Genomic DNA, 1,153,433 nt, shown 5'->3' with positions numbered 1-1,153,433 from the left:
CTACTACCTCTTTTATCGAAAGAGTGCCTATGAGGCATTGATTCCGTATAGTCTACCTCTCAGAACTTATATCCAACGCTAATTAATTCCGTATTTAACAATCTCATTATTGTTGTTTGAGAACATGTGGGCTGCTGTCCAAACACATGCAATGCTTTCACTGCGTTTCCTTGAGTCAGTTCATATCAACGTCTCTATTACCATACAAAACAAAGAAATCAGTTGTCTCAGCACAACCAAACATTCAGCTGCAATTCCCTCTAATGAAGTCTGAACTAGTCCACGAGCGTCGTCTTCGCCGTCAGCCTTCAAACAGTTAGTCAATTAGCAGGCGATACCCCGACCGGCACCAGGTCGAAATTCCGGGAAGCGGCTTTCAGAACCCGAAACAACAGCGTAAACTTTCATTTCACTTTTGTTGTGTCTATAAACGCGCACCGCACTGCATCCGAAATAAACAAAACCGTTTGAGGCACTACAACCACAACCCAGGTCCAGATGGGCAAAAGCAGCCGAAGCGAATGTGGCTTTTAGCGTGTAATTTCAACATTTGTTCCGGCGCGTTCGAACCTCCAAAGATCACCGACCGAACCGCGGCCCCGAAATAGGTCAGTAGAACCATATTGTTTGTCTAAACTAATTCCACTCGTGCCACACTTTCGCTGGGAAGCGGCGTGGGGCGGGCTGGGGTAAAGCAGATCCCGGTTGATTATGATTGATCTGTATATCAGTGAAAGGGTTTGTTGTTGGTTTCCAGATTGTTTTGTTTGGGTTTTGATAAATGATGTTGCAAAACCCGTTCAGTTTGGGCCTCCAAAATTCTTTTATTTTATTGATCTGTTTCGATGGAGAAGTAACGCTTTAAAATATTTTGGATTTTCCGATTTCAACTATCTTTTTGTGCATAGATAAGCTTGGCCTTGTGATTGTCAAATCTATCCCTTTTCGCATTCTTTGACGGACACACTCTTGCACTCTTGTACCTCGATCAGAATTGGGTCATTAAGCCATATGCTGTTTTAGTCTTTTTCGATGCATCTGATGTTAAAGATACGTAGTCGAGCTTCTTTTTCGCTTTTCTGGCACGTAAAAAAGTATTTTCAAATTGAATTAATAGGGCCAACTATTCAAATAATTTGACCCTTCTTCATTTGCCTGATTAACTGTCAAAGATGCTAACTCATATGACTAAAACTATTGTTAAGTAAGATCGATAGTGTCAAGCACGGAACTGTGAATATTTTCTTAGAAAGTGTATTCAAAATCGTTTTGAAGTTTTAAGGGTTATATATTCTTACATTGAAAAAGAAAAATTCTATTGAGTTATGTAAAATCAAAAAAAGAATTTTGTTCTTAATCTAATAACCCAATTGAAATCAGGAGCTTTTATATTACCCTTTCGCAAGAGTTTTAATAGATAATAAGCATTTTTGAGTTCTGCAGCTTTTGATAATTGAACAAAACTCAGATATGTGCTTTAAAATAATATGAAATGGTTTTAACTAATATAATAGTTCAAATTCAGATTTTCCCATCCCCCTGTGGAAGTGCGTTTTGCCCGCCTCCTCCCACGAAAACTCTTCTCCCATCGAAAGGAGTCGAGTTCACATTACTCATAGAAACGGGAGACACGGCACCCATTGTTCAAATAGTCACGAAGAACTCACGCTAATGCATTATTGCACCCGGGTGGCATTTTGGGGAGGTGCATTTGTCGAATCGTACGCTTTTCCAGCACTGCTGCTGACTGGTGGGCTATGTTTGTGGCGCACCAGTCAGTGCGATTACTTCAACCAAACACCTCACACCGCTCCGCCCACCGACCACCGTCCGCCACGCGGGTGACCGATATCAATACGAGTGCGCGGTGCATTGAAAAGTGAGAATTCCGTCCGGGGTACCACCTTATCCCGTGTTCATTACCCACCGGTCTAGGTCTAAGGGGGAGAGGAGCTTGGTTTTCCTTTCTCCTAGTTTTTCCTTTTTAATTGGCTTCACCAATAAATCGCGAATCGTGTGTCTCAATGTCAATATGCTGCAATGCGTGTTTGTTCCATTGCGAATAAGACACCGGAACCTATCTACGCCTGAACAAATGTCAGTGGCGTAGCTTAATTTCTGTGATTATGGGTGTAGATTAAATGAAAAAAAATATCTAGCACCACGCATTTTATTCCATTTGACACTACAATGAAAACTGTCACATACAAGAGTTGAAAATAAGTTAATTTGTAAACCAATCACACCACTAACTCCTAATTGTCAACGACCCTCGATACGCCACCGAACGTGGTCGAACGTGGTAATACCGGGAGGCATGTTCGTACAAACTGACTTACTAACCGAAACGCACTTCCACATGCTGCCGGTAGCGGTAGCTCAAGGAGCTGCCCTCCGTTTGGCTTCATTCCTCGTTTTAAAGTGAAATTAAATTGAAATTGAAAGCGAAAACCGCAGCCTCTTGCACAAATCGATCGAACATTTACTTAGGATCATGAAAAGGGAAACCGAAACCGACGGTGCTGGAAAAACTGTCTACATTATTGGAGTGAAGGCGCCATCCGATGACATTGTAGGTTGTGGTTTTAGATTTTCACTTTCGATTCGTGCTTTTTGAAGGGATCCTCCTCTGGGTGGATCTGCGGTGTGAATATTGAGGTTAGGGCGATGAACTCTACGACAACGCGTTACGCGAGTGCTTCCCCAATATGGCGGTGTAAGTCACTATGGGAACTGCAGACGATGGCATTGTAAGAGGAGATACTTTAAACATCTATTGTTTGGTGGGCACTGAAATGCTGTTATGTCAAACATTTTCCTCTTGATTGAGTTTTATTACCATCATTAGTGGTATTGTAAGCGATGAGTTTACACTTTATTTATTAATAATTTATTAGTCGCGTCTCATCTGTATTGTATTGCTGTTCCACCGGACAATTGTTTGTTAGCTTGTTTCGTACTAGGTGGGCGCACAAAACTGCTAGTGAACATTGTTTTTATTTAATTTCGGGTTGTGTAATGTTATAACAACAAGAATGGAATTTTATATGTAGAGATCTGCAACTAACACTCAAAGCCGGTCTAATACCACTGCACAGTGGGACGAGCCCGGACTTTAATTTAACTAAAAGCGAGAATACAGTGTAACCTTCATACACGGAAGGTTTCACTGTATTCTCGCTAGTATTTTTCTCGTATCAGCTGAGCCATCAAAGACATTTTAGCGAGATTTTAGGTGATTTGAACGTAAAATAAGTTTTTCACAGCTTTTTGAAGGGCATAACTCTTGCTTTTTGCATTATTAGACCATAGGAACTAAAGAGCGAACACGAAATTATTGCGACATATTCAACAGGGCATACTTTTTACCATTGGGTAAAAATCAACCAAATTTTGCACACTTTCTCATTGATGTGTATTGTTTACATGCTGTCAAACTCGAAGTCATGTTTTTCGATTCAACGAAAATGGAGGTGAACCAACGCGAGTCGAGAGAACAAATTCTTTCCAAACACCTGGAATTTCCTGACCTGTCGCACCGGCAGTTGGGAAAAATGTTGAACATTCACCATTCAACCGTCTCCAGAGTGTTGAAGCGGTTCCAGGAGCGGTTGACGTTTGACCACGGGCGAAAGGAGCTGGAAGAAAACCGGGACCGGAGAACAAAAAGACGGAGGGAAAGGTGAAGCGGATGATTAAAGCAAATCCCAACGTCTCAAGCATGTCGCAGAGCTACGTTCAGAATGCAAAAAAGAGAGCTGTACTACATACATACAAGGTACCGAACTTCCCAAACCGCGATGAGCGGCAACAAGCCGATTTTAAGCAAATTCTGGGGTTGGAGTTTTTCACCGGCAATAGCAAGTTCTATGTGGACGACAAATTTAAGAAGAAGAAAATGTCGAAGTTCGCCTCCAAATATCTGATTTGGCAGGTCATCTGCTTTTGCAGACTGAGGAGTGAGCCTTTCGTGACAAAGGGCACAGTAAATGGCGAGATCTACAAATCTGAGTGCCTCGAGAAGCGCCTTTTGCCATTCTTGCAGCAGCACGACGAAGCTCCGCTTTTTTGGCCAGATTTGGCATCATGCCACTATTCTAAAAGTTTCCTGGAGTGGTATGAGGCCAATTCTCTCCATTTTGTTCCACAGGACATAAATCCGCCAAACTGTCCGGAGCTGCGCCCGGTGGAGCAGTACTGGGCAATGATGAAGCGGGAACTTCGGAAGAGCAAAAAGACAGTCAAAGACGAGAAGGACATGTTAAGAAAATGGAAAAAAAACTGAGAAACTGGGACCGGATGACACTGTAAAGACTTTGATGGAGGGCATCATGCGAAAATGCGTTCAATTTTACACTCAAGGCTCCATCGATTAACTTTTCTTTTGATTTTTGAAGTAAATATATGTATAAAACTACCATAAAATTTTGGTTTGATTTTAAACAGTATAAGAAAATAGGCATGACATTTTCGGTGTCGCAATAATTTCGTGTTCGCCCTTTACATCCCGTTGTTTTTGTTTTTTAATGAAACGGTTGATTTTATGCATTGCATTACTTCAAAAAAATTATCCGTGTGATGAAATTACACTGTAAAATCGCCAAAATAAAGTCACTAGTTGGTTTAGTTATTGTTTATATAACTGTTCGTCATGATTTTTTTGAAATCAAACTAATAATGCGATAACAACAACGACCACGATCACACTATACTTATTCGAAAGCTTTTAATTTTCTCTATATCATAAGTATATGCTTGTTTCGCGAATACTTGCGATAAGCAGTCAAAATTTAAAAAAAAATTGTGATTGGAGACGCATGGTTATTACTGATATAGAATTTGAATAATCACTTTATAGCTAGAATAATGGCACGAAAGAATGCACAACTTTCAGATAGCATTGGGGGCATAACCTACGAAGGTTTTATTAGTGATCAAGAGTGAGGAGCCGAGTGGGGTGTATGGTTTTTGAAATGGTAAAGGTATTCAGAATGTTTAGAAATCAGTAAATATTTTCAACCAATTGAAATATGCCATAAAATGTTTCTGTAACTATTTCTTGCCAACTGACGCAGTTACTGTCAAATTGAGTGAACAAAGTAGAGTTCTTGTTATTTGGTAAGACTATTTTGATCAGAATTTGTATAGCACTGATATGTCTTAATGGTAACCAAATAAAATAAGACCATTTTTAAATGAACTATGTATGCGAAAAAGGGGTTTTTAATTTATTTTTCTGTAAGATATGAAATACGCAATCTATTAGATTTTATTAGTCTTATACACCAACAGGCATACCAAAGCCCCAATGGTGTTAGTCTTAATAATAAACTTATTACTAACATTCAAGTCATATACAAAACTAGTGGTCATTCAATAATTCACAAAAACGGTAAAAAATCAAATTTGGATAAAAGATCGATTAAAAAGTCTAGAAAATCGCCGACGCAGAGTTTGTCTAGACACGTTGAAATCGGAAGCTGAAGCAACCTGGTTGAAAATCCTTTGTAGACCAGTGATGGCTCCATGCATACTATAATTAGTGTGTCTGAACGGTAATCGAAGCATAATGTTGTTGCGTAATGTTCGTGGTGCGACGTTTATATTGATTTGTTCTAATATAGCTGGGGCATCTACATGACCTTGCAAAGTGTCGGCGATGAACAAAGCTCTTGCTGTATTTCTTCGAACATAAAGGGGTTCCAGTTGAATCAGCTGACACCGGTTTTCATAGCTAGGTACTCGGACAGGATCTCTCCACGGCAATCTATGGAGCGCGAAACGTAGAAAGCGACGCTGTACGCTTTCAATTCTCTTAACGCCGTTATTGTAGTCTGGGCTCCACACTTCAGGGCAATATTCTAGGATTGATCGGGATAAAGCGCAGTACAGCGATTTGAGACAATAAACATATGTAAAATTATTGGCTACCCTGAAGATGCATCCTAGCGCCCGAGACGCTTTACCGACTGCATAGGAGACGTGTTGTTTGAACGTAAGTTGAGAATCCAGAATCACTCCCAGGACCTTCACGTGACTGACGCGTTCGATTTTTGTTTCTAAAAGACGGTACTTAAAATAGATCAAATCCTTTTTCCGTGAAAATGATATTACCGAGCACTTCTTCGGGTTTACATACATGCGGTTCATGGTACACCAGTCAGCAAAGGCTTGAAGCTGCCGTTGGAGAAATCTGCAATCTTCAATTGTACGAATTATGCGAAAAATCTTGAGATCATCCGCGAAGGACAATCGTGGAGTCTTCAGAATTAGATGCACATCATTGAAGTATATAAGAAACATCAACGGTTCCAAGTGGGTTCCTTAAGGTATTTCTGACGTAGAAATAAATATAGGGCGCAGGCAATCTCCTATGACAAACGCTATCTCTCGGTCTGTAAGGTAAGATCGAAACCACTGCAAAACACTACCATTTATTCCAAATCTCTCCATTTTTGCTATTGTGATATCGTGGTTTAGCTTAACAAAAGCGGTAGATAAGTCGGTGTGAACGACGTCCATACTCTTTGTTATGTTGGATGTTAAGCATAACAGGTTAGATGCAGTTGACCGCCCGGACGTGAAGCCATGTTGATCGTCACTTAGGTACTGCTTACAGTGAGCCTGAAGAGGTTCCATAATCACCAGCTCGAACAACTTCGAGACAGCACTCAATGAAATTATTCCACGGTAATTATTGACGTCTCGCTTATTGCCCTTTTTATGAACTGGAAACATGTTCGCTGATGTCCAGCAAGATGGAAAAATGCCTCAGAAATAGATGCTCTAAAGATCTGAAGAAGCGGAGCAACCAAAACTTCGATGTGCCTTTTCAGTATCGCGGAGGGAAGCCCGTCGGGTTCCGGATTGAAAGATGACTGAAGTCGAGAGGAAGCTCTGGTAATCATCGTTGCATTAAAATCGATAGCACCCAGAGTGTGACCCACAAGTGGAGCTCTGCTAGCAGCGAGTTTGATTTGCTCAATAGTTAATGCCTCATCTGTGAATACATTCGCGAATTTTTCTGAGAAAAGTGCACATATGTCTCGAGATGTAGTAGCTGTGCTCCCATTGAAAGTCATAGACGACGGCAGTCATGATTCCTTGCGCTGCTCGTTCATCTATTTCCAGAAACGCTTAGGATGCGCTGAATATTTTGCTGATATCGATAGAAACAGTGTTGACTGGCTCGTTTGTACGCATGGATGCGACTGACGTAATAGTCTCTGAGTGATATTGTGCGATACTTGGTACACCTCCGCAGGGCAGCTCTCTTTATAGACTTCAGCCGTCGTAGTGTACTCGTTTGCCATGGAGGGTCGGTTTGTCGATGGTGATCTTTCTTTGGAACGTGCCTGTCAATAGCATACATCAGAACGTTTGAAAATTTTTGAACTGCGGTTTCGACATCTTCGGGGTCCAGAATATTTTCCCAATCGATGGTGGAAAGAAGGTCTGCGATACTGCGATGATCAGCTTTATGGAAATTTGTAGGAGACAGAAAGCGGAAATATAGCGAGATCATGCGCCACAGAGCTATCAATCGTGGCGATCAGTGGAGGATGATGTGCCACTGGTTTTACTAGGGGAGAGGGAGCCGTCGCTATTGATGTGGTGGAAACCTGATCGCTGACAAAACAAAGATCGAGATGGCGGCTATTCTCATTGGCAATAGGATTGATTTGTAGTAACGTGGTTGAGCTATAGCTGTCAAGTAGCCTCACGGAATGGTCCGAATCCGGATAAAGAAATCCATTACGGGAAGATTTCCATGAAATGCTAGGAAGATTAGAATCTTCTAGTATCATCAACAGCGTTTGCATCTTCGAGGATAGTAAAAACTGAGCTGCAGTGTGCTTCAACGTATTCGTAGCATACAACGCACACAAGTACAACTTACGGTCGCCAAGCTCGATAATCGTCTAAACCTGCTCTAGACAAACCTACGAAGTGTTCTCGACGATTCTTGCCTTCAAGCTGGTTTTAACCGCTACTAATACGCCACCTCCGGTGGATTATCGGCTGTTGCTAGGTCACAGCGAAACACCTCGTATTCAGTACCGAACATTTGACTGGAAAGCTTGTCATCGTTCAACCATGTTTCGACGAAGACAATGATGTCACAACTCTTATCGGAGAGTGCTCAACGATTGAATTAATACCACCAATATTTTGGTAGTATAGCAGCAGTTTAGCACGTCGTTGACCAATGCTGGAAATCGAAGAGCTTTGAGGCAAATCTAAGTAACTTTAAACACAGCTGCGTATATAAAATCGTTAACCATTGTTAATTAGTGAATTTCATTAAACATTCTACTCAGTGGCGTAGCCAGGGGAGGTTGGCTGTTAAACCCCTCCCCCCCCCCCAACCAAAATTAATTGAGTTTAAAAAAAATTATTGGTGGAGACCAGTTTAATATAAAAAAATATATCATTTTCAATATTTAAAAATAATTTTGGAAGTACTACGATGGGATGCATATGAAAAACGGAATGCAGAGACGGCCTATGAACAACGAATTGCAACAGTAGCTTGGAGAACCACCAATTGTTCGCTCAGCGAAATTTAGGCGGCTGCATGTTTTCAGAATGGTGAACAACTCAGTAAAATGGTTCTAGAAACTAATCTTTCTCAATACGTTGCATTCAAAATCACTAAACATGCGTTGATCTCCCGCCAGCATGCTACAGGTTTCTTCACCGTAGAGGGCAACCGGTCTAATGAGCGATTTGTAGAAGATTTACTTCATCCGGTGTCGTACATTCGTCGATCGAAGGGTTTTTCGAAGCCCAAAGTAGCAACGGTCACCTGCTAGAATACGTTTCTAAATTTCTCTGTTGGTGTCATTATTGGCGGTCATTAGTGAGCTCAAATACACGAGCTAACCCAGTAGACGAAATGGCGACTAGGCGGGTTAAAACATGCCGACGAGCGGTAGGCTATTGAAACATTGTTCTTGGCAACCCGCTGTAACTCGCCAACAATCCGCCCTAATTGTGTGGTTATCAACCAACCAGGGCCGGCGGAAAGCATGGGTAGTATGGGTAGTACTACCCACTCGAAAATAACCGAGTGGGTAATTACCCACTCGAAATTTTGAACCATTTCAAAAAAATTAAATGTGCAACGCACTACACACATTTGAAAACATCGATGTACCACAATTCCATTTGCGTAAACGAACGTGATTTAATGTTAATGTAATGTAAGCGTGTGCATTGCGAAAAGGGAAAAAATCTTTATTAATGGACCCCTCACCCTATGCTTGCTACCCACTCGGGCGTAAAATGTTTCGCCGCCCCTGCAACCAACTCGATATCATTGCCATCGCTTCAACCGTCAGTCGGATGTACGTTCCCACCATCGTCTCACGATTGTGTGCCACAATAGTGACGTTACCGGCGAAGCTAAAAAGCTGAGCAGACTTCCGGAAAGCCATGTCAATCCTAGCTCTTATTATCATACCTTACCGTAGCCCTTTCCGAGTTTCAAAAGGACTCGAAAGTATTTCTAATACACATCACATATCAATCGATCTATTTACGCTGGTCCGGAAATCCGTATTTGGGCATTATATGCTAGTCTTCTCAACAAACTCGCTTGCTAACGGTGATTGGCGGCGACAAGGAATTTGGGAGAACACGCCTCTCTTCTGTGTTTCAGCAGCTCACATGGCAGTTGATCATTGCCAGCGGCTTTATCAGTCCTCAACCCGCCGATCACATCATGAATCTTCGGTAGATCTTGCGCTGGGAATCTGTCGTCGGCTGTGCATGTCCCCAGACTGATTCTTGCGATACTCTCGTCGTCTACTGCTATTTCGATGTTCGTCATAATACACTTATCGATCAGTTCACACTCGGTCGTGAAAAGGTCTCCATTGGTATCTCTTCATATGTCAGCCTGTGGCACATAGCCTTTGCTTGAGTGATTTATTCTATATTCACACTTTGGAAGGTGCGCACATTTGTGATGTTGGAGAAAAATTTGCCGTTCATCAGAACGTGTTCGATTTGGTTCTCAGTTTGTTAATCAGGTGATCTCAGGGGTGGGGTTTACGTCGCTGATGAGGAGCTTCACATTCTGCCGCGGGCCCTAAATACGCGTAAAATGCATCTTTCTCGTTCTCGCTTCGTTAGGGCAGTGCATAAAAGATAATGTATAGAATTCGCTCAAACTTTCAAGATTTTTTCCGAGGCCCGGAGGGCTGAGTCTTATATACCAATCGACTCAGCTCGACGATTTGGGACAATGTCTGTGTGTGTGTGTATGTAACGGACAAACTCTCATTCGTGTTTCTCAGCAATGGCTAAAGCGATCTTATCCAAACCAATTTTAAATGAAAGAACTAATAAACAGTAAGAACGCTATTAATTTGTTTTTGATTCTGATGTTTAGTTTTTAAGATATGAATGTTTGAATGCGTAAAAATGGCGTTTTTTGCAGTTTTTCAAATTATCTCCCGAAATAGGCAACATAGATTACCAATTTATATATCTTTAGGCAGCTTATACGAATACCTTTCGAACAAGCTTTAGCTTGTTGAAATCGGACTATTATCAAAAGAGATATTTAACATTAAATGCGGACGAAAGATTTTTATCATTTCCCATTGCCAGAAATATGACCAAAAACATGTAATCTATTATTAACGCCAAAACGGCTTATTTTAGGTCAATAGTATCTTCGGAGAATTCAATGAAGGCAATATGCCCTTTCTTTTGGTATTGTGCTTTTGCTGATTAATCCCCCTATGAGTGAGATATTTTTACAAATTTTCTTGGAAGTGATTATATCGAAATGATGCCCTTAGCAAATTTGTAGCTCTTACTTTTGCGAATAACTTTACTGAAGACTTCACATATCTATTTTGAATACTTTTAAAGTTATAGTTTGTTGTTTGTGCATTACTCTTTGTCACCTATTTATTGTTCAATATAGTAATAATCCATTGAAATAAGCCAAACATTATTTCGATAAATCGAATTTTGTATTTCATGTTTCTATCTACAACCGCTAGAAATAATCACCGAACACTTCCAAGTTGTCTGGAAGGAACTTGATAACTTATCAGTGCAAAAATGTTCATTTGTACGAACCTTCTGATTGCATTTTTTCTAACTTATAACCATCAGATCGATCTGAAACATATCGGAAAATGAAAGCGAAGTAAATAACTCCAAGCAACGGCGCAGCCAAGAGAAAGTATTGGAAGGTATTAACAACCCCCCCTCCCTCCACTACACAAAAAAAATGGATTGAAGTTGAAAATGTATTGATGCTGATTGATTTAATTCAATATTACAATAACAATTATCTGATCCGTAGATTGATAACCTGTTGTTGCAAACATCATGAGGACTTTTGATAAATTGTCGGAATGGGGTCCTGATATGTAACTGATCTTTTGGTCTTGATTTCACAGTTGTCTAATAGCATCAATATCAAATTCCTGCCTGAAAACATTCCAATAGAAAAGTTCCAGAGTTCTGTAATCAATCATAATCCTTAGATTTCTTTTCAAATTGAGCTCGCTTTTTTTACTTTTTTTTTATAATAGCCCGCCTCTCACCCCCACACCAAAAAGCTCACAAACGGAGCCCCCTGGTAGTGGACACATCAGTTCTCAGCGTACAAAAAAAAGGTCAGCACAACAAAACAAAGTTACGAATCGCGGAAACGCTGAGAACAAAAAAAAAACAATACGAGACCGACAAAACACAAAATTTGACAAGAAGCTACGGCGAGTACCCAGCGGAATTAAATCCTTTTAAGGGTCCCATCGTAGCTTTGCAGAAAGCTTATAATAATTTAAATTTATTTATTACTTATTGCTAGAAACAATGCATTTATCAATTGTTTTTATTTAAAAAAAAATGTTAACCAATTATAATAACTAAAGGAATAAGCTCCATTGGTGGTGAACGAAGTTTATATTAAAAATTCTCCTATTTTATTTTTAAAATTAGTTTCAATTTTTCTTGGAAACGAGTGCGACATGTTATTTGCTTTAAATCAGTAGGAAGCTGGTTGAATAACTTAGGTCCTATGAAAGAAATGCGTCTTTGACCAAGGTTCGTGGATACTCTGGAGTATAATAAATGATTGGCTTGTTTAGTACTGTGAGCTCGAATGCCTGTTGTAAATTCTAGATTATTATGAGCAATAGTATTATGCAAAGCATTGTGGATGTATATTATTGTTTGGTAGTTAGTCAACCCAAGCAAAGGTAAAATGTTATGGGCATTATTATTGTATAACAAAATAGTAGGGTACATAAATGGTTTTTTATAAATAATTTTAAGACATCTGTTTTGAAGCGTTTGTAGCTTTTTCAGATTGGAGATACTGGCACGGCCCCACACAGATACAAGGTAGTTCAGCAATGAGTGGATGTGCGCATAATAAAATGTTAGAAGTACATGCTGGGGAACAAAAGAGCATACTTTACGCATAGCCCCACATAACGATGCAACTTTTCTCTCTATAGATGTTATATGCTCAATCCAGGAGAGTGTGGGGTCTAAGTGAAGTCCTAAATATTTGAAGCAGTTAGTTTCCTGAATTACAGACTGTCCCATTCTTGGGTCTGGATGCACGCCTATAGCTCTTCTAGATGAACGAAACAGCATATATTTAGTTTTTGATAGGTTCAAGTAAAGAAGGTTTTCGTTGAAATACGTCGTTAGTGTTTTTGTAGAGATGTACTGTAATAAGGGTTTTTATTTAATAGAAAGCGAAGTTAAAATTGATTTAATGTCTATGAAACATAGAACTGCTCACCAAAAAAATGCATAACTTTCAATATTTGCTAAAAATGTTTTTGCCTTTCTCATTCACTCTAAAATTCGTCAATCTAATCCCGACCCGGAGGGCCGAGTGTCATATGCCCATCGACTGAGTTCGTCGAGATCTGAAAATGTCTGTGTGTGTATGTATGTGTGTATGTGGAAAAAAATGTGACCTCTGTTTCTCAGAGATGGCTGGACCGATTTGCACAAAGTTAGTCTCAAATGAAAGGTACAACCTTCCCATCGGCTGCCATCGAATTTTTTATTGATTGGACTTCCGGTTCCGGAGTTACGAGTTGAAGAGTGCAATCACACAGCAAATTCCCATATAAACTGAAATGAAAAATTTTCAAAATCAAGTTTGTATTTTTGATGCCAAATGACTTTATAATGCATGAAACATTGAGATTTGATGTAAACTCGAAAAAAATAATTTCTGACAAAAATTGATTTTTTTGGACATTTTTGGTACATTTTTGCCTTTCTCATATAGAAAGGTTATGCAATCACTCTAAAAATCGTCAATCATACCTGCCCGGAGAGAGTATGCAGTGAGGGGTTGCTACTTTCAAATTAAAACTAGTTTAAAATTTCTTAACAAGTTGAAAATTTTCGGCAGGACCCGGAACTTACTATGTGATACTGAAACATCGCTTGAAACCAGCGGCGGTCAAACGATGTTTCAGTATCACATAGTATCTCAAGATCGTGGCTGTCGATCCATTGTATGTATGTGCAAATCGTACTGAACATGTAATATTCATTTCCACCATTGTATTGAACATAACCAGCCATGGAATCGTAGTCTGGACAAATTAGACAAGCACAATTGCACCACTAGGTGGATTAAAACAGGTTTTTATTTTGGGAATGCGTCGAGTTTAGACGAAAACGTAATATGATTAATAACGAGGATAACACTTTCCGAATGTAGAGAGAAATTTATGAAAAATGATGATTTCCATTCGACTCTAGCAGGTTCTGATCGATTTTGATGAGCATTTGATTTTTGTTGTATGACCAATTATATGTATAGGTCAAATGTTTAAAAACAGTAATTTAAGGTGAAGATAGTATCATTTTGAAACCGCCAATTTCTGAGGTTTAGTATCTTCGATGAGTTTTACAAACGTTAAACAGCGCATCATTTGATAAAATAATTTTGACGGTATATCGTCCAAGAAGTATTTTTGGTGTATATTCTCAGGTTACCCGATCAGAATGAAATAACAGGATTATAACAGAACACAATTTTTGTAACCTACTGTGTTATAAATTAGGTCTCGTTAGTAGTTAAAATAACAGAAATTTATAACAAGTATCAATGAGAGATATTGTTTTGAAATATTTCTGTTATGTGTTTCTGATCGGGTAATATTCATGACTACAATAAAGTCTCAACAAATTCGCTAAAGACACGAACTTTGTTACTATTTTGTGAAAAAAATAATTCTGCATAATTATGAAACTTCAAAAATTACGGTTTCGGAATTATGCCGTTTGGACATTAAGATCGATTTTCAAACCCCCACCAATTGTAAAATTAGTATTGTAAAAAAAACGTAAGGGCGATACTTCAATGCTGATAGGTGGGACCGAAAAAGTAAACAATCGCCAAAGGGACTATATACTATATATACTATCATTTTGTCAATTTCAATAGCAAACACAAATTTTAATTTAATAATTTCAAATACTTCATGAAGTTTTGGGTTTCGATCACTGAATCATGCAATCTAGGATGTAAAAAACACAATAGTTCTTAAATAGGAAATAAAACCAAGTCTGGAAATATTCACTGTTGATTTTTTTTGAATGGTGTCACTGCTAGTATCGCTTTTTCAAGAAAAAGCGTTGATTTCTTATTTCTCAGTCGCGTTGGAAATTTGAGTAAAGTATAAACTTCAAATCGATTAAAAAAATCGATTTTTTGGCTCAGTACAATATACATAACCCCTTTAGGAAAATTCAGTTTTCCCACCACAATGCATTGATTGAGGAATTTAGATATTTTATTAACAGAGCATTAGCAACAATTCGTTTGTATGTCTATTTTACGGGCCATTTTTTTGCTTTCCCATTGATTTGGTTTGAGATTTCTAGCACTGATGTTGTCCTATGCTGATTTGAGCGATTCTCTGAGTCCTGCCACTATCCCATGTAGTATGTGTTATCAAAAACATCGCGAAGCATCAAGTTCTAAATGTTCTCAAACGATATAATATCCGAAGAGAGTAATAAGAGTTATAAGAAATGCCTCATCACACCGTTAGGTGGATTAAAAGCGTTTTTTATTTCTGAACTTTCAATATTTTATCAAATTTACATTGTATTGAAGCATTTTCGAAAAATCAACGATTTTCGTCAAACCGACCCCCCCCCACCCAACCAAATTTCTGGCTACGCCACTGATTCTACTAAGACTCTCAAAATGACTGATATGAAAATTAAAGAAAATGTTGTTTTCATATCAAGTAACCCACTAATGTATTAAACGTTTCAAAATTAGTCGAACACATATTACTTTAACAATAAAAACTAAACAATCATTTTTAAAGCACCATAATAAGATGTAAAAATATTGAAAATTAATTCAGCTTACCCACATTACTATTGAAACAATCATTATGAAAGACAAAATATATACTTTTGAAGCACCCTAATAAGTAGTAAAGCTAATTTCTATTTTTATAGCCAAAATAGGAATTCAGCGTCTGGCGTGGTGATCATTTAGCTGAAAGCGGAAATGACTAACTTGTCGATTGGGTCCAATGGCATTTGGACGAATGTTGTTTGATCGATTGCACGAATGTCGTTTGGCCGAATATTGTTAGGCTGAAATACATTTTCCTAATGAGCCATTTGACCGCATGGGGCATTACTTACCCTTGTACGCAAAAGTGACGTAATCGCCACTTTAGCCAAATTTTACTTTTCCATACCATTGAGTTCGCTAATGAAATCCGCAATCATCTTTCAGTGCAATTATCTTATGCAAAATGTGTGACTTACTGGTGCAATATAGTCTGAAAATCGTACTAAGCAAGGTAAAACCGTTTACCAGAAGTCTCTTCATCAGTCAGCTTCAAAAAATCAATTTTTTCTTTGATTCAATCGTTAGACTTATCTGAGAATATTTTTTTAGAAGTTTCAGGATATAGCTGATAAACATTTCATGCCTGTAAGTTTCCTTTAATTTGATGTTTCTCTTCTAAAAATTTTAAGCCCATTTTATGACAACCATGTTTTTACAACTCCGTGCACGATTACATAACAACTATAAAAGCTAAGTATACATAAAAACACTGTTTTTCAGATAATTTAATTTAACACAGGCTTAACTAAAAAGGGCTTAACAATCTCATTTTACATTGTTTTAGCGCACCTACTGATAGTAGTCAATCATGTGAAGGAAAATCTTCCGAATAAGTGAACTTTTTTGTTTCAGGAAAAAATTACGGGCTGAAGCACGGCGTTTGAGTTGCCGGCCAAATAAAAAAAAATATAAAAATATGCTTCTTATTGGTAAACTTTCATACGCTTCAGTCTACCTTCTTATTTCACCCAGAACCAAAAAATTGTTCTGTTATAGGTATCGATGAAGCAAAAATCAATTTCTATTGATTGGTTACTTATCCACTGTCCATACAGTATAGTATTGCCATTGCAACTGATTATAAACAATCTCGCATTATACCAAACGTGCGCCAGGTGGAAACGGAGTTTAACCCCATAGAAGTGGCTACATCGTGGGCGTAATGTGGTACTGATTACGTTCAGAAGTTTCACCGAGGCTGGAAGTACCATTGTGAACAGAATGAACGGAATCATGCAACAACACATTGAATTCAACAACGTTTGAGCGAACATGATAATGAAATCGAAGAACGTGGATATGCACCGCACATAAGCTCGGAGTTCATTGAAGAAATCATGCCGAGATACGGAGAAGTGGAATCCATTAAAAATGACATTTGAAGAAATTTTTCCCCACGAACTTTCAACAGACGTTTAGTATAGGTATTCGAAGAATTGTGCAACGAAAAATAGATCATCTGCTGAATATAGAGAAATTTCCCTTCAAACCAATTAAGCTCGAGACTATGTGTCCTCAGTGAAGTTCTCAAAAATGCTATTACAAACAACTTAGTTCAAGACATGAGAGCTCCATATGTTCAATGTGTTCTCCATGTGTGCTATAAGCGAAAGAAAACGTTTAAATACAATTATTCTATACGACATACGACAAATCGTTCTGCAAAGTTAACATTCAGATGCACATTCGATCGACCATCTTGCTATTCATTGCTATTAACAATCCTAAAAACCCATCGAAATCGTTAACATCATTAGCTGCTACTGGAAAACGTATGCACTCAAATGATATCTGGCACTCTACGCGTGACAAAGAAGCACTGAATGATCAAGTTACCCAATTTAGACATCTTCCATTTCGCCTTGCTTCAACCCGAAACGGCTTGGGAGAGGAAAGAGAATTTCTCGTGAATATCGAGTAACCAAAGACTCAACCCGCGATGGTAATTCGCACGGAGAACCACATTCCTGGGCGCTTCATTATCACCGGAGAAAAATCAGCCAGAAAACGGCGTTGTAGGTACGTACAGATATGTTTCCAAACTGGCTGGTTTAAGTGTATCAGAAGCTGCTTCGAAAGCCTACCATAGGGGCAGGATGTGAACGCGATCGGGCCTAACACTGGCTTTGGTGATCGATGCCCGGTTTCGACTCGATCAACTATATGATCGCGCACTGCTGATAGCGTCGTGTTAGGATTATTTGCTTCTGAGTTGATTGGTAATCTACGTGAGAGTTAATTAGTCACACTAGAGGGCAATTAGTGTATAACCGTGAGTGATTGGAAGGAGATACGCAACGAAAGAATTTCTTCAATTAGTAAACTACGAATGCGTGTTGCTACGTGAGGTACATGTTTGACGCGTAGCAATACTTGCAGCATAAACATTGAATGATCGCTATGAGTTTTGAAGTATTGAGCTTTGTCGTCATGGTTATAAGACCTTAACACTGAAGTTTTATATGTATTTTTATTTCAAATCATTACGCTTTTCATGGACTAATAAAATCAATCTTTGCGACTGCAATTTAATTGCTTTACAGCATCTTGCGGTAATAATTACTGAAACGGCTCGATTAAAAGCCTCGCGAAAGCCATGACAAAACTCCTCACGAGGACAAACGCTTCGAGACCCCCTAAATGAACACCCGACGGAGTAAAGTTTTCGTACTAGTGCTGCGAGGACAAAATGACGAAATAATTGCTTAATCTATCAAGTCCCATTTTTACGGTCCTTCCTCGCGGGGAACGGGTAGGGTTTGGATACCATTTCGTCTCGTCGCCAACACGAGGGGATCCGAAATGGGTCTGCGCGCCTCGTGCGAAGCCACGATCTGATGCTGATCGTTGATGGTTTCGCAAGGATTATGTCAAGATCAACTTGGCGGCCAGTTTACCGCCTGTGTCACGTTCGAATTTTTTGCGCGTTTTCTCCGCTATGGCGGCTGCGACTTATGTCAGACCATGGACCGGTGGTAATAGTGGTCATGGGGGTGGCAGTTGTGCTGGTAATTGGACTTACGATGACGCGTCGGATTAAACGAGCACGCGTGTCTCTAGCTCGGTAGAAAGTGGTGCACTTGGGGGGCATACATACCTGGAAATAGAGAAAACAGAAGATTCTTTGTTATATAAGCAGGTTGATTGGGGTAAGGAAAGCGAAAGTTATGATTTCTTTCTATGAATAGGAATTTCTCTATTTGGAGAGGCAGTTTCAAGGATAGGATTAAAGCATTTATCTTGTCATTGAATCGGGTTTAATGATTGGATTATGTTTCAGTTTTTTGGTCATTAGGCGAACTTTATTTCCGTTTGGATAATTCCATTATGGCCGCTTCAACGTAAAACCAATCATCTTTTATTATGCCAAAAGCATTAAGTTCTAACCACTAAAGAATAATAATATAGGTTTACACTTAGTTAATATTTAGTTACGTCATTTTTGACAAATCGACTATGTGACGGTATGATCCAGATAATAAAGAGGCGTACTCAGTGAATAAATGATTTTCGGTTCAAGACCAGGTATTGCCGTATTCGGTGTTCAGTCATAAACAGAAAGTGATCAAATATAATGAAGAGGTTATTAGCAATAGTTTTAAAATCAATATTTTTTATAGTTCGATAATTTAACATGAATCGAGTTTTGCAAATCTGAGAAGAGATCGACATTTAATTTCACATTCACATCACATTTCACATAGGCATTTTTGAGAAGGAAAGTTAGGCCCACTTCTACCTACCATTTAAAAAAACGAAAAAAACACTTTTTTTAGAAACCAAAAAAAAAATGAAAGAATCCCGGAAATTTTCATATTCAACAGTTTTGTGGCCAAAATCAAAACGTGGCCCACTTCTGCTCTACTGTTGCGTGTGGATATAATTTTTCGCCGAGGGGACACATTTAATACATCATATAAGAGCTGCCAATTTTCAACAGGTTGCTTTGAATTTGTAGGAGGAACAAATCTCTCATCAGTCCCTACTATGTTTAATTCGCAGTTGTTCGCTTGCATCATTCATTGAAACAGCCGAGCTGTTTAATCATTTTCCATACATTTTCAATTTCATTGACCCTATGAATATCTCTCTACTGGGGTATTGACCAGCCTTTCTAGTAAAACTACTCTGAACATACGTATTACTGTTCATGTAAGCTTGAAAACGCAAATCGTGTCAACATTTAAGTTAAACTGGCCTCTACAGAGCAGATGACAACTTTGGTTGGTGGATGAAAAAGCATCAATTTGAAATGAAGACGTGCGGTTTAGTCATGAAACTTCCGTCAACTTGAAAGTGAATGATTAAAGAAGGCTTTGAATTTGAATCATGGTTGGGGTAAATTGAACCGAAAGTTGGCATTTGAAAATGAAAATTTGCATCACTCCATCATATATTCCAGGCATGGGGTGTGTCGGTCTACATTCCGCCAAGCTGTTGTCGCTACTGTTAACTTGGTGCTTACGATCGGATGTTTTGCCTGCTTCTTATTTTTGTGATTAGTGATTGTGTACCATGCTTTGGCTTTAGCTTCTCTTTCATGGGATTGACTGTTAGTATTGAGTACTGGGCGCTCTATAGAGGAATAAAAAGGGTAGAATAATGAGCAAAATTGTTTTTTGCTGGATCTATTTATTGTAGAAAATGTAGAACAAAGCTGTACTGTTGGGCTGGAGAGTGGTTAGTTATGGATAAAATCAGCTGTTGGAAAAGACGCATCATCTCACAATTTTTAAGTTCTATTTATCGGTTTTTTCTCGGATTCGTTTTACCTAACAACAACAAAAACTTAATCATTTTCGATCTGCTTTGGTAGCAGAATGGTATGGATGTTAGACAAGACACCATCCAGGATAATGGTCACTCCGGAGAGCAATTTGTTCGGGGATAATCCTAGTATTTTTGTGTGCACGGGGTGCGTTTCCTGCCAGCTTTAATATTGTAGCACTGAGACCGGCATGAAACGAGTGGGATTTTAGTTTTCCCTTCACCTTTCCTCCTTCACCGCATCTAGACATAGCGAGCGTATGTGTTGTGTAGACAGCACAAATTTAAGACACGAATGCTGCCCCACTCGTATACGATCCCCGGTTTTGTACTTGGTTCAATTTACGTTCGAAGTCACATGGGCTGGCCATTGAACGAAATCAGTTTACTTCCACCATCAAAGAGGTGGACCTTCGAATGAAAACTGTTCAAGATTTGCAACTCGGTGCATGTAATTTGCAGGAACCAATCACGAACGAGCTTCAGCCAGATGATTTAAAATCGATTTTTTGGCAGTTGATGAAAAAAAAAAACAAGATGTTCAAATTGAATTATTATTGGATGATTTAATAGCGCTGATATGAGCTAATTTGTTTTCCAAAGAAAATGTTCTCTAGGTGCGAAATTTTTGTTCTAATTGGTCTTCGTTACTAGCACGGAGCTGTATAAGCCAAACACTACAGCCAGTCCACAGAGCCTGCTGAATCCTAATAATCACATTCTATCCCGATGTTGAAATGTAAGCCTCGGTCATCCAACAAGGTTGACTAGATGAAACCGACTACAATCACAATTCTTTCTGTTCATAATTTGTGGCTCGGTGCATTAAATTAGCGGTACGCTCTAAACAGCTCAATACGCATGATAACGGAACAATTCTGTAGCGAACCTATATTCAAAACTTTTCAGCATTTACGTGTTTGGTTGAGGCAACAGCTTTGACCGAGATGAGCTGAAAAAGTTCACCATTTTTAAATAGTTTCGAGAGATTTTCCAAAACAGTTTTTTTGTTATTAATATATGTAATACACACTCCAAACTATAACACAATTTGTATTTTGTACGCTTTCCATCGAGTGGCTGAGTAATTAATAAATTAGTGAGGCACTCTTCCTAATAGGGTTAAAATAGGCACTATACACCACCAATTTTCATTTATCGATGTAGAAAGCACCAAACCTCCGTATTGGCATTATCATCTTGAAGCACAGATGAGTTGAGTCCTGAGGCAATCGAAAGAAAGATTTTCAGATCAGCAACGTAGAGTAGTTTTTCAGATTTGATGTGAGTGCAGAGGTCGTTGATGAATAAAACAAAGACAAGTGGTCCCGGGTGACTTCCTTGAGGAGAACAACTGGCTTTTCAAATAAGCTTAAGCGTGTGATGCCAAATGGAAGAGATCGTTCGGAGAGGTAAGATTACAGTCACCTGGAGGAAATTCTAGTTACTCCACATACACTTGTTGATACCTTTCGATAGCTGGAATAAGAATAGTAATGTACGTCGTTAAAGTCGACGTGGTCTAAAGTTTTTTCACAAATGTGTGCTCACGTTCATTAACTATGTTGGACGATGCAGAGTAAATCGCATTGTAGAATAAGTTTAAGATCTTGTAATATCTTTGTATTTATTCGCCTTAAATTATTATATTGTGAAAGCGAGGTTTATTAAAAATAATTCTTGAGAAACATGTTAATTTACTGACTTAAAATATAAGCTTATCTTGATGATAGCAAGACCTTATTTTGTTTTTTCGTACTTAAAATAAGTTTTTTAAAAAGTGAACTGCTTAACGAGGTCGAAAAAATCCAGTATAACTATTTAAGCATATACTCCAAAAATGCAGAAGCTACTTCATAGTGTTTTCGAAGATACCTAGCCCAAAACAATGAAGTACAAAACAGGCATGCAAATGTGCGGGGGAATGCCACTTGTTGGTGCAATCGCGTGTCCGTGTTTTTTCCTCTTTTAAGCAGAGTAAATTGAGGGTTAGATGGAAGAAGTATACAGCCCACAATTTCACCATGTTCGAAATAGCGTACTTATAATGTTCCCAGACCATTTCTAAAGTAGAATATTTTGAATCGCAAGAAAAATGTAGCACCTGGTCGAATGTGATAACGTAAAGTTAATATAGGCGATGACACAATCGGGGTATAAATACACGATTTAGCACCGCCTACCTCAAATAATATTGCTAACGGATAGGTCTTTAACAGGCGGACAGGATTTCTGGTTACCTGCAAAATAAAAAGCATTGAGCCATGATTTTTTAAACATGGAACAATAAGCTGCCGAAATCCGTTTGCCCGCAAACAATCTACAAGTATGGCAAAATTAGTTAGTTCTTAAAAAAACTTTGGATCATGAACGGGGGTATCTAAAACGTCGAATGCTTCCACATTGTCGGTCTCACTCAGTTTTTAATCAATTTTGCGTTCTTCTACTATGTACGGACCGTTCTAAATTTGTATAAAGGAAACAACTTTATGTATTTTACCGAGAGAGGTCAACTCCCTAAATACTCTGGAGTCTCGCCCTACTGTGGGATTTAAGACAATCGTGAATTATGTAATATCCCCACAAAATGGTTGGATTGGTCAGTATTACTCTATTTTCAGAAAATTTGAAGAGATTAAACCAAAAGGAACATTTAAGCGTCCTACTTGGGGTGTTCATTATTTCGCATAATTGCAGTTTTTAGTTGAACATTTTGCTTCGTTTGTCGTTGCCAAATGTCTCATCAAAAGGTTGCTGAGAGTCGTTCGTTACATAACATTGTTTAACAAAAAACAGCTGAAACTGCATAATATTTTTCAGAAAGTAAAACGAAACTTCTAAAAAATGAAATACGTTTATATGCAAGAGTCGGTTTTACGGGAATTTGATTTTTTTGTATTATCAATTATACAAAAAAAAACACCCAGCAGGGATGAAAGGTAGGAAAAATATAAAAAACAAGTAACAGTTTATTTCTTGTGTACATTTGAGTGTCGAATGAATGGCGTAATTAGATTTTGTATACAATATACGCAGCATATCGAGATATATTTAGTTATTTGTGGAACCACCCTTTAGAACATATTGTTCTAGTATTACTAAGCTGACCAACTGTGGGCTAGGAAAATCCGTACACATTTTATCTTAAAATTTATAACACTAAAGTGATTTAGACTGTTTAGTATTTCTCTTGTTTACTATATTTTACTACAGGTAATGGGATTTTTAACAATGGTTTGAGGGGTTGGCACAGCGTAGTTGGTAAATCGATTGGTTCAATTCCAAACCCCGCACATAGGGTGAGAGTTTTTTCAAAAGAGATTTTGTTACAACGAAAAAAGATGCAAATGACCCTAATTTTAAAACCTCTATAATCGAAATATTTTCTGAATTCAATGTAATTGATGGAGCACAGAAATTATGTCAGAGTTCCTGTGCTAGTGTACTGATCGGTTTCCACCGTGTACATTTGTTACTTAAGGGGTCTTCCCCTCGCGAGGCATTGATAACTGCAAAGCGTGGTTTGTAGATTTCTACTGTCGTGTTTTGTATTGTTGGTCCAGGTAGGAAGGACGCAATCTTACCGCGTGACCACTATTGAAATACCTAGGAATGATTAGTTTTTTTCATGTGTCCTTTGTAATGATTCCACTTTTCTGAACAACGACATTTTTAAAGACCGGATCGCAAGTTCGAGGTGCCATATCGTGCAGTCGAATCTCGATTTTGCCATTATCCATAAACACGATGATATTGATTTTGATTCTAATGCGTCACGATCAGCGACTTGTAGATTGTTCTGTAAAATGATTTTATTTGCCTGGCGCAATCTATCGCAAATTATCATTATTGGATGTCTGATATGATAGCATCTGGTAGAGGTGACTTTCGCAAGGCTAAGCTATGAAACCTGTATGTAAATATTCCAAAAACTCGGACTAATACGAAATCACTCGAAGTCACGTTCTTTGACCACTTTTGTTCCTCTTTTGTTTTTCATATTCACACATTTCGTCACTAAACGATCACTTCGGTAAGAATTAAAGTATTACAGCGATTATTGTTCGAATTGGTACTTCCCGACAGATTCTACAATACAGTAATTCCTCCGAAATTCACCTAAAAATCTTTAAAATCGCAAAAGACCGATGAAACATTAGACTTTTTACCAGCGTAGGTTCTGAACACTTTGCACGGCAAAGCAAATCATTTTGATTCAAGCGCAATACTAAGGGCCTAAGAGTTTTTGCAGGGTTTACAAAAAAATTGGCTTGAGATTTTGTTTGAATTGGCTGTATTTTGTGCAGCAAAACACTCTGAGAAAAAAATGCAGGGAATTATCTCTTCTTCGCAAAAAAAACAAACGCTGAATAAAAAGTTTACAAAAAAGTTTATAATTCTATCAAAACTTAAAACAACGAAAAAACTCATTTTTTTGTCAACGAAAGTCTAAAGAGAATGGAAACATTTGTTGTGGTTGCATCGCGGGGAAGTAATTATTAAAAATGTTTTTCTTGTAACTGCTTTAAATATGTTTCTATTCTATTGATTCTTATATATATTTTAAATTTTGTTTTCTTTCATTCTTTTTTGAGAGTTGTCCTACTGGAACTGTAGATCTGAGTTCACGGAAGGGCTCCCCATCAGAATCACTCATTACTGCAAGTCCAATTGCAGCAGGCCATGATTGTGATTGCGATATAGAGTGTACGGTTCAGTTGTGCGGGCGTATGGACTTTACGATCGTGTGGGAATGAGCGTTTATTGGTGTGTACTTGAGACCGCGTTAGTGGGATTGGAAGGGGTCACTGAATCATTGTGGGCGTTTTTGTGTTAGCAAAATTTTGGGCGTAGTTGTGCGTGGATGTCGCGATTGTATGTTCGCTTTGTGTACCATAGCGAAGGGCTCGGGTGTTTGTATGTTATTGTATTGGAGGCGTTTGTTTTTCGCGTAGACGTTTGTATGTCGCGTGTGCTAGCGTGTCCCTTCGCATGCATAAATTAGATTTTAAAACCGGGTGTCCATTTCATATTAGCGTGTGTTTTTGAATAATCTCACGGATCTGAAGTGAATCTAATACTTAATTTTCAGTGTATGGTTCAGATGCTAGAAGAGAGTGAGATCTCTGTCACTATCAACTCTATCACTAGAATTTCCGGTCATGTCGCCATTGAACGTATTGTCTAGTGGATATAAGTGTAATTTTTTTCTGATTGGTCCAGCTGAGGACATGGGACCTGCTGCTAGGGCCAAGAGGAAGATCTATAGGACGTAATTAATTCATGATCGCAAGAACACGAGCGTGTTAAGGCTCATTCTTGAGACCGAGTTCAAGTTCACCGGAGTGTAGGCATGCACAAAAACGGTGCTGCGCCGTGTATTATTCCTGTGAACTAGCTCATAATGTATCAGAGCTAAGTTCATTGAGCTAGCAAGTAGCACGAGCACCGCTGCTCCGAGCTATAGCAAAGTAGAAAAAATACAACGCGTTAGTGTGTAACGTATATTTTTCGCTTTGTCCTATTCTTTCGTTTAATGGCTTACTCTACTGCGTTCTAGCGCATCGGGCAGGTTTACCGTGCTAGTTCATTGAGCAAAATCGTTCCAGCTTACCGAGCTAGCTCATCGAGTTAACCCGTTGTGCTAGCTTTCCGAATCCTACAGCTCGAGCACGACGGATACCTAGCACGAGCGTTGTCAGTGCTGATTGCATTTGGGTTCGTTCAAAGCGGCCTCTCAGCTCGTTTTACGCTCTCGTGTTGTGTTTCATGCTTCCCTGCCGGAGTGTTATCCTGTTAGCAAGATAGTAAGCGTAGGTATGCGGATGATCGCGAAAGACTCAAGCGTTTGTATGTTAACGTGTTTATCGCGTGTGCTAGCGTGTATGAAACTTCGCGTGTATAAATTCGATTTTATAACCGTGTGGTTATTCTTTGCACAAGAAGAAATTGAATAATGAATATAAAAATAAGAGTTCACGTATTTTGCTCTTATGCTCATCTTATGTGTGTATCAAGCTGCCCGATCAGCTCATCTGGCTGAAAATCTAACGTAAAATGAAATACTCTTTTGTACTTAACAGCCTCGTTTCTGTATCTAATGTTCTTCGAGTACGTTGAAATTTTCGGTTCAAATTCAAATCAAATTAAAGGAATATATGATCTATATATGTAAATGGAAAATTTGAAAGAGTTCCAAAATCTACTGTAGATTTTAATCGTATTATGTCTCAGAACTATAGAAAACAGTTGAACTGCAGTGATAATAATTTGGTTTCGCAAAGATTAAAAATAGAAAATGTATAATCCGGATCATTTTCAGATACCTTAATTGGAGGCAAATTGAGTTGAATCAAATGTGTACATCGAGCACTATACTTTTCATAACGAAAATTATTCGAGTAAATTGCGTTTCGACTTAGATAGAACGACTTGACACTGAATTTCAAAATACCACCCAACTTGAGAAAACGGCTTAAACAAATAGTCGAGGTGGATAGCGGGACTTCAAAAAGTTCAATTTTTCTTTAATATTAGAAAAAATCTTAAAGTTTACTTAGTCCCAAAGTTTATAAGAAAATTTACAAAAATCGATTTTTAGCACTCTTGTTCACTGGTTTCCTTGTGCTTTTAATTGCATTTTTGGAACCTGGGAAACTAGTTTGCAACATTATTTGGGCTGTTTCTATTTGTGGAAGATTTTTTGTGATCCCGGGAGTACTTCCACTTCCACTGAGGTTGAAAATTCCGTGCAAATTCCGGACAAATCCGTACAAATACTTTTTCCGGACACACGACAAAAAATCCATACTGTCCTCCCAAATTCCGTACGGTTGGTCAGCTTAAGTATTACTATTTATAGCAACTCATTTGTTACATTTGTTTAGAACAAAAATATACAATTTATCCAATAGATAAGTCTCCAAACAGTCAAGAAGACATTTACAATGAACGCACCTCCAACACACGAACACCATTGATACCTATTTTCAGGAAAAGAAATTTCACCACTTTCTTTCTATCCTCGATGTAGAAGTTTTTCTTTTATTGGACGTTCTTCGGTTCCTTGTGGTGTCTACGATTATTTGTAGTAACATACTTTGTACGCATTCCTCATTGAGCAACTTTTTGAGTCCAAAATTCGGCGCATGGTTACACTTTTCCTGCCACAATTAGCAAATGCTCAAACGCTCTTAGGTTGGTCGAATAGGAAGGACTTTGGAATCAACCACTGGTGTGTAATTGTTTCGCAGCCATAGGCTTTTGCTTCTTGAATTCTCTGATTTCTGTAGAAGCACTTTATACTAGAACAATAAGAATGTGAACAACAGTAACATTAGTAAACTCAAAATAGAAATGATTTTAATAATTGAACATACAATTTTTCTAATCTTTATTCAAATAGGAAACTTTTGAGAAGAGCCTCCGTTAGTAAAGTAAACCCTGAGCCTATCGCGGCTCAACGGCTCTGTCTATAATCTGTAGTTCACTGCCAAATTTTCTTTTTTTATATCGACCATTTTGATTCTTTGTAATGTGAAACTGTTTCGAAAGCCGTGTACGTTTTCACAACTCTCGAAAGCTAATTATTTATTGGTAATACAGATTGCACAGCTCGTGCGTTGTACAAAAAACGCGAAAATATCTAACAATACATGAAATATTTCTCATAAATCGTGCAGGTACCACCAACCAAATTTGCTATACAAACTACCACAATTCAATACTATTCTGTTTCAATTACCCGCACGCTCCGCCATTTCCACAGTGGGTATGAAGTTCATATTTAATAATAAAGACTGAGTAGCAAATTTATTTGACTGGAAACCACCGCCGTCGGGTGCCGGTCGAGTGCTTAGCCGCCGCTCGGCGCAAGATAATCTGACTTATGTAAGTCGGAGCGAAATTGAAATCAAAGTTAAATATTTTAACTGCACAGACAGTCCGCTGAAACTCCGATCCACTTGTTTGCTCGCATTGGCGGGTGGCTTTACTCTGCCCGTCCCCCCGGTATGGTCTACTGTAACACATCAAAGCTTGGCGGGCGAGAGATTGAGTGGAATGGGGGGTCTTAACCGATGTTGCATATGATTTAAGTTATGGCATTTTGCTGATTACAAATGGTGTGCATGAATTATTCCGTACATTCATTTGCTGCCGCCCGTCCTGGAAAGAAGGTTTCACGTGCTTTCTTCGCGCGGTGAAGCTCGGGAATAACATATGCCAATGGGTTGCCAGCAACAGCAGCGGCAGCAACAGTTGTCTACCAATAGAAAACAACGGAATCTGTTATAGATTCTTCGTGTTTCGTCCCAAGCGGCAGCAGCAGCCACATCGTGATCGTTTTAGCGAGCAAAACATGAAAGCAAAATGTTGTGATTTTTTGATTGAATTAAATTACAGTGTGAATAAATAATAGCGTTTTAGTTAAAAAAACCGCTTTCGGGGCCGATCCTGAGCTGGGACTGTCTCCGGTTTCGGATACTCCGTAGACGTCGCTGGTTTGCACTTTGATATTTTCCGGCATCCAGCTGAAGTGATATCATATTTGTAGCCTCATTCACGCTCGCCGATATGAATGAGTTTCGTTGTTCGTTCCTGATTCACTACATACTAGGGGTCGCCTTTGTGCACAGGCCAAGCGGCTCAATTGTTTTCTTCCTTCCGGACAAATGTTACACATATGGGGGTCGTTTGATTGTGAAAAACCATTCGCTTCATTTCCAAGATGCGAAAGGGTGTAATTTTCATAACAGCGCGGTTTAATAATTTCCTCGTCGTTTGGCGTTCCCGGCGTGTCTAACACTTAAAGTTGGCCGGGTACTTTTAGTAGTGATTTATTAAAAATTGCTGGAAGGCTCGCGGAAAAGGAATCGATCATCACTTCCTGATCTGTTATCGGGGATAACTCACAGAGCGTCTATGCGAAGGCGTTCATTTCTTTGTTGTTGCGATGGATGCGATCAAATCTATCTATCCGTAAGAGCGAATCAATGAATTTACGAATTCACGAATCAACGAATTTACGAATTAACGAATTAACGAATTTACGAATTTACGAATTAACGAATTAACGAATTTACGAATTTACGAATTTACGAATTTACGAATTTACGAATTTACGAATTTACGAATTTACGAATTTACGAATTTACGAATTTACGAATTTACGAATTTACGAATTTACGAATTTACGAATTTACGAATTTACGAATTTACGAATTTACGAATTTACGAATTTACGAATTTACGAATTTACGAATTTACGAATTTACGAATTTACGAATTTACGAATTTACGAATTTACGAATTTACGAATTTACGAATTTACGAATTTACGAATTTACGAATTTACGAATTTACGAATTTACGAATTTACGAATTTACGAATTTACGAATTTACGAATTTACGAATTTACGAATTTACGAATTTACGAATTTACGAATTTACGAATTTACGAATTTACGAATTTACGAATTTACGAATTTACGAATTTACGAATTTACGAATTTACGAATTTACGAATTTACGAATTTACGAATTTACGAATTTACGAATTTACGAATTTACGAATTTACGAATTTACGAATTTACGAATTTACGAATTTACGAATTTACGAATTTACGAATTTACGAATTTACGAATTTACGAATTTACGAATTTACGAATTTACGAATTTACGAATTTACGAATTTACGAATTTACGAATTTACGAATTTACGAATTTACGAATTTACGAATTTACGAATTTACGAATTTACGAATTTACGAATTTACGAATTTACGAATTTACGAATTTACGAATTTACGAATTTACGAATTTACGAATTTACGAATTTACGAATTTACGAATTTACGAATTTACGAATTTACGAATTTACGAATTTACGAATTTACGAATTTACGAATTTACGAATTTACGAATTTACGAATTTACGAATTTACGAATTTACGAATTTACGAATTTACGAATTTACGAATTTACGAATTTACGAATTTACGAATTTACGAATTTACGAATTTACGAATTTACGAATTTACGAATTTACGAATTTACGAATTTACGAATTTACGAATTTACGAATTTACGAATTTACGAATTTACGAATTTACGAATTTACGAATTTACGAATTTACGAATTTACGAATTTACGAATTTACGAATTTACGAATTTACGAACTTACGAATTTACGAATTTACGGATTTACGGATTTACGAATTTACGAATTTACGAATTTACGAATTTACGAATTTACGAATTTACGAATTTACGAATTTACGAATTTACGAATTTACGAATTTACGAATTTACGAATTTACGAATTTACGAATTTACGAATTTACGAATTTACGAATTTACGAATTTACGAATTTACGAATTTACGAATTTACGAATTTACGAATTTACGAATTTACGAATTTACGAATTTACGAATTTACGAATTTACGAATTTACGAATTTACGAATTTACGAATTTACGAATTTACGAATTTACGAATTTACGAATTTACGAATTTACGAATTTACGAATTTACGAATTTACGAATTTACGAATTTACGAATTTACGAATTTACGAATTTACGAATTTACGAATTTACGAATTTACGAATTTACGAATTTACGAATTTACGAATTTACGAATTTACGAATTTACGAATTTACGAATTTACGAATTTACGAATTTACGAATTTACGAATTTACGAATTTACGAATTTACGAATTTACGAATTTACGAATTTACGAATTTACGAATTTACGAATTTACTAATTTACGAATCTACGAATTTACGAATTTACGAATTTACGAATTTACGAATTTACGAATTTACGAATTTACGAATTTACGAATTTACGAATTTACGAATTTACGAATTTACGAATTTACGAATTTACGAATTTACGAATTTACGAATTTACGAATTTACGAATTTACGAATTTACGAATGTACGAATGTACGAATGTACGAATGTACGAATGTACGAATGTACGAATGTACGAATGTACGAATGTACGAATGTACGAATGTACGAATTTACGAATTTACGAATTTACGAATTTACGAATTTACGAATTTACGAATTTACGAATTTACGAATTTACGAATTTACGAATTTACGAATTTACGAATTTACGAATTTACGAATTTACGAATTTACGAATTTACGAATTTACGAATTTACGAATTTACGAATTTACGAATTTACGAATTTACGAATTTACGAATTTACGAATTTACGAATTTACGAATTTACGAATTTACGAATTTACGAATTTACGAATTTACGAATTTACGAATTTACGAATTTACGAATTTACGAATTTACGAATTTACGAATTTACGAATTTACGAATTTACGAATTTACGAATTTACGAATTTACGAATTTACGAATTTACGAATTTACGAATTTACGAATTTACGAATTTACGAATTTACGAATTTACGAATTTACGAATTTACGAATTTACGAATTTACGAATTTACGAATTTACGAATTTACGAATTTACGAATTTACGAATTTACGAATTTACGAATTTACGAATTTACGAATTTACGAATTTACGAATTTACGAATTTACGAATTTACGAATTTACGAATTTCCGAATTTCCGAATTTCCGAATTTCCGAATTTCCGAATTTCCGAATTTCCGAATTTCCGAATTTCCGAATTTCCGAATTTCCGAATTTCCGAATTTCCGAATTTCCGAATTTCCGAATTTCCGAATTTCCGAATTTACGAATTTACGAATTTACGAATTTACGAATTTACGAATTTACGAATTTACGAATTTACGAATTTACGAATTTACGAATTTACGAATTTACGAATTTACGAATTTACGAATTTACGAATTTACGAATTTACGAATTTACGAATTTACGAATTTACGAATTTACGAATTTACGAATTTACGAATTTACGAATTTACGAATTTACGAATTTACGAATTTACGAATTTACGAATTTACGAATTTACGAATTTACGAATTTACGAATTTACGAATTTACGAATTTACGAATTTACGAATTTACGAATTTACGAATTTACGAATTTACGAATTTACGAATTTACGAATTTACGAATTTACGAATTTACGAATTTACGAATTTACGAATTTACGAATTTACGAATTTACGAATTTACGAATTTACGAATTTACGAATTTACGAATTTACGAATTTACGAATTTACGAATTTACGAATTTACGAATTTACGAATTTACGAATTTACGAATTTACGAATTTACGAATTTACGAATTTACGAATTTACGAATTTACGAATTTACGAATTTACGAATTTACGAATTTACGAATTTACGAATTTACGAATTTACGAATTTACGAATTTACGAATTTACGAATTTACGAATTTACGAATTTACGAATTTACGAATTTACGAATTTACGAATTTACGAATTTACGAATTTACGAATTTACGAATTTACGAATTTACGAATTTACGAATTTACGAATTTACGAATTTACGAATTTACGAATTTACGAATTTACGAATTTACGAATTTACGAATTTACGAATTTACGAATTTACGAATTTACGAATTTACGAATTTACGAATTTACGAATTTACGAATTTACGAATTTACGAATTTACGAATTTACGAATTTACGAATTTACGAATTTACGAATTTACGAATTTACGAATTTACGAATTTACGAATTTACGAATTTACGAATTTACGAATTTACGAATTTACGAATTTACGAATTTACGAATTTACGAATTTACGAATTTACGAATTTACGAATTTACGAATTTACGAATTTACGAATTTACGAATTTACGAATTTACGAATTTACGAATTTACGAATTTACGAATTTACGAATTTACGAATTTACGAATTTACGAATTTACGAATTTACGAATTTACGAATTTACGAATTTACGAATTTACGAATTTACGAATTTACGAATTTACGAATTTACGAATTTACGAATTTACGAATTTACGAATTTACGAATTTACGAATTTACGAATTTACGAATTTACGAATTTACGAATTTACGAATTTACGAATTTACGAATTTACGAATTTACGAATTTACGAATTTACGAATTTACGAATTTACGAATTTACGAATTTACGAATTTACGAATTTACGAATTTACGAATTTACGAATTTACGAATTTACGAATTTACGAATTTACGAATTTACGAATTTACGAATTTACGAATTTACGAATTTACGAATTTACGAATTTACGAATTTACGAATTTACGAATTTACGAATTTACGAATTTACGAATTTACGAATTTACGAATTTACGAATTTACGAATTTACGAATTTACGAATTTACGAATTTACGAATTTACGAATTTACGAATTTACGAATTTACGAATTTACGAATTTACGAATTTACGAATTTACGAATTTACGAATTTACGAATTTACGAATTTACGAATTTACGAATTTACGAATTTACGAATTTACGAATTTACGAATTTACGAATTTACGAATTTACGAATTTACGAATTTACGAATTTACGAATTTACGAATTTACGAATTTACGAATTTACGAATTTACGAATTTACGAATTTACGAATTTACGAATTTACGAATTTACGAATTTACGAATTTACGAATTTACGAATTTACGAATTTACGAATTTACGAATTTACGAATTTACGAATTTACGAATTTACGAATTTACGAATTTACGAATTTACGAATTTACGAATTTACGAATTTACGAATTTACGAATTTACGAATTTACGAATTTACGAATTTACGAATTTACGAATTTACGAATTTACGAATTTACGAATTTACGAATTTACGAATTTACGAATTTACGAATTTACGAATTTACGAATTTACGAATTTACGAATTTACGAATTTACGAATTTACGAATTTACGAATTTACGAATTTACGAATTTACGAATTTACGAATTTACGAATTTACGAATTTACGAATTTACGAATTTACGAATTTACGAATTTACGAATTTACGAATTTACGAATTTACGAATTTACGAATTTACGAATTTACGAATTTACGAATTTACGAATTTACGAATTTACGAATTTACGAATTTACGAATTTACGAATTTACGAATTTACGAATTTACGAATTTACGAATTTACGAATTTACGAATTTACGAATTTACGAATTTACGAATTTACGAATTTACGAATTTACGAATTTACGAATTTACGAATTTACGAATTTACGAATTTACGAATTTACGAATTTACGAATTTACGAATTTACGAATTTACGAATTTACGAATTTACGAATTTACGAATTAACGAATTTACGAATTAACGAATTAACGAATTAACGAATTAACGAATTAACGAATTAACGAATTAACGAATTAACGAATTAACGAATTAACGAATTAACGAATTAACGAATTAACGAATTAACGAATTAACGAATTAACGAATTAACGAATTAACGAATTAACGAATTAACGAATTAACGAATTAACGAATTAACGAATTAACGAATTAACGAATTAACGAATTAACGAATTAACGAATTAACGAATTAACGAATTAACGAATTAACGAATTAACGAATTAACGAATTAACGAATTAACGAATTAACGAATTAACGAATTAACGAATTAACGAATTAACGAATTAACGAATTAACGAATTAACGAATTAACGAATTAACGAATTAACGAATTAACGAATTAACGAATTAACGAATTAACGAATTAACGAATTAACGAATTAACGAATTAACGAATTAACGAATTAACGAATTAACGAATTAACGAATTAACGAATTAACGAATTAACGAATTAACGAATTAACGAATTAACGAATTAACGAATTAACGAATTAACGAATTAACGAATTAACGAATTAACGAATTAACGAATTAACGAATTAACGAATTAACGAATTAACGAATTAACGAATTAACGAATTAACGAATTAACGAATTAACGAATTAACGAATTAACGAATTAACGAATTAACGAATTAACGAATTAACGAATTAACGAATTAACGAATTAACGAATTAACGAATTAACGAATTAACGAATTAACGAATTAACGAATTAACGAATTAACGAATTAACGAATTAACGAATTAACGAATTAACGAATTAACGAATTACCGAATTAACGAATTAACGAATTAACGAATTAACGAATTAACGAATTAACGAATTAACGAATTAACGAATTAACGAATTAACGAATTAACGAATTAACGAATTAACGAATTAACGAATTAACGAATTAACGAATTAACGAATTAACGAATTAACGAATTAACGAATTAACGAATTTACAAATTTACAAATTTACAAATTTACAAATTTACAAATTAACAAATTTACGAATTTACGAATTTACGAATTTACGAATTTACGAATTTACGAATTTACGAATTTACGAATTTACGAATTTACGAATTTACGAATTTACGAATTTACGAATTTTCGAATATTCGAACTTTTGAATTTTTGAATCTTTCGTATTTTTGGATTTCGAAATCGTTAAATTTTTGAGTTTATTACTTTGTTTTATGTTTGTCGTTTCAAATTTTCAAATTTTTAAAATTTCCAAATTCGAAATAAAGATTCTTGAAATTTTTATATTATTTCGAATTTTCATATTTTGGATTTTATAATAATCGAATTTCAAAATCCCCCGATTTTTTAATTTTTATATTACCCAATTTAGATTTCAATTTTTTTTCTTTTTTTCACATTCCTCATATTGTAGTACTAAATTATGAATTCTAATAAATTCCTAATACTCACTTCTCAATTCTCATTTCTCAATTTTCAATTCTCAATTCTCAATTCTCAATTCTCAATTCTCAATTCTTAATTCTCAATTCTCAATTCTCAATTCTCAATTCTCAATTCTCAATTCTCAATTCTCAATTCTCAATTCTCAATTCTCAATTCTCAATTCTCAATTCTCAATTCTCAATTCTCAATTCTCAATTCTCAATTCTCAATTCTCAATTCTCAATTCTCAATTCTCAATTCTCAATTCTCAATTCTCAATTCTCAATTCTCAATTCTCAATTCTCAATTCTCAATTCTCAATTCTCAATTCTCAATTCTCAATTCTCAATTCTCAATTCTCAATTCTCAATTCTCAATTCTCAATTCTCAATTCTCAATTCTCAATTCTCAATTCTCAATTCTCAATTCTCAATTCTCAATTCTCAATTCTCAATTCTCAATTCTCAATTCTCAATTCTCAATTCTCAATTCTCAATTCTCAATTCTCAATTCTCAATTCTCAATTCTCAATTCTCAATTCTCAATTCTCAATTCTCAATTCTCAATTCTCAATTCTCAATTCTCAATTCTCAATTCTCAATTCTCAATTCTCAATTCTCAATTCTCAATTCTCAATTCTCAATTCTCAATTCTCAATTCTCAATTCTCAATTCTCAATTCTCAATTCTCAATTCTCAATTCTCAATTCTCAATTCTCAATTCTCAATTCTCAATTCTCAATTCTCAATTCTCAATTCTCAATTCTCAATTCTCAATTCTCAATTCTCAATTCTCAATTCTCAATTCTCAATTCTCAATTCTCAATTCTCAATTCTCAATTCTCAATTCTCAATTCTCAATTCTCAATTCTCAATTCTCAATTCTCAATTCTCAATTCTCAATTCTCAATTCTCAATTCTCAATTCTCAATTCTCAATTCTCAATTCTCAATTCTCAATTCTCAATTCTCAATTCTCAATTCTCAATTCTCAATTCTCAATTCTCAATTCTCAATTCTCAATTCTCAATTCTCAATTCTCAATTCTCAATTCTCAATTCTCAATTCTCAATTCTCAATTCTCAATTCTCAATTCTCAATTCTCAATTCTCAATTCTCAATTCTCAATTCTCAATTCTCAATTCTCAATTCTCAATTCTCAATTCTCAATTCTCAATTCTCAATTCTCAATTCTCAATTCTCAATTCTCAATTCTCAATTCTCAATTCTCAATTCTCAATTCTCAATTCTCAATTCTCAATTCTCAATTCTCAATTCTCAATTCTCAATTCTCAATTCTCAATTCTCAATTCTCAATTCTCAATTCTCAATTCTCAATTCTCAATTCTCAATTCTCAATTCTCAATTCTCAATTCTCAATTCTCAATTCTCAATTCTCAATTCTCAATTCTCAATTCTCAATTCTCAATTCTCAATTCTCAATTCTCAATTCTCAATTCTCAATTCTCAATTCTCAATTCTCAATTCTCAATTCTCAATTCTCAATTCTCAATTCTCAATTCTCAATTCTCAATTCTCAATTCTCAATTCTCAATTCTCAATTCTCAATTCTCAATTCTCAATTCTCAATTCTCAATTCTCAATTCTCAATTCTCAATTCTCAATTCTCAATTCTCAATTCTCAATTCTCAATTCTCAATTCTCAATTCTCAATTCTCAATTCTCAATTCTCAATTCTCAATTCTCAATTCTCAATTCTCAATTCTCAATTCTCAATTCTCAATTCTCAATTCTCAATTCTCAATTCTCAATTCTCAATTCTCAATTCTCAATTCTCAATTCTCAATTCTCAATTCTCAATTCTCAATTCTCAATTCTCAATTCTCAATTCTCAATTCTCAATTCTCAATTCTCAATTCTCAATTCTCAATTCTCAATTCTCAATTCTCAATTCTCAATTCTCAATTCTCAATTCTCAATTCTCAATTCTCAATTCTCAATTCTCAATTCTCAATTCTCAATTCTCAATTCTCAATTCTCAATTCTCAATTCTCAATTCTCAATTCTCAATTCTCAATTCTCAATTCTCAATTCTCAATTCTCAATTCTCAATTCTCAATTCTCAATTCTCAATTCTCAATTCTCAATTCTCAATTCTCAATTCTCAATTCTCAATTCTCAATTCTCAATTCTCAATTCTCAATTCTCAATTCTCAATTCTCAATTCTCAATTCTCAATTCTCAATTCTCAATTCTCAATTCTCAATTCTCAATTCTCAATTCTCAATTCTCAATTCTCAATTCTCAATTCTCAATTCTCAATTCTCAATTCTCAATTCTCAATTCTCAATTCTCAATTCTCAATTCTCAATTCTCAATTCTCAATTCTCAATTCTCAATTCTCAATTCTCAATTCTCAATTCTCAATTCTCAATTCTCAATTCTCAATTCTCAATTCTCAATTCTCAATTCTCAATTCTCAATTCTCAATTCTCAATTCTCAATTCTCAATTCTCAATTCTCAATTCTCAATTCTCAATTCTCAATTCTCAATTCTCAATTCTCAATTCTCAATTCTCAATTCTCAATTCTCAATTCTCAATTCTCAATTCTCAATTCTCAATTCTCAATTCTCAATTCTCAATTCTCAATTCTCAATTCTCAATTCTCAATTCTCAATTCTCAATTCTCAATTCTCAATTCTCAATTCTCAATTCTCAATTCTCAATTCTCAATTCTCAATTCTCAATTCTCAATTCTCAATTCTCAATTCTCAATTCTCAATTCTCAATTCTCAATTCTCAATTCTCAATTCTCAATTCTCAATTCTCAATTCTCAATTCTCAATTCTCAATTCTCAATTCTCAATTCTCAATTCTCAATTCTCAATTCTCAATTCTCAATTCTCAATTCTCAATTCTCAATTCTCAATTCTCAATTCTCAATTCTCAATTCTCAATTCTCAATTCTCAATTCTCAATTCTCAATTCTCAATTCTCAATTCTCAATTCTCAATTCTCAATTCTCAATTCTCAATTCTCAATTCTCAATTCTCAATTCTCAATTCTCAATTCTCAATTCTCAATTCTCAATTCTCAATTCTCAATTCTCAATTCTCAATTCTCAATTCTCAATTCTCAATTCTCAATTCTCAATTCTCAATTCTCAATTCTCAATTCTCAATTCTCAATTCTCAATTCTCAATTCTCAATTCTCAATTCTCAATTCTCAATTCTCAATTCTCAATTCTCAATTCTCAATTCTCAATTCTCAATTCTCAATTCTCAATTCTCAATTCTCAATTCTCAATTCTCAATTCTCAATTCTCAATTCTCAATTCTCAATTCTCAATTCTCAATTCTCAATTCTCAATTCTCAATTCTCAATTCTCAATTCTCAATTCTCAATTCTCAATTCTCAATTCTCAATTCTCAATTCTCAATTCTCAATTCTCAATTCTCAATTCTCAATTCTCAATTCTCAATTCTCAATTCTCAATTCTCAATTCTCAATTCTCAATTCTCAATTCTCAATTCTCAATTCTCAATTCTCAATTCTCAATTCTCAATTCTCAATTCTCAATTCTCAATTCTCAATTCTCAATTCTCAATTCTCAATTCTCAATTCTCAATTCTCAATTCTCAATTCTCAATTCTCAATTCTCAATTCTCAATTCTCAATTCTCAATTCTCAATTCTCAATTCTCAATTCTCAATTCTCAATTCTCAATTCTCAATTCTCAATTCTCAATTCTCAATTCTCAATTCTCAATTCTCAATTCTCAATTCTCAATTCTCAATTCTCAATTCTCAATTCTCAATTCTCAATTCTCAATTCTCAATTCTCAATTCTCAATTCTCAATTCTCAATTCTCAATTCTCAATTCTCAATTCTCAATTCTCAATTCTCAATTCTCAATTCTCAATTCTCAATTCTCAATTCTCAATTCTCAATTCTCAATTCTCAATTCTCAATTCTCAATTCTCAATTCTCAATTCTCAATTCTCAATTCTCAATTCTCAATTCTCAATTCTCAATTCTCAATTCTCAATTCTCAATTCTCAATTCTCAATTCTCAATTCTCAATTCTCAATTCTCAATTCTCAATTCTCAATTCTCAATTCTCAATTCTCAATTCTCAATTCTCAATTCTCAATTCTCAATTCTCAATTCTCAATTCTCAATTCTCAATTCTCAATTCTCAATTCTCAATTCTCAATTCTCAATTCTCAATTCTCAATTCTCAATTCTCAATTCTCAATTCTCAATTCTCAATTCTCAATTCTCAATTCTCAATTCTCAATTCTCAATTCTCAATTCTCAATTCTCAATTCTCAATTCTCAATTCTCAATTCTCAATTCTCAATTCTCAATTCTCAAGTCTCAATTCTCAATTCTCAATTCTCAATTCGCAATTCGCAATTCGCAATTCTCAATTCTCAATTCTCAATTCTCAATTCTCAATTCTCAATTCTCAATTCTCAATTCTCAATTCTCAATTCTCAATTCTCAATTCTCAATTCTCAATTCTCAATTCTCAATTCTCAATTCTCAATTCTCAATTCTCAATTTTCAATTCTCAATTCTCAATTCTCAATTCTCAATTCTCAATTCTCAATTCTCAATTCTCAATTCTCAATTCTTTATTCTCAATTCTTTATTCTCAATTCTAAATTCTCAATTCTCAATTCTCAATTCTCAATTCTCAATTCTCAATTCTCAATTCTCAATTCTCAATTCTTCATTCTCAATTCTTTATTCTCAATTTTAAATTCTCAATTCTCAATTCTCAATTCTCATTAATTTCTGGCACCGTCTTGGTAATACAATCTTCATTGCAGTAAGACTCCCCACGGAGTTGGTGAAACCCTTATTTTATTCCCAACATCTAGTGGAATGATTTATCCGACACACTACCATCTCCAGCGGACAGTGATACCATTTGCGTTTCGCACGCCTTTGCGCACCCGGTATGGGAAAACGACTCCACCCGAGCCCGCCGATCGCCAAATACGTGAACTGAGCTGATTAAAATGCGCACCCGATAACGAGCGCAGGCTCAGGTGGAAATCGATTTGATTGCAATAAATTAATAAAAATATCACCTTCACTGGTGTAGCGAGTGGACCCGACTCGGTCGCGGTGCGGGCGCTACGAAAAGGTTGTCACCGATGTCAGCGATTTGAGTGAGCATTAAGTCTTGCATGCCGCCCCGAGCAAGGTTCGTTCGGTTCGCTCGGATCGTTCGCACCCGCAGGCACCACCACCCGAACGCAGGTCTGAAAATATGGTGGTCATTTGGCTCGTGGTGAAGGAGCATTGCCGCGGGTGGGACCACAGGCTGACGACGGTCATTGCAGTCAGTGTGGGATGCTGTCGGATGGAGTTACATACAAGCGATTGCGGAATGGGAAAACGGATGTGACTAATGGTGTGCAAAGTAGGTGTTGAAGGTAGACAGACATAGGAAAAGTAATCTTAAATTGATTAATATAAAACGGGAGCGCGAATCGTTGAATGCGGGAAAATGTTTTATCTCTGGGTTTCGTAACCAACCTAATGGATTGGTTGACGATGTTGATCATGACGTAATTAAGGAAATTGTAGAAGGTTTGCAATCAAATTCGCGTCCAGTGAATGTCAAAATGCATTCCAATTGAACGATTTTTTACTTCATCTTTTTTTCCGGAAGTCAACAACACTTGTACTAGTTCCTTGTCAATGGATATGCGAATGTTTTTGATGCAGGAATCAACCGGTCATGCGGGTCTCAAGTAAGACATTCAATTCAGCCTCGAAATGGTAGCAGCAGACAACGGAAAGCACAGCTGGAATTTTCATCATGGGTCAAAATGCGTCGACCGACGAAACGAAACACTCAACACTTTCCTGACGTTTCGAGTGCACTCAGCAAACTGCACACTTTCGTTGCCCTATTTGGAAGACTGGCCGAACTGCATCAACAGTGCCCTGCTGGGAAACAATCCTTAATAATAGTGTAACTGAAAGTACAACTGATAGCAATGTAAAAAGACGATGGAGGAAACGGGATCGGCGACGCATACCCTGGAACTTCACGTGTAATAAACGATTAACATAATTTAATTAAAATGGTTTGCATAGAAACTCAGATGGTAAGGAAAGTCAAGTTCGCAGTTATGGTTGCCTGCACTTACCCATGTTATGGCCGATGATGGTTGTAGAAGTACTTGACAAAAAGAGTTATTATTTCATGACCAATTTTGGTCACAGCGGCGGGGATGTCATATGGACTACACTGAGACAGAGATGGAGATAGAGATAGAGAAAAGCAAAGTGACGCACTAACTCACTTGAGCTGGAAAATAAACGAATGATGGCAGAGCAAAAGTGCAGCGTGTAAATTAATAGTGTTGCTGGGCAAAAAAGTTAATTAAAACGTCCAGTGCATGTTGGTTAACGGTTGTCAATTTGAATTTACTCATCAACTTCAGTGTGAAGCAGTTGTCGCTAAGTTGTAGACCTAAGCTTGAGAAATAGTAACTGTTACTTCGGGTATCTCGCCAATCGTTTCACAGTTTGCATCTGATTTTGTACCACTGCTGCGTCCACTTTATTTGTTGCCGAACACAAATTTGTTTAGAATTGTTTCACATTTTCAACTATTATTTGAGTTTGATTGACATTCCGCTTAACGATTGCTCAATGTTTTACAAATGGGCGCAACTCTGACGAATTTTGAGGATTTTGGCCTTTGATGCGACTTATACGTTATTCAAGTTATACCGTTCCGGAGGTGTTTTCACGTACCAACAGAAAACTGGGCCTAGCCAGTACAGCACGGATCAAATACATTTTTTTTTGCAGAAAGGTCTTCAATCGTTTTTACAAACATTCCTTGATATAAATATTTTAATAGACAGTATAAATTATCACGAAAATTTAATTCCTCAGCCTGTATGTGCAAATCGCTTGCCAAATCAAGTATATTTTTAGAAACATTGACAACATTTTCTGCTTAAACTTATCTTGAATCTTTCCTGTTACGGTAGCCGCGCAAAACTTTTGACCTGAGAGTTACTTGAAATCCGCTTTGAAGTGTTACGACGCAGACGATTCTTGTCGAAAAGACGCAAAGCAGTCTCTCCAAAGGTCACCCGACACTAGTTTGAAAGAACACACCATTTTGTCCCGTCCGGTGCAATTGTTATTCAAAATCTTCACAAACTGGAGCAAGGAGTCTTTGAAGCAATCCCGTCCTACAGTAGATCCACGCAGTTCGAATCGATAACTACACCATCAATCTCAACTTTGTGAGCGGGTATGTAAACGTGTTAGTTTCTCATAAAAGCCTTGTTGCCAGTAACGTCATTTGTTTGCTTTAACCCTCCGGAAGTCGCTCTTATGGCCCACTGAACGAGCAGCCGCTGGTGTCCTAAAACGATTTCGCTGGATTTTCAGAGCAGCGTGCACTCAGTACACTAGCGCGACTGCCGGGAGGTTAAAGAAAATATCAAAATTTTGAGCTTTCTTTCGAGATATCTAGCACAGTTGAATATTTCTGCGTCATGCAGAATATTAGAATACTTAGTGGAAAGAAGATCCATTTTAGGATCATTTGGGTCACTCCAGGATAGTTTATTTATGCACGGGCCTAGAGCCAGACGTAGATGTAGAATATGAAGGAAGAGACATAAATCATGGGGAATATAATTTGAAAGACAAGTCTGAATAAAAGAATGTGATCATCTGTCTTTACTCGATATATGACTGGATGCAACTTATTTTCTTAGAAACCGAAACGAAGAATTTGTGCAAAGCTAAATGTGCAATATATCATAAATACATCGTTGGTGCAATTGCTTGTTCAAAAATATGGGAGGGTGCTGTCTGGTATATAACCGGAATACCGTGACTACCCTTGACCTGACAATTCAAATTTAACGATTTGCAGCCTAATCAACAATTCACAAACCAAAGTTCCTTGTCTCCCTAGTATACTTGATATACAGTAGAGTGCCAATATTTATGGTCATCCTGAATTTTCAAACCGGACAAACCTCAAAAATATTTCACCCAAAAAAAAAAAATGCTTGCAAAATTTGAGCGCAATAGAAAAACAATGTTATGAAGCGTCGAGATTTGGCGTAATGTTGAAAACTTGCTTTTATAATACAATCAAAAATTTTGAATTAAAATGGACCTGAGTTTGGAAATGCAGTTTTTATTTGTTTATGTATGCCAAATGAAATGTCGAAAGGCACTCCAATATACAGTCTTCTGAAGAGATGCTCCTTCTGCCGCATTCAAACACCTAGGGTCATGATTTCATAAACATACAGTAAATGATTTGTGGTATTGACATGAAATGAACGACAGTCAAACATGAATGAAGTAGGTTGGTAGGTGTGCCATTTGCATGTACACAAATTATTGCTTCTGTCGCGACAAATTTATTGGAGTTCACCTCGACATGCATCACACAGATTGAAAACAAATCTCAGATTGACGCAATTTACACTGACTTGAAAGTTGCTTTTGACAAAATCGACCATCGAATACTTCTTTCCAAACTGTCGCGTCTCGGAGCTTCGGTACAATTGGTGACTTGGCTGAACCCGCATTTAACTGGCAGAGTGTTACGTGTAAAGGTGGGCTCCTGTTTTTCGACTGCATTTTCCAACGCGTCTGGAGTTCCTCAAGGTAGTAATCTCGGTCCCATGTTGTTTATTCTGTTCTTCAACGATGTAGCACTGTTCCTGCGGGGCGGCTGTGAGCTAGTTTATGCTGATGATCTAAAACTATATTTTGTTGTACATTCGATCGAGGACTGCGAACGTCTTCAAGCACTACTGGATTTTTTCGTTTTATGGTGTCAGAAGAACAAATTAGTTGTAAGTATTCGCAAATGTGTGGTGATTTCATTCCATTGTATTGCAACACCGGTTGTATTCCACTACCGCATTGACGGTGTTTCACTGACCAGAGTCGAGCAAGTTCAAGATCTAGGCGTGCTGTTGTATTCTAAGTTATCATTCGAGGCACATCGGTCAGCCGTTATTTCAAAAGCTACTCGTCAGTTGGGGTTCATCGCTAAGGTTGCGAAGGATTTTACCGATCCGTATTGCCTGAAAGCACTTTACTGTTCTTTAGTCCATCCTATACTGGAAACTGCCTCTGTTGTTTGGTGTCCACATCAGACGTCTTGGTGCCTGAGGGTTGAACGCATACAGAAACGATTCATTCGTTTAGCGTTAAAAAACCTGCCATGGCGTGATCCTTTGAATCTGCCTCCGTAGCCTGATCGATGTCGATTATTAGGACTTGACACGCTGCAACGACGTAGGAAGCATTATTCGTTGGAAAGTTGCTGAATGGAGAAATTGACGCACCGCATCTATTGTCATTAATGGATTTTCGAACACCATCAAGATCGTCTCGTAGTGCAACGCTGTTGCATCCAAGGTTCCACAGAACAGCATTCGGATACAATGAACCGCTCACATCGTGTATCCGCATATTCGCTTCAGTAAAGGATTTGTTCGATTTTGGAGAAAATTTTAGTCGGTTTGCAAATAGAATTGGTAGCTCTAGATTAATCTAAGTTTAAGTTTTGATATTTTAACATATTCATTAAGACTGATGATGATCAGATGATAAATTGAAATACAAATACAAATACAAATGAAAGTCGAACTGAAAAAGAAAGCCAAAGTTAACACCGAAGGGGCGCAAAACTCCGCCAAGAGCGCCAGAAGACCACGCTACGGCTCTGCGTTTAATGGACCATTACATTCGAGATGTTTGCTTGGGTGAGCATCCGCTGCATGCAATGCAACATACATATCAGCAAGGGAAGTTTGCTAACATTAAGTTACACAATGTTCTCTATAACTTTGAAAAATCTTTTTCGCAAAAGCAATCAAGCTGAGAAGTTTTTCTTAATATTAAAGGTGCTTTTGACAACATACTTTTCGAATCCATTTTGGAAGCAGCGCGAGGTCATGTCACGAGCTGGTTATACGCAATGCTTAGCAACCGACATCTGTGCCCATCGTTACCGAATGAGAATACTTTATTTGCACGCAAGGTAGGACCGTAACAACCAGTAATAATCTGGACAAGCTGAAGCAGTTTGCTGATTTACCGCAACCGCCATATCACAGCTACATCGCCGCCTCGACACTCCGCCACCATCGCTTCCACTCGCAGTATATGAAAATATCACCATCCTGTACAAAATATCCACATCTGCACATACGATCACATACCGTCTATCAATTTAGTAAGCACCATAGCTGTTTCACAACACAATTGTTCATTATTCAGCAGAAATAAATTTATCGCCGCTGCTGTGTTTTATTTCCGCCAACTGAAAGAGCCATCAACAATAAACATCTACATCTATCAGTTGTCGCTCGCCTTCCTGATCTCCGAGTGCCAGAATGAGAAAGGTGAGAAGTTGTGAGTGTTTGTTTTGATCAGTTCTTTCTTGCGCTCCTTCGATCTTGTACCTACGTGAGATTCGTACCCAAAAATATACCTGTCATCCGCTTATGAGGTTGTAACCTTTGCGCGTTTTTTAATTTACTAGCAAAGTTACAATTTGCATTGCCAAACACCACATGCTATTGACGGATTCAACTATAGGGCAATTTCAGCATTTTTTATAGCAATCACAATCCCTAACAACATCACAACACAAACATAAATTTCGATCTGCCTATTATGCAACGGTCAGCACGGTTGACATCTCCATCGGACCAGTGAAATTGGCGCGAAACGAACCCATAAAATTAAATGCTGCAGAAGAACCGCTAAAAGCTAATTTGAAGCTATTAGTCGCCCTCATTTTGCCCGAAACCGTTGGAAGTACGCTACATATACTCCAACAGAAGAAGTTACAGATTATTCTAGGTTGTGGAAAGTGTGAATAATATCCCAGTGAAAGAGGGATCAGTATTAATTTGAATTTTGAAGTTTGAATTTGTGCAGTAAGGCAAAGTGGTAAATTTTATATTACAGTTTAACTACCAGTGCATTTGAAAACCCAAATCCCGACCGACGCTAGTCGAACTAAACGTCAAGGATCAGAGCGCGCAAATAGGTCGTTTGATTAGTGGGTGTATTTAGCACCAAGAGAAGACGGTAAATCAAAGAAACCCAGGTTAAGATAAAAAAAAATCCCGTTGATTATAAATTAATTCCTTAACAGCATTACAACGAATCATATAAAAGGCGGGGTGCGATGATGCTGTAAATTGAACGCCATTGTAGTCCATCCGGTGAGTTCATTGTTTCATCAAAACCCAAGCCTAACATAATACCACCCAGTTAAAGCCACAATTGAACTGCGCAGGTTTTCCTTGGTTCAACACAAATAAAGAACCAGTCCGTAGCGACAAGGCGGAAGAGGCTGAGAGCGATGTGAATGAGGCAACAATATCCACGAAATAGACCAAATCCGTTGCTGTATCCCTTGGCACCAACCAACGCAGAGGAAGGTTGATTGTGCCTGTGCCAAGCTTGGCCTGAGGCTGGGCCTCAGACATTTCTGTGCTTGACCACCGAGGGATACTTCCAGGACACACTTACACTCACACACTTAACACTAGGATAACTAACTAACAAACTTTGACGAATTTTATTATGCACAAATTATGTCTAACTTATGTGTATTTCATCCTACAACCAGGTTCCAAAAAATAAAGCAGCATTGACTAACCAAACCGATCTTGTGAATGAATCTGTCGAAACACCGTGTGAGTTGCTGAAATCGAACCAGAATTGTGGAAGGGTAGGTTACAATCCACCACCCCATCGGTACCGTAAACCGGGGTGACATTGATCACTTTTCGAAGTAATCATTACATATTTTTAGACGCAGCACATTTTTTGTCAAGTTTAATATTTTCAAACCATGTACTGATGTATGGAGAACAAGATTGGATGGTTTAACCTAAAATTGTCCGCTTACAGCTATTTTTCCAAAAATGATTTCAAGTTGATGTCCGTTTTCGTATTCCGGGGTGACTTTGATAACCTGCATGTTCACCCACATTAAGTTATTGATGTCAATGTTTTTCATTCAAATGTTTGTTTAAACTAATTCTGGAAAGATGCTCATTGTCAAATAGATGTTAATTGGTATTATACAAAGTATTCAATGTACTGTAAAATTCGAGTAACCAAAATTCGTATAATTTGTGTCCAACTAGAATAAAAGATTCTGAAAACCTTTAAAACTGCTAAAATTGTTTTATTTCAGTGCTTTATCAATGTACACAATGTTTCATCCATTTTAATACGTTGGAATATTGAACAATAAAAAAAAGTTGCGAGTTTTAGCTCAAAAAAATTTGAAATAATTGCCAACTAGTTTCACAAAAAAATTGTATTTAAAATAAATAAACTCTTAAAAGTAAATTTGGTACATCCCACTCTAAAGGAAAATAAAATCTCGCTTGTAATTTATTACTCTTGCTCAAATCTGAGATTTATTTGTTTCATAAAAAATACACTTTGTGAAGCTTCGTAAAAATAAGGTAAAGTCAAATTTCGGTTTTTTTGTAGGTTTTGTACCCAAAAACCGAACAAAATACTCAAAAAGTATAACAAACCAGTATTTCATAAGTTTAGAGTAAAAATCATTTCAAACTAAAATGATTCGGTAGACTATTCTGGTTTAATAAGCGATCTACGAAACAAGTTTCGAGTGATCAAAGTCACCCCGATGATCAAAGTCACCCCGGTTTACGGTAAGTGAGCATTGTCAACCTCATAAATTTTCATGTTCTCAACAAGAAGCTCATGTTCTGATTCGCTCAATCATATAATTGGTAACTATCTCTGGGATAAAAACCAGCGTACTACTGGCTAGCCCCTTTTAAAGTTACAAGGTGTAAGTGGCGCCATCTGTTACTGAGCACTCCAACTAGTAACCCTTACACTACCGCATATCGTAAAACGCCTGGATTTTGCGAGAGTTGCACTGATAATTTTTCTGATGCTGTAGAATGTGACGGTTTTTGCTCTTCGTCATTTTGCGCGAAATGCTGCGGACTGAACGACGAATTATTTGCCACTGTTGTTAACAAGTCTAACTTATTTTGGATGTGTAACATCTGCAAAAATATCATAGACAAAGCACGTTTTCGTAACGCATTAGTGTCCGTTGAGTCCGCAAACCAAACGATGATCGAGGAGTTTTAAATATAATTCGCCACGTCATATTGAAGGAATTAAAGGTGGAAATTTGGACCAACCTTAAAACATTGATCGACGCTGTATCAAAAACGCCGGTTCCTGACCACGGCCATTTTCCTTTCATTCTGCTAAAAGAAAGAGAGACAACGACGATACAGACTCCAATTCTTCTAAGCTGCTACTGATGCCACCTGATTATTGATATCATCTATCGCTGTGAATCGTGAAGATAAAAAGTTTTGGTTGTATCCAGTGATGTACCGATGGGAAAAATTCCATCTTCCCGGGTTTTTATTTTTGGGTTTTAACCAGGTTTTTTTCCCAAATCATTTTAACCTAGACGAAATATGGGTTTTTTTGTTTTATCGAATGTATGGTGTTCATTTAATGTTTTTTAACCTTTCGACAGTCGCGCTAGTGCACTGAGTGCACGCTGCTCTGAAAATCTAGCGAAATCGTCTTAGGTCAACAGCGGCTGCTCGTTCAGTGGGCCATAAGCGCGACTTCCGGAGGATTAAAGAATCTTGCATTTACATTTGAGAGACCGAAAATAAAAGTCGCAAGGATAAAACATACTTTGTAGAAACCACTCCAGATATCTTAGCATGTAAAAATCGAATATAAACATCAAGCGTAAAAATCGGACAGAGATCCTGAGCATGAGAATCGCTTAGAATATTCTCACCCGAAAAAGTCGGCAAGTATGAACCTCCAGTATAATTCGCTTACAGGAAATTCCGTACAACGTTACATTCAAGATTAAAAGTTGGATAAAGAAAAGTCCTTTGTAAGAACCGGATATACTTTTTTACGGTTTTTATTCTATAGGACATACTCGAAAAGCTCCTGTCCGATTTTGAAACTTGAAACTTGGGTTTTACGAAGCAATTTCTGTTCCTGCGACTTTGATTTCGGTCCATTCGATGTTCCAACTTGTTTCATATAATACTGGGAACAATAGTCATTGTTACTCTGACTAGTGAAAATTAGAATAATCGTGTGATACCAAAACTACTTTTATTCTGCTTGTTACTCATTTTAGGGGTTGCTATACTTTTAGCGAAATAAGGTAGGTATTCACACAAAATTTAGAAAATACCTATTTAGTTCGGTGAAAAGTAAAAGTGAGTAATATGCAAAAAAGGGAGTGGCCTTGACATTTGTCTTTAGTATGAACAGTAATCAAAACTCTCACAAATCGCAATCCAAATTCTTCCGGCATCAACTACATCAGTAGAAAAAATGCAGGTGGATTCACAGTAAGAAACGCAATCGACTTAGCCCAAAACGTGTTGAAAAGTTTTATCACTTATTTAACCACAATATTTGTAAAGAAATATTGGATCACCGCTATAATATTGATTCAATCAAGGAAAACCATTCAGAATTCATATACATGCAAAACTTTATGACAAAAAAAAAAAAAGTTAAAAATGTTTGGATAATAATACATTAATGTTCAATTACTAAAATATCAAAAAAATCCCCAAAATTATAAAAACCCAATTTGGTACATAACTGGTTGTATCTGTCAGGAATTCCGCCTGATGTTCCCGATGAAAGCGTCACCAAGCTAGCGGCGGATAAACTCGGAAATTCGGATATCACTGTCGTTAAGTTGGTCCCTCGTGGCAGAGATCCTAGAACGCTGAATTTTGTCTGATTGCTTATCGTGAGTTCGAAGAGAAGTCGGATTCCAGAAAGGTTTTTTGGAAACCGAATGCGCCCGACCCAGCAGTCATTGTCCTAACGGAAACCTGGCTGCACGAAGACATATTAAACGCTGAACTCTCGTCGAACTACGTAATATACCGCTGCGACCGCAACTCAACAACTAGTCATCTGCGCTGAGGCGGTGGCGTCCTAATAGCGGTAAAAAACATCCTCGCAGGTTCGCAGCTAAGTTTGTCAGGAATTGAACGCTTGGAGCAAATTGCCCTCCCTAATCAATCTGTAAATTTTTTACTTGTTTTATCTAAGGCCAAACAGTGATCCGGATTTGTATCACACTCACGCTAATTCCGTTCAAACAATTCTAGATAATGCTGGCAGCACCGACACTGTTCTCGTTTTTGGAGACTACAATCTTCCACGCCTTCAATGATCGCTCGATAACGATCTAAAATGTTATCTACCTATTAATGCCTCATCGAAACAAGAAATAGCTGTAACGGATTCTTTGGTTGCAGGGTACAGACCCCGATCTGCTCACTGACGAATATGAACGGGAGGATCCGCGATCTTGCATTTGTAATCAACACGGATATCGCAGAGGTGCTTGAACCTCCGACTGCTATTCTCAACGTCGATTCTCATCACAAACCGTTTGTCATGCGGCTAGATGTACGTACCAACACCAGAGATGATTAATTTCGCTCGATTGACGACCTTGATTTTGACTTTAACCGCTGCAACGAAATCTCGGCACTGATCGCTACTGTCGACTGGACCGATTTAGTGTGTTGTAATGAGCTTGACGAAGCAGTCGCGCTGTTTTATAGCAAAGTATATGATATACTCCGCTAAAAGGTTCCACTGAAACGAGTCAACAGGAGGATGGATTTCAAATATCATTGGCGGAACGCTTAGTGTCGCCGTTCGCGTAATGCCCTGCAAAAACAACGCACGCGTTATTTACGCCATAAATCAAGCGAAAACAAATTTACTTTTCGACGGACAGCGCTGCAATACGAAACTGCCCGGAATTCCGCTTTTCGTGAGTATTAGAAAAAAAGCCTTCGTGATCACCCTGCAACATTTTGGAAATTCGTTAGTAGCAGAAAACTCCCACTGACGTTTTCCTTGGAAACGCACTTAAATTTGTTTGCTGATCTCTTTCGCGGAGTGTTTAGAAGCGACTATACCGTACCTTCGGAAGAGTACAACATAAATCTCCCTCGTCCCGTTGTAAGTCGACCTGGCGTCTTAAAGGCTCTGACTGCTGTTGATTCGTCGAAAGGGCCTGGGCCCGATCATTTCTCACTTCAATTTATAAAGAACTACACCCACGTGCTGTCTCATCCCGTGTGCATCATTTTCAATCGCTCTCTCGCTGAAGACATTTTTCCTATCACCAGAGAAGAAACTACAATCGTTCCCATCCATAAGGTTGGAAATATTCGCACCGTCAAAAATTACAGATTATTAAACTATCTCTTGAAAGTTCTCGAAAAGATGATCTACAACGTCACATATGCAGCTGCATCCCACATTATCTCGGAGTATCAGCACGGGTTTGTCACGAAACGATCAAAACCTTCTAATCTGATAGCTTACGCTTATAAGTTGTTTCCCGCCGTCGAGAAGTGTCATCAGGTGGACGCTATTTATATCGATTTTTCAAAAGCTTTCGACAAATTACCGCACAAAATCGCAATCCTGAAATTAAAGCGTTTAGGATATCACACCTAGCTGACTAACTGGTTGCAGTGTTGTCTTTCCGATCGCTCGGCAATCGTGAGCGCTCAAGCACATTCAGAACACCCACAGATGTCCCACATGGCAGTCATCTGGGTCCGCTTAGTTTTATTTTGTTTGTTAACGATATCTGTAATCGGATCAAGTCTGGGTGCACTTTTAATGGAATGGAAGTCAACAATAATAAATGCAAAGTAATTAGTTTGGGACGCTTGCTTACTCCAGGACGTTATGAATACAGCCTACTCGGAACAACAATTGAAAGCGTCGACTTGATCCGTGACTTGGGAGTGCTATTCGATAGAAAGTTGAGCTTTTCCGACCATATCACCGCGACGAAGCAGTCGCGGTGATATGGTCGGAAAAGCTCGGCTTTCGGAATGTTGGTTTTCTTAAAGCGGAACACGACGGACTTCGATGATTTCTACGTACTAAAAGTACTTTACTGTGCCCCGATCAGAAGTGTTCTATGGAGTATGCTGTGTAAGTGCGGACACCATACCATGCCGTTCAAAGTGACCGATTAGAACGTATACAAAAATGTTTTGTGCGATTCGCTCTCAGGAAACTTCCATGGAATGATCCAGTTGTATTGCCTCCTTGTGCGGTTAGATGTATGCTACTCGGTCTGCAGATTTTGGTGACTCGCCGTATCTTCCTGCAAAGAGTTTTTGTTTTCGATTTGCTGTCAGGTAATATCGACAGTCCAGATCTTCTCTCGGGCGTTAATTTGTATGCGCCTCCCCGTGTTCTTCGTAACCTCGCTCTGTGACGGATCCCTAGACACCGTACTGCATATGGACAAAATAACCCACTGGAAAGATGTTGACGCAGATTTATCGAAACTTTTTCAGTGTTTGATTTTAACATTTCCAAGCATAGATATAAGTTATTAATAAGAAATATATATTTTAAAAAGGTGTCTGTACGGTAAATACCGAAGATAAGCAATAAATAAAAAGACAAGTAGAAACAAAATGTCTGCGGATATCCTCAAGGTGGTGTGCTGAAACCACTTTTATGGAACCTTGTTGCCAAGGGCTTGTTGAGGAAAATTAATAAGTTTGGATTTTCGGCATATGGTTTCGCCGGTGATCATGACCATTCATATTTACATTAACACATTCTTTGATCAAATCAAGCCTTATGTGTTGTCAAGCAATGTTATCTGCATCTTGGACTCTCATTTAATCCAAATAAAACATCAATGCTGCTTTTCACGCAACGAAGGATTACAACCGAAGCTCGCCCGTTGCAGTTCTTTGTCACTGAAATTGTTGTCATGGATAAAGTTAAGTACGTTGGGGTAATTCTTGAATCAAAACTAAAATGGTCAGCTTATATCGTTTTCAGAAACAAGATAGCTGGTATGGCTTTCGGGCAATGTAGAAGTGCTTTCGGCAAATCTTGGGAGGTCAAACCTAAAGTACATTCAGTACATCGACATAACAATTGTTAGACCAATACTGGCATACGGGTGTCCTGTGTAGCAGCAGAAGAGAGAAGTCGCGACAATCCAATCAAAGTTGAACCATATTCAGGGGATGACCTTGATGACGATGACTGGTGCGTTTACGACAACACCTACTTTTGCTCTTGGGGCACTCTTGAACATAAAACCACTATAAGTGGACAAGTATCCTAATAGATCGTGCAACTATCCACTTATATGCAGTTTTCCTTGTAAAACTTGTCATATGATAATTCCTTCTTTCGAGAAATAGCTGTTTGGCTGTATGGAGCGACAACTTGAAGAATACGTAGTTTGTTACACTGACGGTTCTTTACTGGAGGGCCGAGCCTGTGTTGATGTCTAGTGTCGTCAAATGAGACTAGGCCAACTTCATTCGCTTGGTAGATACGGTACCGTATTCCAAGTAAAAATCTTCGTAATTCTGTATGGCGTACAATCGACACTTCAACAAGGAATGTGCAGTAAAAGAATTTACTTTTTTCTCTGAAACTCCGGCTGCCTTAAAAGAACTTAGCTCTGTAGATTCGAGATCGAAATAAGTGATTGCATATTGAACGAAAATCAAAGAACTCAATATTTTACATGCTATCTACCTTTCATGGGTACCCGTTCATTCTGGAATTACTAAAAAACGAATTGGCTAGAACTGGCGCTGCGGCTGACTTCGTTGGTCCAGAACTAATTCTACCACTATCGATTCGTTGGACCACGCCAGTGCGACTCTTGCCAGATTTGAAATATGTAACAATAAACAAGAATTACGGCAAAAATTAGTTTCCAATCATAATGTAAAGAATGCTGCGATTCAAACTTTAAACTCGTTTTTCTCGAAATCAATATTTTGTCACTTAGTCCGGTCTGACTTAACACCGACCATTTGTGAGTTCAGTCCTGCAGAAACACACCTTTGAAAAAATCAAGGAAGAAACCTCGCGAGGATGGCTGGAACGGGATGTAAGTCAAGTTGATCGGCATCTCCGGATCGGTTCACGTTTCAACCAATCTCGATCCGGCTCAGATCGTGTCTCAACAGGAGACGATATTTGCAGCTGACCGGAACAAATCAGTTATACAGTGAGAGTTGGATAGCATGCAAGAAAAACCTGACTGAAAGAATAAGGCAAATAAAAAGCAAGAGTACAATCTCTACTGAAGTAGTACCTAACAAATGTCCTCGATAGCTGAGGATTGTGAGAAATAAGAGTTTTAGGTTTAGTCAGTAGGTTTAACTACTACGAATCAATCCGATAGCCAGCAGGCATTTACCAAATTTGTTAGGTTGAAGATTCGGCCCACCAGGATCTACAAAATATTCAAAATTGGAGTGGTTCTATATCTTCTTTTACAGGAAACATAAAAAATCAAAACTGCTCCCTTGAGATTTTTCTGTGCATGAGCCTGGGTTGGACAAAGCACAATATTCGCTCTTGGGCTGCATCCGAATATGGCAACCATTGGTGTAGCTTGCAAACAAAAACTTCTGTTTCGAAGGTGAGCCCAAAAAAATGTCTGAAATGTCGAATGTCATTTATTTTTTCTATATGTGGTGTATACATCCACCAAATGCCAAGACAGTTTTCACTCAGGTCCAGGAGCGGTAGGAGGCACGACCAGCACGTAATAAAACAAAACAGAACTTAGATTTTGAAATGGCTTCAGATATCGATTTCTGTCATTTACTTATCAACCCCTTTTTGATTAGTTTTTATGGGATAGTAATTGTTATACGATATTTCGAAATAAATTCGTAAAAAAATTACGTTAGTCGAATATCCGTACCAGAGTTCGTAAATGGAGATTTCAGTGTACCGGGTGTTCAATAAATAATGAGAATGATTTCAATACCTTTCAGTAATTAAAGTAAAGAACGTAATTTTTTTCTCTCCAAAATAATTGCTCTCTGGACTCCCTAGAAATGGGTGGCATGTTTCTTTTCGTTCGGATGCTGTCAGTTCAATCAAAGATGGCGTCAAAACAGTAGGCACTCCACGAGCGTGTTGTAAGGTTTTACGAAACGCACGGTCATCGTGGAAAAAAGTTTACAATAGACTACTTTTGAGACGAAAACGTGTCCGTGAGTACAATTTACCGGATCCTGGTATCCCTGTGCGTGGAGTGGCCGTCTGTCGAAGATAATGACGAAGAAGAATAAGAAGGAAACGTTGAAAAACGAACGAGTTTGCCTGATGCCGGCCGAAAATATTACTGCTCCCATACCTTGATTCACTGAACCCTCAAGATAGAGGATATCATCTGTACATGGACATGGAGTACATGGATGAGCAGAAAGCGATCGTGAAGTCGCAGTGCCGATGGATGACGAAGAACTACCGGGCGACGTCGTTCGTGCTGGATGACGAAAGTTACTTTCCGCTTTTGAAGACCCACATTCCAGGAAATGACAGCTACTATTCCAGTGGCAGGTCGGCCACACCCCCCGAAGTAAAGTATAAGTTTAAGTATAAATTTAAAAAAAAGTTATACTGTACATCGGCTAGGGATTTCAAAGCAGTGGTTTAAGCTGAGCGGTCTGGCCATCAATCAACAAGTTTACCAGGTGGAGTGTCTTGAGAAAATTCTTCAGCCGTTCTTAAAGGATGGGAAGTACGTCTTCTGGCCGGACAAGGCATCTTTCCCATTCGCTGGAGTATTTTGAGCAGAAAAAGATACCGTACGTGCCGAAAGAAACGAACCCGACCAACTTGTCCCAGTGCCGTCCCATTGAGGATTTTTTCGGCTCCCTCAGTCCTCTAGTGTACAAAATTAATTGGCGGGCCGAGGATACGAAGCAGTTGACCACCAGGATCCGGAATTGTATCCGGAAGATGGACGTCAGTGCCGTCCAGCACTCTTGTCAGAGAATCGCGACTAAGTTGCATTGTACGGCTGTTCAGTGCCTCCAATATTCATTGACGTTTTTTTGAAGAATAAATATTATGTTTTACATTTCTTATAAAAGAAATGTATAGAATTCGCTCAAACTTTCAAGATTTTTTCCGAGGCCCGGAGGGCCGAGTCTTATATACCAATCGACTCAGCTCGACGATTTGGGACAATGTATGTGTGTGTGTGTCTGTGTGTATGTAACGGATAAATTCTCATTCGTGTTTCTCAGCAATGGCTGAACCGATCTTATCCAAACCAGTTTTAAATGAAAGAACTAAAAAACAGTATGAACGCTATTAATTTGTTTTTGATTCTGATGTTTAGTTTCCAAGATATGAATGTTTGAATGCGTAAAAATGGCGTTTTTTGCAGTTTTTTTAAATTATCTGCCGAAATTGACAATATAGATTAACAATTTATATACATTTAGACAGCTTTAACGAATACCTTTCGAACAAGCTATAGATTGTTGAAATCGGACTATTATCAAAAGAGATATTTAACATTAAATGCCGACGAAAGATTTTTATCATTTCCCATTGCCAGAAATATGACCAAAAACATGTAATCTATTATTAACGCCAAAACGGCTTATTTCAGGTCAATAGTATCTTCGGAGAATTCAATGGAGGTAATATTCCCTTTCTTTTGGTATTGTGCTTTTGCTGATTAATCCCCCTATGAGTGAGATATTTTCACAAATTTTCTTGGAAGTGATTATATCAAAATGATGCCTTCAGCAAATTTGTAGCTCTTACTTTTGCGAATAACTTTGCTGAAGACATTAAATATCTATTTTGAATACTTTAAAAGTTATGGCTTGTTGTTTGTTGATTACTCTTTGTCGCCTATTTATTGTTCAATATAGTAATAATCCATTGAAATAAGCCAAACATTATTACGATAAAACGAATTTTGTATTTCATTTTTCTATCTACAACCGCTAGAAATAATCACCGAACACTTCCAAGTTGTCTGGTAGGAACTTGATAACTTATCAGTACTAAAATGTTCATTTGTGCGAACCTTCTGACTGCAATATTTCTAACTTATAACCATCGATCTGAAACATATCGGAAAATGAAAAGCGAAATAAATAGCTCCAAGCAACGGCGTAGCCAAGAGAAGGTTTTGGAGTACACCATACAACCCTACCCCCCCACCACACCCAAAAAAAAAAATTGGATTGAAGTTGTCGGTTCCGACAGCATGAAGTAACAAGTTACTTTACGCTTGTTCGGACATGCCGTAGACTCAGGTGATTCGCATTTCTAATGCCAAAAGACCCTGACCACTACGGCAGCAGACAAAGGGTTAAGTCGCCGGTGAGCTCTAAGCTTGCATATATGATCCTTCCACGCTTTTCTAAACTTTCTCCTTTCAACACCTTGCTCTCCCTTGAGTACTATGGCTCTAAATATTGAAAAATATACTTCACCTTCCAGTCCCTTGCTAATTAAATGCCGAAAAAACTGTTGACAAATTAACTCAATAGGTCGTTAACAAAAATGGTTAACAAAAAAATGGTAAAAATTGAAGTTGAAAATTTATTGATGCTGACTGATTTAATTCAATATTACAATAACAATTATCTGATCCGTAGATTGATAACCTGTTGTTGTAAACATCATGAGGACTTTTGATAAATTGTCGGAATGGGGTCTTGATATGTAACTGATCTATTGGTCTTGATTTCACAGTTGTCTAATTGCATCCATATCAAATTCCTGCCTGAAAACATTCCAATAGAAAATTCCAGAGTTCTGTAATCAATCATAATCCTCAGATTTATTTTCAAATTGAGCTCGTTTTTGTAGAGATGTACTGTAATAAGGGTCTTTATTTAATAGGAAGCGAAGATAAAATTGATTTAATGTTTATGAAACATAGAACTGCTCACCAAAAAAATGCATAACTTTCAACATTTGCTAAAAATGTTTTTGCCTTTCTCATTCACTCTAAAATTCGTCAATCTAATCCCGACCGGGAGGGCCGAGTGTCATATGCCAATCGACTCAGTTCTTCGAGATCGGAAAATGTCTGTGTGTGTATGTGTGTATGTGGAAAAAAATGTGACCTCTGTTTCTCAGAGATGGCTGGACCGATTTGCACAAAGTTAGTCTCAAATGGAAGGTACAACCTTCCCATCGGCTGCTATTGAATTTTTTATTGATTGGACGAAAAATGACGATTTCCATTCGACTCTAGCAGGTTCTAATCGATTTTGATGAGCATTTGATTTTTGTTGTATGACCAATTATATGTATAGGTCAAATGTTTAAAACAGTAATTTAAGGTCAAGATAGCATCATTTTGAAACCGCCATTTTCGGAGGTTTAGTATCTTCGATGAGTTTTACAAACGTTAAACAGCGCATCATTTGATAAAATAATTTTGACGGTATATCGTCCAAGAAGTATTTATGGTGAATTTTATTCATGAACTCTGTTACTATTTTCTGAAAAATTAATTCTGCATAATTTTAAAACTTCAAAAATCACGGTTTCGGGATTATGCCGTTTGGACAGTATGATCGATTTTCACCAAACCGAATTTCTGGTTACGCCACTGATTTCAAGTAAGTGGAAACAAAGTCGTTCTACACTCGTTCAAAAGAAACTTCTTCGAATGCTGAATATCTATTATAACACATTGAAACCCCAATTTTATCAGCCAAATATGAACATATGTTTGATGGGCTCTAGCAGACGAACAAGACTGAATTCGAGTAAATCCTTTCTTGAGCATGTTTTCCTTATCATGAAGATATGCGAAATATGCGAAAATAAAAAGTTCATCATAATCAAAAATAGTTATCAAACTACATCAAGGGACGAGAAGAATATTTTAACAGCTTCAGTTTATTATAAAGAAAAAAAAATTGCCCGATTTAGTCAATGTCCCCATTTTGTCAGCCTAAAATACGCCATGAGACTGATAAAAATGGGTCTTTATGGTATGTATTATTCACTGTGTTTCACATTAATAGGTACATTTCATTTTCCAATTCGTATTCCAATTAATTGGTATACTTAAGGGTTTATATGTTGCAGATAGAGAAAATACTGAAATTTTCAGGTTTTTTCCTACACAACATTACGAAAGCTTATTAAACAATTTTTCCTAATAAGTTTGTGAAAATTATAAACTATTTGAAATTTTTTAATAGTTTAATTTTTTATTTAACCGTGATTTTTTAATAAATAGTGACCATCGCTTCACAACGTAGTCTATTTTTCATGGCTTGCGGTGAGCACGATCTCTCGAATTGCTGAACTGAAAATTATGGAATAGAAATTAATTTTTAGTATTCTTTACAGACCCGCTGGTGCCCTAAGACGATTTCGCTAGATTTTCAGAGCACTGTGCACATAATAGTTCTTAAATAGGAAATAAAACCAAGTCTGGAAATATTCACTGTTAATTTTCTTTGAATGGTATCACTGCTAGTATCACCTTTTTCAAGAAAAAGCGTTGATTTCTTAGTTCTCAGTCGCGTTGGAAATGTAAAGTATAAACTTCAAATCGATTCAAAAAAAAATTTCGATTTTTTTAGCTCAGTACAATATATAACCCCTTTAGGAAAATTCAGTTTTCCCACCACAATATAGATATTTTATTAACAGAGCATTAACAATAATTCGTTGGTATGTCTATTTTATGGGCCATTTTTTCGCTTTCCCATTGATTTGGTTTGAGATTTCTAGCATTCATGTTGTCCTATGCTGATTTGAGCGATTCTCTGAGTCCTGCCACTATCCCATGTAGTATGTGTTATCAAAAACATCGCGAAGCATCAAGTTCTAAATGTTCTCAAACGATATAATATCCGAAGAGTGATAAGAGTTATAAGAAATGTCTCATCACACTGTTAGGTGGATTAAACACGTTTTTAATAAAAAAAATCTCATTTTTTATTGAACACCCGTTATATCTAGAACTTCTCTTCTAGCATTCTTCCACTTTCATTACAATTTCTCGTAATGTTTAGCGACACTCGATAGTTTTTTTTAAGTTGTCCTACTGGAGCTGTAGAAGTCGATTCTCGGAAAGTCTCCATGCCAGAATCACTGATTACGATTGCATACGAGACGGAAAATGTCACCCACCAAAACACCACTTAAGGCCAATTGTAGTGGACCGAGATCCTGATTGCGAAAGCTTGGGCATAGATATGCGGGGATGATTGCGATTGCATGTTCGTCTTAGCGTACCGTCGCGAAGGGCTCGAGTGTTTGTATCTTAACTTGTTTGATTACGTAGGCGGTTGTGAGTCGCGTGTGCTAGCGTGTATGTAACTTTGCGTGCATAAATTCGATTTTACAACTCGGGTGGATCGTGAATGTGATGCTTAATTTTTAGTAAATGGGTCAGATATAAAAAGAGAGTGAGTTTTCCCATATCACTGAAGTTGCCTGTCATGTCGCCTAGTAACGCGCCCGCGAGCAAGGGTGCCCGACGATTCGAACTGAGGACCGTGTTTGTAAATTTATAAGTGCTCAAACGTTCACCTAATCACCAGGATAACCCCTGTTTGCGAGATCGCTGTCGTAGGTCGTAGGCAAAGAGCTCAAGCGTCTGAATATTAACATGCAGGAATGGCGGAATACGTGGGCAGTATGGATAGTACTACCCACTCGAAAATAACCAAGTGGGTAATTGCACACTCGAAATTCGAGCAAACCTAAAATTTCAAATTTACCACTTATGTGTTTCAGGCACAAAATTGTAAATCCTCGATGTACCACGATTTCACTTACACATACGCACCGCAAGTGATTTTACGTTGGCTTAGTACCCATTCGAACTAAAAGTGTAAAACCGGGCCTGTTAACATGTTCGTCACGTGTACTAGCCTCTATGTAACTTCACGTTTATAAATTCGATTTTATAACCATGAATGCGGACATCGAATCTGATACTTAATCTGGGTGTACGATTTAGATACAAGAAGAGAGTGAGTTCCCTCATATCCCGCTCAGGTCCCCCTGAAACTTGTTGTCTAGAGTATATCAGCGATTTTTTTAGACTGGTCCTACTAAAAACATGGATCAAGACTGCTAGCTTTGGTGCTAGGAGCTTCCGGACGTGACGGATTCATGTTTGTGTGCAAATGCGTATTTGAGTTCGCGTTTATAAATTCGTAGGTGTATAAAAGTTCAACTAATCACTGGGGTGTCTTTAAATTTACGAAATCGCGGGCGTTGGATTGTGTGGATGATTGCAATTGCATGTTCGCCTTTGTGTGCTATATGATCGCGCAAAGCTCGAGCGTTTGTATGTCAACGAGTTTATGCGCGTGGGCATATGTGTGTAGCGTGTATGTATCGTCGCGTGTATAAATTTGTTTTTATAACCGTGTGCTTGCCTGTGAATAAACGTGCGATCCACGATTTTTAGTGTATTGTTCTGATATAGAAGGAAGTGGGTTTCCTCATGTCACTAGAGCATCTGGCCCCGAATTTTGTAGTTTGTATGAGTTTGTTTTTTTTTGCGACGAGACTGAAGGCTTCCGGACGTGAACGATTCATAATCCCGTGGGAACGGGAGTTGATGTAATCTCACTTGAGACCGCGTTGATAAATTTGTAAGCTACATATTGACTTGATCACTGATCACTAATGACTTCAAGTATGTTATATTGCAGGCTTCGATGTGTACAGATTATCGCGTTTGCAAGCTCGCACGTGTGACCAAATTCGTGTTATCACGAAGGGCACAAGCGATTTTAGGTTAACGTGTTTGATCACCTGATTGCCGCGGAGGCTAGCGTGTGAATAACTTCTCATATTTGATTTAATTTAAATAACCGTGTATTTGTTGACATATTCACGTAGGCTTTTAAAAGGGCGTAAGTATGTGTGATTGATCGTGTTTATGACCAGATTTGTATTATCGCGAAGAGCTCGAGCATTTGTATGTTATTGTGCGTGTTCTTTCTATCGCATGAGCGTTTGCATGTTTCGTACGCTAACACGTTTGCAACTTTGCGTGTACTAATGTGTTTCTACAACCTTGTTGTCGTTTGCATATTCTCATGTGCTTTTGAGTTTTAGTAATAGAAATGAAAGATGAGAAAGGCAAAAACATACAACACATGAAAAAATAACATTAGTATTCCGAACACCTCATACATAGAAGAAACACTGACTAATGGCTGAACGTTGGTTTGGGCAAGGCCCAATAAGTTCTTCGATTAACTTGAATTACCTTGTAAACGATAAATTCTCTACCTTCACGTGATTGATAACATTAAAAGCAAATATTCGATGAATTATTATAATTTTCAAAAATCTACAAACAACAAATTTTCGAAAATATTTAATAAAATCAGTGAATGTGGGAATCACTAAGCGAAAGCCACACCAGAAAGGATGATGAAACTATTTTGGTTTGTAGAACAAAAGACAGGTCTTCCATTTGCTTCGTAAAGTTAATAACAGTTTGTTTGTTTGTTTTTTAAGATTTTAACCCCAAGGGTCATTCGCCTATATAACAGTTGTTGCTGTGTGTCACACGTCTTCATTTGACGTGAGCCCCGGAAGGGCGGCTCGATTCATGCTGGAAGGATTCGCCGTTCGTAGGCGCAAACGGTGATTGCACAGCGGATGGCGAGATGCTGAATTGCTTATTTACACCGTGCGCATGAGCCGTGCCGGCTAGGTACAAGATGTTTATAGGATCCAAGAAATGCTTACCAAATCATAAGACATGGTTGCCAGTAATTCGTCCTTATTAAGACGAACACATAATGGAAAAAGAATTGAATTAAAATAATCCTTCTAACTTGTTAAGGACCAGTTATATGCCTGTACAAAAGAATAATATTTGAAAATTATATCAACATTACATTGTTATATTGAATATTAATTTAGTGAATTATCATCATAGAAAATCAACTGAATCAAAGTGCATATCATTGTAAAATTGCAATAATTTATTTTCACCGATCCACTGTACATTTTGCCATATTGATGGGTTTCAGATTAATCGATCTTTTATCTGTGATGGTAAAAACAAACAATAATTTGTGCAAATATTTCAGATAATCTTGAAATTTGAAATTTGCGCGTGATGTTCGCTAGACGTGCTGCATTTTCTATGTAACAGTAGTCGTGTCTTGTAGAAAACCCTTTAATTTTCTTTAACTCGTGCAAAAATATTTTGGCATAAAATTGATCTTTTTGTTATGAAACTTTTCCAGCACAGGTTTGGCATAATGACACGATATGTAATCAGGTTAACCCTTGTGAAGGCAAGCTAAAATCCTAACATTAAAGGGCAAGCCGGGCCTCTCAGGCCCGTCTAAATTCAAGCTCCTTTTTGCCGTTCTCATATAGAAAGGTTATGCAATCGGTTGAAATTTCGACTTTTTAACCGAGACCCGCAGGGCCAAATCTCTTGTACCATTCGACTCAGTTCGTCGAGATTGTAAAATATCTGTATGTGTGTATGTATGTATGGATGTATGTATGTGGCAAACAATCTCACCGATTTTTCTCTGAGCTGGCTGGACCGATTTGTACAAATTTAGTCTCAAATGAAAGGTGCAGCCTTCCCATCGGTCGCTATTGATTTTTTTATTGATCCGACTTTCGGTTCTGGAGTTACGTGTTGAAGAGTACAATCACACAGCAAATTTCCATAGAAACTGATACCACCATGATGTCCAAATGATGCAATATATATTAAAATATGTTCAACATTACTTGGCTTTGCATGTCTTGATCATTAATGATCCACCGAAGGCACTTCGACCACATTGGCCAGCTATGGCGGTTCTTAATGCCCCGGGGGAACTTACCAAGTTCCTAAGATAATGTCATACCTATTTCTCAGCGAATTCTTTACCGATTTTTACAAACTTGGTTTCAAATGAAAGGTACAGCGTTCCTATTGTCTTCTGTTGAATTTCTAATTAATCCGATTTCCGGTTCCGGAATTACAGGATGATGAGTACGAACACGCAACAAATCCCGATTTCAGCGTATAAGGCGATGGATGTAAAAAGGTCAATTTTTTTTCCAAAAGGTACTCGGAAGATCACGTCGACTGTCGATTGGTTCTGAGCTCCATTTCGTTTGAAAACGACCAATAAATGTTTCTGGGTTGCTATTAATTTCTTCTGATGCATAACCGGAGTACATATTCATATTTTTCTGCATCAGATTCATCGTCGGAAGCAATATCATTCACATCTTCTTCCTCGCTTTGCAAATCAGTTTCGGAATCGTCTGCTGTTGAATTTGGTCGAATTTCTTCCATTATTTCAGATTCTTTGAGACGATTGCAAACATGGGCATATCGTCTTATAGCCATTTCAATTTTTTGTTGCTTTTAGATCTTACAATTTGAATAATTACGACAACTATATCACAAAGAATAGACAACAAAAATAGACAATAACGACAGAGTTAGGTTATGTTGTATCCAAATAATTGTCAAGTAGACCACAGTGGATGAAATAAAAGTATTTACCTAAAAAAATATGACACACGCCATTATCGTATGCTATTTTTACATTTCTTATAAAAGAAATGTATAGAATTCGCTCAAACTTTCAAGATTTTTTTCTTATATGAAAAGGTAAAAAGATAAAATCAATCAAAACATAAAAAAATGCCTGCTACTATGAAGATGAACTCATCAAAATGTTTTTTTTTTCAGATAAATATTATTGTATAAAACCCGTGGTATTCCTAGTAAATATTGCATGTACACCGGGCCTGCCAGGCCCGGCTTGCCTTTTTGTGCATGTAAAAAATTCAAACATAGCTGCGCATCACTCCATAGATGAAAATTTAACAATTCATTATTTTTGTTATAGATTTCAAAGCTACTTATCAAAATTTCCATGCCCAAGCTTATACTGCATACACATTTTTTTGTAACTAAAAAATTGTAACGTGCCGGGCCTCTGAGACCCGGTTGCCTTTTTGAGGGTTAAAAAAGCAGTAGTTGTGTTAAGGTTTTTTCGTGATTTTCAGTTCTGGTTGTAACTAAAACATAATTTACTTTGCCGCAACTGCGGATTGCTTGCCAGTCCGAATACTTTCTGTTCATTTTCGAAACATTTTTGTAAGTTTTCATTTCTCTTCAATATAAAATGTATCTCTCGTAGAGAAATGGAAAACTAGCGTTGGGATATTGTCAGATGCTTGCGATGTGTCATCTTTCGTTTGCTTTTCTCGTTTATTTCCATGTTCTAAACTATACAAAGAACTCTCACCAAGTTTACAGAATGTAAACATCACACGCTGAACTCCCATTTACCAGTTTTTGGAGTTATATACAATTGAATGTGATTCAATACTTTCGTGGGCAGTCTTCAAAAGTGGAAATCTTAAGAAAAGTTGATGATAGTACAAACTACCAACGAACAAAACATACTGCAAATAGTTGAATTCATATTTTGACCGCATTGTGAGTTTCAAAACGTGTTGTACTTCAACAACATACTTCTAAAACAGAAATTTTAAGCTGATCTGTCAACAAATGTTAACGTATAATGGCCTGCAGGAAGGAAGGAATTCTGTTTTTATGCGTGGAATTCGAGCTTGTACATACTAGAACGCTTAGTTTATGAAAATAGCTTTAATGTACTAAGAATTCCTTGCAGGCACGGACAACGGGGTTCGAATGAAGATTTTATAATTGAAAAGAAAAAAAAACGCTAAAAACATCTTTTCAAATGAGATTAAATATCCTCTTTCGTTTTATCTTGAGCATGAATGATGGCGATTTTTCAATTAAAATCGTACCTGACAATGCAGGCGATCCCATTATATTTGTGCCCAGATTGAAAATTACCCATAAATGTACCTGGTTATGATAATTCCTTTCGCTACTTCCGCAAACATAAATGTAACCTAGCTACATTCGTACTTCCTCCCAAAGTGCCCCGACCATGTTCATGTATGTTGTAAGACTTCTGTTAGACCTTGCCATTCGCCCGCTGTAACGCGCCGTCCGGTGCACCCATTTTCTTCCCTGACAGCTAACACACGACCTAAAACGTAATAATTACAAAAATCACCTCAGCATCTCACTCCGGCCAGCCGTCGCAGCACCCAAGGCTAAAACCCAGGAGACTCTCCCACTCATCGTCTGTCGGCTGGGAGTTTCTTTCCGATCGGGGTTTTTCCCCCCACGAATTGCTTTGGCTTTTCTTCTGTTGCCCATGATCTGCCACCGCCCGCTGCATCGCCGTCGTCGCGTGTGAATCTAATTGCAGGTACCTACCTATCGAGACAGACTCACGGTAAGCCTTGGGTCAGAGCGATTACCAAAGGGTGGTGCGACCGGCTGGGGTTCAGTTGAAAGGATCGGAAACTGTGCGATAGTTTACATCAAGATCGGACTAGTGCAAATATGGCACCAGTTCACGATCACTGATCGGCGTTTGGATCGGATGTCATGAAGTGAAAAGATGATTGTTTTCACGATGGACAGTTCTGCTCAAGGACGATATTTACCAAACAATGGACACAATGATGTTAAGTGTTCCAGTGCCAGACCACAACAAAAATTATATGTGATCCACCTAATTATTGCCTCGCTTAATGAAGCCACACAACATAACAATATTACTAGTCATAACTCAGTCGATCGACACTCCGCTGGTCAGTTGGTTTCACACGAACATCTCATCGGAAGTTGCTTCGACCGTCACTCACCGACGTCGTCGTTGCATGCCCCAGTGAAATGTACGTCGCTCATTCACGTGATCGACATTTGATTATTCGCTCACACTTTCTTTGGATTGTGCGCTTCGAAGTAGTGTGGCGAAGGTGTGCTGTGTAGCTGAGCATACAAGCCAGTACGATGCCATAATATTCATCTGTCCGATCGGGAGGGCAATTGAGCAGCGGTGATCATTACATACGATTTTATAATCCACATGATGCACGCGAAACATTTTGCAGCTTGTTCCGACAATTACTGTTTCGTCGTTGATTGCATCACACGGTCCGGTCTGGGGACTGCGAGCGGCGTCGGTGGCCGCGTCCGATTGCCCTGCTGCGGATCTGCTGGAAAATGGCCCGATGAACCTGAAGGTCGTTAGATGCAACGGCAGCAAAGGTGGTGGCGGCCTGCCGAATGGGATTGGCTTTCCCTCCTTTATCGGTTTATTTTTTTTTCTCCAGTTGATTGTAATTTCGGGCACTGTTTGTGTTATGCTTGTCGCAATTTACGAGCCATTATCATGGTAAGTAAGTAAAGACTTGAAGTTGATGTGACGGGAAAATTCATAAATAGCCGGACCGAAGCCGACAGTTGGAAGGTGCCGGTGGGAACAACATCGTTGAAAGATGGTTCCACGGATTAGGGGGAGGCAAAAGTTATGCGAAATTTAAAGCATCTCATGAATATTCATCAGAGGTGGCCGTGGCCAACAATAACTCGTGCTAAAAGGTATAAATATTGATAAGCGACGATAAATTTAGAAATCCGTCACTAGAGAGGTGAGTGTTTGAAATTTGAGTGTGTCCGATTAGTTCATAAATAACTTACAAGTTCAATTTTGCCCGGATGAAAGGAAGCTGAACAAAGGGCATGACAAAGGAACATTATATCTGACTGTCGCTGTTAATGACCCACGATGATATTATCTTCCAAATTATTGTAATTTTGAATCAATAACTAACTGAAATTGTTTGCGTCAAATTTGTTTTGGCGCAATTATACTTGTTTGGCTTTGTTTTGTCTAACAATATTTTGTCCGTTTCGTATATATGTCGGTAGGTTTCCAGGTCAATTGGTCGAAAGCCATTTGGCCGAATTCCGTTTGGCCGACAGTGCCGTTCGATCGAAGGCTGTTAGGCCGAAATTGGTCATTTGTTCGAATGTCATTTGACCGAAAGGTTGAATGCTGTTTTGCCAAATGTCATTTGACCGAATGCCATTTGACCGAATGCAAGTTGGCCGAAAGCTAGTTGGCTAAGGGCAAATTATTCGAATGTTATAATTCATTTTTTTCGATTTTTTAAACTCATACATCGTATCGTTACACTGATGTCTTGTAACGGAGTGTTTAATATTATATCGACATCGGATGGATAAAAATACAATAATTTTGATTTGAATAATTGATATTAGCTCGATAGTAAATATAAATTTTATAATAAAAGTGCAGTAGTTTCTTGCTCGTATGTTAAAACAACAGTTCTATAGACTATGAAGAACAGTTCACGTTGAAAAGAAAGAAAATATAATTGAAAACAAATTAAAAAATGCACTGTTTAATTATATACATTAGCCATCTTGTTCGCAAAAAGTAGTTTGCGGATTAAAAATTAAAAATATCTTTTTCGCTTATATTACAATGGGTAAACATTTCGACATGTATTCATTTCGGGTTTATAAGCAAAATGTGTACAAACAGTATTCGGCTTAACGGCCCATTCGGTCAATTAGCCCTTTCGGCCAATCGCAGTTGGCCAAATAGCGTGGGGTCAAATAGCATTCGGTTAAATGACCGGGCACCGGATGGGACAACCATGTTTTGGCATTTTCTTGTAGTTTACAAACTTAGTACTCTTATTTGTGCATTGTGACCCAACCAAAGGTCATTCACAACACAATCTAACAGATAACTCTTTTAACAAGCATTCATACAGGATAGTTTTAATGGGCAGTACACAAAGTGTAGATACATTTTCTTCTCACATTTGGCTGTCCCAAAAATGCGTAAAATTTTTGATATTCTGATTATTCCATCTTTTGATGTTTCTCCCATTTCGGAACTTTTTTTCTTGTGACTGAAAGCTAGTCCGCTTATTATTTTTTTTATTATAGACGCTTTAACCATGAGCGGTCATTCGCGTTTTTCGCACTCAGAGGTTTGTAAATTACAAATGATTATTGAATGGTTGTAAAAATTGGAGACTGCCATCTCTGGGGTTCCTCAGGGTAGTCATCTTGGATCCTTCATAGTCTTGCTCCACCTCAACGACTTGAATCTCTCGATAAAATGTATGAAATTATCATTTGCCGATGATTTTAAACTATTTCACCTTATTAAAGCATCCACCGATGCTGAATTATTACAGTCCCAGTTCGATATATTCATAAATTGGTGTCATGTCAACAGAATGCAACTGATTGCTTCTAAATGCTCAGTCATCTTTTTCACCCGCAAATATTCGATGATCAAATTCGACTACAATCTTTTTCAGAGTGTTCTTCAACGTGAATTGTCCGGGAAGAACGTGGGCGTTCTGCTAGATTCAAAACTGCTACACTACTTAAAAGCGTTATATTAGGCTTTGGGTAGTTCTACGCTTGAATATGCAGCTGTTGTTTGGGCACCTTATTACCAAAACGACATTCAACGCATCGAAGCAGTCCAGCGCAAATTTGTCCGCTTAATCTCCCGTCTTACCCTGATCGCTGCAGGCTCATCGATCTCGATCTCCTATCTGTTCGTCGGGATGTTTCCAAAGCAACTTTTATCGCCGATCTTCTTCAATCACGAATCAACTGCTCTGATCTTCTCCAGTTATTGGATTTCGACATCCGTCGTCGTAGGCTTCGATCCCATCCATCTTTTCGTCTTCCTACTGACAGAACCGATTATGGCCATAATGAGCCATTCGCCAGTATGTGCAGCTTATTCAACCGATGTTCCCACGTGTTTGACTTGCATCTTTCCCTTACCGTCACTAAGCGATTATTTGATTATTCCTTGTCAAGCTTATTTTTGTCGCTATTTTAGTTATACAGTAGCAAAATTATAGTGTTAGTATAAGTTGTAAAAATATGGTTCATAATGTATCATTTGGATGTTTGGAATCTGTTGATACAAAATATGAGGAGGTTTTATGCCTGCTGGAGAATAGGTTTGAATGAAACCTAGCTCCATGGGGGCTTTTCCCTGCTCCAAATAAAACAACAATAAAACAACTACATTCAATTGGTTTATATATAATACTTTTTTACATTTTAACGACATTCAATTAGCTGGAAATTACTGGGTAGAGAAAGTTATGAATATTTCGAGCCATATCATTCAAATGAGAGAAAGGATGTGAAGTATACAGATTGGAAAACAAGAAGCGGCAGGGTCAGTAGAACAGGCTTAATATCTTACGGGCTTGGCTTTTGTCTTCTGTTGATGGAGGTCGAGCGAATCATTCAAGTCCACCAACATGCCTCTTGGTAAAGACGGACTTCCCGAGCAAAGTCCAGCATCAAAATTACAGCAAATAGACAACATATTTTAATATCAAGCATCAAATTGAAATCTTATTTTGATATCAGTTTAAACTTTTTCAGATATGACATCACATTTTGATCTCATTTTGATGTGCTTACATTTGTAGAAAAAAATGTTTGTTTCTATTTCTTTGACAAACATAAAATTGTTTACTTATTTTGTTATCAATGAAATATTTCACCATCTCAATGAGTTTTCAATTTGCTTTCACTGATAGCATAAATAGTTTTCTGTTTGATGTCATAGTGCAATTTTTCTGCTTTCGATTTTGATCTTTTAACCGTTAAAACGACCAAAACGGTAACAACCTGAGCACTCATTCACTACTACGTCACAACATCAAGTTTAGTTCTCAATTTGTTATCAGACTCTGCTCGAGTTATCCTTCTTTACCAGTAGCATAGTGGAGTATCCTGATATGGAGTTACGATGTATCCGTGCGTCAGTCTAAATTCTTTGTTTATTTTGGTTTACTTTATCGTTCCAAAGTGATACTTTTTCTTTTATTTGGTTGAACTGATTACCTGGGATAGACGCTCTCCAGTCCCATTGCCAAGCGTCCTCTATGTTTTTCTGCACTATTCTGTTCGTATCAAGTCCCGGCAGTTTCTTGTAGGTTATCTTCGAAGATCTTTCATCGTTTGCCAGTAAGCCAGCCTTTTCATTCCCAGGAATACCAGCATGTCGTGGCACCCAGTTCAAACGAACATTTTTAAATTTGGCACAGGTTTGCATCCTTAATTTTTTGAGAATCCTGTTTCAAGTGCTTTGAGGCTCTCTTCGCTATCTGTAAAAATTGCGGGTATCTTATCTTGTGGCGCACACTTGATAGCCGTACTTCGTCCATTGAGAAAACGCCATATCCTACTTTTCCCATCGCATGGTGGTCCAAAATTGAAAACAGAGGGTCAAAATGGTTTACTGGCTTCCTGTCATATTTCTATGCTTTGGTGGTTTCAGAAAAGTTTTGTAGAATTTTTTACGTATATTTTGAGATAAGCATATTAATTTTCATTAAGGTGTTTTAACCAATTTTCAATTACTTTTCTTTATTAAACAATGAAAAAAATCTTCCGTTAAGTTTTATATTCATTAATTTGATGTAACTTTGCTGAATAGATCAGTTATCTACTTATTTTTATAGGCAATATATAGTTACGCGATTACAATAGTGCTCTAAAATCAAATTTATGGAGTTTTCTTTGCAAGATCAGATTTATTCAATTAGGTCTCTTCTAAAAAGTTTTAGATAAAATTAAAACGCATAACATTCCTAAACATATCAATGCTATTTGACGTTTGGATATACTTCAGGTAAGAAATACGGTTTTTCTACATAACTTTTTGCAGCTAATTTTTAGATATGTTTTACAGTATAGTATAACGTTGCTCTCTAGATCTAGAAAAAATTGTGTTTGAGCTTAATCGACATACGCACGAAAGAAACATTTTATCCCATCTCGCCATCTTGGATTTCCCAGCCATCACCGTTTGTCAACATAACATTAGGCAACATTATAAGTGTTCAACAGTTGGAAAAGGGTTCCAGAGCTGCCAGATACAGATCTGATACAAAATACAGATTGTATACAGATTTTTAATACATTGAACAGATTTATTCAGCTTCTAATAAAACTTCCATTAAAAGAGATTTTGTTGAACCCTCCCTGCACCCGTTTTGATAACATGGCTAATACTAAATCATCTGACAGTTCTTAGGTGTAAACCGCCTTCTGAAGTATGGTTTTTGAATAGGGGGTAACCAATATCATCTGTTCCTATTCCATTACTGGTGAACTTTTTCAAACTGAAGATCAGTTCTTACATGGTAAAATCATAATTATAGTAGACGGGCCGATCCTTTTCCATTGACATGTTCGATCCGAAGGAGCAGTGACCAGAAAATGAAGGTGTAGGTGAGCCGGGATATAATTGTTTCGGTTTGGTGGGGTTTGCTATGAGCGCGTAATGATCAGCCAATGTATCAGCTATTGTTTGAGGGTTATCTGTGATATTTCTGTCGCCAGACGTCGCACAGTGGCTGGAGGCTGGCCAAAACCTCAAAAATTTATTTTTGAAATATTGATATTTTATATTTTTCCTAAATTTCTCATGTATTGAATGATGTATATTCAAAATTTTATGATCATTGGATAAGAACACGATTTTTAACATGAGTTTAAACGTAGCAAAGTCCGGACTTTTTAATGATTTTCATTTCCGAAACCACCATTACTCTGTTCACTTCAAATGCATGTTGCTCTTTTGATTTTGGTCCGATTTTAGCACAACTAGTTTCATTGTGTAGAGGAACGAAAGAACTTGGTTAGTGAATAAAATGCATTTGGTAAGTTTACTTGGGACTATGACTTTTTAATTTAAATATGTTTGAGGGGGTCAGATCAAAAATACTTTTTTCGCTAATGTATTGAGTACAAATTTCGTAATCATTTCGGAACGGTCACATAGTATACATTCTATGGGAAAAAACCTCTATTGTTCGAATATCATGGTCTCGTTTTGCGCCTAGGTGCGCAAAAATTTTTAAGGAGCTTTTGAAGCTTTGTTGCTGATATGGAGGCGCCTGGTGTTTTGTGTAAAATAGTTAGACAATATACATTAAACCAACACGTTACACAATAGATTTAAAGTAGTGTTCTTTATTTTTATGATATTGCTCACATTGGTGAACAGTAACGGAAAATCTATCATGAAAACGGGATCATAATTATAAGAAAGGTTCAATGACACTGTATGGAAAAATGCATTTGATATTTTACAACTTTTGACATCAAAAATAAGCTGAGTACCTCAAAATTAGCTTAAATTGTGATTTTCAGCCAAATAAGTTAACATTTGAGGTTTTGTCCGACTTTTGTTTGAAGACCCGCCACTGTGCGTCGGATGCTGAAGAGTTAGAATTGATACCCTCCACGAAAGCAGACCAACTAGATTGTATTGCCTGTTGTGAGCAATCTCACGCATTGTTGCGTTCGACTCCAAACAATTGCAGTGCAATAGGTCGTTGGGGATCATTCTACTCCATATGGCGCAAAATGCGGGTCGTCGGGGCACCAGCGAAGCGGACGTCCTGGTCCACCGGAATCACCGAACTGACCTCGACAGCTGGCTCGGTTTTGGGACAATTTCTCTCCCTGGGGAATTCTTCGTCGGGGTAAGCTAGGTCCAACGTCGGGAAATTGGACCTAGCCGGGAGAATAAGTTGGGAGCTCAACGAGTAAATGGTACTGAATGGTTCGAGAAGAGAGTTGCGGTGTTGAATGGCACAAGGGAGCCGCGCGGCTCGGTAAATTAGATAATCTGAAGTGTCGGAAACTGGTCGTGTGTCGAAGAGTGGTGCTGTAACCCTACCAAAGGAACTAACTACTAATTAGAATTAGAGTTGAATTAGAGTGGGTGCTATGGACATGAAAATAACCCTCCCCGAAGTAATACCGTTAGGTAGTGCCCGGGAGGAATCAGGTTCTAGGTATAAGCAGTTGTCTTCGCGCGTCGGATGGCAGCCCGAGATGTTGGTTCCTGTAATTTTTTTTCGGGCTCCTAGGGGCTTTTATGAAAGTTTTTCCTGCTCTCTAAAATCACACACTCACACATGCAGACACTATTCCAATTTGTCGAGCTGAGTCGATTGGTATATGTGATTTCCAAAGTTGGAGCAAATCAAATACATTTCTTCTGTTAGAAACGTGAAATTTATGCATGTTCAGGTGCATCCACAGTAACACCACCAAACTTTCAAATGTAACGCTATGTATTTTATTGACGTAAATTAGTTTTGTGGAAATACTTATGGCATTATGAATATCAGATGCTTTATTCATGATTTAATAGCATGGTTACGATTTTCGTACATGGTTCGCTTTACGAATCATGATCTTAGTCATGAATTTATGAATAGTGCCAAGATAATTGCTTCGTTGATTTTTTCGCATCGCTTTAGAAGATGCATAAATTCGAGTTTCCCAGCTTGAGTTTAGTTCGTTTTCTTCAACTTATTTAATTATGATACAGGTCGGACTCAGCCCGGATAGTCGAATCAGTCTGATAATCGAGTCAAACTGTTTGTGTTATTTCATGAATTTAAGATTCATTTGCGAAGAAACTGAATATAAAATGTCCAGGATAAATTTTCCTAAGTTTTTACGGCATTTAATTAGCAAGGGACTGGAAGGTGAAGTATATTTTTCAATTTTCGGAACCGATATTGAAAAATATACTTCACCTTCCAGTCCCTTGCTAATTAAATGCCGTAAAAACTGTTGACAAATTGACTCAATAGGTCGTTAACAAAAATGGTTAACAACAAAAATGGTAAAAATAAATTTTCCTATTGTTGAAAATTTAAATGTACCTATTTTGGCCCTAGTTTATTTTCGGAAATTCAAGGTGTGTTTCATGTTTTCAGTGGGTTTTTTTATTATTTATTTTGGTAACAAGCTAACGGTATGTATCAATAGTTTAAGAATAATAAAACAAACTTTTCAATGAGGTGTGTCTTTTCAATACAGGTCAAACTCAATTGCACAGGGCTTTACGAGATGGTGTCACATCATAGCTAACGTTTCTTTTAACCCTCGTTTTGCTTCAACACAGAGATCCTTGTCCTTGTAGCATCATTCAGTTAACCAATCTCGTACCGGATTGTCAGGTGATCACTACGCATGTAGTCTTCGCAAACCAAAGGATGGATTCCCGGCTACCTCAGCGAGAAGTCCTGCAGACGCTCTTTTTACATAGCCCAACTTCCATCTTTGCATGAGTTACCCAAGAATTGATGTCGCCTCCAGTGCTAGAAGCTGCTCAATATTTAACTTCCGATCTAGTCCAATTGCATGGAAAACGTAGTCGAAGCCAGTATAAATTAGGTTTTATTAGTTTTCAATAATATTGCCAAATATTCCAAAATTTTATTTTCATCTTTAACAGAAACTATCACTGGCAGCACTGATTCAGCGGAGTCTAATCACATTAATTGCAATAAATTCTGTTCTACTGATAATACTTATAACTGTTAGTGAAAGGTATTAGTCCCAATTATCAGCCTTACTTGTTGTTGTAAACATACGTTGTTCAAACCAACAGCTATAGTCGTTTTAAAAACATGGTTATCAACAACATGGTTATGAAGATGTTAACTGTAATCCAACTGTTGTCCAACAAAAAAACACCCTTAACAGGCCAACGTGGGTACCCGGGTACCCATAAATTGAAATGCTCATAACTATGGCTTCCTTTATCAGATTTGGACACTTTTAGATTTTTTGGATTCAGGAACTCGTCCACTTTTTGATTTATAAAATTGAAGCGGATGAATGGATCTGGTGCTTGGTAATCCGGATTTTCCGGGGTAATGTTCCAGTACTAGGGTACGATTTGTAAATTTTAATAATGTCCTAGCAATATGAGTATCAAAACTCTTCAAATTGTCTCGGACGTCTATTATTTATTGTTAAGGGACTCTATGGCAATTTGAAAAATGGAATTGGAATGGAATGACCACTCACGCCCCCACGGGAATCTGCTTTGGAATGTCCGTTCCGGGGTCAAATCACCAAATGGCTCCAAAACCACGAGATACAGCCTACTGATGTAATTCCAAGAATTTTAATACCTATATTGCTAGTATTACGTTGAAGTTCACATATAGTATCCTAATACTGGAACCTGCTTCCGGAAATCCGGATTCCCGGGAACCAAATGAAGTAACCCGATTCATTTTACCAAGTCCAAAAGCGGATGAGTTCCTGAATCCAAAACACTCAAAAGCATAAAAATTGGTTGGAAATTACCTTAGTTATTGGCATTTCAGTTTTGTGGGTACCCGGGTACCCACGTGTCGGCCTGTTATGGATGGATATGGATAAAACATAGGAATTCCATTAATTGAAGCCCAAAAAGGTACCCGGGTACCGCGTCGGATACATAACGGTTAAAGTTGCAATTTAAATTCTGAGCAGGAATCAATTGATGAAGTGGATGATGGAAGAAGAGCAACATTTTGTTAAACTCCATTGGAACTCTGAGCAGAGTTCCATCAGATCAGATTTTTACACTGGATTGCATTGAAAATATGACCATGATTATATCCGTATCTTGAATCTTCAGAAGAATTCTAACTTAAGAAGAATTCCATTGGACATTTTTCTCTAGACTTTTGCATCAAAATTCAGCGCAAAAAAAACGGAGAAAGATTCCATTTAAATGCTAAGAAATGCAAATGCAGAATCCTGAAAAGGAATCAAACAGAATCCTGAGAAGCATGTCATCAGTATCCTAAGAGAGTGCCCGAAAAGGACCGAGCAAAGTCGGTCGGCATTGCATGCGTCAAGAAGGCCTCCAGAAACCGGTATAGGGTAATTTGGGGAGAGATGCCGCACATTTTTAAAAATCGATCCTGCATCAAAGTAAACCATTCAATAATTAATGAAATCATTTTTACCAATTGCGACAAGTTTCTAAAATACTGTGAAATGGTTTTTGTAATGAAAAAAAATTCACCAAATTTCCATGAACATTGTACAAAAAAAGGTCATTGCAGGAGAGATGCCGCATGTGCGGGTGAGACGCCGCACCGTGGTCACAAACTGGAAAATGGTGAACAAAAGTATTTTTTGGCTCTCATTGATGTTTTTGTGATTCAGTGTCTTCAGCTGAGTTTCATGAAGTTTGATTGCACCTATAAATCGGTTAGCACCTTCACTTTTCTTAAGGGTGTTAGTAGCAGTTCCTTAAAAGCACTGTTTGGCTGTTTCTTCCAATGAATTTATACAACTTAGGTTTGTTCTTGAAAGATTCATTTTGAAAAAGCATCAATTCGTTCAAATTTTCGCTTTTATCTCAATATTGACAGCACTACAAATCAATGCGTTCACGAAAATTACTGCCTGAAACTTCACTGAATAAACCGAAGTAACTAATACTTAGCTACATGTCGCCCATTTAAATATATAGATAAATAGACTCATAATCCTATATGTCACTTGATAGAAAGATGAACGACCACTTTGTTATCAGTAATGAGAGATGGCGTTTGGTCACGGATTTCTTACAATAATATTTTATTGCGTCTATTACCAACGTTTCGAAGGTCTATGAAGATGAAGATCTTCTGGGCAAAACTACAATTTGAACAATAATTTGAACAATAATTACATACAACATTCAATTTGCAAACACACAGATTACTTACAACACGAACAATATTATCTTAGTCAAGTTGGTTTGAACATTTAGACGGAAAAAACGCACTGATCTACACTGTAATGTCAAAATTATTAAGAACCTATACCTGACGCAAATGATCATTTGATGACATTCCGGGGTTAAAAAAATACATTTTAGCTATGCATCCTCTTCCATTGAGTGCGGCATCTCACGCGCAATTTTGATGCGGCATCTCTCCCAATTGTAGGGGAGAAATGCCGCACGATGCCATTTTTCCTCTAAAATAATGGATGATCGTGTTCATGATCAGAATGCCTTCTAAAAGGTCCCAGCTATTCAACCGATACATGATTTACCAAAAAAATCGAACAATTTAAACAAACGAAATTTTAATGCGGTGCTGAAAAATTTTCGGCACTCCGTGATGCAACTGAACGCACAAAATCATTAATAAAATTTCCGTGAGGATAAAAAAAAATAAAAAGGATTATTTTGCATCTCTAGAGTTACAATTCTTCGAAAGACAAACTCACAATATCATATTACCGAATAAAAGTGACCCCATATACGAGATATAAAGAGTGCGGCATCTCTCCCGAAATTACCCTAATCATTACGAGAAAAATGCACTTTTAGTTTAAAACAAAAACTTTACTTACTTGGCAACACTGCCGTTAAACACTAGTATTCTTCGAACAAATCCTTCAAAAATCATCTCACTTATTTTACTAAAAGTTCCAGAGATGTAATCCGATGAAAAACAATTTTTTTAAACAATTTAAAATTAGGAGTGTTTCCGTGGACCAAGGCGTGGTTCAATCAACACAATAATTTGGGTAGTTATATATTGGCTCTAGATTAAAAATTTCTTCCAGATTGCCTCCAATCCGTGAAAGTCGATTTCAAGTTTTGGGGTTTTTGGTGTTTGTGTGCAAGTGAGCCAAAAGTTGAGAAAAGGTTAACCTTAGACCCCTCATTCCGTGAAAAAAAATTCTATTGACTAACGATCGAATTGGCATTAAAATCTATTAGATTTTTTTTCGAAGCCCCTACTAGATAATCGAATGACGGATAATCGAATTTTCGGATAATTGAGTCTGATCTGTAGTATGAGCTACCGTTAATATTGACTTTCCACACTTCAACATTGAGAAATTGGTTCATGCGAAAAATGGACACAGTATGGCATGACATAATTCCATGATTAGAAACCATTTTAACAAATTTCGTTCCATGGAAATCTTCTATTCTCAAATATCATGGCTACTCACATTTAATCATAAAATAGCATTTGATCGTCATTCAAGTTGTGACTAGACTTCTTCAACATGTACAAAAACGGCAGTAAACAGGTGTACTCTAGGACCCGCAACACCTGGTAACCAATCGTTGGAACACGTGCTACTAATTACACCACACACCGAATAGTTCAGTAAATGCATTTTATCTCGTGATTGACATCACGTGTCGATTTCGACACACGCTCAACCGAAACCGAAACTAGGCGTGCGGCTAAAACCGCATATTTTCGCAGCTGAAAGGTGACCAACTGAACCGGTCAAGGAACTTGGCCGACACCATTCTTTTCTTCGCCAGACACCACCACTTGTTAGGTTGCTATCGTCTCTGCCAGGCGTTGCGTTGCGGTATTATGGAATATGATATCAACATGACCGTCGATGACGGTATCAAATACCAGTCCATTCTCGGAGAGGCGGAGTTGGGTTGTAACTGAAAGCGATCTTAACTATTTAATGTCTCGTTGGTCGTCGAATAATGGATAAATCATAAATTCACTCGCCTGTTCCTTGGAATTATTTTTATATGCAACGAGATACGGGATAATGTTTCTTTTGTCTTACTTTCTTCGACAGAAAAGAGGAAAGATAAAATATTCGATTGTTGCGTTGAATTTATTCGTTTAAAATGATATCCACATTTTCTTTTATGAACCAACTTTGACTAAGTGTTATATGAAAAAGGGACGGTCTCCAGGCGAAAATTCAAAAATATACCCAGCGTAATATCTTAATTTTCGAGCATAATATAAAGCGGAGCAATTAGTTATCACAATGAAATTTCATCACAATCATTAAAAATGTCGCTGCCGGCAAAACTACATCCATTAATTATCCTAACAAGAAAAGGCACACCATAACAGTTACCGATCAGATTCCGGATGGTCGACCAAACCTCTCCAAAGGGAATAACCCCGCTGTCGGTTCGTTGCCGGTTTGCTGCGGGTTTTCGTTCCGACTTTGTTCAATCTATAATTTGGGCACCTTCGGATAATTATGATAGCAGCGATTTTTTTGTCCCCAGCTCACAGCCACCCATAGGTTTGGCCCTGTAATTCGTTACAGGTACCGAACTGCACCTAGCTATAACTACGCCAGTGAGTGTCCCCCTAAATATATGTGACTATGGGCAGTTACTTTTTACGAACTGATCACTTAATTCGATACATTGTCCATAAATATTGTGCGTGGTAGAAACCCCGAGACGCAGATCGCATCCGGACACGCATTTTAAACTGAAAATATTTTCCATTTTTCGCCAAATATGGGGCTGGGTTGATTCGGCGCGATCGACCGAATGAACGCTTGTTCGACTAGGTGCGAAATGGTGCCCAATTACAACCCACTGACCGCGACAATGCTGCTTCACTGACTGACCGCGCGCTGGTTGGTCAGTGGATGGTGAGTCCCGCTGCGTTCGAATAAAGCATGCAATTATGCGCTAATATAAGATCACACCGAGCCAGACTGTGAAGCTATTTAGTGCGCGGGTTATGCATATGAGTTTCGGGTGAAGGACGTGGGACGATGGTGAGAAAGAATTAATGTGAAACGAATTTGGAACTGCGAGTAAAAATTTTCTGCCCATGATGATCGCAGTTAAGTTTATGTCTTTTCGTGCAGTAAAATTTTCAACTACACCATGAGTGTAATCAGGTGATAAATGCATCCGATTTATTATTATTTATGGGAAATAATAAGCATTTTACCGAATGGAGTAAGTTACCGGGAGTCATTTTGACTGATTGAAGAAATTTGATTCGTTTTTTTCGGAATGATACTTAATGGCTGTTGTCAGAAAATTCGAAACAGATCTCATTTTTGCAATTGCTTTGACACTTAAAAATTGAATTTATTCCTTTGGAGTCAATACGTCGTTAAGAACATTTATCATTAAATATTCTGAATGGGTGCAGATTTGCTTTAATGAATTGGACAATCAAAACAAACTATTTTGTATTATTCTGGCCAAAATCGTGATCTTCATATCCGGAAAGATCTTTAATCGATTGATACAGTTGAACGCCCCCGCATATTTAGGAAAATGGTATAATACAAAAAACAATACAAAATACCCATCAACTTCCTGAAGTCATTGCCACACGGGACCACCAACGCATTTTCGGCAAACCCCCGTTTGCAGCGCCAACAAAAACTCCCATCGTGTACGATCAATTGGCCCCTTCGCGATCAATTTGCATGCATAAATATTTGGACAAACAACCAAACTGTCATCGACCTACACTCACGCGATCGCTCCATTTGTTTATGTTTGTTTCGCCAGTCAACACGACTCAGCGCACCCAATTGTGGGCCTTAAAAGCCAATAAACCAAACATCTGGTTGACTAAATGATTGACCGAGCACTCGGCGAACTGCGCGCGCGTGGAGTTCACTGCTCTCCACTCTAGATCACTTTGTAGTGAAGTGAGAAAGAGCATAAAAAAGAGAGAAAAAAATCAATAAAGGAAGACGCTAATTAATCCCATACTTGGTTTCGAAGTTTGCCGTTGGGTCGTTAAATTTAGAACTTGTCGTGATGTTGGGGCTTTGCTCGCCAGCAACCTCTACACCGGTAAGTCACGAGGAAGCGCAAAGCAATTCGCAAGTTGGGCGCTAAGCGTTGTGTCAAGTGTTAAATAAAGACATTGGATGGGGCATATAAATGGTCAAAACGTGTAATTTGAAATTCAATATTTGCTCTAATGGTTTCGAGAGGAATGCGGCGTTTGTTTCGTTTGTGCAATCGAACCGTCGCGGGGCGTTTATTTAGAAATCAGTTAGGATTATGCAATTGTTAGAGCAACAATTTGTTTTTTCTATATCTCTTTTAGATAACATTTTCAATAAAATCACGCCAAAAAATATGCTTTAAACTCGAATATGGTGCGGTACATATTTTCCATTCTTGTTGATCAAGTTTTAATTCTTAGTGAAGTTTGACCTAGAAATTTACCGCAGCATTCACTAGTATCATTGCGAATATGCCGCTTGTTTAATGGAGGTTGAAGGTTATTGCGACGCTTTATATTGATTGGTACATCGGCAATAGTTATCGAAATGGAACCAAAGTTCTTCAGTAGTTCAATGTATATAATTATTTCACCTTACACTCTTTAGAATGAGTTTGAGTAAAATACTCCACATTTGTGATTGGCACCCTACACAGTAGGGTGACAATGATTTATATGAAAAAAAAAAATTGCAACCTACACCCCCTAGCGTCGTTCCAAATCATGAAAAAAGGCAGCCCTAAGTTTGCGCCGCTAAAACAACAAAAATGATCCATAAAAAATTGAAAAACGATCCATAAAAAAGTTGTCCATGTTCCATAAAACAAAACTGAAAATCCATAAAACAGTGTGAATGATCCATAAAAAAGGGTGATTTGATCCATAGATTATGTAAAATTGAACCATAAAATGGTCGCAAAAGAGCACTAAAGTAGTAATAAAAGAGCAATTAAAATCAACTAATGCCCCATAAAAATATTGGAAATGTTCCATAAAATGATACATTTTGCGCCATAAATTTACTGACATTGATCCATAGAATATTAACAATGTACATTAAAACATGTCGATATGTTCCATAATATCGACAAAAATGTTCCACGGTATTACAAAATGGAGCAATAAAATGGCAGAAAAAGTTCCATAAATTTGATGAAAATGTTTGCTAAATAATTTTTCTTGGTCCATAGAAGATGTAGAAATGGACATTAGAAATGATTCATATATCGAACGTTAAATTATGGTTCATGGATATTTACAAAACGATCCATAAGAAAAGAAAATGTAAAACGATGTGTGCTTATGCACCAGAAAAATTAAATTTAATGAATTCATGCGAAATTGTTGCTATTCGAACTAATAATAAAGTTTATTACATTTGGTTGTAATGTCAAACTACAACAAACAATGCATACATTATAGTTAAACTTCAGCTTCCGTATCCCACTAATCAGGTAACTGACCTTAGCTAACCTGAAATCATTATGGCAACTCTTTAAAGGCAAGGTATCTATGATATTAGCGCACTGAGAGTTATTAGACCACTGACACAGGCTGGCATGAGTCGCAAATACCAACTATCTGAAGCGAAATTATACACGAACACTGACTAATGTGGCTACGCCACATCGCTTTCTAGTGCACTGTCCGACATCGCTGTCGCTCAGTCGGCTTTTAACTAGCTATAGCCCCTATGTTTAAGTAAACCGGGCAAACGAGAGGACCACAGGTTCGCTTGCAATTCCAGCTACGAGTTAATCAATGCCTCGTCCAACGGATCCACAGCGGCTTTGCGCCGCTTCGGATCCTTGGCCTCGGATATGCGGCCAAGCCGCATCAGGCTAGCTCCCAGTATAAGCTCACTTGTTAAAACACTGTCACTGTTATGAGTATTATTAAGCACAACTTATGTTTTCAGTTTACCATATTCGCATGAATTCATTAAATTTAATTTTTCTAGTGCATAAGCACATATTAATGGATTTTTTCTTATGGATCGTTTTGTACATATCCATGAACCATAATTTAACGTTCGATATATGAATATCAGATGTTCTTCCTGGCTTCTTGCCCTTGCGGGTCACGAATGTGAACACTCCATCCTTGGTGGTAGTTTCTTCACTGGTGGTATTAGTTGTTAAATTTGAAGTACTTGACGCAGCTTTTACAGTTGTCATTATTGCCTGAACAGCAGCCACAAATTTGGCAACCATTTGCCATAATGATTTCAGGTTAGCTAAGGTCAGTTACCTGATTAGTGGGATACGGAAGCTGAAGTTTAACTATAATGTATGCATTGTTTGTTGTAGTTTGACATTACAACCAAATGTAATAAACTTTATTATTAGTTCGAATAGCAAAAATTTCGCATGAATTCATTAAATTTAATTTTTCTGGTGCATAAGCACACATTAATGGATCGTTTTACATTTTCTTTTCCTATGGATCGTTTTGTACTTATCCATGAACCATAATTTAACGTTCGATATATGAATCATTTCTAATGTTCATTTTTACATCTTCTATGGACCAAGAAAAATTATTTAGCAAACATTTTCATCAAATTTATGGAACTTTTTCTGCCATTTTATTGCTCCATTTTGTAATACCGTGGAACATTTTTGTCGATATTATGGAACATATCGACGTGTTTTAATGTACATTGTTAATATTCTATGGATCAATGTCAGCTAATTTATGGCGCAAAATGTATCATTTTATGGAACATTTCCAATATTTTTATGGGGCATTAGTTGATTTTAATTGCTCTTTTATTACTATTTTAGTGCGTTTTAGTTTAGTAGAGTTAAAGCAGAGTCTCCTGGAACTCCGAAAAACTGTTCGTGTCGCAAGACAGAAACAGCAGGCTTATGCCAAGAAGGTGGAATGTCGGGAGAAGTCTGACAGAGAAACCCAGACAGTGGCCTCCAAGAAGGAGGGAAAAGAGAAGGTCGATACGGGCACTCAGACAGTGGCCTTCACCTTCTATGGAGCAGCCACGTCGCTTGAAGCGGCGGCCGAGTTCCCCTCGAAGGGAAAAGGCAAGGGCAAGGGCATTCGGAAGACGGCGTCGAACGCGAAGCGCCCTAAGAAGTCGCCAGGCGAGGGTGCAAAAAGCGACACCACACGGCGTGCAACCGTTAAGGTCAAACGCCGTTTGGGCGAGGTAAGCGAGGGCGAGAGTGACCTCGCTGAGCAGAGCGTTGGTACCAGCAACCCGGCGCGACCGGGGCAGGGGGGCTCAAACCCCTGGACGCTGGTCACCAGGAAGAAGCCGGCACCGACACCGGAGGTACCGCGGCCCACGAAGAAGGCCAAGGACAGAGGCGAGGCCTTGTGGTTGAAAACTGACAAGGACAAATATGCCGATGTCCTAAAGTCGATGAAGGCGGCCGAAAGCCTTTCGGCCCTTGGGCAAGATGTGCGTAGCGTGAGACGCACCAACACGGGAGAAATGCTTCTGGTGCTGAAGCGAGGCGCACAATCTAGTGCGGTATACAAGGCCTTGGCCCAAGAGGTCCTTGGTGAGGGCGCCCAAGTCAGGTCGCTAGGGGCGGAAATGACTCTCCAGTGCAAGCATCTGGACGAGTTCACGACCGCAGAAGATGTCGTCGCAGCCGTTAAGGAACAATGCGGCGTCACAATCGAGCGGGCCTCTGTGCGATTTAGAGATGGACCCTCTGGTACCCAAGTAGCCTACCTCAGGCTACTGAAGGCGGATGCCAAAAAGGTAACCGAGAAAGGGAAGCTAACGATCGGCTGGTCGGTATGCCCTATTAGTATACCCCAGCCGCCTTCAGTGGATAGGTGCTATCGGTGCCTTGAGTCCGGCCACAAAGCATACGAGTGCAAAGGCATAGATAGGAGCAAACTATGTCGTCGCTGCGGCGATGAGGGACATAAAGAGCGGGGGTGCACTAAGGCACACAAATGCCTTATATGCACCGCTAAGAAGCAAGCCCATAAACATGCTATGGGCGGACCTTCGTGTCCCTTCGGTGAGTTAAATAAGAAGAAGCCGTGAACATCACACAGCTAAATCTTAACCATTGTGCAGCAGCCCAACAGCTGCTGTGGCAGTCGGTCTCGGAGTCGAGGACAGATGTCGCCCTCTTATCAGACCCGTACCGCATCCCTGCCGGCAACGGTAATTGGGTGTCGGACGGGTCTGGAATGGTGGCAATCTGTACAACGGGACGGTTCCCGGTTCAAGAGGTAATACACCCCTCCGCCGAGGGTGTGGCGATTGCCAAGATCAATGGTTCAACCAGATGATCGACAGGCTCTCGTCGGACCTAGTGGGCCGGAAACCGGTAGTCATAGCAGGAGACTTTAACGCTTGGGCAGTGGAGTGGGGCAGCCGCTGTACAAATAGCAGGGGTCAAGCGCTAATGGAGGCGCTTGCGAAACTCGATACTGTGCTAGCTAATAATGGCTCCGCTAGTACATTCCGTAGAAACGGAGTGGAGGCGTGGATTGACCTAACATTTGCCAGCCCGAGTCTGGCTCCAGGCATGGAATGGAGGGTAGACGAAGGCTACACCCATAGCGATCATTTAGCAATCCGCTTTAAGATCAACTATGGTGTGCAGCATCCGAGGGCGGGAGATCCCTGTCAGGTACGCGGGTGGAAGTCCAATCACTTCAACAGCGAAGCTTTCACCGCGGCCCTGGGACTGGAGGCCAACACCGACAGTCTAAGCGGGGCTGCGCTGGTAGCTGTTCTATCACGCGCGTGCGACGCCACTATGCCGAGAAAAACACTGCCAAGAAACGGTAGATGCCCGGTGTACTGGTGGAGTGCCGAGATTGCAGCTCTACGGTCAGCCTGCCTCAGAGCTAGACGTAGCATGCAAAGAGCTCGCACCGAGGATGCAAGAGAGAACCGCCGTGAAGTGTTTCGAGCTGCGAAATTGGCCCTTAACAAGGCCATTAAAAGCAGCAAGAGAGCGTGTTTCGACAACCTGTGTGAGAGTGCCAACGCGAATCCCTGGGGTGACGCCTACAGGATTGTGATGGCCAAGACCAAAGGGTGCTCCTCACCCCCAGAACGGTCTGCGGACCGGTTGGCAACGATTATCGAAGTACTCTTCCCGTCTCGAGCCACAAGCCCCTGGCCACCTGCACTACGAGACAGTGCGGGCACGGCCGAAATGGTGGCTCCAGTGACGAATGAAGAACTACTCGCAGTGGCTAAATCCCTAGCAATGAACAAAGCTCCAGGGCCGGATGGAGTTCCAAACAACGCACTCAAGGCAGCGATCATAGCGAACCCGAACATGTTCAGGCCAGCTATGCAGAGATGCCTTGACGAGTGCAGTTTCCCCGATAGATGGAAAAGGCAGAAATTGGTGCTGTTGCCGAAGCCCGGGAAGCCGCCAGGCGACCCATCAGCGTACAGACCAATCTGTCTGATCGACACGACTGGGAAACTGCTTGAGAGGATCATCCTCAACAGGCTAACCCCGTAGGCGGAAGGTACGGACGGTCTGTCAAGCAACCAGTTTGGCTTTCGAAAGGGTAAGTCCACAGTGGACGCTCTCAACTCAGTGATAAATACTGCCGAGATAGCGATCCAACGGAAAAGGCGAGGTATTCGATACTGTGCGTTAGTGACACTTGACGTGAAGAACGCATTCAACAGCGTAAGCTGGGATGCCATCGCGCTCTCGTTACACCGGCTTAGCCTACCGGTGGGTCTGTACCGGATCCTGGAAAGTTACTTCCAAAACCGCGTACTGCTATACGAGACCGATGCCGGTCAGAAAAGGGTTCCGATTACCGCCGGAGTCCCGCAGGGCTCGATCCTAGGCCCGGTGCTATGGAACCTCATGTATGACGGGGTTCTGAGACTGAAGTTCCCTCCTGGGGTCAAGATCGTCGGCTTTGCCGACGACGTAACCTTGGAGGTCTACGGGGAGTCAATCCCTGAGGTAGAACTAACCGCAGAACACGCGATTAGCACGGTGGAGGAATGGATGAGCGCGAGAGGCCTGGAGCTCGCTCATCATAAGACGGAGGTAGTTATCGTCAGCAATCGCAAGTCGGCACAACATGCAGTTATCCATGTGGGAGAAGTCGCGATCACTTCACAGCGAAGTCTGAAGTCTCTCGGAGTCATTATAGACGACAAGCTGACCTTCGGCAGCCACGTTGACTATACATGCAAGAGAGCGTCGACTGCTGTTGCGGCTCTATCGAGGATGATGTCCAACAGCTCAAAGGTGTGCGCCAGTAGACGTAGGTTACTGGCAGGCGTTGCCGTATCTATCTTCAGGTACGGCGACCCGTCATGGTCAAGAGCACTGAGGGTAACCAGTTACCTACAGAAATTGGAGAGCACCTACCGCGTGATGTGCCGTGATAGCGAACATGATGCCAGTCGGGGTGGTCATTCGGGAAGATGAGGAGTGCTTTGAGCTACGTGGAAATAGGGGAGCACGCGAGCGCACCAGGGTGACCTCGGTCGCCAGATGGCAGCGTGAGTGGGACAACTCCTCGAAAGGTAGGTGGACCCACCGGCTGATACCTAGCATATCGAGCTGCGTGGGAAGACCCCATGGGGAAGTTCATTTCCATCTGACACAATTCCTGTCAGGCGATGGCTGTTTCCGACAGTACCTCCACAGGTTCGGGCACGCGGAGGTCCCAGCCTGCCCGAACTGCCCAGGTGTAGACGAAATTGCCGAACACATACTGTTCGTATGTCCTCGGTTCGACGTCGAAAGAAGAGCAATGCTTGACATCTGTGGCTGGGACACAACCTTATTCAGCGGATGTGTCAATCGGTGGAGAAGTGGAACACAGTCTCGGCTGCTACCACCCAGATTGCCTGTAGTGTACAGGTAATCTGGCGAATCGAGCAACAGACGACGGGCACGGCTAACTAGTGATTGGTTAGTTGGAGCGAAAAAGGCCAAGCGCAAAAAAGGGAGTGAATGGTCTGTTCATGCTGAGGCAGGTTTGGCGCAGCGACTGGCAACCGCGTAAGGGGTAAATCCAGCCACCCCGAAGCAAGACAGAAGAGTGAGTGTATAGGCGTATAAGTGGACTGCCTCATGCCAAGACGGGAGGGTCGTAGCGTAGTATGTTGGGACTTAGCTATCGATGCCTCATGGCGTGGCAGAGGAGTGAAAGGGTGAGCATCCAAGTCAGTCTCACACGGCATGTTAAGGGTGAGCATAAAAGTCAGCCTCACATGGTATGGGTGGGGCGAGCACAAAAGTAAGCCTAGCAAGGAATGAGTAAGGTGAGCACACAAGTCAGCCTCGCATGGAACGTAAAAGGTGAGCACAAAAGTCAGCCTCATGTGGGAGTGTTTGAGAGTGAATCAAAGTGCGATTGAGAGAGCACCCAAGTAAGCCTCATACAGGATGTATGAACGCGTAAGTGAGAGTGAATGAGTACATTTAGTACAGCCATCCCCCCAGAAGTAATACCGAGAGGTAGTTCCTGGGAGGAATGATGGCGGAGCCCAATGGAGTTTAGTCGGTATTAATGGCTGGTCACCATTCGAGTCCGACACGCCCCCAGTGCACCCCGTGTGGTAGATTGGACCCTACCAATAACACGTGTACTGGGCTAGGACATAAAGGTCTTCTCCATAGTAAAAAAAAAAAATATCCCGTGTTATGACGATTTCGGACATTTTGCGCGATCGGATCGACTGTCCCGACCTTCTTATGTGTGATAAATATGAACGTGCGTTCCTCGTTCTCTTCGCAATAATATATTCCTCCGATTACCTCTTCGCCGGACTAACTATGGAGTTAACGGTGCCATCATTGGTTTGCAGCGGACTTTCAACAGAGTGTCATCCGAGTTTGACCTTCACATTCCACTTTGCAGATTACAATCTAATTTTTAAATATGTTAAGAAATTATCATTAGGACCACATTGTGTCTGTTGATATTAACTATAAATAAATAAATAAATAAAAATACCAAAGTTTATAAGACAATGAGGCTTGTTCAGCATCTGGGTGAACAGTTTTCGTTCGATGCTCAGAGTTAGGTTACTACGTTTAATCACACGACTCACCGCTGACTGCACGACTCCGAGTTGGTTTCCGATGTACCGATGAGGGAGTTGAGGATTTGCCAGGTTCTTGCGCAAAATCAATTTGCGACGTTGCTGTTCGGGTAACGCCATTTTTCAAATTTTCGAAAAACGATAAAAATACAGTGTACACAATACACTCCAATGTTTGTAACACTCTAACATTAAGAGCCACCCTAACACCATCTACATCTGGAGATGGCCTATTCGATATTGATTATTTATTCTGAAGACATCGTAGATCTTAAGTATAAGGTCTAGCTACAAATATTTCATTCTTCCTAATTTGTGAATTCGGACCACTGTGCTTTGATTTATGAACAAAATAAAAAGTAATAAGAGATGGCGTTTGGTCACGGATTTCTTACAATAATATTTTATTGCGTCTATTACCAACGTTTCGAAGGTCTATGCCTTCATCTTCTGGGCAAAAAACACCTAGAAGATGAATGCATAGACCTTCGAAACGTTGGTAATAGACGCAATAAAATATTATTGTAAGAAATCCGTGACCAAACGCCATTTCTCATTACTGAAAACAAAGTGGTCGTTCATCTTTCTATCGAATAACAAAATAAAAAAAAACTTTCAGACAACGGAGTAATAGCAAAAATATTTTTAACCCTTTAAATAAAGGGCGCACTGCCTCAGCGGAACATAATCAGACAAATGTTAGCTTCTGTTTTACGCACAATACAAATAATTGTTAGAGCTTAAATGAAAGAAAATATCCCCAGCTACTGGCCTTACTAGTTTTAATGGCCAAAATTAGCAAGAATCACGAGCTACACCTTTTTTAAACAATGTTGTTTATTAACAACACTGGAAGGAAAGGGCAAGATCCTGTCTTTAGTCTTACTTTGAAAATAATTTTACATGACATTTCTGACGCACTGACAAAGTATCTCTACTATACTGTAACCTTAAACATTACACGCCGATTGTACCTAAGCATTTGCCATCAAAACGGATTCGCGAATTCTACCCAACTTGGCGCCTATCTGCCAATCGTGCTCCCCTTCGACTTAGCTTCAACTCCGGCCTGAACCGGCAGCGCCGCAGTTGATGGACCACGAAGTACCTACTCTGCATTTAGCGTATGTTTATTATTATTCGATACGCTCAAAAAGGCAAGTAGGTAGGTGCCTGGTCGTCAATGCGCTCTTGACGACTCTCTGCTCTGGCTCTGGAGCCAGAGTAACCAGCGGCGGATCTGTCTATCAACGAAATCTGCGAACCGAACCGAAGTGGATGAGTACCACTTGCGAGGGTAATTATTAAATTATGATGAACCCGAAGATCACTTCAGCACCGAACTTGGTTGGGTGGTTGGGGTCCAAAGATTATGCAACAACCCGCCAGTAGTTTGGATTTGATTGTCGATATGATGAAGGTACTTGCCCCCAGCCGCCTGCTGGGTCCAACAGCTAGACCGCAATCGTAGCAAATATCGACCGATCGATGGCGGAGCAAACGATTGGCTCGACACGATCGGTTGATTCGCAGTCGGCAAGGTTAGGCCGCCGAGATGGAAGCTGCACTCCAAAGTTATTACGTACCTGAAAAGGGAAACAAGAGTTTAGCTTTAATAAATTAGCAGTATTAATGATGTTAACGAGTTTAAGCGTCGCATAAATTATGCTATTCATAAAGCTAACATTAGACATCGATTCCTTCGGAGAACGAGGATGGATTCGGTGCGAAATGAGAGCTGAACTAAGCGACGGTGCACTCGGCAGTAACAGACCGTCGATGGCCGTAAATATACGCTGCTGGGGTATTCTTAATGCAGAGGCAATTATTGTGCGGTAATTGTACGACTTTCCAAAACGGGGTTCCGGCCCGACATCGACCATTAAATTGTGCAGCAGAGCCTTGAACCGAATTACGTTCGGGAGCGTGGGCGATGATAGGGAAATATGATCAATGGCCGTGGGATCGTGGCTCAAGAGTGAGAATATTGCGGTGTGGAAATTTACATGGGCGACTTCGGCCCATTGACAAGGAGAGGGGAACAACAAAATATATCTTATTAACAATTTAGTATGCAAACAAATTGCTATACTTAAAAACAACAAAGATCGTTCTGTCGGTGGGTAGTGAACTTTTGGTGGAAAATAGTGAGAATAAAAAATCGAAGTTTTTTACGCTTTTTCATTTATAAAAAGATCCCAACATGGCCTGGAAGGGAAATGTATTTAGCTTATTCGAGATTTGCTCAAAAAACCATATAAAACAAGCGAAGTATCGACAACTGGATATTGCAAACAAAATAGCATGGAGCAAAAAAAAACACTATTCTGATAAAATGAATCTTTTGCTTAAATAAAAACCGATTTAATCCACCCATCAGTAAGCTGAGACATTTCTTACACATATCACTGTTGCATTATTCAATAGTTTGCCGAACACACGCAACTAGATGTGAGATAAGCACAGTTTTGAGTCCCGCACGAAGAACACTTCGAATAAACTGAATAAATTAAAGAAAAATAATAAAACAAACAAAAATTTAAAATAATTGTGAGACAAAAAAATACAAAAAAGTTATTCATAAAATGGATAGAGTGATTAATATAAATCAAATTAATAAAATGAATACCAGAGCTTAAAAAAATTGACATCCCTGTGTGAAACTTTGCTTTATTGCGACCTTTTCAGAAGTTATTCGCGTTTCTCCATCAACAATAATAACATTTTCAAAAGGCCCATAACATTTCCTGTAGCTTTCCCTTTGACATCCAGGTGAACCATTTGAAAACTATACGAAAACAATCAAAATCATATTTTGGTTGTTTTCGTATAGCTTTCAAATGGTTTACAATATCACCTTGATGTAAAAATAAAGTTACAGGAAATGTTATGGGCCTTTTGAAAAACTTATTATTGTAGATGGAGAAACGCGAATAACTTCTGAAAAGGTCGTAAGAAAGCAAAAAAAACTGTGTTGTTAAAACGAAATTGGAAATACCTCGAAAACTACTACATTTCAGAAAAATTCTGTTACTATCATTTTGGTTTAAAATAGCGTTTAAAATCATATTCAAAAAGAAAATTGTATTTTAACTGCAAATAGTATGTATTATAAAAATATGTCAAAAGTTGTTGTTAGGAAAACTTTTTTATTGAAAGCTTCTCCATTATCCAAATACACTGAAAAAGTTTCTGTAACGTCTTTAAAACGAAAAACATTAGATTTTTGACATTTTATGATGGGTTAATGCGAATAACTTTTAAAAAAGGCATAATCACACGAATTAACTGTTTTTATTTGGAAAAAAATTCCAAAAATATCGCATATTGGAAGATGTTTGTCAAATACATTTGGATTTCAAATGTGAGTTAGAATTATATTCTGTAATAAAATTACAGTGTTGTATGTCAATTAGTACGAAATTTAATAACATGTATAAAGTTATTGTTAGAAAAACTTCTTTATTGATAAGTGCTCCATCATACAAGCACATTCAAAATATTTCTTTTCTCTTTAGGTTTTTGTTTCTAAAATATAAAAAAATAGAAAAAATGTTTTTTTTCGCAATCTAAATTTTTAACACAATTTTTTGTTTTTGTGAAAAAAGACACAACATTTTTTACAGTGTATATTTTTTTGCACATAAATATTCATTCCCTAAAACTCGTTCTCAGAAAGTTTTGCTGTTTAAAATACAGAAATCGAACAAAAAAATGAAATTGATGCACGTACAAATGTTTACGCCCTTTTCAAAGATTGTTCTTGTATCAAAATATTGCAATTGTCAGAGAAAATAATGGAGATTCATAAACCGAACACATCTTCAAAGTTTCGTTCGAATCGACGATGGTCATATTTTGTGGTCGGCCGGTTTCTCATGGAATACCTCTGACTAAACCGAATTAATGAAATGAAGAAACTGAATAAAATATTTGAACTGGGCAATATTATTTCATTTATAATATGAATGCAACAAAAACAATTTATTGAATTATTAATATGAATAATATGGATAAAATTAAATCTTTCATACATAATATTTTTCTAGCACATATATGGTTGCAAAACTTTTTTTTCTTAAAAGTGTTAGAGTAAAGAAACACGAAAAATCTGGTTTGATCAAGATTATCTATCTCACGGTGGGGGACTTGAAATAATTCAAGTCCCCCACCGTGAGATAATAACGTGCGACACAGGCGATGCTCCGGAAAAATGGCCGAAATAATAGTAGGGGATATTTCTTTCCATTCTGTTTGCCCTGTTCTGTTCTGTATTTTATTTTTTAACGCAATATTTCTTATAGTTTGTCGCGCTCATTACCATTCAAACACTGAACTTACATTATTTTCCACCCACGATCAGTTGTTATTCCGTGACTAGTCAATGGACAATCGCAAAATGATTCTGAATTCTGGATAGTGCAACCCTACCAAACCATCAACACACCTGATTCTATTCGCAAGTTCCTACACAATTTATCAGTAGCCATAGTAGAAACGGTTCAGCCCAACGGAATGCTGCATCAACCGGCTACCAGTTCAACCCACCTGGCTTGAACATGACCCATTTCGAAATGGTTCCATGCCCGCGCGCTGGTGGCTGTCTCGGTAGTCTTTGAGCCCCGCCAAAACATTGTTTACGACCCGCATGTTGCATAATTTAGCACAATGTCGAAGTTATGGTTGCTCCCGGGAGCCGGTTCATCCTACGCGCAATTTTGCTTGCTGTCTGCCCTGCCGAGTGCTGGAGCTCTGGTGAACCTGCTGAAGGGTTTGCCTGTCTGTCTGAGATCTCGCTGCCAGCTGGGTCGCATAAATGCGCGGATTGCAGCACCCGCAGTCAGCCCACGGCAGCAAGGGTCCAATCGAATCGAGAGGCAGTCAGGTGATCGTATTTTTATTATTTTTAAGAGTCTACACACTAAGCCAGCCAAAAGTTGTTCGGTAATTTCTTTTGACGACTACCACAGTAAAGTGATATTTTTACGGAGCTTTCAGCGAATTATTTAAAAAATTACGATAAAGTTTTCATTTTTTTACGATTTTCAGTAATTTTTCGAATAATTTGCTGAAACCCGCAATATTTTTCACTGAATTTATCAGCACTTTTGTTTTTTTCGGTATATAAACATTATCCAGTAAAAAACTGACTGATTGTTCGGCAAAATTGTACCAACATTACCGAACCTCGTCAAAAACTTACAAAACAGGTACAGCAAATCATCTGTCAAATCGAGGAAACTACTGACTGACCAGTATTTTTTGACGTTTGGATAGAACGGATTGCGGAGAGTTCGGTAACCGAATTGTTTTACTGAATTGATTACCGAACGGTTTGCTGTTCAAAAACCCAGTAAAATTTTACTGTACCCAGTAATTTAAATTAAGTGTGTAAGGTAGCTTTCTGCATTAATTTGCCTTATTGCAAGAGTAAAACCAATACTGTACACAGCTCCGGTGGCAGGTGATTGGATGTTGAGTGGGGAGGGTGCACAAATTACAACTTGCCACGGTTTTCCGAAGGCAGATAAATGGGTCTGAGTGTACACTCTCGCCCTGCATGGGTCCCAAGTGGTACTAAAAAGCTGCTTGAGTCCAGCACGACCGGGCGGATTAACAGCTGCAGTGTGCAAAATTAACACCGCGTTCGGTGTGATTGTGACTTTTTGATCCGCGAATTTTTTTGTTGATCCGAAGAGTATCTACCGGCCGGTGCTGGGAGGACATAGCCCGAGGGGGTAAATCAGATGGACAGTGAGCACCGCGCCAGTCCAATGGGGGGATTTGTGGTGATGTCTTGTTTTGTGTTTAAATGACAGGAGATTTGCCGGTTTGCATGTGTGGTGTCGATTTGTTATGTGGTTTGTCTGCTGAAATATGAAGGACATTATAACGGCACGAGGCGACTGCACTTTATGACCCGGGTCGGGACAGAATGTTGTATGTTTGCGGAACGAATGCGGAATGCTAGATTGGGATCTCGGCTTAAGGTGTGTCTACATAGATGGAATGAATGCGTTGGGTGATTTCCATGCGAATCAAATTAGCTAACTGTTTGTGGCAGGAAACTGTTTTGGTCGTTGAGCTCACCGTCTACCAAATTGAAATAACTAGTAGAAATTCATATCGTTGACGATATGATATTTATTCATATGGTCAGTCTGAATCTTTATATTTGAAAAATAATATGTAACAAAATGAAGATCCGATTTTGTCCGTTTATTGAAACTGGTACGTTATCATAGGTTTTTACTTGGTTTCCGAAGAGTTATTTGGGTTTTAAGTAGTTTATGAATAAATTACGGCCAGGCCCGTAGCCAGGGTTGTGCTTCGCCCCTCTTTAAAATTAATACAAACATCTTTAATTCCGATCTGATGAAATTTTGAGAAGTTCATTAAAAAATCAATTCCAAATTTTTTGTGTCTAACTAGCTAATTTGGGTACTAGTTCAGATACATCGTATAACTAGACACCCAGTTGGTGCTAGTTACTGACGAGATAAATTCGTAACACAATAAAAACCAACCTTAATTTTAGTTATGTTTTGTGCCCATAATGCACAAATTGGTTTAATGCAAGTTTCCCTTTCGAGGATTATTTTTGTATAAAAACATCTTCTTTGTCACAAGAAAGGCTATAGTACATCGACGGATTATTGATATTGAAATTGATTTCTATTATTTATTTACAAGTTACAACAAAAATAAAACGAAAGAATCTCACATTCTAAATACATGAAATTGAAACAATAATCCCAACTTATTGACTTAGAAATCCAACCAGTTACAACATTTTAGTCGCTCTCCGTGATAGCCAACTGATGTCTGTTCACTGCATCGTTACGTCGTTTTCAAATGTACATATACATTAATTGGAAACCGCCGAAAACGACTATAACGCTGCATCGTTTGACATCCGATGGAAAGTAAAGATAAAATCATGACACCTACGCCTACTATGTACGTTTCTGCATACCAGCGTGGTAGTTAGTAGTATACAAATGTATATAATTCGTGAGTATATGAAGATCTCAATAAAACCGCTATTCTGCCACTTTTTGATTTGTTTACTTTTACATGTTTCCCTTGCTAATTGTTCGATTGTTTAAAATAATACGGTTTTCCGGATTAACAGTGTTTTATTGCGGAACGCATCCCCTGCATAAACATGAAATTGAATGTCAATAGAAATACTATTGCATTAAAATAGCACGAAACCAAAATTGTCTTCTTGGCTGTATTGTTATCAGCAAATTGAAATGTACAGTGTACAGTGCACTAACCAATTACAGATATTCTAATTATATTATAATTTGCGTATAATTTAGCTATCTTTATTCTGGCCAATTTCTAGCATCTGAGTTTTGTTAAACATGGCAATCACTGGCGATAAAGTGCTTATTTTTTAGAAGTTTTGTGCGCAGCTTTCTCTAAAACTTGTTTATTATACAATTCGTTTATTAGATTCGGTCAAATGCGTTAGCTAAACGAACCTATGGGTCATTTATATATTTCCATGATGTAAATAATACAGACAATAAAACGTCAATGGTTATCCAACAGATCTCGCGCGAGCGACTAGCGATTGCGCGTGGATACCTGTTTACTAGGCAGGGTAACATTTTTCTTAACCAACATCTCGGTGGTCGTTCATTTCTATCTCTAGAAATGAACGACCACCGCTGCTGGCTGTTAATTTTGAGATACTAGACGCAGCTTTTCCGTCAATATTATTTGAAAAGCAGCCACAAATTATACAATTGTGGTTCAGGTAATGGTATTGGAAACTATGGATATGCCAAGAGTAATTGTGTATAGTGATACTATCGCAGTATGTTTTGTATGTGTACGGTCAGGTAGGAGGTAATGCGTCGGCTCACCTAGATTTTCACCACAAAAACACAAAGAATTACTTCGTAGATTTATAGTGAATTATATTTCTTCCAAAAGTGATATGAATCTTTTAATGGTCCCGGTGCAAATAAGCGGTATCAGTTCGTGACGCCGAGCATTGATATTCTCGTCGTCCATATATATGAGGATCTTAATTATAGCGACGTCATAGAAACCACGTGCTACAAGTTATTATGCAAAAATGGCTAATTTGTTGGCTATCAGCACTGAATGCCTGACATGGTAGAACTTGATAAAGGCGACTTCCGTCAGCATAACCTCCTTTCTCAGATTCAGCAAATGTTTCATATCACGAATGCCTTATGCATCTTATGCGAAAAGGCCGGAAGTAAATAGCCTCCGTATTTGGCTGGAGCACCACTTCTTGCTTCTGAAACTCACTCATCTCGACAAATCACCACAGCAAGAATGAAAGTAACAGTATCATTTGTCCTTCCGGCAAGTCCCATAATATGAAAGGAACTGTTTTTGCACCACTCAGCATACTGAGTAGGTATCGTGTTTTTGGTGGTTCGAAATAGCAGTCTTCCTCGGCATTAACAACCAAAAAGGATACAAATTTGCTAAGAGTCACCGAAAAACATGTTTTTTTCTTAAATTTATTTAGGTAAAATTTCTGGAGAGGCTTTAGCCCCCTATCTTCCCCCTCTAGCTACGTGCCTGATTTCGGCAGGTTTAAAAGAAATTACTATGGATATTTCCTAGTCTTTTTCACGTAGAGCTGTAGAATAGTACCGAAGAGACTTAATCGAATATTGGGAAGTTATGTAAGGATCGTACGTATTGCTTAATTCATCGTTCGCTAGTCGAACAGGAATCATGTCGATGCGTGGTGGTAAAAAATAGGTATTCAGAAATTCTGTCGGTTAAGCGGCCAGCGAAAAGCCAAACTGAACTGAGCGTAAATGCAATGTTTTCCCCACCACCATTATTATAAACAATTACATTACCCACCCGTCTTTTCTGTTTTGTTGATTTAAAGATTTAGGTGTAGACTTTCGCTTTCCCGGCTATTCAAAAAGAACCCAAATGTACCAGTCGCTTTACTAGTATCGCTGTGGAGTAATATCCAAGAAAATTGATGTTTTTGATAGCGTAGGCCACTTTGACCCAATTGTCGAGACGAACAACTTTCGAATACAGCCAAGCATTGAAATCGGTCGATGCGAGTTGTGGTCGGAGGTTGGTTTTCTGGTTTTGAAATATTGAGTGAACAAATAAGACGAATTCGACGTTTTAAAAGTGGTGATTTTGCAACGAAAGACAAGGAGCGCGCATTGTGGCCAAAAAATTCGATGATGTCGTTTTGAAGAACTTGTTGTACGAAGACTCTTGTCAAACGCTGGAGGTATTAGCCGAATCGGTCGAAATAACTCAACAAGCTGTTTTGCGTCACTTAAAGGCATTGGGAACGATCCAAAAAGATTGACATTGGGTATGTCATGATTTCAAGCCAAGAGATGTTGAACGCCGTTTCCTAACTTGCGAATTACGGCTTCAACGAGAAAAACATAAATATGATGCTAAGCCTTAAAAACATACTTAGAAACACTAAAGTGGGAAGTTCTACCTCATCCGCCATATTCCTCAGACTGCTATCTTCCGACCGCTATTTGTTCTGTATGATACAATCGGAGCTAGCTGGAGAACGGTTCATTTTGATGGAAGAAACGAATATTTGGCTCGATCGTTGGATTGGCTCGAAAGACGAGTACTTTTTTCGACATGGAATCCGAATGCTACCAGAATTTGGAAGAAAGTAGTGGGTAGCGACGGGAAATAGTTTTCGAAAAGATTTCTCAAAACTTTTTTGTACCCCCAATAGCGAAAACCTTCACTTGCCTCCAGTCATAAGGGACAATGTTACCTTCAAGGAACTTGTTAAATAGATTCAACAAGCGTCTTATCTCAGGGTTAGCTAGTTTAATTTTTTATGTCTAGCCCCGGAGCGTTATAATTCCATGATAAGAGAACAAGTGAGAACTCCAACATCAAAAACGGTGTTTCGTTCGCGGTATCGTGAGGATACGCGGCCGGGTACGTTTTCTGTACCGGGACAGATCTTTTTGGCGAAAGCGAATATCCAGCGGTTTGAATATTCCGCGGTCTCGTTTGTACTGTGTCGGTTACGTATACGTCGAACCGTACCACAATAAGTCTCATCGCTGTTTCTCTCCCACCCTAAACCCAGCGTTTTTCGGCTTTTTTTCAGTCAAAACTATGTACTCCAGAGGAAGCTTTTAAGTGGATTCGATTTTGTCGGGTATTGCGGTAGCGTTACTTTTCCAATCAGTGTTCCGTGTGAGGTCATACGAGACATTGATCATCTTCCACATGCTATCTAACTGTAGCTATATCGAAAATAACGATAAATCCAAAGCGAGTGCGCCTGCTGATGGTGTGGGAATTGATGCCATATCACACGTGTTTAAATCGATCATCTTGAAATTGTCGCAAATATCTTGGATTAATGTTGATCTGAGTTCATCGTGAAGACAGCCCCGTACACGAAAAAAAATTGTTCCCAAAACCGTAAATAAAGTGCCATGAAACAATCACGTTTTTACGTTACGAAAACAGGAACTCAATTAGCTAGAGATTACTTGGTAGGGAAAGTTATGAAAATTAGAGCCATAGTACTCAAGTGAGAGCAAGGATGTGAAGTAAACAGATCAGAAAACTAGAAGTGGCAGGGTCATTAGAACAGGCTTAATATCGTGCGGGCTTAGGGTCGAGCTTAGGCAGTACAACTACGAATCACCCGAATTCACTAACATGTGTCCTGGTAATGATAGACGTGTCCATCTTTACCGTGACAAGTTTCCCGATCTGTTTACTTCACATCCTTGCTCTCACTTAAGTACTATGGCTCTAATTTTCATAAATTTCCCTACCCAGTAATCTCTAGCTAATTGAATGTCGTTAAAATGTAAAAAAGAAAATGTGACTAACATAGTCGCAATAAAAAAAGGAAAAAAGAAAACAGAAACATGAACAAAAATCATGGCTTTTATAATTATGTTCAATTTCCCTTCAGGAACGCCCTCATAACGCTTTTATTAGTGGTAACATTTGTTTTTGTTTTGTGAACTTCAGTCACGGTTTCCGCCAAGTTATTTCTAATTCTATTCTCAGTACGCGAACTAGTTCACAACCTTATGAACATTATTCATAAAACTAAGTTTGACTTATGATTTTTTCATAGACATAGAAACATTAATCCACAAAATCAAAATTTTCTGGCTATTTTTTCGTGAACTATTTCACGAAATTCGGAATTTTATTAATGAACCCATTTAATCGTCGTAAATTAATATATTACTCACATTCCAATATCCGTGCTCGTAAAATGGGTCACAAAATCATCAAAATCATGAAATATTATTCATGTATTCGTGAACCGGTTCATGATAGCTAGTATAATAGTCACAACATACTATTCGTTTTCGTGAAATAGTTTACGAAATCATAAAATATTACTCATGTATTCGTGAGCTGCTTCATGATTCCTAACTCATTAGTCACGATCCAATATACGTGCTCGTGAAATAGTTCACAAAATAATAAAATATTATTCATGTAATCTTGAACTGGTTCATGATATATAGTTAAAAAGTCACAAATTAGCATTCGTTTTTGTGAAAAAGTTCATTACACTTAATTTTTACGTCAACTCTTTCACAAAATTTGGAGTATTGGAATCCTTTGTTGTTTTTCATGAAATACCCAGCTGCTAGCGATCAGATAACGTACGAGCAGTAGATATAAAAAAATGTTAGGACCTCGAACATCGTTATTCATTTGATAAGGTTCATTGTGATGTCCGGACAGAAAACGAAAACTGCACTGAGAACCCCAAATAGTGTGCGTGATATAGTTCACAGAACAAGATATCGCGAATGAGTCTTATTTTAATGATCCAGTTCACATTGTCGTGTTATTCCGAGTAAAAAAACCCGTTAGTAACCAAAAATAATCAGGGCAGGAAAATTTCGAAAAATGAATTGATTGCTGTTCGAAGCTTCACAAAGCACCTTCTCAAGCATACCACATGCAATCGATGAGTTTGACACAATCGCTGCGAACATTTAGGGGTAAAACTTATCTCTGCTCGGACGAAGCGAGCTTCGCATCTAGTTCGCTCTTTACAATGTTCGAAAAAGTTCACATTAACCTTAGAAGCACACATCGTCGAACACGAGGCAAGCTCTTGGCTCGTGGTTTTTGCGTTTTTGGAACATTTCCACAGAGTTTCGAAGCGATATTCGGTGAACACATATAAAGCGAATGCCTCGTTTATTTGAGAATCGCGAACATCAAAGTTTTATATCGGTTCAAGCATCAGCATAATGAGGCCACCGCGAACATGTTCGCTACGTGACTATCTGTCTTAAAATCATAAACTGTAAATCTTATTTTGAGTATAAATAAAATGGATTATTTTAAGATTATAATTTAGGATTTAGGGATTAGGTGCGTCGCATACCTTACCAATTTATGAGCCACGAGTTTGAATGAGCGTAGTGGTAGTGAAATTCAAATTCTTTTTTATGTTTACTAGCTACATTGATTGCAAACTCGTCTTTTCTTCTTCAATCGGAGTATATTTTCCCTGCCAAGGAGTTTAGGTGAAGATGTATAAAGTATGCTTAAGGGGGTTAGGGTTTCAGCGTGAAAAAATGTTTTTTGGTGAAATGACTCTTTTGGATGAAATGATACATTATAATGTACAAAAGTTTTGATCAATTCGCTTCGCCCAAATTTCTAAAAAAATTGCAAATAGTGTTTTTTAACGCTAAAACCATTACCCCTCTCTTAATAATCTCCCTATCTAAAACAAATTCTTCCTAAAAAGAACAATTTTCGGATGGAATCTCACTGCTGACGTCCGAGTACAGTTAGACCAACTTCAGTTATTTGCATCCACTGAGGGGTAGTTAGGCGTAGTCCGTTGGCCTTTGTTTTCAACTTGTTGCGGTTTCTAACGATCTTGCGCAACATTCCTAAATCGGCTAGTCATATTCAATCAATAATATGCGATGATTTGTGTGTTAAGCGTTATTTTTAAATTTACCAAGTGAATTTATTAACAAATACTTACATACTTGAATCCATTATTATTGTCATTAATTGAATTATAATTTCTTGGCATCTGTACCAAACCAAGAGGAAAGCTTCCAAATGATTTTTATAATATTGTTTTATAAGTTTATTGGTTGATTACCTAATCACAAGAGACAAAATATTTATTTTCAAACATTTTCGACAAAATCTGTTCACTTTATAAATGAAGTATCAAACTTATTACATGTTCCACTTTTATGAAATTTATTTCCTGACTCCTGTACATGTGTTTTGTGATAAATAATGAGAAGGATATTCCAACTTGTTTGTATTGTAATTGTTAACTAATTACTGATGGAGAAACGCAAAGAACTTACAAACAATGTTCTAGTGATGTTTTTTTGTTGGAAATCGACAAACAATTCTGAAAAGGACAAAATTTGATTTATCTTCTCCATGATGTAATCTTCCCTTATTTGACTTTTACTAATAAAAAATAAAAGAAAGAAATCTTTAGGGCCCCCCGATTTTTTTTTTTTTGAATCAGTTATAGCCGAAATGCTTTATGTAAGGGAAATCTCGGAAAATGAGAAGCGAAATAAATAACTCCAAGTAGAATGAAAGTCGTTCTAAACTCGAACTTTTTCGAATACTGTCTTTCCATTACTATTCGCTTTTTGTCGCATTCCATATTTTGATATATTATTTTGAAGACCCATATTTAAGATCAATACAATAGTAATTCTTCAAAAGGGCTAATGAGACTTTTGTAAACAAACTTATTTCGCTCATTTTTCCACTACAGAGTTGAATTTTATGAAAAATACATATAAATCAACATCTTCGCCCTTGGTAGAATCGATTTCAAATGTTTTCTGTGTTGAAATGATAACAAATTAAGAGAAATCAGCAAAACAAAAGTTTGTTCACAAATCTTATTAGCCCTATTCAAATGTTGATATGGAATAATAAAATCCATCAAGATCAATTTCGATTTTTTTTTAATTTTGCGGTGGTGTAATCCCTTAAGTGGTTGATTTAACGGCTTCTTTCAAAATTTATCGAACCTACTCCCACTCGTTCATTCGTTAGAGTAGTTTATGTTAAAGAGAGTGTACTAAATTAATAGGAAAAGTTAAATTTAGGAAGTTATGACCCTCGCTCCACAATGCAGTTTGCGACAGAATTGCTCAACTGAAAATTATTAAATGAAATGAATGTAAACAAACATTAGACTATAGCATTTTGTACGCATGCACTTCAGAGGTCCAAGGGTTACAATTTCTGTTCTAGTTCTCGGATCGCCAACACATTTTTTTCGATTTTTTGGCCCAGTTCTCAAGGGAAATCCAGTTTTTAATTTTTTGCGTACATATTGCATTGAATGAAGAACTTAGATAATGTATTCATAAAGTATTAGTAATAATTCAATTGTCCGCTCATTTTAAAAGGCTATTTTCTATAACTTTACAACTGATTTAATTTCACTTTCAAAATTTCTCGAAATATCATGTTCTAAAAGTTCTCAACCGATATAATATTCGAAAACAGTTATAAAAATGTCTCATCACACTGATAGATGGATTCAAAGCGTTTTTTTAAATAAGTGCACGAAAAAACATGCGCCCTTCTAAAACATACTTCTGAATCAAAATGGTTTTCCTGTTAGTCGAAAACAAGATTTACAAAACGACCAGAACTGCCAAATATGAATCGGGAATGGTCGAGTTTATTGATATTCCCTATTTATTTCTAGGATTCATCATACACATCATGAAGTTATTTATTTAACTGATAATCGATTTTTTCCTTTGAATGGATATCGATATCTTTATCCTCAAGAAACTGACATAACTGGATCCTCAAGAAACTGACATAGGAACATGACTAAGATAAACGAGCCACTCAATACGTTGTGTACATTGTGTTTAACTTCATTTTCTAGCCCTAATTTATTTCATTTGAAAATTTATCCCCGCCCTGTCACGAAATCTTGATTTTATCCCTACTGGTAATATATCAGTAGGGTATCTTAAATAAACTTGTTACGTCACTTTTCAGTTAACCCCAGCATCCATAAGCTACACATTGTCACAATTATTTTTCACCTATTCCATCCTTAATACAAGGCCTCTGTCTAGAATACACTTTTTTTGCATAACTAGTAGGTAGGTATTTGAATAAAGAAAACTAATATCGTGCGGCGAACATGTTAGCGATGGCCCTCGCGATGCTAAATTGATATAATCCTTCGGTGTTCGCGATTCTGAAATACTTCGAGGTAATCTTTTTTCTTTGTTCGCGAACTTCGCTTCGAAGCTTCGTGTAACTGTTTCAAAAATATCGATCACACGAACCAAGAGCTTAGCTCGTGTTCGTCGAAAACTACGCAAAAGCTTTTACATATCTTTCCGAACATCAATGAAATGAACAAGAAGCTTCATTTGTCCTCGCCGAAGAGCATGCAAAAGTATCGCCCAAATGTCCGCAATTACGATGGTAAGCGATTGTGATGCGAAGCTTGTGAATACGAACCAGTAACGCAAAGCTTCGCGCTTTGAAAGTATTCGAACATAGGTTCGGTTCGAATATTTCCTGCCCTGAAAATAATAGATAACGATAAGGCGAAGAGAATTTACGAATACCATGATAAAACTGCTGATATCATGAACATTGGTTTAATTACTCTTTGAAAGTAAGATCTAAAATAAAATATCATGATAATATGAACAGAAGTTACAAAAATCGCGACTAAGATCCTGAAATCATGAACACAAATCACACAACTCTTGACAAAAATATTGAAAATCGTGACAAAGATCCTGAAATCATGAACATGAATCACTCTAGTCATGACTAAAATATCACGATAACGTGAATAGAAGTTACGAAAATCTCAACATCTTGAAATCATGAACTTTAATCCCGCTAACGTCATGAGAATTCACAAGAATCGCGAATATGCTCTTAAAATCATGAACAACGTTCGATTGTCGACTCTGTATTCGCATATCATGAACAAGAATCACAACAAAAAGTAAACATGTCCTGGGAACAATAACAGTAACCCAACCAAACATTCTAATGTAACGCCATGTATACATTCAGGGCGAACTGGTTTTTGGAATACACAAATAGTTTCATGAATACGAGGTTTTAATAATTCATAATTTCAGCAACTTGGTCCCGGTTTTCGTGAATCGTTCAGTTCACGAAATCGTGACCTTTTGTCCATGAATTTATGAACGGATTTTTCCGTGTAACGTACGAATCAAAGTCTCTTAGAACTAGCGGTGATGCCGGTAGGAATTCTATGTTATTCCACAGCGTTCGATGAATAACTGAGGCTCTGGGTTGAATATAGATGGTACCAACGTAGCGGTCTTTACTTTTGATCCTGGTTTAACAAGCGTCAACTTCAGTGTCTGGTATCAAAGGTAGGTTGATGCGGTTAAAAAAAAAGCACTTGTTAATGCTCCAAAGTACTTCTCCATATTTTAAACAATTTAGTAAAATTTTGAAGGGTTCGATTTTCGGAAGGATACTTCGATTCCACGGTAAAAAAATGATCGAAACGGTTACCTCGTTTGATAACTTAGCCATCGAAGGATACGATCGCTGCAAGGAGGGGCCATTTATCAGTTCGCTGCTTCAAAAATGTTTGAACTATAGGGAGAAAACGTATCAGAAGATTCTTTAAAGGATCGGTAACATTGAAAGTTGTTACTGTAGTTCATGTTGTCAGAAAATTTCATTAGTTCGTTCATTACTGGACTGAGCGTCTGTTCGAAAAAAGGGGAAACTTGAGGTTGTTGGTGTCCTTAGAAGTGGTGGATACTCCTAGTTAGAATTCAAATTTCCAAGCCCAGGTGCAAATTGCTTCAGGTTTAACATAGCATTTTCGAATTTATGAAATGTTATTGGCACATTTCAGAGAAGAACACCCTGGGATCCTTTCGAAGTAGTCTAGGGGAAGGCAAGATTTTCCCTCTTGCTGGTTTCCCCGGTGTAAGAAAGGAAGTTCTATCGTGTGGATCGTTAGATTCTTGCTTAACCTTCCCGAAGTCGCGCTAGTGCACTGAGTGCACGCTGCCCTGAAAATCTAGCGAAATCGATTTAGCGCACCTGCGGCTGCTCGTTCGGTGGGCCATTCGCGCGGCTTCCGGGAGATTAACACGAGCCAAAAGATCGTAGGAATTTTGGATTAGCATCTTTAGCATTTCAGTATTCCTTAAGGGAGCATAATTAGAGAATATGCGGTGGGTGAACCCCCGCAATAGATACACTTTTCAGTATCTTTGCAAGAATGTTCTCCACTGCATTTGCCACACCGCTTCTGGTTGTGTGGTTGTGTGGACCAACTGTTTACAATGCAGGCGAACAGATAGACGAACTGTGTCAAAGAGGATTTAATTGGGAATAGAAGACCCGTCGAAGGTTCACTCGAAATGAGCCTGAGAATAGGCGGTCTTACTCCCTCGGTGTTTGCAGTTTGCGTTTGCTTGCCGTCTAAGATCTTAACCTGTTGAAGTGAGCGGTCATTAAAGCAGCCAACCCCGTGCTTCTACAGGTCTTCACACTTCAGCCCCGATTCGGATACAACCCCGTCAATTTCTACGTCAATTGTTGGTACGTAGACTTTATACTCCCGCATGCAGTACAAAGAGAGATATCTGGTTTGTATCAGCGAGGTAATTCACTAACACACGTAACTTTGTTTGTCAGGTCAGCTGTGATCTGAGGTACAGCCGGGTGTTGAGTAGACATATATTGCTACTTTCTCCCCAGTCCGGAAATACACCACCCATAGCCCAGCGTAATCTAGTAGGTATTAATTCACACGGGGCACAGTGAACGTGTTAGGGGAATTAGGGACTTCAAATGTTAATATGTGAAAAGATAATGATGTAACGCGCATTTGAACGATGTTCTACAGGGTGTTTGGTTCATGGTTAAGGACTGTCATATTTGGAGAAAAAATCGTTCTACACATACCATCTAATCTCAACCGGTACAGAGTTATTGAACTTTTTGTGTAAAAAACTCATTTGTCTTAAAGTACCACTAACTCGAAAAGTATACATCGTATTTTAAATCTTTTGGTTCCATTGGAAAGGTGAGAATATTTTTTTTATTGAATAATGTTCTCATATCTTTCAGTTAGTTAGTTTTAATTACCTATAAGTTGCAGAGTAGTTAAAAGTTGGCGATTTTTATGGCGTTTTTGTTAATTTTCTTAAAATAATGAATTATGATTATAGAAATATCTATTATCCAAAAGCTGGGTTTTAGAACGATTCATAATTTGTTCTTCAACATCATATTCCATGACTTCACCACAAATGTAGTGGGTTCGAAATCGTTGTTTTTGCATATGAAGCGAGGTGATAAAAATGAATTGAATGGAGTCAAAGAAATAATTGTAGAATTTGGTGAGATGCATTATTTCGATGATAATAATGGTGATGTTTATTATTTACTTTTTTAAGAAAATTAACGAAAAAGCTAAAAATAACATTAACTTTAAATTAATTTTCTTCTAAAAGGATACTAAGTACACTTAACTGAAATGTATTAATACATTTTTCTCTGCAAAATTTTGCTGGCTTTCGAATAAAAATAAGAAAAGGTACAATAAGTGCCATACTTTTTCAATAAGAGCTAGTATTAGTGAAAATAATATAAAAATATCAAAGTTCAATAACCCAAACACATGAAATCAAGAAAAGATAAGTGTAGCATGTCAAAGAACAAATTATGCATCTCTTCAAGACTAATAATCTGAATTATTAAAATGGTGATGTTAACTATTAAAATTTTCGCGAAATGAACGAAAAATCGATCAAAATTGTTAAATTTTAAATAAATTTCTGTAAAAAGGTTACTTAACCTCATTATCTGAAACATAAGAGGACACCATTCAATGGGAAATTTTCTCACCTATTCAATGAAACTAAAAGATTTGAAATATAAAGTATATTTTTTGAGTAAGAGCTATTTTAAGACAACTAAGTTTTTAACATAAAAACTCAATAACTTAGTAACGGTTGAGATTTAATGGAATGTGCAGAACGATTTTTTTTCTCCAAATAAGACAGTTAATCATCTCTCGAGAGGTTCTTAACCATGAACCAAACACCCTGTATATACCAACTCCAAATGAGCTTTTCCTCATTCTATATTTCATGTGATCGGACGGTTCCATTATCTAAAAGGTATCAACGAAACCTTGGTTTAGTTCGGGATTTTATTCGTATCATGTCTCGGCTCATGACCAATTATTGCACGTTAGATGCGTATCTTCGACGTATTGGACTTGTGAATATTGGTTTCTGCAAGCGATAATCATGTGTTCTTACTGGGACGTTATCATAACCGAGGGTTAGCATAAGGGTTAGAACATTGGTCCGAAGACCCAAAGGTTGCAAGTTCCATTTAACTCAATATTTCGATCTGTTCTTCCGTTGGATGTTTCGTTAATGATATAAGTGTTTAGAGGACATATGAAGCATAATACAACGCATCGCGGAAGACATTGTCCGCCGTGATAATCCAAAGAGGATCAGCAACCTATAATTGAACCATTAAGACATCGTCCACACCGTCATCGCTATTCAGCCCGTCGAAGGTCGTACTACAGGAAAATTGCCCTTGATTAACCGTTGCTTACAAGGCGTCGACATTTCCATCGTGTGGGCACCTTCATTCAAGCTCGCATTCGTGTAGGCTTTCCGATGATTCACTCACTTTGCACCGTCTAACCTCGTCTGATGACGACTACAAAAACTACAACAACCAGTTCCGCTCGATTCCGATCCGTGCAGCGATTGTAATCATAAATTCATAGCATAATTCGCCGTAATTGAATGTCGTGGGCATCATCAGTATTTACTCTGCAGTGCACTCACTTGTACTGCTCGTAAATATGTAGATATGCACTCGCTTACTTTTTCGTTCGTTCGCTCTACATTATTCACAACCCAAGAATGCAAACGTTTACAACCATGTCTTGTTTCGGGTAGGGTGCGGTAAAAAAAGCATTGCATACCACTTGTACAGCCAGAGCTTAATATGCACTGCATCCGTGAAGGTGCATTGTTCTCCACACTTGTGACCTGTAGGAACTAACAAGTGAGCTGATTCCGATTTTACTTGATCAATCAGTAGGTACCTACCAAACTTCCTTGCTCCCATTTCGGAACCATAACTTGCTTGCAGCAACAGGCGAAAACAGCCTGCAGCGGCAATTTGTTTCGGTATTTTTCGTGGGTTTGATTTCAATGACAAAATGAAGCACTTATTCCGAGTGCATGTTCTGGTTAAACTTGTGTCTACCCACGACCCTATTGTATCGCCATCATCTCCTCCATTTAACTGCTCAGTTTATTGGCTTAGCCATCGTTACAAATTCTCGAATTTATGTTCTACTGCCATACAGTTCCGAAAGTGACTGCACTGACCTAGATCCAATCGTCACTGAACCAGAGAACCGCGATCAGCTATAATAGTAACCCAAAAAAATCGTGATTTGTTAAATGGTTCGAATCCTCTCCGCACTCGTTCAACCCACCGCGGTCGGGATTGGGTAATTTATGACTCACCCGGCCGCAGAAAAAAAAAACTGAATCTGACAGACGGAACCGTCAGTTCGATGTGATCGCACACCCAGCTCCACGCCGCTTGACTGTCTGTCGAATAGAACAAGATTATACAAAACTAGCGAACACATCACGACGATCAGTATTAGACGTGACGGACCGGGCTCTGGGTGGCATCGAAGCTCGAAGGGGGAGATTAGCGTGGCAGACGGAAATATTTTGTACGACACCACCGCCGATGCGGCGATGAAAGTACCTCCCCGGAAGAGAGCCGCCCGGCCGAACAAGCAACGACGGAGACCACTACCTACCCGCTAGACGCCTCCACAAATGCCTCCAGCCATGAACCGAATCCGAGTGTGAGAAATGGTGCGCCGTTTTCGCTCCGGGGTGTTCGGTTCTAGGGCGATTGATGTCGGATCAGCGCCGATTGTGGTTTGGTACAAATTATAGATGGGAGATAAAGATCAAAGTTGTATTGTATTGACATGCTTCGGGGTGATGTTCGCTAGTTGTTGTTTTTCTTTCCTGGACAGGTTATTCTGGTACTAGTACATAGGAAATTGTATAATTCGCTTTTAGTTTTAAGGACAAAAATTATATTAATCAGGAAATGAAATTATATACAGTAACGTTGCGAAATTTTTTTTCCGATATCGACATTTTAGAATTTTTATTAGTTCTAAGTAATCCACGTGGACTGTCATTTGAGAAATTTGAAAAGTTTTTTTAGCTTTTTTGCTATATTAGCTGTCAAAGTTGACCATGGAGGTAACTCCAGTACTAGCTGGCGTCCAAAAGAGGGCAACCCCACGTTCTGTCTTAATGCAATTCAAGTTTTCTCGTTTGTTTCCCGAGGTTTTAAGGAAAAGTAGTCTATCGATTCCAGTGGCGGCGCTAGGGGGGGGGGGGGGGGGCGAAGGGGGCAACCGCCCCGAGCGGCAAAATCAGGGGGCGGCATTTCCTATTCAACAAATATAATTTTTTAGTAATTGTTCAAGTTTCATTAATCACGATAAAAATCAAGTGCGGAGGAAAAGCTTGAATTTATATTATTTAAAGCATCTTTTGACAATTAAAAAGGTAGGAAATCGGGACGACGGATGCGATCGAACAAAACTATACACTTATTGATCAAAAGATTCAACGGAAATGAGTTTCCGAATGTCCTTGTAGTAGTGTGAGTATTAGACCCGCAACAATTTTGACTTTTTTCGAAACACTGTTAAATCAAACGGTAATTGGCTTTACATACAATTTGTCAAATATGAGCTTTTTTCGAAAATTCTAGTTCACTCACAAGAATTTTCAAATTTGTATGTGAAAATATATGAAAAATGGCAATCGAAACAATAAATTCAGTACAAAATGCCAGCATCAACTTGTGCATCCCAAAATCTGCAGATATATAGCTTAAGATGTAAGGATCAACATTACCGAAGACTGCAAATTGATACGACTTTGCAGTAAAAAGATATTCTCATGTAAAGTTATGTGTTGCCTCTCTTTCTCGCACACGCTTAGAATAGGAAATTTCGAAAAAATTGGTTGGTCTTTAAAGTTAAAAGACTTTTTAGGCGAACCTCCAATCAATATGCGATCTTTAACAAAGCTGTTCGTTATAAGATAAGCTACGCGACTGCAAGTTTTGAGGTATGCAGAGTTACTGTGAATTTTTTTTATTGAAATTAAAGTTATTTCCGAATTTCCATATATATGTTGTTGTTGTGTTGTGATCGGGAATGAACTTTATCTCTTATGAGTTCAGTAAACCAATAGCATGAGAATCGTTATTGCTGGCCACGACCATCTTCACCGATACTTAGGATAGGGTAGGAAATGTTGATGTAATACCTACTTAAGGAAGGCCCCCGACTCAGCGACGCTTCCATAAGTATTACGGAGTTGGATTGAAGGACAGGTACAGGTCTAGGATTCGCCACAAGTAGGCAATGCGGCCACAAAATGAATATGTTTTATGCGGTGGGATGGTTAATCTCCGAGTACACGTATACTCAGAGCAAAAAGATATTTAGTTATGATTTTTCTTGTATTTAAACTCTGGATAGCCGGCCATCGAGAGTGATTTAGTTTTTCCTAAACTACAGCAATTTGAACTCCAAACAGCCGGCCGTAGGAGTATTGCTAAAAGCGCGAGCTAGTCTGATAATAATATTCGTTTGAGAATTGTTCAGTAAGTACACAAGTCAAGAGTATTTTTAATATGCACTTTCATTGCTTTTTTCTCTACTAACGATTGAATATTTCCGAATTTCCATATATATTATTATAGAAACTTGAAACCTCTTGTGGGTGAACTAGAGCTATCATAAAAATCTTATATTTTGCATATGATTACCATTAGCAATTACCATTTGAATTAGCAGTGTTCCGAAAAAATTCAAAATTGTTGGTCTAGTGAGTATGCAGACTAACTTACTGAAATTAAACCAGGCAGCTCTACCATACACAGGGTGTATCAAATCAACTGTTACAAAGTTATTGAACTTTTTTTGTAAATAACTTGTTTGTCTTTAAATGTCTCTACCTCAAAAAGTATATAGGTAATGTGTTTTCAATCTTTTAATTCCATTGGAAAGGTGCTTCTTTTCCTGTTACGTGTAACGGCTGCGTTGGTCTAGCATAGTCGATAAGACAACCGGTCTAATAAGTGTTCTATCGAAGGTTAGTTTCGTGCGCTAGCGTACGTTATTTGACCGATTGTTTTTTAGGAATGAGTGGATCCGAGAGTTTAAAAACGATAAGGCCGTTGAACTTCTAAATGCCTAAAAAGTGACCGGCTGTGAGAAGCAATCCACTCCGTGATCAGGATAATCTACGTGGTAGAAAGAATGCCTTCGGATTGGTTGAATGGCCTCATATGTCCTATCTTCAAGATGGACTACAAACTCGAACATAATGTCTTCCGAGACATAACGATCATCAATGCCGCCTACAAGATAGTCTCTCGTGTTCTTTTGAGGAGACTGCGTCTGTTGGCTGAATCCTTTGTTGATGAATATCAAAGCGGGTTTCGAGAAGCACGACGGACCAAATGCGACAAATTCTGGATATATTCAGGGAATACAACTTGCGGACAAGACAAAGTACATGGTAGCTGGCAGAGAACGTAGCAGTCGTGTTGGGTTTGAGGTGGAAAACGATGGGGTACGGTAAACCAATTTATATATCTTAGAACACTAGTGACATATGATAACGATGTTAGCCGCGAAGGAAAAATGCATATTGCCGCTGCGAATATGGTTTACGTAGTCAGCTAGTCCCACAGCCTGAGGATGCGCGTAAAACTTGCTCTATTCAAATCGCTGATACTCCTTGTTGCTCTGTACGGTCATGGATGTTGAAGGAAGCAGAGTATCGAGTACTCGGCTTGTTTGGGGAAGAATTCTGCGTTGAATACTCGGCAGCACAGTAGAAAATGGAGAATGGCGCAGACAGTACCACGTATACAACCATGCTGACATTGAATAGCTGATAAAACACAGCAGACTACATTGAGCTGGGCTTGTAGGGCCCAAAGGGCGAAAGAGACACCAACTAAAGTTATGACAACAGAGCAGAGAACCTGGAAGAAGTCGTCAATTTCGAGGCAAACCCCGCTCTCGCTGGCTATGCACAATTGAGGAAGATGCGCAGGTGGTGGGCGTCTATGGAACTGGCGGTCCAAGATCGAGTAACCTGGAAATCTAAAATACATTCAGATATGATTTGAATTATCCGGTCACTAGGTCACTAAGATAATGATGACGATTGATAGTTTGTTAAGGCAAATTTGATATTATGATAGATGCACTTGGCCGCCCTTTCACCTAGGGATGTTTGACAAGCAATTACATTCAAAACTGAGGCACGAGCTGGAAGCTGGCGAACACTGGGAAGTATTCACCATTCGGCGACCTTGTTATTAGTATAATAAATAATTACAAAGTGCCGCAAAATAAAAAAAGAATGTACTTTTCAAGTGATCCAGGAAAGGTTGCAGGTCTGGTCAAATACAATACAAAACCACGTTCGATTAAATTAATAGACCCTTAAGATCTTGATTTAGAGCATAGAACTATTTCTCGGGTCTAAAAAATTAGTAGCGCGGTCATTTGTTATGTTCTTTTGTTAAATGTATTATGCGCTATTTTTCATAACAATCGATTAATAAATGACAGTATTATTAATTTTTTCTCTAAATTAGAAACTTGCTCGCATGAACTTTTAAGGGGACGGTTTCATATAAAATTTTCAAAAAATCGAATAGATGGTTAAAAATTGAACTCTTTTGAAAATTCATTATTAAATGGGCGGCAAATTATACTTTTGGCCCCTAGCGGCAAATCATTTCGCGCTGCCACTGATTCGCCACCAGTAAATGTTATGTTGTAACTCACATATCGGTTGTACGTTGACGTTTCGGCCCAAACAGTCGTTCCAGAAGGTGAGTGCCGCTTTCATACTTGCTATGTTCTAAGTAATGGTAGCCCACGACTCGGGTTCTTATTTGCCCGGCAGATCCTTTTGTCAAGGCGGACTAGGTGCCTCTACAAGAATTTCGAATTTTCGTATGCAAACCAAAGGTAAACAAACAAATAAATTTTACTGTGTTTATTTCCTCCAATTCTCCAATTCAATGCTGCCAGCAGCAGTTGACTCACTGCTGCGGGCGGAAAGACGGGGAGGTCTCGTTCAACCGGGCCAGGACAATAACGGCCGAGTTCTCGCTGAATTACTGCTGGTTGCTCCGGCAGCTGTTCTTAGCGATTAGCTAGGGAGGTGAGCAAGGCTCTTTTGTAGGAAGCTCTCTTGCGACTGTGCAAGTAATCGCCGGGACTGCTCACTCCCTGTGAATGGCCCAGGTAGACACCATATTGACCTACCTCAGGTGGATTTGCCGTCCAACCTGTTTCAATCTCCTTGATGATTAGCAGTGGAGGAAATCAAGGCTCGTTCGGCTGATCGTTCACTGCGAGAGCGGCTTGGCGTCTTCTGGGTCCTTCAAAATAAGTGGGGGAAGCGGTAGATCCTTAACGATTAACTTCCCTAATCGGCGTCCCGATACCAGACCAGAGTTCTCAAACCACGAACCGGTACTTTTGCGGGAATTCGCTTCCGCTAACACGCGTTATTTGGCGGGCTGGATTTTTCCAACAACAAATCTGTCACCACCGAAAACAAAACTAGCCTGAAACTAACTGGCTCAACTAAGATGGCCGTCTTTAGCACAATGTAAATAAACCGCTCGCCTTGCACCACCGCCGTCGCTGACACCCACCATTTCGCAAATTCAGCAAACTTTTCGACAGCAAGGGAGAATTGTAGCCTATATAACCCTAAGATGCTTATTCACAAACATAAACCATACATTATCTAACCTATCTGAACGAACAAAACCGTTCACAAAGGCGAAAATGAACAAAAATTTGCAACTAAATGTGAACGGTATCGAACAACGATGAGCATACCCGGTAAAGTTCAGCCGGATATGAACCAGAATTCTGGCTGGTTCCGGTTCGTATTCCGGCTCCAGTGACAACCGATTCTAACTAGAATCGATTGTGTCATTGGAGCCGGAGTACGTACTGGAACCAACTATAATTCCGGTTCATTTCAGCTAGGCTACATTCGATAGTCCCCAAGGTATCGACGAAACCTTGGTTCAAGGGGATGGATATGGGTCGTGACTTCATCCGTGTGATGTCCCGACTAATGGCAAACCATAACACGCTGGATGCACATCTCCGGCGTTTTGGGCTCGTGGATAGTGGTATCTGCGCTTGTGGCGACGGCTATCACGACATCAAGCACACTGTCTGGGCGTGCACCGAGTACAGTAACGCCAGGTCTCGGGGGGCGAGTAAGGCCAACCAACGTACTGGTTCGAGATGAGCTGGCAAGCCACGATCTTCTCTATATGTCCCTCGAATACACCTTCGTAAAAACCATCAATATACAAACTTGACTGACCCTTTTATTTCCTATCATTCTCAGAAGCGACCTTCCACCTGTACCATACACCCACGAAGGTTTGATGCGACTCCAAGGCGACAGAAAACGTCTCTGTCGAATGAGCCAACAAACACGGGACCTACAGCACGAACATCACACGCACAACTCGAAGTGTTGCCGATCCACTCTTAGCTGTACTACGAAATCGTCTGGAGAAACCTCTGCCGTCTTGAGAAAGACCACCCAGCGTCTCAGTACATGATTCTTCCTGATGAAGGCTACCCGAGTACATAATATATGCCGTCGATCTACCGATACCTGAAACTGAAAGTTTATAATTTTCGCTCCCCAGCCATCTTTGTCCACCCTCCCTCCCCTGACTCTAATACCCAGAAGCATAACCCCTAACACCCCCAACCTGCCCCAAATATCTTCCCGAAGCATTTAGCTCTTCCCGTCTCTTCTAGTTTTAACTATTATATTACATAATCTCGTCAAAAATTCCCAATTCTACTACAACATAAAACTAACTCTAATTAATCTCCCCGATTTTTTACAAAATTCAATTACGCCCTCTAGTTATTCCTACTTTTAAGGTAGTTATAAATTTCAGTTCTAATATCTTGAGGCTCTTAAGATCGACGGAGTAAAGGAGAAATGTCATGTTTATTTATTTTACTTGTTTTTACTGTGCGGTATATATGGTGGTGGTTGTGTGAATCTCACAACGGTGCGAGTGCATGAAGATGTTGAATTGAAACATTCCAATAGGATTGGGAAATGGGACAGCGAATGAAAGCGCACAGAACAGAGCGTGCAATGAGTGGGTTTGTGTGTGATGTTGTCCATCGTCTATAGGGCAGGGTTGCCATATTGGCAGATTTTTCTGTGATGTCACAGATGTGTTTCACAATGTTCGGTCAGATTCTTTTTCATGGATGGCATTTTGGCGTTTTGATGAAAATTTCACAGATTTCCATAGATTTTTGGTAGAAGGAGACTTGAGTGCGATTGATATTCATATGGTTTATTTTCCTGATATTTCAAAATGCTGAAACGTGAAACTTTGCATTGCATTTCGACTTCGGTATGTTGGGTGTTGGCCGTAGGTGGCTTTTAATCCCTATTGCTCGGAAGGTTTACTAGTAAGATGTTCCTAGTATACTTTCGCTGATGAATGATTTTTGCATCGATTGTTGCTTGTGATGCGGTTTGTCATGGTTCCTAGTGTCTGTGCGCGGGTCTGTGCAGCTCGTTTGTGCTGGGCCGGTGAGGACACTTCAGCCATGTCCATAATTTTATTCTGAATACTTTAAAGCGTTTTCCGCCTGGTAGCACAACAGCTTGCCCAAATTTGGACTTCTAGATTTGCGAGAGGGCTTGGGCGGAGGACTAGTTGGTTATATATTGCTGCATCAGGTGTGATTTTTCATTTGTTAAGATGCTGGTGTCATCACACCAAAGTTATTTGGATTAGAAGAATAAGAGGTGAAAGTATTATACAGGATTGGAGCGACGCTTGACTTTGGTGACGCGTTTGCTCTAAACGGTAGTGTGTCCGATATGGAGTTCCGATGGCTTGTCTGTGGAGTGCGATCGGTTATGTAACCTTGCGATGTCTTTTTCGTGTGAATTGGAGGGCTCATATTTGGGTAATTGTCGTATTTATGGACTTGTTGTTGGTTTATTGTATCATGTTCATTATGTGAATAGTATCATATCATTTTGAGTAGTACATGCTGGTTATTAACTTCATCGTATTTCATCAGGTGCATAGAGATATTGTGGCTTGATTGTTGTCGTGGGAGGCGAGGTTTTTTTATTGTTTCTATCTTCTGTTTTTTTCTGGCTTCGGTATAGTGAGATATTAAATGTGTAATCATTCTTCTTGTATCTACTTTAGTAGTTAGCATAAAATAACGCGCGTGCCGTCGTTAGTATGTCCGCCATACAAAACTAGTCGTTCCGAATATATTTTATATTATTGCAAGTTAACATAACAACGCGTGCGAATATTGATTGCGTAGGAGTCGGCATTTTATTCAACCGTTCGTAGAAAAAAGAAAATAATATATAGTTAGCATACCACTGCTTATAATAATACAAAAGCTTATACATGGCAAATATTACTTGTATTACGAAATCGTCAATTACGTATCTACATCGCCAAATATCTCGAGACGGTAATGGCGTTATATTCCATAGTTCTTGGATTAACTTGTTTCGCCGGAATAAAGAAACAGGATATAGTAAAATCATTCACATACCGTTTGAAAAAGATCTGATTGAATTAAACAAGAGTGATATTCCTGACAGTCGGCTGTCCAACTATCTATAAGAATTGTACCTGCTACAATAAAAAGTAAATCGCACACAAATACCTGTTGTATATGATTTCGCATTTATTTCAAACGATCGGCGGTAAAGTTAGCACCGACACAGCAGAAACCACTAAAAATTCGTCGCGTGTTAAAAAAGAGGATGAAACCGATTTATTAAAATATCAGCAATGCTCCTCATAGTCGGCTATCAGGAGTTCAAGTTGCTTGTTCGGACTATCGTACTAATACAACAAATGGTAAACTTCCCAAATTCTCGCCAGCCAGCTGTCCAGAGCAATTATTACATGGTAACGCTATTGGCACACTTACTAACAAATCTCCCTTTCCCGTGATACATGTGGAGATGCAGAGAATTCCTCGGTCTCTGGAAGCAACATATGTCGGACGAACATTCCTTCCTTCTCCAGAAGATCGGCATTCGGACGTGGTCGGCGTCGGTATTGATTAGCATGCAGGGATCAATATCGATTGCGCAATGTGGCTAATCATGTTATTCCCAAGCATGTTGTTCCAATGAACATTTTGCAATCTAAATTGGTTCTGGTCAATAACGGAGTAGCAACCACAGGCGATCTCTTATGTTTATGCTTTTAAGATAGTTGTAAATTTGTCCCCCTTAGTTAAAAATTATTTGCCCCAATAATCGCCCTGCTTAAAATGTCAAACGATATTGCCACAAATACTAAATGATTCCCTTAATCTTATGAAAATTATATTACCCCCTTGTGAATATTTATAAGAAAGCTATAAAATCTTAGTTTCATTTAAAAAAATCAATATGTAATTGTCGTGATCCGTCAAAGGTTGATGAGCACTCTTTTCTTTCACGTCCATCCGCGGAACACTTAGTCGAGTGAATGCTAAATAACGCTGAACTTTTTCCGTTCATAGATATGTGCCCATCGTACATTCTCTCACTCACACATTGGTACCTCGTTATTCCGATTCGAGCTTCAGGTAATAGGTCGTGGTAGTCGGAATATTGCTCTCGTTCGCTCATTCGCGATTCTTACATTACAACGCACACATATTCTTACAGGCAGGGCACCGAGCGGGCGACGGCTAAGGAGCTATCGAAGTAACCCGATGCTCCCATGCACACATCAACATGTTGCTATCCCGTTCTGAATCTCGTTCGTCTTTCATTGTTCATTCCCGCTAATTAGTTTCTCTCGCCTCGATCCCTGCGTTTCTTTCGTGCATACACAAACTCGCAAGTAGGAAAGGGAAACGGAGAATTGATTCGGAAACCATTGTAATGATGTTAGCTTCGGACATTTTCAATGTATTGGTGTCCGTTTATTTATTCATACGTACGACTCAAAGGTTAATCGCAGACAAGAATATGAGAACAAATACTAAGCAGCCATATAAAGCCGGTATGCACCAAGCTTGAATTAAACTTAAATATACAAACATTTTACTATTTTCAGTTTGACTCATATGTATAAGCTATATTCCCCACATTCTTCCCCTTCTCTACTCTTTGCAAAAAAACTATGTTTACATGAAGAGTTGCCGTAATCACAGCTTTTTCTATAACGTCTCTGATTTTTTTAGCAATTTTTGATGATAGATTCTTTTTTTAAAGATGATAGATTTTTGAAATAATTTTTTTTGAACACAGATGTTTCCAGTTACTAAATTGCATTCGTAACTAGAAAAATCACTCGTGTAATATTCGTTGGCTTCATTATTATTATCCGCTGATACCATCGAGCCTGTCCTAAAATCTTATTGGCTCTCGAATCATCTAGACCAGTCAATCATGACAATATTTCTTATACATTGATTATTATACACGCTCGTTATAATTCATTTATTCAAGGGTAAATATAACATATTTTACCCGAAATGTAGCATTAAGATTATACATAAAAAACATTACTCGTTCAATATTAAAAGATGCGATCGAGATTGCTATTTTGTTGTGAAATATTGAAATCTGGATTATTTTTCTATTTTTAGGTTTAGTTGTATGTTTCAGATGCGGACAGTGTTCACCTGCATGTTGAACTTGTTAATAGATATCCTCAATTGGTACAACTGAAAGAAGCGTCGATAAACCTTTCACATTCCTTTTAATGTACTGCTGTTATCTTTAGCCTTCAGCTCGAAGTTATCGAAACTTAAAATTAAACTTAAAATTGGCCATCAATTGGGTCATTAAGCTATATATAGTTTTCCGTTCCATTCAATAAATTTTATTATTTCAAAAAATATTTCGTTGTAATACGCAAAAACGATTTTTTTTTTAAATAAATCTTATGTAAACTTGGCAACCATACATAGGAAAACTGCGGTTGTTTACATCTGGCCTATCAGGACAACACCCAAAATGAAAAAAAAAACTATATGCAATGGATGGTGTTTATGTCAACTAAAAATAACCCTCCGGGAAAACCGAGAAAACATGCCCTAATTTTTTCTGACAGGGCATCATTTGTCGTGAAATTCGATATGTCAAATCCTTCCTATAGTGTCAAATCCAGACTGTCAACATATTTCTTTATTTTAAATTTTAATATTATTTTCACGTTTCCTGAGTTGGAAAAAAACATTGTTGCAGTCACGAAAATCAGTTTTATCGATGTAAGTATTAAAAAACGACATTTTTTTCTCATTTAATGACCCAATTAAAACCTATCACCTAGAAATCTGTCTGTTCGCTATCCAGGTTTTCTTAGTCTAGAAAATTATCACTGTTGCTTTTCAATAAATCATCATTTTGAGGAAATTCGTAAAAGCACTCCGTGTAAATGTCGCCCTCCATTCACCTAGACTCTCCAATGACAATGACAGTTTATCTGTTTTCCAAAGGTAGAATTTCATTTTTCTTCAATTATTCTTTTTGATAAAAGGAAAACACATTCAAATAGTAGGTATTTCATTGAGTTTATAAACTGAAAATTTCCTTTTCGCTGTGTCTTGATAGATGAAATTAAAAACATCATCACGGCGCTCGCACGCCGTTTGATAGTCGAATCTAATGTTAGATCGCGAATGAATTAAAAAAAAATTACCAAAACTTCCATTGATCTCCCATGGACAAGTTATTCGGCAAGCATTGAAATTTTTTTTTTTTTGGATTTAATTTCTCAATGACTCTTTCATTGAGTCTGTTGACTTAACAATTAAGCCCTTGTGTCGAGCAGCATTGCAACAAAACTAAACCGCCTTTCCTTTTACGAACATTTTCACTCGATCATTCTTTAAATCCACTTCTGTATAGGTCTTCCGTCGAAGAGCATCCAAACAAGCTAAGCCGTCTTTCCAACGACAAACGTTTAAGTTCGATTTTATAGAACTTTTTTTTTTAATAAACTTCTTTCTCGCCCTTCCGTATACTAGCATTCCATCAATGCTAAACCGCCCTTCCGTCGGCAAACTTTTAAGTAGTTTCCGTTTTTTTTTAACTTCTCCATCACATTTCTTTCGAGGACCATTAAAAACAACCAAACCGCCCTTGTGTCGGTAAGTATTTCAATAACTTTTTTTTTATTATTTTTCATCGCATTTCCGTCGAGGAACATTCACAGAACGTTTACTGCACTATCGCCAGCAGGTTTTTTTTTAATTCAAACTGTTTTTTTTACTTCTATCCCATCGGAAACCATTGAACAATGCTATGCTACCTTTCCGTTTGATTTTTTATTTGGAAGATTTGCATACGTATTTAACTTTTTTTTTATTTCTACATTTGCCCTTCCGTCTTGGAGCATCCAGCAACGCGATACTGCCCTTCCGTCCGTAATCTCTTCTGATTTTTTTAACTCATTTTATTTTCATTCTCCATCGCCTAAGAGTATTCCACAACGCTCTGATGCCTTCCGTGAGCAGGCAATTTGATTTTTTTGAAATTTCCGCTTTTTCATTCAACGTTGCTCTCCCGTAGAATTGCATTCAATAACGCTATACTGCCCGTTGTCAGCAAGCCTTTTAATTTTCTCAGCTTTTTTTCATTCTTCATCCCCGTTTCGTTAAGGAATATACAACAACGCTCTACTGCCCTTCCGTCAGCAAGCATGTCGAATTTTTATTTTTTTTTCTTATGCCTCCTTCACTATTCCGTTGTAACAACGCTACTCCGCCATTCCATCCACCAGCTTTTCGATTTTTTTGAAATTAATAAAAAAAAATCCATCGCTCTTCCGTCGAGGAGTGAGTATTCAAATACGCTTACTGCCCTTGCGTCAACAAGCATCTGGATTTTTTTTCCTCGCCCTTCCATTTCACAACGTATACTGCCCTTTCGTCAGCAAGCTTTTTGATTTTTTTATTCTCCATCGCCCTTCCGTCGAGGAGTATTCACATACGCTATACTTCCCTTCAGTCAGTAAGCAGTTTATTTTTTTCACTCTCCATCGCCCTTCCGTCGAGGAGCATTGAATAACGCTTACTGCCCTTCCGTCAGTAAGCCTTTTGATTTTTTTTTCCTTGGATATCATTATTTATTTTATTCTCCATCGCCCTTCCGTCGAGGAGTATTCACATACGCTCTACTGCCCTTCCGTCAGCAAGCATTTTAATTTTTTCACTCTCCATCGCCCTTCCGTCGAGGAGCATTGAATAACGCTATACTGCCCTTCCGTCAGTAAGCGTTTAATAAAATTCTACCTCGCCCTTCCGTCGAGGAGAAATCACACTAATTTTCTTTCGGAATATATTTTTCTTACCTAATCATGGGAGCGTTTGCTGCGCCATTGTCGTGATCCGTCAAAGGTTGATGAGCACTCTTTTCTTTTACGTCCATCCGCGGAACACTTAGTCGAGTGAATGCTAAATAACGCTGAACTTTTTCCGTTCATAGATATGTGCCCATCGTACATTCTCTCACTCACACATTGGTACCTCGTTATTCCGATTCGAGCTTCAGGTAATAGGTCGTGGTAGTCGGAATATTGCTCTCGTTCGCTCATTCGCGATTCTTACATTACAACGCACACATATTCTTACAGGCAGGGCACCGAGCGGGCGACGGCTAAGGAGCTATCGAAGTAACCCGATGCTCCCATGCACACATCAACATGTTGCTATCCCGTTCTGAATCTCGTTCGTCTTTCATTGTTCATTCCCGCTAATTAGTTTCTCTCGCCTCGATCCCTGCGTTTCTTTCGTGCATACACAAACTCGCAAGTAGGAAAGGGAAACGGAGAATTGATTCGGAAACCATTGTAATGATGTTAGCTTCGGACATTTTCAATGTATTGGTGTCCGTTTATTTATTCATACGTACGACTCAAAGGTTAATCGCAGACAAGAATATGAGAACAAATACTAAGCAGCCATATAAAGCCGGTATGCACCAAGCTTGAATTAAACTTAAATATACAAACATTTTACTATTTTCAGTTTGACTCATATGTATAAGCTATATTCCCCACAGTAATCTCCTAGTTTTAAGTAATTTAAAATGTAAAACAAAACAAAAATGGCACCTTTAAGCTAACGTAAACGTGCTTTATCAAATAAACGAATTGAATTCTATTTTGTAGGAATAGAAATAACCGGTCTTGGCAATAATAGAGCACTTATTGACCTGACTGTTGTTTACCACAGCGTGTCTAAGTTTAATTGAAGCCATCCTCCGTAAAAGAAGTAAGGTTTACATTGTATTGCGTTCCTCGTTTGACCGTAAACTAAGGGTTTAAATTTAACCTACATAAACTACATAGTAAACTTTAAATCATTTTATTTCAGAATCAAAAAATTTCTTATTATCAGGAAAAAATATAAGGTTTAGGCCAAAAACAACATTATTGGTTCGGTATCAGTTTAAGAGAGTCCAGGCATAGTGGAAGAGTACAATTTAGGGGGGGTTTCTTTTGTAGATTTGTCCGCTGACGGTCCCAAATCTGATCAAATACAAGTCATTTGTCCACATCCGCAAAACGCTTGCCAGATAGAAATTTGTTGGCCATAGTGTTCTGTTTGTCGCTACGGCTCGGTCCCTTAAGAACTTTGTATACTTCCTTGGTTTTGTTCAAAATAAATTGAAACTTGAACTCAACGCTTTTTCTTGAAAAGGGCGATACTAGCAGTGACATCATTCAAAAAAAATCAACAGCGAATATTTTCTGATTTGGTTTTAATATGTATTTAACAGCTGTTGTGTTTTTTGCATCATAGATGGCATGAATCAGTGATTGAAACTCAAAACTGCAAAAAGTATTCAAAATTATAGAATTACATTTTGTTTTGACTATATAAATCGACAAAATGATCTAGAGTGACCAGACGTCCTGGTTTCCCAGGACATGTTCTGGTTTTTAATAGATTGTCCTGGTGTCCTGGGACTTTGAGGGAAATGCTCGATTTGTCCTGGTTTTCTCTTCCAAAGAAAAATAATTCTTCGCTTGATCAATTCTAATCGCAACGTAAACAAATCGACCAGGTTCTGAACGTGTACCATAATTTCGGCATTATCGATGTTGATGAAACGATAAATAGCTCAACTTCTTCTTGGTTTAAATTGTCTTTCAATCCAGGACCCGGCGGATTTCCTTCACAACTTTTAAAAACTCACATTGATATTTGGGTGGCTCCGCGTATTCCCATCGTACTAGTATCTCTTGCTAGTGGCATACTTTCATCTTAAGATGGATTGCTACATGTTTCCAGTTCATTAAAAAGGAATTAAACGAGATGTCAATAACTATCTAATAACTTCATTTAGAGCTGTCTCGAAGTTTTTCGAGCTGGACATTGTGAAGTCTTGTAAGGCTTACTGACTGCGATATTTTGGTGAAGATCAACATTCACATCTGAACGTTTGATAGCTAGCAACTTACCTTCCGTTTCAAACATCCTACAATATCGCATGAAATTTTGATAAATCGAACCATGATATAGCTATCGGCAAAATGCAGATATTTTTAATCAATAATTATTTTTATAGTTGCTTCACGAGAGGGATTTTCAGGTATTTACATTATCTTCAACGTCAACAAACACCTCATGGAAGGGAACTGATACTGTAGATGTTTCTGCTTTGCTTCAATGATGTACTTTTAGTGCTGAAAACTTCACGACTCTCCTTCGCGGATGATCTCAAGATATTTCGTCTGATTTGCTCAATTGAAGATTCCTCTAACATCTACATCCAGTTTTGATAACAGTTTTTGCAACCGACCGAGACGGTTGTGCCTCCAGGTGGAAGGTTTTGTTCTCGAGAGAGTGACGGAGTGCGAGACGCTGTATGCGTTATTGTGGGAGAGAGAGTGAGAGACGAGTTTGTTAAGTGTGAGTCGACAGTTGATACGTCGGAGGCGTGGTCAACGGCATCCTCGACAAGTGGTATTTTGACAGCAAACCGCGGGTAGACGAATTTGCCTACCGCGGTGGCAGAAATCGACAGTGATCGTGCCTGTACACACAGAAAAAAATATAGTGTATTGGTGTCGTCGGGCAATTCTAATCGACGAGAGGGAAGCGTCACAGGTAGACCCATTTTCTCTATTTGTCTACCGCAGAAGTGGTACGACGAATAAGGAAAACAAGTGGCACCGAAAAGTGCCGCATCGACAGTGGGATTTTCGCAGCAAGCCACAGGTAGCCACATTTGTCTACCGAGGTGGTGGAAACGGAGAAAGCGCGCTTGTGGTGGTGATACCGACGAGCAGCTTAATCGGAGAGAGTTTTGAAGTGTTGCAGGTAGGACTATTTCTCTACTGAAGAAGCAACGCGACGAAGAAGGACAGCAAGTGTCACATTGTCAAACAACGGGCACCGAGTTTACAACGTAACACATGAGGTGTGTTCTACCGGTGTCTTCGTCACCTAAGAAATAGCAGAAAATAGGTATATTTTTCATTCCTTTTTGTGATAGTTTTTCTTACTAGGTAAAATGGATGAAGAGATGGGAGAACGAGTAACAGACCCTCCCCCTAAGCCTTATGCTGAAAATGTAAATCCGACTAGAATTAAAATTTACCCAGAGTCGTCAACGGGACCATGGATTGTATTTATTAGGCGTAAAGCAAAGGCGCTAAATATCATTCAAATTTCTAAAGATTTGACTTCGCGATTCTCGGATGTAAAAGAGATCGTCAAAGTTAATAAAGATAAAATACGCATTGTCGTTGGTTGTCTCAAACAAGCCAATGCAATTGCTTCTTGCGAGCTTTTTACGCGTGAATATAGAGCGTATATTCCTTCAAAGGAAATTGAAATTGATGGGGTCATCACAGAATCGAGTTTGACTGTTGATGACTTAGTTAAGCATGGGGTTGGTCGTTTCAAAGACACCATACTTAAAGACGTAAAAATACTTGAATGCAAGCAATTGCATTCAGTATCACACGAAGGAGATAAAAAAGTTTATCGACTGTCTGACTCATTTCGAGTGACTTTCGCTGGGTCTGCGCTGCCCAACTATGTCATTATCGATAAGATTCGTCTCCCTGTTCGCCTGTTTATCCCTCGTGTAATGAATTGCCTTAATTGCAAACAGCTTGGCCACACAGCCACTTACTGTTCCAATAAGGCACGGTGTGGCAAATGTGGGGGTTCTCATCAAGAGGATACATGTAATGAAAATTCAGAAAAATGTTTAATGTGCGGAGAAAACTCACATGAGGTCCCTGCATGCCCCATTTATAAATTGCGTGAGGATAAAATTAAACGATCCTTGAAGGAGAGGTCTAAGCGCTCCTATGCAGAAATGTTGAAAAATGCTACCCCTAAACCCATCTTCTTAGAAAACACTTACACATCTCTATTTTCGGAACAGTCTGACTCTGACGGAGCGTGCGAAGGTACATCATTTGTTTTACCCGGAAATTCCAGAAAAAGAAAACAGTCTTCTTTTCCCAAGCTGCCAAGCAAGGGCCTTAAAATTTCTCCACCAATAGATAAACTGCGCCCAAAACCGAAAAATTCCGATTCAAAACCGAAATCAATTCCGCCCGGTTTTGGGAACGTACAATCCAAACAGAACACCATTACTGGAAATAATAAAATTTCGACTTCCTCTGAGCCTCAGCCGGGGGTAGGATTTTTGAAATTTTCTGAAATTGTTGATTGGATTTTTAAAGCATTCAATATTTCTGAACCACTAAAGAGTATACTTTCAGCTTTCCTCCCAACAATTAGAACATTTTTAGAGCAGCTGATTGCTCAATGGCCCATCCTTGCAGCGATTGTATCTTTCAATGGGTAATTCACCTCCTCCAATGAAAGATTCCATCACTGTTTTACAGTGGAATTGCAGAAGTATCATACCTAAAATTGATTCCTTAAAAATTTTACTGCATAATTTAAAATGCGATGCTTTTGCTCTATGTGAAACATGGCTTACATCAAACATTAATTTCAACTTAAATGATTTCAACATTATTCGCCTAGACCGAGACACCCCGTATGGAGGAGTGCTTCTAGGAATTAAAAAGTGCTATTCTTTCTATAGAATTACCATCCCCATGATTGCTGGCATTGAGGCTGTAGCAGTCCAAACGAATATTAAAGGCAAAGACATGTCTATCGCTTCTATATATATACCTCCCAAAGTTCAAATTGGACAACGTCAAATTTTTGAGGTAGTGGAATCGATGGCTGCTCCGCGTCTGATACTGGGAGACTTCAACTCGCACGGAGTATTGTGGGGTTCCCTCTACAATGATAATCGATCCTCTTTGATATACAATGTTTGTGACGAATTTAATATGACAGTTTTAAATACTGGCGAAACAACACGCATCCCCAGACCTCCTGCACGTCCAAGTGCATTAGATCTATCTCTGTGCTCGACATCACTTCGGTTAGATTGCACGTGGAAGGTTGTACCTGATCCTCACGGTAGCGATCATTTGCCAATCGTTGTTTCAATTAACAGTGAATTTTGCCTTACGAATTCAATCAATGTTCCTTATGACTTAACACGAAATATTGATTGGAAAACATACGAAACATTAATTTCCACTTCTCTCGCTTCGACAGAAGAGCTACCCCCTACCGAAGAATATGAATTCTTAGCGGGTTTAATTATTGAAGCAGCAGAACAAGCCCAAACGAAATGCAATCCTGGAATGACAATAAATAGACGGCCCCCTAATCCTTGGTGGGACAAAGAGTGCTCTGATGCATATGAAGCTAAACAAGTTGCCTACAAAGAAATTATGAAACAGAAAGGGGGTATACGTGAGAACTTTGAAAATTATTTCATTTTGCAAAACAAATTTGACAGTATACGTCGTGCCAAAAAATCTAGTTATTGGAGACACTTCGTTAATGGCTTGTCAAGAGAAACATCAATGAGTACTCTTTGGAACACAGCCAGAAGAATGAGGAATCGAAACGTGACTAATGAAAGCGAAGATTTTTCGAATCGTTGGATATTTAATTTTGCCAAGAAAATTTGTCCCGATTCTGCTCCTGCGCAGAAAATCACTCGCGATGCTCCCACAAGTAACGATTTCATAGATTCGCCTTTGACAATGATGGAATTCTCAATTGCACTCCTCTCATGCAACAATAATGCTCCGGGACTAGACAGAATTAAATTCAACTTGGTGAAGAATCTGCCTGACCTAGCAAAAAGACGCTTGTTGAATTTATTCAATAAGCTTCTTGAGCAGAACATTGTCCCGCACGACTGGAGACAAGTGAGAGTTATCGCTATTCCAAAACCGGGAAAACCAGCCTCCGACCATAACTCGTAACGACCGATTGCAATGCTATCCTGCATCAGGAAATTGTTGGAAAAAATTATCCTACGACGTCTCGACAATTGGGTTGAGGCGAACGGCTTGCTATCAGATACCCAGTTTGGTTTTCGGAGAGGAAAGGGAACGAATGATTGTCTGGCGCTACTTTCGTCAGAAATCCAACTCGCTTACGCAAAAAAAAGAACAAATGGCGTCTGTGTTCTTAGACATAAAAGGAGCATTCGACTCAGTCTCCATTGATGTTCTCTCGGAGAAGCTACATCAATGTGGTCTTTCACCGATATTAAATAATTATTTATACAATTTATTGTCAGAAAAGCACATGCATTTTTCATCTGGCGATTTGGCGACACTCAGAATAAGTTACATGGGCCTCCCACAAGGCTCTTGTCTAAGCCCCCTTCTCTATAATTTTTACGTGAATGACATTGATAATTGTATTGTCAGCCCATGCTCTCTAAGACAACTTGCAGATGATGGGGTGGTTTCTGCCACAGGACCAAAAGCTATAAATTTACAACAACCATTGCAAGATAGCTTGGATAATTTATCAATTTGGGCTTTAAAGCTGGGCATCGATTTCTCTACGGAGAAAACAGAGTTGGTCGTTTTCCCAAGGAAGTGTGATCCAGCTCATCTTCAGCTTCAGTTGGTTGGTAGAACGATAGCCCAAGTCCTGACTTTTAAATACCTTGGAATTTGGTTCGATTCTAAAGGCATATGGGGAGGCCACATTAGGTATCTAATAACGAAATGCCAACAAAGGATAAATTTTCTGCGAACAATAACTGGATCATGGTGGGGTTTTCATCCAAGTGACATGATAAGATTGTATCAAACAACAATACTTTCAGTAATGGAATATGGGTGCATCTGTTTCCGTTCAGCTGCGAACACTCACATTATTAAGCTGGAACGGATACAGTATCGTTGTTTACGAATCGCCTTAGGTTGCATGCAGTCGACCCATACGATGAGTCTTGAAGTACTAGCGGGAGTTCTTCCTTTAAAAGACCGATTCTGGGATCTCTTTCTCGTTTACTTATTCAATGTGAGGTTATGAACCCACTGATGGTAATTGAAAATTTTGAAAGACTTGTCGAGCTTCAATCCCAAACCAGATTCATGACAGTGTATTTCAATCACATGTCACAAGAAATAACGCCTGCTAGGTATGTTCCCACATACGTCAATATACTAGATACTCCTGAATCAACTTTATTCTTCGACACGTCCATGCAAGCAGAGATTCGTGGAATTCCGGATCATCTACGCTCGCGGGAGATCCCTAAAATATTCACAAGTAAATATCAACACATAGACTGCCTAAAAATGTTTTACACTGATGGGTCACGAATCAGTGAGGCCACTGGTTTCGGTATTTTCAACAATAATTTTTCAATTTCTCTCAAACTTGCAGAACCCGCCTCTGTTTATATAGCGGAACTAGCAGCAGTTCACTATAGTTTTCAAATAATTAATACTTTACCCCCGAACCATTACTTTATCCTCACTGATAGTCTCAGCACAATTGCAGCTCTACGCTCAAAGAGGATTGATAATCACGATCCATTCTTTTTGGGGAAGATACGAGAATCTCTGAGTAACCTGACAAGAAAATGTTATAAATTTACCCTAGTGTGGCTCCCCGCCCATTGCTCTATTGCGGGCAATGAGAAAGCTGATAATTTAGCCAAGATTGGTGCACTAGATGGTGAAATATATGAAAGACCCATCGCTTACAATGAATTTTATAGCGCTTCTCGACAGAGGACACTTGCTAGTTGGCAAACATCTTGGGACAATGGAGATATGGGACGATGGCTACACTCAATTATCCCTAAAGTATCAATGAAGGCATGGTTCAAAGGATTGGATGTAAGTCGGGACTTCATCCGTGTGATGTCTAGGCTCATGTCCAATCATTATACTTTAGATGCGCATCTCCGTCGTATTGGGCTCGCTGAGGGTAATCATTGTGCTTGTGGAGAAGGTTACCATGACATTGAGCATGCTGTTTGGTCCTGCACTGAATATCGTGAAGCCAGATCACAATTAGTAGATTCTTTACAAGTCCGAGGAAGACCAATCCATGTTCCTGTTAGAGACATCCTGGCGTATCGCGATCCTCTATACATGGAACTTATCTATCATTTTCTAAAAACAGCGTCTGTCAAAATTTAATTAAATTCATCTCCTCATACTCTCATCCAAGGCTAATCATTCACCAATTAAAGTGTCCTAGAATATTTAGTTTTAAATTTAGACAATAACAGAAAAAAGTAAATAAATACACCCGAAAATACTAGATCATTATGAAATACAACAATGTAAGGAAAAAAGCAAACAATAAAGTGATTTCAGTGTTAGTTTTAGACAAAGTACTAGTATAGTTAAAATTAGTCTTAAGGATTTTTGTAACGTGCTATGTAAAAAAAAGAAACTGGCGTAAAAAGCTTTTGCAAATGCCGTGTCAAATAAACGTATGAAAAAAAAAATACATCCAGTTTTCATAGATTGATATAGAAAGAGCCGCATGTGTGTAAATCTGAAGTAGTGTTTGGTGAACTCATTCTCACGAAAGAAAGACACTGTTGGTTTCAATTATCTGCAGAAATTGAACGGGAACTTTTTTTATTACCAAACATTTGGAAAAAATCTACCAGGTATGTTCGAGCAGGAAGTATCGTCAAATTTATTTTGCATCAACATGAAGGCGGGTCCCATTACGATTGTCCTGGTTTTTTACTCGTCTGATATGGTCACCCTAATAGTATCACCTTTTCGGCGATTGTTTACTTTTTCGGTCCTACGTATCACCATTGAAGTATCGCCCTTACGTTTTAGGCCATCGATTCCGTCCGAGTTTATTCAATATCGATCATTGTTACTATTTACAACTGGTATCAGCTAATCGTCGTATAATCTTCAAAAATACGAAAAAGACAGTTTCGCCCCTAAACTAGCAGCAAAAAAGTATCGCCCTGGTTGTTTGCATTGAGCGTGGAGGGCGAAACTTCAAGTAAACAAACAAAAATACAGTTTCGCCCGTTGTATTTTTTGCTGTAGTTTAAGAAAGCACTTTCGTAGAATCTAAATTTTTAGGTCAATTTGTTGCGTTTCAAAGCCTTCATTCGCATGTATAGAAAATGCCATTTGTTTACATTTGTAAGTATCACCCTTTTCACGAAAAAAGCGTTGAACTGAAATATTTATGCAACGGTTGAATTGGTTCAATGTCATCCTGTCGCATCATTTTGCTTGGTTGTCTGATGCTTTTTGATGGTTTTATCACATAGAATGCGAATCAATGTACGATTCTGAACTGCTTTGCTACCGATTCATTGATATGATGCATTGGGATATTGATAAAGCAATGCCAGTACTATGTTATATTTCACCCTAAGGAGGAAAATTTGGTAAAAACCAAAATTTCTCATTAGGGTGAAAATTTGTTGGTAAAACCAGTCTTTGTACAGGAGGGCACAAATCCTTATTTCAAATTTTGAAATATAGCATAGTGCTTTCGCATAGGCCTGCTAAGCCAAGACAAGTTTCGGCTTCACTGTGTCTCATCGGTATAAACAGAACTTCTGCTCGAACGGGACAACACGTTTGATCAGTCGTTCGATTGAAACACAAAGTGTGTTTTAGTTTTAAGGGATTTGCGTCAAGCCGGCGCTAATCTATTCCGACAATAAGTTAGTGTCGGTTTCTGATGAGGCGAAGCCGAAACGCAACTGAGTAGGGAATGCCAGTATAGGCTTTAAAATATAAACCACTTTCAATTCAAATTTCTGTCATTTTAGCAACGCACTGAAGAGTTACAAATATTCGAGTGTGCCTTTTTTCGAAGACAGACGTTAGTCAGTGCGGGGCTCTAAAAATTCCGGGGCTCCTGGACCAGGCCCATTGTGATCGTGCGGAAAGACAGTACTGCCGCGCGGTAATGCGGTAAAATTGATGTATTTTTAAAAATAGTGTTAAAATTATCATTTATTATACATAACCATATATAATAACATATTATTTTTATGTACATGAAATTTAACTTTAAATGACTCCTCAGAATAGAACGTTTATGAAAAAATCAACTTTTGTTTTTATTACTAAAATGCTGTACATTTGAACAAAAATACTTACGAAACAAAGTGAAATATTGTCATTCCTGTAAATGTTAGCATAGTCCTAAATTCCCACGAAATGTTACTGTATTTTATCATTATACATACAAAAACGTTCTCCCGCAGTAATTCATAAGATAAGTTTTATTTTGGCTAACTTTCAGTTAATTGAAAAAATTGAAATAATGAAACAATTTTCATATTTTCAATGATGAAACGGATGTTTTCCGCATTTGCGTAGTAAAAATCTTTTTTCATTCTTAACCCTCCGACACTCGCGCGAATGGCTCCCCGAATGAGCAGCCGCTGGTGCTGAAAAAAGATTTCGCTAGATTATCTGAAGCTGTTGCACAAAATACAACGGTGTGAGTGCCGGGGGGTAAAGGAATTTCACCATTTTTAAGGATACTGGTAGTCCTATATAGTAGTGCGTATTGTATTTCATCAATAATAACGACGCCATATTTGATGAAAAAAAAGTTCTACACATAACATTTAATTACGAATTCATCCAATCTCAACCGGTACAGTGAATAGGGGATTTTAAGGACAAAATATCCCAAAACCCTAACTTCCGTATTTTTCAAGAAACGGATGTATTCTCATTCAAATACTAAGATTGCTTCCTTTAAAAAATATATGAACTGTAATTTTCTAAAAACTAGTTCGAAAGTTCTTGCATTTAATGTGATTTTATTTTCCTAACAATGCCATTGCTAAGCATTCGATGAGGAAATAAATCTAGTTGCGTCCTTCTCAAATAGTAAAAGCACCGACAAACTGACATGACAACTAGAACGATTTCAGTGAAAAATTTTGGCAAATAATTTAAACTCGGAACAGTAGCTCCATCTTTATAATGAGTTACACATCATTGCTTAACATGTCTTTTGTAAAAGAACACTAAAGTCCTCTAGTAAAAGTCTGGACAAGACATATTCAAACGAGCAGAAGTTTTTCGAATTCAAATGAGCGGAGCATCATATATTTACGTTTTAAGTAGAAAGTATTGTACGTTTCATTGGAAACGAGTCGTTTAATCATTTTGAGGCAACGAATTGAATTGGTGCATTTGATAATAAATGCTGAAGAACGTCGAAAAATATGTATTACCCAAGTTTAATGTGTGCTAATTATTTACTTTAACTGAATTTCTCAATAAAACTGACTAAAACTGTGCTTCTAAAGTTTCAGGTTTTCGTATGTTTTGTTTACAATGAGGTTTTTACACAAAATTGCACCACCTTTTATTAAAGTGTCATCCCAGAAGAAATACATTGCGCCGAATAGCGCTGCGAATCTTGGTGCGACGAAAAATAATCATCGTGTCTCCTTTGGAAAAGCACGGACAATATTGCGGTATTAACTGGCTTTGTTCTCTGGTTGACTCCATGAAAAGTGAATCGAAAAAATTGAATCAACTTCAAGTCGGTTCCGACAGGATGAAGTAACAAGTTACTTTACGCTCGTCCGGACATGCCGCAGACTCAGGTGATTTGCATTCTAATGCCAAAAGATCCTAACTCCTGCGGTAGCATGCAAAAGGTTAAGTCGCCGGGAAACTCTAAGCTTGCTCAAATGACCCTATTCCCGTTTACAAAATTTATTCAGCTGTTTATCAAATGTTCAACAAAACTAGAACATATATTTCTAAGATTATAGTTTTCTTTAACTATTTCAAGTATAGCCCAACTTCTTTGAGCCAAGTGCCTTGAAGCTATGGTTGTCTATTGTCTCTTGTCCAAACTTCTACTGGAGGAACTCTAGTTACATAGAGTAGCTTCGATGATTATTAGAGAGTTGACTGAAAATTTCGTAACGCGTACTGTCAAACGAACGTCCGTTTGACAGTACGAGTTACAAAATTTTGTGTCGACTCTCTAATAATATCTTGCCAAATTTGAAAATACAGTGTCATGTCAGTTTGTCGGTGGTAAAAGTTCTAGTTTTAACTCACTTTTTAATGCAGACGTGAGACTTTATCGATTTTTTGAGGTGCGGTTGCGGTAATACCGCGCGGCAAAAGCTCACTTCCCGCACCGTATCTGAGGGCAGAAGTGTCTCACCTCACCACCGATTTTGCGGTGCGGGTACGGTACATACCGCGCGGTTGCAGTAATTACCGAAACCGCAACGAATTATAGCCACAAAGTCTGTCGTATTGAGGCAAACTTCGGACAACTCGCTTTTTGAAGATAGGCTGTCCAGTTGAATAAATCATTAGGTTCTTTACTGGCATAGTTAACCTCACTTTTCTTGACAACTCACTAGTACTGTTTAGAATGACTTAGAGAAATATTTGTCGTCCTAGATTCCCTCGAAGTAAATAGTCTGGTAGCAGTTGAAAATCGAAATAGGTAACTTGCACCCAGTGCTGTGCAATCTCACGATGGTCTTTGAATTGTGACGGTAAATATGAAGTGACCGTATCACCACAAAAATGACCGTTATTTCATTTCCATTTTCCTCGGATAGTGTTTCAGTTAACTATCTCTCACAGAAGCCGTGCGAGAGAGAACGCATTGAAATGATAGACAGATTGAGTACCATTTGTTTTGGATTGGTATGGTAAACTAAATATTATCAGTGTACTGTATTCAGGCAGCATGCGGTGCTTTGTTGATTTTTTCTCCGCCTTTCAGTTTCTTTTATGCATAGCTTTTTTATGTGAAACCGCCTGTTTGTTAATTCTAGCTCGTTGTTTGTAATAAGATGACCGTCATAACCGTATTTATATTGTTAATAAAACAACGGTCAATTTCCCTTCCTCTCAATAATGATTCCAATGAGTGAGAGATTCAGAAGAGAACCGTCTGACTGTTGTCAATTCATTGGAATGAGAACCGTAACTCAAAAAAGCATCGCTTACTGCTTTAACTGCTAACCGTTTCATTCTCTTTTGTCTAGCTGGTTTGCCATCAGTACCGTGAGGGAGCACAGCACTGCTTGCACCTTTCGATTTTCTCCTATTTTCAGCGTGCGCAACTAAAGCACAAATCTTGAGCGTTTTTTCAAAACGTCATATCTGCAATGAGTTACTCTCTTTGTTTACTTTCTCTTCTGTTAATAATTCGGTCACTTTAACATTTATCCCTCAGCTCTTTGCATAATATGCTAGTTAAAACCGCCGTCTTTCGATCTGTACTGTAAAATAAGTGAAAAGTGTTATAGTGACGCCGTAAAAATCGAAAGAGAAAGTATAAACAGAGAGTAACTCATTGCAGATATGACGTTTTGAAAAAATGCTCAAGAAATGGTGTAGATGATGGGCTAGTTGATTCTCTAACATGTACACAAGATGCGCATTAGATGCCCACTCTGCAAATAGGGGAAAAACGAAAGGCGCATTATATTTTATATTTCGATTTTTAACTGCAACCAGAATAGCAAAGAACAGCGAAAGCCTATTGGGGTTTTCGATTGATTGACACCGATGTAGTGGAGTGCACTGAAACTGCACCGTTTTGCACTTTCTAGCAGAAGTGAAGAAAACAGGGTATGTTCCATTGACACTTCTGCTAGAAAGTGCAAAACCAGTGCAATCCACTACACCGGTGTCAATCAATCGAAAATGTAAACAGTACAAGCGAACTGTCAAATATGAACACTCGAGTTCATTGGTGACTTCAGCGTAAAGTATTCAATTGATTGACTTAGAAAAACTTCGAACGAATCTACTGCCGTTATAAGCATATTTGTCCCATGTTCTATGGGTTTCCCTATATACGCATTCTATTCTACGCATAATTGTCCCTATATAGGGACAATTATGCGTAGAACGGCAGTCTAGTCGTCCACAAAATTTTTCTAAGTCTATGTAAATAATACTAGTGAACTGTCAAGAAAAGTGAGTTCAACTGTGTCGGTAAAGAACGTAATAGTTCGGCATGACGCTAGCTTTTCGTCTTAACCGAATGACGTGCCGTTGTTGACACCGAAGTGATAAAACGAGAAAACAGAGACAGAATCGAATGTATCCATAAATACTTACATATAGTTACGTATGTTTATAACTTCGAACATCTGGGAGCATATTTGAGAGAGTATATCAAAATTATCTTCTTTCTTGAATAGTGATCCGTTGTTGTTTATGAGGTTTTGTGGTAATTTCCAGAAAGCGACAAAATGAACACGGAGATTTACATCGGTAATGTAGGTAAGTATGTTCTATTGTGGATTAAAGAGCATTAAAGCTGAATGTGGTATTTCAACAAGATGCAGCTCTGTATCACACCGCGAACCGCACTCAGAAGTGGCTGCGGACGCATGTGCCGTTCTAGACGAAGGATATGTGACCACCAATCCATTAGATTGTCATGAGGTCCAAGGCGTTATAAACGTCACACAGGTACAGCAAGACACAAAGAAAACATTGACCCGTACCTAGAGTGTACTCGACCCGAATTTCCTTACAGGGTGTCCCACATAAAATTGCTTCAGAGAAAAACGCTGTAAAAAATAATCCAGTGGATATTTTCTCTTGAAAATTTGGGTAGAAGTAGTTTAGAGTGTATTGTTTACACTGTACTTAACCCTCAAAAAGGCAACCGGGTCTCAGAGGCCCGGCACGTTACAATTTTTTAGTTACAAAAAAATGTGTATGCAGTATAAGCTTGGGCATGGAAATTTTGATAAGTAGCTTTGTATTCTATTACAAAAATAAAGAATTGTGAAATTTTCATGTATGGAGTGATGCGCAGATATGTTTGAATTTTTTACAAACACAAAAAGGCAAGCCGGGCCTGGCAGGCCCGTTGTGCATGCAATATTTACTAAGAATACCACGGGTTTTATACATTAATATTTATCTGAAAAAAACATTTTGATGAGCTCATCTTCATGTTAGCAGGAATTTTTTTTTCATGTTTTGATTGATTTTATATTTTTACCTTTTTTTTAATCTTGAAAGTTTGAGCGAATTCTATACATTTCTTTTATAAGAAATGTAAAAATAGCATACGATAATGACGTGTGTCATATTTTTTTGGCTAAATACTTTTATTTCACCCACTGTGGTCTACTTGACAATTATTTGGATACAACATAACCTAACTCTGTCGTTATTGTCTATTTTTGTCTATTTTTTCTATTCTTTGTGTTATAGTTGTCGTAATTATTCAAATTGTAGGATCTAAAAGCAACAAAAAATTGAAATGGCTATAAGACGATATGCCCATGTTTTCAATCGTCTCAAAGAATCTGAAATAATGGAAGAAATTCGAGCAAATTCAACAGCAGACGATTCTGAAACTGTTTTGCAAAGCGAGGAAGAAGATGTGAATGATATTGCTTCCGACGATGAATCTGATGCAGAAAAATATGAATATGTACTCTGATTATGCATCAGAAGAAATTAATAGCAACCCAGAAACATTTATCGGTCGTGTTCAAACGAAATGGAGCTCAGAACTAATCGACAGTCGACGTGATCTTCCGAGTACTCACCTTTTGGAGAAAAAAATTGACCTTTTTACATCCATCGCCTTATACGCTGAAATCGGGATTTGCTGCGTGTTCGTACTCATCATACTGTAATTCCGGAACCGGAAGTCGGATCAATTAGAAATTCAACAGCAGCCAATGGGAATGCTATACCTTTCATTTGAAACCAAGTTTGTAAAAATCGGTAAAGAATTCGCTGAGAAATAGGTATGACATTATCTTAGGAACTTGGTAAGTTCCCCCGGGCCATCAAGAACCGCCATAGCTGGCCAATGTGGTCGAAGTGCCTTCGGTGGGTCATTAATGATCTAGACATACAAAGTGAAGTAATGTTGCACATATTTTAATATATATTGCATCATTTGGACATCATGGTGGTATCAATTTCTATGGAAATTTTCTGTGTGATAGTGCTCTTCAACACGTAACTCCAGAACCGAAAGTCGGATCAATAAAAAAATCAATAGCGACCGATGGGAAGGCTGCACCTTTCATTTGAGACTAAAATTGTACAAATCGGTCCAGCCACCTCAGAGAAAAATCGGTGAGATTGTTTGCCACATACATACATCCATACATACATACACACACATGCACATACAGACATTTTACGATCTCGACGAACTGAGTCGAATGGTATAAGAGATTTGGCCCTGCGGGTCTCGGTTAAAAAGTCGAAATTCCGACCGATTGCATAACCTTTCTATATGAGAACGGCAAAAAGGAGCTTGAATTTAGACGGGCCTGAGAGGCCCGGCTTGCCCTTTAGTGTTAGGATTTTAGCTTGCCTTCACAAGGGTTAACGACGTTGAATCCCTCTGGATAAGGACTCGACACGTCTATCGTTTGTTTACCACTTATTTGTCAGCGTCATTCCAGTCGAGCACGAGACCTGTCAATGACCCTCGTTCCAGAAGGATGCGATGTGATTTTCTTCGGATTGAGTGCTTTTGACAGGTCTCGTGCTCGATTGGAATGACACCCTAAAAGCAGCGTCGCGAATTGATTTCGCGCAAGCCCATGGAAAACATTCAATTCTCTTCAAACTCTGAGTATCGAACGGAAGGAGAAATGCGGTCAGAATGGATGTTCTATTAGTGATGAGAATCACAAGCGTAAAAGCATTTAAGCGGAATCTCAATGCTTCGGTCAGGGATGTGATTAAAAAGTTGAATCTGTCCAAGTCTTTCGTTTAGAGAGTCAAGGACCGGGAGGGACTGCCTTCGTATAAAGTGCAGCAGGCTCCAAATCGTGACGAACGGCAAAATACGCTGTGAAAGTCACCGGACCGGAAGCTGCATCCCTTATCTTTCAATTTCAATTATATTGCTTTCCTTTCGCTTATTAGTATTAAATTTGCTGAAAATAACTAACAAAATCGATACAGTAGAACCTTGCGGCAATCAAAACATAGTAACATTTCAGCGTTCCTCAATGATACAAAAATATCACGCATATGGTAGAAACAAGTAAAGCTCAATAAAAGAAATAAAATGAATGAAATTCAAAACGTTATTAAAATGGATGACATGGATATGTTGATGACATGGACCTTTTTCTCTGGACTCTCAGCACCAAAGAGCATTGATTGAAAATCCACCCGCGGCGAATAAAACGTCTCTGTTGGAGTCCCACACAATTCTAGTGGTTTTCGACGATTGCTGCGTCCGGATCATGTTTTCCAAATTTTTCGGCGTTCAGGTTTTTTACGAACTACGCAGAACAGGGTGAACAGGTCGATCCAAAGGTTGCCACATCCATCACACCACGGTCCAGAAACCGTTGAACTTTCTTATCTTCAACATTTCTTTGATATCATTAGTTCTCGAAAACGTAGAATCGCACTAGGAAGACATGTTAGCGTAACAAGACCTTGCAATAATTCGGAATTCATGGGAAACATACCAGACGTAATTTCCCGGTTTTCGTGGATTTATCACTACATTCAGCAGGAGATATTCGGCGAGTGTCTGCGCCGGGTCCATCTCAGGAAGCACCTTTACGGCAATCTTGTGTGTCGAGCCCTATTTTTCATAGTATTATATTAGCTGGTTAACCCTGCGATGTATTTTTCATTCTAGCGCCATCGTTCGCCTTCTAGCCATTGGATAACTGTCCGGAAATCGTTGTTGATCTGCACGCCGAATCAGCCCTGTTTCAAAAGGACTACCCACTCGAATCATCGTTGCTTTCAAGATAACTCGAGCTCGTTCGTCTTCAATCGACTCTGGTACTACAGCCGAAGTACCCGCCTCCTACAATACAAACTGGTTTCGTAGGATATCATGTAAATCCTGATTAGTAAAAGGTATTATAGGCAGGTTCATGTAGGTATCCTGTATTTACGGATATTTCACTGGTTCATATACTGTCCAGGCTAGCCGCGACTTCCTATCGATAGGGTGACCCGGTGGCCCGTTGCGTGATTCCATGGGAGCAATAATTAGATACACATCATCCAGTCCAATTACTAATGTTGGCTCCTCCAGGGTGTAATCATTCACTGGTGTTTCATGTAGAGGGATAACGCTCGGTTTCTGGAACTTCATGTGTTGCTTCGGCAAATCAAGCTGCTTTAGCTGTACGCGCGTTGAGTAATGTCAATTTTTCGGACACCATTAAGTACATATTCTTCGATTGATTTTCGTAGCGCTTTACGTTTCCAGTCCAAGTTACAACCAGTTCGGTCTCTCTGATTGTTTTCGATTAGAGTCACTATGGATAATTGTCCAGAAACGTCAAGGCGTCCACACTATCCCATTTCTACTTGCTATTTTTTGGAGGTTTGACTTAGCTCAGTCGACTTCATGCTCGTAGTTCTATTCAATAACAACCGTTTATTTTTCAGTTAAGCCACGTTACTATGAAGTCAACACTCTGTGAGTTTAAACCTTCCTAGTGGTGTCCAACGGGGGAAACAGATCGAAACAAAAGCAATCAAGTAAAAAAATCCCTCCAGAAGTAGGATTCGAACTTGCAACCCTTGGGACTCCGGGACAAAGAACAAATATTTATGCCTTTCCTGGTCTATGATGACATCCCAGTAAGAACACGTGATTATCGCATTGGAAGCAATGATCGTGCCTTAGCTCCTAGAGAGATCACTCACAACCGTTGCTTCCACCAAAAACATGCGATCGTTTTAATTTCCCCGATAGATACCCATTGAGTTGCCAAGTTGCTTGTATTAATTTTCATTTCACCAGTATTCCCAGTTTTCTACCATTCATTTATTTAAAAGTTGTTATTTATTGACGCCAGGAATCAATGCTTCACTGATTGATAATTACAACTTTTGACGCTTTTAATTAACATTTCAGAAGAAACAACAGTCAGTCAGCTGTTGACGAAGGTCCCTCCCCGAAGCAAATCTCAGTACCACTTTCGCGCACGGCTCGTATTTCAGCAGCAATTAATGTCTTACTGATGTCCAACTACGAATCAATTAAGCTTTCATGTCAAAGAAAACATAAAACAAAAATTGCAATATGACTACGACTACCCAAAGAGCCGAGCCAAAGCGGAAAAAATACCTCATGCTGTCCGTTATTCTTTCCGTTATTTTTATTTTATTTTATTTGACTGATACCTACTGTCAAATTGAACCGAAAGCATGCCTGACCAAACGCTGCCTACCTACCGCGACGACGATGACAGATGGATACGATATTAATTCCATATTTGTGTCATGCGTTGACATGCACACACATACAGTGCAAAAGGAAGCTGCGAAAGAAGCTTAAAGCGCCAGGTTCAGCTCCATCAACTTGTGCGGGGAGGTTTTCCTCAGACTGGTGATCGAACGAAATGCAGCACGCCTCCGCATCACACAGGGGTGCATCCGATGTCTGTCTCGAACACTTCGGATTGCGCTGCGTGGTTAGTGCTCACGGTATTACTCAGGTTAATAAATTCACTCAGGAGTCTTGAACGGGGAGAAAGATACGCCGTAGCTTAAACGGTAGAATTACACCTTAAATAGCTGCCGAATGCGAAATTGAGCGAGAGGCCCGCATGGTAGGAGATACGAACAATGAGGCAAACCTCTATAGGTATCTAGCAACTAGTTGTCAGCTCCAAGGGGTGGCATACATTGTGGCACAAATTCCCTCGACACGTTGCTCGACGATGCGTGGATGGGTAATAAATGATTTGTTTGCTCCAAATCTAGGGAACTGTGTGGGCAAGGTCTTTTGTGTCTGCATATTTTTCGAGCACGCAGGTTATGCAATTTGACATCGTTAGTCGGGGAAAAAAATAAATCTAATTTGGTTGGGTTTTGCATATGGAAATGTTCAATGGAGTTCAAGCTGTGAATAGCTATTTATGGTAAGCTTCTTTTATTTACTTCGACACTGCCATAGAGATAACTGTGACCCACACAGTAGACGCTTCAGGGTACCCAGATGTGTTGCGATTGACGATACTTATATAAAGGGGAGGTCACCATTGGATTCATGGACTTTGGGATTTTTTTCAAGCATTACATAAATACTTTTGAAAATGTTTGTCCTTGGCTCATTTCGTCCGAGTCCCGTATCACCACGGAAATGCGAAAATACTATTTCCTAATAATATTTATCAATTAGTACACGAAAAAGGCAATTAAACGAATGTCCTCGAAAATTACCGTGGTGTCCCATCTCTGTATGCCAGGTGACAGATCTTTGAGATTGTCGTTTACGATATGCTATTTGTGTCGTGCAAAAACTGTATTTCAACAGATCAACACGTTTCTATCCAAAAAGATCTGTAACCACAATAGTCGTATACTTTGTATTACGCATATGTAATAGCCGGCTGTTCGGTCATCTGTGGAAGCTGTCCTTCAATTCCAGCTTCCTTATTCCGGTGGTAAAAACCCACCAAACAGGGAACCCCAATTCCATAGTGTCATGCGACCCGTGCTATGGTTAAAATTATTATTTCTCCGGACAAAACTAGCCTAGAGGCCGTGTGGCATCCGGCGGGTTGAAGTATTCCAACAAAGAATTGATCCACTGAGTTCCTGTTCCCATGTCGTAAGAGGTGACTGAAAAACAGGAGTTTTTAATTTAAGGTGTTTCTCCGTGCCGAGGACTGAATGGCTGGACGTTTGTTTCTTCGCAAATCATGGGATTCAAATGAAGGTCATATCCCTAATGCCCATTTCGGGGTTCGCTATAGGCGATTATAAGCCAACGAGTTTGGTATCTTTTAAATGCTGTACAATAAATGCTGATGATGAAATGTGTAGTGCTGTAATCGAGTATGGTTAGAGTAGCACAAATTAATCTTCAGCATAAACGTACAGCAACTAAGAATCCATCCCGCTTTGTGAAGGAAGGAAAAGCTTCCATAGCTTTCAAGAACCGTAGTTCCATAAAGGAAACTTCTATATTGGAAAGCTACTTAACCCCGTAGCTTTTAACAAAAATGGCATGATAAATTCACGTGAAATGCCTCGTGCATGTATACTTGTCTTATAGCCGACCTCACAACTCGCGATATTTGTGCTGTCTCGGTAAATAACACTGTTGACAACATAAACAAGAAATACGTCTATTGTTCGACATATTTGCTGTATAATGAACTATCACCTTCTGATGATTTCAAAATCATCATCATCATACTGTGGTAGAAATGGTTTTCTCTCACAATCGACAGTGATGCAAATGCCCACCACATAATTTGGGGCTACACAGATATCAATTAGAGAGGCACCGAATTAATGAAATGCCTAAGTAGGACAAATCTGCACATACTAAATGCAGGAAACCGCCCAACATTTGCACGAGCTGGCAGAGAAGAGGTATTAGATGTAATTCTCTGCTCTGACGGTATTACGCATGAGTTGGCAACCTGGTTCGTACCAAACGAGCTCGAACCGTCGTTATCTGATCATAAGTACATCATCTTTGATCATTTAAACGTCTCGCTAGATATCGCCACATATCGTAATCCCATATCTACGAACTGGGACCTCTACGAAGAGGGCTTGGCGACTAGGTTTCATGGGTATCTTCCGACGATTAAATCTCCAAGCGACTTGGATGACGTCGTAGATAAAACAAGCTCATTCATAGTAGCAGCATACCAAGAGGCTTGTCCGCTTCGAATTATGCTTGCATCTAGAGGAACATCTTGGTGGAATACCGAACTTGTTCGCCTCAAAAAGTTATGTAAAAGACCTTGGAATTGCAGACACAGGGACGGGTCGGAGGTATTTAAGTTGGCTCGCAAAGCATACAGAAATGCCCTTCGATCCTCTGAGCGAATTAGTTGGAAAAGCCTCTGCACAAATTTCTCAAGTTTCAACAAGACTAGTAGATTAAATAAGTTACTTTCATGTCAGTTCGATTAGAACTGCTAATGGTGAATACTCGTCTGGCGAAGATGTAGTACTCAACTGCCTTTTTGACACACACTTTCCAGGCAGTACGGAGCCATCACTGACGACTGTCCCTGAGTTCCTTTCAAGTAGTTCTGATTCTTGGGCATTTGCTCGTAGAATTGTGACAACCGAATCGATCAAATGGACGATTGAAAGTTTTGCTCCGTATAAGTCTCCGGGAAAGGATGGAATCATTCCAGTTCTACTACAAAAAGGATATGAACACTTCAAGAATATTTTGAAAGTTTCTTACTTGCAGCTTTGCAACAAGATACATTCCATTAGCGTGGCGGGAAATAACTGTCAAATTCATTCCCAAATATGGCCGCGTTACTTATGAGGAGGTAAAGAGCTTTAGACCGATCAGTCTGACCTTCTTCCTTCTCAAACCAGTGAAACGTTTAATCGACCATTACATTCGGGATGTTAGCTTGGGCGAGCACCCGCTGCATGCAATGCAACATGCATGTCAGCGGTGGAAGTCTACTACCACCTTGTTACACATTGTTGTCCCTCAACATTGAAAAAGCTTTTTCACAAAAGCAATCAAGTTTGAAAGTTTTTCTCGAGATTGAAGGTAATTTGTTAACGTGTCTTTCGAATCCATTTTGGAACCAGCACGAGGTCATGGAGTACCTTCATATATCACGAACTGGATACACGCAATGCTCAGCAACCGACATCTGTGATTATCGTTAAAACAAGCAGAGATACGGAAACTGAGTGTCTGCGGATGTCCTGAATGTAGTGCGCTGTCACATCTTCTATGGAACCTTGTAGCAATGGTGTCTTCATGTTGGACTACCAGTTAATCCATTACAGTTCTTTGACTCTGAAATTATTATCGCAGTTAAGTACGTTGGGATAATTCTTGACTCAAAATTTAATTGGACAGCTCACATCGATTTCAGGATCGAGAAAGCTTGCATGACGTTTGGCCAATGTAGACGGGCTTTCGGCAAATCTTGGGGACTCAAACCCAAGTACATTGTGGATCTACACAATTGTTAGACCAATACTGGCATACGGGTGCCTTGTTTGGTGGCAGAAGAATGAAATCACGACAATCCAATCTAAGTTAAACCATCTTCAGAGGATGGTCTTGATGGCGATAACTGGTGCGTTCTCGACAACACCTACTGATGCTCTAGAGGCACCCTTGAACATAAAACTACTGCATGTGTTTCTGAAGAAAGAAGCACTTTCTTGTGCATACCGTCTTAAGGTTACTGGGCTCTGGAACAGTAACCCAATAGATCGTGCAACTAGCCACACAAGACTGTGGCCCCAAATGGTTACTTGGGATGAGTATACACTTGCTCTCAGTGACCTTACATTCACTTTAGGGTGTCCCAAAATGACATCATGTTAAAAAAAGTCATCGGGCTCACTTCTTAAATGAAAGGTTAGGGTATTGGGACCACTTTCTTCTTCGAAGTGAGTTTGCTAAAACGCTTCCTACTGGTGGCGACTTTTGATTTTTTGAAAAATGGACCGATTTTGGATAAAATTTCAAATTTATGCCTGTTGAAGTGGTCCTGAACTGTCTTAGATATTTTTTAAGCATTTTTTATTTTTCTGGAGATCCAAACAGAGAAGTTTGGTTAGTTAGATTGTACAAATTTTGAATTATAAGAGCGGCAGGGCCATTAAAACTTAGTAAAAAGTGAAATTTTTGGTGTTTTTCAGTATTTTTTCTTCAAAACTGGATATCTACAAAATTTTAAAAGTACAGAAAACACTTTATATAGTTGAGCCGAATTCAGGAGCGTAATTTTGCTGAAGAAAGTGTATAGCTATGGCTAATGGGCTATGAGTTATTTAAGTTTTTGTTAGATAACCTTTGACATTTTTAGCAATTTATCAAAAATAATGCTGTTCCAAAAAGTAAATCAGTTCAAATGTGCTTTGACCACATATTGTTTCTCGAAAATTAGAAGGAAAATTATGTAAAATGGCGTTTTCTGTACGTCTTTAGTATGTCAGGACGAGGTTTAATGAGCATCTGATGATTGTTTTGTAACTTAAATTATAAAAATAATAACTTTGCTAATGACGCCAAGTCTCTAATTATTTTTTGAAGAGTTAATTCTCCATAATTACTTCTAGGAGGCATCTTCAACAAAACGATTGTGTCAGAAGATGCGCTGTATTCTGTTGTAAAACTTTTTCGAGGATATTTGCCCCAAATTTGACTATTTCGGAATTATGTGACCTAAACAGTAAATACATATCAGTTTTTCAACACTCACCTCACTCTTCTGCATTTTTCTCCACTTCAAAGTTCCTCACATGAAAATTAGACTATATATACAAACTGTAAGTACGTTAATTAATTCAGCCTTCAAATATACGCGATAGCTTGCCATTAACTCGACATAGCTGTTTAATTTTAGTGATTTTCAAACCCGCTAGGTGGCTATTAGTATACAAAATATTTTTTAAAAAAATCGTCAAATGCTTATAAAAACCGATTCTGATGTACTAGAGACAAGCGAAAAACGCCATTTTTCATTATTTTCCTTCTATTTTCCAAAAAATAATATGCGGACTAAGTTCACTTAAGTTGTTTTATTTTGTAGAACAGTGTTATTTTTTATGAATATCATAAAATGTCAAAAGGTTATTTAACAAAAACGTAAATAACTTATACCCCATTGGCCGTAGCTATACACTTTCTTCAGCAAAATTACGCCCCTGAATTCGGCTCAACTATATAAAGTGTTTTCTGTACTTTTAAAATTTTGTGGATACCCAGTTTTGAAGAAAAAATACTGAAAAACACCAAAAAAATTTCACTTTTTACTAAGTTTTAATGGCCCTGCCGCTCTTATAATTCAAAATTTGTACAAGCTAACTAACCAAACTTCTCCGTTTGGATCTCCAGAAAAATAAAAAATGCTTAAAAAATATCTAAGACAGTTCAGGACCATTTCAACAGGCATAAATTTGAAATTTTATCCAAAATCGGCCCATTTTCCAAAAAATCAAAAGTCGCCACCAGTAGGAAGCGTTTTAGCAAACTCACTTCGAAGAAGAAAGTGGTCCTAATACCCTAACCTTTCATTTAAGAAGTGAGCCCGTTGACTTTTTTAACATGTGTCATTTTGGGACACCCTAATTCACATGTAGTTTTCCTTTTGGAACTTTCAGTGTGAGAATTCCTCTTCGCGAGGAATGGATGTCTGGCTGGATGCAGCGCCAACTTGAAGAATATGTAGTTTGTTATACGGACAGTTCTTTGCTCGAAGGCCGAGTCGGTGCTGGAGTCTATTGTCGTGAAAAGAGATTAAATTAATCTTGGTAGATAGATACTGTAGCGTATTCCAAGCAAAAATCTTTGCGATTCTGTGTGGCGTACAATCAGCACTTCAATAGGAAATCTGCGGTAAAAGAATCTATTTTTGCTCTGACAGTCTGGCTGCCCTGAAAGCACTTAGTTCGGCAGATTCGAGATCGATCGCATGTCAAACTGAAATCGAAGAACTTAACCCTTCAAATGCTATCTACCTTCTATGGGTACCTGATCATTCCGGTATTACTGAAAAATGAACGGGCGGACGAATTGGCTAGAGCTTTTGCTGCAACTGACTTCGTTGGTACAGAACCAGTTCTACCACTGTCGATTAGTTGGATAAAGCACAACATTCGCTCTTGGGCTGCATCCGAATATGCCAACCATTGGCGTAGCTTGCAAACTTAGATTGCGATCAAACAAAGACAATATCAAAGAATTTGTTGCATTTTTCCAAGCACAACTGCAGTATTCTAGTCGGGGTACTGACTGGACATTGCAAAGTCATTTATCACATGGCTAGTATTCAGCGCTCTGCCTATTATTCATGTGATCTTTGTTAACACGATTACGGAGCGTCGTATCATTTGATATACAACTGCCCTGTAGTAATGCAATTACGTTTCCGGATTTTTGGTTCTCCATACATAGATGAACCTGTGTACAGAGAGTTGAAACTGAAAGATACGCTATTGTTCCTAAAGCAGTGTGGTAAAGAGCTATAGTTTTAGCCGTATTTGAATGACAATATCTCTTCGGGGTGTTATCGTTCTGTTATATCATTATCCCTCGGGGGTGTTGATATATCCGCTCACTGCTTAAATAAAAATTCTAAATCCTTCCGGGGGTTGGAACATCAATTCCTATCAATTGCTATTGTAGCACCTGCACATCGTTCAATATCCCTCCGGGGGTGCATAATGCTCTGTTTGAATTGTTCTGTGTTGTTATTTTCCTTACCCCTAACCTTACCACTTCCCAATCCTTCCCATCAGAAAAATGATGAAAGACGATTCTTGACAAGGCACAAATCTCCGATCAACATGAGGAACGTGCCATTTGAGCCAGATGCTACTGATTCCTGATTCCTGATACCGAAATTCGTCATTCCACCGTTTACACCCAGGTTTTTTTTACGCGGGTGATACGTACCACGGAAAAAACCGCGTAATTGGAAAATCCGCGTAAAAAACCGCGGATTTCGCAATTAATGCGGTTTTTGCAAAAATATTCTAAGTCCTTTTGAATGCAAAAGACTTAGACTTTTTTCTGAAAATTTTTCCTAAGTTCTTTTAAATTGAAAAACTTAGAAGAATTTTAGCAGTTTTTATTTTGCGCGGATTTCGCAATTAACACGGTTTTTGCAAAAAATATTCTAAGTCCTTTTGAATGCAAACGACTTAGAAGATTTTCGGAAAGATGAAAGAGACGGGTCTGTAAGGCTCCTTATGGCCCACACCCTAACAATATGGATATTTTCGGAATGGAGTTGAAGAGTAGGTGCCAGAAATTGGTTTTGACGTCATTTTGAAATCCAAGATGGCGACTTCCGGTTTAGCGAAATTCGCTATAACTCAATCAACATGGATATTTTCGGAATGGTCTTGACGAGTAGGTGCCAGAAATAAATAAATCTGCACCTTCCCCGAAAGCTTTTCCATGAAAAATTGGTTTTTGGCGCCATTTTCAAATCCCAGATGGCGACTTCCGGCTTTGCGAGATTCTCTACAACTAAATCAACATGAGTATTTTCGGAATGGTTTTGACGAGTAGCAGGCAAAGGTCGATATTTGGCGTCATTTTAAAATTCTAGATGGCGACTTCCGCTATACCGAAATTCCCGCATGAAAAACCTGGACAAATATAAGATCTAATCATAAACCAGCAAAATGCATCCAGAAGAGTGCGGTGAGAATGGAAGAGAGAGAAGAAAGAGACATATGTGGTGTGAGTTGGGGGTTTGAATTTATTCAAATTAAACATATTGCTTAAATTTAAGTAAATTCAACTGATTAATTAAAACAACTTCCAAAAATACTCATATTGATTGGATTATAGCGAATTTTGCTAAACCGGAAGTCGTCATCTTGGATTTCAAAATGACGTGAAAAATCAATTTCTAGCAGCTACTCTTCAAGACCATTCCGAAAATACCCATATTGATTGGGGTGTGGGCCATAAGGAGTCTGGCAGACCCGTCTCTTCCTTTTATCCGAAAATCTTCTCTTTTGCATTCAAAAGGACTTCGAAGATTTTTTGCAAAAACCGCTTTAATTGGTAAATCCACGTAAAAAAACGCGTTAATTGGAAAATCCGCGTGAAAAAAAAACCACGTTAATTGGAAAATCCGCGAAAAAAACCTCGTAAAAAAACCGCGCAAAAAACGCGTAGAAAAAAACCTGAGTGTACTACCTTTGCGGTAATATGATTTTAATACCGCAATTGCTAGGTCTGTTACCGAAAAGACAATAGAATGTAACTCAAAAGTAATAGAATCGAACCCGTCGGATTTTGGGTGTAGTGGTATGTTTTCTGAGCAATTGAGGGAAAAAATCGGACTATGAAAAGTCTTACTTGACCGCTTAAAAAACACTACTTTCGGGAAAACGCGATTAAAGACAAAGTACGGTGTATAAGTCGATTGTAGTGCCTTAATAGTTAATCTGCTATATCGGGGCCGTAGGGTTCACTTTCCTCATCACGAAAATGTTCTTGGTTGTCCGCATTTTACTCTCTATGTTGAATTCGGGCCTGTTTTGCCGCGACACCCACTTTGCTTTCGGAACGAGTTATACATTCACCGTCGAGTCGAGTAGCACATGTTTCAGCTTGTAAGTAGTGGTTTGCCCTCTACTCGGTTTCTTATATAAATTTGCCCGGCGGACCCTTCTTTTCAGGGCGCCCTAGGTGCCTCTACAAGAATTTTGGATGTTCGTAACACAACAAAAAAAGGTAAACAAACAAATAAATTACTAAAATTACCAACTTTTATTTACCTCTCTTCTCCCAAGTAGCATTTCTAGTTTTACAGCACACAACAAGTGCATTCTAAGTTTTAAGAAAGGCTTCAAGAGCGTCTTAAAACCTCAATTGTCACTAGGGCTCTGTGCACTCTCCGCTGCTTGTTGATCTGCTGCTCTGGGCTGGAAGACAGCGATTTCGTCCGACCGGCCGGGACTACAACGGCCGAGTTCTCCCGGAATGTCGTTGGCTGCTCCGGCAGCGGTCCTTGGGCGTTTAGCTAGGGAGGTAAGTTTGGCTCCTTTGTTGGAACCTCCCTAGCGACGGTGGCGAATTATCGCCGGATCGACTTGCTCGCCGCAAGCGATCCCGGAAGTCACCGTAGTGCACTTCCCAGGGGGAACCTTTGCCCTCCATGTTTCGTTCTCCTTTGTGATTAACTGTGGAGAAGAGCTAGGCTCGTTCGACTGATCCTTCACAGTGAGAACGGTACTGGCGTCACTTGGGTCCTTTTTATTTAGCCGGGGAAGCGAGCGGCTCCTTGGCCTGTCTAAGCCCTATGTTATTTATACACAAATGTTTAACAAAATTTTCTACACTTATCTGCACAAAAATAACCGTTCACTAACGCGTAAATGAACAAAAAATTATAACTAAATGTGAACGGTCCAAAAAGTGTATTTTTCCACGCAATACAAAATTGTTACCCTGACGGGTTACAATCTTCAGTCCCCAAGGTAATTCCCATCACCTGCATAGCTTGTAAGATCGATGAAAATCCTTGGTTAAAGATATAGACTGCCAGATAAGTCGCAATATTTACTGTTAATCAGGTAATAACCATTAACCCACCTCAATTTCTTTCTGAATTTCTGAGTAAGCTCGATTTGTCTTTATATTTGCACCAATCTCGTTGAAATATATCAAACAGTTCTAAATCAAACAGGAAATATATTTTCAAAACAGTTTTTAGTACGAAGTAAATGTAAATATATTCTAAACTAACTGAAAGAACCATGTTTCTTTTACTATAACATTTATTAATAGCCCCAAACTCTGGGCCTCATAAAGGGTTAAACAATGATTTTTCCATAGACAAGCGCCATCGTGGTGCGCCGCGTTTAGTATCTCAGAAACGGCCGGATAAGGGGAACTTTCGGTTTCCAGAAACATGTCAAGGAATATGATTTTCACCAATCCTTTCTGTGACGTATTCTCAGATACAGATAGATTTAAATTAAACAAAGAAAACCAAATCGATTTTTTGAAACCGTGAGAGTAGAAGACCCCCTTAAGCAAGCTAATACTATAAAATTGCAACAGCATTTCTGGTAATGTCATGGCATCATGCGTGAGAGATGGGTTAAGGTAGTTCATGACCCGCGGTCAGTCAGACAGTCGATCCTTATGGAACAATTGTTTAGCAAAGCGGACCCAGCGAAGTTCACTCAATAGGAGTTTGATTCGGAGTATGTTTTCTTTCCATCTCCTGTTGTTACTACTGAGTGCAAACGTTTGTAGTACAGCGTTGTTACCTTCTGAAGTAAGAGCTTTCCAAAAAAGCCAGTCCCGTGCTCCAACGACCCCTTGGATTTCGACATCCCGTGCGGGTATATAGACATAGCAGTCTTCCCTAAAGAACACGCAGCAAGCAATATCTTTTGCCCACGCTGATTGACTATCACAACTCTGAGTTTGTTCGGACGGACCTTTACTATTTCGATTAGAGCGAGAAACGATCCGCCAGGACCTTCCAACTTTTTATTAAATTTAAATCTTTGGGCCGAAAAAACACCACGAAGGGATTAGTCGACAATTTTCGGTACTGTTTGGGTGCCGATTCCGTTTTGATCTCCAATTTGTCATCCAGTGAAGCGGCTCGGAGTCAACGTGCCAGAGCGTTTTTATTTCGTTTATTTTTTATTTCGTTTTTATTTTTTATTTTATTTTTTGCAAGTTTCCATCGCCAATTTCAAGAATGTGATGAATGCTAAACTGCGGTTATAGTCTTATTTGTCCCATGTTCTATGGGATTCCCTATATACATGGGACAATTATGCGAAGAACGGTAGTAAAGCAATAATACAACTCCAGAGAATTTATTTAACTATGTAAATGATTGATTCTGTGAAATAGTGTAGTAGAATTTCTTGTTTGAAATAGAATCAACGAAAATGACATGATTAGTGGGGCTCGTCTACCCGTCAATTTCTTTGCTATTACGACCTGTCATAGAAAACATTGCCAGTAAAGAGCTTTAATATCGGACTGCTGGCGATCAATGTTAAATGTTAAAACATTTTAAATTGTCAATGATAAAACATTTTAAATTGCCAATTCAAGACGTTAAGATTGAACCATTACAGTTCAAAATTGTAGTGTAACTGCTTCTAACTTTATATCCCCCGATTATTAGTGCATTAAAGCGATAGCGAGCTAAAATACGTTTGACGGGCAAACCAAATTCACTTTTGCTTTCATACATATCTCTTGGCTCCTTCAACTGGTATATGATAATGATACGAAAAAGCCCTCTCCCACCTCCAACGGCAGGTAACGAGTAGGTGAGATTGCGGAATGGAACTACTAGCTTAAAGACAACGTACAACAACCCATGGTTGGACATACGGACAGACAGACAGACAGACAGACAGACAGACAGACAGACAGACCAACCGACAGCGACAACCTGGCAAGCAGTGCAAGAGCGCGCTCAGTTTTCAGACGTTGATCTTAATCTGTTTTCACTCTATCCAGTTCATTCATCGGTGTTCCCAGATCTTCAACTCCCTGGATCCGAACGGAGCCGCGCTTCGTGTGTCATTTCCCGTTCATCCATCCGTCCGTCCGTCCAACTCGCAACCATCAACAACCCGCGGTCGTTGATTTCAATATTTTTTTTCTTTTGCTATCTCCGGGACCGGCGGCCGAGACATTCCCGCATCCGTACCTGCCTACCGTGAACCGTGTAATGGGGCGGTTGTGGTGCGGTTTCAAGGTTGAGGCCGGTACAGATTTTTCTGCTCTCCTTGAGCTTCATTCATCTTGTGCTATCTGAATCCGTTTTCGATTTCTAAATTGAATGTGTTTAGCTATGTTTTTAAAATAATAGTGCGCTTTGTGTTCATAAATATACATGATGGAAGCTGGCTGGGGGGGGGGGGGTTTCTGCGGGGTGCAAGTGGAAGAAATTGATATCTCATGGAAGATTTGCGTGACGATAGTTTAGAAATCGCCGTATAAAAACACTTTCGTTTGTCATCTGCACCGGGTTGATGGTGATGATGATGATGATGATGGTTATTGTTATGTCCAGATTGATGGGAGCGTGATTTTCGTGATAAGCCGGCAGAGCTGCAGGCCCGTAGCCAGGAGTTTATTTCGGGAGGGGCTTAAAAAATTATTGTATAAATCTTTTTTATTTCGATTATACAGGTTTTAACCTTATGGTTATTCGCCTCTTTTTGAGTTAGAAAATTTCTTTAGAAAAATTTCTAACCCTACATGTGCGGGATTGATGAACGAACCGTGATGAGCTGCGTAAAAGGTAATCAATTTACCAACTACGCTTTACCCGCCCCTGCATAAAGCTTTTAGTTCTAATTACTTCATATTGTCACTAGAAACTAAACGAAATTTTGAAAAGTTCTTAATGAAAACAAAGCCAAATCTAAGACAATCCATGTTCTTCGTCACAAGAAAGGCTATAGTACATCAACGAATTATTGATGTTTAATTTGATTTTTATTATTTATTTTTATTTACAAGTTACAATTTACTCTCGTTGCAACAATGGATATTCTAGAGTTCTCAGTATTTATGCGCTAACCGAATATGACAATCCTTGACGGTGCTGGAAAACGCAAGGTGTTCTAAGCTACACGTTTAAAAGGTGTAGATGACGCTAAATCGAAATGAGTAGAAAAATATCCATAAAATGTTCGATCGAAGAGAATGTCGAAATTTGCACAAAATCTTCTGATTTAGCAAACGAATTGTAGATGGTTCAACTTCTATTTTCTTGATCTGGCGTCCTGTAACTATTACCAGTTCTAATGCATCATGCTAACATAATTTTTTGGCATACCCCAGTTAGGAAGGAGGATCTTTGGTGATCAATAGGATCAAAATATATGGGTCATTCCACGTCTGATTTACAATCAAAATTTGAATTCCTTCCAATTTTTTTTCTTGCATTCATTAGTTAAAGTAATTGACACGTATTTTTTATTTTGGCTGAATATGATTTTTTTTTTAAGTTATTAGTTTTTGAACTTTTGAAGTTTATGACATTGAACATTTTTCAATCACTTATAACTCGGAAACGATTCGATATATGGAAAAAAATATTAAATAAAAAAGTTGTGAGCTTACTGAAAAAAATAGCAATTTCTTTTTGTTATATAACTTATGAAATTTGCAATTGTTTGAAACAAATTGAATTTTTTAAAGTTGGACCAATTTTTTACTTATTATTTTCTTTAAATATTAAAAATCATGTTAAAATAATTGTGCAAAAATTTGGGAGTGGATATCAAAATACTTTGCGAGATATTACAATTATAAACTTAAAACAAGGCAATTTTACACCAAACGCCTAGTGATAGGCCTATTGTAATTGAAATATCTCGTAAAATACTTCGAATTTCTTTCTGAAATTTGTACACAATCTTCTCGATATAATTATAAATTATTTGAAAAAGCTAAAAAGATTTTTTTGGCTCCACCCTGAAAAAAATTTGTTACTAATATTTGCATAATACATAAATTATTTAACAAAAACAAATATTACAAAAAAAATCCGCCGAGATCTTCCGAAAACGCAGCTTTTATTATTTAATGCTTTTTTCCAGAAATCTAATAGTTTCTCAGTTATGAGGGAATGAAAAATGTCCAATTCTATTAAATTTATAAAACTTTAAAAAATCACTATATTATTAAAAGTCGATATTTGTATGTATGTGATTTATGGACTCCCAAACGGCTTAACCAATTGCCGTAAAAATTTATGCATAGAAGGAATTTGTTATGGAGCGTGTTTGTGTGCTATTGGTGGGGATTATCTGCCTACAAGAAGGCGCTTCGGAACAAATTATGGTTTCCTCCTATTTCGTTGAAAGTCGCATCAACGTGCGATGGGTATTAGCTAGTACTTTATAAAGTTCAAAAACTCATAACTTGAAAAAAAAAAGTCAAATTCAGCCAAAGTAAAAAAATCGTGTCTATAATTTTCAGCTAAAGAGTGCAAAAAAATTGAAGGGAACTAAAATTATAGTTGTAAATCGTGGAATGACTCGCATTCTGCAAATTTAAGACTTTTTTGGGGGTATTCTCATGTTAAAAGCAAATATTTTCTAAAGTCCCCCGAAATCAAATTTCTTTTGATTACATAACTATATTAAGAAGATTATGTGAAAAATTCAGAATGGAACTCGAAGTGTTACGAGACATTTCAGTTATAACAGGCCTTTCGCTGGGCGTTTAGTGTAAAATTGCCATGTTTTATGTTTATAATTGTAATATCTCGCAAAGAATTCCACTGCCAAATTTTTACACAATCTTTTTAACACGATTTTAATACTTAAAGAAAATAATAAATAAAAAATTTGGTCCAGCCTTAAAAAAATTCAATTTGTTTCAAGTAATTGCAAATTTCATAAGTTATATAACAAAAAAATTGTGATTTTTTTTGGTAAGCTTATTTGAAAACGCAACTTTTTTATTTAATATTTTTTTCCATATATCGAGTCGTTTCCGAGTTATCAGTGATTGAAAAATGTTCAATTTTATAGACTTCAAAAGTTCAAAAGCGAATAACTTGAAAAAAATATAATATTTAGCCAAACCAAAAAATACGTGTCAATTATTTTTAGCTAAAGAATGTAAGAAAACAGTTTGGAAGATGCTTGACGTTTATATTAAGCGCACATTGCTCTAATCTATTACAGAAATTCAATTTGCGTATGATTTAACTAACTTTCTTTATTCAGGCCAATATCTAGCATAAAATGAGTTTTGTTAGATACCATTACTAGCGATAAATGTTAATTTTGGGACAGTTTTTGTACTCAGTTTTCTATGAAACTTTTAATTTTTTATTATACAATTCGTTTACTTGAGTCGGTTCAATGCATTAGCTAAATGAAGCCTTGAGTCTTTAATATATTTCCACGATGTAAACAATGAAAATGATAAAACGCTAATGGTTGTCCAACAGATCTCGTGCGATTGACCTGTTTACTGATTGAGAAATATTTTTCATAACCAACCGCGTCTTGGTGGTCGTTCATATCTATCTTGTACACTTCCGTATTATTATCGTGGTAACTGCCATGGACATGGCAGTTCGCGAATATCTGATTTCATTTTTGTTTTGTCCCCTCACGGGCCACCAGTGTCGACTTCCTCAATGATGATGCTGACTGTTAATTTTGAGATACTAGACGCAGTTTTTGCCGTCAATATTATATGAACAGCAGCCACAAATTTGGCAATTGTTTGTTTTTCAGGTAATCGTATTGGAGACTATGGATGTGCAAAGATGTAACGTGTATGATGATATTATCGCATTGCGTTTTGTGCGTGCAGGATCAGCTAGGACGAAATCCTAGCTGACCCTACCCGTCTAATTCCTAGATGTGTCCTTTATAATAAATTACATTTTTTCCAAATGTGACAGGAATCTTTTAATGGCCACGGTTCAAAGAAGTTAAGTTTGTTTATTGGGGCTTTAACCTCCTGGTCGTTCGCCCGCGGTTCAAGTAAGAGGTATCAGATCTTGTAGACGAACATTGATTTTCTCATCATCCATATATATGAGAATCAACCACGTATTACAAGTTGCAAAATGACTGGTTTCGCCTAGGCTAATTTGTTGAGTAACATAAGTACTGAATGCCTGACAAGGTAGAACTCGTTAAAGGCGATGTTCGTAAGCATAACCTCTATTTTCACCTTCAGCAAATATTCCCCATCATGAAATTCGGTTATGCAAAAATTCCAGAAGTCAATAGCCTCCACGTTTGGCTGGAGCACCACTTCTTGCTTCTACGATTCAATCATCCGACGGATCACCCCAGCAAGAATTAAAGTAACAGTTTCTTTTGTTCTTCCGACGAGTCACACAATATGAACGGAAGTGTGTTATCAGACTCGGCATACTGAGTAGATATCGTGACCGATGTCTTCGGTGGCTCGAAATAGCAATCTTCCTCACCATTCTCCCATTAATTTGTTGAAACCAAACAAGATACAATTTTTTTACGAGTTACCGAAAAACATGTTGCTTCTTAAATTTATTTTTGAAAAGTTTCGGGGGGGGCTTTAGCCCCCTAGCCCCCCCTCTGGCTACGTGCCTGCAGAGCTGTCATCCTGATTTTGATTGTAATCATAATAATTGCCACAGGGTGCCCTTTATGGCATTTTGATGGCGGATTAAAATTTGAATAAATTGTTTTTTTTGTTTGTTTTGTGTGTTAAATTTACTCATACTATTATGAGTGAAATGTTTGAGAAATTATTGAGTATACTCCTAAGAAAAAAACAGGTAACACAGGGAACACTGCTGTTCAAGGTGCAAAGTTATCATGTGGATAAATCGATTCGAATAAAGTTTTTTGTAAGTAATTTTATTCTTTGCAACCAATTTGTTTTAAGGATTATAGATAGAATTATAGAATTACTATAATTACTAGAATTACTATTAGATTGCATAAAAGTGAACTTTTTTAGAACTCAGAACTTTCTACAATAGTTCTAGAATTTCAATGTTATTAGGGTAATATATATTAGAAATTGAAAATAACTGCAAATACAACAAACAATTCCGCAGCGACTTCTCATACATTTTTAACATATATTCACACACAAACTGTATCAGTAAGAACATTGGGCACAAATTGTTGTGCCATTCTAGTAACTATATCCAACTTATCTTCTGATAATAACCAATTTCAAACTATATAGCAGTAACTGATACAATGCTCACCACGTGGTGCAGAATAGTCAGTTTATACCTTCAATAAATAATAGCTTTCTTGTAGATTAAACGCTCCATTATTAACCCACCCTACTCAGCTGTCAAAGATCGGCAAACAAAGGCGATCACTTTCGCACTTCCGGACAAAGCGGCCAGTCATCCCGTTCATCGAAATTCCTGTCGTCCTCCCTGATGGACGGACAGACAAAACGGGCACGTGATGCGTCCAACTGAGGTTACCCGGGGTCAAAACGCCTTCGATCGTTCGGGCGCTCGTTAACCGCAGCCGTAGCAGAAGCCGCCTTTTTAGTGACTTTGTTGTCAAATTATGAAACCAAACATTCGCTATAGCTTCCACACGGAAACAACGAGACAACAATGGGTCTCGATTTAGCAAGCAAAATTGGAAAGTGTGAAAGTGGCTGCGGTTGTAGATCGTTATCGAGAGTAAATTGATTAGAGCCGCGGTTGATGAATTCTGCTTCGAGCAAGCGCCAAGTGTCCTTGGTTTCGGATGTTTTGGGTCGTGTTAAAATTAAACGAACATCGCTGTGTCCGATTGAGCGTCGTGATTGATGGTTGTTCGACGTGAGACCACCGCTGGAATGGTTTTTGAAGGTCCGCACGAGGGAGCTTACGTGATTAATTACAGTTCAATTAGAACGAGTCAAAAAGCAAATGTTAGTGCGAATCAAACACAATCGCTAAATGGAATTTGCCTAATTTCACTAGTGAAAGTATTTTTTTCTTTCTTTAAATAACGATTAGTGCTACATGGATGATCGTGGGAAAAATAAACTGATTTGTTAGTGGTCAAACATTTATCTCTCTGACGACGACGACCGCGTACGCTTTAATTTAGGTTTATGGAAATATTACTTGAAGAAAGATAGGGTGATGAGCCCATTTTCGCCATGTTTCTATTATCACCCTACCCATAGGAATAGAGCAGTCTGCCATCTTTGTTTAACGCATTGAGTCAAATGGTAGCGCAACAATAGGGGCACTCGATTCGATTTTCGTTGCGTTCATACACGAGAATTCCACTGTTTTCAGCGCAACGAAGTAAAGCTGTTGATGTCAATTTTTACCCATTCCATTGATTGTAGGCCGAGAAAATAGTAAATTAGTAAGGCACCCTGCTTACTAAGGTGAAAATAGGCACTTTTTTCACTTTACCCTACATCTGCAATGTGAATTAAAACAGACAGGAAAAATAATACACTCAGGTTTTTTTACGCGGTTGTTTTGTGCGGTAATATTTTACGCGGATTTTGAAATTCACGCGGTTTTCATTTACGCAGATTTGGGAATTTTTGCTGTTTTCATTTACGCGGCCTGTATCCCCCGCGTAAAAAAACCTGAGTGTATTCAAAAAATATAAATAAGGTCATTGACAACAGAAAATGCATGAAATAAATGGCAATGTCGTGAACAGTTCATGATTAACAGGAATATGCTGGGGTACGCGAGAGTTGAGAGGCATTGGGGTACGGAATGACTTTCTACGCGTCACATACTGAACCGAGCTTAAAAGTGCAAGAAAATATCTGTTTTTCTAGCCGCTTTGCGCGGATTTTATGAGGTTACAGCTAATAGGAGAAAGACTGGGAGTTTTCCTGTGACTGGGAGAAGCTTTCGATTGCTCTCTTACTTTTGAATCGTTGCGCTGGATAGTCAAGAGTCCAGTCTGAGTAAATTAGCTGTTTTTGTGGTTTTTGCGTTGGCCGTCGTTCTGTCCGTTTAATAAATTTGGTGTACCGTTCCAAATTCAGTGGTTTGTGTCGTGCGTTTCTCGGTTTGTGAAGTGTGAAGAAGTGGATCCTAGAAGCGGATTTTCGCCTAGTTCTGGATCGTGGCCGTAGCAAAGGCCGAAGAAACTGTGCAAAGACCGCTCGAGGACGTATTTGGCGGTCTGTGGGTAAGTCATATTTGTATTTCCTTTGTTTCTTGATTTTCGGTATTTCTGTGTATTTTTGTGGTAGTTTTGGCCTTTCCCACGATATTGCCAAATACCTAAATATAGCGCGAATCTGAATGTCCCCCCCCTGGGGTAAGAGTCCGGGAAAATTAATTAGAAAACCGCTAACACATCTGCTTTTCGCGGATGGCGCTAAAGTGTTAGTTGATAAAGTTCGCGCCATCTTCCCATTAAACAGGCAGAGCGATATGCCACACGTAGCAAGCTATCATTGATTTTAGCTTAGCGTCGATTGGTGGAACATTCCAGCAAGTTTTGCCATTGTCTTATAAAGAAAGGCTATGCAATCACTCTAAAAATATACTTTTATACCGAGATCCGGAGGAGCGAGTTTAATATACTATTCGATTCAGTTATTTAGTCGCACACTGCAGGAAAAATTATTGTCTCTAGGATTGGAAACGCATAAACGTACAAATTCCCACATAAATTTCAAACGCGATATGCTACGCAGGGGAAAATCAATCGACCCCAAACGTTGCAGTTATTTGTGTTGTATATGTAAATTTAGTTTTCTGGCAACACTCTTCTTCATTTATAAAAAAAGAAGTTCAGAAGCAAAAACGTATTTTTCCCCGTTTAATCCGTTCAGTATTTTTAATACGGTCGACATTCAAACAATAAAACATTTAAATGTAATCGTGGCTGCCTTCTCTATCCCGATATCCCAAAATACCTAACATATTGGTGTCAGAAGTGGGATGTAGAGGCATAAGTTTTCCGGTCGAAAGTGACGCGTTCGTTTCGGTTTCGGCGGATGGCTAACGAAGAGCTAATGGCATCTCTCGCGCAGATGTTAGCCAATGCCCTACGATCCTCCATTGAAACAGTAGCTGTGGGACATCCGGATGCCGTTAGGGCTGCTACAGCACATCAAGCCAAGCCACCATCGTTCTCAATCTCCGAATATCGTTCTTCGGAAAACACCTCCGTTTCGGATTATTTCAAACGATTCGAGTGGGCATTGCAATTGAGCAACATCCCGGCTTCGCAATACGCACATTATGCTCTAGTGCATATGGGTACGGAGCTAAATAATGCCATAAAGTTCCCCGTGATCCAGAAGACCTAACGTACGATGAACTTCGTACGACGTTAGTTGGCCACTTTGACCAAGCAAGAGATAAGTACGTAGAAAGCAAAGAAAGTTCCGCGAAATCGTGCAACAAAATGGCGAACCTGTATCCAGTTTTGCTCTACGACTCCGGCAGGGTGCCGCACACTGTGAGTACGGAGATTTTCTCGACAGGATGCTGATTGAGCAGCTTTTGCACGGGCTCGAATCGCGTGACATGTGTGACGAAACTATTGCCAAGAAACCGGCAACGTTCAAAGTAGCATTTGAGGTTGCACACACTTTGGAAGCCACCCGCAATACAGCCAAAGAAGTTCGAACGGCAAGACCATCGTTGTTAGGTGAGGCGACTAATAAGTTAGGTTATGAAAGGCCGAAGACGCGCAAAACAAACCTTCCCTCACACACACAGAACAATCAAAAACAACAATGGAGTGACCAACAGTCATCCGAGCAGAGGGTTTGCGGTGGATGTGGTGGCAATCATAATAGAAGTCAGTGCAAATTTCGTGATGCAAAATGCTTCAATAGTGAGCGAAAAGGTCACATTTCCAAAGTGTGCAGATCCAGCACACAGAATCCGCAGGATCGATCCACCGCCCAGATCCATTCGGAAGCGATACTAGCTTCTCTAGTCGACGTGATCCAGCCTTTGAGTAAAATTCACTCCATCAACACATGTGGGAAGCAAGTCATCCATGTCACCATTGACGGACACAGCATGGACATGGAAGTAGACACCGGTGCTCCTTGTGGTATAATCAGTGAAAAAAAACTCCGTGTTATCAAACCGATTTTCACACTGGTAAAATCTGACCGTCAATTTTCCAGTTACACCGGGCATCGTATTCGGTGTTTAGGTCGTCTTCCAGTGAATGTTTCTATTGGTTCCACCACACGTAAGCTCAACTTGTACGTTGTTGCCGAAGATTACGATACACTTTTCGGTAGGGAGTGGATCTCTCAATTTGCGATCGAAGTGAATTTGAACGAGCTTTTCACCCAAAGCAATACGGTACACTCGCTGGCGTCTACATCTTCCAAGATCTCAATGGATCAGCAACAGGCTTTGTCACAGTTGTTGGCCAACTATGATGACGTTTTCGGTGACACGGCAGGAATGCTTAAGGGACCCCCAGCATCGGTGCATCTCAAACCAGGTACAACCCCGGTGTTTGCAAAAGCTCGTGACGTACCATTAGCATTGAAGAGTAAGTACACGCAGGAAATTGACAAGAAACTTGCGGCAGGTTTCTACGAGCGAGTCGACTACTCGGAATGGGCGTCAACCGCCCACATTGTAGTGAAGAAGAATGGAAATCTACGTATCACCGGTAATTACAAGCCTACTGTAAACCCCCGGATGATTATTGACGAACACCCGATCCCCAAGATCGAATCCATCTTCAATCAAATGAAAGGAGCCAGTCTGTTCTGTCACCTGGATGTGACAGATGCTTACTCACACCTCCAAATAGATGCAGAATTTCGACATGTTCTCACGCTCAATACACCAACACACGGGTTGATTCGACCGACAAGAGCAGTATATGGAGCCGCAAACATCCCTGCGATTTGGCAACGTCGCATGGAAACAGTGCTAAAAGGTTTACCTAATGTGGTTAACTTCTTCGACGATATTATAGTCTTTGCAGACAGTTTCGAAAATCTACTAATTGTCCTTTCAGCAGTTTTCGATAGGTTAAAGAATCACGGTTTACGATTGAACCGTTCGAAATGTGTTTTCGCCACCCCGGTTCTCGAATGCCTGGGTCACAAGATCGATGCAGACGGTTTACACAAATCCGACCAACACATAGAAGCCATACGAGACGCACCTCGCCCATCGAATCCAGAAGAACTTAGATTATTTTTGGGGAAAGCTACATACTACAATGCTTTTATTCCCTCTCTCTCAATGCGGTCTCGTTGCCTGCGTGACATGTTGCAGGAGGAATCTTTCGAGTGGAATGCCGAGAGAGCGTATGCAAGGAAGAAATCAAATTAGCTCTCATTTTGCCGCAGGTACTGATGCCGTATGATCCGAACCTTCCTTTGATATTAGCCACGGACGCGAGTAAATTTGGGTTGGGATCTGTTCTCTCGCATCGTCTAGAAAACGGTCGAGAGCGCCTAATAGCGTACGCCAGCTGCTCTATGTCTGCTACCGAACAACGTTATCCGCAGATTGACAAAGAAGCTCTCGCCATCGTATGGGCAGTCAAGAAATTTTTCAACTACCTTTATGCTCGCCGATTTACTTTGATCACCGATCACAAACCGTTGACTCAAATATTGCATCCAACCAAATCGCTACCAATTCTCTGTATCAGCAGAATCGCTAATTATGCCGATTATTTGTCGCACTTCAACTTTGATGTTGTGTACAAATCGACGAAGGAAAACGTTAATGCAGATTACTGCTCTCGAATTGTTCGCACTCCACGGAACATCGATGTAAACAAACTTTCCGTTCGCGAGGGAAGAGAGAGTGAAGGTGACGGGTTTGAAGTGTTTGTTTTACATCAAATCGCACAACTACCTGTCCGTGCTGAACATATCGGACGTGAGACGCGCAAAGATCCTATTCTTGGTAAAATCGTACAACTGTTGGAAGCTGGAGCCGATTTGACACGATTCGACTATAAAGCACCAGAAGTCAAATATACTCTTTCTGCTACATGCTTACTGTTTGAGCACCGTGTAGTGATACCACCCGTTCTTCGTCAGTCCGTGCTAAATGATCTTCATGTGTCACACCTCGGAATTGTGAAAATGAAAGGAATAGCTCGTTCGTTTGTTTACTGGCCGGGAATCGACACAGACATTGAGAAGACAGCGAAATCTTGTGCAGAGTGTGCTCGTCAGGCACATGCTCCCTCCAAGTTTAGTGAACACCACTGGCAGTACCCCAAAGGCCCGTGGGAAAGGATACACATAGACTATGCTGGTCCAGTGGCAGGTTCAATGTTGCTGATTATAGTTGACGCGTACAGTAAGTGGTTAGAGGTGAAAGTCACAAATTCAATGACAACAGCAGCAACGATTGGCATTATTGATGAGTTATTTTCTCGTTATGGAGCACCTGTTACCATTGTGTCAGAACGAATGGCCAAGCAGAACGTTACGTGCAGACAACAAAAGACGCTCTGAAGGCAATGGGAACTACTGCATCGACGTTGCAGTCCAACTTGAACAACTTTCTGCAGAGATATCGCATAGCTCCTCATGCTACCACTGGAGAATCGCCATCCAAGCTGTTTATGGGACGGAACATTAGGACACACCTAGATCTGCTAAAGCCCGAAGACGTTCGCCAGAAAGTATCGATGAAGCAAGAAATCAACTTTAAGCCATCTTTCCGTGAATTCAGTTCGGGTCAGAACGTGTATTTCCTCTCCGGTAACCTTCGTATGGAAAAATGGATTCCTGGTGTGATCGCTGTTCGACTGGGAGATTTGCACTATGAAATCGAATATTCTGGTAAACGATTCAAGCGCCACATCGACCAAATTCGTTCGAGATTCGGCCCTCAAGATCATCAGGCGATTGAAGCATCGGACGTAGAAGAATCAAGCCAACAAGCTGCATCAAGGCACGTTCATTTTTACGGCAACGACAGCACGCTTCATAATGCACCTTCAACTCCAATCAACTTTAGAAGTGTTCCTACTGACCAAGGATCACCAGAGTTCTACACTCCATCTGCAAGCCCAGTGGACAGCCCCGTTCCTCGAGATCCTCCTTCGATCATCGTTCGCCGTTCGACACGAATCCGTCATCCTCCTCGCAAGTATTCACCGTAGATGGTTCATTTTGAAAGGAGGGAGGAAATGTTGTATATGTAAATTTAGTTTTCCGGAAACACTCTTCTTCAGTTATAAAAAAAGAAGTTCAGAAGCAAAAACGTATTTTTCCCCGTGATTTTTAATCCGTTCAGTATTTTTAATACGGTCGACATTCAAACAATAAAACATTTAAATGTAATCGTGGCTGCCTTCTCTATCCCGATATCCCAAAATACCTAACAATTTGGGATCCCAAATAGAACTAAAAAAACTTTGTGCTGAATAAACGATCATTTCTTGACCAACATGAAAAAAGGCGGAAATCTAAATGAGAGTCTCTCTTTGTTTACTCACTCTTCCGTCAATTACTCGGCCGCTTCTACGTTTGCTCCTTAACTCTTAGCATAATATTCCAGACGACATCAGAGTCTTTCAACATTTATTGAAACAATGTTGGACAGTTTTATGTTGATGCCATAATAATCGAAAGAGAAAGTAAACACAGTGAGGCTCTCATTTGGACTTTTCACATGTTATTCTAGATTTTGCCCCACCCTCGTGTGTATGTGTGTGTCATTTAAATTCACACAATTTTCTCAGAGATGGCTGAACTAATTTTTACAAACATAGTTGCAAATGAAAGGTATAACGCTCCCATGAGACGCCATTGATTTTTTTGTTGATCGGACTTCCAGTTCCGGAGTTACGGGTTGATGAGTGCGGTCATACATCTAGTTCCCATATAAACTGGTAGCATCATGATGTCCGAATGATGTAATACATATGAAAATGGGTGCAAAAATACTTGGATTTGCATGTCTAGATCATTAACGACCAATCAAAGTAGCTTTGATCACTCGCCAAATTTCTAAGCTAATGTAATGAATTCTTGAACGATTTGCACAAACTTAATTTCAAACGAAAGGAACCCATTATCTGATTAAATGCTATTGAATTTTATTCTGTTCTGACTTTTGGTTCCGAAATTACAGGTTGGTTAATAAGGTCACACTGGAATTTCCCATATAAACGTATTACATATAATCGTATTACATCAGAGACTAAAAATCTATTGAAACGGTCACCAAATCACATCGATTCGCGGGTCTAGATCACTGATTACCAATCAAACATTCTTTGAATATATTGTTCACTATCGACAATTCTGGAAGCCCCGGTTTCCAGGCATGTTATAATTAAAGTCACATCGATTCTTCGGTGATGATTGAACCGATTTACTCAAATCGAGTCTCAAATGGGAGGTATAATATGCAGTTGGGTTTTGCATCATCTCATCCTTTCGTCACACCTCCTCTTGGACCACCCTCACCACGCCTTTTATTTCCACCCCGTATTCCGAAATTAGATAAAGGATCTCTGACATGTCCCGACACTCACTGTACTAGCTCCCACCCCTCCACTTCCAAATACATTCCCCCAGCATTTCAAAATATGATCACATGAACATAAAATTGAACTCATGCTGATTAAGGGGTTACATACCTTTTTGTGTGAAAAATGTCAAGAAAGTTTGAATTTACGTTTGAAAGAAACCAGCGCTGGCTTAATAAATTTCCCTGACATTGTGGAACGTAGTTGAATAGCACTAAATATTTATGACCCTCTTAAAAACATCTTGATAAGCTTTCTCCCCGAAGTAAAAACATTTTTGATGCAGTTCACTGCGAAATGGGCACTCCTTTCAGCGATTGTATCCTTCGATGGTTAAATCATCGAACGAGGTCACGGATTTAATCACTGTTCCACAGTGGAATTGCAGAAGCATTATCCCGAAAATCGATTCCTTTAAAATATTTCTATATAACTTGAAATGCGATGCATTTTCACTATGCGAGACATGGCTTACTTCAGAAATAGACCTACATTTCCACGATTTTAATATTATTCGCTTGGATCGAGAAGAGTACTTGTTTGAATCGAATCGACCTCCCCTCGACACCAGGCATTGAAGTTGTCGCATGCCAAACCAGAATTAAAGGCAACGACCTTTGCATTGCTTCCACCTACATCCCCCCCTAGAGCATCAGTTAGTCACCGACGCACAGTGTCGCCTAGCCGGACAAAACCTCAAAATTTTATTTTAGATTTTTCGTGATTTAACATTTTTCTCTGCTTCTTAACAGGTTGAATAGAGTCTTCTAAAAATATTAAGTCCCGAAGACGAGAGTTCAATTTTTTACAGAACTTCGAAGGTGAAATAGATGATGAATTCTGAGGAAAACTCTTTTCAAACCTAAGTTATTCAAATGAATATATCTTTTTAGTTGAGATTCCGATTGGGGTCAAACTGATTTCATTTGAAAGGTTATTCGCTGGATTTATAGCTGCCATTCGATTTAGTCGATACAAGCCTTTCTTCTTGCTCAGACATGAAAAACAAATAATAAATCGAGCAATAGTTTAAAGTTATAATGTTCAAAGTGGCTGTACTTTTTTTTGAAACGGTTCGGAAAGATCGCTTGTTGTTCATTATATTTGAAAATTAGTGTACTTTTCGAAAATGAATATCTTGTTTTGCCCCTTTCTGCCCCGAGGTATGAAAAAAGGTGATTTTTCATGATACGTCTGAAGGAGACGCATGGTAGCCTTTGACTACCCAGGGTTCGCAATATAATTTATAGATGTGTCTTATGATTATCAACAATTGAAAAAATGTGTATTCTGCTAAAAAATTCACCGAACCTAATTTTTTGAAAACGAATTTTCGGAAATAGTGCACTTTAAATTCGTAAATGTTGAATTTTCGAACCACCCTGAGTGCCAAAATTTTGAGGATTTAAAAAACAAAAAATAAACATCAAATATGAATTCAGCGTTACAAAATTACCCTAATGTGAAGTTTTCATCAAATTCGGGCCACTCTTGAGGTTTTGTCCGACTTTTGTATGGAAGGTGCGACGGCTTTGCGATATTGTGGAATTCCTCCCCGCACCGAGGCCAGTTTTAGGTGATTTCAACTCTCACGGTACGGCATGGGTTCCCTTCATGGCGATAATCGATCTACCTCACTCCATAGCCTTTGCGACAACTTCAATATGACCATTTTGAACACTGCACCATGGGCCACAAATCGATTTTTTTGGTCGAAAATCCAGAACTTATAAACCGTTAGTACTAGACTTTCAGTGTCTTTAGAACAAATTGTCTACAATAAGTGCTCTTCATTTTAGGGAAAACAAAATTAGGGTGGCCCTCTCGATTTTTGAAATAAAAAAAATATCTCCTGAATGAAAAAAGATAGGAGAATATGATCTTCCGAAGAAATGTAGAGAAAGCAATTTTGAGTAACTTTGCTGAAAACGTCGAAACTCTATCTTCAACGGTTTTTATTTTACAGCGATTTCCCTTGTTCCGTTTAGGGTGGCTCTTAAAAATACAGTTTTTTTAATATAACTTCTTTGAAGTTGATTTCTCGTGAATGTCGACTTCTGACAAAAGTTAGATCTTACAAATGCGCACATTTCTTCTTCAGAGACCAACTCATTAACTTTTATATAAACAGAGTTATTGACGATTTTATGCTCAAAATTCGACATTTTCTAAGCTAAATAACTCCGAAGGTGGCAAAAAGTGGCAATCAATGTTATGACCATCTGATAGTACTTTAAAAACACTACAAAATAAGGGATACATGGTTTGTCTCCTAGCTACTGTTCATGTGAAATGTTTGCTTATAAACTCCCTCTGTTCCATGGGCCAAAAATCGATATTTTGTTGAAAATCCAGTTCTTATATCCCGTAAGTGCTAGACATTCAGTGTCTTCAGAAGAATTTTTTCACCATAAGTGAGCTTCATTTCGGTGTAAAAAACTGGGTGGTCTCCTTGATTTTTGGAATGAAAATAATTTCTCCTGAACAATAACAATAGAAGTATAAAGCCCTACTGAAAACTAAAAAATAATCATGTTTGAGTAACTTTGTTACTGAATTCCTTAACTATCGTCAGAGGCTTTTATTTTACGGCATTTTCCATTATTTGGTTTGGCCTGACCTTTAAAAAAATAGTTTTTCAATAAAATACTTTTGAAGTAAATTTTCCAAAAAAAAATTTCTGATAAATGCCTATTTTTTCTTTGGAGACCAACTTATTAGTTTAAAAAACTAATATATTGATTTTTTTCAGTGGTAAATTTTTTTCTCTGCGTTTCAACAATTTCTACACTGATGCGTAGAAAACTGCCCATTTTGAATAAAAGTGGAATAACCCACTTAATGGGTAAAGAGCTTGTACGTCAACCTGGTTACGTTTTACCTATTATTTCTCGTGGAAAACTTACAACGAAATGCGTAAAAAATACCCATTAATGAAAATCGTCCCAGAATGAAAAATACTGAAAATAGTTTTTTTTCTGAATTTAAAAAAATTGTACAACACCAGTTTTACATTATTTCCCTCGGTTAAAAGTATAAGAATCCTGATAGAATCTCTATCCTAAAGCCTAAAATCAACATAAAAACTGTCACTTGACAGAATCCCTGAATCTTCCAGGGCAGTCTAAATTGTTGAATTATCGCATATTTGCACCATCCTAAATAGTCTAAACTGTCGTTTTTAATAAGTAGGTTATCTCGCTTGAAGTAATTCATTATAAGCATCAATATATACATTGGCATAACTTAGATTAGAAGTACTCATTGTTAGAAGCAAAAAAGTACCCATAGTTGACAGGTCGAATAACATCCGAAAATAAGCAATTTATATTGATATCATTGATAAAGTTTTTTTGCCGCGTTTGGAAAATAACTTCGAAGGGGGAGACTGCCAATCTATCCGTTGGATAATAATAAAAAATATTATTAATGAGAGCTGAACAGCTTGTCTCCCAACGTACATTCACGTGGATTTTTTTTGTTAATTTCCAAAGGCAAAAAATGGTGTTTTGGGAAACTATTAGGCTAAATTACAGTGAGCTGAAGTAGAGGAGGTAATATAATTAATAAAAGACAAATAAATCATTAATGCTAAACAAAGGGTGCTCCTTTACGGTAAACCTGAGCTTTCAATATATTGTAATATATTCATAATAATTTCTTTTTTGCCATGCGAATAAAACGTATGCCATGCAAATACTCCAAACATTCATATCATAAACCGTAGTCCGAAAACCACATGTTTTATGTACATTTTCACTCCACGAAACAACTTTAGAATAACATCTTCCGAGTGTACCGATTTGCATCAGAGATCCGGATATGTGTATATAAGAACGGCGACTATGTATGATAAATATATATTTTAAGTACGAATTTAGATGAATACCGCATACATTCTCTATAACAGAGGGAGTTTATAAGCAAACATTTCACATGAACAGTAGCTAGGAGACAAACCATGAACCCCTTATTTTGTAGTGTTTTTAAAGTACTATCAGATGGTCATAACATTGATTGCCACTTTTTGCCACCTTCGGAGTTATTAAGCTTAGAAAATGTCGAATTTTGAGCATAAAATCATCAATAACTCTGTTTATATAAAAGTTAATGAGTTGGTCTCTGAAGAAGAAATGTGCGCATTTGTAAGATCTAACTTTTGTTAGAAGTCGACATTCACGAGAAATCAACTTCAAAGAAGTTATATTAAAAAAACTGAATTTTTAAGAGCCACCCTAAACGGAACAAGGGAAATCGCTGTAAAATAAAAACCGCTAAAGATAGAGTTTCGATGTTTTCAGCAAAGTTACTCAAAATTGTTTTCTCTACATTTCTTCGGAAGATCATATTCTCCTATCTTTTTTCATTCAGGAGATAATTTTTTTATTTCAAAAATCGAGAGGGCCACCCTAATTTTGTTTCCTCTAAAATGAAGATTACTTATTGTAGAGAATTTGTTCCAAAGACACTGAAAGTCTAGTACTAACGGTTTATAAGTTCTGGATTTTCGACCAAAAAAATCGATTTGTGGCCCATGGTGCACTGGTGAAATGACACGGATTCCGGCCTCTCCAGCGCGTCCGAGCGCCTTAGACCTGCCAATCGTAATTAATATTGCCAACGGTTCAGGGCCGTTTAGTATGCCCTCACACGAAATATTGATTGGAAGAGCTACGCGGCCGCGATATCCGACAAAATCGGCAGTACGGGTTCCTGGATGGCTTGACTCTCGATACCGCGATTCAAGCTCAGACGCGAACTCTCGAAGGCGTCCTCCCAACCCATGGTGGGACAAAGAGTGCTCTGGCGTGTACGCGGAGAAGACCGCCGCGTATAAGACCTTCCGGGACGACGGGCTTCCAGCTAGCTACCGACAGTACGCGATGGCGGAAAAGCGCATGAAGCGTTTGATGAAAACCAAGAAACGTAGCTACTGGCGCTGGTTCGTCGACGGGTTAACGAGAGAAATATCGATGAGCACTCTTTGGGGTACGGTCCGGTGCTTACGAAACCGAAACAGTGCTAAAGAGAGTGTGGAAGATTAAAACCGTTAGATATTCGATTTTGCCAAGAAGATTTGACCGGATTCCGCCTCGGCACAGAAGATCTACCGCGCCGCGCCCCCTCACGATAACGCGAATGAAACACTGTTTTCGATGTTGGGGCTCTCGCTTGCTTTGTTGTCAGGTAACAATAAAGCCCCATGGCCATACAGAATCAAACTTAACTTGTTAAACAATCTGCCAAACTCTGCCAAGAGAAGCTTATTGAATTTCTTTAATAGGTTTTTTGAGGGTAATATTGACCCTAATGACTGGAGGCAAATTAAGATCATCGCCATCCAAAAAACAGGAAAACCAGCCTTCGAGCACAACTCGTATCGACCGATTGCAATGCTGTCCTGTATTCGGAAGTTTTTCTAGAAAATGATCTTGTTTCGCCTCGACAATTGGGTCGAAACAAATGGCTGACTGTCAGGTACACAATTTGGCTTCCGCAAAGGCAAAGAGACGAACGATTGCTTTGCATTGCTTTCTACAGAAATTCAAATGGCCTATGGTAACAAAGAGCAGATGGCATCAGTCTCCTTCGATATTGACTCAGTTTCTACCAACATTCTATCAGAAAGCTGCACCAGCATGGTCTTTCACCGATTTTAAATAACTTTTTGCTAAACCTGTTGTTTGAAAAGCACATGCACTTTTCGCATGGCATTTTATCGACATCACGATATAGATACATGGGTTTTCCCCAGGGCTCACGTCTAAGTCACCTACTCTACAGTTTTTACGTGAATCACATTAAATCCAGCTTCTATTAATGGCTGTAACGATCATTCAGGTCTTCAGATTTAAATATCTCGGGGTCTGGTTCGACTCTAAAGATACCTGGGGATGTCACATTAGGTATCTGAAACAGAAATGCCAACAAAGGATCAATTTTCTCCGGACAATCACTGGAACATGGAGGCTCTTCGTGCGATGAAGCCCAAAAATAAATTCCCATATTTTCTGGGGAAGTCTTTGCGTATGTTATCTAAACAATCTTACCAGATTATTTTTGTTTGGGTCCCCTCTCATTGCTCTATCCCGGGTAAGGAAAAGGCCGACTGTTTAGCAAAGACCACGATTTTTTTAGTATATGTTGCCAGAGAACACGCAACAGTTGCAAACCTCGTGGAGCAATGGGTAACTTGGACGATGGCTACATTCGATTATCCCGAAGCTATCAACGAAGCCTTGGTTTAGGCGGATGGATGTGGGTCGGGATTTCATTCGTTAAATGTCCCGCCTTATGTCCAACCACTACACGTTGGATGCGCATTTGCGGTGCATTGGGCTTGCGGATAGTGCGCTTGTGACGAGGGCATCACGACATCACGACACCGAGCACGTTGTCTGGGTATGCGCCGGGTGTTGTGACGCCAGGTCTCAGTTAAAGGATTCCCTTCGGGCCCGAGGTAGTTCACTTAATGTTCCAGTTCGTGATATGCTGGCAAATCGCGATCTCTCCCATATGTCCCTTATTTATATTTTCATGAAAACTATAAATATCCCTCTCTTTTATTTCTCGTTTTTAGAAGTTCTCTATCCTGCCTTGTAGAGCCGATCAGCACCAAAGTGCCACTATGTGACCGCAGTCGCGCTTACCACGAAATTCGAAGCGAGAGCGACCCGATTCTTCGCTGGTCCGATGGATCGCTCCCATCAACCCGGGTCTCGACGTCTGGCTAGCCTGGGGCTATAAGTTATGTCACTGATCTCCCGTTTGCCTGAAAGTGGAAAGTTTGGCGTCCCCATGTCCGCCTACTCTCTTCTGTCCCTGCAACACCGATGTTGGAATTAAACCAAATTTTCAATATGTGTTGCTAGTTTTAAGAGAGCTGTATTTTTCTTATAAAAAACTATTCTTTCCACCTTGTATATCGAATTGTATTCCTAGTTTTAAGATAAATCTCCCATAAAATTTTGTTCCCCTTGTCATATATCAAACATAATTCTTAGTTTTGAGATAGCTGCAAAATTTTTCGTAAAAAAAACTTATGTTCCCTCTTTTGTATATTAAACTGTTTCCTAGTTTTAAGATAGTTGTAAAAAAAATTATGCAAGCTATTGTATCCCACATTTGTATATAGCATTTTTTTTAGTTTCAAGATAGATGTAATTTTTTTTTTCTTTCATAAAAAAAATATTTCAACATTGTAGCCTCCAAGTTTTATGATATCCAAAATGTAAAAACAAAATAATTTCGCACCGCCAAGCTAACGCATTTGTGCCTATCAAACAAACTAACTGAATAAAAAAAATTCTGACTACACCACTGGTACAACACTGCTGGTACAAAGATGATATCAAACTATTGAAGAGTTACAGCTCCAAGGCAATTTCTAATTGCTTTATACCTCCTTCATTACCTTGTACATAGAATTCCTTTGAAATCCATGGACAACAGAATGTATTATTAATTATTATTTGTAGAATTCTTCCACTGTTACCTGCACACAAAGGAAGAAATCACTTGGAGCGTATTTTGAAGCGTGCAATTCTTTACCAGAAATCGATTAACCCGTGCACATCTACTCATCGACTCCGGCTTCATTCATTCCATAGTCGATGGCAGACAGCACGGATAATGGCAATTTATTCACGGCTCATGATGACCAAGCAAACCAGCCTGTTGCATGATGCAAATTAAGCATAATCACCGGCTGGATTATGCATCGCACCCTTCGCCGGACAGATAGCTATAAAACCGATGAACGATGGACCTGTAGGGGAGGTGCCAGGCCAAAGTCTATGGAATCACGATAACGATCCTTTTAGAAAATTTACTCTCTCTCTCTCTCTCTCGCCAGCATCTTCAAGAGCCAGCGCGCATGAGCTGAGCAACGATGATGAGTGGATGAAAGGTGATAATGAAATGCATAATTTTTCAACCCTTCGGTGCTGCTCGTTCGATTACGTGAGACACGAAAGTTCAAGGTCTTGCTGAGTGATTGCTGACGTCAGTCGTATGAACGATGTGAAAATTGCTCGCTGGTGTAATCTGCCGCGATTTCCGATTAATTCTCCATCACAAGAACCCAGCAGTACCTAACAAAGACCTAGAATTGAGTCTATTTCCAGTAATAGAACAACCATCAATTATGGGCGAACTAGAGCACGGAAATGCGGATGGGTCTGTTCATCGCATCATCGATTCAACATTGAAAAACACGCCGACAGAGATGCACTTCAAAAAAATAAAGGTTTGATTTGAATAGACCTGCGAGAAATGCAACGCACTCGTCATGTTCATAGTTCGACGCCGCTCATGCGAAACCGTCATACAGTGAAGGCCTTCCAGCCATTTCATCGAATCGTGGATCCCCATGTGTTTATGATCGCAATCTGAACGCGGCGGAACTCGTCCGGTGCCAGGTACTCTTCACCAACTGACACTACCTGGGAGTGGCCCTTTGAATACCAATTTGCCAACAACAACAGCCGACGATCGATTGATCGAACCGGACCGGACCGGAGCCGGGGTGGATGGCAGTCGAATGCATCGAAATGCATGGCTCGGTATGCAGGCACACAGTAGGTATATGAAGCTCAAAGGAAACCGGCGATCAGCATCAGCTGCTGCCAAGTTGCCCGAATGAAATTAACCGATGATTAGTGTCAAGGCGGCCGGCACCGAAGAGGAAAAATTTGCGTACGCTCTGAGCTGCGGCGGTGGTGGTAAAGAGAAAAACCGCACCAATTATGGCACTCCAAGGGGCAATGCTGAACGATCATGCCAACACTGACTGGTGAGTTTTTCTCCATCTCTCTCTCTCTTCGCCGATGCTGGGAGCACGGTCCTTTAATTGACAAGAGTTGGATCTAAGTGGATGACAAAATTTTGCGTGGCTGAAACTGCAACTGCCAAATAATGGAGGGACGATTCATTTTTGGAAGGCATCAGATTCACTTTCGTGGGCAATTTTCACCATAGGGAAAGGAGGTCAAGTTGATGCTTTGTGGGACAGTAATTAGCAAGAAGCATTTTTGCGGGCTACCGGAGGGAAACATAAATTTCGACTGCAAATTGGTACGTTATTAGTACAGTCTGTTTGCATACTGACTAGCGAAGTGTCAAAAATTGCAACCAAACGAACGCTCAAAAGTTGCAGCAAAATGAGCATGACGGTTTTGTGAGGGGGAAATATAAAGGGGAAGGCTGTGCAGAGCTGCCATTTATACAGATTTATCTGTATTATACAGATTTTTAAGCACGGATACATATTTAATACAGATTTTCATTACACAATACAGATTAACACAGATTTTTTGAAATTTCAATTCACAACGTTTTTGGCGGACCATTCCTGCCGCCGTTTTTATTACCTATGGCCATTTTTTAAATAAATTTTTGTCTACAAAAACATTAAAAGCTTTTGACCCCGGAAATATACAGATTACTTTAAAGTACTCAATTTAAATTCCTGTATAGTCCGTCAGTATAAAACATCTTAGAACAGTCGACTTCTCGGAATTTATTATAAAAAATGTTTGGAACCACTTGTGGGCGTATGTGGTCCGGAATTCCACTAATATCGTCTTTCATGGATGTGTCGAAGAAAACAGTAGATTCAGAAGTATTTATTAAATGCACACGGTTGGGATTGTAAGAAGAAGGGTTAATATTCTGCGCCATGTAGTCAAAGTACAGGGACATGAAACGGGTCTGAGAATTGAGCTCAACAAGCCTTTCGAAATTTTCAATCACCACCGGGTTCAAGATATCGCATCGAATGAGCAATCGATATGAGAGTTCCCAAAATCGATTTTTCAGCGGGAGAACGCCCGACAGGACTTCGAGACCCATCGTATGGGTCGACTGCATGCACCCTAAAGCGATACGCAAACAACGATACTGAATTATTTCGAGTTTGATGAAATGTATGTTCGCGGCGGAGCGAAAGCAGAAGCATTCGTATTCCATGACCGATAGTATCGTTGTTTGATACAACCTAAGTAGGTCTCCTGGGTGGGCACCCCACCACGTTCCGGTTATTGTACGAAGAAAGTTGATCCTTTGTTGGCATTTCTGTTTCAGATACCTAATGTGGCATCCCCAAGTACCTTTCGAGTCGAACCAGACCCCTAGATATTTTACTGTGAAGACCTGAGCGATAGTTTGACCCATTAATTGAAGCTGTAGTTGTGCTGGTTCACGCTTCCTAGAAAACACAACTAGCTCAGTTTTCTCCGTGGAGAATTCGATACCCAGCTTAATAGCCCAAGCAGACAAATTGTCCAAGGTATTCTGTAATGGTCCTTGTAGATCGACAGCTTTGGGTCCCGTTACAGAAACCACGCCATCGTCTGCAAGTTGCCTTAACGTGCAGGAATTGTCAAGGCATTCATCAATGTCGTTGACATAGAAATTGTATAAAAGGGGGCTTAGCTAAATTGTGATGTCGATAAGTCACCATGCGAAAAATGCGAGCTTGCTTTTCCGACAACAGGTTTAGTAAAAAGTTGTTTAAAGTCGCTGAAAGACCATGCTGGTGCAGCTTATCTGAAAGAATGTTGATCGAAACTGAATCAGAAGCCCCCTTAATATCTAGGAACACTGATGCCATCTGCTCTTTGCTAGCATAGGCCATTTGAATTTCGGTTCGTACCTTTGCCTTTGCGAAAGCCAAATTGTGTATCTGACAGTAAGCCATTTGTTTCGACCCAATTGTCGAGGCGGAATAGGATCATTTTCGCGAACAACTTCCGGATACAGGATAGCATTGCGATTGGACGATACGAATTGTGGTCGGAGGCTGGTTTTTGGATGGCGGTGACCTTCACTTGTCTCCAATCGAGTGGGACAATGTTAGCCTCAAGAAACTTATTAAATAAGTTTAACAAGCGTCTCTTGGCAGAGTCTGGCAGATTCTTCAAGAAGTTGATTTTGATTCTGTCTGGCCCTGGAGCTTTATTGTTACACGACAAGAGAGCAAGTGAGAACGCGGTAAACCTTCTTGGCGAAATCGAATATCCAACGGTTTGAATATTCTGCACTCTCGTTAGTACTGTTTCGGATTCGCAAACGCCAGGCCGTGCCCCAAAGAGTGCTCATCGATGTTTCTCTCGTTAGTCCGTCAACGAACCGGCGCCAGTAACTACGTTTCTTGGCTTTCATCAAACTCTTCATTCGCGTTTCTAACGTCGCATATTGTCGATAGCTAGCGGATAACCCGTCATCCCGGAAGGTCTTATACGCGGCGGCTTTCTCCGCGTACACGTCTGAGCACTCTTTGTCCCACCACGGATTAGGAGAGCGTTTTTGTATGTTCGCGCCGGGTACTGACTTAGTCTGAGCTTGATTCGCGCTGTCGAGAATCAAGCCAGCCAAAAAGCTGTACTCTTCCTCCGGAGGAAGTTCTTAGGTAGATTCGATGTTGTCGGATATCGCGGCAGCATAGCTTTTCCAATCGATATTTCGTGTGAGGTCATACGAAATATTGATTGATTTCAATGGCCTTGAACCGTTATTGATTGAGACTACAATCGGCAGATGGTCGCTGCCGTGGGGATCAGAAATTACCTTCCACGTGCAATTTAACCGCAGCGATGTTGAGCAAAGGGACAAGTCTAAGGCGCTCGGGCGCGCTGAAGGACCAGGAATCCGTGTCATTTCACCGGTGCTTAAAATTGTCAAATTGAAGTTATCGCAAAGATCCTGAATTAAGGAAGACCGGTTATCATCATAGAGGCAACCCCATGCTGTACCGTGAGAGTTAAAGTCTCCTAAAACTAGTCGCGGTGCTGGCAGGGATTCTAAGATGTCTTGTAGCCGTCGGTGCCCAACCGCGGTGTTGGGGGGAATATATATGGAAGCTATGCAAAGGCTTTTGCCTTTGGTTGTTACTTGACAAGCGACAACTTCAATACCTGTTATCGAGGGAAGGTTAATTCTGTAGAAGGAATAGCACTTTTTGATCCCCAAAAGCACTCCTCCATAGGGGGTGTCTCGATCCAGGCGAATAATATTAAAGTCGTGGAAGTTGAGATCTACGTCGGAAGTTAACCAAGTTTCACATAATGCAAATGCATCGCAACTCAAATTATTTATTAAAATTTTGAAGGAATCGATTTTCGGGATGTACTTCTGCAATTCCACTGTAGAACAGTGACCAAATCCGTGACCTCGTTCGATGAGTTAGCCATCGAAGGATACAATCGCTGGGAGGAGGGGCCATTTAGCAGTCAACTGCTTCAAAAATGTTCTCGCTGTAGGGAGAAAAGCTAACATAAGACTTTTAATAGGATCAGTAATATTGAATTTTTTTATTATCCAGTCCACTATGTCCGAGAGTTTTATAATGCCAGTGCTGTGATTACTCTCGAACTGAAACAAAGGAACACTTGGGATTTTTGATGTTCCTGGAAGAGCTGGGAACTCCTTCTCTGAGCTTAATCCTCCGAGACCAGGAGCTAATTGCTTCGGTTTGGTTGCAACACTTCCAATAGATGTGACTTTCGGAGCCCCGTCAAGGGACACCTTCTGGCCTTTACAAGGAACTTTACGAGAGGAAATGTTCCTCCTCTTCCTATAACTTCTAGGCACCCTAGTAGATGTTCCCTCTTGTGGGTTACCAGCCTCGCCCTCGTCAGTGAGTATAGATGTTTGCTGAGGATGGTGGCGTAGCCTTCATTAACACGAAATAATGTTTGGATCGTCCCGCAAGGGAACGTTTCAGTTTATCCGTGCGTAGTTTGTACGCGGGACATGCCGAGATATCATGCAGACTCTCCGCACAGTAAGGACACTTTTCGGCTTGCTTACTGCACGAATCATCTAGATGATTCTCCCCGCATTTTCCACAGCGGGCCTTATTGCTACAATGGGTGGCTGTGTGACCCAGTTGTTTACACTTTGTGCAATTCATGACCCGCGGCACAAACAGACGCACAGGCAGACGAACCTTGTGCAAGAGGACGAAATTTGGCAAAACGGTACCAGCGAAGGTCACCCGATAAGAGTTTGACTGGGGGTACGTTTTTGAACCATCCCCCGCAACTACTACTGAGTGCAAACGTTTGCACTCAAGTATTTTCACTGGCTGAAGTAAGCGGTCTCTAAAACGGCCAACCCCGTACTTCAGCAGATCTTCGCACGTCGAACTCTCATCGGTGACGACGCCTTCGGATTGTACTTTTACAGCTGGAATTTACACGTTATAATCCCGCGTAAAGTGCTCACAGCAAGCTATATCGTTTGCCTGCTTTGAGTTGGCCAGCAACGCCCTTATCTTGTCCGAGCGGACACAGCACTACGGACTAGAAAAAACAACCTCTGTCTCGATGGAGAGCTCGAAAACGAATGATGCTACTGGTTTCACTAGAGGAGAGGGAGCCATCACTACTGATGTAGCAGAAACCTGATCGCTGACTAAACAAAGATCAAGGTGGCGGTTATTCTCGTTGGTAATAGGATTAATTTGTAGTAACGTGGCTGAGCTGTAGTTGTCAAGAAGCCTCACCGCCCCTGAGTGAAGAACGGAGTGATCGGGATCCGGATAAAGAAATCCATTGCGCGAAGATTTCCACGAAATGCTGGGGATATTGAAATCTCCTAGTACAATGATCTCATCAACCGATTTAGCGTCTTCGAGGATGGTAAAAACTGAGCTGCAGTGCGCGTCAACACTCCTAAGGCGATGGCCACAAATGCATTTGCAGGATTGTCAGCGAATATGCCGCGGTGAACATGAATCCCCCCGAAGAAAGACTTCAGATGTAAAGGTTTAAAGAATTTCACATAGACATGTGAATACAACATACGTTCTTTAACATTCCACTGACACACAAACTCGAGGAGCAGGTGTTTCAGGTCGATAGCACCAAGCTCTTTCGTGAATTGGGAGGGTCAAAGTAATGTTACAATGCAATCTGATGTTTCCTCATTTACAGGTAATCACATAAAAAGTTTTACTGACTTGACAAAATAGTTCCGATTAAAAACCGCTGAGAATATCATCCCTTGCGGTCCCCCAGACTTAGCACATGTTTCTATTACGATCCTTTGGCTTGTCTTTCAATTTATTACATCTCCCGTAATTTCTATTTCTGCCTTCGTTTTTCTTAAGTTGGAGTTAGAACCTGACTCAGTTTCTCCTCGAGCAAAAATTGCATTAGTTTTGCAACCCTTTGGTGTTTACATTCTCTCCTTTTGCAGTGTATAGTTCACTTGGAAATGGCACATTATCTTGACTTACTTCATGATTTATTCTCACAAAAATTAAAAAGCCGTACATGATTTTAGCGCCCCTCTGAGGCTGGTGCCCTTGACGGAGGCCAACATAGCCAACCGCACACTTACTTACCTTACCGTTCAGGCTAGAGCCTTGTTGTCTCTTGCTGTATGCAAAAGCCGTCTCCACTCGGTTCATTGCTGCTTGTCACCAGCCTCGCCGTCTTCAAATGGTCCGCAGGTCGTCCTCTATCAGGTCGATCTACCGTGCTCGCTGTGCGCCCCGTCTTCTTGTTCCTGTAGGGTCGCCGACATTCTTACGCCGTGTCCAGCCCATCGCAAACGGTGTGCGCGATGGATGGTTCTTCTAGCAGCTATTGCAACTCATGTTTCATTCGCCTGCGCCACGTTCTGTCTTCCATCTGCACGCCACCAAAAATGTACGCAACACCTTTCGTTCGAAAACTCCAAGGCGCGTTGGTCCCCAACGAGCATAGTCCAGGTGTTGTGGCCAAATGAGAACCACCGGTCTAATCAGCGTCTTTTAGATAATCAACTTCGTGCGACGGCGAATTTTGCTCGACCGGAGCGTCCTACGGAGTCCAAAGTAGGCACGATTTCCCGCCAAGATCCGTCTCTGAATTTCTCTGCTGGTATCATTGTCGGCGGTTACCAGTGAGCCCAAATAGACGAATTTGTCGACCATCTCGATTTCGTCACCGTCAATCCGAACTCGGGATGGGAGGTTCACATTGTCGTCTTTAGAACCTCTCCCTCTCATGTATTTTGTCTTCGGAACGTTGATGGCAAGCCTTCAGTCTGATGTACGTTTCCGACATCGCCTCAAAGTTCCGTGCCATTATGTCAATGTCGTCGGCGATGCCAAGAAGCTGGACGGACTTCCTGAAGATCGTGCCAACCGCACGCCACGGCTCTGGGAATAAGCCACAAAAAATGCTTGTGGAGAATAAAGAATGTATATGACCTGCACCGGCAAGAGAAAGTGTTTTGGTATTTTATTCCTGGTGCATATCGGCATTTATTTTTATTCTTTTATCCCATTCTCTTCGATGAATGCCTCTCAGTTCAGAGCACGCTTTGATCCAAACGAATAAACTAACACCTTGAAAGTGTCGCATCGTTGAAATGGTTTATCGGAACTCCGAAGTCTTCGGTTTGACGACATGCTCATATGTGTATCTGAGCATCGTGTTAGGTACGGACCGATATGCAATATATTTTGCGTCGTTTTGCGATTCACTTGACAACATTTGCCATGGACGGTTCTGAAAAGCAAGGCACAGGAATCGACATCCTCGGTTGCTCGGTTCGCCAGATTACCTGTAGCCTACAGGCAATCTGGATGGTAGCAGCCGAGACTGCGTTCCACTTCTCCACCGATTGACACATCCGCTGAATAAGGGTATCAGGGGTTGTGTCCCCGCCACAGACGTCAAGCATTGCTCTTCTTTCGACGTCGAACCGATGACATACGAACAGTATGTGTTCGGCAGTTTCGTCTACACCTGGGCAGTCAGGGCAGACTGGGACCTCCGCGTGCCCGAACCTGTGGAACTTCCCCATGGGGTCTTCCCACCCAGCTCGATATGCTAGGTATCAGCCGGTGGGTCCACCTACCTTTCGAGGAGTTGCCCCACTCACGCTGCCATCTGGCGACCGAGGTCACCCTGGTGCGCTCGCGGGCTCCCCTATTTTCACGTAGCTCGAAGCACTCCTCATCTTCCCGAATAACCAGCCCGACTGGCATCATGCTAGCTATCACGCAGGATGCATCGTGTGATACCGTGCGGTAGGCAGATATCACTCTGAGGCACATCACGCGGTAGGTGCTCTCCAGTTTCTGTAGGTAACTGGTTACCCTCAGTGCTCTTGACCATGACCATACCTGAGGATAGATACGGCAACGCCTGCCAGTAACCTACGTCTACTGGTGCACACCTTTGAGCTGTTGGACATCATTCTCGATAGAGCCGCAACAGCAGTCGACGCTCTCTTGCATGTATAGTCGACATGGCTGCCGAAGGCCAGCTTGTCGTCTATAATGACTCCGAGAGACTTCAGACTTCGCTGTGAAGTGATCGCGATTTCTCCCACATGGATAACTGCATGTTGTGCCGACTTGCGGTTGTTGACGATAACTACCTCCGTCTTATGATGAGCGAGCTCCAGGCCTCTCGCGCTCATCCATTCCTCCACCGTGCTGATCGCGTGTTCTGCGGTTAGTTCTACCTCAGGAATTGACTCCCCGTAGACCTCCAAGGTTACGTCGTCGGCAAAGCCGACGATCTTGACCCCAGGAGGGAACTTCAGTCTCAGAACCCCGTCATACATGAGGTTCCATAGCACCGGGCCTAGGATCGAGCCCTGTGGGACTCCGGCGGTAATCGGAACCCTTTTCTGACCGGCATTGGTCTCGCATAGCAGTACGCGGTTCTGGAAGTAACTTTCCAGGATCCGGTACAGACCCACCGGTAGGCTAAGCCGGTGTAACGAGAGCGCGATGGCATCCCAGCTTGCACTATTGAATGCGTTCTTCACGTCAAGTGTCACTAACGCACAGTATCGAATACCTCGCCTTTTCCGTTGGATCGCTATCTCGGCAGTATTTATCACTGAGTTGAGAGCGTCCACTGTAGACTTACCCTTCCGAAAGCCAAACTGGTTGCTTGACAGACCGTCCGTATCTTCCGCGTACGGGGTTAGCCTGTTGAGGATGATCCTCTCAAGCAGTTTGCCAGTCGTGTCGATCAGACAGATTGGTCTGTACGCCGATGGGTCGCCTGGCGGCTTCCCGGGCTTCGGCAACAGCACCCATTTCTGCCTTTTCCATCTATCGGGGAAACGGCACTCGTCAAGACATCTCTGCATAGCCTGAACATGTTCGGGTTCGTTATGATCGCTGCCCTGAGAGCGTTGTTTGGAACTCCATCCGGCCCTGAAGCTTTGTTCATTGCTAGGGATTTAGCCACTGCGAGTAGTTCTTAATTCGTCACTGGAGCCATCATTTCTGCCGTGCCCGCACTGTCTCGTAGTGCAGGTGGCCAGGGGCTTGTGGCTCGAGACGAGAAGAGTACTTCGATAATCGTTGCCAACCGGTCCGAAGACCGTTCTGGGGGTGAGGAGCGCCCTTTGGTCTTGGCCATCACAATCCTGTAGGTGTCACCCCACGGATTCGCGTTGGCACTCTCACACAGGTTGTCGAAACACGCTCTCTTGCTGCTTTTAATGGCCTTGTTAAGGGCCAATTTCGCAGCTCGAAACACTTCACGGCGGTTCTCTCTTGCATCCTCGGTGCGAGCTCTTTGCATCCTACGTCTAGCTCTGAGGCAGGCTGACCGTAGAGCTGCAATATCGGCACTCCACCAGTATACCGGGCATCTGCCGTTTCTAGGCAGTGTTTTTCTCGGCATAGTGGCGTCGCACGCGCGTGATGGAACAGCTACCAGCGCATCCCCGCTTAGACTGTCGAAGTGATTGGACTTCCACCCGCGTACCTGACAGGGATCTCCCGCCCTCGGATGCTGCACACCATAGTTGATCCTAAAGCGGATTGCTAAATGATCGCTATGGGTGTAGCCTTCGTCTACTCTCCATTCCATGCCTGGAGCCAGACTCGGGCTGGCAAATGTTACGTCAATCCACGCCTCCACCCCGTTTCTACGGAATGTACTAGCGGAGCCATTATTATCTAGAACAGTATCGAGTTTCGCAAGCGCCTCCATTAGCGCTTGACCCCTGCTATTTGTACAGCGGCTGCCCCACTCCACTGCCCAAGCGTTAAAGTCTACCGCTATGACTACCGGTTTCCGGCCCACTAGGTCCGACGAAAGCATGTCGATCATCTGGTTGAACTGTTCTATTGGCCACCTTGGTGGAGCGTAGCAGCTGCAATAGAATACACCATTGATCTTGGCAATCGCAGCACCCTCGGCGGAGGAGTGTATTACCTCTTGAACCGGGAACCGTCCCGTTGTACAGATTGCCACCATTCCAGAGCCGTCCTACACCCAATTGCCGTTGCCGGCAGGGATGCTGTACGGGTCTGATAAGAGGGCGGCATCTGTCCTCGACTCCGAGACCGACTGCCACAACAGCTGTTGGGCTGCTGCACAATGGTTAAGATTTAGCTGTGTGACGTTCACGGCTTCTTCTTATTTGCCTCACCGAAGGGACACGAAGGTCCGCCCATAGCATGTTTATGGGCTTGCTTCTTAGCGGTACAGATAAGGCACTTGTGCGCCTTAGTGCAACCCCGCTCCTTATGCCCCTCCTCGCCACAGCGACGACATAGTTTGCTCCTGTCTATGTTCTTGCACTCGTAGGCTTTGTGGCCGGACTCAAGGCACCGATAGCACTTATCCACTGAAGGCGGCTGGGGTATGCTAATTGGGCATACCGACCAGCCGATCTTCAGCTTACCTTTCTCGGTTACCTTTTTGGCATCCGCCTTCAGTAGCCTGAGGTAGGCTACTTGGGTGCCAGAGGGTCCATCTCTAAATCGCACAGAGGCCCGCTCGATTGTGACGTCGCATTGCCCCTTAACGGCTGCGACGACATCTTCTGCAGTCGTGAACTCGTCCAGATGCTTGCACTGGAGAGTCATTTCCGCACCTAGCGACCTGACCTGGGCTCCTTCACCAAGGACCTCTTGGGCCAAGGCCTTGTACACCGCACTAGATTGTGCGCCTCGCTTCAGCACCAGAAGCATTTCTCCCGTGTTGGTGCGTCTCACGCTACGCACATCTTGCCCAAGTGCCGAAAGGCTTTCGGCCGCCTTCATCGACTTTAGGACGTCGGCGTATTTGTCCTTGTCGGTTTTTAACCACAAGGCCTCGCCTCTGTCCTTGGCCTTCTTCGCGGGCCGCGGTACCTCCGGTGTCGGTGCCGGCTTCTTCTTGGTGACCAGCGTCCAGGGGTTAACGCCCCCTGCCCCGGGCGCGCCGGGTTCTGGTACCAACGCTCTGCTCAGCGAGGTCACTCTCGCCCTCGCTTACTACCATTACTGGGGATCACTGGTGCTATCAGATGCAGCACTCGTCGCTCCACTACTCTCCCCACGGGGGGGGGAGACCTCACCAAACCACCTCTAGCAAAGGGGTTTGGCACCTTCGTTTATTTATTGTTATTTCTATTTTTGTTCTCCATTTTAGTACCCACGAGTAGCGCGAGAATAAATGTCCGCCACGCCAGAGCTCCGCATTAACGTGGTAAGGGACGCTCACTGTGGGGGTTGCCCAGGTACCCCACAGGCTCCGTTAACGATCGACCATCTTTTTCACTCCCTCGATCACTCATCCCTCAGCACGGGTCGCTTCACGCCTTGGAATTGGGGTTATGACCTATCTTGCTTTACGTGGTGACCTCGGCCCAGATCATCACAACCATCCTCCTTTACCAGGGTTGGGAACCTGTAGCTCTGGTTCTCAATAGTTCCATGTACATATATTATTAGAGACATGCTACTATTGAGATCCGTCATTCGCTAGCGGAGTTTGAGTTGGGGGTTTGAATTGATTCAAATTACACACATTGCTTAAATTCAAGTAAATTCAACTGTTTAATGAAAACTTCAACTTCCAAGAATACACATATTGATTGGGTTATAGCAAATTTCGCTAAACCGGAAGTCGCCATCTTGGATTTCAAAATGACTTCAAAAATCAATTTCTGGCACCTACTCTTCAAAACCATTCCAAAAATGTCTATATTGATTGGGTTATGGCGAATTTCACTAAATCGGTAGTCGTCATCTTGGATTTCAAAATGACGTCGAAAATCAATTTCTGGCACCTACTCTTCAAGACCATTCCGAAAATAACCATATTGATTGGGTTATAGCGAACTTCGCTAAACTGGAAGTTGCCATCTTAGATTTCAAAATGGCGTCAAATATGAATTTCTGGAACCTACTCGCCAAGTCCATTCCGAAAATACCCATATTGTTGAGGTGCGGGCCATAAGGAGTCTTCCAGACCAGTCTCTTTCATCTTTCCGAAAATCTTTTAAGTTTTTTGCATTCAAAAGGACTTATAATATTTTTATGAAAACCGCGTTAATTGGAAAATCCGCGTAATAAACGTCGTAATTGGAAAATCCCCGTAAACAAAACCGCATTAATTCGAAAATCCACATAAAAAACCTGAGTGTAGTCGAAAAAGCAGTACAAGACGTAATCAGACAAAGCAGTCCCATCAAGTATCACCATATACGATATCGAAGGAACATGCATTTTTGTCCTGTCCCGTGCAATTGTTATTCAAAATCTTTGCTCAGTAGATCCACGTAAGACAAACTCGAAGCGGTGACAACACCGTCGATCTCAACTTTATGAGCGGGCGTGTATGTAGAGCGGTAAAATACTTGTCTCCAGTAATGCCATTTACTTGTACTAAGTAGGATATCAGCAATCTGAGGCGATATCAGGATGGGCTTTCGAGATATCTGTTACAGCTGAACTTCTCTTTGTCAGTTCATTCGAAATTGTTTGAATTCAATGTGTATGATTTTAAACGGGAAGTCTGAGTCTTCGATGACGAAGCATGTTCGACATTCATTTAACCATAAACTGGGTCTTTCTCAGGAGAGTTCATGTATTCACGAGCATCAATCCCGGAACAAAGGGGAAATATTAAGAATACGGAAATTACAGGAAGAGACGGAAATTACAGGTGATACAAGAAAATGAAGAACGAGTCAGAGGATAATAAAGCTAAAATGTGTCCACCGATTTTCACTCGATGTATGGTTCAATTCTACGGATTTGCATAGCAAATGGCAAAAATAACGTTTAAAAACCTTTAACCTTGGGCAAAGGGAGGAGAGATAATATCTGGTGCATAACCGGAATGTTGTTGCGGCACGTAATCAATAATCCACAACCCGGTTCAAGCTCCTAAAAATTGTCTCCTTAATGTATTGGACTTGATATACAGTCTCCTGAATTGATGATTCGTTCGTTGACACCTAGTGTCAACTGATGTCACAAATCTACAGTTCCAGAATAAATTCACTTGAAATTAGTGACAGTGGAGTCGTTTGGAACTCGAGCTTTACGATGTTTTTTACAACTTTTCAACCATCGGAAATAAATATAAAGATTCGTAAAGTAACAAATATTCAAAAAAAGAATTTTTGTATAATAAATAGGGTTGAATTCTTTAATAAATCGTCTACCCAGTAAGCCGTTTGACTATTTCCATGGAGCGTACGGATCAGTAAAACGAATCGAATGGTTTACCTTTAAACTATACGTATGATAATGAATGAGTTAAATTCAATGATCAAATCAGCCAGAGACCCCTTAATCTAACGTCCAATCATTTTAGACGTTAGATTAAGGGGTTATATACAAAGTTGTGGCTAAGTTAGTGATTTTTTTAAAGTGTTTTATGCCAATTTTAATTGAAAAAGCGAAAGACAGTTCGTTGGTAGTACTATCGAAGTTCGAAAAAACAAGTTGAAATAAAAAAAATATTCAAGGTTGCCGGAGTTATGGCTTATCTCCTGAAGCGTTTTTTATTGCAGAGGTTTTCGGTGAACACTCTCCAAGCTGAACCGCTCAACTGAAATCAAAAATGTAAAAAGATTATTGAAGAAAAATGAATTGTGGTGTACTTGAACAGATCGGTTCTCTATAAATTTTTTTTTTACAAAAAAAAAACATGTTGACCAAAAAATTGAGTGCTAAGTTCAAAATTTTGAACAAAAATTCATTGCAAAGAATCGAAAATTTTTTTGGATGAAAAAGAAACCATTCAAGTACACGATAATGTAAATACAAACAATTCAAAAACAAAATTATGAAAATCAGATGAATGGTTTTTGAGATATCATGTTCACGACAACGGTACTTTTAAAAAAAATTAGTTTCGAGATAATTGTGTGTAAAATTTTGCGTTAACTTCATTCGCGGGAGAACTAGCATGCTGCGAACGGCTGTAGTTTGAAATCTGGTGCTCTTATCTAGATGAAATTTCGTACAAATATTTTCGAAAGTATGTACGTTCAGAATATTCAGTAAATTTTTGATATCTTGAGTTTCAACTTTGTATATAACCCCTTAACTGAAGCCGGATTACATTCTTTTTAATTTGTTGGAACTATAATTGCAAGATCTTACCTTTTGGTTTTGAGGTCATTACTTTTATGTATCTTTTAATAACTGCTCTGGTGTGGCGGTATAAAGGATATGGTGCTGAACAGTGACTTGGATTAGAACAAAAGTTGAACTAAATTTAAAACTGCGTCGTATCGGTTGGAATACGATGGGTTTAATTAATGTTGTGCATTGAATTCGTTTTTTAATCTAGAACATTAAAATTTAATATTTTTCATTCATTAGGGTGACTCACAAATATTTATGTTGTAAAAATTGTTCATATAATTTTTGTAAAGTAATTTTCGCGCACTGAATCGTATTTGATATTAAAACTTATTAAAAAAGGTACTCATTAGGGCGGCGCAAAAATCATTATTTTGTCGTTGAGGTTCATATATTTATTAAAGAGTAGGCTGTATGCTAAATTCGTTTTTAGAATATTTTAATACATAAGTAATTAACTTTGCTACTTATTGGAGTGGCTCAAAAATAAGTATTTTGTCATTACTGATCCAATTATTTTGTCAATTGCGATTATGGTAAGCTTATTTTATTTTTGGCAGCCTAAGTTGTCAAGAAATAGCTCCAGAAACATTTGATGGCACATTTCAATGGATTGAAAATAATAATCGAATTTTAAGCAATCTGATAATTAAATTCGGCTCCTCTCTTTTGTTCACTTGTGAAACCTTTATACATCATCTTTTCAATGATATTTGAACGTTGTACATATATTTTTGTCATTATTCCCGCCATAAATTGATTATTAAAAATTATTACCTGTACTAGCCATGCGTCTCCTTTAATTTTTTTTATTTTGACAGCTTTTCACAAGTTTTCAAGAGAAATTTAAATTGATCAAATCATGCAAAAACGCTTCAAAAAGCTGTCGAAAATTCATTTTACGTTCAAAGTCCGGGCTCGTTCCATTGTGCGCTGGGGTGGCATTTCGCATCTCGAAACGAAAGGTTTATTGTATGCAAGCTTGTATGAAAAAGTCGATTCGAAATAGTTCCATAATGTCGCCCCTGGTTTCCTAAGCCAGTCGTCGTATGTTCGAGTTCGGATCAGGAAGGATTGTCAGTGTCAGTAGAATCACAACAATAGGCCTGAAAGTACGATGTACACTGAAAATTGACTGCCAAGTCTGTGGAAAGAAAATTGCTCAAAAAATAGTAGTGCCAAGGCTTTAGTATCCGAGATTAATTAAAATTTTCGAATTATTCCGCCAAGGAAAGAAAATTTTATTTTAAATCATTGACCTTACCTTAGATGAAAATTTTATTAAATTATTGACTAAGTAATATTTTGTAAAGAACTCCGTTGCCTAATTAATAATTTTCACATTGAAACTTAAACCTCACACCAAAACGACACTTTATCGTTATGACATCCACCGAGGCGAAATAATAAGGTGTGGATATAACCATCCATTTTCACAGCTGTACAAATCAACAGCTCTTTCTTCGTGCGTGACTAACCAGTCACTCCTCTAGCAATCTATGTATAGCAATGAAAAATACTGCCAAGCTCTCAATTTCGCATCTCACTTTCATTTGGCGCACGACGACGACGACGACAACGATGACGACGGCGGCGGTGGCAGCTTCTCAAATTATTCTGCGCACCAAAACAGAATTGGACATGCGCATCACGCACCACCCGTCAACAGTTCCGCCGACTTGATGGATTGCGTTCCGAGTCCATCATCATCATTATCGCAGCATCACGATGCTGATTGTGGCCGGCGGTATGGGAGGAAGACAATTTTTCAAACCCGAGACTACTAAATGAAAACGAACATCGGCGATTCTCCAAACGCGCAATGATCTTGTAGGTAAATAGAAAATTGCGAACTTGATGGACTCCCCTCAAGTCCAATTCCATCAGAAATAGTTGTGAGCGGGAGGAGCGGGATGGGTCTGAGTGAGTCTAACAGTCACGATCCGCGCCTTGTTATGACGTTGCGTTGGTCGTTAGACCGAAAGGAGAGTGTTTACCGAAGAATTAAATCATTGCCGCAGCAAACGAGGAGACTTGCGCGCCGCGAGGAAACGAACCCGGTAAATCCGTTCCGAGCCGAGTGGTCGGCTGGGTTCGGAATGAATTGGATTGGATTGGATCGATCGATTGTGTAATGTTGCAAAACATTCGAAGCGATTTGTTGATAGCGCAATTTACGCGCAGCTTGAAGCACCCCGGGTAGAACGGCCGGCGTTGGTCAGGCGGTGGGCGGCGAAACCGATTATCGAATGACCGGCAGATAGATCTATTTTTTTTCATTTTCTGCGATTATCAAATTTCTCCTGGCAGTGGATTGGCGATTCGTTTCCTGGTGGCAGCGAAATTGACACGATTGTGATTGATGCTGGCATTTTAATTTCGGCAGCATGACCGGCGATAATTGGCGGGACGTACGGCGGTTATGACGACTGCGCAAAGGTCAACCTTAGTTGCTAATAGGGTGTAAATCGTCATACGGAGTCTCTTGGAAATGCGATACGTGCTCTAAGCGGATTTGATGGAAGAGAGAATTTGGCCGTGACCGTTACCCACAGTATGATCCAACGGATTCGAATCAGCATTCCGTTTCTTAATGATCATGGATAGACTTTCGGGGGTTTCTCTCGTATTAAATACAGGATTTGATTTTAAATTGAAACCATACCATGCGGTAGATTAAAAGATCTGATTAGAGACATTTACCTTATTATATGTGTTGTTTTTATTTCGAATCACTTACCTGAAAAAAGGAAAAAAATAAAAGGAATTAATTTGATGGTTTGAATGTATCATACAGGTATGGGTATGGATATTTAACATATAACCAGAATTTCGACCCCAAGCTTCTGCCAGTTAAGATTGGGCTGCAAACGTTTGTAATCAACATCAGTCGCAGCGACGGCAAAAGGTCATATGTCAACTTAGACTTTTATCGCGTGACCTTCACCGGTTCTGCTCTACCCAACTACCTCCTGCTTGACAAGGTTCGTCTACCTGCCCGCCTTTTTGTGCCGCGGTCATGAACTGTACTAACTGCAAACAATTGGGACACACAGCCTCCTATAGTAGCAATAAGGTTCGTTGTGGGAAATGCGGTGGGAATCATGTGGATGATTCCTGCGGAAGGGATGTCGAAAAGTGTCTCTACTGTGGAGGAAATTCACATGATCTTCCGACATGTCCCGCATAGAAACAGCGTGAGGACAAACTGAATCGTTCCCGCGATCTGAAGCGATATTTTGCAGAAATACGAAAGGTAGCTACGCCACCGACCAGTCTCTACGAATACCAATCCTAAATTGTCTACTGACGAACGCGATTCTGATGAACTCCAGGAGGGAACATCTTATGCTAGAAAAAGAAGTTTCTCCTCTCCTTAGTTCCGTTATAAAGGCCAGAAGGTATCCCTACAAGGCTCCCCCAAAAACAGCTCGAGGAAGTACTGATGCAAAACCGAAGCAAGCAGCTCCTGGTCCCAGAAAACTGAGCTCAGAAAAGGAGTTCTCAGAATTTATTGAGACATCTAAAACTCCATGTGTTTCCATATCTCAACCAGGAAAAGAAACCAGCGTTGGTCTTATAACATTATTTGATATTTTAGACCGTATTTGCTCATTTTTAAATATTTCTGGCTCTCCTAAAAGCATCCTGATAAGCTTTCTCTTTAAAGTAGAAACATTCTTGATGTAGTTCACTGCAAATTGGCCCCTCCTGTGGCCTGTCCTGATGGCTAATTCATCGAACGAGGTAGCGGAATTAATCAATGTTTTACAGTAAAATTACAGAAGCATTATCCCAAAAATCGATTCCTTTAAAATGTTCATAAATAAGTTGAAATGCGATGCATTTGAATTATGCGTGGCGTACTTCAGGAATAGATCTCAGCTTTCACGATTTCAATACTATTCGCTTAGATTGAGAAGACTCTTACGGAGGAGTACTATTGGGAATCAAAAAGTTCTATTCATTCAATCGAATCAACCTCCCATCGACACCAAGCATTGAAGTTGTCGACTTTTCTGGTGGTATCCAACTGATCGAAATGGTGAGTGAAGCGAAAGCAATTATGTGAAAAACAAAATTTCCCTCAGATGTGATATTCGCACCCGCAACCTTCGAGACTCCATCCCAATGCACTAACCCTTATGCTATCCCTGGGATATGATGACGTTCCAGAAAGAACATATGATTATCGCACTAACGACGGTGCACTAACCGCGGTGATCGTACTCTGCATGCAAAGCGAGATCACACACAACCACCGCTAGCTGATTTTAATTTCCCCACTAAATACCAACGCCCGGGTTTTAATGACTCCCATGACATAGCATGGTGATGCCCTCATGATGATAATAGATCCACCTCATTCCAATTTGTGACAACTTCAATCTGACCGTTTTAGACACGGGTGAAATGACACGTCACTCTGCTCGACGTCGCTGCGGCTAGTTTGCATGTGGAAGGTAATCCCTGATCCCCACGGCAGCGACCATCAGCAAATCCTAATTACTATCGCTAACGGTGCAAGGCCACCAAATACAATCAAGGTTTCGTATAACCTCAAACGAAATATCAATTAGAAGAGCTACGCGTTCGTAATATCCCGCTTAATCACACAAGTACGGTTTATTGGTCGGCTTGATTCTCGACACCGCAATTCAAGGTCAGACTAAACGCGAACTATCGCGAACGGTTTGCCAACCCGTGCACCGTGGGCCACAAATCAATTTTTTTTGGTCGAAAATCAAGAACTTGTGAACCGCAAAACCATATTCACCGTCTACAACAGTCCACGAGCAACAATCCACTGGAGCGTTTTTGCAATTCAGCTACCAAAATAACACGAAATTTTTTGAAAGAGAATCCTGAAATAGCAGTTCTACAATCAGACAAAGGTAACAAAACAGTGATAATGACCACCGCGGACTTCCAAACCAGAATGTTCTCACTACTCAACGACACTCACACATATCTCAAGATAGACCGTGATCCGACCCTAAAATTCCAAAAACAGAACAGTTTAGTTCAAAGGCTCAAACAGCTAAAATTCGTTGATTTTAAAACTACAAGTCAACTAACAACGTACAAAGCATCTTGTCCAAGAATTTATGGCCAACCCAAAGCACACAAGCCAGGATTAACGCTCCGACCGGTCATTCCCAATATGACAGCCCCGTCGTACTACCTCTCAAAGTTCACTGGACAAATTCTCAAAAGCTCCATATCAACAACATACAACACAAAGGACTCATTCACATTCTGCGAATACATAAATACAATAACTCTTCCACCGGATTATGTTTTAGTGTCTTTCGACGTTCAATATTTACATGTATTCCTTAATCATTGGTAACACAAAATATCATATACAACTGGAACAGTATCAAACAACACACGAATATCAACCTTGACCTCCTATTGGAAATTGTCGAATTCTGCATAGATTCCAGTTACTTCAAATTCGACAACAAATACTACCGACAAATATTTGGAACCGCTATGGGAAACCCTCTATCATCCGTTCTAGCCGACCTCGTTCTAGAAGGACTATTAGACACAATTAAGATTCAAACCGCCAATTCTCAAAAAATATGTAGACGATTTCGTAATGGCTATACCTCTCAACAAACTCAAACAAATGCACGATATCTTCAATAACTATGACAAACATATACAGTTCACCTATGAATTGGAAGAAAATCACAGCTTACCATATCTCGTTATGGTACTAGTACGCACGGAAAACCAAGAGATACGCACTGAGTGGTATTCCAAACCCATAGCAAGTGGCAAAAAACTTTATGAGTAGAGTGGAAAAACTATCTACCAATCTCAACAGACCGCAGCAAATTCAAATCATGGACAAATATCTAAAACAAAACGACTACCCAAAGTCGCTGCGAAACAGATTGATTCACAATAACCGAAGACTGAATATCAAGAAGACTGGCAACTCTGTCCAGCATCTGGAGACAGTAACAGCAACGCCTATTGCGGGTAAAGATAGTACTTCCCATAGTGATGCACACACACTTATACATTTTTACATGAAGCTTTCTACCTTTCTCCAATGGAGGCTCTGTTATCTCTATCGCTTCTCGTTTGTATGGGGGAAGGAAAGAAATATCAGTCTTCTTAATATGTAGTCGTCGAAATAACAAAACACGCATAATACCTACCACACAACATTCCAATCCTGATGAAAACCTGGAACACATTTACCGGTCACTTCCAAACATACCGTAATTGACGTATAAAATAGCAAAAAACGTAAAAAGAGACTAGCCGGATGTCTTACTAGCTTTTCGCAACATCAAAACAGTTTTCAGCAAGGTCAAAGATAGCATACCGCAGGATAATTTGAGCAATGTGATATACAGCATACCATGTCAAAACTGCCCATCATCATATGAGGGCGTGATTTCTAACCAGCTTAAAACAGCTGGATAGCTGCACACCGCTCAAACATAAAAAAGCTCAACTTACTCAGGGAAGCAGGACACACCAGTGTCGACATCCAGATAGTCGAATTAAAACAAAAAATAGCTCTCCTCGAACACAGCATTACACATCATCATAACTTCGATGTAAACAAGGTGAAGATACTCGATCAACATAACCGAACGACAGCTCTTTCTATATTGGAAATGTGTCATATCTCGACAAACATATGATTACGGCCTAAAAGCCAACTGTCAAAATCCACTTTGAATGGAAATTCCGGACAAACCGTTACACGCCAATCACAGATGTTTGTAGTAAACGAAAGTGAAAAGTTTTCTCTTTCATAAACTGTTGTGAACTGTGTTCGACTAGTAACGGTTTGTCTGGAATTTCCTTTCAAAGTGGATTTTGACAGTTGGCTTTTAGGCCGTAATCATATGTTTGTCGAGATATCATCAACAAGCAAAAAACTGTAAACAAACGCACAGATACCGACGGGCTTAGTTGTATGTATGCAGGAATTCTACAAACACTACATAATAGAAACTATAAAACTGACAACACTTACACTGCCAATACTACCATACACACGATTATAGCAAACACTCAACAACCGTTAAGTTCAGTGCAGTTGCCAGATTGAATATAGCGCTTTTGAGGTGTATGAATATGCGAACAATAGCAGTGAGTAGATCAACCTTAGCAAATTAAACACAGAATAACTTTTCAATTCTTGACCAAAATAACCATTAGATGATGCGTATAAATTAGTACAGTTTATGTTTTACCAGAACATTACACTTTACAAGAAAACGCAAAGTTTTTGTAGGCTCAAAAAACAATTTTAAAATTAGAGACGGCGCCGGTGGTTGAGTGGTAAGCGTGACCGCCGCTCATTCCAGTTGGCCTGGGTTCAATTACAGCCGAGGTCGTTGAGATTTTTCTGAGGTGAAAAAATCGGTGGTCACGTCTTCCTTCGGAAGGGAAGTAAAGCCGTTGGTCCTCGGTCCATGAAATTGGTGGATCGATATCTAGTCCAGGTAGTGGAATCACCTCTCTGGCGTCGGTAAAGAAGAAGTATATCCAACTTCTATACTCTACTAACAAAAATATATCCTCCTCCCGTGATACTTGTGGAGTGCGCTGTAGTATATACGGCCTCTAGCAAAAGCAAGTATCGGACTAACAATTCCTTCCCTTTCCTTCCGCGATCTACGTATTGATCAGAAACACTTTAGGATTACCAGGAGTTGCACATTGAAAGATGTTTCGCTAATCCCAAGCATAATTATCTACTGATTCCCTGTGCAACTTCAGCTAGTCCCGATCAATAACGGAGTAGCAGCCAGGGGTGGTCGCACAAGCTCAAGCTCAAGCTCAAAAAACAATTTTAAAATTAGTTTATATACTCCAAAAGCTATACATTTTTAGAATACTTGATAAAGGTGGAATAAATCCATAGAAACGTTGGAAGTAAAAGCAATATTGTTGTTTTCACTGTCTAATTTATGACTGATTAGCCGAAAAACTCCTCATAACTTAATTTTGTAGTCTTTTTGAAATACTAACAGATGGTCATAACACTTTTTGCCACCTTAGAAAATGTAGAATTTTGAGCATAAAAAATGAATGGCACTTTTTGTAGAGAATTTGTTCTAAAGATACTAAATGTCTAGCACTAACGGTTTATAAGTTCTGGATTTTCGACCAAAAAATGGTTTATGGCCCATGGTATCGTGGTGGGACAAAAAGTGCTCAGACGTGCACGCGGAGAAGGCCGCCGCGCTCAAGAGTTTGATTAAAGCCAAGAAACGTAGTTACTGGCGCCGATTCGTCAATGGAGTAACGAGAGAAACATCGATCAGCACTCTTTGGGACACGGCTGCGAAACCGCAAAAGTACTAACGAGAGAGTGTAATATTCAAACCGTTGGATATTGGATTTACATAAGAAAGTTTGTTCGAATTCCACCCCGGCACAGAAGACTACCACGTTTTCCGACACCACCCACCCACCCGATATCGCGAACGATACACCTTTTTCGCGTAAAGCTCAAGGGTCAGACAGAATCAAATTCAACTTGTTGAAGAATCTGCCAAGCTTTGTCAAGAGACGCTTGTTGAATTTATTCAATAAGTTTCTTGTTCCACACGATTTTAGACAAGTCAGTGTCATCGCCATCCAAAAACCAGAAAAACCAGCCTTCGATCACAACTCGTATCGACCGATTGCAATGGCTCGACAACGGGGTCATAGCTAATGGCTTACTGTCAGATACACAATTTGGTTTCCGACGATGTTCGTTGTGGTCTCTATTACAGGTTCCACGGCTGTCGATTTGTAAGGACCATTTCGAGATATCTTGGACAGTGTGTCTGCTTGTGCCCTCTAGCTAGGTATCTAACTCTAGGAATTCTCCACAGAGAAAACTGAGTTAGTCGTATTTTCAAGGAAGCGTGAACCCGCGAAACTACAGCTTCAACTAATGGGTCAAACTATTGCTCAGAATTTAACATTCAAATATCTCGGGGTACGGTATGACTCTAAACGTACTCAGAATATCCCATTAGGTATATGAGACAGAAATGCCAACAAAGGATAAACTTTCTCCATACAATAACCGGAATGTGGTGGGACCCAGGACACCTGAACAGGCTGTACCCAAGAACGATATTGTCGGTGATGAAGTACGGGTCTTTCTGTTTTCGCTCCGCTTCGAACATACATTTCATCAAACTGGAGTGAATGCAGTATTGTTGTTTGCGTATTGCTCTGTGTTGCATGCGCTCGACTCATATGATGAGTCTAGAAGTGCTAGCGGGTGTCCTTTCGCTGCAAAATCGATTTTGGTACCTCTCATATCGATTGCTCATCCGATGCAATATCGTGAACCAGTTAGTAATTGAAAATTTCGAGAGACTTGTCGTGCTCAATTCCCATACCTGATTTATTTCCTTCTACTTCGATTACATCAATTCTATTTCATATTATCCCAACCGTGTCAATTGTTCAGTTACTTCTAATTCAGTTGTATTCTTCGATAACTCCATTAATGAAGAAATTCATGGGATAAAGTAGGGGAGGGTGGGTAAATTTGATCCCACTTTTGTTTTTTCACATAACTTTTTATTGAAATGAAAATTTTAATTTAACGTGTTTTTCTAGACAAAAGTCCTTATAAAGTAATTGTAGTAGAAAATATTCATAAATAATTAGTTCGACGAACTCATGCAATCATTAAAAAAAATCGTAAAAAGATCTTCATGCTGAATTTTAACCCATATTTTCAAAAATATGATACAACTTTCCCAAAACATATGCAATGAATTTAATTTGTTTTTCAAACATCACAACCTACCAAATATGTCATTTTCTTTTTATATTGTGATAACTTTTTGTGTTTAGATTTTGCGATATGGAAGGGGAATCACATATCCCCAAGGATCAAGTGTCCTCACTCTCCCCTATAATTTGAAAAGTCAACTGAAACAAGATGTTTTACACCGGCAGGTCAAGTCTCGACGGCTCCACTGGCTTAGAGGCCGCCGTTCATATACCAAGTGGACAGAAATACATTGGTTTTTTACCCCCCCCCCCCCTCGTACCCCTCCGTGGACAAGCGTGGACAATCTCTAAAGCCCAACTCCGCTACCCACGATGTGCACGTGGACTTTTTCCATGTTTCAGAAAACAGTTTTAAATTCCAGGAAATTATTGACTATTCCAATGCATTGTTCTACTTTGATGCTCAATGTTATCCGTAAAAAACAAATATTTTGTTTAAACTTTGTCCACCGATATTTTTTTTTAATTTTGTAAAAATATCTCATTTTTAACAAAATTATCAAATCCAAACAAATTATGGAAATTGACTTACAGAAGATTGGATCAAGTGTTTCTGAGAGCAAAATTAAGTGATAACAGTTACAGAACTGCATCTGTAAGTGTATGTTGACGATTTAAGTGTATGTTGACGTTTCACACTAGCACTGATCTCAGCCCAGCATACTGCACAGCTGCACGATTGTCAGATGAGAAGTGTCGTTCTCACTGTTAATCAGGGATACCAGATGTATTTTACAAATGTCTTCACATTTCATAAAAAATGTCTTCATTTGTCTTCACCAACCAGAATTCTGAATCGGGTTTTAAAATTGAGCCAGAATTCTGCCAGAAATCAGACAACACAACCGAAAAAAATTGTCTTCAATATGAAAAATCCGTCTTCACAACCTTTCAAATGTCTTCAAAATGAAGACATGTCTTCACATCTGGCATCGCTGCTGTTAAATATATTTGCGTAGAAACTTAACGAAACAAGTGAGAGACATTGAAGAGAGGAGAGTGGAATAAAATGATGAGAGGAGAAATTAATGTTTCGATGTGTTTTTTGTAACTTCTGTGTATGTGGTATGAGTTTAAAAGTATCTTCATACGCAATCAGCTTTCATAGCGATAGGCTCGGCCAAGTTTCGTAGTGACGTGCAAAGATTTGTACTTAGTCTATAATATTGTGTAGTAAATGTATAGTTTGTAGTGAAATGAACGTGTAAAGTGTAATAAATGTAGCGTGTCAGGGACACGGAAAAATCGGTACGGACTAAAACCACGGAGAAACGCTATTTGGCAAGGGTCACAACAGTGTATCGGCCGATATTATTGGGAAAAAATAGGAAAGACAGCAATCGCCTATGCTAATGATGGTGCAAGCTCGCTTTACATTTTAGAAAAGGAAAAAAATCATCAAGAGTCCATGTGGACAATTCTCGTACCCCACCTTCCATGAACATGAACTTTTTCGTACACCCTAACCTCATCTAAACGCGGCATTTGGACGGACTCTTAGGTACATTCAATCAAAACCTCACCGCCTCATTCAAACTCAATGATCCTGCTTCAGTTTACGTCGCAGAGCTTGCTGCCATTCAATATACCCTTGCGATTATTGGTACCTTAACCACTGTTGCGGCAGAGCGCAGTTTCTAGACGTCCCCTGCCCTCGCCACTACTTCATAGCTCACAATTGAAATATAATCTTTGCTATAGTCAAATAAAGTCATTTCAGTATAGAGGTTCTTCGTTCGGCGAAACCCAGAAAGCACATTCCGCATTTTCTAGGGAAAATATGGGAGCTCTTGCCTACCTTATCTGCAACATCGTACAAGATTACCTTAGTTTGCGTTCCCTCGCATTGCTCTATGCCAGGTAACGAAGTAGCGGACTATTTAGCTAAGGCGGGCGCTTTAGAAGGTGACATCTACGAAAGACCAATCTGATTTTATGAGTTTTTCAATATCTTTCGACAGAGAACGCTACAAAGTTGGAAGACATCGTGGAGCAATGGTTGGTACGGTGGCTACATTCTTTCATCCTGAAGGTATTAACGAAACTTTGGTTTAGAGGAGCGAATGTAGGTCGGGATTTCATTCGTGTAATGTCTAGGCTCGTATCTTATCGCTACACGTTAGACGCTCATCCCCGGCGTATTGGGCTCGGTAATAGCGGTATGTGCGCTTGTGGCGACGGTTACCACAATATCGAACATATTGTCTGGGCATGCATCGAGCATTGTTCCGCTTGAGTTCAATTATTGGATTCCCTTCGGGCCCGAGGGAGATCACAAAATGTCCCGGTCCGGGATGTACTGGAAAGCCACGATCTCCTCTATATGTCCCTTAAATACATCTTCCCAAAAACCAACCATCTGTTCGGTTTCTCAGCTTGCGCAGTTCAGAAGTTAAAAATCGCTCAGCTGCTTTAGAAGGACAGACAATCAAATTTTACCCGTGCGCTGCATTGTCTAGTAGCAAAAACAAAATTCGACATCTACTACCTAGGTGTGTGAAACGTGAACAAAGAACGAGTGACAATGCCAAGTCAGTTTATAGCCCGGTTCGGCCGAATTGTGTTGCTGTTGACTTTTTGAAATGTCCGGTAAGCCCATCGATCCGCGAAGTGGAGCAATTGTAGAAGGTGAACATAATTCAATGCTATGCAATTCCATCATCTACGTCATGAAGTACTGATTACGTTCCAAAACATAAATCATATATATGCAGAGTCATTCGCTACGGAGAACAACTTGAAGCACGTTGTCGAATGTAATGACATTTTATACAGCGTCCCAACATACTTAGACCGTGACACTATTGAAGTTAAGCTACATGACTTTGCACCGCGTACTAATCCCGCTATTATCAAACAACTCATGTCAAAATACGGTTAAGTGGAAACCATTACGGAATACACATGAAGGAACATTTTCCCAGGTCTCCGCTACGGAGTTCGTGTGGTGAGAATGCAGCCGACAAAACCTATCCCCCCATATCTGACCATTCATGGCAAAATTCAAGGTGTTACATTTAATCAGCGAACATTGGTCACGTACCCAGGGCAGATTCCTACGTGCCAGTTCTGTGATCAACCGCTACACCACGGAAAACCTTGCTCGGAGGCCGCTAAAGAAAGTCCATCTGCTACGACCAAGACCGGTACACAGTCGTCGTATGCTGAACCCCAACGGATTGTTAAACCAACGGTTGCGGATCACGCATTAACTCGACGATATGGCCCAGGACCACTAAAACAACTATCGTTACGAACAGGCAAATTATAACGATTACACCAAATGCTTCCAAACCAACCGTCAACGCCACCAAAAATGAATCAGGTGCCGATCTACAACAGTGACCCGAAAGCACAAAAAACAAATCAGAAAATCCGATCGTGAGCAACATAAATGCAGTACCGATGACGATATGGACATTAACGAAAACGCTAGAGAAAGCGAACTGAATGACCCTCTCAAGCAGCAGCAAGCTGCTGAATGATCTCAACAAGCAGCAGCAAGCTGCGTCAACAAGACCCGATGCGATAGCCTTAGTGAAAATTAACTTTTATTTTTTACATATTGTGAAAATCAAAAAAGCTACACTTGTCCGATTTGCTTCAAATTTGGAGCAACTGGGACTAGGAATCGACTCAGGGGTGGGCCGATAAGGGTAATTTTTTCTTGTCACTCTATTGTCCACCATCTCTTCCCTGTCTCTAATTCACAGATGTAGGAATTCCCCCCCCCCCCCTTTCCCCGACTGCAACGCTTTCATTTCAGATTTTCTTTCAGATATTCGCTTGAACAATGTTTCCAAATTTTGGAATTTTGAGTCAAAAATGACCATTAGGTCAAGCAAACTTTTCGCAGGCTGCTGCCAAAGCATTATCTTTTCAGACGTGGCCCACGATTTGTTAAAGGGGTATTAGCGAAGCTTTATACCCCTTGATAAATACTCGTCATCTCTACCGTTTGTTTACAATTTATCTATCAGTGTCATTCCAAGCAAACATTCCAGGGTCAGACTAACTAGACTAGCATAACTTTTTTACCATTGGGTAAAAATCAACCAAATTTTGCACACTTTCTCATTGATGTGTATTGTTTACATGCTGTCAAACTCGAAGTCGTGTTTTTCGATTCAACGAAAATGGAGGTGAACCAACGCGAGTCAAGAGAACAAATTCTTTCCAAACACCTGGAATTTCCTCCAGAGTGTTGAAGCGGTTCCAGGAGCGGTTGACTTGGACCACGGCAAAGGAGCTGGAAGAAAACCGGGGCCGGAGAACAAAAAGACGGAGGGAAATGTGAAGTGGATGATTAAAGCAAATCCCAACGTCTCAAGCCGTGATTTGGCTAAAAAGATCGGCATGTCGCAGAGCTACGCCCAGAATGCAAAGAAGAGAGCTGGACTACATACATACAAGGTACAGAACTTCCCAAACCGCGATGAGCGGCAACAATCGACGACTAAAACTCGGGCACGGAAGCTCTACGAGAAGAGCTGACAAAATATGGTTGCTGTGTGATGGACGACGAAACGTATATAAAAGCCGATTTTAAGCAAATTCCGGGGTTGGAGTTTTTCACCGGCAAGAGCAAATTCTATGTGGACGACAAATTTAAGAAGAAAAAAATGTCGAAGTTCGCCTCCAAATATGGAGGAGTGAGCCTTTCGTGACAAAGGGCACAGTAAATGGCGAGATCTACAAATCTGAGTGCCTCGAGTAGGGTTCGTCGCGGTTGCGGTAATTACCGCAACCGCGCGGTATTTACCGCACCCGCACCGCAAAAACTGCGGTGCGGTGAGACACTTTTTCTCGCGGATGCGGTGCGGGAAATGAGCTTTTACCGCGCGGTATTACTGCAACCGCACTTAAAAAAATAATTGATAAAGTCTGCAGTGAATTAAAACTTTGACTTTTACCATTTAAGAACGACGCAACTTATTACCTTACAATTGGGAAACATAATAAACATTTAATTGCTCTAATTTCCATGGGCTTAACAATGATTTGAAATGAAATCCGAATATAATCTTTATTCGACCTATTGTTACTTGATTTTTTACATTTTGTTACATTCTAATATGATACAACAATCTGTTACTAAGAAATAAAATCTATAAGCTGTGTCCAATATAATTTGGCATCATTATTTTTACGACATATTTAAAACACTTTGAAAAATTTACAAGCAAACCTTTTCAAATATATAAAATGCACAATCCAATTATTGAAAAACAATTGAATTGTACTGTCAAATACAATTTAAAAATGTACCATTTCACCCGATTTCTCTTGGCAATCGTGGAATTATGAATCGTTTTCGATGACATTTTCTCAACTGTGAATTTTAATTAATTTGGAGAACTTAAAGGTGAACTTAAAAAAGTTTTAAGACTTAAAAACAACCCAAAGAATGTAATTATCATCATCAAACCAAACGAATTTGGAGGAATCAGCAGTAAGGGAGACAATTGTTGGAAAAGTGTCCAAAATAAGGAGGGGTCCAAATTAGGCTGACAACCTTATCATTCGTTCTTCAACATCGTATTTCTATCTCTTTTGGTTTCTGTGTAAATTCGCAATGAATTTTTCTGCAGTCCGTTTTTAAGACTCCTACATAACTTTTTTTTTCACATACGTGCATTGTTCGTCCAACTGGGAATATTTTCTACCAAATTAACAACTAATATTTTTCAGTTAGGAGTATTTTGTAACTTTTTGAAATTAAAGCTTTTGAAGTTAGTGTACGGTTTTTCGATTATTTTGTGTTTCTCAAAGCCTACCTTCATATTGTGACAACTGTCAAAGTTAGCCCAGATGCCAAGTTTTGCAAAGTTTGGACAATTTTTGACCCCTAGCAACTTTAATTGAAGCTTTTGCCATTAAAAAGGTAGAACTTTTGAACCAGCTATTAGAAAATTACAACTAATTCAATTTTAAGGGAGCAATCTTTGTATTTGAATAAGAATACATCCATTTCTTGAAAAATACGAAGCAAGTGTTTTGAGGTATTTTGTTCCTAAAATCTCCTATTTGTAATATCATTTCTGCTGTATGCTATAAATCATACATCTTTTGCAGTTTTTCAAATGTCGTTCAACAACTCTGTACCAGTTGATATGGGATGGATTCCTGTTATGTGTAGAATGATTTCTGATAATTAAATTAAAAGTTTTCCTATTAATTGCTTCGGAAGAACGTTTTTGTATGCATAATGATGAAATACAGCGCTACATTTCATAGGACTTCAATGCTATGCTAATATTTATCTTGTTTCGAAAGTATTTATTTCAAAATGTACGGCATTTTATTAATAAAACTTGCAAAGTTGACATTTTTTAATAAATGTTACATTCTGAGGAGTCCGTCAAAGTTAATATTCGTGTAAATAAGAATAATATTTTATTACATATGATTATACAAAAAATTAATAATTTTTCAACACACTTATTAAAAATACAGAATTTTACCGCATTTACCGCACTACCGCGCGGTGCGGTGCGGTAAATGCAGTGCGGTTGCGGTAAGCGGTGCGGTTTTATCATTTTTTTGCGGTTGCGGTGCGGACTATCCATTTACCGCCCACATCCGCACCGCGACGAACCCTAGCCTCGAGAAGCGCCTTTTGCCGTTCTTGCAGCAGTACGACGAAGCTCCGCTATTTTGGCAAGATTTGGCATCATGCCACTATTCTAAAAGTGTCCTGGAGTGGTATGAGGCCAATTCTGTCCATTTTGTTCCAAAGGACATGAATCCACCAAATTGTCAGGAGCTGCGCCCGGTGGAGCAGTACTGGGCAATGATGAAGCGGGAACTTTGGAAGAGCAAGAAGACAGTCAAAGACGAGAAGGACATGTTAAGAAAATGGAAAAAAACTGAGAAGCTGGTACCGGATGACACTGTAAAGACTTTGATGGAGGGCATCAAGCAAAAATGCGTTCAATTTTACACTCAAGGCTCCATCGATTAACTTTTCTCTTGATTTTTGAAGTAAATATATGTATAAAACTACCCTAAAATTTTGGTTTGATTTTAAACATTATAAGAACATTGGCATGACATTTTCGGTGTCGCACTAATTTCGTGTTCGCCCTTTAAATTTGTGCGGTGGCTTTTCCAGTCACTTTGCTCAGAGGATCGAACGGCATTTCAGTATGCTTACGAGCCAACTTAAATGCCTCCGACCCGTCCCCGCGTTCAAGCTCTTTTACAAAACTTTTTGAGTCGAACAAGTTCGGTATTCCACCTAGGTGTTCCTCTAGAAGCACGCCTAACTCAAAACGGTCAAGCCTCTTGGTATGTTGCTACTGTGAGTGTGTTTGTTTTATCTACGACCTCATCCAAGTCATTTGGAGTTTCAACCATCGGAAGACACCCATGACACCTAGTCGCTAAGCTCTTTTCGTAGAGGTTCTAGTTCGTAGATTTGGGATTACGATATGTGTCTATATCTAGCGAGACGTTTATGTGATCAAAGAAGATGTACTTATGATCAGATAAGCACGGTTCGAGCTCGTTTGGTACGAGTCAGTTTGCCAACTCATGCATAATACCGTCAGAGCAGAGAGTTAGATCTAACACCTCTTCTCTGCCAGATCGTGCAACACCCAACATGGTGATGTCCTACATGAAGTATGTACAGATTTGTACTACTTGCGTATTCCATCAATTCGGTGCCCCTCAAATTGATATCTGAGCTGCCCCAAATTATGTGATGGGCATTTGCAACACCGCCGATTATGAGGGGAAACCCATTTCTGCCACAACCCTTTTGAAATCATCAGTAGGTATATTGCGAGTTGTGAGGTCAGATATAAAACATGTGTCACATTTTGTTGAAGGCTACGAAGACGGGGCTTGGTAGCTTTCCTACATAGAAGTTTTCTTCATGGAAATACGGTTTTTGAGCCTATGGAAGCTTCTCCTGCCTGCAAAGGGTGGGACAAATACATAGTTGCTGTACGTCTATGCTGAAGATTAATTTGTGCTACGCTGACCATGGTCGATCAGAGCATTTCTTCGCCGGCACTTACTGTACAGTAACTAGAAGAAACCAAACACGTTGGCTTATAGCGAACGCTGAAATGGGTATCAGGCCATCATTTGAATCTCACGATTTGCAAAGAAACAAACGACCACTGTGCCAGAGATTCGCATAACACTGCAAGGGTAAGGACCTACGACACTCCGTGCGCGACTGGCATATTTTAGTCCTACCAACCATTCAGTTCTCGGCAGGGAGAAACACCTTGACTTGAGGACTCCTGTTTTCAGTCGTCTCGTTCGACATAGGAGCAGGAACCCAGCGAATCAATTCTTGATTAAGATACTTCAACCCGCCGGATGCCACACAGCCTCTAGGTTTTGTCCAGAGAGAAATAATAGCCTGTTATCAACCTTCTGGTGGACCACAACGAAGAAACAAAACTACCTATTTAATGTAAGGAGCATCACAATATTTGGAAGATCTTTGATTTAAACTAGATGGGCAATAAGCCATACGGGCGTTGCATCAATCGATTTATTAAATACGGTGTTCGATAGACGAATTCTGTCGAAAAATGGTCGGCTTGCTGCTTTCGTTTGACGTCTTTTGAAGTGTTTTACAAAAATTGATAAAAAACACCTTTTATATGCTTCATTATTAAAAATTAGTTATATTAAATTATTCATCTAAATTTTGATTCTTTCTTGTAAATCGTCTTAAAGATTCAAAATCATCAAAAGCTCATTAGCCAGTATTTTTCTGCACATTTGTGTTATGTGATCTTAGCTAAAATATTGGAAATTTCTAAAGTGTTGCTCAAGGTGCGAAAACATAATCTATCATGAATTTATCAACTGCAAATACAGTAAGATTCCGTTTTTGTCATGCTCCATTTTTGGCAACAAAAATGTTCCGTTTTTGGCAACATTGCTGTTGTACATAGTATATCTTTTACAAAATGCTCATATACATTTAGTTTTAATAATTGATATCACTTTTGACTTTTTTCCAGACATGGGAGCCATATTTACTACATTTTATCTTATATAATTACTGTAGTTGTAACATTTATGATGTAACAAATTGAAAATAAAAGCTTTTAAAGTAAGGTTCCATTTTTGACACGGTTCCTGTTTTGGCAACTGAAAAAAATATTGTTGCCAAAAACGGAATCCTACTGTACTACCTAGCTTGCTTTCAATCTCCACTGCAACTGTTTAACTAAGTTCACTAAACTAATGCTTATCTCTCCACCTCAAAACCGATGGCAACAAATCACCGTAATTCGCATGTAACAAACAAACAACTCTAATTACACCCATTGGCCTGCGTGTATGCCAGCCCCGACCCGGCCAGAGTCGCACCACTTTTAATGGGGCAAAGCCGCGCGCGAAACCTAATTTATAATCACGCTCTAATTGCGCCCATGGCGATTCATCATTCGCGACCATCGTCGACCGCCAATCAACTGAGGGGAGGCAGCAGCGAGCCCGGGAATGTTTGGTACCATCCGGCCGGTCGGTCGGTCGGTCCGGCTGGTCCGAGGTTGGTGGTTTTCTGTGCGGCCTCGTATCAAGTCCCGGTTCGGTCGACCCGGCCACCAAAGACAGGTTCCCATGAAAGTAGACCGGCGTGTGTGCGGCTGGCTACGAGGTGACACATTAGGAACACACTCACATCAAACTGTCTCGTAGCGTGCAACCGACAGGTAGGACGAGCTTTGCCTAAGTGATTAGTCACGGTCACATCCTCATGAACATGCTTTAGTTGACATGCTCGCATGGGCATTCACTCCCGGGAAGACCATGAAGGGTACCAATTTGCATGCAATCAACCGGTGTACCCGACTGGTCTGTTGATTTGATTAAAAGTTTCGCTGCGGGCAGTTCCTGCACAATTGAGGTTGTTACGTCTTGGTTTCCGCCTTTCGCAATTACGTTGTGGTACAAAGTGATCAAATATGCACTATACGAAATGCATCTGTTTAGAAGTTTTAAAAAAATTTGTAACTGTTTTAAAAAATCCTCCAAGCTGCAGTCAACAAAAATTGCCGAAATCGATAAAAAAAATATAAAAATGACAAAACTAGCCCGCAGCGACGATGAAACATCCGAGCACAACGCTCTCGGCAACGGCTTATCTGTCATCATCTTGAACTGAAACGGCCATAACGACTCTATTCTTTACTAGTCAGTGCGACGGACTTCAAAACACAACCCACATCGGTTCAGGTTCCTTTCTGCTGTCCAAAGGGGGCAGCACAGCACCGCACAGACAGGTGAAGAATGCGTTAATCAGACCCATCAGTCACACTCAGAGTGGAGCGGTTGCTAAAAAGGATACATTCCCAGCAACTCGGTGAAGGGGTGTGGATGAAGGCACTTCTTATGCTAACATGACGCGGGAATTGCGGTAGATAACTTTGACGGTAAGGTTTTCGAACTTGCAAGCAAATGCATTCTGCTCTATGAATCTTTTGCGCAGAGGTTTGTTGACTTGTCACAATGGGAGGCGGATATTCGCATTAGACCGACTGTTGATACCTAATAATAAAACAAGTGCGATCCGATACTTTTATATCGGGAATATGAATATGGAAATAATGTAGGGTGGACAGTTCAGAAGTGGACAGCATTACATTATGAATCTGAAAAGCAAAGTTCAGCAATTCTAAACAATATAGGATTTAGAGCCTTTCATACGGTATGTCACACAAGTGCGTAAACTATGGCACGATACATTTTGCTCTGTGACATGTCATGTCACAAAACAAAAGTGGTTTTCAAGCGGGTGAACTGTGACCTGTCGGCAAAGGACCGGTATGGAATATGGGTACAACAGCGAATATCGTCCATTGGCGGATAATTGTAAAGATAGTAAATTTGTATTTGTTTCAAAATGGAATTTTTTTTAACTTTTCACAGATAATTATTGTTTGTTATTGCACATTAGTAAGAGTTGAAAATCAATAGTTTTGGACATTTAAACGCACATTGAGTAGTAAACGCTTCAATTTTGACGCATTTACTATCTAATGCGCCTCAATAATAATCAAGAATATTGTCCTTCGACTCCTACTAACTCACAACAGTATCCAACATTAATCTGCGAAAAAGTGATTTTGATCCATTTTGACGCATTTACTTCAAAACGTGCATTTAAAGTGTCCAAAACTATTGATTTTCTACTCCCTACTAACTCGCAATAACATCTAACATTTATTTTCAAAAAGTAGAAAAAAATTTAAATAGAACCGATTTTAAATAGGTTACGGCATTTTTTATCTGCCATTGCGCTGTATTTAAACGAACAGGTATATGATACTGGTCAAGCTAGCAAATTAACGCTTAAAAGTTCAACTTTGTACCGGTTCGAAAACTTCGTGACCAGTACCGTCTTGCATGTGACATGTAAATTATTCTCATGACCATGACCAGTTTCAAGACCGGTCGCGCATTTAGATTCTATGATATGCCACGAGACTAATACATATGCTTGGAAGTAATCAGTCTGAGACATGTTTGATTCTCAGCAGAGCCAGAATGTTGCTAAAAATGTATACAAGTTTCAGCTATGTTAAGAACTATGATCAAATGCAACTTTTGATGTAAGTAATTTTCAAAATGTTATAAAAAAGCGCAATCTTCAGTTTTGATGGAACATTGCCGAAAACATTAAAATTCACGAAAATACACGGAAAAAATCCGTGCATGATAAAAAAGCATGATTTCGCGAACTGAACGATTTATGAAAACCGTGACCAAGTTCCTGAAATAATGAATAAACTCGTATTCATGAAACTATTTGTATTCCCATCCAACTAGTTCGCACCAAAAATATACATGGCTTTACATTCGAATGTTTGGTTGCGTTACTGTGGTTGTTCCCTCGACAGTTTTTGTTATGATTCTTGTTCATAATTTGGGGATACATTGGTTTGTATAAACTATATCAACTAAAGGACAATGAAATAATGTTAATGTTTTGAGAAGCTTAGTCGCTATTTTCGTAATTTTGCATCACGTATCTGTGATATTTTATTCATGAGGTAATCGGATTTTTCTGGCAGAGCAGCGTGATTTAGGGATCCTTCATTAATTACGTAACGCTTTTAGAAGGGGAGAGGGTACGACAAATTGTTATATATTGTGGCATATGGGGGAGGGGGAGTAGGGCCGGTGGAACACCTTTTACCCGAGTGGGTAGTAAGATTCGGAGTGTTTTCTCCCCGTATTTACGAAAGTTCAGCCATGGCGTGTGTAAGTGAAAATTAAAATTCCCTGATAATATCTGGTGGCTATTTGGAAACACCCTGTGTTAACAGGGCTCTATGTCTGACGGCTCAGCGAAAATGTGTTTGTACAGATACTACAAATGTTCCACAGCTCAGTACCAATTACTCCATTCTTTTAATTTGCGTTGCATCAATTTTCCGTTCCCTGCTATAAAACCTTCCTTTCGTGGGTACCGAAGCCCGCATGATAGTGTTGACTAATAGGAAGATAGTGGAGGTCGTTTTGAATATTTTTTGTGCTAATTATATCTAATACAACCGGCCCCTGGATGGTCTACTTCCGGACGAAAGACAAGCCATTTAACATCATCGATATATTGCGTGATCTAATTAAACGACACAAGTCATTTTGTCTACGTACCCGCCAGGGAAGTAGAGATTGATGGTGTAGTCGCCGAAAAGGGCCTTAATTGCGAAATAGGGAGTGCACCTTCCAGATTCCTGTGCTTCAGTCAGTGAAAATTCTAGTATGCATGCAATTGCGTTCAATAAAAATAGAGGAGTAAAAGAGAATTTATTTTCCATCAGACTCATCTCGAGCCATTCGCCGGATTTGTTCTTCCAAAATGTGTTCTTTTGAACGGGGCTCATCTATTTATCCGCCTTTTTGTAATGCGGGCATGGATAGCCGTCGTTGTAAACAACGGGCCCATTATAGCACGGTGTGGAAAGTGTCGCTTTTTAAATCCAAATCATAGACAAAGATTTATTGATATTGTTTTCATATACATCGCACCTCAGCTGGTTCTAGAAGACTTAAACCCCCACGCCATGTCATGTCAGATTTATCGTTGTGCTCTACCTCATTGTTGTGCTCATTGATTGAAAGTGCAACGTGTCCACTATATCCGAATCAATCAAATCCAAACAAGAAATTCTTCGGATGTAAGTGTCCAACGTTTTGACTGGCTGGTTTCTCTAAAACGAATATCCGGCGCTTACAGCCGTGGACGGTTTCTCACTCCGTTATTATCAGAGAGTGCTCAGAATTGTATACAAAAAGGTCCTATTAGGATATTTTGAACGTCGGATCGCCCAATTTTTTTTTCGAATACTCGCGACGTTAGTAACGCAAATAAAAAACTTGATGAAAACTGAAAGACGTGGATATTGGCACCGGTTCGTCAACGCATTAACGAGAGAAACAATATTTCATCTGGCAGCTAGGCCCTACGCTGTGTACTCGATTCGGCCTTTGATCGGAACACATGGAACTAAGAATCCTTTATCGGCGAAAACAGCATTCCATGTAGATTCACATTCAAATGATAGACGTTTCGCGATTAAAATATAATAATATAAATAAACGTAATATTTGTTCTTCAAATACACAAATTTATCTAACAGCAAAGATAGTCGCGCTAAGAATTCTCCCCACAAAACTTATGGTTTTATACGACCATTTCCACATCGTTACAGTTCCACGTAAGCGCTTCGACCGATGGAGCATGGAAAGCACTTCTTATTTTCCTGGAGAAAATATGGGCGTTCCTAGAATATTTATGTTAAAATCGTTCCTGATTGACTCGCAAAATTCAACGACATGTAAAATTAAAAACAAACGTAAATCTATGTAATTTTTGATGCTCGTATATGTCATGGTCAGGACGCGTAAATTTGTACGATTTGTTCTATATGTGTAGCTCCAGATCACTGGAAAACGAATCCCTTCGACCTGGTTCTAGTTCTAGATGTGCTGGCTATCCTCCAAATTTATTTATATCTTCTCTTTTGGTTGATTTGCTAAACGGGTAGCTGTGATCCCAAGAGTTCCCAGCAGATCCAACGATCGGCTATCTGGTTCATGATGTCCTGATAGCCATCTTCCGTTTGCTACAAGGCTACAAGTTTAATTTCTTTTTATCCCTGTTATTTTTGTCCGCCCTATCCTCACTTTCTTTGCTACTGATATTGGAATCAACAATATTTTGCTTTGCTTATAAAAAGTCTACTGATTACCTAGTCATTGTTTCTCCTTGTTCCAATTTTTAATTAAACGATTGTTCATGTTAAAACATTACAAATTGTCCTTAAAAATATTTCTAACTGCATCCCATGGTCTGGATAAAATTGCATTAATATAATTTGTCGATCTCAGCTCCTTGTTTTAAGATGTAAATGAGTCAAAATGTATTCCTATGAGTATAAATATAAAAAATAATTCCAAATTTCAAACAAATCCTAATTATTATCCCATATTCTCGAAAAATATAAATTGTAAAGCAAAGAAATTTGGATCTGAATAAAAATATGCAATTGTTTTACATCGAGGATTTCCAACGCAAGAATTTTGTGCGCAAGACACATACGTGGATCATCTTAGGTTTTGGTTTGTTCCAAACTTTCGAGTGGGTAATTCCCCTCTCGGTAATTTTCGAGTGGGTACTACTACCCATACTACCCACGCATTCCGCCGGCCCTGAGGGGGAGTAAACTAGAACGTTATGTAATATATTTTTACTGGATTAATTCTTTTTTTTTTAAAACTTGTTACATAATAAGTGAGGGGGGATAAAGCAATTTATGACAATTTGTTACGTGTGGGGAGGGGCAGCCAATTTTGAGTAGTTTTTGCGTTACGTAATTTATGAATGGTCTCTTATGTGCATGATTTAATTACCTAAGTCATAATTTTCGTTATTTCCAATCACGTTAGCGTGACATTTTAGCCCCGAGTAGACTAATTTATGTTCATGATGTTAGGATCTTAGTTGCGATTTTCGTAATTTTTATGCCCGTTATCGTTATATTTTGTTCTTGAGCTTACTTTCGAAATCGACACATGGAGTAATGAGACCCATGTTCATGATATCAGCAGTTTTATCATGATATTCCTAATTACTCTTCGCCTTATTGTGATATGTTTCAACGTAACAATATGAACTGGATCATAACAGTGTGGATGATTCGCGTTATCTTGTTATAAGAATTATATCGCAGTGCACGATTTTGTAGCTCTATAATGTTATGCTCAAACAGTTTTGTTTTCTGTTCAGACATCACACTGAACCTCAAATGAATAACAATGTATGAGGTCTTTATAAAAGTTTTATATCTGCTGCTCTTACCTATTACTGGTCGTCAGCGACTTAGCTATATGATATTTCAAGAAAAAGTTCATGAAATAAAAATGATTCCACGAATAAAATTCCTAATTTTGTGGAATAGTGAACATTACCATGTTTAGAGTTGCATGGAATTGATGATGATAATGAAGGATTTTCTGAATAAACAAGCACTCTAGATAGATAGTGTATCATGTACTAGGAATCATGAACCTGTTTACAAATGCATGAATAATATTTTACGATTTTGTTATATATTTCACGCATAGTTAATCGCGCAACCATTTCACTAGGAGTCATGCACTAGTTCACGAATACATGAATATTTCATGATTTAGTGAACCATTTCACGAGCACGCATGGTCAGTGGTAAATGTTATATTAAGAATCATGAATTAGTTCACGTATTCATGAATATTTTGTGATTTTGTGAACTATTTCGCGATCCCGAATATTAATTCGTGACTAATGTACAGTGAAGACCCGTTTTTATCAGCCCCTTAGTGAATTTTAGACTGATAAAAGGGGACATTGACAAAATCGGGACATATATTGTCATTCTTTTTAAGAAACCGTAGCTCTTAAAGTATTCTTCTTTAGTCCTTAGATACATATCGTCGCTGTTGTGCTGTCTTATGAAAAGCGCCATTTTGCACATTTCGAAAAAAACGATTTTTAAAGTTTGAGATTGAATATCTTGGCATTGCAAGTTTTTACTATAAATGTAAACAAAAGTCGCCCTCACACGTGTCATAGGCAGTGATGTACCAAATCGGGTTTCTTATAATTTTGGGGAAAAAACCCAAGGTTTTTTCCCGGTTAAAACGGTTTTTTCGCGGGAAGATTGGGTTTTTTGCAATTATTTGATATTTTAGTAATTGAACATTAATGTATTGTTATCCAAACACTTTTATTTTATTTATGATTATTACTGTCATTAAGTTTTGCATGTATATAAAAATTCTGAATGGTTTTCCTCGATTGAATCATTGTTATAGCGGTGATCCAACATTTCTTTACAAATATTGTGGTTAAATTAGTGATAGAACTTTTCAACACAGTCCTACAACATAAAACCTGTTAAAAAGTATATCCGGTTCTTACAAGGGACTTTTCTTTATCCGACTTTTAATCTTGAACGTAACGTTGTACGGAATTTTCTGTGAGCGAATTATGCTGGAGATTTATCTTTGCCGACTTTTTCGGGTGAGAATATTCTAAGTGATTCTCCTGACGGCGCCGGTGGTTGAGTGGTAAGCGTGACTGGGTTCAATTCCAGCCGAGGTCGTTGAGATTTTTCTGAGGTGAAAAAATCTGTGGTCACGTCTTCCTTCGGAAGGGAAGTAAAGCCGTTGGTCCCCGGTCCATGAAATTGATGCATCGATATCTAGTCCAGGTAGTGGAATCACCTCTCTGGCGTCGGTAAAGAAGAAGTATATCCAACTTATATACTCTTACTAACAAAAAATATCCTCCTCCCGTGATACCTGTGGAGTGCGCAGTAGTATATACGGCCTCTAGCAAAAGCAACTATCGGATAAACATTCCTTCCCTTTCCTTCCGCGATTTACGTTCGGGCCTGGCCGGAGCCAGTATTGATCAAAAACACTTCAGGATTACCAGGAGTTGCACATTGAAAGATGTTTCGTTACTCCCAAGCACAATTATCTACTGATTCCCTGTGCAACTTCAGCTAGTCCCGATCGATAACGGAGTAGCAGCCAGGGGTGGTCGCACAAGCTCAAGCTCAAGCTCAAGAATATTCTAAGTGATTCTCATGCTCAAGGATCTCTGTCCGATTTTTACGGTTGATGTTTATATGCGATTTTTACATGCTAAGATATCTGGAGTGGGTTCTACAAAGTATGTTTTATCCTTGCGACTTTTATTTTCGGTCTCTCAAATGTAAATGCAAGATTCCTTAAAAAACATTAAATGAACATCATACATTCGATAAAACGAAAAAAACCCATATTTCGTCCGGGTTAAAATGACTTGGGAAAAAACCCGGTTTAAACCTAAAAATAAAAACCCGGGAAGATGGAATTTTTCCCTGCGGTACATCACTGGTCATAGGCCACTGATGACAAAATTTGTATGACGTGTCATAATCGTGCATGAAAAATTTGCAATAGAAAAAAATCATCAATTATTAACTTTTATTCGTAATATTTATTTTGCGTCAAATCGTCGACGTTTCGAAGAAAAATCTTTTCATCTTTTTGACAAAAACTACAAATATTGTAGTCGTTTGTGCACTGAAGATGAAGAGATACTCCTTCGAAACGTTGGCCATTTGACGCAAAATAAATATTTTTGCTAGAATTTTGTGACCAAAAGCCATCTTTCATTTCGTGAAACCTTTGTTCTTAACATATGTCCTCAGAATGTTTTTGATTTTTCCGGAGTTCTTAGTTTTCTTAGATAAACTCATATTTCCCTAGATTTTTCACATATTCTCAAATCTGAAAGTCAAATCCGATTTTCTCGGATCTTCTTAGATCTTTAAAGTCTTCTGATATTCTTTCTTTCCAAAGCTTCCCAGATCTCGGCGGAGCGTTGTAGACCTTTCACAATCTATTCAGATGTTCTCAATTCCTTTTCAAATATTTTCAGACCGTTTCAAGTCTTGTTCCAATTTTCCAAGATCTTCTTAGATGTTTTTAGATTTTTCGGATTGACTCAGATTTTCTCAATTTGATTGTCACGACACAAAATGCTTCGAACAACTATTGCCGTGACTCACGAAATTATGTCTCTGCGACAACCAGATATCCAGATGTATTTGAGGTTATTTGACATGGCGCTGGATGATAAATCTTCTTTGAGTTTATTGTATTTTTTCAGATCTTCTCAACATTTCCGAAATCTATTCTAAGCTTATCAGATGTCCTAAAATCTCCTAATATCACCATTGAATTTCATAAATCTGCTCTGAACATCTTGGATCTTTCCAGATGTATTCAGATCTTCTTTGATTATCTAAGATCTTATCACATTTAATTATCTTAGATTTTCTCAGATTAGCTCAAGTCTTTTCCGATCTTCTGAACTTTTTACAGATCTTCTCAAATTGCTTTAGACTAGATCTTCAAGACTTTCCTAAATCGTGTATATGGGAAGGAATGTCCCAAATATATCTCATATGAGCATTTCCTCATTCAAAGATTTCAGGCAGACCGAATAGGTTTATTGAGTATAGTAATAAAAAATAAATAAATATATAAATAAAATAAATTTCATTTTGGATAGTAGGTTTAAAAATGGCTTTTTGGTCTCGGATTACAATCACAAAACATTTATTTTACGTTAAAAGTCAACGTTTCAAAGGGAGTATCCCTTCATCTTTTGGACAAAACGACTACAAATATTTTCCTTGTCAAGTAGGGTGTAACATTTGGACAGTGTTCACAAGCGGCTGCTCGACAACACAGGCTTCCCGTGCACATCGAAACCAGATTGAACAGTGTCCAAATGTTACACCCTACTTGACAAGGAAAATATTTGTAGTCGTTTTGTCCTTAAAATGAAGGAATACTCCCTTTGAAACGTTGACGTTTAACGCAAAATAAATATTTTGCGATTGTAATCCGAGACTAAAAAGCCATATTTAAATCTACACAACAATGTGGTCGTCCTTATTTTTGAATAGTGTCAGTTTCAATAGTCAGATTTCTCCAGATATTGCTTTATTTTCTTAAATCTTTACTAACTTTATTTCGTTTATTTGATAGAACTCGAATTTTGACTACCATAAGAAATAATTTGTAGGTGTGGTCTACTAGGAGGTTAATACCATTAAATTATTTTTCACCGTACAAAACTAGCCTAGAGGCCGTGTGGCATCCAACTGGTTGAAGTATCTTAGCCAAGAATTGCTCCCATATCGAAACAAGCGACTAAAACCAGGAGTCCCTAGGTCAAGATGTTTCCCCGTGTTGGTTGTGAATGGCTGACAGGACTAAAATATGCAAGCCGCGCACGTAGTGTCCCCTGCTATGTTAAGCGAATTTCTGACATAATGGATGCTTCTTTCTTCGTGGGAGTCAAAATATGGTCATATCACTATTACCCATTTTGGGGTTTGTGAGTAATACTTCTTGCGAATAGAAACTGTCTGACTATGTGGAGTGACAATTTGAAGAATACGCATAAGTGAGATTAGACCAATCTCACCAATCTCAGATGATATCATCTATGTATGAAGTTCCGAAACCGAATTTGCAAAGATCACGCGAATAATACTCAGCACGCTGAATAATATCCATGTGATAATTCAGTTTACAATGTCCAGTCAGCTCCATGACTAGAGTTCTGCAATTGTGCTTGGAAAAATACAACAAATTCTTTGTTATTTTTGGACTCACATCCAGTAGAAAAGTTTTTATTTGTGCGCAAGTAAGCAAGCAGTGTACAGGGAGTTAAACTTCAAGGATATGCTGTTGTTATTAACCCAGTATGATGAAAAGCTATAGGATTTATCAGTAGGGTTCATTGTTTCTTTGGAAGTAAATAATCTAGGCTGTTTACTGTTTTGTACTGTGATTATATTGTGTTTTCATTTTCCATTTCCATACCTTTTTTTTCTCGTTCCTTTCCCTTTCCACCAGAAAAGTTCTGAGGCGGCATGGCAAGGTGTAAATCGCCGAATAACGTGGGGAACGTGCGAATCGAGCCCATATATTGCGACTCATGTTATGTTGCGCCATATGCAAAATTTAAGATCAATCGGACATAATTTAGGGAACACCGAATAAAATACTGCATGAAACTTTGAGGCCCATTGTTAGCGTTAAAATGTTTTTTTGGGAATAATACATATTCTGGGAATGGGTTTCTAGGATTTACTCGATTCACACTTTGATCGCTAACTCATGTCCCTCATTTCAATATAATTATTTAGAAGTTTGAAACGGAAAAATAGCTGAATTTATCCAGAACTGACAGCTATTAGACCCGCTTAACTAATCGTAATAAGTTCATAAAAAAATTTCATATAAGTCTGACTAAATCGGGCCAAAAAGCGAATAAAATCGAGGTAGCACAATCGGAAGCAGATAACATCGGGTCATCACTTTATTTTCTACAAACATATCATCTGCATAATTAATCACTATATCTATATATCCTATATTTATTCAATTTGGAAACTGCCAACATTTATGAGGATATAGAGATATCTTAACTATCATTCGCCATCTTTGATTTCAACATGGCTTCAGATTTCTGTCATCTTCTTGTCAACACAATTCCAAAAATACCCATATTGTTGAAATTCTAGCAAAGTTATCTAAACCGGAAGCCTCCACGTTGAATTTCAAAAAGACTCCAGACATCGATTTTCGTCATCTACTTGTCCACCCCATTCCGAAAATACCTATATTTTTGAGGTTATCGAGAATTTATGTAAACCGGAAGTCTTGTTTTTTTATAAATGACTTCAGTCATCGATTTCCGTCATGCACTCACCAACCCAACTTTTATTAGTAACAGTTAGTAAAGAACACGTCAAATTGACTTATTTGACGTCTAGAACACCAACACAGAAGTTGCAATGTGTATAGATAACATACATATAACGCGATGTTTACAATTCGCCATCTGATTTAACCTCATTTTGGCAAAAATTCCACACGATTTAACCTCAATCTCGCACTAACACAACTGCACATGGATTAGTCAATTGTATACGATTTGATGCTGTACTGTACATATTCAATTTTTTAACGAGCTTACTTCATAAAAATGTGTTCGTTATTTCTAACTAAGTTCGTAAAAAAAGTTATGTAAATCGAATATGTATGTCGTAAAGAAAGAGTTCGGAAATGGAGGTTTCAAATTATAAATATATTCCAGCGGAAAATACTTATGTTTAAAACATTTTTTCGTAGATAAGTAAATACAAATTTTTCTTTTCCCAAATTCGTTTTCGTTTTATATTACTTTGCGACAATCCTCATAATTGGTCTCACTACCATCATGGCACGAGTCATTTTACAAACATCGGATCCATAACCGGATGATGGAATAACTGCTATAACAACTGTTCACTTATTATCAAGTTCCAACGGACAGTGTGAGTTCAGTTCTGTCCAGAGCAGAGGAAATTCATGGCATTCTCCTTCCGATCCTGACTGACCAACCTGGGGTGCCATACCGGGATGGTAGTTGCCGTTTTCCAACCCTGCTTGCTTCACCCCATCTTCGACCGCTTTGGATTGGCCCCAACCTAGCTCGAAGCTCCGCTTGTCGGGCAAATAGACAGGTTGTGCGGTTGCATTCTACCGATGCGTTGCTCGTTAACGGCGACAGGCGGTCAGTCCCAGTTTATCTGCACGCAAGTACGTGTGAGTGTGTGTGTGTTGTCGTCGCAGTTGGAGTTCTTGGAAAGGCTATTTTTACCGCAACGCATATTTACTATTTGTTTATTGCCTCACCGATTGGAGCCGGTTGTGCGGATTCCGTTCTTCAGGTGACGCCTTTCCACTTGGGAGTGTAATTGAAACGTGTTCGTGCGAAATTTTGAACCATGTTCTGTAATGCTTTTACCTTGACGTTGGCATAGACACGAAGGAAAACCATTATTACTGTAATTGATTTTAGAATCGGGCAAATCATGGCTTGCACCGTTTACGAGAACACGACATTCGGGTATGTTCATGTTGTACGTCTCTAGCGAGAGACAAACCCATTGTTTCCAGCTGTTGGATCCCACCAGATCCAGAACTCCGGGATCGACCGCCTCCGGCCACTATAGCGGAACCTTTCCTTTGAAAGACAATGTGTACGGTTTTGCATGGGATTCGTGCATACATAGTTCCTACACTGGTTTCGTCTTTCGTTAGTCACACTCACACACGGCTCACAAGGTTCTTGACCAATAAAGTTCATTTTCTCATGATTCCCTCCGGTACCCACCACCCAAACGCGATCCTTGGATGATCGAGGCAAAATTTGCATAATTTTGTGTTATAATCAATGGCATTAGAAATGACCGTCGGGCGCGTAATTGCAGACTTGGTATCTTCTCTTCCTTTCGATGTCTGCTACAGTGAATATACGAACTAAAGCAATCGCACTAACTGTCGTCCAGTTAATCTCTAATTACCGTTTTAATGCCCTCCATCAATGATAGAGTTGGCATCAGCCCGCGGGGTGCCTTAGCAACATGTGTTCTGGCAGACGTCGACCGCTGCGGTATTCTCGGAAAGTCATTCACCGCTTTTAGTTCTCTATACTAGGAGCGGACTTTGGTTGATGATCGGGGTTCTTTTTTACCTACTCACACCACCGGTTCGCGGTTGGGATGCTCAAAGGCCTACGGCTATAAATTGTTATTTATTGTGTTCTGCAACACGTACACGGTGGTTAAACGACAACCCACATAAGCGAGACAATTAAGTCTCTGTGCGGCGAAACGGTAGTCCTAGAATAGGCGGTTGAAATCAGGCATCTTCGAGGTGCGCCACCGGTGAGATCAACCCGATGTCGTTAGTGGCAAGTATCGAAGGCTATGCGCAGGGATAATTGTGCCATGAATGAAGATGTTGTGTTCATTGACAAAAAAAATATGCTCGGATTCAACAGTATTTTCCCCCTGAAGGGGGCGATTGAGATGAGCGATTATTTCACGCCCCTTGATTGGAAGATTGGTTGCTTAGGAGCTTTGTGGCGGAATAAAAAACAGTATGTACGAACATGATGGAACTGACAGTGTTCATCGTGGTGATGAGTTGATAATGTGCAATTTGTTGATTGGGGCAATGTACTACGAGGTGCTATGACGTTTGAATTACAAAGCAACAAATTGCTAAAAGTTGCTTAAATACTACAAGGTATACTGCCGTTATAAGTTATCATTTGTCCCATGTTCTATGGGATTCCCTATCTACATGGGACAATTATGAGCAGAACGGCAGTATAACCCTAATGTAAACTACTTTTTAATACACCTGTTGTCTTTGAAATGTTCGCTTTTCCGTTTCTTGATTGCTATATTTTCAAGTTCGTGCTGTATAGCTAGCTCTAGCAGTTGTTTAGAAATTTAAAGCGTGATCTTTAAGAAAGTCTTAAGAAAAAAGGGGGTTGAATTCGACAACCCAAATTACAGGTGATTAAAGTCGTCAAAGAGGGTTTCGTTTGGAGTCAGCGAGCCAAAACCACAAATCCCAACAAAAAAATATTTTATTAATTAATGCGTTATTTAGATAGCAAGGTGAATAGGTGGTTTGTATTAGAATTTGATGCGTGACTGCACTATTTAACCCTTAACTCTGAAATCAGAGCTCTGATCCAAATAAAATCCGATAGCAGCCTACGGTGGTTTTAGAATTTTCATATCAATATATTTTTTTAAATCGGCTTACTTATATCTGAGAAAAGTGAGGGAGATTATTTGACACAGACACACATACATACATACATACATACACACATACGCACATACAGGGGAATCGGATCAATCCGTCTAAGAGATGTGCCATAATAATCATAATAATAATATCTGGGATGCGGTCAACAGAGTAGTGACGAATATACTATCCGATCTGAAGAGCAATTAGCGAAGGGACCAACAAAGCTGCGCCGCCGACTAGAAGGCGGTTGTGAAACAGGAATCTGCCGCTGGAGAGTTCTCCGCATGAGTAGATTAGATCCATCGCCGGAGACCAGTTGAGCAGCGGGCTCGGGTCATCGGGACGTCCGTGAATCGGAAGCTACACTCCAACCGGAATCGCTGAACTGACCGCGGCACCTGCTGGCTGGCCCATTGAGTAGACTACACGGGAAAAAATCACTTCAAAAATTCATCAACAAAAGGTCACGATTTCGTGAACTGAACGATTTACGAAAACCATGACCAAGTTCCTAATATTATGAATAATAAACCTCGTATTCATGAAACTATTTCTGTTTTCTAAAAACTAGCTCGCCCGAATATATACATGGCGTTACACTAGAATGTTTGGTTGGGTTACTGTTGTTGTTCCCTGGACATGTTTTGTTTTTGTTGTGATTCTTGTTCGTGATTTGGGAATACACAGTCGACGGTCAAACGTCGTTCATGATTTCAAAAGCTTGTTCGCGATTCTTGTGAATTATCATGACGTTAGCGGGATTAAAGTTCATGATTTCAAGATCTTAGTCGATATGTTCGTAATTTATATTCGTTATCGTGATATTTTAGTCATGAGTAGAGTGATTCATGTTCATGATTTCAGGATCTTTGTCACGATTTTAAATATTTTTGTCATGATTTCTATGATATGTGTTTATGATTTCAAGATCTTAGTCGCGATTTTTGTAACTTCTGTTCATGTTATCGTGATATTTTAGTCATTAAAAGAGCAATTCATGTTCATGATTTCAGAATCTTTGTCACGATTTTAAACATTTTTGGCATGATTTCTATGATTGTGTTCATGATTTCAAGATCTTAGTCGCGAGTTTTGTAACTTCTGTTCATGTTATCGTGATATTTTAGTCATGAATAGAGCAATTCAAGTTCATGATTTCAGGATCTTAGTCACGATTTTGGATACTTTTGTCGCTAGTTGTGTGATTTGTGTTCATGATTTCAGGATCTTAGTCACGATTTTCGTAATTTCTGTTCATGTTATCATGGTATTTTATTTTAGAGCTTACTTTCAAAGAGTAATGTAACTAATGTTCATGACATCAGTAGTTTTATCATAATATTCGTAAATTCTTTTCGCCTTATCGTGATCTAATACTTTTTGGTTACCAACGGTTTTTTTTACTCGGAATACCGTGACAATATGAACTGGATCATTAAAATATGACTCATTCGCGATATCTTGTTCTGTGAATTATATCACGCACACTATTTGGGGCTCTCAGTGCAGCTTTCTATCCGGACATCACAATGAACCTTATCAAATGAATAACGATGTTCGAGGTTCTAATAGTTTTTTTATATCTACTGCTTGTTCCTATTACTGGTCGCTAGCAGCTGCAGTGCATGGAACAAAAATGATTCCACGAATAATACTTAAAATTTTGTGAAAGAGCTCACGTAAAAATTTCATTACCATGTTGCATGAAATTGTAAATGATTAGGGACATGTTCTATATATCACAAGCACGCAAATAGATACTAGATAGATCGTAAATCATGTACTATGAATCGTGAACCAGTTCACAAATACATGGATAATATTTTATGATTTCGTGAACTATTTCACGAAAACGAATGATAAGTTGTGACTATTATACTAGGTATCATGAACCAGTTCACGAAGACATGAATAATATTTCAAGATTTCGTGAACTATTTCACGAGCACGGATATTAGATTGTAACTAATATATTAGGAATCATGAACCAGTTCACGAAGATATGAATAATATTTGATGATTTTGTGAACTATTTCTTGAGCACGGATATTGGATCGTGACTAATATATTGAAGATCATGAATTAGTTCACGAGTATTGAATGGATTCATGCATAAAATTCCGAATTTCATGAAATATGTCATGAAAAAATAGCCAGAATATTTTGATTTTGTGAACTGCGGTTCCTATAACTATGAAAAAAATCATGAGTCAACCTTTGGTTTTATGAATAATGTTCATAATGTTGTGAACTAGCTCTTGGCAGAAACCGTGACTGAAGTTCACAAAACAAAAACAAATCACGCGTGTTTTTTGAAAAGGGCCAATTGCATACTGTCAAAATTCACATTGAAGGGAAATTCCGGATAAACCATTAATCGCAGATTATAAGTCATGGCAGTAGACGAAAGAGAAAACTTTTTCCTTTCATAAATTGTTAACATCAATTCTCGGCAAGTTACGGTTTGTCCGGAATTTTCTCTCAAAGTGAATTTTGACAGTATGCTTATTGGCCGTTTACAAAAAACACGCGAAAAATATTTCCACTAATGAAATGCGGGCGTTACTAAAGGGAAATTGAACATAATTATAAAAGCCATGATTTTTTATCATGGTCCTGTTTTCGTAACGTAAAAACGTTCCACAATTTATGGAACTTTATTCACGATTTTGGGAACGTTTTTTTCGTGTAGGGGACTAGATCGAGTAGTTCGGGAAAGATTTTAGTAAACATTTTAGTACGAAGCAGGGAGCTAAATGGCTCACGAAAACATGCATGGGGATAAACCCCCGCCGTGAAATTCACAGTAGGATGGATTCCAATTGGCTGGGAGATAATTGGCTCACGAAACAGTCATCAGTACCGAAAGAAATTCCGCCACCGGGGAACTATCAGTCGGATCAAGATACTTTCCCGCCTGATGATATTCGAGTAGATCTGGATGAAGCTGGGCGCTAAGAAGCTCAAGAGAGCGGTTTTCGGTGTCGGGAGAAATTCCTCCCTCGGGAAGCTCTCAGTCGGAGTGACCTAACCCATTGCCAGGGAGTATCCGAATAGATCGTGAGCACTGGAACTGAAGGACTCACGGAAACGGGAGATAAATGGCTCATGAAATCAGTAGCTAAACGACTCACCGAGACGAGAGCTAAATGACGACGTAATTGATGGAGACTAAAAGAAAACGAGGAGTTAAATGACTCAAAGATCGAGCCATTTCATGGTTCATGTGAGGCTCCGAGATAGCTGCAGAAAACTCGAAAAAAGGAAAAGGTACGAAGAAAACGAAAACGAGTCCTCCCCACGAAGTAATACCTTGGTGTAGTATGGGGAAGAAGAGCGAAAAAAGAGTAAGAAGTGTTTTTGTGGTTAGGCACGAACGTGAGTCGTGAGTCCCACACAGTGGCAATACACTACAGGCCAGGCTTTTGAATTAAATACAATTAAAAACGGCGGCAGAATTTGGTTGGAATAAAAAACGAGGCGGCATGAGGCTCTATAACACCTCTAAGCTATAATTCCCGAAAAAGCTCCCACGAAGCGAGTCCCGGTCGCTTCTGTTAAGAATTTATCAAAGGTCTTAGCATAAAATCACCATAGCCCACCCAGAGTGCTGACCGGTACATCAAGATCGACGCCAGTAATATCCTGATTACGGTATACTGGTCATAGCGAACGTCAACGTACAAGACACGGATTACGAATTGGACGGCAACTTTGGGCTGATTGGCGTGCTGTTTTACTCCCTGAGTAGGGTAGGACGATACCGATCTGAAATAACGAGTGGACTACCAATATGGCTGCCTCGGTTCCGCTATAATCTTGGCAGGTTTCCGGGTACGTTCAAAACTCGTCACTAATAGTTGGTGATACTAGACTTAGACTGTCCCCGATTTTACGCCGATTCGGCTCTGAATACTAGTCCCCATAAAGGGTAGTGTCAAACCTAGCATGACCATCCTGCTTGCGAAAATACGAGGGTCGTTCACCCAGTCCTTAGAAAAAGATGCACAAACATTGTTTTTTGGAAATTCGTTTCTGGAGTGTAGTAGTGTATCTAGGTTTCGTCCACAGTGACATATCGACGAAGTAATTTGGCACGATTGCGCTCGAAGAGCGCCTACAGAACCTCGGAATCCACTAAACGATAGCGCTAATACTCCTCTGAGAGCAAATCTGCCGATTGCTCAAAATTAGATCATGGATTTTATTTATGATTTCAGGGATAGATACCTCGACTGGGCGTCCCGAACAATGCTCATCTTTTGTGGACGAACGGCCACGTTTAAATTCATTCACCCAATTGTAAACCGTCACAATCATAGATTCAGATGTGTCATGAACTGCATCCAACTCGGCTTTGATTTCTTTCGGGCTTAAGCCTTTCAAATGGAGATGTGTTGACAGCCTAGAACTCTCCATTTTCCATTGTTATGAAAAAACAAATGTTGACTTTAATCGATGATAGATACTGACCTACGCTATGGATCGAGCTGAAATTTTGACAGCTTTCCTGTCGATAGTGCTACTTACAAAAAAAAGTCTTTACCGGCACTGAGAGCGCCATCTTCCTGATTTTCTAGGGACTTATTGAACGATCCTCGTTACCTTGGAATCACAAGAAGCGAGTGAAGATAGCGGCCCGGAGGTGGAACCTAATAAAATGGAGAACAAAAATAAAATTTTCATGTACAGAGTAGGCACGGCGAATCCGTTCGCCAGAAGTTGTTTGCTGAGGTTGCCTCTATCAGCAGCAACCGAATTTATACATCAAAAGCGGTAACAACAACAGCACCAAAAACTCTTCTCCGTGAACAAAACCCCTTAGCAGTCGAAAGTAGTGGAAGCGAAGTGCTTGGTAGAGGAGCTCCACCAATTTGTGGGCATGAGAAACAATGTTCATAAGAACATTAAGGTAGTCATAGTCCGAAACCCGCTAGTGTCTGCTGTGAAGAAGTACAAATCGACAACACCGAGGGCTGAGGTAGCTGAGCGTGTATTGACGGGGGCAAAGGCTACTGTTTTCTTAGCTCCTCCGAAGCAGGGAAAGGAGAAGCTGGTTGGAGTGGAGAACACGCCAGTTTCCGTGACTCCAAAGAGGACAAGAACCTCGTTAGAAGCCGGAAGACCAGGCGAGCCCAAGAGGAATATTCGCGAGGACAGTCGTACTGCCGAAGGGAAGGACGCCACTCAATAGAGAGAAAGTTTGAGTACCGTGGTCGGTCGGAAGGAGAAACACGAGAAACAGCAAAAGCGAAAGAAAGAGAGAAAAGTGGAGTAGAAGTGGAAAGGAAAACCTCCGGTTCATCGGGAGAAGCCGAAGGGAGAAGCCGTGCTCGTCAAAGCCAATGACGCGACGACGTATGTAGCGATCAAGAAGGTCAGAGAGGATTCGGAGCAGACGGATTTGCTGAAAACGTTGTGAGAGCAAGCCATACCTAAGAAGATGAGATGCTCTTCGAGCTGAAGAAGGATCCCACGATTAACAGCTCGATCTTACAGGAGACTCTTTCTAAATCAATGGGTGAAACGGCAGAAGTTAAAGCCTCAAACCCGGAGACGGTGATTGTGTGCAAGGACCTGGATGAGATCACGACGGAAGACGAGCTGAGCAGTATACTGAAGCAGCACTGCAACATAGACGAGGTGCACATGACGATTCAGTTCCAGAAGGGGTACGGAGGAACTCATACAGCCATGATTCGTTTACCAGTAACCGTTGCCGACAAAGCGCTGAGGTAGGCAAAGTTACGGTTGAATGTTCGAGATACCCATTGACAGCCGCCTACGAGTGAATAAGCAAGCGGAGAAATGGTTCAAGTGTGTGGACTTTGGATATTTAGCAGGGGCTTGCAAAGGCACGGATAGATTCAGGATGTGCTGGAAATGCGGGGAGATGGGTCATCTTGCGAGAGACTACACGCAGAGGCCGAAGTGCATGTTTTGCACTCCAGCGGACGGAAACGACCATCAGACGAGTGGCTTTTAATGTGCTGTCTACAAGAGGGCTACCCAGATCAATCTGAATCACTGCGACATCGCACATGAACTGTTGTGGCAATCTGTGACGACTGTGATACAAGTTATGGGCAGATCCCCCATTCACGAAGTGGTGGAACTTTCATACGAGGACTTCGTGATCGCTAAAATCAACGGCGTCTTCGCGTGCAGCTGTTACGCCCCTCCAAAGTGGACAGTGGAGATGTTCAAGCCAATGCTGGAACCGGTAACCGCGTAGGTGATCGGCCGAAAGCCGGTAGTCATTGGTAGTGCCTTCAACACCTAGGCAAGTGGAGAGGGGCGTAGAGGAACAAACTCAAGAGGGTGTTTCCTGCAGAAAACTCTAGCGAAGTTAGATCTACGATTCTGCAAGGAATGTTCCGTTAGGACATTTCGGAGAGACAGAGGTCAACTGAACCATGGTGCAACACGGAGAAGAATATCCAGCAAGCGAAAGTGGAAGGCGAAAGCCTTCAACAAAGATTTCTTCGTTGAGGCACTTTGGCCGCACGGCGGGACCGAGAACGTGGATGCAACTGATCTAACAAGAAGGATTGTGACGGCTTGTGACGCCACAATGCCGCAAAAAGTTGAGCCAGGCAATGGACGTCGTCCGGGTTACTGGTGGAAGGAGACGCTCAGTATGCTACGCGCTGCTTGTCTCACAGCCAGAAGGCGGGCTCAGAGAACAAGATCGGAGAGTGAGAGAGGAGCGCATGCGACGTTTCGAGAAGGCAGAGACTCTTTAAAACGGGAGATCAAGCTTAGCAAGCCAATTGCCATAAGTAGCTGTGCTGAGAAATAGACACCAATCCCTGGGGGACGCGTACTGAGTCGTCATGACGAAGATGAGGGCCCGTCGACACCAGCTGAAATATGTCCGGATAAGCTAAAGATAATAGTTGAGGGTCTCTTCCCGAAGCACGACTCAACTACCTAGTCACCGACAACGTACGGACTAAAAAGAAAGAGGAAACACAGCCGAGTGGCAAGCGACTAACGACGAGCTCAAAAAGCGTCGATGTGACTAAAATCAAAGAAAACCCGCGGTCCGGATGGAATACGAACCATAGTGCTGAAAGCTGCGTTCCTGGCATATCCGGACATGTTTAGGATGCTACTGCTGAAGCCTCTAGATTATGGAAATTTTCCCGAAATGAGGAAGGTACAGACGCTGATGTTGCTGCCAAAGTCAGGGCAATCACCGGGCCATCCAGCCTCGTATAGACCAATGCCGCAGCGCTGTACAGAAGAATGAGTCAGATCCTGAGCTAGCTACTTCCAGAGTAGAGTACTGCTGTACTAGACGAACAAAGGGCAGAAAGCAATGCGAGTTCTCTGTCCAACTCTTTGGAACGGGCTGTACGGTGGGGTCTTAACACTACGGCTGCCCGGGAAAATCATGGGTTTCGTGGACGACGTGTTACTAATGGTAATGAGTGAGACACTTGAAGAAATGGAGGTGTCGGTGGCGGAGACAATAGAAGCAATCGAGAGCTGGAGGAACGGGGTCAAGCTGCAAATAGTTCACCACAAGACGGATGTTTTGTTGGTCAGCAACTCCAAAGCGGGTCAGCGGATACAGATCACCGTCGAAGGGCATGTGATTGCATCGAAGCGTGTACTGAAGCAATTGGGAGTGATAATCGGCGACTGGTTGAGCTTTAACAACCACGTTGATTACACCTGCGAAATGTCGGTCTATCATCTAGTGTTTCGTCATCGATACTGCGATCTGGGGTGCGGCGCTGAAAACCAAGTGGAACCGCGAAAAGCTGAACAAGACGTTCCGGCTGGTGGTTGTACGAGCTACGATAGCGTACCGAAGGCAATATGCGTTATCGCTGAGATGATCCCCATCTGCATCACCCTGGCGGAGGATATCAAGTGCTACAATCAATGAAACGTCAGAAACGTGAGGAAGACGATGAGAATCGATTCGATGGTAACGTGGCAGCTGGAATGGGACAATACGGAGAAAGGAAAGTGGACTTACCGGCTCATCCGAACCTGTCGACGTGGGTCAATAGAAAGCCAGAGGGGAGATTACCTTCCACCTGAAACAGATCCTACCGAGCCATGGCTGCTTCAGGATGTATCTTCATCAGTTCATATACGCAACGTCACCACTGTGCCCGAAGTGTGAAAACGTCAAGGAGACACCGGCGCATGGTGACTTTGAATGTCCGAGGTTTGAAGTGACGTGCAGGGAGCTATTTAAAACGGAAGGACCAGACATCAACCCGGATAATTTAGCCTACAGAATGACAAGCGATGTAAAGACGTGGATCGAGGTTAATAGAGTTATGATGTTGATCATGACCGTCTTATAGCGGAAACGGCGTGATGAACATCGAGCAACGGTTTCGGGAGAGCAATCACCGCCAGGGAGCTCTCCGAAGATATAAGCTAGATCCACCGCCGAGAACTAGTCGAGTAGACTGTAACAGAGCACCGAGTACCAGTCGTCGAAATGCCAGCGAACCGGACGTCACGCTTCATCCGGAATCACCAGACCGACCACGGCACCCCACTGGTAGTTTCGATAGAAAAAACCTATTTTAATCCACCTAGCGGTGCAATTGTGCCTTTCTCAATCATGAATCACGAGAATGTGCGCGTTGTTTATATTCATTAAAAACTTTTAAATGCATATATTACATTTTATTATTATACATCACATGACAACTATATTCAGGAAAATAAATCATTATTCGAGTTCTAAAATTTTGAAAAAGAAAAAAACAGCCATGGTAATATTGAACTGAAAAACCTGTTTTAATCCACCTAGCGGTGCAATTGTGCCTTTCTCATTTCTCTAAACTATGGCACGGAGGCTTTTTATGTTCAACATAATCGTGGAAATGTCTATTACATTCTTAGTACACTTTGCACTTATACACAATGGCATGCCAGCCACGAACTTGATGAGCTACGTGTCGACGGTGAAACACTTGAAACAAAAAAATATCATACTCCATTAGCCTAATCAGCATTAGATCAATGTTATCTGCTTGCTAACTCATTTTGTCATGCGGGGATGGGTATGTGAGGAGGGCGAAAGTCCCATGAATGAACGACTCCCCAGCTTAAATTGGTATGCTTTGTAATATAGTGGTGGTTTAAAGATGATGGGGTTGAAAGGGAGGGGTATGAGGTGGTGGTCTGAGCGGTGATTTAAGGAGATTTTTAAAGGAGGGGAGTGAACAGTAGAGGGGGGGGGGGGGTGTAACCCCTCTCCGTAAACCATCAACTACGCCCCTGTTAAAATCCAGAAACCTTATGCGAGTTGAAAAAAAAATTTGCCGGGATTAGGTTGACGTTTTTCAGAGTGATTGCATAACCTTTCTATATGAGAAAGGCAAAAATGTGCAAAATCCAAAAACGTGAATCTTCGTCAAATTTTTTTCGTGTTTGCATCAAATCTCGACGTTTTATGCACCTTGAATACATTTAGCATCAAAAATAAAAATTCTATTTTTAATTTTTCCTATAGTTTTTATGCGAAATTTCTGTGTGGCCGCACTCTGAAACCCGTAATTCCGGAACCAGAATTCCGATCGATCCAAAATTCAATAGCAGCCGATGGGAAGGTTGCACCTTTCATTTGAGACTAAGTTTGGGCAAATCGGTCCAGCCATCTCTGAGAAAAATGAGTGACATTATTTGACACATACGCACATACATACACACACACACATACACACACATACATACACACACACATACAGACTTTTTCCGATCTCGACGAACTGAGTCGAATGGGATATGACACTCGGCCCTCCGGGCCGGGATTAGGTTGACGTTTTTCAGAGTGATTGCATAACCTTTCTATATGAGAAAGGCAAAAAGGTGCGAAAAGTCCCAAAAAGTCGATTTTGATAAAAAAAAATTTTCGAGATAACATAAAATCTCGACGTTTCATGCATTTTAAAGATGTTTGGCATCAAAAATACGAATTCGATTTCTGAAATTTCATGAGGTCCCCCCTTTGAAAAAAAAATTGGAGTTCCGGCTTATATGGGAATTTCATATGTGACCGGACGATTTAGTCTATATTTCCGGACCCATATAAGCGATCCGTGCGAAATTTTATTGACATCTATGGGGATATTATAGCTATCATTTGGGACTAAGTTTGTGAAAATCGGCCCAACCATTTTCGGGAAACTGATGTGAGTTCGTAAATTTTGAAAGATGGCCGCTTTTCCCGGTCACTTCCGGAACCGTCTATGGTGGTCAATGTAGTCAACGAAAGTTTGGTTGGCCGTCGGTGACCTAGAACAGCAAATTTAAGTTGTTTGAGAGACATTTTAGCGAAATTTTTACCTTTTTTGCTTTCATCGGAGTATCGGTTTGAATCACAATTTGCTATGTGATCGCACGCCACAACCTGTAACTCCGGAACCGGAAGTCGGATCGGGATGAAATTAAATAGCCATTTACGGGGACGCAATACATTTCATTTGAGGCCAAGCTTAGTCAAATCGGTCTAGCCATCTCCGAGAAACCGATGTGACTGTTATTCTGAATTTAGATACTTCCACCGGGGCTTCCGGAACCGATGATGGTGGCCAATGTGGCCAAATAGACTTTGAATGGATGTTAGTGACCTAATACTACAAATCGAAGCAGTTGTGGTCATATTTTGGGAAAAAATTCACCTTTATACATTCATTGCAGAATTTATTAAAATCGACATTTTCTGCGTGTTCGTACTCATCACCCTGTAATTCCGGAACCGGAAGTCGGATCCATTAGAAATTCAATAGCAGCCTATGGGAACGTTGCACCTTTCATTTGAGACTAAGTTTGTCAAAATCGGTTCAGCCATCTCTGAGAAAAATGAGTGACATTTTTGGTCACATACACACACATACGCACATACACACATACATACATACACACATACATACACACACACACACACAGACATTTGCCGAACTCGACGAACTGAATCGAATGGTATATGTCACTCGGCCCTCCGGGCCTCCGTTAGAAAGTCGGTTTTTGGAGCAATTGCAATACCTTTCTATTGAGAAAGGCAAAAAGCGAAATGCAAAGAAGAATCGGTATTGGGAGAACTTTTTTTTCGCCAGAGAACTCTCCGTCAGCGTAAGCTAGATTCGCCGCTGGGGACTAGACTGAGCAGACCGTGACGAGAAACAACCAGTCGCGGGTCATCGGGGCACCAGTGAACCGGAAGCCCTGCTTCATCGGAATCGCCGAACTGACCTCTGGGCCTAGCTGGTTGGCTCGGTTTCGGGAGAACTTCTCTCACCGGGGAGCTCTCTGTCGGAGTAGGTCAGGTCCATCGTCGGGGACTAGACTGAGTAGTTCGATAAAAAGTCGAGGAGCTGAATGACTCATCAAGAAAGTAGTGATAAATGGCCCAAGAAGAGAACTAAAGGCCTTAAAGGATTTCCGGCGTTAAATGGCACCGGTTACGGAGTCAAAGGACTCAAGAAGTTGTGGTACTGAAACCAAATAAGAATCGGTATCGGGAGAACAAGTTGGAAGCTCAACGATGAAGTGGTACTAAATAGTACAAGGGAACAGAAGGGCTCAGTAAATTAAACATTCTGAAAATTGCCGCTCAGATTGTCCTTTTAGACGGGTGACTACCTAAACCCGTGCCTTGATTTGTTGGTTTTTGTACATTGTTTTCTGCTCAGAATGTTTTTGAACTTTTTTTCATGTATATACCAAAAATATTCATAACCTCCACCTAAAAATTTTCTTATTACGCCACTGATGCAAGCAAAATAAAAAAACACTTTTTGAATTTATTGTCCAATAGATATTTGTAAAAATAGCAAACCGATTTTATTAAAATTTTACTGGTATCATTCCTTGGCGTGCAAGCAACCATCAAATGCTTAAAATATTCAAGTGCTTATTTTAAGGCAGCCACAAAAGTAATTATGAACTGCTGCAAAATGTATCGATAAAATGCACCAATTAAATTCTCCGTAACACTTTCTCTTTCTCGACTGCAAATCTGATTAATCTGCCAGTCAAAAGCATAAAACCAACATCAACAGAACATATTTCAAACGACTAAATTATCGACACAAACCAATTTCATCATCAGCTAATGTTTCACAACAACTCTCTCGGAAATGCTCGCTAATTATGCCGAATCCTATTCAAAAACCACTCGATTATTCAAATCACTCCCGTAAAGCCCCCCATTTGGATGCCCAGCTTCATGCAATTTGCCAGAGATTAAGATATCAAAAATCATAAAATATGAGGCCTTAGCTCTTCGACTTCGACTTGACCAATTTGCATACCCAACAAGTAGGAACAGGTGAACACTGCGCTTATCGATGTATATGAGCCGGCAAGCGTTGAGAAATAGCTACTGGCTGGCTGTTGTCGGTTCGCTGAATTCCAACCATTTTTATGAATAGCAAAAAATCGTAAATCGTTTTATTATGTGGTCAGCATGGATTTGATCACTTCCATTTAGCTGATTCTTTTTTTTTCTGCGCAGACTTCTTTTTCACTGCCCAAATTTTGCCATATTTCGAGTGTGATTTGTGATAACTTAATCGAACTGTTACTTTTTAATGGTTTGTAAAGAAGCCCATTAAATTGATATGGTTTTTGTGCTGTTGTGTTTGAATGAATGGCACTATTAATTTGCATACGAATGTATGTTTGCTTTCAGCTGTTTGAAATGTTGAACGAGGTGGTGCCAAACAATGTATGCCCATTAACCGGTGCCATGAACCGGGATGAGGAAGTACATTCCTACATATAAACATTTCTCACGATTGATGTGATTTCGACGAACTTGCACCGGGAAGAGCATGGATTTTGGGCGGTTCTAGAGATCAACGAATCACATGCAGTTTCGAAAGTTGCAAAGAAATCGGTTATTTTGAAAGTGCAGGTTTCTCATTTATCATTCGGACCGGTCGAGTATATGTGACCCTGGAACGATGTAGTACGACCACTGTGATTAATGCTTTTTTTCAGTTCATATTTAACGAGTGGTTGTGGGTATGGTGGGAAAATGTCACTGATTCTGAATGGCTTAACGTTTGTGCGATCCTTGGGTAGCCTTTATGCTTACTTTTGGCCATTGATGCTAACTAAGACATGGTCCCTTTGATTTGTTTCCAGAGGAAATCTCGTTCGACTTCAACAATTATTTTTCAAAAGCTGAGAAATTTTCTCCTTCCAACCCTGACCAGAATTTGCACCGTATGGTAAACATGTCAATTTTCAACGTTTCGTTTTTGCAGCACTCTACCGAACGCAAAAAATAACTCCATTCATTCGAGAGCATTTTGCGCTGAGAACTTAATTCTGAGCTTTGTGCTTTGTTTCCGATCCGAGCAAGGAATAAAAAATAAAAAATGAAAACAGATGGGAGCACCACAGGAATGCTTTGCGCGAGCATCTTAATTTCCAATTCAAATCGTGTGTCTGGTAAAATCACACAACTCACCAACGAATTACGATGATAACGATGATGAGGATCAGCGCAGTGAAGTGCACACATTTGGGAACCCCTTTGCCGACTGTGGTGGTACGAAGAATCGAAGAAGCAGACCTCAGCCAGCGAGCGTGGAACATGAATAAAACATTCTTCCGCGGCGGCGGTGCGCGGTTGGGTCGGTGTTCTTTTTATATAATTTTTGGGGAAATGCTTTTTATTAGGTCGGTATCCTAATAAATTTAGACGTTTTTCAGCGTCTGAAAGATACCGAGTAAGACGGGAAGGCATGCGAGATCCAATTTCAGCGAGACAAGTGTTTTCCCAAGCTGTTGGATTTGGTTCTGCTTTTTTAAGCCCCTGCTTCGGGCGAATGTGTCTTCCCGTGTAGGAATGGAACCATCACTCATTTTTCCTGAGTGGATTACAGAATTAATTATAGAATGAGTTGTAGTTATCTTCGTTGTTAGTGTATCACTTTCTTAATATACAGAGTTAGGTCAAGTGGTCATTCAAACGATTCAAAAATTAAACGGATGAATATCGTTTAATATGGATGATATTAGGTACGATTTGATTTACTATTTTCGATTGAATAAATATGGAAAGTTTTTTACAAATTTAGACATGCATGAAATAACTGCATCAGTGTATTCGTTTCTGATAAATCGTGCATGTTACATTTGAAAAAAAAAGGTTTTCGGGAATACTTTCATAGTATAGGAAGTTTTATAAAGAAAGTTGAGCACTCCGAGACGTCTTCGTGAAAATGCTGTAAAAAATATTATGTAAAAAATGTTGCAATAAAACGTTCTGAAAACAGTATTAGTTTGCACTGGTTGCCACGATCATAAACGAGGAATAAAGTAAAATAATTATTCTCTTGTTTAATTAAAACTAGACAGTATGGGATTCTAGTGACCAGGGCATATAATGTTTTCAGTCTAACAGTAATTCAGTACGTAAGCAGTAGTATAGACCAATATGTTCACATTCAGTTAAGTGTTTCCGCTCTATCAGTCAAATGTGGAACACATGTAGGTCATTAAGCCACATAAGTATGTACCAATATTTGGTTCTGTTTTTTGCGCTCAAATAGTAATGCCGCGACAACCTCAATGTTGCAACTAGTAGCAACATTTCAGTCGCTTTACATGATTGGTTGTGTACAAGCAGGTGTACTGTATAATGAAACAGCAAAAAGACAGCAAAAGGTAACATGGTACGACAGCGATTTTATAGCATTAATTTCTAGGTGGTTAATTTGGCATTGTCGCGTAATATCTATATTAATGTGGTCGAGCAAAAAAAAAGGTATTTTATTTATTTTATTTTAGACCGTTCCGTTAAAATTTCTTGTGAACAAGTTTCTAATTTGGAAAAAAATAACTCTGCCATCTTCAACCAATTTTGATGATAAATAGATCGTTTGATGCCGAATTAAAATGTACTGTCTAAATCTCTAGATTTAACATAAAAAATCGCAAAATAATGCGGGGCTACTTTGCACACTTTTGTTTTTCAATATTTATAGACAGACGCGACCTAATTAGTTTCATCATACCTTTGACATTTGTAGAGCCATGTCTTTTAAACATGTTGCATGTTCTCTTTGTCAATTTTCTTAACACTGTTTACTAAAACAAACAAAACACTTCAAGGGTCGATAAAAGTGATTGAAGGCACGTGAAATAAGATTGCTCAACAAAACAGAAAATCTTAAGTGTACCTTGACCAATACTGTTTTTCGGAAAGAAGAAGAAAAAAGATGAAAAATGGCGTTTTCCGTTTGTTTCTAATACATCAGGATCGGTTTTTATGAGCATTTGAAGATTTTTGTGTCTTTAAAAAAGTTGTTTTAATATCATTATCAACAACTTTGCCGAAGATATCAAGCCTCTAAATACTGTTTTGAGTTTATTCTCCGTAATTTTGTCCAAGAGAATTAATTATCCAAATTTTTTTTCAAAGGGATGCTCTGTATTATGTTGTATAATTTCTTTGAAGATATTGAACCTCCAAAGCTGGTGGTTGAGAAAGAATGTGATCTTGGCCGTGGAAAAATCTGGTTTCGAACCTTTATTTCAGAATTCTTGACATAAAAAATGCATAACTTGAGAACGTGGCCTTGTGTACTAATTACGCCATCAATTTAGTACTCAAATATACGTCATAAATAGCCCCGTATTTCACTTTGTTTTTATTTTGCGAAATTTTCAATCCCTTCGTGTGGCTATTTTTATAACTGATAATTCAAAAAATCTTTAAAACTATTATGACATACTAGAAATAAACTGATATTTCCATTTTTATCATTTTCCTTATTTCTATACGAAAAACAATATGCATCTCAACCCGCTCAAGTTTTTCTGACATGTAACGTTGTAAATGTTAAATTAAAATGAATCCTTTATTTTATAAAAAGCGGTAAACGCGCGATGCTTTATTGTTTAAAAAGCCTCTGATATCAGTTTAAATTAATGATATTTCAATGAAAGTAAATAAAACTGGTTAATTTTTATTTTATATCGAATTGAAGAAATGTGAAAAGTAGCCCCCAGCTAGTCCACAAAACTTATTTTTGAACACTATATGAAAAACTTTTTTATGTGTGAACCAATTCTGCTCATATTTGGCATAAATAATACATATACGATGACAATAAACCTGTGCTGATATGATACAAATCCATCGATTATTAAAGGAGTTATAATTCGTCAAAATTGAACAATTGATAAAAAATGCGCAAAGAAACCCCGCACGACGGTACTTCCATATTTTTATCCTAAATCTTCGTAGTATTTTTTTAACAAATGAACATAACATAGCATATCGTTAAAAAGATCATTTCTTCTTCTTTCCAATTTGTTTTCGAAATCGGAGCCCGCAATGTACATTTTTTATTTCAATTATAGAGGTTTTAACCTTAAGGTCATTCGCCTCTTCGGGTTAGAAAAATCTCTTATGAAAAATTTCTAACCCTATGAGCGGGGTCGGGAATCGAACCCAGGTGCAGGCAATCGATTTACCAACAACGCTACGCTCACCCCGACATCATATTTCTATATGTCAGACTGCACATTACATCCATACACAAGAAGTGTCACGAAAAACTCATTTGCAGTACAACACACAGCCCCATATCACCATCTGAATCAAAATGGTAGGCAAATTTGTAATTGCGGTTCGGGTAATAATGACAAGAGCAAAAGCTGCGCCTGGTACCCAAAAATCAACAGCCAGCACCAGTAGCGAGGAAACTATTACACTGAAACCTCCATTTACGAACATTTACATAATTTTGCACGTAATATTCGATTTACGTAACATTTTTACGAATTAATTTTTAAATAACGAATTTTTTCTTTACGCACCTCGTTCATTAAAAAAGTATGAGTACGTACAGTACCGTACGAAGTTGTACACAATTCAGCATATTCTAACCATAGGTAACTATTACTAATAAAAGTTGAGTATTTTTTGTATGGGGTTGATGAGTACGTGAGAGAAATTAATGCATCAAGCTATTTTAGATTCCAAGGTGGCGACTTCCGGCTCGAATTAATTCTTTATAACCTTAGCAATATGGATATTTTCGGTATGGGGTTGACGAATCCATGACAAAAATCGATGTCGGAAGCCATTTTGAAAACTTAGTTTAGAAAAATTAGCATAGCATAAGCATAACATAGCATAGCATTAGAGATCACCCGTAGTTGCTACTCCGTTTTTGTCAAGAAGCAAATTATCAGTTCGGTTTCTCATCTTGCTCAGTTCAGAAGCTATAAATCGCTCCGCTGCTATAGCAGGCCAAGTGATCAAATTTACCCGTGCGCTGCCGTTTTGTCTATTTGCAAAAGCAAAAATTCATTCCTTCTACCTAGTGTGTGAAACGTGAACAAACAATTAGTGATAATGCAAAGGAAGAGTATGTCCCGTTGCGGATAAACTGTGTTGTTGTTGACTTCTCGAAATGTCCGGTAAGACCATCGATTCGTGAAGTAGAGCAAATGTGGGAGTGAATATGAAACTCAACGTAGCAGAAGTTATTGCTGTGCAATTTTACTATCTACGTCATACGGTACTGATTACGTTCAAAAACTTTAGCCAAGAATCATTCGCTTCGCAGAAAAACTTTAAACATGCCGTCGAATGTAATGACACTTTACACAATATCCCAACGTATATCGATAATGACAGTATTGAAATAAAGCTACATGACCTGGCACCACGTACTAGTTCCGCCGCTATCAAAAAACTCATGTCAAAATACGGAGAAGTGGATAGTCAAAACCTATTCCCTCCTACTTGTCTATCTCAGCCAGATGCCCTAAAGGTATTGTACATACTCAACGAACACTAGTCACGTACCCAGGGCTGATTCCTACGTGCCAACATTGCGATCAGCCGCTTCACCACCGAAAACCTTGCGCAGAGGCTGCTAAAGAAATTCGCCCTGCGACGACCAAAGCCGGTATACAGTCGTCGTATGCTAAACCACAACCGGTTGGTAAACCAATAACTGCGGACCGGACAGTAACAAACACCAGCTCAACAACGATCGGGTCCAGTGCCACTATACCAACTGCCATTACCAACATCGAAGTAACAACGATTACTGCAAATGTCTCCAAACCAACAACCAACAGCACCAATAAAGAATCAAACACCAATGAAAAAGGATTTACAGCAGCGACCCGGAAGTACAAGAAAAAAAAAACAAGAACATCCGACCAGGAGAGCATCATGAATGCAGTACCGATGACGACATGGACATAAACGAAAACGCGAGAGAAGACGGACCGAATGACCCTCAAGGTGCGGCAGACGACGCACCTAAATTTTCACTACCAAGAAAGAGGATCTCAACACGCAGCAGCAAGCTGCATCAACAAGATCCTATGGATAGTTGAGAGTTTATTTTAATTTCTACATATAGTAAAATTTTTAAAAGTCCCACGGCTCAGTTATGCTAACGCTTTGAGCCGTGTCAAATAAACAAGAAAAAAGAAGAACCAAATTAGGTTGCGAAATGTTCATTGGAACAACATGCTTGGGAGAAACATGATGCCCCACATTGTACAATATATATTGATCCCTGCAGGCTGATCAATACCGACGCCGGCCACGTCCGAATGCAGATCTTTTGGGAAAGAAAGGAATGTTAGTCCGATACATGTTGCTACTAGAGACCGAGGAATTCTCTGCACCTTCACATGTATCACGGGAACAGGAGAGTTGTTAGTAGGTGTGTCAATAACGTTATCATGCAATAATTGCTCTGGGCAGCCGGCTGCCGAGAATTTGGGAAATTTATCATTTGTTGTATTAATACGATTAGCAAAATCAGCAACTTGAACTCCGAATAGCCGACTATAAGGAGCACTGCTTATATTTTTTAATAATATTCAATCACGCGACGATTTTTTTTTCGTGGTTTCTATCGTGTCGGTGCTGATTTTACCCAGCGATCGTTTGAATAATATGCGGAATCTTATACAGAAGGTATTTGTCTTTTTTTTTTTTTCTTGTATCGAGTACTATTCTTGTAGATAGTTGGAGTTGCACGTGTATAATGATTTCGTAGTAAGAGGGGCTTTTATTAATATTAAACTTTATTAAGAAGTGTGAAAACAGGAATGCAAACTGTGTTATTTCCGTTGTTGCGTTGCATTGCACTGGCTTCATCATGTTTGACTGCTGATAATCTAATAAGAGTTGCTTAGGAAGTGGTAAGATGGAATTCATACCAATCCGACCGATATTAAGACCTCAACAGCATGATAGCCATCATTGCCGGCCGCCCCCATCTCCATCGTTCACGGGGAAGGATAAAAGATTAGGTAGACGGTAAGTGTTGATGCTCCACCTACTTAACGGAAAGACGACGATTCATCAGACTCTTCCATAGGTGTCGCTGATTTGCTGGTTTGGAAGGGAATTGGGTCTAGGATGCGCTCCTAGCAAGCGATGCGACCTGTTTAGTTTAGTTTTCGAGAACACAATCGATTGAAAAAGAAGATCTTGTTTAGTTTTTGGTTCTTTTTAAACTCTGGGTAGCCGGCAGACCGTGGGAGTGTTACTAGAAAAGCTAATGGGCCGGATCACTATTTATTGCGACATTATTTAGACTAATTTCGCTATTTCTTCTCTACAATATATTTTTGGATTGCAAACTACCGAGTGATAGCATGTTATACAAACAAAGAGTTATGATAGCTCGAGAAGTTAAAAATCAACGAAAGTATTTCCTATGTTCCATATCGGATTGTCTGTGAAATACACGTATACGAACGATTATATCGACCACTGAAGGGAAATACAGAGGATCGTTAACCTGGTGCACGGGCTTGTTACCAATAACGGAACTTGAAATTAGAATCATTAAAACAGACGCGGCGAATTTTCAATACGTATCATTGATACCAGTCAAATCAAAGTCCCATTGGAGCCGACCTCCGAATAACTATTCATTTTTACGGTTAGATCTGCCACTATCGACAGAAGGCCGACAGCACCCAGTCGTCTCCGTTCTATGGACCAAATGTCATCAATAGACCTAGACTCGCGTGGAGGCGTTAGTTAGAATTGAAAGCTAACCAATGAACATGACAGCAAAACACTTATTCTTTGTGCTGACATAACTGAAGGTAATTGCCAACCGGTCCCCGATCCCTCTCGCGAATTGTCAATTCTAAAAACTTATGCATGCCATTATTCCACTCTGTGGATTAGTTCCCCCGTTGGTAAAACAAACCCCAAACAAACATAGAAATTAGTTTGTTCAGTCCAAAGAAAAGTTGGCCGACCGGCGGATCACATCAACGAACACCCAAAATTTACATGCGACAAAATATCTATAATTCTGAGTATAAAAGAATCAAAACCACTAGTCATTTGCAAAAAAAAATAAGAAAGCAAAAAAAACAGTTGAACATCCAAGGCGTTTCAAAGATAGCACCGCCGATGAAACACCCAATAAAAATAGGTGACAAAGGACGCGGACGAAAATAACTGAGCACCGACCGGCTGGTTTGTTACCTATTTTTCGGGTGAAGAATTTTGGAGCGACACCTGGTAGTCGCTAGTCGCTAAATGCTTTTATAAGTCAATTAACTTTGTATAATCGTTAATTTGCACCGCTGTTCACATTTTCGATAACCGGGAGGCAGTAAACTGTGCCGAAAATGATAAAAATTAACCGAATCGAAGAGAGCTTAGTTAAAAAAATTCTCTATAAACTCAATGATAGGGGTATCGTGGGAATGGGATTAACAAGTAGACGACAGAAAGTGATGTATGAATCCATTTCACAATCCAAAATGGGCACTTCTGGTTTGGATTTATTCTCTATAACCTCAACAAAATATTTTCGGTATGAGGTTGACAAATACATGACGGAAATCGATATCGGACGCCATTTTTAAAACCAAAATGGTGACTTCTGGTTTAGATAAATTTTCTATAACCAACAATGTGGGAATATTCGGAATATGTCTGACGAATAGACGTCAAAAATCGATGTCTGAAGCCTGGCGTCTTCCGGTTTAGATAACTTCTCTATAACCTCAACAATGACTGTATTTACAGAATGGAACTAACGAGTAGATGACGGAAGTAGATGTTGGAAACCATTTCGTAAACCAAGATGGCGACATCCGGTTTACATTTATGACCTCAATAATACGAGTGTTTCAGAATAGGAAAATTATGTAGTTAATATATAGGTACCGTAAAATGAGGGAACATTGATCACTTTTTCAAATGTTTTTCGAATAACTATCTTCAATTCAAATAAATGTAACAGTTTGCATTTTTATAACAAGTACTGGTACCCATATATTGAAAATGTTCAAAATTTTTAGGTATTTTATTTCTTTTTACTATGAAAATAAAATTACTTTGTTGTGAATTTTCATTCTTCGTTTTCGGGGTAACTTTGATCAGCAAAATATGCGTATTGAAATGAGAGATAACGCTCGAGATGCTGTGTAAATTGCATATCTGTAGACAATTTAAAGGCCCGATATTGTGACGTCTCGAAAGAAAACAAAATTACCTAGAAGGATACAGTTGACTTTTATCGAACTTTTTCTGGAAAATAGACGAAATTAAAAAGCTAAGAAGAAAAATCCGCGATTTGTAAAACGGATTATTTACGGTTTCTAAAAAGTGATCAGTTCAGTTGAAGTTGAGTTATTTTATTAATATACAAGGAATTGTTTGAACGGATTGAAACGATGCATAGGAGTTGTATAATTTTCAATTTGTTTTTTGTTTTTATAAAAGGTACATTAAATTACAAAAAGAACGTTTTGGACAGACGCTGAACATGTTTAGAATATGGTTTGTTTTTTGTTTCGATAATTTTATTGCAGGGAATCAAATTGTCGTACGTTACTTAAAAAAGTCTCATTCGATCAATCTTACCCCGGTGATCAAAGATACCCCGTTAGTTAGTTAGATATAGTTATGATATGGTTATAGAAAATTTTGCTCAACAGAAAGTCGCTATCTAGGTATTCAAAATGCTGTCATTCATCGATTTCCATCATTTATTCGTCAAGTGTATTTTAAAAAGTACCCTTATGCTTACGGTTATACAGAATCTCGCTCAACCAGGAGTCGCCATCTTGGTTTGCAAAATGGCACCAAACATCTGCTACCATCATCTACTCATCCCGTTACAAAAATACTCATATTGTTAGGGTTATCGAGAATATCGCTCAACCGGAAGTCGCCATCTTAGATTTCAAAATGGACCCAAACGACCACTTCCAGCATCTACTCGTCAAGTCTATTCCAAAAATACCCTTATGTTATATTCATTAATTTTTGTGGACGAAATGAAATAAAAATGGGAAGCAAACTTTTTTTTACAAACTAAATCCCCAATAACGACCACTTATTTATGATTTTTTCAATTTTCGAACCTCCGGATTGGTTCGTAAATGGAGACAATGGGTTCGCACTAGTGACCCGTAAGTTGTAGGAACAAGAAAGAACATCTGATGACGAACACCATGCTAGCATCAATGATGATAACAACGGCAACAAGAGTGAAGTGAGTGAATGGTTAGATTTAGTAGATGAAGAAACTCATGAGGGATGTTAATCAAGATTGGTCAGCATACAACGAATTTCTACAAGATAAAAAAGTGCAAACTTTTGCGCTCTTACCACCCGACGCAATACCGTCGGAAAATGTGTTTCTTAAATTATGATGATAATTTATGCCTAACGTACAGATGCTTTACGTTCGTATGCCTAACGCCTAAGACCCAGCCGTTCCTGCATCGGCCCTCAAATGACAAAGAAAAATTGAAGGACAATTAATCGGCCAGCTAACCAAAATTTAAAGGTTGGCGATTCGGAGAAACTCAAATTCTGTAGAACATATGCGAAATACAATCGGTGCTTCCCTCGAACACTGCTCGTCATCTAACGAAAATCCCCAACACTCAAAGTGTTCATCAGGCAAGGACAGTTGGTGCTAGTGGTGTCTGGCTAAAATAAAAGGAACTTTAGAAACTTTCGAACATGTCAGGATCTACGAAAGGCTATAACCTAATGATTTATAAGAAATATGGTTAGGATCTCACACCCAAAACATTAATGGGTTACTGAATAGTCGAATCTGTTCCTTAGTGCCAAAATACATGCACAAATTCTGGCAGTCAATATTGTGATTTATTTGGCAGTCAGTATCTTCAACCAAGGATTTTGAATCGATCTTACAAGCTATGGAGGTGATGGTAAATATCTTAGGGACTGAAGCTAAAAGATGTGCTAATCGACTTGACAGTGAACGTATAACTCGTTCTGAACGCAAAGTGGGTGTCGCGGCAAAACAGGTCCGAATTCAACAGAGAGATCAAAATGTGCAAAGCCAAGAACATTTTCGTGATGAGGAAGGTGAGCTCTACGGACCGGGTAGGGTAAGGTGGGGCCAATCCGACCTAGTAAATGGTTTTGGCTGTAAAATGCTCATTTTAAATCGTATCAAGTCGTTTTATATACCAAATTAAAGGTTAGACTTCTGGGCAAATTTATATGTTTAACATTTTATTCGCATCCTGGGAAAACCTCGAGATTTAAGAGTTTTACGTTTAAAAATGGTGGGGTAAGCCCGACCGCATATGTTTTTGGTTGATTTAGTACAGATATTACCCAAATTTTGTGGGTTTTCAATGACATATCAATGAATGTTATGTTATTGAATTGTAACAAAGAAACTTGAATTCAATATCAATCTTGGAATGTCAAAATCATGAGTAGTAGCACGAAAAGATATTCTCATTTGAATCAGAGCAATTGCTCGACGAATACTATATTTATCACGTTTTTGTGTTTTTCGTTTGTAAATATGAACCATCGTGCAAAAATAAACAAATAATAACAATAAAAATATATTTCAATTTGATAAATAATCTTTTTCTTAGCAAAAAAGCGGTCGGATTTACCCCACTATTTAGAGGTCGGATTTGCCCCACAGCGTCATTTTTCATTACGATGCAATTAAAAAGAATTATGAAAAAAGTTGGACTAAATTCATCTATGCACTTTGTAGGACTTTAATCAAAGAATTTAAATCCACTTAGGGACCATTCATAAATTACGTAACGCTTTTAGGGGGGGAGGGGGTACAACAAGTTGTGACATGTTGTGACATAGGGGGGAGGGGGAGTTAACTAGATCGTTACGTAACATGTTTTCACCGAAGAAAAAAAAAATTCTGGGAATTTGTTACGTAATAGGGGAGGGGGGGATGTAGAAATTTGTGACAATTTGTTACATGGGGGGAGCGGGGAGTCAATTTTAGGCAATTTTGGTGTTACGTAATTTATGAATGGTCCCTTACATTGTTTATCCAATCACTCTAAAAATCATAAATATCCTGTAATCAATTCTCGACAAACATATGATTACGGCCTAAAAGCCAACTGTCAAAATCCACTTTGAATGGAAATTCCAGACAAACCGTTGCACGCCAATCACAGATGTTGGTAGTAAACGAAAGAGAAAAGTTTTGTTGTGATCTGTGTTCGGCTAGTAACGGTTTGTCCGGAAATTCCATTCAAAGTGGATTTTGACAGTTGGCTTTTAGGCCGTAATCATATGTTTGTCGAGAATTATGCACAAAAATCAAATCAAGAGTTGTAAAAACACACTTATTGTCGTTTGAGCATCTCAATGTAAAATAACAAAATGCTGCCATGCCACCATTATGATTGTTTTCGATGCTGTACACGACAACACTGGTATTAGTTCGCGTAGTGCTTCCGATTTTCGATAACAGAGGGGGGGGGGGGGGTCGGGTTTACCCAATGGTCGGATTTGCCCCACCTTACCCTAGAGTAGACTATAATATTTTGTTCTCCAATTGTTCTGAAAATATACCGCTATGGCTATAGGCTAAAAAATAATGCAAATATTGGAAATTTTCTAAAATCGTTACATAACTTTTACAAATTATAAAATAAAAGAAATCCCTCTCGTCTAAACATAGCCAACTTGACTATGATTATAAAAAATATGAGTTTTTTTTATTACAGATTACCCAATTTGCCACAATTTTACTTAAGCGGGACCCATGCAGTTCCAACATCAATGTCATGAAAGAAATTTCAAGGTCGCGAGAGATTTTTCTTTTCGTTTTCAAAAGTAAAATTGAAAAGTCAAAGCATGTACCTATCTTCAAAATAAAAAAAGTTTCTAAATCCATTGAGTAGATGCTTTACAATTTATTCCCAAAAAAGTGCTCAATTTTAGGCCTCGTGAGTAGAAGACCCCTTAATGATCCAAGTTAGGTATTGTTCCCTAATGTACGAATTTAAGCCTAATCCAAATGTTCCCTTTTGAAACAATCTTTATCGTTTCTTTCATTTTCATTCATTTTTGTCTAAAGCAGGTCACCCCCTTCATAATTTTCTTATTTTCCTACCGCAACATAACACTTACATTGATCATATACAATTTATGTTTAATGACATCATACATTACAGGCAGTTGTAACCGAAACTAATAGCGTTACCCTTTTCAGCAAAAAAATTAACATGGGATGCCACTCTAATCCCATTACTAAACCCGGTCCATCAGTCGTCCAGTACCGAAAGGTTTACGTCGATTCGTTAGACAAGATGGATACCTATGTTATGTTATGGATTAATTCGGCCCAGGAATAGTAGTTCGAGGTGTACCCGAAAGTGAATTGGTAGTGAAATGTTTTTTTTTTGGCTTCGAAGTCTATGTTGTTCCCGATGTCAGCCTCGAACACAAAATCTCAAAACAGCTTTTCAAAGAGACTGTAATAGCATTCTGCTCACCATGGTGACTTTGAAAGAGTTTGCGTTCGAAATGAACGAGCCCGGGACCTTACCTCCGATCGACGGTAGCTTGGCTGGTGATATTCACCTAAAGGTAGTATCATAATGCGATCATCATTTATTACGGATCTTCTTTCACGCCAACAACGCAGCAAAAAAAATGTGGTACAAACAGTGTTAATTTGGTCGATTTATAAAACTCGTCATCATCCGAGACGGATCACCGTCTCCCTTCTTTCATCTTTCGTTAACGATCGGCTACGTAACAGCTTTGCAATCCTGGTCTGATCGCGAGTATGGCTGCCTACTCACGGAATAGATGAACTTGTAAATTGCTTTTTAACGACCGATCATGCCTGCCGTATGTATACATAGTTCAGGTTCAGGTTTTCGGTCGTACTCTCGCACTAACCAAGAGCGAGAGTAAATATTCCGCTGTGATCGGGATACTCCCTGAACCCATTAAGTACCACACTTTTGCTGGTGAAGTTAGGCAGATGAAACTTTCTATTGGCGTATTTAAGAATAAATGTAAAAAAAAAGTTTGACATTTTGTGTATATCTTAAAAATGTTGCTTAATTTGGTTGAAAATTTAGGGTGCTGAGTTCAGTATTGATTTCAAGGGTCCAAAAAAATGGATTCATTTTTCCACACAGTGTTATCAAACCTTTTTTATGACAATGATTTCCTTTTTATGAAAGGTTATGTTTACTGATCACTTAAATTAAAAATATCGCAAACATTGGAGAAAACTGCTCAAAACTCATTTTATAATCGTGTTTTCAAATTATCTTGTCTTAAACACCATACCTCTCCATATCAGTAAAAAAGATTAAAATTTCTTTAAACCCCTTTGGTGTAGTAAGGCGTAGAACAAGATCTTGACATTCGAAAAGTAGAGATAATTTCCTATGGAATGTTATAATATTTGCCTGTTCCGGAATTGTTCGCCTGAATACATAATCTATTCGTAAAAAATGTTTTCTATCAGACCACTTAGTTCGAATCAAACTTGGCGAATATATAAGGATTGAAAACCAAGTTCTTTCATTCCCCTTCCAAATAAAACTAGTTGTGCTAAAATCTAATGAAAACCAAAAGAGTAACCTACTTTTGAAGTGAATGTAGAAATTGTATTTTATTATTGCGAATTACTAAAAAATCCTTATATTTTAAGCTGAACAGCTCAAAAGTGTGTTCTCATCCAATAGTCATTCAAATTTGAAAATATATCACCCAATACATGAGAAGCTTAGGACAAATATAAAACATCATTAGTTAAATAATACCTGTTTGAGATTTTGTTCGCCCTCTGGCTACTGTGCGCTGTTGTTTATTATGCGAATGAGGCGAATTAGCAGATATTATAGGAATGTAATAATAATTTAATTAAATGTTGAATTTATCCGATAGTTCTGAATAGACATGTGCAAAACTAATGAAGAATATACTGAAAATATAAATTCGCAAATATAATGAAATTGATCGTGCACTATACGAGTTCCTTCGCAGTTTTCTGCAACGAAGTATTTTCGTGCATTGTAAATAGTAGGCTTCGTTCATTTCATGAACTGAAAAATGACCGCTTGATGAAAGATGGTTTACATATTTTGTGTACATTGCACAAATGTAACGTAATGTGTACATTGCACGAATGTAACGACATTATTTTTAAACGAAATAATTCAATTACTTTAATAAACCTTTGTGTATATTACAAACGATTTCGTTGGTCGCACGAATTCATTAAACAAAATTGCAGATTGTTTTGTTTTTTTCCGATGAGCGTCAAATTTACAGAATAAAAATAGTGATAGTGGTAAATAAATTGACCCAAACATGTTCATAATTTGTTCACGTCACTCACCCTTACCACCTTTTTCAATGCTTGGGCATTATTTTAGTTTGATGTAACTGTATTCTTGAACACAAAATTTTAGTATATCTCACTGTTTAAGTTGAAGTACCGAAACATCGTAATGCCTAGCTGGTAGTGTCTCTTATTCGGACCTCAGTCGCATTATGAAATGTATTATCTGCAGAAATCGCTTTTATCAAATCTTTTGGAAAATAATCATAGCGAGCAAACTTTTCAATAAAAATGGCTAATTTTGCATTAAAATTTTGGTTTTCAGGGTTCCCCCCCCCCCCTTTGATAGCTTCCAAAAGCAACAATTTTTTTCAGCAATTGGGGACGCAAAAAAATAAAAACTAGTTCGTTAAAATAGCCATTTTTAGTTGAAATAGTCAAGACAAAAATTCGATTTCGTGTTTGCGAGGTTTTCCGTGTACTTGCTAGTTAATTATTTTGTTATAGCACACAACTAAAGGTAGGGAGAACACAATCAAAATGAAGTGTTTCCAGAAATTGTAGATGGTATGATTTTTAATCGGTTGATGCATTCAAATCTTTAAGTAATTCAATTTGATTCAAAGTTCCTTGCTATGTAAGATAATATTCTGTATTTTCATGCATTAACATATAACATATAACATATAACATATAACATATAACATATAACATATAACATATAACATATAACATATAACATATAACATATAACATATAACATATAACATATAAAATATAAAATATAACATATAACATATAACATATAACATATAACATATAAAATATAAAATATAACATATAACATATAACATATAACATATAACATATAACATATAACATATAACATATAACATATAACATATAACATATAACATATAACATATAACATATAACATATAACATATAACATATAACATATAACATATAACATATAACATATAACATATAACATATAACATATAACATATAACATATAACATATAACATATAACATATAACATATAACATATAACATATAACATATAACATATAACATATAACATATAACATATAACATATAACATATAACATATAACATATAACATATAACATATAACATATAACATATAACATATAACATATAACATATAACATATAACATATAACATATAACATATAACATATAACATATAACATATAACATATAACATATAACATATAACATATAACATATAACATATAACATATAACATATAACATATAACATATAACATATAACATATAACATATAACATATAACATATAACATATAACATATAACATATAACATATAACATATAACATATAACATATAACATATAACATATAACATATAACGATATAACACCTAATTATGTTGGTGTATAAAACGTACATTATGGTATTGAATTCAAGGCTATATTGGGATATTGAAAACAATTGAGGTATAGTCGGGAACAAATGCATCAATTAGAATATAAAATTGTTTGAATCACCACTTTGAAATCAAGAATGATTGTGATTCTATTCATCTATCAAATAGCGTTTAGACAAGTCAAGGTGTCTTCACTTTGCTCCTCGATTTGTTTTAACACTTTTTTATTATTACTTGGAGTAGGATAATTTTTTAGCAATATTTAGGCTGTGAACCATTTGGTGAAATTTTCAACTTTTAGTTAAAATCTGACACTTCGAAAGTTATTTGCAATATAACCCTACTCTGGAGCAGCGATGCCACATGTTTTTGTGAAATGTCTGAAGAATAAGAATAAAAATGTCTGTAAAAGTCTGTAGAAGTCTGTAGAACACTATTACTCTTTTAAAAGTCTGTAGATTTCTGGTTACGTCTGTAGGAGATTATCAAAAGTCTGTAAAATACAGACATGTCTGTAAATCTGGCATTGCTACTATGGAGCATGGTTGAAATTGACAGAGCGATAGTTAAATTTGACAGCTCGATGGTTGAAATTTTGCACATGATGCAGAATAAAAAGGTGGAAACATTTTCTGTACCTAATTGAGGTTGTCAATATTTTTCAATACAAAATTAAGGGATAAAGATGGAAACGATAACGTGTTGTGTTAAGATTTGTTTGGGTTATTGAATTATGTGGATGTTTACGAAACATGCCATTTTACTTTTAGAGGCTATGACTGTCATAGTTAATGTAATAAGAAAAAAAACTGATTTTAAAATATCGACAAATGTTCCCACCTCTACGAACTTGTGATCATCGCAGTTGTCAGTTCTAAATAACTATCCATATGTCAACTTTTGAAATGGTTCGCTCTCTCGGATAAATTTTTCCATTCAAGAGAAAATAACTTTCGAACTGTCAAATTTTAACTAAAAGTTAAATAAAAATCGCCAAATGGTTCACGGCCTTAGTATTACTTTGTCCAAAAAAGTATGTTCCTGATGGTGCAAATAGACATAGCATAAAGTAGCTCAATGTACGTGGGAGCTTTTCACACCTTTTGGTAATTTTATATCCTCTAAGTATTCCGATTGTTAACCAATTTAAAGAATGACATGAAATTAAAACACAAATCATAATCTCGAACGACAGTCGCCAGCAATCAAACTATCGAGCAAATACGTTCGGCTCGAGTCGGTTTCGAGTTCGATATGTTATGTTAGTTTCGAGTTCGATTCCATAATGCCAACACGATCTAGTACTTCTTCGAGCGAACTCGAACGCAAATTTACTTTCGAGCTCGGTTTGAAATACATAATACGAAACAAGGTCGAGCCGATAGAATTTTGATCGAATCGAGATGCGTAATTCCAACCCTGGTTCCGGAATTACGGGTTTAAGAGTGCGGCCACACAGATATTTCCCATATAAACTCTAGGAAAAAAATTAAAATAGAATTTTTATTTTTGATGCTAAATCTCGAAACAAAAATTTGACGAATATTCACTTTTTGGATTTTGGCACATTTTTGCCTTTCTCAAATAGAAAAAAATCCTATTTCCTTGAAGGAAACTTCTATGTTGGAAAGATGCTTAACCCCGTCTTCGTAGCTTTCAACAAAAATGGCATGACAAATCCAAGTGAAATGCCTCGTGCATATATACTTGCAAATAGTACTATTGACGCATGTCTTATATCCTACCTCACAATTCGCGATCATTCTTCAATGTAGCAAAGAGGATATGAACACTCCAAGCATATTTTAAAAAAGGTTCTTATTAGTAGTCTTGCAACAGGATACATTCCATTAGCGTGGCGGGGAATAACTGCAAAATACATTCCCAAATGTGGCCGCGTCACTTATGAGAAGGCAAAGAGCTTTAAACCGATCAGTCTGACCGGCTTCTTTCTCAAATCAGTGGAATGTTTAATCGACCACTATAATGGTATCTAGAAAGCTTGTGAAACAAACCACTGCTACTGCTCTGCTTCGACTAGCGCTTAACACACGCACAAAAGAACAAAAAAGTCCAAAACCTTGAAGAGGTGTAGAATGCGCAACATAACCTTGAACGTGGATTAGCACTATTCTTTGTCACTGTAGACTGCACGGATTGGAGACAAAACACTCGTCTCGAACGAGCACTCGAAAACGAATGATTTTTTTTATTGATCTAACATGTGCCTTAGGATCTTAAAAACTATCCCAAAAATGGTGACAAAAATCCCGTATCACTGAAAACTTTACCCGGGCTCGTCTCGAAACCATTTTTTGAGCTGGCCGGAAATGTAACTCGAACAAACGATTTTTGATCGTTTTGAGATTTTGATAGTATATTCAGAATGGCTTTCTCCAGTGGCATACGTAGGATTTTATGTTTTCATTGTGTATTTTTTAATGATGTCAATTTTTAATTACATTTTCTGCGTTCTTCTATTTAAAAATACGCCATTTCGCGAAAAATCAAAATATCAAAAACGTGGGACGGGTATAGCGTAGTAGGTAAGTCGATTGTCTTGTACGCAGTTCACCTGGGTTCGATTCCCAACCCCGCACATAGGGTTAGAGATTTTTCCAAAATTTCTCTAACCCGAAAAGAGACCCTAAGGTTAAAACCTCTATAATCAAAATAAAAAAGTTGAAAAAATCCCATCTGCGTTCTATTGTTCTAAGGAATCGAAATAAATTTGGATTTTATTTATTTCCGGCCGTGAACCCTTTCCAAAATTTTTTTAGATTTAAGCACGGCCGCATCTTGTGCTGAAATCTAAACAAAAATTTGTAATTCACACTTAGTATTATAAATCCCATCTTAAAGGATCTCGTTTCATGTCTTCCGTGCGGTAAAAAAAATTCACGAAACATGCTATTTTTCGTCCTCTACAGTGGTGTAACCACTTAAACAAACTACATTATGCACCCATGAGGGGCAAACTCCTACGTGTAAGTATTGTAATCAACCAGCATACCATAGACAACCTAGAATGAATGAATCTCAACCGATTCTACGCAAAATTAACCCAAACCAGAGTTTTCAATCCTAATACCTCAACCGCAAATGATTGCCAAATTTGTGGCGGCTGTTCAGGCCATAATGGCAACTGCAAAAGCAGCATCTAGCACGCCAGAATCAATTGTAAGCATGGTGAAGAAATCAATAACAACGACAATGGGTTTACACTAGTCACCCATAAGTACAAGAAGCAGGGAAGAACATCTGATCGCGAGCACCAAGACAGCTTTAACAGTTATGTGTCCAACAAAAAAAACACCTTTAACAGGCCAACGAGGGTACCCGAGTGCCCACAATTTAAAATGCTCATAACTATGGCTACCTTTAACCGATTTGGACACTTTTAGATGTTTTGGATTCAAGAACTCGTCCACTTTTTGATTCTGTAAAATAGAACCGGAAGAATGGATCTGGTTTTTGGTAATCCGGAGTATCAAAACTCTTCAAATTACCTCGGAAGTCTTTTTTATTGTTACGAGACCCTATGGCAATTTGAAAAATGGAATTGGAATGGAATGGCCACTCATGTCCCCACGGGAACCTACTTCGGAATGTCCGTTCCGGGGACAAATCACCGAATGGCTCCAAAACCACGAGATACAGCCTACTGATGCAATTCCAAGAATTTTGATATCCATATTGCTAGTATTCCATTGAAGTTCGCAAATAGTACCCCAGCAGTGGAACCTGCTTCCGGAAACCCGGATTCCTGGGAACCGAATGAAGTAACCCGATTCATTTTTGCCCAGTCCTAAAGTGGATGAACTCCTCAATCAAAACCACCCAAAAGTATCGAAATCGGTTAGATATTACCGTAGTTATGAGAATTTTAGTTTTGTGGGTACCCACGTCGGCCTGTTACGTAGTAAAAAAAACTCAGGAGCCCCTCCTCACTCCCCCCCTTACTATATCAACAATATTATTAACCCAAAAGCTCGTCTTAGAGAAGTTCTAAGATGTCACAAAGTTTCCATTTCCAGCTATGGATAAAACATGGGAATTTCATTGATTGAAACTTAAAAAGGTACCCGGATACCGCGTCGGACACACAACGGTTAACGAAAGAAGAAGAAAGACCTGAAAGAAGACCTGAAATAAAATTTTGCGTGCACTAGATCCAACGGAAATCAATAATATTTAATTTCATTTTTATTTTTTACATGTTGTAAACATATCAAAGATCCACGGCTCTATTAAGCTACCGCTGTGTGCTTTGTCGAATAAACGAATTAAAAAAAAAACCATTAACCGAAACATTCGTACATTTATAGTGTGCCCCTATTGCACGACACCGATGATATGAGTAATCTAGATTTGGGTGGCTTGCGGTACTGGAAATGTTTCTAGCTTCAGAAAACGTTTCACTTCACAACTGTTCTGATTCCCGTATTTTTCGATTCGCACGTTCCTCGCAGCATGAATAAGAAGCATTAGGTTCTACAAAAAGCGCTACGGTATTGAGAAGCTCAATTAAATTAGGTGTTAAATTAAAATTAAAATAAATTCAAAATTGACACGAAGCACTTTTCACGTCGGTTTTAAACAAGTCCTACTATGTTTCTACTTACTTGTAACTACGATACGTTAAAAATCATTCAATTTAAATGTACGTTGTTCTCTAATGGCGTTTTCGTTTTTTCTTGGTGCCACACCGGTGTAGTGCAAAGAAAGAGATAGACTGATTACACCCAAGCTTGAATGAGTGTAGCACCGACTACACCGGTGTAGTGCACTGTCAAAAACGAATATGCCATAATACTACGTTCAGTGGTGTCTTGATGACGTTTTTCTTGGTACTAATTATTATGACTCTGTAGTCTGTATGTATTGATATTCGAAAGAAAGCAAATTGGACGCACCTTTTCTATACATAAACAACAAAAACCTTCAGTTTACTTGAGCTTTATGACTACCTAATATTATCTCGATAGAAATGAAATACACGAGACTGTACTAACAACTTTCCAGTAGAAAAATAAATATAGTAAAAAAGTTCCCTTTCCCACAATACTCCTTCAGTTTTTACGACAGACATAAATAAAATGCGCCACACAAGAATTGGCCAGCGAAAATATGCATCTTCAAATAAGCATGTTCACCTCCTCCAACTAACACACACACACAAGTGCTCCTCCATCATCACCATCCTTCTCGGTGTCAAGTTGAAGTCACATCACTTATTTGTTCAAACAATGTCCGTATACTATATAGAGAGCGGCAGATTGTATCGCCCCGAGGCGGCATAGTTCTTGTTCCCCGGCGCCTCCTACCTTGGCAACTCGCGCTTCTTCCGATATTTATGTATGTAAGTATGTTTTGTAACAAGTCTAGCCCCCTTCTCCAACCCCCCGCCGTCAGCATGCCCAGGGAAATTGACCGGATCATAGAACACCTTCGTCATCACATGTGAAGAGCCTATTGATCATGAGAAACAAGAAGAAACAAACTGCCAACGTCGTGTAAATAGAATGTTTTCCTTTCTTTCCACAACCTGTGACGGTCGGTCGGTTGAAGCGGATGGGGATTTGAATCGGCAAGGCGACACACGATCAGATCAAGCGGTTCTTCCATCGTCCACGGTCTCAGAATGAAGGCCCACGAGGAAATGAGAACCCGCGGTGATTCAGTCGAGTGTTGTTTTTCCTCGAAGGGATCATGTTCAAACAGCGGGCCCGTTGTAACTAACAAGTCTGATGATCTTTCGTCTCCTGCCGCGGCATGCCAGTACCAGTGCCACTGGCTGATGCTTCAAAACTGCACAAGTCTGTTTTTCTTCGCGGAGATCGGTGCCGGCTGGGGCGTGAAATGGCACCCTTTGATGGGCAGACAGGCAGGCCGCATAAGCAGGGCTGCGTCGTCCAGATGGTTCTTGTTATAGGAGGAGTTGTGATAGGGGTGGATTTGTTTGCTGACTGTGAGTGGGGATATCAAATTTATGTACGACCCAGATATGTGAGCTTTCATCGCGCACAATCAGCGCATACCGGCATATCTTCGTGCATGACTAGATAAAATTTCTGCTGCCAAGTTGAACGCGCAATTTTAACATCTGAGATACAGTTTTGTATAGCTAATGGCAAATTCCGAAATATTTCACTTTCTAAGCCGTTTATCGTTCAATAACACCAATGCACAGTGGTCCAAAATGTGAATTTAGCTGGAATTTTAAACTTTTGCTAAAATTAAATGGACTGGTGATATCCAACGGGGAAAGCGATCGAAAATGGTGAGTGAAGCTAAGCAATCATGCGAAAAAAAATTCCCCCAGAAACGAGATTCGAACTCGCCACCTTTCAGACTTCGGCTCAATGCACTAACCCTTATGCTATCCCGAGTATGTATGCGAGTTCGAATCTCGCCTCTTGGGGGAATTTTTTTTCGCATGATTGCTTAGCTTCACTCACCATTTTCGATCGTTTTTCCCCGTTGGATACCACCAGTCCTAAATACAGTATTGGCACTTAAGTCCAAAACCAAAAAAAAAGAATTATTAATAAAATTAAATGACTTAGCTTTACGATATGTTTGGCAAGGTTGTTGTATTTCGCAAGGCCCTTCTTTTTATTTAAACATAAACTAGGGTGGTTCTAATTTTAGCAATATTTTAAAATGAACTTCTAAACCTTGACTGTCTTCGATGAAGTTGTAGAGCAACATATTTTTGACAAATTTGCTTAAGACACGCAGCTCTAGTTTTTATACTTTCCATTTCACGAGATATCCAAATGTAAGCTTTAGGGTGTTCCTTAAAAAAACGGTTTTATTTCTGAAACTATTGTAGTTTTTATTTTACACTAAAATATCCTCGAAGATTATTTTATGACGCAAACTGAGCTTTAAAACATCAGCTACTAAACTTTTTTCGTTTCAAAGTTGAGAACTTTTATATAAAAAATCAAACAAGCGCTTAGCATTAAATACCGCGTTGTTGTCATATGAAAAAGATGGGTGGGTAATGTCAGAGAGATACCCGGAGTGAAGTAGAATACACTTTAGGCTGTTAATACGAATGCTATAATTTTGACTATCTTCTGATAGGTTGTATTTAAACCAGTTATTTCGTTATTTCTAATGGAAATACCGAAATATCGGTACACGTGCATCGAAATGTAAAATATTCGAACATTTTTATCCTTAAATGGTAACTCTGAGAAGAGCATTTAATGAGAGTGAAACTATTCATTTGGCAACAGCAAATAATAAAATCTTTGATAAATTAGTAAAAATTGCAGCATTCGTATTAACAGCCCAAATTGTATTCTACTTCACTCCGGTTATGTCTCTGACATTAACTATCCATCTTTCTAATCTTAACCAGAAAAATTGTTCTGAAAACCTAATAATTACATAACATAAGGCAATTTTAAGCGACACTTTTGTGAAATCCCTACAGAAAACAAAATTACGTGTTTATCTAACGAGTTTTCTGACACGTTGCTGTAGTGAATTATGCCCTCTTCTTGTGGTGAAGTTTACCCCCGCACAAAATCGTTTTTCCCTGTCCATTTTTCAAGGTGTGATTTATAATGATTTTGAAACATTGCATATTTTACATGTTTTGAGACATTTTGCAAAACGTTACTATTGCGAATAAGCTAGGATCATATTTCCTTAGGGGGCGTGTTTTACCCCATCTTTCCTAAATAATAATATGACTTATTCTTAAACAAGCAAGTTTCTTAGAATGAAGTTTTCACAATAACCCCGCAATCGTTACGTATGATAGTCGACAACGAATGCAGTGCCAGGACATTACTTTTAATGGAGCTTTTCACTTGTTGAGTCGCAATATTCGCAAACAAAACAAGTAAAATGGACATTGCGTCATCTACCCGCACATAAATTAAGCCGGTCTTAATGTAGATGTAAAAATCCCGTCATGCGTCAACCTGTTATACAATTTATCTGGTTTCACGGATCGTTATTTAACTGTGTTTAAACATTAAATGATAAGTAAAATTTATTCCCAGTTTACCCCAAGAACCGAGCATTTTAAATTTCCCAGGGTGGTGTACAAAAGCCCTATAAACTCGTAAATAAGCTTTATGAAGTAACTCGTATCCAATCATCAACAGAAAATCATAATATCAGCATCCATTAAGCGAGTCCTCTTATATAATTGTGGCAAAAAGTATCTAATGCTTAATAATTTTTTTTTTGAAGCGGTAAAATGACTTAGACATGTGCGCTATTCTGCAAAATGTTTATCAAGGTTTCATCTAAAAATAAAAATTTTCGAGCGTAAGATGTCAAAAATGGCGTCCAAAATGGCGGCTTTCTCGGAATAAGATTTTTAAAATCTTCGGACATTCTCGTTTTTGAGCCATTCAACCAATAAACTACGGGTTTTGCCCGCCTAAAAGAAGACAACATTCTCGGGCGCTGTAACCTACAAAATCGGAATATTTTGATCATTAACGATTTTTTACAGCCCGCCGAAGTGGAATAATCATGCGAAAAACGATACTTTATTTTCAAGTGGCCGCCATTTTGTTTCTATATCGAATTTTTTCATGTTTTTTAGGATGGGGCGCCTCTACAGAATGCAATCTTCAAGATCGTTTTAGTTTGCTGCTTGTGGACGACGAATTGCGACCTGCATCTTGCTCGCAGATGAGGTCGGTTTTCAAAACACCTTTAGCTAGAGCCGTCATTTTGGACGCCATTTTTGACACCTTACACTGGAAAATTTTTCTTTTATAGATGAAACCTTAACAAACATTTTGCAGAATAGCGAACATGTCTAAGTCATTTTGCGAAACAACCAGTGCTTATCTAATCGTCAATCACACCAGCACTACCATTTGTCGGAGGAAAACGAACCAAAAAGCACACGCCAGTTCTCACTTCATTGTATACACCGCAGCGCACTCTGGAACGCGCGCCGTGCTGAATTTATCCGTAAACGCACCTGACGCCACATACAATGTAAAGAGCAAGAGAGCGCGGTTCTCTTGCACCAAACCACCCCATCGCCAATCCATTTATTCAGCTCTAAAAGAAAGAGCTTTCTGCCTTTTCTGAGGCGCGTCATCATTGTATCTGTCGTGTATGCTTGAAACTGGCACACCAGTGCATCATTATAGAATGAAATGCTATCAGCGCCTGGCGGCAGCCATGGGATGTATTACCTACTACCGAAAAATGAGAACTGACGTAAAAAGCAGCAGCTGCTACGCTTACAACGTTCGAACACAAACTAACGATTTTTTCTTATGTTCCCTTTTTATACGTGTCACACTTCATTCGATGACAAAGAGGCAGTCCTAGTAACACTCGCTGCTTGGTCGAATTGAACCGACCAATCATGGATCAGATAATTACTGCTTTCATGAAATCCATTATTTCCGTTATCTTTGGTAATGGTACATTAGAGAGACAAGAAAAAATGACCTCTACATGGCCACCCCTGGGACGATTCCTAGTCCCACCAGGAGTAATAGTACCAAATTTGAAGCAAATCGGAAAAGTCTAACTACCAGACCAACGTGCCTGAAGTTTGCATGGGATTTTTCGACAATTTACATGGAGAAAACCCACTAGCTCGCATTTTCACCGCTAGACCGCTAGTGAAAATAAGAAAGATAATCTAATTGTCTACAACTTTGTCGAAGCCTGCTGGTCAATCTGGCTTTGTTCAAACAAGTTATTAAACTTTTAGTGAAGTGATGTCTGAGTCAGTTTTGCATGGGGCCTAGCAGTGCATGGTTATGTATCAGTACTCGATTCTCACGAACTTTACATTTTTGTGAAATAATGGTTGGATTTAGCTCAATAGTCAATTCAGAAGAATTGTAATACATGATACGAGTAATGTTTTGGCTAGCATATTTTAGTTCCACGTGTTACCGCATAGAGGGCGCCAACACTAACTTTTCAACGGAGAGAGATAGAAATTAGGTGTCTTCTACAAAGTTGTAGAACAGTTATTTTTGAGTAATGCTTCTGAACATCTCGATATTCTATTTCTCTTCTATAAAAAGTTAGTGCTGCGCCCTCTATGCGGTCACAGGTGAAGCTAAAATTTTGCAACCAAAAGATTACTCGTATCATGTACTACAATTTTTCTGATTCTACTATTCAGCTAAATCTAACCATTATTTCACAAAAATGTATATTTCGTGGGAAATGAGTACTGATACACAACTATGCACTGATAGGCCCCATTCAAAACCGACTCAGACATCACTTCGTTAAAAGTTTAATAACTTCTTTTAAAAAAGCCCGATTGACTAGCAGTCTTCGACGAAGTTGTAGACAATGAAATCATCGTTCTTATTTTCACTTACAGTGATAATACGATGCATACAGTGCCACCTAGCGGCGAAAATGCAAGCAAGTAGGTTTTCTCATTGAAAATTGTCGAAAAATCGCATACAAACTTCAGAGATGTAGGTTCGGTAATCTTATTTTTCATTCAGTGCAACGGCAGATATTCACGTTTAAACAATCTGGTAAATTTCCGGCTGAAAATTTTGAAACGGGACCGATATGTTGAAACGTTAGAAGTATTCTATTTAAATAGCATATTTTGTATTATAGATCACCAAAAAACAGCAAATATAATTTTTTTATATTCTGTAATATTTACTCAAAAAAAAATTATTTTGAGTAAAAAGTATATATAACTTTCTAAGGAAAGAAGCCAGAGGTTCGGTATATTGAGACAAATTGTTCTCCTTCAAAATAATTGAAAGATATTAATGAAAATCAAAACTGAAAAAGTTTAATGAAAATAAACATTTTTAAGAAACATCCTGATTTTTTTTTTTTGGTGAATTTCTTGAAAACTTAAAAGTTCACCACATAGAGCTCTAGTGCCATCGACAAAGTTTTTTTTTTTAAATTTATTTTCTTCAAATTTCTGGGAGCCAGTAAAACTATCTCGAACCATTAAAAAGTTAATTTCCTGATTCAAAAAAAATTAGAATCGCCGTACCCACTATTATTCTTTTCATGCCCAACTTTTCTTTAGTTGCAAAAGTTTTCCTTGAAAAGGGTCCGGTCAAGAAACACGAATTGTCTTTTTTTCATAAAGATAGGTGCTTCCCTCGCAGTGTTAGAAGCTGAGAAATGTTTACCTTCCAATGCTCAATACAATTCTCCTAGAATATTTACAATAGTCCAATTGCGTGGAAAACGTTGCCAAAGACAGTCTAAGTTGATAAGTTTTATCAGTTTTCTCTGATATTGCAACATATCGAAGATATATGAAAAATTCATTTTCCGTCATCAACGTACTGTCCCTGGCAGCACTGCTCCATCGGAATCCAATCATACAAATTGCAATCAGAGAGAATAGGGAGAGAGACGAATAGTGTGAAGCCAAAAATACTTTATAGTGCAGACCAATCGGGCAATGTAAATAAACATTATTCATGCCAGAGTTAGAGGAGATAAGTATTGTACATCCATCAAAAAAAAATTTTTTTTTTCGTTAGAATTTAGTTAAATCGTGATTGTAAGGTGCATTCTAGGGTATATGTACTAATAGAAACAAACTTTAGAATTATTCAATCTCTTTGTTTTTAAGTGCACATCATTTGCTGAACAAATCTAAAGATCACCATACGGTTTGTTTTCAAAATATAATAGGAGTCATTTAAAGTGCAGCCTGTGGAAGCGGTTACCAAAATGCTAGTGTTGAAATCATCACAAAGGGAGTGTTGCCGTTTTGACTGATTTTCACTCTTCGTCTCTCTCCCTATTTTCTCTGATTGCATTAACTTCAGTTCTAGAGCTGGGGTGGCATTACGCATCTCGATTCGATCAAAATTCTATCGACTCGACCTTGTTTCGCATTATGTATTTCGAACCGAGCACGAAAGTCGCTCGAAGAAGTACTAGATTATCGAGAAGTGTTGGCATTATGGAACCATAACAATCGAACTCGAAAGCGAGTCGAGTCGAACGTATTTGCTCGATAGTTTGATTGCTGTCGACTGTCGTTCGAGATTATGATTTGAGTTTTTATTTCATGTCATTCTTTAAATTGGTTAACAATCGGAATACTTAAAGGATATAAAATTACCAAAAGGTGTAAAAAGCTCCCACGTACTTTGAGCTACTTTATGTTATAACTATTTTCACCATCGGGAAAAAGTAATACTAAATATTGATGATAAATTATCCTACACCAAGTAATAATAAAAAAAGTGTTAAAACAAATTGATGGAGCAAAGTGAAGGCACGTTGACTTATCTAATCGCTATTTAATAGATGTATAGAATCACAATCATTTTTGATTTCAAAGTGGTGATTTAAACAATTTTATATTCTAATTGATTCATTTGTTCCCGACTATACCTCAATTGTTTTCAATATCACAATATAGCCTTGAATTCAAGGCCATAATGTACGTTTTATGCACCAACAAAATTAGGTGTTACATCATCATTTGTATTAAATGCATGAAAATACAGAATATTATCTTATATAGCAAAGAACTTTGAATCAAATTGAATTACTAACAAATTTAAAAGCATCAACCGATTAATAATTATGCCATCTACAATTTCTGGAAACACTTCATTTTGATTATGTTCTCGCTATCTCTAGTTGTGTGCTATAACAAAATAATTAATTAACAAGTACATGGAAAACCCCGTAAACACGAAAACGAATTTTTGTCTTGACTATTTCAACTAAAAATGGCTATTTTAACGAACTAGTTTTTAAATTTTTGCGTCATCAATGGCTGAAAAAATTGTTGCTTTTAGAAGCTATCAGTTTCCTGAAAAAAACCCTGACAACAAAAAATTTAATGCAAAATTAGCCATTTTTATTGAAAAGGGCTGTTTGCTCGCTATTATTTTCCAAAAAAATTGGCGGTTTCGAAGTTGTGTTGTTTTAAACAATTATTTAGATATTAAATATGTTATTTAATCTAAGAATAATTGTGAATAACTCATTCTGCAGATAATACATTCCATCATGCGACTGAGGTCCGAATAAGAGAAACTACCAGCTAGGCATTTCGATGTTTCGGTGCTTCAACTTAAACAGCGAGATATATTAAAATTTGTGGTAAGAAGTTCAAGAATACATTTATATCAAACTAAAAAAAAACAAAACAAACTGCAATTTTGTTTACACTGAAAAAAATTCTTAGATGGAATTAAAATTATCATGCGATGAACAAAATCATTACTCGTTTTCTGCAACGTAGCATTTTCGTGCATTGTAAATAGTTCGTTTCGTTTAATTCACGAACTGAAAAAATGGCATCTTGATGAACGAAAAGTTGAGTAGTTTTACATATTTAATGTACGGGTTATTCCACGTCAAATTTACAACCACGATTTTAATTCCTACCAAAAATTCTTTTTGCATTTTTAGCACAAAATAATTGACATCTATTTTTTGTTTTGGCTGAATACGATAGATTTTATTCAAGTTATGAGCTTTTGAATTTCATGAATTGGACCATTTTTCAACCACTGATAACTCGGAAACTCTTCGTTTTACGGAAAAATTTATTAATAATAAAAAGTGCATTTTCGAATGAGCTCACCAATAAAAATCTGATATAGTTTTTTTGTTATTTATGTTATGAATTCTGCAAATGTTAGAAACATATTGAAAAAACAACCTTGAGCTAATAAGGTTTTTATTTTATGAAAACATTAATAATCATATTGAGGACCTTATTACTTCACAAGATATTTCAATTAAAGCTCGCCCATAACATGGCGTTTAATGTAAAATTGCCCTTTTTAATGTAATAAATGTTATTTTTCGCAAAATATTTTGGCACTGTAAAATTTTTACACAATATTTTTAACATGATTTTTTTTATTTGAAGAAAAAATAAGCAAAAAATTTATCCAACTTTAAAAAAAACTCAATTTTTCCGGCAAGCTCATGCGAAAATGCAACTTTTTATATTTCATATTTTTTCCATGCATCGAATACTTTCCGAGCTATCAGCGATTGAAACATGTTTAATTTTTGTAACTTTAAAAGTTGAAAGCTCATACCTTGAGGTAAATATTATATTCAGCAGCCATATCAAAAATACCTGTCAAATATTATGAGCTAAAGAATGCAAGAAAAAAAATTTGGAATGAACTAAAATTTTATTTGTTGATTGGCCCGTACGATGCATAAAAGTTATTATCATATTCACTATTTTTCGTGAATGAAACGAAATGATTCATTCTTTTATTAATTGTTTTATATAGTATAAATATTTTTGGAAAGGGTAAATTTTTTTGTACATAAAAGGAAACAAATCGTATTTCCATATTACATGGGATCTTTATGGATCGATGTTTGACAACATCGATTTTATTTCAAAGTCCTCATCCCGATTGTGCACTAGAAAAAAAAATTTATATCTGCGAAACTTATCCATATATATTTCGATACAAGCAACTAAAAACTAAATAAATTGAATCAATTCCTATATTTTACCAAATTTGGTTTTATGAAACTTATTCGTAGCAGAATTAAAAATATTTTTTCTCAGTGTATACTCTTATTTGACAGTTTGCGTTCGAACAGGCAGTCGAAATCTAGTACCGCAATCGAACAAGCTCGAACGCTTGGTCGAATGCGATACGTAATGCCGCAATTTAGTCGAAACGACTTCAAAACGTTTCGAATCGAGTCACTCGAAACGAGATGCGGGATGCCACCCCTGGTCTTCGTAACTGTTATTACTCAAATGAAAGGCGATAGTCACATTTATTAGCCTTACTTGTTTTTTGAGAAATCTTGCCTCAATCAAAAGTTTAAAAACGTTGTTGTCCACAAACAACATTAACATGAATGGGTTAAAAAGAATAGAAACGTATTGTAAATAGCAATATTTTGTCTTGAAAACGAAACTATATATTTTATACTGTCCATCGTGAAGGTAATTTTAACATATTACAAAGCGGTAATTTATGAAAAACTAAATATTTAATATAACTTTTCTCGGTTTTTATTTTTTGGCAATCTATCCTTCAGATGTTTTCAGAGTTTTGGAAGACGGACATGTTCTTCTAACGTATTAAAACTCTATCTTCTATTATTCAAAAGATATAAATACTTAATATATCAAAAATAGATTTTTTGAGATCAATTTTTTCTCAATTGTAACTCTAATCATGACCTAAATTATAATTGAAAAAGAATTATTTTTTGTTCGCCCCAACGGATGATATTGTTATTGCTAAGAACTCCATTTTTAGCGAAAAAGTACTCATAACTTTTCAATGAAAATAGTTATATATGTGGTGCCATGAAACAAATTATTCGCCTTAAAAACAATCTTAGACTACTTGTACTACTACTACTACCACAAAAGTTATTTGAATTAAATAGTTTTGTAAGAAACATTAAGAAACACTCTAACCTTCGCTTTTAAATTTGTTGTAAAATGAAAAGTACACTCTTAGAAATAATGAAAATTACATTTGACGTAAATAACGCAACGACGTATTTTTCATCCGATATTAGGATTTTACATGCTATGATATGTAAAATTAAATATTGTGACTCTTTTGATGTAAAACTTAGGCTGAATGACCTAGTAAATGTCGAACAACCCACATTTTTACATCTAATTACATGTAAATTTATGTGAATTGGGACGCTCCTTTTATGTGCATCTGGCAAGACGTAAAGTTACACGACTTTTTTTGCTGTGTATGACAGATAGAGCTTACATGCCTTCAGCAAACTTTTCCAAAATTTGTCGTTCGTTTGGTCTTTTGGCTCTAGCTAGAATGATCAAAAAGTTTTTTTTATCTCGGTAAAATTAAACCACCATAAACAATCGTTTCAACAAAACTTATCCAAAAACTAAATAAGCCTAAGTTGTTTAGTTTTAGAAACATCTCAAAATTCCTGTTAAATTTGCATTCTGGACCACCGTAGATGCCACTGGAGTGTCGTTTGCAAAGACAAAATCGACAATAAATTACAGCCAGTCATTTTTTTTCTAGAACCAAGAACTAGTGCTGTTCACCCATATAGTTTTTTTTTCACGGTAAACGGTCTTTCACCTCCTATTTTAAATTTCTATAGCGTTTTACTCACGATTCTAATAAAACTGATTGGCAATTCTCGTTCCCGGTACAAGACAGGAGTCTAATTTCACCTATTACCGCATCATTTCCTTCAGAAACGTGAGAACTCATACAATATTACCCAATTTAAGATTTACGACACCGTTCGAGGGGAATGACCGATTCTTAGGAGAATAAGTTGTCTATTTAGCTTTATGGGGGCAATTAGAAAGAACTCCCTGATGTCGCTCGCTGGGCACTGAACTCAAAGTGAGCTTCGAATATTTTATAACCAAGTCAGCTTTAGGTGGTCCTCCAATTGTTTTATTTTCATTTTGGATTCGTATAGCTCCGTTGATCCCACGATTTGATGCTTACCTGAAATAGACAAACAAAAACAAAATAGTGTTAGGTAACAGAAATCACAATTGTTTACTTTATTTATATAATAATAACTCGTTTCGTAGGCACTATTAACTATTACTAGACAAATTAACTCCAGAACATGAACGAGTGAAATACAACACCGAAGCGACACCAAATTCCGAATAATCACCCACAACGAGCAGAAGCACCATGCAGTGTCACCCCGCCTGCGAACTCGATAATTTTTTAACGATCAGTGAGAAATTTATCGCAGTTCCCGCCGGAATGTTAATGTGGCAGCGGAAAATTGTCGACTACGGCACCGTTCGATTTACCGCTGCTCCGCCACCATCAGCGACTATTTTGGTCAATTTTCTCATTAAATATAAATGGATGTCAGCGAAGAACATGAATTTTTGTTCGATCGAAAATGAGGGTCTGTTGGCAGCAACGGGGAAAAAAGACACAAAGCTCCATAAGCTTCGCCTGCCAACCGTGTGTGTGACGGACTACAATAAACGGTATGATTAATATTCGAACATGATGACCGCGATGATAGTGATGGAGTTTGCTTTACGAGAAGCAATAGTCGTGTTGTAGGTAGGTAGGTACTGTTGAATATGTTTACCTGGCGATTGATTGGATGAGTTTATCGAATGTGTGCGAAGTTCATTTCTCGCACTGGGAAAGTTACTCTGTTTGATTTTTCTGGACTTTTCTCAAACAATTAATTGCTTAACAATAGATCGTTGCATACATTCCACGGTAATTGGGATATACCGAGGTTCAATGTTCTTCCAGTAAGAACAATAAACAAATAAGAGATAGCACAAAAATTAATACCGTTTTCGTTTTTACATGGTGCTACACAGGTGTAGTCTAAATAAAGAGTCAGTATTTTTACACTCAAGTTTGAACTAGGTTTGCACCGACTACAGGAAAAGGAAGACATAAGACTATTATCAACGACCACAATTAATTGATACTGGCATCAAAACAAAACAAACTCGACCTGAGTAGTCGTTGATAAATAGGGTGACCAAAAACCCAGGACAGACAAAAGAATCATGAAAATTCTGTGGAGCTCTGCCAAAATGTCTCCCATGAAATTTCGATCACCGAACAATTCTTCGAATTTACACACACACACACGATTCTTGCTAAACAACAATCAGCGAAGGCTTCAAGCCGTTATTAGAGGAATCTGCCATTCCTAAATTCAGCGTATAAGACTAAACATTTTGAGATCATCGGTGCAGGACCGGCGAGCAGTCTTCAGCGCCAAATACACGTCATTGAAGTAAAGCATAAACATCAACGATTCCAAGTTGCTTTTCTGGGTTATTCCTGACGTAGAAGTAAATTTGGGTGCCTGGAAATCTCAAATAAAAGCCATTATCTTTATGCAGAGATGAAGCTTCGTAGAGATCGGTTTGGCTCACAAATAATTCGAGTGTATTAGGCGTAGTTTTTAGTACTCTACTTGAGATTGGACGGACTTACGTTACAGTTATGGTTGTAGTCGACCTTTATTGCGATCTGAACCAGAGTGAATGAAGCGAAGACTTAAAGAAATAAATTAGATGTACAGGAGAAAAACCAGGAGAAATCAAGCGTGTTTCTCGACATCCCAGGACACCAGGACAGCTCAGTTTTTTTCCTTGAGAGTTCATTTTCTCCTTAAGAGTCCATGTGAGACAATTCCTCGGTTGGGAAAAATTGAATTCCTCCAGCATTTTTGGACTAATTTTGATAATTCAAATGTCGTTGGACGTGGAATTTGATGGTCAAAGACATGCCTTTGGAAAAATGTTGAACGATTTGCATATTTGCATACAAATCTGTACTATATTTCTTCTTAGTAGTGAAATTTTAGGAAAATACTTATTTTTCTCCAGTAAGGAGAACATTGGTTTGAACCACATTTGTACGTAAAACGTCAGCGCTAAATAACGAATTTTAAGGGGGGGTGGGTAAAGGTTTCAGCGTGACAAAAGAAATTTTTTTTCTTGAGATTTTTTTTATAACTTTACGTGAAGCATATTTATCAAAACTTTTGTACATTATAGTGTATCATTTCATTAACATGCTGTAATTTTTCTATGCAAAAATATCGACAAACGACTCGGTGACGAAGCTCTTTGTAGAACGTCTCTGGAAAAACATGATTTGCGGTGATACCTGCCTTTTCAAACTGCTAAAAAGGCGGAATTTTTCGTGAAAAATAGTAATTTTTATTTAAAATTAGTAAAAAAAAACCCTTAATTGAAAATTTATCTGAAAAACTCAACGTAGGGGTTAGGTATTTTGTACATAGAATATATATGCAAAATTTGAAAGAAATAGGTTCAGTAGTTTTGGAATGGCAGATAACACCGCAAATCATGTTTTTCCCGAGACGTTCTACAAAAACCTTCGTCACTGAGTCGTTTGTCGATATTTTTGCATAGAAAAATTACAGAATGTAATTGAAATGATGCACTATAGTGTTCATTATAGTGTATCATTTTATAATTATTATTTTTTTGGGGTTGCAGTGCAGACAGTCCATTTACCGCCCACATTCGAACCCTGATGAAAGGTCTAGAGGACCAATGCTCAGCGAAAATGTGTTTGTTGATTACTGATATTACACATGTTCCACAGCTAAACATCAACTACGGCATTGTTTTAAATTTCGTGCGTTCTCTCCGATAAAAACTTTTTTCGCGGATACTGAAGTCCGCATGGTAGTATTGGATCCGCGACATTCCCTCAGGCTCAATGGAGGATATTTTGGCACAAATAATGCCGATAAGTTTCCTTTTCGATGTGAATTATATCCATCTAATACAAGCGGCCCCCGAAATGGTATACTTCCGGACCACAGATAACATCATCGACATATGCATAATGTAACTAAATAACACTCGACCGTGCACGAACAAGTATCTTGTCTACGTGCCCACCCAGAACGTAGAGATTAATGGTGCAGTCTCCGTCAGAATTGCGGTATACGGGGTTGCCTCCTTCGACAACCCTTTGATTCGGTCAGTGAAAATTCTGGTTTGCAAGCAGTTGCGTTCAGCAAAATCGAGGAGTATAAGAAATCAACTTATTTTCCATCAGCCTCATTTCAAGCCTTTCGCCGGAACTGCTCTTCCAAAATTTGTTCCTTTGAACGGGGTTATTCGTCTTTGTGTGCCGCGGGGCATGAACTGCTTTCATTGGAGAAACAAGTCACGGAGTGGAAAATGTGCAGAAAATCATTAAAAGCCTTCCTAGTGTGGAAAAACAGCGCATTATCTCTCGATATTGAAGAACTATTTTAAAGAACACCCCGAGAAGAAATGCTAAAGAGGGCTACGCCACTAGATACGATTAATTTCTACGAATCCTTGTTCACTAAAGAGCGATTGTCTTACCATCCCTTTGTGGGAAGATCTTCTACTATCCATATAAATGTTCGAAAGAGGAAAATCATTTTCCCTCTCGTAAAGGCCTGAGAGTTTTCCTTGAAGGGTGCTGTTACAAAACCGAAGTAAGTGGTTCCTGGTCTAGAAAATCTAAGAAACTAAGATGAATTTCCGTATGGGACATCAAAAACCACAAGTGTCCCTACATTTTCTTCCAGATTTTACACATTGCATTTGCACTGTGATTAAAGGTCAGAAGAAACGAGTACCCGGCGCGAACAATCGTGAACAGTCTTGCATTCCGTGGTAGGCAGAGAGCTCCCAATTGCACGCGAAAAGGTTCAATAAGAAAAATTTTGAACGTCGGATCGCCCGATTTTTTCCGAATATGATCGACGCTAGAAACGCAAATGAAAAACTTGATGAAAGTTGAAAAACGCGAATATTGGCACCGGTTCGTCGACGTATTAACGAAAGAAACAATGCTTCTTCAGGTGGCTCGGGCCTACGTTGTGTATTCGATTCCACCTTCGATCAGAATACATGGAACCAAGAATCTCTGCGCTTGTGGTGACGGTTACTGTGATATTAAACATGTTTTCTGGTCGTGCACTCAGTATTCTAGCACCAGATCTACGTAAAACGAATCTCTTCGGCCTCATTCCAGTCTGTGATGTGCTGGCCATCGTCGATTTCCTATAAATGTCTCACCTATACATATTTTTAAACACGATAAATATCCAAATTTAGTTATATCTTCTCTTTTGGTTGATATGCTAACAACTACCTGGATATCTGGTCCCAAAAGAAGTTCCAAGCGGAACCAAGGAGGCCAGTAGGCGATTCGGCTCATGATGTACTGCAAGTGATTCTTCGTTTGCCAAAAAGCTACAAGTTCAGCTTCTTTTTTCTCTGACATTGTTGTCCTTCCTCCCCTTACTTTCCGTGATACGGTCTCTGCAACTCTGATGTTGGAATCTTTCTGTGTGTCTTTTGCCTTCCTTATAATGAAACCTAATAGTATTTCTCCTTATTTCAATTGTTCTTAAAATAATAGTTCTTGTTAAAAAATTACAAAGTATATATAATTTTAATAGTATTTTGATAATATTTTTTGTCTGAATAAAATTGTATTTATATTTTTTGAATATCGATCTGAGTTCCTTGTTTTAAGATGTGTATGAGTCGAAATACATACCTCTTAGTATTAATATTAAAAATAATTTCAAATTTTAAACATATCCTAATGATTAGCCCATATTTCAAGAATTTTTAATTGTTAAATGGTTAATCTCAGGTTTTGGTTTGTTCAAAATTTTCGAGTGGGTATTTCCCCCCTCAGTTTTTTCCTAGTGGGTAATACGACCCATATTACTCACGTAATCCGCTGGCCCTGCCTAGTTTGAATTTAGAGGCCATCTTTGTGTTATCGTTTTTGACAAAGCACTACTATGGTGTAGTCGACGCAGAGTTCTCGCAGTAGATTTGCAATAAAGTTTCATGTTGCAATCAATTTTACTGTTCAGCAAAAAAAACTCATAGTGTAAATTCATATTAAATTTCACTGTTTTCGGGAAAAAATGCATGGAGAAAAAACGATTTTTAAAATGTTTAGATACTCTTTCCTACTGTAGAAGTCGATTTTACATTGAAATTTACTGTAAAAAGTTGAAGTTTGGTGTTTTCGTATTGTAGCAGAACACTAGAATTTACTGTAAATTATTGTAAAATTCCTCTACTGTCACAGTAAAAAAAATGGTTTTATTACTGTATATTTCTTGAGTGCAATCAGTCAACACTATAGCACCAGATACAAAATAAAACGCTTTTGTTTTTATTTGTAATTTATTATAGAGTAAACTTAAACCAAAAATCGTTAAAGAGCTTTCAGAAACTTTTATAATAGTTCTATCACGTTGTCGGATTTGAAAAAAAGTAAACTCATAGTAATAGTCATTCCAAAGCGCACCTTTAATATCCTTTGTCTATTTACTCAAATATTGAACTCCTGAAAGCATGATAAATTAGCATTCAAATTATCCAGCAAAATCTCGTGACATAATCGTTTTATCTATCTGATGTACCACAGACAAAAAAGAAAACAAAAATGTTGAAAGCGAAAAGACTTTGCATGCGCCGTCGTCGATTGCTACGATCAATATGGGTGCGTGTTTCTGTGTAATCGTGCTATCGCGTAACACTAGTGGGTTTACCTAAATGGTTTACTCAAACTTGTAGGCAAACAAGGGGCTACCTATAAATGGAACATTGTGTTTCATTATTTAATTATTTTTGTCATAAAGTTCAACTGAGAAAGCCTCAATAAGCGGCCATCTTGGGAAACGAAAAAAGTGGTTGTTTCTCACATCGTGGCAAAAATCTTCATGAAACTCAATCAGTAATACTCTACCAATGCCCCGAATACATTGATTCATTTTCATGAAAAATTTTCCAACGGCGTGAGAAAAATCTGCTTTTTTCGTTTTCCAAGATGGCCGCTTATTGAGGCTTTCTCAGTTGAACCTTAACCTTCCGGCAGTCGCGCTGGTGCCCTGAGTGCTGGCTGCTATGAAAATCTAGCGAAACCGTCCTAGGGCACCAGCGGCTGCTCGTTCAGTGGGCCATAAGCACGACTTCCAGAGGGTTAAGAATAAAACAGGATACGGGTGCCACATGTATGGAGAATTTCAGATAATCAGTTTTTGTATATTTCCTGTCCTGTCTCGAATATTCTGTTATGATTTTTATGCATTGTCTAGCATATACTCTCACTGCCTAATTAAAGTAAAATTTTAAACAATTTGCTTAGTGATGAATGTTTTCATCGATTAGCGTAACTAATAGATTAGTCACTAGAATAATAGAATATTTTTAATCGATTACAACCTGTGGAGATCATATAATTTTAGTTAATCGATTAACTAATATCTATTATTCAAGAAAAAATCCATGCCAGCTGCATATATCAAACTTCACGAAAGTCACGAAACAAGACGGACATGCGCCACACACACACTATGGCAATAGAGCGACGAATATTCAATTAATTTTTCATACTCTTTCAATTTTATTAATCGATTTTTTTTTTTTTTTTTCAATTCGTTTATTTGATAAGGCAGGTTTGCGTTAGCTTAACGGTGCCAATTTTGTTTTGTTTCACATTTTAAATTACTTAAAACTAGGGGCTTACATATTGATTTTTGAAATTAAACTAAGGCTAATTTATAGCTATACATATACACAAGGGGGTAGTATAATTTTCGTAAGATTAGAGGGGTCATTTAGTTTTTATGGCAATATGGTTTGACATTTTTAGCAATGAGATTATTGGAGCAAATAATGTTTAACTAAGGGGGAGATTTTTTACGACTATCTTAAAAGTAGAAATAATTAGAGGGCGTGATTCAATTTTGTGAAGATTCGGAGACATTAATTAGAGTTATTTTATGTGGTAGTAGAGTTGGGCATTTTCAACGAGATCATATAATATAATAGTTAAAACTAGGAAAGGCAAGAAGAGCTAAATGCTTTATGAAGATATTTGGGGGGGGGGGGGGGAGGGGTGTTACTTCTGTGTATAAGAGTCAGGGGAAGTAGGGTGGACAAACATGGCAGGGGGAGAACATTATTTCAGTTTCAGACTTCGGGAGATCAACGGATGGATTACAGAATCAGGGTGGTCTTCATCAGGAAGAATCATGTACTGGGACTCCGGGTGGTCGTTCTCGAGATGGCAGGGGTTTCTCCAGACGATTTCGTAGTGCGGCTCAGATGTTGATCGGCTACATTTCGAGTTGTGCGTGTGATGTACGTGCTTTAGGTCCCGTGTTTGTTGGCTCATTCGACAGGGATGTTTTGTGTCGCCTTGGAGTCGCATCAAACCATCGTGGGTGTATGGTACAGGTGGAAGAGAGCGCTTCTGAGAATGATAAGGAAAAGGGGCAGTTAAAGTTGGATATTGATGGTTTTTATGAATGTGTATATAAGGGACATATAGAGGACATCGCGGCTTGCCAACACATCTCGAACCGGGACGTTGGGTGGTCTTCCTCGGGCCCGGAGGGTATCCATAAGCCGAGACCTGGCGGAACTGTACTCGGTGCACGCCCAGACTATGTGCTCTATATCGTGATAACCGTCGCCACAAGCACAGATACCACTCTCCACGAGCCCAATACGTCGGAGATGTGCATCCAGCGTGTAATGGTTCGCCATGAGTCGGGACATCACACGAATGAAGTCACGACCCACATCCATCCCCTTGAACCAAGGTTTCGTCGATACCTTAGGGACTATCGAATGTAGCCACCTTCCTAGCTCCCCATTGCTCCACGAGGTTTGCCAACTTTCGAGGGTTCTCTGATGAGTAATACTGAAAAATTCGTTGAAGCAAATTGGTCTTTCAAAAACGTCACCTTCAATAGCACCCACCTTAGCTAAGAAGTCCGCTTTCTCATTGCCCGGAATGGAGCAATGAGAAGGGACCCACACCAAGGTAATCTGGAAAGATTTGTCAGATAAAGCACTCAGTAGCTCCCGTATTTTCCCCAAAAAATACGAGGAATGCTTTCCATGTTTCATCGAGCGAATAGCGTCAATAGAACTCAGACTATCCGAGACGATGAAGTAATGGTCTGCGGGTAATGTGTCAATGACTCCAAGGGTATACTGAATAGCAGCTAGTTCTGCGGCGTAAACTGAAGCAGGGTCACTGAGTTTGTAGGAGGCGGTGAACTTTTGATTGAAAATACCGAAGCCAGTGGACCCTTCGAGGTTTGATCCGTCAGTATAAAACATCTTAGAACAGTCGACTTCTCGGAATTTATTATAAAAAATATTTGGAACCACTTGTGGGCGTATATAGTCCGGAATTCCAATAATCTCATCTTTCATGGATGTGTCGAAGAAAACAGTAGATTCAGAAGTATTTATGAAATGCACACGGTTGGGATTGTAAGAAGGATTAATATTTTGCGCCATGTAGTCAAAGTACAGGGACATAAAACGGGTCTGAGAATTGAGCTCAACAAGCCTTTCGAAATTTTCAATCACCAACGGGTTCAAGATATCGCATCGAATGAGCAATCGATATGAGAGTTCCCAAAATCGATTTTTCAGCGGGAGAACGCCCGACAGGACTTCGAGACTCATCGTATGGGTCGACTGCATGCACCCTAATGCGATACGCAAACAACGATACTGAATTCTTTCGAGTTTGATGAAATGTATGTTCGCGGCGGATCGAAAGCAGAAGCATCCGTATTCCAGTACCGACAGTATCGTTGTTTGATACAACCTAATTAGGTCTCCTGGGTGGGCACCCCACCACGTTTCGGTTATTGTACGAAGAAAGTTGATCCTTTGCTGGCATTTCTGTTTCAGATACCGAATATGGCATCCCCAAGTACCTTTCGAGTCGAACCAGACCCCTAGATATTTTACTGTGAAGACCTGAGCTATAGTTTGACCCATTAATAGAAGCTGTAGTTGTGCTGGTTCACGCTTCCTAGAAAATACAACTAGCTCAGTTTTCTCCGTGGAGAATTCGATACCCAGCTTAATAGCCCATGCAGACAAATTGTCCAAGGTATTCTGTAATGGTCCTTGTAGATCGACAGCTTTGGGTCCTGTAACAGACACCACGCCATCGTCTGCAAGTTGTCTTAACGTGCAGGAATTGTCAAGACATTCATCAATGTCGTTGACGTAGAAATTGTATAACAGGGGGCTTAGACATGAGCCCTGGGGAAGGCCCATGTAGCTAAATCGTGATGTCGATAAGTCACCATGCGAAAAATGCATGTGCTTTTCCGACAACAAGTTTAGTAAAAAGTTGTTTAAAGTCGCTGAAAGACCATGCTGGTGCAGCTTCTCTGAAAGAATGTTGATAGAAACTGAATCAAAAGCCCCCTTTATATCTAGGAACACTGATGCCATCTGCTCTTTACTAGCATAGGCCATTTGAATTTCGGTTGAGAGCAACGCAAGACAATCGTTCGTCCCTTTGCCTTTGCGAAAGCCAAACTGTGTATCTGACAGTAAGCCATTTGCTTCGACCCAATTGTCGAGGCGGGATAGGATCATTTTCTCGAACAACTTCCGGATACAAGATAGCATTGCGATCGGTCGATACGAATTGTGGTCGGAGGCTGGTTTTCCTGGTTTTTGGATGGCGATGACCTTCACTTGCCTCCAATCGTGTGGGACAATGTTAGCCTCAAGAAACTTATTAAATAAGTTCAACAAGCGTCTCTTGGCAGAGTCTGGCAGATTCTTCAACAAGTTGAATTTGATTCTGTCTGGCCCTGGAGCTTTATTGTTACACGACAAGAGAGCAAGTGAGAACTCTACCATCGAAAAAGGTGTTTTGTTCGCGTTATCGTGACGGGACGCGGCGCGGTAGATCTTCTGTGCCGGGGCGGAATCCGGACAAACCTTCTTGGCGAAATCGAATATCCAACGGTTTGAATATTCCACGCTCTCATTAGTACTGTTTCGATTTCGCATACATCGGGCTGTTCCCCAAAGAGTGCTCATCGATGTTTCTCTCGTTAATCCGTCGACGAACCGGCGCCAATACCCGCGTTTTTTGGCTTTCATCAAACTCTTCATTCGCTTGTCTAACGTCGCGTACTGTCGAAAACTAGCGGGTAACCCGTCGTTCCGGAAGGTCTTAAACGCGGCGGCCTTCTCTGCGTACACGTCTGAGCACTCTTTATCCCACCAGGGATTGGGAGAACGTTTTTGTACGTTCGCGCCGGGTACTGGCTTAGTCTGAGCTTGATTCGCGCTGTCGAGAATCAAGCCAGCCAAAAAGCTGTACTCTTCCTCCGGAGGAAGTTCTTGAGTAGATTCGATGTTGTCGGATATCGCGGCAGCATAGCTCTTCCAATCGATATTTCGTGTGAGGTCATACGAAATATTGATTGTTTCCAATGGCCTTGAGCCGTTATTGATTGAGACTACGATCGGCAGATGGTCGCTACCGTGGGGATCAGGGATTACCTTCCACGCGCATTCTAACTTTAGCGAGGTCGAGCAAAGGGATAAATCTAATGCGCTTGGGCGCGCTGGTGGGGGAGGAATCCGTGTCATTTCACCCGTGTTTAGAATTGTCATGTTGAAGTTGTCGCAAATATTGTGAATTAAAGAGGAACGGTTATCATCATAAAGGCAACCCCATTCCGTACCGTGAGAGTTAAAGTCGCCTAAAACTAGTCGCGGTGCAGGCAGGGATTCTATGATGTCATGTAGCCGGCGATGCCCAATCGCGGTGTTGGGGGGAATATATATGGAAGCTATGCAAAGATCTTTGCCTTTGGTTGTTACTTGACAAGCGACAACTTCAATACCTGTTATCGAGGGAAGGTTAATTCTGTAGAAGGAATAGCGCTTTTTGATCCCCAAAAGCACTCCTCCATAGGGGGTGTCTCGATCCAGGCGAATAATATTAAAGTCGTGGAAGTTGAGATCTATGTCGGAAGTTAACCAAGTTTCACATAATGCAAATGCATCGCAACTCAAATTATTTATTAAAATTTTGAAGGAATCGATTTTCGGGATGATACTTCTGCAATTCCACTGTAGAACAGTGATCAAATCCGTGACCTCGTTCGATGAGTTAGCCATCGAAGGATACAATCGCTGAAAGGAGGGGCCATTTAGCAGTCAACTGCTTCAAAAATGTTCTTACTGTAGGGAGAAAAGCTAACATAAGACTTTTAATAGGATCAGTTATATTGAAAGTTTTTATTATCCAGTCCACAATGTCCGAGAGTTTGATAATTCCAGTGCCGCGATTATTCTCGAACTGAAACAGAGGAACACTTGGGATTTTTGATGTTCCGGGAAGTGCTGGGAACTCCTTCTCTGAGTTTAATCCTCCGAGACCAGGAGCTAATTGCTTCGGTTTGGATGCAACACTTCCAATAGATGTGACTTTCTGAGTCCCGTCAAGGGATACCTTCTGGCCTTTACAACGAACTTTAGGAGAGGAAATGTTCCTCCTCTTCCTATAACTTCTAGGCGCCCTAGTAGATGTTCCCTCTTGTGGGTCATCAGCCTCGCCCTCGTTAGGAGGCAAGTGAGCATAGATGTTTGTTGAGGTTGGTGGTGTAGCTTTCTTTAGCATTTCTGCGAAAGAACGTTCGGATCGTCCCGCAAGGGAACGTTTTAGTTTATCCCCGCGTAGTTTGTACGCGGGACATGCCGAGATATCATGCAGATTCTCTGCACAGTAAGGACACTTCTCAGCATTCTTACTGCACGAATCATCTAGATGATTCTCCCCGCATTTTCCACAGCGGGCCTTATTGCTACAATGGGTGGCTGTGTGACCCAATTGTTTACACTTTGTGCAATTCATGACCCGCGGCACAAACAGACGCACAGGCAGACGAACCTTGTGCAAGAGGACGTAATTTGGCAAAGCGGTACCAGCGAAGGTCACCCGATAAGAGTTTGATTGGGGGTACGTTTTTGAACCATCCCCCGCAACTACTACTGAGTGCAAACGCTTGCACTCGAGTATTTTCACTGGCTGAAGTAAGCGGTCTCTGAAACGGCCAACCCCGTACTGCAGCAGATCCTCGCATGTCAAACTGTCATCGGTGACAACGCCTTCAGACTGTACTTTCACAGCTGGAATATACACGTGATAGTCCTTCGTAAAGTTCTCGCAGCAAGCAATATCGTTTGCCTGCTTTGAGTTAGTCAGCACGACCCTCAGCCTGTCTGAGCGGACCTTTTTTATTTCGATCACAGCCGAGAACCGTTCCGTCAGGTCTTTTGAAATCTGTAATAGATTCAGCGATTTTGTTTTGGGCCGAAAGAAGACCACAAAGGGACCGGTCGAGAGCTCTGGATATTGTTTGGGTCGGGGGAGAGCCTTAGGAGTCGACTCGATCTCCATTTGGCCATCCGGGGAGGAAGCCATCGACACCGTCAACGCACGGGGTCAGCACCCGCGCAGACGGGAAAAAGCCGTAAATGTATCAAAAAGGTAGATTTCACTTATCTGTATACTCGTTTCCCACGACGCACCAGTTCAGCTTAAATAGCTGGTTATTGTTCAATCCTCGCTTTACGAACAAAAGGTTGAGGAATGTGGCCTAACGGTTAACACACGCACAAAAGAAAATAAAAGTCCAAACCTCGAAGAGGCAGAGAATGGCAAAATAACCTTGAACGCGGATTACTGCACTGTTCTTTTTCCAACAGACCGAAAACAAAACACTTCTATCTCGATTGAGCGATGCGTAGAGACTGATTAATCGATTATTAAAGCCATCTAATTGATGTTATAAATCGAGTTCTAGTATTCAATTTGCGGATGATCGATGAACAATTACGAAATAGAACACATCTCGTTGCTAACAAGAAATACTTCCAAACAAAATCCAGCGAATGATACGTACACCCCTTGAGAACATCACAACGTCATTGACATTCCATGTAAACAAGTTCGAGCGAAGATAGAAAAGTTTACGTTTGGTGTCCAGAAAGCGTTTCGAGAACGACAAATTGACATGTCCCGGCTGGAGATGTTAAAGCAAGTCATCATGGAGTATCAAGAGCTACAACGGCAGGAACCGAACCTCGAGGATTACACCTGTGATGAGTTGGAATTGATTGAATCGCAGTCCACCGAGTCAGACGCTTTGTATGCTGCGACAAAACGTACCGTGATGGAGACAGCCCGTATTTTTTGCGACGTCCGCCAGCAGAACGTGGAGTTGGACAATAAGTTCGAAAAATTCGTTGCAAAACAAACTCAGCAAATTGGAAATCGTTCTGGAGCAGCAGGAGGCCGAAGAGTTGGAGTTGTGTTCACTGGACCTTCAGTACCGCCTGAACGCGGTGGTTGAAAAAATACAAGCCCAAAAAGCGAAAAATTCGGATAAAAGATAGTGAGTAAGCAGTGAATAAATGAATATTCCTAGAAATAAAACATTGTTTCAATGCATTATTTGCAAGTAAAATAAATAATCTATTGTGTTTAAAATAATGGCGAAAATACAACTTGTTTTCAATCTCTTAACATTATAATATACCTAACTAGATAAATGAATGTTATTGTGTCAGTCTCGAATATATATTTTCATTAATAATTCATGCACAACATTAGAAATATTTTTCATTTCTCCTGTCGGGTTGAATCACTCCGCTTGTTGATCCGTTTTGAGGTTATAACATCACTCTGTTGTACGGAGAAGTATCTTTTGGTATCATGACTTACACTTGTGTTTGTTGTGTGCCTACGTACCCAAGTTTGGTTTATGAAAGAGGACCAACTTAACGACGCTGAATCGCTCTGGATAAAGGCAACGCCAGCGGAACGCCTTTTTCCCGCGTGGGTAGTAAGATTCGAAGTGATTTCTCCTCGTACTGACGAAAATTCAGATATGGCGTGTGTAAGTGAAAATGAAAATTCCCTGATAATATCTGTTGGCTGTTTGGAAACACTCTTTGTTAACAGGGCTGTATGTCCGACGGCTCAGCGAAAATGTGACGGGCAGTTTCTATTACTTTTGGGTAAGGTTCTATTGCCTTTTTGGTAACAGATCACGCCATTGCGGTATTAAACTCATATTACCGCAAAGGTAGTAAACGGTGGAATGACGAATTTCGATAGCTGTTCATGTATGTGCATCACACAACCAAACACTTTTTCAGTATCTGTCAATTTCGGCTCTGTTAGTAGGGGAACTGGAGGTAAGACGGACATATTAGGGAAATACTGAAATATATCATAGCAAGAGCATGTTTTTGTCAACATGTAATACTCTATATTGTAGCTCCATATGTTGGCTTTCGAGTACCCAGAGGGATTGTTTTACAAAAATCAATAAATATCATTTTTGAAAGAATTAGAAAACGAAGAAATATCGGCACTTTTTCCAGACTGCGGGTGAAACGGACATATAGTGGGGGTAAGACGGACATGTTTCAGAAAAGACGATCGCAACAAAAAATATTAAAATTTACTATTTCTAATAGATGTTTTGAATAGATTATGGTTTTTCTTAGTATATATGTTCTATTCGGGGTGAAAAATAACGTTTTGGGGTACGATTTAGAGTTGAAGCAAATGATGTATTTTCTAATATCGTTTTTGCCGTTGTCAAACAAGAGCTATACAAACAGTTCCAATGATCAGTCACAATCACTTATACAAAACTGGAAAGTTATATATTAAATGCGTTATTGGTCACATCAACTCCTGGATTACACATAGCCAGAGTATGAGACTTGCGCAAAGTCGTCTACCTTTTCTATGTTCTAGGAATTCCGTATTTAGCCTCTATTATATTAACATACATCCTGCAGTCTACTGCATGCGAGACGTCAGCTAACTGGATGGTTCTCCACGTTTCACTGATAAAATTTCCTTTCTACATGCGATACATTCATTTAAGGATGAATCAACAGACTTAATCAAGAACGTTTTTACTTATTCACGCATAAATCATTTTACCTGTTATTTTCCACGGACATGTCACTTAAGAGTTACTTTATCGAAACAAAGGAAAAAATCCGCAAAAAAATTGATTTTTCATCGATAAACTTTAAAATCGGAAACTTGAAAATTACATCCGTAAGAAACTGCACTACTGATTATCAACATTTGCTTAAATTGTACACGTTTTACAGTATTCAAGGCCTACTAAGTGTTTCATAATTCATGGTTTCCCATAATGATAGGGAACACATACAATACAATTGAAATTTTAATGTTATATCCCTAAAATAACCATGTGTCCGTCTTACCCCACCTGTCCGTCTTACCCACAGTTCCCCTATGTAGGATAATTCGGTCGATTTCTACAGGGTGCTTGATTCATGGTTAAGAACCTCTCGAGGGATGATTGACTGTCATATTTGGAGAAAAAAATCGTTCTACACATACCTTCAAATCTCAACCGTTACTAAGTTATTGATTTTTGTGTGTTAAAAACTTAGTTGTCTTAAAATAGTTCTAACTCAAAAAATATGCTTTGTATTTCAAATCTTTTGGATCTATTGGATAGGTGTGAAAATTTTCCATTGAAAAATGCCCTCAAATGTTTTAGTTAACAGTTATGTGTCCAACAAAAAAAACACCTTTAACAGGCCAACGTGGGTACCCGGGTACCCACAAATTGAAATGCTTATAACTATGGCTTCCTTTAACCGATTTGGACACTTTTAGATGTTTTGAATTCAGGAACTCGTCCACTTTTTGATTTTGCAAAATTGAACTGGATTAATGCATCTGGTTCTTGGTAATCCGGATTTTCCGGAGCAATGTTCCAGTACTAGGGAATGATTTGTAAATTTTAATAATGTCCTAGCAATATGAGTATCAAAACTCTTCAAATTGTCTCGGAAGTATGTTATTTATTGTTACGGGACCCTATGGCAATTTGAAAAATGGAATTGGAATGGAATGGCCACTCACGGCCCCACGGGAACCTGCTCCGGAATGTCCGTTCCGGGGTCAAATAACCAAATGGTTCCAAAACTACGAGATACAGCCTACTGATGAGATTCCAAGAATTTTGATACCCATATTGCTAGTATTCCATTGAAGTTCACAAATAGTATCCCATCAGTGGAACCTGCTTCCGGAAATCCGGATTCCCGGGAACCGTATGAAGTAACCCGATTCATTTTTACCAAGTCTTAAAGTGGATGAGTTCCTGAATCCAAAACACCCAAAAGTGTCGAAATCGGTTGGAAATTGCCTTAGTTATTGACATTTCAGTTTTGTGGGTACCCGGGTACCCACGTCGGCCTGTTACGTAGTAAAAAAATTCAGGAGCCCCTCCTCACTCCCCCCTTACTATATCAATAATATTATTAACACAAAAGCTTGACTTAGTGAAGTTCTAAGATGTCACAAAATTTCAATTTTCAGCTATAGGCAAAACATAGGAATTTCATTGATTGAAACTTAAAAAGGTACCCGGGTACCGCGTTGGACACACAACGGTGAATGAATGAATGAATTTCACAGTAATTTATTTAAAATTTAACAATTTTGATCGATTTTTCGTTCATTTTGCGAAAATCTTAATAGTTAACATCAACATTTTAATAATTCAAATTTTTAGTCTTGAAAAGTTGCATAATTTGTTCCTTGACATGATACACTTATCTTTTCTTGTTTTTATGTGTTTGGGTTATTGAACTTGGATATTTTTATCTCATATTCACTTATACTAGCTCTTATTGAAAAAGTATGGCATTTCTTGTACCTTTTCTTATTTTTATTCGAAAGCCAGGAAAATTTTGCATTGAAAAAGTTATAAATTCCTTTCAGCTTAGTGAGTTTAGTATTCTTTTAGAAGTTAATTAGTTTAAAGTTAGTGTTATTATTAGCATTTTCGTTATTATCTTAAAATAGTAAATAAGAAACAGCACCATTATTATCATGGAATTGATGCATCTCACCAAGTTATACAATTCTTTCTTTGGCTCCATTCAATTATCTCTTTTAGTTTCAAAGCAAAATCATTTTTATTACCTCGTTTCATATGCAAAAACAACGATTTCGATTCCACTACATTTGTGTTAAGGTCATACTGTGTTAACTATTAAATTGCAGCGAAATGAAAAGCGATAGGGATAAAGTATCAAATAACAACTTGTAGAGAATAAGAAGGGGCACCTAATGAACAGTAGTGATGATAAATTTAGTTGATTAATAATTAGAATAATTACAAAACTCTCCAAAAACGCTAATTTTGAGTTATTTTACTAGTAAAAAGTCATTTAGTACACTTAACTGAAAGATATCTGTACATACAGCGAAAGGAAATTTACTCGACTTTCCAATGAAGCCCTGATAATAACGATATAAAGCATATTTTTTAGATTAAAGTCTTTTAAGCACTTGCAGGTCGATTACAGGAAAAAAATTAGAAGTGAAATTACAAGGAACCGAAAAGAGATAGAAATATCATGTTGAAGAACAATTTATAAATCTTTTGGAGAATAGATATTGCTATAATCATAATTCATTATTTTGAGAAAATTAACAAAACCTCATCAAAAACACCAACTTTGAACTACTTTGCAACTAAAAGGTAATTAAAACTAATTAACAGAAAGATATGAGAACACCATTCAATAGACAATTTTCTCACCTTTGCAGTGGAACCAAAGGATTTAAAATTCGAAGTATAGTTTTCGAGTTAGAATTATTTAAAGATAAATAATTTTTTTACACAAAAAGTTCAATAACTCTGTAACGGTTGAGATTTGATGGTATGTGTAGAACGATTTTTTCTCCAAATATGACAGTCAATCACCCCTCGAGAGATTCTTAATCATGAACCAAACACCCTGTATAATAGTATAAGTATCGAGTCAAACCAACCGGAATTCTGGTGGATTTTTACTCAAATTCAGGCTGGAATCTGCACCAATATTGACAAAATTGGCGGAATTACGGATTTTTTTACAGGGTAAGTTGGATAGTGAAATGAAAATTTCAGGCAGTTTTCGGATCCGGCTTAGTTTCCTGATCCGACACAGCTCCCGATCCGGACCAGTTCCCAAATTTGGACCTCCCGGATCTGGATCAGTTTCCCGAGCTGGACCAGTTCCCGATCTGGACCAGATTCCGAATTCGGAACAGTTTCCGAATCTGGACAAGTACCTGGAAATGGACCAGTTCCTGGATCTAGGCCATCCCCTTTTCCCCTAACCAGGTGCGGACCCGAACCGTGCTCAGGTTTGGTGCTTAGATCTAGAAAAGTGTCTGGATCCGGATCCTCGGATCGGATAAGTGGATCCAAACTACAGGTCTTGCTTTCCGTACATGACGGGAAGGACTGTCAATATTTTGTGCAGTCGCTACCTTGCTGTTGAAGCCCATGATAGAACAAAAAATTAATTTAACTCCGACCGAAATACCCCACCACTATTCCGAGTCGGTTTTTACTGACTGTGTTTTGAAGCTAGCCGAGTGGAACAACGCGGTTATTGGCACCGGTTCGTCAACGGATTAACGACAGAAACAATATTTCGTCTTGCTGCTGGACTCTACGTTGTGTACTCGATTCGACTTTTGTTCGGAATACAGGTCGTATGAAAATCCTTTATCGGTGATAACAGCATTCCAGGCAGATTCGCATTCAAATGATAGACGTTTCGCGGTGAAATTATAATAATGCGTTGCGTTGCGAAGCGCGGTGCTATTCGTAGATTGCATACTAACGATTATCATGTTGTCTATAGGTAGTTCAACTCATCTTGCTTGTGAGACAAATGATCGGGAATGAACTTTATTTCTTATGAATTCAGTAAACCAATAGCATGAGAATCATGCCATGTGGCATGCCGGCCACGACCATCTTCACCGATACTTAGGATAGGTAGGTAGGAAATGTTGATGTAATACCTACTTAAGGAAAGCCCCCGACTTAGCGACGGGTATTACGGAGTTGGATTGAAGGACAGGTACAGTTTCGCGATGAAATTATAAAAATGTATATAAACGTAATAATTGTTCTTCAAACACACACATTTATTTGATAGCAAAGATACTCGCGCTAAGCATTTTCCCCACAAAACTTATCATTTTATATTTACTTACGACCATGTCCACATCGTTACAGTTCCAAGTAGGCGCTTTGACCGATGGAGCAATGGAAAACACTCCTAATTTTCCTGGAGAAAATATGGACGTTCCTAGATTATTTATATTAAAACCGTTCCTGATTGCCTGATACAAATATTAGTTTGAGTTCTTTCACATTGTTCTATTCCGGGTAATAAGAAAAGCGACACTTATAGCCGTAAGCTCAAACGCGTACTAACTATTTTTAAACCGGCCTAAACTATTTGGTAAGCTTTAACCAAACGATACTGTCATTTATATGGCTGCGTTCTGATTTGCGATACACGACAATGTTAAAAAAAAACAACAAATTCATGTTAATGAAATTGAGTGAATTAGACAACATGGAGAATTGTTTTTCATTCCGATATTTTCATGCAGTAAAATAACTTTTCTTCGTCATATGTCCCGTTTCATAGCGTGTGAGAACAATTTTGTCAACATGTAACCGATATGTTTCTGAACTTAGAGCTTTAACTTGGTGGATAGTTTATAGTTGGCCGATGATGTACAGCATTTTATAGTGACATAATATTCAATGCACAAAAGAAAATAAGTTTGAGGTGGTTGAACCATGGTTTGTAACTGGTGCCATGATAGTTATTTTAAACTTTGAATAAAAAATTGGTTGAAATATTTCAATTTGAATTCAAAATGAACTGTGAATGTCATTCCAATTGAACACGATACCTGTCGACACAGGGGGAGGATATTTATATTCGTTTCAACCGAATTTTCACAAGTTAGGAATAAATATCAATTATAAATAAAGGTTAGATCATACTCTGCGAATTAAAATTGTACGCGTTTTTTTTCAGCGAAGCTAATAAAAAGGAAACAAAGGTCAAACAAAAAATTAAACTTTTACAGAATGAGCATTTTAAATTCACAAGTGATATATTTCATATTTTTGTTTGCACTGTGGCAGACAGAGAATATAGATATATTTCTGTAATGCATCAATGCAGATTGGAACGATTTCATTTGCTAACAAAGTTTCTACGATTTTATAAATAAAACAATAAGTACATTAAAACAGAAATGAAAGTTTTAAGCATCCTAGTAATATATTTTTACGAACAAATATATTACAATTTTAAAATACTTTTATTTGGGCCTTTCGAATGCCGGGATAGATTTTTATTAGACTATTGTCACTGTGCTTACAGTCGTAGCGGGTTTGCTACATTGTGTAAGGCAATGGCTGTGTCTTCAGCGGCTACCCACCGCTCCCGATAGATTCCGATCAGTTCCTTTTTCTTTTTTCCTTTTTTATTTCGACTATGTTGGTCACATTTTCTTTTTTACATTTTAACGACATTTCAATTAGCTAGAGATTACTGGGTAGGGAAAGTTATGAAAATTAGAGCTATAGTACTCAAGTGAGAGCAAGGATGTGAAGTAAACAGATCGGAAAACTAGAAGTGGCAGGGTCATTAGAACAGGCTTAATATCGTACGGGCTTAATCTTTATCTTCTGCTAATAAGGGTCGAGCTTAGGCAGCGTAACTGCGAATCACCCGAGTTCACTAGCATGTGTCCTGGTATAGATAGACGTGTCCATCTTTACTGTGACAACCGACAAAAATTAAGCTACGCAAGATCACCACTGAAAACCTGTCGACGACTAGCATCAATCAATGATGATTGCTGCTGTTCATCTCTGTTTGCCTTTCGAATGCCGGGTATATATAGTTCGACGGTGCTTGTCTTTCCTACCTGGCTTATTTATTGCCATCTTTGTTGCGAGCAAAGAAAGCCATATTTATCTAGAAGAAAGTCGCAGAGAGTGTTGAAAATAACGAAGTATGCGCAAAAGATGCATGACAAATTTTTGTCTTCTTCCGGTAACATGATGCTGCCATTTGCATTACTGCGTTCTGATCCGCAATACACGGCAATGTTAAAAACCGTACAATGAGGTTAATTGAAAATTCACTGTTTATGCCATTTGATAGTCTGATGTATTTGTATTTTTAAAACAATTTTGGAATCCTCGATTTAGCTTAAACAAAGTAATATTAGAATTATTTAAGATCCAAATGGCTAATACTACGTTCACACTACGAATTAAAACGTGTTTTAACGCTATCTTGATGAAATTTTTTTGTTGCTAATTATTATAACATGTTTTAACTCTGTTGTGTGAACATGGTATAAAACGTTATTTTGGCCTGGTGGGGCTTATTATACCATCCTACCCAACTATTCCACTAACCATGCATATAGAATTTGGCAGACCTACTTTGCTGAAAATGAAATAATTCAACTTATCAGTACGATTACCTAATCAATCCTGAAATTCCAAAAGTTCAGTAGTTGAGCTGAGAATTTGACAATTTCAAAAGCTGATTTTCAGCGAAGGAAATCTGTCAAATGGGTTATATCCAAATTGCTGAACTTTCAACATCTTGGATTGCTAAAACGTTCAGTTCAACGAAATTTTGCGACGTCATGCAAAAATTGAGAAAGCTTCAAATCCCCGTTACAAAATAATAAATTACAATGAATTACTTCCTATAGTCTGCAATCTGTCTGATAATCAATTGACAGATATCCTTTAACAAATTGAACCTGACACTTGATGCAGACAGTGAATCTTCAGGAGACACCTCGACAAAATGCTCTGTAAACCGTAACTCAAATTTTTTTGGACCAACCGTAGTGAATTTTGCAGTTTTTCTTCTTCACATTATTGCCCGGGTAACTACAAGAGCTTTTTGCAAAATGCCTTATATTATAATTTTTTCACTAGTATTTTCATCGGTTTTTAGCAATTATCGGACTTTGGCTTCAAAATGCTACGAAAAGTTCGAAAATCGGCCAAGAAATAAGAGCTACATTTGTTACTTGTGGAGTGACGTGAAAAACAACTTTGCAAATGTATCAACGATTGGTCCAGCAGATTTTGAGTTATGGTGTACACCGCAAAACTAGTTTTCGACGTGGTACCTGACTGAAAAGACAAACAATCTTTGTATCGAAAAAATTAAGGAATCCAATTTTTTGCCGATAATACCTTACACAATTATCCTTAAGTTCCGACACGATTTAGGCGATTCCTCCGCATTCAACTTTTTGTGTCATTTTGCCAAGTCATCTGTCCGAAATGCATGTTTTTGCCTCTGTATATTTCCCACCAGAGCATGCTAATATAACATCGTACGAAGCTTTTTTCCAAATTGCTGAACAAATTTTATCTGAACTCCCAGCCGAGGTTAAAGTTCACATTTACGGAGACTTTAACCAACGAAACGCATATTTTATTCCGGACTCTGAAAACGAGCATATTTTAATCCCAGTCGTGGGAGAAAACGAAACATTGCAGTATATTTTCTACAAAACTGCTAGCATAGGACTAAATCAAATAAATCACGTAAAAAATCGACAGAATTGCTATCTTGATCTTTTTATTTACAAACATTCAGGAAGACTTCTGTATATCTAAATCTCTAACTCCTTTGTGGAAAAATGAAGCATGAAATGCTACTGCTATTGAATTTTCTTTATTCATCAATGAAATTCAAAAACCCAGCGATTGTGACTTTGAGGAAGTCTTTGAATACCATAAAGCCAATTATGACAATATCAGGCGGAAGCTAAGTAGTGTCGACAGGCAAAATACCCTTAGAAATGAAGGAAATATTGTAACCGCTGTGAACGTATTTTACAAAATTATTTTCAAGATAATTCATGAAGAGGTGCCTATTAAGAAAAAAAGACGACACGGCAACTCGAAGCATCCCGTTTGGTATAATAGACAAATTAAGAGTTTGAAAAATAGGAAGCAAAAAGCCCATAAGCTATATAAGAAAAACCAACATAATGAGCACTTGGAAAAATATTTAGACATTTGCGATAAACTAAATATGGCCATAGATTCTGCACTTGCGGATTATAACTCAAAAACGGAACAGCAGATCAAATCTTGTCCAAAGAATTTTTCCAACCACGTCAAAACTAAATTAAAATCAGACAATTTCCCATCAACATTGCACTTGGATGACAAAGTACGTGATAGCTCGGAAGAAATCTGCAACCTATTTGCAACATTCTTCCATGAAATATATACGACTTTTTCTGAACAAGACCGTGATCGCGATTACTTCGCTTTTCTTCCCGATTTTCCTCTGGATATTAGTGTCAATCATGTCATAGTGGAAGACATTTTCAATTCTCTAAAACATTTAGATGTATCAAAAGGTTCTGGCCCTGATGAAATTCCACCATTATTTATGAAAAACCTAGCAACCGAATTAACTGCCCCATTGTTCTGGCTGTTTAATATGTCTTTGAAATCTGGACAGTTCCCTAAAATATGGAAAAAAATCTTTTTTAGTGCCTATATATAAATCTGGCAAAAAATCTGACGCACGTAATTATCGTGGGATAGCCATAATCTCCTGTATTCCGAAACTTTTCGAATCAATCATTAACGAAAAAATATTTCTTCAAATAAAAAACAGAATTTCCAACCTCCAGCATGGCTTCTTCAAAGGTCGTTCGACCTCAACAAACTTACTAGAATTTATTAATTATACACTGATTGCAATGGATAATGGAAACTACGTGGAGACACTTCATACAGACTTTAGTAAAGCATTTGATCGCATTGACATCCCAATGTTACTTTATAAATTGACAAAGATCGGCATTGAGCCTGGGCTACTTACATGGTTAGAATCATATCTCTCCGAACGTCAGCAAATAATTAAATTTAAAGGAAAGCAATCTAAACCAATTAAAGTCACCTCAGGAGTTCCACAAGGCTCTCATTTAGGCCCTCTATTGTTTATTTTATACGTGAATCCTTCATTCTCAAAAAACTGAAAATACTAATTTATGCGGACGATATGAAACTTTATTTGGAGATAAGAAACGCCGAGGATATTAATACATTTCAAAACGAAATACAAATTTTCCACATGTGGTGTCAAAAAAGCCTCTTACAACTGAACGTGAAAAAGTGCAATTCAATAACCTTTAGTCGAAAACGACAAACACCGAATGTTGAGATTACCTTAGGAAATCAGACTGTAGTAAAATGTGAAAGAATTAGGGATTTAGGTGTTATATTAGATTCAAAGTTAAATTTTATTGATCATTATAACACAATTATACACAAAGCTAACAACATGCTCAGTTTTATAAAACGCTTTAGCTATCATTTTGAAGATCCTTATACAATAAAAATATTATATATTGCATATGTTAGGTCGATATTGGAATATTGCAGTATTATTTGGTGCCCTTTTTCAAGCAGACATGAAGAACGAATAGAATCGGTACAAAAACAGTTTTTATTATTTGCCCTTCGTAAATTAGGATGGACAGCATTCCCTCTGCCATCTTATGAAGCACGCTGCTTGCTTATCAATATTCAAACATTAAAGGAGCGTCGCGAATTTGCAATGCTCTCATTCATTAATAATATCGTATCGATTCAGCTGAAATTTTATCCAAATTGAACTTTTGTGCACCTTCACGACAGCTACGAAATCGAAGTATATTTTCAATAACTCCTTTTCGCACAAACTATGCAAAATATAGCCCCATAAATCAAATGATGTCTATTTATAATCACTATTGCGACTCAATTGATTTTACAATGTCTAAACTGAAACTAAAACAATATTTTATACACAAAAGAAATTCTAACGCGTAAGAGGATGATTCTGTGAAAGCCGAAATTGCTTCATTTATACTAAATTCACGATATATACACATTAGTAATTAAGGAAATCTGTAGTCTACATCGATTGACGAAATAAATAAATACAAGTCTCAACTTTCACAACTTCTTTCATACCCTGTGCATTTCTGTTCTATCACTAAGAATTAAACGACAATTTGTTCGACAGTGGAAATGCTAATCGTCCAAGATCTGATGGACAATTATAAATAATGAAACAATATAAGCAAGCTTCAATATTATTTAAATAACGATCAAAATGATAATATATGTAGCAGATTGTTGCCGTCATATTTAAAAGTATTACTTAGGTTGTATGGCTTGGCTTTATTAACAATCTTTTATTTAATCATAGTTTGGACTCTTTCGAAAGCAGTAAAAATGTAAGTAAACTTCCACTTGCTTATTGTGTTCTTTGTGAGAAAATATAACTAGAAAGGGGTACAAATTGTGATTATATATTCTTTTCTTTCCTCTTTTTAAACTAAATAAAAAATTGTGGTCAAATTAAACAGCCTCACTCATTTTGATAGTCATAAGTAAACCAACAAACGAAATCAATTTTTAATTAATGGATCTCTGCATCCAATCATAAAATTTCGTTCTACAGTTTGTTTCAAAATTATTCGACTTCTGCTAACCTGCAATATAACTCTTCGACGTGGCGTTTTTAAATGAGCGTGTAGCACCTTATAGATAGGACAATAAAGAATATCAGAAAAAAAAGTAGCATTTAAAACTCGATTATACCTGTTTTTCATACGAGATAAAACTTGCTTACTTGCCCTCATATGGTTCGTGTGCAACGTGGGCCATAATATTGCACATAAAGGTCGAAAAGTTGATTCAAATTATTGAGATGTATGCAAGAGGAACATAACGGCCTTTTACACTGTTTTCATTTGGCTTCAGGATGCAGCCATTTTTGCAATGACAGGTACTAACGTCTTAGACCGGACTAAACTCAGGCCTAAAATCAAAGATAGTACCGTGTGGCGGTACCAACTAGCTTCAAGCTTACCGCTATTAGATTAGAATGGTAATGAGAAGGCGGACACTTAAGCATTAGCAGGCAATATTTGTGAAAGATCGCGCAGCTTTAACGAATTTTTCAGTATTTCTTGTCAGAGGACGCTCGAAAATTGGCAAACCTTGGTTGAAAAGGAATTGGCAAACCTTGGTTGAAAAGGAAGGATGAACGTCCTGACTTCCTTCGAGTGGCATCTCAGGTCATGTCCAATCATTATACGTTAAATGCGCATCTCCGGCGTATTGGGGTCGTGACGAAATGACGAAATAAAACCGTGTACTGTCCAAGCGCAGTGTCATAAATCTGCGTTAAACGGATCTCTTCGGCCTGGTTCGAATTCGAGATATGATGGCTATCCTCCAAAATTAGTTATACCTACTCTTTTAGTTGACTTACTAACAAGTACCTGCAAATGTCATCCGAAGAGTTCCCAGCGGATCCAAGGAGACCAGTCGGTGATCCGGTTCATGACGTCCTGATAGTAATCTTCCGTTTGCCACAAAGTTACAAGTTAAATTTCTTTTTTCCCTGTCATTTTTCTCTGATTGTTCTCTGATACAGTCTCTGCTACTGATGTTGGGATCAACAATCTTTTGCCTTCCTTATGAAAAGTCTACTGATTGTCTAGTGATTATATCTCCTTGTTCCAATTTTTAATCAAATGATTATTCATGTTTAAAAATTACAAATTGTTAATTTTGTCCTTAAAAATATATCTAACTACATCCCATAGTTTGAATAAAATTGTATTAATATGTTTTGTCTATCGATCTGAACTCTTTGTTTTAATATTATTTATGTGTTAAAATGAATTGAGTATAAATATAATAAATAATTCCAAATTTCAACAAATCCTAATTATTCTCAAGAAATTTAAATTGTAAAATAAAGAAATTCGTATCTGAAAAAAATGCAATTATTTTACATCGAGGATTTCCAACGCAAGAATTTTGTGTGTAAGACGCATAGGGTGGGTGCTCCTATAGTTGAGGTGTACCAATAGTTGCAGTAGTGGGTTATACGCCAAACTAAGGTACCAACCATCAACAAATATTTTTTTATCGATTCATCGCACTAAAATTATGCGACAATAAAACTGTTATCCTTGAAATTTGCTCAAATAACTATTGAAAAAAAATGATTTTCTTAGAATTTTGAGCTCCCTTGCACCTATAGTTGATATAGTGTACCTATAGTTGCAAGTCCCATAAGAAAGCAATGGGATTTGCAACAATAGGAACCGAAATTAGCGATTGCACCACTATTGGTACATGTGTTCCTATAGTGGTACAAGCAGTTTTGAATACATAAATTGGTTATTAAACCTTCTTTATATTTTTCCTATGAAGTAGTGACTGAAAGCTTTCGTTTAATGTATTGACATTGCCCATAGGTCTATTCATCGATTTTTTATCAAAAGTTTTCCTTAAGTATGCGACTATTGGTACATCCACCCTACGTGGTTAATCTCAGGTTTTGGTTTGTTCCAAACTTTCGAGTGGGTAATTCCCCCCTCGGTAATTTTTTGAATGGATAGTACCACCCATACTACCCACGCATTCCGCGGGCCCTGGATAAAGGGGATAAAGACTCGCCATCTCAATCGTTTGTATACCATTTATCTGTCAGTGTCTCCAATCGAGCACGAGATCTGTCAATGGCCTTCGTTCAAGAAGGATTCGAAACAATTTTTGTTCAGATGCTGGATTGGAATGCCACTGACAGATAAATGGGATAAAAACGACAGAGATGGCGAGTCTTTATCCGGAGGGATTCAGCGTCTTTAGACCAACTTACTGAATTGTTGCGACCCACGGCGATTATGGAACGCGATAAATACCAAAATCACAGAGAACAGACATCCATCTCGAACGGTGTAAAAACTAACGGTCTATTCAACGATAAGCCAGAGGGTATCCATCTTACTCGGAGTGCCCATTCCAAATGCATTCGTTTTCCGCATCTTCCACACACAGACCTACTGAACTGTTAAGCGAGACAACTACGATTGTGATTCGATTCTCATAAACTAAAAATCACGAAAAAATTAATTAGAACACCTTTATACTGACCTATTTTAGCACAGAGTTTTACGACTTCCCCCGAGCTAAAATACCCGTAAATTATGAATCCATGGCAGTAGATTGTCATAAATACTCTTTAATGACACTATGATGAACTCCAAGAAAGCAGTGAAACGTTATTAACTATCTATAGCTAAATGTGTTCGACGCATAATTTAATTCGGACAAGTCACCTGTGGTGATCCTTTGTTTTTGTGATACCTGTGTTCCTGTATTTTCTACGATAGCTAACCGCTGTTCGGATTAGCGGAGACTTTCATTTTCCATCATATGTGGCCTGAATATTTGATGGCTCAAAGCAAATGGCATACATTCTGGTGTGACAGCAGGAATCCTGATAAATATTCATATTTTGACGCAGCCAGCTAGCTAAGCCCCTTAGTTCTGAGCCATCAATTCGAAGCGCCATCAAGTAGCAGACGATGTTGCGATAAATGAGCACCAATCTATTATTCCAGCCGTGAAGCGATCTTTCCCCCCCATCCCAATCCCGCCGACTGACGTTAAACAAGAGGAGGTGAACGTACGCTGAGTGCAGTAAAACTGCACTCGAAAGGTTCGAAAGTGGATTCTAGCACAACAGCTGATACGGCTTTGGTTAGGGCTGCTTTCCCATAAGAACGTGATGTAGCAATGAAAGTGTAGCAAACTTCTCAGAACCTTTTGAACCTGCGCCTCTTGTGCATGATACCTATTTATAAGTGCTGCCACAACCGATTTGCTACAACTATCCAGAACAGATCACGATCTTCGATCGCTCAACACGATCGCTGGGAGAGGTTTTTTTATCATCCAGTATCGAGATTCTGGCGCTCTAGTTCGGTCGGAATGAAAAGAACTATAGTTTTCGTGATGGGAAAGAATGACTCGTTGTTGTGTTCCAAAACAAACAAAGGTATGTGAACAGATTATCGAACAGTAAAACGGTACGCGAACAACTGACAAACGCAAAACGATTATCGGTTATCTTGTGTTGTTAAATTTATTATCTACACATTTTTGAATAATTCTACTAATTGAATATGGGTGAAAAATAGAAACTAAATAGATAATTCTTTCAACGATTCTTGATTTCCATTCCGAAGTTGATCGCATCTTCAGTCAAATGTTACGTTTCCCAAAAAACATACGTTTGTCTCATTTCGTTATATTTTATGATTCGAGGAACGAAATCTTCTTTTTAAAATACCATCCATTATCCCTCAGAATCCAAAACCATACATATATAATTTGTCCTATTGTTTCTCACAAACAAAAGTTTTATTTTTACATTACTCTTCTTGCTGGGTTCTATTCTGCGGATGATCGTGTAGTACACTGCAATCGTACAACGATCCAACTGAAATCCAACAATCCTTTGGGATCGGGCACGTAAATATGGCAACTAGTTTGTAAGACAATTACATTGCCGCAAGATCAGAGCTAAAGAAATCACGAAAACAAGATTGGTTGCTAATCTCAGGGCCGGCGGAACACGAAAATTACCGAGGGGGGAACTACACACGCGAAAGTTTGTAATAACTCAAAATCTGAGATTAACTAAGCATGTGTTTCGTGCACAAAATGCATGCGTATGAAATTCTCGATGTACAACAATTTCATATTTTTATTTAGATACAAATGTCTTTGCTTTACAATTTGAAATTCTTGAAAATATGGGATAATAATTAGGATTTTCTTAAAATTTTAAATTATTTTTTTAATCGATAGAAAGATGAACGACCACTTTGTTTGCAGTAATGAGAGATGGCGTTCGGTCACGGGTTTCTTACAATAATAGTTTATTGCGTCTATCACCAACGTTTCGAAGGTCGAAGGCCTTCATCTTCAGGACAAAAAACACGAACAATATTTTCTTAATTATTTTTTTAAATTTCTTCTAAGGGGAATGTAGGTTGACACAGCTACATCTTAAAACAAGGAGTCCAGATCGATATACAAAAAATATTAATACAATTTTATTCAGACTAAAGGATGCAGTTAAAAATATTTTTAAAGACTAGATGTACAATTTAAGATTTTTGAACAAGAACAATTAAATGATTAAAAATTGAAACAAGAAGAAATACTAGTAGGCTTTTGAAAAGAAAGGCAAAAAAACATACACAAGAGCGATTGATTCAAACATCAATTGCAGAGACCGTATCAAGGAAAGTGACTTGCCTTCTTGGATCCGCTGGGAACTCTTGGGATCAGATTTCCAGATAGCTGTTAGCATGTCAACTAAAAGAGAAAAGATAACTAAATTTGGATATTTATCGTTTTCCAAAATATTTTTTTTAATTCGTTTATTTGACACGACTCAATGCGTTAGCTTAGAGGAGCCATGGGTCTTTTATTTACTAGAAGTAAAAATAAAAATAACAATAAATTTTATTTTGAGCCTGCAAGATCCCGTGCGCGCAACTTGATATAGCGAGCGGAGATCTTTTTTCGCGTCGGCAAGTTGTGCCTTCTTTCGCCAACTTTGGGGTTATCCATGTCTGTCTCGTTGTTGTTTACGTCCGTATCATCATCTGTATTACTGCCATGATACTCGCGATCAGATGTTCTTCGTGGCTTCTTGCGCTTGCGGGTCACGAATGTGAACACTCCAACCTTGGTGGTAGCTTCTTCACTGGTGGCATTAGTTGTTGAATTTGAAGTACTTGACGCAGCTTTAGCAGTTGTCATTATTGCCTGAACAGCAGCCACAAATTTGGCAACCGTTTGTGGTTCAGGTAAAGGTATTGGAACCTGTATGTTGGCATTTCTTTCTGGAGATGAGCTTTCCTCAGCTGTTTCTAAGCAGGGTTGTCCGTAATGTGCCGTTTGTTCACAAAACTGGCACGTATTAGTTTGCCCTTGATATATACAAAGAGGTCGCTGTGTAATGGTATCACCCCCTTCTGTGTTGTACTGCAGGGTAAGGTAGGAGAGAATGTGTTGATCTACTCGCATTATCGCCACAAAGACACCATTTGAAATACCTGGGAAGTAGTTTCTCCATGTGTCCTCCGTAATAGATTCCACTGCTCCGAAATGCGACATGAATCTTTTAATTGCAAGTAAGTGGAGATAACTCATGTAATTTAACTTCAATATTCCCATTGTATATAGGGATCTTGATTTCAGCGTTGTCACAAACAAGCACGTGTTTTAAGTTGTTCTGCGAAATAAACCTTTTCGCCAGGGCGAATTTGTTGAAGGATATCAGCACCGCATGCTTGACGTGCTCAAGCTGTATGCAGGTGACTTCCGAAAACCGAAGCTGCATTTTCACCTTCAGCTGATGTTCCACATCACGAATACTTGGTCTTATGCGAAAAGACCTGAAGTCAATAGCCACTGTGTTAGGCCGAATAATAACGTTTTGTGGATGAGACTCAGTCATCTTGATGAATCACGCAATAATAAAAATAACGGTATCCTTTGTTCTTCAGACAATGCACACAAGTAACTGTTTTTTTCGTTCGCTTTGCACTGGCTCGGACAGAAGCAGGAGCACACTGAGTATCGTGGCCGATGCCTTTGATGGTTGAAAATAGACTGATTTTCCAAAATATGTATATGAGAGACATATAAGAGTGATCGAGGACAGCCAGCACATGTTGGACTGGAACCGAGGCCGAAAGGATACGTTTAACGGAGATCTGGTGCTAGAACACTAGGCACATGACTAGACAGCATGTTTAATGTCGCGATAACCGTCACCACAAGCGCAGGGACCGCTCTCCTCTAGTCCAACACGCCGGAGATGCGCATTCAATGTACACCCAGGTTTTTTTTACGCAGGGAATACGTACCACGTTAATTGGAAAATCCGCGTAAAAAAACCTCGTTAATTGGAAAATCCGACTTAAAATATTTTTGAAAGTTTTTTTTGCGCGGATTTCGCAATTAACATGGTTTTTACAAAAAAAAATCTAAGTCCTTTTGAATGAAAAAACTTATAAGATTTTCGGAAAGATAGAAGAGACGGGTCTGGAAGATTCCTTATGGGCCGCACCCCAACAATATGGGTAATTTCGGAATAGTCTTGAAGAGTAGGTTCTTGGGCTAGTTGATTTTTGACGCCATTTTGAAATCAAAGATGGCCACTTCCGGTTTTAGAGAAATTCGCTATAACCCAATCAATATGGGTATTTCCGAAAATACCCATATTGTTGGGGTGGGGGCCATAAGGAATCTTCCAGACCCCGTCTCTTCCATCTTTCCGAAAATCTTCTAAGTCTTTTGCATTCAAAAGGACTTAGAATATTTTTGCAAAAACGTCCCCTTTCTCCTTACCCGGAATGGAACAATGCGAAAGAACTCACACTAATATTTGTATCTGGCAATCTGGCACGATTTTTCAGAAGAAAAGCACTCAGGAACTCCTGTATTTTCCACAGGTAAAACAGGTGCTTTTCCTTCCTTGGAACTTTAACGAGGTGGGCATGGTCGTTGATAGGTAAACATAAAACCATCGGTTTTGTGGGGAGAATGGCTTGCAGCATAGCCTCTTTTATGATTGCACTCACCACTACTGTCATAATCATTAGCATAGAAGCTATTCATAGCTCTCATTATTTGTATACACTATTAGCATCAGTTGTAGCCGAAAAAGATTTCTTGATTCCATGTATTCCGATCAAAAGTTGAATCGAGTACACAACATAGGTCCTAGCCAGCAGTGTTTCTCTCGTGAATCCGTCGACGAACCGGTGCCAACAACCGCATGTTTCAGCTTTCATCAAGTTTTTCATTTGCGTTTCTAACGTCGTGTATATTTGGAAAAAATCAAGTGATCCGACGTTCAAAAAGTCTTTATATAACCTTTTCGCGTACAATTCCGAGCACTTTTTGACCACCATGGAGTGAGAGACCGTCCACGGTCGTTCGCGCCGGGTACTCGTTTCGTCTGACCTTTAATCGCAGTGTAAAGAATCAAGTCAGACAAAACGTTGTACGCTGCCACCGGATGAATTTCTTGTTTTAATTCGATTGTTTCGGATATAGTGGACCCGTAGCTCTTTCAATGAATGGATACACTAATTGTAGCGTGGTCGAGTGCAATGATAAATCTAACGTTTGACCACGCTGGTGGAGTAAGCATTCGGGTCATTTCCACCGTATTCCAGATGTTCATATTGAAATTGTCACGAATATCATGCGCAAAAAGATAGATTGGTTATCAACGTGAAGACAATCCCATGGCACTCTAGAAGTCTTCTAGAACCAGCCGAGGTGCGATATATGAAAACAATGTCAATAAGCCTTTGATTCGGACTTGACAAGCAACAACTTCCATACCTGGGACATAGCAAAGGTTAATCTGATTGAAATAATAGCACGTTTTAATCCCTAAAACGCTCTTTCATAGTGTTTTCTCAGCCCTGGCGAATAAGAGACACTTGAAGTTTGGGATGTCCCATGTGCATTTTCCGAGACCAGGAGCACATTATTACGTTTTTGTAAAAGCGGATAAGCGCAAATGGGATAATCTCAGGATGGGATGTGAGGAAGCTTTTAGGAGAGGGAGAAAATCTCCTCTTTCAAAAATTTATAGGTACATTAGAAGATCTCTCAATAGGATTGTCGGAATCTCGCTCTTTAGTGAACAAGGGAGCGTAGAAATTAATCGTGGCCCGTGGCGTAGCCCTCTTTAGCATTTCTTCTCGGAGCGTACTTCAAAAGAGTGCTTCAGTTTTCCCCGTATAATTTATATACGGGAAAACTTTTCATGATTTTCTCCGCATTTTCCACACCGTGCTTTATTTATACAATGAGTAACTCTATGACTCGTTGTTTGCAACGACAACAGTTCATACCCCGTGGCACAAAAAGACAAGCAGGTAGGCGAGTCCCGCTCAAAAGAACAAAGATTCGGCGAAAGGCACGAAATGATGCAAATTGTTTTCTTATGCACCTCGATTAAAGCTGAACGCAATTGCTTGCATACCGGAATTTTCACTGACTGAAGCACTGACTGAAGGCCCCTCTCGGAGGCTACACCATCAATCGCTACTTTCTGGGCGGGTACGCAGACAAAATACTACTTCGTACACGGTCGAGTGTTGTTTAGTAAGATCACAAGAGTGGGCCTAAATTGCTTCCTTGAGGAACACCCTATTTGTTTAAAAACGGAGTGGAAGATACGCAACCAATTATCTCTATAAGCTAACAATCACTTAGGTACGATTCGAGCCAACGAATAAGACCAATCGAAAGGCCTATTAGCTTCAATCTTTCCAAAAGTATTCCTTGGTCAACTCTGTCAAACGCTGATATCAAGTCAGTATAACCGTGTCGATCTGACGTCCATATTTTGTAAACGAATGAGACGAATTGAACGATATTCTCTTTTTGGAATGAATCCATGTTGGTCAGGGGAAATGTTGCTTTGACTGGATGCAAAGTGTAAACTGTGCATTATTCACTACGATCTCAAACACTTTGGAACAATCGCACAACGAATTAATTCATCGGCAATTTTCAACATTTCGTCGATCTCATTTTTTGAACACAGGAAACACAATTGACTTTTTCCAACTGAAGGGTAGGCTGTCCCAAAAAAATGATGTTCGAAAAGTCATGGTTCTCAACCTTAGATGAAAGATATGCATATTTGCAGCACTTTTGTAGAACAAATCGATTTTCTAGAAAATCATTTAGAGGTTCAGCAAATGCGATTCATGAATAATGGCTGTTTTTGAGGAAAAATGTCGTAACTTCGCAACTATTATTAAAATATATTTTTGCCTTTCTCATATAGAAAGGTTATGCAATCACTTTAAAAATTATTAACCTAATACCGGCCCGGAGGGCCGTGTGTCATATACCATTCGACTCAGTTCGTCGAGATCGGAAAATGTATGTGTGTGTATGTGTGTATGTGGAAAAAAATATCACTCAGTTTCTCAGAGATGGCTGGATCGATTTGTACAAACTTAGTCTCAAATGAAAGGTACAACCTTCCCATCGGCTGCTATTGAATTTTTTATTGATTGGAATTCCGGTTCCGGAGTTACGAGTTGAAGAGTGCGACCACACAGCAAATTCTCATATGAACTGAAATGAAAAATTCTCACAAATTCGAATTTGTGTTTTTGATGCCAAATGACTTTAAAATACATGAAACGTTGAGATTTGATGTAACCTAGAAATTTTTTTGAGGAAGTGAAGAAATGAAGAAGATAAGAAGATAAGAAGTGAAGAAGATAAGAAGTGAAGAAGATAAGAAGTGAAGAAGATAAGAAGTGAAGAAGTGAAGAAGTGAAGAAGTGAAGAAGTGAAGAAGTGAAGAAGTGAAGAAGTGAAGAAGTGAAGAAGTGAAGAAGTGAAGAAGTGAAGAAGTGAAGAAGTGAAGAAGTGAAGAAGTGAAGAAGTGAAGAAGTGAAGAAGTGAAGAAGTGAAGAAGTGAAGAAGTGAAGAAGTGAAGAAGTGAAGAAGTGAAGAAGTGAAGAAGTGAAGAAGTGAAGAAGTGAAGAAGTGAAGAAGTGAAGAAGTGAAGAAGTGAAGAAGTGAAGAAGTGAAGAAGTGAAGAAGTGAAGAAGTGAAGAAGTGAAGAAGTGAAGAAGTGAAGAAGTGAAGAAGTGAAGAAGTGAAGAAGTGAAGAAGTGAAGAAGTGAAGAAGTGAAGAAGTGAAGAAGTGAAGAAGTGAAGAAGTGAAGAAGTGAAGAAGTGAAGAAGTGAAGAAGTGAAGAAGTGAAGAAGTGAAGAAGTGAAGAAGTGAAGAAGTGAAGAAGTGAAGAAGTGAAGAAGTGAAGAAGTGAAGAAGTGAAGAAGTGAAGAAGTGAAGAAGTGAAGAAGTGAAGAAGTGAAGAAGTGAAGAAGTGAAGAAGTGAAGAAGTGAAGAAGTGAAGAAGTGAAGAAGTGAAGAAGTGAAGAAGTGAAGAAGTGAAGAAGTGAAGAAGTGAAGAAGTGAAGAAGTGAAGAAGTGAAGAAGTGAAGAAGTGAAGAAGTGAAGAAGTGAAGAAGTGAAGAAGTGAAGAAGTGAAGAAGTGAAGAAGTGAAGAAGTGAAGAAGTGAAGAAGTGAAGAAGTGAAGAAGTGAAGAAGTGAAGAAGTGAAGAAGTGAAGAAGTGAAGAAGTGAAGAAGTGAAGAAGTGAAGAAGTGAAGAAGTGAAGAAGTGAAGAAGTGAAGAAGTGAAGAAGTGAAGAAGTGAAGAAGTGAAGAAGTGAAGAAGTGAAGAAGTGAAGAAGTGAAGAAGTGAAGAAGTGAAGAAGTGAAGAAGTGAAGAAGTGAAGAAGTGAAGAAGTGAAGAAGTGAAGAAGTGAAGAAGTGAAGAAGTGAAGAAGTGAAGAAGTGAAGAAGTGAAGAAGTGAAGAAGTGAAGAAGTGAAGAAGTGAAGAAGTGAAGAAGTGAAGAAGTGAAGAAGTGAAGAAGTGAAGAAGTGAAGAAGTGAAGAAGTGAAGAAGTGAAGAAGTGAAGAAGTGAAGAAGTGAAGAAGTGAAGAAGTGAAGAAGTGAAGAAGTGAAGAAGTGAAGAAGTGAAGAAGTGAAGAAGTGAAGAAGTGAAGAAGTGAAGAAGTGAAGAAGTGAAGAAGTGAAGAAGTGAAGAAGTGAAGAAGTGAAGAAGTGAAGAAGTGAAGAAGTGAAGAAGTGAAGAAGTGAAGAAGTGAAGAAGTGAAGAAGTGAAGAAGTGAAGAAGTGAAGAAGTGAAGAAGTGAAGAAGTGAAGAAGTGAAGAAGTGAAGAAGTGAAGAAGTGAAGAAGTGAAGAAGTGAAGAAGTGAAGAAGTGAAGAAGTGAAGAAGTGAAGAAGTGAAGAAGTGAAGAAGTGAAGAAGTGAAGAAGTGAAGAAGTGAAGAAGTGAAGAAGTGAAGAAGTGAAGAAGTGAAGAAGTGAAGAAGTGAAGAAGTGAAGAAGTGAAGAAGTGAAGAAGTGAAGAAGTGAAGAAGTGAAGAAGTGAAGAAGTGAAGAAGTGAAGAAGTGAAGAAGTGAAGAAGTGAAGAAGTGAAGAAGTGAAGAAGTGAAGAAGTGAAGAAGTGAAGAAGTGAAGAAGTGAAGAAGTGAAGAAGTGAAGAAGTGAAGAAGTGAAGAAGTGAAGAAGTGAAGAAGTGAAGAAGTGAAGAAGTGAAGAAGTGAAGAGGTGAAAAGGTGAAGAAGTGAAGAAGTGAAGAAGTGAAGAAATGAATTGCAGGCGAGACGGGAAATGTGACTCACTAAAGTACTGCTTAAGAGGGGGTAAGGGTTTCAGCGTGAAAAAATACTTTTTGAGATTTTTTTTAAACTTTGCGTAAAGCGAATTAATCAAAACTTTTGTACATTATAGTGTATCATTTCAATAACATGCTGTTTTTTTTTCTATGCAAAAATATCGACAATCGACTCGGTGGCGAAGCTTTTTGTAGAATATCTCTGGAAAAACATGATTTGCGGTGTTACCTGCCATTCAAAAACTACTTAACCGATTTCTTTCAAACTTTGCATTCACATTCTATGTAAAAATACCTAACCCCTACGTTGAGTTTTCGAGATAAAATTTTCTATTAAGTGGGTTTTTTACTCATTTTAAATAAAAATTTCTATTTTCGCGAAAAATTTATGATACACTATAATGTACAAAAGTTTTGGTCAATTCGGTTCACGCAAAGTTCTAAAAAAATTACCAAAAAAAGTGTTTTTTTCACACTGAAACCGTTAAGGCTTATTGCAACGGGCCGCGATTCTGAAGGCGATATTCATTGTACGGTTCAGATATGTGCGGCTGTAGAGACTTCGCGATCGCGTGTATCATCGCGAAGGGCTCGAGTGTTTGTACGTACGATCGCGTGTGCGTTTGTATATTGCGTGTGCTAAAGTGTACGTAACTTCGTGTGTAGAAATTTTATTTTATAACCGTGTGACTTTCGCATCTTCACGTGTGTCCTTGGATGAACATCCGCGGACCGTACTGATACTTAATTTTCGGTGTACGGTTCAAATGCTAGAAGAAAGTAAAAGAGAGTTCACGGTCATGTCGCCATGGAAAGTGTCATCTAGTGGATATGAGCTTTATTTTTTGATTGTGCAACTGAATGTATGGACCTAAGTTGCTAGGACGGAGAATAATGATTTCCGGACGTGACCGATTCATGATCGTACGAACATGGACGTTTGTGGGTTCGCATTAGAGACCGCATTTGAAATTTCGTATGTGCTAAAACGTTTACTTATTACCGGGGCATCAAGTTTGCATGATTGCGGGCGTAGGTGCGCATTGTTGATCGCGAATGGCTTAAGCGTTCATATGCTAACGTGTTTGTCGCGTGTGCTCGCGTGCATCTGACTTCGCGTGTACAAAACACAATTTCGTAACAGTGTGGCCATTCACATATTCGCGTGCGTTCATGGATGGTCACACAGACCGTCATTTTGAAATTTAGTTTTCGGTGTACAATTAACATTCTGACAGGGAGTGAGTTACCCCATATCACTAGAGTTCCCGCTCATGTCGCCATGACGTGTTGTCTAGTTGATATGAGAGCTTTCTTTTTTTTTAATTGGCCTAGTCTGCTGATATCGAGAATGGAAACCTCCGGAAGTGATCGATTTATGATTGTGCGATCGCGGGAGTTTTTAGATTCAAACTGGAAACCGAGTTTGAAAATTCATTTCAATTTTAATGCATTGTACATATGCTAGAAGAAAGTCAGTTTCCCTATATCACTAGAGTTCCCAGTCATATCGTCATGGAACGTGTCGTCCAGTGAATATGAGCGTCATTTATTTGATTTGTTCAACTGAAGGCATGAGTCTAGGCTGCTAGAACTCAGGGTAGAAACTTTTGGACGTAACCGATTCATGATCGAGCGAGCGGTGGGCTAATGCTTGAGACCGCGTTTGTAAGTTTTTTGGGTACTACAATTATTTCATTACCGGGGTGTTGCAATGTAAATTATTGCATTTGCAAGTTTGCCTTTGTGGCCAGGTTTGTGTTATCGCGAAGGACACGAGCGTTTGTTCGTTTATGAGTTGACAAATTATATAAACCTACGAGGATCCCCGTCATCGCGTGTGGATGAAAAGAATCTCATCTTCCAAGTGAAGTCAAACATTTAAATTGAAGTAATAAAATATTTTTATTTCAGCAACAAATTGAAATCTTATTTTGATCGCAGATAAATTTCTTTTCAAATATGATATCGATTTTTGATCTCATTTTACTATCATTACATACTTTGCGATTCTTAGGAAGATTTTTGTTTTGTTTATATTTTTCAAGTAAAATATTAAATTTACTACCTATCTTGTTATTAACAAAAAAATCAACATCTCAAAGAGTTCTTAGACCCTGCACTAAAAATTATTATAATTTTGTTTTTGAAAAAATAGGTGGTCTTGTGGATGGATGCTTAACCCAGAGTACAGATGCACCACCATTAATCGGTCACATCGCGACTGCAATCAGAAACCCATCGCAACATATTACTTAGAAAAAAGCTTTAACGTCTCATTGTTGCGCTTCGAAACATCTCTGCTGCCTTGCGCTCCCTTCACGTGCATTGCATTCAAACAATGTCTTTCCACTGTGCGGTCGCTTTGTTCCCCTTGTCGAATGGAGTAAAAATGCGCAAAATTTTTGATCATAAACATAAATCGAAAGCATTCCATTGGCACCCTCTTATTGTAATCTTCCGTTGCCCTCAATTATCCCGCTTGAACAGAAGAGAGAAAAAAATCACATCCCCACAAAGCGAAATTCCAGCTCCCAGCTACCCCCCGTTTACCCTCAACGATCCACACAAGTAACCAAATTGAGTCTCGTTGAAGAACTCATACACTTGGGATGACTGGGAGGTTATCTCGTTGGCAGCATCACCAATGTCCAGTCCAGGCCCGCGGCTATTCCATCGAAATACAGAAGCCCAAGAATTTTTTTTTTGTACGCAGGGGTCATCGAACCGATTTAAATTGCCGGCAATGATGGTTTGGACAGCGCAAATTTACCTTTTGTTTGGTATGTCTCTTTCTCTTACTTCTCTCTCTCCCGCATGTTCTGTGATCTTATTCCGTCGCGTCGTTCGTTTCTTCTTTGAATTCTGTTTTCGCCCGTGCGGCGACGATGGCTGAAGGTGACTTGGCAAACTCTGACGCTGTTGCAGGTCCTAAATTCTGAAAAGGGTGCGTTCTACAGTTAGATGTGAAGACAACAAAAAAATTGCATCAGTCATGAACTGAATGTGGTTCAGCTGTTGAAGCAATTATATTTCTGTTTTGTTCGAAGTGCGGGGTGCTCTGATCCAATCATTCACAGTTTCCTATCTGACGAAATAATTTATTAAATTAAAACAACAATTGCTTGTATGTCTCCGGGTTTGCATCGGTGTTCCACTTACCACAAGAATCGACCCGATTAAGTCGTTTCGTGCAATTAACTAACAGTATCTCCTAATCCTTTCAACTGCTGAACCGTACAACAATAATCCCTACGCCTACCGTACCGTACCGTATGCGGCTGCTGAGTAATCTCACCCTGTTTACTAATTGTTGCCCAATAAATTAAATCCCTATCCCAGGAAAAACCCTAGCGCGCGCCGCCAAGAGGTGACACGTTTGGCGGCGTTTTGAGCGACACTCCTTCGCGCAAAGTTTCAATTAGGCTGGCAGCAGCCGGGAGATTGAGATTGGTTCGGCAAACGCAACTCCCCAAGATTTTACCCACGGAGTGCAGCCGCGATAGACTCCCTCGGGGGCAGAAACTTCTAATACATTTGTTCAACACGCTCGCACCTTCGAAGCCACACCGCGCCGTAAAATGCAATGCACCACCCACCCGCCAACCAGATCCTAATCGGCCCTTCATAGATCCGCTGCAGTTGTCACACACTGACTGAGGGACTGCGTCGTTGACTGCCTGCAACGGAAAGATTTGCAAACAAAAGCACAGAAACGGGGAAAAAAACCCTCGGAGCATTCTTGAAAAGTTCTCACACGGTTTCGCGACATGGGCGCTGAAATGGCAGCAGCTCACTTTACGAGATCTCGTTACACTTTTTGAAAGGGTTTCGCGAATTATGGTGGTAATTTATTGCAATGACCTTTCGTGGGGGATCGTTGGGAAATTTAATTGGTTTCCATTTGTTAGCAGTTTTTTTCTCTCGCTTCTCCTGCCTCGCCTGCGACGAGATGTTCAGTGATCTTGTCAACGCGCGAGAGAGCTGTCAAAATCGCAGGCCTGTCAAAAATCTATAAACCGGGTGATTTACAGCGGGTCCAGCGCGAATTGCCATGTTTGGCGGGTCGTTTAATTTATGAGCTCTTTGTACTGTTCTGGCGCGCTGTGTTTTTTTTTCGTCGCCGGTTTCGCCGTCGGTGGCGACTGAACTGCATTGGCGTAGGAGTATTTTTCGGACCTGTGACGTGACGGGGCGGCGTGTCGGTTGTATTTTTTAGTAAGAGGACAGGGAGGTGGCTTATGAACCATTGACTGTGTGTGCATTAAATCCCAATGGCGTATTAGGAGAATGTCATCGCTTGGACCGTCTGAGTCACAAAGGGGTTTCGGCGCGGTTTGCCGACCGACCTGAGAACACCCGGAGATCGTGGCCAGACGGTCCACGGGAGGGTTCTAATCGAGCACTGAATGAGCATAAATCACAGCGATAAATTAACAAATCGCCCTACGGTTACAGTTCAAGATAAATTAAAACAGCTGTTGAACGTTGGCTGAACGATGTTTTTTGCCCAAGATCTGTCTGTTTAGAATGGTTCGTTTTTGCTTCTCCAAGATGAATGTGCCGCAAATCTAAATCTTATTCTACACATCCGAGCTAATGGAAGACCTTGACCAGTTTAAGTGTAGTGCTATTGTATGGCGAAACTACTGCCTGAAAGGAATCGATTGATCCCTTTATGGTCCCAGTGGCCGTCGCAGGCGTCATAAAACCGTACCAGACAAGTGGGAGCAAAAACCAAATAGAGACGACACTCGTCAGCGCGGTCTGAATCTACCGTTAGAATTCTAGGACAGATCGGAGCGGAAACATAACTCACCGTGTTTCTTTTCGGTAAGGCGTATCTGGTAGACATGCGAAAGAACTGTTCTCGCTCTCAGCGACAACCGTCGTTGAAAAATGGCACTGGGAAATACAATAAACCGATGAGATGAGATGGATTGATTCGATTAGAAGTTCCCCCCAGAAGATCGGGGGCTGCCGACGACGTGGAGACGAGCACAAATTATAAAGTCTTATTTGGTTGGTGGCGCCGTGCGCTAAAGAAGATTGCTTTTTGCAATGTTAACTTGTGGAAACTTTCAATATTTATGAGATAGTTTATTTGTTTTGACTTCTGGTAAGTGCTATGTGACGAGGAGTTTTACTGTTGCGAAAGTAGATGTTTGCAATATACGAGGGTAATGAACTTGTATTCAGTGTTTCTTGTGTGTTTCAGTACCGTCGTTACGCATGGGTGCACTGGGCCTGGGACAGGGCTCTGGGATTTTAAGATCCCGCACTGAGGATTAAATCAACAATAATTTTTTTCTCCTTTTTTATTATAGAGGTTGTAAGCTTAGGGTCATTCGGCTCTTTTTCGGGTTACAGAAATTTCTTTAGAAAAATTTCTAACCCTGTGGGCGAGGTTGGGAATTGAACCCAGGTGAGCTGCGTACAAGGCAATCGATTTACTACGCAATGTTCGCCCCCTTTGATCAACAATAATCAATCAACCTGTCCGTATCCGAACAACCTCTTTTTATCCACCTAGAGGTGCAATTGTGCCTTTCTCATTGATCCAAACTATGATTTAATAATTGGTTCGTACAATATAACATTATGGAAATTCTTACATTCTTTTTACCCTTGGTAAGTATATGAGAGATTCCATGAGAAACCAGCCGAACGCAAAATATGACCATCGCAGCTTCGAACGAAACTTTGCATTTGTGTTCGGTTTATGAATCTGCATGATTTTCTCTGGCAATCGCAATATTTTAATACAAGAGTAATTTTTTTAAAAGGGCGTAGACGTTTGTACGTGCAATAATTTCTAAAAAATGTTGGTGTATTATCGTATTTCATACAGCAAAATTATCAGAGAACGAGTTACAAGGAATGAATACTCTTCAAGAAAAAAATATACATTGGAAAAAAAATTGAATCATTGTTCACAAAAACATAAATTTCTATTAAAAATTCAATCTGCGAAAAATCCATTTTTTAATTTTTTTTGACGTAAGACTAAATTTTTGTTTTCGATATGCGCACTTTGCAGAACCAAAAAAGAACGTGGTCAGGTTTGAAACGCTTATAATACAGCCATCTAACGATAAATTTAAAAATTATTTTCGCATATCGCTCAAGAATGCTCCTAAGAACAAATTCTAATAGATAAACCCAAAGGTTTTTGATATCATGGCATTAAAAATTTAAATAATGAATAACATAGTCAAAATACCACGCATTTGTACACAGAAGATAACGCTTCCCAAGTCTGGTACGACAGTTTTATGTACCTTGCGCGCAATGCTTTTATGAATGACGTCATCATCGACTATTTAAAGTACGGACAAGCTCAGTTGCCTGTTGAACGGCAGGCGGAGCAGTTCGCCGCGCTGTGTGTTTTCACAACCAGTGTAGCTGAGTGAAAAGTCTGTTACACTAGCTACGCTGTGTCGTTCAACACGCGACTGAGCTTGTCCGTTCAAACACCATGCTTTCTTTTGTGTTGTGCTCGTTTCAGTCACACTTTTTCAGTCTATTTTCAACCATCAAAGACAGCGGTCACGATACTCAGTGTGCTCCTGCTTCTGTCCGAGCCAGTGCAAAGCGAACGAAAAAACAGTTACTTGTGTGCATTGTTTGAAGAACAAAGGATACCGTTATTTGTAATCTTGGGTGAGTTTTCAAGATGACTGAGTCTCATCAACAAAACGTGATTATTCGGCCGAACACGTCAGGCATGCGGTGCTGATAACCTTCAAAAAATTCGCCCAGGCGAAAAGATTTATTTCGCAGAACAGCTTGAAACACGTGCTTGTTTGTGACAACGTTGAAATGAAGATCTCTATATACATGGATAATGGAAATATTGAAGTTAAATTACATGATTTATCTCCACTTACTTGCATAGTGGCAATTAAAAAATTCATGTCGAATTTCGGAGCAGTAGAATCTATTACGGAGGACACATGGAGAAACTACTTCCCAGGTATTTCAAATGGTGTCTTTGTGGTGAGAATGCGGGTAGACCAGTCCATTCCCTCCTACCTTACCCTGCAGTACAACACAGATGGGGGTGATACCATTACACAGCGAACTCTTTGTACATATCAAGGACAAACTAATACGTGCCAGTTCTGTGAACAAACGGTACACTACGGACAACCCTGCTCAGAAACCGCTGAGGAAAGCTCACCTGCAGAAAAAAAATGCCAACACCCAAGCTCCAATATCTTCACCTGTGCCGCAAACGGTTGTCAAATATGTGGCAATAATGACAACTGTAAAAACTGCGTCAAGTACTTCAAACTTAACAAATAATACCACCAATGAAGAAACTACCACCAAGGATGGAGTGTTCACATTCGTGACCCGCAAGGGCAAAAAGCCAGGAAAAACATCTGATCGCGAGTATCAAGGCAGTAATCAAGATGCTAATACGGGCGTAAACGACAACGAGAGAGACATGGATAACCCCGAAATTGGCGAGATAAGGAACATATTCCCGACGTGAAAAAAGATCCCCGCTCGCAATAGCAAGTTGCGCGCACGGGATCTTACAGGCTCAAAATAAAATGTATTGTAATTTTTATTGTTTACATCTTGTAAATATATAAAAGACCCATGGCTCCTCTAAGCTAATGCATTGAGCCGTGTCAAATATACGAATTAAAAAAAACACTTTTTTTTGTACAATCTCGAACGCATTAAAGTACGATTCACACGACACATCAGGCTTCCGTCACCGGTACGGAACGTCAAGATTATTTACATACAGTTAAATGGAGGCTTGTTCACACACAACATCAACGGCACGGAACGCTATGACGTACGGCACGTGTGAACGGGCACACGAGAAACGCATTTTACTTACTTACCCTGACAGAACGGTGACGGAAGCTGATGTATCGTCTGAATCGTGCTTAATTCGTACACAAAATCGCTTGTACAGTAGAGATCGTCGGGTTCGGGTTTTTGGACCCAAAATATGTACCCGTCAAGTTCGGGTTCTATAAATTTAAGCTCCACGGTTCGGGTCGGTTTTCAAATTCGAAATTCTCGGGATTGGGTCGGGTCCGGGTTCTTGAAATTTTGAACTGTCGGGCTCGGGTCGGGTTCGGGGTTTTCAAATTAGAAATTATCAATGTCTTCCATGGTGTTTAATTCCACTATAGAAATAATAATGAAAAACTGTTGCTTTTCACTATAAATCAGATACTAGTATTTCAACTATTACGTATAGTCTTCTTCAGTGTTCAATATTTTTCTAAAGAAAATTGCTATTGCTACAACCATTTATACAGAATGATATTTTGTATATCCCAGATTTGCTTAGAGTGTCTATTGGATCGTTTGTGGACCCCAATATTGATTTTAGTTGGTTATTTCTACTACTGAAAACAAGACCAATACCAAACTTTCTTTTAATTTTGGTCACTAAACTTCTCTACATTTTTCAAAAATTTGAAAATTTACATGGGTCACCCAAATTCATGTTCCAGGTGTAAATTCAGAAGCTTTCGCAAAAAATGACCTAATTTGGATAATGATTAAGAGGTTTCTCCAATCCTAAATTATGCTTTTACTATGTCTCCATAGTATGTCACTTGCCCACAAATCATCAAATGTTGTTCCTTAGACATATCTTAACATGTTTTAACAGGTGGACATAGCTTTAATTACAATAGAAAATTTTTTAACTGGATTTTTATATAAAAAACTATATCAAAACCAAGGAAAATTAGTAGTATTTTTTCTTGGTTTTGCTATACTTTTCTATATGAAAATCCAGATAACCAATATTCAATTGCAATTGCAACTATGTTCACCTGTTATTAAATATTAAGATATGTCAAAAGAATAACGTCTGTTAGTCCTGGGAGGGTAAAACTTTTTTAACCTCAGTATAAGTGAAATTACTATGGAAACATAGTAAAAGTACGGCTTTTGTTTGGAGACATCTCTTAACCAGGCCCAAATTAAGTTATTTTCAGCGAAAATTTTTAAATTCACAACAAGAACAAAAATCTTAGCTGACCCATGTATATTTCCAAGCTTTTTCAAAATGTGGAGATGCGTAATGTACACAAACCCCAGCCTCTTTTTGTAGTAGTGTATCATACTTCGTTATACGAATGGATGAAATATATAACCGTATGTTGCACCTTTGAATTGCTAGAATTTGTCGTATTTTCTGGTGCTCAAATATTGTATTTTTTTCATTCTAGCATAAAAGTCCCTCTCTTCAGATTTCCAAACTGCCTGAATTATTTAATTTTTTAACAGAACATTCATAAGAGAGCATTCAAAAATACTTCTAAAATCTCTTTGCGATTTCTTTTTCGTGATAATTACTAATAAACCAAGTCAACAGGAATTAATCGGAAAATATTAGTTCAACTTTCTATTATGGAATATAAATTTCGACAGGTACTTTAAACTTAGGCCGATGTCGGAGTAAACGCGTGAAACTCGCCTAAAGCGTACAGCAAATCGTACCTTCAGCAAAGCGAGTAGAAATCTACGGGAACTAGAGACAATAAATACTGATCCGGAAGTAGAAACAATAAGTATTGATCCGGTTCTGATTGGTCCAGGGGCGGCGAAACACTTTACGCCCGAGTGGGTAGAAAGCATAGGGTGAGGGGTCCATTAGTAAGGATTTTTTTTAGTAACGATTTTTTCCCTTTTCGCAATACACACGCTTACATTACATTCACATTAAATTACGTTCGTTTATGCAAATAGAATTGTGGTACATCGATGTTTTCAAATGTGTGTAATGCGAGATACATGCGTTGCACATCTAAATTTTTTGAAATGGTTCAAAATTTCGAGTGGGTAATTACCCACTCGGTTATTTTCGAGTCGGTAGTACTACCCATACTACCCACGCTTTCCGCCGGCCCTGGACTGGCCGTTTTGACAGTTGCGATAAATTGAAAAATGGATGTCGCGAGTGCACTGAATAGTAGTACTTTTAGCTACATATTGAATTATAATTGTCCAATAAATCTACAACGGTTTCAGGATTTTTTCTCTAGGTACCGTCGTGCGGGATATCTTTGCGAACTTTTTATCAAATTTTTCAAATTTGGCGAATTTTAACTCCTTTAATAATCGATAGATTTGTATCATATCAGCACAGATTTATCGTCATCGTGTATGTAATGTGTATGCCAAACATGAGCAGAATTGGTTCACACACAGAAAACTTGTACATATAGCGTTTAAAAATATTGTATATGGACTAGTTGGGGGTTACTTTGCACACTTCTCGAATATCTATACTATAAAAATGAAAGGGTTTTTGCGATGAACGAGCATCACGTCTTAACCGCTGCACGGATAGACTCCTAACTTTGCATATCTGCTCCAGGCATTTCTTTGAAGGTTACGGGCATGCTTTTTTGTCATATCTATCAAGATATCTATATAGATATATAGGTCATATATAAGTTGTATTATCGACATATATAAACGTCAATCTATGTATGTATATTCGCTAATTACTTCTAAACGACGAGTCCAACTTCGGTGAAATTTTGCATTTTGTTTTGTCAAGAAGATGTTCATGGGGTGATTTTTGGGGAGGGAATGGGAGCGACCTACAAAACTCCCTCTCTGTAGGTCGCCCCCCTTCTCTCCCCAAAAATCACAATCCTGAAGCATTTTTATATCTATTTAATATTTGACATATGTGTTTCTCCTATTCCTATTCAATGCTTAGCAACGGTCCGATTTTGATGAAGTCCACCAAGGAGATGTTTTGGGTGAAGTATATTATATTTGACATATGTATTTTGCCCATTAGGGAGGTGGCCATTGCCCGGTCTAACCATACGGAATTTGATTTGGAATCCTGAATGGAGTCATTATGGATTCCAAATCAAATGCAACAACCGATTCTGAGTCGGAATCGGTTGTTGCATTTGATTTGGAATCCATAATGACTCCATTTAGAAATCCGAACCGGTTCCGGAATGAGTTTAACTGGGTGTGTGTGGTGACGGACCCTGAAGAGCTCCTTAGGAGGGTGGGAGGGGATACTAAAGTATTTTTTTCGAATCAAAATATGTTAATTGGTAAATGCATTTCTTTCACCAAGAAGATGGGCATGACGGATGGGGTTGGAACCTTAAGGAGAGAGGGAGGGTTTCTGAAGCTGAAGCTATCTTTCTAAAGATATATAAAAATCTAAAACATTCTTGGATTCAGATTAACTATCACACCGTAGCCATAGCCAATAAATCTTGCGCTTACGTAAAACGCTACCTACAGTAAAAATTTGGGCATAGGTAAAGTACGGAAAGAATGCAACACTGTTATATGAAACGAACTCACGGATACACTGACATATATAGGAGGAACCAACCGAATCTTTGGTGGCATTCTAATTATGTTAGCCGGCGATCTTCGTCAAATTTTGCCGTTATTCCACAATCAACAGCTTCAGACGAAATCGATTCGATTCTTGCTCAATGATACCATATCATTGGGAATATGTTGCGAAAACACTTTTCACTTATATGTGTATTATTTTAGGGAATGCTTCGTCTATGTAAAATTCACCAAACAAATTTTTGTATGTTGACAATGGAGTTTGCCAGTGGATCGTGAGACCGCTTGCGCTTCAGGTGATGATTTCTTTGAAAGATCTAAGCAAAAAATAACCTCAACGTATATCCACATACTCCAACATCGTAATTGGCTTTACAAACGAACTATATTCCCGGATGAAAATTAACATTAGTATTTAGAGTTTCTTCGCCGTTCAATGTAGTCCAGCAGATTCACAATAATGTTTAATGTAACAATTAATTTTATTGTCGGACAAAATTGTTTCGGTAAATTACCATTAAAATCATCTGTTCCCGCGAAAAAATTTAATGGACAAATAGTTTCTTTATGTTAGGATGCTGTAAAGGTCGTAGATTCTATAATGGAATTTGCTGTAGAAATGTCAAAGTTTATTATTTTTGTAGACTTTGCTGTGAATTATTGTAGAATTACTGTACTGATACAGTGAAAATTATGGTTTTGTTGCTATGCATTTTCATTCGGCCTGACACCAAAAACGACAACGGAACCAATCAATGTCAAATATCAAAATTACAGCATGCGTCATATTTTGATGTTATCATCAAATTAAAATCTTATCATGATCTCAGTTCAGGTTTGTCAAATATGGCATCAATTTTGATATCATTTTGCGATCCGTACATAATTTGAGTTAATTAGAATTTTTTGTTTAAATTTCTTTGGCAAAATATAAAATTGAATTCTATGCTATCAATAATAAGTTTCAACTTCTTCTTGAGCTTTTAATTTTCTCTCACTGATAGCAGTAATAGTTATTTTTCTGCTCTCGATTAAGATTTAACTGAGAATGCCTTAATGTGCGGCGAAAACGAAAAAAGCAGTTTTATACACTGCACATCATACAATATTTATGAAAATCAATCAATGCTTTCGAAGTATGTATTTGTAATGTACTACTGATTGATTTTGCCAGCTGATCGGAAAAAAAATTGTTTTGATGGCCGCTTTTCCAAGCTTTCTCAGTTGAAGTTCTATTAATCATTACAATGACACAAACGAATAATCATTATCGACAAGATTGCAACATTAACCTTAATTTTCAATTCAGATATTTACTCAAGAAACGTATCAAAAATCATTTTCAACAACTACCCATTCAGTCTATTTTCTGACCTCGCACAAAGCAGAAGCAAAAAATTGCTACGCTATAGCGGCTATAGGCACCAGTGAATCCAGCTTTTGTACTATATTCGTGCACAAACCAATTGTATCGTTGCCCCCGGCAGCGGAGTGAAAAAAGTTTGCCAAATGAAACAAAAGTGCCCGTGCTACGGGATAACACGATTTCGATCGTCTTTAATATAACTCGTGTTAGACCCACAGTTCAGGAACTGGAACAGTTAGTTAAAGTTAAAATGGAGCTTAATCTCGCTGAAGTTGCGTACATTCAGCTACATCACGTAAAAACTGTGTTTTGATCACGTTTAGAAGCTTAGAACAGGCCGAAAACTTCATTGCAAAGAACAACATGCAACACGAGGTTGAATTCAATAACACCAGATTCAAGATCCCCGTGCATATGGAAAACGACATGGTGGACGTGCGTAGCATGATTTGGTCCCGCGCACTAAGAAAGATTACATCAAACAAATCATGTCGCAATATGGGGAAGTAGAATCTATTACGAATGACACCTGGAGAAATTTTTTCACCGGCATTGCCAACGGCGTTCATATTGTGAGGATGCGAGTGACTAAACCAATACCTTCTTACATCAGTTTGTCTTCACATCTCGCCCTGAGCAGAAGCAAAAAATCGTCCCGCGCACAGGGTTGCCACTATTTTTCAAAGAAAATCTGGCAGTTCAACTAAAAATATCTGGCAAAATCTGGCACTTGACAGCGACCTCATAGTCATCGAAATTTGGCATATATTTTAGTTTTCGTAGAATGTGCATCAATCGATTTTTGTAAAATTTGGGACATGTTTACCCAAATTTCCAAAATGTGTATGCAGCTGCTTCCAAAACTTAAAAATCTGACAGAATGAGAGATTTGTCTTTTTGTCTGGAAGCTGCAAAACCTCTGGCTGTGCCAGATAAATCTGGCATAATGGCATCCCTGCCCGCGCAAGTGAAACAGTCAATTCTACCTAAAAATCAATCGGTGCCTATCGCGCAAGCAGTCCATATAACAATAGCCTATACCTACTGTGCGATTTAGTGATGAGTGTCGGTGCTCAGCAAAAAGCAACGCAGATGCGGCCGAACTGTGTTGCTGTTGATTTGACCAGTAAGACCAGCCATTCGGGAAGTGGAACAGTTATTAAAAGTGCAGATGGAGCTCAATCTGGATGAAGTGAAAACCCTACTAATGTGTCATATCAAACATTGCATGCTGATTTCGTTCAAGAACATTAACCAAGCCGAGTCATTCGCCTCGCGAAACAACATGCAGCACACCGCCGAATGCGGCAAATTTTAACTATAGCATTCCCGTATACATCGAGAACGGCGCTGTAGAAGTTCGTGTCCATGATTTGGCTACGCGTATGCAAAAAATACCTTCTTACATGACTATCGAATGCAAATCACCGACCTATAAGCAAACAACGCTAATCACATATCCCGGACAGACCCCAACATGCCAATTCTGTAGCCATACATGGCCCACTACGGAAAAACATGCGCCGAAGCATCTAGTAAAAACTCATCTACTACAGACAACTCTAATAAGCAGCCACCGACAACTTCAGATAAACCAAAAACAACGATCCAATTAATCAATAATGCAGGTACAACGACCACGACTACCGCTCCCAAACCAACGACTAGCATCGCCAATAAAGAAGCAAATACCGATGAAGACGATTTTACAACAGCGACCCGTAAGAACAAGAAACAATTAAGAACCTCTGATTGTTAACAACAAGAAAGCAGTACCGATGATGACATGGACGGGAATGATAACGCGAGAGAAGGCAGACTGAATGACCCCCAAGCGGCTTCGCCGCCAAGGAAAAGGATCTGAACACGCAGCAGCAAACTGCGTCAACAAAATTAAAAGACCAACGGCTCAGTTTTGCTAACGCATTGAGCCGTTTCAACTAAGTGTTCACATAAAAAAACAGTTGCCCAATCTATTGAAATAACACTATCGAGACGATGAGTTATCCGATCGTGTTCTTGAATTAATTGGATCCGTCAGGAATATCACTACATCAGTAAATTCGGCTCACCAATTATATTACTGCGAAACATTGATCCACCGAAATTGCACAATGGTGCTGGACCGTAAAAAATAATGCCAGATATTATTGAGCCCATTCCGGCATTCCAACTGACTTACTATTTGAATTTAAATATCTAATGTACAAAAGTTTTATTAAATTTGTTTTTGATTTTTTGCACTGTCAATTAACCACACGGTGGGATTGGAAATTTTACAAAATAAAGAAAGTGAAATAATGGGCTATTTTTGACGTACATTTGATTGCTAAATTCATGGCGTAATTAGTACACAAGGCCACGTTCTCAAGTTATGTCAAGAATTCTGAAATAAAGGTTCGAAACCAGTTTTTTCACAGCCAAGATCACATTATTTCGCAACGGTTCAATGCCTTAAAAAAATATATTTACTAAGTATCCCCGCACGACAGTAAACGATTTTGTGGGGTACATTCGAACCCCAGAACTAAAACCGTTCTAATATAATTTAATAAAAATTAGGCAAAATAATAAAAAAATAATAATTATCAATTTTTACGACCGTTTGAAGATTTTCTCAATTTCAAAAGCAGTGCGTTTTATGCTAAAAATCCAGGGAATCGATTTCAATTAGATAGAATGGCCTAACAAATCGTGTAACCCCGTTTTATCCCAATTCTTTCCATAACTTAAGATAAACAGTTAAAACAGGGCTGTGCATCTGGGAATGAGAAGGAACGCCGTAAATAATTGAAAGTATTACTTCTATCGAAAATAATAAGTCAGAAATGTATAAAAAAATTGGGATAGCTTTGTGTATATCAGCAAACAAGCTTTCCCGAAAAAAGCCATGCGAAGGTGTATAGAAGAACTTGTGATACTTAAGCTGATTTGTGAGAAGGAATAAGTTGTTAAACAGCTCGCAACAGATCAATAACGAAATTAAATGCTTTTTGTTTTATTTCTAATAAATATTAACAGGCTATTTTTCAATTGATTATACCGAGTAATTATTTTCTAACGATCGCTATAAATCTGCACGGTGAATTGTTCATTTAAATTCATTTAATTTTCTTACCTAAATCAAACCGACGACTTTAAAGGTTGAGAAAATAAAAATGTACATCGTAAAATGAGGTTTGTCACGTGTTTAATGTACGATCTATACCTGCAATGTACCTTTTATACGGATATAATGTTTCCATAAATATTTTCCAAAGATGTTTGAACTCGTGTTGGTTAATTTGAACATTTCCAACAACCAGACTCAATACACTTCATATTTATTCTTCCGGTTTCTTGTGAAACACAAACCCAACCTCGTCGTGTGGGATAAATGACCAATAAAAGTCTATTGCTGCGTCAAATGGTACCCCCATATAAACAGGCTAAATTAGAACTGGATCACAGAATCGTTCGCGTTGAGATCGATCCCTCCTGCAGTGCTCACTCGGCGAAAGGGAAACAATGCAAGTCTGAAATGTACCGGGTAAGCACACGGAAGAAACGAATGTAATTCAGTCGGTGAAGTGGACTTTGATTAAGTGCTTCCTCTTACACCCCAACGGCAGACTTCATTGTTCCGGGTGACTTTCGAACTCGCGCGAATAATGATTGAACGATACGTATCCTTGAGCACACACTGCACTGCCGTCCCTGCCAGACATACTTACGGCGGGGCCATGATGGCTGCAGTTCCAACTTGGAACTTCCAACAATGTCTTATTTTGGAGAGGTTACCCTTCGTGTGTGTGTGTTTGGTTTTCAACCAGGATACGAAAGGTTGTGGCTGTGTTCAAGTCATTCGAAGACGCGAACGGACATGAGTCATGAAACGACCCGGGCGTGGCATATATACTCCGATCCGACCGAGAAGACCCTATGGAATACAATGAATAATGGATTAGGGACAAATTACTCGGGCAGGTACCGATTCGCTTCAACGCAGCAAAAGCAACATCTCAATCATGATTGTACAAGCGCGCGGTCGCGTTTGTTGAACCTGGCGCGCAACTTGAAAGCGCGGAGATGACACCCGGCCGGCCGGCCGGGCCGTTTCGTGGCCAGTGCCAGTGGTGTCGAGTGGGAAATTCGAAATGCCGCTGGACGCAAAAAAAGTAAACGAACGTGAGCAGGATATATTTTCGGCTTAAGCAGGTAGAAAGGTTGCAGGGAAGAAAACGGCAAGTACATAGTACATTTTTATATATGCGGTGTTTATGAACGAACGTCGTTGTTTTGGCCCATGGAGGGAAGAAGTGAAATTAAGGCGAATTAACACTATATTTTCAGCATTTTAGTTGTACAGAGGTGGTGGATTAATTCGACTTTTTTGGGGATAACTCTTGAAACGAATGCTTTATTAATTTAATAATGATCCAACATATTTACCTTGACTGAGTTTGTAATCAGGTATGTAGAAGAGCTCGGAATCGCAAACGCAGGGACGGATTGGAGGCATTTAAGTAAAGCTCACAGAAATGTGCTTCGGTTTTCTGAGCGAAGTGGTTGGAGAAACCTCTGCACCAATGTCTCAAGTCTCAGCGAGACGAGTAGTTGAAATAAGTTACTTTCGAAATCGAATGACTTTTATGTCAGTTCGATTAGAACTGCTAATAGTAAATACTCGTCCGACGAAGATGTAGTACTCAACTGTCTTTTTGACACACACACGCTCTCCAGGCTGTACGGAGCCATCACCAACGACTGCCCAATAGTTGTATTCAGTTAGTTCTGATCTTTGGGGGACAGAATTGTGACAACCGAATCTATCAAATGGGCAATGAAAAGTATTGCTCCTTATAAGTTTTAGGGAACAGATGGACTCTTTAGAGTTCAACTTCAACGAGGATATGAACATTTCAAGCACATTTTGAAAAAAAAAGTTCATAGTTGTAGCCTTGCAACAGGATATGTTCCATTAGCGAGGACGAAATAATTGTGAAATTCATTACCAAAGGTGGCCGCGTCACTTAAGAGGAGGCAAAGAGCTTTAGACGGATCAGTCTGATCTCCTTCCATCTCAAATCAGTGGAAAGTTTAATCGATAACGATATTCGGGATGTTAGCTCGGGCGAGCCGCCGCTGCATACAGTGCAACATCAGCGCATCAGCGGAAAAAATCTTCTGCCACCCTGATACACAGTGTTGTCTACGCAAAAGCTATATAGTTTAGGAGCGTTTCTTGACAATGATGGTTCTTTTGACAACGTGTATTTCGAATCCATTTTGGAACCGGTACGAGGTCATGGAGTACCTTTATATAAAAAAATTACCCCAGTTGAGCGCGCTGTTAGTGGACCACCAAACGATTCTAACTCGCCTAAATTAGGTGTTAAACGGCGCCGCGGCAATAATGGACAACCCGTGCAAGCCTCTGCCGAGCGTGGAACGAAGTCCATTGACTTAAGCGATTTGTCAGTTCCGGTCGTTGTTACTTCACCACCACCACCACCGAAATTCTGGCTTTACTTGTCCGGTTTCTAACCAACACAGTCGACGATGTTTAAAAAATTGTGACTCGCTGCTTGGATGTGACCGATGCTGTTGACGTGGTGCGTCTAGTTGCCAAAGGAGCGGACGTTTCAAAAATGTCGTTTATATCGTTCAAAATTGAACTGGATCCTATCTGGAAGGAACAATCGCTAGATGCTTCAACTTGGCCAAGTGGACTTCTGTTCAGGAAATTTGAGGAACAGCCTAAAAAACGCGTTTCAGATGGAATGTTTACCGCTTTTATCAACGCAGCAGTGGGGAACCAGCAATCGTAACTGCAGCTTCGAATTCACGAGAAACAATAACAAGCATTGAGGAAGCCCCTGCGCCTCCCGACTCATATACGCACTCCGCTAACATCCTTCTATATAATAATTCTGTTCCAGAGGTCGGTGATGGCAGAGGGGGCTTCCAGCCTGTTATCCCAGGCAAGTATGATAGTGTTTTTGAACCTGTTGTACCTGATAGTTTCTCGCATTCCAGAAACGCTGCTTCAAGCAGTCTCCGGATATACTACCAAAACGTACGCGGATTAAGGACCAAAATAGATTCATTCTATCTGGAGATTTCGGAATCTGAGTACGACATAATCGTCCTAACGGAAACCTGGTTGAATGATCAAATCTATTTCGCACAGCTGTTTGGTCATCAATACGCCGTTTTTAGGAATGATCGGTCCCCTTTGAACAGCCGTAAGACTCGCGGCGGAGGCGTTTTGATAGCAGTGTCGTTAAAACTAAACGATCATATTGATCCCGCAACCATCTCCAATACGCTCGAACAGTTGTGGGTCGTTGTTGATATACCACAAAACGCACTCAGTATCGGTGTTATATACTTGCCCCCCGACCGAAGATTTGACGCAGTGAGTATCAATGAACACGTAGAATCTTTGGGTTCGATATCATCACGATTTAACCCTCACACTCCTGCTATTCTATTTGGTGACTATAACCAGTCAAATATTCACTGTTGTATCTCGGAGGGAGACACACCGTATATTGACCCGCTGGTTTCGCATATGCCGGCTGCTTGCGGCGCTCTCCTGGATGGGTTCAATTTGCATGGGCTCACCCAAATTAATTCATTATTGAATCGAAACGAACGCCTGTTGGATCTCGTTCTCGCAAATGATATCGCTCTTCCGATCACTGCAGTATCGGCACCCATTGAGCCCCTGATTGATCTTGATGCTGATCACCCTGATCTTAGTGTTGCATTCAATTTGCCTACTCAAATTGTCTATGAAGAGCCTTCCATCTCGAATTCCCTGGACTTTCGTCGAGCCGACTATGCCGCATTGAAAGATACGCTCTTAATCACCAATTGGGATTTTATTGAATCGGCCACCACTATTGATGAAGCAGTGGAATACTTCAGCGCCGCTGTGCAGGATGCTGTTTCCTACGTTGTTCCGCCTAAACTGCCTCCGCAAAAACCACCGTGGTCGAATCCAACATTACGCTCTCTCAAGCGAGCGCGATCTGCTGCTCTTCGTAAGTATTGCAGTTCCAGGTCGCCATATTTTAAACGACAAGTGAACATCACAAGCAACCGGTATCGTCACTACAACCATTTTCTGTACAATCGTCATGTTAAGCGCACCGGTGAGAATCTTCGTCGAAATCCAAAACTTTTTTGGTCGTTTATCAACTCAAAAAGAAACGAAACTGGTTTACCATGCTCCATGTTTTTAAAAAATTCAACTGCCTGCACTGAAAGCGAGAAGTGTAATTTGTTTGCGATGCACTTTAAGCAAGTATTCCTCGATTGTTCCGCCACTTCGATCCAGATAGAAGAAGCAACGTGTGAGATGCCTCGTGATGTATTTGATTTCAATATTCCAGATATAACAGAAGACATGGTAGCGTCTGCTATGCACAAATTGAATCTATCGTTTGCAAAGTGAGTTCCCCACACGCTGGAAGTTTTCCCACTTGTTCCCAGTTTTCAAAAAAGGCGACAAGCGTAATATTTCCAATTACCGAGGAATCACTTCTCTGTGCGCCTGCTCAAAACTGTTCGAAATAATTGTGAACGACACTCTGTTCGTTCACTGTAAGAGTTATATAGATAGTGAACAACATGGCTTTTTTTTTTCCAAAACGCTCTACTAATCTTATGCAGTTTACCTCGAACTGCCTACGGACTATGGATTCAGGATGGCAAATCGATGCGACGTACATGGATCTGAAGGCGGCATTTGATCGAGTGGATCAAGGGATTCTCCTTAAAAAACTGGAACTGCTCGGTATATCAGTGATGGCTGTGGCATGGTTCAGGTCATACTTAACGAACCGTTCTGTACAAGTTCAAATTGGATCGACAACATCAGAATCTTGCTCAAACCGATCCGGAGTTCCACAAGGTAGTAACCTCGGTCCGTTGCTGTTCTCGCTTTTTATAAACGACGTATCACGCTGCTTCCACCGGGCTGTCGCTTCTTTTATGCGGATGATACGAAAATTTTCAAAATCATCAAGTGCCTTTCAGACTGCTTGGAGCTACAAAATATGCTGCATATGTTCGAGGTATGATGCAAAAAGAACTTAATGTGTTTAAGTATCGCAAAATGCAGCACTATTTCTTTCCATCGGAAAAGTTCGCCAAACGTGTACGGTTATGAAGTTGGCGAAAGCCCTATTACACGAGTAGAGCACATTTAAGATCTTGGCGTCACTCTGGACCGTGAAATGACTTTTAGACTTCACTACGACGATATCCTGTCAAAAGCAAACCGACAATTGGGGTTTATTTTCGAAATTGCAGTAGAATTTCGAGACCCTCTATGCTTACGATCATTGTACTGTTCGCCTGTACGCTCATTGCTGGAATATAACGCTGTTGTATGGTGTCCTTACCATGCTAATTGGATCGCGAGGTTTGAGAGTGTTCAACGTAAATTTATAAAGTACGCTCTGCGGTTTCTGCCGTGGCGTGACCCAATCAATTTACCGCCATACGAGGACCGCTGTTTCGGTTTCTAAGAATCGAGCCACTTCACATAAGACGGATCACTTCACAAGCATCATTTGTCGCAAAACTAATCACGGGTGACATCGACTGCTCTGCTTTGTTGACTCAGCTGAATGTGTACGCTCCTGAGAGACCTCTTCGTCGCCGTAATCTGCTGTTCCTGGAACCACGCAACACGCAATATGGTCAGCATGATTCGCTTCGATTTGCTTGCACGAGGTTCAACGAATTTGCAGAACTATTCGATTTTAATGAGTCGTCCAAGGTCTTTCATCAGCGACTACTTGACCTTTTAAATGTTGTTCGTGACAATTAGTTTTAAGTTTTTTATTCATTAAGACAATATATGTCAGGTGAATGCTTCATATACAAATAAACAAATATCACGCACTGCTTAGCAAGCGACATTCGTGTTCAACAGTGAGACAAGTAGAGATTAGGAAACTGAATGTCTGTGGAAGTCTTCAAGGTGGTGTGCTGTCATCACTTTTATGGACCCTTGTCGCCGATGTGCAGTGTTTCAAAAATCGTCAAAAAATTACACATTAGCACACATTTAAGGGTAAAAGGATGACGTATGAAGCACGTTGTTACATGGAGGAGAGGAAAGAGGGAGTAAAATAGTATTGGTGTATTTCCAATGTTTGATTCCATTTTCTAGTTGGTGAGCTATGACAACCCTTCCCCGTCCTCTCCCCCGCATAACAACATGCTTCATAGTTCCTCTTTTTACCCTTAAATGTGTGCTGTAGTTTTTGATTGGCCTTATAAAAGAGTTTTATAGTCGTTTTTGAATACATGTTTTTGCATGCAAGAGACATCATGCGACAAATCACTATCTCTGGATTTGATAGCGTTTGCTTTATAGATTCGATTGAATATGGTTTTGTTTGCGGAATTTTTGCGGATTGAAATGTTATTTCATACCAAAACAATGTATTTTCGACTTTCGATAACTTCACAGATATAAGAGATAGAAATAAACTTGCATAACAAAAATTGGACAAATACTTAGAACATTTTAAAATTCAAAAAAATCACCAAAATAAGTTCTTTTAAAAAAAGCGATTTTCAGGGGTGTATCACAAAAAACTCCACGAATGTCTAAAAAAATTGATACATTGTCTCTTCAGCAAAGTTGTTTCTTACTATATTTCCTACAACATAGCTGAAAACAGTTTTTTTTATTTTCATAAATGACCAAACAAAAATTTGCTTCTCAGCTTTAGGAGGATTAATCACCAAACTAATAAAATTATTGCGACACCGAAAATGCCATGCCAATTTTCTTATAATGTTTAAAATCAAACCAAAATTTTAGGGTAGTTTTATACACATATTTACTTCAAAAATCAAAAGAAAAGTTAATCGATGGAGCCTTGAGTATAAAATTGAACGCATTTTCGCTTGATGTCCTCCATCAAAGTTTTTACAGTGTCATCCGGTACCAGTTTCTCAGTTTTTTTCCCATTTTCTTAACATGTCCTTCTCGTCTTTGACTGTCTTCTTGCTCTTCCGAAGTTCCCGCTTCATCATTGCCCAGTACTGCTCCACCGGGCGCAGCTCCGAACAGTTTGGCGGATTCATGTCCTTTGGAACAAAATGGACAGAATTGGCCTCATACCACTCCAGGACACTTTTAGAATAGTGGCATGATGCCAAATCTGGTCAAAATAGCGAAGCTTCGTCGTGCTGCTACAAGAACGGCAAAAGGCGCTTCTCGAGGTACTCAGATTTGTAGATCTCGCCATTTACTGTGCCCTTTGTCACGAAAGGCTCACTCCTCAGTCCGCAAGATCAGATGGCCTGCCAAATGAGATATTTGGAGGCAAACTTCGACATTTTCTTCTTCTTAAATTTGTCGTCCACATAGAACTTGCTCTTGCCGGTGAAAAACTCCAACCCCGGAATTTGCTTAAAATCGGCTTTTATATACGTTTCGTCGTCCATCACACAGCAGCCATATTTTGCCAGCATCTTCTCGTAGAGCTTCCGTGCCCGAGTTTTAGCCGTCGATTGTTGCCGCTCATCGTGGTTTGGGAAGTTCTGTACCTTGTATGTATGTAGTCCAGCTCTCTTCTTTGCATTCTGGACGTAGCTCTGCGACATGCCGATCTTTTTAGCCAAATCACGGCTTGAGACGTTGGGATTTGCTTTAATCATCCGCTTCACCTTTCCCTCCGTCTTTTTGTTCTCCGGTCCCGGTTTTCTTCCAGCTCCTTTACCGTGGTCCAACGTCAATCGCTCCTGGAACCGCTTCAACACTCTGGAGACGGTTGAATGGTGAAGGTTCAACATTTTTCCCAACTGCCGGTGCGACAGGTCAGGAAATTCCAGGTGTTTGGAAAGAATTTGTTCTCTCGACTCGCGTTGGTTCAACTCCATTTTCGTTGAATCGAAAAACACGACTTCGAGTTTGACAGCATGTAAACATTACACATCAATGAGAAAGTGTGCAAAATTTGGTTGATTTCCCAATGGTAAAAATGTATGCCCTGTTGAATGTGTCGCAATAATTTCGTGTTCACCCTTTACTTCTACAAAACGGAGAATATATTTGCAAACTTTGCTCAAGACACTATAGCTCAAAAATATTTTTTTCGTGGTCAAAACCAAGCATTGCATTTATCGCTCATATGAGTAAATGCGTCCGGATAATTTTCTACTGCGACAATAAAAACTCATATTTTCACACGAAAAGTTATTGGCACTCCCACAACTTCTCCGGCTAAATACAACGTGTTCTTTCTCCGGATAAATAAAACCGCCGGAGGATGAACGAAGGAGTTTGTCACGGCATCCTTTTTGCGCTCGCTACCTTGCTATCGCTATTCCAAAACACGAAAAAACAAGTCTGTCGTACTTCGTTGCCGCTTTTCTTTGAAATTAAGTGTATATTTTGACGTTTTCATTGATTTTCACCAAAATAAAATAATATCACCTCCTCCGGTGAGAAGGAAAAAATCAAATAAATTTTATCCAGAAAATTATTCTCACGCTATTTCTGGAGACGGAGAATTTAGCGACTCATCTTATCTCGGAAAAGTTGGACATCGGATAAGCCTCTTCTCGGGTGAGTGAGAGAGAATTACAATGCCTGTTGGAAATATCAGTCTTCCTAAATGAACATCGCACACAGTGTTCGCTCTGGTTTTGTGCTCATATTAAACCCACACTTCGTGTATGAACTCGTACACGCTATTTCGTACCAAAACACGTGCACATGTTCGTCTGCACAACCGAACCCCATGTACGCGCACGGTGTGCGTACACATAGGTTCGTGGCACTAGTTTTCTCTTTCTCATTCCCATCATCACTAGCGTTGACTCTTTTTGCCTTGTGTGAATCGTTCTCGTGTACGCACCCAGTTTACGTACACGGATGTTTGAACTAGTTTTTGTACATCGTTCGCTTGGATTCAATGTTCGAGGCGAACCTGTACATCGAGTCGAAACATGTTTAACCGTTATGTGTCCGACGCGGTACCCGAGTACCTTTTCAGATTTCAAGTAATAAAATTCCCATGTTTTTGTCCATAGCTGAAAATTGAAGCATTGTGACATCTTAGAACTTCACTAAGTCAAGCTTTTGGGTTAATAATATTGTTGATATAGCAAGGGGGGGGGGGGGGTCTAGGAGGGGCTCCAGAATTTCTTACTACGTAACAGACCAACGTGGGTACCCGGGTACTCACAAAACTGAAATGCCAATAACTAAGGCAATTTCCAACCGATTTTGATACTTTTAGGTATTTTGGAATCAGAAACTCATTCACTTCAAGACTTGGTAAAACTGAATCGGGTTACTGGATTTGGTTCCCGGGAATCCGGATTTTCGGAAGCATGTTCCAGCGATGGGATGCTATTTGTGAATTTCAATGGAATACTAGCAATATGGGTATCAAAATTCTTGGAATTGCATCAGTAGGCTGTATCTCGTTGTTTTGGAACCATTTGGTGATAAGATCCCGGAACTGACATTCCGGGATCTTTTTTTCTTTAGAGGCACTCGTGAACATAAAACCACTATATGTGTTTCCGAAAGAAGAAGCACTTTCTTGTGCACTTCGTCTTAAGATTACTGGGCTCTAAAACTGTAACCCATTATATCGTGCAACTATAACCCCAAATGGTTACTTGGAATGAGTGTATGTTTACTTCCAGTGACCCTACACTTAACGTGGGCTTAACCCCATGCCTATATAATAGACATCTCCACTTTTGAAAATTAGTAGTATTTTTTCTTCGTTTTGGTATTCTTTTCTATATACAAATCCAGTTAACAAGTTTTCTATAGCGATTAGAGCTGTTAAAACATGTTAAGATATGTGTAAGGAACAACCTTTGATGATATGTGGGCATGTAGGACCTATCAAATCAAAGTGTAAGTGATCTTCCTATGGAAACATAGCGAAAACACGATTTTTGACACCTCTAAATCATGTCCAAATTAATTAAATTAAGTTTTTGGCGAAAGTTTTTAAATACACACCTAGAACAAAAATTTGTGCTGACCCATGTATATTTCAAAACTTTTTCAAAATGTTGATAGGTCTACTATATATACACTTCCGTTGCCGTTTGAACCCAGTCGGACACTATTTGATCGTCTTTCGGAATAAAAATAATCTGGTAAGGTTTCTAAAGATTTCGAAATAGCTGACACAGAAATATACAGCCATGGCAGATGTCTCGAAAGTTCGCTCGGATTATCTTAGAATAGTCCAAAACAAGAAAAAGACGTTATTGGTGACAAATTTTTTATGGAGGACCACCGCGTCTGCATAGCCGCTCACAATGTTGAGATTGATGGTGCGGGTACCGATTGGAGTTTGTTATGCGTAGATCAACTGAAGCACGGGCTTTTTTAAGGAGCCTTTGCTTCAAAGAGCAATGATTTCGAATGGTAATCGTACTGAACGGGACAATATTGTGTGTTCCTTCTAAATTCGCATCGGGTTACCTTTATACGAGATTGCTTTGCGTTGAATTACGTCTGCTTCGATCGTTTGCCATTGTATTGCAGCATTGCACTAAATACAAGGTCATTAATGCAAGGGCTCAAGAGCATGGCTCGGTATGAGAATTGCTGGAATTACGAGGATGATTCTTGCATTGCAAATACTGAAAAATGTGCCTATCGTGGGGAATGTCCATATGATCAATTATCATGCCCGGTGAACCTGTAGCGTTCCCATAAAAGCACTTTTTGGCAGAAATATTACAGAACTATGCCACTCACTCGGATAAATCCTTACACTCTATTGACTCAGATAAAGTATGTTCAAGAGGATCCTCGTGTTGGGATTTATTTTTGTGCTCCCAAAAACTAGAGGTAGATGATATTCCTGGTAAAGGATTAAACTTGAGAGGCTGCCAAATATAACAGCTCAAACAATCTCTGATACAAGGCCAAACATTTACTGTCCTTTCTAAGTTTGCAATAATTTTCGATATTTTTTAATTTGAAGTTTTTGGATTTGAACATTTTTTATCCTGCAACTCAAACAAATTCGTTCTTTATTCTTCTATCCACTTTCCCTTTGAGAAAATTATCGTGAATAAACTAATCGAATAGGGTTAGCAGACGTTGCGTGGTCTTATAACGCCTTGGTAGTGTCTTAGTTTCGTGCCCTTCTGGTGTTTACATTTGCCGGTTTTTTATTGCAGTGCACCGGTGTTGTGGATGCGCTGGTTCTTATCCTTATCCTCACTTATTTTCTAAAGCAAATGAAAGATTAAGACGCCCTCTTCCCTTAAGGTTACCGCCCTTGGCGAGCGCTATCATACATTAACGATGCTAGTGCAGGGCTTCATTGTATTGGAAATTTAGATTTTTTTTATATGATCTGGCAGGCGATTTGTAGCTATGGTAAAATGAGGCATTTGACATTTTCTAAACTACATTAAACTTATTTACAAATCCAGGAAAAATCTATAAATCTTCGATATTTTATACCCAAGGCTAGTAGGATATTGAATACTGCAAATCTCCACGATAGCGATGATGATGCGCACCGTCTCCTCACCGATAAACCCATGCCACACGGAAAGACAAATTTGTTGTGACAAAAATCAATGTACATCCATTCCCGTCACAGCAGCAGCACTCTCATCGCTAACTGTTCATCGCAGCTCAGCACCAAAAGTGCATAACATTACATTATTATTGCCATGATGAAATGCACCTCGATATGGTTTATGATATTTCCTTATCTTTGTATTGCAAGACGAGGGCAGCGTCGTTTGTTCGTTCGTTCCTTGGTTCGTTTGCCCCTATACCCCCCATCATCAGCAGCCATCAGACGATTGTGTTATTATGGGCGACCGTTAGGATAAGGCGAAAAAGGCGCTCCACTCCAGCTTCGTCGATCGGTTGGTCGGTCGGTCGGTCGGTCGACCGACAACAGGAAGGAGGTGGTGGCGGTGACAAGAAACAAAAGTGCAAATATCGTGATTCTTTCCATAACTCCTCGCCGGGGGTTTGCTGCCGTGTGCCGTTCCTGTCAGTGCCGGCTGCATAGGGCAACAGAAAAAAAACCGTTTGCCAAAATGGTAAAAAGTGCATTGGTTGGTGAAGTTAAATCTCTGAAAACCCCTCCTCGGCGTCGCGCATCCAACCATACGATCAGGACCCGGAACGGGGAGCCGGTTCGGCTAGGCGGCAAGAAAAGTTATTGAATTACTTAAATAGACAAATAGAGAGTGTTATTTATTCAATTTCTGGAATATGCAAATGACGAGATGAGCGCTTTTTTGCAGCCTCTATAAGAAACTGAGAAGGGTTCAGCCTTCGTATGGGGGAAGGAAAAGCGGGGGCAAATGATGCACCGATCGTAATAAATATATTTGAGCACACCGTTCCACCGGTTGCTGATCTGGCTTTTTGTTACCGAGAAAAGATTCTATTTAGCTATCAATTAGTCACTGACCATAAGCGGTGGCGCAAAGCGATGCGTTGCACTATGCCGGAAGAAACGCATTTGCAAAGTCATAAAATTGCAGATTAATGGGAGAAATGGCCCAGTCGTTAGAACCCGCCGGGTTGCAGCGGAACGCACACGACGTCGTCTTCGCTTGCCTGTTTGAATGGAACGATTGTGTGTGAGTTCAGAACGGAGCTATCAATATGGTAATTGTGGCGATTCGAAAGTCACACAATTTTGAACCCGCAGGGCGGCTACGGATTGTATGCTAATGCGGGACCAAGTTCTAATGGGTGGTGGGCAAGCTGGAATTATGTTTATGTTGTTTTCAGGGTTGTTACGGGTGGGGTTCGTTTATTTATGGGAGCAATTATTTGCGAAATCAGCAGTGCTGGCAGACGGTTTGAGGCTGAATGACTTTAAAATCACATTTGGGTAGCGGAGTGCAAAAATTCTAGACCTATTGGGTGGCCGAAAATAACGTTTGAGGAAAAAAACACTGTTTATAAAATATGCTAGAAAAGAAACAAAGCAAGATAAAATCATTTTTTCGCTTGTAAATAACGTTTATTACGTGCTTTAAAATTGAGAGAAGAATTCTGAATTCAATCGCAGAATAGAAGATGGAGAATGGGGCAGACGCATAAACCACAAGCTGTATCAAATAATTTAAACATGCTGACATCAGAAGGCTGAAGAAATACGGTAGACTGCGATTAGTTGCACATATAGCGCGAATGCCGGAAGAGAGACAAGCTAAAGTTCTGCTCAGTAAAAAACGTGGAAGATGTCGTCGACTTCACAGCAGATCTTACACAGATCTGCTATGCTATGTGCAATTGTGGAAGATCGGGTAACCTGGAAATCTTTGATAAACTGCATTCGGTCACAATTTGAAGTACTTTTTAAACGATTTTTCCTAATTTATAAAACAAATAGTGGCTTCAAAACATTGGCTTGGTTGAAACTCATCGCAAAAACCTTCTGCACTATAGTTTATCGCATATATCGCATAACGGTGATATTTGCATACATCTTTACAATCAGCATTAAGAGGCGACTTCAAGGGTAGTGTTAGACTGTCTCAAACAAAAAAAAACGATTTTCTTAAAACTCACTCGAAATCAAGCAATAACTCGGTTAATGTTCTGTCAGTTAAATTATGAACACAAATAGTGTCATCTTCGTCATTATAGTGGAATTAATACGGAAGACAACGGTAAAAGTGTCTAACAAATAGTGTTTCTGTGTTGGATTTAGCGTCTATTTGAGGACCTAGTCGCTCCACCAGATACTGAAGAGACAAAGTCGAAACACAATTCCATGGCTTACTATAGTTATAAGAATAGTGCTCGTTATGGACAAAATGTCTCAAATCTAATTTTCTCTGTCCTGGAGTAATATAATGATAATCATATTTGACAAAAGTATTTTCAAAATTATAGATGAAGAGGTACCTATTAAGATAAAAAGGAGACACGAAAGCTCGAAATACTCAGACCAATATAACAAAAAATTTGGAAAGTCTGAAACCAAGACCATATAAGATATACAAGAAACATCAAAATAAACACCAGATTTTGTATTTCAAGATCGTTACTCAAACTTGATCGGAAAATCAAATCTGGTTCAAAAATATTTTAGAATCATACAACTTGCATTCAACGATGCATGTAGATCATAACTGTATATGGTAGTTTGGAAGAAATTTGCATCATCCAATAAATATACACCAGCAAATCCGAGGGGTATGTTTCTATTACTGTTGGGTAAGATTCTATTGTCTTTTCGGTAACAGACCACGAAATTGCGCATTAAGATATTAAACTCATTTAGTATCATATTGCCGTAAAGGTAGTTAACGGTGAAATAACAAATTTCGGTTGCTATTCATGTATGTGCAAACACTTTTTCAGTATGTGTCAACCTCGGCTCTGTTCGTATGTAGAATAATTCGGTCGATTTCTATGATAGTATTAGTATCGAATAAAAACCTACCGGATTACTGATGAATTTCCGTCCACATTCAGGATGGAGTCTACCCCAGTATTGGCAGAAACCAACCGGAATAACGGATTTTTTACTGGGTTGGTTGGATAATGAAATAAAAATTTTAGGAAATTTCGACATCCGGCCTGGTTCCCGGGTCTAGTCCAGTTCTCGAATCCGAACCAGTACCCGGATCCAGCCCATCCCCTTTTCCCCTTGCCAGGTCCGGAGATGAACCAGGCCCAGACTTGGTGCTTAGATATAGTCCAACGATTCCACATATTGTTTGGGTGATACCAAAGGGTTGATTACATGTCACTCACGAAAAAAATACCTAGATTATTTCATGGTTTTAAAGATTATTCTTTCGAAAGTCCGATTAATAATTGATTACACGATTACTGTAAAATTCCTCAATTACTCTAGATTACTTGGAATCAAAGTGAATTCCTGTTGGAATTACTTCAGATTATTCGATTATTTTAAGTGGAATCTGCTCATCGCTATTTTATTAGATAATCCATTTAACCATTCCACTGTGGGTCACAGGGGCGGTTTTTTGGTACAAAAATCAATAACGTCCAAACCGTTCATTTTAGAGAAATTATGTCTGAGAGAATATTTTTGGAAATTAAATTGGCTTTCTTTTAAAGTAAAATGTAACTAGGGTGGTCCTCTCGAACATTCTTTTCGAAAAAATATTTTTCGAACTAAATGGTGTAGCAAGGTACTTACTTCAGCAAAGTTGTAGAAAAATGTTTTTCAAGTAACATTTTCAAATGCATCAAAGTTATAGCATTATCGGTTTTCATGCTATAATTATTTTTCTTCTTTAACCTAGGATGTTTCTGAAAAAGTCAGTTTTTTAACTATAACTTTTTAAGTAGTTAGTCTATATTCATACTCTCTATGAAGCAATTTTAGTACTTTTCATTGCGCATATTTTTGCTGAAGAATGTGAATCGATATCATTTTTCGTTATCGAGTTACGATCATTTTTTTTAAATAAAAATGATAGTTTCCAATGACCTCTAACTCAGAAGGTTGCAAAAAGTAGCAGCTAAATTTATACTCTTTCGAAAATACATAAAAAATACTATCAAATATCTCGAAATCAACTTTTGCTTTTTTGTCCTTCGATGTCAAATATAAACAATAACACCACGAGTCGTGACAGTTTAATTGGTATCAATCCCATTCATGTATCGAATCGCAGTAGCCGACGACTGCTTTGATGAACGCGTGTAGTGCTTTGTAGAATGATGAGCCTATTTTCACCATACTAAGCAAGGTGCCTCACTAATTCGGTAATTTCATGCCTTACAATCAATGGAATGCGTAAAAATTGACATCAACCGCTTTGCTTCGTTGTTAAGAACCAATATAATAACACAAACGCGTTGAAAACAGTAAAATTCTCGTGTTTGAGCACAATGAAAACTCGAGTCGAGTGCCCCTATTGTTGCGCTACCATTTGACTCAATGCGTTGAACAAAGATGGCAGACACTGCTCTAACCAACGGTTTCAAATGGGTAGGGTGATAATAGAAACATGGCGCAAATAGGCTCATCACCCTATTACTAATTCCGTTAAAATGGATAAAAGAAAATCATTCGATCTCTGGAAAGTGACAAAAGGTGAAAATAGAAATAAAATAAAATAAAGGTTGGGTTTGAGAAAATTATGAGATCATTTGATGTGGGAGAAAATGAAAAAAAAAATTCGCTCGAAATGCAAAAGCTGTAGCAATTAAAACATGTAAAAGGTTTGATCAATTTTGGAAAGACAGTCATCAAATTGAGACGAAAGTGCTCGATAAAAATTCGAAATATTTTGAGAAGCCGTTAACAGTTCCAAAAAAAATGCACTTCCTCCCAAACCAGCATTCACAGATATTCGTCGCTTACTCTGAACAGAATGAAGGGTAATCCTTAATTCATTCGCTTTTTAAAGTAACATGCTCTGCATTTTATATTGTTTATATAATGTTCAAAATTATAGGCCGTCCAAAAAACCGAGTGCATGAATTGTGCTTGAAAAGGAAAAGGAAACTTAATCTTTGGGAAATGAAACACGATTCAGATAACTAGAGCGACGACGATGCTGATGATGTTGATGATTGTGATTATAATAATTATGATGATGTCGATTATAATAAAATAGTTATGTAGAATAGTAAAATAAATATCTGCCTGAGCCTAACGTTTTCGATATTTGTGTACATATATTTGACAAGCTCAAAAAATCATTTAAAAACTCGACTTTTTGATCTAATAAAGCAGGTGCTAAATGGCCATGACCAGGCCCTTAAAACAGCCGTAAGCTGATGTCATTTGATCATAATGTTGATGTCAACATTTTTCGCTGAAGGATAAAAAAGCAAAAGTTGATTTTGAGATACTTTATATTATTTTTGATGCACTTTCAAAAAAGTACAAATTTAGCTGCTACTTTTTGCAACCTTCTGAGTTAGAGGTCATTGAAAACTATCAATTTTATTTAAAAAAATGATCGTAACTCGATAACGAAAAATGATATCGATTCATATTCTTCAGCAAAAATATGCGCAATGAAAAGTACTAAAATTGCTTCATAGAGAGTATGAATATAGACTAACTACTTAAAAAGTTATAGTTAAAAAACTGACTTTTTCAGAAACACCCTAGGTTAAAGAAGAAAAATAATTATAGCATGAAAACCGATAATGCTATAACTTTGATGCATTTGAAAATGTTACTTGAAAAACATTTTTCTACAACTTTGCTGAAGTAAGTACCTTGCTACACCATTTAGTTCGAAAAATATTTTTTCGAAAAGAATGTTCGAAAGGACCACCCTAGTTACATTTTACTTTAAAAGAAAGCCAATTTAATATCCAAAAATATTCTCTCAGACATAATTTCTCTAAAATGAACGGTATGGGAGTTATTGATTTTTGTACCGAAAAACCGCCCTTGTGACCCATAGTGCATTCTAGTTCTGCTGGATCATTTTTACTTTAAAAGCCACAATGTATGTGAACTGACAAAAAATCAAAACGACAATTCGGATAAATAAGAAACTGTTGTTTGCTTGTTTATTTATCATTTCCTATACACCATCTTCAACAACTAATAATTAAACGATTTTCTTGTGTTGATTGCAAGGGAAATTAAAATGACCTATGCTCACAAAGAGAAAAACACATAAGTCTTTTTGGTTATCGAGGGGCTGCATCAGCATGCAGGCCCGTAGCGTGCGGTTGGCCCGCGTCAAGGGCGCTAACATTAGAGGGGCACTGAAATCTTGATCTGTGTTATAAAATAAGTGAAGATAAATCATAAATTATTGCTCGAAATGAAAAGACCGAGGAATAATTTATGATTTATCTCCTTAATACTGTAGAAAAGATCGTGAAGAAAGTTAGATCTTTTATCATCGTGAAGATTTAACTCCATCCCGTACCGTGAAAATTGAAGTCACAGTCACAGATGTCCCCACAAGGGGATCGTTTTCTTGCATTTAATGCAAAACATGACGCGCGGTATGAACACGCAGACGAGCCTTGTCGACGAACATTTGCTTAGACAACACACTCGCAGACGCGATACGAGTTTAGAGGGGCATACAATTTCATCCCATCCTGTGATTCAAAATCTCGCTCACTGGAGAAAGGGGTCCTTGAAAAAGCCAACCCTATTCACCTCATGCAAGATCAGACATGTGGACACGGTAGTCCTTCAGATAAAACTTGTCGTTTGTAATGTCAGTTGCTTGCTTTAGATAGGAGATCACTATTCTGAGTTTATGTGGTAAAACATTCTGTAGCGGCTGAATTTTTTTAGAAAGCTTTAGAGTACTTATCTTTGATCCGAAAGAAGATCAGACATGGCACGACCTAGTTTAATACGTATGATTTTTTAAACGAGAATCGGACTCTCTTCGATGGTGAATCTTGTTCGACATCCATTTATCCCACTGTCTTTTTCAGGAGAATTCATTTATATTTATTTAGAACCCAGCGAAAAGTGAAAACTTGAAGAATAGGAACGGTGGGACAGAAATTACGGGAGATACTAGAAATTTAAAAACGAGTCAGGAGATAATAAAGCAAAAGTGTGATCGCCTATCGTTTCTGGATGCATGGCTGGATGCTAATTCGTGTTAATTCCAATCTAATGATATGCACCGTACTCATCAATTGACTAACCAGTTCACAGCTCCTAAAAATTGTCTTCTCAGTATACTGGTCTTGATATACAGTCTCCTGAATAAATGCCTCGACCGTTGCCATCAAACACCCACCGTCAACTGATTCCACACAAGATTTGTGCGATAATTTACATAAAATGAACGATAGTCAAACACGAACGATTTGGATCGAATCTTTTAGATATCGAGTTTTTCGGCGTTGTTACAGATTTCCAGCCATTGGAAATAAATGAAACGGTTGGTGAAGGAACAAATATTCAAATAAATTTTTCGGATTGTTGTATGATGGAGGCGGGTTGTATTCCTAAATCGCTTGCTCACGTATAGTCTCCCGAAAAAATTCGTCCGTTGCCTTTAAACATCTAACGATAACTGATTTCACGAAGTCTCCTAAAAAAACGCCTCGTCAATCGCATTCAAGCACTTGACTACGAACGATATTGCAAATAAAACCTGCAAAGTTCTCTTGGTGCTCTATATTGATTTTTTTGTTTCGATTATAGAGGTTTTAACCTTAAGGTCATTTGCCTCTTCGGGGTAGAATAATCTCTTATGAAAAATTTCTAACCCTATGTGCGGGGTCGGGACTCGAATCCAGGTGCGCTGCGTACAAGGCAATCGATTTACCAACTACGCTATGCCCACCCCCCTCTATATTGATATCTACCCGGTTAGATTGCCACAACGTTGAACAATTTCCCACCAAGGACGCTAGTCTTGGGAGAGCACCAAAAATTTTATTTGCTTCATTGACTAAGTGTAGATAAGTCACTAAATAAGTCCGGATATGTATGCAATTTCCAAGTGCACACTAAATTATTACTCGAAAGTCGAACTGAAACGGGCGCAAAACTGAGACTCTGCCAAGGGCGCAAGATAACCACGCTACGGCTCTGTCAGCATGGTCTTTCACCGATATTAAACAACTTGCTATCTTTCGCATGACGATTCATAAACATCACAATTTGGCAAGTGGGTCTTCTTTAGGATTCATATCATAGCCCCCTTTTGTACAATTTGTTTGTAAATGATGACGATTAATGTTTTGTAATTTTTTGCACGGATCCATTTTTTCGTACATTAACATGAATATGGTAAGGTGCTCTAATGTGTCCAAGCTCGACGGCATATTCATTCAAAATTTTACTGCTCTACCGTTTATATCTTAGAATTAGCCTCAATTTAGTATATCCTTGGGATCGTTGACACTCTGCTCATAGACTTTTAGTTCATCGTTACAGATAGTTTAATTATAGAGGATCTCTGTTCGATGAAGAGTCGATAGCATTCCTCGTATTTTCTGGGGAAAACACAGAGTCTCCAGAGTGTTTTATCTGAAAAACCATTCCAGATTACCTTAGTTTGGGTCCCTTCCAACTACTCCATTCCAAGCTGAGAAGGCGCAAACTCTAGGTTCACCTTAGCTAGAGAGAGCACATTAGAACGGGGTTTGGAGCTTGTCACGACGGGATATCATGGCATTGGATGTGTTGTCTGGTCGTGAGATGAGTATTGTCGTGCCAGATCATAACTAAACGATTTCTTTTGGGTACTGGGTATGCTGGAGATAAATATCCAAAATTTAGTATTACTTTTTTTTTTCTAACATTGTTTGACCTCTACTACGAGTTTCTTAGAAAATCTAATGTTGCACTATCGAAAAGCAAATGCTAATAACGGTGTGAGTTTGCGTTCATCCTCTCCCTGCCATCGATGTCCGCTATCTCTTCTCTATCTCTAATATGAACTATACTACTCCCTATTTGAATGTCGCTCTTGTGAATGACTCCGTTGTCAATGTATTTCAAAAGAAAATAAAATGTTTTCAAAGTCTTCCAAAATGTTCCGAATTGCCTCCCTTATTGTAAATGAAGTTCAGTCAATATCTTAGGCCTAAGGAAATTCAATTAAAAACTTTTGTATATTATCAATATTCCTAGTTTTGGAATGGCCATTGTATTAATATAAAAAATAATCTCAGGTTTTAAAAAAAATTGAAGCTGTAGTACCTTAGATTTAAAAACATTAAATTGTAAAACAATAAAATGTTGGCACCGTCAAGCTAACATAGACGTGTCAGTTAAAATAAACAATCTAAATATAAAAATGAATCACTACGAAAGAACCCAAATAAATACTTCATTTGCTTCAAAAGGCAACAGTTAATGTGGTGCCGTTTGTGTTCATTGTTGCCTTGTTCCCAAATCATTGTCAAGAGTTGTACTTATCTTGAAAAAATATATGATACCTTGAAAATCTAATCTCATACATATCTGCAACGATGTAATATACTGCATTTTGAAATAAAGCAGGATTCATGATGAATGCAAGAGTATCTTGAAGATTCAATATTTTGCAATGTCGTCCCCTAACGCGACATTTAGACTTCTGTATTTTGTGGTTTCAAAACACCACGGAATTTTTGCGGATTTCTTCGACGACGAGTTATTAAAAGCAGCATCAGGCATGCAAACGTTTTCCTTCTAAATTGGAATAAGTCTAGCAAGAATCGAAATTCACGGATTTTTTTCTTCCTAAAATTTAAGTGGAATAGGTCAATAGATAAAAAAGGCCGAAAAGTCGTCTGTAAGAAATGAGAATAAATGGTTTGTCAAATGCATGTAATATTTTGTGGAGGGGAAGTTAGCTAAACTGAAACTTAACGAATTTAAACTGAATAAAAAATATCAAAGATATTATTTCGTAACGTGCTTACCAGGAGTGAAAAAATATCTAATAGAGGGTAAAACGTAAGCCATTTTTGGGATGACGATTATGTGACAAATGCCAAAATCTAAAAAGATTCTAAATCGAAAAACACAACGGGGAATGCATGTCAGACTGATCCAGTAACATTTAATACAAAATTTATTTTTGAAAGTAGGCAAATCCTGTTTCTTATTCACATTATTATATGACCCAGTTTATCATTAATCCCTTTTTGTCGATGATATTTAAAAAACTAAAATGTTTAAACACCCGTTTTGGTATTTGCCGATAAAGGATATCGCTAACGGGCGTAGTTTACTATACAGAACACAAGAGTACCTTGTAGCGGCAATGAGGATCGTTATACCTCGTTAGTTATTACTCGAGTTTGTGGCCCAATCATTTTGATATATTCTGAAATACAGGTTTTGACTGAAATTTAAGTATATGAGAGTGTTATTAAACCACTAGTAAAATATCTTGTGAAATTCATATGTGGAATAACTGAAAAAATATTTAAAAAATGAGAGCTAATAGGTGAAAATCGAAATAAAATTGGTCTTGCAGTTTCGAATTATTTTACGGTTACTTTATGATTAATTGATTACATTGTACTTATGATGGATTACGTGAATTATTTTAGGAATCAAGACAATTACCCTGATTATTATTGATTGCCAATGGATTACCGAATTATTTAGAAAAATCAAAGTAATCTTTGATTAAGTCTCACTATGTTGGCTTGTTGGAAACCCCTTGGGTGATACCCTGAACAGGTCGTTAGGCTATTGAATGATAAGATGTTTATTAGGGTAGGTCTTGCTTCCCGTACATGACGGGAAAGATTGATCATGTTTTGTGCAGTCGCTACCTTGCTATTGACGTCCGTGATAAAAAAGAAATTTCAATTTAACACCGACCGAAATTCTATCCCCACTTTTCCGATTCGGTCTTTTTCAGACTGGGCTTTGAAACTAGCTGAGTGTGTACAAACAGTGGCGGATCCAGGGAGAGGGTCTTGTGGGTCCGGACCCCCCCCCGAAATTTTTTAACTTCTTGAGAAATTTTGAAATAGTTTCTATTTTAAATTCATTCTAAGTTCAAAATCATTCCAAACCAGATTCGTTAACCAGCACCGATTTTAATTGAATGAGGATATTACATATTACGTAATTTGCAATGAACATTTCAAAGTCGAAATTTTGGACCCCCTCCGAAATTTTTTTCTGGATCCGCTCCTGTGTACAAAATACAAAATGTGTCGTGTAGAGAAAATCGAAACTCGTCTTTATCCACTTTGTGTTCGCTTCGCTTGATGCGCAATAGAGTTCTATGCAAATGATTTCACTCACACTACTTGGGGGTTTTCGTGTGAAAATGTGAGTTTTTATTGTCGAAGTGGCAAATTATCCGGACTCATTCATTTATATGAGTGATAAATGCAATGCCTGACTTTGTACAAGCTTTTAAAAAGGCGCTGTCTGTACGCGGGGCATGTTGGGCAACCATATGAATCTTCCCCACAGTAGAGACACTTTCCGACATCACTGATTCCCCCGCTTTTCCCACATCGAACCGTAAAGCTGCAACGAGAGGCTGTGTGTCCCAGTTGTTTGCAATTAGCACAGTTCATGATCCGCGACACAAAACGCCAACCTGGTAGACGAACCTTGTCAAACATGAGGTAGTTAGGTAGAGCAGACCGGGCGAAGGTTACCCGATGAGAGCCGTTGTTGACATATGTCTTTTTCCCGTTAGCTGCGCCTGACACTGAGCAAATGTATGCAGTTCGGATTCGTGCAATTCAAATCGAACCGTAGGCAACCACGTCAATTTCAAACCGATTAGCTGGTAAATATACTCTGTACTCCTTCGTAAAAGACCTGTAGACAGCAAATTAATTTGCATGTTTCAAACTTTTTACCTCTACCCGAAACTTATCAAGGCGAATTTTTAAACATTACCAGAAGCAATTTTTGCATATAAGTAAAATTGAAAAAAGAGTAGCATCGTGGAACAGAACCAATGTTATTCAATTTAGGGGATGTTGGAGACAGAAGTTCCGAAACCCATTTTCCCATATTTTCTACGGAATCAGCAGACTCTAGTGCTAAGTTTGTTTCTCTTAAAAAAGGTATAAAGCAAAATTTTCCGAGTGGTACTTCAAAAGATATGGTATTTAATATATTTATCCTTCTTATTTTCCCATAGGGACAATGGTAAGAGCTTCAGTTCAAGTGGGTGGTGGTCAAAAATTGATTTATTGGATGATGTTTTCAAGAATTGCTTTACTAACCCAACCCTGATATCTGAAATCGCCCTGCAGAAACGTCCACGAAAACGATCGAAAGAAAATATGGCCGGTCAAGGTAATATATTTGCTATATTAAAAAACACATTTATATTATTTTTGACTCCTCCCGTTCAGAAAAAAATGTGCCGGGCCATAATTTAGTAAAAAAATTGTTTTGGCCTAATAGTAAATCGTGGTATTTAGCGGAATGATCACCAAAACCTCGCCTTTTTTACCTACCCCATGTCAAGGATAGACTAAAAAACCTGTTTTAATGCACCTAGCGGTGCAATTGTGCCTTTCTCATTTCTCTAAACTATGGCACGGAGGCTTTTTATGTTCAACATAATTGTGGAAATGTCCATTACATTCTTAGTACACTTTGCACTTATACACAATGGCATGCCAGCCACGAACTTGATGAGCTACGTGTCGACGGTGAAACACTTGAAACAAAAAAATATCATACTCCATTAGCCTAATCAGCATTAGATCAATGTTATCTGCTTGCTAACTAATTTTGTCATACGGAGGTGGGTATGTGAGGAGGGCGAAAGTCCCATGAACGAACGACTCCCCAGCTTAAATTTGTATGCTTTGTGATATAGTGGTGGTTTAAAAATGATGGGGTTGAAGGGGAGGGGTATGAGGGCTGGATGGGGTGGTGGTCTGAGGGGCGATTTAAGGAGATTTTTAAAGGAGGGGTGTGAACAGTAGAGGGAGCGGGGGTGTAACCCCTCTCCGTAAACCATCAACTACGCCCCTGTTAAAATCCAGAAACCTTATGCGAGTCGAAAAAAAAATTTGGCCGGGATTAGGTTGACGTTTTTCAGAGTGATTGCATAACCTTTCTATATGAGAAAGGCAAAAATTATTTAAAAAAAAACTTTTCCCTGTCCAAACTGATTTTTTTCAGTGTATTTTGAACGAAAACTAAACCAATGAAAGTTATAATCAAATCGAATTTGGTATGCGTTTGGCATATTACCCTGGTTACCTGTACCTTACCTGTATCAATACTCATTTAACAGTACTATAAAACTAAGGCCTTAAAGCAATCTAGTAACAACAGTGGTGAAGTGCAGTTCTATTAAAATTATCATTATAGAGTAATTGTATAAATCAAAGTTAAACAAAATCATGTGCTGTGTAAAGTTAAACAATCCGAAGTTTAATCGTAATAATTTACGTCCGGAAGTCACCACCTTGGATTTCAACATGGCGTCAGACGTAAATTTTTGTCATCTACTCGTCAATACCATTTCGAAAATACCCAGCCAGTCTAGATTCTAGGCTGTGAACTCTGGACGCTGCACTCTTCACGCTGTATTCTGGACACCGGGTTCTGGCCTCGATATTCGGTGCTATGGACTCTGAACCATTGTCTCTGGGGTCTTGATTGTGGGCTCTGGAATCAGAGCTCTAAACTCTGAAGTCTGAAATCTGCAGTCGAGAGTCTGTATTCTGGACTCTTGGATCTCCCCTCGGGACGCTGGATTCTGGGTTCTGGTCTCTGTATTTTGGACTCTTCACTCTTATAGCTGGGTGATAGATTCTTGGCGCGAATTTCTATACTATGCACTCATGACTCTGTATCATAGGCTCTGGTATCTGGGATCTTGATCCTTCACTCTGGAATCTGAACTCTAGACTTTGGACTCTGAGCTTTAGGCTCTGCACTCGAGGCTCTGGATTCTGGGCTGTGGACTCTTCGTCGGGACTCTGGACTCTGGATTCCGGTCTCTAGGCTCTGTGCTCTGGACTCTGTGCTCTGAGCTCGGGACACTGGGCTCAGTATTTTGGGTTGAGGACTTTAGTCTCTGGACTCTGAACTCTGACTCTGGATTCTGAGCTCTCGTCTCGAGATTCTGTGCTATGGACTCTAGACTTTAGACTGTGGTTTCTGAGCTATGGGCTCTGGGTCTTGATTCAGGACATTGGACTATGAACTGTTGACTCTGGATTCTATACTCTGGACTATGCACACTGCACTCGGTAATCTGGATTCTGAACTCCGGACTCTGGGTTCTGGTCGCTGGGCTATGGAATCTAAACTCTGGATGATCGAATCTGAGCTCTGGATTCTGGACTCTGAGCTCTGGAATCTAGGTTCTACACTCTGTTCTCACTGTTTTGGGTTAGGGGCTCTGGGCTCTGAATTATGTGCTGAGGAATCTAGGCTCAGTATTTTGGGATAAGAACTCTAGACTCTGGTTTCTGGGCTCTGTACTCTAGGTTTTGGCGCCGGTGGTTGAGTGGTAAGCGTGACCGCCACTCATTCCAATTTGTCTGGGTTCAATTCCAGCCGAGGTCGTTGAGATTTTTCTGAGGTGAAAAAATCTGTGGTCACGTCTTCCTTCGGAAGGGAAGCAAAGCCGTTGGTCCCCGGTCTATGAGTTTGGTGGATCGATATCTAGTCCAGATAGTGAAGTCACCTCTCTGGCGCCGGTAAAGAAGAAGTGATCCAACTTCTATACTCTTACTAACAAAAATATCCTCCTCCTGTGATACTTGTGGAGTGCGCAGTAGTATATACGGCCTCTAGCAAAAGTAAGTATCGGACTAATCAATCCTTCCCTTTCTTTCCGCGATCTACGTTTGGGCCTGGCCGGCGCTGGTATTGATCACTACTTTAGGATTACCAGGAGTTGCACATTGAAAGATGTTTCGCTACTCCCTCAAGCTCAAGCTCAAGCTCTGGGCTCTGGACTCTAGGTTTTGGACTCTGGGCTCTGGCATCTGAACTCTGAACTCTGGGCTCTGAACTCTGCGCTGTGGACTCTGAACTCTGCACTCGGAATTTTGGATTCTGGACTCTGAGCTCTGTCTTCGGAACTCTGGGTTCTGATCGCTGCGCTATGGACTCTAGACTCTGCATTCTCGACACTGAACTCTGGATTCTGGACTCTAGACTCGCCTCAGTATTTTGGGTTAAGGTCGCGACTCTGGATTCTGGTCTCTCTCCTCGGGACTTTGGATTCTAGTCTCTCTTCTCGGGACTATGGACTCTGGCCTATGGAATCTGGAGTCTAGGTTCTCTCCTCGGGATTCTGGGTTCTGGTCTCTGGGCTATGGACCCTGAATAAAAATACACTGAAAAAAATTCAGTTTAACAAGAAAATAGTTTTTTTAATAACTTTTTTTCCTTGAAAGCGCCCTGTTTGAATTCTTGATGGTAGGTAGGGGACATAATTATCTATCTTGGAACAAAATTTCATCCCAATCATAGATGGTTTTTTTGGTACATCGACTTTAAATTGTTAAAATCGATTTTTTTCGGTGTAGAAGTCGCTGAAGGATTTTTTTAACATTTTTATTCAAAAGTTTTACTAATTTTGTGAAAATCACTCCCACAACATTTTTTTGTGGGATTTGTCATTTTTAGACTATAGTCATTTGAAGAAAAAAATGGCAAAAAAGTTTGACCCTTTTCAAAAGACAGTCTACGTCACTTTTGGAAAAACAAAGTATGCAAAGTGGTTTTCTGCGACAAAGTCTTCATGTATAGAAAGTTTCATTCAAATTTGAGAGGGTGCTGCCAGCTCTGAATACGATTTAGCGCGAAATTCATCCTAAAAGTCTTGTCCACATTTCCATAGTTCTAAGCTTCTATTTATGGTACTATGCAACCAAGCTGGTACGGGAACGAATTCAAGGTATTGGAACGAATTCAATTTTTTTTGCAAACTTAAAAGAACTGATATTTTATTTTGGGATTTTTTTTTTTTTTATTCATTTCGTTTATTTGATAGGCACAAATGCGTTAGCTTGGCGGTGCCAAATACTTATGTTTTTACATTTTGGATATCTTAAAACTAGGAGGTTACAATGTTGAAATATTTTTTTTACAAAGGAAAAAAAAAGTTTACAGCTATCTTAAGACTAGAAATAAGATTCAATATACAAGAGAGGGCCAAACGATTTTTTTATGAAAAAATTTAAAACAAGGGATTCACTTTGATATACAAGAGGGGGAGTAATAGTATTTTACGAAATATTTTACGGTTATCTTAAAACTAACAATATAGTTTAGTACACAAAAGGGGGAACAAATATTTATGAGAAACTTCACAGAAATCTTAAAACTAGGGATTCAATTCTATTTACAAGATGGAGGACAAGAGTTTCAATAAAGAGTAAAAATTATAGCTATCTTAAAACTAGGAATACAAAATACTAATTTGAATTTTTTAACTAAAACTTATGCTTGGTCAAGATATTCAGAGGGTGGCTTATTTCCGCATCAGTGTAGCAGCAGTTGTATCAAGGACAGGGGAGAGACAGGGAAAGAAGAGCAAAACTTGCATCTTTCGCTCGAACGGGGGGGGGGGGGGAAGGGGGATCAGCGAAACAAATTTGCGCCTCAGTCTAGTAAGTCGTCGAGTACCGGATTGGCGGATGGTATTCTTCGGACACGCGCGGAATCCTTCAAAACTCATCGGAACTCGAGTCGCTCTCGCTTCAGTTTCCTTCTATGCAGGAGTAGTGGTAAGGGCGACGGCGGTTACATAGTGGCACTCTGGAGCTGATCGGTTCCACAAGGCAGGAGGAAACTCTAAAAACGATAAATAAAAGAGAGGGGCTAAATTGGGATATTTATCGTTTTTATGAAGGTATAAATAAGGGACATATAGGGGAAATCACGAGTTGCCAGCATATCTCGGACTGGTACATTGGGTGGTCTACCTCGGGCCCGAAGGGATTCCTTTAACTGAGACCTGGCGTCACAATACCCGGCGCATACCCAGACAACGTGCTCGATGTCGTGATAGCCCTCGTCACAAGCGCACAGACTACTCTCCGCAAGCCCAATACGCCGCAAATGCGCATCCATGGTGTAGTGATTGGACATAAGTCGGGACATTACACGAATAAAATCCCGACCCACATCCATCCCCCCGAACCAAGGCTTCGTTGATACCTTTGGGATAATCGAATGTAGCCATCGTCCAAGTTCCCCGTTGCTCCACGAGGTTTGCCAACTGTTGAGCGTCCTCTGACGACAAATACTAAAAAATTCGTTGAAGCAGATTGGTCTTTCGTATATGTCACCATTTAATGCGCCCGCCTTTGCTAATGAGTCGGCCTTTTCTTTGCCCGGGATAGAACAATGAGAGGGAACCCAAACAAAGGTAATCTGATAAGATTTTTCAGATAACGTACACAAGGACTCCTGTATCATCCCCAGAAAATACGGGAGTTGCTTTTTTGGCTTCACCGCATGAAGAGCCTCGATAGAGCTGAGGCTGTCCGAAACGATAAAGTAGTGATCTGTGGGCAGAGTGTCGATGATCCCAAGGGTGTACTGAATTGCAGCTAACTCTGCGACGTAAACTGAAGCGGGATCATTGAGCTTGAATGAAGCGGTGATAGTATTGTTGAAGATACCGAAGCCAGTGGACCCATCGAGATTTGATCCGTCAGTGTAAAACATTTTGTCGCAGTCGACTTCTCGGAATTTATTATAAAATATATTGGGGATCACCTGCGGGCGTATATGGTCCGGGATTCCACGAATCTCTTCCTTCATGGATGTGTCGAAGAATACAGTAGAATCAGAAGTATCTAGGAAACGGACACGGTTGGGATTGTACGAAGAAGGATTGATGCTCTGTGCCATGTAGTCGAAGTACAAGGACATAAAACGGGTTTGAGAATTAAGCTCGACGAGCCTCTCGAAGTTTTGAATTACCAACGGGTTCAGAATGTCGCATCGGATGAGCAATCGATATGAGAGTTCCCAAAATCGATTTTTTAGCGGAAGAACGCCCGCCAGCACTTCGAGACTCATCGTATGGGTCGAGTGCATGCAACCCAAGGCAATGCGCAAGCAACGATACTGGATTCTCTCCAGTTTGATGAAGTGTATGTTCGCAGCGGAGCGGAAACAGAAACACCCGTACTCCATCACCGACAATATCGTTGTTTGGTACAACCTGATCAGGTCTCCTGGGTGAGCACCCCACCATGTTCCAGTTATTGTTCGGAGAAAATTGATCCTTTGTTGGCATTTCTGTTTCAGATACCTAATGTGACATCCCCAGGTACCTTTAGAGTCGAACCAGACCCCGAGATATTTAAATGTGAAAACCTGGTTGATCGTTGCACCCATTAATAAAAGCTGGAGTTGCGCCGGCTCACGCTTCCTAGAAAAAACAACCAACTCAGTTTTCTCCGTGGAGAACTCAATACCCAGCTGAAGAGCCCAAGCAGACAAATTGTCCAAGGTATTTTGTAATGGTCCTTGCAAGTCGGCAGCTTTGGGCCCTGTAACAGAGACCACCCCGTCGTCTGCAAGTTGCCTTAGCGTGCATGAATTGGCAAGACAATCGTCAATGTCATTCACGTAAAAATTGTAGAGCAGGGGACTTAGACATGAGCCCTGGGGAAGACCCATGTAGCTAAATCGCGATGTTGTTAAATCGCCATGCGAAAAGTGCATGTGCTTTTCAGACAACAGGTTTAGCAAAAAGTTATTTAAAATTGGCGAAAGACCATGCTGGTGCAGCTTCTCTGACAGAATGTTGATAGAAACTGAGTCAAAAGCCCCCTTAATATCCAAGAAGACTGATGCCATCTGCTCTTTGTTAGCATAGGCCATTTGGATTTCTGTAGAAAGCAACGCAAGGCAATCGTTCGTCCCTTTGCCTTTGCGGAAGCCAAATTGTGTATCTGACAGTAAGCCATTTGCTTCAACCCAATTGTCGAGGCGAAACAAGATCATTTTCTCGAATAACTTCCGAATACAGGACAGCATTGCAATCGGCCGATACGAGTTGTGGTCGGAGGCTGGTTTTCCTGGTTTTTGGATGGCGATGACCTTCACTTGCCTCCATTCATAAGGGACAATGTTACCCTCAAGAAACTTGTTAAATAAATTCAACAAGCGCCTTTTTGCAGTGTCAGGCAGATTCTTCAGCAAGTTGAATTTAATTCTGTCTAACCCTGGGGCGTTATTGTTGCACGATAAGAGAGCAAGTGAGAACTCCACCATCGAAAACGATGTTTCGTTCGCGGTATCGTGAGGAGACGCGGCGCGGCACGTTTTCTGTACCGGGACAGAGTCCGGACAGATCTTCTTGGCGAAAGCGAATATCCAACGGTTTGAATATTCCACGTTCTCGTTGGTACTATTACGGTTACGCATACGTCGAGCCGTACCCCAAAGAGTGCTCATCGCTGTTTCTCTCGTTAACCCGTCGACGAACCGGCGCCAATAACTGCGTTTTTTGGCTTTCATTAGACTCTTCATTCGCCTTTCTAACGACGCGTACTGTTGATAGCTAGCGGGTAACCCGTCTTCCCGGAAGGCCTTATATGCAGTGGACTTTTCCGCGTACAGCTCTGAGCACTCTTTATCCCACCACAGGGTGGGAGACCGTCCATGGGTATTCGCGCTGGGTACTGGTTTAGTCTGAGCTTGATTCGCACTGTCGAGAATCAAGCCAGCCAAAAACCTGTACTCTTCCTCCGGAGGAAGTTCTTGAGTGGATTCGATTTTAACGGATATCGCGGTCGCGTAACTCTTCCAATCAATGTTCCGTGTGAGGTCATATGAGACATTGATTGTTTCCGATGGTCTTGAACCGTTAGCAATTGAAATCACGATAGGCAAATGATCGCTACCGTGGGGATCAGGGATCACCTTCCACATGCAATCTAACTGTAGCGATGTCGAGCAAAGCGACAAATCCAACGCGCTTGCGCGTGCTGGTGGTGTAGGAATCCGCGTCATTTCTCCCGTGTTTAAGATGGTCATGTTGAAATTATCGCAAAGATCTTGGATTAATGTTGATCTATTATCATCATGAAGACAGCCCCATACCGTACCGTGCGAGTTAAAGTCTCCCAGAACTAGCCGCGGTGCCGGTAAGGATTCCGTGATATTACAAAGCGTTCGGTGCCCTACCGAGGCTCTAGGAGGAATGTAGATGGAAGCAATGCAAAGGTCTTTACCTTTGATTAAAACTTGACAAGCGACAATTTCAAGGCCTGGTGTCGAAGGGAGGTTAATTCGGTTGAAAGAATAGCACTTTTTGATCCCCAAAAGTACTCCTCCATAGGGGTTTTCTCGATCCAGACGAATTATATTAAAGTCGTGGAAGTTGAGATTTATATCGGAAGTTAACCAAGTTTCACATAATGCGAAAGCATCACATTTTAAACTATTTAGTAAAAAATTAAAGGAATCGATTTTCGGGAGGATACTTCTGCTGTTCCACTGTAGAACAGTGATCGAATCGGTGACCTCGTTCGATGACTTAGCCATCGAAGGATACGATCGCTGCAAGGAGGGGCCATTTAGTAGTCAACTGTTTCAAAAATGTTTGCACCATAGGGAGAAAATGTATCAGAATGCTTTTAAGAGGATCAGTAACATTGAAAGCTGTGAAAATTAAGTCCACTATGTCAGAAAATTTCATTAGTCCGCTACTGGACTGAGTATCTGTTTGAAAAAAGGGGACACTTGGGGTTTTGGATGTCCCTGGAAGTGGTGGGTACTCCTTGTTAGAATTAATATTTCCAAGTCCTGGAGCAAATTGCTTCGGCTTTTGTGCATCACTTCCGTTGGATTTATTGGTTGTAGATGGCGCACTCTGAGTGGACGACACCTTGGCACCCTTACGAGGCAATGTAGGGGAGGCTGGATTTCTCCTCTTCCTGGATTCCCCTGGGTTAACCAAAGATGTTCCCTCTCGTGGGTCGTCAGATTCTTGCTCAACGTTAGCCAAACCAGCATAGGGATTTTCGGACAGGACAGATGGCGAAGCATTCTTTAGCATTTCTGCATAAGAACGCCTTGAGCGTTCCTTAAGGGAGCGCTTAATTTTATCCCCGCGCTGCTTGTACGCAGGACATGATTTAAGAGCATGTGAAGGGCCCCCGCAGCAAATACACTTTTCAGTTTCTTTGTCGCAAGAGTCATCCTCATGCTCTCCTTCGCATTTGCCGCACCGTTTTTTATTGCCACAATAAGTGGCTGTGTGGCCCAACTGCTTGCAATTGCTGCAGCTCATGACCCGCGGTACAAACAGGCGAACTGGTAGGCGAACCCTGTCAAGGAGGATGTAGTTGGGAAGAGAGGACCCGGCGAATGTCACCCGAAGCGAGCCTGATAGAGAGTAGGTAGTCTTACCTCCTTCGGTGTTTGCAGTATACAATTGTTTGCATTCTAAGATCTTAATCTGTTCAAGAGAGGGGTCCTTAAAGCAGCCAACCCCGTGCTCCAACAGTTCTTCGCATTTCAGGCCCGGTTCGGACACTACCCCATCGATTTCACAGGCCACACAAGGCACGTATGCTTTAAATTCCCGCGTAAAGCGCTCACAGCAAGCAATCGCGTTTGCCTGGCCGAGATCACTCACTAGAACACGTATCTTGTTTGCCCGAACACGTGTTATCTGAGTTACGGCCGGGTAATTAGCAGTCAGATCTCGAGAAAGTTTTAATATATTAACCGGTTTCTCTCCGGTCCGAAAATATACCACCCATGGCCCAGAGGAACCTTCTGGGTACTGCTTTATACGGGGAGCAATGCGAGTAATAGGGGGATCAGGGACTTCCATGATTACATCAGATGGTATTTCGCCCTCGGCCATTTAAGCACGAGGGCAGAGCGTTATATAAACGAGAATGTGTCTTATTATTTGATTACAAGGTAGAGTAAAAGTAGGGAAAAGGAAAGAAAGGCAACGAGGAAAAAAATAAAGCAAAACTTATCTGTAAACAACGTCGATTGTTCCGCACCAGCGAAAACAATGTACTGGATTTACTGCCGGCACCAGCAGAATGGTAGCTAACGAACGAACAAAGGATGACCTTGAATCACTGAATTTACACACCGAACACCACTGTGAAATATAACGATCCGTTCCGTTCAAAGGTTGGGAGACGTATGTATTTTGGGAATTGAATTTAAGCCGGTACCAGTACAGCATTTCATACAAAATTAGCCCCACCACTCTTTACTTTGCGATTCTTGGCGTACAATACTTGGATTAAATTGTCTATTACCGATACACATCCCGATCAAAAACACATAACAAGAATGTTTCAAAACTATATCTCCCGTTGTTACTTGTTATAATTTTCTGTTATTTTAACTACTAACGAGACCAAATTTATAATACAATATGTTACGAAAATTGCATTCTGTTATAAGCTTGTTATTTCATTCTGATCGGGATTTGTGTAGTCATAATTGTGGCATATAACTTCACTAATAACGATCATTTTTATACATTAAATGACTTAGTTTGCACTCATATACGAGAATGGTAAAGAATTCCGATAAAAATTGCATGCTTATACGATTTCTGTTAGTCATCTTTATACGACACCTGGTTAACTGGGAAATTTAATGTCCAGCGTGACTCTGTTTTAAAAATCCCTTTCGGTCGGTTTTATTTTGGTAAATTTTAGTCATTTTTGAGAGAAAAACTGGAAAAAATTTCGAGAATAGCGCATTCAATGTTGATCTGTAGCATATCAGTTGTTTGCTATTTGTCGGTGTAGGCGAAAAAATTAACCTAGTACCAGTCTTCCCATGAACATCGACAAGTTTGCACCCATGTACAAAACTTCGTGCACGCGTTCAACCTCAAACATGCTTTGCCTTTGTGTACAGGTTCTCATCGAACACCGAACCCAAGCGAACGATGTGCAAACTTAGGTTTAAACATCGTGTACGTACACCATGTGCGTACATAAGAAAGGTACACACAAAACAGAATGAGTCAGTGCTAGTGATGATGGGTGAGAGAAAGAGAAAACTGGTATCAAGAATCTATGTGTACGAACACCGCGTACATACATGGATTCGGTTGTTCAGACGAACATGTGCTCGTGTTTTGGTACACATTAGCGCGTTCGAGTTTTCTCACGAATTGATGGTGTAGGATGAGCACCATGAAGAAAAAATTTAAGAACAATTGCATGTGCGAGGCAGCCGATCGACATTTACGTTTTCGCTAAGATTCGTCTATCAATAAATCGATGGTCACTACGGTCGTATGGCTTGTTGCCTCAACTATATAGGCAGAAGTTCTCCCTAATCTTGTTTAAAAACATATGGAAGCAACCAGTCTACAACCGATATTGCTTGAAATGGGGTCTCTAGGCTCTTCTCTGGTTGCGCATAATAATATGTTAACTCAATCATCAAAAAAATAGCTATAATAAAAAACAATAACAAAAAAGTAAATGTAAAGGGCGTACTTCAAAATCTTGAATCGTTATTATGACGCATTTTGTTAGGAAATTGTGCACCTTCCTGCTTTTTATCCGTTGATTGCCCGGTGCCGACTATGATGGCAAGGAAACAAAATGGTTCCACGAAATGTAACGGAATGAAACAAGACCCAAAACGAGAGATATGTTCTAAAAGTGACGAAGCCATACAATTTGCCGTAGCTTCGTCCAACTGAAGAATTTTAGGTGGTTGTAAAGACAACACCTGAAAATTATTGAAAGTGAGACTAAATCGGAATGTGAAGATCTGTTGTACGAAAAATATTGGTTGGAATTAACGGAAAAGTTCGAATGCCTTTCAAAATGGGGGAAAAATATATCAAAGATAAAGATATACACACAAATCAAGAACAATGATTAGTTTCTCGAAGTTTCAAGAGAAATTTAACGAGTAATTAATTTTTAATACACCTGATATCAACATGCTAAAACAATGCACAAAGCAGACCAGAGAAAAGTGATAGGTTCTAATGTTGTGATTATTATTTCATCGTCGATCAGAACGGAAACTCAAGTGTCCATTATAACTTATAACTGAACTATGTGTGAGTGTTTTCATTACTGTAGCTCTCGAATGAATTACGTTGAGAAACACCACATAATGATCACATATTCAGGCGCAAAAAATATCATCGATGGCTACTCTCAGAATAGCAGATTAAAGTTGGGTACAACCTCAACTGACATACTCACCCTATGTTTTTTTATCTATCTCGACCACCTCCAATCTAGCATAAAAGTTATGCCCACGTAAAACCGTTCTTACCTGCAAAGAGAAAAAAACAACAAAAGTAAAAGTTAGTAAACAAACATTAGCTCACAAAATAGGTCACGTCAAAACAAAACACGTGCCCAACATTCAATAGTCAAAGCCACATCCAACTATCTCGAGCCCTCGTCAGTCACTGCCGGTGGTCAACGACTTCACTTAGTGCCCTGCATACCTCACAAGGCACCAACAACGGATCGGAATCGATTGCACCCAATGCGTTCTGGAATTAACATCGCATAACTGAGTATGTACGCATGGATGCGTGATGCCTATCGGGTACAGGCGAATGACACCCACGTGTCCAAACCGATCTACCGAGTGAGGATTAAGTTGTCCGCTGGAAGTCAAATCCTCCGTCACAATAATAATAACAATTTGAGACAGCCTGCAACCGACCAGTAGACCAATATTGCAATCTCGCAGAGTTTCACTCACCGCACCGTGCGTCGTCGCTTTCGATCTGACTTAGCTAATTGGCTGAACGAGCGTGAAATGGAGCGTTTGTTTTGGGATAACGGAAACCAGCTCTCGTAAACAGAGTAAAATTAAATTGCTGACAGTTGACAAACGCGACTCAGCAGTTTGCGAAATCGCTTCGTGGAACACCGGATACTTTGCCAATCGAAAATGACTGTCTTCCCCCCCGAAAAGAACTTTCGATCGAACAGATGTCCCCGCCTGTCGGGCAACGCTCGGTTTACGACCGGAAATCGGCTATAATTCTTTACGATTATTGGTTACGGTCCTGTCGGTAGTCTAAACAAAGATTTTGATCTGACCATCGATGAAGACATTTGGAATGCTTTGAACTACCATTCTTCTGTCCGTTAGAATTAGTTTAGCGATTGTTCGAAGCGATTAGAATTGATCTTCTCACACTTTGTCCGGTAAATTTGGGGAAAATTAAGACATTAGGAAATTGTGAACCGGCCACAGGTCGGTGTCTCAGCTGTAAGTTATCTCCGAATTATAGTAATAGGTCGCGAGTCACGGCCTAATTGGGGGGAAAATCATTTGTTTCTCCAACGGAAACGTGCCTTGGTTAGGCGATTTGTAGCCATTAGACTCGATTATCGGGTTTGGAGGGGTCATCAAATATGTAAACACTAGCCGAACTGAGTAACCTAAAATAATGTTGGGAAGGTGCATCATTAAAGAAATGGACTCACCATCAAGTCTCCCCAGCCACCAACCAGATACACATCTCAGGAGGAAACGAACCATTTCTTTCGTATTTTACCGCGTAATTAAATCATTTGCATACCAACGCTTCCCATTTCGGCCGCTGGATTTTACCAGCAGCGGGTCGATTTTTCAGCCATGGACATTTTAATTGATTTTAATAATTTTTCACAAACAGCATTTGATTGATGGTTTGCCGATTGGGGTCTTCACCGCCTTTGATCGGAGACCGCCAAACCCGGGGCCCGGAGTTTATCCGTCCGTCCAGTTCAGTCGAGAAAGAAGCCGTTTGACCGAACCGGTGTCGGTCGTGTCGTGAGTTATCGCGAAGCCAGCAACAGCGAATGGGCGAACACCTTGAACGACGAGTAGGTGAGGTGCACTGCCTTTTTCCGATGCACATTGAAAAATGATTATTTTCCTAATTCAATTAAGAGAAATGTTCGCTACGTACGATGGTGGCTCGGTCAAGGTTCGCGTGATGTTTGACGATTCCAGGGGGGATGGGAGGGGGCTGACGAGTCCGTGGCCGATGACAATGTTTGCGCTTAAGTTGAAGTTGAGAAATTCCCTTCAAATTTGAGTATGGTTTTTTGTCGGTGATTTCATGACATATTTTTGCAAATTATGCAAACGGAAAAATTTTCATATAAAGTGAAGTAATTCATGTATTGCGGAGTTGCAATCAATCAGTAATGTCAATAACCTCCAATAAAATTAAAATTATATCAGCACCAAGAGTAGTCAATTAAATATTGGGGTGTATCTTAATTTCTAATGCGGCAATACTCATAAACGTCACCTGTATGGAGTGGCAGTTTTGTGTCTCAAAACATAATAACTAGAAGCTGGATTCAATTTGATCATGTTAACCCCTTCATGCCCATGTTGTTTGTAAACAACAACGTTTTTAAACAGCTATAACTGTAATGGTAACAAATGTGACCATTGCCTTTCATTTGAGTATAAACAGTTACAAGGATCATCTCTAGAATTGAAGTTATTGCAATTAGTCTGATTGGATTGCGGTGGAGCAGTGCTGCCAGGGACAGTTTACAGCGACAACGGAAAATTATTTTTTTTAAATATCTTCGTTATGTTGCAATATTATTGAAAACTGATAAAACTAATCAATTTAGACTGGCTCTGGCCACGCTATCCACGCAAGTGGACTATTGTAAATAGTCTAGGAGAAATGCATTGAGCATTGGAAGGTAAAAAATTAACAGCTTCTAGCACTGCGAGGGAAGCACTTATCTTTATGAAAAAGGTTTTTTCGTGTTTCTTTACCCCACCGTTTTTAAGTAAAATTAGTTTTGAAACCCTACATGCACTAGAAAAAAGTTAGGCATGAAAGGGTTAATCACTGGTTCAAAGAACCCGACCCCGATTTCAACCTACAGACTTTTGACTAGGGAAAAAGTTTTGAAGGGTTAATTATTATTTATATGTCCAACTAAAAATAGCATTAACATGAGAAACGGTACTATGATACCGGCATTTTTAGAGATAATATCAGTTTCTAACCAATGTTGAAACCTTTGGATGTTTTGAACTCAGGAACTCTTCAGGGGTATGTCCCAGAACTGGAATACTATATGGTGGATAACATTATAATCCTAGACATATGGATCTCAAGATTGTGGATATTGGCTCAGAAGTTTGTTTCTTACATTAACGTGACCATCTGATTATTTGACTTCGTGATGGACATTTACGGTTACCAGAGAACCTCTTCTGGAATGATCACTCCGTCAGAAATCGCATGAAATTTGACACCCATATTGGATTCTATTGACCTTTACAAAAAATATTTCATTAATATACCGCCTAAAATGTGGATTACAGGAAACCAAATGAGTCTACAGTGTCCCACAAAGTCTATATGTAAATGTGTTTTGCATCGTATCGGTCTGTTAAATGTTAGGTAGATCCACTAACTATTGCCTAGTCCTCTCGTCCCTTCTCGCTAATGAATCTTCCATTTTTTATTCCCGGATACTATACCTGCCACAATTTTCTAAGATGTCCCTCAGTTTCAATGTAAACTAGGGTAAGTTTAGAATTTCGTGGATTTAAATATGATAAGGTACCCGGGTACTCTGTCGAATACGTAATAGTGAAAACGGAGTAATCAGGACCAACGATCCTTCTGCCCTGGATAAGGAATGTGTGTGGCGATTAGTATGCTATTTAACGAAACACAGAGCTTGCGTTATTGAAGCTGCGAGAAAAACTACAAGGGGCAGGGGTTGCAGGTATGGTAAACGTAGAACTGTACTACTTCATATAAAATACTTATTTTCTTAGCACATTTATAGCCGTAAACACAAAGCCGTACTAACTGTTTTAAACCGGGCTAACTTTTAAACCGGCCTAAAATATTTGGTAAGCTTTAATCAAACGATGCTGTCATTTATATGGCTGCGTTCTGATCCGCGTTACACGTCAATGTTAAAAAACAACAAATTCAAGTTAAAGAAAATGAGTAAATTCATTCCGATATTTTCTTGCAGTAAAATAGCTTTTCTTCGTCAAATATCTCGTTCCATAGGGTTTGAGAACAATTTTGTCAACTTGTTGCCGATATGTTTCTGAACATAGAACTTTAACGTGTTGGATAGTTGAAAGTTGGCCGATGATGTGCAGTACTTTGTAATGACATAATATGCACAAATAAAAATAAATTGATGTACGTATGCATGTTTTTATTCAGTTTGAATAGGCGCTCATCGAGTTAGAGGTGGCTAAACCATCGGTTGTAATTGGTGCCATGATAGTTATTTCTCGACAAAAATATGATTACTGGTTAAAACCCAACTGTCAAAATTCTCCTTGAAAGGAAATTCCGGACAAACCGTCGCTGGATAAACACAGTTCATAGCAGTTAATGGAAGAGAAAATTTTTCTCTTTTGTTTACTGCCAATATCTGTGATTGGCGAGTAACGGTTTGTCCGGAATTCCCTTTCAAAGAGAATTTTGACAGTTGGCTTTTTAGCCGGAATTATATGTTTGTCGAGATTTCATACTTTGATTAAAAAATTGGTTTAAATATTTCAATTTGAATTTAAAATGAACTGTGAGTGTCATTCTAATTGAACATGATACCTATCGACGTGGGGGAGAACATTTATTTTCGTTTCAAGTAAATTTTTACAAGTTTGGAATAAAGATCAATTATCAATGAAGGACTGCGAATTAAAATTATACGCGTTTTTCAGCGAGGTTTAAATAAAAAGTAAACAAAGATCAAACAGAAAATTAAACTTTGACAGAATGATCATTTATATTCACGAGCGTTATATTTATTTTTTTTTGCACTGTGGCAGGCAGAATATAGATATATTTCAATAATGCATCAATGCAAATTGGAACGATTTATGCCAAAAATCGAAATAAATATATTGATCACCGTTGTGTTCGCAATAAATTTCAAAACATTTTGTATTCAGAAGTTTTATGTGATTTTATTCTTATTGAAACATTACACATATTTAAAATCAATTATTTACCCTTAGCTTAGGGTATTTGTGGAGCTAATTTCTAAGCTGTTAACATTCTGATTCAATTTGCTAACGACCAGTGTAAGTAAATTCATAAAATATTGCATTTTACGATCTATATCCAATTGTCATTTGTTTGGATCTATCCCCTAAAAACAATAATTTTCTTCCGTTATTTACTTTCTTTGATGTGTGATACAATAGATACATGGGCAATAATTCGTGGAAATATGTTATCGATTTATATTAACGAATTAAATGGTCCCGCTTATTCTCTTAGCGATAAGCAAAAAGAAAAGAATCAAAACAATTCTTATTGTAGTTCGTCGCTGTTGTGCTATCTTATGACAAACGCCATTTTGGGGTAAACTGAGTTAGATATGCCACATTACTTGTCTAAAAAATCTCTACAAAGTGGCGTTTACAGAATTTTGACATTCTGATTGGTTACTGAGATATAGCGAGAAACGTGCTGAGAAATTTTTAATTTTTTGCTTCAAATGACTGTGTCTGGGGATTGGCTCAAGTTATCTTTATGTATGAGATGTTTTTATATGTAAAACTATCTGATAAACACAATGGCATAATCATTTTCGAAACAAAAATGCGCGAAATGTGAGAAAAATGCAATTTTAGTTTTAAACTGGAAACATAGCATATTTGGCAACACTGTAACCAAAAATAACTATTTTTTCTAGAATCCCTGACTCATTTCCTTCAAAATGCCTCTCACCTATTGTTTATAGACCAAATAAAGCCAAAGATATGAATAAAAGCTAATAATTGATGATTTTTTGTATGGAAAATTTTCCATGCACGATTATGACACGCCATACAAATTTTGTCATCAATACACACCTATGACACGTGTGAGACCGACTTTTGTTTACATTTTTAAAGAAAACTCACAATGTAGTTAACCGATTTTCGTAATATTTGAGAGATTAATGCAGAATAGATAGAAGAATAATTTGTTTTCTTTGAATTGTTTATACCATTTATAAGTGTCAAGATATTCAATCTCAAACTTTAAAAATCGTTTTTCTCGAAATGTGCAAAATGGCGCTTGTCATAAGATAGCACAACAGCGACGAGTTCTGTTTCTAATTCGCAAAAACAGCTTTGATCTGAATTGATTGAATAGATCTCAATTTATCCAAACGTGCTCTACTGTAACCCTTTGATGTGCAATTGGAATCAAGCGTGTAGAGAGAAGGAAAGAAATTAAAAAATGCGGGTAGATAAACACGGTAAAAAACTTTCACATTTTATGAGCTGTCAAAAAATGGGTATTTTATTGCTTATAACAATTGGTGCTTTTTATTCATTTCACAACTACTCGATGAGATAATGTCAATGGATATACTGATATTAATCATGAGTGAAAAGACATTAAGAATTATTTTAAGCGAGTTAACCTGCAAACTAAGGTTCGTAGCGGAAGCTGCAAATTACCGGCCTGCATCTGAGTACGTGGCGCAAACGGAACATTTCAGCAATGCTCGTAAAAAACGACTGTTTAAACTACTGAGGATGTTGCAAATATGCGTTTGGCATTTTTAGAGCAGACGAAAGATCCAGCCATTAAAAATATATCCAGTTGGCGGTTTTATTTTGTTAAGTAGTTAAGGAGACAATAATGTGAAATGAATTTTATTCTATGTTTTTTTTAATTCAGAAATAATTCTATTGACAGTATTTTTCATTCTGACGCGATTTTCATGAATGGATATTTTTCACGTATTTTGTTGTAACAGTTCTGCGAAAAATAATAAATAAAACATACCCAGGTTGACGTACAAGATCTGTATTCATTTATGGATACGAACTCTTTACCCACTTAATGGGTTATTCCACTTTTATTAAAAATGCGTAGTTTTCTACGCATTAATTGGTATTTTATTGTATTAGTGTAGTTCGACAGTGCTTGTCTTTCCTACCTGATAAACTGGTTTATTTATTGCCATCTTTATTTCGAGCAAAGAGAGCCATATTTATCAAGAAGAAAGCCGAAGAGAGGATTGAAAATAACAAAATGTACGCAAGCAAGAGAAACATGACAATTTTTTGCATATTTTTGTCTTCTTCCGGAAACATGATGCTGCCATTTGCATTGCTGCGTTCTGATCAGCAATACGCGGCTATATTAGAAAAACTGTACAATAAAGTTAATTTAAAATTCACTGTTTATGCCATTTAATAGTCTGATTATTTCGAGAATTTTTTATTGCTCAATAAAATGGTGAATCTTGTTGAATGAGATTTATAACATAAGTATTGTATCAAATAATATAATTTTTTCGAGCAATTTCATCACAAGATGGCGGCTCTGCAGCATTTTCACCTCATGCGCGTTTTTTTGGAAGGGGTCCACGGTCGGAAATTTATCTCCCGTGATTTTTGACCTAGCGCCAAAAACTAAAGTTTTTCTGATTCCTTATGTCAACAGCGATGTACATAGGATTTTTTCGATATTTTGATTTTAAGCAAAATGGCGCAGTTTTGAGTGAAAAAACATAGAGAATGTCATAAAAATCTACACAAAATCGTTAATCAATAAAAAGGTAAGCAATAAAAAATTTAATCCTGCGTACATGACTAGAAAAATCAATTTTGAATATACTGTGAAAATTTCAAAGCGACCAAAAATCATTTGCTCGAGTTACATTTCCGGCCAGCAGTTTCGAGAAAAACGCGGTTAAAGTTTGCTGTACACATGGGTTATACTTTATACATAAGAAGCGTTGCGGCAAAATTGAAAATTATATTTTTGAATTAATTTTCGTTCTCCATGTTTTGGAATATCATTTTTACATACTAAAACACATTTTAGACTAATAAATAAAAAAATCGATTAATTTAAAATTCTACAGTGGAGTAACCGCTTAAACAATTTATTATTTAAGATCCATAATTGACTAAAACGTTATTTTGCTAATAATGGTGCATACTATCGAGAACGTTATAGAGTTGTATTGTTAGGCGCTAGCCACTTCAAGGGCTTGAAGAGCTTCTCTAACATTACACTTAGTAGTTTGTCAGTTCAGCCAAATTTGACTGTTCCAAATTAAATCAAATGCTTATAGAAAAAGAGTGTAAGCTTACATCTTTTGAAAAGTTTGTATCAGTTGCTGCTCTGCAACACATGAAAAATGCCATAAAAATTATTCATTTGCTTCAGATAATTATGTCGTCCATGGAATGGAAATCTGAAATTTTAGCCTGGTGGGGCTTATTATACCATCCTACCCAACTAGTCTACTAACCATGCATATAGAATTTGCCAGACCTACTTTGCTGAAAATGAAGTAATTCAAATTATCAGCACGACTACCCAATCAAGCCTGAAATATCAAAAGTCCAGTAATTTTAATTAATAAAAAATATGATTAGTTATTTCCTATAGTCTGCCATCTGTCTGATAATGAATTGACAATTATAAATTTACGAACTGAACCTGATACTGGATGCAGACAAAATTTTTTGGACCAATCGTTTTGAATTTTGCACAGTTCTTCTTCTTCTTCTTCACATCATTGCCCAGGCAACTACAAGAGCTTTTTGCAAACTGATAAATATTATTACTTTACAATAGGGTTCGTCGCGGTGCGGATGTGGGCGGTAAATGGATAGTCCGCACCGCAACCGCAAAAAATAATAAAACCGCACCGCTTACCGCAACCGCACTGCATTTACCGCACCGCTCCGCGCGGTAATGCGGTAAATGCGGTAAAATTCTGTATTTTTGAAAAATGTGTTGAAAAATTATTATTTTTTTTGAATAACCAAATATAATAAAATATTACTCTTATTTACACGTACATTAACTTTGACGGAATCCTCAGAATGTAACATTTATTAAAAAATTAAAAAAGTTGACACTTTGCAAGTTTGCGTACATTTTGAGATAAATACTTTCGAAACAAGGTAAATCTTAGCATAGCACTGAAGTCATATGAAATGTAGCTGTACTTAGGGTTGTGGTACCGGTAATACCAGTACCGAAAATCCCGGGAATACCGACCCATTTGTGGTACCGTAATCCTGGTACTGAAGAATAGCCAGTACCGGTATTTTCGGTACCATACAATTTTTTTTATGAAAAATATGTGGATTCTCTAGGGGGACATTCTTCAAAATATCGGTCTGCAAGATGACTTTTAATTATATTAATTACCTTCTATAAGTTAAACATTACTAGCTCCCGTTGTACTGAACGGAATGTTTAAATTCTTTATATTGTTATTATTAAATTTTAACGATCTTGTACTAAATTTCATAATATTCACATCTAGCGTAAGAGACGTAAAAATTTGCTATGATTTTTTTTATTAGCGACATTCTGATTGGTTTCCATTTTTTACTGGGTGGTGGCACGTAATAAGACTATGGTCTAAATCATGTCTTTGGTTTGCTCTTAAACCTTTATTTATAAAATAAAGAACAGCGATTTAGCAGCTAACAATTTTAGACTTGGTGAGCTACTCCAAATGGGGCGATTTGTGATTATTAGTGATAGGAAAATTCAGCAAAACTCCATAGTTTACAGGAAAGCAAAGAGCCTTGGTATGCATGTCGAAACCAATTTACAGCAAATCAAGAGACGAAAAGCGAGCAACCTGCTCGGATTTACTGCCATTCTCGCTTTGATTTACTGTTATTAATAGTGTTTCTTACTTTTACCATCTGTTAAAGTCGATAAAAGTCGCACCGCTTAGCAGTTATTGATTTAATAGTGGCCTAGATTTCGAAATAAAAGAAGGTGCCGCTTACGAAAAATATTTTCTGCTGAAATGAGTCATGCCATTCCGAATCAATTAAAAACAATAAACATGTTTTTTTGATCAGCACAAATCAATCATCTGAGAATAAGGTAATCAGTTTCAGCATTCAATTTCATTTTGAAGCTCTTTTCGAATTTAAAAAAAGGGCTTCAGTACCGTAGTACCGGTTCTCGACAAAAAGGGTCGGTACTGCGAACCCTACATGTACTTCATCATTATACATACAAAAACGTTCTTCCGCAGCAATCAATAGGAAAACTTTTAAGTTCTCCATATTAATCAAAAGTTCTCCAATTTAATCAAAATTCACAGTTCAGAAAATGTCATCGTAAACGATTCATAATTCCACGATTGTCAAGAGGAATCGAGAGAAATGATTCATTTTTAAATTGGATTCAATTGTTTTTCAATAATTGTATTGTGCATTTTATATATTTGAAAAGGTTCGCTTGTAAATTTTTAAAAGTGTTCAAAATATGACGTAAAAATACTGATGCCAAATTATATTGGACACAGCTTATAGATTTTATTTCTTAGTAACAGATTGTTTTATCATATTAGAATAAACAAAATGTAAAAAATCAAGTAGCGATAGGTCGAATACAGATTATATTCGGATTTATTTTCCAATCATTGTCAAGTCCATGGAAATTAGAGCAATCAAATGTTTATTATGTTTCCCTATTGTAAGGTAATAAGTTTCGTCGTTCTTTAATGGTAAAAGTCAAAGTTTTAATTCACTTTTTTATGCAGACTGCAGACTTATCAATTATTTTTTTAAGTGCGGTTGCGGTAATACCGCGCGGTAAATGCTCATTTCCCGCACCGCATCCGCAAGAAAAAGTGTCTTACCGCACCGCAGTTTTTGCGGTGCGGGTGCGGTAAATACCGCGCGGTTACGGTAAATACCGCAACCGCGACGAACCCTACAAATGACGCAGTTTTCGATTGCGCCTACCAATATGCAATTCGAATATGGTGCTAAAATTTATGAAAGCATCATGGCGGCCTTCTCGTTGTGGCTTATTCGTTGACAGAAGAAAGACAACGAATACAAATGCATCGATAACGCCATCTCGTTGTTGCAAATTTGTTTTGTTAAAGTGTCGACAAGCATTTTCCAAGTTTGCAAGTATTATGTTCTTTATATGATACTAATTGCAAACAAACGCTGACAGCTGCTTTCCACTATAGTGTTGAGTTACTTTCAACTAATAGTTGTCAAACATAATAGGCTCCACCTACTAACTATCGCTTAGAGTCGGTGTTGTTAAAAGGAAAATAATTCTTTTAGTCAACAAAACTACTTTTTACGGTTCGATTAGCAGCAACAAACAACAACAATCCATGGTCTGAAAAAATGCTTTGATACTTTCCTACAACTGATATTCAACCAAATAGATTAAAATTTTTCTTTGACATGTTACATATGTTGCTTGGGAAATGACCGTGCAGAAAAGTTTTTAGCGCTGAAGGTCCCGAAAAACACGATTTTTGCCTTTCTCATATAGAAAGGTTATGCAATCACTCTGAAAAACGTCAACCTAATCCCGGCCCGGAGGGCCGAGTGTCATATCCCATTCGATTCAGTTCGTCGAGATCGGAAAAAGTCTGTATGTGTGTGTGTATGTGTGTATGTATGTGTGTGTATGTGTGTGTATGTGTGTATGTGTGTGTGCATGTGTGTGTGTGTATGTATGTGCGTATGTGTCAAATAATGTCACTCATTTTACTCAGAGATAGCTGGACCGATTTGCCCAAACTTAGTCTCAAATGAAAGGTGCAACCTTCCCATCGGCTGCTATTGAATTTTGGATCGATCGGAATTCTGGTTCCGGAATTGCGGGTTTCAGAGTGCGGCCACACAGAAATTTCTCATAAAAACTATGGGAAAAATTAAAAATAGAATTTTTATTTTTGATGCTAAATGTATTCAAGGTGCATAAAACGTCGAGAGTTGATGCAAACACGAAAAAAATTTGACGAAGATTCACTTTTTTGGATTTTGCACATTTTTGCCTTTCTCATATAGAAAGGTTATGCAATCACTCTGAAAAACGTCAACCTAATCCCCTAAACCCAAATTTTTTTTTCGACTCGCTTAAGGTTTCTGGATTTTAACAGGGGCGTAGTTGATGGTTTACGGAGAGGGGTTACACTCCCCCTCTACTGTTCACTCCCCTCCTTTAAAAATCTCCTTAAGTCACCCCTCAGACCACCACCTCATACCCCTCCTTTTCAACCCTATCATCTTTAAACCACCACTGTATTACAAAGCATACCAATTTAAGCTGGGGAGTCGTTCGTTCATGGGACTTTCGCCCTCCTCACATACCCATCCCCGCATGACAAAATGAGTTAGCAAGCAGATAACATTGATCTAATGCTAATTAGGCTAATGGAGTATGATATTTTTTTGTTTCAAGTGTTTCACCGTCGACACGTAGCTCATCAAGTTCGTGGCTGGCATGCCATTGTGTATAAGTGCAAAGTGTACTAAGAATGTAATGGACATTTCCACAATTATGTTGAACATAAAAAGCCTCCGAGCCATAGTTTAGAGAAATGAGAAAGGCACAATTGCACCGCTAGGTGGATTAAAACAGGTTTTTTTGCTATGAATCAAAAATGGCAAAGGTAGTCGAAGACAGTCTAAATCCCTGACTACATACGGGGAACGTGCCATTTAAGCCAGTATATTCTGATTCGTGATACGTTCCCATCGGATGTTCGTCTTCATATATTGTTTCAGTGTGTCATAAATTTAAATACTTACTGAGAGTGCTCAGGAACAGGTTTCTGATTGTAAAGTTAATGTTTTCATTCGATTGAAAATCTTTTTTTTTTCTGACAGGGTTATGATGGCAAAAAAATTTCAGAAAGAGGTACGTTGAACGAAAAAGATTGAAAACCACTGTTCTAAGAAATCAATTTCAGGTAAATTTAATAGATTATCACCAAAATGCATTTTTAATGTGAAATGATAAGCCGGAAATATTTATACAATGCAACTTCCAAACTCAATTTTTGTTTCCAGGTTTTAGTCACCGTTCATGAATGTTACCGTTTTTCAGTTTACTGTTTACGTTTCAGCTTACTTCCCTATTTAATTTCAGCCATCCTCAGAATTATTCACTCACTCGCCTTGCCGTCGCTGGGGGGAAATCGAAACGTATACGGTAAACTGTGGTTTTGATTATTTATCACCGAAAAATATCAACTGAAAAACGGTAACAAACTGAATTTTTAAACAATCATAGATAAAAAGGGTAAAACTTTTGCATGAAGCGAAAGTAAGAAAGATACGATTTAAAAATTTAATAATATATAAACAAGTGATGGCTTCACAATGAATATTAATAACAAAATATTGACAATAATATGTGAAGAAGTGTGAAGATTTTTATGCATACATTTTCTAATACTTTTATCATATTTGTTTCATATGAATATGTGGAAAATAATCGAACTCTTAAAAATTCATTATCGAAGAGGCGGCAAATTTAATTTTTGGTCCCGAGCGGCAAAACACCTCGCGCCGCCACTGAATAAAGTTCAAAATTTTCAAGCAAACTATTGTCCAAACTACGAAGGCTGTTTCCCGCGCTCGATTTTATCCTTTGACCGGTTAATTCTGGGTGTTACTGCTATCTGTATCAGAAATCAGTAATCAGAATATATTGGCTCGATTGCCGCGTTCCCCTTGTTATTCAGAGATTTGTACCTTGCCCTGTCATCTTACTACTTTCCTCAGGGGCGGCGAAACACTTTACGCCCCAGTGGGTAAAAAGCATAGGGTGAGGGGTCCATTAGTAAGTATTTTTTTCTCTTTTCGCAATGCACACGCTTACATTACATTCACATTAAATCACGTTCGTTTATGCAAATGGAATTGTGGTACATCGATGTTTTCAAATGTGTGTAGTGCGAGATACATGCGTTGCACATCTAATTTTTTTGAAATGGTTCAAAATTTCGAGTGGGTAATTACCCGCTCGGTTATTTTCGAGTGGGTAGTACTACCCATACTACCCACGCTTTCCGCCGGCCCTGACTTTCCTTATGGGAAGCGAAAGAAAGGTGAAGAAAAAGGTTTGGAAATGAAAAATGACAACACAATGCAATCACAACATACAACAGTGAAAAATCTGGATTCTTCACTCCCGAATTGCATAACCACTGGCCAGTTGTACACCAAATGATATGAAGTTCCTAAATCGGATTCAAAATGGTTGTTCGGATGCAGCCCAAGAGCGAGTTTTGTACTTTATCCAACTAATCGAAGTCAGTCGGTATCCAATACGTTCGCCCATTTATTTCTTGTGATACTGGCATAACCGAGTACCCATAAAAGGTAGGTGCCGTACTAAATGCTTTTAGCGCAACGTGACTGTCAGAGTAACAATAAATTTATTCACCGCAAATTCTCAGTTGAATCAAAAATGAATGCCGTCCTGGTAGGTGGTATGAGGTGATAGCAAACAGTTCGGTAGCATCACAATCGGCATCGATCCAAAATGAAGACACCATTTTTCAACAATACATAAGGCTCATTAAGTTTCTTCAACAAGCCATCGGGGACAAGATTCTATAGAAGTGGTGACAGCACACTACCTCGAGGACATCCGCAGACACTCAGTTTCCTTGCCCCTAGTTGTCTAAAGGATGAACACGGATGTCGGTTGCTGAGCATTGCGTGCATCCAGTTCGTGATGTATGACTCTATGACCTCGTGTTGCTTCCAAAATGGGTTCGAAAGATACGTTCTCAAAGGCATGTCAAGAAAAACTCCTAACCTTTATGAAAAAGATTTTTAAATGTTTTAGACGACATTGCGTTATAGAGTGGTAGTAAAGTTCCGCCGGTGCTGTGCGTGTTAGATTGCATGAAGCGGGTACTCGCCCAAGTTAACATCCCGTATGTAGTGATCGAATGAATGTTCCACTATTTTGAGAGGGAAGAAGGTTGGACTGGCCGGCTCTTTACTTCCTTATAAGTAACGCTGTCACTTTTGGGAATCAATTTTACGATTATTTCCCGTAACGCCAATGCTATGTATCCTGTTGCAAGACTATACTTAAGAACTTCTATCCTTTGGAGGTGAGTTCTGACAGCTTGGTGCTTTCAGAATAGTATAGGATAGGAAGAATAAATATAAGTTCTGAAGACATCAAATTGCCACGCTATATTGATTTCAAGTTACAGCTCTTCAGGTGTTAACTTTTTGTCACAAATAAAATGTTGGCGTGTCATATTGACCGGGATTTTTAACTAGGGTTCGTCGCGGTGCGGATGTGGGCGGTAAATGGATTGTCCGCACCACAACCGCAAGAAAATAATAAAACCGCACCGCTTACCGCAACCGCACTTTATTTACCGCACCGCACCGCGCGGTAATGCGGTAAATGCGGTAAAATTTTTATATTTTTAAAAATGGTGTTGAAAAATTGTACATTTGGGTAACCAAATATAATAAAATGTTATTCTTATTCACACGAAATTTAACTTTAAGAGACTCCTCAGAATGTAATGTTTATGAAAAAATCAACTTTTGCATTTTCTATTAATAAAATTCCATACATTTTAAGGCAAACATTATACATTCAAAAACGTTCTACTGCAGTAATAGGAAAACTTTTATTTTAGCAACCCTTCAGTTAATTGAAAAATGTGGAATAAAAATGTAATAAGAAATAAAGTTGCATATTTTTTTCTTTAAATTTTCATATTTTCAATGTTTTTGACATATGAAAATGAAATGGATGATTTTCGCATTTACGTAGTAAACCACCTGTCATTCTTAAAGGAATTTCACCAAAAAATTTAAAGTCGAAATAAATAGTAGCGCATATATTCCAATGCAGTGAAATAAAAACATATTGTATTTCATTAATAAGAACGACGCCATATTTGACGAAAAAAAAATTGCCTATACATTACATCTAATCAGGAGTCCGGTCTCAACCGGCTGAATTATTTAACATTAGAAAAACTGCAAAAATGTATGATTTGTAGCATACAGCAGAAAAAATAGGGGGTTTTACGGACAAAATATCCCAAAACTCTAACTTCCGCATTCTTCAAGAAACAGATGTATTATCATTTAAAAACTAAGATTGCTCCCTTTAAAAATGAATGAAGTGTAATTTTCTAAATGCTAGTTCGAAAGTTCTAGCATTTAATATATTTTCCTCTAATATTTTGCCAAAGAGCCAATGGCAAAAACTTCAATTGAAGTGAACGGGAGTCAAATTATGTGGTATTTGGCAACAAAAGCTTCAAAAAAGCTACAAAATAGTCTTGACTGAAAAATATTAGGACCTAATTTGGTAGAAAATTATAGTAAATTTGAATGGAAGTACGCGAAAAAAAGTTATGTAGCATTATGCTATATTTCACCTTAAGGAGGAAAATTTGGTAAACACCAACATTTCTCACTAGGGTGAAAATTTGTTGGTAAAACTAGTCTTTGCACTTGAGGGCACAAATCCTTATTTCTTACACAGTTGCGTTTTGGCTTCGCCTCATCAGAAACCGACACTAACTTTTTGTCGGAATAGATTAGCGCCGGCTTGACGCAAATCCATTAAAACTAAAACACACTTTGTGTTTCAATCGAACGACTGATCAAACGTGATGTCCCGTCCGAGCAGAAGTTCTGTTTATGCCGATGAGACACTGTGAAGCCGAGACTTGTCTTGGCTTAGCAGGCCTATGCGAAAGCACTATGCTATATTTCACCCTAAGGAGGAAAATTTGGTAAACACCAACATTTCTCACTAGGGTGATCACGTTTGATCACGTGTTTACCAAATTGATATCGAAAACGATTCATAATTCCACGATTTCCAACAGAAATCGAGAGAAGTGATTCACTTTTAAATTGGATTTAAGAGTAAACATGTATTGTTTTTAAATGATCTAATAATTTTGTCTCTATTTGGATCTTGCATTTTATGCATTTGAAATGGTTAGTTTATGAAGTTTTACTTAGAAGTATAAAATAACTAGTCCAAAATATTTTTATTTCATGGACTTGTTGATTTTTCTCGGTGAAAATGAAAACTCCAAATTTTCCCATTACTACACGTAACGTTTCGGCTTACTGCTCTTCAGCCATCGTCGGACGCATAAACTTATATCACGCATCTCCATTCACTCTCGTTCACTCTCCACCGCTAGGCGGGCGATCACTCTTCGACTGTCTGCGTTCCTCGCTATTCCAACACTGGACAAAATATGTCGTAAAAATAATAGCGTCAAAATATTTTGGACACAGCTAGATTTTCTTTCATTATCAATTAGAATAATCAAAATTATCACCCGCACCGCATTTGCGGGAAAAAGTGTCTCACCGCACCGCAGATTTTGCAGTGCGGGTGCGGTAAATACCGCGCGGTTGCGGTAATTACCGCAACCGCGACGAACCCTACTTTACAATAACATGTTAATCGTTGTTTTACGTTGTACGAAAAAATCGAAAATCGACCAAAAAATAAAAGCTCCCTTAACTACTTGTGAAATGCTGTGAAAAACGACTGTGCAAATGTCTCAAAATTAAAGTATCCAATTTTTTGCCGATTATACCTTACACAACCCCCCTTAAGTTCCGACACGATTTAAGCGATTTTTCCGTATTCAACTTTTTGCGTAATTTTGCCAAGTCATCTGTCTAGTCTCAGCTTTCACAGCTCTTTCATACCCTGTGCACATCTGTTCTATCATAAAGAAATAAACGAAAATTTGTACTACAGCGGAAATGCAAATCGTTCAAGATATGCTAGAAAATTATAAATTACGAAACAATACAAACAAGATTCGATAACATTTAAAAAACGATCAAAATGATAATATTTGTAACAGTTTGTTGCCGTCATATTTAAAAGTGTTACTTAGGCTATATGGCATGGCTTCATTTACAATTTTTTATTCAATCTTAGTTTTGAACTCTTTCGAAAGCAGTAAAAATATAAATAAACTTCCACTTGCTTATGGTGTTCTTTGAGAGAAGATACAACTAGAAAAGGGAACAAATTGCGATTATATATTCTTTTCTTCATGTTAAAATAACTAAAAAATTGTGAGCAAATTAAACTTCACTCATTTTGATAGCTATAGGTAAACTAACGAACGAAAACAATTTTCATCTCTGAATCCAATTATAAAATTTCGTTCGACAGTTTGTTTCAATATGATTCGACTTCTGCTAACCTGCAATATAACTCTTCGATGTGGCGTTTTGAAATGAGCGTGTAGCACCTTCTAGATATAGGACGATAAAGAATATTTTAAAAAAATCATTTAAAATTCGATTACACCTGTTTTTCGTACGGGATAAAACTTGCTTACTTGCCCTCATATGGTTTGTGTGCAACATGGGCCATAATATTGCACATAAAGTTCGAAAAGTTGATTCAAATTATTGAGATGTATGCAAGAGGAACATGGCGGCCTTTTACACTGTTTTCATTTGGCTTCAGGATGCAGCCATTTCTGTAATGACAGGTACTAACGTCTTAGGCCGGACTAAACTCGGGCCTAAAATCAAAGATAGTACCGTGTGGCGGTACCAACTAGATTCAAGCTTACCGCTATTAGAGTAATAATGAATCAAATATATTTCTTACGTATAGTTTAAGCACTACCAACCATCAACCAATTCTTGGTTATCAGGTCATTTCATTTGTAGTAGGTGACCGAATCCGATTAAACTTATTTGAGAAGATCTGAAGAAAAAAGACAAAAAACCGTGACCGAACTAATATCTGGAACTAAATCTTTATAGCACAAGATCAGCTTTTATAAATTGTAAAAACTTTTCGATTGTGTGTGGTAAAAAACCCGGACCGGCGAAGAAAAATAAAATTTTAGACAATATAGATAATACATTTCATGTAAAGGCCAAGCTGTCTTGTTATATTTTTCCATTATTGTTACTTTCCTAAAGTACGCATACAAATGTAGCGAATGCAGTGGTCTTAATCATATATCGAAACTATAATTACACAAAATAAATAGGCTTTGTAGTATGTACTTATTAGCAGAATCAAAATAGGATAGGCTGAGTGGAAATGAATCACGTGAAGTGGAAATGAATTAATCGAACGTAAATAATAAACATTCGTTGTGCTTTCCATCGATCCGCGTAAATTTGTTATTAAGAAAGTTTTCGTCTTTGCGCAACGAAAGCACAGATGGCTATCACTGCAGGTTAACAGTTTAGATATACCTACACATTCCCCTCAAACATTGAACCCAAGCGCACAAAGCAAAATGAGTCAACGCTGATGATGATGGGTAGAGTGAAAGAGACAACTAGTACCACAACACTATGATAACCGTGTTTGCAAATGGAGCTCGAATGCACAAGCGATTTTGTGTACGAATAATTGTATACGATATTGTTCATGAAAGTGTGCTGGAAACCAGCACAACACAAAAGGAAGCGTAGTGTTTGAACGGACAAGCTCAGTCGCGTGTTGAGCGGTACGGGGTAACGTACACCCACAGCCAGTGTAACGGACTTCTCACTTAGCTACACTGGCTGTGAAAACATATAGCGCAGAGATGTGCCCCGCCTGCCGTTCACCAGGCAACAGAGTTTGTCCGGCCAAATTCGTTCTTTAAATAGTCGATGATGATGTCATTCATAAAAGCGTAGCATGCTAGGTACACAAATATGTCGTGCCGGACTTGGGAAGCGCTATCTTCTGTGTGTAAATGCGCGATATTTTGACTAGGTTGTACAATATTAAAATTTTTAATGCCATGATATCAAAAATCTTTGGGTTTACCGGCCCATCAACCCTAGAGAGGGCTCCACAACGATTGGCAATGCCACTATACCAAGCTATACCGCCATTGTGAAGGAGTGTCGATGCCGATCGCATACTGGGACGCAACGTAGTTGGTACAATGCACAGTGGTCGGAAACGCCAAAAACGTGAACTTAATTCACTAGAGACCAAACCATCGAATATATTCACAGTGTGTCTTTGGAGGAATTGTTCATATGAATATTCCCCACAATCTGACAATAATTGAAATCAGGCATGGCTTACTATGATCAAACTAAAAAAATAACTTTTTATACTGTCGAGATAGAAAGTTGGTGTCTTCGACAAAGTTTTAGGAGTGCTCATAGTAAAGAATTTTGTTGAAGAACTTGAGCTTGTAGGACTAAAGGTTCTCGATTTATAAGGCATTTTCTATGGCAACCCCCTTAAATCTAGTTTTTTTTTAATATAACTTTTTTCATTGTGATTTTTCGTGCAAACTATGTTCAAGACAAATATGTAGGTATCAAAAGTACATAATATTGTCGAAGACTGTATGTAAAAATACTCATTTGTTTCAATGTTATTGAAGATTTTCACATTTTTTTACACCAACTTCAACTACGTATAAGAGAGAAAGGTGCAAACCAAAATGCACGAACAAGCACTTTTTTCACTGTCCAAAGTATACATAATAAATCTAAAAAAGTTTGGTGCGTGGCACTCTAGAACCCTATGAATAGGGTAGGTTTACTTTATCATGTTTTTTGACATTTTCCATACAAAAATAAACAAAAAAATTTTTTTAAGTTTTTTTACCCCAATTTTTGCCTTTCTCATATAAAGAAAGGCTATGCAATCACTGTAAAAATCGACTTTTTAACCGAGGCCCGGAGGGCCGAGTGTCATACACCATTCGATTCAGTTCGTCGAGATCGGCAAATGTCTGTGTGTATGTGTGTGTGTGTGTATGTGTGTGTGTCATTTAAACTCACACAATTTTCTCAGAGATGGCTGAACCGATTTTCGCAAACTTAGTTTCATCTGAAAGGTATAACGCTCCCATAAGCTGCTATTGAATTTTTAGTTGATCCGACTTCCGGTTCCGGAGTTACGGGTTGAAGAGTGCGGTCACACAGCAAATTCCCATATAAACTGGTACCACCATGATGTTCAAATGATGTAAAACATATTAAAATTGATGTAACATTACTCTAGTTTGCGGGTCTGCATCACTAATGATCAATCAAAGCAGCTTTGACCACATTGGCCACCTATGACGGTTTATGACGCCCCCGGTGAACCCGCCAAGTTCCTAAACTAATATCACACCCATTCCACAACGAATTCTCTACCGATTTTTACAAACTTGATTTCAAATAAAAGATACAGTAATACCATTGACTGCTGCTGAATTTCATTCGGTTCTGACTCTTGCTTCCGGAGTTACAGGGGTGTTAGTAAGCATACACTGGAATTTCCCATATAAATCGGAACAATCGTAATACCTCAGAGGCTAAAAACTATTGAAATGGTCACCAAATTACTTCTAATCGCAGATCTAGATCACTGATTGCCAATCAAACATTTTTTGAATATATTGTCCACTATCGACGATTCCGGAAGTCCGGAATTCCGGGCATATTCTACAATTAAAGTCACATCGGTTCTTCGGTGATGACTGATCCGATTTTCTCAAACCAAGTCTCAAATGGAAGGCAAAATATGCAGTTGAGTATTGCGTCGCCGCCCCTCCCCCCCCGCCTTGCCCGGGCACCTCCCTCCTTCATCACTCCCCTCCCCTTGGACCACCCTCACGCCCGCATTTCTTTCATCCACCCCGTATACCGAAATAAGATGAAGGATTTCTGACGCATCCTCCACTCCCACTCTACTAACCCCCATTCCCTACATGTTCAAACCCATTCCACCAACCTTTCCAAATTATAATCACATGAAGATAACATTGAACTCATGCTTATTAAGCCAATTAAATATTATTCTTTTGCCTTTCTTATATAGAAAGGTTATGTAATTGCTCCAAAAACCGACTTTCTAACCGAGGCCCGGAGGGCCGAGTCTCATATAACATTCGACTCAATTCGCCGAGATCGCAAAATATCTGTGTGTATGTATGTGTGTATGTATGTATGTATGTATGTATGTATGTATGTATGTATGTATGTATGTATGTATGTATGTATGTATGTATGTATGTATGTATGTATGTATGTATGTATGTATGTATGTATGTATGTATGTATGTATGTATGTATGTATGTATGTATGTATGTATGTATGTATGTATGTATGTATGTGTGTGTATGTGCGGATTTGTTAACAAAATGTACACATCGGTTTCTCGGAGATGGCTGAACCGATTTTTACAAACTATAATTCAAATGAAAGGTATAATATTCCCATTAGGTTGCTATCGAATTTCATTTTCAACCGACATCTTGTTCCGGATTACGAGTTGAAGAGTATGGTTAAAACACAAAATTTGTTGATTTGTCCACATCGGTTTCTCGGAATTTTCTGAACCGATTTTGACAAACTTAATTTTAAATGAAAGGTCCATCAGCTGCTGTTGAATTTTGTGTGGATCCGAGTTCTGGTTCCTGAATTACAGGGTGATACGTACGATCACGCAGCAAATCCCGATTCTAACGAATTCTGCGATGAATGTAAAAAGGTGAAATTTTTTCCAAAATGTACACAACTGTTGAATTTGTAGATCTAGGTCCCCAACAGTCATTCAAAGGCTCTTTGGTCACACTGGCCACCATCGACGGATCCTGAAGTATCCAAATTCAAAATAACGGTTATATTGGTTTCTCGAAAATGGCTAGACCGATTTGATCAACTTAGTCTCAAATGAAAGGTGTTGCGTCCCCGGAAACTGATATTAAATTCCATCTCCATTCGACTTCCGGCTCCGGAGTTACGGGTTGTGGAGTGCGATCACATAGAAAACTCCGATCCAAACCGATACCGCGATGAATGCGAAAAGGTGCTCTTATATATACTTACCAAGTGTAACAAGAATGAAAGACATTTCCATAATGGTATATTGTACGAACCAGCTATTATATCATAGTTTGGAGAAATGAGAAAGGCACAATTGCACCTCTAGGTGGATTAAAACAGGTTTTGAAATTCTTGATTTGATATTCAGTTACAAGTATTATTTTCACTTATGCCTAAATATTTCAGATTTTATAAACGTGGGAGCAAAAATGTAAAGTTTTTGATATCATTGGAGATCCCAAACTAATATATACTCAAATAGACATGTCATAATGAATTTAATGCTTACAACTGGATGTCATACCATGAATTACAATATTTTACGGAAAAAAAACATTTTTTCTGATTTTTGTATGGAAAAAGTAAAAAACATAATAAAGTAAGCTTACCCTATTCATAGGGTTCTAGACTGCCACGCACCAAACTTTCTTAGATTTATTGTGCATACTTTGGACAGTGAAAAAAGTTCCTGTTCGTGCATTTTGGTTTGCACATTTTTTCTTATACGTAGTTAAAGTTGGTGTGAAAAAATGTGAAAATCTTCAATAACATTGAAACAAATGAGTATTTTTACATACAGTCTTCGACAATATTATGTACTTTTGATATCTACATATTTGTCTTGAACATAGTTTGCACGAAAAGTCACAATGAAAAAAGTTATATTAAAAAACTAGATTTAAGGGGGTTGCAATAGAAAACGACTCATAAATCGAGAACTTTTAGTTCTACAAGCTCAAGTTCTTCAACAAAATTCTTCACTATGAGCACTCCTAAAACTTTGTCGAAGACACCAACTTTCTATCTCGTCAGTATAAAAAGTTATTTTTTTAGTTTGATCATAGTAAGCCATGCCTAATTTCAATTATTGTCAGATTGTGGGGAATATTCATATGAACAATTCCTCCAAAGACACCCTGTGAATATATTCGATGGTTTGGCCTCTAGTGAATTAAGTTCACGTTTTTGGCGTTTCCGACCACTGTGCAATGGAAACCCCGCTACAGTCGAGCCCTTGCCGCCAGCGTTCAGCAGTCGTCCCAATCCAGTATGTGTGGGTGGAGAAGAGGTCTTCCAAGCCACCTTTCTCGGCAAGTATTATACAAATTGTAACGATACAACGGTTGAACCGATTCACGCTTCTAGTTCATTGTCCGACTCTCGCCGTAAGCTACTACCGTCCCGTTCTTGATCTCCGCACCGCACCATCGGGGTTCAACGCATACTGGGACGTACCGCAGTAGGCACTATGGAAGTCCTCGATCCCCCCGCCACAGTCGAGGTATTGCAGCCAGCGGTCATCAATCGTCCCGGTCCTGTATGTGGGATGGGTGAAAAGGTCTTCTAGCACGCCACAATTGGCAAGTATACATCTGATCCGAACACTTCAAGCGCTGATGTATTCTTCGCTTCCAGTAATTTGCCTTTTGCTCTAACATCTTGTGACCAGATATCAACCATTTCTCTCGCCGATGATGATCGCTACATTCTGGGGCGCGATGCAGTTGATTCGCTCTCTGCAGAACCTGATCCGTCATCCAATAACATAGAGATTTACTACCAGAATGTTGGCGGCTTAAATTCATCAACGGACAGCTATTTGCTCGCGACCACGGGCTGCTGTTATGACGTCATCGCCTTAATCGAGACGTGGCTCGACAACCGTACTCTGTCTCGCCAGGTGTTTGGTTCAACATTTGATGTCTTCCGTTGTGATCGCAATGCCCTCAACAGCCACAAGACATCAGGTGGTGGTGTACTCATCGCCGTTCGCCATGGTATAAAAGCCCGAGTGATCAACGATGAGCGGTGGAAGAGCTCCGAGCAAGTGTGGATATCAGTGAAACTTGCCGATCGCAATCTGTTCCTGTGTGTCGTGTATTTTCCACCTGACAGAATTCGTGCTTACAGCCTGATTGATGTGCATATTTCCTCTGTTTCTTTCATCACCTCGATCGCTGCCCCGTCTGATGATATTGATATACTGGGAGACTTCAACTTACCTGGCCTGACGTGGTGCCAAGCAAGTAATGGATTTCTACGATTGGATAGCGAAAAATCTGCGCTTATTAACAATGCCAGTTGTATCTTGGACAACTACAGCAGCGCAACTTAATTAATAATATCATCAACGAGAACGGACGTACATTGGACCTCTGCTTTGTAAGTGCCCGGGACTACGCTCCGTACTGCTGCGCCGCTCCGACACCTTTAGTCCAGCATGTACGCCATCATCCCCCACTACATCTTGTACTCGCTGGCAACCTAGGAGTGAATTTTGAAGACGTCTCAAGCTCTATCGTCTACGATTTCAAAACCGCTGACTACGACAGAATCGTTAGAACACTGTTGGATATAAACTGGGACGAAAATCTTAACAATGATGACGCGAACGAAGCAGCGATGACGTTTTCTAATATTCTTAACTACCTAATCGACCGTCATGTGCCAAAACGAACAGTCAGCACAAATCAACACCCTCCCTGGCAATCAACAGTGCTTAGACGATTAAAAACTGCCAAACGAGCCGCATTTAAAAAGTTCTCGAAGCATAAGACACTTGCATTACGAAACCACTACTTTCAACTCAACCACGAATACAAACAGCAAAGCAGACGTGCCTTTTTAGATACCAGCGAAACGACGAACGTCAACTGAAATCCAAGCCCAAGTCGTTTTGGAAATATGTGAACGAGCAGCGAAAAGAATCCGGGTTACCATCTTGTATGTCATTAAATGGAGTTTTAGGCACCGACGCTAAGGAAATTTGCCAATTGTCCTCCGACAAATTTTCAAGCGTTTTTTTTTTCCAACGAGCACCTTCCACCACAACAAGTCGCTGCCACCGCCAATTTAATTCCTTTTCTAGGACGAACCATCAACCGAAATTGTGTCGATAATGCTGTCATTCTTGCAGCAGATTCCCAACTGAAACCATCTAGTTCCCCGGGCCCAGATGGCGTTCCCTCGATTTTTGTCAAAAAGTACATCAGCGAGCTTCTTGAACCACTTCAACGAGTCTTTGTGCTATCACTCACTACTGGAACATTCCCTTCCTGCTGGAAAGCTGCGCACATGTTTCCAATTCATAAAAAAGGAAAAAAAAATCGAACATTGATAATTATCGGGGAATGTCGTGTTTAAGTGCAGTATCAAAACTATTCGAGCTGGTTGTTTTAGACCGTCTTTTCTTTAACTGTCAACACTACATTGCGGACGACCAACACGGTTTTATGCCTAAACGATAGATAACGATCAACCAGCTCTCGTTCACAACACATGCACTCGGTGGATTCACCGACGGATTGCAAACCGGTGCTATTTACATGGATTTATCTGCGGCCTTCGACAAAATCAACCATGATATCGCATTAGCGAAGATGGATAAACTTGGTATTAATGGACAAATACTGCGCTGGTTTTGTTCCTACCTAGATGGAAGGCAACTCCAAAGCAGCATTAAGGACTGTCTATCTGTACCAATCTTCGCTACATCCGGCATCCCACAAGGAAGCCAGCTCGGTCCAGTAATATCCCTCCTTTACTTTAATGACGTCAACATTAAATTACAAGGACCCCGTCTTTTGGTTGCCGACGACATGAAAATTTTCCGACGAATACGGGATAAAACCGATGCCGAGCTTCTACAGAGTGAATTGGAGAGCTTCAGTACGTGGTGTGATCTAAACAGAATGGTTTTAAACCCGAGTAAATCCTCAATCGTCATGTTCACGCGGAAACGCCATCCGATTCAGTTTAACTACCATTTCTTCGACTCGAACATTCCAAGACACTCTCACGTCAAGGATCTCGGAGTCATCATGGATTCGGCATCAACGTTCAAACCACATACATCATCCATTGTGGATAAGGCATCACGACATCTTGGGTTCATCTTCCGAATAGCGAAAAACTTTAAGGACGTATACTGTTTAATACTTCTCTATTGCGCGCTGGTTCGCTCAACAGTGGAATATTGTCCTGCTGTTTGGAATCCTTGCTACCAGAACGGCGTCGACAGAATCGAGACCGTCCAACGCCGATTCATACGCTTTGCACTCCGACATCTTCCTTGGCAAAACAGATTTCAGCTGCCGAGCTACGAAAACCGTTGTCAGTTAATACAGCTCGATACTCTAAGCATCCGGAGGGACTGCTCTCGAGCCCTGCTCGTCTTACTGTCTGCCAGAGTGGATTGCCTTACAATCCTCGGACGCTTCGAACTTCAAGCACGCGTTCGAGCTCTGCGCAATAACTCTCTTCTGCGAGTCCCGTTCAGGAGAACCAATTCTGGGCGCCAGAGCGCTGTTACCTAACTCCAGCGTGTGTTTAACAGTGAGGCGACGGCTTTTGACTTCAACCTGACAAGGAATTCGATAACAACTAAAATAATGTGTATTCTGAAATGTAATTTGTAGTTTTTTTTCAATTTGTTTATTTGATAAGGCACGTATGCGTTAGCTTAAAGGTGCCATTTTTTCATTGTTTTACATTTTGAATTTCTTAAAACTAGGGGGTTACACATTTCAATATTATTTTGTTTTATATAATGAAACTAAAAAAAAACTTTACAGCTAACTTATACATATAAAAGAGGGTATAATATAATATTCGTAAGATTTGGGGGACGGGTCATTTTGTGTGTTCTTTTTATAGTAATTCACTTTATGATTTTTAGAAGGGAGATTGTAGGAGAAATTAATTATTAACTAAGCGGAACATTTTACAAGCTCATTAACTAGAAGTAACTAGAGACAGTGGTTCAAGATTAAGTGGTACTGTTGTGCATTTCTTAACGAGATTAAAAATTGATCAACTAAAACTAGAAGATAGGGGGGCACATAAGTTTTGGTAAGATATTCAAGGAGAGAAGGGGGTGAAGTCATACATCTGTGTATCAGAGACATGGGAGAGAGAGTGGACAAGGCTGAAGGGGGGGGGGGATATAAACTTTCAGTTTCCGGTATCAGGAATCAACGGCCAGGATTACAAATTCGAACGGATGCATCAAGTATTGGGACGCCGGGCAGGGGTTCCTCCAGACAATTTCGTAGTACGGCTCAGATACGGATCGGAAACACACCGCGTTGCGCGTGTGATGTTGTACTGTAGATCTCGTGTTGTTGGTTCATTCGACAGATGTTTTGTCTCGTCTTGGAGTCGTATCAAACCATCGTTGGGGTACGGTAGGCGGAAGAGGGCACTTCTGGGAATAATAAGAGAAAAGATAGGGGCATTTAAATTTGGATATTGATGGTTTTGAGGAACGGGTATATAAGGGACATGTAGAGAATATCGCGGCTTGCTAGTACATCTCGAACCGGGACATTGGGTGATCTTCCTCGGGCCCGAAGGGAATCGAATAGTTGAGATCTGGCAGAACAGTACTCGGCGCATGCCCAGACAACATGTTCGATTTCGTGATAACCGTTGACACATGCGCAGATACCGCTATCCACGAGCCCAATACGCCGGAGATGTGCGTCCAGCGTGTAGTGATTGGACATGAGCCGAGACATCACGCGAATGAAATCCCGACCCACATCCATCCCTCTGAACCAAGGTTTCGTCGATACCTTAGGGATTATCGAATGTAGCCACCTTCCCAGTTCACCATTGCTCCATGAAGTTTGCCAACTTTCGAGGGTTCTCTGATGAGTGATACTGAAAAATTCGTTGAAGCTAATTGGTCTTTCATATATGTCACCTTGTAAAGCGCCCGCCTTAGCTAAAGAGTCTGCTTCTTCATTACCTGGAATGGAGCAATGCGAGGGAACCCAAACTAAGGTAATCTAGTACGATCTTACAGACAAAGCACGCAGGCGCTCCCAGATTTTCCCCAGAAAATATGGAATGTGCTTTCTAGGTTTCATTGAACGGAGAGCCTCGATTGAGCTGAGGCTATCCGAGACAATAAAGTAATGATCGGTGGGCAAAGTATCAATGATCCCAAGGGTATACTGAATAGCAGCAAGTTCTGCGACGTAAACTAAAGCAGGATCAGTGAGTTTGAATGAGGCGGTGAGGTTTTGATTGAATATACCGAAGCCAGTGGAGCCGTCGAGGCTTGACCCGTCGGTGTAAAACATCTTGTTGCAGTCGACTTCTCGAAATTTACTATGAAAGATGCTTGGGATCACTTGCGGGCGTATGTGATCCGGGATTCCACGAATCTCATCTTTCATGGATGTGTCGAAGAATACAGTTGAATCAGAAGCATGAAAGAGATTGACACGGTTGGGATAGTATGAAGAAGGATTGATATTTTGTGCCATGTAATCGAAGTACAAGGACATAAATCGGGTTTGAGAATTGAGCTCGATAAGCCTTTCGAAATTTGCAATTACTAACGGGTTCAAGATATCGCATCGGATGAGCAATCGATATGAGAGTTCCCAAAATCGATTTTTCAGCGGAAGGACGCCCGCCAGCACTTCTAAACTCATCGTATGTGTCGAGTGCATGCAACCCAAAGCAATACGCAAACAACAATATTGTTTTTTTTTGTTTTAGTGTTTCGGATTCTCCTCGTCAGTAACTAGCACCATCTGGGTGTCCAGTGCCAGATGGTGCTAGTTACTGACGAGGAGAATCCGAAACACAAACAAAAAAACCATACTTCATGTAAGGCATGTGCCCTCATGCACAAAGAAATTGGTCTTGTCCAAAAATTTTCCCACTTGGGAATTTTGCATAATTCCAGGCGTTTGGTACTCATACCAAAAGACAGTTTCGGTTCATATTCCTCGTCGGCAAACAGAACCTCTGTGCTTACTATCGAGTCATCACTCGGTATAAGCCAGTGGTTTAGTGTTCACGCAAGACGTGTGACTTTTTGGAATTTAGTGTCTAACTAGTGCTAATTTGAGTACTAGTTCAGATACATAGTCTAACTGGACACCCAGATGGTGCTAGTTACTGACGAGGAGAATCCGAAACACAAACAAAAAAACCATACTTCATGTAAGGCATGTGCCCTCATGCACAAAGAAATTGGTCTTGTCCAAAATTTTTCCCACTTGGGAATTTTGCATAACAATATTGGATTCGCTCTAGTTTGATGAAATGTATGTTCGCAGCCGGGCGGAAACAGAAACTCCCGTACTTTATCACCGACAATATTGTCGTTTGGTACAGCCTGATCAGGTCTCCTGGGTGAGCACCCCACCATGTTCCGGTTATTGTACGGAGAAAGTTGATCCTTTCCTGGCACTTCTGTTTCAGATACCTAATGTGACATCCCCAGGTTCCTTTAGAGTCGAACCAGACCCCGAGATATTTGAAAGTTGAAACCTGAGCAATAGTTTGACCCATTAATTGAAGCTGTAGTTGCGCTGGTTCACGCTTCCTTGAAAATACGACTAGCTCAGTTTACTCCGTGGAGAACTCGATACCTAGCTGGAGGGCCCAAGCAGACAAATTGTCCAAGATATCTTGCAATGGTCCTTGCAGATCGACGGCTTTGGGACCTGTAATAGAGACCACACCGTCATCTGCAAGCTGTCTTAGCGTGCAGGAATTGACAAGACATTCGTCAATGTCATTCACGTAAAAGTTATAGAGAAGGGGGCTTAGACATGAGCCCTGGGGAAGACCCATGTAGCTAATTCGTGATGTCGATAAATCACCATGCGAACAATGCATATGTTTTTCAGACAGCAAGTTTAGCAAAAAGTTGTTTAGAGTCGGTGAAAGACCATGCTGGTGCAGCTTCTCAGAAAGAATTTTGATAGAAACTGAATCAAAAGCCCCCTTTATATCTAGGAAAACTGATGCCATCTGCTCTTTGCTAGCACAAGCCATTTGAATTTCTGTTGAGAGCAACGCAAGACAATCGTTCGTCCCTTTGCCTTTGCGGAAACCAAATTGTGTATCTGACAGTAAGCCATTTGCGTCAACCCAATTATCGAGGAGAAACAAGATCATTTTCTCGAACAACTTTCGGATACAGGACAGCATCGCAATCGGTCGATACGAGTTGTGGTCGGAGGCTGGTTTTCCTGGTTTTTGAATGGCGATGACCTTCACTTGCCTCCATGAGGGACAATATTACCCTCAAGAAACTTATTAAATAAATTCAACAAACGTCTCTTGGCAGAGTCTGGCAGATTCTTTAACAAGTTAAATTTGATTCTGTCTGGCCCTGGGGCTTTATTGTTACATGATAAGAGAGCAAGTGAGAACTCCACCATCGAAAACGGTGTTTCGTTCGCGTTATTGTGATGGGACGCGGTGCGGTAGATCTTCTGTGCCGGGGTGGAACCCGGACAAACCTTCTTGGCAAAATCGAATATCCAACGGTTTGAATATTCCACGCTCTCATTAGTACTGTTTCGGTTTCGTAAGCGCCGGGCCGTACTCCAAAGAGTGCTCATCGATGTTTCTCTCGTTAGTCCGTCGACGAACCGGCGCCAGTAGCTACGTTTTTTTGGTTTTTATCAAACTCTTCATGCGCGTTTCCGCCATCGCGTACTGTCGGTAGCTAGCTGGCAGCCCGTCGTCCCGGAAGGTCTTATACGCAGCGGCCTTCTCCGCGTACACGTCTGAGCACTCTTTGTCCTACCATGGATTGGGAGGACGCCCGCGTGAATTCGCGTGTGGTACGCGTTTAGTCTGAGCTTGAATCGCGGTATCGAGAATCAAGCCAGTCAGGAACCCGTACTCTTCCATCGGAGGAAGCTCTTGAGTGCACTCGATTTTGTCGGATATCGCGGACGCGTAGCTCTTCCAATCAATATTTCGTGTGAGGTCATACGAAATATTGATTGTATTCGGTGGCCCTGAACTGTTAGCAATATTAATTACGATTGGCAGATGGTCGCTGCCGTGGGGATCAGAGACTACCTTCCACATGCAATCTAACCGCAGCGATGTCGAGCAGAGGGACAGATCTAAGGCGCTCGGTCGCGCTGGAGGGGCAGGAATCATCACCCGTATTCAAAATAGTCATATTGAAGTTGTCGCAAAGCTCATGGAGTAGGGTAGATCGATTATCGTCATGAAGGCAACCCCATGCCGTGCCGTGGGAGTTGAAGTCACCTAAAACTAGTCTCGGTGCGGGGAGGAGTTCCGCAATATCGCAAAGCCGTCGGTGGCTAACTAATGCTCTAGGGGGGATGTAGGTGGAAGCAATGCAAAGGTCTTTGCCTTTTATTCTGGTTTGGCAAGCCACAACTCCAATGCCTGGTGTCGAGGGGAGGTCGATCCGATTGCAAGAATAGCACTTTTTGATCCCCAAAAGTACTCCTCCGTAAGAGTCTTCTCGATCCAAGCGAATAATATTAAAATCGTGAAAGTGTAGGGTTATTTCTGAAGTGAGCCATGTCTCGCATAGGGCAAATGCATCGCATTTCAAATTATTTAGTAAGATTTTAAACGAATCGATTTTCGGGATAATGCTTCTGCAATTCCACTGTAGAACAGTGATTAAATCCTTGACCTCGTTCGATGAATTAGCCATCGAAAGATACAATCGCTGAAAGAAGGGGCCATTTCGCAGTGAACTGCATCAAAAATGTTTTTACTGCGGGGAGAAAGCTTATCAAGACACTTTTAAGGGGGTCAGAAATGTTTAACGCTGTAAGAATACGGTCCACAATGTCAGAGAAATTTATTAAGCCAGCACTGTTTTCTTTCTCTGGCTGAGATATGGGAACACTTGGGGTTTTTGATGTTCCTGGAAGTGCTGGGAACTCCTTTTCTGAGCTCAGGTTACTGAGACCGGGAGCGACTTGCTTCGGTTTTGCACCAGTACTTCCTTGAGTAGTTATTTTAGGGGGACCATGAAGAGACACCTTCTGGCCTTTACGACGAAGCTTGGAAGAGGAAATGTTCTTCCTTTTTCTACTACTTCTAGGCACAGCAGAAGATGTTCCCTCGTGGGGTTCATCACAGTCTCCTTCGTCAGTAGACAAGTTGGTAAAGATGTTCGTAGAGACAGGTGGCGTAGCTATCTTAAGCATTTCTGCAAAAGATCGCTTAGAGCGTCCCTGAAGGGAACGCTTAAGATTTTCCTCGCGCTGTTTGTACGCGGGACATGAAGGGAGATCATGTGGGTTTCCTCCACAGTAGAGACACTTTTCGACATCTCTACCACAGGAATCATCCGCATGATTCCCACCGCATTTCCCACAGCGGGCTTTATTGCTACAATGGGAGGCTGTGTGTCCCAATTGTTTGCAATTAGTACAGTTCATGACCCGCGGCACAAAGAGGCGAACAGGTAGACGAACCTTGTCAAAGAGAAGGTAATTGGGCAGGGCAGAGCCGGCGAAGGTCACCCGATAATAGTCTGAGTTGATGTATATTTTCTTGCCGTCAGCTGCGACTGATGCTGAATGCAAACGTTTGCATTCCAGTATCTTCACTGGCTTAAGCATGGGGTCTTTGAAACAGCCAGTCCCATATTTTAGCAGGTCCTCGCAATTCAGACTCGAATCGGAAACGACCCCACTGACTTCAACCCTGCTAGCTGGAATATACACCCTGTACTCCCTCGTAAAGGGCTCGTAGCCAGCAATATCGTTTGCCTGAGTTGAACTGTTAACCACCACCCGAAGCTTATCAGGGCGAATTTTCGATATTTCTGTCACGGCCGAATACCGATCCGTTAGAACTCGAGAAATCTGCAACAGATTCAAACACTTTTTTTCTTTGGTCCGAAAGAAGTTCACAAATGGCCCGGTGGCCGAGCTCGGATATACCTTGAGCCGGGGAGCCGATTTTATTTCGACGTCCATCTCACCTTGAGATGAACCACCGTCAGTGGAAGTATTTTGGCACGGGCCTATTTCCCAGTGCACGTTATTAAGACAACCAAGAAGGGGAAACGAAAACTAATACTTAGCTTGTGTAGGTAACGGTATCCAGACGGCTTACAAGAAGAACACTGCTTCACTTCACTGACCGGCTAACGGTACTCAGAAACAGAAACACAAAAGAAGGGAAAAAATACTGAAACCTCGACTAGGCGTAGAGTGTGCAAATAACCTTGAACGCGGATTAACACTATTTGTCGCTATAGAGTGTACGGACCGATGACAAAAGACTTCTATCTCGACTGAGTGCTCGATAACGAATGATAATTTGTAGTTGTAGTTTAAGTAACCACCATCGGGGCCAAGGGGTCTGTTGATGATGGTACAACAAATAAACAAATAATTTGTTTATTCCAATTAATCAATAATTTAGTTAATTTTTCGCTTCATGATGTTTGATTACTTTTCTGCATGTGATTTATTCAGTTTTTTCAATTTATTACTGTTTTTGCATTCCATTAAGAATACACATTTATTCATTTGATTTATTTTATTTACTCTATTTATTGTATTCAACTTACTCATTTTGTTCATTTTTTTCATTTTATTCATGATTAAAACGAAATGTGTCATTATTTTACTAAATGTTTGTGTATAGCACGGATATTTCGGTAGTCGCATGATCTCATTTTCGTTCACCGAACGAAGTTTTCCTATATTTTTGCACCCAACCATTTAGGATCAATATTTAACGACATTCATGCTATACACAAACATTTAGTAAAACAACAAAACATTTAGTTTCAGTCACGAAAAATGGTTTTATTTTCAACGATGAATTTTGTGCAACGTACAATAAATATTTAAAATTACGAAAATTTTCATTCCTTGTGTTTGCAGTTCGCGAAATGAAAAAAATGAACTATTTACAATGCACAGAAATGCTTTGTGCAGGAAACGATCAATGAATTTGTGCATAGTATAATCATTTTCGTTCTATTTACGGGATCCCCTACTTAATTAGATTTTTTTATTTCAATTATAGAGGTTTTAACCTTAAGGTCATTCGCCTCTTCGGGTTAGAAAAATTTCTTCTCAAAATTTCTAACCCTATGTGCGGAGTCGGGACTCGAATGCAGGTGCGCTGCGTACAAGGCATTCGATTTACCAACTACGCTACGCGCACCCCCTTAATTAGATATTCTCCAGTAATATAATGTAGTGACATCCATACACTCTTTTTTTTCTATCTGATTTTCGTATCTGCTATTTACAACATATAGCTACATCGCATGCAAAATGTTCTGTTTACTACCTCGCAAAATATTTGCGGTGAAATTTATAGAAAGTACTTTCGATAAAATGATAATCCGCCGAAATCCATCAAGGTCGATGAACTGCTACTCCCCCTATTCTATATACCGGATTCAGCTCTACCATCTACTCATCCTTTCTGCCATCCCAAATGCACCGATTGGATTTGAATCTCCCACGATGATTGTGTATGACTTTGACTTCGACCCCGACCGCCACATTTGGGAACCAAGTCGGTCACATTCCGTTTGCATCGGCGGCAATCTGTAGCGTTATTGGCTTTATTTGCGGCAAATATATTTATTTTCCCATCATAACTTGCTATGCGAAAAGGCCTGGCTCACCGGTGGTAGCGGTAGCAGAATTGCATCCAAACGGGGTAGCCATATGGGTTCTATTGTTTCTTGCCATATAAGTTCAGTCGGCCGCCACGGGCTTTCTGTCACAGCCCCGGACCAACCGATTACGGTGTCAAGGCAGGTTAGCCAACCAACCAACCGACCAACCAACCGAGGGACCGGTATGTTTTCGACTTTCGGTTTTTCATTTTACGAAATCCTTCCACGTCGTTGGTCTCGGAGGGGTTTTCGCGTTTTTGATTCATGACGGCGATAGCAACGGCTCTAAGTTGGCCCGGCTGGAGTATGGGATCCAACCACCAATAGTGACTAGTGGGCTACGGGCGCATTGGTGCTGTTTAGTAACGCCACGTTGTGTAAGCGTACGGTTCCGGGAGGACGAGTTCGGGCTACGACTCAGCATGGGTGCTACCATAAAACACATAGCCCTTAACGTCCGTCCCGAGCGAGTGATCTATGGCACAGGTTTCTTATCTCTCCGGTCCGCAATATATGTATAGGTCCAGAACAGGTTGTTGACTTTGTCATCGGTGCTGCTGCAATTTATGTTTACGTTAGTGCGGAACAGGCGCACTTTGTCGCAATACCAGGGCGTTGTACTTCGCACCGTTCTAGTATGAATGGTTACTAGCTTAATCTCACACGATTTTTTTGACAAAAAATGGATGATTCCAAAAATTTAAAAAAAACTTGTTTTGACTGGTGTGGTAAATTCAATTACCGTAGATACCATAACTGGTAATTAATGACGGCACTGCCACTAATAACCAGTATTTTCATTTCCAGCTGTTAATCAGATATTTGAACCAGGTGCCCACCAACTTGCTAAGTGTACACACAAGTAATCGCAAACACGTATTTAAAGAAACCGATTAAACCCACGCGGTACTTCCCACTCTTTCACTTCAAACTCCAGGCAACATGAAAGTCACTGGATGGTGGTTACCAATCAAACATTAGCATATTCGGTTTGCGGTGAATATTCGTTTATTGCTCTGTCCTGTCCAATTTTCCATCGCAGCCGCTCGAACAAGTCGTGGGATCAAACTCCAACTCCAGTGCGGTGACACTCTCCGGTAGCCGCTAGTAGGTAAATGCAAAAGTCCAAATAGATTAGCTCAAGTTTTATGCAAATTCGGTAGCTCCCATTTGCGCCGCCTGCCCGCCACACTCTTTAACCTTTGGCAGGGTAGCCGCCGAACCGCTTCCTGATTCGATTCCTGCTGACCTATTGGAACCCGCGGGTGCCGAGTACCGAAAAGTCAACTGCGTGATTCAGCGGCACTGTGATGTAATCGAGGCAATTCGGTGGGCCTCCGAAGAACTGGAGGAGGAGCTCGGGTGAGGGCAGAACCGAGCTGAAAGCGAAATTCTTATTGTCTCGAGGTGCCGAAAAGGGTCGTACGAAAGCAAAAGCCTTACCAGAGATAGGTACCGGGTTCAGGAAGACGTGGTTCTCCGGTGTTTGTCACGATTCTTGCCGCCGCTGTTGGCTGACTGTTTGGTTGCTGTATTGTGACTTCTGGGTCTGGAATGCTGTATGCTAAACAATACAGTGACAGCGGGGTGACGGAAAATCCGTTCACCAGTTTGTTTTTGTTCATTTTTCTTTTTTTCCGATAGGAGTTCAGTTTAGTGAGAGTGGTTTGCCTGGTATCTCGTGATGTTATTCTGAATTAAAGACATAAAGTAACAAACAATGATTCACTCATACACCCAAAACTAGGAAGATCGCATCGATTTTTTTGACATTAAAAATGTCTTACTCCACTATCTGGGGCTAGGTGTCATTCTAAAATCTAAACTATCTCCCATGTAACGAAACTATGTAAGGTTTGCACGCTTATAACTCCGATATTACTAGATGGATTTTAATCATTCATACACCAACCGATTCAGAAACACCTAACTTAAATATTGGTAATAATTTAATATCTCCCCAATAAAAGTAGACTTGGAAATTGGTAAAATTAAAAAGTTCACGAAAAACGGGAAAATTACCATTCGTGAGGCAGATTTCTCAGACACAGCCGTCAAGAGAGGGCAGCTTAGTTGCTCAATGAAACACGAAAAGTCATAAATAGAAGCAACGCATGTCCGTTTAAATCAGTTGTTGCTCTTATCCCATATGAACAACATCGTCTCCGGGCGATGCAATAAGCGCTATCGATTTTCGGTAACGTTGGCATTTGCACACACTCGCACCTAAGTGACTAAACCATATACTGTTAGTTTATAAATAGAGGTGACACATACCCGTTTGAATCAGTTTTTGTTCTTATGTCGAACGGGTAAGATCATGGCTGCAGCGTCTGGGCACTACAATAAGCGGTAGACGCTATGCATTTTCGGTGGCCGTGTGCGGATTTGTCGGGTACCAGCATGGTGTCACAGAATGATTTGCAAAGTGGGTGGGCGGGGTGGTTTTGATTTAATTCAATACGGTGTGTGCTGCTTAAGAGTGTTGCGTTTGAAAAAAATATATTTATTTTTATGCATGCGTGTGCGTTGTAACTTGTTAATCCATGTTTACGGCGCTTTGTAGCTGCGTAGGGTAAAGAGCCTATTGGTTTTCATGTTTCATATTTCGGTTATATGTTTTTTATCAGTAAGGCATCTGACAAGGTGCTTCTGTAGCTATTGCACTGTTCAGCAGCGTAGTATTTTATATAGGAGAGTACACTCAGGTTTCTTTATGCGGATTTTGAAATTTACGCGGTTTTCATTAACGCGTTTTTTTTAAATTTACGCGGTTTTCATTTACACGGCCTGTATCCCCTACGTGAAAAATCTGAGTGTAATTGCTACGGAAACAATCACATTCCCAGCAGAACTTTTTGTTTTATAATTTCAAACACTTTTGTTTCGTACTGCACACAGCGGAAAATTTAAAAACAGAACTTACCGTCCCAGCAGCAGTTGAAGCTTGTGTTCTTTTTCGATTCAAATTCAAGCCATGTCTTAAGCGTTACTGGACTTAAAATTATTTTCCCAGTTTATCCAGTCAGAATATCTGTCCTACCCTACGTATTTAAAACACAGTTCTAATTGCGTTTTAAAGTATACAACAAATAGAACGGTTGGGTATACTAATTTAAATTTTAAAATAAATCTGTTTGAAATTATGAAACAAACCGCTGTACTGAAGATATAATTATGTCAGTCCTATTACCACATAAAACACCTATATAACATAAAACGCTGCAGAATTGGTTTAATAATACAATGTTTACACTACAGAGTTGTAACACGTTTTAATAATTAGCGACAAGAAAAATGTCACCAAGATAGCATAAAAACCCGTTTTAACTGGTAGTGCGAACGTTGCATAATAATGTAATTTATCAAATAATTTCATTTTTTCCACCACTAATCGATCAAGAAATACTTAAACTTAACATTGTTTATTAGTACATTATTATTGAGTACATTATTGAAAATTTAAATGGAAAATGAAATTTCATATTTCATGGAGAATCTGTATATTTCCGTTGGCGGGCGTGGGCTTCCTCATCACAGCTCTCAATATGGAACTTTTCTTTTGAATATATTTTCTGGACAGACCAACCTATTTTTGCCTTTCTCAATAGAAAGGTATTGCAATTGCTCTGAAAACCGACTTTTTAACGGAGGCCCGGAGGGCCGAGTGACATATACCATTCGATTCAGTTCGTCGAGTTCGGCAAATGTCTGTGTGTATGTATGTGTGTGTGTATGTATGTGTGTGTATGTGCGTCTGTGTGTGTGTACGCGAACACAATCTCACTCACTTTTCTCAGAGATGGATGAACCGATTTTTACAAACTTAGTCCCAAATGAAAGGTGCAACGTTCCCATAGGCTGCTATTGAATTTCTAATGGATCCGACTTCCGGTTCCGGAATTACAGGGTGATGAGTACGATCACGCAGAAAACGTCGATTTTAAGAAATTCTGCAATTAATGTATAATGGTGAAAATTTTTCCAAAATGTGACCACAACTGCTTCGATTTGTATTACTAGGTCATTAACAGCCATTCAAAGTCTCTTTGTTCACATTGGCCACCATCATCGGTTCCGGAAGCCCCGGCGGAAGTATCCAAATTCAGACTAACAGTCACATCGGTTTCTCGGAGGTGGCTAGACCGAATCAACCAAACTTAGTCTCAAATAAAAGATGTTACGTCCCCGTAAATGGCTATTAAATTTTATCCCCAACCGACTTCCGGTTCCGGAGTTACGGGTTGTGGCGTGCGATCACATAGCAAATTGTGATTCAAACCGATACCCCGATGGAAGCAAAAAAGGTAAAAATTTCGCTAAAATGTCTCTCAAATAACTTAACTTTGCAGTTCTAGGTCACCGACGGCCAAACAAACTTTCGTTGACTACATTGACCACCATAGACGGTTCCGGAAATGCCCGGGAAAAGCGGCCATCTTTCATAACTAGCAAACTCATATCAGTTTCTCGGAAATGGTTGGGCCGTATTTCACAAACTTAGTCCCAAATGATAGCTATATTATCCCCACAGATGTCTGTAAAATTTCGCACGGACCGCTTGTATGGTTCCGGAAATATAGACTGAACGGTCCGGTCACACATGAAATTCCCATATAAGCCGGAACTCAAAATTTTTTTCAAAGGGGGGACCCCATGAAATTTCAGAAATCGAATTCGTATTTTTGATGCCAAACATCTTTAAAATGCATGAAACGTCGAGATTTTATGTTATCACGAAATTTTTTTTTTTTTTTAGAGATCGACTTTTTGGGACTTTGCCGATTTTGCACCTTTTTGCCTTTCTCAATAGAAAGGTATTGCAATTGCTCTGAAAACCGACTTTTTAACGGAGGCCCGGAGGGCCGAGTGACATATACCATTCGATTCAGTTCGTTGAGTTCGGCAAATGTCTGTGTGTGTATGTATGTGTGTGTATGTATGTGTGTGTGTATGTATGTGTGTGTATGTGCGTCTGTGTGTGTGTACGCGAACACAATCTCACTCACTTTTCTCAGAGATGGCTAAACCGATTTTTACAAACTTAGTCCCAAATGAAAGGTGCAACGTTCCCATAGGCTGCTATTGAATTTCTAATGGATCCGACTTCCGGTTCCGGAATTACAGGGTGATGAGTACGATCACGCAGAAAATGTCGATTTTAAGAAATTCTGCAATGAATGTATAATGGTGAAAATTTTTCCAAAATGTGACCACAACTGATTCGATTTGTAGTACTAGGTCATTAACAGCCATTCAAAGTCTCTTTGTTCACATTGGCCACCATCATCGGTTCCGGAAGCCCCGGCGGAAGTATCCAAATTCAGACTAACAGTCACATCGGTTTCTCGGAGGTGGCTAGACCGAATCAACCAAACTTAGTCTCAAATGAAAGATGTTGCGTCCCCGTAAATGGCTATTAAATTTTATCCCCAACCGACTTCCGGTTCCGGAGTTACGGGTTGTGGCGTGCGATCACATAGCAAATTGTGATTCAAACCGATACGCCGATGGAAGCAAAAAAGGTAAAAATTTCGCTAAAATGTCTCTCAAATAACTTAACTTTGCAGTTCTAGGTCACCGACGGCCAAACAAACTTTCGTTGACTACATTGACCGCCATAGACGGTTCCGGAAGTGCCCGGGAAAAGCGGCCATCTTTCATAACTAGCAAACTCATATCAGTTTCTCGGAAATGGTTGGGCCGATTTTCACAAACTTAGTTCCAAATGATAGCTATATTATCCCCACAGATGTCTGTAAAATTTCGCACGGATCGCTTGTATGGTTCCGGAAATATAGACTGAACACATGAAATTCCCATATAAGCCGGAACTCAAAATTTTTTTTCAAAGGGGGGACCCCATGAAATTTCAGAAATCGAATTCGTATTTTTGATGCCAAACATCTTTAAAATGCATGAAACGTCGAGATTTAATGTTATCTCGAAAAATTTTTTTTATAAAAATCGACTTTTTGGGACTTTGCCGATTTCGCACCTTTTTTCAGTTCAATATTACCGTGGCTGTTTTTTCTTTTTCAAAATTTTAGAACTCGAATAATGATTTATTTTCCTGTATATAGTTGTCATGTGATGTATGATAATAAAATGTAATATATGCATTTAAAAGTTTTTAATGAGTATAAACAACGCACACATTCTCGTGATTCATGATTGAGAAAGGCACAATTGCACCGCTAGGTGGATTAAAATAGGTTTTACTAGATGGATCAGCCAAATAATGCCAATCACCTAGTGAGATACTTGATTAATTAATAGATTACCGTTAAAAGACCTTCAATAAATTATGTTTTGATGGGGAGGGTATATAGCAAATTGTAACATATGAAAACAGGCGAGTGAACAAGAACGTGAGTCGATATGTGTGATAGATGAAATTCATGTGCACGCTCTTGAAAAACGCTACATTTTTAATGTCACCGTGGTCGTGTCCTGTACACAACCCTTTAATTTTTTCTTTTGATATCTGTCTAGTGCTCTAAAAATTCGCTTGGAGCTCGAACATGGAGTACTAAGTGTTCTATGTATTTTTCGAAGGGTTCAATATTTTTTCGCCAATAAGTTAAAATTCTTGATGCTTATTGATCTTCTGAAGTTATTGCTATTACCCTAATTGAATTCAGGTGGAGCAGTGCTACCAGTTTCAAGCGAATGACGAAAATGACATGTTGATATAAATTCTTCGTCTTGAAATATTTTTGAAACCTGATAAAATAGGTCTATATAGACTGTCTTCGGCTACGTTTTCTATACAATTGAACTATTGTAAATCAGTCTGGTTTTTCATCTTGCTTATTTCGGAAACTAGAAATCGCTCCGCTGCTATAGCAGGGCAAAAATCAAATTTAGCCGTGGGCTTCTTTGTCTATTTGCAAAAGCAAAAAATGATTCCTTGTGCCTAGTGTGTGAAACGTGAACAAACAATGAGTGACAATGCAAACTGTGTTCCGTTGAATTCTCTAAATGTCCGGTAAGATCATCGATTTGTGAAGCGAAGCAATTGTTGAAGGTGTACATGAAGCTCAACGTGGCAGAAATTATTGCTATGCAATTTCACCATCTACGCCATGCGGTACTGATTATGTTCAAACACATTAGTCAAGCAGAATTATTTGCTTCGCAGAACCACTTGAAACATGTCGTCGAATGTAATAGCATTTTATACACCATCCCGACATATATACACACCAAAAAATATGAATATTACCACTGACGTAACTGCAAACATGACACAATTTAATAACCCGTAATTCACGAAATAACGAAACATTACCGTGTTCGGTTTAATTTTACATGAAACAAATACTTTACATGCGCAAGGACATAAAATTCCACTTACTGCCATTCAAAACAAACACCATATAGGGTGATGAGCCCATTTTCGCCATGTTTCTTTTTTCACCCTACCCATTTGAAGCCGTTGGTTAGAGCAGTGTCTGCCATCTTTGTTCAACGGATTGAGTCAAATGGTAGCGCAACAAAAGGGGCACTCGATTCGAGTTTTCGTTGCACTCAAGTACGAGAATTTCATTGTTTTCAGCGCTTTTGTGGTATTAAACTGGTTCTTAACATCGAAGCAAAGCTGTTGGTGTCAATTTTTACGCATTTCATGAACCCTCTAGTGCCCAAATTTCTTTTTGGCTTGAAAAAACTTTCGGAGGTGGGCCTCGTGATGAGAAAAACGAAAATAATGTTGAAAATTCTTGGAAGTTATGGGTTTTTCATTAAGGCCTTAAAATAAGTAGGCCGCCTAGAGGCGGTGTTGGGCACCTGGGCGAATAAAAAACAAAAACTTTTTTTTCTTCTAGTTACTTCAACATAAGCGAATACAGATGGTTTCTTATATTTTGGACTCCATCAGAACGCAAGATACCTAAACTGTAAGGAGTATTGCTCTAGTGCTTTGGTTGTTTAATTATTGACTTCTAATTTATAGTAGGGGAGTCAAGGGTCTGCTGGCAATGGTTTCACTTATCATTTTTTATGTTTTTAATTTAAGAAGATCGTGTAAAAGTGAATGCGTTGCATAAAAGAGCGAACTGTTGTCTGCATTACAGAATTTTAAATATGTGACGCGGAAATCTCGCCAATTTACGACTATACGCACAATGATGCCACCTGGCCACTTTTGATGATAAAGTATGGATCGCGTGAGATGTTTTTTGAATAAAACTGCAAATCAATGATACTTGTTATTATTTTTCAGCCTCAATGCTCCTGCATTTTAATTTCGGCGCACAATTTGTATTCAAAAGCTAAATTTTCGAAATTTTTCAGGTGAAATTTCGAAGTAAACAAACTAAAAAAAACAAATTTTTCTTGTGGTTACGTATATTACATATACGACCAAGAAAAGTTCTATTCGCGCGCTATCGAAAAATCTAGTCATTCGTGGAATAGCTTTGAACTCGCCCTAAATAACAAAATTGCTAAAATTTAAGAACGTTACCTAGGGTAATGAGCCTATTTTCGTCATAACTATGTAAAACCGTTGGTTAGAGCGGCGTTAGCCATCTTTGTTCAACGTATTGGTTCAAATGGCGATTTTTGATATCATAATAGTTCATAAGAAGAAAGCAAAGATATTGGTGCCAATTCATACGCATTGCATCAATTGTATTCCGAGTAATTAATAAAATGATGAGGCACCCTTCCCAATACGACTAAAGTAGGCTCTTCACTCTAATACGCTCGAAAACTCAATATCACTTACAACGAGTACGAAACAGAATTTAATGCAATATAAACACATTGAAGAATGGATTAAACAGTACTCGGAGTGCAGAACTAGAGACAGCACCATATGTCTAAAGCAAAAGGAGAAAAAACGCCAGCTAGCCCCAGACTCCCCTAAATATTATTAAATGATAAGAATATCCATATTCTAACAGCAACATTCACCCAAAGTTTTTAAAACATACTTCATTTCAGCTAAAATTGCACATAATGCTTGTTTCAGTACGATAAGTAATCACTAAATACTGAATTTTTTTTTTCGCTCAGGTGCCCAACACCGCCTCTAGGCGTGCAAAGTTTTTTACCAAAAAACCAAAACTTCCGAATTATTCCACTAAACCAATTCACATCTACAGTGAAATGCTAGTAACAGGCTACTCAAAAATATTTTTTTTAGTTTTTGAAATTTCCAAAAATAGTTAAAATTTGTTTAATGAAGATTACCACTAAACACAAAATAATTTTTTTCCACGTTTTCCTCGAGTTTTCAACTTTGAGCTTAAATTGCCTTTGACAGAAAGCTACGAATATTCAAATAATGTGTGTGTATGAAAGGTGTGAGCGTTGGGAAGAAATACTAGTGCGGATGACGACATACAATCATGTTTTAGTAGTTTTATTTAGATTTTTATAGAGACCGCCTAGAGGCGGTGTTGGGAACTAGAGGGTTATTTGTAGGCCGAGAAATTAATTAATAGTATGGTGAAAATAGGCACTTGACCCTATGGAGTAAAATTACATGATTTACGAAAATCAACGTCATGTCAAATTAAAATTAAACGCAAAACTAAATCATTTTTGATGCTCGTGTATGTCATGATCAGAAGACGTAAATTTACACGATTTTTTCTAGGTGTGTAGATAATGACACTATTGAAATAAAGTTACATAACCTGGCACCACGTACTAGCTCCGCCACTATCAAACAACTAATGTCAAAATACAGATCGATTTTTCCAACGATGTGAGAAAAAACTACTTTTTACGTTTTCCAAGATGGTCGCTTCTCCAAGCTTTCTCAATTGAACATTAAGGAAGATACTTGGAAGACTTTGCAAGGGCATTCGTGTGGTGAGAATGCGTCCGACAAAACATATTCCCTCCGACTTGACCCAGTATCCAAGGCAGATTCCTAAGTGCCAATACTGTGATCAGCCGCTACACCATGCAAAAACCTTGCGCAGAGGAAATTCCATTCGTTACGACAAAATCCGGTATAAATTCGCAAACACCACACGAAAAAAACGCTCATAATTTCATGAACAAAAGATCACGATTTGGTTAACTGAATGATTTACGAACATCGTGAGCAAGTTACTGAAATTGTGAATAATAAACGTCGTGTTCATGAAACTATTTGTGTTTCCAAAAAACTAGTTCGCCCCGAATATACATTCGAATGTTTGGTTGGGTTACTGTTGCTGTTCCCTGGACATGTTTAGTTTTTGTTATGATTCTTGTTCATAATTTAAGAATACACAACCGCTAGCCACATGATGTTCATGATGTCTGGAGCTTATTCGCAATTTTTCCGACTTCTCATTACGTTACCTTGCTATTTTATTCATGAGTTTACTATCGGATTTTTCTGTCAGACTAGAGGGATTTATGACCATGATTTCAGGACCTTAATCGTGAATTTCGTACTTTCTATTAACGATATCGTCATATTTTAGTTATGAGTAAAGTGATTCATGCCTTCAGGGTCTTAGTCACGATTTTCGTTATTTCTGTTCACGTTATTGTGATATTTGATTATAGAGCTTGCTTTTGAATTTGACATGTGGAGTAATGTGACCCATGTTCATGATATCAACATCAACATGATATGTGACCCATGGCCATGCGGTGCTCAACACAGTTTCCGTTTTCTGTCCAGACATCATACTGAATAGCGATGTTAGAGGTTCTAATCTTTTGCTCATATGTACTGCTCGTACCTATTACTGGTCACTAGCAACTTGGCATTTCGTGCTAAAGGAATGATTCCACGAATAATACTCCAAATTTTGTGAAATAGTTCACGTGAAAATTTCATTAGAATGTTACATGAAATTGTAAATATTTAGAAATATATTCTAACTATAGTGAAGATCCGTTTTTATTAGCCCCTTGGTGTATTTTAGGCTTATAAAACAGAGACATTGACAAAATCGGGGCATATATTTTTCTTTCTTTTTAAGAAACCGAAGCTCTTAAAATATTATTTTTTACTCCCTAGATATAGCCTCACAACCCTTTCTGATTATTCAGTTTAAATTTCGGTCTGACAGACCCAAAGAACAATTGAAGTTTTATAGCATGCTACAAGTGCAATCTAAGTTGTATCAGTGGCTATAAAACTGTCATAAAACCACAATTGTTACTAGAGAGAGCAAAATTTAAAAAAAAATAAGGTTTTATTATTGCATATTTTTGGTCTCCAAGATAAGAAAAATATGCTCATGAAAGGATTTACTCGAATTCAACATGGTTCGTCTGCTAGAGCCCATCAAACTACCAACTATTAATTTTCATATGAAGCTGACAAAATCGGGTCAAAAAGTTGATAAAATCGGGGGCTGAAAAAATACGGATCTTCACTGTACTACAAGCACACAATAGGTCGTAAATCACGTACTAGGAATCGTAAACTAGTTCACCAATTCATAAATAATAGTTCAAGATTTTAAGAACTATTTGACGAGCACGAATGGTCAGATGTGACTAATGTACTAGGAAACATGAAACAGCTCACGAATGCATGAAAAATATTTCATGATTGTGTGATCTATTTCACGAACACGGATATCGGATCGTGACTAATATATTAGGAATCATGGTTTAGTTCATGAAGATTGAAAGGATTCTTGAAACAAAATCCGAGTTTCGTGAAATAGTTCACGAGAAAATATCCAGATCGTTTTGATTTTGTTAACTAATGTTCCTAAATATATAATTAACATAATACGTCAACCTTTGGTTTTATGCAGTGGCGTAGCCAGAAATTTTGTTTGGAGGGGGTTTTGGCGAAAATTTTAGATTTTTCAAAAATTTTGGCGGGTCTATTGATGACATTTATTCTGTAGGCCGCGATCGAATGGGTACTACCGTGTTCTGCAGTAATAGCGAAATGGGATGGTGTGAGCGGGCATGGGCGCTATAACCCTACCGTAGGCAGAGCTAAATACCTGTCGCAGGTGTCAGTTAGGTGGCCGACTACGAGACAGGTTAGGTCAAGTTCAAAGAGTGACCCAAAAACACCACTTTACTAACAATCAAGCAGAAAAGGATGAGCTGAAATTCGCAACTTCGAAACCGTAGCATTGGAAGAGCTTTGATAGACGGGCAGAAGGTGTGGAAATGCGGGGATCGAGCGACGGTACAAAAGCTGGGCAAAATGCGCCAATGCGTGATCAAGTGGCAGGCGATCAGTGAAAGAATGTGTGTAGTGCGGATCAAAGGCCATTTCTTCGACTAGAGCATTATCAATGTGCACTGACCTCACGAAGCCGAGAAAGATGCATTTTACGCGCAGCTGGAGCTATGGCGGAATGTTAGCTGCCTATGGCGGAATGTTAAGCTCGTCATCGGTGACATAAACATCCTGATAGGCCGGGGCATTGTATAAACCGGCTATCGCACAGGCTACACCTTATAAATAATGTGCAGAAATTCTTACGATTGATAAGTATATTATGACGAACACCTAAATAGCGAAGCGCGCAGTCGACAACAGATTCCGGATCTACCTAAGATACATGAAAAAATAGAACGGTTGAACCGCACGGCAATGATCAGCTGTCATGTGAGCTACTCAAACACAGAGTAGAGGAATTGGCTAGAGCACTCCACTGGGTGCTTTTGAAGATCTGGAAGAAGGAGATTTTACCGAAGTATAGGATGTAGGGAGTAGTATGTCCCATCTATAAAAATGGTGTTAAGCGGGATTTTTGCAACTAATTACCGATTAATCACATTACTGAACTGCCCTTGTATGCAAAGGTGACGTAAATGCCATCGAGTATATTTTTCAGGAAATCAATTTTCAAATCTTGCATGCTGCGGGTAAAAGCATGCTTTCGCCACTTTGCTTTTCGCATTTCAACAGGTTATTTTTTTATTTTAATTTGAAGTCGTTTGCACTGAAAGAAGCGAATTTTCGTAGTGAACTTAAAAATACGAAAAAGTTAAATTTGACCAAGGTGGCGTTGAAGTCACTTTTGCATACTAGGATAGTAAATGTCATCTACAAGGTTTTCTCCCAAATTCTTTGTTGCCGCCTATAACCGTTAGTAAGGGAATTCGTAGTGCAATATGGCCTATAATGCACAAACACGGGTTGCATCCATATCTTCAACCAAGCTATTTGCAATAACATTCTTGAAAACTTGGCTGAAGACAATAAATTTGATTGGAATTAGCAATGCATCCAACTGGAAAAATTAATCAACAAAATTATGCTGCTAAATACTAAACCACCAAAAGCTGATGGTTTCCAAATTATGCAATCTTGGCGCCGTTCAATGTACACCATAAATAACGAAAAACGTGTAAATTTTTTTATTACCAATCTTAGCTAAGGGCAATTTATATAAGTTATAACCCAAAAAAATCAAATGCATATAAAACCCGATTCTGACCTGTTAGAGACAAGCGTAAAACGCAACTTTTCATCAGTTTCTATGTAGGCGTTTTCATTGAGCTATTTTGCTTGATATTTACATGATTTATCAACTATAGGACTAAATATTAGTTACAAAATCTAATTCTCATTAAAAAAATTAAATTCTCAATGTAATGAACCGATAATAAACTTCCAAAATTATTATTTGAATATTTAATAAACTAGTCAGCATCAAACTTTTTTTTCTTTAATACAAATATTTTGGTTTGGAGGGGGTTTTAACCCCCAAAACCCCCCCTTGGCTACGCCACTGGTTTTATGAATAATGTTATTAAAGTTGTGAACTAGTTCTCGAACAAAACATCGACAAAAACCAAGATTTCCACTAATAAGAGCGTTATGCTAGCGTTACTGAAGGTATATCGGACGTAATTTTAAAACATGATTTTTGTTTTCATGGTCCTGTTTTCCTAACATAAAAACGTGATTGTTTCAGAATTCATGGAACTTTATTCACTATTATGGGAACAGCTTTTTTTGTGCAGCTCGACAACGATCGTACCCAATACCACTAAACCAACTGCAGTGTACAGCGATGTAACAACTAGTTATTACACCAAATGTCTCCAAACCAACAACTAACACCACCAATGAAGAATCAAATACCGACGAAGAAGGATTTACTACAACGACCCGTAAGTACAAGAAACAAACAAGAACATCCGATCGTGAGCATGAATGCAGTACCGATGACGACACGGACGTGAATGAAAACGCGAGAGAAGACGAACGCCGCCAAGGAAGAGGATCTCAACACGTAGCAGCAATCTGCGTCAACAATCCCGATGGACAGGCATTTTGAAAGTGTTTAATCATTGTACTTTAGATGTACCTCTCCGCCGTATTGGGCTCGCAGAAGTTAATCACTGAGCTTTCGGAGGGGATTACCATGACATTGAGCATGTTGTTTGGTCGTGCACCGCAAATCGTTAAGCCAGGTCACAATAAGTAGTTTCTACACAAATCCGAGGAAAACCAATGCATGTTCCGAAACATCCAGGTTTTCCGCGATTTTCTATGCATGGAACTTATTTATTATTTCCTAAAACAGTGTCTATCAAAATTCAATTATATTTAGCTCTCATCCTAGACTAATCAGACACCAATTAGTTTTGTTTCAGTTTTGTTTTAAATTCAGTCAACAGTAGATAAAATGTGAATAAACATACTCAAAAATACTAGATCTTAATAAAACATAAAAATCTAGGAAATAAGTGACGAAAAAATGGAATCGGTCACGGACACGGCAAATAAATTACGAACAGTTACCACATCGACATTTTCGGAAGAAAAAAAAATTTCTTCGAGGTGATCGCGTTTCAGGTTTGAAGTATATGATACACGCTTTAAGTTTGCTTCTACTGTTTGGATCTCTATATAAATATGGGATAACATTTTTAAGATCCTATACTTTTAGATAAAATAATAAAATGATTGGTTTTTTGAACAACCCCAGCATAATCCCATAATATGATGATATTTTTATAGTGTTGGTTTTAAACAAATTACAATTTTAATAATATGTTCGTCTAAAGGATTTTTTATAACATGCTCTGTTAAAACTGATTGTATCCACCTGGCAATGATGAGACATTTCTTACACATATCACTGTTGGATAATTCATTAGTTTGTAGAGCTTAGACGAAATTGGCACCGAACTAGAGGTGAGATGAACATAGTTTGGAGTCCTGCACGAATAAAACGTCGAATAAAATGAATAACTTATAGGAAATCAATAAAACAAATAAAATTTAAAAAAAATGGAGCAAAAACTTCAAAAAAGTTAGCATGAAATGGGTTGAATGATTAATTTAACTCGAATTATTAAAATAAATTTTAACGACATTCAATTAGCTAGAGAATACTGGGTAGGGAAAGTTATGAAAATTAGAGCCATAGTACTCAAGTGAGAGCAAGGATGTGAAGTAAACAGATCGGAAAACTTGAAGTGGCAGGGTCATTAGAACAGGCTTAATATCGTACGGGCTTAATTTTTGTCTTCTGCTAATGAGGGTCGAGCTTAGGCAGCATAACCACGAATCACACGAGTTCACCAGCATGTGTCTTGGTATAGACAGACAAGTCCATCTTTACCGTGACAACCGACAAAAATTAAGCCACGTAAGATCACCACTGAAAACCTGTCGACGATTAGCATCAATCAATGATGATTGCTGCTGTTCATCTCTGTTTGCCTTTCGAATGCCGGGATAGATTTTTATTAGACTATTTCCCTACCCAGTAGTATCTAGCTAATTGAATGTCGTTAAAATGTAAAAAAGAAAATGTGACTAACATAGTCGAAATAAAAAATGATATTAAAAAAAATAAATCAATTTAGTTCAGCTTAAAAAAAATAGACAATTTAAAAAAAAAGTTGTTAAATTAATAGAATAAATTAATTTTTTTTTATAATTAATAAATTTATTTAGGCCCAAATGCGGTAGCTCGACGTTTATTTTTTATTTTTTTACAATAAATAAAAAAAACATCTATGTAAAATTTTTGGTCTCGTTCAGGCGCAGCTTTCTGCTGCGTGTTGAGACCCTTTTTCTAGGGGGCGAAATATTACCAGTGTTGTCCACTGCAATTTGAGGTTCGATCCGTTTGTCTTCTTTCGCGTTGTCGTTCATGTCCATGTCCTCATCCGTACTACTTTCCTGCTGCTCGCGGTCAGATGTTCCAGTTTGTGTCTTACTCTTATCGGTCGTTATTGTATGTTCGTACGTTTCGGTATTCGTTTCGTTGTTGTTGTTACTGGTTGTTGGTGCTTGATCCGGAGATGTTGGTTTTGCAGCTGTTAGTGGTTTAGCGTAAGATGGTTCTGGGCTGATTTCAATTGGATTGGTTAAGTTTTCCTTAACAGTTTCTACGCAAGGTTTTCCGAGGTGCAGCTTCTTCGTGCAGAACTGGCACGTAGGAATTTGCCCTGGGTACGTGACCAGTGATGTCTGTTGAATGAGAGCATCGTCCCTTCCTAACACTGTGAAGTTTATGTATGAGGGAATTGGCTTGGTCACAAGCATTCTCACCACACGAACACCGTTAGGGATGCCCGGGAAAAATTCCTCCATGTATCATGTGTAACGAAGTCTACTTCTTCGTATTTTTGCAAGCATTTTTTAATCACGCTCTCAGGGGTACGCGTAACCAAATCATGGACACGAACTTCTACAGCGCCGTTCTTGATGTATACGGGAATGCTATATTTAACATTGCCGCATTCGGCAGTGTGCTGCATGTTGTTTCGCGAGGCGAATGACTCAGCTTGGTTAATGTTGTTGAACGAAATCAGCACGCAATGTTTGATATGATGCATTTGTAGGGTTTTCACTTCAGCCAGATTGAGTTCCATCTGCACTTTTAATAACTGTTCCACTTCCCGAATGGCTGGTCTTACGGGGCATTTTGAAAAATCAACAGCAACACAGTTCGGCCGCATCTGGGTTGCTTTTTGCTGGGCACCGTCACTCATCACTATATCGCACAGTAGGTATAGGCTATTGTTATATGGACTGCTTGTGTGATAGGCACCGATTGATTTTTAGGTAGAATTGACTGTTTCACTTGCGCGGGACGATTTTTGCTTCTGCTCAGGGCGAGATGTGAAGACAAACTGAGAATAAATTAAATTGTTTCAAACTAGTAAATTCAATGAAATGAATAAAAAATTGCTGAAGGGAATCAATAAAATTTATTAAATGCATGAAGTATATGAACAGGAAAAAAATAAACAAAATAATAAAATCAAAAATATGAATGAAATTTATTCTTTCAAGCCCAATTTTTATAGCGCTTATAGAGTTCCAAAACCGTTTTTGCTTAAAAATGTTGGAGTAAAGAAACTAAAATCCCGTTTTGATCAAGGTAGCTTCTAAATACATCTGATGCAAAGATTTCAACAATTCTTTTGGACGGAAAAAGTAGTCGAAGGCAGTCTAAATTGATTAATTAATTTTCAAAAAAAAAAATTAAAAGAAATGAGATGACGAAGATATATCCAAATATAATTTTTCACCAACTTAAAATGTCTTTGGCAGTACAGATTCATTGAAATCCAATCAGAACAAGTGCAATAACTTCAATTCTACTGATAATTCTTGTGGTTTTTAGCGCTCAAATAAAAGGTAATAATCCTGGTAGTTAGCCTTACTTGTTTTTGTGAGAAAATCTTATCTAACCCCAAAGATAAAGCTGTTTGAAAACGTTGCTGATAATAAACAACATGGGCATGCAGAGGTTAATTAAACCAATGAAACGTATAGAATGGATAAAATAAACAAAATGAAAAAAGATCAAATGAATAAAAAGAAAAAATGAACAGAATTGAATGACTGAGATAAAAAACGAAACTGTGCATAATTAATATTCTGGATGAATGAATAAAATAAATGATCGAAAAAAAATAGTCTGATTATTAAAATGAAGAAAGTGAATAAAATATATGAACTGGAAAAAATGAATAAAACACACAACAAGAAAAAAGTGAATAAAATAAGTTAAATGAACGATACGAATAAAATGCATGAAATGGATAATGAATAATGAATAAAATAGATAAAATGAGCTTAAATGAACAAAATGATTAAAGGGAATGCTCAATGATTAAAATGAAATGAGCATGTACTTAAATTTAGTCAAATATTTAAAATGAATAAAATAAACAAAGCGAATAAAATCCATGGAATGAAAGAATTGTATTTAGCACATAGAATGAAATTTTGAGCACATAGAATAAGAATTTGAAAAAAGATGTTTTAAATAAAGTAAAAGAACAAAACGAATTTTATGAATTTGAGAAAATGGTTAATTCATATACAATGCACTTTCTAGTATTTCCACTCTTTTTTTTTGTTTTGACCATTCCTTCGGCGTCATTTAAGATTATTGACTCGCCTTAATATGTCATCAGAAAACTGGCATCTTAAATGTGTTCTAGAATTTAAAAAAGTCTTTTTGATCACAGATTCATGACAAATTTTTTTTTGTAAAGAATAGAGTTTTCAGGTCCAGTATTTTAACGCTTTATAAGGCAAAGAGTTCAGGGCTAATAATAAATGTTATATCAAAACATACAAACACAATTCTTTCACTTAGTTAAGAATATAGTTACATTTAGTTTCTAACAGAAACGATTTTGAACAAGGTGGCAATATAGTTGCCAGCGCCCGGTAAAACATTCCATGATACTCTATTTCAGAAGGAAAGTATAGCGAAAACCCATGCAAGCTAGCTGCCGTTATGTCAGAATTATTATACTTGCATCTCCCATCGAGAGTTTAGAGAATCTTTGGGAGACTTTTTCGCTGATCTAATTTGCGGATAAATTTTGGATTATGATGCGTTATTTTTCCAAAAAGCTTATTCGAATGCAATAAATATTATCCCAAAACAGTTGTTTTTACTTTTCCAATGACATATTTAATCATACGTTTAATTCAAAGTTCTATTGAAATATTGTAAAGTTCAAAAACACGCGTGGAATGTATTTTTCACTTTCATCTTCAAACATCCATATTTCACAGTCTGAGATACCCAAGGATTTTCTTAATTATATTACATATAAACTATCAGTCTAGAATTGAATTAAATTGGAGTTGATGTAGTTTTCGATTTTTGGTCGCATGACTCTCCATAGTGCAACGTTTCGAAGGAATATCCCTTCATGTTCAGGGGAACGCAATCAGCAACACATGTGACCATATGCCACAGATGCTGATACAGTCACAATAGTCGATAAAATAAAACACTAAGGCAGGCAATTTGTGAAAGACCAAAAAAAACAAAAAACTAACTCATTCAATGAGTTTCAACATCGCAAATGCTTAGTGTGGAAGTTAAACGTGACTTAACTTTTTGTCGGTTCCGACAGCATGAAGTAACAAGTTACTTTACGCTTGTCCGAACATGCCGTAGACTCAGGTGATTCGCGTTTCTAATGCCAAAGATCCTGACTCCTACGGTAGCAGACAAAGGGTTAAGTCGCCGGTAAACTCTAAGCTTGCTCATATGACCCTTCCACGCTTTTCTAAACTTTCTCCCTTCAACCCCTTGTTCTCCATTGAATACTTTGGCTCTTAATATTGAAAAATATACTTCACCTTGCTAATTAAATACCATAACAACAGTTGACAAATTGACTCAATAGGTCGTTAACAAAAAATGGTTAGCAAAAAATAGTAAAAATGGAACGCAACGTTTGAACATAAATTAGTTATAGTTTTCTCATAATACAAATATTTTGCAAACTTTGTCAGGAGAACAAATATTTTCTTTCTCAAGTAGAATATAATATTAAGTCTGTTTCCACGATTGGTTCTGCTCTACAATGAAACGGAAAGACAAAAATAGTTTTGTCTTCCTAAATTACATCTCAAACATCAAATTATATTGGACATTAACGAATCTTTCAGATTAGTTGAAAATCTTATGACCTTACTTAGACATGCATAGAGAAATAGCAGGATATAGGGAGATGTGCCTATTATGGCAGTAGAGCCTATTGTGACCCTATTTCGTACCCCTTGGTTTCGAACCAAGCATATGAGATAATGACACTATCGATTTGGCTAAAACAGGTGAGAAAAAATAAGCTCAAGTTATATTCTTTATTTGTTGTGCACATATGTATTTAGAACTATCCTCTAAATCCAACTTTTAATTAAAACAAAATCACCTTATTGAAATATCTACTAATCCGTCTCACTCACGTAGTGAACCGAAGCTGGATGCAATGGCGCTTAGCAAAATAAACACTTACGAGCAAGCATTTACCGCCTCATATCTCGTTATTCCGGCACAAATATACTAAACATTGCACTGATACATACCTTTATTTTAGCTGGAGAACCTTTTTACGATAATTTCACCTTAAAATCACTCGTCAAACACTAGAATAGGCCTAGTGTTATAATAGGATAAAACTAAATACGGGGGTTCCTATTACAGGTATACCTCGATTTAACATACTCACGATTTAACATACCCTCGATTTAACATATTTCGATTTAACGTAATTTTTGCCTCGATTTAACATACATGCAAATTTTTTTAATTTTTTTATTATCAATGTTACTAAAACGAAATGTTAAGAATCAATATCAATTTTATTCTATGATCCGCTTCCAATGCTTAAAGAAACATAAATTATTTTCGTTTTTTCGCTAGATTATGTTTAAGACTCTGAGATAGAAAAACATTCTTATTTTGATACCGCACAACAAAATGAATACACGAATTTGTGGTTCAAGTTATTTCTTGATAATAGTTTTATGGGTTTTTATGTGTAAGCTAAAAATAGATAACTTGCCTGGTTGATGGAATGTATAGGGCGGTGACGAGATATTGGCGGATGGTGAGTCCCACTAATAGGCATTGGGGCTGTATCAATACCGGTGCCGGTCATTACTTAATGTAAACAGAGGAAGCACACAAAAGCAATGTTAGTCCGACACTGATTGTGATTATATTCTTTTTATATTACTGCGTATTTTGTATATCTGTATATATTACTCTCAACAGCTGCAACGGGTAGAGAATGGTCGATAGTAGAGATTGGGATTCGAATAAACTGTACTGGCATTTGAGTACGCTTCAAGATGATCGAAGACTCTGGACACATGGTCCCCAGGAGTACCATAATAAAGGTTCACGTTTAAATAGAAATCTAGGAGATGGATCCAATAAATGAAAAAGAAGATTTCCGTCTTTGTAGCCTTTTACAACGTGGGAGCAGGAAACTAGTGGATCAATTCTTGGCTTTAGCCATTACATGCTACGCGGCTACTTTGGAGATCGATAATAGTGACATCAACATTCTAGCGAATTCCACCTCCACGTACATAAGGATTAAGGTTCAAGTTACCTTTTTTGAGCATGTGTTAGTTTTGAACGCTGGGTAGTATGGGTAGGAAAAATTGTGTTCAGCTTTGCCACCGGATTATCCATTTAACCTTTTCAAAACTCGAAAAGAAGAATATCAGCCGATTTATTAGATCACAACGATTGAAATCATACAAAATAGCTGCTGGAAAAACTATCGGTTTCGCTAAATGGTGCTTTTGAAAAAGTGGCTGTGATTTTTGGTCACACTTACACACCGTGCTGGGGTACGCAACACAACAGCGCAATGAAAAAACCACAGCCACTTTTTCAAAAGCACCATTCAGCTAAGCCGATGGTTTTTCCAGCAGGTATTTTGCATGAATTGAATCGTGATGATCTAATAAATCGACTGATATTCTTCTTTTAGAGTTTTGAAAAGGTTTAAATGGATAATCTGGTGGCAAAGCTGAGCACAATTTTTCTTACGCACACTATCAAGCCTTGAGGTAACTTGAGCCTTAAACAAATTTTTTAAAATATTTTTTGTATTGTAATTAAATGTATTGGTCGTGTACAAAATGATTTAATCAAACTTTTTCTTTAAGGAGGACTACAGCGCTACAATGGCTCGATTTGGTTGTTTTTTCAGCAAGTAGAACTCCTGTGCTTACAAAACTTCGTGACTAGTCGTTTGCTCGTGAACTCAAGTAGTGTTCTCTTTTTGAATTCTGCGATTATCTGACGCACAGGATTCTACCAAGATAAAGATGAGACAAAATAGAAACACAAATTTTCTTACTTACTAAAGTTAGGCATTGTGCTATTCATGCACACAATGGTTAATCACTTTGTTGATGTTAGGAAGAATCTAGTGAAAAAAAATTAACTAATACTGTACTGCTAATAACACTATTTTTATAAGTTATCCTGAATTCTGAGAAAATTTTGCGACGAACTTTATGGTATGAATATCTGTTAGAATTGGCGAATACTTGCCAAGGTTAAGATAAATATGTTGATTATGTTCAGAAGAACAGTCTAATTGTTTGATTGTGAATGTGGCTTCTATGTCACTGTTAGGTGGATACAATCAGTAATATCCTCGTAAATATTTCGTATGATGAACAAAAAAAATAATTCTATTCGAAAACAAATATTTCTTTTGTGTTTCGATTTAACATAAAATTTAATTTAACGTACATGATTGAATCGGAAAATGTATGTTAAATCGAGGTAAACCTGTATTGGCATGTTTTGCTGATACACTACCACAATCAAAACAAACTTTTTGCACCCATCATACAGAAAAGAATCACCAGTGCGGCCATACCAAAACATGAACTTGTAAATATAATGTAATGCAATTTTAGGTATAAGTAATCAATTATTTCAAGTTATTCAACTAATCGTTGATTGCAGATATTTTATTTTTATCTGCCCATACAATTCGGATCGGGAGAAAGCAATGTGTGATTCCAGTTGCTAACCTTCGAATGGTTTTTTTTCTGCGTGCGCAATTCTGGGCGCTCTTCTACTAACAGCTGATGAGTTTCATTGATGTGCGTGATGTTTACGTTTGTTTTGATCGGCTGAAAAAAGCAGAATGATTCGTTTTACAAATCACACGTTGGCGTCCATGATCTGGATACCTAGTTAGAATCGACGCAAATGGAATATAAGGCATTGCGTTTCAACTAGATTGTTTTTCGATGAGGTGGAAATTGGCACACCCATGAGGCGATATTTGGATCGTTGAGGTGGGAATAGATGCACAGAATGGAAGATTTATTTTTATTTATGCTGAAAATTGAGGCAATTCTGCTAAATAAGCATTATAAAGATGTTTAAGAAACAGTACACTGATACTTTATTATGAGAAAGGTTATAGATAATATGGCTTATTTTAAAGTTGTTCAAAAAATAGTGCGACCCTCTCCCTAATGGTGCCAAAATAGGCTCATCACCCTATGTAAGTCGTGACAGTTTCCACGAACACGATGGGACTGGAGGGGACGTGTGAGAAAAGGTAAATGATGATTAGTGCTTTGACATTAGTTTTGTGCATTGGACGATATTTTGATTGCTTACATCAGTGGTTTTCAACAGGGGGTGAATTCACCCCCAAGGGTAAATCAAACTTTTTAGTGGGTGAATTACATGGGACAAATTTTATCTTGTTCCCGTCGGATATTTGCTTTTATATATGTTTCAGTGTGTCAAGAATTGAGATGCTTACGGAGAATGCTCAGAAACAGGTCTTTAATTGTAAAATTATGCTTTTTTCCAATTGAAAATTATTTTTTTCTTTCAGGGTAATGATGGTGAACAATTTTCAGTACGGGGTACATCATGATGATCAATAGTCAGAAAGGGGTACACGGAACTAAAAAGGTTGAAAACCGCTGCCTTACATCCTTATTATAAATACAAATAAATAATGCGACTGTTATTTTTTTACGCCGTGATCAGTATAACATACAGGGGCGGGCGTAGCGTAGTTGGTAAATCAATTACGCAGCTCACCTGGGTTCGATTCGCAACCCCACACATAGGGTTGAAGATTTTTCTAACCCGACAAAGAGGCAAATGACCCTAAGGTTAACACCTCTATAATCAAAATAAAAAAGAAATGTAACATAAATCTTGTAAAAGAAGTCAAATTTTCACTAGAATTTTGGGATTCAAAAATACAGATGCTCTCGGTAATGCTACGAGTATAATATGAATATGAATTATATAAGAAATCTATTCTCTCGCAACTGAATAGATTACTGGATGATCTATGTATTCATATACCACCCAGCATCAACCTCACGACTGAACGCAATACTTAATCCAACAGGTAAATTCATCAAATCTGGCCAAATTTTCATTTTGTAGCGAACTTCCACATTGTTTTGTCTTTGAAGTGAACTTGCATGTTAATTTTTGTGAAATAGTTAATAATTTATTGATTAGCAAAGTATTTTCGGAGTCTAATTCCTTTAATGACGTAGATTTGTTTTCATACTTCTATATTAAAAATCGGTGTCGCCGTCAGAATCACTCACTACAATTGCAGACGAAACGGAAACTGTCGCTCACTAAAACACTGCTTAAGGGGGTCCTCTTATGTAATTGTGGCAAAAGTACCTGATGTTTAATAATTTTTTTGAAACAGTAGGATGACTTAGACATGTGCGCTATTCTGCAAAATGTTTATTAAGGTTTCATCTATAAAATAAAGATTTTCGAATCTACGGGCATTCTCGTTTTTGAACCCTTCAGCCAATCAACTTCGGTTTTTGCCCGCCTAAAAGAAGACAACATTCTCGGGCGCTGTAACCTACAAAATCGCAATATTTTGATCACCGATTTTTTGCAGCCGGCCAAAGTGGAAAAATCATGCGAAAAAACGATACTTTATTTTCAAGTGGCTGCCATTTTGTTTCTATATCGAGTTTTTTCATGTTTTTTAGATTAGGGCGCCTCTACGAAATGAAATCTTCAAGATCGTTTTGGTTTGCTGCTTGTAGACGATGAATTGCGACTTTTATCGTGCCAGCAGATGAGGTCGTTTTTCAACACACCTTTTGCTGGAGCCGCCATTTTGGACGCCATCTTTGGACATTTTACATTCGAAACTTTTTATTTTATAGATGAAGCCGTAATAAACATTTTGCAGAATAGATAAATCTAAGTTATTTTACTTCTTCAAAAAAAATTATCAAACTTATCTGGTACTTTTTGCACAATTTTAGTCCCTTAACCCTCCGGAAATCGCGCAAATGGCCCAGTAAACGAGCAGCCGCTGGTGCGCTAACGTAGTTTCGCTAGCTTTACAGAGCAGCGTGCACTCAGTGCGCTAGCGCGACTACCGGAAGGTTAAGGCTAATTGCAGCGGGCCGTGATTCCGATTGTGATAATCCTTAATGTGCGGAAATAGGAACTTTGCGATCGCGTGTACCATCGCAACGGGTTCGAGCGTTTGAACGTTAACGTGTTCAATCGCGTGCGCGTTTGTATGTAGCGCGTGCTAGTGTGTATGTAAGTTCGCATGTATAAATTTGATTTTGTAACCGTATGTCCATTCACATATTCGCATGTGTTCTTGGATGATCGCGCGTGGACCGTGTGTCTAATGCTTGATTTTGTAAATTTAAAGTAAACTTAAAAGTGCTAAAACGTTCACTTTATTAACGGGGCGTTTTAATGTTGGCGAAATCGCGGGCGTAAGTTTATGTGGATGATTGCAATTGCATGTTAACTCTTGCGACTATGTTTGTGTTATTGCGAATGCCACTAGCGTTTATACGTTCGGATGGGAGAGATTTTGAGTGCATATGCAATTGATTGTGTTATTGAGCGTCAGTATATGAATCTAATTAAGGAAATAGTAACAAAAAGGAAACATAACATGCACACCAAAGAAAAAATGGTGCAAAGAGATTGATTAGAAGTGTATAAATTAACCGATAGTATTTTTGGTACACAGTTTAACAGCCCAAACAATGTTCTAGCACATTTATATCATAGAAAAAATCTATAAGAAAACTTATGATGAAAAAAAATGTTTTAAACGGCCTTTCACAAATAACGCTCTATATCTCAAAAAGCATAATAGTTAGAGAGTTGGAGTCCTAGGTAAAGTGTTTGTAATGAGTTTAACGACTACTTTACTGAAGTGAGTATTTTTCTATCTGAATTATTGAAAACTCGTAATTCATTATTATGGGGGTTAATCATTGATCCGATGAGGCATAAAGAAAGGTATGAGGTATTCCAAGAAACTTTTTCAAAGGTATCACATTGCTGAAGTTAACAGTTTTGACGTAATCAATTGCCCTTTGGGACCATTGTGCGGGGATAAATTTGGTCGTGCAAAGGGGTAATGACTCTAACGAATATAAATTTAAAATATTTGGCCCGAGCTTCAGACAGATAGAGGAAAAATAAATAAATGGGAAATGTAATGAACAAGGTCGAAAATCACATCAAAATAATTAATTTATTCGAACGTGCGGAATTCGGAACCCTGACAATCATTCAGGCTTGCACTAGAAAAACATCATCTGAACGATCTAATTAAGCGTTCGCCGCCTCATATCAATCAACACTCTACCGTCAAAAATATTTCCAGCTGCAAAAGAAAACAAATGTTTAAAACTAGTGAAAAATCACCTAAACAGCCTGTACCTACCGCAACACGTCTAATACTTTCCACGTTTCATTACAAAAAATGCCGCACTACGGCAAAACTGTTATCTCATCTCCAGATGTGTGTTCACTATCCCCGAACCCCTCGTTAGTTAGCTGGCCCAACTTCACTGTTTTCTAGTCTCGGTAAAGCGATCTGACCGCGGCTGTCGAACGGTCGCGCCTCCACCCGGGACGACCAGAGTACCATATGGCCTCCGGAACCGAATGGAGCTGGTGGTGGCGGCAACGGCACTATTTGGGTAACGGAGAGTGTTTCCACGATACGCAGCGGACCTGCCTCACAAAACTCATGCAAATAAGCTAGCTGCCATCGATGGATGGAACCACCTTCGCCGCTGCCGCACCTCTCCAGCCCCAAAACCAGGAAACCGAGCAAGGATTGCGGCATTGAACGGCGGTACGACGGCAAAAGTTTCCAAAGCCGTTGCGAAAGCACAACATAGAGCCATTTAGATTATTTATTTCTTTCGGCTGAAAATTATTGCTAAATTGTTTGCATGCTCGTCTGTCATAACTCATGGCAAAAATTGGCGAAGTAGGAAATTATATAGACACAATATTCCCAGAGCGGGCGCTCGTCGGTTCTCTGTTTGTGGCAAAATCGGATCTAATTAGCGGGGCAGGTAGGATTGGAGAAAGTGATCTTACGTTGGGTAAACAAAACTGCTTATTTAGATTATTATCGCCATTGCTCAAAGCTGGATTGGGACCAGTGCAGTAGACAACAGTATCAAGAATTGGTCTATTACTGAATTCATGCCAGGTTGAACAATTTCGACCAAGAGTAGAAAATTGATAAACTGCATGGTAACTTTTATGCAAGGGAAGTTCAAGTATCGAACTTCCTATTAATAAATACTACAATTCAAGTCATTTTCCACATTCATACTTAACATAAGAAAACAATTTCAAACAATTTTGGAGGTAATGAACGTAATCTTCAATCATCGACCGCTTAATCGCTTGGCCAAATTTGCGAATCACGAATCACCAACGTGCTACTCAAAATCAGCTGATCACGCATCTGTTTCCAACGCTAGATCAGCTGATCACAATCGACCGGCAGCGGTGACCTTCTGCACGTTTGCTACGCCCAATCCCGCACCAATCTGGAATAGGTGGTCCATTCCATTATTCACGCCACCATGACTTTGAGGTGCTCAAACGAAAGTGAAATGTGTTTACTGGGAAAATTGTCAAATTTCATCCTTTTACTTCTTTTGTTTGTTTTTTATAACGACTTTCGGGGTTTGGTTTAATTTCTGACGAAATTAATTCAGACAGAAGATTTGGCGTATTTTCGCACTCGAATAGTGGACATTGAGCGAATTCCGGAGCGTATCAGCAACGGATCACCGGGTGAGGTGAGAAATAACTATCGCCTTCATTCCGTAATTATATTGAACAGGTGGAGTATGATTTGTCGTGATTAGTTTCCTTCTCATAATCTAGGTACTGGCTCTATTTTAACCGTTACAAGCATCCGACTACCGAACACCGGCTAACTACAATGGGTAACGGGTCGTTCACATACCACGTGGACAGAAAGACCTCCTCCACTTTTAACCCTTTCATGCCTAACTTTTTCCGTATGACGGTTGGAGTCAAGAAACACGATAGTGCTGTTTTGAACAATATATGTGCTCAATCAATACCATGCTCCAAGGATATTTACAATAATTTAATTGCACGGAAGAAGTCTAAATTGATTGGTTTTATCAGTTTCCAACAATATTGCAAGACAATGAAGATATATCCAATTTTATTTTTTCTATGTTAACTGAAATTGTTCCTAACAGCACTGCTTCAGTAGGATCCAATGAATCTAACTGCAACAACTTCAGTCCTACTGATAATACTACACAGATTTTTTTTTTATTTTTTAATCAACGCAGCTCGAGGAATTTGGACAATGTCTCTATGTACGTGTATAACTCGGCATCGGTTTTATCCCGTATTTGTTGTGAAACTTTCATGTCGCCGGCAAGAGAAAGGCTGTGTCCTTGTAATTTAATATTGTCGTCATTGAAGTAGAGGAAGAATATAACTGGAGCGAGATGGCTTCCTTGCAGGATGCCAGATATAACGAGGAATGGTGCAGATAGACAGTCCTTAATGCTGATTTGGAATTCCCTTCAGTGGCGTAGTAAGAAAATTTATCGAGGGGGATATGCGAATTTCGTGTATTTCAATACAATATATGTAAGGGATTGTCGTATAGGTTGGGACAGCTCGATATTTTCGTTCCTATGCAGCGTTGCCATCTGTTATTTTTAGCACAAACTAGACTCGATCGAAGCTCACTTTTTATACCAAGTTGAAGTTATAGTTCATTGTTGTCACAGCTGCACTTAGCAGTTTCACAAAAACGAGCGAAAAATCTTTTCCTGTGCTGATTTTTGCGTCATCTTAAATTGAATCTTTTTCATCGAAATTTCAACGCAAATAATTTTAAAGTGTTAAGAAGTAACTAAAATGTTATTACCGATCAGGGTTTTGCGTTTACTTTATTGGATTTTTTTTTCTTCGAAAAATTGGTTGTGACAAGCGTGTCGTATAGGTTGGGACACAATACAATAACGCATGCGTACAAGATTGCGTACAAGTTTTACATGTAAAAATTGTGAGTCAGATTAACTTTGTCAAATGGAAGTAAATAAGTCTTTCAGTTACTCATTCTTATTCTAAAATACCAATTAACAAATAAATATTAACCAAAAAAATAAATATAATGCATTAAAATTTAAACTGCCTTTAATTATTTATAATAAGATGTTTGACGACTGGTTACGGAACATTCACTGATATTTACGGCTTTCTCAGTCTATTATACTTAAGCAAACGTTATGTTTTATAGATTGCCCGACGTTTCGGCCGTTTTTGATGGCCTTTTTCAAGGGAAAACTGGAAAATTTATTCATGTCATAGTGAGTAAAAGGAAAACAGAAAGGTACAAAAAGGGGGGACATTGACATTGTGAACTTACTCTAATTTACGCGTTTTTGTCGAATTCGCTGATTGCCAACGATGGGAGGTTTGGGAATTTTGCACGAATTTTTCTGGTCGGAAATATGGGGATTTTTCGCAATAAAAGTCATCTGGGTGCACTATTGGTCACGAAGCTCGATATGCACATCCACCGGTTTACAACGTATGATTTAAAGATGGTGACCCGAAACGGTAACTAATTCGTGCAAAATTCCCAAACCTCCCATCGTTGGCAATCAGCGAATTCGACAAAAACGCGTAAATTAGAGTAAGTTCACAATGTCAATGTCCTCCCTTTTTGTACCTTTCTGTTTTCCTTTTACTCACTATGACATGAATAAATTTTCCAGTTTTCCCTTGAAAAAGGCCATCAAAAACGACCGAAACGTCGGACAATCTATAAAACATAACGTTTGCTTAAGTATAGTTTAATTATTTAAGTTGTTTGAAGTGTCCCAACCTATACGACACTTTTTTTTGGCCATTTTGCCGTCATGTAGAAAATTGATCCTGAGTCTTATTTAAAATTGCAAGTAAACATCTTCCATTCGCAGACATCAAGACACATAATATATCTACAAAATAGTGTACTACAAGCTAAAAAATATTGTCATGGAAACAAGATATCAGCCTCTAAACAAACCCGTCCAACCTAGACTATATTCCCTTATGTATATGATATTTTAGAGAGAAGAAAAAATGTTCTAAAATACCCTGAGCAGGAACAAAATGTAAAAAAACCTACAACTCAGGGAACTGGCTTGGGCAGCCAAACTACACGCTAAAACTACTCTTGCAAGGAACCTGATTCTTTCCCGGGACTACCCTACAGCATTACATTGGGGACGGGTTTTTTTCTATGTGCATAGCACACACTCCAATCTAACTACTTAGTAGTTTGTTCCTTCAATAGGGTAATAGTACCCTTCCTCGACACTCCATCAGTTTTCGACCATCCACACGAGCACCGCAACTCGTTTTGGCCCTTTGGCTCTTTTCTTATGCTATTTAGTACCACTTCTTCGTTCAGCTCTCGACTTGTTCGCGAACTACTCGGTATAGTCCACGACGATAGACCTATCTTACTCCAGAATTCGCTCCCACAATCCAGAGGTTTCTCCCGCAATCGATCCAACCGACCAGATTGGTCCGGTGATTCCAGTGGAGCAATGCGTTCGGTTCGCTGTTACCCCGATTATCTGTACCTGGTGGTGTCTCGTCGCGATCTACACAGTCTAGTCCCCGGGTGCCGTGGAGTGTGGCGTCCGGTTCGCTGGCGCCCCGAATACCCACACCCGGTGCTCTGTTGCGGTCTGCTCGACTAATCCCCAGCGATATATCTAGCCTACCCTGGAAGAAAGTTTCCCGGCGGGGATTGCTTTTCTGAAATCGTTGCTCGGCATTCCTGACCATTTCCGATGTCATGATCTGTGCTACCACTTTGTTGACCGCATTACACGTGATTTCATCACTTATCATTTTGTGGACAACATTATCCGGGTTGATGTCCGATCCTCCCGTTTCAAGCATCTCCCTGCGTATCGTTTCGAACCTCGGACATTTGAAGACCAGATGCTCCGGTGTCTTCTCGATGTTTTCACACTCCGGGCACAGCGGTGATGTTGCGTGCACGATCCGATGAAGATACTTTCTGGTGCAGCCGAGACCCGACAGGAACGAGGTGTTTACCTCTATGTGCTTTCTATTGACTCACGTCGAAAGGTTTGGGATGAACCGGTAGGTCCACCTTTTTCCCGTATTGTCCCATTTCTGCAGCCACCTCGCCATTAAATCGATTCTTACCATTTTCCTCGCGCTTCTAGTGCTTCTCCGATTGTAACACACGATATCCTAGGCTAGGGTGATGCAGATGGAGATCATCCCGGCGTAATACTAGCTAGCAAATGTCTCGTGCTGCCTTTCCGACCGTCGACGTTTGGCATGATCCTCACTATTGCGTTCGTTGGCTTCGCCGACTTTTCGCAGGCGTGGTCGACGTGGTTGTCGAAGCTGAACCGGTCATCGATTAGTTTTCAGAGTTTTCTGAGTGTATCCAGCAGACATATAGGTATGCACGAGGCGGGATCGCCCGGTAACTTCTCTGGCTTTAACAGCTTTCACCTTTCACATTTCGGAGAAGTTGCCATCATCTAAATACTACTGCAGCAGCATCATGAACATGTCCGGATATACCAGGATCACAGCTTTCATGGCCACGTTTGCTATTCCATCCGGACCGGGGGCTGGTCGCCGTCTACTACGTGGCTCCAGTTTACGCGGTATTGTGGCGTCACAAACTGTCACAATCATTTTTGTTAGATCAGCCGCATCAACGTTCTCGGTCTCACTGTCCGGCTGAAGTACCTCAACGAAGAGGTTTTCCACTTTCGCTCGCCGGTCATCTTTCTCCGCGCTAGAGCAGGGTTCCTTGGTCAGTGTAGTAGCCAATCGCCTGGTGGTTGCTTTGGGTATACTTCTCTCACACTCTCCAGTCCATGTTCACCGTCAAAAAAGGACTACAAAATGTGACATCGATGGTAGACTCCTTCCAGTTTCTCCGAAATGTGCTAACGGAACCTTCATTGCGCAATCGTGCGCCTAACTTCACTTGAGCTTTCTGAAGGATATATCCTCTTGTGTTGGTTACTCTACTGCCCACCTCACAACCCAGGCATTGAAGTCACCACCAATGAGTACCGGCTTCCGGGCGATCAACTACTCGATTAATTGTTCTAACATTAGACTGAACTGTACCATTATCACCCTTGTAGATGCGTAACAGCTGCACATGAAGACCCCGTTCATTTTGGCTATCACGAAACCTTTTGTTTTCTGAAGTTAAGTCCGAGTTAACCCACTAGATCCATGAAATGGCTCGACCTTTCATCCTTGTAATTCCCGACATTCCTCTTGCTTTCCGCCATTCTCTCCGTCCATTACGCTATATAGATCCTCTACGTACTTGAGCCATTTAGCTACGAACTCTACTCGGACATTATCCAGCAGTAAGTAACCGCAAGGCATTTCTGTGAGCCGTTTAGCTCCGGTTTCCGTGAGCCATTTAGTCCCCAACTTTGTCGCGGTCTACTTGGATAGTCCCCGGCGTTAAATTTTAATACGACTGAGAATTCCCCAGCAGCGGAATTTCTTTCGAAACTGATACCCGTTTCCTTGAGCCATTTAGCTGTTAGGCGGTGAAATTATCATACTCCGACTGAGAGTTCCCCGGTGGCGATATTTCTCTCGTACCGATGTCCGTTTCGTGAACCAATTAGCTCTCAGTTTGGTCACGGTACAAGTGAGCCATCTAATTCTCCGGACCGTCGCGATCTACTCGATGTAGTCCACGGCGGTAGATCAAGCCTCCACAACGAACTAACCGGTAGGTGCCGTAGTCAGTCGCCAATTTTTACTACATGAAAATATTCTCAGAAGATAACTTTTGCAAAAAAAAACTTAAAGAAATCCATTTAAAATATTAGGCACATTTTTGTCGAACACATACAATTTTTCTAATTTCAATAAAATATTTCGGGGGGACTGTTGCGATATCATATTGCCGAAGGCCGCAGATAGACCCTGTAAATAGCATCGGTTTGCAATCCGTCGGTAAATTCACCGAGTGCACATGTTGTGAACGAGAGTAGGTTGGTCGTTGTAAATCTTTCAGGCATAAAACCGTGTTGGTCGTCTGCAATATAGTGATTGCGGTGAAAGATAATAGAGTATAAACCAGCTCGAATAGATTTGATACGGCACTTAAAAACGAGATTCCCCGATAATTATCAATGTTCGATTTGATCCCTTTTTCATGAACTGGAAACATGTAAGTGATAGCTCGAAGGCTCGCCGAAGTGGTTCAAGAAGCCCGCTGATATACTTTTTGACAAAAATCGAGGGAACGCCATCTTGGCCCGGGGAACTAGATGCTTTCAGTTTGGATTGTACTGCAAGAATGGCAGCATTATCGACGCAAATTCAGTTGATGGTTCGTACTAGAGCAGGAGTTAAATTGGCGGTGGCAACGACTTGTAGTGGTGGAAGATGCTTGTTGAAAAAAAACACTTGAAAATTTGTCGGACAGTAGTTGACAAATTTTCTTAGTCTCGGTGCCCAAAACTACATTAAACGACATACAAAACGGTAGACCGGATTCTTTTTGCTGCTCCAGATCGCTCTGGGTTTAGATTTCAGTTGACGCTCGACGTTCGCTGGTGTCTAAAAAAGGATCGTAGTACCGGACATTTTCAAAGCAGAGGTCCAATGTACGTCCATTCTCGTTGGTGATTAATAATATTTGCCGAAGAGTTGCGCTGCTGTAGTTGTCCAAAATACAGCTGGCATTGTTGATAAGCGCAGATTTTCGTCAAACGGGGCGGCGATCGAGGTAATGAAAGTAACGGAGGAAAGATGTACATTGATCAAGCTGGAATAACGAATTCTGTCAGGTGGAATATACACGACATACAGAAACAGACTGCGAGTGGCAAGTTTCACTGATATCCACATTTGCTCGGAGCTCGCCCACCGGTCATCGTTGATCACTCGGGCTTTTATACCATGGCGAACGGCGATAAGCACACCCTCACCTGATGTCTTTTGGCTGTTGAGGGCTTAGCGGTCACAGCGGTAGACATCGAATGATGAACCAAAGACCTGACGAGACAAAGTACGATTGTCAAGTCACGTCTCGGTCATGGCGATGGCATCATAGCAGCAGCCCGTGGTCGCGAGCAAATAGTTGTCCGTTGATGAAATTAAGCCACCAACATTCTGGTAGTAAACCTCGATGTTGCTGGAGGACGGATCAGGTTCAGCATACAGCGAAGCCATGTTGCCGTTTTGAGCGCATTGAAAGGTCCTTTCATCAATCCCACAAACAGTACCGGAGCGGTTGACCGTCGCTTGGTCAACTGTGGTGGAGGATTCGAGACATCCCGAATCAACTGCGTCGCGTCCCAGAATACGACGATCGGTCTCAAGATGTCAGAACAAAAGGCAAATTACTGGGAGCGAAGAATGCTGCAAATTGCTGGAATCGGATCAGATGTATACTTGCCATTTGTGGCGGGTTGGACGATCCTTTCACCCATCCCACACACAGGACCGTGACGACTGATGATCGCTTGCTGCAAGTGCTCGACTGTGGTGGGGGGGTCGAGGGCTTCCATAGTGCCAACTGCGGTGCGTCCCAGTATGCGTTGGAACCCGATGGCGGAATGCGGAGAGCAGGAACGGGGTGGTAGCAGCTTGCGGCGAGAGTCGTACGATGAGCTAGAAGCGTGAATCGGTTCAACCGTTGTATCGTTAATATTTGTATAATACTTGCCGAGAAAGGCGGTTTGGAAGATCCCTTCTCCACCCATACATACAAGACCGGGAATACTGCTGAACGCTGGTGGCAAAGGCTCGACTGTGGCGAGGGGATCGAAGGCGTCCATAGTGCCAACTGCGGTGCGTCCCAGTATGCGATTGGCATCGACACTCATTGCCAATCGTTTCGGAGTCCTCTGCAGGACCATTGATGGTCCGGGTTGCATTAGAGAAGTACATGTTACTTTTGGAGGCGGAGGAAAATCGGTCGATGGGCTCCAAATGTGCAAGGTACGGCTATCCTCAAATTCCCTGAACAGTATGCCTTGCGGCCATGGGTCAGGGTTAAGAGCTGCATCACGGTACTTTGGGTGAACTCTAACGTTGAAGGATACAAAGTTCAAAGTACTGACATCTGTGCCTTTTTTAACAAGCAGAATAATCATTATCTCCTCGTAACAGTTCAGTACTTCTTTGGACATTTTTTCGACAGTCTCCTTGCTAACGCTGGGTTGAAAACGGGAAAGATACAGCTAGAGCAACGGTGTGGGAGGTGGAACCGCAACCATTATCGACTAGCTTTCGATCGTCCACAAGAATATTGCTCGGATCAGGGCCATCCTCGCGACGACGTTTCTGAGGTGCTCGAGAGGTACCGGAGTTTGACCGGACTGGAGTAGCCTTTCTGAAACCTTTCTGGCGAAGCACGAAATTTGCTGGTTATTTTTGGATAACTCGGCCTTTAGTTCGGCACAGACGTGATCCGTTTCCCAGCGATAGAAAGCGAACTTCACCAGCAGACGTATTCATTGCACATCCAAAATAAATTTGGGTTTTCGGCAAGTTTTTTAAAAAATGGTTCGTTAAGTTATTTCCCACATTGAATATGCACAAACTTTTTTGCAAAAGCCCATGCATTCGATAAAGTCGTTGTCAGATTTGACGGTTTTCGCACAGTGATCGCATGCACGCACAGAGGAGTAACTGAGGTCGAATCCTGGCCATAATTATTTACTGCTACTACTGCTGTCATTGTGCTTTAATATGAACAAAAAATTGACAATAACTAGTTTTTGGAACAATTTGGCATCTATCCACCTATCCGTGCAGAGGTCAATTTTTTATATTCTTTCGAAAACTAGTAATCTCGAGGATATCTTTGTGAATACATTTGTTTTTCTAGTTGCATAAACAAATGATCAGTGGAAAAGGAAGAGGGGAAGGAACGTCTGTGCACATATTCATAGAGATACATTTTTCCAAACATAGTATTTGGCCCTACAGCATTTCAGTGTACCCCAAATTAGTAAAACATTGAAAATATTCAAATCGCTTGGAATTTGTGGATCGGACAAGGCCGGAAGAGTTCATATGTTTTTGGATAGCTGGAATCTCGTTTAGTAATACTGCTTCAGCAACTTTACCGGATCTAGCCGTTTAATATAACTATTTAATCATTCAAGTTTAGAATAAAATGTTTAAAAAACGTATTTTTAAAGTTGGTCCAGTGCACAGCAACACTACTATTTTCAGTTGGTTTTAGGCTGAAGTTATACAAATGGTTGTGTTCAACTACGTTTGTGATAATATAGTTTTTTTAATACGGTTATCATCACTAGAAAGGGGTATTGCTGGATATTAAAAATGAAAATGATTAAAAAACCCCTTAGAATATCACCATTTTGCATCAATGAAAAAATTCTGTAACAATTTACGACATATTCATAATTTTGCCACGTAGGTAGACTTCTAGGTATGTAAAAAAATACAAAAATCGAAAAAAAAAATTTGGTTATTGGCCAGGAATTTGTTCTAGTTACTCCTCTGTGGAACGTGCCATAACGCGTGTAGAACTGAGAATGCAAACAATGAAATATAGATGGCGCTGTGTTCGGTGGAAAGTTTTTGTGGTTAAGTCACAGAAGTTCACTCGATTGCGTTCTTTGCTGTTTTTTCGCAACACATGAGCAAACAGGAGATACTTTCACACTACACAATAACAACGGTAAAAACAAAATTCTTACTCGATTAATACGATAATCAACGATACAAACTTAACAAATCTTGTCAAAAATTAAAAATAGTTGGAGCGATTGATGTAAACAACTAATCGGTAAAAGTCAAGAGGGTGAATGCTTTGACGTTTCTTTGTAAAATGAGTGAAGCCAACAGGGTGGCCAGATAGAATTCCTTAATATCGGTAGGGCCACTGAAAGTTTATCGGTAGGCCGGGTTGTTGTCCCAAAAACGTAGTATTGACATAGAACTCTAAAATACTGACAACACGGATCTCAGACCAAATCCAACCCAAAAAATGAATGTTGAGTAGGATGTGTCCAAAATCAATAAAAATCGGTAGCTTTCGGTAGGAATAACAAAATATCGGAAGTTTTACCTTGGTCGTCTGTGAATCGGTAGGGAAGCCCAAAATCGGTAGGACTACCGATAAATCGGTAGGGCTGGTCACCCTGGAAGCCAACATAAGCTGGCTTGCTGGCTCGGCTAGTTGCCAAAAATGACAGCGAACGCGCTTTAAGCAGCGTTCACATCGCTACGAGCCAATGTTGTTAACTCGACCTGAAACTTATCGAATGCAAACAAACTTCATTTTGATGTGCTTAACTGGTACCCAGGTGATAAAAGCGTTCGAACTTTGTGGAGAAGAAGCGATGATTTTTCATATATTGTTAATAATTACATGTTTTGAATCCAACTTTTAAACAGTGTTGTACAGTTGATGTGAACAGACCTTGAACATTAGAAAGTAGCGTTAGCTACAGCGCTACTGGCATTTGGTGGCAGCTTCAGACAACAAACAGTTTTCACGCAGCTGGTAAGAGTACTCTCCAAAGAGATGTTATTGGAACACAAGGTTTAACAATTTTCCTACTATATTCGGGAAAACCAATAAATAAAAGTTCGCTTCATTAACAATTTAGAGAAAATATACATCAAACAATGTTATTGTTGAGAGGCAACTAGATGAAACAAATCCATATCAACTTTTGAATAGATAAGATTTGTTTAACAAACTTTTGTTTTGCTGATTTCTCTTAATTTGTTACAATTTCAACATAGAAAATATTTGAAATTGATTCTACCAAGGGTAAATATGTTGATTCATGTGTATCTTTCATGAAATTCAACTCGGCGGCGGAATAATGAGCGAAACACGTTTGTTTACAAAAATTTCATTAGACCTTTGGAAAAATTTATATTGAAATGTTCTTCCGTAGTCCATCATTACATTTCGGCATACATTCCGAAACTGGTGGAAATCGCGAAAGGAAATGTGTTCAATAGTCATGAAAACGCAAGCCAACCAAACGCGGAGAAAACTATGGTTGGAAAAGTTTGTACCCAAAACTATAGTTACTATATTCATAGTTAGGCGGAGACACTGAGCGGAGCCAATTGAACATGTCACATACCGGAGCCAATCGAGCAGGACGTCACATAACATGTTCTCTTTGGATATATATGGGAAAGGTATTGTGATTATGGTCATAACAATTTAACTCTTATCTTGTGTTATCACGTGTAGAGAAACGAAAAGAAACCAATTATTTTTTTCTGTTACAAGAAGAGATATTCGCACAAGTATGAAATAATATCAATCGATCTTCGAATTGTTTTTTTTTCTATTCATGCATGTAAAGTTCTTACTTACGACGAAAATGAAATTATTAAGCTAGAGTTTGAACATTTACATGGGATGCCAGTGTTTTTTCCCTCAAATATGAGCTGCCAGTTTTCCGGCTTTTGTGTCCGCCTAACTCTTAATATAGTAACCAGGGATGCCAACGGTACCGATAAACTACATTTTTTTCGATATATTTACATTTGCACAAACCGTACAGCCCGCTACAGCGAAGCATCACTACAGCTCTTGCCAGAACAGTAGCCAAACCGAGTACATTTTCCCGTACAGCAGTAGAATACATTTTTGTTTTGCTGCTGTACTCCGACTGCTCGGTGAGAGTGTGGTGTAGTAAAGTTTGTTCTCTTGCTTTGTACATTTTTCTCTGCATAGTCAAAGGGAGAGTCCCGCACACGAAAGCGTTGATGCCGGCCGTGGCGTAAATGAGCCGCATTAATTGTCGTCATTTTTGTATAAAAATATTAAAAAGATTGAAAATATTAAAAAATGTAAAATAAGGAAAGAGAAGCTGTACCGCTCGCGTCTGGTGGCTGTACTGGGGACAGTAGTTTTTTGTCATGTTACTGCTTTGCACACAGGCAGTCGTACAGCTCTGGGCGTCCTGCACTAGCGAATGACAGCAGCATTGAGAGAGAAATGAGAATGTAGGCAGAAAAATTACAGCCGTGGAAAAGGTAGGCATTTTGCATCCTTGATAGTAACTCTACCCAAAACAAGAACCTACCCACTGAGACGTCCAAAAAATTGTTTCAAAATCGTTCAACACGGGTCCAACGATGAACGTTTGTTGAACGGTTATTTGGACGTTGTCCAAATTGGTCCAACGAATGTCCTTCATTGGACGATTTTGAAACCAACCGTTCTTAGAGGGTAGCCAATGATTGATGCTTGGTGCTAGGATTGTTGTCTAGTTTTTTGTTGTCATAAGATAGCACAAATCGACCTATCCAAAGATGATGCTTATAGAGATGCGCGAAAACTGAAGTTCCAATCGAACCCAAAACAACGGTTCCAAACGAGCAATGTATACAAATATGGCGGACTTAAGAAGTAATGCTTGGGTAGTATTGAGATTGAAGTAAAAAGAAATGCATGCCATTATATTTACATACGAAGAGTACAGCGTTTATAATACAAATAAAATACGAGTAATTTCAAACACGTTAAAAATAACAAAGCCATTGATCGACTGTCAAGTCCCTCATTTTTTATAGCTAGTGTATGCAAGGTCTGGAAATTATAAACTTATCGACTAGTTTTTTTCCTAATATCGTGACATTCGTCAAAAATATTAATTTTGAATGGCATCATCAAAGTAGCCAACTGTGCAGCAATATTGCTATTATTTATCAACTGCATTCTCACCAGTTTCTCTCTAGTGCAACGAAAAACATGTAGACAGGCTCAGTAACGTAAATCAATGCGTTTCAGAATTGCATGATTGAGTATTTTGCGAAATATTTCAAAAAAAGAATTCGTCGAGGTTTTATTAAAACTACCAGTCACTCGCTGTTTACACAATATTCCTGGTTGCCAAAACTAGCAGACAAAATTACATGGAAAAACCGTGTAGCCAAATTGACTAATTTTCTCTCTGCGCTTTATATTTAAAACAACGTCTTTGGATCAATCGAGAAATTGGCGCTTGTCATAATCGTTTTCGCTACATCTCAGTAACCCAGCAGAATTTAAAAATTCTGAAAACCCCACTCTGCAGAGATTTTGAAATTTAGTAACATCCAATCTAGCTCAGATTACCCCAATGGTGAATGGTGTTTGTCATAAGAATCACAACAGCGATCTAGAATTAATAGAATATAGTTTTATATGTCTGTCAGTGTGTGTGTGTGTGTGTGTGTGTGTGTGTGTTAACCATCCTGTCTCCCACTAGCTGGTAGTGATTTACAGAAAAAAGATGTTTGCATGTATTTAAACATTCATGCAAATAACTTGGTTCACGGATTTAGGAAGGTGTTAGCTCAATTGACTTTCCGATGACCCATTTCGTGTACAGTGCCAGACATGTTCCGAGGTCATCGTTCCATCAAATAGCCCCGCCTTACTGTAATGTTTGTATCAATTGGATTGTAACATTACAGTAAGACTTTCGATTCCATTTAAGCAGGAAATCGACGCGTATTTAGTATATTGGTTCAATTTGTATATATAACATAACAAATGTGTACTAAAACACTTACCATTTTAGCAATTTTTTACCTTCATTTCTATCTCCCATTTACGTTTCCTTTGACTCTCATCCACATTTCTTGAATTCCTGCTTATTTAAGAAAGAAAAGGGGACATAATAAAAAAAACCGATAGACTCCGTGTTTTCTTCAGCGCTTTCGTTTCTCTTAGTATGGTGTCACTGCCTGTTGGACTTGTGTAAGTTGTTCCATTGGAGATCTCCAAGGGGCTGAAATTGGAGGAAGATCTGACTTCTATCCAGAAGTATCAGTTTTTCACATTAATAGATTATATGTGTGCACTACAAAACAATCCCGTGTATAATGCAACCATTTTTTGAACATTTATATGTACATATACACACATATACACATACACACAAATACACACAACAAAATAATGAAATTTAAACGACATGTAAATCAATACGAATGTAAACATACAAAGCTTGAATCAAAAATTTGATTGACAATTAATGGGAACATCAAAAAGCGTATGATTTTACACTTTCTTTCGTGTAATATTACATGTCATTTATTTTACAGCAATATTAGATTAAAAATACATTAAAGTGCATTGGTATCCAGTTTAATGCAACTGTAATCTTAAATCAACGTGTAAAACTATAATGAAATTTGTCGAAGAAAGTACGATAGTTTGTGTGTATTTGTGGTGGAACGCAATTTTACATTTGTATTCATGCTCCAAATATGTGCATGAAAACAAAATCAAAACTACAAAATATTTTTTTCTGTGCATATATACATACATAGATACACACATGTATACATAAAATTATACACATACATTCATACACACATACATATACAAATACCTACATACATATACGCATTGTAATACATATATACATGCATACACACATATACACAATTTCATACATATACTCGAGTTGAAGGAGGACCCCACGATTAACAGCTCAACTATACAAGAGATTATTACTACATCACTGGGAGAAAGGGCAGAAGTTAAAGCCTTAAGCCAGGACTGTGAACAAGCTGAAAGGTGCACTGAAGCTGCATTTTAACCTGGGCGAGTTGCACATGACGATCCGGTTAACTAAGGAGACACGGTACCGTACCGAAATGGTAGGGTATAAACAATAGAGTTCTATGCAAATCACTTCACACTAATTGGAGGTTTGTTTTCCTCCAGCTGTCATATATAAAACTGTCAGCCAATTTAAACGTTAGAAATAGCTCTCGTAAAGTATTTATAATGGTGTTGAAAAGCTCTACTTTGCCTTAAAACTTATTCGGGGGACGTACAATTCCGGTTGGTTATATTCCAACATGAAAATAATCCGACCGAATAGTTATTTTCGATTTGTTTTCCTCCATCTATAACAGGTGGAGGAAAACAACCATTGAACACACTAATACAGTTACAGATTGTCAAGTACTCTATACAAATCCTATCAAGCAGCAAGTGTCACCCCAGCCAAGCAAGGGCCCAAAAAGCACCGCTATGTAACCTATCATCTACCACCTCACACACGAAATCAACCGACAAATGAGTACCGGAAAATATAGCCAACTACAGCGGCACAATCATCAAATCATCAAAAAGTCGCAAGAAAATGATTCCAGAGAACACTATGCTGAAGCATACACTACCAAGCAACTAGCATATAGTTTTATATGTCTGTCAGTGTGTATAAAATTGAAAAAACAAGTTTAAAACTTTTTACTGATAGTTTCTGCATGATGCTATTGCATTTCAAATAATTCCTTTTTCTTTAGATTTTTCGTAATTTAATTTAATAACATAAATTTTTGTTTTCTGTGCAGAGTGTCCATGTAACTCTTTCTCGAATTGTTTCGCTGTATAAAATACGGAAACCGAGGATTTTTTTTGGAAAATGGTACATACAACAACTTCTACACCCTTTTAAAAAAAATACTCTAGAGTCAATATGATCTCATAGACTGTGGACAAGGTAACCTTGTAAAGTTTCATGTAAAGGCCTCCATTTGAAAAAAATCGGATTGATTTTAATGGAATTCCTCAAATCTAATATTTGGCAAGGAAACAATAATAAATGTATTGATATAAAATAAAAATTATGTTACGTGACCAAGCAAATTAATACCAATAAAAATAGCCGACAACCAAAAAACGGAGTTATCTTTAGTTACAAAACATACACCTACAATGACCTATCTAGTGTCGAACATGATCGTCTTCCGATTTCAATCCCCCCCAAGAAATAAACACGCAAACTGATTGGTTGTTGTTCGTGGGGAGTCTTTTACCCATGCGCTCACACCTCGATGGCTTCCATACCGGTTGACCACTTATCAGCAACAAGCGTGCGGGGGCCGTCATCTATTGATTGTTATTAATTTATTGATTACATATTGATACGACCAGCTGCAGGAAAAATAATAAAAGGAAAACTTGCCCATCCTTCGCTGCCGATCGGTCCCGCGTTGAGCATACAAACGATTCGGTTGGCTTCTAGCGTCTTGGAGCGGTGGATCCGCACACGCGACGCCTACTTATGTGCTGAAGAAGATCGCGTGGCGCGAAGGTCTTATGAAATCGGCTACTGGCAAGTACGGATCCTGCTCGGTTGCGATGACAGCATGCGTAGTTTAGACATTAAATCGATGAAAACACGTCAAAGATCCGAGTTTTTTTGGTAGCTCATAGGGTCATTCTTGAGGTCGAATAATATTACAAAATAATAAGCCGGGGAAAATGCTTTGAATGAACTAACCTTCTTTGAATGATGGGTTACATTACTGGTTTCAGGTTTGTTTTGCGTACGAAAGTACTACGTTACAATGAATTACATAACCAGTGGAGTGCAATATACAGATATTTGGTCGGTTTTAAGTAAGACCGGACTAAGTGACAAAATATTAATTTCGAGAAAAAAATGTGTTAAGTTGGAATCGCAGCATCCTTTACGTTTTAAATGGAAATTAATGTTTGCCATAATTCTTGTTTATTGTTACATATTTCAAATCTGGCAAGTTTCTAATGTAGCTGAAAAAATTCTTCATCCAGTGTAATCATTGTCTCATTTTTGACGTAGGACTACGTCTTTGTTTTCGATATGGGGGTGCACTTTGCAAATTCAACAAAAATGGTATGTAACGAAAAGTGGTCCAATTTTAAACGCTTATAATTCAGCCATCTTACGGTAAATTTCCAATTTTTTTTTTTGCGCATATCGCTCAGAAATACTTCTAAGAATAGATTCCAATAGATAAACTTAAAGATTTTTGATATCATGGCATTAAAATTTTAAATAATGTTCAACATATTCAAAATACCACGCATTTGCACACAGAAGGCTGCGCTTCCCTAGTCTGGCACAACAGATTTATGTACCTAACGCGCAACGCTTCTATGAATGACGTCATCATCGACTATTTAAAGAGCAGATTTGGTTGGGCAAGCTCAGTTGCCTCTTGGATGGCAGGCAGAGCAGATCACTGCGCTGCATGTTCCCACAGCCAGTGTAGCAGAGGCTAGCATCGTGGTACTATTTATCACCAGCGTTAACTCATTTTGCTTGGTGCGTATCTTCCATTCGTGTACGGATATGATGTACTGGTACAGCTTTTTGATTCAAGCACGGTACACCGTTCGCTTGGGTTTATTGTTTGGGGCGAATGTGTAGGTATATCCAAGTGTTGCGTGTATGATAGAAATCTGAGCTTTCGTTGCGCGAAGCGAAAGCTTTCGTTTTTTCTTTGTGTTGTCATCTCCATGACAGGCTAAGGATACGAAAACTTTCTTAGCAACAAATTCACGCGAATGGATAGAAGAAAATGCAACGAAGGTTTATTATTTAAGTTTCATCAATTTATTGATTTCACGAGATTCATTTCCACTCAACCTATCCCACCTATGATTCTACCAATCCATAGGTACTACAAAGCCTATTTATGAATGGATGCACTGTTAGTTAAAAAATCGCTGCAAAAAATGCATCTATGTCCATCCATAAAACGATTTTCGATTCTTGTATATGTTTTTCTTCGATATATGATTAAGACCACTGCATTCGCTACATTTATGTGTACTTTAGGAAAATTACAATAACGACAAAATAAAACTATAAAGCTTGTCCTATACAAGAACTGTGACTGTATTGTCTAAAACATGATTTTTAAGCATCGGTCTGGTTGTTTACCGCTCACAATTGAAACCCTTTTAAAATATTAAAGCAGTTCCAGATATTAGTACAGTTTTCCATCGCAGTTTTCTGCCTGCTTTCTTTAATCGGATTCGATCGCCCATTGTAAATAAAATGACCTGATGAGCAAGACGGTTTGATTCATGAAGTGAACTGTAGAAAGAATATGTTTGATTAATTATTAATCCAAATGTAATAAGAAATTAAATATTTCACGTATTGCAGTCCTACGTCTGCAATTCGTACAACTCCATAGGGCTGTCCCTTGTAGTTTTTTATGTTTTGCGACTTAGTCCGGTCTAATTAAACACCGACCATTTGAGGTTCGTTTAGCGTTACTAAACATAACCACAAATGCAATTAGTGGAACATACAATGAAATACAATGAGTAACAATGAGTTGAAAATCAAGAAAACGATTAAAGAATCACACACAAGTTTTCAAAAAATTATAACCAATTCCTTTTAAACTAGTCAACAGCACATAGCACTTAATATTGCATCGTATATTCATTACCATGAACTGTCCCCTCGAATAATTCCCGCTAGAAATTCCTGCGAAACAGGCCCCTCTAGGGCAATCAATTTCAGCCCGAACCGGCGGACGACGCGGCGGGTCTCTTGATGAAATGAATCACCCCCCAAAAAGTCATCGTTTTAAGGCAACGGCGCTGTTGAGATTGGTTTTAATAGCCGATCAAACTGCCGAATACACGCATCTTTACACGATCGACGGCGGCGTTCCCTTAACAGTAGTCTACCCATGGGTGATCGAAAGTCATGAACCTTTTGCGGCATTTCTGGCGACAAGATATTCCACTTTGGTCCGGGTGTTGGTGGTTTATGGCTTCATTTTCGGCCCCTCTCTAGGTTTCGTTTTGACTCGGTTCGCCATGCGACAATATGCTCATTCACTTTCATCCTGGAAATTTATGCTAATGCCATTGTTACTTCCATCCACGTGTTTCGAACCTAATCACCATTCGAAGTGGGGGTGGTCCGTGTCATGGAGAGGGATATTCCTCACCAAATTGGCATCGCTAATGGATTATTACTTAGTGAAGTCGGGGGGCTAGCTCCAAGTGACATAATTTGATGAGTCTGCCCGCCCTTCTCACCGCCATCGGTGGTTGTGTTTGCCCGCTGAGCAACCGAGATTCCGGAGTCAGAGTCAACGAGAGACAAACACTCCCTGCATCATAGCGGCAGCCGACCTCCCAAACACACTGGCACAGTTTTGAACGATCGCCGCCGATGGAAGGCGACAACATAGCTCAGCTATTCAAATTACAATCGGATGACCAGTTTTGCGGATCGCGGCTTGATTAATGGTCATCCGCTCTGCCAGCTGGCAGCATCGGTGGACCCTGCGGTTTCTGATTCTTTTTGGAGGCGTTGCAGAGATAAGAAACGCTTTCACTTTCCTTCTTCGAAAACAAATTTGGCCATCGTCTATTCAGATGCAGCCCACCTTCGCTGCAATGGACACGTAAACACACTCACGAACAGATGGGAAAAATTCCTTCGAGCTACGTTTTATCTATCGTCTGCAGTTTGAGGTCCATCAAACTAAAACAGTTTACCTCAATGACGCAGGCGATTGTCGTGTATCTGCTTTGTCTCACCAATAGATTCGAACTCACCTGGAAGAGAAGAGAAAAATTGGTTCGTCAGATAGATAATCCAATTATGATTGTTTTGATAAATGGAACGGGAAAAATATTAATGTCCTTCGCTCGCAACAAGCCTCTAAATTAGCCTCACTCCCATCACAGAGAACAGACATATAAGCTAGAACAAACTTTCCCGAAAAACCTGTGTAAACATTTAAATTATAGTACGTTGAAAATCACCATCGCATACAGGTTCGCATGCGTGAGTCACCATTCTATTCAAATTTGCATACTAGTGTATAGCGATTGCTGGCCGATCGTCAGTGGCAAGTTGTTACTTGCTTTTGTCATTTCAAAGCGACTGTTGTGATTTCTTACACAAGTTGAAAGTTTTACTTGTATGTCAGTTCTCAGTGCTCCCATATAGCTAATGCAGCGATACATGTCAAGCAGTGATGCCACAAGTACAGATTTATCTGGAAAGGTACAGATTTTTGAAGCATTTTGGTACAGATTCTGTACGGTACAGATTAGAGATTTTTGTAAAAAAGTACACATTGGAACAGATTTTTTACATGACAGCAAGGTAAAATAATTTAACCCGGCTATGCATCCCAGTAAATATCAGGTAAACGTTGAGTTAGGCAGCAGTGATGTGAAGAATCTGAAGTGGAGCTTGTACTGATTGAGCTTGAGCTGAAGCTGACATTAGAATACGATATGCGAGAAAGCTGCTTCCAGCAAATCAAAGGGATGATGTCTAATTGAAAGCCGAGCGAATCTTCTCGGAGTGCTTACGTTTGCTCTGACCTTCTCCATTTAAATTCCGCATTATATTGATATTACCAGCCCCACCTCAGTTTCTCGCCGCCCTCTGTAAGCCACCTTTGGTTGCACGCAAAGTGGCAGCGAGAATTTGAGCTGGAGCTGACGTTGAATTTACCCAGTCAAACTCATCTGGAATTCTAACTGGTTTCTTGCGGAATTCCAACTCAAATAAAACAACCGAGTCAGAATGTCTGGTTTCATTTCCCCGAATGAAAAAAATGTATAAGAAAAATGTTTTTTTATAAAACAACCTTGTTATTGTTTGGGTACAGAATCTGGTACAGATTTCTCTATAGAAGAGTACAGATAAAAAGATTTTTCAACTCTAGATTTAATTGTGGCAACACTGACGTCTAGTAGAACATTGGTACCACGGCTTTGGAATCCCCCTGTCCGTTATGGTGATATACAACATAACTTTTTTTCTCTAATTTATGCTTAAACTTGTATTTTACTTCGGGGGGTGTGGCCGACTTGTCGTTGGAATATTAGCTGTCATTTTCTGGAATGTGGATCTTCGAGAGCGGAAAGTATCTTTCGTCGTCCAGCACGAACGACGTCCCGCGGCAATTCTTCGCCATCCACCGGCACTTCGATTTCACGATCGCTATCTACTCGGCCGTGTACTCAGGGAACCGAGTCTTCTTCCGACAGATGATGTCCTCCATCATGAGCGTTCTGTGAATCAAGGTATAAGATCAGTGATATTTTTGGCCGGCGTCACGCAAACTCGTTCCGTCCTTGTTGTCGAACAGCTTTTTCAAACGCTTCCTTCTTCTTCTTCGTCGTTATCTTCGCCGAACGACAACTACCGGCCTTCCGCTCCAGGCTCACGAATGTCAGGATCCAGTAAACTGTACTCACGGGCCCGTTTTCGTCTCGAAAAAGGTGTACCGTAAACTTTTTTTCACGATGACCATGCGTTTCGTAAAACCGTACAACACGCTCGCGGAGTGCTTACTGTTTCGGCACCATCTTCGATTGAACTGACAGCACCCGAGCGAAAAAAAACATGCAATCCATTTCTAGGGAGTCCATGAGCAATTCTCTCAGAGAGAAAAAAATTTATTCTCTTTACTTTAATTACAGAAAGGAATTGAAATCATTCTCATTTTTTATTGAACATCCGTTGCGTTTTTAATTATTTAGTCTTTGTCATATTCACTCTGCTTCAGATCGCAGTTACGACCGATCGTAACCATAACTACAACGTATAGGTACTCATCCTCAATCAGAGTACAACAAACAAAACTTAATGTATTCGAATCCCCCAATTATATCATCCGATGCCTCAATAGTATCTCGTTGCTTCTCTTTACAACTTACTATACTGGCATCATTGGCGTGCGCAAGGGGGGGTCAGGAGGGGCTATAGCCCCCCCTAATGCTCTGGAATTTAAAAAAATATTAAGTATTATTATAATGTTGGAAAGACATGTCAAACTTATTGCATATCTCATTTTGTTTAAGCAAGCCATGTTATCTTAGTTGGCGCAAGTTCGTTTAAATCAGGAATCTCTATCGATAACAAGATAAGGTTTCTCGTTTTTAGAAGCTTCCTCCTGCCGTGTGGAACCGATCAGCTCCAGACTGCCACTATGTGACCGCCGTCGCCCTTACCACAACGGAAACTGAACCGAGAGCGACTCAAGGTCCGATGACTTTTGAAGGATTCCCCGCGGGTCCGAAGAATACCATCCGCCAATCCGACCTACTAGACTGCACTAATTTGTTTCGCTGATCTCCCGTTTGTACGAAAGTTGCAAGTTTTGGTCTTCTCTCCCGGTCACCATCTACGCCTTCTCTCCCCTGTCCTTGATACAACTGCTTCTACACCGATTTTGGAAATAAGCCCCCCTCTGAATATCTTGACCAAGCATAAGTCTCCGGTAAAAAAGTTTAAATTTGTATTCCGTATTCCTAGTTTTAAGATAGTTGTAATTTTACCTCTTTGTTAAAATTATTGTCCCCCATCTTGTAAATAGAATTGTATCCCTAGTTTTAAAACACCTGTGAAATTTTTCATAAATTTTTGTTCTCCCTTTTGTGTACCAAACTATATTGTTAGTTTTAAGATAACTGTAAATATTTCCTAAAAACTATTACTATTGAATTCTTTGTTTTAAAATTTTTCATAAAAAAAATGTTTTGCCCCCTCTCTTGTATATAGAATCTTATTTCTAGTCTTAAGATAGCTGTAAAATTTTTCTCTTTTATAAAAAAAATATTTCAACATTGTAACTTCCTAGTTTTAAAATATCCAAAATGTAAAAACAACAGAATTTGGCACAGCCAAGCTAACGCATTTGTGCCTATCAAATAAACCAAATGAATAAAAAAAAAACAAGATAAGGTTGCTGAGAGGAAGCGGTAACTGCAGCAAAGATTCGGTTACCGGCTTAAAAATACAAGAGTGTTGGTGATCAATTTAATTTTTTGCTTTGACTAAAAACTTTTCATTGCAAATGATTAATGCAGTCGGTAAAGGCATATATGGTGATTTCAGGAGGTACTACATGGAAAGCGAGAACAAGAGAAACTTTCAACTTTTTTTTCTAAAACTTAACAGTAATATAATCTTAGAAGAACTATATAGATGCTATTTATTTGGATAACAACTTATTCTACTTCTATCTTCTTTTCATTTTAACGACATTAAATTACCTAGAAATTACTAAGTAGGAAAAGTTTTCAAAAATTAGTTATGAAAGGATTTGGAATATACAGATAGGAAAGCTAAAGCATGGTAAAGAGGGACGACTCTGCTGTTGCCGTGAAACATGGTAGATTTAAGCAAGTCGTAGTAACTTTGTCTAAGCACGACTCCTACCAGCAAAAGATAAAAAATAGTCCGGAAGCTTCTAAGTCTGTTCCTGTAACAATTGAAGTTTTATAGCACGCTACAAGAGCAATAGTTTAATAGAGAATACCAAAAAATATATGTTTAAATATCTTATTTCATGGAAAGCATGAGATGTATAATTCCCCTTTTAGGACCAGAGGTTTTGGGGAACGATCAACAAGAGTAGCAGCAAGTTTATAAGGTGATCAGTTCAGCAGTCACATGACTATCGGATAACACACGAGGAAACTTGTTCGATGTGGAGTGCCAACGAGCAACAGATGAGAAAAATCAGACTAGGACCTTATTGCTCGCACTTGTTATATATTAGAACAGTGTAGTGAGCTGAAAGCCGCTGAAAAGGACGATCACGACAGATGCGCATAAGGCTTGATAATTATGGACTAGCATGTTAGAGACAGTGTAACCTTCCGGCAGTCGCGCTAGTGCACTGAGTGCACGATGCTTTGGAAATCTAGCGAAATCGTCTTAAGACACCAGCGGCTGTTCGTTCAGTGGGCCATAAGCGCGACTTCCGTAGGGTTAAAATGATATTCAGTTTTGGGCATGAGAGGGGTAGGAGACTCGTTAAAGTGATCAGTAGACAACCTGTAAGGCGTCGTCGACTTTTGGGGAAAGCGTTGCTGTCACTGGAAATATGCAAACGAAGAAAATATGTGTGTAGAGCGTGACTGGAAAGTGGCTCCCAGGAAATGTCTAATGCATTTAACCATGGTTCGCATCAAATACCCAGTCGCTATAAATAGCACAGGTTTACGAAAAACATTGATTTCTTTCTTAACTATGTTTTCTAAATGCATTTTGGACCACTCAAAAAACCTCGAAAAGTGTTATTAAATATTTTCCTACAGAAAGGAAGTTTTCTACTTTCTACTTGATTCTCGGAGTTGTTCAGAAGTTTTTGTTTGTCATATTTTTCTTATAAATCCATTAAAGATTCACCCAATACCTTAAATAGATTTTTTTTTAAATTGAAAAAGTAATTTTAGGTGAAAATCTAGGTCAGAATTCACATACTGAAAAAATTGATATCTTAAATTGAAGTTAACAAAGTTTTAAAGTAAAATAAAAATTATTTTTCAAACTTAAAAACCTATAGTGAAAAAAAAATCAGTGGGCCATAATCCATTACCAAATAGAAAGAGAAATAATACATTTCGTAAATATTTTGATCTGATTATTCAAATTCAATTTTTGTTTTTTTGGTATTTTTGTTTTGTATATCTCATTATGAATTTTTTATGGATTTTTCCACCTTTCGAGCTCAGTTCATTGTACTTTTTTATTGATTTTATTTATGCTTTGCATTTTGTTCAGTTGTAAAACATTTCATTGAAACATTCTTGAGTTTTGGATGCTCAAGAAAAATTTAATTGGTATTAAAACAAGGTAGCTTTATAGCAGGCGGCCTATTAAAATTGAAATAGCTCGTGTGTTGAGATCCACTCTGATTTTTAACGAAATTTTTCCAAAATGATTCTAAAAATTTAGAAATAAAATTCCAAATTAGAAATATTTGGAACTCATGTGAATGTAGAATCGTTATGAGTTTTCTTTTCTGGTATAGTGCTCTTTGTGACCGGTTCTGTAAATTTTTGACTGCAATTTGCTTGGAATGAAATGCAAAATTGTCACACGATGGAAAATAGGGAATTAATTCTGCACAAAAGAAATGACAACCCGAGTATGATGATCACAATGGCCAAACCTTTATATGTGCTGTACAAACAGATTTTATGTAATGTTGGTCTGCTGTCCTGAAGGTGCCATTGTGTTGTCGAAGCGATGTCATCGTTTTCGTACAGGGCTATCAATCAATCGAGTTGGACCGTAAAGCAAAACATTATGGCCAAAATCGCGGGTCTGAAAGATGTATGGTCAGGATCTGAACAAATTCAATAAATGCACCTGAAAGGGTTATGAAAATTTGAATTTAAACAGCTTCCGGGACAGAAGCTTTATGTTGCCAAAGATCACAAATTTCCAAGAAGTATAAAATTGTTGTTGTAGACAAGTTTGCCGAAAAAGTGTATGATCTGGCAGTAAATTTGCAGTTATGGCCATAAGACTCCGATTTTCATCACAACCTACAATATGAACCGAGTTATACATCTACGATAGTCTTAAAGACAGCTAGTAATTAATTAGGTCCCTTCCAAATTTTTGCCAGATTTGGCGAGTAGCTACTACAGTAAGAATACGCAATAGCAGTTCCGGGATAATGACGTCAACGTCCTTGAGAATAGGATGAACTTCCCAAACTGCCCGGAGTTCCAACCAATCCAAATCTATACTACATTATATAAATATATAAAATTGAAACATGGCTAAAGATGATAATTCAATGACCAGATACTGGAAAAAAGCAGCAAGAGATGTTGACCAGCAGCTTGTGCAGAAATTAAATGCAGGTATCACGTCCAAAGTTCAAATTTTCTTTCGAGTCGAATAAAAACCGCAACAATCCACAATGCACAGTGGTTCCATTCCTTAAGAGAGGGGTCATAAATGTGTGCAATGCAAATATCGCTACTAAACTATATTTCTTTAGTAAATTTTGGGTCGCTGAATCCGAATTTCACATTAAAAAAAATATTGTATCCACATAACAGTGTGATATGGCTTTTCTTATTAGACTAATCGTCCATATTTAATAAACATTATTTTTTGCTCTAACATTTTTTAGAGTATCAAATAGTACATTTTTTGATGTGCTTGCAATAAAAACACGACTTTTTATTGAAAATTCTTGACACTGCAGCTTTTGTGCTTGAACGCCAATATTTTAATATCGTTTCCAGTGAACATGATATCTCGTGAACCAAATCACAGACCAATCTTTTGAAAATAATAATTAAATTTGAATTGTTTGAAAATAATAATGAAGCTATTTAATTTCAAGATATGAAGTATTAATAAATAATATAGTTTTAAAATGTAAAATGAATTTTTTCGTCTTGTGCTAACTCGTCAAACATATACAACATCTTAGATTCTCCAGGCATTCTGGGTGCAGACATGCGCAGCTGAAACCTAGTTTAAAAGGAACTGAATAGTCTGAAGATCATTTTAAAGAAAAATTTGCGAGGAATATCGACGGAAAAAGTTAGTTAAAGCCAGAACCACCATAAGAATTCATCTCTATACTAAAAAATCAGTTCATTATTGTCAAAATCAAGTTTAAAACAATAGAACATATATCCATAACCATATAATCACGAGATAAAAACACGCTCTTGCCAATAATTTTTTTTAATTTAATGGACTATAGGGGGACCACTGTGCAATGTATCTTTAAACTACAATAAATACGCATCATTTTCTTCTAATAACGTTTTATGCTAAAGCATACTTCCAATTAAAAGCATCAAATTGGCTTTGCTTATTGCAGGATACATAAAGCAAATGTTAAAAAAAATTCCAGTCAATTCATACGAAATCACAACTTTAAGTATTCTTAAAAATTCCATGCTAACTTCACTAACTAATACTAACTTCAAAAAAATCATATAAAAAACGTGTGAATTGTTTTGCGTCAAAGACCACGAGAAATTTTTTTCGAGGAAGTTGAAAATGTTTAATGTTAATTTTTAAGCCTACTTAAAATGGGATGGTAATTAGATAGAGAAATACTTTGATTACCTTTTTTGAGAAACCCGTTTCTACATTTAAGAAATAAATGAAACAACTTCAATTTCAATAACAAAATAAAATAACTGTTTTACAATCGAACCTTTACCAGAAATCTACCGTTAGCCCCCCCTAATGGAAAAGGCTGCGCACGCCTATGACTGGCATATACAGGTGGAACTAAGATGAAACTTTGGTATTCGTAAGATGAGTCTTACATGAGTGATGTGAGTGGCATCAGAATAAATCGACTTGCTTGCGTCATACTGATCTTTCAGTTCCGTGTGAACGCTATAACGTCGACCCGTTGTGGTTCTGAATTGTTTATATATTTTTGGTTTGCACCATTAGCTAACCGTGTCTACTGCCACACCTATTTATACCACATTAGTTCGTGTATACGTAGCCGTTTGCGATTTTGGTTGTGGACCAAACTCTGGCCGCTATCAATGTCGATGAAACGATGATTACCAGAGCTTCTTCTCGGCTTAAATCTTATTTCAATCCGGATTGCGGTATCCTTTGGTACTTCTGAGAAGACACGTCGACGTTTAGGTGACTGTTTCTTCTAGAGTTCTCTATTGTTGTTAGGGGAAACTTTGCCACTGCGACCACTATACTATACATGTTCTTTTGCCAGGGGCATTTTTTCGTGTTACGGGAAATCCATTTCATGAAAAGGATAATGGTTCAACATCAATAACTATCGTGAAATAACTTCATTGAGCGGTGATTATGGAATATTTCTGGATACAAACTGCTGTCTACGTGTACCGCGCCAGGAAAGCAATCGTAAAATAACAGTCGTCTCAAGCCAATGTAAGCAAGAAATCACCGTTACTTTCATCGGTGTGGTATCGATGGTATATTTAAAGATGATTGATACTCAACAGCACAATTTGAACAATCTTCGGTACAAAACACAGGCCATCTCTTCAATCCGCCCTTGTATTCGTGAAGCGGAACAATTATTAAAGGCGCAAATGCAGCATAGATTTACGGAAGTCGTTGTCATCCAATTCCACCGTACTCGTTATGCTGTACTGATAACATTTAAAGCTTTGGCCATGGCGTAAAGTTTGACTATGGAAAATAATATCCAACACGTCGTTGAGCGTGACAATGTCAGAATCAAGATATCGATCGATTAAATTTACGATGATAAGAATAATGTGCGTCTGCATGATACTACCAATACATTCTTTATAACCATCATGTCGGAATACGGAATTCATTAAAATTGAAATCTGGAGAAACTTTTTTCCAGGTATTTCCAATGGTGTTCGTGCAATAAGAATACGAGTGACGAAACCTATTCCACATATCAAAAAGATTTCAAAACTATATCTCGCTCTGCAAGTTGTTATAATTTTCTGTTATTTTAACTATAAACGAAACCAAATTTATAACACAGTATGTTACGACAATTGAATTCTGTTGTAATCTTGTTATTTCATTCTGATCGGGTTCATACCTGAACTTTCAATACGAAACAGAAGGCGTAACCATCAAACGTAACCGTAATCTCAAATCACTCTGTGCACATATGAAGATCAGATCCCTACATGCCGGTTCTGTAACAGGAAGCCACACTACGGCAAACTGCTAGCAAACCGATCATACAGCCCTCACCAACATCAACTAAATCACAAACAACCAGAGTTGCAGCTCAGGCACCAACGAATTCTGGAAAACCAGAACCTAGGCACAGCGTGTCCAATCATTCTGAGCTTGAGCTTGTGCGACCACCCCTGGCTGCTACTCAGTTATCGATCTGGACTAGTTGAAGTTACACATGGAATCAGTAGATAATTATGCTTGAGAGTAGCGAAACATCTTTCAATGTGCAACTCTTGGTAATCCTAAACATTGATCAATACCGGCGCCGGCCAGGCCAGAAAGTAAATCGCGGAAGGAAAGGAAGGAATATTAGTCCGATACTTGCTTTTGCTAGAGGCCGCACTACTGCGTACTCCACAATTATCACGGGAGGAAGATATTTGTAAGTAAGTATAGAAGTTGAATTCTACTTCTTCTTTACCGACGCCAGAGAGGTCACTATCTGGACTAGACTCATGAACCGGGGACCAACGATTGTACTTCCCTTCCGAAGGAAGACGTGACCACAGATTTTTTCACATCAGAAAAATCTCATCGAGCTCGGCTGGGATTGAACCCAGACCAACTGGAACGAGTGGCGGTCATGCTTACCAATCAACCACCGACGCCGTCATCGTGCCCAATCATTGTGATGCGCCTGTTACTTTCCAATCAACTGCCACCACAGTAAATGACAAAAAACACGGGCACACGATCGTGGCCCATGGATCCCACAAAAAACTCAAACCAAATAGTCGTGAAAACCCATACAGCATCAAGAGGACATTATGGACAAAAACGATAAACCGAGTGAAAGCGGACTAAGTGATTCCCAAGCAACAACAGGCAATACAGCTAATGAAACTCCAATAATAAGGAAGATCATTACGCGAAACAACAAATCGCGTACACAAACTATACAATGAAATTTATTTATTTTTATTTATTGTAAAAATTCTACACATAACAGGAAGTATGGAATGTCACGTTCAAACTGATATTATTTACACAAGCCTATCCGCCGGTTTTCATATAACAATCGATAAAATGGAGAAATTTGGAATAATCAAATGTAAGTTTTGCAGCTGTTTCAATCCTAGCTCTCTAATCGAGAGATAAATGGCTTCAATGACAGATTGCCAGGTATCGCGCAGGGAAGCTACTTGGGACCGTTGATGTTATGGAATGAATTTTGTTTGGATGAAAACACAGATGTTTTCAAAACGCTCAACACTTTTGGGCTAAATCAGCGTACGAGACTATTCAGACCTCCTATTCCATCAACCACTGTTCAGCGACTTGCGGCTACGCACACGCCACAGTAAAGAAAATGTATCATCCGTCAATCTACAGCTGTGACTAACCACATTAAATTTTTGAAACCCAATTTATTCATTTGTAGCTTGTTAAGGAGTTTCTCCAATAAAGATTTGATAGGAAAATATAATTCCATTGTAAAAAAATTTAAAAAAATTGACGGTCTGAATTGCCCCGTAGGAAGATCCGAATTACCCCTATATTGTAAAAGGATGGAAAAACATAGAATACCGCAAATCGTCGCCTAGCACTGCCATGAAGTAGTTCAAATGAACTTTTATGGCACCAAAATGTAGCTGAGGCTTTAAATTAATAATTAGGACCTTTGACTGATATATTCTTTCACATCCATCAACCTAAAAGAGCGATTTGCTTAGGTAGGCTCGAATAGCCCCGGGTTCCAATAATTATAAGAAAAAGTTTGATACATGTTGAATCGCGATTTGTTCTATCGTGCTTAGATCTGACAATCTATCGTTCTATCGTACTAGTGTGGTAATCATACCATAGTATACAATTTCAAACATACGAAGATTAAGAAATTCGTAAGGAAAACTTCACGATAGCTCCTACCTCATTTGCATTCCTTGGAATATTAGCTACTAGGTGGCATATTTTCGCAACATATCAATTCACATTGCGAAACCCCTCGTCAAGCGTACACCACGACTTGAACCCAAGACAGACGAGGGTTAGAGTTCGAATGATGCGAATTATGAGGGGTTGCCGGAACATTATTAACCCCCGGTGTCGAATTATTTTATTGATTATCTGAGGGCGTCGTCAGCTGATCCGTAAATTGTACTCCTCAATTCAAAAGCCTCCCGTACTATTCGTGCACGAAGCAAGGTACCATAAAAGCTTTTGCAAACAAACATGACCGAAGTGGAGACTGCTAATTAAACAATATTATGCAGCGACATGCTGCAGTCTTGGGGTATCTACTTTGCAAGCCAAATTCGCCAGTACGCGAGGGCATCTCCACAACAAAGTTTCTTTCATCCCGTCGACACAGGTCTGCAATTTATGGATGCCGGTTTTCTTTCCCTTCAATGACCACCGACCGAGCCACGAATCAAGTTGTGAGATGCACAGTGGGAAATAAGGGAACGAAAATTACAAGTTAAAATGTCTCAAAAATCGAATAGAACAAGAACTAGCGCTTTTTTATGATTTTGGCGGGAATATTACCTAATGTTCTGCTGAAATCTAAGTACGTTACTAAAATTTTTAGGGGATTCAACTTCAATAGCTTATAGTTTTGATCTGAGAACGATGTCTGCTAATTGTTATGTATCTCACACAAAGTGGCACGCCCAAACTCCAAAAATCAATCTTTTGTATTAATTTGCTATTTTTTGATCTATTCTTCCGTTGACGATAATCGGTTGAAAAATGCATTTTTAATATGTTGTTGAAACAAGTGATGCGAACATTTCTTTTCAATTCAAATCACACATATTTTAATACCTTCTAACTTCAAATGACGATATCTCAAGAACTACATGGCCGATTAGAGTAGCTTTGAATTTCATTCAAAAGAATGTTTCGTTATAGTATAGGTTCAAGCCATTCATGCAGAAATGATTTACGTTTATTTAGCATCAAGTTAAAGTAATTGAAAAATTAATATATATTTATAAGCTTTACAATCTTGAAATGGCCTCCCATGGACCACTTATTATTACACTTATCAAAATTTAATGTAGTATCAAGACTAGTCTGGTGTAGTAAGTAAAAAGTCGAAGTTTTTAATTCGCTTAATTTTTATTTGAACCTCTAAGAAGAGCCTCGCGCAATCTCGATGACTACGCTGAGCTTCTTTTATTTTAAGGGGGAATAAAGGTTTCAGCGTGAAAAAAAAACACTTTTTTGCGAATTTTGTTAGAACTTTGCGTGAAGCATTGATCAAAACTTTTGTACTTTATAGTATATCCTTTCAATGACATTCTGTAATTTTTCTATGCAAAAATATCGACAAACGACTCGGTGACGAAGGTTTTGCAGATCGTCCCTGGAAAAACTTGATTTGCGGTGTTAGGTGTCATTCCAAAACTACTTAACTGATATCTTTCAAACTTTGCATACACATTACATGTTAAAAATAACTAACTCCTACGTTGAGCTTTTGATATAAATTTTAAATTAAGGGGGTTTTATACTTATTTTAAATAAAAATTACAATTATTCACAAAAAATACTGCCTTTTTATGAGTAAACACATAAAAAGATTCGCATTTTTCAAATTAGCGAACACGAGAACTGAAAAAGTATTCAACGAATCGACTTGTTTTTTTTAATGGAAAGGCATAATATATGCAGCCAGTGGATGAACCACGGAAAACTGGATCAAAGCCATTTTTCGCTCCATTATTTTGTAAAAAATGAACGAATTTTACTTAAAAATATGAGATTTTTCGGTTTTTATGATGCCATTTTACGAAATTCATTTTCATTTTGCAGCATTTTGCGTGGCAATGAGAGCGTCCAAGGCCGATAATAGGAAGGGCTAATGGCTGAATGATCCCCGCAGACCACAAAAACGCCATGGGAGAGAATCAGGTTTTGGGATGGGGTAGGATTAAGGAATTAATGTATGCTTGACGAATAATTGCGATGCAGAATTTGATGCAAAGTAAATTACACAGTACTACTGTTACCTGTTCAGAAATTACAATAACACGTTTCACCATCAGGTTTGATATCAAATAATTACATTTTGTGATGTATATGTGTCATCAAGTTAGCGAGATCACGAGCGTATGTGCGCGTGGATGAGTGCGAAGAGCTCAAGCGTTTGTATGTTCACGTGTTTGTCGCGTGTGTCAGCACGTATGTGACTTCGTGTGTATAAATTCGATTTTGTGGCTATGTGGCCAATTACATATTCGTGTGTGATCATGAATGATCGCGCGGATCGTCAATATGATACTCAATTCCCAGTGGGCGGTTCAGATGGTAGAATAGAGTGAATTCCCACGTATCCTTAGAGTTATCGTTCATGTCACTATGGAATGTGTTATCTAGTGTATATTAGCGTTTTTTTTATTGGTGAAACTGAAAGCATGAGCCTAGTTTGCTAAGATCGAGGGTAGAGGCTCGTAACCGATTCATGATCGCACCATCATGGGCGTTTGTAGGTTCACGTTTGAGACCGTGTTTGAAAATCTATGTGCTAGGCGGTTCACTTAATCACCGGTGTGTTATCATGTTTGGGAGCTCGCGGAGGTAGGGATGCGTGGATCGCGATTGGCTGCCAAAGCACATCTGGTATATGCATTTGACACTCTAACTTTAAAAGAGTCTTAAACCAGCGCTTATCCCAATCTCAGGGTACCTCACGGGATAACTGGACCCTAAACCCACTTTGTACATTATTTAGACCATGACATGAGTGGGTAATAAAGGTCGATAAGTTAAGTACTAAATTAGATCACAATTTAGCTTAACTAAAGTGAAAGAATTCGTAGCCAAAGTTTCTATGTGATAGAATCACTGTAATACTTGCTCTGGTAAAAATGTCCCCGGACCACGTCAAGGTACAGTATCATACTGAGAGAATTTTCGTGGTATGTTTCAGATGCTAGAAACGAATAAGTTTCCTTATATCACTAGAGTTCTATTTTTAAGAGTGGTGCAAATAAAGGCATGTACCAGGGAGCGCGATCAGCTATCGCGTTTGTATAATCGCAGTTGAAATCGTTTTTAAATTCGTAGGTACTAACAGTTTGACTTATTATCTGGGGCGTTGCTATGTTGAGTAGGACACCTATAAGAATTGTTATCCTGAATTTTCTAAACGGATTAACCGCAAAAGCTAGAGAACTCCCAGTACTCACGCGAAACCTGAGCTGATAATAGCTACTCCGAAACCCAGGGAATCTCCAAGGAAAGTTCGAAAATGCGATCTCCAATCTTTCCCCAGTTTCACAACTCCCAAAATTGCACATCTGCCTAGGCCAAAAAAAATCAACAACTGCACCTTCAAAACCAATCCCCATTCTGACCCAAAAACTATTCATGCCTCAAAAAGTCGCTCCTCGTAAAAAGGATATCCCCTTCGGAATGACATCTGATCCCACGCATACTAAAGACATCTGACATCAAAAATACGAATTCAGCCCCAAGCACCGCAAATGGTCCATTCATGTTAAGTCCACTATGTATAACATTTTTTTTGGGGGTTGTCCTACAGGAGCTGTAGAGCTAGGGTCTTGGTAGAGCTCCCCGTCTGAATCACTCACCACAATTGCAGACGGGACGGGACATGTAACCCACTAAAACACTGCTTAAGCAGGCCGTTATTCGGAATTCGATATTAATTGTTAAATTCAGGTATGTGCGAGCGTAAGAATTTCAAGATCGCGTTTACCATCGCGAAGTGCTCGAGCGTTTGTGCTATAATGTGTTCAATCGCGTGGGCGTTTGTATGTCGCATGAGCTAGTGTATATGTAGCTTCGCGGGCATAAATTCGATTTTATAACCGTGAGTCTTTTCTCATGTTCGCAAAGGGTTCATGCATGATCACGCGCGAACCGTGAATCCGATATTAATTTTCGGTGTACGGTTCAGATGCTAGAAGAGAGAGAGAGAAAGAGAGAGTTCTTCCGCATCACTAGAGTTCCCAGTCATGTCGCCATGGACTGTGTTGTCTAGTGAATATGAGCGTCATTTGTTTGATTGGTCCAACTGAAGGCATGGAGCAAGCCTGCTAAGACTGAAAGGAGACATTTCCACGAGCTGGGCGTTTGTAGATTCCCGCTTGAGACCGCGTTAAGTTTGTCAGTGCTAAGACATTCACTTAAGGGGTTACATATGTTCAGGTTGGCCTAAAAATAGTTTTTTTATTGTTTTATCGCAAAGTTCAGGTTCTTAAGCATGTTTAAGCGTTTTTCATTTTGCTGCCTTACGGAGGAGTAGCTTATACTTGAAAATTTGAACGCGATTATCTCGAAATCATGTTTTCCCAAAAATGTCTTTGCGGTGACCACGATTGCCGAAAAAGTTTTCAACCGATCTCATTTTTTTTTTGGCTTATTCGTAATTTAACTGCCGTGTCCTTGAACGATTCCATTCCATTCGTTAAAATTTTCATATTGATTTTATGAATTTTTTAATAATTTTTTTCAGGTTAAAATAGCGTTTTTTTTTAAAAAAACGTCCCCGTTTCCCAAAAAAAGAATTTGTTTTTAATGAATCGTTCAAGGTATAACAAGTGTTTCATAAAAATATGGATACATACCTTTACAGAAAAATCAAACGTTCCCATTTTTTCCCGTATCTCAATATATATAACCTCTTAATCACCGGGGTGTTTTATGACCGAGACAGAGGGCGTATGTGTGTGTGAATGATCGCGAAGGTTGTAAGCGTTTGTATGTTAAGGTGATGAATGAGATTCCCCATATCACTAAAGCTCCAGGTCATGTCGCCATGGAACGTGTTGTCTAGTGAATACGAGCGTCATTTTTTCGATTGATCTAACTGAAGGCATGAGTATACTACTAGCACCGAAGCTAAACATTCTTTTGTTAGGGAAAAATTTGCCTCTGCGACCACTATTCAGGTTATCTTTTGTTGCTGCCCCTGTTTGTTTTACAGGGGCAGCCACAAAAGATAACCTGAATAGTGGTCTCAGAGGCAAAGTTTCCCCTAGCAAAACAAGTATCTAGCTTCGGTGGGAATTCGCTCATATTTACTAGACAGCACGTCCCGTGGCGACATGACCGAGAACTCATTTATGATTTGCGAGCGGTGGGTTAATGCTTGAGACCGCATTTGTGTTTCAATATTGGCAAAATCGCGAGCATGTGCGTGGGGATGATTGCAATTGAATGTTCGCGTTTGTGGACAGGTTTGTGTTATCACGAAGGCCACGAGCGTTTGTACGTTTGGAATGGGAGAGATTGTGAGTATATATGAGATAAGATGCAATCGATTGTGTTAGTGAGTGTTGGTATCAATTTAATTTAAGATATAATAATAGAAAGAAACATAACATGCCAATTAAAGAAATAAGATGCAAAGAGATTAATTGGAATTCTATAAATTGACCGGCATTATTATTGGTGTATATGAATAATGGAAAAGCAAACTAATAGAAGTACAACAAAAAACAGACTAATGAAGAAGAAGAAAGGAACATATGTAACATGCAATCAAACTACTTCAATTCGGCTGAATGCTAGCAAATGTTAATTATGTGCCATTTACGACAGTTCTATGCAGTTTCGGGGAAGAAATGATTCATGCCCGTCGGTAACTTAATCGTACCTTAACTTATTTAATCCGATCTTCCCGGTTGAATCGAATCAAATGCACGAATTGAACACGGGAAAAAAGTAACCAACGAGTCCTACACGGATACGAAAAACTACCAAAAGTTGAGCTATTTTGACTCAATCTCGGGGTATAGTGGAATAAGGTAAAATTAGGTAAACCGTGTTGAAGGTAGTTTCCCTTTAACCACGGAAAAAACCACAACTCATTGACAGGTTTTTTATACTCAACATTGAGATAAATATGCCTAAATTTAAGTTGAATCTACCAAATTTTGAGTATACATCAAACAACTCAAAAGTAACTTATTCCATGAAAAGCCTCGACTGAGTCGAATCTCTCTCTTTGTTTTTGACAACACTAATAAGTGCGAAAGCGACGCAAGATTCAAAACTACCTAAATTTAAGTTAAAAGAACTTATTCTGCGGGTCGTTTTATTTTTCCGTGTATGAAGGATTACCCACTATTCTGTCATATACGTCAGTTCTGCATCTATTTCTTGATCTAGCTGTCACAAATACTCAGATAAACACATACACATAAAGATGTACGACTAGCACATAACAATTGTATACTAGTACTAAAACTAGAATTAATACACTAGGGTTCTACCTTTACATTTCTTTAATTAGCCTGTGCACGATGACGAAGCCGACCGATAAATCGACTCACAATGACCCCCACTGCGAGCCGTGTGCACAAACACCACCATTAAGATGTGGAACAATGTTTGCAAACACGAACCATAGCAAAAGCCAATTCACGAGTAAAATAAGACCGCTCTCTCCTCTCTCTCTCTCTCTCTCTCTGCTAGTATTTTTATATTGTTTATGCTTGCTCAGTTTTGCTCAAAATGTCATCGAAACAAAAAGTATTTTGATTGCGCGTTGTATAGTTCTACGAACTACACAAAAATCTCGGCAACAAGCATACGGTACAACATTTTGAAACCGGATATGTTGCGTCATCGACTCTTTACCATATTCTAAAATCCCCAACAACTACTCGCGAGCAAGTTAGTGGAGGATTAACCAAAATCATGGACGCAATAGAACTTCGTTCTCTTTCTCGTGCCTTCAACAATATGGATTCACCGATTCATGAATTTTTTAAACAATGCAGAACGTATCTTTAATTTCAATAAATCAGATCTTCTTTAAGTAAGTTGGTCGTTTTTTGACATTTTAATCCAAAATTTTAGTTACCACCCGTTATTGTGCCCATTTTTACCCACTGTGCGATGAGTTATGCAGCCCGGAATGGACCACACTCTTCACCGCCGATAGCTGCTATTCAAATACAATTTCTCTCCTCACTATTTACTCAGGGCAGCCGGTATTTGTTTGAGCTGGGAAGCTGGCTTTTTTGTCTGTTTCGTTGTTTACAGTCCCTAACGCCGAACGTCGCCCTTGGGAGACTCCGGACAACGATTGTCCGCAGTCCGAGAAGATCCCATTTAAATGAAGATCATTGGACTTTCGGTAGGTACACTATTGGTTGTGAGTTGGTCACACCTTCGGCTATGGGGCACCACCGAATGACGGTTCACTGGAATGGAAGCTCCGTGCGGTAGTAAATAAACACGGGCGTGACTATTGCTGACCGCGCTTGCCTCAGGTTGCAACTTTGTTGCATCCTGATGTTTTTATTTGCTGGAGAGTATTTGCATAGTACGAAGCATTGCACTCGCGAAGGGGTCATAAAGATAAAGCCTGACACAGAGCTCGTAATGCGTGAAATTACGATTAGTGTGTCAGTGCCTAAGATATGATAATTGATGCGCATGTCTCGAAGATATTTGATTCGATTTCAAGTGAATGAGGGTTTTAATCTCCATTTCAATGTGGTTATATGGTTTTTTTTTCAGGTACTTAATTTACAGATCAAAAAGTCATAATAAAGTCAGCTTTAAACTCCCAGGACAATGCAAAATTTTAATCATGCTTTGCGAATATCCCTTATCTCGGTAAAACTCTTCCATGCGTCCAGTCTCGCGTTTGTCATTCGTGACCGTCTTCTGCAGCACTGAACAATCGTTCACAGCAAATCGGTTTTTCCCCGACCCGAACGTCAATTCCAGATGTACCCACGTCCCCTTTTGTTCATAAAGCGCGGCTAGAATATAAATTTTCCCAGGAATTCAACTGTACAACATTTCATTCGACCATTTCCACTCATCCGTCCTTTTGCCTCACTGACAACAGTAAATCAATCTCCGAGGCCTCCCATTTGCTGTGGGGAGACATGCACGCGAGAACACTGACTGAGGACGGCTACGCATGAGATTGCGCATCCCGGGGAGTCATTCTCAGTGACAAAATCATTGCTTAACTGTCCAAACGCAGCAATCGTGGTCTGTTTTTCTTTTCGCCGTCGGCGTTGAACGCAATTATTACATCGCTTGCTGCTAATTAGAAATTAGTTTAGTAAACTATTACCACTTTGGAAGGGATCGGAGGGGGGACATCCCCCCGTCACTGTGAAACGGGTTTTAGAAACGATGAATGGAAATGTTCTTATATCTAATAATTACCGGAATGCGCCCGCTCCGGCTGTCACTTGTCGCAGTGCTGGTAGGGAAAATGGCTTAGGCTTGAAAGCAGCTTAGGCATTTTAGTTGGCACACATGTTTTCCGTCTCGTCACAGCTACGCAGCACAAAAACGAAGAAAAACTGACGGAAAGTGGCTGATTAGATAAACATGCGTGACTTGAAGGTTTAGCACGAACGACGCCGTTCGTTGGGAAAATCAATGGTCTGCGGGCGGATCGTGTTGGTCGGTGACGATGAACGCTCCCCGGGTTCTAAGACAGAACTGCGGTAGCCGAAGATGGATGGCTAATTGAATGTGTTAATGAACTTGGCGAAGAGGAAAATTGATGGATTGACTTGTTGGAACAGCAGTGGTAATGAATGAGAACTGAACTAATTTATAGAGGCGAGCGCCGTCGCGCCACGCCACCGCCGCTGATGATTTTTTTCTTCTTTCAGTCGTTTATGGATGCGGTACATACATGCTTGAGAGCCATAATACAAAGTTCAATGAGGTATTGCGTCCAATTGATGTTTATGGCCATCCAAGAACTTTTTGAAATACAGAACCTAAGATCTATATATTACGCTTATAGATCTTAGGTTCTGTATTTCAAAAAGTTCTTGGATGGCCATAAACATCATATGTGGAAGATTTTTTCTCTCTGTATGTTCTATGAGCTTCATGACATAATGCTCTATATAGTATGAAGTTCAACGGATGTCATAGGTCAATTAAGGTCGTCTTTGAGCACAGGTCTAAAGACCACTGTAAGGAATAAGCATAAGCATAAGAGATCGCCCGTGGTTTCTACTCCGTTAATGATCAGAACCAATTGAGATTGCAAATGTTCATCGGAACATTAAGCTTGGGAATAACATGATGAGCCACATTATGTAATCAATATTGATCCCCGCATGCTGATCAATACCGACGCCGGCCACGCCCGAGTTCTAAAGACCACTGTAAGGAATTGTAGATAAAATAAATCTATCAAAATGCAAGTGAAATGATTCAAGATATTGTAGCACTTTGCTCGACGAGTACATGACGAATATTGGATATTTTTGAAATGTACTTGACAAATATATTGCAGAAATCGACGAGTGTCATCATTTTGAAACCACTTCCGGTTTGGCGGATGAGTGACATCATTACGAAATCTAAGTTGGTAGCTTCCGGTTGAGCAAAACTATTGAAAACCTTAACAACATGAGTATTTTTAGAGTGGACATTGCAAGTAGATGACGGAAACCGATGAGTGACGTCAGTTTGAAATTCAAGATGGTGATTTCCGGACGCGCAAAATTAGATAAAAGTTTTACAATACGGGTATTTTTAGAACGGGTTTGTCGAGTAGATAGCAATTGAAGATCACCATTTCAAAATTTCAAGTCGTGTCATATATTGACTTGTGGATTCCGGAATCAACTCAGCTAGTTTAAAAATACCCATATTGTTAGTGTCATAGACAATTTTACTTTACCAGATGGCGCCAGCTAAGATTGTAAAATGGCATCCAAAATCACTTCCTTGACATTCATTCTGTCACACCATTCCGAAAATTCTAATAATAATAGGCACATCATTAATTCTGCTCAACCGGAAGTTGTCATCCAATAAAATCGAAATGTATTTAACGCATCAATATCTGTCAGTTACTCGTTAGTTTTCTTCCTAAAATCTCCATTTTGTTTGATTTGTAGAGAATTGCTAGAATTTTATCAGATCTCGATTTTGTCTACCCCCAAATGAGTTCTTGCAAACGAACCAAGTAATATTCGAGTCTCTAAATGCTTTCTTAAGCATATTTTTATCCTTAAAAATTCAAAAATAAAATTATCATTTTTTTTATTTTTCACTGGAAATTTATGATTAACATAGTCGGGTCTCCCACTACGCGGATTCCTACTACGCGGATTCCGACTACGCTGATTCCTACTGCGTGGTATCCGCGTAACAGGAATCCCATGGCATATAGGACACATTGGCGGACCCGCATGTACATTGAAAATGCCCAAAACTATTGATTTTCATTTGCCAATAACTTACGGGGCTGTTCATAAACCACGTAGACTCATAGGGGGGACGGGGCGGTCTAGCAAAAGTCTATGTTTGTCTACGAGGGGGGAGGGGGGGTCTTTGAAAAAGTCTACGTAGACTTTTATTTTGTGTTATTCTTGTATTACTAATTATAAATAGGATTTAAAGAGAGTTGTATTCAAAATATCGGTCTATTCAGCTAGGTGTATTTACGCAGACACTTCAAAGCTAGTTCACTATTGAGGTAACTACTCGTTAAGTGACCACTCAACCCAGAACCCACGATTTATTTTGGAAAACCTCACACGGTGTTGTTTCTTGCGTGTATTTTGATATAGTTTTGATCTAGGAATAATACAAAATGACAGTTCCAAAGACGATCGCCCAAAATTCCTCTCGGCGGAAGATTTTGACTGTGAAATCATCTGAGACACCACTAGTTAGCAGACATGCATGGACCATTAAATGCATGAACCATAAAAAGTTAAAAAATGGTCAAAGTTAAGCATTGTAACAATAAAACACCCGATTTTTAACAATAAGTGGATTATTTTTTTTATTTTTTATTTATTGATTTCGGTGGTTTAATCAGTAGTGTAGTTAAACTTCTACAACAAAGTATTTACTCGAGTTAATCAGTTTCTCTTGCAATCATTTACACTGATTTCAAAATCTTTAAACACCCGTTAAATTTTACGTCTTGACCCTACGCAACTCCGTGCACACCGTGGTTCTACTATATTTATCTTCGAAAATATTGGGAGTTAAACTTTGATACATTGCGATAATACTCTTAGGTGATACGGCTATTAATTACATAAGAAAAATAAATATTTTTGGGAAGATTTAAATAGTTTCGTTCCCATAATCAAATAAGGCAATTTAGATTATCTTATTATCTTAGAAATATTGAAATTTGTTTACGAAAAGTGAAATTTGTGTGCATGTTTGGTTTATTATTTTAGTCTAGATGATAGTACACATCGACAGTATTATTTTGTAATTGTTTGTTATAATTTATCAATTTTGAATGCACCAGTAAAGCTCAAAAAGTGTTCTGCAATTCTGTATTGTTGGTGTAGGTCGCACTTCGGCCAAAATTTAAGCTAGTTATAGCAATATATCTTTTTACATATATTTGAGTGACTAACCTTGAAAAGAAATATTCCGCTACACAAACGTTGGAAAGCATCTTGAATTGGCGTCAATTGATTTGATCAGTCATAGACAAAAAACCAATTTGAAAAACCTATCTTTAATATTTAAAAAGCTTGAAATAAATCTAAACGCTAATTTTTATTTGAACATTATAATGTGCTTTTTGTTAATTTCACATTTCCCGCGAATAAAAAAAATTAAAAGTCTTCGTAGACTTTTGGCGTGGGGGAGGGGGGTTTGGTAAAAGTCTACTAAGGTCTACTAGGGGGGAGGGGAGGGGGGGGGGGGTTAAAAATTCTCAAATTTCGGTCTACGTGGTTTATGAACGGTCCCTACCTTGCAATGTAAAATTTATCACAAAATTTTGAAAAATTTTCTTTGTTGACACTTTGGCGAACCACTCTTTGCATTGAAAATGTCCAAAACTATTGATTTTCTTTTGCCAACAAATTGCCCTTCAAATTAAAACTCATTAGCATATTGTTGAAATAATTTCCATTTTGAATATCAAATTTTACTAGCTCACAAGTGCCGGGTAGCCCTACACCTCCTCAAGAATTTTGTTAAAAGCATCTTTCTGAATTAACAATGTTTGGGATACATTACAATTTACTATGCATTGAAAGCTCGTATGCTCACTAGCGCTGCATAGTGAGAGTATCCTAAACTAATTTGTCACCAACGGGCAGTCCTTGGCATCTTGAGCAAATTTGCTGAAGACATCACCCCTCTAAATTGCCATCATTTGGAGATACTGAAATAAAAAGATGTATGCTCACTAGCGCCGCCTAGCGGGTAATATCCAATATATTCGTTACATTATCGAACAGACCTTGTCCTTCTCAGAAACTTTACAGAAAACATCATTTTCATAAATTATTAAACTTTCGTGACAAAACATCAACTAACATGTGCTAGAAGTTGTATTCTCGCTAGCGCCTAGTGCCTGAATTTTGAAATTGTCTTTTCACCTCCGAGCAGCACTCGAACCGCTGATGAATATTGCAGAAAACATCACACTTCTAAATTATCGTAATCTGGAGATATAGAATTTGAAAGAAAAGTACATGCTCACTAGCGCCACATGGTGAATCTATTTCAATTTGATTTGTCCATAATTGCGTAACCCTTGACCTCCTCTGGAACTTCCTGAAAACATCATCTTTCTAAGCTATTAGACTATCGAGATGTATGTAGATAGTGAGAGTATCCCAAACTAACCTGTCACCATCTGGTCGTCTTTGATTTCTCGAGGAACTTCGCCGAAGACAGTACCTCTCTAAATATTCTTGTTATTTCGATAAACAATGATTTTGACATTAGTTGATCATTGGAATTACCACTAACGCCGCCTGGTGAGATAATTTCAAGTTACTACTTCTCTCTTGACTTTCTGGACAAATCTTCATGAGACACTACCTTTCAAAATAATCAGTGTTTCGATACTTTTTATGTTCATCTAATTAAATGATAGTCACATTCACGACGAGATGTTCCATTTATTTACTTTCTTTTTAAGCACCCCTGACGACGCAGTTCTCAACTAATTGGTTATCCAATTGCTCTTAATTGTAGGTTTAAGTAATCACAACAACTTTGCACAAGCAAGAATGACGCTAAATGTTAACGCAGACGAAATATTCGGCCACAGCATCAATCAGTCAAAATTCCATGAGCTATGTGATTCCTATTAGGCGGATTCCTTTTTCACGCCCCCGATTATTCGCGTAGTAGGAGTCCCAACTGTAATCAAAAGGACTATGAAGCTGTGTCTGGGGACTACCGGAACCTAAAGGCGCCATCTTCGATTTCAAAATGGCTTAAAACATCCATTTTCGTTATCTCCTCGTCAATTTTATTCCGAAAACACACTTTTTTGTTTACAGAATGTTTTCTAAACCGGAAGTTGCAATCTAAAGGGCGAACACGAAATTATTGCGACACATTCAGCAGGGTATAACTTTTTTACCATTGGGTAAAAATCAACCAAATTTTGCACACTTTCTCATTGATGTGTATTGTTTACATGCTGTCAAACTCGAAGTCGTGTTTTTTGATTCAACGAAAATGGAGGTGAACCAACGCTAGTCGAGAGAACAAATTCTTTCCAAACACCTGCAATTTCCTGACGGCAAAGGAGCTGGAAGAAAACCAGGACCGGAGAACAAAAAGACGGAGGGAAAGGTGAAGCGGATGATTAAAGCAAATCCCAACGTCTCAAGCCGTGATTTGGCTAAAAAGATCGGCATGTCGCAGAGCTACGTCCAGAATGCAAAGAAGAGTGCTGGACTACATACATACAAGGTACAGAACTTCCCAAACCGCGATGAGCGGCAACAATCGACGGCTAAAACTCGGGCACGGAAGCTCTACGAGAAGATACTAACAAAATATGGCTGCTGTATGATGGACGACGAAACGTATACAGGGTGTTTGGTTCATGGTTAAGAATCTCTCGGGGGTTGATAGACTGCCATATTTGGAGAAAAAAATTGTTCTACACATACCATCAAATCTCAACCGTTACAGAGTTATTGAAATTTTTGTGTAAAAAACTTATTTGTCTTTAAAAGTATACTTTGTATTTTAAATGTTTTAGTTCCATTCGAAAGGTGAGAAAATTGTGCATTGAGTGATGCCCTCACATGTTTCAGCTAATGAGTTTAAGTAGTCTTTTCAAAGTAATTTATTGAATATTAAACAATTTTAAACGATTTTTCGTTCATTTCTTGAAAATCCTAATAGTTAACCTCATCATTTTAATAATTCAGATTATTAGTCTTGATGAGCTGCTTAATTCGTTCTTTGACATGATACACTTACCTTTTCTTATTTTCATGATTTTGGGTTATTCAACTTGGATATTTTTATCTCATTTTCACTAGTACCAGCTCTAATTGACAAATTATGGCACTTATTGTACTTTTTTTCTTTTTATTCAAAAGCCAGGAAAATTTTACAGTGAAAAATGTATTAATACCTTTCAGTTAAGTGAATTTAGTATTCTTTTAGAAGTAAATTAGTTTAAAGTTAGTGCTATTATTAGCATTTTCGTCAATTTTCTTAAAATAGTAAATAATAAACATCACCATTATTATCATGGAAATAATACATCTCAGCAAGTTCTACAGTTCTTTCTTTGACTCCATTCAATTATCTCTTTTGGTTTCGACGCAAAATCGTTTTTATCACATCGTTTCATATGCAAAAATAACGATTTCAAACCCACTACATTTAAGGCAAGCTCATGCTGTGTTAACTATTAAATAGCAGCAAAATGAAAAGAGATATAGACAAAGTGTCAAATAAAAAGTTATAGAGAACATTAAGAGGCACCAAATGAACAATAGTAATGATAAATTTTGTTGATTAATAATTAGAATAATTAAAAAACTCCAAAAAAACACAAATTTTGAGTTATTTCGTTAGTAAAAAATCATTTAGTACATTTAACTAAAAGATATTTGTACATACACTGATAGGACATTTTCTCAGCTTTCCAATGAAATCTTGTAAATAACGATATAAAGCATATTTTTTAGATTAGAGTCTTTTAAGCACTTGCAAGACGGTTACAGGAAAAGTATAGTAATGAAATTACAAAGAAATGAGAAGAGATAGAAATATGACGTCCAAGAACAAATTATGAATCGTCCTGAAACCCAACTTTTGGATAATGGATATTGTTATAATCATACTTCATTATTTCGAGAAAATTAGCAAAAACCTCCTCAAAAACACTAACTTTTAACTACTTTACAGCTAAAGGGTAATTAAAACTAATTAGTTAAAAGATATGAGAACACCATTCAATAGGAAATTTTCTCACCTTTCGAATGGAACTGAAATATTTAAAATACAAAGTATGCTTTTAAAATTAGAGGTATTTCAAGACAAATAAGTTTTTTACACAAAAAGTTCAATAACTCTGTAACGGTTGAGATTTGATGGTATGTGTAGAACAATTTTTTTCTCCAAATATGGCAGCCCCGAGAGATTCTTAACCATGAACCAAACACCCTGTATAAAAACCGATTTTAAGCAAATTCCGGGGTTGGAGTTTTTCACCGGCAAGAGCAAGTTCTATGTGGACGATAAATTTTAGAAGAAAAAAATGTCGAAGTTCGCTTCCAAATATCTCATTTGGCAGGCCATCTGCTCTTGCGGACTGAGGAGTGAGCCTTTCGTGACAAAGGGCACAGTAAATGGCGAGATCTACAAATCTGAGTGCCTCGAGAAGCGCCTTTTGCCGTTCTTGCAGCAGCACGACGAAGCTCCGCTATTTTGGCCAGATTTGGCATCATGCCACTATTCTAAAAGTGTCTTGGAGTGGTATGAGGCTAATTCTGTACATTTTGTTCCAAAGGACATGAATCCGCCAAACTGTCTGGAGCTGCGCCCGGTGGAGCAGTACTGGGCAATGATGAAGCGGGAACTTCGGAAGAGCAAGAAGACAGTCAAAGACGAGAAGGACATGTTAAGAAAATGGAAAAAAAACTGAGAAACTGGTACCGGATGACACTGTAAAGACTTTGATGGAGGGTATCAAGCGAAAATGCGTTCAATTTTACACTGAAGGCTCCATCGATTAACTTTTCTTTTGATTTTTGAAGTAAATATATGTATAAAACTACCCTAAAATTTTGGTTTGATTTTAAACATTGTAAGAAAATTGGCATGACATTTTCGGTGTCGCAATAATTTCGTGTTCGCTCTTTAAGATTTCAATTGGCCTAAAATATCGATTTCCGGCATCCAATCGTCAATCCCATTCCAAAAAAACGCATATTGTTTAGTTTCCAGAGTGTGTTCAACACCGGAAGTCACCATCTTGGTTTTCAAAAGCGCCTAAACATCGATTTACGGCAACGACTTGTCAATCCCATTCCGAAAATACCTCTATTGTTGTGGTTATAAAGCGTATTCTAAAGCGGAAGTCGCCATCTTTTATTTAAAAATGACCTGTACATCGACTTTCATGAGCCACTCGTCAATCCTATTCCTGAAATGCCCACATTGTTGAGGTTATAGAGCTTTTCGAAAACTGGAAATCATCATCTCGGATTGTCATAAAATATGGATTTCCGTCATCTCCTCGTCAATTCCATTCCGAAAATACCAATATCGTTAAGTTTATAGACAGTTTTCTAAGCCGGAAGTCGGCATTTCGATTTCAAAATATCCTAAATATCGATTTTCGTCAGCTACTAGTCATCACCATTCCGGAAAAGATATCATATTTTCGAGGTTATAAAGAATTTACTAAACCAGAAGTCGCAATGTCAGACTTTAAAATGGCCTAAAACATCGATTTCCTTCATATACTCGTCAACCCCATGTCGAAAATACCCATCTTTTATTAGTAATAGTTAGCTAAGAATATTTTAAATTTTATACAACTTCACTTACTACTATTCGTACTCAAACTTTTTTTACAAACTCGGTTCTTAAAAATAGAGTTATTTACAACTTTGCTCATAAAAATAAAAAGTGCTAAAAGAATTTTACGTAAAAAAGTGTTCGTAAATGGAAGTTTCAGTGTTCTGAAGATAGACGACTTCCGCAAGCAACAGCTCCATTTTCACCTTCAGAAAATATTCCGCTTAAGAAAAAAAAAACCAAAGAAAACGGCCACAAGGTAGGGTCAGAGCAACGTTTTTTCGTCAACTTTACTTATGACTGAAAAAATGAATGAATGAATACACCGTTCTCGAGATAATGCACCCTCCATGGAGAGGCTGCTAGGTATCGTTCACTTCACTCGATTGTAGGTCTGGCCAGTGACATAGCCAGAAATTTGGTTTGGAGGGGTTAAAATTTGGTTTGATGAAAGTTTGATAAATTATTGAAAGTTCAGAAACAAAATTAGTCTAACAGCCCTTTTATAATTTCTTTTATAATATATCAATGAGGTCGAAGAATGCAAATATGAAGTGCACTTTCAAAGTGGAATAAATGTTTGAATACTTTTCTAACAGTCAAGATCGCATAAATTTGGAATTCATCAACTTTGGAGGTTTGACAAACTCGAAGAAGCTCTCCAACATAAAAAACGCATCTTTTGATATAATAATGTTGGTAAATAAATCTCTTAGAAGCAATTATAGAGAATTAACTCTTCAAAAATGGTAAGAGTCTTTAGCAAAGCTGCTGATAATGTCATTTTAAACAACTTTAATGAAAATATTGAAGCTACATGAATGCAGTATACTACCCCTAAAAGCATAAGAGTCACATATGGATTTTTGTATCTGTTAGATTGTGTCCTGTATCACCACTGAATCACATTGCACAAATAAAATTATCAAGTTTGTTTAGAAAATATCGAAAAAAAAATACCAAAACATGGTTGTTCCATCTATAAGGCTCAATGAAAATATATATCTTGAACAATGTTTTTCTCGGCTTGCTGTTTTTCAATATGGGACTCTTATGCTTTTGTCGGCAGTATAGCGAGATATATAACTATATTAAGGAAATTTCCTTGCAGCCATTTTTTCTCTCAGAAAACTTTTTAGGGTAAGCTTCAAAGACTACCTTCAGTAGAATATGAATTATATTGTTGTGTAGCAAAAGGGATCAGTTGCAGTAATATCACAATAACTTCTTTTAAAGGTTTTCTTTCACACGTAGTCTAATATATTTCAATATTTTGAAAACACGGAGTAATCATGTCTGCAACAAAATTATTTTTCAACTTGATTATAATTTTAGTTCTTTTTTTCGTTTTGATTATACCTTAGCGTCTTTATGCTCTTTTTGCTGGTTAGAAAAATTTCTAGCCTGATGTACGGGGGTAAGAAATCGAACCAAGGTGAGTTGCATACAAGGCCATCGACTGACCAACTACACTACACCCGCTTCATTCAACAAAGTTGTTCGGAATAGCATTTTCGAAAACTTTACTGAAGACATTAAATCTCAAAATAAATTAGTGTGAAGAGTAAATTCATTATAATTACGTCTAGGAGGATTAACCTCCAAAATTGCTTTATTAGAAAAGTCGTTATTAGTCTAATGTCTCTAATATTACATGTTTTTTTGTACTTACATAGTAGTTCGCTTTTTGTCTTTGAGTGTCAATGAATTTCGATAAGTTTGACGTTGTGTTTTGCCTATTCTTCAATGTTTTAGTGCATTAATTTTACTTTTCTTCACTACCAAAACTCACAACTCCAGAACGACGTACACAAAATGTTATTACACCATTCAATTTAACACCCAAATAAACACCAATAATAGCCACTAACTTGAAATATATTGATTTTTACCTGTTTCCAGCCCTGCTTAGAGGTTATTTATATTATTGACAACACAACAAAAATCAAATGCTCATAAAAACCGATCGCGGCCTGCAAACGACAAACGGAAAATGTCATTTTTCATGATTTTCCTTATAGCTTCCTAAGACAAGACGTGACAATCGGCTTCTTATTTTTCCTTCAACATTCTTCTTTTCGCACATTTTTACCCTGCCGAAATCTTTCGAACAGTGTTGCTATTTTTATTAATGAAAATGAAGGCTTGTTAATTTATTTTATGCCGGCAATATTTTGTATCTTCAATCCACTATATTGATGAAGGGCAACGAATTTCCATGTCATGGGTGTTTAGTAAGGTTTGATGAAGCCATTTTCAGGAAAAAATTAGATTATAGTGTGATTTCTGTCTTATTTTTGTTAAAGGAATCAACCACGTATACGGTAAATGCATGATAAATACTTGTTTCACGTTGCCGCACAATTTCTGTTCAATTTAGGAATTTTTACTTTTTTAGCGATAATAATTTTATTTGTCAAAAGTAATGACAATCTTTTTCTATAAATATAGCAACACTGCCAAACATCATTTCGCTATCCCTGCAGTAACATTGCGTACGGTGCAATAAGTCAGAATCAACCATTCTGACGCAAAATTGGAAGAAAACGGCCCCCCAATTGTCACGCCTTGCCTTAGGTACTTTCAAAAATATTATTGTCGTTGTTAATCACAGTGAGTTTTTGTCTCAAAGGGACCATTCATAAATTACGTAACGCTTTTAGGGGGGAGGGGGTGCGACAAGTTGTGACATAGGGGGGAGGGGGTGTTAACTAGATCGTTACGTAACATGTTTTCATCGAAAAAAAAAATTTTTTTCTTGGAATTTGTTACGTAACAGGGGAGGGGGGATGAAAAAATTTGTGACAATTTGTTACATAGAGGGAGGGGGAGTCAATTTTGAGCAATTTTTGCGTTACGTAATTTATGAAGTGTCCCAAATCTACGCATTCTAAAAAAACGTTTTCAGCAAATATTGAAATGTGCGCAATTTTTCTGTGAGCAAGTTTACGTTTACCGACAATCAACCTGATCAAACTTCGCTTCTCATTCGAAGGATTGTATCTAATACATATTTCGGAACATCTCTTCAAAAAGAGCTCATGATAAATAACAACTATGGGACCTTGGCTAAGAGATCAGTCCCAAGATCCAATTCCCACAATTTTCCAAAAGTCACCATGATAGTCCCCAATAGGTTCTCAATGAAATAATCAGACAATAAACTTCCAAAATTATTATTGTGCGATATTTAATTAAATTAGTCGGTATCAATTAATTTGTTTTTTTAGCCCAAATAATTTATTTCAACTATAATTCATTCTCGGATGACAAATACTGTGTTAAACTGAAGGTTGATGGCAACGTCATCAATCCTTGGTTTAGTTTTGGAACACACAAACACAATAGTAATCATGTCAAGATGATTGTCCACGAAATCGTTTCTACTTTCCATCCAAATTAAAAAGTATCCACGCCGTATTGTACCAACGCGCCGCCGTCGATTTTGGTGAATGGCGTCACCTAATACGTCACCGCCGCCGCCGGTTCAAATTACACAAACGCCGCCGATAACGATATTTTGCATCGGCTCACACCTCTATACTAAATTAGCGTTCTTGGTCGTTTTGTTTGAAGAGACGTGTTTAGAGAGCAGTTCGATTGACGGCGCCTTTCCACATTAGAGTGGTAGGTAGTGGTGGTCTATTCGAGCAATAGTGATGTTTCAGGACTACATTGTGAATGGCTTGGAGCTGTCTCGCATGGGAGTTCCGATGAAGTTTTATTTAATCATATTCCCTTGTTCTTAAATTTAAAGTCTATGGAGACCCATTTTATGTGAGTTTTACGCTATAAAAATATGCAACATGTTAACGTAATGCGTAAATAATGTAATCCATCATATTCTTCTAACTCTCCTAAATCATTCATTTTGATTCTAATTGATCTTCTGAATGACCTGTAAAACTTGCCATGAACGCAATGCTTATTTTGTTTTAGCTCAAGCTTAAGACTCCGCCAATTAAACTAATTTTAAACAAAAACAAAACAAAAACCATTGCAATAAACCTCAGGTTCAACGTTCCAGCCAAAGCCGGTGTGAAAAACCTCATCCAACTAAAGGTAATCCACTAATACCCAGCAGAGAGACCGAGAATGCTCAACGGCTCAACCCTGTCTGTGGCCTAAGCGTTCGTCTCGGGGCAACCAAAAGGGCCCAGAACTAGAACTCATTGATTCCGGAGCATCATTTCCCGCTTTCCTTCCTTTCGCAAACCCGTTGCTAGTTATTTAATAGGAACTCGCTGGCGGACTATTTAGAGAGCGAGAAACACAGAAAGAGCTGTTAGAACTGTAAAACAAGACAATTATCAAGTATTTTGAACTTCCCGGAGGGGCCGATGACCGGTCGCCCGTACGGTTAGTGGTTCCTCCGGGTTCGCACCCCCCCCCCCCCCCCCTACCAAGCGAGTGCGAACCAGCGAGTTCAGAGGCTATTCTCTTCCCCCGAACACTTTAATGACATTCAGCTCTTAATTAATTCATATCATCGGCACGACTGGCATATTCTAGTCAGTTCACCACAGCACAGTAGTGCTAAGCGCATCGGAGGACGACCGACGCGGTCGGTGGTGTGTGCCTTGAAAGTGTCAGAAAGAGAACAAGTAAATTAATGAACTGTAGAGCATAGGATTAATATCTGATTATGACACCCGCCTTGGTCCGTCGTCCCGGGTTGGATGGCATCATTTGTTCGACACTTGGCCGTTTGCTGGAGGACGATCGGTGGCGGAAGACGTGCACTTTGTGGGAAACCGATGGGTCCTCAACATGCCGAAGATCGCTTGGGAATCCCGCCCCATGCGCTGAATGTATGTGGTCATGCCTTACTGCCGGATCGCGATAATCAATCTTTACTGGTCGCTTCTCTATTCATCACACTTTCCTAGTTGTTGGATTGTTCGGTACGGTACGGTACGGTACTGAAAGCTGTGTGTTATCTCATCAGAAAGAATGTTTAATTTTCCGATAAAGAAATCATTGGTGCAGTAAAGTGCTGTTGAGCAAACCAGTCGTTGAACTTGTACTTGTATTATAGCGTGTTGGGTTCGCGACAGAATGACTTAACAAGCCGTTTAATACACGTAAAGACATCAAGATTGTGCTAAATGAAATGATAATAACCAACAATCATTGTTGCATCTTGCGCTTTCCAATTCTACGTATTACAACATTGATCTTTCAACTGCCAGATCGATCAGTGTTACCGCTAATTTACTATCTTTCACAATACACTGGGATCTTAGTTCCAGCGCTCTAATCCACGTGTTTTTAGTTTGTTCCACAAAATGATACTTTCTGCATGGATACCATGTTGAGTTGTATCAGTACTGAGTGGCGTAGATGATGGAACTGGATAAAAGCGGTTTCCGTTACTTAGGGCTTCATTTTCACTTTCATTAAATATTCTACCTAATGGTTACGATTAAGAACAACACTAGATCGAACGATCATTTGTCGTTTACTTTGTTCGATTGCAGCTTTAACTCAAAAATTAGTTGTATTTCTCCCATAGTTGCATATAAAGGGTGTTACGATCAAAAATTGGTCAACTTCAACGCGACACATTAAACAAAACATTGCATGTAGCATCAGGCCTACTATTCGATCATGATATTTGCTCTTCAGTTGTGAAAATGACATCGAAATGAGAGAGGAGCAAAATTTTGCTCGCTCATCGTAATTACCCGAACTCACCAAATTGGTGACATTGTTGAATGAGGCCAAACAAACTATCACCAGCGCAATAAAAGTGCTCGGAAAACGTTTGTCGACAGCCAAGAAGACTTGATCGGAGGAAAATCGAAAGCCAAGATGCACTTCAAGGCAAACTGGTGTTCTGCGGCGAGGAAAGTGACCCCAAAGGCGGTGCGAAACTTAAAAGAAGGAGTCAAACGAAGAGCGCAGCGATTCACTAAAAAGGAAGCTTGAGTGATTTTTTTTAAATGTTGTATGAAGAACTTGTCCAAGATTTGATTTTTGTATTAAAAAAAATGACATTCTTGTTTGGCCATTTTTTTTCATTAACATACAGGGTGACATGAAGCAAGTGTATACAACATTTCATGGCAACAAAATTTTATTACCAATAAAAATGAACAAAATTAAGGTGGATTAAAACACAGTATTACCTATGATTATGCTCAATACACATAATTGTGGAAATGGGTATTACGTATCCCGTGAATACCATGAAAGTCTACGCTGACACACTTTTAACAAAAAAGTATAATATTCAATTAGCTTAATCAGCATAAGTTCAATGTTATCTTCATGTGATCATATTTTGGAATGCAGTGGAAGGGGTTTGGAAAGGAAGGGAGGAGGGTTAATAGAGTGAGAGGGGAGAATGCGTCAGAAATCCTTTATCTTATTTCGGTACGCGGAGTCGAATAATGGAATGCGGGTATGAGGATGATTCCAGGGAGAGGGGAGGGGGTGCGATGAAGGGGGAATGTGTGAGGATAAGAGGGGGCTATGCAACACCCAACTGCATATTATACTTTCCATTTGAGACTTGGTATGAGAAAATCAGTTAAGTTATCGCCGAACAAGCGATATGACTTTAATCCTGTAATTTGTCCGTTTGACTTCCGGAATTGTCGATAGTGGACAACAGATTTCCCAAATGAACATCGTACACAGTGTTCGCTCTGGTTTTGTCCTCATATTAAACCCATACTTCGTGTACCAACTCAAACATACTCCTTCATACTAAAACACGTGCACGTGTTCGCCTGCACAACCGAACCTCATGTACGTACATGGTGTGCATACACCAGCGTACACAGTAGAGTGGGACATGGTTATATGAAAAAAATAAAATTTCGCTCCGAGTAACTTTTTGGGTTCCATTTGGCTCCCAGAACAACTCTGCAAATTTTTAGTTCGATCGGTGAAACTATATTTTTGCGCCCATGGTTTAAAGTTTACATGGGATTTTGTATGGGGAAAACGTCTTTTACCAATTAATTCTTCCAAGAGTCGCCCGTTACCTTCTAAAAATAAATAGATGTCTGATTTTTACAGGAAATTTGCCAAGGAAACAAAGTCTAGAAGACCATGAAACGATCTGATGCTTGTGGAAAAAGTTATTAAGCAAAATTCGATTGATGCCTTGAAGATCAATGAAAATTTTACTTTTCATAGCATCACTGCTGCTGACGGTCGAATTATATACAACATCTTTAACTTCCTCTTATTATGTACAAAATAAGACTCAATTTATCCCTTAAAACTCTTGCGAAGTGGCCAAACAGTATAGATAAATGATTTAGACACATTTAGAGAAGATCAAAACAAAATTGCATATAATTGGACAATTAACAGCAGTGGTGCTAGAAAGAATGAATATATTATCAATCGTCAGAGCATCAAGGTGTTTCAGTTTAATAACTTTTTTCTCAAGCATCAGATCGTTTCGTAGTTTTCGAGACTTTGATTCGTTGTTATATTTCCTACAAAAGCCACATAACGGTTTATTTTTAGGAAGCAATGGGCGACTCCTGGAGGAATTATTTTGTGAAAGTTAGTTTTCCCATATAAAATCCCATGTAAATTTTAAACAGTGGGCGCAAAAATATAGTTTCAAGGATCGAGCTAAGAATTTGCACAGATGTTCTAGGACCCAAATGGCACCCAAAAAGTTGCTCGGAGTTGGAATCTATTTTTTGTCCCACCCTAGTACACAGGTTCGTGGCACCAGTTTTCTCTTTCTCACTCTCATCACCACTAGCGTTGGCTCTTTTTGACTTGTGCGAATCGTTCTAGTGTACGACCCCGGTGTACGTACACACATGTTTGAACTATGTGAATTTATCATAGGAACTTGGTGAGTTCTCCGGGGACATCAAAAACCGACAAAAGTGGCCAAAGTGGTCAAAACTAGTTTGATTGACCATTAGTGATCTAGACCCGCACAACCAAGTAGCAATCACCTTCTAATATGTTTTACATCTTTCGGACATCATGGTGTTACTAGTTTATATAGGTATTTGCTACGTGACCGCACACTTCAACCCTTAACTCCGGCACCAGAGGTCCGATCAACTAAGAATTCAACAGCAGCTTATGAGAACGTAATACCGTTCATTTAAAACAAAGTTTATGAAAATCGGTTTAGTCACCTTTGAGAATCTTATGTGAGATTAAATGACACATATGCACAGACATTACACATTCGGTCATCAGCAGGGGCAGCAGGGACAGGAGTACAGGGGCCTGACTCGTACCTACTGCGAGTTGAGAAGTTTTACTAGGGTGTGATGGAGTTTGGCTGGTTTGGGTTATGCTAAATCTCTATAAAAAGCCATAATTCTGTCAGCAGCTCCGACGAAGTGAATCTGTGCCGCTTCTGTTAAGATCCCAAGATTTTAGTAATCAAAGATCTTGGCAATAAAAGCACCCTAGCCCACCCGGAGTGCCAACCGGCACATCAGAATTGACACCAGTAATATCCTAATTACGGTATACTGGTCATGGCAAACGCCAACGGGCAGATCATGGACCATGAATTGGACGGTGACTTTGGGCTGACAGTCGTATTGTTCTGCACTCTGAGTAAGGAAGAGTGGCACCGTCTTGAAACGGCGAGCAGGTCAACGGCGCGACTGCCTCCGTCTCGGTAAAACCTTGCAGACCTCCGGGTACGTTCAAAGCTCGTTACCAGACTCGGTGGTAGTAGGTTCAGCTGTATCATTCCTGATTAACGTTGATATGGCTCTGGACTCGATCCCCATGAAGGGTCGTGTACAACCTTCGATTGACCTTACTGATTGGATCACAATAAACGACTACATACAACAAGTTGAGCTGGAACGGGCTGGAGGGGAGACCCACCAGCATGGAGACATCCAAAAAATCCAAATGTGAGTAGAGATGCATATGGAGCAAAGGAGTACGCTGCAGAGATCATCTGTTACGCCAGTGGTAGTCACAGGGAGTACCAGCAGCAGCTTGTCACAGAGTGCGCCACATAGAAGCTAACGGGAGATGGGGTTACTACATTGAGTGTTCACCCCGAGATCAAGTAGCTACACCACTCTGAATAACTCACATCTTAGGCAGTCGCACTGGACGGAGCCGAGAAAAAAGATCAACGAGCTCAATGGGTTCGTGAAGGACAAGCATAGTGTGCACACCAAGATGAAGCAGCTAATGACGAGTATTAAATCGGCCGTAACAGCTGCTGAACACGAGCAGAAGGCGCTCTTGATGAAGCTGAATCAGCCGAAAAAAGTCTGATGGAATCCGCAGAACACGCGATGGCAGAAACTAAGATGACACCGAAGAGTCACAACAAATACTCACTCGAAGAGGAACATGCCGAGGGAGCAAGGGACCCGAAAAAGCAGAAGAACGAGTTAGAGTGCACCAGCGACCAGAGGAACATTGGGAAAGACCGTGGTTGGTGCGACGTGAAAAGCCAGCATGCGAAGCGGAAGTAACGGAAACAGAAGAAAGAAAGCGAAACGTAATCCTCTTCGGGAGAGGTACAAGGGCGATGCACTGATCATCGAAGCGAACGATAAGACTTTATAGGCGTTTCTTCTCCAGAAAGTGAAAGAGCTGAAGGAGGAAATCGTTTAGGGGCACCCAGGCGGCGATTCAACTACCGGCGGTCGTTGCCAATAATCTGACGAAGACCGGCCAGATAAAAGTCGGTGTACTCGCTGAGAGTCGCTCCGCGAGTTAACAAAGAGTTAGAGCACCTCGGTTATCAGACGAGGAACTGCACGGACCCGGACAGGTCTGTACTGTGTATAAAATGCAAAGAAAAAGGGCACGTTGCTAGAGACTGCACAAAGCAACCAAGGTGCATGATCTGCAAACCTGAGGCTGGACACGACCACTTGACGGACGGCTTCAAAACAGCGAAGACAGGCAAGATAACCCAGCATAATCTCGCTCATTGCGACATTTCATAGCAGTTGTTGTGGCAGTCGACAACAGAAACGAAGTTGCAATTATTGCGTTGCCGTATCGTGTTCCTCCCGATAACAGGATAACTGGATGGTGGATAGTGCAGGGATGGCGGCAATCCAAATGATGGGCGGTTTCCCTGTTCAAGAGGTGGTGGATAACACACACGAAAGCTTAGTAATCGCCAGGATCAACGGACCAATATTCGTATGTAGCTGTTATGCTCTCCCTCCGTGGACACCAGTGCAGTACAATCGGATACTGGACGCACTAACTGACTCGTTAGTCGGACAAACGCCGGTTGTTATTGGAGGAGACTTTAACGCTTATGGAATATCAGACTGACCAACGCAAGCGCTTACTGTTTGGTGGAAGCCGTGACTGAGCTGGTTGTAGGACTGTGCAGCGAAGGTTCTACTACCACATTCCGTAAAGACGGCCCGGGAATCCATCATCGACATAACATTCTGCAATTCTTCGCTTATGGATAACATGAGTTAATGAACAGTACACACAAAGCGACCACCAAGCGATCCAATATACCATTGATCCGCGGTATTTATTTGTAACACGGAGAGCTTGAGCTTGTGCGACCACGAAACATCTTCCAATGTGCAACTCCTGGTAATCCTAAAGTGTTTCTGATCAATACCGGCGCCGGACAGGCCCGAACGTAGATCGCGGAAGGAAAGGGAAGGAATTGTTAGTCCGATACTTGCTAGAGTCCGTATATACTACTGCGCACTCCAGAAGTATCACAGGAGGAGGATATTTTTGTTAGTAGAGTATAGAAGTTGGATATACTTCTTCTTTACCGACGCCAGAGAGGTGATTTCACTACCTGGATTAGAGATATCGATCCACCAATTTCATGGACCGGGGACCAACGGCTTTACTTCCCTTCCGAAGGAAGACGTGACCACAGATTTTTTCACCTCAGAAAAATCTCAACGACCTCGGCTGGAATTGAACCCAGGAACCCAACTGGAATAAGTGGCGGTCACGCTTACCACTTAACCACCGGCGCCGTCTGTCGCGGTATTGAATTGTAAAACGGAGAGTGAAAAAAGGCTATCGGAAGTGGAAAATAAAAGGCTTCGACAAGAATCTTTTCGTGGAATCACTTCTCACAACTTCACTCCAATTCCGAATGCCGATGAGCTGTTGGAAATTGTAGCGAAGGCATGTGGCGTAACAATGCCGAAGAAAATAGAGCCGATGACTGCCGGTACCCGGCGTACTGGTGGAACGAAAGGATCGGCATTCTCCGGGTTGCCTACCTAAAAGTCAAAAAACGCATTCAGAAAGCAAGATCTGGCAGTCAAAGAAGAGTATAAAGTGACATTCTGGGCAACAAGGGCCACTTTTAAATGCGAGATAGTGCTAAGCAAGACCACCTGCACAAGAAGCTATGCGGAGAAGTAGACGCTAGCCCCGGGAGCAATGCTTACCATGCCAGGATCAAGGGTACAACGACACGAGCTGAAATGTGCGCTGACAAAATGAAGATTACAGTGGAGGGTCTTTCCCGAAGCACGACCCAACCGCATGGCCACCGACACCGTTCGTCGATGCAGACGGTGGAAATGCTGGAGACAATCGAATTTTCAACGACGAGCTCCTTATAATGGCGAAAGGGCTGAAAGCGAAGAAAACTCTCAGTCCGGACGTATCTAGTATCCCCAACGTATCACTGAAGACCGCAATCCTCGCGTTTTCGGACATGTTTAGGATGTTCCTACATAAATGCCGGAACGATGGCTACTTCCCGAATCGATGGAAGATCCAAAAGCTGGCGCTGTCAAAACCAGAGAAGCCAACAAGAGATCCAACATCGTATCGGCCTATATGTCTATGCTGGATACTTTTGGTAAACTTCTGGTAAGGGTCATCCTCAATAGGCTGACTGACGAACTACGCTGAAAGTGAGAGCGGACTATAGCAGAGGCAGTTCGGGTTACGGAAAGGGATCTCATCCACACAATCATCGCGAGCGCGGAGAAAGTATCGAAGCAAAAGCGAAGAGGTTATCGCTACTGCGCCGTGGTAACGATCGACGTGAAGAACGCGTTCAACATTGCCAGCTGGGTAGCGATCGCCGTAATGCTACACAGAATGCTACTACCCGCATTCCGTGCAGCGTTACGACGATCGCCACACAGTTGGCACTGTTGAACGCGTTCTTCACGTTGATCCTTACCACGGCGCAGTAGCGATTACCCATTCTCTTTTGCTTCGACTATCTGCGCAAGGTTGTGAAAAGCGGCTTTCAAAGCCGAGTACTGGTCTACGAAACGAATATTAGGCAGAGGTCGTTTAGGGCCACGTCGGGAATACCTCAGGGCTCCATACTTGGTCCAACGCCCTGGAATATAATATACAACGGACTGTTAATACTGGAACTGCCCAGGGGAGTTGTGATCGTCGGCTTTGCAGATGACCTTTTCCTAACGATAACTGATGCGACCTTCGAGAAGGTGGAGATGTTGGTAGCAAAGGCTTCGTGGAAACCTGGATGGCTGACGTCAAGTTGCAGCTGACTCACCACAAGACGGAAGTAGTGCTGGTCAGCAAACGAAAAAAAATCCAGCGTGTCGTGATCAGCATCGACGGACAATTCCATTGGTGCGTGCGCTGAGGCACCTGGGTGTGATAGTCAACGATTGGCTAAATTACAACAGCCATGTCGACTATGTATGTGAGAAGGCTACGAGAACAACTAACGCATTGGCAGGGATCATGCCAAATCACGGAGGAGCAAGAGGCAGCACGAGACGTCTCCTAGCGGGTATATCATCTTCAATACTGAGGTACGGCGTACCGGCCTGGGCTTGTGTGATGAACTCAAAGCGGTACCGGACGAAGTTGACAAGCACGTTTCGCCTAATGGCTGTTCGTGTCGCGAGTGCGTACAGAACGATATCGTCTGAGGTGGTATGCGTAATTGCCGGGATGATTCCCATCTGCATCACTATGGCTGAGGACATGGAATGGTATCAGCGGAGAAATGCATGTAATACAAGGAGATTGCTCCGAGCGGATTCGTTGGCTAAGTGGCAGCAAGCGTGGGACAACGCGGAGAAAGAAAAGTGGACCAACCAACTCAACCCAAATGTGTCGGTATGGGTGCAGAGGAAACTTGGTATGGTGAACGTCCATTTGACCGATGTTTTGTCCGGCAACGAATGCTTCCGGAAGTACCTGCATCGGTTTGGACATACTTCGTCACCCCTTTGTCCGGAGTGCGTTAATGTGCAAGAGACGCCGGAACAAGTGGTCTTCGAATGCGCTAGGTTCGAAGTAGTTCGAAGGAGCCTAGTGTGACAGTTGTCAATATCGTTGAAGAGATGTGCCAACAGAGTGGTTACGAGTACTCTCCGAACTGCAGAGAAAGTGGCGAAGGGACAACAAAGTAGCGCCATCAACTAGAAAGCCGCCGTGAAACTACAATTCGGGAGAAATTCCTCCAGCGAGGAACTCTCCACCGCCCGGTGTAGACTAGGTCCACCGCCGGGAACCAGTTGAGTAGTACGCGACGTAGCACCGGGTTCGGGTCATCGGAACGACAGTGAACCGGACCTTAGGCTTCCCGAAATCACCAAGCCGACCTCGACACCCTAAAGGGCGAACACGAAATTATTGCGACACCGAAAATGTCATGCCAATTTTCTTGTAATGTTTAAAATCAAACCAAAATTTTAGGGTAGTTTTATACATATATTTACTTCAAAAATCAAAAGAAAAGTTAATCGATGGAGCCTTGAGGGTAAAATTGAACGCATTTTCGCTTGATGCCCTCCATCAAAGTCTTTACAGTGTCATCCGGTACCAGTTTCTCAGTTTTTTTCCATTTTCTTAACATGCCCTTCTCGTCTTTGACTGTCTTCTTGCTCTTCCGAAGTTTCCGCTTCATCATTGACCAGTACTGCTCCTCCGAGCGCAGCTCCGGACAGTTTGGCGGATTCACTTTTAGAATAGTGGCATGATGCCAAATCTGGCCAAAATAGCGGAGCTTCGTCGTGCTGCTGCAAGAACGGCAAAAGGCGCTTCTCGAGGCACTCTGATTTGTAGATCTCGCCATTTACTGTGCCCTTTGTCTCGAAAGGCTCACTCCTCAGTCCGCAAGAGCAGATGGCCTGCCAAATGAGATATTTGGAGGCGAACTTCGACATTTGCTTCTTCTTAAATTTGTCGTCCACATAGAACTTGCTCTTGCCGGTGAAAAACTCCAACCCCGGAATTTGCTTAAAATCGGCTTTTATATACGTTTCGTCATCCATCACACAGCAGCCATATATTGTCAGCATTTTCTCGTAGAGCTTCCGTGCCCGAGTTTTAGCCGTCGATTGTTGCCGCTCATCGCGGTTTGGGAAGTTCTGTACCTTGTATGTATGTAGTCCAGCTCTCTTTGCATTCTGGACGTAGCTCTGCGACATGCCGATCTTTTTAGCCAAATCACGGCTTGAGACGTTGGGATTTGCTTTAATCATCCGCTTCACCTTTCCCTCCGTCTTATTGTTCTCCGGTTCCGGTTTTCTTCCAGCTCCTTTGCCGTGGTCCAACGTCAACCGCTCCTGGAACCGCTTCAACACTCTGGAGATGGTCGAATGGTGAATGTTCAACATTTTTGCCAACTGCCGGTGCGACAAGTCAGGAAATTCCAGGTGTTTGGAAAGAATTTGTTCTTTCGACTCGTGTTGGTTCACCGCCATTTTCGTTGAATCGAAAAACACGACTTCGAGTTTGACAGTATGTAAACAATACACATCAATGAAAAAGTGTGCAAAATTTGGTTGATATTTACCCAATGGTAAAAAATTTATGCCCTGTTGAATGTGTCGCAATAATTTCGTGTTCGCCCTTTATTAGGTAGCTCGTGAGTAGGCTAGATCCACCACCGGGGATTAGAGCGAGTAGGTTGGGATGAAATGGAGAGCTAAATGACCCACGGAAACGAACATTGGAATCGGGAGAAATCTACCGCCGGGAAATTCATAGTGGCAGGTTATGGGAGCGTTATACGTTCCATTGGAAACTAAACTTGTGTAAATCGATTTAGCCATATCTGGGAAACTTATGTGAGTTTAAACGCCACACAAGTGCATACAGACAAACGTTTTCCGATCTCGGCGAACTGAATGGCCCTCCGGGCCTCGGTTACACAGTAAATTTTTAAAGTGATTGCATAGCCTTTCTTTTCCTCTTGTTCTCATATTTCAAGGCCAATTTTCAATATAAAGTTATGTCTTTCAATACTCAACAATATACATTCGTGCAAGAAACATCTATTAGGCAGAAACTAGTTATACATAGCAAGTTTCGAGCCTTCAAGATTGACTGTTCGGGCCGAAACGTTAGTGTGGTACGCAATCCAACGGGAATCGGTTTTATATCGAGTTTACCGATGTATCCTAGCACTTCCAGATGGTGAATTGGTAGACTACTTTTTCTTTAAACCTCGGAAAATTAACGAGAAATCTCGAGTTTCCATTAGACCCAATTTGCGGTAAGCCCCTTTTAAACGCCTGCTAGTACTGGGGTTACCTCCATGGTCATTGCTAATAGCAACAAAAAATATTTACAAATTTCATAAATGGCAGTACACGTATATTACTTTGAATTATAAGAAAATACGAAAATGTCACTTTCGGATAAATTGTGAGTCACCCCCTTTTGGATGCAAGCGATTCATATCTTATATATCTCGCGTGTTTTTTGTAAACGGCCAATAAGCCTACTGTCAAAATTCACTTTGAGAGAAAAATCCAGGCAAACCGTAATTCGCAGATAATGGATGTTAACGTTTTATGAAAGAGAAAAGTTTTGTCTGTCGTTTACTGCTTTGATTTATAATCGGCGATTAATGGTTTGTCCACAATTTCCTCTCAAAGTTGATTTTGACAGCATGCTTACTGGCCCTTTTCAAAAAAAACGCGAGAAATGATCTTATAATCAAAAGGCACTCATTCGAAGCTGACGCCTCGCACGTTAATATCTACTAATTAAACGCCACTGCTACCGATCCGTGTTGCTTCCGAAACACGCTGTATTTGGGCTGCATCGAACTGGTAGTAGCAATATGAAAATAACAGCTACCGATCACAGCTGCCACTGAAACACCTAAACACACGCGGGACAATCAATAACCCGGAGAAGATATTTAAAAGGTAATGAAAATGAAAATACTGACACCACCTGCACCACCACCCGCTCCGACTGACTGCTCTGTTTTCAAATATGTTTAACTAACAGACAAGAGTAAATTTCACTCTCAAAATATTTGTGTTTTCACTCTCGAACAAAGTTTCCTAACGAGCGCAACACGCTGTTTATCGTAACGCAATGCACATGCATAGTGGGACGAGTGTGAAATTTTCGTTTTTCACAAACCTTTGGAATAAACAGGTAGGTAAACAAATCGACAAACACTGGTGGTATCCGGTACGGTAGGTGTTCTCTAGGTTATTTGGACTCGATCAAAGTGTGCTTAGAGTATTAGAGCTTTATTTCTTAACGAGTTTCGGTCAAGAATTTTTTTCCAATTGTTATAAGTAGAACACAAAAAAAGAAAATCGGTTTCAATAATTATTATTACATAACATATAATAAGTGAAAGTGAGGTCGAAAACATTATTGTTTAAATATTTTCTAGTTGTATTATGATCACATTTTAAAAAAATTACTGACCGAAACATTTATACCTACAAAAAATGCTGCACAAACCATGGACTAGTTATGGCGAATGTTTGAAAAGTATTGAAATGAATTTCTATTCCAGCCAATAACCCAACTTACGAACCCTTGAGCTTGAAATATCTATCATAGTTTAAGTGATACGACCCACTGTGCTATAGATTGCAAAAGGGCCAAGATATCCCCGAAAAGTACAAAGTGGTTGTTTAACCCGACAACCGGCCCCGCACCATGATCAGTTCAGAAAAAAATGTAAATTAACATAAACTTTTTTTTACTGCTGCGTCCGGTCATTCCACGTGCAACTTGATGAATCCAAGGGCAAACATTTATCTTGCTGAATCGGAACATGTCGGTAGGTAAGTTACATGCTGCTTCTACGGATTAGGAAATGGTCTTTCGAAAATTTAACGAGTGGAAGAAAGGGTGTGCTTCAAATACATCCGAAGGTTTGGGTAATCAAAACAAAAGGAACAAACACAATGCGCGACGAAATGGCGATGCATATGACAACTGTCGCCGGAGATTTTGTCACCTCCGCAATCTGTATGTGAGATGGGTTAGTTTCGGGTCCTGAGTCCCTTTCAACTTTGATATTGTAAGGTAGTTTGCATAACATAAAAAGACATCCACTCACTACTCCTCCATTCTTGTATGCAGGAGGGACGTCTAAGTTCATTTTTACTTTCTAAAACCGCTACCAAAATCAATGCCAGCGCAATAAAAATAAAAAGTAACCTCAAAATGAAATGGAACCTCTAAAATTCAATAAGCACCCGTCAATAATAACGAAAAGTTACTAGTGATATGAAACATTACCGGAACGTCATTCTGAGTAAATTTCAAACTGGCAACAGCTAGACTTGATCCGGTAGTGTTTATTTGACCAACTAGGACTAATGCACGTGGGGAATACGCACGGTCTTGTCTGAGTGAATCATGACTTTTGAACTATGTATGAGGGTTGAGGATTAACAATTCAAAAGAAGAATTCGGCAGTCATATCAGCACGAAGAACAAATGTTTTATTGTCGTACGTCGGGTCAAAACCAATAGACCCCAAATTTTGCACAGTTGTTTGGGACACCAAATGGAACTAAAAAAGTGCAATATAATCGCACTTCCAGAATGAAAATCATTTTTAATTTTGGCACGTATTTACAAAAAGGAGAATATTTATGAAGACAAGCATTGAAAAATGACATAAAACAATCTCACCAGCTCTGAATAAATAAATTCATGAGGTTTCTGTGAAGAATTCTCCTCCATTTGTGAAATTGTTGCATCAGCTACTCAGATCCAGGCGGCGTTGCAGGCGCTAAGCGGAACGAGCTGGCGTATTTTTTCGCGTCTTGCGTCTCTTGGGATCGCCACTAATTCTTCAACTGCCGGATCGGAGATTTTGACGGGGAAAAACACTTTTCGCTGTTTTTGGACAATGCACTATGATTCTTTACACTTTATAGGGACTATTATCGTCCTTGCATCGGGAGTCGACGGCCCGGAATGCAGGGGAAAGCTTTTTATGGGCACTTGATCGGGTACACTTTGTCGGGTTTTAGATCACTCGCGACGAAAGGAAAAACGCCGGAAAACGTTAAAATCTTCCACTTCACTCACTAAAAAACGCTTGTTCAAAACTTTTTTCGCAATTTAAATCACCGGGAGGCAATAAACTGTGCCGGAAAACTAAAAATTTAGCCGACTCGAATGGAGCTTTAGGGGAGCCAACCACTAGCGACGAAGGTCAAATCTTCTCCCAGATCGTATCACTCATCAAGGTGAATCTAAATTTGTGTAACTCTTCACCCTATTCTACTAACAAAAACTTCTTCCCGTGGCAACCGTGGAGATGCAGAGGTGTACACGGTCTCCATAACATCTTTTGTTACACTAACATTCCTTCCCGTCCCCGATGACTGTAAGGACGTGGCCGTTGTATCAAAGTATAGAACTATCGAAACGTGCGCATTGAGGATGGATAAATACTCCCGGGCCCCATTCGTTGATTGTCTGTGCAATTTCGCTTGTTCTTGTCAATCACGGAGTAGCAATTACGAATTGTACGGTAATCATGCTTATGCTCATGCTCATGCAAATCAGATCTGTACATTTTAAGTTCATCCCACACAAATCCGAAAAATGTTTAGGAACTGTGGCATGTGATTTTGGAATTTTTCTGTATTCTTCTTCTTTTTGCAGCGATTTGCTATCTGGCTTGTGTCAATAAAGAGCTGAATTGTAGCGTTCAGCCGATTTCAGGGCTTTCACTTAAAACTTTGATTTTTACACCGTTAACATTTTGATTCTGAGTCAAGAATCACGATTTTCTGTTTTTAGGCTGAATTGTGAAGTAATGGAACAAATAATTATGTTGGAAAAGATCTATTCTTGATAAATTCAGTTGCCGGAAATTCTTCATGTTATCGACATCAACTGGAAAATTTCTCTTAGTTGATCATACGCATACGTAACAAGTACTCTCATACTGTTTTCCATACTGAACTATTTTCAAAAAAATGCAAAAAAAAATAATTAAAAGTTCTCCACAAACCGACAAGTAATTTAAAAAGAATATAATATTATTTTGTACTACTTGTTAGTGTGAGAATATAAACGTTGATTGGGAGCACTGTACTGAAGAGAGTGACCTATTTTTTGCATTATTCACTCGTGAAAATTTGCACGAATATTGCTTTAAATTTCGAAGAGTGTAGCGAAGGTATTCTAAAATTTCGATTTTGAAATGAACATTGTACACTACGCAATACGTAATAACCGCATTTAATAAAAATCTATTTTGGTGGTCAAATATGGTTCGAAATGATTTTGAGTTTGAAACCAATTTAGAACTGAAAATAAGAGTCCTCAAGTCAAGGTGTTTCAGAGGTGTTAGATGTAACACTCTGTTCTGATGATATTACGCATGAGTTGGCGAACTGGCTCGTACTAAACAAGCTCGAACAGTCGTTATCTGATCATAATTACATCGTCTTTGATTTTTTAAATGTCTCACTAGATATCGTCATAAATAGTAAACCCAAATCTACGAACTGGAATCTCTATGAAGAGGGCTTGGCGACTGGGTTTCATGGGTATCTTCCGACGATTGAATCTCCGAGTGACTTGGATGAGGTCGTGGATAAAATAAGCTCACTCATAGTAGCAGCATACCAAGAGGCTTGTCCGCTTCGAGTTATGCGTGCTTCTAGAGGAACACCTTGGTGGAATACCGAACTTGTTCGACTTAAAAAGTTATGTAGGAGAGCTTGGAATCGCAGACGCAGAGACGGGCATTTAAGTTGGCTCGCAAAGCATACAGAAATGCCCTTCGATCCTCTGAGCGAAGTGGTTGGAAAAGCCTCTGCACAAATGTCTCAAGTCTCAACGAGAGTAGTAAATTAAATATGTTACTTTCGTTGACGTTTTCGAAAGGCTTTCATGTCAGTTCAATTAGAACTGCTAATGGTGAATACTCGCCTGTCGAAGATGTAGTACTCAACTGTCTTTTTGACACACACACTTTCCAGGCTGCACGGAGCCATCACTGACTGTCGCTGAGTTTTTTCAGGTAGTTCTGATTCCTAGGCGTTTGCTCGTAGACTTGTGACAATCGAATCGATCAAATGGGCGATTCAAAGTTTTGCTCCGTATAAGGATATGAACACATCAAGCAAATTTTGAAAAGGGTTCTTACTTGTAGTCTTGCAACAGGATACATTCCACTAGCGTGGCGGGAAATAACAGTCAAATTCATTCCCAGAGGTGACCGCGTCACTTATATCTTTCGAATCCGTTTTGGAGCAGCACGTGGTCATGGGGTACCTTCATATATCACGAGCTGGATACACGCAATGCCTAGCAATCGACATCTGTGCGCATCGTTAAGACAAGTAGAGGTAAGGAAACTGAGTGTCTGCGGATGTTCTTAAGGTGGTGTGCTGTCATCACTTCTATGGAACCTTGTCGCTGATGGCTTGTTGAGGAAATTTAATTAACTTGGGTTTCCGACGTATGGTTTCTCCGATGATTATCATATAATTTGCATTTGCATTAACACACTTTTTGATTTGATGCAAGAAGCCTTTTTGTGTGAAGTGCTTTTGAGCAATGGTGTAGTATTGGACTATCATTTAATCCAAATAAAACATCAATGGTGCTTTTCAAGCATTACAGCCGGAACTCATCTATTGTAGTTCTTTGACTCTGAAATTATTATCGCAGATCAAGCTAAGTACGTTTGGGTAATTCTTGACTCAAAACTTAATTGGACAGTTCACATCGATTTCAGGATCAAGAAAGCTTGCATAACTTTCGGCCAATGTAGACGGGCTTTCGGCAAATCTTGAGGACTCAAACCCAAGTACAGTCAGTGGATCTACACAACAGTTGTTAGACCAATACTGTCATACGGGTGCCTTGCTTGGTGGCAGAAGGAAGAAGTAATGGCAATCCAATCAAAGCTAAACCATCTTCAGAAGATGGTCTTGATGGCGATGACTGGTGCGTTCTCGACAACACCTACTGCTGCTCTTGAACATAAAACCACTACATGTGTTTCTGAAACAAGAAGCACCTTCTTGTGCATACCGTCTTAAGATTACTGGGCTCTGGAACAGTAACCCAATAGATCGTGCAATTAACCACACAAGACTATGGCCCCAAATGGTTACTTGGGATGAGTATACACTTGCTCCCAGTGACCTTACATTCACATGTAGTTTTCCTTTTGGAACTTTCAATGTGAGAATTCCTCTTCGCGAGTAATGGTTGTCTGGCTGGATGGAGTGACAACTTGAAGAAAACAGAGTTTGTTATACTGACGGTTCTTTATTGGAGGGCTGAGCAATTGCTGGTGCCTATTGTCATGAAATGAAAACCAACCTCATTCGTTTGGTAGGTATTGTAGGAAGGTAACCTTTGCGATTCTGTGTGGCGTACAATAAGCATTTGAATAGGGAATTTGCGGTAAAAGAATCTATTTTTGCTCCGACAGCCAGGCTCCCCAAAAAGCACTTAGTTCGGCAGATTCGAGATCGAAATTAGTAATCGCATACGGAAACTCAAATCGAAGAACTTTCAACTGCTATCTACCTTCTATGGGTACCCGGTAATTCCGGTATTACTGGAAATGAATGGGCGGATGAATTGGCTAGAGCTGACGCTGCGATTGTCCTCGTTGGTGCAAAACCAGTTCTACCACTGTCGATAAGTTGGATAAAGCACAAGATTCGCTCTTGGGCTGCATCCGAACATGCCAGCGTAGCTTGCAAACTTGCGTTCAAACAAAGACTTTTCTGCCGGATGTGAGTCCGAAAATGTCAAAGATTTTGTTGCATTTTTCCAATCACAACAGCAGTATTCTAGTCAGGGCACTGACTTGACATTACACACTCATTTATCACATGGCTACTACTCAGCGCGCTGAGTATTATTCATATGATCTTTGTGAATCTGATTACGGAACATCCTATCATTTGATATGCAACTGCCCTGTAGTAATGCAATTACGTATCCGGATTTTTGGTTCTCCCTACTGAGATGAACTTATGTACAGAGAGGTGAAACTGAAGGATATGCTATTGTTCCTAACACAGTGTGGGAAAGAGCTATAGTTTTAGCCGTATTTGAATGAAAATATCTCTTCGGGTGTATTGTCGTTCTGTTATCTCAATATCCTCTTGGGGGTGTTTATATATCCGCTCACTGCTTAAATAATTTCTAAATCCCTCCGGGCACCATGGGCCACAAATCGATTTTTTGGTCGAAAATCCAGAACTTATGATCCGTTAGTACTAGACCTTCAGTGTCTTTGGAACAAATTCTCTACAATAAAAGCCCTTCATTTTAGGGAAAACGAAATTAGGGTGGTCCTCTCGATTCTTGAAATAAAAAAATTATCTACCGAATGAAAAAATATAGGAGAATATGACCTTCCAAAGAAATATAGAGAAATCAATTTTGAGTAACTTTGCTGAAAACGCTGAAACTCTATCTTCAACGGTTGTTATTTGACAGCGATTTCCCTTGTTCCGCGTAGGGTGGCTCTTAAAAATTCAGTTTTTTAATATATCATCTTTGAAGTTGATTTCTCGTGAATGTCGTCTTCGAACAAAAGTTAGCTTTTTCAAATGCGCACATTTCTTCTTCAGAGACCAACTCATTAATTGTTATATAAACAGAGTTATTGACGATTTTATGATCAAAATTGGACATTTTCTAAGTTAAATAACTCAGAGGGTGGCAAAAAGTGGCAATCAATGTTATCACCATCTGATAGTGCTTCAAAAATACTACAAAATAAGGGGTACATGGTTTGTCTCCTTGCGACTCTTCATGTGAAATGTTTGCTTATAAATTACCTCTGTTATAGAGAAGGTATGCGGTATTCATCTAAATTCGTACTTAAAATATATATTAATCATAGTCGCCGTTCTTATATACACACACACATTCGGATCTCCGATGCAAATCAAATTTAATGGTGCTCTCGGAAGATGTTATCCTAAACTTGTTTCGTGGAGTGAAATTGTACATAAAACATGTGGTTTTTGGACTACGGTTTATAAAATGAATGTTTGGAGTATTTGCATGGCATACGTTTTATTCGCATGGCAAAAAAAGAAATTATTATCAACATATTACAATTTATTGAAAGCTCGAGTTTATGGTAAAGGAAGCACCCTTTGTTTAGCATTCTTTTATTAATTATATTACCACCTCTGTTTCAGTTCACTGTAATTTGCCCTAATAATTTCCCAAAATACCACCTACAAATTAAAAACGGCAGTTTAGACTTCTAAGGATGGTGCAAATATGCGATAATTCAACAATTTCGACTGCTCTAGGAGATTCAGGGATTCTGTCAAGTGACAGTTTTTATGTTGATTTTAGGCTTTAAGATAGAGATTCTATCAGGATTCAGGGAAATAGTGTAAAACTGGTGCTGCATAATTTTTTTTTTCAAAAATTCAGATTTTTTTTCATTCTGGGACGATTTTTCCACAAGAAATAATAGGTAAAAGGTAACCAGGTTGACGTACAAGCTCTTTACCGATTAAGTGGGTTATTCCACTTTTATTCAAAAAAGGTACTTTATTTTATCAGTGTAGAAACTGTTGAAACGCTGAGAAAAAAATTTACCACTGAAAAAAATCAATAACTTAGTTTTTTAAACTAATAAGTTGGTCTCCAAAGAAAAAATAGACACTTATCAGAACAAAATTTCAAAATTTTTGGAAAATTGACTTCAAAAGGATTTTATTGAAACTTTATTTTTTTTAAAAAGTCAGGCCAAACCAATTAAAAGAAAACGCCGTAAAATAAAAGCCTCTGTCGATAGATTAGGAATTGTCAACAAAGTTACTCAAACATGATTATTTTTTAATTTTCAGTAGGGCTTTATACTTCTATTGTTAATGTTCAGGAGAAATTATTTTCATTTCAAAAATCAAGGAGACCACCTTGTTTTTTACACCGAAATGAAGCGCACTTATTGCGAAGAAATTTTTTTGAAGACTAACGTTTCGGCCACTTTTGGTGGCCTTTTTCAAGGTAAAATCTAGACTAGTGGTTTTGGTCGGATTTGTTTATTGTCAACGGTGGGAGGTTCGGTGATTTGGCGCAATTCCATGAACTTGATATTATGTGGTTTTTCCGCGTTAAAATACAATCGTTAGCAGTTTCGGTCACGGAGCTCGATATTATTATTAACCAGTTTGGCAACGTCTGGTTTAAACATGATTAGCCGCGTGATAAAAAAGTCTGGTGAAACAATAGGACTTTCTGTGGTTTACGTAATTAGCTACAGACCCGTAACCTACGGACGTGCTCAAAACATGCCCTATACAAGATACTAATACTCCCTGTTGCTCTGTACGGCCATGAGGCGTGGTAGAAGACTGTAGGTATTTGAGAGAAGAGATCTGCTCGCAATACTCGGCTGCTCAATTGTGAGTGGAGAATGGTGTAGGCGCATGAACCGTAAGCTGTACCAAGTGAACAAACATGCTGACATAGGAAGGCTGAGGAAGCACCAGGAGACTAGAGAGTGGAGGTTCAAAGTCGAGCTGTGTGGAAGTTTAAAATATATGTGGTCATCGTTCGGGACACCCAGATGGTTCGGCTACGATTATGATAATGATGATTCAGTAGCAAATTTTATAAAAGCGTCTCGTACGTAAATAATGGACTGAAACCGATGTTTCTAAGACCGGTTCCATACCTCGTTTCATAGATCCGGATCAATGCGTTTGACTCGAACCTAGTACGGATCTTGTTGACTTGGAGTAAATGATGAAGAGAAAATACTCAGATAGCGCATAGCCAAGACCATTTTCTCTCAATACTCAAATAGTTTTATGATCGGTGGTGAAAGAATCTTGGATTTCAAATTGATCAAAGAAACTTCTTCGTATAAGCTAATAAAGTAGGAGATCCTTTGTCACCTCTAACATACAAGAGCGTTTTCGTTGACCTCTTTCAACTTCACTGCAAGCTTGTAAACAATTTCGTGACAGGTTCAGTATGAACCGAACCCAAAAACATTTATATGCATAATATAAACGCTTGTTTCGAGCTTGAGCTTGTGGTACCACCCCGTGCTGCTACTTCGTTATCGATCTGGACTAGCTGAAGTTGCACAGGGAATCAGTAGACAATTATGCTTGGGAGTAGCGAAACATCTTTCAATGTGCAACTCCTGGTAATTCTAAATTGTTTTATTGGTCATTACCGGCGCTGACCAGGCCCGAAAGTAGATCGCGGAAGGAAAGGAATGTTTGTCCGATACTTGCTTTTGCTAGAGGCCGTATAATACTACTGTGCGCTCCACAATTATCACGGGAGGAGAACATTTGTTAGAAAGTATAGAAGTTGCATTCTACTTCTTCATTACCGACGCCAAAGAGGTGACTCCACTATCTGCACTAAATATCGATCTATCAACTCGTTGACCGGGGACCAACGCCTTAACTTCCTTTTCGTAAGAAGACGTGACCACAGATTTTTTAACCTCAGAAAAATCTCAACGACCTCGGCTGGGATTGAACCCAGACCAACTGGAATAAGTGGCGGTCACGCTGACCACTCAACCACCCGCGCCGTCGCATAATATAAACGCTTGTTTCGTCTTAAAATACAAACTGTCCAGCCCGAGTGTAAAGGAGTAGAAATTGGGTTGGACTAAACTTGATAGTGTATTGAGCTCACGTAAAACGTTCTAATTCATACTCTAAATTTAATTTTCAATCATTCCTTCTCGTCTTTTATTGCGAAAAACGAGTCTCATAATCCTGTATATTGCACGACAAGCCACTTTTAGAATTTGTCTCCAATATTGTGGACCCTCAATCTGAAAGGATACCGAATCTCGAAATCTTGAAACTTTCTTTCGAAGCCATGATTTTTTGTTGTAAGCTTACCAACCAAAAACTAAGTGAACAAGTCGAGCTTCACTTCAGTTTGGCTTTCGTGTATTAAAACCTCGCTCTTCCCATCACCTGTATCCCAAGAGACAGTTCAATTACCAGCTCGATTTATCGTAATACTAACTTAATGGGACCATTTCGCAAATTTTATATTTTATCACGCATTCCCGCCAGCCTGCTTCACCCCACAGCCTTTCCGTTCGGGTGACCACAGCGCAAAACCAAATCCACTCAATTCGAGTATTTCATTTTCCGCGGCTTGTACACGGCCTGAGCATCATAATTATTATTGATCGAACAATGATCAGGCAGGGCAGGGCGTGGAGAGTTTTTCCACGTCGTTGTCCGCCTATGAGCGGTAACCACTTGCCATCGATCGCGATCGCGCTTGCGTTCCCGATCTGAATCACAAATTCCCATCTGGAGGGCATACGATGCCAATAATTCCGACATGTACGCACCGGAGTCGAACCTCCGTTCGTCCGTCCTGCTTCAGCTGGATGGTAATAATTTATTTGCCTACCGGCCCACCATCGCGGCTGCCGATAATGTTAATAAAACTGCACGCAAAAATCAAGTGCCTATGACCCACATTCGGACGAAATTAATAAATTAAATTTAATTAAACTCTACGCCTCCAGTATTTAAATTTTTGCCCACATTTTTCCACATTCCCTTGCTACACAAGTACAACTGATCGGACCAGCCTCGGCTCCGAGGCTTTTGGCCGGTTCTCTCCACATGTTTCCGCGGGATTGAAAGTAATGAGCCGACTGTACCCTGAACCGAAAGGGTATTAATAACTTCGGCGAAAACCCAACAAACTTAACGGAGGAAGAGTAATCAAAGTGTGTGCTCTTATCGCAGATCGAACCAAAAGTCGTACGAGTTCAACGCAAGTAACATCACTGTATGGTCGGTGGCGGTGTAGTGACCCGGCTAGCAGGTAACTTATCAAGAAAATTGTTGGGAGGATTCTCGATCACCCGGTTTACCTGGTTTTATTGAGATTCCATCATTTCGGAAACATGGTTGAAGGATCGATGCAGGCATGCAAGCTGGTTCTCATTTTACAGGTGCGTGGCGATGGTGATGGGTGATGGTCAGCCAATTCTGCACTGCACTGGAAGTAAATGGCAAGTTTGCTGAAGCTACATGAGGTGGTAATGTTAACAAGTTTTCGGGGCATCGTTAACAAATTACGGGGACTTAATCCAGGATCTGGGGCCGTTGTTTTAGTTAACGATGTTCTCGTAACGAGGTTCCTTCCTGCCGGGTAATGTTTTTTTTCTTGAATTTGACCGACGAGATGAAAGATAGGTTTAATTGAAAATTTTCGCGACATCAATCCAGCCGGTGAAAGTTGATGGTTTAGTCGATGAAAAGGGCCAGCGGGTTGCATAAAATTTTATCACAATATTGTTTTAATATTTTACATGGCTTTTGTACTCCAGGATATTGTGTTGAAATTATATTTTCTATTGTATTAAAATCAACTATTAACGCTGGGATACTGTCCAATGCTTCCAATTTCTTTTCTCACCGTATAATCATATGAAAACATTAGAGGTAAATGAAAGTGATGGAATTTAAATGAAATTTAAAAACCTTGGAATTTAAAAACCTTTTTTTAATCCACCTAGTGATGTAATTGTGCCTTTCTCATTCATCCAAACTATTAGATGTTCATTTGAATAGTTTTTTTTTCCTATGGGGTATTACCGTTGTGCCGGTTTATATGAGAAATTCCTATGCGACCTAGAATTTCAATAGTAGTCAATGAGAGTATTATATCTACAGTTTTCGACACCTGAAATAGAAGAGAAATACTGGCAGAATTTATCAGGCTAACATCAACAGCCAGATCTTTTATCGAATCAGAATCGCGCCCCTACTGCAACAGCGTCAACAACAGATTAAATATCGACGCCAATCTTTACAAGTTAACAGAAGCCGGCGCCCTTTCTTGCTACTCAATAACATGGAACTCCAGAACTTACGAACACACTACCAGCTCGCCCTCTCTCTCTCTCTCTACCTCTCACTCTCTCTCTCTCTCTCTCTCTCTCTCTCTCTCTCTCTCTCTCTCTCTCTCTCTCTCTCTCTCTCTCTCTCTCTCTCTCTCTCAGAAAGATCGAGGATGATCCGGTAAGCTCAAATATAAATGGATCCAAACTAAGTGGGTACTACGCCTCACCACCCGATGTAGGGTAGGTTCCCCGCGGCCATAGCGACAACCAGCAACGTACCAGACAAACTACGGCGTCCTAATCGGCCTCTTCTACGTAGCGATCAACAAACAACACTTACAGCAGTCAAAAGCCCGCGTCGACAATGACCGGAGACGCCCCGAGTTCTCCCGATATACCCCCGGCGGCTGACAGTGCGAACCCAAGTGGCACCCAGACAAGTACCTTTCTCACAAAAAGCATAAGCCAACACGGACCGCCTTAAAATTCTAACGTAGATATATGAAGAATTCATTTTCCGTCGTCAACGTAAACTGTCGCTGGCAGCACTGCTCCATCGAAATCCAGTCACCCGAATAGCAATAACTTCTGTTCTAGAGCTGATCCTTGTAACTATTAATACTCGCATGAAGGGCAGTAGACACATTTATTAGCCTTACTTGTTTTTGTGAGCAAATCTTGCCTCAATCAAAAGTTATAGCTGTTTAAAAACGTTGTTGTCCACAAACAACATGGTCATGAATGGGTTAATAATGAATGTGATTTGTTTGCCTTAAATTTGATACTATTTATTTACTCTTGTATTTAGTATTGATAAATGAAATGTATCAATTTCGGGTAGGTAAATTAAAAAAAAATCCATTGTAGCATAATTTATTAATATAACTTTTTAATGGATTGTAGTATAATTTATTACGGAGGATACTCCCTCTTTTGGCCCGACTGTAATTTTTTGACATTTTATTGTGGGAATATAAAGGTAGCACGCACCAATTTGGTATAATATATATTTAGGGCAAGGTTTGAGGATGAAAAAAAAACATTTACTACCATATGTGAAAATGAAAATTTTTAATGTTCTGGTCGATATTGTAAATCACATCGCCGCGGACATTGAAATTGGCGTAAGTGAACCTGGCCACAATTCCCATATCGTAATACCACTTTTTTTTATTCGAGAGGGTTGTATATCGTCGATAAACCGAAAAAATTATTAATTTTGAACATTTGCCACAAAAATCAGGGTCATAAAAAACAAACAACTTCGATAATTTTTGGGTCAAAATAGTTAAAACTAATTTTTTATATCTCTGAGGTTATCATGGAACAATTTTTCATGCCCTAAAAAATAAGTGTCTTACGAAGAAATTTGGTTAACTAGTTTTTTTTGTAATCCCATACTACAATTTTAACAACGCAGTTTTGAGAAAACGCTGTTTAAAGTTTTTGGCCAAGAAAAAAGAAACTTACTGCAGTTACGATTCCGAGGACAGGCTTTTGAAATTTTGGAAAACTATTCACAAAGCTTATATCTGACGCTTAAAACAAAAACAAAAAAAAATCGATTATTTTAAATGTCTTCAGGGAGTGTCTCTCTTAAGATATCATTTTTATCCATTGAAATATAATTTGGTAAGATACCTTGTAATACTTGAGAATTGACCAAAGTTTGAAATTTGTTTAATTTGCTGAATTTCTCAACTCAAAAAAGTCAATATAAAGAAGTGTATAGAAGCTTCAACTATTCCATATTGAGTTTGTTTCCATAATGTTACAATATATAATTCATTTTTAGATTTCGGCGTAATTGTCTATACAATTATTTGAGATATTCAATAGTTCCCAAAGGAATAACAAACCTAAGTTGTTCATATTGCGATTTATTATTCCATATGACATTTCCAAAAAAACTTAGTTCACAAATAATTTGTATCTAGTAAATAATCCTTAAATAGGTTCGGTTGCTTTGAGGAATGATGTTGCACTCGTAAGCTTAAGATGAACTCTTATCCCAGATAAATCGACTTAAACAAAAGCTACGCGAAATGTTGGGAACGATTTGAACCAGACGCGGTACGGTTAAATGACTTTTATTTTTTTGTATATATTGCAATCATAACATTCCAAGATTGTAATGGATTTCTTGTGTTTGGTTATGAAACCACGGTAGTCTTCTTCTCAACACATCAAGTGGAGTTTTTAAAATGACCTATTTTTTTGAAATCAGTTGTACTTGATCTTGAATTCCGATGCCGAAAGAGTTTTGAACTCACCGTTACAGCACATTCAGTGAAACGACACAATGTCAAAAAATCAGCAAATTCAAAAATATTGTGACGATTAAATTACCTTTGGGAAACTAGCATTCGGCAAATTGCATTCGGCCAAATGGTATTCGGCCAAATGGCATTTAGCCAAAAGGTATTCAGCCAAATGGGAATCGGCCAAATGGCATTCGGCCAAATGGCATTCGGTCAAATGGCATTCGGCAAAAATTGCATTCGGCAAAAATTGCATTCAGCAAAAATCTCATTCGGCAAAAATTGCATTCAGCAAAAATTACATTCGGCAAAAATTGCATTCGGCAAAAATGCATTCGGCAAAAATTGCATTCGGCAAAAATTGCATTCAACAAAAATTGCATTCGGCAAAAATGTCATTCGGCAAAAATTGCATTCGGCAAAAATTGCATTCAACAAAAATTGCATTCGGCAAAAATGTCATTCGGCAAAAATTGCGTTCAGCAAAAATTGCATTCGGCAAAAATTGCATTCGGCAAAAATGCGTTCGGCACAAAATTCATTCTTAGATTAGGTGTATGGCTTTGCAGTCTAATTTTTAAGCAAAGCCATACACCTATCCAAAAAATTTGAAACATAAATTGCGGCATAAAATTGCATTAGGCAAAAATTGCATTAGGCAAAAATTGCATTCGGCAAAACTTGCATTCGACAAAAATTATATTAGGCAAAAAATGCACTCGGCAAAACTTGCATTCGGCGAAAATTGTGTTCGGCAAAAATTGCATTAGGCAAAAGTTGCATTCGGCACAAAATGCATTCGGCAAAAAATGAATTCGGCAACAACTGAATTCGGCAAAAAATGCAATCGACAAAAATTGAATTCGGCAAAAACTGAATTCGGCAAAAATTGCATTCGGCAAAAAATGCATTCGGCAAAAATTGCATTCTGCAAAAATTGCATTCTGCAAAAATTGCATTCGACAAAAAAGATTCTCGGCAAAAATTGCATTCGGCACAAAATGCATTCGGAAAAATTACATTCGGAACAAAATGCTTTCGGCAAAAAATACGTTCGGCACAAAAGGCAATCGGCAAAAATTTAATTCGGCAAAAATTGAATTCGGCAAAAACTGAATTAGGCAAAAATGGCATTCGGCCAACAATGGCATTCGGCCAAAAGTGGCATTCGACCAAAAATGGCATTCGACCAAAAATGGCATTCGGCCAAAAATGGCATTCGGCTAAAAATGGCATTAGGCCAAAAATGGCATTATGCCAAAAATGGCATTCGGCCAAAAATAGCATTCGGCCAAAAATGGCATTATGCCAAAAATGGCATTCGGCCAAAAATAGCATTCGGCCAAAAATGGCATTCGGCAAAAATGACATTGGACCAAAAATGGCATTCGGCCAAAAATGGCATTCGGCCAAAAATGGCATTCGGCCAAAAATGGCATTCGGCCAAAAATAGCATTCGGCCAAAAATGGTATTCGGCCGAATGGCATTCGGCCAAATGGCATTCGTTCAAATGGCATTCGGCCAAATGGCATTCAACCAAATGAAATTCCTCCAAAAATGACATTCGGCCAAAAATGGTATTCGGCCAAAACTGGCATTCGGCCAAATGGCATTCGGCCAAATGGCATTCGGCCAAATGGCATTCGGCCAAATGGCATTCAGCCAAATGGCATTCGGCCAAATGGCATTCGGCCAAATGGCATTCGGCCAAATGGCATTCGGCCAAATGGCATTCGGCCAAATGGCATTCGGCCAAATGGCATTCGGCCAAATGGCATTCGGCCAAATGGCATTCGGCCAAATGGCATTCGGCCAAATGGCATTCGGCCAAATGGCATTCGACCAAATGGCATTCGACCAAATGGCATTCGGCCAAATGGCATTCGGCCAAATGGCATTCGGCCAAATGGCATTCGGCCAAATGGCATTCGGCCAAATGGCATTCGGCCAAATGGCATTCGGCCAAATGGCATTCGGCCAAATGGCATTCGGCCAAATGGCATTCGGCCAAATGGCATTCGGCCAAATGGCATTCGGCCAAATGGCATTCGGCCAAATGGCATTCGGCCAAATGGCATTCGGCCAAATGGCATTCGGCCAAATGGCATTCGGCCAAATGGCATTCGGCCAAATGGCATTCGGCCAAATGGCATTCGGCCAAATGGCATTCGGCCAAATGGCATTCGGCCAAATGGCATTCGGCCAAATGGCATTCGGCCAAATGGCATTCGGCCAAATGGCATTCGGCCAAATGGCATTCGGCCAAATGGCATTCGGCCAAATGGCATTCCGCCAAATGGCATTCCGCCAAATAGCATTCGGCCAAATGGAATTCCCGGCCGGAATTCAGTGAAAATGACATTCGGTAAAAATGGCATTCAGCATAAAATGCATTCGGCAAAAATTGCGCTCAGCAAAAGTTGCATTCAGTAAAAATTGCATTCTGCAAAAATTGCATTCTGCAAAAATTGCATTCTGCAAAAATTGCAATCGGCAAAAAAGATTCTCGGCAATAATTGCATTCGTCAAAAATCACATTCGGCACAAAATGCATTCGGAAAAATTACATTCGGAACAAAAATTGAATTCGGCAAAAATTGAATTCGGCAAAAACTGAATTAGGCAAAAATGGCATTCGGCCAAAAGTGGCATTCGACCAAAAATGGCATTCGGCCAAAAATGGCATTCGGCCAAAAATGGCATTCGGCCAAAAATGGCATTCGGCCAAAAATGGCATTCGGCCAAAAATGGCATTTGGCCAAAAATGGCATTTGGCCAAAAATGGCATTTGGCCAAAAATGGCATTCGGCCAAAAATAGCATTCGGCCAAAATGGCATTATGCCAAAAATGGCATTCGGCCAAAAATAGCATTCGGCCAAAAATGACATTGGACCGAAAATGGCATTCGGCCAAAAATGGCATTCGGCAAAAAATGGCATTCGGCCAAAAATGGCATTCGGCCAAAAATGGCATTCGGCCAAAAATGGCATCCGGCCGAATGGCATTCGGCCAAATGGCATTCGGCCAAATGGCATTCGGTCAAATGGCATTCGTTCAAATGGCATTCGGCCAAATGGCATTCAACCAAATGGAATTCCTCCAAAAATGACATTCGGCCAAAAATGGCATTCGGCCAAAAATGGCATTCGGCCAAAAATGGCATTCGGCCAAAAATGGCATTCGGCCAAAAATGGCATTCGGCTAAAAATGGCATTCGGCCAAAAATGGCATTCGGCCAAAAATGGCATTCGGCCAAAAACGGCATTCGGCCAAAAATGGCATTCGGCCAAAAATGGCATTCGGCCAAAAATGGCATTCGGCCAAAAATGGCATTCGGCCAAAAATGGCATTCGGCCAAAAATGGCATTCGGCCAAAAATGGCATTCGGCCAAAAATGGCATTCGGCCAAAAATGGCATTCGGCCAAAAATGGCATTCGGCCAAAAATGGCATTCGGCCAAAAATGGCATTCGGCCAAAAATGGCATTCGGCCAAAAATGGCATGCGGCCAAAAATGGCATTCGGCCAAAAATGGCATTCGGCCAAAAATGGCATTCGGACAAAAATGGCATTCGGCCAAAAATGGCATTCGGCCAAAAATGGCATTCGGCCAAAAATGGCATTCGGCCAAAAATGGCATTCGGCCAAAAATGGCATTCGGCCAAAAATGGCATTCGGCCAAAAATGGCATTCGGCCAAAAATGGCATTCGGCCAAAAATGGCATTCGGCCAAAAATGGCATTCGGCCAAAAATGGCATTCGGCCAAAAATGGCATTCGGCCAAAAATGGCATTCGGCCAAAAATGGCATTCGGCCAAAAATTGCATTCGGCCAAAAATGGCATTCGGCCAAATGGCATTCGGCCAAATGGCATTCGGCCAAATGGCATTCGGCCAAATGGCATTCGGCTAAATGGCATTCAACCAAATGGCATTCGGTCAAATGGCATTCGTTCAAATGGCATTCGGCCAAATGGCATTCAACCAAATGGAATTCCTCCAAAAATGACATTCGGCCAAAAATGGCATTCGGCCAAAAATGGCATTCGGCCAAAAATGGCATTCGGCCAAAAATGGCATTCGGCCAAAAATGGCATTCGGCTAAAAATGGCATTCGGCCAAAAATGGCATTCGGCCAAAAATGGCATTCGGCCAAAAATGGCATTCGGCCAAAAATGGCATTCGGCCAAAAATGGCATTCGGCCAAAAATGGCATTCGGCCAAAATGGCATTCGGCCAAAAATGGCATTCGGCCAAAAATGGCATTCGGCCAAAAATGGCATTCGGCCAAAAATGGCATTCGGCCAAAAATGGCATGCGGCCAAAAATGGCATTCGGCCAAAAATGGCATTCGGCCAAAAATGGCATTCGGACAAAAATGGCATTCGGCCAAAAATGGCATTCGGCCAAAAATGGCATTCGGCCAAAAATGGCATTCGGCCAAAAATGGCATTCGGCCAAAAATGACATTGGACCGAAAATGGCATTCGGCCAAAAATGGCATTCGGCAAAAAATGGCATTCGGCAAAAAATGGCATTCGGCCAAAAATGGCATTCGGCCAAAAATGGCATTCGGCCAAAAATGGCATTCGGCCAAAAATGGCATTCGGCCAAAAATTGCATTCGGCCAAAAATGGCATTCGGCCAAAAATGGCATTCGGCCAAATGGCATTCGGCCAAATGGCATTCGGCCAAATAGCATTCGGCCAAATGGCATTCGGCCAAATGGCATTCGGCCAAATGGCATTCGGCCAAATAGCATTCGGCCAAATGGAATTCCCGGCCGGAATTCAGTGAAAATGACATTCGGTAAAAATGGCATTCAGCATAAAATGCATTCGGCAAAAATTGCGCTTAGCAAAAGTTGCATTCAGTAAAAATTGCATTCTGCAAAAATTGCATTCTGCAAAAATTGCAATCGGCAAAAAAGATTCTCGGCAATAATTGCATTCGTCAAAAATCACATTCGGCACAAAATGCATTCGGAACAAAAATTGAATTCGGCAAAAATTGAATTCGGCAAAAACTGAATTAGGCAAAAATGGCATTCGGCCAAAAGTGGCATTCGACCAAAAATGGCATTCGGCCAAAAATGGCATTCGGCCAAAAATGGCATTCGGCCAAAAATGGCATTTGGCCAAAAATGGCATTTGGCCAAAAATGGCATTTGGCCAAAAATGGCATTCGGCCAAAAATAGCATTCGGCCAAAAATGGCATTATGCCAAAAATGGCATTCGGCCAAAAATAGCATTCGGCCAAAAATGACATTGGACCAAAAATGGCATTCGGCCAAAAATGGCATTCGGCCAAAAATGGCATTCGGCAAAAAATGGCATTCGGCCAAAAATGGCATTCGGCCAAAAATGGCATTCGGCCAAAAATGGCATCCGGCCGAATGGCATTCGGCCAAATGGCATTCGGCCAAATGGCATTCGGTCAAATGGCATTCGTTCAAATGGCATTCAACCAAATGGCATTCAACCAAATGGCATTCGGTCAAATGGCATTCGTTCAAATGGCATTCGGCCAAATGGCATTCAACCAAATGGAATTCCTCCAAAAATGACATTCGGCCAAAAATGGCATTCGGCCAAAAATGGCATTCGGCCAAAAATGGCATTCGGCCAAAAATGGCATTCGGCCAAAAATGACATTCGGCCAAAAATAGCATTCGGCCAAAAATGGCATTCAGCCAAAAGTAGCATTCGGTCAAAAATGGCATTCGGCCAAAAATGGCATTCGGCCAAAACTTGCATTTGACCAAAACTGGCATTCGGCCAATTCCTCCAAAAATGGCATTCGGCCAAAAACGGCATTCGGTCAAAAATGGCATTCGGCCAAAAACGGTATTCGGCCAAAAATGGGATTCGGCCAAAACTGGCATTCGGCCAAAACTGGCATTCGGCCAAAACTGGCATTCGACCAAAAATGGCATTCGGCAAAACATGGCATTCGGCCAAAAATGGCATTCGGCTAAAAATGGCATTCGGCCAAAAATGGCATTTGGCCAAAAATGGCATTCGACCAAAAATGGCAATCGGCCAAAAGTGGCATTCGGCCGAAAATGGCATTCGACCAAAAATGGCATTCGACCAAAAATGGCATTCGGCTAACAATGGCATTCGGCCAAAAATGGCATTCGGCCAAAAAAGCATTCGGCAAAAAAAGCATTCGGCCAAAAATGGCATTGGGCAAAAACTGAATTCGGCAAAAATTACGTTCTGCAAAACTTGCATTCGGCAAAAATTGAATTCGGCAAAAATTAGTTCGACAAAAATTACATGCGACAAATATTGCATTCTGCAAAAATTGCATTCGGCAAAAATTGCATTCGGCAAAAAATGCATTCGGCGAAAATGGCATTCGGACAAAAATGGCATTCGGCCAAAAATGGCATTCAGCCAAAACTGGCATTCGGTCAAATGGCATTCGGCCAAACATGGTATTCGGCCAAAACTGGCATTCGGCCAAAAATGGCATTCGGCCAAAAATGGCATTCCTGCGTTTTAAACGAAACGAAAAGGTGGCAATATAGTTGCCACTGCCTTATAAAGGGTTAAACAAAAACCGCAAAAAAAATTAAATTTTTCAAAGTTCTGTCAAATGGTATTCTGCTAGACGGCATCTGAAAAAATGCTTGCTCTTCCAAATTATATGAAGGAACAGAACCGAGTTACAGTGTTTAGAAATGCTGTTTAACGATCGAAGGTCAATTACTCCGGAATCATTGGTTTTGGAGACTTTAGACTTCTTCGAAGAAATTTCTAGATACAAATGGACGCATCTTTTTATTGCTTCCCCTAAAAGTGAGATAGAAAAATTATTTCCATAAATAATTAAATAATTAATAATAAATATATTCATTTAAGGAATAGATATATTCATTTAATGAATAAGTTAATTAACGAATTGTTTTGAATCTTAAAGGAGGATGAAACGAGGACAACCGTACCGACCGTTTCAGTTTAATACATACATCATTGGGAGTGACTTGGCTAAGAAGGTTAATGTCACTCTTTTGGTCCTTTGGGATGGGACAGAGGTATTTACACCTTGCCCTGGCTAATAAACCTTGGTTAAAGCGCCTTTACTCGCTCTTAATTTGCAGCCGAGAGATCCGGATGCCTTTCCCAACTATTCCGGCTGCAGCTGAAAACTAGAAAATCCGACCAGCGACAATCGTACTTTTTATTATTCTAAGCAAGGGAATCACGTCGGAAGTAATACGCATTATTCGTACAATGATGCGCTATAATGCGCATTATTCCGACATGAAGGATAAGCACTAAACAAACGAAAAACAACTGTCGCTGGTCGGACCCCCCAGTCCTCAACTGTAACAGAAATACCAATGAACGAACCAATGAATTTCAGAAACATTTTTTTAGAAAATGGCAAATAAATCTGACTCACGTGTAATAAGATTATCCAGAATGCTTTCGGCTTCCACCCCCACACGCAGAATACTCACGATTTTCGGGATTCCTGTTGTAGTTGATTCAATCAATGCATTCAATCGATCCCAAGAGATCCCTTATCGAGCCAGCTATCGCTTCAGACATTTGTTTGAATGTTTAACACTCCGAAGTAAACGGCTTTGTCGGCTTTAACAGCACCTGCAGCCAGGAGGTCACCGGAATAAACCAGTTCCGGGTTTGCCAGTTTTGAGAGGATTTCCTGAGGTTGAGCCGCTTGCGGTTGGATGCCTGTGGTCGTATCTTCTCGAAGTTAGTCCGTTTGGGGTACGAACTTCTAAATACAAAATGGTTCTCTTCATCAGCTGAATTGCTGAAGAACAGCGAACGGAAAACTTTATTTTCTCAAAAACGTGCCAGGAGCGAAAAAACACCTTCGTCGTCAGAGGTTGCTGCGATCGGGTTTTCGAAGTAGTCACCATAGGCTCTACTGCCATCATATGCACATTACCCTGTCTACTGTTCACACAACACTTCAAATGTTCATTTTTTGCCTAATTGCATGGTTATTCATCCCAGAGGAGACTTTTTCGGCCGTGAATCTGATCCTTTCTCTTCTGCAGATTACCAAATTACATTCCAACCCTGTTCCGCAATTCCCAACCCTGATATAATCACTACCTTTGCCGCAATTTATGTCCCCCATTTTTCATCGAATCAGTCCTTGATTTTTACCCCCTTTCGGCACAAATCGCGCCTTCGATCGTGTGGCAGGAGAAAGGAACCCAACGAACGGTGCGTGTTGTATCTTTGTAGGTAGGTAGGTAGGTATATTTTCGACCACCAAATTAAAACCAATATTGGAGCATTTTATCAACGTCATGCCATGCCGTAGCATAGCAGATGACCGTGTCCAGAAGGAAGTCACCGAGCATTTCTCACCTGTCACCGAGTGAGTGTAGGTAGCGTGCAAACAACTGCCAAGTGTGGAACGTGAGGAGAAGACGACTCTTCTCTCTGTTGTCGGGTAGGTCGGTTGGCCGATCTGGCAGCATGTCCCTCACGGGGTCACATTTGATGGACGTGGATGGAACTGCCCGTCAAGGAGACGCTTTTCGGCAAATCGTACAAGTCATTCGAAATAATGACAAATGATCCTGCCATCTGATCGACATCAACAACCGAGAGAGCGATGGGCTTTCATTCTAAAGTCACCGACACAAAAGCTGTCTGATTTCGATCGCTCCGCAGAATTGATGCGTGCAGAAGCGCTCAAAGTGGATGTTCTATTGAATATATTTGGATCATTCGGCGAATTTCCTGAACAAGACGACCGAATCAGTGAAGAATGTATTGTATAATCTGGAGGAAGCCATACGAACCATTGAACTCCGACAGAAAATTAGCAACTAACGTCCATCAAACCTGTGCGTCCATCATCCGGAATCACATTAGCAAAAGTAACTGTACGTGCCATCCGGGGCGTCTATTCATCATCTACCGGGCGTAGCATCAACCGCCACCACAACGGGTACCGCAGAATCAGGAAGCGATACCCGGAATGATTTGTTACGTCGCAGGCCACCGAGGTCCCTTCGCAACATTTGTACTCGGTGCCTGTAAAAAACCCATTAGAACAATACTGACAGATTACACGGGCGTACCTACCATAGAACCGGGAGTGGAACGTGCAAAAGTAGCAACCCCGAAGGCATGTATGAAATATTAATTTTACTCGCCCAAAGATGACCACGGCAGCAAGAAACGTTCGCCGGCAGCTAGCACAGCGATCCTCAGGTTAAGATAAGGTGGTATTAAAACAAACCGACCGGCAGCCAGCATCTTGTCGCCATCGTCGGTCGGCGGTCAGAACCGATCCCTACCGGTTGAGGCTGCTGTGGTTGCGGGTGATGTTTATTCATGTGGCAGTCAGAGCACACTTTGTTCCCTCTTTTATTTATTTTATTTTTTTTTTGGTTCGAAAACCGCGTGGACAGAAGACACAGCAGAGCAGGCCCCAGTCAGGCACAGGAGGCAGTGGCGCAACGCTGTGACATGCAATTTGTTTCGGGTACCTTCAACTTGGATGTTGAACGACGGTTGTCGTGTCGAGCTGCCGGCCGTTGACGTCTCCATGCTGATGAATCTGATTGAAAGGGCGGCTCGGTTGGGACAGTGGTGACCATATGGCAAAGAAGGACATGAGTTACAATGTAATACTTTGTACTTTTTTTAGTCCGGGCTGGACAGTTAGCTCATCAGTTATTCTGGGTAGCAAGGGGACACGCGAGAGTGTCCAGTTAATTGGGTTCACTCAGTGCAAATTGCAATCAAGATTTCTAGAATGCCAAGCGAACGCAATCTTTCGAAATGCGTGGCCGTCTGTAAACAAGTGTTTTGCTTGACTTTTGATTGGTTTGAATAATAAATATTTCAAATTTCCCGCCAATGCTTAACACTTTCTAACAGCAACAAACAGCATGTCAGCTTGACCATAGTGACATGTTCCTTCCGACAGCGATACAACTTCTGGCCAGCTACGATCAGCCAACATCAACATCCCACGGCTTCGGTCGGTTATGAATGAACCATTTCTCCGGTAGCCTCCCTCTGGCCACACTCTGGCAGCCTGTTAGCAACGGACATAACTATTCAATTAGCGCCTTATCAACCGGTCTGTTAGCGCACTGTTTTCGCCCGCGCAACCAATTTGCAACAAATTTCCCACCCTGATTGGTAAATGGTTTCAGTAGCGCCTCAACTTGGGCAAAAGGTCTACCTAGCCACATGTGTGTGAGGGGGTACCAGCCAGTCACGGATTAGAAACCGTCATTCGATACTGCCGGTCGCCGAGACGCCGCGCCGACGTGTGCTATCACTATCGCTGGCTCACGCGAGCCAATACGCGAAACAAAACTGCACTAAATTGCCCATTTGCGCCGACCCGATTAGCGACTGCATACGTCGGAGATGGATTCGCTGGCGTGTGGGTAGCTTCGCACACGGGCGAGGGACAGCTAACGGGCTGTGGTACAATTCCTGAACGTCTGCTGGGGAGATGCTTTGGAATGTGCGCTGCTGTCAGAGATGGGATTGAGTGAAGGTTATCTGTTGCTGATCCGAGACAGTATGGCAACGGGCTACTCTGTTTTGTGCGTCTCCGATGAACCGCAGGAGGGAGCAGGTCTGTTATCGTGATATACTTTGTTTGGCTTGCAGTCTTGGTAATTGGTGCTGTCGCACCATTATTAATTAATAGGTTGTAACCATAGGCGCCTCCGGGCCGTCAGTAAGAGAAGAGGGTTTCGTGACAAAAAAGTTTTACAGTAATGTTTCGATTATATCACTAGGCGTTTATATCAATTCTCGTTTATATCACACTCGATTATATCACGCTTTTTGAAAATCATACAAGGCACACTACGTTTTGATCCAAATAAGCTTCATGTTATGTTAAAAGTGCCAGGATGTTTTTACAATTGATTTGTTTATTTGCATGTAGGGTAATGAGCCCATTAGTGGGTTTCGGACTATTTCGTTAAGTGTTTATACATATGATGAGGTCGGTCAAAAAGTCGACTTTTTTATTCTTTTATCTTAAAGTACAAAATTCTTAAGAAAGTATCTCAAATTTTTATAGATTCCAATTTTCGTTTTAAATTCTTCGTAACTTATTTGCCGTCACTAAATAATTATAATACATATAGTTGAAATCAATTATATTGTCTATTATTTGAGGTAGAAAACCCTATTTTATATTTTTCTGAAGGAAAATTGTTGATAAAATGTCTACAAGTTAAGTAATGAAAAAACAATTAGAGTCAGTCAACAAACTACTGAGATATTGCCTTTTTAAGTAAACATTCCAACTTTTATTGAAAGTTTTTAATTTACAATAGTTTTTTCGGCATTTAATTAGCAAGGGATTGAAAGGTGAAGTATATTTTTCAATATTTAGAACCATAGTACTCAAGGGAGAGCAAGGTGTTGAAAGGAGAAAGTTTAGAAAAGCGTGGAAGGATCATATATGCAAGCTTAGAGCTCACCGGCGACTTAACCTTTTGTCTGCTACCGTAGGAGTCAGGGTCTTTTGGCATTAGAAATGCGAATCACCTGAGTCTACAGCATGTCCGAACAAGCGTAAAGTAACTTGTTACTTATGCTGTCGGAACCGACTCGCTCTAAATATTGAAAAATATACTTCACCTTCCAGTCCCTTGCTAATTAAATGCCGAAAAAACTGTTGACAAATTGATTCAATAGGTCGTTAACAAAAATGGTTAACAAAAAAATGGTAAAAATATTTTAATTTACACGTTATAGTTAACGTTAGGAAGACAACCCTGTTTTTATATTTTTTCAGCGCAGCATATAACTAACACATTGTATACATTATATTTGTGTAATTAAATGGTAAGGTTTTTCTTTAAAACAGCGACACGTATAAACGATATAAATAGTCAATGGACAAACATGGCTTCATTCTTGATATCTGGTAAAAAACCCATCTATGACCGCATACCGCATTCAAATTGTTATAACTTTCGATTCCATCAATGAAATATTTTCAAACTTTCAGCGGATATACATGATTACTATATCTTTCGAATGCCAAGTACCAAATAAGTGGACAAATATTTTTTGTTTATAAAGATAGGACCAAACCCGTGGGTATTTGCTGGTAGCCTCATGAAACGTGTCATAAAACTTCAAATCGCCATATCTCTCGATGGATCATTTTGAAATTCACTGGAAAGATGCTTGGATACTGTATCTTTTGAATGCCGTAATTTATGGTTTTTTGTTAATAATGGTTTTAGACACACCTTGATATGTTACTTTCATTTGATTTCCAATCAATTCTCATGGTCTGTTGATACAAGTCCCATAAATAAGCTGTTATTTGTTCAAGTTGTAATCAGAATTTTATCAGCAGAAACTAATACATTGTAATAATCTGGTGGTAGCTCAAACAACGTTTTTAAGCATGCTGGGAAGTGAAAAAGTTATCCGAAGAAATGGCATTACAACAAAATTTTAAGACAGAACGTAACACAATTAACAAGCTAATCATTTTTAGGCAAACTTCAAATGCTTCTAAGGATATTTGAAATCCTTTCTTATCGAGATTCGAAGAAATAATAGTTTCTTTGCGCGTCTTGTGTCACCAGCCAATTGATTGAGCAAATGCAAAAAAAAACATTTTTAATGAATTATGTCAGAATGGTTCAATCTCGCTGTTAGATGAATTTAATCGGTTTTCTTGGTGCTACGTCCAATAAACTCAGAAAAATATTCTGTGAAATTCTTTTGTAGACACCAAGTCTCTGCGAAGAACATAAAGTTAATGGTATTCACAACGTTGGCTCAAATTTCAGGATATTTTTAATTCGTTTCTATTCGCGAATTTCGCACCAACTTGACCAAATATTGGCAGCACCCTTTCAGATTTTAATGAAACTTTCTGTACATGAGAACTATGTCACAAAAAGGCACTTTGTATAGTTTGTTTTTCCAAAAATGATCTAGACTCTCTTTTGAAAAGGGCTAATTTTTTACCATTTTTATCAAATGGCTCTTAAAATAATAAACCCTAAAAAAATATTGTGGAAGAAATTTTTACAAAATTAGTCAAATTTTTGAATAAAAATATTGAAGAAAATCTCCATCAACTCCTACACTGACAAAAATCGATTTTAAAAATTTAAAGTCGATTTTCAAAACAACTCCCTCATTATTTTGGATGAAATTTTGTTCCAAGGTAGCTAATTATGTTCCCTACCTACCGTCAGACATTCAAGTTGGGCACTTTCAAGGAAAAAACTTATTTAAAAAAAAAAACATTTCCTTGTTCTAACTGATTTTTTTTCAGTGTATTTTTATCGAAAACAACCACTAAACCAACAAAAGTCATAATCATCTTAGAATCCAATTTCGCAATTGCTAGTTTTTTCCATACGTCTATTTGACACGGCATTTGCAAAAGCTTTTTACGCCAATTTCTTTTTTACATAGCACGTTACAAAAATCCTTAAGACTAATTTTAACTATACACTCAGGTTTTTTTTACGCGGGGGATACGAGCCGCGTAAATGAAAACCGCGTAAATGAAAACCGCGTAAATTTCAAAATCCGCGTAAATGAAAACCGCGTAAATTTCAAAATCCGCGTAAATGAAAACCGCGTAAATTTCAAAATCCGCGTAAATGAAAACCGCGTAAATTTCAAAATCCGCGTAAATGAAAACCGCGTAAATTTCAAAATCCGCGTAAATGAAGACCACTTAAATTTAAGAATCCGCGATAAAGGGAACCCCATTGATGGATACCGCGTAAATTCCAAAATCCGCGTAAATGAAAACCGCGTAAATTTTAAAAACCGCGTAAATGAAAACCGCGTAAATTTCAAAAACCGCGTAAATGAAAACCGCGTAAATTTCAAAATCCGCGTAAATGAAAACCGCGTAAATTTCAAAATCCGCGTAAAAAAAAACCGCGTAAAAAAATACCGCGCAAAAAAAACCGCGTAAAAAAAACTTGAGTGTACTAGTAATTTGTCTAAAACTAACACTGAAATCACTTTATTGTTTGCTTTTTTCCTTACATTGTTGTATTTCATAATGATCTAGTATTTTCGGGTGTATTTATTTACTTTTTTTATGTTATTGTCTAACTTTAAAAACTGAATATTCTAGGACACTTTAATTGGTGAATGATTAGCCTTGGATGAGAGCATGAGGAGATGAATTTAATTAAATTTTGACAGACGCTGTTTTTAGAAAATGATAGATAAGTTCCATGTATAGAGGATCGCGATACGCCAGGATGTCTCTAACAGGAACATGGATTGGTCTTCCTCGGACTTGTAAAGAATCTACTAATTGTGATCTGGCTGCACGATATTCAGTGCAGGACCAAACAACATGCTTTATTTTTACCAAATTTTCCTCCTTAGGGTGAAATATAGCATAGTATAACATGCTCAATGTCATGGTAACCCTCTCCACAAGCACAATGATTACCCTCAGCGAGCCCAATACGACGGAGATGCGCATCTAAAGTATAATGATTGGACATGAGCCTAGACATCACACCGATGAAGTCCCGACTTACATCCAATCCTTTGAACCAATGCTTCGTTGATACTTTAAGGATAATTGAGTGTAGCCATCGTCCCATATCTCCATTGTCCCAAGATGTTTGCCAACTAGCAAGTGTCCTCTGTCGAGAAGCGCTATAAAATTCATTGTAAGCGATGGGTCTTTCATATATTTCACCATCTAGTGCACCAATCTTGGCTAAATTATCAGCTTTCTCATTGCCCGCAATAGAGCAAAGGGCGGGGAGCCACACTAGGGTAAATTTATAACATTTTCTTGTTAGGTTACTCAGAGATTCTGATTCTGATCCGTGACCCATCAGTGTAAAACATTTTAAGGCAGTCTATGTGTTGATATTTACTTGTGAATATTTTAGGGATCTCCCGCGAGCGTAGATGATCCGGAATTCCACGAATCTCTGCTTGCATGGACGTGTCGAAGAATAAAGTTGATTCAGGAGTATCTAGTATATTGACGTATGTGGGAACATACCTAGCAGGCGTTATTTCTTGTGACATCGTCGCTGTTGTGCTATCTTATGACAAACGCCATTTTGGGGTAAACTGAGTTAGATATGCAACATTACTAATCTGAAAATTCTCTACAAAATGACGTTTTCAGAATTTTGAAATTTTGCTTGGTTACTGAGGTATAGCGAAAAAAGTGATGAGGAATTGTCAGTTTTTTGCTTTAAATCACTGTATCTTGGGATTCGCTTAAGTAATGTAGAAGTTTTAGATGTTTTTATATGTAAAAATGTCTGAGGAACAGAATGGCATAATAATTTTCAAAATAAAAATACATGTATTGCGAGAAATATGCAGTTTTCCTTTTAAATTGGCAATATTTCATGTTTGGCAACACTGTAATTAAAAATTACTATTTTTTCTAGATTGCTTGCTCAATTTTCTTCAAAATGCATCTCATCGATTGTTTCTAGGCCGAATAAAGCCGAAGATATTAATAAAAGTTAATAATTGATGCTTTTTTTCTATGGAAAATTTTCCATGCACAATTATGACACGCCATACAAATTTTGTCATCAATACACGCCTACGACACGTGTGAGTGCGACTTTTGTTTACATTTATAGTAAAAACTCGCAACATAGTCAACCGAACTTCGTGATATTTGAGAGTTTAATACTGAATAGATAGAAGCATTAATTGTCTTCTTTGAATTGTTTTTACCATTTATAAGTTTCAAGATATTCACTCTCAAACTTTAAAAATCATTTTTCTCGAAATGTGCTAAATGGCGCTTGTCATAAGATAGCACAACAGCGACGACATGTGATTGAAATACACTGTCATGAATCTGGTTTGGGATTGAAGCTCGACAAGTCTTTCAAAATTTTCAATTACCAGTGGGTTCATAACCTCACATCGAATAAGTAAACGAGAGGAGAGATCCCAGAATCGGTCTTTTAAAGGAAGAACTCCCGCTAGTACTTCAAGACTCATCGTATGGGTCGACTGCATGCAACCTAAGGCAATTCGTAAACAACGATACTGTATCCGTTCCAGTTTAATAATGTGAGTGTTCGCAGCTGAACGGAAACAGATGCACCCATATTCCATTACTGAAAGTATTGTTGTTTGATACAATCTTATCATGTCACTTGGATGAGAACCCCACCATGATCCAGTTATTGTTCGCAGAAAATTTAACCTTTGTTGGCATTTCGTTATTAGATACCTAATGTGGCCTCCCCATGTGCCTTTAGAATCGAACCAAATTCCAAGGTATTTAAAAGTCAGGACTTGGGCTATCGTTCTACCAACCAACTGAAGCTGAAGCTGAGCTGGAAAACGACCAACTCTGTTTTCTCCGTAGAGAAATCGATGCCCAGCTTTAAAGCCCAAATTGATAAATTATCCAAGCTATCTTGCAATGGTTGTTGTAAATTTATAGCTTTTGGTCCTGTGGCAGAAACCACCCCATCATCTGCAAGTTGTCTTAGAGTGCATGGGCTGACAATACAATTATCAATGTCATTCACGTAAAAATTATAGAGAAGGGGGCTTAGACAAGAGCCTTGTGGGAGGCCCATGTAACTTATTCTGAGTGTCGCCAAATCGCCAGATGAAAAATGCATGTGCTTTTCTGACAATAAATTGTATAAATAATTATTTAATATCGGTGAAAGACCACATTGATGTAGCTTCTCCGAGAGAACATCAATGGAGACTGAGTCGAATGCTCCTTTTATGTCTAAGAACACAGACACCATTTGTTCTTTTTTTGCATAAGCTAGTTGGATTTCTGACGAAAGTAGCGCCAGGCAATCATTCGTTCCCTTTCCTCTCCGAAAACCAAACTGGGTATTGATTGATTGATTTTATTGGAGCGGGTTTTAACCTTATAGGTCATTCACCCGTATAAACTGGGTATCTGAGAGCAAGCCGTTCGCCTCAACCCAATTGTCGAGACGTCGTAGGATATTTTTTTCCAACGATTTCCTGATGCAGAATAGCATTGCAATCGGTCGATACGAGTTATGATCGGAGGCTGGTTTTCCCGATTTTGGATTGGCGATAACTCTCACTTGTCTCCAGTCACGCGGGACAATATTCTGCTCAAGAAACTTGTTGAATAAATTCAACAAGCGTCTTTTTGCTAGGTCAGGCAGATTCTTCACCAAGTTGAATTTAATTCTGTCTAGTCCCGGAGCATTATTGTTGCATAAGAAGGGGTGCAATTGAAAATTCCATCATTGTCAAAGGCGAATCTATGAAATCGTTACTTGTGGGAGCATCGCGAATGATTTTCTGCGCAGGAGCAGAATCTGGACAAATTTTCTTGGCAAAATTAAATATCCAACGATTCGAAAAATCTTCGCTTTCATTAGTCACGTTTCGATTCCTCATTATTCTGGCTGTATTCCAAAGAGTACTCATTGATGTTTCTCTTGACAAGCCATCAACGAAGCGTCTTTTATAACTAGACTTTTTGGCACGACGTATTCTGTCAAATTTGTTTTGCAAAATGAAATAATTTTCAAAGTTCTCACGTATACCCCCTTTCTGTTTCATAATTTCATTGTAGGCAACTTGTTTAGCTTCATATGCATCAGAGCACTCTTTGTCCCACCAAGGATTAGGGGGCCGTCTATTTACTGTTATTCCAGGATTGCATTTCGTTTGGGCTTGTTCTGCTGCTTCAAGAATTAAACCCGCTAGGAATTCATATTCTTCGGTAGGGGGTAGCTCTTCTATCGAAGCAAGAGAAGTGGAAATTAATGTTTCGTATGTTTTCCAATCAATATTTCGTGTTAAGTCATAAGGAACATTGATTGAATTCGTGAGGCCTAATTCACTGTTAATTGAAACAACGATTGGCAAATGATCGCTACCGTGAGGATCAGGTACAACCTTCCACGTGCAATCTAACCGAAGTGATGTCGAGCACAGAGATAGATCTAATGCACTTGGACGTGCAGGAGGTCTGGGGATGCGTGTTGTTGCGCCAGTGTTTAAAACTGTCATATTAAATTCGTCACAAACATTGTATATCAAAGAGGATCGATTATCATTGAAGAGGGAACCCCACAATACTCCGTGCGAGTTGAAGTCTCCCAGTATCAGACGCGGAGCAGCCATGGATTCCACTACCTCAAAAATTTGACGTTGTCCAATTTGAACTTTGGGAGGTATATATATAGAAGCGATAGACATGTCTTTGCCTTTAATATTCGTTTGGACTGCTACAGCCTCAATGCCAGCAATCATGGGGATGGTAATTCTATAGAAAGAATAGCACTTTTTAATTCCTAGAAGCACTCCTCCATACGGGGTGTCTCGGTCTAGGCGAATAATGTTGAAATCATTTAAGTTGAAATTAATGTTTGAGGTAAGCCATGTTTCACATAGAGCAAAAGCATCGCATTTTAAATTATGCAGTAAAATTTTTAAGGAATCAATTTTTGGTATGATACTTCTGCAATTCCACTGTAAAACAGTGATGGAGTCTTTCACCTTAGGAGTTGAATTAACCATTGAAGGATATAATTGCTGCAAGGATGGGCCATTGAGCAATCAGCTGCTCTAAAAATGTTCTAATTGTTGGGAGGAAAGTTGAAAGTATACTCTTTAGTGGTTCAGAAATATTGAATGCTTTAAAAATACAATCAAAAAATTTTATTATTTCCAGTAATGGTGTTCTGTTTGGATTGTACGTTCCCAAGACCAGGCGGAATTGATTTCGGTTTTGAATCGGAATTTTTCGGCTTTGGGCGCAGTTTATCTATTGGTGAAGAAATTTTAAGGCCCTTTCTTGGCAGCTTGGGAAAAGAAGACTGTTTTCTTTTTCTGGAATTTCCGGGTAAAACAAATGATGTACCTTCGCATGCTCCGTCAGAGTCAGACTGTTCCGAAAATAGAGATGTGTAAGTGTTTTCTAAGAAGATGGGTTTAGGGGTAGCATTTTTAAACATTTCTGTATAGGAGCGCTTAGACCTCTCCTTCAAGGATCGTTTAATTTTATCCTCGCGCAATTTATAAATGGGGCATGCAGGGAGCTCATACGAGTTTTCTCCGCACATTAAACATTTTTTCTGAATTTTCATTGCATGTATCCTCTAGATGAGAACCCCTACATTTGCCACACCGTGCCTTATTGGAACAGTAAGTGGCTGTGTGGCCAAGCTGTTTACAATTAAGGCAATTGACACGAGGGATAAAAAGGCGAACATGAAGCCGAATCTTATCGATAATGACACAGTTGGGCAGCGCAGACCCAGCGAAAGTCACTCGAAACGAGTCAGACAGTCGATAAACTTTTTTATCTCCTTCATGTGATACTGAATGCAATTGCTTGCATTCAAGCATCTTTACGTCTTTAAGTATGGTGTCTTTGAAACGACCAACCCCATGCTTAATTAAGTCATCAACAGTCAAACTCGATTCTGTGATGACCCCATCAATTTCAATTTCCTTTGAAGGAATATACGCTCTATATTCACGCGTAAAAAGCTCGCAAGAAGCAATTACATTGGCTTGTTTGAGACTACCAACGACAATGCGTATTTTATCTTTATTTACTTTGACGATCTCTTTTACATCCGAGAATCGCGAAGTCAAATCTTTCGAAATTTGAATGATATTTAGCGCCTTTACTTTACGCCTAATAAATACAATCCATGGTCCCGTTGACGACTCTGGGTAAATTTTAATTCTAATCGGGTTTACATTTTCAGCAGAAGGCTTAGGGGGAGGGTCTGTTACTCGTTCTCCCATCTCGTCATCCATTTTACCTAGCAAGAAAAACTATCACAAAAAGGAATGAAAAATATACCTATTTTCTGCTATTTCTTAGGTGACGAAGACACCGGTAGAACACACCTCATGTGTTACGTTGTAAACTCGGTGCCCGTTGTTTGACAATATGACACTTGCTGTCCTTCTTCGTCGCGTTGCTTCTCCGGTTAAGCTGCTCGTCGGTATCACCACCACAAGCGAGCTCTCTCCGTTTCCACCACCGCGGTAGATAAATGTGGCTACCTGTGGCTTGCTGCGAAAATCCCACTGTCGATGCGGCACTTTTCGGTGCCACTTGTTTTCCTCATTCGTCGTACCACTTCTGCGGTAAACAAATAGAGCAAATGGGTCTACCTGTGACGCTTCCCCTCTCGTCGATTAGAATTGCCCGACGACACCAATACAATATATTTTTTCTGTGTGTACAGGCACGATCACTGTCGATTTCTGCCATCGCGGTAGGCAAATTCGTCTACCCGCGGTTTGCTGTCAAAACACCACTTGTCGAGGATGCCGTTGACCACGTCTCCGACGTATCATCTGTCGACTCACACTTAACAAACTGGTCTCTCTCTCCCACAAAAACGCATACAGCGTATCGCACTCCGTCGCTCTCTCGAGAACAAAATCTTCCACCTGGAGGCACAACCGTCTCGGCCGGTTGCAAAAACTGTTATGAATTGCTAGTTGCCTGATACATGCAAAAAGTATCAGTTACGAATTTGGTATATATTCACAACGGGCATAAATACGTTAGGCATACGGGTGTTTGGCATACGTACGTTAGGCGTAATGGACGTTAGGCATAAAGACGTTTGGCATAATGGACGTTAGGCATAATATACGTTAGGCATAATGGACGATTGTCATAATGGACGTTAGGCATAAATTATCATATTGAAGTATCCTTTAAGAAAATAACTTTTTGGTGGTGACAGCCTCCGGTGGTAAGAGCGCAAATGTTTGAAATTTTTGGAATTACTCTGGAAGCTGATAAAACTCGACCAACATTTTATTCTATTTTATATACCTCAAGAAATCTTCACTCAAATAAAAGATGCAGAACGAATTAACATCGAATGAACGAATGAACAAATTTCATATCTCTAAAATAGGCTAAACACTCGTGTTTAAAAACAGTCTATTTTGTATTAATGTATGAATAAAGCACATCAACACCTTCAATCTTCATGCCCATGTTGTTTGTAAACAACGTTTTTAAACTGCTAAAACTTTTGATTTAGGCAGAATTCACTCAAAAAAACAAGTAAGACCGGTAACTGGTACTATTAGAACTTAGAACTGAAGTTATTGCTATTAGTCTGATATAACTCTACTGGAGCAATACCACCAGATATATTGACAGTTGGCGATGATACATGAAATTTTGATATATCTTCATTATTTTCCATTATTATTGAAAACTGCTAAAGCGTATCTTCGACTTTCTTTTCCCAGCATATAGAATATTGAAAATTTTGCAGGAGAATTGTGTTGAGCACCGAAAGGTAAATATTGAGCAGCTTCCAGCACTGCGAAAGAAGCATTTTTAAAAGCAAGTATTTCGTGTTTCTTGAACCCTATGAACGCTAGAAAAAAGTTGGGCATGCAAGCATTCACTTAGATTAGTTCTTCATGCATGCAAGGTGTAATTGTTCAAGAAGAAAATATATAACCTAGAAGAACAACTCATGAAAGAAAGAATGATGCATTTTATTATTCATTCAACGAATATACGATTATTGCTGGATCTATATTGATTATCTCCCATATTCTTAAGCACAGTGACTGTATGCTCGAGGCCATCACAAATAGAACTACGGAAACTCTTTGATGTGAGAGAGAAAGAGAGTTTACTCCTGTACTGTGATGAGTTACCGAAACGAAAAAGGTATCGTCACCAACGTAGAATCCGTAGCCTAATGTAGATCCTGTACATCACACTGCCAGTTTCCATTGGTTCGAAAACTTATTGTCTGTTCATTTTTTCCCATTTTTTTTGTTAACCTATTGAGTCAATTTGTTAAATGTTGTAGCGGCATTTAATTGTCAATATATTTTTCAATATTAAGAGCCATAGTATTGAAGAGAGAGCAAGGAGTTGAACGAAGAAAGTTTAGAAAAGCGTGTAAAGGGTCATATGAGCAAGCTTAGAGTTTCTCGGCGACTTAACCCTTTGTGTGCTACCGCAGGAGAAATGCGAATCTCGCGAGCCTGCTGCATGTCCGGACGGGCGTAAAGTAACTTTGTATTTCAGGCTGTCGGAACCGATCTTCAACTCCTTGCTCTCCCTTGAGTACTAAGGCTCTTTATATTCAAAAATATACTTCATCTTCCAGTCCCTTGCCAATTTGCTTTTTTTAATATTTGGATGCATTTGTATTGGTAATACATCTAAAAGGCTAAAAATTTGCTTGTATCAAAACTTTCATTTTCTTCATCTCGTCTACAGAAAAATAGAAAAAAAAGCTCTACACTTGTAAGGATTAAATATCTCGTATGGTATTTTTCATTTTGGAGTCTCTCACTAGAGTTATGAGAAGGTATGGTAGAGCAAAGCGTCATTTTTTCGTAACCTGAAAAACAAGCGAAATCTCTAACGAAAGCCTTGCGAATATTTTTTTTTTATATTTTTGTGAATTATGCCTATCGTCCACTATGCCTAACGGACATTATGCCAATAGTCCATTATGCCTAACGTCCATTTTGCCTAACATACCTTTGCCCAACGTATGTATGCCTAACGTATTTATGCCAAACGTTGCGCACCCATTCACAACAATCTTGAATGTAAACTTTCAAAGGAGCACAATAATTAATCAACACTAATAGGCTTCAACTTATAATTTTTTTTTTTTTTGAAATAATTAACACGATGACGAAGTCGACCGATAAACCGAAAAAACAATGACCTCCACTGCAAGCCGTGTCCAACAACCCCGCCATTGCAAGCAGTGGAATAATGTTTGCAAACACGGCCCGTAGCAAAAATCAACTCACATCGACCCGCGAGTCGGCCATGCCAGTGCGCACAGACCAGTGGTCGTTTCTTTGAGCAGGTGCGCAGTATGAAAAAAACAACACACATAAAAAAGGCTCGATGAATTACCATCGAGGCGTAATGCAATAATCATCTTAAAACAATTGTCTGTCAGAGGTTCACGCAATATGCTTTATGCATGTTTGCAATACCGTCAAACCCCTCAACCTAGGGGGAATACAAGGTAGGCCTTTTTTAAAACAAAAAAAAAATGAGAATAACTCAAGAACTGTTCGACATATCAAATTATTCGGTGCAATAAAATAATGTATTTCTATGATGGTAACGATTTTGTGGAACTTTTTTTCGAGAGTTATCCTACTGGAGCTGTGGAGCTAGATTCTCGGAAGGGCTCCCCGTCAGAATCACACACAACAATTGCAGACGAGACGGGCAACGTCGCCCACTAAAACACGGCTTAAGGCTAATTGCAGCGGGCCGTGATTCTGAACGTGATATTCATTGCACGATTCAGATATGTGCGGGCGTAGAGATTTTGCGATCGTGTGTATCATCGCGAAGTGCTCAAGCATTTGTACGTTAACGCGTTTAATCACGAGTGCGTTTGTATGTTGCGTGTGCTATCGTGTATGTAACTTAGTGTGTATAAATTCGATTTTATAACAGTGTGCCTTTTGCATATTCGCGTGTATTCTTGGATGATCGCGCGCGAACCGTGAATCTGATAGTTAATTTTTGGTGTACGATTTAGATGCTAGAAGAAAGTGAGATCTTCCATATCACTAGTTCCCAGTCATGTCGCCATAGAATTTTGCGTGAAGCGAATTGATTATAATTATAATTTATTAATTCAATAACATTTTGTAATTTTTCAATGCAAAAGCATCGACAAACCCCCTTAATTGAAAATTTATGTCGACTCGAAACTCAACATAGGGGTTTGGATATTATTTACACAGAATGCAAAGTTTGAAAGAAATCTGCTAGGTAGTTTTTGAATGGCAGGTAACACCACAAATCATTTTTTTTCCAGAGACGTTCTACAAAAAGCTTCGTCACCGAGTCGTTTGTGGATATATTTACACAGAAAATTTACAGAATGTTATTTAAATATCTTTTCACAAACTGAGTTGTAATGGATGCTGAGATGATAATGACTTTTATTAGTTTAGTTTTCGATAAAAGTACACTGAAAAAAAAATCAGTTTGGACAAATAAAAGTTTTTTCGAATAACTTTTTTATAGTGCTCAACTTGAATTTTTGACGGTAGGTAGGAAACATAATTACCTATCTGGGAACAAAATTTCATCCAAATCAAAAATGTTTTTTTTTGTGAATCGACTTTTTTAAAAACGATTTTTTTTTCAGTGTAGGAGTCGATGAAGAATTTTTTCAATATTTGTGTTCAAAATTTTTACTAATTCTGTGAAAATCACTTCTACAACATTTTTGTGAAGGATTTGATATTTTTAGACCATAGCCATTTAAAAAAAATTGTTAAAAAAAGTTTGACGCTTTTCAAAAGCCAGTCTAGATCTATTTTGGAAAAACAAAGTATGCAAAGTGGCTTTTTGTGACAATGTTTTCATGTACAGAGAGTTTCATTAAAATCTGAGAGGGTGCTGCCAACTCTGAAAACGATCTAGCGCGAAATTCGTCTATATTCATATTTGTGGTCAATGTAAAATTAATCACACGCATAACTTTGCACCATTGTTCGCGTTCCCTTTATGTGCAGTATAGTTAGTGTAACTTAACATCTTTTTATATGTGCATTATTCAGAGCTCGACTATACGATAGAAACATCGTGAACTACTTCATGACTCCTAAAATATTAGCGTCGACTCAATACTTGTTTGCGAAATAGTTCACAAAATCATGAAATAATATTCATGTATTCGTGAACTGAGTTATAATTTCTAGGGATTGGTCGCGAATCACAATTCGTAATCGTGAAATAATTCACATATTCGTAAAATATTGGTCATGTTTTCGTGAACTGATTCATGATTCCTAGTATATCAGTCACAACTCACAATTCGTGCTCGTGAAATAATTATTAATCAAATATTCTTCGAAACGTGAATTGGTGCGTGATTCCTAGTATAATGGTTACGCCTGACCATGCATGTCTATGAATAGTTCACAAAATCATCTATTCATGAATTGGCTCATGATTCCTAGTATAATAGTCACGATTGAACATGCGTGCTCGTGAAACAGTTCACAAAATCATAAAATATGATTCAAGGATGCGTGAGCAGGTTCATGATTCCTAGTACATGATTCACGATCTATATTGAGTATTGGTCATATCCAATTTCATGCAACTCTGCATATGGTCATGAAATTATAACGTGAACTATTTTATAAAATTTGGATTTTATTCATGATATATCATATAATTATTAGGGTGGGGCAAAATGATCGTTTTTTCAGCACAGCACTTTTTTGGTTCCTTTTAGGGTCCCAAACAACTGTGCAAAATTTGGGGTCGATTGGTGTTGACCCGGCGTAGCGCATTGCGTTTGAAATTTGTATGGAGATTAGTATGGGAAAACCTACATTTTTGCATTTTTAATTCTACAGATTACAATTCTTCCTGTAGTAAGCCAACAATTAGATAGAAGTATAGTCCAGGATATGCTGAACAACTTTGCCGAAGAATGTATGGTGTTAGAGTGTCTCTAAGCCAAGTTATAGCTGTTCAAAGTTCAATACATCGAATTAAATGCCAAAAATCATTTTTATTGCCAACACTGCGGGTGTACCAACGGAATTTCATATAGAATTCCAAAATAACATTATATATTTTAGATTTACCACATTGGTATGTTTGGATGAATTATTCAAAAACCTTAGCTCAATTTCATGAGCGTAGGTAGTTTAGCAATAGGGCGTAGTGAGGGGTGAGGGGGTCTTTAATATGTAGTTGATATGTCAGAGGATTGCATTGAATATATTTCAGTTTAATACGCACTATGATTTGATGGGATGCTCATTTCTATGCTGTTCGATCACGAGACGTGAAGCTAATTTCTGGATTTGAACATGAAATCCACCAGATCCCCACATCAATTTTGCTTCAGGTGATCGAACAGCATCGAAATGAGCATCCCATCAAATCATAGTGCGTATTAAACTGAAATATATTCAATGCAATCCTCTGACATATCAACTGGACATCAGTTGATTCAGTCTGTAACATAACTTCTATTGATATAAGTCAAGGCAAAGGGATACAGTATGTTTTATTTCATCGTTACTATTATGAGTAGGACAATGTGTAAATGTTTTGAAATAATTCATCTGAACATTCCAACTCAAAAACATTTCAGTTCGAATTTCTACATATTAAAGACCCCCTCACCCCTCACTACGCCCTATTGCTAAACTACCTACGCTCATGAAATTGAGCTAAGGTTTTTGAATAATTCATCCAAACATACCAATGTGGTAAATCTACAATATATAATGTTATTTTGGAATTCTATATGAAATTCCATTGGTACACCCGCAGTGTTGGCAATAAAAATGATCTTTGGCATTTAATTAGATGTGTTGAACTTTGAACAGCTATAACTTGGCTTAGGGACATTCTAACACCATACATTCTTCGGCAAAGTTGTTCAGCATATCCTGGACTATACTTCTAATTTTTGGCTTATTACAGGAAGAATTGTAGTCTGTAGAATTAAAAATGCAAAAATGTAGGTTTTCCCATACTAATCTCCATACAAATTTCAAACGCAATGCGCTACGCCGGGTCAACACCAATCGACCCCAAATTTTGCACAGTTGTTTGGGACCCCAAAAGGAACCAAAAAAGTGCTGTGCTCGGTTGATGTGGCTATGATTACGTTTTTCCATATAACAACGCCCCACCCTAATAATTATGTCCACCTGTTAGCGAATAGTAATAGATGCGACAGCAGACATAGGAAAAGTATTACGACCTCGAACATCGTTATTCATTTGATAAAGGTTCAATGTGATGTCCGGACAGAAAACGAAAACTGCGCTGAGTATCAAAAATACATTATAGAGCCACAAATCGTGCTCGTGATATAGTTCACAAAGTAAGACACAGCGAATCAGTCTCACTTTTATGATCCAGGTCATATTGTCACGTTATTCCGAGTAAAAAATTCGATAATTATTAAAAAAGAACACAATAAGAGAAATTACGAATATCGCGATAAAAGTCACATTGCTCTACGTGTCAAATTCGAAAGTGAGCTCAACAATAAAATATTACGAAAACTAAGCTAAAATATCGAAAATCGTGACTAAGATCCAGAGATCATGAACATAAATCACTGTAATTGTTAGTAAAATTTCACGAAACGTGAATATAATTTATTAAAATCATGATGAAATCGTGAACATAAATCACGCTACCCTGCGAGAGAAATTCGATAGTAAACTCATGAATAAAATATTACGATAAGAAATTACGAAAATCGCGCGAAAGCTCCTATCCGGCTCTGTTGGTTGATATAGTTTATACAAACCAGTGTATCCCGAAATCATGAACAAGAATTATACGAAAAACTAAACATGTCCAAGGAACAACCACAGTAACCCAACTAAACATTTGAATGTAACGCTTTGTATATTTTGGGCGCGAACTACCCAGAACTTAACCAGGAGTCGTATAAGGATGACCAACAAAAATCGTATAAGCATCCAATTTTCATCGGAATCGTATAATGGTACACCGTATGTATACGCATTATACAAAATTTATCTTAACCAGTACGTTGTGATGACTCGTTTACAATTCTCGTATATGAGTGCGAACTAAGTCATATAATGTATAAAAAGGCTCGTTATTAGTGCAGCAATAAGCAACAACTGCGACTATACAAATGTGTGTCGGTAGTAGCCAAATTAATCCATCTATTGCACGCCAAGAATCGTAAAGTAAAGTGGTGGTATGAAATGCTGGCTTGGTACCGACTTCAATTCAATCCCCAAAATGAAATAAAGTTCTGTTAGGCTTTAAATATAAATAAATAAATCGATACTTTCTAACAAAGGGGTCTTAGTTGTATATTGATATTGCCTTCAATTCGTTACCATGCCAGACGAAAAATGCTCATTTAAAAAAATATCAATGGGGTTTCTTACGCCAACTTGTATATATGTTTCGTAGGAGCAAAGCAAAAGTGCATAAATTATTTTAATAATTACAATTTATTAAAAATATAATGTGGTATTCTCGTCGATGTTTTTGGCGAAGATGTATAACTTCTTCACTATAATAGAGCATTGGAAGAATTTATGCAAATTTAACATTAATTGTAATATTATATGTACATATGGACATATATGTACATTTTCCTAAGTACGAAGATCTTACAATATACAGGGTGTTTGGTTCATGGTTAAGAATCTCTCGGGGGGTGATAAACTGCCATATTTTGAGAAAAAAATTGTTCTACACATACCATCAAATCTCAACCGTTACAGAGTTATTGAACTTTTTGTGTAAAAAACTTATTTGTCTTAAAATACCTCTAACTTTAAAAGTATACTTTGTATTTTAAATGTTTCAGTTCCATTCGAAAGGTGAGAAAATTTTCTATTGAATGGTGTTCTCATATCTTTTAAGTAATTAGTTTTAATTACCTTTTAACTGTAAAGTAGTTAAAAGTTAGTGTTTTTGAGGAGGTTTTTGCTAATTTTCTCGAAATAATGAAGTATGATTATAGCAATATCCAGTATCCAAAAGTTGAGTTTTAGGACGATTCATAATTTGTTCTTGGACGTCATATTTCTATCTCTTCTCATTTCTTAGTAATTTCATTACTATACTTTTCCCGTAACCGACTTGCAAGTGCTTAAAAGACTCTAATCTAAAAAATATGCTTCATATCATTATTTACAAGATTTCATTGGAAAGCTGAGAAAATTTCCTATCAATGTGTGTACAAATATCTTTTAGTTAAGTGTACTAAATGATTTTTTACTAACGAAATAACTCAAAACTATGTTTTTTTGGAGAGTTTTTTAATTATTCTAATTATTAATCAACAAAATTTATCGTTACTATTGTTCATTTGATGCCCCTTAATGTTCTCTATAACTTTTAATTTGACACTTTATCTACATCTCTTTTCATTTTGCTGCTATTTAATAGTTAACACAGCATGAGCTCGCCACAAATGTAGTGGGTTCGAAATCGTTATTTTTGCATATGAAACGATGTGATAAAAACGATTTTGTGTCGAAACCAAAAGAGATAATTGAATGGAGTCAAAGAAAGAACTGTAGAGCTTGCTGAGATGCATTATTTCCATGATAATAATGGTGATGTTTATAATTTACTATTTTAAGAAAATTAACGAAAATGCTAATAATAGCACTAACTTTAAACTAATTTACTTTTAAAAGAATACTAAATTCACTTAACTGAAAGGTATTAATATATTTTTCACTGTAAAATTTTCCTGGCTTTCGAATAAAAAGAAAAAAAGTACAATAAGTGCCGTAATTTTTCATTTAGAGCTGGTACTAGTAAAAATAACATAAAACTATCCAAGTTGAATAACCCAGAATCATGAAAATAAGAAAAGGTAAGTGTATCATGTCAAAGAACAAATTAAGCAGCTCATCAAGACTAACAATCTGAATTATTAAAATGATGAGGTTAACTATTATGATTTTCAAGAAATGAACGAAAAATCGCCTAAAATTGCTAGATTTTCAATAAATTACTTTGAAAAGGCTATTTAATCTCATTAGCTGAAACATGTGAGGGCATCACTCAATGCGAAATTTTCTCACCTTTCGAATGGAACTAAAACATTTAAAATACAAAGTATACTTTTAAAGTTAGAGGTATTTTAAGACAAATAAGTTTTTTACACTAAAAGTTCAATAACTCTGTAACGGTTGAGATTTGATGGTATGTGTAGAACAATTTTTTTCTCCAAATATGGCAGTCTATCACCCCCCGAGAGATTCTTAACCATGAACCAAACACCCTGTATGAGTTGATTACAACACATGTCGGATATCATTAAGAGTATGTTATGATAGGCGAGTTAGTTATCTCACGTTCGCATATACAAAGTCGTACATCAGAGTAGTATAATAAAAGCATTTTCCTAAGAGTCAACGAGTTTAGCCCGAGCTAGCCACACCTATCAAATGGTGTATGGGGTATGTTGCAGGCACGTAAGCTGATGCTTCAGGGTTCTAGACCGAGTGAATACATTCGTAGTAAAATAATTGCTAGAAACGTTTTAGGATGTGAAAATTCAAAGTAATTCTCATTCTTAAAACAGGCGGTCGAAAGATTAATATTTTATATAATCGTATATAGTACTTTTTCGAGTCGTAAGGTGTTTGTTTCTTGCCACATGGAACTAGAATAAGTACCGACTACAGTCGCATTTATATACAGTTTACATCGTATATTGAAACCCGATTTTATCTGAATGTAGATATATTGCCTCCACTTTTGTCCGTATAAAGCATATTTGCGCATTTTATACGATTTAGTTGTACTGTATATTTACATATATAACTCAGTTAAAATTTCGGTATAACTACAAAATTGTTTGCTGGGTAGTCTTTTGAAAACACAAATAGTTTCGTGAAATAATCTGCATAATTTTAATAACTTGGTCGTCGGATTTTCGCAAACCATTCAGCTCACAAAATCTTAATTTTTTGTACATGTATATACGAACGTATTTTTTCCGTGTACATTTCTTTGGAAGGTTATGTCCTCCTATCATTTTTCGTTCAGGAGAAAAATTTTTCTTTAAAAATAGAGAGCGCCACCTTAATTGCAATTAAACCAAAATGAAGTGCATTTATTGTTGAGAATTCGTTCCGAAGACACTGAATGTCTAGTACTTACGGTTAACGAATCCTAGATTCCTGAACAAAAAAATCGATTTGTGACCCATGGCACAATGTGGTCAAAACTACTATGGTTACGAGACCAGTAATTCCAAGTAATTTAGCACATATTTTAATAAGATTTGCATCATCTTGATAGCATGCTGGTTCATATGATAATTGACTGTGTCACCACACTGTCCAAATCACAACAGATTTTGAGCAAGTCGCGCGACTGTTGGACCACCTCTATCTTTGACATTATACGGAATTATATTGCAAACAATTTAACATTGGAAAACAGCACCAGTAAATGGAACAAAAAGGATCATTACGAAGTTTAGTAAATAGCAAACGAGTGCGTAAACGATTCATCGTCCGCGGCATTATGTATGTACTAATTTCTCGCCCACTTGGTTTTTTTTTAAAAGTCAGGAAGTTCTATAGCAAAGTTCCAAACCAAATCAAAGAAATTACTTAATTTTCAAAATGTATATTTATCAGACTCGATTTACGGATAATATCTGTCCTATTTAAAATTTAACCATTTACGCAAATATTTGGATACATGATTAGAGAACAAAAATTTCTGAGACGGATAATACACCCATGTACGCTAAGAATCGATTGCTAAGTGTGGTCGAATCAAAAGCTGCAAATCACGCCACGAGATTTTAGTAGCGACCTTTGTTCTTTTTGCATGGACGGAAGAGATTAAATTTATTTTATTTTCAACTTAAACTCACCAGAGGCAATGAAAGTAATGAAATTACATGGAAACATAGGCACAGAGTTGCGGTACTCACCTGAAAAGAAAAGAAAGATTAAATTAACAAATTGATCTTGTTGCAGAGTAGCAGATAGCAATTCATAACATTTAATTATAAAACCTGTTTCGTCACGTTTAGTCCATAATGATGCAATATTTATACCCAGAGGAAAGATAAAATCCTAATCCTATGAAGTTCTCCCGTTTCTTCTTGTACAGTGCAGCCGAGTAGCGCACGATTGGTGCTGGTGTGTGCATCTGGTACAGCACCAAGCGCCTACCAGAATCTTCCCCGTTCAAAGGTTGCCGGATCGTTCCTTCCCAGGGCCTAGAACTGAACCGATCCCCGATCCACGGCCGGGTGATAAATCATTTTCGGAATGTTTATTATGAAATGCATGAATAGTACCAGCATAAGCAGCCTCGCACTCTACCGCTCACTCGCCGCGTCATTCGGCATTCGCCAGCCAGTCCTACTGGTGCGGGACGTCACCGCCGCCGCCGTCGGGCAGGGCGACGATAATCCCTCAAATAGTTGCTGTGACACAACAGCAGCGTAAAAGCGTATCCTATCGAAGCGTTCGCTAACTGCTGCTGCTGCAATGCATATTCCTATACTAACGGAGAAGCTTCTGCCTATCCGGTTTAGGGCGGATAGTGGATAGGTTTAGAACAGAAAGTGGTCAAAAAAGAACTAAATTTATTAAGGTTCAATTGATATTGTCTGGATAAGTGGTCATCTTTGAAAACGCAAAAAGCAGTTCTTTCGCTAGCCTTTACACACAAACCATGAAAATCAATCAGTGTATTTGGGGCATTGTTAAAATACTACTAATAAATTTTCATTAAGATTTTACCAACAGTGTGCAAAAAACTGCTTTTTTGGTTTCAAAGACGACTGCTTTGTCAAGCTTTCTCAGTTGAACCCTAATGGTAGAGCATTGGGTAATTGATCTTTGTCTTTATATCAACGTTCGTAATTTATAAACAATTGTTCTGCATAATTGTTTTTATTTCGTATAAAAATTGTATTTTGTATTAAGTTCACTGGTACAGCTGATGAAAAAATCATTGAAATATTCAGTGTTAAACGCTCTAATCCAAAACCACTCCATTCTAATTAAATAAGTTGAAGAACGATGACGCTTATTACTCACTAAAAGAACACCCTCTGGAGCACGAAGCACTTCAACGTATTTGACGATTATGACCAGGCAGTGTCATAAGCCAATGTGGGCCGGCAGCCGCCTTCTGTGATGGTCAGTGACTCCGAAATGACGATGACGTCGCCGGAGACGAAACCCGAAGAGGGAATGGTAAAATTTGTATTTCCATTGAATTGAGGCTGTATAACATTTTTCCTCAGCCGAACGACTCGAAGCAGGCAAAAGATGCATTCATAAAGTTTTATGGAAGCTGGTGTGTGTTATGCTATTTCGCACACTGGAATCGCTATGATCCCCACGCCACTACGGCCTAGAGAGTGGCGATATTTCATTACAATTTCAACAATAAATAAATGCTTCCCCTTTCCCGGTTCGATTTGCCGGGGGAACAAGTTAAATGGACGTCACCGGCGGGGTAAAATTATTCAATATGTACTATTGTGCATTTCCAATTCTTAAAAATAAATTATCAAGCCAATGTTTTTGTCTCAATTTCGGTACCAAATTTATTATAGACAACCTAGTTTACCCCGTAATCCCCCTGATCGTTTTAAGAAAGTATGCGACGCGTGCTGTGCAGAGGCCAGAAGCTGTGAACTATCGTATCTGGCGAAGCGATGGGGGAAGACCAATTTCTTGCGAACTTCTTGTTTAGGTTTGCGAATTATTCGCTTGCCGGCTGGTGGTACACCAACCGCAGCGGCAGGGTTAGAGGCAGAGCAATAAAAGAAATTGAAGACGGCAGAACAAGGTCATTACGTAATGAATAGTAGGAGCAGAGTGTTTACAGTGGCGTAAATTCAACCGAGTGGGTTCATGGCCTACAAGTACATGGAATAAATCCCCTGCTCCATCGCCTCGGCCATCGGAGGATATACCGTTTTGAGCGAAGGGGGGCAACGCGTAGGACAAAACGAAATTGCATAACAAAGCTCCGCTTCGGCACTGAGAGGAGATGACATTTGAATGGGGAGCTTGCAGAAAGGAAATTCAAACGGTCACGTGTTGTCTTGTGAATATCTCGAGCTTGTTCTAGAGGGGCACAATTTGTGCTCGGCTACAGGATGGTTGTTGCTAGGGCCACAAGCTGGTGGTGGTTGAACTGTTTCCAGGCTGGCTCGGGCATGTGGTATTAAATTGTCTCCGGTTTGATTTCAATTGAAATTGTGTATAGGAACTCGTTGATGTTGGCAGATGAAATGGAAACTCTAGTATATATTGATTTACATTGTGTTCTACTCCTGCACTGTATTAGTTTTTGATTGTATAATATATCGTGAACCTTCATCATTCCTACACTAATGAAAGATTTTTAGCATGTAGATTAGCATCGAAAGACTTCATTTCTACGAAAGTTTGATTAATAAGCAAACTAAATATTAGTATTCTTTTGGACTCGCATGAATTTGCAATTTTTTTAACAAGTTCAATTTTTTGCACAAGTTAATTTAGCGGCTATTGCGAAAGAAATATATAGGAGTGTTCAATTTATAAACAAGCCCGTCCTTAAACCCCTCAGGGTCCCTGGTCACAATGGAACTAAGGGGGTCCTATAGTTGAACAGATTTAGAATCACATTTGATGGATACGAAAAACGCTTTACATCACTGAAATGAAGTGAGCATTAGAGATGGGCAAATGAATCACGAATCGATCAAAAGAATCGGCTCTTCAAAAAGAATGAATGAATCGCGATTCTTTTTTAAAGAACTGCGATTCATTGAAAAGAGGCTGATTATTGTGAGCCCAATGATATCCAACAAGAACCGAATGAGTCGATTTGACAGATTGTCATGATTATGAATCTTTAGAACGAATGAAACAAAATGAATGACAAACATCGAACACATTATCTACACGGAATAAAACATGAACAAAACAGCGGTAATATCCAACATAATGGTAAAATGTGTGCTTCAATCAACCAAGGGGCCAAAGGGTCTGTTGGTGACGGTACAACAAATAAACAAATAAACAAGGGTGAAGCAAAAACCTCTCATGATTTCTAAATTGGCACAGCTATTTCTAGATGGAACATTTGGATGTGATACAACTATTTGACGGAGGGAGAAAAAATTAGTCTACTCCACTTTTTTCGAAATTATGCTAAAATGCCTCCACGTACCTTCAACATCAGTATTCTAGAGACATAAAATGAGTCGAGTCCATTAATGAAAATGGAATTATGATAGAATATTACTTCAAATTTGTGTAACACGAAAGCGATTCTTAAAGCCCTGGATTTTTTCTCGTTTTATATCAAACAATCATTTTTCAAAGTACGAGTTGCTGAATCGATTAGAATAAAAGAGTTGATTCATTGAGTGAGTGAATCGGGTAAGGTTCACTCTCCGAAATGAATCGGTTTACCCATCTCTAGTGAGCATATCGTATTCATAGGGTCTATAATGAGACATGGCCACTTAAAAGGTAAGAAAACATTTTAAGGCTGGAAATATGCATTTCGTATAATTGAATTGTTTATATTCTGTGATTAAAATTAAGCACGCTGGAGTAAACAGTTAAGCTTATTAGTTAACCACCAGCGCTGGCTGTAAAATGTGTGCAGGTAGATTATTTTTGTTTAGCATGAATCATTTAGTTCATTTTATATCAACGAGTCATAATAAACGAGTGTAAAAAACGTTTATTGAATTATTTACAAAAAAAAATACCGACCTCAACAAAAAAATCCCACAAAAGAGGAAAATTACGAAGAGCCATTGTTTCTATTCCTACAGCGCGGATGGAACATGCATGAACCTCAAGGCGAAATGCGCGCTCAGAATCAACATTATATCGATCGATTTCAAAGGAGGCAAGACTCGGCGAAGTGGAATATTCATTGGAAGAAAATATGCCTTTTTCCAAAATTGGATCCCGGCTCTGGCCAGTTTCATCATATCAGGAATGTTGCACTGCTCACAATCAAGAAGTTCTGAACAAATCTAAACGGGACAATATTACTGAGTACTACCGTAACTCCAGTAATCTAAACATTGACATTGAAATTTATTGTTTGCATATTTGGACTTAACGTCTATATCGCGATTACGGTAAGCAGATCAGAAGAATTCGAAACGTTAACCCCAACTTATCATGTACTATCAGATGGTGTACTTAACTACTACTCCTTGACAAATGCATTTCCAATTTTAGTTGGCTCAGTTCGAAACAAAACACATCATTTCTTACCCGAGTAGCGATTTTTGTTCGGGCAACCACTTCATAACCAGTTTGCAACAAGAAATGTATGGAATTTTTGTTGCAAACTGGTTATAAAATAGTCGCGGCCCCAAAAATTGCTACTCGGGTATAGATTGAACATTCTTTAGATTTGGAACTATGAGAAGAGAACTAAAAAATTAAAAATACATACTAGTAACGGTCAAAATCAACAAAAAATACTTCTTTCTGTATTTTGTCAGCATTTTGACAACTTGAATGTGTGATACTTTACTTAATCTTCTAAAAAAGCAACGTTCGCTCATATATTAAAGAGGCTTTGCAGATATAGTATCGATGTTAATAAGTTCAGATTGAACATGTGAAAACCGTACGATTAAAAATCATCCAGAAATAAGACATTTCGCGCTTTATTTACGCAAGCCACTTTAAACTCATCACGGAATACAATTTTTTTTTTTGGTCAAGACAACGTTCAAGTAGTGGACGGTAAACCAGCCCTACTTCAGCATTCCCGTTTGGCAAAACACTATTCATCCTCAAACAACGCCATGCAACTATGAAAGACAGATTACCGCATGTTAAATTTTTCAGGTTACCGCTACATCATACAGCTGCTATTAAAAGAAACGCCACGGAATATCTTTTATTTCTGATATTTTTCCAATAGCGATTCCAATATGTCTCTTTTTGGAAATTTTAGATTGAAACACAAAATCTGTGATATATGTGATATGCATCATTTTAATCTCTAGTAACTCTATTCTAGGATGTTTGGGATTCTGCTTTTTTGAAAACCCATGCGCACTTGTCAATAAATGTTCAGATCAACTCAGATCATCTTGCGTATTTAATGCACCTGGTGGTGGATTCTATAACCATGATTTTTTTCCATACATTTTGATGTTTTTTTTCCCATTCTAACTTAATTGTCGACCTACTTGGCTCAAATTTGGAAAAATCTTAGAGTGACATGGAGACAAATGCTATTATACATTTGACCTGTTCAATGATAGGGGTCGCTTATTTCAATAGTGCCCAGGGGTCCCGAGTGGTCTTAAGACGGCCCACAGAGGAGTAACTGGTGTCGAATCCTGGCCAAAACTATTTTTGCGGCTATTGCTGTTATTATGCCTTAATATGAACTAAAAATAGAAAATAACTAGTTTATGGGACAATTTGGCATCTATCCACCTACCAATGCAGAGGTCAATTTACTAGATCCTTCCGAATACTAGTATTTACGAGGTGATCTTTGTGAATACATTTGTTTTTTCCCGATGGATGAACAGTTGGTCAGTGGAAACGGGAGAAGAAAAGGGATACCTGTGCACATATTCATAGATATACATTTTGCCAAATATAGTGTTTGGCCCTACAGCATTTTGGCGTACTTAAAATTAGTGGAAATACCAATATTTTCAAATCGCTTGGAATTTGTGGATCGAAAAAGATCGGAAGAGATATAATGTTTTTCGGATAGCCGGAATCTTGTTTCGTAATGTTGTTTCAGAAACTTTGCCGGATCTTGCCGTATAGTGTAACTTTTTTATCGTTGAAAATTTGGAATAAAATGTTTAAAAAGGGTGTTTCTAAGGCTGGTCCAATACACAGAAACACTGCTATTTTCGGTTATTTTTAAGCTGAGGTTACACTAATAGTTGTGTTCAATTATGATTGTTATAATATAGTCTTATTAAATACAAACATCATCATTAGAAAGCGATTTTGCTGGATATATAATAAAAAATGATTAAAAACACCTTAAAATATTACCATTTTGCATCCATGTAAAAATTATTTTGCAATTTTTGGCACACTCTTTATTTTGCCACAATATGCAGTATGCTTTTAGGTATCTTAAAAAAATATAACTAAATAAAAAATCGAAAAAAAATTTTTTTTGGTTATTGGCCAAGAATTTGTTCTAGTTACTCCTCTGTGCGGCCCTGTATAACAGTGAAACCCCGAAGCAGCCTCGTAAGAATGAGCCCGTTCTTTTAGTGCGCCCTAAAGAAGTGAATCAAAGTGCTAGAAAAACAAAGAATGAATTGCGTAGCCAAATTGACCGTGCATCGAATAAAATTCAAACAGTTCTAGAAGGCAATGGTGGCTCCATCACCCTCGGTGTGAAAAGTGCAGAGGCAATAGAATCAGTTGTGGTAGTGGTGAGAGAGAAGTTTGGGGAGAATTATGAAATCTCAGTACCGAAACCGGCAAAATCAAGATTGAAGATTGTGGGGATTGTGGAGCAGTTGTCAGAAAGTGAACTCAAAAATAGCATAGAAGAACAAAATGAAGCAGTGAACTTAACAGAGTTAAAACTCATAACGTTATTTAAAACTAAGCGGAATAATTACACAGCATATAATTACGTGATTGAAGTGAATGCTGATTCGTTTGAGACCATGCTCAAGTTAGGGCGTGTAAACAGTGGTTGAGTGTTTTGTAATAGTATGTTGCTTTTAATGCTGTGCATATGGGCATAAGAGTACTGAATGCAAAGACTCTCAGGTCTGCTCTAAATGCGCAGGGGACCACATTACAGCAGAATGTACATCAGAATTACTGCAATAGTGCATACTTGGAGAACAGTGATGTTACTTGCACAATTGTTAGGTTAAGTTGTTTAATAATAAATAAAAATAAATAAATAAATGAAGCCAAAGAGGGTATATGCCCTCTCGAAGCTACCTTTGATACTGCACCCCCTTAATGCAATTTTCGGTTCCAGTCTTTTGTTGGAAAACACACTCCCGGCTCCGTGGCTGACATCCACCTAGCTATCTGTGACTCAAATTATGAAGGCACCACGACTGTTTCTCCAGATAAATGCCAGGAATGTATATGTTCCTCCGAAGCAAGACATACAGATACTGCCTCCCTTGAACTGAATTCCTGTTCCCAGCTCAGAATATACTACCAGAACGAGAGAGGACTACGCACAAAGATCGACTTCGCTGTTCGTAGCAGTATTCGATGCAGAGCACGATGTCATTAGTCTGACAAAAACATGGCTGAACGACGAGATCAATTCTCTGCAGTTGTTCGGACCTAGGTATACGGTCTATCGTAACGATCGTGACCCAGTCGTTGCTGGTAAAAAGGGGCGGGGTGTACTTATAGCTGTTTCTAATCGGTAGGCGTCTAAACAAAAAATAATAGCCATGGTACTAACACATGCGTGGGTGTTGTATACCTCCCTCCGGACTCCGCAGATAACATAAACGTTATTCAGAACCATATTCAATCCGCACTTGACGTTGCTAATTCGCTAGAACCCCAAGCTTCTCATTTGATTTTGAATTTTTTGATTTTCTCATTTGTTATTTGGAGATTACAACCAGCCTGGTCTTGTATGAAAAACTACTTCTTTCGGTTATGCTTACGCCGACCATTCCGACTCATCCCTTTCGAGATCTAGCATTGCTATACTAGACGGGATGTCATTACTCAACATGCTGCAAATGTGTACGATCACGAACAGACAAAATCACACGTTAGATCTAATGTTTGTGAATGAAGATGCACACAAGAACTGTCATGTCTATCGTGCAGATGAGCCACGCGTTGAAATAGAATCGCATCACCCTTCACTCTTAGTTGAGCAAACCTGTCCTGGACAGGTTATTTTTGCCGAGATTCTTGACGATTTGAAGAATAACTTTTCAAAAACCGATTTTCCTGGACTCAACAACGATTGACCGGGTGACTTTGCTCAATAGCGCAACCGATGTAAATGGCGCAGTAGAAAAGCTCTCATCGATCCTAATCCAACTGTTTGAAATATACGGGTCATTCCATGTCAGATTTACACCCAAAATTTTGATACCTTCTAAAAAAAATTTCTTGAAAATTTTCACCGGGCTATTGTCCGACATTCTGGCTACGTGCCCGGCCCTCCGTAGTCGTCCGATTTTCGCGGTATGACAGATGGGCGGCTCCCCCAACAGCTGATGCAACTCATGGTTCATTCGCCGTTTCCATGTGCCGTCTTCCATCTGCACTCCACCGTAGATGGTACGCAGCACTTTCCGTTCGAAGACACCAAGTGCGCGTTGGTCCTCCACGAGCATGGTCCAGGTCTCGTGCCCGTAGAGAACTACCGGTCTAATCAGCGTCTTGTAGATGGTCAACTTCGTACGACGGCGAACTCTGTTCGACCGAAGTGTCTTGCGGAGGCCAAAGTAAGCACGATTTCCTGCCACGATGCGTCTACGAATCTCTCTGCTGGTATCATTGTCGGCGGTCACCAGTGAGCCCAAGTACACGAACTCTTCAACCACCTCGATTTCGTCGCCACCGATGCAAACTCGAAGCGGGCGGTTCTCATTCTCTTCTCGTGAACCTCTTCCTATCATGTACTTTGTCTTCGACGTGTTGATGGCAAGTCCGACGCGCTTGGCTTTTCTTTTCTGTCTGATGTAGGCTTCCTCCATCTTCTCAAAGTTTCGTGCAATAGTATCAACGTCATCGGCGATGCCAAGTAGCTGAACGGACTTTGTGAAAATCGTACCACTCGTGTCGATCCCTGCTCTTCTTATTACACCTTCCAGCGCGATGTTGAATAACAGACACGAGAGACCATCACCTTGCCGTAACCCTCTGCGTGATTCGAAGGGACTCGAGAGCGTCCCTGAGACACGTACTACGCACATCACCCGATCCATCGTCGCCTTCACTAATCGCGTCAGTTTGTCCGGGAATCCGTACTCGTGCATAATCTGCCATAGCTGATCTCCATCGATAGTGTCGTATGCGGCTTTGAAGTCGATGAACAAATGATGTGTGGGCACTAGACCTCTCCACATTTTGAAAAAGTTTTGAAATATACATGGGTCAGCTCAAATTTTTGTTCTAGGTGTGAATTTAAGAACTTTCGCCAAAAATTGCTTCATTTGGACATGATTTAGAGGTGTCTCCAATCAAAAATCGTGTTTTTACTATGTTTCCATAGGAAGATCACTTACACTCTGATTTAATATGCCCTACATGCCCACATATCATCAAAGGTTGTTCCTTAGACATATCTTAACATGTTTTAACAAGTGAACATAGCTCTAGTCGCAATAGAAAATTTGTTAACTGGATTTTCATATAGAAAAGTATATCAAAACCAAGGAAAATTAATAGAATTTTTTCTTGGTTTTTGTATTCTTTTCTATATAAAAATCCAGTTAACAAATTTTGTATTGCGAATAGAGCTATGTTCAACTGTTAAAACATGTTAAGCTATGTCTAAGGAACAACCTTTGATGATATGTGGGCATGTAGGGCCTATTAAATCAGAATGTAAGTGATCTTCCTATGGAAACATAGCAAAAACACGATTTTTGATTGGAGACACCTCTAAATCATGTCCAAATGAAGCAATTTTTGGCGAAAGTTCTTAAATTCACACCTAAGAACAAAAATTTGAGCTGACCCATGTATATTTCAAAACTTTTTCAAAATGTGGAGAGGTCTAGTGGGCACATTGTACTCGCGGCATTTCTGTAGTACTTGACGAAGAGCGAACACCTGGTCCGTGGTAGATCGTTCGCTCATGAAACCCGCCTGGTACTGCCCCACGAACTGTCTTGCAATTGGTGATAGTCGACGGCATAGTATTTGGGAGAGTACCTTGTAGGCGGCGTTCAGCAGGGTGATTGCTCGGTAATTATAGCAATCCAGCTTGTCGCCCTTTTTGTAGATAGGACACACGACACCTTCCATCCACTCCTCCGGTAAAATCTCCTCCTCCCAAATCTTGGTAATCACCCAGTGCGGCGCTTTAGCCAGTGGCTCGCCACCGTGTTTTAGTAGCTCGCTTGGTATTTGGTCAACCCCAGCGGCTTTATTATTTTTGAGCCGGCTAATCTCCTCCTGGATTTCTTGGAGATCCGGAGCCGGTAGTGTAATGTCTTCCGCGCGTGCTCCCAGGTGCGTTACCGTGCCATCCTCGTCGGCTGCTGCATCGCCGTTCAGGTGTTCTTCGTAGTGCTGCCGCCACCTCTGGATCACCTCATACTGGTCCGTGAGAAGATTCCTGTTTGTATCTCTGCACATGTCGGCCTGTGGTACGTGGCCCCTGCGCGAGCGGTTCAACTTCTCGTAGAATTTCCGTGTGTCTTTAGCGCGGTACAGCTGCTCCATCGCTTTGCGATCTAGGTCTTCCTGCTGGCGCTTTTTGGTCCGGAAAACCGAGTTCTGCCTGTTCCGTGCCTGTTTATATCGCGCCTCGTTCGCCCTCGTGCGGTGTTGCAGCATTCTCGCCCATGCTGCATTCTTCTCTTCGACTAACTGCTCGCATTCGCCATCGTACCAGTCGCTTCTTCGGTCCGGGCCCACCGTACCTAGTGCAGTGGCTGCGGTGCTACCTATGGCGGATCGGATATCTTTCCAGCCATCTTCAAGGGCAACTGCGCCTAGCTACTCTTCCGTTGGTAGAGCCACTTCCAACTGCTGCGCGAATTCTTGAGCCACTCTGCCATCTTGTAGCCGCTCGATGTTTAGCCGCGGCGTTCGGCTTCGACGAGAGCTATGCACTGTCGAAAGTTTTGAGCGCAAGCATACTGCAACCAGGTGGTGGTCCGAATCTATATTCGCACTTATAGACATCACAAACGTCCGCACTTATCACGTTTGTGATGTCCGAGAAGAATCTACCGTCGATTAGAACGTGGTCGATTTGATTTTTTGTTACTTGGTCCGGTGATCTCCAGGTGACTTTGTGGATATCTTTGCGAGGGAAGAAGGTGCTTCGGATTGCCATTCCACGGGAGGCTGCGAAGTTCACACATCGTTGGCCGTTGTCATTTGATACGGAATGCAGGCTGTTAGGCCCGATCACCGGTCTGTACAAACGCCCAGTGATAGGACTGTTATAATTGAAATATCTCGAAAAATACTTTGAGCTCCATTCTGAAATTTTCACATAATCTTCGCGATATAATTATAAATTATTTGAAAAAACCAAAAAAAAATTTTTTTTGGTCCAGTCCTTTGCTTGTAACATTTGCAGAATACATAAATTACATAACAAAACAAATATTTCAAAAAAAAATCCTTTGAGATCATGCGAAAACGCAGGTTCTATTATTTAATGCTTTATTCCACTAATCTAATAGTTATCGGGGATTGAAAAATGTTCAATTTTATTATATTTATGAAATTTAAAAAAATATTTTATAAAATTCCAAAATTCATAACTTGAAAACATATCAAATTCAGCCATAGCTTAAAATTCGTGTTAATAATTTAGTTAAAGAGAGTAAAAAGAAATTGGAGGGCACGAAAATTGAAGTTGTAAATCTGATGTGGAATAACTCGTAGTCTGAAAATATAAGACTGGTGGTGGAAGTGTTAGAGCCAAATATTTTTTTTAAAGTCGCCCTGCAAACATTTTTTTTTTTTGATAACATAAGCATTATAAGAAGATTTTGTGAAAATTTCAGAATGTAATTCGAAGTATTTTTCGAGATATTTCAATTATAACACTGGGCGTTTAGAGTAAAATTGCCTTGTTTTAAGTTTATACTTGAAATAACTCGCAAAGTATTTTGATATCCACTCCCAAATTTTTACATAAACTTTTTAACATGCTTCTTAATAATTAAAAAAAATAAAAAGTAAAAAAATTGGTCCAACTTTAAAAAAATTCAATTTGTTTCAAATAATTGCAAATTTCACAAACGAGAAATAATTTTTTATAAAAAATTTCGGTAAGATTAAGCGAAAACGCATCTTCTTTATTTAATATTTTTTTCCATATATCGAATCGTTTCCGTTATCAGTTATTGGAAAATGTTCAATTTATTGAACTTCAAAAGTTAAAAAACTAATAGCTTGAAAAAAATATTATATTCAGCCAAAACAATACTTGTTAATTATTTTTAGCTAAAGAATGCAAGACAATTTTTTGGAAGGAATCAAAAATTTTCGACATGGAATGACCCATATGGAATTCTATTTTGAAGCGGATTAACACGTTTAAACTTGTTTTCTTGAAGTGTACCTGAAGAAGTATTGAAACATTTAAAACTTGAATTTGAAGCATTTGAAATCTTCTGTGGTTTCTTTCACCGTACATTTGGAAACCAAATGACAATTTTTATGCCGTGCCTAAAGCCCTGGCATCCACGACACTGGGTCAGATTTTTATTTCTTCCCCCATGTTGTTTATAATGTTCCCTCTTTACTCATACATGGAACATAAAACGTGCTTTTTCTAACACTTTCAAATTAGTAAACTCCTTATGGGCAAAATGAATTAAATGAAGAACTTAAATAATTCCAGAGCGTTGCGTTGGAGCCGTTAGCTTTTCTCTTTATACGAATAACTTGTAAAGGAAAAACCTATTTTAATCCACCTAGCGGTGCAATTGTGCCTTTCTCAATCATGAATCACGAGAATGTGTGCGTTGTTTATATTCATTAAAAACTTTTAAATGCATATATTACATTTTATTATTATACATCACATGACAACTATATACAGGAAAATAAATCATTATTCGAGTTCTAAAATTTTGAAAAAGAAAAAACAGCCACGGTAATATTGAACTGAAAAAGGTGCGAAATCGGCAAAGTCCCAAAAAGTCGATTTTTATAAAAAAAATAATTTCGAGATAACATAAAATCTCGACGTTTCATGCATTTTAAAGATGTTTGGCATCAAAAATACGAATTCGATTTCTGAAATTTCATGGGGTCCCCCCTTTGAAAAAAAAATGAGTTCCGGCTTATATGGGAATTTCATATGTGACCGGACGATTTAGTCTATATTTCCGGACCCATATAAGCGATCCGTACGAAATTTTATAGACATCTGTGGGGATATTATAGCTATCATTTGGGACTAAGTTTGTGAAAATCGGCCAAACCATTTCCGGGAAACTGATGTGAGTTCGTAAATTTTGAAAGGTGGCCGCTTTTCCCGGGCACTTCCGGAACCATCTATGGTGGTCAATGTAGTCAACGAAAGTTTGGTTGGCCGTCGGTGACCGAGAACAGCAAATTTAAGTTGTTTGAGAGACATTTTAGCGAAATTTTTACCTTTTTTGCTTTCATCGGAGTATCGGTTTGAATCACAATTTGCTATGTGATCGCACGCCCAGGCCTGTAACTCCGGAACCGGAAGTCGGATCGGGATGAAATTAAATAGCCATTTACGGGGACGCAATACCTTTCATTTGAGACCAAGTTTAGCCGAATCGGTCTAGCCATCTCCGAGAAACCGATGTGACTGTTATTCTGAATTTAGATACTTCCGCCGGGGCTTCCGGAACCGATGCTGGTGGCCAATGTGACCAAAGAGACTTTGAATGGCTGTTAATGACCTAGTACTACAAATCGAAGCAGTTGTGGTCACATTTTGGAAAATTTTTCACCATTATACATTCATTGAAGAATTTCTTAAAATCGACATTTTCTGCGTGATCGTACTCATCACCCTGTAATTCCGGAATCGGAAGTCGGATCCATTAGAAATTCAATAGCAGCCTATGGGAACGTTGTACCTTTCATTTGGGACTAAGTTTGTAAAAATCGGTTCATCCATCTCTGAGAAAAGTGAGTGAGATTGTGTTCGCGTACACACACAGACGCACATACACACACATACATACACACACATACATACACACACAGACATTTGCCGAACTCGACGAACTGAATCGAATGGTATATGTCACTCGGCCCTCCGGGCCTCCGTTAAAAAGTCGGTTTTCAGAGCAATTGTAATACCTTTCTATTGAGAAAGGCAAAAAGGTGTGAAATCGGCAAAGTCCCAAAAAGTCGATTTTTATAAAAAAAATTTTTTTCGAGATAACATAAAATCTCGACGTTTCATGCATTTTAAAGATGTTTGGCATCAAAAATACGAATTCGATTTCTGGAATTTCATGAGGTTTAGTCTATATTTCCGGAACCATATAAGCGACCCGTACGAAATTTTATAGACATCTATGGGGATATTATAGCTATCATTTGGGACTAAGTTTGTGAAAATCGGCCCAACCATTTCCGGGAAACTGATGTGAGTTCATAAATTTTGAAAGATGGCCGCTTTTCCCGGGCACTTCCGGAACCGTCTATGGTGGTCAATGTAGTCAACGAAAGTTTGGTTGGCCGTCGGTGACCTAGAACAGCAAATTTAAGTTGTTTGAGAGACATTTTATCGAAATTTTTATCTTTTTTGCTTTCATCGGAGTATCGGTTTGAATCACAATTTGCTATGTGATCGCACGCCACAACCTGTAACTCCGGAACCGGAAGTCGGATCGGGATGAAATTTAATAGCCATTTACGGGGACGCAATACCTTTCATTTGAGGCCAAGTTTAGTCGAATTGGTCTAGCCATCTCCGAGAAACCGATGTGAATGTTATTCTGAATTTAGATACTTCCGCCGGGGCTTCCGGAACTGAGGATGGTGGCCAATGTGGCCAAATAGACTTTGAATGGATGTTAGTGACCTAATACTACAAATCGAAGCAGTTGTGGTCATATTTTGGAAAAAATTTCACCTTTATACATTCATTGCAGAATTTATTAAAATCGACATTTTCTGCGTGTTCGTACTTATCACCCTGTAATTCCGGAACCGGAAGTCGGATCCATTAGAAATTCAATAGCAGCCTATGGGAACTATGCACCTTTCATTTGAGACTAAGTTTGTCAAAATCGGTTCAGCCATCTCTGAGAAAAATGAGTGACATTTTTGGTCACATACACACACACATACACACACATACATACATACATACATACATACATACATACATACATACATACATACATACACACATACACACATACATACACATTGCGATATTTTGCGATCTCGGCGAACTGAGTCGAATGTTATATGAGACTCGGCCCTCCGGGCCTCGGTTAGAAAGTCGGTTTTTGGAGCAATTGCGTAACCTTTCTATATGAGAAAGGCAAAAGAATAGTATTTAATTAGCTTAATCAGCATGAGTTCAATGTTATCTTCATGTGATTATATTTTGAAATGTTGGTGGAATGGGTTTAAAAGTGGAGGGAATGGGGGGTTAGTAGAGTGGGAGTGGAGGATGCGTCAGAAATCCTTCATCTTATTTCGGTATACGGGGTGGATGAAGGAAATGCGGGCGTGAGCGTGGTCCAAGGGGACGGTAGTGATGAAGGAGGGAGATGTAAGAGCAAGGCGGGGGGGGGGGGGCGGAGGGGCTCTGATGCAATACTCAGCTGCATATTTTGCCTTCCATTTGAGACTTGGTTTGAGAAAATCGGTTCAGTCATCACCGAAGAACCAATGTGACTTTATTTGTGGAATATGGACTTCCGGAATCGTCGATAGTGGACAATATATTCAAAGAATGTTTGATTGGCAATCAGTTATCTAGATCTGCGATTAGAAGTAATTTGGTGACCATTTCAATAGTTTTTAGCCTCTGAGGTATTACGATTGTACCAATTTATATGGGAAATTCCAGTGTATCCTTACTAACACCCCTGTAACTCCGGAAGCAAGAGTCAGAACAGAATGAAATTCAGCAGCAGTCAATGGTATTACTGTATCTTTCATTTGAAATCAAGTTTGTAAAAATCGGTAGAGAATTCGTTGGGGAATGGGTGTGATATTAGCTTAGGAACTTGGCGGGTTCCCCGGGGGCGTCATGAACTGTCATAGGTGGCCAATGTGGTCAAAGCTGCTTTGATTGATCATTAGTGATCCAGACCCGCAAACTAGAGTAATGTTACATCAATTTTAATATGTTTTACATCATTTGAACATCATGGTGGTACCAGTTTGTATGGGAATTTGCTGGGTTACCGCACTCTTCAACCCGTAACTCCGGAACCGGAAGTCGGATCAACTAAAAATTCAATAGCAGCTTATGGGAGCGTTATACCTTTCATATGAAACTAAGTTTGCGAAAATCGGTTCAGCCATCTCTGAGAAAATTGTGTGAGTTTAAATGACACACACACATACACACACACATACACACACATACATACACACACAGACATTTGCCGATCTCGACGAACTGAATCGAATGGTGTATGACACTCGGCCCTCCGGGCCTCCGTTAAAAAGTCGATTTTTACAGTGATTGCATAGCCTTTCTTTATATGAGAAAGGCAAAAAGCCAAGTACATTTTTCAAATCGTTGAATATTTCGTCGAAACTTTGACCTAGCGGTAACCCGTTTAAGACAGCCTTGAATGGTCTATCTGTCTTGAAATCATATGAAGAAAATTGTTATAACTTCTCCGCGAGATACTGGAGAAGTCGTTTGTGACCAATTAAGCCATCCGCTGAAACTCAACATTCTACTCAACAATCTGAAAAGAGGCTTTCACGTCCGGAAAGAACGTCGAAAGCTCAGTTCGAAAGACACTTAATGGCATTACGCACATTGCGAAGAAATTTACAAATTTCTTCTGCCTCACATTCGGATAATACATCGAATGAGTTACTACAATCAACTGGATTTTTGGAGGGAGTTACCCTTTTCCGTATATTTTAAATTTCTTTCTAGAACCTATTAAATATGGAAGAATTAAATATTTCTTTGGGCTGAATTATTTTTGAAAAATGTTTGTTTGGAGTCTTGAGAAAGAAAGACTGTTGCTGTTGAAAAACTCTAGATAAACCAAGAGCTATCACGATTTGTGACCGGTTCGAACGAAGGTTCAAACCGGCATGAGTACTTCATGTTTATATGACGAGTATTTACCATTAGCAGTTCAAATCGAACTGACCTAAAAATCTTTAAAAGTAATTTATTACTCTATGCAATAAAAATATACAAATAATATTTCGAGATTGGCCAGATAATATTTGGTTTGGCAAGCAATCTACAGTTGCGGACATCTGCAAAAACTTACCTCCATAAGCCTTCAAAAATGTAAACTATCTTTTTTAGACAACATGACATCGTGCCGATATGTAGAATCGGTTTTATAGTAGAATCGAACCAAGCTGCCTGAAACTTCTGCAAATAGAAAAGAAGTTGGGCATCGTGAGGCAATTCAAGTGTGCCGGATATAGCCGATCCGCAATTTACTAAATTCTTTCTTCACTGGAGAAAGGCGAGAGCTCTGAATGGAAGCCTGATTCCGGTTGCGTGACCGTAAAGTGCATGGTAGCCTCATCGTTCCGCGCCACGGACCGGAAGGGTCGGAACAACCGGCTAAATTGCGAAAAAGTACCTGAACAACATGTACAATAGGAAAAATAGGTTTATATTATTTGACGAACTGCCAAAAAGAAAAAGAAAATAAAAAAGTTGCTCTCTGAACGAGTGAAGATTTTTAGTTTTATTGTTGTTTTCCTTGTGCATACCGGAGGTCTAACCAAATATTGCAACTGCAAATCACAAGCACTACATCCAAACAAACACTTCTAATCGTGTACCCGTGTGTCAGCAAACACCTTTTACTCATAGGAAGGCGTCCCTGGCTGGATACATTCTTACCACCATGTTTATCTAAACCACCGTAATTTAGCCATAACAGGAAAGACTGAACAACATCACAAACATTAACCCCAGACGAGCCCCACCCTCGGGAGCAGGAGGTGACACTCGCATTCGCTCGGCTCATATCCCTGATGGTAAGCTTTTGGACATTCGACATGGTTGTAAAGCCGCTGCAGCTGCTGGGCTGACGGACTGCTGACTAAGGCATCAAAGAATTGCAACAACTTTTCCTTCGAGGCCACAATGACGCCCGTAACAACGACCACCGATGCTCTGACATGATGACGATTCCATATATGAATGGAAAAGTTTTCCACCTTCGCGCTCGCGCCCATGAAGTCCGCCAGACAATCGCCGACCAAAATCCAGACGACGTAGGAAACTTCCCTCTCACGAAAGGTACCTACAACTGGGTGCCGCCGCACCCGGTTGAGTTTGCTGGAATTGCAGTTTGCACCTTGGAGGCCGGCGCGTTCGGACGGGGTATTATTTGCATGCCAAAACCACATTACGAGTTGGTGGGTGATGGCGTTTTGCAGGAAATGCAGTTTTGTGTTTTTGTTTGTTCGGTTGCTTCATTTTCACCATCTGTAGCAAAGTTGAATGAAGGCTCTGCGCGGGGGCTGGATAGGCATGCCAGAACATGGAATGATATCATATTTACTAATGTTTGGTTAAACATCGACCGCAAAATGTGACTGGCATATTATGATATCCAGCGAGGTCGGAACCGATGATGGGAAAAATGCATACTTCCGGAAGGTGGTTTGCATAGATTGTAGTCTTTCTCAGCGGTTTCGTAATCTAAACGCTTGACTTTTCGGTCAATGGCCGTCGGTTTAACTAACTGAGCAAGCGAGTTGATCAGTTTGATTAGGTAGCTGGAGAAGATTTAGTTGGAAATATTTTTTTTATGTTGATTATAGAGGTTTTTACCTTAAAGTCGCCTCTTTTCGGGTTAGATAAATCTTTTTAGAAAAATCTCTAACCCTATGTGCGGAGTTGGGAATTGAACCCAGCTGAGCTGCGTTCAAGGCAACTAATTTACCAACTACGCTGTGCCTGCCCATAATTCGAAATAATTATTTATTTCGATATAAAATAAGTTCACCGATATATAGTTTTTACTATATTAAAAGCTATTTTTGTGATTACGATTCAAATGACTAGATGCCCGATCAGAAACATATAATAGAAACATTTCAAAACTGTATTTCACGCTGTCACTTGTTATAATTTTCTGTTATTTGAACTACCAACGAGACCAGATTTACCACACAGCTTACTACAAAAATTGGATCCTGTTATAATCTTGTTATTGCATTCTGATTGGGTGAGTATCACATATTTGGTTCTGGGTCATTTGTCTTAAAGACATTTAGCGTAAGGTCATTTAACATAAGGTCATTTAGCATAACATACGTGTAGTATAACGGTTATTTGGCATAATGGTCATTTGGCATAATTTTGAGAATTTATCACAATGAAGGTCATTTGGCATAATTTGTTTTAACTCAGCGATAACGGTCATTTGGCATAATTTCAAATTTTGCATACGATGAGGGTCATTTGGCATAAAGGACATTTGACATAACTGGTATAACGAACATTTGGCATAATTGTGAAAAGTAATTACGCTGGAAGTCATTTGTCATTTTCATCTACAGGGGAGCGGACATAATTATAAACTGTGCGATACGAAAGGTCATTCGGCAAACCTTTGAGCCGTGCTACTGCTGAAGGCAAAACCTCATTACACAGGCTGCGTCCCAAGTGTAAGAGCAGTGTAACAACCGATGATTAAATATATGTAAATTCATTCAATAAATCATCGTTTGAAAAACTTGGCAGTATCTTGAAATGAGATCGTATGAATCGAACGGTATATAATTAATTTCAAAGAATAGCTCATGATATAAAGAAGGATAATAAGGATAATTTTTATTATTAAAACGCTGTATGGAAAGCTTAAACTCACTTTGTGATCGTAATAATGATAACCAAAACAAAACATAGCAGATCGTAGTTAAAGTGCGCTACATCAACAAAAACCTGTAAAATCTTCTCTATATCACAACGAAAGTCATAGACAAACAATCCATAATTGTGGAAATGAACAAACACAAGAATTCCAAAAATGAAATCCAAAAGAACTACTCATATTTATCAGAAGGCCAAATTTATCATAAAACGATTAACTTGAAATATAATCAAAATCAGGTAATGGAAAACAACAGATTATGATCAGTGCTTAGTACAGTTTTAACCTTAAGGGTCATTCGCTGATAAACTGCTCATTCATCTGCTATGTCAAAATTTCCAGAAGTTAAAAATAACTATGCCAAATGCCCGTTACGCCAAATAACCTGCAGAATGATCCAAATAACCTGCAAATGTCCGTTATACAAAATGTCCTTTATCCTAAACGTCCATTATACCAAATGACCTTTTGCGAAATGATCCTATGACAAATGGCTTGCTCCCGTATATTTAAATCAGCACATTAAATTATCATCGATACGAGCATGCTCAATTTGCACATAGTGTTGCACGCAAAACAGATCACCAAAATGTTGTTTTTCCAAAAAAACGTGTTTAATCCACCTAACAGTGTGATGAGACATTTCTTATAACTCTTATCACTCTCTTCGGATATTATATCGTTTGAGAACATTTAGAACTTAATGCTTCGCGATGTTTTTGATAACACATACTACATGGGATTGTGGCAGGACACAGAGAATCGCTCAAATCAGCATAGGACAACATCAGTGCTAGAAATCTCAAACCAAATCAATGGGAAAGCGAAAAAATGGGCCATAAAATAGACATACAAACGAATTATTGCTAATGCTCTGTTAATAAAATATCTAAATTCCTCAATCAATGCATGGTGGTGGGAAAACTGAATTTTCCTAAAGGGGTTATGTATATTGTACTGAGCCAAAAAATCGATTTTTTTTTTGAATCGAAATGAAGTTTATACTTTACTCAAATTTCCAACGCGACTGAGACCTAAAAATCAACGCTTTTTCTGGAAAAAAGCGATACTAGCAGTGACACCATTCAAAGAAAATCAACAGTGAATATTTCCAGACTTGGTTTTATTTTCTATTTAAGAACTATTGTGTTTTTTTACATCCTAGATTGCATGATTCTGTGATCGAAACCCAAAACTTCATGAAGTATTTGAAATTATTAAATTAAAATTTGTGTTTGCTATTGAAATTGACAAAATGATAGTATCGCCCCTTTGACGATTGTTTACTTTTTCGGTCCCACCTATCAGCATTGAAATATCGCCCTTACGTTTTTTTTTACAATACCAATTTTACAATTGGTGGGGGTTTGGTGAAAATCGATCATACTGTCCAAACGGCATAATTCCGAAACCGTAATTTTTGAAGTTTTAAAATTATGCAGAAATAATTTTTCAGAAAATAGTAACAGAGTTCGTGTCTTTAGCGAATTTGTTGAGACTTTATTGTAGTCATGAATATTAACCTGAGAAAATTCACCATAAATACTTCTTGGACGACATACCGTCAAAATTATTTTATCAAATGATGCGCTGTTTAACGTTTGTAAAACTCATCGAAGATACTAAACCTCCGAAATTTGCGGTTTCAAAATGATGTTATCTTGACCTTAAATTACTGTTTTTGAACATTTGACCTATACATATAATTGGTCATACAACAAAAATCAAATTTACATCAAAATCGATCAGAACCTGCTAGAATCGAATGGAAATCGTAATTTTTCATAAATTTCTCTCTACATTCGGAAAGTGTTATCCTCGTTATTAATCATATTACGTTTTCGTCTCAACTCAACGCATTCCCAAAATAAAAACCTGTTTTAATCCACCTTGTGGTGCAATTGTGCTTTTCTCATTTGTCCAGACTACGATGGTTATGTTCAATAAAATGGTGAAAATGAATATTACATGTTCAGTACGATTTGCACATACGTACAATGGATCGACAGCCACGATCTTGAGATACTATGTGATACTGAAACATCGCTTGACCGCCGCTGGTTTCAAGCGATGTTTCAGTATCACATAGTAAGATCCGGGAGGTCCGGGTCCTGCCGAAAATTTTCAACTTGTTAAGAAATTTTAAACTAGTTTTAATTTTAAAGTAGCAACCACTCACTGCATACTCCCTCCGGGCCGGTATGATTGACGATTTTTAGAGTGATTGCATAACCTAAAGTCCAAAAAAATCAATTTTTGTCAAACATTATTTTTTTCGAGTTTACATCAAATCTCAATGTTTCATGCATTTTAAAGTCATTTGGCATCAAAAATACAAATTTGATTTTGAAAAATTTTCATTTCAGTTTATATGGGAATTTGCTGTGTGATTGCACTCTTCAACTCGTAACTCTGGAACCGGAAGTCCAATCAATAAAAAAAAATCAATTGCAGCCGATGGGAAGGTTGTACCTTTCATTTAAGACTAACTTTGTGCAAATCGATCCAGCCATCTCTGATTAACAGAGGTCACATTTTTTTTCCACATACACATATACATATACACACAGACATTTTCCGATCCCGACGAACTGAGTCGATTGGCATATGACACTCGGCCCTCCCGGTCGGGATTAGATTGACGAATTTTAGAGTGAATGAGAAAGGCAAAAACATTTTTAGCAAATGTTGAAAGTTGTGCATTTTTTTTGGTGCGCAGTTCTATGTTTCATAGACATTAAATCAATTTTAACGTCGCTTCCTATTAAATAAAGACCCTTATTACAGTACATCTCTACAAAAACGAGCTCAATTTGAAAAGAAATCTGAGGATTATGATTGATTACAGAACTCTGGTATTTTCTATTGGAATGTTTTCAGGCAGGAATTTGATATTGATGCAATTAGACAACTGTGAAATCAAGACCAATAGATCAGTTACATATCAGGACCCCATTTCGACAATTTATCAAAAGTCCTCATGATGTTTACAACAACAGGATATCAATGTACGGATCAGATAATTGTTATTGTAATATTGGATTAAATCAGTCTGCATCAATAAATTTTCAGCTTCAATCCAATTTTTTTGGTTGTGGTGGGGGGGGAGGGGGGGTTGTATGGTGTTAAACCCCAAAACCTTCTCTTGGCAACGCTGTTGCTTGGAGTTATTTATTTCGCTTTTTATTTTCCGATATGTTTCAGATCGATCCGATGCTCATGAGTTAGAAAAATTGCAGTCAGAAGGTTCGCACAAATGAACATTTTTGCACTGATAAGTTATCAAGTTCCTTCCAGATAACTTGGAAGTGTTCGGTGATTATTTTTAGCGGTTGTAGATAGAAAAATGAAATACAAAATTCGTTTTATCGAAATATTGTTTGGCTTATTTCAATAGATTATTACTATATTGAACAATAAATAGGCGACAAAGAGTAATCCACAAACAACAAGCCATAACTTTTGAAATATTCAAAATAGATATTTGAAGTCTTCAGTAAAGTTATTCGCAAAAGTAAGAGCTACAAATTTGCTGAAGGCATCATTTCGATATAATCACTTCCAAGAAAATTTGTGAAAATATCTCACTCATAGGGGGATTAATCAGCAAAAGCACAATACCAAAAGAAAGGGCATATTGCCTCCATTAAATTCACCGAAGATACTATTGTCCTAAAATAAGCCGTTTTGGCGTTAAAAATAGATTACATGTTTTTGGTCATATTTCTGGCAATGGGAAATGATAAAAATCTTTCGTCCGCATTTAATGTTAAATATCTCTTTTGATAATAGTCCGATTTCAAAAATCTATAGCTTGTTCGAAAGATATTCGTTAAAGCTGTCTAAAAATATATAAATTGTTAATCTATATTGTCAATTTCGGCAGATAATTCAAAAAAACTGCAAAAAACGCCATTTTTACGCATTCAAACATTCATATCTTGGAAACTAAACATCAGAATCAAAAACAAATTAATAGCGTTCACACACACACACAGACATTGTCCCAAATCGTCGAGCTGAGTCGATTGGTATATAAGACTCGGCCCTCCGGGCCTCGGAAAAAATCTTGAAAGTTTGAGCGAATTCTATACATTTCTTTTATAAGAAATGTAAAAATCGTTTTTATCAGTCAAAAATAGTGACCGATAAAAGATCGCCGAATGCTGTTTGGCCGACTGCCATTTGGCCAAATGAGTCATTCTGCCGAATAGATCATTTGGCCGAATGGGTAATTTGGCCGATTGGGTAATTTGGCCGAATGGGTCATTTCACCGAATAGGTCATTTGAGCGAATGGGTAATTTGGCCGAATGGGTAATTTGGCCGAATGGGTAATTTGGCCGAATGGGTCATTTGGCCGAATGGGTTATTTCACCGAATGGGTCATTTGGCCGAATGGGTCATTTGGCCGAATGGGTCATTTGGGCGAATGGGTCATTTGGCCGAATGGGTAATTTGGCCGAATTGGTCATTTGGCCGAATGGGTCATTTGGCCGAATGGGTCATTTGGCCGAATGGGTCATTTGGCAGAATGAGTTTTGGCAGAATGAGTCATTTGGTAGAATGCCGTTTGGCCGAATGGGCCATTTAGCAAAATTTGACTGAATGCCACTTGATCGAACATCGTTTGGCAGAATGCCGTTTGACAGCCTTTTAATCTAATGCCGATTGGCTAAATGCCGATTAGCCGAATGCCGTTTGACTATTTGTGCCAATTTTCAAATATGAGCCGACTGGCTTTGGTTCATGAGTAATTTGGCCAAAATGTACATTCTGTATGACTGTATAATAGTAGCCGAGCAAAATAAAGATACTACTCAATTAGTAACGCATGTGATTTGTTTTTCTTAAGGGATTCATCTCATTAGTGGCTCATGAAAATATGCTTTTAGGATTTTTTTGAACATGAAAAGAACAACAAAAAGAAATTTTCTTTTGAGTATTTTGGAACATATATTCACCCAACAAAAAAAAATTGCGTGTCAAAATGAATGACGGATTTACAAACAATCTCGCGCAGCAGCTTGCCGCGGACAATTCAAACTCCGTGCAAGAGTCAACCTATAATTTTCAACTGAATCGAAACACTCAAATACTTGCATATTCGGAATGTTCGGCCATTTTTAGCAGCGCGTTGAAAACATTGTAAAATGGGTTATTTTTATTCATTTTAGCTCAATATGTGCACAATACAATTATATAAAAACAGTATTTTACTTGAATTCATAAAATGAGCTTGAAAGTTTTCATAAGAAAAAAAATCAAATTAAAGGAAACTTACAGGAATGAGATGTTAATCCGCTCACTTAAATATAATACTGTTTATTTATTCTTGTATTTGTAATATTTGTTATTATTGGTCTAAACATTCTGTGGATTTTTTCCATAACATGAACTGTTCTATCTAAACATTTATTTTATATTTATATTAAGCAGTACTTCCAAATCTTGCATTGAAAGAAAATTCTTTGTTCTCGCGGAATGCGCGTAAATGTTTCTGTTTACGGGTTCGCCCAGTCCTATTTTGGTCCATCGTTAACAACAATAATATAAAAGTTGCCTGATGGACAAATTCAGTCTATTGTAAGTCTACCCGCATCCACTGGTAATGCCTTGAACTGATGGTGGCTTCCTACTACATATACATACATACATTGTGATAGATTTCTTGTTTTTTGTAATACAGCCACGGTGGTTTTTTCTTCTCAAGATATCGAATGGAGGTCATAAAATGATGTTTGATTGTTCGATCTGACAATAACCTATAACATCGCATTTTTTACAATTAATTCGCCTTGCATTAGCAAGTCATAATAATACGTTGAAGTCCACCTAAGAAGCGACAGTAGAGTCATTCTACTACTCCTGACATTTTTGTATATGTTAAAATTTGGTTACGAAGCATCTATAAATAGAAGGCTCCGACAAACGTCGCAATACACAAACGGACAATCATTATTATATACATCCAATTAAACAGTCCATTTTGAAATTTGTTTCTAATTGTATCTTTCTTTTTTTTATAACTTGCAAAAACAATTGTACTTCCATTGTCAAAATACTATCAACGATCTTCTGAATATTAGTTATTCGAATCGAAATTATTGTATTTTCTTCAACCATCGATACAGTTTTAAACCCACCGTGAAACGTGTATGCATACATTTAAAAACGAAAAAATGGTATTCGGTCAAATGGCATTCGGCCAAACGGCATTCGACCAAACGGCCCTTACGGCCAAATTACATTTGACCAGATGACGCTTTCGGCCGAATAGTTTATGCCCAAATTAATTTATGTCTACCGGCATTCGGTAAAATGGGCTATTCGATCAAATGACATTCGGCCAAATACAATTCGGCCAATCGAGCTATAACCGTTAAACATATCTGACCCATATTTTTTGTTTTAATATAGTAGGCGGAATTCTCGAGACTTGTTATCAACCTGTCATCATTTCTCACCTCTGCTGGTCACACTATCCTACGTAAATACCTAGGAAACGATTCTCGCTTCTAACAGTGAGTCATAGTGTTCTCGGTAGCTACATCCACCCGACATCACGTAGGCCATGATTTTGACCCGCAAATCGTCCGGTCGAAGAGTATGAACCTACTGCCGCTATAGAACCAACGCGACGACGTCGTTTCATGTTCTGCGATCATTAGCATAAAAGTTAAACATATTTTTCGAACACACCGATTGGACATGTGGGCCTACTGCGAATGCTTCCGTCGAGCTGACCGCGCCTTTTCGCCAGACCAGAACCAGAAGCGGTGCCGTCTCTCAAGTGACGATGATGTGACCATGCGAAACGTCCTCCACTGCTACCGATAGCTTGTCATTCTGTACCCCGGACCAGGGTAGAGAAGACGGAAACTCCCCTCTGCGAGACCCCAGCAGATCACACGCGGAAAATCTACATCAAGATTCTTTTCTCCTCGTGTCCGCACCGCGTGCATATGATAATCATATAATTACCGCCTCTGCACTGTTGCTGGTTGTTGTCCGTTGGTACCGCTTGACCACGCATCCACCCCTTCGACCCATACGAAAGTAAGCAAGCGAACGGTGGTTGGATCGTGGGCTTGCTAGCGCCGGCTACCCATGCGGCTGGCCCTGTCGACGAAGCTGGAAACCAGGCTGCGGAATTTATCATATTAAGTCCCGTTAAATGGTTGTGCGAATTTATTCTTCTGTTTTTACCACTTCCCTGGCAAACGGGGGATGTGTTACTGGGCCATGGACCGAGATCTGAATTTTGGGTTTCCACGGGATAGGAAATGAATGGCGATCGTCGGGAGGGGATATTATTTAGTGGCATCTCACGGTATAAATATTAGCTAAAATAAGCCATTCCACACGCTGATCGCATCTTAAGATCTTTTGATTGCTGGATGATAGTTGAAAATTTAAACTAATGTGAGGTTCGGTGCCTTCGCAGTATGTTTTTATTGTCGATCCGTTCAGTTTATTTTTGCTCGGTGATCGAACCAGTTATGCACCAAATTCAGGACACAGCTGTTAATAACTGTGCACGGACAAACGCAGCTAAATTGAGTTTAACACGACATAGCAAAATACTGTGCCTCAAATCCAAATTGGCAAATCTTTCTTTTCTGTTCTATTTTAACTTCTACATCCATTCTTGCAGTGTTAAAGGGTTCCCACGGTTTTTCAACGAAATACGGTGAATTGGCGGACTAAAAACCGCCAGAAAGGTTTCATTTTAAATCGATCCGGTCGAAGATATGCCAAGATACACTAGATTCGTAGTAGCGGAAATAAAAATAAAACATCCCCGTTCTAGGGTGTGCCAGTATCACGGGTAGGATGTGAATTTAGTCAGCCAATGATAGACAGATTAAAGGTTACCTCCCGGAACGAATAAGTGCCTTTCGCATCAGAATAAGGTGAAGTTTTGTGGGAAATTATAGCGAGATTAGTTCTATTTATAGCTTCCAATCAACAAACAGTTTGGCGGTGTGTCTTCCGGTTGCACAACTTTATCGATTCAGATATTTAGTTACAGCTTTAGCTCGTTCAGAACATCCGACGATCAATTCACAGTTCTTGAATGAACAGTATGGACGAAAAACGTTCGCTTGAATTCACACAAGTCAGCCGGAAATGACTTCCCTTTCAGGTTGAGCATTATTTCTCTCGCTCTCTCCGATCGGGGGCGTGCAATAAGCCGCTCGTTTACACTTTTGTAGTACCGAAAAAAAACGTTGTACTCTAGTAACACAGTTATCATTACCATCCCAAACGCAACCATATAATCATAATAAACATTGAAACTGCTTCCTCTGAACTGGTCCACCGTAGTGAAGGCAATGCAAATGCACGGGGGGACGAGTTTGACTTGATTTCGATGCGGACTTTTTTCCCACTCGGCGTAGCCCGTGGCAGCCGTAATGCCACCCCTTTCATATTTATGTAAATTCACCATCAAACACACTACTGGCCACACCACATGTTTTCGTCTGGTGCTTCTGTTGGACGCGCGTACAAACAAAAAGAGAATCAATCAACCCGAAAGCAGCATAAACAACTCACCCAATAACTTGGTTATTGCTTGATCGAACTTTGCGCGACCAGACCGGGTGCGGAGCGAGGGGGTCAATTATATCGCTTCCGTTGCACTCTTGTAACGGGGTAAAGCGAGAGTTTGGTTTATGATAGTAGCGTAATACCGAGTGTTTGCTTTAGCATAAATAACATTAGGTTACAAAAAGGCGTTTGCTTTCTTTCCATAGCTTTGAATTTAGATAACTAAAAACAAAAACTTTTTTTAAAAAACCTGTTTTAATCCACCTAGCGGTGCAATTATGCCTTTCTCATTTATCCAAACTACATGAAAAAAAAAATCGTTCCTAAAATCGTTAATAAAGTGCCATGAATCCTGGAATAATCACGTTATTACGTTATGAAAACAGAAACATGAACAAAAATCATGTGTTTTATAATTATGTTCAATTTCCCTTCATTTACGCATGCATAACGCTTATTTTAGTGGAACTACACATTTTGTTTTGTGAACTTCAATCACAGTTTTCGCCAAGTCATTTCTAATGCGATTTTCAGTACCCGAACTAGTTCATAACTTTATGAACATGACCAAAAGTTGACTCATGATGAGTTTCATAGACATAAGCGCCTTAGTTCACAAAATCAAAACATTCTGGATATGTTCTCGTGAACTATTTCACGAAATTCAAAATTTTATTCATGGATCCGTACAATTCTCGTGAACTAATTCATGATCTCTAATATATTAGGTACGATCCAATATCCGTGCTGATGAACCAATCTACAAAATCATCAAATATTATCAATGTATTCGTGAACTGGTTCATGATTCCTAATATAGATATATCACAATCCAATATCCACTCGTGAACTAGTTCACGAAATCATGAAATATAATTCATGTATTTGTGAACTGATTCATGATACTTAGCATAAGTCACAACTCACGTTCATTTTTGTGAAATAGTCACAAAAATCATAAAATATTATTCATGTATTCGTGAACTGGTTCATGATGGCTAGTACATGATTTACAATCTATTTTGCATGCTGGTGATATTTAGAAAATATCACTAATCATTTACAATTTCATGCAACATGATAATGAAATTTTCCTGGGAACTCTTTCACAAAATTTGGAGAATTATTCGTGAAATCATTATTATTCCATGCACTGTTTTATGAAATGCCCAGCTGCTGCGACCAATAGATACGGGGTGGGCGTAGCGTAGTTGGTAAACCGATTGTCTTATACGCAGCGCACCTGGGTTCGAGTCCCGACCCCGCATTGAAATTTTTCATAAGAGATTTTTCTAACTCAAAGAGGCGAATGACCTTAAGGTTAAAACCTCTATAATCGAAATAAAAAAAGTTATAGACACGAGCATTGGATATTAAGAAAAACTATTAGGACTTCGAACATCGATATTCGTTTGATATGGTTCATGGTGTTGTCTGGATAAAAAACGAAAACTGCGCTGAGAATCCCACATAGTGTGCGTGATATAATTCACAGTACAAGATATCTCGAATCAGTCACATTTTTATGATCCAGTTCATATTGTTACGTTATTACGAATAAAAAACCGATAGTAACCAAACAATAATAGATCACGATCAGGCGAAGAGAATTTACGAATACCATGATAAAAATGCTGATATCATGAACATTAGTCATATTACTCTTTGTGCAAAATTTGGAAGCAAGTTCTGTAATAAAATATTACGATAATATGAACAAAAATTACGAAAATGGCTAAGATCCAAAAATCATGAACATGAATTACTCTATTTATGACTAAAATATTACGATAACATGAACACCAGTTACATAATTTGTGACTTATATCCTGAAATCATCAACATAAATCAAATAACTCGTGATAAAACTTTCTAAAATCGTGACTAAGATCCTTAAATCATGAAAAAAATCACTCTACTCATGACTAAAATATCACGATAACGTAAATGGAAATTACAAAAATCGCGACTAAGATCCTTAAATCATGAATTTTAATCCCACTAGTCTGACAGGAAAATGCGATATTTACTTCATTTACTCATGAATAAGATAGCACAATAACGTGATGAGAATCACAAGTATCGCGAATAAGCCCTTGAAATCATGAACAACAATTGACTGTAGGCTGTGTATTCCCAAATCATGAACTAGAATAACAAAAAAAACTTAACATGTCCTGGGAACAACAACAGTACCATAACCAAACATTCTAATGTAAAGGTTGATTATTCATAATTTCAGGAGCTTGGTCATGATTTTCGTAAATCGTTCAGTCCACGAAATTGTGAACGATACTACACATGTGGGACCGTACACATGTGGGACCGTATCTATCGTTATTTGTGTAATTTACCTACCACCAAATTCCGAGCTCGCTTTATATGAGCAGCATGCCGCCTGTGTGGTTAAGCTGCTCAATCACATTGATGATCGCACTAGGGCTGTTGTTCTCGGTGATTATAATTTACCGTTGCTACGCTGGAGCTTTGATGACGAAATCGGATGCTTTATCCCTAATAATCCATACTCTGAGCACGACCTGTTGTTAGTCGAAACTATGATCGCTTCTGGTTTACAACAAGTAAACTATCTGACGAATGACAATGGAAGATTACTTGATTTACCCGAGTAAACGAAAAGCCCATAATACCCCCATGCTCATGGGGTTTGACATGGGTGTTAGAAATGGGTTCAACCCATGAAAACACCATCACCATGGTCCGGTAGATCCCATATAAAATACCACATGTTGGTGTATTTATGGGTTATTGAGACCATTTTATGGTGTCTTAATGGTTGTGAGTTTTGGTACGGACCATGTTTAAGGTCTTTTCAAGGGGCTATGTGGTGTTTGAACCCATGAGTATTTGCTCGGGTAGCCTTTGTAAGTAGTGCCAGTGATTTGGAAATCCTAGAACCACCCGTACCGCTAATGAAATTGGATCGTCATCATCATCCGTTTGTATTGACCATTGAGACTCTGTACGGTTCGCCAGTGATTGACGATGTAGATGTGTGGTATGATTTTAATCAATGCGATTACGACGAGCTAAATGCGAGAATCTCAAACATCAATTGGATGATAAATCGTTTGTGCGAGATTTAGAGCGCCAATTTCAATCATTGAATGCATCTTGCTTTCGATCATACGTTTCACGACTTGAGAGTAACATGAAGGACGAGCCGAAGCAATTTTGGGCTGATTTGCGGAACAAAACATCCACCCGTGGTTATGCTGAAAACGTGAACTACCGTGACAGGACCAAAGTTAAAAATATTCGAATTCATTGAATGAAAATTGATCATATTCAGCCGCATTCATTTTCAATATTCAGTGATGCAGCTGAAAACGTCAAACGAACAAACCCATTCATCTATGCAGATTTTCATTCTTCTCCGATTATTACACGAAGCGACTGTGCAGCAACGAATCAAACGCATCAAAGTAAGCCCTGGCACAATGTAAGCGATGATGATTGTTGTTTCATATGATTTACCGGCATTTGAAAACATTTTCCTAGATAACGCTAGTTTACAAGAAAAATGAAGTTTCAAGAAAAAGTATTTTTTAGACTAATTTTGGGTCGCTGAACACGAAAACAATATTCATTTTTTTGTTCAAAGAAGCGATTTTGTGATTTTCTCAAAAAACTCGGTTTTGAGCACTTTTTGTAGTTTTTAGTCAATATTTCGTGTCAAAATCATTCAATTAATTTAGTGAATATGCAATGCAGGTTGAAAGGTGCCGATATGCCCTTTCCAAAAACATATAATATGTGTCGATCGTATGTAAAATTTTTAGTGCTGCAAGCGACCAAAGTTTTAAAAAAGTGCATTTTTGACCATTTTTAAAAGTTACTCATTTTTAAATGATTTTTTTTACCAAAAAACCATTTTTTCGGACCTTTTAGAATCTATGATGACAAATAATATGTTTACGTTAATTTTAAGCCTAATATCACTAACATCGGATGGAAAATGTTGATGCTATGGCACATTGAGCGAAATGGAAATTTTATGTTTTTAGCGGACCCTGCCCTGGTGCGGCGGTTTGGAGGGTGTAGCACTGGTCTCATAAGACAGTCGTCAAATATTCGAGTCCCTATCGGGAAGGAGACTCAGTGGGATCATAGCGCTAGTCACGTAATATTCTGTGAACTGAGAATCTGCTGTGAAGCCTGTTGAAGCAGAAGGCTAAAATTCCTTTAATTCGTAAAATATGTACTCACCACAGACAAAACAAAACTTTTCCAACGATATTTCCACATTTTGAAAAGAGCACTTAGTTGTACAATGACATATCCAAAACCATTCAAATGCCGCAAGATGGATGAATGCAAGCTCGAGAAGACAGTACCCAAAACAAACAATAACTATCAAGTATAGAAGATTATTTCAGCCGAAAGTACGATTGTGCGAAAAAAAAAGTTACAATTTTCACTCAGTGCTTCATACCATCTACATTTTTCATCCGGCTTTTGTGACCATTGGATTAAAATTTATGCAAAAAGATTATTTATCTCAAAGGATTCTAAAAGAATTTTCTTCTCTGCTTGATTTATTATAAAAAAATTACGAGAAATATGCATTTTTTATAAAAGGTCGAACATTAGACTTTTTTTACTTTGGTCGATTGTAATCATAATAAATGTACATCGACAAACATACGATTACGGCTTAAAAGCCAACTGTAAAAATTCTCTTTGAAAGGAAATTCCGGGCAAACCGTTACTGGCTAAACGCAGTTCATAGCAGTTAATGCAAGAGAAAACTTTTTTTGAAGTAGAATACTTCTAACGTTTCAATATGGGGTCCCGTTTCAAAAATTTCAGTTGAGAAATTTTCCCAGGTTTGAAATGCGAATATCTTCCGTTCTATTGGACGAAATCGCAATATTTTTGTACTATCTGATCGGAAATTTGTGCACGTATTTCGTATTAAATTTCGGAATTACTGCGACTACTATAAATAAACCAAAACAAGGATTTTCAGAAAATCCTTCGGAAACAGCGAGGAAAATGCGCAATTTGCCAGCATATCCCACGCAGAGCCGTCAAAAAGGAGCATGTAAGCGTTTCATTACATACGGGAATGTTATATATACAGGACACGCGAGCTTGTTTTGTATCAGTGGGTGCTCGCTTACCACACGAGCAACATGCTTGTCCGGACGGTACAATGAGCGGTATCATATTTGCGTTCCCGTACCAAGCGTCATCGCAAGGTTCTTCGTGATAAAATCCAGGGAATCACCAAATTCGGCGTCTGGCTCGTCGTGGTGGTGTAAAATGCATCTCCAATTTAATCTACGAATGCTGATGGTGTGCAGAAAAATGTCATCCGAGATGCCTTGACCTACACTGAACACGTCAAGCGCAAAACCGCAATGAATGTCGTCTATACTCTGAAGCGGCAGGGACGCACTTTGTATGGATTTGGAAGTTGAAAAGGTAGAACTCAATTGTATCATTATAAAAAAGGCCCTTTTCAGGGCCACCAAAACCATTTCAAAGAATAAGTTTGCATTTTCTGTTTCATGGACTGTTTCTCCCTGGAGAGCAATTTGGGTTAAACCCTAAATTATGATTTATTTCAGTACGTAAATTGCAAATATGGTTAGAAACAAACTGGAGTGAAGTGGAAAACATTTTTACTAGGCGCATTCAAAAAAGGTTCCAATTCTCAAACATTTTACCAAGGTGCCGTATTACATTACTCTCTTTACCCTGAGTGTTCGATAATCTCCGTAGTGGAAACACAATTTCAATTTTGTTCTTTATCAAAAATATGTCGTCGACCAACAAAGGGGTGGAGCTACGACGAACACATATTGAGGACAACACAAAAAAGGACGAGCTTACATTGTGCTGTAGTCAGGTATAAAAACTCAGCATGCTGTTGTTCACGATCAGTTCGTTTGCAGCATCTCCCGCAAAATTCAAACCGCAGTCCGCGTGCTGCTGTCAGAAGAGTTGGCCAAGCACGCCGTCTTCGATGGCACCAAAACTGTTACCATATACACCAGCTCCAATTAAATTTCGAACACTGCCCAAAGAAAAGGCCCTTTTCAGGGCCATCAATTTATCGACAAAGAATGAAATTGAAGTTTTGTTATTACAAGCATCAGCTTGTCAAGAGCGTTGGATGGTAAGTGAGCCACTTGTGAACAATACCGTCGCTTTCACGAGAATGGCACAAAATCAAAAGTTATTTGTGATTTATAGACATTTTAGTGTAATGATTCAATTTACAAAATTCGAACGTTTTCTAACGTTTCTATAGGTGCTTCGTTTCAAAATTTTCGGCCAGAATGCTGCCTGTTTTTTCAAACGTGAAAATCTGCTGTTGTATTGAATGAAAACCGAATTTTTGCGCTGATTGGAAATAGTTGTGACTAATTCTGTAGAATGTACAATTACTGAAATAACGGATTTTGTGAAAGCAGTGGTTGGTCCGTACAATTCGATTCCAAGCGAGCCAGACTAGTTTTCGTTGGAAGGTCCACCTCTGACAATAGAAGTAAACTATTTTATATTGAATTCAACTACAACTTCCTTGAAAACAGCACAGCTAAAAAACTTTTGGGAAAAACGCGCAAATCTAAATTTTCTACTATAATGGAAACTGCCTGTGCCCAGCCGCACTGCATCATCAAGATTGATTGTAATTCAAGCCGGGAGGAAAGAGGTTGTAAGGCAATGGAAAACGAAAATTTCATTTATATCTTACTGGAATATAATTGGCTGGTCCTGAAAAGAACTTGTTGGTTTGTGGTTTATATTAGGTCACAATTTAGGCCTGCTCGATTGCTGATAGCTGTGAATTTCTCGCAGGGCGACAGTTTCTGTTCAGTAGTGATGAGGCTTCCTAACGCCAACCGTGACTGGGGCACTTTTACGCGGCCTTCGTTGCTTACTGCTTGCGGGGAGGCTTTCCTCCGGTGGACTTACGAGCGGTATGTTTGGTACGGGCCATTTATCAACAAAGAATCGAATTGAAATTTTGTTATTACAAGCATCCGAAAGTAGCTTGCCAAGAGCGTTCGATGGCAAGTGAGCTACTTGTGAACAATATCGTAGATTTCACGTAGAATGACACAAAATAAAAAGTTATCATTTGTTTGTTTGTTTACAGTTTCGTGTTTACTAGGCGCATTCAAAAACGGTTTCAATTCTCAAACATTTTACCAAGGTGCCGTATTACATTACTCTCTTTACCCTGAGTGTTCGATAATCTCCGTAGTGGAAACACAATTTCAATTTTGTTCTTTATCAAAAATATGTCGTCGACCAACAAAGGGGTGGAGCTACGACGAACACATATTGAGGACAACACAAAAAGGACGAGCTTACATTGTGCTGTAGTCAGGTATAAAAACTCAGCATGCTGTTGTTCACGATCAGTTCGTTTGCAGCATCTCCCGCAAAATTCAAACCGCAGTCCATTTGCTGCTGTCAGAAGAGTTGGCCAAGCACGCCGTCTTCGATGGCACCAAAACTGTTACCATATACACCAGCACCAAGTAAATTTCGAACACTGCCCAAAGAAAAGGCCCTTTTCAGGGCCATCAATTTATCGACAAAGAATCGAATTGAAATTTTATTACAAGCATCAGAAAGTGGCTTGCCAAGAGCGTTGGATGGTAAGTGAGCCACTTGTGAACAATATCGTCGCTTTCAAGTAGAATGGCACAAAATAAAAAAGTTATTTGTGTGATTTGTAGACAGGTTAGTGTAATGATTCAATTTACAAAAATGTAGAATGTTCAATTACTGAAAATAACAGATTTTGTGAAAGCAGTGGTTGGTCCATACAATTCGATTCCAAGCGAGCCAGACTAGTTTTCGTTGGAAGGTCCATCTCTGACAATAGAAATAAACTATTTTATTTTGAATTCAACTACAACTTCTTTGAAAACAGCACAGCTAAAAAACTTTTGGGAAAAACGAGCAAACCTAAATTTTCCACCATAATAAAAACTAGTGCCCCTGCCGCACAGCATCATCAAGATTGATAGTTATTCAAGCCGGGAGGAAAGGGAGAGGGAGGTTGTAAGGCAATGGAAAATTTCATTTATAATAATAATACTTTATAATTGGCTGGTTCTGAAAACAACTTGTTGGTTTGTGGTTTATTTTGGGTCACAATTTAGGCCCGCTCGATTTCTGATAGCTGTGAATTTTTCGCAGGGCGACTGTTTCTGTTCGGTAGCGATGAGGCTCTTAACGCCAACCGTGACTGGGGCACTTTTACACGGCCTTTGTTGCCAACCAGCCCCCTGTCAAGGACGACGTCTCTGTACAGCCAGCATCACTGCCATGAAAGGCAAAACATTGATTTTGAACCGAATGATTAGAAGCTGTATTTAGTTACAAAATGTCGATTAAATTAAATTATTAAATCATCCCACAAGATGCAAAACGTCGTGTGGAATGCTTGAATATCGAGCATAGTACCGAACATAATTCTTTGTTTGGGGCTTTATAGCTATAACGCCCCATATATGTCGGTCGCTGTCAAACTCCATATGATGGTATAGGGTTGCCAGGGGGTTGTTGCCAATTGCTTGCGGGGAGCCTTTCCTCCGGTGGACTTACGAGCGGTTTGTTTGGTACAGGCCATGTAGCGAAAAATGCTGATCTGCTACTTCTCTGATGCTGGTAGTAGGACAACGGTCAAACGTTCGTTTGCGTGCCTTCATTCATAAAAGGTCAACAATATTTTCAAATAAACTATGAATGTGCTAAAGTCGACAAAATCGCATAGAAATTGCTTATTCCAGAGCAGAATTTACCGGTCTAAAGTGTATTCTACTTCACTCCGGTTATGTCTCTAACATTACCCACCCATCTTTTTTGTGTACTATAAACATCAGTGATTGGCGGGTAACAGTTTGTCTGAAATTTCATTTCAAAGAGAATTTTGACAGTTGGCTGTTAAGCCGTAATCATATGTTTGTCGAGATTTGATCTACGCATATTATACATTTTCAATACCTTTCGAACTGGTTCGATCGGATCCTATTTGAACAAGATATTGACAAATAACTAAAATAGTGCCCAAAAACACCTTTTTCAAAGAAATCTTGAAAATGATTCTTTGAAAAAAAATGGGCTTGGTTTTCGTATTCAGCGATCCATAATTAACTGAGGAAACACCTTTCTTCTTAGCTTATCGCGATTACCTTAAAATTGTTAAAATCTGTCACACTAGATTCTGAAAATATGAAAAATTATTTTTCTGTAATAAAAAAATAGAGCAAAAACAAAAAAACGGAAGCAAAAGAAAAACGTTTTTTTTAACTCGAACTTCTTTGAAAGAGAAATATAGTATTATTTTTGTATTCAGCGACCTAAAATTAATCTAGAAAGCACTTTTTCTCGTAACTTCATTTTTCTTGTAGACTGGTGTAATCTTATTTATGACCAAAAGAGATATGTGAAAAACAGAGCAATTTTCACTCGGTGCTCAATAACGTCACCAGTTGTTGTCGGATTTTCGTGATCTTAGGTTTTAAATTCACGTGAGAAGTTTGCCTGTCACATAAGATTTTAAAAGATTATTTTGCTGATTTATTTTTTTATGAAAAATCAACCAAAAATTAGTAATTTTACCAAGTTAGTACTTGGTAAAATTACTAATTTTACTTTTTTTACTTTGGTTGCTCTTAACCCTAAATTGTTGATATTTTATCCTAACATGTTATACATTTTTTAAATGGTCACATTTCGAATGGTTAGTCGTGTGTTAATCGGAAGATTTATTCCTGAGCTATTGACCAAAAACTGCAAAAAGTGCTCAAATACACTTTTTCTTAAAAATCACAAAAACGGTTCTTTGAAAAAGAAAATGGATATGATTTTCGTGCTCAGCGATCCAAAATTGACTTAGAAAACACCATTTTTCTTAACTTCATGCAATTAACCCAAAATTTGTAAACTAGTGTAATTAGTGAAATGAATATATTGTACGATATTCAACTGAATGAATAAGGATGGATATTTGAATGAATATATTTTCTATTCACTTCGAGTCGGATAAGGTTCATTTTCAGCCGTCAAAAAAGAACTTCGATTATTTTTAACTCTGGACAGGACCTCAACGACACCTGCGGAGTCAACAAATCTATTCTCGTCTTTCTTTCAAAGTGTGCTAATTAATAACACACCACCTTTGTTTGAATCGTACCTGAGTAGTCTGCCGACGTTCTCCTTAAATTTGCCTGTAACATCTTTCACCGAATGCGAAGTGTACACCAATCTAGGTGGTGTTGACGGTTCAAAGGGACCAGGATCGGACGGAATATAACCATGTTTCGTCAAGGAATGCTCTTCATCGTTAGCTGTACAGATATCCATGCTTTTCAATCGCTCTCTCGGTGAAAGTATTTTTCCCACTAAGTGGAAGGAGGCTTTAATAACACCAATTCATAAAGCCGGTAACGTCCATGACGTCATAAATTACAGGGGAATTTCAATCCTGAGCTGCCTTCCAAAAGTTTTTGAAAGTATGCTGTTAGATATTCTCTACCGTGCAGTAAAACACATCATCACTACAGATCAGCATGGATTTGTTAGAAAGCGCTCAACAACGACGAACCTAATGAGCTATGTGTCAACGCTGATTGATAAATTAGAGAAACGACAACAAATTGATGCAGTGTATGTAGATTTCTCCAAAGCCTTCGATCGCCTTCCTCATCAGCTAGCTGTTGAAAAGTTGAGGCGTATCGGATTTCCGGACTGACTGACCAATTGGATCTTCTCGTACCTTACAAACCACAGTGCATCTGTGCGACTTGGAACTGTACTTTCAGACTCATTCGACATCGCATCGGGTGTACCTCAAGGGAGTCACCTTGGACCTCTTCTCTTCGTGCTCTTGGTGAATGACATTTGCAGCGAATTGACATCGTGTAAGGTGATGTACGCAGATGATCTGAAAATTTATCGCATCATAACAACTCTGGTAGAATGTTGTGCACTTCAGATGGGCATAGATAGGATCATGAGTTGATGTGATGGAAACGGAATGACTATAAACATTCAGAAATGCAACATAATCACATTCACACGAATACTCTCGCCAATTACGTTTGAGTATGCAGTGAGCGCTGCCCCAGTAGAACGAGTTTCATCAATCAAGGACCTTGGTGTTATACTTGACCGTAAGTTACGTTTTATCGAACACTTCAATGCAGTAACTGCTAAAGCCTATGCAGTACTAGGACTCATCAAACGAAACACCCAAGATTTCAACGACGTCTACTGCCTGAAGGCACTGAACATCAATCTGGTACGCAGCATTCTAGAGTATGGAGTTATCGTTTAGGCCCCGTATCACACCGTACACATTAATCGCATAGAACGGGTGCAAAAGAGCTTCGTCCGGTATGCCCTTCGACGGCTTCCCTGGCGAAATCGATTTGAACTACCACCGTATGAGCATCGTGGTGCTCTTATCAACCTGCCTACGTTACGAAACAGGAGAGTTTTTCTGCAGCGACTTTTTGTGTTTGATCTTCTCGCTGACAACATTGACTGCCATCTGCTTCTCGCTAAGCTGGACTTCAACGTTCCTGGTAGGTCTCTGCAGAGAATGGACTTCTTTCGGCGCTCTACTCATCGCACGCAGTAGGGCCAGAATAACCCGGTAGATGTTCGCTGCCAGCTCTTCAATAGCGTTTTCATCATTTCTAGAGAAAATTTTCAATAGGACGTAAGTAACAATGAGAGATTCTCTTTGGGGTCTTTCTCTTCTGTTCATTACTCGGCCATTTCAACATTTACTATTCTACTCTTTGCATAATATTCTAGTAAAAACCGTCAGCTTTCGATATGTGCTGGAAAACTAGAGCAAAGTGTTGTATTGGCGTCGTAATAAACGAAAGAGAAAGTAAACAAAGAGAGGCTCTCAATGTTACTTACGTCCTATTGAAAATTTTCTCTAGATTTTGACTTAAGTAGAGTAATATTCAAATTGAAAATAGGTTTACGTTAGTATAGTACTTCAGTCTGTACGAAAATTATTAATTCGAAGAAAATATATATCATTAATCTTCAAAAACACAGCCAATGGAAACAATAAAGGAGCGCAAAACTGAAAATCCCCCAAGGGCGCCAGAAGACCGCGCTACGACCTTGCTTATCACCAACGATAATCACTGCGCTCAGTTCCTTTGGACCAACAGTCAACACCATCAGTGGTGAAGAATGCAAATACCTACACAATTATAACCTGGAAGATCTATAAGCAAAGAAGAGCATTCAATCACGAGCAGTACAATGAGGCAGCTGCGTTGACAGCATAGAAAAAGATCCGCTAGTAGGCGGCGATGTAAATGCATCCTCCGGATGGCATTGAGCCGTGCCTAATAAATTAATTTATTATAAAAGTAAAGCATGTGTTATAGACCTGAGATGTTCCAGATTTCTTGGATAGCATCGCGAATGCAAATCGTATCATTACAATACGAATCCATGGTAGGACGTAATACGGCAATGAAGCGACGTTATCACACCGATCTACAACAGCCCTGTCAGCTAGTACGCTTGTCGCCAGCTGTGTGCAGGAGGCAGTCAAAATGAATCCAGATCAGGCTGTGTCCCTGTGGTTAGTGGTTACAATAAGTTCAGTGTATATTTATGCTTATTTTAAAACATAATTCTTACGGTTACTTGCACGTCCTCAGACGTAGTGTCAACCGCTGTAGTGGATGTTTTAACGGGCTCAGTAGCTACAGTATCGGCTCGGCATAGCTCAAACGAAGTGCTAAATTTGCGAGTTTTCAAAAAAAGTTCAAATATAACGAACTACGCCTATTTCTACTCACTACTTAACATAAAAAAGTCAGACAAAATTAACACGCAGCCGTATTCGATAATCGGGGTTCATTTGGCGATTTGTCTTACAGTGTGTCGAATTCAGTCCAATTTAATTCAATGCAGGCTACAGGTCAGATTGACATGTGTATCGAAATTGAGAAATGGTTGTGTTTGGTTTAGAGAAAGTTACAAAATAGTCCGAATTGAAGGGCATGCGACTTCCCTTGTCCAACAAATGTCAAATCAGTTTGTATTTCGTTCCCTCTACCCCTCTCTGTTCTGTTCGTTCGTTCGTTCGCGTTGACCAGATAAATTCGAAATCATAATCGGATGATTGTCAGATGGGACCTGCCGAGCGAAATAACCACAACAAAAAAAAGCGAAACAGCTCTTGTCAGCAGGGCAGGATGACGGGACTTAACACAAATTATGACACAGCGATGAATTCACTTTCATCGGCTTCGGGTGATTTGATGAGGCGTAATTATCTATTGGCGGATTTTCGAGTCATTGACTTTTGGGGAGAGACGAGTCGCGCGCACGCATCGCAGAATTGGTTCCTTCGTTGGCGTCCGAGAAGAAGGAGGAGGTGGAACTAACAAACAAAGCATGTCGAGCAGTCAGTTTTGTGTTCGCTGCTTGAGAAATAAATATAGAAATAATTGCCCGAGATCTTAATTGGCTTACATATGGCAGATTGAGCCACCGGGGCTGCGGGCGGAGGTTGGCTGCATTTGCAAGTGTTTGGGCTGCAGCTGGGTTGCGTAACGCATTTGTATTTTTGGTTTTTTTTTTCTATACCACCGACCTATTGCGTTTTTATTCGATCAACGTGCGAAATGCGATTCTGCACACGGGCTTTGTGATTATAAGTGTGATTGATAATTGCTCATTATGGGGACGTCGAATTCCAATTTTTCGGTCAATCTTCGCACGTACAAAATCTCCCGAGTCGGTTTGGTTGGTCTGTTGGTGAGCAGCTACTTCCGGATGGGGTGTGATTGTGGAAATAAGCTATTTTGTACTGTTGTGCGGTAAGATACCTGGATTGCTGGGGTAACGTAAAAATAATTGATAATTTTTGAGAATCATTAATTTTTATAATTAGAAACAACAATACAGTAGTTTTGAACTTATTGGAATCATCTCAAGCGACTGTTTAATTTACCCCTTTTCCGGTGATAATTATTTTGTCAAATTACGTAGACTCCGTCAGTATCACACTAAAGCATGCACCAACCGACGGTAATAATGACAAACCTAGTCTCCGTAATCTGATTCACCACTGCAAGCCATTCCCACAGCTCCAGCATTACAATTAGGTATACGTATCTGGCTCATTTCCGCGTACCGTTCGGCGCCATGTCCACCACCGCTGTTAACGTTGACTTATGAAAAATGAATTGTTTTAATTTTAAACTTGCCACCATAAACAACGCGAAATTCCGGTGATCACGATCTTCGGCGAAACAGTCCAGCGGTACGCGGCTTACCTAGTAGGTACCTATACATATTTACACAGATCTGCGCACTTGCGATTTGCATCCAACCGGACCAATTTCCATATCCTCTCTTATGGATTTTTTTTGTTTTCCTTCCGTGAAATATCAGCTTTCCAGTGCTAAACCGATGGTCGGTGTATCAACAACGGGGCTAGCGTGTGCCACGGACCAATGAAAAATTGTGAACTTAAATCCACATCAGTGTGCTCATTCGTCTTGCGAATTCCCTGCCGAGTGCTGTGCGGTGCAGGCTGCAGGCCCTACGTAGCCGGGCTTCCGTTAATAAAGTGAATTTTTCTTCGAATTGCATGTGCATTGGAATAAATTTTTCATACCCGCTATTGCTTTATTACTCCGGTTCGGTCATTGATATTTTACTGACTGTTCAGAAAAGCGGAAAAAACAACAGAACCGTGATGAGAGGACCCTTTTACGGATTCGGTTGTGAATATTTCGATTCCGGTGAGGGTGAAAAGTACTCATTTCAGTAGCAGAACGGGTTTTTTTTTATTTACGAACGTTTATCCAGACCAGCTGCGACACCTCTTCAAAGTGATGGCCATTTAACATGCCCACTATGTGCAGTGGTGTAGCTCGAAGCTTGAATTTGGATTGATGTTAATTAATGAATTGGCGTTAATCCCCTCGAAATGATACTGAAGCTTGACCTGGTCAGGAGGACTTTTCTGCATAAAAACTTTGGCTACGAATACATTCTCTTTAGACGAATTTCGCACTAAATCGTGTTCAGAGTTGGCAACTACCTCTCAGTTTTCAATTAAACTTTCTGTACGTGAGAACTTTGTCACAAAAAGCCACTTTGCATACTTTGTTAGTCCAAAAATGATCTAGACTGCCTTTCGAAAAGGGTCAAACTTTTTTACCAATTTTTTTCAAATGGCTATAGTCTAAAAATGATATCCTACAAAAAATGCTAGTTGCCTGATACATGCAAAAAGTATCAGGCACGAATTTGGTATATATTCATAACAAACTAGAATGAGGGCAAAGATAAGCCATTTAACATCATCGATATATGCGCGATTTAACTAAATACCACTTGACCGTGAACGAAGAAGTATCTTGTCTATGTACCCGCCCGAGAACTTGAGATTGATGGTGTAGTCTCCAACTGGGGCCTCAACTGCGAAGTATGGGGTTCGGTCCTTAAAGAACCCTTTGCTTCGGCCAGTGAAAATTTTGGTTCGCAAGCAATTGCGTTCAGGAAAAATCAAGGAGAATATGAAAACAACTTACTTTCCATCAGCCTCAATTCGAATCTTTCGTCGAATCTGCTCTTCCAAACTTTGAATTTTTGGACGGGGCAAGCCTACCTGTTCGCCTTTGTGTGCCGCGAGGCATAAACTGCCGTTGTTGAAAACAATTGGGCCAATAGAAACAAGGCACGCTGTGCAAAATGCGGAGAGAATCATGAAAAGTTTTGCTACTGTGAAGAAACATCGCATGATCTCTCGACATATCCTGCATATAAATTATTTGGGGACAAAATGAAACATTCTTTTAAGGAACGCTCCGATAACGTAAAAGAGCTCTACGCTACCGACAACGACTAATTTCTACGTTTCCTTGTACATTAAAGAGCGAGAGTCTGACTATAGTGGGAACATCTTCTCATGTGCCTATAAATTTCCGAAAGAGGAAAATCAGTTTTCTCTCCTAAGCTTCCTCGTAAAGGCCTGAGAGTGTCCCTTGAAGGGTGCTGTTACAAAACCGAAGTAAGTGATTCCTGGTCTCGGTAATCTTAGAAACTAGCAGAAATTTCCACATGGTACATAAAAAACCCCAAGTGTCCCTATATTTCAGTCCCTACATTTCCCCCCAGATTTTACACAATGCATTTGCATTACGATTAAAGGTCAGATGAAACGAGTACCCGACGCGAACAACCGTGAACGTCGAAAGGGACTTTTGAACGTCGGATCGCCCGAATTTGTCCCACCATACGCGACGCTACAAATGCGAATAAAAAAAAGATGGGTGGGTAATGTTAGAGACATAACCGGAGTGAAGTAGAATACACTTTAGACCGGTAAATTCTGCTCTGGAATAAGCAATTTCTATGCGATTTTGTCGACTTTAGCACATTCATAGTTTATTTGGAGTATTTTTGGAATTATCAAGTTGACAATTTGCAACATTCTTTGAAAATATTGTTGAACTTTTATGAATGAAGGCACGCAAACGAACGTTTGACCGTTGTCCTACTACCAGCATCAGAGAAGTAGCAGATCAGCATTTTTCGCTACATGGCCTGTACCAAACAAACCGCTCGTAAGTCCACCGGAGGAAAGGCTCCCCGCAAGCAATTGGCAACAACCCCCTGGCAACCCTATACCATCATATGGAGTTTGACAGCGACCGACATATATGGGGCGTTATAGCTATAAAGCCCCAAACAAAGAATTATGTTCGGCACTATGCTCGATATTCAAGCATTCCACACGACGTTTTGCATCTTGTGGGATGATTTAATAATTTAATTTAATCGACATTTTGTAACTAAATACAGCTTCTAATCATTCGGTTCAAAATCAATGTTTTGCCTTTCATGGCAGTGATGCTGGCTGTACAGAGACGTCGTCCTTGACAGGGGGCTGGTTGGCAACAAAGGCCGTGTAAAAGTGCCCCAGTCACGGTTGGCGTTAAGAGCCTCATCGCTACCGAACAGAAACAGTCGCCCTGCGAAAAATTCACAGCTATCAGAAATCGAGCGGGCCTAAATTGTGACCCAAAATAAACCACAAACCAACAAGTTGTTTTCAGAACCAGCCAATTATAAAGTATTATTATTATAAATGAAATTTTCCATTGCCTTACAACCTCCCTCTCCCTTTCCTCCCGGCTTGAATAACTATCAATCTTGATGATGCTGTGCGGCAGGGGCACTAGTTTTTATTATGGTGGAAAATTTAGGTTTGCTCGTTTTTCCCAAAAGTTTTTTAGCTGTGCTGTTTTCAAAGAAGTTGTAGTTGAATTCAAAATAAAATAGTTTATTTCTATTGTCAGAGATGGACCTTCCAACGAAAACTAGTCTGGCTCGCTTGGAATCGAATTGTATGGACCAACCACTGCTTTCACAAAATCTGTTATTTTCAGTAATTGAACATTCTACATTTTTGTAAATTGAATCATTACACTAACCTGTCTACAAATCACACAAATAACTTTTTTATTTTGTGCCATTCTACTTGAAAGCGACGATATTGTTCACAAGTGGCTCACTTACCATCCAACGCTCTTGGCAAGCCACTTTCTGATGCTTGTAATAAAATTTCAATTCGATTCTTTGTCGATAAATTGATGGCCCTGAAAAGGGCCTTTTCTTTGGGCAGTGTTCGAAATTTACTTGGTGCTGGTGTATATGGTAACAGTTTTGGTGCCATCGAAGACGGCGTGCTTGGCCAACTCTTCTGACAGCAGCAAATGGACTGCGGTTTGAATTTTGCGGGAGATGCTGCAAACGAACTGATCGTGAACAACAGCATGCTGAGTTTTTATACCTGACTACAGCACAATGTAAGCTCGTCCTTTTTGTGTTGTCCTCAATATGTGTTCGTCGTAGCTCCACCCCTTTGTTGGTCGACGACATATTTTTGATAAAGAACAAAATTGAAATTGTGTTTCCACTACGGAGATTATCGAACACTCAGGGTAAAGAGAGTAATGTAATACGGCACCTTGGTAAAATGTTTGAGAATTGAAACCGTTTTTGAATGCGCCTAGTAAACACGAAACTGTAAACAAACAAACAAATGATAACTTTTTATTTTGTGTCATTCTACGTGAAATCTACGATATTGTTCACAAGTAGCTCACTTGCCATCGAACGCTCTTGGCAAGCTACTTTCGGATGCTTGTAATAACAAAATTTCAATTCGATTCTTTGTTGATAAATGGCCCGTACCAAACATACCGCTCGTAAGTCCACCGGAGGAAAGCCTCCCCGCAAGCAGTAAGCAACGAAGGCCGCGTAAAAGTGCCCCAGTCACGGTTGGCGTTAGGAAGCCTCATCACTACTGAACAGAAACTGTCGCCCTGCGAGAAATTCACAGCTATCAGCAATCGAGCAGGCCTAAATTGTGACCTAATATAAACCACAAACCAACAAGTTCTTTTCAGGACCAGCCAATTATATTCCAGTAAGATATAAATGAAATTTTCGTTTTCCATTGCCTTACAACCTCTTTCCTCCCGGCTTGAATTACAATCAATCTTGATGATGCAGTGCGGCTGGGCACAGGCAGTTTCCATTATAGTAGAAAATTTAGATTTGCGCGTTTTTCCCAAAAGTTTTTTAGCTGTGCTGTTTTCAAGGAAGTTGTAGTTGAATTCAATATAAAATAGTTTACTTCTATTGTCAGAGGTGGACCTTCCAACGAAAACTAGTCTGGCTCGCTTGGAATCGAATTGTACGGACCAACCACTGCTTTCACAAAATCCGTTATTTCAGTAATTGTACATTCTACAGAATTAGTCACAACTATTTCCAATCAGCGCAAAAATTCGGTTTTCATTCAATACAACAGCAGATTTTCACGTTTGAAAAAACAGGCAGCATTCTGGCCGAAAATTTTGAAACGAAGCACCTATAGAAACGTTAGAAAACGTTCGAATTTTGTAAATTGAATCATTACACTAAAATGTCTATAAATCACAAATAACTTTTGATTTTGTGCCATTCTCGTGAAAGCGACGGTATTGTTCACAAGTGGCTCACTTACCATCCAACGCTCTTGACAAGCTGATGCTTGTAATAACAAAACTTCAATTTCATTCTTTGTCGATAAATTGATGGCCCTGAAAAGGGCCTTTTCTTTGGGCAGTGTTCGAAATTTAATTGGAGCTGGTGTATATGGTAACAGTTTTGGTGCCATCGAAGACGGCGTGCTTGGCCAACTCTTCTGACAGCAGCACGCGGACTGCGGTTTGAATTTTGCGGGAGATGCTGCAAACGAACTGATCGTGAACAACAGCATGCTGAGTTTTTATACCTGACTACAGCACAATGTAAGCTCGTCCTTTTTTGTGTTGTCCTCAATATGTGTTCGTCGTAGCTCCACCCCTTTGTTGGTCGACGACATATTTTTGATAAAGAACAAAATTGAAATTGTGTTTCCACTACGGAGATTATCGAACACTCAGGGTAAAGAGAGTAATGTAATACGGCACCTTGGTAAAATGTTTGAGAATTGGAACCTTTTTTGAATGCGCCTAGTAAAAATGTTTTCCACTTCACTCCAGTTTGTTTCTAACCATATTTGCAATTTACGTACTGAAATAAATCATAATTTAGGGTTTAACCCAAATTGCTCTCCAGGGAGAAACAGTCCATGAAACAGAAAATGCAAACTTATTCTTTGAAATGGTTTTGGTGGCCCTGAAAAGGGCCTTTTTTATAATGATACAATTGAGTTCTACCTTTTCAACTTCCAAATCCATACAAAGTGCGTCCCTGCCGCTTCAGAGTATAGACGACATTCATTGCGGTTTTGCGCTTGACGTGTTCAGTGTAGGTCAAGGCATCTCGGATGACATTTTTCTGCACACCATCAGCATTCGTAGATTAAATTGGAGATGCATTTTACACCACCACGACGAGCCAGACGCCGAATTTGGTGATTCCCTGGATTTTATCACGAAGAACCTTGCGATGACGCTTGGTACGGGAACGCAAATATGATACCGCTCATTGTACCGTCCGGACAAGCATGTTGCTCGTGTGGTAAGCGAGCACCCACTGATACAAAACAAGCTCGCGTGTCCTGTATATATAACATTCCCGTATGTAATGAAACGCTTACATGCTCCTTTTTGACGGCTCTGCGTGGGATATGCTGGCAAATTGCGCATTTTCCTCGCTGTTTCCGAAGGATTTTCTGAAAATCCTTGTTTTGGTTTATTTATAGTAGTCGCAGTAATTCCGAAATTTAATACGAAATACGTGCACAAATTTCCGATCAGATAGTGCAAAAATATTGCGATTTCGTCCAATAGAACGGAAGATATTCGCATTTCAAACCTGGGAAAATTTCTCAACTGAAATTTTTGAAACGGGACCCCATATTGAAACGTTAGAAGTATTCTACTTCAAAACTTGATGAAAACTGAAAAATGCGATTATTGGCACCAGTCCGTCGACGGATGAACGAGCAGATCATCAGAGAAACAATGTTTTGTCTGGGGGCTAAGGCCTACGTTGTGTATTCGATTCATCCTGTGATTAGAATACATGGAAAGTTCGCCATATGATGGCAGCTATGCATCGCTTTTATGCTAATTAGTTGTCTAGTTGTGAGTGCAATCATAAAAGCGGATGTGCTGCTTACATTCTCCCCACAAAATTGGTGGTTTTATATTCACCTATCAACGACCACACGTACATCGTTAGTTACTAGAGGCTGTCCGTTTGATAGAGAATGGAAAGCACTCTTTGTATTTTTCTGGAGAAAACATGGGAGTTTTTGAGTACTTTATCTGAAAAATCTTTCGCAGTGCTCCATTCCAGGTGATGAGAAGGCGGACACTTGGATTAGAATGATAATGAGAAGGTGGACATTTAGACATTAGAATCAGTAGCGTCTGGCTCAAATGGCACGTTCCCCTTAATAAATTCAGCTTGGAGCTTCAGACAAGGCAAAGTTTTTTTAAAACAACTTTTTTCCTTAAAAGTGCCCAAATTTTTGACGGTAGGTAGGGAACATAATTACCTATCTTGGGACAAAATTTCATCCAAATCAAAGATGGTTTTGTAAATCGACCTTAAATTTTTAAATTAAAATTTTTAGTCGATGAAGACCTATTTAAACTTTTCGTATCTGAATTGCATTTTAAATGCATCATATGCTCAAATATGTTATGTGAAAAGTAAGAATATCTTTTTTGTGATAATATTATTGAAAATATATATTCATTGCATTGGTATGAACTATTATGAAGAATAACGGATCAAAGCCGAAAAATATCCACGAATTAGATCCGGGAAAAAAGTCTCCTGAAGACCCCATTCTCGATGAGAGATACAAGTACAATGTTTCTTCTAACTTATCGTTGTCCATTTTTGCTCTATACTAAGTAAAATAAAGTAAACTTTAAAGTAAATCACCCTGCTCTTCATTGTATTCTCCGAAAATGTGTACCTTGTACATTCGAAGATACCACTGAGAAACTGACATATGCCTTTCGCAAGACAGATTTTCGAGGAATGCACCTTTTCTTGTCTCGCATCAATTGGAATGAAATCTTGCCACAATCTGATGCAAACGCAGCGGCTGAAATTGTTTCGAACGTACTGATTTATGCTATCGACCAGTTTACTCCTAAAAAACTCAATCATGGCTGTGAATATCCTCTATGGTCGAATCGTACACTAAAAAAGTTTAAATCGGCCAAAAGGTCAGCTCTAAAAAAGTTTTCGAAATGCCGAACCGATGTGCTAAAGAATCAGAATCTTCTTAAATCATTGTTACAAGAGACTTAATAAGTCTCTCTTCAATTCCTACCTTCATCGTATTCAGAGCCACCTTCGTAACAATCCAAAAAAGTTTTGGAATTACGTTAATGAACAGAGGCGTGAGTCAGGTTTACCCACTTCTATGTCGCTGGGTGATTTAGAAGCGACTTCATTGCCGGACATCTGTGAGTTATTTCGCCAACAATTCAGCAGTGTTTTTACCAATGATACTCTTAATAATCAACAAGTCTCCGCTGCAGCCGACAACATTCCCCGTAGGACTAGTATTGGACCTCATTTCACGATATCTTCCGATATTGTACAAAAAGCTTGCGCAAAACTCAAGTGTTCTAACACTCCTGGACCTGACGGAATCCCATCATCTGTCATTAAAAAATGCTCGTCGTCGCTTTGCCTACCTCTGTCCGTCGTTTTCAATATGTCGTTAAGTTCCGAAGTGTTTCCTACTATCTGGAAATCATCTTACGTTTTTCCGGTTTATAAAAAAGGATCCGAAAGCGAAGTTCCCAATTACCGAGGAATCGCATCTTTATGTGCACTATCGAAATTATTGGAGCTCATCGTTCTCGAGTTTTTGACACATTGTTGTTCTAGCTACTCAGAAACTTAACACGGTTTCATTCCCAGGCGATCTACTTGCACTAATTTAGTAGCCTACACCTCATTTATCGCTCGCTCGCTACAGGATCGATTTCAGGTTGATGCAATGTATACCGATCTGTCGGCCGCCTTCGATAAAATCAACCATCAAATTACGATTGCGAAACTGGAACGTCTCGTTTTCTGCGGCAGTTTTTTGGAATGGTTTCGATCTTACTTGTCAGACCGTAAAATGTCTGTTAAAATCGGGAATCATTTATCCTCATCCTTCGACGTAACGTCTGGCGTGCCTCAAGGCAGCCATATCGGTCCTTATATTTTCTTTCTATACATAAACGATCTGGATTCATTGATTAGATGCTTCAAGGTTTCTTATGCCGATGATTATAAGTTATTCCATATAGTTAAAAGTTACTCTGATGCTTTGTTTTTGCAATCTCAGTTAGACATTTTCGCTAATTGGTGCATGACTAACAGGATGGTTTTGAATAGGGTTCGTCGCGGTTGCGGTAATTACCGCAACCGCGCGGTATTTACCGCACCCGCACCGCAAAAACTGCGGTGCGGTGAGACACTTTTTCCCGCGGATGCGGTGCGGGAAATGACTTTTACCGTGCGGTATTACCGCAACCGCACTTCAAAAAATAATTGATAAAGTCTGCAGTCTGCATTACAAAGTGAATTAAAACTATGACTTTTACCATTTGAGAAGAAGGCAACTAGATTTATTTTTTGAACGAATGCTTAGCAATGTCATTATTAGGAAAATCCCTCTGTCAGATCGTTCGAGTTTTAATTATTACAGTACAGAAACATGATAAACATTCAATTGCTCTAATTTCCATAGACTTGACAATGATTTGAAAAGAAATCCGAGTATAATCTGTATTCGACCTAGCGATACTAGTTGATTTTTACATTTTGGTCATTATAATATGATAAAACGTACTGTTACTAAGAAATAAAATCTAAAGGCTGTGTCCAATATAATTTGGCACCATTATTTTACGACATATTTTGAAAACTATTTATTTTATACTTCAATGAAAAAATTTACAAACGAAGCATTTCAAATACATAAAACGCAAATTCCAATCGTTGAAAAACAATTAAATTGTACTGTCAAAACCAATTACAAAATGCATCATTTCTCCCGATTCCTCTTGGCAATCGTGGAATTATGAATCATTTTCGATGACATTTTCTCAACTGTGAATTTTGATTAATTTGGAGAACTTGAAGAACTGCTAATACTAAGACTTAAAAACAATCCAAAGAATGTAATTATCATCATCAAACCAAACGAATTTGGAGGAATTTTGTTTCGCGTGCCAAATTAACAAATAATATTTTTTAGTTAGGAGTATTTTTTGACTTTTTGAAAGTAAATCTTTCGAAGTTAGTGTAGGGCAGCGCGATTTTTTTGTGTGTCTCAAAGTCTCCCTCAAGGCCTCGCTTCATATTGTGACAAGTGTCAAAGATAGCCCAGATGCCAATTTTTGCATAGTTTGGACAGTTTTTGCCTTCTCGAAATCTTAACGTAGGGGTTGGGTATCATTTACATAGAATCTGCATACAAAGTTTGAAAGAAATCGGTTAAGTAGTTTTTGAATGGCAGGTAACATCGCAAATCATGTTTTTCCAGAGACATTCTACAGAAAGCTTCGTCACCGAGTCGTTTGTCGATATTTTTGTATGGAAAAATTATAGCATGTTATGGAAATGATACACTATAATGTACAAAAGTTTTGATCAATTCGCTTTACGCAGATTAAAAAATTCGAGAAAGTGTTTTTTACGCCAATAACCTTACCCCGTTAATAAAACTTGCAAAGTTGAATATTTTCATAAATGTTACATTCTTAGGAGTCCGTCAAAGTTAATTTTCGTGTTAATAAGAATAAAATTTTATTATATATGGATAAACAAAACAAATGAATATTTTTTTCAGCACAATTCTTAAAATACATGATTTTTACCGCATTTACCGCATTACCGCGCGGTGCGGTGCGGTAAATGCAATGCGGTTGCGGTAAGCGGTGCGGTTTTATTATTTTTTTGCGGTTGCGGTGCGGACTATCCATTTACCGCCCACATCCGCACCGCGACGAACCCTAGTTTTGAATGCCTCGAAGTGTTCTGTGATTACGTTTGCACGAAAACGCTCCATCGTAACATTCGACTACACTATCTTGCAAAACAAATTAAAAAGAGAAACTACAGTGAAAGATTTAGGGGTTCTTTTGGATTCAAAGCTTACATTTAAGGATCACATTGCTTTTATCTCGTCTAAGGCTTCGCGTAATCTAGGATTTATTTTTAGGGTTACGAAGCATTTCACTAACGTACAGTGCTTAAAAACGTTGTACTGGTCGCTCGTTCGTTCCACATTGTAATACGCCGCCGTTGTTTGGGCTCCTTTCTACAAGAACAGTATTCAACGCATCGAGAGTATTCAGCGTAAATTTGTGCGTTTTGCGCTGCGCCACCTGCCTTGGAGTGATCCCTACAATCTGCCCAGATACGAAGATCGTTGCAACCTCATTGGTCTTGAAACACTGTCTTTGCGCCGCAATGTGGCCAAAGCGTCTTTTGTCTCTGATCTGTTATTGTCTCGCATTGACTGCCCTGATTTACTCCGTCTTCTCAACATTGATATTCGCCTCCGAAACCTTCGTTCCTACTCTTTTGTCCGTCTTCCAGTGTCTCGTACTAATTATGGCAAAAATGAACCCGTCAGTAGCATGTGTAGAGTGTTCAATCAATGTTACAATGTCTTTGACTTCAATTTGTCTCGCACTTCTTTAAAAAAATTGTTTTCGTGCACCCTTTCCCAAACCTGATAGTGTTAGCCAATTTTTTTATGTTAATGTTAATACTTTACCTATGTAAGATAGAGTTTAAGAAGTGTTTATTTTAAGCAGTGTTTAGTGTTAGTCATTGTATCATTTGGTTTGTTTGTTAACTGTTGATACCTAAAAGATAGAGGTTTTGTGCCTACGGGAGAAGGATCTTTTGAAAATCCACTCCCGCGGGTTTTTACCCCCTCAATAATAATAATGACCAAATACAATTGGTGTTTTAATAGCAGTCACAATTAGTAGAGAGGCGTTGGATGTACTGTGTACTGAAACGTTTGATCTACATTTTTGTCATACACATTACTGTGTAACAACAAATGAACACGAAGAAACGTATTTATTCGCAGAAAATTAGGACTTGTAATGTCAAGCATGCCTATCCATCTTGAGCAATTTTATATCAAGTGACACTTTCAATGGCGCTTGCGTTTCCAACAAATTAAATACTTATCCTGAAAATTTGAACCATTTCTTTTTCGTAGTATTGGTTTGTGTAGGTCTCATTTATCCATATTTCCTGAACGAGAGTTCCGAACGAAACAATATACACGCTATAAGGATGACTGGAAAGAGTACATTATTATCTACTGAATGCACGGCTTTTGTGCTATCGACATAGCCAAGAAACTTCACACTATTTATATCAATGCAAACGAAAATTCTACTTGTCTCATTCACGAATCGCATTCCTTCTCTGTCGTTCTGTGTTTAAGGGGTTTGAAAGCATATGTGACCTTGTCTTACTTTACTATTTCCAATTGCGCATATTTACGTATTCTGCAGAAAAAAAAATTTTTTTGGGAATATGTAACCAAAATGACAACTTTGAATTCCAAAACAAATTGAACGTTCCAGGTTCCTGATAACTAATTAAGGTCCATCAATAAAGTAGCAACACCAGATAATCGTAAACGACGACGCCAAGAAAAGAACAACGAAAACAAAAAGGTTAAAACAAAAAAGAATGAAAACTTTAGAAAGTTTATTGCATATTAATTAGCCATTTTTCAGATGATGGGATTATCAAAAACAATGTATAACTTTCCGATACAATAGACCTCAAATTCGTACAATCAGGTTTATTCATTTACTTTATTCAAAAATGGTTTTCAATGTCATTCTAAATAGTCATTTTTTCAGTTTCTAAATTTCATGGATTTATTCGTCTTAATTATTTTATTCATTTTTAATATTTGACTAGTTTTGAGTATATGGTTTTTGCATTTTAATTATTTATTTCATTCAGCATTCTTTTTATTCATTTTGTTCATTTGGGTTCATTTAATCTATTTTATTCATTTCCTCTTTGGATTCACTCTAATCAGTTTATTTTTTTGTACATTTTATTCATATCATTCATTTAACTTATTTTATTCATTGTTTTCCTTCTATGCATTCTCTTTGTTTTTTCTGCAAATTAATGAATGATCCAACAGTGACATGTGTAAGAAATGTCTCATCTCACTGGTTGGTTTTTTATTTTTTATATACTCATTTGTTTATTTAATTACTTGTTTATTTATTATTTAATAGTTAAAATACTTAATTTTAACTCTTTTTAATAATTAATGTTACTATCCTATTACTGAATTATTTAAATATTAATTTAATTAACTTATAATTTAAATCGAATTGACCAATTATTAATTTAGGGACACCTGCATCTGCCTTTTTATTATTTATATATTGCATTATTCATTTATTTGATTATCGAATTATTTCATTATTAAATTATTTAATTATTTAATTACTAGTTTATTTAATTATTTAATTGTTTATTTATTTAACTATTAAATCATTTAATTATCTAATTATTTAATCATTGATTTATTTAATTATTTAATCATTTACTTGAGCAATTATCTATTTATTAAGTGATTTAGTTATTTAATTATTAAATCATTCATTTATCAGCTTACTAACTTAATTTTTAGTTAATTATTTACTTAATATAAAGTTTTATATTCTTTTTTCTTAAATAAATTATTTAAACGTATAGTTATTTACTAATTTCTTTATTTGATTAAAATATGATTTAATTTTGGAAGCATTTAATAACATAATTATAAGATTATGTATCTACTAATTCATTTATTTGATAACTTAAATATTTCTATTTATAATTAATGGATCACCTGAGCATGAATTATTTCATTATTTAAGCATGAAATTTTTAAATCAATAAATCATTTATTGAATTATTTGAATTATTTTGCCAATTTTTTGATTAGTTAATTAATTTGTTACTTTTTTTTTGTTCGATTATAAAGGTTTTAATCTTCCGGTCATTCACCTATTGTCGGGTTAGGTAAATCTCTTAGAAAAATCTCAAACCCTATGTGCGAGGTTGGGAATCGAACCCAGGTGAGCTGCGTACAAGGTAATCGATTTACCAACTACGCTATGCCCGCCCCTATTAAATTATGTTCTTATTCAATACTTTAGTAATTCAATAACCTAATTATTGAATTACTAAACTATTTATATACTTAATTGTTCAATTCTTAGTATATAATTATTTATTCATTTAATTCGATATTTAATTAATTATTTATTCGTTATCATTGAATGCATCATTTATTTTGATTTTAGATTTGGTGGATTAAATTATATTATTCAAATGTTTATTTATTTTATAATTAATTTCTTTATCATCTAATTATTTCTTTGTTCAATCAATTAAATGTTTGATTATTAATAAATAATTTAATTATTTAGTTATTTAATCGCTTAGTTATATAATTAGTTATATAATTTTATTAATTTGACTATTCAATTTTCGGTTTATAAAATTATTTTATTGTTCAATGAATTAAATATCTGCATATTTAAACACTCAGTTATTAAATTAGTCAAATTATTAAATTATTATATCGTTCAACTATTTAAATATTTAAATATTTAATCATCTATTCATTCAATTATATAACTATTCAATTCTTTAATAATATATCTATTCTATCATTCAATTACTTATTTAATTGATTATTTAATTATTTATTTGTTGATTTTTTAAATATTGAATAATTTAACATCTTAACGCTTTAATCATCATTTATCCCTCCGGCAGTCGCGCAAATGGCTTACCGAATGAGCAGCTGCTGGTGCTGAAAGAATATTTCGCTAGAGTTTCTCAAAATGTTGCACTAAATACAACGGTGCGAGTGCCGTATGGGTTATGTAATTATTCGACTGTTTATATTTTTCTATATTCAACTATTTATTTGTTTAATCATTTAATACTTTAATTACTACCATTTTATTCCATTTTATAATTATTTAGTTTTTCAATTGTTGCTTTACTTGATCATTTAATTGTTCAAATATGTAGTTATTTGATTACGATTATAGATGTTTTAACCTTAGGGTCATTTGTCTCATTTTTTCGGGTTAGAATAATCTTTTTGGACACAAAATCAAGGTGAGTAGCGTACAAGGCAATCGATTTACATACTACGTTCTAAGTTTGGCTTGGCGGGCAAAATTGTTTGATTATTCAATAACTTATTTATTTTTTATCACTTATTTATTTATTAAATCATGTAATTATTTAAGTATTTAATTATTTAATTATTTAATTATTTAATTATTTAATTATTTAGTTATTTAATTATTTAATTATTTAATTATTTATTTATTTATTTAATTAATTATTTAATTATTTAATAATCTAATTATTCAACTATTTAATTATTTAATTATTTAATCATCTTATTATTTAATTGTTTAATTTTTTAATCATTTTATTATTTTATTAATTCATTATTTCATTATTAATTTACTCAATTATTTAATTTTTCAATTATCTGGTTATTTAGTTATTTCATTATTTTTTTTATTTTTATAATTATTCAATTATTGAACTATCCAACTATTTCAGTATATACTAATTTCATTATTTATTTACTTATTTAGTCTTCTAATGATTTATAATTTGTAAAGTTTGATTGAACAATTATTTATTTATTAAATGATCATTTTTTCATTATTATTTATTTATTTATTTTTATCAGAGAGGTTTTCTTTCTGAGTGCCATTACCTCGTTATCGGTTTAATTGAGATCAGTCTTGGTAAGTTTCTCTAACCGGTTAAAGGTTAAGTAGTTATTGAATTTACGTTTCGACCTCGTCTCATCAGAATCCGACACTAACTTAGTGACAGGACTAGGCTAGTGCTGGATTGATGCTAGTTCGAAAAACGGTGTCACAATTTGTGTTCCCGAGCAAACCCGTGATATCCCACAAGAAAAGGAGCTCATTTTAAGCTGATGAGAACTAATGAGATCGAAACATTTGGTTTGGCTCAGCAAGCCAATTCAAAATGCACTATGCTATATTTCTCCTTAGTGGAGAAGAATTTAGATAAAAACTAAACATTTCTCTTCTTTGGTTTACTAAGCCAAACCAAATGTTTGGATCTCAGTAGTCCTCATCTGCTTAAAATGAGTTACTTTTCTTGTAGAGCATCATGCTTGACTAAGGGTTTGCTCACGAACACACATTGTGTCTAATTTTTTTTAGCAAACTTTAATCCAGCGCTAGCTTAGTTCTGACACTAAGTTAGTGTCGGATGCTGATGAGATGAAGTCGAAACTCAAATTCCATAATTAATTTAGGTATACATTTTGTGCTCTTTACGGTCAAAGATGGTTCAAACAATTTTCTCCTTAATAAAGAAAAAATATTTTTTACCTAAATTGTTTTCCACTAAGCTGAAATATAGCATAGTGGTTAAATGTAGTTTGGTGCTCAATTAATCTGATTTTGAGGAGATTGGTTGTCCTCCCTATATAGGATGACTCACAATCCCTACATCGAAATAGTATTGTGAACTAGCGAAATAGGTGTGCTATATATAAATAAAGGAACGGAGTTTTTTCAACGTTGTTCATACTGCTGCAGGAAATTTCTATATTATTTTCATATGCTTTGGTGTTACGCCTACTCTTCCGTTATCACAGAACTGTAAAAAAAAACAAAATAATTTAGAATGGCAAACAGGAAAACCGTACACATATCCTATTAGAACATGATACACATGGACACGAGTGGGCTATTCCAGACGTTTTATTACAATAATTAATCCATATTTTCTCGAGGTTAAACTACACAATAAAAATAAAATGGACCACCGTTCAAATCAGTCATACAACAATGCCTTCTCTATTTAGTACCAAACGCCAGGCGTGGTTGAGATCACCTACATATTTCATAGATATATTTCCAACGGTATAACTTTTTACGACTCTCGCGAAACGTGACTTGTCATACACATAAGCGTGGTGGTACATTATTTGACTGAACCAAACTGTCAGGCATGGACATTGTCGTATATCAATAAAATCAACAATCTATTGAACATAATATTTCAAACTTGAAACCCATTTCGGAATGAGTACAAAAAAGTGCATAAGGGCTGAATTTACATTGTCCTTGAATACATTCCCCCGCAAGAGCAGTGGATCCAAAGAATTTGATCTTTTTTCTTTATTTGTATGCAAGATGTAACCCAAAAACAACGCGTTTCGCTCACATCACGAACCACGGACATCGACAAACATGGGTTGCTCCAATTCCGCTTACGTTTCGATACCATACTGCATCCACCCAATCTAGTGCCCTCAATCTGTGGACCTACAACCGATGACAGTGTCGAACCGATCGTCAAGTCCATGTAAGCGAAAATCATAAATAATAAAACCCGAAAGCATGTGCACTGCTTTGCATCCCGAGAACTAGACCCAAGACCGAGTGGGAGGCGTTGCGCGAACATGCTCTCGAAGTGCCGATCAGCTCCTCAGAATCTATCGGCCAAGGCGTTCAAGTAGGGGTGCAGTCACCTCGGACATGAGCCCGACGATCGATCGGACGGTAAGGGTAGGCGCAGTCGGAACGGAAGATCGATTGTTCGGTTGACCTTTCCAGGTGACCGACCAACCGACATCGATTCGACCATCAGCGTGACTAAGTCTCACTTTCTTTCGCGTGCCGGTTATGATTAGGATCAAGTTCAAGTTTTTCGCGCCGAATGAACCACGCCCAGCTAGCTGCTGCCCAGCGCTCCATCGTCCCCCCTATATCAAGGGGGGGGGGGGGGGTATAGTGATTCAGCACATTCTCGGCGTGGGCTATTGATACAACACCACAAAAGGTATTGTTTGTACACGATTAAAACCCTCGATGAATGTGGATATCGAAAAGAAAGCCAATCTAGCGCTTCCAACGGCAGGGACACCGTTTTGGACGGACCTAAACTCTAAACGCATAACTGATATCGGATCGGACCAGTTCGGCGGAGCTTGTGTTTTTTTTTTTTTTTTTGGATTGGCCCCTGTCAGCACCAGGCACCATTTGATTATCATCAGCTCTAGCATGGCCTGCCCACAAGCCGGGTTTGTTTCGAATCCGAGCAATAGCCTCCGGTAACACGAACTGCTCATGTCATCAATTTCGCCATCGATATTCATACGTTTGACGTGGGATTCGCGGATATGCCAAAAAGTTGATCCCACCCGGAATGGAATTCGTTGATGATTGTGTATTAATTCAATTTGATAATAGCAACCAGTTTGAACTTGACTTTCGGTTTCAGCGCGGTCGAACCTTTTGAACCGTCATTAGCCGCAGCAGATTTTAGACTAATTTTGTCCGGACACCGCCGAAACGCAGAAAAAAAAGGTTCAGTGTACGAAGTCGAAAACAGAAATCAAAAGAAACGCCAACCTCCCACTCTTGCCACCTCTTCGGAGCGGAGGTTTGATCAATACACAAAACACATGTTCTACTTAAGACTCTATTTCCCTTGTGGCGGTGTGGCGGGCTGTTGTTTTCGGTTTTCCGATTCATTTCTCATCCGCTGCCGCTTCTGCCGCTCCCCGCTTTCGTGTGTTAGCGGTCGGTCACTTTCATTTCAACCGGCAAAAAAAATGTCATGGACCAGCCGTTTTAATTTGTACGAAACTTAACAAGCAATCGGTAGACAGTTACTGCACCACTGGGGACATGTGGTGGCGGTAATTTCGTGACAGGTCTGATTAGTATTTTTTTTTTTTTTGACATGCGCTTTGATACCGTTTTAAGATTTAGCGAATTTGATTGTGGTGCAGATCTGGCTGCATAACAAGTTCAACTGATCAAAAAATTTTCGAAGAGAAAATAGCAATTCGTGAGGCAGGAGCTGGAAATATGCACATAACTTACATCAGGAGTAGGAGCGAAGGTGAACAAGGCTCACCATGATGGATTGAATGTTTGTTGATAACATTCTGAGTTGTTAGAGATATTCATAGTCAATTTTCTTTATCATTGAAAAATTGTATGTATGTAAATTTAAGCATGAAACATCAACGGCGGAGAAGTTCTGTTAATTACAAAATCAACACCCGCTTTCGTTAGTTTGCTTCCTCATCTCGTACAGATCAGAAGTCAAAAATCGCACCGCTTGCGAACAGCATACAAACAAAAAATACTACACGCTCCGCTCCGCTCTACCGTGTCTGTTACACGACACACCCAAATTCCATTACCACCGAATGCGAGTGAAATGAGTAAACTACAAATGCACCTATTACAGGAGAACACAAATGCAATTGACTTTTCGCAAACTTGTCTTAGACCTATAGTGCGCGAGGTAGAATAGTTAATCAAGGTGAAAATTGTGTTTACAGCAGTGTCACACATACAACTACATCATACGAGACAAGTAGTACTAAAAACGTTCAACTCCTTAGACGAAGCAGAAAGCTTCGTAGCGAAGAACAACATACAACACGACGTCGACTATGAAAACGTCAAAACCAAGAACCCCGTGTATATGAACCTTGATCTGCTAGAAATTCACCTACATCATTTGATAACTCGTATTAGCACGGGTTTTATTAAAAGATTCATGTCGAAGTATGGAGAAGTGCAGTCCCTCTCCAACGACAGTTGAAGAAACATTTTTCCCGGCATTCTAAACAGCATTTGGGTGGTGTGAATGCGGCTGAATCAATCTATACCGTCCTTCTTGACTTTCGAGGGCAGATCATCTCAAGGTGTTAACTACATACAAAGAAACCTATGTACATACGCCTACGTACCACTTCTGTAACCAGACGGCACACTACGATAAACCATGTATCAAAACAACTAATAAAAATCATCTACTTCAACCAACACCATCAAACACAACCTTCGACATTTGCTAATACACCGCAGACATCCGGCCAAAACATATTCCACGTTGTTTCCAAGCCAATAGCTAACATACCTGAGGAATACGTTAGAAGACGGCTATACCAGAGTCACACAAAAGCACCAAATATGTAACAGCGAGATGGACATAAACACAAGCGAGGAAGAAGGCAGACGGAATGATCTGCAAGTGTCAGAGGATAAACCTGACCATTGCTCACCATCAAAAAAGAAAATTAAAACAAGAAGTGGAAAGCAGTGACCCCAGGATAGTCAACAGAAAAAAAAATCGTTTTATAATTGCTTTTTGGTCTGATGAAGCTACCTCGCATTTTTTCCCAATTATATACATAATGTTGTGTGTATCCTTCAATTAAAATTTAAAAAAAAAATGAAAGCTGCATCAAGTACCTCAAAATCTACAGCTAGTACCATCATTGAGAAAGTACACACTAGTAAGGGTGAGAAGCAAGGAAGAAATCAGATCTTTTCTAACTGAGGTTTTATAGCATTCCTGATAGGGCTATCTTAAAACCACTCGAAGCTCCTGGGCACTAATGAACAAACATTGTCCTTTTTTCCTTTTTTTATTTCGACTATGTTAGTCAAATTTTTCTTTTTTACGTTTTAACGACATTCAATTAGCTAGAGATTACTGGGTAGGGAAAGTTATGAAACTTAGAGCCATAGTACTCAAGTGAGAGCAAGGATGTGAAGTAAACAGATCGGAAAGCTAGAAGTGGCAGGGTCATTAGAACAGGCTTAATATCATGCGGGCTTAATTTTTGCCTTCTGATAATGAGGGTCGAGCTTAGGCAGAATAACTACGAATCACCCGAGTTCACTATCATGTGCCCTGATAAAGGTAGACGTATCTATCTTTACCGTGACAAACATTGAACAGTTGTAACAGATGTAGGGGAATATGGGGAGACTTGACCAGGTTTTCAGCTAAATCTGCATAAATCTCTTAAAAAGCCTTCAATCCCTCACAAGTCATTGTGATATAATATGTAAAGTTATTGTGCATTTTCAAGATTTTTTGCAGAATTTTTAATTCAATTTTTCAAAAGTTATAAAAGTTTTTCTGTGATCGTTTTTTTTTTTTGGTTAAGTCTCCCGACTGTGAGAAGACATGACCAAAGTCTGAGGAGACTTGACCAAGAAAATTTTGAAAAATCAGAGCAAAAAATAAGTACATAAAACATACTGCAATTATTTTTCCCATATTGTCGAGACGCTTAGGTAGCAGTTAAAAATATAGAAGGGTTACATTTTATAAATTTCGATTTTTTAACTATATTTCTTTTTAAGGATTAACTGTACTACTTACATTGCATGTTCACAATGGAATTGGGAGCGCTGTCGAACAGCTCGGACGTGTCTTCCTGTACGTTCGATATTTTCCAAAGTTTCCCTATAGTATATAAGGTGTTTTATGGATAATCGAACTCAATCCTTCACATAGTCATTTCTTCTGTATTGTTAAGTGTTAATAGGTGTGAATATCGTGCGAATAGATAGATTATACGTAGTGATGTTTTCGTCACATTTTGGTAACTTTGCAACGCACACGCGTGAATCTAGGCGCCAAAAATACACCCGCTCGTTCCGAGTAGCGCCATCTATAAATGACTAGTTGATGCAACGATTTTACTGATGATGGAAGAGAATTCTTGCTCCTCAATTAATTAAGATCAGGTGAAATTGTTTTATGTTATTTTTTCAATGTTTATATTTTTTATTCAAATAATTTTCTTACTTTAAATACGGGCTAAACAAGGTGAATTACATTCATTTTGCACTGAAATGTTGTTGAATAAGCTCCTCATAAATAAACTGTCCTACTAACCCAAACTCCTATTCCTGAAACATCTATGAAAATAGTATGGGTTCCCTGAACTTTTGCAAGTAGATGTTGAACTAACGTTCCTTCCAATGCTCGACGATTGCAAGGACGTGGTCAGGTGTACACTGTGAAGCTTTTCCACTATGAAAAAAGCGGTAATCCCAAATGTTTTTTCTTGCGACACGGTATGGTGGGTATCTTGTTAAATATTAGATTATTATACAACCACCAACGATTTATGCAATCGTATATGTTATGCTCTGCTATGCTACTTACATTGCATGTTCACAAGTCACGAAATCAATCATATGACTGCTAGCTTTGTTGACTAATACTAAACTATATAGACTGATGTTTGAGGTAGGTTTTTTGCGGTGTGATTGACATTGGCAGTAGATACCAAAGCATAATAAATATCAGGAATTTTGTATCTTTCTTCAGCTTGTTGTCACTTGGTCAAGACTCCCCATACAATCTTGGTCAAGTCTCCCCAACAATAGTTATTGCGTTCAATGTCGTGCAAATTTTAGTAACAACTATTTCAATGTTCCGATTTATATAAAATCATTTCACTGCTTCATAAGGAATAAGATGATATATGAGTACTTTAATAGTAATTAGTAGTCGAGTAGATATGTCCATATAAAGTTTGATAAAAAACTACATCATTTAATGCAAATTTATAAATTACGGAATATTTTCTATAACGAAAGGATTTTTCTTTCCAAACTTTTAAAATGACCTTAAGGGATCGAAACAAGTATAAAATTTTTTTTTTAAATAATTTTACGAACCAAATAGAAGACGCTATAGCCAAAAATTGAATCTTGCGCTTGGTCAAGTCTCCCCATGTTCCCCTATAGTATACATCAAGGTGCTTAGAGTTCTAAGGTGAACAAGCTACGGGGAAAAATGACAGCGAATCGGTGATTTCGAGAATAAGAATAAAAAGCTCCTTGGTATAGATATCCATGCCACTCAAAGCTCTTCCAAATTTGGATCAACTTGGCCAATAATTAAGTTTGCATGGCGTTTGTCCTAATAACATTTTCATGATGAAGCAGTAAGCTGACAGAATTAGTATAGTGGCCTTCATACTTGCATGGCGTTGTTTCAAGATGAAGAGAGTCTTTGCCAAGGAGGAACGATGAAGTAGGGCTGGTTTTCCGTTCACCAATGTTGTCTTGACTAGTAAAAAATTCTCATATTCCGTGATGTGATTAAGGTGGTTTTCGTAAGCTAAGTGCGAAGTTCTTTATGTTTTAAATATTTTAAATAGCACGATTTTCACATGTCCAATCTGAACTTGTTAACATCGAGACTATTTTATAACAATAGTCCTTAACTTTATTTAAATATGGGCAACCGTGCCTGTTTTATAGGACTATTAGTAAAATATCAGACATTTCTCACGATGCAGACAAAAGATAGAAACAAATATTTGCTGTTGATGTTGACCGTTGCTCGTTTGTACCTATCGCTACTATTATTTTTTTCGGATTTCTTCTCATAGCTCTAATGTCAAAAAGATCCAATCTACCAGAAATCATGTGTTTTGCTTTGGTCTGAACTAACTTAAACTGGAAATGCATTTGCTAGAGATTCGTTAAGGTACACCATTTGATCCTGCATTATAAGTTGGGTTTAACGTTTCGAATTTTCTTATCAGCGTATGGTAGCCACCTTGATCGCGATGTAGACATTAAGTTTTAAAATGCAGACAGTGTTAAATTCACTGTTTGCATTTTAAAACTAATAAGCTGGTTTTTTTCCCTCGTTCTATACCCGCGAAACAGAATCGTTTCAAACGCAGAAAAATTTCAATAAATACAGTAGGTGCATGAATATGCGAACAATAGCACCGTTAGATGACGCGTATATATTAGGACAGTTCATGTTTTACCACAACATTCCACTTTACAAGAAAACACAAAGTTTTTAATCCTTGATAAAGATGGAATAAATCCACTGAAACGTTGGAAGTAAAAGCAATATTGTTGTTTTCGCTATCTAATTTATGACTGATTAGCCGAAAAAACTCCTCATAATACTAATAAGCTACGGAAGTCACAATAGTACGCAGTAACATTGTCCGTTTAGATATGTTTAGAACTTCTTGATTGTGAGCAGTACGACATTCCTGATGTGATGAAACCGGACAGAGTAGACGTACTTTGGAAATAGCTGTATTCTCCTCCAATGAACATTTCATTTCTCCGAATCTTTCCTTCAAGAACGTCGATCAACCTATATAATGGCTACAGCCCCCCTCTGAATATCTTGACCAAGCATAAGTCTCCGCTAAAAAAGATCAAATTTGTATTCTGTATTCCTAGTTTTAAGATAGTTGTAATTTTACCCCTTTGTTAAAACTATTGTCCCCCATCATGTAAATAGAATTGTATCCCTAGTTTTAAAACACCTGTGAATTTTCTCATAAATATTTGATCCCCCTTTTGTGTACCAAACTATATTGTTAGTTTTAAGATAACTGTAAATATTTCCTAAAAAACTATTACTATTGAATTCCTTGTTTTAAATTTTTTTCATAAAAAAAATCTTTTGCCCCCTCTCTTGTATATAGAATCTTATTTCTAGTCTTAAGATAGCTGTAAAAATTTTCGCTTTAAAAAAAAATATTTCAACATTGTAACCTCCTAGTTTTAAAATATCCAAAATGTAAAAACAAAACAATTTGGCACCGCCAAGCTAACGCATTTGTGCCTATCAAATAAACGAAATGAATAAAAAAAACCCTATATAATGGCGATTCTAGGCACACATAACCCCCTTAGGTTCAGTACTGTTCCATTCTCGCTGTAGGAATAGAAATAATGATTTTTGTGAATGTCTCCACTGAAAAACAGGCAGAGAAAGAATGACCGGAACGGTGAGAATGAAGAAACGGTGAAAATTCACCTTTTTATTGGAAACACTGAGAAAAGATATGTCCTCAAGCAGAAATCGAACCTGCGATCTCCCAGTCTCTAGTTGGGTGCGTTAACCACTCCGCCATTGAGGAACTGTGATGATGTCATCACATATTCCCAACAGTATCGTGATCACCGCCACAGCCTCCAATTCCTCCCAATTGACCTATCGACCCCCAATGTCTGCTATAAGCAGATCGTCACCTCTCCCTCTCATCGATCGGGCCTAATCTCTCTCGTTATCTATTTTTAGGTCCAGTGGACTGCGGTCAAGGCCTGATATATTTATTATCACTGTTTGCCCCCTAACCTAACTCAGTCGCCGCCAGACTTTGGCAGTTGATAGAAGCTATGGAGAGGGCATGTTGATGTCTGCATCAAAGCCTGTCGGCAGATGCTAACGACGAATCCAGTCGTTGATGGAATTTATGCATTTTTATTGACACAATTCATTTTTATGCGAGAAATTCGTTCCGTACTATTACACCGTCAACCCGCGAACCCGTGATATCTTTATCGGTCGTGTAATAAACTATAAAAACGTGTAAAAGACAAAATCATGTAAAAGTAAACAGAGCAAAAATTGGTAAAACAACGGTTTTACTGCGACCTGAGATACTGATCCACGAATACACTAATATAGTATTAACATTGCTAATATGAAGAAACGTACACAGTAGCAATAGAACAAACGTTCATGATTTCTTTTTTTTTTCAATCCAATGCCAATGTAAATTCGTGTTAAAGTAGAGAATGGAGCGAACAGGCAGTAATACGCAATTACGAAAAACGACTAAAATGTTGTGACTGGTTGACTATAAGTTAATAAGTTGAGATAAACGTTTCGATTCCATATCTTTAGTATGTGCCAATCTCTCGTTCTGTTTTTTCTCATTATGGAATAAAATAAGAGAGAGGGTTTATAAGAAATCGGGAAGAAAAGAAAGGAAAAAGGGAACGATTTCTCGCATCTTCCTTTAATAAATAAAATCATTGAAATTGGAAATGTATATATTTTGCATTGTCCAAAAATCCGTGAATTCCGAAATAAAACCTATAAGCTTCAAATGCTTAAATAAAATATGTGCTTAATCAAGGAAACTTTTTTAAGTCCCTACGATTTTGAAAGATCGCTGAAAGTCAATAAAGCTAAAGTTCTTATTCTTGCTTTGTAGAGAAATCTGTAGTTTTTTTGCACACACTTTACATTTTGAAAATAAAAATTACTGGTCTGCCTTTTTCCATAGATTCAGGGATCTAGAAATTCTTCTGGACTAGAAAAATCAGTTTGAGAAATTTTTAATTAGTAAATCCAATGATTTAAAAAGTATCAATTTCATAAAAAAATAGGATTTGTGAAACAATCTGAATAATAAATAAATAGTAGCTCTCACTTGTCTTGAAATATTTCCGAAGATAGTTTTTAGTATAGTATGTGATTTATTTAAATTGATAATATCAGAAAGTTGAGTTAACGTAAACGTCGGGTGGGGCTACAGAATTAGTAATAGTGGTTCGACGCCTGATCAAGAAAATAGGAGTTGAACCTTTTCTCCGTATCTACAAATCGCCTGCCTGATCAGACGGTTTAGAGCAAATTTCGACATACTCTTTGTTCGAACATTCTCTGCAATGGCAAACTTAGATTTCACGCTGATATATGTTATCTAAGCCATGTGGATAACCTTGACGTAAGCTTCGTTCTCGATCACGGTGTAACACAATTTGATTAGCAAATACGTGTAAAGTTTCGTGAGATAGGTTTTTTGGATAGAAGTTTTCTACTCATTTCAATTTGGTATCTTCTATACATGGTAAACGTGTAATCTAGAATATCTTGCATTTCCTAGCATCCTTTAGGGGTTACATACCTTTTTTATTTTTCAAAAAATCGATTTTTTTTATTACTTTATCAGAAGAATATTTTCCCAAATATTTATAGAGATCCGGGAAATAGATCGAAAGTTACAGCGCTTCCAAGCGCGCTTCGTCTACCAAGAGCAGTGGAAACATGTAATTTTTTAAATTCGATTATCTCGAAATGAAGCTTTTCCAAAAATGATTCTGCCTTCAAACACCCTTGGGGTGCCATGCATACCCCGATAGTTTTGTGACGCCCGTTAGAGATAGCAGACCCGTTTGGCTCAAATAGGTAGCGAAATAACAGAAACACGACTAAGAAGCTGGTCTCAAATCAAAATGAATTGGTAAGAAATTACGGAAATCACATTTGCTTTGATGCGTTTGAAAAATTGCCAGCTCATGAAATGAAGAATGATATGATTTTCAGTCATATTTTCCAGGATATCGTCATCTTGAAAGTGAAAACTAACGAAACATATAATCTGTATCATAATACTTAACCTGTCCGAAACTTTGCAAGTTCTTGTAGATTTCCAAAATAAGGAATCGCTTATTGTACAGTATTCAGCACTATTTGCTTCTATATAGCGTTACCAAAGCAACAATTGATGTTTTATAGCACGCTACAAGTGCAATCTAAGTTTTATGAGAGGCTATAAAACTGCCATAAAACGTTAATTGTTACTAGGGTAGTGTTAGCTTCCACGAAGAAAGCACCAATGAAACTACGCAGTAAAAAGGCAAAAAAATCTACTGCACTTTGAGGAATGATGTATATAATCTTATAACTAATGTAATTTAGATCTTACAAGCATGAAGCTCTCTGTCTTTTGATACACTCTTTCCAAGCTTTACGGAACCATCTCCAACGACAGTCCATGGGTCCTTTTCTGGGAGTTCTGATACTTGGACATTCGCTCGTAGAATTGTGACAAGCCAATCGATCAAATGAGCGATTGAAATTTTTGCTCCGTATAAGTTTCCGGGAATAGATGGACTCATCTTAGCTCTACTTCAAAGTAGTTATGAACACTTTAAGCATACTGAAAATAAGTTTTTACTTGTAGTCTTAACCACAGGATATATTCCCTTGGCGTGGCGGGAAATAATTGTGAAATTCATTCCCAAAGATGGCCGCAATACTTATGAGGAGTCAAAGGGTTTTAAACCGATCAGTTTTTTCATCTAAAATCAGTGGAACGTTTAATTAACAACTACATTCGAGATGTTAGCTTGGGCGAGCATCCGCTGCATGTAATGCACCATGCTTATCAGCGATGGAAGGCTACTACTACTTGTCTATAATATTTAAAAACTTTTTTTACGTTTTAACGACATTCAATTAGCTAGAGATTACTGGGTAGGGAAAGTTATGAAACTTAGAGCCATAGTACTCAAGTGAGAGCAAGGATGTGAAGTAAACAGATCGGAAAACTAGAAGTGGCAGGGTCATTAGAACAGGCTTAATATCGTGCGGGCTTAATTTTTGCCTTCTGATAATGAGGGTCGAGCTTAGGCAGAATAACTACGAATCACCCGAGTTCACTATCATGTGTCCTTGATAAAGGTAGACGTATCTATCTTTACCGTGACAACCGGCAAAAATTAAGCCACGCAAGATCACCACTGAAAACCTGTCGACGATTAGCATCAATCTGAATGATGATTGCTGCTGTTCATCTCTGTATGCCTTTTGCATGCCGGGATAGATTTTTATTAGACTATTGTCACTGTTCTTACAGTCGTGGCGGGTTTGCTACATTGTGTAAGGCAATGGCTGTGTCTACAGCGGCTACCCACCGCTGCCGATGGATTCCCATCAGTTTCTTTTTCTTTTTTCCTTTTTTATTTCGACTATGTTAGTCACATTTTCTTTTTTTCGCCACGACTGTAAGAACAGTGACAATAGTCTAATAAAAATCTATCCCGGCATGCAAAAGGCATACAGAGATGAACAGCAGCAATCATCATTCAGATTGATGCTAATCGTCGACAGGTTTTCAGTGGTGATCTTGCGTGGCTTAATTTTTGCCGGTTGTCACGGTAAAGATAGATACGTCTACCTTTATCAAGGACACATGATAGTGAACTCGGGTGATTCGTAGTTATTCTGCCTAAGCTCGACCCTCATTATCAGAAGGCAAAAATTAAGCCCGCACGATATTAAGCCTGTTCTAATGACCCTGCCACTTCTAGTTTTCCGATCTGTTTACTTCACATCCTTGCTCTCACTTGAGTACTATGGCTCTAAGTTTCATAACTTTCCCTACCCAGTAATCTCTAGCTAATTGAATGTCGTTAAAACGTAAAAAAAGAAAATGTGACTAACATAGTCGAAATAAAAAAGGAAAAAAAAAAATATTTAAAAACTTTTTCGCAAAAACAATCAAGTTTAGGAGTTTTACTTGGTACTGAAGGTTCTTTTGGCAACGTATCTATCGAATCCATTCTGAAAGCAGCACCTTCATATATCACGAACTGGATACACGCAATGCTTAACAACCGACATCTGTGCTCATCGTTAAAACAAGTAGTGATAAGGAAACTGAGTGTCTGCGGTGGTGTACTGTCACCTCTTCTATTGAACCTTGTGGTTGATGTAGCTTGGTGAGAAAAAGCTATGAACTTGAGTTTCCGACATATGATTTCGCCGATGATTATCACAAAATGATCACTGGTGTCTTCATGTTAGTAACAGTTAATCCAAAAAAATGTAGACGGTGCTTTTCACGCAATGAAATATTACCGGAGCTCGTCCGTTGCAGTTATTTGACTCTGAAATTATTTTCGCGATTCAAGTTAAGTACGTTGTCGTGATTCTTGAGCCAAAACTCAGTTGGTCTGCTCACATCGTACTCAGAATCAAGAGAGCATTCTAGGCCTTCGGTTAATGTAGATGGGCTTTTGGCAAATCTTGGGGACTCAAACCCAAGTACATTGAGTGGATCTTCACAACAATTATTAGACCAATACTGGCATGAGGGTGCCTTGTGCGGTGGCGGCAGTGAGAAGTCATAACCAGGGCCGTCGAGAGCCGCGCCGGGCCCCGGGGTTCGAAGTACTGACGGGCCGTACCATATATGACTTCTTATTTCAACATCGATTAGAGGAACTATACAAATGCAACCGTTTCAATTAAACTATTTTTTATGAAAATTGTTTATTTGATACGATTCAATGCGTTAGCTTACCAGAGTTGTCAGTATTTTAAATAAGTAATAGATGAAAAAAATAAAAATAATAAAGGAATATTTGTTTGTGGCAGGCCATTAGAATGACTTGCGTCCGATTTGCCATTGCAATTGGAAACCTTTTTTGCGACATTGCCATACAGTCCATATCGCCATCGTTCATGCTCCCTTGACGCACGTTAATGCTACCATCGTTAATGCTGCTCAGAATCCGAGCTTAGAAAAATTGACATCCCTTCGTGAGCTTGAAAGAGAAATAAAATTCTATTTATGCCCGCCGCGATGAATCGAAGGTTTGTTTGTTTTCCTCGTCCGTCCGCTCTGAGATCATCAAGCAAAAGTGCACCAGATATAGATTATGCAGTTCAGTTATGCTCGAAAATGTAAAAGAACTTCTGCCTTCAAACTGTCCACATAATAACAAATGAATGCTTTGGTTTGTGAATGAATTTATATTTCCTCTGCACTCAACCATTCGATTCTGCATAAAATTTCAGTCAGTTTGGAAGTGAATGAATGAGGGAAGCATTGAAACTGAATATTGAATTCAGCAAATTAATCAGAAATAGGCAACTGAATGTAAAATTTCGCACCACTGATGCTGCCTTGTTTCTTATTGTTGGTACATGTTGATGATTTTGAGGCACTGGATGCAGCTATTGCAGTTGTCACTATGACCTGAACGAATTTTCTTTATTGGTTTCTGAACATGGTAAAATCGGTTTTGGAATCAGTTGTTACGTTTGCGCTAACATTCAGAGAGAAAACATTCCGAATGCGATGAATGGGATCCAACAGCGAAGTCTGCTGTTAAAAAGACTGAGACAGAGAGTTGTGAGAGAAAGAGTTTCAACTTTTGGTGAATACTAATAGGTAGAATAAGTATCTAGTTCAATTCCCACATTTTTCTGCATCAAATGTGTACACTGGAACCTCTATTTACGGACCAAGCCAAGGGTTCGTAAATTGAATTAGTTCGTTTTTTGGGATTTAGATCGTAAAAAATTCGCTTCACATTCTTATCAAAATTCGTTGGTTGAGCAACATTATCGATAACCCTAACAATATGGGTATTTCCGGAACGGGCTTGACAAGTACATGATGAAAATGGATATTTGGCACCTTTTTGAAATCCAGGATGGAGACTTCCGATTGAACAATAATCTCGATAACCCAAACAATTTGGGAATTTTTGAAACGAACCTAATGAGTTGATGATAGAAATGGTACCTTGGAGCTATTTCAAACAATATCTGTATAAACTATGAGGGTATTTTTAAGCGGGTTTGCCGAGTAGATGAGCGATGCCCTTTTGAAGGCCAATATAGCGTCTTCTGGTTCAGAGAAGTTTTCTGTAATCATATCATCCGCATCACAAATCAATATACCTATATCTATTCTATGATTATCTTTTTTCGAAAATGTCAATATTTTAGGTTATAGAGATGTCTTAACTGGAATTCGCCATCTTGGTTTTCAAAGTGGCTTCATTCATTGATTTTCGTCATCTACTCGTCAACCCCATTCCGAAAATATCCAACTTTTATTAGTAACATTAGCTAAGAATATGATAAATTGTAAACAACTTCATACTGTACACTTTGACAAACACTTGCGATAAATGAAACCAGAATGGTTCTATTGTACTGTTAAATGAATCTAATTGGGTTACGTTCACGTACTTCAGAAAACCATTGGAACGATTGGAACGTAGTTATTATTATTGAGAGGAAAAAACCCGCGGGAGTGGATTTTCAAAAGCTCCTTCTCCCGTAGGCACAAAACCTCTATCTTTTAGGTATCAACATTTAACAAACAAACCAAATGATACAATGACTAACACTAAACACTGCTTAAAATAAACACTTCTTAAACTCTATCTTACATAGGTAAAGTATTAACATTAACATAAAAAATTGGCTAACACTATCAGGTTTGGGAAAGGGTGCGCGAAAACAATTTTTTTAAAGAAGTGCGAGACAAATTGAAGTCAAAGACATTGTAGCATTGATTGAACACTCTACACATGCTACTGACGGGTTCATTTTTGCCATAATTAGTACGAGACACTGGAAGACGGACAAAAGAGTAGGAACGAAGGTTTCGGAGGCGAATATCAATGTTGAGAAGACGGAGTAAATCAGGGCAGTCAATGCGAGACAATAACAGATCAGAGACAAAAGACGCTTTGGCCACATTGCGGCGCAAAGACAGTGTTTCAAGACCAATAAGGTTGCAACGATCTTCGTATCTGGGCAGATTGTAGGGATCGCTCCAAGGCAGGTGGCGCAGCGCAAAACGCACAAATTTACGCTGAATACTCTCGATGCGTTGAATGCTGTTCTTGTAGAAAGGAGCCCAAACAACGGCGGCGTATTCCAGTGTGGAACGAACGAGCGAGCAGTACAACGTTTTTAAGCACTGTACGTTAGTGAAATGCTTAGTAACCCTAAAAATAACTCCTAGATTACGCGAAGCCTTAGACGAGATAAAAGCAATGTGATCCTTAAATGTAAGCTTTGAATCCACAAGAACCACTAAATCTTTCACTGTAGTTTCTCTTTTTAATTTGTTTTGCAAGATAGTGTAGTCGAATGTTACGATGGGGCGTTTTCGTGCAAACGTAATCACAGAACACTTCGAGGCATTCAAAACCATCCTGTTAGTCATGCACCAATTAGCGAAAATGTCTAACTGAGATTGCAAAAACAAAGCATCAGAGTAACTTTTAACTACATGGAATAACTTATAGTCATCGGCATAACACACCTTGAAGCACTTAATCAATGAATCCAGATCGTTTATGTATAGAAGGAAAATATAAGGACCGATATGGCTGCCTTGAGGTACGCCGGACGTTACGTCGAAGGATGAGGATAAATGATTCCCGATTTTAACAGACATTTTACGGCCTGACAAGTAAGATCGAAGCCATTGGTTGATTTTATTGAAGGCGGCCGACAGATCGGTGTATATTGCATCAGCCTGCAATCGATCCTGTAGCGAGCGAGCGATAAATGAGGTGTAGGCTACTAAATTAGTGCAAATAGATCGCCTGGGAATGAAACCGTGTTGAGTTTCTGAGATGTATCTAGAACAACAATGTGTCAAAAACTCGAGAACGATGAGCTCCAATAATTTCGATAGTGCACATAAAGATGCGATTCCTCGGTAATTGGGAACTTCGCTTTTGGATCCTTTTTTATAAACCGGAAAAACGTAAGATGATTTCCAGATGGTAGGAAACACTCCGGAACTTAACGATATATTGAAAACGACGGACAGAGGTAGGCAAAGCGACGACGAGCATTTTTTAATGATAGATGATGGGATTCCGTCAGGTCCAGGAGTGTTAGAACACTTGAGTTTTGTGCAAGCTTTTTGTACAATATCGGAAGATATCGTGAAATGAGGTCCAATACTAGTCCTACGGGGAATGTTGTCGGCTGCTGCGGAGACTTGTTGATTAGGGGTCATGCATAAATGACGTAGCATTTTAGGGGGTAGGGGGGGTACACCAAATTTGTGACGAAGTGTGACGAGGGGGAGGGTAGGGTCAGAAGTTGTGCGACGTAGCATTAAGTTTAATTTTTTTGGCGGGCATCAAAACCCATTAATTAGAGAAAACAATTTAATGTTCCTCCATTCCTAAGTTGATTTTCACGCGGTTTTTCATTTTGCAAATTTTACTGTTCGCGGAATGGCAGGCTCGCAAAGAAAAGGATAGATTTTTCATGCGGATTTAAATTTTCACATTAGTTAGCTAATATTTCTAACTAGTAGACTTATTTTGGTAGCTGAATTAAATTTTCTTTCGGATTCAATCAAAGAAAATTTAGTAATTTAGTTGAGCTTATGCTTCCTAAAATCGTTGGCAGCTGCAGCTTTGTGAACTTTTCTTCATGCTTTATGACATGTAAAATTCTAAACAAAACTATCCACACTATATTTGTCATGAAATGGGCTTCTTTTGTGGGTAATTTGCTGTTATAATGAAAATGTTGATAAAAGTCGTCAAACATTTTGTAAGGACATATATTTAAAAGAATTGAAAAACATATGTAATTTTTTCATCTCCCGGTCACGTTGCGGGGGGAGGGGGGGGGGGTTAGAGATATGCTACGTCAATTACAAGGGGGAGGTTAGAATTTTGTGACCAAATGCTACGAGGGGGGAGGGAGGGGTCGAAAATCGCCAGAAAAAAGCTACGTCATTTGTGTACGGCCCCTTATTAAGAGTATCATTGGTAAAAACACTGCTGAATTGTTGGCGAAATAACTCACAGATGTCCGGCAATGAAGTCGCTTCTAAATCACCCAGCGACATAGAAGTGGGTAAACCTGACTCACGCCTCTGTTCATTAACGTAATTCCAAAACTTTTTTGGATTGTTACGAAGGTGGCTCTGAATACGATGAAGGTAGGAATTGAAGAGAGACTTATTAAGTCTCTTGTAACAATGATTTAAGAAGATTCTGATTCTTTAGCACATCGGTTCGGCATTTCGAAAACTTTTTTAGAGCTGACCTTTTGGCCGATTTAAACTTTTTTAGTGTACGATTCGACCATAGAGGATATTCACAGCCATGATTGAGTTTTTTAGGAGTAAACTGGTCGATAGCATAAATCAGTACGTTCGAAACAATTTCAGCCGCTGCGTTTGCATCAGATTGTGGCAAGATTTCATTCCAATTGATGCGAGACAAGAAAAGGTGCATTCCTCGAAAATCTGTCTTGCGATAGGCATATGTCAGTTTCTCAGTGGTATCTTCGAATGTACAAGGTACACATTTTCGGAGAAAACAATGAAGAGCAGGGTGGTGTTGGCATAGTTTAACGAGAGGAGCTGGAGTACGACAAACGGCAAAGTGATCGGAGAGCTCCTGGCTTCCAAAGCAAAGATCCAAAATACAGTTGTTGTCATTAGTGACGTCACATAGTTGAACTAGCCCCGCGGTGCTGTAACCGTCGAGTAGCTGAGTGATACACGTGTTAGTTGATGAGTGTGATGAGTCTGGGTACAGAAATGATGTATTATTGCGAACCCAATTAATGCCGCTTAAGTTGAAGTAGTTGATTGTAATATATTTGCAGTGTCGACAGAAACAATAAACTTCATCAATTAAATTAAAATAAATTTAATTCAGTTAAAAATGCGGGCCCCCAAAACAGACCCGGGCCCCAGGGTAGTTGCCCCCCCTGACCCCCCCTCTCGTCGGGCCTGGTCATAACAATCCAATCCCATCCCAGTACCCAACTAGGGGGATGCAACTAACCACACATGACTATGGACCCCAAATGGTTACTTGGGTTGAGCATATACTTGCTCTTAGTGACCTTACCCTTATATGTAGTTTTCTTTTTAAAAATTTTAATTTAAGAATTTCTCCTTGCGAGAAATGGCTGCCTGGCTATACGGAACGATAACATGAAGAATTCATAGTTTGATACGCTGACGGTTCTTTGTTCGAGGGCCGAACCGGTGCTGGTCGTGAAATAAGAATAAACCAAATTCATTCACTTGTTGGATACTGTACCGTATTCCAAGCAGGAATCTTTTCGATTCTCTGTGGCATACAATAGGCACTTCAACGGAGAATTCGCGGTACAAAAATACTTTTGCTCTGACAGTCAGGCTGCCCTGAAAGAACTTAGTTTGGCAGATTCGAGAACGAAATTAGTAATCGCATGCCAAATGCATATCGATGAACTTAACATTTTAAATGCTATCTACCTTTTATTGGTACCGGGTTATTCCGGTATTACAGGAAATGAATGGGCGTACTAATTGGTGCAACGAGTGACTTCGTTGGTTCAGAACTAATTCTACCACTGTCAACAAGTTGAATAAAGCACAAGATTCGCTCTAGGTTTGCATCGGGGCATGCCAGCCATTGTCGTAGCTTTTTTTGCTTCCAAACGAAAACTTTTTGTCCGGATGTTAAAGAATTTGTTACATTTTATCAAGCAAAATTGCAGTATTCTAGTCAGGGCACTGACTGGACATTGAAAACTCAGTTATCACATGGCTACTATTGAGTGTGCTGAGTATAAGTAGTGTGATCTTTGTGAATCCGATAACGGTACTTAATATCATTTGATATGTAACTGCCCTGAAATAATTCATCCGGAATTTTGATTCTCCATATATAGATGATCTTATGTACATCGAACTGGAACTCAGTGATATTCAATAACTAACCCAGTAGGGTAAAGAGCTATAGTTTAAGCCGTATTTGAATGACAATATCTCCTGGGGGGTGTTGTCGTTCTGCTACTTCAATATCTCCTCGGGGGTGTTGATATATCCGCTTAACGAGAGGTGTCTTTTATTCCCATGGGAGTCAAGAATTTTCCCGTATTGTCTATGCTCTCTATGTCGTTATTTTCCTTATCCCTAGCCTTATCACTTCCCTAATCCTTCACACAAGAAAATGACGAAAAGACAAATCACGACAAGGCACAAATCACCGATCGACATGGGGAACGTGCTACTTTAGGCAGTCGCTACTGATTCCTGATTCATAATCTCTACTTGTTTTAAAGATGGCCACAGATATCGGTTGCTAAGCATTGCGTATATCCAGTACTGCAAGTAACAACACAAAAATGCTTCAAATGTTCATATCGACATTGAAGTACAAATGGAATTATTTCATCTTTTCCCAGAGATTTATGCGGAGTAAAACCGGAAAGTGCCCATTTGATCGAATCGGTTGTCAAAATTCTACACAAAAAGAATACAGGGACAGCGTCAGTGGAGCCTGGAAAGTGTGTGCCAAAAAGACACTAGACAGACATGTATTTAGCAGTTATAATTGAGCTGACTAGTAACATATTTAATCAACGAGCCTATTATTCCAACCACTTTGCGCAAAAGATCGATAAACTTAGCGAGCCTACCTTTATGCCTCCGACCCGACCCTGCGTCTGTGATGCCAAACTTTTCTACATAAAATAGTTATGAAATTTACGTTTCCATTTCGTCTCATCAGAAACCGACACTAACTAGTGCTAGTTTAGTCCTAACACCACTTCTCCACTAAGGAGAAATATATCATAGTGCAGATTGCATTGGCCAAGTTTCGACTTCATTAATTCTCAGCAACTTAACCAGAACTTTTTCTTGCGGGGCTAGGGGTTTGCTCAGAAACACAAATAGTGTTTTCGTTTTTGGAGTCAATCATGCGCTAGCTCGGTACTGTCACTAAGTTAGTGGGCCATTAACGCGCAAATGTGGCTTAAAACAATGTTCTGCTTAGTGGAGAAAAACAGTTTTTTAATTGAATTTTCCTCCACTAAGGAGAAATGTAGATAGTGTCTTCTACATAACAGTTTGAGTCTAGTAAATTCTGCATTTTATCAAAAAGTTCCTCTTGGAGTACGCATAACTCGAAGCGGACAATTTTCTTGGAATGCTGCTACTATGAGTTAGTTTATTTTATCCACGACATCGTCCAAGTCCCTTAAAGATTCAATCGTTGGAAAATTCCTCTGAAATCTAGTCGCAAAGTAATCTTCGTAGTGGTACTAGCTTGTACATTTGATATATGTGTCGATATCTGGCGAGACGGCTAAATTATCAAATATGGTGTATTTATGATCAGATACCGACGATTCGAGTTCGTTCTGTACGAGACAGTTTGCCAGCTTGTACGTAATAGCGTCGGAGCAGTGAGTTGCATCTAACATCACTTCCCCGCTATATCGTGCAGATGTTGGGTGATTTAGTAGATTGATAGGGTAGATTCGAACTGCTTAAGTATGTCAACATTTGTACCACTGTCTATTAGAAGTGTAAACCTTTTTTGCCACAATATGATTGAACTCATCCGAAGGTGATGAATATTTGTGCAGCAAATATGCCAAACAATACACTAATAATCAACAATCACGATTTCCGAAAAAACAATCGTCCATTGTATCAGAAATTCATCACACACTGCAAAGGTTAGATCCATGACATTCCGTGAGCGCCATATTTTAATCCCAATAGCTATATAATTTTTTACATTTTAACGACATTCAATTAGCTAGAGATTACTGAGTAGGGAAAGTTATGAAACTTAGAGCCATAGTACTCAAGTGAGAGCAAGGATGTGAAGTAAACAGATCGGAAAACTAGAAGTGGCAGGGTCATTAGAACAGGCTTAATATCGTGCGGGCTTAATTTTTGCCTTCTGATAATGAGGGTCGAGCTTAGGCAGAATAACTACGAATCACCCGAGTTCACTATCATGTGTCCTTGATAAAGGTAGACGTATCTATCTTTACCGTGACAACCGGCTGAATGTCGTTAAAACGTAAAAAAGAAAATGTGACTAACATAGTCGAAATAAAAAAAGGAAAATAGCTATATAATAATTTCAGGACTCTTGCTTCTAGTCTTCTCTTACGACATGGAAGCAGAAACCCAATGGATCAATTCTTGGCTGAGATACTATGATTCGCCACACGCAATCTAATCTGATTTTGTTCAAAAAAAAATAATAGACTGTTACCAACTTTCTAGTACACCACAGTAACACAACTTTCGAATGCTAAACGCAACGAATGACTAATTACCACTCACTTGTTGTTTCCCAATCATAAACGTACATCAATCGAATTGGACTCTCTAATTTTTTTCAACAAGTTTAACCCTTGATATAATTTGTGGTTACACAACTGAAAGCACTTTTCGTCGGTAAACTATTACACCTTTGAATGATTGTTAGGCAATTTGAATTTGACAGGGTAATGCAAAAATTTGACCAAGTTGTGTTTAAAAGTTGAGTTCAAGGCAGCGCAATCTACTTCCAGCACCCTTGGTATTCATTCATACGTCGATAGTATTGTGAAACACGTTAGAGCTAGCCGACCCAGTTTTAATTTACTAGAATGGGTAGAGCGAAACAGGACTAAAAAGCTCACAACTGTCCTGGTTTCAAATCGAAGTATATTTTTATCTAGATTAACGAAAATCACATCTGTTTAAACGAGTTCGTATTTGAAAAGGAAAATGATTACCTTGAAGAACAGCTCATGAATCCAAGAATGATATGATTCTCAACCATATATTTAATGGCAATACTTTCATGATATTAAACGTGAAAACCGTGGAACCGTATCATCTGTGCCGTAAAACATAGACAGTCCGAGACTTTGCAAGATCTCGTAGATTTAAAAAATATGGAATCGTTCATTGCTGTAAATTTTACGGTACGCATTCCTTACATTAAGTGAACATGCAACATTTTCATTCAAATCAGATAGAAAAAGTGAAGAAATTAAAACGCATTATATAATTCTTACTATGGTCTTCTAATAACCTATCTTTTGGTGAGTAAGAGGACATTAGTTGTAGAATATTTAAAGTACGATTGTATGTTGTCACTACTATTAAAACCTATTCACAACATTCCCACCAATCATAACAATAAGTTGTTTGCTTATTCAAATCTTTATGTTTAATAACTTTGACATTTAAATTTGAAAATTTAAAAAATTGTAAAAATGTAGTGCGTAGGGCTGTAAGCTGGTAAATAGTAATATTATGTATCAGTGAAAATGTGTTGTGAACTGTAAATATTAGTTAGTAGCAAAAGACTTTATCCCGTCAAATTCATAAAAAATCCGTTACTTTCATCAACGGGTTAAACTCGATTATCCCGCAAATAATTCTTTTTGGTGCCTATACAGCATCCCTGATATGTCAAAAATCAACTAACCAATCAATCTTAAGTTCATAATCATATCAGCTGGTATTAAAAGGAGATGATTAATTTAATGACTATTTCTGCTTTATTTGACCGGGAGACTCTATTACTGTAACGCATGAAGAAAACTGAGCAATACTTGAAGTTGCAAAAATTCTATTGAAATTTTGCGCCCAAATTTTTATATGGTTAAAGCTGTTCATTAAATCGAAATCAATTTATTTAGATTAGGTTATGTTTATCAGTTTTTGTGCGGACAATCAGCAACATTTGACCTACTTTTTGAAGCTCAATTACTATGCCCAAAACTGAACAATAAACAAATGCAAACTAATATACCTTTTCAATCAACTCATAAAACAGTTGTATATAAAACCCACAGCAATAAAACGATAGCTAATAAAAAAGAACGAGTGAAACGATGTATTCAAATGGATCCAAAATAAACAAAAACCTTCATCATCCAAACACCAAAACCGGAGAAAACAAAACCCCATTCCAATCCATCACTCCACTTAGCCCAGCTGTTCCTCTCCCTAATTCCGAAAAAAAAGATCTTCATCGTTCAATAAACCAGTCAACTATTTAATCCCTGAATGCACGCATACAAATTCAAGTGCATCATGATGGTTCCCAAAATGATCTCTCTTTCTCGTCATTGACGTCGCATCGCCCAGATGAGCCATCTAAATTAAATTAGAATGGCTGCCAGACCCACAAATTTAGAAACACTAGATCGCTCCTGCCAAGCTCTTCTCACTGATCCAGAGGCGACCCAGAAAAATACCTCAGATGAATGGAAAACTTTGCATCCAAGATATCTTCCTCAGTCTTTTCTCGCCGTATACCTAGGACACACAGAGAACCCACCGCGAGATGTTTATTTTTAACACCAGCTCTATGCACGGGATGCAGAAAACATAAAGACTCGCATCACATCATAGCACCCTTTCCGTTTCCATCGGTGGCTTCGGTTCTGGAGCGCCATAAAAAAAGACGGGTGCAGAGCGGATCCGAACGAAGCCGGGCAACCCAAATGGTTCCGTAGATAAGATTCCGAAAGGCGAAACTCACCTTACTTTCCGGGCAACTGCTCCATCCGAAGTTCCCGAACTATAGACGGCAAAGGTACTTCAGAAGGCGGTTTATGCTTATCGCTTCAAAAATCCACTCGAAGGCACTTAAACTACACTGCTCTCTATGGTCTTCCGAAAGAAAATCACTTTACGCGCGGTAGATGATGCCGATGATGACGATGATGATGATGGTCAATACACTCGCCACGAGTTGGCTGGCTTATCCCCCTTTGCGGGTTGTTCTGGCTTCGGGACACCCCAGAGTACAGTACTAGCAAACACGAGGCTGACGGACGAAACTTTATTGGTAAACGAAACTACTTTCTTCTAAGACACTTGAGAAGCACTTTGTTATCACAATTTCTTTTATTATTGGAAGATCACTTAAGAATCGTTAGCTCCGTTCGATGGTTCTACTGAATATTTTTCCGTTTTATATATCCTGATTTGTTCTACCCTTCTTCTATGAATGAATACCAGAAAACCGCACACAGATCGAAATGTTTGTTTAACACTTTTTTACGACTTTAGAACAGTTTCACTTTTCATCCCGTTCGTACCCACGCAGCTTCTGAATATCCGAACAAGGTTCAGTTTTCACACTCGTCTCGAACACAACTCCGTCAGCATCACTAGCACCTCGCCTCTGACTTTCTTAGATCTCGTTCCCCGAACACTGAATCAACAGGTCAAACATAATCCGGTCGGATATCAAATTTCACCAAACTGTTTGCTTTTCACTGACAGCTCGTCGTAAATCTCACCTTGCTCCCATAAATCACCACTCCGAGTTAATTTTTATCAACTTCCTTCCGTTTCACTGCACAGCTGAGATAGGATCCATTCATAACAAAGTTTATTACTTTCAACCTTAACGGCACAGTTCAACCGCAAAACTATAATCAATTTAAAATTCAGCACTAAAACCAAATTCCATCCAGATCATTAAAAATTCAGCAAATTAGCACTTTATCTTACTCGTCTTGTTCACGAAACAATAGCACTTCATTAGGTTTTTAACTTCGCCTGGTAGGCAGCAGTTCTCACACGGTAAAGAATCCAGGAATAGCGACACTTCGCGAGTTGCACTAAAAACCACACACGTCCACTTACAGCGACAGTCCGAGACTGAATAGTTGTAGCGCGGCTGTTGAAAACCCCTGCCGTGGGACAACATAAACATAGCGCATTACAATACACTCGGCAGCCGAAGAGTATATGCTCACCGCTCTCCAGACACCAGCGATCGTTGCGCTTGCGGCCAAAGAAAGCAGCATCGGTGAGTGACCGCACGTGAATCACCGAAGAGAGCACGACCGTATCAAAACAAAACAAAACAGCATGCTGAGCATGCTCGAAACCTACCGGAAGGGTGAAAACATGTTGCGCGACATAAGGCACTCACTCTCTCCCGAGAGAGTAATTCACATGCCGGCTGAGTGACTGTTGAACCAATCTCTCGCAACATGGAATGTCACTTTCGCGATCCTTGTACAGCGCATTCGCACAGCATCCGATCGGGACTCAGAGAGCGCTTGAGTTGGCCTCATTCGTGTTGAACTTACAGGATGAACCCTTCCGAAGGTGGTTCTCACTCTCGCAACCACCCACCAAGCCATTGCGCATTTGCTGCCCATTCAAGATCTTTGCCAACAGCAGTCCGCAAAATTCCTTCCCACGAGCAAGTCAGACTATTCTCTAATCTTGACGACCTTTCCAGGGAACCTTTTCCAAAGTAGTGAAATAATCCATATTAATGAGATAGGTAGCGTCCTCTCTAAGCCACTGACGATGGCTTCCCCATTCCAGGGCAAAAATACAAAGGGGGAGAATGAAAGATCAGATCAGAACCCGCTCGAATTCCTGCCGCAAGAATACATACTTTCACAGAATGTTGGCCCCAAAAACCGGTTGCCATCACCGTAAGCGAAGGAACCACAATATAAAACAGGTGCACCGTGGATAAATCAATCATCGAGGGACTTTGCCTCCGAGTTCCGAATCTCGAAAGAAACGCACAGGTATTCACATCATGTCATATCAGATCGTTCCAATATGCGATGGACAGCGGCCCTTCTCCGGACAAGAATAAGAACGTTAATCATTCTCGTTCTAGTGTCCTGAACCGATCCATCGCGTCTCAAACTAGTTGATTCCGCTCGTTACATCAACAGCTTCTTGCAAGAACTGATGTAACAACAACACGCCCACCGTGCTGTCTCTCCCAGTCTAGTGTCTAGTCGGAGCCGTCTCTATTCCGATTGCTTTGAAGTCTTTACAACATCATGTCTGGCCCAGGTTTCTTCGCCGTTTTTTTTTCGTTCTGCCTCTCCCCGCACCCCGTGTACATGATCGGGTTTGTGCTAGCCACGCCACGCCACGCCACCAACCAACCAACCGTTCCGAAGTTACGCGCAAAAGGGCTGACAAAGCGGTGAGGTAGTTCTGAGCCGCAATTTCACTGTGCCCGTGTGCTGTGTTATTGGTGTTGTCATATAGAATTATTAATCAAAACATGGAACACCGAACCAAACGCCAGCGAACCGCCTCCTCGTCTGAGTCCGCCGTGGAAAATCAAACGATGATTAGCCGCCATGTGCGGTGTTTAACACTGCGCTAACAAGAACGAGAGGCTGGCCCGGGACAGGGGCTGGTTGCGGAGTGGATGTGTGCTTGGTGGATGAGCGGAGAAGGTGCGCTGCATCTCGAAATAGGCAGGGAGAATGTAATAATGAAAAGTTTGGATGGATTGACGGATGATGGATTTGCCTTGTTGAATTTGGAGGGATAGTAAACATTTATTATGAACTAATGTAATCCTGTTTGATGTAGAAAACCTCATTTCGAAAAAATATATGAATAAAATTCAGTACGATAATAAATTTTAATAATTGTTTACATGATTGCGAAAGTTGTAATTGAGATATAATTTTGATATTTAATATTTATTTATATTTAATATTTAAATATTTAGAATTTCATTTTTATTTGAACCCGAAACCAACCCGAACCTGAGAAATTGAAAATGGAAATATTTGGACTGGACCCGACAGTATAAAAATTGAAAAACTCGAACCCGATATTTGTTAATATAGTAAACCAACCAAATCAAGTAACTGGCGAGTGAAATCTGCATTTATATTAACCATAATTGAACGTCGAATTTTTAATGTTAAGGGAAATTAAAAAATCGTTGATATCTTAGCTATCTTAGAAAGGTGCGTAAGACAGCTCGTCGCTGTTGCGCTATCTTATGACAAACGCCATTTTGCACATTACGAGAAAAACGATTTTTAAAGTTTGAGATTGAATATCTTGAAACCTATAAATGGTACAAACAATTCAAAGAAGACAATTAATGCTTCTATCTATTCTGTATTAATCTATCAAATATTACGAAGATCGGTTGACTATGTTGCGAGTTTTTACTATAAATGTAAACAAAAGTCGCACTCACACGTGTCATAAGCGTGTATTGATGACAAAATTTGTATGGCGTGTCATAATCGTGCATGGAAAATTTTTCATAGAAAAAAATTATCAATTATTAACTTTTATTCATATCTTTGGCTTCATTTGGTCTATAAACAACGGTGCGATGCATTTTGATGGAAATGAGTCAGGGAATCTAGAAAAAATATGCAAATTCCCAAATGGGAAAATTTTGGACGATACCAAATTTTTTTTGTGCATAAGGACACATACCTTACATCAAGTACGGTTTTTGTTTTAGTGTTTTGGATTCTCCTCGTCAGTAACTAGCACCAACTGGGTGTCTAGTTAGACGATGTATCTAAGCTAGTACCCAAATTAGCACTAGTTAGACACTAAAATCCAAAAAGTCATACGTCTTGCGTGAACACTAAACAACTGGCTTATACCGAGTGATGTCTCGATAGTAAGCACAGAAGTTCTGTTTGCCGACGAAGAATATGAACCGAAACTGTCTTATGGTTTGAAGACCCAAACGCCTGAAATTATGCAAATTCCCAAATGGGAAAATTTTGGACGATACCTTTTTTTTTTGGACTAAATAACTAGTGCTAATTTGGGTACTAGCTTAGATACATCGTCTAACTAGACACCCAGTTGGTGCTAGTTACTGACGAGGAGAATCCGAAACACTAAAACAAAAACCGTGCTAGAAAAAATAGTTATTTTTGGTTACAGTGTTGCCAAATATGCTATATTTCCAGTTGAAAACTTAAACTGTATTTTTCTCAAAATTTGCGTATTTTTCTTTTGAAAATGATTATGCCATTGTGTTTCACAGGTAGTTTTACACATAAAAACACCTTATACATCAAGATAACTTGAGCCAATCCCCAGACACAGTCATTTGAAGCAAAAAATTAAAAATTTCTCAGCACGTTTCTCGCTATATCTCAGTAACCAAGCAGAATGTCAAAATTCTGAAAAAAGCCACTTTGTAGATATTTTTTTTGACAAGTAATGTAGCATATTTAACTCAGTTTACCCCAAAATGGCGTTTGTCATAAGATAGCACAATAGCGACGAGCTGTGCGTAAACAGGAACCGTAATGATACCAGTTTCGATGAAACTTACCCGTCCTACTCGAACCAAATTCATTTTTTTTTACCAAAAACTGTATCTGCAAGAGCGGTTTTTTATAATTTATTAAATAAATTTTTCAACTTCTGCTTGCAAGCTTGTTAACCTATTGAACAAATACATATTTGAAGCTTTTAGTCACTCTCAACTCCTTTTCGACAGTTTTCACGACGGCACCAGCGTTACGGTTTGATACAGCCAAACTGCTCAAGTAACCATAAGCATTAAGCCATTGCACTATGCTGGCTATACATTCGCATTAATGATGCATTAAAACCCTGTTGTAGCATTTACCATCCAATCAAGCACAGCTGAAATCGAGCATTATCACTTACTGCGTATATACAGCTGAGATAATGCGTAAATGCTTCAAGGATAAGTTTATTCGTTCTACTACTCCTCCTGAAAAATATATTCGGTATATTTCATTTCATTTGAACATATGCAATATACACATTCAATTCAGTTCGGTAATTACCGCACAGCTGAACAGTGAGTAAAATTTTTCAACTGATACCTTAGCAAAGGGGCAATCATTTACCGGTTTTCAGTGATATATTTTCAGAGTTTCAGCCAAGCAAACATCACTTGTACTGAGTGCTCGGAAAAAGATTTGTTTGCTGAGTGTTCGGCTGTGTAAATCGCGGTAAAAATTGCGAAAAAAGCTGAATTTCGGTATAACGAAATTAAGTGTGTAGCCTAGGCAGCAAAAGCTGTGAACTATGAGGCAATGTGCCTCTGTTTGAAACTTACTAAAGGTAATTCTCATAAAAACAATATTCATATCGTCTGAGAATAAAATTCCGTCGAGGATATTAATTACAATGCATTAGAAAGGGAGTTACGGTAATAGCACCATACTTCGCATTTTTGGCATAATTGTACCATTATATCGGAATATAGGGCTCAACTGCTCAAAAAGACTGCTCTATATGTAAGTCTAAAGCAGATATTAGGCTTATTGGTTACATGGGTGTTACAATGTTCATCTGTGATTCTGTTTAGTTGACATCAATAGAAAGCTACTGTTAAGGAAATAGGGCATCCCTTTGGCTAAGTTTGAAGTATAACTTGAAATTATTTACGTAGGAAAGCTGTAAGCGCTTCAAGCAGAGATTACCGTTATTGATGTAGATCAGTAATAAGAGAGGGCAAAGGTGGCTTCCATGAGGTAGCGCAGTATGCAGGTCCGATGAGTGGGGGTGGGGGGTCAGCCGGGGCAATTGCCCTGGGGCCCGCGTTTTTACCCGTTTTTTGTTTGAATTGACAGAATACTCCACAAAATGTTCAGAAGCCAATTCAATGTATTTTCGAAGAGAGCAATACAGCATCAAACAGGAATGCAAGCTCACAGACGTATCCGTCCGCATCTGCGTTCGTTTCCTTGCTGGTGGTGCCGGTTGTTGGTTTGGAGACACTGGGAGTATTTTTATTGAGTGAATATTTGTTCCCGTAAATCTTGGTTTTGAAGGTTTTTGTGGTTTGGCATAAGATAACGATGTGCTGTTTACGGTTAAAGTAGGCGAACTTTTCTTAGCTACTTCTGTACAATGTTTTCCGTGGTGCAGTGTCTTTTTGCAGAATTTTCGCATAGGAATTTGCCCTGGGTGCATAACCGGTGTTGTCTGATGAAATGTTCCATTTACATAAAAAGGAATTTGTTTGTTCACAAGCATTCTCACCACAGGAAAAGGATTAGAATCACTCTGGAAAACGTTCCTCAAAGTAATTAAATCCATTTCTCCGTACCTTGATATAAACATTTTTTTATCGCCATGTCAGGAGTGGGCGGAGATAAATCGTGTAAGCGCACCTGTCTAGAGCCGTTGTCTATATACACGGGGATGCTGTAGTTAACGTTGCCGCATTCGTTGGCGTGTTATATGTTGTTTCGCGTAACGAATGACTGCGGTTAACGTTTGCTATGGTGCAATTGCAGGGTATTAGCTCCTGCCAGATTGAGCACCTTCTGCTCTTTTAGTAATTGTTTCACTTCTCGAATAGCTGGTCTCAAAGAACTGTCCCAAAAAACCAATATCAACACAATTTATCCACAGTGGGGGAGTTTTTGCCGTAGATCTATAGCGGAACGATTTTAGCTTGGACTCTGGACGGGATGAGAAGGTAGACTGGTCTTAATTAACCGCTAATTGAAATAAATAAAAACTGCTCCACCACTACCAACAGATAAATCTACCCGTGTATCGCTTTGTCTTAACCACAGAAGCAAAATATCATACTCCAACCTACTGTGTCGAACGTGAATAAAAATGAATGACTATCAAAGCAGAAAATGGCCCTACTATGCTTAAACTGGGGTGGCATTACGCATCTCGATTCGATCAAAATTCTATCGACTCGACCTTGTTTCGCATTATGTATTTCGAACAGAGCTCGAAAGTAAATTTTCGTTCGAGTTAGCTCGAAGAAGTACTAGATTTTCGAGAAGTGCTGGCATTATGGAACCATAACAATCGAACTCGAAAGCGACTCGAGTCGAACGTATTTGCTCGATAGTTTTATTGCTGTCGACTGTCGTTCGAGATTATGATTTGTGTTTTTATTTCGGAATACTTAGAGGATATAAAATTACCAAAAGGTGTAATAAGCTCCCACGTACTTTGAGTTTCTTTATGTTATATCAATTTTCACCATCAAGAACATACTTTTTTGGAAAAAGTAATACTAAATATTGATAATAAATTATCTTACATCAAGTAATAATAAAAAGTGTTGGAACAAAGTGAAGACACCTTGACTTGTCTAATCGCTATTTAATAAATGTATAGAATCACAATCATTCTTGATTTCAAAGTGGTGATTTAAACAATTTTATATTCTAATTGATTCTGCCTAAGCTCGACCCTCATTAACAGAAGACAAAGATTAAGCCCGTACGATATTAAGCCTGTTCTAATGACCCTGCCACTTCTAGTTTTACGATCTATTTACTTCACATCTTTGCTCTCACTTGAGTACTATGGCTCTAAGTTTCATAACTTTCCCTACCCAGTAATCTCTAGCTAATTAAATGACGGTAAAATGAAAAAAAACTAATTGATGCATTTGTTCCCGACTATACCTCAATTGTTTTCAATATCACAATATAGCCTTGAATTCAATACCATAATGTACGTTTTATACACCAACAGAATTAGTTGTTATATCGTCATTTGTATTAAATGCATGAAAATACAGAATATTATCTTATATAGCAAAGAAATTAGAATCAAATTGAATTACTAACAAATTTGAATGCATCAACCGATTGAAAATTATGCCATCTGCAATTTCTGGAAAAACTTCATCTAACTATCTCTAACTGTGTGCTATAACAGAATAATTAACTAACAAGTACACGAACAACCCCGCAAACACGAAAACGCATTTTTGTCTTGACTATTTCAACTAAAAATGGCTATTTTAACGAACTAGCTTTTAAATTTTTGCGTCATCAATTGCTGAAAAAAATTGTTACTTTTGGAAGCTATCAGTTTCCTGAAAAAACCCAGAAAACCAAAATTTCAATGCAATGCTCGCTATGATTATTTTCCAAAATATTTGAGAAAAAACGGTTTCGAAGTTGTGTTGTTTTAAACAATTATTTAGATATTAAATATGGTCTATAATCTAAGAATAATTGTGAATAACTCATTCTGCAGATAATACATTCCATCATGCGACTGAGCTCCGAATAAAGCCAAATTTACACCTTTCCGATCCGATTCAGTGACGTTTCAGTACCGTGCACGGACGCCGATATTCTTTCATACCATTCAAATGCGAGCATTCACACTTGCCCGGGACGGTGCCGTGCCGGACAAGTGTGAATGCTCGTATTTCATTTGTATGAAAGCATATTGGTGTCAGTGCACGGAACTGAACCGGCACTGCAACGGACCGGATAGGAGTAAATAGTGCTTAAGACACACTACCAGCTAGGCATTTTGATGTTTCGGTGCTTAAACTTAAACAGCGAGATATATTAAAATTTTGTGGTAAGAAGTTCAAGAATACAGTTATATCAAACTATAATAATGCCCAAGCATTGAAAAAGGTGGTGAAGGCGAATGACGTGAACAAATTATGAACATGCTTGGGTCAATTTGTTTACCACTATCACTATTTATATTCTGTGAATTTGACGCTCATCGGAAAAAAAACAAAACAAACTGCAATTTTGTTTACACTGAAAAAAATTCTTAGGTGGAATTAAAATTATCATACGATATGAACAAAATCATTACACGTTTTCTGCAACGAAGCATTTTCGTGCATTGTAAATAGTTCGTTTTGTCTAATGAACGAAAAGTTGAGTATTTTTACATATTTAATGTACGGGTTATTCCATGTCAAATTTACAACCACAATTTTAATTCCTACCAAATTTTTTTCTTGCATTCTTAGCACAAAATAATTGACATCTATTTTTTGTTTTGGCTGAATACGATAGATTTTTTTCAAGTTATGAGTTTTTGAATTTTATGAATTGGACCATTTTTCAACCACTGATAACTCGGAAACTCTTAGTTGTAAGAAAAATTTATTAATAATAAAAAGTGCGTTTTCGAATGAATTCACCAATAAAAATCTGATATAGTTTTTTTGTTATTTATGTTATGAATTCTGCAAATGATAGAAACATATCGAAAAAACAAGCTTGGACTAATAAGTTTTTTATTCAATGAAAATATTTATAATTATATTGAGAACCTTATTACTTTACGAAATATTTCAATTAAAGCTGGCCCATAACATGGCGTTTAATGTAAAATTGCCCTTTTTAACGTTATATTTGCAATTTCTCGCAAAACATTTTGAGATCCACTGCAAAAATTTTACACAATATTTCTAACATGATTTTTATTATTTGAAGAAAAAATAAGCAAAAATTTGATCCAACTTTAAAAAAAAATCTCAATTTTTTCGGCAAGCTCACGCGAAACTGCAACTTTTTATATTAAATGTTTTTTTCATGCATCAAATACTTTACGAGTTATCAGCGATTGAAAAATGTTCAATTTTTCTAACTTCAAAAGTTGAAAGCTCATACCTTGAAGTAAATATTATATTCAGCCATAACAAAAATACCTGTCAAATATTTTTAGCTGAAGAATGCAAGAAAGAAATTTGGAATGAACTAAAATTTTATTTGTAAATCTGACGTTGATTGGCCCGTACGGTGCATAAAAGTTATCATCGATGTCTAAAACATTTTTCGTCAATGAAACGAAATGATTCGTTCTTTTATCAATTGTTTTATATAGTATAAATATTTTTGGAAAGGGTAAATTTATTTTTCCTATATAAAAGGAAAAAAATCGTATTTCCGTATTACATCGGATCTTTTTGGATCTATGTTTGACAACATCTATTTTATGCCAAAGAGCTCACCCCTATTGTGTACTAGAAAAAAATGTTATATTTGCGAAAATAATCCAAATATATTTCGATAACAAGCAACCAAAAACTAAAATTAAAACAATTCCTATATTTTACCAAAGTTTGTTTTATGAAACTTATTCGTAGCAGAATTAAAAATATTTTTTCTCAGTGTATACTCTTATTTGACAGTTTGCGCTCGAACAGGCAGTCGAAATCTAGTACCGCAATCTAACAAGCTCGAACGCTTGGTCGAATGTGATACGTAATGCCGCAAATTAGTCGAAACGACTTCAAAACGTTTCGAATCGTGTCACTCGAATCGAGATGCGGAATGCCACCCCTGTATTCCTGTTTACTTTTCGAGATGTCGCTTAAAATCACTTGTTGGGAAGTGAAAAAATATCAAATTTGCAAATGGAAGTAAAGATGACCAATGTCTACACCCTACAATTTCATAGTTGGACATAGTGTTTGTTTATTTCGTTTGTTTGGAGCAGGGAAAAGCCCGTTCAAGCAGAACATAACAAATTATCTCTTGAATAGGCATAAAACCTCCTCATCTTTTCGCATCAACAGATTACATCAAATCCTAATGATACACATAACATCATATTCAACTTAAACTAACAGATATTCTACAGGTAACATACGCTAACAAAACAAACATGGTATACTCTTATACTATGAACTAGATAGGATTCGTTTAAATTTACGGTTAAGTACAGAAGGGGAGAGGTGAAAATCGAAAACATCACTACATTGATTAAATATGCGACAGAAGCTGGAAATGGGTTCATTATAACCATAGTTAGTCCGTGAAACAGGTAAATGAAAGAAATTATGAGTTCGCAAATTTCCGCTTCTGGTGTTGAAGTTTAGAGTCCGAAGAAGCTCTGGACAATCAATATTGGCTTTCATTAGATCAGAAGCAAATGAAGCTTTAGCGACATTTCGGCGAACACTTAGTGTATCAAGTTGTATTAAATTGCATCTGCTGTTGTAGTTCGGCAAATTTTCTGGATCATTCCATGGGAGATGACGAAGGGCAAAGCGTACAAACTTGTGTTGGATTGCTTCAATTTTCTGTACACCATTCTGGTAAAATGGTGACCAAACAACCGATGCATACTCAAGGGTGGAGCGGACAAGCGCACAGTAGACCGATTCCAAGCACTGTATATTTTTAAAGGATTTTGTGACACGAAATACGAAACCTAAAACTTTGGAAGCTTTCGCGGTGATGTATGCGATATGTTCTTTGAACGATAGGTTTGAATCCAGCATAACCCCAAGATCCTTCACCACAGTTTCTCTTTTTAAAACTATCCCAGATAAATTATAATCATACGATAGAAGTGAACGCTTCCTTGAGAAAGATATTACCGAACATTTCGAGGCGTTAAGGACCATTCGGTTTGCTATACACCAGGTAGCAAAATTATCAAGCTGTGATTGGAGAAATTCCTGATCAGTTCTACTTTTGATGATGTGGAATAATTTGAAGTCGTCGGCATAAGAAAGTTTAGGGACCTCAATACTATTGTGAACATCGTTCAGATAAAGAAGGAAAATAAAAGGTCCGAGATGACTCCCCTGTGGAACTCCGGAAGTAGCGGCAAAAAATGATGATGTTGAATCGCTTATTTTCACAGCCATTTTACGGCCGATTAGATATAGCCAAAGCAGCAGTGAACCATTGAATCCGAGACGTTCAAGTTTAGCAACAGCGATACGGTGGTTGATCTTATCAAAGGCCGCAGAAAAATTCGGTATATATAGCATCAATTTGATATCTCTGTTGCATAGCACGCGCAATGGTAGATGTGTAAAGGACAAGATTACTGCTGGTCGAGCGTTTTGGCATAAAGCCATGTTGTTCCTCAGCGATATAACTGGAGCAACTATGGGTTATGAACTCTAGAACGATAACTTCTAGCAATTTGGAAATAGCACACAGCGCAGAGATTCCTCGATAGTTGCTAATATTAGATTTGTTGTCTTTTTTGAATACAGGGAAAATATAGGAACTTTTCCAACAGTCGGGAAAGACACCTGATTGAAGTGATGAGTTGAAAATTAGCGAGATCGGCTTAGCAAGGGTCATCGAGCATTTTTTTATTATTAGAGAGGGTATTCCATCTGGGCCAGGGTTCGATGAGCCTTTCAATTTCACACAAGCATTGATAACGGATTCGGGCGTGATGAATGGATGTGCCCCGATTGGTGGGTGAGTGGGAACTTTATCAGTAGCCTGAGAAATGTGATGGCCATCCAAAGTTTCGGCGACGAAAACGCTACTAAAATGTTCGCGAAACAAATTGCAAATACCTTCAGTGGAATTGGCTTCTTTTCCCTCTAGTGTCATGGAAGTAGGCAATCCGGATTCATTCCGTTGCTGATTAACGTATCTCCAGAATCCTTTGGGATTATGTTTCAATTTCAGCTGAACACTACGTTGATAAGCACTGAAAAGTCTCTGGTTGAGTTTTTTATATCGCTTGTTGATCCGAGTGTAGTAATGCTTAGATTGTGTAGAACGGTGCTTCGAGAACTGTTTAAAAGCGGAACGTTTGGTAGATTTAAGTCGTTTTAGGTTGCTATCCATCCAAGGAGGAAAAACTGGAGTCTTGTGGGTCTGTTTCGGAACAAACTGATCGATAGCATAAGTGATAATGTTGGTTGTAACCATGACAGCACTGTTGATATCGTTGCTTTGCAGAAGCTCATCCCAATCTATACCGGACAGAAATTCGTTCATTGATGCAAAGTTCGCTTTGGTGTAATCATAGAACAAAGATTCAGAAGTGTCCTGGTAACTATAGGGCATACACTCCGAGATTACGATATGCAGAGGTGGATGGTGCTGGCAGGACTTCACTAGTGGCGATGGTGCTTTTAATATTGCGCAGTTACTAATCAACTCAGAGCTAACGAATGCAAGGTCGAGAGTACGAAGATTGTTGTTCAGAACATCGTTCATTTGGCATACACCTGCGGTGCTGTAATCATCCAGCATCTTAGATATAAGAGGGTTTATAGACGAACGGGCGATATCAGGGTAAAGGTAATTAGTAGAACTGCGTAGCCACTTAATGCCTGGCAAATTGAAGTCGCCGAGGATAACTATCTTATCGTTCAGATCCATTCGTGAAGTTATCCATGAAAGCGAACTTAAGTGTTGATCGATAATAGTCGGATCATTTGTTCGATCTGGTGGGACATAGATCACGCATAAAAAAGAGTATGATGTAAAAGTTGCAACGCAATCCAAACTTGCTCTAACGCAGTACAACTAGGGGTGACAATCTGGCGCGCTTGGAAGCTTGATCGAATGGATAGTAGAACACCGCCTCCGTGAGCTTTAGTGCTATTACGATTTGAGCGATCAACACGAAAAACTGTGTACGATGGGTCGAAAATTTGCTGTGAGGTTGTATTATCGTTTAGCCAAGTTTCAGTCATGGCGTAGACATCGAAGATTGCGTCGGAACAGGACAGGTAGTAATCTGGAATCCTTGAGTTCATGCCGCCCACATTTTGGTAATATATAGAGAGTGTTTTATTTACACCAACGATTCTCGCTGATCCTGCTGGATGGGGTTTTGATGTGAGAACATTCGGTCGTGCATCACTGCTTGGTGGGGGTGTATTTCCCTGGAAAGCGGATGATGGTAAGGGGAGTTCGATGTGGGAAACCGTCGATAGCGTGGTGTCGCTGGCCTGGGTGATGGCCTTAGTGGAGGAAACGGTCGATCGCGCGAGGGGTAAACAAGAGATTGTATTCGAGCAGTCAAAGTATTGGGTCGCTTGTCTAAAAAAGAAGAGATCGATACTCCAGCAGGCCAAAATTGATCAGACGAAATCAAGCTTTCTAGAGCGACCGGAACGCATAGTTTGAAAGAAACGTATGAGAGTGGTAGTGTGCTATTGCGATTTTGTGGCACTAATTTATGGCAGCGAATGTGCGAGGGGTCACATTTTGTTTTACTTACAATATATGCGATAAGATTTTCGGTGGTTTCCATCGGTTGAAATCTAGTTAAATAATACCATCTAGGGGGGAACACTTGGGGGGCTACATACAGTTTAGGAAGTGTTACATCACATTGGTATTGGTTGGAATTGCTATTTATCGTACGTGTTATACAACCTGCTAAAGTCGACTGATAACGCGTCAACGGCACGTGTGGTTCCGAATAGGTAATAGCGGTTGCTGCGGGAACGGCTGTCATGGCTGGAGCAGCAATTGGGACACGATTGGTAGTGGCATTTACAGTTGAAGCGGTCATCATAACAGGAACTGCTGCAGCAATAGCAGTGCTGACAGGTTGATAAATCGGAAGCTCGAATGGAAAAATAGTGTACTGATTTTCAGATTAATAATCAAGCAGAACCGTTTGTTTTGCAAAATGAAATAAATCATTGAATGTGGCAACATGAAGTCAGTACCTCTGTATATATAGAGACGATGACACAAACGAGGTGTGAATACATGGATTAGCTCCATATACCTCTAATAAGGCTATTTACCATTGTGTACATTTTTAACAGTCCAAAAGGTACCCGGGAACCCGCAAATTGAAAAGCTTGTAACCATAGCAATTTTAGCAACAGTAACGTAGTTTGATATGACCCCCCCACTCATCGGACCTGCATACAACGCTCCCTCAGGTGTAAGCCCAAGGAAGCCACCTTGGCCCTCTCTTATTACTGATCTACATCAATGACGGTAATCTCTTCTTGAAGCGCTTACAGCTTTCCTACGTAGATGATTATACAATTCCTCTAATCAAAATTCAAATAAGTAAGTTGAGAAGGGCCCGTCAGTAACACTAGCCTTGGGGCCCGCCGCGGCTCTCGATGGCCCTGGTTGTATGTTACAGAAATAGTGTCCACTATAGTCGAGATGATACACGTGTTTACCAGAAATGAGAAAGACTTTTTCCAGATATCAGGGAATATTCTCGAAAATAGCGAGGGGTAAGATATATATGTCAAAGGGAACTCCATGTTAGTTCCACATTTTTTTGATACGAGCGATAGAATATCATCTATATCGGGATTGAATGACCATTGGAAACGTTAACATGCCCCTAGGACATCAGCATCGGAAACAAGGGTCGGATATCTAACAGACGGAAAGCAAAGAACATTTTTCGCCGCATTTAAGATGGAAATGCATTCAAGGTTGTCAATGCTGAATCCACGGCTGAAATGAAAAAGACAGAATGCTGAATAGTTGCCATGTGATAATTGAGCTTACAGTAGCCGGCGAAAGCCCGGGTCAGCATAAAGCAGATGAGTTTCGAAATATGTAAAAGATTTTACGAAATCACTGGACACGGTTGTTCTAGAAACGCCTTTGTTTGGCGACACGTTCGTAGATTTCTCCAATAATTGTGATGCACAGACGAAGCCCAGGACCGTATTTTTTCTTTTATTCAATTTGTCGAAATTGGCAGGGCAGGTTCAGGACCAACAAAGTCAATTGCCGCACCAGTCCTGGCCAATTCATCAGACAATTCATTTCCAGTCATACCGGAATATTCGGGCACTCATATAAGATAGATAGTGTTGACATAGCTTAGTTCTTCAATTTAGGTTCGGCAAGCGATCACTATTTTGGAACGTGATTTGTCTGAGCTAAGAACCCTGATTGCAGCCTGACTATCGGAGCGGAAGCTTATAACTTTGCCGGACAAGTTCTGTTGAAGGGCCGATTGTACCCTGCACATAATCGCGAAGATTTCTGCTTGGAACACAGTTCAATATCTACCGTGATAGAGAGTTTGTTCCAAACTCGTTTCAAGACGGTAGACACCAGCACCAGCAGTCCCTCGCTCAGAAAACCGTCATTGTAACAGACCACTTGCGTTTGTTGTTGTCTCTCCATATAGCCAGACAACCATTCCTCTCGAGAGGGAATCTTCACATGGAATGTCCTGTAAGGAAAACTACATGTGAGTGTAATATCGCTGGGAGCAAGAATATCTTCACCCCATGTAACCATTTGTGACCACAATAGTGTATGACTGGTAGCAATATCAACATGGTTACTGCTCCAAAGCCCAGTAACCTGCAGTCCGTATGCACATGATAGTGCTTCTTGTTTGAGGTGTATGTGTAATTGTTTGATATTTAGAAGGGCCTCGATGACAGCAGCCAGAGTTGTTGTGAAAGCACCAGTCAACGCCACGAGCGCCATTCTTTGCAGATGGTTTAGCTTTGATTGGACTGTCATCACTTCTCCCCTCTGCCACCACAAAAGGCATCCCTATGACAGTATTGGACGTACAATTGTCGTGTAAATCCAATAGATGTATTATGGTTCAATACCCCAGGTCTTTCCAAAAGTTCGTCTGCATTAGCCGAAAGCCATGCACGCTTTCTTGATTCTAAACTCAATGTGAGCAGACCAATTCAGTATGGAATCCAATACAATTCCAACGTATTTGACTTGATCTGCACGCAGTAGCTCAGAATCAAAGATGTGCAAGATACGAAATACGGTTGTTATTCGCTTCTTCGCGAAAAGAACCATTGTATTAAGTCAAAGATTATTCCGAAGCGCAGTTCAGTAATTAGCATTTGGTAATCGTCAGCAAACCAGTAGGTTTGATATCCCAGCTCATTAAGTTTCCTTAACAAGCCGTCGGCAACTAGGTTCCCTAACAAAGATGACAGAATGCGGTTACTAAGCATTGCGTTTATTCAACCCGAGATATATCCAGATAGCCATAACCGTGCGTCGCTTCCAGAATAGACTGGAAGAACATATTGTCAGAAGCATCCTCAATACCTAGGAATACACCCAAGCTAGATTGCTTAAGCGAGGAAGCCTTTTCAATGTTGTAAACAACATCGTGAGGCAGAGTGATTGCGGATTTCCCACACTGCTGTGCATGTTGCACGTTGGGCAGTGGATATTCAATTAAGCTAACGCTCCTGAAGTGATAATCGATTATCCATTCCAAAATTTTTAGAAGAAAAAGGCTTTAACGGATAGGCCTAAAGCTCTTGGCTTTTTCATAGCTTGAGCGCCCCGTTTGCGAATAAATCTAACGGTTATTTCTCGTCAAGCTTTTGAAATATGCTTGGTAGCAAAACTGGAAAGCATATTCTTTTTCAAGACATGTTTACATGTTTACATGACCGATTCAGTGGTAACTAATGCGTGTGCTAACGCCCCGGAGTCTGAATAACCAGAATGAGATCTGTGAACATTATTCAGCTCCGGATCGATAGAACCTATAAGGTATACATCGAATTAAGAACATCTTTTGTGTCCCTCGCATGAACACCATCTCTGGTTTTTATGAAGTTCATCTGAAAATCTTTAGAATTTGAGAGAATTTAATTTTATCTGCTAGCCTCGTTCAGGCTAGAGACATTAGTACATAGGTTTTGCTAACCACCCTGCTCTGCAGATCTAAGACATTTTTATATGCACTATCTGAAAGCCCTATAGTCATCACGCTGACGCCGGTTCCAAGCTCTTCTCATAAAAGTGAAAAAATAAAAGCTAAGTGTTTTGGAAAGCTTGAGGCTTCTATTTTATAGAATGATTTTTGTTTGGGTGAAAACAGAGATATTTTCGAGACGTTCACCACTTTTGTGTGATATAAGCGTACGGGGCTATTCGGGCCCCCTATTCCGTCAACCACAGTTCAGCGGCTTGCGGCTGCGCACACCATTGCACACGCCACAGCAAAGAAAATACATGGGCCGCCAATCGACAGCTGTGACATACCAGATTAAATTTTTGTAAGGCAATTTGTTTTTTTTTACTTCTTAAGGAGTGTCTCTTGTAACTAATTCATAGGTAAACATAATTCCATTGTAAAAAATTAAAGAAAAATGACGGTCTGAATTGCCCCATAGGGAGATCCGAATTACCCCTACATTGTAAAAGACTGGAAAAACGTAGAGGTTTGCAAATCGTCGCCTAGCGCTGCCATTGAGTGGTGCAAATGAACCTTTTATGGCACCAAAATGTAGCTGAGGTTTCAAACTAACAATTAGGACTTTTGACCGGTAACTTTTTTATATCTATCCACCTAAAAGGGCGATTTGCTTAGCTAGGTCCGAATAGCCCCGGGTTCCCCTATATTTATGTTCGGATAAAGATGGTTCAGTTTCATTTGGAACCTGCCAATTTCCCAGCTCATGCAACATTCTTTCAGAGCAAAGCGTTATGTCTAACACCTTCTCTCTCCCAGACCTCTCAAAAGTTCGAAGGTTTCCAACATTTAGAATATGGTGATATGTACTACTTATTAACTCCATCAGTTCAGAGACTCTCATATTGATGTCTGAACTGCCCCAAATGACGTGACGAGCATTTGAATCGCTGCCCATGATGAGCGGAAGCCCATTTCTGCTACAATTTGATACAACGCTTTTGAAAGTATCAGAAGAAGCGGACTCGTTATGTGGTAGATATACTGAACAATATATACTTTTTTTGTCTATGTTACCGACAGTCAGTGTAATTGAGACTGCACAAATATCGCGAGTTGTAAGCTCCGATATGAGACACGCGTCAAAAGCTTTATTTGCAAGAATGCAAGCAAGAGGGATTTTACGTGGGTTAGTTATGCTTGTCTTGTTGTAAGCAATGAAGGCAGTGTTAAGTGACTTTACAAAATAGTTGCTGTACGTTTATGCTGGAGATTAATTTGTGCGCTTCAAGCCATTGTTAATATGAAAACCGCACATTTCCATTTCCAACATATATTGCTCAACAACTAGAGGATACCAAGCAGGCTATGGGAATCTACGAAATAGTTCAAATTTCATAAATATGCATGCATTAAACGTTTCGTGAACAGAAAAATATTGTTTGCATGGTACCATATCTAACCCAACATTTTTAACCCAGAACAGCAAATTAATTTTCCCATTTTGTAACGAAGCATGGACCAAGCTAAAGAAGCCGCTTAAAATATTCTTAATAGGATCAACAACCAACAAATGCCGGATAACGACGGAATTGAGGATGAACATAAAGAACTAATAGAAAAAAATAAGCAATCACGAAACAAGTTGCCCGTAAAATAGGATATCTTAAAGCAACGACTACAAAGGAACCAGTTGAATGACATATCAGTTTTCGACCTTGATTTATGACAGATAACGAGTAGGAGAAATCCTTCTTCAAACGACGCACAGAAGTGACAGTATGCCCTTCAGGCACACCATCGTAGAACAAACACCCATCTATCATCCGAATTAGCATAAAGATCTCCCAGGTTCGATTTGCGCCGATCGGACCGGTAAGCACCAACTTTAACGAACCACTGGAAAAAAGAAGGTCAAAGAAATGGAAATGTCAATCGCGATGTCAATTCGACCGCCCCCACCTCAACCACGGATGACCATGTTGGGCACAGATCACCCATTGTGCTGCTGTGTAAGTTTTTTTACTGGTCCCCGGTAATCGAACGCATCCAAACGAGGAAGGCTTCAACCATCCGTCCCATCCCAGACCCAGACCCACAAAAGAAAGGGAATCTTCTCCAAACGGCAAATATAGTTAAGGCCCTTTCCGCGTCAGCTTGACCTAATCACTTTCACAGAAGTTGCAACGACGACGACGGCGCGTTCTCTCGTCCATTCAACCGGCTGACCGTAGGAAAGTCTGCCTTTTCCTTTCGTTATAGGTGAAGAATTTACCGGATCTGCTGATGCTGCTTACATACAGATGAACTTGAAACAAACAGACAGAATCACCATCGGTGAAAGCCTGTCAATTTCTGTTCGCGTCTATGCGCACACTACACAAAGCTGCTCTGTCCGCGGTTTAGGACCGCTGCTGCGGTGGCTTGGGAAGCAGCCGACGATCAAGGCTTTTGTTTGACCAGTGCGAGAAGAGGTCAATCAAATACATGAGTGGCCTGAAACAAACGACGGCAGAAAGCGAGACATTTGGGAAATATGTCACCAGAAGAAAGCATGAAGGATGGTGTTTGAGGATGATCGATTCAAGCAATTAAAAGGTTTCTCGTGAAGATAGGTAGATGATTGGTTTCCGGTCGCACGTGTCGGTTATAACGCGGAAAGCGATATCATTGGATTGAATCAACTGATGAAGCTAGATCCGCTGGCGGTTAAGCAATTTTCGACAACGTCATTAATCGGATAACAAGTATAATCTATGCTTAAAGATTGTCTTATCAAATCATGGTGGCGAAGAAACTTAGTAAAGTTCAATCGTTCAAATATCAAACCGAATCACTTATACAATACACGGGCCACAGTTCACGGAGTATTCAAATTCGACGCCATGTCCGACTGGATGCTCGCACAGTAGGGGATCGTCACTAAATTTCAGTCTGTGGAAAAAGTTATACATGGGAAACGGTGATGAATTTATTAAGTAATCGACGAGTCGTTTAGCCGGTGACAAAATCACATGTAGTTATAGGATAATTCATAGAGAGCTGTCACGTCTCCTATGTATGGGATATATATTCCCATTTTAATGGGGTCCTCCACTCTCGAGGCCCGACATTGAGCTGTTTTTTGAAAAATATTGCAATTTATGGCGATCTATTGAATAGATCTTGAATTTTGAACTTTTATTTTGAAGCAACGTATTTTGATTCTTAAATTCAAATTGTGAAGACCATAAAAAATCTTGAAACGTCATTGAGTACATTAAGGTTAAAAGTGTTGCCGAGTAAGACTTCCGGATCAATACTTTTATGAAGAAGTACGTAATAGTTGAAATTACTGATTTATAGTGAAAAGCAACAGTTTGTTATTTTTATTTCTATAGTGGAATTAAACGGAAAACATCGTTCTTAACAGGATTAGATGTGGCATTCCACTAAGTCGCTCAAAAAGTTTTGAATTTTGTAAGAAATTATAGAATTACAAGATCCCATCCTCACAATTTTCTAAAGGCTCTCATTATGCTAAAAATAATAGATTCTCAATGTACTGATAGACAATTATTATTGTAATATTAAAGAAAACCAGTCAGTTTAATTTTTTTTTCAATACTATTGATTTTGGTTTACGGGGCGGGGGTTAACCCCTAAACCCGCCTTTAGCTACGCCACTGCACAACGTGGAATTCACCAATACATTAGCAATCGTAAGATAATGTGATTCTATGGAGCGTTATAGCGGAGTAATAAAATTTCGCCCGGGATCGATGTCGCTTTGCATGCATTAGGGTAGACCGAGGAGGGTTGAAGAAATTTTTTTGTTTTTATTGGACTAATCTACAAAAATCTCTAATTCGATGTTTGTTTATTTTTAACATCCTACCTCAGCTTATACTTCACCAAGATACTTTAAAATAGTTAGTACACACAGAAGAATTTTTTTTGTAATTTTAAATTCATTTTCCTGAACATATTTGGAGCCTGAATGTAAAATTAAGTTCCACCACAAATACACACAACTTGTTGTACTTCCCTGATCCCCACGGTAGCGACCATCTGCCGATCGTAGTCTCGATCACCAACAGCTCAAGACCATTGGAATCAATCAATATTTCGTATGACCTCACACGAAATATCGATTGGAAGAGCTATGCGGCCGCGATATCCAACAACATCGAATCTACCCAAAAACTTCCTCCGGAGGAAGAGTACAGCTTTTTGGCTGGCTTGATTCTCGACAGTGCGAATCAAGCTCAGACTAAGCCAGTACCCGGCGCGAACATACAAAAACGTTCTCCCAATCCCTGGTGGGATAAAGAGTGCTCAGACGTGTACACGGAGAAGGTAGCCGCGTTTAAGACCTTCCGGAACGACGGATTACCCGCTAGTTTTCGACAGTACGCGACGTTAGACAAGCGAATGAAGAGTTTGATGAAAGCCAAGAAACGCGGTTATTGGCGCCGGTTCGTCGACAGATTAACAAGGGAAACATCGATGAGCACTCTTTGGGAAACAGCCCGACGTATGCGGAACCGAAACAGTACTAATGAGAGCGTGGAATATTCAAACCTTTGGATATTCGATTTCGCCAAGAAGGTTTGTCCGGATTCCGCCCCGGCACAGAAGATCTACCGCGTCGCGTCTCCTCCAGGGCCAGACAGAATCAAATTCAACTTGTTGAAGAATCTGCCAGACTCTGCCAAGAGACGCTTGTTGAACTTATTTAATAAGTTTCTTGAGGCTAACATTGTCCCACACGATTGGAGGCAAGTGAAGGTCATCGCAATTCAAAAACCAGGAAAACCAGCCTCCGACCACAATTCGTATCGACCGATCGCAATGCTATCCTATATTCGGAAGTTGATCTAGAAAATGATCCTTTCCCGCCTCGACAATTGGGTCGTAGCAAATGGCTTACTGTCAGATACACAATTTGGCTTTCGCAAAGGCAAAGGGACCAACGATTTTCTTGCGTTGCTCGCAATCGAAATTCAAATGGCCTATGCTAGCAAAGAGCAGATGGCATCAGTGTTCCTAGATATTAAGGGGGCTTTTGATTCAGTTTCGATCAACATTCTTTCAGAGAAGCTGCACCAGCATGGTCTTTCAGCGACATTAAACAACTTTTTGCTAAACCTGTTGTCGGAAAAGCACATGCATTTTTCGCATGGTGACTTATCGACATCACGATTTAGCTACATGGGCCTTCCCCAGGGCTCATGTCTAAGCCCCCTTTTATACAATTTCTATGTCAACGACATTGATGAATGTCTTGACAATTCCTGCACGTTAAGGTAACTTTCAGACGATGGCGTGGTGTCTGTTATGGGACCCAAAGCTGTCGATCTACAAGGACCATTACAGAATACCTTGGACAATTTGTCTGCTTGGGCTATTAAGCTGGGTATCGAATTCTCTACGGAGAAAACTGAGCTAGTTGTATTTTCTAGAAAGCGTGAACCAGCACAACTACAGCTTCTATTAATGGGTCAAACTATCGCTCAGGTATTCACAGTAAAATATCTAGGGTCTGGTTCGACTCGAAAGGTACTTGGGGATGCCATATTCGGTATCTGAAACAGAAATGCCAACAAAGGATCAACTTTCTTCTTACAATAATCGGAACATGGTGGGGTGCCCACCCAGGAGACCTAATTAGGTTGTATCAAACAACGATACTGTCGGTAATGGAATACGGATGCTTCTGCTTTCGCTCCGCCGCGAACATACATTTCATCAAACTCGAAAGAATTCAGTATTGTTGTTTGCGTATCGCCTTAGGGTGCATGCAGTCGACCCTTACGACGAGTCTCGAAGTGCTGTCGGGCGTTCTCCCGTTGAAAAATCGATTTTGGGAACTCTCATATCGATTGCTCATTCGATGCGATATCTTGAACCCGATGGTGATTGAAAATTTCAAAAGGCTTGTTGAGCTCAATTCTCAGACCCGCTTTAGGTCCCTGTACTTTGCCTACATGGCGCAAAACATTAATCCTTCTTCTTACAATCCCAACCGTGTGCATTTTATGAATACTTCAGAACCTACTGTTTTCTTTGACACATCCATGAAAGACGAGATTAGTGGAGTTACGGACCACATACGCCCACAAGTGGTTCCAAACATTTTTTATAATAAATTCCGAGAAGTCGACTGTTCTAAGATGTTTTATACTGACGGATCAAACCTCGAAGGGTCCACTGGCTTCGGTATTTTCAATCAAAAGTTCACCGCCTCCTACAAACTCAGTGGCCACGCTTCAGTTTACGCCGCAGAACTAGCTGCTATTCAGTATACCCTTGGAGTCATTGACACATTACCCGCAGACCATTACTTCATCGTCTCGGATAGTCTGAGTTCTATCGATGCTATTCGCTCGATGAAACATGGAAAGCACTCCTCGTATTTTTTGGGGAAAATACGGGAGCTACTGAGTGCTTTATCTGACAAATCTTTGCAGATTACCTTGGTGTGGGTCCCCTCTCATTGCTCCATTCCGGGCAATGAAAAGGCGGACTCCTTAGCTAAAGCGGGTGCCCTAGAAGGTGACGTTTTTGAAAGACCAATTTGCTTCCACGAATTTTTCAGTTTTACTCATCAGAGAACCATCGAAAGTTGGAAAAACCTCGTGGAGCAATGGGGAGCTAGGAAGGTGGCTACATTCGTTAGTCCCTAAGGTATCGACGAAACCTTGGTTCAAGGGGATGGATGTGGGTCGTGACTTTATTCGTGTGATGTCTCGACTCATGGCAAACCATTATACGCTGTATGCACATCTCCGGCGTATTGGGATCGTGGAAAGTGGTATCTGCGCTTGTGGCGACGGCTATCACGATATAGAGCACATTGACTGGGCGTGCACCGAGTACAGTTTCGCCAGGTCTCGGCTTATGGACACCCTCCGGGCCCGAGGAAGACCACCCAACGTCCCGGTTCGAGATGTGCTGACAAGCCGCGATGTCCTCTATATGTCCCTTATATACATCTTCTTAAAAACCATTAATATAAAAATTTAACTGCCCCTTCTTATTTCCTATCATTCTCAGAAACGCTCTCTTCCACCTGTACCATACACCCACGAAGGTTTGATGGGACTCCAAGGCGACACAAAAAATCTCTGTCGAATGTGCCAACAAACTCTTTCCGATCTGCACCTGAGCCGTCTGGAGGAACCCCTGTCGACTCGAGGAAGAACACCCGGACTCCCTGTACATAATTCTTCTTGAAGAAGGCCATCCGAGTCTACATTCTATGCCGTTAATCTCCCGATGCCTGCCACTGAAAGTTAATAACTTTCTTCCCTGCCATCTTTGTCCACCCTCCCTCCCTGACTCTTATACCCAGAAGTATCACCCCTTGCCCCCCCGCCCCACCATTCTGTCTCTTCAAGTTCTAACTATTATATTATATAATCTCATTGAAAATGCCCAACTCTACTACCACAAAAAATAACATTAATTAATCTCCCCGAATCTTTACAAAATTAAATCACGCTCTCTAGTTAATCCTAGTTTTAAGATAGTTATAAAAATTGTCCCCCTTAGTTAAAAATTATTTGCTTCAATAACCTTCCTGCTAAAAATGTCAAACCATATTGCCATAAAAAGTAAATGACCCTAATCTTACGGAAATTATATTACCCCCTTGTGTATATGTATAGCTGTAAATTCTCCTCAGTTTAATTTAAAAAAAAACAATATGTAATCCCCTAGCTTTAGGTAATTTGAAATGTAAAACAAACCAAGATTGGCACCTTTAAGCTAACGCAAACCTGCCTTATCAAGTAAACAAATTGAATAAAAAAAACTTGTACTTTCATCAACGAATTTTAGTATCAGTTTACACGTTGATTGAAAACAACAATTTCATTAAACGAGATACCAATGCATATTAACGCATTCTTAATCCAACATTGCTGTAAAATAAATGACATGTAATATCACACGTACGAAAGCGTAAAACCATATGCTTTTTGATGCTCACATTAAGTACATCGAATTCAATTTAATTTTCAATCAAATTTTTGATTCAAGCTCTGTATGTTTACATTCGTAATGATTTTAATGTCGTTTAAATTTCATTATTTTTGTTGTCTACAACAAAACATCAACATATTGTATATTAACATTGATGTCTTTATTTCAACTCTTCTCCTACCGAGGTTAGTTAAAACAGGAATTAATGTGATTTGAAACAAGTTACCGCGTAAGAATTTTTTTTTTAAAATGTCAAGAAAGTTTGGATTTACGTAAAGGCATAAGGCAATGCACTATGGTCCCAAAACTGCATTTAAGAAGACAAAACATAAAGTATCTTAGGCAAACTTTCTTAAAACTTCATTGCCGATTTTTTACATTAGTTGAATTAGGGTGGTCCTTGTGGTTAAAGTTTTCAAAGCACCAACCTTTTAGATATGTAAAATTCAGCTACATAATGTTCTACAAAGTTATAAAACAATCAAATTGAAGCAACTTTTCTGAAGAAAGTATATGACTATCACTGATGGTTCATATGCAATGATTTTTGCAATATTTATGGTAGGGTGGTTCTTGCAAAATTGGTTTTCTATTAATAACTTTTTATGTGTTAATTTCTCGCGAATACTTTGTTCTAGAAGTTTTTAGAATTTTTGTAAATGCATGTTTTTGCTGAAGCAATAAAGTTTCTATCCTTTTTGTTTGCATAGTTACAGGCGATTTTCAAAACAAAAATTAGTTTTTCAAAGCTTTGTTGATTTTACCATAAGAGATTGAGCGATGAAAACTTGACCCCTTAAAATCATTATTTTCATTTGTCATTTCATACATTAATTTATCGTAAATACTTTGTTTGCTCCCGGGTCCTGTTGTGGTGGAGGAACGCTATGTGGGAAGCTGAGCTGCAAGCAACCGGGCAGGTGGTGGATAATGCTTAGTCGCGATAGCAACTAGTTGTGATTCGCGACCCGAACCAGTAGCGGGGGCTGACTGCGGGTGTGGTAGGACGAGGTAGCGGGCTCTAGGCCTAAATACCACATGCCCTAAAGCAGCCCTGACAAGGCGAATCAGCGCCGCCTTTAAATAAGCGCTTAGCTCAAATCTCTCTCCTCCCGTGATCCTTCAGCGTTACTGCAAGATTGACGCAGGCCTAGCTAGCCCCCCATAAAAATAGCATGCTCAGGAAGTTCAACAAGAAATTTCGGATGGACAAAATTGGCACTTTGTTTGCTGCACTTTAAGAATTTTTCATGGCGTATATTTTTTCAGCAGTAACAAAGTTATTGTCTCGTCTATTTGAAAAGTTTCGAACGATTTTTGTTGAAAAATACACAATTGTTGCGATAAACGAACTGAATTTTGATAGCAGATCGAAAGGCCTAGTTTGGTTGTGTTGATCAGTTTCAACTGAATAAAATTTATTAATAAAATGATACAATAATAATTTCACTCTACTCACAATCGTCAGTGTTATAATTCTAAATCAAATAATACTTGGTTCTTGATTCAATCTAAGAGGAATATAATATGACTATTGTTTGTTCACGATCGTCTTTTATCTGTCAGTGCTTGCTGGGTCGATTGCATTTGACGCATCTCTGTGTATAGGGTAACCAAAAGTTACCGCCGCGGTAACAACCATTTTTAATTTTTTTTTTTTACAGAAATAACGCTCCCGCAGTTTTTTTACTAAAAACTAGAAAAGCCTCGATATTTCAAATGAAATTAAAAGATTGAAAATTCATTTGCAATCTTGGAAGATATATAGCTTTGAAAAAAACAATTTTCGTTTGGAAAATCGCCTGTAACTATGCAAATAAAAGAGATAGAAACTTCATCGTTACGGCAAAAATGTGCACTTGCAAAAGTGCAAATTTTTTCCTTTAAAAACCGCGACACGTATAAACGATCTAAATAGTCAATGGACAAACATGGATTCACGCTTGAAGTCTGGTAGAAACCCCATCTATGACCGCATACCACATTCAAACCGTTATAAATTTCGATTCCGTCAATGAAATATTTTCAAACTTGCAAGGGATATACTTGATTACTTGATGATTCAACATACATATCAGTGTGGGAAGTCCACGATCACTCTATTTCACGATGTCGTTTACAACATTGAGAAGCAGTAGTAAATTTTATATTAGTTTCAAACTCAAAATCATTCAAAAAAAATTTATTAAATAAGATTATTACGTAGGGTGATGAACCCATTTTCGCCATTTTTCTATTGTCACCCTACCCATTTAAAGCCATTGGTTAGAGCAGTGTCTGCCATTTTTGTTCAACGCATTGATTCAAATGGTGGCGCAACAATAGGGGCACTCTATTCGAGTTTTTGTTGCACTCAAACACGAAATTTTCACCGTTTTCAGCACATTTGTGTTATTAGATTGGTTCTCAACAACGAAGCAAGTCTGCTGATGTCAATTTTTAGGAATTCCATTGATCGTAGGCTGAGAAATTAATGAATAAGTGAGACACCCTGCTTAGTATGGTGAAAACAGGCACTTTACCCTATTACAAATTGTACAATTTTCATTTTAAAATCGAAAATTCGGACCCCTCCCGAAATTTTTTTCAGGGTCCGCCCATGTTGAGAAAGCTTTGTTACTCAAGCAATCTAGCTTGGGTGTATTCCTAGATATTGAAGATGCTTTAGAGAATGTGTACTTCCAGTCTAGTCTGGAAGCGACGCACGGTCATGGCGTATCTGCATGTACCTCGGGTTGAATAAACGCAATGCGTAGCAACCGCGTTCTTCACTCGTCATTGCGACAGGCCGAGATGCAGAGGTTGAGTATTTGCGGTTGTCCTCAGGGTGGTGTTTTGTCCCCTTTGATATGGAACTTGGTTGCCGACTGTTTGTTAAGGAAACTCAATGAGCTTGGATTTCCAACTTACGGGTTTGCTGACGATTACCAAATACTAATTACTGGGGTTGGCATCGGGACAATCTTTGACTTAATGCAACAAGCATTAAGAGCTGTCGAACTGTGGTGTCGACGAGTTAAATTATCGGTTAATCGAAACAAAACTTCTTTTGGTGTTTTTCACGAAGAAGCGAATAACAACCGGGGTTCTTCCCTTGCAGTTCTTTGACTCTAAGCTACTGTGTGCAGATCAAGTCAAATACGTTAGAGTTGTATAGGATTCCAAACTGAATTTTTCACATTGAGCTCAGAGTCAAGAAAGCGTGCATGGCCTTTGGGCAGTGCAGACGAACTTTTGAAAAGACCCGGAGTCTCAAACCTAAATACATCTATTGTATTCACACGACAATTGTACGTCCAATACTGTCATACGGATGCCCTGTATGGTGGTAGAGGGGAGAGGTGATGACAGTCCAGTCAAAGCTAAACCATGTGCAAAGAATGGCGCTCATGGCGTTGATTGGTGCTTTCACCACCACTCCGATTGCTGCTCTTGATGCACTTTTAAATATTAAACCATTACACATACACCTCAAACAAGAAGCACCATCATTTGCATACAGACTGCAGGTTACTGGACTTTGAAACAGTAACCATGTTTATCTTGCTACCAGTCATATACGATTGTGGTCACAAATGGTTACATGGGGTGAAGATATTCTTGCTTCCAGCAATATTACACTCACTTGTAGTTTTCCTTACAGGACATTCCATGTGAAGATTCCCCCTCGAGAGCAGTGTTTGTCTGGCTTTATGGAAAGACAACAACAAACGCAAGTGGTCTGTTACACTGACGGTTCTCTGACGGAGGGACGTGCTGGTGCTGGTGTCTACTGTCGTGAAAAGAGATTGGAACAATCTCACTCACTAGGTAGATACTGTACTGTATTCCCAGCAGAAATCTTTGCGATTATGTGCGGGGTGCAATCGGCCCTTCAACTGAGTTTGTCTGGCAAAGTTATAAACTTCTACTCCGACAGTGCAGCCTGACTGTCGGAGCAGAAGTTTATAATCAAGGCCCTTAGCTCAGACAAATCACGGTCCAAGTTAGTGATTGCGTACCAAACCTAAATCGAAGAACCAAGTGTTGTCAACACTATCTACCTTGTCTGCATGCCCGGACATACTGGTATTACTGGAAATGAATGGGCTGACGAATTGACTAGGGCAGGTTCAGCGATTGACTTCGTTGAACCTGGCCCGCCCTGCCAATTTCGACAAGTTGGATAAGGGAAAAAATACGGTCCTGGGCATGGTCCAAGCACCGTAATTATTGGAGAAATCTACAAACGTGTCGCCAAACAAAAGCGTCTCTAGAACAACCGTGCCCAGTGATTTCGAAAAATCTCCTATATTTTTCCAAGCTCCACTTTGGCATGCTAACCTAAGCTTTAACCGGCCACTGCAAACTCAATTATCACATGGCAACTATTCAGCGCGCTGAGTCTTTTCCATGTCATCTTTGTGAATCCTACTATGTAACCTCATATCATCTGATATGCAACTGTCCAGCAGTAGCGCAATTGCGATTTCGAGTTTTCGGCCGTCTTTTCATAGACGACACCACGTTTGGACGACTGAAACACATACTAAAGTTTCTTATCCAATGTGGTAAAGAGTTTTAGGCTTACTCGTAGGCGAGTTGAACTACTTGTGAGATTAGCTTACCTGTTGTTTGTTTTTGTTTTTATTCTGTTATTTTTCCCACCCTTTCAATTCTACTTCCCTTTCCTTCCGCTCAGGAAATTATGAAAACACACGGCAAGGCACAAATCCTCGGCTACATCCGGGGAACGTGCCATTTTAGCCAATATATTCTTATTTTTGATTCCTGGCCCTGTATTGCTCCGCTAGTAATGGGCACTCTTTCAATTCATCTCAGTGTCCCCTATACCAGTGCAGTGTGCAGAACTCGTTATAGAATCATTCGATATTTCATGTAAAACATGCGGGTTGCATTTTGAGTACAGAAACTATTATTTGGTTTCTCTCTGTTTCTATTCCATAACCATAACTTGGCACCCGTTACACGTGAATCTTCAAAACGATGATTTCATTAACCCCGTTTCACAGTTGAACCCTATTATCAAAACCTTCCTTCTATCTGATTACCGCAACTTCACGCAGCGAGATCCGCACGCACGCAACATGAGACGCAAATTTGTTCCGGTCCTTCTGTGTACCTACGTAGTAGAAAACTGCTGTGCTGCTGCTTTGATTAGCCCTACATAGTTAACCACGTCCACCACCAACCGGTCGTGGTCTCTATTTACATTGTGCACCCTTTCCGCTGCGTTGAGTTTCAGAACCCGGTAAATTAAGCCGAAAGGGCGCATGCTGTGTGCCATGACAGGTTGACATGTGAAAATTCACTTCCATTTTTTTATTTTGCTCTCAAGCTTCGGAAGGTCAGAGAAAGCCATAACACTTGGACTTGTGTTTTGATTGTCCAACAAGGTTCGAATTTAGGAATCATCGCATTTCCGAAAATGGAAGGTGAAAACCGATCGAATTATTGCATTGTTCCGAAGCTGCGAGGGTTCGTCTTGGATATAGACGGCATTATTGTTACGTCGAGTGTTATTATTGAAAGTCAAAACATTTAAATCTGATTGCTTTCGGTTGAAATATCGCCCTGTGGAGTGATACAACTTTTAATAAGATGGGAAATCGGTTGAGTTTGACAATTTGTGAAATTATGTTCAGCTATTATGACGCTTTTTCTTTGTTCAATTAAGATGAACAATATTAACGATCATGAAATCAAGGGTGCGGTCGGTTACGAGCACGGTAATGAGCCATTACAGAAAAATTAACATAATTGAATTGAGCGTTTGCTTCGAGCAATGTTACTTCATGACTAAGAACAATTAATTGACTCTAATGAACAATGTTTTAATACGTATAAAGATTGGCTTCCAAACGGCGAGAAACGGTTTCGAAACAAAGAATGATTCTTATACTAATTGCGAGCGTAATAACGCAAAATCACTTTGAAGTTTGCGCCTCTCGCAGTACTTAACCTCAGCTTCTAAATACCTGTGCTCCATGTTAATGTTGTGTAGTTTCATCGGTTCACAATTCAATGCGCAGTTGCACTTACCTGAAATAATTGAAAGAAAAAATAAAAATGAGTAAACCTCCATATTCATTACATACGGTGTTGAGCAGCTATGAAAATCGATATGGCGTTTTATGTCCTATTGTAAGACGTTCTTTGAACGAAAGTGTTAGAACAAATAAATCGATAGAATTTGAAGAATCATGTTTACCGACAACGCCATAGAAAGAGCCAGCTCGTCGCGCTTTTGGTGGAACTATACGCAAGGACAAACAAAGGGCGTCGAGCCCTTCTTTATGGTTGCGATAGAACGCTTCGATGCTGCGGGCACACCCGTCTTTTGCGTCAGTCCACGAGGTATTGAATAATAGTTCGAGGAGATGCTTTCTCAGATTACAACCCTCCGGTTGAAGAAGACCGGAAGTACTTTCTTCGATGTTGTAAGAGAACTTTTATTCACATTCAACTCAGATTCGTTAGCTATTCGCAAATAATAACTCAGATACCGTTTAGGGTCGTTAAGGGTAGGTAGTAATTTGGCCATACCGCAATGAGCGTCTTTTATCTAGGAATTTTCCCCGGTAAAAGTTATTTTTCGATAATTTATACACACCAAAAAAATCTGAAATTTACACGATTTTTTCTAGGTGTGTATTTAATAAAAAAAATTAAGGGTCACTTATATGCTTTTGATATGTAGTTTAGATCTTAAAAATCGGATTTAATCCACTTAGCAGTGAGATTTAGCAGGAATTTTTACTTTTTGCTAAACTTGAATGACTTAGCATAACAATATCTTTGGCAAAGTTGTACTTTGCAAGGCCCTTCTTTTGGTTTAAACAGAACCTAGGGTGATTCTAATTTTAGCAATATTTGAAATTGAACTTTATAGTGGTTCGAGATAGAACTTGACTCTCTTCGAAAATGTTGTAGAACCACCCATTTTAGACAAATCTGCTGAAGACACGTAAAGGGCGAACACGAAATTATTACGACACATTCAACATGGCATAACTTTTTTACCATTGGGTAAAAATCAACCAAATTTTGCACACTTTCTCATTGATCTGTATTGTTTACATGCTGTCGAACTTGAAGTCGTGTTTCTCGATCCAACGAAAATGGAGGTGAACCAACGCGAGTCGAGAGAACAAATTCTTTCCAAACACCTGGAATTTCCTGACCTGTCGCACCGGCACTTGGGAAAAATGTTGAACATTCACCATTCAACCGTCTCCAGAGTGTTGAAGCGGTTTCAGGAGCGGTTGATGCTGGACCACGGCAAAGGAGCTGGAAGAAAACCGGGACCGGAGAACAAAAAGACGGAGGGAAATGTGAAGTGGATGATTAAAGCAAATCCCAACATCTCAAGCCGTGATTTGGCTAAAAAGATCGGCATGTCGCAGAGCTACGTCCATAATGCAAAGAAGAGAGCTGGACTACATACATACAAAGTACAGAACTTCCCAAACCGCGATGAGCGGCAACAATCGACGGCTAAAACTCGGTCACGGAAGCTCTACGAGAAGATGCTGACAAAATATGGCTGCTGTGTGATGGACGACGAAACGTATATAAAAGCCGATTTTAAGCAAATTCCGGGGTTGGAGTTTTTCACAGGCAAGAGCATGTTCTATGTGGACGACAAATTTAAGAAGAAGAAAATATAAAAGTTCGCCTCCAAATATCTCATTTGGCAGGCCATCTGCTCTTGCGGACTGAGGAGTGAGCCTTTCGTGACAAAGGGCGCAGTAAATGGCGAGATCTACAAATCTAAGTGCCTCGACAAGCGCCTATTGCCGTTCTTGCAGCAGCACGACGAAGCTCCGCTATTTTGGCATCATGCCACTATTCTAACAGTGTCCTGGAGTGGTATGAGGCCAATTCTGTCCATTTTGTTCCAAAGGTCATGAATCCGCCAAACTGTCCGGAGCTGCGCCCGGTGGAGCAGTACTGGGCAATGATGAAGCGGGACTTCGGAAGAGCAAGAAGACAGTCAAAGACGAGAAGGACATGTTAAGAAAATGGAAAAAAAACTGAGAAACTGGTACCGGATGACACTGTAAAGACTTTGATGGAGGGTATCAAGCGAAAATGCGTTCAATTTTACACTCAAGGCTCCATCGATTAACTTTTCTTTTGATTTTTGAAGTAAATATATGTGTAAAACTACCCTAAAATTTTGGTTTGATTTTAAACATTATAAGAAAATCGGCATGACATTTTCGGTGTCGCAATAATTTCGTGTGCGCCCTTTAACCCTTAAAGGCGCAAACCATTTTTTTCAAAGTTTCTGAAAATTGTTTCACAGCTATAATACACGACTATGATAATTTTGAGATGGTTTTCGCAATGTTGTTTTAAAACAACATTGCGCATTTAAGGGTTAAGCTTTAGAATTTATACTTTCCATTGCACAACAAATTCAAGTAAGCTTTAGGATATTCCTTAAAAGCGGTTTTATTTCTGTAACTTTTGTAGTTTTTATTTCACACTAAAGTACCCTTGGACAAATTAAAGACTATTTTAAAGCAAATAATTACCTTTAAAACAAGTTGGCGTTTGAAGGCAAATTACATCAAATTTAAACTTTTCTTTTGTTTCAAAGTTATGAGAACTTTTTTCTAATAATATAACTTTTTCAAATAGCATTATCTTCAATTAGGGCACTTAACATTAAATACCGTTGCTGTCACAGAAAATAGCACGCTTTGTATGTACTACAAAGAAATGAAAAATACGATATTTTCTACATCTTGCAAAATTTACAAAACAAATTTTTATTTACAAATAATAGTTTGCTTTCAGTAAAAAGTAGGTATATGACTTTCTAACGAGAGAAGCTAGTGGTTCGGTATGTTGAGACAAATTGTTCTCCTTAAAAATGTCTGGAAGAATTTCTAAAGTGATCTTAATAAAAAATTAAAAATGCACACGTTATATAAAAAAAACCATTTTTGAAGAAACACCCCATTTTTGGTAAATTTATTGGAAAATGGAAAATACATGACATAGAGTTCCAGTGTCTTCGACAAAGTTTTTAAAAATGTCATTCTCCAATTTTTTCTGAAAGTCACTCACTGCCTTTTAACTATTAAAAAGTTAATTTCCTATTTTTTTTAAATTTAGAACCACCCTACCAACTAACATATTACAAAGAATCAATTCTTGAAAAAAAATTAATTTATGCAACGTTTTCAGTTTTCCTTTTTCTTTTTTCAACCTATCCTTCAGATGTTTTTCAGTTTTTATAATGTCAAAAATAGAATTTTTGAAATTAATTTTATGAAATTTTAAAAAAAAATATCGCTTTCACTATTTTTTGCTCAAATATAACTCTAATCATTACCTTAGTTATAGTTGAAAAAGAATGATCTTTTGTTTGCCCCAAAGAGTGATATCGTTATTCCAAAGAATTCCCCATTTTGACGAAAACATTTTCATAACTTTTCAGCGAAAATAGTTGGATATGTGGTACCATGAAATAAATTATTCGCCTTTGAATAATCTTAAAATTTTCCGAAGTCAAATTCAGTTTTAAATCAATACCGCAAAAGTAATTTGAATACAACATTTTTTCTAAGAAACATTATGAGACACCCTAAAATTCGATTTTAAAATTGTTGTAAAATATAAAGTATGACAGATAGACTTACATGTCTTTAGCAAACTTTTCCAAAATTTCACAACATCACTGAATGACGTTTGAATCTAGCTAGAATGATTAAAAAGTTAAAAAGTTAGGTAAAATTAGAACCGCCCTAACTGTTGTTTTAACAAAAATAAGGGGCTCACAAACTACGAAAACTTCTCCAAAGACTTATTAAGACAAAGTTGTTTAGTTTTAGTAAAATCTCAAAATACCTGTCAAATTTGCATTCTGGTCAAATGTACAGTGTCAAATACTCCATAAATTCCTCCTCGAATAAAATTAATAAATTAGCAAAAATCAACAAAGTTGTAATAAAAATGACAGAAAATATGATGATTGATAAAATTACAAAAGAAAAAACAATAAAATCAATAACGCGAATATAAAGAAAAAAGAACAATTTATACAATGAGCAGAAAGGTTAGTATCAATTAAACTAGTAAAATAAACGAATAAAAAATAAAAGAAGCAAAATGAAATAATATAAGAAAATAATAAAAATAAGAGTAAATAAAATATATAAGATGGTTAAAACTATAAATGAATAGAATTAATAAAATACATAAAATGACGAAAGCTCGAAAATCAAAAGAAAATGACCTTTAAGGTAGAATTTCTAGGCATTGGAAAATAGTAAAAACCTTTCTTTAATATTCAATATCTAATACCTGTTTTGATAATAGTCCGATTTGCACAAACTATAATTCGATCAAAAGGTGTTCGTAATAGTTTTCTGAGTATAATTAACTGTCAAAATTGTCGACATAGACAAACGATCGTTTATAATGTCAATTTTGACAGTTAATCTTAAATAACTATAAAACCACCTATTTTGCACAAAAATATCTATGTTTATCTTGGAAACTAAATATTACAATCAAAGGCTTTCATTTGATATTTGTTTGGATAAGATCGGTTCACCCATTGTTGAGAAAAGCCAATGAGAGTCTGCCACATACATGCACTCACGCGGACACACCCAGAAATTATCCCAAATCGTCGAGCTAAGTCGATTGGTAAGTAACAAGTGGTCTTCCGGGCTCTAGAAATTTTTTTGAAAGTTTGATTGAATTCTATACGTTTATTTGATAAGAAATGTAAAAGGTAAAATTAAACAAATAAAACTAATAAAATGAGTTAAATGAATGAACTAAATAAACCGAATAAATTCACTACAAACAATATACTAAATGAATAAACTGAATTCATTAAATAAAATGATTTAGAGGAATATAATAAATAAAAGCGCAAAAAACGCATTTAATCAACATAATAAAGGAAACAAGTTTTAGAAATACAACAAACCAAAATGATGTAATATTTGAACAAATAAAATTAATAATAAGAAACAATGCATTTGTTTCACAAAATCTATATAATGAATAATGTAATGATTAAAATGCATAAAATAACAAACATACAAGAAATTGAAAACAACTAACACAATAAATGAATTAGTTGAACGAATAAAATAAATACAAATAATACTTAATGCTAATAAATTATTAGAGTAACAAATGGAATTAAATTAAAAAAATAGTTAAATGCATGAAATTTATGTTATCAATAAAACTTAAGATATGGATGAGATATTTAAAATTAGTACCATGAAAAAATATTGGATTTTTTTTTAAATAAGTAGGGTAACCCGATCAGAATGAAGTACCAAGATTATAACAGAACACAATTTTTGTAACACATTGTGTTACAAATTAGGCTCGTTAATAGTTAAAATAACTGAAATTTATAACAAGTAACAACGCGAGATATAGTTTTGAAATATTTCTGTTAGGTGTTTCTGATCGGGAAGGTGGGGCAAATCCGACCTAGTAAATTTGGTTTTGACTGTAAAATGCTCATTTTACATCGAATCAAGTCGTATTATATACCAAATTAAAGGTTAGGCTTCTGCGCTGCTCTGTGCATAGTATTTTATTCATACCATGGGAAAATTTTGAGATACAAGCGATTTACGAAAAAAGTTCATTTTTGCTGTTTTCACAAATGATGGGCTAAACCCGACCGCCTATGTTTTTGGTTGATTTGGTACAGATATTACCCAAATTTAATGGTTTTTCAATGATAAATCATTACATATTATCTTATAGAATGGTAATAAAATAAAATGGAATTCAATGACAATCTTGGACTGTCAAAATCATGAACAATAGCACGTAAAGATATTACCATTTTCATCGCAGCAATTGCTCAACAAATACTATATTCATCATGTTTTTGTGTCTTTCGTTTGTAATTGCGAACCATTAAGCTAAAAATGATAAAAACATTACCATTGTGCAAAAAATAGTAAAAATGCATTTTAATTTTTATAAATAAACAATTTCATAGAAAAACGCGGTCGGAATAACCCCACTATTTAAAGGTCGGATTTGCTCAACGGCGTCATTTTTCATTAAGACACAAATAAAAAAAATAGGAAAAGAATTGAACCAAATTCATTTATGAACTTAGTAGGACTTTCATCAAAGAATCTAAATCCACCAAACTTTTTATGCGATCACTTTAACAATCAGAAATATCCTGTAGTCAATTATGCAAAAAAAAAAAATCAAATCAAAAGTTGTAAAAACACACTTATTGTCGTTTGAACATCTCAATGTAGATTAATAAAATGCTATCATGCCACCATTATGACTATTTTCGATGCTCTACACGACAACACTAATATTAGTTTGCTTAGTGCTTCCGATTTTCGATCGTGTTTCCCCACATGATCGGATTTGACCCATCTTACCCTAATTAAAATAAATTACAGAAATGAAACGAGTAAAATTAATGTAATGCACGAAACAAATCAAGCGAATAAAATGAACAAAATGAATAAAATAAAGGATATGAATCACAAAAAATTAATGCATCGAAGATATTGAAGATTATTAATAAAATGAATAAAATTAATAAAATCAAGAGTAACGTTGAATGACGTATCGAGATTGAAGCCCCCCAATGAAAAATGCAATGAAAACAATATAATCAATGAACTGAATAAAATGCATGAAAAGAAGAATATGAAAGCACTGAATGAACGAATAAACTAAACAAAATGAATCTAAAAGGTAAAACGAATAAAGTTGATAAAATGAACAAAATGAGTAAAATCAACAAATGGAATACTGAATTAAAAACATGAATTGAATTATTTAAATATTAAAAATGAATCAAATTAACATAGCAAATAAAATGCATAAAGTCAATATACTGTAGAAAATATTTCTTCTTATAGATAAAAATGCCATTTTACTGGTGTTTTAGGGGCAGAACTAAACTGATTTGAAATATCGTTTTATGAGAACGCATCTACGTAGCTCAAAAATTTTATCGCATGAATTTTTCGTGACTTTTAGTCTATTTCCAACCATCAGACACATCGGTCACGATACTCTGTGTGCTGTTGCATCTGTCCGAGCAAGTGCAAAGCGAACGAAAAAAAAATTAGGTGAAAATGCAGCTACGTGTTTCGGAAGCCACCTGAGCACATCAGCCGCGTGGTGCTGATCTAACTTTTCAACGGTGAGAGATAGAAATCAGGTGTCTTTCACAATGTTGTAGAACAAGCATTTTGCAGTATTTCTTCTGGACATGTCCATATTCTATCTCTCTTATTTGAAAAGTTAGTGTTGTAGCCCGCTATGCGATCACAGGTGGAACTAAAACTTTCTAACCAAAACATGACTCGTATTATGTACTAAAATTCTTCTAAAGATGTCATTCAGCTAAACCTGACCATTATTTCACAAAAAATGTATTTCTCGTGGGAATCGAGTACTGCGTCACAACCATGCGCTGTTAGGCCCCATGCAAAACTGACTTAAACATCACTTCGTTAAAAGATTCATAACTTCTTCTAACAAAGCCGGATTGATCTGCAGTCTTCGACAAAGTTATAGGCAACTAAATTATTTTTGTTTTTTTTTTTCATTTGCAGCGATTATCTAATGCATTCAGTGTCACCTAGCGGTGAAAATATGAACAAGTAGGTTTTCTCCATGTAAATTGACGAAAAATCCTACACAAACTTCAGGTACGTTGATCCGGTAGCTAGACTTGTCCGATTTGCTTTAAATTTGAAACAAGTAGTCCTGGTTTGACTTAGAATCGACTCACGCGTGGGTTGACTGAGCTTTCAAAAATTCATTATTTTTCTAGGCAGTCTGGTAAACTTTAAAAATCGTTTTATCGTATTGTAGGTGCTAAAGTACCATTTTTTTAAAGTTTTTATCTCAATCTGAGTTGAAAATGATGGATACTTTTTCGCGTTTCTTCAATCAAAATATTCCAATTTTAGGTAGAAGTAATAATTGATTTCTGTGCAAAGCATAAAGTTATTGTAGTGTGCTTTAGATTGTTAACGGAAATCAATGGTAATTGCTATGTTTATTTTTGGTATGGACGTATACTTTTCCTCCCATCACGCATGTTATGTAAATAAAATCAAATTGCGCAAGTTTCCTCTGCAGGATTGCGTAGCACAACTGGCGACGATACTGTTACGAATAGTCCAAATCTAGTTAGGTACCCAGTTATCTGAAGCATCACCGTTTCAAAAAAAATAAAATCGCGGGCATAAATTTCCACATTGTTATGCGAATAACAGTATGCCCGCGAAACAACTGTTTCCATTTCAGACTGTTTTTGTTTGCTCTACAACAAAAATTAGTCTAACGAATGAATGACCCAAGATGGGCAGAAAGTGATAAATTTGAACCAAACTAGCCGCAACTTCGGTAGCAATAACCAGGCCACTTTATCTACAAAAGTCGTTAAGGTTGCCTATCTCGGCGCGCATCTAAATACTTCATACCTACTCCGACAACAATCTGCGAAAAACCGCGTGTATTAGCGAAAAAATAACAATGCCACCCGTCGGTCGTTAAAGTTGCGGTCGGAAACTATTGGACAACGCCGAGAGCCTAAGTTGTTGCGACCCATTCATCAATCGGTAAGTACCTTAATGAAAATCAACCCTCGCGACACCTCTTCACATTTCTCCGTTGCCTTGCCGACCGTGGCTTGCGATATGGTTGTTAGGGAGAGGGAGAGGGGGAGCAATGCCGGTGCAGAGTTTGCACGTTGCAGATCTTGATTTTCACGCTGCTGCCAACGCGTCGGTACCGAACAAAAGGTGCGAATTGTGTGTATCACCCAGACAGATCTACCAGTTTTATCCCTCGAAGGAGCAATGTTGGTTGAAATAAACATTTAGAAGCACGACTTAAAATAAAAATTTGCTTTGAGTTGATTTTCGCAATCATGTTTTAATCGAGCATTTAAAGGTTGAACTAGTGCAGAGTAAATATTAGTTACTACCAATCAGTTCGACTAGCTGCAGGTGGATGAGCTCAATTTCTAAGGCATGAACAGTTAGCCAACCCCAGCATTGAACTACCGTGGTGACTCAAAATCTGGCCGGTTTCGGAATCCGGCTATCTTCACAAAATTTGCCAACAAAATTATTAAAAATATAACATTGCCTCACGCCGTGCAGTAAACTGGACAGATTTAAAAACAGCACAGGCCAACCCAACGGACGCTGCGCGACAAATAAACATTAATAAATCGAGAAGAATGCTGAGTGCTCACAGCTTATTGGAAATATATCACATGTTTTTGAGTAAAGAGCCCTTCTATAATTATATCTATCGGAAATCACTAGAAAAATTGATTTGAAAGCTGATTTAGTTCAAAACCAACGTGTCAAATTTTGATCCAAAGTAGCCGAATTTTGAATCAACATTCGTAAGAAGGGCGGAATTTGGAGCAAATACAGCTTTAAGTTTAAGAATTCAAATATTTATTTCTGCAGTATTCGAATAGTTTTTGTTGTAAATCTGAAAAATAACATGATTAACTGCAGAAAACACTTAATACCGATTATAATGATTTAGAATTAACTACATTACTTCAGGGAGGGTTTTTTATGTGCATAGCACCCACTCTAATTCTTCAACTACTTAGTAGTTAGTTCCTTCAATAGGGTTACAGCACCACTTCTCGGTACACCACCAATTCTCCACCATCCACACAGACTGTGGGTCGAGACTTAGTGCTCTTCCCCTACGAAGACAGTCTGGCCTGCAATCTTCAGATTGTCTAATTTACCGAGCTCTTCGGCTCCCTTGTGACGTTCAGCACCGCAACTCCCTTCTCGCGCCATTTACTCGTTAAGCTCCCGACTTGTTCGCGAACTGCTCAGTCTAGTCTCTGACGGTGGACCTAACCTACTCCGACGGAGAATTCCGCAGCGAGAGAAGTTCTCCCGAAACCGAGCCAACCAGCCAGGTGTCGAGGTCAGTTCAACGATTCCGGTGTACCAGGGCGTCCGGTTCGCTGGTGCCCCGGCGATCCGCGTCTGGCGGTGTCTCGTCGTGGTCTACTCAGTCTAGTCCACGGCAATGAATCTAGATTACACCGAAGGAGAGTTCTCCGGCGAAGGAAGTTTGCCCGATACCGATTCTTCTTTGGTTTTGGCACTACAACTTGTTGAGCCTTTTGACTCCCTCTCATTCCATTGCGCTCTACTTTCCCAATGAGCCATTCAGCTCCCGCCCTCACTTGTTCGCGAACTACTCGGTCTAGTCCCCGACAATGGATCTAGCCTACTCCGACGAAGAATTCCCCGACGAGGAAGGTTCTCCCGAAACCGAGCGGTAGATTTCTCCTGATGCCGATGTTCGTTTCCGTTGAGCCATTCAGCTCTCCGCGTCGTCCCGATCTACTCAATCTAGTCCCCGGTGGTGGATCTAGCCTACTCAACGGGCCAACCAGTAGGTCTATCCGGCGATTCCGGGTGTAGCGTAGCCTCCGGTTCGTCAGCGCCTCAACAACCCACTACTAGCTGTACTACGCGGTCTATTCGGTCTAATCCCCGGTGGGAGATCTAGCCTACTCACGAGCTACCCGGTAGGGTGTCGAGGTCGGTCCGGCGATTCCAGCGAAGCTTGACGTCCGGTTCACAGGTGCCCCGACGACCCAAAACTCGGTGCTACGTCACGTACTACTCAACTGGTCCCCGGCGGTGGACCTAGTCTATACAGTCGGAGAGTTCCCTGGCGGCATAATTTCTCTCGAAACCTGATTTGTGGCTTCTTGTTGGTCCCTTCGCCACTTCCTCTGCAGCTCGGAGAGTATGCTCGTAACCAATCTGTTGACAGCGTCCCAGGTTCGTTTGTCGTACCACATCGCTTCGACGATATTGTCAACCATTTCACCAGGTATACCTCTACAAGCTTTTTCGAACCTAGGGCATTCGAAGACCACGTGTTCCGGTGTCTCCTGCACAATCGCACACTCCGGGCAAAGGGGTGACGAAGCATGTCCAAACCGATGCAGGTACTTCCGGAAGCATCCATGCCCGGACAAAAACTGCGTCAAATGGAAATTCACCTCTCCATGCTTCCTATGTACCCAGGCCGATACATTTGGGATGAGTCGGTGGGTCCACCTTCCTTTCTCCGCGTTGTCCCACTCCTGCTGCGATTTAGCCAACGAGTCCGCTCGGACCAGTCTCCTTGCGTTACGTGCATTTCTCCGCTGGTAGCATTCCACGTCCTCCGCCAGGGTGATGCAGATGGGGATCATCCCGGCGATAACGCATACTGCCTCCAACGATATTGTTCTGTTAGCACTCGCAACTCATATGGCCATCAGCCGGATTGCCCTGTTCAGCTTTCCACGGTTCCGCTTGGTTTTCAATGCAGCACCCCAGGCAGGAGCCCCGTATCGGAGTATCAACGACGAAACAGTAGATAGCAGACGTCTCGTGCTACTTCTCTGACTGCCGAGGTTTGGCATGATTATCGCTATTGCGTTCGTTGCCTTCGCCGACATTTCGCAGGCGTGGTCGAGGTGGTTATTGAAGCTGAATCGGTCGTCGATTATCACTCCCAATTGCATCAGTGCACGCTTCGATGCAACCACTTGCCCTTCGACGTGGATCTGCATCTGCTGCACCGCTTTGCAGTTGTTGTTCAACAACACTTCCGTATTGTGGTGAGCTATTTGCAGCTTGACCCCGTCCATTCAGCTCTCAATCGCGTCTATTGTCGCCGTCCCCGACACCTCCACTTCTTCAAGTGTGTCACCCATAACCGTTAATGACACGTCGTCCACGAAACCCACTTTCCTAGACGGCTGTCTCGTACATCCCGTTCCAAAGAGTTGGACCGATAATGGAGCCCTGAGGAACGACCGCTGTGACTTGCATTGACTTCTGCCCTTCGCTCGTCTCGTGCAGCTGCGCTCTGCTCTGAAGTAGCTTTTCAAGATCTGGCATAGATAACCGGGAACCCTAACTCTGTGCAGCGTTGCAGCGATGGCTTCCCAGCTGGCGCTGTTAAATGCATTCTTCACATCTATCGTTACCACAGCGCAGTATCGATCTCCTCTTCGCTTCTGTTTAGATGCTTTCTCAGCACTTTCGAGCACTGTTCGAAATACATCCACTGTCGACGCTCCTTTGCGGAAATCGAACTGCATCTTGAACAGTCCACGCTCACCTTCCGTGAACTTTGTCAACCTGTTAAGGATGATCCTTTCCAGAAGTTTTTCGAGTGTATCCAGCCTGCATATGCCACAAGCCGCCACAATCCTTCTTGTTATGTCAGCCGCATTCACGTTTTCGGTCCCGCCGTTCGGCCGAAATACTTCAACGAAGAGGTCTTTGTTGAAGGTTTTCGTCATCAACTTTCGCTCACCGGTCATCCTTCTCCGTACTGCAGCAGGGTTATGTTGACCGATACGGTAGCGAATCGCCTGGTGGTTACTATGCGTATACGTTTCGCATACTCTCCAATCCAGGTCCGCCGCCAGTGAAGGACTACAAAATGTGAAGGTGATGATGGACTCCCTCCCGTCTCTCCGAAACGTGCCAAAAGAACCTTCATTGCACAATCGTACGTCTAACTTCGCTAGAGCTTCCTGCAGGATACACCCTCTTATGTTGCACGTCTACTTCCCTATTCCACAGCCCAGGCGTTGAAGTCACAACCAATGACTACCGGCTTCCGACTGATCAACTGCTCGGTTAACTGCTCCAGCATTAGGCTAAACTGCTCTAATGTCCACTTTGGAGGAGCGTAACAGCTACACGAAGACGCCGTTGATTTTGGCGATCACGAAGCCATCGTATGAGCGTTCTATCACTTCTTGAATGGGGAATCTGTCCACAACCTGTATCGCAGCTATTCCCGATCTATCCGCCACCCAGTTACCGTTGCGAAAGGGGACTTGATACGGCTCTGAAATCAAAGCGACATCACACATTGTTTCTGTCGTAGACTGCCACAACAGTTGCTGTGCGATGTCACAGTGATTCAGATTTATCTGGGTTATCTCCATTACCGTTGGCCTGCAATCGCCTTCTTATAGGCAGGGCATTTAATGCCACCCGTCTGATGGTAGTTTTCATCCGCTGGGGTGCAAAGCAAGCACTTCAACCTCTGGGTGCAGTCTTTCGCAAGATGACCCGTCTCCCCGCATTTCCAGCACATCCCGGATCTATTTGGGCCTTTGCAAGCCCTTGCCCAATGTCCAAAGCCCAAACACTTGAAGCATTTCTCCGCTTGTTTATTCACTATTTTATTTCGTCCCGGCTCTCAGTGGGCATCTCGACCATCCGACCATAACTTTGCCTACCTCCAGTGTCTTATCGACAGCGGTTATCAGTAAACGAATCATCGCTGTCTGCGTTCCTTCGTATCCCTTCTTAAGCCGGATCGTCATGTGTACCTCGTCCAAGTTACACTTCTGCTTCAGTGCACCACTCAGCTCGTCTTCCGTCGTGATTTCATTAAGGTCCTTGCACGCAATCACCATCTCCGGGTTTAGGGCTTTAACTTCTGCCTTTCATCCATCGATTTGGTGATACTCTCCTGCACGGTTGAGCTACTAGTCGTGGGATTGTATGTATGTATGTATGTGCGTGTATGTGGAAAAAATGTCACCTCTGTTTCTCAGAGATTGCTGACCGATTGGCACAAACTAAGTCTCAAATGAAAGGTACAACCTTTCCATCGGCTGCTATTGAATTTTTTTATTGATTGGACTTCCGGTTCCGGAGTTACGGGTTGAAGAGTGCGACCACACAGCAAATTCCCATATAAACTGAAATGAAAATTTTTCAAAGGGAGAGTAAGGGAATATTTCAAAATCGAATTTGAATTTTTGATGCCAAATGACTTCAGAAGGCATTGACGTTGAGATTTGATATAATCTTGAAAAAAAAATTTGACGCTAATTGACTTTTTTGGAATTTGGCACATTTTTGCCTTTCTCATATAGAAAGTTTATGCAATCACTCTAAAAATCGTCAACCTAATCCCGGCCTTTGACTTATATAGGCTTAGGTAGAAGTATGCAGAGAGGGGTTGCTACTTTAAAATTAAAACTAGTTTAAAAACGTAGGAACAGTTGTGTTGTGTTGAGTTGAGTAAACAACGCTCCCATATTCGTTTCGATTTTTAACGTGTTACGTGTATTGTTTACGTTTGTTATTTGTGTTACGATCCCGTGAGGTGACGGGCAAACGAAGATAGTGTTATCCGTTAAGAAGCAATTTAATTTACCGTGAAAATCAATTTTATTGCTGCGCTATCAACTCGCTCATTTACGAGGCAGCAAAAACTTGTGGAGCGGCATTGTTCGTAGAATCGTGGAATCACAACAGTTCGGCTTTGTGCGGTGTGATTGAATGAAAATGAATACGCTGCTGTGCCACTCGTGTGAAAATGATATTGCGGGAACGCACATCTCCTGTCGTGGATTTTGCAATGCTACTTTTCATCCCAAATGCAGCAGGATTGCCGGAAACTGCTTTGACGATGTATCAAATAATACGCAGATATTTTGGCTATGCAAATCCTGCACTAATCTGATGTCCGATAAGCGCCTACAACAAGCTGTAAGAGCTGCCTATGAGGTTGGACAGGAAGAGGTGTTAGGTGCGCACAACCAAATTGTCGAACAACTTAAGGGTGAAATCCTAACTCAGTTGAAGTTGGAGATTCGTTCGAATTTTACGGCCCTTATAAATTCTAATTCGTTGACACCGAAGACTACTCAACGTCCATTTGCCGAAACCAGTCGTAACAAAGCTCGCCGGTTTTTCCCTAATAAAGATGGGGCTAAATCTGATGTCTCATCTCTATTACGTGGTACTGGTATGCCTGTTTCACCATCTCTTGGCACGATAACAGTAGCTGATCGTACACCAAAGTTTTGGCTTTACCTCTCGCGTATTGCACGCGATGTTTACGTTGACCAAATTTCCATTCTGGCGAAACAGCGTCTTATTACCGATGACGTGGAAGTCGTTAGACTTGTTGCAAAGGATCGTGACGTAAGCACAATGAATTTCATCTCGTTTAAAATTGGAACCAAACCTGAGCTCGAGGCGCGAGCGGTATCTGCTTCAACATGGCCCGAAGGAATTCTTTTACGCGAATTCAAGAACAATCGCACCGCATCAGCTGGAAATGTTTGGAAACCCCTCTATCCGCAGCTAGATCAGTCGCCAGTTCAGGCCGATACTCATCAGCCTGCTTCACCATCATCAGGTCCTCCGGAATCAGTTAATCAACTCGTCGCGCAGCATTTACATAGCCGTCCCAGTTCTGATTTCGGCGATGGATCGGTCTTCCGGAACATTCTCTCAGGCAACTTTGTTGATCTTATACACGCTCGTGGTGATATTATATCACTATCGCAGGGACTGCACAAACTAATTCACGCTGCGCTGCCATCACCGGGACGCCTGTTATACCGCACTACGGAAGCCCCCAAGCGCTCCGACCCAGTCGTGCTACCAGCCAGCGACCAGCACAGTCGTCCCGGCCCTGCGTTCGGAGGTCGTGAGGCCTTCCGAACTCCCTTCTCAGGCGAGTATTTTGCTTTAAATGATGATCCGCTCCCTGAATACCTTTTGGTTTCTAGCATGCCATCGGGTACATCACGTCGGCACGATTGTCACGTGGCGCTGACGATTTGCGGCTATACTACCAATACGTCAGAGGGCTAAGGACGAAAATCGAGGACTTGTACTTGGCTGCTCTTGACGGCGACTACGATATTTACGTTCTGACGGAAACTTGGCTTGATGATCGTATTACATCGATGCAGCTCTTCGGGGATTTTATGTGGTTTATCATGCCGATCGAAGTACACATAACAGTGTTCATGGTCGCGGCGGGGAAGTTTTGATCGCTGTTTCTTCCGCATTAGCCTCCTGTGAATTTGGTATGGATAGTTCATCAAGTATTGAAGCTGTTTGGACGAAGATTACTACGCAGATGACGAACTGCTTTATTGGAGCTCTTTACATTCCTCCAGAAAAGCGACTTGACTGCATTATTACGCAGCTCCATCTAGACTCTATAGAACACGCTTCTCCTCAGGCTGATGCAAACGATGTGATAATAGTTCTTGGTGATTTCAACCAACCAGGACTGATGTGGGTTTCTTCTGGACGTGGATACGCTTACCCTAACCCGTTATCATCGAAAACGAAACCTGCCAGCCGCTTATTTCTAGACGGGATGGCTTTTCACGGACTAAATCAAGTAAGCACGATTTCCAACCATCAATCCCGTTTTCTTGACCTTGTGTTCGTCAGTGAGAACGCTTTGCCTGAGTGTTCTGTGAGTGAAGCTTCCAGTGTGATCGTTCCATTAGATACCTATCATAGCTTTAAAAATATCCATTTCCATCATTAGTTCACCACAATATGAAGAAGCTTTAGCTGTGAATCGTCGTAATTTTCGCAAAACTGATTTAGCAGCACTACGTCGCACCCTATCTCTGATTGACTGGAGTGTACTACTTGATCAAGTTGATGAAAATGCTGCAGTCGATCTCTATAACCGATTACTCATTGACTGTATTGAAAAATCCGTGCCAGAATATCAACCTCCCAAGAAGCCGCTCTGGTCTAACGCCATGCTTCGGAATCTAAAACGCATCCGTGCCAAAGCCCTACGAGCGTACACGAATCGTCGATGCCCTATTCTCAAGCGCTTTTTCGCACTCGCCAGTAATGAATATCGCTGTTACAATAGGTTGCTGTACAAAAGATATGTGAACCGCATCCAACAAAACTTACGACGAAATCCGAAGGGTTTATGGGCTTTTGTTAAAACAAAGAGAAAGTAAACGGGTCTTCCGTCTAGGATGGTCTACAATGGCGAAGTAGCGACTACAACGGCGGAAAAATGCTTCATATTTGCCAGCTACTTCTCAAGTGCCTTCACGACTGATATGCCATCTGCCATCGGGCTCGAAAACGCGACCCGTGATGTTCCCATTGGTGCAGTGGATATGGATGTATTCACTATTTCAGTACAATCGGTTCTCTCTTCAATACGGAAAACAAAATTGTCTTATGCTCCAGATCTGTTATAATATTCGCAGTTGATAGTTTGAACTATTGTAAAAAATTATATTTCTGCAAATTTATAAGATGTGAGATAATTCTACTGGTTTGCTTAATCTTCCCCATTTTAAAAATGCCAATAACAAAACCTCAAAAGCGACTTTACTTGAAATCTCAAAATGGAAGCCTGAAAACTTTGGTATTTGTTTCTTTGAATCTATTCGGAATCATAAGTAACATTTGTCGTATTCTCCGTAAAATAATGTATGTAAATTATCCGCTAAATGTTACCATATCGCATCGACATTATTCCTAAAAATCGTGTAAATCATGTTAACGTACAAGAGAAGCGCACTATTCAGAATCTAAAAATAGCCCCACTTTCCTAATCTGAAAAGATATTATAAAGCTATTCAGTCTATCGTAATATAGGCAGCTGTAGTAGTGAGCAAAACTGTATGAAAACAAAGCGTATTAAACAAGGAAAACAAACAGTCCTTTGGCTTTGGCAAAGTTCAATGTGTGCGTTCTGGAAACATCTTCTGCATCTATAATCGTTTTGCCCTTGACGAATGCGTAGAATATTATGCTAACATTAAACATCGGTCGAAAGCAACGTCGTTGGTTCATGCAGGAAACATCACCATAAAACCGAAGACTCCATATCAAGAAGACTGATATCTCTTTCCTTCCCCCATACAAACGAGAAGCGACAGAGGTTACAGCGCCTCTATTGGAAGAAGGGAGGAAGCTTTATGTAAAAATGTATATGTGTGTGTGCATCACTATGGAAAGTACCACCTTTACCCGCAAGTGGCGTTGCTGTTACTGTCTCCGGATTCTGGACAGAGTTGCCAGTCTTCTTGATATGGAGTCTTCGATAAAACTCAGAATACCCAGGTTCAAATCGCTATATCCACAAATAACAATCAGCGTGTCATATATTCATAATAACAATCAGCCAGCATGTATGCAATCATTTGACAAAACTATAGAAAGCTTTTGCTACATGAAGCTTTTTGCTTCCAAACGAAAAGCGCCTTAATGTATGCTATATTTTTCTAATTTATTCTATTTTTAGACCTGCACGCTAAACTCGTTGATACTATACAATAGGTAATAAAAGCTATATTGGCCGTGGGACAACGTAACAAATTTTGTTATAATTCTGATAGAAGCCTATCACAGGTTGTCATATTTTTGATATATACTAGAAGAATTTCTGTTATGTTTTCTGTTATTTTTCCAACTAACGAGACCAAAGTTATAACACAACTAGTTATCATAACAAAGTAACTCAGTCTGTAATAATTTAGTTATTTCTTTCTGATCGGGATAAAGTGCTATGCCGTCTGCTGTTCTGAAAAAAATGTTCCGATATCTTAGCGATCCCACTGACGCAACTTTTCAATGTGTCGCCTTAGCAGCAAAAATTTCCCAATGATTGGAAGTTTTCAGTTATGTTTCCGGTACACAATAAAAATGACAAAAACAACATCGTGAACTACCGGGGAATCACTTCGCTGAGAGCTGAGTCAAAAATCTTCGAATCGCTTATCAACGATGTGCTGTTTTTGCTACAACATAAACTTTACATAAGCCCTTGTCAGCACGGATTCTTTCCTGGTCGATCGGTAGAGACGAATTTAGTTAGCTTCACATCGTTTTGCATTGAAAACATATCCAGGAAACTCCAGGTGGACACGGTCTACACATATCTTAAGGCCGCTTTCGACACAGTTAACCATGAGATACTGCTTGCAAAGGTTGATAAACTAGGATGTACCTCGAGATTCTGCCACTGGCTTCGATCCTACCTTGTTCACCGCGAGTGCGTCGTGCAAATTGGTGACAACGTGTCTGAATCCTTTTGTAATAATTCCGGAGTTCCCCAAAGTAGTACACTAGGTCCATTACTGTTTTCATTGTTCGTGAATGATGCGGTCTTTGTTCTAATGCGTGGAGGGAAATTGTTTTTCGCCGATGACTTGAAGATATTTCTTGTGATAAGGAATGAAGCCGATTGCCGTGAGTTACAGTGTGTCATTGATGCATTTTACAATTGGTGTCAAAGAAACATGTTGATCCTTTGTGTTACGAAATGTTTTGTCATCAGTTTTCATCGTACAAGGGACATGCTTAATTTTAACTACAACATTGCTGGAACTCAGCTGCAACGCGTTGACCACGTAAAAGATCTAGGTGTTATTCTCGATTAATGGCTAACTTTTACCAATCACCTGTCAGCGACTATCGATAAAGCAAATCGATTTCTAGGTTTTATGTTCAAAATTTCCAGTGAATTCCGGGATCCTCTGTGTTTCAAGGCTTTATATTGCTCACTGGTGCGCTCGCAGTTGGAATTTGCAAACATCGTCTGGTGCCCTTATCATGCAAGGTGGAGTGAAAGGATTGAAGCTGTCCATCGCAAATTTATACGATATGCTTTACGTCAATTGCCTTGGAATGATCCGTTGAACCTGCCACCATATGAGAACCGTTGCAGACTATTAGGACTACATACTTTGCAAGAACGTAGACATGTTTCGCAGGCTACTTTCATATCAAAGCTTCTGTTGGCTGAGTATGATGTTCCCGATCTCCTTGGACAAATCAACCTCTACGCCCCAACCCGTGTTCTTCGCCCTCGGACATCGAAGTGCGAAACACCAACTACGCTTCTAATAGTCCGATTTTAGGGATGGTTCGTCGCTTCAACGAGCTTGCCGAGCACTTTGACCTCAATTATAATTCATCACAATTTCGTCACCGTTTGCTGTTACATTAGGTTAATTATTTTTAGTTTAGTTCATTAGGACTTAGTGTCATATGAACACAAATTTTAAATACAAATACAAATTCAGAATTTCATAACAGCTTGAAAATTTTTGTCAGGGTCCGTACCCCCCTGATCTTCCTCCTTGATCCGCCGCTGATTTCATGCGATGTTTCAGTGTCGACACATGGTAGGTATTTTTAACATAGAATATGTAGGCAAAGTTTTAAATAAATCGGTTAAGTAGTTTCTGAACGGCAGGTAACACCGTAAATCGTATTTTTTTCCAGAGACGTACTACAAAAAGCTTCGTCACCGAGTCGCTTGTCGAAATTTTTGCATAGAAAAATTACAGAATGTTATTGAAATGATACATTATAATGTAAAAAAAGGTTTTGATCAATTCGCTTCACCCAAATTTCCAAAAAAAATCGCAGACTTTTTTTTCACTTTGAAACTTTCACCTCCTCCCCCCTCCACAATAAGAATGTAAAACTCCGCATTTTCTGTTTTCTGATTATTTTTTATTTTACAAATTACGTGGAGAGTGAGCATTACAGTATTGGCTAAAGTAGATGGCTTTTCGGAACGGACGAACCAATCTCAGATACCCTATCTCACTCTTCCTCCCACGGTAGTAAAGATTTGTGATGCAGAAAATGAAGTGGCGCCAATGACTCCGTCATTGAATGCGTATAACTGGTTCCGATTCAACAATCAAGCTTACTTACAAACGCTATCGTCTCTCATGTCGGCTGATGATCTTCCGCCTTACGGAATTCAATGAGCGAAATGAGAATTTTTCGATCTGTTTGCTCTACACTCAGGGTCGAATTTATGCATAGCCGGGGGCCACTTTAAAATTAGCATGTTCTTGAAAATTGAAGATGTTGGCCAAAGACCCTCGCAATTGCAAGGACGACCCTGTGTTTACTGTATATCATTTAAGTAATTCAGTTTTCAGAGTGGAAATACAAACGAAAATGACGTTACTTGACAGTTTTTCGGTTCAAAACAACAAATATTCAACATTTGTACAGTTTTTGCCTCTTCCTAAGCAGTTACAACACTGGTTATTGACATCAATGAAAATAAAAACGCTCAACGCTGATGGCGTCCCATAGCTTCGGAGAATGCTGTTCGTCATTTGCGTAAGCATTCCGCGTCGATCAGATCGGAATACGATGGATCAATCCCTTGGCCTGTTTATGATTATTGATTGCTTCTACGAATCGTTGGAATCGACTATAGAGTAGGTCAACCCGGCTTACTCAGATGTCACATTCCCATCGTAAAGAAAGGTCGGAAAATCCACTGTACATAATTCCAACCCAAATGCAATGACAAGTTATGCAATCGACGCTCGACTATCCAAAGTCGCAAATAGTCCGCTATTGTGCCTTGAAGCGAACCATGATGGTTGTTTTTCGTGTGATTTGGCCAACTTCGCGATTGCGATCATAAATTGTAGCACAGACAGTGGACCATTACCGTTCTGCTGACTGAGGGAACTTCTATGCGACGTGTTTGCTGCATAAATCATCGCCATGCCACTACCAATGTGCAAAAAAAATCATCACTGAGTCAGTGGACGGTACGGCAATTTACTGTAGATTTTAATAGATCGAATACAGAGACGGACAAGACCCTAGCCGACGCTATTAGTCACCGGACATTCTAATTTGGCTAGAAACAAATAAAAACCATAACTTCCATCGTTAGCGCCATCATAAACGGCAGAACGGTGGTTCTGTGAGAACCCGCCTCCACGTCTAGGCGGTACACCGAGTGAGCAATGGCTAAGGGCCCATGGGACGCATGATCACATGCAACTGGGTAGGGTTCGTGTGTCATATGTACGCGTCTTGTTCCAGATCATTGCATGCAGCGTCTGTGTGTCATTAGTTGATTCTCAACCCTTGAAAGGGCGTCCCGCTGCCGCCGCCGCCGCCGATCGACCATCGTAAATTGTGTAACACTAAAACAAGTAAGCATGACTATCTGGTTCTGTTAATGATCAGCACTGTTGGCTAGTTTTGCGGAACACTGCCCGGTACGGGATTACCCGCTGGGATCTAGGGACTACCGTGTTACTGGCTAATGCTACTATGCAGGATCCCCGACAGAGTAATGTAAACAGAGTGGAAGCTAGCAGAATCGAAATAATTTCGATTTTGACGGGAATAAGAATAGGAATATGAACGACCTTAACGGGCCCTTCGGGTGGTAATCGCGTGGATGGTCCAAACTAGAAGTATATTCGTATAGACGTTCATTTGCCTCTTCATGGTACATTGTTTGTACGAAAACAAATTAACTGTAATAATCGAATCGAGGCTTCCATTCGTCAAGGGAGCAAAAAACAAACTCCTCTCAACAACTTTGCCTGATCTCAGAGCACTTAATTTGTGAAATAAGATACCAAAACGGTAACCTAAAAAATCGATTGTCAAAACCGGCCTCATACACTACAGCGAGATCGACAAAGTATGTAGGAACATTACAGCTCATATTTATTTCCATCACCAATGCCAATGCGTTTTGATGGACCCTTTAATGGAACTCGAGCAATCAAACGTTCTCGTTGTGATGCGAGTCTAAAAGGATCGATTCAAAGAACCTGCGCCGAAGGGCATCACTCAGATTGCAAAATTTATTGCGTATACACAAAAAACTCATTTTCATCTTACCACAAAAAATATCATGTTGAAACAAATCGTCAAACTGAGAACGAGGTTCTAATTTTCCTTTTATTGCGGCATGAAAATTCTTTACACACCGTGCAGAAGGACATTTCGCTGGGTTTCGTTTTTTGATTTTTTTTGCCTTCTCAAGACCACCCTGCTGGCTGTTTAAGAAGCTATTAGCCTGTCTAATGCCGATAAATTCGCGTGATGCAAAAACGACCAATGATTCCATGTTCATGTTCGAAAGACTAAGTGAGGATCCTGCGTTACTTGATTTGCGCAAATATTTCTGTTCCACCGTCGCACTCCACGGCCAGCAATGCGCAGAAATATGTGCAGTGATAAATTTTACAATGTTTCTCATAACCAAGCTATCATTATAACAAGTGTTCAGTGTTCACCTTTTCCCCCATCGTCTCCTGGTCGATCGTTTCGAGTGGCAAATCGTATATGGCAGTTATACGTAATGTCATGTGGGATGGCAAATAAATTGATTATCTCTGCGGTTCTCTCGAACAGCTTCTTCCTCTTGGTGTCCCGAGAGTGGGATGCTATTTATCTTTATCACCTGGTCCAGAGAGGAAAGTTGTTCTACCACAAGCCAGCGCCGGATATGGCTGCCAAGCTGGGAACGTTAAGTGGTCGATAGCGAGAACCAGTGCTGGCATTTCAGCGAACTGTTTATTTCCAATTTGTTCTGATAATTTTTCGCATTCATTTGATTAAAAAGCAGTACAGGAGACGGAGTTTTTGAGACTGAAACATATAAATTTAATTGAGATACATAACACCTTTCCATGCAATTAAATAATTTTTGTTTTCTAAACAAGCGCATCAAAACGAATACTATTTAAAAAGAAAACCAAAGTTGTGACACAAATTGAACCAAAATATCAGTCAGTATATGACCCGAGATATCACCCGAATGAAGTCATGACCCTCATCCATTCTCTTGGACCAAGGTTTGTTGATACCTTTGGGATTCCTAAACTTTCATCGCTGCATGAAATTTGCCTATTTTCGAGCGTCTTCTGAGAAGAAATATTTAAAAACTCGTTGAAGCTACGCGATCTTTCATAAATATCACCTTCTAATGCCTAAATGTCCACCTTCTCATTATCATTCTAATCCAAGAGTCCGCCTTCTCATAACCCGGAGCACTGCGAAAGAATTCAAACTAACGTAATCTGCTATGATTTTTCAGATATAGTACTCAAAAACCACCTTGTTTTCCCCAGGAAATACATAGAGTGCTTTCTATAAATATAAAACCATCAATTTTGTGGAGAGAATGTTGGCAGCATAGCCTCTTTTATGATTGCACTCACCACTACTGTCATAATAATTAGCATAAAAGCGATGCATACCGTCATCGTATGTCAAATGTTCTGTGTATTTCAATCACAGGATGAATCGAATACACAACGTAGGCCCTAGCCACCACACGAAACATTGTTTCTCTGATGATCTGTCCGTTAATCCGTCGACGGACCGGGCCCAATAACCGCGTTTTTCAGTTTTCATCAAGTTTTTCATTTGCATTTGTAGCGTCGCATATATTGGGAAAAATTCAGGCATTCCGACATTCAAATATAATTCTAATTCTAAACAATCTTTGCCCATCACGAAATAGGAGACTGTTCACGATTGTTCGCGTCGTGTAGTCGTTTCGTCTGACCTTTGATCGTAATGAAAATACATTGTGTAAAACCTGGTGGAAAATGTAGGGACTGAAATATAGGGACACTTGGGGTTTTTGATGTCCCATGAGGAAATTCCTGCTAGTTTCTAAGGTTACAGAGACCCGGAACCACTTACTTCGGTTTTGTAACAGCACCCTTCAAGGGACACTCTAAGGCCTTTACGATGAAACTTAGGAGAGAAAACTGGTTTTCCTCTTTCGGAAATTTATAGGAACATTAGAAGATGTTCCCACAATGGGATGGTCAGACTCTCGCTCTTAAGTGTACTTAACTTAGAAATTAGTGTTTTACTTTGTCCCCACGTAATGCGGGATATGTCGAGAGATCATGCGGAGTCTCTCCACAGCAGGAAAACTTTTTATGATTCTCTCTGTATTTTCCACAGCGTGCCTGGTTTCTACAATAAGTCGCTATGGGCCCAATTTCAACAACGGCTGTTCATGCCTCGCGGTACAAAAAGGCGAACAGGTAGGCTAGTCCCGCCCAAAAAAATCAAAGTTTGGAATAGCAGATTCGGAGAAAGGTTCGAATTGAGGCTGATGGAAAATAACTTGTTTTCATATACTCCTTGATTATTCCTGAACGCAATTGCGCAGCCAGAATTTTCAGCGAACCCCATATTTCGCAATTAAGACCCCTGTTGGAGACTACATCATCAATCTCTACTTCCCGGGTGGGTACATATACAAAATACTTCTTCGTACACGCCCAAGTGGTATTTAGTTAAATCTCGCATATATCGATGATGTTAAATGGCTTATCTTTGCCCTCATTCTAGTTTGTTATGAATATATACAAAATTCGAGCCAAATACTTTTTGCATGTATCAGGCAACTAGCAGTTGGGAAATTGGATCCTGAGATGATTTTAACTTTCATTGGTTTAGTTTTCTATAAAAATGCACTGAAAAAATAAATTCAGTTTGGACAAGGAAAACTTTGTTTCAAATAATTTTTTTCCCAACTTGAATTTTAGATGATAGATAGGAAACATAATTACCTATCTTGGAACAAAATTTCATCCGACTCAAAGATGGGGTTTTTTTGTAAATCGACTTAAAATTTTAAAATCGATTTTTTTTTTCAGTGTAGGAGTCGATGAATAATTTTTTAAAATATTTTTATTCAAAACTTTGTGAAAATCACCCCAACAACATTTTTTTGTAGGATTTGTCATTTTTAGATTGCTATTGTTCATGTTTTCGACCAACAATAGTGATAATTACCTCATGACCTTCAACACTCCTTGATGATAAAAGGCCACAACTTAGACAAAAGTAGCATCTAATTCCCTATCCAGAACGGTGACTGGGAGATCATTCATGGCGGTAAAGCTGGTCTACACGTGGAGATGAACGTTGTATTGGATATCCTAGCTCCAAATCGCGGAGACGTCTGCGAATCATGGCCCTGGAAATCCTCTCGAAATCGCGCGCGGATTCTGACCTTCATAAGTTCAGAGTTAAACGACTACTGATATCCGGATATGATTTCAACTTATACAAAGCTGTGTAAGTGAAATTAGTATTGCCCTTGGCTAACTGCACGAAAACCCGATCCCATGGGAAATTTATTTAATTAACAGTGACATGTAAAAGTATTCAAACCCCTATTATAATCCTACGAGGTTCGAAGCGCTTATCACCTAATCTGTGATCCTTGTCTCGTTCGATCGATCATCGTGACGATTTCACCCGACGTGTTGTAAGAAACGAATCTGGCTTTAATCCTTAGTCTTACGTGAACCTTAGACGTCGTAATATGAATCCAAATTACTCGCGGCGCGTCGATTTCCGTGAAAAGTTTAACAAATGTGGTGTAGAAGGCATATACATAATCGTTGTCGCGTAATCCGTCTGTGCTACTCAATACAATTTAGCACTGTCTCTGGTGCCTAAACTGATCGAGAATTTTGACCGTAGTAAATAAGACTCGGAATGCACCCGATGATAGATGTAAGAATAGCCAAACGTTTATTTATATTAGTGTAAGTGTTTTTGGTATATTATGGTGACAACCTATTCTTCTATGTGTGATTATCAATGGTTTATTTTTCTTGTTATTTCAATATAATGTATTTGTGTATAAAAAAAACGAATTATGCATCATTCATTTTTTTTCGCTGACCAGAGGGGGAGTGTTACCGTAACGCAACTTAGTTTTATTAAAGATGTGTGAACCGTAGGGATAAATTGTAATCAGTTAGTGTAGGAGCAACGGTGAATTTAAAGTGGGCGGTCGGTAAAGAAGAGATGTGGATTAGAACGCAGAGTTTGGGTGAAAAATGCAGTGGATTGGCGCGGAAAATGAAACGGAAAGAGTGAGAGCGAGAGAGATAGTGAGCGGGAGTTGGAGTTGGTTAGAAGGCTACGATAAGAGAAGGCTATTGGATAGTTAGACTTGGACGATAGAAAGTGTAAGACGTGTTCGAGGTGCCATCGCTACGGCCCTCGTGGAAAAAGTTGAGATAAACGAAAATTATTAGCTGGACAGTTACCGCTACGTCCTTTTCCAAACTGGGTCGCCGTTTTCCTAAAACTAAAAGTAACGGCTCACCGTCAAGAACCCCGTCGCAGGGCACGATTGCCTCGTGCATTCCGGCACTTTCGCCTGCTAAACGCCAAGGACGACAAGGCCTGCGCGCCCATATGCAGAACCACCCGTTTCTCGTGGTTCCGGATACAGTAAATTGAAATCTCCGTGGCTCTCCCGGCCTCGTAGCCCACAAAACAGCTCAACTTACCTGCCTGCCGCACGTGTCATCCATGATCATCGTCGCCCGCTGCTTGCCGCCATCGAAAACTCACGCCGTCGTCACCACCGCACCCGAACCGAAATAAATTTGTACGTAAGGTAGGAAGTGTGTTATTTTCTTTAGGACCGCCACACATCCGAAAGCTCCCCTACTTCCACAACGCCCTGGGACTCGGAACTAAAGAGGCCTTGAGTGCCCACTCCAGGACTCCCATACTAGGAGTCGGAGCTTAGGCAAAACCCCCATCTGGGACTTTGCACCTTCCGAGGCGAGAGCCTTATAGACTATAGCAATTTGAAAAAAAATTGTTAAAAAAAAGTTTGACCCTTTTCAAAAGACAGTCTAGGACATTTTTGGAAAAACAAAGTATTCAAAGTGGCTTTTTGTAACAAAGTTCTCATGTACAGAAAGTTTCATTGATATCTGAGAGGGTGCTGCCAATTCTGAATACGATTTAGCGCGAAATTCGTCATAGTGCATCGACGAATTGAATTTGATTATTATTATTAATTTACAAGTTACAATTTTCCTTAGTTACAAAAATGAACATTCAAAAGTTCAAAGTCTTTAGGGGTGTTTGAAAATGAAACGTATTCTAGACTACACGTTTATAAGGTCTAGTTTATTCTAGTCTAGTCTACACATACACAGCCAATACATGTAGGTATCCTGGAAAACTTCAGACGTTCGCCTACATTTTTTCTTGACAATATTAAAGCATGTAGCACATATAGTATGTGACACTATCATTAAAGCGACCAGACCAACTGTGTAGCGCACAAAATGAAGATGATACAAAATTATACGGCAATCAAAGTATTCATTTAATAAATGATTTAATCAACTAATTAGTTTGAACCTTAAACAAGAAAGAAACGTGGACAACTGTACTGATCGTTTCAATTTGATGAGGATTGATAAATCGTTGGGAGTGACTTGGCTAAGAGGATTAATGTCACTAATTTGGTTCTAAGTTCCTGGGATGAGGCAGAGGTTATAAGCCTTGTCCTGGCTAATGACCCAAGGTAATGGCGCTCTTACTCGCTCTCAAATATTTTTCCTTGCGCTTGCTACAGTAGCTTCTAATCAAATCGTATCCGCCGTGAGGGAGGACGAAACCAACGTCAAAGTTATCTCCATGAATAGGAATATATCAATGTGAAATCCAAGTTTATCGTTGCAAAGAGTGTATGTCGAAATTTACGTTAAGCACGAGAGCAGTCCCTCCGTATTCCTAGAGTGTCGAGTTGTATTAACTGACAACGGTTTTCGTAGCTCAGCAGCGGAAATCTGTTTTGCCAAGGAAGATGTCGGAGTGGTAAGCGTATGAATCGTCGTTGGACGGCCTCGATTCTGTCAACGCCGTTCTGGTAGTACGGATTCCAAATAGCAGAACAATATTCTAGTGTTGAGCGAACCAGTGTGCAATAGAGCGATTATAAACAGTATACGTCCCTGAAGTTTTTCGATATTGGGAAGATTAACCCAAGCTGTATGGATGCCTTATCCACGATGTATGAATTATGAAGATTGAACGTTAGTGCCGAATCCATGATGACTCCGAGATCCTTGACGTGAGAGTGTCTTAGAATGCTCGAGTCGAAGAAATGGTAGTTAAACTCAATCGGATGGCGTTTCAGCGTGAACATAACGATTGATAATTTACTCGGGTTTAAAACCATTCTATTTAGATCAACCCACGTACTAAATCTCTCCAGGCCACTCTGACGAAACTCGGCATCGGTTTCATCTCGTATTTGTCGAAAAATTTTCATGTCGTCGATCAAAGAAAGGTGTAAGGTGATATTGACGTCACTAAAGTAGAGGAGGAATATTTTTGGACCTAGATGCCTTCCTTGTGGGATTCCGGATATAGCGAAGAATGGTGCTGATTTGGAATTGCCTTCCATCGAGGTAGGAACGAAACTAGCGCTGGAGTTGCCCATGAATACCGAGTTTGTCCAGCTTCGCAATTGCGATATCATGGTTGATTTTGTCGAAGGCCACAGCGTCGCGGCCGTCAGCGAATCCATCGAGTACATATGATGTGAACGAGAGCAAGTTGGTTTTTGTCGATCGTTTAGGCATAAAACCGTGTTGTTCGTATGCGATGTAGTGTAAACAAGTGCGCTGCTTTCCAGCAGGACGGGAATAATCCAGTAGTGAGTGACAGCACGACGTCTTGCCGAAGTGGTTCAAGAAGCCCGCTGATGCACTTTTTGATAAAAATCGAAAGAACGCCATCTGGGTCCGGCGAACTAGATGATTTCAGCTTGGAATTTCCTGCAAGAATGGCAGCATTATCAAAATCCACTCCTAGGTTACCAGCGAGTACAAGAAGTAGTGGGGGATAATGACGCACATGCTGGATTAAAAGAGTTGGGGCAGTGCGGCAGTACGGAGCGTAGTCCCGGGCATTTACAAAACAGAGGTCCAATGTACGTCCATTCTCGTTGATGACATTATTAACTGATATCCACACTTGCTCGAAGCTCGCCCACCGCTCATCGTTGATCACGGCTTTTATACCGTGGCCAACGCCAATAAGTACACCACACTTGATGTCTTGTAGCTGTTGAAAGTATTGCGGTCACAGCGGTAGACATCTAATGTTGAACCAAACACCTGCCGAGACAGAGTGCGATTGTCGTGCCACATTTCGATTAAGACGATGACGTCATAACAGCAGCCCGTGGTCGAGAGCAAATAACTGTCCGTTGATGATTTTAAGTCACCAACATTCTGGTAGTAAACCTCAATATTATTGAATTGGATTGAATCAGGTTCAGCAGAGAGCAAAGCCATGTTGCCGTTTTGAGCGTGTTGGAAGATTCTTTCTTTAATCCCTCGGACAGTATTGAAATGGCTTACGATCGCTTGGTCGACTGTGGTGGGGGATTCAAAGCATCAACTGCTTCGCGCCCCAGAAGCGAAGAATGCATTACCACTTGAAGCGTTCGGATCAAATGAATACTTGCCATTTGTGGCTGATTGTAAGACCCTTTCACCCGTCCCACACACAGGACCGGGACGACTGCTGAACACTGGCTGCAAGGGCTCGACTGTAACGGGGGGATCGAGGGCTTGCATAGTACAGGCCATATTCGATTATCCTTAGTCTCGATTATCCGTAGACTCGATTATCCGTAGAAAATGACTCGATTATCCGTAGTCCGAAGAATTTGTTTCAATTGTCCGCATATTATTTTTTCTAAAGCTACATTACATATATATAATTGTAATTGATACCAACTACAGTTTCTGAAAGAATAAATATTTTCTAAAATATCATGAAATCTTCATAGAAATACAGAAATTTTACTTAATTCGCATATAATTTTGAATTCGATGCGATGACTTACATATTTTCGTACACCAATCGATTACAATCTAAACTAGCTACAGTTTTTGGAAAACCAGAATTTTATGTTCTCACAAAAATACGTAGAAATGCAGAAATTTCACATTTTTTACAAAAAACTTTTTTTCTATCCCAATATTTATATGTATACAAAAATCGATAGAAATTGATATCAGCTACATTTCCTGGAAGCACAAAATTTTAAACTTAAAAATCACAATAATTTGGGAAAATAAAGAGATTTCATATAATCAACAAATATTTCAATTCAATTCGGTGTGCTATAAAATTTGATGCACCTAATCGATTGACTAAAAAAACTACATTTTCCTGTAGATGCATGTGATTTTCTTTGTAATTTTTAGAACGAATACAATGACCGATTTTATGAGCCTCATTATCTATTTAGGACTGACGAAATCTGAACACATTGGTTTCAGAATGTTTGTGACAATCTAAGGTATGAAATAAAACCCTAAAATACTCTTCGGAATCATTTTATTATCGCATCAGTTTGAAAAAATTGGAACGTTTTAAATATTTTAAGAACATCGACATTTTGAATTCTTAACACACTTACGCAAAGGCTTTCGCTTTAATTCCATCGTGTGACATAGGGGAATTAAATCAGAAGACTTTGTCTTAAATGTGGCTGACAAAATCGGGTCAAAAAGCTGACAAACTCTGTTGTAGAAAAATTCGGAACCGGACAAACACGGGGACTAATAAAATAGGATCTTCACTGTAGTCAGTACTTCGCACAGCTCTGCAAAGAACAGCGCTAATAATTCTTTGCGAAGTAGATGCACTGAACATCCTTTAAGTGACCCGGCTACGTAGAACGCCGAACAATGGCCAAATGAAGATCCTTGATGATGTTTCCACTAAGCAAATAAAAAAAAAGTTTACTGTGCGACGATGTATAACAAACTGAATCATTTAATGCGTTTGAACAAGCATATTTATAGCTAAAAATATCCAAGAACCAAGATTCAGCTAGTTTCTGATTGGCTCGCAAAACAATATCTCTAGAGCGCATGATGACAATGATGATACTGCTGCTGAACAACGCACGCTTCTTGGTGTCGTGCGCATAAAAAGTTGTGCATTTTTTATATTCGTAACGTGTGCAAAATCTATCCCCCTTAGAAATCCATGTTTCAAAATCGTCCAATGCTGGTTCTTTGTTGGACCAACGTTGGGCGACGCCCAGCAGACCGTTCAACAGGCGCCCATTACTGGCCTAGTATTGTATGGTATTGAAACAAATTTTTGGGCTTCTCAGTGGAATCTAGCATGTTACTTCTCTTATAGGATTCCCAAAGTTTTATTGTTGTATATAAACCAGTGGTGCGTAATCTCAAATTCAGTTATTATTTCTGTCTGAATTTACCGAAACCAGTGTTAAGTTGACTGAAGTTTCATGCAGAGAATTTGGTTAGACCAAACATAAGTATATTAATCCAAATTAATCGAACACAATACTATAAAATAAAATAAGTTAGCTAAATAACTTATTACACATCTTACTTTCACTTTATAGAATATAAAGTGATCGATATTCGTGCATAAGTCAAATATTAATGCATGTACCATAAGTCAAACATTGATGCATGTACCTTAGATACTGTTTTTCAACATATAACAAATATATTTCATGAACAAAAAAAAACATTTTTTTTTATTCGATTATCCGTATGATTCGATTATCCAAATCGAAATTTTTCTGCACCCTACGGATAACCGAATCTGGCCTGTACCAACTTTTATTGTTGGAAGGAGATTCTCGTCCCTGTGGATTGCACATAAGTACTTCTGCTAATGAATCCATGCCTTTTTGGCCCTTCAATAAATTAAAAGTAGTTTGCTAGCAAGATTTTTAATTTGCTGTTAAAAGTAACTGCAGCCACTGGCGTAACCACTGATGGTGAGTCCACCACATCATCATCAATGAAATATTTCAATAAATCAATGAGTTTTCAATTTGCTCTCACTGCTGGCATCCAAAGTTTTCCGTTTGATGTCATAGGACAATTTTCCGGCTCTCGATTTTAATTTTTTAACAGTTAAAACGACCAAAACGATAACAACTTGAGCGATTTTGATCTTTCTATATATCACATGGGCCGTCGAGAGCCGCGTCGGGCCCCAAGGCTTGTATTACTGCCGGGCCCTTGTAAACCTAAGCCCTCTAGTTCAGTATGTGAGTCCGTGGTTTCTATTAGTCTCCGGTTGACTCATACTGCCACGTCCACAGATAGTGTGCCAGACATGTGAATTTCGATAGCTTCTTATTCCGTGTTATCCAAATCGGGTAAAATTGCCATAGCTACGAGTTTTTCAATTTGTGGGTACTCAGGAATCAGGAATCAGTAGCATCTAGCTCAAATGGCACGTTCCCCATGTTGATCGGAGATTTGTGCCTTGCCATGAATCGTCTTTTCATGATTTCCCTGATGGGAAGTGGTAAGGTTAGGGGTAAGGAATATACCCAAGAGACCACGAAGCATTACTTAATGGCTTTAGACATTTTTTATATTCGCATACTAAACATATTCTTTACGGCTTCGTAGTTCTACAGTGATCAATAAATGGCGAATGTGATGATATGATGACGCCGGTGGTTGAGTGGTAAGCGTGACCGCCACTCATTCTAGTTGGCCTGGATTCAATTCCAGCCGAGATCGTTGAGATTTTTCTGAGGTGAAAAAATCTGTGGTCACGTCTTCCTTCAGAAGGGAAGTAAAACCGCTGGTCTCCGGTCCATAAGTAAATGGATCGATATCTAGTCCAGAGGTGCTCTCTGGTGTCGATAACGAAGAAGTAGAATACAACTTCCATACTTACTAACAAATATCCTCCTCCCGTAATACTTGCGGAGTACGCTGTAGTATATACGGCCTCTTGAAAAAGTAGGTATCGGACTAATATCCCTTCCCTTTCCTTTCGCGATCTACGTTCGGGCCTGGCCGGCGCCGGTATTGTTCAAAAAACACTTTAGAATTTCCGGGAGTTGCACATTGAAAGATGTTTCGCTACTCCACGGCATTAATTATCTACTGATTCCCTGTGCAACTTCAGCTAGTCCAGATCAATAACGGAGTAGCAGCTAGGGGTGGTCGCACAAGCTCAAGCTATTGGAACGCATACGTATTTTAAGATGTGCTTACACGAATTATCTCCACACGTCCCTGACATCGTGATTAACAAATTTATGTCAAGATACGGAGAAGTGGCTTCTATAAGAGCTGTAACTTCGCATTTTCTCGAGTGTCTCTAACGTTGTTATTGTGGTGAGAATGCTTCCGTACAAACCAACTTTTTCATACGCAACCCTTTTAGGCGGATCAACCGAAAATGGCACGTTTCATCAGACAATACTGGTTATGCAACCATGGTAGATTCCTATTCGCGAATTCTATAAAAAGACACTGCACCACGGAAAACTTTGTGCAAAAGCAGCTTAGAAAAGCCCACCTACTATAACCGTAAACAGCACACCGTTATCTTATGTCAAACTACAAACACGGCTAAAAAATCAATATCTACGGATCTAATAGGAACAAATATTCACCCAACAACAATCACGCCCAGTGTCTCCAAGCCAACAACCGGCACCATCAGCAAAAAAGCGAACGTAGAAGAGGACGGATGCGTTTGCCCGTGCCCTCGCATTTCTGTTTGACGCTTTCTTCGAAAATACTTTGAATTGGCTTCTCAATATTTTGTAGTGTATTCCGTCGATTCAAGCAATAAAACTCGTTTTATAATCTTGTACACAAAGTAGACAATTCCCTTGAGAACGTTTGTTTTTACAAATGTCAACTATCAAATAAAGTTTTCATTTGTTTACGCTTTCATCATATAACAATTTGATAAGGCGAATGATTACAAATAAATTGCTATTGCTACACACCAAAAAAATCTGAATTTTATCGTTAACGTAATTCTTGCCACAATCTAACAAACCGTAATTGACAAAATGACGAAATATAACCGTGTGCTGTTTAATTTTATATGAAAGATGTACTTTTCATGCACATTGCCTTAAAATTACACCCTTCAACATTTTAAACAAACGCCATATATGGAGTAAAATTACGTGACTCGCAAAATTCAACGACATGTAAAACTAAAATCAAACGTAAAATTATGTCGTTTTTGGTGTTCGTATATGTCCTGGTCAGGAGACGTAAATTTACACATTTTTTCTAGGTGTGTAATTTTATTGCTCTTCTATGAATACCGGACGTGTTCGCCTATCTTCCGGGTAAAAGCGCGGGCCCCCAAATATGACCCGGGCCCCAGGACAATTGCCCTGGCTGCCTCCCCCTCTCATCGGCCCTGGATATCATCCCCGAGAACACCCTGTATTTATATATAATGTCGTCTAACTGACAGCAAGTTGGTGTCAGTTACTGACGAGTAGAACAAGAAACATTCAAATCCAACATATTTAAGTTAGGTGCTGTGCCCTTAAGCTCAGATTGGCACATCTATTTTTTTCCTTTAGGAAAAATAAAAGTTGCATCCCTTAATCTAGTTTAGCCAAAATTTGCATTGGCTCTCAAACTATTATATTTAGAATCAAGGTTGGAAATAGTATGTCTGACACTTATAACGTTGCTCAAGACTAGTGATTATTTCTGAGATGCCGTAAAGTGTAAAGGATTAGTGTATCACCAAACTATTTACTCTCGATACAGAAAAGTGTAAAAAACAAGCCATTTTTGCAGCACGGACCCATAGGAAACAGAATGCTATTTCACAAACCCATAACAAGCGAAATGTCATTCACACACATAAATTGTAATGCGAACCGGCCACGGAAGGTGGAGGTGGCATAAAACCCAACGAAATCAATACCCTTGTTAACCTCTTGATCTCCGCATCCGCTGTGCGTCCAATCGCGCGGTAAACCGGCCGCAGCCGAGTGGAACCTCGCACGTGACGTTGACCTCGCCTCGGTGGGTGATCGAGTGGTCATATTCTTATATTTTATTATCGCCATCGTCGGGTGTCGTGATTGGAAAAAAAACGGTGCGATATTGCTTCCTTTTAATGCCTTTCATCGCCAGTAAATAAATTGCCGAGAGCTGCTGATTGCGGAATTTGTCCGTATCGATTAGCAATCAAAACGCGCTTTCAGGTGACGACGTTGGGTATCGCACGCGTACACATACGCGTACACTGAACCGGGCCCGTTCCCGCGTCATACGCAAAGTAGTTGATCGATGTCGCTGAAGATTCGAAACCGAGCACACGTTGGTCTCTTAATCATCGGCGACTCGACCCGGTCGGCGGTTACCGTCGATTGGGTTTCGGAAGAAAGCAACCTGTCCCCGTCTGTCGGGGCACGTTAAGTGAGGGGTCCCAATCAAGAGTGACTTCAAGCCGGTTGCGAATGAAATATTGTTTAGCATTCCCATTATTGACAAATTAAATATTCCAACTATCTGTCTTGCGCGGACTGGTGTAGAAGATAGTTTGCTGCAGAAGAGGCGAGGGATGTCTAGTCATTTTTCACACACATGAAAGTTTGCCAATATATGAGGTGTGAAGATTGTTGATTAATATTTGCATTTATACGTTGGGTGAATTTTTTAAGGTGGCGAGTACAACTTAATCAACGATGGTTCCAGTAATATAAGCATAATTATGATGAATATCTGTAACTAATTTTGTTTTGGTCACAGCAGCTATGTAGGGTCTTATGCAAAAATCTTCCACTTCCAGTCTCTCGTACCTGTGAAAAAAAAATATAAGTGACGTACTTAAGTTTGCCGCAACGAGTTCGTACCCGAAATGGAGTTAGGATTGAATCAGATTGTCATTGTTTTCTTGTAGCTGTAGAACGATTCATTTATTTCGGAAAACCTTTATTTCGCGAATAACTTATGAAATGGCAATAATTTCCCGAATTAATTATTTTTGTTCAAACGAAATTTAAAATAGCATGGAAACATTTTGCAAGACTTGTTAAGAACATTTTAATTTGAATTTGTATTTAGAATCATATGCTAAAGGTAATTTACATTTTTGTCTGAAATATAGTAGGACAAAAATTTAAACATTCAAATAAAAGATTGTCACTCAATTTTTACACATAAACTTTCGCTTTTTTGATAATTATTACAAATAATTTTCAGAGTATAAGGATAGAAGGATCAATTCCCTGCAACTCATTCCAGGATAGTCTTGCTTTACAATTGACGGTTCTCGAACTATATTTATGTAAGAGAAAACTCATACGCCTATCAAGCGAAGTGGGCTGATTGGGAGAGGAAAGTATTAAGTTCATCTATCTCATTTTCCCATGGAGTTCATGACATCCACATAGAATAGATCAGATAAAGAGTGTAGAGTAGACTGGTTCAATTTTTGACTTTTAGCTGTACCAGGCTTTTCTGATTCCTTTCATGGTCCTTAGTAATTGTGCAAATTTTGGTACCGATTGGTTGTGTCTACGGACCCTCCAAAAATTTCCAAGTTTATATGGAAATTTGTATGGAAAATCGGTTGACATTGAAAATAAATTCTTAAAAAATCACCTCATCATTCAATTAATCAGAACACTATATATTTCTAAAGGTATTCTTCTACTGAACACATTCGAGGAACATTTCAAGTTTATGAAAATTCGTTGAGAAAAGTTATTAACAAAAAAAGCAGTATGACTTCAAAACAAGTGGATTTTATTAGTAACCATAGCAACCCTGTTTGAATAGCTACAGCGTTATACCAGTGTAAACTAGACTTGCCACCCACCGCTCGCGTATGGCAGATACAGCTATTCAAACAGGGTTGCTATGATTAACCTTTACAGTACCAAGCTCAAGTTTTTCTGAAAATTTTGTTTAAATTTTGCTCTCATTTCGTCAATTTTTGACCGAATTGGATGGAACTGGCTTTAAAAGATCTGGAATTTAGTCCAGTTTCTATATACCGAGTAGCGTTCAAATCCGTGGACCGGTTCCGGAGTTAATCCGAATTTCCTTGGGGTATATCCGGCATCCCAGTGGGGTGACGGACGAGTTTTGAAGAAACATTCCATAAATTTAAGTAATTGTGTTTTGAAATGTGCTACATATGACTATTTCCCATTGATCCTTCACAATAGACATGAATTGGACCAATCTTGGCCACCGGAGAACTGTTCCGGAAGAACCTAAGAAAATGTATATATTTTTCTATCATTCCAGCGATTTGGGTTCATAGCTTTCTACGAAATGCGAAGTTTTTCCAATCATACGGTTCTACAGCTCCCTCAAGGCCATTCCGGCACCGATTCCGTACGGATGGACATTTGACGCCATTTTGAAAACCAAGATGGCAGCTTCCGGTTACCACAAAACAGTGAAAAGCATCATCAATAAGGGTGTCATTCGAAAGGGAGTGGTCAATAGAAGACAGAAATTGATTTTTGACGCCATTTTCAAAACCAAGATGGCGGTTTCCGGTTATCACAGTGCAGTGCAAACCACCACCAATAATTGCGTCATTGTAAAGCGTTAGCGATCAGCAAAAGCCGGAAAATGGTTTTTGACGCCAATTCGAAAACCAAAATGGCGGGTTCCTGTTCCAAAGAAACAGTGAAAACAGTCATCAATATAGGTGTCATTAGAAAAGAGATGGTCACTTGAAAACCAAGACGGCGGCTTCCGGTTACAAAACAGTGAAAACACCCATCAATATGGGTGTTATTTGAAAGAGGAAATTTATAATTGACGCCATTTTCAAAACCAAAATGACGGTTTCCGGTTACCACAACAGTAAAAAGTATTGTCAATATGGGTGTCATTCAAAAGGGGGGTCAATAGAAGACAGAAATTGATTTTTTCACCATTTTCTAAGCAAAGATAGCGGCGTCCGGTTTCCACAAAACAGTGAAAACCACCGTCAATAATGGTGTCATTGTAAAGCGGGTGGTCAGCAAAAGACGAAAATTTGTTGGTTACGCCATTTTGAAAACCAAGATGGTGGCTTCCTGTTCCAAGGAAACAATGAAAACCATTATCAGTATGGGTGGCATTTGAAATGAGGTGATCAGTAGAAGACGGGAATTGATGATTGACGCCATTTTGAAAACCAAGATGGCGGCTTCCGGTTTCCACAAAACAGTGAAGACTGTCATCAATATGGAAGTCATTTGCGAGTGGATGGTCGGCAGATACGGATATTGATTGACGCCATTTTGGAAAGCAAGATGGTGGTACCACAGAATAGTCAAAATCATCATCGGTATGGGTTTTATTTAGAAATGAACGGTCACCCAAGTAGCAATTTTTATTTCAACAACTATTGACACCAACAATAAGTATGTGCTGTTGTGACAGACAACTAAGTTTCTTCGTAACTCAAAAGGTACAGATTTAGACTGATTTTCAATATAGTTCAGCGAAACTTTTAAAACTTGCTCCCGTTTCGTAGTCATTACGATGCGAGAATAACCGAATTAAATCATATTGTTGTCAATATGTTGAACGCAGATCTCAACAAGATTAGTTCATTCTAGCCGATGTTCACATGGGCTGTCAATCGGCAATATTATTATAATAATAATTTTCGATTTGGACATGTGTATTTTTCCTCGTTCAATACTGCGGGTCGTGATCGTGCGTTGCATTGGAGATGTATTTGTTGATTCACGCGTTCGGGGTTGGTGTCGGCTTCATAGTGTGGTATACGTGCAGGTTTGTGGGGCTTCTTCGATGACTCCATCGTTTATGGAGTGATTGCTGGCCTCAATTAAAGCAGTGGATGATATCAAGAAGTTTTGACTCGTGAGCCGCTGCCGAATAATGTGCTGGGGGAACGACGGCGACTGGGATGCCGCGGTTGCCTACTTTTTTCTCTTTTTTCTTTACTTTGTAAGTAGGGCTTTTCCACTGCTCGGGTTCTTGTTTGCCCTAGGTGCTTCTACAGAATTTCGGATTTTCGTTTCACAACAAAAAAAGGTAAATAAACTATTAGATTTACCGACTTTTATTCCACCAAATCTCCTCTTTGCTGCACTCTGTCGATGAAGTTGATCAGCTGCTTCTGACGATGGCGGGAAGGCGGGCGGTTTCTTCCGACCGGCCGGGAATACAACGACCGCGTTCTCCTGCTGGTGTCGTTGGCTGCTCCGGCAGCAGTCCTTGACTGTTAGCTAGAAAGGTGAGCTTGGCTCCTTTGTTGGGACCTCTCTAGCGATGATGGCGAATTATCGCCGGATCTACTCGCTCCCCGCGAGAGATCCCAGAAGTCACTGCAGTGTACTTCCCAGGGAGCACCTTTGGCCACCCTGCTTCGCTCTCCTTGACGTTTAGCTGTGAAGGAGAGCTAGGCTCGTTCGGCTGATCCTTCACGGCGAGAGCGGAAAGGCGTCTTCTGGGTCCTTTATACTTAGCCGGGGAAGCGAGTTGCTCCTTGGCGCTTAGCTTCCTTTTCCGGCGACCCGACACCAAAACACTTGAGTACCCGAACCACGGGTCGGCACTTTTCGAACGGGATTGTCACTGTCGCACACGCGCACTTCACCGCACTGGTTATTATGGCGGGAAACTGTCCCGAAAAAAACAAAAAAAACTCGGGACGTCTGTTCGATGCCGTGGTCCGTCACTAAAAACCTCGATGGCCGCCTTCTCCACGACACGAAAAAACAAACACCAACACCAAAAAACCGTACCGCCGCATAGCTATGTGTAGCATATCCAGCACACTTATTGCAGCAAGAGGAGAGCGGTTGCCTATCCAAGCCATATGTTTCTTGTATACAAACATAAAACAAAAATTAGTACACCTATCTGATTACACAAAACCGTTCGACGATTGTAAGGACGTGACCCCTATCGGCCTGCCCCTAAGTCGATTCCTAGTCCCACCATGAGTACTTGCTCTAAATTTGAAGCAAATCGGACAAGTCTAGCTACCGGACCAACGTGCCTGAAGTTTGTATGGGATTTTTCGACAATTTATATGAAGAAAACCCACTAGCTCGCATTTTCACCGCTAGGTGGCACAGTATGCATCGAATTATCACTGTAAGTGAAAATAAGAAATATAATTTAATTATGTACAACTTTGTTGAAGACTGCTAGTCAATTCGGCTTTGTTAAAAGAAGTTATTAAACTTTTAGCGAAGTGGTGTCTGAGTCAGTTTTGCATGGGGCCTAGCAGTGCATAGTGTATCGGTACTAGGTTCTAACAAACTAAACATTTTTGTGGAATAATGGTTAGATTTAGCTGAATAGTATGTTCGGAAGAATTGCAATACATAATATGAGTTATTTCTTGGTTAGAAAATTTTAGTGCCACCTGTGACCGCATAGATGGCGCCAACACTAACTTTTCAACGGAGAGAGGTGTCTTCTACAAATATTTACTATAGAATCCATTCGAAAAATGATTTTTGAAGAAAATTGTTCAAGGAGCTTAACTTTTCGTGGCAGTGATGCGATTTTTTCAGTTAAATATTAAAAGTTATTTTTCTCTTATTACAAATATTTTAATTTTGAAGATTCTAATGCCATCGTGTTCTGTAGATATTTTTACATAAAAATCACTTATAATCTCAATATAATTTGAGCGCATCCTGAGATGCACTGTTTTGAAGGGAAGAACTCGAATTTTCTCATATAAAAATCCATTTTTATTGGCCAAAATTGAGAAAATCTTCAAACAGTCATAAAAATTGACCCAGATCTGCTAAAAAGAAACCAAATTTCTCGTCTATTATGTGTGTGTATTATGTGTGAACTCAGAAAACTCAAGTTGGTTTTTTATTGTTGTGCGCCTGCGATTTTTTAATGGAAATAGCGTTTTTTTGCTTCAAAATATCGCTGATTTGCTATTTTGCTGAAAAAATCGGATAGTTGGCAGCACTGCCGCCAATAACTAATATTTTTTCTAAACTCCTTGAACAATTTTCTTCAAAACCCATCTTACGGTTTGGTTCTAGAGTAAATACAACCGGAAATATGTTCAAAAGGAAATCAAGGTTTTGGACAATTTGCCAAAACGGGGGGTGGGGGTTGCACCCATGGCCCGAGCGGTGATTGAATAGACACAAAAATTTGGGTTTTTATATATTGGCCCTAGATGAACAAGTCCTCCAAATTTGATTCAAATCCGTGAAGGTCGATTACACGTGCCTTGATCACTGCGCGTGGAATGACTCTTACTAGAATACATGGGAATTGAGAGGGACCATCAAGCCATCTGATTGAAACGATTTGGACAGGAAGAGTGGAGTAGCCAGATTCTTGTTGCTAACATTTCGTGAACATTTCGCAGGATTTTCTCCCTACCTATTGAGGCTACTTTTTATAACAATGGCTTACATTGTAATTGGATTATATGGTCTTGTTATTGGAAGCAAAAGTACATGTAAGCGAAGTCACTTTCCGACCACGCAATTCCTTTTTGGCCCTTCGTCAGAGAGTAATGCTTGAACACGTCATGCTTGTCGTGTAAAGATTGCTCAGTGCTATGGAGAGTGTTCCTGTTACAAAGGTGGTAGTACCACCGCCACCACTACATCTACTGACCACCACCTTTCAAATGACACCCATACTTAGTATGGTTTACACTGTTGTTTGTAGTAACCGGAAGCCCCATATTGGTTTTCGAAAATGGCGTCAAAAATCACTTTATGACTACCCCTTTCTGATACCTATACTTATGATAGTTTTCGCTGTTTTGCAGTAACACGAAACCGCAAACTTGGTTTTCAAAACTGCATAAATAATCAATTTCGTTTTTCTTCTCACTAATCCCTTTCAAACACCTATATTGGAAACCGGCAGCCGCCATCTTGGTTTTCAAAATGGCGTCAATCATCAATTTCCGTCTCGTGCTGACACACCCCTTTCAAATAACACCCATATTGATGACGGTTTTCACTGTTTCTTTGGAACAGGAACCCGCCATTTTGGTTTTCGAATTGGCGTCAAAAACCAATTACTGGCTTTTGCTGATCGCTAGCGCTTTACAATGACGCAATTATTGGTGGTGGTTTGCACTGCGCTGTGATAACCGGAAACCGCCATCTTGGCTTTGAAAATGGCGTCAAAAATCAATTTCTGTCTTCTATTGACCACTCCATTTCGAATGACACCCATATTGATGATGCTTTTCACTGTTTTGTGGTAACCGGAAATCGCCATTTTGCTTTTCAAAATGGCGTCAATTATCAATTTTCGGCTTTTGCTGACCGTTCTCTTTCAAATAACACCAATATTGATGGTGGTTTTCACTGTTTTGTGGTAACCGGAAGCCGCCATCTTAGTTTTCAAAATGGCGTCAAATGTCCATCCGTACGGAATCGGTGCCGGAATGGCCTTGAGGGAGCTGTAGAACCGTATGATTGGAAGAACTTCGCATTTCGTATAAAGCTATGAACCCAAATCGCTGGAATGATAGAAAAATATATACATTTTCTTAGGTTCTCCCGGAACACTTCTCCGGTGGCCAATATTGGTCCAATTCATGTCTATTATGAAGGATCAATGGGAAATAGTCCTATGTAACACATTTCAAAACACAGTTACTTAAATTTATGGAATGTTTCTTCAAAACTCGTCCGTCACCCCACTGGGATGCCGGATATACCCCAAGGGAATTCGGATTAATTCCGGAACCGGTCCACGGATTTGAACGCTACTCGGTACATAGAAACTGGACTAAATTCCAGATCTTTTAAAGCTGGTCCCATCCAATTCGGTTAAAAATTGGCGAAATGAGAGCAAAATTTAAACAAAATTTTCAGAAAAATTTTAGCTTGGTACTGTAAAGGTTAATAATAAAATCCACTTGTTTTGAAGTCATGCTGCTTCTTTAGTTAATAACTTTTCTCAGCGAATTTTCATAAACTTTCAATGTTCCACGAATGTGTTCAGTAGAAGACTACCTTTAGAAATATATAGTGTTCTGATTAATTGATTGATAAGGTGATTTTTTAAGAATTTTTTCAATGTTAACCGATTTTCCATACAAACTTCCATATAAACTTTGAAATTTTTGGAGGGTCCGTAGACACAACCAATCGATACGAAAATTTGCACAATTACTAAGGACCATGAAAGGAATCAGAAAAGCCTGGTGGAGCTAAAAGCCGAAAATTGAACCAGTCTAGAGTAGAGTTCTCCAGAATCACATTACCCTTATATTTCAGGATCATTATTCTCTTATTTTGATCATACGACATACAAATTCACAACAAAGCTCAAACTTGAAAATTGTCGTGCATCATACCCAGCCATAATACAGCCTGGGTGGTTTTATCACGTTCGACATCAATATTAATGTCTATAATGTCCCGATGCTGTAACCCGAAATTTAATAATCCTCTAACAGAAAATTGCACATGAAATCTACACCCGTCGGTCGTTGGCGGCTGCAACATCGGCAATATTTAACAACTTCCCATACTTCCTTCAAACGGGGGTGCTACCATCAAACCAAGCCACCAAGCTGACTGCACTGAGCTGATCACGGCAGGAAAATGATCTAATCAAATTAATGACAAACAATTCATAACGCATCAGGTTGCATGCTGGTTGGACGACGTCTTCGGCGAATGCGCTGCATTTTTCACCACTACTTTATTCACCATGTACCTACGGTTTGCTATTCGCCATGGCGACCGTCGTCGAGGTGGCCGACAACAGCACTGACAATTACGATGATGGTGGTTTGATTGCCTCATTTGCAACATATAAACAAACATGCGGACGCTCTCGTATCATTCTCCATACGCGGTGGCCGGTTGCGGACTTGCACGCATGCACGGTTGCGCAGATGTTTGGTGGGTGTCAACTTTCGATGTACCAGCCTTATCATGTGCAGAAATTGCCAATCTGCGATGTCTGTTGGTAACACCGAACATACCGCGGGAAAGCTTTTCTAGCTCTAACATTGCAAAAGTCATCGATTCCGGTTCGGTCCTATTGCAATCATCGGAGATAAGTATGGAATGGACGTGCCACCTGAGCAGATGATTATTATACTACTGTTGGTGATCTAAACGGATTGGTAGACGATTCCAGCCGGTGTGTTCAATTGGATGTAGTTAGCACTCAATTTTCGATAATATAGTCGCAAACGACGGCAAGTAAATTAATGGTTTGAATCGTTGCCGTGTATGGCGAATGGCGTTTGGTGGGGTCAGGAAAATGTTCTGTTCAGTTTATGTATTTCGAAAGCTGTTCACCAAAACGTACAACAGTTTACCTTGGCGATGAACATTTTGAACAAATATTACGCTCTGGGCTAAACTTTAAATTTACCGCCCCTTTTATAATTAACTAGCTAATATCCACCGCGCGTTGCTGCGACTTTCAACGAAATAGAAGGAAAACACAATTTATTCCGAAGCGGTGAAAATCTGTTAAACTTACCTGAAATTGATTTCTTAGAATTTGTCATGACGAAGAAAAGAAAATCTAGGAAAAAATTAACCAACCCAACGGGTCCAATAAAAATGGTAGCGTTTTCTGTGTTTTCTATCGATTCGGAATTAACCGAGTACAACGCATTCAATTGACAAATCAGACCTGGCGGTACAGTTGTGCATTAATTTCCACGCGAAAGGTGATGCTACGACTCTGTTCACATGTTCGCTCTGTGCTTATGGTCTTTAATTATGCGGTAATAATTGGTGCCTGAAAATTGCTTGTTTGAGCAAGAAGAGGCCTTTTTTTCATTTGGTTTGCAACTAGTGGTACACCCTCTATAAAATATAAGATATTAGTTAAAAGTACCCAAAATATAAAATAAAAGTATGAAATATACGTAAAAAATTTATTAATTTTAAAATTATATGAAAATAAAAAACAGCAAAATTACTAAAAAAATCACAATGCATTACAATTATTTTAAAAAATGCAGCGCGTTTTCGAAATTCACATATTTAAAAAACTTCATGGACAAATAATTTTAAAATATTTTTCTTGTGAATTTCTGGCGATCAACCTTTTTTAAGTTCTCTAGTTCAACCTTCAGAGAAACATAATTTATCTTTAACCCTATCAAATCCATTTTGTTCATAAACAATAACGTTTATCAATAACTATAAGTGTGGGCTAAGGCAAGATTAGCTTATAAATCTTATTATTGAAACTATTACATATCATTTGAGTGCTAGCATATAAAAGTATTGTTCGTACAACTGAAGTAATTGTCTGGCTGGATCCCGCTGGAGCAGTGCTGCCAGGGACAGTTTCTGTTAAGGGTATAACATAAATTTTAGATATATCTCTAGGGGAGACTGAGGAGACTTGATCCCCTTTTTTATTTTTCAATCCTACTCCGTGGAATGACAAAAAAACTATGTATTTTTTGTAGTTTTATATTGTTTCTAGGGTTGACTGATAATCATAAAAAATTGCATGGAAATATTATACTGGACATGAGATATGAGCATTTTTGGAAAACAACAAAAAAATGGAAAATTCTTTGATTTTTGGAGACTCGATCCCTAATTTGGGGAGACTTGATTATTTTTTGAAAACGTGTTCAAAAGAGCATGTAGGGTAATAAGCCTATGTTTACCCTGTTTCTATTATCATCCTACCAATCTGAAGCCTTTGGTTAGAACAGCGTCTGCCATCTTTGCTCAACGCATTGGCTCAAATGGTGTTGCGATAATTGGGGTACTCGATTAGAGTTTTTGCTGCGCTCAAACAGAAGATTTTCACCATTCTCAAGACAATTTTGTTATTAAATTGGCTCTTAATAAAAGGGCGAATGACCTTAAGGCTAAAACCTCCATAATCGAAATAAAAAATGGCTCCTAATAAAAAAGCAAAGAAGCTGAAATAATAAAATTAATCATGAAATAATGTGGTACCCTTCTTAATAGGGCAAAAATAGGTACCTAACTCCATTCAATGTTATAAATGTATTGTGGTATTGATTAAATTGTTGTGATTAGATATTACTATTTTTGTTACTACATATTACCCATCTCTCACCTAATTTTTATTACGAATTCCCCAAATCTCTGTGCAATTATTTGGAAGCTGTCGTTATTATGGTTGAGGAACGTCAAATGTGGGATGCATGGTTGCTATGTATCCTGTAGTAAACATTTACAGTTAAGTTTTTGTATGATGAAACGTTTATTTTTGACGGTTTTTTTGTTATTTTATGGCAACAATGACTTCAATTGTTCTGGTTTGAATTTGGTTATTTTCAGTAGTGTGTATGAAGCATGGCGAAGGGGATCAAATCTCCACGAGTTTGAAGCAAGTGAACCCATAGCATCTATATCAGCAAACTTTAGTACAAATATAGTTGAACAAAAAAATCAGCTCAATCATAGCGTATTCATATAATTTACATTCTCCTGTATTTCTGTATGCAAAATTATAGTATGCAGTGGGTGACTTTATCAATTGTATAAAAGTTTGAAAATTTGGAAAATAAATCTGCTTCAGTTCTTCTGAGATTTTTTTCTTTAAATCGGTAAAAATTCGGCAACACATGTCCAATTTATTTTTTTGTGTTAAAGAAACTTATGTTTAGATAAAACTACGCAACTTTCTAGTATATTCGATTAATGTATTCTGATCCGCCTTTGAGTTTCAATGATGGGATCAAGTCTCCCCGGGGATCAAGTCTCCTCAGTCTCCCCTAATGATTCGAATTATTATTGAAAATTGACAAACTCCATCAATTCAGAATGTCTTCGATTACCTTTTCCACACAATTTGATGATTGTAAACATTGTTGGGGAATTGTTTTCGTTCCTGTCAATTTTTCAACAACAAAATTAAAACGCATTTTTTTTAATTTTTTTATTATTCTGGTGTATTTGCTTCATTCGTGTAGAGAAAAGATTGTGCAAAATAAATCTTCCCGATTAACAATATCTAAAGAAATTCAATTTAAACACGGATCATTCGCAAAACGTGACAGGTGGTTCCGTGGACGGCGGATGCTACGCGTTTCGCAAGTCCTTTGTGCGTGCAAAATAATCTGTGGGCCGAATCTGGTATCCAGTCGAATATCGAGTAAACAGATTAGCAAAAATGTCAGCATCGGTATTGGTCTGTGGTTTGCAGTCAGACCAGCCACTCGGATCACCATCGATGCCTTCTCCGTCAACTTCGTCTGAGATTTTTATTTTTTTGCGGTATCCCATCTAAGCGGAATGCTCGGAAAAAGTAGCATAACGGTGGTTCCTGAAGCCTGCACCTGTTACAGACCACCCAAGTGAATTTGGTGAGATCAATCTAATTTATAATTAATTTTTATTATCCATTTAGTTGAATATCATATAAATCACTCCAAACCCACATTCCATTATCCATCCCTGTGCTATGCTATGTAAACATTGTAGGGGAATTGTATTTAGCATGGGATTGTAAATTTTGAGCAGCTGGTAGCACTGCGAAAGAAGAACCTATCTTCATCAAAACAGGTTTTTAATAATCCGTGATCCCCCCAGTTTCAATAAAAAACTGTTTTGTAGCCCAATAAGCGCCAGGGAAAAAAGTAGGACATGAATGGATTAATGCATATTATATAAATTTTAATTTGAAAAAATAAATAATGCAGGTGTCAACCGATTGTGATGATGAATATGGCATAATACTTTTAGCAAAAGAACATTACATAGCATACCGTTGAAAAGATCATTTCTTCACACAAAAACTACTCACTTCCACACAAAAAAATTATCATCGTTTGAAATTTGACCACATAGCTAATTTTACCATGTACTTTGTCTTGTCAAAGTTTATAGTCAGCCCGATTTTTGCGGCTTCCCTTTTAAAAAACAACAATGCCTCTTCCACTGCTCTGCGATCAACGCCAATGATGTGAAGCATGTGAGATTTCGTGATGATGGTTCCGTTCCTTTGCACATCAGATCTTCGTATCGCTTTATTTTATCCAATCAGCTTAATCAGATATGTCGTGAAACCATGTTCAAGCATTTTCTGCCACAGTTCGTTTCGTTTTACTGAATCGTATGCCGCCTAGTGAAGTTCTTTTTACTCGATTACGATTAAAAGGGTCCTTTTATATAATTGTGGCAAAAAATGCCAAATGTTTAAACCATTCATGCCCACGTTGTTTGTGGACAACAACGTATTTAAACAACTACAACTTTTGATTGAGGCAAGATTTACTCAAAAACAAGTAAGGCTAATAAATGTGACTATTGCCTTTCATTTGAGCGTTGAACAGTTCCAAGGATCTGCTTTATAACTGAAGTTATTGCAATTAGTCTGATTGCATTCCAATGGAACAGTGCTGCCAAGGACAGTTTAAGTTGATGACGGAAAATGAATTTTTCATATATCTTTATGGTGAAATATATTTGAAAACTGATATAACTTATCAATTTAAACTGTCTTTGGCTACGTTTTCCATACAATTGGACTATTGTGAATATTTTTTTTTTAATTTTTTATTTCGATTATAGAGGTTTTAACATTAAGGTCATTCACCTCTTCGGGTTAGAAAAATCTCTTATGAAAAATTTCTAACCCTATGTGCGGGGTCGGGGTCGAACCCAAGTGCGCTGCGTACAAGGCAATCGATTTACCAATACGCTACGCCCACCCCCTATTGTGAATATTCTAGAAGAAGTGTATTGAGCATTGGAAGGTGAAAATTGAGCAGCTTCTAGCACTGCAAGGGAAGCACCTATCTTTATGAAAAAAGACTTTTCGTATTTCTTGATCTCACCGCTTTCAAGGAAGAAAAGTTTTGAAACCCTATATGCACTAGAAAAAAGTTAATACATTTTTTGAAGCTGCAAAATGATTTAGACATGTGCGCTATGTTTATTAAGGTTTCATTTATAAAATAAAAGTTTTTTAGCGTAAATTGTCAAAAATGGCGTCCAAAATCGCTGTTTTCTCGGAACAAGACTTTTCAAATCTGCGGACATTCTCATTTTTGAACCATTCAAGCAATCAACTTCGGGTTTTGCCTGCCTAAATGAAGACAACATTCTTGGGCGATGTAACCTAGAAAATCGCATTATTGTGATCAATAACGATTTTTACAGCCGACCAAAGTGGAAAAATCCAAATGCCAAAAAATGATACTTCATTTTCCAGTGGCCGCCATTTTGTTTTTATATCAATATTTTTCATGTTTTTTAGGTTGCTCCGCCTCTACGAAATGTTATCTTCAAGATCGTTTTGGTTTGCTGCTTGTAGACGACGAATTGCGACCTGTATTGTGCCCGCAGATTAGGTCGGTTTTCAAAAAACATTTTATTCGAACCACCATTTTGGACGCCATTTTTGACACCTTACACTCGAAAATTTTTATTTTATAGATGACACCTTAATAAACATTTTGCAGAATAGCGCACATGTCTAAGTCATTACAAACTACTTAATTACTACTTCAAAAAAATCAAACATTAGGTACTTTTTGCCACAATTATATAAGATATATTTGCAAAATTCGATGTCACTAGCCGCCTTGAAATGCGCAAAAATTTGGTGAGTCCGCAAGTCTCGGAATATATCCAGAATTTGTCGCTGAGTAAACATTTGGTCCGTCGTCGACAAAGCATTCAGCCTCGCAAGTTAATATGTTTGAGTTTGTAACTCTTCTTGAAAATATGAGGCCTTTCAACTAATCCAAAGGCATTTCTTCTTCCACGTAGATCATCCCGATCACGCAGTGGGTGGCTTCACACAGCTAATTACTCCCGACTTATACAAGTTTACCCGGGACGCTGCCCTTTCCAACGGTTTTGCCTTTCTCATATAATGAAAGGCTATGCAATCACTCTAAAGCTCTTTTAATCGATGCCCGAAGGGCTGAGTGTCATATACCATTCGATTCAGTTCGTCGAGATCGGAAAATGTCTGTGTATGTATCTATGTGTGTATGTATGTATGTGTGTGTCATTTAAACTCACACAATTTTCTCAGAGATGGCTGAACCGATTAACACAAACTTAGTTTCAACTCATCGTTGATCACTCAGGCTTTTATACCATAGCGAACGGTGATAAGCACACCATCACCCGATGTATTTTAGCTGTTAAGGGCGTTGCAGTCACAGAATGTTGAACCAAACACCTGGCGAGACAAAGTACGGTTGTCGAGACACGTCTCGGTCAAGGTGATAACATCGTAACAGCAGCCCCTGGTCGCGAGCAAATAGCTGTCCGTTGATGAATTCAAGCCACCAACATTCTGGTAGTAAATCTCGATGTTGTTGGAAGACGGATCAGGTTCAGCACAGAGCGAAGCCATGTTGCCGTTTTGAGCGCGTTGGAAGGTTCTTTCATCAATCCCATGGATACATGGTTGACATCTGGTCACTTGATGTCGGAGCAAAAGGCAATACTGAAAGCGAAGAATACATCAGCGTTTGAAGAGTTCGGATCAGATGTATACTTGCCATTTGTGGCGGGTTGGTAGGCCCTCTTTCCCATCCCACACACAGGACCAGGACGACTGAAGATCGCTGGCTGAAATTGCTGGACCGTGGCGGGGGGATCGAGGGCTTCCATAGTGCCAACTGCGGTGCGTCCCAGTATGCGATCAGCATCGACACTCCTTCACAATGGCGGTGTAGCTGGGTATAGTGGCATTGCCAATCGTTGCGAAATCCTCTACATGACCATAGATGGGCCGGGTTGCATTGGAGAAGGACATGCTTCTTCTGAAGGCGAAAGAAAATCAGTCGGCGGCCTTCAAATGTTCTTGGTACGGCTATCCTCAAAATCCTTGAACAGTATTCCTTGCGGCTATGTGTGAGGGTTAAGAGCTGCATCACGTCCTTCTTTGGATATTTTTTCGACAGTCTTGCTAACGCTGGGATGAAGGCGTGAAAAATACAGCCAGAGCAACGGTGTGGGCGGTGGAACCGCTACAATGTTGCTATTATCGACTAGCTTTCGACCGCCAACAAGAATATTGCCCGGATCAGGGGCATCCTCGCGACAACGTTTCTGAAGTGGTCGAGAGTAGAGATGGGCGAATGAATCGCGAATCAATCAAAAGAATCGACTCTTCAAAAAGAGCGAATGAATTGCGATTCTGCGATTCACTGAAGGAGTGACAATTTAAACTCAATGAAAACCAAAAATAACCGAATGACTATGAATCATTCTAAAAAAAAACAAAATCATGAACGCATGAGCTCTGGTTGTCTACATCAATATCAACTCATAACTAATTTAAATTTAATAATAGTTGTTATTTCGAGGGAGATACCAATCTTGAGAATGGTGGAATTTTTCGTGAAAAATAGCAATTTTTATTTCAAATTAGTAAAAAAACTACCTTAATTGAAAAATTATCTCAAAAACTCAACTTAGGGGTTAGCTATCTCACACATACAATGTATATGTAAAGTTTAAAATAAATTGGTTAAGTAGTTTTTGAATGACAATTAACACTGCTAATCATGCTTTTCAGAGACATTCTACAAGAAGCTATTTTTGCATATGCAAATTACATATTGTTATTGATATGATACATTATAATGTACAAAAGTTTTAATCAATTACCTTCACCCAACTTGCTACAAAAATCCAAATAATATGTTTTTTTTTCACGCTGAAAAACCCTCAACCACCCCCCCCCCTCCCCTAAACGCCTCTAATAAATACATTTATCCCGTTTCATCTCAAACATTTTTCAAAGTAATGAAAAGAATCACTGAATCGATCAAAAGAGTCGATTCCGTTTAGTGAGTGAATCGCACACGATTCACACCCCAAACTGATTCATTTTGCCCATCTCTAGTAGAGAGGTATCTGAGTTTGGTAGGACTGGAGTAGCTGTTAAATCTTTTCTAGCGAGGCGCGAAATTTGCTGGTTATTTTTGGATAACTCGGCCTTTAGTTCAGCACAGACGTCATCCGTTGTCCCAGCGATAGCAGCGATAACACATCCAAGCAAAGAAACGGTGACGCGAAAGCGAGCAAACTTCATCAGCTTGACACATTCATTTCATACATACATCGTGGATAAGGCATCACGACAGCTTGGGTTCATTTTCCGAATAGCGAAAAACTATATATTATTAGACGTATATTGTCTTAAATCGCTTTACTGCGCGTTGGTCCGCTCAACGTTAGAATATTGTTCAGCTGTTTGGAATCTGTACTACCAGAACGGGATTGACAGAATCGAGGCTGTCCAACGCAGGTTCATACGCTTCGCCCTTCGTCATCTCCCATGGCGAAACAGATTTCAGCTGCCGAGCTATGAAAACCGTTGCCAGCTAATACACCTCGATAATCTCAGCATTCGGAGGGACTGCTCTCGAGCCCTGTTCGTCTCGGACTTACTCTCTGCCAGAGTGGATTGCTCTACAATCCTCGGACGTCTGGATCTTCAAGCCCGCGTTAGAGCTCTACGTAATAACTCCCTTCTGCGAGTTCCGTTCAGGAGAACCAACTATGGTTGCCAGAGCGCTGTTACCGGACTCCAACGAATTTTTAACAGTGTGGCGACGGCCTTTGACTTCAACAGGACGCGGAATGCGATAAAAGTGAAAATGTTGTCAATACTAAAATGTAATTAGTTTAAGCAACCACCATTGGGGCCAAGGGGCCTGTTGGTGAAGGTAATAAACAACATATAACAAACAACATTTCACATCCAAAATAAATTTGGGTTTTCCGCAAGTTTTTTTTAAAAACGGATTGTTAAGTTGTTTCCCACATTGCATATGCACAAGATTTTTGCAAAAGCCCGTGCATTCGATAAAGTCGTCGTCCGATTTGATGATTTTCGCGCAGTAAGCGCATGCCCGTGCCATAATGCGTGCCGATCTGAGAATGCGAACCACGAAATATAGATAGCGCTGCGTTCGGTGGTATGTTTTGGAAGTTAAGTCACAGAAGTTCACTTAACTGCGTTCTTCGCTGGTTTTTTTTTGCAAAAACAAACAGGAGTAGGGTTGCTACCTCTGGAGAGGCTTTGACCCGGAGATTTTCACTGACCTGAGGGGTGGTGAATTTTGAGTGGAACGAGACAGAAATTGGAATCAAAGCGATTGCTCGGCATTTTAGAGCACTTTAATCGCTTTTTATAACTATGTTAAAGTAAAGCTGTAAATTTTTAACGTTTGAGAATGGTTTCATCGGTTTAATCTGGTGTAATAGTTCACTTCCCCGCCTATGTGTCAAGAATACAAAAGCACCAGCTACTCTCACTGTGGAGGATAAGTCGCACGAGCATCGCTCTCCTCCACAACTATCAGGAAAAGGAGGCAGGGCTGCGGCATCACATGGGAAGCACTATGTGGTGTCGGTTATTCATTACCAGAGGTCGCAACCAAAGGGCAAAACAGGGGGCAACCCCCCATCCAACACACAAGGGTCGTTGCAGGAGTAGCAACAACACCAGAAGAACTCATTTGATGTTGACCTAGTCAGTTGGATTAGAAGAAATCTGCCATACCTTGGTGCAGCTGGTGATAAGCACCACTAACAGTGAAGTGATTAGGTAAAATTTGCAGCAAAATAACTTTTTTACACCATTTTGAGCAACTTAGTAGAATGCAACATTTCAATTGTAGCGTATAGCGAAATATTACTTGCCTTAAATTGTAGTAAATTTAATTTGTTTTTCATTTTCATTGCTTTGTGAAACAAATCAGCAATATTTGGTGAAGTCATCTTCGCCACCTTGAAACGAAGAGTTGGTTGGGAAAATAATTGTGAACCAGAATAATAGTTAACTATGACTTTTTCAATATTTTGTAAAGAATCAATTAATTCCAAAAAAATGATACAGTAAGATTCCGTTTTTGGCATGCTCCCATTTTGGCGTACTCCGATTTTGGCAACAAATGGGTTCCATTTTTGGCAACATTCTTATTGTACATAATAAATTTTTAAAATATGTGCAGTAGATATTTTTTCGTATCAATTGACATCACAGTTGACTTTATTTCCAAACATGGGAGTCATTTTTTTCCAAATATTGTTAAAATTGTCTTATAGTTTCAATACATTACTTTGATAATTTTGAGATGTTTTACGCAATGTTGTTTCAAAACAGCATTGCGTTTAAGGGTTACCTATATTTTACACTATACGTGTCGTATTTAATGATTACAATAAGTATAGAAATGTATTATTTATGTAAAATATAACTGGTAACAGTGTTACTAGTGTCTGATGGAATCACTTTTTATAGTAAAACCCATTATCGATTATTACGACGTCAATGCAAAACTTGGCACTAATTTTTCAGTACATATCGAAAGCCCGTATTTAGGAATGCAAAACTGATAGCTCCCAAATAGTTTGTTTTAGCTTCATGATGTCTTTGGCAAATTTGTTAGTTTTTTTAAGATTTCTTGAAATGAATGGAATTGAGGTGGTCCTTGTGGTTAGGGTGTTCAAAATATCGACTGTTTAGATGTGTGAAGTTTACCTGCGCAATGCCTTACAATATAATAACACAAACAAATAGAAGCAAGTTTGCTGATTAAACAAGGCTATCTTTAATTGTTAATTTCCTACAATTTTTTTAAAGATTTGGGGTAGGGTGGCTCTTGAAAAGTTGTTCATTAATTTTTAGAAAGAAGGAAAACAGCTCCAGTAGCGAAATCAACACTACCATGCAGTGAATTGTTTGAGTTTTGACATCCAGTGGACCGAAGAAAAGCGATTAGAATTAAATGATTTGTTACAGCTCCGTAATGGGACCATTCACAAATTATGTAACGCAAAAATGGCCCAAAATTGACTCCCCCCTCCCCCTATGTAACAAATTGTCACAAATTTTTCCATCTCCCCCTCCCCTGTTACGTAACAAATTCCAAGAAAAAAATTTTTTTCTTCGATGAAAACATGTTACGTAACGATCTAGTTAACACCCCCTCCCCCCTATGTCACAACTTGTCACAACTTGTCGTACCCCCCCCCCCCCCTAAAAGTGTTACGTAATTTATGAATGGTCCCAATGAGGGGCATTGTACTCGAGAAGCGTGTGAAGATTGTGAGAATTCTACTGGACGACGCACAGTGTCGTACAAAACCTCCAAATTTTAGTTTGGATTTTTCATGATTCAATATTTTCCTCTGTTTGTGAACAGGTTGAATAGAGTCTTCTCAAAATATTAAGTCTTGAGGACAGGACAAAAGATAGATTTTTTAGACTTTCAAAGGTGAAATAGATGATCAATTCTGGAAAAAATGTGTTCAAACCTATCTTATTCAAATGAATATATCGTTTTAGTTAACATTCCGATTAGGGTCGAACTGATTTCATTAGTAAGGTTATTCGGCGGACTTATATTTGCCATTCAATTCAGTCGATACAAGGTTTTCTTCTCAGTCACTCTTTACGAAGAACAAATAATAAATCGTGCATTAAATTAAAATTATTTATTCAGAGCGGCTGTTTTTTTTAGAATCAGATCGGGAAGATCGCTTGTAGTTCACGATTCTTGAAAATAGTGTACTTTTCGAAAATAAATGCCTTGTTTTGCCCCTTTCTGCCCCGAGGTATGAAAGAAGGTGATTTTTCAAGATATGTCTGAAGGAGACGCATGGTAATGTTTGATTACCCAGGGTTCGCAATATAATTTATAAATGTCTCTTAGCATTATCAACAATTGAAAAAAATGTGCATTCTGTTAAAAATACACTAAACCAATTTTTTTTAAATAAATTTTTAGATATGGTGCACTTTATATTCGTAAATGTTGAATTTTCAAACCACCCTAGGTGCCAAAATTTTGAGGTAAAAAATAAAAAATTAACACCAAATATGAATTCAGCGACGTAAAACTACCAAATGTGAAGTTTTCATCATATTCAAACCCGTTTTGTCCGACTTTTGTATAGAAGGCGATCACTGTGCGACAACTGAATTTGATAAAAACACGAATAAAATTAAATTATCTTGTTTTTTCTTTCATTTCATTCAATTTCAGACATGATTAAAAATCCTTGAAACATGTTTGAAGTCGTAAATTGAAAATCCAAAACTCAAAAATAAGGCTCCATTTTTGATACGGCTCCGGTTTTGGCAACTGAAAAAAATAAAATTGTTGCCAAAAACGGAATCCTACTGTACTATGCTTCTTCCCACCAAACCCGGAGAAATTGATGTAAACCCCGGAGGCCCGGAGATCGCTCCAGAAAACCGGAGTCTCCGGGTCAAACCCGGAGGGGTGGCAACCCTAAACACTTTTAAACTGCACAATAAGAAGGTAAAAACCAAATGCTCATTCGATTAATACAATAAACAATGATAAAAACTTCACAAATCTCGTCAAAAATTAAAAATAGTTGGAGCGATTTATGTAAACAACTAGGATAGGATCCGCCAGCTCTGTCCCCTGTCTTTGAACCAATTCTGAACCAGCTCGTGATTGGACGAAAGTGACATCAGCAGACGTTATGCTTGGAAACTAAATAAACTGGAGGGATACTTGAAAATGTTGTCAGATATTGCGATATAAAACATATAACGACGATTGTTTACTGTGCTGTTTTATTGTTTTCTGGAGATTTCACTTACTTTTATTAACGTCCAACTGTAATTAGACTATTCACAATACTATGATGTAAATTTGTTTCAAAATGACAAACCGTCGGATAATTTTGATCTGTCAAAATACTTATAGAACACGGTGTTCCCAATATTAATGATGATATTTGATTTTGTTATTGTTTATCACTTATGTGACTAGATAAACAACTAATCGGTGAGAATACACTGAACCAAAAAATCAATATCCAGAGGGACACAGCGTCTTTAATAAAAATATAAAAATTCAACAGACAATATGACAATTCCTCGCGCGCACTTTTTATGTTATTTTCTATTTGATTATATTGTTTTGTTTGCATTGCATTGCATTACATGCATTAATTTAGTGTGTTGGGTGTTGAGCCACAAGTGGTGACTTTTCATCCCTATTGTTTACATGATTTGGTTGATTATTAGTAAGATATATTATGTTTTCGCAGTTAAAAGATTTTTGCAGTAGAAAGTTTTAAACCTACTTGTCATGTGAATAAGAATCCTACTTTGATTCTACTAATACATACTACAAAGCTTATTTCTTGAGCGTTTTTTCAAAAAGGCATATCTACTTTGTTTACTTTCTCTTTCGATTTGAACGGCGTCACTATAGCACTTTTCACTTATTTTACAGTACAGATCGAAAGACGGTGGTTTTGACTAGCATATAATGCAAAGAGGTAAGCGATAAATGTTAAAGCGGCCGAATTATTAACAGAAGAGAAAGTAAACAAAGAGAGTCACTCATTGTAGATATGTCGTTTTAAATAATGGGTCTAGATTTATGAATGAACAAACACTGCCACTCTAAAATCGTTGCATCTATATAAAATTAGTTTCGATTCTAGAATATTACTTGCTTAGTTATATGATCAAGACTACTGCAATCGCTGCATTCAATCGTGTACTTTGGAAAAGTTGCAATAATGGTAAAATAGAATTAAAATGCTTGTTCTGTATATGAAATGATACTATGTTGCCTAAAACTTGATTTTTTCCGCACCGGTACGGATTTTTTGCCGTACACAATCCAATTTTTGTTCAGAATTTTTCAAGGTTGAGATTGTCCCATAAAGATTTAAAACAGTTCCAGCTATTAGTTCAGTTTTCAGTCCCAGTTTTCTTTCAGCAGATTTTCTAATATAAGTTTAATCGGATTCGATCGCCCACGAAAGAAAAATATTTGTTTTATTTTAAATCCGAATGTATTAAGAAATAAAATATTTCACATTTAATAGTGTAGTCCTACGTCTACAGTTCGTGCAACCCCAAAGGGCCGTCCATTGTAGATTTTTCGATTTTTTCGCTTTACTGGTAATTTGAATGCATCAACCGCCCTCTTGCAGTACTCTCATGATACGGATTATATCCTTCACTACACAAAATTGAGTTTGGATAGATGCTACCGTAAGCTCAATTTCCAAACAATTCTAGCCGTTCCACTACATCCTTACTTCAGCTCCATTGAGCACAATCCCAACTACATAACAATCGCGCGTAAATGGATCACGTCCACGTAAGGTTCGTCTCTTGCTAGCAATGTCTCCGAAGGTATCGCATGACGATCGTCATCTCATGTCAACCTTAATACCTCCTGTTTTCTATGCAAGCACGCATCAATCACACACTTTACCGGAACCCTTAATTTAATCACAAGTCAGCCAAAAATTTCGAAAAATCACGTGTTTCAAACACTTATGATTTCGTTTGACCAACGGCGCGACAAACAGCAATTTCCGACACACTAACTAATCGTAATAACAGGCCACCACCAGGTCTTTTCTCGACACTTTCAAACTAACCCCCGTCGCATGTGTGGGGAGTCGAGACCCTTTTAACACCAGCATCCAAGCGTTTAATATCTATACATGGACTGGACGCGGAAGAAAGTGAAATGAACGATGACCCTGACTGACTTCGGTTTCTCGGAGCAGACATAGAAGAGCACCCGAAGAAGATGCGACAATTGGGCGTAATAAGGCAGTTTACCGTGTGTTTATGGTGGCTTCACAAAAGCGCCACCCAACGATTACGAGTTGGTCCACGGGAAATGAGCGTAAAAGCAAAATTACTGCGTTATAAACGCTTGGTTCACAGCAACAACAACAACAGCAACTTGATGATTTTAGTTTTTATCGTCTTTTTTAAATTGTCTACGCAGCTGAGCCACCTTGGCCTCGGTAGCCTGAAACAGTAGTTGCCCTTTTCAAAGCCGTCGGCGAGGAGCGAGATTTGGTTGTTTTTTCACGGAAAGGTACTTGACCTACACCGCCAAATATGATGAAAGCGAAAGTGAAAAACAATTATTGAATGAAATCAGTGGTTATGACGAGCTGGTAGTGAGAATTTAGTGATTATACTTTCATAAGCGGTGCACAAATCAGTTTATTGTTTGGTGAAAATGTGTAATTTTTGACAAAACACCTAATTAAAACCAGTTGGATAGAAGTTTCAAATTCAAGGACTTTAAATTTAGAATAACAACGGATCTTAGAACCTCGAATTGCAACAAAGTTATATTTCACAGTTTCAGCAACCGTCAGAAACCGTCAGCAACTCGTACAAAACAGAACACCCAAAACCCGGATCCGATCACCATCCAGCCGAAGCGTAACACAACGACTCCACATCCCACAGCTGTCAGAGTCCATTCCGATCCGGCATCGCTACAATTTAATCAATTTCAATTAATCCAATCCTTCGCCTTCGCTTGGGCAGAACAAAAGTCGTTCCGTTTCGACTCCCCTGAAATTCGATCCATTTTCGAACCCATTTGTTTCCCCATCAAAAGCTAAGGTAGCAAATTAATTTCAATAAACGCAGCGAATTAGAAAAATTAAGTCAACAGGAGATCGCAATCGACCTGCACGCCCGTTGCAATTGCGTTCATTCTACAGAATCAACAAGTTCTTAGGAGCTGCTACAATTCTGGCAGGAAACTTTTGCTAACAATACGACTGGGCATGACAAGGTGGCGGTGCCTGCTGCGGGGGAGGCGTGGGTCGTTACTACTGCGCAGTGGAGGTCTACAAAAAAGTGTTTATGGCAAACCTGGCTCGTTAGGTAGCACCACAAAAAGTGTCAACTGTTGCCATTATTGCTATACGGACTTGTTTCTTAATATTGATTGAATGCGGTATAGACCTGGTGATATCGAAGTAAGATGTTAGTCGAACAAACCAGTCATAATTTGATCAATATACAACTGAGAAGGAATCCAAGTAGTCAGTAGTATCATTGTACTAACGCTGGACGCCAAGGACCAGCAGCGAGGTCTATCGGAATACAGTTAGGTCTTTCGCTTTGGACAGTGCACTGCAATTTACAATTACGAACTCTTTCGATTTACGCTACTTTTTTACGAAGTAAATTCGAAATAACGAACCAAATCCCACAAAAAAGTTTGAGGTCCTACATAGTATGAAGTTGTATACAATTTAATATATATGTATTGGAAGTTGGGTATTATCAGTGGGGAATGTGTGTAGTATAGAACAGTCCCTAACATGGTTCTACTTTACTGCATACGTGCATATAATTCTACACAAATCTGAAGTTATGGACAGCATTTTAAAGAAGCTTAAGCTCTGCCGATAATTCCTTCTGCCTTCTACCTCACTCGTTTTTGCGTTCATGTCGTTGTCGCTGGAGCTTTGATTATCGCTGTTAGATGTTTGGTGCTTTTAGTGCTTTCGAGTGACTCTGGTATAGCTATCTTCTCTCTTATTTCTTCCCTAGCTATGTCAACTATTGGCTTGGGGATACCGTGAAATATTTTTTGTTCGGAATTAATTTGTTTAGTCGTCTGTCTGTGGTGTATCAGCTGATAACAAAAGCGCTTTGGTGGGGTCATTTTTTGTCACTCTAGGTCGAATCGGTCATTAGGCCGAATACGTCATAGGGCCGAATGGATCATTAACCCAATCTGTTGTTCTACGAAGTTTGCGAATACCGTAAACCGGGGTGACATTGATCACTTTTCGAAGTAATCGTTTCATATTTTCAGGCGCAACACATTTTTTCAAGTTTAATATTTTTAAACCATGTACTGATGTAAGGAGAACAAGATTGGATGGTTTTACCTAAAATTGTCCGCTTACAGCTATTTTTCCAAAAATGATTTCAAGTTGATGTCCGTTTTCGTATTCCGGGGTGACTTTGATAACCTGCATGTTCACCCACATTATGTTATAGATGTCAATGTTTTTCATTCAAATGTTTGTTTAAACTAATTCTGGAAATATACTCATTGTTAAATAGATGTTAATTGGTATTATACAAAGTATTCAATGTACTGTAAAATTCGAGTAGTCAAAATTCGTATAATTTGTGTCCAACTAGAATAAAAGATTCTGAAAACCTTTAAAACTGCTAAAATTGTTTTATTTCAGTGCTTTATCAATGTACAAAATGTTTCATCCATTTTAACACGTTGGAATATTGAACAATAAAAAAAAGTTGCGAGTTTAAGCTTAAAAAAATTTGAAATAATTGCCAACTAGTTTCACAAAAAATTGTATTTAAAATAAACAAACTCTTAAAAGTAAATTTGGACATCCCACTCTAAAGGAAAATAAAATCTCGCTTGTAATTTAATTGCTCAAATCTGAGACTTAATGTTTTATAAAAAAATAGACGTTTTATGAAGCTTCGTAAAAATAAGGTATAGTCAAATTTCGGATTTTTTGTAGTTTTTGTACCCAAAAACCGAACAATATACTCAAAAAGTATAATAAACCAGTATTTCATAAGTTTAGAGTAAAAATCATTTCAAACTAAAATAATTCAGAAGACTATTCTGGTTTAATAGGCGATCTACGAAAAAAGTTTCGAGTGATCAAAGTCACCCCGGTTTACGGTATTCAAAAGGCATTCGTGTCCCGTTATAAAAAATTAAACTAGGCTGCATAGTTCGTATGATGCTAAACAAATCGTTTTCAAAGAATATCTGTAGCGCTATGGGGGTGCCCTTGAGATTTTTAAAAATAATCACTACTTTGCAAAGAAAATTGTGTCATTGAGAGAGCCATATGCTGCTTTTGCTTTTTCAGATACAGCTGACGTTAAAGATACTTAATTTTAATTTTATTATAACGACCACATCTTCCATTCAACTAGTTTTACCAGTATCTATTTGAAGGGGTAACTATCAAAAATTCTAGCCCACGTGGCTATATTTACTATGGCTAAATTTACTATGGTATTGTCAAACGAGAACGTGTTTACAATTTCGTAGTAAATCACTTAAAAACCGAACTTAAGTTTTACAGGTTGAACTTATATATTGCTCTATTTGGAGAATTGAGCTCTACCGGTTTATGTAATAAAAGATGAACTGTATTCTTCGTTTAATTATGCGATTGATAGCTTACGCCGTCTTGAAAAGAACAGCTATTAAAGAAGCTTCGTTGATGACCTGTCTAAAGAAACATCAATTAATGCTCTTTAAAATACAGCCAGAAGAATTCTTTCTGTTTTGAACCACTATAAACCGGTTCCTTGAGCAAAATATTGTTTCATGTGATCGACAAGGAAGCGACAAGGAAACCATTCCAAACCGAGTAACAAGCCCCGATCATAACTCGTATCGTCCGATTACAACTGCAATTGTTAAAGAAATCATCGCAGATGTCTCGACAATGTATTTGATATTCACGTTTTTTAGTTGAGGCGAACGTCTTGTTCTCAGATTCCCAGTTTGGTTTTCGATGAAGAAAAGAAACGAGAAACTTGTCTTAGGGGCCACTTGTAAATAACGTACCATTTCCAAAATCCATCCCCCGCAATGCTTCAGTGGAGAGAACAAATTACCTATGTTTTGCAATTTTTTTAAATGCATGTCCCTATAAAACGGCTTTTATCAACATTTGCATTATAACAGAAAATTGCATACAAAATAAACCCATTGAATGTCAAATATAGTGTTGATAGTTTATAATTTTTTGATTGACCCATTGCCAAGTTCTATTTCGTTCAGAAAATTCAAAAAAATACAAAAATGTGCATATACCTGGAAGATTTTTATTTAAATTTAATACAAACTTATATTTTGAAATGTGGAGTTCCATTGCATTTTTTTTCAATTCAGTTTCAAATGAAGAAAGTAAATGAAATGAATGAAATGAATGAAATGAATGAAATGAATGAAATGAATGAAATGAATGAAATGAATGAAATGAATGAAATGAATGAAATGAATGAAATGAATGAAATGAATGAAATGAATGAAATGAATGAAATGAATGAAATGAATGAAATGAATGAAATGAATGAAATGAATGAAATGAATGAAATGAATGAAATGAATGAAATGAATGAAATGAATGAAATGAATGAAATGAATGAAATGAATGAAATGAATGAAATGAATGAAATGAATGAAATGAATGAAATGAATGAAATGAATGAAATGAATGAAATGAATGAAATGAATGAAATGAATGAAATGAATGAAATGAATGAAATGAATGAAATGAATGAAATGAATGAAATGAATGAAATGAATGAAATGAATGAAATGAATGAAATGAATGAAATGAATGAAATGAATGAAATGAATGAAATGAATGAAATGAATGAAATGAATGAAATGAATGAAATGAATGAAATGAATGAAATGAATGAAATGAATGAAATGAATGAAATGAATGAAATGAATGAAATGAATGAAATGAATGAAATGAATGAAATGAATGAAATGAATGAAATGAATGAAATGAATGAAATGAATGAAATGAATGAAATGAATGAAATGAATGAAATGAATGAAATGAATGAAATGAATGAAATGAATGAAATGAATGAAATGAATGAAATGAATGAAATGAATGAAATGAATGAAATGAATGAAATGAATGAAATGAATGAAATGAATGAAATGAATGAAATGAATGAAATGAATGAAATGAATGAAATGAATGAAATGAATGAAATGAATGAAATGAATGAAATGAATGAAATGAATGAAATGAATGAAATGAATGAAATGAATGAAATGAATGAAATGAATGAAATGAATGAAATGAATGAAATGAATGAAATGAATGAAATGAATGAAATGAATGAAATGAATGAAATGAATGAAATGAATGAAATGAATGAAATGAATGAAATGAATGAAATGAATGAAATGAATGAAATGAATGAAATGAATGAAATGAATGAAATGAATGAAATGAATGAAATGAATGAAATGAATGAAATGAATGAAATGAATGAAATGAATGAAATGAATGAAATGAATGAAATGAATGAAATGAATGAAATGAATGAAATGAATGAAATGAATGAAATGAATGAAATGAATGAAATGAATGAAATGAATGAAATGAATGAAATGAATGAAATGAATGAAATGAATGAAATGAATGAAATGAATGAAATGAATGAAATGAATGAAATGAATGAAATGAATGAAATGAATGAAATGAATGAAATGAATGAAATGAATGAAATGAATGAAATGAATGAAATGAATGAAATGAATGAAATGAATGAAATGAATGAAATGAATGAAATGAATGAAATGAATGAAATGAATGAAATGAATGAAATGAATGAAATGAATGAAATGAATGAAATGAATGAAATGAATGAAATGAATGAAATGAATGAAATGAATGAAATGAATGAAATGAATGAAATGAATGAAATGAATGAAATGAATGAAATGAATGAAATGAATGAAATGAATGAAATGAATGAAATGAATGAAATGAATGAAATGAATGAAATGAATGAAATGAATGAAATGAATGAAATGAATGAAATGAATGAAATGAATGAAATGAATGAAATGAATGAAATGAATGAAATGAATGAAATGAATGAAATGAATGAAATGAATGAAATGAATGAAATGAATGAAATGAATGAAATGAATGAAATGAATGAAATGAATGAAATGAATGAAATGAATGAAATGAATGAAATGAATGAAATGAATGAAATGAATGAAATGAATGAAATGAATGAAATGAATGAAATGAATGAAATGAATGAAATGAATGAAATGAATGAAATGAATGAAATGAATGAAATGAATGAAATGAATGAAATGAATGAAATGAATGAAATGAATGAAATGAATGAAATGAATGAAATGAATGAAATGAATGAAATGAATGAAATGAATGAAATGAATGAAATGAATGAAATGAATGAAATGAATGAAATGAATGAAATGAATGAAATGAATGAAATGAATGAAATGAATGAAATGAATGAAATGAATGAAATGAATGAAATGAATGAAATGAATGAAATGAATGAAATGAATGAAATGAATGAAATGAATGAAATGAATGAAATGAATGAAATGAATGAAATGAATGAAATGAATGAAATGAATGAAATGAATGAAATGAATGAAATGAATGAAATGAATGAAATGAATGAAATGAATGAAATGAATGAAATGAATGAAATGAATGAAATGAATGAAATGAATGAAATGAATGAAATGAATGAAATGAATGAAATGAATGAAATGAATGAAATGAATGAAATGAATGAAATGAATGAAATGAATGAAATGAATGAAATGAATGAAATGAATGAAATGAATGAAATGAATGAAATGAATGAAATGAATGAAATGAATGAAATGAATGAAATGAATGAAATGAATGAAATGAATGAAATGAATGAAATGAATGAAATGAATGAAATGAATGAAATGAATGAAATGAATGAAATGAATGAAATGAATGAAATGAATGAAATGAATGAAATGAATGAAATGAATGAAATGAATGAAATGAATGAAATGAATGAAATGAATGAAATGAATGAAATGAATGAAATGAATGAAATGAATGAAATGAATGAAATGAATGAAATGAATGAAATGAATGAAATGAATGAAATGAATGAAATGAATGAAATGAATGAAATGAATGAAATGAATGAAATGAATGAAATGAATGAAATGAATGAAATGAATGAAATGAATGAAATGAATGAAATGAATGAAATGAATGAAATGAATGAAATGAATGAAATGAATGAAATGAATGAAATGAATGAAATGAATGAAATGAATGAAATGAATGAAATGAATGAAATGAATGAAATGAATGAAATGAATGAAATGAATGAAATGAATGAAATGAATGAAATGAATGAAATGAATGAAATGAATGAAATGAATGAAATGAATGAAATGAATGAAATGAATGAAATGAATGAAATGAATGAAATGAATGAAATGAATGAAATGAATGAAATGAATGAAATGAATGAAATGAATGAAATGAATGAAATGAATGAAATGAATGAAATGAATGAAATGAATGAAATGAATGAAATGAATGAAATGAATGAAATGAATGAAATGAATGAAATGAATGAAATGAATGAAATGAATGAAATGAATGAAATGAATGAAATGAATGAAATGAATGAAATGAATGAAATGAATGAAATGAATGAAATGAATGAAATGAATGAAATGAATGAAATGAATGAAATGAATGAAATGAATGAAATGAATGAAATGAATGAAATGAATGAAATGAATGAAATGAATGAAATGAATGAAATGAATGAAATGAATGAAATGAATGAAATGAATGAAATGAATGAAATGAATGAAATGAATGAAATGAATGAAATGAATGAAATGAATGAAATGAATGAAATGAATGAAATGAATGAAATGAATGAAATGAATGAAATGAATGAAATGAATGAAATGAATGAAATGAATGAAATGAATGAAATGAATGAAATGAATGAAATGAATGAAATGAATGAAATGAATGAAATGAATGAAATGAATGAAATGAATGAAATGAATGAAATGAATGAAATGAATGAAATGAATGAAATGAATGAAATGAATGAAATGAATGAAATGAATGAAATGAATGAAATGAATGAAATGAATGAAATGAATGAAATGAATGAAATGAATGAAATGAATGAAATGAATGAAATGAATGAAATGAATGAAATGAATGAAATGAATGAAATGAATGAAATGAATGAAATGAATGAAATGAATGAAATGAATGAAATGAATGAAATGAATGAAATGAATGAAATGAATGAAATGAATGAAATGAATGAAATGAATGAAATGAATGAAATGAATGAAATGAATGAAATGAATGAAATGAATGAAATGAATGAAATGAATGAAATGAATGAAATGAATGAAATGAATGAAATGAATGAAATGAATGAAATGAATGAAATGAATGAAATGAATGAAATGAATGAAATGAATGAAATGAATGAAATGAATGAAATGAATGAAATGAATGAAATGAATGAAATGAATGAAATGAATGAAATGAATGAAATGAATGAAATGAATGAAATGAATGAAATGAATGAAATGAATGAAATGAATGAAATGAATGAAATGAATGAAATGAATGAAATGAATGAAATGAATGAAATGAATGAAATGAATGAAATGAATGAAATGAATGAAATGAATGAAATGAATGAAATGAATGAAATGAATGAAATGAATGAAATGAATGAAATGAATGAAATGAATGAAATGAATGAAATGAATGAAATGAATGAAATGAATGAAATGAATGAAATGAATGAAATGAATGAAATGAATGAAATGAATGAAATGAATGAAATGAATGAAATGAATGAAATGAATGAAATGAATGAAATGAATGAAATGAATGAAATGAATGAAATGAATGAAATGAATGAAATGAATGAAATGAATGAAATGAATGAAATGAATGAAATGAATGAAATGAATGAAATGAATGAAATGAATGAAATGAATGAAATGAATGAAATGAATGAAATGAATGAAATGAATGAAATGAATGAAATGAATGAAATGAATGAAATGAATGAAATGAATGAAATGAATGAAATGAATGAAATGAATGAAATGAATGAAATGAATGAAATGAATGAAATGAATGAAATGAATGAAATGAATGAAATGAATGAAATGAATGAAATGAATGAAATGAATGAAATGAATGAAATGAATGAAATGAATGAAATGAATGAAATGAATGAAATGAATGAAATGAATGAAATGAATGAAATGAATGAAATGAATGAAATGAATGAAATGAATGAAATGAATGAAATGAATGAAATGAATGAAATGAATGAAATGAATGAAATGAATGAAATGAATGAAATGAATGAAATGAATGAAATGAATGAAATGAATGAAATGAATGAAATGAATGAAATGAATGAAATGAATGAAATGAATGAAATGAATGAAATGAATGAAATGAATGAAATGAATGAAATGAATGAAATGAATGAAATGAATGAAATGAATGAAATGAATGAAATGAATGAAATGAATGAAATGAATGAAATGAATGAAATGAATGAAATGAATGAAATGAATGAAATGAATGAAATGAATGAAATGAATGAAATGAATGAAATGAATGAAATGAATGAAATGAATGAAATGAATGAAATGAATGAAATGAATGAAATGAATGAAATGAATGAAATGAATGAAATGAATGAAATGAATGAAATGAATGAAATGAATGAAATGAATGAAATGAATGAAATGAATGAAATGAATGAAATGAATGAAATGAATGAAATGAATGAAATGAATGAAATGAATGAAATGAATGAAATGAATGAAATGAATGAAATGAATGAAATGAATGAAATGAATGAAATGAATGAAATGAATGAAATGAATGAAATGAATGAAATGAATGAAATGAATGAAATGAATGAAATGAATGAAATGAATGAAATGAATGAAATGAATGAAATGAATGAAATGAATGAAATGAATGAAATGAATGAAATGAATGAAATGAATGAAATGAATGAAATGAATGAAATGAATGAAATGAATGAAATGAATGAAATGAATGAAATGAATGAAATGAATGAAATGAATGAAATGAATGAAATGAATGAAATGAATGAAATGAATGAAATGAATGAAATGAATGAAATGAATGAAATGAATGAAATGAATGAAATGAATGAAATGAATGAAATGAATGAAATGAATGAAATGAATGAAATGAATGAAATGAATGAAATGAATGAAATGAATGAAATGAATGAAATGAATGAAATGAATGAAATGAATGAAATGAATGAAATGAATGAAATGAATGAAATGAATGAAATGAATGAAATGAATGAAATGAATGAAATGAATGAAATGAATGAAATGAATGAAATGAATGAAATGAATGAAATGAATGAAATGAATGAAATGAATGAAATGAATGAAATGAATGAAATGAATGAAATGAATGAAATGAATGAAATGAATGAAATGAATGAAATGAATGAAATGAATGAAATGAATGAAATGAATGAAATGAATGAAATGAATGAAATGAATGAAATGAATGAAATGAATGAAATGAATGAAATGAATGAAATGAATGAAATGAATGAAATGAATGAAATGAATGAAATGAATGAAATGAATGAAATGAATGAAATGAATGAAATGAATGAAATGAATGAAATGAATGAAATGAATGAAATGAATGAAATGAATGAAATGAATGAAATGAATGAAATGAATGAAATGAATGAAATGAATGAAATGAATGAAATGAATGAAATGAATGAAATGAATGAAATGAATGAAATGAATGAAATGAATGAAATGAATGAAATGAATGAAATGAATGAAATGAATGAAATGAATGAAATGAATGAAATGAATGAAATGAATGAAATGAATGAAATGAATGAAATGAATGAAATGAATGAAATGAATGAAATGAATGAAATGAATGAAATGAATGAAATGAATGAAATGAATGAAATGAATGAAATGAATGAAATGAATGAAATGAATGAAATGAATGAAATGAATGAAATGAATGAAATGAATGAAATGAATGAAATGAATGAAATGAATGAAATGAATGAAATGAATGAAATGAATGAAATGAATGAAATGAATGAAATGAATGAAATGAATGAAATGAATGAAATGAATGAAATGAATGAAATGAATGAAATGAATGAAATGAATGAAATGAATGAAATGAATGAAATGAATGAAATGAATGAAATGAATGAAATGAATGAAATGAATGAAATGAATGAAATGAATGAAATGAATGAAATGAATGAAATGAATGAAATGAATGAAATGAATGAAATGAATGAAATGAATGAAATGAATGAAATGAATGAAATGAATGAAATGAATGAAATGAATGAAATGAATGAAATGAATGAAATGAATGAAATGAATGAAATGAATGAAATGAATGAAATGAATGAAATGAATGAAATGAATGAAATGAATGAAATGAATGAAATGAATGAAATGAATGAAATGAATGAAATGAATGAAATGAATGAAATGAATGAAATGAATGAAATGAATGAAATGAATGAAATGAATGAAATGAATGAAATGAATGAAATGAATGAAATGAATGAAATGAATGAAATGAATGAAATGAATGAAATGAATGAAATGAATGAAATGAATGAAATGAATGAAATGAATGAAATGAATGAAATGAATGAAATGAATGAAATGAATGAAATGAATGAAATGAATGAAATGAATGAAATGAATGAAATGAATGAAATGAATGAAATGAATGAAATGAATGAAATGAATGAAATGAATGAAATGAATGAAATGAATGAAATGAATGAAATGAATGAAATGAATGAAATGAATGAAATGAATGAAATGAATGAAATGAATGAAATGAATGAAATGAATGAAATGAATGAAATGAATGAAATGAATGAAATGAATGAAATGAATGAAATGAATGAAATGAATGAAATGAATGAAATGAATGAAATGAATGAAATGAATGAAATGAATGAAATGAATGAAATGAATGAAATGAATGAAATGAATGAAATGAATGAAATGAATGAAATGAATGAAATGAATGAAATGAATGAAATGAATGAAATGAATGAAATGAATGAAATGAATGAAATGAATGAAATGAATGAAATGAATGAAATGAATGAAATGAATGAAATGAATGAAATGAATGAAATGAATGAAATGAATGAAATGAATGAAATGAATGAAATGAATGAAATGAATGAAATGAATGAAATGAATGAAATGAATGAAATGAATGAAATGAATGAAATGAATGAAATGAATGAAATGAATGAAATGAATGAAATGAATGAAATGAATGAAATGAATGAAATGAATGAAATGAATGAAATGAATGAAATGAATGAAATGAATGAAATGAATGAAATGAATGAAATGAATGAAATGAATGAAATGAATGAAATGAATGAAATGAATGAAATGAATGAAATGAATGAAATGAATGAAATGAATGAAATGAATGAAATGAATGAAATGAATGAAATGAATGAAATGAATGAAATGAATGAAATGAATGAAATGAATGAAATGAATGAAATGAATGAAATGAATGAAATGAATGAAATGAATGAAATGAATGAAATGAATGAAATGAATGAAATGAATGAAATGAATGAAATGAATGAAATGAATGAAATGAATGAAATGAATGAAATGAATGAAATGAATGAAATGAATGAAATGAAATGAAATGAATGAAATGAATGAAATGAAATGAAATGAATGAAATGAATGAAATGAAATGAAATGAATGAAATGAATGAAATGAAATGAAATGAATGAAATGAATGAAATGAAATGAAATGAATGAAATGAATGAAATGAAATGAAATGAATGAAATGAATGAAATGAAATGAAATGAATGAAATGAATGAAATGAAATGAAATGAATGAAATGAATGAAATGAATGAAATGAATGAAATGAATGAAATGAATGAAATGAATGAAATGAATGAAATGAATGAAATGAATGAAATGAATGAAATGAATGAATGAATGAAATGAATGAAATGAATGAATGAATGAAATGAATGAATGAAATGAATGAATGAAATGAATGAATGAAATGAATGAATGAAATGAATGAATGAAATGAATGAATGAAATGAATGAATGAAATGAATGAATGAAATGAATGAATGAAATGAATGAATGAAATGAATGAATGAAATGAATGAATGAAATGAATGAATGAAATGAATGAATGAAATGAATGAATGAAATGAATGAATGAAATGAATGAATGAAATGAATGAATGAAATGAATGAATGAAATGAATGAATGAAATGAATGAATGAAATGAATGAATGAAATGAATGAATGAAATGAATGAATGAAATGAATGAATGAAATGAATGAATGAAATGAATGAATGAAATGAATGAATGAAATGAATGAATGAAATGAATGAATGAAATGAATGAATGAATGAATGAATGAAATGAATGAATGAAATGAATGAAATGAATGAAATGAATGAAATGAATGAAATGAATGAAATGAATGAAATGAATGAAATGAATGAAATGAATGAAATAAATGATATGAATAAAATGAATGAAACGAATGAAATGAACGAAATGAACGAAATGAACGATATTAACGAAATTAACGAAATTAACGAAATTATCGAAATTATCGAAATTATCGAAATTAACGAAATTATCGAAATTAACGAAATTAACGAAATTAACGAAATTAACGAAATTAACGAAATTAACGAAATTAACTAAATGAACGAAATGAACGAAATGAACGAAATGAACGAAATGAACGAAATGAACGAAATGAACGAAATGAACGAAATGAATGAAATGAACGAAATGAACGAAATGAACGAAATGAACGAAATGAACGAAATGAACGAAATGAACGAAATGAACGAAATGAACGAAATGAACGAAATGAACGAAATGAACGAAATGAACGAAATGAACGAAATGAACGAAATGAACGAAATGAACGAAATGAACGAAATGAACGAAATGAACGAAATGAACGAAATGAACGAAATGAACGAAATGAACGAAATTAACTAAATGAACGAAATGAACGAAATGAACGAAATGAACGAAATGAATGAAATGAACGAAATGAACGAAATGAACGAAATGAACGAAATGAACGAAATGAACGAAATGAACGAAATGAACTAAATGAACGAAATGAACGAAATGAACGAAATGAACGAAATGAACGAAATGAACGAAATGAACGATATGAACGAAATGAACGAAATGAACGAAATGAACGAAATGAACGAAATGAACGAAATGAACGAAATGAACGAAATGAACGAAATGAACGAAATGAACGAAATGAACGAAATGAACGAAATGAACGAAATGAACGAAATGAACGAAATGAACGAAATGAACGAAATGAACGAATTGAACGAAATGAACGAAATGAACGAAATGAACGAAATGAACGAAATGAACGAAATGAACGAAATGAACGAAATGAATTAAATGAACGAAATGAACGAAATGAACGAAATGAACGAAATGAACGAAATGAACGAAATGAACGAAATGAACGAAATGAACGAAATTAACGAAATTAACGAAATTAACGAAATTAACGAAATTAACGAAATTAACGAAATTAACGAAATTAACGAAATTAACGAAATTAACGAAATTAACGAAATTAACGAAATTAACGAAATTAACGAAATGAACGAAATGAACGAAATGAACGAAATGAACGAAATGAACGAAATGAACTAAATGAACTAAATGAACGAAATGAACTAAATGAACGAAATGAACTAAATGAACGAAATTAACGAAATTAACGAAATTAACGAAATTAACGAAATTAACGAAATTAACGAAATTAACGAAATTAACGAAATTAACGAAATTAACGAAATTAACGAAATTAACGAAATTAACGAAATTAACGAAATTAACGAAATTAACGAAATTAACGAAATTAACGAAATTAACGAAATTAACGAAATTAACGAAATTAACGAAATTAACGAAATTAACGAAATTAACGAAATTAACGAAATTAACGAAATTAACGAAATTAACGAAATTAACGAAATTAACGAAATTAACGAAATTAACGAAATTAACGAAATTAACGAAATTAACGAAATTAACGAAATTAACGAAATTAACGAAATTAACGAAATTAACGAAGTTAACGAAATTAACGAAATTAACGAAATTAACGAAATTAACGAAATTAACGAAATTAACGAAATTAACGAAATTAATGAAATTAACGAAATTAACGAAATTACGAAATTAACGAAATTAACGAAATTAACGAAATTAACGAAATTAACGAAATTAACGAAATTAACGAAATTAACGAAATTAACGAAATTAACGAAATTAACGAAATTAACGAAATTAACGAAATTAACGAAATTAACGAAATTAACGAAATTAACGAAATTAACGAAATTAACGAAATTAACGAAATTAACGAAATTAACGAAATTAACGAAATTAACGAAATTAACGAAATTAATGAAATTAATGAAATTAACGAAATTAACGAAATTAACGAAATTAACGAAATTAACGAAATTAACGAAATTAACGAAATTAACGAAATTAACGAAATTAACGAAATTAACGAAATTAACGAAATTAACGAAATTAACGAAATTAACGAAATTAACGAAATTAACGAAATTAACGAAATTAACGAAATTAACGAAATTAACGAAATTAACGAAATTAACGAAATTAACGAAATTAACGAAATTAACGAAATTAACAAAATTAACGAAATTAACGAAATTAACGAAATTAACGAAATTAACGAAATTAACGAAATTAACGAAATTAACGAAATTAACGAAATTAACGAAATTAACGAAATTAACGAAATTAACGAAATTAACGAAATTAACGAAATTAACGAAATTAACGAAATTAACGAAATTAACGAAATTAACGAAATTAACGAAATTAACGAAATTAACGAAATTAACGAAATTAACGAAATTAACGAAATTAACGAAATTAACGAAATTAACGGAATTAACGGAATTAACGAAATTAACGAAATTAACGAAATTAACGAAATTAACGAAATTAACGAAATTAACGAAATTAACGAAATTAACGAAATTAACGAAATTAACGAAATTAACGAAATTAACGAAATTAACGAAATTAACGAAATTAACGAAATTAACGAAATTAACGAAATTAACGAAATTAACGAAATTAACGAAATTAACGAAATTAACGAAATTAACGAAATTAACGAAATTAACGAAATTAACGAAGTTAACGAAATTAACGAAATTAACGAAATTAACGAAATTAACGAAATTAACGAAATTAACGAAATTAACGAAATTAACGAAATTAACGAAATTAACGAAATTAACGAAATTAACGGAATTAACGGAATTAACGGAATTAACGAAATTAACGAAATTAACGAAATTAACGAAATTAACGAAATTAACGAAATTAACGAAATTAACGAAGTTATCGAAATTAACGAAATTAACGAAATTAACGAAATTAACGAAATTAACAAAATTAACGAAATTAACGAAATTAACGAAATTAACGAAATTAACGAAATTAACGAAATAAACGAAAATAACTAAATTAACGAAATGAACGAAATGAATCCAATTAATGCAATGAATCAAATAAATCAAATGAATCAAATGAATCCAATGAATCAATTGAATCAACTGAATCAACTGAATCAAATGAATTAAATGAATCAAATGAATCAAATATATCAAATGAATCAACTGAATCAAATGAATTAAATGAATTAAATAAATCAAATGAATCAAATGAATTCAATAAGTACAATGAATCAAATGAATGAAACGGAAGAAATTGAGTGAAATGAACAAAACAAAAATAAATGAAATGAGTAAATAAAACAAACGAATTAAACAGAAAAACCGGTTTTAATTCACCTAGTAGTGCAATTGTTCCTTTTAAATAAGTTTCAATTTAAAAGTTGTTTCAAACTCAATATCATTTCTAACCAAATTTTTCACTGGTTTTATTAAATGCGGATATTGCGTATTACGAAATGTGTTCAATTCAAAATCGAAATTTCAGACCCACTAGGAAATTTTATTCCGAATCCGCCCCTACTTGAAACAAATTAATATTTTCGATTAGCTTAATCAGCATTTGCTCAATGTTGTCTTTTGGCTAACTTATTTTATCACGCAGGGGTGTGTGTGGGAAGTGGATAAATAACCCACAACCGAACCAATCCCTACCTATCTTAGTATGCCTACTGGGTGTGGATGAGGTAATCGTTTGAGGGTCGTGATGAGGTGACTAGATGGGGGAGTGATAATGGGTAGTGTTCAGAGTGGGTCAATCCTATGCGAACCGTGTGCCTGAGCGTGTTGAACGATTACACTTCGTTGTTGATTTGTGTACGGATTTTTTCAGTTAATTAGCTTATATACGAGAAAGACAAAAACGAACAGAATTGATAAAATGAATAAAAAGAAGGAGAAAACAAGCAGAACAAAATAAATTAAATGATAAAAATTATTAAAATGAAAAATTAAACGATGTAGGAAAGTTATGAATTAATAGAAAAAAATAATTCGGATGAATTGAATAAAATGAATGACTGAAAAAAGTCTGATTATTAAAATGAAGAAACTGAATAAAATGCATTAAGTGGAAAAAATTTAATAGAACGCATAACATTAATCATATGAATAAAATGCATTGAAAGAATAAACTAATCAGAGTGAATCCGAAAAATGAAATGAATAAAATAGACAAAATGAACCCAAATGAAAAAAAAGAATGCTGAATGAAATAAATAATTAAAATGCAATGATCAAATATTTAAAATTAGTAAAAAATTTCAAAATAAACAAGAAGAATGAAATCCATAAAATGGAGAAACTGACAAAATGAGTAAATAGAATGAAATTTTAAAAATAATATTCAAATAAAGTAAATGAAAACGAATTGTACAAATTTGAGAACTATTGATTCAGAAATTTCCGCTATGTTTCTGATAATCCCATTATTTGAAAAATGCCTACAAACATACAACAGACTTTCTAGGGCTTATTAGTTTTCACCTTTTTGTTTATTCTTATTAGTTTTCACCTTTTTGTTTTCGATCTTCTTTTCTTGGTGTCGTCGTTTAAAATAATTAGTTTTAGAATTCAGAGATCTGAGTCTTTTTGGTCACAGATTTCTGAAATAAGGTCTTTGCGCAGATTAAAATTTTCTAGTCCAGCATTTTAAAGCGCAACTAGAAATAGTAAAGTGAGATAAGGTCATATGCCTACGTCTTAAACAGAGAGAGAGAGAAAGATAATGCGATTCGTGAATGAGACAGGTGGGTACTTCAAAATATTCATTCGCATTGAAGTGAATAGTGTGAAGTGTCCAGGCTATGTCAATAGTACAAAAGCTGTACATTCAGTTGATTGCAATGTAGTCTCTTTCCACAGTGATTCTTCTAGCTTTGTTTCACTCGCAGTTCTCGTTCCGGAGGTATGGATAAATAAGTCCTATACAAACCATCACTTTGAAAAAGAAATGGTTCAAACTATCAGAATATGAATTTAAATTCTTGGAAAGCAAGTAACCATTGAAGGTGTCACTGGACAAAAACACTACTTTTGCTGCATGCATGGACATTCTTGAAATTACAAGTGTCACTTGTTTGCGAATAAATATGTTTCTAGTTACAATGATAATAAAAAATGTCCCTTGGAGTTTTCAGTACAAATCAGCGTCATTTGTTGCTACACTGCAATGAAAAAATATAGTCAGATCAACTCTCTGTCCAATGCATAAACTCTGATTGTAATCCTCGCTAATTTACTTGTGCAATACGAAGAACTCTAACGAAACCTGTACTGAATTATCCACCGCCTCTCTATTAATTGCGACTGCCGAGAATCAGTTGAAGTGGTCTCAGTATAGTGCAAATATGGCCAACTAAAACAAACTAAAATCTAGAAGAAACATTGTACTTGCACCTGTCTTCGAGAGTGTAGGGGGCCTTTGGAAGACTTTTTCCCCGGATCTAATTCGTGGATATTTGTGGACTATGATCAGATATTTTTCATGAAAGTTCATACCAATACAATAACTACGCATTTTTAATAATATCCCTTGAAACGGTTGAATGACGTATATCCCCAGTTTTCCAGAGGCGCGATGCGACTACCCAGAATTTTGTATGTGGATGAACATGGTTCATTTCAAGTATGAAATATGTTACGCGAGTTTGAAAGTGTCGCAATATTTATCGACTCGCCCTTTATAATATTAAAATCTATATTTTTATCTATTGTAGACATTTCTTGAATGGATTTCTTAGCTATATGTGTAACATTCGAGAGAAAATATCGAGAAAGAGATGTATTACCAACGTTGAAAACTAAACCACTTTTCGTTACACGCCCTTTTTTGCCAGATTTGCAATATGAGCAACCATATCGAAAACAAAGAAGTTGTTCGACATCGAAATAGAAGGTAAACCAGAACCCGACACCCCAACGTCTTACGATATCGCAAAAATTAGGTAACACGATTCTGCAAAACGGCGTTCACCCTCTCATAAGCGCAGCAGCAGATCTCAAGCATGAACCACCATGGCATTTGAGAGTGAAATGACCGGCTCCGGACTAGCCAAATTGTCCCCGGCAAGCCGGCGCATCGTGATTACGGTGTTTCTTGACTCGGTTTGAAGATTACGGCGATGAGCACCGCGAGATAGGTGTAAAACAATAACATAATAATAATAATTTCCCCATCCTCACAGGTCGCCTTACGCTAGACAACGAGGAAGAGCTGGGGACAGCAGGTGCGGTGACTTTATTGTCTTGGGGGCCGGGCATTTTTGCTGGACCACGTCACATCAGACGAGATCGAGAGTGAAAATTTTCGCGCTTTCACTTTTACGCGGCATTTTTATCTCGGTTTTTCGGTGGGTGCTCTCACGAACGACCAAGAAGTGGGGGTACGGAAGCAGCTCCGTGTCGATACAGAAAATTTTCGCAAAATTATCCCATCATCTAGCTGCCGTTTGGCAGTTGCCGTAGTCCGGGAGCTCTGAGGTCCAAACGGTCAACGATATATTTGTCTGGCAAATTATCTCTACTGATTGGAGGCCACTTTTTTTTCTAAAATTTGCTACACTTTGATTTTTCTCTTCAGCTTGATTCGGATTAAAATTAACGGAAAATTGTTTCCAAGCGTGGTTTGGTTTATCCGGGCGAGAGGATGTTGCAACATGCCAATCGGAACAAAGCAGTGCAGGTTCAACCGCCGCCAGTCGAGCGTGGGTGCATAAAAATGACGTTTCGACGATCGTTTTATAGTCGTGTAGTAATTAAATGTTTCATGCCATGCACACATCACTGTCCGATCCGGACAGACGGATCAATCGAAACAGTGCCAGATTTTCACAGCCAGATAGAGACAAGCAACTTGGAATGCAGAACATGTGGTGGCTTATGCTTGTTTCAACATTCACCAGCAGCTCTTTGGTAGCGCGGATCGGTTCACTTGTTGGAACTCCAAGAAAATGGAAAGGGGGACGGAAATCACAATCAATGGAATAAAAAAAGCAAAACGACAGCCGTCACATCACTCTAAAAGTGATCCATTAATAATCGAATAAATAACATCACGAAAACATAAAGTTGGGACATGAACCGGGGTCGCCCCTTTTTGAAGCGACAACATGTCAGAAAAAGTGTCATTTAATTGAAATGTTATTCGAGGAAAGTCGGGGATTGTTTATTTCTTTTTTCCAACCCCGGGCCAAACGATTGTAATGCAGTGGTCGGTATGACGACAAATTGTTTTGATGATGAGTTGTAATGATTGGAAGATCGATGTGGCGAATGGAAATATGAATCAATTTCAGTAACGAAGAAAAGGCATGGCACAGCGAAGGGAAACTTTCGGTTTAATTGGTAGCATAAACACTGGATGGTGATTGATGTTCTGATATTGTGAGGATTGATTATTAGGTTACCGCGTTTGCTTGTCATGGGTAAAAATCAAAACTGCGAAGCCAATATAGGATAAGGCACAAGCATTCCGTACTTTGTGGTATGAAGTTTGTACTTATCACAATTCGATTTACCTTAAAATATCACATATGCGATCGTTGTTCTTACCTGGAATGAGAAAGTAAAACTATAATAAATTACTATGTTCATTTAATGGAAAGGCAAAATGGAATATAGGTATCTTAACTAGGACCACCCCGAAGGAATTTACCATGCAATTTATTTAATTGCTTAATTTCAGTTGCGTCCCTTTCATTTGTTCGAAAGCAAACAAAATGATGGCAATTTTGCCATCTAAACACAAGTCTCAACCTTCTAAATAAGATATTATAATTTCCCCTATAGGTGAACCAATAATTTAAAAAAACGAACCCCCATTTAGGACCCAACAATCATCCCCATGCACAGAAAAAAACGCGTCTGCACTGGCAAACAATAACCTACACCAGCTGTATGCATTTCGGCCGACTGCCAAAAGTGATGAATCTCTTTATCCTTTTTGAGTCAACCCTCGCACATACCCATGCTCGGCGGTCATCATTGCCACAGCCGACCGCTTCAGATTCATTTTTTCCACGGCTTCGAACTTGACTTTTTGCTAAGTCAAGTTCAAAAGAAGGTTGGCCACATTGGCATTTTTCATTTTCATGTTGTATGTAACGAGAAGGCCCGCCACTCGAAGAGCCGCATCTCGTGAGTAGTCAAAGGGAACGCGTATAGTAGTAGTTCTGTCGGAGTGCATCGATCGCCGAGACGAGGGACGCACATCAACTCCTGCAGGAGCGTGCACATATCATGATACGGAGAGGGAAACAATTCATCATCGGCGTACTTAACCTCGTCGCCACTACATAATTATTCGTGATGCAAGTCATAAATTAAAATTAAATTTTCACCGTTCGGTGTTCCTTCGGGACGGGATGCGAGTGACGTGAAAAATAGATTTCATTCTGGACAGCGATAGGTTATGACGATGATGGTATGCAAACTGTAGGGGAATTATGGTTAAAACCGACACCTTAAGCTTAACACTTTTTCTGAGTTGCCACAAAACCAATAAAATTATAATTTTTATCCAGAACTCTTCTTCAGAAAATTCTTAACAAGATTTAATTTTTTCAGCGCTTCGAAACATTAATTTCATTAAAAATTATTGATTGTAAAACTTGGAAAACAAAGTGACTTTTTGTAGGCACTGCGGGTAAAACCGACACCCTATAGGGGTAAGATCGACACCCCCTTTAATTTATTTTCTCTCCACTTTATTAAAATCTTTATCTTTTTTTAAAAATGAGATATATGCGTGATTAATAAAGTGTGAGTATGTATGATGCAAATATGTGCTTTTTATTGCTATTTATCATGTAGTGAGGGAAAGAAAGTTCGAAAGCGTAGTACTATAAATAAGAGTATTTTATTCTATAGGATTATTTATTGATATGAGTATTTCCAAATAATCCTTGCGCACATCATTGCAACCTCCAGTGTCATTTTATTTCGTAAGAGAAGATTTGCAAGCGTTCTACGTTTTGCTAATTGGATTCATTCACTTATAAGTAACACACACACTTCTTAGTAAAACTATCTTTTTCAGATTTGATTTTTCGGACTCTGATCATCAACGATCTATTGGGGTAAGATTATTGTCTCATTGTGATAAAGTTCGTCTATGACAAACCAAGAGAACACTAGAAATTCGGTTTGATGAGCTTTTTGCAGAAATAGCAACAGCTTCGATAGAATCAGATAAGCAAAAATTACAATTTTTGATTTTTAAAGAGACTTACAAGAAATAAACACAATAAAAGTATTTCTGTGTATTTCTGTTAATACTATAGTGTTCTAATAGGCTAATTGAAGTATCCCGAAAATTCCCAGTATTTTGAAATGAATCACAAGTATACACAACCATCTTAACAGCGTGTCGGTTTTACCCTATCCATAGGGTGTCGGTTTTACCCCAAAAGCGCACATTTTTTTATAAAAGCAATTAAAAATATTGAACTTCTCAAACTCGTCTTCAATGCACCTAGTTGATCATAGGAAAGGCCGATAATAATAGGTACTGAAAAATGGGGTGATTTGAAAAGCTTTTGTTCGGTTAAAACCTTAAAATCTACCAACGAAATTTTACATCCAGACGAGTATGATCGCTGCTGTCATATATTTTGTTTATTTTTATGATATTCGGCGCACTAATGTAAATCCAATTTTTCTTCAATTGCTCTACATAAACGTACTAATAATAATGTATCATTATGAAATGAATAAAAATTTGATTTCTAGAAAAACTTGTGGGGTGTCGGTTTTACCCACAGTGTCGGTTTTTCCCACAATTCCCCTAATAGCCGCTGCTGGATCCGGGTGTTAAGGAGCTTAGAATATGTATAAAACACTTGTTCGATAATAATCCATAATGAATCAAACGTCAAAGGATCGATTTCTTACATGAGTCACATAATATCGTACCATAAGATTTGTCCAGTGCCTTCTTTATACTTGGGCACGCTGTGTTAGGAGCCGAGGCTCCGGGATCGTACAGGCCCCACACTTGATGGCGAAGCGATTTCCTGATTTCAGACGCTTAGTGATTAAGTAATACTTGTTATCTGAACTAACGGCGTTAGTCAGGATAGAGAATAATTTATTTTTTTATTTTATTTTATTTTTTCATATTAAATTCGCAAAAGGGCGAATTAGATTTGTAAACAAACTTTTATTTTGATGGTTTCTCTTAATTTACTATAATTTCAGAGCAGAAAACAATTGAAATTACTTCTAAATTTACATTAACGCATATTTTTCATGAAATTCCACTCTGCAGTAGACTAATGAGCAAAACAAGTTTGTTTACCAAAAACACTTTCGCCCTTTTGACGAATTAATATTGAATTGGAACTTTTTAAACTAAAGTGAAGAAGTGAAGAACGAGAGGAGTGAATTCCAGATTTTGCTCCTAGAAGGAAGGAAGCAACATAGTTTCAGGATTGGATCCTAAGCAGGACCAGACAAGCAGTATTCGAAATTCTTGAAGAAGAAGCATTCAAGAAAGAGATAAAGATTACTATTATTTTGCAATATTTTATTTTTATTGTTAATGTGCTATTTTATTTTTGTGTTGTGTTTAAAGTTATTCTGATCCATTGAATATTTCTCAAATAAACGGTGATTCGGGTGATTCTCTTGACCTTTCTGATTCTAAAGATTTGTATTTTCTCCGATTAGTTTTTTGTATTGATCGCTCCAGTTATGTTTTAATACTTGACGTGATTTGTGCTGTTTAATCGTTGTTTATCGTATCATTCGGTTCAAAATTATGTTTTTGTCCTTGATATTGTGAAGCTTTAAAGTGGTTCCTGTTTGTTTTGGTGTCGTGATAAATCCAGTGAAAAATCGAGATTGTTTACATCACCGGACCTGTGTGTAATTACCCATAAAAAATCCACGCGCTCACTTCGGCATCTGCACGTGGGTAGCGAAAAGTATTTCCCACATTAACTTGGCGCACAGTGAGACGAAAACGAAGAGCTAGACCTAGGGCGGGTAGAAAATCGCTTCGCTTCGTCGCTTCATCAAATCCGTTTGGTCTTCAAGCATGCAGCGTTACTCCGTCAGGTAACATTTGCAGCAGTATATGTCCTGCTGAAGCTTCGACTGGTACTGCTCGCCTTTTAAGTAGTGATAACTTCCAGGCGTGCGTGACGTCATCCGATCATCAAAGTTTTGTCGCTTTATCAGATCTGCTTGGTCTTCAAGCCTGCAGCCTTACACCGTTAGGTGATCATCGTTGGAGTGATGTGGGGGAATTTGAGGAATTGACTCTCGACGCAGACTTGAATGGTAAACTGACGATTTATTACCAGAACGTCCGAGGCCTACGCACAAAATCGACGAAGTTTCATAGCAATCTCTTCCTCCCATTACGATGTAATTGTTCTCACCGAGACTTGGTTAGATGATAGAATTCATTCTCGTCAGCTTTTTGGTGATTCATATGCTGTCTACAGAAACAATCGCAGTTTTGTGAACAGTCGTAAATCACGCGGAGGGGGCGTACTCATAGCCGTATCTACTGCATTGAATAGTTTCGTTGATCCAACACCTGTTGATGTTTCGCTTGAACAGCTGTTCGTTAAACTGAAGTTACATAATCGTTTTGTCAGCATAGGTGTAATTTACTTACCACCAGATCGTAAGAGTGATCTAGTCAGTGCAAATAACCATGTGCGATTAATTGATGCTTTTTTTTCTTGTCTTGGAAGTAATGACTGCGCATTATTGTTTGGAGACTACAATCAGTCTGGCCTCATTTGGGACACACATGACAATGTCGCACCAGTAGTCAACGTACTTCGATCTTACATTTCTACCGCTTGCGCTGCGCTATTAGATGGATTCAGCTTCATCTGTCTCACACAAATTAATAGCGTGGAAATCCGTTATGGTCGTATCCTGGACTTTGTCTTATTGAATGAGACTGCACTTGCCCACTGTCAGATCCGCGAACCTGCCGAATCCATCTCTGCGATTGACGCAAACCATCCACCAGTAGAAGTTATTATCAGTCTGCCGAAACCTGTTATTTTTTAGGATATCCCGAATGATCTTGGTTTTGACTTTCACCGAGCTGATTTCTTGGGGCTTGCATCAGCACTCCTTCATACAGATTGGCATTCACTTGAGGATACGGGAGATATTGACTCTGCCGTGGAATATTTCACTGCCGTGATTGATGCTCTCATGGCTGATTATGTTCCTTTGCGTAGGCCAGCTCGTAAGCCACCGTGGGGTAATGCACATCTACGATATCTTAAACGGCTCAGATCTAAGGCACTTCGATTGTATTGCCGTACACGCTGTCGTTTCGCCAAATATCATTTTGCGCAAGCGAGTAATAATCATCGATCTTATATCCTTCTCTTGTACAAACGCTACTCCATTCGAACACAAGCAAACCTGCGCAGTAATCCCCGACAGTTTTGGAAATTTGTGAACTCCAAGCGGAAGGAGAACGGTTTACCTACTGATATGTTTTTGAAGGAGCAGACTGCCAATCTGGCTTCGGAGAAGTGTGACCTATTCGCTACTCACTTTAAAAGCGCATTCAATAAAACAATTTCATTTCCAGATCAAATTGCGCACGCTTGTAGAGACACTCCATTAAATATTTGTCCTTTGAGAAGTTTCACTGTTACAGATCGGCAGGTTATTGCAGCAGTCAACAAGCAAAAATATTCAGTCACTTCTGGTCTTGACGGCATACCTTCATGTGTTCTCAAGAAATGCGCGAATGTACTAATTTTACCGCTGACAGCTCTATTCAACAGTTTCTTCAGGCAGTGTCGTTATCCTTCCAGCTGGAAAAGATCAATTATGTTTCCTGTATTCAAAAAAGGAGATCGGCGAAATGTTGAAAATTACAGAGGAATTACATCGTTGTGTGCCTGCTCCAAAGTTTTTGAGATCATAATGAACGATGTGCTCTCTGCATCCTGCCAAAGCTACATTTCCCCTGATCAACACGGATTCACCCCAAAAAGATCAACTTCCACGAATCTCGCTCAATTCGAGTCATTCTGCTTATGTAATATGGACGCTGGTGCTCAGGTTGACACTGTATACACCGACTTGAAATCAGCATTTGACAGAGTTGATCACGCAATACTTTTGGAACGGCTGAAGTTATTAGGAGTGTCTCTTGACCTGATCCGTTGGCTCCAATCATATCTGAGAGATCGAACACATGTAGTAAAAATTGGATGTGTGTTCTCTGCCCCTTTTACGAACAACTCGGGTGTTCCCCAAGGAAGTAAATTGGGCCCACTCTTATTTGCTTTTTGGGTTCGAAGAAAGTGTGGCGCTCTGACTGGACGGAGTACGACACACGTAATCAGCGTAGAATTCAACAGCAAAAGATGAAAGATAGGGCGATGGCACGAAGAAAAGCTAATAAAAAGCAGTTGCATCGGGTAATAAATGATCGCAAAAAAACAGACACCAACGTAGCCGTAATACTAATGAGACAAATAAACATCAGATATCCAGAAGCAGTTATTATAACTATAACCTCAATGACAACAACAATAGCAACAACAATAGCAACAATAATCGTAACAACAATCGCAACAACAATAGCAGCAATAATCGCAACAACAACAACAATACGCAATGCGGTCGTCCAACAGCTGGCAACTCTCTTCCCCGGGATAAGGATCTACTTGCGGCGGCAAGGGTGCAATTCTCTAGGCTACCGTTTGAAAATCAGCGTGGTATCAGGTTTCAACGTGGTGAAACACTGAATCCATACCCGGTTGTACATCAATTTAACTCAACTTTCGCACCAGATAGGTTTGTAACCCCCGTCCTGACGAATTCCTTTTCTCAGCGCTGTTCAGCTTGTTCCTGTGAGCATTCGTGTTTTCGTCCAACCTAACGCACTCTTCAGAGGCAGACCATGACGAACCGGTTACGGATGAAAACGGATCAATAGTTTTGCATGATATTTCTAAGTATGACAAATTGCCATTAACTTTATCAGAAACGCTTTCAGAAATTTTGATATATTGTCAAAATTTTAATCGTATGCAGAGCGCATCTAAAATGAGCAAAATCTATAGTAGGGGAATTATGGTTAAAACCGACACCTTAAGCTTAACACATTTTCTAAGTTGCCACAAAACCAATAAAATTATAATTTTAATGCACAATTCTTCTTCAGAAAATTCTTAACAAGACTTAATATTTTCAGCGCATCGAAAAATTAATTTCATTAAAAATTATTGGTTATAAAACTTGGAAAACAAAGTGACTTTTTGTAGGCACTGCGGGTAAAACCGACACCCTATAGGGGTAAGATCGACACCCCCTTTAATTTATTTTCTCTCCACTTTATTAAAATCTTTATCTTTATTAAAAATTAGATATATGCGTGATTAATAAAGTGTGAGTATGTATGATGCAAAATATGTGCTTTTTATTGCTTCATCATGTAGTGAGAGGAAGAAAGTTCGAAAGCGTAGTACTATAAATAAGAGTATTTTATGCTATAGGATTATTTATTGATATGACTATTTCCAAATAATCCTTGCGCACATCATTGCAACTTCCAGTGTCATTTTATTTCGTAAGAGAAGATTTGCAAGCGTTCTACGTTCTGCTAATTGAATTCATTCACTTATAAGTGACACACACACATTTCTTAGTAAAACTATCTTTTTCAGATTTGATTTTTCGGACTCTGATTATCAACGATCTATTGGGGTATACATAATATCATTGTCTCATTGTGATAAAGTTCGTCTATGACAAACCAAGAAAACACTAGAAATTCGGTTTGATGAGCTTTTTGGAGAAATAGCAAAAGCTTCGATGGAATTAGATAAGCAAAAATTCCAATTTTTGATTTTTAAAGAGGCTTATAAGAAATAAACACAATAAAAGTATTTCTGTGTATTTCAGCTATTACTATAGTGTGCTAATAATGTAATTGAAGTGTCACAAAGATCCCCAGCCTTTTGTAATGAATCGCAAGTAAACACAACCATCTTAACAGTGTGTCGGTTTTACCCTAACCAAAGGGTGTCGGTTTTACCCCAACAGCGCACATTTTTTTATAAAAGCAATTAAAAATATTGAATTTCTCAAACTCGTCTTCAATGCATCTAATTGATCATAGGAAAGGCCGATAATAATAGGTACTGAAAAATGGGGTGATTTGAAAAGCTTTTGTTCGGTTAAAACCTTAAAATCTACCAACGAAATTTTACATCCAGACGAGTATGAACGCTGCTGTCGTATGTTTTGTTTATTTTTCTGACATTCGACGCACTAACGTAAATCCAATTTTTTTTCAAATGCTCTACATAAACGTACTAATAATAATGTATCATTAAGAAATGAATAAAAATTTGATTTCTAGGCAAAGTTGTGGGGTGTCGGTTTTACCCACAGTGTCGGTTTTTCCCACAATTCCCCTATTGTATTGAGCTCCTCTTATTCTGTTATTTTAGGCACTGAAACAAGTTGGAACGATAGCATAAAAAGTGAGGAAATTTTTGGTAGTGGCTTTAACGTATTCAGAGACGACCGAAATCTTTTAGAATCTCAAAAGAAGTCTGGTGGAGGAGTTCTTATAGGCGTTTCGGCTCAATTTAATTCTGAAATTCTTCCCACAGTGAAGTTTAAAGAATTTGAACATGTGTGGGTTAAAGCGAACATTTCAGGTGAAATACATGTTTTTGCCTCTGTATATTTCCCACCAGAGCATGCTAATATATCATCGTATGAAGCCTTTTTCAAAATTGCTGAACAAATTTTATTTGAACTTCCGGTCGAGGTCAAAGTTCACATTTACGGAGACTTTAACCAGCGCAATGCCGATTTTATTCCGGATTCTGAAAATGAAAATATTCTAATCCCAGTCGTAGGAGAAAACGAAACATTGAATTTCATCTTTGACAAAACTGCTAGCATAGGATTAAATCAAATAAATCATGTAAAAAATCAACAGAATTGCTATCTTGACCTTTTATTTACAAACACTCAGGATGATTTCTGTGTATCTGAATCTTTGGCTCCTTTGTGGAAAAATGAAGCTTTTCATACTGCTATCGAATTTTCTTTGTTCATCCATAAAAATCAAGAACCCAACGTCTATGACTTTGAGGAAGTCTTTGAATACCATAAAGCTAATTATGACAATATCAGACGGAATGAAGCGAATATTGAAACCGCCCTGGACGTATTTTACAAAATAATTTTCGAAATTATTCATGAAGAGGTGCCCATTAAGAAGAAAAGACGACACGGTAGCTCGAAGCATCCTATTTGGTACAATAGGCAAATTAAAAATCTGAAAAATAGGAAACAAAAAGCCCACAAGCTATACAAGAAAAATCAAAATAACGAGCACTTGGAACAATATCTCGACATTTGCGATAAACTAAATATTGCCATAGATTCTGCACTTGCGGATTACAACTCCAAAACTGAACAGCAGATTAAATCCAGTCCAAAGAATTTTTTAAACTACGTCAAAACTAAATTAAAATCAGACAATTTCCCATCAACAATGCACTTGGATGACAACGTACATAATAGCCCGAAAGAAATCTGCAACCTATTTGCAACATTCTTCCAAGAAATATATACAACTTTTTCTGAACAAGACCGCGATCGCGATTATTTTGCTTTTCTTCCAGATTTGCCTATGGATATTGGTTGCAGTCATGTCATAGTGGAGGACATTTTCAATGCTCTAAACCATTTGGATTCATCAAAAGGTGCTGGCCCTGATGGAATTCCACCATTATTTATGAAAAACCTAGCAACCGAGCTTACAACTCCATTGTTCTGGCTCTTTAATATGTCTTTACAATCTGGAGAGTTTCCCAAAACATGGAAGAGTTCTTTCTTAGTACCTATATATAAATCTGGGAAAAAATCTGACGTTCGCAATTATCGTGGAATAGCCATAATCTCCAGCATTCCGAAACTTTTTGAATCAATCATTAACGAAAAAATATTTCTTCAAATAAAAAACAGAATTACTAACCTCCAACATGGCTTCTTCAAAGGTCGTTCGACCTCAACAAATTTACTAGAATTTATTAACTATTCACTGATTGCAATGGACAATGGAAACTACGTGGAAGCACTTTACACAGACTTTAGTAAAGCATTTGATCGAATCGACATCCCAATGTTACTTTATAAATTAAAAAAGATGGGAATTGAGCCTGAGCTGCGTACGTGGTTAGAATCATATCTATCCAACCGCCAGCAAATAATCAAATTCAAAGGAAAGCAATCTAATCCAATTGAAGTCACCTCAGGAGTTCCACAAGGCTCTCATTTAGGACCTCTATTGTTTATTTTATATGTGAACGATATTTCCTTCCTTCTCAAAAAACTGAAAGTACTAATCTATGCCGATGACATGAAACTTTACTTGGAGATAAGAAATGCCGAGGATATTGATACATTCCAAAACGAAATTCTAGTTTTCCACACGTGGTGTCAAAAAAGCCTCCTACAGCTAAACGTGAAAAAAATGCAATTCAATCACTTTTAGTCGAAAACGACAAACATCGAATGTTGTGATTACCTTAGGAAGACAGACTGTAGCAAAATGTGAAAGAATTAGGGATTTAGGCGTTATATTAGATTCCAAGTTAAATTTTATTGATCATTATAACACAATTATTCACAAAGCTAACAACATGCTCAGTTTTATAAAACGCTTTAGTTATCATTTTGTAGATCCGTATACAATCAAAACATTATATATTGCTTATGTTAGGTCGATATTGGAATATTGCAGCATCGTTTGGTGCCCTTTTTCAAGCACACATGAAGAAAGAATAGAATCTGTACAAAAACAATTCATATTATTTGCCCTTCGTAAACTAGGTTGGATAGCATTTCCTTTGCCATCTTATGAAGCACGCTGCATGCTTATCAATATACAAACATTGAAGGAACGTCGTGAATTTGCAATGCTTTCGTTCATTAATAATATCGTCTCGCATCGTATTGATTCAGCCGAAATTTTATCCAAATTGAACTTTTATGCACCTTCTCGACAGCTACGAAACCGAAGCATATTCTCAATAACTCCATATCGCACAAATTATGCAAAATATGGCCCTATAAATCGAATGATGGCTGTTTATAACCGCTATTGCGAATCAATTGATTTTACAATGTCCAAACTAAAACTCACACAATATTTTATACATAAAAGAAATTCTAACGCATAAGAAAATGATTCTGTAAAAGCTGAAATTGTTTTATTTATAATAAAATTACGTATATATATATATATATATATATATATATATATATATATATATATATATATATATATATATATATATATATATATATATATATATATATATATATATATATATATATATATATATATATATATATATATATATATATATATATATATATATATATATATATATATATATATATATATATATATATATATTTTAGTAAATAAGAAAAATGTAAACATTACTGTAACTATACCAGTCTACATCGATTGACGAAATAAATAAAATAAATAAATATATTAACTATAAGGCAAACCGCCAGATGGGATTCATGTTTAAAATTTCGAATGAATTTAACTCTTTGTCTTCGCTCACTGTATTGCGCATTGGTACGGTCGATATTGGAATCTAACTCCATAATATAGTGTCCGTATCAAGCAACATGGATAGCAAGAATTGAAGCCATTCAAAGAAAATTCGTTCGTTATGCATTAAGACGCCTTCCGTGGCAGGACCCTATTAATCTTCCGCCGTACGAAGACCGCTGTATATTATTAGGTCTACACACGCTTGAAACGAGAAGGAGAGTAGCTCAAGCTGTTTTCGTCGCTAAGATTCTTCTAGGTGAGTATCTACGCCAGAATCATTAGGTCAACTCCACATCTATGCACCAGAACGTGTGCTCCGTCAACGAAGCTTTTAGCTGTTGGAACATAGGAACTCCCTATATGGTGGTCATAATCCGATTCGTTTCATGTCTGCTATATTCAACGAGGTGTTTGCGGATTTCGATTTCAACGTGTCATCCACCACTTTCAAGAACCGGCTGCTAAGGAGTCTCTGACTTGACAGTTATTTACCGACGACTTTTTAATCTGTAGTTTTATTTGCTGCTTTTCATTTATATATATTTTTTTTTACTTTTTCTTTACTTTTTTGTATTAGCCTGTTTTGCTACATTTTTTCTTTTATTTTTATTGTTAAGTTATTATTGTTATTGTTATGTTCTGTATTGTAAATTCAATCGAAAAGATATGGGGTTTTTATGCCAATTTGAGAAGAGTTAATGTTTCACTCAAATTGGCTTTTCCTCATCCTCACATTCATTAAGACCAACCAGGTCAGATGATAAATAAAATAAAATAAATAAATAAAAATCGGCATTATGGCATCGGTGATCACTGCGCGAAAACCGTCAAATCGGACGACGGGAATTAACTCAACAAGCCGTTCTTGAAAAACTTGCGGAAAACCCAAATTTATTTCGGATGTGCAACGAATGTGTCAAGCTGATGAAGTTTGCTCGCTTTCGCGACACTTTTTTTTCACTTGGATGTGTTATTGCTGCTATCGCAGGGAAAACGAATGACGTCTGTGCTGAACTGTAGGCCGAGTTATCAAAAAATAACCAGCTAATTTCGCGCCTCGCAAGAAAGGTTTCAACAGCCACTCCAGTCTGACCTAATTCCGGTACTTCTCGACCATCTCGGAAACGTCGACGCGAGGATGGTCCTGATCTGAGCAGTATTCTTGTCGGTGGTCGAAAGTTAGGCGACAATAGCAACATTCTCACGGTTCCACCTCCCACGCCGTTGCTCTGGTTGTATCTTTCCTGCTTTCATCCCAGTATTAGCAAGAAGACTGTCGAAAAAATGTTCAAAGAAGGACTAAATTGCAGCGACGAAGTAAAGATTATTCCGCTTGTTAAAAAAGGCATAGAGGCCAGTACTCTGAACTTCATGTCCTTCAAAGTTGGAGTTCACCCAAAGTACCGGGATGCAGCTCTTAACCCTTACACATGGCCACAAGGCATATTGTTCAGGGAATTCAGAAGTCGCATGTGCTCCGCTAATCCAACCCGGTCCATCAACCCTACAGAGGACTCCGCAACGATTGGCAATGCTACTATACCAAACTAAGCCGCCATCGTGAAGGAGTGTCGATGCTGATCGCATACTGCGACGCAATGCAGTTACTACTATGGTAGCCCTCGATCCGCCCACTACAGTCGAGCCCTTGCCACCAGCGTTCATCAGTCGTCCCGGTCCTGTATGTGTGGGTGAAGAAGGGGTCTTCCAAGCCGCCTTTCTCGGCAAGTATTATACAAATTGTAACGATACAACGGTTGAACCGATTCACGCTTCTAGTTCATGGTTCGACTCTCGCCGTAAGCTACCACCGTTCCGTTCCTGCTCTCCGCATCGCACCATCGCACAGTGGTCGGAAACGCCAAAAAACGTGAACTTAATTCACTAGAGGCCAAACCATCTAATATATTCAGAGGGTGTCTTTGGAAGAATTGTTTGTATGAATATTTCCCACAATCTGATAACAATTGAAATTAGGCATGGCTTACTATGATCGAACTAAAAAAAATAACTTTTTATGCTGACGACGTAGAAAGTTGGTGTCTTCGACAAAGTTTTAGAAATGCTCATAGTGAAGAATATTATTGAAGAACTTGAGCTTGTAGGACTAAAGGTTATCGAGTTATAAAGCGTTTTCTATGGCAACCCCCTTAAATCTAGTTTTTTCAATATAACTTTTTTCATTGTGACTTTTCGAGCGAACTATGTTCAAGACAAATGTGTAGGTATCAAAACTACATAATATTGTCGAAGACTATATGTAAAAATACTCATTCGTTTCAAAGTTATTGAAGATTTTTACAGTTTTTTACGCCAACTTCAACTACGTATAAGAAAGAAAGGTGCAAACCAAAATGCACGAACACGCACTTTTTTCACTGTCTAAACTATGCACAATAAAGCTAAGAAGGTTTGGTGCATGGCACTCTAGAACCCTATGAATAGGGTACGCTTACTTTATCATTTTTTTTTACTTTTTCCATACAAAAATCAGCAAAAAAAAAATTTCTATTTTTTCCGTAAAATTTGGTAATTAATGGTATGACATTTATTTGTGAACATTAAATTCATTATGACATGTCTATTTGAGTATATATTAGTTTGGGATCTCCAATGATATTAAAAACTTCACATTTTTGCTCCCACGTTTTTAAAAATCTGAACTATTCAGGTATAAGTTGAAATAATACTTGAAATTGAATATCAAATCAAAAATTTAAAAAATTGGGGTAAAAACATCGAAAAAAAATTTTTTTGCTGATTTTTGTATGGAAAAAGTCAAAAAACATGATAAAGTAAGCTTACCCTATTCATAGGGTTCTAGAGTGCCACGCACCAAACCTTCTTAGCTTTATTGTGCATAGTTTAAACAGTTAAATAAGTGCGTGTTCGTGCATTTTGGTTTGCACCTTTCTTTCTTATACGTAGTTGAAGTTGGCGTAAAAAAATGTAAAAATCTTCAATAACTTTGAAACGAATGAGTATTTTTACATATAGTCTTCGACAATATTATGTAGTTTTGATATCTACACATTTGTCTACAACATAGTTTGTACGAAAAGTCACAATAAAAAAAGTTATATTAAAAAAAATAGATTTAAGGGGGTTGCCATAGAAAACGCCTTATAACTCGATAACCTTTAGTCCTACAAGCTCAAGTTCTTCAACAATATTCTTCACTATGAGTATTTCTAAAACTTTGTTGAAGACACCAACTTTCTACGTCGTCAGTATAAAAAGTTATTTTTTTTAGTTCGATCATAGTAAGCCATGCCTAATTTCAATTGTTATCAGATTGTGGGAAATATTCATACAAACAATTCTTCCAAAGACACCCTGTGAATATATTAGATAGTTTGGTCTCTAGTGAATTAAGTTCACGTTTTTGGCGTTTCCGACCACTGTGCATCGGGGTTCAACGCACACCGGGACGCACCGCAGTTGGCACTATGGAAGCCCTCGATCCCCTCGTCACAGTCGAGCAATTGCAGCCAGCGATCATCTGTTGTCCCGGTCCTGTGTGTGGGATGGGCGAAATGGTCTTCCAACCCGCCACAAATGGCAAGCATACATCTGATGTGAACACTTCAAGCGCTGATGTATTCTTCGCTTCCAGTAATTTGCCTTTTCCTCCGACATCTTGTGACCAGATGTCAATCATTTCTCTCGCCGACGCCGATCGTCGCATTCTGGGGCGCGACGCAGCTCATTCGCTCTCTGCTGAATCTGATCCGTCATCCAATAACATCGAGATTTACTATCAGAATGTTGGTGGCATAAATTCAGCAACGGACAGCTATTTGCTCGCGACCACGGGCTGCTGTTATAACGCCATCGCCTTAACCGAAACGTAGCTCGACAACCGTACTCTGTCTCGCCAGGTGTTTGGTTCAACATTCGATGTCTTCCGCTGTGACCGCAATGCCCTCAGCAGCCTCAAGATAACAGGTGGTGGTGTACTCATCGCCATTCGCTATGATATGAAAGCCCGAGTGATCAACGATGAGCGGTGAGCGAGCTCGGAGCAAGTGTGGATATCAGTGAAACTTGCCGATCGCAATTTGTTCCTGTGTGTCATGTATTTTCCACCTGACAGAATTCGTGATTACAACCTGATCGATGTACATCTTTCCTCCGTTTCTTTCGTCACCTCGATCGCTGCCCGCTGTCTGATGATATTGTTATACTGGACGACTTCAACTTACCTGGCTTGAAGTGGTGCCAGGCAAGTAATGGATTTTTACGATTGGATATCGAAAAATCTATGCTTAAGAACAATGTCAGTTGAATCTTGGATAACTACAGTAGCGCAACTGTTCGGCAAATTAATAATGTAAATGGGCGTACATTGGACCTCTCCTTTGTAAGTGCCCGGGACTACGCTCCGTACTGCTACGCCGCTCCGACTCCTTTAGTCCAGCATGTGCGCCATCATCCCCCACTACATATTGTACTCGCTGGTAACCTAGGAGTGAATTTTGAAGACGTCTCAGACGTGCCTTCTTTAGACACCATCGAAACGTCGAGCGTCAACTGAAACCTAAGCCCAAGTCGTTCTGGAAGTATGTTAACGAGCAGCTAACTATCTTGGAATCTCGTTTTTAAATGTTGTATCGAAACTATTCAAGATGGTTGTTTTAGACCCTATTTTCTTTCAGCGAAAACACCTGCTCTGGTTCACAATATATGCGGCCTTCGACAAAATCAATATCCCATTAGCGAAGCTGGACAAGCTCGGTATTCATGGACAACTTCTGCGCTGGTTTCGTTCCTACTTCGATGGAAGGCAACTACAAATCAGCATTAAGGACTGTCTATCTGCACCATTCTTCGCTACATCTGGCATCCCACAAGGAAACCATCTCGGTCCAGTAATATTCCTGCTCTACTTTAATGACGTCAATACCACATTACAAGCACCTCGCCTTTCTTTCGCCGACGGCATGAAAATTTTTCGACAAATACGGGATAAACCCGATGCTGAGCTTCTTCAGAGGGAACTAAACAGCTTTAGTACGTGATGTGATCTAAACAGAATGGTTTTAAACCCGAGCAAATGCCCAATCGTTATGTTCACGCGGAAACGCCATCCGACTCAGTTTAACTACCATTTCTTCGACTCGAGCATTCCAAGACACTCTCACATCAAAGATCTCGGAGTCATCATGGATTTGTTAAATCCACATACTTCATATAGCGTGGATAAGGCATCACGACAGCTTGGGTTCATATTCCGAATAGCCGAAAACTTCAGGGACGTATACGGTCTTAAATCGCTTTACTGCGCGTTGGTCCGATCAACGTTAGAATATTGATCTGCTGTTTGAAATCCGTACTACCAGAACGGGATTGACAGAATCGAGGCTGTCCAACGCCGGTTCATACACTTCGCACTTCGGCATCTCCCATGGCGAAACATCTTTCAGCTGCCGAGCTATGAAAACCGTTGCCAGCTAATACACCTCGATACACTCAGCATTCGGAGGGACCGCTCTCGAGCCCTGTTTGTCTCGGATTTACTGTCTGCCAGAGTGGATTGCCCTACAATCCTCGGACGTCAGGATCTTCAAGCCGGTGTTCGAGCTCTACGTAATAACTTTCTTCTGCGAGTTCCGTTCACAAGAACCAACTATGGTTGCCAGAGCGCTGTTACTGGACGAATTTTTAACAGTGTGGCGACGGACTTTGATATTGGCAATTTTAAAATTTAGTTGGTCCGATTTTTATAAAGCTAGTTTCAAATGAAAGGTATACTATCACCAAATATTGCTATAGAATTTTGTACGAATCGGTTATATTGTTCCGGACATATTGGCTAGAATGTTCGGTCACATCTGTCCAAAAATCGAATGCGCAGTATTGCATTTGTAATGTTCCCACAATATGAACTTAGATTTCTTTTAGTGAGTATAACAATAGTAATACGATATTCGTATTGGTATAGGTGAATGGGTAAATTATAGTGATACAATAAATAGTACAGTAACCATACGTAATATTGTACATTTTGTTGCTCCTGTTACTAGTTCGAATGTCTGCCATGTTCTATATCTGCCATGATTTAGCCAAAAGCAACACAAACATGACAAAAAGTGGCAAAACGATTAGACAAATTATCTATCTATGGTTATCATTTATGCGGGTAGTGCTACGATCCATTTATTGCACCAAAGTAATAACAATAAAATATTTACATTGAGTGAGGCAAACCGTCTAAAACTAATGTTAATAAATGAGAATGGCAAAATTACACCATTAGGTGGATTAAAACGAGTTTTTAAGTGGAAATCGATTACAGGGTTACATACCTTTTTATTTATCAGAAAATCCAATTTTTTTATTACTTTATCTGAAAGTACAACTCCTTGAGAATATTCTCCCAAATTTTTATAGAGGTCCGAGAAATGGAGCGAAAGTTACGAAGCGTCTACCAAAAGCAGTGGTAACTTGAAATTTTAAGCTCGATTAGGGGAACATGGGGAGACCAAGCGACCAAGCGCAAAATTCAATTTTGGCTATGGTGCCTTCTACTCGATTCTTAATTTTTTTTCAAAAATATTTTTATGCTTGTTTCGATCCCTTAAAGTAATTTTTAAAGTTTGAAATGAAAAATATTACGTAATTAATAAATTTGCATTAAATGATGTAATTTTTTATCAAACTTTGTATGGACATATCTGCTCGACTAGTAATTACTATTAATGTACTAATATACCATATTAATCTTTGTGAAGCAGTGGAAAGATTTTACATAAATTGGAACATTGGAATAGTTATTACTAGAACTTGAATGACATTGAACGCAATAACTAATGTTGGGGAGACTTGACCAAGATTTTATGGGGAGACTTGACCAAGTGGCAATTAGCTGAAGAAAGATACAAAATTCCTGACATTTATTATGCTTTGGTATCTACTGTTAATGTTACTCGCGCCATAAAAAAATCCCACCTCAAGCATAAGTATTTATATTTTAGTATTATTAAACAAAGTTAGCAATAGTAGGACTGATTTCGTGATATGCGAACATGCAATGCAAGCCGTACAGTTGATCTTTAAAAAGAAATGCATTAAAAAAAAATCGAAATTTATCACATGCAACCCTTTTATATTTTTTACTGCTACCTAAAGATCTCGACAATATGGAAAAAAATAATTACAGTATGTTTTATGTCATTATTTTTGTTAAGATTTTTCAAAGTTCTCTTGGTCAAGTCTCCCCAACGCCTTGGTCAAGTCTCCCCGCAGTGGGGAGACTTGACCAAAAAAAACGATCTCAGAAAAACTTTTGTAACTTTTCAAAAATTAAATTAAAAATTCTGCAAAAAATCATGAAAACGCATAATAACTTTGCACATTATATCTCAATGACTTTTGAGGGATTGAAGGCCTTTTAAGAGATTTATGCAGCTTTAGCTGAAAACCTGGTCAAGTCTCCCCAATTTCAATTGATTGTAATTAATTTTTCTTGGACCTTGATGATTTATTTTTTATATATAAATTTTTATTTTGTAGATGAGAATGTTTTAATACAATTTTTAGAAGTTTTGGGATTTTAGATGATCTATTGATCTTTAATCGTGATCACCGAAAATCTCTAAAGCCATAACTCCGCCAATTATCAATATATTTTTATAAACTTATGTTTGTTTATTTCACTGCAAAATGTATCACCAAAATACTATAAGTTTGATGTAATGAAATGCCTTTACGTACATTCAAACTTTTTTGACATTTTTCGCACTAGAAGGTATGTAACCCCCTTAATAGAGAGCTTAAACCAAAGTAGATTGGACGGGCTTCTACAATCGGAGTCAGAACCCATTAGATTTTCGACTGATTCCAGAATCCGGAATACAAAGCGTCGAAATTCAACCAACTAATGGAATATAATAGCTGTCAAGGTCGTACGCAGTTTGAAGCTGCGACGGGCTGGAGCCTCTTTCAATTCCTTTGGAATATACACGCGGCAACGCAATATTTCCCAGGAGTACCAAGAGCCAATCCCTATTCGCTAATTAGATCACAGTGTAACCGCACATGCACCCTTTTCCCGCTTTCGAAGTCGTATGCAATCAAGGACTGAATAGGATACCCTCCGAAGTCATCGACGCCGACCACGTTCAGACAAATGCATCCAGCAAAATACACCCACACATACCCATTGAGAGTAATACATAAGATTATATGTAAGAATTGGCCTTTCAATTATTACTATCCGAATTCCGAAATTTTTCTTGTTTCCACGATCGAGCTAGCCAGAGAGGAGAGACCGTGAGAGTCTACCCCAGACTGTCCCCGTGCCTTGACCGCGGACTATGGGCTTTTCAAAAGCTTGCCATCTGCCAGTCAGTAGCATGCCAGAAACTTCTGGTCCGATAGCTAAGCAAAACACGCTAGTGATTACAAGCCAAATTTAAAGCGAAAAGCTCATCTTTGAGAGTACTATCAACCTCAGTCGGGTACTGGGATATTCTGGTAATACTGGAAATTAAGGAATGGCTAGAGTAAGCGCAGAGATTAAATTCAACGGTCCTGAATCAGTTGCCAATTTCGATGTGTTGGCTAAAGCAAAAGATCCCGTCTTGGGATGCATCCGATCACAGCAACTATTGGCGCAATCTACAACTTAAACAATATCAATAAAAACTTTTTTATAAAAAACATGCTCTGTTATCCTACATTTTTCGAACCACCACTGCGGCTTGCTGATCAGTGCTTTAACGAGCCACTGCAAACTCAATTAACACATGGTTATTATTCAGCTCCCTGAATCATTTTTATGTGATCTTTGTGAATCCGACTATTTCCTAAGCAACTCTTATTGAATAAATAATCAACAATGAAACATTATGAAATCAGTGTGCAATTCGCTAAAATCATCGTCACAGCGCAGAGCAGCACAGCGCAATCATGTTCAATGTTCAATCTAAGCACGGATAACGGGATGAAACAACTTAGAGACCATACCATACCTCAAAATTAATCACTTTTTGATCACATTCATTGACCCTACGAGGAATGAATCTCAAATGACCCCATTCTTTGTCCTGGTTCTTCGTGACAACTCTTCAGCTTCAACGTTGCGTCTGACCGGCCAGCAATGGCAAATATGTAGAAGATTCGTGACTTAATCTTCACTCCTCTGCGTGCCGGTGAGTGCAACATCGTACTCAAATACCGTTTTTTAATTGCAACAGCAGCGCGGTATGGTAATCTGTGGCAACCGATCCCAAACTGTGATGACCCAATGAACCGCGGCTCTGTCCACACCCTGACCAATAGGATCGTGACGATAAAGTAATTTGCAGGATTGTCAAAATCCATCCATTGCATGTGCGAACAGAGCAGAAGGTATTTCATTCATGATTAAACCAGTGCAGGGTTGCCTGTATGGGTCGTTTTGTTGAGGTAATTGGTTTTTGAGTTGATTAAAAAATCAGTCAGGTGTGTCGTTTGCTATGCACAATCCTCGAAATATATCAAGATAATTGCCGCTGTACCGTACATACCGAAGGAACATCAATTTAAAGATTGCTTTAACAATTTTTGACATACTCCTAATTTTACCACGTTATTCAGTAGGCTTCCAGGTATGTAAAAACATACATTTCCGAACTCGACTAACTGAGTCGAATGATATATGACAATTGGCACTCCGGAGCGGGATTAGGATGAGTGATTCTTTATTCTTTATTAGTATTATACACCAACAGGCATACCAAAGCCCCAATGGTGTTGGTCTTAATAATAAACTTATTACTAACATTCAAGTCATATACACAAATAGTGGTCATACAATAAATCACAAAAACGGTAAAAAAGTCAAATGTGATTGAAAGGTTGATTAAAAAGTCTAGAAAATCGCTGACGCAGAGTTTATTTTTTATTTTTGGATCGCGGTCACTCTAGGTTCGCTCTGAACTGTCATTTTAATATGGCTTTTGTAAATATTAGAGCGAGCCTAGAGCGACTCGGATCTAAAACCGATGTCAGCATTCGTTTGGAGGAGAGCGAGTAAAGGCGCTATAACCTAGGCTTAATGAGCCAGGGCAAGGTGTAAATACCTCTGTCCCATCCCGAAGGACCAAAGGAGTGACATTAACCTTCTTAGCAAAGTCACTCCCAACGTTTTATCATAACCCCCTATAAACTGAAACGGTCGGTACGGTTGTCCTCGTTTCTTCCTCATTCAAGTTTCAAAACGATTCGTTGGTTGAATTGTTCATTAAATGAATAACTCAATTGCCGTATAATATTGAAACATCTTCAAACCCAACTCTGCACAGTAGGCCTGGCCGTTTTAATATTTGCGACATATTGTAATATGCTTCAAATATTAATATTGACAAGAAAAACACTAAAGAATATCTGCAGTGTTTTCCAGGATGCTTTTCAATACTGGCTGTGTAAGGGTTAGAATAGAATAGAATAGAATAGAAAATCGCTGACGCAGAGTTTGTCTAGACACGTTGAAATCGAAAGCTGAGGCAACATGGTTGAAAATCCTTTGTAGACCAGTGATAGTTCCCTGCATACTATAATTAGTGCGTCTGAACGGTAATCGAAGCATAATGTTGTTGCATAATTTTCGTGGTGCGACGTTTATATTAATTTGTTCTACCATAGCTGGGACATCTATATGACCTTGCAAAGTGTCGGCGATGAACAATGCTCTTGCTGTATTCCTTCGAACACAAAGGGATTCCAGTTGACTCAACTAACACCGGTTTTCATAGCTAGGTAATCGGACAGAATCTCTCCACGGCAATCTACGGAGCGCGAAACGTAGAAAGCGACGCTGTACGCTTTCAATTCTCTCAACGCCGTTATTGTAGTTTTGGCTCCACACTTCAGGGCAATATTCTAAGATTGATCGGGATAAAGCGCAGTATAGCGATTTGAGACAATAAACATCTGTAAAATTTTTGGCTATCCTGAAGATGCATCCTAGCGCTCGAGACGCTTTACCGACTGCATAGGAGACGTGTTGTTTGAACGTAAGTTGAGAATCCAGAATCACGCCCAGGTCCTTCATGTGACTGACGCGTTCGATTTCTGTTTCTAGAAGACGGTACTTAAAATAGATCGAATCCTTTTTCCGTGAAAATGATATTACCGAGCACTTCTTTGGGTTTACATACATGCGGTTCATGGTACACCAGTCAGCAAAGGCTTGAAGCTGCTGTTGGAGAAATCTGCAATCTTCAATTGTACGAATTATGCGATAAATCTTGATATCATCCGCGAAGGACAATCGGGAAGTCTTCAGAATTAGATATACATCATTGAAGTATATCAGAAACATCAACGGTCCCAAGTGGCTTCCTTGAGGTATTCCTGACTTAGGTACTGCTTACAGTGAGCCTGAAGAGGTTCCATAATCGCCAGCTCGAACAACTTCGAGACAGGGGGAGTTCTGCTAGCAGCGAGTTTGATTTGCTCAATAGTTAGTGCCTCATCTGTAAATACATTCGCGAAATTTTTCCGAGAAATGTTCACATATGTCTCGAGATGTAGTAGCTGTGTTCCCATTGAAAGTCATAGACGACGGCAGTCCTGATTCCTTGCGCTGCTCGTTCACATATTTCCAGAAACGTTTAAGATGCGACTTGAGATTATGCTGAATATTTTGCTGGTGTCGATGGAAACAGTGTTGACTGGCTCGTTTGGACGCATGGTTGAGACTGACGTAACAGTCTCTGAGTGATATTGTGCGATACTTGGTAAACCTCCGCAGGGCAACTCTCTTTATAGACTTCAGCCGTCGCAGTGTACTCGTTTGCCATGGAGCGCCGGTTTGTCGATGGTGAACTTTCTTTGGAACGTGCCTGTCAATAGCGTACACTAGAACGTTTGAAAAGGTTTGAACTGCGGTTTCAATATCTTCGGGGTCCAGAATATTTTCCCAATTAATGGTGGAAAGAAGGTCTGCGATACTGCGATGATCAGCTTTACGGAAATTGTAGGAGACAGAAAGCGGTAATATATCGAAGTCATGCACCACAGAGCTATCAATCGTGGCGATCAGCGGAGGATGATGTGCCACTGGCTTTACTAGGGGAGAGGGAGCCGTCACTATTAATGTGGAGGAAACCTGGTCGCTGACAAAACAAAGATCGAGATGGCGGCTATTCTCATTGGCAATAGGATTGATTTGTAGTAACGTGGCTGAGCTATAGCTGTCAAGTAGCCTCACTGCACATGGGTGGAGAACGGAATGGTCCGAATCCGGATAAAGAAATTCATTACGGGAAGATTTCCATGAAATGCTAGGAAGGTTAAAACACACAAAGCACACAAGTACAACTTACGGTCGCCAAGCTCGATAATCGTCCAAACCTGCTCTAGACAATCCCAAGAAGTGCTCTCGACGATTCTTGCCTTCAAGCTGGTTTTAACCGCTACTAATACGCCGCCTCCGGTAGATTTTCGGCTGTTGCTAGGGCTCCGGTCACAGCGAAACACCTCGTATTCAGTACCAAACACCTGACTGGAAAGCGTGTCATCGTTCAACCATGTTTCGACGAAGACAATGATGCCAAAACTCTTATCGGAGACTGCAAGACGGTATTGCTCAATGATTGAATTAATACCACCAACATTTTGGTAGTATAGCAGCTGTTTAGCCCGTTGTTGACCAATGCAGGAAATCGAAGAGCTTTGAGGCAAGAAAGAGCTCACAGATGCATTGTACTTGCCTTACAGTTATTGATGTTTGCATACTTAACACTATTGGCCAGCTCTATAGTTACATAGTTGCACAATCAGTTTAAAAACCCGTGGAAATTCTTTTCAAATATATCCAACAATAAAAAATATTGTGTACCAGTTGCGCAACATTTAAAACTTTCAACAAGTTGCAATTGCTACTTGAGGCTGATATGGTACAATTCATGGAGAACTGGAATCGGGGAACATTTCAGCGCTTGAATTATTCAGAAAGGATGGGTACTTGCCGCAGAGGAAAGTTTGGAAGACCCTTTATCCACTCCCGCACACAGGACCGGGACGACTGGTGAACGTTGCCTGCAGTAGCTGGACTGTGGCGGAGGGATCGAGGGCTTCCATAATACAAGCTGCGGTGCATCCCGGTAGCCCATTAGCGAAATCTATCCTGCTTTGGCTGGTCGAAATTGAATTCCCGAACGAGTACTCCAGTCGGCCAAGTAGGCGCTTTGAGTGCAGTGTCCTTTAGTTCGCTAGGAAGCTCAACTCGGAAAGAAACGAAGTTGAGTTTCGTAAAGTCGGTGTCCTTCTTTACCAACACAACTGCTTTGGGTGCATCGCTTATTCCAAGGCATTCTTGGGTCATGGCAACGATTTCCTCCACTGTATGGCTCGGGTCAAGACAGCTCAAATAGACCCAAAACTGCTCCCGCTCATCCGCACCTGTTCTGATTTCCCGCTGAATGGCTCTAGTGCCCCAGACAGCGGCTGCAGTGGCGCGAATTTTAGCATTATTCTCGCGACGTCGCGTCGTTTCGGAGTGGGCGGATCCTCCGGAAGTCGCTTGACAAACAGCCCCCTTTGAGTTACAGAACCAGAATTGGCCGGAAAATGATTTTCAATACGGCTCGAGAGATTTGAGACAACCGTGTTCAAATTATCTACAGCCTCACATAATTTTTTTGTGTCCACAATGGGAGCAGCGGAAACGGATTGCTGCACCCACTCGTTGAAACAGCGAGCACAATCGTCACAGTGCCAGTACAGGTTGTTGTTGAAACTAGACAACAGGTCTAGTGCGGATTGCTGCATACCGGAAATACAGGTGCGGTGGAAAATCGATTCGCCATGGCCGCGACATGCAATTTTCTCAATTCCATTAACGGGAGAGTCGCATGACTTGCAACTAAAGGGCGAACGCGAAATTATTGCGACACATTCAATAGGGCATAACTTTTTTACCATTGGGTAAAAATCAACCAAATTTTGTACACTTTCTCATTGATGTGTATTGTTTACATGCTGTCAAACTCGAAGTCGTGTTTTTCGATTCAACGAAAATGGAGGTGAACCAACGCGAGTCGAGAGCACAAATTCTTTCCAAACACCTGGAATTTCCTCACCTGTCGCACCGGCAGTTGGGAAAAATGTTGAACATTCATCATTCAACCGTCTCCAGAGTGTTGAAGCGGTTCCAGGAGCGGTTGACGTTGGACCACGACAAAGGAGCTGGAAGAAAACCGGGACCGGAGAACAAAAAGACGGAGGGAAAGGTGAAGCGGATGATTAAAGCAAATCCCAACGTCTCAAGCCGTGATTTGGCTAAAAAGATCGGCATGTCGCAGAGCTACGTCCAGAATGCAAAGAAGAGAGCTGGACTACATACATACAAGGTACAGAACTTCCCAAACCGCGATGAGCAGCAACAATCGACACCTAAAACTCGGTCACGGAAGCTCTACGAGAAGATGCTGACAAAATATGGCTGCTGTGTGATGGACGACGAAACGTATATAAAAGCCGATTTCAAGCAAATTCCGGGGTTGGAGTTTTTCACCGGCAAGCGCAAGTTCTATGTGGACGACAAATTTAAGAAGAAGAAAATGTCGAAGCTCGCCTCAAAATATCTCATTTGGCAGGCCATCTGCTCTTGCGGACTGAGGAGTGAGCCTTTCGTGACAAAGGGCACAGTAAATGGCGAGATCTACAAATCTGAGTGCCTCGAGAAGCGCCTTTTGCCGTTCTTGCAGCAGCACGACGAAGCTCCGCTATTTTGGCCAGATTTGGCATCATGCCACTATTCTAAAAGTGTCCTGGAGTGGTATGAGGTCAATTCTGTCAATTTTGTTCCAAAGGACTTGAATCCGCCAAACTGTCCGGAGCTGCGCGCGGTGGAGCAGTACTGGGCAATGATGCAGCGGGAACTTCGGAAGAGCAAGAAGACAGTCAAAGACGAGAAGGACATGTTAAGAAAATGAAAAAAACTCATCATAACTCATAACTGATTTCAACCCGCCTTTTGTCGCTTACGACCTTTTGAAAACCCACCCAAGATTTCGTCTCGCTGTGCGCAAAGTTCAAGTGTGGGGAACACTTTCCACTACTCGCGTGCAGATGGCGAAGTGAGCGCGTAAATTTTTTTGTGGGGAATTACACACAGGTTGCAGTTTCACAATTTCACCGTAGACTTACAAAATTTTCACAAGGATTTCAAAGTTTTCACAAGGATTTCACTGCTGAGCAGTACACGATACAAAACAGAATGTCCGTCAAGCGACTGGAAATTTTTTCGCCGAAAAACGGTAAGTAAAACACAGATAAAATGGAACTTTCTCCAGAGCAAAAAATCGTAAACACGATGTAAACAAACTTCATTACAGTGCTATGGGATTGCAGAATCTTTCTATATAAGAAAGGCAAAATGGATTTTGTTGTTAATGTAATGACCCAATCTATTTCTATTCTATTCTATTCTAACCCTTACACAGCCAGTGTAAGCATATTTTCATACGTCGCAAATATTAAAACGGCCAGGCCTGCTATGCAGAGTTGGGTTTTGAAGTTGTTTCAAAATTAGACGGCAATTAAATTATTCATTTAACCCATTCATGCCCATGTTGTTTGTGGACAACAACGTTTTTAAACAGCTATAACTTTTGGTTGAGGCAAGATTTGCTCACAAAAATAAGTAAGCCTAATGAATGTGACTATTGCGTTTCATTTGAGTATTAAAAGTTACAAGGATCAGCTCTAGAACTGAAGTTATTGTAATTAGTCTGATTGGATTCAGATGGAGCAGTGCTGCCAGGGACAGTTTACGTTGAAGACGGAAAATGAATTTTTCATATATCTTCGTTATGTTGCAATATTTTTGAGAAGTGATAAAACCTATCAATTTAGACAGTCTTTGCCTACATTTTCCACGCAAGTGGACTTTTGTAAATATTCTAGAAAAATTGTATTGAGCATTGGAAGGTAAAAATTGAGCAGCTTCTAGCACTGCGAGGGTACCACCTAGCTTTATGAAAAAAGGCTTTTGGTGTTTGTTGACCCCACCGTTTTCAAGGAAAAATAGTTTTTAAACCCTACCTGAACTAGAAAAAAGTTGGGCATGAAAGGGTTAATGAATAATTTAATTGACGAATTGTTTTGAATCTTAAAGGAGAAAGAAACGAGGACAACCGTAACGACAGTTTCAGTTTAAAGGAAGTATAATAAATCGTTGGGAGTGACTTGGCTAAGAAGGTTAATGTCACTCCGTTGGTCCTTTGGAATGGGACAGAGGTTAATGTAATGACCCAATCGAGCTGTAATTCGATTTCAGTGCCACTAAATTATATATGTGTAAAAATACCCTCAAAATTTGAAAACAATCGATTGAAATTTGTTGTCGGTATCGGTCCACCCGATTTGAAGCTCAAAAAAATTCACCATGGTGAAGGGGCAATTTTGTTGCGTTGAGACGATGATTTTGGCGGATTGCACACTGCCTTCATCATGTTTGACTGCTGATTATCTAATAAGTTATTAATAGGTAAGTAGGAATTCATACCAATCCGACCCATATTGAAACCTCAACAGCTTGATAGCCATCATTGCCGGCCGCCCTCATCTTCATCGTTCAAGGGGAAGGATAAAGGATAAGGTAGACGGGAAGTGTTGATGCTGCACCTACTTAACGGAAGGTAGACGACTCATCAGGCTCTTCCATAGGCGTCGCAGAGTTGGTCGTTTGAAAGGGTATAAGGTCTAGGATTCGCTCCAAGCAAGCGATACGACCTGTAAAGCATGGTTTATTAGGTAGTAGTCTAGTTGGTTTTCGAGTACACAATCACTCAAAAAAGAAAAGATCTTATTTAGTTTTTAGTTCTTTTTAAACACTGGGTAGCCGGCTACCAAGAGTATCCTGTTTGCTAAACAAAAGCAATTTGAACTCCTCACAACCAACCGTGGGAGTATTGCCTAGGAAAGCTTATCTTATCTGCGTAATGGGCCGGATCACTATTTATTACGACAGTATTCAAAAAACTTCGCTATTCCTTTTCTACGACATATTTATTGAGTTGAAAACTACCGAGGGATAACACGTTGTACAGATAAAGAGCGCAAGATGTTATAAACAAGGAAAGTATTTCCTATATTCCGTATCGGATTGCTTGTGAAATACACGTATACGAACGATTAATCGTGAAGGGGCAATTTTGTTATCAAAAACTTAAATAAATAAGTTTTTAGGAACGTGTCCAATGGAAAAGAGACAGAGAAAGAATAACCGGAACGGTGACAATTTATCTTTCATTCACACTGAGAAATTATTTCTTTTATTTACAATTCACACTGAGAAAAAATATGTCCTCAAGCAGGAATCGAACCTGCGATCTTCCAGCCACTAGTTGGGTGTTCCACTTCGACATCAAGAAACTGTGATGATGTCATCATAGATTCCCAAACAGTATCGTGATCACCGCCAATGTAACCGTCCGCGCTACGAGCCCAAGAAGACCTCGTTAAACTCGGTGGCTTTTGCGCCACTCTCGCGTACGAGAGACCACCGGTCGTTTGTTAGCCCGACTACTTGGTATGAGACTCCTCAAGGGATGGCCCGAACGGCTATTGGTGGCTTACGAAAATCGCTACAACTGAAATCTTTCCGCTATAAAACCCTACTCGCCAATAAGAAGATTATCGCCAACGGAAACGGAAACGCACGGATTTATTTCAACTCTAACAAATAAACGTCATGAGTGAGATTGAATTCGAAGATTGCTTTATTCAAATTTACGAAGCTAAACATCACGGAACTAAACGGAAGGTAATAATAAAACTTAATGAATTCAAATCAAACACTTTAATCGAGCTCATTCGGATCGGACAGTTTGCTCTGGTGGAAAAAGGGAAATCATGGCCATGGATTTGCTGCTGGCGACGGGCGATGTTGACTGTCGTGACGATGAACGATGGCGACGACGATGGCGAACCCACGCCGATGGTGTGCGAGATGGCGGCGGGTGACGCTTCGACGGGAAAATGGCGATGTGGCTTGTGTGCGAATGGCCGAAACTAAAGGTGCGGAGGGTGGCGTGGCTGGACGGAAGCGTCCGGTTTGATTCACGAGAGCGCACGCAGAAAAAACGTCTTCCACCGAGGCCAACGTGTTCTGGATGGCCTTCGCGTACTATGCTTCCGCTACGGACCACCTCAGAACGGAATGAAACCTCCGCTTCTGACTCGGTTCCTCGGTACGCCTTTGGCTACGTACAGGACGAGGACCGGCTCTCGGACTTCAACCCACGGGAACGTAACGCAAGAATTGGGTCGGGAAACACGGACGGTGATTGGTGGCCGTCGTGAGAATTTCGTAGCGGAACAACGAACTTACCAACCTCTCCGTTTGACTGCCGTAAGGCGGGCCTTGACGAAACACACAAGCCTCGGAGATCCTTCTCCGGACGTAGACTGGACTCCCGTTGGTCCCAAAATTCCAGCTCGTACATAAAACGCCCGTTGGACGAGCACTTTTTGTACTTTTATCACTTCAAAAACTATAGAAAAGTTCCAACGCGATGACTTAAACTGGTCGAATCGACTTTATAATTTAACTATCAAACGTAACGAACTTTAGCTATCAAACGTAACGAACTTCTTAATACCAGCCAAGACGTTTACGAAATGCACGAGCGTTTCTTCTCTCGTGTTTAAGAAACCTCCAATCGATAGAAACGACGACGTTGGATTCCGAGATGGCGATAAAATTAGCATGGCGGTTATATATAAGATTTGGCGGGAAAATATAAATAATTTATAACCTATCTTTTTGCAAGGTTTCGTGAAATTTAACAACCTTTGATTTAGCCGAGACATGAACCTTATCCAAATATTATAGCAACTAATATATTCGAAGTATCTCGTAAGAAGCTTGCTATAAACAGTTCGAATGTATTTCTAACCATAACGATTAATTGCTACTTCGTTTTCATTTTAAAACTTTGCTATTATTTACTAAATAATTGACACAGAACACAAAACGTTACATCACACTAACAGGTTTTGTGAAAATTTGATCGATAAAATTGATCAAATTTTCATAACTTCAGATGGAAATTATTTTCAAGCAAAATAAATCAACGCAACTTAATATTAACTAACAATTTTCCTATTGTTGTCCAAACTGACAGCAGCAATGTGCAGCCTATTGCGATATTTCATGCATGTATTTTCTACTAAAAACCCCTAAACCCGAACGTAAAATATTGAACCATCATAATAATGGAGCGGTTTCCACCAATAAAATAATAATTGAAAACCTGAAACTAAAAGTATTCAGTCACATCATCGGAGGACTATATCCGATCCACTGCGTACCCTGAATATTCCCACAAACTAACTTTTACCATTACCAATCACTCCGTTGGTGCGATGGTAGAACGTAAACTGAGATGAGTCGACACTACATCGGATAACTATGTCCGATAATTCACGTGAGCTAACACTTCTCTTAAACTGGAGCCAATAATTAATCATCACCAATCAATCCGTTGGCGCAATGATTTAAACGTAACTGGGAATAAATTTAGAAACAATCTAGGTATCCATAACTGAGATTGAGGCCAATTTATTCCCTAAAACCACCACCACCAATCATTCGTTGATGCCATGGCTAAACGTAGCGTAAATGATTATTTTCCTAGTGTATTCATCCGATGCTTTCTATCTGACCCATTGTTACACCTCGGATACGTAATCTGCTGAACAACCCCTAAAAACATCGCAAGAAATACATCGCATAAAAACTGACAGCATCACAGCACAACCCTGCTGTTGATTGACAACTCACATGTCAAGTGTCAAAACAGTTAGAGTAAATAAAGAAACGTCAAAAACGAAACGTTCACAAGTACGTAAAGTTTGTCGCGAGTGAGAGTGTCTGCCCGTTCGTCAGAATGTTTCCGGATTTTTTCCGGAATGCGGAAAACCAGGGGAATTGAAGGTAATTTGTATTAAATATTCGTATAATCTGCCTTTTCCTTTCTTCTACACAAGTTCCTATGGGGGAACGAAATACCCGAAATGCAGTGGAAACAGAGAACCCTAACCTCATAAAGGGTAACAATCAGCCAACATGTGGCCGTTGCCCTTGAATTTTTTTCAAGTTCACCTTGTTGGAAGGAACCCGATACCCAACAAACAGAATAGGGTTTCTGAACGATTCCGAGCCCATTACCTACCAATGGACCCATCTATCCCCAATGCCTCTTTTAAGCAAATCGTCACCGCCTCTTTTCAGGCAGGCACTCACTCGTTTGCGTCCCATTAGCTAGCTCAGACACCACCAGACTTTGGTGGTGGATAGAACTATGGAGCAGCATAGGGGAGAGTGGGTACACTTGATCCCACTTTTGTTTTTTCCCATAACTTTTCAATGAATTATAAATTTTTATTGAAAAATTCTCCATTTTGTAGTTAATTCGAATTGTAAGAGCTATGAATAATGTATAAATCCGAATACTATGTACTGTCAGCAATATGAACAGTTTTGAAAATCATACTAAAACGAGGTTTTTATAAAAACGGGTGTTAACTTGATCCCCCGCCTACTAGGGCTAAAGAAACAAAGCACACTATGACCTATAGACACGAAAATTTAGTTAACCACCTATCCTGACAAATTAATTAATAAGACTACCTTTTTAGATACACGACAAACTTTAACCACAGTAAAAAGTCAAGACAAGTATTTGCGGTAAATCAGTGCTGTTTAACTGGATTTTCCAATCTTTAGTAACTTATACCATGATTAGTTCACGGAAAAAACATTTTAGATCAAGACTACCCAGTGTTACAGGGATCAAAAATACCTGTTGTATGAGGTGAACAAAATTTAAATTTTTTTATATGTGTTGTGAAACCTTTTATTCGAAAAACGTGTTTTTCTATACAAAAGCCTTTAGAAAGTAATCGTAATTGAAGTTGTATTTCGACGATCTCCTACAACCGATCAAAAAATTTGTAAGAAGATCTTCGAGATAGATTTAAACACATATTTTCTAAAATATTACACAACTTTTCCAAACCAAATATAATTCATCAGATTTGTTTTTAAACATCATAAACGAGCAAATATTTCATTTTATTTTTATATTTTGATAACTTTATGCGTATACTTTCAGTTGTTTGACGACTATTGTTAATTATTCTGAGGAGGTTATCGGCTGTATCAGTCAAAATAAAACGGCAAAAACGAAGTATTGCCGTATAAAGGTATAAAGGTGAAATAAAATCACCGAAACTGCCGGATTAAGAAGCAATACTTCGTTTTTGCCGTTTTATTTTGACTGATACAGCCGATTTATGCGTATAGATTATGAGATATGGCCAGGTATTCAAATATCCCCAAGGATCAAGTGTCCTCACCAGTGGCGTAGCCATGGGGTGGGGGGGTTGGGGGTTAAACCCCCCCCCCCAAACCAAAATTAATTGGATTGAAAAAAAAAATAATTGATACTGACGAATTTAATTTAATATTCCACAAAATATTTTTGGAAAAATATTCTCTGATCACTACATTGAGAACTGTGTTTAAAGCGTCATGAGAACTTTTGGAAAATTGTGGGAAGGGGATCTTGTAACTTATCTCTTAGCCAAAATCCCATAGTTGTCAAATTACTTCAATGTAAAATAAAATAACTGTCTGAATTATTATGAGCTCATTTTTGGAAAGATGCTTCAAAATATGGATTAGAGACAATTTTTCGAATGGGAATCTAAATTTGAATAGCTTGATTGCATATAAAACATAAGCTTGTTTACCGAAAACTTGCATACATTTCAACATTTGCTGAAAATGTATTTTTTTAGATTGTGTAGAGTTTAGTTCAATATAGTTAACAACAAGAATAACATTTCAGAAACTAGTTGAAAGCTGATGTAATTTTGTCTCTAGCAGGTCAGGATCGGTTTTATGAGCATTGGATTTTTGTTGTATTATCAACTATATGAATAGCCTCTTAGCAGGATGCAATGAATGGCGTACTGAAATTTTGTGTGCTACGTACTAGTACTGCAAGTTGTGAGGTTGACTAATGAAGAAAAGTAAAATTAATGCTCAATAAATTTTTAACGGTCACAATCACATTCATGCGAAACTGCCAAATTTCGATGTTAAGTAACATTGAAGAATTTCAAAACGTAAAACTGTTCATCTGCTGATAGAATAATTTTGACGGTTAATCCTCCTAGAAGTAATTATAGAAAAGAATTACTCTTCAAGCAAATTTGAGTCGAGACCTAATGTCTCCAGCAAAGTTTTCGAAAGTGCTATTTCAAACAACTTTGTCAAAGACATAAATATCCCACATATTCAGAGTATCGAAATATAGTAGTAGAAAACCTTTACAACAAGCTATTCTGAAATTACTGTATTTGATAAATCACTTCTGCGGTAATTAAATAATAAATTCACATTGCGTTCAAGGTGCCTTTGAAGCTTACAAAAAAATAAGGGAACTGGATTTAAAACAAATAATTCCCAGGGATTAAAAGGACTCAAAAACACAAAGAGTGATTCCATTTGCAGGAGCTAGCATCAATTCGGCGCTGGCTTAGTCCGCCCACCAAGTTAGTGTCGGATTCTGATGATATGAAGTCGAAACGCAAGTTTCAGTTCCATCCATCCATAATTTAATTATAGGTTTTGTGTTCTCAACTCGCAATGATTGTTTCAAACAATTTTATCCGTAGCGCAGAAAAAAATAGTTTTCACCTAAATTTTTCTTCACTTAGGAGAAATACAGCAGGCCCAGTCCATTTAAATCCCTATATGTTGAATTCATGTAGCCTTCATGTTTTCAACAAAATTGATTGAAATGACATTATCAAAAACTTTGCTGAAGGCACCATGTCTCTTAATATTTTTGAAAAATTAATTCACTATAATTACCTCTATGAGAATTAATCACTAAAATTTCTATATCAAAGCAGGCGCTGTTTTATGTTGATAACTTCCCGAAGTTGCCAAACCTTCAAAGTCTAGGATTATTATATTAGGTGATCTTGAACGTTGAAAATTTTTTAGATCATTTATCCCACTTTAAAAGATCGCAATTTTTGACTTCATTGACATTTTATACAAGAAAATAATCTATAGAGGTTTGAAAACTGTTCCATGTTGATCCTTCTTGTTTGTAGACTGGAATGACATCTGTTAGACTACTTATGTTTTTGAGTTTTCAATAATTGATCAAACTCATATTAAATTTTAGCATTTTTTCAAAAAATTTGCGATTCTCATCAAAACCCCCTCCAAACCAAATTTCTGGCTACGCCACTGGTCCTCACTCTCCCCTATTGAAGTCTGCCTTCAAAGCCTATCGGCTCCTGCTTGAGGACATATGTTTTCTCAGTGTGTCCAATAAAAGGTGAATTGTCACCGTTCCGGTCATTCTTTCTCTGTCTATTTTCCATTAGACACGTTCCTAAAAACCTTGAAAAATGGAAAAAAAACCTGGCTCGCATCAAAACAATCGAATATATGTCATGTATATATGTATGTTAAATAAATAGTATTTATTTGTTCGTTGAAATATATGTAATTATGAACTTCGACAGCTTTTACTATACCTCCAAAAAACTCGAATGTCACATTCTCTCTTCAATGAGAAAAGCACAATTACACCATTAGGTGAATCAAATAAAGTTTCTAATTTCAAACCCACCAATAATCAATTTCTCATAACCCAGACACTGCGAGACCTTCCGGACAAACTGCACACAGATTGTCGATGGTGATTCCCAGCACAGTGCACAAAACCGCATTTATCCGATTCTTCTGGTAAATCATTAATTTCACTGCTCGTTATGAAAAACTGACGTTGAGGAATCAATAGCAATGACCGTCTCGGGCCAGGAGCAGTGCACAGTGTAAACACTAAAGCTTCTTTCGCAAAGTATGCAAGTTTGTGTACCTACATTTGCTGGCTCAGAGAAAAAGTCAATAACCGCCCGAGGTTGGGGTAAAGAATCGGTATCATTTTTCCGCCATACCTCGAGCAAGGAAAGCAAAACGGGCCCCGCAAAAGCGGCATCTCGTTTGCTCTGAAGACCATTCCAACGGTGATTAATGGCGGGAAAATCTGGACAAAACGATCGGGATGCAATCTGTCCGAATGCTTAGGGCCGTTCTCACCGGACCTTGTAAGCGGACATTTAAATGCTCGCGAGACTAAGCTAAATAGTGGCCTAGGCGCCGACGCCCCACCAGGAGAAAAATAACTGAATTAACACTTGCTGACGGTGAAATAATGTCACCCGTGGGTTATACATAGATAAATAACTTAGCAACTGACTGGAAGATACTCGGAGAGGAAAGCGTCTTCCGGAAGAAGCTACTTGTCGCGTGTGCAGCATACGTTTGTCATTTGCGTATTGCGGGTTCCAGTTTCACCCTCTGGACCGCAAGCACCATTCCGGAGGACATCTCCCGGTATCAGCAGGTTTCTGGGAAATTAATAGATACCCTGTCGTTAGGTAAGTAGCTCAAACTATTTGTTCAACATGGCGGGTACAAATGGCCACACCGAATGGTGGCGCTGACGAAGAAGATGGAATTCGATTGGATTAAATTGTGTCTCTATCGTGTATGTGATTTAAGAAAATTTTTCTGCGATAGGGTGAATCCTTGTCGGCTACTTGTTTGAATGTTAAGCAGCTTTCAAAAAATGAAAATTGTTGAATGGACAAATAAATTTATTAACCAACGATAATAGTGTATCCATCATAGCTTAAACCGATCTGTTGCCGATCGCTCACCCAAAAAGAATCGGACAAGCGTGAATATGTAGTAAGTGGTACAGCCACCAATCATCAACGCCCATGAACCGGTAAACGTGTGTCGCCGCATTTAATGCGCTCTGATGATAAATGGAATCATTAGGATTAATAGCGGAAACCACGCTCCTAGCTCTGTCTTACAATTCAATCATACGGTCGGCTATTATCCACATCTATTGAACGGACCGACCGACCGAACCAGCTCACACGGGAAACGTGGCGTTTGATCCATGACTGTGAAGGAAAAAAATGTCACCTGAGCTGCGGTAAGAAGTATCCCAAGACACCGCGGGTGGTCTGCGGGAGAGTTTGCTTTTTATCCCGGAGATCGAACGCTCGTTCTCACCTTTCTAATAGGTCCATCACGCAGCGAGGAATTCTATTTCATACGGGCCAAAGTGCCCTATTAGACGATCATTTACTTGGCTCCAACCACAGCGAATGAAGGAAGCAGAATTAGGTCACTGTGATTCCGACGATGATCGAAAATACGGTCCGGCAAAAAGATGGTTCAGTAATATATTGGTTGATCGGGACTTTTTTGTGTCTCCGTTGGTCTACATCACATGCGCTTGATCGTCTTCCTGGCCTCGTGAGCATCTTGATTGGATTTTTATTGCACGATAAATCTTTCCATAATTGGGTCCCATGCATCAACGGTCATGCCGAAGGCGATAAATGCTGAGCCAAAAAGAAATTCTCTGATAAACATCCAATTGGTTTGCTGATGGAACTTTGAATTGAATTTTCGAGGGAAATCAGCAATCTACGTTCCCTTGCTAAACGGTTTTTAACTTTATTTACGAGTGAGATCGGTACTCTCAAGTCCCGTATGCCACAAAAGTCCGTTCCATCCATTGGGTAAGGCACTGAAAAATGGTAACAATCCGTTATCACTGAAGCCCTGTAAAACTCTAATAAAATTTTGTTCTGTGTTGGCAAAATACGCAATACCTACATACATCGATGTTGTTCAATGAATCTACCATCAAAGGTATGAAAGGTAAAAAGTCGGCTGCTTTTCTTCTTTTTGAAGATCTATCTACCCAGCAAGAAATTGTTCATACATGCTTTCACAGTGACGCAACAGTAGATTTCAGGGCAAACAGATGATTGACAAGGGAATTATGTAAAAGTGAACTTGAGAAGCGTGTCGTTGGGGTTTGCATCATATTGAAGTCATGGGTTTCATTGAGCTTATTGAAGCTCGTTTGTTGGCACAAGCAAAAATGAAAGATGCACGATTGTCCGTCTCGACTTGACGATCACCCAATGCTTTATGTACACAAAACACATATGATCGTAGGTCATTATGTAAAGTTTCCTCTTCCATGAACAATTTGGGTGATCTGCCAAGACGATGCACACTGGACGACAGACCAACCAACCGAGCTACCTACCGGACGTACAAGGCGAAGAAGAATTTTATCTCCTATCATCGATCACCGCTGCTCGCCTGAGCATCATTTATTATTTGGCGAACTGCATCCAATCGAAATTGCAATCGCTGCAGCCCAGCTATCGCCGATTGCGAGTCAATCAGCGCCATCGATCGATCAATCGATCAGAGAAACGTCAATAATTAGTCAATCCGTGCCCCGTAGGATGAAGTGGTTTCCCCGCTTACAATAATTAGTCAACATGCTGTCCAATACACGATGACGGTTCGCTGCTCAATGATGACTTGAGCCAATGCCTGCCTCAGTGATTACATGGAATCCTTGACGAATTTTGCGAAAAGCCCTCCTCGACCTTTCGCTCCCTGATGATGTCAGAGCAGGTATCACATATTCCGGTCTATGATTGGATTTTTCAACGTCTTATGTAACCAGGGGTTACATTCTCACAGTCACGACACCTAGTAATTAGCAAGAAATTTTCTTCTATAGTCACTGGGTGACGTGATTGTGAGAATAGGACCCCAGACATGTTCACAGTAGTTATAGAAATATAGAATTAAAAGCATCATACGGTGTTCAAAAAATCGATTCATGGATCACTGAATATATTTGCTAATCCATTTACCGCATTTAATATTCTGAAGAAAAAAATTTGTTTCGAAAGGAAAATATCTCTTAACGAGCTAGTTTAATGAACTGTGAAAGGAATAGCAGCTTACCCCTTGCACCATTTGGCCAGGACAGAAACTGTGCAAAAGCACGAAATGTTAAATATGAACAGCTCGGTTTGGTGTAAATGCAACCATATAGAATGGTTGAAAATGGCGAAAAACTAGAAGCTGGTAATGTTTAAGAAACAGCCACGTGATTGATGCAGGACCACAGATAAATTATGAAGACCCCGTATCACATTCAGATGGACCACACCCACCGTTTACTGCTAGTAGTTGGTCGGTGTTAAGTCAGACCGGACTATGTAACATCGTGTTGATTTCAAAAAAAAAAAACTGTTTTAATCCACCTAGAGGTGCAATTGTGCCTTTCTCATTTCTCCAAACTATGATATAATAGCTGGTTCGTACAATATAACATTATGGAAATGTCTTTCATTCTTATTACACTTGGTAAGTATATATAAGAGCACCTTTTTGCATTCATCGCGGTATCGGTTTGAATCGGAGTTTTCTATGTGATCGCACTCCACAACCCGTAACTCCGGAGCCGGAAGTCGGATGGAGATGGAATTTAATATCAGTTTCCGGGGACGCAACACCTTTCATTTGAGACTAAGTTGATCAAATCGGTCTAGCCATTTTCGAGAAACCAATATAACCGTTATTCTGAATTTGGATGCTTCCGGATCCGTCGATGGTGGCCAGTGTGACCAAAGAGCCTTTGAATGACTGTTGGGGACCTAGATCTACAAATTCAACAGTTGTGTTTACATTTTGGAAAAAATTTCACCATTTTATATTCATCGCAGAATTCGTTAGAATCGGGATTTGCTGCGTGATCGTACTTATCACCCTGTAATTCAGGAACCAGAACTCGGATCCACACAAAATTCAACAGCAGCTGATGGACCTTTCATTTAAAATTAAGTTTGTCAAAATCGGTTCAGAAAATTCCGAGAAACCGATGTGGACAAATCAACAAATTTTGTTTTGTAACCATACTCTTCAACTCGTAATCCGGAACAAGATGTCGGTTGAAAATGAAATTCAATAGCAACCTATGGGAATATTATACCTTTCATTTGAATCTTAGTTTGTAAAAATCGGTTCAGCCATCTCCAAGAAACCGATGTGGACATTTTGTTAACAAATCCGCACATACATACATACATACATACATACATACATACATACACACAGATATTTTGCGATCTCGGCAAACTGGGTCAAATGTTATATGAGACTCGGCCCTCCGGGCCTCGGTTAGAAAGTCGGTTTTTGGAGCAATTGCATAACCTTTCTATATAAGAAAGGCAAAAGAGTAATATTTAATTAGCTTAATAAGCATGAGTTCAATGTTATCTTCATGTGATTATAATTTGGAAAGGTTGGTGGAGTGGGTTTGAACATGTAGGGAATGGGGGGTTAGTAGAGTGGGAGTGGAGGTGGATGAAGGAAATGCGGACGTGAGGGTGGTCCAAGAGGAGGGGAGTGATGAAGGAGGGAGGTGTAAGGGCAAGGCGGCGGGAGGGGCGGTGACGCAATACTCAACTGCATATTTTGCCTTCCATTTGAGACTTGGTTTGAGAAAATCGGTTCAGTCATCACCGTTGAACCGATGTGACTTTAAGTGTGGAATATGCCCGGAATTCCGGACTTCCGGAATCGTCGATAGTGGACAATATATTCAAAGAATGTTTGATTGGCAATCAGTGATCTAGATCTGCGATTAGAAGTAATTTGGTGACATTTCAATAGTTTTTAGCCTCTGAGGTATTACGATTGTACCGATTTATATGGGAAATTCCAGTGTATCCTTACTAACACCCCTGTAACTCCGGAAGCAAGAGTCAGAACCGAATGAAATTCAGCAGCTGTCAATGGCATTACTGTATCTTTCATTTGAAATCAAGTTTGTAAAAATCGGTAGAGAATTCGTTGTGGAATGGGTGTGATATTAGTTTAGGAACTTGGCGGGTTCCCCGGGGGCGTCATGAACCGTCATAGGTGGCCAATGTGGTCAAAGCTGCTTTGATTGATCTTTAGTGATCCAGACCAGCAAACTAGAGTAATGTTACATCAATTTCAATATGTTTTACATCATTTGAACATCATGGTGGTACCAGTTTATATGGGAATTTGCTGTGTGACCGCACTCTTCAACCCGTAACTCCGGAACCGGAAGTCGGATCAACTAAAAATTCAATAGCAGCTTATGGGAGCGTTATACCTTTCAGATGAAACTAAGTTTGCGAAAATCGGTTCAGCCATCTCTGAGAAAATTGTGTGAGTTTAAATGACACACACACACATACACACACACACACATACATACACACACAGACATTTGCCGATCTCGACGAACTGAATGGAATGGTGTATGACACTCGGCCCTCCGGGCCTCGGTTAAAAAGTCGATTTTTACAGTGATTGCATAGCCTTTCTTTATATGAGAAAGGCAAAAAGATTTTAAAGTTTCAATCGCAGCATCCTTCACATTATAATTCGAAATTTATTTTCGCAATGATTCATGCTAATTGTAATATATCACAATTCTGGCAAAAATCGAATGTAGCTTCTTTATCCAGTGCACGATAGTCCGAATTCACAATTTAGGAAGACAAAAATGTTTGTGGCTAAACCTTTTATTTTAGAGACACGATGTCTTTAGGACAAATAATCAGTATCGAATAGGCCATCTCCAGGTGTAGATGGTAATAGCGTGACTCTAATCGTTAGGGTGCTTCAAAAGTTATTTTCTGAATGTGAGGAGATAGAATATTTCAGTCTTCAGCAAAATTGTATAGGAACTTATATCAAACAACTTTGCCGAAGACGTCGTAGTTGTATTTCCAAAGATTTTTATTTTATAGCTATTTTAATTCAGCAACTTAGGGTGTTCCTAACAAAAACAGTTTTTTTGCTCTTTCTTATTTTTTATTTCTCATAAACAGTGTCTTTAGACAACTTATAAAGCTCATCAAGACAATTTTTTTGATAATAGAAGAATTTTACAATATTTATATCCGAAATTGGGGCAAACAAAAATAATTTCTTCGTCTTGCATACTTTCAGGCATGTTTAGAAAAAAATTGCGAAGGTGATATTTCTGAAAAAAATTTAAATGGAGTTTGAAAATTGTGATTTTACTACTGGAAAATGCCTCATATAGAGTCAAAATTTCTCAAATGGGCCACCCAAATCAGGTGATATAGCAATTTCGATGAAAGATTCAGTTTTTTGGAAGAATGTGGCTTTTTTTTAATTTCGATTGTAGAGGTTTTAACCTTAAGGTCATTCGCCTCTTCGGGTTATAAAAATCTCTGCTGAAAAATTTCTAACTCTATGTGCGGGGTCGGGACTCGAGCCCAGGTGCGCTGCGTACAAGGCAATCAATTTACCAACTACGCTATGACCGTCCCCACATTTAATTTAGAATAATGTAGCTACAAATGGCGGACCATCTTCTTTTCTCGACGACATGTTGTTAGGCACTAAATGTAGCATATGTGATGTTTTTTTCGAAGAGTTATTTAATTTTTTTATGAACAATTGTTAGAAATTTTGAATTTGAAAATTTTGGATTTGAAAAAATCACGAACTATCTATGACAATTTTATTGCTGATTAGTTCGTTAAAATTGAATTAGACCGCCTGTAGTAAAGTTTTAAAAATAAACGGGCTATAATTTTTAAATGTCAGTATTATCATAGACCAACAGACAAAAAACTCGAAAAAAATTCTTCTCCCGCTTTAACGGTCATTTTAAATATATTTGGGACTGTGGTCGCATTTGCGATTATGGCGCCACTGATATATCGTCGCTGTTGTGCTATCTTATGACAAACGCCATTTTGGGGTAAACTTAGTTAGATATGCCATATCACTTGGCTAAAAAATCTCTACAAAGTCACATTTTCAGAATTTTGATATTCTGCTTGATTACTGAAATATAGCGAGAAACGTCCTGAGAAATTTTTAATTTTTTGCTTCAAATAACTGTATCTGTGCATTGGCTCCAGTTATCTTGATGTATAAGATATTTTTGTGTGTAAAACTATCTGAGAAATATAATGGCATAATCATTTTCAAAACAAAAATACAAGATTACTGAGAAAAATGCAGTTTAAGTTTTAAACCGGAAATGTAGTACTGTAACCAAAAATAATTATTTCTTCTAAATTCCCTGACTCATTTCCTTCAAAGTGCATCTCACCGATTGTTTATAGACCAAATGAAGCCAAAGATATGAATAAAAGTAATAATGGATGATTTTTTTTCTATGGAAAATTTTCCATGCACGATTATGACACGCCATACAACTTTTATCATCAATACACACCTATGACACGTGTGAGTGCGACTTTTGTTTACATTTATAGTAAAAACCGATCTTCGTAATATTTGAGATATTAACACAGAGTAGATAGATGCATCAATTGTCTTCTTATAATTGTTTTACCATTTATAAGTTCCAAGATATTTAATCTCAAACTTTAAAAATAGTTTTTCTTGAAATGTGCTAAATGGCTCTTGTCATTAGATAACACAACAGCGACGATATGCGCAAGTATGCGGTGATAGACCACTAGTGAAAAAGCGTTTCTGAGCCTGAGGGATAATCCTTTTGCAAATGAATGGTTGGGACCGTGTATAAAAGGTGGAGCTAGTGTTCTAGTAAAATTCGCGGATCGATATTTTTTGAAGGAATTTCCTCAAAGTGTTATGTCTGTTTAACATGTGAAAAAAAATGTTTGTGTGTCCATCTAAATTCGATGTTGAAAAGCCACATACAACCAAAAAATTGGATCTTCCATCGAAATTGCGATATCACCTAATTTAGGTGGCCCATTTGAGAAATTTTGACTCTATATGAGGCATTTTCCAGTAGTAAAATCACAATTTTCAAATTCCATTTAAATTTTTTTCAGAAATATCACCTTCACAGTTTTTCTAAACATGCCTGAAAATGTTCTCTTTGAAATGCAAGAAGAAGAAATTATTTTTGTTTGCCTCAATTTTGGATATAAATATGGTAAAATGAACTATTTTTCATTCAATATTGCTCATAACTTCGGTTCTAGAAGTTCTAAAAGTGATCTGAATTCTACTATTTAAAAAAATTGTCTCGATGAGCTTTATAAGTTGTCTGAAGACATTGTTTATGAGAAATAAAAAATAAAAAAGTTAGAGCAAAAAAACTGTTTTTGTTAGGAACACCCTAAGTTGCTAAATTAAAATAGCTATAAAATAAAACCTTTGGAGACACAACTATGACGTTTTCGACAAAGTTGCTTGGTATAAGTTCCTCTACAATGTTGCTGAAGACTGAAAGATTCTATCTCCTCACATTCAGAAAATAATTTTTGAAGCACCCTAACGATAAGAGCTACCCTAATACCATCTATATCTGGAGAGGGCCTATTCGATCCTGATTTTTTGTCCTGAAGACATCATAGCTCTAAAACGTAAGGTTTAGCTACAAACATTTTTGTCTTCCTATTTTGTGAATTCGGACCACTGTGCAGTGCTATCATTACCTCACTCTTTAAGATTTTGCGACTTAGTTCGGTCTGACTTAACACCGACCAGTTGAAATGGATCTACAATTATTTTATGAATATTACAAGCATTTATCATTCTAACGATTCATATTCATATTAACTACAGAAAGTTAACTGGCATTGGGCTGAAACAATCTGCAACTCTCAGAATTGTTATCATGTGTTTATTGCTCTGGGAAGCCAGCTACTGAGAATTTGTGATAGATTTATCGTTTGTTGAAATAATTTGGAAATTCCCGGTTTGTAAAAAAAAGGAACTTCAGCTCCGGACAGCTGACAGTATGTGCTTTTAATTTCCTCAAACAGCAAGTGAAAGATTTTATTATTGCTTTTTTGTTGTGACCAACGACTAACCTTTCAAAATAGGAGCCCCTTTTCAAAATTGCGGAAGAAAAATCATGTAGGGTAAGGTGGGGCAAATCCGACCTGGTAAATGGATTTGGCTGTAAAATGCTCATTTTACATCGGATTAAGTCGTTTTATATACCAAATTAAAGGTTAGACTCCTGGACAACTTTCTATATATAGCATTTAATTTGGATCTTGGGAATATCTTGTGATACATGCGTTTTACAAAAATGTTCATTTTTGCTGTTTTCAAAAATGGTGGGGTAAACCCGACCCCCTATGTTTTTGATTGATTTAGTACAGATATTATCCATATTTTATGGTTTTTCAATGATAAATTAATGAATGCTGTGTTATTGAATTGTAACATGAAGAAAATGGAGTTCAATGTCAATCTTGGAATGCTAAAATCACGAGCAGTAGCACGTAATGATATTCCCATTTGCATCGGAGCAATTTCTCGACGAATACTATAATCATCACGTTTTTGTGTTTTTCGTTTGTAATTATGAATCATTTTGCATCAAAATAATAAATAATAACGATAAAAATATTTTTTAATTTGAAAAATAAAAATTTTCTTAGCAAAAAAGCGGTCGGATTTACTCCAATATTTAGAGGTCGGATTTGCCCCACCGCGTCATTTTTCATTACGATGCAATTAAAAAAAATATGAAAAAGGTTGAACTAAATTCTTCTATGCACTTTGTAGGACTCTAATCAAAGAATTCAAATCCACTTACATTTATTATGCAATCACTTTAACAATCAGAAATATCCTGTAGTCAATGATGCGCAAAAGTCAAATCAAAAGTTGTAAAAACACACTTTTTGTCGTTTGAGCATCTCAATGTAGACTAATGAAATGCTGTCATACCACAATTATGATTATTTTCGATGTTCTACACGACAACATTGATATTAGTTCGCGTAGTGCTTCTGATTTTCGATAACAGAGGGGGTCGGGTTTACCCAACGGTCGGATTTGCCCCACCTTACCCTAAGCTTTTGAACGCTTATATCTTTTGTTGTACTGAATGGAATTAATTAATTTCTTCGGCATTTTGTCGAAAATATTTGTAGCAATGTTGTATTAAATTTTGGAATATGCATTATCAACGGAAAAATTGTGTTTTAGAAAATCTTCCGAAAACGGCTCGGAAAAAGTGAAAATTTGAAGCCCATCTCGAACTATTCAAAACTATTTTTCCTTGAAAACAGTGAGATCAAGAAACACGAAAAACCTTCTTTCATCAAGATAGATGCTTCCCTCGCAGTGCAAGAAGCTGCTCATTTTTTTTCCTTTCCAATGCTCAATACAATTCTCCTAGAATATTTACAATAGTCCAATCGTATGAAAAACGTAGTCAAAGACAGTCTAAATTGATAAGTTTGATCAGTTTTCAATAAGATTGCAACATAACGATGACAATGCATTTTCGCAATCAATTGTCTGGTCTGGTCTGGTGACACCATTCTCAAAAATAAGCTGGTGTTTGTTCAAAACCATATTGGGAAACATTCCTAGTATCAGATGAAGCATTGCATTAACCTTGTAATGACCAAAAGTTATTTTGGAATCATTCTGCGAAGTGAAAATGATATGCCACTAAAATAGCTTTCCAGCTAATTTTTAAGAAGGATCCTAAAACAATTCACAGGTTAATAATTCTAATGGCAACTTTAAATACCTATACTGACACGGAAAATCCTTTTGGATCGAGATTCGAACAAATGATGCCAGTTGATCGGGCAAAAGAAAGAAAAAATTGATAAACAATATCAGAATGACTCAATCACAGTGTAAGGCTCTGACACGAATGCCGCTACAGTGGTAAAGTGTCAAAAATAAACAAAAAAACAGTGTAAGGTGAATTAAGTTGGTTTCTTGACTTCTCAACTTAGCTCACGTGAATAAGGAAATAATTCTGGAAAACTATCGAAAACACCAAGCCTTTGTGCTGAACATATTCTGAGACATTTAGTATTCAAGCGTAGGTGTTAATGGTATATTTTCAGTGTTAACAGAATTTATAAATTTCCCGTACTATCCATATAAACTTGATACGCAGTGCACAGATCCGGGGAGCAATCATTCGCCTCCAAAATTTACACAGTCATTTGGGACCACAAAAGGAACTCATAAAGTGCTGGGCCGGAAAGTGGCATATGTCGAGCCACTCTACTGACCACCCTCTGCAATCAATCCAATTTAAAATATTTAGCGATAAACTCCAAGATGGAGAGAAAGGTGGGAACATTTGACACTTTTGAGTGTATTAGTCTTATACTTGCAAAATTAAGCATGGCGGCCGGAGCCCATAAACATCCGAACTAGCATCCTTATTCTTTGGCGCACGATGATTAGCTAGAAAAGGCCGAGCTTCACCTCGGATCCACCGAATAGAACACTTATGGACACTTTTTAGCTCGAAAAAAAACGATTAAATTAACTATGACCGAACCGAAACAAAACTTATGGCAACAGAAAGACCAACTACCTCATATGTTTGTATTTTTTTTTTCATATCCTCTTGTTTTTTCGGCTTCATCAATGAAAAATGACAACCGCACTCACACACAGAAAAAATGTGCACACCTGTATCCATCTTGGATAAACTCGATGTTAATTCAAATCTTACTGCTAGTTCGCAACAGCACTTCGATTCAATCAGGTAAATCTAAGATGTTGCAATACTAAAGCAAAACTTTGATGGCAATTGTGAAAACCTGCGAGACATTTGCTTACAACCAATTTATTCACATTTTCCATGAAGACCATTTTTAGCTGACTAGGGTGATGAGCCTATTTGCGCCATGTTTCTATTATCACCCTACCCATTTGAAGCCGTTGGTTAGAGCAGTGTCTGCCATCTTTGTTCAACGCATTGAGTCAAATGGTAGCGCAACAATAGGGGCGCTCGATTCGAATTTTTGGTTGCGCTCAAGCACGAGAATTTCACTGTTTTCAGTACATTTGTGTTATTATATTGGTTCTAAACAACGAATCAAAGCTGTTGATGTCAATTTTTACGTATTCCATTGATTGTAGGGCGAGAAATTAACGAATTAGTGAGGTACCTTGCATAGTATGGTGAAAATAGGCACTTCACCCTAATTACAATTTAACTGAAAACCGGTTTTCAACGAAAATCGGGTTTCATTCAAGTGAAGAAATTGGCCGTTGGGGATCATCCATAAATGACGTAGCATTATATGGGGGAGGGGAGAGTTTTGCTTTTTGTGATGATGTGTGACGACGGGGGGTAGGGGGTCATGTCAGGCTGCGTAGTTTTTTTAAAGGGGAATAACTAACAACGTTCTTTATTTAAAAAAAATTACAGGGACAGGGGGAGAGTTACCGTCAAGCTACGTAATTACCAGGGGGTATTTAGAAGTTTGTGACGAAATGCTACGATGGGGGAGGGGGGTGTTAAAAATTACTCAAAAAATACTACGTCATTTATGGATGGACCCTTGGGGTTTGTGAAAACACAATTCTACAGTGATTACTTCCTGATTGTTTATCTTTTTCATCCCGTACCCAAATTAGCAATAGTGCTGTACGCAAATATAATAGGTTTAGCTGCTACTATGCAAACTATAGCCCCTTAAAATTAAAACAAAAAATTCAAAAAAACGGTCATAAATATTTAAAACGAGTTGAAGTGTTCCGCCAAAAAATGTATTTATAAAGCATCTCCAACTTTTCAAAACATTGAAAAAATACCAAATCAAATAAAAAAGTTATAACATCCAACTTCTCTTTAAGGGGGTATGTCGACATGTACATCTGTTCCATTTCATAACTTTTTTCTCTTGAGAGGTAGACATTTAGTATCTTCAACAAATTTTCTCAAAAAAAATTCCTCTACAAACTTTCCACAGACACCTTACCATTAAAAAAGTAAATTAATTTTTTTTATCCGAGTAATTTAAAATTTGCTATCATTAAATTGAAGTGATCAAGAAATAAGGAAACCTTTCCGAAGACATCAAAGTGCTACAACTAATCGTTTTGGGGACCATACATAAATGAAGTAGCATTATATGGGGAAGAGGGGAGTTTTGTATTTTGTGATGATGTGTGACGACAGGGGGTAGGGGGTCATGTCATGCTACGTAGCTTTTTAAAGGGATATAGGGGTTGACCTGATTCACCACCTTACCCGTTTCATCGAATTAACATCGTTTTTATTTTTTTTTTTTTAACGATGGCAATGGGGGGGAGGGTTACCACCAAGCTACGTAATTACCAGGGGGTATTTGGAGTTTTGTGACGAAATGCTACGATGGGGGAGTGGGGTGTTGAAAATCACTCAAAAAATGCTACATCATTTATGGATGATCCCTTGTCGCAAATATCAATGTCCAACTTTTTTGGATTTCGTCCCACTGTGCACCACTATGCTTCCTTCACTTTGTGCTGAGTATGGTCGATTTGTTCGCTTATCATCCAAAGAACGAGAACTGCTACTCTTACTTTTTATTGTATGGTGAATAATGGACTCAATTGGGTGATTATGTGGCCCATATTATGATTGGAGTGCACGAAACACATTCCACACAGAGCTGATTTTCCTTATATAGTTGAATAATTTGAAGACGGTAAGCCGGTGTAAGTCGTTCCACTATGAAGTGGCAAACAATAGTGAGCTACAATGGAGTGACAGTTTGCTGTTAGCGCCCATTAACCACTAGATAAAGCCCTGTTAAAAAAAACTTCACGTTGAATCACCCTGTATACGAATAAATTAATAACATTTCAAGTGAAATAAGCACGCTTGCCAAAAACCTCTAAAATAAGGACATGTCTTTTAAAACGAGGAGGGTTGATAACCCTATCGACTGGTCTCACGAACACTAATGCAGTTTCTTGGTTGGAAGCAATCCCATTTGCTTTTGTCGTCTTTGTTTAAAGTTTTAATATAATGTTTTGTGTCATGTAAAAACATGAGCTGTAGTAAAGTCTATTGACTTCGTTCCTTCCTTTTTGACAGTGATTTTTTAAAACCTCGGGCTTTGACATTGGTGTCAACGCATTGAAAAGGTTCTATAGATCAATATCGGTTAGATGGGACAAGAAAAGATTTAACCATATCAGGCGAGTAGCAACCCAGAACAGTCGAAAGGGAACTCGCATCGTCCCTATTACCACTCGGTCGAACGTAGACGAAATTCTCACCCAGGTTTCCGGTGGGCCAAAAATTTTTTCTGAAGGTCTGACAGACAGAGCTTTACCAGAATGCCTTTCATGAGAAGCAGTGAAATTGAAAGACAGATAGGTATTCTAGAGCGAATCAGTTATAAACTTAGAACAGAAAACTAGGACTAGGCAGACGCATATGGACACGATCGAAAGGAAATGTGAAGAATCCTTTGCCTTCTACTAAGTAAGAGTTGGGCGTTGCACCCAAGTCTACCGCATGGTCTTTGATAGAACATCACTCAACATCATGTTTTACCGCCGACGCCGAGTTTATAACTGATTCGCTCTAGAATACCTATCCGTCTGTCAATTTCATTGTCTTCGTTTCTCTTAGTCTTAAATTTGCCGAAAATAGCCAGCAAACAAAATCGATACAGTAGAACCTTGCGGCAATTGAAAGCATAGTAACATATAAAAATAATTGCGTACGATTTGAGAGCAAACCGTCACATTTTTAGATTTGAACCAATTCGCAACTAGTCTAAGAAAACTAGATTTACCTTTTTATTTAATCCACTTTCAATTTTCCATTCAATATACAAGCTAGGCTTCGATTTACTACCACGTCTCCAAAGATTTCGTCTCAACAAACTTCTAGAATATATATTAAACGGATTGTTGCTGTCAATTAATAATATTAGGGCTAATGGGACAATATTATTTACATTTTCGGGTTATTTCTCGTTATACAATATCATAGACTATAGTATATTTGCTAAAATCAATAACAATTTTGGTGTGAGAACTCGCCATTTGTGCAAATACATATATTTTAAAGATACACAATCCAAAACACGAAACTGAATTAAGCCAATGCAAAAAGTATGTTAAATAACAAGTGATGAATATTAACAAAGAAGTAAAAGTATGAAAACAAGAACAATAAATGACCAAACCAACATTCTGCTGCAATCTAACCAAATCGAATGCAAGAAACAATTTAACCAGCCTAACTATCACACACGCTCTCATTTCGTGTACCACTTTCTTTCCAGTATGAAGGAAGTTGACACGTTCGCGCTAAAGGGCACAGAACTCCAGATACCGTGTAACAACACTGGTAGGTATCGCTCACATGTACCTGCAGACAAGTACAATCAACTTCTTTATGTTCTGAACAGCTGCAAAGATTAACGAACCATCTCCGCGCGTATGGCTCTTGCTCGCACAGGTTCCTTCATCCTACGGAAGATAAGCTCACATAATATGTAAACACGAATGCAGTCTGATGAAACTGTTATGTTGACTAAAGGGGAAGTCGGTGCCGAAACGCACTTCTGCTGAGATAACAGATTACCGCAATTGATGTGATATCGCTTGTATTTAGAAAAGTTGCTTTAAAATCTTACAGATAAATCGTAGCACAAGTTAAGATAAATAAGTTTACCTCATCGTACCATACCGCATACCAAATCCCACGGTGAAATCAAAAGTTCCGAAAAACATACCACATGACGCGAAAAAAAATAAACTGAGTGCTTTGTACATGCAAATAAAGAATAAATTTTTAGGCTTCGTTAGCTGCGTTATCTGGACCAGTTGTGTTGTGTAGTAAGAAAAAAACACATCACAGGTTGTTGAACTTGAAAAAGGCATCAAATTTCTTCCAAATTGGTTCCCGGGGATCCGCTGCTGTACTCAAGTAATTGAATTCAAAAGGTACGTGGGCGGCTAAGAAGAGCAGCGTGTTTTGAAAGGATTGTGATTTAGCATCCTTTTGTTCTTGCTCAACTGCTTCAAATTGTTCAAACAGCCGACAAAGGGACACTTCTTGGAATCACATTGTTACTCTTTGAAAGCGTTTGCCTGAGTGAATCTTGTCGAAGCGATGACAATGGTTGGCGTATCTTTTCTGCACCACGCATCGAAATTTCAATAGTGAAAAAAAATCATGAAATGTGACATTGTGATTCATACCATCACTCAACAAGGTCCTCCGCATAAAATTGCAGTCAAACCAGTGAAGACAAACAATCTTTCGTGGCGTCAACTTACAAGGTTTTTTGTTGCATGGAGACAGAGATCAATCCTGTAGACCTGTTATGTTTGCTGGAACGAACGGCCGGTTCGGACCTTCCAACAAAGTGAAACTTATTTACTGGCAGCCGCTAGCTAGAGCTTCATAATATTTATCAAGCGTATCTAACTCAAATAATAATTATCATTAATTTATTAACACTTGAAACATTGGTTTGCCGGAAAACCGGGCCTGCCTGACCATGATATCATCAGTTCAGTGCATACCGGAGTCAGTGGCGATATTCGAAACGCAAGTAAAGAGGGGTTATTTTTTAATGAAATCAAGGGGGTACAAAAAAATCTGTTCATAAATTTATTAAAAATAAAATTAAAAAAGAGGTTCGAGGACCAAACTCCTGGCATTATGCATTTTCCCTTAGGAGGAAAAATTTTTCAATAAAAGCTAATTTTGCGTATAAGGGCACAATACAAAACATGAAAGTTCATTTTTTAGTGTGGTTTGATTCTCCTTGTCAGTAACTGACACCAACTTTGAACCAGTTAGATAAGTCCAAATTGGTGCCAGTTAAACACTTAATCCCAAAAGTATCGAACCAGGTGTTTGGTCCTCGAACCAAAATCACACCTGTTCCAAAAATGTCCAATATCCGTCATGTACTCGTCAAGCCAGATGCGAGAATATCTTGATTCACTTCCCTTGCATTTTGCTCGATTCATTTTACCTGCTATTCTTCACAGTGGTTGTAGATGTAGATCCTTAGACTTGTGTTCAAAGACGATCTTCTTTAACCTGTGACATCAATACTATATAGAGCGTTATGTCGCGAACCTCAAAGGACATACAGATAGAAAAAATCATCAACATATTGTTGTAATTGGACGCAATATCTCATTGAAATTTGTATTATGACCCTCCATGAGTACGTACCGCATCCATATATCGAAAGATAATTGGATATGCATGTTGATCTTTAGACCATAACTCCAGTAAATTCTGGGAATATCTGTAACAAATATACCCATTTGATACAGAATAGTTTTTATGTTATATAATGATTCGAGTTTTTAAACTGCTTTTACGAGGAAATTCTATACGAATGTGAAGAGAACTTTTTTTTCCAAACTATCCCAAATAACGAAAAACTTTTTTGTACGGACCAATTCAATTTACGAACCTTCGGTTTGGTTCGTAAATGGAGGTTTCAGTGTATCTGGTTGAAATGTCATATGAGATTTTTGGCATTCCAAAAAGCACTGGCAAATCCGTGTTTGATCTCAAAATTCCAAGATTAGAAGCTGTTTGTTTCAGCTTTGTGTCAGAGCTTCCTCCAATTTTTATGCTTAGCGGCCTTTCAAAAGGAAAGTTTAAGCCTTTACAAGGAATCTCATCTACCTAAAGTTTTTTAGGAGGAGCAAAACATTTCCTGAGCCAAGAGAGCACAATGATTTGTTGTACTGCGTGGCGTAGCTCGCTTCAGTATTTTTGCAAACGAGTCCTTAAAGCATTTTTATGAGAATGATTCGGATTCATCGGTCGCTGTTTGTACGCGGGGTATGGTAATAGGCCATGTGGACTCTCCCTACAATAAACACACTTTTCAGCATTCTTAGTGCGAGAGTCATCCTTTGGATTCTTTGCGCGATTATCATACCAAGTCTTGCTACATTAGCCCATTTGCTTACATTTAGCGTTGGGGATTCCGGGGCTAGTTGACGGTCCCTTTTTCTTCGTCTCTATTAGACATATAGTGCTGCGTCTCGTTGTGTAGCTAAAGTTATGTAAAACCCATTATCCAGAGTGTTTTTGTTGAAAATCTTTTTGTTTTGTAAAAGTTGTGGGCGATATTGTGTTTTAGAGCATACCAAGTATTTTTTTAAATTTTAAACACTTTGTGTTATTTAGGGTGATTTTAAATCTATTTCCCAATTGATCATATTCTTCGATAGTGCGTAAAAAAAACGTTCAGTATCCGTATAGATATAAAATCTATTCAAGAAATAATGTTATTTTGGAACTTGTTTTTTTTTGTAAAATATGCGGTTGGGGTAAGTTGGCGGTGACGCACGCGCAAATGTGCAAATATAGTCATCAAATATTTTCATATTTGGAATTCACTCCAAAGTAAAACTTTGTGTATCTCGTCAATGCAAGAGATATTTATATCGGCCTATCGCCTGAAGAATTTCGAAAATTTGCTTTTGAATATAGATACGAGTTTGAAGCGATGCAACTATTCTATTTCGCCAGTCTGTACCATCAGTACGATTGTCATTTAAACTAGTTGCTCACTGCAGCAAAGGGTCCCGGAAACAGCTAGTCTCGTGCTTTACCATTCGATCTCAACTTCATTAACAGGCTTATAGACGCGGTAGTGCTTCATAAAAGACTTGTCGTGAGTAGCGTCGTAGGAATTTTCTTCTTTTGAATAAATATATTTCTTTCTTTTTAAATATATCGAAACAATTAATTTTTAAAACTACTTCAACTAGTCCTCACTTCTGAAGTTTGAAATTGAGTAAATTTTGATTTAAACTCTTCTGAACACTTCAATCATAATTTTCTCGAAACTATGTATCAAATTCGGTACCATCGATATCTCAAGAATCACCCAATCAATCCCTTCACTTTTTTCTTTTAAAGGTGTATTGGTTTAACTAGTTTTTGCCCCATCTTCTTTGGAAACTTTTATGCATAAGTATTTTTTATGCAATTAAAGACGATTTTTAGAAGAAATAAATATTTTTTTCTTCAAACCCAAACCCAAACAAAAACCCCAATCCAAACCCAAACCTAAATCCAAACCCAAATCCAAATCCAAACCCAAATCCAAATCCAAACCCAAAGCCAAACCCAAACTGAAACCCAAACCCAAATCCAAACCTAAACCCATTTCAAATTCACCATTTTGTTCATATTTTGTTTTTTTATATATTAGTCGAGAACTAGAATGTTTCTTTCCCGATGAACACTCGAGCGCCAATCGATGGTACCGCATTTCATATATTTTTTGCATAGGCAACTTCAAAGAGCCGAACAGGAGTGATAAGGGGCTTTTCGTATGCAACTAAAAATTGCCATTGAAGACTAGAATAAATTTTGTAATCAGTAAAACTCTCAATCCATTTTAACTTCCAGTTTTCGTGTTGTGTCGGTTCCGATAGCATGAAGTAACAAGTTACTTTACGCTTGTCCGAACATGCCGTAGACTGAGGTGATTCGCATTTCTAATGCCAAAAGATCCTGACTCCTGCGATAGCAGACAAAGGTTTAAGTCGCCGGTAAACTCTAAGCCTGCTCATATAACTCTTTCCACGCTTTTCTAAACTTTCTTCCTTCAACTCCTTGCTTCACCTTCCAGTCCCTTGCTAATCAAATGCCTTAACAACAGCTATTTTCAAGAAAAAAAAATAAATATTTGTCAGAAAACAGGTTCAAAAACATTCTTGCCCCCTTAGACTGAATATTACAACTCGTAGCTTATCTGAGCCAACTTTCGAACCAGGTCTTTTCAGGAGATGTTATGTAAGACAGTAAGCACGGGCCTAGATCTCAGCGCAAAGTAAAAACTTAAAGAAGGAAGAGAAAGAAATCATGGGGGATGTGTAAAAAAAAATATCAACACTAGATCATCAATGTATTTTTATTTCACTTGTATGTTGATAAACTCGGTGGGTAATGTCTTGGACATAACCAGAATATCGCAATAGCGCCCGGACTGGTAGTTTAATCCTAATAATATGTCCAATAATCGACAATCCACCAGTCAGATCACATCTCTTAAACACTGTCTCATTATACTTGTCTTGATATACAATGGCCTGTATAGATGCCGCATCCGTTGCCTTCAAAAAAAGCGTCAACTGATTGCACGAATAAACAGTTCAAGATCAGCAGCTGGGATTTGCCTCAAATGAGTGACAGTCAAACACAAACGAACTTCGGTGGATTCCTTTTTAAATCGAGTATTTTTACAAGTTTCTATCCATCGGAAAACTATAACGGTCGGTGAAAGAAAAAAATTTCTAGTCTAGTCTCGGCAATTCTACACATACACATCGGTTGGTGGAGGAATAAATATTCACTTAAGTCCCCAATCCTCCATCCGTCGCCTTTAAATACCTAGCTAGTTTCACAGTCTCCAGTAAAAATGTTCCGTCCGTCACCTTCGAACAGCTGACTTAGAATGAATTACCTACAAACTGAGCTTTAGTTTAAAATTTCAGAAAATTTAAGTGTTTTGTTAGTGCAGAATTATTGATGGATTAGCCCGAAATATTCCGCATCGCTTTCGAAAGAATTTGTGGTGTGGTTTGTACGCGAATAACATCATTGACCCTTTTTCTACAAAAATTCTGCTATAGCTATCAGCATCAACAACATTAGCAACAAATATCGAGACGTAGATTAGGACTGGTTGATTTAAAATGTAGGCACACGAGATTTGAAAGACTTCTGGTCTAATCAAGATGGAAAGACAAGTTATACGGCCGTTTTAATACTCGGTTTATTGATGAAATGATGACGATTTTCGATAGACGAACCCTGTCGATTGACTGCCTCGATATCGCGATTTGACGTCCTTGGACATCGAATTATTAAAATTGCTGCACCTAGCTCATTTTGTCGATTTGAGGTACGACGAAGTTCCAGGCGAAAAAATCACGAGTTCGTGATGGTCCAGAAACCATGTTGGGGTCGATCTTAGCCAGGATGCATGGATTTACCAATGTTTCACTTCACCTACTCTGTAGTATAAACATTTTGTTGCTTCTACCTATCTATTGTGGTACGATGAGTGTCAATCCTAAGCAAATAGCTGTCCCGTTACGAGTAAACTGCGCTGCTGTGGATTTTTCGACAAGTCCCGCAAGACCGTCTATTCGGGAAGTGGAACAGTTGTTAAAAGTGAGTACGGTGCCTAATGTGGCAGATATCCGCACCGTGCAATTTAATCATATCAATCATAATGTTCTGATTATGTTCAGGACCACTACTCAAGCAGAGTCGTTCATTCCGCGAAACATCATACAGTACACCGTCGAATACAAAAACGTTATAGTCAGTATTCCCATATATGTTGAATGATGATTCAATCGAGGTACGATAACACGATCAGGCGCCACTTACCTCTAATCATGTAATTAAACAACTCATGTTAAATTACAAACAGGTGGCCCCTGTTAGGGAAGATACTTGGAGAAACTTCTTCCCAGGTGTTCCCAACGATATTCATGTGGTAATAATATGTCCGATGAAACCTATCCCCTTCTACCTGACTCTTCGAATAAATGCCAATGGAGTTCAAGATACTAAAAATACTCTCACGTGCAAGTTCTATAGTTAGACATCACATCACGGAAAACCAAGCGGAGTAGTTAAGAAAAATTGAACAACTGCAACAGATACTAGAACAGATTCTATTATCTGCGGATCAGAAAATAACAAACACTCACTCTTCAACGACTACACATAATGCCTTCAAATCGACAAGCAGCACAACCAACAAAGAAGCCAACGCCAAAAAAGACGGGTACAATAGTGACTCGTAAAAACAATAACCAACAAGATCATTCTTCGGCGCATAAAACGAAATCAGTAGCGATGACAACATGAACATGAACGCGAGAGAAGGCTGACCGATTTACCCCCATCTTGTGTTAGATAACGAAGCACCAGAAAAATTCTACACGTAGTAGCAAACAACGTCAACAGGATCCATCGGACAAGAAACAAATGTAGCTGTTCGACTTTTAATTGTACACATTGTAAAACATAAGAGACCAACGGCTCAGTAAAGCTAATTAAACTAATTCATATAAAAAAACTGGTAAGCGAAAGATCAACATTGAATGCGAGTCTCACGAAATGCTGATGTTCTCGTAAAAATGACCAACATTTGACCGACCGAATGACATTTTTTAAACATTTTGGACATTTATCTGAAATTATTTGATTTCATACGCTACCAAAATAAATAAACAACAATTGTTGTCATCAATTTTTTGTGCGTTTGATTTCGATTTAAAGAAAACTATAACAGTGGCGTAGCCAGAAATTTGGTCTGGAGGGGGTTTTGACGAAAATCAGATTTTTCAAAAATGTTGGCGGGTCTATTAATGACATTTAATCTGTAGGCCGCGATTGACTGGGTACTACCGTGTTCTGCAGTAATAGCGAAATGGGATGGTGTGAGCGGGCATGGGCGCTATAACCCTGCCATAGGCAGAACTAAATACCTGTCGCAGGTGTCAGTTATGTTGGGTGGCGGACTACGAGAGGAGAAAAGGATGAGCAGAAAACTCGCAACTTCGAAACCATAGCATTGGAGGAGCTTTGTTAGACGTGGTAGAAGGTGTGGAAATACGGGGATCGAGCGACGGCACAAGAGCTGGGCAAAATGCGCCAACGCGTAATCAAATGGCAGGCGATCCGCGAAAGGATGTGTGTAGTGTGGATCAAAGGTAGGGTTGTGGTACCGGTAATACCGGTACTGAACAAAAGCCAGTACCGGTATTTTCGGTACTATACAATTTTTTATGACAAATATGTTAACTCAGCAGGGGGATCTGTTTCAAAATATCGGTCTGCAAGATAACGTTTGATTATATTAATTTGCCTTCTAGATAAATCGTAGAGATAACACCTTTGTGTGGCAATGAGGTGGGGCCATCATCATAATAATTCCAGAAGTTAAAGTTTTATTAGCGACATTCTGATTGGTTTCCACTATACACTGGGTGTCGCGTAATAAGACTATGGTCTAAGTCATGTCTGTATTTGGTTTGCTCTTAAACCTTTATCTATAAAAGAACGAACAGCGATTTAGTAGCTAACAGTTTTAGACTTGGTGAACTGCTTCAAATGGGGCGATTTGTAATTATTGCTGATCGGAAAATTCAGCAAAACTCCATAGTTTACAGGAAAGCAAGAAGCCGTGATATGCATTAGAGAATAGTAGGCGAACGACATAAAGGTCGAAACCAATTTTCAGAAAAGCAAGAGTGAAAATGCGATTAACCTGCTCCGATTTATTGCCATTCTCGTTTTGATTTACTGTTGTTAATAGGGTTTCATACATTTACCATCTGTGCAAGTCGACGAAAGTCGCACCACTTAGCAGTTATTGATTTCAAAGTGGCCTAGATTTCGAAATAAAAGAAGGTGCCCTATACGAAAAATATCTTCTGTGAAATGAGTCTTGCCATTCCGAAACAATTAAAAACAATAAACATGTTTTTTGATCAGCAAAAATCAATCATCTGAGAATAAGATCATGAGTTTGAGCATTCAATTTCAGTTTGAAGCTCTTTTCGATTTTTTTAAAACAATATTCAAGTACGGGTACTTTACCGGTACTGAGGGCTTCAGTACCGTAGTACCAGTTCTCGCCAAAAAGGGTCGGTACTGCGAACCCTAATCAAAGGCCATTTCTTCGACTAGAGCATTATCAATGTGCACTGACCTCACGAAGCCGAGAAAGATACATTGTATGCTCAGCTGGAGCATGTCTATGATAGCTGCCTATGGCGGAATGTTGAGCTCTTCATCGGTGACATAAACATTCTAATAGGCCGGGGGTATTGTATAAACCGGTTATCGCATAGGATTGTCTGTACACTTTATAAATAGTGTGCAGAAATTCTCACGATTGATAAGTATATTATGACGAACACCTAAATAGCGAAGAAGTAGACGACAAGAGTGCGACAAGAATCAGCTAGGAGACGCGCGAAGTCGACGACAGATTCTGGATCTACCTAAGATTCATGAAAAAATAGGACGGTTGAACCGCTGGCAATGATCAACTGACATGTAAGCTACTCAAACACAAACTAAGGAATTGGCTAGAGCACTCCACTGGGTGCGTTTGAAGATCTGGAAGGAGGATATTTTACCGAAGTATAGGATGTAGGGAGTAGTATGTCCCATCTATAAAAAATGGTGTTAGGCGGGATTTTTGCAACTAATTACCGATTAATCCCATTACTGAACTGCCCTTGTATGCAAAGGTGACGTAAATGCCATCGAGTATATTTTTCAGGAAATCGCAACTTTATTTTTCGCATTTCAACAGGTTATTTTTAATTTTTGTTTGAAGGCGTTAGCACTGCAAGATGCCAATTTTTGTAGTGAACTTAAAAATACAAAAAAGTTAAATTTGACCAAGGTGGCGTTGAAGTCACTTTTGCATAATGGGATAGTAAACGTCATCTAGAAGGTGTTCTCCCAAATTCTTTGCTGCCGCCTATAACCGGTAGTAAAGGAATTCGTAGTACAATATGGCCTGTAATGCACAAATACGGGTCGCATTCATATCTTCAACCAAGCTATTTGCAATAACATTCTTGAAAACTTTGCTGAAGACGCTAAGTCTCGAACTAAATTTGATTGGAATTAGTAATACATCCAACAGGACAAAATAATCAACAAAATTATGCTGCTAAATACTAAAACTCCAAACGCTGATGGTTCCCAAATTATGGAATCATGGCGCCATTCAATTTGATACCCAAATGCACATCATAAATAGCGAAAAACGTGACAAATCTTCAATTTTTTTATTGCCAATCTTAGCTAGTGGCACTTTATATAAGTGATAACCCAAAAAAATTAAATGGACATAAAAACCGATTCTGACCTGTTAGAGACAAGCGTAAAACGCCATTTTTCATCAGTTTCTATGTAGGCGTTTTCGTTGAACTATTTTGCTTGATATTTACATGATTTATCAATTATAGGATCCTCACTGAAATATTAGTTACAAGATCTCATTCTCACAATTTACAAAAAGTCCCCATAACGTTTAAAACATTAGGTTCTCAATGTAATGAACAGATAATAAACTAGTCAGTATCAAACTTTTGTTTTCTTCAATTCCAGTATTTTGGTATGAAGGGGGTTTTAACCCCCAACCCCCCCCCCCCTTGGCTACGACACTGAACTATAAAAACGTCCTTTAATATTTATAAACTATCCCAGACAAGAAATAGCACTTACGATTCTCTTCGCAAGAAATTTTCATAACTATTTTTCCATCAAAAATATTTCTTTGAATATTTGATAGTGGGAGAACGCTCATCCAATTATTTCGCTTATTCGTCTGATCAGTTTTCATACTGTGTTTCTCTAGCTCCCTTTGCTACGTTCCTGTATTCAACAATGATTAAGATCCGAGAGTCTGTCGCTCTACCAACTACACACACACCAATAGAGAGTTCGATAAGTTATAGTGCAGACGAAAGACTGACTGCGATCCGCTTAAACGTGTCATTAGGCAACTTTGCGTTGAAGGAGCATCTATCATTCGAAGGGGAGACTACAGCATAGTAGATACGCTAGGTAAAAGCGTTTCACCTGTGCTTATCAAACGCGAATCCCAACTCAACTCGACCGACGGCACGCTCGACTCGGTCGGCCATTTGTACCGAGGGGAAACATTTTTCCGGCCACGGGTCCACCGTTTGATTCATCCACGGCTGTACGATTGCAGTGTACAAATTATCTAAACGACAAGTGTGAAATGGCTCAATTAAATAACAGTTATAGCAATTATTTTATTACTCGATCGTGTTGATACTGATTTATGAATCAACCACGATCAGGCGGCAAGCTTTGGCATTGCGTTCCCATTTTGCCGTGGGTATTGATTTGTAGATATTAATTATGGTCGTTGTTTGTTGGTAAACTGCTAAGGCTGAAAAACGTAAATATAAAATATACGTTGTTATCTGTACGTTAAAATCTCAAATCTGATCAAATGGTTACCGCTTCCTACCTAATACCAATTCATTCAGCTGATTTTAAGTCCGCTTCCGTAGGTACTTTACAAAACTAAGATTATGCAACGTTTATTCCAAAAAATGCATCAACTTTTGACTTCTCGGCCCTTTTGTTGAACTCTACGCGCCAGATTACGTACTTCCGTGTACTTTCAATAAGACCTGAGTCGTACTGCCCAAACAAACGGGCACTTAGTATTTCCACAAATCCTCACATCATCTCAGATTAAAATTGCACAGAGTAGGTACAAGATTAATTACTTCACTCTATCACTGCCGTTTTCGGCACCTTTTTGGACGGAAAGCAAGTCGTACGACTACTACGACGACGACGCAACGACCCGCCGCGCACGGTTGCTGCCAAAAGAAAGGTGCAGACGGACCTCCACTTTATAAGTCATTCATTCGAAGATGAATCAAGCGTAATGACCCGTGCGGTAAAAGGGTACACGCGAGTGTATGCAATGCTTGTGTCGTACAGGGACAAGGAGATAATCTTGTAGATGCATATCGGCAGGTCAACTAAGTTGGTTGAATATTACTCGGTAATAGCACTATTTGTTTCGGGTTGATTATGCGTATTTCGTACCTACCTACCTTAGCCGACGTAACAGAACGAGCGTAAATGATTACTCTCCCGATTGTATTAAGCCCGGGTGAATGGTAGCCAGTACCATTCACGCTCTTTAGCCCTTCACCGGAACTACCGACCGACAAATAGCTGCTGTGCTGGCAAGTGCGTGCTTGAAAACCTGCGGTCAACAGGGATCAGGTACAAATCGATAAAAAACGAGAACCCAAAATCGAGATTCAATTTTCCTCTTTGTGTCCTCGCGGGCAGCTCGGAAAGATATTTCCTTTCTGGTGAAATGTAAACAATAAATGGCCACCGGCACGACACGCACGGTGCATACATGAAATCGTAAACAAAAACTGCAAGGTTTAAAATTTGCCAGATAAGCTTCGAATGGGATTGGTTTTTTGATACTTGTGAGCTGCGATCCTTATCTTCGCTCCGAGCCTGCTGATTTCGAGTGGCGCAGAAGCCTCTATGTAGGTAGAATGATTGAACAGAAATGTTGACTGAAAACTCGCAAAGTATAGCTTATATATTGCCATGATTTCGCTTTTGAGTTCATGTGCGCACTAAGGTTAACAAAAATCATATAAAAACGACAGTTTCGAGAAAAAGTTAAACAATTTATAATCGGTGCGTTTCTTTTTCTTTGGTATAGTGCCAGTAATGATCGGTTCTGAAATCTTTTGACAGCAATTTGTTTACAAAACCATTTTTGTGAACTTCTGTGCAAAAGTTATTTCATTTTATTTCGTCTAGGATGGCCACACGATGAAAGACAAACTTGTTTGAATCCACCATGTGGTGCAATTCTGTGTATATATAAGTAGCCACGAACCTGATGAGCAACATATGTTTGCCGACACACTTGAAATAAGCAGCAATATATTATTTATTTAGCTTAATCAGCGTTAGTTCAATGCTGTCTTCATGTTAACATCTTTTGAAATGCGGGGGTGTGGGAGAGGGTGTGTCATAATTAGTGGGATGCGTTGGGAAATAAATAAAACATTTTGGTACACGAGATGGGTTAAGGGAATGCGGGTGTGAGGTTGGTCTGGCAGAGTTACCCGATCAGAAACACATAACAGAAATATTTCAAAATTATATCTCGCATTATTACTTGTTATAAATTTCTGTTATTTTAACTACTAACGAGACCTAATTTATAACACAATATGTTACAAAAATTGTGTTCTGTTATAATCTTGTTATTTCATTCTGATCGGGTAGGGAAGGGGGTGTGAGATAAAGGAGCTTGGGGGGGATGGGGGGAGCAACCTCCAACGGCATATTATACCTTTCATTTGAGAACTAAGTTAGTGAAAATTAGTTCAGTCATCAACGAAGTTGTTTTAGTTCTATAATATGCCCAGAACCCGGGATTTCCGGAATTATCGATAGTGGGCAATAAATTCCAAGAATCTTTAACACTCGGAATACCAAGGGGGTAAAAAAATGGGAACACTTACTTTGACCGGTCATATCTCAGCCGTTACATAATCGATTTTAAATCTGTCTTCACCAATATAAAGGTAAGTCTTTTGTGAATACGTCAAATTAAAAAAAAATAGAAGAATAGAGTTGTCTACCGTAAGTTACAGTAAAAAGAGTATAACAAAGTCAGTGAGAAAAAAATGGGAACGCTTCTTTGACTTGCCATATCTTAGCTGTTTGCTCACCATTGGATAGTTAAATCTTTTATAAAAACAGTGAACAAAGAATGATGAATGTGTATCTGAAGTAATTGTAAAAACAGTAATTGAGAGTCAGTACAGACGAAATGAGTTTTTCTGTTCAAACAATCGTATCACGACCGTTTGTCAACCATTTTCAATTTTCCTTACACCAATGCAATCCTTAGAGCTTCTAGACTTGTAATATATGCAATAAATAGTAGATTTTCAAAAATTACTATACTTTTTCGAGTTTTTAGAAGATAGGATTTTTACAATGTACGTGGCATACGGTTGATTGAAATTCATTGCGATTTGTTAGTTTTACGGTTTGAAAATTACCTGTTTACTCAATAGTTCTACATATTATACATGGATACTATTATATCAAAATGTTTGCACGAACGTGGAGAAACACATTATTGTATGTAAGTTACTAAATAATAGAGTGTGTTAGGATGATTCAGTAAATACGAAAGAAGTTCAGAATTTTAAAATATTCGTCATATAACTTTAAATTTGAAGCGATGACCTATACATTTTAATACACCAGTCGATTGTAATTGATGGCGGCTACAATTTCCAAAAAAAACACATTTTTATATTTTCTCAAAAAATAGCCAAAAGTACGTAGAAGTACAGAAATTTCATTTAGTTGGCAAAAAACGTCGAATTCAAAGCGATGGCCTATACCTTTTTATATACCAATCGATTATAATTGATTTTGGTTACAATTTCTGGAAGAACAATTTTTATATTTTCTCAAAAAATAGACAAAAGTACGTAGAACTACAGTAATTTCATTTAGTTGACAAATAGCTTCAAGTATTCAAAGCTATCACATATGCAATTTATACACCAATCGATTGTAATTGATTTTGGCTACAATTTCTGAAAGAATATATTTTGTGTGCCACAATATTGACGTTACCGGCGAAGCTAAAAAGCTGAACAGATTTCCGGAAAACTTTGTCAATCCTAGCTCTTATTATCACACCTTACCGTAGCCCTTTCCGAGTTTCAAAAGGACTCGAAAGTATTTCTATTACTCATCACACATCACTCGATCTATTTTCGTTTGTCCGCCGTATTTGGGCATTATATGCTAGTATTCTCAACGAACTCGCTTGCTAACGGTGATTGGCGGCGACAAAGAATTTGGGAGAACACCTTCAGCAATATGATTGCTCGGTAACTATTTGCAGCAATCCCGCCTAACACCCTTTTCATAGATGGGACATACTACTACCTCCATCCAATCTTCCGGTAAAACCTGTTTCTCCCAGATCTTTAAAACGACCCAGTGAAGCTCTACCCAACGCCTCTCTTCCGTGGTTTAGCAGCTCACATGGCAGTTGATCATTGCCAGCGGCTTTATTAGTCCTCAACCCGCCGATCACCTCATGAATCTTCGGTAGATCTTGCGCTAGAAATCTGTCGTCGGCTGCGCATATCCCCAGGCTGATTCTCGTTCTCGGGTCACGCTTCGTGAGGGCAGTGCACGTTAACGATGCTGTAGTTGTGGAAATTGCCTTTAATCCACACACATCCTTTCGCTGATCGTCTGCTACTTGATTACGCGTTGGCGCATCTTGCCCAGCACAGCAAGGCTTATTCCCAACTTGTTTGTTGTGCCGTCGCTCTAGTAGCATGTAACCGCGTGAGGACCGCTTTTCCACACATTCTGTCCTGCCATGCAAAGTTCCTACAATGCTACGGCTTTGCAGTTGTGAGTTTTTAGCTCAGTTAGATGTGCCAAGTTTCCAATCGTAGTCCTTTTTTAGTTACGTGGGCTTTGATCGATAATTCCGATCTGCCATGTCCTCCTGATTCTTCGTAACGTGATGTTTTCCGGGCGGCTTGTTGGGTTTGACACAACCTCCTGTCTCCTAGGACAGCCGCGAGGGGTTTCTTTGCCACCTCACGTATTCTGTTCTGTCTACGGTAGAGTTATAGCACATGCCCACTCGCACCTTCTCATTTCGCTTCTACTTCACAAGACGGTAGTACCCAGTCGATGGCGGGCTACAGATTAAATGTCATCAATAGACGCACGGAGAAGCATGAGATAGGAGCTTGTGAACACTGAGAAGTATTCACCAAGATATGTTCCATTTTAAAAGTGAATATACTTTGATTTTAAAACATTTTATTAAAAAAAAAGTTGTCTATGAAGATATGAAAGGTATTCTTTATATTTTTTTCTAATTTTTAGAATGGAATGGTAACTGCTGAACTGTTTTTGTTTCTGAACTTTAAATATTTTATCAAATTTACATTATATTGAAACATTTTCGCAAAATCAACGATTTTCATCAAACCACCCTCCCCCTCCCCAAGCCAAATTTTCGGCTACGCCAATGGAGTGATTGCACAGCCGTTGTTCAGATTAGAAAGGCTAAAAGGAGAGAATTAATTTTGCACAAAGGCCAAACTCAACGCATGTGCGTAATCCTTTGTAGACTAGCTCGCGTGTATCGATGCATTGTCTTGTTGAAGCGTTAGTCTTGCAGAGCGAAATCATCCAATGTCGGGCTTGAGATATTCTTCTAGCACGGCCTGACGATCATCTTAAGGGGGTCTGGTGTAAGGTGCTCAACCCGAATTTGTTATTTTGTTTTACGATTTTGACGGCAAGGCAATAAAGGATCTTTTGTGTATTGTTAAGATTTATTTATACACTCACTGTGCACGAAAAAAAATATGTTCAGTCATGCAGAGCCACACATACGAGCGCTCCAAGACTAGACGTCCAACCATTTCCACGCCGAGGAGCGCCGCGGCGAACACGATAACGCTTGATAAAATTGTCTGACACAGAAAATTCAATAAGATTTGTAAAGCTTAGACTTGTGGTTACGATCTCATATTTTACTGTAAATTTCGCACACTTTTCTTCAAAATAATAGGCAGAAGATTTTTTTTATTCAGTTTTCTGTGATTCATCGACAAGCAACACATATTGGGCATTCTCATAAAAAATCAAGTCAATTCGTTGATTAGTTTTTTAGATATCGTGTTAGGCAATTTGAAACACGTTTTTAAAGGGTATTTTCTCTTGAAAGTATGGGTAGAAGCAATTTAGAGTGTATTGTTTAAACTGTATTTTTATCGTAGTCAGTTTTTTAAAAAAATTTGCCGATATATTGAAATCTGCGTGTGTTACAGCAAATACGCGCGAGGAATGCATGGCTGTTTGAAACAAAAGCAGTTCAGCGTGTCCACCGAGATTTCGGGAGACTATTCTAGAGGTTCAATACTAACAATTAAGCGGACAAAAAAGTCATTTTTTGCCCACTACACCAGACGCCCCCTTAAAACAATGGTAAAGCGAAAAATTGACCCTTGAAAAATATTGGTAATAGTGTGGTCCAAAAAAACTACACTCACTACATTAGTAGACGAGATGGGAAATGTCACCTACTAAAACACTGCTTTATGCCAATTGCAGTGGACCGTGATTTTGATTGTGATATTGAGTTCACGGTTCGGATGAGCGGGCGTATGGACTTTACGATCGCGTGGGAATAAGCGCGCTTGAGATTGCGTTACTCGGCTTATAAGTGCTATTGCGTTCGCTAAGTTGCTTTTGCGTTGACGAAATCTTGGGCGTAGGTGTGCGTGAATGATCGTAATTGTCTGTTCGTTTTTGTGTTTCATCGTGAAGGGTTCGGGCGTTTGTTAGTTAACGTGTTCGATCGCTTGCTTGGGCATATGTATGTCGCGTGGACAATTGAATGTCACGTATGCTAGCGTGTATGTAACTGCGCGTGTATGAATTTGATTTTTTAACCGTGTGTCCATTCACATATTCGTGTGTGTTCTTGGATGATCCCACGGACCGCGAATCTGATATTTAATTTTCAGTGCACGGTGCTAGAAAAGAGCAAGTGTTCCCATATCACCAGAACTCCCGGTCATGTCGCCGTGGAACGTGTTGTCTAGTGGAATTTAGCAGCAATCTTTCTAATTGGTCCAACTGTATGCATGAACCTAGGACTGAGGGTAGAGACTTCAAGACGTGACCGATTCATGATCGTGCGAACGGTGGATTATACTTATCTCAAAAAGATCTAAATCTAAGATTGTTCGTTCGTCCTTAATGTTGGCGAGATTGTGAGTGTAAGTGTGGGTAGATAATCGTAAATGCACGTTCGCGTTTGTGACCAGGTTTGTGTTATCACGAAGGCAACGAGCGTTTACACGTTTGGAATGAGAGAGATTGAGAGTGTATATGAGAAAATATGCAATTGATTGTGTTAGTGAATAAATATAGTAAAAAAAGGAGCATGCCGAATAAAGATAAAAAGATGAGAAGAGATTAAGTAGAAGCGCATAAACTGCCCGGTATTATTTTTGGTATAAATGACTAATGGAAATTTTTTGCCGGCGTCGGCGGTAAAACATGATGATGAGTTATGTTCTACCATAGACCATGCGGTAGACTTGGGTGCAACACCCAACTCCTACTTAGCAGAAGGCAAAGAATTCTTCACATTTCCTTTCGATCATGTCCATATAAGCCTGCCTAGTCCTAGTTTTCCGTTCTAAGTTTATAACTGATTCGCTCTAGAATACCTATCCGTCTTTCAATTTCATTGCTTTCGTTTCTCTTAGTCTCAAATTTGCCGAAAATAGCCAACAAAATCGATACAGTAGAACCTTGCGGCAATTAAAACATAGTAACAGAATTGCATTCTGTTAGAATTTTATCATACTATGCTGACCGGGAATAGATGATTCACTTGCGTCGGTAAATTAATCGTACCATAATTTATCCCATCCGATCTTTCCAAATGAATCGAATCGAATCCTCGAATTGAACACCGGAAAAAGTAATCAACGAATCCTAGGAAGCGAAAGTTGCATGCTAGATAATAAATTATCCACTATTCTAACATATACGCCAGTTCTACATCCATTCACTAACCCAGTTGTGGCAGATACTCAGACGAACTGATATACAGATAGACATACGACTAGCCTCTCGATCCCCACAAAACCATCTTAAAGCATTTGTCAGTCAGAGGTTCTTTAAAACTGATACACGAAATATGCTTGGTGATGTTTGAAATTCCGTCAAACCCATTAACCTAGGAAAGTAATGCCCCAACAGGATTTTGAAAATGCAAGCAAAAACTAGAAATTTAAGCTTTCATTCAGTTTTCATTGTTCTTGGCCCAAAAAATAGTAAAAATTGCCTTTTCATTTTTTTTTTAAATTCACATTGAAGAGTACGAAATTACTTTTAATTTGATTTAAACTATATGAAAATCGATCAAATCATTATCTTGCAATCAGAGACTAAATGAGTGACAAAAGGTAAAAGTTACAAGGGCAGAACATTTTTCGTAATAGAATGTAAAACTGGGATATAAACTTCAAGCGTAAAAATCGGACAGAATCCTCACTATAAAAATCATAATAAATATGTCCGATTCATGCAAATTCATGCAAAAGACTATCAAACTTTTAACCTTGAATGAAACGTTATGAGGGTTTTTCTACAAAGGCATTATTCATTTTTAACAGCTTTTGAATTTCACTCACTCATTTATTTTGGTCATCTACTAACCAAATGATATCCATGTTGCCGTTATGTAGGATTTAGAAATGGCTTTAATTATCAATTTCCGTTACCAATTATCTTGGACTATGGATGAGTTCGACTGTTTACCCGAATCTCATTTGACTGGTGTCAATTGAAAGCGGTATCTTTTCATTTGACAGAATTAAAAGGAGGAGGGTGAATATGAACCGCGACACATTTGAAAGCGATGGTGAATAAAGAGCCATGAACCCAATATCAGTGTAAAGGCAACGGAAGTGTTAAATGAATATGAATGTTTCCCTAGCCGACTCATTGGCTGCGTCAGTTTCGATTGAATGAACTGAAATTTTACTGCATTGCCAATAATACTTCGTCAAAATACAACCACGTAATCGAGATTTTTTATTCAATACATCTAGAATGCTAGAGTAAACGTTTGGTGATATTAGTCATAAGGAGATAAAAATGTTAGCAACAAAAATGAACGGTGCTATGTATCAAAAAATTGCATCAGACACTTGCAAAAGTTTTCGTACTTTGGACAGTCAATACAAAAGGTTTCCATTTTGAGTGCATTTCTCATATTTCTCAAGGTTTAATAACAATCCAATTCTCTTAATACTAAGCTGCTTTATCGATTCTATTATGTATTCCATGCAAATGAATTTTGAAATTTTCCTGATGTCACATCTAGTGTTATCATCTAGATTCTAGATGATGGCTAGAGTGATCGGAAAAATGACCACCAACGAGCCACCCTTAAGTCGCGTCCTAGTCCCACCACGCATGTATGCTCCAAAATTGAACCACGTCCCATTTGGTTTAGCTAGTGGACCAAGGTGTTGGAAAAATGCATTGAATTTTTCGATAATTTACATCGAGAAAGCCCACTTACTTGCCTTTTCACCACCAGGTAGCACTGTTTATATCGGTTTATCACTGTAAGCGAAAATAAGAAAGATAATTTTATTGTCTACAACTTATAGAATCCAGCTCCCTTAGGAGAAATTATTGAACATTGAGTGAAGTGATGTCTGAGTCAGTTTTGCCTAACAGCTCGTGAGGGCGAATCAGAGGCCGATTCCCACGAACTTTAATGTTTGCGAAATAATTGTTAGATTCAGCTGAATAGTATGTTTGGAAGAGTTTTAGTATATGGCATGAGTCATCTTTTAAATAGAAAATTTTATTCTGCGTTTTAGCACATAAAGGGCGCAAACAATAACTTTTTAATGGAGTGATATATAAATGAGTTATCTTCTACAAAGTTGTAGAACTGGCCTTTTTCAGTCATTTCTGTGGACATGTATATATTATATCTCTCTTCTTTAAAAGTTAGTGTTTGCCCCAGAGTTAAAAATATTCAAATTCATTGAATGAAAATTGATCATATTCAGCCGCATTCATTTTCAATGTTCAGTGACGCAGCTGAAAATGTCAAACGAACAAACCGCCCATTCAACCATGCAGATTTTCATTCGTCTCTGATTATTACACGAAGCGGCCGTGCAGCAACGGATCAAACGCATCAAAGTAGGCCCTGGCACAATGTAAGCGATGATGATTGTTGTTTCACATGCTTTACCGGCATTTGACAACATTTTCCTATATAATTAGTGAAATGAATATATTGTACGATATTCAACTGAATGAATAACATGGATATTTGAATGAATATTTTTTCTATTCACCGCGAGTCGCATCAGGTTCATTTTCAGCCGTCAAAAAAGAGCTTCGATTATTTTTAACTCTGGTTTGCCCCCTCTACGCAATGAAATATGAAACTACAATTTTATAGTCGAAAGAGCCGAATCTTGCAAAAAAGTTCGTGGAATCGACTATTTGTTACCTGCCATGTGACGATAGGGCCCTTGGAAAACGGACTCAGACATAACTTCATTAAAAGTTTATTAACTTATCCTGGATTGATTTGCAGTTGTCGTCAAAGTTGTATACAATTAAAATTATCTTTCTTATTTTCACTTGTTGTGATAAAATAATTTCTACAGTGCCACCTAGCGACGAAAATGCGAGCTAGTGGAGTTTCCTTACGTAAATTGTCAAAAAATCCCATACAAACTTCCAACACGGTGGTCCGATAGCTGGACTTGTTCGATTTGGTTCAAATTTGGACACTCCTGCTGGAACTAGGAATCAAGGGTGGGCCAATAGAGTTCGTTTATTTTCTGGTCAGTCTAATGATGGGATATATTATCGCGGGATTAACGTAAATTGAAAAAAGAAATAAAAATTGAAGTCTCCCATCCTAGCATGATTTTGGTAAGTGAGCCATACGATCCATTTACTTCTTGTATCTAATTATTGTTCTCTGCTGCTGAAACTGAACTTCTTTGATATGGGATCCTCGTAAATTCTTTTCGTTTGTTCCACCACTCACACGTCAAGGCACGCAAAGCGAACGGACAGTTCCCAGTATGTTAGTTGCCAGAATCTGTTTGAGCTGATACGAACAAAATAAAAAGCCAGCTACACTTACCGTTCCCTGAAGATAAGCGATCCGCAATCCGCTCACGATATCCGCCGCCGGACGGAGGAAGTCTGTTTCGAATCGTTCCAGATCGCCGTGAAAGGTACAGACCAGTAGATCGCGGGCCTGTCGGATCAGCACCGGGCGTGTGTGGTCCACGTAATCGGGATACAGTGGCCCAAAGTGCTGGTCTATCAGCTTCTCAATACCGTTCGATGATAAATTGCCCACGGTTGCCATCGGCGGTGACGAAAGAGGAATCTGTTTGTTCGGAGAAATGGGAAGAGAAGAAGAAGAAAAGGAACATCAGTACACAGTGTATAAAACGATCGTTTATCACGAGAAATGCGTTCACTGATGCAAATTGTTACACAGCGGTCTGGTTGGCCAATGGCTATGCAAAAACGAAAACAACGTGTCGGCCGAGGACGGCTCCGAGTAAGTGGTTCAACTTGTTTGTTTAGCAGAAACCAGAGCGATTTCCGCGAAAAGCAAATAAAGTGTGTAACCTAGATGTTGCACCGATCATCATAAACAACGATGTAAAGATTGCCTTTCGAAATGTACTAGTTACGACAGTTCCTTGAATAAGGTTGTAATAAGAGGAAAAACCGATTTTAGGGTTTTGCGATGACTAAGAATTGATTGCCCATTATGGATTAAGTAATTTAACCGTTCCCCGAACCATTGAACGTATGTTATGCACAACATAAAGGCAAAAAAACTCCGGCGAATGCCTCACTCAATCTCAGTTCCTTTGGACCACCAACGTCGATGAGGTTGGTGTTCTAACACCCAGCCGGCAAACGTTGCGTTGAGTTGTCCACCGCAGAACAGAATGGCCACCGCCAAAGGCAATATGCAGTAAATTCCGGGATAGCGTACACTCCATAACAAATACCTGACACGTGACAAGATATTGATTTCAATTGCAGTTTGCTTTTATCCCTTATCTAATAGCGTTCTAGCCGAGAACGGGCGCGGTTCTAACTACCTAGACGAGAATTTCTCACCATCGCATCGCACGGCAGCCTACGGGCCTTTCGGTTGTTGTTATTGTGGTTGTTGTTCCGATCGTTTCGTAATAGTTTTAGTGTTTATTCTTTCGCTTTCGACCAATATTCTTGGTCGTTCGAAGCCGTTCATATAGTTCAGTGACCCGCAACATAAATATTGCAAAAGCCTTCATCTTTTGTGCCTGTAATAAATCATGGTTACCTTCTAACACAGCACAGAATCAATATATCACTACACTGAGAGAAAAAACCCTAAATAGACCGTCAATGAAAGTTAATTGTACGAATTCGTCTGAAATTGTTATTTAACAAAATGAAAATAATATGACTTGAATGAACATCTGTGTCATTGATAGTTAAAGTTAGGATTTGTTGTGTTAGATTAATAATAAATTTAATGCACCATACGAATTATTTTCGTAATTATATCGAAGTTAAAATCTACAGCCCTGGTACAAGGCAAGTTACAATTATCTTTTTAATCTTGCATGTAACTTCTTGTGTTGCTACTTTTTTATCTGCCTGTTTGGGTTCGTACCTAACACATTATTTTGAAGACTTTGTTATAAACATGATATTTTTTCGTTAACCCTTTCATGCCCAACTTTTTACTGGTGCATGTAGGGTTTCAAAACTATTTTTCATTGAAATCGGTTGGGTCAAGAAACACGAAAAGCCAATTTTCATAAAGATAGGTGATTCCATGGCAGTGCTAGAAGCTGGTCAATTTTTACCTTCTAATACTCAATACAATTCCCCTAGAATAATTACAATAGTCCAATTACGTGTAAAACGTATCCAACGACAGTCTAAATTGATAAGTTTTAACAGTTTTCAATAATATTGCACCATAATGAAGGTATATGAGAAAATCATTTTCCGTCGTCAACGTAAACTGTCCATGGCAGCACTGCTCCATCGGAATCCAATCAGACTAATTGCAGTAACTTCAGTTCTAGAGCTGATCCTTGTAACTGTTAATACTCAAATTGAAAGCAATAATTACATTAATGAGCCTTACTTGTTTTTGTGAGCAAATCTCGCCTCAATCGAAAGTTATAGCTGTTTAAAAACGTTGTTGTCCACAAACAACATGGGCATGAATGGGTTAAAATATATTCGTTGATTTGAGAGATATTAAAGCACGCGACACGAACAGCCATTAGGCAAAACGTGCTTGACAACATCGTCCGGTTCCGCTTTGAGTACAGTGCAGCAGCACGAGCCGAACGCCATACCTCAGTATTGAGGATGAGACACCCGCCAGGAGACTATCGTGTTGCATGTTTGGCATGATCCTTGCCAATACGTTAGTTGTCATCTCAGTCTTCTCACATACATAGTCGACATGGCTGTTGTAATTTAATTGATCATCGACCAATCCTAGGTGCTTCATCGCACGCATCGATGGGATGGATTTCCCCTCGACGCTGATCACGAAACGTTGGATTTTTTACGATTGCTGACCAGCATTACCTCCGTCTTATGGCGAGCCAGCAGCAACTTGACGCCAGGCATCCAGATTCTCACGATAACTGTTGTCTCTGCCGTCAACATCTCCACCTCCTCAATGGTATAGCCAGTTATCATCAGCACAACGTCATCTGCAAAGCCCACGATCTCGACTCCCCTGGGCAAATGCAGAGTTAACACTCCATTGTACACTATATTCCAGAGCGTTGGACCAAGTATAGAGCCCTGACAGCACTGCCGAGATAGCGATCTAACGGAAAAGGCGAGGCATTCGATACTGTGCGTTAGTGACACTTGACGTGAAGAACGCATTCAACAGCGCAAGCTGGGATGCCATCGCGCTCTCGTTACACCGGCTTAGCCTACCGGTGGGTCTGTACCGGATCCTGGAAAGTTACTTCCAAAACCGCGTACTGCTATAAAAAACCGATGCCGGTCAGAAAAGGGTTCCGATTACCGCCGGAGTCCCGTAGGGCTCGATCCTAGGCCCGGTGCTATGGAACCTCATGTATGACGGGGTTCTGAGATTGAAGTTCCCTCCTGGGTCAAGATCGTCGGCTTTGCTGACGACGTAACCTTGGAGGTCTACGGGGAGTCAATCCCTGAAGTAGAACTAACCGCAGAACACGCGATCAACACGGTGGAGGAAAGGATGAGCGCGAGAGGCCTGGAGCTCGCTCATCATAAGACGGAGGTAGTTATCGTCAACAACCGCAAGTCGACACAACATGCAGTTATCCATGTGGGAGAAGTCGCGATCACTTCACAGCGAAGTCTGAAGTCTCTCGGAGTCATTATAGACGACAAGCTGACCTGCGGCAGCCATGTCGACTATACATGCAAGAGAGCGTCGACTGCTGTTGCGGCTCTATCGAGGATGATGTCCAACAGCTCAAAGTTGTGCGCCAGTTGACGTAGGTTACTGGCAGGCGTTGCCGTATCTATCCTCAGGTACGGCGGCCCGTCATGGTCAAGAGCACTGAGGGTAACCAGTTACCTACAGAAACTGGAGAGCACCTACCGCGTGAGTGATATCTGCCTACCGCACGGTATCACACGATGCATCCTGCGTGATAGCGAGCATGATGCCAGTCGGGCTGGTCATTCGGGAAGATGAGGAGTGCTTCGAGCTACGTGGAAATAGAGGAGCCCGCGAGCGCACCAGGGTGACCTCGGTCGCCAGATGGCAGCGTGAGTGGGACAACTCCTCGAAAGGTAGGTGGACCCACCGGCTGATAGCTAGCATATAGAGCTGGGTGGGAAGACCCGATAAGGAAGTTCACTTCCACCTGACACGATTCCTGTCAGGCCATGGCTGTTTCCGACAGTACCTCCACAGGTTCGGGCACGCGGAGGTCCCAGTCTGCCCGGACTGCCCAGGTGTAGACGAAACTGCCGAACACATACTGTTCGTATGTCATCGGTTCGACGTCGAAAGAAGAGCAATGCTTGACGTCTGTGGCTGTGACACAACCCCTGATACCCTTATTCAGCGGATGTGTCAATCGGTGGAGAAGTGGAACGCAGTCTCAGCTGCTACCATCCAGATTGCCAGTAGGCTACAGGTAATCTGGCGAACCGAGCAACAGACAACGGGCACGGCTAACTAGTGATTGGTTAGCTGGAGCGAAAAAGGCCAAGCGCAAAAAAGAGAGTGAATAGTCTGTTCATGCCGAGGCAGGCTGGCGCAGCGAATGGCAACCGCGTAAGGGGTAAACCCAGCCACCCCGAAGCAAGACAGAAGAGTGAGTGTATAGGCGTATAAGTGGACTGCCTCATGCCAAGACGGGAGGGTCGTAGCGTAGTATGTTGGGACTTAGCTATCGATGCCTCATGGCGTGGCAGAGGAGTGAAAGGATGAGCATCCAAGTCAGTCTCACACGGCATGTTAACGGTGAGCACAAAAGTCAGCCTCACATGGTATGGTAGAGGCTAGCACAAAAGTAAGCTTAACAAGGAATGAAAAAGGTGAGCACACAAGTCAGCCTCGCAAGGAACGAAAAAGGTGAGCACAAAAGTCAGCCTCATGTGGGAGTGTTTGAGAGTGAAGTCAGCCTGTTGAGAACGACCCTTTCCAGAAGTTTACCAAGAGTATCCAGCAACACCAGCTTCTAGATCCTCCATCTATCCGGGAAGTAGGCTTCATCCAGGCATTTCTGTAGAACTATGCTGAACAGGGCCGAAAACGCTAGGAACGCGGTTTTCAGTACTACGTTGCAGATATCATTCGGACCAGGAGCTTTCTTCGCTTTAAACCCTTTTGTCATTATAAGGAGCACGTCTTTGTAGAGTAGATTGTCACCGGCATTTCCACCGTCTGCATCAACGTACGATGTAAGCGGCCATGCGGTTGAGTCATACTTCGGGAAAAGACGCTCCACGATAATCTTCGTTTTGTCAGTCCACATTTCAACTTGGCGTCGATGGACCTTTGATCCTGGCCAACACGGCACGGTAAGCATTACCATGGGGTTAGCGTCTACTTCTCCGCACAGCTACTTGTAGCAGGTGGACTTGATTAGCACTATCTCGCATTCAAAAGTGGCCCTTCCCGAATGTCACCATACACTCTTCTCTGACTGCCTCAGATCTTGCTATCTGAACGCGTCTTCCGGCTTTTAAGCATACAACCCGGAGGATTTCGTTTGGTGCGAAGTGCTTCCACTCTGCTGTCTAGCGTAAGGGAGCACAACAGCTACATACGAATACACCATTGATCCTGGCGATCACGAAGCCTTCGCGTGTGCTATCTACCACCTCTTGGATAGAGAAACCGCCCATTACGTGGATTGCCGCCATCCCTGCACTAACTACCACCCAGTTACCGTTATTGGGAGGAATAGGATACGGTTCTGCAATAATCACAACGTTGCGCTTCGTTTCTGTTGTTGACTGCCATAACAGTGTGCAATGTCGCAATGATTTAGATTAAACTGGGTTACGTATTCTGGGCATAAAAAGCCTCCCGTCATGTGGTCGTTTCCGACCTCATTTGTGTACTTCGGTTGCTTTGTGCAGTTTCTAGTAATGTGTATCTTCTCCTCACATTTTCTGCACATATCAGATCTGTCCGGGCCTTTACAGTTTCTTGGCTGATGGCCGAAAACCTGAAACACCTCTCCGTATGTTTAGTGGCTCTAGGGATCTATCGTAACGAGCACACCAACCATCCGACTTTGATCTTACCTGGCTAGCGATAAGCGTATCACTGCTGTCTGTGTGCCACTATACGCCTTCCTCAACCTGTTTGACATCTACTCTTTCTCTAGGTTACATTGCTCTATTAGTGCGCTGCTCACTTCGTCTTCCGTTGTGATCCCGACCAGATTACTGCACTCGACCACCGCTTCTTAAGCTAAAGCTGACACGTTCGCTTCTCCTTCCACCGCTTCTGCTACGTGTTCCCGATAGGTCGAGCTCTTGATCAGCTCGAACAGCATCTCACCTTTCTGAGTGCGCCTGGTTCTTATAACATTCTCCATCTGCTCCTTCAGCTTGGGATCCTCTCTCTCCCCCCCCCCCTCACCCTCAAAAGGGTGAGAGAGGATTCCAAGCTGAAGGACCTCAAAAGTGTGTGTGTTTTCAAATCTCACTCACTTTTCTCAGAGATGGCCGAACCGAATCGCTCAAACTTGATTTCAAATGAAAGGTATAACGCTCCTATAAGCTGCTATTGAATTTTTTGTCGATCGGACTTCCGGTTCCAGAGTTACGGGTTGAAGAGTACGGTCACCAAGCAAATTCCCATATAAAATGGTCACACCATGATGTCCAAATGGTGCAAATACATATCAAAAAGGGTGCAAAATAACTCGGATTTGCGGGTCTAGATCACTAATAATCATTCTAAGCAGCTTTGACCACATTGGCCACCTATGACGGTGCTTGATTCCACCAGGTACTTTCCAAGTTCGTAAGTTAATCTCACACCTTTTTCTCAGGGAATTCTAGACCGATTTTTATAAACTTGGTTTCAAATGAAAGATACAATACTCCCATGGACTGTTATTAAATTTCATTCGTATCTGACATTTGGTTCCGGAGTTACAGGTTGTTCATTGCGATCACATAGGAATTTCCCAAATAAACCGGTACAATCGTACTTCAAAGGTTAAAAATCCATTTCTATTTGCAAGCCTAGATAACATCATTTATATTTACAAGACTAGATCACTGATGGCCAATCAAAGATGCTTTGAATATAATGTCCACTATCGACAGTTCCGGAATTTTTGGGTTCTGGACGTATTCCAGAATTAGTCACATCGATTACTCGGTGATGACCAAATCTCAAATGGTGGGTATAATATGCGGTTGGGTGTTGCATACTCCATCAGCCCCCTCTCAGCTTCCCCTCACACCATCTCTCTCTTCGCAAATTCTGTAGCATAAGCACTCAAGTTAAGTAGCAGAATTTTCATAATAACTTGCATCAACTTTAGACAATTCTAATACAGTGAAGATCCATTTTTAACCGCCCTTTGGTGAGTTTTAGGCTGTTAAAACGGGGATATTGACAAAATCGGGACATATATTTTTCTCTCTTTTTAACAAACCGAAGCTCTATTCTTCTTTAGTCCATAGATATAGCTTCATAACCCTTTCCGATTATTTAGTATAAATTTCGCTTATTAGGGTCAGACAGCGCAAAATTTAAAATAAAATTAAAATTTGGATTTTTTCATATTAAGGATCTCTAAGATAAAAAAAATATGCTCAAGAAAAATTTTACTCGAATTCGACTTGGTTCGTCTGCTAGAGCTCATCAAACTACCAACTATCAATTTTCATATGAGGCTGACAAAATCGTGGGCTGATAAAAGCGGGTCTTCACTATAATCTATCAATCGTACAATGTAATGGTACAACAACATGACAACAATATTCCATAAATACCTTCTCGTCTCATTGCGACTGTACTCTCCGCAAAATAGATCTTTGTCACACACGTCCATAGCGAACTAGTCTACTATTGTTCACATTCTTCATTGATGTTCTTTGGGTGTTTCAAACAACTCGAATAATTAAAAATCATATTCGATTTTGTTCTGTTTGCTTTCGTCCATTTCGAGACAGCCATTTTATAAAAGGAGCAAATGAGTTAATTTAACTCTTCAATCTTTTCCTAATACACTAGTTAAAACATTATTTATTACTTGTATGGACTTGTCAGCTTTCAGATTCGTCCAAATCTGAAAAAATCAGATCCGCTCATATTTCGAAATATATACGTTAGTTAATTGTCAGCTAATATTTTTTTTCTGAATTAATACTATCAATGTTAGAAGTATTGATCGAACAGCATCATCTTGAATATAACCAAACATGCTTACCATGTTCTTGAAAAAAATATTTACACAGCTAAACTAAAATGATGAGCAGTCAACCGTTTGGCGAAGCTACAACCTGAACAAAGATTTCACGAACAGTACTACTTTCATTAGTTGATACCTCAAATCAATCGACCTATCAAATGCGTCATTACGAAGCAAATCTACTCTGCAATACAGATATGAAATTAGTTGTTGGTTTGGAAATATAAATGATTTTTTGCTTTCTTATATACATATTAGGAAATAACTTCAAAAATCGACCTGCCATTTGAGTCCCAGAGGGCCAAGTGTCACATACTATTCGATTCAAATCGTCGAGACCGCAAAATGTCTGTGGGTATCAAATAAAGCCTCTCAATTTTCTTAGAGATGGCTGAACCGATTTGCACAAACTTAGTTTCAAATGAACGGTTCTAACGCTCCCACAAGCTGCTATTGTATTTTTTGTTGATCCTACTTCCGATTCCGGAATTATGTGCTGAAGACTGCAGCCACATAGCAAATTCCTATCCTATTGCAACATGAAGATGTCCAAATGATGCAATACATGTTGAAACGGATTCAACATTACTTGGATTAGTGGGCCTAGATCCCTAAAGACCAATCAAAGTAGTTTTGGCCATATTGGCCACCACTTAAGGGGTGGAAATGGCGTTCCAAACTCCGCACATAGGGTTAGAGATTTCTCTAAATAGATTTCTCCAACCCGACAAAGAGGCGAATGACCCTAAGGTTAAAACCTTTATAATCAATACAAAAAAAATATTGGCCACCTATGACGGTTCTTGATACTCTCGAGTAACTATCAAAGTTCGTATGATAATATCATACCTATTTCTCAGCAAATTCTTAACTGATTTATACAAACTTGATTTCAAATGATAAATACAATACACCCATTGACTGCTATTGAATTTCATTCAGATCTGACTTTTGATTCCGGAGTTACTACGGTTACATAGGAATTTAAACCGAACTAAGGTAACCGGGCATATTCCAGAATTAAAGTCACATCGGGTTCGGTGATGACTGAATCCAATTTAACCAACTAGGCCTCTCTCGCATCCTCTTTTACAGGTAAAATTCATTTCCCCTCCCACTGCATTCCAAAATATGTTAAACCGAAGACAACATTTAATTCATGCTGATTTATCCACTTAAATATTACATTTTTTGTGCCAAATATATTGAATATAACTTGCTATTGGATAAATGAGAAAGGCACAATTACACCATTAGGTGGATTAAAACGGGGGTGGCATTCCGCATCTCGATTCGAGTGACTCGATTCGAAACGTTTTGAAGTCGTTTCGACTAAATTGCGGCATTACGTATCGCATTCGACCAAGCGTTCGAGCTTGTTAGATTGCGGTACTAGATTTCGACTGCCTGTTCGAGCGCAAACTGTCAAATAAGAGTATACACTGAGAAAAAATATTTTTAATTCTGCTACGAATAAGTTTCATAAAACCAACTTTGGTAAAATATAGGAATTGTTTAAATTTTAGTTTTTAGTTGCTTGTTATCGAAATATATTTGGATAAGTTTCGCAAATATAACATTTTTTTCTAGTACAGGGGTGAGCTCTTTGAAATAAAATCGATGTTGTCAAACATAGATCCAAAAAGATCCGATGTAATACGGAAATACGATTTTTTTCCTTTTATGTACGAAAAATAAATTCACCCTTTCCAAAAATATTTATACTATATAAAACAATTGACAAAAGAACGAATCATTTCGTTTCATTGACGAAAAATAGTTTAGACATCGATGATAACTTTTATGCACCGTTTGGGCCAATCAACGTCAGATTTACAAATAAAATTTTAGTTCATTCCAATTTTTTTTCTTGCATTCTTCAACTAAAAGTATTTGACAGGTATTTTTGTTATTGCTGAATATAATATTTACTTCAAGGTATGAGCTTTCAACTTTTGAAGTTAGAAAAATTTAACATTTTTCAATCGCTAATAGCTCGTAAAGTATTTGATGCATGGAAAAATTATTAAATATAAAAAGTTGCATTTTCGCATGAGCTTACCGGAAAAATTGAGAATTTTTTTAAAGTTGAATCAAATTTTTTGCTTATTTAAAAAAAAAATAAAAATCATGTTAGAAATATTGTGTAAAAATTTTGCAGTGGATCTCAAAATGTTTGACGAGATATTACAAATATAACATTAAAAAGGACAATTTCATATTAAACGTCATGTTATGGGCCAGCTTTAATTAAAATATCTCGTAAAGTAATAAGGTTCTCAATATAATTATAAATGTTTTCATTGAATAAAAAACTTATTAGTCCAAGCTTGTTTTTTCGATATGTTTCTATCATTTGTAGAATTCATAACATAAATACCAAAAAAACTATATCAGATTTTTATTGGTAGGTTCATTCGAAAACACACTTTTTATTATTATTCAATTTTTCGTACAACTATGAGTTTCCGAGTTATCAGTGGTTGAAAAATGGTCCAATTCATAAAATTCAAAAACTCATGTCTTGAAAAAAATCTATCGTATTCAACCAAAACAAAAAATAGATGTCAATTATTTTGTGCTAAGAATGCAAGAATTTTTTTTGGTAGGAATTAAAATTGTGGTTGTAAATTTGACATGGACTAACTCGTACATTAAATATGTACAACTACTCAACTTTTCGTTCAACAAGATGCCATTAGACGAAACGAACTATTTACAATGCACGAAAATGCTTCATTGCAGAAAACGTGTAATGATTTTGTTCATCGTATGATAATTTTAATTCCACCTAAGAATTTTTTCAGTGTAAACAAAACTGCAGTTTGTTTTGTTTTTTTCCGATGAGCGTCAAATTCACAGAATATAAATAGTGATAGTGGTAAATAAATTGACCCAAGCATAGAGTTCTAGGCAAACCATTTTACACACACCACTTGAGTGGTTTGTTTTCCTCCAGCTGTCATATGTAAAACTGTCAGCCAATTTAATAATTTGAAATAGCTCGCATAAAGTATTTATAATGGTGCTGAAATGCTATTTGTCGCTGTAAAAGTCATTTCGAAGACGTACAATGTCGGTTGGTCAAGTTCCATCATGAAAATAATCTGACTGAAAAGTTATTTTCAATTTGTTTTTCTCCACCTATGACAGGTGGAGGAAAACAAATCGTCGAACACACTAATACAGTTATAGATTGTAAAGTACTCTATGTTCATAATTTGTTCACGTCACTCTCCCTCACCACCTTTTTCAATGCTTGGGCATTATTTTAGTTTGATATAACTGTATTCTTGAACTTCTTACCACAAAATTTCAATATATCTCGCTGTTTAAGTTGATGCACCGAAACATCAAAATGCATAACTGGTAGTGTGTCTTATTCGGACCACAGTCGAATGATGGAATGTATTATCTGCAGAATGAGTTATTCACAATTATTCTTAGATTAAATAAAATATTTAATATCTAAATAATTGTTTAAAACAACACAACTTCGAAACCGTTTTTCTCAAATCTTTTGGAAAATAATCATAGCGAGCACTACCCTTTTCAATAAAAAATGCCTAATTTTGCATTGAAATTTTGGTTTTCAGGGTTTTTTCAGGAAACTGGTAGCTTCCAAAAGCAACAATTTTTTTCAGCAATTGATGACGCAAAAATTTAAAAACTAGTTCGTTAAAATAGCCATTTTTTAGTTGAAATAGTCAAGACAAAAATGCGTTTTCGTGTTTGCGGGGTTGGCCGTGTACTTGTTAGTTAATTATTCTGTTATAGTACACAACTAGAGAAAATGAAGTGTTTCCAAAAATTGTAGATGGCATAATTTTCAATTGGTTGATGCATTCAAATTTGTTAGTAATTCAATTTGATTCAAATTTCTTTGCTATATAAGATAATATTCTGTATTTTCATGCATTTAATACAAATGACGATATAACACCTAATTCTGTTGGTGTATAAAACGTACATTATGGCATTGAATTCAAGGTTATATTGTGATATTGAAAACAATTGAGGTATAGTCGGGAACAAATGCATCAATTAGAATATAAAATTGTTTAAATCACCACTTTGAAATCAAGAATGATTGTGATTCTATACATCTATTAAATAGCGATTGGACAAGTCAAGGTGTCTTCACTTTATTCCATCGATTTGTTTTAACACTTTTTATTATTACTTGGTGTAAGATAATTTATTATCAATATTTAGTATTACTTTTTAAAAAAAGGATGTTCCTGATGGTGAAAATATATATAACATAAAGTAACTCAAAGTACGTGGGAGCTTTTTACACCTTTTGGTAATTTTATATCCTCTAAGTATTCCGAAATAAAAACACAAATCATAATCTCGAACGACAGTCGACAGAAATAAAACTATCGAGCAAATACGTTCGACTCGAGTCGCTTTCGAGTTCGATTACTATGGTTCCATAATGCCAACACTTCTCGATAATCTAGTACTTCTTCGAGCTAACTCGAACAAAAATTTACTTTCGAGCTCGGTTCGAAATACATAATGCGAAACCAGGTCGAGTCGATAGAATTTTGATCGAATCGAGATGCGTAATGCCACCCCGGGTTTAAGTCTAACAAATCATATTCAATATATTGATTGTTCTCGTTGTATTGATTACTTTCATATTTTTAGTAACAGCAGTAGTAGTGAGTGGTACATGTCCATAATAATAATATTATAATTTCAGAATGTAAAAAACGACCGTATGGATTTTAGTGGATTTCGACTTTTGTAGTCTAGAAATAAGAACGGCTATTGTATACTGTCCGACGTTTCGGTCACTGGTTTTGGCCTTTTTCAAGGGAAAATATAATGTGTATTAATATGTTTAATTTTTCATGTGACATCGTATTAGTTAACTCACTATGTTATCGTTCTTCGTCAAAACATCGCTGACATACGATGTTTTGACGAAGAATGATAGCATAGTAAGTTCACTAGTACGATGTTACAGGCAAAATTATACATATTAATACACATTACAGTTTCACTTGAAAAAAGCTAAAACCAGTGGCTGAAACGTCGGGCAGTATACAACAGTCGTTCTTATTTCTAGACCATAAAAGCCGTAAATCCACTAAGAATTACAATTTCATTTACCGGAATTTTTGGCTTCTGTAGTCTGTTTAGTTCGAGCAACTGATTTGTACTACCATATGAATCAATGTTAGATGAACGGGCCGCAGAAGCTGAGGATCTAGTAAGCCTTCATCCTGACTTTCCGCCTTTCGTTAAATTGAATTTTTATTTCAAATATCGGGTTTAGCTTGAATAAAGAAACAACGAATAATAAAATCGTTCATATGCCGCTTCATTCAATTAACAATAAGTAACGCAGCCACTCGACTGTGCGTAGTGCATTTTTTACAAATTGAGAATTTCTGAAAACAAACGATAACTATATCGAATTCGCGGCAGCCGGCTGCCCAGTAGTTTATTGCTGGTATAATAACACCTATTAGATTTGCATAGGACATCAAGGTTTATCATGGTGAATCTAGGTTTGTGTAACTCTTTACCCCATCCTACTAACTAAATTTCCTTCCCGTGGCAAATGTGGAGATACAGAAATATACATATTCTCTACAGCAGCGTTTCTTACACTAACTTTTTATTCCCCGATGGCTGTAAGGACATTTGCATTTCAAAGTATAGAACTCCTGAAACGAGCACATTGAGAATAGATAGCTACTCTCAAGCTCCATTCGTTGATTCTCCACAGGTGCAATCACGGAGTAGCAATTACTAATTGTATGGTTAGAATGCTCATGTTCCTGCTCTAGTTGACGAAATGCAAAATCTTCCGTTTTAGTGGTTCGCCTACGAGAGCACGCTGAATATAACAAAAAATGTTGAAATAGACGGTAAACAGTTTCTTATCGCTATATTCACAACTTTCCCTCGAAAACTGCGAGCAGAAATCAATCGTTAACAATGATTCAATGAGGAATATTCTTTTCCACATAGCTCTTCGTAAAAGAGGTTCTCTTCCACACGCACACAGGAAAAGTGTTTTGGGTAATCCGAAATGCAGGCAATTTTCAATGTGGTAGGTTGTCCGGTATAGGTAAAGGCAAGTAATGAGAACGAAATTGAAACTTTTTGCCTGCTTCAAAATAGTTTATTATATCATAGCTTTCAATGTATCTAACGACAATTCAAATTAATCTCAACAGTAACTATATTAGCAGGCTCAAACCCATTGCATTTCCTATTGTGTATGTTGCAGTATCCCCTCGTCGGCATTACCTCATTCACTCAATGAAGCAATAAATTCTACAGAATGTACAACCAAATTCATCTAGCCAAAGAGCTCCCATTTCCGTGCCATCCCTTTTTCAGCAATGATCACGTTTTATGATGGAAACTATTCAAAGCTGGGCACAATTTTTGCGCATGCTGCTAGTTAGCGCCACTTGGTTGCGGGAACCCCAAAGTGGCACACGTTACCGACTCTCGATTTCATCGCCTTAACTTCCAAAGCATGACTATGAATGAGTTGGCAAAATTTCGCTCGAATAGCATTGACTTCTCCCGAGCCTTGCTTGGTGTGATTTATTACCTTAGCATGGTGTTTGGTTTCGAAGAAAAAAATGCCGAACCATAGCGCGGGTGGCACCAGAACTCAAAAGTGGCGGGCTTCGTTTAGACGGTGTGGTGCAAAGTAGACGCGAGCGTTTATTGGCTACAAATTTGTTTCGAAAGTAGGTCATCTGAGGTAGTTTGTTCGAAATCATGCTCGTTATTAATCAGGATAGAGCATCGCTCGATGTGTGCTTCATTGCATGGGATAACACTTTTGATGGACGAACCGTAAGGATCAATCCTGGAAATAGATGCAAAAGTACCGAAAAAGCATTACCGTCAAATTTAGGCAAAGCATAAAAATGAGATTGTCACAATAGACAACATCTACGGCGACATTTCTAGCAATGTTCATTTCTTGCTGTAAAATTACAAGAATGGCTCAATTTAACTATTTAAGTTGCGTACTGAGGTTAACAGCAATTCTCTACGAGAAAATAACACAGATAGCGTAGCCACAGCTACGACTGAGATTGTATCAAAACGGAATGCATGATTTCCATGTCCTCCGGCACGAAACACGGCCCGATAATTCCCTCGAATCAGCTAAACTGTCCATCCCAGCCCTGGCCCTGGGAAGGTGTTTTTCGCGGGAGTAATCAGCAACGCTGCAGGAAACTGACCTCGATGCACTCGGCGAAGATCTCACGTCTCATCTCATCAATTAAGTAGGTACAGGTATTCCTCTTTACCCGGTTCGCCACGGTGTGCAGTATGTATGCTGATGAGGCAGACGACGCTGAGTGCCTTCCTGTCTAGCCGACCCACACCATCGGGGGGGGGGATAGAGCATTTGCTATCTGACAGGTCTGCTGTCTAATTAGGTAATTTGATGGATACCATGGACGTGCTGCGCTGCCGTGACGAGGAACGATTTTTTTTGTTTTTGTAGGCTTTAGAAAATAATTGTAATATAAGTTCATCTTTTCTATCTGTGTAGATAAATAACGATAAGTACAAGTTTTCCGATCTGTTTACGTAGACTTTTATTTTTTGTTATTCTCGTATAACTAATTATAAATGGGATTTAAAGAGAGTTGTATTCAAAATATCGGTCTATTCAGTATTTATGCAGACACTTCAAAGCTAGTACACTATTGAGATAACTACTCGTTAAGCGACCACTCAACCCAGAACCCACGATTTATTTTTGGACAACCTCACACGGTGTTGTTTCTTGCGCATATTTTGATATAGTTTTGATCTAGGAATAATACAAAATGACAGTTCCATAGACGATCGCCCGAAATTCCTCTCGACGGAAGATTTTGGCTGTGAAATCATCTGAGACACCACTAGTTACCAAACAGAGGTTTAAGCAGAAGTGTAGTTAAACTTCTATAACAAAGTGTTTACTCGAGCTAATCAGTTTCTCTTGCAATCATTTACATTGAAATTTTACGTCTTGACCCTACGCAACTCCGTGCAAACCGGTTCTACTATATTTATCTTAGAAAATATTCGGAGTTAAACTTTGATACTTTGCGATAATACTCTTAGGTGATACGGCTATTATTTACAAAAAAATCGACAGTATTATTTTTGTAATTGTTTCTTATAATTTAACAATTTTGAATGTATCAGTAAGGCTCAAAAAGTGTTTAGCGATTTTGCATTGTTGATGTAGATCGCACTTCGGCCAAAATTTGAACTAGTTATAGCAATATATCTTTTTACATGTGACTAACCTTCAAAAGAAGTATTCCGCTACACAAACGTTGGAAAGCACCTTAAATTGGTATTAATTGATTTTATCAATCATAGACAAAAAACCAATGTGAAAAACATTTCTTTAATATTTAAAAAGCTTGAAATAAATCTGAACGCTAATTTTTAATTGAACATTATAATGTTCTTTTTGCTAATTTCACATTTCCCGCGAATAATAAAAAAAATAAAAGTCTGCGTAGACTTTTGGCGTGGGGGGATTGGTAAAAGTCTACTAAGGTCTACTAGGGGGGGGTTAAAAATTCTCAAATTTCGGTCTACGTGATTTATGAACGGTCCCCTAGAGGACTGATCCTTTTCAAACTTTCAGACAGTAAAATATAACCCTTTAGTATGTATTCTGTTATAATCTTGTTATTTCATTCTGATCGGGAAGCTATTTTTTATTCAAGACAAGTATTTATTCTTCAAAAAAAAAACGTCAACGAATATTGGAGGAGGCGCCCTGGTCAGCCGCACGACGTAACTTAGTCGCGATGCTCTCACAAGAGCGCTGGACGACACTGACGTCCATCTTTCGGATACAATTCCGAATCCTGGTGGTCAACTGCTTGCGTATCCTTGGCCCGCCAATTATTTTTGTACACTAGGACACTGAGAGAGCCGAAAAAATACTCAGTGGGACGGCACTGGTGCAAGTTGGTTGGGTTTCTTTTTCTGCTCAAGAGTGTCTTCTTGGCGTAATGGAAAGACGCCTTGTCCAGCCAGAAGACGTGCTTCCCATCCGCATGATACTCCTTTAAAAACAGCAGAAAAAATTTCTTGACACTCCTCTTGGTACACTAGTTGATTAATAGCCAGACCGCTAGGCTTGAACCACTGCTTTGAAATCCCTCTGTCCGATATTGCTATGTACAGCATAACTTTTTTTCAAATTTATGCTTAAACTCATATTTTACTTCGGGGTATGTGGCCGACTTGTCGCTGGAATAGTATCTGTCATTTCCTGGATTGTGGATCTTCGAGACAGGAAAGTAACTTTCGTCGTCCAGCAGAAAATACGTCCCGCGGTAGTTCTTCGTCATCCACCGGGACTGTGATTTCACGATCGCTATCTCGTCCGTGTACTCGGGGGACCGAGTCTTCTTCCGACAGATGATGTCCTCCATCCTGAGGCTTCGGTGAATCAAGGTGTGGGAGCAGTGATTTTTTCGGCCGGTGTCACGCAAACTCGTTCCGTCCTTGTTATCGAACAGCTTTTTCGACGCTTCCTTCTTCTTCTTCTTTATCACTATATTCGCCGGACAGCCGCTACCGACCTTCCGCTCCACGTTCAGGGATGCCAGGATCCGGTAAATTGTACTCACGGGCACGTTTTCGTATCGAAAATGGTCCACCGTAATTTTTTTTTTCACGATGACCATGCGTTTCGTAAAACCTTACAGTACGCTCGCGGAGTGCTTGCACTTTCGACGCCATCTTCGATTGAACTGACAGTACCCGAGCGAAAAAAAAACATGCCACCCATTTCTAGGAATTCCAAGGAGCAATTCTCCTGGAGAGAAAAAAATTACACTGTTTACTTTAATTACAGAAAGGTAGTGCAATCATTTTCATTTTTCATTGAACACCCATTATTGTCCCAAATCACTGTAGAGTAGAATGGGGTCAAATAGGTATGGGGGTACAATGGGTATAGGGCATTATCTTTGCTATGTTCTTGCAGAGATCGCTCGTGTTGCGTGAATTAGATGCACGGTAGAGAACATCGTTGACGACTGTCATTTCTGCTGTTACCGTGAATAAGCTCAAATAGTTACGGCGTCGCTTATGTTTTTGCGTGCTGTTCTGCGAAAACGCATTGTCTTCCGTCCTCAGTACAGTACATTTAGTCAATGTAAAAAAATGCCGAGTCGGTTTTTTCTTACGTAGAAATTAATGCTGAACACAAGTTTTGTATTGCTTTTTCGATATTTTTGGTCTTCAAAAAAATATTGGACATCAACATGAAATATACGCTTGGGGGCACGATAGGTCAGCCGTTTGGGGAAACTATAGGTCACTACTACAATGTAAAATTGAATTATTTTGACAGGAAAATTGTGCGTAATTTCGTACGAAAAACGCCAAAACGAAGTGAAAAGGACATAAAGGACGCAGTTGCATCTGTATTCACCCTCTAAACAATTCAAGTGTCCGTTCGAAACATGACGTGCTCGTGTGAAAGCAAGGAGCTCGTTATCTATGAAAGTGCGTCAGATATTTCGCGTGAGTTAACAATATAATAATTTAAGGTGTTATTGAAGTAGATAATCGAAAATACATGATCCAAAAAGAGAAGGAAAATGAACGCAAATAAAATAGTCAGAAGCGCAAACCGTCCTACAGCTAACCAACCGCCTGAGTTGGAATTCACAATTTCCATTCCACACTCTAGCGACGACGAGGACACCGAAGAAGTCATTCACAAGTACAAAACCAGACGCAGCTGCTGAAAAATTAATTTTTTCACCATTTTCTTCCGCGGTTTCATGATTTTTCACTTCATTTGCCACTCATATTCTTACCTGAATGACGTCAATGGATTCCCTTTATTATCTGTCTTACTAATATTTAAATCTAATCTGCAGTATGCATACTGTTCAAATACAAATTGACTCGCTGATTTTCTAGGCGTTTACATTGTTTTATTTAACCTCTAATTTTAAAAACATCTAAAAAAATAACTTTGCCTTATTGGATTTAGCTTGACAAATATTTAGTCATTAATTGAAGCTGTAGTTGCGCTGGTTCACGCTTCCTTGAAAATACGACTAGCTCAGTTTTCTCCGTGGAGAACTCGATACCTAGCTGGAGGGCCCAAGCAGACAAATTGTCCAAGGTATCTTGCAATGGTCCTTGCAGATCGACGACTTTGGGACCTGTAATAGAGACCAAACCGTCATCTGCAAGCTGCCTTAGCGTGCAGGAATTGACAAGACATTCGTCAATGTCATTCACGTAAAAGTTATAGAGAAGGGAGCTTAGACATGAGCCCTGGGGAAGACCCATGTAGCTAATTCGTGATGTCGATAAATCACCATGCGAAAAATGCATATGTTTTTCAGACAGCAAGTTTAGCAAAAAGTTGTTTAGAGTCGGTGAAAGACCATGCTGGTGCAGCTTCTTAGAAAGAATTTTGATAGAAACTGAATCAAAAGCCCCCTTTATATCTAGGAAAACTGATGCCATCTGCTCTTTGCTAGCATAAGCCATTTGAATTTCTGTTGAGAGCAACGCAAGACAATCGTTCGTGCCTTTGCCTTTGTGGAAACCAAATTGTGTATCTGACAGTAAGCCATTTGCTTCAACCCAATTATCGAAGCGAAACAAGATCATTTTCTCGAACAACTTTCGGATACAGGACAGCATCGCAATCGGTCGATACGAGTTGTGGTCGGAGGCTGGTTTTCCTGGTTTTTGAATGGCGATGACCTTCACTTGCCTCCAGTCATGAGGGACAATATTACCCTCAAGAAACTTATTAAATAAATTCAACAAGCGTCTCTTGGCAGAGTCTGGCAGATTCTTTAACAAGTTAAATTTGATTCTGTCTGGCCCTGGGGCTTTATTGTAACATGATAAGAGAGCAAGTGAGAACTCCACCATCGAAAACGGTGTTTCGTTCGCGTTATTGTGAGGGGACGCGGCGCGGTAGATCTTCTGTGCCGGGGCGGAATCCGGACAAACCTTCTTGGCGAAATCGAATATCCAACAGTTTGAATATTCCACGCTCTCATTAGTACTGTTTCGGTTTCGTAAGCGCCGGGCCGTACTCCAAAGAGTGCTCATCGATGTTTCTCTCGTTAGTCCGTCGACGAACCGGCGCCAGTAGCTACGTTTTTTGGCTTTTATCAAACTCTTCATGCGCGTTTCCGTCATCGCGTACTGTCGGTAGCTAGCTGGCAGCCCGTCGTCCCGGAAGGTCTTATACGCAGCGGCCTTCTCCGCGTACACGTCTGAGCACTCTTTGTCCCACCATGGATTGGGAGGACGCCCGCGTGAATTCGCGTCTGGTACGCGTTTAGTCTGAGCTTGAATCGCGGTATCGAGAATCAAGCCAGCCAGGAACCCGTACTCTTCCTCCGGAGGAAGCTCTTGTGTCGATTCTACTTTTTCGGATATCGCGGACGCGTAGCTCTTCCAATCAATATTTCGTGTGAGGTCATACGAAACATTGATTGTATTCGGTGGCCCTGAACAGTTAGCAATATTAATTACGATTGGCAGATGGTCGCTGCCGTGGGAATCAGAGACTACCTTCCACATGCAATCTAACCGCAGCGATGTCGAGCAGAGGGACAGGTCTAAGGCGCTCGGACGCGCTGGAGGGGCAGGAATCCGTGTCATGTCACCCGTATTCAAAATGGTCATATTGAAGTTGTCGCAAAGCTCATGGAGTAGGGTAGATCGATTATCCTCATGAAGGCAACCCCCTGCCGTGCCGTGGGAGTTGAAGTCACCTAAAACTAGCCTCGGTGCGGGGAGGAGTTCCGCAATATCGCAAAGCCGTCGGTGGCTAACTGAGGCTCTAGGGGGGATGTAGGTGGAAGCAATGCAAAGGTCTTTGCCTTTAATTCTGGTTTGGCAAGCGACAACTTCAATGCCTGGTATCGAGGGGAGGTCGATCCGATTGAAAGAATAGCACTTTTTGATCCCCAAAAGTACTCCTCCGTAAGAGTCTTCTCGATCCAAGCGAATAATATTAAAATCGTGAAAGTGTAGGGTTATTTCTGAAGTGAGCCATGTCTCGCATAGGACAAATGCATCGCATTTCAAATTATTTAGTAAGATTTTAAACGAATCGTTTTTCGGGATAATGCTTCTGCAATTCCACTGTAGAACAATGATTAAATCCTTGACCTCGTTCGATGAATTAGCCATCGAAGGATACAATCGCTGAAAGGAGGGGCCATTTCGCAGTGAACTGCATCAAGAATGTTTTTACTGCGGGGAGAAAGCTTATCAAGATACTTTTAAGGGGGTCAGAAATGTTTAACGCTGTAAGAATACGGTCCACAATGTCAGAGAAATTTATTAAGCCAGCACTGTTTTCTTTCTCTGGCTGAGATATGGGAACGCTTGGGGTTTTTGATGTTCCTGGAAGTGCTGGGAACTCCTTTTCTGAGCTCAGGTTACTGAGACCGGGAGCGACTTGCTTCGGTTTTGCACCAGTACTTCCTTGAGTAGTTATTTTAGGGGGACCATGAAGAGACACCTTCTGGCCTTTACGACGAAACTTGGAAGAGGAAATGTTCTTCCTTTTTCTACTACTTCTAAGCACAGCAGAAGATGTTCCCTCCTGGGGTTCATCACAGTCGCCTTCGTCAGTAGACAAGTTGGTAAAGATTTTCGTAGAGACAGGTGGCGTAGCTATCTTAAGCATTTCTGTAAAAGATCGCTTAGAGCGTCCCTGAAGGGAACGCTTAAGATTTTCCTCGCGCTGTTTGTACGCGGGACATGAAGGGAGATCATGTGGGTTTCCTCCACAGTAGAGACACTTTTCGACATCTCTACCACAGGAATCATCCGCATGATTCCCACCGCATTTCCCACAGCGGGCTTTATTGCTACAATGAGAGGCTGTGTGTCCCAATTGTTTGCAATTAGTACAGTTCATGACCCGCGGCACAAAGAGGCGAACAGGTAGACGAACCTTGTCAAAGAGGAGGTAATTGGGCAGGGCAGAGCCGGTGAAGGTCACCCGATAAGCGTCTGAGTTGACGTATGTTTTCTTCTCGTCAGCTGCGACTGATGCTGAATGCAAACGTTTGCATTCCAGTATCTTCACTGGCTTAAGCATGGGATCTTTGAAACAGCCAGTCCCATATTTTAGCAGGTCCTCGCAATTCAGACTCGAATCGGAAACGACCCCACTGACTTCAACCCTGCTAGCTGGAATATACACCCTGTACTCCCTCGTAAAGGGCTCGTAGCCAGCAATATCGTTTGCCTGAGTTGAACTGTTAACAACCACCCGAAGCTTATCAGGGCGAATTTTCGATATTTCTGTCATGGCCGAATACCGATCCGTCAGAACTCGAGAAATCTGCAACAGATTCAAACACTTTTTTTCTTTGGTCCGAAAGAAGATCACAAATGGCCCGGTGGCCGAGCTTGGATATACCTTGAGCCGGGGAGCCGATTTTATTTCGACGTCCATCTCACCTTGAGATTAGGGTTCGTTGCGGTTGCGGTAATTAATTGATAAAGTGATAATTTTGGTTATTCTAAATTGATAAACAGACCGCTATTACGAAAGAAAATCTAGCTGTGTCCGAAATATTTTGACGCTATTATTTTTACGACATATTTTGGACACTAGTGATTTTATACTTCTAAGTAAGACTTCACAAACTAACCATTTCAAATACATAAAATGCAAGATCCAAATAGAGACAAAATTATTAGATCATTTAAAAACAATAAATTTTTACTCTTAAATCCAATTTAAAAGTGCATCACTTCTCCCGATTTCTGTTGAAAATCGTTGAATTATGAATCGTTGCCGATATCAATTTTTCAACTGTGAATATTGATTAATTTGAAGAAATTAGAGATAAACTAATTATGCTGGAACTTAAACGCAACCCAAAGAATATAATTATCTTCATCAAACCAAACGAATTTGGAGTAATTGGCAGTAAAGGATACAAATGTACGAAATCGTCCAAAATAAGGAGGGGTCCAAATTAGGATGATTATTCAATCATTCGTTCATCAACATCGTATTTCTATCTTCTTTGATTGCTGTGTAAATTCAATGTGAGTCAATGCAGTCAATTTTATTTCTCAAAAAGTATGCTACATAACTTTTTTCGCGTACTCCCATTCAAATTCACGATACTTTTCTACCAAATTAAGTCCTAATATTTTTCAGTTAACCCTCCAGCACTCGCGCGAATGGTTCCCCGAATGAGCAGCCGCTGTTGCTTAAAGAAGATTTTGCTAGAGTTTCGGAAGGTGTTTCACAAAATACAACTGCGCGTGTGTTGGAGGGTTAAGACTATTTTGTAGCTTTTTTGAAACTATTACCACATTACCACAAATACCACATCGTTTGACTCCCGTCCACTTTAATTGAAGTTTTTGCCATTGGCTCTTTAGGAAAATATTATGGGAAAATCAATTAAATGCTAGAACTTTCTAGAACTAGCCTTTATAAAATTACACTTCATATATTTTTAAAGGGAGCAATCTTAATTTCTGAATGAGAATACATATGTTTCTTGAAAAATGCGGAAGTTAGAGTTTTGGGATATTTTGTCCACAAAACCCCCTATTTTTAATAACATTTCTGCTGTATGTTACAAATCACACATTTTTAGCAGTTTTTCTAATGTTCAATAGTTCTGTACCAGTTGAGACCGGACTCCTGATTAGATGTAATGTATAGAGCAATTTTTTTTTCGTCAAATATGGCGTCTTTCTTATTGATGAAATACAATGTTTTTATTTCACTGTATTGGAATATATGCGCTACTATATAGAAGTACTGGTATTTCGACTTTAAATTTTTTTTTGTTGAAATTCCTTTAGGAATGAAAGGTGGTTTTTACTACGTAAATTCGAAAATTATCCATTTCATTTTCATATGTCACATTGAATATATGATAATTTATAGAAGAAAATACTTAATTTCTTATTACATTTTTATTATATTTTTTCAATTAACTGAAGGGTTGCTAAAATAAAAGTTTTCCTTTTACTGCAGTACATCGTTTTTGAATGTATAATTCTTGCATTTTAAATACACGGAGTTTTATTAATAGAAAATGCAAAAGTTGATTTTTTCTTAAACATTACATTCTGATGAGTCTCTTAAAGTAAAATTTCGTGTATATAAGAATAACATTTTATTATATATGGTTATACAAATGAACAATTTTTCAACACAATTTTTAAAAATATAAAAAATTTACCGCATTACCGCGCGTGCGGTGCGGTAAATAAAGTGCGGTTGCGGTAAGCGGTGCTGTTTTAATATTTTTTTGCGGTTGCGGTGCGGACAATCCATTTACCGCTCACATCCGCACCGCGACGAACCCTACTTGAGATGAACCGCCGTCAGGGGAAGTCATTTTTGCACGGGCCTATTGCCCAGTGCACGTTATTAAGACAACCAAGAAGGGGAAACGAAAACTAATACTTAGCTTGTGTAGGTAACGGTATCCAGACGGCTTACTAGAAGAACACTGCTTCACTTCACTGACCGGCTAACGGTACTCAGAAACAGAAACACAAAAGAAGGGAAAAAATACTGAAACCTCAACTAGGCGTAGAGTGTGCAAATAACCTTGAACGCGGATTAACATTATTTGTCGCTATAGAATGTACGGACCGATGACAAAAGACTTCTATCTCGACTGAGTGCTCGATAACGAATGAGTATAAACATTCCGTCAATAAGAGTTGATAGTCCTCGGTGAATTTCTGCTGATAAGCGTTAAGGGATGCTGACTAGTTCCGTTATTCGAAAAATAAATTTGACGAACCAGTAAAAGAATGCTATATTAATTCCTAAAAGGGAAAATTGGATTAAACCCATTTGCGCATTAAGGGAACAAAGCTAGCTTACATTGAAAGTAGCATGTTTTAGTAAGGATTTTTTCCCTTCCGAAAGACGCGACGTGACCACAGATTTTTTCACCCTTACAAAAATCTCAGCGACCTCGGCTGGGATTGAACCCAGACCAACTGGGATGGGTGACGGTCACGCTTACCACTCAACCTCCGGCGCTGTCAGGAAAATTAAAAAAAGGCTGTTGATATCATAAATATGAGTTACATTACTCCACGTGCCCAATTTGATAGTATGCTCAAGAATAAAGCATTACCTGTATGCACAAAGCAATTACGAAAATTGTGAATCAGCTATCGAAATCATGAACAACAATTACATTAGCCCGCGCAAAAATACTCATTAATAAAATATCACTATAACTTGAAAAGAAAATATGAAAATCGTGACTTACCTCCTGAAATCATTAACGTCGTTTAATTCTCGGTTTTTTAGTCGATATAATTGATACAAATCCGTGTTCCTCATTATTACGAGCTAGAATCATATAAAAAACTAAACAAATTCATAGTACAATCACAGTAGTCCAGCCAAACTTCCTAGTTGTACGCCGTGTATTATTTTGCGTGAACTAGTTTTGTGGAAACACAAATAATTTCATAGAAACTATGTTTATTATTCATCGGTTTACGGTTTTCGTAATTTTTAACGTATTTTTCATGAAATTGTGAAATATTTTTTTAATGCACAGCTTCTGGAAATGGCTTGGTAGCAAATTTTTCTAATTATACTCCTATTAGCAATTAGTAAATCAAAACAAACCGGCAAACATTTTAACAAAATTTCACATTTTTTTTTCATTTTTTCTGTCATGATGATGTCTGTTTATATTGGGATCTTCCTTGTAATTGTATTAATCTAAATCTCATCAATCTGTACTCGCAAATCAGAGCACAACAAAATTTCATATCATTGTTAAAATACCCATTAATGAATTGAAAGTTATTCATCGGAACTTGCCACTACTTTTAGTCGAGCTTGTAATAATTTAATATATTTATTCGTATATTTATGACTGAGAAAAAAACAACCTTACCCGCATGAGTTGAGCAAACCCTACATCTGGACAGTAAATCACCTAATCACCGCATCTTGACCCCAAAGCTAATGACGCTTGAAACTGCTCTCCGTGTAAGAGCTAGCTCGCAGCAGCTACAAAATAGACGACAGAGCAGAATATCCGAGATTCGTTTGAACAACAACAGTCACTTGCAGTACTCCCACCGAAATGACCCCGTCCAAGGAAAAATCCGAGCGCCTTGCGGCATCATACCGCGGCACCGAGATTTCGTTTTTGTGATAAGCGTCAAACGGAAAATCAACCATCCATCCCTGACCGCAGCTCGGTCGGTTTATGAATGAAGCCCAGTGCAGGCTCTTTTCGTCAGGGTTCGTCTATTTCATCTGCCAGCGCGACATATATAGACAAGCGGAATAACCACCTCGACCCACCCTGTACCATTCTGCAAAACTACTACAACACCACACGGAGGATATGATGAATTGGAGGCAATATGTTTTAATCAAATTAATTACGCTGGGAGAAGCGCTCGCGAAAGCTTTGTACCGATGACCCGCGTACACTTGGATAGTCCTCCTGCTCGCTCACGTCAACTGTGCTTTCAATTAAACTTCTACTTTCCGACCGAGGCTATAAAATCAACTCGCAAAATAGGGGAGAGAGAGTGTGACGAATCGGGTTCCATTTCGCCCACGCCATTCGGCAACGAGATGGTTGATGAGACTGATTGGGTCAGTGGATCTTACATAAACATAAACTGGGATGGTGGTATCTTGAAGTGGATCCGGGTGAAGTTAGCAACTCTTTGAACGGGTGCAGTGATTTTGTTGGTGGTTGCTTAGTTTTTCCCGGTTCTTTGATCATCCTTGACCAGATATGGTAGGCGAATCGTCACTAAAAATGATGATCACATGTCAACTGTGCTTATCTATTATTGCCACTCCTAGACAACAATACGAGCAGGTTAGATGGAGTGTTACGACAACTTTATTAGTATCGTAAGCTCTCTGTATACTCAATTAGAATATGTATTACTGGCCTCGTTGATTGAAAGTCTAATCAACGACAATTTGAAAAGTTACAGATCAGTTCGATGATCTAAAACGGGTAGGCTCTGCCTAACAATTCTAGAATGTTGTACTACATAAAGGATGGCACAATAATTATTGTGACACTTTGGCTTGGTAAATCGGTTATAATTATCGAAAAAAAACAAAGTTTTGCAGTAGTTTAGCATATGTTTTACATCGGTTAAATCTTAGGACGAGTTTGAGTAGAATGTTCGAGTTCGACTTTTTAATCGTTCTGTCTCGAAAACGGCAAAAGCTTTTTTGAAGGCACTCGAATTCATAAATCTCACCATTTACCATGTTTTTGGTCACGAATGGTTCCCTAGGTATGTCACAAGTGCGTATGGCCTGCCAAATCAGTTACTTCGAAACGAATTTCCATAGCTTCTTCCACGTAAAGCGGTGACACACAGAAAAAAACATGTCCTTACCCGTGAAACATTCCTGTCCCGGTAACGGCTTAAAATCTTCTATAATGTTGAACGAAGCTTTGCGAAACCAAGTCCTGCGTCGTAAAGTTTGAATTCACCTTGAAATGAGCAACAGCGATCTCTTGATTTTTGCGCATAGTCATCCGTTTTCCTAATATGTATACGATTTGGGTTTTAAATACCCACCCTTTTTGGCACGAACCGGTTCGACTGTACTGGAGCCTTTAAGATCGATAGTACTGGTAAAATACCAATACTGGAATATTTTTGTAAAAAAAAAAATAAAAACCATCAGAGTGAAATAAAATATTCAAAAGTATACTTTCATTGGCAACCAAAAAAATGCGCTGTTATATCTGTGAATCATGCAAACATTAATTTCATACTGCTTTGTTGCTTATCCATTGCACAAACAGTGAGTATCGTGTATGAAGTGAGAAAACCACAGAAGTGAAAAGTGCCTCTAGTACGAGAATTACAATAGCGACAGACATTAAACAAACTTGTATTAGATCAAACATGAGATAGATGGAACAGTTACTAAAGATGAAAATGGAACTACATCATAAGCGTACTGATAACGTTCAGAAATTTAGCCGAGGCTGAAAGCATCATTTTTAAAAATATCATACAACACAACATTTAATAAAATAACGTTTTAGTCAAGATTCCGGTTTAGATGGATGATAATTAACTCAAGGTACGTCGATTTGCACCGCACACTAACACCAAGTTCCTCAAAAGACTCATGTCAAAAAGCGGAAAAATGGATTCCATCACTTGAAGAAACCTTTTCTCGTGTAATTCCAACAGTTCCTATTGTGATGACCAGATGACGTCCAGAACAGACTTTGAATTCAAATCTCAAGTGGTCAAACAACACTATTCTATTCTATTCTATTCTAACCCTTACACAGCCAGTATTGAAAAGCATCTTGGAAAACACCGCAGTTATTCTTTAGTGTTTTTCTTATCAACATTAATATTTGAAGCATATTATGTGTGATATGTCGCAAATATTAAAACGGCCAGGCCTACTGCGCAGAGTTGGGTTAAAAGGTGTTTCAAAACTATACGGCAATTAATTTATTCATTTAATGAATAATTTAACTAACGAATCATTTTGAATCTTGAATAAGGAAGAAACGAGGACAACCGTACCGACCGTTTCAGTTTATAGGGGATTATGATATATCGTTGGGAGTGACTCTGCTAAGAAGGTTAATGTCACTCCTTTGGCCCTTGGGGATGGGGCAGAGAGATTTACTCCTTGCCCTGGCTAATAAGCCTAGGTTAAAGCGCCTTTGCTCTCTCAAATCTCATGTGGTCAAACAACACTGATTACAAACTCAGGTCAGATCCCTACGTGCCCTATTCGGATCAGGGTTAGGTATTAACTCGGCTAATAGATATGGATTAATATTTAATAGCAAAATTAATACAGACATTGTAAACTTATTGTGTCGGCATACAGCGAGTAATGAGAACCAATACGAAATTTTAACATTTTAACAAAAGCACTGTTTTTGAGCGACTTAGTGGACATTAAACACTTTTACCGTTGTTACATTAAACACTTTTACCGTTGTCTTCCGTATTAATTCCACTATGATCATAGTGGAATTAAAACGGAAGACAACGGTAAAAGTGCTTAACGAAATATTATTTATAGCAGTGATAAATACTCAAATAAAAGGAAAGATCGTTGCCATTATTTTCGAATAATTAGTTCAAATATCCATTTACGTACAAAACGAATTATATTCGTTAATCTTCCAGTGCCACCTTGTTGGCCGATGTATTAACACAGGCTGCTACTTTTATTTGTTCAGTACCGGTATTAGGGTATATGTCAGTATTCCCGAGATTTTAGGTACCTGTGCAATATGACAACCCTGTCTTACTTGTCATAATCTCACTGACAACTGTAAAACTGAGCGGATGTAAACAATACACTCTAAGCAGAAAGAGTGCAAATTCGGTTAATTTTGGTCCAGAATAAAAACAGTTACGAAAGTGTCGTAAGAATTATAAACTATCCCTTTACAAGTAGCAGAAGATCATGACATAAAAAAAACAACAAGGGACATCCCAATGGGGTTGACGTAGAACTACACTTATAAACATAAAATATTTTAACTAAAACATTAACCCTTAAAGGCGCAAAGCAATTTTTTCCAATTTTTTGAAAATTGTCTAACAGTTTTACAGATAATTTTGAGATGGTTTTAGCAATGTTGTTTTAAAACAACATTGCGCATTTAAGGGTTAATTAACTTGTTAGTAGTAGGACCTCTACATATTTTGTCCCTATCTGTTGCATCTGCCTCCGTTACTGCCAAGTTTCTCGTTTGGTTTAATGAAAGTAATTAAATTATTTGAGCGTCTATTAAGTCTCAACATAGTTCTCTAATTACTTCAAATTAAGGGGGTCCTCTTATATAATTGTGGCAAAAAGTACCTAATGATTGATCATTTTTACATTTTTTATAAAAGAAATGTATAGAATTCGCTCAAACTTTCAAGATTTTTTCCGAGGCCCGGAGAATCGACTCAACTCGACGATTTTTTTGAAGATTCCGCAAAATGTTTATTAGGGTTTCGTCTATAAAATAAAAATTTTCGAGTGTAAGGAGTCAAAAATGGCGTCCAAAATGGTGGCTCCAGTAAAAGGTGTTTTGAAAACCAAATGCAATATAGAAACAAAATGGCGGCCACTTGAAAATTAAAGTATCGTTTTTTCGCATGATTTTTCCACTATGACCGGTTGTAAAAAATCGTTAATAATCAAAATATTGCGATTTTGTAGGTTACAGCGCCCGAGAATATTGTCTTCTTTTAGACAGGCAAAACCCGAAGTTGATTGGTTGAGTGATTCAAAAACGAGAATGCTCGCAGATTCGAAAAATCTTGTTCCGATAAAGTCGCCATTTTGGACGCCATTTTTGACACCTTACACTCAAAAATTTTGATTTTATAAATGAACCCTTAATAAACATTTTGCAGAATAGCGCACATGTCTAAATCATTTTACTGCTTCAAAAAAAAATGTTAAACATTAGGTACTTTTTGCAACAATTATATAAGAGACAATTATATAAAATCATAACTCCACGATTGCCAAAAGAAATCGGTAGTAGTGATACATTTTCAAATTGGATTTAACTGTACAATTTAATATTTTTTCTATGATCTAAGTTTTTTGTCTGTCATTGGACGATGTTTTTTTCGTGTTGGAAAAAATTCCTTTGTAAAGTTTTTTTAGTAAGTTAAAAATAAATACGGCGAATAATATATCAATGTATCAATGTATTTTGGACACCGCTAGATTTTTTTTCTTATTGGCTGTTTATCGAGTTAGAATAACCATAATGTGAAAAATCAAGTAACGGTAGGCCGAACACAGATTTCTTTTCAAATTGGTTGGCAAATCAATGGAAATTATAATTATATATTGTACATCAAACCTCTATTTACGAACTTTTTTAGGGTAATATTCAATTTACATAACTTTTTTTCGATATAATTTTGAAATAATCAACTCTTTTATTACGTACCAAGTTCGTAAAAAAAGTTTGAGTGCGTAAAGTACAGTATGAAGTTGTATAGGGGAATCCGGGGCTGTTCGGACCTACCTATCTAAGCAAATCGCCCTTTTGGGTGGATAATTGTGAGAGAATTCACCGGTCAAAGTCCTAATTGTTAGTTTGAAACCTCAGCTACATTTTGGAACCATAAAAGTTCATTTGCACACCTCTCTATGGCAGCACTAGGCGACGATTTGCAAAACTCTACATTTATCCATCCTTTTACGATATAGAGGTAATTTGGACCTCCCTACGGAGCTATTGAGGGATTCCATGAGAAACAGGCCGACCACAAAATATGTCGATTCGAACGAAAGTTTGAAGTTGTGTTCGGTTTATGAATCTCCATAGTTTCTCTGGCAATTGCAATCTACGTGCCTTAATTTCAAAATTTTTTTGTTCGAAAGTTCTATTTTATACAGCATAACTTTCGGAGAACGAGTTTCAGGGAATAAATATTTATGTTCGAAAAAAATAAACACTGAAAAAAATGTTGTATCTTTTTTCACAAAAACAAAAATTTGTGTTAAAAATATAAATTGCAAAAAATCCATTATTTCTAATTTGTTATATTTAGTCAACGAAAACCTAAAGAGAAAAGAAACATTTTGAATGTGATTATATGATGGAGATCTTATCGGTAAATTTTTTTTCTAACAATAAATTTATACATAGTTTCAAATTTCATACTAATTGACATACAAAACTGTAATTTTATTACAGATTATAATTCTATGTATCATTTTAAATCGAAATGCATTTAACCAAAATTTTCCAAAATGCGATAGTTTTGGAGATATTTGAAATTTTGTTCCAACAGAAACAGTTAATTCGTGTGATTAAGCCCTTTTTGAAAGGTATTCGCATTACCCCATCATAAAATGTCAAAAATCAAATGTTCTTCGTCTTAAAGATATAAAAGAACTTGTTTTCAGTATATTTCGATCACGGAGAAACTTCCAATAAAAAAGTTTTCTTAACAAATTTTGACATATTTTTTTTAATTCTTACTATTTGCAGTCAAAAATACCATTTTCTTTTTGAATATGATTCTAAACGCTATTTTAAATCAAAATGCTCATAACAAAAATTTTCTGAAATGTTGTGGTTCTCGAGATGTTTCAAATTTTGTTTTAGCAGCAAAATTCTTTTTTTTATTGCGATCTTTTCAGAAGTTATTCGCGTTTCTCCATCAACAACAATAGATTTTTCAAAAGGTAACTTTTCTTCTGATATCAAGGCGATAATATAACCCAATTGAAAGTTACATGAAAATAACTAAAATATGATCGAACTATTTAGTTTAATCGTAAGAACTTATGGTTGAATAGTATTTTGGTTGTTTTCGTATAGCTTTCAAATGGTTTACAATATCACCTTCGTATCAAAGAGAAAGATACAGGAAATGTTATGGGCCTCCTGAAAACTTACTGTTTTTGATAAAGAAACACAAATAACTTCTGAAAAGGTCGTAATAAAACAAAAGAGTTGTGTTGTTAAAACAAAATTTAAAATATCTCGAGAACCACAACATTTCAGAAAATTTTGGTTATGAGCATTTTGAATTAAAATAGCGTTTAAAATCTAGTCTAGTCTACACATACACAGCCAATACATGTAGGGTCCTGGAAAATTGCAGACGTTCGTCCACAATTTTTCTTGTCATTATTAATGTTTGTGGTACATATTGAACATGACACAAGCACTAAAGCGGCCAGGCCAACTGTGCAGCGTACAAAATAAAGATGATTCAAAATTATACGGCAATCAAATTACGCATTCAATGAATAATTTAATCAACGGATTATTTTGAACCTTGAATAAGGAAGAAACGTGGACAACCGTACACAACCGTTTCAATTTGAGGGGGGTTTGATAATTCGTTTGGAGTGACTTTGCTAAGAGGGTTAATGTCACTCCATTGGTCCTAGGTTCCTGGGATGGGACAGAAGTATTTAGCCCTGCCCTGGCTAATGAGCCAGGGTTATAGCGCCCTTACTCGCTCTCTGAAACAATAGAGAAAATTGGCGAAATCAGTTAATTAGTAGTAATATAAACAAAAAACGCATAAAAAATACAAACCAACAGACAGAACCTTCGACAAAAATCCATACAGGACTTCTATGTCCTAATAGGCAGTACAGGATCCTGAAAACAGAAACCTTCCGCGTTCGTTGAGCGTTGACCGTATTGTACCGTATATTTCACAATAGGCCAAACCGATACTAAAAATTAACTGAGAAGTCATTGCTATTTCTATTTGGCTCAAAGGAACTATAGTGATTCCTCAAACAAATACACAAACACAAAAGATAAAAACGATAAGAAACCATAACCAGTAACATTAGGAAAATCCTCCGGAACTTCCTAAAACCACGGCGAACGACTTGGGACTGTGTACCACATTGAATATACACTCAGGTTTTTTTTACGCGGGGGATACGAGCCGCGTAAATGAAAACCGCGTAAATAAAAACCGCGTAAATTTCAAAATCCGCGTAAATGAAAACCGCGTAAATTTCAAAATCCGGGTAAATGAAAACCGCGTAAATTTCAAAATCCGCGTAAATGAAAACCGCGTAAATTTCAAAATCCGCGTAAATGAAGACCACTTAAATTTAAGAATCCGCGATAAAGGGAACCTCATTGATGGGTACCGCGTAAATTCCAAAATCCGCGTAAATGAAAACCGCGTAAATTTCAAAAACCGCGTAAATGAAAACCGCGTAAATTTCAAAATCCGCGTAAATGAAAACCGCGTAAATTTCAAAATCCGCGTAAAAAAACCGCGTAAAAAAATACCGCGCGAAAAAAAACCGCGTAAAAAAAACTTGAATGTATTGAATACAGTCATAGTAGTACTTACTGGTTACTTCGGTGACACGGCATCCTACCCATAAACAACTTACAGTATGTTGCGGAATCATCCCTACACCAACTCTAGCTCATAGTAAATCATCTGGAGTACCGCGTGTAGGTCTTCATTCACCGGCTGGTCCTCAGAAAAACCACGATATGCTTCGGTGTAGGTGAAAGGTAATTTTCGAACAACTAATCTCTTTTCACGATTGTAGTAATTAATTCCTGGCCAACCGCAATGGACCTAGTAGCTGGTATTGAATTTGAAATCCATCCTTCAACTGGAATATAGTTAACAGGTGGATTTCCCGAAGGCACTGTTCCTCTGCCACCTTCGCATGACGCACTGAAGCAGATTAACGTTGATAGGAACATGTGTGTTTCCACTTGTCAACAAATCGCGACGACTACAGATAAAAAACTTTAAAATTTTACAATTTTCAACTTGTAATTGAAGAAATGTCAGGAGCGAAAAAAATCTGCACCCGACGCGTACGCTTACTGTGATCGGAATCGAATTAAAATAGCGTTTAAAATCATATTCAAAAAGATCATTGTATTTTTGACGGCAAATAGTATGAATTATAAAAATATGTAAAAAGTTGTTGTTAGAAAAACTTTTTTATTGAAAGCTTCTCCATGATCCAAATACACTGAAAAAGTTTCTTTTATGTCTTTAAAACGATAAACATTTGATTTTTTGACATTTCGTGATGGGGTAACGCGAATAACTGTTTTTGTTGGAACAAAATTCCAAATATCTCCAAAACTATCGCATTTTGGAAGATTTTTGTTAAATGTATTTAGATTTAAAATGATACATAGTATTATATTCTGTAATAAAATTACAGTTTTGTATGTCAATTAGAATGAAATTTAAAAACATGTATAAAGTTTTTGTTAGAAAAACTTTTTTACCGATAAGTTCTCCATCATACAATCACATTAGAAATGTTTCTTTTCTCTTGAGATTTTTATTGACTAAATATAAAAAATTAAAAAATGGGTTTTTTGTAATTTCTATTTTTAACACAAATTTTTGTTTTGTGAAAAATGATACAACATTTTTTTCAGTGTATTTTTTTCGTACATAAATATTGATTCCCTGAAACTCGTTCTCAAAAAAATTACTCCTTAGTCAAAATAATCTTACTGATTGTAGAAAATGTTTAATCTTCCATGCCGGTGAAACGTGTATAGTTTCATAGGAATCTAAGATGGTCGGTCACGATTTTAAATATTTTCGGACGGATCTTCGTAGAATTCCTCTATTCAGACAGCCATTTTTTACAATTGTTCTATATGAAATATTGATTGGAGAAGCTCCTCAAGAAGCAAAAAATTAATTGCGTTGCAAAAACTAAATCTGGGTAGTCACAGCTGTCGATTGGCGCATCATCTATTTTCTTCACTGTAGCGTGTGCAATCGTGTGCGTAGCCGCAAGCTGCTGAACGGTGCTTGATGGAACAGAGGGTCCGAATAGCCCCGTACGCTCGTTTCACACAAAAGTGGTGAGCGTCTTGAAAAAGTCTGTGTTTTAACCCAAACAAAAATCATTTAAAAAAATAGGAGTCTCAAACTTTCCAAAACACGTACCAGTTTTTTTTGCCTTTCTCAATAGAAAGGTATTGCAATTGCTCTGAAAACCGACTTTTTAACGGAGGCCCGGAGGGCCGAGTGACATATACCATTCGATTCAGTTCGTCGAGTTCGGCAAATGTCTGTGTGTATGTATGTGTGTATGTGTGTGTATGTGCGTATGTGTGTGTGTATGTGACCAAAAATGTCACTCATTTTTCTCAGAGATGGCTGAACCGATTTTGACAAACTTAGTCTCAAATGAAAGGTGCAACGTTCCCATAGGCTGCTATTGAATTTCTAATGGATCCGACTCCCGGTTCCGGAATTACAGGGTGATGAGTACGAACACGCAGAAAATGTCGATTTTAATAAATTCTGCAATGAATGTACAAAGGTGATTTTTTTTCCAAAATATGACCACAACTGCTTCGATTGGTAGTATTAGGTCACTAACATCCATTCAAAGTCTATTTGGCCACATTGGCCACCATAATCGGTTCCGGAAGCCCCAGCGGAAGTATCTAAATTCAGAATAACAGTCACATCGGTTTCTCGGAGATGGCTAGACCGATTCGGCTAAACTTGGCCTCAAATGAAAGGTATTGCATCCCCGTAAATGGCTATTTAATTTCATCCCGATCCGATTTCCGGTTCCGGAGTTACAGGCTGTGGCGTGCGATCACATAGCAAATTGTGATTCAAACCGATACTCCGATGAAAGAAAAAAAGGTAAAAATTTCGCTAAAATGTCTCTCAAACAACTTAAATTTGCTGTTCTAGGTCACCGACGGCCAACCAAACTTTCGTTGACTACATTGACCACCATAGACGGTTCCGGAAGTGCCCGGGAAAAGCGGCCATCTTTCAAAATTGACGAACTCACATCAGTTTCCCGGAAATGGTTGGGTCGATTTTCACAAACTTAGTCCCAAATGATAGCTATAATACCCCCACAGATGTCTATAAAATTTCGCACGGATCGCTTGTATGAGTCCGGAAATATAGACTGAACCGTCCGGTCACACATGAAATACCCATACAAGCCGGAACTCAAAATTTTTTTTTCAAAGGGGGGACCCCATGAAATTTCAGAAATCGAATTCGTATTTTTGATGCCAAACATCTTTAAAATGCATGAAACGTCGAGATTTTATGTTATCTCGAAAAAAAATTTTTTTATAAAAATCGACTTTTTGGGACTTTGCCGATTTCGCACCTTTCTTCAGTTCAATATTACCGTGGCTGTTTTTTCTTTTTCAAAATTTTACAACTCGAATAATGATTTATTTTCCTGTATATAGTTGTCATGTGATGTATAATAATAAAATTTAATATATGCATTTAAAAGCTTTTAATGAATATAAACATCGCACACATTCTAGTGATTCATGATTGAGAAAGGCACAATTGCACCGCTAGGTGGATTAAAATAGGTTTTTACTTTTATGTATTGCTTTAATCACGGTTTTACGATTGGAATGATTTTTGTTTTAAGGATGGCAAAAAATGAAACACGTTGTATCTCCTTTCTGAAAATACCAAAGGATTAGATTCAGTTGTTAAACTTAATGTTTTAGAATAGCGGTTCTACGAATATGTAAGATACTAGGAAAGTCTTACGGTTTTCTGAGAAATCGAGGGGATCCGAATTACCCCCGCAGTCTTAATAGCCCCAGGATTCCCTAAAATTTAACATATTACTAGCTAACTGTTACTAATAAAAGTTAGGTATTTTCGGAGTGAGATTGACGAGCGCATGGCGGAAATCAACATTTGAAACCATTTTGAAATCCAAGATGGCGACTTCCTGTTTAAATAAATTCTCTATAATCTCAACAATTTGGGTACTGTCAAAATAGGGTTGACGAATACATGACGGAAATCGATATCTGAGGCCATTTTGAAATCCCAGATGGCGACTTCCGGTTTAGATAAATTTTCTATAACCTCAACAATATGGGAATTTTCAGAATGGAATAATTATAAAATAGATACATATGTAGTGATTAGTGACGATATAGTTATACAAAATTTAGCTCAATCAGAAACTGATCACCCATCGACTTCCATCACTTACTTATCAGCCCGTTTTGAAAATAACTATATTGTCAAGGTTCCAAACATCAACTTACCAGCCCAAAAATACTAATGTTAAGGTTCCCTATTTTGTCTGTCCTCGATTTAGTCAGCATTTTGACCCGAATAATGAAATATGTTCGACTCTAGCAAACGAATCAAGTCGATTTCGATTACTGCCTTTCTTGAGCATATTTTTCCATAACGTATAAAAAAATCAGAAAGTGCTATGAGACTATGTCTAGGGACCAAAGAAGAATATTTTAGTAGTTTCGGTTTACTGAAAAAAAGGAAAAATATATCCCGAGAATATTGCTCAACCGGAAGTCGCCATCGTGGATGTCAAAAAGGTTCCAAACATCCATTTTCATCATCTACTTGTAAAGCCCACTCAAAAAAAACTCATATCGTCAGAGTTATCGAGAATATTGCTCAACCAACGAATTTTAATACAAATGTGAAGCGAAGGAACTGAATCCCAATGAACGAAAACTTTTTTCCGAACTAATTCAATTTACGAACCCCCAGTTTGATTCGTAAATAGAGCTTCCAGTGTAATTCAATGTTTGCTTATGTTGCTTTATTGTAGAGTGAAAAGTAAGCCATGACCGTTCTGACAGAGTGATTATCCTAACAATGTCGTTAAGCTTTCGCCGTTAACTATATGCGTAGTTTCCACAATATATTCGATCACATTCAGTGCGTCTAAAATATATTTCAGACACTGTTCAAATTGGCGCGCAAGCGCCCAAATAGGGGAAGTTTCAATCCGTAAAAAATTTCAATTTCGAGTTTATGTTAATTACTAAAACGCTAATTGACAGTTTCTCCTCAAGAATGGTAGTCTTGGGTATTTATTGTACAAAGAAATTTGGAAAAATTTATATTTTTTGACGCAAACGTAAAGTCTATAGGTCCAAAACCGGTTGGTTTTCCCATAATAATAATAATTATAATCGAAATATTGTGCTTTTACTCTCTTGAAGCGCGTAATCGGGTTTTCCAAAAAACGACTGAGTTATTTATCACCAATGAAACGCATACATACATTCTAACCCTACTTAAAATACACTATTAAATTTAACCCAAGGGGGTGGCAAGAATTTGGCGATGTACAGACTTTGACAGTACAGTGGTCGGGTTAGCGGGCCTAGCTCATGTTTTACATAAAATTGTTTTGATTTTTATAAAGGTAGATGTTATTTTTTTCGAGAGTTGTCCAACTGGAGCTGTAGAGCTAGGTTCTCGGTAAGGCTCCCCGTCAGAATCACACACGACAATTGCAGACGAGACAGGCAATGGCGCCCACTAAAACACTTACGGTTCAGGTATGTGCGGGCGTAGGGACTTCGCGATCGCGTGTATCATCGCGAAGGGCTCGAGCATTTGTACGTTATCGTGCTCGATCGCGTGTGTGTTTGTATGCCGGGTGTGGTAACGTGTATGTAACTTCGCGTGTATGACTTCTATATTAAAACCGTTTGCCTTTCGCATATTCGCGTGTGTTCTAGAATCTGATGCATAATTTTTCGTGTACGGTTCAGATTCTAGAACAAAGTGGGTTCTTCCATATCACTAGAGTTCCCGGTCATGGCGCCATGCCCGAGCCCTTCGAGATGATACGTGTTGTCTAGTGGATGTAAGCTTTATTTTTTGATTGAAATAACTGAATGTATGGACCTAAGTTGCTAGAATGGAGGATAAAGATTTCCGGACGTGGCCGATTCATGATTGCGCGCGTTTTCGGGTTCACGTTTGAGACTGCGTTTGTAACTTCGTAAGTACTAAAACGTTCCCATTGTTACCTTAGTATGTTGACGTGTTTGTCGCGTGTGCTCGCGTGTATGTGACTTCGCGTGAATAAATTCGATTTTGGAACCCTGTGGCCATTCACATATTCGCGTGTGATCTTGAATGGCCACGCCGACCGTCATTCTGATATTTAGTCTTCGGTGTACGGATCACATTCTGACAGGGCGTGATTTACTCCATATCACTAGAGTTCCCGGTCATGTCGCCATGGAATGTGTTGTCCAGTGGATATGAAAGCTTTTTTTTAGTTGATTCAATTGAAAGCATGGACCTAGACTTCTGGAATCGAGAATAGACTTCCAGACGTAATCGATTCATGATCGCGCGAGTGCAGGAGACTATAGGTACACGGCTGAGATCGCGTTTGAATGTTTATAAGTGCTGAGGCGCTCATATTATCACCGAGATGTTATCATGTCTGCGAGAGCGCGGGTGTAGATTGCGTGGATGATCGCGAAGGACTCAAGCATTTGTATGATTTTCTTTTATCGGGTGTATGTGACTTCGTGTGTATAAACTCGATTTTTATGGCGCCAATGAATGTGTATTTTAGTGGATATGAGCATCACCTTCTTGATTGATCCACCTGAGGGCATTGGACTTATGCTACTAGGGCCGAGAATAGGGGTTTCCGGACGAAACCGATTCATGATCGCGCGAACACGGGCATTTGGAGGTGCACTCTTGAGACCACCTTTGTGAATTTATAAGTGCTGAAACGTTCACTTAGTCCCCGGGGGTTTATCTTGTTTGCGAGATCGTGGGTGTGGTTGTGCGTGGATGATCGCGAACGACTCCAGCGATTGTATGCTGACGTTTTTGTCGCGTGTGCTAGTGTGTATGTAATTTCGCGTAGACACATTATTTTTATAGGCGTGTGACCATTCGCATGTTCGCGTGTTCTTCAATGATCGCGCGTAGACGTCTTGTCTAGTTTTTATTTCTATTGGTCCAACTGAAGGCATGAGTTTAGGCTGCTAGGATCAAGGGCAGAGATTTCAGGACGTGACCGATTCATGATTGCGCGAGCGGTGGGTTGATGCTTGAGGCCGCGTCAGTGAATTTTTAAGTGCAGACGTTCACTTAAGGACCATTCATAAATTACGTAACGCGAAAATTGCCCAAAATTGACTCCCCTCTCGCCCCATGTAACAACTTGTCACAAATTTCTTTATCCACCCTCCCCTATCACGTAACAAATCCTTCGAAAAACAATTTTTGTTCAGTAAAAAACATCTAGCTTACTCCCCCTTCCACATATGTCACAACATGTCTCAACTTGTCGTACCCCCTCCCCCCTCTAAACGCGTTACGTAATTTATGAATGGTCCCCTAATTACCGGAGTGTTTGAATGTTGGTGAGATCGCGGGCGTTCGCATTTGTGACCAGGTTTGTGTTATTGTGAAGGACACGTTTGTACGTTTGTAATGAGAGATTGTGAGTGTATATGAGAGAATAAGTAATTTGTGTTGGTGAGTGTTAGCATGGATCTAATTGAAAATATAGCAATAAAATAAGATTGCCTCCAGAGAGAATTGGGCCCTAAACCCACATTGTATATTATTTATCCACGGCAGTGGATAATAAAGGTCGCCAAGTTAAGTACTAAAATTGATCACAATGTAACTTATCTAAATATAAAATAATCGTTTCCCAAGTTTCTGTGATATAATCACTGTAATACTGCTTTGTTGGAAAGGCCCCCGGACCACATCAAGGTACAGTATCATGCCGAGAGATTTTTAAAAAGGCAGATGTTGGCTAGAAAATGGCTCCCTATCATAGCACTGTTTTAACCCGCAATCGTCACACTAACATAACCACACAAAGATAGGACAATATAAAAATAATAAAACATACGTTTGAAATATTTCAAACGTTTTAACACCGATTTCAATATTTTGAAATTATTGTTTTTCGTTAGACATATATGAGAGTTAGAAAGATTTACCCATGCAGTGCGCAACCGTGTATAAGATTCGCGTATCCCCCGTATTTGAGCGATTACCTTGAGGCCCAACAGAAGTAGTACATAAAATCCGATACCATTTGACTGAATGCGATGAACATTAATAGCCCACACCTTTGAAACAACAAGTGGCTTACGACAAGAATCGAGCTAAGCTAGGTCTCCACATTTTCGAAACGTACGATACGATACTGTCAATGTATATACGTAGAAATTCAGTTTCTACATGAAGCAAATGAAATGTGTAGTCTATATTATAGACCGAATCATTTTCATAACCAAAAATTGTCTTCCAAAATTTCTCCATTAATCGAACCGATGCGAATTGTGGGTGTAAAAATTTCATATTTTCATATTGAATTTTGTGTTAATTGATGGGAACCTCTGTAATAAAGTAACACTCAATCCCTAAACATCCCGCAAAATATTGAAACATTGACTTAATGGTGCACCAACAGTGCCCTGCTCACTGTCTGCAACCAGTCAAAGTGCATAATCTGTGCTTCAACGCGGAAATCACTCCACCGATTACAGTCAAGTGCCCTATCAAATCACAACGATTGCCATCGCAACCAAGCCGTCCACGATCGCGTCCCGAACAAGATGTTTTACAAACGTAAAACAAAACTTCGCCACCGAGCAGAGGTCCCCCATCATCATGCAATATGTAAATTAAATTAATAAACGTGACACTAATACCCAGCCCGATCTTACCGGCTGATGCACGCGGACAGAAGCGGCTGGCAGTGCTTTTTTTGCGAATCAAATGGTCCGCGAGATCTTTACCATAACCTAGTGGACCCATTTTCTCATCGTAAGCCCCCGTTACGGCCCATGCTGGGACAGGAAATTATCAATATTCTGCTGCATGTTTTGGCAATCAAATAAACTGTCATCGATACCAGACTCATTCCCTCGTCGGTTGGTTACGACATCGTTTGGGAGAAAGATCATCGAACAACAAAAAAAAAAGAAAACAAAAAGATGAACCTAATTTACGCTACAGGTTCCTGGCGGCGCGTTTCCTTTCTGTGTTTTGTCTTTCGGGGTTTGGAATTCTATCATTTCCGTGAGTTCGACCAAGCCGCTTCAATCCCGGCGGAGATGTCGTCAAGGCGCGAACCCCCAGTCAGCCGCGATCGTGCAGTGGTTACGATCTTTTTATTGCGATTTAATGATAAGGCGGTACTTGTGCGCTTGCTTCGTCGATCGCTTCGCTGTCCACCTTTGGCACTCTTGTTTTTCAACGGGATCTCGCCGTTCGGGTTTAAAGTGTTTGAGCGAAGGAAGCAACCATTCTTTCGCCGTTTTTCTTTTATCGCTGCTACTTTTTACAGCTAAACTTAAAGGATCGTGTTACAGGCAGGCATATCGGGTACTTACTAATACGACTGGAGATGGAGGTTCCAGCTTTGCGGTTAACTTGGAGACTTTTAGGAAAAGTGGCATTGAAGTCTATTCAAATCAAGCAAATCAATTCCAATCTGGAAAAAAATATAACGCGCCATTTATCCCGATTTGGAAAAATTTTGTGGGATAGTGAAATGGTTTGAAGCAGTCCGGCATCTCAATCCGTGGCAAATTGAGCAATTCAGCTGTTTCAGTAAGCGCTCCATATTGAATTTCAGTAGTTGTCGGATAATGGTTTCAACAACCTGACACGGCAACGTTACCTACCACGCAGGAAATTCCACATCGTGTCAGGTTCGATCAGTGACGAAACAGTTTCGCATTTAGAAGGAAGCCGATTTGACAGCTTGTTTGAAAACTCGTGAACGTGATTATGACAATGCAATGCCGTGAATGTAGTAGCATGTCACTGCAAGTGAGTTTTCATCCCCTCCTCCCCTCGAACCGATCCTCGTGTTTTGCTCCAGATGCAAGTTGGCTTGTTTTAATAAAGTGATAGGATTTACGGGGGACATTGATCGAGGTAGCAGCATACCACCGGCCATGTAGGTAACCACTTTTCTCGCATGATTAAATGCGTCGGCGTGCAGTTTTATATTCAATAGAATTGAGCAACTTTACTCGGGGACCGCAAGCATGTAATCCTAAATCTGTCTGGCAGGCCTAGCTAGTCAAGACGAACGTGGCTGTAAGTTATTAAACCATGAAAACGAAAAAAAAACAAAGCGAATAAACCGCACATAACCTATATGTTCTGTAAACCGTCGGCCAGAGTGGGCAAATTAATTGACTGCGGTGGTGGCAGAAATTCTTCAGCTGGGAAAACTTATTAAAAAGTTACCCTACTGGAAGAAAATTTGTCCCACGATCGTTCCGCGGCTTTCTGTGAGGGACCGACCTCTTCAGAAATGGCCCGAAGTAGTTTGCGGTGACACTCTTGGATCTTTGTTTTCTTACAATAACGACTACTTCGGAAAGGTTGGCCACGGGCGAATGGCAATTTTCGTTAAACATGTTTACGAGCGCTCGTACATCAATCATAATTTTCAATAATCGTGCCAAAGAGACACAGGGTCCTATCTACCTACGACGTACTGGAATTGTAATGGTTGGTTTCGGTGCCCCCTTCCCGTTGCAAGGGGACGTTTATTTTGACGACAATAGGTGATAAATTTAAATTCAATTTTCTTTTATGTGGACCGTAAATTACTCATTGCGCTACCGTGCACTGGACGGTACGGCGAATATTGAACAACATGTGTGATATGTATTGGTAGGATTTACATAATTGATTACAAATTTCAATTAACTTTAGAGGATTCAGGATGTTCGATAAGTTTTTCCCGGATTTATTAATTTGTCGCTCAAGATATAAAATTATACAAGTCTTATCTAAATTGTATCTGTTACACAAAGATTTACATTTGAAGTGAGTTTCTAGCTATATAAAAATGTCGTTTTACATTTCTTATATTAATAAATGAAATATACAAAATTCGCTGACACTTTGAAGAATTTTTCGAAGCCCGGGGGCCAAGTCTTATATACCAATCGACTTAGGTCGGCAATTTGGGACAATGTATGTATGCGTCTGTGTCTATGTATATGTATGTATATGGCAAACTTTCATTCGTGTTTCTCAGCAATGGCTGAATCGATCTTATCCAAACCAAATTCAAATGAAAGTCCAACGTTATTGATTTGTTTTTACACACTCGTTCTGTGACTCTCGGACCGATCGGTCCATCTTTCCAGTCCGTGCAGTGTAACGTTAAAAGGAATAGTGCTAATCCGCTGCCAAGGTTATCTTGAGCATTCTCCGCCTCGTCGGGATTTCAATATTTTTTCCTTTCCTTTGTGTTTCTGCGAGTTAACCGTCATTCGGCCAGTGAGCAGTAACGCAGTGTTTTTTCTAGTAACCGGAGGGGGTATGGGTGATTCAACCCGGCCCGGAGTTGTGGAAGGGGCCCGGATTTTGAACACTAGGAATGATTCTGACAAATAATATGTGAATAACAATTTATTTGAAAATGCAATTAGAGTTAGAATATTGGTAGGATTTAATTCGGATAGCTTGCCTAAATTTAAATTTGCAGCATGTTGGAAGACATATTTATGATTTTCTATTTACAAGTTCAAACATTTATAGTACTAACAATGTTGCTGATTTGGTGAAATATCTTGAGATTTATTTTTTGATTTCGCAAGAATTTTGCAAATGGGATAAAAATATTTTTCTCTAAAAGCATGTATGTTCGATTGCATAAATATGACGACGTTGTAAGTGGTTTTATGGACGATAACACAAAGAAGCTGTTGCAACAGATAAGGCCAAACTGAACTGTGGTCAAAGGTTTGTCCTGTCAAAAACAGAACACATGTTCTGTCTGAAAACTTCTTTAGTATTGAGTATTTTTCAGCTCCGGGCTCTCGAAAAAATTGATTTCGATTCGAATTTTACAAATATTTCGATACTTTGCAATCTGTAGTTGGGTTTTAAAAAACAATGGTTTTTTTTTTGCTTAAATTTTATGGTTAAAGTAGAATCATTAGTCAAATTGCGATTTCTTATCTTTTCAGGACAATATTTGACTTCTAATTCTACTTATTTTAACCCTTAAAGGCGCCAATCAATTTTTTTAGAATTTTGTGAAAATCACTATATCAGCTATATCACGTTAATACAATAATTTTTATACGATTTTCAGGATGTTGTTTTAAAACAACATTGCGCATTTAAGGGTTAATCCGCCGTAACCGCTAAATGAACCACAAAAGTATCTATTAGAAAGAAGAAAACATTCAGAAACCTTCTTTTAGAGTGCTCAATTGGTCAAATAGGACGAGAAACGAATTATAAATAACATCTCAAATCAAGAATATATTTCTCCTTAGTAGGAAACAGTTTCGGTAAAAACTATTTTTCCTCTATGCTATATTTCACCCTAAGGAGGAAAATTTGGTAAAATCCAAAATTTCTCACTAGGGTGAAAATTTGTTGGTAAAAACCAGTCTTTGTACAGTAGGGCACAAATCCTTATTTCATACTATGTTGCGTTTCGGCTTCGCCTCATCAGAAACCGACACTAACACATTGTCGGAATAGATTAGCGCCGGCTTGACGCAAATCCCTTAAAACTAAAACACACTATGTGTTTCAATCAAACGACTGATCAAACATGATGTCCCGTTCGAGCAGAAGTTCTGTTTATGCCGATGAGACATAAGTGAAGCCGAAACTTGTCTTGGCTTAGCAGGCCTATGCGAAAGCACTATGCTATATTTCACACTAAGGAGGAAAATTTGGTAAAATCCAAAATTTCTCACTAGGGTGAAAATTTGTTGGTAAAAACCAGTCTTTGTACAGTAGGGCACAAATCCTTATTTCATACTATGTTGCGTTTCGGCTTCGCCTCATCAGAAACCGACACTAACACATTGTCGGAATAGATTAGCGCCGGCTTGACGCAAATCCCTTAAAACTAAAACACACTATGTGTTTCAATCAAACGACTGATCAAACATGATGTCCCGTTCGAGCAGAAGTTCTGTTTATGCCGATGAGACATAAGTGAAGCCGAAACTTGTCTTGGCTTAGCAGGCCTATGCGAAAGCACTATGCTATATTTCACCCTAAGGAGGAAAATTTGGTAAAATCCAAAATTTCTCACTAGGGTGAAAATTTGTTGGTAAAAACCAGTCTTTGTACAGTAGGGCACAAATCCTTATTTCATACTATGTTGCGTTTCGGCTTCGCCTCATCAGAAAGTTTTAAGGGATTTGCGTCAAGCCGGCGCTAATCTATTCCGACAATGTGTTAGTGTCGGTTTCTGATGAGGCGAAGCCGAAACGCAACATAGTATGAAATAAGGATTTGTGCCCTACTGTACAAAGACTGGTTTTTACCAACAAATTTTCACCCTAGTGAGAAATTTTGGATTTTACCAAATTTTCCTCCTTAGGGTGAAATATAGCATAGTGCTTTCGCATAGGCCTGCTAAGCCAAGACAAGTTTCGGCTTCACTTATGTCTCATCGGCATAAACAGAACTTCTGCTCGAACGGGACATCATGTTTGATCAGTCGTTTGATTGAAGCACATAGTGTGTTTTAGTTTTAAGGGATTTGCGTCAAGCCGGCGCTAATCTATTCCGACAATGTGTTAGTGTCGGTTTCTGATGAGGCGAAACCGAAACGCAACATAGTATATGATATTTTTCCTCTATTAAGGAGATAATTATTTAAAACCATCTTTGCGCGTGAACAGCACAAAACATATAACTAAATTCGTTATGGAATTAACATTTTGACTTCGTCTCATCAGCATCCAACACTAACTTAGAGACAAGGACAGGGAATATAGAATAGTGCAAATTGCTAAGGCAAACCAAGTATCTATCTAATTAGTTTTCATCAGCTTAATAAAAATTTCTTCTCTTGCATGGGGATTTGCTCAGAAACACAAACAGTGTTTACGTTTTTTCAAGCTCATTGGGCCGGAGTCTCAAAGGTTGCGAGTTCGAGTCTCGCCTCTGGGGGGAATTTTTTTCACATGATTGCTTAGCTTCCCTCACCATTTCCGATCGTTTTTCCCCGTTGGATACCACCAGTATTATATTATTATAATAAGGTATTGGCACTTAAGTCAAAAGACAAAAAATTGAATTATTAGTTTAATTCGAACGGGCGGGTTCGCTCCCGTCATACCTCTGTTCACTGGGCAAGGGACCAGAAATCGACAGTCTTCATTAGCTCTGTCACCCACCGAAGTACGATGGGTAATGAACTAAAAATTAGACATCAGACGATAATAAAAACCCGGGCCTTGGTATCTAGCGGGGAAATTAAATAGATCAAATGCGTTGGGATGATCAGCTGCCGTTGTGTGTGATTCTCGCTTTGCAGGCAGGGTACGATCACCGTCGCCAGTGGGACATTCATATGTTCTTTCTGGGATGTCGCCATACCGAGGGATAGCATAAGGGTTAGTGCATTGGACCGGAGTCTCAAAGGTTGCGAGTTCGAGTCTCGCCTCTGGGGGGAATTTTTTCACAAGATTGCTTAGCTTCACTCACCATTTCCGATCGTTTTTCCCCGTTGGATACCACCAGTCCTAAATAAGGTAGTGGCACTTAAGTCAAAAGACAAAAAATTGAATTATTAGTATTCATTCCTGTTATTTTCTCTTGTTCTATTGTTTCAAATTTAATTTTTCTGAATTTTTTGTTTTTTGTTTTTCCACTTCATCAAGGTTTTTAGTCTTTTTTTCCATGTATTCTTGTTTTACATTTTACGTTCAGATTTTAGTTTCTATAGGTATTTTAACCATTCCTGCTGTTTTTTTTTCAAATTTGTCAATTTTTTTTTTAAATTTGTCCCATTTTTTCGATTCAATTCATCTTTGATGTTTTTTAATTTTTGCGTTTTATCTATCGTTTTATTTATTTATTTTGTTAATGCTTTTGATCAATTGATGTCTTTAAATTTATTGAATTTATTTCACAAAATTTTAATTCTTATGAATATTTTTGTATTTTTTCATATTTTTCAATATTAGGTTTCTAAAAATTAATATTTTTTTCCATTTTTTCGTTTTATTTTTTTTTTATTTTGTGTGTTCTTCATTTATCAGTTTTGAAATTTATGCTTTTCTTTTGCATGAATTTTTTTAATATTCTTCAATTTTCTATTTTGTTGTGTTCCATTCCTATCACACTTTTCTTATTCGCCCATTTAAACCATCTTGAATTTAATTTTTTCCGTTTTTGTTCATATTATCATTTGAACATTAATCTCATTATTTTTTTGGCCTTTTGTGTTTAGTGTATGTTTTCTGTTTTCCATTTCATCTAATTTTAAGTTTTTCTATAATTGAATTTATTTATTATTTAACCCATTTATTTTTTTAGTTTTCTCTTTTTTCATTATTTTAAAATTCATCTTTTTCGCATTTCGGGTAGCATTTCCATTTTTACCTATTTAAGCCATTTTGATTTTACATGTTTTCTTTACTTTTGTCTGTTCTTGAGCTTCAGCTCTAAATTAGTTAATTTAATAAACAAATAATGCGCCCATTTTTTATATTTCTAAGCCAAAAAAATTATTTATTCTATGGTCATTCTTCATCAATTCTTCTATTTTGAAATATTTTCAACATTTTTCCTGTTGTTACAAATTTTTATTTTTCAACTATTTTATATTATAGTTATTTCTACGTCAAACTCAGTGGAACGCTCATTTCTATATTTGTTTACTTTTTTGTAGCTTTGCTTTTAATTGTTTTCTATGTTAATTTTTTCCGTTTGCCGTTTTTCCTGTTTCTATACTTATTTTTTATAGTTTATTTTTAATTTCGTCGTTCTTCATGATTTTAACCATTTTGCAATATCAATATGTAATCCTCCAGTTTTATGAAATATAACACGTTAAACAAAAAAAGCACTGTTAAGCTAACGCAAACGTGCCTTATCAAATAAACGAATTGAATAAAAATAGTTATTTTTATTTCTAATGTATAGTTTCCAAGATATGGATAATTTTGAGCGTAAACAAGGCACCTTTTGCAGTTTTTTAGAATAACTGTCAAAATTGACAACATAGACAAAAGAAATGTCTCATCCGACCGTTAAGTGGATCAAAATCGTTTTTTTACATCCTATATTGTTTTGTTTGTAGGATACTAAAGATAGTAAATTATGAAACTATTAAACAATCAAGCTATTGCAGAAACACTCATAACTTCTACATAATTTTACCGAATTCAACCAACAACACCTTATTTCATTCGTAATCGATTAAACTTCAATATCCATGAGCTAAACTTATTAAAAAAAACTGTTTTTTCTATGAGTAATTCCCAGTCAGTCAGAAAAAAATCCGAATGACACTTCTTTTTATATAAATATATAAATAGAGATAAAACTGTAATTGTGACCAAAAATGTAAAACAGAACCAGAAAGACATTTGCGATGAATTGTTTTTTCTGAGATATTGCAAAATCCGTTCCATCACAAAAAACTTTCGACTGTAATTTAGATTTCAGCGAGTTATTTCACGACAGAAATCATATAAAAATATTCGGGATGCAATTTACTGTAAACTAGTGTTATAGGCGCCGGTTCGATGGCGGGTTAACGAGGGAAACATCAATGAACTCGAGAGTCAAGCAGTTTTCTAGTACATCAATTTTGAGTTCCATTTGTAGTCAAAAATTAAAAATCTTTGGGGGCAATTGAAAATTGCTAATTTTGTGGGCGAATGACAGATTCCCGGTTTTGAGCATTACGAAAAAAGTTTGTGTGGAAATTAATATAGTAAAAAACAACGCTTTGAATTTCTGCGCATTCAGATCTTTCACTTAAATTGGAAAATCAATCTTCCAATTAAAAAAATCAATCCCAATTTGTCCAGCGGTTACAACTTTGCTGAAAACAGCAATTTACTAAAATATTTTATGAAAATGTTATTACTGTTTTCAGATAGAAAATTAAATTAATAGCAAAATTTTGTTGTTTCTGTCACTACTGAAAAAGTACCAATAACTAAATATGTCCATCGCAGTGATTTGCGGTCAAAATGAATTCCAAGCAGCTGTTTATGGATTACAGTTACTACTATTGTGTTTAGGTAGGCAAAGCTGCAGGGAGGAGTGGGGATAGATGAACCACTTTTTTGTTAATTGTTATATGCATTAGACCTTTTGTGATAGAATATTCTATATGCATGAATATGAAAGAACAAATATACCATTTGTAAACAAAAGTAAAGTGCTATCAAAATTATATGCATTTTTTAGTATGTCAATGGCAATGGCTTAAGTACCCCAACGGGTGGGGATACTTGAACCTTTATCTAGACCATCATAAAACACGTAGAACCATACAAAAAAAGTTAGTTCATTCTGTCTTTTGTGAAATAAAAAAATAATCTCATTTGAATGTTTGTAGTAAAAAATCCATTTAATAAATTATTTGTTCTTATTTTAAATATTTTTGTGTTCTTTCCTTTCGCCCATCGTGTTTTTCGTTGATCAATTTCATTTATGGCGAGTCGGTAGTGATGCTACTTCTTTCTCGTCCTTTCCTAATATCTAAACTTACGTGATTCAGCCTGTGGGATCCTGCGCTAGTTTCTGGTAATTAACCTATACGTTTTGCCTGGTGATGGAACATTATAGGAATATTCATTGTGATTTCAGACTGATTCGATTCGTAGCCTCTAAAAGGACTGCACATTCTGAATCTTATTTATAAACAATGAAAAAGATAAGCAGTAAATTCTGTCTCTTGATGTCCAAAATCAGCTTCCAATTACGTTTTTCGTCCTTTTTAAGTTTCTAACGTAACGACTTAAAGTGGGGTACGAGATATTGTGTATTTTACCTGCTCGACGTACTCCATGTCCCTTCTCAAGATTGTAAATTAGACTTCATAGTTACACTCATAGTCAAGCCTGTTTTCGTTTAGCGTTAATAGTTGCACATTATTTTGAAAACCCTCAACAAATTCATACAAAATTCCGAACCTAAAAGTGGTTCATGTATCCCCGAAAAAAGTGGTTCATGTATCCCCACATGCCATAAGCAAATTTGAATTAAAAATTAAAAAAAAATATTTGCCTTTGCAAATTTCTTCATATGAATAACATATTTTGCACCTACTTACAATAATGCAAAGCTTTATGATGTTAAGTTTCACACAAGGAACACCACAAACTTTTTCCAAAAAAAACGTTAGGTCACAATTGAGGCAACTTTAAATCTACAATAACTTTGATTATCTGTAAAAGTGACAACACACACTTGACGCTATCCTATCGCAAATGCGTGTGAGGTTAGCTTACCGACAGAAATACCAAACGCATGAAGTGTACACTAAAATTGGTAGAATGTGACGTAATATCCTTAGTGGTTTACCTATCCCCGTGGTTCAAGTATCCACACTCTCCCCTATTATTGAGGCCACATAATGTCACCATTCACCTCTAATACAGAATTCCTATCCCTTACCTTCCCGCGATTCCAACCGCGAAACGAACCACCTTACGCCGTTTTTGCTTGTTGGGACAGGTTGTTGCCCAAACGGCTGTCAGTTTAGGGGCCATGCATAAATGACGTAGCATTTTGGGGGGTAGGGAGGTTATACCAAATTTGCGACGAAGTGTGACGAGGGGGAGGGTAGGGTCAGAAGTTGTGCGACGTAGCATTAAGTTTAAAACCCATTGTTTAGAGAAAACAACTTAATGATCCTCCATTCCCAAGAGAAATAAATTTAAATTTAAACAAGTTACTTTTGACGCGGTTTTTCATGAGGTAAATTTTACGTTTAGCTGAATTACAAGTTCGCAAACATACGAAAAGATTTTGTGTGCGGATTTAACTTGCTACATTGGTTAGCTAATGTTGCCAGCTAGCAGACTTAGTTTGGTAGCTGAATTAAATTTTCACTTCGGATTCAACCAAACAAAATTTAGTAATTTAATTAAGATGAACGTATGCTTCTTAGAATCATTGGCGGCTGCAGGATTGTAAACTGAGAGAACTTCTCTTCATGCTCCCCTTGCCATATAAAATTTAAAAAAAATATTAACACTATATTTGTCATTGAATGGGCTTATTTTGAACGCAATTTGCCTTTTTAATGAAAATGTTGATAGTCAAACATGTATTTCAAATAATTGAAAAACATATGTAATTTTTTTCATCCCCCGGCCGCTTTGCACGGGACGAGGGGGAGGGCTTAGGTAAATGCTACGTTATTTACGAGAGGGAGGTTAGAATTTTGTGTCAAAAATCGCCGAAAAAAAGCTACGTCATTTGTGTATGGCCCCTTATATATTTTTTCAGCGATTGAGTTTCTGTAGAGGAACTACGTAACCAAACGACGAATATAAAGTGATGCTTCCACTTCTAAGTTAATATATCCATGGCCTGTAATTCCTTAAAGTTTAAAAAGTTTGGCAGCTGTTAATAATTTTTTTTCCTTCAAACTTGAACTTTCAAACCACACAAATTATTACCATAGGTTCTACTAGGTGTGCACTACAACCAACACCGCCTATTTTAGTATAGTTTCAATCAAGTAGGAGCTCACTAAGCTGAGCAAGATATTAAATCAAAACATCTTAGACAGATTTCCAACAATCTACCATTAATCTAATTGCTTTTGATCCGTCAAAAGTGCACCTTTCAACAGCAATTTCGGCGCCCCACGATCCGTCGCAACCCGTTCAACTGCGAACATTGTTGCACGCACGCTCATGTGCCCATCAAGAGCTGCAAACGCCCACCACAGTCTGTTTCATTCAGATTTCTGAAACCTCCAGCCCTAACTGACAATGCTAGCTCGCAATGCAGCATTGCACCACAAAATGCGATCGCTTTCGTGTGCGTTTTTCTAGTTTTACTGATGATCGCGAAAAATCAGCCACGAAATAAGGTCAAACGCAAATTAGCTTCCAGCAACGGAGGTGCATCAGCAGCATCAGTGACAGATAAGTAGATTCACTGTTGGAGACAGATAAAGATGAAATCAAAAGTGCATCTGCAAGAAGCATCAGGAGTATATCGGAAAGGGTAGTAATTTGCTAACAAATTGGCCCCATCAAGATTATTCCGAAGAATTAAATCACACTTTGTATCAATTCCTTCACTACAATTGAATACATGGTGTATTGGGTCGCTTCCGGTAAGATATGTCGATATTCAATTAAACAGAACTATATACATTTTTCATAGATTGACATAGACTGCGAGAAAAGTTGCTGCTAAGAATCGCACATTATGTCTGAGTCCAACAGCAAGGTCGGGAAGCTAGCACTACGTACTGCACTGTGTCGGCGGTGGTGGCAAAGAAATCCCCACTTCCCCTTTCGATCATGCTTCAGGAATCAGTAGCGACTGGTTCAAATAGCACATTCCCTATGTTGGGCGGAAATTTGTGTCTTGCCATGATTTGCTTTTTCGTCATTTCCCTGTTGGGCAGGATTGGGGAAGTAAGGGTAAGGAACACAGCATTCTGCAACCCCAGAAAGATACTGAACGATCTGCAAGTGCTAGAATAGCAGAAATAAAACTTCCAAACCCCGGAGGGTTTTAGAATTTCTATTTAAACAGCGAGCGGATACATCAACATCCCCGAGGGGATATTGAGATAACAGAACGACAACACCCCCGAAGAGATATTGTCATTCAAATATGGCTTAAACTATAGATCTTAACCACACTGGGTTAGGAACAATAGCATATCCTTGAGTTTCAGCTCTCTGTACTTCATCTATATATGAAGAACCAAAAATCCGGAAACACAATTGCATTACTGCTGGGCAGTTACATATCAAATGATATGAAGTTCCGTAATCGAATTCACAAAGGTTACACGAATAATACTCAGCACGCTGCAAGGTAGCCATGTGATAATTGAGTTTGCAATGTCCAGTCAGTGCCTTATTAGAATACTGCAATTGTGCTCGGAAAAATGCAACAAATTATTTGACCTTTTCGGACTCACATCCGGCAGAAAAGTTTTTGTTTGAACGAAAGTTTGCAAGCTACGCCAATGGTTGGCATGTTCGGATGCAGTCCAAGCGCGAATCTTGTGCTTTATCCAACTTATCGAAAAATATAAAACTGGTTCTGGACTAACGAAGTCAATCGCATCGCCCACTCTAGCTAATTTGTCCGCCCATTCATACCCAGTAATACTAATTTCGATATTGAATCTGTCGAACTAAGTGATTTCAGGGCAGTCAAACTGTCAGAGCAAAAATTGATTCTTTTATCGATAATTCCCCGCAAATTTGTGGTGGTGGTTGGAATACGATACATTATTTACCAAGCGAATGAGACTGGTTTAATCTCATTTCACGACAATAGACACCAGCATCAGCTCGGCCCTCCAACAAAAACCTGTCAGTATAACAAACTACATAATCTTCAAGTTGTCGTTTCATCCAGTCAGACAGCCATTCCTCGCGAAGTGGAAATCTCACATTGAAAAAAGAAAACTACATGTGAGGGTAAGGTCACTGAAACCAAGTGTAAACTCATCTCAAGGAACCATTTGGAGCCACAGTCTTGTGTGGCTAGTTGCACGATCTATTGGGTTACTGTTCCAAAGCCCAGTAACTTTAAGCCGGAATGCACAAGAAAGTGCTTCTTGTTTCAGAAACACATATAGTTGTTTTATGTTCAATAGTGCCTCTATAACAGCAATGTTGTCGAGAATGCACCAGTCATCACCATCAAGACTATCCTCTGACGATGGTTTAACTTTGATTAAATTGTCATAACTTCTCCCTTATGCCACCAACCAAGGCATCCCTATGCCAGTATTTGTCTAATAATTGTTGTGTAGATCCACTGAATGTACGTAAGCTCCTAAGATTTGCCGAACACCCGCCAACATTGGCCGAAGGCCATGCAAGTTTTCTTGATTCTTAGGTCGCTGTGAGCTATCCAATTAAGTTTCAGGTCAAGAACTACCCCAACGTACTTAACTTGATCTGCGACAATAACTTCAGAGTCAAAGAACTGCAACGGACGAGCTCCGGTTGTAATCCTTTGTTGCATGCAAGGAACCATTAATGTTTTATTTGGGTTAACAGTCCAACTTGAAGACACCATTGCTCAACAACACATAAGGCTTGTTGCATCATATCAAAAAGTGTGTTGTGGCGAAACCATAGGTCGGAAACACAAGCTCATCAAGTTTCCTCAACAAGGTATAAGCGACAAGGTTCCATAGAAGTAGTGACAGCACACCATCTTGACGACATCCGCAGACATTCAGTTTCCTTATCTCTACTTGTCTTAAAAATGAGCACAGCTATCGGTTGCTAAGCATTGCGTGTATCCAGTGCGTGATATATGAAAGTACTCCATGATCTCGTTCTTCTTTCAAGATGAATTCGAAAGACATGTTGTAAAATGCACCTTAAATATCTAGAAAAACTCCTAAACTTGATTGCTTTCGCGAAAAAAATTTTTTTTTTTCAATTTTGTGGACAATATTATGTAACAGGGTGGTGGTAGACTTTTCCCACTGATATGCATGTTGCATTACATGCAGAGGGTGCTCGCCCTAGCTAACATCCCGAATGTAGTGGTCGATTAAACGTTCCACTGATTTGAGATGGAAGGAGGTGAGACTGATCGGTCTAAAGCTCTTTGCCTCCTTATATGTGACGCGGCCACATTTGGGAATGAATTTACAGTTATTTACCGCCAATACTACAAACTACAAGTAAGAACCTTTTTCATATCATATAAGTATTCCTATACTCTTTGTAGCAGAACTGGAATGATTCAATCGTTTCCCGGAGACTTACACGGAGCAAAACTGTCAATCGCCCATTTGATCGATTCGGTTACGCACGTCGTCAGTGATGGCTTCGTACAGCCTGGAAAGTGTGCGTCAAAAAGACAGTTGAGTACTACATCTTCGTCAGACGAGTATTCACCATTAGCAGTTCTAATCGAACTGACATGAAAGTCTTCCGATTTCAAAAGCAACTTATTTAATCTGCTAGTATCGTTGAGACTTGATACATTTGTGCAGCGGCTTTTCCAATCGCTTCGCTCAGAGGATCGAAAAGCATTTCTGTATGCTTTGCCAGCCAACTCAAAGGCCTCCGACCCGTCCCTGCGGCTGCGATTCCAAGCTATTCTTTAACGTTTTGAGTCGAACAAGTTCTGTATTCCACCAAGGTGTTCCTCTAGAAGCATGTATAACATAAAGCGGGCAAGCCTTATCCCGAGTAAATTGTCATCGGCTCAGGCACCATAGAACCCCTTGAAAAGTCCATAAATATGGTCCGTGCCAATTTTCATAACCAACAAAATACCATAAAATGGTCACAATAACCCATAAATACACCAAAATATGATTTTTATATGAGATCCAACCGACCACGGAGAGGGTTTTTTATGGGTTGATTTCATTTAAAACACTACCAAAACACCATGCAATGGAGTGAAATTGGACCATGACCATGGGGATATTATGGGCTTTTCGTTTGCTCGGGTTGGTATGCTGCCACTATGAGTAAGACTGTTTTATCCACAACCTCATCCAAGTCACGTGGAGATTAAATCGTCGGAAGATACTCCTGAAACCCAGCCGCCAAGCCCTCTTCGTAGAGATCCCAATTCGTGAGTACGATGTGTGAAGTTATCTAGCGAGACGTTTAAATGATCAATGACGATGTACTGCTGATCACAAAACGACGGCTCGAGTTCGTTTCTTACGACCCAGTTTGCCAACTCATGCGTAATACCGTCAGAGCAGAGTGTTACATCTAATACCTCTTCTCTGCCAGCTCGTGCAAATGTTGGGTGATTTCCTACATTACGTATGTGCAGATTTGTACTGCTTAATTATGTAGCAGAAGAAGGCTTACCCAAATCTGGAAATCAAAACAATCCATGAATCTGATTCTACATAATTTTTACTGCTGTGTTTCACCCTTCCTCCTTAATATACTGTTAAAACTTCCTCCAACGAATTTTCTTTTTTACTTTATCCCTATCATGTTCCACTCCGCTCCGCTTTCTCTTTCTTTTCTTCATCCTGAACACTACTTACTAGGACTAATCAGCTATCTCATCCTTACGCTAGCTTACTTGCACTCGCACTAATTAAGCCCTCAGGTTTAGCAATTCCTGCACACCTTCACCGTGAGCAATCCCAATCGCTCGACGTCAACCCCGTACTAGAGCTTCCAACCCGGGAATTTATTTCCCGGGAATTTATTTCCCGGAAATGCCGGGATTTTTGTTTTTCCTAGGATACCCGAATCCCGGGAATTTATTTTCAATGTTTCTCGAAATTCGGGAATCCCGGAAAAACGTGTTTTTTCTGGAAAAAGATTTACGATCTTCAGTTGAATGTCTGCCGGTAATATTTGGATCTGTACATTTTTTAAGTCGCCATAAATATATTTACAAATGGGATTATATTGTTGACGAGACATACAGTTGTATGTAGTACCGTCGTGCTTCTTTGGATGTCTACTTTGCACACTTTTTTCAATATTTACTAATAGACGCGTGTTTATTAGTTTTATTAAACTTTTGACATTTGTAAAGCCATGTAATTTAGCCATGTTGTATACATCTTTTGTCATTTTCCTTAACACTGTTTACAACAACAAACAAAACACTTCAAGGGTCGATAAAAGTGATTGGAGACTCGTAAAATGAGACTGCTTGACAAAACAAAAAAATCTTAAGTGTACTGAGACCACATAGTGATTTTCGGAAAGAAGAAAAAAATATGAAAAATGGCGTTTTTCGTTTATTTATAGTACGTCAGGATCGGTTTTACGAGCATCTGAAGATTATTGTGTCTATAAAAAAGTTGTTTTTAACCGTTGTGTGTCCGACGCGGTACCCGGGTACCTTTTTAAGTTTCAATTAATTAAATTCCTATGTTTTATCTTTAGCTGGAAATTGAAACTTTGTGACATCTTAGAACTTCACTAAGTCAAGCTTTTGGGCTAATAATATTGTTGATATAGTAAGGGTGGGAGTGAGGAGGGGCTCCTGAATTTTTTTACTACGTAACAGGCCGACGTGGGTACCCGGGTACCCACAAAACTAAAATGCCCATAACTAAGGTAACATCCAACCGATTTCGATACTTTTGACCGTTTTGAATTCAGGAACTTATCCACTTTTGGACTTGGTAAAAATAAATCGGATTACTTCATTCGGTTCCCAGAAATCCGGGTTTCTGGAAGCAGGTTCCAGTGCTGGGGTACTATTTGCGAACTTCAATTGAATACTAGCAATATGGGTATCAAAATTCTTGGAATTGCATCAGTAGGCTGTATCTCGTGGTTTTGAAACCATTTGGTGATTTGACCCCGGAACGGACATTCCGGAGCAGGTACCCGTGGGGCCGTGAGTGGCCATTCCATTCCAATTTCATTTTTCAAATTGCCCTAGGGTCCCGTAACAATAAATAACAGACTTCCGAGACAATTTGATGAGTTTTGATACTCATATTGCTAGGACATTATTAAAATTTACAAATCATATCCTAGTACTGGAACATTACTCCGGAAAATCCGGATTACCAAAAACCGGATCCATTGTTCCGGTTCTATTGTACAGAATCAAAAAGTGGACGAGTTCCTGAATCCAAAACATCTAAAAGTATCCAAATCGGTTAACGGAAGCCATAGTTATGCGCATTTCAATTTGTGGATACCCGGGTACCCTCGTTGACCTGTTAAAGGTGTTTTTGTTGTTGGACACATAACTGTTAATATCATTATAAACAACTTTATCGAAGATACCAAGTTTCTAAATAATGTTTTGAGTTTATTCTTCGTTATTATTTCCAAGACGCTTAATTACCAAAATTGTTGTTTTTAAGAGATGCTCTGTATTATATTGTATAATTTCATTGAAAACATTGAACCGTTGTGAAAAAATGTAATCTTGACCGTGAAAAAACTGGGTTCGAATCTTTATTTCAGAATTATTGTCATAAAAGTGCATAACTTGAGAACGTGGCCTTGTGTACTAATTAGGCCATCAATTTAACACTCAAATGTATGTCAAAAATAGCCCTTTGATCACTTTCTTTATTTTGTTTAATTTTCAATCCCACCGTATGGTTATTTTTATAATTGATAATACAAAAAAACTTTAAATGCTCTTAAAACCCATTCTGACATACTAGAGATATAAGGATAGCGCTTTTCACAAACAATATGCAGTCTCAACCCACTCAAATTTTTTTGACAGGACTGCTAGGATTAATAATAAAATTAGTCAATAACTTTTCTCAGCGATTTTTCACAAACTTGCAATGTTCCACGAATGTGTTCAGAAGAAGAATACCTTTAGAAATGTATAGTTTACTCATTTATTTATAGATGAAGTCATCTTTTAAGAATTTATTTTCAATGTTAACCGATTTTCCAGACTAATTTCCATATAAACTTTGAAATTTTTGGAGGATCCGTAGACACAACCGAACGGTATCAAAATTTGCATAATTACTGAGGGTCATAAAAGGAATCAGTAGATCCTGGTGGAGCTAATAGTCAAAAATTGAACCAGTCTAAATTGTATAATGTACATTCAAGAAACTGTCAGCAACTTGTTTAGGCTCAAACGTAACTAGGTCACGGTGTCTGTCGGACTTTATTCAAAAAAAAATCGGCATCCGCAAAACTTCATGATTCGAAAGAACGGACTTCTTCCTTCGAAAGAACGAACTTCCCTTTCATTTGCAACCGATAGCAAAATAATCGGTCGGGGTTCTGGATCAACTTTTCATTTTAAAGATTTTTGTTTGAAAACTTCGATTTTACAAGGATACTATAGACATAGGTGGTACTATAGACATTCAAAAAATACCAAATTTGAGAATCTGATGAACAACTTTATTGTCTAAAACTAGGGTTCGTCGCGGTTGCGGTAATTACCGGTATTTACCACACCCGCACCGCAAAATCTGCGTGCGGTGATACACTTTTTCCCGCAGATGCGGTCCGGGAAGGAGCTTTTACCGCGCAGTTTTACCGCAACCGCATCGCAAAAAAATAATTGATAAAGTGATAATTTTGATTATTCTAAATTGATAAACAGACTGCTATAATGAAAGAAAATCTAGCTGTGTCCGAAATATTTTGACGCTATTATTTTTACGACATATTTTGGACTAGTTATTTGATACTTCTAAGTAAAACTTCACAAGCCAACCATTTCAAATACATAAAAAGCAAGATCCAAATAGACACAAAATTATTAGATCATTTAAAAACAATAAATTTGTACTCTTAAATCCAATTTAAAAGTGCATCACTTCTCCCGATTTCTGTTGGTAATCGAGGAATTATGAATCGTTTTCGATATCAATTTTTCAATTGCGAATTTTGACTAATTTAAAGGAATTAGAGATGAACTAATTATGCTGGGACTTAAACACAACCCAAAGAATATAATTATCTTCATCAAACCAAACGAATTTGCAATAATTGGCAGTAAAGGATACAAATGTATGAAAGCGTCCAAAATAAGGAGGGGTCCAAATTAGGATGATTATTCTATCATTCGTTCATCAACATCGTATTTCTATCTTCGTTGATTGCTGTGTAAATTCAATGTGAACTTTTCTACAGTCAATTTTAATGGACTCTTTCTCAAAAAGTATGCTACATAACTTTTTGTCGCGTACTTCCATTCAAATTTACTATAATTTTCTACCAAATTAAGTCCTAATATTTTCAGTTAAGACTATTTTGAAGCTTTTTTGAAGCTTTTTTTTGCCAAATACCACATAGTTTGACTCCCGTTCACTGCAATTGAAGTTTTTGCCATTGGCCCATTGGCAAAATATTAGAGGAAAATACATTAAATGCTAGAACTTTCGAACTAGCCTTAGGAAAATTACACTTCATACATTTTTAAAGGGAGCAATCTTAGTTTTTGAATGAGAATACATCTGTTTCTTGAAGAATGCGGAAGTTAGATTTTTGAGATATATTGTCCGTAAAACCTCCTATTTTTAAAAAATCATTTCTGATGTATGCTACAAATCATACATTTTTTGCAGTTTTTCTAATGTTCAATAATTCTGTACCGGTTGAGACCGGACACCTGATTAGATGTAATGTATAGAGCAATTTTTTCGTCAAATATGGCGTCGTTTTTATTGATAAAATACAATATGTTTTCATTTCACTCTATTGGAATATATGCGCTTCTATATAGAAGTACTGGTATTTCAACTTTAAAAATTGTTGGTGACATTCCTTTAAGAATGAAAGGTACTACGTAAATGCGAAAATCATACATTTTATTTTCATATGTCAAAAGCATTGAAAATATGAAAATTCAAAGTAAAAAATATGCAACTTCATTTCTTATTACATTTTTATTCCCCTTTTTCAATTAACTGAAGGGTTGCTAAAATAAAAGTTTTCCTATTACTGCAGTAGAACGTTTTTGAATGAATAATGTTTGCCTTAAAATGAACGGAATTTTATTAATAGAAAATGCAAAAGTTGATTTTTTCATAAACATTACATTCTGAGGAGTCTCTTAACCCATTATTGCCCAACCTACTATATATTGTAGGTGCTAAGAATAACTCCTATTACTTAAGGAATAACGCAGAACAGGCATTATCAATGAGTTAATATTGTTCATATACTCTTACAGAATACGTTTAGAGAAGTTAGAGTGGTTAAACCGGTGTTTATGTTTTGTTTTTATTCAATTTTCCCTTAAGGGGTTACACATTTTTGTCATGATGAAAAAATCGAATTTTTGTAAATTGGATATTCTCAAACTACATACGCTGAGGAAAATTTTCTCAAAATTTCATTAAGATCGGAATACCAAAACTTGAGTTACAATGATTCATAGACCGCTACCCATTGACCACTCGTAGGCGGTGCGTAGTGTTTGATACGCTAGACCGTTGACTCGCTGCAGCAACAGTGAAAAGTTCATTCGCGGCGACCACGATATCTCAGGAATTAATTAATCGATCAATCTGAAATTTTCACTGGTTGTTCCTTATAATATCAGCTACTCTTAGTAGGAAATTAATTTCACTGGAATGACCACATCATTTTTTCCAATCGGAAAACTCAATTTGTGCTGCGTGTGAAAAATAAGTTGGGCAATAATGGGTTAAAGTTAAATTTCGTGTGAATAAAAATATCATTTTATTATATACTGTTACACAAATGAGCAATTTTCCAACACTATTTTTTAAAAATATAAAAGTTTTACCGCATTACCGCGCGGTGCGGTGCGGTAAACAAAGTGCGGTTGCGGTAAGCGGTGCGGTTTTATTATTTTTTTGAGGTTGCGGTGCGGACAATCCATTTACCGCCCACATCCGCACCGCGACGAACCCTATCTAAAACTAAGAAAGTGATTACCATTTTATCATTTTTTGGATTTCCACGCTAGGCCACTGTTTAGAAAGTCGATTTGCAAGGACTCAACAAAATTTGTTGGGTTTAGTTGAATAGTGCATTCAGACGAATTTAAGTGTTTAGAAAGTCCCATTTTGAACAGAATACTTTCCAGTCCGTTATACTTTCCAGTTCCGTCGGTTCTTGGGCGCCAATGATATTTTATGAACGTGGAAGTATAGAGAAATGTTGTCCAGACCTATTCAATAATCTTACCTTTTAAAGATATTAATTAAAATGGTAAACAGATTTTATTTTTTCTATCATGTATTCGCATTTTCTTCTATTTTCATACTAGGAGATGGCTAGTGTAAGCTAGAATTTCCTTCCTTCATAATCAGATCCTGCCTGGTAAAATACAATTGGCTTAAATTAAAAACTTTCTATTGTAACAAATGACGGATTTTATTGCAACTAACGTATGCGGAATGAAATTTGGACAACGCTTCCAGCATTAAAACAAAAATGCAACCCTGCGCAAAGCACCATACTAAACGTCATACTCTAGGCACACTTATTTCAAATATCCAGTGTTAATTTCGACTCACTAGGAGATACCATGTGAACAAAATGGCAGCGAACGCCCAATCTGGCACCTACCTATTATGCCAAAAAAAAGTTTTGGCGCATTGGAGGATTATGGTATATATTTTGTACAAAAGGCTGATATCCCTCCAAATGTACCACAACTGCGTCCAAATGAGGTTTTTCGGGGATAATATGAAGCAGAGAGTAAATGCTCATAATTTTCGACATAAAACTAACAAAAATGATAATCAAAATTAAGAAAGAAATTAAAAATATGCCAACATCAATTTTTTCCTTTGCAAAAAGTTCCTGCAAACTGTCGTAAAGCTTCTCGAATGAGCTCAAATTTTTTTCTACATTAAATTAAAAAGTTGACAAATGTTTTCATATAGAGAGAACATTTAATAAAGGGTTTTCTACAAAAAAAATTGCCTTTTGAATTTTGTCCAAATTTTATTCCGCATACGTTATTGATTAAAAATCTTATCAGTGCTTTTAAATATTAAAAGAAAGATGATTAGAAGAGTAAAAACAATTTGAGTTTTAGGTATATGTTTGATAACTTTTGGGGCAGATTCCTTTCAGCATCATGTATAAATATACGGTTTCGTTTGCACTCAATTTATTTCATTTATTTCCAAAAGAAACACATTTCTCAAAGCCTTAGGAAATGACATCTAAACCTAGCTTTATAATTTCCTTTAAAAAGAAATTCCGAAAGCGTTACTCGCAGAACACGGATCACAACAGTAAACGAAAAAGAAAGCATCGCGCTGAACCATGCATTCAGTAAATTCTCCTTGTAATTTAAGTCTGTTTATTGACAATATCTCGCATAATATAGGATAAGAGCGAAGACCGCATATCAAGAAAATAGAAAACTCTGTCCAGAATCTAGAAACAGTAACAGAAATTCCTCTTTCGGTTAAAGGTGGTGCTTTCTATATCTATTTTATATTGAGCGCCCAATTTTCGTACAATAGACAAAACTTTTATTTCTCATTGACTATTGCGATTTCTGTTCAGCGTATAGCGATTCCGGAATTTCTTCTCAAAGAGTATTATGACAGGGGGTGGGCGTAGCATAGTTGGTAAATCGATTGCCTTGTACGCAGCACACCTTAGTTCGAGTCCCGACCCCGCACATAGGGTTAGAAATTTTTCATAAGAGATTTTTCTAACCCGATGAAGCGAATGACCTTAAGGTTAAAACATCTATAATCAAAATAAAAAACCTGTTTTAATCCACCTAGCGGTGCAATTGTGCCTTTCTCATTTCTCTAAACTATGGCACGGAGGCTTTTTATGTTCAACATAATTGTGGAAATGTCCATTACATTCTTAGTACACTTGGCACTTATACACAATGGCATGCCAGCCACGAACTTGATGAGCTACGTGTCGACGGTGAAACACTTGAAACAAAAAAATATCATACTCCATTAGCCTAATCAGCATTAGATCAATGTTATCTGCTTGCTAACTCATTTTGTCATGCGGGGGTGGGTATGTGAGGAGGGCGAAAGTCCCATGAACGAACGACTCCCCAGCTTAAATTGGTATGCTTTGTAATATAGTGGTGGTTTAAAGATGATGGGGTTGAAAGGGAGGGGTATGAGGTGGTGGTCTGAGGGTGATTTAAGGAGATTTTTAAAGGAGGGGAGTGAACAGTAGAGGGGGGGTGTAACCCCTCTCCGTAAACCATCAACTACGCCCCTATTAAAATCCAGAAACCATATGCGAGTCGAAAAAAAAATTAGGGGGTTAGGTTGACGTTTTTCAGAGTGATTGCATAACCTTTCTATATGAGAAAGGCAAAAATGTGCAAAATCCAAAAAAGTGAATCTTCGTCAAATTTTTTCGTGTTTGCATCAAATCTCGACATTTTATGCACCTTGAATACATTTAGCATCAAAAATAAAAATTCTATTTTTAATTTTTCCTATAGTTTTTATGAGAAATTTCTGTGTGGCCGCACTCTGAAACCCGTAATTCCGGAACCAGAATTCCGATCGATCCAAAATTCAATAGCAGCCGATGGGAAGGTTGCACCTTTCATTTGAGACTAAGTTTGGGCAAATCGGTCCAGCCATCTCTGAGAAAAATGAGTGACATTATTTGACACATACGCACATACATACACACACACATACACACACATACACACACACATACACACACACACATACACACACACATACACACACATACATACACACATACACACACATACAGACTTTTTCCGATCTCGACGAACTGAGTCGAATGGGATATGACACTCGGCCCTCCGGGCCGGGATTAGGTTGACATTTTTCAGAGTGATTGCATAACCTTTCTATATGAGAAAGGCAAAAAATAATTATGACAGTAGGCTTTAACACCATTCTCCTAGGTTATGCGAAATTTGTTCCTTTTGAAGCCATAAGTTTGATTGTAGTACAAGAAAAGCTGTGTAGGTATATCGTTCGATGAACAGAAGTCCTTAAATCCAAAAAGTTAACAAACTTAAGGGGAGCGTCTGGTGTAAGTGCTCAAAACGAAAGTTATTTTATTTTACTATTTTGAAGGCAAGGCGACAATGTGTCTTTTGTGCAATGTTAGGATCGCTTTATATATTTATTGCGTACGAATATATTACGAAAATATTTTTATTTTCAGTCACACAGCGTTCCAAGAGTAGCCGTCCAACCATTTCCAAGTCGAGGAGCGCCGCGGCGAACACGATAACTCTCGATAAAATTGTCTTATACGGGAAATTCAATAAGTTTTTGAAAATATTAGACTTATAGTTAGTCGATGAACCACAAAAAATAGAAAAGTTTCGGATAATGGCTTCATGAAAACCGAAATTCGCTCATTTTGCTTAGAAATAATAGGGAGAAAAAAAATTTATTCAGTTTTCTGTGATTCCTTGACAGGCTGCACATATTGGGCATCCTTATAAAAAATAAAGTCAATTTGATGATTAGTTTTTGAGCTATCGTGTTCGCCAATTTAAAAAAACGCTGTTAAAAGGTATCCCACATCAAATTGCATCTCGGAAAAAAACGCTGTAGAAAATGACCCACTGGGTACTTTCTCTTGAAAATTTGGGTAGAAGTAGTTTAGAGTGTATTGTTTGCACTGTATTTTTATCGCTGTCAGTTTTCCGAAAATTGTTGTCGATAGATTGAAATCTACGTGTGTTACAGCAAATACGCGCGAGATTGCGGGAGACAATTCTAGAGGTTCAATACCAACAATTAAGCGGATAAAACAGAAGTCGATTATTTATGCCCTCTACACCAGACGCCCCCCTTAAACCGAAATCTCATAGAATTATTTTTTTATCCATCATTATTATACCAATTTAGCAGCAGTCACTCAGTACTCTCAAATGGCGAAATATCTAATCGAGTTTGTTCAAATATAAAGATTTAAATTTAATCCAAGTGTACGTTACCAGATGTTGATGGAAAAGGAGGTTGATTCAAAATTATATAAGCCATTCTCCAGAATGATGGAAGAAATGACAAAGAAGAATCGGATATGTTTTGACAGAAAAAACTGTTCCTTTTTACTACATTACCCAGCATCTTTGAAAAGAGTACCAATTTTACACAAATGTTATCTACTCTTCTCTATATCTCCTTGGTCATAAGATATCAATGATGCGCAAGAACCGGTGGAATCTGGAAGTTGGAATGCTTTTCCGCTTTAAGGTGGACATTTCTCAGCACCTAGATTCCTCTGAATACACTGCACTATGGTCCCAAAGCTGTATTTAGGAAGACAAAACTGTTTGCGCCCAAACCGTTGGTTTTAGATATATAGTATCTTCGGCAAACTTTGTTAGTACTTTCTTGCCGATTTTTTTATATTAGTTGAATTAGGGTGGTCTTTGTGGTTGGGGTGTTCAAAGTATCAACTTCTTAGATATGTAAAATTCAGCTACATAATGTTCTACAAAGTTATAAATCAATCAAATTGAAGCAACTTTTCTGAAGAAACTATGAGGCTATCTCTAACAGTTCATGTACTATGATTTTTGCAATATTTAAGGTAGGGTGGCTCTTTAAAAATTGGTTTTCTATTAATATCTTTTTATGTGTTAATTTCTCACTAATACTTTGTTCTAGAGGTGTTTAGAACTTTTGTAAATACACATTTTTGCCGAAGCAATAAAGTTTCTATCTCTTTTGTTTGCATAGTTACAGGCGATTTTCAAAACAAAAATGGTTTTTTTCAAAGCTATATATCTTCCAACATTGCAAATAGATTTTCAATTTTGTAATTTCATTTGAAAGATCGAAACTTTTGTAGTTTTTGGTGAAAAAACTGCGAGAGCGTTATTTCTGTAAAATAAATAATTAATTTTTGAAATTGGTGTATTTTTCAACAAAAATCGTTCATAACTTTTCAAATAGACGAGATAATAACTTTGTTACTTCAGCAAAAATCTTCGCCATGTAAAGTTCTAAAAGTGCTGCAAACAAAGTATTTACGATAAATCAATGTATGAAGTGACAAATGAAAAATAGTGATTTTATGAGGTCACGTTTTCATCGCTCAATCTCTTAGGATAAAATCAACTAAGAAATAGTCAATGTGTGTTATAATGTAAATCTATTGAATATGTGACACTGTTTGAAAACACAACAATTTACCGTACAACTACATGTTAGCGTGAATTCAGAATATTGTTAATAGCGTACTATAGTAAACTCTAAATAAAAGTTATCTATTACGGGGCCAATAAAGCAAGTACCGTCATCATGCATTATATAGATGCTAGGGAATTATATGCTTTATGAGTTATTTTACCAGTTCACGGTTAGCGATTTTCAGACCTCTTACTTTTATTTATTTTGAAGTAACAAAAAAATGAGAATCTTTCCTTAACTTACCCACAGCCGTCATTATAGTCGATAATTAATTTATACTTTCAAACATTGCATAAATGTTCCGCTGCTATGAATAACAAACTCGTTTCAAGATTTTATTTTAAGATAACAAGACGTGAACTAAAACATTTTCTTTCTTACACTCGTTTTGAGCACTAGTCCAAACCAAAAAGGATTTACTTAAGTGAGCATAGATAACTTTTGTTGGCCGATTTAGAATTAACGATAGTTTGCAGCTCTACTGTAAATCCACTGTACTATTTAGATGTACGGTAGATTGTTCTTTCAAAAACGTTTACAAATCCAATAGAATTGCCATGCCATTCGGTATTATCACACTCAATGACTATTTCTCAGTTGATTTTACCCTAAGAGATTGAGCGATGAAAACGTGACCTCATAAAATCACTATTTTTCATTTGTCACTTCATACATTGATTTATCGTAAATACTTTGTTTGCAGCACTTTTAGAACTTTACATGGCGAAGATTTTTGCTGAAGTAACAAAGTTATTATCTCGTCTATTTGAAAAGTTATGAACGATTTTTGTTGAAAAATACACCATTTTCAAAAATTAATTATTTATTTTACAGAAATAACGCTCTCGCAGTTTTTTCACCAAAAACTACAAAAGTTTCGATCTTTCAAATTACAAGATTGAAAATCCATTTGCAATGTTGGAAGATATATAGCTTTGAAAAAAACCATTTTTGTTTTGAAAATCGCTTGTAACTATGCAAACAAAAGAGATAGAAACTTTATTGCTTCGGCAAAAATGTGTATTTACAAAAGTTCTAAAAACCTCTAGAACAAAGTATTAGCGAGAAATTAACACATAAAAAGATATTAATAGAAAACCAATTTTTAAAGAGCCACCCTACCTTAAATATTGCAAAAATCATAGCACATGAACCGTTGGAGATAGCCTCATAGTTTCTTCAGAAAAGTTGCTTCAATTGGATTGATTTATAACTTTGTAGAACATTATGTAGCTGAATTTTACATATCTAAGAAGTTGATACTTTGAACACCCTAACCACAAGGACCACCCTAATTCAACTAATATAAAAAAATCGGCAAGAAAGTACTAACAAAGTTTGCTGAAGATACTATATATCTAAAACCAACGGTTTAGGCGCAAACAGTTTTGTCTTCCTAAATACAGCTTTGGGACCATAGTGCACTGTTCAATTAAAGCAAACTATTTTTCACAATTGAAAATATTTTTTTTTGAAATCGGCTTTTTAACCAGTAGGCCCGCGCAATTCTAAAACTTTGATAAAATTTTAATAACGTTCCTGGGCGATTTCGGAACGAATTGTAGTTTTCTACATAGTTGTAAACAATAAAATTGTCCATCAGATTCACACTTTTAGAAATATTTGAATGTCTATAGTGGCAAAAATGTTAAACAGTTTCATTGTAAAAACTAAGTTCCCAAAAAAATCCTTTAAAATAAAAAGTTGTTTTGGAGCCCCCAACCGATTATTTTACTTTCGGTTGCAAATGATAGAAAAAAGTCCATTCTATCACATACTGATGTTTTAGAGATGCCGATTTTTTTTCGAAAAAATTTGTTCTACCAAACACACCGTCCGGTACATTTGATATACATTTCTTGTATCTTGTTGTTACTCTCTACTATTTCCAATTGTATAGAATCTCCAAAAAGAACAAAGTAAGTTGTAATAAGTGTTGAAATAATGTCGTGTTCGGTCTTTATCATATATTCAAATGCGCTTACAGCTTTACTTTAAAATCACCTTTTCCAACTTATAAGCACACCATTCTCAACCAATCGCTCAATAGATTGACCAAGTGAGGTACGAACTTTCATAAGAATTTGCAAAGTTTTCACTTGCAATTCCCATGCTCATCAACTCGACAGCGCTGAGCACTAAACCACATGAAATAGTCGTACAGTCACTTTTTTCCAAAGAAAGAGGCCACATTTCTTCTCGCCACCGACTAAAATAAATTCCCTTTATGTATCTATCATGCGCCATGGGTGAGTGAGAAAAAGCGTGCATACGCCCACCGTCAGCAGAATTGTCAGCGAGCGTTTATCGCGTATGTTTAATCAGCGTGCCGGTGAATAATGCACTTAATTCGAAGATATTCAAGCCATCGATACACACAATGAGCAGGGTTTGAGCCGCGGTGAATGTTGCCTAGAGCGGAACCTGACTGGAGAAGACGTTTGCTATTAAGTGTCCCTGTTCCATCGGTGTCACCTGGTTAAGTGGCTCTGCACTAGGTCAATGGGTTTCGTGGATCTCTGGATGTCGATGAATGGCGTAAAGGGCTTATTGAGGGCGTGTGCAATGGTCTGATGAGATTGGAAGAGAAAGCAGTAGAATTGCGATATTTATTCGTTCATTCTATTGGGTAGTTACCGTTCCCGTCCGGAACACAATGCTTAAGTATTAAATTATATTTTTTTTTATTTTACTGCATTTGGTTGAAACCATTTTATGTTTAAAAGCACAATACCTATATTTATTAATAAGTTAAGGAAAACTTTTCGACTAAGTCTCTTCAGTAAATGGCAGTCGACTTGACCACCACAACATAGTATTGACTTTCAAGCGGAACTACGATTCGATTTCGCTATATTCTCATCAGCATTCAGAACTTCGGTGCCTACGGAACATCATCCGTTACCAGTGAATTGCTTGTAAACACTAGTAATGTTGTGGTTAAGCTGGCGTCCGCATACTAATGAGATTAAGTTAAAACGTTAACCCTAACAACAATATTTAAACTATGAAATAATTTCAGAGCATTGAAGCCAGAATTGAGAAAATATGTTGCACAAATTACGCTTCCGCTGTCCTATTGATCAATAATGTCAAATTCACTAACCACTAGCAAAACCAACAAAACCTCGTGAAAACTCAACGCAACGAGCGACTGTCACGAAAACCTAGTTAAACTTTCAATTATTTCACACTCCTGGCCCTTACTCGCCGGATGCCAGCAGCTGTGCCACTTTCGCCTTCAATAATTTTTGATAATGGCCCACTTCTCATTTTAACCTGAAAGTCGATAATCATGCCGCCGCAAAATATTATTATTTCCGTTCCAGGTACCAATTTCAAGGCCTGCCGGTGAGTAACCAACGCACCGTCGGGTCCGAGATAAATATCCACTCAGTCGATTTGCAGTGCCACCCACCGAAGAACATCAGTGGCCGCAGAAGCGGGCAAAATGATAATGATTCACACCGAAATTCATCGAATCGAGAACAAATCGCATAGCTCACAACAATTGAATGTGAACCGAAGGGTCGCGCCCGGGATCGTTTGCCCATTCTCCAGAAGTTCAAGGTAGACAGTTCATTTTCGATAGATGATTGATTGACAATCGTTCCATAGGTAGCACTTAGACAATTGGATTTTCATGAGTAACATTGTTTGTCGGGTTATGGATTTGCCTGCGTGACCATGATCCCCCCCGTTCGTCGCCTAATTGTGTGGTGTAACCATCCCTCAAAATGATGATATTCGAATTGCCTTATCTCTGATTAACGATTATTGGACAATTCATTAACGAGTTTTCGATGTTTCCATCGGCCCATGTCGATAAACTTTGGCGCGGGAATCTTTTCAATTTTAGTCCCTCGAGTGTCTGGTGCAAAATGGTAGTGGCGATTTCAGTTGATAAAATAAATCGAGTTTCGACCAATTATGGGCTATATTATTCAATCAAGTTCCGGTACTGAATTTCGATAATGCTTCCCCCCGATCGATAGGTCAAAAGTCGTCTCCGGATGATTTTTAAGTGAATCGGAATGAATAGTGGACAGTGGATATCGTTTGTTGCTGTCTGGAATCGATATGCTTTTTGTCTGGCATCGAGACGATAATGGCGGCTATTTCCGCAGTCGAATGACACGTGAACCATAGGCCAACAGCGGAATAGGTAAACACTTTGGCCGGCTGAGAAAAGCACATGTAACTTCCACACACACATTGGGTAGGAAAACTGCAAATATTTATAGGTGAGAATAAATCTCTGTTGGCGAAATAAATAACGAAGTCAAAGTTTAGTCGTAAATTATCGGAGTTGCTAAGAGGAACTCGAAGATGCTCGTTCAGCGAGCGCGTCTAATGGTTTTGCAGTTTACGCTTGCGGTTCCAGTTCGGGATGGTTGGTTCGGAAATGAACTTGAGTTCAATTTGTTTTCCATAGGTGAGCAAACGGATGCTTGTTAAAATCCGGTCGTCATTGTGTGGTAATTGAAAAGAATGTGTTCTCTGTAATTGTTTTCAACGTTTATTCGGCATGGTGCCCCGCTAAATTTCTGACCTATTTCTGTTTTTTAACTGGTAAAATAGGCCTATAATTTTGGATTCACTTAAATCTGATTATAATTATTTGTCTACCAGCCATTGCACAATGGAAAAACACTTTTAATCCACCTAACAGTGTGATGAGACATTTCTTATAACTCTTATCACTCTCTTCGGATATTATATCGTTTGAGAACATTTAGAACGTGATGCTTCGCGATGTTTTTGATAACACATATTACATGGGATAGTGGCAGGACTCAGAGAATCGCTCAAATCAGCATAGGACAACATCAGTGCTAGAAATCTCAAACCAAATCAATGGGAAAGCGAAAAAATGGCCCATAAAATATCTAAATATCTAAATTGTGGTGGGAAAACTGAATTTATATATTGTACTGAGCCAAAAAAATCAAATTTTTTTTTCGAATCGATTTGAAGTTTATACTTTACTCAAATTTCCAACGCGACTGAGAACTAAGAAAATTTAATGAAATCGCAGCTCCTGATATCACGCTATCTCTGAAGTGCATGCGTGCATAGTTCCAAATTTTACTTCGACATCGACTTTTTCTAAAGGTGACTTCCCAGTAGTATCCTTGATTTGAATTATTATCGCTAATCCTAATGCCAAAGAACAAATAAAAACCTCTCGAAAACGAACCGTGTGGGAAAATCATCATCATTACTGAAATTTTCATTTTCACGAAACTTTTCAATAACCTTCCGTCAGTTGCGTTAATGCACTGGGTGCACAGTGCTCTGAAAATCTAGCGAAATCGTCTTAGGGCACCAGCGGGTCCAATTCAGAGCTATCTGCGCGGCGAGTTAAATCTGTAAAGAATACTAAAAAATAATTTCTATTCCATAATTTTCAGTTCAGCAATTCGAGAGATCGTTCTCACCGTAAGCCATGAAAAATAGACTACGTTGTGAAGCGATGGTCACTATTTATTAAAAAATCACGGTTAAACAAAAAATAAAACTATTTAAAAATTTCAAATAGTTTATAATTTTCACAAACTTATTAGGAAAAATTGCTTTCGTAATATTGTGTAGGAAAAAGCTGAAAATTCCAGTATTTTCTCTATCTGCAACATATAAACCCTTAGGTATACCAATTAATTGGTATACGAATTGGAATAGGTTCGCCAAATTTTGGAAGAACCCCTTGAAAACTACCTAAAAATTGTTGTAGTTCGATGCAATAAAAAAATCCCCAAAAAAGAAATGTACCTATTAATGTGAAACACAGTGAATAATACATACAATAAAGACCCATTTTTATCAGTCTCATGATGTATTTTAGGCTGACAAAATGGGTACATTGACTAAATCGGGCAACTTTTTTCTTTATAATAAACTGAAGCTGTTAAAATATTCTTCCCGTCCCTTGATGTAGTCTGATAACTATTTCTGATTATGATGAACTTTTTACTTTACATATTTCCATCTCCATGATTAGGAAAACGTGCTCAAGAAAGGATTTACTCGAATTCTGTCTTGTTCGTCTGCTAGAGCCCATCAAACAGATGTTCATATTTGGCTGATAAAATCGGGGTTTTAATGTATTATAATAGATATTCAGCATTCGAAGACGTTTCTTGTGAACGAGTATAGAACGACTTTGTTTTTACTTACTGGAAGTCAGCGGCGTAGCCAGAAATTCGGTTTGGTGGGGGTTTGGTGAAAATCGATCTTACTGTCCAAACGGCATAATTCCGAAACCGTAATTTTTGAAGTTATAAAATTATGCAGAATTAATTTTTCAGAAAATAGTAACAGAGTTCGTGTCTTTAGCGAATTTGTTGAGACTTGTCATGAATATTAACCCGAGAAAATTCACCATAAATACTTCTTGGACGATATACCGTCAAAATTATTTTATCAAATGATGCGCTGTTTAACGTTTGTAAAACTCATTGACCTTAAATTACTGTTTTTGAACATTTGACCTATACATATAATTGGTCATACAACAAAAATCAAATGCCCATCAAAATCGATCAGGACCTGCTAGAGTCGAATGGAAATCGTCATTTTTCATAAATTTCTATCTACATTCGGAAAGTGTTATTCTAGTAATTAATCATATTACGTTTTCGTCTCAACTCGACGCATTCCCAAAAAAAACCTGTCTTAATCCACCTAGTGGTGCAATTGTGCTTTTCTCATTTTTCCAGACTACGATTCCTTGGCTGGTTATGTTCAATACAATGGTGGAAATGAATATTACATGTTCAGTACGATTTGCACATACATACAAAGGATCGATAGCCACGATCTTGCGATACTATGTGATACTGAAACATCGCTTGAAACCAGCGGCGGATCATGGAGAAAGATCCGGGAGATCCGGGTCCTGCCGAAAATTTTCAACTTGTTAACAAATTTTAAACTAGTTTTAATTTTAAAGTAGCGACCCCTCACTGCATATTCTCTCCGGGCCGGTATGATTGACGATTTTTAGAGTGATTGCATAACCTTTCTATATGAGAAAGGCAAAAATGTACCAAAGTCCAAAGAAGTCAATTTTTGTCATGCATTTTAATGTTTCATGCATTTTAAAGTCATTTGGCATCCAAAATACAAATTTGATTTTGAAAAATTTTCATTTCAGTTTATATGGGAATTTGCTGTGTGATTGCACTCTTCAACTCGTAACTCCGGAACCGGAAGTCCAATCAATAGAAAATTCAATAGCAGCCGATGGGAAGGTTGTACCTTTCATTTGAGACTAACTTTGTGCAAATCGGTCTAGCCATCTCTGAGAAACAGAGGTCAATTTTTTTTCCACATATACACATACACGCATACAGACATATACATACACACAGACATTTTCCGATCTCGACGAACTGAGTCGATTGGCATATGACACTCGGCCCTCCGGGTCGGGATTAGATTGACGAATTTTAGAGTGAATGAGAAAGGCAAGAACATTTTTAGCAAATGTTGAAAGTTATGCAATGTTTTGGTGAGCAGTTCTATGTTTCATAGACATTAAATCAATTTTAACTTCGCTTTCTTTTAAATAAAGACCCTTATTACAGTACATCTCTACAAAAGCGAGCTCAATTTGAAAAGAAATCTGAGGATTATTATTGATTACAGAACTCTGGAATTTTCTAATGGAATGTTTTCAGGCAGGAATTTGATATTGATGCAATTAGACAACTGTGAAATCAAGACCAATAGATCAGTTACATATCAGGACCCCATTCCGACAATTTATCAAAAGTCCTCATGATGTTTACAACAACAGGTTATCAATCTACGGATCAGATAATTGTTATTGTATTATTGAATTAAATCAGTCTGCATCAATAAATTTTCAACTTCAATCCAATATTTTTTTTTTGGGTGTGGTGGGGGGGGGGGGTTGTATGGTGTTAAACTCCAAAGCCTTCTCTTGGCTATGCCGTTGCTTGGGGTTATTTATTTCGCTTTTCTTTTTTCAATATGTTTCAGATCGATCCGATGGTTATAAGTTAGAAAAATTGCAGTCAGAAGGTTCGCACAAATGAACATTTTTACACTGATAAGTTATCAAGTTCCTTCCAGACAACTTGGAAGTGTTCGGTGATTATTTCTAGCGGTTGCAGATAGAAAAATGAAATACAAATTTCGTTTTATCGAAATAATGTTTGGCTTATTTCAATGGATTATTACTATATTGAACAATAAATAGCCAACAAAGAGTAAGCAACAAACAACAAGCCATAACTTTTAAAGTATTCAAAATAGATATTTGAAGTCTTCAGTAAAGTTATTCGCAAAAGTAAGAGCTACAAATTTGCTGAAGGCATCATTTCGATATAATCACTTCCAAGAAAATTTGTGAAAATATCTCACTCATAGGGGGATTAATCAGCAACAGCACAATACCAAAAGAAAGGGCATATTACCTCCATTAAATTCTCCGAAGATACTATTGACCTAAAATAAGCCGTTTTGGCGTTAATAATAGATTACATGTTTTTGGTCATATTTCTAGCAATGGGAAATGATAAAAATCTCGTCCGTATTTAATGTTTAATATCTCTTTTGATAATAGTCCGACAATCTATAGCTTGTTCGAAAGGTATTTGTTAAAGCTGTCTAAAAACATATAAATTGTTATTCTGTCATGTCAGTTTCGGCAGATAATTCAAAAAAACTGCAAAAAACGCCATTTTTACGCATTCAAACATTCATATCTTGGAAACTAAACATCAGAATCAAAAACAAATTAATAGCGTTCATACTGTTTTCTAGTTCTTTCATTTAAAATTGGTTTGGATAAGATCGGTTCAGCCATTGCTGAGAAACACGAATGAGAATTTGTCCGTTACATACACACACACACAGACATTGTCCCAAATCGTCGAGCTGAGTCGATTGGTATATAAGACTCGGCCCTCCGGGCCTCGGAAAAAATCTTGAAAGTTTGAGCGAATTCTATACATTTCTTTTATAAGAAATGTAAAAAACACATCTCAATCTGTAACTGTGAAACTCGTTGTCGGAAAATTTCTATTAAAACTAGAGATGATCGGTTTCGGGTGTTTGAACCCGGACTCGACACAAACCCGACGGGCTTCGGGTCGAGTTCGGGTTCTGTAAATTTAAACTTCTCGGGTTCGGGTTGGGTTCCCGAGAAGTTTAAATTTAAGTTTAAATTTCAAATTTGAATTTCGCGGGTTCGGGTCGGATCCGGGTTTTTAACATTTCAAACTTTCTGGTTCGGGTCGGGTTCGGGTTTTTCGAATTTGGAATTTTCTGATTTGGGTCGGGCTCGGGCTTTGAACAGATCACACCCAACCATTTCTTGACGCTGTTTTCGTCTATACACAACACCCAGTCACTTGTTGTAGTAATCAACTTTACTTCATGATACGATTGGTTAATACATATAACCGTACTAACTTTTATCACCTTTGGAGCGTTAGAATTCGTCATATTTGCTAATGCTCAAATATTGTATTTTTTATTCATGTATATCTTTTCTTCTCTTCAGATTCGCAAACTGCCCGAATTATATTTTCTTTTAAACGAGCACTCATGAGAGAGCATTCAACAATTAGTGTTTCGCATCTAAAATCTCTATGTTATTTATTTTTCATGATAATCATCAATAAACCCAGTCAAAAAAATGTCGGAAAATATTCATCTACTAGAAATCTGCGAGAAGTACAGACAATACCAAACCTTTCTATTGATCCAGTCTTGATTGATCGTTTAGACCAGTGGTTTTCAACCTTTTTCGTTCCATGTACCCCTTTCCGAGTATTGATCCTTATGATGTACCCCTTTCTGAAAATTGTTTACCATTATTACCCTCTCAGAAAAACATGATTTTCAATTGGATGAAAATCATAATTTTCCAATTAGAAACCTGTTTCTAAGCACTCTCAGTAAGAATCTCAATTTTTGACACTGAAATAATATATAATGACTAAGTTCCGACATAATTAACCCCCTACAATAGTCTAACTTACCCCTGGGGGTGAATTCACCCCCTGTTGAAAACCACTGTCTTAGATGAACGAAATCAATTTGTGCGACCAACGAGATTGTTTGTAATATACACAAACGTTTATTAAAATAAAGAAAACATTTCGTTTAATTCACGAAATATAATGTCGTTTTCAACGACAACATTCGTGCAATGTACACTAAATAAGTAAAATTTACGAAACTTTCATTCATCAAGCGGCTATTTCTTCATACCACAATAAAATCGATTTTGCCAGACCTGTATTTTTAATTAAAAAAGAAATCGGTGTTGTCAAACATTGATCACAAAAGATCGAATGAAAAAATAAGAGGCTAATAAATACGAAAACTTTTCTAAGATAAACGAAATGAATTCGTGCGATCAACGAAGTCGTTCATCATATACATAAATATGTATTGAAATAAACGAATCATTTCGTTTCATTCACGAAAAATAATTTCGTTATCAACGATTACATTCTTGCAATGAAAACTAAATATGAAAAATTTACGAAAACTTTCGTTCATCAAGCGGCCATTACTTCACACTACAATCTTTCAAGTCCTCAATAGAGGTAAGCAGGTTGAAATAAAATCGATTTTGCCAGATCGATTCTTTTAGTTAGTTAAAAAAAATCGTTGTTGTCAAACATCGATCTTATAATATCGATTGAAAATATAATATGCTAATGCAGTGGTTTTCAACAGGGGTAAATCAACCTCCAGGGGTAAATTAGACTATTGTAGGGGGTGAATTGTGTAGGAACTTAGTCTTTATATATTATTTCAGTGTCAAGAATTGAGATGCTTACTGATTTTCTAATTGGAAAATTATGATTGTCATCCAATTGAAAATAAAGGGGTACATGGAACGAAAAATGTGCTGAGAGGGTAATGATGGAAAACAATTTTCAGAAAGTGGTACATCATAAGGATCAATATTCGGAAAGAGGTACATGGAACGAAAAAGGTTGAAAATCACTGATCTAAGAGAAGTTTTCGTATTAAATAGCATATTATTTTGACATGGCTCCGGCAGACAAAAACTCAAACTTATTCATACAAAGCCAACGAGCAGTTCGCGATGGCTCAACTGAATCCGTACTGCTCCGGATTCTGGATCAACTGGAAGCGAAAGAGGTTCAGGAAATCTTCCTGAAACCGGCGGATACGGATACGGCTACTAAATAGTCAGACCGAGACTGTCGTAATGATCAACAATTATCTGATGTATAGCAACACTGACTCCATATTCTACCTCTATTGAAGCTCTTCTGACGTTCACGAATAGTTCTCGTAAATATTATACAGGTATTCGTATATAGTAGCGAACAATTCGTTTTCCGAATGAAGCTGTTTCGTAATAAGCCAACGAAAGTCATTCGGGGTTTTCACGAAAAACTCGTAATAGAAAATAAAAGTATTTCAATTGAAGTACGAACAATTCATCATATGTGCGAATAATTTGTATATTTTATGAAAGTTGTCTGTACGAAACTAATTTCTTGGGATTTACGAATATATTCTATCAGTGTACAAAAGCCTTTGCAGCTAGGGGACAATTTGACAATTCCCATACATTGACCTAAAAAATTTGGTGGTACTCTGATAACATCATGGCGGCTCAAATTAAGCTATATTTGAAAAAGGCACACCATCTTATTTATTTTTTAAAAGCAAATAATTCAAGTAGGTTTATCTCAAAATTTATTTTCTGGAGGCTATCTTTGTTTCATCAGACTTAAACAAAAACATAGTACATTCCATTTTGAATAATAAAATTAATTTAAAAGAGCTCGTTGATATAAGTGAAAAAAACTTTGGATTTGAATCAACATCTCCCCAGGCACTGAGTCATCCGTCAGAAACCTTTCCGCCAGGTTTCTGGTTGTCATTGCTTTAGCTAGGGTTACTAAATAGGCTGAGAACAAATTAAGGGCACGTTAAATCTCTACCGAGATAAATTTGAATGATGCAGCACCAGCGCAAGATGCACTGACGGCGTTCATAACATATGGTAAAAAAACACGCTTTTTACTTGAAACTTCTATAAATCTGCTAATGACTTGAACAGAACACACAATATTATTACGATTTACAATTTTCCTGAAGGAATCCGGACCATATAAAGGCCCAGCCCTGGGACAATCTGACAGAAAGTGCCACTGATTTGAGCGCTAGTATACCATCACCATATGAGTGTCAAAGACAACGATGGCACTCATATAGTACTCCATTGGATATGTTGAAGCATCTCTACTGGCGCGCATACCGTACTATCTGAAGAATCTGAATAAAAGAAATTGTATGTCCCATCATAGACGATCGCCGTCGACGTTAATGATGTGACATCAAGAACGCGTCAGAGAATCTTGATTGACACCCTTCAACAAAAGTATGACCGTACCAACCAGTAACGCGGGTGACGTCGTGTAAACTGTCGAATACGAATTGCCAATTGACATAGCTTAATTCAATACATGTAATAAATTGTACAAAACTCCACTTGCAGGAATGGTTTTCAATCAAAAAAAATTGAAATTTTGGTTAAGTACGACGAGCAATGTTGTTTGAATCCGTCATGATTACACCCATTGCTTCCTCATGCGATAGCCGCCGATTTATCCTACTTTAAGATATCGACGATTTTGTGGTGCTACTTTAGTTTCGAGTGATTCTAAAACTTTGCTACTTTTGCTTGACTCTTCGTATCAACAAGTCCGGTTTATATCTGGTTTCTCAAATTCAAAATGTTTCGGTTCGGGTCAGGTTTTTAAATTTTGAAATTATCGCGTTCGGTTCGGGCTCTGGTTTACAAAATTTTCATTCTCCGGTTCGGGTTTTTCAATTTTAAAATGTTCGGTCTCGGGTCTGGTTTTTCAAATTTTAAAATTCGGGCTCGGGTCGAGTTCGGGATTTTTGATTTTCAAGCTCTCGGGTTCGGGTTCGAAAAAATTGAAACGCGACCTTCTCTAATCAAAACCTTTTTTTAGTCAAGAAACACCTAGCAAATTTGATACAAGCAGTTACATCTTGTACAGAATAGAGGATGTTGGAGTTTCGAGGAAATTTGACCCCAAAAACACCTACCTTTTCAAAAAACAGCTTACAGCCTCATCATCACTGAAAATAAATCATATTTTGTGACATTTTATGCGTAAAAAGTCCTAAGCATCGAATAGAAATATTTTCATCTACGGCGGAATACGGAAAGTTAAGTTTTAGGACTCTTTGTCACCAAGTATACATTTGTTCATAAATTGATAAATTATTTCAGGTATTATCGAATAAATATTATTTATAATGCAAAAATTCTAAAGGAATCATTTAAAAAATATTAATCTTGAACAAAACTGTTTAGAATATTTCATTTTAAAGGTACATTTATTCAGCAAAAAGCGTGTGCGTGAGTTGAGCGGTAGTGGACATGCTTTTGCATACGTCCTCAGAAAAAAGTCGATTTTAGGTGAAACCGTCGCGGATGATAACATGTGAAGTGTTTTTGTCTAGTCTAGCGATGTAGCTCCCTCTTAGTTATGCGAGTGATACGAAAATTCAGCTAAAACCAACCTAGTTAAGTGGTTTTGATTCTCATTTTCAGCGTCGCAATCACTGTAGTGGAGAATTTGTGTTAGTGCAAAGTAAAAGGAGATAGGAAAGCACATACCCAGTAAGGGCATGATGGCTCATACAGTGCAAATGTATATATTTCATTGTATTGGTGGAAACAAAACACTCAGAAATCATCAACGTACCAACGTAGCAGCGGATATTTATATCAGGGAGTACCATATATTACATATATTTCGTTTTTAAGTATCACTATCCTTACAACATTTAAATACGCATTGTAGACAATGGTTATACAAAAAGAAAATTGCCAGTATAACTGTAATGCGTGTCATTTTTAAAAGCTTTCAGCATCTGACGCAACCGCAAGCTCATGATGATATGTAGTGGTGATGGTATTTCATATCGTGTCGCTAAGACAGTTTGTAGCACACTGACGCAAATTTACTTAAGGATTTCATAAGTTACAACTTATGAAGCTACATAATTTTGATTTCATTGGACGCTTATGGATTTCATAAGTTCGCCCTATGGAATTCATTGGCACATTTTATAATTTTCATAACCATTTTATTGTGCAAATATCATAATTTTATCATATGAATTCAATGAAAATGGAAAGTCATGCATTTTTGAAAGTTGGTGAAAATTAATGTTTTTTTTAGAAAATTTGTGGAAATGAAATGTAGGTAAATATTTGTTTATTTCTCATTGCTCTATACTTCAATTTTTTCATAGGAAGTACATTGCATTCGTCCAAACTTTACAGATTTTTTCCATTCATTTTACAGCTTTTTGTGAATATTGTGCGACATCTTTGGACACATCAGGGCATCAAATTAAGTGTTAGTACTTTTTATTGATGTAAATTAATACATTTAAATACTAAATATATGAAGTAAAATGAAAAATGTGGCACCAGGTTAATTTCTTTACGAATTTGTCCCATATAATAAACATATGGATTCCATAATATCTCATATATTAAATGTATATTCAAGCTGATGTTTTACATAATCACAATCGAATGGAAGGTATAAGAACAACATTGAAATTCCACAAGCATGACTTATGAAAACCCTAAGTGACTCGATGGCCATGGAATACTTGTGGCGCATAATCATAAGCGATTCTTATGGATTTCAATAGTTATTTTTTCTCGGTGCAGTAACGTACTTGCATGCAAGTTCTCAAATTATAGTGCTTTCCATTGACAAATCGATATATAGGCGGCGGTACAGTCAAAATAATCACGATCGATAGATTAATGAAACGCAGGCTGTGCAAAACAATTTAGAGTTTTGTATTAAAAAGCCTGACATTTTAGGCGATATTTTGGCACTTTCTAGTTTCACGAGAGGTTTAGCGGAATATGTTCATATAATCTCAGTAGGGGCCTTTTTGTCACATTTTCCAGTTCCACTATCGCTTGTGTCTTATGTGTACAAATATCTTAAATTATTTTATGTATTGCTTTTCTCAATTATACTATTAATATAAAAATATTCTTAAAATTTATATATGTATATTTCGTTTAAACAGTAGGATAAAAGGACCGAGACAATTCAGGAGTTGTAGAACAAAGGGTAAAATTGAAGCAAGGGTTGTCAGTATTGAAGAGTGTAAAGATGTATACACATAACCTTTATTTTATATTCTTTGGATGGTTTACATATTTTTTTTTAATTTGCCATGTTCATAGGTATTCATTACATATATTTCAATATACTGTGATAACCATGTGGTAGATTCATAATTTCGTGCAGTAAATACTAAATTAAATGATCTTTTGCATCCAGGAGCTAAATTTCATGCGCATTATATTCGATAAATTCATCATGCCCGTCAGGTTCAAGGAACCGAGAGCTGAAAACGACGCGTCGTCGCGACGGCCTAAACAGCAGTAGTATATTGTATTATTAATATTTCGTACATTTTTGCTTTTATTTTGTTCAGCATAGTTATTATTTTCAGCATAATTATTATTATTAATATATTCTCAATGCCTTGTATTATAGCAATGTTTCTGCCTTGTTTCCACTGCATAAAATATAATTTCTTTAAATACCATGTAAGGTCATTATATTCAGAATTTCATACATTACATTTCATATACAAATTAAATAACATTGGGTTGGGAGGGAACATCAGGGTATCATTCAAGTTACGAGTATATCCTTGATTGAGCCAATCTATTTTATGTTATAGATGTGAAACTTGCAAAATAAAATTAAAATTTGAATTGGACGACCCGATTATACGTAATGAATCAAGATTTTCAATGTCTACACTTCATCAGCCGTAAATACACCAGGAGACTAATAAAACGGGTCTTTACTGTACTTATATCATCTATTTCCAGCAACACATGGATTGTCTCTATCATCACAATATTATCCCTTTGATTTCATTACTCATTATATGCACTATATTGTTCTATATTGCTCATATACATAATTAAATTCATGGTATACGTTATATTAATTGCATGTTGTTATATGATATTCATTATGAATCATAATTTCCATTATATACATTATACTGATAACATGTAATGCTATAAACACACTATATAACAATTGAAGGGATGGGAGCAACAGGGTATCATACGAATTGAGGACTGGACGAGGGAACGTGGATAGCCAGCCCAAGTCACTTGAAGGAAACTTGTTTTCTTCAGAAGGTCTCATATGAGTTTGACGCACCCTTCTCAAAACAAACCATCAGGTGGGTAAAGCATGTATAGCGAAATTGTTTATCTTTTGACTGGAATATAATTGTTGGAAGCGATGCTTGTCCTCCTTCTCCCCTGCGGGGTGTGCGTAAGTGTCGCTGCTTACGGGCCCTCCCAACCCTTTTTGATTTCCCTTTAGTAACAGCATTAATGTGAAGGTTTCACGATAAACTATTTCGGGGCTACTGTAAGTCTACCCGCATTCACTGGAAAACCTTGAGCTGATGGTGGCTTCAAATCACATCACATCATCACATCACATTTATTCAGCAAAAAGCCGTGTGGTATCCGGCGAGCTGAAATCTCTCAAAGTATTTGAGCAAAGAATAGACCCACTGCACAGTGCACAGTGGGAAAAAAGTATCAAAAACGCGACTTTATTCAATAGCATAATATAACGCGGTTATCGAAAATGTGCACTTCTTATGTAAAAATGTCTGGGGAATATCTACAAGATTAGAGCCTGACACAAGCAAAAATTAGGACTCACACAAATACCACAAGATTTCGCATTTTACTCAATCCATCGCCGGTAAAACCAGCACCAACACGATCTAAACTATGCTCCTCATAGTCGGCTATCCAAAGTTCATGTCGCTTATTTACCCAATCGTATTAATAAGGGCAAATTTCCCAAATTCTCGGCAGCCGGCTGCCCAGAGCAAATATAACATGATAACGCTATGGCACATTTACTAAAAACTCTCCCCTTCCCGTGATCAAAGTTAAAAATATTCAAATTCATTGAATGAAAATTGATCATATTCAGCCGCATTCATTTTCAATATTCAATGACGCAGCTGAAAACGTCGAAGGAACAAACCGCTCATTCATCCATGGAGATTTTCATTCGGCTCCGATTATTACACGAAGCGACCGTGCAGCAACGACTCAAACGCATCAAAGTAGACCCTGGCACAATGTAAGCAATGATGATTGTTGTTTCATATGCTTTATCGGCATTTGAAAACATTTTCCTAGATAATGAATAAGATGGATAGTTGAATGAATATTTTTTCTATTCACCGCGAGTCGCAACAGGTTCATTTTCAGCCATCAAAAAAGAGCTTCGATTATTTTTAACTCTGCCCGTGATACATGTGGAGATGCAGAGGTTTCCTCGGTCTCTAGTAGCGACATGCATCGACCTTATATTCCTCCCTGCCGGGATCAATATAGATTGCACAATGAGGGTCATCATGTTTTTCCCAAGCATGTTGCTCCAATGAACATTTTGCAATCTCAATTAGTACTGGTCAATAACGGAGTAGCAACCACGGGCGATCTCTTATGCTTACACTTATGCTTCAGGAATCAGGAATCTACATGCGAGGAACGTGCCATTTAAGCCAATATATTCTGATTCATACACTTATCCCGATCAGAAACACATATCAAAAAGATTTCAAACCTATATCTCGCTCTGTAACTTGCTATAAATTTCTGTTATTTTAACTACTAACGAAACCAAATTTATAACACAGTATGATACGACAATTGCTTTCTGTTATAATCTTGTTATTTGGTTCTGATCGGGATGCTTATGCTCTATTATGTATTTTCGAATACTCAAATAAAGGCAACATTATTTGAAATTTTTTCCAAAGATCTGAGAAAATATTCGTGCTCGTACAACTCTAGTGATGATATGGTTGTTATGTACAATGTTTACATTGAATAAAATGACAGCAACTTGTTTGTGTATGCTAAAATGTAACTAGATACATTAAGGTGGATAAATATTTTTGCGCTTTTTTATTACCTACTACAGTCACCCAGTTAAGCTCAGCCGGAAATGAACTGGAATTCTGGCTGGTTCCAGTTTGTATTCCGGCTCCAGTGACACAACCGATTCTAGTTAAAATCGGTTGTGTCACTGGAGCCGGAATGCGAACTAGAACCAGCCAGAATTCCAGTTCAATTTCGGTTGAACATTACTGGGCATGATCCGTTGGTTGGTCACTCTTTAACTGGACCGCTTCTTAGTTGGGCCTCCGCTAGTTGGACCAGTGTCCAACTAAAAAGCACCTGAACGCCAAAATCTCATGTCAAATTTACATTGACAATCTATCTATCAGTATTTCACATTACTAACGTCTTCTTTGGAGAGGCTGTGGACCAACTAGCGAATCGTGACTGTAGGGGAGACCGAGGAGGGTTGAAACTTTTTTTTGTTTTTGTTAGATAAATTGACAAAAACTGTCATCCGATGATTGATTTATGCTTTATCAAATTACTTCAGAATAACTGGTACAAATCAATAACAAAGCATCAATATATTGATTTTTGTAATAGTGTTCACTTTGTTTCAACTCTCCTCATACCGAGGTAAGTTAAAACAATGAATGTGAGTTGAAACAAATAACCAATTACTTTAAATATTATCAAAGCGTTTTTTAAAGCATCAAATGTTACAATTGTCATTTTTATTCGTTCACACTAAGATAATTCCATGCATTCTTATCATTGTTTTTCACAGTGTGTATCTATGTAAAAACTGAAAGTGGTTTTTTAAAATTAATGTTAGATTTTGGTTACAAATACAGGAACTTCTGCACTTATCCCAACAGTAATAACAGTAAGATACATAGCCTCTGCAAATGGGAGCGTTTCTTTATATACCTCTCTTTCGATTAGTACAGTGTTATTACATAACTTACCAATAATTTTACAGTACATATCGAAAGACAATGTTTTATGGCTAGAAAATTAGGTCTGGCTAGAAATACAGAGTTCTTGAGGTGACGTAAAAGCGAAGGAGTAATTAACGAAAGAGTAAGTAAACAAAGAAAGGCGTTTACAAAAATCACAAATGTTCAAAAAATGTGTTGTCTTATTCAACAATATTAGTTATTTGGCACAGTTAATTGAAATGGTGAAAACCTACTACTTGCGAAAAACAGACGCAGTTATCGCAAAACGAGCATCACTTTCAGTGACAACAAATACACCAACAGGTAGGTCTGTTACTCAATTAGATAATTAGGCGCAATAACATAATCAAACCGCTTCGGCAAAGGCATTGGAAATAATCAGACATTACACGAAAGCACAATTTTGCAACAAGCACAAAAAATGCCACCTTCCCACAGCGCTTAAGGTAGATTTCATTGCAAACAAGGCAGAAAGTTTTGTTTTAATTTCGTCGGCAAAACAGCTTACATCTCGCACGAAACCATCTGAGTACAGACTCAGCCTCGCGGCCGGCCGGCAGCCACCGACAAAACCCAGACGGTATTAAAACGTTTCTCAAACCCATCAGATAAGAGGGCAAAAAGTCGCAGAGAAGATAAAAAGCAGTGCACAATCCTCATCCCACCAACCAAGTTTAGTAGTTGGCAGTTCAACTTGGCGAAAATTGTACTTAATTCGAAATGATCCCGACTGAAGTTGGTTTTTTTTTCTAAGATTTTTTTAGTTAGAGCGTCCAACTACCATCATTTTACTGCGACTATATACTCATATGTTTACAGTATATTTACGCAGGTAAGCAGTTTTTATGACGTTGAACTGCTATAAAATATTATTACTTTCTCTGGATGAAAGGACATTACAAGGTGGGGTAAGGTACAAGTTTCTCCGTGATTTATCCATCACATTCTAGAATCACCATAGCGTGATAAAAACTAAAAACTCTTGACAACTTTCCATAAAGTTTTAGAAGCCGGGAAAATTAAAAGTTTTCTTGTGTTAATACGATGCCGAACGGTATGATCTATGGTTGAGGTTGTAGTTCGTCAAGCTTATTGTAGGTGGTAGGATAGTATTGATTCGAACATAACATAAAGCATTAAAGCTAAAAAATAGATGCAACTGCTTGATAACATCAGAATTCTTTGTATTATTATTATTATAAGAATTGGAAAATTTAATCGCAGAATAAAGAAAAACATTTGATTTACGACATTGTTGTCTAGGTTACGATCTTATTGAAATGCGGTCATCAGTCTAGTACTTTATGCAGAACAGACTTTCTTGTGTTCTCTCCAATGCTTCACCTATATTTTCTAGTCTTTTTCAAGGATTGAATAAGGTCTGTTCTATGTCGGTGCTTGTAGTGTGTATTTATTTTTTCTATCCGTTATCTAATTTGTATTAATTCTAAGCAAAATTTGTAGAAAGATTTCATTCCTAACAGCACTAAACGGACCTGATGTCACTGTGATTGCAAGTACTCTGACCATCAATAAATACACACAGGATATTTAGAAATAAATTTATGCTTATTCCACAGACATAAACTTATTTAACGTACGGAGCTCACCTGAGTTCAAATAGCAACTGCGCACATAGAGATTTTTCTAAAGAGATTTCTCTAATCCAACAAAGAGGTGAATGAGCCTAAGGTTAAAACCTCTGCAATCGAAAAAAATTTAAAAAAAACTTATTTAAACCTTGACAAAGACTAAAAAATATAGTCGAAACGTTGGAGAGAACATCAAAGACGGTTCTGCATAAATCACAAAATTGATGGCCGCATTTCAATAAAATAATTGTATTTACTATCATGTGTCGTAAAGAAATCGGTAGATTTACTATTACGAGTTGTTCAAATAAATTGAAAAGAAATACCGTGCAGAGCCCATCCACCGCTAGGCCTCCATTTACCGATCAATTTGACGGCGAAATTGTTTTGACTCGAATATTGCACGGAATTTAGAAATTATAAATATAGTGAAATATGGAAATAGTACGTAGAACATCAATATAATATACACTTTCATTATTCATCTTTTCGTATTTTTCCAAATAATTATATTTGAATGCTGCATTAAATCCATTGCCATTTTACCGCTTTTTTTCTCTTAACTCAAAGCCAACTGTTAATAAAACTGTGTAAGAACAATATTTCTAAGTGAATTATACACAAACCGAATGAACAAAGTGTGTAACACATGTTTGGAGCTAATTTGTCGGTAATAAAAAATTATGAACCTAGAATTTTTGGCAAATGGATATCTATTAATTGTAGTGATCGGTAAATGGCACTCTAGAATTGTTAGGCTTTTCGGCTATTTTGCACTGTCTGCCAATTCATTTACAAATTTGTGTATTTTTTCTTGATAGTTGATTAAATATTCTAGTTGAAAACGAAGATCGAATTGAAATGCCTTTTAGCATTGTTTTTTAAAGAGCGTTGGAAGTAGAAATCGCTGTTAATTGATCGGTAGATGGGTCATGTACGGTACTTCACTGGATCTACTCATCAACTTATTAGAGTAACTAACATGATAAAGACAAATATCTCAGAGGACTATTTCACTAGCGTTGCTCTACTGGACATTGAAAAGGCTTTCGACAGTGTTTTACATAAAGCATTAAATTTGGGATTTTTACACATAACAAAGATGATTCGGAATTATCTAACCCAGCGGACCTTACCGTAAATCATCAAAATTGTAAATCTGATTTGCTACCCGTTAAAGAGACCTGTTTAATCCTCCGGAAGTCGCGCTTATGGCCCACTGAACGAGCAGCTGCTGGTGCCGTAAGACGATTTCGCTAGATTTTCAGAGCAGCGTGCACTCAGTGCACTAGCGCGACAGCCAAAAGGTTAATCAAATACATAAGGGTCGAGCGTCGCTCCAATCCTATATATTATTTTTGACATCTGATCTTTAAAATATACCCGCAAGCTGTAAAAAGCAACTTAACCCCTAAAGGCGCATATCAATTTGTTTCAATTTCTGTGAAAGTTGTGTCACAGTTTCAATACGTCACTACGATAATTTTGAGATGATTTTCGCAATGTTGTTTTTTTTCTTTGTGAGTTCTTTGGCCGTAGGCTGACAGCCAACATGAGCGGACATGACCTCAGATACTCGAGATGTTCAATGAGGCGCACGCAAAGTTTGCCGGACGTATCAATTAGAACGCGATGAACGTAAGATGCAGAGCAATCATTCGCAACAATATGATCATCCCAGCAGAAATCGATCTGATCCTGCAGAAGGTTCAGAGAGAGCTGAGTAGAAGGAACGATAGAGCAAGAGATCTGTCGAGACAACGTTTAGTAAGGTTGAGCGCGTCATTTACGAGTCAGGGCCGCGAACCGGTAACGCTGGTTTCTGCATCTGCGGCTAAAGTTCCATCATTGTCAGAAAATCCACCTCTTGATCGGTAGCGCGAATTGGTCTTCAACATGGACGAGGCGGTCTGTATAATTATATTCTTTTTAGTTGACCTGCGCTCTTCAGGTCATGAACGGCCTAGAGGTGACCCGACTTGCCTAGAGGTGACCCGACTCCAACATCACCGGAAAAGGCGAATAGCTCCATGGCAGCGGAGATTGGAGAGTGAAGATGTCGAACTTACGTGCTGCTAGTGAAAGACTGATCGCGTACAGAGACAGCAAAAGATCGGCGAATTTATGTCGTCATAGGGCTATTCAGTGATAACGAGCGATCGTTCTATGACCAAATCAGCCCCGAGAGGCCCGATCTCAGCGAAGGTCTACCGGATATCGGCGATACCACTTGCTTCTGGGCCGGTACTTGGGAGACCCCCATACAGCATCGCAAAGGGTAACCGTGGTTAAGGCGCGAGGATGAATGGGCAGGCGAAGAAATTGATGAGATATCAGCTGTCACCGTCGAAGCGGAGGCTACGCGGTACTTTAGGAATTGGGTGGTACCTGCACCAGAAGTGTCCAAAACTTTTGGTACAATAAACTGACCGTTAAACGTTGCAGGAAGGCTGTATGATTCAACAGGGAGTTATACGAACCACGCTTGTTGACAGATTTTATCACCCGTGGTACCTCAATTCCTCTCCTCAAGCACAGCAACACGTCCTACCCATCGAAGTATAGATAAATTACCTATCTACAGGATCCTGGGTACCATCATCACCACATATGTATGAACCCATTGTGAGCAGAATAGCATCCTGACAGAGGAGCAGAGAGATGCACATGGCTGCAAAGATCAAGCTATCATCGATGCAATCATTGTTGGATAAGCCCTTATAACCAACGGAACCTATATCGATTACAAGAAGACATACGACTCCATATCGCACTCGTTGCTCACCACTGTCGGACAGCGACAATTTAATGATGAACAATAGACTTTATTTCCCTTGAAAAAGGCCATCACCAAAGGCCGAAACGTCGGGTAGTAAGAAACCTTTGTTTTGATCATCCAGATTGAGATAGCGGACTTCGTTCTTCCAGCACCTTATACGAGTCGAAATCTACATAACCTTAAATGTTGATACTATAGTCGTGCGGTTCCTGCGTCAGGCGATGGAGAGGCGGACAACAACACTGCAGTTCATAAGTGGGGGAAGACGTGTTGTGGTCTAGAATAACGCGCATCATAAAAGGGATATTCCAAGGCCGCCTTGGTTGTGTTTGGCGATGAGCCCCCTCAGTAAAACACTCAATCGAAACGGGTATGGCTATCAGATAAAGTATGGAGAAAGCTCACGGGAAGAGGTGACTTATATCTTCTACCTAGACGATCTCAACATCTATGCTGACTCGACGGAACGACTGGATGTAGTCATCGAACTAGTCGAAAGGATTACCCAAGTAACAATTGAAGTTTTATAGCACGCTATAATTGCAATCTAAGTTTTATCAGTGGCTATAAAACTACCATTAAACCTCAGTTGTTACTAGGGTAGTGGTGACATCGGCATGGAGTTTGATCAAGAGAAATACGGACCTGTTCAGCTACTATCAAAGCGATTGGTCGACACTGGAGGGTAGGAGATCTATGACGGAGAGAAGATTTTGGACGTGGAGAATCGTATAAGTATCTTGGATTCTAGCAGCTCCCCGAGACTCGCCACACCGACATCAAGCTTGAGCACCGAGATAAGTTATTGAGGTAAGTGAACTGTGTCTTGAAGTCTTTCCAAAACTCGGAAAAGAAGGTCAGAGCAATCAACACGTTTATTGTCCCCGTGTTACCCTACAGTTTCGGTATCATGAAATGGAGCCAGATCGACTTGAAAGTTCATGAGAGAAGATTGAGTAAAGCGTTTAGAACAGCAGGACTGCGCCATTCTCAGTCGGCGCTAGAGAGATTCACATTGCCACGGAATGAATGGGGACACGGAATAGTAGACATTCAGGCATTATGCGTAGCGCAGGTGCGAAGACTGCGAAAATATTATTCGTGGCATTTAAAACTGGACTCCATGAAAGTGCGATTTTTCTTATAAAAGTGCGCTTTTACATTGAATCGTTTTCATGTATGAGACGCACTTATTCCTCGTTGGATAATACATAAGTGCGTAATAGACACCAAGACGATTAAATGTAAAAGCGCAGTTCTATTGGCGTTTCCGCACTTTCAGTCGCACTTATTATGTGCGCAATGCGCTATACTTTTTGGAGAATGCCAACCGATATGGAGTATATGAAGCAGCTCGTGCTGCAGACTGCGAAGAAGAAGATTGCAGAGCAAAAGCAGAAATGTGTGCACGATGCCCATCCCGACCAATTGGAGCAGCCGTACGTCGAGAAGGCTGCATCGATCCTACCTCTCGCGCGATATGAACCCTCTTTAGTGATCGAGGACGACATGATAGCTATCCAGGATAGAATAATGCCGACGAGGAATTACAGGAGGTATGATTGGCACCAAAACACCGAGAATATATGTCAGATGTGTCTTTCTACGCACGAGACCATCGTCCGTATTATGGAAGGCTGCTGCGTACTAGCAAATGCAACCTATACCGAGCGGCACAACACCGTTGCAAAAATTTTGCACCAGTAATTTGTGCTGCAACATGGAAGAGATTGTGCCACCGTTACCTGCCTGTGGTTGTTCTAGAAAATATCTGTTTCAAGTTGTACTAGGATTGCACTGTTCTATCGGACCACTTCCTACACCACAACCTGACAGATATACTGGTCCATGACAAGAGTTGACACCAAGTTACGATAATCCACGTCGCCGCTCCACTGGACCACAATCTGGTAGATAGTAACGGTGGAAAAAATACCAGACATCGCCCACTGGCCGTAGAGTTGGATGAGGTTCCGAGTATTAGTTGAGCAAAGCTATCAAGTGTTTTATGTTAAATTTTGAAATGTTTGTGTTATGTACAGAGCCGTAGCGTGCGGTTTACCAGGTTGGCCCCCGCCAAGAGCGCCAACCTTAGGAGGGGCACTAAAATCTTGTTTTGTTGTATAAAATAAGTGAGGGTAAATCATAAAATAAACCAGGATAGGAGTATTATTCCCCGGTACGCAAAAAATTATTGTTTGAAAGTCGAACTGAAAAAGAAAGCCAAAGTAGACAACAAAGAGGCGCATAACTGACACTCTACCAAAGGCGCTAGAAGACTACGCTACGGATCTGTTAGTTCAGAATAAACAAGAGCAAGACAAATTTTCTCAGTTCCATAGAAACAAAGGGAACGGAAATGTGCTCATGGCAGCTTTTAAAAACTGTTCCAAAGATCGTAAAGTAAGCTAGATCAGTATGCTCGATGCCGAGAGTTGAGCAATATCACAAAGTTGCCGGATCCCGACATAGATCCAACCAATCCTGCACTAAGTTGAATGTCTGGTTGAAACGTTACATGGCATTTTTGGTGTTCCTGGAAGCGTTGTAAATTACTTGTTTCTTCTCAAATGTCTAAGAGCAAGTGCTGTCTGCTTCGGATTCGTAGCAGAGCTTCCTCTTGCTGGTATATTTTGCGGCCTTTCAAGAGAGCAAAAAAATATTATTACCAAGACCCATTTTCTTGCAGGCACGACGCGCAGCACAAACAACCGATCATGCAGACGATCCTTATCGAAGAAGACGCAAAGTAGTCTCGCCAAGGGTCAGCCGACACTAGTTTGAAGGGATACACCAATTTGTCCCGTCCGATGCATTTGCTCAAAATCTTCAAAATTTTCAAGATGCATGTCAAATTAGAATCGATACCTACACTATCGATCTCAACTTTATGATCGGTCATAAACGCGTTAGTTCTTCATAAAAGCACTGAGAACTGACATACAAGTAAAGTTTTCAACTTGTGTAAGAAATTAAACTGTCGCTTTGAAATGACAATAGCAAGTAGCAACTGGCCACTGGTCGGCGCTTCGATCGGCCAGCAATCGCTATACGGGACTTGTATGCAAACTTGGATACAATAGTGACTTACGTATGCAAACCTCAATGCGATGGTAATTTTCAACGTATTTTCATTTAAATGTTTACACAGGTTTTTCGGGAAAGTTTGTTCTAGCTTATATGTCTGTTCTCTGTGATAAAAGTAACGTCATTTGTTTGCTTTAGACAAAATATCACAATTCTGAGCTTATCTAGGCGAACTTTCGAGATATCTTGCAGAGCTGAATATTTCTAGAAAACGTCAGTCTTCGTAATGTTGGATGAATTTCCAACGAGATAGGTGAAAATATAAAGACAACTCGAGCTGGATCGGAAATTCAGAAAGAAATTAAGGTGAGTTACTGGTTATTACCTGATTAACCCCTGGATTCTGAGGATAAGTTTAAAAATGAGACCACAGATTACAGACGTTCATTTATTCATTTAATTTTTTTCTTTGTAATTTTTACCACTCATAAACTAATATTTCGGATTAGTTAGTTGTTAAATAGTTGTTTTTACAAATTTGCATCACCAACTTATAGGGTCTAGAGTATTTTTTTCAAAATCGAGCTAATTTTATTATCCAAAAGGAAATCGCCGTATTTTTTTCAAAAAACTCTTCACCAATCTGACACTTTTCACTGTATCTCAATAAAAAGTAATAAGAAGAGTTGCCAGACTCCTAATAAGTAGATTTCATAAGACTGGAACACTTCTCACTTCACATTTCTGCGTTATGAACGAAACGAAAAGGTGGCAATATAGTTGCCACTGCCTTATAAAGGGTTAAATGAAAACTCAGAGTCTTTGAGGACGAATCTTATTCGACACCCATTTTAGGATCATTTGAGTCATTTTATAAGAGTTTATTTGTGCACGGGCAAGGAAGAGACAGAAATAATGGGGGATATTATATGAAATACAAGTCTGAATTTGATAGTAAAGGAATAATGTGGTCATCTACCTTCACACGATATGACTGGATGCAACCAATTTTATTAGAAACTGGAACGAAGAATATGTGAAAAACTTAATCAGCAAAGTATAAATATAAAGCTCAATATTTGTATGTTATTCATGGACTCCCAAACGGCGTAACCGATTTCTGTAAATAATTATAAGTAAAACATTTGGCATAGAAAATAAATTAAAAGTAGCCCAGGGTCAACTGAAATCCAGAATTTTTCAAGTTTCATAAAGGCTATTTTAAAAAAAATATAAGGGTGGCAGTAGATCTCGACGGTTCATTACATCGCATAGAAAATTCGAATTTAATTTTTGAGTATTCTAAGGATCCTTTTTCACGGGTAAAATTTTTTGCACTTTGGCCGTTTTGCGCAACCTCTTAAACGTATCCGATTGAGCAAAAATTTTGCAAAGGGTTTTTTCTTCGAGGTGCTAATGCTGTTCAGGTGAGTCTAGTTATTAAATTCGATGGTCACCTGTTTCCCATACGTGCCATTGGCACCCTAACATACAGTCTTCTGATGGATACTCCCTCCGTCGCCTTCAAACGCCTAGCGCCAACTGATTTCATAAATATAAAGTGAAAGATTTGTGACTGGAATTAACATGAAATGAACGACAGCCAAACATGAATTGAGTAGGGAGTAGGTGTGTCATTTCGTTCGATCAAATAAAGGTTTGTGAATGCTGTAAAAACAAATCACTGGAGGTTCCAGAAACAAGCAAATTATCCTCCTATTCAGCCAGAAGGTATGTTAACCCTAGAACGTTACACTGGGGTACAAATGTACCCCACGGCATCTTTGGAGTCGTGTGAAGACGAGAATTCGGCATTTTCATACCTCAGACCCTAACTATAATTCAATTTAGAGTTCATAGAGTAGGAAACTGTGGTAAAGCCAATTTGCTTTGGCCTTCGTGGAAGCAGGAGTCAAAGTTGGCGTGGGATACATTGGTACCCAGTGTACGGTTACCCTTTCCCGCATAAATCTGTACCATATGCCAACCATTGTATCAAACGTCGAAAAACAATTTTCAATATGGTTCGTTCAACAATAGATTAACCATTGCCTGGTATAATATCGAACATAACCAGTGTCGTTTTTCCATGCTCGACCATACAAACAACGGGTCGTTAAGAACAGTCACCATACCAAAATATGCGATTTTCCATATACATTTTGACAACATACCATTCAAGAACAGATTATGGTGGCATGCATATTTTAGATCTAGCGATGTTTAAAATATTGGCGCAGAAAAAAATATCTTCCCTTTCACATTTCAATTCTATCGATTGATGAAATTTCATTTTGTTTCACGCCATCTTCTGATGAAAGCTTGGTTGACACTAAGTGGACTGTCGCTTTATCCAACTGAGCTATCGCCGTAATATTGCAAGGCGCGGATTTTTGATCATATTAATCTACAGGTTTTTGGAGAAGCGTAAACAGATGTATGCATAACAAAGAACACCAAATCAGTCACAATCGTCTGAACTCTCGATCGAAGCAGATCGTTTTCTTGTGCTGTGTATAGAGTGGATCAATATAAATATATACATTGTGAAGGCCAGTCATTGTTTGCGGCAGGCTTTGTTCGCCGGTGCCTAGGTTGGTGAAGTGAATAGTTCAATAACCGGACAAGCCGCTATATAAGCTAAGTATCTTTTTTTTTTTTTTCTCATTTCCCTTTCCCCCGATCTGTCGCTACTTCTTAGATCCCTTTCCCCTGAATATAAGTTTCATCTCTCGTTTACACCACGTGCTATCCTCGTGCCTAAATGGCCGAGGGCGAAGTAACATTGGATGGGAATGATATTCCCATGGATATACCGGATAAACCCGAAATTACTCCCTCCCCTGATTCCCCCAGTCCTCCTCGTATTAAAACATACCCACCCAGTTCAACTGGGCCCTGGGTGGTCTATTTCCGGCCCATTACGAAATCGCTTAATATTTTAGAGATCTCACGGGAGCTGACTGCTAACTACCCGGCCGTAGCTCAGATAACACGTGTTAGAGCTAATAAGATACGCATATTAGTGAATGACCTCGACCAGGCAAACCAGATTGCTCGCAGCGAGCGCTTTACAAAGCAATTTAAGGTGTATATACCTTGTTTGGCAGTGGAGATCGACGGGGTCGTTGCCGAACCGGGTTTGAAGTGCGAAGACGTGTTGAAGTATGGAGTTGGTTGCTTTAAGGACCCCTCACTTGAACATGTGAAGATTCTGGAATGCAAGCAATTGTATTCAGCAAAAACTGAGAATAATAAGACAACTTATTCATTGTCAGACTCGATTCGGGTGACTTTCTCCGGGTCTTCCCTTCCCAACTATGTCCTCCTGGATAAGGTTCGTCTACCGGTTCGCCTGTTTGTACCGCGGGTAATGAACTGCAGCAATTGCAAGCAGCTGGGCCACACAGCCACCTATTGTGGCAATAAGAAAAGGTGCGGCAAATGCGAGGGAGAACATGAGGATGACGCTTGCAGTGGAGAAACTGAGAAGTGTATTTACTGCGGGGGCCTTCCGCATGATCTTAAATCATGCCCCGCGTACAAACAGCGCGGGGATAAAATTAAGCGCTCCCTTAAGGAACGCTCGAAGCGCTCTTATGCAGAAATTCTTAAGAATGCTTCGCCATCTGTCCCTTCCGAAAATTCCTTTGCTCTTTTGGCTGGCGTTGAGCAAGAATCTGACGACCCACAAGAGGGAACATCTTTGGTTAACCCAGGGGAGTCCAGGAAGAGGAAAAATCAAGCTTCCCCTAGATTGCCTCGTAAGGGTGCCAAGGTGTCGTCCACTCAGAGTGCGCCAACTACAATCAATAAATCCAACGGAAGTGGTGCACTAAAGCCGAAGCAATTTGCTCCAGGACTTGGAAATTTTAATTCTAACAAGGAGTATCCACCACTTCCAGGGACACCAAAAACCCCAAGTGTTCCCTTTTTTCAAACAAATACTCAGTCCAGTAGCGGACTAATGAAATTTTCTGACATAGTGGACTTAATTTTCACAGCTTTCAATGTTACTGATCCTCTTAAAAGCATTCTGATACATTTTCTCCCTATGGTGCAAACATTTTTGAAACAGTTGACTGCTAAATGGCCCCTCCTTGCAGCGATCGTATCCTTCGATGGCTAAGTCATCAAACGAGGTCACTGATTCGATCACTGTCCTACAGTGGAATTGCAGAAGTATCCTCCCGAAAATCGATTCCTTCAAATTCTTACTAAACAGTTTAAAATGTGATGTTTTCGCATTATGTGAAACTTGGTTAACTTCCGATATAAATCTCAACTTCCACGACTTTAATATAATCCGTCTGGATCGAGAAAACAATTATGGAGGAGTACTTTTGGGGATCAAAAAGTGCTATTCTTTCAACCGAATTAACCTCCCTTCGACACCAGGCATTGAAATTATCGCTTGTCAAGTTCTAATCAAAGGTAAAGACCTTTGCATTGCTTCCATCTACATTCCTCCTAGAGCCTCGGTAGGGCACCGAACGCTTTGTAATATCACGGAATCCTTACCGGCACCGCGGCTAGTTCTGGGAGACTTTAACTCGCACGGTACGGTATGGGGCTGTCTTCATGATGATAATAGATCAACATTAATCCAAGATCTTTGCGACAATTTCAACATGACCATCTTAAACACGGGAGAAATGACGCGGATTCCTACACCACCAGCACGCGCAAGCGCGTTGGATTTATCGCTATGCTCGACATCGCTACAGTTAGATTGCAGGTGGAAGGTGATCCCTGATCCCCACGGTAGCGATCATTTGCCTATCGTGATTTCAATTGCTAACGGTTCAAGACCATCGGAAACAATCAATGTCTCGTATGACCTCACACGGAACATTGATTGGAAGAGTTACGCGACCGCAATATCCGTTAAAATCGAATCCACTCAAGAACTTCCTCCGGAGGAAGAGTACAGGTTTTTGGCTGGCTTGATTCTCGACAGTGCGAATCAAGCTCAGACTAAACCAGTACCCAGCGCGAATACCCATGGACGGTCTCCCACCCTGTGGTGGGATAAAGAGTGCTCAGAGCTGTACGCGGAAAAGTCCACTGCATATAAGGCCTTCCGGGAAGACGGGTTACCCGCTAGCTATCTACAGTACGCGTCGTTAGAAAGGCGAATGAAGAGTCTAATGAAAGCCAAAAAACGCAGTTATTGGCGCCGGTTCGTCGACGGGTTAACGAGAGAAACAGCGATGAGCACTCTTTGGGGTACGGCTCGACGTATGCGTAACCGTAATAGTACCAACGAGAATGTGGAATATTCAAACCGTTGGATATTCGCTTTCGCCAAGAAGATCTGTCCGGACTCTGTCCCGGTACAGAAAACGTGCCGCGCCGCGTCTCCTCACGATACCGCGAACGAAACACCGTTTTCGATGGTGGAGTTCTCACTTGCTCTCTTATCATGCAACAATAACGCCCCAGGGTTAGACAGAATCAAATTCAACTTGCTGAAGAATCTGCCTGACACTGCAAAAAGGCGCTTGTTGAATTTATTTAACAAGTTTCTTGAGGGTAACATTGTCCCTCATGACTGGAGGCAGGTGAAGGTCATCGCCATCCAAAAACCAGGAAAACCAGCCTCCGACCACAACTCATATCGGCCGATTGCAATGCTGTCCTGTATTCGGAAGTTGTTCGAGAAAATGATCTTGTATCGCCTCGACAATTGGGTTGAAGCAAATGGCTTACTGTCAGATACACAATTTGGCTTCCGCAAAGGCAAAGGGACGAACGATTGCCTTGCGTTGCTTTCTACAGAAATCCAAATGGCCTATGCTAACAAAGAGCAGATGGCATCAGTCTTCTTGGATATTAAGGGGGCTTTTGACTCAGTTTCTATCAACATTCTGTCAGAGAAGCTGCACCAGCATGGTCTTTCGCCAATTTTAAATAACTTTTTGCTAAACCTGTTGTCTGAAAAGCACATGCACTTTTCGCATGGCGATTTAACAACATTGCGATTTAGCTACATGGGTCTTCCCCAGGGCTCATGTCTAAGTCCCCTGCTCTACAATTTCTACGTGAATGACATTGACGATTGTCTTGCCAATTCATGCACGCTAAGGCAACTTGCAGACGACGGCGTGGTCTCTGTCACAGGGCCCAAAGCTGCCGACTTGCAAGGACCATTACAAAATACCTTGGACAATTTGTCTGCTTGGGCTCTTCAGCTGGGTATTGAGTTCTCCACGGAGAAAACTGAGTTGGTTGTTTTTTCTAGGAAGCGTGAGCCGGCGCAACTCCAGCTTCTATTAATGGGTGTAACGATCAATCAGGTTTTCACATTTAAATATCTCGGGGTATGGTTCGACTCTAAAGGTACCTGGGGATGTCACATTAGGTATCTGAAACAGAAATGCCAACAAAGGATCAATTTTCTCCGAACAATAACTGGAACATGGTGGGGTGCCCACCCAGGAGACCTGATCAGGTTATACCAAACAACGATATTGTCGGTGATGGAGTACGGGTGTTTCTGTTTCCGCTCCGCTGCGAACATACACTTCATCAAACTGGAGAGAATCCAGTATCGTTGCTTGCGCATTGCCTTGGGTTGCATGCACTCGACCCATACGATGAGTCTCGAAGTGCTGGCGGGCGTTCTTCCGCTAAAAAATCGATTTTGGGAACTCTCATATCGATTGCTCATCCGATGCGACATTCTGAACCCGTTGGTGATTGAAAACTTCGAGAGGCTCGTCGAGCTTAATTCTCAAACCCGATTTATGGCCTTGTACTTCGACTACATGGCACAGAGCATTAACCCTTCTTCATATACTCCCAACCGTGTTGGTTGGTTGGTTGGTTGTTTATTACGGGCTTTAACCTACTTGGTCATTCACCCGAGAAGATAATATTACACTACATTATTACATTTCATTGTGAATTTCATTGGCGATATTCTAAAGGTTGACTGATAAGTTGTTCGTTCTGGGTCGCTGGCGTGCTTTGGAGTTTGGAATACTGCAGAGCGGATGAGGCGAACAGTCCGTGGAAGTACCTACAATTTCTCGAGCAGCTCGGCGTCTCTCAAGAAAGAGATAGTTGTCTCCTCGCTTGATGGGTCGTTGGCCAGAATGTCTCGGATTGAAGACGGTAGTTGATGAAGGTTTCGGAGGTTTTGAAATTCTAGGCAATCTACCAGAAGATGTTCCACGGTGAGTCTGGTTTGGCATGCCTGGCAGACGGGGGGGTCAGTTCGAGTGATCGTATGTGCGTGGGTTATTTTGGTGTGCCCCACTCGTAGGCGGGAGAGGGCTCTCTGTTCGAGTCTGTTACTCCGGTCGATCCATCGTTCCGGTCCTCCCTTGATTTTTTGGAGGTGGCCGGGTTGGCTCCTCCAGTGGTTAATAAAGTGAGCCATGGTTTCTGCTTTGAAGTGGGAGATGATATCCGTCGATGGGACCAATTTGGTCAGCAATCTTCGGGCCTGTCTCCCACAAGCTGCCAATGAGTCGGCTTCCTCATTCCCGCTGATCCCGCAGTGACCGGGTACCCAGCATATAGTAGTCAATGAATCGCAGGTGCCCTCTATGGCCTGTATGTAAGGGTGGCGTGATGTTCCCATTTCCAGGGCGGATATGACCGACATAGAGTCCGTCAGAATGATAGTCGGTATTCCCTCTGGTCTTCTTGCAATCGCGAGACTGATGGCAGCAGCTTCTGCCGAGAAAACGGAGCAGCTGGTGGGGAGGCGGTAGGCCAGACCAGTTCCTATTCCGCAGACGCCGACTCCAACTTTTCCTTGCAGCTTAGAAGCGTCAGTGTAGATCCGGACGTGGTTCGGGAATCGTTGGTTCATCAGCTCTAGGAATTTGGCCTGAGCGACCTCGGGGGGAGGGCCTGCTCCCAGTGACCTGGATAGGTTGGTGTTGGTGTTCGGACTTCTCGTGTACCAGGGACGGTCCCGGGTCCTGTGGAGACGAGCTATTTCTGGGAGGTTTGTGCCGGTGTATTCCAGGAATATATTTTGAGCCGTTTTCAGGAGGGCACAAGAGCCACCGGAGGTCCTTTCGAGAAATCCTAGAGCGCGCCTGAGTATGATGCTAGCGGCCGCCCACCGAAAGGGGAGAATGCCAGCTTCGACACAGGCTGCTTCGGCTGGAGTGCTCGGCAGTAGGTTAGAGGCCAACCGAGTCGTTCCGTTGTACAGGGGAGCAAGGATCCTCATAAGCCCTTCCATATTTTGGCTGGTTATTTCAATACCGTAGAATATTTTGCTGTTGATGAGCGCACTGCTGACGTTCAGAGCAGTTCTCCTGTTCCATGTCGGATGTCGGGCACTGATGGTACGAATGAGGCGTTTCCTGCTTTCACAGTCTCGTTTGACAGTCTCGAAGTGCGATACGAAAGTTAAACGGCGGTCCAGCGTGATACCGAGTATTTTTGGTTCTCTGCGGAAAGGGATAAGTGTATTTCTGAGCTTGACCGGTCTATCAGTGGCTAGATGATAAGAATTGCAACAGTGTGATACTGAGCATTTGGCGGCGGCTATGTTGAACCCCACTGTTTCAGCCCATTTTCCGATGGCGTTTACTGCAGCTTGAAGCTTTATCCGCACTCGAGCCGTCGATCCTCCCACTACGACGATTATGATGTCGTCGGCGTAGACGAAAACATAAACTCCACCCGGTAGAGATGCAAAGAGGGAATTCATGCTGACGAGGAATAAAGTGACGGCGAGGACGGATCCCTGTGGGATACCGTTTTCTTCCACATACGTTCTGGATTGTAGGCTACCGACTCCCACTCGGAAGACACGATTGTTGAGGTAGTCCTTGATGTAGTTTCCAAGGTTACCGGTGACTCCCCAATTAACTAGTTGCCGGAGAACCCCCTCGCGGTAGACTGTGTTGTAGGCCTTGGCGATGTCCAGTATTGCTATGTCGGCATGCAGGTCGTCCGTCAGAGCCTGCCGGAGAATTTCTCCAAATGATCCGAGGTGGGCTCCAGTCCCTCCACCCTTGCGAAATGCGAATTGGCGCTGGTCAAGATGGGAGTTTTCTTCTAGGTAGGTCATAAGCCGTTTGTTGACCATCCGCTCCATAGTTTTTGCTACGCAGGGGAGCAGGCTAATCGGCCGGAAGTCTTTCGCCGTACGAGGAGTGTTACTCTTCTTTGGTATGGGGATTACAAGGGCCGTTTTCCAAGAAGATGGGATGGGTTGACCATTCCAGATGCGGTTCAAACATTCCAATAGCACTCTTCTGGCCTCGGGTGGAGCATGCTGCAGCATAGGGTAGCCGACATCATCTAGTCCGGCGGAGTTGCCGTGCGCGGTAGCGAGTGCCGCTGTTAATTCTATCCCAGAGAACGCTCTGTTGAAGTCTTGCCCTGAGTCCGGTGGGAAGGATATGGGCGCTCTTCCGAGTCTACTGCATCGTGCTAAAAAGGTTGGAGGGAGGGCAGCGTCAGAGGACAACGAACTGAAGTGTTTGCCGAGTTCTTTGGCAATTACTCGGGGTTCGACTGTTGTGGTTCCGTTGACTTCGAGGGAGAAGCCGACTTGCCTTCTTTTCCCGCTGAGAGCGTTAACTCTCCTCCAAAGCTCAGTGGTGGAAACATCGGGAGATATCCCTTGGAGAAACGCGTTCCAGCTCTTGATCTTCGCAGCCTCGATGGCCTTTCTGGCCCGGTTTCGTGATCTACGAAACTCTGCAGCCCTTTGTTCTTTCATGGGGTGGTTAGCAGGGGTCTTTTTCAGTATCCGGAGTGCTTTGCGGCGGTCTTTAATGGCTTGCCTGACTTCCGGGTTCCACCAGTGGGTGGCTCGGGGTGGAGGTTTGCCACTTGTACGAGGAATACTGCGCTCGGCGGCTTGAACCAGTTTAGCCATTAGTTGGTCGGGCGTGTATTCGCGGCCTGGTGCGAGAAAGTCCGAGACTGCCTCTTCGTAGGCTACCCAGTCCGCCTGATCGTATAGCCAGCGCTGACGGCGAGTCGTGGTTGGTGGTATGCGGTCGTACGTTATTTGAATTGGGAAGTGGTCGCTATTTCCGGTGTCTGCGAGAACGGACCAACCACAGGCCCCAGCGAGCTCCGCGGAGCAGAAAGATATGTCCAAGACGGAAGAGTATTGGCCTCTGATATAGGTGAAGCTTCCGTTGTTAAGTATAATAGCGTTACATTCTTCCATGACTTTGGCAATTTGGCTGCCCCGTTTGTCGCTTCTACCAGATCCCCACAGCGGATGGTGGGCGTTGAAGTCCCCCATCACCAGGAAGGGGGTGTCTAGTTGCTCCAGCATGTTCTTCAGTTTTGAACCGATATTGCGCACTCCGGCGGGGATGTAGACAGAGGCCACTGTACATCTGACCGGATAGGATATGGTTCGTGCCACGACTATAAGCTCCGTGTTGAGTTGTACCGTGGTTGATGGTATGTCGGTCCGGATGCCGAGGCCAATGGTCTGAAAGCTGTTATCTCCGCTTCTAGCCTCCCACGAGTACCGGTTGCCCAGCCATAGTCCGGGATTGGTCCCGTCCCGGATATGAGTTTCTTGGAGAGCCAAGCATATTGGTTGATGTTGAGCAATTTGCAGCTGTAGATCCCCTAAGCAACCCCGGAGGCCGTTCATGTTCCACTGTAAAGCGAGTGTGAGCCGGAGAGTGGAGTCGTTCTCATTGATTGATTTGCTAAAATTGTCCGGACTGAGTCTGTGTTCCGCGGTTGGTTGGTTCCGGTAAGGTGTGTGGTCGGACGCTCTTTCCTTCCTTCCTCTGACAGGAGCGTTACCATGGGGTTCCGGCTCGATGATAATATTGCTGCTTTGTGAGATGGGACTCCATTCTGTTGAGGTTAGCTCGGTGGTCCTCCTACACGGACTTCCGTTCGTGAACAGGGGAGCGGACGGGGAATGGTTGTATTCGATGGACTGTGAGTGATCGTTGCAGTCTGGAAAGGCGCCAGAGGCGATATTCTGGTCTAGGTTGTGTGAATTGGGGAGGCGACTTACCCGGATGGGAGCCGGGTCCCTTGCATCGGCAGCCGCCGGAGGCTCGTCGACTATGGTCGGTACTACCCCGGACAGGGCCGATGCAGGGGGGAAGGCTTTCTCCCTGACTAAACAGCTGGCAATTTCGGATAATGTGTTGGAGGCTAAATCCTCTGTCGGCCTTCGATCAGGTCTGGTGCTACAAAGGTCATGAGGGGCGTACCTCGGTTCCCAACCGTGTTCGTTTCCTAGATACTTCTGATTCTACTGTGTTCTTCGACACATCCATGAAGGAAGAGATTCGTGGAATCCCGGACCATATACGCCCGCAAGTGATCCCCAATATATTTTATAATAAATTCCGAGAAGTCGACTGTGACAAAATGTTCTACACTGACGGATCAAATCTCGATGGGTCCACTGGCTTCGGTATCTTCAACAATACTATCACCGCTTCATTCAAGCTCAATGATCCTGCTTCAGTTTACGTCGCAGAGTTAGCTGCAATTCAGTACACCCTTGGGATCATCGACACTCTGCCCACAGATCACTACTTCATCATTTCGGACAGCCTCAGCTCCATCGAGGCTCTTCGTGCGATGAAGCCCAAAAAGCAATTCCCATATTTCCTGGGGAAGATACGGGAGTCCTTGTGTACGTTATCTGAAAAATCTTATCAAATTACCTTTGTTTGGGTCCCCTCTCATTGCTCTATTCCGGGCAATGAAAAGGCCGACTCATTAGCAAAGGTGGGCGCATTAAATGGTGACATATATGAAAGACCAATCTGCTTCAACGAATTTTTTAGTATTTGTCGTCAGAGGACAATCAGCAGTTGGCAAACCTCGTGGAGCAATGGTGAACTTGGACGATGGCTACATTCCATTATCCCAAAGGTATCAACGAAGCCTTGGTTCAGGGGGATGGATGTGGGTCGGGATTTTATTCGTGTAATGTCCCGACTTATGTCCAACCACTACACCTTGGATGCGCATTTGCGGCGTATTGGGCTTGCGGAGAGTAGTCTGTGCGCTTGTGACGAGGGCTATCACGACATCGAGCACGTTGTCTGGGTATGCGCCGGGTATTTGGACGCCAGGTCTCAGTTAAAGGATTCCCTTCGGGCCCGAGGTAGACCACCCAATGTCCCAGTCCGAAATATGCTGGCAAATCGTGATTTCCCCTATATGTCCCTTATTTATACTTTCATAAAAACGATAAATATCCCAATTTAGCCCCTCTCTTTTTATTTCTCGTTTTAGAAGTTTTCTCCTGCCTTTTGGGACCGATCAGCTCCATACTGCAACTATGTAACCGCCGTCGCACTTACCACTACGGAAACTGAAGCGAGAGCGACTCGAGGTCCGATGACTTTTGAAGGATTCCACGCGGGTCCGAAGAATACCATCCGCCAATCCGACCTACTAGACTGAGGCGCTAATTTGTCTCGCTGATCTCCCGTTTGCCCGAAAGTTGCAAGTTTTGCTCTTCTCTCCCGGTCACCATCTACGCTTTCTCTCCCCTGTCCTTGATACAACTGCTTCTACAGCCCCCTCTGAATATCTTGACCAAGCATAAGTCTCCGCTAAAAAAGTTCAAATTTGTATTCTGTATTCCTAGTTTTAAGATAGTTGTAATTTTACCTCTTTGTTAAAACTATTGTCCCCCATCTTGTAAATAGAATTGTATCCCTAGTTTTAAAACACCGGTGAATTTTCTCATAAACATTTGTTCCCCCTTTTGTGTACCAAACTATATTGTTAGTTTTAAGATAACTGTAAATATTTCCTAAAAAACTATTACTATTGAATTCCTTGTTTTAAAATTTTTCATAAAAAAAATCTTTTGCTCCCTCCCTTGTATATAGAATCTTATTTCTAGTCTTAAGATAGCTGTAAAATTTTTTTTTTAAAAAAAAATATTTCACCATTGTAACCTCCTAGTTTTAAAATATCCAAAATGTAAAAAAAAATATTTCACCATTGTAACCTCCTAGTTTTAAAATATCCAAAATGTAAAAACAAAAGAATTTGGCACCGCCAAGCTAACGCATTTGTGCCTATCAAATAAACGAAATGAATAAAAAAAAAAACACCAAATCAGTATAACCTCTGGCGCAAAAGTACAATGTAGTATACGAATCTTCAATATAGCATACACGGAAGGTATTGGAAATGGTTACTTAATGAGTATGGTAGTATAATAGTTGAATTATAATGGTGGAATGTATCAGTAGTATTCCCAATATGGTGAGTATTATATGAATAGTTAAGAAATGGTTACGAAGATTTCTGGAATGGTATTTATTTATACGGGCAGTGTTTCATCAGGTTTCGTGCTGTCAGTGGAAATGTGACTCGTGACAATACCAGTTTAAATACTGATTGTTATATTACATATGTAACAATTAGTAATACCGTAAACCGGGGTGACTTTGATCATCGGGGTGACTTTGATCACTCGAAACTTTTTTCGTAGATCGCTTATTAAACCATAGTCTATCGAATCATTTTAGTTTGAAATGATTTTTACTCTAAACTTATGAAATACTGGTTTGTTATACTTTTTGAGTATTTTATTCGGTTTTTGGGTACAAAAACTATAAAAAACCGAAATTTGACTTTACCATATTTTGACGAAGCTTCATAAAGTGTCTTTTTTTTTATAAAACATATAAATATCAGATTTGAGCAAGAGTAATAAATTACAAGCGAGATTTTATTTTCCTTTAGAGTGGGATGTACCAAATTTACTTTTAAGAGATTGTTTATTTTAAATACATTTTGTTGTGAAACTAGTTGGCAATTATTTCAAATTTTTTTATGGTAAAATTCGCACCTTTATTTATTGTTCAATATTCCAACGTGTTAAAATGGATGAAACATTTTTTACATTGATAAAGCACTGAAATAAAACAATTTTGGCAGTTTTAAAGGTTTTCAGAATCTTTTGTTCTAGTTGGACACAAATTATACGAATTTTGGTTACTCGAATTTTTCAGTACATTGAATACTTTGTATAATACCAATTAACATCTATTTAACAATGAGTATCTTTCCAGAATTAGTTTAAACAAACATTTGAATGAAAAACGCTTTTAATCCACCTAACAGTGTGATGAGACATTTCTTATAATTCTTATCACTCTCTTCGGATATTATATCGTTTGAGAACATTTAGAACATGATGATTCGCGATGTTTTTGATAACACATACTACATGGGATGGTGGGAGGACTCAAAGAATCGCTCAAATCAGCATAGGACAACATCAGTGCTAGAAATCTCAAACCAAATCAATGGGAAAGCGAAAAAATGGCCCATAAAATAGACATACCAACGAATTATTGTTAATGCTCTGTTAATAAAATATCTAAATTGTGGTGGGAAAACTGAATTTTCCTAAAGGGGTTATTTATATATTGTACTGAGCCAAAAAAAAAATCGAAATTTTTTTTTAATCGATTTGAAGTTTATACTTTACTTAAATTTCCAACGCGACTGAGAACAATGAAATTAACGCTTTTTCTTGGAAAGGGCGATACTAGCAGTGACACCATTCAAAGAAAATCAACAGTGAATATTTCCAGACTTGGTTTTATTTCCTATTTAAGAACTATTGTGTTTTTTACATCCTAGATTGCATAATTCAGTGATCGAAACCCAAAACTTCATAAAGTATTTGAATTTATTAAATTAAAATTTGTTTTTGCTATTGAAATTGACAAAATGATAGTATCGCCCCTTTGGCGATTGTTTACTTTTTCGGTCCCTTCTATCAGCATTGAAGTATCGCCCTTACATTTTTTTACAATAACTACCGTTCTACACCACCGATTTCGTCCGTGTTTTTTTTTTTCAATCGCGATCATTGTTACTATTTACAGCTGGTATCAGCTTGATAATCCTAAAAAATACGAAAATAACAGTTTCGCCTCTAAACTGCTAGCAAAAAAAGTATCGCCCTGTTTGTTTGCATGGAACGTGGAGGGCGAAACTTTAAATAAACAAACAAAAATACAGTTTCGCTCGTTGTATTTTTTGCTGTAGTTTAAGAAAGCAATATCGTAGAATCAAAATTTTTAGGTTAATTTGTTGCGTTTCAAAGCCCTCATTCGCATGTATGAAAAAAGCCTTATGTTTACATTTGTAAGTATCGCCCTTTTCACAAAAAAGCGTTGAAATGAAATCGCAGCTCCTGATATCATGCTATCTCTGAAGTGCACGCGTGCATAGTTCCATATTTTACTTCGACATCGACTTTTTCTAAAGGTGACTTCCCAGTAGTATCCTTGATTTGAATTATTATCGCTAATCCTAATGCCAAAGAACAAATAAAAACCTCTCCAAAACGAACCGTTTGGGAAAATCATCTTCATTACTGGAATTTTCATTTTCACGAATCTTTTCGATAACCTTCCGTCACTTGCGTTAATACACTGGGTGCGCAGTGCTCTGAAAATCTAGCGAAATCGTCTTAGGGTACCAGCGGGTCTAATTCAGAGCCATCTGCGCGACGAGTTAAATCTGTAAAGAATACTAAAAATTAATTTCTATTCCATAATTTTCAGTTCAGCAATTCGAGAGATCTTGCTCACCGCAAGCCATGAAAAATAGACTACGTTGTGAAGCGATGGTCACTATTTATTAAAAAATCACGGTTGAATAAAAAATTAAACTATTAAAAAATTTCAAATAGTTTATAATTTTCACAAACTTATTAGGAAAAATTGTTTAATAAGCTTTCGTAATATTGTGCAGGAAAAAAGCTGAAAATTTCAGTATTTTCTCTATCTGCAACATATATTAAGTATACCAATTAATTGGTATACGAATTGGGATAGGTTCGCCAAATTTTGGAAGAAGTCTATAAAATAACCCCTTGAAAACTACCTAAAAATTGTTGTAGTTCGATGCAATAAAAATCCCCAAAAATGAAATGTACCTATTAATTTGAAACACAGTGAATAATACATACAATAAAGACCCATTTTTATCAATCTCATGGTGTATTTTAGGCTGACAAAATGGGGACGTTGACTAAATCGGGCAATTTTTTTCTTTATAATGAACTGAAGCTGTTAAAATATTCTTCCCGTCCCTTGATGTAGTCTGATAACTATTTCTGATTATGATGAACTTTTTATTTTTGCATATTTCCGTCTTCATGATAAGGAAATCATGCTCAAGAAAGGATTTACTCGAATTCAGTCTTGTTCGTCTGCTAGAGCCCATCAAACATATGTTCATATTTGGCTGATAAAATCGGGGTTTCAATGTATTATAATAGATATTCAGCATTCGAAGAAGTTTCTTGTGAGCGAGTGTAGAACGACTTTGTTTCTACTTACTTGAAATCAGCGGCGTAGCCAGAAATTCGGTTTGGTGGGAATTTGGTGAAAATCGATCATACTGTCCAAACGGCATAATTGCGAAACCGTAATTTTTGGAGTTTTAAAATTATGCAGAATTAATTTTTCAGAAAATAGTAACAGAGTTCGTGTCTTTAGCGAATTTGTTGAGACTTTATTGTAGTCATGAATATTAACCTGAGAAAATTCACCATAAATACTTCTTGGACGATATACCGTCAAAATTATTTTATCAAATGATGCGCTGTTTAACGTTTGTAAAACTCATCGAAGATACTGAACCTCCGAAATTGACGGTTTCAAAATGATGCTATCTTGACCATAAATTACTGTTTTTGAACATTTGACCTAAACATATAATTGGTCATACAATAAAAATCAAATGCTCATCAAAATCGATCAGAACCTGCTAGAGTCGAACGGAAATCGTCATTTTTCATAAATTTCTCTTTATATTCAGAAAGTGTTATTCTCGTTATTAAGCATATTACGTTTTCGTCTCAACTCGACGCATTCCCAAAATAAAAATCTGTTTTAATCCCCCTAGTGGTGCAATTGTGCTTTTCTCATTTGTCCAGACTACGATTCCATGGCTGGTTATGTTCAATACAATGGTGGAAATGAATATTGCATGTTCAGTACGATTTGCACATACATACAATGGATCGACAGCCACGATCTTGAGATACTATGTGATACTGAAACATCGTTTGAAACCAGCGGCGGATCATGGAGAAAGATCCGGGAGGTCCGGGTCCTGCCGAAAATTTTCAACTTGTTAAGCAATTTTAAACTAGTTTTAATTTTAAAGTAGCAACCCCTCACTGCATACTCCCTCCGGGCCGGTATGATTGACGATTTTTAGAGTGATTGCATAACCTTTCTATATGAGAAAGGCAAAAATGTACCAAAGTCCAAAAAAGTCAATTTTTGTCAAGCATCTCAATGTTTCATGCATTTTAAAGTCATTTGGCATCAAAAATACAAATTTGATTTTGAAAATTTTTCATTTCCGATTATATGGGAATTTGCTGTGTGATTGCACTCTTCAACTCGTAACTCCGGAACTGGAAGTCCAATCAATACAAAATTCAATAGCAGCCGATGGGAAGGTTGTACCTTTCTAACTTTGTGCAAATCGGTCCAGCCATCTCTGAGAAACAGAGGTGACACATACATACACACACAGACATTTTCCGATCTCGACGAACTCAGTCGATTGGCATGTGACACTCGGCCCTCCGGGTCGGGATTAGATTGACGAATTTTAGAGTGAATGAGAAAGGCAAAAACATTTTTAGCAAATGTTGAAAGTTATGCATTTTTTGGTGAGCAGTTCTATGTTTCATAGACATTAAATCAATTTTAACTTCGCTTCCTATTAAATAAAGACCCTTATTACAGTACATCTCTACAAAAACGAGCTCAATTTGAAAAGAAATCTGAGGATTATGATTGATTACAGAACTCTGGAATTTTCTATGGAATGTTTTCAGGCAGGATTTTGATATTGATGCTATTAGACAACTGTGAAATCAAGACCAATAGATCAGTTACATATCAGGACCCCATTTCGACAATTTAACAAAAGTCCTCATGATGTTTACAACAACAGGTTATCAATCTACGGATCAGATAATTGTTATTGTAATATTGAATTAAATCAGTCTGCATCAATAAATTTTCAATTTCAATCCAATATTTGTGTTGGGGGGGGGGGGGGGGGGGGGTTTGTTTGGTGTTAAACCCCAGAACCTTCTCTTGGCTACGCCGTTGCATGGAGTTATTTATTTCGCTTCTCATTTTCCGACATGTTTCAGATCGATCCGATGGTCATAAGTTAGAAAAATTGCTGTCAGAAGGTTCGCGCAAATGAACATTTTTGCACTGATAAGTTATCAAGTTCCTTCCAGACAACTTGGAAGTGTTCGGTGATTATTTATAGCGGTTGTAGATAGAAAAATGAAATACAAAATTCGTTTTATCGAAATAATGTTTGGCTTATTTCAATGGATTATTACTATATTGAACAATAAATAGGCGACAAAGAGTAATCCACAAGCAACAAGCCATAACTTTTAAAGTATTGAAAATAGATATTTAAAGTCTTTAGTAAAGTTATTCGCAAAAGTAAGAGCTACAAATTTGCTGAAGGCATCATTTCGATATAATCACTTCCACGAAAATTTGTGAAAATATCTCACTCATAGGGGGATTAATCAGCAAAAACACAATACCAAAAGAAAGGGCATACTGCCTCTATTAAATTCTCTGAAGATACTATTGACCTAAAATAAGCCGTTTTGGCGTTAATAATAGATTACATGTTTTTGGTCATATTTCTGGCAATGGGAAATGATAAAAATCTTTCGTCCGCATTTAATGTTAAATATCTCTTTTGATAATAGTCCGATTTCAACAATTTATAGCTTGTTCGAAAGGTATTCGTTAAAGCTGTCTAAAAACATATAAATTGGTAATCTATATTGTCAATTTCGGCCGATAATTTAAAAAAACTGCAAAACACGCCATTTTTACGCATTCAAACATTCATATCTTGGAAACTAAACATCAGAATCAAAAACAAATTAATAGCGTTCATACTGTTTTTTAGTTCTTTCATTTAAAATTGGTTTGGATAATATCGGTTCAGCCATTGCTGAGAAACACGAATGAGAATTTGTCCGTTACATACACACACACACACAGACACACACACACACACACACACACACACACAGACATTGTCCCAAATCGTCGAGCTTAGTCGATTGGTATATAAGACTCGGCCCTCCGGGCCTCGGAAAAAATCTTGAAAGTTTGAGCGAATTCTATACATTTCTTTTATAAGAAATGTAAAACATTGACATCAATAACTTAATGTGGGTGAATATACAGGTTATGAAAGTCACCCCGGAACACGAAAACGGACTTCAACTTGAAATCATTTTTGAAAAAATAGCTGTAAGCAGACAATTTTGAGTTAAACCATCCAATCTTGTTCTCCATACATCAGTACATGGTTTAAAAATATTAAACTTGAAAAAAATGTGTTGCGTCTAAAAATATGCAATGATTACTTCGAAAAGTGATCAATGTCACCCCGGTTTACGGTATGTAATCGTTTTTAATCATATATTCAATAAATTTAATTTAATTTTGAAGTAGCACAAAAATTCGTTCTCATTTACGCTGATTTTTATTTTTTAATTTTTTTCTTTTTACAGTTTTTTAAAATAATTTGAGCGCAGTAACTGCTGTAACAGTAACGTTGTGTGTTACCAATGTATTACTGGTCAGAAATATGTTTTACATTTCTTATATTTTTATAGTAATTTTTGTAAAAAAAACCTCAAATCCGCGATTTTCCACTTTTTTTTAATTCGAACCAATTTATGTATCATTGATTCAATGAATTTTGTATTTTCACTTACACAGCTATTTTCGCATTTAAAAACGAAGAAAATGATGTATTGTACTTTTCTTTTGTTTGCTTTTTTTACCAGCAAAAATTGCGATTAAACGCGTACCCCAGTGCAACGCTCTAGGGTGGAAAGCGCAAGTGCAACGTTCTAGGGTTAATAGAAAGAAATTTACAACATTTCTTTTATTATTTCTAGATTAATGTTAACCTTTTTGAAATGATCCACGAACTTAACTTTTTTTCATTTTTAACGATTTGACGACTATTTATTTATTCACAACACTTAAATCAAATCGGAAAATAAAAGTTAAACATAAATTTTCAATTAAGGGGGTTTTATACTCATTTTAAATAAAAATTTCTATTTTTCACGAAAAATTCCACCATTTCATGAATAAACACCCCCTTGTCGAAATTTTTGCATGAAAAAATACAGAATGTTATTGAAATGATACATTATAATGTACAAAAGTTTTTATCAATTCGCTTCAACCAAATTTCTAAAAAAAATGCAAAGAAAGTATTTTTTCTTTACGCTGAAACCCTTACCACCTCATCCTCCCTCCCCCTCCTTAAGTGAACTTGATTGCGATGGAGATTTGTAACGTTTCCTTATTTTAAAAAATTGCAGTTTATATGTTAACGAGCATATTTTCACCCTGTTTCAATTATCACCCTACCCGTTTGAAGCCGTTGGTTAGAGCAGCGTCTGCCATATTTGTTTAACGCAAATGGTAGGGTAATCATTGAATTTAGTTTTCGTTGCACACAAAAATGAGTATTTCGCCATTTTCTGATAATTTTTGCTATTATATTGGTTGATAGGAACGAAACTAAGGTAATAAATACTAATGTATACGAATTCCATCAGTTGTAGGCCGAGTAATCAAAAAAATAGTTCAGCACACTCCCTAATAGGGCTAAAATTGACAACTTACTCTATATTTGTTTTCCGCGGGAATAACACATCGCCCCCACGGTGTCTCTAGTAGAAAAACATTATTGTAAAATATTTACTAACTCATTCCTGTGCTAGAATTTTCACAGTATTTTTTCAATTACTTGGTATATAGGTGAAAGCAGTTCAAACTAAAGTCCCAATGTTGTTCTATAACTCCTACACAACGACAAGTTTGTTTCAATCGATTACATGATATTTGTATAACATTTCCCGGCGGCATGAAACAAACGATTTTCCAATTATGTGCCAAAAAAAAAGCAGATACCATCTTCCTACGCACACCATCTCGTTCAAACCGAAGCTAAAGTAATGAAGCCCTCTGACATCAATGAATATTTTACGATCTGTTACAATCCAACACTTTGGCCACCTGAGACGTACCATGAAAGCAAACCGCAAAAAGAAACAACCGTCGAAACCACGCTCCAAAATCCGAAATCTGTAATTTTGCCGCACCGCCACGGACCTACATCATGTTTCGGGCTCTAAATTATTCCAACCAGAAGAAAGAAATGATCAAATCAACAAGATCACACAAGGATGTTGCAAATAAAAATCGAAAGTTCGTGCAGAAAAAACAACGGACCGAGTCAATTAAATTACAATAAAATCAGTCTGCGGTCAACCGCCAGCAGCAAGCAAAAAAAAACAATTCAGTAACTGTAATACCGCCTGGTCTGTACGCCCTCCCGAGCAACCCCGAATGAAATCGAAAGGTGGCCCACGGGGAGGGTAACAACTGTCGGTCGGCAACATGAACTTGTGCCAATTCTTCAGGCGATCGGTGGTGATGATGGTGGTGGCAAACAACAGGACCCAGGACCGGCCAGGTCAGCCCGTTTCGGCTTTCGCGGTCCATAACTTTAAAACAAGACACCCATCCCAGGTCCAACTTTCGAGATTGGTGTACAAACTTGTAGCGTATCTCGCATATCCCTTCAACAGATGGGAGGCAAGCAGTAAACTCATTAATTCTACAGGGAGTCAGTCGTCAAGTTTCAGTTTCCTTTTACAAAGTGGTACTGCACCGAGTAATGATGGGTCGCCGAGGTGCTGGCCGATGGAAACTGCACGGTGCAGTGCGGTGCTTGATGAAATTGATGCAAATGGATGGGCAAAAACAAACTCAGGATCGATCTTTCTCATGGACATTCACCTACATGCGGAACTAATTGAGTAAGACGGATGAGGTTTCGCTGTCTCTACCGCGATCACTTTTAGTCGTCCAGGATAAGATCGGAGCTCATGCGGAACTGTAGCGAAATGTAGCCTTGCGGGACATGGTAATGACAAAAAAGACATGTGATTTTGGCAAATTTTGTTATAATGATGTTTATATATCTGTATTTAAAAAAATCTAATTTGTGAGTTTAAAATCACTCCCTAATAAACAAAATAATAATAATCAATTTAATTTGTACTTTGTTAATTTAAGGATTTTTATGTGTGGTAAAAACAGTATACATCATCAAATTTCTAAGTTTAACCAAATAATTAGCCTGGTGGATTTGACTCAAAACAAAAATCGTCAATATTTAGTATTAACACGTAGTACCAATCTTCGACATTTATTCACAGACCGATTCTGTGATTTTGTTCCAAAAATCATATCTTAATTATCACTGGATTGTACGTCAAAAACGAATTATTTTGATTCGAATTAATTTGCACGTAGCATATTGATTTGTTCTATTCGCATTAGAGTGTTTCGAATTAAACTGTAATTCTTCGGAATTTTAGCTTGCTTTTACTTTGCTGTGATTTCGACTGTTTATGTTTTATTTCTTTAGGTTATAAACAGTTTTCGCACGACGAGGGGTTTCATGAGCCGAAACCAGAAACGTAAGTGCACGATAAAATTAGGATCGTAAGACTAGCCAACTTTATGATAATGTACCGATTCACTCTACAGTTAGGCAGAACCTGACAGCTATGCGTTTAGCAAGAACTAACCGACAAGAGAACACCAAAATTTCGGTAAAAGTATTTTTTTTTTGAATTGTCATTTAGAATAGCTTAATGGACACAATAAAATTCGCAGATTCCTTGAGAAAAGTCCAATAATGACCCAAACGTCGGAAGAAGAGAACGTACAGGAGTTCTTTATTAAACAACAGACTGAAACGCGGTTTGCTTTTACGATCAAAAGTGTTATCGGATCATTCTATTTTCATTTTGGAAATACCGTTGCAAAACCATATTTATTACCTATCGTTTATCGAAGAATACAGAATATGTAATCCACCAAAATCATCTAGCATGTGGTGACCAAGTATAACGGATGTATTTTGATGAAACTTATACAGTTAAGTCTCTCTATGTCGATATTCTCTATGTCGATATCTTTCTCTATCTCGATTATTTCGTAGGTCCCTTCAGACCGCACGTATAAAAACTCCTCTATGTCGATATTTTCTCTATCTCGATATCTCCCTATCTCGATGTACCTAGCTTTATATTTGCCTGCATTATTCTCTCTCTATGTCGATGTGTTTTTTTTCTCTCAGGACATCACGAAACATATACATAATGAAATGAAAATTGGCGATCAGGGCGCTAAGTCCTATATCAATATTCTGCATGTAAAGTAAAGGGGCTGTAAAGACATGATTTGGGGTAAAGTGGATATTAAATATGTTTTCCTATGAGACTTTGTAAAACGAATTCATTTTAATCTGCATATATCGAGGTTTTCTAGAAATTATGCATTTTTAGGATCAAATTTTTAACTTTAACGTGCTATAAAAATATTTAAAATGCAGCCATCTGTAGCACGGAAATCATTCTTTCGCGGTCAAAACAATTTTTAGATTAGGGGAACATGGAGAGACTTGACCAAGCGCAGAATTCTATTATTGGCTATGACGTGTTCTATTAGGTTCTTAAAAAAAATTCTAAAATATTTTTATACTAGTTTCGGTCCGTCAAGGTAATTTTAAAAGTTTGGAATGAAAAATGCTTTCCTTATAGAAAAGATTCCGTATTTAATAAATTTGCGTTAAATGATGTAATTTTATATCAAACTTTGTATGGACATATCTACTCGCCTAGTTATTACTTCTAAAGTACTCATACATTATTTTATACTTTATGAGCTAGTGAAATGATTTTACATAAATCGGAACATTGAAATAGTTATTACTAAAATTTGCACGAGATTGAACGAAATTGTTGGAATGTTGGCGAGACTTGACCAAGATTTTATGGGGAGACATGACCAAGTGGCAATAAGCCGAAGAAAGATAAAATTTTTCTGATATTTACTATGCTGCCGTACCTACTGTTAGTTAATCACGTCACAAAAAAATCTCACATCAAACATCAGTTTATATCTTTTTGTACTAGTAAACAGAGTTAGTAGTAATATGGCTGATTTCGTGACGTATTAATATGCAATGTAAGTAGTACAGTTAATCCTTAAAAGGAAATTTATGAAATGCAACCCTTTTATATTTTTTACTCCTACCTAATGACCTCGACAATATGGAAAAAGGATTACAGTATTATTTATGTCATTATTTTTTGTTCTGATTTTTTAAAATTCTCTTTGTCAAGTCTCCCCATGCCTTGGTCAAGTCTCCCTACAGTGGGGACAACAAAAACAAAGATCTCAGACAAACTTTTATAACTTTTGAAATGTAAGTTAAAAATTCCGCAAAAAATTATGAACACGAATAATACCTTTATACCTTATATCTCGATGACTTTGGAAGGATTGAAAACTTTTTTAGAGATTTGTGCAGGTTTATCTGAAAACCTGGTCAAGTCTCCCCATGTTCCCCTACATGTGCGGCAGAATGATAAACTGCAAATAAGGGATTCCTTCTCAAACAGCAAACTTGATATTTTACAGTGCGAGCGCACTTTATCTCGTCGTCTACTACTCTACTCCCCCCAATACGAGCATCTATATTCATTTCCTGCTATGTATTATGATGTCCTGAAGGAAAAGTTGTCTCAAAGAAAATCATTGTGTTCTATATGTCGATCTCTCCCTATGTCGATGGTCCCTTCAATATCGACATAGAGAGAGTTAACTGTAGAAAAATCTATGGACAATGGATTCAGAATTTTACCGCAAACGTAAGGGGGGAAAGTTCAAATTTGTCTTCTCAGATAAAATTCGCAAGTTGCTGATTTGGAGAAAAAAATCTGAAGTTGCGGAGATGCAACCAACTTTTTTATCACTGCAGCGACTAAGAATAGACAACTTTACAAGTGGAAAAAAATTCAAACAATCACACGAACGTTCCGTGATGTTATGATCTGAGATAGCCAGCTGCTATTGCATCCCAAAAGTCATAAAATAATTAAATTGACCCAATGTTCGTACTATCCCATAAAGCGTTGCCAGCTGCTTCAAAACAGTGTTTCAATAATTTAAACTGTGTTTATCATCCTATTTTACCTTGAGCTGTTCTTTTGAATCATTTAAAAACGACAATTTATTGAATGTATGTGTTCTGGCATCACCGGATTTGACAGATACAGCAAAGTAGCTGTCATGCTGATAGACGACGAAGTGCAAACATAACGATAGAACTGTCAGAGGGCTGCCAGCTTTGCCGCATAACTGTGACCCAGAAACCGAAGCGACGCAAAGCCGCTCAGAGTCCACCTGTCGAGATGGCCGCCGACACACCAACGGAAGTGACAGCCCCTCGCAAGCAATTCTGTGATCCACTCGTTTGCCCGGATTACTCAAATATAGGAGCTATCCGTTAGACTAATATAGGAGGTATGCGTTAGACTAAGGGAAGCGTCTGAGTAAAAGAAACCGATTTTTTTATTCGCTTAATTTTTAGTATTGAACCTCTAGAATTTTCGCAATCTCGGTGGCTATGCTGAGCTCCTTTTATTTAAAACAGCCATGTGTCCCTCGCGCGTATTTGTTGTCTTACCCCTAGATCGAACGTTCTTTTTTTCTAATTGGCGGAAACGATAACTCAGAAACTATTCAACGGATTGACTTGATTTCTTTATGAGAGTAATCTGTGTAGCCAGTAAATTCCCCTAGAAATCGCGAAGGGCGGTAGCGTTGTCGGACAGCACGCGTTTTGGGGCGAGGTTGCGCACAGTGTGCTATTTTTGACGCTCAAAAACTCTAGCGCCCTGGATATGTATCCTGGAGGATTACGGTCCTCAACAAAGCATTTTGGATGGAAATGAGAATTATTTTGATTTTTTTTGGTTTTGATCTAGAAACTGATGTAGATCAGTTCTATCTTTTGACAGGGGCGTTCTATCGAAAAACTTTCTTCGGCAAAGCAAGCTGTTTGTTTTGATATTGTAACATACGTACCTAAGACACTTATACACTATAACCACTGTAGATTACGCTACATGACATTTAAAAAAATACTCGAGAAAATGAATTTTAACATATTTCGATGAACAGCCACTGTTTATTTATTTATTCCATTGTGCCAGTAAAAAAATTCAAAAGAATCATAAACTAATAAGTTTTGCGTAGCGAAATGTTTTTGAATTGTAAACATTATAAAATTGTTTTATTTAAATATGCTGCGAAAAAGATGGCGTAAATATGTTATACTTGGAGTTTCATTGTTTTAAAAAAATTGCGAAATTCTTCTTCTTATAAAACTGATCACTATTTTAAATCTTCTGTTCGGTTCAAACTACTCTATTTGGTTCTCTCATTGCTTTATTTGGTCTTGTTTCCATCGACCTAATGGTTATTCGGCTTAGTTACCGTACGGCTTAGTGACCATTCGGATTAATGACATAATGAGCATCACTTAGGACAATTGGTCTATGATTTTTTCTATAAATACCGACATATTTGAAAAATTGCTTCATGACGATGACATAGAAATATATAGTTCTAAAATCTCAATCATTTTGAAATTGGACACTTAATGTTGGTTATAACGGTGCTCCCAATGGTCGAATATGCAAGCTTTTTAAAATGTTTTGACGCAGAGTTTGTCAAATTGAAATCAAATCACATTGAAATCGGAAGCTGAAGCAACCTGGTTGAAAATCCTTTGTAGACCAGTGATGGCGTCTGAATCGTAATCGAAACAAAATGTTGTTGCGTAATGCTCGTGGTGCGACGTGGGTATCTATACGACATTGCAAAGTGTCGGCGATGAGCAATGCTCTTGCTGTATTCCTTCGAACATACAGTGGCTCCAATTGAATCAGCTGACACCGGTTTTCATAGCTAGGTAGTCGGACAGGATCTCTCCACTGCAATCTACGGAGCGCGAAACGTACAAAGCGACGCTGTACGCTTTCAATTCTCTCAACGCCGTTATTGTAGTTTGGGCTCCATAATTCAGGGCAATATTCTAGAATTAATCGGGATAAAGTAAACGGCCTAAAACTTTTCTAACTGTAGTAGAAAAATAACATAGTTGATTTTGGACCAATATAAAACATAACGGAAGATACCATATCCGGCCACGAAGGTATCGAGCCTTCGTGAGACCTCAAGAAGAGCAGAAGTTACTTTTGTAGACTTCCATGTAGGTTTGTTCGTTGACGGTCCCAGATGTGATAAAGAAATGAATATTTGCCACATCAGCAGTTCGCTTGCCATATAAGTATTTTGTAGCGAATATCGACACATTTTTTCATTTTTTGTACAGTTTCCTTGTGCAAAACGTTTTCTTGGTTTTGCTCAAAATAAATTGAAACTTGAATCGAAATGTGTGATTAACGTTTGAATTGGTTCAAAATCATTTAATGCCTCGTTTTCTACAGCTGCCATTATTCCGTTTGGTTGTCTGATCACATAAGATACGGTTCAATGTGCGATTCCGAGTTACTACCGATGCATTGTTATTCACACGGTAAATAGCTTTTTTCATTTCGTTTATTTTGATAGGCACAAATGCGTTAGCTTGGCGGAGCCAAATTCTTTTGTTTTTACATTTTGGATATCTTAAAACTAGGAGGTTACAATGTTGAAAGATTTTTTTTTATAAAAGAGAAAACTATTACAGCTATTTTAAGACCAGAAATAAGATTCTATATACAAGAGAGGGGGCAAAAGATTTTTTTATGAAAAATTTTAAAACAAGGAATTCAGTTTGATATACAAGAGGGGGAGTAATTTTTTACGAAATATTTTACAGTTATCTTAAAACTAACAATATAGTTTGGTACACAAAAGGGGGAACAAATATTTATGAGAAATTGCACAGATGTCTTAAAACTAGGAATACAGAATACAAATTTGATTTTTTAAACAAAGACTTATGCTTGGTCAAGATATTCAGAGGGGGGCTTATATCCACATCAGTGTAGCTGCAGTTGTATCAAGGACAGGGGAGAGAAGGCGTATATGGTGACCGGGAGAGAAGAGCAAAACTTGCAACTTTCGGGCAAACGGGAGATCAGCGAAACAAATTAGCGCCGTCTAGTAGGTCGGATTGGCGGATGGTATACTTCGGACCCGCGGGAAATCCTTCAAGAGTCATCGGACCTAGAGTCGCTCTCGCTTCAGTTTCCTTCTATGCAGGCGTAGTGGTAAAGGCGACGGCGGATACATAGTGGCACTCTGGAGCTGATCGGTTCCACAAGGCAGGAGGAAACTCTAAAAACGAGAAATAAAAGAGAGGGGCTAAATTGGGATATTTATCGTTTTTATGAAAGTATAAATAAGGGACATATAGGGGAAATCGCGAATTGCCAGAACATCACGAACTGGAAACATTGGACGGTCTACCTAGGGCCCGAAGGGAATTCTTTAATTGAGACCTGGCGTCACAACACCCGGCGCACACCCAGACAACGTGCTCGATGTCGTGATAGCCCTCGACATAAGCGCACAGACTACTCTCTGCAAGCCCAATACGCCGCAAATGCGCATCCAATGTGTAGTGGTTGGACATAAGCCGGGGCATTACACGTATGAAATCTCGACCCACATCCATCCCCCCATCCAACCAAGGCTTCGTTGATACCTTTGGGATAATCGAATGTAGCCATCGTCCAAGTTCCCCATTGCTCCACGAAGTTTGCCAACTGTTGAATGTCCTCTGACGACATATACTAAAAAATTCTTCGAAGCAGATTGGTCTTTCGTGTATGTTACCATCTAATGTGCCCACCTTTGCTAAAGAGTCGGCCTTTTCATTGCCCGGGATAGAACAATGAGAAGGGACCCAAACAAAGGTAATCTGGTAAGATTTTTCAGATAACTTGCGCAGAGACTCCTGTATCTTCCCTAGAAAATACGGGAATTGCTTTTTAGGCTTCACTGCACGAAGAGCCTCGATAGAGCTGAGACTGTCCGAAATGATGAAGTAGTGATCTGTGGGCAATGTGTCGATGATCCCAAGGGCATACTGAATAGCAGCTAATTCGGCGACGTAAACTGAAGCAAGATCATCGAGTTTGAATGAAGCGGTGACATTATCATTGAAGATACCTAAGCCAGTGGACCCATCGAGATTTTATTCGTCGGTGTAAAACATTTTGTCGCAGTCGACTTCTCGGAATTTATTATAAAATACATTGGGGATCACTTGCGGGCGTATATGGTCCGGGATTCCACGAATCTCTTCCTTCATGGATGTGTCGAAGAACACAGTAGAATCAGAAGTATCCAGGGGACGAACGCGGTTGGGATTATACGAAGAAGGATTGATGCTCTGTGCCATGTAGTCGAAGTACAAGGTCATAAATCGAAGTTTTCAATCACCAACGGGTTCAAGATGTCGCAACGGATGAGCAATCGATATGAGAGTTCCCAAAATCGATTTTTCAGCGGTAGAACGCCCGCCAGCACTTCGAGACTTATCGTATGGGTCGAGTGTATGCAGCCCAAGGCAATGCGCAAGCAACGATACTGGATTCTCTCCAGTTTGATGAAGTGTATGTTCGCAGCGGAGCGGAAACAGAAACACCCGTACTCCATCACCGACAATATCGTTGTTTGGTGCAACCTGATCAGGTCTCCTGGGTGGGCACCCCACCATGTTCCAGTTATTGTTCGGAGAAAATTGATCCTTTGTTGGCATTTCTGTTTCAGATACCTAATGTGACATCCCCAGGTACCTTTAGAGTCGAACCAGACCCCGAGATATTTAAATGTGAAAACCTGATTGATCATTACACCCATTAATAGAAGCTGGAGTTGTGCCGGCTCACGCTTCCTAGAAAAGACAACCAATTCAGTTTTCTCCGTGGAGAACTCGATACCCAGCTGGAGCTGGAGAGCCCAAGTAGACAAATTGTCCAAAGTATCTTGCAATGGTGCTTGCAAATCGGCAGCTTTGGGCCCTGTAACAGAGACCACCCCGTCGTCTGCAAGTTGCCTTAGCGTGCATGAATTGGCAAGACAATCGTCAATATCATTCACGTAAAAATTGTAGAGCAGGGGACTTAGACATGATCCCTGGGGAAGGCCCATGTAGCTCAATCGCGATGTTTTTAAATCGCCATGCGAAAAGTGCATGTGCTGTTCAGACAACAGGTTTAGCAAAAAGTTATTTAAAATTGGTGAAAGACCATGCTGGTGCAGCTTCTCTGACAGCATGTTGATAGAAACTGAGTCAAAAGCCCCCTTAATATCCAAGAAGATTGATGCTATCTGCTTTTTGCTAGCATAGGCCATTTGGATTTCTGTAGAAAGTGCCCGGGCCCCGTGGTGGTGGAGGAACGCTACGTGGGAAGCTGAGCTGCAAGCAACCGGGCGGGTCATAGGTGGTGGATAATGCTTAATCGCGATAGCAACTAGTTGTGATTCGCGACCCGAACCAGCAGCGGGGGCTGACTGCGGGTGTGGTAGGACGAGGTAGTGGGCCCTATACGTTCTAGGCCTAAATACCACGTGCCCTAAAGCAGCCCTGACAAGGCGAGCCAGCGCCGCCTTTAAATAAGCGCTTAGCCCAAATCCCTATCCCTCCCAAATCCCGCTCCTCCCGTTATCCTTCCTTCCTTCTGCGGCTGTTCGCCCATCTAAATATGGAAGCTGTTCTTCAATGTCAGCTTCTTTCACCGAACAGCCTAGATAAGCCATGTAGTGTCGGTAGTGGTTGTTTCAACCGGCTAAGAATTACACTACGGACTACCTGTTTCAGTGGTAAAAATCTACCAAACAGGGAACCCCAATTCCATAGTGTCATGCGACCCGTGCTATGGGTAAAATTGTTGAGGGGGTTTAAAACATTCTCAATGGCGAACGGAGCCTGGGAAGAGTTGGGCGAACTCCCCAGTATGCTGCATTACGCAGCGGAACGTTCACTCTACACACCGATTTTTTTTCACCGATGATCCACTTAATTTTGCCGAATATTTGTTGGCTGGGGGTTTGCTGAGACTCTCGGCTGATGGTAGTTCGGTGAAGTTTTGTTGAGTTTCGATAATCAAATTTCGATGTGTACAGATGAACCTGCCCAGAGGCCGTGTGGTATCCGGCCTAGAATTGAGCCACTGGAGTCCTGCTCCCATGTCGTAGGAGGCGACTGAAAGTAGGAGACCCTAAGTCAAGGTGTAGTTCCGTGCCGAGGACTTAATGACTGGAGGGTCTAAAATATGCCAGTTGCGCACGGAGCATTTTGGGTTTTGCCCTTACTGTGTTATGCGAATCTCTGACACAGTGGACCATTATTTTCTTCGCAAATCGTGGGAATCAAATGATCATGTCCCATTTAAACCTGATATGGCTCGCTATATGCGTTAACATCCCAACTCGCTTGGTGTCCTCTAGTTGTTGTGCAATTTGTGTTGGAGATGAAATGTATAGTTCTCTAATCAACAATGGTTAGAATAGCACAAGTCAATCTCCAACATAAACGTACAGCAACTATGAATTTATCTCGACTCATGCAGGAAGGTAAAGCTTCCATAGCATTGATTCAAGAACCGTATTTCCATAAAGGAAACTTCTATTTTGGAAAGTTACTTAACACTGCCTTCATTGCTAACAACAAGACAGGCATGACTAACCCACGTGAAATGCCTCGTGCTTGCATTCTTGCAAATAAGGCTATTGACGCGTGTCTCATATCGGAGCTCACAACTCGCGATATCTGTGTCGTCACAGTTACACTGACTGTCGAAAACGTAGACAAAAAATATATATATTGTTCAGCATACCTACCGCATAACGAATCATCTCCTTCTGATGATTTCAAAAGCGTTGTAGCATATTGTAGCAGAAATGGGCTTCCGCTCATTATCGGCAGTGATGCGAATGCTCATCACATCATTTGGGGCAGCTCAGACATCAATCTGAGAGGCTCTGAACTGATGGAGTACATAAGTAGTACAAATCTCCATATTCTGAATGTGGGAAACCGACCAACTTTTGCGAGGTCTGGGAGGGAGGAGGTGTTAGACATAACACTTTGCTCTGATAGAATTTTGCATGAGCTGGGAAATTGGCAGGTTCCAAATGAAACTGAACTGTCTCTATCCGATCATAAATATATATTTTTCGATCATTTTGATGTCACCTTCAATGTGGTGACATATCGTATCCCTAAATCTACAAACTGGGACCTCTTTTTGGAAAATTTGGCGACTAAATTTCATGGATATTTTCCAACAATTAGTCAACTAGACGACTTAGATGACGTCGTGGATACGACAAACTCATTCATATTAGCATCCTACGAAGAAGCTTGTCCACTTCGTACTGTTAAATCGACTAGGGGAACCCCTTGGTGGAGGGCTGAGCTTGAAAGAATGAAGAAAGTTATGAGAAGAGCTTGGAACCGGCGTCAGCGTGATGACTCCAGGGCTTTCAGGTCAGCTCGTAGTGCATATAAGAAATGTCTTAGATCTGCAGAACGGGCTGGCTGGCAAAGCCTATGCACTAATGTCTCTAGTCTGAACGAGGCTAGCAGATTAAATAAAATTCTCTCCAAATCGAATGATTTTCAGATGAACTCCTTAAAAACCAGAGATGGTGTTTATGTGACGGACGAAAAAGATGTTCTTAATTGTCTCTTCGACACACACTTTCCAGGTTGTATCGATCCGGAGTTGAACAATGTTCACAGATCTCATTCTGGTGATTCGGACTCGTGGGCTTTAGCACGCACATTGGTTTCCACTGAATCGGTCAAGTGGGCAGTTGACAGCTTTGCTCCATACAAATCACCCGGAAAAGATGGAATACTTCCCGTGCTACTGCAAAAGGGATTTGATATTCTTAAACATGTCTTGAAAAAGATTTTGCTCCAGTCTTGCTACCGGGTATATCCCGGAAGCATGGCGAGAAATAACTGTTAGATTTATTCCCAAAGGGGGGCTGGGCTATGAAGAAGCCAAGAGTTTTGGGCCTATCAGCTTAAGTTCTTTTCTTCTGAAAGCTTTGGAACGGATAATCGATCATCACATCAGGAACGTTAGTTTAGTTGAATATCCACTGCACAAAATGCAACATGCATATCAGTGTGGGAAATCCACGATCACTCTGCTTCACGATGTTGTTTACAACATTGAGAAAGCCTTCTAGCTCAAGCAATCTAGCTTGGGTGTATTCCTAGATATTGAGGGTGATTTTGACAATGTGTCCTTCCAGTCTATTCTGGAAGCGACGCGCGGTCATGGGATACCTGCATGTATCTCAGATTGGATAAACGCAATGCTTAGTAACCGCATACTTTTCTCGTCACTGCGGCAGGCTGAGATACGGAAGTTGAGTATTTGCGGTTGTCCTCAGGGCGGCGTTCTGTCACCTTTGTTATGGAATTTATTGGAAAGACCTGGGGTCTCAAACCTAAATACATCTATTAGATTTACACGACAATTGTACGTCCAATAGTGTCATACGGATGCCTTGTGTGGTGGCAGAGGGGAGAGGTGGTGACAGTCCAGTCAAAGCTAAACCATCTGCAAAGAATGGCGCTCATGGCGTTGACTGGTGCTTTCACCACGACTCCGACTGCTGCTCTTGAGGCACTTCTAACTATCAAACCATTACACATACACTTAAAACAAGAAGCACTATCATGTGCATACAGACTGCAGGTTACTGGGCTTTGGAACAATAATCATGTTGATCTTGCTACCAGTCATACACGATTGTGGTCACAAATGGTTACATGGGGTGAAGATATTCTTGCTCCCAGCGATATTACACTCACTTGTAGTTTTCCTTACAGGACATTCCATGTGAAGATTCCCTCTCGAGAGGAGTGGTTGTCTGGCTTTATGGAAAGACAACAACAAACGCAAGTGGTTTGTTACACTGACGGTTCTCTGATGGAGGGACGTGCTGGTGCTGGTGTCTACTGTCGTGAAATGAGATTGGAACAATCTCACTCACTAGGTAGATACTGTACTCTATTCCAAGCAGAAATCTTTGCGATTATGTGCGGGGTGCAATCGGCCCTTCAACTGAGTTTGTCCGGCAGAGTTATAAACTTCTGCTCCGATAGTCAGGCTGCAATCAAGGCCCTTAGCTCAGACAAATCCCGGTCCAAGCTAGTGATCGCTTGACGAACCCAAATCGAAGAACTAAGCATTGTCAACACTATCTACCTTGTCTGGGTGCCCGGACATTGCGGTATTACTGGAAATGAATGGGCTGACGAATTGGCTAGGGCAGGTTCAGCGATTGACTTCGTTGGTCCTGAGCCCGCGCTACCAATTTCGACAAGTTGGATTAGGGAAAAAATACGGTCCTGGGCTTCGTCCGAGCACCGCAATTATTGGAGAAATCTACAAACGTGTCGCCAAACAAAGGCGTTTCTAGAACAACCATGCCCAGTGGTTTCGAAAAATCTCTTACATTTTTCGAAGCTCCACTGCGGTATGCTGACCAGGGCTTTAACCGGCCACTGCAAACTCAAATATCACATGGCAACTATTCAGCGCGCAGAGTCTTTTTCATGTGATCTTTGTGAATCCGACTACGGCACCTCATATCATCTGATATGCAACTGTCCAGCGGTAGGGCAATTGCGATTTCGAGTCTTCAGCCGTCCTTATATAGACGAAACTATGTTTGGTCGACTGAAACTCAGAGACATACTAAAGTTTCTTATCCAATGTGGTAAAGAGCTTTAGGCTTATTCGCAGGCAAGTTGAACTACTTGTGAGTTTAACTTACCTGTTGTTTATTTTTGTTTTGTGCTGTTATTTTTCTCACCCTTCCAATTCTACTTCCCCACACCTCCTTGTCCTTTCCTTCCGCTCAGGAAATGATGAAAACACACGGCAAGGCACAAATCCCCGACTATGTACGGGGAACGTGCCATTTGAGCCAATATATTCTGATTCCTGATTACCATCTTCGACAAAGTTGTTAACCAAGGTTTGAATTATCGTTTTGTGAAGCTGGTTTTTCACATTGTGTGAAATAGCGATCTCTATTAACGTAAATGCAAAATGCTTGATTTGCTCATATAAAATCCCATACAAACTTTGAACGCAATACGCAAACCTAAGAAGCAACCGACCGCTCCCAAATTTTGCACATGTATTTGGGACCACAAAAGACACTCAAAAAGTGCTGTGCTGAAAAATGTCATATGTCGAGCCACTCTAGTGCCCACACGCAAACGCGGTGCGGAAAGCAGTACAGTGATCATCACTTCTAAAACATTAGCATATTGAAGGGGGAAAAGTTAAGCAATATTTCAAAACAATTGAATTCAAGCTATTTTGTAGAAGTTAGCTCTAAGGGTTTTCATTAAAATTGTCGGAAAACTTTTAAAATAAAAAAAGTCTAAATTTACATACAACTTTGTGGCACAAAGCCAGAATACAATTTATGCGTGTTGTAAAAGACCGAAAAATACTAGTATAATAACAGTCAGTAAAAATCTAACAGAAATCAATCGTCAATCGCGCAATGGTATCGCTCTTGGACACGCTTATAAAAGCACACAATTGATGGCAATTTAATTGATAAAATTATATTTTTACGACCTACTTTTACGACTGATCGCCTGCCTAAAACCTATCCCCCAGGCAACACTCTCATCGAAATGGATAGGTTCAGTTCTATTAAAACTAACAGAGACTGCGACCGACTCAACCCAGCGGTTAATTCGCTGGTCTCAGTCCTCAATTTTTCGTCAGCCCGTTCTGCGTCGATCGTATTCTGATTTATAAGTCACCAAAGTGTTTAGTAAGGCGTCCGTGCCCTTCCCCATACTCCGGTGGAAGCGCTTAGCGGTTTCATTTTACCAAACCAGACCCTTTCGCAGCAAAATTAGGTTAGGGCGCGAAAAGATGTATCTGAAATAATCGATAACAAGCCATTAGTTGGATTTTGTTGATTAAATAATTCCAATTTTTCTCTTAACAACATTTTTCAAAGATTATTACGCTATAGGTATTATTCTCATACATAATTCCAATATGTTTTGGCATATAGCTTGTGGGATTCATTCAAAATAACCCCCCTTAAACTATGCCACTGACAGCTAAAATCGGAATCCACACGTAACCTGCGTGTGGTCATAAAATCTAACTGTGATTCCGGCGCGACCGACGACATGGTGGCTGGCGGTGGCAACGAGATGTCGTCACAAAAAGCATCGTCAGGCTTGCGGCATATCGGCCAGAACTCTGATATCCGGCCGATCGTGCTGCAGTTGATGGAAACTCGTGGCTCAAGTTATTTATGATTCCCTCAATCATCGTCCCACTGAAAGCGATCTAGCAAAGCCTTAAACAGACATTAGATAACATTTTGTGCATTATTGATTTGTATCATCGTCTCTGCTTTCTCGGACTTTGTTTTGTTTTCTGTTGACGGAGGTTCCCCCCTTCATCTGAAATATGTAGGTGAAGTAACTGTGCAGTGTGGGATTTTGTGTGTATGTGGAACCTCTTGAAAATGATGACAGCAGCTTATGTTGACTCAACTGTTCCACTCCAGGGGGATATGGCATAGATACCTACATCTACGGCGGAACGCCAATAGGTGCATCGAATTACCTACCGTGCGGTAACGGAATCCGTACACCAGCCAGTTTGCAGTCGAAAAATTAAGCTTATTTTGGGACCACTTTTTGATCCGTTGGTTATTTTTTTATCTGAAAATTGAAACTGTTCCGATTACGAGAAATGTCTGTAGAAAAAACATCACTGTGTGCGATGAGCGGTCTCAGCTCTAAATATTTGTTTACCGGCTGATTAAAATTCAGAAGCTAAAGCATTGATCCTCAGTTTCTGATTACACTAAATTCAACGAATTTCCCAGAAAAATATTCTCATTTGGATAGTGACCATTTAAATTGGATGTTGTGTATGTTTTGCTTTTGTTGAAAGGGTTCAAGAGAATCAAATTTCGGTATAAAGTATATTTTAGTGCACCATAATGTAGACATGTGAGCAAAGATTAATATAGTCCAGTAAATGCCAATTACAGAGTTTGATAAATAATTATCTTTCTATGGCAGATGTCTCCTTGTTTTACGTCAGTTCCATACAGAACTTGGTCGCTTTCGTTTTCATTGCAAGAAGCTAAATTTCAAAATTGATTGCATAGATTCTTTAGACGCATAGCTTCTTTTTAGGAATCAGGAATCAGAAAATATTTGCTCAAAAGATGCGTTCCCCGTATGTAGTCAGAGATTTGTGTCTTTCTGTATCTTCTCGTTATTTTCTATGATCGGTAGGAAAAGGGAAGAAGGAGGTAGAAAGTAAAATGGGAAGAGTTGGAAAAATGTCAGCATAAACACAAACAGCAAGGAACTATTTATAAATTACGTAACGCGAAAATTGCCCAAAATTGGCTCCCCCAAGTGGCGGATCCAGCGGGTCCGGACACTCTCCGAAATATTTTTAATTTGTTGAGAAATTTTAAAATAGTTTCTATTTTATTTCGTTCTAAATTCAAAATCATTTCAAATCAGATTCGACCACAAAAATGATTTTAATTAAATGAAGTTATTACACATTACATATTGTACAATGAATATTTCAAAATCGAAATTTCGGACCCCTCCAAATTCTTTTATGGATCCGCCCCTGACTTTCCCTATTACGTAACCAATTGCTGGAAAAAATTTTTTGTTCAGCAAGAACATGTTACGTGACGATCTAGCTTACTCCCCCTTCCCCATATGTCACAACTTCTTGTACCCCCCCCCCTAAACGCGTTACGTAATTTATTAATGGTCCCTAAGTTAAACTCACCAGTAGTTCAAATCGCCTGCGACAAAGCCTAAAGCTCTTTACCCACACACCAAAAATTTTTGAATTTTATCATTGACGTAATTGCAAACATGACACAATTTAAAAAATCGTAATTCACGAAATGGCGAAACATTACCGTGTTCTGTTCAATTTTTCATGAAACATATACTTTACATACGAAATGACATAAAATTACACTTACTGTCATTCAGAACATACGCCATATGTCGAGTAAAATTACATAATTTACGAAATTCAATGTCATATAAATTGAAATTCAAACGTAAAACTAAGTCATTTTTGATGCTCGTATATGTCAGGGTCAGGAGACGTAAATTTGCACGATTTTTTCTAGGTGTGCAATATGATGGAACATTTTAATATGTTGTTCAGTCACCCAAACAAAGTTTCGCCTAAGTAAGGACAGCAGACAACTCGAAATCGCAATCGAGTTGTTGCTGGGATGTTGCATATCAGGTTCCGTAGTCGGATTCACATAGATCACACGAAAATGATTCAGCGCGCTGATTACACTAATTTACAAAATAAAAAAAAATCTGAACTTTTATATTCGAACATGATTTCTGATGCAAAATTTCGTGCTGAATTCGAAAATGAGGTCCAAAAAATTTACAGTAGAACAGTTTTCGAGTTACAAAAAATGAATTTCACCTTTAAAATTAAAAGTGCGTTCAGTAAAATCCAAATACCTTCGGTTGTAGTGCATCGATATGAAATATTATAATGTTGAATTAAAGGTAATTAAATGCACTTTCGCTTGTTTGAACATTTTGTTTTAGTTTGACTACTGGTTCTGGCGTTATTTACGAATCTATTGAACTTTTTCTTGATTTTTCGTCATTTTTTGAAGAAAAATGAGCGTTTGTTCAATATAATACAATCCTAAAAAATATATTTTTATAAGAAATTAAAGCATACTAATAACCAGTGAAAATAAGCGCTTTTTAGTTTAAATCGGATGAAAATTGTGAAAGTTATTCAATTTTTGTAGAATAGAGATTTTTGAGTTTCTCTGGGTCAACTTATTAAACCGTCTCGATTCCAATTTTTTCTAGGCTTTGTTTCATAATATATGAAGGACTCTTTGTCAGAATTCTGTTAAACAAGTAAGTGGAGGAATTTTGAGAAAATTCAATGTGGGATAATATGCGAACTCGTTTATCCAAATGGTTCAAGACTTCTAATAACAATAATTTTAGGCTGGCCACTTGCGTTTGTTGTTGTCCTTTGATATTAAGACATCGCAGAATTTTTTTTAAATATCAAAGTCCCCCCTTCCAACCCCCTTCATCTTGTGACAAATGTCAAAGTAAGCTCAGCTGCCAAATTTCAACTCAGATTCAGCGATTTTAGACTCCCGCCTAAATCGCTTGAAATTTTTTATATGGTAGTATGGGAAAATATAAGAAAAAATGCTTCAACTTTTGAAGTAGCGCTCAAAAATTACAGTTTTATATCTTATTTTCAAGGAAATAGTCGTAGCATTAGAACAAAAATATCCGAAATCCCCTATTTTTAATAAAATTTCTGCTGTATGCTGCATATCAATCATATTTTGAAATTTTTCTAATGTGAAAAAATCTCACGATTCGAGCGGAACCTGTGCGTCTTTTGTCTGAATACGAGAAGTTGGGGCTCTAGGGCATTTTGTCATTTATATCAATTTCATCATTTTCTCGTGCGTATTTCACTGTTACTCTTCAATCTTGTACCATTTTGTTGAATGAGCCTTATTGGACATGAAATATCTGCAGAAACAAAATGGGACTAGATACATATTCGGAAAAAATCGAAAAGATTGGATTTTTTGACATTTAGTCTCGACTCAACAATTTGTCATATCATTAAATAGCACGTAACAACATCATTTAACAGTGTATCAATTTTAAATTTACTACATTTAGTATAGAAAATGCGCTCAGAATTCACGTGCGTAGGAAAAATACGGAAAGTTGGGGTATTAGGGCATTTGATGAAAAAAATATAGTTTTTAGACTAAATGTCCAAAATTCTGATGTTACTGAAGTTTATTTCTATTTTGTTCCTGAAAATTGTCCACGTGCAATAAAAGTACATTTCACAAAAAGATATTGAAGAATTATGGAGATATATGTATGAAAAATAATAAAATTTGATATGAATGAATGTCAGATCGTCAATGTCTATTATGCATATCACTCTAAAGATATGAATGACAAAATGCCCTAGAACCCCAACTTTTCGCATTCGGACAAAGGTCCTGCGATTATTTCAAATCAGAAAAAACTGCAAAATATGTATGGTTTGCAACATAAAGCAAAAATGTGTTTAAAAACCTGTTTTAATCCACGCAGTGGTGCCTTTCTCATTTATTCACTGTTTATTGTTCATATTATTTCAGTCTGGTCTACTAGAATCGAGGATCGAGAGATTTCCGAATGTGGCCGATTCATGAACGCGCGAGTGGTGAGTTAATGTTCGAGACCGCGTTTGTAAATTCATAGGTGCCAAAACTACTGTATCGATTTTGTTGGCTATTTTCGGCTAATTTAAGACTAAAAGACAACGAAAGCAGTGAAATTGAAAGACGGATAGGTATTCTAGAGTGAATCAGTTATAAACTTTGAACGGAAAACTAGGACTAGGCAGGCTCATATGGACATGATTGAAAGGAAATGGGAAGAGTCCTTTGTCTTCTTCTAAGAAAGGAGTTGGGCGTTGCACCCAAGTCTACCGCATGGTCATTGATAGAACATAACTCATCATCATGTTTTCTGGCGTCGGCGGTAAAATTTCCAATGCAGAAAAGGATAAATGCTCACTTGTTGTCAATTTGTGCATTCATTTCGATTTTAACCTTCCGACAGTCGCGCTAGTGCACTGAGTGCATGCTGCTCTGAAAATCTAGCGAAATCGTCTTGGGGCACCAGCGGCTGCTCGTTCAGTGGGTTATAAGCGCGACTTCCGGAGGGTTAATACTGATTCACAGAAAACTTGAAATGTTTGATTCACAGAAAAATGACTACGTTTGAGTAAACCCGGCAGTCGAAGAGATTTCAAGTTTGCGTGCAAGAGTTATTTGGCATACAGATTTAAAGAACTGCTCATGTTTAAAAGAAGAAATCAATCCCTATGTTCGAGTAAATCGAGTAAACGAATGAACAGCAGGCTTGGGACCGCCGCGTCCGACGGCTTATCCTAAGCAGTTTTACACCGCATCAGTTCCTTGACTTAGGTAATGCGCAATGTTTTGGCTTCACCACATAACCATACTTACTATCTTTTTAAAATCTACCATCAAACGCAACGCATGGCACTACTTTATTCTTTTGGATTCCAGGAAGGGGGTCACCGCCTCCGATGATTGTTGCCAAATGGCGCTCAAAAAACACATCTGTTCTAAATTCTAGGAATTGTCCTATATGTATGTTTACATTACTAAAAGAAATATGAAAAGAGTGCTATTGTCTAATGCTATTAGCAGTGCACTCTTCGAAGGGAGCAAAATGGACGACATTCCGAATAAGTTTATTGATTTCCATCAATATTTTTCCCAATTCAAAGCAATATGGGTGCTTTCTTCATCTTACCAACAAATTCTGGGAAATGGTTATATCTGGGGAATAAATTTCTGGACATTGATTCATTCTGGGTAATGCTTTTCTGGGAAAGGGTACATTCTGGAATAGTTTTCTAGGAATTGGTACTTTCGAGGAAATAGTTTTCTGAGGAACAGTTCTTTCTGGGGAAAATTTTTCGGTGTTTTAGTTTCTGGGGAATGGTTTTCGTGGGAATGCCATAGAACCTATGTTATCATATACGCCGGTTCTGCATCCATTCCATGACCCAGCTACCGGCATAGCGGTTTATTTGGGAATTTCGCATGTGATACTTCATACTTCAAAGCCTAATACGGAACCAGAACTTCAATTAACATGAAATTCAATAGCAGTCAATAGAGATGCTGAGGCTTTCATTTGATACTCAATTTGTAAAAATCGATGCAGACATTTCTAAGAAGCAGATGTGCATTTAATTCTAGAACTTTGTCACTTTCCCGGACCTTCCGGTTCCGCCGAAGGTGTCCAAAGTGTTCGATGTGGGTTAGATTGGGCATCAGTTAACTGAAACTATATATTCAAGCACCTTTTAGATAACAAACTGATTCCGATATATGTGGGGATTTTATCCGGAACCAAGAGTCGGAATTAAATGAAATTCAATTGCAGCCTATGGAAACGTCGGACCTTTGAGACTAAGTTTGATAAAATCGGTTCGGCAATCTCCGAGTGAGAGATGTGCATTTATTGGTCACATACAGACACGCACATACGCACATATACAGACATTTGCAGTACTCAACGAGCTGAGTCGAATGGTATAAGAGACTCAGCCCTCCAGGCATCGGTTTAAAAGTCGATTTTCAGAGTGAGCACATAGTCTTTCCACACTGCCCATGATCGCATATTTGTCCCATTTCCTATGGGATTTCCTATGTTTATGGGACTGATTTGCTAAGATGGGCAGTATAGGAGGTGCAAAATCAGCTAAGTCCCAAACAGTCGATCTTCGTCGATTAAAACACTTTTTCGGGTGACATCAAAACTCGACGTTTCATGCTTTTGGCATCAAAAATCCGAGTTCAATTTTAAAAATTTCATGCCATATATGGAAATGTGGTCAGTAGAATGCATCACAAACTATTGCCCACTCATCAATGGCAAACTAATCCACAACACATCTTGCATTACCATCACCTGAACCTCGAATGGTTGCTAAATTTATGGCAGCTGTTCAAGCCAGCTGTTCAAGTGCAAAATCACCTAGCAAGCGTTACCGATTATCAAATTGACGTAAGCGACAAGATAAAAATAAATAAGCTTCTATTTTCGTCTTCATTCACAAATTTTTTCAAGGCGAAAAAAGCAAAATTATGCCCGTGGTGACGTTCTGTCTAAGGCTAGGTGCGCGTGGAATTCCAAAACTGCATACAGCCTGCTGCCTCAGGATCGATCACGTATCATCACGATCATCGTAAACACAGCACTACTAATAAGGCTATAAAGTAAACTAAATTTATTGGAGGAATGACCTAAGAATGGATAAAAAAAACTTCAAATTTCACGTAATGGTGCGATCTCGAACTTTGAGATTGATTTTTTAGCCCCTTTTCCGCTTCAAGACTTCACTAAAACTAGTGAATACAATGAATTTGTCATTCCTTTAATGAAAAAGATTTTCTTTCGAGAGTTCATAAGATGAAGTCTTCAAATTGAACCGTTTTCAAATGAGATTGTAAGCAGTTTTGAAAAATCAAGTTTTGAGATAAACGCGTTTAATGTTTACAGAACACTTTCAATGATTTATTCGTGATAGAATAGCTATATTTTGTAACAATTACATGGAATTGTGGATTTAGAAATTCAAAACGGCCGATCGAATATGGTGGACACCCACTAAAAAATTATTTCAGCTAAAATAGAGAAAAATGCTTTTGTGATTTATATACATGAATTTGAGGTAATATGCATCAAAATTTAATAAAATAGTGATTCCAATATGACGCACCTACAAGTGATTTTGTCCAAATTCTTCATTTTTCACCGTTTTCTGTGGTTGTTTGATAAAACACGATTAGTCAGCGATGCCGGACCAGATCAAGCCGTGAAATACGAAACCTGTACACATGTACAGTGCCGCACGAAGCACTCTGGGAACCTGCATAATAGGCTGTCCCAAAAAAAATCGATGTTCGAAAAGTCATGGTACTCAACCCTATAATGAAAGATAAGCACATTTTAAGCACTTTTGTAGAACAAATCAAGTTTCTAAAAAATCATCTAGAGGTTCCGCAAATGCGTTTTATGAAAAATGGTCATTTTTGATCAATACTGTCGTATATAAGTGGTTTTCGCAACTTTTTCAAAGACCAATTATTTTTAATATATTTTTTCATTTTTCTGTAGACCTTAGAGAATAAATCCCATTTAAAAGTTTTTTACAAAAAGTCCTTATATTAATTATAGAACCTCTTAATCATGACGAAAAAAATATTTTTTGGTTTATTTTGAAGAAAATCCACACAAAACGAATGTCAATATTTTTTTTTTTCAATAAATCAAAGGCATGTTTTGGGAAGTACTGTTCATTGTAAAAATTTTCGTGAACAAATGTTGTGAAAATTCGGTCGAGGGGCTGAGATATAGCATTTTTAGTAAATGCTTTCAAACCATGAAACTTTGCTACATTTTTTGAATTGTTCAATATCTCAACCGTAACTTGACCAGTGTAGGTATATTGGGTGTCAAATAAAAAGGATTTTTCTCAATCTTACAAAGCATTTTCATATGTGGAATCTACCATCTTATTTTAAGGTAGCTATTGAGAGATTTATGGGGTTGTGCATCAACAACTTTTTCGAATAAGAAGTGATAACACCAATGATGCTATAACCTATGTAACATTCACGATTGATTAGATTTATTTATTAATGTGAATGTATGCTAAGTCTTGTAATTAAACAGTCAAAATGAATCCATTTCATATGCTTTAGAAATAATTATGACATGATTCAAGTTTTAGAAGTTATTTTGACTCTGCGTATTTTGGGTGATAGTCAGTAATAATTCGTTTCTATCATTGTCATTTTTAGAGCCATCTCGTAGATTTCTCCACATAAAGCTACTGTTCTTTCAGTACGATCATTACTGTCATTTAAGTTTGAACGGGAAAATACAGGAAAACGAAAATAGCAGTTTATTTCCTCGCCGATTTTTGCCAAGAAAATTAGCTTATATAGTATTAGTACTACTGATTGAATTTAGTGAAGATTTAGCAAACACAGTAGAGAAAATTGAATTATCTCGTTGTAAATTTTTGTACCATTTTCAGTTTAACTTTAAGATTTCCGAACAAACTTTTGCATGCCTGAAACGATTCATTCTAGTTCATGCTGATTGGTCTGTGTTGAAGACAAATTCAGTTATACCGAGATATTGGAATATATTTTGGTCAACTTAATCTGGTAGCGTACAGAGATTCGAGCTGTTTTACTCTAATCAAGAATTTCCCAGTATTTTTCTTTTTTAAGCCTTTACAATCAATTTTATCATGGATGTCTGATTAAGCTAAATATTTTGAACCCACGATACCAGATTATGTTCTCCAAACTTTACTCCAATATTTCGATACAACTTGCCTTTAACACCGATCAATCAGCACGGACTACCAAGAATCGTTTTAGGCATGTCAAAGTTTCCTCGGAAATCTTGAGCATGCTCGGAAAATATTTCAGTAATTATCAAACTGTACGATTATTAGCTTCAAGTGAAGAATTCAACAAAGATGGCTCAAAGAATGGTATTGATACAAACGAGTTATTACTATCTATCGCCAAAAACAGAAATAGCCAAAATAAATCTTCTCAAGCTTCAATCAGGCCGTATGTATTCGATAACATATCAAATAGTTTCAATTTGAGTGTTTTATTACAAGACTTAGCATACATTCACATTCATAAATAAATCTAATCAATCGTGAATGTTACATAGGTTATAGCATCATTGGTGTTATCACTTCTTATTCGAAAAAGTTGATCATGCACAATCCTATAAATCTCTCAACAGCTACCTTAGAATAAGATAGTAGATGTTTCATGGTTTGAAAGCATTTACAAAAAATGCTATACCTCAGCCCCTCGACCGAATTTTCACAAAATTTGTTCACGAAAATTTTTGCAATGAACAGTACTTTCCAAAACATGCCTTTGATTTATTGAAAAAAATTATTGACATTCGTTTTGTGTGGATTTTCTTCAAAATTAACCAAAAAATATTTTTTTCGTCATGATTAAGAGGTTCTATAATTAATATAAGGACTTTTTGTAAAAAACTTTTAAATGGGATTTATTCTCTGAGGTCCACAGAAAAATGAAAAAATATATTAAAAATACTTGGACTTTGAAAAAGTTGGGAAAACCACTTATATACGACAATTTTGCTAAAAAATGACCATTTTTCATAAATCGGAACCTCTAGATGATTTTTAGAAACTTGATTTGTTCTACAAAAGTGCTTAAAATATGCTTATCTTTCATTATAGGGTTGAGCACCATGACTTTTCGAACATCGATTTTTTTTGGGACAGCCTACTGCATAATGCCATGAAAAGGTTTCTACCTGAGGCGCGCGTCCCGAGCCGAGAGCGTCCCATGGCGGCCAAGACGGCGCACAGTGGCGGGTCTTCAAACAAAAGTCGGACAAAACCTCAAATGTTACCTAACTTGGCTGAAAATCACCATTTAGGCTAATTTTGATGTGCTGAGCTCATTTTTGATGTCAAAAGTCATAAAATATGAAATACATTTTTCCATACAGTGTCATTGAACCTTTCTTATAACTAGGATCCCGCTTTCATGATAGATTTTCCGTTACTGTTCATCAATGTCAGCAATATCATAAAAATGAAGAACACTACTTTAAATCCATTGTATAACGTGTTGGTTTACTGTAGATTGTCTAACTATTTTACACAAAACACCATGCGCCTCCATATCAGCAACAAAGCTTCAAAATCTCCTTAAAACTTTTTGCGCACCTTGGCGCAGAACGAGACCATGATATTCGCAAATTAGAGGTTATTTCCCATAGAATATATACTATGTGACCGTTCCGAAATGATTCCAAAATTTGTACAGAATACATTAGTGAAAAAAGTATTTTTGGTCAGACCACCTCAAACATATTTAAACTAAAAAGACATAGTTCCAATGAATTTACCAAATGTATATTATTCACTAACCATGTTCTTTCGTTTCTCTACACAATGAAACTAGTTGTGCAAAAATCGGACCAAGATCAAAAGAGCAACATGCATTTGAAGTGAACAAAGCAATGGTGGTTTCGAAATTGAAAATCATTAAAAAGTCCGGACTTTGCTACGTTTAAACTCATATTAAAAATAGTGTTCTTATCCAACGATCATAAAATTTTGAATATACATCATTCAATACATGAGAAAATTAGGAAAAATATAAAATATCAATATTTCAAAAATAAATTTTTGAGGTTTTAGCCAGCCTCCAGCCACTGTGCGGCGCTTCGAACAATGGACTGTAGAAACTTCTTTTGATGCGCGGATCGAAAAATCCGTTGAATACATACAACCTTTTTAAAGTGCAAAGAAAAAATCTAATTCTTGAAAATTTTGAACGAGAACCTTCCCTTAAGAAATGAGTTTCTAAAATTCATTAAATTTTCACATCGTGTATATTTTTCAGGAAGATGGTTCCTTCCTTTGACAACTAGCTGATGCCGCCTATAAGTTAAAGCGATTGTCAAAACCCTAGAGCTAATACAATTGTATATAATTCCATCCCCCAAAAAATACTAATCGATCATTGAATCCCTAGAAGAGTCGGTACTAGTTGCAAAATAACTTCCAACGGTGGTGTTCGAGCAACAATTCATCACATCCCTACATGGTAGTGGCAGTTAAGCGTCCAGTAAAAACGAGGCTGAGGTGTCTTATCGATTCATAGAAATAAAGAAAAACTCTATCTTCCATTATACCACTCAACGGAAACTGCTAAAAGCGCATTCACATGCCATAAACGGACATAAATGCATCGCAAACATAAATTAATTTACTGAATCGAATTTCCCTGCTGCCACCTTCAACCGCGCCTACAGCAGCCTCATGGCGAACTGAGTGATAATCGCAAATCCTAATCCATTGCCGTGCATGCGCAACCTGTGGCACCGGAGGAGGAGGTAGATTGCTGTCAGCAAAGCTCAGCTCAAGGCAGGTTGTACGATTGAAATCGAAAGTTCGCACGCGGTGCCTACGTACTACGTCTAGCGGAGAGACAAGCTGGAGAAAATTTGGATCGATCAACGAAAACCGTGGAAACGCGAAATGCGGCACCGACAACAGGGTCCAGGAGTGTGGTGAAATAAATCTTCAAATCTGGTTCCTATCCAAGAGATGCACGAAGATTATCATCATCAGCTTCTAATGGTAGGTGCGGGTAGGTCTGGGAGAACTGATGAACACAAAACGCAATTCAAATCATTATTGCCATATATGATTTGTACGGCTGGCAAACTTGGTTGCGTGGAAAACCGGAACGGCGTGGCGGCAGCAAAAATGTGAGCAGCGACGACGATGATGATGCATGGAATCGCGGGGGACTCCAGAGGGTTAAATTCACTTTCGTTTGAACTCCCAACAGTCAACCAGATGTAACTGCCAGGCCTCGATCGACGCTGGTAGGACAAGTAAGTGGACGTTTATCGACATCACATGAGGACACAGACACGATAGGCCGTCTCTGCCCTGGAGATACCGAACTGCCGATAGCTTTAATGGTGCTGCAATCGAAATCGACCCATTGCTAAGTGATGGAAATATTGTTTATCCCAATGCAATGCCGATGCGGGGTCGGTAGGGTGGTGAACACTGCAGGCCGTTCCGGTTTAGTGTTGAAGATGTGAGATATTTTCAAAAATTTCATTATCATAAATGCACTTTAAATTTAAATTTTCTGGGTTTTCTGACGATATAACATCAAAAACTTCAAATTCATATTTTGCTAGTCTTTGTGCTTTATTGTGCTGATAGTGAGCTCTTCCACATATTCCGAACCAGAGCACACATGTTCAATAAATGCGACAACAACATAAGTTGACAACAACAACCATTCTCAGTCCCAACGGGAAAGATGCATCCCCGGGGAATCCAACAACGAGTTTGCCGTAAGATTATTCGCCGCAGATTACCATTCGATTCCATTCGATATGAGAGAAATGTCTACATACAAGCTAGCTCTCCATCGACTCGCACATTAACATATTTTCTATAACAGTTGTCTATTATTTACCTAGTGCAATGCACTCACATTGGCATCGACATCTCCCCGCTAGGATGTACTGACGAACGACGATTGCGGCTCGACTGAGCTGCATCCAGTTGATTTGGTGCGTGTGCCCAGTGCACTCGCAATTCGATGAAAGTGAAACCTGTACGCTTATGTCAGTGTCGCTCGAGTATCGTGTCAACCCTTCCGTTACGACGAGACCAGAGTTGACGAGCTGGGTATCCCTTAAAAGTCCCGCGGTTGGACAAACACAGCTCGTAGGATGACAATCAGCTGATGACATAAAACGACAAATATTCTCAAATAGTTAGTAGCTAGTGATTCCGAATTAGGATGACGTATTGCTAGTGAATGAAAAGTTTTTGATTTCCGTATTATTATTCGTAATGATACGTCGCTTGAAATTTATAAGGTGGATGCGGATTTACTGTAATATTCTGCTACAAGTTTGGCAAACTTTTGTGTCGCTAAATGATTCTATCGAAAATTGCGAATGAAAGTTAGACTATTCAATAAACTAAGTGTCCATCTTGTAGTAATTCCGAATGGTTGATAAGTATCCGTGAAATGGTATGGTAAATTTCTCTTACACGATGAGAGATGAGACAAGTCAATAATGGAAAAGTGCGGTTTTCAAAGAATACAGTCTCAATTGGATGGTATTGGTCATTTTTGACGCAAATGTTACATTACAAGAAACATTTTTAAATATTAAACGAATAACAAAACTTTGCCATTTAATTTTTCTAACAAATTTGAATCTTCTATTCTTAGGAAGACTGCGACAACAATAAACCTACCCATGTGTCTCCTACTAATGAATTGCATCCGCCCATCAACACAGCGTATGCTATTGGAAACCGCATCCCATCTGCATCAGGTAACAAGGAACTAGAAGACATTTGACTCTTGTATATTTAGGTGTGCGACCACAGCAACCAACGCCGTTGATGACTAACGGCGAATATTGGTTTTTCGAGCGAGTCGTGAAGGTCGAGGTGAGTGACACTCAAAGATGTGTTGTGCCGGTTTGGTTGTGGTTTTGCCGCTTCTACAGCTATTGAACTACTCTTAAATTTATCTTCTATTTGAAGTCAGTATTCGCAGTACCGTCTTTACGCATGGGCACACTGGGCCCAGGCCAAGGGCCCCGGGATTTCAGAGGCCCCGGGACAAGGAAAGGCGTATAAAATCATACTGACTGTCTGCACTATCGGAGCCATGAAAACTTTGAAAGAAGAGAGCGGCCCAATCTTTAATTGTTTTCAAAAATATTTCGATGAGCATTCTTGGATTAATATGACGATCATAAGTAGAATTGCAGTTTTGGTTAAACCAGCAAGCTCATTCGTCATATATTTCAATTAATACGTTACTAACCAATTTTGACATTTTAACCACTGAGTAAGACCTAGTTAAATACCTACTCAGTATGTTATGTGTGGCAAAAACAGTTCTTTTCATATTGTGTGACTCGTTGCAAGATACAAAAGAAACTGTTACTTTCATTCTTGCTGTGGTGATCTGTCGAGATGAGTGAGTCGCAGAAGCAAGAGGTGGTGCTCCAGTTAAATACGGAGGATGTTGGTTTCTGTTCTTTTCGCATAAGACCGACATTCGTGATGTGAAATATTTGCTGAAGGTTAAAAAGGGGGGTTATGCTTACGGAACTTGCCTTTGTCGAGTTCTACTATGTCATTTTGCATAATAACTTGTAACACGTGGTTGCGATCCTCATATATATGGAGAATGAGAAAATCAATATCGGCTACAAGATCTGATACCGCTTACTGATTATTAAAAGATTCATGTCACCTTTGGAAAAATGTAATTCATTATAAATGTCACATCTAGGAAAAAGTTTTTGTGATGAGAATCTAGGTGGACCGACTCATTTCTTCTTAATTTCCCCCTGCACGTACAAAACATGCGATAATATCATTATTATCCTTATACATCCTTACTATCCAATACTACTACCTGAACCACAAACAATTGGCAAATTTGTAAACCGAATCAAATAAAAGAATAATTTAAGAAAAAAATAAAAGTTTTATAGAAAACTGAGCCCACAAACTCTACAAAAATGAAATTTTATCGCTGGTGATTGCCACGTTTAAGGGGGTCTTCTACTCTCACGGTTTCAAAAAATCGATTTTTTTTCTTTGTTTAATTTCAATCTATATGTATCTGAGAATAAGCCACAGAAAGGATTTGGTGAAAATCATATTCCTTGGCATGTTTCTGGGAACCGAAAGGTACCCATCTCCGGCCGTTTCTGAGATACTAAACGCGGCGCACCACGATCGCGCTTGTCTATGGCTTAATCATTGTTTAAAGAATTCACCGGTTCATTCTTGACGTTTTATGTGTATGTGAGCGTCTGTGAATGCTTTCTTGTTTTTTTTCGGGATGAGATTATCGTACGCAAGAAAGAATGCGTCGGACATGTTGAGATGCGTATGGGAACGAGATTACAAAAACTGAAAGAAGAAAACAAAGGTATCGGTGGAAAAGTAAAGCGAAAGTTGACGAACAAATGAATCGGCCAGCTAAGACAATTTTATAGACTGGTAACTCGGAGAAACTTAAATTCTGTAGAACATATGAGAATCTGGGCTTCGCTCGAATACTGCTCGTCATCGAACGAAAATCCCCAACACTCAAAGTATTCACACGGCGAGGACAGTTGGTGCAAGTGGCGTCAGGCTGAAGTAAAAGGAACTTTAGAAACTTTCGAATATGTCAGGATCTACGAAAGTCTATCATCTAATGATTATTAGAAAGATGCTCAGAAGCTCACATTCAAAACATCAATGATTCTCTGAATAGTGGAATCTGCTCCTTAGCGCCAAAACACATGCACAAATTCTGGCAGGCAGGTGGTCAATGTTGTGAATTGTTTGACAGTCAGTATTTTCAACCAAGGATTTTCATCGATCTTACAAGCTATGGAGGTGATGGGAATTACCTTGGGACTGAAGCTGAAAGATGTGCTACTCGACTCGACAGTGAACGTATAACTCGTTCTGGACGCAAAGTGGGTGTCGCAGCAAAACCGGCCCGAATGTAACAGAGAGAGCGAAGTGTGCAAAGCCAAAAACATTTTCTTGATGAGGAAAGTAACCTCTGCGGACCCGGCATAATAGATTATCTAGTAAATTACTACTATCGAGTTATACACCGCACATATACAATATAACTTTTACAATTTATAAACAAAAGAAATCCCTCTCGTCTGAACATAGCCAACGTGACTATGATTATGTAACGAAAAGTGGTCCAATTTAAAACGCATATAATTCAGCCATCTCACGATAAATTTTTAAATATTTTATACATATCGTCCTGAAATACTTCTAAGAATAGATTCCAATAGATAAACCCAAAGATTTTTGATATAATGACAATAAAAATTTAAATAATGTACAACCTAGTCAAAATATCGCGCATTTACACACGGAAGGTAGCGCTTCCCATGTCCGGCACGACAGATTTGTGCACCGGATTTGGTCGGACACGCTCAGTTGCCTGTTGAGTTAGAAGTCCGTTACACTGGCTGTGGAGGTACGCTACTCAGTCCCGTCCAAGAGGCGACTGAGCATGTCCGTTCAAACACTATGCTTTCTTTTATATTCTGCTCATTTCCAGCACACTTTTATGTACAATCTCGAACACAATTATTCATACACAAAATCGCTTGTACATTCGAGCTCCACTTGCAAACACTGTTAACATATTGAGATATTCACCGAAACGAACATACCGCTCCAACTGCTTCCCAAATGCCGCTGTAAGGTTTCCAGTAAATTTTTGGTTTAACTACCACATGTATTTGCGATTTGCGCTTGAAATTAAGTAATGTAGTGATAGTAATAAGCCTCCCATTTTGGTTTAGACGCAAAGACAGTTTTTAAAACAGGATTTGATTAATTAGTTTAACTCATTTAACCAATTTTATCAATTCTGCAATTTAAAAAGGAGTGTTTGCATTATAAGGAACGTGGTGAATTTGGCACCACTTGCAACTGATATAATCAACCTGCACAAAGTGTTGCATAACGCAGGGCTGTTTTTTGGAACAAAATGTGTTATCATACAGCCCTTCGCTATGCAAAATCACGAAATTGTGACAGATGGGCTAGTAGGCGCGGCGTTTCATGGAGCGTGGCCGTTCCTTTCAATCGGGAAAGGCCGCGTGGAATTTTTGGGAAATGCGCTAATAGTGTCGTGGTGGCACTAGTTGTCTCTTTCGCTCTACCCATCATCATCAGCGCTGACTCATTTAGCATTGTGCGCTTGGGTTCAATGTTTGAGGCGAATGTGTAGGTAGGTAGAGGAGCTGGCGGTAAAATGAACACGTTAAGCACAGTCATTATTTTCTAACTAATAAGTGAATGAGATATTACAAAAACCTTATATGTTCTTTGTTAGACATGTTTTGTACATATCTGATAAAAATACTTCGTCATAAACACATTTTTTCAAACATGATTCTTGATTTCAATACATGTCCAAAAATGAAACATGTTTATAGCGTGTGGGTAAAATGAACATGTGGCGGTGGTAAAATGAATAGCTTCTGGTGACCTGCAAAATGTCCTGTATGTATGCAATGCGCAGCTTTGGAAAGCATTTTCCTATCAATACTGATATCCCATCGAACCATGAGCTTTGCATACAGACAGGGCATTTTGTAGGCAAAAAAACTTCTCATGGAAAAATTGAATTTTCATGACGTAATATTAACCAATTTACAATCCTGTGGCATCAAAACACACCTACAAACTTGGGGTTATCCATGGTTGTTTGAACTTTTAGGATCTATTGGAGAGCAGTGAAGATATAGTAACTTGAAGTTAGCGTTACAACCTGTTCATTTTACCCCCTACGACATTTTATTTTCAAACAGCTATTCCGATTGAGCCATTTTGCCCTGATCCTCACTTATTGCATCGAACTATCTGCTAAAAGTTCAATTACAATTGATGTAACACCGAATTTAACGATTTTGGTTTTTATCATATTTATTTTATATTGGACAGCTTTTTATCAAATGAAATGATTTCAATATCCTTCGAATACTTGACAGGTTACCTTACCCACAGCTCCCCTATATCTAACTGCAGGGTTACGATATTCACAGATTTTTCTGTAACGTCGCAGATTTTTTTTGTCACAATTTTTGATCACAGATTCTTTTTTACAGATGGCAAATTTTTAGCATTTTGATAAAAAATTTCACAGATTTTTGGAAATATTGTAGTTTTTCGGAAATTTATCACAGATTTTCAAAGATTTTTTCCCTATTTTAGTTATCACAGATGGTAAAAAGATATTTTTGACCGAAACACAGATTTCAATGTGGCGTCCCTGTTTGTTAGCGGTTGCATGCGTAACCTGCATGATAGCTATCTGTGCTTTCGTTGCGCAAAGACGAAAACATTCTTAGCAACAAATTTACTCGGATCGATGAAAAGCCAACGAAAGTTTATTATTTACGTTCGATCAATTCATTGAATCATTTCCACTCAGCCTATCCTATTTTGATTCTGCTAACAGATACATACTACAAAGCCTAGTTATGAATGAATACACTGTCACTCGAAAAACCGTTGCAAAAACGCATCTAACTCCATATATAAAATTCACTTCATTTGTATGCGTACTTTAGGAAAGTTACAATAATGGCAAAATATAACAAGAAAGCTTGGTCTATACATGAGATGTGATTATATTGTCTAAAATTTGATTTTTCTTCACCGGTCCGGGTGTTTTTTACCAAACACAATCGAATTTTTTTTACCAAACGCAATCGAAAACGCAAATACCTTGGCTGATTATAGTTAGGTTTTGTGCCCTTTATGCATAAAGACGGTTTTAAACCAATTTTTTTACTTAGGGAGTAATATAGAACTCAATTTCATTTTTATGCGGAGAATGCGTTCCGTAAGGGATTGTCGTATTGGTTGGGACGATGTATAGGTTGGGACAGCTCGATATTGTCGTTCCTATGCAGTGTTGCCATCTGTTATTTTTAACACATACTAGACTCGGTCGTAGCTCACTTTTGATGCCAAGTTGAAGTTATAGTTCATTCTCGTCACAGCTGCGCTGAGCAGTGTCAAAAAACAAGCAAAAAATCTTTTGATGTGCTGATTTTTGTGCCATCTTAAATTAGAATCTTTTTCATCGAAATTGCAACGTTAATAATTTTAAAGTATTAATAAGTAACTGAAATGTTATTACAGATCAGGGTTTTGCGTGTACATCATTGGATTTTTTTTCTTCGAAAAATAGGTTGCGGCAAGCGTGTCGTATAGGTTGGGACACCATTCAATTACGCATGCGTACAAGATTGCGTACAAGTTTTACATGTAAAAACTGTGAATCAGATTAACTTTGTCAATTGGAAGTAAATAAGTCTTTCAGTTACTTATTCTTATTCTAAAATACCAATTAACAAATACATATTAACCAAAAATAAATATAATGCATTAAAGTTTAAATTGTCTTTAATTATTTAAATTGTTTGAAGTGTCCCAACCTATACGACACATTTTTTTGGCTATTTTGCCGTCATGCAGAAAATTGATCTTAAGTCTTATTTAAAATTGCAAGTAAACATCTTCCATTCGTTGGCATTAAGACACATAATATATCTACAAAGTGGGGTACTACAAGTTAAAAAATATTATCATGGAAACAAGCCTCTAAACAAACCCGTCCCAACGTAGACTACATTCCCTTACTAAAAGAAACTAGTAATTCGGAAAACCGCAATATTTTTAACAATCAATCAATAGGCAATGTAAACGTGAAAACAAACAGGCCAAAAAGTGATAAATTAGCGGTTTACTGTGTTGTTCATATACCCACGAATTATATACGATCGTGTGTTACTAATCTATGATATGCAGAAACGTACACCGTAGTGGTAGAGGTAACTATCGTCATTTTATCCTTACTTTCCATAGGCTGTCAATTGATGCATTTTAGTCGCTTTCTATGGTTTCCAATTAATGTCTATGTAAGTTTGGAAAACGACGTGACGATACCAGTAGCAATCTTGGAGAGCGCCTAAAATGTTGTAGCTGGTTGAATCTATAAGCCAATAAGTTGGGAATATTGTTTCGATTTCATGTATGTGAAAGTCTTTCGTTTTATTTTTGTTCGCAATGGAATAAAATGAGATAGATTATCAGAAATCACTGAAAAGAGAGAAAAATGAATCAAAGAATTGAAATCGACTCAAGAGCAGCTCTTCAACATTTTCTATATATTCAACTCGAGTGCTTGCGGAATTGCGCTCTGATGTTTTCATTTTCGAAAAACCCTTACGTTTTCGTTATTCGTAGGGTTTTGTTAGGTGCAACAGCTCCAATTGAACCCGTGGTAAAACAAACCTGTAATTAAACAGACATTACAGCTTTTTTCAATTAGTCGAACATCTTGCAATCTTTGTGGAAAAATAGAACAAACTACTTTTACTCAAAAAAAACAACCTAATTACTGAACAGATTAATGTAAATATATTTGTTTAACGTAGTGACGAATTGACTTACCAAGTGTAACCGAAATCATCTTAGAACTTTCGCCTTACACCTTACCTACTTTTCCACAAAGGGGATGAAAGTGCGATGTATTTTGTTCCATGTGTCGGAAGCAAGAGAAGCTGAAATCATTGAGCTTATTCGAATTCGTATAGTTTCTAGTTATTTTGGTAATTTTTTGGGCAATTAAACATTTAACAATTTACGTAAAATTAAATTAGAAGCTATCAGTAATCAGTGTTAAGTGATTTTCTTTCGATTTTTAGATAATTTTGATGCCATTGATCACCAAGAACGTTTCCAGACTGGGGCTCGGATCTACCAGGCTAAAGCCAGTCTGGAAAATAGTTTAATAGTTGCAGGACGCGAGATCAAGAAAATATAAGTTGTACCTTTTCTACGCATCATCATACAAATTGCTTGCTAAATCAGAATATTTAGAGGAAATTTCGACGTTCTTTTCGAACATTTTATGGATATTTTTCTATTGATTTTGAATTAGCCGCTTCTATACCTTTTAAACGTGTAGTTTAGAACACCTGGATTTTACAGCACCGTCAAGAATTGTCAGATTCTTGTTAGCTTATAAATAATTTAAACTCTAGCATATTTATTGTTATAACGAGAGTAAATTGTAACTTGTAAATAAATAATAAAAATCAAATTCAACATCAATAATTCGCCTTTCTTGTGGTCAGGTTTTTAGGATTTTGTGTGTTCCTAATCTTTTATGTTTTTAAATTATTTTCATTATGAAAATTGCAAAAAAAAAATATTTGTAGTTTCTAGCGATTATCTTCAGAATTAAAAGATTTCTCAACAAACATTTGATTACGGCGTTAACGCCAACTGTCAAAGTTCACTTTGAATGAAAATTCCGAACATACGGTTACTCGCCAATCACAGATGTTGGTAGTAAACAAAAAAAGAAAAGTTTCTCTTGCATTTAGTGCGGCGAACGGTGTTCGGCCAGTACCGATTTATCCGGGATTTCCCTTTAAAGTGAATTTTGACGTTTGGCTTTTACGCCGTAATCATATGTTTGTCCTGATTTATACAAAAAAAATCAAGTCCCTCACGAAACAAAATCCTGGCTACGGGCCTATGTTACACGTAATTTATTTTCATGCGCTCGAAAAAATATTCCGATGATCGTATCAGAAGATTTCAACATAGACGTTTAAAAGCAAGAGAATATGAAACTGATAAACCTGACGTGGAATAGCCAGTACGTTGGATGACAGTTATCGTCGATGACGAAACGATTGTTCGTGAATGAAACGAAATGATTCGTTCTTTTACCAATTGTTTAATATAGCATGAGTATTTTTGGAAAGGGTAAATTTATTTTTCGTACATTAAACGAAAAAAGTTTTTGGATTTCTACATATTATATTATATTCGATCTTTTTGGATCGATGTTTGACAACATTGATATTTTTCCATTAAAGAGATCGATCTATGAAAATGGATTTTATTTCAAAGCGCTCACCCCTATTATGTACTAGAATGATAATTTAATTTGATGAAATGAACGTAAAAATGTAATATTTGCAATCTTTATTTTTATATATTTCGATAGCGAGCAACTAATTTAGATAAAAACTAAATAAATGTAAAACATTCTTATATTTTACGAAAGATAGTTTTATGAAACCTATTCGTAGAAAATTTACAAATATATTCTATCAGCGTATACTCATATTTGCCAGTTTGAGATTGAACAGCCGGTTGAATCTAATACCGCAATCTAACAAGCTCGAACGTTTGGGCGAATGCGATATGTAATGTCGAAATTTAGTCGAAACGACTTCAAAAAGTTTTGAATAGAGATGCGGAATGCTACAGGCTAAAATTTATGGAATAATTTTTTTGAAGTTCATTGGAAACATGTCATTGCGATTGGCTGAATAAGTAAAAGTTCTTATTTTATCGTACTTCTTTTTTTTGCCGATCTTGTTATCGGTAGAGATTCGAGATTTTAACGAACTTTACGATTTTATCGATTCGTCCCAAGATTAAATAGTTTGCTTAAATAAAATAAGATATGGTTTCTTATATGTCTTGAAGATCATAATAATACTTGTTAAAATGAACAAAAACAATCTAGCATATTAAGGGGGCAATTAAACACCCCCCTCCTCTTAACGTGCGTGCGCCAATGTAACCAATTCGTAAGTAACAGTTCAGCACCATTAACCCATTAATGTCCATGTTTTTTGTGGGCAACAACGTTTTTAAACAGCTATAACTTTTGATAGAGGAAAGATTTTCTCACAAAAACAAGTAAGACTAATAATTGTGACTATTGCCTTTCATTTAAGTATTAACAGTTACAAGGATCAGCTCTAGAGCTGAAGTTATTACAATTATTCTGATTGGATTCCGATGGTGCAGTGCTGCCAGAGACAGTTTACGTTGACAACGGAAAATGAATTTTTCATATATCTTCGTTATGTTGCAATATTATTTAAAACTGATAAAACTTATCAATTTAGGCTGTCTTTGGCTACGTTTTCCACGAAATTGGACTATTGTAAATATTCAATAGGAAATGAATTGAGCATTGGAAGCTAAAAATTCAGCAGCTTCTAGCACTACGGGGGAAGCACCTATCTTTATGAAAAAGGGCTTTTCGTGTTTCTTGATCCAACTGTTTTCAAGGAAAAATAGTTTTGAAACTCTACATGCACTAGAAAAAAGTTAGGCATGAAAGAGTTAACTCCTGTCGTGTGAAAATTTACCAAAATCAAGTCTCATGTTATATCACATGATACGACTTTTTAATAGGAACTGTTTTCAACATCTTGTCCTTCAGAAAACATTGGTGTACTAATTTATAGGCTATTAAATTCACTTTACACTAGACCGATCAAATTAAAAAAAAAACTTGTTAAGTACACAGTAGAGTTCTTCTGAAACTATGTTCCACAATAAAAGCAATATCTATGGTGCTAAGGTCAACAAGCCACAACCAGAATCACACTGATGGGGCAACAACATCGACGTAATCGAATCAAATTCCCATAAATTGTCCAAACACTTTAAGCCCATCCAAGCGGCAAGCAATTGATTTAACTGCTCTGTTGACTAACAAGATTTATTTTAATTTCTCACAACACGTGCTCACGCGTCACATGTTTTGCCCGACAGAGGGTCCAGCCAACAACCGCTTGCAGTTCGGATAGCACGATTCTCCAAATGGCTATCCCAGTAATGCTACCGACCTACGACGACGACAACGACGACTGACTGCACCGTCCCACAGTAGCTCGGCAATCGATACCCCACCGGGTTGTCCCGTGCGTAATCGAATCTATCGCGAGCGGTATTGGTTTGGTAGTCTCTGCGGAACAGACATGATATTTAATTTTATTTACCGCGCATTTCACTTTCAGCTCAGTCACATCTTGCGCCGACTGGGCACGCATATTTACTTATTTATGACACAGATACAGCCATTTGATTTTATCATTGTATGGTATGACCGACCGTCCGCATCCGTACGCGGTGGAGATCGATACCTTGGTCAGCGGGAGTTGGTGTGGGGAAACAACCTGGACAGCTTCGAGAGACGACAACCGAAACCGATCCACCGCAGTGATCGAACCGAGGAGAGGTGCACTTTATGGTGAAATGCTATTAATGTAATTTGCATCGTCGGACACGAACCCAAACATACAATTCGCATTTAATTGGATTTATTGGTGATTTCACCGAATCATTTTTTCAGTAATTTTAGATTGTTTCTGGCTGTACATGGTTGGCCGTGAACGAGAGGTGCGTCTATAATTTTAGTTCACTTTAAAAATACTGGTTCGAGAAGAAGTGATGATCCTATAACAGTACCAAGTATCTTTACACTCGGTCGTCCCAATTTCAATAACTGGGCCACATGGGCAACAAATCACATCCAATCAAGGGCCGCCATAAATTCGTGCGATTGAATCATTATTCATACTGTGATTCGTGCCGCGTTCCACCGGGGCCAAGTTACTGGTGATGATATCGTTAACCTCTGTGACCGTTAGTTGAGAGTAAACTCAACATTCGATAGCCCATATATGAGATTTAATAACAATTTCACTTACTTTTCAACGCTCAGTCAGCCCTCCACGGCGAAACCGACCATTTATGGGTTGTCTCGATATTGAAAACGAAACTCCCGTTTGTCCAAAGTTAGAAGTGGTGCGCACCCTGTGGCAATACTGAATCAAAGGCAGACGAGATTTCGATCACCGATAGTCAAATTAATCATCTATACTCCCCCGTACGGATTTTGCTGCTTCTGGCGAAACAAACCGGGCAGTGTTGTCAGGCGGTTATTCTATATCGAAATATACTAACGTCCTTTGAAATTGGGTGTTACATTACTCTGTAGTGTAATTTAAAACAGAAAATTTGTCCATGTAAAACTTTCGTAGTCATTGTAAATTAACTTCGCATTTACTTCTTTCTTATTGACACTTAATTTTAGTAGAACCTAACCCCTTCATACCCATGTTGTTTACATAAACAGCTATAACTTTTGGTTTATGAAGGTTTTGTTTACAAATAGTCGGTGTTAAGTCAGACCAGCCAAGTGACATCGCGTTGATTTCGAGAAAAACGAGTTTAAAGTTTCAATCGCTGCATCCTTCACATTATAATTTGAAATTCACTTTTGCCATAATTCATACTTAATGTAACATATTACAATTCTGACAAGAGTGGAATGCAGTTGCAAAAAAATTTTATCCAGTGCTATCATTTTGCGACTTAGTCCGGTCTGACTTAACACCGACCAAATACTAGTAAGATTGGACGGGAATTATTAAGTAGGGGAACATGGGAGACTTGACCAGGTTTTCAGCTAAACCTGCACAAATCTTTAAAAAAGCCTTCAGTACCTCAAACGTCATTGTGGTATAATGTGCAAAGCTATTGTGCGTGTTCATGATTTTTTACATTTTTTTAAAGTTTTTCAAAAGTTATAAAAGTTTTTCTGCGCTCGTTTTTTTTTTTTGGTCAAGTCTCCCTACTGCGAGGAGACTTGACCAAGGCGTGGGGAGATTTGACCAAGAGAATTTTGAAAAATCACAATGAAAAATAATTACATAAAACATACTGTAATTATTTTTTCCACATTGTCGAGTACCTTAGGTAGCAGTAAAAAATATAGAAGGGTTGCTTTTCATAAATTTCGATTTTTTAAATGCATTTCTTTTTGAGGATTAACTGTACTGCTTACATTGCATGTTCACATGTCAATAAATCAGTCATAGTATTGCTAACTTTGTTGACTAATACTAAAATATATAAACTGATGTTTGGAGTAGGATTTTTTTGTGGCGTAATTAACATTAACAGTAGATACCAAAGCATGATAAATATCAAAAAATTTGTATCTTTCTTCAGCTTATTGCCACTTGGTCAAGTCTCCCCATAAAATCTTGGTCAAGTCTCCCCAACATTAGTTATTGCGTTCAATGTCGTGCAAATTTTAACAATTATTCCAATGTTCCGATTTATGTAAAATCATTTCACTGCTTCATAAAGAATAAGATGATATATGAGTACTTTAATAGTAATTAGTATTGGAGTGGATATGTCCATACAAAGTTCGATAAAAAATTACATCATTTAATGGAAATTTACTACGTTTTATTCGAATAGGGGAAACCGAGGAGATTTGAAACAGTACCCATTACTAGCGAAACAGTACCGTTAGGGATTCAACCATAATGCATCTGTTTTATTTACATCGTGTCCACAAATCCTCCAATACACGCTAATGACGTTAAATGAGCGGTTGGGTATTTACGTTAAACACACTACAAAAAATTAACACTGTTTCTAAAATCAATATATTGATACTGTTATTGGTTTGTACCATTTATTCTGGCGTAATTGAATAAAGCAAGAAATTTTAAAATAAGCAATCATCGAATGACAGTTTTTGTTGATTTATCTAATAAAAACAAAAAATTGCTTCAACCCTTCTCAGTCTCCCCCACTACCAGTATTATCTGCAGAACTGAAAGTATTCTGTTTAATCTGAATGGTTTCCGCTGCCGTTCCAGCTATTCTATAACTTAGATGAGAACAGTTCGATTTCAATTTTTATTTTCGAGAATTGTCCTACTGGAGCTCTAGAGCTAGGTTCCCCGTCAGAATCACTCACCACAATTGCAGACGAGACAGGTAATGTTGCCCACTAAAACACTGTTTAAGGCTAATTGCAGCGGGCTGCGATTCTGAATGTGATTAGCATTGTACGGTTCAGATATGTGCAGGCGTAGAGCCTTCCGCCTGTATCATCGCCAAAGGCTCGAGCATTTGTACGTTAACGTGTTTCGATCGCGTGTGCGTTTGTATGTCGCGTGTGCTAACGTGTATGTAACTTCGCGTGTATAAATTCTATTTTATAACCTTACTAGCTGTTACCTGTCGCGCTTTGCTGCGCTTCAACGAAAGAGAAAATATAAATCAATTCATGTTTTTTCTTCGAAAATTCTTTTATTTAAGGATTTAAGGTAAGTGATGGATTTAAGGATTTTATTTTTCAAAATAACGAAATTATTTTTATTACCTTAGCTGAAAGCACAACTCCTTGAGAATATTTTCCCAAATTTTTATAAGATCCGATAAATAGATCGAAAGTTACAGCGCTTCCAAGCACGCTTCGTCTACCAAGTGCAGTGGTAACTTGAAATTTTAAATCGATCATCTCGAAATGTCGTTTTCCAAAAATGGTTTTTCCGTGAGCACGACCGCCGAAAAATCACTAAATTTTTTTTAATTGATCGTAATTAATTTTTTCTCGTACCTTAACGATTCCATTTTTATGCATAATTTTTTGTTTTGTAGATGAGAATTTGTTAATACAATTATTAGAGCTTAAAACAGCGATTACTAGGAAAACCATTCCCGAATGCAGGTAAAAATCATCATTTATTCAACTAATCGTTTGTTTTGGGATTTTAGTTGATCTATTGGTCTTCAATCGTGATCACTGCAAACCTCTTAAAGAAAAACCTGTTTTAATCCACCTAGAGGTGCAATTGTGCCTTTCTCATTTCTCCAAACTATGATTTAATAGCTGGTTCGTACAATATAACTTTATGGAAATGTCTTTCATTCTTATTACACTAGGTAAGTATATATAAGAGCACCTTTTTGCATTCATCGCGGTATCGGTTTGAATCGGAGTTTTCTATGTGATCGACCTCCACAACCCGTAACTCCGGTGCTGGAAGTCGGATGGAGATGGAATTTAATATCAGTTTCTGGGGACGCAACACCTTTCATTTGAGACTAAGTTGAGCAAATCTAGCCATTTTCGAGAAACCAATATAACCGTTATTCTGACTTTGGATGCTTCCGGATCCGTCGATGGTGGCCAGTGTGGCCAAAGAGACTTTGAATGACTGTTGGGGACCTAGATCTACAAATTCAACAGTTGTGTTTACATTTTGGAAAAAAAACACCTTTTTACATTCATCGCAGAATTCGTTAGAATCGGGATTTGCTGCGTGATCGTACGTATCACCCTGTAATTCAGGAACCAGAACTCGGATCCACACAAAATTCAACAGCAGCTGATGGACCTTTCATTTAAAATTAAGTTTGTCAAAATCGGTTCAGAAAATTCCGAGAAACCGATTTGGAAAAATCAACAAATTTTGTTTTGTAACCATACTCTTCAACTCGTCATTCGGAACGAGATGTCGGTTGAAAATGAAATTCAATAGCAACCTATGGGAATATTATACCTTTCATTTGAATCTTAGTTTGTAAAAATCGGTTCAGCCATCTCCGAGTAACCGATGTGGACATTTGGTTAACAAATCCGCACATACACACACATACATACACACATACATATACACACATACATACATACACACATACATACACACAGATATTTTGCGATCTCGGCGAACTGAGTCGAATGTTATATGAGACTCGGCCCTCCGGGCCTCGGTTAGAAAGTCGGTTTTTGGAGCAATTGCATAACCTTTCTATATAAGAAAGGCAAAAGAATAATATTTAATTAGCTTAATAAGCATGAGTTCAATGTTATGTTCATGTGATTATAATTTGCAAAGGTTGGTGGAATGCGTTTGAACGTGTAGGGAATGGGGGTTTAGTAGAGTGGGTGTGGAGGATGCGTCAGAAATCCTTCATCTTATTTCGGTATACGGGGTGGATGAAGGAAATCTGGGCGTGAGGGTGATCCAAGAAGAGGGGAGTGATGAAGGAGAGAGGTGTAAGGGCAAGGTGGGGAGGGGGGGGAAGGGGCGGCTACGCAATACTCAACTGCATATTTTGCCTTCCATTTGAGACTTGGTTTGAGAAAATCGGTTCAGTCATCACCGATGAACCGATGTGACTTTAATTGTGGAATATGCCCGGAATTCCGGACTTCCGGAATCGTCGATAGTGGACAATATATTCAAAGAATGTTTGATTGGCAATCAGTGATCTAGATCTACGATTAGAAGTAATTTGGTGACCATTTCAATAGTTTTTAGCCTCTGAGGTATTACGATTGTACCGATTTATATGGGAAATTCCAGTGTATCCTTACTAACATCCCTGTAACTCCGGAAGCAAGAGTCAGAACCGAATGAAATTCAGCAGCAGTCAATGGCATTACTGTATCTTTCATTTGAAATTAAGTTCGTAAAAATCGGTAGAGAATTCGTTGTGGAATGGGTGTGATATTAGCTTAGGAACTTGGCGGGTTCCCCGAGGGCGTCATGAACCATCATAGGTGGCCAATGTGGTCAAAGCTGCTTTGATTGATCATTAGTGATCCAGACCCGCAAACTAGAGTAATGTTACATCAATTTTAATATGTTTTACATCATTTGAACATTATGGTGGTACCAATTTATATGGGAATTTGCTGTGTGACCGCACTCTTCAACCCGTAACTCCGGAACCGGAAGTCGGATCAACTAAAAATTCAATAGCAGCTTATGGGAGCGTTATACCTTTCAGATGAAACTAAGTTTGCGAAAATCGGTTCAGCCATCTCTGAGAAAATTGTGTGAGTTTAAATGACACACACACACACATACACACACACATACACACACACATACACACACACACATACATACACACACAGACATTTGCCGATCTCGACGAACTGAATCGAATGGTGTATGATACTCGGCCCTCCGGGCCTCGGTTAAAAAGTCGATTTTTACAGTGATTGCATAGCCTTTCTTTATATGAGAAAGGCAAAAAGGTTTCGGTGAAAAATCCATTACTCCGCCTATTTTCAATATATTTTTATAAACTTATGCTTGTTTATTTCACTGAAAAATGTATTATCAAAATACTGTAAGTTTGATGTAATGAAATCATTACTTTATGCCTTTACGTATATTCAAACTTTCTTGACATTTTTCGCACAAAAAGCTATGTAATCCCTTAAATGAGAAGAAATGGAAAATATATGATCAGTCAAAATTACCAAAATAATTAATATCGGAATCGGATGAATAATATTTTTAGTTTCACCATCTGGGGCTACATTTTTCGATGTTTCAACCCTGGAGTAAGCGATGTATGTCCATGGAAGAAACATGGATATTTCATCGGAATCTGCAGACGATTTACTATCAATTTCTGTATGTCAGTTAGTATTTGAAACTTTAAAGAGTAAACCGAAGTAACCATTACTTAGATTTATAAAGTCCGTTTAAATATATAGATAAATAGACTAATTATCCTATATGTCACGGTGTTAGTTTGTGTATATATCTTATTAAAAAACCTATATCTGACGCTAATGTTCATTTAATGATATTCTGATATGAAAAAAAACACATTTTAGCTATGCATCCTTCGCCATCGTGTGTGGCATCTCACCCGCAATTTTGATGCGGCATCTCTCTGAATTGTAGGGGAGAGATGCCGCACGACGGCATTTTCCTCTAAAATTATAGCTAACCGAGTTCCAAAAGAAAGACAAACTCGCAATATCATAATATCATACAAAGGTAGTGGAGTATCAGTAGTGGAGTAGATATGTCCATACGATATCTAGAGAGTTCGGCATCTCACCCGACGCGGCATCTCTCCGAAAATTACCCTATGACAAAACAGTATCGGTCAAATTATACACTTCTAATCAATCTCTTTGCATCTTTTTTCTTTCTTCGGAATGTTATGATTCCTTTTATTACTATATTTCAGCTATATCTATACTCATATACGTACAAACGATCGTTGCCTTCGCGATAACAAAAATCTGGTCACAAACACGACCATGCAATTGCAATCATCTACACATACTTACGCCCGTGAGTTCACCAACATTAAAACACCCCGGTCATGAAACGGTCACATCCGGAAGTCTTACCTTGGTCCTAGCAGCCTAGACTCATGCCTTTAGTTGGGCAATCAAAAAATGACGCTAATATTCACTAGACAACACGTTCCATGGCGACATGATCGGGAACTCAAGTGATATGGAAAAACTGACTCTCTTCTATCATCTGTACCATACACTAAAAATTATCATCATCAGATTCACAGAATTTATACACGTGACAAACACGTTAACATACAAATACTTGAGCGCTTCGCGACCATCCACGGCACCTATACCCGCAATCTCGCAAACAAGATAACATCCCGGTGATAAGGTGAATGTCTCAGCGCTTATAAATTTTCTAACGCGGTTTGAAATGTGGACCTAAAAGTTACCGTACTCGCACGATCATGAATCGATCACTTCCGGAAGTCACTATCCTTGGTATCAGCAGACTAGATCCATGCCTTCAATTGGACCAAATAATAAAAGAAAGCTCTCATATACACTGGACAACACGTTCCATGGCGACATGACCGGGAACCCTAGTGATATGGGGTAACTCACTCCTTGTCAGAATGTGAATTGTACACCGAAAACTAAATATCAGGATGACGGTCCACGTCACGTAATATGGGAGAGGCAGACGGTTATAAAATAGAATTTATGCGCGCGAAGGCAAATACACATGCACACGCGATTGAACACGTTAACGTACAAATGTTCGAGCCTTTCGCGGTGATACACACGATCGCGACGTCTCTACGTCTCTATCTGAACCGTTCAATCAATATCACATTCAGAATCATGACCCGCTGCAATTGGCCTTAAACAGTGTTTTAGTAGGCGACATTGCCTGTCTCGTCTACAATTGTAGTGTGTGATTCTTACGAAGAGTCCTTCCAGCTCCAGTAGGACAACTCTCGGAAAAAAAATTAACGATGTCTTAAGCGTTACAGAACTTAAAATTATGCTTCCCCAGTTTATCCACTCTGAGTATCTATCCTGCTCTATGTATTCAAGACACAGTTCAAAACGTGTTTTAAATTAAGCAACAAATAGATCCAATATAAATTTTAAAACAAAACTGTTTTAAATTATAAAACAAACCGCTATACTTTATTGTTTTAAAAGGGCGAACACGAAATTATTGAGACACATTCAACAGGGCATAACTTTTTTACCATTGGGTAAAAATCAACCAAATTTTGCACACTTTCTCATTGATGTGTATTGTTTACATGCTGTCAAACTCGAAGTCGTGTTTTTCGATTCAACGAAAATGGAGGTGAACAAACGCGAGTCGAGAGAACAAATTCTTTCCAAACACCTGGAATTTCCTGACGTGTCGCACCGGCAGTTGGGAAAAATGTTGAACATTCACCATTCAACCGTCTCCAGAGTGTTGAAGCGGTTCCAGGAGCGGTTGACGTTGGACCACGGCAAAGGAGCTGGAAGAAAACCGGGACCGGAGAACAAAAAGACGGAGGGAAAGGTGAAACGGATGATTAAAGCAAATTCCAACGTCTCAAGCCGTGATTTGGCTAAAAAGATCGGCATGTCGCAGAGCTACGTCCAGAATGCAAAGAAAGAGCTGGACTACATACATACAAGGTACAGAACTTCCCAAACCGCGATGAGCGGCAACAATCGACAGCTAAAACTTGGGCACGGAAGCTGTACGGTTGCTGTGTGATGGACGACGAAACGTATATAAAAGCCGATTTTAAGCAAATTCCGGGGTTGAAGTTTTTCACCGGCAAGAGCAAGTTCTATGTGGACGACAAATTTAAGAAGAAGAAAATGTCGAAGTTCGCCTCCAAATATCTCATTTGGCAGGCCATCTGCTCTTGTGGACTGAGGAGTGAGCCTTTCGTGACAAAGGGCAAGTAAATGGCGATATCTACAAATCTGAGTGCCTCGAGAAGCGCCTTTTGCCGTTCTTGCAGCAGCACGACGAATCTCCGCTATTTTGGCCAGATTTGGCATCATGCCACTATTCTAAAAGTGTCCTGGAGTGGTATGAGGCCAATTCTGTCCATTTTGAATCCGCCAAACTGTCCTGAGCTGCGCCCGGTGGAGCAGTACTGGGCAATGATGAGCGGGAACTTCGGAAGAGCAAGAAGACAGTCAAAAACGAGAAGGACATGTTAAGAAAACGGAAAAAAACTGAGAAACTGGTACCGGATGACACTGTAAAGACTTTGATGGAGGGCATCAAGCGAAAATGCGTTCAATTTTACACCCAAGGCTCCATCGATTAACTTTTCTTTTGATTTTTGAAGTAAATATATGTATAAAACTACCCTAAAATTTTGGATTGATTTTAAACATTATAAGAAAATTGGCATGACATTTTCGGTGTCGCAATAATTTCGTGTTCGCCCTTTCGTTTCGAACTGGAACCGGTTTAATAACAATGTAATTTATTAAATAAGCTGGCAGGCTACCTAGCTGAAGTAAGCTAGAACGTGAGTCGATAGTTGTACTACATTTAAATTCATTCGCGAATTATATTGCATGCTCTTGAAAAACAACCACATTTTTCATGCCAGCGTAGTCGTTTCCGGTACACAACTCTTTAATTTTCTTTAGGTCCAGTTAAAGGCATGGATCTAGCTTTCTAGAACCGAACGTAGAGATTTCGAGGCGGGACCGATTCATTATCACGCGAACATGAACGTTTGTAGAATCCCGCTTGAGACAGCGTTTATAAGTTTATTAGTGCCAACATATTCACCGAGCTGTTTTAATGTTTGCAAGACCGCAGACTTTAGTATGCGAGGATGATCGCGAAGGTCTTAAGCATTTGTATGTTAACGTGCTGAATACTAAAAGAGAATGATTCCCCATATCCACTGGGTTTCCGGTCACGTCGCCATGCAACGTGTTGTCTAGCGGATATGCGCGTAATTTTTCTTTTTTGATTGGTTCAACTGAAGGCATCAGTCTAGGCTGCTAGAACCGAGGGCAGAGACTTCCGGACGTGAACGATTCATGATGGCACGAACGGTGGGTTGATACTTGAGATCGCGTTTGTAAATTGATAAGTGCTAATACGTTCACTTAATTACTGGGGTGTTTTAATGTTGGCAAGATCGCGGGCGTAAGTATGTGGGGATGATTGCAATTGCATGTTCGCGTTTGTGTCCAGATTTGTGTTATCATGAACGCCACGAACGTTTGTACGTTTGGAGTCTGGGCGACTGTTTGTGTATATGAGAGAATATACAATTAATTGTGTTAGTGAGTGTTAATATGGGTATAATTTAAGATGTAGTAAAAAAGGAAAAATAACATGCCGAATAAAGATAAAAAAGATGCAAAAAGATTAAATAGAAGCATATAAATTGACAGATATTCTTGTTGGTATACATCAGTAATGGAAAAGCAAACTTATAGAAGTATAAAAAAGCAATGAAATAGAAGAAAAGAACACATGTAACATACAAGCAAACTATTTGAACTCGTTCAAATGCCTGCAAATACGATTTATTACCATTAATGACAATTGCACTTTGTTCGAGTTTTGTCATACCGGGAATGGATAATTCACGGGCGTCGGTAAATTGATCGTGTATAAATTTATCCAATCCGATCTTCCCGAATGAATCGAATCGAATGCTCGAACTGAACATCGGAAAAATGTGACCAATTGCAGAACAGACAATAAATTACACACTATTCTATCATATATGCTAGTTCTGCATCCATTCCCTGATCCAAATACTCAGATGAACACATACACAGATAGATATACGACAAGCACATAACTATTGTACACTAGTACTCAAAACTACAATTATTACTGCATTAACACTAATAAGCTTCAACTTTGTTTAGTTTGAACTGGTGCAAAGAATGAAAACACACGAAACACAAAGCCCTGTCGGTCTCCTCGATGCACCGCTATTGAGGCGTAATGCAATAACCATCTTAAAGCAATTGTCTGTCAGAAGTTCATTATAACTGGTGCACGAAACATGCTTGATGATGTTTGCAATACCATTAATCTAGGGGAGGGTTCTCAGGAATTATTGACAAAATTGCGTTTCAAAACATGGGTACTATTCCAACCGATTGTTTTAGGTGTGGTTCCCATATTGAAACATTAGAAGTATTCTACTTCAACAGAGGTTTTGAACCTTGTGGTACCTTTCCTCCTTTTCTGATTGGAGGTATGTTAGGAAATATGTAGATAAATAAATGAATGATAGAACAACTTGATACATACACTGAAAACCATTCGATGAAGAAAATAACAAAACAAATTCTTGTTTTCCTAATTAGTTGATTTTAACAGAAAAATGAAAAACGTAACTAAATTTTCTCTTAATTTTGCGAGATTCTCAAATAATAGTTATTGAAAATTATTATTGATTTTGATTCAAGACGCACATCATACGAAATGACAGCAAAGTAGCCAAGATGCACACCTTACTGGAATACATCAAGGTAGCGACAGTATATTCATACACGCTGGGCATAACGGTTATGCAGGTAGGTACTTGTCTCAGCTTGGAAAGCTTGTTTTAGCCCGGACGCAACTACCTGAACCAGTACACAAAAATCAGAAATTCAACTGACCTCATTTTGGTTTTGCCTAGTTTTTCTTTAAAAATATTTCAATACAGGAATGATTTTGATTGACATATTTTTCAATACATGTATACTGAAAGTTGAAAGTATTGTCGAAGATTGTCAAAATCATTCTATTTCGGATTTAGTCGATTATATAGTAAAATTTCAATTATTAACAAATGTAATATGTAATATGCAATACGATAATTATTTTTCATCTTTTGAGATTCCAAACTAGATCTGGAATAAGTATGAAGTTTTTTTGTAGTGCTGGCTGACTAAATAGAAAAGAAATAAAAATTATTCCTTTCATCTAAAATTGAAATCATCAATCAATTACCAACAATCCTTAAATAGCTTTGGTTATTTCGTCGCATTTAAGAGTGCAGTTTATAAAAAGATAACATTATGAGAAACATAACTCTATATAATATATTTACGTGTGGATTACTGGCATACGGAGTATTTCAACAATTTAATTCCATACCTTCATCCGTCGGTCGGTGAAACAAAACGTTTGAAATATCGTATGTTGTATTTTACGATGAAGCAGTTTAATTCAACAATGAGATTAGTTGAATTCCAATCGTTTGTGTCTTGGCTGAAAAGGTAGTGTAACGGCATATGCAATTGTATTTGAACTAAAACAAGCGTTACAAGCTGAGACAAGCTTTTCAAGCTTTAGCTCAGGTAGGCTTTTTAAGTTTTGTGCTAGGCTGAAACGTTCATGTCCAGACTGAAACTGACAGCTTCAAACCAACAACGTTGGATTATTGTTTTCAACAAAAATTTAGTTCGCCCAAATATTAACTAGACGAAACCAAAAACTCAACTAATTTTTTAGTTGAAATTGTGATGAATCGGGTTTCCGTGAAATAGACAAGTGTACTAATAAATAAATGGAAAATAAACAAATACATAAAGGAACAATCGGAAAATAAATGAAAAATGAATAAATAAATAGATAGGTAAATAAATATATAAATTGATTAATAATTAATTTCTCCGTAAAAAGGTCGGATTTCATTATTTTTTTCCGATGCAGTGAGAGTTATGCTATTCAATCAATTTTCATTTTACAAATTTTTTCCAATTTTTTATTGAGGAAGATTTAAAATTGAGAAAATATCATACACCCGGCGAAAAGCAATTCATATTATAACTCAAAATCTGCTGGACCAACCGTTTCGAAAACTTTTCCCAAATTGTTATTATCAACATTTTTCCAATAATAAGTTAACCGACGTTTTTAGCGAAAATTGGACTTTAGACTTCAAAATGCTACGAAAAATTCCAAAACCGAAAAAAAGATCTCCCATCCTGGGACAATAGGTGAACAAATTTCAGTGAAAAATTTCCAACTGATCGGATCAATTAATGGAAACCGCACGAATTTTTTCGAGGCGCCTCCGAAGATTCATTGCCACACGCTCAACTTTCAGTATTTTGCAATGAATACTTGGAAAATATTATTAAATTGTTGAATTATTATATGGAATTTGAATGAATATTCTAAAACTCCCTCTATCGTCAAAACAATTTTAAAAAAAGAGTTTTATCGGATCAACTCTTCTACGTTTTTCTTGCTCTTTTGTGCATAAAAGGAAACTGTATAATATTTAACAACATAAAAATGCATTACAAAACCAAAAAAAAATGATCTGCGCAATCAAACTTCAAATCTCGAAATGTTGGTTCTGAGAATTTAAAGTTAAAATTTTGTTTAATATTTGAATGTTATTTTTTCGCAACACTGACAACAAACGTTGTATCTATTTGCACTCTGCCGTACCCGCAATCGGTTCTAACCGATCCAGTTCCGTACAGTTGAAGGAAGGCACTTACCTCTGATCCCCGCGCAACGAGACCGCCTGCGGTGCCACTTTCATTCACGGAATCCAATAGATCATCACTCTGGGAATCGCCAGTCGGCCGCTGCTCTAACGTCACCACCACACTACTACTCTCATGGCCCAAATGCGACGTATTCTGCAGTTCCTGAAGAGGCAGTTGTTTTTGCGATTGCTGCTCTTCACTTTCCAATTGTTCCCTCTGTCTGACCGACGCAAACGAGGAATACGGTTCTCGGTTATCTTCCGGTCGAATCTCGCACAGCTGATCGTCCAGGTACCAGTTGGCGGTCGGGATCGGAACGGCTGGCTCCACGGACTGGTGCTGCTGGTGCTGAACAATCGCTTCGTGATGTGTGATTGGACATGTGTCCTCTGTCGTTTGGGTCCCAATCAGTGCATCCTTGCACCGTTTCAGGTAGCTCTTCATTTTGGAACGGCTCTTGCGCACCTCTCCCCGAGTCAGGGTTCCACCGTTCGAATAGTGTTGATGGGACTGCTCGGGGTGTTGGTCACTTTCACTTTCTATCACAAGAATATCGTCCAAACCGCCACCACAGCTGACGGCGTTTCCAGCGATGGTACACGACGGTGGATTTGAATCGTTAGCCGAATAGCGGGCCGATAGGGTCACTGAAGATACGGCCGTGAGCTTGGAGGAAAGGTTCAGCCGCTCGTCATGCGTTTTCCACGCGTTGTCATCGAAGGATTTTGCCCGACGAGTGGTGGGTGTGAGCTGCGCGAGATGGAAGAAAAAATGAATGGGTTAGTCATTTGCCCGGTGTTTGCATTGTTGTTTGATTACTTGTTGAATATATTTTAGAAGGATACTGAACTAAAATTAGTAATATGAACATTAATTGTTTTAACTAGTACGACGAACTCATTCTATAAACGTTTGATTGAAATTTCGTGGTAATAAAATGAAAATAAAGCACGTTTTCTTTAAATTTCAAAGACTGCCTATGCCGCATTGTATTTCCGTTGACCAAACGCCAAGAACTAGAAATCGAAAGTCTGTCCTTATACGGTTCCGATTTGGCGCAGTAGCCGCCGCAGTAAGTACTAATTGTTTCCTCGCGCATTCGATCTGTGAATGGCGCAAGACTTTTCACGCCGCTCCAGTTCGTGATCAATTTGAAGGAGATCCGGAGGCGAAATCGAAACGTGCCAATTCGTGGCCCGTTGACAAAATCGGGATCAATTATCAAGTTCCTCCGGTGCTGGTGTCGACACGGCTCCGGGTCATTACTAGCTCTTACCTGTCATATACCGAACGGGGGTAGGCGCAAACAAACAGCTGTGCTGGAACTGAACGATTCTATCCCAAATAAAACCCAAGCCCAGCGGCATGACACTCCGTCGTCTCCGTTCGAGCGCGAATCGCTTGTATTGAATTAATTTAATTTAATTATTATTCAAAAGTAATAATAAAATAAACAAATCGTTCATTACATTTCTATCACGATTTCCGATCCAAGTCATGGCTTCAACGACGACGACGACGACGACTGCCCCTATTCGAGGCAGGCAGAAAAATTGGCGGCACCCAATTTAGATTATCTTGCTATGAGTTGTGGTAGCAAATGCGACCGTTTTCCTTTGCGGTTTTGTAGAACCTGGTGTAAACAATGCCGGCAACAACAGGAAATTGGTGACACCGACAAACACGGTCTGCTAAGTCTGTTGACGAGTTGTACCATTTGATGTAGCTCCGCTGGAAACTTGTACCGAGTCTGATTCGAAGTGAGACTTTGACACTTGGTATATGGATTACACTGAATTCGAAATGAGCAACCGAAAATAAAAGTCGCAAACTTTAAGCGAAAAATCGGACAGGAGCTCTCCGATGTAGGAGTAGCTAAAAAACCTTCAGTATGAAAATATATTCGGTTCCTACAAAGTACTTTTCTTTATCTGACTTTTAACCATGAATGGAACGTTATACGGATTTTCCTCCTAACGAATTATTCATTTGTATTCGCTTTTTATACTGGAAGTTCATCCTTGCCCTGGATCTTTACATTCGATTTTTACAATCTAATATATTTGAAGCAGCGTTTTCGAAGCATATTCGGCTTTTATTTTCGGTTATTCAAATGTAAACAATATGAAAAATCAAAAAAAAAATTTTAGAATGTGGTTCTACTGAAGCTGTAGAGCTGAGTTCGGTTCATATGTGCAGGTGTTAGAACTTGACGATTGTGTGGAAATAAACGTTTAACTTTTCGTGTTTGAGAACGCGTTAATTAGATTACAAGTGCTATAGTGTTCATTATATCATTGGGGCGTTTATGTGTTTACGAAACCTTGAGAGTAGTTGTGCGTGGATGATCGCAATTGCATGTTCGTCTTTTTGTATCATCACGAAGGGCTCGAGCGTTTGTAAGTTAACGTGTTCGATCGCGTGGGGCTTCATGTGTATAAATTCGAATTTATAACTGTGTGGTCATTCGCATATTCGCGTGTATTCTTGAATGATCGCGCGACTGTGAATCCGATACTTAATTTTCAGATGCTAGATGATGCTAGTTTCCCTATATCACTAGAGCTTCCAGTCATGTCGCCAGGCGACGTGTTGTTTAGTAGATATGAGCGTCATTTTTGCTACTGCTTTTTGGTCGAGAGTGGAGACTTTCGGATGTAACCGATTCATGATCGCGCTAACATATGTGTTTGTAGGTCAGCGCTTGAGACCGCTGTTTATGATTTGAGAAATGCCAACACGTCCAATTAATCACCGGGGTGATTTCATGGTTTTGAGATCGCGGGCTTACTTGTGCGTGTACTAAACTTAAGCATTTCTATGTTAACGTGTTTGTCGCGTCTGCTAGCATGCTTGTAACTTCGCGTGGATAAGTTCGATTTTATAGCTTAGTGTGGCCATTCGCACATTCGCGTATGTTCTTATGATCGCGTGAACCGTGAATCTGATGCTTAGGCGTATATTTTCAGTGTACGGTTCAGATACTAGAAGAGAGTTTCTAATCTCACTAGAGTTCTCGGTCATGTCGCCATGAAACGTGTTATCTAAAGGACATGAGCGACTGAAGGTATGAGCCTAGGCTGCTTGTACCTAGGGTCGGAATTTGACGTGATCGATTCATGAATTTATAAGTGCTAAAACGTTGACTTAATGTTGGCGAGATCGCTGGCGTAAGTATGTGTGGATGATTGCAACTGCGTGTTTTCGTTTGTGACCAGGTTTGTGATATCGCGAAGGTCGCAAGCGTTTATACGATTGGAATGGAAGAGATAGCGACTGTACATGAGAGAATACGCAATTGATTGCGTTAGTGAGTGTTTTTATGACTCTAAGATATAGTAAAAAAGAAAGATAACGTGCCGAATAAAGATAAACAAAGAAGCAAGTAGATTAAGTAGAAGCGTATAAATTGACCGAAATTATTTTTGGAATACATGAGTAGTGAAAAAGCAAACTAATACAACCTACAACAAAAACAGACTATTGAAATAGAAAAAAGCACATGTAACATGCAATAACTTAAATTCGTCTAAATACCAGAAAATCATACATCTATCTACCATTAACGAGTTTAAAATTGAAACTATTTTAAAATTTCTCAAGAAGTTAAAAAAAATCGGGGGGGATCCGGATCCCTATGACCCTCCCCCTGGATCCGCCACTGATTAGGATTCATACTACGCTGACCGATAATGGATGATTCACGTGTGTCAGCAAATGAATCTAACCTTAACTTATTCAATCCAATATTCTCGAATGAATGTATCGAACGCTCGAATCGAACACCGGAAAAAGTGACCAACGTATCCTAGGAAAGAAAAACAATGCACGCGAGCTCATAAATTTCCCACTATTCTATCATATACGCCAGTTCTGCATCCTTTCCCTGACCCAGCCATCACAAATCCAAAGTAATTACGAGTATACTCTCCGAGCTGCAGACAAAATAGTAAGGGACCAACAAAGTAGCTCCGTCTACTAGAAACTACTCCACGCTCGGCTCCACTCGGAATCGCTGCAAAGGCCTCAACAATAATCTGGTTCGTTGAGTAGACTAGGTCCACCGCCGGGGACCAGATCGAGTAGATGCAGACGAAGCGGAGAGCTGAATGGCTCATGGAAACGAACATCGGGGAATTCATAGTAGAGTAGATTCACCGCCGAGGACTATCCGACTATATCGCAACAAAAATGGGAGCTAATTGTCTCACGAAACAGACATCGGTATCGAGAGAAATTCCGTTGCCAGGGAAAGTCGGAGTAGGGGAGTTCACCGCCGAATAGATCGTGATAAGGCTGGGAGCTGTATAACTAAAGGAAACAAGAGCTAAATTTCTTATGGAAACAGCATCTAAACGATTCACTAGGACGAGAACTAAATAGCGACATTATAGATGGAGACAAGAAGCAAGAATCGAGAGTTAAATCAAAGCTCAAAGGTCGAGCCATTTCATGGACCAACTGAGGCTCCGAGGATGTGCAGAAAAAAGAAATGTGACGTAAGCACAAGGAGCACTCCCAACTCTCACCCCCGCTTCCCCCACGAAGTAATACCTTAATGTAGTCCCATGGGTAAACAGAGTAAGGAGTGCTTTTAGTGAGTCCCACACATTGCCAACACACTACAAGCTAGGATTTTAAACCTTACTATAAACCTTACTATAAAGGGTAGGAGGTTTGAGGCTTAATGACCCCCATCCTCCTTGGACCTACTGCGAGTTGAGAAGTCTTGCTAGGATATGGTGGGATTCGGGCAGTATTAAGCTCTGATAAATCCCTCTTAAAAAGTCAAAATTACGAAAGCAACTCCGACGAAGCGAATCCGTGCCGCTTCTGCTAAGATTTCAGTAATCAAAGATCTTAGCAATAAAAGCTAAAACCGTAGTGACAGGACGCGAATCACGAATTGGACAGCGACTTTGGGCTGACAGGCATACTATCCTACTCACTGCGTAAGGAAGGATGGCACCGACTTAAAATGGCAATTGGGCTAACAGTACGGCTGCCTCCGTTCAATTAAAACTTTAGTAGGTCTCCGGATACGTTCGAAACTCGTCACCAATAATTGGTGGTACTAGGTTTGGATGGACACCGATTTTACGCCGATCCGGCTCTGAACACTACACCCTATGAAGGATAGTGTCAACCCTAGCAACGAGTGGAGATAACGACCCGGAGCTGGGACCCAGAAAAATAGAGAAAGAGTAAGAAACTCATACATATGGAGTAGGCGCGGTGAACCCATTCGCAAAGGGTGGTTTGATGATGTCACCACGAGGAGCAGCAGCTGAAGCTATTCAGAAAAAGCAGGAGGAGAAGCAACAGTCTGAGCAGAGCGGGTCGAGTAAAACCCCACAGTGACAGCGAAGTGCTTGGCGGAGGAGCTTCACAAGTTTGTGGACGCGCGAAACAATGTCCATAAGGACATTAAGGAATTAAGTTCTCAGAATCCGAAAGGCGCTAGTGTCTGCCGTGAAGGAGTATGACACGGTAACGCTAAGCGCTGATGTATCTGAGCGAGCATTGACATTGGCTAAGGCCTACCCGGGAACAGCAAAAACGAAAGGAAGGTAAAAAAATGGAGCAAAAGAAGAAAGGAAAACCTCCGGCTCATCAGAAGGCGCCAAAGGAAGAAGCCGTACTCATCGAAGTCAAAGATGCGGCGACGTATGCAGCGCTGATCAAGAAGGTCAGTGAGAATCCTGAGCAGATTTGGGGGGAAACGTGGTAAGAATCAGGCGTTCTCAAAAAGATGAGGTGCTCTTCAAGTTAAAGGAGAACCCCACGATTAACAGCTCCACTATGCAGGAGATTATTACCAAATCACTGGGTAAATAAGTTAAAGCCTTAAGCCCGAGGACGGTAATTGTGTGCAATGACCTGGATCACGACGGAAGACAGGCTGAGAGGCAGGGCATCCTGGTGGTGCACATGACAAGCCGGTTAAAAAAAGATTACCTAGGAACTCAGACAGCGATGAGTCATTTACCAGTAACCGCTGCTGACAAGGCGCTGGAGGTAGGCAAAGTTACGGTTGGATGGTTGAGATATCCATTAAGAGCCGCCCCTCGGGTAAATGAACAAGCGGAGAAATGCTTAAAGTATTTGGGCTTTGAATATTTGTCAGAGGCTTGCATCCAGAATGTGCTGGAAATGATGGGATATGGGCCGTCTTACGAGATACTGCACGCAAAAGCCGCAGTGCATGCTATGCGCTTCAGCGGACTGAAAGTACCATCAGACGGATGACATTAAATGCCCTGAATCACTGTGACACCGCACAGAAACTGCTGTGGCAGTCTACGATAGAAACTATCTGTGACGTCGCTTTGATTGCAGAGCTTTATCAAGTCCCGCTTAATGACGGTAACTGGGTGGTGCATAGTGGCTTAACTATATCAAATTCATGGCCAAAATTATTTCACATGTTTTTAAGCTTTTTTATACGATAACAAGTGATGAAAAATTGTTTTTCATGGTTTTAGACCATTTATGAATATGAAAATAGTATGAAAATATTAAACATCCTTGCAGTGTGATGCAAAGCCGAAACTAAATAAATTCCACAAGCATTATTATTTTTCAATGTAAACGCGCTTAGAGTAATCTATCAGTTTGAGGAAACCTCGTATAGAGATTAAGTCTGTTTCAACTGTTTTCATAAATTAAAACATTTTGTTTCTAGTTTTCTTATAGTAAAAAAATTCAAGTTTTTGTAAATTCGGTAATAGAATCCAAGTGATTATCGTATTCAATCTGGATTATTCACGTTAACACTTGCAATCCGCAGACAAGAACTGGAATGAGAAGATTGCATAATTCGTTTGATGATTCGCTTACGTTTCCAAGGCAACTTGTGTACGTTACATTTCATATAGTAGGGTGTCCCAAAATGACATCATATTAAAAAAAATCATCGGGCTCACTTCTTAAATAAAAGGTTAGGGTGTTAGCATCACTTCCTTCTTCTGAGAGAATTTGCTAAAACGCTTCCTACGGGTGGCGAACTTTGATTTTTTGAGAAATGGACCGATTTTGGATAAAATTTCAAATTTATGCCTGTTGAAGTGGTCCTGAACTGTCTTAGATTTTTTTTCAGCAGTTTTTATTTTTCTGAAGATCTAGATGGAAACGTTTGGTTAGTTAGTTTGTACATTTTGAATTATAAGAGCGGCAGAGCCATTAAAACTTAGTAAAAAGTGAAATTTTTGGTGTTTTCAGTATTTTTTATTCAAAACTGGGTATCTACAAAATTTTAAAAGTATAGAAAACACTTTCTATATTTGAGCCGAACACAGAGGCGTAATTTTGCAGAAGAAAGTGTATAGCTACGGGTAATGGAGTATGAGTTATTTAAGTTTTTGTTAGATAACCTTTGACATTTTTAGCAATTCATCAAAAATAATGCTGTTCCAAAAAGTAAATAAGTTCAAATGTGCTTTGACCACACATTGTTTTTTGGAAAATAGAAGGAAAATTATGAAAAATAACGTTTTCGGTACGTCTTTAGTATGTCAGGACGAGATTTAATGAGCATCTGATGATTTTTTTGGAACTTGAATTATAAAAATAGCGAAAACTTTGCTAATTACGCCAAGTCTCGAATTATTTTTTGAAGAGTTAATTCTCCATAATTACATCTAGGAGGCATCTTCAACAAAATAATTGTGTCAGAAGATGCGCTGTATTCTGTTGTAAAACTTTTTCAAAGATATTTGCACCAAATTTTACTATTTCGGAATTATATGATCTAAACAGTAAATATCAGTTTTTCAACACTCACCTCACCACACCTCACTCTTCTGCATTTGTCTCCACTTTAAGGTTCCTAACATGGAAAAAAGACCTTATTTACAAAATGTGAACACGCCAATCAACTCAGCCTACAAATATACGCCATAACTTGCCATTAACTCGACATATTTGTTTAATTTTAGTGATTTTAAACCCGCAAGGTGGCTATTAGTATACAAAATAATTAAAAAAAAATCGTCAAATGCTAATAAAAACCGATTCTGATGTAATAGAGACAAGCGAAAAACGCCATTTTTCATCATTTTCCTTCCATTTTCCGAAAAATAATATACAGACTAAGCACACTTAAGTTTTTTTTATTTTGTAGAACAGTGTTATTTTTGATGAGTAGGGTAATTTGAGGGTGAGATGCCGCACCGTGGTCACAAACTGAAAATGGTGAACAAAAGTATTTTTGGCTCTCATTGATGTTTTTGTGATTCAGTGTCTTCAGCTGAGTTTCATGAAGTTTGATTGCACCTATAAATCGGCTAGCACCTTCATTTTTCCTAAAGGGGTACTACCATTTCCAGAATCATTTTTTTATTCAATATTTTAAAAATATTTTTCTTTCTCAACCTTGTGTAACGGTTAAGTTGAAGTAACTTAATTTAGGGCACTATTTATCTATATGCTTGTACGATATACATATCTATGTGTTAGTAGCAGTTCCTTAAAAGCACTGTTTGGCTGTTTCTCCCAATTAATTTATACAACTTAGGTTTGTTCTAGAAATATTCATTTTCAAAAAGCATCAATTCGTTCAAATTTTCGCTTTTATCTCAATATTGACATCACTACAAATCAATGCGTTCACGAAAATTAGTGCCAGAAACTTTAAAGAATAAATCGAAGTAACTAATACTTAGATACATGTCGCCCATTTAAATATATAGATAAATAGACTCATAATCCTATATGTCACTGTGTCAGGTCCGTTAGTTTGTGGATATACCTTATTAAGAACCTATACCTGACGCAAATGATCATTTAATGACATTCCGGGGTGAAAAAATATATTTTAGCTATGCATCCTCTTCCATTGAGTGCGACATGACACCCGCGATTTTGATGCGGCATCTCTCCCAATTGTAGGGGAGAGATGCCACACGACGCCATTTTCCTCTAAAATTATGGATGATCGTGCTCATGATCAGAATGCCTTCTAAAAGGTCCCAGCTATTCAACCGATACATGATTTACCAAAAAAAAAATCGGATAATTTAAAAAAACGAAATTTTAATGTGGTGCTGAAAAATTTTCGGCACTCCGTGATGCAACTGAACGCACAAAATCATTAATAAAATATTCGTGAGTAAAAAATATTTTTACATCTCTAGAGTTATAATTCTTCAAAAGACAAACTCACAATATCATATTACCGTATAAAAGTGACCCCATATACGAGATATAGAGAGTGCGGCATCTCTCCTGACGCGGCATCTCTCCCGAAATTACCCTATCATAAAATGTCAAAAGGTTATTTAACCAAAACTTAAATAACTCCTACCCCATTGGTCGTAGCCATACACTTTCTTCTGCAAAATTGTGCTCCTGTATTCGGCTCAACTGCATAAAGTGTTTTCTATACTTTTAAAATTTTGTAGATACTCAGTTTTGAAGAAAAACTACTGAAAAACATAAAAACTTACACTTTTTACTAAGTTTTAATGGATCTGCCGCTCTTACAATTAAAAATTTGTACAAACTAACTATCCAAACTTTTATAGGACCTTCAGAAAATAAAAAAAATGCTGGAAAAAATCTAAGGTCGTTCAGGAGTACTTCAAGAGGCATGCATTTGAAATTTTACCCAAAATCGGCCCATTTTTCAAAAAATCAATATTCGCCACCAGTAGGGAGCATTTTAACAAATTCACTCCGAAGAAGAAAGTGCTCCAAATACCCTAACCTTTCATTTAAGAGGGCTCACTTCTTAAATGAAAGGTTAGGGTATTTGGAGCACTTTCTTCTTCGGAGTGAATTTGCTAAAATGCTCCCTACTAGTGGCGAATATTGATTTTTTGAAAAATGGGCCGATTTTGGGTAAAATTGAACTTTTTAACATGATGTCATTTTGGGATATCCTATTTATATAGCAAGGTTAGTGGAAGTTATATTTTACACTCTTTTATTTGGCTATCGTGGTCATAATAGCTCAATTTGGTTAATGGACGCAATCTAACAAAAATAATATGGGGGACTCAACTCAATCAAATCATTCTTGTTATATAAGCTTGGGCTTGAGCTTGTGCGACCATCCCTGGCCGCTATTCCGTTATCGATCTGACCTAGCTGAAGTTGCACAGGGAATAAGTAGATAATTATGCTTGGGAGTAGCGAAACATCTTTCAATGTGTCACTCCTAGTAATCCTAAATTATTTATTGATCAATATACTACTGCGTACTCCACAACCATCACGGGAGAAGAATATTTGTTATTAAGTATAGAAGTTGGATTCTACTTCTACTTTACCGACGCCAGAGAGGTGACTTCACTTCTGGACTAGATATCGATCGATCTACTCATGGACCGGGGACCAACGGCTTTAGTTTCCTTCCGAAGGAAGACGTGATCACAGATTTTTTCACCTCAGAAAAATCTCAATGAACTTGGCTGGAATTGAACCCAGGCCAACTGGAATGAGTGCTTACCACTCAACCACCGGTGCCGTCTCAAATTATTCTTTTCATATAAGATCTTTTAAATAGCCCCAATAGAAAAATTTAAAAATTGAGAGATAATGGCTTTCAAGCCTGATTTCAAATTATTGCATACATCAAACGAAAACGCTTATCTTTTTAAGCAAAACGTTAGAGTATGTTTCGAAGAACAATTTAAGCTGAAAATATGTATAAATAAACAAAAACAATTTTTGGCCAGGATTTTAAGTTAGTTACGCCTCTGTGTGGTGGGCAGTGTTTCAAATAAACCACACATTTCACACCAAGGAGCCTGTTTTCAAAGGAGCGGTGGAAACCAATCATTGTTATGCACGTTTCTGGGAGTGAGTAAAAAAATTAAAGCAATCCAAGTGGGTTTTGACTCTTAGGTTTTCACTCCTGGTTTTGGCTCCTCCTGTCCACTCCGGTTTGTGATTCTTGTTCTGTCGCCGCTTATAGACCTAATTTAACTTTGCTAACAGGTCTTCAAAATTTGTATGTATAATTTCTCAATTATGCCAGCAGAAGGTACAGGGTGCGCCAGCTGGATGTATCCTTTTTCAACATTGAACAACTCCGCTATTTTTTAGCCGTTTTCAAAAAAAACAAGGTATTTAGTACATTTTTTGCAATTTATTATAATCCAGGTTTAGAATACAACGTCGATTAAATGACCAAATGACCATTAAATGAGCATTAAATGACCAGTTAACGTACCACCATTTTATACACAAAGAGCAGATCTTTTGTGGGCATTTTGCATGACATTGGACAGCATGTCGGGCTTAATCGCAGCAATTTCAGTTCGTATATCAACTTTGAGTTCACCAAGGTACTTAGGTTAGCTACAATGCACTTTACTTTTCAAGTAATTCCACAGAAAAAAGTCTTGCACCGTTTAATCCGGCGTACGAGGAGGCCATTCCAAATCACCATTTATTGAGACAACGCGTCCTGGGAATTTGCTCTGCAAGAACTTGATTGCGGTGTGACAAGTCTTGTTGAAAATAGAAGTTTTTCAGACCCTTTTTCTGCATTTGTGGACAGACTAAGTGCACCAAAATCCAACGGTGGCGTGCGTTGTTGATGGTCTCTCGCTCTTTGAAAAAATAAGGACCGATGATTGTTTTGGAGCACACTCCGGCCCAAACAGTTACTTTCTGGTCGTGAAGTGGTGTGTGATGTATAGCGTGTGGGTTCTGTGTCCCCCCAAATTCGACAATTTTGTTTATTTATTCCGCCGGAAAGGGTGAAGTGAGCCTGCCATATTTTTTACGATAAGCACGCACAGTTTTCACTATTGAACGATCGTTTTCAATGTAAAGCGCCACGACTTATAGCTAAAATGGCACTAAATGATGTTTCAGACATGTGTTTATCTGTCAAAATCGGCTGGAAAATGGCGGAGTTGTTCAATGTTGAAATAGGATACATCCAGATGGTGCACCCTGTATATATTGAAACAAGTCATTTGTTTTTAATTTAATTTTCTTTAACAAATATATTATTATAACAATAATAACGGGCAAACATATCTCAAATCCGGTGTAAAAATGTTTCTGCTGAAGTGATGAAATCCAAAAGTTCAAATGCATAGTGGAAGGTTGCAAAGCAGGTGTACTATTTATTACTGCAATGGCCTGAGCCTAGCCTAGTACGCTAACAATTGAATGCTGACCTTCGAGGTCTATCGAAAAGAAGCTTTCGCCATGAACTGTACCAAGGATCTGTTTTGCTTTTGTGCTTGATGAAATGAAAATTGAAAAATTAAATTGAGCTCGGGCTTTTAAACTGTATGCTGCAATTATAATCTAGTAACCTGTTTTCACTCAATGGCGGTTTTCACTCCTCAGGAGCCAAAAAAACCATGAGTGATGAAATCATGGATTTTAATGATTTATCAAACTATGGTTTTTTCAACGCATGCTGATTGGAGTGATTTTTGAAACACTGGTGGTGGATAGATCGGGAACGGCTGCGATATAAATTATGGGGAGATTCCCTATTCAACAAGTGGTGTAATGTTCATAAGAAGGCTTCGTAATCGTCAAAATCAACGGAGTCTTCGTATACAGCTATTACCCTCCTCCAAAGTGGACAATGGAGCAGTTCAGTCAAATGTTGGAGCAATTGATCGGTCGGAAGCTCTAATGAAGTTAGACCTACGATTGTGCAATGAAGCTTTCGTTAGCATATTTCGAAGAAACGGGAGGGAGTCTATCATGACAGCAAACATGGACTGGAGAGTATGTACCATAGCAAGTATCAGACGATTTGCTACCGTATCGGCCAACAGAACCCTGCTGAAGGATGAAAGTGGAGAACGAAAGCTATCAATAATGACCTCTTCGTTGAAACGTTTCGGACGGACGGTGGAACTGAGAACGCGGATGCGGCTGATCTAACAAGAAGGATTGTGACGGCTTGTCACGCCACAATGCCGCCAACATTGGAGCCACACAATAGACGCGTTAGCTTACTACTGGAACGAGCTACGCGCTGCTTCTCGAAGCGAGAAGGCGGGCTCAGAGATCAGCATCGGAACCAGATAGAGAGGAGCACAAGGCAGCGTTTCGGGAAACTATGTCCGCTTTAAAATGGGAGATCAAGCTTAGTAAGTCAGTTTAGCACAAGGAGCTGTGCCGAGAAGTGGACGCCAATCCCTGGGGTGGCGCGTACCGTATCGTGATAGCGAAAATCAAGAGCCCGTCGACACCACCCGAAATGTGCGCGGGTGTGTGTAAGATAGTTGTTGAGGGTCTCTTCCCGACATACTGTCTAACTACCTGGCCACAAACACGGACAATCGGCTAGTGACTAACGATGAACTCGCAGAAGCGACGGAAATCAAAGAAAGCTCCCGGTCTTGATGGAATACCAAACGTGGTGCTGAAATGTGCGATCCTGGCATATCTGAACATGTTAAGGATGGTGCTGCAGAAGTGTTTAAATGAAGGCAACTTCCTCGAAATGTGGAAGGTTGGTGTTGCTGCCAAAGCCAGGGAAGCCACCGGGCGATCTGGCCACGTATAGGTCTATAGGTTTGCTGGATATGCTCGGAAAACACCTGGACAGAATAATATGAGGGTCACGATAGCGGTAGCGCTGCACAGAATAAAGGTACCTGATAATCTATCGGTTCCGACAGCATAAGTCACTAAGTGACTTTGCGCTTGTCCGGACATGCTGCAAACTCAAGCGATTCGCATTTAATGCCAAAATATCTTGACTCCTGCTTGTAGAAGACGAAAAGGTGAGTCGTCGGGAAACTATAAGCTTGCTCATCTCGATCAGAAAGAAATAACAAAATTATTACAGACTGTGTTACTTTGTTATCATAACAAGCTGTGTTATAACTTTGGTCTCGTTAGTTGGTAAAATAACAGAAATTATAACAGAAATTATTCTAGTATATATCAAAAATGTGACAACCTGTGATAGGCTTCTATCAACATTATAAAACATTTTGTTAGGTTCTGTCGCGCCCAATATAACCTGTATTACCTATTGTATAGTACCAATAAATTTAGCGTGCAGGTCTAAAAATAGAATAAGTATAGACAAATATAGCATACATTAAGGCGCTTCTCGTTTGGTAGCAAAAAGCTTCATGCAGCAAAAGCTTTTTATAGTTTTGTCAAATGATTGCATACATATGCTGGCTTGATTGTTATTGTGAATATATATGACACGCTGATTGTTATTTGTGGATATAGCGCTTTGAACCTGGGTATTCTGAGTTTGATGGGGAATTTTTCTGCATGAACCAACGACGTTGTTTTCGACTGATGTTTAATGTTAGCATAATATTCCACGCATCCGTCAAGAGCAAAACAATTATAGATGCAGAAGACGTTGCCTGACGCACACATTGAACTTTGCCAAAGCCTAAGGACTGTTTGTTTTCCTTGTATCATACGCTTTGTTGCATACAGTTTTACTCACTACTACAGCTGCCTATATTACGATAGACTGAATAGCTTTATAATATCTTTTCAGATTAGCAATGTGGGGCTATTTTTAGATTCTAAATGGTGCACTTCGGCGCTTCTCTTGCACGCTAACATGTTTTACACGATTTCTAGAAATAATGTCGATGCGATATGGTAACATTGAGCGGATATTTCACATACATATTTAACGGAGAATACGACAAATGTTATTTATGATTCTAAAAAGATTCAAAGAAACAAATACCAAAGTTTTAAGGTTTGCATTTTGAGATTAAAAGCAAAGTTACTTTTGGGGCTTTCTTATTGGCATTTTTAATATGGGGAAGATTCAGAAAACTAGTGTTATCTCACACCTAAGAAATTCCCAGAAATACAGTAATGTTTTGATTATATCACGGTCGTTCTGTATTTTAGCGTGATATATTTGAAGCGTGATATATTCAAAACAAAACAAAAAAAAAATACATTTAAGCATTAACCCATGTATTTCTATAAACAAAAAGTCATAAAAGTTAAAGTTAGTCAAAATAAATTAATCACGGTAGGGTAATGAGACTATTTTTTCCATGTTTCTATTATCACACTACCTATTTGAAGCTGTTGGTTAGAGCTGCGTCTACCATCTTTGTTCAACGCATTGGGTCAAATGGTATGGCATCAGCGGATAATTTTTCCTCACACAACTTCACTTTACGTATCACGTACCTTTTCTTAAAATTGTTGAACTACCCAAAACTAAACTTGAAGGAATCTGGCACGCTAAAGTTTTTGGCAAATATCTTGACTATTAAAACCAATGTATTCGAAGAGACTACGATTCATTTCTCGTTGTATCAACATTCATAAAAACAGTCACATCTCCAAATTCTTGATGTTGTCTTTCCAAAAGAAAAGTATTCACATCAATTCAAGAAAAAATGCATATCTCGGCATACCTACCATATCTTGCATATTTTGTTATTCTCATTATTTCAATAATCAGAAAATTCGAGAAATTGTTAAGGATTCTTCGGTGTGACGAATTCTAGAATATTTCATGTTTTCTAAAATACATTTTCTTTTCTAAATTTTAATATTCAATCTTGTTGCATTAAATTTTTAGCTATTTCAGGCATTATCTTAGACACATATTTAAATTATAAGAGCCAATAATACCAACTGGGATATGTATATATACAGAGATTTGTTTTTGAAATATTGATAGCTTTATGCTGCATACTCACAAATATTAATCTTTTAACAATTTGGACAGGTCGCCTTATTCCTTCTTTTAACTTTATACAAAATGAATCAAGTATTTTAATTATTACGAAAATTTGCTAGCTCGATAATTTTTTAAAGAGGAACCATCGAATACACCTCAAACATATGCGCATTCAAAGCGATTGTCAGTTCAACAGCAAAATGTCAAACTTATTTTACATGAAATGAAAAGATACAACAACCAAGCAAACTCAAACATTTTTATGCGAAGATTTAAATGAAAAAAATTGCAATACTTTGGTAATTCGGAGAACGCACCACACACTAGACAAGTTTTGGTTGTTTATGAAAAACCCGCATAAATTGGAGAAATCGGACTGAAGATCCTCAAAATTCATAACGATATTGTGGAAATCAGCATATATCAGACATTTTTCTAAGTTCTGAAAATTAGTTTTCGCCATATGCACAATCGATTAAAACGAAAATTAGTTATATAATCATTTGACTAAACCATAACAAATAGTTAATAAAATGCTTTTTAATTTTAAATTCGCTTTTTTTATTTCATCTGGAGTGCTTGATGCTACCTGCATCTTTTTCAAAATAAATTTTATATGAAAATTATAATCTTTAAAATAGCTTTTTGAACACTTTACAATTCCAAAACTTTTTGAATAAAGGCTTCAACATTGAAATCATAAGCACCATATTGTCTGTCAGATGAGTGTCTCAGAAAAAAGGTAATCTATTAATCAATATACAACCAAGTAAGTCAAACAGCTTACTGAAAAGTTTCCCGATCACTTGCATCCAAAACTTATCTATTCTTGAAATCATGGAACTTTGAACATCCATGTTGAAAACGCAAATATTACGAAATCAATGAAAACTTCGAAAATTTGCTTTAAAAATTTGAATAACGACGTATAGCAAATAGACGGTTATTTGTGTAATGTAACAATCATCCATTACTGATTGATTGTTTTGTTTATTGGAGCTTTAACCTACTGGTCATTTACCGCTTTACAGTTTACCGTTAGCGTTCAAAGATAATTGTGAAAGGATATATAACTTACTATAACATCATCTTTATAGGAGTACATTAATATCATATTAGCAGTTCAATGATATCAACAGAAGATATAATCTTGATATAAGTTTGTTCGCCTTGCTGATTGGGATATCACAAAGATAACACAGTGAGTAATAAATATCAACATGAGATGTAAATTCGATAGCTTTCTGTTATGTTGTTCTGATCGGGATATGACCATATTCCACGCTTTTCTAAACTTTCTCCCTTCAACTCCTTGATCTTCCTTGAGTACTATGACTCTTAATATTAAAAAAATATGTCACACCTTCCAGTCCCTTGCTAATGAAATGTCGTCACAATATAATCAAGTTGATAATTCGTGTCACTAGGACTGCTGTAGTGGCATAGCATGCTAGAAATCGGCTGTTGAAATAGAACGTCAAGTTACGTAATGGAATATAGTACTAAGACTTTACTTTGCTAAAAAGCAACTAGAAAAAAATAAATTGCTATCATCCCCAATGGGTCATCATCAAAAGAAAACAAAGAGTGAAAAGCATTTTAATTTAGTCAGACACGCTAGTCCTTAAAGGTGATTGCAGTAGTGAGACCCAATTGCTGTACTGCACGCGAGTTCTGAAAAGTTTTGAATTCCAACCCATCCTTATAAGGGATCATCCATAAATGACGTAGCATTATATGGGGGAGTTTTGTATTATGTGATGATGTGTGACGACAGGGGGGTAGGGGGACATGTCATGCTACGTAGCTTTTTAAAAGGGGAATAACTACTATCGTTTTTTATATTTTTAAATAGTTTTACGGGGACAAGGGAGGGGGGAGAATCACCGTCAAGCTACGTATTTACCAGGGGGTGTATTTTAGAGGTTTGTGTGTGGTGTTAAAAATCGTTCAAAAAATGCTACGTCATTTATGGATCGTCCCTAATTTCTCTGGCGAGAATTTAATGCTACCGTTATCGGCAACATAAAAAAATTGCTTTTATGAATCTTGACCCATTCGGTTGTTGAGATTTCACAATTCGTTTCTATCGCATAACAGCTTTTCTAGTTTGAATCCTAACAGAAAATGTTCAGTTTACAGTGTTATAATAAATTAAAAGAGGCTGCGGAAAAAAAATGTTATGAAATATTCTCTTAGCGATTTCTAACATTTAATTGACAGAGGGCTGTTCACTTTTCTTCGATAGAGTAACTGCAATTTACAGATGATTGAAAGACTAATATCAGCGCGAGCAAGTAAAGTCAGTTTATTTTTAGGCATGTCACATAAAATTCTGTTAACTGTTCACATTTTTCGGTTCTTAAAGTACCCTTAACCCTCCGGATGTCGCGCATATGGCCCACTGAACGAGCAGCCGCTGGTGCGCTAAGACGATTTCGCTAGATTTTCACTAGCGTGACTTCCGGAAGGTTAACTGAACCTCTAACACTCGTTCACATCATCGCGTTACATAAATTTAATTGCAAACGAAACCGAAACTGTACCAATTTAATCGTCCAACTAATGTAGCAAAGTCAAGTAAATGCGTCGTGCGGTAGGACATGGATTACTCAACGCTTTTAGCGTGGACAAGTTTCACAACATTACACATACCTATACCTGGACCTACTAAATGTACGACGAAAAGTGTGATTTATTTGCCTGTCCAGACGGGTCGTCCTATTTATGATCCCGAGCGATATTACTTTTGTTCCCAGACCGCCACGAAAAAGCTACCATCACAAACGGGGAGTTGCTATATGCAAATTGGAGCCGCGATGCCACTGCACTGAGTCTCACCGCATCCCCCGCTGTGCGAAACTAGGACCTAGACCGCTGTAACAGCTTTTGTGTAAAAAGCTTATGTGACGGTAGGGGGAAAAGGAAGGCGAAAACTTTTGCAATTGCCGTATTACTGCTACTAGCTGTGCACTTGTGTGCGTGTTTGTCTGGTAGTTTTTCCACGATGTTTTTGGAGACTAGACGTCTACCTCCTTCCTGAATGGCGGAAATTCTGGAAACCAAATTTTACTGTGCAACTACCCCCCACTGATGCTACGTCGGTGTCTGTGTGTCATGCAGGATGCATACTTGTCCACTGATAGCTGTACGAAACGGCCCCTGATGGCGAAGGGTGAATTAACTAGTAGAATTAAAAATTTGCATTTTGCCATCCCGGTTTGTGGGTCAGTTTGCTTTTATTCCCGGTCGAAAAACCTCGACCTGCCTTTCGGCTGCCCGGTGCCCATACATCATCGTTTGGCGGTATAAAAAGCATTTTAAGATTAAACTTTGTTGGAAATATGCTAATGAGTGCATTGCACTTTGCTGTTAGTTTGGTGGTTCGGATGGAAAAATCTAGAATAAACTTGAGAGGATGATAATATTTTCACTAGTAGCTGAAGTTTTGCAAACTTTTAATAATAGCCTTGAATTTATGAGATAAACAATTAAGCTAATAATCTTATCCAAATGCAGCGAGGTGTAATTTAAACAATACAATTAAATGAAAACTTCTTTGCTATATAACTAGCTTGTTAAAATAATATTAAAAATAAATTAAATTATGGTGCCACTGCCAACACCTTTGTTGCTTTACTGCTGCGCTCGTAGTTTCCGGACTGTTTTGACAGTTGAGAAGAGCTAACGAAAATGTTCCCTCGTAAAAATTCGACACTGAACGGTTTTCGAAACTATCACAGTTAACAAATTTTGCTATTCTAAGTGGCAAGATGCTTTGGAAATGAAATACGACACTGGACTGAACCGTCCTCGTCCTGTAAATTCAACAATAACTACTCAACCTTATCTACTACTTTACGTTCTCCATCTCGCATGCTCAAGTCATAGCCACACCAATTCCACTCACAGTTCCCATGCCCTGTGGGGCCATTTCGCGTAGAACTTTATTGCGCCATTTCAGATGCGCTACTGATACGATTTAACCGCAAACTGGCAGCGTCCGTTGCATAATAATCGTGAAACTTAAATAACCATCCGCTACCATCGACGCTGCGGTCGGCGCCAAATGACCGATAAATGACTACGTCAGAGCGTCCAGCAGTCGATTGTCGTCTGAGCCACAACGGACAGGTTTGGCTTGAAACAAGCTCAACTAGAGTACAATTTTTCCTACGACTTGGCTGATTTTCCCGTAAAGCCATCGTTAATCACCTTGTCCCATAACATTCAATGCTCATTCAAGCAACCAGATTGATCACATAGTTGCAATTGAGTACTGCTCGGCAATCAGTGCCAGTGGTTCAATGGACGGAAAAACCTGTCACTGGAAATGGTTGGATGGGAATCGATACCGTCATAATATGATTATTTTGTGTTTTTCTTCACGTCATGGCTCTGTCGTAGGCAGCTCACTATAGACAGATGAAGAGATGGAACAATTTTTTGCTGATGGGTGGTCTCCCACTATGGGGTCTCCCCTCCACGTAATCACAGCAACAATAAGAACGGTGGTGCATATGGAATTAGATCTCTTTCTCTCTGGCGCATCAGACGGGTAGCAGTCCACACAGTCCGCCCGTATACGAGAGTTTAAAACAACAATGGACAGACTTGAACGGATCGTACCCTACTGCAGAGTGTAAGGGACAACTAAAAACACCCATTAACATATGTTAATTCCGAAGTTTGCCCTAGCGCGCGTCATGATCGTACATCTTCATGGTCGGCGGCGCGGTTGCAAAGTGGGTAACATTTAGCAGAGGTGAGGGCATCTGGAGAGTGCATCTGACGGTAATAGGTAATAGGTGCTGCCACAGTTGCCAGAGGGATTTGCCTTTTTAAGTAAGCTGTCGTTGTCAGACAATTGAAAATTGTAATTCGACTTCATCCAAAACCAGAAATCCTGAATCCGCAATTTGAAATCCCGACGGGAACAACGGAACAAAAAAAGAAGTTCTGAATCCTAAATCCTAAGTAGAAAATCGAATGTCCAAAGTCCTAAGTGCTACATCCAAAGTCCTAAATCCAATGTCCAAAGTCCAAAATACAAAATCCAGGATCCAAAATCCATAATCCAATATCCAGAAGAAAACCAAATTTCCAAAATCTATCATCAAAATTCAGAAATCAGACTTAAGACTTCGAAAATCTGAAATAAGAAATTGAAACAAAGAAATATGAAATAAGAAATAAATGAATCAAAACTCAAAATCGAAAACCGGAAATCAAAAAATTAAAATCGAAAATTGAAAACTGAAAATCGAAAATCGAAAAACGAAAAACGAACAACGAAAAATGAAAACCGAAAAACAAAAAACGAAAAACGAAACACGAAAAACGAAAAACGAAAAACGAAAAATGAAAAACGAAAAACGAAAAACGAAAAACGAAAAACGAAAAACGAAAAACGAAAAACGAAAAACGAAAAACGAAAAACGAAAAACGAAAAACGAAAAACGAAAAACGAAAAACGAAAAACGAAAAACGAAAAACGAAAAACGAAAAACGAAAAACGAAAAACGAAAAACGAAAAACGAAAAACGAAAAACGAAAAACGAAAAACGAAAAACGAAAAACGAAAAACGAAAAACGAAAAACGAAAAACGAAAAACGAAAAACGAAAAACGAAAAACGAAAAACGAAAAACGAAAAACGAAAAACGAAAAACGAAAAACGAAAAACGAAAAACGAAAAACGAAAAACGAAAAACGAAAAACGAAAAACGAAAAACGAAAAACGAAAAACGAAAAACGAAAAACGAAAAACGAAAAACGAAAAACGAAAAACGAAAAACGAAAAACGAAAAACGAAAAACGAAAAACGAAAAACGAAAAACGAAAAACGAAAAACGAAAAACGAAAAACGAAAAACGAAAAACGAAAAACGAAAAACGAAAAACGAAAAACGAAAAACGAAAAACGAAAAACGAAAAACGAAAAACGAAAAACGAAAAACGAAAAACGAAAAACGAAAAACGAAAAACGAAAAACGAAAAACGAAAAACGAAAAACGAAAAACGAAAAACGAAAAACGAAAAACGAAAAACGAAAAACGAAAAACGAAAAACGAAAAACGAAAAACGAAAAACGAAAAACGAAAAACGAAAAACGAAAAACGAAAAACGAAAAACGAAAAACGAAAAACGAAAAACGAAAAACGAAAAACGAAAAACGAAAAACGAAAAACGAAAAACGAAAAACGAAAAACGAAAAACGAAAAACGAAAAACGAAAAACGAAAAACGAAAAACGAAAAACGAAAAACGAAAAACGAAAAACGAAAAACGAAAAACGAAAAACGAAAAACGAAAAACGAAAAACGAAAAACGAAAAACGAAAAACGAAAAACGAAAAACGAAAAACGAAAAACGAAAAACGAAAAACGAAAAACGAAAAACGAAAAACGAAAAACGAAAAACGAAAAACGAAAAACGAAAAACGAAAAACGAAAAACGAAAAACGAAAAACGAAAAACGAAAAACGAAAAACGAAAAACGAAAAACGAAAAACGAAAAACGAAAAACGAAAAACGAAAAACGAAAAACGAAAAACGAAAAACGAAAAACGAAAAACGAAAAACGAAAAACGAAAAACGAAAAACGAAAAACGAAAAACGAAAAACGAAAAACGAAAAACGAAAAACGAAAAACGAAAAACGAAAAACGAAAAACGAAAAACGAAAAACGAAAAACGAAAAACGAAAAACGAAAAACGAAAAACGAAAAACGAAAAACGAAAAACGAAAAACGAAAAACGAAAAACGAAAAACGAAAAACGAAAAACGAAAAACGAAAAACGAAAAACGAAAAACGAAAAACGAAAAACGAAAAACGAAAAACGAAAAACGAAAAACGAAAAACGAAAAACGAAAAACGAAAAACGAAAAACGAAAAACGAAAAACGAAAAACGAAAAACGAAAAACGAAAAACGAAAAACGAAAAACGAAAAACGAAAAACGAAAAACGAAAAACGAAAAACGAAAAACGAAAAACGAAAAACGAAAAACGAAAAACGAAAAACGAAAAACGAAAAACGAAAAACGAAAAACGAAAAACGAAAAACGAAAAACGAAAAACGAAAAACGAAAAACGAAAAACGAAAAACGAAAAACGAAAAACGAAAAACGAAAAACGAAAAACGAAAAACGAAAAACGAAAAACGAAAAACGAAAAACGAAAAACGAAAAACGAAAAACGAAAAACGAAAAACGAAAAACGAAAAACGAAAAACGAAAAACGAAAAACGAAAAACGAAAAACGAAAAACGAAAAACGAAAAACGAAAAACGAAAAACGAAAAACGAAAAACGAAAAACGAAAAACGAAAAACGAAAAACGAAAAACGAAAAACGAAAAACGAAAAACGAAAAACGAAAAACGAAAAACGAAAAACGAAAAACGAAAAACGAAAAACGAAAAACGAAAAACGAAAAACGAAAAACGAAAAACGAAAAACGAAAAACGAAAAACGAAAAACGAAAAACGAAAAACGAAAAACGAAAAACGAAAAACGAAAAACGAAAAACGAAAAACGAAAAACGAAAAACGAAAAACGAAAAACGAAAAACGAAAAACGAAAAACGAAAAACGAAAAACGAAAAACGAAAAACGAAAAACGAAAAACGAAAAACGAAAAACGAAAAACGAAAAACGAAAAACGAAAAACGAAAAACGAAAAACGAAAAACGAAAAACGAAAAACGAAAAACGAAAAACGAAAAACGAAAAACGAAAAACGAAAAACGAAAAACGAAAAACGAAAAACGAAAAACGAAAAACGAAAAACGAAAAACGAAAAACGAAAAACGAAAAACGAAAAACGAAAAACGAAAAACGAAAAACGAAAAACGAAAAACGAAAAACGAAAAACGAAAAACGAAAAACGAAAAACGAAAAACGAAAAACGAAAAACGAAAAACGAAAAACGAAAAACGAAAAACGAAAAACGAAAAACGAAAAACGAAAAACGAAAAACGAAAAACGAAAAACGAAAAACGAAAAACGAAAAACGAAAAACGAAAAACGAAAAACGAAAAACGAAAAACGAAAAACGAAAAACGAAAAACGAAAAACGAAAAACGAAAAACGAAAAACGAAAAACGAAAAACGAAAAACGAAAAACGAAAAACGAAAAACGAAAAACGAAAAACGAAAAACGAAAAACGAAAAACGAAAAACGAAAAACGAAAAACGAAAAACGAAAAACGAAAAACGAAAAACGAAAAACGAAAAACGAAAAACGAAAAACGAAAAACGAAAAACGAAAAACGAAAAACGAAAAACGAAAAACGAAAAACGAAAAACGAAAAACGAAAAACGAAAAACGAAAAACGAAAAACGAAAAACGAAAAACGAAAAACGAAAAACGAAAAACGAAAAACGAAAAACGAAAAACGAAAAACGAAAAACGAAAAACGAAAAACGAAAAACGAAAAACGAAAAACGAAAAACGAAAAACGAAAAACGAAAAACGAAAAACGAAAAACGAAAAACGAAAAACGAAAAACGAAAAACGAAAAACGAAAAACGAAAAACGAAAAACGAAAAACGAAAAACGAAAAACGAAAAACGAAAAACGAAAAACGAAAAACGAAAAACGAAAAACGAAAAACGAAAAACGAAAAACGAAAAACGAAAAACGAAAAACGAAAAACGAAAAACGAAAAACGAAAAACGAAAAACGAAAAACGAAAAACGAAAAACGAAAAACGAAAAACGAAAAACGAAAAACGAAAAACGAAAAACGAAAAACGAAAAACGAAAAACGAAAAACGAAAAACGAAAAACGAAAAACGAAAAACGAAAAACGAAAAACGAAAAACGAAAAACGAAAAACGAAAAACGAAAAACGAAAAACGAAAAACGAAAAACGAAAAACGAAAAACGAAAAACGAAAAACGAAAAACGAAAAACGAAAAACGAAAAACGAAAAACGAAAAACGAAAAACGAAAAACGAAAAACGAAAAACGAAAAACGAAAAACGAAAAACGAAAAACGAAAAACGAAAAACGAAAAACGAAAAACGAAAAACGAAAAACGAAAAACGAAAAACGAAAAACGAAAAACGAAAAACGAAAAACGAAAAACGAAAAACGAAAAACGAAAAACGAAAAACGAAAAACGAAAAACGAAAAACGAAAAACGAAAAACGAAAAACGAAAAACGAAAAACGAAAAACGAAAAACGAAAAACGAAAAACGAAAAACGAAAAACGAAAAACGAAAAACGAAAAACGAAAAACGAAAAACGAAAAACGAAAAACGAAAAACGAAAAACGAAAAACGAAAAACGAAAAACGAAAAACGAAAAACGAAAAACGAAAAACGAAAAACGAAAAACGAAAAACGAAAAACGAAAAACGAAAAACGAAAAACGAAAAACGAAAAACGAAAAACGAAAAACGAAAAACGAAAAACGAAAAACGAAAAACGAAAAACGAAAAACGAAAAACGAAAAACGAAAAACGAAAAACGAAAAACGAAAAACGAAAAACGAAAAACGAAAAACGAAAAACGAAAAACGAAAAACGAAAAACGAAAAACGAAAAACGAAAAACGAAAAACGAAAAACGAAAAACGAAAAACGAAAAACGAAAAACGAAAAACGAAAAACGAAAAACGAAAAACGAAAAACGAAAAACGAAAAACGAAAAACGAAAAACGAAAAACGAAAAACGAAAAACGAAAAACGAAAAACGAAAAACGAAAAACGAAAAACGAAAAACGAAAAACGAAAAACGAAAAACGAAAAACGAAAAACGAAAAACGAAAAACGAAAAACGAAAAACGAAAAACGAAAAACGAAAAACGAAAAACGAAAAACGAAAAACGAAAAACGAAAAACGAAAAACGAAAAACGAAAAACGAAAAACGAAAAACGAAAAACGAAAAACGAAAAACGAAAAACGAAAAACGAAAAACGAAAAACGAAAAACGAAAAACGAAAAACGAAAAACGAAAAACGAAAAACGAAAAACGAAAAACGAAAAACGAAAAACGAAAAACGAAAAACGAAAAACGAAAAACGAAAAACGAAAAACGAAAAACGAAAAACGAAAAACGAAAAACGAAAAACGAAAAACGAAAAACGAAAAACGAAAAACGAAAAACGAAAAACGAAAAACGAAAAACGAAAAACGAAAAACGAAAAACGAAAAACGAAAAACGAAAAACGAAAAACGAAAAACGAAAAACGAAAAACGAAAAACGAAAAACGAAAAACGAAAAACGAAAAACGAAAAACGAAAAACGAAAAACGAAAAACGAAAAACGAAAAACGAAAAACGAAAAACGAAAAACGAAAAACGAAAAACGAAAAACGAAAAACGAAAAACGAAAAACGAAAAACGAAAAACGAAAAACGAAAAACGAAAAACGAAAAACGAAAAACGAAAAACGAAAAACGAAAAACGAAAAACGAAAAACGAAAAACGAAAAACGAAAAACGAAAAACGAAAAACGAAAAACGAAAAACGAAAAACGAAAAACGAAAAACGAAAAACGAAAAACGAAAAACGAAAAACGAAAAACGAAAAACGAAAAACGAAAAACGAAAAACGAAAAACGAAAAACGAAAAACGAAAAACGAAAAACGAAAAACGAAAAACGAAAAACGAAAAACGAAAAACGAAAAACGAAAAACGAAAAACGAAAAACGAAAAACGAAAAACGAAAAACGAAAAACGAAAAACGAAAAACGAAAAACGAAAAACGAAAAACGAAAAACGAAAAACGAAAAACGAAAAACGAAAAACGAAAAACGAAAAACGAAAAACGAAAAACGAAAAACGAAAAACGAAAAACGAAAAACGAAAAACGAAAAACGAAAAACGAAAAACGAAAAACGAAAAACGAAAAACGAAAAACGAAAAACGAAAAACGAAAAACGAAAAACGAAAAACGAAAAACGAAAAACGAAAAACGAAAAACGAAAAACGAAAAACGAAAAACGAAAAACGAAAAACGAAAAACGAAAAACGAAAAACGAAAAACGAAAAACGAAAAACGAAAAACGAAAAACGAAAAACGAAAAACGAAAAACGAAAAACGAAAAACGAAAAACGAAAAACGAAAAACGAAAAACGAAAAACGAAAAACGAAAAACGAAAAACGAAAAACGAAAAACGAAAAACGAAAAACGAAAAACGAAAAACGAAAAACGAAAAACGAAAAACGAAAAACGAAAAACGAAAAACGAAAAACGAAAAACGAAAAACGAAAAACGAAAAACGAAAAACGAAAAACGAAAAACGAAAAACGAAAAACGAAAAACGAAAAACGAAAAACGAAAAACGAAAAACGAAAAACGAAAAACGAAAAACGAAAAACGAAAAACGAAAAACGAAAAACGAAAAACGAAAAACGAAAAACGAAAAACGAAAAACGAAAAACGAAAAACGAAAAACGAAAAACGAAAAACGAAAAACGAAAAACGAAAAACGAAAAACGAAAAACGAAAAACGAAAAACGAAAAACGAAAAACGAAAAACGAAAAACGAAAAACGAAAAACGAAAAACGAAAAACGAAAAACGAAAAACGAAAAACGAAAAACGAAAAACGAAAAACGAAAAACGAAAAACGAAAAACGAAAAACGAAAAACGAAAAACGAAAAACGAAAAACGAAAAACGAAAAACGAAAAACGAAAAACGAAAAACGAAAAACGAAAAACGAAAAACGAAAAACGAAAAACGAAAAACGAAAAACGAAAAACGAAAAACGAAAAACGAAAAACGAAAAACGAAAAACGAAAAACGAAAAACGAAAAACGAAAAACGAAAAACGAAAAACGAAAAACGAAAAACGAAAAACGAAAAACGAAAAACGAAAAACGAAAAACGAAAAACGAAAAACGAAAAACGAAAAACGAAAAACGAAAAACGAAAAACGAAAAACGAAAAACGAAAAACGAAAAACGAAAAACGAAAAACGAAAAACGAAAAACGAAAAACGAAAAACGAAAAACGAAAAACGAAAAACGAAAAACGAAAAACGAAAAACGAAAAACGAAAAACGAAAAACGAAAAACGAAAAACGAAAAACGAAAAACGAAAAACGAAAAACGAAAAACGAAAAACGAAAAACGAAAAACGAAAAACGAAAAACGAAAAACGAAAAACGAAAAACGAAAAACGAAAAACGAAAAACGAAAAACGAAAAACGAAAAACGAAAAACGAAAAACGAAAAACGAAAAACGAAAAACGAAAAACGAAAAACGAAAAACGAAAAACGAAAAACGAAAAACGAAAAACGAAAAACGAAAAACGAAAAACGAAAAACGAAAAACGAAAAACGAAAAACGAAAAACGAAAAACGAAAAACGAAAAACGAAAAACGAAAAACGAAAAACGAAAAACGAAAAACGAAAAACGAAAAACGAAAAACGAAAAACGAAAAACGAAAAACGAAAAACGAAAAACGAAAAACGAAAAACGAAAAACGAAAAACGAAAAACGAAAAACGAAAAACGAAAAACGAAAAACGAAAAACGAAAAACGAAAAACGAAAAACGAAAAACGAAAAACGAAAAACGAAAAACGAAAAACGAAAAACGAAAAACGAAAAACGAAAAACGAAAAACGAAAAACGAAAAACGAAAAACGAAAAACGAAAAACGAAAAACGAAAAACGAAAAACGAAAAACGAAAAACGAAAAACGAAAAACGAAAAACGAAAAACGAAAAACGAAAAACGAAAAACGAAAAACGAAAAACGAAAAACAAAAAACGAAAAACGAAAAACGAAAAACGAAAAACGAAAAACGAAAAACGAAAAACGAAAAACGAAAAACGAAAAACGGAAAAAGGAAAAACGAAAAACGAAAAACGAAAAACGAAAAACGAAAAACAAAAAACAAAAAACGAAAAACGATTAACGAAAAGCGAAAAACGAAAAACCGAAAAACGCAAATCGAAAATTGAAAATCAAATATCGAATATCGTAATCGTAATATCGAATATCGAATATCGAATATCGAATATCGAATATCGAATATCGAATATCGAATATCGAATATCGAATATCGAATATCGAATATCGAATATCGAATATCGAATATCGAATATCGAATATCGAATATCGAATATCGAATATCGAATATCGAATATCGAATATCGAATATCGAATATCGAATATCGAATATCGAATATCGAATATCGAATATCGAATATCGAATATCGAATATCGAATATCGAATATCGAATATCGAATATCGAATATCGAATATCGAATATCGAATATCGAATATCGAATATCGAATATCGAATATCGAATATCGAATATCGAATATCGAATATCGAATATCGAATATCGAATATCGAATATCGAATATCGAATATCGAATATCGAATATCGAATATCGAATATCGAATATCGAATATCGAATATCGAATATCGAATATCGAATATCGAATATCGAATATCGAATATCGAATATCGAATATCGAATATCGAATATCGAATATCGAATATCGAATATCGAATATCGAATATCGAATATCGAATATCGAATATCAAATATCGAATATCGAATATCGAATATCGAATTTCGAATATCAAATATCGAATATCGAATATCGAATATCGAATATCGAATATCGAATATCGAAAATCGAACATCGCATATAGAATATCGAATATATCAAACATCAAATATCCAATTTCAAATATCCAATACCCAAGCAACCATAAGCATTAAGCCATTGCACTATATTGGTTATATATTTGAACTTATGTTGCATTGAAACTCCATAACAGCATTAACAATGCAATTAAGGTCTATATTAGCATAAATAATGCATAACTGCACAGCCGACATATAGCATTATCGTTTGCTCTAAAGCATGTAAGCTCTACAAGTGCATTTAATGCCATTATAGAGCAAATAAAAAGCCGATATAGTGCTATTGTAATGCTGTGGGTTTATTTGTTTTGCAACTCTTCTTGAAGATTATATTCGGCATATTTCATTTCAATCGAGCATGTGCAATATAGTCTAGGGAGCAAACGCAGCGCACTTACCGTTAAGGACGAGGCAAGGTACCTCAATTCGAGACTGATTAAAGGTAATTTTCGTAAAACATTCATATTATGTGAGAGCGAAAACCCATTAAGGATATTCATTACAATGCATTAGAAGAGAAACAATTACGGTTTTAAACAGAACATCTTATTTTAAAATTTTTCCTTTTTGCTCATCATACTGAAAGGAAACATAAGAAATGGTTTCAAAACCATGGCGGACAATGATAGCATCCTAAAACTTTTTAATAGCATTAGTATTGCCAATATAAGGCTTTCAAAATTGACATTTGTGCGCTGGTGCTATATAATAGCATTAGTACAGCAGAATCGAGCTGTCAATCTCTGCACAGTAATAGCACTATATTTGGCCTTTTCTGGCATAATATCAGCATCAGTATTTAGGGCTTCACGGCTCTTTAAGACAGCTTTATATGTGGATTGAAAGCAGATATTAGGCTACGTTATAATGCTTATTGATAACTTGGGTATCAAATATTCAATATCCAATATCCAAAATCCAATATCCAATATCCAATATCCAACATCCAATATCCAATATCCAATATCCAATATCCAATATCCAATATCCAATATCCAATATCCAATATCCACTATCCAATATCCAATATCCAATATCCAATATCCAATATCCAATATCCAATATCCAATATCCAATATCCAATATCCAATATCCAATATCCAATATCCAATATCCAATATCCAATATCCAATATCCAATATCCAATATCCAATATCCAATATCCAATATCCAATATCCAATATCCAATATCCAATATCCAATATCCAATATCCAATATCCAATATCCAATATCCAATATCCAATATCCAATATCCAATATCCAATATCCAATATCCAATATCCAATATCCAATATCCAATATCCAATATCCAATATCCAATATCCAATATCCAATATCCAATATCCAATATCCAATATCCAATATCCAATATCCAATATCCAATATCCAATATCCAATATCCAATATCCAATATCCAATATCCAATATCCAATATCCAATATCCAATATCCAATATGCAATATCCAAAATAAAATATCACTTATCAAATACCAAATACCAAATATCAAATATCGAAAAATGATTTTCTTGGTCTTAGGGATAGGCCCTAATCCCTAATTGCGACCAGGTCGGTTCGCCCAAGCATTGATAAGACAAATGCAAAATGAATACCCCTTACTTACAAGCTATAGTCTATATATAACTTATAGAAATTATATCCATCACAAACTAGTCGGTTCTATTAAATACTGATGAGACGTAGTCGAAATTTCAAAATTCAGAAAAAAAATCTAAATGGTAAGTTTATTTTGACATAAATGCTCATAAATGCTATCTTTTGAAAAGCTGGTTCCCGATCAAAAGTAATAATCTGGCAACTTTCCGCTCTCTAGCTATCAAAACAGATGAGAGACAAGTACAGAATCACTTTTCGTGTGACCCTACTGGAACTTTCCACAAGATAAACAAACATAAAAATTTATTAAATTTTCGTGATTGAATATTGATGCCCACCGGTAGATTTTTTCCCCGTAGTTCACTTAGCTACCTTCGGTTACAACAATCAGATTAGAAAAATCTTCGGTATCCCTTGGGCGCTCCTGCTACCCGAACTGCAGCACAACCACTCTGCACTCTGCCCATTCATAATCGCTTCCAAGCTTCCGAACGTCCGGATAACTCATTTGAGATTAAATCCCTTGTTCCCAAGCTCGACGCTGCTGGTGAACTATAAAAATGTTTGTCAACGAACCCGGCATGTGGAGAGGGTAAAAAACTCATTTTCACACTGCTAAAGCGGTCACTCACTCTGTTTTATGACCTAAGAAAAGGCGCCTACGAAGATCGTTTTGACTGAACAGGGCTCGATCTTGACCTGTGTAAGGAAGATCAGTAAGAAGGTGGAAAATTTCACTGATTATGGTTTTGCTTTCTTTGAGCTGAGAAGATTCTGCTGACACTTTCAGTTGGCTAACCCATAAGAGAACAAGGGGCCCACCAGTTCTCGTTCTAGCTGCGGGTGCATCTCCCAAACGTTCTTCTTCGCAACGAGATGAGTTCTGTGGGCGTAGACCCCTTGCCGTCAACGTCATATGGACGGCATTATTTATCGCTTGCAGTTAGTCGTTAATTAGTCACAGTTTATGTCATACATTATTGTCCTGTTAATTATAGAATGATAAATTCACACACAACTTCCATGTAACGCGGCGCGCGAAAGATTTCGCACCACGGCCTTTGGACACGTAGGTATATATGCGAATGCTAGCGCGGGATTTCACGATCCCTTTTGAAGACCTTTTCCCGACCCTCCCGCAGCCTTCATTGCATGCGGGAAGGCGTGTTTAGTGATCCCGATCGTAGCGTAGTCGTCGTCGTCGTCGTGATCCGCCAGTTTCAAGCCGTCTCTCGTTACGACTCTCGGAACAACGGACGACATGTTTGTCGCGCTTAAGTTCGCCAATCGATGCAGAGTAAAACACGAAAAAACTACACATTAACTCCTCTAACTTGATTAGATACGGAAAATTGATTTTTGTCACGATTTTCCTCTGTTTTCATAATGAATGAAACTTTACCCGGCGTCAGCCAGGTCCCGGGGGAGGGCACACGATGCGATTGGCGGTGAACGTTGGTGAAGATATTTACGCCGGCAGTCCTGGGTGTATGAGAGTTGGAGTTGTCGAAGCTTGCCTGGCCTGGCGGGCGCCTATCGTGCCGCACCGCGCCACGCTTTGAAAATGCAGGGACGACTGCTGCGGAAGAATGCTCCCATTAGGCGGCAAACAAATTTGCCTCACTTTTCGACTAGTTGTTAGGGCATAGTTTCATCCCCCTACCGCACCGCTTGATTGCTTGTTGGCAGCAAGTATATTGGGATAAAACTTTCCTTCCGAAGGTGAAACAAAATCGGCGCAAATTACTTTTGAACCATCTAAAACAGTAGTAGGTAGCGAGGTAGCTGGTTTAGGTCCTGCTCCCGAGTTATGGTACGTAGCGATTATGGAACTGATGTTTACTTGCGTTCCGTGGCCGGAATGGAGTGGCTGGATAGAGTTTCACGATCCAAGGAAGCTGAAAACACTTTTTGTTGTAATTTAGCATTTAACTATTTTTTTTGATGTTGTAGCAACGCCGCTGCTTGTCTGCCTCCTGTATTTGTCATAATTTATGAGACATTCTTTGGTCGGTTGCGGTGCGACACGGATTTCTTTGGTATGGCGCGGGAGAATTTATTACTTTGGTAATTGATTTTCTGTGAGACGTTACTTTTCTATTAGCGGCACCCGTGTTACAGGCCGACACTGCCAGGGGATACTGAGATTTTACTGGTTTTCCGCATTCCTGTAGAGGGTATCTCGGATATATGGGATTATATTCCACGTGTAAGAAGCTGGAATGTTCCAGTTTTTATCTGAAGAAGTTATGGACACTTCAAACACATACGTGTTTCTCGTTTTGTCATCGATAACTGAATGGCTGGCGTCCAAAAGGGGCTAACCCACATTTTTTTTCCGAAATCGACATTTTTACATTTTTTGATAGTTCTAAGTAAACACCATCTTTCTGTCTCATACCATTAAAACGTTGATATCAGCGCCGCCCTAGCGTCTGAATTTCGAACTAATATGAAATTATCAAATGAAGCGCTAGATGTCACAAAACAACTTTGCCAAAGACACCATAGCTCTAAAACGAAAGATAAGGAAAGGATGTGTGGATTGTGGGTTAGCCCCTTTCGGACTCTAGGTACCACCGGGGTTAGCCCCTCGAATTACGAAAATGCTTGTGAATTGAAAAGTAATACATGTAATGACCTTATTTTTTCTAGACAACATGGGTCAATTAGTAGTTCTAATAAAATTATGTATTTTTACAATAAAAACAATGTTCATTTGGAAATGCGGAAGTTTTCTCCAATTGCTGTAAAAAATGCAAAATGTGGGTTAGTCCCAGCCATTCAAATGTTGAACATGTTTTAATGAAACCTTGTGAAATTTTAATTAGTGAATGTAGAATGCTTCCTGATTAAAATGCTGTCATTAGTTTCTCGAAATGACAACTAAATTTATTATAAAAATGCGGCTAAATTCTAAACAGAACAAACTTTAAAATGTATAATGCCAATTAATTATATTGCAAAACGATGTGCATCTGTTCTCAATAGTATACATTTCTTGAATCTGCTTTTTACTTCTGTCCAAATCAGGGATACAAGTGAGCAAAGTTATCACCTAACAGTCGCTAGATCTAACCTGCTCTCTTTCTAGAACAAAGGAACTGTTTTTCTTAATCTTTCCACCATGAGTGAAGTTCAACCAAACGCGTACTCGACTGCGACGGTGAACCTCAAGTAATGGGCGAAATGAAAAATTTGTATAGGCTTACGGAAATTACTTTCTTCCAGTTCCATCACCTGCGCAACTCAGCATTCATTTAACACATCAGTCCAAGTAGAAAGTTTCGTTTCGTAGATTAATCTAAAACACGTGGTTGAGAGTGAAACGGAATCCATTACACCTGATATTTGGAACAACTTCTATTCGGGTTTCCTAACGGTATTCTTAGGGTGAGGACGCACGTCGACAGACCTAGTCCTTCCCTAGGACAAAATCCCCCAGCTCTGTCCCTGACTACCGAACCAATCTCGAACCAAATCGTGATTGGATAAAATTTATATCAGCAGGCGTATGGTTAGGAAACTAGGGCTACTAAAGGGCTGTCTAGAAGTGTTGTCAGAATTGTAAAATATTAAGATTTGGTTTATATCAACGATTGATTACTGCACAGATTTTTGTTGTTTTTATCGATATTTTGCCTAACGTTCATCTGTAATCATAATAAGTAGTACGGCTTGTTTATCCTTCACTTTTATGCGGGTTATAAAAGACAAATTTAACGTTATTCCGCAACTTGTGTTTTTTTTTTATCCTGATGATGATGGTAGATAAGGTTTCGTTTCCTAATACACTTCTACAACAACATCGAAAATAGATTCGATTCTTATACAAAACTTAAACAAATTCAACTTGAGTATTCAAGCCAATTCTCGTGAAATTGGTTCATATAGAACCAATTTCTATTCTAATCAAATTGAGTGCATGGCACAACCAACATATTGGCAACAGTGTTGTGTTACTTTCAACAAGGATAAAACATAATGAGAGCTTTTTTGCAGCCCTAGGTCCTTCCCACCAGACAAAACCAAACACTTGGCACTACAAATACACAAAGCACAATAAAGTAAAAACCGTCATACTGTACTCAAATCTAGCCTAGAACAGTCGACATCTTCAGCTGATAAACGGTACTGTTCAAGCAGCTACGAATACCCGCTCAACAATGACTTTTCATCATTCGTTCGGTGACTCTCAGACCGATTGGTTGATGTTTCCAGTGCGCGATTCGAGGATCATTCGTTTTAGATATTCGTATTTTTCGCTGCAGGATTCTTTGAAATAGTGTCTCTTCATACACAAATTGCCGGTGAGGTAGATTTTTGATATATATTTTAACAGAAGTTTTGTGCTATCTTTTATAGTGAACGGTTCGGAGAGGCGAAGATAGCAACAAATACGTATTTTCATATTCAACGAATTAGTATCTCAAAGACGGCGCCGGTAGTTAAGTGGTAAGTCTAGAGTTTTGATGGTAGAGTCACAGACTAACAGACACTACAACAGACTAACACTATGAGGGAATTTCCTCAAAAAACATCGATCCGATAATTTTCTAGAACACTAGCTCCACCCAGGGATGCCATTATGCCAGATTTATCTGGCACAGCAAGAGTCTTTTGCAGCTTCCAGACAAAAAGACAAACCTCTCATTCTGCCAGATTTTTAAATTAAAGAAGTGTTTGCACACACATTTTGGAAATTTGGGGCATATTTTCCAAAATTTATCATTTGATTTGATAATTTTTTTTTTAATTGATCTGCCAGATATTCTTTGAAAAATAGTGGCAACCCTGGCTCCACCTTTTATCCACGGTCCCAAATACTCATTTACTGGTGGGTTACCCCTCAGGTTTGGGAGCAATTTTTCACTAGTGGTCTCTCCCCCATATGCTCGTTCATATGTCAGTGGTGCCATAATTTCAAATGTGGCCGCAGTTCCATTTACAAATATATTTAAAATGACCGTGAAAGCGGGTGAAGCATTGTTTTCGAGTGTTATGTCTGTTAGTCTGTGGTAGAGTCGCCTCTCTGATGTCGGTGATAAGCACTCAGTGTAGATAATAACAATAATTAGCCTTTTCAACTTTCGAAATTACTCGAACCTATTAATATGAACAACACAATTAATTTCAACAATTCACTACCACAACTATTAGCAGTTCATTCATAATCAGCCACAAAAAGAAATGCAACCATCTACCAACAAAGCTCATCAAATACGAAAAGCAAATGCTATATCACTTTGACTGCAAAATTATACAAAATGTAAACCCAAACATAAATGAATATAAATTTAAGTTTTTCTTCATTTCAAAACCAGTAATGCAAAAGACTCGAAATAGGAAACACATCGAATGCACGTGGCCGTGGACACAAATTCTCCACTACTGATTCCTGATTCTGACGGCCTAAAATATTTTTGATAAGGCGGAGTGTCGTACAAAAATAACATAATTGATTCTGTACCAGAGTACGACGGCATAGTGGAAAATGTCTAATCTGGTTGCGAAAGTATCGTGAAATCCCAAGAAGTTCAGGAGGAGAATTAAACTGGATTCTTAGTTTTAAGATAGTTACAAAAAAAATCAAACAGACTATTGTAACCCACTGTTGTATATAGCAATAGCATTGGATTTCTAGTTTTAAGATAGCTGTAAAAATTTTCCTGTTTTATAAAAAAATATTTCAACATTGTAACCTCCTAGTTTTAAGATATCCAAAATGTAAAAACAAACGAGTTTGGCACAGCTAACGCATTTGTGCCTATCAAATAAGCGAGCTGAATAAAAAAAAGTCCAGGAGTCATTTTTAGAGGTTTTCGTGAAGATTTGTCCATTCACAATCCCTGATGTGATGAAGAAATTAAAATTTTCCACATGTGCCGTTCGCCTGCCAAACAAGGACTGTGTACCGAATTTCGACATCTTCTTCTTCCACTTTCTGTACAGCTTCCTTGTGCAAATTCTGCCACCTTGTTGCCGCTCCTGGTGCCTTTCGAACTTTATATACGTATTGTAGAAAACATTTCATTGGAGCGAGTAAATGCGCTATAATCTAGGCTCATTAGCTAGAGCAGAACTCAATACCTCTGTCCCATCCCAGGAGCTTAGGACCAAAGGAGTGACATTAACCTTTTTAGCCAAATCACTCCTAACGATTTACCAAATCCCCATCAAATTGAAACGGTCGATACGTGAATCCGAGCAACTGATCCATTGTTACCCCGCACGCTCAAGAGTTATAAACAATTAAGTGATATTATTTTTTGGAACTATGATTCTATATTCATTCTAAGTTAGGAGCCCCTAAAAGCCTGTGGTCCGTGGCCCTGGCCCAGTGTGCCCATGCGTAAAGACGGTACTGCTACCCAAACAAGCGGATGGTAGATATCTGGATTTCAATTCAGGGAGTCCCTATTCGCATAAATGCAACACGGCAATTGCACTCGTAGATCTAGCAGTTAAGCTCTCCGGCTGTAAAAACTGGCCAGCGGCAATCGAAACAGCCAAAAAGATATGGCGAATAAACCATTACTCCTACTGGTTTGTTCGCAAATTTCTGAAAGATCGGGTCCATAGACACTATAATGGCCTACAGCAGAATAAAGATACGACTGCTGAAGTGGCATATGTAGCTGTGCCATACGTCCCGGGACTCGGTGAAAAACTAAAGAAAATTCTAAGAAAACGCGATACAAAACTTGCTTTCAAGCCAAAAGACAAAATAAAAAACAGAATTTTCTCTAAGGGACGACCCATAAATGACGTAACATTTTTAAGTGATTTTTAACGCCCCCTCCCCCTATCGTAGCATTTCGTCACAAACCTCTAAATAACCCCTGGTAATTACGTAACTTGACGGTAATTCTCCCCCCCCCCCTTGACCCCGTAAAATTAAAAAAATATATAAAAAGATGTTAGTTATTCCCCTTTAAAAAAGCTACGTAGCATGACATGACCTCCTACCCCCCTGTCATCACACATTACCACAAAATACAATACTCCCCCTCCCCCATATAATGCTACGTCATTTATGGATGATCCCTAAGCTGAAAGACCCGACGCTACCAGGGAAACAGAAGAACGTGGTGCATTCGATTCCGTGTGGAACAGGCGGTGGCAAAACGTACATAGGACAAAGGCAAGAAGGACACATCTTCGATTTCGCCAACATCCGGATACTGGAAAGAATCGAAAACCAGGAGAGCAGACTAACTGCAGAGATGTTTCACATCAAAATTCTCGGCGAAGAAAAAACGGTGAACCTACAAAGAGAATGTGGAATGTTCTGCACAACATACGACGGTCTGGTCACCCAGCTTCGACAGTGTTGGAATAGCGAGGAACGCAAACGGTCGAACAGTGATCGCCCGCCTAGGGATGGAGAGTGAACGATAGTACGAGTGTATGGAGATGCGTGATGTGTTTATGTGAGTTAATTGTAAATTGTCTTTGATTTGTGAATGCTAGCTTTGTAATCTTTTGTGAACAAATTGATGTTAACGTTAATGCTATATAAATGTTTGTAGGCGTACGACGATAACTGAAGAATAGTAAGCCGAAACGTTACGTGCAAAAATGGGAAAATTTGCTGTTTCATTTTCACCGAGAAAAGTCCACGTTGTTGCGGTGCCCATAAAATCTTATATTCTACATATTTGTTGCATTTTGTTTGGATTCCTTCAATTTGATCCTTAAAAGTAAGATTTTTATCGTAAAACAAACCCAAGTATTTAACTTGATCTGAACACGTTAAATTCAAACCATTAAATTTAATAATATGGTAAAGATTTGGATTAGGAGAAGAAGCTCTTGGATTATGCGGAAACACAATTGTATTTTGACCGCATTAGTGGAAATTTTCCATTTTTTTTTGTTCAGGTAATCATCGAAAATATTCAATCTTCGTTACAGTCGACTGCAGATAATTCGAAGACGCTAGTATCATCTCAGAAAAGTGACGTTTTACATCCAGCGGGTAGATTTGGAAGATCAGAGGTAAAAATATTATTTAGGATTGATGACCCTTGAGGGACGCCTGCTTTAACGGGTAGCTTATTAGATTTACAATTCTGATAAGATTCTGATAAGGTACGGTTAGTAAGATAATTTTTATTTATCTTTATTATGTAAATTGGAAAATTGTAATACCACATTTTGGCTATTAATCCTTTGTGTCAAACACTGTCGTAAGCTTTTTTGATGCCTAGAAAAGCAACTCTAGCAGAATATCCCTCTGAAATATTTGCCTTTATCATCTTACTTATATGCTAAATCAACGTGTGTAATCAATCGCTACAAATGTGACTTTGATCTGTCAAAACCAAATCAATTGTTAATGGATTCCTTACTGACGAATAGCACGTAAGGCCATTCGGGAAGAAAATTGAATGATAACCAGCAGAGCAATCGTTTAAAAATAGTTTACCGTTAGAATTGAATTTTATTTAAGAATCGGTGCTTAGCGCTAATATCATCGATTATAAAGTATTTCGACCGATTTCTTGTAAGTTTTTGTAAGTCTCCTTTAAAGACGTTAATCTGCTCGCCAGTGTACTGAAAGGACAAAATACCCTGCAGTTTGCTTATACCCTTCGTGGAAGCAGGTGTCAAAGTTGGCGTGGGGTACATTAATACCCTAATGTACGACTGCCGTTAGCATTTCGTCAGATTTCGTGCTGTCAGTGGAAATGTGACTCGTGACAATACCAGTTTAATTACTGGTTGTTTTACTACGCAAGTAAAAATTAGTGTTAAAAAATCGTTTTTAATCAATTATTCAATTAATTTAATTTAATTTTGAAGCAGATAAAAAAACGTTCTCATTTTTGCTGTTTTTTATTGTTTATAGTTTTTCAAAACAGTGGCGCACAGTAACTGCTGTAATAGTAACGTTATGTGTTACCAATTTATTACTGGTCAGAAATTCATTTCAATTTCCACCCCATTTCGTGGTATTTTCCAAAACTTACGATTTTTAAACTTACACTCTACCAAACAATTGCAATTTTTCAAAAATATGTATCGATATTCCTTTTTATACCGTTTCTAGACCATTCTTTCAACTTTTATAAACATTTGACTTTTTTTAAATCGGTTGAAAATTCGCAGTTATAGTAATTTTTGTAAAAAAAGTCAAAACCGCGAATTTTTCACTTTTTTGGTTCAAACCAGTTTATGTATCATTGATTCAATAAATTCCGAACTTTTACTAGCACAGCTCTTTTCGTAATTAAAAACCTGTTTTAATCCACCTAGCGGTGCAATTGTGCCTTTCTCATTTCTCTAAACTATGGTACGGAGGCTTTTTATGTTCAACATAATTGTGGAAATGTCCATTACATTCTTAGTACACTTTGCTCTTATACACAATAACTTGCCAGCCACGAACTTGATGAGCTACGCGTCGACGGTGAAACACTTGGAACAAAAAAATATCGTACTTCATTAGCTTAATCAGCATTAGATCAATGTTATCTGCTTGCTAACTCATTTTGTCATGCGGGGGTGGGTATGTGAGGAGGGCGAAAGTCCCATGAACGAACGACTCCCCAGCTTAAATTGGTATGCTTTGTGATTTAGTGGTGGTTTAAAGATGATGGGGTTGAAGGGGAGGGGTATTTGGGCTGGATGGGGTGGTGGTCTGAGGGGTGATTTAAGAAGATTTTTAAGGGAGGGGAGTGAACAGTAGAGGGGGGGGGGGTGTAACCCCTCTCTATAAACCATCAACTACGCCCCCGTTAAAATCCAGAAACCTTATGCGAGTCAAAAAAAAATTTGGCCGGGATTAGGTTGACGTTTTTCAGAATGATTGCATAACCTTTCTATATGAGAAAGGCAAAAAGTGCCAAAATCCAAAAAAGTGAATCGTCGTCAAATTTTTTTTCGGGTTTGCATAAAATCTCGACGTTTCATGCTCCTTGAAGACATTTAGCATCAAAAATAAAAATTCTATTTTTAATTTTTCCTATAGTTTATATGAGAAATTTCTGCGTGGCCGCACTCTTAAACCCGTAATTCCGGAACCAGAATTCCGATCGATCCAAAATTCAATAGCAGCCAATGGGAAGGTTGTACCTTTCATTTGAGACTAAGTTTGGGCAAATCGGTCCAGCCATCTCTGAGAAAAATGAGTGACATTATTTGACACATACGCACATACATACACACACATACACACACACATATAGACTTTTTCCGATCTCGACGAACAGAGTCGAATGGGATATGACACTCGGCCCTCTGGGCCGGGATTAGGTTGACGTTTTTCAGAGAGATTGCATAACCTTTCTATATAAGAATTGCGATCAAACGCGTGGGGTACATTTGTACCCTAGTGCAACGTTCTAGTGTGGAAAACGCAAGTACAACATTCTAGGTTTAATGAACATGCATTCCAATTTAATAAATTTAAATGATTATTTAAAGTCATTAATAAACTTTCCATTCATTAAAATTTTCTTAGAAAAATCCCAACCAGTTTGAAATGCTTCAAACATAGAGGTAGAATTTAACATAGCAATCATCAACTGTAGCATTGAATTTCGCACGAAATTCAATTTTCCTTCAGTTACGCTACCTAGATCCATTAGACCAAAGGAAGCGTTGTGTGCAAACGAATTAGGAGGCGTGGTAATCGTTATTTTGGGCGTGTTACCTGATGCCGATTCCAAGCTGTTCTCATATCCTTTTTAATCTTATCAAGATCAGCCCTCCATAACGGGGTTCCCCTAGTAGTTCGTACAGTATCAAATATAGAAATTTGGATCACAAAATCGTCCTTTTCATCCTGTAAGCCAAACTTCCAGTTGCGCCACTGACAGATGTTCACAGAAAATTACGTAATTTTCAGTTGAATGGTAAGACCTAGAAATAGAACCAATGCTCCGCTTCAAAATATGATACGTTCAATTTCCGTGGTTTTAAACGCGACTCAACGTAGAATAGTTTAACCCACTTCCAACGACACCCACGAGAAAATAATGTTCACACCTTCAATTCGAAATAGCCACCCAAATCGATCGCTTCCACTCTCAAGCATCCGTCCTATTTCGATGGGAAAATAAATACCGAACGCCACAAGCCATAGCGAGACGGTCATAAGTTTCACTCGTTTGCATTCATGAAGATTGATATGGAAAATAGAGAAATGATAATAAAATGTGGAAATTAAAAACCCATAAAGACATGATCTGGGAATGACTATATACGGGGTCGATCGCTGGGAAACAGTCCGGGACCGTTTGCAGTCGCATTTGATCTGGTTCGTTCTGTGCGCGCGCGGCAAAACGGGCACTCGCCGCCCAAACACGCGAGAACCTCCGACCATAGTTATGAACGCTATACGGTTATTCGTTTATGCGCACCTAAGTTATGGCCTGTTAACCTCTCCAGGGACTTTTCCCCCTTGTCCGATCCCTTCGACATTGGCTATGGACTATGGTTGGTTCTGCATTTTCCGCTAAGCGGCTTTGTTTCAAGCGTCCGCCCTTGTACCTCCATCGGCGCCTCGCCCTCTCGTTGAATCCTATTGGCTTCTTCAGTACGATGGTTGAAATCGAATATTGCCACCATTTAGGAAGCAAAATGGTTGTGAAACATGGCGAAATATGGCATTATGGATATCGCATATGAATAGTAATCACATTTCGCTGATTTCGCTTTTCGTTGGACGGGGTATTAGGAGAAGGCCGATTGCTTTGGCGCTTGGGAGAGCATTTAATTGAATACCCGCTTGAATCGGAGCTTTCAACGTGTGTGGTTTTGGGGAAAATTTTTCTGCTGTAGCATGTTGAAATATTTTACTTTAATTTGCCAGAAAACATTTGTTTATTTTCTCTGTTTCAACAATGCCTGTTGATATAAATGAAATCAATCTGTATTCGATATCAAAAATTTAAGAGGTTATGATATATCTCTTTTAATAATATCCAACATTACTACATGACTATACTCGTACCTAATAACCGGTTGGAGTCCCGAATCTGGATTTTGAGATAATGAAATGTACATTTAAATGTCTTAAAATCCACAAAGCTGATGCAATTTGATGTTACCACCATACAGATTGTATTAGATTATCTTGACTTGGAATATCTCAAAACAATTAGTTATGTTACTCCAGTTCACCTAACACAAAATTACAAGCTAACTGTCAATATTCCTGTTCGGTTGAGCGTTATGTTTCCCAACAATCATCCAATCTGTCTCTAAGACGTGACGTCATCAAGCTCAAGCACCAATGTGCTATTGCCTGAAACCCTAAAGTTTGTGTACGCCCAGCTAGACGGTACACAATATTTTAACTGTCACATTAGAGTTTGAATCAACTAGTCTTTAAAGTCAGAATTATGTTCCAATCCTCAATCCATCAACGCTTTAAACGATTATATCAATGTCCTACAATCGAATTTTTCTATGCGATCCAGCTTTTAAGCTTATGTTTCTGGAGTGCACGATCTCGTCGCTGTTGTGCTATCTTATGACAAACGCTATTTTGGGGTAAACTGAGTTAGATATGCCACATTACTTGTCTAAAAAATCTCTACAAAGTGGCGTTTACAGAATTTTGACATTCTGCTTGGTTACTGAGATATAGCGAGAAACGCGCTGAGAAATTTTTAATTTTTTTCTTCAAATGACTGTGTCGGGAGATTGGCTCTAATTATCTTTATGTATGAGATGTTCTTATATGTAACACTATCTGATAAACACAATGGAATAATCATTTTCGAAACAAAAATGCACGAACTGTGAGAAAAATGCAATTTAAGTTTTAAACTGGAAATATAGCATATTTGGCAACACTGTAACCAACACTAACTATTTTTTCTAGATTCCCCGACTCATTTCCTTCAAAATGCATTACACCGATTGTTTATAGACCAAATGAAGCCAAAGATATGAATAAAAGTTAATATTTGATGATTTTTTTCTACGGAAAATTTTCCATGCACGATTATGACATACCATACAAATTTTGTCATCAATACACACCTATGACACGTGTGAGACCGACTTTTGTTTACATTTTTAAAGAAAACTCGCAATGTAATTAACCGATTTTCGTAATATTTGAGAGATCAATGCAGAATAGATAGAAGCATCATTTGTCTTCTTTGAATTGTTTATACCATTTATAAGTTTCAAGATATTCAATCTCAAACTTTAAAAATCGTTTTTCTCGAAATGTACAAAATGGCGCTTGTCATAAGATAGCACAACAGCGACGATCTCTCAGACTGCACCTTATTGTAGAGCGTCTCAAAACATTTGAACTAAATTGCTAAATCCTAATGACTGGCTACCCTAGTTCCCCTCATACCTAATTACACTTCTCGCGAGAGATTCCCACCTAATCGACTTTATTGATTCGTACACTGTACACACATTTTCCATACGTACACCGTGATGTAACTCGCATCGGGCTTCTAGCAAAAAGCATTACTTGATTTGCATACCTTTAACCTGTGCCGCCATAAAGAGCGTTGTATCAAAAAAGCATTCTCGGAACGTTGTACTACCGTGAATACCAATCGACACTGCGCTCTAACCAACATCGATTGCCGCCCGCTGGCGCTGTTGCCAAAGTCCTTGAAATCAAGTCGGAATGCAAGTTTCAACTTTTTGCTAGAAAATATAAATGGGGCGCAATTTCTGCTTACTAAGTCGACGGAAAAGTGTTCCACTTTTTCTTCGAAGTTCAGTGAAATGACGCAACCGAACGAAATGGAAATTATTACGACTGCTGAATCGTGGGTAGTGGATATCAAGATCCTTGCTGGACTGTAAGGCACCGGTCGACATGCACAGGTTGATGCAGGTCATGTTTATGTTTTTGTTTTATCGACCAGATGTGGTTTGGTGATGTTTGCTTTCGATTTCGAAGTACTGTGAAACGGTGAAACAAGTGCTATTTAGTTTGTACGGACGGCAGCTATAGAGTGATTGAAACCACATTCACCTTCGAAGTCTTCCCATACTTCCCTTTCCAATCGGTTCATTGGGTTCCCTGATGATCCATTCAGTAAAAATGGCTAAAATCAGTGCTATAATACCGTGGTATAGTGTTTTTATACTTGTTGCAAGTGTCTAATTTAAACTCATTCTTTTATAACACTAGTTTACAAATTTTGGGGTGATTGCATGAAGTTAAGAAAAAAGGTGTTTTCTAAGTCAATTTTGGGTCGCTTAATACGAAAATCATATCCATTTTCTTTTTCAAAGAACCGTTTTTGTGTTTTTTTTGAAAAACGAGTTTTTGAGCACTTTTGGCAATTATTGGTCAATATCTCAGGAAAAAATCTTCCGATTAAAACAAACAACTCACCATTCGAAAGTATAACATGTTAGGATAAAATATCAACAAATCAAGGTTAAGAGCAACCAAAGTCAAAAAAGTAATGTTTGGTAAAATTACTCATTTTTAGCTGATTTTTCATAAAAAAATAATTCGACAAGAAAAGTCTTTTAAAATCTTATGCCACAGACAAAATTCTCACGTGCATTTTAAGCCTAAGATCACGAAAGTCCGATAAATCCCTGGGCTTGGGTGATGAGCCTAATGGGCGCGTACTCTTTCTTGGTCGATAAGAGTGGGAGATCCGAGCGAGTGCTGGTTCATTGATCTCTGAATCTCATGACTAATAATCATTCGATCGAGTGTTTTGGCGGACGGCTGATATGGATGTTTCTACTTTCAAATGGGGGAACATGCTGGTTCGGTTGTTCGGGGACTCATTTGATCTTGAGCATAGCGATCGAGTCATTCGATTCGGATCGATGGACTGTCATCTATAAGAGATGATCAGACTGAAGGTGGGTGTTTTTATCTCTTAAATCGCTCTGTCGCTCTGGCTCGTGAAGATGGCGAGTAACACTCGTTTATAACGAATTGGATTCGCTGTTTTCAGAAACAGAGATTACAATCTCTTATGGATGGAACCTTCTCTTAAACATACTGTTCAGCCACTAGTTAATGCTCAACTAGATCAACTTAATAAAACTGAAACACGTAGTTTTTGAAGAAATCCAATCCACGGGAACCACATCAACAAACACCTAAAAGTCGTTTAGATCAGTGGCGTAGCCAGAAATTTGGTTTGGAGGGGGTTTTGATGAAAATCGCAAATTTTTTGAAAAAATGCTAAAATTTAATATGAGTTTGATAAATTATTGAAAACTCAAAAACATAAGTAGTCTAACAGATGTCATTCCAGTCTACAAACAAGAAGGATCAACATCCCAACAAACAACGAAAGCTGAATAAGCCTTTGATCTGAGAGAATAGGCTGTACAAGAACTGTTTAAGCCATTATCCAGCTAAATTGTTTGTTGGGATGGAACAGTTTTCAAACCTCTATAGATTATTTTCTTGTATAATATGTCAATGAAGTCAAAAATTGCGATCTTTTAAAGTGGGATAAATGATCTAAAAAATTTTCAACGTTCAAGATCACCTAATATAATAATCCTTGACTTTGAAGGTTTGACAACTTCGGGAAGTTATCAACATAAAACAGCGCCTGCTTTGATATAGAAATTTTAGTGATTAACTCTCATAGAGGTAATTATGGTGAATTAATTTTTCAAAAATATTAAGAGACATGGTGCCTTCAGCAAAGTTTTTGATAATGTCATTTCAAACAATTTTGTTGAAAATATGAAGGCTACATGAATTCAACATATAGGGATTTAAATGGACTGGGCCTGCTATATTTCTTCTTAGTGAAAAAAAAATTAGGTGAAAACTATTTTTTTCTGCGCTACGGATAAAATTGTTTGAAACAATCATTGCGAGTTGAGGACACAAATCCTATAACTAAATTATGGATGGATGGAACTGAAACTTGCGTTTCGACTTCATCTCATCAGAATCCGACACGAACTTGGTGGGCGGACTAAGCTTGCGCCGAATTGATGCTAGCTCCTGAAAATGGAATCACTCTTTGTATTTTTGAGTCCTTTGAATATCTGGGAATTATTTGTTTTATATCCAGTTCCCTTATTTTTTTGTAAGCTTCAAAGGCACCTTGAACGCAATGTGAATTTATTATTTAATTACCGCAGAAGAGATTTATCAAATACAGTAATTTGAGAATAGATTGTTGTAAAGGTTTTCTACTACTATATTTCGATACTCTGAATATGTGGGATATTTATGTCTTTGACAAAGTTGTTTGAAATAACACTTTCGAAAACTTTGCTGGAGACATTAAGTCTCGACCCAAATTTGGTTGAAGAGTAATTCTTGTCTATATTTACTTCTAGGAGAATTAACCGTCAAAATTATTATATCAGCAGATGAACAGTTTTACGTTTTGAAATTCTTCAATGTTACTTAACATCGAAATTTGGCAGTTTCTAATGAATGTAATCGTGACCGTTAAAAATTTATCGAGCATTAATTTTACTTTTCTTTATTAGTCAACCTCACAACTTGCAGTACTAGTACGTAGCACACAAAATTTTAGTACGCCATTCATTGCATCCTGCTAAGAGGCTATTCATATAGTTGATAATACATCAAAAATCCAATGCTCATAAAACCGATCCTGACCTGCTAGAGACAAAATAACATCAGCTTTCAACTAGTTTCTGAAATGTTATTCTTGTTGTTAACCATATTGAATTGTTGTCTAAACTCTACACAATCTAAAAAAAATACATTTTCAGCAAATGTTGAAATGTATGTAAGTTTTCGGTAAACAAGCTTATGTTTTATATGCAATCAACCTATTCAAATTTAGATTCCGATTCGAAAAATTGTCTCTAATCCATATTTTGAAGCATCTTTACAAAAATGAGCTCATAATAATTCAGACAGTTATTTTATTTTACATTGAAGTAATTTGACAACTATGGGATTTTGGCTAAGAGATAAGTTACAAGATCCCCTTCCTATAATTTTCCAAAAGTTCTCATGACGCTTTAAACACAGTTCTCAATGTAGTGATCAGAGAATATTTTTCCAAAAATATTTTGTGGGATATTAAATTAAATTCGTCAGCATCAATTTTTTTTCAATCCAATTAATTTTGGTTTGGGGGGGGTTTTAACCCCCAAAAACCCCCCTTGGCTACGCCACTGGTTTAGATGCATGTAATATCTATTTCTGTGTTATCTATTATCTTATCTATTCTATTATCTATTAACATCTATTTCTTTATCCCTCTCGCAGGAGGATTGACGGTATTGCAAACATTATCAAGCCACAATAGACTCAATAGAATTATCTAAATATAAGGACCCTTCGCTCTTTTTGGTTTCTATTTGCACCAAGTACTACTACTAGAGGTTAATTAGTTCTTATGTTAATAATCCACCAATCATTATGACGCAAGATTTTATTTATATAAGAAGCCCGCTTCAAGATGTTGATTACAATACGCCTCGATAGTGGTGTATCGATGAGGCCGGGAGGGTTGATAGGAGCCTTTTTTTCTGTTCTTCACCTTCTTCTATTCACCCGCTCATAAACAACAATCAACTAATAACAAATAGATAATTGAGAAAGGATGTGCTATGTGTGGTGGTTGGGTATTCAAGTATTAGTAGTGTTTGAAGTACTAATGTATGTCTTTCATGTTATGATCATAACTTTAGCTGTATCTTGTACCTGTTTTATCTATTGCGTCTCTCATATATTGTCTTTTATCTCTTCTTTTCGAATCCTATACTGCCATTCTACTCCCGCCTTCAGCTGGGTCAGCAAAGATTGTGATAGTGAACGTCTTAACACTCACACATTCTCAAACGCGGTCTCAAGCGGGAACCTACAAAAATGCCCTCGTGCGCGCGATTACGAATCGGTCACGTCCGGAGGTCTACCCTTGATCCCAGAAGCCTGGGTCCATGCCTTCAGCTGGACCAATTGGGCAAATACGCTCATACCTATTGGGCGGCACGTCTCATGGCGACATGACCGGGAACCTTATCGATATAAGGGATCCCACTCTCTGCCAGAATTCTGGCCGCACACCGAAAATTTTATATCAGACTCACGGTTCGCGCGACCATTCAAGAACACACAACACACGCAAATATGTTACAAAATCACGTCAGCGTACAAACGTTAGAACCCCTCGCGATTTTCCAAACAACCTACGCCCACCATCTCGCAAGCATGATTATACCCCGGTGATAAGGTTAACGTCTCAGCGCTCATAAACTTACCAACGTGATCTCAAGCGTTAATCTACAAACTCCCGCGTTCGGGCCATCATGAATCAGGATCGTCCGGAAGTCTCTATCATCGGTACCAACAGTCTAGGTCCATGTTAATTTTAAAAAAAATAAATAAAATCGTAAAATTAAAAAAAATCGCTCCCATATCCACTAGACAAAACGTTCCATGGCGACATGACCGGGAACTATAGTGATATGGGATAACTCACTCCCTGTCAGAATGTGATCCGTACACCGAACTAAATATCAGAATGACGGTCCGCGAATATATCAATGACCGCAGGGTTTCAAAATCGAATTTATACACGCGAAGTCACATACACGCGAGCACACGCGACAAACACGTCAACATACGAACGCTTAAGCCCTTCGCGATCATCTACGCACACCTATGCCCGCGATCGCGCAAACTTGATAACACTCCGGTAATTATGTGAACGTTTTAGTACTTACGAAGTTACGAACGCGAACCCGCAAACCCGCGCGATCATGAATCGGTCACGTCCGGAAATCTTTAGCCTTCATTCTAGTAATTTAGGTCCATACATTCAGTTAGACCAATCTCATATCCACTAGACCACACGCTCTACGGCGACATCGCCGGGAACTCGTGATATGGAAGATCTCACTTTCATTTAGCGTCTGAGCCGTACACTAAATATAAAGTATTAGATTCACGGTCCGCCCACGATTATCCAAAGAACACACGCGAATATGCGAAATGCACACAGTTATAAAATAGATTTTATACACGCGAAGTTACATACACGTTAGCACACGCGACATACAAAAGCACACGCGATTGAACACGCTAACGTACAAATGCTCGAACCCTTCGCAATGATACATGCGATCGCGAGTCCCTACGTCCGCACATACCTGAACCGTACAATGAATATCACATTCAGAATCACGGCCCGCTACAATTGGCCTAATGTTGTGTTTTAGTGGGCGACATTGCCTGTCTCGTCTGCAAATTTTAGTATATGTGATTCTGACGGGGAGCCCTTCCGAAAACCTAGCTCTACAGCTCCAGTAGGACAACTCTCGAAAAAAAAGAGATCACGAAAATCCGATAAAAACTGGTGATGTTATTAAGCAGGAGTGAAAATTGCTCTGTTTTTCATGTCTCTTTTGGTTTTAAACAAGATTACACTAGTTTACAAGAAAAATGAAGTTACGAGAAAAAGTGTTTTCTAGATTAATTTTGGGGTCGCTGAATAAGAAAATAATACTCTATTTCTCTTTCAAAGAAGTTCGAGTAAAAAAAACCTGTTTTAATCCACCTAGAGGTGCAATTGTGCCTTTCTCATTTCTCCAAACTATGATTTAATAACTGGTTCGTACAATATAACATTATGGAAATATCTTTCATTATTATTACACTTGGTAAGTATATATAAGAGCACCTTTTTGCATTCATCGCGGTATCGGTTTGAATCGGAGTTTTCTATGTGATCGCACTCCACAACCCATAACTCCGGAGCCGGAAGTCGGATGGAGATGGAATTTAATATCAGTTTCCAGGGACGCAACACCTTTCATTTGATACTAAGTTGATCAAATCGGTCTAGCCATTTTCGAGAAACCAATATAACCGTTATTCTGAATTTGGATGCTTCCGGGTCCGTCGATGGTGGCCAGTGTGTCCAAAGAGACTTTGAATGACTGTTGGTGACCTAGATCTACAAATTCAACAGTTGTGTTTACATTTTGGAAAAAAATTCACCTTTTTACATTCATCGCAGAATTCGTTAGAATCGGGATTTGCTGCGTGATCGTACGTATCACCCTGTAATTCAGGAACCAGAACTCGGATCCACACAAAATTCAACAGCAGCTAATGGACCTTTCATTGAAAATTAAGTTTGTCAAAATCGGTTCAGAAAATTCCGAGAAACCGATTTGGAAAAATCAACAAATTTTGTTTTGTAACCATACTCTTCAACTCGTAATCCGGAACAAGATGTCGGTTGAAAATGAAATTCAATAGCAACCTATGGGAATATTATACCTTTCATTTGAATCTTAGTTTGTAAAAATCGGTTCTGTCATCTCCGAGTAACCGATGCGGACATTTTGTTAACAAATCCGCACATACACACTAGGGTGACAATGATTTACATGAAAAAATTTTTTCGCAACCTACACCCCCTAGCGTCGTTCCAAATCATGAAAAAATGACACTGTCCAAATTTGAGCGAAATCGGTTAACCCTAACCCCTCCCCCAAAGAGCTTAAAGTTTGTATGGGATTTTTTGCCAAAATGTATGGGGAAACACTCGCAGTTCACAAAATCGCCACTAGAGGTCGCTGTAAACTTCCGATCACTGACGTAGGAAAGAGTTAAGCTTTCGAAGATATGCTGAACAAGTTTGTCGAAGACTGCAAGACAATCCAACCAACCGTTAAAGAGTTATTAACGTTTAAAGTTGGATACTGCTGCTCAACATTCGCAAAGGGCGTACTCCGCTTATCTCATGTATGTGAACCACGAGTGAAGGTGGGACAAAGTTAGGAAAAACTCATATATCTCTGAAACGAAGAAAGCTATGATGTTCCACAAAGTTGTAGAGGAATAAAAGGACTTTTTGGTTTCACTGGAAAGTTTCAGGATTTCTCCGCAAGGCAGCGGTAGTGAGCCAAGCAATTTACTTTACTCCTATCTGTATAACGGTAAGGGATGGAGCATTTGAATGTTCTACAAAGTTGTAGAGTAGCAAAAAATATTTTCTTTTCTCATTTGAATAATGCAGAATTCTATCGCATGGTGGTGCCAGTGATCAAAATTAATTCAAGGTAATACTCCTATCCATACAATGGCAAGAGATAGTGCAATCTGATGTTATGCGAAGCTATATAGTATTTCAAAGGCTTTCGTGTCTCGTTGTAAAAATAGAATTTAGGCCGCTTAGTGGTGCAAACAGCATAGAGTATGAATATGTTTTAATACACCTTTTGAATGTTTTCTATTTTTTTTCGAATTTTTACTCCTATTTCTTGTGCAGCTAACTTTAAGAGCGCTCTTGTCTCAGAGATGTCGTGTATAGTGCCGCGCGTCAGTGCTCGTTCATTACCTCTCGCAGAAGAAGCGTACACAATGAGCTGTGAATCCAGTTACACTGGCATTGGTTGCACGATTACAGGGCTGATAATTTGGTGATAGGTGAAAACTACTAGGGTCATTCGAATGCCAATTAGTGACTTTTTCATCAAATCTGGCCTCACTTATAACTTAGAAATAGGCTGCTCGAAATATATTCTGTTTTCTTATGCGGACTACAGGGCTTAAGTACTACATTGGGCTAGAATATTGCCAGCCTGGGATAAATACCTAAGTAGGCTACAATCCAATTCGCGCTGTACTTCTATTATATTCAGCATCCTCCTTTTTTGCAAATAAGCAAAGCGTGCATGCCAATTGGGCTACCTGCCCACCAGATATTTGAATTTTGCTTTTGCAGATCTTCTAGAATGGGTGGATCGTCTCGACGGCTGGGTATTTTATGCGGTTCATCGCGCATGTTGCTCGCTATCGCCGGAGGAATATAGTGTATGTTGTTGTCGTCGGTGCTCGTTGGTCGCCTCAAGGCGTGCCATGTGCTGCGAACCCAATTCAAATGATATTGGTTATACGAGAACAGGACTGATATTTAATTGAAGGTTAGGGTGTTTCTTAGTGTTTATCAGAAAAACTGTTTTAGTCAAATAACTTTTGCGGTATTGATTTAAAAGTGAAGTTGTCTACAGACAACTTTAAGATTGTTTTAAGGAAAATAACTTGTTTCATGGCAACTATTTATATCTGTTTCATGGCAACTATTATATCTAACTATTTTTGCTGATGAGTTATGAGCACTTTTTCGCCAACAATAACAATATCACTCATTGGGGCAAACAAATAATAATTCTTTTTAAAGTATAACTAAGGTCATTACTAGAGTTATAGTTGAGCAAAAAATAACGAATACGTTATTTTTTAAAAGTTCATAAAGTTGATTACAAAAATTCTATTTTTGATATTATAAGTTCTTATATCTTTTGAATAATAGAACCTAGCGTTTTAATGTGGGTGGTTCTAATTTTTTTTAAATCTTAAAATTAACTTTTTAATGGTTCGAGATAGAGCTTCGTAGAAAATAAAATTTTAAAAAAGTCGAAGACACTGGAACTCTATGTCGTGTATTTTCCATTTTACAAGAAATTTACCAAAAAAATAGGATGTTTCTTAACAAATGGTTTTCTTTATATAAAACTTTTGCAGTTTTAATTTTTCATAAGGATCACGTAAGAAAAACTTTCAGATATTTTGAAGGAGAGCATTTTGTCTCAATGTACCAAACCTCTAGCATCTCTCGTTAGAAAGTTATATATACTTTTTACTAAAAATAAACTCTTTTATGAGTAAATATTGCAAGATGTAAAAAATATTGTATTTGCCATTTTTTTCGATCTATATTACAAAGCATGCTATATCATATGACAACAACGGTATTTAATGTTAAGTGTCCTAATCGAAGATAATGCTATATGAAAAAGTTATAGTTTTTTTATAAAAAAGTTCTCATACCTTTCAAACGACAAATTTTTGGTAGTTGGAGTTTTAAAGAAAATTATGCACCTTAAAATAATCTTGTACCCCTGTCCATAGGGTACTTTAGTGTAAAATGAAAACTTTTTATAGAAATAAAACCGTTTTTAAGGAACACCTTACAGCTTACATTTTAATTTGTCGGGAAATGGAAAGTATAAAAGCTAGAGCTTGCGTGTTTTCAGCAAATTTGGCTAAAATGTGTTGTTCTACAACTTCATAGTCAAGCTCTATCTCGAACCGTTCAAAAGTTTCATTTTAAATATTGCTAAAGTTAGAACCACCCTAGCTTCTGTTTAAAGCAAAATGAAGGGCTTGAAAAGTACAACAACTTTGCCAAACATATTGTAAGGCTAAATCATTTAATTTTAGCAAAAAGATAAAATTCCTGCTAAATTTACATTCTGGAGCCATGTCCATTCCAAAGTACTAAGTAACTCAACAGTGACATTATTTCTAGGACACCAAAGTAAGCCAATAAAAGTGTACTTTTTCGAAAATTGTACCGCGGCGGAACCCATTATACTATGAAGTGCTGTTCCGTTTTTGTCGTGGCTAACGACTTATCATTCAATATACGGGCCCTTTTCAAAATTTCGGGATGAAAGTCGTGTAAGGTTTGGAACGCTCATATCTTTTCATATCATACTGCATGGAATTAATCAATTTTTGGAATTTGTCCAAATTAAGTTCAACAATGTTGTATAAAATTTTGAGGTATGTATGACATGCATTAATAACGAAAACCTGTTTTGAAAAATCTTTCGAAAAAAAACTACTTGGAAATGGGGAAAAGTTTCAGCTCATCTCGGTCAGAGCCTTCAATATGATGCACCAACCGGACACTGAAATGATGAGAAATTTTAAATGTAGGTCCGCTACAGTTTTATTTCTATATTTTTTGTGTAGAGCTGTTTAGAGCGTACAGGGTTCTCCAAGGGCTGTACAATACCGGGAAAAAATATTTGTGAACTGTACACGGCTGGTGGATGAACAATTTGTGTCGTTACCTACTACTAGCAGAGGAAATTATTTTCATTTCTGATAGTTAGAGAGTAGCACGCACGACGAAAACCCGGATTTTAAACAACCGCCCGTAAACAGTTCGTGATTCTTTACTGCTAACTTCATGCACCGAGCCGAAAAAAACGGATTTTACAACACCCAACTAAACCAGTTCGTGATTGGTTACCGCTAATTTCGTGCACCGAACCACACATCTTGAACAAAATAATTGTAATTTTAGTCGGTTTCTATTAGTCGACCTAGTTGAATAACCGGAGACTACATTTCAACATTTTTCCTGCATTCGTGAACGTTTTTCCTAATAAATCGCTGTTTTAGGCTTTTTAAAATTGTATTAAAAAATTCTCATTTACAAAACAAACATAAAAAAGGAATTGTTAAGGTATGAGAAAAATTAATTACGATCAATTTAAAAAAAATAAAGACAATCGATTGAGTGGTATTTCAGGAATCGTGATCACGGGAAAACCATTTTTTTTAAATCGGTATTTCGAGATAATCGAGTTTGAAATTGCCACTGCGCTTGGTAGACGAAGCACGCTTGGAAGCGCTGTAACTTTCGATCTATTTCTCGGATCTCTATAAAATTTGGAAAAATATTTTCAAGGAGTTGTACTTTCAGATAAAGTAATAAAAAATTCGATTTTTTGAAAAATAAAAAACGTATGTAACCCCTTAAGCTTCATACACACAGTATATATGCGTCCTTATTCCAATTTTAATAACGAGACACGAAAGCCTTTGAAATACTGTATAACTTCGCAGAACATCAGATTGCACTAGCTCTTACCATTGTATGGGTAGGAGTATTACCTTGAATTAATTTTGATCACTGGCGCCACCATGTGGTAGAATTCTGCATTATTCAAATGAGAAAAGAAAATATTTTTTGCTTCTCTCTTTGTAGAACATCCAAATGCTCCATCTCTTACCGTTTTACAGATAGGAGTATTCCCTTTAAATTGCTTGGCTCACTACCGCCACCTTGCGGAGAAATCCTGAAACTTTCTAGTGAAACCAAAAAGTCCTTTTATTCCTCTACAACTTTGTGGAACATCATAACTTTCTATCTCTTATCGTTTCAGAGATATATGAGTTTTTCCTAACTTTGTCCCACCTTCACTCGTGGTTCACATACATGAGATAAGCGGAGTACGCCCTTTGCGAATGTTAAGCAGCAGTATCCAACTTTAAACGTTAATAACTCTTTAACGGTTGGTTGCATTGTCTTGCAGTCTTTGACAAACTTGTTCAGCATATCTTCGAAAGCTTAACTCCTTCCTAGGTCAGTGATCGGAAGTTTACAGCGACCTCTAGCGGCGATTTTGTGAACTGCGAGTATTTCCCCATACATTTTGGCCAAAAATCCCATACAAACTTTAAGCTCTTTGGGGGAGGGGTTAGAGTTAACCGATTTCGCTCAAATTTGGACAGTGTCATTTTTTCATGATTTGGAACGACGCTAGGGGGTGTAAATTAGTGATTTCAAAAATGGTCGTTTTATTGTCACCCTAATACACACACATACATACATACATACATACACACTTACATACACACATATACACAGATATTTTGCGATCTCGGCGAACTGAGTCGAATGTTATATGAGACTCGGCCCTCCGGGCCTCGGTTAGAAAATCGGTTTTTGAAGCAATTGCATAACCTTTCTATATGAGAAAGGCAAAAGAATAATATTTAATTAGCTTAATCAGCATGAGTTCAATGTTATCTTCATGCGATTATATTTTGAAATGTTGGTGGAATGGGTTTGAAAGTGGAGGGAATGGGGGGTTAGTAGAGTGGGAGTGGAGGATGCGTCAGAAATCCTTAATCTTATTTTGGTATACGGGGTGGATGAAGGAAATGCGGGCGTGAGGGTGGCCCAAGGGGAGTGGAGTGATGAATGAGGTAGGTGTAAGGGCAAGACGGAAAGAGGGGGAGGGTCGGCGACGCAATACTCAACTGCATATTTTGCCTTCCATTTGAGATTTGGTTTGAGAAAATCGGTTCAGTCATCACCGAAGAACCGATGTGACTTTAATTGTGGAATATGCCCGCAATTCCGGAATCCTCGATAGTGGACAATATATTCAAATTATGTTTGATTGGCAATCAGTGATCTAGATCTGCGATAAGAAGTAATTTGGTGGCCTCGGAGGTATTACGATTGTACCGATTTATATGGAAAATTCCAGTGTATCCTTACTAACACCCCTGTAACTCCGGAAGCAAGAGTCAGAACCGAATGAAATTCAGCATCAGTCAATGGTATTACTGTATCTTTCATTTGAAATCAAGTTTGTAAAAATCTGTAGAGAATTCGTTGGGGAATGGGTGTGATATTAGCTTAGGGACTTGGAGGGTTCCCCGGGGGCGTCATGAACCGTCATAGGTGGCCAATGTGGTCAAAGCTGCTTTGATTGATCATTAGTGATCCAGACCCGCAAACTAGAGTAATGTTACATCAATTTTAATATGTTTACATCATTTTAACATCATGGTGGTACCAGTTTATATGGGAATTTGCTGTGTTACCGCACTCTTCAACCTGTAACTCCGGAACCGGAAGTCGGATCAACTAAAAATTCAATAGCAGCTTATGGGAGCGTTATACCTTTCAGATGAAACTAAGTTTGTGAAAATCGGTTCAGCCATCTCTGAGAAAATTGTGTGAGTTTAAATGACACACACACACATACACACACACACATACTTATACACACAGACATTTCGTCGCTGTTGTGCTATCTTATGACAAGCGCCATTTAACACATTTCGAGAAAAACGATTTTTAAAGTTTGAAATTGAATATCTTGAAACTTACAAATGGTATAAACAATCCAAAAAAGACAATCGATGCTTCTATCTTTTCTGCATTAATCTCTCAAATATTACGAAGATCGGTTGACTATGTTGCGAGTTTTTACTATGAATGTAAACAAAAGTCGCACTCACACGTGTCATAGGCGTGTATTGGTGACAAAATTTATATGACGTGTCATAATCGTACATGGGAAATTTTCCATAGAAAAAAAATCATCAATTTTTAATTTTTATTCATATCTTTGCGTTCATACGGCCTATAAACAATCGGTGAAATGCATTTTGAAGGAAATGAGTCAGGGAATCTAGAAAAAATTGTTATTTTTGGTTACAGTGTTGCCAAATATCTTTTATTTACAGTTTAAAACTAAAACTGTGTTTTTCTCACAACTCATGTAATTTTCTTTTGAAAATGTTTAAGCCATTGTGTTTCTCAGACATTTTCACACATAAAAGCATCTAAAACTTCAATATAACTTGAGCATATTCCTAGATACAGTGATTTGAAGCAAAAAGCTCATAATTTCTCATCATGTTTCTCGCTATATCTAAGTAACCAAATAGAATTTCAAATTTCTGAAAACGCCACTTTGTAGAGATTTTTTAAACAAGTAATGTGGCATATCTAACTCCGTTTACCCCAAAATGGCGTTTGTCATAAGATAGCACAACAGCGACGATTTGGTGTATGACACTCGGCCCTCCGGGCCTCGGTTAAAAAGTCGGTTTTTACAGTGATTGCATAGCCTTTGTTTATATGAGAAAGGCAAAACATCATACAGGTGGACAACACATGGCCGTATAAAGCGTCATCGCATTAGACCAAAAAACAATCGTTCCTGACTACCCATCCAATCCAATTTGAGCCCAAAAACCACAACCCGACTAATATGTCTTAACGTCGCGTAATTGAAGATTTCTTTGGGATTTTGAGCTCCTTGGTGTATAAAAATAACTGGAGAGTCACGAATTGCAAACAGTTGATTGGTAGAATCAGGAGAAGCATTAGCAAAGTTGAGATGAAGGTCGTACAACGCTCCTGTTCCGACATCCAACGGAAGCTTCGATTACGGATCGTTTTCAAATGTTCACTATTCCTTTCAACAATGGAAAATTTTAATTACAATCAATCAGATCTTTTTCAAGTACATTTGTCGTTTTTTGACAGCTAGAAAAAAACAGTCCAAAATTTTAGTTACCACCCGTTACCTGAAAAGAGCTCAGGGGCAGTCGTCTGTGATGGCTCCGTACAACCGGAAAAGTGTGTATCAGAAAGACAAATCATCTTCGTCAGACATGAATAATTTTTAATTTTTTGAATCTAGTAATTTAGGGTTTTTACCAAGGGGTTTCTCTAGAAGTACGCATAACTTGCTACTACTATGGGTGAGATTGTTTTGTATCCAAGTAACCTGGAGCTTCAATCGTTGAAAATAACCGTAAAACCTAGTTCCAGTTCTTCTCTTCGCAGAGGGTCCAGTTCGAAGATTTGGGATTACGATATGTAAGTATCGAAATCTAGGGAGACTTTTAAATTATCAAAAGATAAAATATTAATGACCAAATAACGGCGGTTCAAACTCGTTCAGACGAGCCAATTTGCCAACTCATGGCCAGTACTGTTAGAGCAGCAAGTTACATCTAACACCACTTCCCTGCCAGACCGTGCTAATATTGGGCGTTTCCCTCTATCGAATATACGCAAATTTGTACTGCTTAAATATTTCATCAATTCAGTGCCTCTCATATTGTAATCTAATCTGCTCCAAATTATGTGGTGGGCATACATGCTAATTGTGAGTGGAAATTCATTTCTGCCACAATAGAATCATCAATCAATTCATTTGTTTTTTCCATAACTGTATATCAGCTTAAAAACCTCACAAATATCGAAATAATAATCAAATTATCCTCAATATAGGTAAGAATATTAAAGACAATACATTAAAATGTTTTTCCGTGATTTTTACAAAGTTATTAATGAATTTCTAATAAATTATAATTGAGGCTAATTAGTATAAAGAGAAATACAAATCCATTTTCTCGAAAGAATATCTTAAATTTCAATCTCCAACCATGCAGTTTTATTTTAACGTCAAAAATCAGATCCCCAAAAGGACCCAGTTCTTATGATAGTTGCCCAAGCTGATCCCTCTTTTCGACAGACCTGCTTCCATCAAATGCAAATATACAGAAGATAATTTTGCTGTAAAATGGGAATCATAATTTAAAAGATAGTCAATATACCCATATCTAATCTATTTTTTAATTAAATACTATTATTACCTTTCATCAATCGTATCTATCATCAGCTTTGGGGTTAGCTATATAATCCCTCTTGTCGCTCTTGGCATTCAACGAGTGTAAAATGAATACAGAACACGCAATCCGCAACGTAAGTCCCACCTGGCAACGGTTCTTGTCCGCAGTACACAAAAAAACTCACAACATTTGTTGAAACCTTCTACTATTAACATTCAAGGTGTGTCATTTTACTGTATATTAATTTTCATTTTCCTCCACGTATATTCATTTCATTCAAACAGCAAGGAGATTCCAAATTAGCCGTATTATTTCGCATACATAAACTTGTTTACTTTTCATGTCGTTGAAGCTTCTTTTGTTGTGGGTCACCTTGCTATTTTATTTCTTCAGATTCTAGCACTTTTGGTAGTGGTTCAAGGACAAAAAAAACATCTAATAAACACGCACAATGCACCATTATTTGAACTCCTCAGTAATGAATCTTAAACTGAATAATAAACCCAAAATACTATTTCCGTTTAATCTCAATTCTCGCTGGTAACCAGATTCACAATGTGCCTCATGCTTTCATAAAAATGACATTCCTGTTTCCTGCGATTCACACATCCATTCCATTTATAACCTCTCACCCGGGAACGTACATCCAGCGGCAGCCCCTATCCCGGATTTGGGCAAAACGCATTAGTTCAACTCGCCAAACCGGGAACACCACCCAAAACAACGTTCGACGAAGGTTGAGGAAGTGAAATATGTATACCAATTACGAGCCACTTGGATAATGGAACGAAAACAGCACACACACCGACGGCGACTTTTGGCGAAACCGAAATCAATGCCAACGCAATTTTCACTTGCAGTCACAAAACACACCCCGAATGAATGAAGTTCAGATTCGTCGCCTGTAACCCCACGCACTCCCATCGGGCGGGGTACGACTCGGGAAGGGTGGTGTACAGGATACACGATAAAAGTGATCTTTAAAGGTCGTTTCGAGAGATGAAGAGAACAACAAATATTACATTTGGCAATTCGGAGGGATGCACACGACAACGAAAGCAACGAGTTTCCGAACAAAGCGTTTCACCTCGCCTCCGGTGACCGACTGCCGTATTGACAGGAGTGTGTCTAGGCGGTAGACCGACCGGCAGAGTTTGGATTCTAAGCAGATGTTGTTTTTTTTTCTTTTTACCGAACTCACGAAAGCTTTCCCCAATGACGGAACACTATGTGGGAAATTTAGATCTCGGCTATGAAAATGGATACATGCTTTTTCATTAAATAAAGAACATCATTTGATCATCGTACATGTCATTTTATGAAAGCGCTAATTTCACTCAAGCAAATGTTTGGCAATCAAATACCTCCTGTAAATTGAATTAGCATTTCATTTGGAACTAATACATTCTGTTAACATACACCTAACCCATGTCTACACTTTTTTCCAGGAACACATCGATTCCGAGCCTGTGCCCACCGTACAATCAAAAGACGTCATATCGCGGGTTCAGAAGCTCCACAATGTGACTGCCCAAAGACGCTGCCGCTCCAGCAAGGAAAGCTGCCAAAGCGCTTGCGCTTAAGTCACATGTTAGTAGGTATAGCACAAGTGTTACGATTACCCACTCACTACCACGTGGCAGCAGGTTCTGCTATGGAGTGAATGTGGTCGAAAAAAAAAACAAACAGACAAATCAATGAATTGTAACAACGATTCCTTCGCCAGATTCCACTGGAAAAATGCAGAAAATTTCGGGTAAATAGTACCATTAAAAGTAGAAAATTATTTTTCGATTTCGACTAGGTACTTCAGTACAGGTCTGGATGCTAACCAACAAAACAGAAAATCGGATGATAAGAACGAAATAAGCTTTCCGAATAAGGGTTTCGATCGGGTGACATGGTTGGGGTGTAATTTAATTTACCTTACATCCCTTACGTCGTTCTACAGTGATTCTGCACTTTTCAAGTGACATAGTATAGGTTGTAAGTCTCATCAAATGCAACACAAAACCGTGCACAGTTGGAAAAATGAACCCAAAACACGACTTTTTTAAATAGGTTGAATAAAGTTTATCAAAAAAGGAGCTTTGTGAAAAGGTCTGTAAAATTGAATGCTGGCATTTATAATGATCCCACGGTACGCTATCATGCCTCGTTCTTCCCCAATTTCCCTTTTGTTAGAGTTTGCATCAAGACTGAACATATAACACGTAAGAAAGTTGAACACAGTTGACCAAAGTTAGCTTTTCTTGTAAATCGAATTTTGTTCAATACCACCGAGTTTTTGTAAAGTGGAATACCTTCTGAAGGTAAAAATGCAACCTAGGCTTACGGAAGTCACGTAACTTCAGTATTATCATCTTCCCAATGCAGAATTAATAAAGGGCGAACACGAAATTATTGCGACACATTCAACAGGGCATAACTTTTTACCATTGGGAAAAAATCAACCAAATTTTGCACACTTTCTCATTGATGTGTATTGTTTACATGCTGTCAAACTCGAAGTCGTGTTTTTCGATTCAACGAAAATGGAGGTGAACCAACGCGAGTCGAGAGAACAAATTCTTTCCAAACACCTGGAATTTCCTGACCTGTCGCACGGGCAGTTGGGAAAAATGTTGAACATTCACCATTCAACCGTCTCCAGAGTGTTGAAGCGGTCCCAGGAGCGGTTGACGTTGGACCACGGTAAAGGAGCTGGAAGAAAACCGGGACCGGAGAACAAAAAGACGGAGGGAAAGGTGAAGCGGATGATTAAAGCAAATCCCAACGTCTCAAGCCGTGATTTGGCTAAAAAGATCGGCATGTCGCAAAGCTACGCCCAGAATGCAAAGAAGAGAGCTGAACTACATACATACAAGGTACAGAGCTTCCCAAACCGCGATGAGCGGCAACAATCGACGGCTAAAACTCGGGCACGGAAGCTCTACGAGAAGATGCTGACAAAATATGGCTGCTGTGTTATGGACGACGAAACGTATATTAAAGCCGATTTTAAACAAATTCCGGGGTTGGAGTTTTTCACCGGCAAGAGCAAGTTCTATGTGGACGACAAATTTAAGAAGAAGAAAATGTCGAAGTTCGCCTCCAAATATCTCATTTGGCACGCCATCTGCTCTTGCGGACTGAGGAGAGAGCCTTTCGTGACAAAGGGCACAGTAAATGGCGAGATCTACAAATCTGAGTGCCTCGAGTAGCGCCTTTTGCCGTTCTTGCAGCAGCACGACGAAGCTCCGCTATTTTGGCCAGATTTGGCATCATGCCACTACTCTAAAAGTGTCCTGGAGTGGTATGAGGCCAATTCTGTCCATTTTGTTCCAAAGGACATGAATCCGCCAAACTGTCCGGAGCTGCGCCCGGTGGAGCAGTACTGGGCAATGATGAAGCGGGAACTTCGGAAGAGCAAGAAGACAGTCAAAGACGAGAAGGACATGTTAAGAAAATGGAAAAAAACTGAGAAACTGGTACCGGATAACACTGTAAAGACTTTGGTGGAGGGCATCAAGCGAAAATGCGTTCAATTTTACACTCAAGGCTCCATCGATTAACTTTTCTTTTGATTTTTTAAGTAAATATATGTATAAAACTACCCCAAAATTTTGGTTTGATTTTAAACATTATAAGAAAATTGGCATGACATTTTCGGTGTCGCAATAATTTCGTGTTCACCCTTTATCATTCAACACGTTAGCGCAAGCCAAAAGATTTGTTTTGAAAAACTTAAAGCTTAAAACACGTGGTTCAAAGTGACAACGTTGGAATTAAAGTTCCCATGCATATAGAAAATGACTTTATAGATGTCAGGTTTCATGACCTATCACCTCATACCCCTCCTGAACCAATTGCAAAATGCACGTCGCAATACGGAGAAGTAGAATCCGTTACAACTGATATTCGGAGAAGCTTCTTCCTGGGTACTCCATACGGTTGTAGTGCGGATGCGTGTCGAAAGACCTGTTCCTCCTCCTACTATAATTAAACAAACTACACTTTGCACCCATGAGGGGCAAACTCCTACGTGCAAATACTGTAATGGGACAGCACTTCATGGACAACCTTTCGCGAAAGTTGCAGAGAAGAATGCAGCTCAGCCGACGGCAACCCAACCCAAAACAGTTTTTTTCAATACCAAACCACAAACGGTGGCCTATTTTGTGACATCTATTCAAACCATAATGACCACCGTAAAAGAATTATCCAGCACCCCAAAATCAACTGTAAGCAACATCGGAAAGGAAGTTAATAACAATGACGGATTGCACTGGTCAACCGTAAGTGCAAGCAGCAGGCAAAAACATCTGATCGCGGGCACCAAGACAGATTCAACGATGACGACCTGGACGTGAAAATCAAGAGAGAATTAAATGACCCCCCTGATGCAGTACTCCAACAGACAAATGGTTCGCCCCCATGAAAAACGGTCTCGGCTCACAAAATAAAAGGCTACGCGCACGAATTCGAATATTTTTATAGTAATATTTGATTGTATTTTTATTTTTACATATTGTAAACATATAAAAGGTCCAACGGATCCGTTAAGCTACCGCTTTGAGCCGTGTCAAATAAACGAATAATAACAACAATAACATAACATATCATTCATTCCCGAGCTAACGATCGAAGCATATCGTTTTCTCTCGCTCCCAGTGGTGTGTATAACAAGTTGAACTATAGTGAAGCATTTATTTATTGATGCCCCGGCTAGAGCAGTGAATTGATCCGTCGAAGACGAACGGATGCCGCTGGAGAGTGTTTTGTTTCCTTTTATTTATTTTCACGTTTATACTTAATACTGCTTAACAGATTCCATTCCCTATACAGGGTGTTTGGTTCATGATTAGGAATCTCTCGAGGGGTGATTTACTGTCATATTTGGAGAAAAAAATCGCTCTACACAAACCATCAAATCTGAACCGTTTCAGAGTAATTGAACTTTTTGTGTAGAAAACTTATTTATTTAGTTCCATTGGATAGGTGAGAAAGTTTTCTATTGAATGATGTTCTCATATCTTTCAGTTAAATAGTTTTAATTTCCTTTTAGTTGTAAAGTAGTTAAAAGTTAGTGTTTTTGATGAGGTTTTTGTTAATTTTCTCAAAATAATGATTATAACAATTTCTATTATCCAAAAGTTGGGCTTGAGAACGATTCATAATTTGTTCTGCAACATAATATTCCTATTTCTTCTCGTTTCCTTATAATTTCAATTCTAAACATTTCCTGTAGTCGACTTGCAAATTCTTAAAAGACTCTAATCTACAAAATATGCTGTATATCGCTATTACCAGGGCTTCATTAGAAAACTGAGAAAATTTCCTTTCGATGTATGTACAGATATCTTTTAGTTAAGTGTACTAAATGACTTTTTACTAGTAAAATTGCTCATAATTAGCGTTTTTTTGAGTTTTGTAATTATTCTAATTATTAATCAACTAAATTAATCGTCACTATTGTTCATTTGGTGCCCCTCAATATTCTCTACAACTTGTTATTTGACACTTTATCCCTATCGCTTTTCATTTCGATGCAATTTAATAGTTAACACAGCATGACCTCATCTCAAATGTAATGGATTCGTAATCGTTGTTTTTGCATATGAAATGAGGAGTTAAAAATGATTTTGCTTCGAAACGAAAAGAGATAATTGAATGGAGTCAAAGAAAGAATTGTAGAACTTGCTGAGATGCATTAATTCCATAATAATGATGGTGATGTTTATCATTTACTATTTTAAGAAAATAACGAAAATGCTAATAATAACACTAACTTTAAACTAATTTACAGCTAAAAGAATACTAAATTCACTTAACTGAAAGGTATTAATACATTTTTCTCTGCAAAATTTTCCTGGCTTTCGAATAAAAATAAGATAAGGTACAATAAGTGCCATACTTTTTCAATAAGAGCTAGTATTAGTGAATATGAGATAAAAATATCCAAGTTCAATAACCCAAATACATGAAAACAAGACAAAATAAGTGTATCATGTCAAAGAACAAATTATGCAACTCTTCAAGACTAACAGTTTGAATTATTAAAATGGTGATGTTTTCGCGAAATGAACGAAAAAACGATCAAAAGTGTTAAGTTTTAAATAAATTACTATGGAAAGGTTACTGAACCTCATTATCTGAAACATTTGAGGACATTTTTCAATGGGAAATTTTCTCACCAATGGATCTGAAATATTTGAAATACAAAGTATATTTTTTGAGTTAGAACTATTTTAAGACAACTAAGTTTTTAACACAAAAAGTTGAATAACTCTGTAACGGTTGAGATTCGATGGTGTGTGTAGAACGATTTTTGCTCCAAATATGACAGTCAATCATCCCTCGAGAGGTTTCTTAACCATGAACCAAACACCCTGTATAACCACGTGCCTAAATGAACAAGGATAAGAATAGTTTAAACCTGTTCGATAGACTTCCTGATATTGGATATAATGAATATTCCCAAAATTACTCCATTCCCTGATACTTCCAATCCTCCACGTATTAAAACATCCAGCCAGTTACAGGTTGATCTACTTCCGGTCCAACTCGAAATCGCTTAATATTTAGTGGTCTCACGGAGCTGTAAATCAGATAACACGAGCTCGAGTTAATAAGATATGTATTATAGTGAAAGACCTCGACCAGGCAAGCCAGGTTGCTTGCTGCGAGCGTTTTACGAAGCAATTGAGTGTATATGTACCGGCTAGAGCAGTGGAGATCGATGGGGTCGTCGCCGAACCGGGTCTGAAGTGCGAAGACCTGTTGAAGTACGGGGTTGGCTACTTTAAGGACTCCTCACTTTAACATGTGAAGATTGTGGAATGCAAGCAAATATATTCAGCAAAACCTGCAGAAAATGAGACTACAACTCATTCTCTATCAGACTCGCTTTGAGTGTCTCCGGGTCATCTGCTCCTAACTGTGTCCTTTTTTGTATATTTTCCGTCAGCCTCTGTCCACACAAAGTGCCAATCACCGACGCCAGAGAGGTGACTCCACCATCTAGACCCTAGATATCGGCTCATCACACATGGACCGGGACCGACGGCTTTAGTTCCCTTCCGAAGGCAGACGTGGCCACCAACTTTTCACCACAGAAAATCTCAACGACCTCAGCTGGGATTGAAGTGACGGTAACGTCTACCACTCAACCACCGGCGCCGTCGTAACTGTGTTCTCCTGGAAACGGTTCGTCGTACTGTTCGCCTGTTTGTGCCGTGGGCAATGCTATTGTTAACAGTTGGGCCATACAGCCACGTATTGTGGCAATAAGAAACGATGCGGCAAATGCAATGGAGAGAACGAGGATGACGCTTGCGGTAGAAAAACGGAAAGAGATGTAGGGGAACTGTGACCAAGACGGACACGTCAAGGTTAAATAGCAAATTCGGCTCATCGATTGATGCATTGCTGCACTCAAACTATAATTTGAGATCATGTGCCATCAATATAGTAACTTATACAAATAAAATTTAAAACAGATGGATATTTAAAATGGTTGTGAAAAAGAGACACCAAATCGACTTTTAAAAACTGGGATGGGAAAGACGGACACCTGACATGGGTAATATGGACATACGATGAACATAGGAAAAGGGTAGAGTGAGACGCTTCTCGATCAATACATTTTGTTTTTTCGGTACATCTCAATCTAGCAATAGTAAAAAGTAGCCTAAGGGTATGCAATTGGATGGCATTCTGATTTGTATTCGCGTAATAAATCTGTCCATCTTTTCCCACCATATTGTGTCCGTCACACAGTGTCGCCTAACCGGACAAAATCTCAAAAATTTGTTTTGGATTTTTCATGATTTAACGTTTTTTTCTGTTTTTAAATAGGTTGAATATAGTCCTCTCAAAATATTAGGTCTCGAGGACAAAAAATAGAATTTTTACAGAACGTCAAGGATGAAGTAGATGATTAATTCTAGAAAAAAACTGTGTTCAAACCTGTGATATTCAAATGAATATATCTTTTTAGTTAAAATTCCGATTAGGGTCGACCTGATTTCATTTGAAAAGTTATTCGTTGGAATTATACCTGATATTCGATTTAGCCGATACAAGCGTTTCTTCTCGCTGAGACAAGAAGAACTAATAATAAATTGTGCATTAAATTAAAATTATAATGTTCAAAGCGGTTGTACTTTTTTAAAACAGTTCGGAAAGATCGCTTGTAGTTAATGACACTTGAAAATTAGTGTACTTTTCGAAAAATTATGTCTTTTTTGCCCCTTTTTGCCCCGAAGCATGAAAAATGGTGATTTTTCAAGATATGTTTGAAGGAGACGCATGGTAGTGTTTGATTACCCAGGGTTCGTAATATAATTTATAAACATCATTAAGCATTATCAACGATTGAAAAAATGTGTATTCTGCTAAAAATTCACCACACCAATTTTATTTAAAATTAATTTTTAGATATAGTGCACTTTATATACGTAAATGTTGAATTTTCGAACAAGTGGCAAAATGTTGAGGCACAAAAAATAATAAATAACATCAAATCGTCGCTGTTGTGCTATCTTATGACAAACGCCATTTTGGGGTAAATTGAGTTAGATATGCCACATTACTTGTCTAAAAAATCTCTACAAAGTGGCGTTTACAGAATTTTGACATTCTGCTTGATTACTGAGCTATAGCGAGAAATGTGCTGAGAAATTTTCAATTTTTTGCTTCAATTGACTGTGTCTGGGGATTGGCTCAAATTATCTTGATGTATAAGCTGTTTTTATATGTAAAACTATCTGAGAAACACAATGGCATAATCATTTTCAAAACAAAAATGCTCGAACTGTGAGAAAAATGCAATTTTAGTTTTAAACTGGAAATATAGCATGTTTGGCAACACTGTAACCAAAAATAACTATTTTTTCTAGATTCCCTGACTCATTTTCTTCAAAATGCATCTCACCGTTTGTTTATAGACCAAATGAAGCCAAAGATAAGTGTAGGAAATTTGAAGTATTTCAACTTAAATCTAAACTAAACTTAAATAATTATCTAAAACTTATAATTATAATTAATCGCCAGTTTAAAAAGAACTACACATAAAGCTAAATTCGCCTAGCCTACTTATACCTAGTGCCTTATATACTATTGCTTACATGCTATACCAAATCACGCACTGAATCTGCAACGAGAGAAGCAACCGATAACAGAGATAGCAGATTGAATTTTTTGTTAGGTAAAATTTAGCACTGTCGTCCAGTTAGCACTGGCTCGGCTCGATCAGTTCAAGTTCACCTCCAGAAGGGTAAGGAATAAAATTGTCATCAGCACAGCATACAAGTTTTTTTTACCCTACGATCACGTTTTCCGGCACTTGTAAAATATCGTCGCGAGTATTTTTCTATTGTGCCCGTCACTAGCCTTCGGCCAGCCGCTATTGCGGAATAGAAACCCTTCGACCTGGCATTACGAGTCCCGTTGGCTCGAACATTTGGTCCTTCGAGCCGGATCGAAGGACACCCCCGGCAGAAGAACTAGTGAGTAGTAATATTAACCGATCAGATGCGCTGATCGCTGATTACGTAGCACGTGGCAAGATCTACGCCATTGCGATTGTGGTGGACAAAAGGTCCAGTAAAATTCTGGACGCGCCAGAATACAAGCTGCTTTGTTGAGTGCGGCTATTGTGTGCCAGAATAAAACGTGAAGTTGGCGTCATTCGAGAGCGTGGCTTGTACGACGCCATCGTAGTTTTGATCGATAGAGTGCAAAGGGGCCAAGTGAACTAAGTTTGAAATCCTATTGCATATTCCCCAGCACAAGTGACTGTAAATACCAATCAAAGTGTGTGCAACCGATTCGCGTCCGAATTTCGTGATTTCGCCGGGAAGGATTTTCGTCCGCGTCGGGAAGGATCTGATCGATACCGTCCGCGTCGGGAAGGATAACTCGATAACGTCCGCGTCGGGAAGGAGAATTCGATATCGTAATCCGCGATCGTGCGAATATAAATCGGTGCACAATGTCGAAGAAAGAACTCGGAAAAAGATTGAGTGAGTTGATGGTGATCAGAAAGGGTCTGTACGTTGTTCGCGACTCTGTAGAAAAATTTGTGGCACATTATAACTACGAAAGAGATGCGTGTCAGATTTTTGTTCGATTGGTATCATTGGATAGGATGTATCGTGAATTTCTGGAAGTGCAAGGTGAGATTGAGAGAACCGATGATTCAGACAATCTTGATGATCATCTCACAGAACGGGCTGACCTTGAAATGCGATACTGTGAAGCCAAAGGTTTTCTGCTGTCGGTTCGAATGCCTGATCCAAACCAGACGGTTTTGAATACGTCAATGATCGCTCCTGCGCCGCATCCATCCAGCAGTTTTCATTTAAGGCTGCCAAAGATAGATCTCCCTAAATTCAACGGTGACTTTTCTCGATGGTTATCGTTCCGCGATACGTTTAGCTCAATGGTCCACAGCAATGACGATATCCCTCAAGTGGCCAAGCTCCAGTATCTCCTTCAGTCTCTCGTAGGTGAAGCAAGAAAACCGTTCGAAAGTGTCGATATCGAAGCTGACAATTATGCTTCTGTGTGGGATGCTCTTTTGAAGAGATATGACAACCGTCGCTTCCTTAAAAAACAGCTTTTTCGAACCCTTCATGATCTACCACCGATGAAGAAAGAATCTGCTCAAGAATTACACGAGCTCGTCGATGAATTTCAACGTCATGTGAGAGCTCTCGCCAAACTGAACGAACCAATTGAACATTGGGATACTCCACTCGTCAATATGCTGTCCTATAAGCTCGATCCAGCAACGCTCCGCGCATGGGAGGAAAGGAGCAGTCAAGATGAGGAAGTGATCTTCGATGACCTCGTCGACTTCCTATATCAGCGAGTACGAATCTTGAAATCCGTTGCGTCAGATCTGTTACAACGTGCAGAGTCGGCTCAAGCAAAGGTGGCCGGCACCAGCGTCCCTCCGAAGAAAAGTTTTCATTCACGAATAGCAGCGAATGCAGTTGCTTCCGAAGGCAAGTCATCCGCTCCGTCTTTGCTTGCATGTTCCGAGAGTCACTATCTGTTCCAGTGTCCGGCCTTTGCCAATATGGCCATCAACCAACGTCGTGAGTTAATCTCCCAACGAAAGTTATGTTGGAATTGCTTCCGCACTGGTCATGCGGCTAGAAGTTGCGGATCAAAGTTCACATGCCGCATCTGTCGAGATCGCCATCATACGTTGCTACACGATTCCAACTCGTCATCCAAAAGCTCTGTTACTCCAGCAGTGACGTCGACTCCTCCAGCCCAAAAATCGAATCCACCCACGTTGCCAAATGTGGGAAATGCAGGACCTGCCACTCCCCAAGTGAGTCTCCCGGTCCACTCCTATTCCAGTACAGTCTTGTTGGAAACAGTTGCACTCCACGTCGTCGACGATCAAGGGAAAATCTTCGAAGCCAGAGCGTTATTGGATTCCGCCTCGATGTCAAACTTCATGTCGAAGAAACTTGCCAATCTTCTTTCCAATCGTCAATCCAAGGTTGATATCGATGTGGTAGGAATCGGTCAGTCCATGAGAAAACTGAAGCGGACTGTAACTGCCACCGTACGGTCTCGAATTCCGCCGTTTTCTACGAAGCTCGAGTTTTTAGTCATCGATAAACCTACCACCGATCTACCTACAATGCCAGTGCCTACATCATCGTGGAAATTTCCAGATATAAATCTTGCCGATCCGCAGTTTCACACTCCCAGCCAAGTGGACGTCGTTATAGGCGGAGAAACATACTGGGAACTCCATACTGGCAAAAAGATGTCCCTTGGACCAGGTCAACCACAAGTTATCGAAACCCTGTTCGGTTGGACTGTATCTGGTCCAGCACCGCACAATTCATCCATTGCTTCACCCAGATGTTTTCTGACTGCCACTGACGACCGGCTCGAGGTCGTTCTTCAACGGTTTTGGGAAATGGAAACAATCGTCGATCAACCTACCCATTCAACTACAGAAAAACGATGTGAGGATTGGTACACAGCAACTACAATTCGCGATTCGTCCGGTCGTTACAAAGTTCGCCTGCCCAAGGTGGACGATCCAGAAATCGTTTTAGGCGAATCTAGGGCTATAGCAACACGAAGGTTACTTAGTCTTGAACGCCGATTAGAGAGAGACACCAACGTGAAGTCAGCATACCATCTTTTCATGGACGAATATGAGCGTCTTGGTCACATGAAGCGACTGAACGAGCCAATAGATGACTGCAAGGAACATTGCTATTTGCCACATCATCCCGTCTTCAAACTTTCCAGCACTACATCGAAAACGAGGGTGGTGTTCGACGCGTCGTGCAAGACGACATCGGGATTCTCTTTGAACGACCGATTACTAGTCGGCCCAGTTGTCCCAGTTGAAAAAATGTACCGGCAAGTGCTGATCCATCCCGAAGATCAGCCACTCCAAAGAATCCTGTGGCGCACAAATGCTACTGATCCCATCGCCACCTACGAACTACAAACAGTCACCTATGGGACAGCTTCTGCGCCATACCTAGCAACAAAAACGCTTCAACAGCTATCACACGATGCAGGTTACCGGTTTCCCGTCGCCGCAGAACCCGTTATGGACGACTTCTACGTTGATGATTTTTTGTCTGGAGCCGCTGATGTGAAGACAACACAGTGTATTCAACGTGAAGTTTCCTCTATGCTTGACTCAGCCGGTTTTTCTCTGAAGAAATGGGCTTCTAACTCCGTTGAAGTCCTGGAGGGGGTCCCTGAAGAAGATCGAGCAATTCAACCTTTCTTCGATCTGCAGGACGAGCAGTCTGTCAGCACCCTCGGTTTAATATGGGAACCCAAAACCGACACTTTCCGTTTCAAAGTACAATTACCTCTGCCCGCTGCTGTCCTGACAAAGCGAAACGTGATGTCATACATAGCTCAAATTTTTGATCCGCTAGGATTGGTGGGTCCCACCGTCATGAAAGCCAAGCTTTTTATGCAGTGTTTGTGGGCATTGAAATCGGCCAATAATAAACGTTACGAATGGGATCAACCACTGCCACAAAAACTCCAGAACGAATGGAAACAGTTTCATACCACCATCGATCTACTCCGTCAGCTTAAAATACCACGCTTCGTTTCCCTAATCAACGCAGTTAGCATGGAGTTTCATTTGTTTGCGGATGCGTCAGAAAAAGCATACGGGACATGCTGCTACATCCGTGCCAAATCGTTGCAACAAGTCTCCGTCCAGCTCCTTGCCTCGAAATGCAAAGTTTCGCCACTCTCCGTACGGCATTCGATTGCCAGGCTGGAACTTTGTGCTGCCCGATTATCCATCCAACTCTACAAGAAAGTTGCTGCCGCTTTGAAGGTTTCACCAACCAGTGTCTACTTCTGGTCCGATTCTACCACAGTTTTACAATGGCTGCGCTCACCTCCGGGTCGTTGGAAGACCTTTGTAGCCAACCGTGTGTCCCAGATCCAGCAAGCCACACCGATCAGCAACTGGAAGCACATCGCCGGTGTCGACAATCCTGCCGATGATATCTCCCGTGGTCTGAGCCCGCCAGAGATCCTGAACAGTTTGAGGTGGTGGAATGGAACACCGTGGCTCTCACTGCCACCCGAAAGTTGGCCCGTTGGAGCATTGCCAACTGACGATTCTCTAGAGACTACGAAAGAAAGCAGAAAAATACCGATAATTGCGATGACTGTCACTCAAAGCAATTTTAACGACTTCTTGTTCAATCGATATTCTGATTACACCAAGCTCCGTCGAACTACCGCCTATTGTCTGCGTTATCTTCAGAAGCTGCACGACCGTGTCATCAACCGTCGCATCCACCGTGAAACCCGCGGTCAATTAACGCTGAAACAAATCGTCATTGATTCCACCCACGCACTAACCACCGATGACCTGCTGAAAGCCGAAATCGCCTTGTGTCGTATGGCTCAACGAGAAGATTTCCCGGAAGAATTCAATGACTGGACTGGGGGCGAACGAATTGTTAAGTCGAGTGCCATGAAGTTCTTAAGCCCTCAGTTAGACGATACTGGAATCATACGTGTTGGAGGTCGCCTGAGCAACGCAAACTGCTCCGAACCGATGAAACATCCTATCATACTCCGAGCAAAACATTCCCTGAGTGTACTTCTAGCATCTCACTACCACAAACTCCTGTTACATGCCGGTCCTCAACTCATGCTTGCCAGCCTGCGTCAAAAATTCTGGATTCTGGGAGGCAGAAACCTGGTGCGCCACACATACCACAAATGTCACTCCTGTTTTCGCAGCAAGCCGGTGTTGATCCAGCAGAGCACTGCCGATCTACCAGCCTCTCGTGTCACTCCCTCGCGTCCATTTTCGGTTTGTGGCATCGATTATTGTGGGCCCTTTTACATTAAATCGCAAGTCCGCAAGCGTGGGCCTACAAAAGTATACGTGGCCATCTTCATATGTTTTTCTACACGAGCGATCCACATTGAGCTCGTAAGCGACCTCTCTACTGCTGCCTTCTTGGCTGCCCTTCGCCGTCTGGTTGCTCGTCGCGGAAAGGTGAGTGAACTTCACTCCGATAACGCAACGGCCTTCAAAGGGGCCTCCCACGCACTCAATCGGGTTTATCGAATGCTCAAGGCAGAAGAAGCCGATCGCAATCAGATTTTCAGCTGGTGCACCAACAATGAGATACGGTGGAAATTTATACCACCGCGCGCACCGCACTTCGGAGGACTGTGGGAAGCCGCAGTTAAATCTGCCAAATCCCACCTACTAAAGGAAATGGGCAACACTACTATCGCGTACGAGGACATGTTGACCTTACTTGCACAGGTCGAAATGTGCCTAAATTCACGTCCATTAACACCACTACCATCCGATGCTTCTGATCTAGAAGCTTTGACTCCGGGGCACTTCCTAGTCGGGTCGAGTCTTCAAGCTGTTCCTGAACCATCCGTGAAGGACGTCGCTGAGAATCATCTCAACCATTGGGAACAAACACAACGGCACCTACAACGAATCTGGGCCCGATGGTATCCGGAATATTTACAACAGCTCCAGTCCAGAGCAGCGAAGGGTTGCAATCCGCCGGTATCTATCGAACCAGGCAAAATCGTGGTCATCAAAGAGGACAATCTGCCACCTACACAGTGGCCCCTTGGAAAAATCGTCGCCGTTCATCCTGGAGCTGACGGAATCGTCAGAGTCGTCACACTGAAAACAGCGTCCGCAGAGAACGTCGTGAGACCCGTGGCGAAATTGGCGCTCCTACCGATGCCAAGTGATCCTGTTCAACGAGCTCCTGTAACACAAAATCATTAGAGCAGTACTACACATGCTCGATGCGAAGTTGGATACCGTACAGGTAATTGCATTTCCAATAAATTAATTCACCCCGTATGATCTACCTGGTCTTCTTTTCCCGGTTGAACGACGAGGATTATCGCACCACTGCATTCAACTACTTCTGGCCTGCATCCTCTTGATCTTCACTAAACCTGCATCTGCTGACAAAACGAAACATGTGGAGAAGAATGTATTCAGTCAAATACAAGCCACGTCACGGAGGAGGAAATTAAGAAGATACAGACAAGCCAATGAAGTACAAAAAATTAAAAATATTTGAAATATGAAGAATATTTCAAAGGTGGCCGGAATGTAGGAAATTTGAAGTATTTCAACTTAAATCTAAACTAAACTTAAATAATTATCTAAAACTTATAATTATAATTAATCGCCAGTTTAAAAAGAACTACACATAAAGCTAAATTCGCCTAGCCTACTTATACCTAGTGCCTTATATACTATTGCTTACATGCTATACCAAATCACGCACTGAATCTGCAACGAGAGAAGCAACCGATAACAGAGATAGCAGATTGAATTTTTTGTTAGGTAAAATTTAGCACTGTCGTCCAGTTAGCACTGGCTCGGCTCGATCAGTTCAAGTTCACCTCCAGAAGGGTAAGGAATAAAATTGTCATCAGCACAGCATACAAGTTTTTTTTACCCTACGATCACGTTTTCCGGCACTTGTAAAATATCGTCGCGAGTATTTTTCTATTGTGCCCGTCACTAGCCTTCGGCCAGCCGCTATTGCGGAATAGAAACCCTTCGACCTGGCATTACGAGTCCCGTTGGCTCGAACAATAAGAATAAAAGTTAATAATTGATGATTTTTTTCTATGGAAAATTTTCCATGCACGAATATGACACGCCATACAAACTTTGTCATCAATACACACCTATGACACGTGTGAGTGCGACTTTTGTTTACATTTATAGTATAAACTCACAACATAGTCAACCGATCTTTGATCCGATCTTTGACCGATCGAAATATTTGAGATATTAATACAGATTAGAAAAAGCATCAATTGTCTTCTTTGAATTGTTTATATAATTTATAAGATTCAAGATACTCAATCTCAAACTTAAAAAATCGTTTTTCTCGAAATGTTCAAAATGGCGCTTGTCATAAGATAGCACAACAGCGACGAAATATAAATTCAGCACCACAAAATTGCACTAAAGTGTAGTTTTCATCAAATTCGGGCCACTTTTGAGGTTTTGTCCGACATTTGTATGGAAGGTGATCACTGTGCGTCATGTCAATCTAAAAATATTTTCCGAGATCAAAAGCTTTCAGGTTTAAATCGTTATTTTCTGGTGTCAATAAATTATATCCGTTAGCGTGCTCTCGAAAAAAAATGTATTCCTTGAATATCTGATAATTCGCGGATTAGACAATAGCAGTATCTTTCGGAATCATTCGAGATCTTCTAATAATCATATGGTATCAGTACCATACAACTGAATTTTTCATTTTGTGAGAAACGCAGTTTGTCCATCTTACCCGCAGTGTCCGTCTTCGACGCAGTTCCCCTAAATGCGAAATACGAATCCAGTATCGTTGTTTACGTATTGTCTTAGGCTGCATGCACTCTACCCCATGCACACAATGAATCTTGTAGTGCTGGCTAGCGTTCTCCCGTTGAAAAACATGGCAGAGAGCATCAATCCTTCTTTATATAATCCCAACCGTGTCCGATTCTTAGATACTTCTGGTTCAACTGGATTCTTCGACACATCCATGACGGAAAAGATTCGTGGAATCCCGAATCATTTACGTCCGCAAGCGATCCCATAATAAGTTCCGAAAGGTCCACCGTGACAAAATGGTCCACACTGACGGATAAATTCTCGATCAGTCCACTGGCTTCGGTTTCTCCAATGATAATGTCACCGTTTTAGTCAAGCTTAATCGTCCTGCTTCAGTTTACATCGCAGAATTAACAGCTGATCATCGACACTTTACCTACAGATCACTACTGGATCATTTCGTGCAGCCTCGCTTACATCGACGCTCTTGGTGCCGTGAAACCCAAAACGCAATTCCCATAGTTTCTGGGGGAGATACGGGAGTCCCTGCGTACTTTATCCGAAAAATCTTACAAGATTACCTTTGTTTAGGTCCATACCCATTGTTTCATCCCGGGTAATGAAAGAGTCGACACATTACAAGAGGATATCTTACTTACTTGATACTTGATGGGCAACAATTCGTTTGTTGAATCTACGCTGAGTGAAGAATTCTCCTCCACTGGACCCGATCCCGGGGCAATCTCTTCCAGTCACCCTGGACATTGAGTGCTTTTCCACTGCAAACAGCCATCGTGTACGCGGCCTGCCACGGAATCGTCGGCCTCTTCCCGGTTCTCTACTGAATATTATCTTCGCCTGTCGTTCTTCCGGCATTCGTGCTACATGACCAACCCACCGCAGCCTGTCGTTTTTTAATAGCTTGACAGAATCCACTCCTTTATATACTTGGTATAACTCGTGATTCATGCGACGCCGCCAGATGCCATTTTCTTCTTTACCGCCGAGTATTGTTCGCAGCACCTTACGTTCGAAGACACCGAACACTCTACGATCAACTTCCTTTAACGTCCACGTTTCATGGCCGTACAAGGCAACCGGAACTATCCATGTCTTGTACAACGAGAATTTTGTCTTCGTCTGCAAACAACGGGACTTCAGCTGGCTACGAAGTCCGTAAAAAGCCCTATTTGCAGCTGTAAGACACCCTTTCACCTCGCGGGTAACATCATTATCGCACGTCACTAGATTTCCAAGGTACACAAATTCTTCCACTACTTCAAATTTATCACCACCTAACACCACTTCATCACCAACATCACTATTGGACCCACGTATTCTTCCAGCTATCATGTACTTCGTCTTTCTGGTGTTGATTGTGAGGCCAATTCTTGCTGTCTCCCTTTTAAAAGGCACGAATGCCTCTTTCACGGCTCGGCGGTCGATTCCAATGATATTAATATCGTCTGCAAATCCTAGGAGCATATGCGACCGAGTGACGATGGTACCGTTCCTTTGCACGCCTGCTCTCCTGATGGCACCTTCAAGAGTTTGACAGCGCATCACCCTGCTTCAATCAGTCTAAGGTTACGAAGGACGTCGAAATCTCATCCGCAACCCAAACACTTGATTTCGATCCATCCAACGTTGCACGAATCAGCCTAATCAGTTTCGTCGGAAAACCATGTTCTACCATTATCTGCCATAACTCGTTTCTTTTCACTGAATCGTACGCCACTTTGAAATCAATAAACAGATGGTGTGTCTGCAAGTTGTATTCCCAGGATTTATCTACGATCTGTCGCAGGGTACACATTTGATCCGTTGTTGATCGGCCTTCACGAAAACCACCTTGGTATTCGTCGACGAAAGACTCCTCCAACGGCCTCAATCTGTTGAACAGAATACGTGACCTAATTTTGTACGCCGAATTGAGGAGCGATATTCCTCGATAATTGGCGCACTCCAGTCTGTGTCCGTTTTTGTATAAGGGACAAATGAGGCCCTAGCCCGTCAGCAGGTAGTTCGTCTTCTTCCCATACCTTCAAAAGAGTAAAGTGAAGTATTTCGTACAGCTGCTCACTACCGTGTTTGAAAAGTTCGGCTGGGAGCTCGTCCTTTTCAGCAGCCTTACAGTTTTTCAGCACATTGATTGCCTTTTTCACCTCTTCTAGCGTCGGAGGCTCCACAGCTTGTCCATCGTCACTTATCCTTATTCTGTTCGTTGACGCGCTAACATTCTCTCCATACAACAATGTCTCGAAGTGCTCTCTCCACCTGGCTGCTACCATAGTTTTATCTGTCAGCAAGTTATCTTCACGGTCATTGCACATGGCGGGAGACGGCGCTGTTTTTCTCTGTACGCCATTGACAGTTTCATAAAATTTCCGCATATCATTTTGTTCCATACTGTTTTGCACTTCAGTAATAATCTTTCTGCAGTGAATTCTTTTTTCGGCTCCTCTTGCTTCCTTGTACCGCTCTCTGTTCTGCCAGATTCCAGATACTAACATCCGACTTCTGGCAACATTTTTCTCATCCGTCACTCTCTGGCACTCCTCATCGAACCAACCGTTTCTAGGTCGTCTCTAAGCAGTACCTATTACTTCTCGCGCTGCTGTGCGCACCGCTCAGTGGATTGACTCCCACAGATTGTTGAGGTTGTCGTCTACGTTGATTCCCCTTATCTGCTTATCAAGCTTCTGGCGGTACTCGTCTGTCACACCTTGTGCTGAGAAGCGCTGGATATTGAAATGCAACGGTCGCTGAGTTCTTGAGTTCGCTACGGTTGATAACCGTGATCGAATCTTACTGACAACGAGATAGTTTTGGAGATAGTGTTTGGTCCTCTGAAGGTCCTCACATCTATAACATCCGAAAAGTGTCGGCCATCTACCAGGACATGGTCTATTTGATTGCACGTTTCGCCATTCGGGTGCATCCAGGTGTGCTTACGGATGTCTTTGCGTGCAAAGTAAGTGCTACTGATGGCCATCCCTCTAGCTGCAGCGAAGGTCACTAGTCTCAGGCCGTTGTCATTGGTTACAGAGTGAAGGCTGTCCTTACCAATGATTGGACGGAAAAAGTCCTCTCTATCGACCTGAGCGTTGGCGTCCCCGATAAAAATTTTCACGTCATGCTTTGGGCACTCTCCGTAGGTTTTGTCGAGACACTCGTAAAACGCGTCCTTCATGTCGTCGGGTTTATCGTTTGTTGGTGCATAGATGTTGATCAAGCTGTAGTTGAAGAATTTGCCCCGTACCCTCAATACACAGGATATCTATAAAAGACCAATTTTCTTCAATGTATTTTTCAATGTCTGTCGACAAAGGTCATTCAACAGCTGACAAAGCTCATTGAGCAATAGGGAACTTTGACGATGGCTACATTCTATTATCCCAAAAGTATCGACGAAACCTTGGTTCAGTGGGATGGATGTGGGTCGAGATTTCATTCGTGAAAAGTCTCGGATTGTGTCTAGCCACTAAACGTTGGATGCACATGTGCGACGTATTGGAATTGTGGAAAGTAGTCTGTGCGCTTGTGACGAGGAATATTACAACATAGTCTGTGTATGCGGCGGGTATTGTGACGCCAGGTTACAGGTGAAGGGTTCCCTACGGGCCCGAAGTAGCCCATCCAATGTTCCAGTTCTGGAGGTCCTGGCAAGTCACGATCCTTATCTACCTCTTTATTAAACGATAATTATCCTAATCTAGCCCCTCTCTTCTATTTACCGTTCTCAGAAGTCCCCTGCACTGCGTTTGGGGAGCCTAAAAAAGTAGGTATATCTTTTGTTGACTCCCGTCCCCCACTATTTTCTTAATAAAAATGAATTGTCCCCCTTCTGGTATATAGAATTGCATTTCTAGTTTAAAAATAGCTATGAAAATTTCTCTCTTAAATCTAAGTTACAAAATTATTTCAAAATTGTAATCTCCTAGTTTTAAGATACTTAAAATATAAAAAAGAAATATGCACCGTCAAGCTAACGCAAATAAACCAAATGCTAGTACCCCACTGGAATCCGGAATTATTTCTGGGTCAATTTTATACCAAAGTTTAAAGCATTTTTGAAAATTGCTATAATTTCCTATTCTTTTGGAAAAACGGCATTAGAATCGATCAAACGGTATAAAGGCTATAATAAAGTTTGAAGGTTAAGTTCCTAAATTTATAGATGTGTATAAATAGCAAAAAAACAAATATGTAAAGCTTGTATGCGTAGTTCCAATAAAATGTAGGAAACCATGCGTTTACATTGAATTGGCACACGCTTCGCTTGGCTAACCTTTTTCAAGCGAACGGTCACTACATCTCTATATGACTACGTAATTGACTATCCATATTGAGCGGAAGTAGCTTTTCCCATCTGCCAACCAGCGGCATAATAAAGCGTTGCGGGAGTCCCTTCGAGTCTAATTCACTTACCCGATCAAGTACATAACCAGCATAATGGGAATAACCCGATTGACCCCCGGTGGCTCTGGCTAACCCCTCGCCGTCGAGCCACTCTGCTCACGTGAGTAGATAAACGGTGCGCGATCATGAACATGCACGCGCTCACTTTCTGCCAAATAAAGCTGGTGTGCAAATTTATAGGAAGACGATCGCCACACCGACTGCGATCGTGCAGAGCTGTGCCGATGAAAGCCTCCATAATGACTGCCAACTGCGGGAGTATCGATTGATCGATCATTGATCTACCGCGGCGTTCAATAGCATCACACTCTGCGACGTTGACGGCCGCGCGATAAAATCCGGTGAATACAGGATACTTTGTGGTAGATGGGTTCGATCAGCATGGTGTGCGGTTACGCGATTGATTGCCTCGTAGTTACTAGTTTCGGAGGAGTTGTGGAACCTGCTTCTTAACCTACCAACTTCGACATACTCAACTGTATTGGATAATCGCTCTATTAAACGTCTTTATAACCTATTATTACCTACGGAATCGTTTGATGGGATGGGAACACGACAAAAATCATACTAGTTTTAAAAGATAATTTAGCTACCGTTAAAAGGGGTATTTTTGATCACCGGGGTAGCTTTGATCTAATGTGGTATATTTTGGTACATGTTCGACAAGATATATTTCTTATAACGAAATCATTCAAATAAAACTTAAAAATTCGAAATATGTTCAAATTTTATACACACTTAGTTTGAATTACTAGGTACCGACATCGAGGGTTACTCTACGCAGCGGGCTACTTTACGCCAAAATTAGGACAAATTCATTGTAGGACTTATTGACTCTCCAAAACAAGGGTATTGGGTACGTAGTGTGCAGTTTTTGAACGTTTGCATTCATGTTCTTGTTCTCATGCTCAATCTTGATTTTCCAAAAATGCTTTTCACTGACTTTGGAGGTAGTACTGTCATATGTAAAACATCGAACAGTTTCTAAATTGAACTTGCATGTTCGTAGTTCTTGAGTGTAATGTACAAAACGTTCTATTTTTGGCGTAAAGTAACCCCCGATGACGGTACCGTAAAATTTTACTGGGGTTTACCGTTCGGTGTACAATTTGGCGGAATAATTCTGCTACCGTACTCTCCGCAATATTTTCTTTTTATCCAAACGACAAAAATACTGGTCAGCCAGCAAAATTTTCGGATCTTTGCTGAACATTTGCCGAACAATAAACGTATTTCATAGTCATAGTGGTTGAGACAACACAGTTATCGCGAGCTCTGAGGTCGGATATAAGACATGCGTCAATAGCACTATTCACAAGTATACATGTGCTAGGCATTTCACGTTGATTTGTCATACCATTTTTTCTGAAAGCTACGAATACGGAATTAAATAGAAATATGGTTCTTAAACCGAAGCTATGGAAGCCTTTCCTGCACATGGCGGGATAGATCTTTAGTTGCTGTGCGTTTATGCTGAAGATTAATTTGTATTACTCTAACCATACTCCATCACAACACTACACATTTCATTACCAGCACTTATCGTATAACCAGGCCCGATAAGAGGGGGGGGTCAGCCAGGGCAATTGCCCTGGGGCCCGGGTCGCATTTGGGGGCTCGCGTTTTTACCCGGAAGATGGGCGAGCACGTCTGGTATTCATAGAAAAACAATATAAATAGTAATAGTAATTTCTTTGTAATCATTCGTCTTATTAAATTGTTATATGATGAAAGCATAAAAATAAACCTTTTTTTGATAGTTGACATTTGTTAAAACAAACGTTCTTAAGGGATTTGTCTACTTTGTGTACAAGTTTTATTGCTTGAATCGACGGAATACACTACAAAATATTGAGAGACCAATTAAAAGTATTTTCGAAGAAAGCAATAGAGCGTCAAACAGAAATGCGAGCGACCGGACAGACGTTTCCGTCCTCTTCTACGTTCGCTTCTTTGCTGGTGGTGCCGGTTGTTGGCTTGGAGATACTGGGTGAAATTGTTGTTGAGTAAATATTTGTTCCTGTCAGATCCGTAGATATTGGTTTTGTAGTCGTCTGTAGTTTGGTATATGATAACGGTGTGCTGTTTACGGTTATACTAGGTGGGCTTTTCTTAATTACTTTTGCACAAAGTTTTCCGTGGTGCAGTGTCTTTTTGTAGAATTCGCGTTAAGGAATGTACCATGAGTGCATATAGGGCACTGCAAAAAAAATTTTTTTTTGAATTCTAAATGGCCCCCTCCCTCTCATATTGAGACAAATTCCAAAGTAAGCTCAGATGCCAAATTTCACATTATTTGGACAATTTTAGACCCCCGCCCACTTCGCTTGAAATTTTTTGAAATTGGTGGTATGGGAAAATATGGAGGAAAAATACGTCAAATGCTATAACTTTTGAAGTAGTAATCAGAAAATTACAATTTATACCTCTTTTGAAAGGAAATAATCTTTTTATTTGAATGGGGATATTTTTGTTTTTGGAAAAATACGGGAAAGTGTGGTACTAGGTCATTTTGTCCCCAAAATCTCGTACTTTTAATGATTTTTCTGCTCCGTGACGCAAATCATACATATTTTGTAGTTTTTCTAATGTGAAAAAATCTCAGAAATCGAACGGAACCTTTTTGACCTTAGTCCGAATACGAGAAGTTGGGGTTAAAGGGCTTTTGGTCATTCATATTAAATTTTTTCATTTTCTCATACATATATCTCTATTATTCTTCAATTAATTTTGCGATGCCCTAGTGCATAACCAGTGTTGTCTGAGGAAACGTCCCATTTTCGGTTGATCTCCATAAAATGGTTACGTATGAAGGAGTTGGTTTGTACGGCAGCATTCTCATCAAAAGAACAACGTTAGGGACACTCAGGAAAATGCGAAGATACAGCTGATATGGCCACTTCTCTGTATCTTGACATAAATTGGTTAATCATGATGTCAGGGGGTGTGGAGATAATTCATGTAAGCACATCTCTCTAGAGCCCTTGCTATATATACGGGGATGATGTTGTTAACGTGGCAGTGTACGGCCCCTTAGAAACGATTTTCTTGGATTCAATATGAGATAAACTTAAAGTTGAAAATATCGCATCTGCGTCTGCTATCTTCTCATTTTGCTTGCAACAGAAGCTACAAAATGCTCCACCGCTACCAGCAAATAACTCAATACATGTGTCGCTTTGTCTGCACAGTAGAAGCAAAATACCGTATTCCAAACCACTATGTCGAAAAAATGAATGACGATTAAAAGCAGAAAGCTGCCTTTTGTGGTCAAACTGTATTCCTGTTTACTTTTCGAGACGATCCTTAAGATCTATTGTTAAAAGTACAAATGGAGCTTATGATGGCCAATGTTTACACATTACAATTTCACCATGTTAGACATAGCGTGCTGATTATGTTACAGACCATCAATCAAGCAAAAGCGTTTGTTTCGCGAAACGAAATATATCCGCGTATTTTAAAATAAAAATTCTAAATCCCTCCGTGGGTTGGAAGTAATATTCCTGCTATTGTAGCACCTGCAGATCGTTCAGCATACTTCCAGGGGTGCAGAATGCTCTGTTTTAATTGTTCTGTGTTGTTACCCAAGTAGCCATAAGCACTAATTTAAAACTCTAGGTAAGCTATAAGTTAGCATTTCCATTGCTAACTAGCCGTATACAAGTATTTTTAATGCTCCAATGCACCTAAAATGTAAAGCATTAAATGTAGCACTATATCGACAAAGAGAACATAGCCCTCGTCCTAAAAAGCTTTTGAAGATAAATGCTATAAAGTTTTTATTGAAAACTCTAAGTGCTAATATAGAATCTTCTTATAATGCTTAGAAACACCGAACAATAAAAAAATATGTGTAATACGTATTACGTACGCGTTCCAATAGTCACCTAAACTCGTATGCCTGCATTTAATAAATGATTTAGAGTTTAGATTACACCAACATTCGAATCGTAGTAGCCATGCGTGCAGAACGCAAAAAAGTGGCAAATTTTTGTGATTTAGTTTTTCGTCAAATTCCGTTTTCGAGAGTGACATTGTATCAATAAAGCATGGAAAATGAAGTGTACTGGCCGGCAAGTGCATCAAGCCCAGCTACTCTGGCACACTTTCGGAGACGTGGCGAAAATCGGGCAATAGGAATTGGCAAGCAAGGAGTTCCCGGGGGCTCGGAAAGGCTTACACAGAATTTCTTTCAGCGCATTTCGGATACCAACACCAAGATGGATACATAAACTGGTCCAAATTCTACTGTCCTCGAAGGCAGTGCAAAATGAGTTGCTTTTTCGGTTTACGACGAAGCGGTCAACGGTACCAGTGGTATACCCGGGTGAGCGGATGCGGACATTCATGGAAATTTGGTGAGATTAACCCAATTTATCTTGTTCTTGAATGTACTCATTTTGTTTTGAAAGCAACATGCCACGAAAGATACTCACAGGTGGGTCCATAGTGGCACACATTCTCCATCATCGACGGCTCCCGAGGTCTCGGCTATCATTTTCTTGTACCTTTCCTTCTTTATTTCAGAGAGCGAATAAAGGCGCTATAACCTTGGTTCATAAGCCAGGACAGGTCTAAATACCGCTGTCCCATCCCAGGAAGAACCAAAGGAGTGACATTAACCTTCTTAGCCACGTCACTCCCAACGATTTATTAAACCCCATCTGAACTGAAACGGTTGGTACGGTTGTCCACGTTCCTTCCTAATTCAAGGTTCAAAATGATTCGTTGATTAAATTATTCTTTAAATGAATAATTTGGTTGCCGTATAATTTTGAATCATCTCCATTTTGTACGCTGCACAGTTGGCCTGGCCGCTTTAGTGATTATGTCACATTTCATATGTGCCACAAACATTAATATTGACAAGAAAAATTGTAAGCGAACGCTTGCAATTTTCCAGGATCCCTACATGTATTGACTGTGTAGTGTAGACTAGACTAGACTAGACTAGATTTAGAGTTTAGATTAAACCAAGTATCACAGATCAGTGATCAAACGCGTATATCAAATTGAGACGAGTTTTTCGACTGCAGATCGAACCCCGTTTCTATAGGCACTAAATCGTCAATTCAAATAGTCGGCATGCCAAACGAAAGAAGAGACTTTATCGAAAGTTGTTTTTTCTTTTGTTGTGTCGATAAAGGAGGGAAGAATTATTTTTAAATACGCGGCTCTATATTAAAATTGTTGACAGCCATTAAGATGCTTCTGAACTAGCTGTATTCTGGCACACTACTTCGCCTTTTCCGGGACTAAGTGTGCTTTAATGATCTCTATAGAATTATGAAGACGTAAAGAATATATATAAAGAACATATATAAAGCCATTAAATAATGCTTCGTAGTCTCTTGGGTACATTTCTTACCCCTAACCTTACTACTTCCCTAATCCTTCCGATCAGGAAAATGATGAAAAAACGATTCATGACAAAGCACAAATCTTCAACGTGGGGAACGTGCCATTTGAGCCAGACGCTACGGATTCCTGATTCCTAAGTACCCGCAAATTGACAAACTCGTAACTATGGCAATTTTACTCAATTTGGATACCAAGGAATACGAAGCTGTCGAAATTCACCTCTCTGGCACGCTATATTTGGATGTGGCAATATGAGTCGACCGCAGACAATAGAAACCATGGACTCACGAGTTTTCCATGACTGAAGAGATATTAACTTATGCTGAAATAGAGGGCTTAGTTTTAAAAGGGCCCGGCAGTAGTACAAGCCTTGAGGCCCAGAGCGGTTCTCCACGGCCCTGCGTACAGCAACTAGAAGATACCAAACACGTTGGCTTATAATCGCCTATAGTGAACAACGAAATGGGTATTAACCCTTTCATTCCCAACTTTTTTCTAGTGCATGTAGGGTTTCAAAACTATTTTCCTTGAAAACGGTGGGATCAAGTAACAAGAAAAGCTTATTTTCATAAAGATAGATGCTTCCATGGCAGTGCTAGAAGCTGGACAATTTTTACCTTCTAATGCTCAATACATTTCTCCTAGAATAATTACAATAGTCCAATAACGTGGCAAACGTAGCCAACGACAGGCTAAATTGATAAGTTTTATGAGTTTTCAGTAATATTGCACCATAACGAAGATATGTGAAAAAAACATGTTCCGTCGTCAACGTAAACTGTCTCTGGCAGCACTGCTCCATCGGAATCCAATCAAACTAATTGCAATAACTTCAGTTCTAGAGCTGATCCTTGTAACTGTTATTACTCAAATTAAAGACAATAATCACATTAATGAGCTTGTTATTGTTAATTACTTGTTATTGTGAGCAAATCTCGCCTCAATCAAAAGTTATAGCTGTTTAAAAACGTTGTTGTCCACAAACAACATGGGCATGAATGGGTTAAGCACATGACTATCATTTGAATCCCGTGATTTGCGAAGAAACTAATGTCCACTATGTCAGAGATTCGCGTAAAACAGTAAGGGTAAGACCCACGACACTCCGTGCGTGACTGGCGTATTGTAGTCGTTCCAGCCATTCAATTCTCAGCACGGAGAAATACCTCGACTTGGGGACTCCTGTTTTCAGTAACAGAAACTTAGTGGGTCAAATCTTTGCAAAAATACTTTGAAAGATATCAACACGCCGGATACCACACGATTCTTGCAGAGGGAATCCTGAAAAATGGAGAATTCACGAAAGCTCTTGGCATGTTTCGTGTGTAAACAGTGAGTGGAGAAACTGAAAAGGGCTTTTTAGAGACGCTATAAGCCCTCTTGTACCGAAATGCTAGAGAGAGAGAGAGAGAGAGAGAGAGAGAGAGAGAGAGAGAGAGAGAGTTACACTACCGACTTTGACAAACTTCAATGCTCTCTTGGATCGGGATGGGAAAGAGTGCGTTTCTGATAATCCCCATGAGGAGACATCTTCTACTGTGCCTAGAATCTATAGGAAAAAGAGAAATATTATCTCACCTGAGATTCCCTGTAAAGACCAAAAGTTTTCTCGAGAAAGCAGTGCAGCCAGGACCGTCCTAAGCCACTCGGGGCCCCTGGGCACTACTGAACGAAGGAGCCCCTATAGATGAACAGAATTCTTCGTACCGTAATATGGGGGAATATTTCACAAAAGTGAAAACAAAATAGCCTGGAAGGATATGGCCGAATTTTATCGAACTTTTCCGGGAAAATAGTCGAAATTAAATAGTTAACAACGAAAATCTCGGATTTTTAGAATGAATTATTGGACAAAAATATTTACAATTTCCAAAATAGTGATCAGTTCAGATGAATTTGATTGATTTCATTAATATACAAGGAATTGTTTGAACAGGTTGAAACGATGCATAGGAGTTGTATCATTTTCAATTTGAATTTGTGTTCATAAATGGTACATTAAATGACTAAATATTCGTTGCCGATAGATACTGAACATGGTTAGAATATACTTTGTTAGAGGGAATCATCTTATCGTACGTTACTAAAAACTCATTTGATCAGACTTACCCCGGTGATCAAAGATAACCCGTTTTACGGTACTTCATTATGCGTTTAAGGCTATTTTCCTAAACTTCCTGTATAGGTGCGTGCATATTGCAACATCTATTATATATGTCAAAAGATGCCAATACATGATCATTGATAGATGGGCGAAAATTACTAGTTTAAAAATCTACCGCTGGAGTAGAAGACTTTTTGAAACATTAAATACGAACAAAATATGGAAACAATTCATAGTTATTTATTTTGATTTTTGTTGGTTCATACTTTTTTTTTAGGGTTTCCCACTACTAATGCTATTCTCGAAAATATTGCACAATAAGTCTTTCTCAGAACAACGCAGAAAAACCATATTTAGTTGAAATACAGTTTAACGTGTAATGTACATATTCTGCAAATTTGATGAAATATTTTCGTAAAGTTTGCGAAATTTGGTGAATTTTCTTTCTATAAATTAACATAACCAGAAAAGTTAGCCAAGCAAACTTTTTAAAATTCAGCTCACACATTACATGAATGGCAGTGAACGCCACAGTTTCGAGAGTGCCTGATATTTACTGCCAGAGATAGAGTTAATATCATTAAAAAATACAACCAAAAAGTAATTCGAAATTGGTCTGACAAGCAATCGGCAGCTGCTGCAAACGAAGTCAGATTTATGTCATAACCGGTATTATGAACTAGGGCAAGTAACTTATCACAAAGAGTTGCCTTCACAAACGTCGACTGCCTCTTTTAGACATAACTGAGTTTTCCGGTGTTTTGGCCTGATTTAACATCATTGCGTTATGTAAAATCAGTTCTAAATTGTATAGAGTAATCATAATAAACATTGTTACCAAAGACTGCAATACGCCAAATTGCCCGACACTTCAGTAAATCGAAGGATACTGGACAATTACGAAGCAGCAGCTAAAAATTCGGTTTTGCTAAGAATGAAATGAAAATTTAATGAAAGCAGAATTTAGCTGGGAGGGAAGTTACATATACTACTGTGTAAAAGTTTATGAGTACCATTCAAAACTCAAATTACATATCACAAACTGAGTCTTTTTTTTTTTCTAATTTGTATAACGAATTAATTTTTGGTTTCTACGTAGTGCAATAATTTCGTGGACAACCGTTGGTTGCAAAACTAAAAAAAACATCTGATACACTAGCAGTACACAGGATATAAACTACACCAATACCACCCAGTTTGATACGTTTTACTTCGGACTGAGCTAATTGAAATCAGAAGTACATGTACCGAGGATTCGTTCAACCATGCTTTATAATAGGGCTGACATAACACTATGAAAATCTACGTAGTTAAAGCCACAAATAAACAAAACAAATCTACGAAAACCATGTTTCAATATGCCAAAAAAAACATAGCTGTTAGAATTAGGCATTGGTTGCGATTTCAACGTGAAGATGTCTTTAAACGAATCTGTCAATTCTTATTGATCTCTATTTTTAAACTTCAGGACTTACAAAAAAAATTTCTTAACACAGTACAACAGTACTACCTTCCTGATGTGATGAAACTGGATATAATGTGACTTCAGTAAAGCCATATTTTGTCTTTCAATAAACATACCACTGCGCGAACAGAAGACTTTGAAATCCCGAATCCCTTTCAGATGATTTAGAAACATGATGGTTCTTCTTCAAGCTGTGTTTCATGCTGCATGATAAGGAATAACTATTCTTTGGTTAGTCGAGTATATGTCACCGTGACTCATTGTTTATATTTGCGTTTCACATTAATCTGGTTTAAACGAAACATAAATCAGCAAGAATATTCTACGTGCGATCGCTATACTGCCCATAATCGCAAGTCAGTCCCATGTTCTATGGGATTCCCTATCTCCCTACATGGGACTGACTTGCGATTATAGACAGTAGGGCAAAGATCTAATTTTAACCCCATTAGGGAGGGTGCCACACTATTCTATTAATTACGCAGCCTACAATCGACGAAATGCGTATAAATTGGCATCAGTATCCTTGCTTCGTTCCCAATAACCAATTTAATACAATGTCCTGAGAATGGGGAAATATTTCTGTTTGAGCGCCACGAAAACTTGAATCGAATGCTCCTATTTTCGCACTACCATTTGTGCCAATGCGTTGAACAAAGATGGCAGCCACCGCTCTAACTAATCCCAAGTAACAATTGAAGTTTTATAGCACGTTACAAGTGCAATCTAGGTTTTATCAGTGGCTATAACTATCATAAAACCACAATTGTTACTAGGGAATGACTTCAAATGGGTAGGGTGATAATAGAAATAGGGCGAAAATAGTCTCCGCACCCTATATTAATCCAAGCAAGGATGTAAAATGCCCACCTTTTCTACTGCTGTAATATTTTTGGCTACATTCTCCTTTCTCATACGACGCTGCTGTCGTTCGCTACTGCAGGACGCCCAGCGCAGTGTGTCAGCTTGTATGTAAAGCAATAACATGACAAAAAATACTGCCCCTAGTACAACCACCAGACGCGAGAAGTACAACTTCTCTTTCTTTATTTCATACATATTAAAAATTTTAATCGCAAGCAACGACAATGAATGCGGTTCATTTACACCACGACCGGCATCAACGGTTTCGTGTGCGGGCCTCTCCCTTTGAATGTACAGAGAACAGTGTACAAAGCGAGAGGGAAAACTTTACTGCGCCACACTCTCACAGAGCAGTCGGAGTACAGCAGTAAAACAAAAATGTATTTTACTGCTGCACGGAAAAATGTACTCGCTTTGGCTACCGTTCTGGCGGGAGCAGTAGTGATGCGTCGCTGTAGCGGGCTGCACGGCTGTGCAAATTTAAATGTTCCGGAAAATATGTAGTTTACCGGTACCGTTCGCATCCCTGAATGCTTATCGAAATATTTTGTTAAACAACGATTAGGCCGCTCTCTTCTTTTGAAGTTTTCATGGCGCCAGTAGTGCAGACGGTCAGTATGATTTTATGCGCCTATCCTCACCGCGGGGCCCCTAAAATCCCGGGGTCTCTGGCCTGGGTCCAGTGTGCCCATGCGTAAAGACGGTACAGACTGCAGCAAAACCGAAGCAAATAGCTGAATGATCTTGGAAATTGGATTTATAGTTTATTTTTAGTTCACTTTCTGTGTTCCGGAATCATTCGGAAACCCCCGTAGGGTATATTCCGCATTCAAGTGAGGTAACAGACGAGTTTTGAAGAAACATCTCATAAATGTACGTAGAATTTTTTGAATAGGCTCACATATGCCTGTTTTCCATAAATCCTTCACAATGGACATGAATTGTACCAATCTTGGCCACCGGAAAACTGTTCCTGAAGAACCTTAGGAAGTTTACATACTTTTCTGTCATTCCAGCTTTTTGTACACAAAGATTTATATGAAGTTCTTCAAATCATACACTCCTACAGTTGAAGGCTCGGTGTGGTCATTTTGGCACCAGTTCCGGATAGGTTCAAATAAGGACATTGTAACCCGTCAGGGTAACAATTTAGCACTGGGTGGAAATATACCCTTTTTTACGTATACACTCCGTAGAGTGTATTGTTTACGTTAAAGTTATGCTCACCGCTGTTCGATACCGTTCACATTTAGTTTGTAATTTTTTATATAGTTTTGCGTTTGTGAACGGTTTTGTGTAATCAGATAGGTGTAGTAATTTTTGTTTTATGTTTGTATACAAGAAACATAGGGCTTAGATAGGCCACCGCTCTCCTCTTGCTGCAATAAGTGTGCTGGATATGCTGCACATATCGATGACAGTTATGCGGCGGTACTGTTTTTTTTGGTGCTGGTTTTGGTGTTTGTTTTGGGTCGAGTAAAAAAAGGCGGCCATAGTGAAGTAGAGAGTGACGGACCACGGCATCGATCAGACGCCCGATCAGTTGTTTTTGTTTTCGGGACAGTTTCCCGCCACTAGGAAAATATTTCAGTGCGCGCGTGCGACGGCAAGCTAAAACCGTCAAAAGTGCCGGCCGTGGTTCGGGCATTAGTGAAGTGTACGATGTCGGTTCGCCAATAGGGGTAAGCTAAGGGTAAAGGAGTGCTTTCGCTTCCCCGGCTAAATAATAAGGAACCACGACATCGACCGTTCTCGCTATAGAGGATAAGTCGAACGAGCCTAGCTCTCCTCTATAGCTAATAGCCAAGGAGAACGAAGCAGGGCGGACAAAGGTTCCCCCTGGGAAGTTTACTGCAGTAACTTCCGGGATCGTTTACGACGAGTAGACGATCCGGCGATTCGTCGCCAACGTCGCTAGGGAGGTTCCAACAAAGGAGCCAAGCTCACCTCCCTAGCTAAACGCCAAGGACCGCTGCCGGAGCAGCCAACGCCATTCAGGGAGAACTCGGCCGTTGTAGTCCCGGTCGGTCGGAAGAAACCGCCCGTCTTTCCCGCCAACAGCAGTAGCAGATCACTAGCAGCAGCAGCAGCAGTTGAGAGAGTAGCGGAGAATAAAAATCGGTAAATTTAATAATTTATTTTGTTTGTTTACACTTTTTTTCTTGTGAAACGAAAATCCGAAATTCTGTAGAAGCACTTAGGCCGCCCTGAAAAGAAGGGTACGCCGGGCAAACAAGAACCCGAGTAGTGGGCAAACCCCTACTTATAACATTTAACGCCATTTTGGAAACCAAGATGGCGGTTTCCGGTTACCAAAAAACAGTGAAAACCATCATCAATAATAATGTCCTTGTGAAGCGGGTCAATCATGGACATTGATGATTGACTCCATTTTGAATACCAAGATAGCGGCTTACGGTTAATACAAAACTGTTAAACCCTTCATTAATATGGGTATCGTTTGAAAGGGGGTGGTCAGTAAACGACCGAAATTGATTATTGACACCATTTTGAAACCCAAGATAGCGGCTTTCGGTTACCACAAAACAGGAAATACCTTAATCAATATGTTTTTCAGACAAAAAGTTATTTAGAGTTGGCGGAAGACCATGCTGGTTCAGCATCTCAGAAAGAATTTTGATAGAAACCTAATCAAAATCCCCATTAATAATCAAGCAAACTGATGCTATCTGCTCTTTGCTAGCATAGGACATTTGAATTGCTGTTGACAGCAACGCGAGACAATCGTTTGTCTCTTTGCCTTTGCGAAAGCCAAATTGTGCATCTGACAGTAAGCCATTTGCTTCTACCCAATTGTCGAGCCGAAACAAGATCATTTTCTCTAACAACTTTCAAAAACTTCTTGGCGAATTCGAATATCCAACGGTTTGAATATTCCACGCTCTCGTTAGTACTGTTTTGGTTTCGTAAGCGCCGGGCCATGCTCCAAAAAGTGCTCATCGATGCATCTCTCGTTAGCCCGTCAACGAACCGGTACCAGTAACTATGTTTCTTGGCTTTCATCAAATTCTTCATTCGCGTTTCTAACGCCGCGTACTGTCGATAGCTAGCGATTAGCTCGTCATCCCGGAAGGTGTTATACGCGGCGGCCTTCTCCGCGTACACGTCTGAGCACCCTTTGTCACATCATGGGTTGGGAGGACGGCCGTGAGAGTTGTTGAGGTTTATTTCTGGAGTAAGCCATGTTTCGCATAATGCAAATGCATTGCATTTCAAATTATTTATTAACATTTTTGAACAATCGTTTTTCGGGATGAGGCGTCAGCAATTCCACCGTAGAACAGTGATCAGATCCGTGGCATCGTTCGATGAATTAGCTATCGAAGGATACAATCGCTGAAAGGAGGGGCCATTTCGCAGTGAACTGCATCAAAAATGTTTTTACTGCGGGGAGAAAGCTTATCAAGTTGCTTTTTAAAAGGGTCAGAAATGTTTAATGCTGTAAAAATATGTTCCACAATGTCAGAGAAATTTATTAAACCAGCGCTGGCTTATTTCTCTGGCTGAGATATGGGAACACTTGGGGTTTTTGATGTCCCTGGAACTCCTTTTCTGAGCTTACTCTAGTAACAATTGAAGTTTTATGGTTGTTTTATAGCCACTCATAAAACTTAGATTGCACTTGTAGCATGCTATAAAACTTCAATTGTTATTCAATTGGATTCTGAGACTGGAAGCGATTTGCTTCGTTTTTGCACCAGTACTTCCTCGAGTAGCTATTTTTGGGGGACCTTGAAGAGACATCTTCTGGCCTTTACATCGCAGCATGGGAGAGGTAATGTTCCTTCTTTTTCTGTTACTTCTAGGCACAGCAAAAGATGTTCCCTACTAGAGTTCATCACTGTCTCCTTCGCCAGTATACAAGTTAGCATAGATGTTAGTAGAGGTCAGTGGTATAGCTATCTTTAGCATTTCTGCAAAAGATCACTTAGAGCGTCCCTGAAGGGAACGCTTAAGCTCGCGCTGTTTGTATGCGGGACATGTTGGGAGATTATGTGGGTTTCCCCCACAGTAGACACATCCCTTCCACGGTGAAGGTCATCCGATAGGAGTCTGAGTTGACATATGATCTCTTTCCGTCCACTGCGACTGATGCTGAATGCAAACATTTGCACTCCAGTACCTTCACTGGCTGAAGCATGGGGTCTTTAAAACAGCCAACCCCATGTATCAGCAGGTCCTCGAAATTCATTGGAATCGGATACGACCCCGCAGACTTCAACCCTATTAGCTGGTATATATACTCTGTACTCCTTCGTAAAGAGCCCGTTGCCAGCAATATTGTTTGCTTGATTTTTACCACCACCAGCTTATCAGGGCGAATTTTCGTGGCTTCTACCACGAACCAATAAACTCTCCAAGACCGAAAATAACAAGAATAACATATCCATGGTGAGCCATAAGTGATCCCATCTATCAATCAATTCTTGACCATTATGACATAGATCATCTAAATGTGGGCCACCGATGAAAGCCACTAACATTCCTCCGACCACTGAAAGTGTCGCATCCGTGCAGCAAAGCGCAGCCGACTTTGATTCGAAATCGTTTAGATTCTGATGCGGTCTTTAGCTCATGGGCGCCACAATGTCAAGTGACCATTATTAGCGATCGGTACTTTATATCGAAACATACGTCCGACATCGGCATGTCAGTCACATGTCATAACAAGAAATAATTTATGGTGTGCAAAATTATCCATTGCCTGCTACAGGGTGAATGATTTGTAGTTATTTGCGACTGGAACTAGAACCATCGTTAGGCATGGTTCAGCAGATTCCAATCAATCCAAGCAAGCGAACGCTGAATCCCTTTCTATAGGAAGTTTTCGCTTTTTCTTTCCCGCTCGCCGTGACGAAACTGGTTCGGGAAATTCGTTTTCAGGCTTCCTTTTATGGGTTGGTTATGATAACGTGACTTTTCCATCCCATTGCTGTGGTTCTGGTTTCGCCTCTACGAAAAGGGAAAAGCAAAACTCGACCGAATAAAAGTAAACTTTATTCCAAGAATTTCTAATGCTGTCATTGAGTTGGCTGGGAGGAATGGGGTGCGAACAGGGAGAAATCTACCACCGAAACGAAATGTCGTGTCACGTTATGTGTGATCTCCCAAGTAGCGACCTGCAGGCCGCGGCAACTGTTTCTAGGCAGCTTGGGGTTCAGGGAGCTCGCTCGGATCGCTTATGATCCATCTTGCATCCATAATAATAAAATGTAAGCCACGGCAAAAGACCCCCGCGCGCTCGCGTGTAGACCCGGTGGTAGCGAAGCATAAAGTCTGTTGCGGCAAAATATTTCGTAGAAGCTGGATCTGGCGGGGATCTATCCCATCCCTGCTGTTGCTGCTGCTGCTGGTGGTTGATCGGTTGATGTGGAGAGCTGCCGGCGCGTCGTATTGTTTTGTGATTTTAATCATGAATATTGAACGTTTATCATATTATGGCGCAGTCTGTCGTGATTGCTTTTACTTTTATGCCTGGGAACTTTTGATCGGGTGGAACCGGCGGTAATCTACTAAAAGCCTAGAGTTAAAAAGCAAAAAATACGATAATCGGGGCGTGGAAGAAGAAATGCAAACTAGGCTAAATTTTTGATATAGCTAACCATACATTGTTGTCTTATGCTGGATTAAACTGTGAACAAAAAAAAACAAATGAAATAATGATGGGAATCTAGTCGGAAGACCGGTACTCAGAGAAAATCATCTAGTGCTGTTCCGAATCCTGAAACGGTTCAATTTTCGAACAAGTAGTCCTACGAAAGTACGCTACCTATTGATTTTAATTTCCCAGATTCCACAACAATTTAGGTCATCCCACCGACCGTTGGTCGGGTTGATAAATGAACTGTGTGTGCTGAGAAAGCCATCTTGTTTGGCTGAAACAAATGCGCACAGTTTTATCCCATCGTTGTGGAAGTCAGAAAGTACATCCATTCTGTGCGATTTTCGCGGTCAAGCTAATAATGGAAAATGCATCCATGCTGTGTAGCCCTCAGATACGCCAAGTCAATTGGATGCACTGAACGCGCCCGTTGATACGCGGAACGGGCGCGCTAGGACGGTGTGCCATTTGTTGCTTGGGTTTGTTTAGTCGATCGTCTTTGGATCGTTGCCTTGTTGAAGGTAGAGCTGGCATTCGATGTGAGTAAACACATGTTCTCTTCCCTTTGCAGTTTGCAGGAAAGCTTAGCGCTACTAGGCTTGCTACTGCCCTAACCAACCGAAACAGTACGTAGGGAGCTAAAGGGAGGTAATTCGTCGCATGCTTATGGGGAACCATTAGACCTGGCCTCTGCTTTTCATCATCTTCGATCGCTGAGCACGGAGCATGCGGTGTATCACCAACAACCGTGATAATCGGCGGCCACGATAAAATAAATGATTCATCGTTTGGCGGGATGCTGTGAACTACCCGGCGGAACTGAAACAGAAAAATAAAATGTGTGCACTCGTTAACCCCACCGGTACACCGGGCCGGGAATGTCGTAAGTTATGGATTGTGGAGAACAGCTCATCTCTGACCAGACCTCAGTTGACTGCATCAGGATTAATGGTTGACAGGCGGTCATGGCGCAATGCACGCGGATAGAAGCCGAGTTGTGAAAATTGATATTGTGTCCCACATTCCGAGAATAAGAAGCGACTGGCCGAACCGGGAGGGGCATAGCCCACTGGATGTCTCCGGCAGTAATTGTAACCTGAAAACCTAGTTCTGATGATTTATAGAAATGATGCCGAATGGGGACACTTCAAGTGACTATTCGGTTTTTTCTGTATATTTCATATATTTCATTATTGAGCCATCTAAATTATTGACTTTTGGTATGGTACTGAAGGGCTAGGCTAGGCCGAAAAATAATCGAAGAATACAAGGCGCTTAAGCTGTTTTGAACGTGGAATCATAGAATAACACTGGAGCCATAATTTGGTGGTCTAGGTTTAGGGGTTCCACCAAGCAACCCAACATTTGTCAAGCATGATTAAGTGTACGATGATTATATTGTTATATAAATGAATAAACCATATTTCTTTGTGAAGGTCAGTGCAGTGGCGTAGCTAGGGGCGGTTTTGAGGTTTAAAATCTTCCCCAAACCAAAATTAATTGGATAGAAAAAAAACTCCATGCTTACTAATTTAATTAAATATTCAATAATAATAATTTTGAAAGTATATCGTCTGATTACTTCATTAAGAACCTATTGTTTAAAGCATCATAAGGACTTTTGGCAAATTGTGGACATGGAATCTTATAACTGATCTCTAAGCCAAGGTCCCACAGTTGTCATGCGCTCTTTTTTGAACAGATGTTCCAAAATATGGATTAGGGACAATGTTTCCAATGGGAAGTGAAGATTGATTAAGCTGATTGCCTATAAACGAAAACTTGCTCATCAAAAAAATGTATTCATTCCAATATTTGCTGGTTTTTTTTAAGAATGCGTAGTTTTTTTTTAGAGTTGTCCTACTGGAGCTGTAGAGCTAGGTTCTCGGAAGGGCTCCCCGTCAGAATCACATACTACAATTTGTAGACGAGACAGGCAATGGCACCCACTAAAACACTGCTTTAGGCCAATTGTAGCGGGTCGTGATTCTGAATGTGATATTCATTATACGGTTCAGGTATGTGCGGGCGCAGGGACTCGCGATCGCGTGTATCATCGCGAAGGGCTCGAGCGTGTGTACGTTAACGTGTTCGATCGCGTGTGCGTTTGTATGTTGTGTGTGTAAACGTGTATGTAACTTCGCGTGTATAAATTCTACTTTATAACCGTGTGTCTTTCGCATATTCGCGTGTGCTCTTGGATAATCGCGCGCGGACCGTGAATCTAACACTTTATTTTTGGTGTACGGCTCAGATGCTGAAAAAGTGAGATCTTCCATATCACTAGATTTCTCAGTGATATCGCCATGGAACGTGTTGTCTAGTGGATATGAGCTTTATTTTTCGATCAGTCCTACTGAATGTATGGACCAAAGTTATTAGGACAGAGAGTAATGGTTTCCGGACGTGACCGATTCATGAGCGCGCGAAAACGGACGTTTGTAGGTTCGCGTTTGAGACAGCGTTTGTAACTTCGTAAGTGCTAAAACGTTCTCCTTACTACCGGGGTCTTATTAAGTTTGCGCGATCGCGAACGTAGGTGTGCGTTGTAATCGCGAAGGGCTTAAGCGTTCGTATGTTAACGTGTTTTTCACGTATGCTCGCGTTCATGTGACTTCGCGTGTACAAAGCTGGATTTTGTAACCGTGTGACCATTCCTATATACGCGTGCGTTCTTGGATGGTAACGCGGACCTTCATTCTGATAGTTAGTTTTCGGTGTACAATTCACATTCTGACAGGGAGTAAACAACCCCATATCACTAGTGTCCTCGGTCATGTCGCCATGTTACGTGGTGTCCAGTGGATATGAGAGCTTTCTTTTTATAATTGGTCCAATTGAAGGCATGAACCTAGTCTGCTGATATCAAGGATAGAAACATCCGGACGTGACCGATTCATGATCGTGCGGCCGCGGGAGTTTTTAGGTTCACGCTTGAGACCGCGTCACTTTATCACCGGGATGTTATCATGTTTACGAGATCGCGGGTGTAGGTGCCGTGGATGGTCGCGAAGGGCTCAAGCATTTGTATATTAACGTGTTTGTCACGTGTATGTGACTTCGCGTGTATAGTTTCGATTTTATAATGATGTTGTGTATATTCTTGATTGATCGCGCGCGAACCGTGAATCTGATGCTTAATTTTTAGTGTACGGTACAGAAGATAGAAAAGAGTCCGTTTCCCATATCACTAGAGTTCAAGGTCATGTCACCATGGAACATGTTGTTTAGTGAATATGAGCGTCACTTTTTTTTATTGGTTCAACTGAAGACATTAGTCCAGACTGCCAGGACCGAGGTAAGTCAGGACGTGACCGTTTCATGATCGCGCGAGTGGTGGGTTAATGCTTGAGACCACGTTTGGAAGTTTAAAGATGCTACGTTTACTTAACTACCGGGGGTTTTTCATGTAGGCGAAATCGCGGGCGTAAGTATGTGTAGATTATTGCAATTGCATGATTGCGTTTGTGGCCAGGTTTCTGTTATCGCGAAGGCCACGAGCGCTTGAACCTATATGAGTATAGATAGTGTATAGTAGAGATATACTAATAAAAGGAATCATAAAATGCCGAATAAAGAAAAAAGATGCAAAGAGTTTGATTAGAAGTGTATAAATTGAACAATACTATTTTGGTATACATAAATAATGGAAAAGCAAACTAATAGATGTACAAAAGAAACAGACTAATTAAGTAGAATAGAAAAGCACATGTTACATGCAATCAAACTCGTGTAAATGCAGCAAATGTTGTATATTCATCATTAACGACAATTGCATGCTGTTAGACTCAACATGCTATGCGTCGGTAAATTCATTGTACCCTAATTTATCCAATTCGACTTTCCCAAATGAATAGAACCAAATGCACAAATTGCTCACCAGAAGTATTAGCCACTATTCTATCATATACGCCAGTTCTACATCCCTGACCCAACTGTCACAAATACTCAGACGAACACATACATAGATATACATAGGACTAGCACATAACAATTGTACACTAGTACGAAAAACTACGATTATTACAAAGCAACAACTAATAGGTTTCTACTTGTATTTATTAAATTAATTTAATTATTAAATTAATTTAATTAGTATATGCACAATGACGAATTCGACTGATAAATGAACACACAATGATTCCCACTGTGAGCCCCGTCCACGAATACCTCCATCAAATTGTGGAACAATATTTGCAAACACGGCACACAGCAAAAGTCAATACACGACGACCCGCCAGTCGGCTACATCACCGCGCACAGACCAGTGGTTTTCATAAAATAGTAATAGAGTTCGTGTCTTTAGCGAATTTGTTGATACTTTATTGTAGACATGAATGTTAACCTGAGTAAATTCCCCATGAATACCTCTTGGACGATATAACGTCAAAATTATTTTATCAAATGATGTGCTGTTTAACGTTTGTAAAACTTATCGAAGATACTAAACCTCCGAAATTGGCGGTTTCAAAATGATGCTATCTTGACCTTAAATTACTGTTTTTGAACATTTATTTGACCTATTCATATAATTGGTCATACAAAAATCAAATGCTCATCAAAATCGATTGGGACCTGCTAGAGTCGAATGGAAAACGTCATTTTTCATAAATTTCTTTCTACATTCGGAAAGTGTTATCCTCGTTATTAATCATATTACTTTTTGTCTAAACTCGACACATTCCCAAAAATAAAAACCTGTTTCAATCCACCTAGTGGTGCAATTGTGCCTTTCTCATTTGTCCAGATTACGATTCCATGACTGGTTATGTTCAATACAATGGTGGAAATGGGTGCGCGGGGTTAGGCATAAATACGTTAGGCATAAGTACGTTAGGCATACATACGATAGGCATAATGTACGTTAGGCATAATGGAAGATTGGCATAATGTACGTTAGCCATAATGGACGATAGACATAATTCACAAAAATATAAGAGTAATCGCAAACCTTTCATTATTGTAGGATTCTCAACCTTTAACTCGTTTTAGTCGACTTAGAAAACACTACGCTTGCTATACCATGCCTTTTAACGAGACAGCAAAAATACCGTTGGTTCTCATGGTAAAGAGGGACAATCTATCTTTGCCTTGAGATATGTTGGTAGACTTGAGCGATTCGTAGTAATGCTGCCTAAGCTCGACTCCTGCCAGCAGAAGACAAAAGATTAGTCCGTAAGATTTTAAGCCACTTCTAGTTTTCCGATCTGTATATGTCACATCCTTGCTCTCACTTGAGTACTGTTCACGCCGAAGTTAACATCGCACCAGAAAAATGATTTTGACCGCCAAAATCGACACTTGCAGATAGTGTGCAAAATCAAATATTTTCACCCCCGTGGAAGAGATAAAGTTATTCTCTAGTTTCGATCAGCTGGCGCACACGCAAACCGAAGGCAAGCTAACTTCATCGTTACCCAGCTGATTGCTGCCAATTGCCACTGGAGATTAGCAACAATACTTTCTGCAGTCCGGTGGTTTCTACGCAAATTCGTTGCCGTAGCAGCACCGACTGAAGAGGATCGCACACACTCGGGGCGATCATCATCCTTTACCCGTCAGCCCATACCATGCCTGTGGGACCGGACGGGCAGTACAAAGTTTATCGCCGATCAAAACAGTCGAGCACAACTGACTGTGCGTCGCGCTTGCCGTGCATACGTCGCACGACCGCTTCCCCACAGACCGGGACTTAGATAAATTCGGAGCAGTGAAATTTGAATATAACTATTTGTGTATATTTTGTAAATAAATATTATGTTGTAGAAAAGAGACTTTTAGTGTTGCGCGGGCTAAAAGTGATTGCAGAAGGCGGAAAAGAACGCCCTTTTGCTGGCCTGTGCGGGGCCAGCCGAGTTAGTTTAGTTTCCCTGTTTGGGTGCTGTTCATCCGCTCTGTGTGTCGTGTTTCACTGGTTCCCGGGCTTGAGTATCGGCCAGATCCCGGCGTAAACATGGTCCTTCGAGCCGGATTGACTCTCAAGTCCGCAGGATGGCGCTCCATTTACCGCAAGCCAAGCGGTCCGCTGCAAAACGCGCGCAACGATCGTGCTTTTGTTTTCGCGAGCGCCATCGCGATCTACCCGGTCTGTGGGAGAAAATGCAATGGAGACTGCACCCATTTTCCAATACTGCGAAGACGCGGATCGAGATTACTTTCGCTGCTGATTTGGAGAATCGGCGGCCAGCTGGACAGCTATGCAACAAATCTGCCAGCTGTAGGACGCGTTTTCCATCGCATCATCGACGGAAATGGGTGAGTGCAGTTCCATTCAAGTGTGTGAATAAATCGGTGCGTCTGGTAGTCTTTTTTCTTGCCGTTGACGAAGAAACACAATTCGCGAAAGTTACACACCGACCGCGCTGTAACAGTAGGTCCAAGCAGGACCGATTCGTGGCCACAACACGTCCCGCTTTCGCTGCGATTCTTCGGGACGAGCACCGTTGTGAGCCATTTACGTCATCACATATTAGTGAGCACCCTACGACGAAGACTACCAGCCCGATTCACAGTCGAAACCAGCCATATTGTGGCATCAGATGCCAAATCCCACGTCATCAATTCGCGGCAAACCGACGGCCGCTTCATCTAGTGCAGCACAGAACGCCGTTCTTCGTATGTGTCGCCAACAAGCAATCGAAACGGCGCGTGATCGTGTTTTCCCTACATAAGCCTGCACTAGATTTGCTCTACCGGCATTAGAGCTGTATCGTACCCCGTACACGCACACTAGGCACATTAAGGATCTCTGGTGGCCAAAATGCGCACAACGTCAAACCACATATACGTTCGATTCGTTCTTCCTGGAAGCAATTGGCTTCACTTTTCCCGTCAAAGACGACCGAAGGACGATTCTTAAACACACACAACTACACACGGATGTCGAGTCACTTTCCGACCTGGGAAGCAACCAAGTGCTTCATATTTCACCGTTGGTGTTTTCTGGTCCCACCAAAGGGCGATTTGGTGGATTTATGATCGCGTATTCGCCAGAAATCATGCAACCGGAAAGTGACATTCGCCAAATTTACCCCGTCATCCGTCAGCTCACCCGATACTGGATCAACTTTCCGTGGGATTCTGTTCCTCAATGCACTCCTTGTGGTTGGACCGGAGGAATCCATCTTTTTGCGTGTAATCCGTCCACGGATGTACGGATTGCACCACAAAGTTGATCACATCGCATCACTACACGCAGTAAGATACGACGAAGCGGTTTTGTCATCACCATCAACGAAGCCATAGCAGCAAACACACCCGCCGGACGAGATCCCGGCCCTCACTCAGGGTATAGAGTCGCCAGACGAGATCCTGGCCCAAGCTCGGGGGAATCGAGCAGTTCCTGAAGCATCTGTAAAGAGCACAAGCCTCGCCGGGCGGGTTCTCGGAACCCCCCGGCTGTGACTTGACAACAGTTAAGTACCATTTTTCGCTCAGCAGCAACGATGTTTGCGTACAGATATTTTATTCTTTCAGTTTTCATCGTGATCGGTAACCGCACTATGGTCTGTACGCACATCCATCCGGACAGAATTTCGGACCGTTTTATCATGATCGTAGGTGCACTCATCGCTACATCAACGAAGCTCTGCGATCACCATTCCGACAGAATATCGGACTCCACCTTCTACGAGTATCATCCCGACAGAATATCGGTAGGAAATCTATTCTCATCACCACGAACGTTTGTGACGTCACGGGATCACCACTCCAGTAGCAGACTGGACCGCACAGTAGTTTTCTGTGATCGCCGTCGACGAGTCACCATCGCCTAGCAACACTATCTCCGGACAGTTTCCGGTCCCTACTACGTCATCGCAAGAAACAAACAATACAACGTCATCACAGCTACAACGCTAGTCCATACCAATTAGCAGGATCGTCAAAGCAGCCGACATCATCAATATTCCAGTAGTTCGGCCCACTTCACTGGCCTAAACAACCACTGGTTGAATTTTCGTGATAATAATTCAAGGCGGGGAGAATGTTCACGCCGAAGTTAACATCGCACCAGAAAAATGATTTTGACCGCCAAAATCGACACTTGCAGATAGTGTGCAAAATCAAATATTTTCACCCCCGTGGAAGAGATAAAGTTATTCTCTAGTTTCGATCAGCTGGCGCACACGCAAACCGAAGGCAAGCTAACTTCATCGTTACCCAGCTGATTGCTGCCAATTGCCACTGGAGATTAGCAACAATACTTTCTGCAGTCCGGTGGTTTCTACGCAAATTCGTTGCCGTAGCAGCACCGACTGAAGAGGATCGCACACACTCGGGGCGATCATCATCCTTTACCCGTCAGCCCATACCATGCCTGTGGGACCGGACGGGCAGTACAAAGTTTATCGCCGATCAAAACAGTCGAGCACAACTGACTGTGCGTCGCGCTTGCCGTGCATACGTCGCACGACCGCTTCCCCACAGACCGGGACTTAGAGAAAATTCGAATCAGTGAAATTTAAATGTAACATATGTAAATAGTGTAAATAAATGTTATGTTATAAGAGACTTTCAGTGTTGTGTGGACTGAAAGTTGTCCAAAGCAGGCGGAAAAGAACGCCCTTCTGCTGGCCTGTGCGGGGCCAGCCAAGTTTGTTTTCGTTTCTGGTGCTGTTCGTCCGCCCTGTGTTTCACTGTTTCCCGGGCTTGAGTATCGGCCAGATCCCGGCGTAAACAAGTACTATGGCTCCAAATTTTCATAACTCTCCCTACTTAGTAATCCATAGCTAATTGAAGGTCGTTAAAGGTCTTTAAAAAAAACTGTGACTACATATTAGTCGAAATAAAAAAGGCTATTAATACAATTGTATCAAAATATTGAAATTGTGAGAAAAACTAACGACTGTTGGTGAAGTTATGTTCGGCTTCCAGTCTTTGAAGGAATTACCGAACGAAACATTTACTTTTCATCCGACATTTCGGCGGCATGTATTGCGCCTTTTTCAAGGAATTATGCTAGATACCGTGTTATCGGCAAGCACACCTTCGTATATTGGTGCAATAGTCATATTCAGCTATTTTTGCGTATTGGCACTGACTCACGATCGTTGCGGTTTAGTGATTATCCGAAAACGGTCCGTAACGAAGAAATATATGTTGTGTTTTTTTATGGCTTCAGGAATATAATCATTGATCTGAATGATATCGGAGGTATTCAATATATAAGTTATAATATTCGTATATTAGATAAATGAATAATAAAATTCATAATTCTTTCTTTCATGAGCTGTTCTTCAAGGCATTTCTTTGACTTTTGCACCATTAATGTATGTAAGAGCCAATATAAGTTAATGTACGTTATTCATACCTTATCCCCTTCATGCTCATGTCGTTTATAAACATTGCGTATTGCAGTTAATCTGATTGGATTCCAATGAATCAGTGCTGCCAGGGACAGTTTAAGTTGACAACGAAAAATGAAATTTTAATATATCTTCGTTATTTTGATATATTATTCAAAACTGATAAAACCTATCAATTTACGTTTTCCGCACTTAGACTATTGTAATTATTCTAGCAAAATGGTATTGAGCAGAAGGCAAAATTTGAGCGGCTTCCAGCAATGCGAGGGAAGCACCTATACTTATGAAAAAAGGTTTTTCATGTTTCTTGACCCCACCCTTTTCAAATGAAAATAATTTTGGAACCTTATATGCACTATAATAAAGATGAACATGAAAGGGTTAATACATCTGGGATTGATGTTATACAAAAGTGATAAAACTATTTTAGTCATGTGAAATTTATTGGTTGTACGCCGAGAAATTTTCGCAATCTGAGTATGCTTTTATTTTAGTAAAGATTCCTTCAAGCATATACAGCAGAATAAAATGTTGACCGAGGTTGATCAGTTTCCAATATAATTCTTCAACATCAAAAAAGTTCAAACATTAATACTCTTACCACCCGAGGTCATAATCGCAAAAAAAAATCCTTTAAGTGATACTTCAACATGATAATTTATGCCTATCGTCCATTATGCCTAACGTCCATTATGCCTAACGTCCATTATGCCTAACGTCTTTATGACTATGTCCATTATGCCTAACGTACGTATGCCAAACGACCGTATGCCTAACGTATTTATGCCTAATGGGGTACACCCGGTGGAAATGTATATAACATATGAGCGACCGAAAATAAAAGTCGCAAGGATAGATGATGCTTCGCAAAACCCGTTTGAAACATATTAAAATATAAAAATCGGAAATAAACTACAAGCATAAAAATCGGACAGAAATCCTTTCGCATAAGAATCGCTTAAAAAGTTTTCACCCATAAAACTCGGCAAGGATGAACCTCCAGTATGAAAATCGTTTAAATAAATCACTCGTAGGAGCATTCGTATATCTTGATGTTCAAGATTAAAAATCGGCTAACAAAAACTACTTTGTAAGAATCGGATATATTTCTTTCCGGTTTTTTTACTGAAGGTTTTTTTATGCGACTCTTACAAAGAAATGTCCCAGACCGATTTTTAAGCTTGAAGTTTCTATCTGGTTTTTATATTCTAATATATTTTAAACGGGTTTTACGAAGCATGTTATGTCTTTGCGACTTTTATTTTCGGTCGCTCATATTCAGTACGATTTGCACATACATACAATTAATCGACAGCCACGATCTTGAGATACTATGTGTCGATACTGAAACATCGCTTGAAACCAGCGGCGGATCAAGGAGAGATTCAGGAGGTCCGGGCCCAGCCGAAAATTTTCAACTTTTTAAGAAATTTTAAACTAGTTTTAATCTTAAATTTAATTTTTTTCTATATTAGAAAGGCAAAAATGTACCAAAGTCAATATTCGTCAAAAAAATTTTTTTTCGATGCTACATCAAATCTCAACGTTTCATGCATTTTAAAGTCACTTGGCATCAAAAATATAAATTTGATTTTGAAATTTTCCGTTACTCCCCCCTTTGAGACTTTTTCATTTCAGTTTATATGGGAATTTGCTGTGTGGTCGCACTCTTCAACCAGTAACTCCGGAACCGGAAGTCCAATCAATAAAAAAAATTCAATAGCAGCCGATGGGAAGGTTGTACCTTTCATTTGAGACTAAGTTTGTGCAAATCGGTCCGGTCTCTAAGAAACAGAGATGGCATTTTTTCCACATACATACACACAGCCATTTTCCGATCTCGACGAATTGGTCGAATGAGAAAGGCAAAAACATTTTTAGCAAATGTTGAAAGTTATGCCATGTTTTGGTGAGCAGTTCTGTGTTTCATAGACATTGAATCAACTTCGCTTCCTATTAAATAAAAACCCTTACTACGGTACATCTCTTCAAAAGCGAGCACAATATGAAAGGAAATCTGAGGATTATGATTGATTTCAGAACTCTGGAGTTTTCTATTGGAATGTTTTCGGGCAGTTATTTGATATTGATGTTATTAGACAAATGTGACATCAGGACCAAAAGATCCATTACATATAAGGATCCCATTCCGACAATTTTTCAAAAGTCCTCAAGATGTTTACAACAACAGGTTATCAATGTACGAATCAGATAATTAATATTGAAATATTGCATTAAATCAGTCAGCATCAATAAATTTTTAACTTCGATGCCATAATTTTTTTAGTGGGAGGAGTGTATGGTGTTAAATCCTAAAGCCTTCTCTTGGCTACGACGTTGCTTGGAGTTATTTATTTCCCTTTTCATTTTCCAAGATATGTTTCAGATCGATCCGATGGTTATAAGTTAGAAAAAATGCAGTCAGAAGGTTCGCGCAAATGAACATTTTTGCACTGATTAGTTATCAAGTTCCTTCCAGACAATCCACAAACAACAAGCCACAGTTAAAGTATTCAAAATAGATATTTCATGTCTTCAGTAAAATTATTCGTAAAAGTAAGAGCTATAAATTTGCTGAAGACATCATTTCAATACAATCACTTCCAAGAAAATTTATGAAAATATCTCACTCGTAAGGGGATTAATCAGCAAAAGCACAATACCAAAAGAAAGGGCATATTACCTTCATTAAATTCTCCGAAGATACTATTGACCTAAATTTAGCCGTTTTGGCGTTGATAATAGATTACATGTTTTTGGTCATATTTCTGGCAATGGGAAATGATAAAAATCTTTCGTCCGTATTTAATGTTAATTATCTTTTTTGATAATAGTCCGATTTCAACAATCTATAGCTTGTTCGAAAGGTATTCGTATAATCTATCTAAAAATATATAAAGTGGTAACCTATGTTGTCAATTTCGGTAGATAACTTTAAAAAACAGCAAAAAACGCCATTTTTACACATTCAAACATTCATATCTTGGAGACTAAACATCAGAATCAAAAACAAATTAATAGAGTTCTGTCTGGCTGATAGGTCTTTCATTTAAAATTGCTTTGGATAAGATCGGTTTAGCCATTGCTGAGAAACACGAATGAGAGTTTGTCAGTTACATACACACACAGACATTGTCCCAAATCGTCGAGCTGAGTCGATTGGTATATAAGACTCGGCCCTCCAGGCCTCGGAAAAAATCTTGAAAGTTTGAGCGAATTCTATAAGAAATGTAAAAACTAGCCTACTCCTAGTTGACGGGTCATCAAAAGTCATTCAATAAGCATAGTAGTAGCAGTGCGAAATATTTCAAATCTTATCCTGAAATTCGACAAAAAAAATCTGAATTCTTGCATATTTTAGCTAAAGAAATTTTAAATTACATGCATTCTTCAATTTTTAAAACAATGGAAAATATTTTGTTGATTTTATTAGCTTATTCAGCTAAAATTCCAGTTTTCTGCAGACTCAGACTATGCCACTCATGAAAAACGTTGAAGGAAAAAGTGAAACACGTCTTTGCACTCTTCATCTCCAGCCACTGATCGTGCTTTTCAACTCCAAAGCTCTGTGAACAAATATTTCTCGGACCATCTTCACTGCAGCTTTCCCAACTCGACATCTTGCGGCGGGTACTGTAAACCAACCCAATAACGGCATAAAGAGAGCTTTTTTGCTGTTCAATCTGTTCACGATAAGGCAACGTTCATTCCGGTAAATGAATGAATACGCTTCCCCTTTTCAATTTAAATGCCGGCCGGTATCAAAACAGAATGCGAAAAACTCTTCACTGATGAACACCAACGATGCATAGGTACCGCAAACCACACGTTCCAGTTGTCTGCTGTGACCACATCCCCACATCTCAAACCTCACCAACAACGTGTCGTGTGTGCAGTGGCGACCTGGGTGAGCCAAAGCGAACAATAGTAGTTATTTCAGCGGAAGTTAATGCGCATTTTTGGGTTCCACCAAATCGTCACATACATATGGTTCAACAAAACAGGGGTCACGACCCTATCAACTATTCAGGTACATACCTGTAAGGTCGGCTTACTGTCACTTGAAACTGTGGTAATAACGATCTTTCTATCGACTAACGAGGCTTTGATTAACACTGAAGCCCTCTTGGGTGCGTAATTTCTATTAGTAACTGTTGATCTTTTACCGTCCAGACAATGACACATGTACCTTTGTTCCGTGACTGATATAGTAAATTTGGACCAACGAACGCCAGTGTCATGTAGCCCTGACACGATTAGCTGGCCATCAAGATAGGGCATTTGAGATTTCTTGCGTTTATTTCACCGCCCGAACATAAATACGTCGTAAGTTGGAATTACCACCATGTTAACATACATATTACCGGCACTCCCCCGCACCCCACGTGAGTATATTTGATGTACATACCTATAGCTAGCTATTGAAACAAAAAAGCCAGCCTCAGTACAAATATCGACTGTTTGGTGCTGCTGACGCGGAAAATTATGATTTGATTTTGTCCGTAAATATTGGTGCAAACATAGCGCCGCGGTCGCTGTGAATGAACCGAACTCCTCTATGTGTCTGCTGCTGTGGTTTGAAACGTGCCAGGCAAATGGGAGCATAACTATCGTGTAGAGCATATGGGAGAGACATGAGTCATGTTGGTGATTTCTTAGCAGCTCGAAACTGATCGGAAAATTTGCATTTTGTCGTTTATTGGGTTTTGTTATGCACTAGTAACTTAATTGAAAGTAGAACCGAAACTGTCAATCTGATAAAAATTTACTGCCATTGTTTGTCCAGGTGTCACATATGGATTTATTCGTATTCAATATGTTTTAGGTGTAGAAACTGGTGAGTCTTATTCTAGGCCATGTTCTTGCCGTTTGATCGCTGATATTAGATTTTTTTGTGTTATATATCGCACTTGAATAACATACTACTAGCTGAATAAAAAAAAGTCTTAAACCGGAAGAACTTCCGAAACGGGTAATTGAAGCCTATTTTGATCACAATATGCCAACAATCCCAGCTAATAAATTGATAACGACCATGCGTCCGAAGAAGCACCTTTTTCACCCACATTATCGTAAAATATACTGAGTTACGAAAAACCAATACCATAATTAAATAATGAACCCCATTTTCTGATATTAAACCAGCAGCGATAGCGATCCCAATTCATTGCTAGTCCGCCGCCACCAGAGCAAGGCTGATGATCCGCAACCATTTCCCACATAGTGATCATCCGCTTATCGCCCGACGGACACGGTTGTGTGAACCAGTTGTTGTTATTTTTTCCTGTGCTTCGTCTTGCCTGGCACCTCTGCACTCTTTCAAGACATGTTCGCTGTATTATCTGCCATAAGCTTAATGACTGAATTAGTGCTGCGCGTTGTGTTTTTCCCGTTTTTCACACCCACTACCGAAAGTCGGATGGGAAGAAGAGGCACCGGTGCGTACCGAAAACGTGCTTGGAATTGAATCACCGCGAATTCAACTGTCTTGCTTATCTTTCTTATGCATTATTTCGATAGTGTAGATTGGTGGCTAGTATTGTCAATTTGGGTTTTGTTTTTATTTTGAAATTTCTCCTACTTTTCGTCAGTCAACAGTCTGCGTATCAAAATATGGGAAAACATTGTTGTCTGCTTTTTGACGAGTTCACTGTCGACTTGCGCCTAGGTCGTATTGTTGCCTGTTGGTAAGGCTGAATCATTACTTCATCACACGGTTCGGTGGCATCGAATTTTTTTGTGACTTGTTTAGTACATTTTTGTTTGTTTGAAGAAGGTGATGCAATTGAACTTTAACGATCTTGTGATGGATTTAATTATGTTTTGGTAAAATGCTATTATTGCCGACATCGAGTTGTCGGTTTCCATTGCTTCAATATCTGAGTTCTGAGTTGTATAATATAAACAGAGTGAATCTACGATCACTTACCTCGATTGCTGGTAGATGTTTGTTGGGTTTTCTTTGCTGTGATCGTGGTTAATGAGGAAGATTGTAAGGATTTCTGGAAGTGTGTCTGGTAAGGTTCCCGTACAGATTTGCTCGGAATTTGCAGGGAGATTTTGACTTCAATGAAAGTGAAATCATTCCCGTAACAATATACATTCTTTCACAGATAAAAATCGGGTAAACAACGTAGTAATATGGTTTCTCACGATCCAGTCAACTAGAGTGATAAAAAATCGTTTTCTTCCAAGCAAAATATACTAAAAAATATAGCTACCATGGACATTTTTACCAGCAGAAAATAAAACGTTTCGTGAGTTTCGCCAGCTGTGAGTTTAAATTCTTCGATGACTGTTCAGGTATCACACTCTAACGAAAGATTTTCTTCAAGAGCTTTAATCTTGTCTACAGGTAGAGAATTAATGACGAATTTATTTGACATGTATTCTAGCTTGGCCTACTATTCATACAACATAACATTTGCGTACTACAATGTCGATAGAGACCAAAGTCCCTATAAACAAGGTCCTAGCATGCGTTCAAACTGTTAGCGGTAGTAAACAGAGACAGCCTATGAAACGTGGTATTGATGACGTAGACGCTACCATTCGCCAATAGAAGCTATCACACATACGAGCACAGAGGCAGTTTTCGTTTTGACGCATGCTAGGACCTTCCTATATAATGACTTTGGATAGAGACAATATTTTCGAATCGCTTGGTATTTTCAATGTACCGGTGTAGTGGAGTGCACTGGTTTTGCACTTTCTAGGGGAAGTGTCAATGAAACATACTCAGTTTTCTGCACTTTTGATAGTGTAAAAAAGTGCAAACCAGTGCACTGTTCTTTACACTGGTGAACACCAATCGAAAAGCCTATAAATATCATATAAATAGCTGATATTTTGTAGTGAACACTCAGGAAAAAATATAGCGAAATTTATAAGAATATCGTATAGTTTTACATTTCTTATAAAAGAAATGTATAGAATTCGCTCAAACTTTCAAGATTTTTTCCTTATCTTATATACCAATCGACTCAGCTCGACGATTTGGGACAATGTCTGTGTGTGTGTCTGTGTGTGTGTGTATGTAACGGACAAATTCTCATTCGTGTTTCTCAGCAATGGCTGAACCGATCTTATCCAAACCAATTTTAAATGAAAGAACTAAAAAACAGTATGAACGCTATTAATTTGTTTTTGATTCTGATGTTTAGTTTCCAAGATATAATTGTTTGAATGTGTAAAAATGGCGTTTTTTGCAGTTTTTTTAAATTGTCTGCCGAAATTGACAACATAGATTAACAATTTATATGTTTTTAGATAGCTTATACGAATACCTTTCGAACAAGCTATAGATTGTTGAAATCGGATTATTATCAAAAGAGATATTTAACATTAAATGCGGACGAAAGATTTTTATCATTTTCCATTGCCAGAAATATGACCAAAAACATGTAACTTTCTAACTTAACGCCAAAACGGTTTATTTTAGGTCAATAGTATTTTCGAAGAATTTAATGGAGGTAATATGCCCTTTCTTTTGGTATTGTGCTTTTGCTGATTAATCCCCCTATGAGTGAGATATTTTCACAAATTTTCTTGGAAGTCATTATGTCGAAATGATGTCTTCAGCAAATTTGTAGCTCTTACTTTTGCGAATAACTTTACTGAAGACTTCAAATATCTATTTTGAATACTTTAAAAGTTATGGCTTATTGTTTGTGGATTACTCTTTGACGCCTATTTATTGTGTAATATAGTAATAATCCATTGAAATAAGCTAAACATTATTTCGATAAAACGAATTTTGTATTTCATTTTACTATCTACAACCGCTAGAAATAATCACCGAATACTTCCAAGTTGTCTGGAAGGAACTTGATAACTTATCAGTACAAAAATGTTTATTTGTGCGAACCTTCTGACTGCAATTTTTATCTTATAACTATCGGATCGATCTGAAACATATCGGAAAATGAGAAGCGAAATAAATAACTACAAGCAACGGTGTAGCCAAGAGAAGGTTTTGGGGTTTAACACCATACAACCCCCTCCCCCACCACACCCAAAAAAAATATTGGATTGAAGTTGAAAATTTATTGATGCTGACTGATTTAATTCAATATTACAATAACAATTATCTGATCCGTAGATTGATAACCTGTTGTTGTAAACATCATGAGGAATTTTGATAAATTGTCGGAATGGGGTCCTGATATGTAACTGATCTATTGATCTTTGATTTCACAGTTGTCTAATAGCATCAATATCAAATTCCTGCCGGAAAACATTCCAATAGAAAATTCCAGAGTTCTGTAATCAATCATAATCCTCAGATTTATTTTCAAATTGATCTCGCTTTTGTAGAGATGTACTGTCATAAGGGTCTTTATTTAATAGGAAGTGAAGTTAAAATTGATTTAATGCCTATGAAACATAGAACTGCTCATCAAAAAAATGCATAACTTTCAACATTTGCTAAAAATGTTTTTGCCTTTCTCATTCACTCTAAAATTCGTCAATCTAATCCCGACCCGGAGGGCCGAGTGTCATATGCCAATCGACTGAGTTCGTCGAGATCGAAAAATGTCTGTGTGTATGTATGTGTGTGTATATGTAGAAAAAAATGTGACCTCTGTTTCTCAGAGATGGCTGGACCGATTTGCACAAAGTTAGTCTCAAATGAAAGGTACAACCTTCCCATCGGCTGCTATTGATTTTTTTATTGATTGGACTTCCGGTTCCGGAGTTACGAGTTGAAGAGTGCAATCACACAGCAAATTCCCATATAAACTGAAATGAAAAATTTTCAAAATCATATTTGTATTTTTGATGCCAAATGACTTTAAAATGCATGAAACATTGAGATGTTTGACAAAAATTGACTTCTTTGGACTTTGGTACATTTTTGCCTTTCTCATATAGAAAGGTTATGCAATCACTCCAAAAATCGTCAATCACACCGACCCGGAGGGAGTATGCAGTGAGGGGTTGCTACTTTAAAATTAAAACTAGTTTAAAATTCCTTAACAAGTTGAAAATTTTCGGCAGGACCTGGACCTCCCGGATCTTTCTCTATGATCCGCCGCTGGTTTCAAGCGATCAGTGGCGTAGCCAGAAATTTGGTTTGGAGGGGGTTTTGATGAGAATCGCAAATTTTTTGAAAAAATGCTAAAATTTAATATGAGTTTGATAAATTATTGAAAACTCAAAAACATAAGTAGTCTAACAGATGTCATTCCAATCTACAAACAAGAAGGATCAACATGGAACAGTTTTCAAACCTCTATAGGTTATTTTCTTGTATAAAATGTCAATGAAGTCAAAAATTGCGATCTTTTAAAGTGGGATAAATGATCTAAAAAATTTTCAACGTTCAAGATCACCTAATATAATAATCCTAGACATTGATGGTTTGACAACTTCGGAAAGTTATCAACATAAAACAGCGCCTGCTTTGATATAGAAATTTTAGTGATTAATTCTCATAGAGGTAATTATGGTGAATAATTTTTTAAAAAATATAAAGAGACATGGTGCCTTCAGCAAAGTTTTTGATAATGTCATTTCAAACAATTTTGTTGAAAATATGAAGGCTACATGAATTCAACATATAGGGATTTAAATGGACTGGGCCTGCTATATTTCTCCTTAGTGAAGAAAAATTTAGGTGAAAACATTTTTTTTCTGCGCTACGGATGAAATTGTTTGAAACAATCTTTGCGAGTTGAGAACACAAAACCTATAACTAAATTATGGATGGATGGAACTGAAACTTGCGTTTCGACTTCATCTCATCAGAATCCGACACTAACTTGGTGGGCGGACTAAGCCAGCGCCGAATTGATGCTAGCTCCTGAAAATGGAATCACTCTTTGTGTTTTTGAGTCCTTTTAATCCCTGGGAATTATTTGTTTTAAATCCAGTTCCCTTATTTTTTTGTAGGCTTCAAAGCCACCTTGAACGCAATGTGAATTTATTATTTAAATACCGCAGAAGTGATTTATCAAAAACAGTAATTTCAGAATAGCTTGTTGTAAAGGTTTTCTACTACTATATTTCGATACTCTGAATATGTGGGATATTTATGTCTTTGACAAAGTTGTTTGAAATAGCACTTTCGAAAACTTTTCTGGAGCCATTAAGTCTCGACTCAAATTTGCTTGAAGAGTAATTCTTCTCTATAATTACTTCTAGGAGGATTAACCGTCAAAATTATTCTATCAGCAGATGAACAGTTTTACGTTTTGAAATTCTTCAATGTTACTTAACAATTTGGCAGTTTCGAATGAATGTGATCGTGACCGTTAAAAATTTATCGAGCATTAATTTTACTTTTCTTCATTAGTCAACCTCACAACTTGCAGTATTAGTACGTAGCACACAAAATTTTAGTACGCCATTCATTGCATCCTGCTAAGAGGCTATTCATATAGTTGATAATACAACAAAAATCCAATGCTCCTAAAACCGATCTTGACCTGCTAGAGACAAAATTACATCAGCTTTCAACTAGTTTCTGAAATGTTATTCTTGTTGTTAACTATATTGAATTGTTGTCTAAACTCTACACAATCTAAAAAAATACTATGCTATATTTCACCCTAAGGAGGAAAATTTGGTAAAAACCAAAATTTCTCACTAGGGTGAAAATTTGTTGGTAAAAACCAGTCTTTGTACAGGAGGGCACAAATCCTTATTTCATACTATGTTGCGTTTCGGCTTCGCCTCATCAGAAACCGACACTAACACATTGTCGGAATAGATTAGCGCCGGCTTGACGCAAATCCCTTAAAACTAAAACACACTATGTGTTTCAATCAAACGACTGATCAAACGTGATGTCCCGTTCGAGCAGAAGTTCTGTTTATGCCGATGAGACACAAGTGAAGCCGAAACTTGTCTTGGCTTAGCAGGCCTATGCGAAAGCACTATGCTATATTTCACCCTAGTGAGAAATTTTGGTTTTTACCAAATTTTCCTCCTTAGGGTGAAATATAGCATAGTGCTTTCGCATAGGCCTGCTAAGCCAAGACAAGTTTCGGCTTCACTTGTGTCTCATCGGCATAAACAGAACTTCTGCTCGAACGGGACATCACGTTTGATCAGTCGTTTGATTGAAACACATAGTGTGTTTTAGTTTTAAGGGATTTGCGTCAAGCCGGCGCTAATCTATTCCGATAATGTGTTAGTGTCGGCTTCTGATGAGGCGAAGCCGAAACGCAACATAGTATAAAAAATACATTTTTAGCAAATGTTGAAATGTAAACAAGCTTTTGTTTTATATGCAATCAACCTATTCAAATTTAGATTCCCATTCGAAAAATTGTCTCTAATCCATATTTTGAAGCATCTTTCCAAAAATGAGCTCATAATAATTCAGACAGTTATTTTATTTTACATTGAAGTAATTTGACAACTATGGGATTTTGGCTAAGAGATAAGTTACAAGATCCCCTTCCCACAATTTTCCAAAAGTTCTCATGACGCTTTAAACACAGTTCTCAATGTAGTGATCAGAGAATATTTTTCCAAAAATATTTTGTGGAATATTAAATTAAATTCGTCAGTATCAATTTTTTTTTCAATCCAATTAATTTTGGTTTGGGGGGGGGGGGGTTTAACCCCCAAACCCCCCCCCCCCCTGGCTACGCCACTGCAAGCGATGTTTCAGTATCACATAGCATCTCAAGATCGTGGCTGTCGATCCATTGTATGTATGTGCAAATCGTACTGAACATGTAATATTCATTTCCACCATTGTATTGAACATAACCAGCCATGGAATCGTAGTCTGGACAAATGAGACAAGCACAATTGCACCACTAGGTGGATTAAAACAGGTTTTTATTTTGGGAATGCGTCGAGTTGAGACGAAAACGTAATATGATTAATAACGAGGATAACACTTTCCGAATGTAGAGAGAAATTTATGAAAAATGACGATTTCCATTCGACTCTAGCAGGTTCTGATCGATTTTGATGAGTATTTGATTTTTGTTGTATGACCAATTATATGTATAGGTCAAATGTTCAAATGTTCAAAAACAGTAATTTAAGGTCAAGATAGTATCATTTTGAAACCGCCAATTTCGGAGGTTTAGTATCTTCGATGAGTTTTACAAACGTTAAACAGCGCATCATTTGATAAAATAATTTTGACGGTATATCGTCCAAGAAGTATTTATGGCGAATTTTCTCAGGTTAATATTCATGACTACAATAAAGTCTCAACAAATTCGCTAAAGACACGAACTCTGTTACTATTTTCTGAAAAATTAATTCTGCATAATTTTAAAACTTCAAAAATTACGGTTTCGGAATTATGCTATTTGGACAGTATGATCGATTTTCACCAAACCGAATTTCTGGCTTCGCCGCTGATTTCAAGTAAGTAGAAACAAAATCGTTCTACACTCGTCCAAAAGAAACTTCTTCGAATGCTGAATATCTAATATAACACATTGAAACCCCGATTTTATCAGCCAAATATGAACATATGTTTGATGGGCTCTAGCAGACGAACAAGACTGAATTCGAGTAAAACCTTTCTTAAGCATGTTTTCCTTATCATGAAGATATGCGAAATATGCGAAAATAAAAAGTTCATCATAATCAGAAATAGTTATCAGACTACATCAAGGGACGAGAATAATATTTTAACAGCTTCAGTTTATTATAAAGAAAAAAATTGCCCGATTTAGTGAATGTCCCCATTTTGTCAGCCTAAAATACGCCATGAGACTGATAAAAATGGGTCTTTATTGTATGTATTATTCGCTGTATTTCACATTAATAGGTACATTTCTTTTTTGGAGATTTTTTTATTGCATCGAACTACAACAATTTTTAGGTAGTTTTCAAGGGGTTATTTTATAGACTTCTTCCAAAATTTGGCGAACCTATTCCAATTCGTATACCAATTAATTGGTATACTTAAGGGTTTATATATTGCAGATAGAGAAAATACTGAAATTTTCAGCTTTTTTCCTACACAATATTACGAAAACTTATTAAACAATTTTTCCTAATAAGTTTGTGAAAATTATAAACTATTTTAAATTTTTTAATAGTATAATTTTTTTTATTTAACCGTGATTTTTTAATAAATAGTGATCATCGCTTCACAACGTAGTCTATTTTTCATGGCTTGCGGTGAGCACGATCTCTCGAATTGCTGAACTGAAAATTATGGAATAGAAATTAATTTTTAGTATCCTTTACAGACCCGCTGGTGCCCTAAGACGATTTCGCTAGATTTTCAGAGCACTGTGCACCCATTGCATTAACGCAAGTGACGGAAGGTTATCGAAAAGTTTCGTGAAAATGAAAATTCCAGTAATGATGATGATTTTCCCAAACGTTTCGTTTTCGTGAGGTTTTTATTTGTTCTTTGGCATTAGGATTAGCGATAATAATTCAAATCAAGGATACTACTGGAAAGTCACCTTTAGAAAAAGTCGATTTTTTCGCTTTCCCATTGATTTGGTTTGAGATTTCTTGCACTGATGTTGTCCTATGCTGATTTGAGCGATTCTCTGAGTCCTGCCACTATCCCATGTAGTATGTGTTATCAAAAACATCGCGAAGTATCAAGTTCTAAATGTTCTCAAACGATATAATATCCGAAGAGAGTGATAAGAGTTATAAGAAATGTCTCATCACACTGTTAGGTGGATTAAAAACGTTTTTAGTTACAAGTAGCTTCTATGTAAATCATAAGATTATCTTATGAAACGGCCTTTATTTTGCCAAAACAGTTTGCTATGATTTCATTTTCCATAAGGCATCCTAGATTTTTCATAAGACAATATAATACATTTCTTTTGTGTTTATGAGAATCATAAGATGCTCGTATGAAATTCAAATGACTGGCATATGCAATACCTTATAAAATGCTAAGAAAATCATAAAAGTCACACGTTTTCATATTAATCTTTTGAAAACATAGTTTAGTTACTTTTCTATGCATCTTAAGATAAATTTTATGAATTTCACTCTACGTTTTACCGCAGTGTAGGATTTCTTCAGCAACTTTGCCGGATCTCGCCGTCTTATGTAATCCAGGTCTTAAGTAACATGGTTTAACATTAAAATTTGAAAATATTTGCAAGAGAAAGTTTTTTGCAATAATGAACAAAAATATTATTTCCGGAACATTTGAAGCTATCAATTTTCTACATTTCTTACAAAAGAATGTGTAAAGTGTTACGAACGTTTACGCCGTCCTTTCCGTGATGTAATCCGAAAAGCTAAGCTTTCTATCAAATAGCACTTCCAAGTCACGAATAGAGTCCGCTTTTTCGATGACGCGACCTTGGAGTAAGTATTCATAATGGGATAGAGTGGTCGATCACCTGAAACGTATGATCTTATATTTGTTTACATTCAACAGGCACCCTTTTCTAATATTAAGTACGTCATCTTGAAGTACAGCAAAGCCAAGTCCAAAATCAGTGCAACGAAAAATCTTTAAATCGTCGGCAAAAAATAGTTTTCCATATTTGCGTAGAGTGCAAAGGTCGTTTATAAATTAAATGAAAATTAACGGCCCTGGGTGCCTTCCTTGTGGGACTCCGGTTGGCATATCAAGCAAGCTGGAACGTGTTGAACCAATTCTAATTAAAGCACTTCGACTAGACAGATAAGATCGAAACCATCCAGTTAATCACGAAGGAAATTCTAGTCTTTACAGTTTCGGAAGACCAATGTTGTGAGGTACTTTATCCAATGCTTTTTAGAAGTCAAAGTATATTGCGTCGGATTATTGGTGCTTATAAACATACGGAACTAAGATGCTAATGTATATCGTCAAATTTGAAGTGATAGAACGTTGCTTCACAAATCCGTGCGGACATTCGTCGATGATGTGAGAAGCAGCAGCGTACATCTCATTGTAAATCAATTTTTCAAGAACGAAATTTTCGACATTATGAATGTCTCCAGCCTTGTGAATTGGAATTAATTTATTTTATTAATGTTATAACCTTTTTAAATATTGTCCAATTATTTATTTAATGAGCTGAACTAAATTGATTCATTTATTTTATTAATTTAATTTGTATAAAAAATGATTTCATTATTTCATTTTGTGAATTCAGTATTTTTTTTTGCTTGATTATGTTTTTAATTTCATTTACTTTATTAATTTTATATAATTTATTCATTTTTTATCAAGGTTTTATTCGTGCAGGACTCGAAACCTTGTTCATCGCACCTTTATTGCTTAAGTTCTGCAATCAAATTAATAATCCCCAATGACATATGTAAGAAATTTCTTTGGATTTCCGTTGAACGGTTCGTCTGGGAGAGCGTTCACCGCAAACCTATGCCAAAAAAACGGGTGTACTTTTAGTGGCTCGAATCACGCAGGTGCAAATCTGACTTATTAGAAGTAGCGATGCAATGTCCAAGTAGAATTATAGTTCGGGTGAATGGGCAATTCCTATTTTCAATAAACTACACTCCATTTCAAAAAAATGAAAAAAAAAACAAGAACCAACACAGTCTCGTCCGAGCAATTCGGCTGGACTGCCACTTTGTCTATTTTTGACAGCAAAAAGTGTGTATTACAAAATATGTTATAAGTTGTTGTTACGGAAACTTTCTTATTGATAGTTTCTCTATGATGCAAATACACCAAAATAAAATCATTTGCATGTTGATAATGATAAACACTTTTTTATGGGGAAAGGTGAACAACTTTTACGAATTTAGTGTTTTTATTGAAACAAAATTTAAAATAGCTTGAAAACTATCATATTTGGGAAGATTTCTGATAAAAGCGTTTTTATTTGAAATGACATTTAGATTTAAATCCTTCAATTAGTATTATAGTAAACATTAAATTTTTTTTGTTTGTATTTATCGTAAGCAAATCTTTTTTCTGATACTTTCTCCATGATGCATTTATATTTAAACAAGGGCGGAGAGGATCTTGGGGATATGGGACCCCTTCCGAAATGTTTCAACATTAAGCTGATGATCATTGTAGGGTGGGCCTGGTGGACCAACTATATCATAAAATTACATTCAAATATTTTATAGCCTCCATAAGTGACAATTGAGGTTTTGCGAAGACTCGATATTTTCTCGGTCATATTTGTTATATTTCACTATGCCGTCTTAGACGGGTATAGAACCAATAATGACCTATATTGTGTGTACAATTCTTTTTCGGTTGATCCCAAAATTTTCGCCTCGAAAAATGTTTTTCTGAACATTCTTGTATTGCTAGGTGTTCATAATACTGTTAACAAAAGTAGAAAATTCTTGTGTCTTTTAAACTGCGACTTTGCCGTGGTAAATTCAAAACCTCAGTTTACGGTCAAATGACGAACGCAAAAACATATTATACGTCACAGCGACGTGCAAAATCATATGTAGTCGGGGATTTGTGCCTCACGACAACACGATGTGTGCAAGTTGTTCTATTTCGTCTGTTTCACATGACTGGTATTGAATTGAATAGTACCGCTCATATTAATAAGGTCGAGTAATTTCAGTGCTTAGTTTGCATTTTAAAATTTGCATAAAGTAACATCTTTAAGAAAATTATAAAAAGGTATTGCACAAAATGTGGAAAACAAAAAAATTTCAATCGAAGTTCTGGCAACAATTCTCACACCTCTTGTCAAATTCAAGCTAATAAATGAAAAGTGGGAGCATTTTCGCAGTGATCAAATTTGAAGAGTGAAATAGAAAAAGCGGTAAATTTAAAAACTGCAGAACAACAACTACCTTTTTACTTCTTGTCGGAGACACTCTATATGCTCAAACAACGTTTTACAACTATGAAGGTCAGATTACACCATATGGACAGGGCATAGCGTAGTTGGTAAGTCCATTACACTGTACGCAGCTATCGGTTGGAAATGCTAATAATTTTGAATCCCACAGGATGGCAAGGAGTGGAAAAAGCTTTGTTATACTGAGAATTATTTTGTTGATCATTATAATCTTCAGCAATTTATACCTGTTCAATTATAAGTACCCCTTAGCTCAGAGTCGTCTTAAGACGGCCCTGCAATGATGGTCTTGTCAAATAGCAAATCACGTGCAAAATCAAGATTTATATATGTAAAATTAGAAAAAAAAATTAACGATTGGTAGAATCGATGTCATGTAAACTATGGCAACGAGATTAATTAAAACAAAACTATCCGAATATAAAACTTTGCACTTCCAAACTTTCAGAAAGGTTTTCACATTTTCTATTCTATTCTATTCTATTCTAACCCTTACACAGCCAGTATTGAAAAGCATCCTGGAAAACACTGTAGTTATACTTTAGTGTTTTTCTTGTCTACATTAATATTTGAAGCATATTATAATATGTTGCAAATATTAAAACGGCCAGGCCTACTGTGCAGAGTTGGGTTTGAAGATGTTTCAATATTATCCGGCAATTGAATGATTCATTTAATGATCAATTTAACCAACGAATCGTTTTGAAATTTGAATGTGGATGAAACGAGGACAACCGTACCGACCGTTTCAGATTAGATGGGGTTGGGTTAAATCGTTGGGAGTGACTTGGCTAAGAAGGTTAATGTCACTCCAGGGACAGAGGTATTTAAACTTTCAGAAAGGTTTTCACATGATCAATAATTATTTTTATTCATATACCTTGTGCCCAATATCTTGGATCTATTTTATGTTTGTCAAGTCTGCTACTTTTCGCAGTCTACGTCGGACACGCTCTTTTCCTTTTGAGGAAGACCCTCGGAATGATCGAATCCGGTGCATGTAATTTGTCAGTATGTGCTGAGTTTCTCAAAAAAATGGTGGTGGCCAGCCATTTTCGTCCGCGTCCCTAATAACCACTTTTTATAAGGTAATTCATCAACAGTGCTATCTTTGAAAATGAACCATCTTGGTAATTCAATTAGTTTTTTTCCAATCTTATTTTATTGCAAATGTCTTCATATTAAATTGCATATATTTTGTCGTATGTAATATTAAATGATAGTTGATTTTATGGCATTGTAAGCGAACACGTAACTGACACTTCTTTGGACTAAGCAAGCTAATTTATTTGTTTGTTTAATTAGTGTTTCTTTGGCCAAAACTAACCCACTGGGTATTTAATGTGTGTGGGGAATACGCATGGTTTTGTCTGAGTGGAATGATGACTGTTGAATAATCGTGTATGAGGTTTGAGAATTGATTTAGCAAGAAGCAGTCACCAATTCGCGGCAGTCATACATGCATGAAGAACAAATGTTTCATTGTCATATACGCTGGTTTGCTTTTAGTCCATAAAATCATGTTCACTATATTAATTGTTCTCATTGTATTGAGTACTTCATATACCTTTGAGTTGTGAATATACTATATTATTAATTGCAAGGCAACAAAATCAGAAATCTTAGGCATTTTCTGATTTTAGCTCATTGTTGTTTTAAATTAGTAAATTAGTTTCTTTTCGCTGCTATTGTCTCCAATGTTAGTATAATAATTAGCCAAAAAACACGCAGGCGAGTCATCGGTTGAGTGTTTGACATACAAGGTACTTAGGTAGCGCTTATTTTATACTCTTCAAAATGCACTTCAGTCAGCATAACAACGTGTGCGAATAATGATAACGTAAGTCTGCATTTTAATCAAACGATCGTGGAGAATGAAACCAGAACGTAATTGTCATTTCATTTCTTATAATATTGCCAAAGTTTATACAAGACAAATAATGCTTATATTGCGAAATCAGCAACTTCATAGGAATCAGCATATCTATTTCGACAAATGCCTCGAGACAGCAAAGGCCATCGCTTTTCATTATATTGTATTGTTCTAGGAATTTCGCGTTTCGCTGGAATATAGAAGCAAGGTATAATAAAATTGCTCATATACTATTTGATGCAATTCCTGACAGCCGGCTGACCGGAGTTAAAGTAGCATTTCAAAATAAATTCACTAGCCGATACAGCTATTATATATTTACGGCAGCCAGCTGCCCAGAGCAATAAACACATGACAACACTTTTGAGAGTTGCATAGATCGTATTACTTATTACTCCAGATTTGTGTAACTCTTTACACAAAAACTCCTCCTGGTCGCAAGCATGGAAATACAAAGGTACACACGGTCTCCATAATAACGTTTGTTACGCTAACATTCCTTTCCTTTCCCCGATGACTGTAAGGACGTGGTCGGCGCCGTCAGTGGCATTTCAAAATATAGAGCTCTTGAAAAGTGCACATCCCAGACCCAATCAATTGATTAATTGATTCTCTGTGCAACTTCACTTGTTCTGGTCAGTCACGGAGTAGCAGAAGATGTATTCATATAACTTTTCAGTTTTAATTTTTGACTAAAGTAAGATATTTAGAGCGATTTATTTTTCTTCAAAAATTAAAGCTTTAATATCACTGATTGAAGTAAATGAAAGTTAGTTTTTATTCGTCTACATAGAAGGTCATGATTATACCACAAATCTAAAAAAATCTTTACAAAATTGGCGACGCCGATTGTTATTTAATTTGTTATAAATTCAAAGTTTTAAATATTTTCGAGGCAAACGTTTGTCTCAAAATACTATGAGAATTTCCTGAAAATACCTAAAAATGTTATCCAATTAAATTCTATTTTTTTTAGAGTTGTTCATACTTTTCACTCAACTTAATTATTTTTAAATTCAAAGCATCAAAATATTTCCTATCATTTTCATAATAGACCATGATCGAACCGCATCGCAATTGGGTTAAATTATTTGAACAAATAAAACAAACATTAGACCTGAAATTGATTAAAGTTCATCCTGCTCAACCCGAGTAACCGATCATTTACTTTCGTGGGAGTTTTTTGCTGTATATAATGGCAATTGGCAACTGTTTGACTTTGTTGCATGAGAAAATAATCAAAATTTCCAACATCTGCGCTTCAACCTAATTATGATCAGCACTCAATCAATCGCTTGACCCATCGTTACAACAAATTCGAACTGAAATCACGACTTGATTTAATCACGAATGATCAAAAGAAAAGGGCGCCTATGCAAATTGCCAATATCACAGTCTTCAGTTGTAGCATCCGGTCATAAATACAAACAAGCCCTAGTGTTGTTTGACGAAAAGCAAAACAAAAACGGGACTACTCCAATGAATGCACGGTACTTTGGCCCCCTGCTGATGGCATTCATATACAAATGTTGATCTAATAAATTAACAAACAGAAAGCATTTCAATCACGACACATAATGATCGACCACTGACTGGCGGTAAATAGCTCATTGACGTATGTATTCATTGTGGAGTCACCCACCACCACTTATAATCCTGAACATCGCCCATTTAAAAACCATTTGGCCCCGTGTGTTCGAGTGTCATTAGTTGAATTGCATTTTTATAGCTTCCTCCAAAAAACAATAACGAAATCATGTATGTACATTCAGTAGGGTGGTTCTTTTGCAGCACATTTCTTGTCAATGATATATTTGATTAATTTTAGTTTGTGTGCAAGCCCACAGGAGTTGTCATTTGCTTTGATTAGGGACCATTCATAAATTACGTAACGCTTTTAGGGGGAGAGGGGGTACAACAAGTTGTGACATGTTGTGACATAGGGTGGAGGGGGAGTTAGCTAGATTGTAACGTAACATGTTTACACCGAAGAAAAAAGTGATGGAGAAATTTGTGAGAATTTGTTACATGGGGGAGAGGAGAGTCAATTTTGGGCAATTTTTGCATTACGTAATTCATTAATAGTCCCTTAGCTGAATTTTTTAACGAAACTATGTGTCTTTAGCTGTAATTAGTGAACTACAAGATGAAACATTGTGCCACCCTAGTGACTACCGGCTCGTTTAAAATGCCGCAGAACGATGAGAAAGGGAAATGCTTTTTTTCGAGGTGTTCCAACGACCCGGAACGGTGAACGGGGGACGATCTTTTTCACTGTTTGCTTTATGATGGTGATTTATGCGAATTTACGAATCGTATTGCAACCGCAAAGTTCACCATTAAAATTGTCCAAAATCATCCATACATTATACACATACAACGCCTTCTTTTAAAATATTCAGCTTCTCTTCATTTGTTACGCTAAGTGCACTGCCTACTAATATGTAGTGATTAGGAATGAATTTAGCAACAGGGCCATGTATCCCAACCAAATAGACAAAACTATTACAATACATTGAATTAGCTTCCTCTGCATGACTGATATTATTTTACTGCTGACTTCGTTGATGGAGGCTTCCATAGCATAATTCATGTAGATATTGTTAACGCAACACGCCTAGAACGTGAAAACATTTTCCAGACTGACAGACTAGTATCGCGAGTGGACGATATAATTCTCATCAACGTATGTATATTTTTCGCTTGTTTTCAAGGGCGTGTTTTGGAATGATGGATTAAGTCCAGTCATGTCATGAGTATGTACGAACTTTTCATCAACGAAACGAAAAAGTAGCATTTGTCAGTTTAAAAAGTCATATATACCAATGAGATTCATACTTGCCTTTCGGCTTATAATAGGGTGATGTGCCTATTATGGCAGAAGCGCCTATTGTGACCATATTTCGTATCTCTTGGTTTCGATTATTTCACTTTAAAAGACTAGAATAGGCCTAGTGTTATAATAAAATAATATTAAATGAGGGGTTCACATTATCGCAATGTTTTCAGGGCCGGCGTTAAACTTTTAGCACGAGTGGGTAGTAAGCATAGGGTAAGGGTAATATAATAGCGATTTGTCTCATTTTCACAATACACACGCTTGCATTACATTTACATTAAATCACTTGCAGTGTGTTTGTGTAAATGAAGTTGTTGTGCATCCATATTTTCAAATGTGTGCGCGAGATACATACGTGGCAGATTTCATATTTATAAAAATGTCCAAAATTTCGAGTGAGTAACTACCCACTCGGTTATTTTCGAGTGGGTAGTACTACACATACTACCCACGCTATCCGCCGGCCCTGAATATTTTGTCCGATACACTACCACAATCAAAACAAACTTTTTGCATCCACCATACCGAAAAGAATCACGAGTGCATCCAAACCAAAACCTGAACTTGAAAATTTATTGTAATGCAATTTCAGGTATAAGTAACCAATTATTTCAAGGCATTCGAATAATTGTTGATTGAAAAGATTTTATTTTCATCGGCACATACAATTCGGATCGATGGAGATAAGGCATTGCGTTTCAACTAGATTGTTTTTCGATAAGCTGGAAATTGGCACGCCCAGGAGGCGATAATTGGATCATTGAGCTGCGAATAGAAGCACAGAACATTTATTTTCATTTTTGCTGAAAATAGAGACAATTCTGCTATATAAGCGTTATATAGATGTTAAAGGAGGGGGGGGAGGATGCAAAAAAAAAATTTTTTTAAACTTTGCATGGAGCGACAAAACTTTTGTACGTTATAGTGTATCACAGTCTTCCCATGAACATCGACAAGTTTGCACCCGTGTACAAAATTTCGTGCACGCGTTCAACCTCAAACATGCTTTGCCTTTGTGTAAAGGTTTGCATCGAACACCGAAGCCAAGCGAACGATGTGCAAACTTAGGTTTAAACACCGTGTGCGTACACAAGAAAGGCAAGCACAAAACAGAATGCGTCAACTCTAGTGATGATGAGTGAGAGAAAGAGAAAACTAGTGTCAAGATCCTGTGTGTATGAACACCGCGTACGTACATGGGGTTCGGATGTGCAAACGAACACGTGCACGTGTTTTGGTACGCATTAGCACGTTCGAGTTTGCACACGAAATGTGGGTATAAGATGAGCAGAGAACTCGAGCGAACATGATGTTCGATGTTCATTTGGGAAGACTGGTGTATCATTTCAATAACATGCTGTAATTTTCTATGCAAAAATATCGACAAACGACTCGGTGACGAAGCTTTTTGTAGAACGTCTCTGGAAAAACATGATTTGCGGTGTTCTGTTCAACGTTCTCTGTAATCCGTTGACTCCGTAGTTAGTGCGGCGTAGGGGTATTCCTAGGAAGACATTGTAACGGAAGGCTCTAGAACGCACGTTAATATTTATTTCGCTGAGAAGCGCAACTTGCTTAATTTCAATCCATACACCCAAAACTCGGCCGTAATACCTTTACGGTAATAAGAAAAAAAAATGCTCTAATAGCAAGAAGTTTCATCCTAAAACGGTCCCAACAAAAAATTCTCCAAACGGCAATACCAACACATTCAAATCTTCTCTGCGTCGCACTCATGTTTCATCAATTCTTATTCAATAAATATTAACATTGTCTGGAAGTGTGTAGCACTTCGCTTGTCATTGTATTGCGCATCAAGCGAAGTGAACACAATGGGGATAAAGACGATGTTCGATTTTTTCTACACGACACATTTCGTATTTGAAGATCGGCTCTCACTCGGCTAGCTTCAAAGCACAGTCAGAAAAAAACGACTCAGAATAGTGGTGGGGTACTTCGGCCGGTGGTTAACTGAAAGTTCTTTTCTATCACGGACGTTAACAGCAAGGTAGCGACTGCACAAAACATGAACGGTCCTTCTCGTCATGTACGGGAAGCAAGACCTATGGTTTGGATCCACGTATCCGAACCGAGGGTCCGGATCCAGATACTTGTCTGGATCTAAGCACCAAGTCTGGGCCTGGTTCAGGTCCGGACTTGGAAAGGGGAAAAGGGGACGGGCTAGATCTGGGTACTGGTCCGAATCCGGTAACTGGTCCAGATCCGGGAACTGGTCCGGATCTGGGTACTGGTCCGGATCCAGCAGATCCGGATTTGGGAACTGGTTCGGATTCGAGAACTGGATCGAGAACTGTGCCGGATCTGGCAACTAGGCTGGATCCGGAAACTGCCTAAAATTTTTGTTTCGCTATCCAACCTACCCAGTAAAAAATCCGTAACTCCGGCTGGTTTCTGCCAATATTGGGTCAGATTCCAGCCTAAATTTGGTTGGATATCCGCCAGAATTCCGGTTGGTTTGACCCAATACTAATACTATCATAGAAATCGACCGAATTATCGTACATACGAACAGGGCCGATGTTGACACATACTGAAAAAGTGTTTCGTTGTGTGATACACATACAAGAATAGCAACCGAAATTCGTCATGCCACCGTTTACTACCTTTGCGGGAATATGAGTTTAATACCGCAATGCGCAATTGCGTGGTCTGTTACCGAAAAGACAATAGAATCTTTCCAAAAAATAATAGAAACATACTCGTCGGATTTTGGGTGTATGTATCTGAGAATACGCCAAAGAAAGGATTTGGTGAAAATCATATTCCTTAGCATGTTCCTAGGAACCGAAAGGTACCCATCTCTGGCCGTTTCTGAGATACTAAGCGCAGCGCCCCACGATGGTGCTTGTCTATGAAAAAATCATTGTTTAAAAAATTCACCGGTCTATTTTTGACGGCTTATGTATATTGTATGTGACCGTCTGTGAATGGCTTCTTGTTTTTTTTTTTGGACGAGAAACCGTACGGAAGAAAGAATGCGTCGGACATGTTGAGAAGCGTATGGGAACGAAATTACGAAAACTGAAGAAAGAATACAAAGATATCGGAAGGAAAGGAAATGGAAAGTTAACGGACAAATCAATCGGCAAGCTAACAACATTTTATGAGCCGGCGATTCTGAGAAACTCAAATTCTGTAGAACATATGCGAAATGCAATCTGGGTTTCCCTCGAACACTACTTGTCATCGAACGAAAATCCCCAGCACTCAAAGTGTTCACTCGGCGAGGACAGTTGGTGCAAGTGGGGTCAGGCCGAAGCACAAGGAACATGTCAGGATCTACGAAAGTCTATCATCTAATGATTTATTAGAAAGATGCTTAGAAGCTCACACGCAAAACATCAATGAGTCTCTGAATAGTGGAATCTGTGCCTTAGCGACAACACACTTGCACAAATTCTGGCAGGCAGGTGGTTAATATTACGACTTATTTGGCAGTCAGTATCTTCAATCAACAGAGGGAGTATGATGTCAACAACCAAGAACATTTTCGTGATAAAGAAGGTGAGCTCTGCGGACCCGGTATGGTAGATTAACTAGTAAAGTACTACAAAGCAGTTATACACCGTCCTTTATCTTTAAGGTGAAGCGATGCCAAAATCACAACAAAGGTTCGGTTATCTTCGGGTTACGTTCAGCATCTGTGTGCGGCTGGAACGTACTATACCGATAGAAGATGGCACGCACACAAGCGTATCGTTCAGCAATCAGCTGACTGATTTTTGCACCACGTGTTTCATTTGTTTTTAAAAATAAAAAGGTACACATTTCCCAAACGAATCAAAATTCCGTGAAGAGAATCTATTCATCTGCATGTCATACATACAGTGATACAATTTCTAAGCAATCTAAGATGAGACATTTAAGTTACAAATCTTGCGCTCCAATGTAATGTTTTGATTTTGACGATGAAATAAAATGAAGAAGCAGGAACGACGGCAGCCATTTTAGCTGTGACTATATTCAGCATGTTCTTAAACGCGTTTTCCCGAAAGCAGTGCTTTTTAAGCGGTCAAGTAAGACTTTTCATAGAAGTACTGGTCCGATTTCAATAATTGTTTTCTCCAATTGGTCAATTGGACCGCTATATTTTCCCGAGACGGATTTGCAAAATATCAATTTGTTCCATTTTTATGGTTCCTAATAGGCCAAAAAATAACGTAAATCCTTTCACAAATCGTTACATAACTTACAAATCATGAAATAAAAAAATCCTTCTCGGGAAAACATAGCCAACATGACCTTGATTATAAAAAAATTGAGTTTTCTGATTACAGGTAACCCAATTTGCCAAAACTTTACTTAAGCGGGACCCATGCAGTTTCAACATCAATATCATCAATGAAGTTTCAAGGTCGCGAGAAATTTTTATTTTCGTCTTCAAAAGTAAATTTGAAAAGTCAAAACATGCATCCTCAAAATAAAAAAAAAGTTTCAAAATCCATTGAGTAGATGTTTTACAATTTATTCCCATAAAAGTGCTTAATTCTTAGTTAAAAATTATTTTCTTCAATAATCTTCCTGCTAAAAATGTCCAACCATATTGCCATAAAAACTAAATGACCCCCCTAATCTTACGAAAATTATATTACCTCCTTGTGTATATGTATAGCTATAAATTCTCCTTAGTTTACTTTGAAAAAAAAATCAATATGTAATCCCCTAGTTTTAAGTAATTTGAAACGTAAAACAAACCAAGATTGGCACCTTTAAGCTAACGCAAACCTGCCTTATCAAATAAACAAATTGAATAAAAAAGTGCTCAATTTTAGGCCTCGCGAGTAGAAGACCCCCTTAAAACAAGACACTCTCCTGGTCCGTGACAGGTCCCGTCGCACTTGTAATGTGTAGAGTCTAACGAGAAGCCAACGACTTTCGTAACTTGGCAACTGATGTGGATTATTCCACGGTAGCCGACGGTGTACAAAGGAAGAGGAATCCATACCACAGAGCAGTGCTTGAACGTTAAGCGAACTAGTGAGCAATAGAGAGACTTGAGATAGTAAATGTCTCTGAAGTGATATGGTGTTCTCACTACGAAACCCAAACAGCGGGATGCTTAGGAACCAATGTAGCTGATATGGTGGTTAAATTGCTGTTAAATATAAACCCCAAGATCTTTGACACAAGTTATTCCGATAATCACTTCTCCAACAAGGTGGTAGTCGAACCGTAACGTAATAATCGAATATTTTTCAAGATCATTCAGTTGACTTGACACCACTCTCCAAAAATTTACCAATTATCGTTGGAGAAATACTGCGTGCTCTGTACACTGGATTCTGTAATAGATCTTTGGATCATCCGTGAACGATAGCCATGGACCTTTTAGGGTAAATTTGACATCGTTGAAGTACAGTAGAAAGATCAATGGGCCAAGCTTGCGGAATACCGAATGAGGCGAAGAACTCTACAGAAATAAAATTGCCTATCTTATACGAAAGACGGCGGTTGCTGAGGATGCAGCGGATTACATTGGAACTGAAGCCCAGTCTATCCATCGTGACAACAGTAATTGCGTGGTTAATATTGTAGAAAACCGCAGATAAATTAGTTGAGATAGCGTCCGTCTGAAGACCGCTGGATAATGTATCTGTGGCAAGACGTTAAAGACAGAAGGTTAGTAGCCGTGGAGCGTTTCGACTTGAATCCATGCTGAGTTTCGACGATATATTGCTTGCAGTTGTTGAAAATAGGATCTATAACAACTAACCAGCTTAGATACCGCGCTTAGTAACGTAATCCCACGGTAATTCCTTTTTTTGTAAACTGGAATGAAGAGTTCCATATCCAAATCCAGATAACAAAAAGATGCGGCAACAGCGACTTAGCATTTCTTCATAATTAATGCTGAAATTCCATCTGGTCCTGTTGAAGTTATCGTCTTCATTTCAGCGATCGCCTTTCTAATTGAATCGACATAGACGTTAATATGGTTCTAGCTTGAGACTGGCATATTAGAAGCTGCACGTGAGATTTGCTGCGGTGTTAATATTTCATTAAAATGAATGCTGGAGAACATTTTAGAAAAAAGCTGACGAATTTCCCGTACAGTCGATCCTGTACGCTCTCCATAGTTCATAGATGAAGGCAACCCCTAGATTCCGTTTGTTCGTTTACATGCTTCCAGAATGTTTCAGGATAAGACTGCAATCAGCGTTGAGCGTTCTGTAAGAAATTGGCATGACAACGCCTAGCTGTTTTTATACACCTGGTTTATCTGCGCGTAGTGTTGTCGTAAGACGTACCATCCTTGCTTTTAATAAGTACTTTTTCATGCGGCCCTTTTAGTCTGTTCAGCTCGGCAGTTACAGATTCCTTTGGGTACATAACGATCGATTGCGTAGCTCGTGATATTCGAAAAAATCTGAGCAGCAACACTCACATCATCATTGTGGAGGATTTCATTCCAGTTAATATACGACAGGAATGCTATTAAGCACAAGATGGAGGGGAGGATGATACCGAAAAAAATTCACCAAAGAGAAAGGTACTGTGGTAACGCTAGGTGCGTTGTTGGAATTACTCGAAAAGCAAAGGCCGAGAACTCGGCTGTTCTCGTTCGAAACGTGATAAATTTAGGCGTAAGTCATTTAGAATGTAACAGTCGAGCAAGTAAGTGATGCCTATGTGGAATGTGGAATGTTGAGCACTTGATCCACATACATCCACAATCCGTTGGAAGATTGATGAAATTGAAATCACCGACAATCAAAAGTTCATCGACAGGAGTCACTTTTCAGTTACATGGGCAGAAGATATTTCATCCAATGAGTCGGTATGCGCATTTATTAGTGTTAGATCGCGAGTTCGGTACGGCGGAAGACAAATCACACAGAAGAAAATTGAATAACCTACCATGTTAAGTTGCACCCACACCTGTTCCTGTTGGTCTCTAAAGTACTCACAAAGTTACGCTTTCAAACGGCGATGAAATGCAACAAGCACTCCGCCGCCGGTTTTCTTCAAACTATTGCGTGAACTGCGATCTGTTTCGAAAGCTTCATAGTTCGCCCCAACGTTCTGGTAGTACACTTACTTGGACATTAGAGTGCCGTGGCTGACAAGATTGACCACGCGATGAAGAAATGCCACATGTGGCAAGTTGGAAGATCCCATCACCACTCTCACACACAGGACCGGGACGACTGGTGATCGGTGGTTGCAATGGCTCGGTTATGACGGGGGGGGGGGGGGTGGTCGGGTACTACCATAATACCAGTTGCAGTGTGCCTCTGTGTGTGATAAACCAGACACGACGCATCGAATGCTCAGAAATGTTTGTACACTTACCGCAGTAAGACGATGGAAGACCTCTTCACTTGTACCGCTTCCATCGTACCAGGTGCGGTGCGTCCCAATATGCGTTCATCACTCCAACGCCAACTCGTCGCTGTTGTGCTATCTTATGACAAAAGCCATTTTGGGGTAAACTGAGTTAGATATGCCACATTATTCTACTTGGTTACTGAGATATAGCGAGAAACATGATGATAAATTGTGAGTTTTTTGCTTCAAATCATTGTATCTAGGGATTTGCTCAAGTTATATTGAAGTTTTAGATGTTTTATGTGTAAAAATGTCCGAGGAAGACAATGGCATAAAAATTTTCAAATGAAAAATACACGAGTTGTGAGAAAAACGCAGTGTAAGTTTTAAACTGGAAATATAGCATATTTGGCAACACTGTAACCAAACTTTTTTTCTAGATTATCTGACTCATTTCCTTCAAAATGCATCTCACCGATTGTTTATAGACCAAATGAACCCAAAAATACGAATAAAAGTTAAAAATCGATGATTTTTTTCTATGGAAAATTTTCCATGCACGATTACGACACGCCATACAAATTTGTCATCAATACACGCCTATGATACGTGTGAGTGCGACTTTTGTTTACATTCATAGTAAAAAACTCGTAATATAGTCAACCGATTGTCGTAATATTGGAGAGATTAACACAGAATAGATAGAAGCATCAATTGTCTTCTTTGAATTGTTTATACCAATTATAAGTTTCAAGATATTCAATCTCAAACTTAAAAAATCGTTTTTCTCGAAATGTGCTAAATGGCGCTTGTCATAAGACAGCACAACAGCGACGAACTATGATGAACTTACTACCATCTGAGATAGAGCAGCCAATTCGATTCGCGGGATTTTCGCCCCGCTCGGTCCCCAAAAATCCTGTGAGCGACGGCTATCTTCAAAGGTTCGGCCAAACCGATGGGTCCATAGCACTGTCTTTTGGTTGTAGACACAGTAGCAAATGTACTTTTTTAGTAACTTCCTACCATCTGGTTGTGAGACTAATACGCATTCTTAGACTAGCAAAGCAATGTCCTCCTCGGAAACATGCGGAGCGATACGCGAAAGATAAATACAAAATTTTCCGCAGGCTTTGGCACTGTTTTCACCAATTTTGGCAAGCCATCTGTTTGTCTAGTTCCACCAAGCAAATTCCACCTGTTTATTTCAGCGGTCACTTGATGCTTGACCAAGAAGGTATCAGAGCAGAGGGCTCACGTACATTTTCTCTGCTAGAGTTCTGATTAGGGTGTTAGTTTGACATAATTCAACCTTCACATCTTTCATGCTACTGTGCTGCCAAAATTTTCCACAGTTGCTGCTGCCTCTAACGAGTTTAACGATATCCATACTACATGTCTCGTATGATGAACTTGTATGTGTGAAACTTCTGTAAGAACAAGTTCCAAAGCAATGGGAAATATGAACGATTGCTACGTTCTAACTTTTCTCAGGTATCGACGAAACCTTGGTCAAGGGGGATGGATGCGGCTCAGAATTTCATTCGTGTAATGTCCCGGCATGTATCCAATCAGTACACGTTGGACGTGCATTGACCATGTGTTGGGTTTGCAGAGAGTAATTTTTGTGAGAAGGGTTATCGCATCATCGCACACGTCGTATCGCGTTGTCTTGGTATGCTCCAAGTATTGTCAGGCCAGGTCTCAGTTACAGGATTTCCTTCGGGTCCGAGGTAGACCACCCAATGTTCCAGTTCGGTATATTCTGGCAAACCGCGATCCACCCACTAATGTCCACCTTTTACTTATTTAAAATCGATAAATATCTATTTTAAATTTACGATTATAGAAGTCCACTGAACTGTCTATGACACCACCCACTCGCCCACAGCGCTACAATATGACCGTCTTCATTTTTTGCCTTTATAGAAAGGTTATGCAATTCCATTCGACTCAGTTCGTCGAGATCGGAAAAAGTCTGTATGTGTGTGTGTATGTATGTGTGTATGTGTGTGTATGTGTGTGAATGTGTGTGTATGTGTGTGTATGTGTGTGTATGTATGTGCGTATGTGTCAAATAATGTAACTCATTTTTCTCAGAGATGGCTGGACCGATTTGCCCAAACTTAGTCTCAAATGAAAGGTGCAACCTTCCCATCGGCTGCTATTGAATTTTGAATCGATCGGAATTCTGGTTCCGGAATTACGGGTTTCAGAGTACGGCTACACAGAAATTTCTCATATAAACTATAGGAAAAATTAAAAATAGAATTTTTATTTTTGATGCTAAATGTGTTCAAGGTGCATGAAACGTCGAGATTTGATGCAAACTCGAAAAAAAATTTGACGACGATTGACGTTTTTGGATTTTGGCACATTTTTGCCTTTCTCATATAGGAAGGTTATGCAATCACTCTGAAAAACGTCAACCTAATCCCGGCCAAATTTTTTTTTCGACTCGCATAAGGTTTCTGGATTTTAACAGGGGCGTAGTTGATGGTTTACGGAGAGGGGTTACACCCCCCCCCTCTACTGTTCACTCCCCTTCTTTAAAAATCTCCTTAAATCACCCCTCAGACCACCACCCCATCCAGCCCTCATACCCCTCCCTTCAACCCCATAATCTTTAAACCACCACTATATCACAAAGCATACCAATTTAAGCTGGGGAGTCGTTCGTTCATGGGACTTTCTCCCTCCTCACATACCCACCCCCGCATGACAAAATGAGTTAGCAAGCAGATAACTTTGATCTAATGCTGATTAGGCTAATGGAGTATGATATTTTTTTGTTTCAAGTATTTCACCGTCGACACGTAGCTCATCAAGTTCGTGGCTGGCATGCCATTGTGTATAAGTGCAAAGTGTACTAAGAATGTAATGGACATTTCCACAATTATGTTGAACATAAAAAGCCTCCGTGCCATAGTTTAGAGAAATGAGAAAGGCACAATTGCACCGTTAGGTGGATTAAAACAGGTTTTTCACTGTGCCTCCTGAATTTATAGAATTGAGTGCGAACTGGAGGTTTCTGCCTTTTTGAAGGCTTTCCAGCGAGTCAGAGGAGAACCACACGTCCGTCCTGGTTTATGCTGTCTTGGAAGTTCGAGGCTTTATGATCCGTTGACAATAGAATTACACGTTTATATTCTTCTTTATATCTCCTACAAAGATCGTGTTTGAAGGTATTTTTCTAGTTTTGTTTAATTTTATAAAAATATTCCAATTATGATATTATGATTTTATTTTAAGAAATTTAAAATGTAAACCAAAGAAATTAACCACATCAAGCACACGATCTGTATCAAATAAATGAACTAAGAAATAGAGATCGACTATGAGATATAGAAAGTTATGAAAAATTCAGAGTACTCAAGAAGGGGAAATGGTTAACAAAGATAAATATAAAGGAAAATCGATAGAAACGTATGATAGTCATATCCTATACTTACTGTCTTTCACACTGAATGAATCAAACCACATACAAGAGTTGGTTTGAATACATCGTCTAACTGGCAGCAAGTTGGTGATAGTTACTAAAGAGTGAAACACGAAACATTCAAATCCACCTTTCTTCTCTGTTATCCCCAAAGGTGATTTTGTGTTGTAGGTCTTCCTATATGATCATACAATTCCCTACACATGACACCTTCAAATGCAAATCATCTGATTCTGTGGTGTGGTCGGATAATTTAGAATATTTTAGCACCTTATGATATCGGTTATGTAAGATATGAAAGTTATTTTTAGATTCAAGTTGATTTCATAAAATTCCATCTATTTTCAGTCGTATATATTTCACTGGTTCTAAATATCCTAATTCTAATTCTAAATAACAAATAATCATAATCTCAAATACCAAAATCAATTATTACCAAACTGTATTTCGATTCGAGTAATTCAGCTCCATCCCTAAATTTGATAATACTTCATAAACTAAAATATAATGACTTAACGTAAATTAAAAACGTATACATAAATCATTACCCTCTAATCTGCTTCGCATGGAATAAGTTCACTACCACGGCAAAAGTTTTCCATATGCCGATCACGAAGCAAGTATCAGTTTCTAACATCACCCTGGCACGAGCACAAACACTTTTGCCAATACACTGGTGTAGAGCCATTCATCGGTCTATCGTCTGTCGTGTCTACTTGAAAAAGTCCGTCCACATCGACAGCTCAACGCCTGGAAAGCACCAACCTCACTTTTGCACGTACGAAGATAGGTGAATTGGAAAATTAATCTTCTAATTACATACTCTTTCAGACAATGTGGCATCGCAGCGTCGTCGTCGTCGCCGTTGGATGAGTGGAGTGCAAGTGCTTTTGTTTTCATTTCAATCACCCGCTCTGCGGACCCACCCACTCCGATTCCGATCGATGTGTGCAATATCGTGCACCGATATGGCAGCAATTATCAATGTTGGTTTCTCCCAACCAGCCATCAACCAGCGGCTCTGCAAAATGGGCCCCCCTTTTCATTTGGAGAATTTCATTTTCCGCACCATCGAAAGTGAGCATTTATCAGAAATGATACCGATATTAGCGAACCAACCGCGAACAAAGTGGCGCCCGTTTGCCGCAACGTTGGCGGCGAAAATTGGCGTTGCGTTTTGTGCGCTTTGATGAATCGTTATATGGTGATGTAAATTTTCGGATGCTAAGTAAATATGATTTTAATAGACATGCTGGAAATTAGCAAAGATACCTGCGCTCCTGCATCAAGCTCTGTAGTCACTAAATACACAAATCCTTACCATAGGGGAGGGGCTAAAACATGCATATTCAATCAAACGTAATAATTTAATCTCGTTAAGAAATGCACAACAGTATCACTACTTTAAAATAGCCCTAATTAATTCCCCCTAATCTTGTACCACTCTCTCTAGTTATTTCTAGTTAATGAGCTTGTAAAATGTTCCGCTTAGTTAATAATTAATTTCTCCTACAATCTCCCTTCTACAAATCATAATGTGAATTACTATAAAAAGAACACACAAAATGACCCATCCCCCAAATCTTACGAATATTATATTATACCCTCTTTTATATGTATAAGTTAGCTGTAAAGTTTTTTTTAGTTTCATTATATAAAACAAAATAATATTGAAATGTGTAACCCCCTAGTTTTAAGAAATTCAAAATGTAAAACAATGAAAAAATGGCACCTAACGCATATGTGCCTTATCAAATAAACAAATTGAAAAAAAAAATCAAACGTAATTACGAGACCTGAGATACATTGTACACAAAAAATTAGTTGGAACAGAAAATAAGAGAAATAATTATTGAAAAGATTGCGCAGTCTTAATACATTAGTTACGGAATATGAGTTTCGATTTCATCTCATCAGAATCCGACTGCAACTTAGTGCTGTCACTAAGTTACAGTCGGATTCTGATGAGATGAAATCGAAACGCATATTCCGTAACTAATGTATTAAGACTGCGCAATCTTTTCAATAATTATTTCTCTTATTTTCTGTTCCAACTAATTTTTTGTGTACAATGTATCTCAGGTCTCGTAATTACGTTTGATTGAATATGCATGTTTTAGCCCCTATGGTAAGGATTTGTGTATTTAGCAAAGCCAGATTGATGCTAGCTCCAAAAGCGAAAACACTATTTGTGTTTCTGAGCAACCCCCCGTCATGCGTGACGTTCCGCAAGAACAGACTAAGCTGATAAGAATTTATGAAATCGAAACTTGGTTTAGCTTAGCAAGCCAATGCAATATGCACTATGCTATATTTCTCATTAGTGGAGAAAAAAAGTGGCAATAACTATTTTTTCACCATTAAGGTGAAAATTATCTTTGTGAGTGAAGAGCACAAAACACAACTAAATTGGTTATGGATTTTGCGTTTCTAATTCGTCTCATCAGAATCCGACACTAACTTAGTGACAGGACTAAGCTAGTGCCGGGTTGCGCAGTCTTTCCAAGAACGTGAAACAAAATAGGCGATATATGACAAAAAAGAATGATAAGCGCTATAGTTTTTGAAGCTTTTTGTAATGTCTACTTAATACAATTATAAACGAAAAGGGGAAGAGTCAAACAATGGAACATTTAACCTATCGGTGAAGAGAAACAGCAATAATAAACGTTACACAAGCTTCATGAAACAGAATCTTCAATCAAATCGCATCATGCGTCACAAACCTGAACCTCAACAGTAGTGGCGCATTCCTGTCATGCATCTATCGATTTTCTCCGTCAAGGTCCAAGTGCATCTATTTTCCCCAGCACAAAAGCTGATTACACATTCAACTAATGGCGATCAACATGCAACCACAAATCTCTACCAAAGCAGCAAATCAAATTGTACTTTTAAGGTTTCATTTTCTTTTCGAAAAACAACCACCACCCAGTTTAGTAGCCAATGTGTAACCACATTTAGCCGGGTTCTTTTTTAACTAATTCCACGCAAGGTGACCGCCAGTCAAACAACAGGAGAAAGAAAACAGCACGTCATCCTCCAACCTAGCAGTGCACTACGGTAAGCAACCAGCCTCGTTAGCACTTACGAATTACGGCCAGTAACGGCCCATGCAAACCGTCGATTGTTTAAAAAGCTATAATAACACATTTCAAACGATTTTGATTATGAAAATTTATGCCCATAAGAAATTACAAAAACGAAACTCATTGCGCTAAGAAAATGCTAGTTTTCCAAACGGCGATGGCTCGCTCAAGCTATCGTGTTTAACGAACTTATATGTATGCTAATTTGCACCTATCGTGAAATGGAAAATGAAACCCCTTTCGATCAAGGTGGTAGCGTTCGAATCGTGAAAATATACACCTGATACAGCAAAGCGAACTGTCTGGGCATCAATGACAGACATTCTTTTTATGATATGCTCTGCTTCATATGAAAATAGAGCAGTGTCATTTGATTGTAAGTAATTTACTTCACTTTCACTACAATTCAAGTTTTAGTACTAGCTAGTTGGTCAGTGTTTCGACGCCATATCAGATAATGGTAAGATCGTTTGAGAACTTAGCTTCGAGATCAACACAATAAACTGGATGTACCTAGAGAATTGGTACTAGCGCTGTACCCAAACAGAAGGTATGATTTACTAACTAATAGGTAGAAATCTCTATAATATGTATTCTTTTCCATATAAAAGATCGCCATAATTGATTCGTAATAACCTAACTTATTTTTTAAGTCGCAACGACATTTCATTAGCAATGGACTGGAAGGCGTGAAATAATTTTTAGTATTAGGAGCCATAGTACTCAAGGGAGAGCAAGCAGTTGAAGGAAAAAGTTTAGAAAAGCATGGAATAGAGTCATGTGAGCAAGCTTAGAGTTTCCCGGCTACTTTAACCTGTTGTCTTCTACCCCAGGGGTAAGGATATTTTGGCTATTATAAACGCGAATCACCTGAGTCTGCGGCATGTCCTGGACGAGCGTAAAGTAACTTTGTACTTTATGCTGTCGAAACCGACACATGAAGGCGACGGCAGATTCCCAACACCGGGTCTACCTAAGATTCATGAGGAGCTAGGACGACTGAGAAATGATAAAGCCGTTGTAAATGATCAATTGCCATGTGAGTTGCTCCAACACGGAGAAGAGGTATTGACTAGAGCACTCCACTAGGTAATTTTAAAGACTTGGGAGGAGAAGATTTCACTGGAGAATTTGGATAGAGGAAGTAGTATATCCAAGCTATAAAAAGGGTGATAAGCGGAATTGCTGCAACTTACCGAGCAGTCACATTACTGAACCTTACCTACGAGGTGTTCTCTCAAATTCTTTGTTGCCGCCTGCCACCGTTAGGAAGGGATTGATGTTGATTGTATAGCTTAGCTGCGTCGGCGTCTGATAACTAGATTTTCCATCCCGGAAATTTATTTCCCGGAAATCCCGGGATTTTTGGATTTCTCGAGATTTCCTATTCCCAGGAAATTGTGTTTTCTTATTCCCGGGGTTCGGGAACTCCGGGAAAAAAGATTTTTAATTTATTCCAAAAGGCATAGGTTCTGCAAAAAAAAATTCTGTAGGAAATATCTTCACCAGCAAACATTTGGAGTGAGTAGTGGATGCAGATTGTGCTTTTCCAACGTATTTGCAGATCATAGTCCTTTGATATCTTTAGGCTCGCTGATATGTTTGCGTGATTTTTTAGGTATATAGTCCAAGCCTTACTCAAAACACTGCTAAAGAATGTTGATATTTTCAAGCAAAAATGAATTAATTTGCCAGCCGTTGTACCAATGCATTTCCTTACAGTAGCGTTAGTGAATCGCACTGTATCTCTGCAACCTATGAGCCGATTGATCAGATTTCTTAACAGTCCTTTTAATAGTTTGTTTTAATATTTAGATCTTGAATGAAAGGGCTTGCTATCAAATTAAAAAAATTATAATCCTACTTAACGCAAACACTGCTTAAAATAAGGAATGTTTGTAGAACGTCTGCAGAAATATTTGTTCGGTTCGTCGAATGCATATTTCGTCTAATTTGTTATGCCGTAACTGTAGGGTAAGGTGGGGCAAATCCGACCTGGTAAATGGTTTTGGCTCTAATATGCTCATTTTACATCGGATCAAGTTGTTTTATATACCAAAATAAAATAGACTTCTGCGCAACTTTCTATATATAGTTTCTTATTTGTATCTTGGGAACATTTTGAGATACAAGTGTTTTACGAAAACGTTCATTTTTTCGGTTTTCAAAAATGGTGGGGTAAACCCGACCGCCTATGTTTTTGGTTGATTTAGTACAGATATTACCCAAATTTTATGGGTTTTCAATGATAAATCAATAAATGTTATGTTATTGAATTGTAACACGAAGAAAATTGAATTCAATGTCAATCTTGGAATGTCAAGATCACGAGCAGTAGCACGTCAAGATATTCCCACTTGCATCGGAGCAATTACTCGACGAATACTATATTCATCACGTTTTTGTGTCTTTCGTTTGTAATTATGAACCATTGCACAAAAAATTAATAAATAATAACAATAAAAATATATTTTAATTTGACAAATAAACATTTTCTTAGCAAAAAATACGGTCGGATTTACCCCACTATTTAGAGGTCGGATTTGCCCCACCGCGTTATTTTTCATTACGATGCAAATAAAAAAAATATATAACAAGTTGGACTAAATTCATCTATGCACTTTGTAGGACTTTAATCAAAGAATTTAAATCTACTTACATATTTCATGCAATCACTTGAACAATCAGAAATATCCAGTAGTCAATGATGCACTAAAATCAAATCAAAAGTTGTTAAAACACACTTATTGTCGTTTGAGCATTTCAATGTAGACTAATAAAATGTTGTCATACCACCATTATGATTATGTTCGATTCTCTATACGACAACATTGCTACCCAACGGTCGGATTTGCCCCACCTTACCCTAATATCTGTAAATTTTTGGATGCATGAAAAGAAATACATAACGATGTGAATGTCTCTTTCAAGGATGCAGGCAGGATTTTTAACCTTCTTTAGGTGTTGGGGTCGATATGACCCAAAATAAACTTTCAAACTTCGACAGCTTTTTTAATTTTGCACCTAGAAGTTTTGAATTTATTGACTTTTCCTCTTTCATCGAGAGCAACGCTTTTCAATAGGGTTCAAAATTTATAGGACATTTCTGAAAGGCTGTACAAAAAAAGTTACAAATAAGATGTTAAGGGGTCATATCGACCCCGATTTTGAATTCAGTTTGAAGACACAATTTCAGCCGAATCTATATGAACTTGCACCCAAATTGTATGTTGGAGTTTCAATTTTCAGTTTTTGGTAAATATTACCGTTTGTAACGTTTGTCATGGGAATCAATGTTTATAAACGTATGATAATGGTCAAAACAAAGACACTATAGTTAGTTGATAGAAAAATGAGACATTCTGGCACCACGGCAGCACTATCTGGACGCTATCTTGCACCCGCATATCTCTCCGCACAAAGTCTACATCACTTTTGGCGGAAATCGCACATGAGTAAAGTCTTTCTCACAAAGACAACCAAAACGCGAACAAGGCCAGTAAGCAAAGTCGCCATCGTGATAGTAACGCGCACCTGGGAAAAACGTCGTGCGGAACTCATCAAGCAGAAGTAACCAAAAGGATGCGAATCAGATCGAAAATCGTCGCATGATTTCTCAAGTCTGTAAACCTGGTAAAACCTCAATATTAGAATTTCGTTTAATGGTCCCAAATTTTCACACAAATCAGAAATCGCCGACCAACGCACGTTGTGAGTTTTGGCACGAGCACCACTCAGCTACGAAAGCCATATTGGAAACTTGCCAGAGTCCATTCTAAATACGGACAGTAGATCGGGTAAATATGTGAAAATTCTTTGCTGAAACTGGGACTAATAATGCCAATTTTATGATAATTAGAAAGTGGCACATCAAACGCACGTGATCATTTTAGCTTGATTGGATCCATTAGCTCAAGCTGCAATCAAGCAACACATTCTCCTGGTTCGCCACGGGAGCTTTATTCAGCCAATAAGCCAAGCCGAGGGACCTAGAAAGATTCAAAAGGCGCGCAGCACACGCTTACGAGGAAGACGACTTTGAAGATTAACAACGGGTCGGTACGATCCCATCTCGGAAAACAGCCCCGGAAAGGGTAAGTGCATCGTTACGATGTGGTCGAACAACAGCTAACTGGTCTTGCCTTCAGGGCCGTTTTCCCAGATTTGCCTGATCAGGAGGACGATTTATTAACGGATTAGTCGGTCATTACGGAATCGAGGACGAAGGTCAAGCGAGCGACTGGCAGCACGACAGAGAATGGCAGGAGGAGAACCTTTGTGCACCAGTAACACGTTGACGTCATCAGGAGTCGATGCCAAAGCTGTGGTGTGGAGCATGAAAGCGGGGATGAAGAGCACGGATAGGAGGAAACCTTGGATGGCATGCTAAGGCGGGCGTGTTGCGGATCCGTGAGTAGAAACGAGAGACAAAGCCAGTTTAGAACAGCCAAGAATGAAGGCGAGTGACTAGTACAGAGAAGGAGATATTTGAGGTAGTCAGCCGTGAACGAGTGTCCTGTACGCAAAATATATTGTAATTTAAATACATAACAGTATTTGTGGACATTGTTGGTTTGCGATTCGTTCCATGCTAGTCGATGCTGCCTCCGCGATCACCTCACATCGCAAGCAAACCTATTACACGTTCTTGACCTGGTTGGCCAGTGGAAATCGGTGCTGAATGAGGTCATATTTAACATACATAAATGTATGTAGAATCGTCATCATAAATTACAGGTTTATTGACAGAATACTAATAAATGGATTTGAATTTGTCTTTAAAATTTTTGTTCATCAAATCGGACTATTAGCAGGAGAGTGGCAGCACTGCCAAGTCGATAGAAGGTGTTTTTGTTTTTGTCCAAACTTTTTTTAAATTTTTGAGTGAAATACAGTGTAATTTATCGAAAAACGAAACGAACCATTCACTAGGTCGTGTCTACCATTAAGCTATGTATTAGTTGGTGAAAATGTCGCGAGAATAGTGCAGTTCAACAAAAAAAATTTCGTTATTTTACCAAGTACGGGTGTGATTCTAACCAATAAAATACACTCCCGTTCGTTCTACTCAGTGCCTGCAGCGCCATCTAAACCTGACTTTAAGGTTCATCGCTTTGGTTGATCGATGATAGAGGAGAAAATTTCGCAAAGGAAAGACATCCCAGTTAAACCCATTCCGGAACCGGTTCGGATTTCTGAATGGAGTCGGAGTGGATTCCAGCTCAGATGCAACAATCGATTCCGAATCAATCGGTTTCGACATCGGTTGTTGCGTTTGAGCTGGGGTCCATTGGCTCCATTCAGGATTCCGAATCAAGCTCCGAATGGTTTGACCGGGATAGATTGATTGATGTCACAACAGTCTCAGCCGACAGCGAAATAAAAGGAACAGGTAGCTTCTAGGGAGATGGACGGGTGTCGATAGCCAACCCACCCCACAGGAATATACCATACGGGAACTGGTTTTAAAGAAACCAGCGGAAACTGAAGGAGGGATTGCGCTGTACATGCAAATGTGAGAAAGAGAAAGGATTGCTCGGGCTGTTTGTTGCGTGAGAAAGAAGCTGTAGATTTTGAGGATATCAGGAGAAGGTTTGGAATGGGACGAAAAATGGATAAGCAAGTATCAGTCATTCGTGTAAGTAGGAGATGAGGAAGGAAACAGAAAAACTAGTATATTTTTCTACAGACATATTCTAATTTATATATACAAAAATCAAATAAATACACTAAATACGCGTCGATTTCTTACCTCATGTAAGGAATCGAAAGTCTTATTGTAATGTTATAATCCATTTGATACAAACATTACAGTAAGGCGGGGCTGGTTGATGGAACGATGACCTCGGAACATGTCTGGCACTGTACACGAAATGGGTCATGGGAAAGTCAATTGAGCTAACACCTACCTAAATCCTTGAACCAAGTTATTTGCATGGTTATGTTAAAATACATGCAAACATCTTTTTTCTGTAAATCACTACCAGCTAGTGGGAGTTAGGATGGTTAACACACACACATCAAATCGGACTATTAGCAGCGTAGTTAGTTGTACGTATTTCGATGTGTAGCGATGTCCGAGGGCGAAGAACACGGGTTGGGGCGTAGAGGTTGATTTGTCCAAGGAGATCGGGAACATAATACTCAGCCAACAGAAGCTTTGATATGAAAATGGCCTGCGAAGCGTGTCTACGTTCTTGCAAAGTATGTAGTCCTAATAGTCTGCAACGGTTCTCATATGGTGGCAGGTTCAACGGATCATTCCAAGGCAATTGACGTAAAGCGTATCGTATAAATTCTATCCTTTCACTCCACCTTGCATGATAAGGGCACCAGACGATGTTTGCAAATTCAAACTGCGAGCGCGCAAGTGAGCAATATAAAGCCTTGAAACACAGAGGATCCCTGAATTCGCTGGAAGTTTTAAACATAAAACCTAGCAGTCGATTTGCTTTGTCGATAATCGCTGACAGATTATTGGTATAAGTTAGCCTTTCATCGAGAATAACACCTAGATCTTTTACGTGGTCGACGCGTTGCAACTGAGTTCCAGCACTGTTGTAGTTGAAATTAAGCATGTCCCATGTATGATGAAAACGGATGACAAAACATTTCGTAACACAAAGATCAACATGTTTCTTTGACAACAATTGTAAAATGTATCAATGAGTTTCCCTCCACGCATTAGAACGAAGATCGCATCATTCACGAACAATGAAAATAGTAATGGACCTAGTAGTACACCTTGAGGAACTCCGGAATTATTACAAAAGGATTCAGACACGTTGTAACCAATTTGCACGACGACCTCGCGGTGAACAAGGTAGGAACGAAGCCAGTGGCAGAACCTTGAGCTACATCCTAGTTTATCAAGCTTTGCTAGCATTATCTCATGGTTAACTGTGTCGAAAGCGGCCTTAAGATCTGTGTAGACTCCAGGTGGACGAGTTTCCTGGATATGTTTTCAATGCAAAACGATGTGAAACTAACTAAATTCGTCTCAACCGATCGACCAGGGAAGAATCCGTGCTGACAAGTGCGTATGTAATGTTTACTAGCAAAAAACAGCACCTCGTTGATAAGCGATTCGAAGATTTTTGACTCGACTCTCAGCGAAGTGAGTTCCCCGGTAGTTCACGATGTTGCTTTTGTCATTTTTCTTGTGTAGCGGAAACATAACTGAATACTTCCAATCATCGGGAAATTTTTGATGCTGAAGCGACACATTGCGTCAGTCTAAAATAACGGAACATTTTTTCAGAACTGCAGACGGCACAGCACTTTGTCCTGGAGCATAAGGCGATTTCGTTTTCCGCATTGCAGAGAGAACCGATTGTACTGAAATAGTGAATACATCCATATCCACCGCACCAATGGGAACATCACGGGTCGCGTTTTCGAGCTCGATGGCAGATGGTACATCAGTCATGAAGACGCTTGAGAAGTAGCTGGCACATAGAGAGCATTTTTCCACCATTGTAGTCGCTACTGCTCCATTGTAGACCATCCTAGACGGAAGACCCGTTTCCCTTCTCTTCGTTTTAACAAAAGCCCGTGCTAATCGTGCCGACATGTTGAAAGGACGTAATGTACCCGATGGCATGCTAGAAACCAGAAGACTTTCAGGAAACGGATCGTCATTTAAAGCAAAATACTCGCCTTAAAGGGGAGTTCGAAAGACCCCCTCACGACCTCCAAACGCAGAGCCGACTGAGCTGGTCACTGGCTGGTAGAACGACTGCCTCGGAGCGCAAAACAAAACAAAAATGAGAATGTACATGTCAGTTTTGTACAATCTTGGGTGTTCCGCCTTTCGATCTTGATGCTGATTCCGGCGTACAATAGTATTGCTCATAATACTGAACAAGTGACAATGTGGTCAATCAATGAAACTGATCCCAAAGTTTTGTAATATTCTTGAAAGCTTATATAAAATCCCATCTGAAATGATATTGATACTCTGATTGAAATACTGACCCTGGATTTTACGTGAAAATAATCCGTCCGGAAGATCCGAAACATCCGTAAAACAGACTAATTCATGAATCTAGTTCTAGAATTTTAAAACTTGGCATAAAATGGTAGTTCCGAGTGAAAAATCGAACCTATTGGTCATATAGTGACTATCCGGCAAATCTGGAAGGAAGAGTAATTGTTGCAAAGAAATCATATTTGTGATCGGAACAAGGGCCCTATTGGTTTCGCAGAAACTTTCCAGAAGATCCACAAAAAAACTTCAGTTCTAGAACTAGGTTCATAAAGGTAAATTCTCATTCAGTCCCTTGAACAGACCATAAACATGATTCGTTCCAAGTTTCACAACCATCGAAACACCAGAAAATGGTGGCAATAACTTATAAATACACCAAAAAATGATTTTTATGTGGGATCTACTGGACTATGCTGAGGGTGTTTTCATGGGTTGATCCAGAACTGGCGCGTAGGGATCTGACGGGGGTATGTGTACAGTGTCAGTTACGTATAGTTAATGGCTTCAAAAGTTAGATAGGAAAGGTTATCGGCTTTTTTACTACGCGAACGCTGTTAGGAATGGCCAGTAGGGCATTGCAAAAAAAAAATTTTTTTTTCAATTCTCAAAGGCCCCCCCCCTCTCATATTGTGACAAATGTCAAAGTAAGCTCAGATGCCAAATTTCACATCATTTGGACAATTTTAGACCCCCGCCCACTTCGCTTGAAATTTTTTGAAATTGGTGGTATGGGAAAATATGGAGGAAAAATACATCAAGTGCTATAACTTTTGAAGTAGCAATCAGAAAATTACAATTTGTACCCCACCCAGTACCCCACTTTCCCGTATTTTCCTAGAAAGAAAAATATATCCATTCAAATACTAAAATTATTTTCTTTCAAAAGAGGTATAAATTGTAATTATCTGATAGCTACTTCGAAAGTTATAGCATTTAATGTATTTTTCCTCCATATTTTCCCATACCACCAATTTCAAAAAAATTTCAAGCTAAGTGGGCGGGGGTCTAAAATTGTCCAAATGATGTGAAATTTGGCATCTGAGATTACTTTGACATTTGTCACAATACGAGAGGGGGGCCTTTGAGAATTCAAAAAAAAATTTTTTTGCAATGCCCTAAATGGACAGAAAAAAGTTTCTCATAGTGTCTTTTGTAACGGAATCCACTTCCCCGTATCTCGTCATAGATTTTTAATGTTGCCTCAACTATAGTGCGCTGCGCTAATTCGTATTGCTTTTCACTTCGTGTATAAAGGGTTGGAAATCAGGAATCAGTAGCGACTGGCTCAAATGGCACGCTCTCCATGTTGATCGGAGATTTGTACCTTGCCATGATTTGTCTTTTCAACATTTCCCTGATGGGAGGAAATGGGGAAGTGGTAAGGTTGGGGATAAGGAAAATAACGACACAGAGAACATGAACAATATGGAAGTATTTTATATTACCAAGGGAATAAAAGACACTTCTCGATGGGCGGATATATCAATACCCCCGAGGGAATATTGAGATAACAGAACGACAGCATCCCCGAAGAGATACTGTCATTCAAATTCGGCTTAAACCGATTTCGGTTTATTAACATCCGCCATGATTTTTTGGAAGCCATAGTTCAGTTAATAACCATTTTTCCCTTGAAATTACAGAGAACGGTGGTCGATACTGCCTTCCCACTTATCTCCTCTTATTTCGGTTTCCACCAGTTTGTTCGTTATCTGGAGAACCAAACAATAACATACCTTAAGCCTTAGGAGGTATTGAAAAGAGATACCCGTGAATACAGATTAACAGATTACTCAAAATCGAATTATCACACAGTAGAACCGCAAGAGGTTGCTATATCTAGACTTTTAAATGATCAAAGACGATGTGCTAACGATCAGATAACGACGGTTCGAGCTCGTTGGGTACGAGCCAGTTTTCCAACTAATGCGTAATGCTGTCGGAGCAGAGAGTTACATCTAACACCTCTTCTCCGCCAGATCGTGCAAATGTTGGGTTATTTCCTGTATTAAGTATAAGAAAATTTGTTCGGCTTAACTAGTTCTTCAATTCGGTTTCTCTCAAATTGATATCTGAGCTGCCCTAAATTATGTGGTGGGTATTTGCATCACTGCCGATTATGAGTAAAAATCCATACAACGATGATACAACTGTTTCAAAATCACCAGAAGGTGATGATTCATGATGGAGCAAATATGCCGACCAATAGACGTATTTCCTGTTTATGTTATCAACAGTGATATTGACTTTTACAGCACAAATATCGAGTTGTGAGGTCAGATAGAAGAATTGCATCAATAGCACTATTCACAAGTTTACATGCACGAGGCATTTCACGTGGATTTGTCATGCCTTTTTGTTGTAAGCTACGAAGACGGGGTTAAGTAGCTTTCCAACATAGAAGTTTTCTTCATAGAAATGCGGTTGTTGAACGTATGGAAGCTTTTCCTTCCCGCAAAAGGAGGGACAGATTCATAGTTGCTGTACGTTTATGCTGAAGATTAATTTGGGCTACTCGTACCATGGCCGATCAGAGCATTGCACATTTCATCACCGGCACTTATTGGCTTATAATCTACTATAGCCAACCCCGAAATGAGCATTATTGGCATGAACATCATTTCAATCACGCGATTTGCGAAGAAACAAACGTCCACTGCGTAAGCGATTCGCTTAACACAGCATGGATAATACACACGAAACTCCGTGTGCGACTAAGCATGTTTTAATCATGCCAGCCATTCAGTCCTCGGCATGGAGAAACACTTCAACTTGAGGACTCCTGCTTTCAATTGCCTCGTACGACATGGGCTCTGGAACCCAGTGGCTGGTTTTGTCAGAAGAAAGATAATAGACTGTTATGAACCTCCTAGTGGACTACACTAGCTTCTACACTACACTTTTGAATGTTACTACGAACGTGATGTAGATGTATAAAGGTTACTTCCGTCAGCTTAAGCTCCATTTGGAAACATTCATAAATAATGTAGTATTTTTCGAATGATTTTAATCACCCTACTCCCACTTCATGACAATTCATGACGTCACAAATTTTTGTCTGCAATAGGGAAATTTTCCAGTGTTTTTTATGGACTGTTGAATGGATATCGGAGGAAAAATGAATGGGAAACGTTATGAACATAACCGAAGTGATGTAGAATACAAGGGTAACAAATGGACACACAAGTTTGTACAGCCATTTTAGGTCACAAAAGGATGTCAGGTCGCTAATTAGGATAATTTTATTTCATTTTTTCATGAAACTAAGAGCTAGTATACTGCCGTTCTACGCATAATTGTCACATGTATATAGGGAATCTAATAGAACATGAGACAATTAAACTTATAAGGCAGTATAACAGACAACTTAACTAATGTTACATTCAGTTTGACTATCAGAAGGCTCATGTCCATTGATCAAACAAGAAAACTGAATCTGTCAACTTTTGCCGAATATCTCCGGTATTATTTAAATCATCTTTTTATAAGATAATCTTATGCTACTTATGGTTAAAAAATATACGATATTCTTATGAAATTTGATATATTTTTTGACTGAGTCTAGTTTCGTATGTCGTGAGCATAGAACACATGAATATTCTATCCCTATTCAAGCTCTCACATTGAACTTCTATCGAAGGTCATCCTGGAAAAGTTGAGTCATAAAATGTAATGGAGAATGGTCGGCAAAGCTGAACCACCGCGTCCAATTAAAAGACCCAACAAAAGTGCTAACAAAACAAGAGTTGACAGTAGATAATTGTTGTCAGTACGTGTTGAACAATAAACACGCCGTCACCACCGGCAATAGTAGTAGCAGCGGTTCCATTCACCACTAAGCGGACTTTTGATAAAAGAACGGCACACAGAACTCCCCATTAGATATAGTAGCCCGGTTGTTTATCGGCGGTGTACCTTGTTATGTATAAACAATATGCAAATTGGCGTCGGAGGGTGGAAGTAATGTTCTTCTGTATCACTGCAGCCGCGACTTTGAACTTTTCATGATTTATTGGAAATTAAATCATTTGCTCAATCGCGGTTTTCGAAACTTTTATTACAATAACCAACCACGTATGATAAATACTTTGACCAATTATCGGAACCAGTTGGTTGATGATATGATAATAATTTATTTCAAAAAAAATGAACACGCAAGAATCTACTAATCTGGTTCAGTTCTGAGATATGTTTAATCTAGAATGTTTCAAAAGTTTTACGAACAGGCATTTATCTTTTAAGTGCTTCTCAAATCGATAATTGTGGTTTGGATCATCTAGATCTCGTTTTGACTATTTCCGAAACTGCCGTTTAATGGTGAAATGCTCCTTGAATGCTTTGATAGCGAGTTACCCCGTTGAATAAGCAACACTAACTGATTGCGCGATAAAATGATATTCATGATTTCATCGTGAAAATGCAATATACTTTCACGTATATTTTGTGTCATAACTGTAACAATACCAAGTTTTGACCTAAATAAGCTAGTTTCTGAACAATTTTAACAACAATTTTAATCCACTCTACTGTTCACAGTAAAAAACTATACACGTGTATTGGTGTGCGCCAATTTTGTCTGATAAAAGCTTTCGTCGCGTATGAAAACGAGCGATACAGTTTAGGCACACTGAATAATTCAAAGTCAACCGTAATACAATGTAAAAGTTAGAAAGAACCGCATGGCAAGCTTTTTATCTGCTACAGAAGACGCCGTCACATCAACAATAGTCATGCGAACTTATCATGACAATGACCTGTAATAAAACCAAATGAAGCTATTTTCCTCACCTTTTGCCTGACACAACGATGGTGCTGAAGACGCAGTTGAAAACGTTAATTCCAACGGTAAAACGGAACCATTCATTCATTTATTCATTCATTCGTTGCCTCTTACAGAAGGGCGAAACATAGTGCAGTTTTGTATCATATTGTAATTTATGTTTGCTACAAACTTGAAGACATAAGCCCGCTGAGCACGTCCATTGTATATACAGACGATTTGAAGAATCTTAAATCAAGAGATTGCCAGGCAGCAGTGTACTTACTCCGGACGTGAGTTGACCATGGAAGGTTTACAGAGAATTAATTTATATTTGTTAAATATTTCAATTAATCAGAATCTGATCTTTGGTTGAATTTGGGAAGGAAATTTTGAGGATGAACATTCTTATTTGGTATCGTATAAACATTAATTTTTCTTAGGTATAGTAGTACATTACGCTCCAAATTTTGATATTGTGTTTCAAAAGACTTCACAGTCGGTTTTTAGAGTACAGGATAATTGCATGGCTAATGCTATGATCCTAATGGCCACTAGAAATCCTTTCATGTGTAGGCTGGAACATGCGACAAGTTGCTTATGACCAGGTCCGTAACTATAGGGTTTTATTTCGGAGGAGGTTTAAAAATGGAACGCTCTGTTGACTTGACATTACTGAAAACTGACGAAATTTTGTAGGGTGAAAACAATTCCAAGAAACTATGATAGAAACTAGAAATCCTAAAAATTCGTTCCTAGGTACATGAAAAACTGTAATATATCGTAGAAATATTTATTTTAAACGTGATATTTCTTTGTTTATTTACAACAAGAATTAACACAATGGATATTCGCTGGAAAATGCAAAGTGTAGTACATGTTGATAAGGTGTAGAAGATACCAAACCGGAATGAGTAGAGAAGTGTCATCAAAAACCTGTACTGTCATCAGGAATTACTTTACGCCAAAATTAAAGAATGATACTTGGGTTTCTAGTTAAAATTTAAGTTTATATTCTGACATAAGCAACACATAAAGAAATTATGGGTAAAACCGACACCTTACAACTTTCCCTAGAAATCAAATTTTTATTCATTTTATAGTGACACTTTTTTATTAGTACGATTATATAGAGCATTTGAAGACAAATTGGATTTACGTTAATACGTCGAATGTCATAAAAATAAACAAAACATGCGACAGCAGCGTTCATACTGGTCTGGATGTTAGATTTTTTGGTAGATTTTAAGGTTTTAACTGAACAAAAACTTTTCAAATCACCACTTTTTTCATTACCTAATATTATCGGCCTTTCCTATGATCAACTGGGTGCATTGAAGTCGAGTTTGAGGTATTGAATATTTTTTATTGATTAAAAAAAAAATGTTCGTTGTTGGAGTTAAATCGACACCCTTCGGTTGGGGTAAAACCGACACGCTGTTAAGATGGTTGTGTTTATATGCGATCGATTACAAAAGGCTAGGGATTTTTGTGACACTTCACTTACACTATTAACACAATGGAGTAATATCAAAAATACACAGAAATACTTTTATTGTGTTTATTTCTTATAAGTCTCTTTAAAAATTAAAAATTAAAATTTTTGCTCATCAGATTCTGTCGAAACTATTTCTGCAAAAAGCTCATCAAACCGAATTGCAAGTTTTCTCTTGGTTTGTCTGGATGAACTTTATCACAGTGAGACAATGATCTTTTGTATACTCCGGTAGATCGTTGGTAATCAGAGTCCCGAATAATCAAAGTCTGAACCAGGTAGTTTTACTAAGAAGTGTGTGTCACTTATAAGTGAATGAATCCTATTAGCAGAATGGAGAACACTAGCAAATCTTCTCTTATGAAATAAAATGACACTGAAGGTTGCAATGATGTGCGTAACGATTACTTGGATATATCCATGCCAAGAAAAAATCCTATAGCATAAAATACTCTTGTTTATAACACTTACGAAAAAAGCACATATTTGCATCACACACACTCACACTTTATTGCTCAGGCATGTATCACATTTTTAACAAAGATAAAGATTTTAGTAAAGTGGAGAGAAAATAAATTAATGGGGGTGTCGATCTTACGCCTAGGGGGTGTCGGTTTTACCCGCAGTGCCTAGAAGAAGTAATTTTGTTTTCCAAGTTTTGCAACCAATAATTTTTAATGAAATTAATTTTTTAAAGCGTTGACAAAATTCAGCCTTGTTAAGAATTTCCTGAAGAAGAATTCTGCCTAGAAATTATAATTTTATTGGCTTTGTGGTAACCCAAAAAAAGTGTTAAGCTTAAGATGTCGGTTTTAACCATAATTCCCCTAGTATTACTTGCTGGTTCCACACAAACATAAAATTTGGATATGGGTTTAAAAGAATGCTTGCAGGTAATCGTAGTAGACGTAGTAGAACTGAAACATAAGAACAATGTAATTTAAATTCTTTTGGAAAAGTATGATATACTAATCAAATTATTAGATAATTAGATAAGAGGATATAGATTATGTAAAATTATCCTAGCAATGTAATGAAATTATTTGTGTTTGTACTTTTTACCTGTATTTTTGATTGTTTGATAATTGGTGACTATATGACCAAATGTCAAATTTCACCCCAAAATTTCTGATCGGACAGGCCATTTGAGGATGGTGGCGAAACAGTTCATCTCTGCTTTGGTCTGATCTGGCGTACTGCCACTATGATGATAATGTGGGTGGACCAAACCAATCATTCCTGCTTGGCCATATAGTGTATAAACAATAGGATAGTGTCATTACACAGAGAAATCTTTGCGCATATCAAGGACAGAATAATATGTTCCAGATCTATGGATATAAGGCACCTTACGAACAACCCTGCCCAGAGGCCGCCGAAGAATGCTCATTAGACCGGCAACAATTTTAGCTTTTTTTTCGGAACACTGTTAAATCAAACGGTAATTGGCTTCACATACCATTTGTCAAATATGAGCTTTTTCCGATAACTCTGGTTTACTCACAATAGTTTTCAAATTTGTATGTGGAAATATATGAAAAATTGGCAACAGAAATAATGAATTCAGTAAAAAATGACAGTATCATCTTGTGCATCCCAAAATCTGTAAATATATAGGTTAAGGTGTAAGGATCAACATTGCCGAAGACTGTCAATTGATCCTATTTTGCAGTGAAAAGATATTCTCATATAAAGTTCTCGCACATGCTTAGAATAGGAAATTTCCAAAAAATCTGTTTGTCTTCAAAATTAAATAGCTTTGTCGGGGAACCTCCAATCAATATGCATTCTTCAACAAAGCTGTTCGTTATAAAATAAGCTAGGCCACCGTAAGTTTTGAGGTATGCAGAATTACTGTGGGATTTTTAATTGGAATTTAATTTTTAATTTCTGATTTTCCATATATTTCACCATAGAAACTTCTAAACTCTTGTGAGTGAACTAGAGCTATAGGAAAAATCTCATATTTGGCAGATGGTCTGTAGAGCTAATTACCAATTGATTTAGGAGTGTTCCGAAAAAAGTTCAAAAAAGTTGCCGGTCTAATGCTCATCCATAGAAATAAATTATACATACCTTCTCCAACATCATTACCTGAAGCTGCAGTTAGTATCTCAAAATAAACAACCAGTGAGAAATCTACTACCAAGAATGGAGCTTTCGCTATCGTGACCCGTAAAGGCAATATACAATGAAGAACATCTGTTCGTGAACATCAATATAGCAATGACGATTATGACACGAAAGTGTAAAATAACGAGAGAGAAATGAACGATCCCCAAAATGCAGTTAGAGAGAAAACAAATGTTTCCCCATCGCATGAAAAGGTCTTTACGCGCGTACGAGTTCTGACGAACAGCCATCAATTATCATTTTATTGTTATACTTTTGTACATCATGGCTGCGTTTAGCTAACGCATTGTGCCATGTTCTATAAACATATGATAAAAAGAAATGTTGCAAATATTGCCAGCGTATTTTTGTAAACAAAAGCGTATTTTTGTAAACAAACTTATGTTCCAAATTTGCAGTATATTTAGGAGTAAAACTTCATTGAAGGCTCCGTGGTCTTTGGCACAATGCAAAATATACATTTTAATAACTTATTCTACTATAGGAAACCACCCAAAAATTTAAAATTGTTCTATTATGTAGGATTTTTGAAGAATGTTCTTCGAAAAATGAAAATGGTGATATTTAAAATGTTTAAAACAGTGACCTTTGACTATTAAACACCAGATCCTAACATTCCAACAATGTTCACGGGAAAGATTTTTTAACTGTGTGTTTTATTTTGTCAGGAAAATTATAGTAGAACATTCTGTAAGTTTCATTTTTCGGACAGATTCCTGACACGTTTGAGCGATTTAGCAGTACTACCAATTTATTAAAAATAACACATGTAGCAAATTTTTCTCCAACTCAATATAAAAAGGTAATTCAAAAACCTTTAGCATAAAAACTGCAATACAGCGAAGACCCGTTTTTATCAGCCCCTTGGTGAGTTTTAGGCTGATAAAACGGGTGATTGACAAAATCGGGACATATATATTTTTATTTCTTTTTAAGAAACCGAAGCTTTTAAAATATGATTCTTTAGTCCCTAGATATAGCCTCATAACATTTCTTGATTATTTAGCATAAATTTCCCTTAAGGGGATCTGGCAGTACAAAAATTTTTTTTTTGCATATTTCGGATCTCTAATATAAGAAAAATGTGTTAAAAAAGGATTTACTCGAATTCAACTAGTTTCGTCTGCTAGAGCCCATCAAACTACGAACTATAAATTTTCATATGAAGCTGATAAAATCGGGTTAAAAAGCTAATAAAATCGGGAGTAGATAAAATCGGATCTTCACTGTATTTACCATAGGCTTTACCGCTCAGGAACAAACGTGTTGAAAATTTTCAATTGCATCTTCATGAAAATCAATCAGCAGCACTGTAACAATATTCTACATAAGCTGATTGATTTTTATTAAGATCTAACACACGGTGTGAAAAAGCTACTTTTCTCGTTTTCGTTCCATTCCCTGTTTAACCTCGAAGAATAATGAGTTAATGAGTTTCCAATAAAATTCCTTTGCAATACCAATTTCCGCTTTCATTTGCATTTTTAACCCTGCGCTGTTACAAGGCCATTGCAGGCTACCACAAAAAAAATAAACTCAAATAGTAAATGAACCCCAATTAAATGTATTGTCTTCCCACCGGGACCGCTAACCGTTATCGATGGTGTGAATAAAGTCTCCGAATTAATCAGTTCTAATGGTAGCCCAACCACAGCCCATTACCACACTCACCTGGGCGTCTGGCCGGGCAAGCGCAAGATACAAATAAAAAAACCCTAACACAGCGAGCGACCAAGGCCTGGCTGGGCGGGAAAGTTGATTTACACCTTGCGCTTGATGCGGTTTGCTGCTTACGCGCCGTTTTCACCTAGACAATTGTTTTAGGCTAATCGTACTACCCACAGCCGGACGCAATAGCTGATGTTACCAGACCACCCGGCGAAACAGCGCAAAATCAGGCTGACCGTGAAATTTCCTGTCAGGTTTACGAAACCTTTTTTTCTTGTGCCGGCTCGGAAGCAAATGTAGAAGAAAACAATGTATTAATTACTATTATATTGACCACATGATGCGTGGTCCATATCCGAGATCGGGGAATGTTACGGTTAGGTTTACGAGAACTAGTCAGTTGAGGGAACGACATGTGACTAGGTTGAAAAGATCATTTTGCCGTCCGTATTGGAACTTAATTTAATCATAGGAAAACAAGATGAGCGGGTAACACATGCACTAGTAAATATCTAAAATACTAGATGTTTGGGCTACTAGTCTATTTCTATGCCTACTACGCAATTTTCTCAAAATAATATTTTTAATCTATTTCGTACAATATGAAACTTTATTCTACCCGTTTAACACAAACATTTGGTCGTAAGGCCGGACTAAGTCGCAAAACATAAAAAACATAAAATTTCCAATCATAATGTAAAGGATGCTGCGATTCAAACTTTAAACTCGTTTTTCTCGAAATCAATATTTTGTCACTTAGTTTGGTCTGACAACACCGACCATTTGTCTAGTCTTAAGTTGTCTATTTCTGCTCTTCTTTCGCTATTGAATTCGCTACTTTTCGATCCATTTTGTTTCGATGCTCGTCGCGGACTAACAGACAAACTATATACCTATGTGTTTAGCTCATTTCCGTTTTGATTTCGTGTCGTGATTGTGAACCGGAAAATGGTCGGCTTATCTAGTGAACAGACTATGCAAAAATAGCACCTTTCGAGGTTTAGATCAGATTGATGTTTTTTTTATGGGTAAGCTGGTGACTTGTTATTTTGATACCTATAGTAATTCAAATGCCTATGACTGAACGCCTAGAATTTGTGCAGCAAAATTGTACTGGACCAGAGCGAAACAATTAAATAGGAATTTCTGGTGCTGTGTTAGGTAAGTTTTTAAAGTATTTGATGCTGATAATTGCTGTTAGTTTATAGCTTAGCACTTTTTACCTTGCTCATATAGAAAGGTTATGCAATTGCTCTACACTTCTTCATGAAGGCCTGGAAGGCTGAGTTTATATACAATTCGACTCAGTTCGTCGAGTTTGGGAATTGTACGTGCGTGTTTATGTTTCAAGATTAAAATCTTATTCCATTCTCAGAGATGGATATATTTTTACAAACTTAGTCTCAAACGAAAGGTCGACTGCAATCAAAAATGTTTTGGTTAGAAGTTCTGGTTGCGGAGTTACGAGAAGATGAGTAGGATCTTTCTGATAAAGAAAGTTTAAGACACTCGCTCCTGCTTACTACAACATGGTTCATTTCGCTTCTAGTATCTTCGTTACAAACCTAATTCTCACGATCATGACAGAAGCGGACTTTTCCATTTGGGATTCTCTCGCACGGATTGCTTTCCGTTTGCTGGACATATACCGTAACAACAACGACCTCCGACTGATTTCACTGGCCTCGTAGTATACGCAGATACTTGTCGAAGCAGCGCTGTTCACAATAGGTACACTTATCCGAAAAAAAAGATCGAGCCCATAGATCCAGGAAATAGAAACGTGTGCCCAACGGCCATTTTTCATAGAAAAACAGTAGGGCAGTGAATTGTACTGGTGATACACTTTCGGGCAGAAGTGGGAATAAAACACGTCCAGTAGCCTGCTTTTCTACTCGAAAATGCACTAGTGCAATACACTGTCTCGAACAATTGTTCAACGAAAAATGGACAATGGTCACGATACTCAATACGCTTTCTACTATTACCCGAATCAATGCGACGCGAACAGTGAACAGTTACTTTTAGCTGGTGCGCATTGTCTGAAGAACAAATCCGTCTTGCGAACTTTTCGCACAAGATCGAGCATTCCTGATATGAAACATTTACAGAAGATAAAATTGTAGCTTAAGCTTTCGATAGTTACCTGTCTCCAATTCGACATTTAAGATGATAACGTTCAACAAAGTGGCCCAGTCGAAAACATTTATTTGGCATAAATCGTGGTTGCATGAAACAACACTAAAATTAAGATCCTCATGTATATGGACGATAGGAAATCGAGGTTCGGCTATATGACCCGGCAGAACTTTTTTGTGACGTGGCCATTGAAAGATTCATGTCGCATTTTGGACACAGTGACACATTATGAAATTACTTCCCGGCTATTTCAAGTGCTGTTTATACTGACCCAATTCTTTATACCTAACCCTGCAGTATTACCCTTACACAATGAACTCTCTGGGCATATCAAAAACAACTAATTACCAAGTTGGCGTCCAAAAGAAGCAACCCACGTTTTGCATTTTTTACAGGAAAACTTCCACATTTACAAATTAACATTGATTTTATTGTAAAAAAACACTATTCCATTAGTAGTTCATTGACCCAAGTAGTCTAGAAAAAATAAAACCATTACATGAACCACCTTTAAATTAACGAGCATTCACGGCGGTACCTAGCGTCCAAAAAGGGCTAACCCACAATTCATTCGTCCTTTCCTTATCTTTCGTTTACAGGTGTGGAGTCTATGGCAAAGTTCGTACATAGCATCTAGCGCTTTACTTGTTCATTTCATATTAGTTAGGAACTCCGTCGTTAGGGCGGCGATGTTTTAACTTTTTAATGGAACAAGATAGAAAGATGGTGTCTACGACAAAGTTATATGTCAGATAATCCTCTTCTGAAGATACTAACTGTGTATATCCTACAGGTTAATCTGTAAGTATTTTTTTAACCAAAGCATGCTCTATCTCGAAACACACAGGACCTACAAAGTTTGCATCTTCAGAAGATATATTTAAAATGATAGGACCTACAACTTTCTCGAAGACACCACATTTCTATCTAGCTTTATTAAAAAGTTGATATCAACGCCGCTCTAGTGACTGAGTTTCGAACTAATATGATTTAGCCAAATAAAGCGCTATCAGCCATACAGCAACTTTTCCTAAGACACCCTAACTCTTTGACAAAAGGCAATAATTGATCCCACGTTTTTTAGTTCTTCGACCAAAATGTACCGTTTTTTTCTTGATCCCTTATTGCTCGGTCAACGTAGAGACATGACACTTTCACTGGAATTTTTAAAAAATTAGCACACATAGCAAGTATGTGTTCCGCGCTCACCTTCAGAAACGACTGTTTGGGCCAAAACGTCAACGTACAACGCAATACAACCAGTATTATATCGAGTTCACCGATATGTGTGCTACAACAAAACATTTACTAATGCCGAATCGATAAACTACTTTTTCTTGAAACCTCGGCAAATGAAATAGAAAACTCGAATCTCCATGAGATACTAAGCCCCTTTTGGATGCCAGGTAGTACTGGGGCTACTTCCATACAACTTTGACTGCTGATAGCAAACAGTCTAAAAACTATACTCAAATGAGATACGTAGATTACTTAGAAAATGTAAAAATTTCAATTTCGGAAAAAATTATGTTTACCCCCTTTTGGACGCCAGCCATTCAATTGTATAACAACATATTTTAGATAAATTTGCTGAAGACACACAAGCTCTATCTCTCGTGCTTTTTATTGCACAAGAAATCTGGATAAACATGTGAAAAGTGCATATCGCAAATGGGAGCCTCGCTGTATTTACTTTCGATTATTATGGTGTCATCATAAAGCTTTCCAACATTGTTTCAATAAATATCGGAAGACTCTCATGTCATCTAGCAGATTATGCTAAGAGTTAAGGAGCGAACGTAAAACCGGCCTAGTTATTGACGGAAGAGAAAGTAAACACAGCTCTCATTTGCGATATGCCCTTTTCACATGTTTATCCCGAAATCCAATTGAACGCTTTAGGGTGTTTCTAAAGGTTTTATATATAACCTTTGCAATTTTTTTTTTACCTTTTACTAAAATAACCTTTCAATAACTTGAACTTTATTTTAGGGTCCAAAATTTGATCATATACACAAACTACTAAACTACTTTTTCTAAAATTATGAGAACTTTTACATAAAAAACACAACTTTTTCAAATATCTACGATTAGAGCACGCCTCAAATATCTTTTCTGCCATATGAAATATCATACATCGCCAAAAAAACGGATAGTACGATACTATTTTATTTATTAAAAAAATAGTTCAATAGTGTAGTAAAAAGTCTACATAACTTTTTAACGAAAGAAGCTAGATGATCAGTGTACTGAGACAAACTGCTCTCCTTCAAAACATCTGAAAGTATTACTGAAGCCGTATTACCAAAAAATCAAAATTACAAAAAGTAATAAATAAAACTATTTTTAAGCAACACCTTATTTTTTTGTGAATTTCTTATAAAATAAAAAATAGAAGCCATTGAGCTCCAGTGTCGTTGGCAAAATGTTTTAGAATTTAATCATCATCAATTTTTTTGTAAGACTGAGAAACTATCTCGAACCATTAAAAAGTTAATTTTCTGATTTTAATAAATGTAGAACCACCCCACCGATTATTTAGAATTATGGAAAAGTCTTGCAAAGTGTAAAATTATATCGCGCGAACGAACCATATATTTTTTATATTGTCCACCGTGCAAGCAGTTTGAACATATTACCAAGGATTAATTCATGAAAACCCAATTTTTCATTTTTACTAAAATATCCTTTAGACGATTTTCAGAGTTTTTGAAGGCAAACATTTTCTTCTAACACATAAAAACTGTAGCTTCTATTGTGAAAAAGATATAAATACTTTTGATATCAATCCAACTTCCTTGACAAACTTATGAATCTTTTAATGAAATGATGTCTGAGTAAGTTTTGCATGGAGCCTAACAGCACATGGCGACAAATCAGTTTCCCACGAACTTTATTTTTTGTCAAATAATGGTTGAGTTTAACTGGATAGTACGTTTGGTACTATTTTAGCATGGACGTTTCTACGTGCATAATTTACAAAAATTTTTGGTTGATTACTCTATTTTATACAGCAAAACTATCTGAGAAATAGGTACAACGAATAATACGAAAAAATGTGCTCTGAAAAAAAATTGGTGTCATTTTACACAAAAACAAAAATTGATATTGTAAATTTAAATTGCAAAAAAAACTCATTTTTTAAATTTTTAATTATAAACAGTCAAAACTGTAATTTTATTACAGAATATAATTCTAAGTATCAGTTAAAATCAAAATGCATGTAACAAAAATCTTCCAAAATGCAATAGGTTTCGAGATATTTGTAATTTTGCTCCAACAAAAACAATAAATTCGTGTAATTATGCCCTTTTTAAAAGTTATTCGCGTTACTCCATCATAAAATGTCCACAATCTAATGTTTATCGTTTTAAAGACGCAAAAGAAACTTTTTCAGTGTATTTGGATCATGGAGAAGCTTTCAATATAAAAGTTTTCTTAACAACAACTTTTGACATCTTTTTAAAATTCATAATATTTGCAGTCAAATATACAATTTTCGTTTTGAATATGATTCTAAACGCCATTTTGAATCAAATTTTTTTTTCATTTTTTTTTTAGAAAAAGTATTCATTCCCTGTTACTCAGATAGTTTTGCTGTATAAAATAGTGTAATCGACCAAAAAATTAAAATTAATACACGTAGAAACGTCTACGCCCCTTTAAACAATTGCTCGTAAGTCAAAATAATCTTATTGACTGTGGAAAATGTTTAGTCTTCCATGCCGGTGAAACCTTTAAAGTTTCATCGGAATCCAAGATGTTTGGTCACGAGTTTAGAGATTTTCGGACGGATCTTCGTGGAATTCCTCATGAACTATTAGGCCCTATGCTAAACTGACTCAGATATTACTTCATTTAAAACTTTTAAATGAAACTGCTCCCAAGAAAGCTGGATTGATATGCAGTTTTCGACAAAGTAGTTTATAATGCAATTATTTCTTATTTCACTAATAGCGACAAACTGATAGATACAGTGCCACCTAGCGATGAAAATGCAAGGTAATCGGCTTTCTCCATGTAAATTGTCGAAAAATCCCATACAAACTTTGAACACTTTGGTTCGGTAGCTAGATTTATTCGATTTGGCTCAAATTTGGTGCAAATACTCCTGGTGGGACTAGGAATCGACTGATGTGGCCTGATAAAGTAGGGGAATCGATGATAAAATGAACAAGTTAGGCAAAGTCTGAGATACTACAATCACCTACAATCACCTTTAATGCCTCGTTTTGGACATTAAGGTGGGACAAAAATTAGATTTCAGCTCCGAGCAACTTTTTAGTTACTATTTGGGTCCTAGAACAACTGTGCAAATTCTTAGCTCGATCGATGAAACTATATTTTTGCGCCCACTGTTTAAAGTTTACATGGGATTTTGTATGGGAAAATTAACTTTTACAAATTAATTCCTCCAGGAGTCGCCCATTACTTCCTAAAAATAAATCGCTACGTGGTTTTTATAGGAAATTTAACTAAGAAACAAAGTCTCGAAAACCACGAAACGATCTGACGCTTGAGAAAAAAGTTATTAAGCTGAAACCGATTGATGCTCTGACGATTGATAAAATATTCATTTTTTCTAGCACCACTGCTGTTGGTTGTCCAATTATACGCAATTTTGTTTTAATCCTCTCTTAATATGTCTAGATCGTTTATCTTTACTATTTGGACACTTCGCAAGGTTTTGAGGGATAAATTGAGGCTTCTTTTGTACATAATAAGAGAAAGTTAATTTTTTTTACATAATTAGAACGTCAAAAGCAGTGATGCTATGAAAAGTAAAATTTTCATCAATCTTCAGAGCATCCATCGGTTTTTGCTTAATAACTTTTTTCACAATCATCAGATCGTTTTGCCGTCTTCTAGACTTTGTTTCCTTGAGAAATTTCCTATAAAAATCAGACATCTACTTATTTTTAGGAGATAACGGGCGACTCTTGGAAGAATTAATTTGCAAAAGACAATTTTCCTATACGAAATCCCATGTAAACTTTAAACAGTGGGCGCAAAAATATAGTTTCACCGATCGAGCTAAACATTTGCAGAGTTGTTCTGGGAGCTAAATGGGACCCAAAAAGTTACTCGGAGCCAACTTTTATTTTTTTCATATAACCATGTCCCACTCTATTGGACATGTTTTATGCACAATCGGTGATAATATTTCGAACACATTTTTTCAAACATTATTCTTGATTTCACAACATGAAACAGGTTAATAATGTGTGGGTAAAATGAACATTTGTGGGTGGTAAAATGAACACCTTCTGGTAACTGTCATAGACGAAAATAATGAATTTTCCACCGTTCTATTTATACTGAAGTACAATATCATAAACTGTAACCCAAAAACATGTTTCTAAATTAACCTAACTGTGTCTTGGGGACCATTCATAAATTATGTAACGCAAAAATTGTCCAAAATTGACTCCCCCCTCCCCAAATTGTCACAAATTTCTCTATCTTCAAAAAAAAATTTCTTCTGTAAAAACTTGTTACGTGACGTTCTAGCTTACTCCCCCTCCCCCATATGTCACAACATGTCCCAATTTGTCGTACCCCCTCCCCCTAAAAGCGTAGAAGGAAAGGGAAGGAATGTTAGTCCGACACTTGCTTTTGCTAGAGGCAGTATGTATTACTGCGCACTGCACAAGTACCACGGGAGGAGGCGAATATTTGTTAGTAAGTATAGAAGTTGGATTTTATATCTTCTTTACCGACGCCAGAGAGGTGACTCCACTATCTGGACTACACTGAGCAAAAAGCATCTGAGAATTTCATAAGTCTCGGCATGTGAACCAACCTTCTGACGATGTCATTTAACGTTTTAGAATGTCATAGGCAGGCTTATGAATTCATTGATCTTTATTCATGCACTCCATAGACGTACAAATAATGTATTTCATAAAAAAGTCTTATGACTTCGCTCCAATATATGCCTTTAAGAATTTCATAAGTTTTTCTCATGAAACCCATATGAGATCTGTTATTGATTCTATAAAATTGTGTTTTGTTTTTCATAAACGTCACTTTTGTGAAAAGTTCATAATTGTTTCTTATGAATTCAGTACTGGCCTGGACGGCCAACCAGGAGTTAATAGTTTCAGCACTTTTTGATTACCGCTGTTTGAAACAAAAGAAGTGAGATGTTCAGTCAAATTGCAACAATTTTAAATTGTTTTTATGTTATTAAATAAATTACTGTGAGCATTAAATCTGTTTACATGGTTATGATTTTTACAGAAGATATCCGATTATTTGAAATGAAATAAGTTGTGCATATAATTAGTGTCTGACGCGTATTTTATAATAATCAAAATCATTTGAGAAGCAACAATCATTATCATTCAGTTGTCAAGTCCAGTTTCCCAGTTGTCTAAGCCCAGTTTCCCAAGAAATATTGACGAAGCGTTGCTCATTATGTACAAATTTTAATATTTAATGAGAGTTTTCTCTTCAATCTTCTGAAGGGATCTATACTTGGCGGTTAATTTGTCCCGAATTGAGTTCTACAAGATGACCACACGAATGAACTCATGAGGAATGACGTTCATGTTTGACAATTGTCAGTGATTTGTTTACTTTGTCAGTTACGTGAGTTGGAGTGCAACGGGTGGCCATCTGTTACATTCAAACTCACGTAACTCCCATGTAAACAAACCACCGAGAATTGTTAAACGAAGTTCATCCGGCTCATTTTGTGGGGTTATGCCGGTTGGTGTAAAACCTAATATCCTCTCAAGGTTGATTTTTACTGTTGATTTTTTGTCTACTAAAAATGCTCGAGAAATGTCAGCCATGTTCTTTTTTTTATATAAATGCACAATAATATCCATAAATAAAAAACTTATGGCATTCATTCGAACATTGTAATGAATTTCATAAGACTGTTCTATGGAAATCGTTATTTCTACTATGTTTTCTACTTATAAATGTCAGCAATTTTCGTAAATGGGCACTTATGGCGTTCATTCGGACATTTTCATAAATTTCATAAGACTGTCTTATGAAAATAATAAGAGATGGATTTGGAAAATTTCCCCTCCAAATCATAAGACAGATTTATAAAATCTATTTAAAATCCTTATGTCTGAAAGTCATAAGACGTTTTTATGGAAATTCAATGTAAATTTTGCTCGGTGTAGATATCGATCCATCAAACTCATGGACCGGGGACCAACGGCTTTACTTCCCTTCCGAAGGAAGACGTGACCACAGATTTTTTCACCTCAGAAAAATCTCAACGACCTCGGTTGGGATTGAACCCAGATCAACTGGAATGAGTGGCGATCACGCTTACCATTCAACCACCGGTGCCGAAATATCTACAATAGTTTCAATTACTATTATGTAACACTGTACTCAGTCCAATTTTACTCCAAAAGGCCTTATATTCTACATACCGAATTCAACATCAGCGGTATACATGAATGGTATTTTTAACAAAAGAATTGGGTTCAATATCCATTGAATACTTAACAGGTCAAGTTTCTTTAAAATTCATTCTGAATTTAAAAAATATTGATTTGATTTAACTCCCTGTTCATTTTTCCCGCAATTCCTGTATGAAAATTTGCGTAAATAGACAAAGATATATTCGCTTATGACAGAGTGCTACTGCCAATTTCACAGACGATTGCTCGCAAAAGTGATATCCGAGAGCAATAGGTAACCAAGACAATAGGACAACGGAGCAAGGCCGATTGTAACACTTATTATGAGAATATAAACCGTGACTACCAAACAGTGTTCCAAACTTACATCATCCTCCAGCTGCGAATTGCGCTGTACCCCTAGGCGTACCTTGGAGTACTGCTTCACCAGCACCCGCCAAACGACGTAAGCCATCGTGCAGACCGGTAGGCTCCGCTTCTAATTCTCCAATGCCCAGCTGGGGGTGACGAATGTCCAAATGTGTTTTCGTCCGAACAGTATGGGTGCGTTCCAGAAACAAAAACACACGGCCTCGCGAAAGCAATGATGCGTACACCACTTTATTTTTACTATGGCGCTTTTCCTTCAACGGCGTGCCTAGCTTCTATTCACTGAGCTGCTAATTATTTTCCAATACAATACAATCAGCGTAAATTGCCATTTTTACGCTTCTATTTTTTCGCTCTCTTTCACTTCACTTTATCACACAGCACACTTTGAAGCTAGCTATAACAGTTGCACCGCGGTTGAGTTGCGGGCCTAAGGTATCTTCTATTTCCGAATTATCACCACATCTCGACAGGAAACGGCTGAAGCGGGAACAATCCGTAGCACACTTATCATAACCTATATATCCATCAGAAACCGCCAGCCAAGTGCACTATTACCAATGAGGTATTTTATTCGCACGAAATCACGTTCAACATTAGTATTGCACAAATTCATTAGGCTTCACATTTCACTAGTCAACACGTAGGAACAATCAGCTATATACACGTAAACCTACTTGTTTCCTTTTTAATACTTGAATTTTACACGAATTTACAAATTACTTCTCGTCAGGGTCACGCTTTTCTGCTCAACGCGATACACATCGAAACCAATCGAAGCAGGAACAAATTACATTGAACCAATCCCGTCTACTGTTGTTGCTGGCAATTTAATTAAATCGGATCGACTGCATCGATCGCGAAATTTAAAAAGCTTTCCTACTATTCATTCAAATCTTGCTTCCACCAATTGAAGCTTCCTGTGTGTTACATCTTTCGGCATCTCTTTTTGTTGCCCCAACCGAGAGACCACCTAAAAGCGATAACGGCAACTCTTCGTGGATCTCTTTGGCGTATGTATTATTCACTAAACTTTTCGTTACACATACAAAATCACACACCACGAATAGATACTTTACCAGGCCAAACGCGAGAACCTTCGAACATATCACTTTTCGAATTTTCATTCCCCATCCAACCGGTGATAACGCGCGAGCATCAGAACCGGACAGAACACGATCAGAGCGCGGAAAACTTGCACCGTACGGTTGCGACAGCGAATTTTTCAACGTCCAAAACACGCTCGATGATGTTGATGTTGCTGCGGCAGGTTGAACACTGATGAAACGAATGAATCGAGCCAAACGGTACCGATGAACCCCCTTACTGCTTCTATTCGCGGGGTGCCGCCCACCGATCGAACGGTAGACTCGAACTACCTGCTGGCAGCTGATTATGCTTTCCATGGGCTTTGTTTTGATCGGCCGTTTTGTATAACAACACACTATCCACACACGGTTGCGGGCGCTGCATGTAGTACCTGTGTACAGATAATAGCGAATCCAGCTGAGAGTGCCCTCCATCCATCTATCAACCTAACGCAACAACAAACGCGTTGACAGGGGAATTTGTCTGCCCATTGAACGAGTGGCCCGGAGAATGAGAGGAAGCTGTTAATCATAAGTTCAACGGGAAAATGAGCACATGAACGTCGATATATACCTATCATTGGATGCACATACACTTAATTGGGGAACTTAATCAGAATGTATTATTCACAAGAGAGTGACATCGAGCAATTTCTTTTGCAATGTAAAGAATTCTTTTAGAGCTTTTGGTGTATTTGACATATTAATTTTAAAGGCTTCAGTTTCCATTGGAATTTCACCATACAAAGATATACGCTTCAACAACGTGTTCAAATTTCGAAGTTTTACATATACATGATGAATTATTCGTACTTCTATTGAAAAACATTTATTTTGTATTACGATTTTTTCGTAAAAACCTCGAAACGACTTTCGTTGGTTTATTACGAAACGGTTTCATTAGGCAAATCAATTGTTCGCTGCTATATACGAAAGATTTTATAATGTTTACGAGCACAATTCGTCAAACAGTCAACGTCAAAAGAGCTTCAAATGAGCTTGAATATGGTGTTCTTGTTGCGATACGTCAAATAATTGTTGATCATCACGACGCACAGTGGCTCCACAAGTGACAAAACCTTAGAAAACAATGCACAGTGGTCCAGAATGCGAATTTAGCAGGAATTTTAACTTTTTGCTAAAATTAAATGAGTTAGCCTTACATAATATTTGGCAAAGTTGATTTACTTTCCCAGGTCCTTCTTTTGGTTTAAACCGATGCTAGGGTGATTCTAAATTTCGCAATATCTAAAATAGAAAATTTTAACGGTTTACTGTCTTAGACCAAGTTGTAGAGCAACACATTTTAGACAAATTTGCTGAAGAAATGCAAGCTCTAGCTTTTATATTTTTCATTGCACGAGAAATTCAAATGTAAGCTTTAGGGTGTTCCTTAAAAAAACGGTTTTATTTCTATAAATTTTGAAGTTATTTTACGCTACAGTACCCTTTGGACAACTTGAAGATTATTTTAGAGCGCATAATTTGCTTTAAAACACCAACTGCTTAACTTTTTTCATTTTAAAGTTATATGAACTTTTATATAAAAAATATAACTTTTTCAAATAGAATTATCTTCGAATCGGGCACTGAACATTAAATACTGTTGCTTTCATATAAAATGGCATGCTTTGTAGTAAAGATCACCAAAAATGCCAAATACGATATTTTTTTTATATCTTGCTATTACACCCTTTGGGGAAAGCTTCTCATTCTTTGTCAGCGTTACGGACACACCCGAGGCCAACAAGAGGATTGTGACTGATTGACTGCTGAATTATTCTTCATTCTACAACAAAGGAGTATCAAATTTAAAGCTATCTAAAATTTAATTATTTTTCTACTTGAAACTACTCTTAAAGCTAATGTGAATTTCTACCAACGGTAATTACTTTATTATTATAAATTTAATCTTTTAATAAATTTAATAATCTTTTAATAAATTTAATAATCTTTTAATAAATTTAATAATATAGGATTGAGTTGAAGATTATTTTCACGAGCTTGATAACTAATACTAAATCAAACTCGTTGAAGTATCAGGTAACTATTTCTAAAGATTTAAACCTAGTAGCTAAATTAAACTAAATCTAAATTAAAACTAGTATTGCTGATAAAAATAAGGAGCTACTCCTGCAAATCGAAATCAGGATAAGCGAGAGCGTTGAATACTAAACGTGAGCTGATAAACCTAACCTCAATTATTAAAAATACACCTAACAAATATGTACAATTGTAGGAAAAATTTAACAACGCCTGCTGGAAATATAATTGTTAAAATTTCGGAAAACTTGTTATTGATCTATTCATAACACTTGCAATATTTACTCAAAAAATAATTTATTTTTAGTAAAAAGTATATATAACTTTCTAACGAGCGAAGCTAGAGGTTCAATATATTAAGACAAATTGTTCTCCTTGAAAATATCTGAAAGTATTTCTAAAGTGATTTTAATGAAAAATCAAAACTGCAAAAGTTATACAAAGAAAACTATTTTTTAAGAAACACCATAAATTTTTTTGGTAAATTTCTTGTAAAAAGAAAAGTACGCGACATAGAATTTCAGTGTCTTAGTCAAAGTTTTTTAAAATTTCATTTTCTTCAATTTTCTGGAAGACAGCGAAACTCTATCTCGAACCATTAAAAGTTAATTTTCTGATTTTAAAAAATTTAGAACCACTTTACCCACTATTTAAAATAATAGAAAAGTATTGTAAAGTGCAATATTTGATCATGAAAACGAACCTACATTTTTTATATTGTTCACTGTGAAAGTAACTTAAAAATATTACAAAGAGTCAATTCTTGAAAAACCAAATTTTTAATATAACTATTCTTCTAATACATCAAAACTATTCTTCTAATACATCAAAACTCTAGCTTTTATGTTCAGAAGATATAAGCATTTATTATTTCAAAATGAGAGTTTTAAAGTCAATTTTATGAAATTTAAAAAAATATCGGGTTCGCTATTTTTGGCTCAATTATAACTCTAATCATGGCCTTATTTATAGCTCAAAAAGAATTATCTTTTATTTGCCCCAAATGAGTGATATTGTTATTCGAAACAACCCCATTTTTGGCGAAAAAGTGCTCATAACTTTTCAACGGAAATAGCTAGATATATGGTGCCATGAAACAAATTATTCGCCTTGAAACAATCTTAAAGTTGTCTGAGAAACTACTTCACTTTTAAATGAATACAGCAAAAGTTATTGGAATAAAACTGTATTTCGAAAAAACACCCTAAGCTCCGACTTTAAATTTGTTGTAAAATAAAAAGTATGACAGATAGAGCTTACATGTGTTCAGCAAACTTTTCCAAAATTTGTCGTTCTAAAACTTTGCTGAAGGTCGTTTGACTCTAGCTAGAATGATTAAAAAGTTAATTTTTTGATCTTGGTAAAATTAGAACCACCCTAATTGTTGTTTTAACAAAAAGAGAGGGCTCAAAAACTACGAAAACTTCTCCAAAGACTTAATAAGGCTAAGTTGTTTAGTTTTAGTAAAATCTCAAAATTCCTGTTAAATTTGCATTCTGGACCACTGTGCAATGTCTTGTAATTCTCTTGAAAATATTTATTTAATTTCAAGTACGTATCTCTAAATTTTACGATAATCGGATGAAAAATAAATTTTTAACATGGAGATATTTTTGTTTCTCGCCAAATACGGGAAAATGAGGTACTGGGTCATTTTGTCCCCAAAATCCCCCATTTTCAAAAATTTGTCTGTTCCACGGTACAAATCGTACATATTTTGCAGATTTTCACATGTTAAAAAATCTCAGAAATTAAACGAAACCTTTGCGACCTTTGTCGGAATACGAGAAGCTGGCGTTATAGGGCCTTTTGTCATCCATATTACATTTTGTCATTTACTCGTGCATATCATATATCTCTATTATTCTTCAATCATTTTTTTTTAAAAAATGTAGCTTGTTGAACGTGAAAAATCCTTAGGAACAATATAAAAATAAATTCGTTACCAGTAATATTCAGAAATATCAAATTATTCGAAATTTAGTCTCGATTCTACATTTTTATCTTTAAATTGCACATATCAGCTCCATTTAACAATAAATTATTATTTAACTTACTGCTTCTAGTTTAAAATACGTTTAGGAATCACATGAGAAAAGTTCCGCTTCTGGAAAAATACGGGAAGTTGGGGTATTAGGGCATTTAATGAAAAAAATGTGGTTTGCAGTTATTGTCAAAAAAATATGTTTTTGAATTTGACTGGTAACGAATCTATTTTGGAACACGTACAAAAAGGTAAATTTTTTAAAAATTGATTGCAGAGTAATAGAGATATATGCACGAGAATGCGATAAAATTTAATAAAAATGACAAAAGGCCCATAATCCCAACTTCTCGTATTTGGAAAAAGGTTTCTTTCGATTTCTGAGATTTTTTCATACTAGAACAACTGCAAAATATGTATGATTTGCACCATGGGGCAGAATTTTTTTTAAAAATAGAGGATTTTGGGGACCAAATAACCCAGCACCCACTTTCCAGTATTTTTCGAGAAACGAAGCTATCTCCATTCACATACTAAGATTATTTCCTTTAAAAAAGATATAAATTGTAATTTATAAATTGTAATTTTATTTTGAAGGTTATAGCATTTAATATACTTTTCCTCCATATTTTCCTATAGTACCCATTTCAAAAGCTTCAAGCGAACTGGGCGGGGGTCTAAAATTGTCCAAATAATGAGTAAATTGGCATCTGAGTTTACTATTACATTAACAATACGAAAGGGAGGAGGACTTTGAGAATTCAAAACTGAGTGTTTTTTTACAATGCCCAAATACTTATATACCTACAGCAAAGTCTCAATAAATACTCGAAATTAGGGATCACGTTATGCATACAAGCATTCATATAGAAATGGTTTCGATTCGAGATTCGCAGAAGATTGTAACAATCCTAGGACCACTAAACTATGTGCCGTTGTTGATCATTTCAAGTTTAGCCAACAATAAAAACGCTTTTAAGCCACCTAACAGTGTGATGAGACATTTCTTATAACTCTTTCCACTCTCTTCGGATATTATATCGATTAAGATTATTTAGAACTTGATGCTTCGCGATGTTTTTGATAACACATGGGATAGTGGCAGGACTCAGAGAATCGCTCAAATCAGCATAGGACAACAACAGTGCTAGAAATCTCAAAGGCTAAACCAAAACAATGGAAAAGCGGAAAAATGGCCCATAACATAGACATACAAACGAATTATTAGTACTGCTCCGTGAATAACATCTAAATTCTTCAATCAAGGCATTGTGTAGGTCATTTCATTTGTAGTAGGTCATCGAATCCGATTAAACTTATTTGAGAAGATCTGAAGGAAGAAGACTTAAAACTGTGACCGAACTAATATCTAGAACTAAATCTTTATAGCAGAAGATTAGCTTTTAAAAATTGTAAAAACTTTTCGATTATATGTGGTAAAAAACCCGGCCGGTGAAGAACAATATAATTTCATGTATAGACTAAGCTTTCTAGTTAAATTTTGCCATTTTTATAACTTTCCTAAACTGCCCATAAAAGCATAAGAGTCCCATATGGATTTTTGTCGAAAATGAGTTATCTGTTGGATTGTATTCTGTATCACCAATGAATCACAATTAAAATTACCAGGTTTGTTTAGAAAATATCGAAAACAATACCAAAACATGTTTGTCCCATCCATAAGGCTCAATGAAAATGTAAATCTTGAACAGCGTTTTTCTCAGCTTACTGTTTTTCAATATGGGACTCGTATGCTTTTATGGGCAGTAAAGTACTCATACAAATGTTTCGAATGCAGTATCGAAACTATAAATATACCAGAATCGAAAACAATTTTATATATGGACGTTTTTGCAAAGGTTTTTCGAGTGGAAGTGTATTCATTCATATATAGGCTTTGTAGTATGTACCTATTAGCAGAATCAAAATAGGATAGGCTGAGTGGAAATGAATAACGTGAAGTGAAAAATAATCAATGAATTGATCGAACGTAAATAATCAACTTTCGTTGTGCTTTCTTTGATCCGCGTAAATTTGTTTGCTAAGAAAATTTTCGTCTTTGCGCAACGAAAGCACAGATTGCTATCATGCAAGTTACGCATGCAACCGCTAACAAACAGGGATGCCACATTGAAATCTGTGTTTCGATCAAAAGTATCATTTAACCATCTGTGATAAACTGAAACAGGAAAAAAAATCTGTAATAAATTTCCGACAAATTTGTGAAAAATCATAATATTTACAAAAATCTGTGAAATTTTCATCAAAATGCCAAAAATCCGCTATCTGTGCAAAACTGTGATCAAAAATTGTGAAAAAATCTGTGACATTACAGAAAAATCTATGAATATGGTAACCCTGCTAACAAATTAGATATACCTACCTACACATTCGCCTCAAACATTGAACCCAAGCGCACAAAGCAAAATGAGTAAACGCTGATGATGATGGCTAGAGCGAAAGAGACAACTAGCACCACGACACTATGTCAATCGCAACTGTTGTTGCAAATGAAGCTCGAATGTACAAGCGATTTTGTATACGAATAATTTTGTTAGAGATTGTACATAAAAGTGTGCTGGAAACGAGCACAACCCAAAAGGAAGTGTTTGAACGGATAAGTTCAGTCGCGTGTTGGACGGAACTGAGTAGCGTACATCCACAGTCAGCGTAACGGACTTCTAACTCAGCTACACTGACTGTGAAAACACAGCGCAGTGATCTGCTCCACCTGCCGTTCAACAGACAACTGAACTTGTCCGACCAAATCCGTTCTTTAAATAGTTATCCCTTATTCATCCTACCATGTAAGCTAATGTGCTATTCAGATAGCAGACAGATGATAGCTCTAACTAATGTGTTCACATGGGTTGAATGAACGAAGGTGCTAAGATGAATTGCAGCCGATTGCAAGGAAAATTGGTGATTTTTGTTTTCACAACGAAAAAAAAACAGATTGTGCCAGAATTCATTGCACTGTATTCACAAATTTGTGAACAATTTTTCCACGATATTACGATGTTCCTACCGCTTTCAAGTCTCATCAGTTACATTTTATTACATATATGCTTTTTCACTCACTTTGTCAGAAAACAAAAATACAATGTGGTAAAATATGGAGATTAAATTTTGTAGTCAAAGGATTCCTCGTACCATTTACTAAAATACTTTCAAACGTAATATTCAATTAAACTGAAGCATTATATATTTCGTAAAAAAATAAAGTTCGCGAGAATCGACTACTGATTCATCGCCATGTGCTGTTAGACCCCACGCAAAACTTACTCAAACATGACTTCATTAAAACTTTAATAAACTTTCCAAAGAAAGCTGGATTGATTAGCAGTCTTCGAAAATGTTATACACCGAAAAAAATTCTTTCGTATTTTTGCTTGCCGTAATTTTTCTGATCTATACAATTCCACCTAGCGGTGAAAATGCAACTTCGTGCGCTTTATCTATGTAATTGATTGAAAAGTCCCATACCAACTACGAACATGTTGGTCATGTAAGTAGATTTGTGCGATTTGGTTCGAATTTAGAGTAGTCTAAGACTAGGACTAAGAATGAGCTGATTGAGTTTTCAAAATATTCTGATGAAAATTCATTGGATTCGAGTGTGTATCTTCGTCGCGAGCGGTTGACTCTTGTAGAGCTCCCTTCGCGTCGGTTAATTTTCATAATTTTCGGCACAGTTTTACTGCCTTCCGGTTGTCGAAAGTGTGAATAACGGTGCAATTTAACGATGATGCAAAGTAAAGTGGCTTATAAAAGCATTTTTCGACAGATTTTCGTCTGACGCGAGTGGTGACAGTTTGGGAAAATCTAATTCCGGCAAATGAAAAAAGAAAATCTTTTCCTTGCATTACGGGCCGTCGATTCCCGATGCAAGGACAATAAAAGTGCACAGAAAACATCTTGAAACACAGTGTACATTCTAAAAATAGTGAAAAGGGGGTTTCAGAAAAAATTCGATCCGAAAAGTGAAAAAATACAGCGATAAGAAAAATTGGCATATTCAAATAATTGGTGTTCCGCCAGCGACTAGCGACTACCAGGTGTCGCCCCAAAATTATTCGCCCGAAAAATAGGTGGTAAACCAGCCGGTCGGTGCTCAGCTAATTTCGTCCGCATCCCTTGTCACCTATTTTTTATTGGGTGTTTCATCGGCGGTGCTATCTTTGAAAATGAGCTGCCTTGGATATTCAACTGTTTTTTTTGCTTTCTTATGTTATTGCAAATGAGTAGAGGTTATGATTCTTTTATATTCGGGACTGCAGATATTTTTTCGCATGTAAATTTTGGGTGTTCGTTGATGTGATCCGCCGGTCGGCCAACTTTTCTTTGCACTGAGCAAATAATTTCTATGTTTGTTCAGGGTTTGTTTTACCAACGCGGGAACTGATCCACAGAACATTCAATGTGCTTAGGGAAAACACATGGCCTTATTTGAGTGGAATGATGACTTCAATCATATATAAGGTTTGAGAATTGACAATTCGCGAGAGGGATCGGGGACCGGTTGGCAATTACCTTCAGTTATGTCAGCACGAAGAATAAGTGTCTTTCTGTCGTATTCATTGGTTAGCGTTCAATTCTATTTCATGCCCCCACGCGACTCTGGGTTTATTGATGACGTTTGGTCCTTGGACAGGCGACGACTGGGTGCTGTCGGCCTTCTGCCGGTGGTGGCAGAGTGAGGGGGTACGAGCGGTTCTGGCCGGGAAGACAATGCCGTAAAGATGAATGGTTGTTCGGGGATTGGCTCCAATGGGACTTTGATTTGACTGGTGTCAATGATCGCGGGTCGATGCGTACTGAGGGTTCGCCGCATCTGTTTTGGTGAATTTAATTTCAAATTACGTTATTGGTAACAGTATCGTAGAGAAGGAATAGCGAAATTAGTCTAAATAATGTCGCAATAAATAGTGATCCGGCCCATAAGATTAAGCTTTTCTAGGCAATACTCCCAACGTCGGCTGTGTGGGGTTGGAATTGCTTTTGTTTGGTAAACGTGGGATACTCTCGGTGGCCGGCTGCCCAGAGTTTGTAAAGAACCAAAAACTAAACAAGATCTTCTTTTTCGAGCGATTGTGTTCTCGAAGACAAACTAAATTACAACCTAACGGGCTATGCTTTGCAAGTCGCATCGCTTGCTTATAGCCAATCCTAGACCCTATTCCCTTCCAAACCACTAACTCCGCGACATCTATGTAAGAGTCTGATGAACCTTCTGTATAATCTTCCGCGGGTAAAATCAGCACCGACACGATAGAAACCACGAACAAATTCGTCGCGTGATTGAATATTATTAAAAATATAGGCAGTGCTCCTTATAGCCGGCTATCCGAAGTTCAAGCTGCTTATTTTGCTAATAGTATTAATACAACAAAAGATAAATTTCCCAAATTCTCGGCAGCCGGCTGCCCAGAGAAATTATGACATGATAACGCTATTGACACATTTACTAACAACCTTCCCCTTCCCGTGATACATGTGGAGATGCAGAGGATTCCTCGGTCTCTAGTAGCAACATGTACTGCACATATATGCATAAGAGTCCCATATTGAAAAACAGCAAGCCGAGAAAATTGCTGTTCAAGATTTACATTTTTCATTGAGCCTTATGGATGGGACAACCATGTTTTGCTATTTTTTTCGATATTTTCAGAAGAAACCTGGTAATCTTATTTGTGCATTATGAATCAGTGGTGATAAAGAATACAATCCAACAGATATCTCATTTTCGACAAAAATCCATATGGGACTCTTATGCTTACATGGGCAGTGTATCGGACTAACATTCCTTCCTTTCCCAGAAGATCTACATTCGGGCGTGGCCGGCGTCGATATTGATCAGCATGCAGGAATCAGAACAATGTGTACAATGTGGCATCATGTTCATGTTATTCCCAAGCATGTTGTTCCAATGAACATTTTGCAACCTAATTTGGTTCTGGTCAATAACGGAGTAGCAATTACGGGCGCTAATTCTTTTTAGTATTTTAACATTATCCCACTGTGAAGGAACAATCGCAACAATCAGACAAAAGGAAAAAATCCACAAAATTCTGACGTTTTGACGAAAAACCGTGTTCTGGGTAAATCCCACTAAAAATTGGGAGAATTAAAACGATTGATTAACTCTTTCGTTGTTTATACGATGGTTAAAAAGAGGACATTTAAAAAAATAAAAACCTATGCAACAAATCAGAATACAAATATCCGAATCATGACATTTTCTCTTTTTAGATTAAAATAGTGAACTTTATCAAAACTTCAGAAAATTTTAAGGGAAATATTACAAAATCTAGACGGTGTCTAAGATACTATTGTGAAGCTGATTAGTAACATGGCCAACTCTCTCCATTTTTTTATCCTTAATTGTACCTTCACTTAAGTGAAAATAAGAACATCTTACAACGTTTTGTAAACTTAGCCCATTAGTTTCCACGAACTAAAAACTTCGATGTTGAAAATTTCAACTAGACACAAAAAAAGTCTTGTACGTACATCTTGTACCGATCAATGCGGAAGAAACCTTCATGCCGGATCAGTACACCGAACGCAGTCGGCAAAATTTCCTACCCCGCCTATTGTGCTCAATTCAATCATAAGTGTACGGATCTCCAGTTCGCCAATTTACCTTTATTTCCAGCGCTCATGGCCCCAGCCAGGAGTAAAGACGCCCGCCGCTTGGCTCGTGCCGCCGTGTTGAACATTTGGGCGAATGCACGAAACTTTCGTAATCATGCATTTGTCTGTTTTCGCACTTTTCTCCAATTGCAACGAGAGCACAGAAATCTAGATAAAGATCCAGCATACTCGCTCATTAGTTGCATATCATGTTGAACAGGTGAAAATTATGTTGATCCATAGCTCCGACTCCGATGCCAGTCTTTCGGGTTTTCGCGTTCTCCGCTGCGGTTGCCGAAAACCGGCAAACAATTCGCGATCGCAAAGATTGATAATTAAAAAAGTACGTCTCGGTGTGAAGTATGGATATCCCAGCACACGTATGAGGAGTGAATGGCTGTCCAGTTCAACTCAACCGAAACGGACCCTTTCTAATTACTTTGAAGAAGAGGGCTACCAAACCGACTATCCCACCCAGTGTTCGCTTTGCTGTTTTAACTGGCGGCGATCACGCAATTTTAAGGTGGAAATTATAGACAATTTAATCGATTCAATGTGTGTTTTTTCCGTCATTGCTAAAAGCAGTAAAGTGGGTTTTGTGAGGTACCGGGCCATGCAAATGCTATGAAAACGATTTGCTTATTTGCTATGACTAGCTACTTTGTATAGGCTCTAGTTGGTAAAATTAGAATTAGGTGAAGCACTTCCTTAAGTGGTTAGATATGTTGCGGATCGTGAAAGTTTGGAAATTTTTGTCACTTTTACTAACCAGAAAAAAACTTTATCAAACTAACTTTTCAGGATAAAGTTGTGCATATTATAATGTAAAATTTCCACAAACTAATGATGACTTTCACTATAAAAAGTTTGTAGTTGCTTGCACTCAAGAATGCAATTAACCAATGACTTTTATGTCAATATTTCAGTTTAGTGATTCGAGAGATATCGTGCTTACGATATCTCTCAAATCACTAAACTGAAAATATTGGAAATAAAAATAATGATTTTATAATTCTTAAGTGAAGTGTTTAACGAAAAAAAATTCAAGAATTAAGAATTGAGCAGAGTTTTCAGCAAGCACACAACTGCAACTGCAATTCAACTGATCCCATTGTTTTTTTTTCTTTTGTATATTTGACACGGCTCAATGCGTTAGCATAACTGAGCCGTAGTTCTTTTTTTTAATTTTTACAATATGTAAAAAATAAATGTTCATTTTCACTATGCCTGTCAATCGTGTCCTGCGTTTTGTGATCCTCTTCCTTGACGGTGAAACAGCTGCGTTGTCCACTGCAACTAGATGGCCATTCAATTCGCTTTCGCTCGCGTTTTCGTTCACGTCCATGTCGTCATCGGTACTGCATTCACGGTTGCTCACGGTAGGATGTTCTTATTTGTTTTTTTTTGTGCTTACAGGTCGCTGTTGTAGATCGGTCTTCATTGGAATCTGATTCATTTTTGGTTGTGTTGGTTGTTGGTGTGGAAGCATTTAGTGTAATTATTGTAATTTCGCTGTTTCATAACGGTAGTTGGTTTAGTGGTACTGAGCCCGATCGTTGTTGAGTTAGTGTTTGTTAATGCGCAGTCCGCAGTTGTTAGTTTAACAACCGGTTGTGGTTCATCATACGACGGCTGTGTATTGGCCTTGGTCGTAGCAGATGGACTTGCTTTAGCAGCCTCCGAGCAAGATTTTCCGTGGTGTAGTGGTTGATCACAGAACTTGCACGTAAGAATCTGCCCTGGGTGCGTGACCAATGTTTGCTGATTCAATGTAATGTAAATCAACTTAAATAGTGTCACGATTATGATATTTTAGGCCGGCATCACGAAAACTCGTTCCGTCCTTGATGTCGAACAGCTTTTTTAATGCTTCCTTCATCTTCTTCTTCATCATTATCTTCGCCGGACAACCGCTACCGGGCTTCCGCTCCACGCTCAAGGATGCAAGGATCCAGTAAACTGTACTCAGGGGCACTTTTCGTCTCGAAAGATGTCTACCGTAAACTTTTTCCACGATGACCATGCGTTTCGTAAAACCGTACAACACGCTCGGGGAGTGCTTGCTGTGCCATCTTCGATTGAACTGACAGCACCCGAGCGAAAAGAAACATGCCACCCATTTCGAAGGAGCCCAGAGAGCGATTTTCTTCGAGAGAAAAAAAATTACATTCTTTACGTTAATTACAGAAAGGTATTGATATCATTCTTATTATTTATTGAACACCCGTTAGTCACATTTGTTAGCCTTACTTGTTCTTTTGAGCGAAAGTTTGCCTAAATCAAAAGTTATAGCTGTTTAAAAACGTTGTTGTTTATAAGCAACATGAATATGAAAGGGTTATCTACCTAATTAGCAATCACCCAACTAACGAACACTCCATCCAACGAGCCCCCAACTAACGATTTGGCGCTGTAAAGCTGTGACATTACCGAAAAATCTGTTAATGTGGCAACCCCGCTTTCGGGATCAACGCATTGTTTATTGAGTGACCAGAGATTTTAATTTCTGCATGAGCCAAACCATTTGTCGGCACATCAGTTAATTTGTCACTTATAAAAAAACGAAGACCGAATAAGTAACTGTTAATTCTATACCGTGAATGGACAAAAAATGATTTTTTTAAATATCTTGGTATTTCCAGGTGTTGTCCATTGAAGGTTGATTTACTACTCTCTAGTATTATCATCTATTGATTCTCTACGCGTCCGAGTTACAACCAAAGGTAGTTGCATAAGCCACAGTTCACGCCATAGGCGTGCGCAGCCTTTTCCATTAAGGGGGTGGGGGCTAACTGCTTGAAAACTTTCAGTTATGTAAAGCTTTCGTTTTTGGTTTGATTTCTGGTATAGATTCGTTTGTAAAACAAATATTTTATTTTGTTATTGAAATTTAATTTGTTTCATTTATTTCGTAAACCTAGAAACTGTTTTCCAAAAAAGGCAACCAAAGTATTTCAGTATCTTATTATCATCCATTTTAATAAGACTTTAAAATTAACATTAAACATGTTCAACATCCTCGAAAAAAAAATTCTCGTGGTTTTTAGCGCAATATGATTTTTTGAAATTTATGAAATTGATCATTTTTCAATCCTATATAATTCGTAATATAAACTTTCGATGTTATGCACCCCAGATTTTATCAACCTACTGTCGCATTCTTACTATACACAGAGAACAGACGTCCATCTTCAGCATTAAACTTGTGTAAAATCTCTAACGGTTTCGAAGGTGGTTAGGATATCCAAACCAGATGCGCTACTCGACAGAATTGACAGCGGTTTTTCCTCTACCCAATCAAACTAGTCCGGAGCCGGTTCGGACTTCCAGCATGAATTCCAGCTCAAATGCATCAACAGATAGAGTTGGAATCGGTTGTTTTCTTTGAGCAAGATTCCATACTGAATCCATTCAAAATTTCGAACCGCTTCCGGAATGGATTTGACGGATAGTTGGGATAGGTTGATGTGGCGGTGCTAGTGTTTATCGTATATTAGTTCAAATGTTTACACACATTTTTTAAATATATTTGTTCGATCATGGATGTCTGTTCTCTGTGCTGTAGTGGTTATTCGCCATATCTGCCAAAAACTTGAGAGAGCCCCAGTGAGACCCAATTAACCACTGGACGCTTTTCGAGCAATTGTTCATGTATATCTCGATCCATATTGTTGGTTGTGATGAAAATCGGAGTCTTACGGCCATAACTGTAAATTTACTGGCAGATCATACACTTTTTCCAGCAAGCTTGTATGCAACAATAATTTTGTACTTGTTGGAAACATCTGTGTGATCTTTGGTAACATAAAGCTTCTATTCCGGTAGCTGTTTAAATTCAAATTTGACACATCATGCTTTTAGATGCATTTATTGAATTTGTTCAGATTCAGATCTTTTAGATTTTCAGACTTGAATCTGTCGTAAAATTTTGTCTACTTTCAGAATCTGTAATAAGTTTTGACGTAGGCGTGCATTTGAAAAATTTATGACATATTTGTCGAATGAAGATGATGTAAGTTATAGTGCATTAAAAAATCTGGATAGTCTTTGCTATCGGTCAATGGATTTCTATTATTTTTAATATATATTATTTCCACTGTACGCCCAGATCTTCACCAAAAAAAAATTTTTTTTCAATTTTTTAAAAGAATCTATCCATAGTATTGGGAGAATCGGTAATAGATTTATAAGAAAAATGAAGACAAACAAAAAATTCTGAAAAACTTCTGAGCAACTCCGAGAATCAAGTAGAAAATATAAAATCGTCTTTCTGTAGGAAAAAAAATTAATAAAACTTACAACGTAAGCATGCGTGTATTATCCGCACATGTCGTTGTTCATGCTTCAGGGCCATTTTCCATTTTCTTTTCTTCATCTTAGTATTTAGTAGTTAATGTTTAGTAGTAGTTTGGAAGAATTTATATTTAGTCATCTTCAACTGATCTATGATCGATGCCAATTCCGAAGTCTTTCATGAAGCCAAGAAGCATGTGATTTTGGTTTCGTTTCTTCGTACGCTGTATCGTATCGACTTTTCGAGTACATCACCGTGCTTCAATTTATCTTTTAATCTGAAAAACCCGGAAGTAGTATTGTCATAAGGCAATGGTCCGTCGTTTGTCTTCTCGTAGTACGCTGTGGTAATCACTGAAAAGGTATTCGGTCAATGGGCGTTGTTTGCTAAACAGAACACGGAAGAGTAAATTAAAAGAATTATATTGAGGCGCGTTATGTCACGATAATTGTCACAGTCGATCCTGTAGATAAGCCGTATGAGGCCATCCAACCATTTATGCCATTTTTCAACTCCTGAATATCATTTTACACTGACTCTAACAGGCTAGTTCATAATACTCAAGCCTTATAACCCCTACCATGATTTTCTTTTTCGGCGGCTCTCAGCTCACTACATTGTTCCAACATATAGCCAGTGCGAGCAATAAGTTCCAAGTTTGATTTTTCTCATCTGATGCTCGTTGGCACTCCACATCGAACCAGTTATCCGTGTGTTATTCGATAGTCGTGTGCCTGTTGCACTGATCGCCTTATGCACTTGCTGTTGCGTTATGATCAGGCAATCTCTTGTTGGTCGTTGCTCGAAACGTTTTGTCCTAAAGGCGGAATTATATATGCTCATGCTTTTCATGAAAGAAGAAATTCAAATATATATTTTTTGATATTCAATATTAAACTATGTTTATTAATATTTTCTTCAGTTTCCTAAAGTATTCACCGGAATCTTTTCAGAAGTTTCAGAAGCAATATTTTTTTTCTGCAAATGAAATTCAAATAAAAATATAACAAATTAACACAAAAACTATAAACTGAATAAACCCGCATTTTCAAAGATTCGCCCCAAAATCCTATTTTCATATTCCTCATTCGTATTATGAAGAGTTCTTTCATATTTTCTTTTTTCGTTTTAACGGCATTAAATTAGAGATTACTTAGTAGGGAAATTTATGAAAATTTAGAACCATAGTACTAAAGTGAGAGTAAAGATTTACAATATACAGATCAGAAAATTAGTGGTAGGGTCATTAGAAACATGCGTTAATCTTTCGGACTAATCTTTTATCTTCTGCTGGTAGGAGTCGAGCTAGAGTTACTACGAAGTTGCTCAAATTTACCAACATGTCTCATGGCAACAGCAGAGTCATCCCTCTTTACCATCCTATCTGTACATTCCAAATCTTTTCATGACTAAAAATTTTATAACTTTCCTACTTAGTAATCCTTAACTAATTTAATGTCGTTTAAATGAAAAAAGATAGTGCTACAATAAGTTGTAATCAAAACAAATAACATCTATACAATTCCAAAAGTGTTTCTAAGATAATATTACTGTTAAGTTTTAGAAGAAAGTTCAAAATTTCACTTGTTATCGCTTTCCATGTAATACCTCCAGGAATAGCCATATATGCCTTTACCGACAGCATTAATCATTTGCAATACAAAGTTTATAAATTTTAGTCAAAACAAAAAATGAAATGAGTGCGCACGCCAATGCTTCAAGCTCAAGCTTAAGGGGCTATATACAAAGTTGGATATACAAAAATTTTATTGAATATTCTGAAAGTACATACTTTGGGACCATCCATAAATGACGTAGCATTATATGGGGGAGGGGGGAGTTTTGCATTTTGTGATGATGTGTAACGACAGGGGGGTAGGGGGTCATGTCATGCTACGTAGCTTCTTTTAAGGGAAATAGGGGTTGACCTGATGTCACGACAACCTTAGCCGTTTCATCTAACTAACATCATTTTTTATTTTTTTTTTATTTTTGCGGGACAAGGGGGGGGGAGAGTTACCGTCAAGGTACGTAATTATCAGGGGGGGGGGGGGGTATTGAGAGTTTTGTGACGAAATGCTACGATGGGGGAGGGAGGGGTTAAAAATCTCTAAAAAATGCTACGTCATTTATGGATGATCCCTTTTGAAAATATCTGTGCGAAATTTCATCCAGATCTGATCAGATCCAGATTTTAAATTACAGCGATTTGCAGCGCGCTGGTCCCTCCACGCAGCGATGCCAGATTTACAGATATGTCTGTATTTTACAGACTTTTGATGGTCTCCTACAGACGTAATCAGAAATCTACAGACTTTTAAAAGAGTAACAGTGTTTAACAAAATTGTACTAGAACAATTGTATCCGAATTCGAGCGATTCCTTCACAATAGTTTTCTAATTTCAAGCTACTTTTAAAGTAATAACCTAGTGTAAATAGGATTTACACAACCATCTACAGACTTTTACAGACATTTTATATATTCTGATACAGACATTTCACAAAAACATGTGGCATCGCTGCTTCCACGAATGAAATTAGCTTTAAACGCAATTATCTCGGAATGAAGTTTTTTAAAAATACCGTCGTGGTGAACGTGATATCTCAAAAATTATTCATTCGATCTTCATATTTTTTTGAATTTTTTGTATTTACATTCAAACTTTTAACAGCACAAAGCTCAATTTTTTGGTCAACATGTATTTTTTAAGAAAATTAAGAAAAAAAAATTCATTGGGAAACCGATACGTTCAAGTACAACAAAATACATTTTTCTTCAATATTCCTTTTAGTTTTTATATTTCAGTTGAGCGGTTCGGCTTGGAGAGCGTTCACCGCAAACCCCTGCCTAAAACACGCTTCGGGGGGATGGGCCATAACTCCGACAACCTTGAATTTTTTTTTAGATCAATTCAAGTTTTTTCTATCTTTGATAGTGCTACCAACAAACTGTTTTTCGCTTTTTCAAATAAAATTTGCATAAAACACTTTAAAACAACCTCGAACATAGCTCACTTTTTCGCCACAACTTTGTATGTACCCCCTTAAAGGCTTTGGAGCATGACAAACGTTCTGTAAAAAAATGTTTAGATGCTGTTAAAATTTAATTTAATATACCTGAAACTCAGTAAACTGGTATCTGGCTAAGATTGTATTAGTAATCTAACTCTTTAGACAGTAAATATAAAATCTATGTTGCGGCAGAGTGTAATTTGTGTGCAATAACACAATTATAACAGAATGCAATTTTCGTAGTAATCTGTGCCATAAATCTTGTCTCGGTACTAGTTAAATAACAGTAAAATTATAACAAGTGACAGTGCGAGATATAGTTTTGATATCTTTTTGTTGTGTTTCTGGTCGGGCATCCTCACCTATGCTTTATATACTGTAAACCGGGGAGACTTTGGTCGTCGGGGCGACTTTGATTACTCAGAACTTTTTTATTAGAACGCTTATTTAACCAGAATAGTCTACCGAATAATTTAAATTTGAAATGAATTGTACTCTAAACTGAAAAGATACTAATTAGATAAACTTTTTGAGTGCATTGTTCGATTTTTTAATTTTATTTTAGTTTATTTTTGCGTAGCTTCGTGTATATTTTTATACAACAAATAAATCTTAGCAAGAGTAATAAATTCCGAGCGAGTTTTTATTTTTCCTTGGAGTCGGATGTGCCAAATTGATTTTTAAAAAGCTTGCTTATTTAAAAAAAAAATTGTGAAACTAGTTCCCAATTATTTTAAACTATTTCTAGCTTAAATTTTTTGTATTCTATACTCTAGCGTATTAAAATGGAAGAAAGTCTTTGATAATTGATAAACCACTCAAATAAAACAAATTGAACAGTTAATTTTTTTAGATTCTTTTATTCTAGTTGAACTTGAATTATACGAATTTTGTTTACTTAAATTTTACAGTATATGGAAATACTTTGTACAATACCAATTAACAGCTATTCATTGGGTATCTTTTCAGAATTAGTTTAAACAAACATTTGAATGTTTTACATCAAGAACTTAATGTGAGTAAACATTCAGACTATCAATGTCACCCAGAAATAGAAAAACGAACTTCGAATTGAAATATTTTTTCCAAAAATAGTGGTAAGCCAACAATTTCAGAACCATCCAATCTTGTTCTTCATACATCAGTACATGTTTACATACTAAACTTGTGTTGTGTTTAAAAATATGTGATGATCACTTCAAAAATTGATCAATGTCATCCCGGTTTACGGTACGTTATAAAAGGCATCAAATAAAAATCAGTTCAGTTTAGTTCTGCCAGTGCAGGCGGTGCGTCGATCAATAGCCGTCCAACACTTTGTGTCTTTGTACTTTTATGTAACAGTCTGTCTTTGTATCGCTGTCTGTGCCTCGTTCGCTTCGTCCGTTTATTGGATGGCAGGAAATGAGTCCTATCGGTGAGAACAATCAATTTATATTTATTCTATTCAATATAAACCAAGTAAAAATTCGAATTTTTAATTTTTAGGAAATATTTTGAAAACATTGTAGCTTGCTTTAAGCAGCCAACTACCCAGAGTTTGAATCGGTGCTGCAGTAGTCGTGGTAGTACAAATAGTGTATGTCTAATTTCGACGCAAACTAGCATGAAATAGATTTGAACATACCCCCGTACTACCCCAAATACTAGTACACTGTTTCGTGATTTGCTCGCATTTAGGGGGATTGGCTGATTGTTTAGACGAAACCTGTTAACCTAGCTCTACAAAAACTCGCTAGAAATTCGACAAATGTTCATTAAATATAATACTTCGGCAAATATTTGTCACAATTGTAATATTGACCTGAAAATTTTATTAAAATGAATCTAGTCATGACTAGTACCGTGTTGTTGTTTATTGATGTAATGCTGACATCTGAAAAACATTAATTACTCACTCACTAAGACACACTTACCTTGGCGATGAATCGTTGCACCCAAACGCGCGTTAGCGAGCTCGTCTTGCGATAGGATTCGTTCACGTTATCCATACTGATTCTGCAAAACACGTTCAAATTGTGCAGCAATATCAGAAAATTATCCACAAAATTGATCATATTCCTTCCTACGACTGGCACTAGCAAGTAATATAACTGAGAATAAGCTCATTTAAAAGATTACTGTATCGATTTTGATGTTTTCACTACACATCACCATTAGTTTTCACTGTAAAACGATCGATTAACTGTCACACATTACTGTGTCCACGCCCGAAGTCAAAAGTTCACTAAACAGTCGCCCGGTGAATACATCTGCCCAAAACAGACCGTTGCACAAAACAAAAAACATTTGCAAGTATAAGCTCCCCAACATTGTCGGTTTACAAACCATTCATACTTATTTCTCCACATTCTTTATCGTCCTCCGGCGAAACCACTGGAAAAATAGAACAAACTTTGCATGTTCCCTATAAACGTACGCATCAGACACCACTCACATGCTACCCAGCCGAACGTCTTCCGAATAACTGATGGGCACCGGTTTGCTTTATGGTCATTGTTTCTGTTTAGCACCCACCCATCATTTATATGTCACACCTTGTCACCAGCTAACATAGAGCACCAATCGCAGTTTGAACTAAATTTCGTCGACTTATTCCCAGCCAGCCGATTAGTTCGAAGTGAACCACGAGAAGCCATATGATCGTGTCGTATAGTAACTCGAACCCTCTTCGCCGGGTTCTCGGGCCCAGTGCATTGTCGGGTAAACCGGTAGAATAGGTCAGAATAAGCAATAATTACGGTTAGAACAAATGTGTTGGGAACGGACACGTTCGTAGCTACTGTGGGGTATATCTAATGCAACTTTTTTACGAAATGCACTTAATACTAAATGTCTTCAGAGTGGTGTTAGGCTACAAGTCTCCAATTGTCGCGATATGTCGTTTTGAAATTAATTTCGTGCAATTCTGAACATGAAACATAAGCCCATGAGCGTCATACAAATTTCATCGCTTGATATAAAAGAATACTTCTGACAGAATTTCTTCATAGTTAGGTAGGTTATCAAATTGAACAAATTTTAACACCAAAGACAAAACAAAACAAACTACAAATATGAGGAGAAAATACCGGAGTGAAAAACCAACAGATTACCAATCAATACAAAAAAAAATTGTATCGCACAAAAACTGTAATGGAAAATAAAGAAGAATTTTACTACTACTAGAATTTCTTCATTGCCATGCTAACTCTGTTGGCAGCATGAGTAAGATAGATGCCTGATTGTTGTTTATACCGTGCATATGAGCCGGGCCGGCAAGTTTCAAATCGTTTCACATGATACTCGACCCGAATCACGGAAAAAGATTTGAATTAAAATATCCTTCTATTAACTTACTTTAACTTTGGCAATGATAACTTCTGTGTCTTTAACAGTGAATAATAACATTAAAATCATGCACCATGAAGGTCCGTACAATTCGACCAACGGATCAAGCGAACCAGACTAATTTTCGTTCGAAGCTTCACCTCTTTGACGATGAAAGTAAACTGTTTTCTTTCGCTTCTTTCTTTCTTCTGAGTTGAACGTAAACTGAACCCACCACAGAACACATTGTGTACAAGGGGTAGGGTGCGAGCGTTGATTTTCTTTTCGTTTGATGGGCAGCCTATTTGGCTTCGAACGTAAACTGAACCAAGTAAAAAACCGGGGGTCATATGCGAGTGCGGCATCATTTGTGTGTTAAACTCATGCTGGCTACACCAACACATGCTCGCAATGTCCGGGCGCGGTAAACGAGGAAAGGCGAGGGAGAGGAAACGCAATGAAAGGTGAAAATTTCAATTAATTCTTACTATAATATAATTGGTTGGTCCTGAAAAAGACTGTTTGGTTCGTGGTTTATGGAGGGAATCACAATTTAGGCCCGCTCTCCGCGGAGCCGGCGAGTCAGTTGGATATCTTTCAGCACGTCACTCGCTTCTGTTTATTCTCGAATAAACCAACCAGGTAGACCTCGATGGCTTCCTGGAGGACAATTACCGCTGAGCTCTGGAAGCGTAAATCGATTTTGAAGTCGTGCGCACTCTCACGGACTATACTAGACGACAGACTTGACTTCTGATAGCGGCGAAACACAAACACAGGGCGACAGTTTCTGGTCGGTAGCAGTTGGGGGCCTCTTAACGATACCAGTGGCTGGGGCAATTTTACGGATGGCCTTCGTTGCCAGTTGCTTGCAGGGAACTTTCCCTCCGTTGGAATTACGGAATGTTTGTTTGATACGAGCTATGGCGCGAAAAAAATTTCTCTACTACTGGTAGGACAACGACGATCAAACGAATGAGCTTGAGCTTATGCGACCACGCCTGGCTGCTACTCCGTTATCGATCTGGACTAGCTGAAGTTGCACAGGGAGTAAGAAGATAATTATGCTTGGGAGTAGCGGAACATCTTTCAATGTGCAACTCCTGGTAATCCTAAAGTGTTTATTGATCAATACCGACGCCGGCCAGGCCCGAACGTAGATCGCAGAAGGAAAGGGAAGGAATGGTTAGTCTGATACTTGCTTTTTGTTAGAGGCCGTATATACTACTGCACACTCCACGAGTATCACAGGAGGAAGATATTTGTTAGTAAGTATAGAAGTTGGATTCTACTTCTTCTTTACCGATGCCATAGAGGTGACTCAACTTTCTGGACTAGATATCGATCCATCAACTCATGGACCGGGGACCAAAGGTTTTACTTCCCTACCGAAGGAAGACGTGACCACAGATTTATTCACCTCAGAACCACCGGCGCCGTCGTACAACGAATGATGAGAAAAAGCAACTCGCGCGAATACGTACTTCTAGCTCGTTTTCGTGCCATGTGCAGAGTCGAAAAACGTCGTTTTCATTTAGCAAAAATCAGACGAAAAGGACGAGAGAGCGACGCTACTTTCTAAAGCACCAGCACTTTGCGAAAACGGAAATGAGACAACGGTCTACGACAAAGCATACGTGTAAATTCATTTTCATTATTTCATTCACATACTCGTTTCCGCTTTGAGATTGAGAACGAGGTTAGTACCTTCGATATTGAGCATAGTGCTGGCGGAACGAAAATACCCTAGGCAACATGTTTACTAGTCGTTGTTCGATTTCGTGGATTTATGAGCTAGTGATGGCAGACTAAAGCACTATAGATGTGCATATTGTCCGTGTTTGCTACGTTCTAGTTACATTGTGGTATGCAAAATTGCTATAATTTCATTTTATGATAATTAAAATGAAAATGGAAAAGGGGTTAATAATCGGTCTCCGAATCGTTAGTCTATATTTTTGCATATAAAAATTACAGCATGTTATTGAAATGATATATTATAATATACCAAAGTTTTGATAAATTTGCTTCTCGCAAAGTTCTAAAAAAATCGCAAAAAACTGTTTTTTCACGCTGAAATATGTATTAATCCTTTCATGCCCAACTTTTTTCCCTCGCAGTGCTAGAAGCTTCTCAATTTTTACCTTCCAATGCTCAATACAATTCTTCTAGAATATTTACAATAGTCCAATTGCGTGAAAAACATAACCGGAGATAGTCTAAATTGATAAGTTTTATCAATTTTCAAGCATGTTGCCACATAACGATGATATATGAAAAATTCATTTTCCATCGTCAACGTTAATTGTCCCTGGCAGCACTGCTTCATCAGAATCTAATCAAACTAATTGTAATAACTTCAGTTCTAGAGCTGATCCTTGTAACTGTCAATACTGAAATGAAAGGTAATAGTCACATTTATTAGCCTTATTTGTTTTTGTGAGCAAATTTTACCTCAATCAAAACTTATAGCTATTTAAAAACGTTTTTGTCGACAAACAACATGGGCATGAAGGGGTTAATAATAGTTAATGATTGATGACTTTTTTTCTACGGAAAATTTTTCATGCATGTCATACAAATTTTGTCCTCAACACACACCTATGACACGTGTGAGTGCGACTTTTGTTTACATTTATAGTAAAAACTCGCAACATAGTCAACCGATCTTCGTAATATTTGAGGGAATAATACGGAACTGATAGAAGCATCAATTGTCTTCTTTGAATTGTTTATACCATTT

General features: G+C 38.4%; 3 protein-coding genes across 8 annotated transcripts; 2 read left to right on the top strand and 1 right to left on the bottom strand.

Moving 5' to 3' along the window:
- Positions 1–163,025: 163,025 nt before the first annotated feature.
- LOC131688058 (uncharacterized protein K02A2.6-like) lies at positions 163,026–166,003 on the top strand. The gene is made up of 2 exons (XM_058972205.1): positions 163,026–164,184; positions 164,802–166,003. The coding sequence occupies exons 1-2, from the start codon at positions 163,026–163,028 to the stop codon at positions 166,001–166,003; spliced, it is 2,361 nt and encodes a 786-aa protein (XP_058828188.1).
- A 5-nt stretch (positions 166,004–166,008) lies between these two features.
- Positions 166,009–166,656, top strand: LOC131688057 (uncharacterized). The gene has a single exon (XM_058972204.1). It carries the CDS (start codon positions 166,009–166,011, stop codon positions 166,654–166,656), a length of 648 nt encoding a protein of 215 aa, XP_058828187.1.
- Positions 166,657–193,076: 26,420 nt separating this feature from the next.
- LOC131691395 (uncharacterized) lies at positions 193,077–1,149,922 on the bottom strand. 6 transcript variants are annotated; one of them, XM_058977758.1, is made up of 4 exons: positions 1,149,298–1,149,920; positions 959,417–960,157; positions 792,463–792,714; positions 193,077–193,109 (listed from the first exon to the last, which is right to left on the bottom strand). In XM_058977758.1, exons 1-4 carry the CDS (start codon positions 1,149,436–1,149,438, stop codon positions 193,092–193,094), a joined length of 1,152 nt encoding a protein of 383 aa, XP_058833741.1. In that variant the 5' UTR covers positions 1,149,439–1,149,920; the 3' UTR covers positions 193,077–193,091. The 6 variants fall into 6 exon arrangements, with proteins under 6 accessions (XP_058833741.1, XP_058833737.1, XP_058833738.1 ...); XM_058977754.1 differs by lacking the exon at positions 193,077–193,109 and adding an exon at positions 357,436–357,528 and having other exon boundaries at positions 1,149,298–1,149,921; XM_058977755.1 differs by lacking the exons at positions 193,077–193,109; positions 1,149,298–1,149,920 and adding exons at positions 438,471–438,629; positions 1,128,323–1,129,591.
- Positions 1,149,923–1,153,433: the final 3,511 nt, after the last annotated feature.

Source organism: Topomyia yanbarensis, chromosome 3, assembly GCF_030247195.1.
Source record: "Topomyia yanbarensis strain Yona2022 chromosome 3, ASM3024719v1, whole genome shotgun sequence".
NCBI classification, from domain to species: domain Eukaryota; kingdom Metazoa; phylum Arthropoda; class Insecta; order Diptera; family Culicidae; genus Topomyia; species Topomyia yanbarensis.
The sequence above is the reverse complement of the archived record's forward strand: the minus strand, read 5'-3'. Positions and strand labels throughout refer to the sequence as shown.

Coding starts and splice junctions, on each gene's coding strand:
- LOC131688058 (XM_058972205.1), top strand. CDS start 163,026: ATGCTGATTGAGCAGCTTTTGCACGGGCTCGAATCGCGTGACATGTGT. Junction 164,185..164,801: donor TGGAAATCTACGTATCACCG/GTAATTACAAGC, acceptor GACATGTTGCAG/GAGGAATCTTTCGAGTGGAA.
- LOC131688057 (XM_058972204.1), top strand. CDS start 166,009: ATGGGAACTACTGCATCGACGTTGCAGTCCAACTTGAACAACTTTCTG.
- LOC131691395 (XM_058977753.1), bottom strand. CDS start 1,149,438: ATGATCAATTTTGTGGATAATTTTCTGATATTGCTGCACAATTTGAAC. Junction 960,158..1,149,297: donor TGCAACGATTCATCGCCAAG/GTAAGTGTGTCT, acceptor CATCTCGCGCAG/CTCACACCCACCACTCGTCG. Junction 792,715..959,416: donor TCGTTGCGCGGGGATCAGAG/GTAAGTGCCTTC, acceptor CCGAACAAACAG/ATTCCTCTTTCGTCACCGCC.